At 45.5% G+C, this 1153433-nt stretch overlaps 2 protein-coding genes across 8 annotated transcripts in view; both read right to left on the bottom strand.

The window, feature by feature from the left end:
* BMPR1A (bone morphogenetic protein receptor type 1A) overlaps positions 1-372599 on the bottom strand; it is a 595030-nt gene extending 222431 nt beyond the window's left edge. Inside the window, exons 1-2 of one of the 2 annotated variants that reach the window (XM_069610776.1) lie at positions 372390-372599; positions 151592-151702 (exon numbers count right to left, since the gene is read on the bottom strand). The gene's annotated coding sequence lies outside the window, so the exon portion shown is untranslated. The remainder of the gene's footprint in view (positions 1-151591; positions 151703-372389) is intronic. The other variant, XM_069610777.1, reaches the window with a different exon arrangement.
* A 270092-nt stretch (positions 372600-642691) lies between these two features.
* LDB3 (LIM domain binding 3) lies at positions 642692-1144618 on the bottom strand. 6 transcript variants are annotated; one of them, XM_069610770.1, is made up of 17 exons: positions 1077967-1078118; positions 1077728-1077862; positions 976995-977146; positions 915863-915938; positions 897385-897797; positions 845384-845419; positions 841737-841943; positions 836071-836241; positions 829669-829779; positions 808868-809017; positions 800309-800356; positions 796281-796420; positions 710811-711120; positions 699144-699324; positions 679853-679973; positions 677851-677966; positions 642692-646482 (listed from the first exon to the last, which is right to left on the bottom strand). In XM_069610770.1, the coding sequence occupies exons 2-17, from the start codon at positions 1077818-1077820 to the stop codon at positions 646393-646395; spliced, it is 2415 nt and encodes an 804-aa protein (XP_069466871.1). In that variant the 5' UTR covers positions 1077821-1077862; positions 1077967-1078118; the 3' UTR covers positions 642692-646392. The 6 variants fall into 6 exon arrangements, with proteins under 6 accessions (XP_069466871.1, XP_069466872.1, XP_069466873.1 ...); XM_069610771.1 differs by lacking the exons at positions 800309-800356; positions 808868-809017; positions 1077967-1078118 and adding an exon at positions 1144534-1144618; XM_069610772.1 differs by lacking the exons at positions 808868-809017; positions 836071-836241; positions 1077967-1078118 and adding an exon at positions 1144534-1144618.
* Between the last annotated feature and the right edge of the window lie 8815 nt (positions 1144619-1153433).

The following is a 1153433-nucleotide window of genomic DNA, read 5'->3' as shown; positions in this document are numbered from 1 at the left end:
ACTAATACTTAATTGGAGAGGTTCTCCATGTGGAGACTGAGCCAAAAGATCTTACCGGGTTTGGTTGCAATCACGGTGTGGGATTGAAAGTATCTGGACGTCTAGATTTGTCCAGGCGGAGGGATTCAATGATACACTGTGGGTCCAATCTGTAGATAAGGACCGGAAGTGTTAATACCATAAGTAGCGGGTAATAAAGTTCAGTGGTGAAATAAATGGTCTACGGAAGAAAAAAAGTCTTACCCCACTCTTCCTTGGCAGACCGGATATATCGGTATGTCACAACATCTGAATGCTGGCGAGTCCAAAAAAGGGGAGACGATGGCGCTTCATCAATACAGGGTCGCGCCTGTAGGGACACAAAAACGCATGATGTGATGTCCACTCATGGTGAGTCCTACATGCGTGTGTGGACTTTGAGAACAGTGTCAGTGTGGCATCACCGATCCCTTTCCCCCAAACACGCTACGTGATACTCAAACAGCGTGAGCTGTGTGAGAAGAGTTATTTCTATTGTGCGTTTGTTCAGGGGAAAGTATCCTTACCTCTTATGGGTACAATCGTGGCGTGTGTCCGGATCCCTGTGCGGCAAAACCTCCGTCCGATTTGCTGGAGACTGAATCCTGTTGTCAAGACAACCATGATATTTACGCTGGTGGCCATTTTTTAAGTGCCGACGTGGCAGAGAAAGTAGAACTCGTGCTGCGAGTGCCTGGTGCATCTAGTGCAATTTAAAATGCAAGCCAAACAAATTACGTGCACCGGGGGGTTTAGAGGGGGGTGCAACAGTGAATTGTGGAACTCTAATCTTCCAGTGTTATGCAACCACTACGCAATAGCTCAGTAAATAAATGGCTAATACGTGGGGAATATGTCGGAAACCTGCTGAGTGTATAGCTGGAGGCTGCAGTTCGAGAATGAGCCGATATACGCGTCCCGCTATCCTCCACAGAGCGTAACGTAGTCATGGAGACCGGACGAGCATGAATATTCTCATGTCGTGGTCACATGTAACTAATGGTCATGTTAGCTAAACGTTCAACGCGAATGTCTCAGTGTAGTCCACGTGTAATAACACTAACCATAGTGCCAAAATTTTTCGTCAGAGCCCGTTCAACCAAGCCCTGAATGATGGCCAGAAACTACTTCAGTGCCCATTGTACTGCCCGCAACTCCACAACATTGGTGTGCAACAAAGCCTCCCTGCTGGACCATAGGCCTCGTATCTGAAACTGGTCGAGGTGGGCTCCCCCAACACACCTGGGAAGCATCTGTCACAATTGTGTACTAAAAATCCGGCTCCACCATGGGCATACCCCTCAAAATGTTGTCGGAGCGAGTCCACCACAGCAGGGCGTATGACAGCACACAGGATAGGAGAACCTAGTCAGACCAGGAACAGAGGACCTGTGACCATCTTGTAGCAAGAAACTCCTGCAATGGCTGCATGAACAGCCGCCAATTCGGGATGAGTGGGATGCAGGACACCATGGTGCCGAGAAGAGACATGTATACTCGGACCGTGATCGATGTTCCCGGCAGAAAGGAACCCGCCATGGACAACAGCTTCTCTATCCTTCCAGATTGAGCTGCATATGAAAACGGGCCCCCAGAAAAACCAAGTCCCTGGAGGGCATCAGACAAGACTTGCCGAAGTTAATTGCAACGCCCAGACGCTGCAGTAGGAGCATAGTCGCATGGAGAGACTCAGAAGCCCGCTGGCGAGTCGCCCGCCTAACCAACCAGTCCAGGTATGGATAAACATGGCGTCTCTCCCTGCGGAGTTAAGCGGCCACCAGAACCAGGCACTTGGTAAACATTCTGGGAGCCGACTTGAGGCCAAAGGTGAGAACCCCAAACTGGTAATATTCGTCGCCGGCCACAAACCGTAGAAACCTGCGATGTTTCCGGTGCATTGGGATGTGGAAATAAGCATCTTCTAGAGCCAACGACGCCAGCAACTCCCCAGGCTGCACTGTCCGAATAACGTCTTAACATTAGCATCCTGAACTTGGCGTTTCACATTTTTGTTTAGCGGCCTTGGGTCTAGAATGCGGTGCCATTTTCCCTTCTTTTTTTTTTTTTTTTTTTAAGTAAAACCGGGAATAGGTTCCTTGCCCTCTTTCCGACTTCGGGACCTTTTCTATAGCCCCTTTCTCCAGCATCAGGCACACCTCCTCCTGCAAGACCTGTAGATGCGGCTGTGGTACCTTCACCGGTGGACTAGAGACAAAACGAACACCTACCCTGCAGCGTCACCAGGGACCTTGCCGTATCCAAATCCTCCTTCATATTCTTCAGAGCCACATCAATTTAGCTGCCCCCCCCCCGCCCTCAAGGCTTGTCCAACACTTTGTGCTGTACTTCAGGTCGAAAATCGGTACAGCGCAACCATGCCTGCCGCCAGAGGACGACCCCATTATTTAGCTGTTTAGATCTGGATTCTGCCAGGTCCACCGCAATGTTAATGCTATGACTGGAGGCCGCCTCCTCACAAACCACAAGCATCGCCTCCTTCTGTTTCTGCTCAGGTCGATGGTCCAGCAGCTGCACCAATCTGTGCCACATTTCCCTGTCGTAGTGCACCATGATGGCCAATGAGTTGGCCACATTCACCGTCGTCGCCCCCACCGTCACACCTTCTTGCTAAAATCATCCAGCTTACAGCCCTCATTATAGGGGGGAGTCAGACATATGCTGACTACCAGCTTTCCTACTGGCAGCCACTGACCCTACCGACTCCAGAGTGGGCTGCGACGTGAGGCACTTTGGCGTAGACTAAGGCACCTTAAACTTTTTCCCCAAGCGGCCCTTGACCGCAGGCTCCATTAACAGATCGTGCAAAGACCTTCCTGCCACACGTGGTCCAAGATGGGGATAGAGGAGACCACCTTCCACATTTTCCCGATATGATTGAACAAAAAGAAGCCTTTTCTCTCCTCCTCTGGAGTAAGGCCAAACTCCTGGCAAGCCTTGGACATCATGGCATGAAAAGCGCCCACATCGTTCAGGGGCGAGGGCTGTGCTGGACTCCTCGGGGGGGGTGGGGGGGGGAATCAGCTTCTGGGTCCGTATCCCAGGTATCCGCCCGCCAGGGCGAGGACAAAACTGTTGAGATGGTGTCTTGTGGAATGCTAATCGGGTTCAGACTCCACCAGCTCCCCTTCTTCCCGATTCCTACAAAGAGGGGTGTATCCCCTAGGTGATGGAACAGACGGCCGAACCTGGGGAAAGACTTCTGTGTTTGACCCTGGCGAGGGGCACCCACCACATCTTTGTCGGGGAACTGCCGGTAACTCCTGCTCCAAGGGCTCCACCAGGGTTTGGTGTACCGAGAGCCAGGCATCCAACTGTCTGAGGAGCGACTGCAGCGTAGTCAGCACCTGCATTGAGAGCAGGGAGTGCGGGTTGACCAACGGATACTGAGGCAAACAGCCCCCAGGCTGCCAGATGTGGATGGAACCGCCGGTGTAGGCCCAATGCCGAAGGGTCGAGGAAGTGATACGGTGACGACTCCTGACTTGAGGCAAAATCGTAGGTCGAGGGATCTTGCTGTAGCATCTCCATCGGGAGCAAAGGTGCAAAGCCGGTCCCAGACTGCCACAGCACCTCCCCGGAAGCCAATGGACCGCCGACGATCCACAGCAGAACCGTAGAACTCACTCCTGCCGAAACAGCGGTCGATGAGGCAGTAAACATTGTGGTCGCCAGCAAGGCCATACCCGAGGTAGTCGGCAGCAAGGTGGCCGAAGGGTGCATCGCATCGAAGTGGTTGTCGACGGGCATACCGTTGCCGACAAGCTAGTTGCCATGGAATACAGGGCCAAGCCGGTGGCCTGGGTTTCGCCAGCAAAGGTGCCTGCTTGGGAGCGGCGCTGGAATGGCGTCTGGAAGACTCCTTGCCAGACGGCAAATGCTGCTAGTCCTTCGAAGACATCTTCATCAACGAGTACGATGAATGTGATCGCTACTTCTCCTTGTCCGAAGACTAGGGCCTGCACGATTGATCCGCAGGCTTCTCCGGCCGGCCACTCGAATCCTTTGACTTCTCATTCCGTAGCGCATGCGTGCCTGCGGACCCCGTGCCCGTCTGCACTGGCCTTGCCACTAAAGACTCATTGCTCTTTTCGAAATCTGAAGCCGGGCCTGGCCCCGGGCACAGTTTCTTTGGCACCGGCTCTGTCGACTGCGCCCTCTGGCGCGAAGGAGACCTCTTCGCCAAAGTAGAAGACTTGCCCCTGCAGGTCGAACCAACCTCTGATCCCGGATAGGCCCCTTCGTTCAACCAGCAAATGAGCTGCTGGTTACGGTCTAAGCATCTTCTGGGAGAACCTCTGGCAAATCTTGCACTTCTCCACAGAGTGATTGGGTTACAAGCAGTACAGAAGGTCTGCATGACTGTCCCTTTCATGAACGTTCTTGAGGCCGCAGGTCTCGCAAGACCGGAACCAAGACTTCTTCAGGCCCACAGATGACATGATGGACCTGTAACACACCAGAGCAGCGAAGCCGTAGAAAATACGAAGAGCACACATTTGCAAGAGAACACAAGGTGATCCCAACAGTTTGGAGACGGTTGAAATATGAAGGGAAGCTGCATGGGCGGGGCTATTTATACTGACGTCCTATTGGTGCAGCCCAAAGCACCCATAAAGACGTTGCTAGGGGTTTCCCAGCCTGACGGGAAATATTCACAGCATGTGAATCCATGAAAGATCCAATGCTGGAGAAATACAAGTATCTGGCTATTCAATACAAAAAGAAATGATTCAGCATAAATGTGGAATGAGCACTTCTCAATGGACCAACTCCCACACACAGGAACCCATTAAGGTAACAGAATACTGGCTCCTGACAGCCTGTTTTCAAACCAACTAATGGTACTCAGAAACGTACCAATGACTAGTGTATGTCAACACCTTCAGGCACCGCTAAAATTCTCTTTAATACCAAGCAATGCAACAAATGTTATCAGCCCACTACAACCACAAAGATGCCCAACACCTCTTACCACAACGGCACCGACATTGACATCATGCACATGAATCCTAAAGTACAAACCACTGACGTCAATTAACCCTCAATGTATCCACCTTCCTCACCATACAGACACTTGCACTAGCCACCAGCACATAGCTTTTAAAAGAAGCACTCCTCAGAATAAGAACCACAACTTCACACCTCTATAACCTGACACCCAGCTCCCAGCCAACACATTTCCACACTGCAGGCATGAGGTTCCTTCTCTGGAGGCAAAGCAGTGCATGCACCCAACACAATTCACCTAGAAAGCAGTCAGGCACACAAAGCTCAGGCTACTTTCCGATCCCAACTCCCAACTCGAAAAAAGAACCCCAATATTGGCCCCCTGTCCTGCCAACAAAGCAAACCAATCCACACTTCCAGATCCACAAGCGTGCATGGAGACCACGCAAACGGCACTGGAGGGCTTCACAAATCCAAATAACAGAACACTATGTGCACGTTCAAAGTAATCTTTAAAACTGACCTTTTAGCCATGCATTTTCTTCACTTATTCCATTCCCATCACTCTCGACCACTGGCCCTACCCTTTGCCTTCCTTAGTTGGAATCCCCTCGCACCTCCCACCCCCCGTTTCCATTGCTGCTAAAATGATGTCCATGTATTTCGCACAATGCTATTTCAGATTGTACTTTGTCTACTAAGGTCCAAAATTATCCCTTGTTTCAAACACGGGGTAAAAATGTCCACTAGTATTCACAACCGCAATTCTACCCAAGCACTGAGCACCGCATTTCTTGCTCTCTAAGTCAGCAGTCACTCAAAATTGTCCAGTGACAAGTAAAAACTGTGCTGCCTTAGGTCGGGCAACAACTCGCCTGAGCTAAAGCCCATCTGTCATTTCATTCCATCAAACAATTTTAATGACATGTTAACGAAAAAAAAAGTAATATGAATGATTTATAAAGCGCACACTGGAAAATTGCCTCTAGAACACACACACACAATTGCACTTTATCAATGACCGTATCGAAAGCATGGGCGCCAAATTCGGTTTAATCCAGAACCCCTTCATTGGCATATACATTTTGGAATCCTCCGACCACTGAAATGTAGACATTTCCACATCTGAGACGCCCTCGCACACGGGTGCAGGCCTTTTTCGGTGGAGTACCTGGTGATGCAGACTACTAAACAAACAGATTACAAAAACTGTCGATTTTAATTATTAGGGGTCAACCTAACAGCACCAAAACGCACATACAGATGTTTTCTAGGGGAAAGGGGAGAATTCTGGACACAGGCAAAAATATATGAAAACCATGGTGCTTAGTGTTCTGTATTACAAGGAAATCCTATTGAATAACAGCCCCGTTTATTTTAGCGGTGCAAAAAAAGAAAATATGGCACATAAAGCCATTAAATCACAATAAAAAAACAATCCATCATTCTTCCTGAATACCTACACACACATACTTATACTTTAAGTAAATGTAGTGTTCCGGAATAGAGGATTTGGGTATGGCCCATTACTGTTGAATTAAAGCGAGGACTTTGTGGCGACATTCTTCTGTAATTAGTTTTTTTGAGCGATGACTACAGAAGGCCTAATTAGCCCTCAAAAGCGCACTACACACCTCAATAGTGGGCGCAGACAAAGGGGATTTGTGCTCAGAAGAATGGGGCGCCGATTTCGCCTCATTTCAGTAGGTTTGACCCCCGGTCACCCCTGTCAGTCTGGCGCTATTCTAGAATGAATGGAAAAAAAACTCCATGCGTGTCTTCAAGGATGTGCCGCAATTAACCATTTCCATCATTAATAACTCCAGCGGGTCAGGCAGACGGAGCCAGGACAAACTTTTTCAGACCAATTAGGGCCTCCGGAGGGCTTTAACATGGAGGCAAATTAGTGGCAGAACAAGGTGTCTGTCACTTTCGATTTTCGCGAGTAGGGGGCACGCACCCTTCAACCAGCGGCCTACTTTTCACACATCTGTGACTTCTGCTTAATTAGGAGACAAAGGGTCTCTGCCCCCATGAGCAAAGGCAACCGAATCGCTCTGAAGCATAAAAAAGAAACCTATCCCACACCGAATAGCTGCGTGAACGAGGGGCGCGCTGTGCTTGCTCAGACGGCAGGCTCTTCTGCTGCAATTTAGTCACTGGGGAGGCAAGCTCTAAACCCCAAACCATACAGTGGCAGAGCCCGGCTATTTCACTGGACACATCAAGAACTACTAAAACGGGGTTACAGCATGAATCTGCAGTGTCTGGTCGCCGAAACGCAGGGTGTGTGACCCAGAGAGGCCGTCTTTATAGTTTGTGTGGTCCTGTGAATGAACATTGTTGCAGCCATCACTGAACACCATATACTAGATCTAAAGGCAGAGCCAGCCCGAGGCATGGGCGTGCGGTGGCCCAGGGACGCACTGTCAGAAGCTGTCAGGGGGGTGGGCGGCAAGGGCGCAGACACCAGTGCCTGCCCAAACTATACCAAGAGTATTGTTTTAAGGGGGCTGTGCAGCTGCCATGTACTAAGCTTGCGTGAGGCCACAGTGTATCCTCCCAACGTCCTGTGGCTCTCTAGAGACAAACGCCCACTCCCAGAGGCCCGTCAGACGCTGCAGGCCCCTTCAATGACTACTTATCACTTTCTTCAAGCAGAGTATTTAAAGTAGGAGCGATTTACCAAAGTGGCGCCCATTTAAGAAACCATCGTTTTGGAGGAGATGTTTGTAACGTTTCTTAGTTAGGAAATGAAAATAGGCATTTTCCTTCTGGAAGCACACACAAAGCACCAGTTGTCTGCCTAAATCTACGCTCTCCTCCAGGCCAATTACAATATATCACACAAAACAGTTTTACATTAGCAACATTATCTTCAGATGTTCATATTGAACGCACCAAAAAGGGTTAATTTTTGGTAGAATGTGAATTTTTCATCACATCATACATGAACCCCCCCCCCCGCATTTGTCGAACACTTCTAAACACAAACTGGTAACTTTTCCACACGTTATATGTTCTACGTCTTGAAAAGTCCATTCTTTTGCTAAATTGCAATCTAGTATCTGTAGTCTCCCAGTCAAGATGGAGGAATAATGCCACAATTGTACAATTATTTGCTTAACATTCAATCAGGATTTATAGATTTGAGTGGGTAACTTACTATGGTATGTGTTCTTTTCAAGTCGTCTTTATAAAGCAGAGTATTGTTGAAAGCCAGACATGGGATTGAGGAGGAGAAATGAGACATGGGATTGAGGAGGAGAAATGATTGACAGGGTGAGTCCTCAATATTTGCCCAGGATGTGGCAAGAGAGGTTGCAATCCTGGAGACGCGGTGCAATTATTTTTTCCCCCGATTGTGGCCATGTGCTACTATTCAGGGCTGAAGTAAAGGATACATGTGGGCAGACAGTAATATTTTTCAGAAGGTGGATGCAACCCCCCTGGGTGTTTTTGAGGTCGGCAAGCTTGTTCAAGCATTTTGCTACCAGGATTTCACACGTAGTCATGTTTCCAGTGCAGAAGCATATAATTTCAAAGCACATGCTTGAATTGGGATTTTGTTTTCCAGGCAATATTTCGCTGGTTTGAAAGGTGAGCACCTTTTTATACTTTGACAGTGTATTCACTGGAAAATGTTCTCTCTGGTTATTTTTCTGTTAATTACTTTTTTTTCTTAAAGGCCTGTGCTCTTGTCTAGTGCTTTCTTCAAAGGTCACGAACTAAATTTGTATCTTTCACTTTAAGATATGTTCACTTACTCTGTGTATATTCTTGGGTGCCAGCTTTTAATTTTTGCTGTGAGTGCAAAAGTTCCCACAATGAGTGAAGCGAGGGAGCCGTACTCATCCGCATGTCAAAATACCACATTTGTCAGCAAATTTGCCACAGGAATCGGAAAGACATGATTTACAGGAAGGTCTAAATGTATAACATCACAGCAACAGTCTCCTAACCCGCTCAGTTGTCTTTACAACTTTCTGCTATAGGATCCCCTGCTATTCTACACAGGCAAACCGTTTTGCCTACTCACACTCCTTCCAATCAAGGCTAAGGGGTACATTAATGAGGCTCCCTTCTCATTTTGTAGTGAGCAGCACTTGATTTACAGTCAAAATAATCCTAATCTGTAGTATCTGAAATAAAAGCATATTGCTAATTTGGATATTTTTTTTAGGTTTACCTTTGTAAAGCGCCCATGGTCATCTAGGCGCTAGTATTCCCCAAATATACATAAAATAAAAACGATCATGAAAATTCTGAAAAAACAGCAGTTTCAGACAGCAAAACAATCATACCATATTTCTGCAGTGCCTTCCACAGACACTTTTCAAACCAAAGTTTCAAAAACGCCCTTTTGCAAACAGTATTTCTACCAATTAGTACCCAGCGAGGAACAATGAGATTGTAACATGCAATCTCATTGGCCCTCGCCGGAGCGTTACCCAACTGGGAATCCCTCTGCCCCACAACGTTCCTTCCTTTCCAGCTCCCGGTAGGAGGGTGTGGTAGCTACTCAGCCAATGAGGAGGCCCGAATGGCGTAATCCCCGCTCCAAGCCACCACATGGCTGGAGGCTGCCATCTTCCCCGGCCGAGGATCGAGGTAAATGTTTCCTCCCCCTGCCCTTGCCCACAATCCAAAGTATCCCCTCCCGGTTCTAGGTTATTTCGCTGCAGTATTTTTCATCGCAGGTTTTTTCATCGCCTTTTTGTTCTCGAAAAACTCATCTTTTTTTGTTTGTGGGGGTTAGCCCCCCAAACCCCCTTTTTTTTTTTATTCCCTTACACCCACAACCATATATTTAATTATTTTAGCCCCCAAAAAACGGCGATGAAAAAACACGCAATGAAAAATACCGCGGTGAAATGCGTGTATACCCCCCTCCCAACCCCACTTACCTTCTTTGTCCTTTTTGGAAGCAGACGCGCTGGGAACAGTGTCCACAGCGTGTCCGCTCCAGATCCACCACAGGCCATCATGGAAAGGAAGAAGGGACTACACAGAGTCCCTTCTTTCCTTTCCATGGTGGCCATTTTCTTTGTTTAGGTATTTCCCTCTTTTTTGAATGGCCACCATGAAAAGGGAGAAGGCACTACTTTTAGTCCCTTCTATGGCGGCCATTTTGTTTGTTTACCTTTTTACATACATTTTCAATGGCTGCCATGGAAAGGGGAAACAGACTTAGTTTTCCCTTCCCCGGCGGCCATTATCGGACATTTTTGTTTTCTGTTGTGAAATGCCAGAGTGTTTCGGAACAGAAAAATGCTTTTAGTACCCCGGTCTTATGGGCCGGGGTACTAATAGCAATCGGCCCCTCGCAGGGGAAACTTGCCACTTCAGGTAACGCCCCAGGGCCTTCAGTAATCTGAATTGGTAATGCCCCCCTCCTGCTGGGGGCCTATTGCTTAACATCTGGGAAGCGATGTGTTCAAGTTCCAGAATTGCACACTGGTCTTAAATCCAGGCTTCTCCACTTAACCAGACTATGCGCTCTCGGCCAAATCTTTCATCACACTATGCCTTATCTGCCAAAATTAGAAGTCCGTACAAGGTATTCAGCTGTCTGCTACTTTAAAAAAAAATGCCTCACTCCTGACATTGGCACATAGGTAAATATCACTTTTGACAATTCATATACTGGACGTCACAGTATTTGTCTACCTTACGCATGGCAAAAGCTTTCTAAATGAACCTCCCACAATACCTTTGCGTACTAAAGACTTTGTGATATCGCCAATGTCACTATTTATGCAAATTAGGGGTGCTCCACAAATCTTATCCCGCACGGGGACCTGCAAATCCAAACACAAACAGAACCGAGCTGTACAGAAAACGCCCCATTCAAGACAAATTCAGAACGCAGGAACTAGGAATTCCAAGATAACATTTTATGGACGCTTTGTTATCCAACGTTAATCTTGTCAATATCACAGAATATATTTCTATACAATCTTCAGAGTATTAATTCATACACTATATCATCTAAAAGAAAAATGTTTTGACATCTCTGTGTATATTCACCATTCCTTCACACACACATTACCATACATTTCTCCCCAGATGGGTTGTTCAAGAATCCAACAATACTTATGTATTTAACAAATTCCTTACACCTATATCCATTCTAAATCAATGTTCATACAAAAATTACATCAAATAGCAATTTGCGTATTCAATGGAATCGACATATGTTTCGGTCGTCGTAAGGTGGCTATAAATGAACCCACAAGATTAAGGCGACCTTCAGGATGCGGGTTGTTTGGAAGTGAAACCTGCCCGATGTCATAGGGTGGAAAATGTCATCTAGCCTTAATCGCAAAATAACAGTAATGGAGGTGATGTCAACGCAGGAGTATATCCTCAGCCCTTCTGTAGTACAAATGACAGGGGCCTGAGCTACTATTCAGGATGTGGCCCCTTTGAACTAGGTGCACAGTATATTAATCCATGCTATAAGTCCCGGGATTGTGGGTAGAAAGACACATGCACTTGTCTATTTTCGTGTTTATTGATTTGTGCTCTTTGGTCTCTAGGGGTGTATACCTGGTCGAGATCAGCTTATCCAAAAGCTTACCAATTATGCAGCGGAATGTTTAGTGTTTTTAGACGATGGCCCGCAAAAGCTCGGCCGCACATCCACATGGGCCCAGAAGGGCCGAGGATATACTCCTGCGTTGACACCACCCCAATTACTGTTTTTTGGCAATTTAGGCTAGATGACATCCTCCACCCTATGACATTGGGCAGGTTGCACTTCCAATCCACCCGCATCCTGAAGAAGGTCGCCTTAATCTTGTGGGTTCATTTATAGCCACCTTCCGATGACCGAACCAGATGTCGATACCATCGAATAAGCAAATTGCTATTTGATCTAATTTTTGTATGAACACTGATTTAGAATGGATATAGGTGCAAGGAATTGGTTAAATACAGGAGTATTGTTGGGTTGTTGAACAACCCATCTGTGTAGAAATGTATGGTAATGTGTGTGAATGAATGATGAAATTAACAGTGGAATATACATGTAGATGTCAAAACATTTTTCATTTAGGTGATATGGTGTATGAATAAATACTGTGAAGATTGTACACAAATATATTTTGTGATATTGACCAGATTGACGTTTATATGAAGAAAGGTTTCAATCTCATTTGCCGAGGTCCACTCTATTATTGTTTCATGTGACTTGCCTGGAGGACCTGCGGCTTAACTGGTACCCTTATTTTTGAAACCGCTTTGTTATCCAGCATATTACCTGGAACACTATTGACCGTCTTCTCCCAGTGAAGAAAATGTATGATAACCACTTTGAAGCCAAACAACTGCGTCGCCAAGGTCAACGTGCCGATAAACCGACTCAAAATCTGGCCTCTCTGCCATCCAGATAATCGTCATTTCGCTGTGCGTTTCATTTGCTTATCCAGCAACATTGGACTGCCAGTGGTGCCAGATAATGGAGCCTTTACTGTAACTGTTAGAATAAGTTGGAAGAAAGTGCACGAATGACATTTTAAAGAAACCCTGAATGATGCTTGCAACAAAGTCCCCAAAAAGGGTTTGTTAGCCTGTATATGGAGAAAGAAAAATGAGGAAATATCGCTTTGCTTTTGCTCAAACCCACCAATCAGCCCTGTGATGCATTGTTTTTTCTGTTCTGTAAACATCCATTATTAGTCCCCGGCGAGAGTCCAGCAGAATGCAACACGCATTAAAAAAAATGTTTTTAATCCCTTCGCTCCCTCCCTCCCTTCCTCCCACCGGCCCCCCCCAGCTTACCTTCTTGGTCCTACATCCCCAGGGGGGACGAGTTAAGCCTCCAGCCGTGTGGAAACTCGGAGCGGGGCCATCCCCCGCTCCGCGCCTCCACATGGCTGTAGGCTTCCCTCGTCTCCCGCCGGGGACGCAGGTACGTTTATTTTTTTCCTGTTCCACTCCCGCCCTCCCAACCCCACTTACCTTCTTTTTGATCCTTTTTTCGGGAGCGGACGCGCTGGGAACACTTGTGTTCCCAGCGCGTCCGCTCCCGATGGCCGCCATGGAAAGGGAAAACGGACTCAGTTTTCCCTTTCCATGGCAGCGGCCATTTTCTTTTTTTTTGTCTCTCGAAACGCCGCAGCGTTTCAGGACAAAAAAAAAAAGCTTTTAGTGCCTCAGTCACGCAATGTTTGTTCTTGCTCCTGCGTCCCTGGTGGGGGACGATGGCAGCCTCCAGCAGTGTGGAGAGTCTGCGCCTCCACACAGCTGGAGGCTTCCATCGTCCCCTGGCAGGGACGAAGGTACATTTTTTTTTCTCCCCCCTTCCCCTCCCTCCCGCCCGCCCGCCCGCCCTACCAGCCCCACTTACCTTCTGCTTCTTTTTTATTCATGAGCGGACGCGCTGGGAACACTTGTGTTCCCAACGCGTCTGCTCCCGAAGGCCACCATGGAAAGAGAAAACGGACTCCCGTTTTCCCTTTCCCGGCAGCCATTTTCTTGGTCTTTTTTTTTCTGTCCTGAAACGCTGCGGCTTTTGGGGTTAGAAAAAAATGTTTTTAGTGGCCCCGGTCACGCATATAATGCGGGGCGAGGTACTAATAGCAATATGACCTGAGCGGCGGGGGCATTACCGACTCAGGTAATGCCCCGGGGCCTTCGTTAAGGCCCTCGCTTCACTCGGGCCTATAACTATGGGCCCCGGGGCATTACCTGAGTCGGTAATGCCCCCGCCGCTCAGGTTATATTGCTTAATTATTCCACTATTCCAAAACGTTCCGCAACACCACTAGTTTAGGAGATCAACAATGGACATGAAAACATAACATTCCATCAGTCTGATCAGATTAAGGTACTGCATTTTATTGAGCAATGGACTGATTTCTGCATTTTCATCCCTCCAATGGATCGACTGTTCATTTGGACTTGCTTCCCCGCGAAAACCAAAAGTCTACGCCCCTGGTATAACTTTAGATGTGTGCCCGATACAAAAGGAAGCAAGAAATGAACAATGCACATTGGGGGTATGGTGCGCTTTGTAGCATGTCTTTAGCAGATATTTCTGCTTCGTTAAGCAGTACTCGTAGTGGCAGGATTTGATTGCATGATGTCCTCAAGAAGTGCTCGAGCATTCCCATCAAGTGTCATAGCCTGAATACCGTTTCCCGAATTGCACCAGGTGCAAGGTCCTGGGCTGCTGATGAGAATGCAACCTAAATCAGGTACAGGAGTTCACTGTGTGCATTGGAACAGCATACCTAGCTCGACCGGTAGAGGAGTGCAATCTGACACAGTGAAGCATTTTAGGAATTAGTTGACAGCACGGACCCACTTCAATCTGCCTGGGGCATGAACATTTTTACCATTTGTTGATACACAACAGCACTAGTTAAAATCGAAATCATTAAACGCATCTCACACACACCCCAATTCAGAAAACTGCTTTGGGTATACAGGGATTAATGGTAAAATTACCTTCCCAACCGACTTTCAGGCACAGAAACCGCCAACACTACTTGCTGACTGAATTCCGGAACCTAAAACCTCACTATAGAACTGTAAATTGTTCAACTACTTCCTGGTGGACATCCTGCACTATCGCAGGCTCCATAGCACAAATCAGCTACAGGACTCAACTGATCAATGGCGACTGCAAGATGGCTGGCGAACTCTTTGTGCAGAAGAGCAAGCCTAAAAAGTCTAGTATGGAGCTGGGCAGCGTGCGAGTGGGCAGAGGCAACCCTTCGTTAGCTTCTGGCCCCACTTTTCCTACAAGTGGAGCCAGAAGCTAATGTAATTGAACCCACCCCAAGGGGAGCTTGGAGAGAAAAGGGGGGCTGTTGTGCCCCCAGCAGAATGTGCAGGAGCGAACAAGCCCGAACAAACCAAGGGGATTTTTGAAAACATTGGTTAAAATGGTGCATTTAACAGCAAGACTTCTGTGTCAAAATAGATAAACAGCCAGTGTGTACAAACATGTTTCTAGGACAAAAAAATAGAAAAAAAAAATGCAGGGCGCTGCTGAGCAGCCAGCAAGATGGCTTCCTAGTGTTGGAGTTCTGCTAACGGCCCGACGAAAACCGAAAGTGGTAGCAGCACTACCAAATCCTGTGCACTCTAACTTGGGGCATCGGCGCCCATCACGGAGGGGACCAATTGACCCCAGCGACGGAAGAAACCGCGGACCGAGCAACCCGCTGCGGTCCAAAGATCTCGCCGGCCCGGGGTGGGAGAAGCCGCCTATGAGGGACTGCGACCTGTCACAGCCTCAGCCTCGCTCCCGTGAACTCCCGGCATCCCAGAACCGCGCACAGTCGGGGGGAGCCCACAGCCACGAAACAGCTTTGCACTACGCCCTGAGCCCTGACCGGAGGATGCTAAATCAGCCACGCGCCCGGAGGGTGCTGCCGGTGAGTTCCTCGGGAAATCCCGCCTGCAGGCTCCCATACAACATCCCCACCAATGCCATCCTGGGAACAGGGCGCCTGTGCTGCAGCAGACAGCAGCGCCACCCTCCCCCCACCCCCCAGGGACCCTTCCCATCCCCTGTGGAAGGCTGTGTACACCAGTCAAGACTCTGAGGAGCAGACAGGGGAGCGGGCACCACCTCGGAGTACGCCCACTAAGCTGGCAGCCTACTGGAACTGTGTTCAACATTAACCTCCAACTACCTGCATACATAAGGATCGGCTAAGGGCACTGACTGCACCGGACCCACAGCCCCGCGACCCTCCACCCTGCCCACTGGCCTACCCAGATTTCCACAGGTTTGTGGAGTGACAGGAGGGGGTGCAGGTGATGCGGGGCTCCTACTAACCGATCGAAGCACCCTGCCACTGCCAGCATTCCTTGCTGGGCCCCGGACCCCTAGGGCCTAGCGCATACTGGGCCAAACGAGTTACTACCCTCGAGGGACCCCGCACTCATTTTGGGGCATGCACTCTGGAGAGGTAAAATAGTAGGGGCTTCCTGTATGACATCATGGTGCCACCCCGCACTGTCCCACCTGCCCACCCGCCATGACTAGAGGCGCAGGCAGTGGGAAGAAGACATGGACCAGGGACAAATCGCTAAAGTTGCTCCCTGTTAAGCCCCAGAGCCCTCAACTAGCTCTCATCTGGAGCAAACGCAACAAACTATGAATCCACCTCCTGCACCTCACCAGAGAGGAAAAGGAACTACGACTGGGCTCCCAGACAATACAGATTTTCCCCGATTTCTCACTTTCGGTTCAGCATGAGAGACGCCAGTTCATTGAAGTAAAAAAATTGCTCCAGGCCCGCGACATCCAGTATGCAATGCAGTTTCCAGCCAGTCAGATTCCAGTTCTGATGCAAAATGTACTTTAACGCTTCTGGACAAGGTGGTTAAATTTATAGAGGCTCAGATACCGATCCCAGACCATCTGGAAGTTTATGAGGACAATCCACCACCGGCTTGAGTGAACTGGCCAACACTGCATTATCAGCTATCCCCAATTCTTTGATAAGCACATAACATCTGATGTGTAACCTAAAGCTGCCACATGTACATTTAAATATATGATCCTGCAACGAAGTTGTGGTGCGGGCAGCAGTTTGCCCTGCAGCAGCTGCTAAGTCAATGTTGGGCCAAGATTGGAAAATGTGACCGTGTTGGGGTAGGCCATGGGTGGGGGTAACGTGGAGCAAAGGGGAATCACACTGCTAGGTTGAGGGAGGTTGGGAGGGGGATGGGACGATGCTATTACCGGGCCCATTTAAAAGTTTACGCATCAGTTGCACCACCGAACCAGGTAGGGGAGAAAAAAGGGAACATTATTTGGCAGCAAAGTACAAGGTTGGAAATGGTTGAATTTGTAAAGACTGAACTAGCCATCTGAATTCTGTGGGGCGCCCACCAAAAAATGACAAAATCGACAGCAAAGGAATTTAAAGTGATGAGCAGGAACGCAAGTGGGGCTAGGGAACTCCACTAAATCACGTAAAATCCTGGCTTATGGAAATAGGCATGGGGTAAAGGTTATACTCCTACAGGAGACTCCTGCCAAGGAGGGGGTGTCCATGGGCATTGCCCCGACATGGGGTGGAAAATAGGTTTTTCATCTCGTACTCCACCCAATCCAGGGGGTCAAGTCTAATTCACAAATCAGTGAAATTGACCTTTAAAGAAAAGTACTTAGACCCCTGTGGGCGCCATCTTATCCAGCACTGCCTCATGGATGGAATTGAGTTGTTACTGGTCAACACCTATGGCCCCAACATGGACACCCCTGAATTCTTTGATTAAGTAGTATCAATTCTCACTGGTTACATTAGGATTCCCATCCTGTGGGGGATGGGGGGGCGATATGAACTCAACCCTAGAGCAGACCATGGCCAGGATCAGCATGACCCTCAGACACCAATTGCAAGCAGCTAGGCAACTCCGGGCACACATGAAATCCTGTAACCGAGGGACACATGGCAGGCACTACACCCACAAGAGCGACAATGCACGTTCTACTCATCAGTGTACAACAGCTCATCACTTATAGACGTATACCTGACCTCTGGCTCGTTAATTAACAGAGTAGGGAATGCTGCAATACTACCTTGCGCCCCTTCTGCACACTCCCCAGTGGTACTGACCCCAAGTACAGAAAGAGCCCCCTGGGTAGGGTAGCACCTGGCGGATCAAATCAGAAGCTCTCAATGACTTAGTATTCAAGGCAGAGATCAGCTTAAATATAGAGACATACTTTTCCTCTAATGAGGCAGGTGCAACCACTGCTGGTGTAAACCTTGAAGGCCTCCCAACATACATCTGCAGAATGTCAAATTCTAGAGAAGTGGGGGTCCTAAAAAAACATAAGGAGCTACCTTCAGTGCTCCAAATCTAAGCTATATACTCCGACCACTCAAACCCACAGGTTCTAGCACAGCTACACTCTGAATTGGAGCAATGCGAGGCACATGCCCTCCGGGAGGTGCGCTACTTCTCACGCCCACAAGCAGCTAGGAAATATGGGGGGGGGGAGAGAAAGACCGGGCAGAACACTAGCCAGACTAACCAAATCTGAGAACTCCCTATATACTTCTGAGCAACAGCATGATGCACAAGCCGTACATTTCCCCCCTCAAAGGGATCCCCTTGTGTCTGAGCACCCAAAGAAGGGAGGATCTTGAGACCCCTTGTCGATGGAGGAGAAACTAACGTGGTAGCCAACCTTGCAAAGGTTAAGGGCCCGGATGGACTCTCATCCAAATTCTACCAGGGGACCCGCAGCCCTACTCGCTCCGCACCTTCTTGAGGTATGAGTGAAGTCACTTCATGAGGCCCTCTCCTCCCTACTTCCTTGTGCGATGCTACCATAACCATCCTCCTTAAACCCCATAAGCCAAGTAACGAATGCGGGTCTTATAGACCCCTCACCCTTATGAATGTGGACACTAACATTTTCACTAAAGCTCTTGCAAATAGCCTTCTCCCTCTGATGCCACACATAATACAGTGCCATGGGGGGCTTGGTCCCAGGCAGGTCAACATCGCTGAACATGAGGTGTCTATTTGACGTCATGGCAAGAATAGACCTGGCGACAGTGACACTCGACGCTCAGATCGCGTTTGACATGGTTTCATGGGAGTATCTTTGGGCGGTCATAGAAAAAAGTGGTAATTGGCCCGGAAATGCTTTGCTATATCATACTTCTTATACATATGCCCCACAGCCAGTGTCTTAGTCCACTTTTATAAATCATCACCCTTTAATCCAAGTAAGGGCACACAACAGGGCTGGCCACTCTCCCGGATCCTCTTCACTCTGGCCATCAAACCAATGGCCGATATGATTCATTCCAGTCACGGTCATCAAGGAATTCACCTCAAGGGCCAGCCTGAGATAGTATCACTATACGCAGACTATATGTAAGGGACCCTCAAGAAAACCTTGACCATATCCTTTGGGATGTGATCCACTTGGGAGGCTTCTCGGTGTTCACAATAAATTATAGCAAATCAGAAATATTCCCACTCACAAGCAACACCAACCAAGGGGCATATACCACCTCCTCTGGTCCCCCAACAGGATTAAATACCCAAGGGTGAAGGTATCTGGGCAAAAACCATATCTCTTGACAGATAACTTTGGAGCAATGGAGGCCTATGTGGAGAGCAAACTGACTAGGTGGCGAGCACCCCCAATCACGATGGCTGGTAAATTGTCCTTGATGAAGATGGTGTTTGTACCAAAATTCCTATATATATTTGCCAATGTCCCAGTATAACCCGGGAAAGCCCATCATTAAACTACACACTCTGGGGCGGTCCGGAAGAAACAGTTGGACAGGATATTGCCATACAACAGGGGGGAAGGCGGAGCTTGGGGCCCCCAACCCTCAAACTATACTGGGTAGGGGCACAGGCATAATATGCCTCTTGCTGGTAAGGGGAAAATCAACCACCACCACATGTCAACCTTGAGCAAATCGGACCTCCTGAACCGCACATACAAAGAGGACTGCCCATACGATCCAGTCGCCTCCACTCTATGGGCCAGGCGCCACATACTAGCAGCAAATACTGAGGTATAGCCATATTACAAATGGCTTCCGCTATGGAGATTCCCCAGATTGGGCCCCACCTGGGACACTGCACTGGTGGCGCATTGGGACGGGCGGGGCGTGGCTAGGCCACAGAATGCTCGCTGACCTGCTCCCAGAAGAGAAATTCATCACACCACAACCATGGCGGGGGGGGGGGGGGAGACAACGGCTCAGGGTTAGAATTACTGCAACACTATAGGAGGCGGCACAATCACTGTGACCCGGTTTCCCATCGGAGCCCACGAAAACTGAAGAGGTGATCTACATAGCCAATACTAGTGGCGCCCGCAAAATAACATTATACAACATGCTCTTGAATAGACAATCTGACCCCACTTCAAGGTCACGCAATAGTTGGTCCGACAATCTGGGGGTGGATCTAGCCAATGCCCAATGGAAACGCATGTGTGCACATACTAGACAGGTCTCTGAACTTCGGGTTTCGATGTATGCAATATAAATTGTTGAACAGACTATTACACTCCTCAAAAGCTCAGCAGAATTTCTCAGGGCACAGAACACCTTTGTCCTAGATGCCGGTCTAACTCAGCTGATCATATGCATGTGTTCTGGTCTTGTGTTCGACTAGAGTCCTTTTGGGACAATTTATTCAACTCTACGACATAGTGAACATCCCTCCCGATAGATCCCCTCTGGGAGTTCGGTTTGGCAAGAAAATATGTGCATTTGTAAATGTAGGTTGTATGATCGCTAAGAGGCCTCCGGGTTAGGTGCGCTTAAATGTCAAAATAAATAAGATGTGTGCTACAGAGATGGAAACAAGACTCTCCGCCCAACAACAAAGCATGGATGGCCGCACTAACCTGAGCCCAGGGCTGCGAGGAACAGCAGGTTGGACTCCCAACCCCGCATCCCCACGTCCCGCACCAGTAATAAATGGTCGGATTTTTAAACATACCCGTCTAACCTTCCTCATGGAGTGTAACCAAACAACTGATACAAGGTAATACCACTAACCAAAAGTCTCCAGAGTGAAATGGAATGTATGTATGTTGGATGCCCCACAACCGAAATCTATTGTAAAGTATTCGGCCTGTCCTCCAGATTGCTTTGAAAACAAAACCACATTTAATCCACTGTACTCTGACATGTTTGCCAATTAATAAAAGTTTTAAAAAAATTAACAGAGATGCAGCCACCCACAGAGCCCTGGCAAATTGTCCAACACATTTTCATAATGCCTTTGCACACTATATGCCAGTACTTTGCCAATGTAATAACACGTTTTTGCTGATTGTGCCCATACTCGTCCTTGCCAGTGCTCCTACATATGGTAGTATTCAAATTAAGAACATACCCATGTTTGTTTTGCCCATGCGGCCAGTAATGATTCTTAACATGTTCATGCTGGCTCTGCCAATATATGCCAGCATCCCCATTTAAGAACATAGTCCTGGTGGCTCTCTTCATATTGGTTAAGAAGCCATGCCGCAGTAAGAAAACATGTCCTTGCTGGGTACACAAAGCTCCACACAATATCAGGAAACTCATGTTGCATTTGACCCACCCTCCCCCCCACCACCACTCAAAGCCAGTAAAACAAATGGCATGCCACAGTAAGAAAGCATGCTCCCCATCCAAAAACACACGTTGGCTTTGCCCTTAATGAGTACAACATTCCATGCTACAGTATGAAAAAATATAAACAACCAGGCCCATTGTAGTACCAATCATTTCCTGACGGGACACCTTTCCGGTACGGTCCATTGTAGTACCCTCCCCAGACCACAACCCCTTCGCAACATAACGCGCAAGTTGGCTTTGCTCAAAAATGCCAGTAAAACAGGTCACGCTCCTGTCAGATAAAGTTCATGCTCCAATGCCTCCTGGACCTTGCACACACAGATATTTATACACATTCACCCACCAGTCATGCACCTATAATGCTTCTCTGTCTTTCAAACTATCACCCAGAACGTTCACACAGTATTCTCAGTCACACGCGCACAGCATTCATTCATATATGCACACTTTGACACTCCCTCACATGCATACACACAATTACAGACACCTTCCGACATGCATAAACTCATACAATCCTCACACACATACAAAGACAAACCAATTTTCCTCCAGACTCAACAACCCACTGCAGTCTCCACCTCTCTGGACCTCCAGCTCCCACCGTCAACGCAGATGGGAACCACGGAGAGCTTCCTAGTTTTAACTTTTTTTTTTAAGTGTCACATGGTTAATTATAACCTTTAACACAAAGTAAAACAGACATGTAATGCCCACATATATTAAAAGATTACATGTACACCTTTTAGGTCAACAATAATACAAAGTCTAAGTTAAAAAGTAACATGATATAGACTGAGGACAAAAACTTGCAGTTCATAAAAACTGCCCATTTGATCAACCTGCTCAGTGAGAATAAAATAAGTTAACATACGGGTTCTTTCAAGTAAATAATTTCATGATTTCTTCCCATATAATAAACAGTGAAGTTCATAACTATTTCTTCCTTCATACATTAGGGACCAGAATTTGCTCATGTGTATAAAATTTAGCAATTTCATATAGGGATATTAAGCCATTACAATCAATCAAAAGGTATCTAGCAGTCTCGAATTAATTTCCACATACTCTGCATATGCAATCTTGGGATTTTAAGCTGCGCACCCCCATCGTCCAGCATTGGTAGCTGGTCCAGCCTTAGCAAAATAAATCTCACTTTAGCATTTTGCAAGTTAATATTCATACATTCAGAATCTGTAGGAAATGCCTGCATAGAGTATGTCGCATAATTTTTGAATCTTTACAATTTTTATTTTTACATAAATAAACATGAACAATCCAATAAACACACAGCCAATCAATTCAATGTAAATAAGCAACATATCACAACCAATTTAAAAATAATCATCAATGTACTAAAAATAGAACCGGTTGAAGAAGAAAAAAAAAAGGGAAAGAAAAAGAAAGGAAAGAGAAAGGAAAAAAGAGAGCAAATGCAGGAAATAAGGACTAAGAATACCAATTGCATGAACCATACAACAAATTCAATAATAAAACAACCAATGCACATCCTATAGATGTCATACAACACAATAGTGTACAAGGATATGTATATATTGGCCCAGATCAAAGTTCTGCTTTACTCATAGGCATCAAGAAAGCAGCCCCAAATGTCCCGAAACTTGTCAATGTCATCAGTGAGTTTTTAAATAGCTCTTTCATATGTCGAAATTGTAAGAAGCTCCTCCACCCAATCATCAATGTTGAAAGAATTACTCGATTTCAAGGACCTCAAAATGAATTTTTTAGCAACCATACATGCACTTAGCAGCCAAACCTTCTTTCCAAAGTCAATTTCCTCCAGAAGAGAATCATCGCCTAAAATCAATAATGAGGCATTCATGGAGATTGCAATGTTTAAGACCAAGCTTAATCTCTCACATACCTTTTCCCAGAACTGCATCGTTTTAGGACAGGGCCAAATCAAGTGACTCAGAGATCCTCTAGAACATTTACATTTCCAGCAAAGATTGTTGTCTAAAAGTTGTCGCATAATTTGATTTGCCCGCTAAGTAAGTAGCCTGTGTTTCACGATCCGAAATCATTGCCTTTTGTTTTATTTCCCGACATTTAGTAGCCAGATCATCTGGCAAACATGTGCATCCTATTGCTTTCAGAAAATACTTCAATCTCACTATGGTAGGTCTTCATAGATGGATGTATAATCAGTCTGTCATCTTGGTCTAGGAAATCTGTAGACAGAATTGGGATTTCCTTGGCTTGTCAGTTTGAGGTTAACATTGCAGGCTATCATTTAGCGAGCATGGAGGGAGAAAAGTACCAATTCAAAACAGATTGCCTCGACTGGCACATATTGTGGGAGACCCAAGGCCATCCTCCATAGTTTCCCCCTCAAATAGTTTTAGCCAGGCAGTTTCCTTGGCCGAGAATACTTAAAGGCCATAAAGTACACCTGGGATGACGCAGATTATATAATTTCAATAGTCCCTCTACCGAGAATCCACCTGATTTAGATAAAGGATCCAATTGCCTTGAATTTAGCAGTGGTATTACCTAATACAGCTTTAGAGAGTGCCTCCTTATCCACGTTATTAGTAATTAGCATTCCAATATATAGATCGCGTGAGACTTCAAACAAGATAACATTTTGAATAGACGATCTATATCTTTTTATACTTTTACGATTTAGTTTGATTATCAATCTATCTAAAACAAACATTATGACTATCAATCCATGTTTGGTATGTCTTTCCAAGGCATTCAAGCTGTGTTGTAATCCTAAATCAGTCTGATCAAGAATTACTTTTTCAACTGCGTAGGAAGCCAGGCAATCGGGTGGTTTCCAATACAAGGGGGATGGTGTTCGGGAGAATTCTCAAAAATGTGTTAATTCCCTCCACCTTAGAGACCCCCAGCAACTTTGCTGGATTTTGAGGACTTGATTTTTTTAATTGGAGAGAGTATACACTGTTTTTTTTTTGGTTATGGAGTTTATCCAACACCATCAGCATCTTCTTTTTCAACTGTGTCACAAAGCACCTTCAGTGCAGTGCCACAGGTAATTATTCCAGATTTGCCAAAGTTTAAATACCTTCTCTGGGATCAACTAACGCTTCCCAGAACAGTAACGTGAAATTGACTTTACTTAGCATTGTAACTTTCTAGACCCAGCCCACACTATGTTACCATAGAGCGCTAGAGGGGTTACTTAGTATCCCCTTTGTCTAGCTTCTTGTGCAGCACATTATATGTTACCCTTTCCTCAACTGACTGGTGGCAGTGGTTTCGTTTTGAACTACCTTGGTTTGCATTTACCGCGACTGTTCGCGCAGTGGAGTGACTTTTCTGAAAATTTTGGGGGGCCATGACATCTGAAGAAAAGGTGCCGCAGCCAAATGAATGGGGACAAAATGGTGTACCATGAAATTTGGGGGGGACAAACACCTGTCCCCCCCTCAAATTACTCCCATGCGTTCGCAGCTCCAGTAACGTAACCGCAGGAGCCATCTATTTTGCTAAAATAGTGCCCAGTCTTCTTTTTTCGAAAGGTCCTTCTAGAGAGTTTCTCTGCGTGTCAAGCCAGGTTTGGTCTCTTTGTTCATTTCGCCTTCGGCAGGGTTTCAGAGAGAAACCCGCCTATGGCGCCCGAGAGTCTGGGGTAGGCAGGAAGTGAGGGAGGTGCCGAGAACTGTCTTTTGGCTGCAACTCCTAGACCATTGGTTTGCCTGGTGAAGCCCTGCTGGAGTGACTACTTGCCAAGTTCGCATCGACAGAGGAGTCCCTGCAAGGACGAAGTCTCCATTTCAGTTGGTGGGACCAATCCACTCCAAAGTAAGCCACCTGGACACCCATCTCGGAGCTGGTTGAATTTCCTCACAGTTGCTGCAGGAAACCGTATAGCATGGGATTGGGACACCAGATTGTGTGCATTGCTTTTAAGCTGGCCTAAAGCTTTTGGAAGATCCTACGTCTCACACAAAGCATGACTGCCCAAGCCTGAGCCCCCTCAGCAGAGTGCGGAACCCCAGAATTAAGGACAGTCCACCTTGACAGCCAGGAACCGCGCTTATTGCCATTTGCTGTACCGCAAGGAGCTGAAACACGAAATACCCACTGAAAGTGTATTTTGCCGGTTAAAAGTTTTGACAGCCACAGTGCAGGAGTCCCCCCCTTTCCCCCACCCCAACATCCTCCCTCTTGTCCCCACGACTGAGGCCCAGGAACAGTGAGATCTGCAGAATGCACAGGAACAGAGGTCATCAGCTGCATTTTTTCTTCTTAACCAAGGTACTGTAAAATAAGTCTAAGAGAACGTCCCTCTTACTGTAGAAGTGCTTGTAACTTCCAAAACTCACGCCTAATCGGCTTTTGGCCCTACATTTGATTCTTTACATCAAAGACTCCTAAGAACTTGTGCAAAGACTTTTCCATTTACTTACCTTAAGTGCTGCATCTATACAAAGACTTTTGCCTATTGACTTTGGCTTAGCCTATTGCTTCTCTTGCTATCTGAAAGTATTGCCCTGCTTATGAATATTTGTAATTTCATGTGTTCTAATAACCTTTGCCTTTTACCAACTTTTTAAGAGTGTTCTGAATGCCAACAGTAAGATATTAATGTCCCCAGCACCCTCGTCATTGAAGTCACCTGTGGGTGTAGGTTGTCTCTGTGGGCCATCCCAAAAGGGTCTTGTCTGATTCAGAAACTCAAGAATGTACAGTATTGAAGTGTATTTGTATGTTACTAGTATATTACTTCCTTCTAAAGGCGGCTTTATAACTGACGGATAAATAAAATAATGGTTTATGCAAGAAACCGAGTGTAAGAGTTTATTTGAATACCTGTAACTGTGAATCTTTGTGTAACTCCACTACAGCTCACATTTCCCCTCTTGAGATGAGCCTGGCTGCTCAACACGCTACCAAAACTGTGTAGTACAAGCTTATACCAAAGGTTGGGCTGCCTATACCTGTAGTCATAGTTGTTTGTAGTATTCCCAGAGGGTGCTGCATTCAAACTTTGCGTAACACTGTTGGCAGGCGGTGAAGATATATTGTAGAGTTGTTAAATTGAGAGTTTGCTTTACTTTTGTTCAACTAAAAACCTTCAAAAAGCTAAGCTCCACTAGAAAAGCAATTGTAACAAGGTGGATATGGATAACTTCATACAGGAAGCCCTGATCATTTTGACAGTAGAGCAACTGAAAGTAATGTGTAAAGTCAGGTCTCTCCCTGTTAAAGGAAAGTAAAATGAACTAATTGCACGATTGTTAAGTAATCAAAGTCGGGGTAGTAGGCCCGTCACACCCAATATCCCAGAAAATGTGGAAAATGATGAGGATGATAGTTCAGAGTCTAACTCTAATATTGTTGAAGAGTCAGAAGAGGTAGAGGAGTCTCATGAAGAGAGCCCCCCTCTACCTCAACAGGCCCTTATGCCTCAACCTTTAGCCACAGGGACCATACCAGGTCCAATACGGAGTCCAGAATTTGTCTCGCTTGAAAAAATTAGACGCGAGTTAGAGTTTAAAAGATTACAAGTTCAAGATGAAGCCAAACATCAGGTCTCAAACTAAGGGAAATGGAATTACAACATGCTCTTGAAAAGAAGAAATTATCTCTTAAAATGTTTCTATCCCATGGTCTTCTAGGTCTTCCAGTCCTAAAACCTCGCATGCCTAAGGAAGCTGTGAGTATGTATGAGGTGAAACTTATTTTGGATTGGTTGGGTGCTTTTGAATCTAACTATGGGATTCAGGGTTTCACAGGGAATCAGTTGATTACTTGGCTTTTGTCTCGGCTCCCCCAGGTTGCAACCAATGCTGTAATGGAGGTGGGGGAACTTGAAATATACTATGCCGTTTAACTGAGCTAGGAGCAGTGAATAAGGGGCAGAGGGAGATCTCCCAGTAGTGTGACAACCTGACTATGGCAGTCATTTTAAGGGGTACAGGGGCAAGTGGTGTACTAAGAGTCAATGAGGCAGACAGGTGTATTTCAGAGGTACACACAAACTTGCCTGCAACCGTGTTACAGGACTGTACTCTCACGCTGCAACACTGTACCCGCATGAACCGGCAAAAACCTGCTTGTCTCCAAAGCGCCAGCACAGAAGCACCTAACGTTTTGGGATAAAGGCTGGGGGAGCTGGGAAATGCAGTCTCCGGCAGTACGGATGACTACAGGACTCTGCTTCCTGGAGAGTGCTTTATCTCTATGCAGTGAGGCAATGAAACCAGACGGAGAGCTCGAAGCGCACACGATTCCTAATGAACACAGAGCAATTTCAATGCCCAGGGGGCAAATTAAATTCAGATACAATTTTGGTTTAACCAAAAAGTTGAATATAGGCAGAAAAAGAAGGTAACATTACTAAGGAATGACAGTTTTACCTATGAGAAAAGTTATAGTAATTCAACTAATCCTACCACCATGTTATTTCGCAAAGAACTATAACCCGTCTTGGTGAAGAACGCTAAAAGTGGAATACATTGCGATACTAGCCTTTCCTCTTTCTAGGACGTCCTCTATGAAATCAACATCTCGTCTGGTTGCTCTGTAAAGATTCCAAAACAACCAGTTGCTCTTTTCAGTAAATCTGAGTATTGTTTTATTTTTATGTATGAATCGTATTATAAAGTCAACAGAGTCAATGTTTAATAAGTCCTCTATCCAAATATAAAATGTAGTATAAAAAGGACATTTTTTCAAATTCAACCTAAAATAAAAAATGGTTTCCACATTTTATATTTCAAAATCTGCAAAGAAAAAACGAATGTATAACATCACAGTGATCTCATGTGAAGGTGTCGATTACAGTCACGATTTTCCTCCATAATATAGTAAGGAAAAGTATACACCTTTCATGATTTCGATTCATGTATATAGACCACAGAGCCACTCCAGAGAGTACCCCCTCTATACCAGCTGATCTTCGAGCTAGCAACTGTAATTCCAGGAGAGCGGGACATGCGGTCAGGAGGTGTTGAACAGACTAATTGAGTTTCACAACACAAGCAGCATGGTCTAGTGTCCATCGGTAGATGGAAACATGTTATCACTATCTCTAGGGTCTTTAGAGTTCACTTTTAATTTAATACCAGATTAAATAATTGCCCACAAAAAGTTGAATATAGTTTGGGATATTCAGAATTTCCTGGATATACTCCACAAACACTGCAAAATTACTTTTAGTAGTTCGCTCAATAAGTAGCTAGTCCCGACTGCGTCCTATTAGCGTCTTCATAACTTTCTTATAGCTACGTTGTTGTATTCTCAAGACGTTCTCGGGAGCCAAAGAGCAAGCCATCTTTGAGCAATGGATTTAATGCCAACAATACAACTCAAGGTCATATGACTAGCCTTAGTCAATAAAGCTTTACATAAAAGCCAGCAGGTGGAGGTTTCAGGTGAGTTAACCAACTTCCAGTAGGTGTTCAGAAAAGTTGGATCGAATTTGACTCAGAACGGTGTGGTAAAAATGCAGGTTCAGTGCAGTAGAAAGGAGTGAACGTAACAGCTCCGGGAATAACTCTCCGAACAGTGAGGGGGCTTCCTTGATAGCCACACAGTAATTTGAACTAGGCTGTGAATGGCCTGAATAACAGTGTCTCACGATAAAGAAACAGATAATAAAGATGGGTCACAGGTAAGTATAACAAGGTTTAGCATTAGGTTGAGGTGCGGTAAACAGGCCTCAAAGCATGCTTTTTCAGATGTGTGCTAGTTTCATTAATTTGTTTCGAAACTGCAGCGGCTGGTAGCACATTGAAAATCCACGATCCCAGGAACGCATGGTATGAAGCAAACACTGTTACTTTTGAGGTCATAAACCAGAGCTCACATGTCCTGCCGAAAGGCAATCAATGCACAACCATTTTATAATAATTCGGCATATTTAATTTACGAAGCCTGATCTACTGGCGGTTTCAGAAAGCCCATGGCAGTTTCAAATTGCCCCTGAATACACTTATGCCTGGGAAGAAGGCTGAAGAACTCTTAATGTGCCACATTTACAGAGTAACTTGTTCTTGGTTCAAGGCTCATGAAACCCAAGAGGAGATGACCAGGACAGATTAATAAAGTTCTGCTGTCATCTCAAATGTTTCAATGAATTGGCAATATGATGTGGGAATTGGGGGTTGGATTGTGATGTCACAAGAGGGCACCAAGGCTGGTGTGGTAAGGTCTGTGGGACCCAATCATAAAAAATAATGTATGCCCTTCTATAGGGGTTTGATATGCAATTACCAATCAGCTTCTTGAGGGGAGACTTCTGTTGCAAAGTTACTGATGTTAATTAGTTTAGGCGATTATAAAAGCTTTTGATTTAGGGGCATTTTACAGCGACTTTTCATGTAGTTCTGTTTGAATATAGCTGTCGAATCTGCGTCTGGGGCCCTGAATAAAACTTACTTCTTGCCTGGCGTACACTCCTTTGAGTACTTTTGTCATTTTTTACTGGTGAGTTCCAAGGCGACCCGCTGTACAACGGTACAATATTAAATTCAAGATATAGCATTTCAATAGATCTACACGGAGGCAATCTGGTAAATCTCCTTAGGATCGAGGAATTTTCATTGCCCAGATGTCTGCTCTTTATAGGATAATGGGGAAACATTTTTTGCTTGATACAACTGTAGCAAAATGCCAACTGAATATCCCCCCACCCTTGCAAGCAATGGAGCAAATGCCACAAAGTTTATTATCTAAACATATAACCAAGTATATATATTAAGGGACCACTTTGATTACCTCTCCGTCCATATAGCAACACACCCTTATCTCATTTTTACAGAGGGGGGTGTAAAACACAATGTTGGTTTCAACAGTATTCACTACCAAGGAGTTAAATTCACTATACACTTTCAGGTTGTTCAAAGAAGACTGTAATCCACTAGGTGTCAAACCTAATAAAGTTGAATCAGCAGCATAACCCATTCATTGTATTGGCACTTCACCTCATTTGGGTGCAATTGAGGAGCAAATCCAAATAACACATACAGAGATTAAACACCAGTGCTAGTATGCAGCCTCGTTTTAATCCTTTCAAGGTAGGTATCCAGCTTGATGTTCTAACTTGTTGATCCAATCAAACCTACACCTTTGTGTGCTCATGTAATGAAATGAACATCTTTAATCGACCTGGAGGAATATTCCATCTTAAAAGCTTTTGCCATAATCTACCTCCATCAACTGTGTCAAATGTGGCACTGAAATGTGCAAATGTCACATCGGTGAGCTGCATATCATTCATGTCTGCTGGATTATCGTAACCAAAGCCAAAGTGTTAATAAAAGTACCCAATCCATTTCGAAACCCAGTTTGGTTGAATGAGATGAGATTGCCTCTACCCAATCCTCAAGCTCGTTGAATATCATCTGAGCAAACATTTTTGACGAGGCGTCCAACATAGCCTATAGGCGATAGTTGCGTGGGTAATCATAGCTTAACTTTCCTTTCCAATGGGACTAGTAAACTGGCACAACAATAAGTTGGAAGAGTTTGTGTCACGCCAATCCAACGAAACAGCCAATATAATGCGGTTGCCCAGAGTTCTGTGTCCAATTTGATCAAAGTATTGGACATCCCACTGGACCAGGAGCCGTAGAGGATTTACTGGCCATGATTACACTGCGAATATCATTAATGCTTTTCGTAAAAAGCCATTTAGATGTTATCATGGCCGCCCTAAGGGTCCCCACTCCTCCCTCACCCCCACCAAAACAATTGTTCACATGTGAAACCCAACCCTGTTTTGAAACTCAATATATTTCTGTCAGGATGTTTATTACCATTTATAATTTTACAGAATTTAACCGTTATTAGGTATGGACGAATATACCAGGGCCCACCATTGATTACATTAAAGTTAGAACTTGCGCCTTGTGAGCCATATGCGATCATTTGCTTTTATAGTTTTCACCCAGCAAGCATGTTCACTACAATTAGATGCCAAGTAGGATATACTGCAAAGCTCTTTTCGCATGGGCCATTTTTTGTATTTAATCTGTTTATCGAATGCATATCGATATATTTTTTTAGTTTAGGCCCATTTCCATTTTAAGAGCATGTACCAATCCTTGCTTGGGTACCAGATCTAATGCTCTCCACAAAGATTTCAGAATCAACAATTGCTTGCTTTGCAATAGTTGGTGGGGGCTTGGCATCAGAAAACGTGTATACCATGATGTAGTCACCATGGACAACCTGAGCCATGGAGAACGCCTCCCCTAATGTGCCCCTCCAAGAAATCCGATCAAGAGAAGAATTAACTCAGATTCCCACATTGAATTTACTTTTAGGCTGATTTGCCAGATCAAGCCAAACAACTAATGGATAATGATTGCTTTCTTCACGTTGCATTACACACATCTGTAATCAAGATAAATAGATTAGCAGTGAAGGTATAATCTAATATGCTACTACAGTTATTCCCAATCTTAGTACATTGGGGTGGATAGGTAAGCACCGTTAGCCATGGTGAATCCAGCCAAATAGAGTAGGGAAGCCAAATCAGTTCCACGCTTGCAAGTCTGTTCAAGGATAAGGCTAACGGGAAAGACAAATACTCCTGCTCCTTAAAGTTCGAGTTAAAGACTCCACAAACCAAAATTGGACTATTTTCATTTAGATTAATAAATGCATCTAATTCCTTAATTACCACACTGTGGCTATTCTCATGAGGGGGGAGCATGTATATTAATAAAATCTTTCACTCCTATTTTAGGCAATACCAATGGAAACGCGAGTCTGCCAATCAAAATGTTTTTGGACAGACGAGAGAAGTTCCACCAGTCTCAATGGCTTCTTTACTCCCAATAACCTGCTGTTCGGGCAGCCCCGGACCCTTTGAACAGACCAGGAAGAAACTATGTGCCAGCCGTCTATCATCAATAGTTCTGTGATCCAGGTCTCATGTAGTGCCACAATAGAAAAATTGTCAATGTACTCCAAGAGGCCATCCTGATCAAACAGGTGCTTATGGCCTCGTGTATTCCAGTTTAAAACACAAAAGGTGAGTCAGATCACTAGGTTTGCATCTTCCCCACGCTGCGCAACCATTTGGGCCAACCAATCCCAATGGGACTGGTCACCTTTCCTCCCAACCCCCTGTATCCAAACCACCAAAACTTAATCGGTCACAAAAGTTGCTTTCTCCCCTTTATTTGGGATTATTATCCTGAAAAGGGTTTGGGAGCAGGGAATGGCTGACTGCTTTTGACAATTGGCTCCTCATGTGTACTACCATGTAGCTCATCCACTTCAATAATTGTGCATTCATAGCCCAATCTATTCAGATATACAGTATAATTAAGGCTTCCAGTTTTTACTGATTTTTTACACAAACGCAGACAGAAAGCAATCTGCTTTCTGTCTATTAATACAAATGGATAAACAGGTCTGTCTGTTCGCTATTTTGACACTCATACATCGCAGGCCAATCACATTGTAGATTGGCAGCATGGAGAGTGTACACGTTGTATAAAGCAGCCTACCAGCAAGTTCAAAAATTCTTGGAAGAAAAACAACTCCTAGGGCTGTGCCAATCTGGTTTCAGGCCACGGCACAGAAACCGCCCTACTGGATCTCAAAAATTAAATCGATGACCTAAGAGATGCCGGCAAGCCTGCTGTCCTCCTGCTAGACCTGGCTGCCGCATTCGATTTGGAAGATCACAAGACCCTATGTCATCATCTGTCCTCCACTGCCAACTTCTCCCCGAAAGCCTGCAAATGGATATCTTCCTCCCTCAAAGAGAGAGTGATGAAGGTTTTCTCCGACTTGAGTGCTGCCCCCAGCCCTATCAAATGTGGTGTCCCTCAAGGATCCTGCATATCACCAACTCTCTACAACCTCTTCACTAGGCCACTATTCCAACTTCTTGACGCCATGGGCATTGCATATACCAACTATGCTGATGACACACAGGTGCTCATCCCTCTGACTGGTGACTACCATACAGACAGGAATACTCTCAATCGCAGCTACTCCACAATCCAGTCCTGAATGGCTGAAAACTGGCTGTGCCTAAATAGCGAGAAAACAGAACTCTTGCTAATTGGATCCACAGCCACACTCAGTAAACTCTGTGCGCAGTACAGCGCATTTACAAAAGACAATATCCCCATTACCGTGTCCCAAGCCATCAAGACTCTAGGCCAGGGGTGTACAACTGATTTTGACAGAGGGCCGAAAGTACCCTACATGATGGCTATAGTGGGCCGAAAAGTAAATGTGGGTGGGGCGGTAGGCGTGGTGGGAGGTTTTTTCAACCCCCAATTTTTATCAAACACTATGCCCCATGGCCCCCACCCCGCAAACAAACACTATGCCCCATGGCTCCCACCCCTCAAGCAAGCACTATGCCCCATGGCCCCCACCCCTCAAGCAAACACTATGCCCCATGGCCCCCACTCCCGAACCAAACACTATGCCCCATGGCCCCCACCCCTCATGCAAACACTATGCCCCATGGCCCCCACCCCTCATGCACACACCAGGCCCCAAGACACCCAGCCCTCATGCAAACACTATGTCCCATGGCCCCCCACTCCCCAACCAAACACTATGCCCCATGGCCCCACCCCTCATGCAAACACTAGGCCCCAAGACACATACCCCTCATGCAAACACTATGTCCCATGGCCCCCACTCCCCAACCAAACACTAGGCCCCAAGGCCCCCCACCCCTCATGCGAACACTATGCCCCATGGCCCCCACTCCCCAACCAAACACTATGCCCCAAGACACCCACCCCTCATGCAAACACTATGCCCCCATGCCACCAAGCATGCACCATGCATACATACTCATACAGATCCGAACCCCCCACCCCTGCATACAAACAAGCATACACCATGCACCCATACAGACAAGGGATGTAACGGTATAACGGTATACCGTTAAAGATACCGTGAACCACTTAATTGAACAATAACCGTCACATTGTTTATACCGTTCAGTGTGCTTTTCAATCTGATTTGTAAAGGCTGCAGTAAGCAAGTGCTGCGCAGACTTGGTCTTGCACTGTTGGATCTGCTGTCTGCCAAGTAGTTTCAGTTGGAGCAGTTTTTAATGCCATTCCATAAACCACACGTGCCTGACACAAAATCAATATGTTAGCAATAGGAAGAATAGATACAGTGCCAAGAAGGAAAAGGGTTTACTTTGGGGTGGCGGCTTTGAGGTTCATATATTTATAATGGATAATGTTCTCTAAACATATGGCAATGGGGGGATTTCCCTGGTTCTATCATTGAATTTACATATAATAAGTCACACTGCGAAATTCACTCATCTGTCGGTATTCCCTGCTGCCATACCAAAGGGTAACATGTCTGATTTCTGAAAACCTTTTGGCCCGCAAGTAAACTAAAGGCTGTAACGTAGAGTGAGTGAGTGAGTGAGTGAGTGAGCGTGCGTGCGTGCGTGCGTGCGTGCGTGCGTGCGTGCGTGTGTGTGTGTGTACACAAGCGTATACTACCATCAGCCTCCATTGATCTGTGGCATGCAGGTTATCAAGATGGCAACATGTTCATCTTCGCCAGTAGGCGAGCAAAAAGTCTAAATGACCACTTAAGAAAAGCTATTTAGTTTGCTTTGCCAGTTGCAGCAGGGCCCTCTCCACACGTGTGTTTGTGTTTGGTGGAAGCAAGTAATTTCAGTGGAAAGTATGTTGAAAAGCCCAATTCTGGCCCTGGGTGCATGGTTTTGTTTGTGATGATAAATCTGTCAATGTATGACCTTTTAGAAAATATTTGTTAAGATTAGTTAACTCCACCTGCTATACCGCGATAACCATGATATACCGTCATTGGACAAGAAGGTTATCATACCGTCATAAAACTAATACCGTGACACCCCTAATACAGACCCGAACCCCCCACCCTCAACTCGGCACACAAACCCACAAGCATACACCATGCACCCATACAGACCCGAACCCCCCACCCTCAACTCAGCACACAAACTCACAAGCATACACCATGCACCCATACAGACCCCACCCCCAACTCACCATACAAACTCACATGCATGCACCATGCATCCATACAGACCTGAACCCCCCCACACCCCCTCCCCCAACTCACAAGCATGCACGCATACAGACCCGGACCCCCCACATCTCAACATACACTGATTGTGCACACACCAACAACAAACATTCAGGCAGACCCGACCCCTCCGACCCGACCCCTCCAACCCCCCCCCCCCCCCCAGCATCTCAACACACTGCACTTGCACACAAACACATTCAAGCAGACCCGACACACCCCACCCCTGCATCTCAACATACACTGCAGACATACAAATACACCCATACACACCCGACACACACCCCCCCCCACCTCCGCATCTCAACATACATACAAAAACAAAAAACACAGTCAGGACGGACCCGAGACAGACAGACGCACACATACAGCCCCCCCCCACCATGTACTTACCCAGGCGTGCTGGAACACTGGCGAGGCTTCTGGCACTACAGCTGGCGTGGCAAGGAAGGCTGAAATGCCTTCCGACATCAAGCCTTACTGGCCACGCCAGCCGTAGTGCTGGCACTCCACTGGTGCAGCACACACGCACTACGTGGCTCATAGGAGCTGCGTGGTTCATGTGCACTGAACCAATGAGGGCCACTGTTTTGTCCGGCCCGAAAGACAACAAAGACTTTCCTAATGGAGGGCGGCCGATGCTGCTTGCCGGCCGCCCTCCATTAGGAAAGTCTTTGTGCCCCGCGGGCCGGACAAAACGGCATGGCTGGCCGCAACTGGCCCGCGGGCCGTATGTTGTGCACCCATGCTCTAGGCATATACCTGGAACCTAGCATGACCATGGACAGACAGCTTAATGCCATCGCTTCCTCAGCAGCTTACCACTCCAAACTAATCAATGCAGTGAGGCCATTCTTGGTCACAAGACAACTGCATCACCATTGCAAGGGCCATTATCGGATCTAGGCTAGACTACTGTAACGTACTCTATGCCGGTACCTCCCAAAAGAACCTGTCAATACTTCAGGTTGCTCAGAACAATGCCTTGAGGGCCGCAACTGGTACAGATCGCAGGGAGTACATCTCTGGGGTGAGAAGGCCGGTCCATTGGCTGCGTGTCAAAGAAAGGATCCTTTTCAAAACACTGGCCATTGCACACATATGCATCCATGGACTGGCACCTACCTACTTAACTCAGAGGATCACCAAAAAAACACCCTCCAGACCGTCCAGGTCTGCGTATGCCAATCGCCTCATTGTTCCTCATACACAAAGAGTTAGAGCCGGTGGCTCTAGTTTCCCAACCTTGGCTGCAACTCAGTGGAACACCCTCCCCGCCCAACTCAGGATGATCTAATCACACACAACCTTCCGTAAAGCCTTGAAGACTAAGCTTTTTGCCTGACTTGCCTCCCCCTATCGCCTCAGTTCATGACTGTCTCTACTTACTGCACCCGACTTGTAACCTACGGTAATCGATGCAACTGTTTTTATCCATTGTACTGGGCCGCCATCTTGTAACCCTTAAGCAAGCCTGCATACATATTCGTCTCAGCGCCTCCATGCCCATGGGTTGCAGCGCGCTATACAAATACTAAAAAAAAAAAAAGAAAATAGCATTCAAATTCTTCACATTGCTGGCAGCATATATCTTAAGGCAGCAGCAGACATCCGCAACCGTTTGTTATGGAAAAAATTGAGCTAACATTTCTTTCCTATATGGCTGGATGTGTGCTTTAATAAATGGATTTCTAAATTTGAATACATGTAGAAATGTACTTGTTGGAATTTATCTTTTTATATGACAAAATAAATGGATAAATGCATAAAACGGGAAGCCTCAAGTATAATCAATTTAATTAAGCTACTGTCAGCATGAAGATAAAACGATCTAAGTAGCATTTTTAACATTTACACAAATGTCTACGATGAGACTATCACTGCTTCGAACAAATCGTAAAGGAATGATTGTATGAAGCAGCTCCATCAATCGTGATGGATTCAAGAAGAATCTACTACCATCACAGAACAGGCTTTGTATTTGCAAGTGCCTTGACTTTTCTAAGTCAGATGTCTGTTGCAATCAAGGCTTTTGCACAATTACTACATAGGTCCGTTTGAACCCAGGCATTACTCGTAGTAGGCGGTCATATTTGGAATAGCTGGACTACTAAAGAGCTTCTCCAAATTGAAAATGTGGTCTTCAAAATCAGTCGCTTTATTATTGCTCTTAAGCTGATGAGCAGGCTTTGTCCTTTGTTTTTGAGCTCTAGCATTTCGATTTTTTCTTGCTCCATCACTGGTGATAAAATCATTGCACAGTATGTCAAGTGATGACTGTGTATATGCCGTTGTTACTTTCAGCAGCAGAGCATAGACACCACTAGCTTTACCAGCCGCCTTATGACGACTATCTGAAGTTCTGTATCTTTTCATATTAGGACGGTTTCGGTCAGCGTTCACGCACTCTGTACACAGGCCTGTCTATGTTGTAGTAGCTGTATAGATTGTATTTGAGCTACTAGTTTGGGCTTCGACAGTATTAGTGAGCTGGTTCAAAGAGACCGCTGTTTTGGTGATTAGAGAACCATGTTCAAGTGTATCCACAATGCCATCCCATTTCGATACGAGTTGGGTCAGTAAACACTCAAGTATGTTAAACAGAGCAGAAGCACAACTTTCATTGACCGCTTGTAGCGTGTTATTTGAATTATCCAGAAGCTCTGTATGAGACATCAGAATGTTATTTACTGAGGTAGCTACAATCCCGCAAGGTCGGTCCCGCTGAGTGAATTTCCACTCCAGCCACTGTCCCAGATTCTGGCAGATTAACGAGCTGTATTTCAATCAGGACCTAGATAGGAGGGCAAAGAAGAACAGCAATAGTCTGGTATAATTTCAGTGGCTGCAGCCAATTCAATACCCACAGGACTAAAGCAGGGGCTGGCTAAGGTCAAGACAAATGTAGCAGAGCTTTTATGAATAAAGTTAGATTCCAAACACTGTTGCGAGTTAGAGGTCATGATAGCCTTTACCACTGATTCAATGGTTTTAGAGCCAATACAAGGGGGAGCAACTGTAAGCTTCTCTAGTAGATCTAAACAAAAATCATGTACAGAAGCCCCATCATTATTGGGAATGTCACAAGTTTAAGTATAATGTTCTTGTAGGGCTCATTTCTCCTTAGGGTCTCCCAATTTTAGGGTTCTTTGAGGACAGGTCATAGTCGGTCTTCGAGTAGTTAAAGCTGAGGCCATACAAGAGGCATCCGCTGGGCATAACTCCTCAAATACGTATAAGAGTAAGCCCTATGAAAAGGTGGAGCTGTGCCGCCGCCTGCATCAAACATTAATTGCTTATGAGCGCACATAGGATAATACTACATTGGTTGGTGATCTTTGATATATTCTCTCCACTGGAACCCGAATTAGGAACATCTATACGTACCCACGATTTATTTACAATAGCCCGGTGGGCCTTTCAGATTGTTTTGACACAGGGCGACATAAGAGTTAAAAAATATACCAATAGATCTGTTTAAGCCTCTCTCTGTGAAGTAACTATTGCTATCACTTCACTATGTCTATATAACTTTGGAGGACATTTCACTGTAGTATGACCCTCCTCAACAACATCCCCAGTATTGCTCAAAATTAATTTTTCAGTCTTCTATTATTAATATTCCATAATGGATTTGTTATAATGTATGCCAAAATGTCTCCACATGTGTTGTCAATCAACAGTACAATTAGGATCTTTTTGAGGAAGGGGGGACGCCCCGAAACACGTCAGCCACTAACATTGGACTCCCTGACGTGCTTTGCTTGAATATATTTTTTGCTAATTAAATCCTCTGGTTTTTACAAAGATACTGTCTATGCATATTGTTTGCTGAAATTGATGCACTATAAGACTGTATTGTTCCTAATTTGATATCATTGCCATTGATTGAATCATGAATCACCTTTTTGGCGCTTGTTGATGGCGTGCAGGGGATGGGGGGAGGTTTCCATTCTTTGGATTGCTTGTGCCAAGGCCCTTTTTCCTCCCCTGCACCTTGAAATTCTTAAATCCAGCCTGCTGCACTATGAAAGATTGAATTTTTTTTCATCTAAAAAGGGTGTGCACCTACCAACCAAACTTCTTGATCAGCTCCCATAGGAGCCACAATTAAGTTGGCTTGCTCAATGTGAATGGGGCTAGTAACTGTTGCTGCAGGCTCTTCTGCATCTATAAAGTAGACAACTGAACTCTGCTGCTCTTCCATATCTCCCTTTTTCGCATAAGGAACAAGTTACTTACCTGTAACTGTTGTTCTCCAGCATGGGTCTGGCATGGATTCACAAGCTCATGAATATTCCCCGTCGTCAGGCCGGGAATCCTCGGTATAGAAAAAAAATCAGTATCAGTTTCGTTTCTGATCTGTCTTTCTTAGTAGTAACAAATCACTGGTCTCTGGGTCATACTGCCCCCAGCCAATGACTGCCCCCTCCCTAAGCCCCGCCTCTGGCAGCCATCCTCAGATTTGGTAGCACTTAAAGTGACAGTATGATCAAGTGAAGAGCCGCAGAGGGGTAGGCGGGAGGGTTCGCATGTGAATCCATGCCAGACCCATGCTGGAGAACAGTTACAGGTAAGTAACTTGTTCCTTCTTCAGCATGGGGTCTGGCATGGATTCACATGCTCATGAATATAAGAATACATAGCAGTATACACATGCACAGCCACGGGAGGTGACAACAGGCTCAACATTAAGCAATACAAAAAACCCAACATTAAGCATCTCTTACCTCCTCACCAGGCTCCCCTTAAGCGAACAGGTTAAGCAGCACTACTTGGCCAACCCTGGAGTCCCGATCGACGCAGTATAATCTCGTGAAGGTCTGCGTCGACCGCCACGTCGCAGCCCTGCAGATGTCGAGCAGGGGCACACCAGATAGGAACGGCGTGGTAGCAGCGATCGCTCTGGTCGAGTGGGCTCTCGGACGGCCGGGCAGCGGTCGGTTTGCCAACCGGTGACAGTGCATGATGCAGCCGGAGAGCCATCTGGAAATGGAAGCCTTTGAGAGAGCCTTCCCTTGATTCACAGGTCCAAAGTTTACAAACAGCTGTGATGTCTTCCGAAAACTCTTTGTGCGGTCCATGTAGAACTTCAGCGCTCTAGCTACGTCCAGCGAGTGCAGAGTCCTCTCAGCCGGCGACGAAGGCGTCGGGAAGAAAACTGGCAACACCAAGGGTTCGTTAAGGTGGAAATCCAAAGGCACCTTGGGCATGAAGGATGGGTGCGTCCTCAACACCACCCTCGTGTCGTGAAAGGTCACGTATGGTGGTTTACAAGATAGGGCCTGGATCTCTCCCACTCGTCGTGTGGAGGTGAAGGCCACGAGAAATGCTGTCTTCCACGACAAACTTCAACGGTGCCGAATGCATAGGCTCAAATGGGGCCCCCCTGAGCCTGGTCAGCACTACGTTGAGCTCCCACGCTGGGGCAGGGGCCTTCACCGGCGGGAACGAACGGATTAGTCCCTTCATGAATTCCTTCACCAGTCGATGAGACCACAAGGACGCCTGTCCCGTAGTTCTGGCGTATCGTGAGATGGCGGCCAGATGCATCTTGATGGAAGCGCGAGCTAGTCCAGCCTTGGCCAATGACAGTAGGTACGGCAATACTTGAGGGGCCGTAATCCGCAGAGGGTTAATCTTCTGTGCACGGCACCAGACAGAGAACCTCTTCCATTTATATCCGTAGCACTTGAGAGTTGAGGACGCCCTGGCCTTTGCAAGAACCTCTCTGCAGTCGGATGGAATGTCGTACCCTCCAAACTCTAATGCTGCAGGAGCCAGGCCTGCAAGTTCAGCGACTCTGGGTTGTGATGAAGAATGGCGCCTCCTTCTCTGGAGAGAAGATCCGCGTCCGACGGCAGATTGACTGGTGTGGACGCTGACAAGTCCAGAAGGTCCGAGAACCAGATCTGTCTCTGCCACGCCTGTGCGACGAGGATCATCCTGCAGCGGGACCTCTTGAGCTGGTTGATGAGCCAGAGCAGCAACGGCAACGGAGGGAACGCATAAAGAAATATGCCGTCCCAGGGGAACGAGAAAGCATCGCCCATGCTCCTCGGCTGGGGGAACCTGCTGGCGAACCTCCGGCACTTGGAGTTCGTCGCCGTCGCAAAGAGATCGATCTGGGGTTCGCCCCATCGTCTGAAGAGTCGATCCACTTGATCCTGGCGTAGTTGCCACTCGTGGCACGAGCGCATCTCTCTGCTGAGTGAGTCGGCAATGGTGTTTTTTATTCCTGCCAGATGAAAACGCACCAGAAACATCCCTTGGGCGACGGCCCAATGCCACAGATCCTGGGCGTCCTTGGATAGGGCAGGTTCCGCCCTGCTTCCGGATGTAGAACATCGTGGTGGTGTTGTCGGTGAAGATCCTCACCACCTTGCCCTTGAGGGACGGAAGAAAAGACCTGAGGGCCCAGAACACTGCGCAGAGCTCCAAGATGTTGATGTGGAGTGACTTCTCCTCCGGGAGCCAAAGACCTCGCGCGTGAAGATCTCCGGAGTACGCTCCCCAACCTTCCAGGGAGGCATCCGTCGTCACCTGGTGAGCTGGGGTCTGAAAGTCTGTGCCCGCCGACAGATGAGAGCGGGTCCCCCACCACCGGATCGCCTGACGGAATGTCTCGTTGAGTGGGATCCTGTCCTCGAAGCTGCCCCTCGACTGGACCCAGAGGGCGTCGAGGAACTCTTGCAAGGGGCGTTTCCGAAGTCTGCAAAGGCGCACCAGATAAATGCAGGAGGACATCATCCCAAGGAGGGACTTCATAGATCTTACCCTGGCCATATCCGTGGCCAGCAGACGCTGCACCTTGCCCAGGATGGATGGTCCTGGTCCTTTCCTCCGACGGCGTTGCCAGCCGCGCCACTGTGTCGAGCTTGGCTCTCAGAAACAGGGCGACTTGCGACGGGACCAGGTGGGATCTTGTAAAGTTGATGGAGAAACCCAGGTCCGTGAGCAGCTGGACGGTCTTCGCAGTGTGCTCCACGGCGAGCTCCCTTGTCTTTGCCCTGATGAGCCAGTCGTTCAGGTAGGGGTAGACGTGAATCCCCGTAGGCGCAGCCGCGCCGCCACCGGTGCGAGGCACTTGGTGAACACCCTGGGTGCCGACTTCAATCCGAACGGGAGGGCCTTGAACTGGTAGTGCCGCCCTTGGACCACGAACCTGAGGAACTTTCGCTGTGTCTTTAGAATGGGGATGTGGAAGTACGCATCCTCCAAGTCAAACGACTACAGGAAATCGCCCTTCTCCAGCTGTCCCAGCACGTGCTGGAGGGTGACCATCCGAAACTTCTGCAGGTCCAGGATGGGACGCCATCCTCCTTTTTTTCTTCTTTACGAGGAAGTACCTGGAGTAAACTCCGGAGCCCCGAAGCCTCTTTGGGACGAGCTCGATTGCACCTTTCTTGAGCATCGCCCTTACTTCCAACAGTAGTTGAGGGACATGATTTTCCTTCCTGGCCCTGGGTGGAACGCGAGGGCACTTCTTCTGGAATTCGAGGGTGTGCCCTTGGGCCAGGGCGTCCAGCACCCAATGGTCGGTGGAGATGGACTCCCACACGCTGACTAACCTCGTCAGCCGGCCTCCCACCGGGGTGCTTCGGCGGGGGCCCGACCCCACGGTCGGTTCAATCTTGTTTGGAGGCCTCCTTGACCTCCCTATAGACGACGACGGGCACTACCTGACTTGCCGCGTCCCCTGTAGGCCTCCTGAGAAGAAGAAGATCTTGCCGCTTGGCGGTACGTCGAGAAGCCACTGCCAGATCCCTTGGAGGCACCTTGTCTGCCTCCGGCGCTCTGAAAGGACAGCCGTCGTCGTTGGAGCACTCCCAGTGCCCGGGTCGTCTCCATGTCTGTCTTGATAGCCTGAAGGGACTCATCAACCGCCTTTCCAAACAGGTTGTTCCCGTCGAAGGGCATGTCCAAAACTTTGGCTTGTACGTCCTGGTGGAAATCTGTCGTCTTGAGCCATCCTAGTCGTCTCAGGCAAACGCTGTTGCCCAACTGACGGAAACCGGTGTCGGCGATGTCCGTTGCCACTGTGATGGCGTGGTCCGAAGCAATCTCACCTTCCTGTAAGATTTCAAGGGCCTCAGCCCTTTTGGCGTCCGGAACGAAGTCCAATAGAGGGGCGATTTTGAACCACAACTCCCTGTCGTAGCAGGCTACGATAGCCAGGGCGTTGGCCGCCTTGATAGTCGTCGCTGCGGATGAGATGACCGTGTCCAGCTTCTTGCCCTCGCCGTCCGGCAGGGAAGTTGATGTCGAGGCTGATGGCCCCCCCCCAGCTTTCTTCTTTGCCGATGCCGAGACGACCGAATCCGGGGTAGGCTGTGCCCGAAGGCACACAGGGGCAGCGTCAGGGACCTGGTACTACTTCTTGTACCGGTCCCTCTTTGCAGGCGCCGTGGCAGGGTTCTTGAGGAGGGAGAGCCCCTCATCCCCGATGTCATCCAGAAGTGGTACGGCGAGGACCGTCTTCCTTTTAGCCTTGCGCCGTTGGTAAAGGAACCCTTCCTTTTTCTTCTCTTTGGGGCAGAGCTGGAAAAGCTTGGATGCCCTGGAAATCATGGCATGGAAGGATCCAATCTCGTCGGGTGGGGACGCCCGAGCAGGGGGCAATGGGGGACACGGCCCATCGTCGCCTCCGTCGTCATCTGTACCTGTCGTAGCCATGTCCATGCCTGTATCATCCCGGTTGGTAGTTGACTGGGGGGAAGGCAGAGCGGGGCGCAGAGGTGGGAGAGGTGGCAGAGGATGCGTCCTCTTCTTATGCGGTGGACTTTCCAAAGGTCCCGGCTCCGGTTCCCCTGTCGGGTCTGGCACCTCTGTCGGGGGGAGGGGCAACATTGTCCTTATCTCCGAGCATAAGGACTGAATTGCTGACAAAATGGCAGCCGAAGTGTCCTGCGGCACCGGAAACGACGGGGGCGAGAACTCTTGAGGAACCTCGTCGGCGACACCGTCGCTCTCATCGTCGCCCTCGTCGGGATCCCTCCCGACGGGCTGGGCCTCCTCCACGACTTCGATGAGCTCTTCTTCAGAGGTCGTGTCCGTATCCACGATGGCTACCTGCCCCTCCCCCTCCTTTTCCAACAGGGACTTTGTGGGGGTCTTCTCGATAGGCCTGAAAGATGACTCCCTCCGCGGTGGCAGGGAGACTCTGGATCCTGAGGTCACCTCCACAGGCTGAGCCAGGGCCGCTGCGACATCCTCAATCGAGGTTTTAGCAGGGTGAATTAAGGCCATCGTCACCTTATGCACGCCTGGTGCCTTCACTTTTCGGGGAGGGTCCGAGCCTCGCTCCCCCTCTGCCGGAATCTTCGAGATCGACCGGGGCCTCTCCAGAAGCTTCGCCAGGTTCTCTGACTTCCTCTTACCCGAGCCAGAGCGTTGGCTCATGGTTGATGGCACCAGGGAGGATGCGCCCTGCCTGGCAGCCAAGGAGCCCGACCATTCGGCGCTCCCGGTGCCCGCGGACTTGCCGTGCTTGGCCTTTTGTTGGGCCCCTGTCGCCGGGGCGCCCTCACAGGACTTAGAAGACCGCTCAGATTTCTTCTTCTCGCCTGACAGGCTCTTACCTTCCAGCCAGTTGGCGACACGGAGGTGGCGATCCTTCATGGTCCGCTCCGACATGTTCTCCACGTGCGTCTTGACCTCATGGAGACAGAGGCATAACGAATGCTCGTCCTCCTTGAACACATTCTGAAGCTGGCATCCAGGGCAGGTCCTCCAAAAGCGTAACTTGACGAAATCTTCACCCTTGAGGGGGCGTAGAAAACTCCAAACGGGTCCCCGTTTATCGGATTTAGAAACGGTGGAGCTTGAGACTCTTTTTAACCGAAAAATGAGAAAAATCTCCTGAAAAAGCGTGAAAACGCAGTAAAAGCTCGAGAGCTACAGCACGAGGACTCCCAACACTTGAATGTGCGGTAAAAAAAACTGAGGATGGCTGCCAGAGGCAGGGCTTAGGGAGAGGGCAGTCATTGGCTGGGGGCAGTATGACCCAGAGACCAGTGATTGATTACTACTAAGAAAGACAGATCAGAACGAAACTGATACTGATTTTTTTTATACCAAGGATTCCCGGTCTGATGGGGAATATTCATGAGCATGTGAATCCATGCCAGACCCCATTGCTGGAGAACAGCAATCCATTCAGCCGCATGCCCAGCTGTTGCTGCAGGTGCTCGTTTCTGCGTGATTATGTTGGATGAACAAACAAATCCGATTGCAATTGTGGAGCACCTGACGCAAAGCCACTGCACTGCAGATTGGCAGTATAGAGTCAGTAACAGCCACGTTTATGTACAATGAAAAAGCTTACGGGTGGTGAGGTGCGCGATTAACGCTACAAGGAGCTGCCAGAGACTGACTGTGGCAATGTTGGCAAGAGCAGAGATGTCAAATTGCAGTTACAGCAATAGCGGTGTCTCCATAATGTCCATCTCCTCCCATCCCCCAACAGATCACGCAAGACCCCGTGGCTCCCACTTGCTCTCCACACAGCAGTCCGCACTCAAGTGGGTTTTAGCAGACTAACAGGCAGTGGTGACAAGCTCCTCCTCCATCCGACAGCAATGAAAGAAATACTCCAGCAAACCACACAAGACCACTTGGCTCCCACTTACTCTCCACCGGAGCATTGGAAATAATCCTCTTGGGGATGATGTGACCGGGCAGGCAGTCAGGCCAGGGGAAGACTTCATCCAAGACTGACATTTAATCATCAGGATCAAGGTCTTGGTACTCTTAATGCGAGTCTAACACCAGTATCTACAAATGCCTCATGGTATGAGAGACAATCCACCTGAGCGTGAGATTTCAGTTTCTTTTTAGGCAGCTCACTATCTGAACAATGTATCTCCCTTTTGGTAGGCGTTTCATGTTTCTCCATGAAAGACCATCTTGGACATACTTTCTCAAATATTTTGCATTGACTCTTTGGCATTGTGGAATGAGCTCCAATGTGGTCAAGCAGTGTATAAGGGTTGTAACAAAGACGTCAATGTTTTGAGGCCTACTTCATCCCCTTCCTCCCGTTCCTCTTCTAAGCTAGAGATGCCTACTAATGTTTTTTAATTCAGGGCCGAAGCAAGTGTAGGGTCTCTCGGCATGGAGGCAATGGCCATTGAGATGGCATTAAGGGTGTTGTGTGCTTCGATCCTCCTTCTCATTTGGCTTTTGTTGGAACTTGTGTTCCTCTTTCATCTGTACTTTTATCAGCGGAAACTCTGCTCGACACCAGTGACCATGTCCTTTTGTTGCATCGTGTTGGTGCCTGTGTGAGATTGTGCGGCCTCACGATTGCCAGGGGGACTTCTCCCTAACACGCCATGTGGTCGAGCCGCCAAAGACGGGCATGGGCCACAAGGTTTTTCTGAAAGGCACCTCCTTGCTAGTTGGGTGTCAGCTTAGACACCTGCGCCTTATACCCAGACCTCTAGTTCCAGCATTTGAACGGGGGACTACACCATTTCTGGTTGTGCTTGCATGTCATATGAGGCCCAGCGCTTACAACGGCGCTCCCAGAGGGTATTGCTTTTGAATTTTAGGCACGCCAGGCAGCAGTGTGTGGTCCCTTGTGAGACAACCATTACAAACTGTGTGTGCATATCTCCAAGGAAATTTTGAATTCCACCAGTAACAAATTTAAAAGATTTTCCATCTGGCCCTCATAGTATCAACGCTGTGCTGTTGAAAATAGGGAAGCTAGTGTAAAAGGACAGACATCCTCTAGGCCCATAAGAGTATAAAAACAATCCATGTTCCCCACCGTACACCTTGAGTCAAAAGGTTTTATCGTACGACAGTGCTTGTGGTGAGGTTGTCGACCACGTATGTAATGGCTTCGAAAGGTTTCTCTCCGCCAACCAATGTAAAAAAATAAAACGATCCGAGGCCATCAATGCGTGAGGGATCATGGGTACTGTATAGGTAGGCTGGGATAATTTGACATGCACACCCCAGTCTATTCTCTATTTTGCGACTTTGAAAAACAAGTGTTATACTACGAGCCAACCACTAGATGGAGACCTATGCAAAGCATGTCAATCTAAGCAGATTCACAAGCTGAAAGAAAGATACAATGGGCAGAACAAGCAAGTGTCTATAGTATAATTATCACAGCCGCAGGGACAAGCTGCTTGTATTTTACCTAACAGTTTGTCCACTGGTGTTGTATATATCCTTAAGGGACAGAAGGGACTGCAGCCAATAACTTTTTCCATCAAAAGTAACTATTTTCTCAAACAAGTGCTTGAATGGATATACACACTGGGAGATTTGAGAAGCTCCCTGCACTCCGTCAACAGATGCTTAGAGGTATTCTTTAACCACTTTCCTAAATGCAGGAATGAAAGTCGTGGTTCTCACACCAAGACAATCAACCACCCCTCCCTCTTCCTTTATACATGGCTAATATATTTTAGCCGATCTGGATTAAAACGGTCGTCCCTCTCTATAGCATTCCTAGTAAGGTCTTCATTTTGATGTGGTCAGAGATTAAACTAAACCCAAATTCCTGACGGGCATAAAGAAGAGGTGGTTGTGGAAAGCACAATAAAAAGGTGTAAAAAATGTATTCTCACAAAGGAGTAGCTGGGAAAGATCTGTGTTATTACATATGCCTGCATTATTTGCCACAATCTCAATTGTTTTTTTTATTGAACTTTAAGTACAATATAAATCTGATAATCTTCCACGGTGGATATAACTTCGAGAAAAGCAGCATTAAGAACATTATAAATTATTGGATGTATGTTTAGCATACGCTAAGGTTCTGGTCAATCCGACATCCATGTAACAGAAATTAATCATTCACTCCAATGTTATGCCCCGTTAGGACAAGCCAAGATGACGCCACCTAGGTCAAACATTTAGATGCATTATGTCAAGTCCAATTTTTCCATATATGTTGCACATACAAGTATCAAGTCTTGGAGGATATTAGGCAATCAATACAGTTATAACCTGCATTTACACGATACCAGAGATATGCGGCACACAGACAGGATGGGGTAATCCGGCTCTTGCCGAAAGAGCACAAATAAGGGTACAAATGCATCCTCTCTTGCCATCCATGGAAATCCAGTGCAAGCAAATCACAGGAAATGGTCAGGCTTTCCTGTTCACCACTTCTTTGCCCATGCTTCTTCAAATTAGTTCTTTTCACTTTCAGAGTTAAACAAAACCAGCTCAAAGTATTCAACTTTGAATGATGGGTTGTACCAGCCTTCTTCAAACTAGCACCTCTATAAGGAAGTTGGCAATTGATCCTATGGATGCCAGCAGTTTGCATGCAATCTGCAGAATTCGACAAACATTCTAAAGTGGCAGCTGTGAAATAGTCGAGCACAATACAACATGTAACCTCTTCGTATAGCGTTCCATGATGGTAAACTGGCTCCCAAATTCTACAAGACATACCATCCGGCTTCCACCTCCACCAATGCAGCATCTACGGGAATAGGCTAGCACAGATGTGCTCTAGCACCAGATGAAACGGGCTAAAACGAGGGGTATTATTTGCAAGGTCTCACGGGAATATATATTTTGTCGCTTATTTGCTCCAATCGCTCCCCAGGCATTACCCAAGCCTCAGGTTTGAAGCTCTGCGATATCATCAAATTTTCTTAACTTTGAAAATCGGTAGACACAAACCATTCTACATGTTTAGGACAACTGAAGCCTGTTTGTGGGCTAGCACGTTAAATTTAGATAAATCAGATACTACTAATAAACAAACATGACCAAGACCCACTAGCGTGCAAAGTGTCTTTACTGGTAAAAAGATCTTGGCATATTATTTGAAGTCTAACATTAAGGACCTTCAAATCCCTAATCATAAATTAGACCTTATACCATTTAAAGATTCCCTGGAGGATACACACTTGCAAGCCTCCTGCTTGTCGCTCAATTTCTTGCATTAACCTCACAGTTGGATTGTCTAATGTGTGAAGCATTTACCCATATTCGCAGAAGGATGATTTACCAAATCCATCTCCGCTGAATATGGGTAACACGAAGGACAGCCCGCCAACGCATCTCCATGGTACAGTCATGGAACGCATGGTCTGTTTCCTATTGTATTGTATTATTTATATAGCGCTCTTTCCCCACTTGTGTGGCCTGAATGCGCTTTTTTCTGGTTGGAACACCCTCGGTGACCATAGTCAACGTGGTAGAAAATTCTAAGGAGTTTAGCTTAGGAAATGCATGTGTGCATGTTGCTGGTGTAGGACTTGGGTGGCTGACAAGGCTCGACTAAGCAGCCTGAAGAGAGGTCAGGCACGTGGGTGGGTGCTGTTGAGGGGTTTGCGATAGATTGCTATTGTTGAGAGAGTCGATGTGTGGCTAGCTGTACAGATTTCCTTTTGGATGGTAGTCACTGTATGCTAGTGGCAGAGGTGTTGCCGTACATCAGGCGTTTGTCTGGATGGCTATATATGATGCTAGACCGGATGTGCTTAGCAATAGCAGCATTCTATCATGCATGGATGCTTGGCAGTCACTGCGGCCTGTGCCCAAACTGGTGGTGTAAGATACACATACCATAAGCTTTGAGATTGTTTGGGTGGGGGTGATCTTTGTCCAATGTAACAGAGGCATCAGGCCTAGATTTGAGAGTCCAATAACACTGAGGCCTAGGTTTCACAATGCAATAGGATTCAGCACATGATGAACAGGGAAAGTGGGCAGGTGGCTGGGGTACGATGCAGTCTAGTAATAACAATGCTATAACTGTGGTGCAGGCCAAACATTAACAGTACCATCACAGTGTGGAGCCTTATAGATATGAATCAGGTCAATCTGAAACAGTCGCTGTGGTACGGCGCAGGCTAGTAATCACAGTATCACAATGTAATTTAGCTTGCCAAGTGGTAGGGGTTCCAGGGCAGTGAACGTTCCATTCTACACCCTGACCACCCCCACCTTGACTGTAGCTGCTGGCTGGCGGCTGGCCACTGGTTTCCCCTGCTGAAACCTGCAAACACGATATGGAGCCGCCTCTGTAGGAGCTGCCCTTTGCCCTGGGACCTTGGCTGCAGGGGCGGGCTGCACAGGCAGTTCTGACCAGGTGGATGCACCCATCAGGAGAGGTGGACAGGCTGGGAGAGGGAGGGAGAGGAAGCGGACACAAGGGAGCGAACAAGGGTGCAGGCATGGCCCGGGGGCCTCAACGGCAACTCAAAAATACAAAATGCGAGGCCCAGATGGGTCTGCACACCACAAAGCTTACCGGAAGCAAAATGAAGCGCCTATGACAAGTGAATGCTGTCCAGAGACAGGAAGAGTATTAGGCATCCAAGGAGGAAGACTCAAGGAAATATGGGGGAGTGGGGGTTTTGGGTTCAGAGTAAAATCCAATGGGGTAGGGTGTATGGGAGGAGTGCGGGAACAGGTGAGGGGTGGTCAAGGGCAAGGCAGGTGTACAGGCGGGGGGAGGGGTGGTATGGGGTGGAGTCCCCCATTGAGGTGTGCTTGGAGAGGGAGTGGGATATGCACGCACATCCACTAGTGAGGCAAAAAGATGCTGAAAGATCTGAATGAGTCGGTGAGTGTGACCAGATTCGGGGAGACCTGCTTCCGCAGGGAACACCTAGATCCAGTGTGAATACTGACAAAAGCCAAAAAGATTACATCATACCTTTCATTCGAAAAGCATTCAGGAATGACGACATTCTCACTTCCAAACATTCCATGCTCATGCGACAGAGTGGGGGGTTTAAAGACATTTGTACAGTGCAATCCGCTTTCTATGGTCACAGCTCATCTTTCACGATTCACACATTGGTCTCATTTTCCAGGTATAAAACTGCAATCTACTGCGAATTTGCTTTTCTGCAAGTAATTTAATTCAAATAGGAAGTCGCAGGCGGCCACGACTTTTTTTCCCACGAAGCAATACTATCGAATGCTCTCCCCATGCTCCTTCCTTCCGTCACTCACCCTCCGGCATGAATGCCAGTACTCACACCATTACTTTCTCACTAACTGAAAATTACTCACCAGTGGCTGGAGATGTTGACTCTGAGGACTGCCTTGAACATCGAGTAAAGAAACCGATATTATATACAGTATTTATTTGAACAAGAAATGCAAGCCAAGGTTACATCCGAGCATTGCCTCAAAAAGTTCATTTTTGAGTAAGGTGGATGGCTTGTTACTTTATATTGCTGGCATATGCACAACGCTCTCTGCGATGGGTATGACATGGAAGAGCTTTCAATTAATCTAGACAGCAGCAGTTTAGAGGCTAATATTTATCACAGCAATAGATTTCATGCAGGCGAGGTGGAGGGAACCGGCGGGGCGGGGGGGGGAGGGGGTTTACAAGTGTTTGTCAAAAAAGTTATCTTTTTCCATTGCTATTTAGACATTTCTTTACTTGGCAGTGGATCAGAACCTGTACAAGTCCTAGTGCTGTTGGTGAGAACAACAAGTTACTTACCCGTGGTAACGTTATTTCGATTGGATGTTCCTCCCACTTATTACTCATCTTGGTATTACCTTTCCCACTTCAGCAAAAAAAAAAAACAAAAAAAAAAAAATTCCTCGACAGACTGAGCTGTGCACTGGTCTCATCGACTCAATGTCCCTTGAGGGCCTACATCCGACGTCATCACCAGTATATGTAGCACTCACAGCACCCGTTGACTTCAATTCTGTTTTTCCCCCTACACTCTATAGAGGAATTACCAGCAACAGCCTAGCCCGTAGTATACTCTAAAGGAGTGTAAAGTGCATAACACAATTCTACAGTGGGGTAGGCAGATAGGGGCGATGAGGAATACGTGGGGGGGAACATCCAATCGAAAGAACGTACCACAGGTAAATAACTTTCTTCAAATGGATTGTGTCCTCCCACGTATTCCTCATCTTTTGATAAGACTCCCAAAGCAGTATTAGATTTTGCGGTGGGAGTAAGAATGTAGATTTGTCCTTGAAGGTTACCATGGACAGAGTGAAAGACAACCAACCCAAATCCTCCTTCCTAAGTGCAAGTTGAGTCCAGATTAGGTTTCACAAAAGTGTGGATGGTAGTCCAAGTGGCTGCCACACAGAGGTCCTTAATTGAGCAGAAGATGTTGCCATGCTCCTGGTAGAAGGGGCCCTCTGACCCTCCGGAGGATCTTTACCAGATAGTCGATATAATTCCTCAATAGCCAGAATAGTCCATCTGGATAGGGTTTGTTTCGTTACTGCCAAACCTAGCTTATGGCCTGTAAAGCCAATTGATAACTGATCATCTTGGTGAATTTTAGACATCCGTGAGATATAGAAACTAAGAGCCCTTCTCGGGTCCAGTCTATGCAAACTCTCCCTCCTCCTTTGCAGGAGGAGGCGGGGGTTAAAAAGTTGGTAAAACTATTTTCTGAGACAAATGGAAGTCTCAGACTATTTTTGGCAGAAAAGAACATTTCACTTTAAGAACAACGTTGTCCTCATAGTATATAGTGAATGGTGGTTTACAAGAAAGTGCCTGTAACTCGCTCTCACCCTGCGGGGTGACGTTATTGCTACTAGTACATTGTTTAATGTTAATAGTCTTAAAGGACATAAATGTAGTGCTTCAAACTAAATACATGTTAGAAATGTTAGTACAAGATTTAGATCCCATACAGGGACTTGAAAGGGAGTAGGTGGAAATACAATAGCGAGCCCCTTAAGAAACAGAACTATTAAAAGGTATTTTAAAGTGATGTTTCCTCTGACGAGCGCTTGAAACTTGAAATCGCTGCCAGATAACCCTTTATTGTTCCAATCTGGAGCCCCAAATTTGCTAATGGTGTATCGCATTGAAATCGATCCACATTCTTAACCCTGCACCAACCGCTGAACTTGTTCCAATGGCTGCAGGTACACAGTGTTAATTAATAAAGAAAATAAAATAAATGATTTTAACAAAACATAGATAACAGAAAATATTTTTTTTTTTAAAGAAACAATGTGTGGGGTTGGGTAAAGGGTTAAATCGTATGAGACGGGGTTTGGGTTGGATTTTTACAAGAGGAAACTGGGGTTTGGGGCAGAGACCCCGAATGAATGAGGGGGACAAAGTGTTCTTTTTTCATTATTTTTGTGTTATAAATTAATTTGTTATTTATTCATTAAAAACACATGGAACCCGCCAGCGGTACAAGGACTTTGTTCCTGGCCTTCTGGCCGAAAGCAAAATCGCCATTACGTCATCCAGGTGGTCCCAATCCTTATATCTCAGCCTCTCAGAAACCATGCGTGAGGGCGGCCTGTCTTGATCTCTGGCTGGAGAACCAGACCCTCCTCTCGCAAGAGAAGGTCTTCTCTTTGTGGAAGACGCATAGGAGGGCAGATGGAAATGTCCAGAAGGTCTGGGTACCACGTCCTCCTGGCCCAATCTGGGGCAATTAGGATAATGGATTTCCCGAACGTTCTCAACCTCCTGATCACTTGAGGAATGATGGGGACTGGAGGAAACACAGATTTGGAAACTCCCAGTCTACTACGAACACATCCCCTGGAGCTCTTCCTGAAGGAAATTCCCTGGGGCAGAACAGTTCCCACTTCCGGTTGACGCTGGTCACAAATGGATCCACTTGAAGGGTTGCCCAAAGGGTGAAGATCTCTTGAAGGACTTCCTGAGCTAGTTCTCTCTTGTGGGAGACTCCGCTTTGCCAGCTCAGAGCATCCGCCGCTGTGTTCTCCTCTCCAGCTAGGTGAATTGCCGATTCCTTCTTAAATTGACCAGAGCTGCATTGCTTCAGAACAGCGGTAGTGACCCTATGCCTCATCTCTCGTTTAGGTAATACATGGCTACCATGTTGTCCGTCCTGATCAGGACATTCTTTCCCCATACAGAGGTCAGAAAGGCCTTCAGCGCTAGTCTGATTGCCCTCAGCGCCAAAATGTTAATGTGTAGTTTGGACTCCGATGAAGACCAAAGACTGCGGATTGTCAGTGAGTGAGGAGTCTGTACCTGCTGCCATCTCCGGCCATGGTTGCCAAAATGGTTCTCCTTCAGAACATTCTTCTCACAGGCCCAGCACAGGAGATCCTGTACAGCTCTGCTTGGTACCTGAAGTAGGTCCGACATCCTGCCTGAGAATTGGGACCACTGCGTCCTGAGAGCCTGAAGGGATCTCATTCTCGGGTGAGCCTCTGGCACCAGAAAAATGTAGGATGCCATGAGGAAGAGCAATATCCAAAAGAAATCGAAGGCCGGAAGACGCTGGGCACTCTGAAATTTGGTGACCATCTGCAGAATTTGTTCAGCACTCACCTCGGGTGGAGAGGCTTACCCCCGCGGATGCATTTAGGAGACTAATCTGATAAACTGGAGTTTTTGTGATGGTATCATGTGGGACTTCTTGTAATTAAGGAAGAAGCCCAGCCTGTGGAGGGAGTGCAAGGTGATACTGAGATGTTCCAGGGCCTGTTCTGGGGAATGTGCCTGATTAGCCAATCGTCTAGGTAGGGGTAGACGTGAATCCCACCCATCTTCTGAGACTTGCTGCCACCACTGCCATTAGGTTGGTGAAAACCCTCAGGGTGGAGGTCAGCCCGATGGCAGAACTTGAAACTGACTATGAGAACCCCCAACCTCAGGTACCTTATGTTCTGCTGATGGATAGGCACATGGAAGTAAGCATCCTTAAGGTCCAATGACACCATCCAGTGTTGGAGGACCTGCAGAATCGAAGAAAGGGTAACCATCTTGAACTTGTCCTTCCTGAGGAACTTGGGGTCTCAATCCTCTGTCCTTATTTGGGATTAGAAAGTACGGGGAGTACCAACCCTTGTTCCTCTCCGTTACGGGTACTGGTTCTATAGCGCCTTTCTCTAGCAGGGTCAAAGTTTTCTGCACAAGGAGCGGATCTAACTCTTAAAAAAGAGCTGTTCCCCGGTGGATGATCCCCAAGGCCTTTTTTTTACAAAGGGAAGGCAGTAAAACCCTGGGCTACCATTTCCATCCAGTGCCCATGCATCTGAAGTAATGGCCATCCATTCTTGCAGAAGCTGTGAGAGCGTGTCTCCCACCGGGGTCTTGTGGGCTAAGGCCTCAGATTTTGAGGCGGCTGAAGCAGCGCTGAGGGCAATGCAGCTGTTGCTTTGGCGGACTGGGTACTGCTCCCTCGTCCACCACAAGGGAATATTTTCTGGCCTCCGACTAGCCTGTCCTCTCGCTCTTCGAACTGATGCATGGAAACAAAAGGACTTGCCCCTACAGGATGATGTACTGGGGTAAGAATGTTGAGGCTTTCTGATTGCGGCACAGAGACTTAGGAGGTCTGCTGATTTTCCAGCCTTTCATCGGTCTTGCTGCCAAACAGTCAAGAGCCGTCAAAAGGCATATTCAGGCGCCTGGATTGCATATCTGCTGCAAACCCTGACTTTCTCAACCATCCTAACCTGCGTAGCACAGTACTAGTCATCATGAATCTGCTAATGCTATCTGCAGTATCCAGACTTGACTGAAGGCACTCACACATTGCCTCTTTTCCATCTTTGAGGATAGCCAGGAAGCTGTCCTTTTGCTCCCCTTGGGGAATGTGATCAGCCGCCATTGATGGCAATCTCACAGGGTAAACGTAAACTTTGACAAGGCACAAGTGGTATATGCAGTTTTCAAGGCCATGCTTCCTGCAGTAAAGATTTTCTGTGCCCAAGAGTCCACCTGCTTGTCGTCCCTATCCGGAGGAATAGTAAGGTATCCCGGCTGTTTGTTGGACATCCCTGCATGGACCACTAAACTTTCTGGTGTTGGATGTTTGGTCAAATAATCAGGGTCACTGCTCGACAGCCTAGATTTCCTAGAGAAGTTTTTGTGAACTGCAGAGATAGTTTCTGGAGTTTCCCCAATTTGCTGTAACCCTTCTTTGGAAAGCAACACAAAATAGGCAAGATAGGATTTCTCTGTGGACCTTGGTCCAGTATGCCTGTTAAATCATCCTGCTCAAAAGGAGGAGCGGGTCCGCTCCATCCTAGAAATTACACTACTTTGTTCATTAACTGCCAATATGAGGCGTCGGCATGACCATAGGGGTCTGGCTTTCCATATTCTAGCTCAGGTGATGTATCCACACCACCGGATGTTGGAAGATTTTCATACAAACCTTTAATTCTGGGCTCCTCTGATATTAATGCATCTGGTACATTAGGAGGGCCACATTGCAGGCCAAAAGGCAGAGTATTGTCATCAGAAGGTTCATGATCTTCATAGATTGATGTTAAAGACTTGAAGAAATCCTTCTTTGGTAAAGGCTTAAAAGTTTTTTCTGTGTCGTGTAGGGCTTCGACATCTTCGAAAAAGTCATTGATAATGGTTTTGAAGCCAATGACGTCTTAGTAATCGACTGTGGCATTGATGAATTTGATGGCTACCCTGTTATTGTCAAACTTGTTGACTTTTTTCTTCGACAAAGCCCTCGAAGGACTGGATTCTCAACTCAAAGTCCTTGACGATTTTGTGTCAGTTTGAGGCCTTGCTGGCTCTACATGAGAATCTAGCTTGCGTCCCGGACTTGAGCCTTCACAGGGTTTAGCCTTCAGCTTCCCTTTGTCTTTATGCAGAGCGTCAGGGGCATGATCTTTCTTCTTTTCTTTCAAGGGGATTGGGCCACCTTCTAGAATATTTTACACTTCTCTCTCCAAAACGCATTCCACTTGGCTGGGGAGTCGGCTTTTGTTGGGCATGTAATTCTCTCATTGGAAGAATCACTTTAGGTCGAAGGAGATCCAACGTCTTTTCTTTTCCTTCTTAGACGAAAAATGACATAAGACTGCTCCATTGAGATCTTCTCTTAGATTTCCTCCATCAAGGAGAATGTCTCAACTCGTCAGATTTACGTTTTTTGCAATATTAGAAAGGGACTTCGAAGGGATCCTACCCATCGCTAATTTAACTTTACATTCCCTTATATCCATGTTGGTCCCTGCCTGACAGGAATTACACTCCGTTGTGCTATGCTCCGTGCAGAGGCACCACAGACATACACAGTGGGGATCATTAATTGACATTTTTGCCCCGCAATCTTGAAATTTTTTAAGCCTGTTTTAGGCGTCGATGGAGCACACAGTGAAGACATGAAGAATTTAATTTTCAATAAACCAAAGTTCAATGAGCAACCGAAGCACCCTGTATTTCTTCTAACGAAAGCTGCTTCAGAAAAACAGTACTTAAGCCAACAAGTGCTGCGTGAGACCCTCGAGGGACATTGAGTCAATGAGAAAAGTGCACAGCATCCTCTGTCGAGGAAAACATTTTCCCAAAGCAGCTGAAGCTGGAAATGAAACGTCAAAAGATGAGGAATACATGGAAGGACAGAATCCATTCGAAAGGTTTATGTCAAGGGGTTGGACTACCTGCGCCGAGTGCTAGACTTCCTATAGTAGTGCAAACTGAAGATACTCTGCTTTCGAACATTAGCTGCTACATTAATGGAAAGACACAGCAAAAAGGCGATGTGTACCTTCAAGCTCCTCACTTCCAGTGCTATGCTGACGACACTCAATGTGCCTTCAAACTTCCCTCTACTGCCTACTGCCCCTCCTCGTCGTCGTTCCCTCCTCATTCCCGATTGACTGCTATCCAGGCATTGTGTGCTGCCAATGACCTCTGTCTCAATGCCAATAAGACAGATCTTATTGGGACACCTGTGCTCCGATTCCCTCCTGCCCTCTGGCTGCCCTCCTTAGGCCCTCTAGCCTCACTATCCTTGTGGCTATCAACAAGCCAAGAATCTCGAGTCTCGAGTCATCGATTCCGCTCTCTCTTTCACACATCACATCTTAAACCTTCCCAAGGCCCACTTCCTGCTTCATCTCCTTAGAGGCATTCTTCTTTTCCTCGCCTTACCCCAGATGCTCAATGTCTCCAGAGCTCTGGTCCTCTCCCGGCTGAACTACTGCAAAAGCCTCTTCCTCAATCTGCCCCTTTCCTCCCACTGCCCCGTTCAACTAATCCAGAATGGGCTGCAAGACTTAACCTCGGCCTTAAACGCATGAACCGCATCTCTACAGCCCTAAAATCTCTCAGCTGGCTCCCAGCGGCCACAAGGATCAAATTGAAGATCCTCTGCATTATCCACATGGCTTTCTGGGGCTTGGGACCCCCCCCCACTATCTCCAAATACCTCCCTGTTTGAGCCCTCCACTCTTGCACTTAGCCAGTGGTTCTCCCCCCCCCCTGCCCCGGGACCCCTTAGCACTTCCCCTCCTGGGCACAATTTAGCACCCCCACCCCTCTCCCTTCAAACCCTGCTCGTCTGAATGCCACAAGGCCCAATAGGACCGTTGGGGTTTGATTGCTTACTGTTTATTATTCTTACTCCCCTGCTCCCTCCCCATGTTTACCTTGCAACGCCTGGAAACACCATTGGGTTGTATAGGCGCCTGACAAACGCACAATAAAACAAAAATATAGCTGTACATGACTTTAGTATTAATTCTGATCATGCATGATCTGCACTGAAGAAACCCTCTCCCACGTAAACTCCCCTCACCCCCATTCCAGACAAACCCTCATGATGCATCACACTACCACCCATGTTGTGAGCAGATGTTGACCAGAGGTTGTGCTTCGGCAGTTATCACACCAATCTGGAAGATCGGAGCCGTAGGTCCAAATCTGCCAGTTGTTTCCTGCGCTCTTCCCCTGCTGCCCGAGATGGAGCATTGGCCAGAGCAGAAACGCTTACAACAGCAACAGACCGCTTACAAGCTGCAGCTATTAACAGGCTTGCTGAATAAGCAAGTTCTATTGCAACTACCATACAACTAAATACTTATCAGGAGGAAACTACGGATTAGCCACACAGGATTGAAGCTTTTCAGTTCATATTGCAACAGTGATCAATCAAAGTGGACTTCTATGAAAAGTAAACCATTTTATTTCTCAAACAATAGCCCTATGGCTAACAAAGGATTGCGACAACCAGTTGTCCGTTAAATGATGTGCCAATTCCGGTAATGTAAGGGCTTGTCATGTGTCAGCGACATTTCTATAAGGCAGCCTATCGTCATTATTTAAAACCCGGTAAAAGCTCCATTTGCACCGGGGAAAGGCAGATTGACTAATCACAAACTGCGCTTTCTCCCAGGCGTGATTTTTTTTCTTCCCTACTGCAGGCGGTGAAAGCACAAAGTCCATTAAAATGGTTGCCCTTTTCAGATGACGGCAGCCATTTTGGAACCTGCTTTCCATGGCTACTGTCATCTGAAAAGGGAACTAGATGCAGGTGGGCATTTTTTTCAAAACTTTTTTTTTCTCCGACGGGAGATGTGCGTGGGCTGTTGCCATGTCCACCGCCCAGCCGGGGCGTGAAAGATGCATTACAATAAATGTAACAATTCAGAAATCTAATGTTGATGCTCATTTATACTTTACATGTCCCTTAGGTGTGTCCTTCAGTATCCTGTGGATGCTTATTGTGGCATAGAGCACCATACAAGCAACAAAGCATGTCATTTTTATGGTAACAGTCAGAGCACGGTAACCTAACATAATAGAAGGGTGCCAGACGGTCACTGAATATAGAAAGAGCGACATATGGCCCTGCTCTCCCTACCCACCCCGTTTGGTGCACATCCACTTCCGCCTTTCACTCAGTTTAATTATCTCAGCCTGCAAAGTTAGCTCGGGCAGTTTTTTCCTTAAAATGGGCATGTACAACTATATTGTGGATAGGCTACTACACCAACATTCGGTCTCCGCAATAAGGTCTAGCATACTATAGAACAAACTCTTAACCTTTTGACATCAAGGTGCCAGGCTTTTTCAATTTTACTGTACTGGTTTCACCACTCCATTCCCATACTTTATTACCAACTTCCTTCACCTTTATACACTGTCTATTCTTGACCAGGCCACTCTTGATTTTGGCCTAGCAGACACAGAAGAACAAGTTACTTCTTACCTTGTAACGTTCTTTCGACGGGATGTTCCTCCGACATATTCCTTATCTTTGATGATACGTTTCCAGCTTGCTGGCCTCGGAAATTTTTTCTGTAGAGGGCGCTGCGCGTCGACATCCGCCGAGTCGATGTCCCTCGACGCCCACCGTATCGGCGCCGACGTCACCATGCCCATAAATAGCCACGCGCTGCGTCCGTTGCTCAGTTCCGTTTTGTAGCATAAGAAAAGTCATGCCTGAATTGGTTATTGACCTTGAAGGAGCGTAAGCTGCAACCACAAGGGAAGTATCACTGCAGGGATGGATGGGAGGGGTGATAAGTAATACGTCGGAGGAACATCACGTCGAAAGAACGTTACAAGGTAAGAAGTAACTTTTTCTTCGAAGGGATTGTGCCCTCCGACGTATTCCTTTTCTTTGATAGACTCCCATAGCAGTGGCATGTAATTGGAGGTGGGAGTGAGAATGTTATGTATCCCTTTAGGGATGGACCAAATGTAATACGGCCTTGCCAAATCTAGTCTCTTGAGTAGTGGAAGAATCCATATTGTAAAATTTTGTGAATGTATGTGGGGACGACCATGTGGCAGCCGCACATATGTCTCGGACCGGTACCCCTCTTTGGAGAGCCGAAGAGGCTGCGATACCCCTGGTTGAATGAGCCCTGAGCTTTTTGGGTGGCTCTTTCCCTGCCAGTTTGTAACATTCCAGAATGGCCAAAATAATCCACCTGGAGATGGTTTGTTTTGTTATGGATGGTCCCAAATTGTGACCTGAGTATCCTACAAACAGTTGGTCTGCTTGCCTGATCCTAGCCATTCTGCTGATATAAAAGCTGAGAGCTCGCCTTGGGTCCAGCCTATGTAGCCTTAACTCCTCTTTCCCCGGATGGGGAGGAGGGTAGAACAAAGGTAAGGTAATTTTCTGAGTAATATGAAATTCAGAAACCACCTTTAGGAGGAAATCAGGCTTCACCTGTAGGACAACTTTGTCCTTGTGGAAATTGGTATGTGGGGGTTTACAGGAGAGAGCTTGTAGCTCGCTCACCCTCCTAGCAGATGTTAGCACTACCAATAGGACAGTTTTAAGCGTGAGAAATCTCAGAGAACAAGAGATAAGTGGTTCGAAGGAGTACCCATTAGGAAGTTTAAGACTAAATTTAAGTCCCATAAGGGAACCTGGAATGGTTTTGGGGGATAAACATTAGTTAATCCCTTGAGAAATTGTACCACTAGAGGAAGTTTGAAATACGATGGTTCCTCCGCAGTGCGCTTGAAGATAGAAAGCGCTGCGAGATGACAATGCATTACTTACCGTAAAAGCATTTCTGATGGTTGTATCTGCTTAGATTCACATGCTGTGCATAGGTCCGACATCCAGTGGTCACTGCGGAGTATTGCATTTTGTTTTTCGTAGTCAAAAAAGGGGACGTCGATAAGGCGTGTCTGTAACACTATCCCTATAGCGACGTGTGTTGTACCCACAATCCCTCACGCGTCAAGGTCCCTCTGTTTGTATTTTTCTGCCCTGAGGGAGCCTTCTAGACGTGAATGAGTACAGAAAAGAGAGAAATCTAGAAAAGGATGTCTATGTTCCTTCCATCCGAGCGGGGAGGAAGGGTTGGCGCATGTGAATCTAAGCAGATACAACCATCAGAAATGCTTTTACGGTAAGTAATGCATTGTCTTCTGATGTTTGTTAATCTGCTTAGAATCACATGCTGTGCATAGACTAGCGAGCAGTACCCGGAGTTGGCGGTGGGTTATGAGAAGGAACAGTAGAGAAAAGATGTCTTAATACTGCCTGTCCCACCTGGGAGTCAGATCTAGAGTGTGCATCTAGACAGTAGTGTTTTGTAAAGGTGTGCACAGAACTCCAGGTAGCCGCTTTGCAGATGGACTCAAGGGGAACATTTGCAATTAACACTATGGAAGCCCCAGTGCCTCGAGTGGAATGTGCTCTTGGCTTGAAGGGTAGTTCTCTCTTAGCAAGAGTGTAACAGAGTGATGCATTGAACAATCCATCTAGATATAGTGGACTTTGAAACTGCATCTCCTTCTCTTCCTGCTGCCACAGAGACAAAGAACTGATTAGTCTTTCTCAGTGGTCTGGTTCTTTCCATGTAGAACATGACAGCTCTGCGTACATCTAGTGTATGCAGACTTTTTTCTCCCAAGCTGGAAGGGTTTTGAAAGAACGTTGGTAGTTCTATTGACTGGTTTACATGAAATTTCGAGATGAATTTTGGTGCAAACCTTGGGTGTGTGCGTAGAACCACCGTATCCTTGTGAACTGTTACGAAGGGGTCTAGTACAGAAAGAGCCTGTAGTTCACTTACTCTCCTAATGGAGGTGATAGCTATTAGGAAAGCAGTCTTAAGAGTGAGGTCTTTAAGAGTTGCCTTGTGCATGGGTTCGAAAGGAGGGCCCATGAGTCTAGAAAGTACCACATTTAAGTCCCATCCGGGAGCTGGGTTAGCTATCGGAGGGTGTATTCTCTTTACCCCCTCCATGAAGGCCTTGATAACTGGTATCTTCCACCACGACACTAAGTTGGGAAGTGGTGTATGCAGAAAGTGCCGCTAGGTGGACTTTAATGGAATTGAACACTAGACCTGAATCCAGTAAATGGGTCAAGTACAGAATAATGTTAGTGGGAGAGCAGTCAACCGGGTTGATGCTCTTACATCTACACCAGATGACAAATCTTTTCCACTTGCTAGAATAGCAGTGGCGAGTATTAGGTTTTCTGGCTTCCCTGAGAATGTCCATACATCTCTGCGGGAGTTGTAAATGTCCAAATTCTATGATCTCAGGAGCCAGGCTGCTAAATTCATGGTCTGAGGGCATGGATGCAGTGTCCTGCCCTTGTCCTGTGACAGCATGTTGTACGGGCAGGGAAGTTTCACTGGGGGAGATATGGACATCTCCATCAAGTGAGCGAACCATGGCTGCCGGGCCCACATTGGGGCCACTAGTATCATGGTAACCTGCTCCTGGTGCATCTTGTGCACCACTTTGTTGAGAAGGGGAGTCGGGGGAAAGGCGTAAACAAATTTCCCTGACCATTGAATCGACAGACCGTTCCCCTTGGACTGGTTCTGGGGGTACCTGGAGGCGTAACTTTGGCATTGTGAGTTCTCCAGAGTTGCGAACAGGTCTATTTCCGGGAATCCCCATTGTGTGAAGACGTCTAAAACGATGTCTTCGTGCAATTGCCATTCGTACTCTTCAAGCATGGGGAAGTCTCTGCTGAGTTTGTCTGCTAGCAGATTTAGTTCCCCTGGTACATGTGATAGTAGGGACATGTTGTGTTTGAGAGCCCACTTCCATATATTCTAGGACAGCTTGGACAGTCCTGGAGAGTGAGTGCCCCCTTGCTTGTTGAGGTAGTACATGGCTGTGGTGCTGTCTGTGAGGACCATCACTGTCTTTCCTTGTAGGTGTTCCTGAAAGGCTTTCAGTGCTTTGAACACCGCTAGTAGTTCCAGCAGATTTATATGCTTGGATGCTAAGCTCGGAGTCCACGCTCCGTGAGCAGTCTGATGGATAGGTGAGCCCCCCATCCTGTAAGGGATGCGTCTGTGGTTAGAGTGGCTTCCACTGCGGGTGTGGCAAAAGTTTTCCCTAATAACAGGTTTTCTTTTGTCCACCAACGTAGCGAGAGAACCAAGGCCTGCGAGACCACCACTAGATCGTCCCATTGTCCGCTGGCCTGACACCACTGGCTGTAGAGCCACTATTGCATTGGGCGCAGGCGCGCGTGAGGTACCAAATAAATACATGACGCCATCATCCCTAGCAAGCGCATTGCTTTGCATACCGTCACCTCTCGATCTGCCACATAATGGGGGATCTGAAACAGCATGTTTTGGACCCTCTCGTTGGAGGGGAAGACGAGGCTGTCCTTTGTTCGAATTAGAGCCCCTAGGAATTGGCTGGGGTCTAAGCTGGACTTCTTTTCGTTGATGGAGAAGCCCAGTTGGAACAAAAGGTCTACAGTCTTTTGGGTATTGGAGAAGCATGTTTCGTATGAATCCCCTGTTATGAGCCAGTCGTCGAGGTAAGGGTATACGGGGATGGATAACCTGCGCAGGTGGGCCACTGCCAGTACTTTCGTGAATACCCTTGGTGCTGATGCTATCCCGAAGGGTAGTACTCTGAACTGGTAGTGTTTGTTCTCTATCTTGAACCTGAGGTATTTTCTGTGCGCTGGCAACATTAAAATATGGAAGTATGCATCTTTCATGTCTAGTGTTGTCATGTAATCCCCTTGTGATAACAGTGGGATTACTTGCTGCAAGGTCACCATCCGAAACTTTTGGGGTTTGACAAACTTGTTTGCTGGGCGTAGATCTAATGCAGGGCACATGGTTAAGTCCTTTTTGGGTACAAGGAAGTACACTGAATAAATACCTTCTGTTACCTGAGATAGGGGGACAGCCTCTATAGCTTCTTTTTTCAGTAGCTCTTCTACTTCTGGAAGAAGAATGGTGAGGTGTTCCGGTGTCATGCGTCGGTTCCGTGGGGGTCTGTACTTCGGGGAACCGTTTAATTCGATGCAGTATCCGTGGGCTATGGTGGATAATACCCAGCGGTCTGACGATATTCCCTCCCATGCTGAAAGGAACGATGTTAGCCGGCCCCCGACCGGTGATGCATGGGAGGGGACCCGAATCTTCGGGTCATTTGTTGATATTGGGCGTGGAACCTTCGGGGCTGGAGCCACGACCTCTTCCTTTGCCACGGCTTTGGCCTCTTTGACTGAACTGGGTGTTGTTACCCTGGTTAGAGGGCCAGTTGGTAGCAGAGTAAAATTGCTGTTGGTTTTGCTGCTGGCGTTGGCCACGAAAGGAGCGTCTATTGCCATAGCAGCGTCGGTTAGGGGTCTAGAAATTTGGTCAAGAGTCTTGATGGTATCAAACTCTTTCTTCGCATGTTCTAGGGCCTCAACTGCTTTCCCAAACAGATGTGTTTGTTCTATGGGCTCATTTATCAGGGAAGCCTGGGTTTCCGGCTTAAATCCCGAATTGCGCAGCCAGACAAGTATTGAGAAGTATTCCCTGAACCAGGGAACGGCCAGCCGTCTCTGCGGCATCTAAGGAGTTCTTTACGATGCCCTGGTTTACAAGAGTTCCCTCTGAGATTATAGCTAACCGGCGTGAACGCAGGGGTTCTGGTGCGTCCTCTGCTTCGCTGCGCAGCTTGCTCCACTGTGCATCTGCGTAGCTAGCTAGTAGGGAATTGTTATTTGCAATCCTAGTTGAGAAGGCGGCGGAGGTCGTGATTCTCTTCCCAAGTGCATAGAGCTTCTTGCCCTCTTTGTCAGGTGGTGCCTCACTAGTGGGTAGTGGTACCCCCGCTCTTTTTCTTGTATTCGTAACTACGAGGGAGTCCGCAATAGAATGTCCTCTGATGTACAAAGGGTCAGAGGACGAAGGGCTGAAGAGCTTTTCTATCCGAGGGTTGACCCCTCTGACTAAGGCAGGATTGGAAAGGGAAGGAGTTATTCTTCTCTTTATAGAAGCCAGGAGCGGAATAGACTGACTAACAGGGGCCTTCTCTTTAATAACTTTCTCTACAAAGTCTATGTCAGGAAGAGTCTCCCCTGTGTCTATTTCAAAATGCGCTGCTGCCTTGCGCAATAGTGCATTAAGTGAAGGTTGGTCATCTATGGGAGAGGTGTTTCCAATAGGTGAATCCTTGGGAGCAGAAGGGTGAAAGATATCAGGGTCTGAGTGCACTGATGGGGATTGCCAAGGCTGCAATGATGGGGATTGCCAGGGCTGCGAGGTAGCTGTATCTTCTTCAAAAGCTCTTGCACTAGTGTAAGGATCTTCTTCAAACCCCTCTTCCTCATGTTCTTCCTCTCCACCCAAACACTCCTCATCTTCCTGGAGGTATTGCTCCTTTTCAGTGAGGTCATATATGTCTGTAGAAGGGGGAAATAGCCTAGGAATCTTGACCCTCGGGACATCCTGGGGCCATTCTCTTGGTCTTTTGGGTGTGGGTGGGTTTTGGCTTCCCAAAAACCTTTCCATTTTCTCCATACAAGAATGGAGTCTTTCAAGGGTCTCATGGGGGACCCCTGAATAGTCTAGAGGGGGGAATTCAGTGTTTTCACCTTCAAAACGCTTAGAATGCTCCCACAACGTCGAAGAAAGGTTTCCGTTGCCCTCTGAAAAGCCCTCCGGTAGTTCAGAAGTGCCCTTAGATGAAGGGGGCAGTTCCTGGCTACTCTTGTGCCTTTTCGGCGTTTCGATAGCTTTTTGTGCGGTATTCGACGTTTGTTTCGTCATCCGCTTACGTTTGTCTTCAGAAACAATTCTCGTCAGGCTCTCGACAACGAGTTTGTCAGTAGAGGGCTCTGGTGTCGACGTTGCCTGCGTTACGCGTTTTTCCTCGACGGCCGCTCTATGGAGCGTTACGTCGGATGATTTTGAGGTAGCGCCCGTGTTTGAGGAAAGCTCAATCGCTGGTCGCGGCTGCGTTTGCGGGTGGGGCTTGAGACCCTTACGGTCTGAGGTAGACGCCGGAGTGTCCTGCGTCCCCTTCGGCGCCGATGGATCCTTCGTCTTCGACGAAGAAGAGCCGTGGGTTGTGTGCTTAGGCCTATGGGGTCTATGTGCGTCCTTGTCGCCGGGGTGTTCATCCCCATAAGCAGGGCGTGAGCCGAGCCCGTCGGGGTCGGGGCCGGGGACGGACGTCGAGGAGTGCGAGCACTCCTTCTGGGGGTTAATGACTTCCGTAACGGACGTCGAGTTATCACCCTCCTCGTCACTTTCTGTAACAGCGGCGGCGGGTGAGGAAACTGACTTCGACATAGCGTAGTCCGCCCACCTCTTAACTTTTCGTTCTTTAAGAGTTCTTGGTTTCAAGAGCTTACAGGCCGCACAGCTGTCCTCCTTATGATCGAGGGGCAAGCAACGATTACAAAGCTTGTGTTTGTCCTTCCAAGTGTATTTGCCCCTACAGCGTGGGCAAAACTTAAAAGGTGTCCTCTCCATAGCTGAGGCAATAATAACTGGTGATAACAACCCCAAGGGAAAGATAGGGGAGAAAGAAAGACATTCTCAAAGAGAAGATAAAAGTTCGAACCCCCACTCTCCCTACTGTATGTTGGCCGGGAGGCCAGGCCACGTGTTCGTCAGCGCCGAAGGATCTCCTCCGTCACTTCCCCTCCGTCGAAAACTTGCTCGGCGGAGAAACAGCTTCACAGCTAACGTCGAGGGGAGGGATCTTTAACAATATAATAAGTATAATTAAGGACCGAGGTCCGTAGTAAGTATTTGCAATGTCTCTCTAGGAGCTCCGCGTAAGGCGACCAGAAGCTGGGCGGAAAAAACAATCTGAGGGACCTCGACGCGTGAGGGACTGTGGGTACAAACCACGTCACTATAGGGATAGTGTTACAGACACGCCTTGTCGACGTCCCCTTTTTCGACTACGAAAAACAAAATGCAATACTCCGCAGTGACCACTGGATGTCGGACCTATGCACAGCATGTGATTCTAAGCAGATTAACAAAAATCAGAAAGCCTTTTACAGTGCCAACTTGAAGACCTGAGTTTGCCAAGTAGAGTAGAAGCGATAACACTGATGGTGTACCACATGAAAAAGGGTCGATATTCTCTTCCCTACACCAGCTGCAAAATTTGTTCCAAGGGCAGCGGTATAACGACTTTGTTGCTGGCCTTCTGGCCGAAAGCAACACCTCCATGACGTCATCAGGGAGATCCTGATCCTTGTACCTCACCCTTTCAGAAGCCAAGCGTGAAGGTTGAGGGTTCTGGTGTCTGGATGGACAACCTGACCTCCCTTCTGCGAGAGAAGATTCTCTTTGAGTGGAAGACGGATTGGAGGGCAGATGAACATATCTAGAAGGTCCGGGTACCACGTTCTCCTGGCCCAATCCGGGGCAATTAGGATCATGGTTTTCCAGAATCTTCTCAACCTCTTGATCATTTGAGGAATAACAGGGACTGGTGGAAACGTGTAAAGGAGTAGAAACTCCCAGTCCACTACGAATGCGTCTCCCAGAGCTCCTCTCGGGGGAAATTCCCTTGAACAGAACAGATTGCACTTCCTGTTGGTGCTTGTGTCGAACAGATCCACCTGAGGGGTTCCCCAAAGGGCGAAGATCTCTTGAAGGACTTCCTGAGCTAGCTCCCACTCGTGGGAGACTGCTCTGCCTGCTCAGAGCGTCCGCTGTCAAGTTCTTCTCTCTGGCTAGGTGGACTGCCGATAGAGAGATTCCTTCCCGAATTGCCCAAAACCAGAGCTGCATCGCCTCTCTGCACAGTGGCAGTGATCCTACACCTCCTCTTTTGTTGAGGTAGTGCATGGCTACCGTGTTGTCCCTCATTATCAGGACATTTCTCCCCTTTACTGATGGCAGGAAAGCTTTCAGCGCTAGTCTGATCGCTCTCAGCTCCTATAGGTTGATGTGTAGTCTGGACTCCGATGGAGACCAACGACCGCTGATGGTCAAGTCGCTGGCATGGGCTCCCCACCCCGTGAGTGAGGCGTCTGTGATTAATGTCATCTCCGGCCATGGTTGCCAAAACAGTTCTCCTTTAAAGATGTTTTCTGGATAGGCCCACCATTGAAGGTCGCGGGGTACCTTGTCCGGAATCCGGAGGAAATCCGTCATTCTCCCTGAGAATTGCGACCACTGACTTCTCAGTGCCCACTGAAGAGATCTCATTCTCAGGCGAGCCTCTGGAAAAAGGAAGATGCAGGATGCCATGAGGCCTAGCAACCTCAAAAAGTCGAAGGCTGCGAGACGTTGGGCATTTTGAAACTTGGTGACCATCTGTAGAATATCTTGGGCCCTCACTTCTGGTGGCGAGGCTTTTCCCAGGGAAGTGTCCAGGACCGCTCCAATGAACTGGAGTCTCTGTGATGGTATCATCTGTGACTTCTTTAAATTGAGGGAGAAGCCCAGTTTGTGAAGGAAGTGGCAGACATAATCTAGCTGGATCTGAGCTTGTTCCGAAGATACAGCCCTGATCAGCCAATCGTCCAGGTAGGGGTAGATGTGGATCCCTTCCCTCCTTAGACTCGCAGCCACTACTGACATTAGCTTGGTGAAGACCCTCGGGCGGAGGTCAGCCCAAATGGTAGAACTCGAAATTGATAATGAGAGTCGCCAATTGTGAACCTCAGGTTTTCCTGTGTTTTAGATGGATTGGAACATGGAAATAAGCATCCTGAAAGTCCAGAGATACCAGCCAGTCCTGGAGCTGGAGGGCCTGAAGGATCTGAGAGAGAGTTACCATCTTGAACATGTCCTTCCTGAGGAACTTGTTCAATTCTCGTAAGTCCAGGATGGGTCTCAGTCCTCCGTCCTTCTTTAGTATGGGAAGGTAGGGGGGGGGGGGGGTTGGTGGGGGGCCGGGGGGGAGAAGAGTACCAGCCCTTGGTCCTGTCCGCCTACAGGTACCGGTTCTATGGCACCTTTCTCTAGCAGGTCTATAATTTCCTGCAAGAGGAGCGGATCTGGAACTTTTAGAGAGCTGTTCCCCGGTGGATGACTTTGAGGGATGTGTGGAAAGGGTAGGCAGTAACCCTGGGCAACTGTCTCCAATGGCCAAGCATCTGACTTTATAGCCTGCCATTCCGTCACAATGGTGAGTGACCCTGCTCCCTACAGGTGTATTGTGTGGAAAGGCCTCAGAGTGGTTTGGGGGCAGCTGATGCAGATGCCGAGGGTAAAGAGACACCTGCTGCGGCGGCCTTAGTACTTTTGCACCCGTCCACCTCTGGTGGATCTCCTTTGGCCTCTTTGAGCCGGCTGTCCTCTCTGCCTTTCCCGAATGCGGAATAATAGCGAAAGTACTTTCCTCTCCCAGAGGCTCCTGAGGGGCGAAAAGGAGTTTGGCGGATAGCAGCTCCTAAAGATTTTGCTGCTGCTTAAGAAGTCTGTAACTTTTCCATACTGTCGTCAGCCTTTTTTCCGAATAGTGAAGAGCCGTCAAAGGGCATATTCAAAAGTCTGACCTGTACATCTGGAGCAAAGCCAGACTTTCGCAACCACGCATGCCTGCGGATTGTTGTACTTGCCGCCATGGCCCTGCTGATACTGTCAGCGGAATCGATGCCAGTTTGAAGTGATTCGCACATGGCATCTTGGCCATCTTTAATAATGTTAAGGAAGGCTTCCTTTTCCTCTCCTTCGGGTATGCAGTCAGCCGCTGATGAAGCACACTCCCATAGTGTGTGACAACCTGGCGAGCGTACAGGTGGCGTTGATGGACTTAAACGCCATACTACAAGCAGAGAAGACTTTCTTCGCCATAGAATCGTACCTCTTGTCATCTCCCTCCTGTGGGATAGTAGAGTAAGCGGTCCTACTGCTAGATGAAGTTGCCGCTTGAACCACCAGGCTCTCTGGAGTCGGGTGTTTTGATAAGTATTCAGGGTCAGCAGCCGCTACCCTATACTTGGCTGACAATCTTATTGACCGCAGGGATAACTTCAGGAGTTTCCCAATTAGATGTAATTTACCTTTGCAAGGCTGCATGGAAGGGGACCACAGGGTCCCTCCTGTGGACCTTTGTCTAAAATGTCTGTTAAATCATCCTGTTGAAAAACAGGGGAAGGCGCAGACCAACCCATAAATTGAATAATTCTTGCCATAAGGGTTCTATAGGGTGTTTCGGCATGTTCCCCTGGGTCTGGCTTAACAAATTCCACTTCTGGGGAAGTGTCCAGCCCACTTGCCTCATGTAGTGACTCTTGTAGGAACTTCAGTCTTCTTTCCTCAGAGGTGAAATCCTCTGAAATAGGCAGTGTGGTCCTCTGTAACCCAAATGTTGCCTGGTCAGAATCTTCCCCCTCTTCATAAATTGAAGATAGTCCAGGGTACTCTGACCTCTGAAATGGTCTAAAACCCATCTCTAAGACAGAAGGAGCCAAACACGTCATTATTGGGCGAGAAAACGTCGATGTCGTTGACACCGATGTGACAGGCTTCGAAGGCGCCGAAAAAACTGGAAGGGGTCTCGAAGAACTCGAGAGGATCAGGATCCTACAATAGGACATCGACGACTGTCTCAGCGTCGTGCCGGAGGCCGTTGGAATCACTGTTGGCTGTGGAGTAGCCTTGGTCTTCTCTTTCATCGGCGTCGATGGCATCGAGGAACCCTTCGAAAACGGCGTCGATGGCGCCGATCCATGTGTCGAAGGAATCCTCGACGACAGCGAAGGAATCCTTGAAGACGAAGATGGTGCCTTCTTACCCGATGGCTTGTGGCGCTCTCGGGTGGAATGTTTCGCCGGGTGCTGCGACTCGCGGCGTTTTGATTTTTTAGGTTTTTCACCCGGGGTATCACCCTCAGATATCTTCGAGGGGGGGTCGAGGCCGCGTTCTCGAAGACGCTTAACATTTTCCTTCTGAATTCCTCCCACTCAGCTTGAGAGCTGTGTTTTGTGGGACAGGAGACCCTTTCTAGGGACACAGAAGACAAGGAAGGGGGTTTTCGACGTCTCTTTTTTGAGTGTCTTGATCTCGACGAATGGTGGGAGCTACTTCGAGATCTAGAATGGGAATGTTTGACGGCGAGGAGACGAATGTCTCGACTCAGCCGAAGAAACCTTCGAGGAGGTTTTTGACTTCCCTCTCTCGAGCTTCCCCTTGCGCTCCTTCAAGGCTTTCGCCGTCATGGACATGCAGTCCTCACACTCCGAAAAATGGTGCTCGGATCCCAAGCACCACAAGCAGATCCTGTGTGGATCCGTTATCGTCATTTTTTTACCGCAGTCTCAACATTTCTTGAAGCCGGATTGCTGCGGCGTCGGTTCCGATGAAGATGTCATCGAGAACGAGTAGGTATTATTCGAGTAGAAATAGAGCTATCCTGACTGAACTGAGCAACGACGTTCTGAGGCCCCACGAAGCGCGGAAAAACGGAACTGAGCAACGGACGCAGCGCGTGGCTATTTATGGGCATGGTGATGTCGGCGCCGATATGTTGGCCATCGAGGGACATCGACTCGGCGGACGTCGACGCGCAGCACCCTCTACAGGAAAAAAGTTTGAGGCCAGCAAGCTGGAAACGTATTATCAAAGATAAGGAATACGTCGGAGGACACAATCCCTTCGAATTAGCATTTTGGAGTTTGACCTGGGGTACAACTTATATCTATGAATGGGTAATTAAGATACCAAGCTTCCAGAATTTCCCCGGGCACCCCCTCAAGACCGTCCCATAGTCAACATTGCATTGTGGGCCAATTTACAATTCTCCAAATCTGCTTTGGAAACAGCCCAATTACTGCAACACTTTGGGCAGACCTGCCTAGTCTCTCGTTTATCCTGGAGACCCTGAGTTTGCACGCTCTTCTTCAGAGAAGAGAGTGGGGTCTCCAGAATTTCCAGCAACTCTGCCCATGCCTCCATGTGATTAGCTACTACCAGTATCACAGAGGTGTGGGCACAGACAGTATTGAACTCAAATCCAGCGCATATTTTACGTCAATGCATTTTTTGTGGGGGCGCGGGGTTTAAAATGTTTGTGGGCGGTGTCATTGAGCATAAGGGCAGTGATGCATACATCCCCAGGCTTATGTTCTACAAAAGTAGGCAGGTCTGCCTTTAGGACATATCTGCCTCCTACCCATCTAGCAGAAGTTCATTCGTCCGACATTAAACTCTTTATGAACGGAAGTTACACACCAATAGAAGGCTCAGTCTTGTCAAGTCTAAATATGGGCCAACTGACAGTAAACCGAATCACCCCAAGGATCCCTGCAAGTCCTCCATGTACAACTAGTGCAAGGCCTGATTATAGGAAAACTGAGTAGACCACATAAGTAATCCAAGTTGGTGGCGATTTGAGCTCTGCGGCGATGGCTTTTTGCTCAACAACTGCTCCAGCAGTTAAATCATGTAGGTTTATTCTGCTGCATGCGTCTCGCCATTCAAAGACATCGAGTACAGCTGGATGCAAAATCGAGGTAAGTTGTTCAAATGGCAAGTACGCCATTTAAAGAAACATGTAGTTTATGTGCTAAGAATCGCGCGAAAAGCTCGACGTTTCAATTATGCTTGTGATGGCAAAATCCCAAAACGCATTTAAGAGAATGTTCCATGTTTATTGCATTCGCTCGAGGTATAATCTGATAGGACTCACATGTACTTCCTGTGGTGTGTTTACATATAGTGTGTGCCAGTTAGCTGCGGGATCCGGACACGATAAGGACTGCATATGAATAACTCAAGAGGAGGTTGTTTATCAATGCTGCTGTCCTCTCTGTGCTGGTCTTCTACAAGCTACCAGGACGTGTCATCTACCTCGAAGACTAGAGTCCGAATACTACCGTACACACACAAACAATGATAACGAATGAAGGTAAAGTGCTTTACGGAAAACATTTACATAAAATATAACCCAACCGAAGTTGGTACTTATTAATCGACCTCGGAAGGATGAAAAACTGAATTGGCCATGTGGGATTCGAAACTGCGACCTGCAGATCACACAGATCGTAGCAGCTAGTGCTCAACCCACTGACCTAGATTATCAGCTATATGTACAGGTACAAGTTATGTACAATGTACAAGCAAGGCAGCGCGACAACTGCTGCAAAACCACATGGGCCATAGATGTGACTCCCAGGTACCAAAGAGAACCTACTTTAAACTCCTTTGAAATGGTACCAAATATTCCAACATTAAATGTTTTCTGGTCCCTTGTTTAAATGTGCAGACGATGGGAGCGCAACATCAGCATGCATGCATAAGTAGTGCTACAGCCAAACATTGAATGCTTTAAACTCAGGTGCTTGTTGGCATTCCTTGAGATCTTCACGGTGAGGTTTTCAAAGTTAATCAATACTATTGCAAACATACGAGTGATGTCGAACTGGCATATTTGTCGTTCTGTGCTGGATGGCACATGGCGTACTGCCTGTGCACAAGTGTTTTCTGCTGGAGGCTGCTGCTTGCGCCAAAAATTGTAAATCGAATGTTTTGAAGGCCAATCGACGAGGTGAGACAGATTAAATCTTCATGGTTAAGGCAATAAACTGAGTTTAAATTGAAAAAGGCCATGCAACGCTTGTTTTTGCCTATGTGTGCGATTCCATTTCTTAAGGCTTTTTCAAAGCATGTTATGCTGTACGTACAGTTACAAATTCCAGTGGGATTTCAGAATGAAGGCTAAAATAAAACCCTGGAGGAAAGGAATTTAACGATAAATACCCATCAGCCTTTTCAAACGAAAAGATGGGTACAAATGAAGATTTCCCTTTTGCAGGTGAAATGGACACCAATGGACGGACAAGGAGAATAGTGGGTGAGGGAACAGATTCTATCACGGTTCTCACCCGCCAAATGCGGGAGAGTGGATAGGTATGCGATTAAATCATGGCTTTTACTGTTAAGGATTCTATGTCAAGACCAGAGGCTCACAATTATGCATTAAACTCCTTTACTGGCAACCAGCAGCAAAGATTTGAAAATGTTAGCAAACACCAAAAAACATTTTTAAATGATAAACGAAAAAGACCCCAATCCAAGATGGCAGTCCTGGCATGTCAGCCAATCCGGGTCTTTCCCCCTCCTATAAATATGCATGTAGGTAGTCCCTCATGCTCTTTGCTGGTCGACCAGCTGGTTAGTTATTGCCTTGCTCTACTGTTCGAGCGATGTATATTACTTGTGTACAGGTTTTAAATGTCCATTGTTTTGGAATACCGTTATGGTATTGATAAACCTTGCATTGCTTGAAAATCTGTGTTTGAAAAACTGAAGAGAATTATACCAAATCAAAGAAAACAAGGGACACATGTACTATGTTTCTTACTCACCATAGCGACAACTGTAGGTCCAGGGTCCCCTTGCCTCCAGTCCATAAGATGACATTCGGGCCCATCTAGATTGGTGTGGGCGAACACAATTTAGGTTAGACCGGTAAGTACTTCCCACACAGTGCCATGCGCTTTTGTGGCAGTCTCTTCACCAAGGCAACGAAAGCTCCAAGACTCTTACAATACTGTAAGCAGGATTCAACAGGGAATTCATAGCGCCCGCCCCTCATGAAGATTAAGTAAAGCACTCCAGTGTGGCAGATTGAAAGGCAAGTGTGGAAAAAAAGTTGGAACTGCCTCTCTGTCTTGTGCATGGCGAGAACATGCATCATACGTGTAAGGATCCAAGCCAAATAATGTAGCTCTCAGGTTTCCTGTGTACATGCGCAGGAAGGCCATCTCGTCAGTTTTTTGCTTGGCATTGTAGTTTTCCTAAATGCCAAATAGACAAGAAAAAGCGACTAGTCCCAGAATGCAAGGTGAAAAACATGACAGTATGCTTCTCACGCATGCCCATGGCTCGTGTATAATGCACACGCTCGCTGTAGGTCACCGGTAAAAAATGTTTTAAAAAAAATAGGATAGCAATGATGGGGACACCCGATAATCCCACAGTAGTGATAGAGAGCTATATAAACAGTACCGGAATAGCTACCATAGTAAGGAGTAAAGCAGAACACCCTGTTTCCATTTCTCCCGAGCAGATGGCAGAGTAATAAAAAAAGGTTCTTTTTTTAATATGGTTTGTAAATGGCATAACAAATTAAAAAAAAACATTCAAGACGCCAGTTTGCTAAAGTTTGACAGAACTGAAAGTGCGCATTATCCCCTGGCTCAATCTTTCATCTGGTTTCAAAACAGTGTGAATTTCTGCACTGTTGGCTGCGCGCCAAATCCATAACTAGTCTTGGAGCCGGGTCTTCCCCCAGCTCTACCCCTCCAATCACCCGCCCCTCCCCTGCGCGGCGCCTCGTCTGACGTGCTTTTCGAGGCGCACTAGACGCCGGCGCAGACTTTCTGGCTCCACGGCCATTGTCTGCTTGGCTGCTTTTCGCTCCTTCGCCAGGCCGTGGATTAGCAGAGAACAGGGGGGCTTCAGCTCGTTTAAAAATGCACTTTCCACATTTCCTTCCACGGAGTCAATTCCTGCCACAAACCTTAAGAAATCCAGCTAGGACAGGAACGCTGTTAAGAGCATCGCTCTCTTACCACCCCCGTTCTGGGCATTTTGTGGGCAACAATAGTACCCATTAATTAACGGACCGGCCAATGCTAGAAATCGAAATTAATTTCTGGAGGACCCTGGGGATGGTGGCAACGTTACTTTTCTCTCACCCCCCGCACCCACATTAAAATGTGCCCTTCAGTATAGGTTAATCGTGAGCACATAGAAAATTACACGAGAGGAGAGTTTATTTTCTTATAATGGTGCAAACAACGTTTAAATGTTGCACACCCTTTAAACCTAAAAAGACTGTAGATAAACATGCTCTAGAAAATACTCAATTTTACAGGGATGCAGACCACACTTACGGTGCTTACATTTCTCGACCATTGTCCTAGCATCATGGGCTGGAGCCCCATATTGGCAAGCTCAGGAACACAAACTCTGCAACGTTTACGCAGGACCTCTACGGTTTTGTGCCGCAATACAAACCCTAGGCCATTAAACTTTTGGAGACCACGGAAGTGCAGTCTTAGGATGGGTGGCCTAGAGTTTAAATATCGTTTTATACGTTTTTTTTTTAAGTCCTCACAAATGTGTATAGAGTCAACTGGTGCACAGTGAGAGACGGTTTGGCCAAGATTAAAGAGTTATGAAGAAGCCAGATTCCGAATTCAGGTCTCCTAATTACATGCTAAGGGACATAAGGGATGATTTTAAAAATGTGAGAGCTTCTCGCCCTTCTCTCAAAGCAATCAGGTTGACTCAACTTGTTAACCAAACAACGCACCAAAGTGGACACACACTGGACTGGATTTTAGCCCAAAACATACCAGTCTTTAACCTTTGTGTGCAGGATTACCCTTGGTCGGACCATTCTCTGATCACTGTAAATATAGTTTTACCCTCAGCTCCCCTTAAACTCAGGACTTTTCTAAGGCTCTTGTGTCAAATTTGGGCTCCTTTGCCCTGTTTAATGACACTCTGACTTAGCTCTTCATCTGGTCAAAGCCCTTATAAAAAAAAAGGTGGCCCATAATTACAAAAGAACTTTTCTTGAAGCAAAGGCTAAGAATTTCAATTCCCGTGTCGAGAAAGCCAAATCGTCTTGTGAATTATTCACAATTCTTAAGGAATTTGAATGTAAGGACTCCATATTTCCCCCTATCCTCCAAAACTTTAGTTGGTGTCAATCGATTCAAGATGAATTCCTTAATAAAACTGCTGGCCACAGAGCTAAAATAGTTTCCCAACTGGCCCACAAAGCCCATAAGGCGATTTCTAGATCCACTAACAGCCCTCCTCAGAACACTGCACCTACTGTCATACCTAAATTTGATTTTCACCAGTGTACTGAGAAAGTAGTACTGGACATTTTAAATCTTAAGCCTCCCACATGCACCGGTGACCCATGTCCTACAACCCTTCTTAAGGGATGTCTTGACATTCTCACACCCTGGATCACCAAGCTGGTCAACACCTCCTTCAAGGAGGGTACTGTTCCTGCGGTTCTGAAAAAGGCTTGAATTACCCCACTGTTGAAGACCACATTAGATTCAGCTGTGGCAGGGAACTATCGGCCCATTACTAATGTTCAATTTTTGTTAAAGATCATCGATTGAGTGGCCTACTTGCAAAGTTTCATAGAGGCTAATGAGATACTGGTCTCACGACAGTCTGGCACCAAAACAGAGCTGTTGGACCTTAAGTCCAATATCTCCAACATTGTTGAAAAGGGACACTCAGCGCTTCTGATGCTGCTCACCCTCTCTGCAGCGTTTAATCTTATAGATCACTGCCTCCTCCAGGAGAGGATAGTCCGCATCACAAATTGCTCAGACAGCGGTCTCATGGATAGCCGCCTTCTAGGGTCCAAGGTCATCCAGGGTTGCTATGGGTAAGGATGAAGCCCTTCCCATTAGTCAATCATGCAGTGTTCCAGGGATCCTGCATGTCGCCTTCCCTCTGCAATATCTATATGAAACCATTCTTGGATATGCTGGACGCCCTGGGTGTCCCCTATGACAACTACGCGGACGCCACCCAGGTGCTTTATGACCTGACCGGCCACTATAATGAGGATGCTAGGACCATTGACCACATCCATAGCAAAACTCAATCCTGGCACTAAATACAACCAAGCTGCTCTTAATTGCCTCTGGCCCTCGGCTAAAGTCCATCAACCCCAACTACTCTTTACCCTTGGGGGAGAGGCGATTCTGGAGAGTCCTAAAGTCAAAACACTGGGCATTGTTTTTGACTCTGAAATGTGCATGAAACCCATTGTTTCGAACATCAGCTCTTCCTGTGCCTGCGTTACTAGGCTCCTCCATCAGATTAGACCTTGCCTTACATTAAAAAAACAGATCCCTGCTGGCTACTGTTCTGGTCAATTCTTGACTGGATTACTGTAATGGCCTGCTTGCTGGTACTACTCAAGCTAACCTGACCCGTCTGCAATCCCCTTAAAGTGGTGCCGTAAGGGCAGTTTACGGATTGGCCAGACCATGTATCAGACTTTTGGAGTTAACGCCATTGGTTGCCTGTAAAACAAATAATTAAACACAAGATTCCTGCTTTGACCTTGACATGATTGGATTCCGCTGCCCCTAAATACCCTAGGGATTGGATATCCCTCCAACACTCATCTAGAGTACTTCGCTCCAACAACACAAACGCCTTATACCAATCCCAGTATAGACTGAAGAAATTCAGGGGGGCACATTTTGAAATCCAGGCACCCCTCGAGTGGAATGGTATTCCTGTTCCTCGCAGATCTACCTACCTCTCTGGTTAAATTCAAGGAGGAGGTGAAAACCTTATTGTTCAACTCTCCTTGCTGATCTCTGGCTTCTCTCTGCTGATTTCTCAGTGTTTGTCTTGTTTATTTGTGCGCTCTAAGGCCTTCGGGCGTGGGGCGCTTTCTAAAAATTTAAAATCAATACATAAATCCTGAAGCATCTAAAACACTGTTCTGAGATGGTGGTAACTGCTGTTAGCAGCCCATAGACATTGGAATAATGAATCACGTGAATAGGGACCATTTTATGTTACACAGCATAACAAACTTCACTTTCTCTTGGAAGAGTCGAACCCAACATAATGTGAACTTATGATTAGGCATGTTACAACTGGTGCTCATGACAGAGCTATACCGATCTACATCTGGGTGCTTAACCATGGAAAGCCCTGTGGTTCATCCCACAACTGTTGACAACACTAGACACCTAAGGACTCATTTCACCGATTTGGTGTAGAACACATTAAGTTTTAGTCAAAGGAATATTGGCTCAAGTGCAGCAAGTTAATAAGCCACCAACCCCTCCTCACGATAGCCCTCCAAGAGCTTGCATTAGTTAACGCATCCTCATGGAAAGACCACACGTGTGTGGACAATGGAGAGTGGAATTCCCATCCTCACTGGTTCCCAGCATTCATCTTTTTACTTGATAACCGTTGGCAAAAACACTAGATGGTTCGTCTCAGTCATATTATTATCGCCAAAGATACTGCAGGAGGTGCTGAAACATGCTACCAGACAACTCTGGCCTTCACACTCCTAGGGTAGCCCAAGCACATCTCGGGTCCATCACAAAATCATGCTTACACCAATTATAGTAGCTCCTTCTGAAGCCTTAGGTATTGCAATGACTGGAAAATGCTCAACGCCACTCAATGTTATTTCACCCCTTTCGAGACCAACATTCTACTTGATACTGAATACCATTAAACAACTTACACAATGTTCTTCCCATAGCTCAATAGCCTCGAATCTACCCAATCTGTTCTGTGCATCCCTTTTCCTATTGCTGCTTCCGACTCCCCCTCACTTGCATCTCTTTCTCCTTTTCAGCCAATGGTCTAGCTACCCCAGGTAGGGGAACATAACACCAACCTCCAGGATAATGTACAGAGACGTAAAACCACTACAGTGGTCATTAGTCCAATACTTAAAAACAGAATATCATCATATGCAAGTCTCAGCGGATCCCATTTAAGTGCATCAACCATGTAAAGCAGAAGTAGTACAACAAGGCTCAAAAACAAGTTAGCCCGTTTCCCAAAACACACACATACTTGCAGCCATCAAAGTCCAATTTGAAAAGTGTGAAAGCAAATTTCACGAAACTATGGAAAATAGCCCGTAGACTGTGTCCAAAGCATAAAAGTCGACTGTTGAAGCCAACAGAACATGGTTGCATTTTTACCAGAGTAAGTGTACAGCTAGCAGTTCAACAGTGGCAATCACTGAGCGCATTCCTGCAGCACTTACCTCTCAACACCATGTGTACTTTAACTCTACGTTTTAGGTACAAGTAATACCTCATGTTTTAATAATTCAATGCTGATCTGTGCATACATTTAAGTTTTCAAATTATTTCTAGACACAGCAGTTCCTAATTAAATTACTTGAGTCTGCTTGGAGATTTTGTAGAGAAGCAGACTTGTCAGCATCTTATCACTAGGATGTGAGGCCGATAGAATTAGTGTAGGTGTTAATGCGCCACATGGAGAAAAGGGTGCAGCAAGGTGACAAAAGTGAACTTTTTTTCCCCCCACCACCCCCGAAAGTATCTGATCATCCTATTCCAGATAACTTAAAGTTGCAGCAAAAAATCAGCCTTCAAATGAAAGACAAAGAAAAATAAATGGAGAAGGAGAATAAGAGAAAAATACAAAGTAGGAACATTTGTAGGAGGTGCTCAGGGTGGAGAGGAGTCCCTGGAAGGTTTTGGTTCTTGTATTCCACACAGTTGCAATTGCTTCCCTATCAGCTACTGACCTCCTAAAATACCAAAAGCCGATGGGTACATTCATTCGAAAGGTGGCATTCGTTTTGCAGTCCATAATCTTGCACACCACCTTCTTGTAAACCAAGTAAACCCATGGGTCCACCACCGCCAGTTCACCCCGATGTCCCCTTAAAAGGAGATGGTAACTGCATCCCTATTAGAGGAAGGTGGATAGCCTGCAGCATACAGATAACTCCCTCAAGAGCCCAGCCCTGCATGGTCCAGCCTCCTGGAACCTATTGTTAACTCCTTAAAAGCTCTAATCCCTTAAAAGCTCTAGAAGGCCTACAAAATGTCCTGTAGCCCGGTCCATGGCATTGCTCAGTGGAAGGAAGATTCAAAGCCCAGCCCCATGTAGGTATTTGAGTTCCACCCAGCTTGCCTGCCCAGGGAACCCAGCCATTTGGGCCTGGTTAGTGAGAGAAATTTACTGGCCAGTTTCTTGAGGATTATTTCAACAAACCAACACTAAAGATCTTGGAAGGCTTCAAACCACCCATGAGCCAAACACCTTCTCCTACTTTAGGGCAGTTGCCATCAAACCTTTTTTATGCCAGTCCCCTGCAACAAAATGTTGCAGTTACTCTGTGCCCCAGCAGTAGTAAAAGGAAAACAAACTGCCACGAGTATAGCATTAGGCCATCAACAGGAAGCCAAGCTTCAAAAATAGTACCCTCTGGGAAATGCAAAAGTATTTCCATAAGTGTTTAACTCCAGTGCCAATCAGAAAGAGCTTCATCACATCATTGCAGACCTCAGTAGTACGCCGGCATCATTGCAACTATTCCTACCCAGGAACTTTGTCAATTTTTGTCTAGAAAGTGCTGCACAATCGGCACGGTTATGCTGAAAAACACAGAAGGAAAATGATATTTTTCCTCTAGTAACAAACCAAGCAACCCTAACCTCTTGCTCCCCTGTCTGTCCTGGTCTCACCAGATTTGTTGACAGTAGCAACTGTGGCTACCCGGCAAACAGTGCCCAGCAGCGTTTTATAAAGTGTTACTGAAAATACTGTGGATTACTGGGAAACATCTGACATAATCAATGGGTGTTTGCCCTATGTACGGTACCAACGCCACTCATATATCTATTCTCATTAAGAAAACGCAAGCTTACCCTGAAGAATTTGCCAAGTTTCACCGTATTTCCAAATAGCCTTTCTACCCAAACATTTGAAACAAGAAACTGTAGACCTTCATTGAGTGACACTTTACTGGATCCGGCAAATGTCTCCCCCAAATGGCAAGGAGGCTTCTAGCCTGCATTTTAGATGGCCTTTGGATGACAGACTCCCATTCCACTCAACCTATCAGACATTTATACAGACACTCGTTCCACACCTTTTGAACTGCTTGCAGCTTATGGAGACTAGCGCATTGACATGCAATTGTTTTCCCATTCTTCACGGATTTCCATAGGATCCCACAAGGCCTTATTTTCTCACGGAAGGTCCATAATTCATGGGGCATCCATCCCACGGGGTTCTTCATTATCCTATTATTCAAAACTTACATTTCTCTTTCAGACAAGAGGATGACGACTCTTGCTTAGCCGCACTACAGATCCTCCAAAGAATGTTCTGGCATCTCAGTGACTGCTAGCTGTGTAATACACAAAACAAAAGAGGGGATGGCTGGAAGGTTTGGAATTAATCCTAACTTCTGGCATTGCTCTGGGTAACCCTCCATCGTTCTTCGCCTGCCAAGCCATTACAAAAGGGGAAGACCATATGCAAATCTGGCCTACTCCCACCCCAAATGGGGCAGTCCAGCCCGAATTGCTTGGCCACTTCCCTTCTGCATGAGACCACAATTATCCCCAAACATGGTTGACTCTGTTTGGGCAGGTCTGCTCCCATTGGTGGAAGTACCCGACTGATTTGAATACGGCTGGACCCCTTCTGCAATGGCAGACGGGCTAAAAAAAACAGTGGTGTGGAAGGTGGCCCAGAGAAATGCCAGCTCTTCCACCCACCACATTTTTGGTTTCTGCTAGCTGTGAAAGAAAGTTATGGTAGTTGAAAATGGCAATACCACTTACCTCCCGCAAACCCACTTTAGCCGAATCCCCCTAACCCCCCGCAAAAAAAATCATGCCATTCTTGCTGGAAGTTGCCCTACACCCCTCCAAAGTCGGGAAGAATTTACGAATAATGCTAGATCATAAACTCGTGTTAGCCAGTCAGATGACTGATGTTAAGGGCTTTATTAATCTGATCTCAGCAAGGATTTTTTCTTTCCTCTTTTCTAGGGTCCATTGAAGCCATCCGACTAACTTGGACTATGCATTTATCATCACCTCCTGCTCTGCCTTAAGACATTTGATCAGGTTTTAGGTGCTCCGCAGTCTCCTCATAGACTTGCCACCTCCGTTCGGATAAGTTTAAATCTTTCTTTGGTTCATCTGTCCCAGGAGGGACAAGCACCACAGTGCTTTAGGAACAAGTTTCATCCTCACCTCCGAGGTCACTCACTCTTTGTGCTCCAATGGTTGCCATCTGCTCATTAGCCCCAGAACTAAGATTCGGAGCAGGAGACAGCGCTTTCTCAGCGTTTGCAACAGGACTGTGGAACAACCTCCCAACTCCGAGAACAGAAACGGACCAGAGAAAGTTTCATTAAGCTTTAAAGACTGCCCCTTTCCCCCAAAATAGCTGGACGGTCATACCTCAGTTCTCTGGTGCTCCAAGAGCTCTTACGAGACATGACGACACCTTGCCTAGGACCGTGGAGTTTTGTAAGAATCAACATACATAGACAATTCATCCAGTGGCAGATAGACAGAAGACTGATACAAGTGAAGAGGTTGGCGTTAAAAGGATAAGATCATCTGAGGTCTATCAGCAGACCTTTGGGAGAAGCCAGATGACAGCATGTGTTTAACCAGTGAGAAGGTGTTGAGGGTATAGAGGAGCAACCAGGGGCTATCCCGATGTTTTGGGCTAGGAGTCATGATGACTACACATTGACTATGCTAGCTAAAGAATATCTTCACCCTCCCTCACTAAGACTGGGGGCTGGCAATTCAGAGTCAGAGGGGCCAGACCATCCCCCACCTGGACCCTTAGCCTGAACTTGCCCTCTGACTCCCTTTCCCGGTCTAACCCAATTCAGTCCACCCTGCCCACTGCACTAATCCTCCCTTTCCAACCACTCCCCCCTCCCCCAGGCACTTGCCTTGTTGGCCCACCCAGCACTCCCCCCCACCCCCCATATCCACTGCACTTACAACCTTCTCAAGCCCTTGCATGGTAGGATTATCACAAAGTCAATATAACCGTCTTTTGTTTGGTTGTTATTCCCTTGTTCCCTCCATCTCGTCTTGTGGCACCTGGAAACACTTGTGTATAGGCACCATACAAATGTCCAATAAATAAAATAAGAGCTCTGTGGTTCTGGCGACCACTGCAAAAAGGTGTAGCCTGAAGATCCCAAGTTCTGATCCAGAAATGATTGGCTCAGTCTTTTCAGGAGAATAATCTAGTAGGCTAACATTCTCGTTACTTGTTAGTATTAACGAGCTCCAATTCTCTTTAATATTGCACCATTACTGTTATTGTGGACTTACAACCCCCTAACCCCACTCCAAATACAAACACCCCTCGTAATTACCCAGGAAAGCTTTTATGACTAGACTGGCTTGATGACAGGCTATTCCATCATAGTGTTTGCTTAACGTATCCCCCATTGCCATTCATATTTGGGAGAGCTGTAGTCAGTAATTATTTTTCCTCTTCATCTCCTCCGCCCACATTGATCCATAGACTTCTCTTTCCTCCTTCCAATTCACTCCTCCCCTAGCCCGTGCAGTGGTTTTCTTTCTTCAATAGGCCTTCTACACGTTTCTTCATGCAACGGCATGCATGGTTGCATTTATGCCTGAAACAATACAATACGTAGAACAAAAAAAAGTAGGTTATGAATCGTGATTCAATTGATCATTTACATGTGCCACACACAGCAGCAACAAATTGTTCATCTTGACTCTCAATGCAATAATCAAGAACCACTGCATTTAACGGGCTGCAAAACCCACACGGTCCAAAAACTGGGAAACAATCGTCTAGGATTCAAACCACTACTTCCTCGCCCTTTGCTCAAAATGTGCAAGACTCTTAACCTCTGCTTACCTAGAGTTTGGATTCTGTGCGCTCCCAAAATATGGTTGCTAGCGGCTACTTTCTGCAAGAAAGGGCTCACATTACACTCCCCCACCAAGCATCTCTGGTTTCAAGTTAACACATCTGGCAACCAGAACAAGGATGCCTTTGGGTGTCAATGCACATTACCACCCCTCCCCACTCCAGGCAGCCGACCTGCCGTGTAATGAATTACAGGTAACGGTGACATTATTTAATTAGGGTCCCATGTTATATTAATTAAATCATACATTTTTCTTTAGCACCACACCCGACCGAAAATTCCTTCTTTTTTCCCCCCACATTCCCGTTGTGTTTATTTTTTTTCCATTTGTGCTGAAGTCCAATTTGGCTCGCAGTTGGATGGTGAACTAGTAGGGAGCCAACTGGATTTATGATCTCATGTAAACTGCTGAGATGGTTTCATCTCCCTGAAAGACATTGTGGGATGACTCCAAACTCTCCACGTAGGACATCATCCTTCATCACTGCCGTGAGCTTGTTGGGCAAGAAAGTGTAAAGTTTGGTCATCTTAGTTTAGTCCCAAACAGTAATAGGCAACAAAAACCTAGATCAGAGAAATGTCATATCTGAACTGTGGTCCTCAGAACTGGCACCAAGCCGTGTGCTGCAATTGAACCACTGAGCAGTTTTACACTTCCCCAAGCTATAATGATAAGTATGAAAAGCTTGCTTTGACCAGGGGGTACGCTCTACTTAACCTTGGTTAGGGATCATAATCCAATGACTGCTATTGTTACAAGATCATGCTCCAAACAGGCCTGCCTACTTTTGAACTACAAAATCCCACAGACAGACGTCATCCGATGTCACATGCACACAAGACTCCTGACCAGTCCACATGGTTAAAAAGAAAAAAAAACAGTTAAACACTATCCCGTTCTGTGGATGGGGTCAAGGACACTAATCGGGACACCAGGTATGGCCGGGATGGCCGGGATTTGCTGCATATTGTGTCTCTACCCATACCTCCATGTGAAAGGCCATTAGTTGTCCGTTTGTGGCCAATCGTATGGAGGCATGGGTAGGCAGAGCTGCTGAGACTGCCAACAACCCAGAAACGCCACGCTCTTCACCGGAAACCCAGAGAAGAGTGTAAAAACCCAGAGTCTTCACACTCAACTCAGAGACTAGGCAGACCTTGATCCATCAAGTTTCCGACAACTGCCTCAACTTTTGATTAGTCTTTCCCAGTCTTCGAGTGAACCAATCAATGCAGCACCCACCCAAGAACCTATCGGTTTCTACTGTCCCCAAATGGACACTCAGAAAAACAGAGATGGACTATGCCTTTGCAGCGCTTGGAACAAGCTTTTAACAGCCCTTTGTGGCAAACCCACATAAACAGGAGAGGATGGTGTGAAAGTTTGATCATGACCTAGTAGACCTGGGTAGTGTGAGCTCATTTGGTGTTACAGCCGGCCACGTCTAGGCTTGACCAAGGGACAGGTGCTATGACCTTTATTAAAGAGTGTAAATAGTACTGCAATAACTACCTAGCAAAGCAGACTAGATTGTGCATGCATAAGGGGTGCACGTTTGAGCCATCTGTATTAACACACCCCTTTGGAAACTTTACTTGTGGGGCATGGAGCGGGAAAAACTGCCAAGGATTTTATTATGGCCCTGGGCACTGCATGTACAGCACAATGAGTTCAAGACCATGCCCAGCGGTGCAAGGCACAGCAAGTCTTGCACCTTGCAATGTTGTAAACAGAATTGTGAACCCAGGACAGAGAAGGCTACAGTATCTTATGAATCCTGCCGAGTATGCATCATGTTCCTGACCTGGAGATTAGAGGTCATGCTTAGGGCTTGCACCGGTTGGGATGGAATGGAGCAAGGGAGGGTTCCAAGGCTCATGGCACAGCTTGAAATTTTCTTCTGTGGGGGCACAGTGATCGGCTCTGTGTTTTTTCACTTTGAGCAGTACAAGAAGGGTTTCACAAAGGAAGTGTGGAGCCAATTTGCAATAGTTTGCCAACAGTATACTTGAGTGGTGTACATTGGTGCTTGCTGGACAGGTCAAGCTCCCAGAGATTGTTAAATTAAGAGAGTGTGAGAGAGCGAGTGTGAGAGAGAGAGAGAGAGCGAGTGTGAGAGAGAGCGAGTGTGAGAGAGACAGAGTGAGTGGGTCTCGAGCACCACGCAAATTCTACATGTGCATACTGTAAACCGGTAATCTGGTAGCTGGCAAGAAGTTTAAACAGACAATGTGTTGAGGACACCCAGTCTTGTTTTTACGAGTTTTGGGACTTGCAGTTTCTTTCCCATTTCAAATTTAGGAAAACCCAGGAACAAGTTAAAGGAACACACATGTGGACGGCGCTGGCCCCGTTTTTATCCCCTCATGCGTGTTGTCAAGTAATTGCTGGGATTCAAATCCACATCATGCCGCTACAAGACCACAGGAATCTCGCATCATAAACTTGTAAACTGTTTCCTGGTGCCCTTCTGCTGTACAGGACATGTTTTGCTATAGATTATTGGGTATAAGAAAAAAAGTTTCACACCTTTTAGATTTGCCCAGCAATGTTCTAGGAAAATCTGTTCTCTTGGCAAAAATGCTCATTTGTCCTGTGCACCTTCAACAACTGGAAAAGAAACGTTATCAAGTTTGTATATTTCACTTTAGGATACGTTGACTTCCTGTGATCTAACTTCCCACTGCGTAGGTGAGAGCCTCCCCACCCCATCACTTTTACCAAGAATTACTGAGGAAAACTACAAGTCCCAGAAATTTTCAAAATAGGACTGTGTGACCTACTCACATGTCCACATGAAAACAGCTCTGCCTGGGTTTGCTAGAAACTATGTGCGAATTGGGTACAATATAAACTGATGACGTGCTAGACTGAAAATAAATATATACACACACATTTGCAGATACAGACAGGGAATAATATGTTGTCTTTAAATGGTTTGCGCCTTACAGTGGAATTTCTGAATCGGAGTGAGGTGACCGAGAGCACACTGGGGTTGATCATTTTAAAGCATCCTCTATTTTCCGAGTGCTCCCCGCCCCTCCCCTGCAGCGCGCGAGCACTAGAGTTGCCTCTGGGCTCCCGGCGGTGCAGAATGATGCAGAAGAGCTCGTGATTTACGGGCTTCCACTGCGCACAAGCAGTGGGGAAGGCAGACAGCAGCTCACCGCGGAGTCTGCAGCAAGGACACCTTGTCATTACAGCGGAGCTGTCTGGGACAAAAGGCAGCCACTTAACTCTTCCCCTTTTCCCAGATAAAGTCGCCACCACTAGCCGGCCTTCTCAGCTTAGTATCTGTGTGTGACGCCCATCATAGCGCCGCTTGTATTCGCAATTAGCAACTAACCTTTAGACCAGACTAATTTGAGAAAACAAAACGGTGTTTTTACCCCGAATATAGATCACTTGGAGGCCAGACGGGAATCTACATGGCATGCTCGCAAGCGCGCGTCCGATCGATCCCATCGAACCTCCAAGATACATTTTCGTTATGGTTCCTAAACTATTTTTTGTGACCAGGGTATTTTATTATTGTGACGATTAGAGAGCCAAGCTAAAGCCAAAAGGCTTAGCTTTTCCTCCAGAATGGAAAATAATCCTTGTAGAGCAGGAAACCCAGGACATGAATATTTTTCTGGCAGATGTTAACAATGTACAGTACAATTAATGACAGTTACTGTAGTGACTACCATACTCCTAGTCCATAGTGCCCTTTTCTCCATACTTGTGGGACATTCCATCCTTCGGGACGGAACCAGAGCAGTTTTTAATAGCATCAAAAAATGTAATCTTTTGTACTTTTCTATCCTTTTTTAATCGCCAGGTTTAAGACCATTTAAGCAACAATAGAGGCTACTTATTAGAGGGGCCAGCGGGCGGGTTTATGGAAGAAAGGGAACTAGGAGTAAGGTAGTCACTCCGGAGAGTAACTTTGTCATACTCCTACGTCCCTTTCCCTTTCCTCCATACTTATGGGCGATACCCTAGCACTAACCATAGGTATTGCGGGTGGATAGAAAAGCCCCTTATTGGAACAAATTCTTAACTGCCTGGCAAAATTGGGCATCAGCCAGAGAGCTCAAGTCGAGACAGTAATCAGACCCTCCAGTTTATAGCGATTTTGCGATCCCGCAAAATGCTGCGAAAACGGCCGTTTTGTGCAAAAACACCATCTTAAAAAAAAAAAAAACTTTTTTTTTACATTTTTTTTAAAAATAATCTGCAAAAATTACTGTTTTACACAAGAAATGAAATGCACTAACATCTCATCACTTGCGCCCCAAAAAAGTGCAGCCCAATCCACAAGGGACACATGAATGGGCACATTTTATATGTGCACCCATTCAGATGGCCTTTTTCACCTCCTTGATCAAATAAAGTGGTGTTTCTGTCAATTTAAAAGTGCATCCCTCATTTCCAAGCAAGGTGCACTTTTAAATGTGCAGAAATTGTAGGCAACCCTACGCGCACGGGATTTGGGGCTGCCACTGCATGACAGGGGCCCTCATTACAACACCGGCGCTAAACCAAGGTGCTATTAGCACCATGGTTGCTGCCGGTATTATTGTAACGAGTCCACCATGGTGAAATGCGGAAGTTCCACCCCATTCCAAGGTTGGCAGGGCGGTACTTGCCCATTTCACCATGGCCCTTCCCCATTTCCATTTTTGCCCCATAGGGCATAATGGGAATGGGGAAGGCGGTAATTACGGTACCGCAAATTGCGATACCGTAATTAGCACCAAGATGACTTGACAGTGTGACCTAGCACGTGAGTATTTGTATGACAGAGTGAGAGGTTAAGTATTGCAAGTTGTAATAGAGAGTTGGTGAGATGTGTGTTGGTGAGAGGTGTGTGGGTGTTTGGGGGATTGGAGAACATAGAAGGGGAATATTTTCAGCATTACAGTTGATAATGATCAATTTAGTTAATACTATTAAATAGGCATGAACATTAAACCAGAAATGTAGCCAAATCAAACACTGTTCTGCCATGCAAAAGACATCTGGGACTCTTCCTATTAAATTAATACAAAAGATACATAATAATGATACCCTGTCTCTCTTGTAGTCTTGCACTGTGCCTATTTCCTGCAATGTGGCAATCTTACACCCTCCAGTTAATACAAAATGTCCCGCAAAAATGCCGCAATAGATAAATATTTGTGCCGCAAAATTTGCCATTTCATGCCGCAAAATTTGCCATTTCATGCCGCAAAAGCCTGGAAGGTCTGAGTAATGTTTGCAAAAAACCGATGGGGAGCCCCACGTAACCGCCTTGGCAATGAAATCCCAAGGGACGTACTTTTGGAAGGCAACAGCAGCCGCTTTGCCCCGGACCAGTTGTGCATGAATGCCCTTTGGTGGTTGAAGCCCTTGAATCTTGTAGGCCTCGGAAACACATGAAGCTCTCCAGCGGGAGATGGATGCTTTAAGGCTGTCACCAAACATAACAGTTGTGAAGAGCTTCTGAGTTTGCTCGTCCGATCTAGGTAGAACTTCAGATCCCGTCTGACGTCTAGGTTATGCAGGACCCTCTCGGCATCAGAGACCGGTTTCGGGAAGAAGACCAGTAAAAATATTGACTGGTTCAAATGAAATTCAGAAACCACTTTAGGAAGGAAGGGTGAGTGCGAAGCACAACCTTATCCTTACGGAAAGTTAGGAACGGATGTTCGACATAAAAAGCCTGAAGCTCACTTAGTCTTGCAGATGTTACCGCAATCAAAAAGGCCACCTTACAAGACAGGGACTTGAGTTTGGTAGTGGCCATGGGTTCAAAAGGCTTATGACATAACGCAGTGAGGACCACATTCAGATCGCATTTGGGGCGAGGGGCCCGAACCAGTGGAAAAAGATGCAGCAGACCTGCAAAGTGTCTTGACGATTGGATTAGCTAGCAAAAAGGAGCAGCTGTCTGTACACAGCTAAGCTGCAATGACGGACAAATATGTCCTGCATGATATGATATGTATGCCAGAGGCTGCAAGGACAGCTACAAAGGACAAAACACTGTCAATAGAAGCATGCATGTGATCAAGCTCTTTCGCTAGACACCAATGGCAAAAACCGAGCCACCTGCTCCTGTATTGAGCTCTTGTAGAGGGCTTTCTTGCTGCTTGAATTATATGCATGTTGTCCTCAGAGAGGATGAACTGCGCTAATGATCGGAACTCAGGCACCAGGCCGCCAAGCTGAACAATTGTGGGAAGGGGTGCCACTAATGGTGATTGATCTGGTGAAGGTCGGGAATCTGCAGTAACCTGATCGGGAAGGACACAGACAGGTGCTGCAGTCCAGAAAACCAGAAACTGGCTGGCCACCAAGGAGCTATGAAGAGGAGAGAGCATTTCGATGCACTCCTGTGTTTCCAAAGTCACCGATGAATCAAGGCAAAAGCAGGTAAGACATACACTTTCATGTTGTCCCACAGGATCGCAAGGGCGTCCCCCCGGGCAGACACTCTGAGCCTTTCCCTGGAAGCATAAAGAGGAAGTTTCTTGTTCAAGGTTGTCGCAAAGAGGTCCACCTCTGGAGTACCCCATTGCTGAAAGATCTTGGTGGTAACATCAGTGTTCATCTCCCACTCATAGCTCGCTGCAGATTGGCGGCTGAGGGATTCTGCAGCCACATTGATGTGACGGAATGTGCACAGCTTGGAGCCAGAAATTGTGTTGGAGAGCCCAATACCAAATTTGGATAACAAGGTCCACCAGGAGGGTAGACTTGGTGTCCCCCCAGTCTCCCCCTGATTGTTGATGTAAAACATTGCTACATAATTGTCTGTGCAAATTCAAACCACACTGTTGGTGATAAAGGGTTGAAAAGCCTTCAGCGCCAGAAAAACAGACAGGAGCTCCTGGTAATTGATATGGAATTGCCTGACCTGAGGCGTCCACAATCGTACACCTCGAGGTGACGCAGTGCCGCTTCCCACCCCAGAAGGGAGGAGTCTTCAGTAACCGTTCCTTGAAAGGTTGCTGGCAGATGACCACCATTGAAGATCCGCCATCACGAAGGGTGGGACTGGAATCCTCTTGAAATCCGGTTGCCTAGCCTGGGAACAGCACCTCCGAAAAGCAAGCTCAGTGCGCCACATTTCCAGTTGTGTAAGAGGTAGAGCTAACACGCAAGAGGCCCTGAGGCCCAGGACTCTCTGGAACCACCAAGCTGACATGTGAGAGGACTGCAGGAAGTGCTGGCACGTGGTGAAAAGGTCCACAATCGTGTCCTCTGTCAGGAACACTCTGGTACTGACGGTATCCCAACGGAAAACCCAGGTCTTGAGCGACCATAAGACTACTTCCGCCAGTTCACCGACAGCCCAAGATGCAACAGGATCTGAAGGAGTGAAGGAAGATTGGCCATAGCGGCCTGTGGGCAAGGACTGCGCAGGAGCCAATCGTCCAAGTATTGATATACATGAACCCCCTGCAGTCTAAGGAACGCTGCGATGACCGACATCTTTGTAAAGACACGCAGTGCCGAGCTCAGACCAAACGCAAGCACGCGATACTGGAAGTGTTCCATCCCCACGGAGAGCCGCATAGATTTTGGATCCGGGCTCCAGATCAGAATGTGCATGTATGCATCCTGAAGGTCTACCACACTGAGCCAATCACCCTTCCGGAGAGAGGACTTTATCTGGCAGGGCGTAATCTTGAATTTTTCTTGGGATAGGAAGATATTGAACTTGGAGAGGACAAGGACCGTGCGCCGGCCAGCCTGGTTGGGTTTGGGTACTGTAAGCAGACAGGAGTAATAGCCCTCCCCTTGCTCCCTCAAGGGAACAGGTTCCACTGCTCTGAGATCTAGACGTTTCTGTACCTAATGCTCTGAGGGAGGGCGCCAAGCCTGCTGGAGAGGAGGGCAAGGGGCAAGCGGAAGCCCACCCGAGCGACTGACAAAACCCATCAGTCTTCTGTGATAGTCTGCCACGCCTCCAAACAAGACGAAATTCGTCCTCCCACCGGAGTCTCGTGCAACCAATGGAAAATATTTAGATGTTTTATCGGCAGAGAGACCAACCGTTGCTGAAGAGGAGGCTGTTGGCCAAGAGAAAAACCAGCTGCCTTGCTGTTGCCGTTTACGGCAGGGCCCACCAGCTGGAGCATCTGCTCGGTGCGCATGCGGTCCTAAAAACCTCTGAAACCAGAGAAGGCCCTCGTTTGAGACCCCAACCTCTGAGTAGAAGGTGCCTTTGCTGGAGATTTTGCAAGGACAGACAAGGACTTGGCAGTTGGAGTACTTGCCTTTGTCTTTCGTGAGTTCCTCATCCGTGGAAGAGTGGAACAGTTCTTTACCCTCGAAGGAGAGATCAAGCACCTTGTCCTGAACTTCCTTCAAAAACTTCGTAGCATGCAGCTACGCTTGGCGGGCAATATCTACTCTGACATAAGGCCTCGAGTGGAGGTGTCTACGTGATGGGCCGCAACCTCAAGTAGATCCTGCGCCAGAACCATGGCATCAGATAAGCTGCCCTTGAAGTCTGTGTTTATCAGGAGGAATACATTCCTGAAACTCTGCTAGCTCCTTCCACAGTTCGACATTGGCAGCCGCCAGGATAAGCTCAGTATTAGCCTGACGCAGCTGAAGAGCCAAATTGGAAAAACCCTTTTCCCCCCATTGGCGTCAAGAAGCTTGTCTTCCTTGGAAAGGATCTTAGACGTTGTAGTGGAGGATGCAGAGGCTGGCTTTGACTGGAGCGTAGGTGCTGCCACCACCGCTGACGAGGGGAGCGGGCATGTAGACAAGGCTATGTCCTCAGACGCGTAAAGCTTATAGCGAGCATCAATGTTCTTGTTTAGGTGCTGCCCGGAATGAGGTTTTTCCCCAGACCTTACAGGCCTTGGCAAGGACGTCCTTCTGAAGGAACAGGCCGGTGCGCTCCGGTCTCGACAGAGTTACGGCTCCAGAAAGTACTCCCTCTTGTGGAGCTGGAGATCGGGTATGGGATGTCCAGCAGTGCCATCATATCCAGCAGTCGTGAAAGGCTCTTAAGAGCAGGCGGGGCTTCTTCCGCCTGGTCCTAATCCAGTGAGGTGGGACCAGAAGACTGATGCGCCGCACGTGGCACCTCAGGCCCCAAAGGGGGGTTGGCAGAGCAACCAAAGTCTTTTCTACAGCGAAAAGGGGAGGCAGTGGGGGAGATGGTCCCACAGGGAGAGGTGGAGGAGGGTCCACTACCGGAACCTGCATGGGGATTGCCAGAGCATTTCCTTAAATAAATCCTTAAAGAAGGTGGTCTTCATGGGATCAGAATGCATAAGCGTCTAAAATTTGCTAAAATTCACATCCTCAGATGAGGGTCTAGGCCCTGGAGTCGGCAGAGGCCGCTCGGAAGGGGCATACCCCCAGGATCGCAAAGAAGATGGTTTCCAGGATGGTCCCCCACCAACAGGATCCACATAGATCAAAGGCGGGGACGCAGGAGGAAGCAAGACTATGTGGCAGCAAAGACGGAGCACGCTAATCCATTGGTGGGAGTAACTGGTTATTATCCACAAAACGTGGAAAAGGCTGCTCTGCCCCAAAAACAGGTCCCTCAGCACCAGCCGTGGTGAACGTTGGTGTAAGAGATAGTCAAAATGGCCACCATGGACCGCAGGGGTTGGACCGCCATTTTGTGAGGCCCTGGTCACCACATGAGAGTCAGGGGTCTTATGTGCGATTTTAGCCTTGTGACAAGGATCATCATCAGAACCGGTACTAGCAGATCTAGAGTGTTTCTGAAACACCTTAGGGACTGCTGATGCATTAGCCCCAAGTGGTGGACCATTGGCAGAGATGGTACTGGAAGACTTCTGGTGCTTGATCGGCTTCTTTGCTCCCTCAGCAGGATTGGTTCCCCCACAGGTCCGAGTTTCGGAAGGCTTAGAGTCACCCCCTGAAGCCAGGACCCTCAAAAGGGAGCACCTCAATCTCCAGAGCACCCATTGGATCCCTTTCGGGACACCTCAGGGAGATCCCTGGTAATAGAGCAGCTTGAGCCCCTCCCAGACCCAGAAGACCCTGGGAAGAAGTCCCCTGGCTCGGATGTCCTAAAAAGGCGGTTTCCTTTTTTCTTCAATTAACTGCTGTAGATGTGGTGGAGGAACGCGTTGAAACACCTACCCACCTGACAAGCAGACGCTTGTGTGCCCAGACAGAGGGAGTCGCAGTAGAAGCACGAGTCCCAACCGTGTTCCGGGCCCAAGCACTCCAGGCAAACAGTGGGGATCCACCTTCGCTAAATGACGTTCGCACAATCAACACGACAGGAATCCCAAATGCTCTGGCATAGACGGATGGACAAGATGACCGTGGAACCGGAGCAGGAATGAAGGGCAAAGGAACAAAAAGAAAAATATTCCCTGTGATACAAGTGCGTCCAACCCAGACCGCGCGGAATAAAGGACTGAAGGGCGATGTGTGGGGCAGAGCTCAGGAAGACGGGACTGCGGTAACGTGCAGTGGCCCTGCGTAAACATAAAAGAGGGACACAACATTCTTTTTTTGATGCTATTTAAAAGTGCTCTGGTCCCGTCCCGAAGGATGAAATGGCCCACAAGCATGGAGGAAAGGGGACAGGACGTAGGAGTATTAGATTTTCTGTAACAAAGTTTAGGGTTGTCTACTTTGCCAACGGTTTAGCAATTTTGTACTTCTTATTGTAATGTCACCCGAATTTATTTGCACCCGGGACATAAAATGAACACAAATACAGCACTTTTCTGTACAGCTGAGGACATTAGTGAGATGAGTGCAAAATGTAAAGGTGAGCTGCATGAATGGACACAAATAAATAGAGATGATAAAAAATACTCTGAAAACAGTTTTCAATGCAAGGTTCTGTGTAGCTGGGTGCAGTCGGTGTTGCACAGGGCAGTCTCTCATATTTGATGCTCAACCCCCTTACTTGTTGTGCAAGGTGTGAGAAACCTGAAGTGCTAGTGCCCGGAGATCTGTTATCTATGTGGCCAGGACACAGCCATCGCTATTGGATCTAGTTCCTGGGGGAGGACTAGTGGGGGAAGATCACCTGGATGGGGGGACTTCAGGGAGTGAAAGTGGGACACCGACGGGTGAGACGCGGTATCCCCTTCCATGTAACATGTTACTAAGAAGCTCAACCCCCTTTTCCGACACAAACCCTTTGTGAAAGACAATGGACTAATGCAAGAGCCGTTTACCGGACGTGTCCCAACACAAGGGTCAGGCAGAGTCAGGCAATTGACTCTAACTACACATAGGATGGCCCTCTTAAAAGGCGGGGTACGAGAGCACACTTTGAGCAAGGACAAACGCACGAGGAAGCAGCTATTCCAGGATGGTAGTTCAAATGGCGAAGAAAGGCAGCTAGACCGGAAAAGACAAGGAAGAAGTGCCCTTTTCGAACTAGATCCGCGAAGCCTCTGAAAGAAATCATAAGACCGGGAACTACAGCTTACGTGTGGTGCAAAAGTGCACAGGACCCTCATGCACTGACAACCGAGACGAGGAGGCATGCTTGCTACTGTGGTACCATCTTGACTCCACAGACAAGAAACGACAAGGTCAGCAGAACCAGTGAGTCGGAGGAAGAAATTTTAATATCTCGCACACAGGGAGCACAGACCAACCAGACTCGCACAGCTCCACACAAAAGCCAAGTCCTTGCGGCGATAGCTGCCCTGCAATCCTCCCTGGATTCAAAGATAGATGAAGTCAAGATTGACGTCCAGCTCCTCCGCCAGCTGGCTCACCGGTATGCTGTGTGAACTCGCTCCCAATGTTGGTAAGACTGGGCAGACAGATATGGTCCAGAGCAAAGAAGATACTCAAAATACAGCACCCATACTCGCCCAATGTGCCAATAGTGGCCGACGTGTGCTCAGACAGAGGACCTGGGGGTTGCAAGGTTCTGGGAGGAATGGGAGATCTACATGTGGGGGGACATGTATGAGAATGGCCAATTTACAGATCTGGATAATTTACCGCACCAGACAGGCCTGCCCATAGGACAGTTCCTGAGATGCATGAAAGTGAAAGGGGTGGCTGAACTGGAGGAGACAGAACTTCAGTCACTGATGTACACATTAGAAGATGGATGGAGGCCAGCAATCAGGCTGCATAGTTGCTCACTGGGGGGAGTCAGTCTTCGAAACCCCAATCTGAAATTGAGATGGGAGGCGGACATGGGTGCTGCCATTACAGAGACAGAGTGGGAACAGGTGCTTAACTTCCCCAGGCACTGTGTCAAGAAATGCTAGGTTCAGACCACTTCAAATCAATGTGCGCCACCGCACATAGATGACCCCCAGCAGAGTAGCTAATTTTAATTAAGATGCAACACCGACATGCCCCTGGTGCCACCAGGACACTGCAGATCTCATGCATGCGTTTTGGAAATGTATTAAAGTGCAGGCCTTTTGGTCCCAAATTGAACGGGCATGCAGGGCGGCTGGTGTCGTCAGAAACTCTTGGAATACACTGGAGTGTCTACAAGGTGCATACTCGAAGCACAGCAAATACAAATATGTTGCAATGGGCCAAGCTTGCATACTGGCTAAACGACGGATTGCCATGCCATGTAAGTTACCGAAGGGCTCCCAATATAAACTCTGGCTCCATGACTTTGAAACCTGGTGTGAAACAGAAACAAGAGCCTGGGCTATGTCATTACCAACTCGTAAGGACACCGTGCAGACACTTATGAAGCGTGGAAATTACTGGTTGTCACCATGTTTCACCCGTTTGACGATAAACCGCCATGAAGGACCAGACTTAGTCATCTTTGGACGCTGCACATGACTAAGAGTCCCCTTGGGCCTCCGGGCCAGGTGCATATAGGCGGTTGGTTCCCCACCTGCCGGATAACCTATGGCTTCCATGATTCTACACACCCCAGAGCATCAACCCACGCTTAACTGTTAGATGAGCCTGGTTTCGGTATGCAAAGTTTGTTTGTTGTTTAGTTTAACTGTGCTTTGTTAGTTTTATTACAATGTTGTGTAAGCTAGCGAGACAATAAGTGAAAATACATATTTGAGATCTGCTGTAACAACTGCAATGCATCCTTAACTAAATGACCAATTAAATTTAAAATTGGAGAATTCTCGCTGGCTGACACTGTGGCTAATACCAATTTTAACAAGTTTGCATCGATATGGAGCATTCATGCGTTGTGGTGACAAGTGAAGTTTTCAAATCATGGCAATTTAAACACCTCCTTGCTTTTTTGCATTTCACATTCACACCACGGTTATGGCAATACCTTAAAATGCAAAGCATAACTGCACCAGTGCTTCGAACATTCTGGGGCAGAACCGGTGGTCCTAGTAAGTGCAGGAAAACGAGTTTTACATCGCAGGCTTATTCCACAAATGGTCAATGGGAAGCACAACATGCAGCAACCGCTCCTCCGCAAGCCACCCTACTTTGCACTGGCAATAGGCATGGGTCTGTTGCATTGCAGGCCCTCTTATTATGCAACTACTGCACACTCTCCAAAGAGCTCCAGCCAGACACCTGTCCTTCAGAAAAGCTCGCGACGCGCAATTCTTCAATTAACTACAGAAGCAAAGGCACAGAGGCCTCCCAGTTAATTACCAAAGTGGCGGCCTGGTTTACAGCGAACACTTGAGATTTCCTGCTATGCCTCTGCACCCTGTGCCGCTTTAGTGCGGGTTCCCATGCACTCTACCCTTTTTCTCCATCATCTCTCCTCATAACGAGAATCGCTGCTATATTCATACGTTTAAATTCACAATGTAGACCCATTGTTTCCAAGTGTTCTTATGGGAGAATTCCCCCAAAACCTACTTCGAGGGGTTTGGTTTCTTCCACAGTGTAAAAGGTGTCCCTTTGAAAAACATTTCCTGGGTCCCTTGATTCCCAGTCCACCCACGGCTTGACCAGCTCTCAGAAGCCACTTCGGTCACTGTGCGCGCACAGGGCAAGCTCCACTGAGAAATTCAATAAATCCATGTCTTAATGCACTCTTGCCAGAGACAGACCATGTTTCTTACTATATGGAGTAGATTGAGCATCAAGGCCTGCACAGATAAGCGAGTCCGTGTCAACTAATCGCATTACTAACAGCCGCAGTGAGGGATTTGGCACTCTTGACATGCAGGAACGAGAACGCAACTGCGCGGGGTCCCTCTCAAGGCTGCTTCAGCCGTCAATATCTGGCAAGTTAGAGCGCTACGCTGCAAGGAAAAAACAGTCATTCTTAAAGGGGGGCGGGGAGACAACACTACACCTTGGTTACTGCAAACAACTTCAAAGTTGGTTCCAAAACCATGCATAATTCTTCAGGAAGGAGGCAATGGCGAGGTTCAAAAAAGTAATGTTTACACGGCCCAGCGACAGTTAGGATTGTCTGTTGTAGCTACTGCCAAGTTGTGTGTTAAACGCAAAAAGGGCAGGCGCATGTGTCTTAAAATGTCAGGTTGGAGTTTACCATTTTAACTTTTAGTGCATTTATGGAGTACGAGTAAAAAGACAGTTGGAGAGTAAATTGGTAACCGTGTTGCGGCAAGCTGCAAATGGGCAGGCTGGATGGGTCCTCATGTGTGCACTTCTATTTAACCGAGTGTCCAAAGGTATAGGACTAGTTTGTTGGAAACATTACAGTCAAAACAGATAATAAGCACATGTAAACAGAGAAAACATTCCAGATTTACAGCGCTACTGCAGAAGTTGACTGCACTCTTGTCACATGTAGTCTCTCTTTATTCAAAGTCCGCACATTAAACAATGCACTCTTTCTGGTGGAGGCACGAATTCCATACAAAACTGACACCTGCCGCGCACAGAAAGGAGCTAGTCTCTCTTCTCGCATGGCTCTACTAACAAAATGATATTGGCACCAAAGGGCCACGGCTCCAAATGAAACCTAAGCAAATAAGTTGCCCATTGTTTAAACTGAATGACCTAAACATATCCAGCACATTCACTGCCACAAACCTGCACAGGGTAGTTGGTATGTTATTGTTTATTTATAAAGCGCTTATACAAAAGGCAAGTGTTTCAAAGCGCTCAAGGAGGGTGGGAACAAGGGGAAAAACAGTCGCTCAGAGCCCTTGAAATTCTGAGACGATAATTGTCATCTACGCAGGCAGAGTAAGTGCATGATACATTTAACAGTTGAGACACAGCAAATGGGCCCAACAACGATCCTGCAGTTGCACCAAGTGCAATTAAGGGGCGAAGACAAGGGAGAGAGACGATCTTCAGCACGGTGCACTCGGATTGTGCAAGTGCACAGACGGTCACAGGGAGGGGGAGGTGCAAGTGCAACCAGTCGGTGGAGACTGAGATAAGTGCAGAGAGCCACTCTTGGGTTATTTCCCCAAGTGTGGTGAGCGGGGGGGGGAATTTGGGGGAATGCAGGGCACTGAGGCAAGTGCGAGAGAGGACTAGCGGGGGTGCCTGGGACCTGTGAGACCTGTGAGACTGAGGTACAACAGGCGGCCAGTCAGCAAACTGTAAGGAAGAGGAGGGAGGGACGGAAACCGCAGAGAGCTAGTTTAGCAGGGTAGAGGGAGAGAGAGAAGGAACAGGAAGGTCTTGTGGCGTTTCCAGAACTTAAGATCAGGCTCAAGACAGAGGGCGGCAGGAAGGCTATTCCAGAGAGAGGCACCTGCTGAGGAAAAGGATCTCCTGCAAAATCTCTGCTTGGAGAAACGGCTCACTAGCAGAAGGTTGGCGGTAGATGACCGGGGGGTGGGGGTGCGGGGGGCGGACAGTATTTAGGTAGGCATTGTTGCAGATAGGTAGGTCCCAGGTCGCAGAAAGCCTTGTGGACAATGCAGAGGGTCTTTAACTTGATCCTAGCAGCACCAAAGGGAGCCAGTGAAGGGATTTCAGCACCAGAGAGATGCAGTCCCTGGGCTTGAGGCCAAAGAAAAGTTTTTCGGTTCTGTTCTGGATGAGTAGCAGAGGGCACAGAGCAGAAGCAAAGAGGTGGAGGAAGAGGCTGTTGCAGTAGTCCAGCGTAGAGAGAACCAGGGCTCTGGAGACAGTGAGCCGCTGGGGGAAGTGAGAAATGGTAAGAGTACCTCTGAGGAGGTCTAGCTGATAGTTACTTTTTAGAGATGTCCGAAATGTGAGAGGAGAAGGAGAGAGTGGATCGAAGATGGCCAAGGTTTTTAGCCTTGCAGGTGGGTGCGGGCACAGGGCCAAGGGAGGTCGGCCAGAGAAAGTGCGAAAGCAGGAGCAGGGGTCCCAATGCCAACAATCTCAGTCTTACAGGCGTTGAGGCAGAGGTCGTTTCCAGCACACCATAAATGAATTGCAGACAGACAGTCAGACATGAGCAAGGAGGAAGAGGTGGCTGAATGAAGCCTGAAAAATGGTTGTGGGTCATCCGCCTAACACTGGAAGTTAGAGGTGAAAGTGGCAATCACACATGCCAAGACAGCAAGCAGTTGGGGTGTGGATGTACTATCAAGTAATTGTATCAAACTAACTTTCTCCAATTGTATTTTTTTTTATTGTGATGTTGGCTGAAACCAGTCAACCTTACCCCAAATCCATACAAACCTATCAATTTTCTCTGATGCCGAGCAAGATTTAAGATTTGCAATACATAGCCTTGTCTCCATGGTGTTGAGCTGCTGGAGACCAAGATAGTTAAAGTTACATTATTTGTTTAAATGAATTTCAATTTTTAACTACCTCACAGAATTGTGAGGTGAGATTGTATACATACGTGGAAATGGCGTTCTACATGTGGCCAGGCTTCACTTGTGTTTAACATATAGGTCACTTATTTACTGTGGGCTTTCGTCATTTTTCATTTTACCAATGGATGATGTGATATTTCATTTCTCACAAATGTAGTTTGCATCTCGCACTGTTCGTGGCCGTGTCCGTGTCCCTGCATATGAATCCAAACGCTCGCCCCAGACTACAGTTTGGGCTGACGACAAGCCCTGACTATTTTCTGTGCTTGTGGTTCGTTTCTGCCAAGTTAATCTGCGTTTGTATTTTGTTGGCGGGAGAATCCCAGTCTCTGCATTGATGCTTCACTGTACTTTGTTACAACATATACAACATTGCCCGATCACTGCATTTTGTACTGTTACTTTATGATATCTGTAGCTACTTGGTTCCAGACAAACTGGACACTTACCACCTTTTACCCTGTGTTCCTGCACTAGAGTATGTGTGAGAGTGTGAGTGTCCAACCCTGCCTTGCAATGTGGAATTTTGTCGAGTTCCGGCTATTGTGCAGTGTCCCCTGCAATGTGTGTGGGGAGGTGGGGGGGATGGAACTGGAGCCATGCTCCTGCCCCACAAAGGGACTCCATTCCCTCCAGAAATCAGTTTCCACTGTCAACCTGTTCCAAAGACCCAGCTGCCAGCTCTTACAGCCAGATTTACAGTCAGTGTAATCTGAAGCCTGTGGGCTGGCCGCTTCATCCCTTCCTGAGAGCTTCCTCCCCCCCCCCGTAACTGCATCGGTTGTCCCTACCTATGTTTACCCATCTGTGTGACACCCTGTATTTTCCCCTCCACTTCCCTGTCCGGTCACCAATCCCTGGGAACAAACCAGACTAGTTCCACCTGTTGTGTTTATCTTGGGGTAGGTGTGGGTGGGTTCTAGAGTGGGGGAGCGACAGCCTTCTAAGTGTGTGGAGAGGGGACCTAGATCTCGCTTTTGGTCGCTGGCGGTGATGTGCTGAATGTGTGCGTGGGGGCAAAGCAGCTCAGGAGGCCCTATAGCAGGTACCATCTCCCCTGCACTGCCTCACCTGTCCCCTCTCTTTCTTCCCCGTTCTCTGAGCACACACCCTCTCTACCAGCCCCTTTTCTCCCCGTCCTACTACTGCGGGAGGGTGGCGCATGCTTCGCTACAGGGCACATTAGAAGTCAACACCATCTTCGATAAAAGGAGCCATATTGAAATCGAGATCTAGCTTTGCGCTGCAGCCAGGTCCGCAGGCCTGAGCGCTGCAGCCAGGTCCGCAGGCCTGAGCGCTGCAGCCCGGTCCGGAGGCCTGAGCGCTGCAGCCCGGTCCGGAGGCCTGAGCGCTGCAGCCCGGTCCGCAGGCCTGAGCGCTGCAGCCCGGTCCGCAGGCCTGAGCGCTGCAGCCCGGTCCGCAGGCCTGAGCGCTGCAGCCCGGTCCGCAGGCCTGAGCGCTGCAGCCAGGTCCGCAGGCCTGAGCGCTGCAGCCAGGTCCGCAGGCTGGAGCACACCACACACAAATAAGTATGAGTATGTTTGTAGCTTGGGGACTGGTGAGAAATGCCAGAGCAGCAGAGAGTCGTAGGCCCTTCATTGTCTCATGTTGCCAGCATTCGTATCCCAGAAGGAATGCATCCTGCAAGGTCACATGGGGGTTGAGAACTCTCTGCGAAAAGTGATCCCACGAGAAGCACAGCATGAGCCTCTGACCTGCCCTGGACCTAAGTAACAGCACCCAGATGCCCCCTTCCCAAGGTACCAGTCAGTCCCAGACCACCAACCATAAAACCGTTGGGGGTGGATGACCCCCACCCCCCAATCGATCAGGAAAGATCAGAGAGCAGGGACCAGTTGCCTTCACCATAGGTTACACGATTTGTGTGCAAGGTGCTGGGAGGCAAAACTGCAAACCCAAAATGAGGGTGGGGAGCTTTGGACAGTCGCCAACGTGTCTGGAATTGAGCTGTAGTCTGTTGATACAATGACCTCGAAGTATCCGTTTAGCCCGTTGTCTGCAGTACCAGGTGCGCATTGGGTTAATAAACGATGAATTGTAGCTTCATGCCGGATGATGGTCAAGGAGGAGCCCATGTGGAAGAAGATGGATAGAAGGGATTGGCACTGATGGCCTTGCATCCCTTATGGAGCAGGTACAATATGTATAGGGTCAGCCATTTGGATTTGAACATTATGTAAGTTAAGTCACTGAGGACGCAGTGTGCCTTCATAATGTGTTACCCATACTGATTTTGGCAGAACGTTGCGCAGCAAAAAAATGCTTTGCTGGTGCATTTCAATTTTTGTGGAAATAAAACCTTTTTCTCCTTGCAAGAGGTGTGCTGGGCTTTTTTCCTCAGTGGGTTGCATTTGTGCTGGTGTGAGCGTTGAGGGATTTCTCTACAGTTGAAATAGGACCGGTCTGTAAGAGGCTAGCGTTAGGAGCATGGCGAGGAAACCAGTTGGTAAGGCCTTTTCCAGTTGTTTCTAGGACTTGTGATGTTCATGCCTTGATATCCCCAGATATGATCTGCACTTTGTGCTTACAGGTTTGTCTACCCACCGAGTTTGCCGACTGCTCCCTGCACAAACACATTTGAATTCTACATTACAACACAAAATATGCACATCAACCAAGCCACCCACAAATGGCAATCAAACACCCATCACAAAAGACAAACATCAGAACACTTCAACTAAATAACCAACTTACATTTCACAGCTCAACACACTACATTTTAGCACGACAGGCACATGTGGCTCCCATTTGGACACAAATGCCTCTATGCTCTTGACACAGAAAACCTAGCAACGGAATCCCTATGCAAAGCCAAGGGTACTTCCAGTTGCCATCTTCCATCCCTCCCCACTAACCACACTCATACCCCTTTCTTCCAGATCCACCAGAACCAATGCCCCATATACGATTTTGAGGTAGGATTATTTGGCAATTTTTTTAAGTTGGGAGCAAAATGATTTTTTAGGGAGTAAAAACCTAAGTCCAATTCCCAATTGGAGTATTTTATAAGCAAGTAAAAATGAGTTTCAAATGGGAAATGGAAATGTTTATGTAATAGGTTTTGCACCTAGTTATCCATACACATTAAAAGATGCGTGTTTACTTCTTGTCAGGCAGTAATATTGGCAATTTCTTCCTGTGGCACTACGTGCACTGCAGGTACAAAGATCCATGCAGCTATGTACACAAGGTCATATGGGTATGTTTCCGATTTTTGTTGGGAGTATTTTTACTCCCCATTGTTATTTTTTGGGATTATTTGCCTATTTTTAGGGAGTAAAAGAGGCCAATACACCCCTCATCTGTAGTGCTGACCAGAACACCGGGAGACCATGCAAATGGCAGCAAAAAGGGGTATAAATCCAATAGCTTAACAAATGTATTAAAAAAAAATATATAGCTTCTTATAAAGGCAGGACTGAACGTAAAAACAAACAAAGAACCGGGACACCACACACTTCCCATAGACAAAAGGGTGAATAAATAAAGCGAAAATAAAATTAGTTAAGAAATCCCCCTCCCCCTGTACAGGTTGCCAGTCGTATTACATGAAAAGCTGAAGACCCATTTCTTCCCCTTCAAAGGTATTCAGTGTACAACAGTAATGCAGTATGATTTTCTCCATAACTTGGCCTTCGGCTAAACACGATTACAAACATTGCGATGGCAGTCCAAGCTCCAGTGGTAAAGCAGACTGGGCCAGTAAATGCAGCCATCTGGATAAAGTAGTACAGGAGTTATTTGTAGTAGGCTCCAAGGCAAAGCAGGGTGTTGCAGCCAGAACTGCGCCCTCAAAGTCTGTGTGCAGCTGGAGCAACAGTCTTACAGCCAAGCATAGCGCAGCACGTCTGAAAGGACCAGCGAGGTGCCTACCCTCAGCACTGATGAAAAACGAGACAGGGTTTACCCTTCATGCAATCAGACATGGGGACTGCAGGTCTCTGGAGGGAAACGCTGGAATTTTGGAGGCTGCCCCCAGCTCCCATAGGGGGAAAATCAAGGTGCAACCACCATAGTGGGTGGATCCTACTACCACAAGCCAGCTTTACTGAGATGGGCGGGGGGGCGGGGGGGGATTTCTGGGAAGACCTTAAATGTCCCTGCCGCCTCTAAGTTTGACAGCAGGGAGGATTCTAAAGATGGTCTAGTTGGCTTGACATGAAATGGTCTGTACAGTTGCCCACTGTGAACAGGGATTTGTAGGAGGGCCCAGTCACTCATGTTCTGGTGATTCACTAGGGCAGGGGTCTGCAAACTTTGGCTCTCCAGATGTTTTGGACGGTTGTGTACAAAAAGACAGTATCTAAACGGTTGCGTGTACAAAAAGTTCTACAAATGCTAGCACCAAAAGTTTGAACTTTTGCTGCTAGCATTGCAGGCAAGTTTAAAAAATAAAGACTGCGGGGGCTGCGAGGGTAACCCCTGCAGCCCCCGTAAAATTAAAATAAAAGGACCCTGTGGTGCCAGTTCCCGATCACGGAAGTGAAAGGGAACTGGCACCGCAGGAACCCAACGTGAAGAAGGTAAGTGGGATTTGTTTATGTTGGGGGTGGGTGTGTGCGGAGGGTGGAAGGGGTGTTATGAGGTGGTGGGTGTGTGTGTTCGCATGAGAAAGGTGCAAACCTTTGGTAGTTGGCACCTTCTCATGCGAACGTTCCGGCCGCAGCAAATTCAGCCGCGGTCGGATCACTTAGAATCGTTTTGGACTACAGTTCCCATGATCCCTCACCATTGATGGTGAAGTCTAATGGGAGTTGTAGTCCAAAATATTTGGAGCACCAAAGGTTGCAGATGCCCAGCACTAGAGGTGCTAAAACATCAAGCACTAGCAAGGACCTTTCACCCCCCGGTGGAATTTCAATTCATGGCATTTGTATATCGCCTTTCACTATAATTATAATTATTAACGCCCTCAGAGGGACCAATGTCCAAAGTATGGGAACTTGGGAGGTGCTATTATGCGTGTGCGCAAGTCAGCCATTAAAAGTTATGGGGGGGTGGCCAAGACCCTTGTAGCGTTTGAATGGCATGTGGATGGGTGGAAGGAGGTATACTACGCACTAAGCGGGAGGGTGTGTGCGTAAGAGGATAGACATTTGTGTCTAGCTACAGATCGAAGTTTCTGGCACGAAAGGTAACTGTTCTTATAGTAGGGGTGTTTTGAAAAAGCAGATTTGTGGGAGTGAGGCCGTGCCTTCAGCCAAGTTACTAAGGTGTGGAGTGAGATGGGAATAAATGGGTTAGCTATACATTCAGCTTTGTTTAGCCCCTGGATTACAAGCAGGTGCCAGTAGCAGTACTTAACCTCACATACGATGCAAGTGCAATAAATACTCACCCTCTTTGCGGATCTTGGAGTGCTACATGGCCCTTCCGCAGGTCCTTCTAGTGCAATAAAGTTCCCACCTTATGTGTCTAGGAGCAGCGGCAAAGCCAGCCCTAATATACACTAGAGTAGGACACATTGCCAAACTCCATATGAATCAAATGCAACTATTCATGTATCCATCCTCCTCCTGGTTGAAAACAAATGCTTCCATCTAAGTGTACCATATTTCCTAACCCAGAGGTACAGCCAAGTGCAACTTCTTGCTTACCCCCAAAATCCATCTAGGTGTAACATTTCCCAGCCCCCAAAATTCCATTCAAATGCGGCACATTTTCCACCCCCAAATACAGCTAAGTGCAAAACATGTCTTACCCCCGAAATCCATCAAGGTGTACATTATTTCCCCAGCCCCAAAACACCATTCACTTGTGACAATTTTTCCACCTCCTAATTCCATCTGAGTGTAGCACATTACTTACCCCCAAAATCCTATAAAGTGTAACATTTCCTAACCCCAACAATCCTTCCAGGTGCGACAGTTCCTACCCCCCCCCACAACAACCCCTCTAAGTGTGACACACCGGGAGGGAGGGGGTCAGGATGAGGGAGGGAACAGCCAGGTTTTAAGGGCCATTCTAAACGCCAGATGATCCTCTGAGATGGAGCGGAAGGGAGTCAGAAGGTAGGTGCAAGGACAGAGAAAAAGGCTCCTCCTAGAATGGAGAATGTGAAAGAGGGGTGGTTGGGGGGGGAGGGGGATCTACCAGGAGGTGAGCTGAGCTGATTTGAGGATTCAGGTGGGGTGGTAGCGTGTGTTGGTTTTGAAGGAGAACAGTGCCTTTCTTAGAGATGGCATGGTGGGTATGCACATGGCTCTGTAGGAGGCCTATCGGCAGACGAGCTGCCAGTGAAGTACTTCGAGTGCAGGGGAGATGTGTTCTGTAGGCGAGAGAAGAGAAGCCTTGCTGCAAGTTTTGATCCGTTGAAGCTTTCTGAGCCGAGATGCAGGCACGCCTAGATAGAGGGAATTAGTCTAGGTACAAAAGACTGATGGGCAGAATTACAAGGACTCAGTGCGGTAGGAGAGAGGGAAACATCTGCTTGAGAATTGAGAGGTGGAAGGTGCATGAACTGGAGACCGCATTGATGTGGCTAGAGAGGGTCATGTCTGAGCTAAAGGGCATCTTAGGTTTTTGACTGAGGGCAATGCAGTGAGCGGGAGTCCTAAAGAAGGTGGCCAAGGGGTAGGTTGGGGAAAGAGCGGTTTTGCCACAGATCAGGATTTCGGTTTTTCCTGGATTGCGAAGGAAGTTGTTGTTCATCATCCAGCTGTCTATATCCGAGTGGCAAAATGCAAGGTCTGGGTGGGGTGAAGTTGTTGATTTAGTGATTTTGAAGATGATCTGAGTGTCATCGGCACAGTTTTAACAGGTGAGGTTATGGGAGCAGATCAGCGCGGGAAGGGGCAAGATGTAGACGTTGAAGAGGGGGAGAGGGAGGCTCCCTGAGGAATTCTGGTTTGACTGGGTGGGGCGTCTGAGGATAACGGATGGATGAAAATTGATTGGGAGCCATAAGAGGAAAAAAGATGCGTTTAAGAGCCTGATGCCTAGGTGGAAGATTCTGTTTGTGAGAATGGAGTGGTTGATAGTGTTGAAAAGTCCAGAGAGGTCAAGGAGGACGAGTGCAGTGCAGCCAGTCTGCTGTTCTTTTCAGGTCATCCCAAATTGAGACAAGAGGATTCTGTTCCATGGAGGGGTCTGAAGACCGATTGGGAAGGGTCAAGAAGGCCATGGGATTCTGCAAAGAGGCTGAGCTGGGAGTAGGCTGTGTTCTCTATCAGTTTGGTTATGAAGCGATTATTGGAAATGGGTCAGTAATTGGAGGAGAAGAATGGGTCAGGAGGGCTTTTTTTTCTCGTAGAGGTTTGACTTGAGAAATTTTGTATGCTTATTGGAAGATCCCAGCTGAGAAGAAAATTGCAGAGTGATCGGGGTTGGGGTGAGATCAGATTGTAAGAGCAGAACACTACATGACGACGGGACATGGGGTTGGAGGGCGTGCCATCCCAGATATTCAGATCACCTGGGAGGGTGCGCGTGGGATGGGAGATCAAGATGGCCGCTACAGAGTCACTCTGAGTCTGCGAAAGTTGTTATACGCAGGGAGTCTGCAAAGGAGGCGGAGGCTGAGTGAGAATTTAAGAGATAGTTGGAATTTGACTTGCAGGGTTGTTTCTCAACATGTATGGTGGGAGGTGATGTTTGTGGAGGATGGTTATTCCCCCTACTCTGAGGGCTCTTGTGTGTGATCAGGAAGTAGACTGGAGGGTTGGGCCTCATGTACAGTGGAGAGGAAGTTGACAAACATGTTTCGTGATGAAGTAATCTGGATTTTCATTAGAGCGAAGGTCAAAAATCATGTGTTTGTTTCTGGCAAAAGATCTGGAGTTGAGGCATATGCAAAAGAGGGGGTTCAGAGGGCAGTGCCCTTAGGAGGGCTGGGAGGAGATTTCTTGCAGGTAAGAAGAGGCAGTGGGTGAAGTGGGGTGAGTAGGGGAGAGGTGAGACGGGGTAGAGTGTGGAGGCTTGCAGCTTGGAGGGAGTGAGCGGGAGAGGGGGGGTGAAGGAGTGGAGTTGCCAAGGGATAGAAAGAGAGGATAGACAGAGTTGGATGGGAGAACTAGGGGTGTATGACAGTGCAAAATGAAGAGTTCACGGGAGTAGGGTGGGGAAGGAGCAGCCCTACAAATAAGTAGCTTATCAGCCACGTTTACTCCATAAAAATACACAACTACTCCCTAAAAATAAAAATAGGGAGTACAAATACTCCCAACAAAAATACTGAAACAGACATCAGACCTTGTACCACCGTTTTCATCCACACAGCTGCATGGATAGGTTTGGACCAGTAGTGCACTTAGTACCACATGAAGAAACTAATATTGCCCGGTCTCTTCATGTGCATGAATAAACTAAGTGCAAAGTATTATTTATTACAATAACATTTTGATTTAACAGTAAAAAAAAGTGTGCTCATTATAAAATAGTGCCATTGGGAATGGGACTTCATTTTTTTTACTCAATTTTTTTTATTTTACTCACAATTTTAAAAAATAGGGAGTCAAATACTCCCACTTCAAAATCTTCTCTGGAGCACTGGGAAGGAGTGTGTGTGTGTGTGTGTGTGGGGGGGGGGGGTGGGGAGGGGCTGGCAGCAGGTAGAGGGGCTTCTGGGCAGGTCTGCTGAAAGGGAAGTCTTGGCCAAGGCTGTGCAGGCTGCGCTTAGGAATGTGAAAGTGAGTGTCAGGCAGGGGGGGGGAGCGGGCATTGGGGTAGAGTGGGGGGTGGTGGAGTGAAATCAGATAGTGCCAAAGGATGGAGGTTTGGGACGGAGGATCAGAGTGGAGGGGTGTTGGGAAGGGTAGTGCGGAGGGGGTTATCTTGAGTGTCTGGAGATGGTGGGGAGGAAGAGCGGTCTTCTGTTTCCTGGTACGCCAGAGGGCTCATCTGGCCTTGGAGTTGTTTGGCATGGGGGAAGAGGAAGAGTGAATTAGGAGCAGGAAGGGATTGAAACAGCTGTGATATGTGAAGGGGGTGGCGGTGTGCGGGACAGCAGTTGGTAGAAGCCCAACCAAAATATGAACAATGCTAAAGAGAGCACCTAGATTCGAAGAGTGCACAGGGCCTAAACTGCAGGGACAGTCAAAATTGAACAAAGCTGGAGAGACCCCTAGATTGAAAAGGTGCACAAGACCTAAAGCAGAGAGGCTATCACAGCATGACCAATGTTTGAAAAGAACCCAGAATCAAAAGGTGGGCAGGGTCTAAAATGCAGAAACAACAATATGAATAATGCTCAGAGGAGCACCAAATATCAAAGAGTGCACAAGGCCTGAATCCAAGAAGAATCAAATATGGATAATGCTTGAAAGCACACATGGATTCAAAAAGGTGCGCACAGCTTAAAAAGCAGACAAACGTGAATAACGCTTAAAGGGAACCTAGATTCAAGGGGTGCACAGGGCCAAAAATGCAATCAAAATGTAATTATCGCTTAAAAAACACCCGGGTTCAATGGTGTATAGGTACTAAAAAGTAGATGAAATGACAATATGAAAAACGTTCAACATCACCTAGATTCAGAGGTGCACCGTGCCTGTGAAGCAGGGACAATCAAAATGAAGACAGCGATTTGGCGAGAAGGTGCACTTAGGCCAATGCTTTGATGCTAGTGGAGGGCAGACATTTGCACGTGCTAGCTAGAGGTGGTGAGAGAGGTTTGCACTGTGGTGGAGGGTCTGGAGAGAGTGAGCCGGGAAGGCGGGGAGGATGATGTTGGATCTGGGAGAAGTACAGAGAGGTGGGTTGAGGCATGGTTGGGGGCAGTAGTGGAACACCTGGAAGGCTGGCTGGCTGCAAGAGAGTGGGAAAAGGGCCACATGTCAATTTGTGGAGTGCACAAGAGCACATATTGTCTGAAATATCACGTAGTGAATGGTGAGGTGTGAGATCAAGGTAGAAGGCCAAGTGTCCAGAAGTAGGATTAACACCAGGATGGAAAAGTAAAGGAATACAAGGTCTCCACCGAGCACAGATTGTTGCGTAAGAAGATTCCCAATAATTTTGCAAGGGACAAGGTTCATTTGTGGGCCGAAGGAATGGCTGTTGGGTTTCTTCAGGACCCTAAAAAGGGTAGGATATAGCAGTATAAAGAGCTGGGCATTTGGGAGCAACGGGGGCACGCCCAAAGCATGGCAGGGTTACAGGGTGAACCTAGCTCAGGATACATTAGGCCACGGATGACAGCGGTGGGGGACGGGGAGGAGATTACCTGCTTGCCATGGAGGTCTGTTAGATGAGCCTGGTGTTATCCAAAAGGACAGCTGGACTCGATAACTGCAGAGCAGCCCTGGGGCACACTCATTACCAGGAATAGAAGCAAACAAATGGTTCCCGGTGGGCAAGACTACTCGAGGCGGGTTTTCACATGGAAGGGCTTTTGCCCGGAATCGTTTAAAGTCACAGGGAAGTAATAAAGACCAGAAATTACATGGATAGCTGGTAGTAAATGTCTGGATTTGTTCATTTATTTATCGGATATTTATATGGCGCTTATACAACAAGAGTGTTTCAAAGCGCCGTAGGGGATCAAATTAACAGCGAGATCGAAAAAGAATAAATAGAAACGTACAGTAGTCCTACTAGTTCCTGTGATATTCGCAGCGTGCAAGTGCAGCGAGAGAAAGGAAAAAAGGGGGCTGTGGGGTAAAATGCTATTAGGGTCACCTAGGGGACAAAGTGTTAGAGGTGCCCGTTGGGGAGGCAATGTTTAAGTGCATGGGTGGGGACATCCCAGGCGAAGACTGAGGTCTACCGGCCAACAGGTAAGTGCAGGGCGGCGAAAACCAGGCAGGTGTGGGCCCAGAGGGCAGTGCACAGAGGTGCTGTGAGCAATTGGGCAGAAGGCCAGGACCCTATTGGACTCTTGAGGGACCAGATCGCCAATCTCAGTGATAGAGAGGATGGTATGCACGGGAGGAGGAGAAGAGAAAGGCCTTGTGTGGTTTGCAGAACTTGAGGTGGTCTGGTTAAAGACAAAGAAAGGAAGACTGTTCGATAGGAGGGAGCCAGCTGAGGAGAGATCTGACCCAGCTCTCTGCTTGGAGAAGCATTTTATCAGCAGAGAATTGGAGCCAGAAGATCTAAGTGATCTGGAAGGAGAGTATTTAGTAGACGTTGCAGGTAGCGTGGTCCCAGGCCCCAGACCGCCTTGTGGATGATGCAAAGAGTCTTTAATTTGATCCTTGCAGCACCCGGGAGACAGTGGAGAGATTTGAGAGCTGGAGCGATACGGTCCCAGGGCTTGAGGCCAAGGATAAGTCTTGCAGCCCTATTCTGGATTAGTTGAAGAGGACGGAGCGAAGGAAGGGGCAGGTTGAGGAAGAAGATGTTGCAGTAATCTAGCAAGGAGAGGACCAGAGCTCTAGAGACAATGAACTTCTGGGGCAAGGGGAGGAAAGGGAGAATGCATCTAAGGAGGTGAAGTTGAAAGTGGAGCTTTTGGCAAGGTCCAAGATGCGAGGAGTAAGGGAGAAAAAGGAGTTGAAGATGACCCTAAGGTTTCTGGCCTCATTGGAAACGGCGAGGTGAGCCCATAGAGGACGGCCAGAGAGCAGGAGGGGAAACGGGGAGCAGATGGTTCCTCAATTGGTGTGTCCGATTTTTACACATTTTAAAGTGTGAACACAAAAAAAAAGACTTTTCTTTAGACTAATTGTGTGCCCTTCAAAATGCTGAAAAATGACGTTCAGAATTCCCCGCTCCCACCCTGAAAGCAATCACGCGCCCACCCTCTACAAAGCTGGTGGGATTGCTGGAACATCTCACCCCGAATACCCTCTTAAATCCCCCACTGCCCTCTTCCCAGCCCAACACTCCCCCCCTCCTTTCCCACACAGACAGTCACGCACACTCATTTAGTCGCTCCCCCCACACACAACCCCAAAAACAAAAAAAACAAAAAAAAAACAAAAACATTTCTCTCACTCTAGTGGCTGCACTGGTCAGCCTCTGTGCCCACTCGTGTGCGGCAGGGGCATGACCATTTGATTTCTCAGAGCTGCCTTTCTAAAACAGTCTTTTAATTCAAGAAATTAAAGAACCACCTTCACACTTGATACCGGACTGCAGATGCACGAGAAGTAGCAAAAACCAGGCTTGCCATGCAACCCTCTGATGCAAATGTCCAGGAATCACAAAAAGCCACCAAAAAATAAATGTTAAGAGTCAAGTTCAATTTGGTCCAGTAATTTGCAAGGTTTGTTTTTTAGTGGAGTTTGTAATAAATGTGGTGTGAGGAACCTACGGGCATCCTCTCATCTACTCCCCTTGATTCTTCCTCTCAAGTGGCCGGGGAAGGGCCATTGCTATTGGATCCCGACCGTGGGGGTGGATAGGCGAGGGAAGATCACCTGGCTGGAGGGACCTCCATGAGTGGATGAAAGGTGCCTTTAGGCGAGGCATGATATCCCTTTTCCCCCTTGTCAAAATACATCCTCCCCTCCTCCAACCTGCTTTAGAGGTAGAGCCAAGTACCCCCTCACCCAAAGCTCCTCCCCCCATGTTGCCTATATGTTGGGAGCCAGAGTGTGAGACACGTGCAATGCCAGTGAGAATACCTATACCAAAGAGAATCCTGGAAGTAAGATTCCCAATGAGGAAGCCATACATGCATACACAACAATATGATGGCCATTTCAATGAAATCCCAGAGGAAGTGGGAAAAGCAAGCGAGGAAGAACACAACATTTTCAAGGCAGAGTTCAAAGCCTCAATTGTCTTGCAGGCTGTAAGGGTGATGATAGACAGGGCTAAATGGTGGGAAGCTATGGTTATGACCAGCCCACTAGCACCTGGATGATAGCCTATGTGCGGTTTGCGTACCCCTACTTGAAGTGAGTCAAAGAGATTGAAGTAGTTTTGTTTCAACAGTCTGTAAGTGACTAAAAGAGAAAAAAAGTTTAACTGTAAACTGTGTTGAACTTGGAGAAGGGAACCCCAAGGTGATTTGGAACTTTGTTGAATTTGGGCAAGGTACCCCCAAGACCTTTTTGTGGAACTGTTTTGAGTCTAAGGAACACAAAATTGAAAACATACCAGGAGCTGGAAAGCTCAACTTTGCTTTCAACACCGTTTCTATGGTTGCCAACAGCCCTACACATTGTATAGATTTAGTTGTGAGGGTAAGCATAGGTTTTGGACAAAGACCGACTTAAGTTGAACTTTACGACACAGACCATCCTTATTTTTTTAGGTAGGGTAATCCCACATTAACATGAGGCAAGTTGGGCCTTACTCCATCCGGACATTTGAGAAATAAAAGCTCTATTTTAGAAAAGTGAATCTGTTGTCTGTGTTTTACTTCATGATGCCTTCACAGTGTCCAATGCTTTACTCGCCACAGGTCTGGTTACTGTTATTTACATTTTCCCACAGAAGTCTTTATACCGAAGGGGCATTCTAGGTTTGTAGACAGGAGTGCTTATGCAAAGATTCAGCAGAAAAATTTGAACTTTTATGAAGAGGTTTTAAAAGGGCTGAACAGTCCTAGTCCTTTGAAGTGGTGGTGTCCCCTAGACCACCTTAAATACCTTGCGTGTTTCAGCAGTGTCCAGTTAAACTTTTTGCATCTAACCAAGAGAATGGGTGCTTTCTGTGCCAGTCATGGAGCAGTAATGCCTGGTTCCAATGGTGTGGGTCTGTTTGGTAGCGGCAATGGAGAGTGGGTCAAAGGCACTAGGGATAGTGAGCAATGAAAGGTCATCAACACTGCAAGACTTCAGCAGCCTTGGGTGTGGAGAAGCAGAGACTGGCCTTCAGCAGCAATCTAGCACAACACTGTGCTGGTGTACTACAGCAGCGAGAGGCTACAGCTCACAGAAGCTGGTAACCAGGCATGCGATGTCGAGTTAGGGGCGCTAGAAGACTCAGTGGATTTTGGATGCAGAGACGGTAGAGCTTTGGCATCTGGTAAAACTAATGCAAAGTCGGTCGAGTAGCCACAACCAAAGGATTTTTGCAGAGGATGTGCAGTGATAGATCCTCTGCAGGGGATGCATGTGCAGCTGCTACATTTAGCCACCAAGACCGGAGGCGAAGGATTGTGCTTTTCTTTCTTTACTTCAAACTCGAACAGCATTATAAACTACCAACAATATATGAACCTCAACACAATAAAAGAACTACATTTCCAAAGAAAGTCTTTTTTTTTAGTCCATTTTTGTTATGTTAGAGCTTGGGCCATGTGATCGCTTTAACCAATCCCTCCTCCTACTTTCTCTGCTGCTCGGGCAGCAGAGAACGTATTAATTTTATTTCCTTATATTAGTAGGTGGCGTGGGAGATGATTGAGACACGTTAACATTCATATTGCTGTTGATGTTAGGAGTGCGAGGGTACACGCAATATTACGGGGTCTTACGAAGGAATGTCTTTGTGTAGCCCAAGAGGGCATCCGGCCATCGCGCCTGATGAGGCTGCGGTGCAGAAAATTCCATAACAAGAGGGCGCTCTCTCACGGAAGACAGGGCTGTGCGACGGGATACTAATTCCAGCACTGCACCAACGTCATTTCGTGAGAGGAGCACATTAGGAATACAGATGACAGTCAGAGCGGCCTGTTTCTATATACTAATGAACACAACGGCATCTCTGGGTATCGCTACAGGACCGGAGATCCTGCGTTGCACAGCGAGGGCAAGGCGAGCCAGACAGAGCCCACAGCGAGTGGAGGAGAGCTCAGTTTAAAGGCCAGCTAGCGCCACCTGGTAGCACATATTAAGACATTTAAGGAAAACGAATTGCCTGCATTGAGAGCAGGGATCCAGCAGTTTATAGAAATACAGTGTGTGGGCAGAGCACAGCAGACGGGCAAAGACCCAAGCCAACCTGTAACAGAGAAACCCCAGATTGACATGGAGCTGCATATTGACTGGGACAGGCCCAAGATTCCTGTAGTGCCCCACCAGAGTCAAGATGTGACGGCGACAGACGACGAATAGGAGGAGCCCCATGCCAGCAGAAAGTGAGCAGAGCCCAGCAGGGGACAGCCAGTACAAAGTACAGAGCGCAGGCATGGGACTATTAGCCCAAGGCAGGCGCCTGGTGGGGGACTTGATCTAGTTCTCTCAGGGAATGCAAGCCCTGAGAGAAGACCCAGAGAAATATCGGGTGGGAAGAAAGCCCGAAAGGCCCACAGCAGCCAGACCCTCCCCCGGAACACCACACGGAAAGGGAAGTGGTGAGACAAGTGAGGTTGTGGGAAAGGAGGGGCAGATGTTACACAGGTGAGGAGTCCACTTCTGAGGAACAGAATGAGGAGGAGTGGGAAGAAACATCCATGCTCTGAGTGAGAATTATCATCCCAGAGCCCTCCTAGAAAGCATAAGGCTCCCAAGAAAAGAAAAGGCAAAGTGAGGAGGAAAAGATGGGCAAGGAGTTCGACCCAGACTCGATCATGCCTCCCAGGTCAACGGAGTCGGAGCCCCCCCTCCAAGATTGCCAATAATATTAAGAGGAGGATTGGAAACTGGGCGGAATGCGCCAGATGGTGTGGCGAAAACGACAGATTTTACAAAGAGGTTATCCTTCATGGGGAGGTACGGCATAGACATTAAGGAGGGCATAGACAGATCCTGGCGATCATGCCAAGATAAAGTCTTAGATTTCCTAGGCCCTATAACAATTATCTGGCAGATAGCTGAATAGGCAAAAATCCCAGCATAAAGAGTGGACCCGGGATCCTAGCTGGATGGGCGCGGTAATGCCAACAACGCCCTGACAACAGAAAGGTGGAGGTCTATCTTGGTTAAGAGACCCCAAGATGAGTGAACTGGCCACCGCAGAGTCTGCGTCAGTTGGTAAAGGCAAGCTCTTTTGGGATGCCTTCATTTAAGAGATGGCGACATACACCAATACTTATGTCACCATCGACAATGCTCAGGCCTCACTGAAAAGAGTTTGGGCAGAAGGTTTTTGGAAGGGCTGACAGAGGAAGGGGTTGCTCGGCCGACCACTATTCTTCATGCAGGCCCAATTACAATAGCAGGAGTAACTGGAGAGATCAAGTTTTGTTTATTTCTTATATAGTAGAGCACGCCCATAGGCCTCAGTGCACTGACAAGACAAAAAAACAGTAATACAGACACAATCGTGCAAATACATAACATAATCCATCAAAAAGGAAACACAGAAAGGGAGAAATGTACAAAGACTTACAAAGTCATGTAAAAAAATCAGTTCACAATTCTTAGCTTAGTATGAGGGGACATGTTCTGCAAGTTTGTGTTTTTGTTCGGAAACAAGGGTAAACTACTTAGTCCACATCCAATGAAATCCAATCAAATTGCTGGCTGCATTACCACTGTTTGTTGCCTTTATTATTTTATTTATTGTTATTTATCGGTTTCTCCTCTGCTTCGCACTTTCCACCTCTCCCCCCTTCCATGCACTTTTCCCCTCCCCCCTCCCCTGCACTTGCGCGTTCTCAATGTCACTGGGCCTATTAAGATCGCTGTTTTGTTCTCCCCTTTCCCCTCCCTTGCCTTGTCGCGCTCTGAAACACTTGTGTACGAGCGCGATAGAAATAAAATATCAATCAATCAATCAATGATAATACAATCTGTATTGACTCAGGAGCACCAGTTATCAATCTGTAACCTCCGAAGGACTCTCAGATCTTGGGCTCCGACACAGTTACGGGCCACTCTTTGATAAGCCAGGCAAATATTTCATTTTTGAGAGCCTCCCTGGACTCATATTCCCTTGGCTTATCCACATTGGTAAGAATATTATTTCTAGGGTCCATGGCAAGATAGGGTCGTCTATTCTGGCCATACAGGACTTGTTTAAGCAAATATCCTTTGAAGGTAAGGCATCAGATAAAGTAGCCTGTTTAGTCAATATCAAAGTAACACAAAAAGGGATTTTTCCCATTGAAACAGATGGGCTTGGCTACAAATTCCTGGTGATTTATTCCTTTGCGAGGAAACTCTTCTGGGCTTGTTTGACAACCTTGATGAACCCTATTCTGAGTATGAAGGGTTTGGCAGGACTTTTCCTTGCTGGTTGGCTCAGATTGACGGTGTTTATCCATGCTCGGCAGAGGTACAATAGAAGATTTGAGAGCACTCAAGAAGAGGGCAAACCCCAACCCCTTCTTTCAGTCATCCCCCGATAGAAGAAGGCAACCTGAGACTGATAGCATGGGCGATTTTCGGGGAGCCTGGCAGAGGACAGGACTTTTGGGAGATGCTGAGAAATTCATTGAAGAGGCTTGGGCATCAGGTACCAGGAAGGCCTAAAAGTCAGCTTGGTCACATTTGAACAACTTTTGTGTGGAACAGTACATATATCCAACTAGAGCAAATAGGCTCAAGGCAAAGCCTACAGAACAGTGACTACTTGTAGATCGGCCATATCAGCTGGTCCCCAAAAATAGAGAATGCGCCGGTAGGGGAACGCTCGCTAATATGCCAACTCCTCATAGGGGTAAGTCTTTTGACACCAAATATTCCCAGACATGGGACGTTAGTGTGGTCCTGAATTTGTTTAGTAACTAGTCAGCTAATGATCAGCTTTCAAGGAAGGCATTATCAACAGAGCTCACTAAACTGCTTTGACTATTATCGTCTAAGCGGGTGTCAAACATTAAAGCACGAAAAGTGGACCGAAAATCCTTTAGCCCTTCGGTGGTCACGTCCAATGTTAACAAGAGGACTAAGACAGGTATAAACATTTCTCAAGGCTTTTCCGGATCAACCCAAGCTATGTCCTGTTAGTTGTTTGAAGACTTCTGAGGATACGATGAGTAGACTTAGGTCGGCAGGAGCAACTCAATTGTTGATCGCTATAAGGAGGCAATTTGCGGTAGTTTTGGTGGCCACCCTAGCTAGATGGGTCAAATGGAGTATGCTACGGGCAGGCAGTGACATTGGGGCTTATAGGGCTCATTCAAATAGAGGAGCTACGATGTCAAAAGCATCTAATGCAGGAGCTCGGTTAGACGACATTTTGTAAGTAGCTGACTGGTCGAAGGAGGCAACGTTCAAAGATTTTTACTTTAGAACGATAGATCAAATGTCTACATTGGTGGTGAGTAAGCTTTGAACAAGCATAATCCGAGCCTCCGATCTGGACAGAAAACTGAATTTCCATACTAGCATTCTAGAAAGTCAAGATTCTGTTAAAAAGACACAGAGGCGAAGGATTAACCCGCCCAGTCAATCGGTGTATGAGCTAATTGATATACCGATGTAATGTCTACGGAATAAAGTTGTAGTGAGGAATTGTGTTTTAACGATTGCCCCATCCTATTATAGCTAGCCTCAGCCTTGTTCATTTGATTTGGCAGGAACACAGCCTAAGGCAGCAGGATCCCGAGACAGGCAAGAGGAAGACATCCTTATTTTTCAGCGTCTGCCGGTTGGGGTGCACGATTTAACATTTCGAGACAGACCAAGAAAGAGGAAGGACACGGGACGGAGGCGAAGGTTATGGACTAACAGAGAAGGAATTGGTTAAAAGGTATTGTATGTCCCAAGTCATAACTTATCAAAATAGGACTACAAAAAGGACCATTTCTTGGGAGACAAAAAAAGGCGGGTTACCATGTAATTGAGCGCTCTGGTTAGTGATTCAAAAGCAGTTCCAAATTGAAAAACACAGGCTGCTGCAATACTATGAGATTGTAGGCCACCCAATACCTACAAGTGAAACTAAAGTGGATCCCAAGATATGCGCTGTCCAAATTGTTTAGTGTGTGGAACTGATAAGAATATCAAAATGCACTATCTCAGATATGGGTTGATTCGTCTTAATTGCAACAAAGGTTTAACCCAGTCTCTGCCTATTTTACAGAAAACAGGTGTTTCGACTGACACCGTTCTTTTTCAAGGCGGGCCTATTTACAATTGTCCATTGAACCACAAACCAAAAACAATCAATCATACATAAGTTGAAATGAAAATCAAACCCAAAATTGACCAACTGATCAAATTGCATACAAAGACAGGAGTGAAGACAAAATTGAAAAGGAAACAAAATACAAAGCCGATTAGTGTTGCAGACAAATCCTTGAAACATTCTGGTTTATGATAAACAAATAAACCTGTTCCAATAACAACCGATGCCAAGGGAAACGTGAATGCTCAACCCATAGAATAGTATGAGTAAGAAAACTATGGATGGCCAAGTAATAATTGAGATCGTCTCACCCTGTATCCTTAATGGCAGTGTTGTAATAAAAAACAAGCAAATGAAATCCCAGTGCGTCTCAAACAAATAATATGAAGTTTGCCATGCATCAACTTTGTTTTATTAGCAAGAACCTGGTTTGTGTGACAAGGTCGGTGGCTGTTCCCAATGCAGTACCATAGACCAAGTTGTGCAAAATTAAAAGATAAGTGAACATGCTTGGACGAATTCGTTTTTTTATTGTGTTGAGGTTTATATATTGTTGGTTATTATAATGCTGCTTGAGTGAAGTACATAAAGAAAATTGTATTTTTACATTCTAAAATGCTAGTATGAAGAAAAAAATCGGTATTTCCTGCAAAACTCACATCTAGTCCTTTGGCTAGCAGGCAGGTATACCAGGATTCGATTTTCCAGGGCTTCTGAGGCAGAGAAAAACACACACACACACACTCACACTCACTTTACGGCCAACCATAGCAATGATTACGGAGTTCTTTAGGGGCAGAGGGAAGAACTCCTATGGCCTTCGGGTAAATCCCATACAGTAGGTAGCTATGGTGACGCTGCTGTATAAAGTACTTCCGTTTGAAGTGCCGAGAGGTTAAGCATATTCCTCTTTGCTTTACATCCCCCATAGTGAAAGCAGAAATGGGACAGCCTCCGCATGGCAAAGGCTGTCTACGGCATTGCTCTGTGCAGGTCAGATACAGTATAAAACGTCAAGTGCAGAGGCTACACATCCCGTTTATGAATGAGTGCATGCTGAAGAACTGTACCTTTTTGGAAAAGCGTTTGCAGCAAAGGGCTGCATACATCAGTCTATGTTTATACTTCACCACACTAGCACTCTGCCCTACTAGGAGTGCATTCTGAAGTTCAGCGCGAGGAGGTCCCACTTGCAGTTTTCCCCCCCGCTACGGTTTGCATGGTTTGGATTCTTTTGATGCGCGCTTCATGCCTGCTCAATCCCCGGGTGCTGACAACATAAACAAAGCTCCGAGACTTGTGGAGAATTGCTCAGAGCAATTTCCTTCAATGGCAGCCATCCAGGTTTCAGATCTGGACGACACCGCCTCTACCCTCCCCCACTGCTTGAGAGCCTGGAGGAGGGAGAAGGGGCCTTAGCACAGAAATGAGCCAGTGAGAACGCGTGACAAAGATTATACGTGCGCGAGCGTATGTAGGTTTCTGAAGAAGGGTGGCAGAGAGGAGGGGGAGTAAAGGGGCGGCGGTGTTTTTTGATGGGGTTGCGCTCGGTTAAAAAAGCCTGGGTGAGCGCGAGCCAACGATGGAACTATGTGTGCGCGCGCGTGAGTGTGCGTTTTCTCCTAGGACATTATGGTAAATTGATAGTAATCAAAACAAAGTAAGATTCAAATGGTATTCTACATCCTACACATACAACAAACAGAACAAACAAAAATACACATAACTAAACATCACATTAAATTGTGTGTCTGCTTCGGACTGTAAACAAATTAAAACCGGATTTGCAACCAAAACCCAAGGTTGATTGGTTCCTCTCCACAACAACACTCCTTCACAGGGGTGGACAGGTCAACCAGGAACGCTGGAGATTTCCAGGTGGGCCCCTCCATCATGGGCCTCTTGTGCAGTTATCCATTTTATGTCCATATTTTTTGACGGGAAAGGGGTTGACTTGCTCAAAATGTGCAACATGGGGGCATTTTGAAAAATATTTCCAGGGCCTGTTTCGGTTCAGTCCACCCTGCCTCTTTCTAGGATGCCCTCTTAGGGAAAAGAGAAAGAGGTTCTCTTCTTCAGAACTAGCTCTCTGTGAAACAGAGCAATTGATGTGGTCCTATTAAGAAGGCTTCCCTTACCCACAGCCCCGCAGACACACACCCCCACCATTCTGTGGATGCATAGGAGCGCATAGTTATTGAAGTAATGTTCAGTAATGCAATGGTGAAACCAAGGAGCCAATGTCCATGTTGCACAGCCCCACCTCCTAGAGTTCCCTCAACGATTGCCGGGTGGGTGTGCCAAAAAAACCGCAGCGCCTGGAAATACTTGTGTATGATGGCACAACCAAAAATTACAAGTGGGCCAACATGGTCCTCCAAGTCCACCTTTTCAATCCCCAAGTAAATAATGGCAATGTGGTCACTAGATTCAGCAGCGAGAATCAAACCGCACATTCACCATACATAACCCTGATCGAGAAGTGCAAGGAGAAACATTCAAGGCTATGTGTCAGAGTAGCAAGAGCTATGGATCTTAAGGCAACAGTCATGTTTGTCCTGGACAAGCAGGCTGGAATCAATGTAAAAATAGTCCCACGTCTAGGAGATTCACATGGAAATCACGTATGTAGGAATTTCAGAACCAGGTAACAATATGGACCGGGTAAGGGCTGGTGATGCGCTCTGTGCAGACCGCATGTGGACTTTAGAGGCAGACCAAAATGGGGAAGGCTCTGTAGGAGACCCCAGGCAGAGCCACAGTTTTGGCCAGGGATTAACAGACCCAGTGATGGTGTGTTGTGTGCAAAGACAGACTAGGTCTCTATTCTGGTAATAACAGGCAGGTTACACCAAACACCAACGAATGCAACAAAGTCTTTGCAGAGCAGCTTACAGGCAGAGAGGTAGACATACTGGCAGCCGAGTATGTTGGGCACAGCACAGATTATCTGCACTGACTGGGCTGCAGGTACAAGGCAGGGCATTGATGGCAGGCATACACGCTAGCCCACCCACTTTCATGGGACCTGGGGACTGAGGAGTACTCTTGGATGCAGGGGGGCAGTAGGGATACCAAGGAAGGGTTGGAGAGGGGAAAAGCTGAGTGGGGAGGCTGCTGGAAAGGAGAGAGAGAGGATGAGGAAAAATAGCCAGTGGGGAGATGGTGGGAGAGTGGGGAACGACAGAAAATAATGTCGGGGCGGGGGGAAGAGCAAGGGCATAGAGGGACTTGTGGAAAAAGAGACCAGGTTTGGTGAGGAGGAACAAGTAGAGGGTGAAAGGACAGAAAGAAAAAAAAATAACTGCTAAAGGGTACTCTCAGTTTCTCTGCCCCCATTCACACGTTCAGCACACCATTGCCAGTAACCATAGAGACCCAGGTCCTCTCGCCACAGGGTTGTCGCTTCCCCACTCCAGAGCCTGACGGAAACTGTTGTTCCCAGGGTTCGGGGAGGTTGTTTGGTGACGGGAAGGTGGAGGGACGTCACAGGTGGGCAAACAAAGGCAGAGACAGTGCCTCCTTCCAGAGCTGTCACTTCCCCCACTCCAAAGCTCACCTACCCCCATGATGAACACAGCTGGTCCAAGGAGGCTTGGTGACAGGAAGGGGCGGGCAATCTTAGGGTGTAGGCAAACAAATGCAGGGATAACACATGCTGTTAATGGGGACGGGAGGATGTGATTACAGCGGCCATAAAAACTGTCAGTTTGCCTGTGCTGGGAACATGTTTTAGTTCTGAAGGGGCTGGCGGGGGTTGGCTGAACCTTGGTGAGACATTAATCCTTTTGTCTGGGTAGGTGCACCCCCAACCCTCCCCCAGAACATACCCATACACATACACAGTGCCAGGGAAGTACACATGAACTCAGTACATGTACACATAGCAAGGCAAGGTCATACATACACACACTAAAGACATAATGTCTGCTATGCAGGGTAGGAACACAGGGTGAAAGGTGGGAAATGTCCAGTGTGCCAGGAGACAAGCCACTAGAGATCAAAAGTACAAAATGCAATGAGCAGGCAATGTTGGAACCAAGTACAGTAAAGCGATAATGCATTCACAAATATAGGACAAAATACAAACACAGGAGAAGACGCAAGCACTTGGCAGAAATAAACCACAAGCACAGGAAAAGTAGTTAGAATTTGTCAAACAAATAAAATGCAGGATAGACTGAGCACAGAAACTGAAATTGGGGGGACAGTCTGTAGGTAGGGAAAAGGAAATGTACAGTCACGTACAATGCAAGTTAGAGAATGCATTTGGGAAAATAAAAAAAAAAAATCACGCAATACATTAGTAAAATTAAATCTACAGAAAACCCACAGTAATACAGAAGAAGGCTGTCCAGGGTCCACACGTGGAGACTGCCATTTCCACAGGTGGTAGTGACCTGCTGCATGTGAAGTACTCAGCAAATGTATGCAATACACAAATGTAGAGACATTACTCCTCCAAAATAAGTCCCAGCGTGGGCTACATTCAGACCGAACAGTCGGAAAAATGACATGGTCAACCAACATAAGGAAGATAAAGCTCCATCATATCCTCCCTGTATAGGGAATCAGAAACCAGGAAGACAAAAATCCCAAATGCAAAGCACTAACTAATCCAAATCTTGACGTGCCAGACAGCCACAAGACTCTAGGCTCACGGAGGCACTTCTCCCTGACAGTTACTAGGCACCTTCAAAGCAACAATAGAAGAACCCGGGAAAATCAAACATGTATTGACTGAAACTTAAACTAGTACACTCATGAGCCAATTATACACCTGCCTGCTACACACTGTTCATAAATCCCCTACAAATTAATAGGCAACAGCAAATATTACTACTGCTTGTGAGGTAGACCCTTCCATAGCAAAGGCCAAAAAGCAAGGGACTTGCTTAAACCGTAGACGAGACCGCAGAGCAACCATTACGATTTCAGGAATATCTTATAAGACCATGCTCGTCTGACATGGTCTTAAAAAAGCAGGTTTTGGATAAACTGGTCCACGACCATTTTAGCATCCATTCCAGTTCCTTAGTTATTTGTAGGCTAACAAATCTGTAACATGTTTGTATACAAGACCTTCGGGCCTTTTCCTTCCTCCATTTCCTCAACTAAATCCCATATATGAAGTCCCAAAGGGACTAACACTTCTACAGTGTGAACTAGTAACAGATGGGCTTTGCCAGAAGCGGGCAGCGGCTTCACTCTCCCATTGAATGAGTGAGAATAATTTAATGGCAGTCTTCATGGATGGGACACGTGGCGGGGGCTGAGAAGGGAGGACAAAGTAAGCACTTACGTATGACTGATTCAATTCTCATGAGTACATCCAAATGGTTTACACTTTCAGATATAAGTGTGCATGTGATCTACAAAATTGTAAAATGCTTCACATCCGCCTTCATATATGGAGATTTAAGTAGAAAAAATGCTCACATCTCATAGTTGTCCATGGTTACACCTGGGTTGGGGCTTACATTACCTCTCTGTAAGTCTTCCTGGATATGAGTGCTACCCATGGAGAGTAGACCAACCTTCTTCAAATCAACAGATTAAGGACATTACAGTAATTAAAGTTACTGTAGTGACCAGAGTACTCTTAGTCACTAGTCCCCTTTCCTCCATCCTTGTGGGCGTGCCCCAACACGGGGAGGGTACCGGAACCTTTGGCAATGAAAAACGGAGCTTCCCCTTTTAAATTTAGTATAGCGCATAGGGGTGTGGCCTCAGGCATGGGAATTTCTCCTTCATTTGACGAGCAAGACAACAATATGCAAGAGGAGTGGGAAGATGCAACGAATTTATGTTCCAAGATTTTCCTGAACCTTTTAGTAAAATACGCAAGATCATGTCGGGATTCTTTTCAGATTAAATATAGCAGTCCTCTATAAAAATAAATTAAAAAAACACGAAATCTACCGCAAAGTGAGGATGTCAACAACTTGCGTAAAAATATGGAAACCAGCATAAAACCGCAGGAGGAAGAAATGAAACAGAAATATGCAAACTCCTCAGAAGAGGGAGACTATGTAACGGGACATGTATATACATTCACAAGCCGATTTTAGCTAAAATAGTAGAATTACAACACAACAGGATGAGACTTCAGCACAGTGTGCCCTCCCAACCACATTGGAATCAGATGCCTCTACAAGTGAGTGAAATACCTGTGGTAAAACATTTTTTTAGCCCAAATGCGCTTGCTATTCCAAGTCAGTTCAGTAAAAAAAACAGTAAGAGGAAGAGGACGACCAAGAGGTTATTGTGAAGTGTCAGAAATGAGAGCCGGACACAAGGTTGTCATGTCTTGGCCAAAAGATATTTATTAAATGAAAATGGGTTGGAAAAATGCCTCTCTGACCCTATTCTAAGAGGACTTTCCCTACCTACAAACCAAAACTAATGAGTGTCTGCGTCAGGATGTCAATAACAAACCCTGTCCTTGTGTCAAAAACATCCTATCCTGACCCTCACACTACAAACAAAAACAATACAAATGTGTAAGGAAATATCTTGAACTTCATACTGGCAAAAAATGTTCACAACTGAAGAAAATAGTTCCAACAAAAATCTTCTCCAAAGTGGAATTCCTCGAATACAGAGGGTGGACCCCTTCCTGTGGATTCCTAAGTAGGATGGTAATAGTCTCTTTTACCAACAGTTACTTTGTATCTTTCCTTGATGCACAAGGTTCCTCTTTAGACCACTCATTCTGTAAAAGCCTTTAACACAACTTTCTCCTTGGATCAGAAACACACTAACATTTCTGGAAGCTTTGCAAATTGCCCGGTATACTCCTCTGCCAAGTTTATTTATGTAATGCCAACTGCCTAGTGTACTTGCCTGGCAGGTCTTCACCGTGGTCTTCACTTGCCTGGTATACACCCCCTGCCAGGACTTGTGTTCCAAATGCCTGGTATCTTGCTTTGCCAGGGCTTGTCATGCGCTTCACAGTTTCCCTGTATCACCAATATTGTATGTATAGCTCTTGGCTTGGTATAGATGTTTGCTGTAAGGTTTCCTCTAGATTTGCCCCACACATGCACTTAATGCATCCACCCAAAGCTAATTAGCGATTGTACTTTGCCTTTTCTGCATTCAAAGAATCTTAGTGTTAACGGTATTACTTTCAAATTGCTGTTGGCAAGGTTGCCGGAACGCCCTATGGTCCCCACTGGCTTCAGGCAGACGCATGTTTCTGCAGCGTGCTGCTTTGACACGCTTTGCACACTGGAGTGTGCAGACGTTGTTCTGGCTTCCTGCGCGGTCACACGCCTGCTTCCCTTCAGGACCCGGGATCGAGAATGCCGCCTTCTTGACCTGCCAAGCGCCCAGGACACCTCTCACGGTCTCAGCGTCTTCACAGCACTTCTGTCTCTGGCACAGCGTCTCAATCTCTGGCATGGCCATCTTCATTGCTCTGCCACACCAGTATGTGATCTCCGCAGTCACAAGCATCAGGACAGGACCACACGTCTTCTGCTGCAGTGTCTTGTTTTGAAGTTTGCTGGCCATGTTTAAATGTCCCTCGAACCGGTGTTCTGAGAAAACTAGACTGCAAATTGTCCTTCAAGCTCCCATTACCTTGTTCAAACTCCTTCATCCTCCTCGTCTCAGTACTTGGGGAATTCTGGGAGTTGTAGTCCATAGGTGTCATTGGACACATGGTTTTTAAATAGTCCTTCTCAATGGTTTGACATATTGGTACTTTAGAAGCAAAAGGTGTTGTGTTGGAGCTTTGTGTATGTGTCGTATGTAGTAGTTTGACCAGAAAAATATGAAGAGGTTTCTTTACTTCTTCTAGAAGGGGGAACAAGCAGTTGACAATATGTCAATAGTGTCTTGGGTCTCACAGGGTCTTCATAAGGGGAAAAAGGTCTTGGGTATGCGTGTCCACCCGAGGAGGAAGGAATCCGTTGTGATCGTCACCATAGGGACCAGGTCCTGAAACCCCGCGCCCCCAGACAGATTGCTGAGAGATGACCACCAGTCCAGGTCCACTCTCATGGAATCCGGAATCATTATCCGCATGGAGTCTGGGTCCACTGGCTGACGCCATGAATTCCAAAGGGCCATCTGGGTCCGTCTCATTTTGAGACGAGCAAGAGGAAGAGCCAGCACACACGAGGCCATGAGGCCCAGAAGCCTCTGGAGCCACCAGGCCGACATACTCTCCGACTGCGCAAACATCTGACACGTGGCCAACAGATCCGCCATTCTGTCCCCGGTCAGGTATACTCTGCAGTTGATCGTGTTCCAACGGAAACCCAGAAAAATCAGGTCCTGAGAGACCGTCATAGAGGATTTCCGCCAGTTCACCGACATCCCAAGATGGAACAGGAGCTGAAGGAGAGACTGGAGGTTGCCCGCTGCCGCCAGCGGACAAGGGTTGCGTAAAAGCCAATCGTCCAAATAAGGATACACATGGATACGCTGAAGACGAAGATAGGCTGCAATCACCGACATCTTCGTGAAGACACGCAGCGCCGAGCTGAGGCCAAAAGGAAGCACCCGAAACTGGAAGTGCTCCTCTCCCAAAGAGAAACAGAGTTGCCTCCTGTGTGGAGCCCAAATCAGGATATGCATGTACGCATCCTGAAGGGCCAATCGCCCGCCTGCAACGAGGAGTGAATCTGGCCGGGCGTGATCATCTTGAATTTCTCTTGGATAAGGAAAGATTGAACTGGGAAAGGTCTAGGATGGTGCGCAGGCCACCCTGGTTGGGTTTGGGCACCGTAAACAGCCGGGAGTAGAAGCCCTCCCCTCGCTCCCCAAGGGGAACGGGTTCCACAGCTCTGAGGAGCAGAGGTTTCTGAACCTCGGCCTTGAGGGAGGGTGAGCCCGACAGCTGAAAAGGAGGGTTGAGGGGTGGGGTAGGAGGGTAAAGCTAAGCGGAAGCCCGCCCGAGCGACTGACAAGACCCATCTGTCTTCTGTGATGGTCTGCCACGCCTCCCAATGAGACGCAATGCGTCCTCCCACCGGGGTCTTGTGCGAGCACGAAAAAACCTCATTTGGCAGGTTTATCGGTGGCGGTGCCACCTGAACCTGATGAGGAGGCTGAGGAGCGGGAGAAATACCGCGTACGCTGTTGTCTACAGCAGTTATTCCCCGCAGGAGTATCCACTCTGCGCGATTTGCAGTCGAGGAAGCCCCTGAACCAGAAGAAGGTCGACTCTGCGATAACGGTCTCTGAGATTTGAAAGGAGCTTTAACCAGAACAGACAATGATTTAGCCGTCTGAGTGCTATCCTTGGTTTTGGTGAGCTCTACATCAGTAGAAGAATGAAAAAGCTCTTTACCATCGACTTAGTGGCATGCAACCACGCTTGCCTCAAGGTATCAACCCTGAGCATCATGCCCCGAGCCGAGGTGTCTACGTGATGAGCCAGAGCCTCCAGGAGATCCTGGGCCAAGACCCGCGCATCGGAAAGGCCACCTCTGAAATCTTCCAACTTCTCGACCGGAAGGTGCTCCTCAAACTCCGACAGACCTTTCCACATCCGCATGTCAGCTCCCGCCAAAATCAATTCGGCATTGGCCTGCCTGAGCTGCAAGGCCGAATTGGCAAAGATTTTCCTCCCTAGGGAGTCCAGGAGCTTGTCCTCCTTTCCCAAGACCTAAGTAGCCATCGCGGAAGAGAATGCTGCAGGTCTGGACTGTAACGTGGCCGCAGCCACCACTGTGGAGGAGGGAGGCGGACAAGACGACAAGGCCACTTCCTCCGAAGAGTGCAGCCTGTACCTCGCGTCAATCTCTTTATTGACAAAAAGTCCTGAGTGTGGCTTCTCCCAGACTCTTCGGACCTCGGCCAAAACATCCTTCTGCAGGAAAAGGCCGGTACACTCCAAAGGAGACATGGTGAACGCCCCAGAAAGCACGCCCTCCTGAGGAGCAGGTGCCTCGAGAACCAGAACATGTAAGAAATTCATCATGTCCAATACCCGGTCATGAAAAGCTCTGAGAGTGGGGAAGGTCCTCGTTGTCCTGCTCGCCTTGAGGGTCATCTGACAGGTCAGGATCCTGCTGAACCGTGTCAGGCACTGCCTTGACCACTGGGGACAACGGTGGCAAAGGCGGAAGAGCAGGGGCAGGCACCATGGGCAAAGGAGGCGTCGGCGGAACCACCAGAGGAACGGGTGGAGCCGGAGGGGCTGGTGGACAAATTTCCTTAAAAAGCCCTTTGAAATACTCCCTCATGGGGTCGGTGCGCATAAGCGCTTGAAATTTACTGAAAAAAGCATCCTCAGGACATTGCTTCGGAACCTGAGGAGGCCTCTCATGAGGTGGACAAATCCAGGGACGTAACGGAGAAAGGTGCCATGCCGGACCCTCTGCCGACGTATCCACAAAAAACAAAGGGGCCGCCCCTGCAGGCAACAAAACATTGTGCGGAAGAGGCATCCGAGTGTTCCAATCATAAACGGGCCGGTAAGGATACGCACAAGTGACCGATGGCGTAGTTGTAGGGGTAGTACCTAAAATGGCCGCCGTGGTCGTGGCAGGAACGGCCGCCATTTAGTCTTCATCTGAGGGGGAACTGCGGCACGTGAGGAGGTGAGGCAGGGGTCCCCGTCGATGGATCAAGGGTCTTAATTTTAGCCTTAACATAAGGAACCTCGGCAGAGCCGCTACTATGAGGCTTGGAATGTTTCTGCGACATACCAACCGCCAACTGAGCCTTCGAAGGAATGACCTCGGCAACGCTGGTAAAAGAAGAACCTTGCTTCTTTGCCCCCTCAACAGATCTGGTATCACCACAAGAGCAGGAACGGTGAGAAACCGCTTTCACCGACAGGGCCCTGCCCGGACCCTCAGAATTGCTGGTAGCCTTAGCCTCTGTACGAGGGACCTCAGGCCTAGGCCCGGTAATAGCCTTATCGGCACGGGCCTCGAACATCCGTTCGGTAAACACAAGCCCAGCCAAGGCCTCGGGGCGCACCCCGGTCTTGTTTTTAAGGGAAGCTGAAAGAGGCCTCAGAGCAAGCTCTGGTACCCTGCGACTCAGCAGAACTGGGTCTACACACAGCCCCCACATGAGGGGCCTCGGAAGTTACTCCGGTGTACACAGGCCCCTTAAGGAGACCCTCAGAGAAAACTCCGGTAGAATTATTAGGCCCGACAGGCACCTCAGGGCGAACCCCGGTGACAGAGCGATCAATGCCCCTCCCAGCTCGAGCGGAACCAGGGAAGGTATCCCCCTAGCCAGGGTGCTCTGAAAACAAAAAAATTCCCGGGCGTTTCTTCTTCTCGTCGGAGAATGCCTGAAAATGAGATGGAGTGCGTCGGAACACCTCCTCCCACCGTTCAAGAGCCCGGACCGAAAGGGAGTCACAGAAAAAACAGGAGTCCCAACGGTGTTCCGGACCCAAAGACACTATACAAAGAGGATGGGGATCCGCCCTCGCGAAGCGACGATGACACGAAGAACAGTCTGGAAATTCTAATTTAAAAGACAGACATACTAGAAGACTAACGCTAGCGAGAGCCAGAGAGGAAAACAGGGAAGAAAATCTTCAGAGGATGCAAGTGCGTCCGGCCCCGATCGAGCGGAGAAAAGGACTGAGGGGCGATGTGCGGGGCGGAGCCAAGGTGGGCGGGGACACGGCCACGTGCCGGGCCACGCGCAGGAAAGAGAGGAAGGACACATTTTTGGAAAAATGTGGATGCTTTTTACAAAGTGCTGCGGTCCCGTCCCACAGGACGGAGAGATGTCCCACAAGTATGGAGGAAAGGGGACGGGACGTAGGAGTATAAAGAATTGACCTTTTAATTTGATTCAGGAGTAAAGCTTAGTTGGATGTTGATTCACATCAAAATAAGAGAATGGCCTCTTTATTAGAGTACAGACTTGATTAAATGTTGTTTCACATTTAGGCAAACCCTCGACACGTGTTTGGTTTCTCAGGAGGGAGCGTTATACATTTTGGTTATCAAAAAGCTGTGAACAAAATACTATACAACAAAATGTGACTGCTTATTGAAATAAAATTAACAGAATCAGTTACAAATTGGTCCTAAGAAAGAAATAAGTTCTCAGCAAAATTGTTATTAAATCCTTAGTATTGATGTAACTGTAGTTACGCTATTGGGATAGGCAAGCATTGCTGCATTTACCTTTGTAGCAACATGGATAGTGAATTCTTGTTCTATTGGGATAAGGGATTAAACATGGATCTGGTACCCACTTTTCTTTCAAATTCTTAATGTGATGCTTCCGTGGTTGTATAATTGTAGTTCAGCAACTTGACAAAATTCAATTTGTCTTGATGGCGATGTTTATTAATCAATAGATGAATTGCTGTCCCTTTAGGGGTTATGGGTGGATTTCTCCTTGATATACCTATATAAGGTGTGATTGGAGTTTATCGCGGTGGGTTAACAGGAACAATGCTCTTAAGAGACACTTAGTAGATTCCCAACTAAAGTTATAACCTACCTGCTGTATAGCTGGTTAATCTTCATATGGTATAGGGAACAGATTCTGGAGGACCTTGCTGGCCTGATAACCGGGGCTGTGTGCGAGTTTCAATTCAAAATGGCAGCGTATTTATTGTTACGTGATGACGTGCAACGTTATTTTGCGGCGTAATAGCATCACTTTCTCAGCCATTTTGGATTGGGATATTAATGCAATGAGAGTTCAAAATGTAATCTTGCTATAGTTCATATTAAAGTTTGTGAAGAAGCTAAGTATTGACTGAAACTGCTTTGGTGTGATTCATTCATATCTACAATAGGTTTTTACTGCCCTTAATTCCAAATAGTAAGGAAAAGCGCCTTTTATTAGAACGACTTTGCTTCCATGAGACTTTAAAACGGTGCACCGTATTTATAAGGAATGATCAGCTTGCGGTGATGACATAGGTGACAGAATTCAATTTTGACCTTAGACAAAATCTCACAAATTGAAGGATGCAATGTGAAGTGTTAATTGAAAGTGAAGAACAGAGAATACAATAGCTCCAAAAGATAGATGGTTATAGAAAATGAATCAATTCCGAGTCCGAATTGAGTCCTGTGAAGCGACAGTCTGCCAGACAAATCCTATTGGCCTCACATTGCCTCAGTTGCTTTTCTCGATTACCTCCTCTTGCCAACTTTCTCAAAGCCAAGCGGGTACCTTATATCTTTATTCCTCAGGGTTCTGAAGTGTTCTGTAATTCGTGTTTTAAGATGGCAAATTGTACTTCCTATATAGAGTTTTTGACGGATGCATTTGATGCCATATAAAACAAATTTGGAATTATAGTTGATGACATCTTGAAGTTTGTAATCTTTCCCATTTAGCAAACTTATGGATGGTTTGGAGTTTTCAGAGTAAGCACAAACTGAACAGGACCCACATTTGTAGTTCCCTTTAAGAGTTGACGTGTTCCAGAGTTGTGGTCATTTTTTTTGTGGTTTATGAAATTGGAAATGGGATGGACATAACAGGTTTTTGAGATGTTTTGCCTTCTGATAGGCTATGCATGGCATCTTGTTGAGATAACGTTGAATATCTTCATCTGATGTAAGGATTGTCTAATGTTTTTGTAATATTTAGCAAATTTTGGATGCCTCGAGTTGTAGCTTGTAAAAGCGTGTAATATACAAAGGGAGTCCCTCCTTATGTCAAAAAACATGATAGCCGAATCTAGCAAATTACAAGGTGAATCCAGGTTGGCTAAGCATCCCAGCATTACAGATTACCTCAATGAGAGACATGTTGGTCTCAAGCTTTTTACAGAGATCAGAAAGATCTGGGGAGCAATTGAATCAAGGAATCAAGTTTACATAAATGTACAAAATACAAAGCATGTCAATATGCCCACACCTGTACCACATATGAAAATCCGGTGTTGAACCACAGAGTGAAAATGAACTGTAGAATTTCATGCAATACTGAATTTGTGTTATATGTTTGAATGTGTACATGTGAAAAGTGGTAAGTGAGCAGCACGGTATGCAAACTTAAAATCTGTATACTACAACACATACATGCAATAAAGAACAATGACCATTCATTCCTGCACATATGGTTGGTGGCAGATGCACGTTTCCATAATCATCAGGTCTCCAAATACAAATTTTAAATTGGTTTCTACAACATCACAGACAAACAAATTTCTCGATCTGCCACTGGGGCTTCCTCTCAGTATATGGTGGCCAATGCAAATCAGGGAGCGACAAGCTAAGCATGACATGCATTAGTAGTGTGGTCGTTTTCTTTACAGGCATACTTACTCACCGACCATAGGTCAATTTCACCGGCCCCTGAAGAAAATCCCTGCATCCACAAGGAGGGAATTGAAACAAGTAGGGCAGCAACACTGGGTTTAAGTTAATTTGCAACAAGAACACACAAATGTGTGAGACCAAGAATGTTGTCAATGTCTTTTTCCTTGATTAACTGAAGCGCAATTATGTGGAGATATGAACAAGAGTATTGTAATTACTGTTTCTTTAATTGCCCAGCACTGATTGCACTTTTGGTATCAGACATGTGTACATGTTCTTTTTAATTGTACATATTTTATCTATTTTTGTATACATGTTTTAATAAAAAGTATTATATATTTCTTATACAAGGTTTCTATAATGTTATAGTCTAGAGTGTATCAAGGCATTATTTCCTCCTTTTACACTCCTTATCTGAGCATGCATATCTAACTTCATGTGGGGAGTTTTGTTACCAATATGTTTTAAGGTGTACATGTGAAAAGTGGTATGTAGGCAGCATGGCATGCAAGCTTAAAATCTGTATACTACAACACATCCATGCAATAAAGAACACTGACCATTCATACCCAATGACCAAGCATTTTAGAGATGCACTTAGGGGGAAGGGGGGGGGGTGCGGGGGGTTAGACAGATTCTTTGGCCTACATACCATCTCTGCCGATCAGAGGTGGCAAACGGGAACTGTTACCTAGCAGAAAACCAGGTCAATACTTGATATTGAAACTCAATTCCCAATGACACATAACAGTTGCATACCTTTTATAACAAATCTTCAATATGTTGTCAATATAATAGCAGGAAGTTGATATCAGTTCAATAAAATGTACGAGTGCAATTGAATACCGACATTTTCTTCTTTCTTGCCTGTGGTCCCCATGGACTTCTCTGCAGTGACCACTCACAAAACATGTTTTATTAAACTTCTGTTAATTAGCACTTTCTTCAGAAAATCTCTTTTTTGATGTGTCAATTTTAGCAGGTTTTTTTATCTCGCATCACTTCTTGGTGGTCTTCCCGGTCCAATTAAGTGAGTGTGCCCTGTTTTGGGTTAAACAATCTATTTTGTAGTTGATTTTTTAGTGTTCTAGTTCATGTTTTAAATGTATTGTTCTTATGTGTTCTCTCAACTGCATGATATCGTCATGTTTTGTATGACATGGATTGTATGAAATGTCTTTAATGTCCATTTTGAATGGTGACATTGATTTAAGTCAACACAAATTAGGTTTAAGCAACAAGCACTTTTGAAATGTGTAAATTACTCAATATCATGTTTCAATTCGTGTTGTAAGGATTAGAAATGTGCATTTTTCAGTTTTTTATTTAAGATGTACTAAAATACGTGTGCATGTGCTTGTAGCGGATGAATTATTGGCTATTTTTATTTTTGCTTAATTCTAATAGGTTGTGACAAAACAAACTCTTGACAGAGTTTGGATTTTTCAAAGCCTTGACACTTTACTTTCTTGTTTGTGGAATCGCAGGGTGATAGCCAGTTTACCCAAAGGAAAATCCCGTACCTAAATTGCACTTTACATTTTAATAGCAATTTTATGTGTACACTGACTGCTATTTCAGCGTATTCACATGATCTATTTGGAAATCATTGGGAAAGTTCAGAGCATTTGGCACTTTTAGGCTATCCCATCTAAAAAATAATTGCATGTTGAAAACGTCATATTGGTGAGATTGTTAGATATCATACAGGACTTCTGAATACAGATGGGATATGAAAACAAGATGCAAAATGACTTAGCATTATGCACTTTCTACTGTGGCAGCCATTTCATTGTACACACTGTTGGTCATTCTGTTTGCAAATTATGTATTTATTAGTCCTTTGACAAGTCATCAGCAGTTGGCACATTATTAAAGATGCTCTGTCCCCAAAGCAATTGTACATCGAGAACATGTGTTAAAATGGCTGACTTGTTTTCATACAGGACCTTGAACACATAGGACTGCAAAAACACTAGATGGACTATTTTGCATGACAGTACCATATAATTGGTATACATTCTGGGTAGATTGTCAATATCATTGTATGTGATTAAGCAACATGTAAGTTGCTAAAAGTGTTCACTCTTGTCAGTGTTTGGCATTAGGATTATAAAATAAACTGAATTGTCACTGGTTTGATCCAGAATTTGCTGGTTATTTTGGTTTTGAGTAAGGCGTTGGAGTGCTATGCAAGGTGCAGCTGTACCATTTGGAGGTGAGATCTATGACTGGACGCCTTTAAGATTTGTATGCTATTTACCTGCACAATCACTTCTTAATTTATTTGCCGGAGTTTTTCATTTAAATTTTGCTTTCCTTTTCTTGTATGCTGGTGCCTGGCCACCCTATTGCGCACCGATGGCTTGTTCCTGGTAGACACAGGCGGTTTCTTTCTTACTTGCACAAAGCCCTTGTGCGCAGTCTTTCCTCCAGCCCTACTAGCTATGACTGGGTGGACTGGCTACAGCGATATTATGTGTGTATATAATTTCTCAGGGAGAGGGGAAGAGCCGAGAGGCATGTATCCTTGAAAACATCCAGTACATTTCCTCTGGTCCTCTTTCGTCACAGGAGCTGTATTTGAATTTAGCCCCCACCCGGCTACTATTTTTCCACCTAGTTTCTGCCATGCTCGATTCCTGACAAGTTTACCCCCTTTAGGTCTTCATTATTTTTTTTTTTATTGTTTCTCGTTGACCTCCCGGTCACTTGTTGCTCATGCTGCATATTGTTATGATCCGTTACAGAAATATGTTCCATATTTTACCTGCATTACTGAAACATAGTTTAATGAATCTACCAGGTCTTCTGTGGTACTACTCCTACTGCCCGATTTTAAGATAATTCACTGTCATTGTGCGTCCAATCAACGTGGTGGTGGTGGTGGTGGTGGTGCTGTTATTTTTAAATCCCACTGCATTGCCAATGCCCTCCCTCTGGATCATAATCTTAAAATGAAAGCGCCATTTATATGCTTTGTTTTATCTGGTTTGTTTTATCTGGTTTGTTAACTCTCCATCTTCTAATTATTTATCGGTCCCCTGGTTCAGATCCTACTTTTTCTGATGTGTTTTGTGAATTTGGTGTTGATTTGCAGCTTCACTTCCCTAACTTGTGTATTGTTGGTGATTTTAATCTCAAACCTGGGGATTAACCAAACCCCCAGGCTTTGAGATGTATTACTGCCATGGAGGACCCCTTTCTATCACAGCTTGTTACTAGTCCCACTGATTTGCTTGGTAACACCCTTGACCTTATATTTGCCACTACTTCAATCATTTAATCACATGGTCAGATAATTTCTTTGCCCCTTTTACTTGCAATTGTATAGCCCCTCTCTCTAGGGATAAGTCTCATTCTTTATGTAACAGAAACTGGCGGTCTGTTTCTCAGTGATATTACTACTCAATTCACCGCTCTGTGCCAATATTGCATCCCGAACCTTGAGACAGTTTCACAAGCCTTTGTTACTTTGGCCGATCAACTTGCTCCTTTTAAGATTCATTTGTCCAGGACTTGTGCTTCGGGAAACCCTGGTTTACTGAATCCTTTGGTCTGTTTGCTACGGAGACGAGCAGAACGTACATGGTGCCTAGACTAGTGCCTCCTTTCAGCATATCTCCAGAGTTTACTATACTGCAATATCTGAAGCGGAGCATACATACTTCTCATATTTAGCTGCAGCATCTCTTAATAAACCCTGGGAACTTTTCAGAGTTGTGGACTCTGTCCTCCATCTCCACTAATCCCGTTATCCCTTCCTAGTTCTTATGCAACTCCATCGTTTTCATTAAGAAAATTGAAAAGATCCGTGGTCACATTGCCTCAGCTAGACTGGAGCCTTTGCACGTTTCTTCTCCACCTACTTTTTCTCATGTAGGATCCTCTTTTCCTATTTTATCACAGGATGAAGTTGCTATGTCACTAGCTAGTCTTAAATCAGCTTCCCATTCTGATCCTTTACCTCTGGCTTTGGTTAAGGAAATTTTCCCGACTTATTTCAGTGCTTACTCATGCAGTGAATGTCTATTTCACCACCGTAAATTCCATCTTCTCTTAAGCATGCACTAGTGGTACCCCCTCTGGAAAAACCTTTGGATCCTTATATCCCTGCTAATTTCCACACTATCTCACTTCTTCCTTATCTGATGAAACTGTTAGAATACTTGGTCTGTCCTCAGTTTCTTGAACAGAAATCTTTTCTCGACTATTACCAGTCCGGCTTCCGGCCAGGGCATGAGACAGAGTGTGTTTTGATCTCTGTGGTCGATGACTATGTCAATACAGGGTCAAGGCGGTATGGGAGCCCTGATTTTGTTAGACCTCTGTCGCCTTTGACAAGGTGGACCACATGGTCCTACTAGAACACCTGGCCAGAGCCGGCATATCTGGTGCAGTCTTTTCCTGGATTCAATCTTTTCTCCAAGTCTTGTCAGTCTCTTTCCCTTCCTCCTTTCCGTTCCACTTGTGTCACCATCTTGTGATGTCCCCCAAGGCTCTGCTATTTCCAATGTGTTATTTAATGTGTACATTCAACCTCTCAACTTTTGGGTTTCTCTGCTTCTCTTATGCAGATACCCAAATTGTCTTTCATCTTTATCTTTCCACCTCTGACCACTGCCATTAGGCTTAGATCTTGTCTGCTAGCAATTGGGGATTGGATGAATCAGAACTGGTTAAGACTTAACAGTGACAAAACTGAAGTACTTGCGGTGGATTCCTCCGGAGAACTCCCTCTGGTGTCCTTCGTTTTGGCCCTCTTCGCTTGGCCCCTACCCTGTCAGGAGTGAGGGATCTTTGAGTCAAGATCTCTTCTACTCCTTCCATGGAACCTCAGATTAAAGCTTTGTGCCAGAAGGGTCAATTTCAGCTAAAAGGTCTGCGTAAGGTGTTCCCTTTTCTGCCACCCTAATACCATGCTGCTTTGGTTGCTTCTCTTGTCCTTTCGTCCCTGAATTATTGCAATTCTCTCCTAGGCCAACCTCTTTACCCGATTAAACGTCTTTAGGTCCCCCAGAACTCTGTAGCTAGGTTTGTCTCTGCTTCTCCTTGGAGTACACATATTTCACCATTTCTCTGCCAGTTACAATGGCTCCCTGCGGCTAAGCGTATTAACTAGAAAACCCTTTGCTTTGTGGCCTACTTGGTAAATGTGCTGAATATTTGCAGACTAAGTTTAGCTGGTATGTACACCACCCCCGACCCCTCTGTTCAACTGAGGCTCATCTTGTGCGAATTCTACACTCGCTACAAACAGAGGTGGTCGCTCTTTTGCTGTGGTGGTGAGCCAACTTTGGAATTCTCTACCTTACATTCTTCGTGCTACAGATCATCTTCAGTTCAGGCGTGCACTTAAAAATGTACTTATAAATGCACATTAGTATAGGTGCAGTTCAGTTGTGCAGATTTAATGCAACAAAACGCTTGAAATTCTGCAGGCTGTCAGGACTATACTGCACTAATGATCCCTAATAAGGGTCAAACCAGGTATTTGGTTGTCCTGACAACCTTGCAAAATTTGTCTTGGTTTGATTACGCCATGTATAAAGTAAGCCTGCCCTCTTAGACAAAGACAATTTCCAGGAGAAAAGGTTGGCATTTGTGCTATTTTACAAACCTACAATGCCTTACTGTTGTGGCTCAGAACTGGAGGTGAACTTCCAGCAATGGCTACTGGGTGGCGTTGTGGAATGGGAGAGTTGGCTCAAATGGACTTTCCCACTTTCACATTTCAGGTGAAAGGGGAGATATAGATATATATAATGTGTTTGATTTGTGTTTATTGAAAACTCAGAGTAAATATGCACTACAAAGCAGCTCTTTTGAGCATAGGAATTTTGTTCATTACTCGGTGGCGTTCTAGGCACAACCACTTTACCTGTACCCACGCTGCAGTCAGCTAAGATCTAGTCATACACTTGGAGTTTATAATATGATCCTTTGCCAAAAGAGAAAGTAAATAGTGGATTATGGAAGCCATTCACAATTCAGTTAATGCAAGCTTTGTAGAAATACGTCCAACACATTTTAATGCCGAATGACAGGGTGAACCTTTAAATTAAGTAGAGGTCGAGCTAAATTTGCCTTTCAGGTGGACAAATCGTGTCCCCGATCATTACTTTACTTGGCCGACCCATGGGATGTAACCAAATCCTTCCTTCCCCAATGCATGCCCATAGGTTTTATCCCAAGGCTCCTTCGCCAGAACTCCCCATCAGCCATGAACGCAACTGTTTCCAAATCCAAACGTCTGTTAGAATTTCCTTCAGATGCACAGCTCACCAGCGTGGAGCAATGGTTGTGTGCTGGATTGCAGAATTCATTGAATGGTTTCTTTCACAGGTCCCGATTCTCGGGGGCATGTGCATGTCTGCAGACAACCCTTTCATTCTTACGCAGAGAGGGCAAGCTGAGAGGAAAAAAAGCAAATCTCTAGTTTCTTCTGCTCTCAGGGAGATCTGGTGCCCAGCACATCCTTTATAAGGTCCAAACTCCCTCCTCCTTCACTCCCCCCCCCCCCCAACCTCTGCGAAATCTATTTTTTCAGGCCCACAATGGCCTCAAATAAGTTGCTACAGGTGTGTGGTTGCTCAAGATCGCCTCAGTAAAAAACACAATTAGGACTAATGGTGTGAGCAGAAATCCCACACGTGTCCAGTCTGCTGATCTGACAGTGCCCAGTCTCCATGCCAGAGGTCAATCTAGACATTGGGGACAGCACTGCCAAACCCTGCACACAGGAGACTGGGCAGATGGTGGGTAAAAGTGTTTTGCTTCCAAATCCAATGTTAAGCAGAAGAGAACCTCTGCCACCACTATAAACGCTGTCCTGAAAGAATCATTGCCTGCAACATAACTGTCCGTTTTTTATTTTTATTTTATTTTGCAATGGCGGAAAAACCAACTTCAGCAACACTAAAAGCATTTTTTTTTTACACATACATAAATACATATTTACAATAAATAAAAATACATTTACATACACATTTTTTCAATTAATTAAAACCCAACATACATTACGACTTTTATATCTGTCCTTTTTGGCTCAAAAGATGTGAATTCCATCTATACTCCACAGAAAACTGCAACACATGGCTTCACAAATTAATCTTAAACACTTTCAGGCTTTCGTACATCACGCCAGATCCAGGCACACGAACCGCAAATTAAAACTAGACACTGGGGGTCAGAAATGCCACTGCACAACAGGTCTTTTTCCCAGTTGAAATCCAAATCGCAACAATTCTGGATGGATTAAAAAAAAGTAGAATTGAAACACTTGTGCACAAAAGATGGGAAAGCCGAATAACTAATGCAATGGCAAATGTCGCCAACCAAATTAATAAGGGAACAAATAAAAGCACACACATCTGCTAACAGAATGAAATGAATGTCAACATTTCTTAGTTCTAAAAAAAAAAAAACGAACGAAAACCTTCAACAAGGATACCTAGAAAGATAAATACCCCTGGGACTTTGAAAGCCTTGTGTGATGACAACAGTGTATGGCGGGGATCAAAAATGTGTAGCCAAACTGCAATTAGGCTCACTCTGCACTTACAAGAAAAAGCTCCCATGGAACTTCAGCACCCGAAAACGTGCATCTCCTGCGCTTGACCAGAGTTTGTTTGGATAAACAGGAGGTTTTTCAAACCAGCTCTGTGCTCATAATGGAAGAGACAGGAGTCGCAGTCTGAAAGAGGGATCTCAATGTTCCCACTTCAGACGGTAGACCTGTGCAATGTACACAAGGTATGTGAATCGTATGGCACAAAATGATTTTTACCTAAACAAGTGGGTGCTGGATGGCTTAACTTACTAATCAACAAGAGCACACATATTAATAAAGCACTGCCAGGCTAGCGTGTCCACACGCATGTCGGCAACAACTAATGCTGCCCTCATCTTCCATCCAAGATGAATTACTTGCTGCCTTTGAGGTCTTATTTGGGGAGATCTAAAAAGGGAACATACCTGGCTTCTTTTCTTATAGAAAAAGTCAAAGGAGGGAATCCGTGAGGCAGACCCAGAGACTTGATGCAGTTAGCGTGGTGGGATTGCATAAAACCCTACGGAATATAGCTTCAGCAGTGATATCAGCAAATCCACTAATAGGTTGTTCAAGAATGGGTCTCTAACCTGTACCCCTGTTTCCGCTCTCCTCGCAACACTCAGTGACCCTTAATAGCCTGGTCCCAAGCCTATCCATTTTATTGTGTCCCATCTCCTCCTTGTAGAACTCCATTGATTCATAGCTAGACATTTGTTACTAAACCCTTACCCATACTCCGGATTGGTCCACTTTGATTTCCAATGGTTGCTTTACTAGACACAGGGTTTGCACCAACTGCTCCTGCTGGATTTTGCCATACATTCAGCATTAGGGGTGCCAACTTTGCGGTTACTCAACAAACCACTTTAAAAACAACTTTCATCTCACAAACCCTTGTCCTGCACCTTTTGGGACAACAAGAAAATACAAAGAAGTCCCAGTAAGTGGAATGGCAGCCATCATACAGAACAGTACGATTTGTGGCCCAAAACTTGGCAGAAACGAACAGCAGGGATATCAAACGGGGATATCATAGCAAGAGGCGGAATCTGTGCTTCAGTCACAGTTGCTCACTTCGCAGAACCTTCATTTCTTTGCGGAGGGCAACCGCATGCAGAACATCTTTGGTGCAGATCTGCTTAACAGAGCACTGAGCCCCAGCATCGCTTACAGGGCTCTCCAGACAGTCTCCCGACAGCTGAATGGATTCCCACACAAAATCTTCAGAGGAGTTTGGCCCTTGAGCCTTACACCATAGTCTAAGTCGGGCAACAGGTAGGTTCCCCTCTGCCATCACCCTGCCCTTCTTTAACCATTTCACTGGCTTAGGTTTACTTTACATTTATATTCTCTTATTTCAATTATTTTCCAGTTTCTGGGTCGCCCTGCGAGTTCACAGCTGCGAGTTCACAGCTGCCAGTCCCCATACAGATCGTGCTCAAACTATGTGATCACTGCGCCGCCCAGAACTGCGACGGCCCAAATGCTGACGCAAGTTACGGCGCGGCGCAGTGATTACAGGTCACTGTGCCTGCTTCCCCGGGCTGATTTTCCCTTCTTACCCCCCGCCCTCACCCCCCAACTTACCATTCACTGCAGCACACTTCTGTGTGTGCCGCCTGCACCCTGCTATCCCTGCGGCATCCGCTCCTCCCACTAAAGTGGATTAGAGGTGACAAAATGGTAAGCGAGGGACACCCCCGCAACCCCGGAATCGCACAAATGAGGGCAACATTTTTGTACGATTCCCTCAAACTATAGTGGCAGTTTGGCTTCTCTTCTCCCCTTTTGGTCTCTGTGCTCCATTAACTCTCGTCAGCCTGGTGGGCTCTCTGGATCTCGCTGCAGACGATTTTGAAGTTTAATTTACGATTCCGGGAGACGCTCAAGCAGCCACTGCCAAATTTGTTTCCGGCCAGCTTTTGGTCCCTGCATACAATGTTAAACAGCAGGCAGGTTTGTGGACTGCACCTATAATTGCTTTGCAGACTTTAGGTGAAGGCTTGCATTCAGTGTCTGTTTTCAGGGGTGGTGGGCCCCATTGTGAAGATGCTGGAGGGGGCTCTTTTGCAGTGGTGTAGAAGGATCTGGAAGTTGGGAGCTTTGCAGCTCTGCGGCAGAAAATGCACTGCCCCATCTGTCTAGGAAGGCTTAATGTTGGAGGCAAATCTTAAGATAACATACTGCACACACAGGACCCTCACAATTCGTCAGCTGTGCTCTCCGAGACAGTTATGGATACAGGAAGGTGGTAGGCGGGCACAACAATCGGGTAAGAGCATCAGTAACTTTCTCCGATTCACACCATGTTCTTATTGCTATGTTCCTATAGCCGTCTGTCGTTGGACCGTTGGTCATTGCTTGATTCTGCCTTTTTTAATCTCTCTTAGGTTAGGCCTTCCTGGATCATATACATACTTTCATGTGGCCTGCTAACTCTGCACTTTCAGCCATGCCAATCCACTGAACTCTTCTTGCACTTCCACAACATTGCTGCTCCGCTAATCCCTGCATTTTATGGCTTAACTGGTTCACTGTTTTGTGTTGGCTTTTCTTTCATTTGTGCAAGTTCTCTATGCTGTCCCTAAAACCCATCCGCTGGCTGGATAGTGTTTGCATGTACACTAGCAGCCCAGCATTTCTGCGCATGTGCTTACCCTTCTTGTTTTAATAGCACAAATGGTGATTGGTCATGCCTTCACCCCAATCCTCCTCTTGAAATTTCAATTCCTAAACTCAGCAGCCGAATACTAACTTTCCTTAGCATATCCTATCTTCTCTCTACAATCTTTTCTTGGATCCTTCACTGCCACTTACTTGCTCTTCACACACCAATTAATCAGTTAACATTTTACACCTCAGACATATACTTATATCTGTTTGATCTATTCTTTAGGCTCCTCCCTAACAACTCCCTCAACCACTAACTCCTCTCCACTTGCCCCCTCCACCCCCCAGTTTCCAAAAATCTTTTCAGGTTGCATTCATCTCCTTATTTATATAATTGGCTCACCTTGCACATCTATAAAACGTTCTCCACTGCCCCTCCACCGCCTTTTATTAATTTCGGCTTTCATTTCCTTCGCTCCTCTGCATGGTCCTCAGCACTGTGGGACTATTTCAATCGTGATTTGACCCCAGTGTAGGGCCTCCATAGCAAATTAACCTTCCAAGCCATCTCACCACTTGCCTTTTAACCCTTGCATGCACACCAGTGTACAAAGCGAACTGGTTCGAAGTAGTGTCACAGGGGAAAACATGTTCTTTATGTGCTCTTTGGTGGGTACAGTGAAGATAGCTGGCCCTCAAAGATATGTAGCATCCTTTGACTGCCATGCATTGTGCAGTTTGTCATGTGCGTTTAGACTTTGGTACTATGCTATTAAATATGGGAAAATTGTGTCATATGGTTTAGTTTATACTTTATCCATACAGCGATAGTATTAACTGTAAGGGTGTGGAAGGAGGAGACTGACACAGGTGGTATGATTGTTTCTAAACACTTATTTGTGAGAAAAATAAAAGGGAAAAACCCTACCTGGCGCTATTACCAAGAGGTGTTTCCCTACCTACACTTAATACGGATGCGTCAGAATGTCCGTAAACAAAAGTCCACAGTCCTGTGTCAAAACCCATTTTCTTCCCTTACGCTTCCAACTAGACTAATGCAGAAGAAAGCCACCCTTCTGTAGAGTGGAACATCATGCCAGTAGACTGAAGAGGATTATTGTGATGTAATAGAATTCGAAATGACAGAGGGAGAAATAACCAAAAGTTTTTTTTTCGAAACAAACTTGTTTTTTCCTCCCGCGGTCATTTCAAACAACCCCATTTGTCCCCCAACCCTCATACCTTCTGGTGGCACACAGGAAAGTGTGCCACTGCCTTGCCATCCCTCTGTGGATCTGGCTCCCTTCACGCACAAAGAAGGGAACTGGTGCAACAGGGTAGTTTCCCTTTTTTTTAAAAAAAAATTACTTTGTCCTCCCGCTTTACTTTTGATGGAAGCGGGGGAAACCCCCACAACCCTCGATGTCCCAGAATGTCGATCAAGGGGAGCGGGGACACCTCCGCTCCCCTTGATCGACATTTTTAGCATTCCATTTTTTTCTTCCAACACCCTTTGTGCCGTGTTCTCCCTTTTGTTTTTTTCCCCCGTACATTTGCACTGATTACATCTGAAGAGACTATTTCCTGAGGGAATGACTCCCTTCCCCAGGTGTTCCTTTCAAAGGCAGCACACCAAGTTCCAGATTGAAAACGTCTCAACTCACAAAGCCAAGTTCCAACTCAAAACCTTAGTGCCAAGACAATGAATCCCTTCCTTTGGTCTTTCTCAGGCTTCTCGTAAGGTTCACAAACACCAAGAGTAATGACTCCCTTTCCCCATGCCTTTCTTTACGCTTTTCACAATGTTCACCAGGGGGAACAACTCCCTTCCCCCTGGCCTTTGAGGCTTTTCACAATGCCAAGAGAATGACTCCCTTCCCTTGGCTTTTGTCTCAAAGCCCACCTGGTTCACTACCCTGCCAGGTACTGTAACTGAAGATGACTTGGGTTACTCTTAAAAAAAAAAAGGGTGCAGGTCCCAGACCTGTGAGTTTCTTCTCTTGATGCTGCAGACCCGGTTCAGTATCCTGCCACATACTGTGACTATGAAGAGGACTTTGGTGGCAGTTCCCTATTAGGTGTGGGTCCCAGACCCTTTGTGAGGTTTCTGCCATTCGTGGTTCCCACCAACTGTCCCGGCTACCCGGATCTCTCCAGGGTTCTTACTGGTGACCTCTGGTTTTCCGTGGCCTTCTCCTCCCTCTTGGGCTTCCAACAGTCTCTCCAGGGGCTACGATGGCCTTGCAGAGTTCCTCTGATTTTAGGCTGCATGTTTTCCAGCTCTAGGCGTGCGCCGGTTCTCCCAGTCGACTGGCTGCCCTGGTCTCTGCCTCATCCTTTGGTCCAACCATGGCGATCCATCGGGGATGCCTCTGCCAGTGGCTAAGTGTCTTGGTCCCTGCACTCCCGGGTCCCTATTTATTGGGCTTGCTTAGAGTTTCCCGGTTCCTCCAGAAATAGTGTGACAAACCATGAAGTCCTTCTTCCATTTTTATCATCGGGTTGGACTTACTTGTTCCAAGTTGTCTAGGCCGCACAGGTTGGTTCCGCGGGGCAATCTGCATTGCTCTGCGCCTCTTCCGACTCAGTATTGAGGTTCTCATGCTCAACTGGGTTACTTGTGCTCTTTTTTGTAGTCCCTACTCTTCCCCGTCCCAGTGCTTTTTATGGAGGTCAGATCATCTATCCTACAGAGATACATGGACGTGTGTGGGACTATGGGACCCTGTAGAGGGTACAAGAATGAAGGGGCAGTGGGGATATGCTTTGGGCATACCATGTTGTATGCGGACAGTCGTCCCTAGTGCCATAGGGGCATACCAACCAATTAGATACACCCGCACACTAACACCCAGGGGGACTAGTGGGTGGCTGCCTCACCTGGTCTCATGGGAAGGGGTTCCCCATAGGGGACAACAGAAGATTCACACAATCCAATCTTTCCTGCGTAATCTCCTTTTCACCTGCCCTGGATTCTCCATCAAATGCCCACTTGGGGATGTAATACTTCATAATTGAACCGTAACTCCTAACCCATTAATTCAGCGCTTTGCATGATGCATTAGCCATACATTCATACAGTATAAAACATTTTATGTTGTGGAAGAGCCACTATTTTTTGTGCATTGGGAGAGATTTCCATTTGATTTGAAAGTTGAGGGAAGCCAACCCTAACTCGAATCGAAGCACAGACATGGGGATGGCAGTTGGCAAATGCAAGGCCCTTTTCCATATACTGCCCCCAATGTTTTGGTAAGGGGTGTCGCAGTTCGACGTTTCTGCACCAGAGTTGAGGCATGTTATCACCTTCCCCTTATATTTCAACATAGGGATCAGAGAATTTTCCATATTTGAGATAGTTCTTTCTTAGCCAAGTCGTTATCGGGTAATAATGTCCCCATACATGTCACCGGGAAAAGACATTGGTGACATTATGTATAGGGACGGGTTGGAGGGATGTCCCCTGCAACAACAAAAAACAGAAAAATAAATAAAATGTATTATATATATATATATATATACACACAATTTTTTTAAAAAATAAAAATTAAGGGTTGAGGGGTTGTCCCCTGTATTTTCAATATAATAATTGTCAGGAGACATTTTTGCAGGGACATTACATGGAATCATTTAATTTCCATTATCGAACATTTGCACCACGACACCCAAATTAAAGTGCGTTGAAACATGAAGGGTGAAATGTCTAGTGGGATTTCTGCTTTCCGAGGCCTAAAACAGGGCTGTGTCCTTGCACCAGCACACTCTGCAATATTTACATTGCACAGTTTAGTAAGAGGCTGGCGAGGCACATGCCTTTTCCCCTAAACCTGGTCAAGCTATTATACAGCATTTAGTATACGCAAATGACTTTATTTTGCTGGAGGTTACCCCTGTGAGTTTACAAGGAACACTAAACAATGTCATGTTTTATTTGAAAGAGTTGGACATGGTGAATTTCTGCAAAAAACAAAATCATGATTTTGGAACCTAGGCGCTGGAAAAAAAGTTTTATGTGGTATCTTGAATCATACTTGCAGGAAGTAGCATCATTGTTCAAATATTTAGATGTGACTATCAGTAGTCCCAGCTTCAAAAGAGGTATTAAGGTTGCTCCAACAGAGGTATGAAGGTTGTCAATTTGACAGCATACGTGATTCAGCATATGTATGGGGATATTGTGTATGGGGACATTACCCAATATCAATCAAATGAGGTGGCCAACCCAATTCTTCCAGTTTCCTCCATGATTTACAATAATTGAACAAAAAAAAGTTATAAAATATCCAATTATTTTAAACACAGCAAAGCATCCCATAGCAACCATTTCATATACTTGGAAATGTAGACTTCTAATAAAAGCTTGAACAGTTTCTTCATGTATATAAAAAGGACTAAATCTGTTCAAGACAATATCCTCTATTGTGACCCTCAACACATTCACAATGTAAAACTCCATAAAATCATAACCGCATCACCAATCACATTCTGGGCAAAGCGACACCCGTGGGGAAATGTATTAATGTTCTAAGACACGTGAAGTTTACAGTAAAGGTTAATCATCTGGTGCAAGTGTTTTGTTGCCAACAAACTACAGTGTGCTGTGGCAAAGAAACCAGTGAATGCTACATGCCACTGGAGTCTCCCCCTCATCCCGACAGATTCGGAAAGGCAATCCCAAACATTAAAGTCAGGGGACAAGCCAGGAATGTCATGCAGAAGAAAAAAAAAGAAAAAACACATATATATATATATATATACATATACATATAATAAACACACAGTAGTCCAAACTAGAAAACTTTCACATTTCACACTAAACTTCACAAGGAATTATTACAAGGAGTTAAGAAGCTGAATGAAAGCTGCAAAGAACTAATTACAATGGTGTTCCCTTTTCAGATATTTGAGAATTAAATGAAGCAGCATGGCTTGCAATACCCATCATCTTTTTGGGATTTTGATGTGTCCACAATGCGCCCTTCTACCATTCTTGTTGGCTTCACTGGATGTAAAAAGGCCTTAAAAACAGCCACCAGATGAATAATCTGTGAGCACAAACCAAACACGCAGAACATTTTACATAGAGTAGTCCTGGATTATTTCTTCTTGAGTGATTAAAGTTTTTACCAAACATGTTCATACTACTAGAACATTGGACATTTTGTAAACACTGAGAGGGCAATATTGGCTTTTATAAGTGCTTTGTACAATTTTTCTTCTGTCTCGCCAACCTTTTAACCGAATATTCCATCTTCAATGGGTGGAATGTTTCAGTAGCAAAAATGACCTATTGCTGTAGCAATTACCAAGTAGGGACATTGCTTGGCCTGGGCCTTTACGTTTGTGAAGGGGCTGGTACACTTTGTAATGCCCTCGGAATGCAACATTATTGCTTACATTTTTTTTAAACTGTTAAATCCGAGATTCATCCCGGACTTCAAGTTTATTTGTAAAATACTGAACACAAAAAGGAAAAAGGGCCACTGCATCGCCACATATTTTGGACTTGAAACCCTAATTATTTGCAGTTGTAAAGAAGTGGATGTAAGATTATTAAATATCATGTTTGTTAGGATAGGTAGCAAACCAAACAAGCCAGAAAAGTTGGAAAAACGTCCAACATTTTATCTTTAAAAAATAAAAAGTTGAAATCATTCAAGGTCTTGTCAAAAATTGGAATTGTAAGAAGTACACTTATTTTTAGAATGAATTACAGTCAGGGTGGAATTACTACTACACAAGGTCTGAAAATGCAGAAAAATGTTACATGTACTTTGTTTTGTTTTTAAGCAGTTAGAAAAAATATATTTTACACATTTGCGATAAAGTTAATGATTACTTACATTCGCATTTTGGAGAATTCATATTCCGAATTGGAGCCACTGTTTAAAACTCGTTCAAACCTTTGGTGCAGTATTTTTTAAAAAGGTGCTATTGACAAGGCATGATAGAAAACAATTTGGGTATTCTACATAATATTGCTTAAAATTGTAGATTTGTTCAAAACGGGTGTCTGCAGTTGGAATGAGGGCATTTCACAATTGTAACAATATTATTTGTTTAAGTGATGGATTGCGTACTGCTCATTCCAACGAAGTGGACTAAAGTATCAAATAGTTATGTCTTTTGTAAAGGGAACAAGAATACTGAAAGATGGCAAGTTATCTGAAGCTACTATATGGTCATCTTGTGGATGTCAAAGATGGTCACAGAACAAAAGGTTAGTACTATTTGAAGAGCTATGGAAATCAATCGTCTGAATAATCTCACAGTCACATTCCGAGGGAGGCTCCACAGGATGACAAAAATACATTCCCATAAAGTATTCACGTTTTTGGTTTGCCATTAGCGCTCTACCAGTGCAAACCTCCATGAGGTCGCCATCAACATCCTCTTTCCAGTAAAGCCAGTGGTTGCGTGTCAAAACAAACGCAAGACATCATCAAAATTGCAAGTCTAACTCTCCAGTCGTGAATGAGCCAGCAAGGAAATAGTACAAATTAAATCAATTTTGTTCGAATGTCTTTAAGTTCTCCCTATGTTCCCCTTCCATGCACCTGCTAAAGTAAAAAAAACAGACGAGTCTGTAATAAGCATTGTGCCTCTCTGCAATACCTCAGAAGGAGCAACCCACAGATCTGCCAAAAGACAGAATAATCACCATGTACCTGAAAGAAATGGCTAAACCTTTTTTGCTGGCATATTTTTGTTCCAGACGCCTAATGACAACACTTCTTTGAAAAGCTCTGGGCGGGCATGCGAGCTGCATAGTATTAAATAAAAACAAATAAAAAATAGAAAAAGAACATCCTCTTCACATATCAAAACATCTGCTTACCTCAACTGGGAAAGTATCCTGGTTCGGCCGTATAACAACTGCTTTCTGCACTCTGTATTTCCACTTCATTAATTCCAAGTTGGTAACAAAATTCTGCATATTTCTATAAATCTGAAAGAAAAAACGGTGCAAGTCAGAAGACTTACTACTTTCATTTCAAGCAACCGATCTGCTGCTCTTGCTCAACAAAGTGCACCCCATACCAACCAGGTATTACAAACAGCAAGCATGAGGCACCACTGCCTGCTAGATACAGCTCCAATTTTACCTCAAATTTTACCTCACCTTCAAATGGAGTTAACATTGTTAAGTTAATCAGTTACCATGAAAGACATGAAAACTTTAGACTACCAAAATATAACAGAGGGCAAGCCCTGTGAGGTGGGTGCTACCAAGAAGAGGTTTGTGGAGGTTGTGGGGAGTGTGGGGGGAGGATAGGATGGGAGTGGGCAAACAGATCTTGCCAATAGCATGCATTCATTCACAATAAAGATTTGAACAGTGGGTAGTGTGAAAATAAATCTTTAGAAATGTAGTATGCGTTGAGGTATGGGAGCTGCAGTGTCAAAGGGGCTGGACGAGCAGGGTAAGCCATAGGTTAGGCTGGTGAGGGTTGTGGATGAGGGATCACAGAAGTTTGATGATGCACAGGTTGTTAAAGGAACTAGTGTAGGTTGTTTCCTACTTGGGATTTGCATGGGGGTGAGGAGCTGGGTAAAGTTTGCGAGGAGCAGGAAGGAGGCTGATTGAATTGTTAGGCCAAATAATTAGAAAAGGTAGAGGATCTTGGTTTTGCATGAATTACTGTGCATGCTATGGCAGTTTTTGGTTCCCAAACAGCCAAGCCTAGTGTGGCGTAGTCACCCAAACTACACTTATGATACAACAATACATAAGCAATATGGGTAGCAAGAGCTGGGCAGTAGAAACAAATACGTTGTTCTCAGTCTCCTGCCCAATCTAACGCCAGTGAACCAGTTAGCCTCCAGCTTAATCAATGCATGACCAGGGTTCGAAATTGTGGGGAGCTGGGAGCCATTTAGCTCCTGCTACTAGCCTAGGAGACCTTGGTTAGCTTGAAAGCAACCGCTACCAGGAGCTATGTTTGGCTCCCCAGGCAATCTGTGCCTTACAAACATGCATAGGTGGCATTACCGGAGTATTTGTTTAATGTGTCCTAATTCTTCTATAGTAGCATTCTCAAATTGACTCAAGCCTTATGTGCAAAAAGTTAACGTGTGCATCTCATGTGAAAGTTCGATTCATGGTGCGCTGGGTACTCACTCCTGGTTCACAGTGGTAGCTCCCGTCTCCCTGATGATGCCAGACACTCAGGAGCTGGTTTTAGCTCCTGCTCATCGAATCTCAATTTCAACCCTTAACAGTCAAGGGTGACCCCATCGAGGCTCAGCATAGGAAATACATACGATTCCCATTCATTCAGTGTTACATCACTGCAAACCAATACCAAAGCCTCGAAACTATGCAGCATGCTGGCCGTCCACTTGCCTCTCCAAACCGGACTGCATTCCCTAGGTGAATGGTTAGGGGGGATAGCTCAGGGGCAACTAGTTTGTCTTAGAAGCAAGAAAACAGCACACCACAGGTTTGAATCCCGATCCCATGCTTTGAAACAAATCTCTGGTATTAAGTGCCTCATAAAAGAATATTAAGTCACTGCTACCCTTACCATAAAGCATTTGGGGGTGGGGGGGCACATTTTTGTATATTTTACTGTACCCTTACCGTGCCACCGTTCTCATTTCGTTTTTTTATTTGGGGTGTGATCTCTAAAAAGGTGGCTTTGCTATCTACATGCAAGAGTCGGAACTCTTAAGATCTGCATGTTTCGAGGCTACTTAAAGAGGCGTCACTCTCTATGTGATCTACTTTGCCAGGATAGAATACATTACAGATAACCTGGGTAGAATTGTAAGCTCTGTACGGTTTGATACATTTGTAACTGGGAGGGCTGCATACGTCTCGGTGCTGTTGAACACAAAAATTAAAACCATATCTCATTCAAGAGGTCACATTGAAAGTGTTTGCTTAAAAGACAAACCTCTGATGTGCCCCCCCGCAATACTTTAGTGTGAAGGAGTTTGCAGTAGAGGTGAGCGGCACACACAAGATCTTCGACAGTTTCTTTCCATGTTTGGCATGCTAGAACTGAGCGTGTGATATTAGGAAAATGCCTAGATTGTGATTGCCTTGTAGGTGATAATGGTTTGGTGAAGTGGCCAGTGCAGCTCCTTGAGGATGGGTTGTGCTGCGGTGGCACTTAGGGTACTTTGATGAGGCGGCTGCAGAATGTTCCTAAGTATTCAGTATGGTCAGTGTGGAGGTTGGGAACCTTTAAGGGCATTACCACCAATTAGGTGGAAAAGCAAGAGGAATTGAACAACTGTTCCGAAGATGTGATAAAAAGCTTGCGTTAGCACAGTAGAGAAAGTTTGGTGATCCACCCCGAAGGACAGGTCACCATCCGAGTCAAATCCAAAAGATTCTGTATAGAGGGAGATCTGGGTGGGAATCGGATCAAATTAATTTCTGTCAGCCAATTTTGGGATTGGGCATGCTCGATAGGGTTCTCCTAGATCAGAGTGGTGCTGATTCGTGTAGGTACTTACAAGGGAGAATTTTCATTTTAGTGCACATTTCCTCCCACCTTAGAGACCACCAGCTCCTTTTCTCTGACTTGACTTATCTTTTCTCTTTGTAAATCCAGCACACCCCATCGTATGAGGAGTGCTGGAGGGTAACCTAGTAGCCCCTTATCCTACATTCTCATGTAAATATTTTCATGTTACCCTCACTACTTTAAATGGCTGGTGGCAGTGGTTTAATTTTCCTACCATTGTGCTTTTCAACCGCAAGCTGAATCCTCAGCTGCAGTATAGCACCCATGGGAGACCATTTTGTCAAAATGGATGCGTCTCTTTTTTTCACCATTTTCTGTTGGGAGGTCCTTCTTGGGTTTTACTCTGTGCACAAGCCAGGTTCGAGCCCTTTGTTCGTTTTGCCTTTGGTGGGCTTCAGTCCTGCAACCAGCCTCTGGCTCCAGTGTGTCTGAAGGGCAGGAAGTGAGGGAGGTTGCCGAAACTCCCGTCCTACGTCTCTAGGAGTGCCTGAATGCAACCAGTCCTGATTGGCTGGCTGGTCGTCTGTCCTTTCAGGACAGCGACCCTGCTGTGTGGTTGACAGTCTAGGTTGTGCCTGAATGGGAGAAACCGGCTTAAAAAGGCAAGGGTTTTGGGACTAGAGGCACAGTCGACCACTGAGAAGAACACCCAACTAAGAAAACCGTGAACTGAGCTGGCTGCATTCTCCTGGACCTTTGAATTGCCCGGTAAAAGCCCTGCTGCTGTGCTGAAACTCCTTTTTCTGAACGTCAGAGAAGCTCCGGAAAGGACAACTTTTTCCCTTGGGTTATTGGGACCACCTAACCCAGAGATGAACTCCACTGGACCATCCTCCCTGACTGCCTGTACTACTTCGTTGCTACAAGAACTGAGTGCCTGGGGTTGAGAAATCCGTAGTCTAGTGAAATGTCTGCAAGGACCCTCCAGAAGCAGGACGACCAGAGCTCGAGGGCCCTCACCAGAATGCAGGACTCAAGCAGTGAAGGAGCCCAACCGGTATCCGAGAGCTTCGGTGGTGCTGTTTAACACACGCTGAAACCGCAAAGTACTGCTGTTCCGAAAAGCCTCTTCCTGCCGACGACCTCAAAATTGCTGCTGCGGGAGTCCTTCCGAGGTCCTCCCTCTTGTTCCCACGACTGAGGCTCAGGAACCCATGATCTGCATAGCTGCAACAGGACAGAATCCAGCTCTTCTTCAAACCAGAGGTACTGTTTAGACTTGGGGTACTTACCTCGTGTCTTTGAGCTGTGCTTTTCTCAGTTGCATTGGTTTACCTTAGAGTTGATCCTAACTCAGCTTTTGACCCTACAATAGATTTCTACAAAACTAACTTTGTGCAAAACTTGTATTAACTAAGAAGTGCCTCAGTGCCATAGACTGTGCTCCAGACTCTTCTAGTCCATTGACTTGGATATCTGTCCCTCAAAGGTGGCAGCTTGTTTTAGCAGGTTATTGCTGGGAAAAGTTTTGTCTAGATTTCATTGGAAGATTGAAGTAGATTCACATGCCCCAAGACCCTATTTAACAATTTTCTCTTCCTTAACCTTTTCCTTCAGCAACCCCAGAATCTGCAAAGCATAACTAGTGACATATACATGCCATTACTGTCCTTGTGAATGAAGTCACCTGTGTGTGTCGCAAATGTGTAAAAAGCATTTCTAAAGAGTATCCACTAAACTTTTGCTGGTTCTGGAAAAGTTTTTTAAAGTATATTTGATTGTAACCTATCATGCCCTTTTTAAAGAAAGCTTTTTAAAATTTGTTATACTCAAGGTTTCAGTTATAAATAGTTGTTTAAGTGTTACTTGGCCACTTGTATCTGCGAATGTCATTGTTCCAGCTCTACAGCTCACATTTACCCATCTTAAGATAGGTCTGGCTGCTCACTCACACTACCAACTTGTGTATTTTTGCCCTAAACCAAAAAGGTGCTTTACCTTATACCAAGTAGACAAGTGTTGTGTAGTCTCACACAGTGTTACTACATCAATCCTTGAGGAGGCGGATAGAGGTGGGCACCACCTTGTAATTCGAAGTTTAAATGGCTTGCTTTGTTCCAAATAAAAATATAACAGGCTATATTATGGTCCTAGGACACCCGGACCACCAAATGCAGAAATCCACAAGAAGCTGGATGGTCTCAACCAGCTAAGTCTGGTGCTCACTCGATGGCTCTTAATGAGCTTAGTCCTTTTTCTTAGACATGATAAAGTTCTTACAATTATTTTATCCAAATTATCCACTCGTAACTGCATTTAGTCACTGAAAATAATGTTCACTTTTTATTCATCCTGATAATTCAGATTTTTTAATGTAATTCTTAAAATACAAAACAATATCCAAGGGAAGCAATCCCCAGGAACCAGTATGGCCTAGCTACATTGCCTATGCATTTCGGAGAGCTTCTCCATCGTCAGGGCTTTCATTTTGCCATGTTGTGTATTGTTCAACGAAAATCAATAGGTTATTATATATAGACAACATACAGCAAATCAGAAATAAGAAGTGATATGTAATATGAAAAAAAGTACATACCAAATGTGTTTGTACGTATTTTCAAGTCAAGATCATGGATGATAAGGAAGGAAAACAAATACATAAATACTACTATAATGAGTGGTCATCACAATCTGGTAAGAGTCTGTACATATAAATTAGGTTTAGAAAAAGTACCTTAAACACATGGCCGTTTCTCTTTAGTCCCATTAGTGCAGATAGTAAGAGGAAAGAGAGAAAGAATAGATTCACTCACTTTTCATTACACAAGGTCGAGCTCACGTGTACTAAAACATTTTATCCATATTAAAGTGAGGGATTACCTTATGGTTGTATGGGACTTCACTCTAAAATGAGTGTTTGCTGTAAGATAAATGTGTATGTTTAGGGCTGTGCCGTAATGTCCGAAAATGTGTAAGTGCGGAAAGTAAATCTCGCTCACCTTTCAAATTGCCGTGTCGGCAACAGAACTCAAAGTGTATGTGTCCATGCGGTCAATGGAAAATAGTGTTTACTGTGGTTGCCATACCGATCTGGCAGGGGTTCGCACAACGTCAGTGTGCGTGCTGACGTGACGGCATCCCGTGTCCCCATGGTGACTGGGGCACGGGAGTTTGATCGTGCGGCAACTATTGTGTTGTGGTATTGTAAAAATGAATGATTCAATACATGTAATGCCCCTAAAGGTTTATTGTATATACAGTTAATGTAGTAGGAAAATGAACATATATAATTGCATGTGTGGTATGTGCATTCCTGCACTTGTTTATATGATATTTACTCTATGATTATACACACAGATGTTCATAAAATGTGTTGCAAATGGATAGGTGATCAGATTAAAGTGTGAGGTAGCTCACATTTACCCCTAATAGTGAAGACATTCATATTATTGCTAGGACACGTGTAACTGTCTGCTGGATGCTAGCTTTTAACATTACTACTAGGAGGAAATGTGTAACGTGAATGGTATTATTCCGGACTATGGTATTATGTAATCAATATTCCAATCAATGTCCGGTACATGTGGCAGATTAGAAGTGTTACATACACAGATCTGAAATGTTACATACACAGTGCATCTTATAACATAGTTGTCTGTCTTGTATATCATCCTTAGAGTCAGGGTGATGAAAACTCATAGGTAACATGCCAAATTCACTTCCTCATTAAGACCTTTCGGTCTAAGGGATCTCAAGCGTTCTATCCAATAGGCTTCCCTTCTTTCAAGTCTTTTTTGTGTATTCTCTTTTGTTAACAACTTCCAGTATTGCAAAGCGAATTTGTGCCAGGTTATGTCTTTGGTCCATCCAATGTCTGGCCACTGCTGAACTTGTGTTCCTATTGCGTATACAGGATCTATGTTCATTGCAGCGTTATTTAGCTTTCCTTTTGGATTGTCCAACATAATACAAGCCGCATGGGCACTTGATTCCATATACAATACTGGATGAATCACATGCTGCAAAACGTTTAAGGTTAATTCTTTCGCCCGTATGAGGGCGATTCACTGTGTGGCCTTTTTGTACATAACTGCAATTGCGGCATTGTAAACATGGGTATGTACCTTTCCGTCTAGTCTATTCTTGAAGTGGTAGTCCTTGTCTGTACCAAGCAGTCTCTAAAATTTCTGCTGCGCTGTTATGCAAACGTTGGTTGCTCTTTGAACAGATTCTCAACACTCATCGCAAGATAGGATTTTTGCCAATGTTTCTTAATTATGGATTTGATCATGTTACTTTGTTTGGAAAATCTAGATACGAACACCAGGGGAGGTTCTTGTTGAGGTTTCGTGGATGTCAGTAGAAGCTCTTCTGTTTTTTGTTCCACCTTAGTTCTGGCTTCTTCGATTTCCTCCTCAGTGTATCCTCTTTTAATGAATTTCTCTCCCATCCTCTTCAATTCCACAGTATAATCTTCAGGGTCACTGATCATCCTTTTGACCCTTAGCATCTGACTAAGCATCTGACTGTAAGGTACATTTTGTATCAAACTTGGTAGATGAAAACTACATCAATCCTTGCCCAACAGTACTCAGCCTCCACATCTGTATGGATGCTACCTATACTATCAAAACCAGTACTGGTAGCTGCAGTCCAACCATTAGTAGTACGGCTAGTAGTAGAAGCTGCATAAGGCATACTTTCACTACAAGTAGTACTATTACCGATAGTACAGCTAAAAGTATCCAGGTCAGCATGAACGGTAGCAACGGTGTAAAGTACAAACAAGTTTGTACTGCAATAGTAGTAATGGGTTGGACAAAAGCTTGCTAGGTACATAAGTATATGGTGGCAAGACTGCAGAAGTGTCTCGAGGGGAGGCGGTGGGGGATATCAATGCTTGTGTGGAGGATGGGGGTATGATTGTGAAGTAATAAATATGAATGCAAGAGGAAAGTTCACCAGCTATAGTTGGTTGGGGTATGGATTACCAGAAATGTAAAACTGTTGAATTGGAGGACAATGAAACCTTTTACGTTGCACATTCTATGCAGTAATAGATCTGCAGACTACATTTCCACTCTTCCTCTGATGTCAATTTCAGTTTTGGCGATTGAAGGCAATTCAGAAAGTGGAAGGCAGTCAAACTAAGAAAAGAAATGCTTCAAAACGGACACAAAATATGAGGGTAGAAAAACATTCAGATATCGGCCACAGATGAAACCTAATGGTAAGGGACAAACCATGACATGTGTAGAATCTTTGAAAATGTAACTTTAGAAAGGACCAAACAAAAGCCGTTTCTGTGAAATCTGACCCAACCAATTGTGCAACACAGCTACAACTGATGATGCATTATTGTAGCATGTTTGAATACTCATCCAAAACCTTGCATGCCTCTTTAAAAAGGTCTCTGCAAATACAAGCACAATGCCCACAATCATTTCACTTCACCGACTACCCCTACAAGCGGGCATCACCTTCAAAGCCAGCTGCCTCATATACAAAGTGGTTAACATTCATGAGCCGACAGAGAAAGGACCTAGGCTTATTAGCCTTCGGTGTGGGCTGCACACCTTTATTCCCCCAATAGGTTTAGAACATTTGTTTTTAGAATATAAATGACAGTAAAGCCATCTTTCATAAAGTTGCTTCAAAGTGCTTTTATTCTGCAAATTGCAATTCAATTCGATTTCTCATTTAGTTAACGAATGGTTAAACTTCACCAATTCGTTTTGTGCTGATACAATAGCAAAGAAAAATAACCTAGGGCTAATGCATTTCGGAATGGTAACATTCCTTCCTCAGAGCCAGGTTAAATGTACACGAGCATACAAAAAAAATCTTTGTTAGAATATTTTGAAAAACATCAAATATATATGCATTCAGGAGAACAGGGTACCCACAATTGACCAACACGTACATGTAGACAGAGAGAAGAGAGAAGAGAGAAGAGAACATTGTCAGTTATTTGTAAACATTACATTGCATTAATGCGTTCTTTAAAAGACTATTATCATCCGACATTCAAATTGCACTTCCGTCAAGGTTTACATTAGATCTATTACTAAGTGTCTTCTGGTCAAGTATTCTGGGGGATAAGGCAGGACATTTTCATGTTATCACTGACCTGAAACGGGTGGCTTCAGTACATGCAGTTCAAACGTTCCTTCTCAGAACGCTGCAAAATGAAATGGTATGCTGCATTTAGTCACGATCACTTGTGGTTGCTTCTAATACGTGCCTGTCTGTGTGAAAGCAGAGCGCTTACCTTGTGAGTGTGTAGCTCGCTCGAGCGAAGTAACCTCCGACTGCGGGTAGCAAGAAGGCTCTGCTTGCGTCTGCGTGTATATGTGTAATGTCATGGTGATGTAAATCTCAAAATGGCGGATGGGGGGTGCATGAAGTAGCCATACTAGAGTGGGCAATTAAAAGCAGTGTTAATGCTGGTGTATGGTAACTCGATTGCATAAACACGCTGGATTGCACAAATGATCCTAATAGAAGCGCGATGCCCTCTGTTCTGATTGGTGAAGTAAATAAAATATAGTGCTGTGCGTTACATGAGGTAGTCAGGGGTCAAATTATGTTTGTGTGTGTGGTTTATAATAATGGGTGGATACTGTGTTACCAGGTGTTTACATTCTCAAGAGTGACATGTCCAAAACACAGGTAAGTTCAATGTGTTGTAAAAACAGATACAATTATAGATTAAGATCGAACTCCTCATTCATTCCTCGAGGTGACAATGATTCCAGTCTATCAATCCAAAAGGATTCTCTTTGTTGTCTCTTCTTCTTAGTGTCCATGCCGGTATTTACAATGACTTCTAATACCTGAAATTTGAATTGGGAGATATTGTGCTTCTTTTCATTGAAGTGTTTAGCTACTGCTGAGTTGATGTTCTTATTGCGAATGCATGACTTGTGTTCATTCAGGCGGATGCGTACTTTTCGTCCTGGTTCTCCTACATAGTACTGTCCACAGGGACAACGTATGCAGTATATACAGTTCTCCATGTTACATGTGGCGTGGCGTGGCATTTTATTGCAATTTTTTCCCCTGTGTGCGGATGCAACACAAAAGCTCCTTTTATGATATTGTTGCAATTACTGCAATTCAGGCATTGGTACGTGCCGAATCTTTTGGTTGGACTTCTTCTTGGTTTATCGTCGCGTGTGTTGACGAGTAGGTCCCTTAGATTATTGGATCTTTGATAAGCAAATGTAGGTGGATCGGCGAACAATTCTTTGGTTCTTTCATCTTTGGCATTGGCAAATCCTGACTAAAGATGAAAGAACCAAAGAATTGTTCGCCGTAGTAGCACCTGGTGACAGCTTGGTACACTGGAAAAGCAGTAGCTACAAGCAGCTCTCGCTTTTCCAATCTTAATTTCGAGCCCTTTGAAACAAACATTCACTTATGAAACATTGCCATTGGATTTTTCCCCCAAAAAAGTTTAAAGCTAAAAACATTCAACATTCTGTAACAATGGGACAATAAATGTCCCTAAAAATTAAAACTAATTACATTGTAACCGGCTTAAAATAAAATTGCGCTGTAGGCCAGAATAATTTACAATCTAGGCCAAGCAATAGGAACGCCATTTGTACTTAAGGAAAAAACTTGACGATTGCTTCAAAGCTAATGTACTTGCCACCTTTTCCTGAAATCTCTGGAGATTAGCACTGTACCTTTGCCAGGGATATTAGCAACTTTATATGACCTGCCCGCCCACCACTCATCCTTTACATCTCACGTTGCTCTGCTGCAAACGGGTTAAATAACTTGTGGAAACTGTGACGGACATTTCAAATAAAAAAAAGTGTGCTACTAAAGCCATTGCTAAAAAAAATTGTGCTACGAAATTGACAACTATTGCCTCCTTTCATTTACTATTATTTTGACGATATTTGTGAGATCTCATTTCATTAGTCCAGATTGTCATTTAAAAGCCCGTCTAATGTGTGGATGCATTCAGGAACGCTCCAGAGTCTACAACATTTGCTTTCCAGATGTTTTGGACTACAAATCCCATCAGCAATCGGCCTCCTTGCCGAGGATGCGACTCGTAGTCTAAACATCTGGAGAGTGGCAAGTTGCAGACTGCTGGCTACTGCATGTCAATGAGACTGAATAAAGAAGTCTCCACATCTTGAATAACCAAGCCAATGCTTGAATTAAGTTTTGCAAAACGGCAGACGCAGTTCATTATTTTGCTTGCTCTGTGCTGGGTACGTGGCAGCAGCTAGCTTTATGAGTGGAGTTGCTGATGGCAATTTTTCGGAGTGAACTCATTTACTGAAAATGCTATCCAAGACGGGCCTTCCCAATAAAAAATATATTTAAAAAAAAAAGAAATATCATACACGAAGATGGAAAGGACTCAGATCATCCAACTTGTAAGCAATGACGCTAGAATAATTTGTATAATATACATTACACTTTTGCTCTAAAATGTTTATTTTTTAATACTGCACACAAGCCTAAATGTGCACACTCTACTAGCCATTGTATAGTGCCAATTGACTCTTGGTAATTAAGAAATGGTGTGCACGTTAATTTATGCACGGCTAGTAGCTTGAAACTTTGAATTCAAAACCCAAACATAATATAATTATTCTTTTATAACACGCTTAATACCAGAAATTGGTTTCTAAGCACGGGACCGGGATTCAAGACTATTGCACTGCAACCTCACTGCACTATACCATCTTGCCAGTAAATAAACAGATCCAGAAAACCAAAAGAAAGTACACATGGTGTACAATCTCGAAACCAATCAAAATGTTAAGTTTTGTTTGCCAACACATGCCCTGCTCATAACTAACTGCACAAATCATGGAGGGGAATTTCAAAATTGTTTTCGGATAGCAGTTGACGTCACAATTTAGCACAAACAGGTCCCCCATATTATATACAGGATAGCATATAAATAGGCTGAATTGAGGGAATACGTGACTAAAATGACATGCATCTCAAAAAAAAAAAAAAAACAAGGACGCACACATACATGCCCTTAGCACTTATTTCCCATAAGGAATCATTCATTGTAGGCTCTGCCACTCGCGCTATTAAAATGGAACACAGTGGTTTTCATTTGCAGTTAAATAACATGTCAATGGTACAAAAAGAACACAACTATACCCTAAGTATTTTCTCTCTTTTAAACCCCCTAGGTAAGGTTACTTTAACTAGTCCCTTAAAACATTTTTTAAAATAAAGATTTTTTCTAACATTACCATGTTATGCCCTTGGGCCTGGTGCGCTATATAAATAAATACAAATATCAGTCAGAGGCCAGATCGACAATTCGATTGCTTGGAAAGAGGCCATTACTAACCGGTATATGCCCACATTTAGAAAGGCCTGGTTGTTCCTATGGGATGGCAAGACCGCTCGAATGAAATGGGAAAAAATAATCGAACCGTACTCCTCTGGAGGAATAGCAGCACCAGACTTTGAACTGTATCTCCAAGTGGCACAGGTGCAGTTTGCCAAACATTGGTATGACTTATCTGATCGCTCACCCCACATCTGGCTAGAGAAATTCGCTGCATCCCCTATTGGCCTACGATCCATTATCTTTAACTCTAAGTACAAAGATACTTGTCTAAGATCCCGCGAGAAGTAGGGTTCAAGCATGGGGCGCGCTATACAAAAAGGTTAAAAATAGATACTCTATATGATCCAGATGTCCCGCTCTGGAATTACCCTGACATTCCACCAACATTAGTTAGACAAAACTTTGCAACGGCAGTGGGATCCACATAAGGAAATTGAAATGTGCAACATGTTTCCAAACGGGAAGTTTGGGAGTATGGACAACTTGCATGACGTGGTTGGTGGTGGCACGCTAAAGGCACTCCAATGCTATAGAATGAAATCAGCATTCAGAACACGGTGGCCACTCTTTCCAGATGGACCCCCCCCCCCCGTACACCCGTGCATACAAGCAGCAACATCCGGCTCAGGGCTAGGAATCTCCAAGTTGTATGCACTGACACAAACACACTCCCCCCACACTGAATGATGTCAAGGCTAAGTGGGAAAATTACCTCAAGGTAACCATTACAGCTGAGAAATGGTCCAAATGCTGTATGCTCACCAAAACTATCGATGAATGCAGGCCTACGTCTGATACAATTTAAGGTACTTCACAGACTTCATTACACCCCAGCCAAGATAGCTAAATTCACAACTAAAGGTACCGGGGACTGCCCTAAGTGTAAAGCGGCACAGGCCGGATCATTTCATATGTATTGGGAATGCCCAACGGTGGCAGAATTCTGGGGAAGGGTTGCAGAAGTAATAGAGAAGATAACTCCGATCCGGCCTCCATGACTCCCCAAAAATACTTATTCGATGACATCGGCAAGAGTGCTGAGACAATTAGGAGATTGGTTAATGTCTCATGTATTATTGTGGAAAAGTCAATTTTGAAAAACTGGAAAACTCCCACGCCTCCAAATATCAAATAATTTTTTTACGAGAACTGTCATATGTGAACGAGCGCGAAGAACAATACATAATGACTGTATCAGCAACTAACAGCCCCAAAGACATATGGGCCCCATTCCAAACGTACTTATGTGAGATATCATCGCAAGATGAAGAAACCGTGTAACTGTCAATTTGCTATGAGATAAATGTAATATATTTGGTGTTGTATATATGTATGGCTTTGTGGTTGTAAGGCAAACTGTATCTGCTAACATCATCAATAAACAGAAGTTATAAAAAAAAAATTAAGGCCTGGTTGATTGCTGGGCTATTGCCACCAGCCCCCTGCCTGCGGTCATCCCCCTCTGCCCGCCCAGACTCCACACCAAGCTTCCCTGTGACCAGTACGAGCACTCCCATTTACCCCACTCACACGTATCTGATTCTGCCAGCACAATCAACCAAAGCCACGTACAGGGCTGCCATGGAAATGGAGGACAAGCTCTACACTGAGCATCACAACGCAATTTTCATGGTGGGCATTATATTTGTAGTCTTGTAGTTTTCCTGAGAAAACAGATTGCATCAGAGGCATTGCGGGGGTTCGGGGGGGCTGAAGGGGCTATAGACCAGTTGTTTTGGTTGTAGCCTCGGATAGAAACTCAGGGGCTACAGCCAAAAGGCTATAGCTAACCCAGAGTCCCGCTGGTCCCGACATTATTTTAGCCCCTGATCTTTTCCAGACCTAGCAACACCCCCAGATTGCATGCTTTTATCTACTGCCTCTTTCTCAGAAAAAAAGCAGCGCTTCGAACTCCAACATTTGGCTGGGGTGTTAATAGCAATAGTAGTGGTGTTTTTTGATAGGTCAAACTGGAGGATAGAAACCCAGCACACTCACGCCCATCTACTTGGTGGAGGGCCACTACCACCTGGTCCAGCCTGCTAAACCGGCCATCATTGCTAGTACCTCAGCAGGTCATCCGGGGTGGCAATTGATGCTTTTTCTAACATTTTTAAAAAACATTTGATTTAATGCAAACCTAGCTCCAAGTTGCAGCATAGCAATTACAGAGATCATTTGGAGAAGGACAACTTCAACAAGAAAGGATTGAACGCCGGTCACGATGTTTGGGGTCAACAGAGACTGGATTACGTAAAACAGAATGTGATGAATAATGAGAAGTTAGAACTCTGAACTGGGCAAAAATTGGACGGCAGGAGCTACGGTTGGTTTGTATAAGGTTCTATGGGTTTCACTATTTAAGGCAGAGACACAAAAGGTGATTTGCAGAGACTTACAGTTTAAAGATTTTTCTAGTATTTGTTCTGGCTCCACCAATAATTTTAGGATTGCAGATTTCATTTCTGCTTGCTCTCATTTCCCAGTCAGTAATGTGATGGTGGCAGATGCTGCTCCCAGTAAGCAGAGAACAGTGGCATTGCTCCCTGCTAGAGCTCTTCCGTTATCTATCTCCAAGTCTCTGCAGATCAGACGTTTTTCCAAGCAGAGAGTGGAGGTAGATCTCTCTTCTGCAGTAGCCCCCCTCTGGAATTGCCTCCCTGCGACTCTCAGACTTGGGCCGGATCTCTTAAAAGTTCTGGGAGCTTCTCAAGATCCTACTTTTCTCTTCCTTCCCTCTCCCCTCCCTTGCTAACGTCCCCCTCTGCCGCATTGACTGGCTGTCTGATTCTTTCCGATTCATACAGAGTCCAGCCGCACCCAGTCTCCCCTGTCCTCCTCCCCTCCAAACCTGCACTTGCCCTACCACGCTCTCCCCCTCTGCACTAGCTTGGCTGGGCCTGCACCCGTTGTGCCCATTCAGCCCTGTCCTCGCACTTATCACATGGAACTTCATTCCCCTGCACTCTGTGGAAAAAGGTAGTTTCTATGTCCTGGTTCATTTGCAATGTAGTACATGCCTTTTCATTTTTCCACTGTATTCAATGTATTGCACAACTTCTGGGTGACTTATTTTTCCCAAACGTATTTTCCTCTGTGTCCCCTGCACTGTGTGGTGGGTGGAGGGGGGGGGGGCTGTGGACCCAAGCAATGAACCCGTTGCTCGGCTACAGCCTGGAACCACTTTCAACTCTTCTTCACACTCGCCCCACCCTATCATTTCTATCTCCCCTTTGTCTTGGTATGAAGGCTCTCTGAACCCTGCAAAACTAGTTCCACTTGTGTCCATCATGGGTGGTGGGAGCTCTGGAATGCCACTTCTCCCACACCCTGTATTAACCTGCCCCCTACAAGTCACCAAGCTAGCCCCTGATCTCTTGCACCCTTTCTGGGAACCTCCTCCATTCCCCAGTCCAGCAATGAATCTCTTTTCCCACCCTCACCATCTCTACCAGCCCCCTTCTCCAACCCTTTCCCTTTCCCTTTCTCCCTTGGTGTCCCTGCATCCAAGGGTACTCCCCAGGCCCCGGGTTCCATGCCAGTGGGTGTGCTTAGCTAGTCCAGAGCGTCAATGTATGCAGTTACAAAGGAGTGCGAGAGCCCCTCTACTGAGAGCAAACACGGGTCAAATACCATGTTCCATGTAATTTCTTCCACTCAGGAAGGTCTACAACCCTGTTTTAGCTCACTGCACCCTTCAGAGGAGAAATAGCCATTTGTCCCACCCACAAGGGCAGTCCAGCACCGAAATGCTAGGCAAATCTCTGAACAAGAGTCCCATCAGCAATCCCAGAAACCTGTTTCGGTCTAGTCGGGTGAAGCTGAGCCTCCAAGACACAGTGAGCAAGGGGTCCACGGCTGGATTGCCCCGGTCCTACACTAATCTCCTCTGTCCATTTTCCCTCTTTTAGAATCTACAAACCAGAGAAAAGTTTTTGCCCTGAATGCTGCCTGCTGTACCTGTGCATGGCTGCCGGATCAAGTAGTAAGATAAGAACTGAAGAACCAGTCACGCACAGACACTGCCAGCTTGCGGGGAGGGCTCCTTGTCTCTGAAGGGGGTGGTAACACTGAGGGTAGGTCAGTGTACCCATCCAGTCAACCCAGGTCGCACTCACAACAGAATGGCGCGTTGCCACTGTCAGAGGAGGATCTGCACACCTACACAACTGCACGGGCAAATTGTAGGGTGTACCTTTCCAGATAATCTACCCAACTAGTCATAGCCTCCAGTTCTAAACCCCTCATTGTATCTGGTGTTCGGTTTGAAAACCCGAGAGTTCCTCAGGTGAGGCGAGTCATCTACCCCATAACAAACACCTTCTAGGCCCATACTGGAGGGAGAACAACAGTAGCTGTGTCTCATTGCTCAGCTTAGGGATCAGTCCACCAAGGGCCTTGTTTTAGAGTGCACTACACATCGCTTAATCTAGTTTACTAATGTGCCTGAAACTGGTAACCAAGAGTGGTGAGGTGGCATCTTATTAAGTCCTTCTGTAAATATCTTTGTGGAGTGTGCCTTGATGCCCTTCATTTTGCCCGACTGGACAGCTGGAGCCTCACCCACCAAAGCGCCTAATTCAGTTTACTAGTATCAGAGCCACCTAGTCTGTACCAAACTCATCTCCTAGACACTCACTAGGAGTGAATAAGGCTTGTAGAGGACCCAACCTCACCCAATTACCAATATGTATTGTGTCCATATCCTGGTCGTCAGAGCCATGTATTTCTTTAGGACCACGAGAGTGGGCATCTATAGTCTTTGCCTGGAACTCCTTTGTGCAAAGTGCCAGACCTGTCTGAATCAGAGTAGCTTTCCAGGGACACCGGGGAATTGTACTTGGCACTCCGTTTGCAAGTGGACCTGTAGCTTGGCATTAATATTGATATTTTATTTCTATCGCGCTCGTACACAATATGCCCCCTGCCCTGCAACAGTTGATCATCCAACCCTTACCTAGTTGAGCGCCTTCAAGGGTGCATCTGTGGGTGCCTGTGAGCAATTGTGAGTGCACTAGAGTAACCCTGGATGACAGACTTGGATAGTAGGGACACTGTGGTGCTGACCTACGCCCTGTATGATATGGCATTTATAACGCACCTGCACACAAGTGTTTCTAGGTGCCACAAGACAACAAATTGAAGATAGAGGGAGGACAAGACAATGATCCCATTAGGCCTTGTGTCATTCGGAAACATGCAAGTGTGACAGCGAGAAGTGCAGGGGGGAGGTGGGGATTGAAGGTGAGTGCAGGGACAGAGTAGCAGGGGTGTGGGAGGAAGTGCGAATCAGGGCAGCATGGTCTGATTAAGTGCCGGCAGAGCAGCATGGCTCTGGGTAAGTTCAAGGGGGCTGTCGGGTTGACAGTTACAGCCCCTAAGTGGGCATTAGGCCTGGAGGCAGTGCAAAGAAGGCTGGTCATGGAAGAGCCTGGTACCCAGTGAGGGACTGAAGGTATCAAGCAACCAATCAGGCAGCAGACCGTTAAGTTAGGAAGGGAGAGAGAGTGAAGGCGGAGGAGAAAAGGAAGGTCTTGAGCTGTAGTCATTTAGTATTTGTCGAGACATCTTTGTTTGTGTGCAACATCTTTTTGCTTGTCAGAATGGGAAACTCTGCAAACCAGGGAGTGAGCCTTTCCCCAGATTCCCCTGTGGCACTCATGGCTACAGTGCATGGCCCAGACATTGTCAGATGGATGCCAGTGTAGCATAAACAGACGAAGCGCCAGAACCTACTGTCTGGCCCCTAGAACACACCTTTGATGACTCACCTAGCTGCAGCGCGTGAGGTTCTTTTAAGGGAGAACGGGTACTCAGCAGTTAGGCAGTCTGAGTCCTACATGCAGTGGTGCCTACAGAGTGTGCCTGTGGCAAGGAAGAAGTGGCTAGAACAACAAGTGAGACTAGAGAAGAAGCTGGAACAACCTAATTTAGAGAAAATAAGAAATGACCCCAGTTATCAGTGTAACCCCTGTCTGTTTGCAGTGTTGCTCCCAGTGACCCCTTCTTCCCCAGAAGATGTCCTAGATTTTTCTCTGCTTGCTCCCCCGCCCAGCTACTCTGCTCCCTTCCCAGTTCCTGCCCTTGGGTACACTCCCCTGCTGCATCAGCCCCTGTATGGGGCTTCTAGAGGACAACACACATTTAGTGGGGGAGGAAGAAGCAGAATCATTTACCACTCCCAGATGCCCCCTCTAAACTCGCAGTACTGGGGGTATCTGAGGACTCTGTACATGCCACTGCATGTCCCAAGCCAGTATCTACCCCCAGACCGGTGGCCATCCCAGGCCATCAGTCCTAATGTGCCTATTGTAAGGAACGAGGTCACCGGAAATACAACTGTCCTCAGCAGATTCAGCATCAGCAGAACAAGGCCACATCACTGTCTGCTCAGAGCAAATCACAGCTCCTTGCACCATGCCCAGCTAGTCCTCTTCAACTCCCCGCTCAGCCTAAACCCCCAGATCACAATGCCAGTTCTGACCCAGAACCCCAGCCTGGACAAATCCAGGCCAGATCCCAGACCAATGCTTCTCATCTTCCAACCAGTAGTCAAAACAGCCAGGGTACCTCTTCTAGAACTACCTTGCAACCCTGGCTCCAGCATCCAGGCCAGAGTCCTTTACAGTTACCTCAAACTTGACGGGAAAATGACCCAGACAATGTACCCCTGGCATCCCAACTCCTTGTCCTAACTGTCCCCTTCCCATTAAGTAGCCCCTATGTGACAGTACAGGTAGGTAACAAGCGTACCAGGATGCTGGTGGCCACAGGAGCCACCTTCAGCACACACAGGCTGGGGGAGTTCCCCGATGCCCCAGTGTCTGGCCGGACTGTCACAGCTGTAGGAAGAGAGGATATCCCAGCTAAGGTGCCTGCATCATTGTGGTGCACTGTGCCCTCTGGCCCACTGCAGCACTCCACTTGACCTGGTTGCTGCTGCCCCAACCTCTTGCCCACGCACTATTCCGAGTTCGGAGTCCCATGTCCAATCTTGCCAGTTCTCCTGTACAAGATCCTGTAGCAAACCTGACACCACTAATGCACACACTGCAGGCTACCCTAAGGACTAAATAAAATACAAAGCTTGGGGAAAAGAACGAATGGGGAGCAGCAAGCTGGCAAAAGTGTGCACACACAGGACGAAGTTAGCTAGATGTGTTGCCCCTTGCCCTCATGAACATGAGAAGTATGCCCAACTGCTTTGCTGCCCTCTCCATTTGAGAGCATGATGGCAAGAACAATTCCTCTGCCCAATGTAGCTACTCTCTCTGAAGAGGTTGCTTTTGGCACCAACTGATGAATCAGTTCTGACATATTTCAAACATCTTACTTCAGTCATGAGAGGACCAGCGTGTGCCAGGTCAGACAATATTACCTTTAGTGCAGGAGGGAGAGCGAGGACACTGCACCCCAGACCATGGACTATTGTCCCGCAAAATCTGTTCTCAACCCCGCTCAGAAACTTGTCGGAATGGGAACAGTATCGGATATTTTCTTGGACCATGGTCGCTTGAACTGTGATTTTATTGGATCTTAGTATTTTGAGAGTGAACAATTTGTATTTAAAAAAAAATCATTTTTGGCATTTCCAACTTCAATAGTTTATTTTTTGTGTGCATTTTAATAAGGTTGAATTTAATATTTCTTATAATTTTGGATTGATATTTTAGCATTTGTAATGTTAGTATTTTATAGTTTAATTTTTTTAATTTTTTTATAATTTAAAATTTAAATTAGATTTTTTCTTTTTTTAATTTTGGATTTGTGTCAAGCTCTCTTTTGAAAGCAAATATTTTTCCATTTGTCTTTTTTGCATTGTGAGTTGCGATATCTGGAGTATGTTTGGAATTCAACCTGCATTTAAGGAGTAACAGTTCCGCTTTTTGAATGTCACCTAGTATGTCAATGTGACCATCATACGGCTACAGTGTACCAAGCTCAGTTTATCCTAAGTATTTTATTTTACATTTTCTGTTCCAGCATAAAAGCCTTGCCTTTCATCTTTCATTTTTGCAATATGCCTTTGTTCTGTCTTCATGTACCAGCTTGGAGTTCTTTCCAGCTTGCTTGTGGGATCTTTGCTTCCCCCTGGATTTAATCAACTTTCCATCTGCTTCCCGAAGGACTTGGAGGACAGCGAGACACAAACTCATCTGCACAGTCTGCTCCAACCGGGTGTTCTTGCTCCCAGTGGGTCCCTAACATAATCCGTAATGTCTGCCATCAGCCAGTTAATCACGCTTGCTCTGCTCCTCCCTCCTGCGTTGATTGACTACCAAGAGAACTCTTTCCTCCAGATCACGCATTTGGCAGCCCACACTCATTCAAACCAGCTGCTGGGTCTGTGCCCATATGCCTCCCCATTAGGGTGCAGAGTTCCTGCTCCAAGCCATAACTGCCAGCATCTCTGAACTATTCCTCCACCATCCCGGGAAGCCCACTGCACACCTGGAAAAAGCTGTTCCAACTGTACTTTCGGGACCAGAGCAGGGCTGTGGAAATAGCAGTTTCTATGTCCAGATTAATTTGCAATGTAGTAAATGCCTTTTAATTGCCACACTGTATTCAATGTACTGCACAACTTAATTTTCCAAAGTATTGGGTGACTTGTTCCGAAATGTATTTTCCTCTGTGCCACCTGCACTGTGTGGGGGGGTTTGCAGACCCAAGCCGCGATCCCTCTAAGAACCAGTTCAACCTGTTGCTCAGCTATAGCCTGGAACCACTCTCCCACCACCCTATAATTTCCATCTCCCCATTTGTCTTGGCATGAAGCCTCTCTGAACCCTGCAAAACGAGTTCTACTTCTTGTGTCCATCATGGATGGGGGGGCTCTAGAATGCCTCTTTCACAAACCCTGTAATTATCCTGCCCCTCTTAGTTATCAAGCTAGCACCTGACCTCTTGCACCCTTTCTGGGAATCTCCTCCATTCCCCAATCCAACAATGAATCTCCCCTTGGAGCTCACATGCCCTGCACTTTATAATTTCAACTCCCCTGACCTGGGAATCGCACAGAATACCTGAAATTGTGTCCAGCCCTGCAGCCCATCTCCTCATGAAGCCAAACAAAAAGTGTCCTGGTGACAGCCAAAAAAACACTTTCCTGGGTGAGGGGCCGGCCTGGGGTGGGCAGGAGCAACAGCCTTACATAAGCCTGTGGAGAAAGGGCTCTGGGGCTGTCTCCCTTTCTTGGTTAATGGCAGTGGTGTGCGGATGAGGGGGCAGCAAAGCGCAGGAGGCCCCTTCCACAGGTACCCTTGTCTTCCCTCTACATCCTTCACCTCCTTTCCTCCTAAACCTACTCTATGCTTCCACCAGTAGGGCTCCTGGCCTGTCTGCATCCCCCGCTCTCCCTCTTCCTGTGTGTCGGTCTGCCTCTTTTGCTCTTTTCCCCCTCACCATCTCTACCAGACCCCTTCTCCCTTGATCCGTCTCCTCCTCCTCCGACCCCGTCTCCTCCTCCTCCGACCCCGTCTCCTCCGACCCCGTCCCATCCTCATCCTCCTGATCCTCATCCTCCTGATCCTCATCCTCCTGATCCTCATCCTCCTGATCCTCATCCTCCTGATCCTCCTGATCCTCATCCTCCTGATCCTCATCCTCCTGATCCTCATCCTCCTGATCCTCATCCTCCTGATCCTCATCCTCCTGATCCTCATCCTCCTGATCCTCATCCTCCTGATCCTCATCCTCCTGATCCTCATCCTCCTTAATGTGAAATCTACGACACTGCTGCTTTAGCGCATCCTTTACCCTCATCATGGCAGCAATGATGGAAATGGATGAGACACTCCAGCTGCAGCCCCGCCAGACATTTCTATGGTGGCCAGCTTGTCGCATTGCGGTAAGAACAGCAACAGAGCCTCGGGAAGAGGGAACATCCAACTGGACAAACATTTCACAGCAAGAAGAGAATCTCTCTCGAAGATCCACTACCAGGAACCATCAGGACAGACACTGCCAGCTCATCGGCATCCGGAAAGCAGAAAGGAACAGGGGCCTACTAGTACCAGTAAGCACAGACACTCACTCCTACCAATATGCTCACACTCCACTTTACACCAACAAACAATAGAACACAGCTATACCCCTAAATCAATTTTGGCATAGCTGCACACATACCTACACTGCTCCTTGAGCACCTCAACAGTCTAGTAGAACACAGTTATACCAAAAAGAGGGGGTGTGGGGAGTTGGAGATATATATCAGACGAGGGGGGGAGAAATCAGCCTAGCTGCAAATAATCTCTTACACAGGCCCTACCGTAGCTAGAATGCAGACTCGGAGGCCAACTACCTTGCTGCACACATTCCACTAACCTGACAACCACTGCACCACACCTAGCATTAGAAAGCGGCCACCTCTGCACATACCGCACTGGCTGCATCCTCTACTTTAGCCATTGATCTGGACTACGGTCCCCGTTAGGAAAGATTGCCATTTATGTGAAGTTTTCCCTCCAATTTGTAGCCCTCCCCAACTTTCTGCTGCCGTTTAGCACAGCCTTCAGCTGCAGTCCCCTGGCTTTTTCCCTCACTTTATTATGGGGAAACTGACATGTCCTTAAAGACAGTCAGTACTGGGAGACTTTTTTTCCCTTAGTCCTTTCCAATGTTGCATCTTTTCTGCAACATGTTACAAGTGCACAATGCACCTTACAGTATAGTGCGCTTGGGTCTCCTGTCATTTCCAAAAGCACTATACACCCTCAAATGATTAGAAGAGGTGCAGATGTGCCTCGGACAGGGCTGTTGGCAGCTTACCTTTTCATGCATTTGTAACCCTTTCTTGCCATGCAGACCGTGTTTACCGCGGTTGGCACAGGAAGGTGGCCTGGCTCCAAAATGGCCATGCCACAAAGTTCTTTGTCCTGCCCTTTGGCCATCTTGCCCCTTCACCTTCCCCAGGTCGAGCATGCATTCTCCGGCAAAACGCCATGCTTTTGCAGGCTTCTGCATGCCTTGGGTGTGCTTCCAGGAAGTGGGTTGAACTGTCTAGTTCTAATACACATCCTGGGTGCCAGAGAGTCTGGTGTGCTGTGAATGACTGGGACCACTGTGGTCTGCGATAGGTCCATGTCTGGTGTGCCTGTAAGTGAGCAGATCTCGCATTGGGTCCTCTTTGTTTAGGAGCGAAAGAGATTCAGGATAAGAGAAGGCTCCAAACACTGATACCAGGTCGATCTCTGGAGTTCTCACTGAACAAAGGATAGGAACCAAGTATCCTGAAACTAAGAAGCAGAGTCGAGGAACCGCTGGTGAACTGCTGGACGGTTTGACACCCTGAGCACGCTGTTGTCCCGCTGGACCCCTCTGCATCAGATAGAACTAGAAAGTCTGCGAAGACGCTTCGACCCATTAGAATAGTGGGACTAACTATTCTCGGCACCTTCATCAAACCCTGCACGTAAGCCTTCTTGGAAGTGTCCCTGGGCCAACCAATGGGCTGACCAGCTTGAGCAGGACCTTTGCTCTGACACTGCTGCTGTTTCGTGGAGACCCTTGGAACATCATAGCTCTGTGTTCACGGCACTCCTACAACGGATTTCGCACACTTGGCATTTCCAGGTCTCAAGTAAAGAGAGGGCGCCCGAACCCGAGTACATGCCGTTACCATGTCGCCCAGCCATGGTGACGAACCTCACAGGTGCCTTGGCTGCTGTGCCCCTCTGTGCCGTGAAGCCTGCTACAGTGAAACCGGCCTGATCCATCCACCAGGAGCGGAGAAATCACCACTGTCCCATTTCCCAATGAATGCTGTAACTTCGGCGCTGAAAGCCGCAGAGCCACACAACTGCCGCATTTGAACCTACAACCGAAGTGGACTCGACTGCCGAAGTTTGGTCCGGAGTGCGCCAGGGGTTGGTGAGTACTTGCAACCCTTACCGTTGGCCCCTAGCGCATCCACCCATTTTTACGCACGAGTGTCATCTGAGGGCCACTCTCCTTTCCACAGATGGCCTGAGCTATCGAACCATTCCCAACTCCCGGAACCTGTTCTGCCCTGTTGGGGAAGCACTCCATGAATAGTGGGAAAATAATCTGCATCACCTCACCCACCTTCCTGAGCTGCCACATACCCTACTATTCTATTTCTAGTGGGGAAGAAATGCAAAAGTCGTTACCTTTGTGTGTACACACTAGATCGATTGAGCAGGAACTACTAGCATTTTTTCCCCTATATATTCACTTAAGCTTATGTTTCACCATCCACTTGATAGGTCCCATTAGTGGGGTCATTCCACTGAACTATAATATGTTGTACGTTTTACTGTATTTTACAGGAAGGGGTGTATTAATTGAAATTCAGTTTCTCTCTCAAACATGGACCACATAATTCACCTTATAATGTTGCATTTATTACAACGCATATTATGACATGTTACAACTAACGTCACCAAATTTCCTAAATTGTAAAATTGAATATGTTATGAACAATCTATGAATTGTGCCTACATTATTTTCTTTACTGAATTTGTCTTTTTCCTTTTACATTAAGAGTCAAAGTTTGGCCTTATGAAGAAGAGGAGAACTTCCTCGAAACGCGTCGCTATTTAATTTGGATTCAATTTTTCCTCAATTTGAGCTTCAACTATTGATTTCATTGTGTTTCTATGCACTGTAAATCTCTCTCTAAACTATAATTGTTGCTGAAAATAATATAGCTTGGCTATAACTATATATTTGTTTATCTCACTTCTGTGTCGGACCATATTTGTTAGAAACAAAAATATGTACAATGCCTATAACTCAATTTGAACAACTGTATTGGATTAATCCAAACATTTGAAAGTGTCCAGGGGACGGGAGGGTTCCCAAGTTGAATCCGCTTTCTTTTTACTGAGAGAATGAACAGCCCAGTCTGGTCCCCATAGCAATGTGAAACGGAGAAGACAACAGTCCTTTCATACAGACCCTGGCCACGGGAAGAGTGTAAAGCAGCCTCACCCATGAGATGAAACGGGGACCGAAGTTGCTTTTCTCAAGTACTGCCCACAATGTCCAAGACAGAGTCAAAGGTCTTCTTGACATCCAGTGCCACAGTCTGTGCCTCCGGGTTTATCTGGACCAAGATGTCGAATAGCTGCCGCAGGTTAAGTGCTGTAGAATGCCCCGGAACAAACCCTGCCTGATCCGGGTGGATAATGTGCGTCATTTAGGGCGAAAGGCGGAGGGAAAATACTTGAGCGAATATTTTCACATCACTGTTTATCAGTGAAGGGGGGCAGTAGGAGCCGCACTGTGTGGGCGGTTTATCGGATTTCAACAGCAGTTATCTTCTCGCAACATATGACGGAGGACACCCAATGCACAGGAGTCGTCCCATACGGCAGCCAATCGAGGAGCCAGTCGGGGTTTAAAGCACTTAAAGAAGTCAATGGCTAAGCCGTCAGAGCCCGGAGCTTTGCCCGATGGAAGTGCTTCAATAGCAAGCAATATGTCCTCTCTGGACATTGGCCTGTCCAGAGCTTCCCTGGCCTCAATCGGATAGCAAAAAGCAGAATGTCACCAAGGAATGCCTCCACCTCAGATCTAGGTGCTGCATCCCTGTTGGCATATAACACATTGAATGAGCATAACCCCTCGGTTCACCGTGGGCGCTGTGTGTACCAGCACTTCACGTTCGTCTTCTACTGAAGAGAAGTGATGAACACCGTTCTCTTGGCGCACCAGCCTGGGCAGGAGTCTGCCAAGTTGTTCCCCCTTCACCATACTGTCTCACAGCCCTCGGGTCATCCAGGAACTTGCGGTTACGGTCAGCATATTTCCTAAAGTGGTCTAACACGTCACCAATCTCGCCTAGTGTAGTTGTGTAAGGGTACGATGGGTATTACGTCTCCAGTTGGGTGAGCAGAGTTTGACACTCTCAGATATCAAGGCGAATAAGCTTAATAATACCGGCCTCCTTGGAGAGGCCATACTTCGGATGAATACTTTAAAAGGCGTCCCAGAGATAGTATTGGAGTCAAAGGTCTCAGTATTAAAAGGTCAAAAGAATTCATCAATATATGCCCCCATTTCGGATTCAAAGACCGGGTCCAGTAGTGCCTGTGGTTTGAGCAACCAAGGGTGGCTTAGTGCAAGCCTTTTATTCCATAATAGTGTCACAGTAACCGGAGAGTTATCGGAGTAAGTTCTAGGTACTATGGCTGCAGCTTCTACCTGTCCAAGGAGGCCGTCAGAAACCAACTGTCAATTTGTGAGTGTAAATCGTGCCCAGAGAAATAGTAGGAGTATTCCCGGGACTGTAGGCGCAGCAACCTCCAAATGTCCGAAACCCAGAGCCTGGTCTGCACCCCAAGAATCACCTTGGCGGCCCTGGACTCGCTCGTATCAATGGCAACATCTATTATGGTGTTAAAATCACCCCTCCACCCCCAATAGGATGGATATCAGGGGTACTGGGTTAATATATCAGCTATCTGTATATAGAAATCCGAGCTGTCCACATTTGGACCATAGACATGGACTAGAACCAGTTCCCGCTCCATCAGTATTCCATGCAACTGCAATAGGACGTAGCACCCTGTGTGCAAATTTATGTGTATACCTAACAGACTTATGCAGGAGGGTCATTACTACACGGCTCTGGGGAGTAAGTGGTATAGTACTGCTGTGTTCACTAGCACTTATCAAACCGGTCGCAGCCCATTACCACTGCATGCATCTCCTGTAGAAATAGGACACAGGCTTGGTGCTACGCAACATACAGCCGAAGTTTGCACATTTTCACAGGGTTACCCAGCCCCTGACATTCTGGCTCATGAATAACAGCTCCTCACCCCCTCTAGCCGGTACACAAAACCATACAGCAGCCCAAGCTGGGCCAAGAGCAAGTCTCTCGGCAGCATCGATATCACAGGATAATGTTCCACATCTCATCACTACACGCAAGTCAAGCATTTTTTCTAACACCTTACACATGCCTCCCACCCCCCTACACCTCTCCCAATCAGAGGAGTGAAATCCTGCAGCCCATCCCCTTCAAAACAGCAACAAAAACCATTGCAACTTTGCATGGAAACTGCACAGCAAAGGCAGCCCGGCTTCAACACCACGGAGCATAACAAGAATCCTAAATCAGGTGTACAGAACCAATTAACTTTGTAAAGTTGTAAAGACAGCAGAGGGCCCCATGAGGAACACATCAGTTTGAATCAACATATTGACTGTGCCTACTGGGGCAGCATCGGATGCACCCTGAATCATTCATGTCAGTTTTGCAGCATCTACCCCGGGAAGTGCTCCTCCATAAATTGTATAGCGTCTTCAGGGATAAGAAGTAGGCCCTCTCTGAGTGTTCAATCCAGAGTTTAGCAGGATACAGCATGGCATACTTAACCCCCCCCCTCCCCAAGTCGGATAGCCGTTTCTTGGCAGACAAGGATTTACGTTCCTGCTGCACAGCAACTGAGAAATCGGGGTAGAGGTGGATTCTGGCGGAGCCTAGCAGCAGCTCTTCCTTGGCCCTGGTGGCTCACAGCAGAGCATCCTTGTCATGGTAGTGGAGGACATGTGCAATAATTGGATGGGGAGGGGCTCCAGGCTTGGGCTTCACTGCCAGGGAAAGGTTTGCACGCTCAATCGCAAATTGTGGTTAGTTTAGGGCTATCCAGGAGAGTCAGGAGGGCGCTCTAGGAATTCCTCCGTAGGTTCATTGGTGTTGTCTTGCGACACCCCTATTATGCCCAAGTTATTGCGCCGAGATCGGGACTCAAAGTCCTCGTTCTTTTTGACAACAAACTGCACATGCCTGGATAATGAAGTGCGCTCAGCCCAGAGTGCCGCAATGCTGTCCTCGTTGAGCTCACCCTAGTTTCCACTTCTTAAACACGACACATACAGGCCTTGATTGAGCTAATAGTGCTGCCAATATCGTATAGTTTAGTGTGCAATGTTGTGAACCCTTCCTGCATATACTCCATCATGCACTGTAGCTCTGTGGGCTCCCCAGATGTTGATGGCTCGCCGTCCGTCACCGCCTCAGAGGTCTTGGGCACACTTTAGTGAACCCGGCACGTGGCGCGTTGCAAGGGGCAGGGGGCTGTCGGGACCAGGGGGGCCTCCCACATGCAGCATGCTGCAGTTGGGGGTTCTGCCGGGTGTAGGGTCCAAGGGTCCAAGCACCCTAGCTGACAATGATAGGTTCAGCCGTTGCAACAACTGCAGGCAGCCATGGATCGGTTTGTGAGGCGGAGGGCTAGGCAGCCTACCGTTCAGCTGCCCAGTGCTGTGTCAGTGTGGTCACCATGGCAGGCCCAAGCAGTGGCACCAGAAGTCCCCCAACACACAGTATTTGCCAGCAGGTGGCTCGTAGTCTCTGCCACTGATTGAGCGAGTTTCATAGGGCACTGTACACCACAAGTAGCAAAATGCGGTTTTGAAAGCAGCCGGGCTGAGGAGCTCATGTCTCCGGCAGCCATCATAGGTGGCGCGCAACAGCACTCCCAGTTCCTTACATTTAAAAAAATTAAGCATGCTGCGAGGAATGGTTCATCAACCTACCTTAGAACAACAGGATACTTGCTCTGCATGAGTTAGGTCTTGGCAAGCTAGAAGGGGCTGGTGTGTCGAAGGTTAGACAATTGTGCAACTTCAGGAAAACAGCACCAGGTGCTACAATGAGATGTTCAAAGCTCAACCCAACTTAAAGGACCAGGGTGAGAGCAGAGGGGGTAACATTAAAAAATGCTGCTTGAAAATTCCATTAAAGACTTCGCCTATCCATTAGCCATATATATATATATATATATATATATATATATATATATATATATATATATATATATATATATATATATATATATATATATATATATATATATATATATATATATATATATATATATATGATACATTACTCACCGTAATCGTATTTCTGATGCTTGTATCTGCTTAGATTCACATGCTGTGCATAGGCCGACATCTAGTGGAAGCTGCGGAGTATTACAGTTTGTTTTTCGAAAGTCGAAAAAGGGCGTCGACACAGGGCGTGCCAGTAATACTATCCCTAGTGTGACGTCCACTGTACCCATGATCCCTCACGCGTCTAGGATCCCCAGATTGTGTTTTTCCTGACATGAGGTAGCATGAGGAGTAGCGTGAGTACAGATAGTCCAAGCAGATAGACAGAAAGGTAAGACTACAAGCAACCATGCGCCTTCTCTCGGAGGGGAGGAAGGGTGGGTCGCATGTGAATCTAAGCAGATACAAGCATCAGAAATACGATTACGGTGAGTAATGTATCCCTTCTGAGGCTTGTGGAATCTGCTTAGATCACATGCTGTGCATAGATTAGCGAGCAGTACCAGAAGAAGGAGGTGGGATGTGAGAAGGGTCATGAGCAAACAGGTGTCTTAGAACCGCTTGTCCCACTTGTGTATCTGTCTTGGAATGAGTGTCAATGCAGTAATGCTGAGTAAAAGTGTGAATAGAGCTCCAAGTAGCTGCTTTGCAAATGGTGTCGAGGGGAACATTTGCAATGAAAGCCAGAGTGGCCCCAATGCCTCTAGTAGAGTGGGCCCTTGGTGTAAACGGCAGAGTCTTTTCAGAAAGAGAGTAACACAGCTGTATACAGTTGATAATCCACTTAGAGATAGCGCCCTTAGAGACGCGATCCCCCTCTCTGCCTGTAGCTACGGAGACAAACAGTTGATCTGTTTTCCTTAGCGGTCTGGTTTTATTTACATAGTATAAGACCGCCCTACGCACATCTAGGGTGTGTAGTTTCACCTCAGCCGAGCTTTGTGGGTTTTGGAAGAAAGCCGGAAGCTCGATGGACTGGTTTACATGGAACTTGGATATGAATTTAGGTGAGAACCTAGGGTGTGTGCGTAAAACCAGTTTGTCCTTGTGGATAGTAAAGAAAGGATCTTGCACTGACAGAGCCTGAATTTCACTGACCCTTCTTATGGAGGTAATGGCTACTAAGAAGGCCGTTTTATAAGTCAGGTGTTTGAGACTACTTTTATGCATGGGTTCGAAGGGGGGCCCCATGAGCTTAGCTAGCACCACGTTGAGGTCCCATCCTGGCGGTGGGTTCGAAATAGGAGGGTGAAGTCTCTTTACTCCTTCCATGAAGGCTTTAACCACTGGTACTTTCCACCACGAGACCCTGTTATGGGATGTGGTGTAAGCCGAGAGGGCTGCCAGGTGTACTTTCAGAGAGTTAAAAACCAACCCTGCATCCAGCAGGTGGAGCATGTATGTTACAACGTTGGAAGGAGTGCAATCAACCGGGTTGATTTGTTTATTCTGGCACCAGATAACGAATCTTTTCCACTTGTCAAAGTAACAGTGTCTTGTATTTGGTTTCCTGGACTCTTTTAGAATGTCCATACACCTCTGTGGTAATTTGAGATGTCCAAACTCTATGACTTCAGGAGTCATGCTGCTAGGTTCATAGAGTTGGGTTCCTGATGCAGTGTTTGACCTTGTTGCTGGGACAGAAGGTTGTACCAGGCTGGGAGTCTGATGGGGTCGCACACCGCCATCCTGCGTAGGTGTGGAAACCATGTTTGTCTCGCCCACATGGGAGCAACTAGGATGAGCGTCATTGATTCCTTGTTCATCTTGCACACCACCTTCCTGATGAGAGGAGTTGGTGGAAAAGCGTACGCAAACCTCCCTGACCAGTTCATCCACAGGGCATTCCCCTGGGAGTCCGTTTGGGGGAACCTGGATGCAAATCCTGGGCATTGTTTGTTTTCGCTTGTGGCGAATAGGTCTATAGTGGGGAAACCCCACTGAGAGAAGAGATCTTCTACTACGTCTCTGTGAAGGACCCATTCGTGTTCTTCTGGGAGGGGGTCTCTGCTTAGAGCATCCGCTAGGGAATTGAGCTCCCCTGGAACATGTTGCGATGACAGGAAGATGTTCCGTCTGAGTGCCCATATCCATATTTTCTGGGCAAGCTTGGACAGATTTGGCGAACGAGTCCCTCCTTGCTTGTTCAGATAGAACATGGCTGTCGTGCTGTCCGTCCTGATTTGCACCGACAAGTTCAGTAGATGGGGCTCGAACGCCTGCAGCGCTCGGAATACTGCCAGAAGCTCTAGCAGATTGATGTGGTTCTTGGCTACTGAGTGAGACCAGAGACCCTGCGCTGTGTGGTGGAGATGGTGAGCTCCCCAACCAGTCAGGCATGCGTCTGTAGTAACCACTGCCTGTACTTCGGGATCGTAAAAGGGTTTCCCCTTTGCGATATTCTCTCTTGTCCACCAGTGTAGGCTCTGTACGAGTGTTGGCGAAACGACCACTAGATCGTCCCACTGACCACTTGCCTGAGACCACTGTTTCGCCAACCATTCCTGCATGGGACGCATGCGCAGACGCGCGTGGGGGACCAGGTAAATGCATGACGCCATCATGCCCAGTAACCGCATAGCTTTGCGTACTGTTATCTGTTGACCTGACTGATAATGCGGAATTTGCAGAAGTATATTCCGAATTCTTTCTTCCGAAGGGAAGGTCAATTCTCTGAGTATCTAGGATCGCTCCTAGAAACTGTTTTGAGGTGCTTGGCACCAGACTTGACTTCTTCTCGTTGATAGAGAAGCCTAATTCGTGGAGGAGGTCGATAGTCCTCTGAATGTTTGATCTGCAGATTCCTGGGGTTTCCCCCGTTATGAGCCAGTCGTCTAGATAAGGGTACACTGGGATTGCCTCCCTGCGTAGGTGTGCAGCTGCCACCGCCAGTACCTTGGTGAATGCCCTTGGTGCTGAAGCTATCCCGAAGGGCAGTACCTTGAATTGGTAGTGGCGACTGTCCACCTTGAAGCGCAAGTATTTTCTGTGCGCCGGGAGCATGGAAATATGAAAATAGGCATCTTTCATATCCAAGGTTGCCATGTAATCCCCCTTTTTTAGGAGTGGGATTACCTCTTGTAGCGTGGTCATACGGAATTTTTGGGGCTTGACATACTTGTTGGCAGGCCGTAAGTCCAATACTGGGCGCATTGTTAAATCTTTCTTTGGCACAAGGAAGTAAGTTGAATAGATACCCTTGTTTACCTGGTGTCCTGGGACGAGTTCTATCGCGTCCTTTAGGAGCAGATTGTAGACTTCCTCGAGGAGGATCTTTTGATGTTCCAAAGAGTGGACTTTTTGTCTTGGAGGGTGGTTTCGGGGACGTTGCAGTAATTCTATACAGTACCCCTTGGATACTGTCGACAGCACCCATCTGTCGGATGTTATCCCTTCCCATGCCTGGGTGAAGCTGGATATTCGTCCCCCTACTGGGGTTGCATGGGAAGGGACCCTGAAATGAGCGTCACTGCTTCGGTGGAGGCATGCCGCCTCCTTTACTGGGGCTGCCTCTGCCTCTACCACGTCCTCTTCTACTAGCCCTACCATACCCCTGGGTAGACTGTTGTGAGTTGGTGTTCCACTGTGTACCCTGGGTGTGGGAATAGCTATTACCTCTATTGGAATTTTGGCCGCGGGGGCGACGAAAATTGGCGTTCCCTCTTTGGTTAGGTGGTTTTGTAGTTAACTGGCCAAGGGATTTGAGGGTGTCGAATTCCTCCTTAGCGTTTTTTAGTGCGTCCTCGACTGCCTTTCCAAACAGGAGATCACTTTCCACTGGTTTGTCTAAGAGTGCAGCTTGTGTTTCTGCTCTGAATCCCGACTGCCTCAACCAAGCATGTCTTTTGATGACAGTCCCCTCTGCTATAATTCTACCCGCATTGTCTGCGGCGTCTAAAGTTGCTTTTAAAATGCAGCCTGAGACGTTTCTTCCCTCTGCACAAATGCGAGCTAGCTGGCCTTTAAGGGGTTCGGGAGCGGAATCTATTAGTGCTGCCACTTCTTCCCACTGATGGCAGTTGTAGCTGGCCAACAGTGTGGTGGAATTCGCGATTCTGGTTTGGTAGGCTGCCGTGGAAGCTACTTTTCTACCAAAACCATAGAGTTTCTTACTTTCCTTGTCGGGGGGAGCCTCCGAGGAAGATAATGGGGTTCCAGCTCTCTTGCGGGTGTTAGTTACGACTAGAGAGCCTGGCTTAAGTTGGCCTCTAACATATAGAGGGTCCGACTGGGCTGCTTTAAACAGCTTCTCTACTCTCGGGTTTACAGGTCTTGTCAAGTTTGGGTTGACAAGGGATGGTGCTATTCTGCGTTGAATAGATTTCAGGATGGGAATGGTCTGGGCTACTGTCTTCCTTTCCCCTATTAGTTCCTCCGCGAAGTCCCTCTCTTCTTGGACACCTTGTGTGTCTATGTGGAAGTGGTTAGCTGCCCGAGAGAGCAGTTCATTTAGGAGGGGCTGATTATCTATTGGGGAATCAGACACTGGGGCTTCCCTTTCGACTGGTGAGTCCATTCTGAAAATATCTGGGCTATTTTCTGGCTCATCCTCGTCTTCGTCCTCCCCGTAATAGTCTGACACTGCGAGATCTTCTGGTGTCTCAAAATCCTGGCCCTCTATAAGGGAAGAGTCTCCTTGGCCTGTAGGGAAAAGGCAAGAATAGGGTTGGACCTCGAAGGGTTCTGAAGCCTTTACTGGTGTCTCGACCCGGGGCCTTTTATTTGAAGGGATAGGGTCCCTTGAACCTGAGGGAGAAGATTCCTGAGGGTTTAAAGCTAGTAGTTGGTCAGGGTGTCTTTCGAAGAAATTTGCTAAGGAGGACATCCTTGACATTACTCTGTCAATGTCCTCGCATGACCAGAGTTTAGAGCTTGGGGTGACCCTGCTGGAACTCTCTAAGGACTGTCCCTGAGAAGACTTGGACGGGGAAGTCAGTTCTATTGTTGTGGGGGATTGCAAGGGTTGTTTCCTTTGTTGCTTACCCCCTTCCCCGTGGGTGGAAGTGTGTTTACCCTTTCCCCTATCTTTCGACGCCTGGCGTCGAGGATCGGATGTGGAATCCCTGTGTTTCGAAATAGGCTTCGAAACTGGGCCCTCCTCACTCCCAAGAGATGTACCCTTTCCCTGGGGTGTGGGCTGGGGATGGAAGCCGTGTTCGTCTCCGGACGAGTGATCTTCCGTGATGTTAATGGGCGAGGCACTCTGTGCAAGTGTGGAGGCTTGCCTGACGTCGTGCGGCGACCTCGACCGGGACCGCCCAGAGGACGTCCTTTCGGACCGCTCCTTTTGTGCCTCTTTCCGAGGTTTCGACGACGTCGAATCTCGGGTGGGTTTTTTGTGTTTAGTGTGTGTATGTGTAACGCTCTTGTCGCCGGGGGACTTCCCCATAGTCGCCGGGACGGACGACCTTCCGAGGCCGGGGACGTGCGTTAGGCTGTCTTTCGACGCCTTGGTGCCCTCGCCGTCCGAAAGTCCGGCGTCGCTGCCGTCGCTGAAGGTACCCTCCGCCTCCATAGCTGCTAGCTTGGCGTGGTGGGCCCAACGCTTGGTGGAGCGGTCCTTAAGAGTTTTTGTCTTAAACCTGCTACAGGCCCTGCAACCCGCCTCGGGGTGGTCTCTGGGCAGGCAAAGGTTGCACGTAGCGTGCTTATCTACCCAAGGGTATTTTTTATTACACTTGGGGCAAAACTGAAAGGGCGTACCCTCCATACGCGCCTGTGGGCAGCGGGCAAGTGTGTGTAGGTAAGAAGGTGTTTCTAACCGAGTGTGGAAGTGTACCACCCCCCACTCTCCCTACTGTAGGGCCGAGGCCAGCGGCCCAGGCCCGAGCCGAGGCGGAAGCCTCAAGGCCCAATCCGTCGGGTTTCGACGTTGATCTCCTCCCCGGTTCGGCGTCGAGATGTTGGTCGACGTAGGGGTGAGAAAATGGGGCAAATTAGAAATAGTTTTAAGTGTAAATATGGCAAAGCCAGGGAACTCCGATGAAGTGCTTCCGACCAGAATGGCGGAAAAAAACAATCTGGGGATCCTAGACGCGTGAGGGATCATGGGTACAGTGGACGTCACACTAGGGATAGTATTACTGGCACGCCCTGTGTCGACGCCCTTTTTCGACTTTCGAAAAACAAACTAATACTCCGCAGCTTCCACTAGATGTCGGCCTATGCACAGCATGTGATCTAAGCAGATTCCACAAGCCTCAGATATATATATATATATATATATATTTATTTGTGGGTTTGGGGCTTGGCCAAGTGTTGTTCCTCAAACAATGCCACACAGTTTCACCAATCTGCACCATATTTTGCACAGTTAACTGTTAGGACCCTCCGGACATTACTGGCTACATGACATTTGGACACCCCACCCCTTTCCCCAGATTTCACACAGGACGCTTGCCTGAAATCGGTAAAACATCAATGTTGTCGTAGAAGGACCAGACAAAGCTCATTTTAAGCGTCTCGATGCGAGGAATAAAACTCAAAAGGTACCAACAAAAAAGAAATCACGTTTTTAAGGCCCTGCGAGGCACAATTTCCAAGATATTTGCATTGCAATTCACTGCACCACGTCGGAAGTGACAGGTGGGGAGAGCACACAGAAGATCCCAGTATGCTGCAGCACACGAACTCTCACCTCCCAGTCTGCTCTGGGGTATGGCAAGCCAGCCACATGCACCCATTCTCAGTGCAATTTACTTCAGAGTGCAAAGCACATCAAGTGATAAGCAACTCGGAACAGCAACATACAAGATCATTGATTTTCAAGAATTGGTGAGTGTCATCATGTCTGTTGACTGAACCTGTGCAGAGTAGGGGTACTTGTTGATAGTCTATCATAATTCTGCAGGTCCTTGTCAGAATGAGTACGCTTTTACAATGACCGGTTTAAACAGTACTTTTAGGCGGAGGCACATTTGTAGATATTGTCAAATGGTACACATTAGGCCAATAACACCGGTCAAAGATACACTGACACCAAGACATCAATCTAGCACATAATGGCCCACAGAGGTCAGTTGGTCCTGCCCTTTAGGCATACCTCTATTGGCCAGTCAGAGCATGTTGGATGATCCAGATACAAGTTCAACCTTAATGTCCAAATACAAAGTTTATCAACATGTGGGGTAGTCCAATGAAAATGAAAAATTTAACTAAATAGCAAGGGGAAAAAAGAAAAAGAAGAAATGACACCGTTAACAACTAGGGTTAGAATATTAGTGATATTGTTTCACAGTGAAGATGCAGTCCTAGATCCAGATATGGATTGGGACATTTTAGCAGGTTCAACAGTTGAGAGTACAGAAAAAAAACCGAAACACTGATGCAATTGTATTTAGTGAATATCGTCCAAGAAAGAAAATCTAAGCCCAACAAGACACGAGGGGTGGGAGGTGTTTTTCTCGTGCCTTCCGAGCATATGCAGATCGTGTAGAAACAATGCATAAAACATGTTATGTATGTTTTAATGCACTTTGTGACTTCTGTGGATTTAAGACCTGGAGCACACAGGTGACGGTGGGTGGGGATACACAAACCGGAAAGACAGATTCCACCACCTCCATCGGCGCCATGCCACAAAGCAGACATCTGCACAAGCATCAGATTTTCATGTGAGAATAAATGCTTTAGATCTGTATGAAATCTGTTTTTTCCGCAAAAGGTAGCCACCACAGCCCCTTCAATCTACAGACAAACAAAGTTGTGGCGGACTATAATGACATCTATGTAAAGTATTGACAACGTTGAAACACCAAGATATTCTATTTGTGATGAGCGCGCCATAGTGGAAATCTCCTCCCCAATCACTCCCAGTCCAGGGACTTAGTAGTGCAATGATAATATGGGATTTTAATAGATGCATTTAGGGGGAAATATTTATGTATATTTTGAAATCATCTTTAAAGCTCAGCATCAGAATGGGCCCACACAAGTGTTTTAAAAACTCATTCAGCCTTACCTCCCTATTGGAAAGCAGTTCTTCTCCAAGTAATATTCTTGTAAATGGTAGGGCCCAATTCTCCAGATAACGTCCAGGTTCAGCATTCATCCATTTGGAATGGGAGGCATCCCTTCTTTGTAGCTTATGATTCCAGAGTCCAAACCCCATTCCATTGGGTTTCGGCTTTTATAATGGCTAATATGATCACTCCTGTCACTATTTTCGTATTTGTCCAGTCTTTCCATTGGCTTCCTCAATAGTCAGACACTCCCATAGAATATACCCACACCCCAGTCCTTATAGGTTAATCCTCATTTCTATATATGTGACAAAGAGGAACGTGGGGGCTACTTGCCCCTCTGTTGAATGCAGACATTCTTTTTATTCCACATTTCATCATAGCTCATGCCACATCAATGAAATATGGATTTCTTGGATCCTTCACCTAGACAAATATGCAAAAAATCTGCCATATTTTTCATAAAGTTGTTAATATTGATAATTTTAATAATTAAAAACCATGGACTAATCGAATTTGTTTTATATTTTACAAGAGATTTCGATACAACTTTTCGGTTTAATTTTTTTGTGATTTTGGATTTATAGGCAACATTTATTTTTAAATGTATGAATAGTATTAGTTCACAGAGCCCATCATATTCTTGCAGCTGTGTTTCAGCCTTAGTTTAATTTCTTAGATTTGTGAATGGGTCTGCCGCAAAGGGTCTCCTTATGGTTGGGTTTCAATTAGGCTGACTAGCTGGTTGATTTTATGGGAAGCCGAGATTCAAAGTTGACACAAGAAGTGCAGTTATTTGACTTTGAAGCACGGCAATAGGAGAGCAGGCCTAATTCTTATGCGGTCAGCACACCATATTTTTTCCTCTTTTGGTATTTTAGAATATATTGTTAAGAAATCTCTTTTTCAAAGTATTTCGCAAAGGCAAGGGTACCTCATGAACTCAGAGTCCTGGTCCACAAGGCCCCTTTTTTATTCCTGTGAATGTCTTTTCATGGTAAACTATGCATCTTTCCACTCCAGATGGCCAAGCCAATATCTCCAGGGAAAGATACCCTCTCACACATTGGTATATACATGCAGGGCTAATGAAAGAAATGTTTGTCAGAGATTTCACAGGAGCGTTCACCAGCATTGGCCAAGCCAGCTCAAAACATTATGTATACATGAAGGGTTTTGACCGCTATAATGACAAAGTTTACCTTATCAAATAACAGTTTGATGGCTTGATTTGCATGTTCTAAATAAAAATAGTTTTGCAATGTAAACAATGTCAATAAAATAAGATGGTACTGTGATGATATTCACTTTGAACACAACATTTTAGTTATTAAAATGACAGTGCTATATAGACTAGTGCCATCTTCAACATAGTTTCCCTTGTTTACAACTGACATTGGTTGTCTTTAGCTTTCAGTACATTGTTCCAATGTACTTAAGACACTGCTTTAGCAGACTGCAGACTGTTTTACTTTATTGTCTTCAGCACTTCCGGCTGTGTGTTTAATGTTCAGTTCCAAGTGTTCTGGTGCGTGGCAAACTGTGCTGCTGTTCGACTCCAATAAATTCAGGAAACAATGGGGTACACAAATTGCAGAAAGACAGCATTTGAATGCATGCAATCAGTTGAAAGGTCAGTCAGTCTCAAATAACCGTAAGGCTGAGGACTCCCTACCCCACACTCATTAGGCCACCGTTTTTATAGAAAGAAAAAATGAAAAAAAATTACTATTCATTTCAGGCATTAACTAAATTCAAATCCCTATTCTCCTACTGATTCTTGCCATTTACAAACCTTAAGATCGACAAACATTACCCTATTCTATTGGTTAGTACATTACACGTGGCATTCCAAACCCATCCACCTGCAGATTACCTACTAGGGCAACTGGTAAAAGTGAAAATCGGCACCTCGTGGGAACAATATTAAATAAATGAACATCCTTTCCGATGACACCAGACATCTTGGCACCCTAGACCGTTTCCAGACCTTGCAGCTTTCTCACGTGAAACAAAGGTTTGCAACTACTACATTGATGCATATTGCTGTCCCCATTACTCAGACAGGACAATGACAGAAACTGTTAGTTTACAGGACATTCATCTTCTTTGGGAAAGAGATGCTCATAGAAAAAACATGCAGAGGTCCCACTGTTGAGAAGTAATTCCCTTTATCATTTGTACTACCAAGCCACTCCACCAAACTCAGCAGTCCTAATACTTTGATAAAGGGCAGCAAATTCAAACCCCGAATCAGTATTTCGGCAGTGCCTCAACCCAAAGCCAGGTGTACATCAGAACATGTCTTTTGCAACTTGCATTTCCGTCGGACTAATGCTAAAGACATTCTGTGCACCCAGATTCTGTGAGAAAAATGTATTGGGAAAACATAACAGGCACTTCATCACTCAAACAATATCTAATAGGATTCATATTTACACTGCCTTGCTATCCAGTTCTCTTGGATGCAGGAGAAACAAGGCCTAATCAAAAATGCCAGAGACACTAAAACATGGCAACAATACCAACATTAAAATTGCAAAACCCTCACATTTTTAGTAGTCTTGCAGCCTGCATCCCCTTCAGATTAAGGGTGTTACATTTGCATATTAACATCATGTGTAGGGTACAGTCTCTCGTGGAAGTATCCATCACATAGGTACCCCCCCTTTCGTGATAAATGAAACCCACCCATCTCCATTTGTCACCAACCAGATTACCCCAGAAGGATTTTGGGAGCAAGTGGACTGAAAGGAAGAGCTTATCTGACGATGCTGCCTAAAGCCAGTTAATGTCTCTACCTGTCCTAGGCTTTAGAAAGACAAACCAAAAAGGATTAAAATAATGCGAGAGGATTTATACAAACGTTTCAAAAACGAATTAAATCCATGATAGCAATTTAAAGTATTTTGTGAGACCCTTTTTACAAGCTCTTACTGAAAGGGGGAAATCTAGTAAAATGAGTATCCTCTTTGTGATTTAGATAGAACATTGTAACCTTAAATAGTATTGCATCAAGGCTCATCACTAGCAATTTCATTTTCTCTGGGTGCTTTAGGCATCTTTATTTATTTAGGCATTAGTAAAGCGCACCCAACCCTGGGTGATCTGGGCGCTGACAAATCTTGACAGCTACATGCATACGCATTGCTGACATTATGTATCATCCACCTAGGTTTGTTACATTCAGGTAGTGGATTGCATACTTTGTGCATTTACAGTGGTACTATTGGGTTACATACAAGTATTGAGCAGTCCTATGCAGTGGGCTAGAAGAGTGGGGGGGAGCTGAATGCAGAGATTGTGGGGATAAGGCGGGTAGGTGAGTCATGTATAATTTGATGTCTTGTGCTAATGTGAATAGGCAGGCTTTCAGGTTTTTTCTGAAGGTACAAAGTGAGGTTTCTGTTCTTAGAGCTGGTGTGAGAGCATGCCAGTGTTTGGCAGCTTACACTGGGAAGCTGTTACCACCTGCTTTCTGGAGTTTGCATTTGGGAATGGTGAGTAGGTGTGCACTGTGTGTCGGTCTAGTTGATTTATTGCGTGCAAATTTATTTGCGAGGTATTTCGGGCAGATTGCGAGATACATTTGATGTGGTCTTGTACTAGCAGCCAATGGACAGAGCGCTTCGTTTCGCTGGTGCGATTTCTCTTAGGGATATTCAGTGCAGCTCTTAGTACATGGTTTTGAATTAGCTGTAATTTCTTTAGATTACGTTTGTTGGTCCCGATGTAGAGGGCATTGCAATAATCCAATTTGGATAGAATGAGTGCTCTAGTTATAGTGGTACAACTGGTTGGGGGGGGGGGGAGATCTGAATGTATTGATGCGCTCGACAATGTAGGCGGCTGCCGAAGCTGTAGCGTTGACTTGTCTTGTCACTTGGGAATGATGGTTAACGCAGTGGTAGACTCTCATGCTCAGACTAGCTATCTACAAAAAAACACGGCATATTACTTAAGGCTCATGAAAGCCATTAAGCCGTACCTTAATGAGGGCAACATGGCTACCATAGCCAGAGCCATTATATTATCAAGACTTGACTATGGTAATGCCCTGATGCTAGGGGCTTCCTCTAGGGATGTCTCTAGTTGTCAGGTGATTCAGAATAACGCGGTTAGGCTGGTCAAAAATTTGAGGAAAAGAGACCATGTCACTAACAATAGAATGGCGTTACACTGACTAAGAGTAGAGGATCGTATAAAATTTAAAGCTCTCTGCCTGGTTCATAAATGCCTTTATGGCTCTGCTCCAGAGTATTTAAAAAAGAGGTTAGTGCTTCACACCCCCAGTAGAAGTCTTCGCTCCGGGGGTAAATGCCTGTTGATCGTTCCCAAGTTCAAGCTGAAATTGGGGTTGGGCAGCTCCTTTTTGGTTCAGGCGCCCAGCTTGTGGAATAGTGTTCCGGAAACACTCAGGTCTGAAACAAACCTTCTTGCTTTCAGGAAGGGTTTGAAAACATATCTCTTCAGATGATGAACCGGGATAAGTTGGATCAGGGACATCTTAAGGGTTCAGCTTTGGACTGGCCTCTTTCTGTGTTCTATGTGTGTCTCTGTTCGTTTAAAGCGCCCTGATGCCCTTGGGCTACCGGCGCTATATAAAAATGAAATGAAATGAAATGAGGGTGAGCGTGGAGTCAAGATAGATGCCTAGCGTTTTGACTTCCTTTGAGACTTTGAGGTTAATGCCATCTATCATGAATTAAGTGTATGAGTCGTCAAGTTTTCTTTAGTCGGGTTGAGCGCCGATGAGGAGGTGCTCAGTCTTCATCCTTAAGGCAGAGGCAGTGTTGGGCCATCCATGCCTGGATCATTTGATAGATTTGATTTAGTGATTTATTATCGTTGTCGTAGGAGCCCGTCAGGGGTGTGAGGATTTGGTTGTCATCCGCATAGTTGGTGTAGGTGACACCCAAATCAAGACGGTCGAAGAGGGGTTCGGAAAATACAAACCCTGTGGCACTCTGCATGGTACTGTAGCTGGGGCGGCTGATGCAGTGGGGGAGAATACCCTCATAGTTCTGTTAGAGAGGAAGGATTGTGTCCAGAGTATGGCATTCGGGGAGAAGTAAGCTGCTGTTGCTAAATGGCTGCAGAGTATGCTGTGGTCCACTAAGTCAAAGGCCGCAGATAAGTCGAGTAAGAGTAGTGCTAATTTGCAGTTATCTTTGAATTCATCCATTTGGATTTTTAGATCTAGCAGGGCTGTTTCGGTACCGTGTCCTGGCCGGAAGCCAGATTGGCGGAGACCCAGAAGGTTAATGGTTTCAAGGTGATTTTGGCTCTGCAGGTATGCTGCGTGGTGTCCAGTATTTTTATGAGGAATGGGACCGCTGTTATAGATCGGTAATTTGTCAAGGTGTTCAGGTCCAAGGTGGATTTCTTAAATAGCGGAAGAACCCGTGCATCCGAGATTGGCGGGGACAATGTTGGTGTCAAAGGAGGAATTAATTACGTAATGAAGGGTGTTTGTTCAGCTGCCCAATCTTTAACAAAAGAAGCTGGGCATATGTCACCTTGACATCTAGAGGGTTTAAGGCTGTTAATGATATTCAGCACTTCTGTTGAGTGGGGAGAAGTTGAAGTACGAGTTCTGAGCATATAGGGATCTCTACAGGTTGGTGTGAGATCAGATTTCTTCAATTCAATTTTAGTTTGGAGTGTGGTAATTTTTGCAAGGAGGGCATTTTGTACATCAGTGCACCAGGTGGTGTCTTTAAGGCATACATCTTGTGGAGGTACTGGCGACTCAAGCTCTCTTTGTATCGTGAATAGTTCTTTGGAGTCCGAGTTGGCATTGCTGATTCTATTGTAGGTGGAGCTATTAGTCAAGAGGGTAGCTTTCTTATAATTTCTTTGCAATGCTAGTGAAGATACCTTTATTGAGATCTGTGGGTGATTTTAACCAGTTGCACTCTGCAGTTTGGCACTACGTAATGTTTTAAGTTCAGGAGTGAACCAGGCGTTGTTGCGCTTGTGGTTTGGCTTTGCACATGCTTAGCGGTGCAACCTAGTCAATGGCAGTGAGGAGAGTTTGATTGTAAAGTTTAACCATGGTGGATCATTACTGGTGTGATTCTGAGGGTCTGTTATTTGAGTCACGGGTGGCAGAAGTTTCTCTGGCGTTATATCATGGGAGTTTCTTACAGGTGCTGCTGGTGCTTGGGGTGGCGGAGTGTACTAAATCTTGCTTTTGGGTATGGTGAAGGGGATGATATGGTGTTCTGACCATGGGCAATGGACATTCGAGACAATATTGGTATGGCAGTTGTGGTCAGCAAGCCAATCCAGTGTTCTGCCTTTGTTGTGGGTAGGACTGGTGATACAGTGGGTGAAGTCAAGGGCTTCGATAGCAATGGCATGGTCGTCGTTTGAGTCGCCTAGCAAGATTTGTGAGGATGGCTTGGTATTTGTGGATAGAAGTTGAGCTAAGTCTTCTTCAAATGTTAGGATTACTCCAGGGGGTCTGTAGATTAGGTGGATAGTCACTGTACTGATGTGGGTTAGTCATCATTTAATGGAGAGTAATTCTCCTGAGTGAAATGCTTAATGGGGGAGAGTCACTTATTAGAAGGTGTTTTCTTGTTGATGAAGGCTACTCCTCCACCTTTGGCGCCCTGTCCATCTGATCTGAAGATAGTACAGTTATCAGGGATGGCCAGTGAGAGTGAGGTTTCTATTATGGCTAGGAGGTCCAAGTTATTGGTGGTGATTAGGTCAGGGATGTCTCGCGCATGGGCTGGGAGCGACCTGGCGTTGATTAGTGCGCCTTTGAGAGTTGGGGCTTCCTGGATGATGGGGGCACCAGGTGTTGATTTGCTTGCTGTGGTTACTGGTAGGGAGTAGGAGATAGGCAGATTCGGTGCGATAGGTGTGGCCTTCCAGGTGGCCATTTTATGTTGCATTTGGTAACTGTAGGAGGTTGATGGTGGGATCCTTTGAAAATGGAGGAGGGGTTCTTGGTGTATTGTGCATTTCTCCATGTGAGGGTGGGTGCTGTAGTTTGTAATGGTAGTGCCAAGTATGGCTTAGGTGTATGTATGCCTAGTGCTTACCAATACATTTCGGAGTAAAGACATTCTCAGAATGCATTATCTCATGGAGAGCATTACATTTGATCATATGCACACCTGAATGCATCAGACCACAAAACAAATCACAGAAGGAAATGTTCAAAATCAATGAGACTGGACTTCATTCAACAATACTTCTGAAACCTCTTAAAAACATTACGATATTTCCAATAATTTCAAAAGCAAGGCTAAAACATCCAGACGCTGCTATAACCAACAGGAACAATGATGCACTCCACAATGAAACCCACAAACTGCATGGCTCAACTGCTTTAAGGACATCCCACAAGCAACTTTACTAAACTCGTCAAGGACAGCAACAAAGCAGGCTCACCAACAGAACCCTGCCCGCCAAACATATGCAAAGACATCTTTGGTAAGGAAATGCCAACTTGTGTCTAAAGTGAATTTATTAACTACTAACAAACTCACAATAGTTCAAAGACTTTTCAAGACAGCCTATGTTGAACCATTTCTCAAAAATCTCAGGAAACTCGGGGGACAAACTACTGACCAAATTCCATACCTCATAACCAGCTACTATCTGTGGAAGCTGCTTACTTTTATAACCAAATCCTGAAACTTGTTCAACAACAGCATACCTTACCACACACAAGTAGGTTTTAGACAAACAAGAGAATGGAATTTGCGCCTTTCCATCTGGGAGGATTTTAAATTCAAAGCAGACTCCGAAATCAACAATGGACAAAATTCTTCTTTGAAGATTGAAAAGAAACCACTTGATTACATGTTTTATGGTCAAATGCTAGTAGGGTAAACTGTGTTGCACCAGATGTATCAAGCCCATTTACCCCTGCTTTTCAACAAATAGATGGCCGCACTCATGAGACTCCTCAAAAGGCCTTGACAACTATGCTGTTGACACCCCAATCATTTATAAAAATGACCACCAACAAAGACACATCTCTCACCAATTGCCTTGCTCAAGCCAACACCTGGATGTAAGGCATACATTGATTGATTAGCAGAGTTTACTCATTAAAATGTCTTGATTAGCAAACTAACAGATTTGATTAGCAATTCTGTACTCATATTGTTAATGTCACCAGAGGTTATTTGTACCCAAGGTTTAAAATGAGGAATACAACATTTTTGTGTACTGCTGAAGGGATACATTGAGAAGAGTCTGTAAAATGTTAAGGTTAGCTGCATGAATGGACACACAGATGAGATAAAAAAAAAGGCTCTAAAAACCGGTTTAGGTACAAGGCTCTGTCCTGCTGGGTCCAGTCGGTGAAGCACAGGGCAGTGTCCCATATAATGTATGATCCACATGCTTGACCCATCATTTTCTCTGCAAGGAGAAGATCAGATGTTTCTTAAATCAAAAAGGTCACAATGTTAAAGAAAAGTCATTGCACAAGACTAAGTATGTAGCATGGTGTTGCAGCAAGCAGGGTAACTGTCAACGAGGTGGACAAGAGTCCCCTCGCCTGTCATGAATATAATTTTCAATATAACATATCTTATAGTACTTTCAGGGAAGGGCAAAGCTAATAACCTCAACCCCAATCCAGGTAGGTTGAAGCACATCTTTTCAGCACTGTATGAAAGTGGTAGAACTTGCAGTGAACAAAGAAAAGGTGGTGCAGATAACCCTGAAGGCAAGGGAGGAATGCAGGATGAGCTGGGCTTTCATTGAACAGGGTCATTTAAATAGCGATCTATGCTACACAAGTGTCCGTTCAGTTAGCAAATCAACAGAATTGCATAACAAATTGCTATGCGACTGCCTATTTCATACCTTGCTGATTACTCCCAGCAATCTCAAACTAAACACGGAAAAGTTAGAAATCATGATTCTTCCACAACTCACCATTGTATATGTACTGTTTTATCGAAGTGAATTACTTTGTGGTTATACACATTGACAAAATAACATGCGGGGACGTGAAAATTATATATATATATATATATATATATATATATATATATATATACACATATACACATATACACGTGTTGAGGGGTGGGTGTGGAAAGGGTTGGGGCCAGGGGCGAGAAAATGAAAGGAGTGGTTACCACAAAGACATTCACTTTGATAAAACAACAAACCCTCACCATACCAAACCCAGTTATACCCTATCCTGCAGAAATTGGCACTTGCATGGAAACCTCAAAAGGTGGTCAAGAGCCTCAGGATCCTAGTGGATTTATTTTGAAACTACAAATCAATGGATTGGTAAAGAAGTGTTACTACCACTTACACTAAACAGAGTAAACTATACCTTTCTTCATCTTCCAAGATAAGATGCTGGCCATCATATCTTTGCATAGTCTATTTTAGGCAGTGCAGTATACATCATTCCAAATTATAAACACTGAGTAACTCCAGAAAGCAGTGGCAACAACTCTTATACTCGACAGGCGAGAAGACAGTAACGCCAGCCCTTAAAAAAATATTCACTGGCGAACAGTTGAGAAAAGGATTAATTACAAAAAGGACTCTGCAGCGCCCATGGAAACTTTCATGGTCTTTGAGTAGAGTTCCTTCAAAGAAAGACCACCCCATGCCAACCATGGACAACACTTAGGTTGAGCAAAGACATACGATACGTGGGAATGTGCGGTCTCGAACATCATGGTGAAAGTCTGAAACCCCTTGCAAATGCAATCAACACGACCAAGAACTGCCCGACTTCCAAGAAAAACAAAGGCCTAGGTTTCTTTTTAGGCAAATAATTTTTCCGTCAAATTGGGCAATAGAATCTCGAACATGCAACACACCATGAATAAGGACTGAACAAACCCCTTGAATGAAAAACAAAGTAATAATATCGGCCACCATCAGTAACTCCAACTCAGGAGAGTAACTCGGCCGACTGCAGATAGCACTGAAGTAACTTACAAAAAAAAAAACACATTTCAGAACAGACTGCTGGAACGGAAACAAGAATTCGCTTGTTTTGTAAGCAAAATAAAGGGAGGCGAGGTTACATGTTATGTAAAGATTGTTTCATATAGCCACCCATGAAAACTAGAGCTTTCGCTGAGTCCACTTGGAAAGAACAGGAGCAGATTCAATTAAAACAAAAAGCGATTGCTTGTCTCCCTTCACAGTAAGAAAACTTATCCGTTTCCGGAAGGGAAACGTCGGCAGGAAAACCATAAAGAGCACATTCCTTCAAGGTCGTAAAGTCTGTCTCGAAGGCCATTTAGAAAGAGCCATTTTTATCAGCGAGGGTTGGGTGCATTTCAGTAAGAAAGGGCTAAAAGTAGACCCCTGAAACGGCCTCCAATATCGGGTGGCTCCAGCCCTTAAAGAGCAGTCTATCGGAGCAGAAAAGCAGACACCCTGCCACTTAAATCTCTCAGCCCCAGAGCGCTCCCTGGGTCTCTGCCTCCATTATATACCACTAAAGGTTTGTTTTTCTGAAACCTATGCAGCTTTCCTTACGCCACATCCCAATGTCAAGTTATTGCAGAGGCCAAGCTATTTTGGGGTGGTACTGGCAAAACTACGCTGGCCTCCTTATTCTACGGACTAGAGATTATGCCCGTTCCTGTACCACGGACCCATGTCACCCAGATTGTTTTGTGGGCAACAGTCCACAACCAGAGGATCACAAGTTAACACGTACAGGTCTCTTAACCCACTGGCGTTCATTTATCTATAAATGACCAACCTGCCAAGTAACAATTGTGTGAATAACATTCAATCGAGTGAAGGTAAACAATGCTAGTATGAATCTACATTACACAACTGGACACGTTGATAACCAGGGTTTTTGATGCCATGTTAAAAGCAAAACACGCGAAACGTGGGGCAGTCCATTTCCCACTGGGTAATCTGAAACGAGGTTTGCCAAAGAATAATCGGGACTGATCACCCACCCACTCAACTTACCCCCAACCCTCGCGCCTCCAGTACAATAATTGATGGGCCAATCCCCTCCCAACGTAGAACGAAAGATAGGCTATCCACCTTCAAATGTGTAATTGGGCACAGACTATGCCGGGCGCAACCCGGCATGAAAACGAGGCTGAGCCTCGATAACCCGCATTCATTTGAATTCTGCATCCGCCGGCAGGCAGACGCCGGCGGCCACACGAAGGCCATACAAAGGCCTGTTCCTGCGCCTGCCACCCCACTCCGACGCTCACGCCAAGGGAAGAGGGCAGGAGCCCTTTCCCCCTCCCAGAAGCGGCATCCACATCTCGGATCCGTGCCACATCACAGCCACAGCATACAGGGGCCTGCCTGACCCTGTCCCACTACCCTGCCTGACCTCGGTATGCTGGGCGCATCGCAGCATGAAAACTAGGCTGAGTCTCGATAACCCGCATTAATTTGAATTCTACATCCGCCGGCAGGCGGACGCCGGCAGCCACACGAAGGCCATACAAAGGCCTGTTCCTGCACCTGTTCGGAGCACTCTGGGCCTGGGCCACAGATGCTGCCGCTCTAAAGTTCTGAAATGAGAAGGCTCCTACACTATCTCTACCCCTCTGCACAACTGTCCTTGACCTCAATTTTATCCTTTATGCACTATCGAGGCGCCACTGTCGATCTAGTGCAACCATGCAGCCACATTTCCATCTGGCCATAGTCCTGGAGCACAAGTGGCAAGAATCCCATCTGAGATCACTGAAGCTGCTCCATGAACTTCAATCTGTGCTTAGAGCTAAGAACTATGGACTACAATACGCACAGTCCTACCACACGGAAGACAGGGCAATCTTAAGTCACCACCGCTGCTGCAAATGTTAATGCATAGAATCGCCTTAGCCAGCACCGAGATAGCCTGCCTCCACTGTGACAGCCTGCCTCCACTGTGACAGCCTGCCTCCACTGTGACAGCCTGCCACGTGTATCTAACTCACGCCCAGTATGTTCTCTCCACACCTGCCTATTATGTACGCTACTAACCCTCATGATCACACTACTCAGCCACAACAGAGACCACACTCTCGCCCAACATTCACAGACACCCAACTATAATGGACCGTATGCGCACGCCTACACCTCTACCACAACTCACGGCACTGACACCAGACGCGAACCTCAGATTACGCAGACTCAGAGCCCGCACAGCTCCCTTCATACACCAGGCCAATACTGCACACCTAACATTGAGAACATACTGGCCATTACCGAGACATGGCTTGACCAAGCGTCCGGCCCTGCCATCGCTCTAGCCCTACCTACAGGGTATGCCATCATCAGACAAGATAGAATGACCAAAACAGGAGGGGGGGTTGCCCTTATACACAAGGAAACCCTACCCATTAGAACCATATCTCATCAAGAGGACGGAAATGTTAACATCCTTTCTATTAAACTAGCACCATCACCTAACTGTACTATTAATATCCATACTATCTACCATCCACCTGGCCCCTCCACCAACTTCCAAGGCCAAATTAACCACCTCGTAGGAAACAACATTAAGAAATCCACGAAGTCACTCCTCTTAGGGGACTTAAACTTAGGACTCAACGACCTCAAGGACAAAGCTGCCCTATCTCTAGCCAAGGATCTCCACAACCTAGGATTCTCCCAAAAAATCGTAGCGCCCACTCACGCCAAAAGGCGCACCCTAGACTGGATCTCTGACCACAACTGCGACATAGTAAACACCGCCAACACCAGCCTCCCGTGGACAGACCACAACCTCATCCTATTCGATATCCCCTGCACTGTAAGCAGTAGAATGCCCACCAAAGCTGCAGCTACTCTAACCAGAAGTGCCAAAAAACTCACAGCAGCAAATATCAGTGCACTACTCAACATGCCCTGTCTAAAGCCCCCTTTCTCATCAGACCCTAATACACTCGCTGAAATATTTAAAGACTATCACAAGGGCAGTCAACACTGTCGCCCCCTTAGAAAGCAAAAAAGAGAAAAAAAAATCCTTCCACTCCAACTCTTGGTTCTCAGAGGATCTCCAAGCAATGCGCACAGACAAACGCCAAGCGCTCAAGAACTGGCAACGTAATCCCTGCGACAACACAAAAGATATATTCAAAACCTTAGCCAAAAAATACAAAGAGGCCATCTTCTGAGCCAAATCCGAAGCCTACAACCAACGCATCACGGCGGCCAACTCTCAATGTAAAGAGCTATTCTGTATCTTTAAAGAACTAACCATACCACCCACCTGCCCAGACAAGATCATCAAGGACGAGGCATGGTGCACAGGCATACAAACAGCTATGCTAGAAAAAATAAACCTCCTCCAAAAAAAGATATCACACCACTACAACTCCTTACCTAAGCAAAGTTCACACGCACACATGAAACAGTGTCAAAGCCAACAACATACCCAAGTTCACTTTCACCGAAATCACCAAAACTGAGGTCATCAACATCCTCAAACATCTCAAACCCTCACTCTGTAAGGGTGACATATGCCCCCCAAAAATCATCAAAGAATGTGCTGAGCAGCTCGCTCCTCTCCTCACTGCGTTCATCAACGCATCATTTAGGTCAGGCATAGTCCCAGACACTCTCAAAGAGGCCTGGGTGCGTCCACTCATAAAAAAACCCACACTTGACCCCCGCAAACCCTAACAGCTATCGCCCCATAACCACAGTCCCACTCCTTCTAAAATGACTTGACAAAGCTGCACATATACAGATCTAACACTGCCTAGAATCCAACGCAATTCTAGGCAAAAGGCAATCTGGATTCCGCCCTTCTAGACCTAAAAAATGAAATTACTAACATCCTCGAAAAGGGCAAGCCTGCCCTCCTCCTCGACCTATCAGCAGCATTTGACCTAGTAGATCACGACACTCACCAATCATCTAACACAAGCAGCACACTTTTCCAAGGACGCGGCCTCATGGGTAACTTCCTTCCTACAAGGCAGAGCTATGAAAGTCTTCTCCAACACAGCTCATGCTGCGCCATCCATCATCCACTGTGGGGTTCCTCAAGGCTCCTGCACGGCCCCTACGCTATACCACCTCTTAACTAAGCCCCTATTCGACAAACTGGACGCTATGGGGATCATTTACACGAACTACGCTGACGACACGCAGATACTCCTGCCCCTGACTGGTAACTCATCAAGACTCCACCTCCCTCCAACTAGTCTACTCCACCATACAAGCCTGGATGGCCACCAACTGACTCTGCTTGAATGGGGACAAAACTGAAATCCTCATTTTAGGCCAGAAGCCCACCCATGCCAACCTTAACCCACTTTACACTAACTTTAGCATAGACAACTGCACTATCCCAGTCCTATCATCAGTTAAAACACTAGGAGTTCACATAGATGCCACCCTATCTATGGATAAACAAGTAAGCGCAATCGTCTCGGCATCAGCATGGAGCACTAAACTCATCAATGCTATAAAACCGTTCCTAACAAAAGAAAACTGCCTGTCCATCGCAGGAGCCACAATTGGAGCCAAACTGGACTACTGCAACGCTCTCCTAGCCGGCACCTCCAAGAACAACCTAGCAAGGCTCCAAACCACCCAAAATAATGCTCTTAGAGCAGCACCCAGCATACCTAAAAGAGAGCACATCACCCTAGCCAGGAAAGCCGTCCATTGGCTCCCAGTCAAGGATAGGATTGCTTTCAAAATCCTCACAACGCATAAATGCATCAACCTCACAGCACCATTCTACCTAGCTGACACACTGTCTAGATCCCAATCCACAAGACCAACCAGATCCACATACGCCAACCTTCTCACCATACCACGCATCAATAGATCCAAGGCAGGAGGTATAGGCTTCCCATACCTCGCACCTAAGCTTTGGAACGCACTGCCCACCAACCTCAGAGCAGAATCATCCCTCCTCTCCTTTCGGAAACATCTTAAAACTGCTCTCTTCAACTAACTTGTGCACCTGACCACCTCTGTGTTCTCTACGTACATATACTTAAGCATAACCACTGTGTTCTCTATGTACATATACCTAAGCATAACCATTGCCCAATGTAACCAAGGGTACAACTGTATGTAACCAAGGGTACAACTGTATGTAACCAAGTTTAAGAAACACTGTAACCAGCGCCAAGATGCCTTCGGTCTGATGTGCGCTTAACAAATGTGAATAAATAAATAGACTCCTCAGCTCCTGCCATGACCTACTCCGTGTAACCATGGAAAATGACATCACTAACCATACAGCCAGGAAGTGTATGCTTGCACCAAAACTCCTGGTCGTATTGGGACAAGATGGCCAGAGAATTGGCTGCCATGATCGTGGATGCCACTGTATAAATGACTCTTCGAGTTGTGACCTCAAGCACTTGGGTGCCGAGTCCAGTGCTCGGTATTTCTTCTCCAGCCTGTCTAGTTTGGCTGGAGCCATGCATGGGTTTTCCATGAGGGCAAGGTCTTCCTCTCCCAAATGCCATCAAAAAAGGGTGCCACCATGATGGTTTCTCTTGGACTCCCGTCGCTGATCTAGGAAGCCCGCCTTTGTTTCCTTGGGCGTCAGCTAGAACAGCTCATAGGTCCTGGCGATTGATTGGACTGATCCCACCTCGTCTGGTGGAGAGTCTACGAGAGGCATCCAGGTGCGGTGATTCATCATCTGCAGGGACAAACTCCTCACATTCGTCAGTTTCAGTCAATGTCTCCGTACCAGTGTCCACTGGTGGAGTCGGGTCCGACATGGTGGCGGCGGATGATGTGGCGGCGGCAGATGCTTCCTCTTCCCACGCTGGGGCTGGTCAGGGGCCTGCGGTACAACAGGTGCCGGTAGTGGGGACAACCTCTGCTGGAACTCAGTCACTAGGGTGTGGAGAGTCGACAGTATGTCCATGGAAATGTCCCTTGGCTAAGGAGGGAATGGAGCGCTAGGCCCTGCACTGCTCTCTTCCTCAAGGACTGTATGGACAGACGATTGGTGGTTGTCTGTAGCTGAGATGCTCACTGGCTGAAAGTAAGCCTTGGAGGGCTGCTTTGGGGCCTCTTCGACAAACAACCACCCTTGAGGGGCATGCGCAACATCACCGACAACGAATCCCCATTGCTGGCCGATGATGGTAGGAGCACAGTGGCTCTGATGGAACAAAAATAGAACTTTTAAGCGAAAAATGTGGAAAAAGGTACAAAATAGCTTGGAGATCAACTTGAGGACTCCCAGCACTGAAGCATGCTGTAAAAATCTGAAGATGGCTTCCAGAGCAAGAGCTTCGGGAAAGGACTGTCATTGGATGGGGGCAGTATGACCCAGAGGACAGTGATTGGTTTAGAGGAGAAGAACAAGTTACATCTTACCTTGTAACGTTCTTTCGACGGGATGTTCCTCTGACATATTCCTCATCTTAGATATCTCCTTCCAGCTCTGCTGGCCTCGGAAAATTTTTCTCTAGAGGGCGCTGCGCGTCGACGTCCTCCGGGTCGATGTCCGACAGCCGCCGTATCGACGTCATCCTGCCTATAAAGGCCGCGCGCAGCGTCCGTTGCTCAGTTCCGTTTTATAGCCCACAATAATACTTTCTGGACTAGACTAATCACCCTGAAGGAGCGTAATCTGCAACAACATGGGAAGTAGAACTGCGGGGATGGATGGGAGGGCCGATGAGGAATACGTCGGAGGAACATCCCGTCGAAAGAACGTTACAAGGTAAGAAGTAACTTGTTCTTCAAAGGGATTGTGTCCTCCGACGTATTCCTCATCTTAGATAGGCTCCCATAGCAGCATTCTATTATTGGAGGAGGGAGTACTGACTTCACGCTGTCTTCTATTGATGAATAGAATGCAGTACAGCCCTTCCAAACCTAGTCTCTTGACTGGAGGAGGAATCCAAATTGTAAAAACGTGTAAAGGTATGGACAGACGACCATGTAGCGGCCGCACAGATGTCTTTAACCGGCACACCTCTTTTGAGGGCCGATGAAGCTGCAATACCTCTGGTCGAATGAGCTCTGAGGTTTTGAGGGGGCCCTTTCCCTGCCAGTTTATAACATTCCAGAATGGCTAGAATGATCCATCTGGAAATGGTCTGCTCAGTTATTGGTAACCCCAGCTTCTGACCTGTGTAACCTACCAACAGCTGGTCTGCCTGTCTTATCCTGGCTAGTCTACTGATGTAAAAACGTAAAGCCCTTCTAGGGTCTAGCCTGTGTAACGTCTCTTCCTCTTTCCCCGGGTGAGGAGGAGGATAGAAAGATGGTAGGGTAATCTTCTGAGTGATATGGAATTCAGAAACCACCTTTGGGAGGAAATTAGGCTTCACTTGCAGGACAACTTTGTCTTTGTGAAATATTGTGTGAGGGGGTTTACAAGAAATAGCTTGTAATTCGCTCACCCTTCTAGCAGATGTAAGTGCTATTAATAAAACAGTTTTAAGGGTAAGGAATCTTAACGAACAAGAATGGAGTGGTTCGAAAGGTGTGCCCATCAGGAAAGTTAGTACCAAGTTTAAATCCCATAGGGGAACTTGGAATGGTCTTGGGGGATAAACATTGGTTAACCCCTTTAGAAACTGTATTACCAAGGGTAATTTGAAATAGGATGGTTCTTCCGCAGTGCGCTTAAAGATGGATAGCGCTGCGAGATAGCCCTTAATGGTGCCAACTTGAAGGCCTGAACTCGCCAAATATAGAAGGAAGGACAAAACCATTGGTGTACCTCATGAAAAAGGGTTGATATTCTGTTCTCTACACCAGCTGCAAAATCTGTTCCAACGGCAGCGGTATAAAGACTTTGTTGCTGGACTCCTTGCCGAAAGCAACACCTCCATAACATCATCAGGGAGGTCCCAATCCTTGTACCTCAACCTTTCAGAAGCCAAGCGTGAAGGTTGAGGGTTTTGATGTCTGGATGGAGAACCTGACCTCCCTTCTGTGAGAGTAGGTTCGCTCTCAGTGGAAGTCGAATTGGAGGGCAGATGGACAAGTCTAGAAGGTCTGGGTACCACGTTCTCCTGGCCCAATCCGGGGCAATTAGGATCATGGTTCTCCGGAATCTTCTCAACCTCCTGATCATTTGAGGAATGACAGGGACCAGTGGGAACACGTACAGAAGCGGAAACTCCCAGTCCACTATGAACGCATCTCCCAGATCTCCTCTCGGGGGAAATTCCCTTGAGCAGAACAGGTCGCATTTCCTGTTGACGCTGGTGGCGAACAGATCCACCTGAGGGGTTCCCCAAAGGGCGAAGATCTCTGGAAGGACTTCCTGAGCTAGTTCCCACTCGTGAGAGACTGTGCTCTGCCTGCTCAGAGCATCCGCTGTCAAGTTCTTCTCTCCGGCTAGGTGAACTGCCGATAGAGAGATTCCTTCTTGGATTGCCCAAAACCAGAGCTGCATCGCCTCTCTGCACAGGGGTAGTGATCCTACGCCTCCTCTTTTGTTGAGGTAATGCATGGCCACTGTGTTGTCCGTCATTATCAGGACGTTTTTCCCTTGTACAGCTGGCAGGAACGCCTTCAGCGCAAGTCTGATGGCTCTCAGCTCTAACAGGTTGATATGTAGTCTGGACTCCGATGGAGACCAACGAACGCTGATGGTCAAGTCATTGGCGTGGGCTCCCCACCCCGTGAGTGAGGCATCCGTGACTACTGTTATCTCCGGCCAGGGTTGCCAAAAATGTTCTCCTTTCAGAATGTTCTCCTGACAGGCCCACCACTGAAGGTCTCGAGCCACCCTGTCGGGAACCTGAAGATGATCTGTCATTCTCCCTGAGAATTGTGACCACTGAGTCCTCAGTGCCCACTGGAGGGATCTCATTCTCAGGCGAGCCTCTGGCACTAGGAAAATGCAGGATGCCATGAGGCCTAGCAACCTCAAAAAGTCAAAGGCTGGGAGACGTTGGGCATCTTGGAACTTGGCAACCATCTGTAGAATATCTTGAGCCCTCACCTCTGGTGGCGAGGCTTTTCCCAGGGAAGTGTCCAGGATCGCTCCTATGAACTGGAGTCTCTGCGATGGTATCATTTGTGACTTCTTTAAATTGAGGGAGAAGCCCAGTCTGTGAAGGGAGTGGCACATGTGATTTAGCTGGATCTGAGCTTGTTCCGAAGAGACATCCCTGATCAACCAATCGTCCAGGTAGGGGTAGACATGAATCCCTTCCCTCCTTAGACTTGCCGCCACTACCGACATTAACTTGGTGAAGACCCTCGGGGCGGAGGTCAGCCCAAATGGCAGCACTCGAAATTGATAGTGAGAGTTGCCAATTGCGAACCTCAGGTATTTCCTGTGTTTGAGATGGATAGGCACATGGAAACAAGCGTCCTGAAGGTCCAGAGATACCAACCAGTCCTGGAACTGAAGGGCCTGGAGGATCTGAGAAAGAGTGACCATCTTGAATTTGTCTTTTCTGAGGAATTTGTTCAATTCTCGCAAGTCCAAGATGGGTCTCAGTCCTCCGTTTTTCTTTGGAATGAGAAAGTAAGGGGAGTACCAGCCCTTGTTCCTCTCCGCTACAGGTACCGGTTCTATGGCACCTTTCTCTAGCAGGTCCAAAATTTCCTGCAAGAGGAGCGGATCTGGAGCTTTGAGAGCTGATCCCCGGTGGATGACTGAGGTATGCGTAGGAGAGGCAGGCAGTAACCTTGGGCAACTGTTTCCAATGCCGAAGCATCTGATGTGATAGCCTGCCATTCCGCCAGATGTTGAGTCAACCTGCCTCCTACAGGTGTCCTGTGAGGGAAGTCCTCAAAGTGGTTTTCGGGCGGCTGATGCAGATGCCGATGGTAAAGAGGCACCTGCTGTTGCTGCGGCTTTTGAATATCTACCCCGTCCACCTCGGGTAGTAGTTCTTTGTCCCCTTTCAGCCGGTCGTCCTCTACCTCTTCCGAATGCGGAGTAGAAGCGAAAGGACTTGCCTCTCGCAGAGGTTCCTGTGGGACGAAAAGGTGTCTGACGGATTGCAGCGCCTAGGGATTTTGCTGCTGCTTTTGAAGTTTGCAGTTTTTCTAAACTGTCATCCGCCTTTTTCCCAAACAAAGAAGAGCCATCGAATGGCATGTTCAAGAGCCTGGCTTGCACATCTGGGGCAAAACCAGACTTTCTCAACCAAGCAAATCTCGTGGTTGTTGTACTTGCCGCCATTGCTCTGCTGATACCGTCAGCCGAATCAATGCCCGTCTGTAGGGATTCGCACATAGCGTCTTTACCGTCCTGTATGATATTCAGGAAAACCTCCCTTTCTTCTCCCTCCGGGATGCAGTCAGCCGCTGTAGAAGCACACTCCCAAAGTGTATGGCTGAATCGAGCAAGGGTGCAAGTAGCATTCACAGATTTTAACGTCATGCTATATGCCGAAAAAAACTTTCTTTGCCATAGCATCTGTAACGCTCACCTGATTCTCGCAGAGGCGCCGGTCTTGACTGGGCGACTACCGTATCTTCAAAGGTGATGTGTAGCACCAGGTTGGCTCTTTGGGCTGGACCTCTGTGCACTGTATGCCTGACGTGTAGAGTAAGATGTCTGCAGATAGAAAATATGGGGTTAATGAACTGGGGTTATTGGGGTGTCCCTATCTCTTTCCTCTTCTCCTCTCCTGTAGACCCCCAAAGGTTAACGCTCTCACCTTAGGTAAGTGAATGCCGAGCTCTCCATCTGCCTCGGGGCAGGGTGCTGTAACCAGTTTCTTCACTGGATAGGTAGCGCAGGCCTCTTGACTTCAGAGGACTGCTGTCCGTCGTTTACTGCACGAACGGTAAGTTTCGAGTCATTCAAATGTCTTTAAAGTCTTTAGTAATGATGTCTCTTGTTTTGCAGGGTTCCGGCGATGGCGGATGACGGGCTGAAGTGAGTTGAAGATGGAGCCCGTGTGATGAATAGAAGCGCCTGGAAGCACGTAAGTAAGCGCTTGTTGCCTGCTTCACGATGCGCTCTAACTGTCCTTTTATTTTGCAGGTACGAGTTCGGAGCGGCTGCAGGGTGCCGGAATACCCACTGGATTAGATGTGGAAAGGAGTAATGGCACGTGAGTATTAAAGTTCCCCAATGTCTTTAAACGCACCTTGTTTTGTCTTTCAGATGCGGGATGCAGCGCCGAAGGCCTCCGGAGCGTGCGAAGAGATGGTAAGCTTTTGTCTTTCAGATGCCGGAATGCAGTGTGAAGACCTCCGGAGCGCACGAAGAGTAGGTAAGCCTTTGCCTTTCAGATGCCGGAATGCTAACCTGTTCTTTCTTGTCTTTATAGGTGTTGCTGAAGACTGGATTCAGGATGGTAAGCCTTTTTCCTTAGGCCCAGGACCGGATGCAGAAGACACGATGAGCGTTCTGCTGCAGAGGTTGCAGAATAACGCAAAGCAAGATTCATCCACCGGGTGTGGTTTAAATAGCCTCCTGTAGTGCTTAGATGTCTCCTTCCACAGCCACGCCTAAGTAAGAAAAGAGTTCCTGGTAAGAAAAGAGTTCCTGCCTTCCAGAAGAGTTCCAGTGTTCTGAATCTAGGGAGTGGCTCCAGCCCCACCCAACAGGAAAAGTAGTTCCAAACAGAAGAGGATCAGAGGCTCAACTGGCAGGCAAGTAAGCAGCATGGTCTGCTGCAGGTAAGTCCACCCAAGCATTATGAGCCCGGCGCTTCCAGCGCTGGGACTGGGCATATTTATGAGCCTGGTGCCACTGGCACCAGGACTGGGTCCAAAAGGTCCCAATTGGGACTGGTTGGCACTTGGAACCTGGGTTATGGATCTGCTTCCAAGGGAGTTGGGAAAACCCTGACCTTTTGGAAGCAGAGATCATGACAGCATCATATTTTTTATCGTCCCTGTCCTGTGGGACGGTAGGATAAACCGTCTTGACATCGGTAGAAGATGCTGCCTGTACCACCAGACTTTCTGGGGATGGGTGTTTTGACAAAAACTCTGGGTCTGTAGAGGATACCCTGTATTTTGTAGACAGTTTTTTATTTACTGCCGGGACGACATCTGGGGTTTCCCAGTTCGTCATAATCTTCCTCTGAAGAGCTTTATGAAAAGGCACCACAGGATCCTCCTGTGGGCCTTTATCAAGAATATCCCTGAGGTCATCTTGTTGGAAAGATTGTGAAGGTGCAGACCACCCCATAAACTCTGTGATCCTGGCCATTAAGGCTCTATAGGGGGTTTCAGCATGCTCCCCCGGGTCTGGCCTAGCAAACTCCACCTCAGGGAAAGTGTCTAACCCACTTGCCTCATGTAAGGAATCATGAAGATCCTTTAACCTGCGTTCTTCAGAGGAAAATTCCTCTCTAATTGGGGTTACAGGTCCCTGCAACTCAAATGTGTCTTCCTGTTCAGACAATTCACCCTCTTCCAAAATTGAGGACATAGTTCCCAATTGTTCTGAACTCAAAGGGTGTAAATCCCATTTCCAAGGCAGAGGGTGCCGAACTTGTCATTATCGGCCTCGAAAACGTTGATGTCGTCGACGCCGAAGGCTTCGAGCGTGGCGTCGAAAACAAAGGCGGAGGCCTCGATGACCTCGACAGAATTGGGATTCTACTCGACAATCTCAAAGCCATCGTCATCGAGGACCTGGGGATAGTCACTCGGTGTGTCGTGACCGTGACTTTTCTTGGCGTCGACGCCGGTGTCGAAGCTGGCGTTGAGTCGACAGACCCGTGTGTCGAAGGTCCCTTCGACAACGGCGTCGAAGACACCGACCTCGGCGTCGACAGAACCTTTGAGGAAGGTTTGGAGGTCATAGTCCTACTCGAGGGTTCGAGACGCGCTCGAGAGGTTTCCTTCGCCGGGTACTGCGACTCGCGGCGTTTTTGACCTTTGGGTCTTTCGACCAGAGCATCGCTCTCGGCAGTCTTCGAGGGGGTCGAGGCCGCTTTCTCGAAGATGCTCATCATATTTTTGCGGAATTCTCCCATTCAGCCCGGGAACTATGTTTCGTGGGGCAAGGGATTCTTTTTGGCGAAACAGAGGAAGAGGAAGACGGAGAAGGGGAAGGGGATCTTCGACGTCTCCTCTTCGAGTGCTTCAATCTCGAGGAGTGATGGGACCCACTCCGAGACCTGGAGCGCGAATGGTGACGAGGAGACGAATGTCTCGACTTCGTCGACGAAGAAGAAGCTTTAAAAGTCTTACCTTTCTCCAGCTTCCCCCTACGCTCCTTCAGGGCCTTAGCTGTCATGGACATACAGTCCTCGCACTCCGAACAATGGTGTTCAGCTCCCAAACACCACAGAAACTCTGTGAGGGTCAGTCAGTGACATCTTTTTTCCACAATCTCGGCATTTTTTGAAGCCGGATCGAGGAGGTCGGTTCTGACGAGGAAGCCATCGAGTATGGATCGAATAACTCGAGGTAAATAGGTTTAATCTGACAAAAACTGAGCAACGGTATTCCGAGGCACTGAGTAAGCGCGGAAAAACGGAACTGAGCAACCGACGCTGCACGCGGCCTTTATAGGCAGGATGACGTCGATACTGCGGCTGTCGAGGGACGTCGACGCGCAGCGCCCTCTAGAGAAAAAATGTTCCGAGACCAGCAGAGCTGGAAGGAGATATCTAAGATGAGGAATACGTCGGAGGACACAATCCCTTCGAAATACAGTTTTAAAGTGAAACTTTTTTCTTTTACTGAGGATTTCAAGCCCGACGACGGCGAATATTCATGAGCATGTGATTCCATGCCAAACTCCATGCTGGAGAAATAAAAGAAACTCCTCACCAATAAAAGTGCAGCCAGCGACACACAAAATAACCTAGAAGAGCCTGGTTAGTTTGAAACCAACATCTACCAGGAGCTATTTTATGGGCATGCATATCTGACATTAACTGAGTATTTGAGAAGGTTAATAAAGAAGAATTAGAACACAGAACACACTTAACCATACCGATTATACATAATGGGAAAAAGTTAAAATGTCCATCTAATGTGGCAGTAAAATTCACAAGGGGGCCGTTTACTAGCTCCTGGATACCCCACTCTTACTTCCCCCCTAACACTGTCCTTTCATAGTGGCACACCAATGGGAGAAGGTGCACTGTCCAGGGTGGAGAACAGCAAGGAAGCGAAGCAGGCATGGAGGACCTCAAAAAAAGAACACTTTACTAAAAAGAAAAGAATCAACAAAATGGCATATACATTTGCTCCATTTGTCTGTCACTTCAGATTTTAGTACAACTTTAGGGAAGAGGGAAACGCTTGTAGTATTGATGAACACATCACAGTGGGCAAGTAGGGATGCCCAACAGCTTTTCAGGAAAACGGGGTCATAAAAAAAGTGTTAAAGAATAAAACATAGTAAAGTAAGGAAATCATAATCCATCCTTCCTATTCAGGGAGGCATTGCTAAAAGGCATCACTAAATTAACTTTATTATTTATATTTACACACACATTAACGAGCTAAATTGCCTTTGAGGCAAGACAACAGAAATGTAGAAGAAACTATTTTAAAAGCAAGTGCAAACTGAAGTCCGGTCCGAAGGCTTTTCTATTGGGCAGCCAGTAATAAATCACAGCTATCTTTAATCAAAAGTAGTATTTTGAGCATGCACACTAGAATAGGAATCACAAATTATATCTTGGTATGTAGCTAGGGTTTAGTGCATTATGTGTACTGTGTGGGGGTCGGTCTCTTAATGTGCTAGAGCGTGAACGAGTACCAAAGAAAGTTTCTACAAGTTCCAATGGCAGGCAACCATTGAGGTTGGCTACAAGTCCTAGCCACGTTGCAGAGGATTTCAGGCCTCATTCGTGATCAGGATACAATAGCTTGAACTAATGTTTATGAACATGCACATCACCAATCGTCTATCTATGTCTGGTATTAAAAGTGAGGATTTTTAGGAGAATCGAAAGTAAGCAGTGTTTGGGTTCGAAATGAAGACTGGCGAAGCAGGAGCTACTAGCAGCGCATGTGCGTCCATCAGTAATCGGCCTCAAGGAGCACCACTGGGGAATGAGGAACTAGTACATCACGTTATGAAAAAAATATAACTTCCACATATAATGTAAACAATTATAGCCAATGTGTATGACCCCCTTATCATTTAAATGTCATGTGTGTCCGAATGTTTATAGATTGCCCCAAATGTGCCTTATAAGCCTAGGTTTTCATTAGAAGCACATGCAGTTGTGCTATATTATTTCATAGTGAGAGGCGCGGGAGGGATTGACTGGTCAAACAGATCCTAGCTATTTTCAAACGTTACTGGTGGGTAAAGGTTTAGAAAGTAACAGGCCAAATTGAACTCTTTCGTATTGGCAACGAAGGATTTAACCACTTTATCGCATGGCTGGGTTTTACATCAATAGTTCTTGTAGCATAAATCAGCCTACTACTTAGCACAGAGTTTATACATTCAGGAAGATGGTGAACTCCCCTCCCACCCCCCCTTTAAGCAAATAGTTAATTGTCCTAAATTGTGACACTATCCCGGATCCTTTCCAAACCCAAGTCGAAAACCTGATTGTGCAAGATCCAAATGGCTCAATTTCAGCTTGAAGACGCAGCCACTCCGCTAGATGTTTTTGTAAGTCAGCTTAAAATCCTGTGCACGATTATGTGCAAGTTAAATTGCTTGGTCATTACTAGGAGTCTGGGACTGACTAAATCCAATAACCGGTTAATGATTTAAGTTTGGGGTGATACACACTGGGGGTACAGGCTGAGTGCATTCATGTGATCGAGGGTGGCTGCGGCTGAAGGAGAAATGTGGACCTTGTTTTTCAGGGAGCGAGGGGCAAATAGAAGATATGCTGGATATGTGAAGGGGGCGGGAGAGAGACTGTAGCGTAATGCTGGAGGATTTCCTTTTGTGCACAAGGTGCAGTGGCTAATACTTTAAATATTGCAAATGGCCATGCCTTTTTAGTCACAAAGTGTAGTAGGTGTAGCTCCATGGAAGGCTCAGAGCTGTTTGCACCACCAGGGATTCCCATGGTGAAGTATTTTTGAGTAACTGCACCTACCAGTGACTTATTTCATGATTTTCTAGACCTTGTCTAGGATTTTGTATACTAGAATTCATGCACGAGACTATCAAGGATCGTCAATTATGCTCAATGGAGCGGGACTGAAATGGGTGAAAAGTTCATTAGACGGCCAGGATTTTTGGGGCCACAAATCTGGGAATTTATGTAGCGCTTCCTGCCTTAGCTTCCAATCCAAGCGCTATAATAACCAGTATAACTACTTCCCAACCGTGGCAATCAATTTACTGTCATTGGCAGGATGAGGGGTGGAGTGGGCCTGACCCAGATCGCATGATATCATCCTGTATTCAATGCGCTGGAGTCATTCGCCCAGAAGAGCACCGTTTTAGAAGGGTATCAAATGATAACAGAAAATCACCAAACTATCCTCAAGGCAATAACTTTTGGAAAGAATGCTGTATTTACAAGTGGAATGAAGCTATTTTGCGCTCTTTAGGAAAGTCCGAAAAGACTTTACAATGAGAATTTTTCAATGACCTTAACATTTAACTTCATACATTAAAAACTCCTTCAAAACAAAGCAATACAAAAATGAAGAAATACACATGTAGAAAGTCCGACTACATTAGGAAAACGAAGGGCATCGCTTATCTCAAGCATTCCCTTAATGAGAAGGATTTACAAAAACAGCATACTGTTGTCAAGAGTGGGATTGTTCACTGAACCTTGAACTGCATCTGATGAAATCAAAGTGCATTATCGGGCATAACTAATCTGCAATAAAAACATCAGCCGATTCAGCGGTTTCTGCACACAACCTCGAATTGAGCTGCACGTATGGACGGGTGTCACTGGGCGAAAAAGCCCATTAAAAATAGGAAATCTGGCTGCCGCTTTCCCCCTCGGATGTGCTACGAAAGCCACCTTTGGGCACGCAACCTTTTGCTGCAGACTTCTTTCCATCTGAATGTACAGTGGTAATGATCGTGACGAGCAGGCATGCTCTTGATGGAAGTCGGCCTTGGTTCTCAAGGTTCCAGTATTGCTCATGTTACAGAGGATACTTCAGTTATGTCCGGCCTGTTGTGAATGTAAACTAACTTTAGAAAGCCAGGGTTTTTACAACCTCCCGCTTCCAAGCACTGTTCAGTGCCTGCATACAGGGGTAGTGTCTTCCAGAAACAACCCCCAATGACTTGACGAGTAAATACGTTGGAAACTCCAAACACCTCAGTGTGCAGGAGACACACCAAGGTAAAATCAGGACAGTTCACACGCTCTATGCAACTCATAGGTTGCCCTAAATGAAAAGCATCGAGGGAATGTTGTATAAGGTACAGTGTTTATAATGAAATAAAATCGACACGCTTTTTCAGTGAAACCTAAATGACGAAAAAAATTGCCACATTTTTTAGTAAAAGTATATATGGGGGTTGGGGTGAGATTGAAGGGTGGGCAGAGTTTGAGGATAAAAAAAGATGTGGAAAAGGGGAGCTTGGGAGGGGGACCCACCCATATTACAAAAAAAAAAAAAGGAAAAAAATCGAAAAGTTTCTTATTTTTAATTCACTGAAAAAGTTTTGAGACGAGAATGAAACCAAGCCTTTCCGGCATCAATTCCCCACCGTTCGTGGGCACCAGCTTGTGGCAGAATGTCGCCCATTTTTTTCTGTGGACCAGCCAGGATTTTAATCCCGAATTGAAATGCAAATGGGTTCCTTCCTCCCTCCCTCCAGCTCACCCCTCTATTTACAACATGTTGCAGGGACCTTGGAACGTAGCGAAAAATAAAAACAAATGTGCCACTAAAAAGACGCAAATATCTGGAGAAATAGGAACTTAATCCACGCAGGATCTTCGGCTTGAAGTCGGCAGGCGCAGGCCCCAACACCCCCAGGGGATTCCTCACTCAGGTTTCACATAATACAGGGTATTAAGATAGATTTCTGGTGAGACAAAGCCCCGTTTACAAGGCCGCTATTTAACATAATAAGGAGTAATTAGAAACGTACAGAATTTCCTACCATAAATGGTCGCCTAATAATTGGTGGAAAATTGGTAGCAGAAGCAGGGTGTATATGCTTCAACTGATTCAGCATGTGGCATATGTGCACAACTGCCTTAAGTTACAACGTTATGCACATATTACCTAAAAAATAAAGAACGGACTCCAAATAAATGCATAAGTTTCACTACTGATTAAGGTATGGAAAGAAGGATTCTCTTTTAGCAAAATACCCCGAGGCTCTGTTGAATCCCCCCACTCTCCCATGTCTGCTTGCCCTTACCATAGGAGAATTTAAACTATCTTTAAAACTACAAACTAGAAGCCCATCAAGTAAACCCATCCACCTCCATCTATTACATGCCTGGAAACTTATCTTGGAATCTTTATGTCGACGAAGATTTTCCACACAAGCAAACATGAAAACTCACAACCAATCACATCGGACTGTAACAATTGTCCAAAGTTACAGGTTAATGATTAAAATAAATACATGAAAAACCAAGTAAAGCCTGACGAATAAGAGAAAAGAGCAAAAACATATGGAGGGTTGTGGGAGACAGTGGCAGTGAATAAAAAGCATGAGGAGATGGGAAAAATACAAAAGTTAAATGGGATAAAGAAAGCATGCTAAAGTAACGGAGAGAAAAACTTGTGTTTAAGGGAGGAGGGACATGCGCAGAGAGAAAACAGAAGGGCTTTCTTCAGGTCAAGCATCTCCGACCCTCTGACAGTATTGCTAACAAAGTAAACGTCCTATCACCCAGCACCAATGGTGCCGCATATGCGAAAATGCTGAATAATTAACAGTGTTATTAGGGCTTGTAACGTGCACTAATGCAATCTGTGGAATTTCCAGGTGTTCTGGGTTTGGTTAATTGAGACGAGAGGGAAAAAGCAAGCTTGCCTTTCGTGGTGCATATTAGAAGTACAGAGTTCTGAGTACAAAGCCACATTTTAGGTGCGTTGCATATGGATCACAGTCTGTGTCCACAGAAAAAAAAACCTTGTGCTTACATTGTGGGTGTGCAACGGCCAGGTGATCAGTGCATCTTGGTATCAGAGGTGCTGCATGCAGATATATGCTGTTCCTAGTTTGGGGGAGATGGTCTTCAAAAGCTATGTCTCGGTGGCTACTTACGTTTGCATGAAGTAAGGTGGAAAAACTGATGGTTAATTGATATTGTTTGGGTTGATCTTGCAAATATTCCAAATCTAGTGCAAGATCACAATGCCATTGTTGATTGTGTTGCTTTGGGAGGTATTAAGGTGTTTTGTGGTTGTAGTGAGCAGATAAGTGTAGCGTTTTTAATATTTCCGAAAAGGGAAAAGACAGTCTAGTTTTTGAGGTGCCAGAGTGTGTGGTCCTATTCTAGTCATGATATTTTTCTCCAAGTGCCAAGGCTTTCAATATCATTTCTAGTGGTCCTGTAATATGCAGAATTCCCTTGGCAACGTGCTTCAAAGTTTGGCTACCCAAGTTGAAACATCTGAGCCATGGTGAGTCCCTGCAGAATATCTTGGTTTCCCTTACTATGTCATTTCTGGATCTTGGCTCTACTAATGTTGGTAGTAGAGCTATTTTGCTTTGGATAAATTCTACCCCTTGCACTGGAAAGCCTCAAGACAATGCAGAGGGCCGTTAACGGGATTTTAAGTTTAACTGGTTGCTAGTGGAAAGCCTTAGGACTTGGTGCAACATGTACCCTCCCTAGGAGTCCGAGTAATAGTTTAGCTGCTGTGTTGGATCAAAAGTCTTGCGAGTAATTCAACATCCCTACATAAACGCTGTTGGCATAATCAATTCTTGCAAGTGTGGAAGAGTAAAGCAGGCCAAAATAGGGAAGGTTGTGTGAGAGAGAGCAGACAGGCACAGATTTGGGCCAGGGACTTGACTTGGACCCCAGTGAAGTGTGCGTTGTGTATCCGGATAACTCCCCCACGCCCCTGGCAATAACAGGAAAGCTACACAGAAAAGTGGAAAAACAAATGAAAGCACCAACGTATTTGTAGACATTAGGAAACAAATTAAATACAGGGATTTAGGCCCATTGGAGAGAGGATTGTCTGCACAGGGCTGCAGGCACAGGCAGCAAATTGATGGCAGGTATACTGGGGGGGCGGCACAGAGCGAGCGAGAGGGGGGGCGGTAGAGCGAGGGGGCGGCACAGAGCGAGAGGGGGGTGGCACAGGGCGAGCGAGAGAGGCACAGGGCGAGCGAGAGAGGCACAAGGCGAGCGAGAGGGGCACAAGGCGGGCAAGAGAGAGGGTGGCACAGAGAGAGAAAGAGAAAGAGAAAGAGAGAAAGAGAGAAAGAGAGAAAGAGAGAAAGAGAGAAAGAGAGAAAGAGAGAGAAAGAGAGAGAAAGAGAGAGAAAGAGAGAGAAAGAGAGAGAAAGAGAGAGAAAGAGAGAGAAAGAGAGAGAAAGAGAGAGAAAGAGAGAGAAAGAGAGAGAAAGAGAGAAAGAGAGAGAGGGAGAGAGAGAGGGAGAGAGAGAGAGAGAGGGAGAGAGAGAGGGAGAGAGAGAGAGAGGGAGAGAGAGGGAGAGCAATCCAGAGAAGGAGTGGGGAAGAGGAGAGCAGTTGCGGATAAAAGGACACAAGAAGGAAAGGGGGTAGGCCAGACTGGGAGAAGCATACCTTTTAAGAGCCTCCAATTCCTCTGCCTCCAATTCCTCTGCCCCTCATCCACTAATCTAGCACAGCGCTGCAACCAAAAAAGAAAATGAGCCCTGGTACTCTGTCCACTTAAATGGCTGTTCTGCCCCTCCAGAAAAAATGGAAAAACAATAAATACAAGAAACCCAAAGTAAGCAACAAGGGACATGGAGACTGCCAGTTCCACACAGAGCGCCAACTGCCAGTGTTGCGTGGGAAAGAGTCTACACATAATCCATCCAAGTGTAGATGGTAGAAGCACTTTAACTAGTGCATTGACTTGGGGCTCAAGAGCAAGGCAGATGACCATTCGGCAAAGCTGCTTCATCATGTTAGATGGTCTAGGTCACTTATCCCTTTTGGGAGGCTAAGGTAGAGGTTTCCCAGGGGCAACATGAGGCAAGGCTATCATTTACATTGTGTTGGTTGAGTTTTACGTTGTCCTCCATTAGCTTACTGGTGTGAGGCACCTGTGGAAATGAAATCTCCACGGGTAGATACCTGCTTTTCTCATATAGGTCACTTGTTGCATTTTCATGTATGGCATATCAGATGATGCAATTTAATTTATTGCATGATTTTTCATTTCCACTAATGTATTATCATATCACACTGTATATGACTACTTGTATTTCAATGTATTACACGACTTTTCACCCCCCACTGTATTTTTCATCTTGTAAACTTGTTCCCACCTCAGGCGACTACTAACAGCTGCCAGTTTTGCAGCGAGTGTAAAATCTTAAGCCAGGTAGACTGGCCTGCCCCCTTCCTGTACTAAGCTTCTTGAGTCCTGGGAACAACCATCCCCTCCCAAGGGGACCTGCCTAGGTTTGCCCACCTGCCCTTTCCCCCTGACCCCACTCTCTCCCCCCACCCCCCCCGTCTCCAGTCCCTCTGCACCCTGGAACAGTTGGATGGGAACCATTGTGTCCATCATGGAAGGTTTGCCCACCTGTCACGCCCTTGCCCTCTTGGTCCCTTCATCCCCTTTGTGGGACAGCTGTGAAGGGCGGGGCTGTGCCTGCAAGTGTCAGCTTGCCCCCCCCATGAATCTCCACCCTTTTTCCTTCCTGTCACTTGGAACATATGTTGACCTCCTGAGAAACTCTTCTCCTATCCTATGGAGGGTGGGCATGGGGGAAAGACTGCGGTGGAGTGGGGGGGGCCTGTGCCTAAATGAAATGTGTCATCCTACACATTGTCATAATCCCCTTCCTCCTTGGACCCTGTGGACAGGCTCTAAAGGGGTGGAGCAACAGCCTTATAAGTGGACAGAGAACCAAGGCTGGCTCTCTTGGTTGCAGTGCTTGATGAGTGGGCGGGGACAAGGGAGGTACAGAGACCAAAGTAGGTACACTGCTCCCAATCTGGCGTACTGCCTTTCCATCCCCTTGTGCTCCCTTCCTCCCCAACCCTCTCTGCCTCGGTCCGTGCCCCTCACTTTCTCCCACCATCTCCCTCACTCTCCTTCTGGGTGTGTCTAGCTAGTATTCTCCTCATCAATGCCCCTCATTGTGCCCGCAGACCATCATCCAAATCTAGTGTGCCAAACTTGCTCTGCTGGCAAGGAGCCTACTTCCCTGATTTCTGCAAAGACGTTGGCCGTTCTTTTATGTTCTCACTTTCTTGGGTAGCCTGTCTATTATTGCCAGAGGGAGGACACAGTCTGCGTACACAACACACACCTCACCAGGATCTGTTAATTCCCTAACCCAAAATTGTGGCTTGGCCCGTCTTTCACTTCTACACACTTGCTGAGGGTGGTGCTGGAAATTTCATTCTGTATAGGGCCTGAGTGATTGCATAGTTGTAACAAGTAAGCCTATGGGTTTTATGATCAGTGGAGCCTTACTGAAGAGAAGCGATGAGAGGGTTGATCCTTGGGGGACACCCCAAACTATGGTCTGTAGATTAGAGTTGAAAAGGAAGAGCCAGGCAATTTCAGTCTTGTCAGTTAAATAGTATCTCATCCATGATAAAGGGAAATTATGTATTCCAGTTTCTTTCACTCTTTGGATTAATGTAATGTAGTTGACAATGTCAAAGGCCACAGATCGAGGACCACAAGTGCCAAGGTGGTGTTTTCATTGCTGGCTATTTTGAGGTAATCACAGATGGATAATAGCACTAATTTGAAGCCTCTTGCCAGTCTAAAACAAACTTGAGTGTAACGTAGGTTATTAGACTCAATGTGCCACAAAATGTGGATGCATACATAGGTTTCTTGTAGAGTTTGGGATAGGTGAGTAGTTTAGGGATCTTCGGAGTCTCCACATGTCGCTTTTAGAAGCAGTTTCACAGGCACTCTTAAAAGCTTTTGGCAAGGCTCCTATTTTGGGTGAGCAGTTCATCAGTTTGTAATAAGAGTGCTGGTGTCTCGTTTGTGAGGCTTTCTTCGTAGATGTCCGGGGACAAAGGCCTTTCGGAGGAGCTGTGGCTTGGTTGTTGTTGGCAGGGGATTAGATTGTTCCTTCATGCTGCGTTGATTGCGTGTTGTATATTTGATTATTTCTGCAGTGGTTGATATAGTAAAATGGTTTTTGGGCAGTGTCACTGCTGTGCTATAAGATTAAGGGTTTCTCAGCTCATGTTTTCACAGGGCGAGGGCCCTTGCTGGCACGTACGAAGCTTGCATTTTCTTTGCTTTCAGGATTTCCCCATTTTAATTATGTTAAGTCACGATGAAAAGCTTTTATGCTGTGCAAATCATCAACTGGAACCTTGTCTGAGAAATGTGCGTATTCCAGCACAACCCTGAGAAACTGGAACATAGTGTATGGAGTGGAAAGAAAGGTACAAACAAAATAATCTAAATCGAGGAGCAGAGAGACGCAAGAAAAGGAAGGGTGTACACAGAACTAACACATTGGGAATATAGGATTGGGTTAATGTAAAGTGAATGTGGTTGCATACATGGGGGTGCGTGTATAATGGTAGACGGTGGGTCCCATGTAAAGGTGATCAAGAAACGGAGTATAAATCTCATGGTAACGAGCAATTTTCCAGTGGCGACAGTTTATTGTACCATGGAGGGATGTACTGTTAGAATTAGTGGAAGCATGTGTGATCGCCCAGAAATGTGCTCAGTAAGTCATTGAGGTATGGACACCAGAATTATTGAATTGTTTGCTTTAAAATTAAAAATTCCATAAGAAGGGGTGAACATGGAAAATCCACAGAAGGGGGAAGGATGAGTAAGTGAAAGCTATGGGCACCCCGAGGGGTGGGGGATACCCTACTGTGATCTGTGGGAGCAGTGTGATGCTTGTGTCTGCTGCTGTCCACCACTATATTAGGGGATGTAGTAATAATATATGGCCCATTTAATTATATTCCCAGAAGGATGCAGAGACAGCCACTGGGTGAGAAGTGATTTCAGGTGGTAAAATAATGCATCACAGGCTAGCTAAGTGAAAAGATTCACTCAAGGACAATCTTCTATAAGGCCAAATGTTCATTATTAGGCCTTTATGCAGCGACAATATAGCACCCTTTTATGTGAAATGTCACAATGAGGTGAGTATCACCCATGAGCCAAAGGGATAACGCGTTGAGGCCTTCCTAAAACACCAGAACAGGAGAGCAGCTGCTCCATTCTCTTGTTTCTTCAGCCCCAAATATTTGGGACCAGCCAGCTTCTAAGACGAATTATGTGAACTCAAACGCTGGGTGTTTTTGACTAGTGGTTAAACTGTGCTAATGCCGCCCTGGACCTAGCTAGCTGAATGTTCTAGAGGCCTGCTAGGAGCTGTATAGAGATGGCAGTAGAGATGTAAGATGTTCCATCCCTCTTCAGGTTGGGTCCTTCTGTATAATCCAGTCATGACCATCTTACTGAAATTGTGCTGTAGTTAACTTGTTCTGTAAAGAGGACAGCGCAAAGATCCCTCAGGTCAGCAAGCGTGCAGACTGTTTACTAGTTTACATTGAGCATTGTGTAGCCCTTTAATGAATCTTACGTCTCCTTCTGAATGAGTCGCATGGCTTGTTGGACTTGTACCATTAAAATGAACAGACCTAAAATATTCCATGGCATGCCACATACGTCACATAAAACAAGCCAATACAGCAAAACTGCTGTTTGCCGCAAAATGTCTGAGATTTATAAAACAAAAAATGTGCAAAACAAGCAAATCTCCCTTGAAACCGATAAATGCCAATTGGGAAGGTGATAAAAACCCAAGCATCTAACAGGTGCGGTCATGGAAGAAGTGGCCATATAACAGGAGTGCGTGTGATGGAGAAATGGGGGAGGGAAGGCACTATATAAAAGCAAAAGGAATCTTTACATTGGAAAAGTAAAACGTTATGCAAACATTTGTCAAAAATGCATTTGGAAACAAAACGCCGATATTCGCAGACAGATTGCATAAAAGGCCATAGCGTGCGATAGACAGACAGACACACACACACACACACGCGCGGTGGATGTGTCTTTGGTATGCGACATGCTCTTGCTAGTTATATTTTCTCCTTGCTTTTTCTGGAACGGATTTCTTTTTTTTCGTGGTTCTTAGGATGGGAGTGTGGAACCCGCTTGCCTCGGTGCGTTTTTATGGAGTAAGGGTGTGAAGTACCTCTAATACGCTGTTCTGTAACGTTGCTAAGTTTCTGGCAGGACACATTTGATTCATGGGGGGTAGAGGGGGTTGGCTTAATCTCTTGCATTAGATTTCCGAATTCTTCAGGTTCTAGTACAGCGCCCTGCTGTTGCACTGTTTTTAAGGAGTCTCAGGAATGCACGGATACTCCCAGTCAGCACCAGGCGCATTTCGAGTTCTTGAACTCGAAATTCTTGTAAGCACGGTCCCACATTCATTGCAAGACAGCATCTTGTGCCTTACGAACACCCATTCCGAAGGAGTTCATAACCAGGCACACACACATTCTTTTAGACCAAACTACCAGCTGTAGCTGCCGATTTGTTCTTCAGGAAGGCCACCAGAGATTAGAATAATTACAACATACCTACGTGTTCAACTCAAATATTCTAAAGTGGTAATACATGAATAGTAGCCACTTCACATAATCATTAGCAGAAAAGTTAGTTCATCATTAGTATACCTGCTCAGATTAAAAAATAATGATGAATGGTGAGAGCTGCTACGGTTAGTGGGTGGTGTGTGATACAGAGATTAAATATTGGCAAGGAAGACTCCACCTTTTGTCCTTCCAATCTGAAAAAATGTGCACAACTGAATTAGGTGATAACATTTGTTATTTAAGAGACATTTTAGTGTATAGATATAGGAATGTTCTACAACATCTCAATGCTACCATTATTAATGCGAGGTTGTGCCTGGAGTTTATTTTGCAGGAGGAATTACACCCATGCCTGAGCAATAGCAATCCCGTTTCCAGGGTCTACCGGAGCACACATTTTGCCCCACACTTCTGTTAGCAATTATTATTCAGCTCTCTGAAACCACCCATGGCAAATAGTTCCTACACCTTTGCAACCCTGATCTATCTATTTTGGCTAGATCAACATGCAGCCAAGCTACCACAAACTACGAGCTTCATTTTTCGTCCCCACTGTGTTTCATCCGTTCATCTCTTCCCTTCCATATACAGACTGTGGTCGTGATATCTCGGGCAGGTCGCTGCACCCAAACTTCCATTTGAGATTTGGTGCAGTAAAATGTTTTCTAACATAATTAACCAGGGGAAGGAATAGGGATTCCAATCACTGCTAAACTTGCCTGTACATTAACATGTTCTCTGATCGTAAACAACCAAGGTCCAGCATTTCAAAGAATGGACTTCACAGAACAATAACTGCTTGCAAAAAATATTTTTAAAAGGGGTATTGGGGGTGGGTGGAAGCAATGGAATGAGTGCAAGCAATACGTTTGACTTCCAGAACCACGCACATCTTCGGTCTTATAGTAGCTGAATTCGGGGAAGAACAATTTCAGAGAAGCAAAAGAGAAGCAATCTCAAAAGAAGATTATTATTAAGAGTAAGCAGCATTTTTTAGACTACAGGCCATTGAGCATAGTCCATATCGGCCAATACAGTCTTTGGGAATCGCCATATTTTTCTGAAGGTTTGGTTCTATACCCTAGCGGAAAGACCTGTGGTTGACAAATGGTGAACATTTGTTCTACAGAGTGCCATGGCATAGCCTTGCCACCAAACGGAAATGACTCGGTACTAATAAGTCTGAAAGAAACCTAGAGATGTCCTTGCGAGTGAATGCACCTACTGAAAATGTTAAACACGGCAAGCAGTCCACGACAATCCGATATTAGGCTCTCAACATAGTGCCATTCCATTTTCAGCAAAGGAGCATTCTCCTGTACGTGCACTTTTGCTGCGCACTGCCAACTAGAAGCTATAAAATCAAGATATGCATCGCCCAATTGAGGACAGAATTACTCGGATTTTGTCAGGAGTTCAAAATACACATTAGAAAAAGAAGCATCACCACGAAAGCCAAAGAGCAGCCAAACGTACTTCTCTAACGCCCATCAACTCTGGCAATTAAAGGCAGGCTCTCCCAGGATGAAATTGCAGATCAAAGGGTAATTGCGGGAAGCATCCTTACAAACAGATGTTCATAAAAAATACATCTTGTAATATTCAGACCATATTTAACTCGTCCTAGTTATAGGACAACGCGTGCGACAGACAACGCTTTAAAGATGGCACCTACGAACACATTTGAAAGTTAGCCTGAATGCCGAAAGCACAGCTCGATGCCAATCTCGCTAAAATCCAGAAAGCCTTATGACAGATCACTTCAGAACTACCAAATCACCAAATGCGGAGGGATATAGCTGCCATAATCTGCGCCATATGTTTGGCCCAAAGTCGGGTGAGTGGAGATATGCAATAAACGGGGAATACGTTCTTATTCGTCATTGGTAGAGAGGTAATTTGGGGACAGAGCATGGACATCTGTATGTGCCTTCAAATGTGTGGCACCAGTAATGAATCTGCAACTGCGTTCATCAGCTGGCTGCGATACGTAAGAACGGGGCTCCATGTTGCAGCAGACGGAAATGGAATCCGTGGTTTTAAGCGGGCTGTATCTAGCGTCTGGTTGAGAGCTCTTAGAATGGCCAACAGGTACGCACATAATGGAGGGCAGCACTGTGAAGGGCCAGCAGCCCTAGGTCTGATCTTTGGGTAGTCGCAGGGCCTTGTTGGTAGGTCACAGTAAAAATCTAGCCCTTTATTTCTGCAAACTTTGATCGTCTCGGGAGGATAGCTCAGGGGCAACGTGCTCGCCTTGGAAGCAAGACGACAGAGCAACACAGGTTCAATCCGCAGGCCCGTGCTTAGAAACCTCTGGGTATTAAACGTGTTAAAAATAACCCATCAAAATCACAACACACTCTCAGAGGAATTCCTCATCCCATCATAACAATCCATTCCATTCAGTGTGAATTCAGACACTGTCCCGAAGGGTGGTCTCCCTGCAGGTTTGCAGGTAGTGCCTTAGTTGGAGTCTGCACACCCACTCCCTATTTTGACCTGCTTTTGCCCTGCTCTTTTGATGTAAATAAAAACTTGCCCTTCACAATAAGGAGTCATTTCAGTCGTCACTGAAGCATGTTGAGGTGTTTAAAGCAAGTTCCTTTTGCATGTGAAAGATACTTTTCTGCCGAAAACAAAGTTGATAGAAGGCAGCTCATTCAACATGAACAAGTGGAGGGTGTAGTCGAGGACACCGACAAGATGTGGTTTGGTGTGGAAGGCCCAGGATCCTGCAGGCACAAAACCCACACCAACACACAATTGTTTTAAGTGGTTATCGATCCCCGCTTCTAAGAACCCAAAGGAAATAATATTAGAGACTTCTGCACAAGAAATAGACCAAATCTCATGCAACTTTGCCAAAAGCTGCTTTGCTACCAGGCAACAAAACATAGCAGAATATGGTGATCTTCCCCCACCCATCAATGGCCAGTCACTGCAAGGTTCGAACTTGAGGGGAGATGGGAGCTATTTAGCTCCTGCTCGTAGCCTAGAAGAGCCTGGTTAGCTTGACACCAACAGCTACCAAGAGCTGCATTTGGCTCCCCCGGGCCAACTGATGACGAACACACACAGTTTTGGGTATTTAAACATGTGCATTTGGGACAATCTATAAATCAATGTTAAAACATATCTAAAACGACACTTAAAGTCTAAGGAGTCAAATGACAGACAAAATGATAACTTTGCATCTTATATGAAAGTTAGATTTTTGCTACGCTATACAATAGCTCCTTGTTCCTAAAACGTACCTCCTGGTCACTGGTTAATGCTAGATGCCTAGGAGCTGCCTTCAGCTACTACTTATCAAATGTTAATTTCGATCCCAAACCCGTTTAAGACACCAGAACAATATCCCAGGGCAACAAGCACAGCGTTAGGAAATGCAAGCCAAAAACCCACGCAAGAGCAACATAGCAGTTTGACAATTTACAGACCAGGATCTTCAGAGCACCAGAGTCTTCACAGTCAGGGAAAAGCTGCATTTGCAAGCAACCTATCAGCAACCGGTACAAGTGAACCACTGCAAATTCCAGTTTAGGAACCATAGGCATTTCAAGGTGGCAGTGGCACATGTTGCTTCACATCTACAAATGCAACAGGTAAGGAAAATATTCCAATCAACCAATTTAAAGCAAGCCCTGCACAGAGATTCAAAATCCATGATGCAGTGAGCGCAAGGAGCCCATCTGAAACTAAATCATGCCAGCCCCAGGCTAAACAAAGTGTCAATGAGCGCATATTCTCAACAAGCACTATTCAAAGGTGGGGAGGGGTGTGTGTGTGTGTGTACGTGTGTGTGTACGTGTGTGTGTACGTGTGTGTGCACGTGTGTGTGCACGTGTGTGTGCACGTGTGTGTGCACGTGTGTGTACACGTGTGTGTGTGCGTGTGTGTGCGTGTGCGTGTGCGTGTGCGTGTGCGTGTGCGTGTGCGTGTGTGTGTACACGTTAGTGGGGGTTTAGAGGTGGGAGGGCAGAAGGGAAAGAAAAAGAAAAAAAAAGGTATGAAGGAGTTTGGAACCAGACAGAGTTGCTTGACTAAGAGTCAAGACCGAGTAAACCCTGCAAGAGCCTTCCCAAGGAAAAGTCGTGTTTGCTTTAATAGCTTGTGGCTGGACATTTAAGGTTAGGATTTGGGAACTCGACACTTCATTGGAACATTTGTTTAGAAATCATAGGGATGCCAGGAGGCTAAACTAATTAAGTTTGGATCTTTCTGTTGGCCACATAGTTTGGAGATTGCTTTGTAGAACAGGGGGTACCAAGGACGCAAGAGGAGGTTAAGAACTTTAAAATGTTTAAAGGTTTTGGATAGCTGGACACATCTCACTTTTGTTGACCAAATGTGGACACGGTTTACTTCAGAAAACACTCCTACGGTTTATAGTGAGAACCCTATATCCTTTAAGCATTTAGTCAACCCCCCCGCCTATAGAAAATCAAAATTGTTAAACCACATTCAGAATGTGCAAATTGTTTCTTTGCTCTGTCCAACCAAAGGGTGTAGAAGAAAAGCAAAAGGAATAGGAAGACAAGCGCTGGGTCTAAAGTTATCTGCATGCAGAGGGCAGTCTGGTCTCAGACCATTGAAAGGATAAAAGCCCAACAACGAAAGCTCCCCTCAAGTGAACAAGGACCCACTTAAAAAGTTAAAGGCACGTGCCTCTTTGGACAAGAAATCTTGCCAATCCAATATAGATCCTGTAAAAGAACACTGCAAGACGGAATAGAAATGCATCTCCCAACATGTGGATCACTCCAAGGTATCCAGCGCCATCTTTCAGGTGTGCAAACATCTGCTGTAGTCAATGCTGAATACCCACTTTGTACAGACAGTGGCTCACAAGTCAAGCTACAAAGCACTTTGAAAAATACAGAGCTCCCCTTACCCATCTCCCTCCTCACCCTACTGAGGGTCTAAACAATACTTAATCAAAATGGCCCAGGGAGTTGTCCCATTAGGAGTGTCAAAAAGGGTTCAAATTACATTGCTTTAAACTTTAAAAAAATGCTATTTAAAATATCACTGGAGTATTGGGGGTGGATGTTCTAATAAATTTGGAAAATGCATCATTAATCCAATAACACACAACTAGTAATGACTTTAGAGAGGCCCTGGAGTAATCAGCATGCAGTTTTGTAGACCCGACTGGGTAGAGCCATGTGCAATGGTCCCACATGGAGGCGTTCCACACAAATCCCAACTGTTTTCCAAGTTTAAGGTGTTTGGGCAATTGTACTACCAGGTCTGCTGGTATCTTCTGACCGTTGGTACCAATCATAGTGCACCAGAAATAGTTTTGAAACTACTGCCTTAGGCAAAAGGTATCTCATAACAGGAGGCTTTTCACAGCAGAATCGGATGTGAATTTACAAAGAGTGCAACGTCTTGGCTTAAACAGAAGCCGATCAGCCATAAGTGTGCTCCAAGTACAATGTCGGCACTTCGGCTCCGATTCTAGAGATACCGATTCTAGAGATAGAGCTACACTCGCTCCGTCATGACTGTGCCACCTGATATTTAGGTTTTTGGTTTCAGCATAGAGAAGCACGGGAAGGTTGAGTAGCCACTGTTATGTTACTTGGCATTTATATAGCACCATTGATATGACCTCAAAGCGCTAGTAGGTTGAACGCCCATTGGGAACCGTAGTTCAAGGAGGGAGGAGGGGGGGAGAGAGAACCGGATGTGTGCAGCTGGTGTACTTGTTGGAAGATAGCTGCTTCATAGCGATAGGTGTGGTGCGGAAGAAATCAGTTGGATGTGTTCAGTCTGGTGGGTGGACACCCAAACTGGGTTCTGGCTGCATTAGGCCTGAGTAACACCTACGTGAACAGCTGGCCGGAATGTGTTATGTGCCAGCTCTGAATGCCTTGCATTGGATACATCATGCACATTTAAACTCCTTTTAAGGTAAAACGGCAAACAAGAACTGCCTTATCCACCCCACAGGTAGGCTTCTTTTTATACTTGTGCGCTTCTGACAATTAAATGCATGGTAATGAAAGAAACAAGTACCCGAGTTTGGTGTGCATCTTTTAAGGGTGGTTTTACACCAAATCCCTTGAATGGACTTGGTCGGCCAGTGGAGTAAGGGGGGGGGGAACAGGGAGGTGACTGAGACGAGTAAGTGCTTCCTGAGTTCTCTAGTTCCAAGGCATACCTGCCTAGTCTCCAGGTTTAGCCTGGAGACTACAGATTTCTACGCTCTTCTCCCGAAAGAGCATTACGTCTCTAGGGTATCCCGCAATCAAATTGCAACACAAACAAGTCCCAGTTTCACTGCGCCAAGTATAGCAAAATAAAAATCAGGAGTCCAAGTGTTTTGTATGAAAGAACAGCCTTTAAAGTCCAAGGTTTAGTACAAGCAACAGCCCAACACATGTTTCGAACCTTCCACGGCTCTTCATTTGAGGCTTAAAAGGGATAGAGCCTGAAATTTAAGCTGAAGGGACAATGCCCAATGTTGGGCTGTTGCTTGTACTAAACCTTGGACTTTAAAGGCTGTTCTTTCATACAAATCATTTGGACTCCCGATTTTTATTCTGCTATACTTGGCGCAGTGAAACTGGGACTTGTTTGTGTTGCAATTGTACTTACCTCAGTGGAATTATACTGGCAGTATATCCACACTACCCAGATACCTGCAGCCGTGATCCTCTGTCTAATTTATACTTACAAGCGCTGTGTAGCGTGACTTTTGCTGCCAATTTATTTCCTTATCCCGCAATCCAAGGAAATTGGCCCACACCTCCATGTGATTAACTACAAACACACAGTTTGTGGCCAATCACATCGAGGTGTGAGCAGAAACTAAGGATCTGCGATAGATCTGAAGCCCAGTGCTCAGTTAGCAGCATCTCCTGCACCAAAAGAGTGGCACCTGTGCACATGCAAACAAAACAAAAAAAGTAAAGACTGCGTGTTCGGGTGTCACTCAGCCTTTTTTTTTGCTGTGGTTGAGTCAGGTGGGTCGGGTCTTGGGAAGGGGCGGACATCAGTGACGTCACTCCCCAGGTTTTGCTTTTGGGAATGTAGGCAGGTATGGTTGCAAGGCCCTACACCGTCGGTGTGACTGACGGAAAGTGCTCGTTTCCCCTTTTCAGAGCCAGCGAAAGGTTGACCCCACGTAAGATATATGTTAAGAGTTACTGTACCTGGGCCATTAAAAGTGAACATTGCAGCGGTTACAAAACTGCAAGTATGTGGCCGTAATCCCTCTATTAAAATCAAGTTAGTTTTCTAGTTGCATGCTTTTTTTGTAACGCCTGGAGCATCATGTACGAAGGCACCGATGGAAACATCAAATACAGAGCTGAGCCCTGACCTGCATCACTTGGGGAAACATCTGTTCCTCATTAAACTGTCAAACACTGCCAAGGTGCACAGAGGAGACTTTCATTGCTGGAGACGCTGAAACAACAGTAGGGCGATTTTCCATACTACCCTGCTTTCAACAGGCCTCCGCTGCCCTGTGTGAGGGGAAACGAAAGGAAATCTGGCAAACCGGTTAAAGAAAAATAATCAAAAGGGAAAGAGGGTGGTGTAAGCAGGGGGCGCCGCTATTGAGCCGGGGACATAGTCCCTTTGGTCCTGTGCATGCTAAGTGTGCAAATGAAATGGCGAGCAAAGGACAAAGCGCAGAAAAGGAAAATGGAGCAGATTAAAAAGCACCACGCAACAATGCGGGCAGCATTAAGTTTACACAAGGCAAACAAGCTTGCGGCAAATCCTGATCACCTAAAAGAAAGAGCCCAACCAAAATAGAAAACGGCAAATGAGAGACTGTAAACTGTACTCAGTCACCAAGTAACTGATGCAGTAGTCAAAGAAGTGAAGCATACAAAGAAAGAAAAACAATGGGCAAAACGTTTTTACTAATTCTCATTAAATGCTGGCTTAAAAACGCCTTGATGGCCTGGCCCAGGGCACAGTGCCATGAGTAGCCGTTCTACCTGGTTTCGTTAAAATGATCAGCGCAGTGCGGTGGAGAGACCAACCGATGGGCAAGATTTAAGTTAAGGAAGGACGAGAAATGTCCGGCTTCACTATGCGGTGCCCCTCTAGTATCACCTATTGTGAGAAGCGGTACCCCCACCAGCAGAGCAGCCCAACTCCTGGGATTGGCCCGGAGAATCCAGGCTTTCAAGCTTTTCTCAAAGTCACAGGGAGACAGAGGGCGTCCTCAGATTTCTGGTTTGCCCTCCGACAGTCCAACTGGAGAGACTTTTGGAGTCTTCACTAAGGGAAACCGATTTATTCTCTTCTCCTTCAATCACAACTCCGACAAATAAAGGTTTGGGGCTAGGGAGGGGAATAAAGCTTGGATCCCCTTAGGGGATTCAAACTCATTTTGCCTGGAACATCAACTCGCTGTGCTAGCTCGCAGGTGCAGCGTTTCGTGATTTGTGCGCCTTAACTAGACAGCCTGCCCCTCATTGCCATACCATTTCAGAAAGTTAGAGGGAGTTGCAACATAATGTGCTGCGCGGTTGAGAGGCCTTAAATGGTAGCCTTCGTTTGCCCAACAGTGGAGCGTTCAAATTACGCCTGTTATGGGGAAATTGAATATTATTTTGCATTCCGTTTGTTGCAGTCTTCCAATCAAGATGTCAAGTTGGCTTAGAATGATGTGTCTAAGTAATATTTTCAAACAGTATTACTGAAACCCATACATTTCCACCAATTAGACCCGAGGAAATATACAGTCAAGAAGTTGGGGACTGGTCTCAAAATGTGTGCTCGTGGGCAAATAAGCTTTATTCTTCTGTTCCTTATCTGTTGGAAGTTTTAATGTGACCTACATACACAAACCCTGCTTTTGCACCAAACACAAGTTCATGTAAATTAAATAGAACGTGAGTGTGAAGCGATTTTAATGTCAGGAATATTTAGATTTGCCCTGAAGAAAAATAAAATGCTGCATTTTTGTTTCAAATTGCTCAATAGTTAAAATGTTGTGGCATGGGTGAGTATGAAATATAAGAGACTTTCTTTTTAGTTAATAGACAGTATTTATTGCAATAAAACCAATGAAATTCGGAAAGTGGTGGAAGTGATGACAACCTCAATTCTGCCCCCCCCATTCCATGTCCTTGATGATGCCTTCTGTGATAGCTATGTGCTCATGGGCTAAGCAAATGGGGTCTGGGTGGGAGGGAGCTTGCGTTAGGACTGTAGTCCCTTCCAATACCTGCCGATTTGTTGAGATAGACTGTTGAGGTAAAACAACGTATGAACTCGTTTTTCTCTGAATTTAAAGGCTTTTGTTATGCTATAAATCTTATAAATCCTACCCCACATGTACTAAATGACCATAGCCCACTGACCATGGCCCTTATTCGTGTGACCTGCCACTTTTCACCAATTCTGGTATGACCCAACACAGCATGGCCTTGGCTCCTTGCCCCAATCCCCTAGTAGTAAACACCCAGGTCTCAATGGCCACAGCTTTTTCACCTAGAGTAACATACCGTGCTCTACCCCTATACATTTACACAAGATCGACTTCCCCCAGGACTTTCTACACTAACAGAACCGCCAAAAAACCATCCTATGTACTTCTCTTAAAATGTCTTCCACAAACTGCCCGCAACTCAACCTTTTTTGGTCCTCACACCTCTGCCTCGCCTGTAAAAGTTCACCCAAATTCTTTCAATGACTGACATGTGCCCACTGTCAACTCGCCATTTCCCCCCCCCATCTGTAATCCTGCAATAATTCTGCAGAATCAAAAAAAAGACCTCTAGCCCACCCCAAAAGGGCCCAACCCGCTCTACAGATAAGGGGTGCATCGGTCACTTTTACTCCCTAAAAATAGCCAAATACTCCCCAAAAATAAGACAAGGGAGTAAAAATACTCCCAATAGGAAAGACACAGGAGTTTGTGGCCTTGCATTCGCGCACAGCGCTAGCTCCATTGATAGGTTTAGACCAGTAGTACACAATGCCCGAGGAAGAAAATACTATTACTGCCTGATCCGAGAGGTTAAATGTTTTTAATGTGCATCAATAACTAGTTGCAAAGAAATAATTAGTACCAACATTTGTTTTACAATTAAAACATGTTTGCACACTTCTAAAATACTCCCATTGGGAATGGGACTTGTTTTACTCCCTTAAAAAAATAAAAATAAAAATATATATCATTTTACTCCCAATTTAAAAAAGATAGGGCGTAAATCACTCCCACTTCAAAATCTTACCTGCAGCACTGGGCCCAACTGACCGTTTGCTGCGTTCACCTTCCCTCACATACGCCCTTGTGTCAAACCTGCACTTTCTTACGTTGAAGTTTAAATTCTGGGTACTTTACTTTCAATTCCTGCTGTATTATCGCTGGAATAGCTCGCCCAGGGCGAGCTCGCACACTCACAAAAAACATGCAGCTTCTCGTTTCCAAAAAGACATTGCTGCAAGGCGCCATGAGATATATAAACTTATTTTGGACTGGGACATTAGTCAAAAGGTGTTTTAAAAAACTACTGGTCGGATATACAACAAACCACCAAGCACCTCTGTACTGCTTTGTGCCCAACTTATTTCTTATTTAGGGCAAATCCGTGCAGCAGTTGTCACTGATATGCAAAGATCTGAGTTTGCCATCTGGTATCTCTATTCGGGCAACCGAGTGATGTATGTATACTGTGCACAGATAGCAGTATTAGATTGCACGGACATTTCACAGGAATTAGCTGTTTTCTCTCTTCTTTGAAACACTCTCCTGTCTGGGTAACTTGCTATTGTGGAAGGAATTGATTCCAGCACGCAATAGTACGAGTCAAATAATTAGGCGCATTTGCGCTGGAAGCTTCTCCTATTTGTACGATTTTCTTTTTTCACCATCAGGCAGAATGGCAAGCAAAGCCTCTTTTTCCTTTGCGGATATTCACCAGCACGTTTATCCTCTTAAAAAGTACTAGCTTCTATGCAATGGACATTAATCATTAAACATGGTGGATTTATTTTACAAAGACGCTAGTTAGCGTCGAGTAGCCACACAATCACGTGATATGCGGTCTCAAGGAGGCAGAGCTTGTCACTCCGCCTGTTTCTTGATACATGGAAGCAAAAAACAAATTGAGATTTACCTAGCCTGACGAAGCTCGAGTGACGAGCGGAACACGTGGCGTTTTCCACTCAAATGGGCGAGTTTGCATACAGCTGGTCTGCCTAGACTGGTAACCTATTGCTTTTACTGAATTGCTGTGATGCACATTTTATATGAAGATACTTTTATAAACTTAGCACGATCTCGAGCGCTTGGCCATTTTTTGTGTTCCCATATGCGAGTTTAGTGGACAATGTAGACTGCCTTGGGAAACCTGTTGCTTTGAAATTCCTGAGCCTTGCCTACTCTAGCCCAATAGCACCAGCTACTCACAGAGGCAGAGCGCTTCTTTGGCTGATTTCACTTTATTGAATATATAAGCCCCAGAGAGTGAAAATGAAGGGCAAGTAGGAAATGGTGTGAATGTGGACAGCCATGGAGTGCAAGGGGTGGGACAACTTGTGCATGGTTAGTAACTTGGAAAATTCACCCTAGTTAAACTGGTGGAGGGTGCCCCACAGCATGCACCATCTAAATAAGATGGTGCACAAACAAGGTAAAGAAACTACTTGTGAGAAGCAAAGAGGACCCCAGTTGTTTCAATGTTGTCAAAATGCCTCCACGTTCACCAGGCATTTATGAAAATTGAAATCATAGGTTGAAATGCATTTTGCGGTTCTCCCTGTGAATTCGAAAGATCATAGTTGGGGGCTATTCCACCAAGCATTTGCAAGCCACGACAAGCCAATGTGATGGTCTAGTAAAACACCCCAAGCCTGATCATTCACACAATCCAAGTCACAACATCTTCCAAGCAAGACAAGTCATTTTGGCTTATAAATTCATAACTGAAAAGCAATATGTGGTCTTCAATTATTGATTTGATGACACTGAAAATAAAAGGGTTATTCTGCCACAGTTTATGGTCCTGTCTGGACAACAGACTAAACAACTATTTACAACATATATGGCCACTAAAGGAACTGGTGCATCCTGATGTATTTCCTCTTCAGAACATTTAGTAGTCGTTTAACAATTAGGAAATCCTGATCCAGCAGCCAAGCTTTTATTTAGGTCCTTCCCTAATACAAAATAAACTAAAAACGATTTCCAATTGCACACAATTTAAGAAACCTCTGAAGACGTGGCTCTTCTAAATAATCCCAACCTTTCCAATAATTACAACTTCGGCAGGCATGTTCCTTCTTAGCACCAAGTATTCCTTGGGCATATGCCACACTTTAGAAGTAAGAAATAATAATATAAAATAAGAAAATCAATATGGCTAGGGTAACACCCCTGATGCCCACTTACACATTAATCCACCAGGATAACCTTTGGCATGTGGGCTGCAAGAACTGGTGAAAAAGCACTTAAAAATTGAAGCAACTGCAAGGTCACCAACTTCCATGCACTGTGATGAGGTGTAAGAAATCAGATTAAAGACATTTCCGTAATTATACGGATCAAGATCAGAGATACAGGGCTCAGGGCTTATGTTCAAGATGGACCAAACAAAGCCGAGATAAAGTACTTGTGTTGATTGATAACGATAAATGCGCTCTCCGCTCTATAGAGGGTCGGGATAACTGCATGTATGCTCTGCTTCAGCCTTCACTCTTAAAAAATGTACATATTTTATACATTAAAAAAAGAAAAAACTGTACGTACTATGTAGGTTTCTTGAATAACACTTACTTCCTCTTCCAGACTCTTCACAGTGGCAGCTATATCCAAAAGCTCTAATAATACCATGTAAGGCATGACAAATTAATCACAGTTTCAAAAAAAATATGAAGATGTGAAACAGATTAAGAAAGAAAAAAACAATGTAAAAAAAAAGTTACAACTGCTAAAAGTAACAAAGTCCAATGTACAGAGTAACGAAAATTCGAAATCTAAGTTTTCTAACCCAGACAAGGTTACCCTTTTACAAATATCCAAAACAAATATTTGTCCAATTTTCCACTGCTGCACCATGCAAGGTCCCAATCCATCCAATACTGGGTAAAGCATTGTTGGGTTATATTAAGTTGACTTATACCATTTGCATGCTCTCCAGGCGCTCATGTGGCTCTAAGAAAGTGCGTAGGTTAGTGAGGGAAGAGGGATATGATGGGGATTGTGCTCTTTTGTTGGGCTTGCAGATGAGGTCGGCTTTCCGAGTGAAATTGGATTGTGGGGGCGGGGGGAGAGGTTGTGTCCAGAGGGGTAAAGCCCATGGTTTGTGCCAGTTTCTTTTGGCAGATGTGTAGAGGTTGAGTGTTGTGTGTGGTAGGGCTGGCCCGTAAGCAGGTTGTGTGAGGTATGAGCAGGGGTATGCCGGAGAGGAGCGAGGGGGCAGGGTTGGGTAAGTCGTGTGGTTGTTTAATTGTTGTTTCTAGGATCCGCACTGTCCCTTGATAGTCTTGGGATTGCAGTGATTGGTGTGGAAGGGGCTCATTTTTCTGCAGGTCACACTGAGCTGAATAGTCATGTTTTCAGTCATTTTCTTAAGGTAAGGTATCTTCCATCTCTCTTATTTCCTTTGGGATCGAGTTCAATAGGCTGGCTAGAAGGCAAGAAAATGCAGTTCTTGTGAATTTCCTTTTTTCGTAGAGTTTAGTCTATTTGGAGGTCATTGCTTGATCTAAGATTTCTTCCTGGTCAGTAGCGGTTCATTTTGGCTTGTACGAATTGAGCTCCTTGTCTGTGTAGCGATTTGTCGGCAATTAAGAGGGCTTTGAAGTCAACATATTTTTTACTTGAGTCAGTGTAGGCTTCTCAGGACTGGTGTCATGTGGTCTCTTCTGTTTAGTTTCAGGGCCATCATTGATGCAATAATTTGGATGTGTTGGAGTGTTTTAGTGAGGCGTTCTGTCTATCCAAGGTAGAGGCTGTTCACATAGTAAAATCTTGATAATATTAAGGATATAACTGCAATGGTCCTGTGTGGGAAGGAGAGGTAGGGGAGGGTCCCTCTAATTAGGTGCAGGAGGTAGACGCATATCTTTGCTATTGCGTTGACTTGAGGTTCTAATGAGAGTTCATTGTCCATGAGTATTCCCAGTTTTTTATTTATTTAGATTATTTTTTTTGATTGCGGCAGATGCTTCCAGTTGGGTTTCCATGTCTGGTGGGCAGTTGAGTTGTGAGTCTGTTCCGTTAACCTCTGGAGGGGAGAGAACATTATTTCTCTTTTGGTTGGGTTTTGTTTGAGATCGTTGGAAATCATCCAGGTTTATATGTCCCTGAGGCATTGGTGGAGTATGTTGGGGTCTTGAGATGAGGTCACCTTGAAGGCGAGTTGGGCATCATCCGAGTAATTGTAGGTGGTCAGTCTGTTTCATTAGGGGGGACATGTAATGTTGAAAAGGAGTGGGGAGAGGCTATACTTTTGTGGTACGCCGCAGGAGTTTGGTGTTAGAAGTAAGCAGTTGTAAGTACTTTCGGTTTGGTTAGTGAGGAAAGATTTTAGCCACTGTGGAGTAGAGTTGTTTACACTACATTCCTCAAGTCTCTGTATTGGACTTGTGTGCGACTGTCAAAGGCAGCCGATATGTCCAATAGGCGGAGGGCTGATTGGGTATTGTTGTCTGTGTTTATTTGAAGGTCATCGCGTATGGATAGTAGTGCCGATTCAGTTCCTCTCCTGGGCCTTAAACCGACTTGGAAGTGGTTCAGTATTCCGTTTGTTTCGACGTGGTGGAGTAGGATTTTGTAGACTTGGTTCTCCAATAGTTTCACCAAGGTAGGATGGGTTTGATATCGGTCTGTAGTTGGTGAAATCTTCAACACTTCCCGTTTTGTTCTTTAGACGGGGCTTGATGTATGCTGATTTGAAGGTTTTAGGTACGATTCTTAGGTTCATCAGAAGCCTAAAGTATGATGCTAGGGTTCTGTTGACTATTTCATTGAAGATGCTCAGTGGGCATGGGTCACTGAGGGATCCGCAAGGTTGGTGTCTTATAGTTTATTGAAAGCTTTTTCATCTATGGATTCAAAATGTTCAAGTGTTGTTGCTTTTAGCGGTTTGATGGTTATTGGTGGTTACTTAATTGCGTTTACTGTTGTGTGGCTTGCGTCAATGGTCTGTATAGTCTCTTTAAATTGTCCCAACAGAAAGCCCTTAGGGTTGTGGGCTCAAAACTCAACATGCCATTTTGTGAGCAGGCTAAAGTGTAGCCCTTAACTTCACCCACATCCAAACACGAACATAGAGAGAGATCTCATACAAGAAGCAATGCCAGAATCGGGTTTCAACTAATGTCCATCATGCAGATTAAGATTTATTTTCGGTGTTCTTGTGGGGCCATATTTGTTAGTTTGGGCTATTGGGTGGCGATTTAGCAGCCGATATAATTCAAAACGGATGCATTAAAGTACAGATATAAGCTTTGTGCCCCCCATACCTCACAAATGCCATTTGCTGCTAAGTATCATTTGGTTATTTGCCCACCCATTGAACACTGAGCTCACTTTAATCAAGCCTTACCATCAAACTCAAAAGTGCCTGCCAGTTTTTTTTAAAAGTAGTCTGAAAGTGAATTACTTAATTGGAGCTGTAAACAGCTTACTGGTGTAATACAAATGTCTTAACCTGGTCTGACTTCAGTCACTCGATTTAGCAAGACAGTTTTGGCTTGTGTATAAGTATTAGGCATTGTGGAATGGCAGTCTCCATGTGTGGACCCCTGACAGCCTTTACCTGTGCGTCACACTGAGTGACCTTGGCATGGTAGCAGCGACTTGTGTTTACTGTGGTTTTTCATTTTACCAATGCATTGCTGGACTTATTTTACCCAAACTTATCTTGTACTGTGTGACTGTAGATTTGTTTTCCCTGCCTATGAATCTTCACACTCGCCCTGCACTACAGTTTGTGCCATTTATGAGAAGTGTTAGGAAAGATTTCGTAATTGTAGGTAATTTTCCTTCCATGTGGCAACCCCTAAACCTTTTGCTGTTTTTCACCTTGTTCTCGACTTTGCCAGAGAAGTGCAGCCTTCTGCCGCACTCCTCGGGGCTTTCGCTCCTTTATTACAGGAAAACTGACATGCCCTTAAGACAGTCAGTACCGGGGAACGCTGTTTCCCGTAGTTTCTTTTATCATGTTGCGGCTTTCGTGCAACATGACACAAGAGGGCACTGTAAGCTAAGTTACAGCTCTCTTGGGTCTCTAGCCTTCTACAGGCCCTAGATACTCGTTTAGGATTGTATCTGATCGGTGCAAGTGATTCAGGGACGGGAATGGTGGCAGCGATCATTTGTGTTTTGAGCTCTTTTTGGCGTTCTAAGCGCGTTTCTCGCCCTTAACCCAAAATGGTGGCCTGGCTCCCAAAATGGCCAGACCACGAGGCTCCTTTGTCCTGTCCGCTGACCGTCTTGCTCCCTTCACCTTCCCCAGGTCGAGCCGACCCGGGGCCTTCCTTATTTGGGTATGTACTTTCCCGCGAAACACGGATGCTTTTGCGGGCTTCTACATGTCTTGTGTGTGCCTCCAGGATGTGGGCTGGGATGTCTGGTCCCAATACACATCCTGGGTGCCAGAGAGTCTAGGGTGGTGTGAATGCCTGGGACCACCGTGGTCCGTGATTGGTCCACGAATGGTGTGAGAGTTGATGAGCGGATCTTCCATTGGGTCCCCTCCGTTTTGTCGCGAAGGGAACCGTGGATAAGAGGGGGCTGGAAACACCACTACCATGTCGATCTCCTGAGTTCTCACGAACGAAGGAATACAGGAGCCAAGTATCCTGCAACCAAGAGGCTGGACCAAGGAATCGCTGGTGACCCGCTGAAGGACTTCTCCTCTGCACTGCTGTCACCTTGTGAAACTCTTTTCACCTTTGATCGAACCAGAAGGCCTGTACTGGTACTTCGACCCTTGGAATAGCGGGAACAGCTATTCTCGGCATCTTCACCATCTCCTGTCAGTAAGCCTTCGGAAGCGTCTCTGGGCCATCCAGCTGACTGACCAGCTTACACGGGAGTCTTGCTCTGTAACCGCCGCCAGGTTGTGTAGTATTTCGAGTCCTTGTCACTCTCACACGCTTCGTACACTTGGCGTTCCCAGGTCTGAAGTGAGTAGTGTACATTTGGCTCAGATGCACACGGCCGCTCCGTTGCCCTGCTGTGGTAACAAACTGTGCGGGTTTCTTCGATTGGGACGTCTTTTTACTCAACACGACGACGAGGCGTTCCCTGCTCTTCTGAACCTGCCAGCTACTGAAACGGACGCGGAGAAGCCTGGGTCTGCTTGCATCGGGGACCGGTGAGTAGCATAGCTAGGATCTGGTCGCCCTCCTGCAGGAGCCCATTGCTTTTCCCCGCTGTGTCCAACAGCACCCTTTTCCGTACTCGCGCTCTGCTTCTGCCCACTGTGGAGGCTGCGCTTGAGTCGCGGAACGTGTTCTTTTGTGCACTAAACTGAACTGCCTGATTTCCCTCGAAGAGCTTCTACTTTTGCCCGTTGGCACCAGCGCGTGCAGGTACTTTTGAGCACAAGGCTCCACTCTTCGCAGGGCTCGGACTTCCATCTAGTTAGGTGCCTCTGAAGGCGAACTGGGTCTAAGCATTATTTCGCACTGCCTGTCTTCCTTCCCTTTTAGGTGGACTACCCATTTTGTGCATCTAACGCTTGAGACTGTCGTATTTGTATATATATTGTGTTGATATGGTATGTGTTGGTTTACTATCGTTATATTGTGATTTTCTCGCTACGGTCATTGTTTTAAAGGCCTTGGAATAAATGTGTATATATTTTTAATATAACAACTGTTTGGAGTAGTTTGTAAGTGATCTTGCTTTGTGTGCTCATTGCGGGCTTTCAGTCACCCTCACCCCTCGAGACCTAGTCTTGACCGCCGCGATCGCTACCTTGATTGGTCTGGCTCGTCCAGAGGTTACCCTGTTCCAAGTAATTAGGTTGGCCTTCTGAACTTCTGCGCCACCAGGACAGAGTTCAGAAATCCGTCTTAACAAGAAGTCACGACTGCATTTTCAGTGATTGTGGTTTATTTCTGCCAAGTGCTTACGTGTTGTCCTGTGTTTGAATTGTCCTGAATTTGGTTATTGCATTGACACTTCACTGTACTTGGTTCCAACATTGCCTGCTCACCCCCACTACCCCTTTTTCATGCTTCCCGCTTCCCACCTCCACCCCACTTACCTTCAGCAGCCTGCTCCCTTACCGGCTGGCATGTCCCTGCAGATCTGCGAATGGCAGCCATTTAAAGGGCGATGGGACTACATGCAGTCCCTTCTTCCTGAACCATGGCAGCGTACTTTGTGTTCTACCAGTTGAAAAATGCTGACAGCATTTCACAACTACCCTAAAGAATATATTAGTACCCCGGGCCAACGTAATAGCAATAATCCCCTCGCTGGAGCATGGGGGGGGGCGTATTACCACTTCAGGTAACCCAGGGCCTGCGTAAAGGCCCTCACAACTATTGGTTCCGGGCATTACCTTGAACAGTACGTCCCCTACCACCGGGGCTTAATAGTGTTTGGGAATGGGAGATTGTACAATAATGAGAGAACTGCATTTATTGGGACCTTAACTCTCCAAGACACTTTGTCAAGTACCTTTTAAGGCGCAACGAAAAAAAAAGGATTTTAAATTCAATTCTCACATGTGCAACCGTAACCTGGTCAGCATCGTCCACGTTTCCTACCAGTGCACAGCCATAGTGTGGATTTGTCATTGCCACACTACATTATATCCCGTTTTAGGCAGCAGCACATGCAAGCTTTTGCAGCAGTCCGGTGTAGTTAAAAAATGTCCCCAAACTAGAGTTCAGAGGATTCAGAATTAAACTAATCATCATGTTCAATTTTCACATCTCAAAAACAGTCTTTATTTTTTTAATTGTTGATTTTAATTAAAAGATCATTGATTTTTCTACAACAGTCACACAGATCATTTCTGTTTGGCAATTTAGCTGTCTGCTGTGGTTCAATTATAGTGGCCAATTCCTAGATACGGAGTCCAACTACTTGAACCTATGTGCCGCGTGGAGGTGATGTTGACAGAGTTGCCGTTATATGTTGTAAAATTTTAAAAGTTTGCCAGGTGGCTTTATCTCCACTGATCATCCTTGACCACCAGGTTTCTTCATCTACAAATAAGGGGTTTGTGAAGAAATCCTTAATGGAATGGGACCTCACCCACTCCGTACCTGGTCGTAGAGAGGCCTCGGATTGCTCGAATTTCGTTTGTCTCTAAAAGATTTAGCAGGGTTCTTAGTAAGAAGTTTTGCGCCGGTCTGCTGGGAAATTTCTTGATGCAAGTGGGGCGTAAGTTTGTTGCTTCCAGCCAGTGTTAGGGTCTCAATCCAATCCAGCTCCTTTAATTTTTTTTTTTTTTTTTTTTTTTTTTTTTTTAGCACTTTTGCCGGGTTGTTATTCAGTTCCTACTTCCCCACTCACTATTGTTTCCAGGAGCGCTGTATTGTCATCTCTCCACATTTTTAACATTACACAGTTCGAATCTCTCATTTCTGTTAATCAGACCATGTAAGAAGGTACTTTTAGGCATCACACATTTCCTAAAAAGCATCAGTGAGTTGCAGTTTAAGGTACCTTTCAATGAAATTAGGCTTAGTTCGCACCCGATTAGAGCTACAGGCATGAATTTTGGAGGCCCAGCACTGTCCTTCAGTAGTATGCCTCTAGTCTGGCCAATATAGCTCTCGGTATTAACAGCTGGGAGGGGCTCAAGGAATGCACTGAATACGAGAGGCCTTCAAAGTTCTAACCCCAAACGGGTGAAAACGAGCACCTTCTTTGGCTTTTTGCAGCTAATAACCAGCTGGGATGCATTCGTTTGCGCATGTAATTCAGCAAAGATGATGTTCTGAGATCTCCTATCATCAGGGTAGCTTTTCAACCCCAGACTATGACTTGGGATTGAATGGATTTTTTGGGAGGGTCAAATACATTCACTAAGATTTAGGGGCATGTGGGAAGGGGTTGGCCAGAACCAGGGGCCCCCATAGGACTAGCATTTGAATTCCTCCATTGAAAAAGAAAAAAGCCACACAGGCAATTGAACTATTGAAGGTAACCAACCATAGAACATTCCACGCCACCACCACCTCCCAAAACCCACCAAATACCCCTCTTCGAGGTGTCACAGCGCAGCTCCTAATTCTGGAATCCTATTTCTATGCCAGTGTCTCAAACACCTGCATTCTGGAGTAGCACATGCCCAATGTGTGCTTGGGAATTAATTTTCTGCGCTCGACAAAAACATTTGTTTTCTTTAAAATGGCCTCCAACAAAACATCTGTGCCAAGTGAGTATTTGCTTATTATGAAGCGGATCTAAAAAAGAACAGCCTTCTCGTTCATCTGATCACAAGTTGTGTATTGCACAAAAGTGACACGTTCGCAGCAGCCACCACTCCAAACTTCAAGACGCTTGAAGAGCGGGAAGGAAAATAACGGACACTTGGCGGGGAAGTTCAGGAGCACTGCGTGACCTTGGCATGTAAGCAGCGACTGTAAGCAGGAATGAACTGGGGCTGCGGCATCACGATTCTGACTGTTCGGAAGGGGATTGGGAGAAGTGCAAAGATAAGAGGTGCGCACCCATTATGCCTCGTTGCGGCCGGAGTGACTAGGTAGCCACTCTGTCTAGACTTGCAATCCGAGCGGGGCGCTGGTACTGTGTCATTACTTAATGCATGCTGTGCTCGAGGTGCAGACTGACGGCGAGGCATGTCGTTGCTTGACATAGGTTGTGTGGTTATTCACAACCGTAATGCTATCAATGCAGCCAGGAGCGTTTGGTGTACAGGGCTGCCGCGAGAACGGAGTCAGCAAACAAGCAGCTCAAGGGTTTAAAATATGAAGCTTTTTGTACTAAAATGCGACGGTTTTTGCAGAACTTTGAAGTTAGTCGTGACTTTATCCCATAAACCCATTCGGTAGGGATGTTGTTTGCCTTTCGGGAAAGTAATACATTACATTTGAAGAAAGGGGGTGGGACATGAGTACATTGGCATTTCCAAAAGAACCTCTAAATTTAACACAATGGGACCTTTCTTACTGGTAACTTGTGAGGTACAATACTCAGTAAACTAACAGTCGCATGAAACCCATCAATGGCAGGCATTTGAGCACAGTCCAAACTGTGCAAATAGTAACTTTTTTTCACTAATCGATTTGGCAAAATGCATTTTGGAATGGTTAGAGAGCATCTACCTTAAATCGTGTGTCCCCTTGTGTCCCCAAATAAGAAAACGAAACCAATTTAGAATGTGGGGAAGACCAGCACAAACTAAGCACATAACTAAGAAGTCAAGCAACGCTAAGGTGCGGGCATTGCAGATATGCCGGCAGGGTCAGGATTCTGTGTGTAGGTTTAGCCACCCGGATAAGCGAGAGGCAGGAGAGGCTAGAAACCATAGAACGCGCTTAAAGCCCTTTCAAAAACGTTTCAAAAACGTTACCACAGTAGTGAAGAGGCAACATCACAGGACCAGACAGCAAACCAAAAAAGGTCAGGAAAGGTTGCACTGTTCACTAGGAGGGGCAGAGTCCTAGTGTGTGCTGCTAGCCCCCTTTCCCTATCCCCATTAACCATCTACAGGTTAGGAAAAGGGGAGAAGGAAGTAAAGGGGACAAGGGACGGCAGCAAGATGATGGCTGAAAAGTCAGTTTATACTAGCATATGGTCTTAGAGGCTATCTGCTTTGGGGCAACGCATTTGTCTTGGCAGCAAGACAACACATAGCAACACAGGTTCGAATCCCGGGCTCGCGCTTAGAAACTGGTCCCCAGTATGAAGTGCGTTATAAAAGAACAATCATAATCTTGAGCAGGTGAACCTTCACCACTCATGCGAACCGTTAGGCAATTCTCTTCTAGTGACAAGTCTTTTGGAAGGGTGTTCCAGAATTTGGATAGATTGTATGCACAGAATTACTTTGATGTTTGTTAGGTGACCCCAGCACATGGGCTTGTGAATGGTTCCACAACAGGGAGATGCCCATACATGCAGGTTGTGGCCATAGAGAGAGAGTGAATGAGTGTTCCAAACACACTCGTTTCCGTCACCTGGGTGCACCACTCCACTGTGGTGTTCGACTAGTCTTCCCCCCACTCAAGAGTTTCAGCAGCTGCTTCTGGCATATGCAGATGGCGTCTTCAGTCTGCTATCCTCCCTGCGGCTACATCACCCTTTGGAGGTGACCGCCAAGGTCACTGCAGAGTATTCTGCCAACACTGCTCCATCTGGTCCTCTCCCTCGTTTGCATGTTTGTAGCATATGTGGCCAACCTTTCTTCAATTAGTTCTCTCCTCCTCACTCCCCATTACAGGCGGCCTCTCTGTAAAGACAGGTGCCTGTACTCCTGCTTCCTGTATGGTAGAGGAGAGGCACAGAGGACCCCAACCAAGATTCTCTATTACGGTAGCTATAGACGAGCAATCAAGGCTTAAGCTCTGAGGAGGTAATGCAGGCTGGTTCTTAAGTACAGTGTAGTCCCCAAGCACCCACAAAGGAATGTCCACACACTTTTCGTGAAAACACAGCTTTTATATAAATAAGGTTCACGTTATGTACACAATAACACTTTGTGCGCCGACAAATCTAAAATGGTAAATATATACAGTTCTAGGTGGTACCACGATTACTCCGATTCCATTAAAATGCATCAACTGTACTCAGTTCAAATGGCATACGAATCACCACAGCAACAAACAACAATATCAACCATAGAGTTCAGAGGAAAACAAGTTGGTTAGACAGTTGGCAGGATACTGGCTCGTTACCCAGATGCAGTTCTGTATGAGTGTCCCCCCCCCCCCCCCACCTGGGCAACCTGTAAATAAAGATGAACTACAGGCCCAGTCCATATATTTTCTATTAGAGTCTCATCTCCTTCTATAAAAGTTCTACTACCCCAATGTACCTGGAATAGCAGAGTTCGACGTCGGGTCGTTAACTAATCCTTCTTGAGCGGCTTCCTTTAAGGAAGGCGCCACGGATCGTCAAGGTCCCACAAGGAAAAAGGGGTGAACAGTGTTGCGGCAGCAGCTTTGGTTCTTGCGGTGCTCGTTGAGGATCGGTCGAAAATGTCCTGCAAGCGGAGGCGTGCAGTGCATCTTGACGAGTGTTTGATGCAGCAAAGGGGTCAATGAAGAACTTGGGCCCAGCAAGGGCATTGAGTCATCGGCGCCTCTGCGGTCTTCGGGTGGCGGAAAACCCACCGGTGTTACGCTCACCTGATATCCCCGGGGGCGTCTGGAAGGCTCTGAGATCTGGAACCCTGGATGCATAGTTTCCCAGTGCTGAATAATGAATCTTAGTTATTTGTAGGGTGAGCTATCCGTCCAGCATTTCTTGTGCAGGGGTGCTTGATGTTTGTTGGCGAGCTGCCCAAGTTGCTTCACTGGTGCAGTATGCCTTCCTTGGGCCCAGGCCTGCTGTGACCCCGAATCTGCTGATAGGTAGATAGGTTTGTTAATTTGAAGTCTTTGTTCTGTTTATGGTGGGAATTCGTTAATGTCCATCTTCTTTTCAGGTGCGAAGGTCTTGCTGCTGGCGTGCCAGATGGAGAGGCACGTTTTCTAGTTAAGAGAAAACGTGAAGCACAGCGCCTTTATTGTCTTTTAAAGCTAACCTGTGTTTTCTTCTCCTCACAGGCTGCTGTGGTGCTGCGAGTGGATGAGAGCGCGATGAGAAACAGGCCCCCAGAATCTGTTAAGGTAAGTACAGCACTGTGCGGTTGTTGAATATTGAAAGCGAACTTGAATATGTCTTTTCATTTGCAGATGTTGCTGAAGTGATCCGGACGGAAGCGTGGCGTAGCGCAATGGAATTCAGGTAAGACTGATGGAATTCGATTTTTGGAAGTGCGCGTTCTAATATTGTTTTTCCCTTTCTCGTTATTGCAGGTCACAATGTTCGAACAGCAGCTGTGATAGCAGTTTGCCAGAAGTCCTTAAGCTAGTACTCACAGGCGAGTAAGGTTTCTTCTCTCGGTTTCCACAGATTGCAGCCCAGTTGAGATGCCGAGTGCTGGATGGTATTTTCTCAGGTAAAACAGAATAATCTTGTTCTTGCAGGATTACAGGAAGATGCTGAAGACCAGGAGCTGGACGTCACGATGCGGGTTGAAAAATAACTCAAGGCGTGTTCTGCAGTCAGGGTGTGGTTTATATAGCCCAGGTAAAGTAGTACCAGGGAAAGTAGTTCCAGGCCTGCCACACCCAAAACACTAGACCGCATGGCTGGAGTCTTAGAACTAGACTGTGTGGGTGCTTCCATGTTGGATTTAAAGGCCCATGTACATAAATGGGACCTAGTTTGAACAGCCCTTCCTTCCTACATATGAGCCTGGTGCCAAAGGCACCAGGACTGGCTTCAGGAGACATTTTGCAGTGGTTTTAAGGCCCTCATGGTTCTGGTGGAAGCCTGCTTATGGCACAACTTGTGCGCCCTCAGAGTGGTCATGACACCGGTGGATTCTCCTCGGTCGTCGGCAGCCTCGACTTTCTCTGGCAGGACGAAAGCGGTCGACGGTGATGAACAAAGGAGTCCTCGGATCAAAATGTTCTTAGGCAAAGGGAGCACTGCGGCTGCGGTCAGCGACGGACGGCTGCCCGGTGCTTCTCTTTGTTCTCCTCGGCGGTCCCCTTCTCTGGTTGGGAGCCTTTCGTAGGTCTATCTACCGGGGAGCTTTGGCAAAGATCAGCTGGTGCATGATGGTCCCTTGTAGCTCGGGAAGAGGTCTTCTAGCCAGGTTCTCTCTTGGATCAGTTCCTTGAAGGCACAACAGCTTTCAGATTAGCGAAGGACAGCAACAGCAGTAGTTCTTCCAGTGGGCTTCAAGAATAAGCATCAAGTATCAACTTCAACTTCTGAACGATTTCCATCAGTGAGAGGCCCCCAGATCTACTGTTGATCTCCCATTCCCTCTGCTGGGTCACACTCAGGCAACCAATCATTCCGAAGGGCCTTCAGGCAGCCAATTAGGCCCCCAGTGCATTCAGGCCATTATTTTCCATCCAGACACTCTCAACACGGAATGTGGATCCGGACAAGCACTCTGCCATTCCGCACTGCACACTGCATTCATACCGGTTTCGGGCAGGGCTGTCTCAGTCATTGTGTCAACCACCAGATACTAGACACCCGTAACATGAAATGCATATTTGCCACACACTCCATTCACCCAGGTCCCACCCCATGGGCATACCCACAACATACAGTCATTGGGAAGGCTCCAGCCGGTATGTCCTGGACGTCCCCCACAACACCACATATGGAACTTCCACCCAACTGCCAGTCAGGGGGAAGGGACCGAGTCAGGGCTTCCCAGACTTCGGGAAAAGTAAGGTAACAGGTGACAGAAAGCAAGAGGCCACAGGGGGCCATCTCGTTTCCTATCAGGAATCCACTGATTCCAACGACAGGGCTTGGGCATCCCAAAATGCTCTCTCTTCTCCTGTGTGCTGTCTTCAAAGTTACTTTACTTGAGGGCTAAAGAGCTGGTCAGCCTGGAAACCTGCTCACTTCCCAGTTAGAGAAGTCGCCTGCCGGAACTGTCAGTCTAGGAAAATATTGGGGTACAGTGGCTTCCCTGGGCCATAAGAGATAGGAGGGTGTGTGCCACTCAATAGGATCTAAGCCCAACAGTGTCATTGCTTTCACATTCCTTCTAACTTGCCAAGATTACTCCAACTCTACTGGATCCTGCCTCCAAAAGCTACCAACTCTGCATCCACTTGCAAGGATCTTCCAGTCAACAGTTCTGGCCCTTGGGAAGGCTTCACTTCTCGGGTCTGTAGCATCCAGTGGTGCTTTGCCGTCTGGATCACCTCAGCATAAACTTCCCTGTGACTTCTGGCGAGAGCATTCCAAACAGGGTTGGTGTCTCGGTTTGTGTAGCAAAAAAAGGTGTTCATTCTTGGGACTGCTGGGATAATATTTAACCACTAAATTAACCATGTATTAAGGTACGTTCTCGGGGAGACCGCAGTAGGTAGGATAGTGTTGTGATGTTCCAAGGAAGCCAATGTTAGACCTTTCAGAAGACACCACTTCACATTCATTAACTTAGCCAATAGATCACTACATCAGCACATCTGTGCTTTTATAGCGCTTATGTATCAGGAGGGCCATGTCGGAGCGTTTGCCTTTGACATGTTGTGCTGACCAGATCAAAGTATTGTGCTCACAACTCAAGTTCCACGGTTTCCCAGCTTCAAATATTGCTACCTGCTTCTTAACATAGCCCTTACAAAAACTGCACTTAGAGTTTCCCAGCTTCCGGGATCACATTTGGACATTCAATTCCCAAGGACCGCAGGGGAGAGAGCGTTACTGTACATGGTGCAAAACGTGCACTCGCCACTGGCTACTAATAAGTGACTCTTGGCGTAAGACACAGTGCGCTGCCTGTATATAAAGAATTGAGGTGGCAAGTGACTTTTTTTGGCTGGCTAGTAGCTTGTAACTTGAACTTCTGCTCTCCGATTTCATTTAGAATCATTTGGTTGTGCTAGATGAGATCTCAAGAAAACATTACTTTGTTTTTAAAAGAAAAAAAAGGCAGAAATTACAGACCTACATGTCATCATCAAGGCAGAACTTCCAATATGACATAGAATGGCAAATCAGCATATAGACCAGAGGATTATTGCTCAGATACATCATAAACAATGAAACCCGTTTTAACCATTGACACTCAATGGCAATTTGTGCCGTTTGCCCAACTTTGTACTCCACCCCAGAAAGACGAAAAGAATTTAACCATGAATGGATTTCAATAGGAAACATGTTGCCACCCACACAATTAGTCTAATGAACTACCCACGACATGAAGGACTTTCTTCGATCAACACGGATCAGCGTCCTTACAGGAAGAAGGTTGTAGCCCATATCATATTACAACCTGAACAGATGCTACAATGTAAAATATTTCTCCCACATGTCCAATCTAGGGATGCTTAATGGTGTGGTCTAAAGAGGACTGCAACTGCATCTTTCATCAATTTCACCAGATTGTCGGCATGGCATGCAATGTACACACTACACCAAACAGATTACTGACCAAACAAAAGCAACCAGTACACAATGCGTTCCTAATTGTCACTACTCTTCAATGTTATGGTAGACTAGGGCAGAGCATTACATCAATTCAAAAATACTTTGTGCAGGTCTGAAAAATGTTGGTAAAGGTTAGTTTGAAGATGCACTTCATCAATGCACATCAGAACTACAGTAGTCACTGAAGTTAATCCATACATCAGAGGCCTACAAAAACTGCACACAACTGCCCATTCATTTCCACCATTAGAAACCACGAGGTTCACATAGGCAAAGATGGCCGACCTACGATCCAATGATGTCTTCTCTGCCTAACCTTTTCCAGCTGATTTGCTATTGGCTGCTGTCCTCCTTTTGACCACCAATCCAGTGCCGGCAGGCGTTAGCCGGTCCAGAACACCAAGGCACAAAAAACAAAGGCTGACTCCTGTCCGCAGCCTTCCGTGCCGTTGCCAGAAGACTCTTTCCCAAATTGACTAAGTAAGCCCCTCGCCACTACTTGCAGCTCTGCTTTGGACACTCTTATCGATTGCCTCGCCATCTAGACATTAACACGGAAGCATCTGGCTCGCCCCCAAGCCGTCCGCAATAGCAGAGTAAGACTTACGGCAATTAAGAACACAAGCTCTAGTTCTAAACTTACTTGCATAGTTGTAACAATTGTCGTATCTGACCTACCTTCCTCCCGACACTTAGGGGGTAATTCATAGACATAGAATTCAGCACACAAGTGGCGCACGCGGCTGGCGCACAGTGTGCGCGTGCCAATCTCTGCGCCAGCCGCGAGCGCTAAAATCCATTTCCGCGCACCGCGTATTCATGGATTCCAGCCACCAAAACCAGCCGTGGCGCACAGTGACGCAGCAACCCTGCAGCAGCGCCAGTTACGCTCCCAAGAACGCCTCTCGCGCAAGGAAAAGCCATCAAAATCCCCAATCCAGCGCAAAGGGCTGCGCCAACCCTGTACCAGCACGGCAAGCGGGCTACATGTATCACTGGGGTGCACGGGAAGTACCTCACGCGATTGGCCCCGTGCGAGCAGGGTACGCGTATTTCAGGGGTGCGCGGGAAGTTCCACACGCGATTTCCGCAGGGTACGTGTATCTCAGGGGTGCGCGGGAAGTTCCACACGCGATTTACGCAGGGTACGTGTATTTCAGGGGTGCGCGGGAAGTTCCACACGTGATTGGCCCCGTGCGAGCAGGGTACGCATATTTCAGGAGTGCGCGGGAAGTTACACACGCGATTTCCGCAGGGTACGTGTATTTCAGGGGTGCGCGGGAAGTTCCACACGCGATTTCCGCAGGGTACGTGTATTCCAGGGGTGCGCGGGAAGTTCCACACGCGATTCCATCAGGGTACGTGTATTACAGGGGTGCGCGGGGAGCACCACACGTGAATTGCACGTGTGGGTCCTCCCAGGTGTTCCCTCTACACCCTCCACGGCCCCTGCAGGTGGCTCACACCACAGGGGCCTACCCTGCACATGTCCTGCAGGCACCCCATCCACCATGGCCATGCCCCCCAGCCAACCCACATGTCAACTTGCACTACTGCCCACCAACGCATGTCCCCCTGCACCCCTAGCCACCAGGGGCACCCTCCACCAGGCCCCCACCCATGTCCCCCACCCTCCCCACCCCCCAGCACTGTGGGGCACCTGCCAGCAGGCCCCCACCCATGTCCAACTCATGTTCCCCTGCACCCCCACCCCCCAGCACTGTGGGGCACCTGCCAGCAGGCCCCCACCCATGTCTCCCACCACCCCCACCCCCCAGCACTGTGGGGCACCTGCCAGCAGGCCCCCACCCATGTCTCCCACCACCCCCACCCCAGCCAGCAGTGCAGGGGCAGCCTCCACCAGGCCCCCACCCATGTCCCCTATTACCCCCACCCCCCAGCAGTGCAGGGGCAGCCTCCACCAGGCCCCCACTCATGTCTCCCACCCCCCCACCCCCCAGCACTGTACGGCACCTGCCAGCAGGTCCCCACCCATGTCTCCCACCACCCCCACCCCCCAGCACTGTGGGGCACCTGCCAGCAGGCCCCCCACCCATGTCTCCCACCACCCCCAATCCCCAGCAGTGCAGGGGCAGCCTCCACCAGGCCCCCACCCATGTCCCCTATTACCCCCACCCCCCAGCAGTGCAGGGGCAACCTCCACCAGGCCCCCACTCATGTCTCCCACCCCCCACCCCCCAGCACTGTGCGGCACCTGCCAGCAGGTCCCCACCCATGTCTCCCACCACCCCCACCCCCCAGCACTGTGGGGCACCTGCCAGCAGGCCCCCCCACCCATGTCTCCCACCACCCCCAACCCCCAGCAGTGCAGGGGCAGCCTCCACCAGGCCCCCACTCATGTCTCCCACCCCCAACCCCCCCAGCACTGTGGGGCACCTGCCAGCAGGCCCCCACTCATGTCCAACTCATGTTCCCCTGCACCCCCACCCCCCAGCACTGTGGGGCACCTGCCGCAGGCCCCCACTCATGTCCAACTCATGTTCCCCAGCCAACATGTCATCACAATCTAGATCCCTGGTCCCTATGGTCAGCCTCCAAATGCAAAACACCCACCCGAGTATTGCATCCACCCACTCATAATTGGCAATTACATGACAGAACACCAATTGCAAGTTCCGAAACAAACACATTTACCTCACATACACCCAATGGGTGTCAGTGAATCTCAAAACCCATATCATGATATGGATGAAACCAATGAGATACTACACATTGAAGTTCACTAAAAAAATATGTATTAAAGGAAACAAATGGAATCAAAAATAAAGAAACAGAAATGGGAATGTACAAAAATGAAAAGAAGCATGTCCGTGAAAAAAATCAAAAGCAAAAATCATAATCCAAACTAATGGTGTCCGAAGTCACTGTCCAGAAAACAAAATCCAATGGGAAATAAAATTGAAAGCCATTGCTCCATGGTTAAAATGTGAAAGAAAAATACAATCCAACAGTGAACTATGTACATACGAACAAGCCAGGGTCCATTATCCCAACAAAAGAAATGAAACCTATCTAACTACACTAACTAATAAAATAAACTATATACAAAAATGTGGCCAATGTCCAAAAGGTCCAAAATAAATCCAAAAAAAAAGGAAACCCAACACTACCTACATAACTATGTACAAGGGCAGTGGGCTAGTTTGACGGCTCACTTTTGGATGTCCCAGGCCAGGGCATCATCGAACTCCTGCTCAATGTCACGGAGGCGGTCCTCCTCCATGGCCCCGAGGGTCCGCAGGGCCGTCGACGTGTCCACCTCCAAACCCCTGCGGATTGCCTCGAGGCACTCAGCCCGCCTCAGGGCCCTCCGCATGGAGTTCTCCGCCCTGACTATTGTGAGCCGTACCTCTTCCGCCCGCTGCCGCTCCGCATCTATGGCGTGGCCCAACCGCTGCCACACGGAAGACACTCTCTGTCCTGGGTCCTCCTGCCCTGCGGCCGACGCCTGCCCCTCCGATGTTGAAGGCCCCGAGCCTTCATGGCTCCCACCACGTTGCTGCTGCTGCTGTGACTCTGCCCGTGCACTGCCTCCTGCTGCCTGCACATCCTCCGCCGGCTGGGGTGCAGTTGTTGATGTGGCCACCCCTGCTGGACGTCCGACTCCCGACTGTGGCAGGGATGCCTCCTCCACCAGCCTGGCCGCACCGTCAGAGGCAGCTCCACAGGGCACCCAGGTGACTGATGGGTGGGAAGATGGAACGGAGGATGACTGGCGCGTAGGGGGTTCTGTTGAGGAGGGGGTCGTAGCAAGCCCCATCATATGGAGGAATCCGGCCTGGGTGACCTGTCCCAGCAGGCTGACGTGGTCAACGAGCCATTCGAGATGACTTGCAGTCTCCTCATGAAAAGACTGCAGGTCACCTCGCATGGCCCGTTGACGCAACGCCACACCAGTCAGAACAGGCTCAACCCGGACCCGGATAGCCACGTCCGCAGGCAGAGGAAGGCCAGTTGTCGTGAACTCATCCCCTGCCTGAAAACGGGTCTGGACGTAGGCATCCCTGCTGGTGCAAGATGATGCAGGGACAGGATCAGGGACAGGATTGCAGACAGGCACCTCCGCGGAGGCCTGTGCTGCCTCCTGGTCCTGCACTGCACCACTAGCACCAGTGGGATCCCCACCTCCAGACCCCGCCTGTTGCTTGCACGGCCTCCTCCTCCACCAAACCCCCCACCAACCTGGATGACTCCGTGCCATCTTCCCCCGTTGGGCCCTGTGGGGTCCCAGCTGCCCCTTCTGCTGCCGAGGAGTCCAACTCCAACCTCTGCCTCTTGGACCTCCCCCCGGCAGCTGCGGCCTGGGACGCGGCACCGGACTCCTCACTCCCCGACGAGATGACAACATGGGAGGGGAGCCGGGCCTTGCGTCTCCGGCTGGCGGTGGGATCACCGCTGCTGTGCTCCACAGCACCTTCTCCGGCATCTTCATCAGTTGACGCTGCAGACAGGGAGAAATAAAACACAGGCATCAGGGCACTGTACAATGGACACATACACACATGACAGTTGTACATGAGTGGCATTGGCAAACCTCAGACATGTCATCACAATCCCCAACACACATGTCATTTCAACTCGCATACATGAGCCATACCACAGCCATATCGCAACTGCCAGCACCATCCATACACATACAACAGCATGAGAAGGCAAAGGTGAGCCAGACATCACATGCAACACAGGAAGTGCACCACACATGTACACACACCACCACACTTGCATGCATGTGTACACCTCTGCCAAGTGTCGGTGTTCAGATGGGCATCCATGTCACATCTGCCGATCAGGCTTCCACATACCGCTGTCACATGCATCCATTTTGCATCACTGTTGCACCCTTGTCAAATACACACAGATGCACATGTACACAGTGCTGATACATGCAGCTGAAAACAACATACATGCGTGACATCACGGACATGTCTACTTACATACACATTCATCCAAACATGTGTGCCCACACAACTGCATTTGGCATGCAAGCCTACACACACAAGCACCATCCATGTCTCACATTCCAGCCCTTGCATGTGTTAGCCCCACGGCCCTGTACACCCCCACTCATACTCGACCCCATACAAACAGATGTGCAACCTGCACACTACTGAAAAATCACCACATGCACAGCTCACAATCAGGATGCATGTACACTTACCGCTCGACTCCAGACGGGTCTGCCTCTCAAGGACCTGGACGTGGAGCGCTGGGGATATGCGTTCCAGGACCTGCATCTGTTCTTCCGACAAGTGGCCGCGGCACCCCTTGGCATCCGCTGCCTTCAAGAGGCGCCGGGCCTTGTTCAGGGTCCTGGACCTGAAGTCCTCCCAGCGCTTCTTGGCATTTAAGTTGCGGACTGCCACTCCCTCCGCGTTGATGGCAGTCACGATGTCAGTCCAGATCCGAGTCCGTCCTTCCTTGTCGGCGCGGAAACTTCCAAAGAGGGCATCATACTGTCCCAGGACTTGCTCCACCAGGACACCAACTTCGGTGGCACTGAAGCTGGTGCCCCTCTGCCTCTCTGGCCAGGGGTTGTCAGTGGTCTCAGATGGTGTTTGCCCCGACATAACAACCCCAGAGGCAGGAGTGGGTGGGCAACTGGGTCCTGGGGCTGGGCTGTGGAGCGATGGAATCCCAGTCGGGAGTCTTCGGTTCCAGCAGGGGTGGTCACAGCAACAGCACCCCTGGCTGATGTGCAGGCAGCAAATGGCAGGACACGTGGGCAGCAGGCAGTCAGGCAGCAGCAGATGGCAGGTGAGAGCGTGCTCGGGGCTCTGGGGGGGCAGTAGTTCGGCCTTCTGGGCAGGAGCGTGGTCTTCCGTGTGCTTACGCGTGGCCAGCTTGATACGGAGTGATTTGGCACGTGAAAATTCGGCACGTCAGCGTGTAATTCGAGGAAAGGCCCTTAGCGCGTAAGTGACGTGACGCGCGCGCGTTTCCCTCAGCACGGGTTAAAGGTGAGCGGGCCCAGCAGTTCGCTGTACGTGCCTTTCGTGGAGACCGACGTGTGTTGCTGCTTCCTGTTTCACGCGCCATCACAACTTCACAGCTATCAAGGACATATCTCTTCTTTTGGCGGGGGTATTGGCTATGCGTGTTTTTCTGCATCGCGCTAGTCAGACGGTGAGTCGCACACGCTCTTTTTCCCACTGCGGGTTCCCCTGTGTATCGCACCCATTTTCGATGTCATAGTAGCCTGCGTGTCCCACGCGTACGCGTTATTCGTGTTACTGGGTGCTACCGCGTACTGCGGGAGGTTGAATCCACGCACGTAGGCTGCAGGGTTGCGTGCACGGTTTTACTGCAGTTTTGGGGTGCCTGAGCGTTGCGTGACCCGTCACATCACCGGGGTCACATACAGCCTTGCAGGTGCAGGGGGGCTGTTAATATCTTGCTTCCCACCCCCTTCAGCCCAATTGCCCAGGTCAATTGTGGTGTACACCTCCTATTGGCACCACTCCATCTGTGCCAGCACCACTACATCAGTGCCATGGTTGGGAGGCCACCAAAGGTGAGGGGCGCCTCAGCTGGGCGTCCTCCTCGTGGCGGGCGTGGTCGTGGCCGTGGTGACCAGGGAGTAGGGGGACTCCAGGGTGTCCAGGGCGGCCACAGAGGGGGAAGAGGCAGGGGTGCGCCACTTGAGCACAATGTTGTGCCATGTGTCAGTGCAGTCATGCCACCACCCCCTGTGGTTCCGGGGGATGCAGCTCCTGCATCTGGCACTGGCACCCGTTCGACCCAGCAGTCCGTTCCATCGACTGCCACGGGCCCAAGGGTAGTGGTAGCTGCAGGTGCAGCTGTGGACACCGCCACCCAGGCTCAGGGTCTGCCAGCGCAGGCTGCGTTGGCACTTGAAGAGCCCTTGGTAGATCTCCAACAGGCCAGGGGGGAAACCATAGGGGCACGCCGGGCTGCTCAGACCAAGACACGTGTCCCTGGGGCAGTCATGTCATCTGCTGCCCCGAACAGCCGGGTGTTGGCAAGTGCAGGGGCAGATGCACCCAACAGCACCCCGGTTGTGAGTCTGCCAACCAGGACCGTTGCGGTCAATGACCCTGCCACAGCTGATGTTGCTGCGCAGGGTCCATTAGTGGGCACCCAGCTGCCACTGACACAAGTCAGGCCTTTGGTCATCCCTCCACCTGCCACTCCCTTGGCTCAATCCACCGAACCCACTGGCCATACTGGTCAGGGCGGCATTAGCCAGCCAGGGTCTGCGCCACAGTCCAAGAGGAGGAAGGTTGCACCTGCAGCACAGGCTGGGACCCCACACACAGCCACGACCTCCTGCACGTCGAGGAAGAAGCCTTTCTGTAAGCAGGAACTGGACTTCCTCGTGGACTACGTGCGGGGCCACAGCCGTGCCATGCTAGTGGGTGCCAATAGTCAGACTACGGCTGCCCAACGTGACACCCACTGGAAGCATGTTGCGGAACATGTCAGTTCATTCGGCCATGAGGTGCACACGGCGCAAGAGTGCAAAAAGCGTTGGAATGACATCAAGCGCAGCACTAAGGCTAAGCGTGCCTCTAATTACAACTTGACTCTGGTGACTGGCAGTGAGCCTGCACCAGAGGAGGAAGAGCTCACTCCGCATGAGGCTCTCCTTGCAGAGTTCATGCCACCTGAATTGGTCGAAGGAGTGGGAGAGATGCTGCACTTTGATGCGCAGTCCAGTGAGTGTTGATGCGTGTTTGTTGAGGACGTGTGTGTTTCACTTGTGGGATGTGTTATGCATGATTGCTGCTACATGTGACGTGTACATGGTTCTGATGTGTAAGTAATGCAATGCTTCCGTCATGCATGTCTCCTCTGCCTGCATGCAGGACTCCATGTAGGCATGCTCCCTTGCCCCTCCTCCGCCACTCTGCACCCCAGTTCCACCTTTGCACTGGTCTGCTTCAATCGTGCCAATGTCTACTTTATTGTTCATGTATCCTGTGTAGATGCTAACTTCCAGCGTAGAATCTGCCAGACATATGCGGTGTGGTACAGCCTTAGTACTCGATGCAGGGTATCTCTCTTGTACTATGCATGGGTCAGATGTCCCGCAGGGACACAAGTGCCCATTCATGCTCTATGTGCATTGCACGCATGCCCCTATGTGTCCTTGACTGGATGATCACTGTAATACAAGTCCTTGGTTACATACATTGCCTGCCATCTCATCAGCCTTCCCATGTCAACTGTGGCTCAGTCCTGCGTTGCACACATGTATAGGCTCTGACAATCTGTGTGGCTCACAGGCCTCAGCCTGTTCAATGGCCAATGACTCTCCAACTCTTGTTGTGTCTTCTTCACACGTGGGCGGCCTCCAGAGTTTTCATCATGTGTCCTGCCTACTGTCCCAGCCTCATTTGCAGTGTTGTCATTTGAATCACATTAAGCTGTTGATGCCAGTCAACACTGCCTGTCAATACACAGGTGTATGGTCAGCCTTTTGATACCATGCTAGGCATCCCTGCTTTGGTACTGGGGTGGAGGGGTGCTTGGCTTCTAGATATGGTACACATTGAATGCACAGTGCACGTGATGTCTGAATTTGACATTGCACTGCCTTCACATTTCCTGGCACACACCATGGTGTCCTTGTACATGTAGGTAGTGAGTGGCGTACACATTTTCTGCACTGCATAGACCCACTTCCATGGAAACTGCCACCTTTCAATAGGTCTGATCACAGAAGCTATTCAAAGTTGACCCAGCATGCATGCCAGGTTATATGTTGTGTGTCAGATGTCTGCCGGATGCGTTTGCTATCGGTGTGTGCTTCTGACATGTGTAGTGACCTTTTTTCTCTCTATTTTTCAGGTGATGACGCAATGGAGGCGGAGGATGGTGTTGTCATGCCAGACACAGGGTTGGTAACACCACAAAAACCCGGCAGTAGTGGGGTTCGTGGGGTGGTAGGCCACGAAAACCCCCAAGTGCTGCAGTCCATCTTGTCTCTGGCTGCCTATTAGTCCAGCCTTGATGACGACTCCGACGTCCATGTTGAGTTGGATGAGCATCAAGTCCATGTGTCAGGGGTGAGTGATTCTGATGTGGACACTCCTCTGTCTGCGACCCCTGCACTGAGGGATCAGACAGTCTTGGTTCCTCCGCCCGTGGTGGATCGGGACACAGGGTCACCCTCCACACCAGTCACTGATGTGCCTGGGACATCACGTCGACGGGGGTATGTAGTCGTGCAGCCGCGGGCGGTGCCAACACAGCGAGGACCCCCGGTCCTTGGGTCCCGCAGGGGTCAAGCCCAGCAACGCAGTCGCCGCGCGCAACCGCTGTATACTGAGTGGGAGCAAGACATGACTGCCAATTCCGAACGGCAGGGGGCAGCAATGGAGAACATCGCTGAGAGCATGGAGCGTGTGGCCCGATCTGTGCTCCCCCTGTTAGGCAGGTGCTTCTCCAGCAGCAGGCGGCACGGTCCACGGCCCGCTCGCTCAGGCTGGGCATGGCGGCCTCAGACATGGCACGCCAGGCTGAAATGTCGTCTCTGCGTCAAGCAATTGCTGCTCACGCAGAGGCGCACATGGATGCCCTGAGGGAGGAGTATGCTTCCCTCAGATCCACTCTGGGTGTCCTTATGATGTCCCAGAGGCAGCAGGCAGAGAAGAGGTTTGCACAGCTTGAGCGTACCATCTCGGCTGAGCTACAGGCTTGCCGGGAGGTGCAGCGGTTGTCCAGCCAGGCCTTGCAGGAGGAACTCCGTGTTACACGTGCTACCTTGCAAGAGGAAGCACATGTATCACGTGAGGTTCTGCATGCAGACCTACGTCACATCGCCACACAGAACCAGGCTTTACAGGATGAGCCAGACTTAGACGACCATCTATCTCCCACATAGGTCTGGCTGTGCAGGCGTTGAGCCCATGGAGGTTTTTTTTTTGGCTCAGCATCATCGCATGTGGATGTTGAGCAGCACCCTGTACCTCCCCCCTCCTGGGTGCCTCCCCCCCCCCCGGGTCGTATGTAGCCATTTTTTATTTTTCTTTTAGTTTAGTTAGTTAAGTTTCTGATTGATAGTTAGTTTAATTAGGTAATGTAGGTTTTCCATTGTTAGTGTAATTAGTTAATAGTTGATTTAGTTTAAAATTGCTAGTCTATTGTGCTTTCATGTGACGGTGCGGTGCTTTATGGCTTTTGAAGGCATCACTGTGTTCCAGCTGGGCCCTTCAGGCTTGTCTTGTGTATGTGTTTGCCGCTTGGGGTCCTTGACTCACATATGCCACTCCTGCCTCCCTTATCCATGGGCTCGCAAGGATGGTTCGGTGTTACAGAATTTTACACAAGGGCTTTGGACTGTCATATCTGTGGCATGTCTGGTGCTGTGTGACTTGTGTTGACACCCCTAGTGGGGATGATTTTGGTGTTATTGTCCACTATTCAGCTTTTGCTAGATGGGGTGTGTCATGATTAATGTGTACATTAATTGCTATGCATTGTGTAGTATGTTTCATATCTTTACTGTACACGTGCTTGTTGCAATTCATGCTGTAGATAGTGTTCCACACTTTGGATGTGAAAGACGGACTGATGGTGTGATTTGTGATGTGACTCTCTGACATGGTCAAGTAATGAGACGCCTGATGAGACACACACAGATGACTTTGAAGCATTAATCATGTGTTTCATGCCCTTTCTGCAGGGGGATGAGCCTCCAGAGCACCTTTGCCAGCAGACATGGCCCATTGGACGACGGAATTCTGGACACGTTTGTTGGTGCCCACATGCACATGTGTGCACAAGCAGAGGCACAGGGATTGCAGACCCACATCCTAGAATTGCTGACATGTTCCAAGGAACTCCAGGCAAGGTGAGCAGCACAGGGGGGCCACGACACAGCAAAGCTTGCACCAGGCGAGTTGCACATGCAGGCTTAGTCACAGCACTGAGGGTGAGCTTAGACAAATATTGGTGTTGAAGCACACAATGCAGCTCAGATGTGTTGGTGGACTGATGGCTGTTGATAGTAGGGTTGTCTGGGACACATGCAGGGGCAGTGGCACATACCCTCCGGTACACCAAGGTCCATTGAGGCACTTGTTTCAACCATGTAGCCTTCCGAGACATGGAAAGGGGCAGCTCACAGGGACATACAGCAAGGGACATACTCGGGTGCAGTGCATGTATTTTCCATGTACTTTATGATAAATGCACTGCCAACTTTGTTTCGGCCATGGTGGTACACAACTTGCTCAGAAGTCATGGCTTGCTATATGGGTCTGTCTGCTTACCCAGGGAACAATGCATGTTGTGTGAATTGTGACACATTGGTGTTCCATTTGCCACGCACCCACCGGCAGCTGACTTACTGCCTTGACTGTGTATGACCCGTCACAGGGGTGATGTTATATATGGGTACGAAGCATTTACACCATATTCTCTGTAGAGTAGTTTGTTGCTATGGGGCATGTTTGGTGTTGTGTTTTTGTGTAATTGGCACGTACAGGTTGTTGACTGTGGCTCTCTTTGCAGCATTGCAGTGCTCCTGTAACCGGACCTGAGAGTGCGCAGGCAGGAGGCCAGCACTCAAAGCCAGAGCTAAGTGTCTTGTTGTTTTTCTTTCGAACTGCTCTGCATAGGCTTGCTGGGGAGTGTACTAATGCATGGATGTATGTGTGGTTCAATTTGGTATGTTTTTTCTCCCTAATCACCTGTACTCCTATGCAATTTTGAACCCTGTACCCTCTACCCGGTGTTCCTGCTTCCCGTACCTATCCAAGCAACGTTCCCTGACCCTCTTTCCCCGCTGGGGTTGCGGATGCCTGTGTAAGCCCCGAACTTGCAGGCACCAAAACCCCAGAGGGGGTGGTTGGTTCGTACCACTCCTGAGCCTGGACTACAGAAGGCCATGACAATGATGTCCAAGTTTGTTTGGATTGTGTATGTGTTCATGCAGGTAGTACATTTTCGTGCATTCCCTAGTTTCATGTGTCATTCCTCCTCCCCTCTCCTGCCACTCATTCCAGTCATCCAGTCATCCAGTGTGTCAACACCTGTCCCGACTGCATATCCCTGAACCTCCTTCCTCACCAGAGTCTCAGGGGCCTGTGTGAGTTTGACCTTGCAGGCACCCGGGACATGGTGGGGGTGGTTGTTTCGTGACACTCCCGCGCCTGTACAGGGGACCTGTGACAGTACACATCCGTTCATGGTGCATCATCCTATGTCATGTACCACACATGTTTCACATCCTGTCGTGACATTGTTTTACTGTGCTACCTTGGTTGTTGCATCATTGTGGTAGTACTTGGCCTTTGTGAGGTACTGCTACGTCAAGTCATCTACTGGAGGGTGTTCTGGTTCGTTTTTCTGGCTTGGATTTTGGACATGAGTGGATTATGAGGGTGCAGGCACCTTTTTACACACAAGGTGGGAGATGGTGACGAAGGGTAAAGGTGATCCTGTGGCCAGGTGGAATTGAGGTTTGAAGGCTCCATGACCCAGGTGCAGTTGTTCAGTGGGTCATGGTCATTTGTGAGGGGGGGGGGGTTGTTGTTGATAATTGCCTTGCCCTGCAGTGTGATGTGAACTCTGACATTGTAATGGTGGTATCCTAGGTACATGTGTTCTGCTGATCAATGCCTGTTCATGTGTTGTGTTTTCCTTTCAGGTGTGAGGGGATAGTTGTGGTTTGACATGCTGGGTTGTACACATGGTGAATGTTCACATGTGATGTGTGGAGAACACTAATGGTCACTTGAGTGCACATGCATATGTGGAGTGCATGTCCTTGCAGAACCACACACTTGCACTCTGATGCACTACATGTACTCCCACCCTTGCATATCCACGTGTACACCATTTGCCTTCTGGTGCCCACTGCGTCCCTGCAGCACATGTTCTGTGACCGATTATGGATCATGTACATGCCTGATTTGCCGTTTGATGTGGTCTGTCACTTAGATGTGATGCTCAGGGTGTGCATCACACACAATGGCTGTTCACTGTGCTGTGCGCTGAGCAGTGTGTTGCAGGAGTAGGACACAGCACACATGAGCTGCAGTGATGATTTTGCAATGCACAATGTGCATGTAGACAAGCATTCATTGTTATATTACGTCTACGACTCTTGTAATGCATTTGGAAATTACTTATTTTGGGTGGGAGATTTTGTTGGTCTGTCATTTCATCTGATTCCGGGTCAGGCATCATTGTCTGATGCCACTGTACATTTAGGACATGGCAATGTGTACCTTATCGTTACTGTGTTGGTGTATGGGTATTGCTTGCCATGTCATGTTGTGGTTTGGGAGGGTTTCAGTGACATGACAGTGATGGCCATGGCCTGTTTTGCAGGTGTTTGTGATGCACACCTTGCATGTCAGGGTCATCCGCTTCTCAGAGCAACTAGCTGGGGGTAGATCTCTCTCTGCGGCAGGGCCCTCCCTCTGGAACAGCCTTCCTGCCTCACTTGAACTTGAGGGGTACCATCTCCAGTTCTGGAAGCACCTCAAGACCTTCCTCTTTGCTTCTGCTTTCTCTCTGCCTCTCCCTTGCAGAATTCTTCACTGGAACTGCACTGGAGCTGCAACTGGGCCACTCTCACCGACCTCGGTCCCTGGCCCAGCCACTCTCCACTTGCACTGCCTCCCTGGCAACCCCTGCACTGCGGTACTGTCTCTCTATCCCTACAGCCCACCCTTCCCAGCACTTGTCTGCACTTACCTTTGCAGTTGCCACCAGCCGACCTATGTATTTTTTTTTTGGTCTACTTCCCCTGTACTGCACTCCTTCCCCCCCCTTCCCCTTTTCCCTTCCCCCTACCCCTGCACTTGCACAATCTCAATGACACCTGGCCTAGTAGTACCGTTGTCTGTCTTCCCTTGTTCCCCCCTCCCTGCCTCACCGCACCTTGAAATACTTGTGTATAGGCCATATCATGTCATATGTGTGCCTTTTGGTCACACGGGATAGCTTGTGTTTAAGTAGCTAAGGATGCAGACGATGTGGCGTGGTAGGGTTGTGACAGTTGACTGTCTCTTTGTCATCATCGATTGTCACCTGGTATGTGCCAGGCCTGGGTGCACTCCGCAGGGGTGGGAGTTTAGGTGAAAAATGTGGCCACAAGCTGGGTCCGGGCTTCCTCGCCACGTGCCCTGTCCCCTCCCATGGGCAGCGCCTGTGCCTGTGGTTCGGGATGTAGGGACACCACCATGTCCACTGGGACGCCCTGCCGTGTTGCAAAATTGTGCAGGACACATGCTGCCACAATGATCCTGCACACTACTGGTGGTGCATACAGTAGTTGCCCACCAGAGCGGTCAAGGGAGCGGAAACGTGACTTGAGCACTCCGAATGTGCGCTCCACTATGCCCCTGGTTGCAATATGGGCGGCGTTGTATCTTACCTGGGGTGGTGGGGTGGGGTTCCGGATTGGCGTCATGTGGTTGCTCAGAGGGTAGGCACTGTCCCCTGGGGAGGTGATAATAGTTGAGATTATTAGGGTTTGGATATTTGTCTGTGTGTGACTTGCATGAGTGTGCAAGGGCATTTGTACTGACCTAGGAGCCATGTGTCGCCATGCTGCCCAGCTTCCAGGGCCTGGCTCAGGGCGGACATTCTGTATATGAAACTGTCATGGGTGGAGCCAGGGTAGTTTGCATTGACAGAGGTGATGATTCCCTTTGCATCGCATACCACATGTACATTGATGGAATGCCAGTGCTTGCGGTTTCGGTAGATGTGCTCAGTGGCCCTAGGTGGAAGTAGGGCCACATGGGTGCAATCTATGGCACCGAGCACTTTGGGGAAGTGTGCCACCCTGAAAAATCCAGGACAACGGCCTGCCTTTCTGCGGGTGTTCTGGGCATGTATATGTGCCTGCGGACTGAGGGGCGCGCTGTCATGATTGCCAGTACCTGGTGTAGGCAGCGTGACTGCGTGGCCTGTGAGACCCCCCCACTATGGCAGTGGTCCGCTGAAATGACCCAGTGGCCAAAAAATGCAGGACATTGAGCAGCTTCTCCAAGGGGCTCAATGCTTGGGAGCAAAGGGTGGGGGATGGAAGGTCATCTTCCCACTCCCTGACCAGGTCTAGGATGATATGGGGTGGAAACCTATACCTGCCATAGACCTGGTCGTCAGGCATCCCAAAAAGGCTTGTCCGTGGTGCGAAAATGCGTGCCCTGGCTATTCTCCTCCTCCTGCGGTGTCCCACGATCAGTGCTGAGACAAATGGGGCATTCATCGTAGCTGTATATATGCGTTTGTTGTTTGCGCGCACTTTTATGCTGTGCGCGGGGACGCTTCCGCCTGCCTTCGTGTGGCGGACGCGTTGACGCCTGTGCGCGTCTTTTGCCGTGCGCGGGTTTCCCGTATTCGGATCCATGAATACGGGTTATTCACGTGCGTGTGGGGGTTCCGAGTACTTCCCCAGTTACGCCTTCTTTTTCACACGTTGTTCCCCATTCCGCGTGTTACGCCCACTGTTCCGCCCACTTTGGTTGTGTGCGCCGCGCTATGTGCGCTTTTGCTGTGCGCGTAGCGCAAGCCGTGTATGCCTGCGTGCGCCATGGCTGGATTGGGCGCACGGACAGCGGGAAACACGCGCAGCGTCTTCCTTGAATCGCGCGCGTGCGCTGCGTTTCTCACGCTTGCGCTCCCTTGCGCCTGCTTGTGCATGGATTTTCGGCGCACGTTTGTTCCATGAATCTGCCCCTTAGTCTACACTGTATCCAACTGCATGCTTCATCTGTTCCTTGTATTCAATGCATCTATTCCTATGTTTGATCACGAGTTCGCCTTATTAGTGCTTACCGATATGTGGTAAGATACTGGTGATTACTATTGCTTCGGCTTCCGAGCCTCCATTCCCATTAGTAGCGACTCATTCCTTGCGACACTGCTTCGCCCAGTGTAGTATGCAAGCATGCCATACCTGCTCTTTTAGCCTCATTGTAATTGCTTACATCTTGCCGCCTGATAAAACCTCACGAGCGCTGCCTGTGAGCTGCCTGAACTCCTCCTTGCATAGTCCACTGTACTGTATTGCACTTACAATGCTATGATTGTGTGCTGTATTCTTCTCATTACCTTTGATTGTGTAGACTTAGTGCCTACGTGTTCCTAAAGTTTATACTACCGCGTACATGAACCTTATACTACTGTTCATTTAAACGCCCTACGACCCGGTGCCCCACACACACTGCAACTGTTGGGGCCCCTTCGTTAACATTTTCATATGTACCTTGGACTCTTGCTTTTAGGTCTGCACTTATTATTACCCAACACTCTGCTGGCTTATGTTAACCAGTGTCAGTAGGGACTACCACTAACCTAGGCATACTGTCCGACTCTGCCCAGCCTTTGGCCGCACTCATTAGTGTGCGCCATTATGCATCGGCAACGCGCACCCTCTGCTGTTAACTACTTCGCTCCTTGCCTTCTCCCCACGTTATTAGCATTGACTGGGTCTTTCATATTCATATTTTATTTCAACGCCTTACTTGCAGCTCTAACACCTCTCACACACCCATTGTTTCTATGCACTTCCCAATTAAGATTTAGTACTTCTCCCACCTTGAACGAACAAAAGCATAGTGCTACTATGCTGAATATCCTGCAGCACCAGCCTATCTCAGCAATGGCCCCTCTAACACACTCCACCAACCCCTAGCGTAACTCTCCAGCCCTTTGGCTTGAACACTTCGCCACCAAACCTACACCCAACCAACCATGCACTGTACTCTTGAGGAACCTCAGACTTGGCTCTAGACTCCTACATGCCTCCCACCACCATATGGGCACTACCCGGGATTCTAACCCAACACTACAAGCTGCAACAGCCCACGCCACCGTACCACAACCAAGAACACTGAACCTTGCACTAGTACCTCTCCCGCACCTAAAACCATGATCAAGGGGGCACTGATTAATGCTAGGTCCCTCATTGCCTTCGCACTTGATCTAGCATAACACATGACCTTGATTTCATTGTCATTACAGAAACTTGGCTTCACGCTGCCTCAGGACTGCTTCCCTCATTAGCTATCCCCACTGGATACACCATCATTAGAAATGATCGCAACACCAGCCAAACCAAGAGAGGTGGTATTGTCTTCATACCATACATAAAAACTCAATCAATCTTCGCATCTCCCCTATACAACAGACCTCGTCAGCGGAATTACTCTGAGATTAGCTTTATCTCCCAATCAGACTATCACACTCCACCTTATCTACAGGCCTCCTGCTTTTATATCTACATTTGCTGAAGACTTATCTTACATTCTAGCAGACAATACTAAAACTAAATCACAAATCATCTCATTAGGGGACTTCAACCTGAGTCTCCAAGACCGCAATGATGTTACAGCTTGCGATATCACCAATATAATATCCAATTTAGGATTTACGCAACGCATCAGTGAACCAACACATATCAAGGGAAGAACCCATCACTGGTTAGCTGACCTAAATTGCGAAATTAATATAGAATCCAACCAACCTTGTGCTCGGACAGACCATCACCTAATCACCTTCAGCATCGCTGCCAAAAATGTCTACACCACACATGACATCGTACCTGCGATTTCCACGAGAAATTAGAGATCTAACATGCGAAAAACTACTCCCAATGATCCTCCCAGTTCTCAACGAACACGCTTCCTCCTGTACTGTTCAAACTGTCCTGGTAGACATTTAATCAGACTATGCTGAAAACCCTTTACCTCATTCCGCCCATCAAATCCAGGAAACCTAAACCACGTGCACACCCCAACTCGTGGTTCACATAACAGTTTAGAGTTCTACACAAAGAAAAACGCATCCTAGAAGCGAGTTGGACAAGTGATCCTACTGAAAAGAACAAAGCGAGCCTTGCTCTAGTCACCCTGAATTACAAAGAGGCTATACTCCTCGCGAAAAAAGACAGGCGTATCGAACAAGCCAAATCAAACACTACAGAGTTATTCAAAATACTAAAAGCATTGGAATACCCAGTCACCCCACCCGACACTTGTTCTAAAGATAGTACCTGTGTGCCAATATTCAGAAGGCACTCCTTGGTAAAATAGCCACTCTCCAAGCTAAAATCAATGAAAAAAATCTGCCTTCAGATTGACCCGCAACATAAAACCCAACATGATAGAACTAAATCCAACATTCACTCGCAAAAACCATTTAGCTTTTCACCCCTCACCATCACCCAAGTAGAAAATATTAACCTCAAACCCTCCAACTGCCAGGGTGAGCTATGTCCTGCCCCCATTATCAAGGTGGCTTCTCATTATCTAGCCACATTAATCACCGCTTTCATACATTCAGCTCAGGGATTGTCCCCGACAATCTGAAGGATGCCTGGGTCATCCCTCTTAAAAAAACCTTCATTGGATGCAAGCATACCGACAAACTACAGGCCCATCACTACAGTGCCTTTCCTGCAAAAAATCCTCAATCGAGCAGCCTACTTGTAGAACCAAGACTATCTGGAAACTAACAAACTCCTGGGACTCAGACAATCGGGCTTCTGTCCTAGTCACTGAACGGAAACCGCCCTTATTGATCTCAAAACACAGATTGAAGACCTAAAAGACGAGGGTAAACTTGCCCTTCTACTCCTTCTAGAATTATCAGCTGCGTACGACTTAGTAAATCACCAAATCCTCTGTCGACGCCTCAAACTAGCTGCCCACTTCTCTGACAAAAACCACGGCTGGGATCAGCTCATTCTTGGTTAACAGATTCATGAGGGTTTTCTCCCTCTCCCCTGCACATTCACCAGTCACCTGCAGGGTTCCACAAGGATCATGCGTTTCCCCTACACTTTATAACGTGTTTACGAAACCACTGCTCTATAGCTTTGATTATCTGGGTGTCAACTACACCAATTACACGGATGACACCCAGATACTCATCCCCATCACAAGTGACCACATAGCTGACACACTTACCCTAAACACCATCTGCCAAGTCATCCAAGCCTGGATGGCGTAACACGATCTTTGTCTCAATGACGAAGAGACAGAGCTTCTCCTCCTAGGCTCTCACCAGAGACTCAAACTAGACCCATCTTAAATCTTTTGTCAACGATGGTAACATCATTAAAGTTACAAATGACACTAAAAACTTTAGGCATATATATTGACCCTTTCTCTCTCAAGACAAACAAACGCAGTATCGCACACGTGCAAGCTCATCACAGCTTGCCGACCCTTCCTATCACCAGCCAACTGCACCACATTAGCCTGGACCCTGGTAATGTCCAAAATCGATTACTGCAACGCCCTTTACCTAGGCACCAACCAATGCAACCTCAATAAGTTAGATTATCCAAAATAATGCCATCAATGCCGCACTAAATATCCCCAGGAACCATCACATATATGACACCAGACAGAGCCTCCGATGGCTCTCAGTAACACAAAGTCTCTCTGAAAACACTTGCGCTGACACACAAATGCCTCGCTAATCAAGCGCCTAGCTATCTGGCCAGCAGATTTGCTTATCACGCTACCAACAGACCCCTCAGAAGTGCCCAGACTAATTGCCTTTCTATACCTCGCTTTAATCTTCCAAGATCTGGTGGGGTTAGCTTTCCAGTTACGGCTGCGAAACTTTAGAACTCATTACCAAACCACCCCCTTAGTGCGGAACCTTCGTTGCATGCTTTCAAGAGCAAGGCCAAAGTTTGGCTGTCGGCCCAAGAATCAACTTGCCCACTAGCCACCTCCTCTGCTCATGCTTACTGCTTAATTCCGTTTGTATATAAGTAAACTAGCTGTTTTTATAATCAGAATTTGTATATAACTAAATGCTATCCTGTTTATCTCTACTGCTTATTACCCTTTTTGTGTTATGCATATACTGTCTTGTAGCCTAAGTGATGCGCCCCAATGCCCCTCAGCCAGGTGCGCTATATAAATAAAATACAATACACAAATAACTCCTCCAAGACGGGAGACCCTAAAAGGTCAAAATGTTCAAGAACCAGGTTCTTAACATCTACCCAGCACAGCAGCTCCCCACCAACCCCAAGATCCCCCCATCCCTAAACCTACAGTGCCACTTCAAGTTATGCCTCTTCCTTTGCCAACAGCAACTCACCACCTTGAACACGACATGTCGCAGCCGAACTCCCAGCTTCTGTGAAGCGTTTTGAAAGCATTTGAAATCCTACACCGCATTTCTACTTGTGTCCGATGCTTCTGACCAGTGAAGTGCTCTGCCTTAAAGTTGAAGTTAACTAGATTCCGCGGTAGTGGATGGCTTTGTATGCCAAGAAACCCAGTAGTTTGAATATTTGTATAGGCCACCAGAATGTAGAGATAGAATGAAAGAAACAACCATTTCATTGCAAATCTCGACCGACTCGTTCATGCTGCAACACTTTGGAATCCAGTATATAAATGGTTAGGATATTGGACGAACACGATAGGAATGGACAGCGAAAGGAGTGTAAACACACAATAGTGTAACCTACCTCAGACAGACACCACGTTAATTTGGAAAGTATGAGCAAGATCAAAACTCTGCATAATTCCTCTTGCCAACAACCATGTCTCGCATTATACTAGGGCTTTTTAAGATCGTCTGTAGCGGCAAGGCTGGGGGCAAACTTTTTGCTCACTCCACGCTCTCCTAAGTAAAGTACAGTCTCTAAACGCACACGTTTCTCCACCTGCACAAATTTCAGCCAAATATTGCCGGTGTCATTGAACAGAAGAAGGAAACCTCAAGAATAGTCTTAATCCTGGCCCCAGGTTTCCTTAAACATTAGCTACTTTAATAATTCAGAAAGCGCATCACTGCTGGATGAACTAAGTGTCAAAATAATCAATACCTCTACAACACAGAAAATAGAACAAGGCTGTAGGCTTTTTTTTGTATCGCATGACCTTAAAAGCAGCAACAATGTGAACAAATGGTAAAACAGTAGCCATCTTAGAGTGGCTGGATTCCATAGGCTTTTTCTTTAGCATAGCATAACAAAATGCAGCCAGGTGGGTGTCTGAAAGGGCTTTGAAAAGATTAGCGTTCAGCGAATCCTGAAATCTTACCTTCGGCTTTCATTTCACTTAACAGAAAATAATTCAATTGGGAAAGATTTTAGATTAGATCCAAAAGATTTTTAAAGGGGATGTCATCTACTATATTACACAGAGGCCTCGAAATGTACAATAGACACTGGCTAGTGAGAATAGGCTCTGAGCAAGCAAGAAATTGTGGGCATGTAGAAAACTGAGGTGAAGAGTGACATGCACGGTTAGTAGTTTGAGACGTAAAAAACCTTTACTCTGTTGCATAGTGATATATCGGTTAAAAAGGTGAACTCTAACGTAATAGCCTATTATAGCTCAGAAAAAACGAGAGCTTGGCAGGTTGGTGGGCATTTCTCTGCCCCCTAAATACAAACGACTGAAAGAAAAATACAGTGCCGGAGGGAAAACTGCCCATCTCAAATAGTGACAACCAGTTTATTAGCCATTGATTAGGCACCTATAATTGTGTTTCGAGGTGCCACAAGGCTAATTGGGGAGGGCATAGGGTAGTAAATAACTAGCGAAAACAGCAAATATACAATCGTGGTCCTACTAGGCCTTGTGGCATACGGACATGCAAGTGCAGTGAACGTAAGTGCAGGAGATGGGGGACTCTAAGGGGTGTAGGAGGAAGCAGGGTACAGGCAAGTGCTAGTGGGAGCCTGGGAGAGAAGTGCCAGGTTTAGCCAGGGAGGAGGCCACTGGCTAGGTACTAGGGCAGAAGAATCCAATGGGGTAGGATGCACAGTCGCCAGGCATGGACCCGTAAGGGCAATGCAAAGGGGGAGTGAGAGGTGGCATCGACTGGGTAAAGGGCCTGGTAACATGAGCTTCATGAAGGACCAGGCCCACAGTCTTAGTGGGGCGATTAACAGGGAAGGGATAGAGGTAGAGAAAAGCAGAGCTTTCAAAAGTTTCCGGAGCGTTTTAGATATGCAGAGGATCTTGAAATTAGATTTAGGGCTGGAGAGATACGGTCCCTGGGCTTGAGGCAAAGGAGATTTCTTGCAGACCTACTGTGGATTAGCTGAAGGCGGCATATAGAGGAATGGAGGGGTGGGGTAGGAGTTGAAATAATGCAACATAACGGTTGCAAGGAAATATCTAAAGACATGTGCGCTAAGGAGAATTGTATCAGCATTCCTGTGTCAGAAAATGTAATGCAGTCACAAGTCATTGCAAACCCACAACTGCAGAATTGCAGCAGAGTATCGGGAAGGAACAGGCGAGATCTCGCTAGGCCACAGTCTGACCAGGACTGCCTGCTACCACTCTGTTGTTTAATTCAGTATCATTTGTCAAAGCTGCGCTGGTTCGAGTCATCTTGCAAGTGGATCATCATCAAAGGCTTATTCTGAGTCAAAGCCAAATCTTATCCATCACTTTCAGACCGATTCGGTTGATCACTGCAGCCAAAGACCTGCATGACCAGTTTAGGGTGCATAGCTAAACGAAGGTGATGGCTGGAAGGATTAGAATTCATCTTAAAACTCTGGCATTGCTCTTGGCAACATTCCAGACCATATTTCTTTGTCTGCCAAACCATTACAGAAAGGTGAAAGACCAAATGCAAATCATGCTTGGTCCCAACGCTGAAGGGGCAGTCCAACCCAGTGAGGATCTCTAGGCGCAGAAAGTATGAAACCCACATCTGGGCAGACCCGTCCCACTAGGCGTGACAAAGCAAAACAAAGGTGATGGCTGGCCACTTTAGAATTCATCTTAAACCTCTGGCAATTGCTCTGGGCAACACTCCAAACCATCATTCACCTGTCAAGCCATTACAGAAAGGAAAAAAGCCATAAACAGAACGATACATTTCTAAACCTTCCAGCCATCACCTCCTTTGTTTTGCTATAGTCACCCTGAGTGGGACAGGTATGCCCAGACAAGAGTCCTGTGCTTTCTGGGCCTAGAGACCCATGCTAGTTCACACCAATTAGGCCCAATGAGGCAGAAACATGTCTGGTGATGTTTGTGGTCTCGTGCAGAAGGGATGTGACCAAGATGTTAGGGCTGAACTGCCCCTTTTAGTGTGGGACCCAGCCCGATTTGCATATGGCCTTTCCTCTTTCTATAATGGTTTGGCAGGAGAAGAACTATGCTCTGGAATGTTGCCTAGAACAACGTCAGAGGTTACGTTTAATTCTAAACCTTCCAGTCATCACATCCCATGTTCAGTTTAGGGTGCATGGTTGTAGCCATCTGGAGTGAATCAACCCCCACTCAAACCCCTCTCGCCCCGAAACAAATATCACAAAGCCGGCAATTGTTGAAATTGGACCAGTTATTGGAAGCAGAAGTGCCTGCCCCACTCAAAAGGCAGTGTTCTCAAAAAGTAGGATGAGCCCGTTGAACAAGTTACTTTCTTACCTGGTAACGTTCTTTCGATGGGATGGTCCGAAGACGTATTCCATATCTATGACATGTAATCACCACAGCTGTACTGCTTCGGAAACTTTTTTCCTGGCGTCTGCGTCCTGCGTCGATGACGTCGATGGGCCGTCGTCGAGGACCTCCTCCGACGTCCGACGTCATCCGATGTGATAAGTAGGACGCAGGACGCCCGTAGCCACAGTTGTAGTTTTTTCCCCCAAGAACGTGTGACATTAGTCAACTGCCAGTCAGACACAAAGCCTTGCGGAACGTAAGCTGCAATCGCAAAAGAAATTCTGCAGCGGGGAAGGCAGGGCGGGAGCGATATGGAATAGGTCGTCGGACCATCCCATCGAAAGAACGTTACCAGGTAAGAAAGTAACTTGTTCTTCGAGGGGATTGGGTCCTCCGACGTATTCCATATCTATGACAGACTCCCAAAGCAGTACCAGAGCAAGGAGGAGGGAAAGAATTTAGAATCAAAATTTAGAATAGCCAATCAAATAGCAGAGCAAAGGACCGCCTTGCCAAAGGCCAGATCCTGCCCTCGGATGGAATCGAGGGAATAGTGACGTACAAATGTATGTACTGAAGCCCAGGTGGCTGCATCACAGATGTTGCGAATAGGAACACCCCTCTGCAGGGCAGTAGATGCAGCCACACCCCTGGTAGAATGGGCCCGCAAGCCAGCCGGTGGGTCCCTACCCGCCAAGCGGTAACACTCCGAGATGGCTAAAATAATCCAGCGAGACAGTCTGTTTCGTCACAGCTTGCCCCAAACGCTTTCCAGCGTAACCAATAAAGAGTTGATCGTCCACTCTGACCCGGGACATGCAGAAACATAAAAGCTTAAAGCTCTCCTAGGATCAAGCCTATGGAGCCTCTCCTCTTCCTTACCAAGATGCGGAAGAGGATAGAATGCCGGAAGAACAACCTTCTGGGCCAAATGAAATTCCGTCACTACCTTCGGAAGAAAAGAAGGACGAACTCTAAGGACAACCCTGTCCTTGTGAAATACAGTGAAGGGTGGCTTAACTGAAAGTGCCTGTAACTCACTCACTCTGCGAGCAGAAGTAACCGCAACTAAAAACAGTTTTCAGAGTTAACAGCCTCAAAGGGCAAGAATGTAAAGGCTCAAACGGAGCACCCAGAAGAAACTTAAGAACAAGGTTTAAATCCCAACTGGGCACCAGGAAAGGTGACAGAGGGAACACATTAGTGAGCCCTTTCAGAAACTGTGAAATTAAAGGGATTTTAAAGTAAGAACACTTCAGACGAGCGCTTAAATATGGACAGCGCCGCCAGGTAACCTTTAATGGTACCCACTTGCATGCCCCTGTGGGCCAAAGAAAGTAAAAAGGACAGAACCATGGGGATGTCACATGCAAAAGGATCCACATTCTGAACCCTGCACCAGTCGCAAACCTTACGCCAACGGCAACGGTACAGAGACTTTGTTGCTGGCCTTTGGGCCGAAAGGAACACCTCCATCACGTCTTCAGGGAGGTCCCAATCCTTATACCTCAACCTTTCAGAAGCCAAGCGTGAAGGTTGAGGGATCTGACCTCTGGATGGAGAACCTGACCCCCCTCCCGTGAGAGCAGATCGTCTCGGTAAGGAAGACGACGTGGAGGGCAGATGGACAAGTCGAGAAGGTCCGGGCACCACGTCCTCCGAGCCCACGCCGGAGCAATGAGGATCATCCGGGAACCAAACTTCCGTAACCTCCGCAGCACTTGCGGGATGACGGGGACTGGAGGAAACGCGTACAGCAGCGGGAATGACCACTCCACCACGAACGCGTCTCCTAAGGCTCCTTTTGGAGGAAATTCCAGCGAGCAAAACCTTTCGCGCTTCCAGTTGACACTGGAGGCGAAGAGTTCCACTTGAGGGGTCCCCCAAAGGGCGAAGATCCCCAGGAGAATCTCCTGAGCCAACTCCCACTCGTGAGAGATCGCGCTCTGCCTGCTCAGAGCATCCGCCGTCACGTTTTCGTCTCCGGCCAGATGAACTGTCGAGACCGAAACTTCCTGCTGGATGGCCCAGAACTCGAGCTGCATCGCCTCCTTGCACAGAGGAAGTGACCCTGCCCCCCCCTTTTTGTTGAGGTAGTGCATGGCCACTGTGTTGTCCGTCAGGATCAGGACATTCTTTCCTCGCACAGTTGGCAGAAAAGCCTTCAGGGCTAGCCTGACGGCCCTCATCTCCAACAGATTGATATGGAGTCTGGACTCCGACGGAGACCAACGACCGCTGACTGTCAGCCCGTTGGCATGAGCTCCCCATCCCGTGAGGGATGCATCCGTCACGACAGTCACCTCCGGCCAGGGAAGCCAAAATGGAGCCCCCTTCATCAAGTTGCCTTCGACGGCCCACAACAGAAGGTCCCGGGCGACCGAGGGCGGCACCTGAACCGAGTCCGACATCCTGCCGGAGAACTGCGACCATTGCGTCTTGAGTGCCCACTGCAAAGATCTCATCCGCAGGCGAGCCTCTGGCACCAGAAGAATGCAGGATGCCATGAGGCCGAGCAACCTCAAGAACTCGAACGCTGGGAGCGTCTGGGCATGCTGAAACTTGTGCACCATCTGCTGAATGTCAAGAGCCCTCACCTAGGGAGGAAAACACTGCCCCAAGGAAGTGTCGAGCACTGCTCCGATGTACTGGAGCCGCTGTGTTGGCATCAAATGGGACTTCTTTAAATTGAGGGAGAAGCCCAGCCTGTGAAGGGAGTGGCAGGTGACGGACAAATGATCCAGTACTTGCTCGGGAGAGCTCCCCCTGATCAACCAATCGTCCAGGTAGGGGTAGACGTGAATCCCCCCCTTGCCTGAGATGCGCTGCAACCACCACCATGAGCTTGGTGAAAACCCTCGGGGCGGAGGTCAATCCGAACGGCAGGACCAGAAACTGAAAGTGCGAGTCGCCAACCGCAAACCTCAGGTACTTCTTGTGCTTGGGATGGATCGGCACATGGAAGTAAGCATCCTTGAGGTCGAGAGACACCAACCAGTCCTGAAGCTGAAGGGCCTGGAGGACTTGAGAGGAACCATCTTGAACTTGTCCGTCCTGAGGAGTTTGTTCAAACCGCGCAAGTCCATGATGGGTCTCAATCCCCCGTCTTTCTTCGAAATCAAAAAATAAGGGGAATACCATCCCTTGTTCCTCTCCGCTACAGGCACCAGTTCTATGGCGCCTTTCTCCAGCAGGGCTTGAATTTCCTGCGCAAGGAGCGGATCCGGACTCTGCAGAAAGGTTCCCCGGTGGATTGTTGCAAGGCCTGTGCCGAAAAGGAAGACAGTAGCCATGGGTTATGATCTCCAGAACCCACACATCTGAAGTAATGGCTTGCCACTCTACAAGATGCTGCGCCAGCCTTCCCCCAACCAGCGAACCATGGGACATGTCCTCATGACTGAGTGGGAGCGGCTGCAGCATTACCTGAGGGCAAAGAGGCAACTGCCCGAGCGGCCTTGGCACCACGGGTACCCTGTCGTCCACCTCTGGTACCCCTGCGTAGGTCCCTTTGACTGCCAGCTCCTCTCGCTTTACTGAAGGACGAGTAATAGCGAAAGGAACCACCCCTCCACTGCTGTCCCCTAGGACGAAAAGGCAGAGGTTGGCGAACTGCAGCGCCCAACGACTTCGCTGCAGCTTTTGAGGTCTGCAACCTCTCAAGGCTCTCGTCAGCCTTGCTGCCAAAAAGGTGTTCACCGTCAAAGGGCATGTTGAGGAGCCTGGACTGCACATCAGGAGCAAACCCCGACTTCCGCAACCACGCAAACCAGCGTATCACGGTGCTCGCCGCCATGGACCTACTGACGCATTCAGCTAAGTCCAAACCCGACTGAACGGACTCACACATGGCATCCTTACCATCCTGGACCATAGCAAGGAAACCATCCCGTACGTCCCCTTCGGGAATATGTTCAGCCGCTAACGCAACACAGTTCCACAGAGTGTGCGTGAAACGAGACAAGGCACAAATGGAGTTGGCCGCCTGAAGCGCCATACCACCAGAAGAAAACACTTTCTTCGCCCAGCCATCAAAACGTTTGTCGTCCCTATCGACAAATGGTAGGGTACGACGCCTGCTTTGCCGGGGCCGTGGCCGCCTGCACCACCAAACTCTCCGGAGTGGGGTGCTTGGTCAAGTAGCAGGGGTCGCTACTGGCTGGATGGTATTTTCGCAACAAGGATCTGCCCACCGCCGGGAGACTCTCCGGAGCAGTCCAAGCCGCCGCCGCCACCCTTCTCTGTAAAGCCATATGGAACGGCAGTACTGGGTCAGTTGGGGGACCAACATCAAGGATGTCCGTCAGATCATCCTGCACAAACTCCCCTGGGGGAGCAGACCATCCCAAGTACTCAGAAACCCTAGCCATAAGGCGCAGTTGCGAGGAATCGGCATGAGAGCCAGGCTCAGGCCTACAAAACTCCACCTCCGGAGAGGTGTCCAGTCCACTGGCATCCTGCAGTGACTGCCTCAAATCGTCAAACTGACTATGGCCCGAGACAATTTCATCTGGAACCCGACTAGGAACCAGGCCATCAGAATCCTCATCCGCCTCTGAAATATACTCCAGGTAGCGAAAAGAAGGCACCCGAGAGTGCTTGCTCTTAACTAGAGCCTTCCTAGGGGGTTCTCCCGTGCCACGGGGTACCTCCGACACGAAAGGCGTCGATGGCGTCGAGCGAATCGGTGCCGGCGTCGAGAAAACCGGCATCGGCGCCGAGAGGATCGGCGTCAGCGTCGAGGAAAATCGGCGTCGACGTCAGATGCAGCGCCTCCAGCATCGGCGGCATCGACACAGCCCTCGAAGCCGGAGCCCCGAGCGTGTCCCTCGACGACCTGAGCGTCGACGGCTTCGACGACTTCCTCGGAGCCGGAGCCTCGAGAAAGCCTGTCGACGCCCTCGACGCCTCAGACGTCGATGTCTTCCTCGAAGACCTCACAGGTGAACACAGTCTCGAACGCGTCGAGGACCGGGACCTGGAACGGGTACGTCGAGAACGAGTCTCCTTGTCTGAACGGGACCTCTCCCGTGACTCGTGCCGACCACTCTTGCGAGCGGTGTCTCTCGACCTCTCACGGCCGACCCCACTCGGGGGCGCGGACGGCTTAGTACCCTGCGACTCAGAATCGCCAGCATTTTCTTCCCGAAGGAAGCCCATTCCTCCGGCATCGCACGGCTGGTGGGGTAAGCGACATGCCGGGCAGAGTCCTCCGAAGAGGACCTGGAAGACGACCAGTGTCGGCGCTTCCGAGAATGCCTCGAAGAGGTTGAGGAGTGGCGAGACCGACTCCTAGAAGGAGACCCACGAGACTTCAGACGATGACGCGGATAGTCACCCCTTGAATCATCCGTCGAAATCCCTGCACACTTTGACTTCCGGGGCTTGGACACCCGACCTACCGACAACAACTTCTTACGTTCGCGTAAGGCTTTGGACGTGAGCGACTGGCAGTCGATATAATCATCCGTGTCGTGGGCCTCCCCAAGGCACCAGAGGCAGGCGTTGTGCGAGTCCGTCACCGACATCTTGGACCCACACTCCCCGCACTTCTTGAAGCCCGGACGCGGGGTCGAAGACGAAGTAGAAGACATCTTCACACAAAGGATTTTCACAAAACGAACAGGTTCGAAGAACCGAGAAGAACAGAACTCCAAAGAATCGAGGCGTTTAACCGAGAAACACGAAGCAACACGTTCGCAGAAAAAACGGAACTGAGGCTACGGGCGTCGTGCGTCCTACTTATCACATCGGATGACGTCGGACATCGGAGGAGGTCCTCGACGACGGCGCATCGACGCAGACGCCAGGAAAAAAAGTTTCCGAAGCAGCACAGCTGTGGTGATTACATGTCATAGATATGGAATACGTCGGAGGACCCAATCCCCTCGAATGTATCATTAAGTCCAGCTAGACCCGTTGATGACTAAAAACGGGTTATCAGGCGTTTGAAAGTGTTAAGCTATTGATTACCAACCTGCTTGTGCCTCCATGGGGACAGGAAAAAAAGAAACCCTGGGCAGCCTATCACCAACGTAAAATGCCAACACCGGTGAAACCATGTTGGATCTCTTTTACACTCATGCCTGCCAAACTACCAAGTTAGCAATTTTCTATAAGACAGTTTGTGCATATTCACAGCGGCAGGGCAGACAAAATGTCCACCATGACATCACATCTTGGGACAATGATTATCCGAAGCAACCACAAAAAAAAAAAAGTTCCCGATTGACTCCCTCCTTTCTGCTTGCTCCATGCTTCACCCTGGGATGTCCGCACCCAGCGAGAGTAAAACCGTATGCCAGTTGCACCACATTCTGGCAAGCTGCCTCTTCCCGGTCTACTACTGATAATCGTCCTAGTTCGGCCCTTCGCCTTGTAAAGCCTATGCAGCTTAGAACTACCCGAAATTGAGACTACAAATTTTAGATGTGCAAACAGAATACACTTCTACCATTCACAACTTCAGCAATGTCCTTCTAGTTCTAACCAAATCTTGATTCACTGAAAACTATTCAGATTTGAGGGACACCTTATTTCCACCGATAGAAGACCCATGTCAAAACAGACTGGGCAAACTCAACCTCCTATCATTTTACAACTACCAAGATTGTCACTGATGTGTTCACCTCTTTCAAAACCTTGCCTGTAAGTTCCTGCTCTAGCATCATGGCTTTTGGTGACCATCACCCTCTGGGAGATGACACCATCAGCACATAATGCAGGGTTTGAAAATAAAATTCGATGAGCAGGACCTAAAACCAGCTCCCGGGTGTCGGCATCACCAAACATGCAGGAGCTACCGCTGGGGAACGAGGAACAAGTACACAGCAGACAAATCTAACCTTCACATGAGATGCACACGTCAACTTTTTGCCCATTATATATGATCCATTATGTTTAAATGTGAAATGGATGTGTCCCAATTCTTCATTAACATACTCAAATACAACGTAGCGGTATCAAGCTAATCAGGCTCTCCTATATTAGAAGCAGGAGTTAAATAGCTCCCAGCAATTTCGAATCCTCTAATGGACAGAGTACATTGCTAACTTGCACAGGTGACCAAAGCGGAGGAGGTACGATGGCATGCCACCACTAACCAATCCACAAAAAAAATAAAACACTTTACACCTCTCAAACTCTCAACAAAACACAACCATACCTATATTGCACAATAAACCACACGCACATCAGAGCAACAATGGAACAAACCACACATAGCCTCGCACAACAGCACATGACCACTACCGACTGAAGACTTTTTTTTAAAACAAAAAATAAAAAGATCAAATCACACCTACTCTCAGCGACCGGTGTTAACTGAACTGAAGCTGCCAACAGCACATCACAGCTCTTGCGCTCCCCCACCCAGTCCCTGCCAACCCACACTCCCCGCCTCAGTCCTACTAACCTACCCTCTTGGTTTTCAGAGGACCACTCTGGTGGCGATAGTGCACAATATAAATATCCTTTAACAGATGCATAACATTATTATGGAGGATCATGGTAAATAGTGACTCCCCTGCCCCCAATCTTTCAAATCTACTTACGTTTTCGGGAACTTTGCTCCCCACTCCTCTACCAGAGAATGGAGTCCCACCCTTCACATGTTGCCCTCTTTCCATCTCCCCCTTACTAACATTGTTGCGCTGGTTGGACCACTTTCATGCTAAGTGGGACAGGTATGCCAATACCCAAAATCTTTAGAAGATTATATCCTTGTCCATCCTAATGAGACATGCATTACTTACCGTAATAGCATTTCTGATGATTGTATCTGCTTAGATGCACATGCTGTGCATATAGTCCGACATGCAATGGTAACCGCAGAGTATTGCATCTTGTCTTTCGGGGACCGAAAGGGGACGTCGGCATAGGCATGTCTGTAACAGTATCCCTATCGTGACGTGTAGTGTACCCAAAATCCCTCACGCGCCGAGGTCCCTCCGATTTTTTTTTTTCTGCCATGAGGGAGCCCAAGGCTATAGTGAGTGAGTACATAAAGAGAGAAAGTAGTAAGACGTCTATGTTCCTTCCACCCTGTGCAGGGAGGTAGGGAGGGAGCATGTGAATCTAAGCAGATACAATAATCAGAAATGCTATTACATTAAGTAATGCATGTCTTCAGATGCTTGTTAATCTGCTTAGAACCACATGCTGTGCATTGACTAGCGAGCAGTACCCAGAGTTGGAGGTGTGTTGTGAGAAGGAACAGTAGAGAAAAGATGTCTTAGTACTGCTTGTCCCACCTGAGAATCAGACCTAGAATGAGTGTCTAGGCAATAGTGTTTTGCAAAGGTGTGTACAGAACTCCAGGTTGCCGCTTTGCAAATGGACTTGAGGTGAACATTTGCAATGAATGCTATGGATGCCCCAGTGCCTCGAGTAGAATGTGCTCTAGGCTTGAAGGGCAGTTCTCTATTAGCAACAGTGTGATGCATTTGACAATCCACCTTGAGATAGCCGATTTAGAGACAGGATCACCTTCTCTACCAGCTGCCACTGAAACAAAAAATTGCTTCGTTTTCCTCAGTGGTTTAGTTTTTTCCAGGTAGAACATGACTGCCCTGCGCACATCCAGTGTGTTTAGGGTTCTTTCGGCCATGCTAGTGGGATTCTGGAAAAAGGTAGATAGGTCAATGGACAGGTTCACATGGAACTTCGATATGAATTTAGGCGCAAATCTGGGGTGCGTGCGCAGAGCTCCTTATCTTTGTGGACTGTAACAAAGGGGTCTAGAACAAAGTGCCTGTAGTTCGCCAACTCTTCTGATAGAAGTGATAGCTACTAGGAAGGCCGTTTTAGAAGTCAGGTCTTTAAGACTTGCTTTAAAGGCCTTAATCACCGGTATCTTCCACCACAACACTTTGTTGTGATGTGGTGTAGGCTGACAGAGCAGCCAGATGAACCTTTAGGGAATTGAAGACTAACCCACTGTCCAACAGATGGGTTAGGTACAGCACAATGTGTGTGGGTGAGCAATCGATGGGAATGACACGATTGAAATTGCACCAGATGACAAAATGTTTCCATTTGCTGGCATAGCAATAGCATGTGTTCGGTTTCCTAGCTTCCCTGAGTATGTCCATGCACCTCTGAGGGAGCTGTAGGTGTCCAAACTCTATGACCTCAGGAACCAAGCTGCTAAGTTAAGAGTTTGTGGGCATGGTTGTAGGGTCTTGCCCCTGTCCTGAGACAACATGTTGTACGGGCAATGTAGTTTCACTGGTGGAGAGAGAGACATTTCCATCAGGTGAGCGAACCAGGGTTGGCGGGCCCACATGGGGGCCACCAGTACCATGGTAATTGGTTCCTGGTGCATCTTGTGCACTATCTTGTTGAGAAGGGGAGTAAGGGGGGGGGAAAAGCGTTGACAAATTTCCCTGACCATTTTATCCAGAGACCGTTCCCCTTGGATCGGTTCTGGGGGTACCTGGAGGCATAGTCTTGGCATTGGGCATTCTCCCGAGTAGCCAGTAGGTCGATCTCTGGGAAACCCTATTCTGCAAAGACGTTGGACACAATGTCTTCGTGTAGCCACCATTCGTATTCTTCAGCCAGAGGAAAATCTCTGCTGAGCACGTCTGCCAGAAGATCGAGTTCCCCTGGAACATGTTGGGAAAACAAACATCTTGTGTTTGAGCGCCCAAATCCAGAAGTTTTGGGACAGCTTGGATAGCCCTGGAGAGTGAGTGCCCCCCTGTTTGTTCAGGTAATACATGGCTGTAGTGCTGTCCATTAGAATCAGCACTGTCTTCCCTTGTAGTTGCACCTGAAAGGCCTTCAAAGCCTTGAACACCGCTAATAGCTCCAGTAAGTTTATATGCTTGGACGCTACTTGAGGGGACCACACTCCAAGCGCTGTCTGCTGAAGCAGGTGAGGGCCCACCCCCAACCACGTGAGAGATGCGTCTGGCGCGAGAGTGGCTTCCACTGCAGGGGTGGTGAAGGTCTTCCCCTTCAAGAGGTTTTCTCTTGACCACCACTGCAGAGAGAACGAGGGCTGGCGAGACAACTACCAGATCTTCCCATTGTCTGCAGGCCTGACACCACTGGCTGTTGAGCCACTCTTGCATGGGACGCATGAGCAGCTGTGCGTGGGGAACCAAGTACATGCACAACGCCATCATTCCTAGCAAGCGCATGGCTTAGCACACCGTCACCTCCCGACTGGCCACATATTGAGGGATTTGAAAAAGCATGTTCTGAACCCTCTCGTTGGAGGGGTAGACGAGACCATCTTCCGTCCAAATTAGAGCTCCCAGAAATTGTTTTGTTTAACTGGGTACTAGACTGGATTTCTTTTCGTTGATTGAGAAACCCAGACTGAAGAGAAGATCTGTTTTTTGGGTGTTCGAAAAACATGTGTCGAATGAGTCCCCTGTGATGAGCCAGTCGTCGAGGTAAGGGTAAACTTGGACGGACAGTCTGCGCAGCTGTGCTGCAGCCACTGCCAGGACTTAAACACCCTTGGCGCTGAGGCGATGCCGAGGGGGGTTGGGGGTACCTTGAATTGGTAATGCCTGTCCTCTATCATGAACCTTAGATATTTTCTGTGCGCTGGCAACATTGAAATAAGTATGCATCTTTCATGTCCAATGTTGCCATGTAGTCCCCCTGTTTCAGCAATGGTGTCACCTCCTATAGTGTTACCATGGGAAACTTCTGGGGTTTTATGAACTTGTTCGCTGGGCGCAGGTCTAGAACAGGGCGCATGGTGAGGTCCTTTTTGGGGTACAAAGTAGTACACTGAATAAATACCCTTGTTTACCTGAAGAATAGGGACGGCTTCTATGGCGCCCTTTCCCAGCAGTGCTTCCACCTCTTGATTCAGGATCTCCAGATGGTCCGGTGAAAGGCACCGTGAACGCGGCGGTCTGAATTGTGGCGGTCGGGCGAATTCCACGCAGCACCCGTGGGCGACCGTCTTTATGACTCACTGGTCTGAAGTTCTCCCCTCCCATGCCATGAGGAAAAATGTTATCACCCCACTGGGGTGACATGGGAGGGGACCTGGATGTGGTGGTCCTTTCTGACCAGAGCCTGCAGCTCCTCTGGGATTGGGGAATATACCTCTGCTTTGCCGAGTCTTTGACCCCTTGAAGGGAAGTATGCAGGGCTTCCCGAAGTTTGTCCTGTGTTGGAATTCCCCATGCCATAGTTGTTTTGACCAGCACGTGCTTGCCCTCGAAAGGACTGCTGAGAGTTATTACATCTCTGGGGGGGTGGGGGGGGTTTCTGTGTGATCTGTTGCAGAGACTTAAGAGTCTCGTGCTCTTTTTTAGCTGTTTCCAAGGCCTCAACCACCGCTTTCCCGAAGAGGTTAGATTTCTCAATGGGCTTATTGATGAGGGAGGCTTGTGTCTCCGGTTTAAAACCTTAAGTACGCAGCCAAGCTTGTCTTTTAAGTAGGGTCCCTTGTTTCAGCCGTGTCCAGGGTGTTTTTGATCACATTCTGGTTAACTTGTCTTCCCTCGATTACAATTGAGAGAAGCTTGGATTTGGCGGGTTCAGGAACCTCTTTGGGGCCTTCCTGGAGCAGGTTCCACTGAGCGTCAACATAGCTTGCCAATAGTGTGGTATTAGCAATACCGCCAGTGTATGCGGCAGCCGAAGTGACTCGTTTGCCTAGAGCATACAGTCTTTTGGATTCCTCGTCCAGAGGTGCTTCTCCCATGGCCAGGGGTACCCCTTCCCTTTTCCGGGTGGTAATCACTACCAACGAATCTGGGATGGTGTGCCCTCTAACGTATAGAGGGTTGGAAAGAGAAGGGTGAAATAGTTTTTTCACTCTTGGGTTCACTCTCCGAGTTTGAGCTGGTGATATCAATGAAGGGGCCAACCTTCTCTTGATAGAATTAAGGAGGGGGATGGCTTGGCTAGATGGAGGCTTCTCCTTAAGGATATCCTCTACAAAATTCTGCTCAGGCACAGCCTATTGAATGGAGATTTGAAAGTGTTCAGCTGCTTTTTCAACATGGAGTTTGAGGCCATTTGTCATCTACAGGTGAAGCCTGGCGAGCTGGAGTGGACGGAGGAGCATCTGGGCACAAAACATCAGTGTCCTGATCTTGATGTGTCCATGGATCTGTTCCTTCCTGCTGGGTTTCTTCCCAGTTGTCTGTGGTACCCTGATGTTCCTCCTCATAATCCTGCAGAAAAGAAGCTTCTCCCTCCTCATTATAAATGTCCCTATGTGTGTCCATGTGGACAAGGTCTTCCTGATGGACGGGGACAGAAGGCTGATCTTGAAAATGAGAAGAGAAATGGAGGTTAGGCCCTACCCGAGACCTTTTCGGGGATGATCAGAACAACCGATAATCTTCTCCAGCCGATCCATACACCTTTCGAATCTCTCTAGTCCATTTAGAGGACCCAGGCAGACCCATGGGTGGAAAAACATCGTTTTCCGCCCTACGGCGCAGAAAAGAGTCTCTTAGGGTGTCAGAAAGAGGCTCTTGACCATCTTCAGAAGTATCTTAAGAATCGGGACCCCAAACCGCATCCGAAGATCTTTCAGCGGCTTGTCCCATGACTTTAGGCTCAACAAGGGTAAGACCCACCGCCGCCGTAATTCTTTCGATGTCATCTTCGATAATCGCCAAATCGGCGTGAGATAGTTGCTCTGATGGTCTATCGGTAGGGGTATTACCTTCCACGGCGCTAGAGGGCCTAGCGGATGGTTTCTCAGGTAGAGGCCTAGTCGTAGTTTTTGGGCCTACCGTGGCCTTTGGGACCGTTGCAGCGTCAGATTTCCACACTTCTGCTTGTGAAGTTTTAGGAGTAGCGCCCTTACTTAATTTAGGTTGCCCAGTCGCAAGACGCTGCCACTGATGCGGGGAAGGCTTTGGATCTGAGCAATCCTAGGAAACCGTCAAAGTTTTTGGCGGCCCTGTTGGCACTTCACCTTTTTCGATGAAGACGTCGAAAACAGTGTAGGGGTTGTCTTTTTAGTGTGATGCGTTTGTACGCCCCCGTCGCCGGGTGTTGTCTCTGAAGCGAGACCAGAGTCGGGCCTTAAAGGGTCGGGGACAGGCGTGGCGGACCTAGAAGTGTCTGCCTCGAGGTCTATAACATCCGCAACGGATGTTTGGTCATCCGAGGTGCCCCAGTCACTCAGCGGGTGTGGCGGTGGGGGATGGGTTCCACCCGCGACATGCCGTACACGGACCACCGCTTTACATGGCGCTCCTTGAGGGTCTTAGGCCGCAGGAGTTTGCAGACCGCACACTGCTTTTCATCGTGCTCTAGGGGGAGACAGGCGTTGCACGTCCTTTGTTCATCCTTCCAAGGATATCTGACCCTACACTTAGGGCAGAACCTAAAAGGAGTCCTTTCCATATCCAAAGGGAAAGATGACCAGACCAAAAGGGTAAAGAGGGAAAAGGAGGAAAGACATACCGAAAATATGGCCACCCCGACCCCACTCTCCCTACTTTACAGGTCGGCTAGAGGGCCCGACCACGTGGAAAATCCAGCCGCTGGATCTTAGGCACCGAAATCCCCAGCCGTAGACTAATCCACTGCAGTCTTCGTCAAAGATGTTCTTGTGACCAAAGTGACTTAACGGGGAATAACCGACTAGTGGGTATAAGATAAACAATGTCTCTTCTGTAAGAGCTGCGCTATAGGGTGACCAGTTATGGGGGCGGAAAAACCAATCCAAGGGACCTCGGCGCGTGAGGTATTTTGGGTACACTACACGTCACGATGGGGATAGAGTTACAGACACGCCTATGCCGACGTCCCCTTTCGGTCCCCGAAAGGCAAGATGCAATACTCTGTGGTTACCACTGGATGTCGGACTAAATGCACAGCATGCGATTCTAAGCAGATTAACAAGCACCAGAAATAATTTTTTTTTTAAAGCGCATCAATCATCAGTTTTGAGAGAGCTTCAAGCTACCTTGCTTGATGGGGAGCCAACTAAGGGAGCTTCTGGAAAACCTTAAGGATTTAATTTGAGGCATTTGGCGGCTCCCATTTGCAAAACACCTGAAATAGAACAATAGAACACTAAACAGGCTTTACTAAAAAAGGAAAAACAGGTGTGTGGGAAAATGAAGAAAAACTCAGTAAACCCTTGAAAAAATAGGTCTGCCTCAGACATCAATATGGATACCACCTACTACTAAACGCACAAAAAAGCAGTTTCTATGACAGTCTTTCAACCCACAAGCATCAAAGACATTGGCTCGTGGGAAGCAAGAAATGCTCTGTGTGTATGTGGTGAATTGAGTGGGGTTAACTTTTTAGGCCTGGCAAGTAGCTTACAACTAGAAAGGTTGACCCTCAAGCACATACTTTACATTCATAACAGCACACATAGTGGAAGTGAGGGCCTTGGTTTTAACAAGCGACTACTCCAACAGCAGTCTACTTGGACCTTTCTAAATGCCTTGCCCACCGGATCCAACTGACTTCAAATAAGGGTATGAAATTACTCCAGCATAAAAAAAAACACTACACTAAACTGAAGCTATGTTAGTTGAAGGCTGCAAACCTTAAAGACATGTTGCTTTATACACTGGGTTTACTGGAGCTATGGACTCACAACTGAGAAACTAAACTAGATCATGCCCTCTAGCAAACGTGTGAGATCGGAAAACGTTGGGGGCGGGGGGTGTGAACAATTTGGGAAGGGAAGTCACAAGCTCTTTAAAAACACAAATAGGATCCATTGTTTCAAGAAGGTTTTTGACCCAGAATACCTACTGTGGGGGATTTCGAACTTTGCTAGAACTTGGCACTTAAATGCTCCTGTATATCTTTGCACAGCTTATTTTGTGATGTGGTTTTGTAACCAACACGCCCCCCCATCGATTACCTGCACTTGCACTGAACGAACCTAGACTGCAACAATGCTGTGAATGATCAGCCCCTCTCCCCGTGTAGTCTTCCTTTTGAGGCACAACACTGCAATTGCGAAGTTCGCATTTTGCATATCAACATTAAATCGAAATGGAAACCCCCCTCGTACCCTACCCACTCTCTGCCCAACAGACAGAAACCTGAAGACTCGATGCCTTAACAACTATGTGGCAAGACCCCAACCTCGGAATGGATTTTTCACCACATGGAAACCAGCAAGCACAATCTAAAGAATCTATGGAAAGGATGTTTAAACAGCAGAGGATGGTCGTGCTGCACATCAACAATCGGGACGCCATCAGTAAACCATCGGCTGCTGCTTGTGTCCGGAGACAGGGCACGGCGCTTCTTCACTAGAGGATGACCTGCATTTTGTAGTACTTGTCAAGTGACCGCGCCCTTCTGAGTGTGCCCTTTAATTACTACCTTACTCTTAGAAAGTCTAAATAAGTTAATTTGCCTTCTAGCCAGTCCAAACAGTCGCCGATTTTTCACAGAAATCGGCTGGCAAACATCTCCAGCACACTGACCCAAAGAACTGGTTTCTGCAGACGTACCAGGGGCTCGGACAGAACTTTCAGGGGAACGTTTTCTAGAGGTGTTTTGTGAGATAATGACAGCAGCCCTAGCGGACAGCCTTTAAATGGATCAACCATGAACTGGTCTCAAAGCAATACAATGTCACAACGTCGCACGCGCTTGTTTGAAATGTGAAGTTTTGCCACAATTCTAGTTCATTTCCAGGGATGAAAATAAAGGCCATTTCGTTAGGGTGCATAAAATCAGCACATTTAGACTTCAAACAGATGAAAGAGTTCAGGCTTCACCCTGTGACTGGGTGGCGACACAGAAGAGCCAAGCACTAATGGACAAAACAGTTTCCGCCATTAAACACATCTGAAAGCCCACACCAATTCCGCGTCTGGAACACTGGTCCATTTGGATTCAAAGTGGAAGGTCATCAAACAACGAGTAACAATAAACTCAACAGAAGTCAGTTAAAACAAACTTTTTACTCCACCCCCCCGCACCCCTCATCTCATATGGAGCACCTCAAACAAAAGCGTTATTGAACATGTGCTTCCTTTGGCAGCACAATGGCTCCAGCTGGCAGCAAGTATACCCTTGATGTGGATAATGTCATGATGACTAAGGTGAGTGGAATTTGTCCAGAGGAAAGCACGACCACTGGAAGGCAACTGCAGAATTGGCTGCTCCACTTTATACAATCTGCATAATAAAGGGACAAGTAACCTTCATTTAATTCGGCCTGGAGTGTTCGCATTGATATCCAGTGCATCCTTCAATCAATCTCTTTACGCTGCCCCATTGAGTACACTTCGCCCATGAGAACCCAATGGGCGAATATGACCCAATATGTCCACATATTAAGGTCTAATGCCATTAACGCTTGTAAGAATGGTTAAAGGGCAAAAAAGATCCGACACCTACTTCTTCAGCAGAGTGGGCACACCTCTAGCAATGCCACTCACCATGATTTGCTAGGAGTGGGTAAATGCCCAAATTGCTTAGCAGTACTCCCGACAGATTCCTGGCCTTCCTCGTCTTTAAATAGAAGTTGTGTCTCCTCCTTGGGACAGTCTCCCAGGACTCATGTGAAGCAGAAGAAGCGCCGACCATCCCACCCACAGAAAAGAAGGAAGCTGCATGTCCCTCCAATCTTCCAACAGACTGGCAAAGCAAACAAAATATCTCCACCTCACTGACAAGAAAGAAGGAGCACGTGTCATGAAAACTATTGACAATTAAGGATAGCATTAACAATTGGTTAATCTTCCTCATCACAGTAATTCTATAGGAATAAGTATGGAGCAAGATGAGCTTTTTGTGACCATATAAATCCCACTCCATGATCGTGGAAGATGGCCAATGGCACGGGCATGCACGCATCCGCTGGTTACCAGTCATTTGGTCGAAAAAAAAACGTCGACAGGACAAATGGTCGACACCATTTGGTCGAAAGACAAATGGTCGAATTTTTTCTTTTTTGTATTTTCACTTTATTTTTGGGGGGTCCCCTCCCCAACCCTCTTTTTTCCCCCTAAACGAAAACCTAAAAAATATATATATATATATAAATGAAAAAAAAAAATTCGACCATTTGTCTTTCGACCAAATTCCGTCGACCATTTGTCTTTCGACCAGATGACTGGACAGCGCATCCGCTATCGTACACTACTTTAAGACACATCATACAAACCCTCTGCCATAACAATAAATCTATCCCTCTGGACACATAAGGAGTCTCCTGCACTCGCATACTCTCCAGACTACCTCACAGCACCCATCCATATGCCACCTCGACTTGGGTAGCTTGCAGGGACTTAGCCACCCCTACCTTCGTATTGGCTAAAATATACACACACATTCTAAACTCCTCTGACAAATTCCCCATACCTTGGACTTCAGTCCACCAGGGGCGTTGCCACCTACAGCACTTTGCAGCTATACGAATGGGAAAGGGTGGTAGACAAATGACAAATCGCTACACAGTGGCAAGACAAGGATATAATCGGTGCACTCATTATTGTGACCAGTCACACAGAAGCAGAGAACAAGCAAATACCCGAAAGCTGCAATGCATCTTTGTGTGTGAGAAGGAACAAAGCAATGTATAAATTAAAGGCGATTTTATACATGAGGTGGACTCTATGGGCGTTTGTGGGTGGTTAACTGCCTAGCCTTTAATGGATAGCATTCTAGCTGAGGGACAGTCTAAACAGTACAGTCTTCAGTTCTTTCCTGAATCCTAGGAGCGTACGAGTCCTGGTGTCATGTTAAAAGTGCCACAGCAACAATACTTTAAGTCTCACGGTGGTGCAACTTCTGGAATTGCACGGATCGCAAAAATTGCCAATACCACATGAAGTGTAATGTAGGATGACTTGAAGATGATCTGGGCTGTTAGCAACTGCCAGTCTAGCTCCCTCGACGTAGGTGAATAATATTAAAACCTGCTAGTGCAGTCATTTAGTCTTGTTGTGGCATGTTGTACTTCTTTAGAGTGCTGGGGCCGAGGAAGGTACATTTGAGAAGGGGGCTTCTCTGCATCTAGGTCTGGCATTATTAGAGATTAAGCAGCAAGCATGGAGCGGACAGGGTAGTGGGTAAGATTTTGTTGTGTGCAAGAAACAAATACAAGGTTGTCTTGGTCTTTTTGCAGATGTGCTGCTTGAATGCTTGTGGCTAGTTTAGGCCATTTGGGGTGAGCACCACCCAGTAGACAAAGGAAAAACAGGATCACATCCCTGATGGACATAGAAAATCTGACAAGACTTTGGGCCAGGCCTCCGAAGCAAAGCAGTCAAGAAGGCAACACAGGGAGTAGAGCCCTTATGCACCCAGCCATCAAGACAAAGTCAAGGCAAATCACCTTTGCTGAAATGATCTTAAGAACAATTGTGTCGAAGTGTTTAAATCAGGCCTCCCGGAGCACCATTAGAAAGAATAGGAAATCCGAAGATGAAACAAGTGAACAGATCCTGGGAAATGTTAAAACTCTACCAAAGACAGGGTGCATATGGTTGCATAAGTTTAATGCCAGCCTAGAAATCCTTGAAAACACAGAACACTGTAGTTGGGCCCTCAAGGAAGCTACCCCGAGATGCAAGGAGCAACTAGACTGAAGAAAGTTCAGTAGCCATAGGGTGTCACAGGCCAGAGGCACCAAGCCATAATTGAAACACCCTCACCAGAAGCAGGCCTCGAGGGGGAAGGCATTCTTGAACGTTGCTACCTCCCATGAAATCCATCTCGCCCTGAAGTCCCTCTCTGTTTAGCTTCCATGCGTCAGGTGGGTTCTGAGCAGGGTCGGATGGAGTGTGGGCCAGTGACGAGAAGAAAGCACAATCTCTGAAAAACCTGACACGAGAAATCAGGGAGGAGCTATGGAACTTCAATTTGGTATTTTCCAGTTTAATGCAGCAAAGGAAAAGCAGGAATGAGATAAGTAAGAAAAAAAAGCACAGAGTCCCTCATCCCCCACCCTAAAGTTGAAGGAAAGGCAGGTTGTCCAAAGGAGATGCTGCACTACCAAAAGCAATATCCCAGAGAAATGAATATAGTTTGATGCAACTATTTTTATCTACGGAGAGTCCAAGGGGACACAAAATTAACATCAAAAGAATGGGGTTTGCGGATTAGTCCAAAGACTGTGGATGATGCTACTCCTGTATTCCTGACATTTGAAACACAGAACGATCAACCAGAATGGAGGGTGTCATTGAGCTCCATAGACTACATCTGGGTCCCATGATAAATTAGGTCCAACTGTACAAATTGCTCTTCGACCTTTTCCTTCTTGTATGCTCCTGGCCACCTTATTTATATATCTCTTGCCCTCATTCCAACTATCTGCCCAACTTTGAACCCGCCTACCACTACTGAATGTTCCCTCATGCTCCTCCTTTGTCTTTCTGACAGGCAAAAGCTCTTAACACACCATGAAGAATGGCAGTAGGTGCTATACAAATGCACCCCATTCAATTCAGAATAGTTGATCCGCCAACCAATGAATAGCCCTGTGGATCCTTCAGAGAGAGCAACCACCACAACCTAGAATCTGTGGAGCCATGCACCATAATATGCCTTACCAGATAAAATGGACACTGCTCATAGTACTATAAAAACACACGAAGTAATCTTCCCTTGAAACTGAAGTGTAACGATATATACTGAGAAACCACCCTTAACCTGGGCGTCCCCCTTCAAAATCAAAGAGCCCCACGATAATTTTGTTATCGACTCAGAGACAAGTAAATCACCCACCCCCCCCCCCAACACCATGTCAACAGTGACCAAAGAACTAGACAAGTGTATAGTAAGAATATAGATGTATTTAAATAAGCTCAACAAATAATGGCTTTGCAAGATTATACACGTCACCTTCTCTGTGGCAGACAAATCTTCAACTACAAAGCAGGTAAATAATACACGATAATGTTTAGAGTGAAAACAAAGCACAGTTTTAACAGGAGAACACTTTACACACTGGACATGCGGTCCTTTGTTTAATTTCCTGCATACTTTTAAAATGCTTAGAGTCATGGAAATAGACTTGGGCAAACGCATGTGGCAAATTGCACCCAGTTTCCTTTTCACACCAAAGCAATCTAAAATCATTCTGCTAGCAGGGTCGCTTACACATTCCCAGGAGAGGGTGTATATTGTTCTGTAGAAATTAAACTACGTTCACTTTGCAAAGCACCTCTTCCCCTAGCACCAAAAGCCCATGCATCAGTGGTATGCAGCACCCCTCTGTTTGAAGACCAGGTCTAGGGAGTGGGGACAGTGTAGGAATTTCGTTTGGGGCCAAGGGCACTCTTGTTTACATACAATGTTTACGGAGTGGCAACAATTGGGATTTTTATTTATTTTAAAGCACGTTTTGAGAAGGGGCATCAGTTGGGAATTATTTTTTTTTTTTTGGGACAAGGACCTTTTTCGTTTCAAAAGTTAAGGTTTTGCAATGGTGACAATTACAAATTCTGTTTTTGTGGCCAGGACCCCCCAATGACTATATTACTATAACATTATTCCCGCTAGGAGAGAGGGTGGAAGTTTTGAACTATTCCAAGCTCCCCCCTGCGTCAATCTATTTGGGAGTTAATTTAATATACAGTCAAATATGCTAAAGGACTACACAATCCCCCCCACCCACCCACTACGCAGGGAAGATATTAAGGCAAGCCGATTCCCCACACACTTGCGTTTCAAAGGGATCAGTTCTACTTACATAGAACCTTTGTTTTGGCGAGCTAGGGGAAGACATCCAGGCTCCTCTTTGGCCAGCTCAGGGTCTGGTCACTTCAGTCAAAGATCGTCACCGGCTTTCCTCCCGCATCGTCTCTCCTTAAGGATCAGGGTATCGTCAGCAGTTGGCTTCCCCCAGTTTCTCTCTACCAGGCAAAGTTTAAGGCCACTCCACCCATAATGTCAGGCAGCTGTCTCTGGATACCCCAGGTGGAATAAGGGCAAGTCCTGAAAGATTTTTGGCAGCTCTCCCCACTTTTCTCCTCCAACTGCATAGAGCAAGTGCTTTTTAATGCATAAGCCACACCATCAATTATTACAATTAAAAGGTGGCAGTTTATTTGTGCTAACTTTCCCATTGGAGGATAATTCTCTCTTCCTCCTCCCAAGAGCTAACCCCTGCCTGCGGATAGGCTAGGAAAGTTCTGCGATTGAAGAGAAGTGAAGAGGTACACTTTTACTTTTAACTTTAACATGTATAAAGCACAAACCTTGGACCCAAAGGCATTATGGTGCAGACAACAAAAAAAAAAAGCAGTACATTAGTGCTGACAGAGAAGAGACTCAGACGAAAAACAAGGCCGAGAGATCACGTGAACACCCATGCTTTCGGATTTCTCTTGAAGGGTTCTAATTTGGACTGAGTTTTGAGGTTCAGAGGGAGGTCATTCCAGGTTTTAGGAGCAGCGATGTAAAAAGCTCTCCTTTTCTGCCTTCATAGTTCTGCATCTTGGGATCATTTAGAATTTCTGATTTATAGATCTAAGGGATCTGCTGTAAACTTTTTACGCAGTAAGATCCTGCAGATAACTAGGCATGATGCCAAGTGTGCATTTAAATGTTGTCACTAGGAGGCAAAAGCAAACTCGTGTTACGCTCACCTGGTCTCCACGGGGGCGTAGCACGTAGCCGCACGAATGATGTCTGCACTGGTGTAGCACTGTTTGACGGATGATGTCCTCTCCCTTGTTATCACCCCAGGAGACTTTTGTCTGAGATGTCGAAACAAGATATTAGCTATTGAGTAGGGGTGGTTATGTCCCACCTCCTTTATCCTCCTGATGCCCAACTCTTCTGTCTCACCTTGGAGTTTTGTGAGGTTGGCTCTCCGTCCTGCTTGTCTTTTTAGCAGAGGCGCAGTAGCACAGTCTTTCCCCGGACCTAGTTACTTCACTGGTCCAGTGTGGCTGTTGCAGAGTCTGGAATATCTGGATTTAACAGTTAAGTCTTTATGCCAATGGATGCTTGGTATAGGTTCTCAAAGTCTTTATGGCCCCAGATTTAAACGTTTGTCTTTTATTTCAGGCGCGGTCTCGTGCGGAATTTGGATGAAGAATTAACTCTTCCGAGGATGCTGAGCAGGTTCCCTTCAGGTGAGTATTAGCGCGAGTGAGTGGCGCTGAATGGCTGAATAACTTTTTGTGCGCGACTAACCTGCTGTTTCTTTTCCTTCTGTGCAGACGCGGCGTGGCTCCAGGACGGCTAATGGAAGAACCGCTCCAATGTATTCCGGAGGAATGCAGACCCCCGTGTGGTTATTGGATGCCTGCACGGATGCCGCCTTCTCTGCAAGGACGGTGATCTGAAGATCAGCTGAAGGCACGACCGATTGGATGAAAACTGCAGGTAAGGCCTTTGTTGCTGTACTAACTCCTGTTCTCTTCTCTTTCTTCTTTTAGGTACCGATGGATGGAAATCTCTGAACGGGCGTGGCTGTAGAAGTTTGAGCAGACACAGTGAGCGTTACGCTGCAGGAGTGCAGAATAACGCGAAGCATGTTCTGCTTGCAGGGTGTGGCTTAAAAAGCCTTGCAAGTAGTTCCAGGTAAAGTAGTCCCTCAGCCACACCCAGGGTATGCAGAAAGGCTCAGCCTCACTAGGCTGAGTAAGTAGTCCCATGCAGTTCAATCCATTTTATGAGCCTGAAGTCAACGGCGCCAGGACTGAGTTCAGGAGGTTCTGGGACACTACTTTGGGGCTTGAAAAAGCCCTTATGGGTGTCAGTGACTGGGGTGGGCCCATCAGTTCCAGGGGTTTGGAAGCACGCATCATGACAACTCGAGCTTTCACTGGAAGCCAGTTTAAAGTTCTTCTGGCATCTGAGACATGGTCGCGTCGGGAGAGGCCAGAGACCATCCTTACTGCACCATTTTTAATTACTTGTAGTCTGTTCCCTTCAGTTTTCCTAAGTCCAGCTAAGAGGCTGCAACAATCTATTTTCGTACCTATAATAGCTCTTGCTATTGTCTCTGCGTTGGCCTGTGAAATGAAAGGTCTCAAATGAGCTTCATATAATATGCCTCCAATGAAACCAGGCTCCCTACGTGGTAGTGAGCTGCTGGTCAAAGATGACACCCAGAGTACACCCCTTCTATCAATTGCAATTTTATTTTTTTAGCATGTCAGCGTTTTCCTCAAAAAGTCCCTACATGGCTTATTTTACTAACTTACGGATAAATGCCATAATATATATATATAAATAGTCCCCTCATGGCGGATCCGGAGAGGTCACTCATTACGGAACTCCATAGCACATCTTCAAAGATCTAATTTAACCAGCCAGTAGCGCCCCAACTTTCAAATTTCCAACATTTTCAGGGCAGCTAGCATCCAGATACAAATAACATCAGCACCATCAACTAAACAGCTTTAACATGAGATCTGCCCCAAGTCTAAGTATTACGATCTCAAAGTTACTGAATAAAAAGACATCTTAAAAGAAAGTAAATGACCACATAATTAATATGGACAAATGGTGGTTTCAGTTTTCCATTTCCCTGAACCTACATGGTTCAGGCCTGCAATAAAATGACCAATCAATCCTATGGAGCCAGAAAAAGCCGAGCTACGGTAACATCAAAGATTGAATCTTCTATTTATGGCATGCCATCTCCCAGTGAAATCTAGAATTGGTCCGCAAAAATTCTTCAATTTGGGAACTGTTTCAAATATTCCGCTTCACTCGATCGGATCGTAGCATCCGTTTATACAGCCCACTAATAAATACCGGTCACACTCCATCCGTCTGTTCGAGCCTGAAAGGTACACAGCTATTTATCAGCTGGTGTAGCCTGGGCAAAGCCAGGAGTGGGGGAAGTTTGCTTGGTGAAGTCAGCCCCACTGTCAATCAGAAATGTAATTTTCACTAACCCAGAGTCTCCTTTCTTTGCACAGGTCAGTTTGGATTATTGTGGCAAACTAAGTGAAGGACTGCTGTTAATTTTGATCACTCACAAATGCATTTTTAAACCCATAATATCTGTTTTTGTGCTAAAAAGTGTTCCTTAGTCACCTGAAATGAAAGATTCTAACATATCTTTGTATTTTGCAAGCAAGGCCCACTTTGTGCTCTGAACTGTTACAGTGCATAGCATTTTGAGGAGTGTCCGTTTCAATGAAAAGGCTGCGTTTATCTCTTAGTCAGCTATGTGCCTTTTCAATCTGCATCTGATTATACTTTTCAGCATACTCAGTGTTTCAACTGCAGAAAGACAAACACTTTCCTTAATATACCGTCCCTTGTGTCATCTACAGCAAGACATCTTTTCAGGATACACTGTTCATGGAGTCACCCCTTCGTGTGCTGGAGCCATCATTAAACCCCACAGAAGCCATCGCACACAGGGGCAGTTGAGTTGACCTGCCCAACAATCCTCCGAGATATGATTGAAAGTTTATTTTTCTCTGACCAGTAGGAAAACAGTGCCATAGTAGGGTCACAGAGTGGAGAAATCTCCAGTGATCAGATTTCACCGGAATGTGGAACTAAGCATCCTCCAGTTTGGGGATGATCAGAATTCCCATAGGAGAGATGCTCTGGGTCGGCTCCATTATGAATAAAAATGGGCTTTAAAAACCAGGTGACCCCTCAAGGTCTAGAATGGGCCAACATTTTCAGAACTACGAGAACAAATTGAAACATCACAGTTAGCATATGTGAAACGTAGCCTCCTTGTCAATAAGCTTCTGAATCCCTGATCCAAGTGCTATCGCAGTGACCTGGGATTTGGTCTAAGGAAGGCACTCACCAGAGTCTGCAGGAGTGAGTAACCATGGCATCCTGTTTCTCCAGCACCTCCTAAACCCAGGTGCCTGAAACCTGGACAGCAACTATAGAAGTCAAGAAATGGAGTCAGAAGTGGCCTCGGTTTCCTGCAATTGTTAAGATCCTAACGAGCTTTCAAATAGAAGGCTGGGACTCTTCTCTTGTTCCATCCTCTTCATGGAAGCCCGTAAGTAGAAATGTTCCTGGATCCTGCATATCTGGACAGCAAGTAGCAGATTGGCTGCGGGGTTGCACCTAGGTCTGACAGTGGTATCTTCAGGTGCCGGTTTGACCAGCTCACTCACACTGGATTCAAACAGATCTTAGTCCCCAAAGAGTAGTTTAAAGGAGCACCTGCGTCTAGCGCTTCACCTTTCTGGAAGCTGAATCAAAACAGATGTCCAACTGCCAGCCAACATACAGTTAATCAGAAAACAATGAAATATCTGGAGACCACAAAAACTGTGTTTACATTATTGCCCGAGTGCAGAGGGTGCAAACCCTTATCCACCGGTTGAAGGGTAACCTGTTAATTCCTAAAAACGGAGTATTAAGAGACAAATGGGGGCCTGCCTCACGAAAAAAAAGAAGGCAGCTTGGGATATTTCAAGAGATGCAGTCACATTTTTTTCAACGTTGCACGCAGAATCTGCTTCCTCCTAAGCAACTGGCCGCATTCCAGAAAACCTAAAAAGGAGAGGAATCGTGCAGGACTTAGCTGATTAATTGGAGTAGGATTTTGCTGGATACATTTGCAACCAGTACTTCATGTTTCAAATGCCAGAAGCAGGGGCAGCTCGTCAATGGTAGTTGGGACACATCTGCTATAGACTGCTTCCCCGACTGGCAACGTATGCACCAAGCATAACTATGTAGAGCCTAGATGAGCAGCCAATTCGTCTATAAGGATATTTTTACCCAATGTCTCCCATACTTGATTGCCTTTTGGGCATTGCCAGAGTGGACATGATATGATAGGTTATTTATAACGCGCTTAATACCCAGGAGGTCTCCAAGCGCAGACGCAGGGATCCAACCTGTGGTGCTCTGTGTCGTCTTGCTTCCTCCCGATTGGGTTCATGTAAATGTTTGGAATTCCTAGGCCTCCACTGTCAAGGAATGTAGCACAAAGAACAGCATTTACTCTGGTCTCAACTATTCTATGTAGCGGTTCAGCGATAAATCATGGAGGGCAAGTAATCGAAGAAGGAGGGGTGCAACAACCGACCTTGTGCTATGGACCGTCACCTATTCAGTGGTTATTTTACAATTTGGCAGGGGTGCAACAACCGGACCTTGTGCTATGGACCGTCACTTATTCAGTGGTTATTTTACAATTTGGCAGGGGTGCAACAACCGGACCTTGTGCTAAGGACCGTCACCTATTCAGTGGGTATTTTACAATTTGGCAACGTATTTTCTCACACCCATTCCTTCCAATGTTATGGGCAGGGCATCTTGACCTAAACCAACTTGGCTGAAAGATGAGCCTCTTTAAGGGGCTCCATGTCTTTCTACAGTGATTCACAAGCTTGTTAACAAAGCTCAGCGCAAGCATAACCTTCTGTTCATTCATTCATTCATTGGATATTTGTAAGGCGCCTAGACAACAAATTGTGTTTCAAGGCGCCACAAGGCAAAAAGGGCGGGGGGGGGGAGAAATAACAATAACGGTCTTACTAGGCCTTGTGACAGCCTGTTAACGCATAACAAGAGATAACGACCCCTCCTACAGGCCTTTCATTTCATGCAGTTGTGACCCTTGTGCACTCTGTTGTGGGGGGTTCTCCTACAGGGCAGCTCAAACAAGATTTGCAACAATTTCCCTTCCTAACAGAAACGTCAAGGAAGGATGGTGAAAGCAGGGTGTAAAATTTGCACTAGCCATTGGCCAATGATCATGGACACTTGGCGAGTAAGAAATGCTGTACTGCAGGTGTGTACAGAATTGAGGCGGGGAGTGTCTTGAGATCTGGCTCGTAGCTTGACATTTGAAATGTTACCCCCCTGGTAATAGTGTAACCTAAGAACACATCGATGGTTAATGAAGAGATGGTCTGTGGTGCAAGGAAGCACTCTCACAGAGTTCTCCTTTTGGCTGGTATGGGGAGGGGGTTTGTGAAGGGTAGGCGAGGGAGGCTCTAACAGCTGGACGCTAAATCAGCTTCACGCACCCGGTCTCCCTCTGCTCACGATCACCTCAGTCCTTCATGCATCCCCTTGGGAGGCAGGGGGCAGTTTCGGTGGCTTTAAAAAACCTCTGCGCAGAACTCTATTACAATGATAATAAAAGAGCATAAAAAAGGCAGGGTAACAGGGGGCCTCACTTAAATGCGTCGGTCATTTCTTGAAACGGAGAATAAAGTGGGTTCCATGTGGGGGGGAAAAGTGGGGCAAAAAAGGCTTTGGTACTGACCGCTAGATGAGCACTGTCCACTCCAAGAGAGCATACATACATATACACATATATATATACACATACATATAGGGCTTTGAGGACTACATTAACCTTTCCTTAAAAAATTTTTTTTTAAAAAAAAAAAAGGGTTTCAGAGGCGTTCCTACCAGGGTTTCTGCTTCAGTTGGCCTTGCACTCTAGTGATAAGACCTGCTTAGCCATCCCCACGCAAAGAATGTACAGTGCTGGAGTGGAGTCTGTTAAGCATCCTATGAAACTTGATGTTAGCTATGAAAAAGCTATGAAACTTGATGTTAGTCGACTCCTGGGTGAATTGAACCCCAGCTTTCCCCCTTTAGAGGTTAAGGATCAGAGTTGTGTAATGGCAGCACTTTACATTTGAAGACTATTCTGTGTGCAGTGTCCTCTATAGAAACATTCATTTTTCAGCAGTTCAGTTAATGTGAAATATATTTTAGTCTCCCTCTCCAGTTCCCAGTGGCTACGTTATGTATCCAAAAGTGTTGGCAGTGTGGCCAAACAATGAAGGAGTATGTCATTTCAAATTACACTTGCCTTCTGAAAGAGGCAGGGATTTAGTTGGCATGAGTGTGGCACGGAAAATAGTGCTTGCTCACTTAAGAAGAAAGGGTGGCAACACATACAAAGCTGTCAAGACCCCATGCCATGCAACAGCTTTAGTCAGCGCTGTCTTTTCACTGAACACGTCAGGGACATTGAAAAAGCAAGTTGAAGAAAGGCTGGACTGGCTTCACAACAAAACAAGGACTACAGATCCCACAGGAAACACCTGCGAGACCGGATGTATAGGGGAGAATAGCAAAACTCCCACTTACTAAACATGGATTGCACAGACATAACTACCTCTGTGTGGATAGCAATGGGTGAACCATGGACATGACGTCCAGCCTTGCCCCACAAGCTCAAATCCCAGACAGTCAACTCAGCACTTCATGCATCCACATTACATTTGATTACCTTTTATTTAGGTAAAACCAGCTATTAATAGAGTGCTTAGAAGGAACAGGGAACAAGAGGATATATAAAAACCTGTTATCGTGACAGGAAGGGAGGAATGGCAACGTGCCAGGGATCCCTCCCTCATCGACTTGTAGAGGCAGAAACTTGGGAAGAAGTAAATTAACCTGGAAATAGGCACAATGTTATTGCATATCTTTGATATAAGAGTTCCCCAACGGATCTTATATTTACTTACCAAACGAATATCCGACCAGTTTACTGCCAAGAGTAGATTTTCAGCATTTGCTGAAGGGGTCAAAGTTCTACAGGACCATACCAATCAGTTAACTGTTGTACTGTACAACATCGCACTTCCACTCTTGCATCGCCCCTCCTCGCTGACCAGGTGTTAACCCAATAGCATTGGCTGAATTACCCCTAAAAGACATATACAATTATAATCAACCACAGATTGGTTTCCAAGCACAGGATCCGAACGTGTGGTGCGCTGCGTTGTCTTGCTTACAAGACAAACGCGTTGCCTGAGAAAGAGCCCTCTCTAGGACGGAGTGAGCGGGCATATATATGCTTTATAAAATTGGTCAATTCCCTTGTTCACGAAGTCACAATCATGTCTACGCCCACATTAAAGATTGAATCAAAACAGCATTTGAGATAAGACGCGAAAAATTGCCTTTAAGAAGGCAACATTGAACAGTTTGTTTTTTGTATATGCCAAAAAGGTAGGCGTCAACCCTCAGACTGCTTACCCTGCAAGTACATGCCTGTAGATGGGGGAAGGGAAACCAAAGTAAAGTAGTTTATGTGAATGCGACGTTCAAATCACGACATTTATTTGAATGAGACACACAGACACCCTTTTTAAGAGCCAAAGAATAAATGGCTGAAAATTGTTTGGGTTTATTTACTATACCCCTCCTTTTCACAGTGAGGTCACGGTATTTTTTTTCCCGGCTAAACTGTGGTGGCTGCATATTCTCTCCGCAGCCAGCATGTCTCCAGCCTTGAAGTCTAGTGGTTCAGAGCAGGCCCCGGACCGCAGAAATGTGCAACCTGACTCTCCTACGCCCTCCCCCTCCTCTTCCCCAGTAACATTTACAGAGTAATCCAATCTGCACCATGGCATTTCAGCTCCGTGGAGGCGGGGGGAGGCCCGTTACGAGGCGAGAAGGGGGCAGTTGCTTGAACCTGAAAGTAGAAATGACTAAGAAAAAAAAAGATCTGCTCCTCAAAAGGAATCCTTTTGTTTCAATCTTAATAAATCACAACACGCCGGTTCCTGGAATCCCGTCTGAGGCCTACCTACTGTGGACTAATGCGGCCTACTAATGAAGAGTCGCTTATAAAACATACAATCGGTGTGCAGGCCCTGCCAATGGAGACCACAAGCCGAACATTTGAGCAGCAAAGAGCAACTAGTCACGTAAAAGGAGCCACCAGGGTGTTGGTTTGTTTTAAGTCTGCCGTTGGTTCCGGGCCGCCATGGAAACATAGTTGCCTAGAAACCAGCCAAGTTTAAATTTCAAAATATAAAAATAAATGAAAATAAAATCGAATAAAGGGCTTATGCAGTTAATGCTTACCATAAACCTCTATTGGCGCTGTAAATGCATCCACAGTTTGTGAAGGCTAATAACCCAGAACGAAGCCGCAGGTTTTACTCATTTTACAGACCTTGGGAGGAAGGGCTGGGGTAAGTTGCAAAAGTCGGCTGCAGCTACTATGTCAGACATACCACCAACATTGGGAGAGGAACGTTATTGTTTGACAAAGAGTAAACTGGCACCAACCAGCTTGTCTAGGCAGAGAAATAATGCAAATTTACATCGAGGCGAGGTAGTTTGACCAAGCTGGTGGCTTGTAATGTGAGCAGAACCTCCCAGTGATTGCGCCCGCATTCGTCCCTGGCCTCTATCCTGGGTATGCCATCCATTCTCCCCTTTGCCCTTGCATACACCTTGTAGACAAGCACCCGGCCCTTGAACTCCCATAGCCCTCCATCCATGTCCCACACCTAAACCTCCATGCACTAACATCCAATAAAAACATTAAAAAGTGACTGGACAGTCAAAAGCGATCAATAAAATACAGGAGACGAGGGACTAAAAAAACACCAACGTGTGTATGACATCAGCACTACATTAAGACAGACTTCTTTCTATTAAATTCTTCAAGGTCCGCTTTGATAAAATAAGCTGTCAAGTAGTCACAGCATCCTTATATTATAGCCATTAAAATACGGCATGAGCCTTTGTTTCCTTAAATTAATCAAAACATTACATTCCCAAACAAGTTCAGCTTAGGTCCAAGACAATACAAGTTTTTAATCAAGTTAGTATACACCCTAAAAAGTAAACTGCTATTCAACAGTTGCAAAAAGGCCCTAAAAAACGTCCAAACGCTTGTTGGTCTTACAAGTGTTTGACTGTGCGTTTTTCATTGAACACATTTCATCACCGTTTGTTGCTGTATCTTTAAAACAATTAATGTAAACTTACTTTAAAGAAATTAAAACCGCCCTAATGGTTCCCCCTTTTATCAAGACACTTGATGGCCCAACCCACAGCACCCTGAATGGCACCCAGCTAAACGAAGATCCTGCAACTCCAAAATGATATTTCAACTGTGTTCCAATGTACCCCCGCAGAGTCTTACCAATGTTCAATTATTTCAAATTTAACAATAATCATGTCACGTTTTTATTTAGTGTTCATGGCAGATACTTCCTTCTTTCAAGTGCTGTAAAATTGTCATTATGACCCATATGAACAGTAATGTAATATAATGTAAAGTGGTCTTGAATATTACACCTCTGAAATTTGTTTGTGGCATGTGGTTCTGCCAGAACAAAAGAGAGCCTGGCAATAAGGGAAACAAACATGTAGCGCCGAGTGTGGGGCGGAATCCTCGGTGTTGGTATGGTTCTATGTGGTTTGTGGCAATGACGCGTGGCTAGATGTTCTACTAGATGACAGCGCTAGGACCTGGCACTGGACAGTACATAATAGAGCTAAAGACGTAGCACGTTTTGAGATGAACACCAAGCTTCTCTGCAAGGTTCCTGTGGTTGGGATGGTTCTAGCAGGCATAGATCTGCTTGCTATGTGTTATAGTGCTTGTGTGTAATTGAAAAGTGCTATGAATTTAAAGGTTGGGGAAGGGAAAGTTGCAATGTGGCTCCTTGGGAGTTCTACCACAATTTTAGGGTTTTAGGGTTATACTGAATCTAAGGTGGCGTTACTGTTCTGGGTTCCACTTTTTGACGACTGAGGGGTGGTATCAGTCTCTTACATGTTCTGGGGAGAAAAAGTTGAGGGCGACATGACTGGTTTGCAATCTCAACTGTCACTGCTTTAAATGGGCCTGTCCTAACCTCTACGTTCTGGAAAGTAAAGTGGTGTAAAAGTTTTTTTTTTTTAGGTTTCTATTACTTTGCTTTCAGGGGCTTGCAGTTGTCTTTTAAGCTGTGTAAGAAATATGCAATTATACTTTTAACTTAATATGCTTTTAGAAGGATGCATACATTGACAGGTTGCTTTACTATATGATGTGTACTTTATAATTAAACTTTAAGAGATGTTGAAAGACAACCTACATATGTATCCCATCCCAAATGCATCTCAAAAGGTATGTGGTCAGGTCTCTACATTTCACAGTGGGTTCAAATGAAATCTTCAGTTTAACAAACTGTGTAGTCCTTGGAAAATAATTTAATCTCATGGTGCCTTATCTGCAAGAATTGGGTGTTGAAGCACTCTAAACTTTTGTGCATTTTATTGCTCATTTATAACGTGCTCAATAGCAGAAAATGGTTTCTAAGTGCAGGGTCGGGATTCGAACCCGTGTTGTGCTTCTTTGTCTTGCTTTCAAGACAAACACGTTGCCTCTGAGCTACGCTTCAAATCATGTCAGGATTATAACTGCTGAGGTGAACACGCAACCTTCTGATCTGGAGTCGGACACACTACCACTGCGCCACAAGGTCCTGGTCATCACAACACTGGTTAAGAAAAAGGGGTCAAATCAGTCTGATTGACAAGCATCTTTGAAAGATTGCTGCACTAGGCTGAGAATGGGTCGAAAATGAGAATTGATGAGCAGCAGCTAAAAGTAGCTCATGGGTATTTAGCATCACCCAGTAGGCACGAATCTAGCATTCGCATTAGATGCAAACACTACATTTCTGTCCATGATTTATGTTCCTTTTTGCTTCAAATGTGTCCTTAAACACATTTATATTACCAAACAAACAGACTTAATAAACACATGGATGCTTGAATTGCAACAATTGGCCTGGGTAGTCAAAAGTAGCTTCGGTTACTGTTGGTTTCAAGCTAATAAGGCTCTTCTAGGCTAGAAGCAGGAGCCAAGTAAACCATTATAATCAGATTTATGTTGGGGACACTGACAGATGTTTCAGCTCATTGCGTTAAAGGAGGGGGTGAGAACCAGATTGAGTTAGGGTGTGGGTAGCAGAGGCAGAGAAATAAAAAAAATCCTAGATTAGTGAGAATCTGCATTTCTTCCCAAGCCCCCCCCCCATTAAAAACACAGTCCAAGGCTTTCTTGGTTTAAGTGTTGTGCAGAGGTGTGTATTGCACAGGTCAGTGAAGCTGCCCCAAATGGGTCAGCCGCTATTTCTAGCTCGTTTTGAGAGTTGGTGCTCTGATTGGTCTTTGTGTTCAGATTTGTGATGGCTACTAAATTCTTAAAATCCAAGTGAACCGTGCCTTGGGAGTTGTAGGAACATGCTGGTTTATCAGATTTGTCTCAAGTCTCAAGCTGTGGTGGATAGAGGTTAAAAAGTTTGCCTTCTTGGGTCTGTGGAGGGGTCGTGCTCGTTTTCATGCTGCAATCTAGTGAACAGACAGATTTTTAGAGGTTTTCCAAAGACTAAAGGCCTAAACGCAAAGTTTACCATACCAGGTGTTTCACCACTCCGCCAAAATCAAAGCTTAATGTTTACCTGCTGCTTTTGTGTGGCGGTAATTACTTACACACAAATGTAGTATTGGATGCACCAATAACTTCAGATTGCAAAATTTGCACTCACTACTTGCCAATGATATTTGACTCATGGTCGAGTAGGAAATCATGTGCTGTGTGTATGTATAGCAATTGAGGTGTTAAGTGACTTTATGGCTGGGTAGTAGCTTGCAACTTTCCCTCCCTCCCCCAGGATTACTGTAAGCAGTAAATAAAGGCTCCCATGAAGTCCAATGGCACTCCAAAATAGGGAACAGAATGTTCCACACGACTTGAAATCATACAGTCTTAACGGGGCACAGGGTAATTACACATGGGGTTAAATTAACAGGTGATACATATTACCACTGGTAATATTGCCAAATGCTTAATCGGACTGCAAGTGATCACACTGCTTAGCATCCAACACCTGACATGTACTCATTTGAGATGTCCAATTTTCCCACGGTTATACTTGCAATAGCTACTTGCTCTTAGTCGTTTGAAAAAGGTATGCAGCTTGTTATGTGCGATGTACATACAAGCAAGAGAAGACACTTGTAATGAGAATACATCACTCGCAGTTCAACCACCTGTAGGCACCTGGGAAGAGATGGTTTCCTTCAACTAAACATGCATCACTCCAGGCTTAGCTTTAATATATAGTAAGAGACCCCCACTCCCAGGTCAGCTTTAAATAATACGCACTCAAAAAACGAATCAGTCAAACAGTGTCGGGGTGGCTGGAGATGAAACACCATTGACTTTATAGTCGTCTATAGGAACTGCGCTGATGGTAATAAAGTGAATTTAAACACAAGGAATCCAGATCAGATGTTGAATTCTAGGCAGGAAGAGGGACGTCTTAATGTAGAAAGCTACCAAGGCAGCTCAGCAGGTTGAGTGTGACTTGAGAGGTTTTACGTTTAAAGCTAACTGTAAATCTTACTGCCTATGGCAATTGCTTATAAATACAGGTGCATTTTACAGCACCTATATTTATAAAGGACATGCCTTCCAGCCTCAACCATAGCATGGCAGCGCTGACCCTCGGGATAGGCACACTTATGAGGCCACACGTAGCTGTGCTCGTCAGGCTCAGACGCATTACGTGGCAGCGCTATCCCACAAGTTAGGAATGTCAAGATCAGGCATCACATGGCAGAGCTATTCCTCAGGACATGGATGCTTGTTCCTATGCAGCGCTGAGGGAATGTATTCCCCCTATAGTGAAAATCAAACAATACCCCTTGAAATCCCAGCTCAGTTTTGTAATAATTGCTTTCTACACTATGCAATCATGTACTTTTAATTAGAGCGTTTGACATACAAACAAAACAACATCTTTAGAAGTATACTCTGCCAAACAACTCAAGGTAGGAGCACACAAAACAAAAAAGGTATTTGTGGGGGTAGTCCAATAAAAAACGAAACACTGTTATAGAAAACCTGTAGATTAAGTTGACGAAGCTGTTTGGGATGAAAGGTCTTGTGTTTTTTCAATTAAATGGTAAACTGCACATTGCCAAAACAATAGTGTGCCCAGCATGTGGGAAGCCTACTTCCAACACAGATGCCCCCCCCACCCCACATCCCAGTGATATTCATAACCCATCTATTCCCTTGGGCCAGAAGAAAGGGCAAGCTCAGCAAACAAGGAGTTGTAAACATGCGATTGTCAACGGCTAGTCAAAGGAGCTCGGGAGGGGGGGGAGGAGGGGGGATTGGGGGGGGGCACAAAAGCAATATGGGGTAGCTCCCCCACACCCCCACCCAAGGGAGGCCTATGCTGCCCTTTGGAGCTCCTCGCCATGGCCCACGTCTGCCCACAGGTTCTTGAAATAGTGCAAGGGATAAAACCTTCACAATTCCTACTCTCCATTTTTTTTAAAGGAAAAATTACCCGCAAGTAGGCGCTGACAGTTTCCAGTCACAAAAAAAAAGAAAGTTTAACAACTCCCCCATTAGCACCCTGGGACCAGTATAGGCAGCATGAGCACTCACATTGCTCGGGCCTACCTTAGGATTGGTTTGGAGGGCCTTCAACTCAAGATGGGGAAGATAGCGAAACAAATACTTTAAAAAAATTAAAAATAGAGGACTGATGACAAGGGGAAAACAAAAAACAAACAGCTGAACATTGATTTGTAAATCCTAGGTTGAATGGCTGTTCTGAAATCTATTTGGCACCTGTAAAGAACCCACAACTAAGTGGTGTGGCCAGTGAGGAAGCCACGACCAAAGTCGTAGATAAAGGCAGACAGCAGGTGACATAGTTCAGAAAATGATCGTAACCCGGTGGCGCTATAGAGCAAGGAGACATGTGCTGTTAAAATGATTTTACAGTTCGTGAAGGTTTAACTTGGTCAAGGGGTGAGGAAGGGGGAGGGGGGGCATCAGAAAAAGGTACAGAATGCATTAAATACATTTTGTCCTCATGGATCTTGAGCATGAAACTGAAAATGCCTGCACAAAAAAGTCATCAGTGAAAGAACAAATACCGAGGTGTAGGATTGTTCGGGTGTTTTATTCTGCACAAACATGCTGTTTAGAGGCACTGCACCAGGGCTCATGTCGAGGGTACGCGCAGGTGGACGGCATCTCCCCCACCCCCACTTTCTTCAGAGGGAAGACGCCACACCCAGGTTATCTTAGAGGTTGTATGTAAAACAAGACACTGACTCTTTTTCGAAATTATGAATTTAAGAGCGACCTGTGGGTTTCAAACCACGGTCGCCGGGTTTACAGGTCGGTCACTACACCATAAAACCTGGTGAAAAATAACGGCCAACTAAAGATGAAATGTCACATTTCCGGACTGCACTCTCCAGGGAAAACATTGGCATGGATTGTTGGGGTTTAGAACGTGCTCACTTTTGAACATTTGCACACCCTATTAATGCATTTTTTGTAACACGCTAATTACCGGAAACCAGTCTCTAAGCGCGCGGGCCCAGGGTTGGAGCCTGTGTGGCTCTGCGTTGTCCTGCTTCCAAGCCAAATGCATTGCCCCCGAGTTATCCTCCCGGTCCGTATTAGAGAAAGCCGATGCCCCGAGCTATCCCCCCGGCCCATAAATATAAAAATATCCTCGCTTGGTTCTTTGCGTATAATTTTATGAAAGACAAATGCCCATTTGTCCTGTGCAATTTGTATGGTTATGCAAAGCCAATTGAATGAAAAGTGCATCTTTCACATTGATATGCTAATTTCTGATGACATCACATCCCATTGCATATGTTGTCACCCCCCCACACTTTATTTTTTAGGTCTTGACCCATGCACTGCACTAAAATTGAAACAATGCAAGATTCACTTGGCTGCAACAAAAACAGATTCATGGTATGCAGGGTCTCAATCTGGGAAACCCGCTCCACTTCATGGTTCCTCAGCTTCCTTTTGGTTGATCGCAAGGCCAGGAAGACACTCAAGATGATACGTAGCATCACTTTCCGGGTTCCATACTGATTTCCAACCTACAGCAGAGGTGCACCTGAGCAATGAGTGGGTGGCGTTATACCTGCCCTCTTTGCCCCTCCTCCACTCTCCCAACAGCTTGGATCCAGGTGAAACAGGTGGCTGGTTGCAGCTCCCCTTCAATGGTATAATGGGGTACACCTTTACCAGGTCAAACCACAGCATTTTTGCAGCAATTTTTTGTAAAGGCGACATTTTTGCCACGATTTTATTGCTGCATACCAGAAGAGTCTGGTGGCTTGAATATATTGATCAAGCTCGGGCAAAGGGCGAAAAAAGGGTGCTTCCACTCCCGCCCCTAGATGAACTTGACCAAACCCATGATGAGGTATAAATGCATTCTGGGGGGTGTATTTGCAATGCAAAGGGCTTTTTTGGAGCATCTAACCAACTCAAAGAGCATGCAGTGATTAGCCAAACAAAGGAGATATAGACTTATTTAATTTGGGGCACCGCAAGGAAAGATAGCTGGCTGATCACCCATCTGAGATTTGACTGTCTCCTCTTGAGGGGAACCACAGCCAAATGGAAAGGATATCCCGATTTGGCTGGGTGCCAAGTGTGCCACCACACAAAAGAGGACTTGGCTCACCAGTTATTGTTCTGCCCAGGATATAGCTGGTTAAGGCGTTCCACTTTATTGCTTGTCCTAAGTTAAGCCAACGTGCGCACCTGCAGGCCTGCAATTTTGTTTCTTTTGAGTGCTGATTCTGTTCCGACAGCGTAGGCATTGCTATGTTTCTTGAAAAGAGCCATGTACTACAGGAAGGAGCTGCTAAATGAATGAATCGAAATGTCTAGTTTGTTTTACCTGTATCGATAGATACTGTATAACCCTCCAACAATTAAGATATTTGAGTATTTGTCCACTCTATTTTGTATGACCGGTTGATGCTACTATGAAAGCCCATTTCCCGAAAAAAACTGTTCATTCTGTTCTCCGTCTTATATATTTTGAATATAGGATTTTGTAGATTGTATTTTTCAAATCAGATTACTTATGTGGAATTTTATCATCAGGGAAGGGATTTTATTGATTCTGCGTTTTGTATATTTTATTTGTTTGATGGACTTTGCAGCCGAATAAACATATTGACTGACTGAGTGGTCGGTTCATTGCTCAGTACGAGGTAAGCAACAGTGTTTGGTGCACTGGGAGGAGGCTACAAAAAGGAGAGGAAATACCTTGCATCTGAAACCTCTAGGAGAGCACACAGAGAAAAGCAAACAGCTAAAGAGAGGCAAGACGCAAGACAAAGCAGCATCTTGCACAAGACCCAACAGGGAAGAAAGGGGCTTGAGTCGACTGCAGTATGGAGGCAGGACTCTGACTACTGTGTGAGGGGAGTGATCAGCGGGACAGTCAGTGCAGCAGTAGCACCCATACAAGTGTAAATTGGTGATATTTGGTTAGTGGAATTTGTTCTGGGTGTCTACGGACTTCATGCAAGTAAATGACATAGTTGGAAAAATCTGATCCAATCGATTGTTGGCATGTCCATATTTTATTTTGTTGCATTTATTTTTTATGCCACCATTATTATTCAGAATTGTGCATGTTCCTGTGGACGCAGTGCTGCTTAATTTTGGGAAGAGGTATATTGCAGCCCCAGGACAACTACCTTGCCCATGGCAAGATTAAAGGGAGAGCATGGGAGGGAGAGGCACAGAGGGGTGCAATATGCCTGCAAAAACAACGAACATCGAGCTGGCCCTCAGGCCCGACACACAAACCCAGACATTAGTTCGGCCTAGATCATGGCTAGTGCCCCATCAACCGGCTGTAAAGTTGGCACTGGGCCTTGTGACAGGCCATGCCCAGTGGCTAGACCGGCTTGACAGGGACTGATGCATCATCAAAGCCCATGTACCAGGGAAAATGGCTACAGCTCCCGAGCCATAGGTCATGGGGCCACCGCATTTGGGGCTAAAGTGGCCACTTTGGATGGCTTGGTGGAGCCTAGGACAATAGCCAAAGGTCATTCCCTGGACAAAGTGCACGCTGGAGATATGCACAGTGGATAATTAGATATATTGTATATAAAAAAATGATAGAGAGTCATTTAAAAAAGTGAAACATTCTTAAAATGGAACGTCATGGTCAATTTGCGCCAATTAATATATGGAATTAAAAAGGTAAAAAAAGAACCAAATGAAGTGCCAAATTTTTTAGGTTTTGGTTTCTTGTGCTGCAAGTATAATGTCCATTTAACTGAGTTGTTAATGCAACTATAACTGCCCCCCGTTTTAAAATAACTCTCCCAAACCAATCCACTTTTCTTGATGCCATATGTTCCAATAAATGGGCTATCCAAGTAAACAAACTTTGAATCAGACGTCAACAGGAAAAAGATAGAATAATAAAATAAATTTTATTAAATATCACGCTTCTGGTTTCTTTTTCCATGCAAGGGCACTAAAGTTGGGCGACACTCGAGGTTTCGGCGCATGGAAGTTTAAGGATTGTTCTTTTTATTTTCATTCAAATAGTATATATGTGAATGATTACTTATTGCCAAGACCCCACGTAGAATACAACACTACCAAATAATCCACACCATCAGACCACTGCCTAGCCAAATGCCCTGTACAATATTTGAAAAACCATAACAAAAGGCTTTGGCCTCCCTTCCTAAGTGTTAAAAGAGAGATTCCAGTCTATATGGCAGCTCATATTCCCTAGTTCTTTCTGAATAAACACAAACATCTCAACATGGGCTACTTTTACAGCATCAGTGTGGGGCAACCAAAGTGGGGCTGCAGTGAGGTTATTTTTTTTTATTTAAAATGTTTTGTTTGATTTTACAAATTTTTCATTTCTACATAACAGATCAATGAAGTATTACATTAAAAATAGAATAAGAAAGGAGAGAAAGAAAAAGGGAGAGAGTATCAAGAAAATCAATATTTATGTTTCATTCATTCCTTTTGAATTTCCCTTAGTAATTGCCAACCAAAATTTAATTATTGTCAGAATTAGGTTTTTATCTTGTCCTCTTAACAAATTGTCCCATCTTTCTTCGGTTGTCAGTTGCTTCCTCGATAACCCGAAATAGTCTCTGTGCAAGGATCTTTGGTCCTTCAGGGCCGGGCAACTCATAATCAAATGGTATAGAGTTTCCTTGCAGTTTGTGTCTTTACAAAAACGACAGTGAGGACTTGTTTTATTTGTTTTGTCCATCATAGAATGGTAATCCCGAGTTGGTAAGATGTTAAACCTAAATCGGAGAAACAGATCACGAATGTTACAATCTGGAAAGAGATTTAAATAAGCAGGCAGCTCATGGAGACCTCTAGCTTCTTTTTGGCATTTTAAATATCTCTTATATTTATTTTGGTCAGCTATGGTTTGGATCCAATCATTGGTCTGTATTCTTCTCTTTGTGTGCTGAGGTCTATTGATCAACATTTCTTCAGAGATATCTTCGGTTTGCATCTTCATTTGGATTTCAGAAACCCATTTTGATAATGCTGTGATGTGGAGAGCTGTTTTTTTTTCTATTTCCAGTGACGGGATCTTGTCTTTGGAGATTATTTTCCTGAGAAGGTCCATTTGTTTCCACAAAACTATTGATTTGATGGACTGAATAGCTAGTTCGTAACGGATTCTTGCCATTGGAAACGACTTTGGGAGAGAGAGTTTTCCTCCAAAACAGTGCTTCATACCTGGTCCAGTTTATGGTTTCCTGGTTGACCAAGGACTCAGTTGCATACGTCAGGATCGGGATTACTTTTTGTTCATACAAGGCTATTGTAGGTTTTATAGAGTATGTTCCATACTTTCTATGAAAGAAACAGCCTTGTCTGGCCAGGGATCTGGCTTTTTCCTCGATATAATTCTTCCATTCTTGTTCATTAGCAGAAGAGTTGATCATCACACCCAGATATTTCATTGAAGTTGTTACAGCGATCACGTTACTTTCTAGGTATATTTTCAGAGTTGATTTATTATTTTTACGCGAGGCAAGTTTCATTGTCTTCGTTTTATTGCCGTTAATCACCAGGTCGTTCTCATGCATGTATTCTTGAGTTTTATCTGAAGATTTTTGTAGACCCGATATGGTTTGGTCCAAAATGATCATATCATCAGCGTATATTAATGTCTGAATAGATTTGTTGTTGATTTTTGGCGGGTTTGCAGCTGAGTTTTGGATTTTCTCACTAAAGTCGTGGGTATACAAATTGTAGAGGCAGGCGCCAATGGGCATCCTCGTTTCAAACCATTAGAAGTGTGAATGGGAGATGTTACCATTCCGTCATTGGTTAGCCGGACTCTAACCGAGGTATTTGAATATAGCTGCTTGATGGGATTCAAAATAGAGGCTGGACAACCCCAGGTCGTAAGTTTGGACCAAAGCTTTGACCTGTTCACTGAATCAAAAGCCATCTTTAAATCTATAAAGATGGCATATACTTGATGTCTCTTGATTATCGCTTGATGTTTAATCCGATTCAGTAGCAGTAGATTGACGTTTGTTCCAACTTTCTTAACGAAGCCAGTTTGCCTTTGTTCTTGTTTTGCATTCTCCTCAGCCCAAGTGTTAAGTTTTTTAACAAGAAATCCTGCGAATAATTTGCTGAGGGGATCCAGCAGAGCAATGGGTCAGTAGTTAGTCGGGCTTTTGCGATCACCAGCTTTAAAGATAGGAATCAAAACGGCCAAAGTCCAACTATGAGGGATTTGTTTCGTTTTTTCGATAAGTTGAAGAAGCAGAATGAAGAATGCTGCCCATTCGTTCGGATTTGCTTTGAGCATAGCATTTGATAACCCATCAGGTCCCGGAGATCTGGAGGGATTCAGATCCAGGATTGTATTTCTTAGATCATTAACATCCCAATTGAGATTCCAAGAATCCTCGTTCTGTGTTGTAGCGGTTAATGAGACATTGGGATAGGGATTATAGAGTGTTGTAAAGTGCTTAGTCCGTTCTTGAGCTTCCACTTCTTGGATCATAGATGTTGCGTTGAGACTGGCGTTCAATAGAGACCATAAATGCCTTGTGTTTTTCTCTGAGTGCAGCTAGGTTTGCTTCAGCATTATTCTGTTTTATTTGGGCCTTGATTGCTTTAATTGCATTTGAGTATTTTTGTTTTTCTTTTTTTATTTTAATTTCAAAATCGGATTCTTTCGTTTTTTTTAGTTGCCTAATTTGCCTTTGGAGAATCTTTTTCTTCAGTACAATTTCTGAATTGAAGTTTGTGTACGTTGTTAGATTTATTTATCTTATGGCACGGTTGTTGATATTTCTCAAGAATCCAACCGTAGTTTGCTTGGTCCTGATGCAGGGACTCTTTAAAGATTAATAAGCCAGGTATTTGATGGTTTTTGATACAGAGTTTATTAAGACCGTTATTGATCTCCAAAGCTGGCAAATTTATTCGTGGATATTTTGTTCTTACCGTGTCCCATGTGATTCTTATTTGATGGTGGTCGCTGGTGGATTGAGAAGTGTTGTCAGTAGAAATGATTAGGTTTCTTATCCCTTCTGATGTAAAGATATAGTCAATGATGGATGTTGAATTTTCACGTGACCATGTCGGGAGAGGCACTCCTTTATTGTTCACAGTGGGATTTATTTATTTATTTATTTATTTCAGATTTATTTAAAGCGCACTACAGCCCGGGGGCATCGTGGCGTTGTTACATGAGGACATACATAATCTGGTTACCGAGGAAGGATGTGTCTGACACGAAATGTGCCTTGCAATTTTCATTACAAGGCACATTTCGTGTCAGACACATTTCGTAACAGACGTCTGCGAGCTGGTGTGGGTGAAGGAGGATGGAGTTAGTTGAATAGAGTGGTTTTGAGAGATTTGCGAAAGGAATACAGAGAAGGTTCTGCTCTGAGTGCGTTAGGGAGGGCGTTCCAGAGCTTAGGAGCTATGTGTGGGAAGCCAATGCCGCCGGCTTTGGCTCTTTTTACAGTGGGTACTCGGAGTTGGTTGGCGTGAAGGCTTCTTCTGGGACGGATGGAAGAGTTTTTAGTTATAGTTTCAGATAGGTAGGGGGGTGCTGTGTGATTGATGCATTTGTGTGTGAGAGTGAGGATTTTAAAGTTAATTCTTTCCTTGACTGGGAGCCAGTGGACAAGTCTTCTGGCTTGTGAAATGTGGTCAGTTTTGGGGATGTGTAGTGCAGCGCAGAGGGCATTATTTTGCACTATTTGGAGCCTGCTTAGGTTTTTTGACGATGTGCCTGCCAGGAGGGCGTTGCAGTAGTCCAATCTGGCTCCAATAGTAGCTCTGGCTATGGAGGGGCAGTTAGGCGTGGTGAGGTAGGGTTTTATGGCGTAAATGAGTTTGGTGGTCAGAGCAGAAGCTGAGGCGATGGCGCTGGTTTGTCTAGTCATAGAGAGTGTGGCGTCAATGTAGACTCCTAAGGTCTTGACTGCAGGGGAGATAGGTATGCCAATACTGTCGATGATCATGTGAGAGTAGTTGGGGCTGAGTTTGGTAAGTGTTTCGTTGGTGGCTAGGATGACGATTTCGGTTTTGTCTCCGTTTAGGCAGAGACCATTGGTAGCCATCCAGGTTTGGATAGTCGAGTAGACTTTGAGGAGGGCTTCTGAGTCTAGGTCGTAGTCTCCGGAGAGGGGGAGGAGAACTTGCGTGTCATCTGCGTAGTTAGTGTACGCTATGTTGAGGGAGTCCAGTAAGTCAAAGAGGGGTTTGGTGAATAGGTTGTAAAGGGTTGGTGCAGTGCAGGACCCTTGTGGGACTCCACAATTTATAGTGGTTGGGGGGGCGTTGTCCTGGTCAGAGTATACTTTCATGGCCCTATCTTCAAGGAAGGATGTGATCCATGTGGTAGCCTTGTGAGAGAAGTGTGCAGCATTGAAGAGGTGAGATGTGAGAATGCTGTGGTCGACCAGGTCAAATGCTGCAGAGAGGTCAAGCAGAAGGAGGTGAGCAGGTTTGCCTGTGTCCATGATTTTGGTAATTTGACTTTTTAAATCTAGAAGGGCAGTTTAAGTCCCATGGCCTTTGCGGAAGCCCGATTGTCTTTTGCCTAGGATGGTGTTGGTTTCCAGGTAGTGTTGGATTTGATTGTGTGCGGCTTTGTCTAGGATTTTGAGGAGAAAGGGGACGGTGGCGATGGGGCGATAGTTGTTAGGGGAGGAAGGATCGAGAGGGTTTTTTCAGGAGCGGGCGGACCCATGCTTCTTTAAGGCATTGTGGTACAGTTCCAGATGCAAAGGAGGCATTGATGAAAGCTGTGATGATGGGGGTGAGGGATTCTGAGCACTCTTTGATTAATGCAGGTGGGCAGATATCCCCTTTGCAGGTGGAGGGTTTGATTTTTTTGAGGAGGTCCTTGACTTCCGTCTCCGAGACTTCTCTAAAAGCAAAAAGGGGTGTTTGTGAAAGAGAGTTGTTGGTGGAAGGTGTGGGCGAGCAGGTGGGGGTGCCGAGAGCTTTGCGTTGTGAGGCTATTTTGTCTTGGAGAGTTTTAACTTTGTTGAGGAGGGCAGCCTGGATGCCTGTGCACCAGGCTTCATCCTTGATGATTTCATCTGGGCCAGAGGCAGGTGTGGTGAGTTCTCTGAAAATGGAGAATATTTGTCTTGATTTGGAGCTGGCGTTGGTAATTCTCTGATTGTAGGATTCGGATTTAGCGTGGAATATGGCTTTTTTGTAGGTCAAAGAGATCCCTTTAAAATCTTTAAGCGAGGATTGATTAGGCGCTGCTTGCCATCTGGATAGGGCTTTGCGTTTCTTAGTGCGAAGGTCAGATAGTTCTTCAGTGAACCAAGAGTTGCGGTGCATTAATTTTTTCCCTTTTTTTTCTTCTAGAGGGGCAATGAGATCGATGGCTTGAGTGAGTGTGCTGGAGTAGATGTTGGCTAAAGAGGTAGGGTCATGGGTGAACGGAGGCTTGAGTTCAGGGATATCGAGGAGAGGGGCGAGGTTGGAAGCAGTGAGTTTTTTGGAGCTTCTCACTTTAGCGGGTGGGGCATGAGTTAAGGTTTTATAAGTGGGCGTAGTAGGAATGGAGAATTGAATGAGGTAATGGTCCGTCCATGGGAGGGCCGAGATGGAGGTAATTGCAGCTGAGCAGTTGGGATCAATTAGTAGAATATTACGAATGGATAATTCTTTGACCCATTTTTTGGCTCTGGCTGATAATGCATTCGACTCCAATTTAAGGCCTTCTTTATCAAATAAATGGATGTTAAGGTCGCCTGTAATTATGAATTCTGCTCCATAATTGACTGAGGCAATATTATCAATTTCGTCATATATGGACTCGAGGAACTTGTTGTCATTCATCGCAGTCGGATTCCAATATATATTGAAAATGGTAACGTAGATGATTTTCATACGTTGATCTCGATCTTTATTAGGAGTTTGTATGAGAATGGTCATGTACTGGGCCCAACGGTGAATGTTCTTTCTTGATACAACTGTCCATGTAGGGTTCATTTTTACAAGGATCAGCATACCTGGTGCTGGTCGGCCTTGTTGAGAAGAGATCGCAGAATTTGTTAAGGTTATAAAGCCTTCACATACTACCTTTTCTTTTAACCAAGTTTCTTGTAGGCATATTAAAACAAGTTCAGCAAATACAATTGAGCCTTCAGTAAAAAGGTGTTTATGGCCTCTAGTATTCCATGAGCATAGAGAGACTGTGCACGCCTGGGTTGGATGTCCTGTTGGTTGTTATAGGTAGGTTGTCTTGTTCAGGGGCCAACAGTCTTGGCTCATATTGGATCTTGAATCAGTGTCAGGGATCCACTCTTGCTCACGCCATATCCCTCGTTTTTTCACGGCCTCATTTGTATAGGTCAAATAATTTTCTCCATCGTTATGTTTTTTCTGTGTGTTTTGGACCACTTTATGTGTGTTTGTTTTATTGTAGTGGTAGGAATCCATCATCGCGAGTTTATTGCTGCATTTGTTCCGAGCCATTAAACTCGACACAGTAATTTCTTCAGCTTCAAAACCTAAGATTTCCAGTTGCTGGTTAGTGGATAATACGCAGTACATTAGTTCTTCACAATAAAAATCAATCTGTACTGATTCAATTTTTTCTTTGTTGGGAAAAAGAATCACATCAATGTCTCGTGATTTGATGTCTGCCGTTTGTGGAATAGCATTTAGTAGTCGTAGAACATTAGCTCTATTCAAAATTACAGGCTCATCAATATTTGTTGAACTGGGAGCTAAAGAGATTCTAAAAGCGTAGGACCGTTTTTTCGGGTTGAAAAAAGTTGGTCTGACTAGAGGTAGATCTGAATGAGGGGGAAAAGTCATGTTATTGCTTGGTTTCTTTTTCATTTCTGAATGGGGCCATGAATCGTCATTTGACACCTCCGAGTAATCCAAAGAAATGTTGGAGGAGTCTGAGTGGCCGAACTCATATCTGAGTAATCAAGAGATGAATCTTTGCATTCATCAAGAATGAGAAATGCGTCATCTTGCGGATCCAAGGAGATGGAAGCCTCCTGTGTCGAGTCTTCATGGATAGAATCATCCTCGGTACCACTCTCACTGGCTGGGGATGGAAGAGTCACTTTAGAAGAGGAGTCTTGTTTTATTACTGCCAATAAAACATCTAATGGTTCAGACAGTGGCTGGTCCGCTCTTTTGCTCGGCGAGTTCGCTCTAGTATCAGTTGGTATGGTGGCAGTCACAGCTACCGAATTAGTGGGCTTTTGCGTTGTTTTAACTACGTTCTTGATTGTGTTCTCTTGCAAAGATTTTTGTACGTATAGCATTTTCCTTAAGGGCCGCGAGCCTGTTTGAGATTTTTTTGGGATTTTTCTTGCATTTGGTTTGGAATGAAGTTCTTTTCCCACCAAGCCTTGTTTGGTCAGGTCAAAGATATCAAATGGAGCACATAATGCCGGTTCAGCATTAGAAATGGGTATATCATGGTTTGGGTCCAGAAGACCATTGTTGAATGGTTGCAGCTCGTATTGGGTCCACTGATCTATTTTTGGAACATCTATTTGATCAGTACTAGATACAGTTTGGGTTTGTTTTGTTGTCCAAGCAGGTTGAGGCAACACCTGTGACTGTTTTTTGATTTTTTGATCCATCATTTTTTTAGTAATGGAAGATACGGTCTCCATCAGGTTTTGTTTGTCAGCACGGTCGACTCTTGCCACTTCAGCCAGACGGCTTTGCCACAATCTTGATGCCTCCGCTTCATATTTTAGTCATTCCTGTAAGGTTCCAATAAAGCTTTCTAAATGAGTTTGTTTTGTCATAATCATAGCAAGTAGAGTAGCGTGATCTTTGGTTGAGTCCACCATCGCTTCTTGTAATTTTAGAAAGGGGATCATAGCTACAGATAGTACAGCTACCAGCGAATTTTGTAGGTCTAACATTGTGGTTGGTAGTCTTTCAGGTAGTTCCGGAGCGTCATTTGATACTTCAGAGATCTTATGTGATGAAGAGTCATGCTCTATGAGGTCTTGAGCGGACTTTGGTGAGTTTTTTATGGTTACCTGGGGTCCTTTTGAGGCAATTGGGGTTGAAGTATTGATTTTTGGAACTGGAGTATGATTCTGGATTGCTCCAAAGACTTCCTCTCTTTTTTGTTGTGAATCCATAATCGCATCGATCTCGGTTATATTGAGTGATAGATGCGCAATGCGAACTGAAAGTGGTTTGGATTTCTCGCTATTTATTGTATCCATTGGTAAGTAAGTTGATTGCCATTGTTGTTTGGCTGCTTTAGCTCGTTCCCTAAGGGTTGGTGTGTAGCAAGGATCCTCCGAAGTAGAGTTACATACTAATTCGACAGGTTGATGAGAAAGTACTGTGGACAGACTGGATTGTTTTGTGGAAATCAAGGATGAGGGTTCATGGTGATTATTAGGTGTTGATTTGTCTACCTTGACTTGGATAGTCGTTTCTGTTTGTGAAAATTCAGTGAGGATTGCAGGTAGAGGCAATTTTCTATTTGCGATCGGAAGAACATGAGAAAGAGAAGTATATTTCAATTTACCTGACGGTAAAAGAGGGTCAGGCTCGTTATTCTGTGTTATCTGCATTGTTGGTAGAGGACTTACAAGAGTTTAAATTTCCAATGGATTTCAGGCCTGATCTTCAGGCCGGTGTAATTCCGCCGTCACATCTACTTGAGAACTAGTATTTAATTTCGGTACTTGCTTTGCTTTTATCGTGAGTTCAGCCGGGCTTTTGTTTGCCAAAGAAACCGTTTCTTCTAGTTTGCCTTGAAGGCGAGTACGTGGTTTAGTGGGTTCCATTTTAGTAATTTTTATCGCACACACGCAGGATACAGAAGTATTCAAATGACGTGTGTAATAAACTATTAACAAAGGCAGTACTTACCGCCGCACCCAGCCGCAAACAGCCAAAAACAGCCGCGCCCTTTACACCACTGCGGGCTTCACGCCGCAAGGGCCGCGGTTGCAGATTTTATGATAGTTTCCTGTGGGAGTGGCAGGAGCAGGTCATGTGACTCAGGTCACGTGGGAAACCAGGAAACAGCAGGAAGTAATTCGCTCTCTTCAACTGCTGACGGCTCCAGCCGTCAGACTCACGCGAGTCTGAGCAGTATGATACTTCCAGATCAGGTAAGCAGACAAGAGCCAGCAGGGACAGCAAAGCCAGAAGTCCAGCCGCACAGCCAAAAACAGCCACGCCCTTTACACCACTGCGAGCTTCAGTGAGGTTATCAAAGTGAGTAAAAGCACTACGGGTGAATTATAGAGAGAGCTGCCATGCTTAGAGGAACAACGGGCACTATATAGGCCCTTGGGAATAGGAAATGAGAAGGCTGGTGCAGGCTGTCAAATCAATATGTTCGAGAACAGAAACTCAAATTAGATAACTGGCTTCTATGAGAAAAGAAATAAACCAGACAGGCTGCTTGTTAACCCGAGCAGAAGGACTGTCTGGATCCTCCCATTGTGAGGGAGGAGGCCATTGCTGCCATTTTCAATCTCCAGGACCAGGTGGTTATCTGCCCTTTTTGACTCACTAAAGAACTGGTGTGACCACTCTTTACAGAGCTCCTCAATTCTCCCCAATCACACGCTCAATCCAGGCATCTACCCTCAGTCAAATACCTCAACTAGAGACAGGTCTATAACTATGGTTCATGCAGGCCCCCATGCTCTACTCATTATAGGGGCTCAATTTTAAACCAAGATTCCTGGCTCCGGTCAAAAATCATAAAATCATCCTATTCACATAAACCAATCTGTGGCTCGCAGGAAAAGGTTTGATGTTTTGAAGTAGATCCATATGGGTTTGCCATCAGGATGTGAACTAACTAGTTTAAACCACCAAGGTAGTTATTGATGCATTGGAGCTGTGGCTGTTAGCTGTGAAGTAAGTCCAGTCAGTGTGGAAGTTGGGATGGTGTGTTGGGGTGCAGTAAATGAGGTAGAGAAAGATGGGTATGATGGGGTAGAACGTTAGAGATAGAGCTTCAAAGTATGTGTTTGGTGGTGTGTGGAATTGCTAAGTGTGAGTGACATATAGGAAAACTATATCAGGGATTATGGGCTAGTGAGTTTGTCGATTTTGTGGGTGTGTGAGCAGGTGCAGACTGGAAGCTAAGGAGAATGCGGGTGTATGTTATTTTAGTAGAGTGATGCCGTGGAGTTTTATTTGAATATTGGTTGTGTGCTTTATATGGAGGTATGTTTAGTGGCAAACAGGGGTTACCAGGGAACAAAGAATGAAAAAGGGAAAAGAGAATTGCAAGAATCCTTAGCTCGGTCAACCCTTTGCTCCCCAAAGTAACCTAGAAGTACTTCAGCAGGAAAGAAATGAACAAGAAGCCAGTCCTCTTGACAGTGAAAGCTACAGGATGCGGGCAAGGAGCTGGATGGAAGACGTCAAGTGGAGCATCAGGCTGCAAAATAGAATCCCCCCCCCCCCCCAGGAGGTAGAAAAAAAGATATAAGTCCTATCTTCTGCCCTTAACTGGACACCCCTAAGAGAGCTGCACATTTGTTTGGTTGATGGCTTACTGAGGAATTTGAGTTGGAGGGAGGCACGAGGAGGTGTCTTTTTAATCAAAACTGGCAGGAATCAAACATTTAACACCAAGCCGCAGTATTAATACTAAGAGTAAACCTAGGCCCATCAAGTTCCTATTTTCGCTTCTACTTATAAAACAAATTCTTTACTCCTTATCCCCATTTACTCCTACTAAGGTATCCACTCAGGACCTCTTAGCAGGCAATGTGTTTCATTTACAAGGAAATCTGGGAAAAGTCCGTTATTGTTAATAATGTACTTACGCTTTTTCTTTACCAGGGAAAATTCGTGCAGCCCAATCCGAGTGAGCATCTTTCATTTCATGATCCATTGTGCTCACATAGGTCGTCACATGCAACGTTGTTCATTGTAAAATCTAACAGAATTTTGTTTTACTTTTTAGAAAGTTTTGTTTGGATTGCATGACCAAACTGCTTAAAATGAATCAGAAACTAGTTTGCAGTATTAGGTCTAGTCCGTTACAGGCCATGCTGCAGATATCTAGGCACACAGATTTGATGCCTGGACAGATCATTTAACCTTTCAACTTTGCAAGGATGCTATAGGAGCCCCATTGAAGTGGTTAAGATCCGTTAAACAGAGCACGATGGTGCAGTTTGCATCTATGGTCTATATTTGATAAAGGAGAAAAAGTAAGAGTGTGAGTGTGTGTGGCACAATAGGCTAGGCTAGGCACAATAGGCTAGCCAAGATTACAACTAGGGGTCTCGATGGTTTAAGATTCGGCTAATTTTACGTTTTCATATTATGAAGCAGTTCACATGTAGGAGCCGAGGTCCTTTGTGAATCAGGTTTTATTTTGTAACCTATCTTTAAAGCAGCAATACTTCCTTTCTCCTAATCTAAAGTTGACATTGAAAGTTCTAACAATGTCTATGCATATTGTCAAGCCCCCTCGCCCCCAGAGGAATTGTGGTTTCAATACAATTCTGTCAATAGTGTCAGACATGCTTCTGGCAAGTGGTCTCCAGAAACAGACCTTCGTCTGGAGAGGTGGCCTCACGAATAACCATTGAACTGGAGGCATCACAGCTGCCTCCGTCTGCTATCTATGCATTCATTTATACATACTTCCAAAGTATCCTCAACACTCTGCTCGCATCTCCCTCCCACACCCATGCTTGACAAATGTAATCAATAACTGCAAACCACAAAATGCGCACACAACACACATCTAAATGCATTTTTTGTTTCTTGAGAGCAACGGAAATTCTTTGAAATGTCCAAGGGGTATGGCAGGCTAGGTTTGCTTCCCTCCAGTCTGAGGCGAGTGAATTGGAGAAAACCAAACAACCAATTGGCACCCAATGGGAGCCATTGACAACATGCACACTGAATTTCAAGTATATACTAGTGTAACAGTTTTACCCAGACGAAAAGGGCTCCACAAACCTTTAGAGGACTATATGGACAGGCTGACAATCGTCAGGGCACATCTGAAGTGTGGCGGTTGTCCACGTTGTGCTGCAGCCACACCCTCTGCATTTGGCCAGAGTGGAGACCACAGGATCCCTAGTGGCATCCCTTTGGATCAGCATCAAAAAGCTATCTAGAGGAAAACTCCACAAACAACCGGCCAGATGGATCGATTCAGAGGGGAACCAGTTTTACATTCCATAAAACTTGAACAGCCAAATTAATTAACTCGTCTCATTTTTTAGAACAACTTTAGCAGTGCTGATTTTCAAACCAAAATGTTTTTCTGTAAATAAGTTTTATTTTTATTTTTTTAATAAAGGTTTGCTTAGCGTGGCTTTATATGTGTGCCGTCAATGGAAGTCTGGAGATTACGTGTGGTCTGTGAAAAATAGGGTGTTGCAATAAGGGGGCATGGTTTGGTGGCAGCGCTTTGCATTCTGGTGATCACCTAAATGTATTTTTTCACCGTTTCTTTTACCAGTTGAAAAAAAAGTGCTGCAGTAAGCTTAAATTGCATCTCTTTTTGCCTCTGGTTTCTGAAAAATAAGTAATGTTGATAAGTGAAGCCGAATATCCAATTACTTCATATTGATCATTTCATGGTGAATAGGAGACCAAAAGGCCCGGCATTACAGAAACTACTCCCATGGCATGGAGTAAGGATGGAGGAAAACATGACATATTAATATAGCGCAAACACCAAATCTGCTACTGGTGCTTGAGGTGGAGTTGCCAATACTAAACGGTACTCATTTTATGCATCACATATGTATAGAAGGTGGACTCAGCCATGCTGGGTATCAGGCCTCAGACTTGCTAAATCTCTGTTACAGGCACTCGACCAAATGAGCCATGTTGTTAGCTCGATGACTGGATGGCTGGCCATTACTTTGAGACCCGAATGTCAGCATTCTTTGTAAGAATAACGATGTAAAGTCATGCATGCTGATCAGTAGATGTTATTTGCGGGCAAGGACTAAGTAGGTGGACTACTGCAAGCTCTAAAATTAAGGGTACCTACTCCCCATTTCAAAGAATTATGCAATCCCAAGTAATCGGCTCCTGCCTGCCCAACCCCAAAGTATGTATTATCTAAACCGTTAAAACCGATGGCGCTTATAAACACGCCCATCGCGGATTACCCCACTATATAACAAAGTTGAAAAACGACATTTAAAAAGACCTAACAACGTTGGGTAGGTGGGCGGCGAGTTCAAAAGCTGCTATTCCCTCATCTCTTTAGGAACACCGCCTCCCCTTCTTCAAAAACCAGAACAATAATTTGCAATGAGATTGTAACGTGGCCAGGAGAATTCGATTTCCGCGGACAGAAAATTACGTTCTCCAACAGGAGCAGAAAAACAAACTCCGGGCATTTGTAACATCGGAGATCCTTGTGAAAAGGGCGAATTGCTTGGGATGCCAGAGCAATAAAGCCATCAGTCGCCAAAACCTGACTCCGCCCTGACATGAAAGCGCCAGACACACTGAATAGCAACATGAAACACCGGCAGGGGCGTCCAGCTGTGACCCCTAAAGGTCAGGGCGAGGGCAGGGACGAGGTCAATAAAGTCCCGCTGAGGGAGGCTCCTGGAGGTCTCCCGCAGTGGCACCATGAACAGGCCTCATGGGCAGTGTTTTTCAATGGTCTTAAAATGTAATGGCACAAATTAACTGCAAAACCACCCCTCCCCACAGCCGTTGGCGTAATCAACATGTAGGCCCACCTAACCAGGCGGGTACTAATTTGAAGTAACCCTTTCAATAAGCACTTCCTGGTGGTCTTCCAAGAGGTGTAACCTCCCGGAAGGGACCCACAAATGCACCACGGAGGCACTCCGTTTAAAGACAATGTATTGACATAATTGGGATGCCAAGTCACCATTTGCGAAGAGAGGAACGCTGCAATTACATTGAAGCTTTATGTGCTTTTTGAGGCAGACATGTTTTCAGATCTACAATTGTATGAACTAATGCTCGGATTATTTACCTGTAATCTCCATTACTCCTAGTCCCACTCTTCCTCGTCCCAGTGCTTACATTTGAGCTGTACCAAAGCAGAAACAGGAAGGATGCCCAGGTCCACGACAAAAGAGACACCAAGGGTAAAGCAAAACCAACCCAACAGCAATTTATTCAAGGTACAGAAGAAAGGAGGCAGGAAGACCAAGACCCCTGCCACCATCTCAACCAGACAGCCCCCAGAACCGCCAACCCGAAGGAAGTGGACTGGTGTCCCTAGACGTTGAGCTGTTCATTTCTAATTAAAGTGTTAGGAATTGCCTAGGTGGTAGCAGGGCAAATGTCCTGCAAAGGCACCCAAGTGAACCCAGGAAGCGGCCACCCCCCTAGTGGATCGACCCTGGATCCACCCCACCAGGCAAAGGCCGGCAGAAACTCATAGGCCTGCACAATCAAATAGTTAATCCACCGGCTGATAGGAGTGGCAGCCCAGCAGCCACACCCCCCCTCCCCAAAGGTGACCAAGAGATTATCAGTGAGATGAAAGGAGGCCATCTGCAAAAGAGACTGTAAAACAGCATGTTTAACACCCAGACAATGCCAAGCCTCCTCTTCAGGAGAGGTTGGAGCAGGAAAGAAAGCCGGAAAAACCAACTCCTGAGACCGATGGAACCGTAAGGAGACTTTAGGCACAAAAGAAGTGCCACACCTCAGGACCAGCAGAAACAGACAGACAGACAGACACACACACAAGAGGGAGGGCCCAAATTTCCCCCAAACGCTGAACGGACGAAACCGCAATTAACAAGGGAGTCTTTTCGCATCTACCACTTCAGATCGACATCCTCCGGGGGCACAAAGGGAGGCCTCTTCACCATAGACAGGACCAAAAGGAAGGTCCCAACGGGATCCCCAAACCAGCCCAAAGGATGAGAATCGTCAACTCCTTTCAACAACCTCGAGACCAGAGCCTCCTCCCCCCAGTGCTCCAGATAAGATTTTGAAGTGGGAGTATTTTACACCCTATTTGTAAAAGTTGGGTGCAAAAAAGTATGTCCAATTCCAAATGGAAAGATTTTATAAAGTGGGTACAAATATTTTAACGGTAAAACACGTTTTTGTAATGATGCACAATAAAACGTGCATTGGTTCCTCTTCATACCAAGCAATAGTACTAGTTTAGTACTTTACTTTCTTCCTGTGGCACCAAGTGTGCTACTGGTCCAAACATATCCACGGTTCGATGCATGTGAAAACAGAAGGATAGGCATCTTATGTGTATGTTTCCTATTTTTTGTGAGTATTTGCCCATTTTTAAAGGAGTAAAATTGACCGATACACCCCTTATCTTCAGGGATGCTCCCCCACAGGAGGGGACCAGGAAGGCCTAAATGGCCACCCACTGAGAACTAAGAGTAGAGACCACAACCTCTTCTCAGACCCCCCCACCCCCCATCATGGGGAAATTGCAAAATGTCCAGCAGACCAGCACCTGGACAACCCTCTGGGAACATCAATTCAGAAAAGGAGCCCAATGACGGTCATAAGACTACAGCGTAGAGGACCGTCATGCCTGCTAGCTACTGTAGTTGAAAGTACCAACACTTGCAGACCCGTCCTCTCCGTTTCCAGATGTACCCCTCCCCCTCCGACAGATAAGAGGAGAATGGTGAGGGTAATTGACATCCGCCGAACAGAGACAGAGAAGGCTAACTGGGCAACACCCAGGGACCGCAAGGACAAACACCCCCGAGACACCATGATCCTGCTGATGACCATCAGAATCAGGTAAACCGGTGGAAAGGCATAAAGAAGCACCAGCGGCCAGGACAAGGAAAGAGCGTCCACCCCCACCAGGCCCCCAGAGGCAGAGTGAGGGAACAAAACTGAGGAAGCTAAGCATTACATGCGGATGCAAAGAGGTCCATTCAGGGAAGCCCGATCCGCTAACACCTCCTGAAAAATCTCTGGGCTAAGGGACATCTCCCCTTTCCCCCACCCCCCCCACCCCCACCCGCAAGACCGGAAACACCCTTCTCAGCCGGTCCAGTGTCACATTGGCCCATGGCCATAGCCGCCACCCCCCAACTCCATCATAAAACAGGTCCGACATGAACTTGGCCTGCCACTGCACATCACATGCAACAGGAACTGGGAACAGTCTGTCCCATCATCCAGGGATTGTCGCAGTTTCCGAAAACCAGCCAACAGTGTGTCCACATCATAGGACCCATAGGTGTTGGACCGCTAAACCAGAGAAGACCCCACGAAGGATTTCTTGGAGGGCAGAATCCACTTTCCTGTCCATCGGGTCCCAGACTGCAGCCTCCTCCGCAGATATGGAGGAACAGCCCACTTGGCTAGCCAGAATGTCATCCACCTCCACAGCAGCAGGCAGCTGGGATTCCTCGCCCAGAGGGGATATACCTTAGCCATAAACTGGAGCAATGAAATCTGCTCCAACCGGGCCCACTACCGTAGAACCTCGTCTCGAATGTTCGAAATCAAGGGGATGCCCAGTTTAGGGAAATGCTTATACTGGCAAATAGAAGGCTCAGAAGCCGCCTAAAGCTTCTGATAGGCAAGTAGATTTGATCCATCACCAGCTGCACCTCCTCCCGGTCCACGTACTTTTGTTGGCCTCATCTTCAGAAGAAAAGGGATGTACCCGAAGCGTCTGAGGAAGAACCAGATGAGGAAGATGACAGGGACAGGCAAAGACGTGCCAGACCGTGCAGCACGGCTGGCCAGGAATTCTTTACACATCGCCTTAAAGTCCTTTCTGAAAACCCCAGGCTCAGGGGCACCCATCTTACTCCTTTTAGCCACCCTGGAGAAAGAGGAAAAGGCCAGTTCAGCATGCTTCTGTTTGTCAGCATGCTTCCCCATAGTAGAAAACAGGCAGAGACACAGTGCCCAGCACTCCTATTATAAAGAAAAGGCCAGGAAAACCCCTTGGCGTCTCCCCCATTGCCTAGCAATGCTGTGTCGTGTTGAAGTGCAATCGAAGAGATCAGCATGCCCCACCCCCAGGGGAAGAGCCGCATGGAGATGGTGGGAGGTGGGGGCGGAAAAAGGCAAACAACGCGGCCACAAAGCGCCACCAAGCAGGTTATCCAGCCCATCACATGCTGGCTTGGCGATGCAGGGCCCCCAGCAGACACCCGTAGCCCGGGAAGCCCTGTCAACGACCAAGGAGGCAGACCCAGTCCCATCACAACATGAGCCGCAAGGCACGGGGAGAACGGATGCCCACCCACCACCACAGCACACATGCCAGACACCCAGGGCGGGGTATGGAATCCACCCCCATGCCAAGAGAAAAGTGTACCGCAACCGGAAGCCAACTGGCACACCCCACTTGCCCAAGGACACCAGCAAACATCTGCCGGACCCCACAGCCCCCGTAGCAGGGCAGGCGGGCATCCCAACATCCAGCAGCCACCGAGGCAGGGTCATCAGCCGTTGCCCCTCAAATGCCCCACACAGGCAGGAACAAAAGAATGCTGTGTATTGGGGGTGTGGGTACCTTATGGGAGGAGCCAAAGGAGATCAGAGGAGTTCCTGAGAGCACGGAGCGTACTCAAAGTAAAAAACTGGGATGAGGAAGAGGAATGTGAAGGTAACGAGGCGATTCTGAACATGGGCAATATTGACATCAACTGAGCAAGCTTGTTACTGAACACTTCATTGACTTAAGACAGACAAATCTGGTCAGGATGCAATGGCAGGCCACCGAGGGACATTATTGGAACCTGCAGGGCCCGAGACCCAGCCAACTTAATAGCATAAAGCGGGGCAGCAGCACGCAGGCTAAGTCGTCATTAAACCACCAAATCACCACTATAGTGGTACTGTTGTGCCTGGCTTGCCTGCGCAGTAGGTGTATTCTGCCCCCGACAGGGGTGGCCAGACCTCAGACTGAGGCGTGCAGGTGAGTGGGCAAACAAAAAGGGGTTTTGGGGGATGCATCAAGTACCTCTCTTTTCAATATTCGAACAAGGAAAGGCATTGGTAGGGCAAGCTACATTCTTTGGATGTAAGCTTACAAGAGATGCCAACATACAGAGGGCATTTCTGATACAGAAATAATTCCCCTTCTCCCTCGTCCAAAGATCTAAACTGGGCTTTGACTAGGTATCATAAATTTGGTAACTGTTGTCCCGAGACGATGACCGAGTTAAAGCTCTGGCAATGATCGAGATGGACAAAAAGTGCTCATGACAGAATCCAGAGACCATGCAAGGAAAACATTTCCTTCTATGCATAATCAACTTTAAAAAGGTTGAGGGCCAAGAGAAAATGCACACTTGCGGCTGTAAAACCTAGCATGGCAGAAAAAAAAAGGGTTTTAAAAAGGCTGATAGGACTGATCAGCAGAAGGTCATTCCGTCCCTCTAGGCAGAAAACTTACCGAGATGGAATGGTCAGCTCCAAAAGAACGGAAATTGATGCAGTAGAGGTTTATGGGAAGGTGGGAAATACGTTGGTCCAAGGCAAGAGTTGGCCATGATCTCAATTTAAAAATTACTCTTGGGTTCATACTGAAACCCCTTGTAAATGCTTTCCCTGCATGTCATAGGGTGAAAGTCCATTTGAAGTAGCTATTAAGTCTCCCTTATTCATGCTCCTTATGGAACAGGACAGTCGTAATATGTCCATGCTGCATGAGAGCTTACTTGCAAGACAAGTTGTCTTAAAAGAATTCCAAATCCTTAACATTGTGGCCACCGCGTCCTCCAGACCCAGGAGAAGAAATATCAAATGACCAGTTCAAACTGTAGTGAAGTCATTCGTAGCCAGAACTGCCCAATAAAAGTGCTGCCATCACACACTGCCATCAGAAAGTCCAGTGAGGTTCATGATGCCAATCACACATGGTCCCCGAGAATCATCCCAAACGCACTGCACCAAGAGAAGCATAGCCACTGCATACAACCCCACGAGAAGCATTGGCAGATACTGCTGCAGGGACAGCAAGGTGATCAGATACAGGCCTAGGACAAGTTACACCTACCTGCCCACAGAAAAGGGCACGAAATATTAAATTCTGCAAGCCTGACTTCTGAACCAGAGCAAAGCAAGTGCGCAGGGCTACAGAGCACAAAACTGCCTGCTTTGCCTCAGCAGGAACGGTCAACTGTTCCATTAGCACCAGGCCACGTTACCACACGCTATACAAAGCCCAGGATTGCCACCCCCCCGACCCCCAAATAAAAAACAAAAACACCGACACACATGGCTGATGAGTAGGTGCGCTAAAAGCTATCGGGCGGGGCCCCTGCTTATGAACAGAGTAACGCGGCAGCAGACAATGGCGAGTTTGGCCAGAGTGGAGTGCACAATGCAGAGGGAAGTCTGGCCAGGATACACAATCAGCCATTGTGGCAATTATTGTCCAAGTCATGATGAGGGTTACTGACTCAAGAACTTTATTCAGTTTGGGGTGCAAGTATCGCATACTTGCCTACCATCAGAGGACCACCTCCATCATATGTTGCCACCCGGCCCGAGATGCAAGAATAACAGTGACTGACCACCTCAGAAGAAGCATCACGTTCAGGTATCATGCAATGAAAGAAAAGCCATCAGGAAGGGTGCCAGATCAAGCAGATCTAAACCTTCAAGTTATTGGTGTGGATGATGATTTCGTAAATGCATGGCCAAGCATTTTAATTATATTTATAAAGTGCACAAAGCAGCCCTGAGGCACTGTTACAAGGATGCTCACTTGGTTACATAAAACAGGCAGGAGCGCCTGTCTGAGGTTCATGGTTACATTGAAACTAGTAACAGACAAGAATGGTTATATTGGTTCTTGGTTACATTGAACCGGATACCTTACAGATGATGGTTACATTGACAAAAACAAGACAGTGTGAGCAGAGTTACAACCTCAAGGGTTCCAAGGTAGAAGCGTGGGTTAGAGAAAACTCGAGGGCTTCCTGGGATGGGCAGAGTGCTTTAATTGAAGATCTTAGTTTTGAGCGATTTGCGGACCACTAGGTGCAAGGTCTCCTTCCTTAAGGTTGTGGGGAGGGCATTCCAACGTTTGGGAGCTAGGAATGTGAAGCTGGCACCTCCTGCTTTAACCCTCTTAAAGGTGGGGACATTAAGCTGATTGACGTGATGTGATAGCTCAGAGAGGTATATGTGTGTTATGGCTTGTGTCTTGAAGAGTATCCGTTCTTTGACCGGGTGAGCTACCAGTTTACAGATCTACTGTTGAAAGCCTCATACTTTACGAATTGGAGATCGATTTCTTACTCATCAATAAACAGAATTCTGAGAGACCAGCACTGAATGGTCGTACTTTAGACACCCTTAATGACTGGTGTGTAAATCTAGTTCTTTGGCCACACGGACAGTCATAGCCAGAACTAGCCATCAACTTTGTAAAGCTCACATCCTCCAAAAGCAAGCTTGCGGCAGACTTGTGAAACAAAGTTTAATGAAAATAAAACCCCACATCAAATCGAAGCTGTGTAAATGGGGCTGGTACAGAAACGATCAGATTTTTTTAAAATTAATTTAAAAAACACTTTATGGCCGCCTGGCCTCCATATTGACCAAGTCCCCTATTATGCTGACTGAAGCTCCAAGAAGGCTTAGTGGGTTGACCGGGCGCATGCTGCAATGTGTGCGAAACCTGCCATCCAAAAGCCTGATCAGTCATTCAGTGGTTCATAAACAAGACTATTTGGTCCAAAAAAGAAATGCAATTGCGTGTGGGAGGCAGGGCGCAAATCGAGGGCGGCGCGGGTGGACGGCATCTGCCCCAGGTTTAAGGAAGTACATTAAAAAAAATAACCATTTGCTGCATGCACTTAACGCGAGCACTGCCGCACCTAGGAATCGAACCAATGTCATGCGGCTGAGATGTGAGACACTTCACCACAAAACCACATGAATAGCTCATCACATACCACTAAAATGTTGTGTATGGACATACTACAGTACATGACGTGTTTCGTCGAAGATTATCAGATTTTAAAGATGCATACGTTTTAGAATTACTCAACAATGGAATAAGAGAATGTATTCTCGTGACATAGGCTTCTTATTTGTTCTGTGCACTTTTGTTCTCTTGGCAAAAGCGTATTTGGTCCGTCACTTTCTTCAATTGTGGAGTTGAATGACATCTGCAAATGTGATTATCTGTTCAGATCCTGTGACATCACTTCCCAAAGTGTTTGCCGCGAGTCCTCGCACTTTAAAATAAAAATGTTTAGGACTCGAGCCGTTATGGGAGCGTAGCGTGGGGTTGCAGGATTGCATGCCCGGCCGCCTTCACAGGCTTCCTACCGGTGGACTGGGCAACTTCCATTTCTGTAACAAAATCCTCGGAGCTTGCAGGCACAGCTGCTGGGCAGATGTGCCCTGCGCCCACTTTGCACTCATTATTCCCACTACTTCCTCGTTCTCAGACGCTAGGTCTTGCTTTTTCATCTGCTTTCTGAACTGTGCCACTTGCTCTGGCCTCTACTGCCAACCAGACGCCCCATTCATTACTGCATCGCTCCTCGCGCCCAATCAAAAAATACCCTCTGGAAACATTTAACTATGTGAAACAAAAGGTGGTCCTCGGAGTCCCATCCTGCTTTACAATACAGCAGACAAGTCATTGTTTGATGCACAAGTTCCTGCACTTTGCGAGAGGAAATATTTAAAGATTGTGGTAGCATGCAATCTTGGCTATTTATCTTTATCAGGCCACTGCAAATTAAATTGCTTTTTGGCGTTTTAGGTTACACTTCATCATCTGCATTACTCCCTTAATTCATATGGAACTCCCTACCCTTGAACATTCACCTTATTGACAATCATTCAGAAAGGCCCTCAAAACCTGCCCGCCAACCCCCCCCCGAAACCCTCTTGCACTCTACACCCTCAATAGGCGCACAGAAACGCGGACCCAAACAACACTCCTATTCAACAATACACCACGGATGCCTACAGCAATCGCAGGGCCACACACTGACAAACTATCATCCTCCCCTCACCCCCACCCCACCCCATCCCATCCCATCCCATCCCATCCGGGCTCCTCTCCGCTCAGATTTTCATTCCAGAAAGACAGCGAATTGTGAGACCAGCCAATCGCCTTGAACCAAGAAAAAGACCACTGCAGTCTTAACTCCATACAAGAGTACAGTTCATATACTTTGAACCACGTCTATGGACATAGGCCACAGACACGGCCACCCATCCATGCACACTGGAATGCAGTATGGCTATGCTACTCAGGTCTAGCAGCACCCATAGTCATCAACACTGAATCCCCTGATGTACATCAACAGCTCTGCCATTAGTATAGAGAGACAACCAAGGAAAGTAATTTGGTCTAGTTGGGCACACATCGAATCTTCAGCACTAGCATCCTAAACCACCAACAGCACCCACCCACTTGCCTGACCTCTGGGCTGCTTACTGGAGCCTAGCCAGCCTACCTAATACTAACTCTGCAAAAATAGACACAAGCATCTTTTGATTTAAACTCTTAGAACCTCTACACATGGACTGCGGTCACAGAGGGCGCTCCAATCACAAAGCGCATGGCGGCCAAACTGATGGGGAAAGGTCGCTATATAAATGATGAATACAAGACATTTATGCTAACTGCAATGAACTTTAAAAAAAATAATAACAGTAAACGCATTTTACATGAGGAGGGTAGGGCTTTTCTCGAGGCGCCCGTTAGAAGAAAGTTTGAAAATGGTGAGCAACTTCCTTTTTGCAGCACTTGTTCCATGTGAACGAACAGGAAGGTACCAGGGCTCCACTTGTGAACCTAGCAGCCAGATTTGGGAATGGGCAGTGCCGAACAATATCTGGCCACGGCAGGAAGGAACAATATTAACGCAGATTCTCTCAGCCGTCAGTCTGTGGTGAACCACGAGTGGGAGATCGACGAGAATATTCTATTCCACCTTTTCTCACAGTTGGGCATTCAGGCATTGGCTCCGTTTGCAACATCAGCCAGCAAGAAACATCCGTGCTATGCTCCTTGCTCATAGCTCCTTGGTGGCCAACCAGGTTCCGGTTCTCGGAATTTCAGCATCCATCAACACGCAATCCGAACAGGTTGCCACAGACCCCCAATCTTTTGCACCAGAACAATCAACAGGTATGCCATCCCTCCCACAATCCTTCAGCTTGGCCGCATGGTTCCTGAATTCAAACCCTCAGTGCAGTTTAGTCTCAGAAGACAATATGCGCATAACTCAGGCAGCGTGCAAACCTTCAAGAGCCCAGTACAAAAGCAAATGGCTTCAATTCTGAATTCTGTCACTGGTGCCTTTCCAACAGCTTGACCCGTGTCTAGCTTCTGTGGACAGGGTCCTGTCGTTCATATCATCTAGCCACGGGCATCCCCATTTTGTCATATAGAACATATTTGTCTGCCATTGGGGTTTACCTTAGCACAGAAGATTGCTCTTTCACCGACACATCCGGTCATGAAACCTGCGCCATTTGGAAACTCCACGAGGCGAGCGTTGCCAATGCCCGACCCACACAGCCATCTAAATTTTCACAAGTTTGTTCTTTAAAAAAGCACAAACCGCACGCTCTGTTTTTTTTGTCCCCTGGCCGCTTCACAACCCACTTTCCAGCCCACCTCCCACGTGCCCAGATTGGTCCACGTGCCCATAGTAGACAATCCAAACAGGGCAGACCCTTGCCCGGCAGCCCCTGAGGCTACGAGCCCGAAGGCAAAGGGTGGCTCCGACAGCGGCAGCTACAGACAGCGTCTGCGGGTGTCAGCAGGGGAGATTGGGGCCAGCTCTCAACCAGCTGCGACCGTCGGGGTAGGTGTGGCTGGGGTGGAGCAATCGCTGTGCTCCGGAAGCCCTCCCACTCTACCTACCCTCAGAACTTAGCATGCCAGGCTCAACAACAGCTTAACAACTAGAGAGGACTGAATATTAGCCTATGCCACTTTGAGAGAGAACTATGAATATTAGCCTGCGCCACAGTGAAATTTAATATTAACCTGTGCAAAAGAGAGCGAGTGTTGGCCTGAGTCGCGCTGGGATAGAACTGCGAGTGTTGGCCTGTCCCGCGTTGGGATAGAGCTGCGAGTGTTGGCCTGTGCCGTGTTGGGACAGAGCTGTGCATATTAGCCTATGCCATACAGATAGAACTGTGAATATCGATGAAAATCCATCGTCAACACAAAGTTCTGTAAAAACAAAGGTGAAACCTAGGCCTCTCTCCTACTATACAGGACTCCCGAATTCTAGGAGTGTTCCCCACATCTGCCTATTATGCTGCAAGACCTACTGTTTTGTGAAACCCAGGCCTCTCCCCCACTACAGAGGACTCTCAAATCTAGGTGTGTTCCCCCTATCTTCCTATTATACTATGAAACCTACTGTATTGTGAAGCCTAGGCCTCTATTATACAGGACTCTCAATTCTAGGTGTGTTTCCTTCCCATTATATTGAGAAACCAACTGTACTGTGAAACCTAGGCCTCTTCCCATTATGCAGGACTCCAAAATCTAGGTGTGTGTTCCCCATTATCTGCCTATTAGACTTTGAAATGTACAGTATTGTGAAACCTAGGCCTCTCATCCGATTTGCAGGACTCTCAAACCTAGGTATGTCTCCCCGTACCGATATTGCACTGTGAAACCTAGGCCAGTCTGCCAATATACAGGACTCCTAAATTTAGGTGGGCTCCCCATATAAACCTACTATACTGCAAAAGCTACTGTATGATGAAACCTAAGCCATATCTGCCTTCTCCGCACTGGACAAAGACTGCTGCAGCCGAACAACATCGAAGCCTACGGTACGTACACATTACACGTCGTCTGTGGACACAGGCCACGGGCAAGGCCAAACATCTATGCACCATAGCTATGTTCTTCCAGTCTAGCAGTGCATATAGCCGTTCAAACTGAAACACCTGACCTACCTCTGCCATTAGCATACAGCGACTTGTCAGGGGTTTTGACCCATGTTAATACAAGCTCAAAATGCAGATTTCAAAACTCTACTGCAGAATCTACCTTAATACACTGTTAGCAAGGATCATATGCCATCAAGTAAAATCCCCTTTTTGAAAGACGTTAATTCAAGACAGCTCCCAAAAATGGGTGCAGTACCATTGCAAGCCACTGACCGGTGTTGGCACTCTATAAATCCTGACAGGAGAGCTGTCTTGCAGAACTGTGCAGTGAACAGAAGGGGGTCTTATGTAATTAAAAGTTCAAAAGACTTGCTTTTCCTGAGAACCATTAACACCTCAGAGACGCACACAACAGCCAAGGATATCACATGGCCCTGTTGATTGAGAGGGAGGAGTTTCCCCCTGCAGCCTGCAGGACACAAGACAATAGACCCTTTCAATTGAATGCGGTATGCTGATTTTGGGTGTGGACTGTAAACAGTCTTCTGTAGGAAGGAGACGCCTGTGATCTCTGACTCATCTAGCTTCTGGGGGCGGGCCAGACTGGATTGTGGATTCATATTGCAGCAAATATAAGTTTAAGTGAAATGCTTCTGAAATATTGGATTAAGCTCACAGAAATGTACTATTTGGGGGTCCTTAATATGGAAAATGCCCTCACGATTTGAGACCAGACTCCACTCTGTACCATGTTCTGAGGCAAAACCCCATGAATTATGGAGATTGCAGACACGGGGCTTATGCTAGAAAAATGAAAATTTACTGGAATATGTGTAGAGAGGCGGTGTACATAGGTAATTTTTGGTAAAAATCCAATATTGGTAAACCAACCAAAAAATGAAAAATGTTGGCATTTTTGAACCTTAGCTCTTAGGAAGATCAGGGTTAGGCAAGAATATACCTTAAGCAATCCGTCATGCAATTTAGGTAATATTAACAAGTGGGGTTTATTGCAAACATGGGTTTTATGAAAAAGATGATATGTTGCACGGACACAAAGGGGCGTTTCTTCAATAGATTGTAAAATGATGACTCACTCTGACACACTATCCCTTCTCAAATCAGGTCACAGAGAATCCTTGACCTATCAAATCATGAGGGTTGGGCATGCAGAATGAGCCGACCCACCCACTTTCAAAAGACATAAAAAGAGCAACTGAAAGCCAGACAGGGACATTCACTTCCCACTTCAAGCCGATTTCATGCGGAGCACTTTGCCAGAAGACACCAGATCCAGCACTTCAAATCCAGACAGAGACCAGAACTTAGAACTCAGACTCCAGAACTTAAAGCAAAGGCCTAACCCACAAGCAGAGTTCTCTTCAGCAGGCCTCAAAATCTTTTGCAAATTATTCAAGCAGCCGGGCTGAGCGGTTTGATTCTGGCTAGAACCCTGTGCCAGTACCCAGAAAGCAGTGCTGTATCCAGAATCCACTTGACCCAGACCAGATCGCTGTGAGCAGAACCGGTACTAAAGACCGTCCGTGGCGAGAGAACCGCGAGAGAACCGCAGCCAACCTGACCAGATCTTGACGGCCCATTTCAAATTTATAGTGCGAGTACTCACCGCAGCCAACCTGACCAGATCTTGACGGCCCATTTCAAATTTATAGTGCGAGTACTCAGCTAGAACTGTGCAGAACCCATCTCTTAGTTTAAAATAATCTGATTCAACACATTTGAACCTGTCCAGAACTGCATCATAGGAATCGTGTGTTCATTCTGTCATTTCAAAGCTGTAAAAGTGTCCTTTTGTCATTCTGATCCTTCACTTTAATTTTGAGACTCTACCTTCACTAAATCGTCCGTATCTTTTGAATCGTAGGTGCTAGGAACTGCATGCAGGATAAAGTGTCATGACGACAAAAATAGATTATAAAGAAAAACGACAATGGTCAAAGAAAACGGCAAGGTGCGATACAAATGATTACACTAAAATGCTAGTACCAAGAAGGTTTTAAATAGTTCAGTTGCTTTAGAATGAGGTTATCCCAGATCAAACCCTGCAGCCTCAGGCCAAAACATAGCTGCAGACCTCTCAAGTTATAAAACATTTTAGCTTCACCTCCTATGTGCAACTCTGCTGGAGCTCAAACGTAAGCTAAGGGCTGTACGGGGGACAGCATTGCCATTGGAATACGGTAAACTCTCAAGGACCTAGGCAGCAGTGGGGGCGGTTCTTCTAAGAAGTACACACTGCGTCAGAGTTCCAAGTACATCACTGACAAATAAGCCTTCAAAACCTTTGCATCAGCAGAATGAAAAATGGGGCAGAACAATGGTCCAGCGGAAAAGGTCCAAGTAGAACGGCTATAGGGCAGAATGACCTCTTCAAGGAGGCAGTGAATAGAGAGGGCGCTAGAGAGCCATCCAAGATGGCTGCCTCCTAGAGAGCTCCGTGTGGCTCTCCATTAATCCTGCGACATCCTCCCCTCTGCGGTGTCCATATCTCCCACGACTACGGCCAGGTGCATCCAGGAGGTGCCGACGAACATTTTGAGCCCAAAATCGTCTTTGGCGGCGGACCAGCGGCCGAGTCCTGACCTGGCCAGCTAGGCCTGCCGCTCAGGCCGGCAGTGAGCGTCGAGCTGTGGAGGGGACCGAGAGAAAGAGAGGTGCAAGAGCGCCCCATCGAAGCCCGAGCGGCGGCATCGGAGTAACTCCCGACACCCAGAGCCAGCGGAGTCCCGTGGGAGTGCAAGGCTAGACCACGTCAAACAGCGGGTGGACGTGCGCGCCGGTGGCGCCAAGAGACACACAGTCTCCGTCCCCGCAACAGCCCGGCCGAAGCTCAAGAAGAAGTGCGACGAACAGCGGTACTCACGCCGAGCACCCAGGTAGGAGCTCCCCCCAGCGTGCGCAAGCGGCCTCCCCGATCCGTCGGCCTACGGAAAAACCTGCGCTTCTGTCACAGTCATCGGTGGTCGAGGGAACCACAGCAGGAAGCGCCACTCCAGCAACCCGTCCCCAAGGCGCAACCAGCTGTCCCCCCTCCGTACGAGGGCGGCACCCGACACACTCCGGGCCTCCTCGAACTGCGAGAACACCGAGGCCCCCCCCCAAGGCAGAGCGGGACGGAACACGCGACAGGGGGATACCACCATCATCCCCCACAACCACAGCGAAAGCCACAGAGATCAGCCCATTTGACCGAGGCCTTCACGGCCAATCCGCTGAGAAACGGCACCACGTCTAGGGGTCCGGGCTACGACAAGACCATACGGGGCCCGCCGACCGGCGACACATCCCCTCACACCAGGGCCCGGGGAAAATCCCAACAGCTCATAACCAGAATACCTGCAGCCTGGGGAGCACATCGACCCTGTCGGAGAACCTCAGAGGAAGCAGAAGATAGTTCAAAATGGGGAAACCAGACAAGTCCCAAAAGAAACTGAACTTTGAGTCTGGCTCCACCAGCAAACCGCAAACTGAAGCGAGCGGAGCAACGTCACCAACACACACTATGTCCCGGCCAGAAGAGCAACTTCCTAGCTTCGATATCAGGGAAATTCTGATGGACCTCAAAGCTGGAATTGGCGACTTAGGCAGTAAACTCGATAACTTATCAAAAGTAGACCTGCTCCAACATCGCCTCGACAAACACGCTGATAGATTAGACACAGTCGAGCAACAAGTATCGGACCTGGATGATGGCGCAACAGGCCTTAACGCAAGAGTCACCGCCCTCGAGTCCCAGATGAAAGCAGTCTGCGCCAAGAATGAAGACTTAGAGGGTCGCTCACGAAGGAATAACATCCGAATCATCGGAGTCAGAGAACAACAACTTCGAACGAAAATGGAGGACCATGTCGAACAGATCTGCATAGATCTCTTCGGGAAAGATCTTCTCTCCAAATTGTTTGTAGTTGAACGAGCCCACAGAATTCCGAACACCAGACCAATCCCAGGCGCAACTCCACGGCCGATCATTGCAAAACTATTAAATTATAAAGATAGAGATGCAATACTTACAGCAGCCAGAGAAAAAGGGAAAGTGCAATACGACGGAGACCCAATCCAGTTCTTCCCAGATTTCTCCCCTACCGTTCAAACACTGAGGCGCTCCTTCACGACAGTTTAGAGAAGACTGCAAGATAACCAGATACTTTACTCAATGCTCTACCCAGCAAAGCTTCGCATTCAACACGAAGGGAAAGCCCACTTCTTCCACACACCCGAGGAAGCCAGCGACTACCTTGATCACGCCGGCTGCAGATCCGCCGTAATAATAACCCCAGACCGCAGCGTGAACACCAAAGACGCAGAGATCCACCATAAGGATCGACCCTGGCTCCTAAGGGAACAGGATTCACACCCCCGGCACTAATGCATAAACCTAACACCGCAGAGTCTCACCCCCAGTGCGTTGGAGAGCCACCCGCCCCTCTCGGGAGGCACAAGTGCCCCAAGCACAGCAACCCTTACAGTTTAGTTATGAAGAGGGAACCTCGCGGGTCAGTTGGGGGTTGCCCGCGCGCGGGAGGGAAGTCACAGTTGCCACACCACCTCCAGTTGAGGTGTGCATCCTCCCCTTCGTTTAGCCGTGAGGAGCGGCCAAGTTATGCGCCACCAGTTCCACGCCGTCCTTCAGCCCTACATCCCCTTCGCTCGCCACCATCTCCACCTCTCCGTCCATCCAACAATTCGCCTGGCAAGACCATAGAGAACAAAAAACGGATCAATATAGACCCTGAAACGCTCCATTCAAAATCATAACCTGGAACATAAGAGGAGGCAACATCCCATCTAAAACTAGGAAAATCCTCCAATACCTTAGAAGACACGAAGTAGACGTGGCCATGCTTCAAGAAACTCACTTACTCCCAGGGAAGGATCATCAGTGGGCCAAGAGCTGGGGTTGCCATAGATACTTCTCCTCGTACTCATCTTACTCCAGAGGAGTCGCGATTTTAATACACAAGAAGACCAGCTTCCGACTAGTCCACACCACAAAAGACAACGAAGGGAGAACTCTCCTGGTGAGCGGCATTATAGCAGGCCAGAAAATCACCTTTGTTAACTCGTACGCACCAAACGTAGACCGCCCCGACAGCTTCAGCTGGGTACTATCCCGTTTATCATCCCAAGAACCTGCGACCATAATCTGGGGCGGAGACATGAATACAGCGCTGGACCCGGTGAGGAACAGATCAAGAGCTACCCCACAACCTCCATCCAAAGCCAGCCTCCAAATAAAAGAAATCTGCAAGGCATTCAATCTGACTGATGCCTGGAGAACGTCTAAAGGGGAGCTGCGTGAATATACTTTCCACTCCGCCGTACACAACTCGAGTTCCAGGATCGACTATCTGTTCACCTCCGTGAACGGCCTATGGATCAGCGGCCCATGCGATATCCATCCAAGAACTCTCTCAGACCACTCCCTGGTAACTCTCGTTCTAAACCCTGCACACCCCAAACCCCCCCTACAAAGGTGGCGTTTCAAAACCGGCTCATTGCGGGATGAGGTATTCGCTGCCGAACTAAGAGAAGAGATTGCGTTGTTCCTCGAAGTTAACACTGGATCAGTGGCCTCACCCAGCACATTGTGGGAAACCCTAAAGTGTTTTGTCAGAGGGGTCTGCCACGCCAAAGAAAATGGCATACTGAAACTCATACGACGAGAGCTTACAACTTGTGAAGAGAATCTAAAACAACTTGAACTCCAGCGCTCCAACACAACCAACCCGAACATACCAGTCGCCCTGAGGGAAGAGCTGCAGAAATTCAATAACGCAGCAGAGCGGGAAGTGAAATATTTAAATCGCAACAGACTAGTCAGACAATACGGCGAATGTCAAAAACCAGGCGCCCTTCTGGCAAACCTGGTCAAGGCACACAACAATCAATCGCCAATAGAAAGGATTCGGGCCAAGCAGGGACACTTCGTCCACACCGATGAAGACATAGCGGAGGAATTCAGACTCTTCTATCAGGACCTATACAGCAGCAGCCACAACAGCGACGCGCAAGTAGCGTTGGAGTACCACGAAGACGCAGAGTTGTACTGGGTCGAGCACTCCCTGCGGGAACCACTGAACGACCTAATCACTCAAGAGGAGATCACAGAAGCCATCAAAACCCTCCCTAGCTCAAAAGCTCCTGGCCCAGACGGCCTAACAGGGGAATTTTACAAAGCCTTCACCACCACCCTCGCCCCCCTTCTGGCGGCGGTGTATGCCGAGGCACTAGAAAAAGCGATACTTCCCCACTCCTCTCGTGAAGCCAATGTCATCCTGCTACACAAACCAGGCAAGCCTCCGGAGGACTGTGCATCGTACAGGCCCATTTCCCTTCTTAATCTTGACAACAAAATACTTGCAAAGGTGCTTACCAACAGGCTACTACCATTGATGCCCACCCTCGTCCTGGCTGATCAGGCAGGCTTCATCCCAGGCCGTAACACGACCTTCGGCATCAGGAGGCTGTTCAGCGTTATCGAAGCACTAGATCCCTCAACTCAAGCAATAGCGGTCCTCCTCGACGCCGAAAAGGCATTCGACTCGGTGGAATGGCCGTTTATGTTCGCTACACTCACCAGAATGGGCCTAGGAGCCCGTTTTATCAAACTAGTATCGTTATTGTACAACGAGCCGCGCTCCAACATCATCATAGGTACGGCAAAATCGGCTCCAGTGATACTCCAGCGGGGCACCAGACAAGGCTGCCCACTCTCAGCATTGATCTTCGCCCTGGTGATGGAACCGCTGGCCTCCATCCTAAGAGAACACCGACAACGAAGAGGACTCGTTATTGGACCACACAAGCTCATCATATCCCTCTACGCGGACGACGTGGTCCTATTCGTTCGAGATCCCGAGGAGAACCTGAACCCAGTCATGAGGGAAGTAATCAAATTTGGGACTGCCTCCGGACTAAAAATCAAAGTCCATAATATTCCCGCTGACCCCAGCCACCAAACCCTTCGAAGATGACTTCCATTTCACATGGAAAACGTCGAATGTTCGATACCTCGGAATCCAAATGTCCCTGAATTACCACGAAGTGTTCCGCGACAATTACGATGAGGTGACCAAAGCCCTCCAAGATAAAGTGACCAGATGGAAGACCCTACCACTAACGCTCTGGGGAAGAGTTTCCCTGGTCAAGATGGTGATCCTACCAAAATTACTCTACCTGTTCACCAACATTCCAATATTCCTTCCTCAATCTTATCTGAAGAGACTAAAAGGCATGGTCCTCGAACTACTATGGGCAGACAAACCGGCCAGAGTGGCGTATGCAACACTAACACTTCCAGTGGCGAGCGGTGGCCTCGCCCTCCCAGACCTGGAAAAGTACTTTTGGGCAGCTCAAGCGCAATTTCTCAGTCACTGGTATGCCTCCCACATAATCAGACCCCACGTTCAGGTGGAAAGGGCGCTGGCAACTCCGAACCTGTTAACCGCAGTCATTTTCAGTCAAATTCCCGTCCCCGTCTCCACTATGAACGTAATGCTGACAACATATAGAGTTTGGCTGAAACTGGCCCAAAGGTACGGGGTAAAAACGAGATACTCTCCCCTGTTGCCTGTTAAATTCATTCCAGGAGTTCCGCTCAGTCGGAAAAAGTATTTCATCAGTGGGCCGACAAACTGAAAATTGAGACTCTGGGGGATCTCTTCACTGAAGACGGATTTATAACGCCGCAACAAGCAAAAGCAAAAGGTGGTAACACAGCACTCGATGTATTCCTCTACTTCAGGACCCGATACATGTTTCAAGCGCTCCTACCAGACTTCCCTCGCCAGCCACAGACCTGGCAATTACTACACAACGCCATTCAAGCACAAGGTGAAGGCAAGCTGGTGTCACAAATCTACAAAGCTATTGTCACGGAAACATCACCTAAACTCTCCCAAGCAAAGATCAGATGGGAAAGGTCCGTGCACAGTACAATATCCGAGGAGGACTGGACCTGCATCCTGAAGCAGACTCAAAAAAAATCGCTCTCAACTCACGCTTTAAACTAATCCATTTTAACTTTCTACATCAGACCTATTACACACCAGCGAAAGCAAACAAGCACTGCCCTGAAACAGCCGCTAAATGTGAAAGATGTGGAGAGCAGTCAGCAGATTTCGTCCATTTGACATGGGATTGCCCCGAAATAACACCGTTCTGGAACCGGGTCTTGGAGACAACAGCAGCAATAGTGGGAGAGGCGATACAACCAAGCCAGACAGCGGCCTTATTGGGCATGACTAGGCTGCTCTCTGCCCCGACAAGGAAACTGACGGGTCTTCTGTTGACACTGGCCAGGAGGAGAGTGGCCATGTCCTGGGGCCGAGGCCCCCCCCCCATCGTTTATCGCCTGGCGCAAAGACATCCTTTATTGCCAGGATATAGAATCAGACTTTGTCAAACAACTTCCCCTGCATGCCAGACCTCCAGACATCTGGGGTCCGCTGATAGCATTTTTGCTAAAAGAATCAGAAGAGGACTCGACCAACCATCCTGATGCCGCAGACACAGAAGAAATGTCACAGTGATGGCACAGAATCAACAGCACCAGTTCCATGCTAGATCGACTTGGAATCAGGACGGCACAAACTGTTGAACTATGGGCCGGTCCGGGGGGGGGGGGGGGGGATGGGTGGCGGGATACAGCGCAGAGTTAAGTCCACCCTAATGTGGGTGAGTATTTGTTCTTATGTCTTTATAGAATAACAAAAAAAACCAAAAATAAAGGTTTTAAAAAGGAGGCAGTGAATAGGCAGCATAATGTTCCCACACCGAGCACCAAGATCAAAAAAGGAGGTGCTGGTCTTCCAAAACTCAGTGACACACTAAAAGAACACCTACAATTATTTCACTTGCATTTAAAGCAAACAAAATACAGTAGTATTAAAAAAAAATACAAATTCTGTGGTACGTTCCCACGCAGGAGGGTCTACAACTAAGTTTTACCTCCTATCCATTTGAAGTTCAGTCTGGTCACACCCACCTGGTCAGTCCAGCAACGAAAATGCTAAGCAATTCAAGAGTACCAACATCAACACCAGACTAGAGTTTCGGCACCGTTCGGCCTCATGAGGGACGTGAAGCTGTGCCTCTCCAAGCACAGTTCAGAGGCCGATTGCCTAGTGGTACCATGCCGATATGCAAACGGATAGGTCTCCTCTGTGAAGGGTCAGTGAGCTCAAACGTGGTTGTAGTCCCTCCCGAAGATAAGACGTTCCATAAAACACGTTATATGAACAATGTTCGTTCTCAGTAGAGGGGCTTCCACACTCGTGTTAAACAAATAACACAACCCATCCTCACTACTGCAAATAAATGTCCCATAGGTCACTTAGAACGTGGTTATGAGATCTAGTTCATGATTATCCTGAACACTGGGCCCCTCAAACTGCGGGGATGTCCAGGATGTCATGGGGAGGTAGCAAGCATGATGGAGGCAATAGATGACGTTTCGCATGCTGCTTGTTGAAAGACAGCCAAACCATTAATTTTGATTGGAAATGCAGAGGGAGGGTGGGGGATAGTGGGGGGGGGGGGGGTAACAGGTTAAGGAAGGCGATGCAAAACAAAAGTTTAAAGACCTCTGCGCTAAAGTGGCTCGTCCTCATCGAATAGAACTGGTCTCTTCAACAATCACGCAATTTTATGTTTGGTGTGTGCTGCACTTCAAGCCTGCAACCTACAATTATAAGAAATGACACATAAAACGTCAGTTTCATAGTATACTGGCGTTTCCCCGACAGATGCAAAGTTGTTCAAACGGATTCATGCCTTCCCCACTGAATACATGTCGACAGGCAATTGGGTTGCATCAAACGAAGGAAAACCTTTTCACCAGAAAAAGACACCGATTTTACGTGTTTCTGTAACTCGAAAAACGTTGCTAATTTCTTAATATCAATTGCGTGGGTGTAGATACATTTATAATAGCCGTAATTAGGCAGATGGTAGATTCCCAGGAGAGGAAAGGTGAACTCAAAAGAGTGTTAGTCCAGCAGATTGCTAGCCCAGCCGCCAGAATAACGTCAGGCAAGCAAACAGATATGTGACCTGGTGCCAAGCGCTTAACTAGGGTACAATTATATTAAAAAGGCAAGGACACTAATTGGTTCAGCACTTCATCTATAAAAGTGATATTTGAGGTATAATTTTTTTAAATAAATGGCTCGTTGGGATATGAATTTTACCCGCTTTATGTACAAGCTAAGGTATTTCCCAGTTTCCAAGCAACATGCAGAAAAATGCAATGCCTTTAACTACATCCAGATCCCAAGGTAGTTATGGCAGTGCACGAGGAAAGAATAGCTAAACACCAAGTAACACCGAGTTTGGCTACAAGCAAGGACAGGGACCGGCCAGATGCACCTGACAACACTGGAGAGTGAAGACAAATCAGTCCTGGAAAGATTTGCAGCACAACTAGGGTGACCAGACGTCCCGGTTTTGCCGGGCCTGCCCCTGGAATTGGGTGCTCTGTCCCGTTTTCTCAAGATCATTTTTCCGTTAGAAAATGCAGTGGTCCCTGGTTTTTATAGTAAATCTTAGCTGGCAGGCAGGAATGCACAATCTCACACAGAAGAAATGCTGCATTTTACTAATTAAAATGCTACTTTGTGAAATGATGTCCGTTTATTCCAAACGCTCCTGAAGTGTAGAGCCCTGACAGACACAAGAGTTAGCCCTACTTTCATGTTAGTTGTCCTGTCCCGGTTTTTTTACTTTTTAAACCTCATCAGTCATCACCCACAGTACTACCCACATACTGAACTGAATGTATGAGTTTCTTAAGAGAACCCTCCAAGCTAATTTTACTCCTCTTTCCTCCAGGTAGAAACGCTTAAAAGACGCGATGTTTTGGTGGTAGTTGCCCATTAAATTATTTAACGCGTGTATCTGCGATTTCATAAATCATTCCGCTTTAGTAGCATTTGCATTTACGTGTTTATCAGAAAAGTACATAAAATACACTGCTAGGGGAAAGGGGTCACCGCGGGCGTTCCCACAGAAAATATCCGGCCGAGGTTTCCCCTTGCAGGTGTAACAGCCTCTCGCCCTGCAGGTGTTGCAGAAAAAGTCCTCCTGGGGCTTCAAGTCTCGGAACATGGCCACCTGCACGCCCCCGCCCCTCGCCCAGCAAGAGAAGTAGCAGAAGTTGCAGATCTCCGGTCTGTTATTTATTGCTTGTGTTGGAGACGTTCCCTGGGGCAGTGGAGTGAAGGGTGGAAAGGAACGGGAAAATATTTCACATAACTTGTTACACACCTTGACAACGACAACTTCAAAACAAAGCTGTACGGGGTGGTGGCACCACGCCGACTATGCAAATTGACAGCAGCATCGTGTAGAACACACGCCTCAAGTTCCAACTGGTTACCGGTAGATGAAGAGTAAAGCAGCGCCTTTAAACAGTGTGCTTGAATGGCCTATCGGCAGAGATGAAGCACGGGGCCCAAAGTCATAGTTTAAATTCAGATGACCGCTCGTGGGGTCACCAACGGGGGAAAGGGGGGGTGGGACGGCGGCAAACCGCTAGGAGCAGGACAGCACTCTAACCAGACGAACACAAATAGGAAGCCGACAGCTGGGCTCTTACCCAACAACAGGGGTAAATGATCAAAAATGTAAAGATTTGTTCCGCAGTATATACTCTCCTAGTCTGCCCTCCGCGGTCTCGATGCTACAAAGGACAGTACTTCATTTACACCGTAGCTTTAAAGCAAAGCTGAGCTCGTGGTATTGTTTGACATGAATGGCACATTTAGGCAGCACAATGTATAGAGAGTCAAGTAGGGCCGTCTTTTCCCCGAGTTATGCCCTAGGCTAAAGCTCCTCCAGATTGGCGTGCTCTCCTCTGGGTCTGTGGTGATGGAGAACAAAACGAGACCACATGGTACATTTAGCAGTACACATTTCCAAGGTAGTAGCCCTTTTTACATGCGGATTTATTAGTCTTACAAAAAAAGATCTTTCAACCGAGAGACCAACTTAACCAGAACTACACACAGGTGCTACGGCTACAGATCACAATAATCAAATTAAACTGAACTCTACCATCAACGTACAGGCTCAATACAAATGAAAAATACAACCAAGTACGATCGCCAGTATTTTAGCTCAACGAGAAGCGTTCGCTGCTCAAATCCAAGTTCAACGTGCAAGGCACATCCTTGATATGATATGGCATTTATAACGCACTTATACCCAAGTGTTTAAAGGTGCGACGAGGCAAAGGAGGGGGGGACAGAGGGAAGACTGACAGCGATCTTACTAGGCTAGATGTCATTGAGTTTGCGCAAGTGCAGGGGAAGGGGAAAGGGGGAGATACAGTGCAGTACATGGGATCAACAGTAAAAATAAATAAAAGCAATAAGTAAAAGTGCGGCCAACTGGTAGCAAGCGCAAGGGTAAGTGAAGGCAGATAGTTTTAGGTGCTGGTAGGGGACTGTAGGGATACAGAAAGCAGTCCCTGAGAGCAAGGGTAGCCTGGGAGGAAGTGCAGGTGTGCAACTGGTGGGGGAGGGGACCTGGGCCCGAGATCAGAGGGTGGCCAGGTAACCAGTGCAGTTTCAGCCAGGAGTTCAGCAGGGGAAGAGGAGGAGAGAAAGCAGAAGCAAAGAGGAAGGTTTTGGCGCGTTTCCGGTACCGGAGATGGTTCTCCAGTTTCAGGTAGGCAGGGAGGCTAGTCAAGAGGGAGGCCCCAGCCAAAGAAAGATCTACCACCAACCTGTTGCGTGGACAAGCGACTGACCCTGAGGTAGTTGAAGGCAGATGATGCAGAACAGCTTGAGAAAGATATTTAGGAAGAGAGTTGAAGGTATTGAGGCCCCAGGCCACAGAAGGCCTTGTGGACAGTCCAGATGGTTTTGAACTTAATCCTCACAGCCACTGTGAGCCAGTGCAGAGATTTCAGTCCTGGAGAGATACGATCCCTAGGCTTGAGGCCAAGGACAAGTCTTGCAGTCCTGTTCTGGATGAGCTGCAGGGGACGAAGAGAAGAAGCAGGCAGATTTAGAAACAGGCTGTTGCAGTAGTCCAGCCTAGAGAGAACCAGAGCTCTGGAGACAGTGAGCTTCTGGGGGGAAGGAGAGGAAAGGAAGAATACCTCAGAGGTGCAGGTGGTAGTGTGACTTCGAGACGTCAGTTGTGAGGAGAGAAGGAAAGTGTGGGGTCGAAGATGACCCCCAAGGTTTTTAGCCTCGCAAGTGGGAGCAGAAAAAGGGCCAAGAGAGGCCGACCAGAGTGTGACAGGAAAAGAGGGAGCGGGTGTGCCAATGAGGAGAATCTCAGTCTTTTTGGCATTAAGGCAGAGATCATTGGTGGCCCACCACTCCCGGATAGCAGACAGACAGTCGGAGATGAGAGAAGGAGAAGAGGTGGCTGAAGGTATACTGAAAATGAGCCGAGTCATCCGCTTAGCACTGAAAGTTGGGGCAGAGAGCGGCAATGTTGTGGGCAAGAATTGCAAGGTATTGGTTAACAGCCAGGGAGAGAGGTTAGACCCCTGGGAACGCCACAAGTAGAGATGGAGAGGAAGGACCCAAGTTGGACCTGGCAGGGTCAATCGGAGAGGGAAAAAAAAAGTCAGCCAAGCCAGGGCCTGATTGGTGATACGCAGGTTATCACAGGAACGGTTGAGCAGGATGGCACGATTGACTGTGTCAAAGGCAGAAGAGAGATCAAGTAAGATGAAGCCACAGGGAGAGTTGGAATCAAGGATGGAGAGCAGGTCTTCACAGATGTTCAGGAGAGCAGTTTCCGTGCTTCCGGCAGCTCTGAAGCCAGGCTGATGGTCATGGAGACGACCAACAGATTCAGTGTGAAGATTAAGCTGGGAGATGGCCAGTTTTTCCAGGAGTTTGCCTAGGAAAGGGCTGATGGAGATCGGACAATAGTTAGCCGGGCAGGATGGGTCGGCAAAGGGTTTCTTAAGAAGAGGGTGCACAAGGAGTGCTTCAGGGGGGGGGGGATGACACCAGTGGCAAATGAGTGGGTGCAGAAGTCAGCCACAGCACGAGCTATGGTGTCGATGTGGTCCTCGATGGTTTTGGAGGAACAGGGGTGAACCTATTTTGACAAGACTTTCATAGATCGGACTTGTCTCAAAACCTCATCTGGAGGAGAACAGTGGAAAGCAGAGAAGAGGGCAGGGAGGTGGCAGAAGAAAGGCCAGAGAAAGAGCAGGGAGTAGAGGGAGAGGGAGAGAGAGAGAGAGAGGACAGGATGTCCTGAATTTTAGAGATGAAAGGAAAGTCCAGGTCGTGCAGAGTGCCTGGGAGAGGACAGGGGAGGTAGAGACTGCAGCAGAATTGGACAGTCCCTTGCAGATTTTAAAAAGAGTTTGATCGAGTGGTTAGATGCTGCAGAGACGCAGGCTTAAATCCATGGAGGACCCACTCTGCCCTTTATCTTTCCCAGGTCGACAAATGGAACAATGACATCATACCATCTATTGCTACGCTTCTTGCAAGTGGGATTGCCAGGCATGAAGCTTTATACACCACAACGAAAAATCCCACGCAACTTAACCAAGCAACACCATCCATCAATCATCAATCTCCAAAATGGGCAGTTTCTGAATCTTTGCATCATCATCTTCGGCACATTTAGCAGACGCGATGGGCACAGATTCCTGGATGCTTCATAGTAAAAGAGTTGTGTAATGTCCACTACATAATCTCATCCCCCCCTCTTTGCACCACCAGCTCCACAAACCCACTTCTCTCGCAACCCTATACTCATTCATGCTGCAGACTTCACGGACCTCATCACCACACACAAACTTCATGCCATTTTATATCTTCACTCACCCACCGGTACCGCATCCTACATGCGGACCACAGGGGGACAGGTGTCCATTATCCACAAATCAGACTAGACCTGTACCACACTCACCCAAACAGCCATGAACTCCTTGCGGTTTCTCGCACCATCTCATGAACACACTCTGCACCTTCCAGCTCATCTACTGCCTTCCTCACACGCGTGGTGATCTCAATGGCATTCATTGCTCAGCATCAATCTGAAAAACCTCAAACATCTTCCCTAGATATTTCAATCTGCTGTCGACCCATGCCACTAAATGCACTAGGGATGCTCTCCTCCACCTAAAACTCTGTAGACATAAAACAATATATACCAAGCCACATCAGATGAAACATACCCAACCTCGTCTTCTCAGTATGCCCTCATATACCGTGTTTTAACCCTATTGCACGTGAGTGGACAGACACTGTGCCGTCCCCTTCCTCCCGTCAAAAAAGGGACAGGTATTTCCCTTTAGAAGTACTAGAAAAACTATAACCAACCCCAACCACCCCAACGTTGACACTCTTACGAGGTCTCAACCAAACCGTAACCACCACCCAACACATTGAATAACTAAAAAAGGAGCGCATCGTGTCACAAGATAGATTATGGCGTACTATGCAGATAAATAAAGATTTCACCTTCAAGGCCTCGTGTGATACACACTGCCCTCTTCCTGTCATCAAAGTCTAAATCTCATATTACTTAACTACTTGCCACTGACAACAGGAGTAAAGCATTCTTCATTAAGTCAAATTGCTCAAACTAACTGCTGAACCGATACAATCTATAGACAAACACTAAATAGTTCACTTATAACAGATTGTTACCACAAAAAAGAAAATAAATAGTTTGTCCCTCACTCTCAATCCCACAAAACAAACCTCAATCTTTTGTCTCCTCCACCAAGGATATTGCAGACAGGCTCATGTCACTTAAACCAACTGTATACAAAAGGGGACTCCCTCCCTATTGCCATCCTAAACAGGTCAATGGGCCCACCTAACCCCCTCCTCAAAACAGTTAATGCCCGATAAATGCAAGGCATTGTTCCACGACCCTAAAAACTGGACTAATCCACCATCTCCACCGAAAAAGTTCCTTGGACTCAGAGCATCACAACCTACAGACAGATCATTTGCCAACCATTCACTGGAAGACACGTTGATAATGAGGTGCCAACCAACTGCATGCTCAGATTAACAAACAGCTTGGTCCACAATAGAAATCAACCAACATTCAGGTCAGCTCGGGTACACTCACTGTTAACCAAGACAACGACTCATGCCTCTTGGTCCTCCTCAAACATTCTGCTACATTCGACATGGTTGACCACCTCACACTGTTCAACCCACTCGCAAAGACAATGTGTTTCTCAGGCACAATTCTCAACTGGCTCGCATCTTACCTCGTGGACAGACACACCAAGCTGTCTAGAGGTGCAACATCAAGTCAGACAACATCCGGTCACCTGTAGAGTCCCACAATGCTCAATATTTCCCTGGTGAGCTTTAATCTATGACTGGAGCTACTGGGATCACTTATTTATGACCCTGACTTCAGTACAGAGACACCACCCAATTACACCTGAAGTTAGTGGTTCCCAAGGCATCTCATGCCTCACCTTCGTCCAAGCCAGCATGACCGGCACATACCTCAAGCTCACACCCTCAAACCCACAAAGAAGCAATTCTTCCTACTCAGTCACCCATCAAAGCCCAATTATTAATCAAGGCAGGCTAAACATGCACCACATGCACCTTAATGGTGTCACACCTCATCGGGCCCAGACCGCCAAATCACTCTTGTTCACCATTGAGAGCATGCCCTCTCCTTCAAGAAACATACCAGTAAAAAAAAAGCACAAACAGCCCAGTACCAGCTAATGCTTCACTGGAGGATACAAACTTTCAAACACATGCCTTTGGTACTGCGGTCCAGGCTCTCTCACAGCGATGTCCCCCCACGGCTACATCCTAACACCAATCCTTTTTAACCTTTACATGGAGCCTCCGGACACACTCCTCAAGGATCCCGAGATGGCCATCCACCAATGCACAGACGATACTCAGTTGTATATGGGAGTGGGTGGCATGCAGGACATCATCTCTGCAATTGTCTGGCCATCGTCCACTCTTGGGCGTCGACTGCCTAATTCGGGCTTAACCCATGCAGGACCGAGTTCATCCTCATAGGTCCATCCACTGGAAGACAGCAGTGGTTCAGTGGTGTGCACCTGGAAGGATTTGATCCACGGCTCTCAGACTTAGCAAAGTCCTTGGGCTTCACCATTGACGGAGGCCGATCCTTCCAGAGAGACATAACCGGGAGAGCCCAGGTGGCCTGGCTCTGGTCTCTACCCTTCATCCCGCAGCAGAACTTCCAGACCCTGATGCAGGCCCATGTGGTCTCGCACATCGATTAGGGGGTTTGAGGGGGCAGTGGGGGGCGCTATCCTGGCAGGGTTCCCAGCTGCTCACTTGGCTCCCATGGAAACGGTCCAACATGCTACAGTTGCAGGAGCGCAGAGAGGTTTGGCCAAGTTGCCCACATCCTGCGCAAGCTACATTGGCTTCCACTCCAAACCAGGGTGCTGTTCAGTACTGCATGTATAGTCTACGAAGCGGTCGCGAGTGGAACACCAGTGTGCCTGGCAGCTGGGCTCAACTGGTCTAGTGTCACTCCCAGCAAATCTACCAACCGGCTTGAAGCACAACTGAGAGGACCCACAAACAATCCTCATCATGCAACCACCCTCACAAACTCTATCCCGGTGTCGGCTCGGAATGCCCCCACAATTCTCCAATTTCACAAAGCTCTCAAAACATGACTCTTTCCACAACACCTGACCAAGGACTAATTCCAATGGGCGCACATACTTCACAGTACTGTGCTGTTAAGATGCCAGCCCAAATGCCGGCTACCCACACTCTGCACAACACTCAGCTGCTCTCGAATGTTTGGGATATTTCGAACAATAAAATTAAATAAATAATGGGGAAATTGCCCTCCTCATCGGCAGCACACATTGCCCACTTAAAGGCATTCAATACAATGCAGCACGGCTCATATGCAAATACATTCAAGCACTTTTGGGAGCCGCACTGGCAACCCAACCAAAATACTTGATTGCCTACAATTCCAAAAAGGCAACCACCACTCACATGTAGCTTAGGTGGGTCACACTTCGAGGAGAAAGGCCATCGCTCGGCTTGAGATGAAACTGGTGCATGGGGGAAGGAAAGGGCAGACTTTCTTGTTATGGCCCCACCTACCGGAACAACCACCTGGTGGCAACTTGGGTCACACCAACAAGCCTACTATTTACAAAGGAAATCAGCCTTAGTCAAGGACATCAGCCTTAATCTTTAGTCAATACTTGGGAGTCAACTAGGGTCCTTGCTCCAGATACTACCCCAAGTCCTAATTATTCTAACCTCCTCCCCTCATCCCAGATGTTAACCGCTATGGCATGGACAGCGTTACATTGCTTCCTAGCTATGTAAACCACCAAAAACGAAACCAGAACTGCCTCTTGCGGTTATAAAGTAAAAGATGCAATTTTTCAGGGTTCGAAGTTGCTGGGTGCTATTCAGCTCCTACCTCTATCCCTGGAGAGCCTGGTTAGCATTAAACCAACATCTACCAGGAGCTGCTTTTGGCTCCAGAGGCCAACTGGTGCCATACAAACATACCCATGTGACATTCTTTTGTATTTGGGAATGGGTATAAAACATATAGAGCATCATGGATTGTACATATCGGACAAAAAAAAGTTTGCCTTTCCCATAAAAAAGTTAGTTTTGTTGCACGCTATATACTAGCTCCCGTTTTTTAATTTTTTTTTATTTTTAAGTGGTAGCACCTGGCTAATAGGTGGGTGCCGGATACCCAGGAGCTAGTTTTAGCTCCCGAAATCTAATTTGGACCCTTGCATGAGCGCCTAACTCAAATAACTCAGTCACCTTTGGACAGCTGACTTGAGATGCACACCAGCGAAAGGAGGTTGCTCAATATGTATGAGCGGAATTCAGGTAAACCGCACATCCAAGGCTTCTTTCTGTGGACAGTTTGGTCCACGATAGCTCATTTTTTTATTTTAGAAAGATTGGCACATAATGATCACATGCATGGATTACATGGCTACAAACAAAACCCAAGAAGAGGTGTAGCCATTAAAATAGGAGGGCAAAAGGTGTTCAAAACATATTAGCTTTCTTTACAAATACAGCTGAAACCGTAAGACTCCAAATCTGGCCCGATTCCCAACATTTTTTTCCAGATCTCGCACTGACCGAGTTGACGTGAACAGCCCGGTCTCAAGTAGGAAAGGTGCTGGTGGCTGGACCCATTGTGGCCACGTACACCAGTGAAAAGCCTGAAAGCGCTCAAATCAAAGTATTTTACATTACTGGAATTTTATATATGCATTAACATACTGTTCGTGACAGCGAAAACCGAAACCGTCCTTTGTTACGCAAACAAAGGGTCGTTCAGTAGGACCAGGAAACTACTTAATAGAAGCTCAGCGGACCTTGCTGGGAGAAATCTAGCTCCTACTTGTAGCCAACAGAGATCTTCCGTTGACTCTAGTCCAACTGGTGCCATACAAACATACCAATGTGAGAGCAATGCTGTGTGTTTGGGATCCATATTAACGAGCATTAGAACAAATTTAAAAGTAAGATTTGCTGCCAGCTATGCATTAGCTTCTATTTTCCCCAGAGGTGCTTACTAAATGATGCAGATTAGAGGATCTACATTTCAGCTCCTTTTCTAAAAATATTTAATTTCATGCTGCATCTTATAAATGAGCTTCTGTAAGGAAGGGATTTCCAAACGTTGAGTCGGCTTTCATGGGAAAAACAATTAAAAAAATAAAAACATCATGACTCCGCAATACGGTCCATGGTTTAACCGATGATCAACTTCAATATCTGCAAGCAGTAGTAGACATATTTTAAAAAGTAGTGGCCTGTCCACACCAAAAAGGAGCCAGACAAGCATTTGTAGACCATAATCCTGCGTTGTTACACTAAACACTCAACTGTAACAACCAAAAAAACAAAAGAAAAAAAAAAACCTTTCAACTGATTATTATCCCTGAGAATTCCACCATCTTTTAGGTTTTTAACCGGTCACTGCCATTACACAGGGAAGAAAAACATAAATCAGAGGCAGTGTCACTCCAAAATGGGGAGACCAGTCCTAACTACTAAAGCACATCCTTTTTCCAAAATGGCACAACAAGCAACCCCAGAATTCATTCAGCCTTGTTGGGCCATCATCAAGGAGGTAAAGCTTGGGAACTGGAGTGGCTTGTGCTACAGCATATAGGGGACATGACCAAGCAATTTAAGTCAAAACGTCTCCTTTGGGGGCATTGGCCACACAGATTTGCACATGGGTGATCCACCCCTCCCCCACCTCGCCCCTCTACGATGGTAGAGATGGGCTAAGCAATGATAAAACCTTTGATTGACTGAACGTAGGCATCAAAACTGGGACTCGCCAGAAGTCATTGCCAAGTCTTTTGGCGAATAAGAAATAGTGTACTAAGTGCATGAAAATTGAAGGGGCAAGTGACAATATGCCTTGCAGCTTGAAAGGTTTACTCTTGCTCAAAGCTTTCCACCACCACCTTTGTGTTTTTACCGACGCGTTTCATAGTGGTCAAGTATGATCAATAATAGGGTCAGACGATAATAAATACGAGAGGGTGTCTGGGGCAGCAACAACTTAAAATTTAGTATTAAACCAGACTTAAGACTGAACTCCTAATACACTTCACATTTCAAGATACACTTTGCTCTCTAACCCAGGCCATATGGGATTGCATCCTCAACCACAATACAAGTGGTACAAATAAGGCCGTCAACAAACCTCTAAACCAGGGGTTGGCAACCCCTGGGTCTGCAGATTTTTTTCACTACAACTCCCATGATCCCCATCCTCTCCAATCATTAACTAATGTTGGATCGCTCCCCTCTTTAAACAATCAACTAGCAAGGCTACAAAGCCAGCTATGTTTAATTCAAGAGCTCTCCAGAAAGACTACCTTTTACTTTGACCATGGACTACAGCCGTAAACAGACAGACAAATTGATGAATTACCCTTTGAATCAAATTAATTGCACACTTACAAAAATTATTCAACATGAAACTCGGCTATCCAATCTAAAACCAAGCAACCCACCATCAAGAGTCATCACTAACTACTAATCTTGTACTCCAGGACTCCCTTAAAAAAGGTGTACGCATCACATTATACCAACATGGAGACGCTGTAGCTAAAAGCATCTCACCAAACACACTTATATCATGCAAATGTGCTTAAAAGCTAGGACATCATCTTCAGGTAGAAGGACATTGTCTGCTGCTAGCACCATGCTTTGGAATACAAAGCTTCCCAACTGCATTGGAAATTCTCTGCAGTTTAGAAAAATGTTAAATGCACAAAATTGGTAGTCTCACAAAGAAGAACCTGTGCTACATACCTTTCATTGATCAGTCAAAAATATCCGTATTGTGTATAATGTATACACCCACATTGATCAGGCCTCAAAATGTGCATTTGCCATGGTCTAGTAATAATTAACTCTTGGCGAGTAAGACATTGTGTAATGCGAATATGTAGATAATTAAGGTGGAGAGACGTATGCCTGGTCAATAGCTTGCAACTTGAAAATGTTACCCCTGATATATATATCGGACTACATATATTACCTTCTAAGCCAAACACGTAACTATAATAATGAAAAACTTCTATTTTCAATGTGTACTGATTTGTATACAAATATCTTTTCTATCAGTCTTCATTCGTTTAATAAAAACACAACTCTGGCTTGTTTTTCCAAGATATCAATCATGCCTACCAGGTGAATGTCAGTGCAAAGATAGTAAGAGACCTATAACGAATCAATTCCCCTTTTAATGCATTTAAATGGCTTCAGATGTGTGTTAAGAGGGCAGATTTTGTTTTACAGTAAATACAGATCATGCCTTTTTTTAAAACTATCTTATATTAAATGTTCAACATAAAATACAATGAAAACCACATTCAATTGTGCACCTCAAGATATATAAAAAGGCAGTGATATTTTATTAGTACGTCATTTTCTTACGGGTCAGTAACAACTTCACCAACCTGCTCAGGGTTTACCATTACCTCTAACCAGAATGTACTCCCTGAACAGCAGCTCCGAGCTAGGCATACAAAATCTATGTTGTCCATCTTACATTTCGGACAAACTCCAGTTGCCTAGATCTCGACTGAGCAGGGACTCTTTCCGCATGTCCACATAAAGGAATCCAAGCATTGACGCAGATTTTAATTCAAATAAATGTGTAGAATACTAAATGTGGATAAAACAAAGGACGGACACGGTGAAAAATAAATACCATAAACGAGGAGCCTTAATTAGCATCCACAGACATAAGAACAACTTGCCACACAGGCATCAACAACTACGATTAAGTTGCAACAATCAAGAATTAAGCAGATACCAAATTAATCCTGGCTTCACCATCAAATCAAAATCTGCGATACTGAGTAAATTACAATCCACTTTTCCGGTTCTTACAATTATAGCCCAAATTGGAAGACTCGCAAAGCAGAATTAAGCACCAGGTACAGAAAAAATATTTTCCTCTTGGTGCTTCCTGAAGAGCATATTATTGCATGAAGAATTTTTCCCAATCCATATATTTGGTGGGTAGTTCAGAACACGACACATTTGTAGGACATAATGGTCTCACATTGGATTGCAGGGTATTTCTTTCGAAGTATCACCCAACAAGGAGAGGCAACCGCTGGAGAACAAGAAGTCAGTACATAATTTGCAGCACACCAACTACCAAATGAGCCCTGATGTTTTTATACATTGCCAGAAAGAACGTCACATAGGTTTGCATGGCAAAAGCTGGCTGGCAAAGTCAAAAGAAGCTATTGCTTGCTGTCAAATTAACCACGCTCTTCTAAGCTACAAGCTAGAGCTAAACATAACCCAGGAATACCTCAGCAATGTTCTTTGTACCCAAGAAATCTTGCTTCGTATGTGTGGTGGATAAGCAAGGCTCTCCTTGGAGAAAGAGTATGCATGTGACAAAAGCTGCTGGGATTCAAATAACTATTTTGAGTTGGAGAAAAGCGACCCCTGGGTGCACACCACCACCCCCGCTGACATTTATAATCTGCAGGAGCAACCTCTATAGAAAGAGGACCTAATAAATTTCCTGCAAGTTGTATATTTCCACACAAATTGCAAACTGACATTTTTCCATTACACTTACATTTTCGTCTAAAAGGTGTGAAAGCATCTTTATGGGAACTCAGAGTTGATGTCGGTTCTATTGGTTTGATTTCAGTTGGTGTTGGGGGAGATGTATAATGTGTATACTTCATCGCCTCTCCTAGTGAGACCCCCAGCACTTTTTGCTGGGCTTCTGGACCTTTTCCTGAAATCCCAAAGGAATGGAGCCTTTTTCCACTCATTCTTTCTTTCTTATGGGCTGTGTCTTTTGAAACTCTATTCTTTGTATTGTACCTATCCTATTAACACTTAAATGCATCTGTATTTTACTATTGCAGCACGCAGCTCCTTATGGGCAGTGTTGCTGGGGACCACCTTGAGATTCTTTTTCTTTTAACCTAGTGTAACTACAGTTCTTAAGGCTAGAGAGATACTTAGTATCTCTGCTAAAACGTTGAGAGATTGGCACACACCACCTTATGTGGAGCACCAAAGGGATACCTAATATCTGTCTTCTCTCTGCTCCTATGACTTTTTAGTTACATAGACAATCTCCTAGTAATGGCGGGTGGCAGTGGACGTGTTCTACCAACTATTGTGTAATTTTTCCCCCGCAGGCTATGTCCATACTCCTCAGTAATGCACAATAGGGGCACCCAAGTACCAACTTGGGGCCTCCATTCTTTTTGCACCATTACTAGCGTGGTTGTTCTTTGTCAGCTGGATAACGTGCCATGAGCGACACTGAAAGAGTCTACAGATAGTCCAGAACAAGTCCCTGCGGATAGAGTCTGGAGCTCCACTCTTCACAAGGATAGCTGATCTTCACAGAGAACTGGACATCGAGATATTGGACGACTATCTAGCAAAGTAAGACCTTGTGCCAAGGACTGACCAGAACCCAAAGGCTCTGATAAGAAGATTCAATGCCACCAGTGCACACCCTTTAGAACGCTAACCGCAGCCCATCACGACGAAGACCCTGTGAAACCAATCCTACTGTGACAAGTCCACACAGAGCATTAAGAATCCTAACCCATGACTACATGCTCCACCCGAGAAAATGGAGTAATGAGGATCAAGCCTCGATATCCAATAATCACTGCTGATAGATTTTATCCATCAGCAAGAAGAAGAAATGGAAAGCACAGTGAAAGGGAAGTTGACCACTGGAAGCTGAAGTAACCGAATATGACGATGACCAGAGGCGCCTGCAAACCATTTGCAACACTGAAGCGACTGCTGCCTGTCCTGACTCAGTTTTCTGTGCAGCAGAGGAACTCTGAAGAGGACGACTCCTTCCCTTAGGATGGTGGGAACAACCAGTCCCAAGACAAACTTTGATTTGAGCCATCTCCCGAGGTCCTGTGAGTTTCCAGAGCTGCGGAACCCCAATACCAGGAGACCAGATGCCCATTTTGAGTGCATCATTGTGGAAAGGTCGAATTCATCCAAGTCTTTGCTGAGCCCTCAAGGGCACACCGGAGACCCAATCCAAGTAGTCCAGACCCCCCTCAGAGTGTCGGACCACAGGAGCCGAAGAAGATTGACCGTGCAAATCACGTCCTTTGTTGGTGCTGCAGAAAAGTGACCAAAGAAGGTGATAAAAGCTGTGCCAGAGGTACTCCCTCGAGACAGGCGAGAGATCTCATTAATTGTCCTGCCTTTCGTCATCATACAAGGAATCCAGAGGTCAGGTGCAGAACTGCAACATCGCAGAGCATCCACCACAAACATTTTCTTCAAACCTATGGTACTGTGGGGAGAAAGGTGTTGCTTACCTTATTCAAGAAAGTCGCTTGCGAGCGTTGGGAGTGCACGTAAAGGTGTCCAGGGCAACCCCCACTTTCCTCCGACTCAAACCACTGCTTGTGTCCCTTTAGCGAGTGCTTTCACAGGGTCTCCCTTGTCGGTCAAGCCCTAAATCTTCCTTCCTAGAGACTAGAAAGTTTGACTTCTGCTGCTTTTCAAGACTTTCAGCCTCTCTGAACTGCCTTTTAGATTGGGTTGCGTTTTGGACTTTAAAAGATTTGCTGTGCAGGGAAACCGCCTCTAGAACCCGAAGCTCTACTAGAATAACACTAACCAATTGTATTCCTTCCCAAAAATCATTATCCTATATGTGTATGCTCACTAAATGCAATTACCGTATTACTTTGAGTGCGTATTATTACCGATAATACAATAGAACTGTCAAACGATAACTGTCTAACCCCTGTAACAATTGTGCGCGTTCAGCAACTAAGTGGCCTTTCGAAAGTATTGTAAAGTATACGTATGTGTTGGTTTATTGTGCTAAGTATTTAACAGTGACTTGTATAAATATAAATCTATAGTTTAATATACATTTATTTTTAAGTGTTATGCATTACTGGCTAGGTTCAGTGTACTTACCTACAGCTCACATCTTAAGATAAGCCTGACTGCTCTGGCACTCTATCAAGGTCTCCGAGTGGTACAGACTGATACTAAGAGTGGGGGGGAGGGAAGGAGGGCAGATATACAAACCACTGCAATTGCTTACTAAAGTCTTCCTTGGTCTGGAGAGAAATAGCTCTGGGTAGCAGGGGGCGCAGTCTAACTAGGCACTTGTATGCTAAAAGCAGGAACTAAAGAGTTCAGAACAAAGCCAATCCCTGAAGTCAGAGTATGGAACCTACAAACTCAACACAAATCTTTTAGAGTACAACAAATTGAATTAATACAGCTGCTATGGTTGAGCTTATTTGAAATGTGTATATTTAACTATCCAGAGAAGCATAGGTACCTGAAATATCACCAAAGATGCAGTGATATTTAGACAAGAAAATGAGAAACATGTTCATAGAAGGTAACGCAGAGATGGAGTTGGGAGAATTGGCTGAACTAGCCAGGTGCCGCTCAGGGTACCACCCACCTTATAAAGGCAGGATTGGCCATTGATTTCATCACCGGTGTAGTCAGGTGATCCAAGTCTGGCATTTCCAGGGCACAATTTGACATCTTTATCAATAAAGTAAGGTTTGGCAAGATTTAACCCAAAATCAAGTAGTAGTGTCATCAATTGTCTCTGTACAAGTTAGTGTCTCAAGTTATTGGGCATGCAGGGTTCAGGCAGCAAAAGTGCAGGGGTGGATGCAGCGTCATTAGCTTTCATTCCTCCCTACACTATGTGCTAGGACTGCTCTGTGTGTGGCCTCCAATCCGTGGAAGCAGTGTCCGGCCATGGGCAAGAAGTCAGATCAGGGGAAGGAAGGGCAATCAATCACTCTATTAATTTATGTTTCCAATTTATATAGCACACCCAACCCGGAGGCATCTGGGCGCTCAACCAATGTTCCATTTTTGGTGGCATAAGCACTGTAAGCAAGCCGCTGCTGCAGCTGCAGGCCACCAACCACAGCTTGCTCTGGATGCTCACAAAGCCAAAAAACAGAGCAACTGAAGTTAACCGCCCCAGGCTCAGGCCAGGAAGCTGAACCAACAATATGAAGCTGCAACAGATTTTTCATAAATATAAAAAAAATGTTAATATTTATATAAAATGGGCAAGTGTACATATAGACTATGTATGCAAATGTGCCTAGAGGACTGCTGAAACTAGTGAAGTGTACCTTCAAAAAAACAAAGCAATGGAAAATGCAACAATTTTCACTCCTTCACTCGCCTCATGGAGGGTCGCATCCCAGCAGGGCCCTTGTACACGGTTTCTACAGTCCCAGGCAGCAAGAAGAGCATCCAAAGTGAGGTAGGCATCCTATGTGGACTTCCCAACCCTCCGCCCCAGTTCTCAGCCACCCAAGATACCCTGTGCAGCCTCTTCTGAACTGGCTAACCCACCGTCTTTCTGCTCTCCAAGGTAGCCTCGGTCCTTCACATTAACCATCGGGTCAATCGAAGGCACGGGCCACCTTCACCAAGTGCAACAAACATCACGCTATAAGAAATAGGCATCCTGACTTAAGTGGACTTGTACATTCCAACTTACTGCCAACCCCAACAAGGTTAAGTCCAAAAGTAGTTGATCATCGTCAAGCAAAATAACACCAAAATGTCTGCAAAACAGAGAGACAGCATGGCAACTACGATCCAGGACTGCCTTCAAAGTGCCGACACTCCCCTTTATAACATTAAATATTGGAATAAGTGCCCTCCAAATAAGCCAAAAGTAAGACAAAAAAATAAAAAGACCCCTCAGGTGCGGTTTGAATGAAATAATTACCGTACAGACCACACCATCTCCCAATACATTTGCCCTTTATGTTTTCAAAATAAGTTAATGTTAAACTCACCTTTCAGACATCTATTTTACCTGCAAGCTGCGACTAAACAGGCGTGGATGCAGCCAAACAAAACCCACGCACACATGCGTGTCAGCAAGGATTTATAATGCTAGGGTGACTGATCAGTCAATGTGCCTTATTACGAGTTTGGCGGTAACCACTTTACCACTGTGTCAAATTACAATTTTTGGCCTAGAGTGGAGGATTTGCCTCCAGGAAAATCCTAGAGGTAAATTCTCCAACTCACTGCCGAAAAAAAATAATAATAATTCGGGTGAACTGCCACAAATATTCGCTATTGAGTCCAATGCACTCAAATTAAATCGGGAATTACACGGACATCACCACTTGTGATCCGGAAATTCCGGCAGACCAAGTACCGGTATCAGCAACTCGTTTGGCTGGTATTCCAGCAGATTTACCGCCGCTATACCACCCAACTCGTATTGAAGTCCACTGTCATTAAAGGGGCTTTCACACCTAGCATCAACCAACACAGGATGTTTAGAGCTGGTCAGGGGTGTGTGAAGTCATGTTATGCTGGGCTACGGAAATTTCATGTGTGCTGAACTTTGCACTGTTTCAGCCTTTTGCAAACTCTAAATCATGCTTCGCTATATGAAAGCAGAAAACCTAACACCAAGAAAGCCATAATTAAATATAAATGAAGGAAAGCTGTAATAAATGATTAAAATGGGTTTTCAAAAAAATGATTCTTCCAAAAAAATTAAATGACTTGAAAGCAAACAAACATTGAAAACAACAATACAAAGACATTTTAATTATGGATTCTACATCAAGCGATGGGTCACGATTGTGTCAAGTTATTTGTCTGAGGCGATCCAAGGCTCACAAGTTGGGGAGGGAATGGACATAACCCAAACGATAAGGTCTCCCGAAGCATACAAGTTAACATATGGAGCTGTGCAAATAAAAAAAGTAATGTGAATGATTTCAGTTTAATGTCGGAACATCTGGAATGACTTATGCCAGAGATTACAGACTGCATTGCGATTGGCCGAGAGAAGGTCTATAATTAAATCCATGTCCTGCGAATGTTAACAATGTTTCTTCATTCTAGAGTCTTTCATTAGGAGTTTTTCAAAGATGTTCATGAATTAATTGCCAGTTTATTATGAGCCTTTACTATCGCTTCAGTCAAACATGTGTCTTCATTAAAGTAATCATTTTTACATCTCCCCATTTTATGGCACATATAGGAGTGGTTGATAAACCCATATCCCACAGTGATGAGGTCATACCATTAACTATTTCCCTGTGATTCACGAGGGTTAACATTTTAGCCAAGCATTATAGAATCTGTCCAAGGGCCATACAAGGAGTAATGGACCCCGAAGGCAAAGTTAAATGCCGAGTACATTGAGGGAGTTTAATGAGGTGTACGAGCCCAACCATTGGGCAGGGTCCATAAAGCCATTAGGACCCAATTCGAGAACGACAAAAATGGTGCATTGCACTTAAGAATTGTGGTATTAGGAATGGCAGCTAAATCCACCTGGGAAGATGGACGAGAATTGGCTGCATAGACCTGCAGCATGGAAGACGTGCCTGAATGGATAGGAGTTTGCATGAAGAGAAGCTGTAATGAGAGATGCGGGAGAGAGAAGGGACAGTCTGGGGAGGAGCTGGGCCTGAGCGGGCATAGAGCAACGGACCTGGCGCAGGAAGGGAGAAGGGGAGGAGGAGTGCCATGGAAGAAATGGCTGCAAGTGACAGTAAAACTAGCTGCAGGTAAGTGATGCAGCATGCCTCCCACTGGTCAAACTGCAGGCTATACGATACCAGAGAGCTATGCCATCTCAAACAGCCACAAGTTGACAATAGAGAGGAACATTAGGAGTGTTATAGGAATCATGGCCTTCAACCAAAATGAAGATCAGTGCCTTTTAAACATAGTACAAAAGTACATACTAAGCAACAAAGCAACATGTGTAATGGTCTCAAAATGCTGCTCAGGGTTTATGGTGATATGCAAATAGGTTAGACTTATGGATCAAGCCACAGAGAAGTAGTGCACCAGCCACTTTTACTCCCTAGAAATGACAGTACGGCCAATATGTTTTAAAAAAAATTATATTATATATATAATAAAATCGAGTTTAACAATTCTCTCAACAGAAAATTGGAACAAAGTAGAGGATGCCGCCCACGATTCCACCCACACGGCTCCACAGGTATGTTTGGCTCAAACAGAGTAGTGTCGCAGGAGGAGATCCAAAACTAGTTAATGCCCAATCTGAATGGGAACTTAAACATGCATCTTAACTTGCATGACCTACAACATAGTTCCAAGCGGATGGGGGCTACTTAGCGTCTGCTTGTAACCTAGAAGAACGCGGTCAACTTTACAGCAACTTTTGACTCCTGGGGTCAGCTGGTGCCACGTAAACATACATTATGTGACGTTGACACTGAGGGTTTGGCAATGTGTACATAGGAGCATTGTGGCACAGAACACATTTAAAGCCTAAATGGGTAATACGTAATGGGTAAACCAATCTTATGTGGAAGTTACAACACACCACATGCTATCTCCTTGTACCCGCGACATAGCTCCTGCTTACTGGGCAATGCTGAACACCCAGAAGCTGCTTTTATTCATTGAATATTGCCTTCAATCTTCATACCAGGTTTAACAAGGATGAATTACAAAAAGATACTGGTTTAAGAGTTTACATTTTTTTGACTATCCTGAAAAATACCCGTACAGGAAATGGCGATTAGGTTTTCTTATTAAGGGCATAAACAACATTTTACTATCAGCTACAAAAAAGAACTACATTCCCCCACTACAAAACGTGTATCAGGTGCCAAAGCACTACAGGACCATAATGTATACGTGTTACCATTATGAACCTTAGAACTGAATAAAGACATCAAAGTATTTGTACTGAATTCACACTATGCTGTTCGTGGCCAGTACCAACCCATAGCCCCACCAAAGTCCTACTCTACCCGTAGTAGCAGAACCAACCTTTGGGTTGCAAAGAAACACGACACCTAAGCATAGTGCAGCATCTCATGGGTCCGAGCCAGCTTTACACTATCGTGAGGTCGATTAACCGAGAAGCAGCGAGTGGGACATAGCAACACCCGTCAGCAAGAGAATGGCGATTTCAGCGATACATTAAAGTAATTGTAAACTTATTATTAAATATACATACAGAACATACCTTAAGTGAACTTCGGGGCACAAACAGCACGTAACGAAATAACGGTAAAAATATCCCATTCCATAGTTTGACTCAACTTAAAAAAAATAAACAAAGCTCTTCCCCACCACTGCGAGCTCGCTTCTACAACGTCACTGACTGACCTGAAAATGTGCTCATTGCAGAGGAGCCCTAAAAGCAGTGCACTGCGTCATGGTGTGTAGGGGTTCGGGGGTCCCCTTCAAGAAGTCATGGACAAGCTCTACGAGAGCCAACGCCAGGTGGTACCTAAAGAAATAGGTTCTGAAGTACGGGCCAGCCAGGAACACGTGTCCAACTTCAACCAAAGTGTGTTAAAGGGGCTCCTTGTAAACAAAGGGATCCGGGGCAACGAACTAATGTCCAGCCCTTAAGAATCAAACGAACGCCATCCTTTCAAAATAGCCACATGGAATAAATGTAAATACAGTGTACTACTATACAGCGATGTAAACATTGATGCCATTCCCAGGAGCTTGGTTAGCATTAAAACCGAGTATGGCTGCGACTCCCTATGGTTGGAGCTGTAGACCCAGAAGTCCAGTTCTTGGAAAGCCCTGAACCGAGCTGCAATTATAGAAGAACCTATAGAAATAAAGAGCTGCCTGTACAACAGAGACCCATGGTCAAGGAGTAGCTAGCAATGGAAGGAATTGGAGTTTCAAATTTCATTGAGTGGGATTCCAACTACCCAAAAACTAACACATCCCTGCACAGCCAGAATGCATGTGGCATTACACATTGTTTTTAACTATGTTTCACCCAGCAGCCCCTGCGGTACACAAGACTCCAAGCAAGAATGATGTCAGTTTAATCATCATGGACTGACGAGAAATTATAACAAACAGTATCCCTTTTGAAAATCGAGATAATTCTATGGTGCCATATACCTCAGTGGGGTGAGCACTAGCCATGCATGTCTACGTACAACAACCAGCAGGTCCCAGAGCTGGATTCCATGAATGCAGGTCCGGTAGAGAACGCCCCCCTTGATCAGTCTTAAGCGCCAACTGTAAATTCAGTGCCGCGATTATAGTGGGACAACGCTATGCGTACATATTAAACACTTGCAACCATTCCTTCAGTCCTGCATGGTGGAGGAAAAAACTAAAAAAAACACAACAAAAAGCTCACAAACAAAAACACAGCACACAAAATAATAGAGACACATGAACATCTTACAGTAAAAACAAAAGTAAGCATTGCCAGATAAGGTCCCTATCCATGAGAAAACTAAAACGAGCATAATATACAAGTATATTGAGAACGGTACAACCCATTAAATTATATTTTTCAAACATTAGTACACATCAGTTTATTTAGATAAAACAAGAATCTACAGAACAGACACATTTAAATGAGAATATGTTGCGGGAGAACCGATCAGCTATGCAGAATGGGACATGTACGTGTTAGTCGCGGGCAGGAACATCGTTATGCATTTGTTACGTTAACAGAGGATGCTGATGCAAGGAAAGTTAACAAATACACCTACACCAGGGGAACCCGTGGCGTGTGACATCTATCTACATTTTAAAAGTACTCTAGCTGCAATGTCCTCACTCCAGCACGCACATTGATTTCAATTGTGCCTTCACGCAGTTTGACCCCGCAGACTGTCTCCTACTGACAGCCAACCACGCCCCCTCCGTTTAGAGGTTAACCAAAACGTGATAAAGTGCCCTGCATTGATGCGCCTGCCAACAAACCTACCCACAGTCGAGACTAGGCCCCCTTCCGAGTCTTGGACTTGGACAGTCAAAGTCATTTTCACATTGCCGCCTATTCCAAATTTCGTTCGCCCCCCCCCCTGATCAAATGGGGAGAAAAGAAAAAAAATCATACATATCCCCTCTTCTGGGCAGCCAATTACCTCATTTTAAAAGCGCCCACTCTGGGATGTCCGTGCCTCCAATGCCTAGGCACTTTTTTTTTAATACCTATGAAAACACCCCACAATTCGCCTTTCTAGCCGCCTCGCTTTATCAATGCGTCACGTGGTCGGATGCACAGCAGGCATCTGGATTTCATCGTCAAGGCAACTTTCCAGACAGACCCTGCTCGCCTTGAACCCACGGGACTATTCGAACCCTGAACCCCGACACTAAAGCCGCCTAACATCGACATAGCCACTTCACAAAAACATTTTTTTCAAAAAAAACATTCAACACACTAGAAAACTCTCCGAGGATTTCGCCACAAAACTCCCTCAAAATGACAAAACGAGCTACGCAAAAACCCGGTTGAATAACATGTATGTTAGTGCACCAAACTTAAGCTGGCAAGATATCAAGAACTACAGCAACTTGTCGAAATCTTTGAAAGAAAATGATACAACATTCCGGATCCCAAAAGTGTTGCATAGAGAGAGGAATCTACGTAAGGAACTGATCAAGTGGACACAAATCCGCCCGAATCACTGCTAAAACTAAATGAAAAAAAAAACGATCGTGAAGCAACGACATTGTTCGTCGAGGAAAGCAGGGCGGCATTCGCATGCTCTCCGCCATACAAAAGGAACATGTATTCATTCGCCAGATGTGCTCGCATGAGCACAGTGTTGAAGAGGCCCATTGTCTGAGCCAGACTCAGAGAAAAAGGTTTGAGTCGTTTTGGGGCCAGTTGCATTCTTTCAGGTGTTAGCGAGTGTCTGCAGAGCAGTTGAATTTCACTGCCTCCCAGGTGCCATTTAATTAAAAATAAAATAACTTTTCTGGACTTAAATGCAGCGCCTTTGTGTCAGGAAGAGGCGAGTAGGCTGCCCTCTTTCTGGGGATAAACAGGCTCTTAATTGTCAGCCATTATCTGGAAAGGAAGGAAGGTCGATTTGCATGTCTTTGCCTTGCAGGTCCCCTGGGCTGAAAATGTTGCTGTGGAAATGTAAACAGGCATTTGAGATCTCCAAGTGAAAGAAAATACAAGACAAACGCAAACAATTGACATGACTCGAAAAACCACAGAAGAAGAGGGCCGGAGCTAATTCCCCGCAGTTTTTTTTAATAGAACTTTAAAGAGTTGTAAAACAAAAAAAATAAATAGTTGGGGGGCTTCACAATGCTGTGTTAGGGTGCTTTGGGAAGGAGGTTACTTTATTTAAGCACGGGATGAAGTGTTCTCCCCCTCCCAACAGGGAGGCGTCAAAGTAGGTATACCTGTGGGGGTGGGTGGAGGGCGATACTTCACGATTTTAAGAGATAGCCAGTGTGCGGATTCCAGAGAGACAATCCGTGGAATTTGTTTTAGGGAAAGAGGGCGCGTGTGTTACTTTTGAAAGAATATAAAAGGGAATAAAATACAATTCTGTCAGCCAGCGCTAGTAAAATGAACGCATTCCACCAACAACTCGACCACTCCAACAGTATTGCAACGCCCTATTGTTTTCCAACTACAACCAAGACCCCCGACAGCGGTAACTTATCAAAGAAAGTTATTACACCCAAAATCTCAGAATAGACGGCCCACGCTAAAATACTACACACAACCCGACATTTTTTCTACGCTAAGCGCAACTTTCGGTTAGTTACCAAGTGGCATAAAACGATGGCCTCTTCTGGCGAATACTAGCACAGAAAGAGCGTGGGGGAGTGATAGGATAAGCATCACCCGTACGCCGATCTTTTTAATTATTGAGATTGAAAATGACTTCAATCCTCCTCTTGTTTTGCAAGTCGGGATTTTCCATAAGATTGCAATTTAGAATTTCTTAATAATAAAACGCTACGTGTACGCGTAGGATATAGGTTTAATGACAACACTGGCGGGGCCCTCCTGGGAAGGACTCCGGGTACTCACCCCCAATTCCTAGTTGGCCGCATTCTCCCCCCGACCGACGCTCCGCGAAGGATCCGGGACGTCAAACTTTCACCGAAGTTGCCACCAAACCGGCCAGTCCAATGCTAAATCCGACAATCGTCGTTTTTACCTCCTTCTTTCCTTGGGTCCGCAAACAAGGTCTCCAAAGGTAAAACAAAAAAAATCCAGCAACGCTGTCCAACAATCACTGCAGGCAGCGAGCAGCAGCGCACAGGGTGTGATGGCAAAGTCCGCGCATGCTCAAAGCAGGCAGGCCCTGCAAGGAAAGCAAGCCGACCGTCCAATGAAAAGAAGAGCTAAACAGGCCTATCTCGCACAGAGACACGGAAAGGTTGGACAAGTTAATGTTTACATCGAACTAGAGCGTCTTCTTGCGTCCAAACGCATAGCTCATGTCTTTGGCTCGCAAAATCTGTACCACAGCCTCTCCCTTGACTTGAGTAGACGTGGATGCATATGGACATCACATACTTCTCAACTACTGGCACGCTTTTGGCGGGTATCACTATCACCCCCAAGCTCCTTATCTGCCAAGTAACCTCAATGGACTCACACCCACCCAAAACTAAATTGTGTGCCTTTTCACCCTCTGATTGGACTGGAAAGGTGGAGAGCTATGATAATGCTTTGAAAAGTACTCTTTAAAATCATACGTTTTCTCCTGTCAGACTATATTTCCTTGCAGTTGTTGCAGCAAAAAAGGACACAGCAGAGAAACTGGCCCATTTTGTAGCCCAGATGGGACCAGACATTTAAAAATTCAGCATGGAAAACAGTGAGAGTAATCCAGAATTTTGGTAAGTATCTTTTTGTACGCCACAACCAGCATGACATTTAAGTATCCTTTAAACCTGCTCCATAAATGCCAACCCTCCCGATTTAGGCTGGGAGACTCCCAGTTTTTGTGTCAAAAACATAGCTCTCAACCATTTGTGTTGCAAAGGCGGGTGAAATCACCCGATTTTGTTTTTGGCGGGTGAGACGCCCATTGGAATGAATGGGCGTGCAGGAGGGTTGGCAGTGATTCAGCCCTTTACAAGGCGGGTGACACCCGCCAAAAGCGTGTGAGTTGAGAGCTGTGGTCAAAAATACTGCTATTTTTCACGTTCTCCCGCCTAAAATGATAATTTCCCCAATGTATTTCGATGCGTAAATTGTTGTCTGTAGAAGTCTCCCTCCCAGGCTTGTCGGAATGTTGGAATGAATGCTGCTCTCACCTTCTCAGACATGGTGCCCCTTGTTGTGTCCCTAGATCCCTGATGGTGTGGGGGACCCAGACAATGATATGGGCCCACTCGGGCCTACGGCGGTCACAGAGCACAGAAGAAACGGGTCGTTAGTGTGGTGCATAAACCCAGACTGGCGCGAAATCGCCAGTTCCGGTGATACCTTTATTTCTGGGTCCTGCCCCCAGCACGTGACCCGGTTTCCCCGTGACACGTAACATCACATTCCTCCCAAACTTAGTATGCTTTTTCAACAACAGCTAATAATTTTTCATAACATTTCAATAGTTTCAATAGTCTCTTTGGGAGCGTGGCCTAGTCACGCTCAACCAGTGATAGACACCTTGTATGACATACCCCTGGAGGCGGGATGACGGCCGCGGCTTCTCCCTAAGATGTTATCGGGATGGGTCCTCTCCGTCGAGGAGTCTCTGGTCGGGCGTCGCCCATGGATGGAGCTGCTTCTTGGGTTTCTTGGGGCGTGGCGTGTCCCTCAGCTGGCCTTTTGGCCTCTGGTCGATCTGGTGCTGGCGGTTCTCTCCTGGAGCTCTCCAGGCCTTCCTCCCACATCTACGATGGGAACTTTCAGAAGTGTTAAATGTTTCTTGTCATTGTTTCGCTCCCTCTGGTGGTGGTGATCATGCTGTGGTTTGTGGAGCTTACTGTCCATGGTCGGGACTCGAAGTTGAGTGACATTTTCCTGGATGGGTCCTGGTTCTTGACCAGCACTGTCTCCTGGCTGCAGCTCTCGGTGGCTGGCTCGTCGAGTGTAGCTCTCATGTTGATTCCGTTTGACCTGTTTTAATTCTATGAGGGGGATGTCCGGATCTGGAGCTATCCAGCTTGGATGTACTGGGAGTTCCGCTTGGATTGGTACCTCAAACATAAGGGCTACAGGGCTGATGCCGGTCGATGAGTGTGGGATCTGGCAGTGACTCCCCAGGAACCGGTACACAGCAGTTAGCCATGAGTGGTGGCGTTCTTTTGAGATGCGGATCACTTTATTCAGCAACCCCATGAATCGTTCGGTATCTCAGTTGGCTTTTGGCCAGTATGGGGGTGATCTTTTTGTTTGCCGAATGTTGAGGTCTTGAAAGAATTGCCGCAGTTCTTGGCTGGTGAACAGAGGGCCGTTGTCACTCTTGATTTTGGACGGGATTCCGTGTGTTGCAAATATTTTTTCGAGTGCCAGAATCATCAGCTGTACGTTAGTGGACGCTACATGTTCGACCTCTGGGTAGCGACTGAATTCGTCCACTAGGACCAGTAGGTATCCTTCTCCTGCGATGGTACAGTAGTCTATGCTGACGGACTCCCAGCTTTTGTTGCTTCTTGGGGCGCTGATGATTGGCTTGGGGGTTTCGGTTCTTCTAGTGGATTGGCAGGCTGCACAGGATTCGACGAGTTCCATGACCCGCTGTTGCATGCAGGGCATCCACATTCTGGATTTAAGGTATGAGGTAGTCTTTACAACTACTTGGTGCCCACTGTGGGCCAGTTTGAGTGCTTGCTCTTCCAGCGCTGTTGCTAGTATGATACAGTGTCCTTTTAGTATTACTCCCTGAGGGGCCACAGTGAGTTTGTGGCGGATCCCAAATATGGCTTGTGGCTTTTCCTGGGCTGACTTTGTGCACTAGCTTGTCATGGTCAGGAAGTTCTTCCAGTTTACCGTCTGGATGGCTTGTGTGGTTCGGGCCAGGATGGTATCTGCCTTGGTCTTCTCTCATACTTCTTGAATTGTGAGGGCCCGTGGTCAGGTGCACGCGACGATGTGACATACATATTCGCCCGTCTCTGCGGCATGTTTCTTCTCTTGTGCAATAGCAGGCCGCTTGTGGTGGGATAGATAGTTAGCGGGGTTGTCTGCCACGGCCCAATACTCTACCTCGATGTTGTATGGCTGAAGTTGTATCATCCATTTCTCGATTCGTGCTGGGGGGTGTGGTGCAGAGCCCCTGAAGGTGGGAATGAGAGGTTTGTGGTCTGAGAACACCTTTGGTTGCTTGCCCAGTAAGTACACTTTGAAGTGTCGGCATCCCCAGAGTATTGCATGTGCCTCCTTCTCAATATGTGCATAGTTCTGTTCGTTTTTTTGGTCAGTGTGTGGCTGGCAAAAGCAATGGGGTGTACGTTGCCTTCCTTGTCCGTTTGAGTTAAAACGGCCCCTAAACCCACTGGGCTTACGTCGACAAGGAGTTCTGTGTCTCTTTCGATGTCAAAGAAAGCCATCGTGGTGGAGGTGGAAAGCAAGTCCTTGATTTTCTGGAACGCTTGCTGGTGTAGAGGTGACCATTCCCACTTCTGGTCTTTCTTTGTGAGTTTGCGGAGGGGGCTCGCTAGGGTAGCAAGGTCCGGGATAAACCTTGCAACGTTGCAATAAAACCTCAAACTTCGGTGGCAGATTGTGGGGCTTCAGTGTTTTCAATGTCATTCACCTTTGCTGGATCGGGTGACACGCCTTTGGAGTTAAAGATGTAGCCAAAGAAACAGAGTTCTTCCTTGCCAAACTCAAATTTTTCTTTGTTTAGCATGAGTCCTGCGTCTTCGAGTCTCTGTAACACTTCCACCAGGCGTACGTGATGTTCTCTGCTGCTGGTTCCGTACACAATGATGTTGTCACTGATGTTTGACGTCCCCTCTAGGCCGCTCAGGACTTTCTGGATCTCATGTTGAAACACTTTGGCGGCCGATGAGATTCCAAAGTTCAAGAGTTTGTAGCGCCTCAGGCCAAGGTGGGAGGAGAATGTGGTGATGTATCTCGACTCCTTTGCTAGCCTGAGTTAGTGGTATCCTGACCTGAGGCCTAGGTTACTGAATATTGTGGCACTTGCTAGGTCGACGATGAGTTTGTCTATGGTTGGCGTGATGTGCCACTCTCTCCTGATGGCGGCATTCGGGAGCCTCATTTCAATGCAGATTCTCACTGCATTCGGTTGCCTGGGCTTTTGTGCCATTACCATGGGAGATGCCCACAGGGTCAGCCCTGACATTTTTTCTATGATGCCTGCCTTTTCTAGCTTTGCAAGTGCTTTTTCGATCGCCTCCCTCATGTGAAAAGGCACTCGGCAATGCTGTACAGCTTTGGGCCCAATGGAAGGGTCAATGTGCAGTTTGATAGACCTGCCTTTCAGGCAGCCGATGCCCGGGAACACTTGGTGGTGTTTTTTGAGTAGGTCATCCATCTCTGCGAACATCCAACAGGATGCTGAACGCAAAGTGGATCAGCTGCAGTTTTTCAGCTGTTCTGCAGCTTAGGAGAGTCTCGCAGCCAGCATCAACAACGTAGATTCTTCATCTGCAAACAGTATTGTTATGGTAGAAGTCAGAATGGAATGATTGTTGCACTGGCAGCTGTTTCCTGCAGCCATATGCAAAGAGCCGTACCTTCCTGTCTTGGAGCGTCGGCCTCGGGCTGAGTTTGTTGAAGGGAGTTGTTGACATTGCGTTGATGGTTGCTCCCGTGTCAATGGCCACTTTTATCAGTTTTCCATCAGAGATAACGGTGCATGAGGGTCTCTTCCATTGTTTGGACTTCTGTGGTTCCACTGCGGAGCTGAGATGCACACAGTGTACCTTCTTTCCTGTTTTCCTTCATCTCTCTTTGTCGTGTCTGTCGAGAGAGATGCTTTCATCACTTTCTTCACTCTCACAGCTGTCTGGTGATTTTTGTGAGTGGTCCATGGCTCTCGCTCTCATTTTTCTGCTTGGCTGGCGGGTGGTTTCCTACGGGGCGAACTTCCTTCAGTGTTCCTGTGGTTGTTGTGATGTTTGTTCTCGGTCTCTTCTGCCTGGTGGGGGTAGGCAGATGGCTGCGTAATGGTTGAGGCGGTTGCACTTCCAGCATGTCAAACCCCATGCAGGGCAAGGTTCCCCTCGGTGCCATGGGCCTCTGAACCATTTACAGGAGCTGCCCTGCACTGGAGGCTGGTAGGATCGGGAGGTGTTAGAGCCCTTTCCTCCTAGATCTCTGGTGTTCTGCTGTCTCTTGATAGCAGTGATCTCTTCGTTTCTCTAGGGGCTGTCTAGCGGTAGACGTTGTAACGTAGCCTCAATTACTACCACATGGTCGTCTGTGCATTCGCAAAGACGTCCCATTTCGAGGATGCAAGACAGTGCTATGTACTTTTCAGACAAAATTGCTCTCCTCAGCTTCTCTGACGATATTATGTTATGATTTGGAGCCGGATTGCAAATTCTTCATTCAGAAATTCACAGCCTACTGCCATCTCTCGCAGGCGTGTGTGGAAATTGTCGACTGTCTCCTGGCCATGCAAAAGTGAAACCTCTCATAGTCTGGGTTGAGGTCAGGCTTAAATTTGTTTGTCAGCGCTGCTTTTGCTGTGTCGTAGTCGTTTGTGTCGCCGATGTTAGGAAGCGTGTTGAAAAGTCGTAGCGTTGCCTCACCAACGTTGAGCAGGAGGAAAGTGCGTTTCTTTCGGTCCATGATGATGTCGCTGGCATCGAGATGCATCTCAAATTGTTGGAGCCAAATGCCCCAACAAATGGCTACAATCTTTGCAAACAGGTCACATGGCACCACGAGGGTGGTTAGCGCAGGGTCTGGGCGATCATGGTTGGGGGTGATGCTCCTCTTAGTGGTGTGATCTAGGTGAGCTGTGTGCGTTTGCTCAAAGTAAGGCGCATGTGCAGGCACGTACTGGTCCACCGACTTGTCGGTGGTGGTGTGGTGTGCTCCTTGTGATGATATTAGTGCTGCTCTTGATCGTATGTAGGAGGTTTGTGTGCAGTTGTCTATCAAGGTTTGAAATTCGCCTTGATTATGTCAGTTCTGCTGTTGAACTGGGAGGTTTCTGCGGAATCTCAAGAGTCTCAGAAGGTCAAAAGAGTCTGGAGTCAGTTCTGCTGTTGAACTGGGAGGTTTCTGAGCAAGAATACACTTTTGTGTGTGGAAAGTGTGCAAATTACAGAATCTGAAGAGTCTCAGAATGTCAAAAGAGCCTGGAGGAGCTGCTTGCATGCCCTCAGGAGATGCAGTGGCGAGTAGATGTGCAGAAACAGTCATTAGAAAGTTGAAGGAGCTTGTACATGGGGCTCATGTGCGTTTGCAAGATCAAAAGTGTGTAGAAACAGTCATTAGAACATTGGAGGAGCTTGTACATGGGGCTCGCTGCGTTTGCGAGATAACATTGGAATGTTGGGGGAGAACGTTCGGCATGGATGGAATGTTGCGGAGCTTCTGCGTGCTTGCGCGTGTTCGCCCCATCCATGGAGGTATTTAGAACATTGTGGATTCTTACGCGGTCTCCGCATTTGAGGCTTTCGGATCTTTGGTGTCAGCACTGTGTGTGGCCATATGCTTGGAGGTGCTCCTTACGGGCACGGAGCACAGAAGAAACAGGACACGTTCATGTGGTGCATAAATCCAGACTGGCGTGAAACCGCCAGTTCCGGTGATACCTTTATTTCCAGCTCCCACTCTCAGCATGTGACCCGGTCTCCCATGAAATGTGACATCACACCCCTGAGCGGGAGATTTCACCACGGAAATCGGGCAAATGCATTTTTCCCATAGGATTGCATTGGGGATATAGTTCTTTTAGGTTCGAGACAATAAGAAATATCACTATTTTTAATGAAAAAATCAGGAGGGTTGTGATATAGGCCCTCTTAACCAATTGTTTGGCCATACGTGTACTCCTGGCAGGGCCAGACGGCTACTCCAAAAGATGCTGTCCCTTTATATTTTTTGTCTCTTGACTCTTAGCACTGACACACCCTAATTTCACTTACTGATAGGATTTGGGAAAGTTCCCATCGTTTCTTTATTTGAGCAGTTATTTTTTTGCTGACCCTCCCCCCTTTTTTTGTTGTTGTTTTTTGGGCGATTTTCCAAAATATTGCGGAAGTGGGATAAGGCGAGTCGGCCCTACAAGGAAATTCAACCTGGTGTCCTCCCTGCTCTTCCACCATTGGCTTCTTGCAGACAGTTACCATTTCACTCAATTCTTTCCCATACTCTCCCCCCTACTTGCTCTCTCCCCTTTCTTGCTTTCTTCCCTTCTTGCTCTCTCCCCTTCACGCTCTTACTTCACTCCCCTTCTCGCTTCTCGCTCTCAATTCTTGCTTCTCTCTCCCCTTCTCGCTTCTATTTCCCTCTTCTCGCTTCTCTCTTCCTTCCATCTTCCTCCCCTCCCGTTGGTCTCCATCCCCTGCCTTTCCTCTTCCTCCCCTCCTTTTGTCTCCCTTCCCTCCCTTCCCTCTCCCTCTCGTCACCTCCTCTCACCTCTCTCCCTCCCCTCGCCTCTCTCCTTCCCCTCAGTGATTGGAGGGCCCCCTCAGTGATGCGTGTGAATGAGGGCGTCTGGAATACCCTCAGTTGTCCGAGACAACTGAGGATCTTGCAGCCGCCAAAAATCTATCAGGGGCCCTGCAAGGCTTGTAATGAATAGTAACCACAAGTAGTCCAAAAAGGAGAGCACACCGAGCAAGAAGTAATCCTGTTTATTACCTCTGGGTGAGCACAAATCAAACAGAACAGTGCAACAGAACTGGTTGATGAGAGCTGACGAACTGGCACACAGCAAACATAATTTTTATACAGCTAATACAATGTTCGTGGAGTTAGAAACAGTTGCACTTCAAACTTCACATCTTTGTGGATCCCACAAAGCTTACTGGTTAAAATACGTCATACCCCTATAACTAGACATACGTTAGTTGAACATGATTGGAGCAAACAGATCTGTCCTCTCCCAGCTCATCTCCTCCCCATGGGGCGCTACAATGCTTTCCTTTGCAATTAGTAATAACATATTTGTGCTGACCTCTGGTCCTTTATTCATCTGCCATTGGCCAGCACCAAAGCATAAGGAACACAAGACACCTGGAACTAGTGGCAAGGGAGACATTCACATAGCATCTGCAAGATAGTAACCTTCGCTAACACTGTAGTGGATACTCTTGGGGTTGGTTAACTTCCAGGGACACCAGAACTTAAGTTCTGATTGGTTCTTCATGAAACGGGCCTCCATTACTTCTCCGCATTCCCATACACTCTGGCCAAAAGCAATTTAAGGCAGCCTCAGTGTCATATGATTGCTTCCCTGGAACAGGTTGACTTCCTCAGCTCCCACGAGCAGCCATGGGACTGGCTCGCCAGCTTTGATTACATCACCCAGTGCTGTCTGAGCGACTACGGTCTGCTGGAGACGAGCAGCCTGAGTTCAGCTTCCCCATTCCCTTAACCATAGTGCATGGGTCATGTGTTCGAAGCGGGCCTTCAGGATGAGGCCCAACCTGTGACACCCCATAGAGTGCGCTTACCTGTGGTTTCACCTTTCTAATACTTATGCATACAAATTTCTTGTGTCGATGTTGTGTCATAAACAAAGTGTCCCCACCCCTTTTTCCATCACAGGCCTGATCCGAAGGCTGGCTATAGCTGCCAGAGTCTCCTTGCTTCCCCCTTGAAGGTGACCCAGCCCATCCTGTGTATTCCCTCAATTGGTAGGTGCGCCCCATGTCTGGTGCTGAATCAGCACCTTCATTACATTCCCCCCTTCGATCAATACCCTTTTCCCCATCATCTCCCTACATCGTTCCTTGGATATCCATAGGCGTGTTACCCTGTTCATGTGTCCTCCTTCTTCTTATTACCCTTCCAGTGTGCCCCCAAATATTAAACAATGCCATCATCTAGGGTGCATGGCACCCAATACGCATCATAGTCTTCTACATTTGGTGGGGATGCTGCAAAAACCATGTGCACTCCATCCTTTCCCTCATTCACCCTGGGAGGCTGCCCTTCTAGTTCGATACCATCCTCATCAATTTTATTAGCAGACATTATATACTATGCTTTCCTCTTCCGACAATCACACCACTTGATAATCCACTGACTGACACAGAAGGCAACAAGCATCACAACAATTGCTGTGACAGTTATTTTTAACATAGCCGCTAGCCACTTTGGCACCCAAGGAAATAGTGAATCGAGCCAATTGTCCAGCATGATATTATGCAGTTCTTTGACAATGTTTTTATATAGAGTATGTATCTCTTTGACAGCTTCCATAAGTGTCCCATTGGTGGCATTGTTGGTGAGTATTGCTGTGCTGCAGCTGCTTCTTATCTTGTTGCAGACCCTGGCCTCCATTGCAGACATTAAGTCAAGAACAAATCTGTTTTGCAAGGCCACCAGGCGCAGGGCACAGAGCTCTTCTCGCACTGTGATCAGTACGTTTTCGGTTGCATTTGCCAACTGGAGCACTCTGCACCTGGTTATCTGCAAGCATTTAGTGTTGGTGGCTGCTTGTACCCTAGGAAACGGGAGGGATGAAAAGAAAACAGATGTTTTGCTGAAAAGTTTTAAATGCTGTGTGATTGCGTCCAAGCTCTGTGTTGATTCAGCAGATATATAATTGCTATTCCTTTTCTTCCTTGCCATTCGCTTTGGCTCATCTGTTACCTCCTTCACCACCTTTTCCTTTTTCTTTTCCCTTATGTAGAACATTTGGTGAAAGGTCACAGGTCCTCCCGGGGAACGACCAATGCAGGGCTGTGGAGGGTCACAAGTGTGCATATCCTTCTCCAGTCTGGAGGCAGCTAGGCGTACGCTCTGGACTCACAGGCCCACCAATAGTCCATCACTGCCACCATCCCTTTCTGTAATGCTGAAATGCTCATTGTCCTCTTACAGCCAGTGTTCACCCCCAGCGCGATTGTCCCAGTTTCTCTGAAACACAAGGAATGCTGTATGAGCGGTTTTATGTACACTGGATGGTGTTTTTCATCTATCGATGTCATAGCATGTATGTTGACATTCCATATTTCCCAGCACTCACTATTTATTTTCTTTACCACTCCTTCTTCATAACACACCAGCCGTTCTGCATGGCACTGTACCATCCCCCTTTCCCATTTCCTGTTGCGAAACACTGAACCCCCTATTCGCATCAGGAGTCTGTTGTGGCACCACGAGATATCATGTCCTGTCAAGCTCTTGCAATACATTCTCCTGCGGGTAGTAGCCAACTGTTACCCTCTGTGCAGCACTTCATTGTTATATTCCAGTATGACATGCTTTGTGGCTTCTTCCCATGCCATGGTTTCAAGCTGTATATAATTATCTGCATACACCTCCTTACTATCGTCTATCCATTGCAATTCTACTGTGTGCCCCTGAAACAGCCCTCTAGTTTTGCATAGAGACAAATGCATCAGGCATCCCCCTCATCGGCTGCTATTTCGCCTGGCAAGAAATATTTTGTTGTTGCTGCAATGTGCGTGATTAGCAAGCACACATAGCAGCTGCTGTTTCACTTCACCCTTTTCATTTCGTTGTACAACACATTTTCAGATGCTGTGTCTCCCCCCTCCCTAATGGAATCATAGAACATTTCAACACTAGATATGCTTCTATATGTGCATGTCTCCCTTACACTATCAGCTAATGCACTTCCATCACCCTTGTGCAGTAAAAACCAGAGAAACGAAAGAAGACAGAAGACAAAGAAACAAAACAATCCTACCCCTATTATTTTCATATCAAGCTTAGTTTTCTTCCCAGCCCTCCTCCCCCATTGTTCGCCTGCCCATTATCTTCTTCATTTGTGGGCTTTCTATATATTCTGATAGCTGAAAATAAAGTCAATGATAATTGAGTAATACTCCCCATCAAGTGGAATTTCTCTCTTCTCCTTCCTCTGCCCTGCTGTTGACCTTGCAGACATCAGTGATATGGGTCCACACCCTCCTTCTTTAACTTTCACTGCTGTGGGCATTATGTATACCACCTCATAGGCACCAGTAAACCTGGGTTCTTGCCATTTCCGTAAAATGTTTCTGACAAAGGTTTTATCACCTGACTACAGTAGCTGTGCTTGTGGAAATTCCTTTTCCATGTCTGTTCTTCAATGTTGGCCGGCCGACATGTTGAACGTTGGACCTGGCGGAAAATGTATTAGAGGACATCGGTCATTTCAGTCAAGTACTTTTTCATCTCTTCTCCTAGAACCTCTGCTGTGGTATTAGTATCCGAAATTGAACGTGCAGGAGGGACAGAAAAAGGTTTTTGGCAAAATGTTTGCCATTGTCTGACCTTATCTCATCACAAACCCCCCACCTTAAAACACCTCCCTTACTAGGAACTTTGCAGCTGAATTTGCATCATTTTTAGCACAGGGCCCCGCCTCACACCAATGTGAAAATGAACTGACGACAACAAGCATGTACCTGTAAGAAGCACATCTATCTTGCATATCAATATTGTCAATATGCAAGTGCCAGTAGGGCCCTTTCAGTCATGGTACTGTTCCCTTTACGCTCCTCAAAGTATGACCAGACAAAAACTGTTGACATACCACACAATTTCCCATAGACTCTGCCACTCGCTCATGTAAATTTGGTACATACCACCCTTAATTTATCTCTGCTGCTATATTCTCTTTGCCTACATGGGCAGGAAAGTGCAGCTATACTAGTGCCACACCTAGCAACCTTTTAGGCATCACAGGCTTCCCTGTGCTATTCTGCCCCCAGATCAAGTCAGTGGGTGAAAGGGAACATCATCTTTGCATACATAAATCTTTTTCCTCTTTTGGGGCCTCTCTTTGCAGCTCTATAATATGAATATTTGTTATTGTATTGAAACTTTCTCCATTTCTTCCTCTTGACCATTCCTTCTCTCTGCCGCCATTATTTGCATTTTCCTTTTCGCTGCTGGGTACAGTCTCATACGTCCCTCAGGTAAGTAGGCTGCTTCTTTTGCAGCTCTGTCAGCCATTTCATTACCCACAGATATTTAGTCCTTCTCACCTGTATGGGCGTCATATTTTATTATGGCCACCTCCAATGGAGGTTTCAGTGTTTCAATCAATTGCCCGAACAGCTCTGAATGTTGTACCGGGGAGTCACCACTTCTCCTGAACCCCCTTTGTCTCCCACTGTGCCAATCCAGAATATATTGTGGATGTTACATTGGCGGAATCCAAAAATATCTTAGCTGCATGCCCATCATGTTTAACTCACTAATTATTGCTACCAACTCTGCTGCCTGTGCTGAATAATGTGATGGTAATCCCTGCTGGGACGCTATTACATATTCCCCATTCTTCTAGCACACTATCACTGCTCCAGTATGTCTCCTTCCAGTATTGGGGTGTGTACTTGACGACCCGTCAATATAAACCATGTCTGCCCTTTTTATTTCTTCTTCTTTGACCTTTATGTTCCCCTCCATTCTGGCCATATGTGCAGGTTCTGCTATGAATGTTGCTGGGTTTACCACACAACACTTCACCACCTCAATGGCTGGGTTTGTCAGTATAGCCTCATACCCTGATGCCCTCTGTGTTGTTAATATGATTTTTGATTTTTCCAAGATGGCAAAAAATGAGTGCTCCACGTACAGTACTACAGGGCACACCATGGTGATTGTCACTGCCTTCTATATTGCAAATGCTTCAGCTGCAAATGTTTGTTCGCAGGGGAAGTGGCCCTGCATCACTGGGTCTAGAATACTGCTGTAGTAAGCCAATGGCTTGTGTTCCTGTGGCTTATTGTGGGTGATGACCACCGTCATCACTGAGTCATTGGAGTAGGAGAACAAGTAAAACCTCTCTTTATAGTTAGGGGTGGCCAACACTGGTGCATGAATCAATGCTTCTTTTAATTCTGTGAAGCTTTCATTCATTTCTGGTGTCCATTTGAACTCCTTGTCTCATTTTGTGCTTCCTTAAGGGCCTGCAGTAAGGGTTTTGTGTATGTAGAGTAGTCAAAAACCCATGCATAACCCCAGAAACCTCTGCATTTCCTTCACTCTGCATGAATGTGCTGTTCAGTGAATTGCCTCTATCCGTTCTTGTGTTATTCTTCACTCTTCAATGGATATTATTTGTCCCAGGTTTACAACCTCCTCCTGGCAGTATTGTAGTTTTTCCATGTCCACCTTGTACCCCTTCTCTGCTAGTAGTGCTAAGAGGTATACCAAATCAGTCCTACACTCTTCCTCAGTCTCACTGCATATCAACAAATTGTCAACATGCTGCATCACTGTGCTTGGCATTTGTAAATTCCTCAGGTCCATTTGGATCACTCTATTGAAAATGCTAGGTGACTTGCAGTACCCGTGGGGCGGTCTATTGTGTTCAAATCAGGTTCCCAGATACTTGAACACTGTCAGGTATCCCGAGGCTAGGTACTATGGAATGGAGAAGAAGGCATTCTTCAAGTAAATGACTTTGAAGTACTTTGCCTTTGTTGGGATGTTGCACAGTATTGTAGCAGGGATGGGTACCAAGGAAAATTCTGCCTCAACCACATCAGATGTAGAGGGAGTAAATCCTATATAAATACCCACGACCCACCCTTTGATTTCTTTATCAGGTAAATAGCCTTGTTGCATGGTGATTAGGATGTCTGTATGATACTCTGCTGCCATAGTACTTGTAGTGTCGAGTATATTCCCTCATCCTCTTCTCTGCATAATTGGTATTGTGTTGTTCAGGGCAGCCCCTTCCTTTAATTTTTTCTTCACCATCCCCACTCCTTTCAGTACCACTATATCATGGGGTCCTTTGGTCCGTACTTTCTCTGGGACCCTTTTAAGATCTTCATCTGTGTGTTTGCTCCCCCTTTTCACCAGCTGTGGAAGTATTGGCACACACCTTTCTACTACTTTGACTGGGCAGGGTATCTGTCTACAGCTGGAATACCACCTCTCCCTCTTCCTCCTCATCCGAAAACAGATGTCATCCATTACAACTATTGCTGTCAGTGTTGGGTCGATGCATAGCATTGTACACCATTCCATGTTGTCATTGTCTGTCCCGCATACGATCACCCTGTTTTTGCGTATCACTACCTCCTCTAGCTGTAGTCTGAGTGTGGTACCTGGTAGAGGAGCAGTTACATGCCTCTGCAGGAAATCCCGTCCCCCTACCTCCTATATGTTGGAAGCCTGAGATTGTGCCATGCTTAACACAGCAGTTGTGACCATACCACAGCGAATAATCGAAAGAAGGTACTAGGGGTATACCGAATAGTACATTTACTATCCGGCCGAATACCGAATAGTTGTACTAAGTATTCTGCCAGAACCGACTAGTGAACCGAATAGTAGTGTAGTACAAATTTGTCAATATATTGTAGACATTTTTCTTTAGGAATATAATTATAGGAAAATTGCATTAATTGGTCCTGCTAAATAAAACTGATGGAAGGTACTATACTATAGTGTACTATATATATATATATATATATATATATATATATATATATATATATATATATACATATATATACATATATATATATATATATATATATATATATATATATATATATATATATATATATATATATATATATATATATATATATATAAAACAATAATTCAGAGTGCCACACATCAATGAGCTATGCAGCAGTAATGTGGCGGAGTAAGTAAAAGGCTGCTACCTGGCACGGTATGCGATTACTGTGCATATGTCCAGTGTGTGCTAAAACGGGCATGTAATACGCATCAGGCAAAAACTAATAGAGCAGTGCCACAGTTTGCTAAAAAAAACAGACATTATACATTCTGCTAACATTGAGTTTATTTTTTGCAAGTATTTCTGTCAAGTTGGTATTTAAATGTTATCTTACCTAATTCAAATTATGTTTTCTTTTATCAATGAAACATTTTAAAAAATAAATTGGGGGGAATTACTCGGCGGGAACCCTATTGACAAGAACTAAATTACACAATCTTTTTCCCTTTTTGCGCAATTGAAGTCAGTCCTGAGCAGGAAGATATTTTTAGATCCAAAGCATGGTGGAAAGGCCCAGTCCCTCCTTGGAGGGAGGGTGGTTGGTACACAGTTCTGAGGAGTTCAAACAGAGCATAGCACGCACATGAGCTAAATGCACCCTTCCTAGCATGTACGGTCCAGCTGTAAAAAGATGTGAGTCCTTTGTGGCACTATCATTATCGCTTGACTGTGTTTTGCTGCAGCCCATAATGTCCACCCACATTCAGTACACTTAAAATTAGACGCCATTCTTGCATACAAGACTTCAGTACACTTCTGCATATAACGCACACTCTACATTTTTTTTTAATGGAAACCTAGCATCAGGTGCAAACTAATAGCATGGTATCACAGTTTGCTAAAAAGACATGTGCAAAATCAACCCGTGTCGGGAAGAAGCAAACAGTGATATATGAAAAGCACATGACAAAGTAGGGTGCACAGTGCTGCACACACAATATATTTACATGCTTCAGAAAGCCTGCAGCAACTGCAGTGAAATTCTAGTGATGTGTAAATGCCCCTGCCAAGGCATCAATCAGAATGGGAGTTGTTTGATTGTAACATGCTTGAGACCATCATTCAGAAAATAATTGCCAATTACTTTACAAAACACACACTTGGCCCCATGCAGATTCGTGAAAAAAACATCAACTAACGGAATGGCCGACCTGAGTATCCTATTCAAGATGACAACGAGATGACTCCAGGGTGGAAAAAGGCTGGTGTTGCAAGTGCAGTGGGATAGCCATTTCAATCCAGGCGATGGGCGACAATGTGGCACCCCCTCCCCTGAGGCAACACCTCAATGAGACAGGCACATTAGCACAAAAGCCAGCAAGAACGGGGGTGGAGCAGCAATAGTTACTGTTAATAGGGGCAGTTAGGCGGCAGAGAGTGGCATGTAGTGGCAGGTTAATGGTGGTAAAGTTATGGGGACAGCAGGGTTCCGGTCTACTTAGTTCAAAACAAAAGGCCTTTTATCCTCTATGCGTCTGAGGAAGGCCGCTCAGGAGGGGGTGCTGACAGTGATCAGCTCTGGGGTGGGGCCAGATGATGGGAAATGTTTTCTTTTAATTGGACAAAGTCCTGAAGGCAATACAAACTTTGTACCTGTTCATTTCGGAGCACTAGGAAAAAATAGCAAGCAGATCTGTGCAACAAGTGCATTTACCTTCTTTCAAAATGTTTGCTTGCATAGTGTAAATACATTTAAGGCAGGAAATAAATTCAACCTCGACACAGCAATGTATATCCCTTCCTCAAAAAATACCACTGCTAATTGAAACAGCAAGTATTAGAAGAAAGAAATGCTGGTTAGATGAAAGAACGGAGCCCTGTGGAAACGCGCTCTGCATCTGCTCTGCTCTCGAACAACAAGAGCAGCTTTTTCAAAGGTTATCTTGGCAACAGCGATATGCATCCTCCTTACCTGTAGGAGTCCTTTTATCCCAGGGAAGGGTCCCGTTTGCTTATTGGAGTGCAATATGTGTTCTTGGGAGCCTGCGTTTTGCTGCATGTGCTGCCCTGTGGCCATGGAATGTAAAGGCCCCACAGCCCGGGGACACCACCATTTTTCTGGGGTACCCCAGTGTGTGCGAGTCTCCCCGGCTTGTGTGTCATCATATGCCACTCGAGCTGGGTGCGGTAGGCAAACGAGGAGCTGCAGAAGGGGCAGGCGAAGTTCTCCTCGTTATTCTCGTGGCGGTACTTGATGTGCTCCTTCAGTGATGCCAGACGCTTGTAGCCACGGTCGCAGTAGGGGCAGGTCAGCAGTTGGGCAAAGGCATCTGGAGTTCCAGGTGGCAGGTCTGTTGCCAGGAGACAGGGGAGAGGAGAGCAGCCCAAGAGGTCAGGGAATCAATGGCAGCTAATGGGCTTGCTGCCCGAGATGGCATGACAGCGCGAGCTGCAATCTGCAACCCCCAGAGACACACCCAAGGAAAGTATCTCTGACTCATCCCATCCTGCACTGCACAATCCATCTCACAATTTGAGATGGCCTTTTTGAAAACTCTACATGCTGTGTTATTTGTATTGGTGTAACAACTTCGGCTTCGAGTACAGATTGAATAAACGTTCGGCCGAATGACGAATAGCTTGTTTCAGCCGGAATTCGGCCGAATGTTTACTCAAAGCCGAAGTTCGGTACACCCCTAGAAGGTACCCATTGAGACAGCCCTATCGAATGTATCCCAGAAGAGACGATAATTTGAGGGAGGAACTCCCTGAAGGAATATGAAAAGGGGCAAAAGGAGAAGCTGGTGACATCCTGAGAATATTGGCTGAAGAGAATGCATGGATCTTACAGAAACTAATGACGAAGTTAAGAATCAAGTAAACTTTCATATGCAAAAAGAAGATTGCACTTGTGCAAAGCACTGCACATCATGCAAACCGTTCAATTATTGCACAGATGCTGTAACGCAAGTAGATTAAGTAATCGTAGAAGCTGGCTATATATAGCGAATAGACTGCAGACGAAGTCGCCATTGCATAGAAGCTGGACATTAGTGTCACAAATTTAGTAAGCCAGGACCCATGGAGAGAAAAGACAAAAACTGTGTCACAGCAAGAATAAACTGAGATTATGAAAGAGCATGGCAAGGCTCTCTGGCCTGGTATCAAAGCTGAAGCAGCCAAGATCAGTTATCTATTCTTGAATGCAGTGAACATGCAAAGCTGAATCATCCCTTGTTAAGGTGCAAAGAAAGAACACCAAGCATGCCCAATGTTATTAATTTAAGACATTTAAATGTAGTAAAATCGACCAAATCTTGGTCTCCTGTCACGTGAGCCAAGGATGCAAATAAAGGTGAGCGTGGAGTCCTAGAACAACGATAGTGAGTGCTCACACTCCAATACATTCCCAGAGACAAGAATTCTTTGCAAGGCCAAGTTAAAAAAGACAATTTTCATGGCAGAAGGCATGGGTGATGAGAGATGGGCTAATTGGGTGGGGAGGTAAAGTCAAGTCCACCTCCTGGCACCTGCGTCTGAGCTTACGTGCTACTAAGTGAACCAAATATTTCAGACATGGCACAAGCGTGCAGACAAATTATAGAGGGCTGTATAACGAAGGGCCTTACAGTTTGAAGCCCAATGATAACTTGTGTACTTAATAGTGTTGAAGATGACATGTTTTAAATCTAGGCATATATTGGCCACCTGACAGTGGGCAGCAAATCACAATCCTAGTCGCTATGCAATGCACACTTAGATGTTCCCCTTAAACCTATCACTGTTTGCAATAGGTTTTCTATTATTTGCCACATAGTCTGATGTCACCTCTGACATATTTTTTGCTTATAAAGATGTTTTTATGAGAAATGCACTGAGAGCTCGAGCAAATGTCTGTTGATGTCTGTTGTAACTCCCTGTTTTAGATAATTGTTAATAAAACAGCACATTATCCATCTTCCTGAGTTGGTTTGATTATTGGTATGATAGTTATTCTGCATCCCCATCTTTTGTATGCAGACAACTCAAAGGGCCATAAGCTCATGTGGTAGAGGTGCGGATGGTTGGAAAAGATCCAAACTAGTTTGTCTCCAGATTTTCAGATGATCAGGCATCCTCCACTATTAGCCGGAAGATCACAGGGTTTCCTGTGGAGAGCGGCCAATAGAAATAAACTTCCAAGAAGAACCCAGACAGTGGGCAAGTCCCCCTTTGATGAAATCCCTGCTCGGTTTCCACAGGCACTCTGCTGACAGAAGGGGAAGTGGTCGGATTGGAGGAGGAGTCGATACCGAAGGCCTCGAGTCAATTAACGAATCTTGAGTAGAGTAGGGGGAATGGCAAAATATAGGGGATGGGATTGTGATCATTTTTTTAATAATTGAGGGAAGAAAAGATAGCGCCTAGGAGTCCAGACTCAAAGGAGTTTGAGAAGGAGATGTTTCAAATCCCAATGGGGGTAGAGCAGAAACAAAAAATGCATAATTAGAATTACATACTGTGACGTCTCAAACCCTGTATAGGGTATTGAATAAAGGCGAGAAAAAAAGGTAATCACAGTGTGTATAAATGTGTAAGGTCGACTAGTCTGAATGGTTGTTGAGTAAAAATATCGAAGAGCGACAGAGATTGTGAAGAAATTGAAAAAGTTGAGGAGCAACAGTGATCGAGCAAAGCAAAGTGATTGGCGCCAATCAAAAGGTAGAAATAGGCAATTAAGAAATTAGAGGTTTGAGCAAGCGATTGATGGTGCATGGTCATATTATTTGTTTTAAAAACGTTGAAAATGGTGATTTAAGTAAAAGTATAAAGGTTATTTAAAACAAGTCTGTAGGTATTGACAGTCAATTGAGACTTGTCATTATGGGAGATACTCATTTGATGCAATTATGCAAAACATTACCAAAGCACATTTCATCCTTAAACAGTATAGTGTGGAATGGGTGAAAGGCACGGCAGATAAAATGTTCATGCCGTGGCCACAAGGGGGATCATTGTCAAAAGCGGTATTGCAAGACATGACTACATACTTGCACGCTGCATACACAGGGAAGAAATTAGAGAAAAGATTTGCGATTCTAGAGCTCTGGAAAATGTACCATGAAGAAAGAGAAGATCCACCACCTGAAGAGTGGATGCTGAGTCAGCGTAAGGAGGAAGGTGTTGACCCCTCAGCTCCCTTTACCTCACCCAAAGTAAAAGGTGCTAATACAGAAGAGATAGGGTTATATCCTTTAAAGGAGTTGAAAGTGACGACGGGGTATAGTAATCCAATATACAAACCCCCGCTTGTAGTAACAATGATAGTCCAGAGGAGAATAAGAGAAAAGAAGAGATCTATAAGATCATACAAGATGAAGAAGAAAGTAGTGAGCGGTCAAATCTGTCAATAGAAATAGTCAGGGAGATTAAGAGATGGAAAGGACAGAAGGATAAAGCTGACGAGATAGCGCTTGGCAGAACAAATAGATGGGGGACAGATATTACTTAAAATAGATGTGAAAAGCATTGAGGAAGTTAGGCAAAGAGAAGATAAGGATGAACAAGAAAGAAAAGACGAGAAACGAGAGAAGAGATTGAAAGTAGATGATGATAAAAGGAAGAGAAGAGAGCGACGAGGACAGATATATCAGGTGGAACAAAAGTAAAAAGAAGAACAGGCAGAAGAACGAAAAAAGTATGACAATATACAGAGAGCTATAGAAGATAGTGATAGAAGGGAAAGGAAGAGACAAGAGGAAGCGCAGAGACTAAGGGACAAAAGATTACAGAGACGAAGGGAAGGAGATGAAAGAAGGGAAGGAGTAAGGAAAGAAGAATGAAGGCAAGCAGAAGAAAGAATTAGAAGGCATGCAAGAAAGCAAAGAGAACTTGATGAAGAAATTGAACAAAAAGGGAGACAGCAGGGTATTTATACCAGTCTCATTCACAAAGGAACCAGTAGGGCCAATCCAGAAATACGATAGGATAGAATAGATGAGTTCCGTCGGATAAGGGAAGCAACGCCAGCGGCATCGAGAGTAGCACTGTAAGAAGAAAGCTTTGATGCAGTGAGCATCGGAGAAAAGATCGATAAGGCCTATCACGAATTAAAGGAAGCTAGCAAGTATGGAATTCGAAGGAAGAGGGATCAATCCCTAGCATTGTAATCACAAAGCGAAGACGAAAATCTGTTCAGTCACGGACATAGATCATTGTCCTTAAGCAGACTGAACCTAGACAAAGGTGAGGAACATAATAGTCACACTAGCTTGGGACAAGACATGTCAGATGAAGAAAGAGTGTCAATTTTTGGGGTAAAAGGAGAGAGCTCATGCGCTCCAGTTCCAGTCCAGTTCCTTTTTATCAATGAATTACCTGTCTCTATAGGAGAATGTGACATGTCTGTTCCTTTGTTATAGTCACGACAGACACTGGTTAACATTTTGGAAAGAGATTTGATGACAAAACTAAACATTACAATTTAATTCACTAATCAAGTAATAGTGTGTTCCACTCCAGGAATACACTATTTAAATGTGGGTGAATTTATACTGGTGTTCACAGGACAAGTGGCTCTGCGAGGCTTCCAGTAGATCCAGAGATTTTTCTGTATGAAGTGAGTATTTTACTGACATGGCTACCTGGCTTGGCGGGAAGAATTGTGAGGATACCTGATGAGTTTTTGTTTAGACCACGGATACCTATGGACAAAGAGGGGGGACAGACTATCCCTATAGAATAAGAAGCAGCAATAGTACGAAGGGTAATGGCAATGCTCAAAGGAGTAGATGATGAGGGTAGACCATGGAGAACAGTAGTAGCTCTCGAGGAAGGGTACAGATTGACTGACATAACTGATGACGACATGTTCAGGGAAGATCAAACAGATGATGAAGTGGTGTTCTTTATGATAATGATAGAAAAGAGGGAAGTCCCACAGCGAATGGTGATAATGCGGCAGCGTCCAGCATTTTTTCAGAAAGACTTGGAGAAGGTGTCAAGCGTCAGTTGGACCACAGGCCCTTATTATGTAGGGTTACATGTCTTTCCATCGATTTCTTTCCATTGAAAATATTTTCCAACAAAACGTTTCCATTGAAAACTTTACCATCGAATCGCTATTAATATAATTAAAAGTGAACATTCATCGAAACTGCTTAATCGAAATGAATAGATGGAAACATTTTTCAATGGAACATCACATTGTTCAGTGGCCCCCCCACAACCTCCCAATAAAATAAAAGTGTCCATTTCTAAATGAATCGCTACACTACACAATTAAGAGGTAGCTGTCCAGTGCTGAAATCACTTCCATGCGGTTGCAATGTATTTCAGCACTGGACAGCTCCATCTGTGTAGTATTAGCGAGTGTCAGAGAGTGAAGTAATTTATTTTTATTTTTTTATTGGGGGGGTCACCCCAAACCTCTGTTTTTGAATTGTATTCCTATTCCCCACCCAAACATACATACATCTTTTTTCCACCAAGGACCTTTTCAGCGAAAAATGTTCATTGAAAGATCTTTTCGATGGAAAAATGTTTCAATTAACATTTTTTGATGAAAAGGCTCTCAATGGAAAATTTGTAGATGAAAAGACTGCACAACATTACGTAGGTTTATTAAAGGGAATAGGGGAGGTTAAAATAAAGCTGAAGCCAGGAGCGATTTTACCTCAAGCAAAACAGTACCCCATGTCTCGAGAGGTTGATGAAGGTATATTTCAGACCATTTCAGCATTGATGAAACAAGGGATTCTGGTGCCATCTGAATCATTGTGTAATACCGCAGTGTATCCTATCAAAAAATCTGAAAGAGGTTGTGGAGATTTAAACAAGATATGAGAGTGATTAACCAGATTGTAGATGCAGAGTTTCCTCTAGTTCCTAATCCGGCGACGATACTGTGCAGTATATCGGTGGAAGCACGATATTTTACGGTGACCCATTTGAAAAATGCGCTTTTCTCAATCCTGTTGCACAAAGACTCACAAGACTTGACTTCCTTCACGTTCTGCCAATCTAAGCTGAAACATACTAGGCTACCCCAGGGGTAGTGTGAGTTCCCTTCATTCTTTGACGGAGTCCTACAGATGGATTTAGGCAATATTGATCTTAAGAGTGCAGTGATATAATACGTTGATGACAGTTTAATTTGTATCACCACGGAAGATGAGTGCAGACAAGATTCTAGCAGACAAGGGATATAAGGTAGACAAAGAGAAGTAACAATACTGCCAAGAAGAGGTGTTATACATAGGGCAGCTGATTTCACATGAAGGAAAGAAGATGGCACCTGAAAGAGCTGAGGCGATTATGAAAACCTCAAAGCCAAATACAGTGAAGCAAATGCAACCGCTTTTGAGGATATGCCGCTATGTTAGAGCCTGGGTGTTTGATTACAGTAAATACACAGGACCGCATTTGCAAGCTTTAAAGAAAGCTCAAGTGGATAAAGTAAAAATAGAATGTACTGAGGAAATGGAAGAAGGGTTTGAGGAGCTGAAACAAGCAATTTGTACAGCCCATGTTTTAGGAATTCCCAATTATGCTGAGGAATTTTATTTGTTTTTGCACACAAAGGAGACAGTCATGACAGCAGTGCTTATGCAGAGAACTACATTGGGATACAAGCCTTTAGCGTATTACAGTGGGATTTTAGACCCAATTATGAGAGGACACTTTCCTTGCGAACAATCTTTGGCTGCTGCTGCATTTGCAATAGAGAAATCTACAAGTACAAGTGAAATCAGCTGCCCTATGTATAACAACTCTTCTTGGCAGTATTGTTACTTCCCTTTGTCTACCTTATATCCCTTGTCTGCTAGAATAGTCATCAACTGAATAGAATCTTGTCTGCACTCATCTTCCGTGGTGATACAAATTAAACTGTCATCAACGTATTGTATCACTGCACTCTTAAGATCAATATTGCCTAAATCCATCTGTAGGACTCTGTTAAAGAATGATGGGGACTCACACTACCCCTGGGGGTAACAATTAGAGGGGTGATACCTCGACCTAATGGTCCATTTCAGCATTGCAAGTATGTTATGTTATGTTATGTTATTTTGCACTTATATAGCGCCTTATATACCATTGGTATGGTCTGAAGGTGCTGGTAGGTTGAACGCCCTTGGGAACCGAAGTTCAGATCAGTAGAGAGAGAACGGAGAGTCAAAAAGGTGCGTGTGAGCACCGGGTATGTGTGCAGCTCGTGCGGTACTCGTGTAATAGCTGCTTCTTAGCGGTAGATGTGGTGGTTTAGAGATCAGGAGAATGTGTTCGTTCTGGCAGGATTTATCCGGAACGGATGTGGCTGCGTTAGGCCTGAGGAAAACGCCTGGCTGGGGGTGTGATACCAGCAGTGTTTACATAGAATGATGTGGAGTAAGCGGCGGATGTTGGTATGAGAACAGTTATACCGAATGGTGTCATAGTATCTCTGTGTTCTAGTTGAGTGGTGATGTAAGGAGAGAGTAAGCGTGGTGGTGTGATATGATGGGTTATATGCTCTTTCAATGAGCACACTTCTAAATGCAACTTTCCCAGAGAGGGTACTGGGCGAACTTCTAAATTCAATTTTTCATAGCAAGGCTACTGGGCGAACTTCTAAATACAATTTTCCACAGAGAGGTTTATTGGGCACACTTCTAAATTCAATTTACCAGAGAGGCTATTGGGCAGAGGGCTATTGGGTACACTTCTAAATGCAATTTTCACAGAGCGTCTACTGGGCATACTTCTAAATTCAATTTTCCAGAGAGGCTATTGGGCACACTTCTAAATTCAATTTTCTAGAGAGGCTATTGGGCACACTTCTAAATGCAGCTTTCCAGAGTGTCTATTGGATACACTTCTATAATCAACTTTCACTGATGCTATTGGGAACACTTCTAAATGCAACTTTCACAGCGTGGCTATTGGGCACACTTCTAAAGCAGCTTTCATAGAGGATATTGGGCACACCTTTAAATTCAATTTTCCACAGAGAGGCTACTGGGCGCACTTGTATAATCAATTTTCAAAAGGCTATTGGGAGCAGCTCTAAATTCAATTTTCTCCAGAGGCTATTGGGCACACTTCTAAATGCATTTTTTTACAGAGCGTCTATTGGATGCGCTTCTATAATCAACTTTCACAGGGGGCATTGGGCACACTTCTAAATGCCACTTTCATAGCGAGGCTATTGGGCACATTTCTAAATTCAAATTTTCCACAGACAGGCTACTGGCCGCACTATTAAAATCAGTTTTCCAGAGAGGCTATTGAGAAGACTTCTAAATTCAATTTACCAGATAGGCTATTGGGCACACTTCTGAAATCACAGCGAGTTTATTGGGCACACTTCTAAATGCAACTTTCCAGAGTGTCTATTGGGCACACTTCTAAATGCAACTTTCACAGAGGGTCTTGGGCACACTTCTAAATTCGATTTACCAGCGAGGCTGTTGGGCACATTTCTAAATTCACGGAGAGGCTATAGGGCACACTTTCTAAATGCAACTTTCACGTGCTAACAATCACAGTTCCATCTAGATGCGACGCAGGCCAATATTCACAATTCCATCTAAGAGTGGACATGCTAACATTCACAATTCCATCTAAGTGTGGACATGCTAACATTCACAATTCCATCTAAGTGTGGACATGCTAACAATCACAGTTCCATCTAGATGCGACACAGGCCAATATTCACAATTCCATCTAAGAGTGGACATGCTAACATTCATAATTCCATCTAAGTGTGGACATGCTAACATTCACAGTTCCATCTAAGAGTGGACATGCTGACATTCACAATTCCATCTGAGTGTGGACATGCTAACATTCACAATTCCATCTAGATCCGACGCAGGCCAATATTCATAATTCTATCTAAGAGTGGACATGCTAACATTCACAATTCCATCTAAGAGTGGACATGCTAACATTCACAATTCTATCTTAGAGTGGACATGATAACATTCACAATTCCATCTAAGAGCGGACATGCTGACATTCACAATTCTATCTAAGAGTGGACATGCTGACATTCACAATTCTATCTAATTGTGGACATGATAACATTCACAATTCCATCTAAGAGCGGACATGCTGACATTCACAATTATATCTAAGAGTGGACATGCTAACATTACCAATTCTATCTTAGAGTGGACATGATAACATTCACAATTCCATCTAAGAGCGGACATGCTGACATTCACAATTCTATCTAAGAGTGGACATGCTAACATTACCAATTCTATTTTAGAGTGGACATGATAACATTCACAATTCTATCTAGGAGTGGACATGCTGACATTCACAATTCTATCTAAGTGTGGATATGCTAACATTCATACTTCCATCTAAGTGTGGACATGCTTGTATTATGGCACTCTATGTTATTGGTAGGTAAGATAGAGTGACGGAGGTTTTCTGGAGTAGAGTGATTGCTCTATTCCCCACCCATGCCACACTCACGGTTTTGTTGGTGTCTGGCTTCCTTGGCGTCCCCTGCGGACACCTGCAGACACATCTTGGAGCCGCCAATGTAGGAGCCGCCCTTGGCCTTCGGGCCCCTAGCCGCAGGGGGCTGCCAGGCAGAGGGCTGCCCTGGGGATTTCGGATTTGTCTGTCAAGTGGCCAATCACGGTGGGGGTGGGAAAATAACAATCGGAAAGCTGGTCGGGATCAAGGCAGCCTTTCAGGGATGGTGGGAGGGAGCAAGGGCGGGCACAAGGGGAGGCAGGAAAGGCGCGGGGAAAGACACGGCCTGCACTGTGGGATATGGAGGGGCTGGGGGCTCTAAAGTGGTAACAGGCAGTGGATTCAAGGCCTAAGGAGGCTGGGGGGCTCACCCACTCACCTGCACGGCCCGGATGGAAGTGGCGTGCAGGTCGAGGTGGGAGCAACACACGGAAATCAAGGCAGCCTATCAGGGATGGTGGGAGGGAGCGAGGGCGGGCGCAAGGGGAGGCAGGAAAGACACGGGGAAAGACGCGGCCTGCGCTGGGGGGTATGGAGGGGCTGGGGTCTCTAAAGGGGTAACAGACAGTGGATTCAAGGCCTAAGGAGGCTGGAGGGCTCACCCACTCACCTGCACGGCCCGGATGGAAGTGGCGTGCAGGTCGAGGTGGGAGCAACACATGGAAATCAAGGCAGCCTATCAGGGCTGGTGGGAGGGAGCGAGGGCGGGCACAAGGGGAGGCAGGAAAGACGCGGGGAAAGACGCGGCCTGCACTATGGGATATGGAGGGGCTGGGGGCTCTAAAGTGGTAACAGGCAGTGGATTCAAGGCCTAAGGAGGCTGGGGGGCTCACCCACTCACCTGCATGGCCCGGATGGAAGTGGCGTGCAGGTCGAGGTGGGAGCAACACACGGAAATCAAGGCAGCCTATCAGGGATGGTGGGAGGGAGCGAGGGCGGGCGCAAGGGAGGCAGGAAAGACGCGGGGAAAGACGCGGCCTGCGCTGGGGGGTATGGATGGGCTGCGGGCTCTAAAGGGGTAACAGGCAGTGGATTCAAGGCCTAAGGAGGCTGGGGGGCTCGCCCACTCACCTGCACGGCCCAGATGGAAGTGGCGTGCAGGTCGAGGTGGCAGCAACACACGGAAATCAAGGCAGCCTATCAGGGATGGTGGGAGGGAGCGAGGGCGGGCGCAAGGGGAGGCAGGAAAGACACGGGGAAAGACGCGGCATGCGCTGGGGGGTATGGAGGGGCTGGGGTCTCTAAAGGGGTAACAGACAGTGGATTCAAGGCCTAAGGAGGCTGGGGGGCACACCCACTCACCTGCACGGCCCGGATGGAAGTGGCGTGCAGGTCGAGGTGGGAGCAACACATGGAAATCAAGGCAGCCTATCAGGGCTGGTGGGAGGGAGCGAGGGCGGGCACAAGGGGAGGCAGGAAAGACGCGGGGAAAGACGCGGCCTGCACTGTGGGATATGGAGGGGCTGGGGGCTCTAAAGTGGTAACAAGCAGTGGATTTAAGGCCTAAGGAGGCTGGGGGGCTCACCCACTCACCTGCACGGCCCGGATGGAAGTGGCGTGCAGGTCGAGGTGGGAGCAACACACGGAAATCAAGGCAGCCTATCAGGGATGGTGGGAGGGAGCGAGGGCGGGCGCAAGGGGAGGCAGGAAAGACACGGGGAAAGACGCGGCCTGCGCTGGGGGGTATGGAGGGGCTGGGGTCTCTAAAGGGGTAACAGACAGTGGATTCAAGGCCTAAGGAGGCTGGAGGGCTCACCCACTCACCTGCACGGCCCGGATGGAAGTGGCGTGCAGGTCGAGGTGGGAGCAACACATGGAAATCAAGGCAGCCTATCAGGGCTGGTGGGAGGGAGCGAGGGTGGGCACAAGGGGAGGCAGGAAAGACGCGGGGAAAGACGCGGCCTGCACTATGGGATATGGAGGGGCTGGGGGCTCTAAAGTGGTAACAGGCAGTGGATTCAAGGCCCAAGGAGGCTGGGGGGCTCACCCACTCACCTGCACGGCCCAGATGGAAGTGGCGTGCAGGTCGAGGTGGCAGCAACACACGGAAATCAAGGCAGCCTATCAGGGATGGTGGGAGGGAGCGAGGGCAGGCGCAAGGGGAGGCAGGAAAGACACAGGGAAAGACGCGGCCTGCGCTGGGGGGTATGGTGGGGCTGGGGTCTCTAAAGGGGTAACAGACAGTGGATTCAAGGCCTAAGGAGGCTGGGGGGCTCACCCACTCACCTGCACGGCCCGGATGGAAGTGGCGTGCAGGTCGAGGTGGGAGCAACACATGGAAATCAAGGCAGCCTATCAGGGCTGGTGGGAGGGAGCGAGGGCGGGCACAAGGGGAGGCAGGAAAGACGCGGGGAAAGACGCGGCCTGCACTGTGGGATATGGAGGGGCTGGGGGCTCTAAAGTGGTAACAAGCAGTGGATTTAAGGCCTAAGGAGGCTGGGGGGCTCACCCACTCACCTGCACGGCCCGGATGGAAGTGGCGTGCAGGTCGAGGTGGCAGCAACACACGGAAATCAAGGCAGCCTATCAGGGATGGTGGGAGGGAGCGAGGGCAGACGCAAGGGGAGGCAGGAAAGACACGGGGAAAGACGCGGCCTGCGCTGGGGGGTATGGTGGGGCTGGGGTCTCTAAAGGGGTAACAGACAGTGGATTCAAGGCCTAAGGAGGCTGGGGGGCTCACCCACTCACCTGCACGGCCCGGATGGAAGTGGCGTGCAGGTCGAGGTGGGAGCAACACATGGAAATCAAGGCAGCCTATCAGGGCTGGTGGGAGGGAGCGAGGGCGGGCACAAGGGGAGGCAGGAAAGATGCGGGGAAAGACGCGGCCTGCACTGTGGGATATGGAGGGGCTGGGGGCTCTAAAGTGGTAACAAGCAGTGGATTTAAGGCCTAAGGAGGCTGGGGGGCTCACCCACTCACCTGCACGGCCCGGATGGAAGTGGCGTGCATGTCGAGGTGGGAGCAACACACGGAAATCAAGGCAGCCTATCAGGGATGGTGGGAGGGAGCGAGGGCGGGCGCAAGGGAGGCAGGAAAGACGCGGGGAAAGACGCGGCCTGCGCTGGGGGTATGGATGGGCTGGGGGCTCTAAAGGGGTAACAGGCAGTGGATCCAAAGCCTAAGGAGGCTGGGGGGCTCACCCACTCACCTGCACGGCCCGGATGGAAGTGGCGTGCAGGTCGAGGTGGGAGCAACACATGGAAATCAAGGCAGCCTATCAGGGCTGGTGGGAGGGAGCGAGGGCGGGCACAAGGGGAGGCAGGAAAGACGCGGGGAAAGACGCGGCCTGCACTATGGGATATGGAGGGGCTGGGGGCTCTAAAGTGGTAACAGGTAGTGGATTCAAGGCCTAAGGAGGCTGGGGGGCTCACCCACTCACCTGCACGGCCCGGATGGAAGTGGCGTGCAGGTCGAGGTGGGAGCAACACACGGAAATCAAGTCAGCCTATCAGGGATGGTGGGAGGGAGCGAGGGCGGGCGCAAGGGAGGCAGGAAAGACGCGGGGAAAGACGCGGCCTGCGCTGGGGGGTATGGATGGGCTGGGGGCTCTAAAGGGGTAACAGGCAGTGGATTCAAGGCCTAAGGAGGCTGGGGGGCTCAGCCACTCACCTGCACGGCCCAGATGGAAGTGGCGTGCAGGTCGAGGTGGCAGCAACACACGGAAATCAAGGCAGCCTATCAGGGATGGTGGGAGGGAGCGAGGGCAGGCGCAAGGGGAGGCAGGAAAGACACAGGGAAAGACGCGGCCTGCGCTGGGGGGTATGGATTGGCTGGGGTCTCTAAAGGGGTAACAGACAGTGGATTCAAGGCCTAAGGAGGCTGGGGGGCTCACCCACTCACCTGCACGGCCCGGATGGACGTGGCGTGCAGGTCGAGGTGGGAGCAACACATGGAAATCAAGGCAGCCTATCAGGGCTGGTGGGAGGGAGCGAGGGCGGGCACAAGGGGAGGCAGGAAAGACACAGGGAAAGACGCGGCCTGCACTGTGGGATATGGAGGGGCTGGGGGCTCTAAAGTGGTAACAAGCAGTGGATGTAAGGCCTAAGGAGGCTGGGGGGCTCACCCACTCACCTGCACGGCCCGGATGGATGTGGCGTGCAGGTCGTGGTGGGAGCAACACACGGAAATCAAGGCAGCCTATCAGGGATGGTGGGAGGGAGCGAGGGCGGGCGCAAGGGAAGCAGGAAAGACGCGGGGAAAGACGCGGCCTGCGCTGGGGGGTATGGATGGGCTGGGGGCTCTAAAGGGGTAACAGCCAGTGGATTCAAGGCCTAAGGAGGCTGGGGGGCTCAGCCACTCACCTGCACGGCCCAGATGGAAGTAATGGATATAGATATCTATTAGTGGTGATGTGTCCCTTCTCTAGGTGGATCGAGGAAGGTCCATGTACACACCCTGATGCCACTGTTACAGTAAAGGTTTTAGTGCACACAAAGTTTTCCCAAGGTGGGGGGTGTGTGTGAAGTGCTGGGATCTGACAATGGGCCCCATTTTGTTAATGCGCTATTCGAATAGATAGGACGTCTATTGAATTTAAAGCAAACTTTTCTTCTGCTTATCAACTGCAAGCGAACATGATATGTGAGAGAATCAACGTCCTCCTTAAAGGAAGGATTGCCAAAATTAGATTGACCTTGAATAAAGGGTGACTATATGGCCTACCCCTAGCTTTATATGCCCTTCAGAATCAACCAGGATCAGACCACCACCTTACCCCGCATGAACTAGTGACAGGGCGCCGAATGAGAATGCCCCTCACTCCTCCATCTATAAGTACAAGTGATGCCCAGAGTGGAGCTAAAACATTAGGTGATGAAATGCACGACTATTTGACAGGTATGACCCCTAGCATTTCTCTCATTTCAGATCAAGTCAAGCACAAGGGGTGTTGGTCTTAGAACACAGATGAAGACAATTCAACAACCAACCCAACTGAACTTTTATCGGCACCTAAGTTATATGTTGGAGACCTAGTTCTCATTAAAAACTTTACTAAAATGTGGCTTGAGCCACAACTCAATGGTCCGTTTTGCATTGAGAACATAACCCCTTCAGCTGTTAAGATCCAAGGAAGACGAGCTTCGCCTCACCTGGGTGACATAAAAGCCTACAAAGGTGAGACGCGCCCTCCCACCATTGCTGATCCAAAAGCAAGGCAAGAAGAAGAATTTCAGCATGTGCAAACTCGATATATGATGAAGAAGGACGGTAAAGCAACCAGCGGATAATACATATTTATTGCATTTGAACTGAAATTCAGTGGACACTCCTTATAGATATTTTAGAAGGAGTGCAAAGACTTGCTGAGAATTTCAGGAACTTTGAAAACAAACTTTCAGAAATACATTGAAGCATCAGAGTTATGCCTAAACGTCAGTTCTTGATCAGAAATTGGAAACGAGATCAGTACCCAGATTCATTTTGTGGTGAATACCTGTTCTAAGCAGTTAAACATGTGTTCATCGGCTTATGCTTGCTGTCTTTGTGTTTGTACTTCAAGCTTATCCTGCTCTTGTCAGAAGAGATGTTGATATTTGGACTTTCTGTGTAAAAATAGGTCGTACCTTGTGATTTTATATTTCTGAGGATCCTAAAAATGGCCCAGTGATAAGAAGGCTTCTTATCATAATAATTGAGCAGATTTTACAGTTGAAAGGATAAAGAAATAAAGAAATTTGATGTTTGTATTAAAGATGAGAAATGTAGAAGCTGGCATGGTTCTAGAGAATGAACAAGTGCAACAAGTACCAGGATGGCACGAGAAATGGATGTCTATGTTTTTGTGCATAATATATGCCTGTACGATTACTCTCTTTGTCTTTCTGTTCCTCATTTTTCACAGTCACTACTATTTTAATACTTCCAGATAGAGATCCCTATGGTTCTTCCTACTATGGGAACTTCTTTTGATATACCTCATGAATGGTACAATGCTTCTAAAAGACACAGGAAGGATGCAGAGGAGGGGAATGAGGGGATACATGCCTATCTAGATGATGCAGCACACTTGGGTAATCACGTGGTACCACCACATGAGAAAAGTAGCGGAATTAACATCTAAGGATAGTTGGTACATCTGCGCTCTAATTCCCTATGCCATGAATACAGTGCAAACTTTCATCTCCAGAGAAGTCCCAGAACATGACGCCAGGTGCCTCATTCATCTTGCAGCATGTATGACCAGAGGACAATTTCAGGGTAGTTGGGCTACTTTAAGATGGAGATGGAAATGGCTGTTTCCATTCCAGGAAGATTATATCAAGAATACACACATGGAAAGGGAACCTGGATGGGAGATCAAGATGCTTGTGTATCCTGCAGCAGGACAGGAAGAGGTAGTCATTGAAGACATGAAGAGAATTCATTGCCCTGATATAACAAAAATAGCTGGGTCGCCTGGAGGTTGGGTGCAACCTCAAGTCTTAGTCTATGGACGGGTGAAATCCAAGAAGGGATGGGAAGGAGGACTGATGTTGTGTGCAGCTCATCTATTGAAGTCAGAATATATGCAAGAGGTACAGAGAGTGAACAATGGATGTTTGAAGTTATGGGCTAAACATGCCAAATTACTGGCATGGGTAGAAGATTAATCAGGTCCAATGGTTGTGATCCGACTGGCAAATGCGACCTTGTGCTTCTGAAGACACGGAAAGAATCGTGTGGAAGATAACAAAGACTGCAAAACTACAGTTGACATTTTTAGGATAAGAGAAGGGACAGCTGTCCTCATGGAGTGATATTGGGCTTGTGGGCCTACACAAAGTTGCCCAAGGATTGGGGTGCAGTATGCTCCTTGGTGCTCATCCATGTTCCAGCATTAGTGATTCCACAGAGTGACCTGAACATTGGAGAATTTCCAAAAGCAGATGCCCATTTGAGAAAAAGAAGACCGCTTGAATTTCTCAATCGGACCTGAAGAGAGAATTACTTCTCAGCCAAGTTGGTAGAAGCATATGACTCCATTCCTTATGAACACATGTTTTTCAGCAAGACTGCCTCAATATTTACAACTATATTCATGCCTCGGATACAGGCGATGGTCAATGCCAAGTGGTTGCAGATTACGAGATGGGGGCCTCTACAGATAATCAACACCTTCATAAAGGGATTAAATGCTATCAAGGAAGAGCTGAAGGCCTTATGACCAATGATCCTGCAGAACAGATATGTCCTTGATATGATCACAATGATGGAAGGAGTGTTAGGGTAATTTCTGGTGGTCGGCAGAGCCGTACCTGGGGTCCACGGACCTCCAGCTCTCGGAAGGCCCTAACTTCTTCTGCATCCAAAAGAAATAGAAGGGCCACACACAAGCAATTAGTTACTGCTGTTTATTACAAGAAAACAGGCAGGGACAAACACATGGAGCAAAGGTTCCAGGCAACTTCTCATCCTAGTCGGGCTCGCAGGCCCATTTTGTACCTGAGTGACGTAACAGTTTGCGTCACCGGTGAAAACTTGCCCCGGAACCTACCGCCACTCTGGGTTGGCTCGCCGAGTGGTAGGTTCAGTATAGGACCGTATAGTGAAAGGGGTTAGTGGTGGAGTAGAGGTCAGGTGGTACGCTTTGTTCGTCCCTAAAAAGGGTTACTTCGGAAATGTTACATGGAGGGAGTTAGTAATTGGTTCGGAGGCTTTGTCGTCAGTGGTTAGCCCCCGTTCTCTGATTGGCCCATCAGCGAGCCCCGAAGCCTGGGACCATCATCGTTCCCAGCCCACAATGTACCTGGTGCTGGCAACAATGTGTGACTATGTGTCAGTGAAAGACAATGGACAGGTCCTGTTACTGCCATTAGAGCGCTCGATTCCCATCGCCACCTGTGTCTGAGTTGTTACGATTTTGTTTCGAAAGGGGTCCCATACGTGGGACCCCAGTGCTTCTTCAGTCTTCGGAAATTGGCATTGTATCAGGACAGCCGGGTCACATGTTGAGAGACCTTGGCTTAGGCAGAATTACAGGGATTTTATTTGTGTTTTGCTTCGGGTAGTCGCAGCGGTGGCAGGTGTCACCTTGGCTTGGAGAGCACGGAATGTGGATTGCAACATTGCGACCTTGGCTGCAGTGGCTCCAACCAGGGGCTGTTCTGCATGCTCAGCACCTTGTAGCTCCGTGTGAGCAGCTTCTGGCCTGTCGGCTCTGGTCTGAGGCCTACTTCGGCTTGGTGGTATGTTGTGGCATAAAGTCCACAAGTCAAGGGGGTCTGGGGTGCAGTGTGGTTCATTGTACATTGGTCCATCTATAGCAGTGGTCTTCAAACTTTTTTGGCCTGGGCCCCCCCTGAGCAAGGTTTGGGCAGGCCGGGCCCCCCCAAAAGTGCCAGATGGACAGTATGTAGAAATTGCTATCAACCTTTGCGTGCTGTCACCGCACCCTACTCCCAGTACACACCCTGGGCACTCCCCACCCTACTCCCACCACTATTCCAGTGCTGCCACCCATTCTGCTCCCAACACAGTCCCATAACACAAGCATATACACATCCATACACATTTAAATAAAAAATAAATCGCCATAAACGTACCTTCTGCAGGGGCCTGGGCATGGTTGCTAAAATGCCCGCTCCAAGTTGCTCTGCCCGTATGTGTGAGGAGGCGCAGGAGCACCCCCTCGTACATACATACATTCAGTGCCCCAGCCAGCATTTCCAATGAGCTATGCAAGGCTGGCGAAGCAAAACACTCCCAGCATTGCATGGCTCAGTGATCATGTGCGGCTGGAGAAATGAACTGTCAAAGGCAAACAGTGTTTCCCTTTGACAGTTCAGCCAGCCCAGGAGCACTGCCTCAGCTGGAAAAAGCAGCTGAGGGAGTGCTCAGTGTTTCACTGGGCTGGCTCCTCGGCTCCTCCTCCTCCTCGGCTCCTCCATAATGGGTGAGGTGGCCAGTGGGTGGACGCCCCCTCACCCATTATGGATGAGCCAGCAGGCTTGGATTGGCCTATAGGGCAATAGGGCGATGACGTACCAAAAATGCAAAATACTAGTGTAGGCCAGTCAAAATGGGCCACTTTTTTGGCCATTGTGGGCCAGTTTGAGGAGTTACTTCACTATGCAGCTAGTAGTTTTGACCATTGTTGCTGAATAAATATTCTTTAAATATCACAATTTGTTTACATTTGAACAAAAAACAACCCCTTGGTACTATTCAAACTGTGTGACTAAAGGACTGAATATCCATTTGCAACTGCTGGACATTTCTTTCATTGGTGCCTCAGACCGTTTTGTGGTCCAGTCTGACCATGTGAGCTGCCCCTTCCCATTTCCTCCAATCTAAAAAAAAAAAAGAAAAATCTTGAAGACCTCTGATCTATAGGGTCTTGTCACCAGGGTAAGTAGCATGAAGCCTCTACAAGCATATACACAAGCTCTTCCAGCGTCTTGCGTTTCTGTGGTGCGGTTGCAGGCCTATGTGAAAAATAACAATGATGCATTTCTGTGAGTGTACTCGGTCTGCTAGGTCATAGCACTGAACGTGTTCTTCGTGTGTATTGGTGTGTGTCTGATCCAGGTGCACGGCAGCATTTGTTTTTCTGTCTGTCATGGCTATATCGTCATGTCATCTCTAACGATGGCACCATAGGTTGCAAAGCATTTAGTCAAGCTGGTCCATGTGATCGGTCCCAGCTCCGTCTTGGTTCCCACCGTGTGCCTTGGGTGGGATGCGGCCTGGTTTCGAAGGTGGAGCCTGGTCATGATGTGCATGGGTGCCTGGGGTGGTGGGCAGAGGTGCAAATTTGTGTGATGGGAGGTTCTTTGGCCGTGACGTTTTCCACAGTTTGTACGTGGATTGGGGGAAGGGACCGTCCCATTTTTCCTCTTCAGTTCCCCCCTCTGGTCGACTTGTTGACCACAAAATTGTCCACTCTTTTGTCTTCCCTTAAGCTCAATACTTTCATTATTCCCACCAGATGTCCATAGCGGTTGACATGATCTTCAAAGGACCAATACATGTACACACATCCACCACCGGGCTTACAATACACCCATTTTCCAACATATGACTTTGGATTTTCAACCTTTATTGATGGTGGGTAAAAGTCTGCTTGCACTATCTGCTGGCGTAGTCGTTTAGTTGTTCGCGTTCCTTGAGGATGATGTCTGTGTGCAGTTCGTCGTCTGCCGGCATGAGGATATGCATACCAATCATTTCTTCTGCTGTCCGTTTAGGTCTTGCCATCCATAACTTTATTCCCATCAGAGATGCCAGTCCCAGTATTATACATCCTGCTAACACCTTGAGGCCATCCGCTAGCCATGATGGCATCCATGACCAGAGGTAGGCGAACCAGCTTCCATCCTTTCTTGTTCCCTTGGCTTCATCTTCCATCTTCGCGTGCATCTTTGCCAATTGTGATACTGCTTCTGATAGTGTGCCATTATCTACGTCATTCGCGGGAATGAATGTGCAGCAGGAACTTCCAATTTTTGCACAAACTCCTCTTTCCATCACAGTGAGGAGGTCCAGCACGTACCTGTTCTGTAGGGTCACCATTCGTATTGTACTCAATTCTCCTTTAATGGCATTGAATCCGTTCACTGTTGAGTTTATTGTCATCATCAGCTCTGACCTTGTTATCTGCAGCCATTTTGCATTTGCATATGCTTGTACCCCTGATGTATTATCGACGAGAAGAACATGGCCGCTATGCTGAACAGTCTGTGAAGTGCTGGGATGTTGCTGAGTGCTGTTTCTGATTTGCCCCAGAGGTAATTTCCCATGAGAGGTTCTCCTTATCTTTTTACCCTTGTCAGTGTCTTGCCAGTGGGAGTGACACCCTGGAATATGCAGCCAATGTGTCGCAAGGACCTTCTCCTTCTCCTGTTTCCTTCATCCATTTTGGGGAAGTCTTCCATTTTGATGTGTTTCTGTGGCACCACCAAGGAGGGTACATTGACGTGTAGCAGAGTACATACTCCGCCCCATGATTGTGGTAGGCTGTGGTATGCTTTTGCTCCACAGGCCCAATCGTGATCCATTAGTACTGATGTTCCCGCGCCCCCCTCGGGAATCTTTCCTATTCTCTTGCATCCTTCACTTATTCCTACAGCAGCTTCTCCATTATGCTGGTAACAAAGCGTGGGGGATGCCACTGGAATTATTGTTAATAGCTCCTCCATGTCTAATCATGTGAGCAACCCTGCACTCTTTGCCCATTCCTTGTAGCATTTGTCATTTTCCTCTTGTACCGTCACTACAGGAGCTTTCACCAACGTCCGTATCTTGCTTCCCACTACTCCATCCACCCATCCATTCTTTGTGTATACCGTGCCAAAGATCAGTATCAGCGGTCTCTCCCAGCACCCGGGTTCTCCTCCGATCTCTCTTGCACTCCATTTGCATGGCAGGTAGTCCAGTGTCACTTCTTTTGTTTCCCCTGTCTGGCCCGTCGGTCATGTACTGCAGACCTTCTATGAGTTGCCAATAGTTGTCAAACATAGGTAGTGTTTTGATGAAGTTGTATTTGTACGGGTATGTTGACCTTGATTTCATCTAAGTGTTGCCGTTTTACCTTGGAACCGTCCTCGTGTCTGGAAATATAGGAGGCACTCTGCTGTGGATGCTGGTACTTCAGTGGCAACAAATGTTCGGGAGGCGCTCATGGCATACGGGATCAACGAGCAAACATAGCAGCTGTCCGTTGTCGTATCTTTACCAATTTTGAACATGTGTTTATACCACATGTTGTTAGAGACGTGTACAGATTCTGTTCAGCCCCATGTATCCCAAGGCCTGACCACACCCAAAACACTAGACTGCATAGCACAGTTCTTGGAACTGAGCTATGTGGGAGCCTCCATGTTGAACAAAAGCCCATTAAGAGGTCAAGGCCCCCATGTTATCTTCACATTGAGTATGAGCCTGGCGCCAAAGGCACCAGGACTGACTCCAGGAGAGTCTTTGATGAGATGGAAAGGCCTTTGAGGCCCTAGTGGGAGATCGTGACCTGGCTCCAGTGACTTGTCTATGAGGGTTAGGGATCATGACAACTATGTTTTATCCCAAGTAACGCAGTGATGTGCTGGGATAGTTCATTCGCGAAATGTGGACCATTGTCTGACTTCAATACTTTGCACACACCCCACCTCAGGAACACCTCCCTCACCAGAAATGTTGCTGTCAAGTGTGTCGGCATGGTAGCACGGGCCAGCCTCAATCCACCTTGAGAACGCCACAATCATGTATCGGTAGCCTTGGCATACATTGCAAATATCGGTGTAGTCGATGTGCAGGTGTAGGAAGGGTCCTTCAGGCCGTGGTATTGTGCCTTTGATCACTTGTAACGTGTGGCCGGCCGTAAACTGTTGGCAAGTAAGGCAATTGCTGATGAAGTTTGCAACGTGCGCGTTTAATTCGGGACAGAACAATGACTCTTTTATTCATGCTGCAATGACTTCCTTTCCTGTATGGGTGGGGTGGTGCAGTTGTGCCAGGGCTCTTTTTAATAGGGCCAGGAGCATAACTACTTTTCCTGTGTTATTTTGTCTCCATAGTGCATCTGTTGGGGACATTGTGCATCCTCTTTTTACCCACAATTCATTTTCTGTCATTGAGGCTGCCGGCTGTAATTCCATGATCTGTGTTTCAGGGAGGTGTGTGTAGCCTTCTTTCATTATCATCTTTCTTGCCCTCCCCCTCTCTTTTTGTTTTTCTTGGAGGTCCCACATCTCGCCAAAATATGCAGCATGCTTTGCATGGGAGTCTGCTGCTTCATTACCTCTAGATATTGGATATTCACCATTTGTGTGTGCCTGACACTTCACCAGTGCTAGCTCTATTAGTTCAACCAAGAGGAGAGCATGTTGCACCGGGGTGCCATCCGTTCTTCTAAATCTCCTTCAGAGCCCCCTTATTAATCCTGAGTGTACTGTAGACGTGACGTAGGCACTGTCAGAATATATTGTTACTTTTTTGCCGTTACTTTCTTCTAGGGCCAATATGAGGGCGACCAGTTCTGCTGTTGGACCACTGGCTGCTTGTGCTGAATATTGTGTCGGTAATTTGGTGCATTTCACTGGCTCGCTTGTCCAGTCCTCTCTCAATCGCACTACGGCTGCACCTGTTCTTCTTATGCAATCACTTTGATTAATGGTTGAGGACCCATCAATGTACAATACATCACCTCCTTCTAGAGCGTTTTCCTCTACCTTACGAGTGGATGAGTAATATTCAATAGCATATGTGCAATTATGAGCATGTTCACCCTCAGTAACCTTCTTCTGCTTTGAATTGTGCAGGGTTAACATTGTTACACCTCACTATTTTCAATTCTGGTCTTGATAGTATGATCTCATATCCGTTGTCCTCTGGGTAGTGAGTGCAGTTTGTGCACAATTGGTTGGTTTGTGCAGAATTGCAAAGAGGGTGTGTTCCACATATAGTGTTGTAGAGCATCCCATCGTTATGGATGATGACTTTTCTACTGCGAATGCTGCAGCAACCAAGTGGGTTTAGGTGCCTGCTGTAAAATGCAAGTGGTTTGTATCCCATGCTTGTTTTTTGAGTGAGCACTGCTTTCATCACTGCACCATCCCAATGCAAAATAAATGTAGAATTCCCTTTTGTAGTTGGGAGTACTCAGGACTGGTGCTGTTGATATGGCCTCCTTTAATTCATTGAATGTATCAGTCATCTCTTTCATCCACCCCAACTTTCTTCCCCGTGTTTGTGCTTCCCTGAGGGCTGCCAGTAGGGATCCTGTGTATGTGCTGTAGACAAATACCCATGCTCTACAATAATTGCACAGGTCTAGAAATTGCTGTAACTCTCGCACCATTTGTGGCTGTGGTGTATTCATTATTGTCTGAGCTCTTTATGGTGCGATGTTTCGCCCCTTTTGGGATATGATCTGGCCTATGTATAGTACCTGTTCCTAGCAGTACTGCAATTTTGCCTTGTCAACCTTCTATCCTTTCTCAGCGAGCATTGTGAGCATTTTCACAGAGTCCCTCCTGCACTCATCTTTGGTGGTGCTGCAGATGATCATCTACATATTGCAATACTGTGCTCTCGAGCTCAACATTCCCCTGGTCCATCTGTATGACCCTTTTACATATAGACAGTGACTCGCAGTATCCCTGGGGTAATATTGTGTGTTTCCAGTTTGTGTTGCGGTATGTGAACTTGTCAGATTTTGTGAGATTGGGTGCAGTGGTATTGAAAAGAAGGCATTCTTAAGGTCGATTACAGTGAATCGTGATGCCTCTGCTGGTATCCAGCACAATACCGTGGCAGAATTAGCTGCCACCAGGTATTCTGCCTCTACAATGTGGTTAAGAGGTCTCAATTCATGTATGAAACGCCACGACCCTCCCTTGGCCTTGCGCACAGGGTACACTGCAGTGTTGCTCAGTGATTCTGAAGGTACCAATATACCGCTTTCTATTAGGGTGCTTATTGTCTCATAAATTCCTTCATCAGCTTCTTTTGACACTGGGTATTGTCTGACTCTGAGCAGTATTGCTCCCTTTTTCAGTTTTATCTTCACCCGCCAATGCTCTTTATGCAACCTATTTCGTCCATAGTGAGGCAGGTACAGTAGCCAAGTCTTCCTAGCAAAAATCAGGTGATGCTGGGAGGGGTGCCTCTAGTGCCATTGCCATTTTGTGTGCTACCTCCTTGTATGTCACTTTTAACCAGACGTAAAAACTCATCTGGAACACCATCTCGCCATCTCCTTCTTTGTTTGAGAACAGTTTCTCATCTGACACCTGAATTAATCCACACCTTTCCGCCAGCGCTAACCCTGCTCTCCATGTCTTACCCACCTCATCCACAGCATGAACAGCGATCCAGTCCTTCCTAGCTACTATTCCTTCGATGTCCACTGATATTATCGCCCCTTCTCCCTCACTCATGGGCATCTCTGGCCTGAAAAGGTAGGTGACTGGTCTCCTCCACACTTTACCCACAATGCCTATTAGCCATGCTATTGCCATGTCTGTCCCGTATTGGAAGATCTCAGTGTCTCTGGTTCTGCCCTCGCAACTGTCTTACCACAATAAGCCTGGAGTAGGTGCCTCGACGTGAGCATGTGTATGCCTGGTGTGGAGCATATTATACCTTTGTCAGTGAAGGAGATGGTCATGTTCAACCAGCTCATGATATCATGCCCGAGTATATTCACTGGTGCTTGTTTTGAGTATAACGAGGGCAGAGATAGGATGTGATCTCCGACAGATAAGGAGATGTTATCAGTAAATAGAACCAGCCCTCGAGCCTCAGCAAATCCTTGAGTGTGCATGGCATCGCCTGACAATTTGAACTTCCCCTCCCTGATGCAGGATCTAGTAGCCCCTCTGTCAACTAGGAAGGAAAATCTCTTGTCACCTGTTGCCACCTTTATGCGTGGTTCCTCCGCAGGGTTAGGTGTTACCGACAGGATGGGACACAACAAGGAAGTCTGTGGGCTGTCCTATTGGGGGTATAATGATTGTCCCCTAGCTATGTAGGGGTTATGTTGCATGATAGTTACTCCCCCCATTTGTGTCATCGGTACCATGGTGTCCATGGGTTGTTGTGGATTAGTCTTGCAATTGTGTTAGTTGCTGCACTGTGTGCACGTGTTGTTAGTGTGCCGTTACCATTTGCTGTTGTGCCTGTTGTTGAGCAGGTTGGTGCAATGTTTGTTGTGTGTGGGGCATCACGTGAGGCTGCTGCTGTTGCTGTGGTTGTGGCGCATTATGTAGCTGTCCCATCTGCACTTGACCCGTCTGCGGAGCCTCTTGTTGGTAGTAGTTGTTTGGCCCCCCTTGGTAGCCCTGTTGTCCTTGATCACCCCATCCTGGTTGTGTTAGTCTTGCCCTACAAGTGTGTGCTACATGTTATACCAACCCGCATGTCCAACATGTGGGCGGCTCCCGAGCCTGCCATGGAAATCCCCCTGTGCTATCCAAGTATCCATGCTGTTCCTATTGTGAATATTCTCAGAACCCTCCCCCTTGGTGGTGTGCCGGTGGTCCAAATCCTCTTCCCCTGTTAAAACCCTCTCTCCTCTATAGTTGTTCCAGTAGCTGTTGCCCATTGTCGTGTAACCTCCCCCCATGGGTTGTGCATATTGTTGTGGCGCTGTGTATTGGGGCAAGGGCAGTAATTGTTGGGGTATTGGCATTACTTGTGGTTGCTGTATGGTTGGTTGTTGCTGCGCGAGTGTTTGCACCTGTGGGGCGGGGCTTGTTATGAGCGCTCCCTCTAGGGCCTATTTTGATAGTTTTTTCTGAACCAATTTTGCCTCATCTGCTTTCCTATCTTCTTCCTTTTGTTTCATCTTCTCTTGCCATAATCTACAATGGTGTACTATAGTTAGTTGTATCTCTGGCCACGCCTTCGCTTCCATCCCCACCAGCTTTTTCAGTTGCCTCTACACAGGTTCTGGGAGTCCCTGTATTAGTATGTGATAAAATATAGCTAGTGTTTTGTCCGATGGCTCCCACTTTTCCAAACGCTACTTCTCCTGAATCTCTTGAATTTAATTAACAGGATCCTCGTTCTCACGCATTTTGCGTGACGTCATCGCCCCTATGTCTGATGTGTCGGGGTACTGTACCCTTAAAGCCTGCCATACTGCCTGTCTACAATTTGCAAATGGCAACCCGTCATGTGATGTATCGCTGATTGTCACCTGAGGGAACCCGCCCTCTTCCAAATATTGTCTGCAGCATCACCCAAAATTGAGATCAAGAGCCCCTTGATGTCACCAACCGCCAACCTGTGCCCTGCTGTCAATTTTTCCATTTTGTATATCAATTTTCCCGCCCCTCCTCTTAAGGAGGGTAACCTGCACTTAATATTCTCCTTGTATGCATGTTTCCAGGGTACAGATTGTGGCCTTGTCCCACCCCTTTCCAGTAAGGGCATCTGCGTGTATTCGGCCATCTCCTCTGGTGTGCGCCTATGGTGTGTTGTTCGTACGTCCTGCGTGTCGTCCTCCATATCGGACAAGTCGTCAAAGAGGTCTATAAGGTTGTGTGCATGATGCGCACCCCATGTTCCCCTCCGCTCCCTGCGTTGGTGTGAATGGCCCTTGTTGTGTGCTATCGCCGGTCCTTCCCTTCTGCGCCAGGGGAGGTCTCTGAGCCTGTTGACATATGGTGTGTGTGTGGATGACGATGTTACTGTCTGTAGAGTACCTCCCCCCTGTGAGCTTGTACCTTCCTGCCTATCTGTTGTCCCCTCTTGTGTTCTGCATTCCCATGATGACCCTGTCCCTGTACGTGTTATGTAGAGTTTGCTAAGCCCTTCTCCGTTTTCATCACTGTGTCCACAGCACAATTCTTCCTCATCCTCGTCACTGCAGAACCCCCCTGAAAATGTGAGCTTTGTGCGTGGGCGGGAGTATCGGACTGTTACCATTTCCAAGCCTATGTCCATGCGCTTATCCACATCCACAGTGTCTGCCATTACCTGGGGTGCTGTCACCACTTCGCTACTGTGTGTACTCAACTTACTCCTCGTAGCCCTGTCGTTTTCCTTTTGCGCTCATTCACCCAGCCGTTCCTCTTGATTTTCCACATCCGCCCTGACCCTGCATAGTTCCTTCATTATGGCGTCACTCACCTCTCCCAGGGCCTTCTCCCTTGTACTCTCTCCTCCACTACCCCTCGCTAGTATGCTGTCTATTATCCGGCCCTCTTCGTACTTACGTGTGCTTTCTGATAGGATCTTTTTCTTCCAGAGTGTCATTTCCCTGTCAATCTCTTCCCTTTCTTTTTCCCTTCTCCTATTTTCCCGCTGTTCCATACGTTCTGCCCTTTCTGCGATACCTTGTATGCGTGCCTCCTCCTGCTCCCTTTCTTCTTCCCCTTGCTGCTCACGTTCCATCCTTTCTCCTCTTTCCCTCCCCAGCTGTACCTTCCTCTCTAATTCCTTTAATTCGAGCTGCTTGGTGAGTATGCTTTGTGTTCTTTTTAGCTCAGCTATCTTCACTTCCAGTCCTGCTTCTTCTTCCTGTGTGGGGTCCCCATCCTCTCTGTTACTTGCCTCTTCCTCTCTCTGCACCAGTGCTGCTTCCACCTTTTCTATTGCCTTGAGCACCCCCTGCTCTTTTCCTGTGGTCGCCCCCTTCGTCTGGCCCTATTCCCGCTAATTCCCGCTGTGTTTCTTTATGCCATCATCATTCACCAGTGTCCCTTCCATACCTACTGTGTCCTCCTTGAGTGACGTTTTTTTTCAGTAGTGCTAGGATTTGAATACCCTTCTGCTGCTGTCAACTTCCGGGACTTGGCTGCTTCTTTTAATTCTCTGATTGGGTATAACCCTTCAGTCTCTTCCTCACTCCCCTCAGCGCTGTCTGCGACAGCCCTGGGAGGAGCCTGGGGTAGAGCACACCCACACCCTCCCCCTCGCTCTCCTCTTCTTCCTTTACTCATGCTCATCATCCCTGGGCAGTACCCCTGAAACATCCTCCAAAGCTGGAAAATGTCTAAATGGTTTGCCAACATCTTCCCCTTGTTTGTGTTGTGTAAGTATGCTATCAGTGAATGTAGAGCTGAGCAGAAGCTACCATTAGGCGTCCAAGCTATCCTTATTCTTTCATCTGTACCGTTAGTCCATTCTATACTGTACTTTGCTAGCTTGTCTCTGTAGAGCGGCAGTGTTGTACAGATGTATTGGAGTGGTGTTGTTAACGTGTGGTACCCATGGTGTGTTACTATCCCATAGTACAATGACAATTTTAAATATATACCACCATTACCTGGCCCCTAGTTGGGGACTTCCGACTCTCCGCTCTCAGTGGGAAGAAAAACGTGCGTTAAAACACTCTTAATTACTTCAACACCTATTTATCTGTTGTCGCACACTGGGCTGCCGTCTCCCAATACGCCCCTCTGCGTTTCTAGGGTCCCCTCCGACCTGTGGGGTGCGAGGTCCACTGCGACACTGCACTCAGCACGGCATGCTCTTGGGCCACCCTGCCCTCTCGGGGTAGCCGCTGTTCGGCATGCCTGTGTTACTGTCCAAGCCCCTCCTCTCCTCTATTGCCTCACAGCCTGCGCTGCGTAAATTCGTACCGTCACACCCACATGGGTGGTACCACTACTCAGCACACCCCCCCCCCCTCGTGGACATGCCAGCGTTCTCTGTGCATAAGAAAAAAAACTGCGATATTCTATGCAATGCTCTATGGGTGATGTCACCAGCTACCACAACTTGCTATGTACGCACAGTAGACATGTAATGCGCGCCACTTTTCACATAAGAAAAACCCCACAATCCCCACAGCTGTCTTCCCACTACGCCTGGAGTGGAGTATCCATTAATCACCTTTCACAATATAGTTAGTCTGCACCCGCTGCGTCGCCTTGCATGTGATACACTCCCTCAATAGGGGAACTTAACCAGCCAACTATCTTCCGCAATCTGAGAGAGAATCTAGCTACCTCCTGCGGGAATCTGTCATCTATTCACCGAGCTAAAACACTCAGTTAATAGGAATCCTCATCTACACATCGAACTACAACTACTGAAATCTCTCCATTGGCTCCCAGTGGATGCAAGGATTAAATTTAAAACCCTCTGCATTGTCCACAAAGCTTTCTGGGGTCTGGGTGCGAAATACCTTCAGCTATCCCTCTGCAAATACCTCCCCTCCCGAGCTCTTCAATCCTCTACCTCTAACTCCCTCAGGGTCAGTCGTTTCTCAAAGAAATGAGCTGGGGTAGATCTCTGTCTTCGGCCAGGGCCTCCCTCTGGAACAGCCTCCCTGCCACTCTAAAACATGAGGAGAACCATCTCCGGTTCCGGAGGCACCTCAAGACCTTCCTCTTTGCATCTGCCTTTGCTCCCCCTCTCCCTTGCTGATCAGCTCTCTCTCGGCACTGTGCACCTGACCACCATCTGTCCCCTTGGCCCAGGTACCTGCTCACCTAGCCACCCTTCTGCACTGCCTCCTGGCCACCCCTTGCACTAGGGACTGTAGCTGTACCCATATAGTCCCCCATATTCTTCTTCTATGCACTTATTAGACTTACCCGCTCTACTGCTGTAAACACAGCACTTGCCACTTGCTGGCTGCACTAGCCTTGTTTATGGTTCCACTATCTATTTTATTTGTATTTATTATTATTTATCTGTTTATCTTTCTTCTCCGCACTTTCCACTCTCCCCCTTCCATGCACTTTTACCCTTTCCCTTTCCCATGCACTTGCACGTTCCCAATGTCACTGGGCCTAGTAAGATCGTTGTTCTCCCCTGTTCCCCTCCCTTGCCTTGTCGCGCTCTGAAACACTTGTGTACGAGCGCGATACAAATAAAATATCATATCATATCATACAACACTGACTAATAGGAATACCACACCCCCATACATGTGTTCGCTATCCAGACCAATCAGCGCAACACTCCGTCCAACATGTGGGCACCCGTCGCCCCACCCAATATGCTCATCAACACTAGAAGGGACTACCTCCGCTCTTTTCCCTACTACAATTCACATGCCAATCACCACTGATAGGCTACATTTTACGACAATGTAAAATCACCCGCCACCCCGTTTACAATTCCTCCCGCCACCCTCACAACATAATATTGCTGGTTGTGTGGTCCATACTCACATTAGGCTCACGTCTGCCAGTGCCGTTCGGATGCGGGCAGCCCTCACAATCAGCTCGCCACCTCCCCTCGTCCGGACTGCTTCTGGACATTCGCCAACCGCGGGCGGGAAACTTTTGAAGTTGGCTCCTGACGGCCAATCTCCAGATTGCGCAGTCCTGTTGTCTCGAAGTTTAGCAATGGTCCTGCAGTCCTTCAAGGGGGCAATGGCAGAGGGGGCCACATTGCCAGGCCACCTTATCACAGACAATCTTGCTGTGGCCTCCAACGTGTTAGGGTAATTTCTGGTGGTCGGCAGAGCCATACCTGTGGTCCGCAGACCTTCAGCTCTCAGTAGGCCCTAACTCCTTCCGCGTCCCAAAGAAGTAGAAGGGCCACAAACGGGCAATTAGTTACTGCTGTTTATTACAAAACAGGCAGGGACAAATACATGGAGCGTAGGTTCCAGGCAACTTCTCATCCTAGTCGGGCTTGCAGGCCCATTTTGTACCTGAGTGACGTAACAGTTTGGTTCACGTGTGAAAGTTCATCCCCGAACCTACAGCCACTCCGGGTTGGCTCCACGAGTGGTAGGTTCAGTATAGGACCGTATAGTCAAAGGGGTTATTGGTGGAGTAGATGTCAGGTGGTACGTTGGTTCGTCCCTAAAAATGGTTACTTCGGAAATGTTACATGGAGGGAGTTAGTAATTGGTTGTGAGGTGTTGTCGTCAGTGGTTAGCCCCCCGTGCCCTGATTGGCCCATTAGCGAGCCCCCAAGCTTGGGACCATCGTCGTTCCCAGCCCGCGATGTACCTGGTGCTGGCAACAATGTGTGACTATGTGTCAGTGAAAGACAATGGACAAGTCCTGCTACTGCCATTAGAGCGCTCCTTTCCCATCACCGCCTATGTCTGAGATGTTACGATTTTGTTGCAAGAGGGGTCTCAGACGTGGGACCCCAGTGCTTCTTCAGTCTTTGGAAATTGGCATTGTATCAGGTCGGCCGGGTCATGTGTTGTGAGACCGTGGCTGAGGCAGAATTACAGGGATTGATTTGTGTTTTGCTTCGGGTAGTCACAGTGGTTGCAGGTGTCACCTTGACTTGGAGAGCGCGGAATGTGGATTGCAACATTGCGACCTTGGCTGCGGTGGCTCCAGCCAAGGGCTGTTCTGCATGCTCAGCACCTTGTAGCTCCGTGTGAGCAGCTTCTGGCCTGTCGGCTCTGGTCTGACGCCTACTTCGGCTTGGTTGTGGCATAAAGCCCATAAGGCAAGGGGGTCTGAGGTACAGTGTGGTTCCTTGTACATCGGTCCATCTATAGGGTCTTGTCTCCAGGGTTAGTAGCATGACGCTTCTGCAAGCATATACACAAGCTCTTCCATCATCTTGCATTTCTGCGGTGTGGTTGCAGGCCTATGTGAAAAATAACAACGATGCAAGTATGTGAGTGTACTCGGTCTGCTATGTCATAGCACTGAACGTGTTCTTCATGTGGATTGGTGTGTGTCTGATCCAGGTGTGCGGCAGCACATGTGTTGCTGTCTGTCATGGCTATGTAGTCATGTCATCTCTAACAATGGCAGCGAAGGTTGCGAAGTATTTAGTCAAGCTGGTCCATGCGATCGGTCCCAGCTCCATCTTGGTTCCCACTGCGTGCCTTGGGCGGGATGCAGCCTGGTTTCAAAGGTGGAGCCTGGTCATGATGTGCATGGGTGTCCGGGGCGGTAGGCAGAGGTGCAAATTCTTGTGATCTGAGGTTCTTTGGCCGTGACGTCGTTTTCCACACTTTATATGTGGGTTGGGGGAAGGGACAGTCCCATTTTTCCTCTTCAGGAGTAGTTTGCGCCAAGATCAGGTCATCATGTTGCACATTCATACCTTCTCACGATGACGAGAATGGGACCTTGACAGAGGCCATAACGTTGTTAACAAACCTGCATAACAAGATGTAAGACGAGACTGGGGACATTGAGGATGACAGTTGGTTTGCTTCCATATTCTCCTGGATTCCGCAGTGCATGGCAAACATATTCAAGTTTATTGAGCAATATTGGTGATGTTTAGATTCTGTGTAATCAGGATAGTGATCACCCAAGGAAATAAGACAGTGAAGAAGGCCATAGGAATGAAGATCATGATCGTTGTCGAATCTGGGTTTGGACCCAGGGAATTGACTGATGAAGATGTCAGAAAATACATAGAGGACAACATTGTAGCACCTGAAGGAACAAAATTCATGTATCCAAAGAATCATAAGAAGTACGTCAGACAATGGATTTATTGCAATCCGAATGGACAATGCAACTACATGACCTGGAGTGTAGATGAGCATGTCGAATTAGACGGCACCCTGAGGGGTTGATGAAGATCTGGACTCCAAAGAAGCACTTCTTCAAGAGAAACTATCAAGATGTGGAGACAACTGAGGACGTGGTCCAGGACGCGAACAGATGCGGGAATGTAGAGGAGCAGTTACATGCCTCTGCAGGAAATCCGCCCCCTACTTCCTATATGTTGGAAGCCTAAGATCGTGCCATTCTTAACATCAGCAGTTGTGACCATACCACGGCGAATATTCAAAAGAAGGTACTCATTGAGACAGCCCTATCGAATGTATCCCCGAAGAGATGATAATCTGAGGGAGGAACTCCCTGAAGGATTATGAAGAGGAGCAAAAAGAGAAGCTGGTGACGTTCCAAAAAACAAGCGTGACGCCCTAAGAAAATTGACTGACGAGAATGCATGGATCTTACAGAAACTGATTACGAAGTTAAGAATCGAGTACACTTTCATATGCGAAAAGAAGATTGCACGTGTGCGAAGCACTGCAGAAAATGCAAACCATTCAAAGACTGTACAGATGCTGTAATGCAAGTAGATTAAGTAATCTTAGAAGCTGGCTATATGTAGTGAATAGACTGCAGGCTAAGTCGCCATTGTATAGAAGCTGGACATCAGTGTCACGAATGTAGCAAGCCAGGACCGATGCAGAGAAAACATGAGAACTGTGTCGCAGCAAGAATAAGCTGAGATTGTGAAAGAGCATGGCGAGGCTGTCTGGCCTGGTATAAAAGCTGAAGCACCCAAGGTTGGTTATCTATTCTTGAAGGCAGTGAACATGCAAAACTGAATCATCCCTTCTTAAGGCACAAAGAAAGAACAGCAAGTGTGCCAAGTTGTATTAATTTGAGACATTTAAATGCTGCAAAATGGACCAAATCGTGGTCTCCTGTCACGTGAGCCAAGGATTAAAATAGAATTGAGAGCAGAGTCCTAGAACAACAATAGTGAGTTCTCACACTCCCATATATTACTAGAGACAAGAATACTTTGCAAGGCCAAGTTCAAAGAAGATCTTCATGGCAGAAGGCCTGGGTGATGAGAGATGTTGGGCTAATTGGGTGGGGAGGTAAAGTCAAGTCTACCTTCTGGCACCTGGGTCTGAGCTTACGTGCTGCTAAGTGAACCAAATATTCCAGACATGGCACAAGCGTGCCAACCAATTATAGAGGGCCATATAACAAAGGTCCTTATAGTTTGAAGACCAATGATAACTTGTGTACTTAATAGTCTTGAAGATGACATGAAAATACACAGAAAATACACAGAAGCGCCCCAGCGTCCCGCCTCAACTTCATGGGTTTACCGGCTTAATTTGGCAGCTTCCATGTCTTTTGCGGCTCCCGCATCACTCCTTGGCCCTTCTCTGTGTTCGGGTGGCATAGGCACTGCTTCTCGGTTCATGCGGTCACCAGAAGGGGTCCTCCTCTCTTCGTGCTGCGATCCCAGTGTGACGAACCAGCTCCTGCAGTGTTTCTTCTCTCGTCATCTCCACACTCGCCTGTGGGTTTCTCTGGCTGGCCTCACCGGAAGTACCTAGCTGGTTTCATCTCTCTGTTACCTTTAGCTGTTCCATCTTTAAACTCCTGCTTCCAGGAAGGGAGTCGCTTGGAGCCAATCAGCTTCTTCTAAATACTAGACTACGTTTCCTGATTCTGTTGATTATTCAGCATTACTCGTTCCCTCTTCCTAGTCTCAGTCATTATTATTCTGTTAGTTACAGAATATTGAGAGACACTAATAGCATGCTTTAAGGATTGTTGAAGGGGGTGATCACAGTATGCCATTAAGGCATGGGGAATGGAAAGGGTATCCTTAAATGGGAAAGGGGGATACCATGTTATATCTGATGATGCCGGGCTGATGATGATTGCATTATGCGTGTTTGAGGAAGCATCTCCTGAGCAGAAGCCTTAAGTAACATTGGGCTCTCTTTGGTCTGTGCCCGTGGGCATTTCTGCTATCATTTACTGGATTGCCCCTACTCCCCTTGCTCCATTCACAGTGCTCCGTGAGGCAGGCCCCATCTCCTCCATCCTCGGCTCTCCTTCCTACCAACTCCTGCCCATTCTCCCGACACCCGATTGGTGCTGTGCACAGGTCAAGTGACCCCAAAAACAGCAACTTTCTCGCTCACTGAGGAACGCACCCAGTTATCGCATCATGCGTTATGAGCGGTCAGAAATATGAGGCGGACAACTTTGTAAAGCGTTTTCAACTTTCGCCATTTTATTAAATAAACAGGTTGGATACACGCCTCACTATCCCCACCCTGATGAGGATTTCCCTGCCTAAAATAAACTAAAGGAAACATACTAACAAAGGGTTATCTAACCCTAACACTTATACACCAAGCAAAGCAAAAAGGAAATATATGGCAATTCAATTCAACAACAGTTTATTACCTGCTTTGCAATATGATCAATCTCTCTTGTCATGACCTGGGTGAACTTCCCTTCCCCAGATCCAAATAAGAGTTTTCTCTACAGTTTAAAGGAAACAAGGAGATCCAGTTTAACACAAAGTTCCAATACAGTACTTACGTTCTTGTACTCAAATTCACAAAGATTTGTTGCTTCAATGAAGCATCTCAAGAAAGTCATATGCTTTCACTCCTCCTCTAATAAGAACTGTCTCACATTTGTAGTAACCAAAAATGGATTGGTCAGGATGGCTTACCACAATTTTAGCTTCAGAAAGAATTGTAACTTTTCTTTAACAAGCTTTCACAGTTCATCTCCAAATGCCACAATTCAACATGCGTTGTTTTCTATTAGTGCCACTCTTCAGCACTTCCACCTTCTACTACCTGGCTTATTCTTTCGCCGGGCTCTTCTGGGCAATAACTTCTTCAGACCTCACGCTTACATGCCACCACAACCCACCCAACCTCTGCAAAACTTGCCTCCACCCCTTGCTCAGCCGTCCTTCCAACCCTTACCCACATGCCCTAAGATCCCCCTTAAAAGCGTAAGAACAGACACAGTGTTTCCCGTGCTATATCTATCGAACAAACCTCACCCTACTTCACACCCAGACCTAAGACAACCCCCATACCGACACCCTTACCACCTAACCCAACCCACCTAAACCCATAAAATCATCCTCAACCCGCTAAATATCCCCCCAGACACACATGCTAGAGGACCATCACCAGACTTCACTAGCACCCCTAGAAGACTGTCACCAGACCCCCCCTCCCGATTGGAAACAAGGCTGGAAAACCAGTTCAAACCCTTTCCACCCCCCATACACCACAGAATCCACATCCACTTTCCTACATCAGCATCACATGATGGACCCCACACCACCCCCCCACATATACCCTAATCCCTGGTAACCACTATACCCACCTTTACCTATAGATCCCCCATCCCTGGTAACCACTGCACCCACCTTTACCCAGAGGTCCCCTTCGAGCCCCCTACAGACACCCACCAAAAACGCATAAATCCACCTTCTCCTCTCCCTCCACCGGAAATACTCAGCCTCTCCCGAGCAACACCGCACCTTCAAACACACCCCAGACCCGGCACGGCACCAAATCCCTCTTTACCATCCTACCACACTACAAGCTCAAGTCATCCACCTAACCACCTCTAGCAGACCTCTACCCTTTCATTGCAGGCAGCATTGCTTCAGCCTTCACCCTCTCCCACATCTACATCATTCCAACACCTTCCATTAGGAATCTCCCCACCTCCTGCACCCGTCCCGGAAACACACTCAAAATGTATGCTCCCTTACCTCAAACAAACATCTAATCTGTGGCCTAAAGTGATTCTGATCAGTGCCAAATCCGTCTCTAAAAAACATCACAACATTTACAACCTTATCTCATCTGAAGACCCTTATACCCTATTCATCATCGAAACCTTCTCCCAAGACTTGCAGCCCATTTCAAATGAAGCCTTCTATTCAGACTACAATTTTAAGGACCAGCAGGCAGGCAGTGTTGCCATCCTCTACAAATACACCTCTCCATCTCACACTCAGAGGAACAAGCCTGCAATTCAGGCTGTGAATCGCTCCTGGTAACATTTCTGCTCACCCACATGCACACTCATAGCTTCCTGCTCATATATAAAGCTCTGGGATACAATTGATGCTTTGCAGAATCCCTTAGTAACTCCTTAGCAGCCATCATGGTCAACCCCCTCCTCCCAGTACTAGGGGACTGCAACATCTGCTTCGACATTCCACATAACACTATGACACAATCCCTACTGAACAATCTGGAAACTCTACATCTAACTTTACTAGTCTCCGGCCCCACCCACACTGCATGTAACACCATAGGTGCAATCCTCAGCTCTTCAGACCCCATCACAACACAATGCTGACCTCCCCTCCATTTGAATGATACTTTGATGCTCCTAAGAATTCGATGGCTAAGCCGTGCCTCTGCAGGGTGACCGGAAGGAACTAGGGGTATATCCAATTTTGGTATTGGCCAAAATTCCGATAAAATCCAGTGCTTCAGCCTTGGCTGAATACCTCCTATAATACTCACTGATAGCCGATATCCAGTCCACTTTCTATGATGAGTGTGTTTGTGAGGGATAGCATATTCATAAAACGGGTTCCCTTTGTCTCCTCTTAACCTTGACAGTCTAATTAGAAAAGTCTTTACTTTCATGCAACTGACTTTTTCTGTCTACCTGGGACTCTATTAACTCTAAAGAACTCTTACTGAAAACTGCGTTACGTACATCACTTAGGGTTATCTTCTGTTATAAAAAGTTACTTGCCTATGGGTGTTTCGATTTTTCTCTTTTCTTTTTCTTACATAAAGATTAAATATTTGTTTTAATATAGTGCGTGGATATTGTCTTACTTGGTGTTAACGAAAAGTGTGTACTGTGCCTGGGAAGCACCCCCTCTACCTCCTGAGAGTTAGGCCTAGGCTGCTCTGTCACGACTACCATTCTGAGATCCTGGTGAACTTGATGAAAAAAGTATTAGTACCTAAATTAGGAAGATACACCTAACGAACCTGGCCAAAGAGCTTATAGAAAATAGATCTAACAACAACCACCCTGCTTTCATCATCTCTGCTGACTACTGCCACAAGCCAACTGGAAATCTGAGTTCAGTGAACTTTCAGATGGCCAACATCTATTGGTGGCTTCCGATGAGTAGTCACAGTATACAGAGATCGAAGCTGTAAACTTAACAGCAGAGAAAGTAGTGGTCCATAAGCAGAGATTAGACAGGCCACTCTGGACTCCCTGCAAGCAGTCAAAATGAGCAGAATCGCTCCAAAGGCAACAAGTTCCATGAGAGAGATTCTGATCAGAACTCATTACCAGACCACTTCCCGGATACCCCGCAAGCAATTAATGTTGAATAATTTACTGGAATATTTAAGGAAATGCTTTGATTTGCTGTTGAGCAAGCTCATGAATTTGAGCTTGCCGGGAGAGATGGATCTCCAAATATAAACCCTCAGCAGCCACAAAGCCTCCACAGCCACACTGCCGACCTGGAATTTGTCCTCTTAGGAACATGTAACCAAAAACAAATTCCTCTGAAGTTGAGATTGCGCTCATGTGGTAGGTTGGAGACGGACAAGAGGACAGGGTTGTACACAATATTTTATTGGTAAAATTAAAGAATTCGACACTGTCAACCATTTTTTCCTCATAAAAATGCTCTGTGATACCCTCAGCGTCACAGACCGGGCACTGGACTGGCTGACCTCTTGCCCTCTAACTGCCCCTCCCAGCTGCAGCTGGGCCCTTTCTCCTCCACCACCTCACTCTCCGACTGTGGCATTCACCAGGGCTCTATACTATCGCCATGGCTCTTCAATATCTATCTCGCCCCTCTTGCTCACCTAATCTCCTCTTTCGCTCCTCATTTCCAGTGTTATGCTGATGACACACAGCTTTCCTTCAAACTTCCCTTTTCTATCTCCTCTTCCTCCTCTCTCATCACTGATTGCTATCCAGGCATGGTGTGTGGCTCACAACCTCTGTCTTAATGCCAGTAAGATCCTTCTTATTGGGACACCTGCACCCTGCACCCTGTTTCGCTCCTACTCTCTGTCTGCCTTATTGGGCCCTCTACCTTCACCATCTCGTGAGGCCAAAAACCTTGCCATCATCTTCGGCTCCTCTCTTTCCTTCACCCCTCATATCAGGGACCTTGCTAAGAAGGCCCACTTCCAGATTCACCTCCTTGGAGGCATTCTCCCTTTCCTCACCTTTCCCCAGAAGCTCAATGTCTCCAGAAATCTGGTCCTCTCTAGGCTGGACTACTGCAACAGCCTCCACATCAATCTCCCCCTTTCCTCCCTATGCTCCCCTCAGCTAAATCAGAATAGGGCTGTGAGACTTATCCTTGGCCTCAAGCCCAGGGACTGTATCTCTCCAGCCCTAAAATCTCTCCACTGGCTCCCGGCGGCTGCGAAGATCAAATTCAAGACCCACTGCGTCACCCACAAGGCTTTTTGGGGCCTGGGACCATGCAATCTCCAACTTTCTTTCCCCAAATACTCCCCTTCTAGAGCCCTCCGCTCCTCTAACTCCAACTCTCTGCTTGTCAAACGCTTCTCCAAGCAGAGAGTGGGGAGAAGGTCTCTCTCGTCGCTGGTACCTCTCTTTGGAACAGCCTCCCTGCCCCTCTCATACTTGAGCCGGACCTCCTAAAGTTCCAGAAACTTCTCAAAACCCTGCTTTTCTCTTCCTCTTTCCATCTTTCCCTTCTTATCACTCCACCGTGGCTGAGACTGGCGACTTGGACCTTCTTTAATCTTGCAGGTTACCAGGCTTCTGCACAGTCGACACCAGCACTCCCCCCCCAGGACTGCCCTTGTGGGCCCTTACCTGGCGACTGTGCATCACTTCCTTGGGATTCCTCCACCCTTGCACTTAGCCAGCAGCCATCCCCTGACACCCTTCGGCACTTCCCTCCCAGGCTCTCAACAGCACTTGCCCATACCCTGCTCCCTCACAAGCACTTACCCATACTCTGCTCCCTAACCCCCGCCCTCCCCTTCCCTTGCACTTCATTCACTGCACTTGCACGTCCGAATGCCGCAAGGCCTAGTAGGACCACGATTGTATGATTACTGTCTTTTGCCATTTGCTCCTCAGAGGTATTATTCCTTTCCTCTCCTTCCCCCAGAAGCTCACAGTCTCTAGAGCTCTGGTTCTCTCTAGGCTGGACTACTGCAACAGCCTCTTTCTAAATCTGCCTGCCTCTACTCTTCGCCCCCTGCAACTCATCCAAAACAGGACTCCAAGACTTGTCCTTGGCCTCAAGCCCAGGGATCGTATCTCTCCAGGACTGAAATCTCTGCACTGGCTAGCTGTGGGGGCGAGGATTAAGTTCAGATCCTCTGTATTGTCCATAAGGCCTTCTGGGGCCTGGGGCCTCAATAGCTTCAACTCTCTCTTCCTAAATATCTTCCTTCTCGAGCTCTTCGTTCACCCACCTCCAACTCCCTCAGGGTCAGTCGCTTCTCCAAGCAACAAGTTGGTGGTAGAGCTCTTTCTTATGCTGGGGCCTCCCTCTGGAACAGCCTCCCTGCCTCTCTGAAACTTGAGAACCATCTCCGGTTCTGGAAGCACCTCAAGACCTCCCTCTTTTCTTCTCCGTTCTCTCCTCTGCTCCCTTGCTGATCTCCTGGTTGAAACTCTATAACTATGATAACTATGATAATGGGCTATTTTATACGTGATTGGCATCCTTGTCTTTATGCACATGTATGGACATCTGAGCCTGTCCATACATGGCCTCCCAGTTTATCCATTGACCCAACTTCATGGTAGCTACTGTTTAATGTTTGCATTGTTGTTTTTCCTACTTCTCTTCCCTGTATTCAGTATACTATCTTTGTGAGAACTGGCTGAACTCTTCACTGTACCTGACATCCGCTATTGAGAACCTTTTTCAGTTTAAGTAATCTGTCAGTGACTTTATCCAAAATAAGTCTAAAATGTTTATTTTGTCTTAACCACAGGAGCCTTAAATACAACATGCCCTGGATCACACACTGCCCCAGTGCCCACCCTTAGATTATAAGCAAGAACGTGTCTGCCTGCATTCAGAATGTTTCTGATTGCTGGGGCTGTGCCCATTTTACATATGACCTGGCTTCAGGTTTTTCTGCGATTTGTTATTAGTTCCCAGATCCAATGGTTCTGGTGATTACTCGCACATGGTGTTTTGAGGCCCTACATCTTTCTAACACAAGATCAGCTTCAGAAGAAACCCACTGCAGTACACTTGTCTTCTTCTGCTACATGTCATCTCTGCTACACTAATCAGGGTTCCCTGTTCATGGGAATTAGCCGATGGAAATTCTTTCTTTCTACCAGCGCTACTATAGTTGGTAATAATTTTACTTTTTCTTTTGATGAGGATTCTCATTTGTTAATTCTGTTAATGCCACCTATAATGGTACTTATTTTATATGTGGTTCCTATCGATAGTTACCCATGGATTGGAGCGGAAGCAGTTGTAAGGGATATTTTTTGCCTGCCATCAGTCCTCCAAGTTGTTGTCACCTCCAAGTGACAAAACACAGTCTGGGTGGGAATCTTCCATTGCGGGAATGTGATAGATAATGCCTGTAGTAGGTGCTCTGAAATTGTCCCTTTTGCAGGAAAAAGTAGCAAACGATACCACAATGGCCCTTCCACTAATTACCCAGAAGCAGGCAACTATGTGCACTATAGTACTGCAAAACAGAACAACCTCAGAGAATACCCTTGCCTCAAAAGGAACTGTTTGTGCTTTTGATGGATTCCAATTCTCTACATTTATCTCAAATTATGATGACAATCTTACTGATATTATTTTCTACCTCAGACAATCTATGGCCATACTACACAAAGAGAATATTTACACTCGGTGATCCCTCCGGTCATGACCTACCAGTTCAATTGGCTCTCTGGAAGCCTCCAAAATACATGAAGTTTTGATGATATTTGCTATCCTGTTGGGAATTTCATGTACATATCTGTCGACCAAGTGTTCTTTCAAATGCTTGAAGAAGACTGTTAATACCTTGAAAGTTAATGAAAAGCTATTTCTAATGAAGACTTCAGAAGAAATGTTTGAAAAAGACGCAGGCCTATTTGAACTATTTATCTAGAGCATTTAGATGTGTGACAATAGTTATTAGTCTCGAAGGATTCCTGTAAGATAAAATGAGGGTTTAAAAGAAAGAAGTTTGAAATGTAATTGTAAGTCTTTGCCTTATTTTCTCTGCCCCCGCTTGGTATGGTTAGAGAGATTCCATTTTGAATTACATATATACTTGCTGACTGAATGGAGTTTGAAGACTGGCACACAGAAGCAGTGTTTTACCCTCATGCTTGCCTTTTGCCACCTCTGCACATATTCTATTTGGGTGCAAGTTGACCTTGCTTCAAAAAGAATATTAATAAGACGGTGTGAGTCTAACTAGGCAATGAGTGCACATCTGTACTATTGTCTCATGAAGTTGGTATGAGTAATCATGGAAAGACCAGGGCGTGTCCGATTCCACTTAATACTTATTGTATTATTTGGTAGGAATTAAACCCTCCTTAATGAAGTGTATGAATTATTTGTTGCCACATTTATTACAATGTATTCAACATCTATATAATTTGACAAATCCCAGGATGTCATCACTGCTTCCATATGGGGAGCCCCTTCCCATGAGGCCAGGGAGGCGAGGCAGCTTCCCGATAGTCACTCTCGGGGTGGTACTGAGCTGGTGGATCTCATTGGAGGGGAAAACCCCCTGTGGGACCTGTGACAACCATATTCGGACAACTCGGTATGCCTATAACACTGCCACCTCTCCTTCACCTCCTCCCCCTTCACCCATATCCTCCTATCCCATATACTTCTGTAGTAAACTAGAAGTAGAGAATACTGAGATGAGGAAGATCTCTATGGGGTCTCAATATCATAACCCAATCAGTACTGTGACTAGGAGGTGGCCCGGACAAGTACAGAGTACCTCCCAGAACCACCTTGCCCATTCTAGTGGTTAACAGCATATTGGAAATAACCAAGTTAAAAGAGAAGAAGGACTTGACAAAGTGGTATGCCCGCCTTGGAGGAACCACGAGATCCAGTATGCTCAGGGAAGGAGAGAGGCAGATCAAGGAGCCGAGAAACAAGGGGGTGACTGTCAGCTGGTCAGTTGTGCAGAGACAGCACGACGAACAACAAGGAATGTGCTTCAGGCATCCCTGAAGGGTAGCATGTGTGAAAGAACTGTCTACCACTTAGAAGGAAGCAGCAGGCGCGGTGGAGCTGCCGGCATCCAGAGACGTGAGAAGGAAGCAGGAAAAGCCCCACTGCAGACGGCAGGCCACTAGGATGCCTCAAAACCATCACGGACCAGAAAAAAGGTACGCTGACGGACGGGGAAGTGCCGGGAGCCCTGTAGAGTGGCAGAGACAACTCGAGTGGGCAATTAAGCAAAAGAAGCCACACAAATGAGTCTCTGGGACCCTGATGAAAGTCAAAAGACATCCAGGGAGCTAAACAGAGATAAATAATACTTGATATGATATGATAGGGTATTTATAACGCGCCTATACACAAACGATTCACAGTGCGACGAGGCAAGGGAGGGGGAACAAAAGGGAAGACAGAGACAACTATCTTACTAGGCCAGACATTGACATTGACATTGAGATCACACAAGTGCAGGGGAACAGTGAAACAATTTTAGCGTGGTAGTGGCGAAAACCTGCAGTGCGAGTCTGGGGCACGCACCCATATATAATCCAGTCTGAGTGTGAAATCCAGGAACCACAAAGACAACCGTGAGAGTGATATACATGAAAGCAGTACTTGGAAGGTGAGTAAACCAATTCTGTATGTGACGCCACAGCTTGGAAGTGCATCCAAGCTTTTCCTCTTCGTCGCAATACATGGTAAGAGGAAACCAAGTCTGCCAACCAGGATCCGGTATCCACCACAGCTTGGAGGTGCATCCAAGCTACTCTTCTTCATCTCAATGTCTATTAGGAATAAACCAGCTCTGCCCACCAGGGTCAGAGACCCACCTCAGCTTAGAAGTACATCCAAGCTACTCTTCTTCGTCGCAGTGTCTATTAGGAATAAACCAGCTATTCCCACCAGATTTGGGGACCCACCACAGTTTGGAGACACATCCAAACTTCTCTTCATTGCATCTCTGCCTGGTGAAAAGGAACTAGGGCTGCCACTCAGGGTCGGGACCCAGAGAAGAAGCCTAAGAAGGGCCAATTAGGGAACAGAGTTTCCCCAACAATTTTTGAACTGTATTTCAAGCCTGAAGAAGGTTGGGGTAGGAACACATCCCCTAGCAGTTGATGAACTTCACAAGAAGCTTGAATTTGGCCGGGGAAAGGGGATATGCCCCAGCACTTGAGGACCTGAAGATTCCAGAACTGTCTTTTGTCCAGGAGAAGGAAGTAACTCCCCTTTGGCTAGAAATAGCATCCTTTCCATTTCATTTTAAATTAGTGTCAGGGACAGAGATAGGATTCTGCCATTGGACATTGGGACTTTTGCGTTTGGACATTCCAACACTGACACTAGTTATTTTGGTTGGGAAATCCCTCTTACAGTTAGGGCAAGATATGGTTTTCTTTTCATATTCTCACTTGAATACAGGTTTCTACAAATCACAATGCCCCCTCTGTGTCAGAGTCTTACTTCTGTACCCTTACAATAAGTTGTTGTATAGGTGTGAGAATTGCCATCCGGCAAGGGTGTAGAAGCACTGCCTTTTTTGATTTGTATTAAATAATAAACTGATGCAGCTGCTTCCATCTTCCAGAAGTAACATGTGCCCATTTAACAGCTACTGTGACAGCCACGTCTCTGCAGTGCAAGTGCTGCATTTACAACATGCACCCCTGAACCAAAACCCAATAATGATCAGTGTACCCTTCTGGTGGCAGATACATCTTTAATATAAGCTATACCTGAGTTATGGTATGATGACTGGTAGTTCCCATAATTAGTACAGCAATAGCAAATGGATATCACACATGTGTCAGCCCTGTAAGCTGAGCTCAGTTGCCAATGGCTCATGTATATTCTCCCCAGACAGGCTGGACCATGCCGCTGCTTTGATGAGGGTACCTTGGAGATTACCTCTCTTCGTTCCTTTGTGACAGCAGGTAACCTCCAGAGAAGCAGCCACTCCACAGGAAGCTGACCTGGAATCAAAGAGCACACACATTCACAAAAGGCTAGGTCTCACACCAGGGTGCTGTATATCATATGGCCTTTGATTCTATTGAGAAGGGAAGGGGCTGGGTTAGTGTAGACAGAGGAAGCTCTTGACAGCTGGACGAAATATCTGCCATCTTGTTTCTCTCTGCCTCGATCTCTCCTTCCTGTCCTCTCCACTTCCTTTTGCACAAAACATTTTGGGTGTGATGTCAGAAGGCAAAGTTCACTTGTTTCAAGAACAGGGATTAGACCCCTAAAACAGGCTAACTTTAGTTCATTTACCTTTGGGTGTTTGTCTTGGAAAGATGGGGTCTCCCACTCTTCTTTGATTCACTCTAGAACAAACACCTGAGAAGGAATCATTTAGACTTCTTTTGGAAGAGTTGCACTTTCCAAAGACCTCAACCACTGAAGCGAAGAAGAAGCAGTGCAAGGCAGAGGAAAGCTCCGCCCCTATCCACTCCCAGGGCACATTAAGGTGACTGTGGATCAGGAACTGCCACTCTGTGCCAGAATCCTTAGAGGCTGGGAGAGCAGACCCTGAAAGGATTCATCTTGTCCTAGAGCCCTGAAGTGGGTCTCACAGCATCTGGATGACCAACTCAGCCATGGCTCTGTGTTCTGCTGCATTGAACCAGTTGAACTGCCTTTGAGCCACGTCAGCCACCATAGAGCCACTACGCCGATTATTCAAACTACAGTGCCTGCACCATAAACCATAAATCTCGATGCTGCATCGTACCATTGCTGAGCCCATCACTTGCTAGCCTCAAATCAACTGCTCATCACTGTGATCCGACTTGAACTGATGGAGTCTCACTTAACTATTCAAACCAGGGGTTACACACTGAATCATCATGACTCGCCTTCGAACTGCTGCCAAATTGCTGACCGGAGCAACATGACCACCGCTTTGAACCATCGTCACCTGCTGACTCGAACCACTGTAGCATCACTCATTGACCATTTCCAGTGGTTACAACCCGACCCGACCTGCATTGCAGGACTCCGCCCTGGAACTGCAACGAGCTACCACATCCAAACCTGCTTGACACCCACTTGTTGCTTGGGGCTGCATGATCCAACAGAGGTCGAACTGAGCTCGATCAGCTGGCACCACTGCTCGAAGCTGTGATTGGTGCTGCCGAACCCTCAAGAACCACAAGACGGTACTATTGACTGTTAACTGCCCACTTGTTCATGTTTTATACCCTAGAGACTGGTTCGGTGATTAATTCCCCTTTTGCATCCTTGAAAAATATTCTTTTAAAGAACATTGTGGGTATTACTTGCCTTGTACCCCTGAATCATTACTCAAAGTACTCTGTTGTGCTATCTTTGTTAATTCTCTGGTCTTTGCTCAGGGGTGGGCTTTGCATAGTATTTTTCTATTTAGCTATTTTTGCAGATGGTGTTTTTTATTAAAGTATATCTAATTTCATATAACTGTCACGATCCTGCTCGCCTGCCACCCAGCACTGCTACATGTGCCTCTGCCTTTATTTCCTGGTTTTACCGCTGCAGTTTTGGACTAATCTAATTGCGTGTTCCATTCCAGATTTTGGGTTAAATCAGTAGATGCATTCTGGGACATGTATGCTGTCCAAAAGGCAGAGGGCTGGAGGAGGCATACTAAAAACATTTGTTTATAGCAAGCTACTAAGAGCTGCAGAGGGCCTGATTGCATTCACCTGTTCTAAGCTACTGCAGGCTAGGCTGCAGAGAGCTGGAGATCACTTGATTAGAATCCACTGCTGCTACTGCTGCAGGCTAATGAAGCCAGGGCTGGACTTAATTGAGCACAGCTGCCAGAGTGTGCAATCAGCACCACCCTGCTGGCCTGCTGGCTGGGAGGGCCTTTATAAGCTCACTTTGAACAGAAGCAGTTGTCAGTCAACTGCTTTCTCTGGGAGTTTGTGCTGGTGCTCCTGTTACCAGTTTTTGACCTTTCCTGGAAATCCTCTTTTGGCCTTTGATTCTTGTTGCTGTTGATGCTTGCAGCTCCCTCTCCATTCTGCTGCCGCCTTCTGCCCTGCTCCTCTGGGCTCCTGCCTGACGGCTCTGCTGGACTCTGCTACCTTCCACCCTGCTCCCCTGGGCTCCCACCTGGCAGCTCTGCCGCACTCTGCTGCCTTCCGCTCTGCTCCTCTGGGCTCCCACCTGATGGCTCTGCCGCACTCCGTTGCCTTCATCCCTTTTCCTCTGGGCTCCCACCTGACAGCTCTGCCGCACTCCGCTGCCTTCCGCCCTGCTCCTCTGGGCTCCCACCTGATGGTTCTGCCGCACTCCGCTGCCTTCCGCCCTGCTCCTCTGGGCTCCCACCTGACGGCTCTGCCGCACTCCGCTGCCTTGCGCCCTGCTCCTCTGGGCTCCCGCCTGACGGCTTTGCCGCACTCCACTGCCTTCTGCCATTCTCCTCTGGGCTTCCCTGCCTGGCAGCCTTGCCACACTCCTCTGCCTTCTGCCCTGTTCCTCTGGGCTCTTTGCCTTGCTTCCTGCCTGTTCCAACATCGGATATACTATCCTGTCCTGTACCTGGCTATTTCTTTCAACACTGCTTTCTACTTGTATACATCTTGGTCCACTGTGGTGTCTCCACTTGAATCTGTTTTACAGTGTGACCCTGGGTTGGTCTCCGTTCAGATCAGATAAGGGAAGACTTCTGTTGCCTTCACGTAGTCCGTTGAAGTCATACCTGCCTCAGTATATGGTCTTTCAGTTTTACCCTTGCACTGAGTACAACAGTTTCCTCAGCACGCCCAAGTCATGACGTTGCTGTATGACTGTTGTTAAGAGTAATCTGCTGGTACCTGTTCCAAGGGCTTTCCTTAATCCCTGGAGACCCCTTATCATATTCCAGTACACCTTTATTTCTGATCAATCCGTGTTGCCCAGTGTACTTGCTTGTCTTTGACTTTTCTCTGTCTCTTTGTTTACAGCCTGCTCCTGCAGTTCCTGTGAATTCCTGTTTCGACTAACAGCTTGGTGTTGGGGGTGTGTCCAGACCTCCGGCGATTCCCGTAAACCCCCAAGCACATGAAGGACTCACAGCAATCCCAGCTAGGATTTGTGCCTACAGCTCAGCAGGCTAAAATAAAAGTGTGCAGTTAATATTATTTTTCACTGAGAATATATTTTTACAATCATGGAATTCAACATGAGTGTTATACAGACCTTGAAAGCAAATGCATTGCACAATCCGTGGCAGTAAGGTTAAGGTAGCTGAACTGTTAAGAAGCCTCCAAGCTTTTGAGGAAGCTAGGGGAGTGGAGGCTTTCCAGGGGGCCAACTGTGAGGTGGAGCCCCCAGTTCACTTGCCCATGCATCTGGGGGGTGGGGGGTGTAGAAATGTCTGGGATAGCTCTGGGAAGCGATAGCGCTTTCCAGTATTTTCCCCAGAGGGCAGGCACTATGGTGTCCCAGCATTCAAAAGCCTCCCGCAAGTCATAAGCATGCCTTAGATCCCGTATTTCAGTCAGGTCTCAAACCTTTGTAAGGTCCCAGGTGAGTCTCACTGGGGATGACTCTGACAGGCTTTACCTACTAGAAGAAAAGAGGGTAGCCCTGACAGAAAATGAAACAGAGGGAAGTCGCCACCATAGGAGAGCAAGAGCAGAAAGCCACTGAAATCTAACTGAAAAAAGCAGAGGGATTATGTGATGTTGCTCAAGATGGAGCTTGAGGCCCAGGCGGATGCATACCGAGCTTCCAGCGGAGAAAGAAGTGTCTCCGGCGGTGGCTCCCAAGGAAAGTCTAGGGGCCACCACCCAAAAGACCTAGACCAAACTTATGAGGAGGGGAGAGATATTTCTCACTGTTTCAGAAATCTGGAGCTAGCTTTCCATCTCCAGGAGGTGGAAGAGGAGTTGTGGGGTGCAGCCCTTACAAGCTGTCTACTGACAGTAAGAACTGATGTGATTATTCAGTTGACTCCTAAGGAGAGGCCTATTTATTCCAAAATGAAGGCTGCAGGTTCTGAAAAACATCAGAACAATACCGCTAGAGCTTTAGGGAGCTCACAAAGAAAGGAGAACCAACCTTTGAGGCGTTTGCACATCAATCGCTAAAATATCTCAACAAATGGGTTACAGGTAACAAAGTTGACACATTTGAGGGCATTTTCAGTTTTGATTACATGTGAGGGTATTTTTGAATAGTGTAAGATGGAGTTACGCCAGCGTTTAGTGGAAAAGAATATAACAGACCCTAGAGATTTTGCAAAAGCTGCTGACAGGTATGTGAGTTCTTTAGTCCAGAAACAGGGTTAGGCTAATTCATCTAAGTCAGATGACAAGGAGAATGTTAACAAACACATAGAGGGAAAGGACAAGGATTCTGATCCTGCTTCAAAGAAAGGCCCCAAAACATGAGGGAGAGACCCAAACAGAAGTGAGAGTGAGGGCCTCTCTAACATCCAGGTGCCCACACCCTCAACATCCAGAGGTTGTTTTCTGTGTGGGGAGATGGCACATTGAAAGGGAGATCTGGCTTGCAAGCCATGGTAACAGTTGGCCGCCTAGATGAAGACGCGATAGTCCATGTGGACATCTTAACAGAAGAGGTCCAACTAGGCAAGGGAGTGGGCAAAAGTACCCTCATTGTCACACCGCCCGCCCTTCGAAATTCCTCCCACCGGACTCCACTTACCTTGAGGGGGCTCTCATCCCATGCATTCCCGCATCTCCATCCTGCTGCTCTGTTGTGGCGTCTCTACCCTCGCTGGTGCTTCTCGGGGCTACGTTCTGCATGGACACGGCATTCAGTGGGTGCAGCCATTCCTTTGCTACCACGCATGCGTGGATTGCCGTGTTCCGCACTTTGCGCATGCACGGTTTTTGGAGCACTCCTGCATTTGCGGATTGCTGTCCAAGCCTCGTTGTCGTGCCTGCACTTTTTAGGAGCCCAAACCGTGCAGCGCTCCAGGTATCCTCTGTGATCCCTGTCTCCTGGTCCCTTGCTTTGCCTCTGCCCTATCTTGCTGGCTTTTTCTGTTATTTCCTTGTTTTTCCCTGTTAAGTTCCTTGCCTTATCAGTTCCTTGTGCCTTCCTTGGATCCTTTATAAGTCCCCATCATCCCCTGTCTGTTTTTCCTAGCCGCCTTCTTTTTGTTTTCCTTCTGCCTTTCCCTGCCTGTTATTTGCCAGCCTCAAGTACCAGTATTTTCTTGCCAGCCCATGAGATCCAGCTTGTTCACCGCCAGCCTACAGACATCACCTGTAAAGCTCATTTTTATTCGCTCCAGAGACTCTACTTGGACATCTAAATTCAATTTGGCCTTCCATGTCAGTGCTTACACTGTTCCTGCGCCATGGAAATCTGGGAAGAGCCATTCCGTGGCATGGGGAGCTTATTCAGGACTTCCCAGTAGCACCCTGGTGGGTTTTGGGTTGGTTCCTCGTGTTACATTTAATCCAGGCCTTTCAACCCAAGACAATCTGGCTTCTACAGCACAATCATCTGGTAAATCAAGTACGCAGCGCCAGCAAGACGCAATGCTTAACACTCACTCTTAGTGGGAACGGTAACAGGTCCTTTGGGGGAGGGGCAGTTCCTGCTAATACCTAGATATTTCCGGACTGGGGGTCCATAAATGGGGAAAAATCTTATGCTTTGCGTGATCCTGTTCTGAGTATCACAGCTATCAGGCAACAATGGGTGAAGGAAGTGCAGTATATCCAAGGACCAAACAAGCTGGTAAGAGGGTTTGATGGTCTGACATACTGTCCCTTGGCAATGGTAAAGCTTAGTTGGAGGGTTCACGCCTACCTGCACTATGTTGCAGTCACAAACTCCATTCTATTAGGCTGTTTGTTAGGTAATGACCTCCCTAACCCAGACATAGTCGAGCAAGTCACTAGAGCATAATAGCACTGAGAGCAGCACAGGGGGAAATGCTTGAGGGCCGAGGCCCTGAGGTTTCCTCAGCTAGAGAGTGCAAGAGGCCAGCCTCACCAGTAGCACCAAGTCCAGGCCTGAAGTCTCCTGGGGCTCCTGCTCTTGCAAGAGCGGGTTCAGCGGCCACTGGGGTGATTATGTAGTTAGCACTGGATTCAGTGATCTAAGGTTTGCCTATGGGCATTGAGGCGATACATGAGATGGAGGACAGGGAAGTTTCAGAGCTGAAAGGCCTGCCAGAACTGGAGAGTTGTTTTCAGCTGGGGTCCCATGTCAGTTTGACGTTTGCCAGGAACAGAAGCACTGTCCCACTCTGTAGAGTCTGTTGAGATAGATGAGTAGGTGCAGAGTGGAAGTCCTGGACCACTTATAAAGGGGAAGCCCATGCCTATTCCAAAACCAGGAACTGGTGCAAGGGACAAGATCTGACAGTTCAAAGACAAGGAACAAGAATTCTGGGAAAGGGCACAGTCAGGAGTTACCTCACAGATTTGTCTCCTGACACACCTGTTGGTCACTTAGATATGACTGGGACATCTGAAAGCTTGCCAGATCATTTTTACAATCCCTGTGTGGATTTAAAAATGTCTACTCTTGCCGAGGCACTAAAAGAACAAGAGAGGCACACTGGACCCCTTTACATTCTACCTGCGTTTGGGTGGTTTTATGAAAGGAAAGATTTTCTTAGGAAACATCCCCTAAGATATCATAGATGACAGAGTACACCATGCCATATCTTTGGCTGTGCAGACACCACCGAAGAATCAGCAGGCCTCTTCCTGCCAAACCACTTTCCAGCACTGGACAGCTGGCATAAGCAGCGTGCCAGTTCTAGAACTCCCAGACTATGCGCAGGGAAATAAAAGCCAGACCGGCACCTGCAAAACTGGAATTGGAGTAGACTCACTGCAGGTGAGCCTAGAAGTCACTGATCAGCCTATCCCTTAGCTCCACAGGAGACTGATGGGGTTAATGAGAAACTGGGCCATTGTTGAGAGGAATCTAGACTTTGGGCATTAGGCAATGTCTCCAAGGGAGTTAATATGGACATGCTGCCTAAGCCTGGATCTCGACATGCTAGTACAGCTGGCAACTGCTTATTTTCTTACCTTGGGGGTGAGCCTGATCCTTACAAGGGTGTGCTTTTCAACCTTTTTGGCTGGGGGACATGTGAGGAATTGTTATCTGGCAAGGGTGCACAAGCCCTGACTGTTTTGATTTTTTTGTTAAATAATAAAATTATGTGGGTAATTCCATCTCTGAAAGGGAAACTTGCTGATCAGCTTCCCCTTTCACAAATATCCATGGTAAAAAGCATAGTGTGCACCTGTGCCCTGCTGCATCAATATCCTGATCTACAAGTGGCACAGAGCAGGTTCAGAGGTCACAGGTACCCATTTGACAGCTGCAGTGATAACCAAGTCTCTACAGCGCAGGACCTGCATTGAAGTCATGCACCTCTGTACCAAAACTCAATAATGATGAGTATACCCTCATGCGGCAGAGAAATCTTTAAACAGAAGCCATACCTCAGTTATAGTATGGTTAATGGTCCTTCTCATAATTATTACAGCCATAGCAAATTAATATCACACACATGTCAGGCCTGTGAGTCCAGCTCAGCTGTCAAGGGATTATGAGCATTTTCCTCAGACATGCTGGATCTTGCAACTGCTGTCAGGAGGGTAGCCAGGGGGAGAGCCTCTCGTTGTTTCTTTGTGAGGAAGGTAACCACTCCCGAGACAGACAGACACTCTACAAGAAGCTGGCCTGGAAACAGGACTAAAAGGGCACACCCATTCACAAAAGACTTGACCTCACACCAGTGCACTGCATATCAAAAGGCCCTGATTCTATTAAAAAGGGAAGGGGGTGGGGATAGTGTGGACACAGGGAGCTCTTGACAGCTGGGAAAGGTTCCACCATCTTATTTCTTTCAGGCCTCTATCTTGCTTTGGGGTAGATGGATTTGATATCAATAGAAAGGAGAGATTCACATGGTGCACACCATATTCATTTTAAGAATGTATGAAATATTGTTCCAATGTTGTGTTATTTTGTGTCTAGTATGTGTGAGAAACCGAGGGGTGTTCTCCCATCCAAACCCAGAGAGTCCTCCATTCAGGTGACCAGGGGAGGGCCATCGCGTTTGGATCCCAACCCTGGGGGTGGACAAGCGAGGGAGGATCACCTGAGTAGGGGAGTCCGGGGTTGTCTTAGTGGGAATTCCCCAGGTAAGACACAGTATTCTGATGGGGCAACAGAGGAAGTTCTGGATGCCTTCATGGGATATGTTGATTCCCACAACTATTGTCCAAGTGTCATGGCCTTTGATTCTGATCCTATTAGTTAGGACCCAAGAGGGAGAAAGAAAGAAGTCAATTGCACAAGACGGGAAGGAATAAGACCCAAATAAAACAAGATCAAAGTTCTTGTATTAAGATCTCTTCAGCCTCTACCTGTCCAAGTTACAACGAATACCCTCAAGACCCCTGTTTCTACAATCAACCCACAGACATAAAAAGGCTAACCATTCTCTTCAGTAAAGATAAGATTTCCCCTCAGTAAAGATAAGATTTTCCTTCACTAAAGATAAGATCAGAAGATTTTTCGATACTCAATCACACCCCATGTCCCCCTCCCCATTTGCAGCAAATACTGCAACGTGCTGGATGCAACTAGGATCAGTGAAGATTACCCATTGAAACAACATGGGGAAAGTAAGGGAAACCCGCTACAGGAAGAACACAAGTTGTCCAATTAATAGAGTCAGGCAGGGTCAGGCATTTCATAATGACCACTCACACATGACTCCACTTGACTGTTCGTTCAACTACAAAAGATGTGCTTTTTCACAGAAGAGTTTGCGAGCTGGGGATGTTGTCAGGACCAGAGAGGCCAAGGATCAGAGAGCAGAAGGACCTGAAGCGTGGAGGAGAACGGCATGCTGAGACGCTAGCCCAGTGTTGTTGTGGGTGTATAGAGTGGATAGGGAGCCGTGCCTCCAAGGAGCCGGAGCGAGGCAGCCTGCATCCTGCTGTTGGTGTCTGGTAAAATGGTTGTTCCCTTGGGACTGTTGCTTTTCCCAAGGGTATCTGGGGGGCAGCTGGTGAGATCTTGACCTCAATCCTGTGTATCCAGAAGGACTTCTCATCAATGTGACACTGCCCTGTGAATTTCATGTCAGTGAGAGAGAGACTCGGGAGCGTGCGGTTTATTGGAGCCGAGCAGAAGAAAGACACTGTTTGTAAAGCGGCATGGCACGGAAATGTGAGAGAAAGTTTATAAAGCGGCACGTAGCGGAAAGTGAGAAGAAGCTTAAGAAAGCTGTTTAAGGAAAGCAGAAAGAAGGAAAAGGTTCTAGCGGCGAGAGAGGGAAAGTAAAGACATTTAAAGAGTGTACAAGTGTGCAGAGACACAGGAAGAATACGAACAGGTGCAAGTGTGCACATTAAGGAAAAGAAAGTGTAAAGTGTGGAGAGGCATGGGAAGAGAACAAACAGGTGCAAATGTGCACGCTAAACAGGTGGAAGTGTGAAAGTTAAAGAGTGGAAAGTTTAAGAGGCACAATACTGATAGAACAAAGCAGAGGAAGGTACAAGAGTGCACGAGAAAGTAAAAGAAACAAAGGAAAGCAAGAAAGGGGTGCAGGAAGCACCTGAAGGGGAGAGGTTAAAATGAAAGAGCCAGATATAAAGAGAAGAGATACCCATCAGAGTTGTCACGCCCAGGAGAAGTAAAGAACCTGATGGTTTTTAAAGTCTCTGATTGTACCCCACACATGAAATGTGTATGAAAGAACTGAATATAAAGGGAAAAGTACATCCTGACAAACTGAACTTGTGTTTGAATCTAAGAGGGGCCTAGGCTTGGGGAAGGGAAACCCCTAGAGGCCTAACAAAGTGGAATACCTATTAGATTGTGACAGCTGAACTAGTGTTTGAATCTAAGAGGGGCCTAAGGTTGGGGAAGGGAAACCCTGAGAGGACTAACAAGGTGGAATGGAGCTTGGAACGATACTGTGTATATTTATTTTGATTGTGTTCTGGAACGTGGAAGAGCTAAAGCTTGGGGAAGGGAATCCCAAGGAACGTAAGACATGTCAAAGTGTAAGACTGCAAGAAGAACTATGGAGAAGGTCTTATGAACATCCCTTTGTTGATTGAACTCATTTTTGTGAAGCTGACCAACCCACACCTGGTGAGAAAGACACCTGAAACCAACCCTTGTTTCATATTTTCTGTTGAACCACTATTCTTCATTTTTGAAGACTTCCTAACACATTTTTGTAAAGAGTGAGGGCAAGCATAGGTTTACGCAGACGAACATCAGTTAAGGGAACCATCCCTTAGGGCCAGCTGGGCATTACACCAACCCAAGTACTTTAGTAAATAAAGGTTTTGAAACTAATATCTTTGAGACTGTGTCTCTCTTGATACCATGCCAGACTCACATATGATACATTTTAGGTTTGTATACATGTAGCAACATAATGAAGATTGTGTGAACATAATATGAGAGCACATTGTTCAATTTAGCATAATGAGATTTAAAGCGCAAAGCTTCATACAAAGTGGAAAAAAGGCTCTTGAATGGGAAACCCATTATGAGGGAATGCGCTAGCTTTGAACACATGTGGATACAAATAAACATGCACACATTCTTATTCGAAAGACTGGCTGGCCAATGGAGGAAGGTGACAGTTTCAACAACATGGGAGCAGCTATTTGAAGCTGAAATAGAATGAATAGCATGAGCTCAGGGTTTGGGCTGGGAAATTGTTGAGCGAGTGGCCGAATAAGGATCTGCCACCTGGCACTGTCAATGTGGGATTAGTGGCTAAAATTGTAAAAGGGTGACTGAAGCGAAAATGTTCTAAGGCCTATGAGAAGGTCAAATAGATTAGCAAGGAAAAAAGTATAATGGGATGGGCCAGATGGATCGAAATGGTGGTTGCATAATGAGAGGGCGCAAGAGGACACCAAGAATAAATATCCAAAGTGTCAGAGTGTTTGGAAAAATTTGTTAGTTCCAGATCAAAGGAGCCTTTTGTTAGCTCTCTATAGCCTCATAAAGTGTCCATACATAAACCAGGCATGTCAGATTTAGCATTGCAGGTCTTTGAACAAGTGGAATCCCATGTTAGGGTTATGTGTCTTGCTTGTATTTGCAATCTCATGAAAAGTGTATGTCTTAGGGGGTTGATGCCACAGTGAAGGCAGCCAATGAGATTGTGGGGATTATATTTTCTTGTATAGGGCCAACCCATTTGAATTTTGGGTGATGACTATGTAAGGGAACATGAGGAAGATATGGGAGTGTGTTGACTGTTCTGGAAATGTATATACACTGTTATGAGGTTCGGGGAGACTCAGGTTAGTTCAATCTCCAAGGAGTTGTCTAGCCTCTCTCCCAGCAGCTGTTGTGAAATAAACTTGGTTTAATGACAACATACATTCACTTATAAACAAATAAACATAAACTTCTTGAGAGGTGGCTACTTTAGAGTGCAGAGATCTGAGGTCAGCCCTTCCACTTTCATGCCTATCCATTTCCACATCCTGTAGCACAAAACACTTTCATTGTGATGTCAGAAGGCAAAGTTCACAAGAGCAAGTACCGGACCCCTAAAGCAGGCTAGGTTTAGTTCAGCTTTTGCCTTAAAAGAAGAGATTGCCCACTCCTTCTTTGATTCACTCTGGAACAAAGAGCTGAGAAGGATTCATTTGGACCTCTTTTGGGATAGATGTACTTTCCAAAGCCCTCAACCACTGAGGTGAAGAAGGAACATTCCAAGTAAGAGGAAAGATCTGCTGCCTACCCACTGCTATGGCACACTGGAGGTGACTCCTGCTGTGGACCAGGACCTGCCCATCTGCACCAGAATCTCCCAAGGCTGGGGTAACATACCCTGAAAGGAATCATCCTGTCATAGAGTTCCTGGAGTGGGTCTCACAGCATCTTGAGAACCAGAGCAGCTAAGGCTCCCTGGTCTGCAGCATTGAACCAGTCAAACTGTCTTTCAGCCATGTTAGCAGCCATTGAAAAAGAGGGATCCCTCCAGTGTTGCCTTTGGCACTCCTCCAAACATTCGAACTATGGAGCCTGCCTCTTGAACCAGCTAGGTACTGCATTGTGTCCTTGCCGAACCCGTTACCTGCTGGTTTCCAATGAACTGCTCATAATCGAGATCTAACTCAAACTGTTGGAGTGTTCCTTGTCGACTCAATCCAGGGGTTACTACATGACTCAACACAACTCGCCCTTTAACTGTCACTTTGCCAAACCACACACCGGAGCAACAGATTCAGCACCTTGAACCATTGCTGCCTGCCAACTCATACCGCTGGAGTATCACTCACCAATACTTCCCAGCAGTCACAACCCGACTCGACTTCAAACAGATACTGGTGAGTGCCACCGCCTGCATCGCTGAACTCTGCCTTCAAACTGCAAGGAGCTACCACATTCAAATCTACTTGACCCCTGCTTGCTGATTGGGCCTGCATGATCCAACAAACCGGAACTGAGCTCGATCAGTTTGCACCACTGCTCGAAGGGGGGTTGACGGTGTCCAACCATCATGAACCACATGAAGGTACTATTGACTATTAACTGCCCCCTAAATCTTTCCAGTTTTTGGCCCTAGAGACTGATTAGGTCATTAAATCCCTTCATGCATACAAGAAACATATCCTTTTAAAGATTCACTACTTAGATTGCTGCATTGTGCTATCTTTGCTTAATCTCTGTCCCTTCATCAGGGGTGGGTTTTTGTAGTGTTTTTCTATTTAGTTTGTTTTGCTTATGGTGTCTTTTATTAAAGTATATCTAATTTTCAAGAACCTTGATTGGACATTCACTTTATTTCAGGCTGTTAAGCTTTGCTGTTTGGTTTGCTACTGAATCACATTCACACCCCTCTTAAGAGCATAGCCTTCCCTCGGCCCAGTTTACCACAAAAGGTGAAGGTGCTTGTTTTACCGTTATGATTGTGTTGGCTCTTGGTTTGTAAATGTGTGCGGGCTGAGTGGGTGTTGAGGATATTGCCTCAAGTGATATCGATCAGGTCGAATTTGTGTGCAACCAAAATCTTGCCATTGTTCGATTATGGATCAAATCTGGGCTAGTCCTGAATTCGATCTGGAAAGAGAAAATGGTACTCTTTAAAATGGGTTTCCTTATTGCCCAGGACCTGGAACGTCTCATTGAGGAGGCTAAAGAGTACAAACCATCCTTATACGCACCGTCTGATCCCCAAGACTCTGCTGGATGCCTCTGTTCTTATTGTGGGCCGGAAAAACTTCCTACTAAATCCCCCTCTGGCACCCTCCAAGCATAACCATTAACCGAGTATTCTCAGGAAAAACACACCTTAGTCTCTTGGAATACGAGAGGCCATTCTCATTTGCAATGGTCAGCTCTGTCTAATATCAGATATTACGATATAGAGGCCTTGCAGGAAACCTGGCTTGTGACAACCCCTGCATGGGAGACCAACATCTGGCCTTTTGGTGGCGGTCAAAACGAGCAAAGGACTAAGGATTACTAAATGGGCCTCACCCAATAATTTTATCCAATTAGTTAAAATCACAAGCTCTGTGCAATCACTGGCTTTAATAAACTTATATCGAAACCCTCTAGGATTGACTGACAACATCTTTTACAAAGATCTCACCACGAAGCTAGAATAGCTTGTGATAAGCATGTTGGTGCCACCTTCATGGTTGGGGACTTAAACCTTAACTGTATTAGTCCAAAAACGACCTGCCAAAAGCGTGAGAATGCCAGATGGTTACATTTTGTAAGAGACCATAATTTATATATGGCCAATGGTGCTATTTCAGGCGACATCCCTGCGAGTGTGACATGGGAAAGAGGAAAGTCCCAATCAATCATTGACTATGTGTTTGTCTCGGATAGCCTCTTTCATAGGGCCACTAAATTAGAAATAATAACACAATCTATTAGTGATCATCACATGTTAACTTTTGAATGGCAAGGCCACTATGATCCTATGCTATCGACACAACGATGGTCAAAACTGGTCTTCAGTGTAAATGCTGCGAGAACATGTTTTAAATGGACTGCTGCCTCCCTACATGATCTCAATCTCGCCACTCAAGGGCTACTTCTATCAAAGAAGGACTTTTATGTAGATATCCTTCCAAGCTTTGGCTCTGTGCATGCTGATAGATCATGTAATGTTCACACACATAAACACCAATATGACCAAACCATGCAACAAGCAAAACGCACCTATAGGAAAGCTTTAAGAGCTCCACGTAAACTGCCTATAGGTGCACGACAAGGCATCCGACAGAAAATTAAATGTCAATATCGAAACTGGTGTCGGTTTTGAAGGGCTACACTGTATCAGCAGGATGGCGAAGCATTCCTGGCCACTGCAAGCAATAATAATTCTACTCAAATAGGGTCACTACTTAACAGTGCGACGTCTCGAGCTCAATTGAACCTCCAATTATGTGGAGTTACTGAATCTCAGTGGCTTGGACATTTCCTGAAATTATATTCTGACTCTAAATACGCCAATTTTATCTACACACCTGCCTCATTGAACTGTTGGGACTTGGAGTGTTCACCTAGTATAATTGAAATTCTTATCAAAAAGTCATCTTCCTCACGTGCCGCTGGGCCTGATGGGCCAAGCAATTTCATGTTCAAACAGAATCCATCTGAATGGGCGATAATATTGAACAACTTATTCCATCAGATTATATGTTCCTAAAAAAATCCAAGATCATGGCAGTCTTCTCTGCTTGTTCCAATTTTTAAAAAGGGCGACAGGGAATCCCCGGCAAGTTATCGTTCCATTGCCCTGCTCGATGCTCCCGGGAAGATCTTTGCTCGACTTGTATTACGGGATTTTTCCCGTTGGACGGAGATCTACCAGCAGCGAGATCCCTGTCAAACGGGCTTTGTAGCCCGATTGGGTACGTCCGTTAACTTACTGACCCTCAATGCTTTAAAGGCCCAAGCACAGTCATCTAAAGAGCCAATGTATTTTGCTTTTGTTGATCTCCATACAGCCTTCGATTCCGTTTCTAGAACCAAACTGATGAAAAAACTACATCTGGCCAATTGTCCTAACACTCTATGTGACATTATATATGCCCTACATTTGTCTACTTCCATCATGATTCGTCTAACTGTTTCAGGTCTTTTGTCTGCGGCAATCCCAACCTTTCGAGGGTTGAAACAAGGCTGTGTGCTGGCCTCTGCCATCTTCAACTTTTTTATACAAGATGTGAAACAAATTTTTTCTCATGTGGTCTCAGACTCTCCAAAAATGAGTGGCGCCCCTATTAAAGCTTTGTGGTATGCCGATGATTTAGTGTTGGTCTCGAAAACACCAATAGGCCTTCAAAAATTACTCTCTGCACTACATGAGTATTTAGAATCGAATGAGCTGGTAATCAATTTAAACAAAACACAAGTGGTTGTTTATGCTCCAAAGTCCACCAAAAGAAGGCTATTTGAGTGGAAAATAGACAGAAGATTGTTGAAGTAGTTCCAACATACCTTTACTTGGGAATTTTATTTGATGTTCTTCGCCTGTGGATTCGCACTCAAGGTCCTTGGACCATAAGATCATATCTGCCATCTCTCAGACAAAAATCATTTTACATAAATTTGGAAAATTTACGATCAGTCCAGCTATAACCTATTAGAGGCAAAAAGTAGTACCAACTATATTATATGGTCTCGAAACTAAAAATATTGTCTGTCCAGACACTTTGCATAAATTAGAGGCAAAATACTGGCGAGGTGTATTACAACTCCCTCAATGTGTTCCAGGACTTGGCTAAGACTTGAATTAGGTTTGACGTCCTTGAGTGCAGAATACCATTGGAGGTTATGTGCCTTGTTTAGGAAATGTCTTATTTATGATAAATCAGATACTATATTGGCCTTATTATCCTCCTACATGTTAACCTCGGATCATCACTTTGTCAAAACGTGGATGGCACAGATATTTAATATTTTGGCGAGAATTGATCTGTCTTTGGAAATGCTCATTGGTAATCCGACCAAGGCAAAAGAGAAACTGTTCAGATTTGACTGGATCCAAACGAGAATGAGGTGTTTGACATACAAAGATTTTGAAATGTTAGTCTTTGAACATAAAAGTCATGGAGTATTAGCTCCATACTTAAATCAATCCCCTTCTCCGCAATTAAGATCAACTATTTTACGGCTGCGATTTAATCTTTTTCCAACTCGAGATGTTTTGGTTAGAACGAAGCTGTTGCCGGTAAATAAAAATGATTGCACTTTCTGTGAGATTGTGGGGGTTAAAGAAACACTCCAACACATCCTCTCTGCTTGTCCAGGGCTAACTAAACTTAGAATGAAATACTTTGAATCTCATTTATCCTATTTCAGTGAACTAACCCCTGAAACTCGGTGGTCGATATTACTTTCCACCAATTCAATAAGTATTCGCATTGCCACTCATAATTTTTTGGAGGATATTATGTTAAAACTTAAGTATGTCGCCCATGATATAGAGCTACAAATATGAGGACTATTAAATCCTGCAGTTGTCTGTAAGCATTGGAAAGGTTAACTTGTGATGGGCCTACCTACAATTTATGAAAGATTGTCATGTCAAACAATGATGAGACTTATTTTATGCATTAATGTCAAAATGGCATTGTGAGTCTGAATTATATTTATGTTTTCAGTTCTGTACCTGATATTTTAGAACCTGCCTTTAGTTAAGTCTCTCACAAATTAGGCCCTTCCAAATTATTCCTAACTGATTTAGATATTTTATGGTTTTATTTTACTTATTTGGATTAATTGTTAATCTTATCATACTTTTAACAAAATGTACTTTAACCTTGTTTGATTTTTTATTTATACATAATTTATAATTGAATTTGTTTGAATATTGAAAAAGTTGATTATTCAACTACATTCAATAAAGAATAAAAAAAAGAGTGGGTGTCTTAGCCTCTATTGCTGTATTTGTCATAATTTGAGTGGTGGTAACACAGGGTTGGAATCGTTGGAGTGCCATGTGTTGTTTGTTCCTTTTTTCCTGCTGCAATGCTGCTATTAAATGTTTACCAAACTAACCTCACTGAGAATCGAGTCCTGTTTTTGAGTGGTTCAACACTATTAAAATTAGCAGAATACATCTACGGTCTAATGAATTCTAGCTGTAGATCAGACCACGGTAATGCCACCCTGCTTTCTGTCAAGGATTCTGGTGAGTTGGGAAAGTTGGGTGCAACTGGGCACATATCCGACACCCCTTCAGATACGCATTGTCACAGATGCCACAACAATTATTTTAAGTCTTAGAGATGGTTCAATGGTTTTCTTTTATTCACAGGGGCCCTATTGCTGTCCCTCACTCTCTCATCTGGAATACACGTCCTCCCTAACCCATGCATCTTTAACCCCTGGGTAGTAGATGCCAATTGCGTCTCCCTCATTATGCTACAAGCTAAGTTAGATATGATGGCATACCATGAGGCTCTGCAGGGCTGATTTCTTTTTGCTGCTGTTGGTTTTGGCTCATATCCCATTGGTTGGTTCAACAAGAAACAAAAATAAACTGGAGAGCACTTTGTAGAGGAGGCATGGCTTTCTCGGGAGGATAGCTGAACGGCCACATGCTCGCCTTGGAAGCAAGCAAGACGACACGGAGCAACACAGGTTCAATCCCCGGGTCCGCGCTTAGAAACCTCTTGGTATTAAGCGTGTTATAAATAACCTTACATATCATATCATATCATGATGTGAGACAGATGGGTACTGCATAACAACATGCTGGCACAAGTGGGGGGATAGGAACTGGGACCCTCCCAGCTGGCGCTGTCCCCATAAGGGAAAGGACTGACTCTGGATTTCTCCCTGGTAGGTTCCTGCCCCTCTCGACAAATTCAAGAGTACTGGCCTTGTCACTGTATTATAATCTTGACCAAAATGTGGCCAGTAAGCGACCCCACATAGGCCCTTCAAATTCTTTTGAAATCCCAGATGATCAGCTATTGCTGCATTATGGGAATGATTCAACAGTATGCTTTGGAATGAGGGAGGCATTTGTCAACCCTGTTAGAATTGTCACTTAAGTGGGATAAGAATCCTCCTTCCTCACCTGAATCATTGGAACTGGTGTTAAACTCCTTCTTTCTTCCCTTCTTCTTGCCGGTAGCCTTTCTCTTCTGGTAGAGATATGGCCTGCCTCAGAGGGAAGCCACTGTTCCTTCCTGTTGGACTGGTGGGCTAGTGGCCCTTCCTGAATCAGCCAGGTAGGGGAAAAAGCCTGAAGAGGCAGAAAAAACCCTGGAACGTGGCGTGGTCTTGATTAGACTGAAGCACCTTGTGGATGTCGGAGGAAGCACTGGAATTCGGATGGAACACAAGGCTTTGGGTTCTGACGAGGAGTGGTGAAACCAAGAATCTGATAACAGTGGTTGGGAAGGGCAGCGTCCTGGAGGACAAAAACAGCAAATAGCAACAAGGGTGTAAAGATTGGAGGGGGTGTCTGTACTTCTGCTCTCTATATGGTAGAGAAGAGGCACAGAGGACCCCAGCCAAGATTCTCTATTATTGGTAACGTAGTCGAGCAATCAAGGCCTAGCTTCTCGGGAGGTGATGCCGGCTGGTTCTTAAGTACAGTGTAGTCCCCAAGCCCCACAAAGGAATGTCCACACACTATATTAGTTAAAACGAAGTCTTTATATAATTAATATTCAAGGTTATGGACACTATCACAATAACTCACTGCTCAGAAAATCAATAATGGTAAATATATACAGTTTACAGTTCTAAAGTGGTACCACAATTATTATCAGGTCTCATTAAAGTGCATCAACTATACTGTCAAAATGTCACACAGATCAATAACAAGGAATTTTTGCCCAGCAATAGAAATAGGAAGGAAAGCAAGATGGTTGAAACAATAGGTAGAATACTGGCCTCTACCGTTAAGCACAGTTCTGTGTGGAGATCCCCCCATCTGGGCAACCTGTAAAGCAAAGATGTATCACAAGGCCAGTCCATATATTGTTCTATGAGTCTTATTTCCCTCTACAATAGTTCTACAGCCCCAATGTACCTGGAATTGTAGCGTTCGTCGATGGGAAATCGACAGCCCTTCTTGTATGCCCTCCCTTTAAGGAAGGAGTCAGGGTCGTCGAATGTCCGACGGAGAACAGGGTGAACTACGGCGGTGAAGTGGCAGCTTCTTTCCTAGCGGTGCTCATCGACGATGGAGCTTTGGCGTCCTGCAAGGAGGAGGCGTGTGGGGCACCTCGGTGACGATAGTTCTGGACCGCAAAGTGATGATGAAGAACTGTGGCCCAGCAAGGGTGTCAAGTTGCTGGCATCTCTGTGGTCTTTAGGTGGCGGGAAACCCACCGGTGGATGCTCCTCAGCGCGTCGATGGTCGGGCCTTCTGCAGTGGGATAAAGTGGGTGGTGATGCAGACGAGAGCGTCCTTGGATCAAATGAAGTTCTTAGGCAAACGGGAGCACGGCGGCTCCAGTCGGCGACGGCGGTCGTCGACAGTGGCAGACAACAGCCCTCTTTTCGGATTCCGCGGCAGTCCAAGTCTCCGGTCGGCAGCCTGTCGTAGGTCTGTCTACCAGGGAGCTTTGGCAAAGATCAGCTGGTGCACGATGGTCCCTCGTAGCTCGGGAAGAGGGCGCCTTACCAGGTCCTCTCTGGGTCAGTTCCTGGAGACAGAGCAGCTTCAGATTGTAAAGGAGAGCAACAGAAATTCTTCTCTTCCAGCAGGGCTTCAAGGTTAAGCTTCAGTTTCACTCCAGTTACTCTTCAGCTTCTGAACATGAATTGTAGCAGTGAGAGGCCCCCAGATATACTAGTTGATCTCCCATTCATTCTGCTGGGTCACACTCAGGCAACCAATCGGTCAGAAGGGCATTCATGTAGGCAGGTATACAATCAGGTGCCTAGTGTATTCAGACCATTCACTCCTCTCCAGACACTCACAACAAGTTATGTGTATTGGGACAAGTACCCAGCCATTCAACGCTCCACACTGCATTCATACCAGTTTCAGGCAGGGCTGTCTCAGTCATTGTGTCAAACACCAGATACTAGACACCCACAACACAGAATGCATATTCGTCACACACTTCATTCACCCAGGTCCCGCCCACAGGGTGTACCCACAACATACAGTCACTGGGAAGGCTCCAGCTAGTCTGGCCTGGACCTCACAACAACACCATATATGGAACTTCCACCCAACAGCCGGTCAGGGGGAAGGGACAGAGTTAGGGCTTCCCAGGACTTTGGGAAAACAAAGTAACAGGCAATAGAAAGCAAGAGGCCACGGGGGCCATCTTGTTTCCTATCAGGAATCAACTGATTCCAATGGCAGGGCCTGGGTATCCCAAAATGGAAGATACTCAGGGCACCTGTCAAATTCAGCATGGAGCTGCCACCAGCCCATACCCTGCTCTGTGGGCCACACACAGGTACCCAAAAACATACAATAGTGGCACAGGGTTGTACCCCCACCCATAGGTGCCATAAGGGTATCCCATGGGTCTGTACACCAAACCAAAAGAGAGAGCTGCGCCGCCAGGAGTCCCACCTGAACTCCTGCGTGGAAAACACGACAGAACACACGATAAAAAGCAGTAAAGGACAAGGATACAGAGGCCCTGTCCCTCCGATCCCTCTGATGCATTTCCAGCATCACAAAGGGAACCCCAGCAGAGAAGGGTATGCAAGAGAATCCAGGTAAGGAAAAAGAGTGAGGCAGAAGAAGGCAGCCAGGAGAAGAGAGAGAGAGAAAGAGAGAGAGAGAGAGGAAAGAAAGAGAGAGAGAGAGAACAAGAAGAGCAGGTTCGGCATGGAGCCGAGAGGAAAGCAACAAGCAGCTCAACAAAAGCAAGGAAAAAACCCTAAGGAGAGCGACTCAGCCAGGAAGCGAGGAGCAAAGGGTTGCAACGCGCCAATCACCGGGCTAGTAATGATTATGTACAAACTGGCGGTGGCCATGTTGGAGAAAGACTAGACCAGCACACCACGTTGCTGAATAATGTGGTGTGCCGAGTCAATGGCGGCAAAGCTTCCATCTATCGCATAAGCGCCATGACTGAGGGCGCGTGATAGTATGCCCCCTTCCAGCTTGGGGGGTACAGGGTTTTCCTGGGTGTGTCCAGTGAAATGTATGCACTAGTCGGGGAGTGTGGACATAAGAACTGGTTTCCCATGTGTTTTCTGAGGAGGGATATCCCTTCCACTGCACCAGATATTCCAGCCTTCCTTTCTTCTATCGTGAGTCACAAATCCGTGACACCTCACACTGTTTGGGCAGACTGATTCAGGAATCTGATGTTTGGGTTGTGAGCCAACATAAGAGTCCACAGAACAAGTTTGTAATAGAGAGGAATGAAAGACAGGGTGAAGATGACTAAGGGTCTTTGGTAGCTTGAGCCTGAAAGAAACAGGATTGATTCTTGCTGTGATCTTGTAGGTGTCATGGCCACTAACCCAGGGCCATCACTTTCATCCTCCAAAGGGCTCAAATGGACCCTGTACTGGCGCCTTTGGTGCCAGGCTCATAAGAAAGTGTGCTCTGCACACTTTGTGTCCAAAGCACGTGCATCCAGGCCGGGCGTGGCCATTGGAAAGCATTGGAAGGCACGTGCAGAAGTCTATGGGAGTGGTGAGATGGGGCCACAAGGCAGAGCTAAAGTGTAGTAGCTGGGGCCAGGCTATTTAAGCCAGCCCAACCCGCATGTAGAGGCTTCGCGTTAGTCTGCTGTGTGCAGCGTAACGCTTACTGCCGTCTGAAGCTCTTACCTGTTTCCAGCTCAGCATGCATCTCATCAGGTCCTGGGCATCATCTTCAGCGCGCACCTACCTGATTCCAGCTTGCCTCTTCAGCGCGCATCTTACCTGAATCCAGCCATACCATCGCTCACAGCCCAGCTACTTCAACTTTACCTCTACAATGCGCATCGTACCTGAATCCAGCCATACCATCACTCACAGCGCAGCTACTTCAACTCCACCTCTACGACACACATCTTACCTGAATCAGCCACACCATCGCTTGAAGCGCAGCTATCTTCAACTCAGCATCTACAGCGCGCATCTTACCTGTCTCTGCAAATCCATCGCCTGCAGCTCGTCTCATCCTCACCTGTCCAAGCGCACCTACGCTGGAGTCTTTTTCTTGTCCAGCATCCTCACGGATCTTCCATCTATCAGCCGCTGACAGGTTCTCGTATCGCTGCTCGCCATCATCCGACGCCAGGCTATCCCTGCAAGAGAAAAGGAACGCACAAGGTTAGAAACTGCATAAACATTTAACGCTTGGCAGCACAATACCTAAGCCTTGCGTACCACCTTGAAACCATACTTACCTTCTAGTGGGGCTGCTCCATTCCCCTTCTGGCATCGTGTGGACTCGCTTCCAACACCGCGACGCAGCATGGCCATCTTCATACCTATTGGGGAAAAGGAAAGACATTATAAGAATTACGGATAAGAATCATTGGGAAAGACATTGCAAAAGCATACGGACAATAATCATTGTTACGAACACTTATCTCCAAGTGGATTGGTCACAGCCGGTCTGGGCCATCACGTATATGGACCAGTGAAGCAACTAGGTCTATCTACAGTGCCCCTGCTGAAGAGAAGCAGGACGGAGAGCTCATCTTTACAAAACAACAGGTGAGAGTTTATGGGAAAACGCATGCTCCTCGCATTCTGGCAAAAGGAGTTAGAGGGGGATCATAATTCAGCCGCAGCATTTTCACTGCCTCTTACCTTCTCCCAAGGGCTACCAGAGCAGTCCACACTACAGCAGCTGGGGGTAAACCCGGATCCAGTGGAGCCAAGTCCAGGGAGGGCTCCAACCGTGCCCGAACGTCCCCACAGAGATCAGGTGAGCATAACAGTAGGGTCCCACATAGCGAGGGGATAACGTAGACGGGTGAACCCATCTGGGCAAGTATTTGGTCGAGAGCCAAACCGTGGATCCCACTCCCCAATCGGGAACCTCTCTCTGATGGCGATCTGCCTGGGTTTGGTTCCTCTTCTTGCTGTCTTCTAGACTTTGTTGAGCGGTCTTATGTGCTTCAGTGATGTCACAGAGTATAGCCTTGATAGATGGTAGATTGGATGACTGAGCTATCGTGGGGAGAAGACCGCAGGGGTGTTGGCCGTAGGTGCAAAAGAAGGGGCTGAGTCCTGCAGCAGAATGGATGATGTTGTTATAGGAGAACTCAGCGGTGGGTAGAAGAGCCATCCAGTTTTCCTGTTGGTTGTTGATAAAGCAACATAAGTATTGCTCCAGAGTACCATTTAATCATTCTGTCTGACCATTGGCCTGCGGGTGGTACCCGGAAGATAAAGCTCTCTCGATGCCCAGATGATGACACAAAGTTTTCCAGAGCTTGGATGTGTACTGGGAACCGCAATCTGATAATATGATCTCTGGTAACCCATGCAATCGAAATATGTTTCTGACAAAAACCATGGCCATTTCTGAGGCCATAGGTAGACCTGGGAGTGGGTGAAATTAGCCATTTTGGAAAAGGAATCCATGGTTACCATAATGCAGGTGCACCCTTGGAACGGGGGAGTTTGACAATGAAGTCGGTCGAAAGATGGCTCTAAGGTATGGTGGGGACCGGCTTTGTTCCAAGAGACTAACCGGTTTCTGTGTACCGTACTTGCTTTGGGCACAAAATTGGCAGGTCTTAGTGTAGGTCTTGACATCGGTTCCCATTCCAGGACATCAGAAACTGCGTTTTGTGAGCTCTATGGGTGTCAAAATTGTTGTCGTGACACTAAGATAGAACATGCTGGTGCCTCTCCTCTTCAGAAATGAACAGATGGCGGTTTAAAAAGAGCAGTGCGTCCTTCTCCTCGACGTTATCCTTCTTGGAGACATTGAAATCTGACCCACTCGTGACCAATGCTTCTTTCACCTCCTGCAGAAAAGTGGACACTTGGTAGACGATCTTATTTCTTGGGAACAGATTTTCCGGTCCACAGTCTGAGGAGCGATCGGAAGTATAGCCTCGGGATAGGGCATCTGCCAAGGTTTTTTGACTTCTGGGTATGTAAGAGACGGTGAAGTCATACTGGGCAAAGAGATGGGCCCACCAGGCTTGGCAAGAGTTCAAACACTCAATTTGTTGTAGCACCTTTACATTTGTGTGGTCAGTGTGGATGACGAATGGCTGGATTCCTCCTTGCAGCAGGTGGCGCCACTCTTCGCAGGTGAGTTTCATGGCCAATAGCTCCTTCTCTATAACATAATAATTTACCTGACTGTGAGAGTAGTAGGCAACTGGGTGTTCCAATCCCTCAGACTCCTGGAGTAAGGCTGCTCCGATGACTGTTGATGAGGCGTCTGATTCCACAACAAAAGGGCGTGACTAGTTAGGTTGATGTAAATCAGGAGTCACACAGAATAATGCCTTGAGGTATTTGAATGTAGCATCAGCAGTCTCATTCCACCAAAATGTAGTGATGTTTTTCTTTTACAGACCTGTGATTGGGAGAACCACTTTGGAAAAATAGGGGATGAATTTCCATTAGAGGTTAGCCAGCCCAATTAATCTCTGGATATCTTTGATGTAAGTCGGAGTTGGCCAGTCAAGAGTGGCTGATACTTTATTAGGGTCCATCTTTATTCCATCTCCAGACAAAAGATATCCCAGGTAGGGAACAGTAGCAACTTTGAACAGACATTTCTCTGATTTAACTAATAGCTGGCTGTCCTGTAAACAATGTAATACTTCCTGGAGATGTTCCTGATGCGTCTGATGAGAGAATATCAAGATATCGTCCAGGTATACCATACAGAGTGAAATAGCAGGTCTGAGAATAGTCTGTCTGTAAATCACTGGAAAACCTCTGGAGCGTTCACCAAGCCAAAGGGCAACAGCCTATACTCAAAGTGACTGAATGGGGTCCGGAATGCAGTCTTTCATTCCTCACCTGATCGTATCCTGAGAAGATGGTATGTGTGACATATAGGTTAAGTATGGAAAAGACCACGGCTCCCTGCACGGCTTCGAGGATGTCTTTGATGAGGGGCATGGGATACTGGTCGCGTATGGTGACTCTGTTCAATCCCCAATAGTCAATGCAAGGCCTGAGTTCCTTAGTGTCTGACTTGGGGATAAAGAATGAAGATGCCCCTGCGGGTGAACAGGATGGTTGGATTAGCCCATTGTGCAGATTACAATCCAGTGCATTCTTCTCAATAAGGGAAAGAGAATACATACGACCAAACAGAATCAAGGCTCCTGGTGTGAGATCAATGGCAGTCTTCAGGATGGTGGGGTGGCAGATCTTGGGGTGTTTTATCCAGAAAGACCTTGTCAAACTCAGCGAGCTCCGTAGGTGCAGAATGTATGCAACTGTATCAGTGAGAGAGTTAGACCTCATGAAGGCACTGTTTGCGACAGTAGGGAGGGTTAAACTCCAGTAAATTTTGAGACCAGTCAATGGAGGGGTTGTGCTTCCATAACCAAGAGATACCCAATATGACTGGGAAGTGTGCTGCATGGATTATATCGTACTGTATTTTCACGGTATGTTGGAGAATGAATACTGGGATCTCTTCAGTGGTGTGAGTGATCATCCCTGAACTGAGGAGCTTTCCATCTACTCCTTCTACCTTTTGGTCTTCTCACCTTTCTACTCTGTGGATGCCAACCTTCTCGGCCCAAATGGTGTCAACGAAGTTTCTGGCTGCTCCGCAGTCTATGAGCACCAAGGAGTGGATCTTCTTTGGTTCAACACTAATTGGATAGCGACGACCAATGGGTGTCATTGTTGGAAGCAGGAGATGATACAGACAGCGTGACAAAGGGACTGGATGAAGAACCTCGGTAACCCGTCCCTCCTAGGACTGAGGTCGACCGTTTCCCGATCAGCAAGATGGTACCTTCAGACAATCATGAAATAAGTGCATATCTGATCCACCAGGGGTGCTTTTTCACAATCATTTAATTATTTTTCTGAGGAGGATAATGTTTTATGTGCATAGGAGATTACCTTGTTGAGGTGCTCTCGTTTTTGATACAGCACTGCCATAGGTATCTAAAAATCCTGTCTCTAAACAGAAGTTCTTATTCTTGATGGGCTATGCCAGACAAAGAGTTTGAGACAGGCTTCTCTTCAATTGCCTCATCACCTTGGATTGTACACCACCAAACACCCATTTCACCATAGCCTTTAACAAGTTGATTACAAAATGATGGGTTGTCAGTATATACACCCACTCTTGCAGTCTAGATAGTGCATTCTAATATTGTTACTAGTCTTTATTCTATGGTAGAAGGCTGCATAGGGAGAGAAAAGAGCACAGGCATACAACCCAAATGCAACAACTGTGTAGAATACTGAAGGAGAAAGGTTGATTCACTTTATCTGTGCACCCTAAACAATATCTATATTGTGTATCTCATGGAAAGTAAAAAAATACCTTGCACCCAATTAAGCCATGATGTCTCTTTGTATGTAATTCATTTGAAAACTAGTAATTTGTATAAATGAAGTGATTATCATACACTTTCTGTATCGCTGATTACAACATCATTGGTTCTAAATTGTCAATAACAGAAACATTCTCTTGAAGCAGTTTTAGACACTTTGTCATAGCCTGAGGCAGTTTTAGGCACTTTGTCGTAGCTGACACTATGGCCATGTATTTTGTCCAAACAACACTACGGATCTGGTGTCAGTGTTAAAGGCTAGGGTTGACACCCTCACGCCACCACAAGATGGTTGGAAGTCAGAGTGGAAGTGGAGGCGGGCCGCTCATAACATTACAAGGAAAGGATACTTGAAGTGGCAGAAAGCGAGGAAGGACATAGTGTGAAATTGTAGCTTGAAAAGCTACCGACTGATACATCGGGTATACAAGGACTATGGAAATGGTTCAACATTGAATTGGCTCACAGGGTGCATGGAGTGGAGGACGCCTGTTATGGTTACCGCGCGTGCATTATTTGCAAAGTTTTTGAACTTTTGAGACAGGGATGCTGTGCTGCAGAACACCCTCTTATCAAGTAGTTGTATCAGGGATCCTGAGATTTCCAGACATAATGCAGGAGTTGCAGAGACAGCAGAAGTCTTTTGAGGCAGTGAAGAGAAAACAGGAATGTGAATTTAATTATATGATGTTCTACCTGGCTCGGCTGAAGGTTCTGACGCAGGATAGGTCCTTCTTCTTCTTCTTCTATACCCCACAGGAGGCATGGGACTGTCTAGAGAATCGGGTGAAGAGTGATGTTCTACAGAGGAAGACGGGATGGATGCCCTTGGGATTGCACCTTGAATGTTCACCTGCTGCTTCTGTGCCCTTGGAGGCAGCCTCGGGGAGCGTGGTGGTGAATGTAGATGGGACTCGTGATCTCAGCAGGGCTGAGAGAGGTCTAGTGGTTGTGAAATGATAGGCTTAAGGGCCATATGGTCACAGCTTGTTGATACTTCTGGTGTGTGGGTGATATTGATTAGGGTTCTGCAGGGTGGGGCGATATGGGCGGACAGGCTGTGGTGCACAATCCTACCATTGTATAAATGCACAAATTGAAATTTTGGCTGGGATGGTTATGTTTTCTTTGATAGTTTATGTGGGTGGTGGGCTTGGCTCGGCTGCCTGGCTTCCTGTGCTCTACTCTGGGCTATCCAACTCCATAGTCCCTTGCGCTGGGCCTGGATGCTAGGCCCTTGAGCAAGTGATTGGTGTTGGGGTGGGGACTGCCGATTGGATGGGGTGTGTTGGGCCTGTTGCCTGGGATGTGTGGGGAGGGGGTTTGCATCTGTCTGTTGGGGTATGGACCTGAGGAGGGGGAGTTGGACAGGGGTTGGTAGTTGGGTTTGTATTGCCTTTGTTGTCTTTTTTTTTTGGTTCTGGCTCTAGTGCTGAAATGCTGATGGGGCAAGTGGTACTTCATCTTGGAATTCTTGCTTTGTGGGCGGTAGATGCACAGGGGACGAGCATATAACCACACTAAGAATGATTACCTAGAATGTGCGAGGGATTAATAATGCTGTGAAGAGAAGTAAAATATTTTCGTATTTGATTAGGTACAAAGTTGATTTGGTCATTTTGCAGGAGAGTCACCTGATGAGTGCAGAGCTAGCTGAACTCTCTACGAGGTGGAAGGGGCATGTGGTTGGCTCATCATTCTCTTCCTATGCACAGGGAGTTGTTATAGGGGCTAGGGATTTGGTGCCGTTGTCGATCCATGACACTCTGATTGACCCGGATGGGAGATTGGTGGGATATTGGGAAGATTCATGGGCTATCAACAATAGATAATATCTTACTGGAAAAACCTGTCATCCCAGTACTGTTGTTGGGTACTTATGCTCCAAACTTGGACCAAGCAGCTTTTTTTGAAGGTCTGAGCGCATTGATTGTACAGCATCGAGTGGATGGGGTGTGGTGGTTTGGGGACTTTAACTGTGTTTTAAGTAAGGAACTGGACACACTGAGCAAATGTACTATGCCGCCGAAATGGGTGACTAAAACGGTCTCCAGGCTTATATCAGATATTCTTACTGATGTATGGCGACTAAAGCATGGGTCTGAGCCCTGCTACTCCTATTATTCTGGAGTCCATGGCTCCTTTTTGCATATTGATTACACATTCTGTGGGGAAGAAGAGGCTAGTTTGGTTGTGGGTGCAAATTTCTGGACAAGACGTTATCGGATCATACACCACTTTGGAAATATGGAAGCGGCTTAAGGTGGCTCCTCTTCCAATATGGAGGTTCAATAATACAATGCTGCAGGACACAGCATTTAGATCTTCTCTTAAAGATGAGATTACTCAGTTCCTTGAGCTTAACTGGGAGTCCGTTGAATATTGATGTACTGAATGGGAGAAGCTGAAGGTTTTTGTCAGAGGTCTCAGTCTTTCCTCTACGGCGGAGGTACGCAGAGCGCTCACCAATACACTTGGCTGGAAGGAGTTCTGGTTGGGCTGAAGAGACGAGAGGTATGGGGGAGGATGTGCAGGCCTCCAATGCTCAGGTGGGGAGTGATTTGGCCAAGGCACGGGATAGATTGAATGCGTTTGAATACACAGGATATGTGGAGCGACAACACTCGTGATAGGGTAGGACAGCTTCTTGCATGGTTGGTGAAGATGGTGTGGGGTAAGCAGTCATGTGATGGTATAAGGGATGTGAATGAGGATATGTGGGTTGATCAGGAAGATATTTGCAAGCAGTTTAGGGCCATTTATGAGAGGTTGTATTCTAGAAGGGATGGGTTCAAGTTGGAACGGGCTGTCAGATGACTGAACGGGGGGATGAGGTTGGTGACCCTACAGGGCTGCAGGATGTGGTGGGTGCAATTGATAACTTAAATATGGGTAAGACTCTGGGGCTGATGGCCTATCGTTGGATGTTTATGTGGCTTATAAGGACCTTCAGGCTCCAAAGCTTCTGGAGGAGTTTTTGGAAATGTTAGCTTATGATAGGTTTCCAAGTTCGTTGCTGGAGGTCTTGCTGGTAGTTCTCCCTAAAGCAGGCAGGGACGAAGCAGATTGTGGGTCTTATAGGCCGTTGTCCATGATCAATGTGGATATCAAAATAGTGTACTATACTGGCTCAGCGTATTCAACGGGTGGTCCAGCAGCTTGTACATCCGGACCAGACTGGATTCACCCCGGCAGGATCACTACTAATAATCTTAGGAGACTTTGTGGTGATGGCGATTGTTAGTTCGGACTCCTATAAGGCATTTGACTCCATTTGTTGGGAGTTTCAATGGCTGGTCAATACCAATGAAAGGATGGGATTGGGTTCTCAATTAATCGGATGGGTTAAGTTGTTTTATGAAGAGTCCACTTCTAGAATGCGGGTGAACAGGCTTGTAGCCTCAACCTAGCTAGTCCAGAGGGGCACAAGCAGAACTGTCCGCTGTCGCCTATGATTTTTGCCCTGGTGATTGAGCCATTGGCAGGAGTGGTACGTAGAAGGCATACGTGGCGGTTGGTTTAATGCTTGGGGGGGTTGCCGCACTGCATTTCCCTGTATGCTGATTATATATTGTTATACGTTCGGGACGCTGCCCATAATCTGGAGACTGTGCTTGGATCAGTGAGTGGGTATGGTGAACTTTTCGGATTGGTTGTCAATCGGACGAAAGTGGCTATTTATATCTTGCCTATGAGGGTAGGGGGCAGACTGCCGCATATTGGGATGGAAACCCCGAGTGACGGTTTTAAGTATCTGGGTATCATGGTGGGAACTGATTGGCAATGGGTGTATCAACGCAATGTGGATGATGATATGATAGCGTTCAGTAAATCGACTCATTTGTGGGTGAAATTTCCTATGTCTGTTTTGGGGCATGTTGTGCTTGTCAAAATCATTCTGTTGCTGCATCTGCTGCATGTTTCCAAGTCATGCCCATGGCCCTAGAGAGTGATTTATTTCCAGAAGATTCATATGATAATGGGGACGTTTTTGTGGAAGGACAAAAATCATAGAGTGGCTTTGAAGACTTTGCAGCTCACGGCGGGGAGGGGCGGTGAGGGTGCGCCTGACTTTCACTATACTACTGGGCATCTACCCTCCATCACATGGACTGGTTTATGTACCCTCAGGCTGACGTGGTCACTGATATGATTGCCCTTGAATGTAGGCCACTCCAGCTGTTTGAGGTAATTGGTGCCCAGGAGGGGTAACTTGGTTACTTCCTTCTCGGGTAATCATGCTGATACGAACATGGAAACAGGAGACCAGAGGGGACAGACAGAAATTACCTTTTTTCGGAAATTAGTCTTGCTTCTGGTAGGTTAGTGTATATAGTGGCTAAGAGGAGGGTTGAAAGCGTTGCCGGATAGAATGGGGAGGTCGGACTGAGGATTTGTACACCGGTGAAAGGGCCACCAAGGATTCATCTTTCAGAGAAGTGCATCCCGTTGTACGACTTAATTTTTGGGAGTTTGCTGGTTGATGGCTGAGGTTAGAGGTTTATGGGAGGAGTTCACGATGCGACTGGAGACACGTGATACATGATGTGCTGCAGAGCAACTGAGGGTGGCAGGTGTGTAACAGAGAATAATGCTGCTGCCATTTTGCCAGACAGGATAGTGCGGCCGGACCGCAGAATAGGTGAGGAGAGTACCTGGGTAAACCTCTCACTGATGATGGATGGGTTAAGACTCTTGCGCATGCGAAACAGGTGGATCCAATATAAATGTGTGAGGCGTGCATAAGTCAGACCCGTTGTGGTTGCTAAAATGGTCCACGGGTCAGACCCTAATTGCTGGAGATGCAGGAGAGAGGTTGGAACCTATCTGTGTGGGGGTGTGCAGGGATTCCAGTTGTCTGGGAACTGGTGTTAGGCAAGTTGGTGGAACATATAGGGTACTGTCCGGCAGTGCATACTGAGTTTACTCTCCCGCGAAAAGGGAAAGACTGTCCCTGGGGTTGATCTTTGCTAAACGTGCCACTGCAATGGCCTGGAAGGCGCCGGGGGGACTGCTGTTTGGTAACTGGCTCAGGGATTTTAAGAAGTGGACCAAAGCAGAGTTGGATGTTTCTGATAGACGGAAAGACGTTGGGGTGCACAGGTTCCTAGTGTGTGGTACTAGGTGTGGGACCTGCTGCAAACTTCATCTGATCTCAGACTCCCCTGAAAAGGAGTACGTTGTTTCATTGCTATGCGGATGTTGAAGCAGGGCTGAGTGTAGTGGGGGGAGTTATGAGTGAGTGTATGTGTGGAATTTAAGATGTTAATGGGAATGTGACCTCCTATATGGTCAGTCACAGCATTTTTTCTTGTGGGGAAGACAGACATCTAATAAGGGTTGTGCTATTGTTAATGAAGGGAATTGGTTTGCCTCGAACTGTACGGTTTTTCTCATGCCACGGCACAGCGGTCGTCAGGGATGAAGAATATGGGTGGGTTGTGTTATCTGGAGGACAGGACGACAAAGGTGAGCTATTGGATGTCTTCTGGACCACTGGCTCCATGTCGATCCCTGTGTTTAATTGTTGGGGTACTATATCATGTGACCCACTGATGTGATTCTAAAGGTAGCTATTGATGCGTTTGCGCCTGTCTCTGTCTGACTGTGCTTTTTTCTTTTGTTATGTAAGCTGTTATCAAAACAATAAACAGATTTTAAAACAAAAAAAGTATCCAAATTCCCCACTAGTTAGAACGTTACCTTGAGGTGTGAGTTCTGTTCTTGGATGCAGCGCTATATATCAACTATTGTTTGGGAATACTCTAGACTAGTTTACTCTGCGATGGACTAGTAATTCCATATGGGTTCATACCTGCCCTGAATTTTAGAGGATTATAGAAAATCTTAAGCATTTTCGACTATTCTGCCTGCCCACTTTATTGCAAACCAAGGAAGCGGTGGTTAGTATGGATGTCCACGAACTCAGTTGTGCGTATGATTAAAGAAGCAGTCTTGATGACAAAATGATCTACAAGCATGCATACTATTCCTTGTATGATAACATTCCTAGCGCTGCTTGGAAAATGTGATTAATATGTTTAGTAGAGTATTATGTTAAGGCATATGTAGAAGTAATTGTTATATGTAATGGTTGCTTAAAACTTTTGTTTTCATGTATATGTGTAATAATGATTGATGGATGACATTCTGAGTAAACAGACATGTGAATGAATTCATAAATGAATGAGTGGCATGTTGGAGTTGAAACACCAGGTAAATTGGCAAGTCTACATATCCAAACTCACAGGAACTAATCGTATATACTTTTGAAAATGCAATCGGTTAATCGGCCTGGATTCTACCCTGTGACTTAAAGGCCAGCCCGAATTCTAAGACAGGACGCTTGAGCCATGTAACCTTATGTGAGGGGTTCTTAACTGATCATCAGGCCCGTCTTGTGTACTGGACATAGTATTTGCCATATTTTTAACCATAGCGAAATGAACAGGAAAGTGCTGTTCGCAGGTTCCCGACAGAAAAGCGGCCCCGTGATCCTGCAATGAAAGCACAGCCGCGCGCGTCTCACATACACTTGATGACTTCCGCTGTTTATAAAATTGAAAGTATTGGGCATTTGGCGCCGGAAAGGGAAATCCTGCAGTTCTTCTCGCTTCCTCTTTTGAATGCGCTGCTAGCTGAGCATGCGCAGCCATTCACACGCCGGCACAGCGCTTCCTCTTCATTCCGACTCTCTCACGTAAATCAGTGATATTTCATCTGCACACTTCCCCATGTCTCTCTGGAGCAGCTAACCGCCCTCCAATTGTCCACTGGGTTTCTGTGTTTGGGGTAGCAGTACTAACGCTCCTGTAATTAGTAGCAATATGCTAGTTTCCTCTACGTAACTCACCAATGCTATCTCTCTCTGTGTTTGGTGCAACCATGCTATGTCTCCTCTATTTTGAGCAACATCTTATCGCCTCTGCACTTAGTCGGGTGTTTCTTTGTGTTTGGCACAAGAGTGCTATATTGTGACAACATGACTGCTGTTCAGCAGGAGTACAGGGATGAGTAGTGAATACATCAGCCCCATAGTACTTGTAAACCTGCAGTGATCCCAGTTATAAAGGTGAAACAGTCACACCTCCTTTACCTCTTTAATGTAGCATGGGCAGAGGGCAGGCAATATTCTACGTAGGGGTGTAAGCTAGCCCAGAAGCAAACCAAAGTACAATAGAACAGTACTACCAAAATAAAAAGAATGCCCAGAAACGGTTCTAGAAAAATAGGATACTTTAATTAAACTAAGAATACATACAATAAAAACACTGATGACCCAGCCCTGCTCGGAAAACACAGAGAATGTAGATTTTGGAATAACGGGGCACTTTGGGTTTGAAACAGGGGTAGCCAGGCAAACAGTTGATGCAGCAAATCTTGCTAATTAATAGGCCTCATCCCGAGTGTGGCGATCTTGAGAGACAAAGGTGCCGGTAAGATTACCAGCACCCTTGTTTCTGGACTGCCACACTACGAGGCTGCCTGCTGGGGCCCTTGCGCCCGCCAGGGTCAGACCTGCCGGGCGCAACAGTCCCTGCAGGCAGACTTTTCACGGAAGCTCCGGCACTGTTAGCAACAGTGCCGGTGCTTGCATCTCTCCACTCCAATGGAGTCCTCCATGGGAATGGGGAGTTACCGAATCTGCCGCCTGACTTCCCGTGCTGCAGGGACTTGCAATGTCTCAGTGGCACTGGGAAGTCAGGCGGCAGATTCAGTGTTTCCGGGTCGGCGGCAACCCACCAGTGGCACCGGCGGGTTACTGCTGACCTTGGAATGAGGCCTATTGTCTTAAAATTTGAGGAGGGCTCTGTAAAGCAGGTCAGGGAGACAGAACAATTACCAGTACCTTAATCCTGGCTTTGCAGGCTTTTCGGAGTCAAAATGCTAGTCTGGGTACTTTCGGCACAAGCTTGGGTTGAATTGGCCTAGCAGCGTCGACGGAATCCAACAGTGCAGTGCACTTCAGCAGTGACAATGGCTTGTGGGGAGAACTTGGAAATGGCAGGTGGTGTCGGTTTGGGGGTGCTGGAAGACTCAACGGCCTCGGAATGTGGAAAAGCAAAGACTTGCCTTCAGTGGCGAGCAGGCTCAACTGGCTCCACACAGCGTTTTGGTTCTGCAGCAGTGACTGCTTGGGTCCCAAAGAAGCTGGTAACCAGGCAGATGCTGTAAGTTGAAGATTCTGGAAAACCGCAGGTCTTTGATGCAGAAATAAATGGAGTTTCAGCATTGGCGTTGAGCGAAACTCAGAGATGTGTGAGGTGGTCATGTATCAAGGCCTAATATGACTCTGGCAGTTCACTTGCAGCAGCATGAATGGTGTTGAAGGTGCTGTGAGATACACATGGTATCAAGAGAGCTGACACAGACAACAGATGTATAGTTCTAAACTAACTAGGATGGTGTAACGCCTAACTTGTGCTATACTATAGTGGGATTTTCCCTGGCTAAAGAAACTAAGGAAAGTATGTGCCTGCAAGTCCAGAATAACACCCTGTCTGTGTCAAAATCTATGCTTGTCCTCCCAACTATAAGAAAACATGGTGTTTGAATCTTCTCAGCAAAATATACGTGTTCAAAAGTAAAGACTAAGCTACTTTCAGCTTGAGTTCTTCTTGAGTTCACTGTTTCAAATTTACTACAATTACAATAGAAGTTCACTTCAATAGTGTTTGGTTAAGTTTTGAAATTACCTTCTCCAAGTTCAAACGTAGCACAGTTTACACAAATGGAGGTCCTGGAACTCCAAGACAGAGTTCTCCAGTTGTTTGGCTCTCAGGGGGTTCCCTTCCACAGTCACGTTGGTTTCATCTGCTCAAAGTTCAAAAGAAAACACTGGATCTGTTTGACACTTCTTCAGGTTTACTTCTCTAATTGTTTCACAGTTCTTTACATCTTGTTCATCATTCAGGGTTTCCTGGTCTAGGCGCAGTTATCAGACACACGGTCCACCCACCACACCCACCACAGGTCATGCAACCAGAAACCCCATACTTTTTTTTGGCTTGATTCTTGATGTTTGTAATGTTGACATTAGGAGGCTTTCTGGTCTTGGCGCAGTTGTCAGACCGCACGGTCCTTTCATCTAAGGTCACGCAGCCATAAGTCACCCCAAAGCTGTTGGGCCCCTTGGGCTTTCAATTTCCACACTTGTATTCCTTGTAACACTCTTTGATACAAGTACTTGGCTTGTCATACACTCGTGTCCCTTTCTCACGTTTGCAATTAAAATTGCCAGCCTTCTTATCTTTGCAATTGTAATGTTCAAAGTTCATACTGCGTTTTACTGTCAGTGTGCTGTTTGATGGGTCTATTTGACTTAGAGTGTTCATTCATCTTTCAGCACCTCACAGTTTACTCAAATAGCAGCTTTCCTTCAGTTCGGTATTCAATATGTGTAGTATTTACTTGTGTTCACTCCAATAGCATCATAGTGTATGTATTCAATTAGTAGCTTTCTTTCAGTTCAGTGTTCAATATGGGTAGCATTTACTTATGCTCGTGAACTGTTACTTATTTGTGGTCCATTCAGAGCTCTCTGGTCTCACCATGATCCTCTGACACTTACCAGGTCTTTGCAGCTCCTCCTGGTGGCTCTCTCCGAATGTGAAACAAACTGCCGGCTCGCTGGGCCCATCTCCACACCCACACCAGCTTCTCTGCTCTGCTTAATATGCGGTCCGCGTTCCCCACGTCTTTTGCAGCTTCAGCTGCACCTGGGCTTCGGCGTGGATGGCTGTCTTCATTCCTCTGCTGTAAGGCAGCACATGCTGCTCGTCTTCCAATAAGAGGATTCCCGGTCCTGCATAATCCCTGTTGCATGTCTCTCGGTATAGTTGCCGGCGCCTCTGCTTCTTGTCCCAACACCTGATTCTCTCCCTTCTCTATCCTTGTGATTTGGGGCTTTTCTACTCTTTACCATTACTAACAGGTTGCAGGTGAGGTGGGTTGGACTCAATTACCTGACCTTGTATAAGCCTGTTAGTGTGACATGCCCGATCTTCATTACTAGATGTCTCCAGGCCACTCTTCTTCATCTCAGTACTAGAGTGGTGTTTGCCATAGGAAGTGTGCACTACTCTTAGCTGCCTCTTCCTCTTCTCAGGATTTGGTGGGAAACTACAGGGAAGAATGGGATAGCATTGACTATATCCCATGAAGACTGAGGGAGGGTAGGGTAGGTCAGTGTTAGTGAAGGGGGATAACATTTCTCGACTTCAGGCACTGTCTCTCCAAACCCCAAGGACCCGCCACCCAGGTGATCCTCCCTCGCTTGTCCACCCCAGGGTCAGGATCCAAAAGTGATGGCCCTTCCCTGGCCACCTGAACAGAAGATACCTGGGGAATAGATATGAAAGTACCTTCAGGTTTTCCATAGTGTCCAAACCTGCGTCAGAGGTTTGGAGATTCAGGGAGAGACAGGAGTCATTTCCTTGGTTCTTTGGTTGCTGGGGTATCCTGTACAGGTCTCCAAGATCAAAGTAAGTCCTTTCTTCTGCACTTCTCAGCCAGGGAGGTCTTGACAGAACCACTTGCAGGGTTCTGCCGCCTCCAGTGAACAAGGTCTAGGTACCAGTACCCTTGACATCAACAGGCCAGTAGACTCTCAAATGCTCCTCAGGGATGTTTTTTGGGAAAACCTTGCCTATTTGCGGCATGGCTACCCCCATACCGGGTACCGGGTCTGGGTTCCCTGAATGGGGAAATACCGGGCCATTCCAGCCTTCAGGGAAGCCGACCCCAGGACATCCCCATTCCCATTCGATCCCCCATAGGGCTCAATGGGAATGGGGAGGATGCTAACAACGGGCCCGTTAATGACGGGCCCGTTGTTTGCATCCTGGTCTGCTCGCGGGACCCGCTAAGGACGCCTGGCTTTCCCAGGCATCCTTAGCGGGTCCCGCGAGGAGACCTCGTAATGAGGCGGTAGAGGGTTAACGGGGCGGTAGCTCTACTGGCCCCATTAATCCCCTACCGCCATGGTCGTAATGACCCCCATTGACAGCTTTTTCTGCGGGAAGTAGGGAGGGAGTACAGGAAGTTTTGGAGACTTGGGAGAAACCATGATGGCGTGACCCTTTTGTGGGCTGATGCTTCTCACCTGGCTACTCAAACCCAGCCCCCTACTCTGGTCTTTCATCATCAGTCTTTGTTAATTACCCCACTGGTTGATTTCATTTACCCTGGCAGAGTCTGCCCTTTGAAGTACTGGATCTCTCCCTGCCCCCTCGCCCCCAGGGGGCAGTTCCTGTCTCCCTGGAAAGTGGCAAACATTTCCCAGGGAAGTCAAAAACCTTTCTTGGGACAGAGTCCAAATGGTCTGTTTTTAGTGCAACTCAGGCCCAGAGAGTGGATACACAGGAGGCCTTGACAGAGAGGTCAATGTAAATCAAGCTGACAATAGCTGGCACTAACCTGGCACAAAACTGTTTTGGCCGGTATAATTGTAGATGCCCTGAGACCACCTTGTCACAACTAGACCATTCTTATATTTAGATTTGTCATTTACCACCAGGTTCTGGAAGCATACACATTTATATGATTTAATTTATGATCAGGCTTGCCCACAATTAAAGGCAGATCATGGCGATTGGAGCTTTGTGCTCTGTAGCGGCGGGCCCCTTAATCACCTTAACCCAAGCGGGCTCACCACCTGAGGAACGAGTGCACGTTTTGTATGTAAAGCAAGTTTGTTGTAGAATCGTCCTGGGAGGAGCTAGATGACGCTGTGCAGTCAAACTAACTCAAGTCTCACTGAACCACATAAGTTGACACATTATATAATAACAACATAATTCAAGCAGTCAAACATTGTAACATCATGGTGGGTGCCCATAGTAATTTGCAGTTGCTTTTATAGAAATGGTACTAGAGAAAATTATTTGTTTAGCCCAGTGGGATCAATGGCATCCAATCTATGGATCCAGTACATTTCTCTTTTGGCTAACAAGATGCTTGAGTTTCCTCTTCTTGTTGGGGTTCTCACCACTTCTAGCACTACATATCTTAGTTGGGTACTGATATGTTTCATTGCGGCATAATGTTTGGCTACAGGTGACGTTTGGTTGTTATTCGTAATGTTGGATTTATGCTTGGTTATTCTTTCTTTGATTTTTCTGATTGTTTGGCCCATGTAGAATGTTCCACATGCAAAAATGAAACCATAGATAGTTTGTTTTGCAACTGTTAAAATACACCCATATATTTTATTACTACACCCCCCACATGTTATCGGACAAAACCTTTTCAACAAAATCCCATCTTTCACCAATTCCTACATTCTCATTAGTAGCTGTGTCTTAACTACCATCTTCAGATTGTATCCATAGCACACCCCTGCTTGATATTCGTCCATGGTACCTCATGACATCATCAAACAGTTAAACATTTGTGTGCACATGCATCTTTTGGGTCCTAAGGTAATGGACACTCCCGTCCCCTACACACCTTCTTTGCTGAAGTCAGTGAAACAATAATAATAATAGTAATCATTTTATTTGTTATCTCATTCTTAATGATTATACAGTAGTTAGTCTTCATTAATATTCATTTAGAGAGACAAATCATCTGAAATTGTGTATTTCCAAATAATTTAATCAAAGAAAGCATTACATTTATGAGCTCTACATGTTTCGGGCTGTGCCCTTCCTCAGGAAAAAATACCTTAGGCGAATTCTATTTCTTCACAATATGTGGGTATCTGAAGAGTAAGTACAAAATAAACAAGTTGCAAGACATAGTTTTGTGTCAAAGATTTGTACAGCCAATTAGTTTGAATGGCACACTATCATCATTGAGGACTGATTGTTTTATCACTGGTTGACTTCCGTAGTCAGAATAAGTTGTTGTGGGTAAGGGAGGTCCTTATCTGTAAATCCAAGTCTGTTATCGTCTATCATGCAGTCAGCACACCGGGGCAACTCTGACACGCACACAGCACACCAGGGCACCTCCAACATGCACACAGCACACCAGGACAATCCTTCTCAAAGGGTGCAAGAATACCCTACCCTGCAGCAACATGGTGCTCAAGTGGCACAGCATTATGATACCTCATCAACCAAGGCTGTTCCATTATTTCTGACTCTGTTTCCGTGGTGGCTCTGGCCACATCGTCAATCGCAGTTGTCATAGAAATGGAGGAACACTCGAGTTACGCAGCAGCCAGCTCACGTGACGCGGACGTGCTCACGTGATCATGCAACCTTAACGCTGGCCCACTCACGTGATCGCGCTTCCTTGGCAACGGGATAAATGAACATCCGTTGTACACAATGCTTCTCAGCTGTGTTTGCTCCCGGCTAAGTCGCGTACCTTGATCACAACCTTGTTGGACTACGACCTTGCTTCGCTCTGAGATTTCCTCTCACTCGACCCTTGGCTATGGTGATATCAACAGCTTGATTACCCAGACTGCTTCTATTGAAATACGGCTGCACGGACTGTCTTGTTCTTAACGTTTTGGCCACGGCGCACTTTTGTTCAAGTACCCTGAACTTTCTTGACCTCGGACTCTGCATCCGGATCTCTGTTTGGACAAATCTTTCTTGTACCACGTCTGGCCCCAATCCTCCCCCATTGGGGCCTCTTCATAATCAAAGTGGACTATGGTGGCAACCCATCAAGTGCCTGTTGGGACCCAGTATCTGCTGGTCCTTCCTTGGTCACAGCACAGCACCATCTTGGAGGGGACAAGCCCTGCACTTTATTGGGGGGGACAAGCCAGCTTTTTCTCCACCCTTATACCATCTCTCCAGCAGCTCAACCAGTAGATGCCCTGTTCTCTGTTTATGTCTAGTTGGAACTTCTTGTATTGTACCTATACTAAATAACACCTGACTGCCTGTTTTCATTGCAGCTACCTGGGGACCCGGTGCTCTTGTTCTAGCCACCTTTGGCCTCAATAATCAGTCAGTGAGTCATTTTTTATTTCCCTGACTGGTGCTTGGAGATGGAGGTATACATAGACTTCCCGGACCTTGATTGTTGACAGACTGAGAAGCCTCTCGGCTTAGACTATGGATACCGCCGCTGGGGACCCAGTGGCCGCCTTGGTACAGGTAATCACAGTCCTATGGGCTGATATGATGGCCGACACCATCCAAAGTGAACGCCATGCATTACCCACAGATCTTGAATTCCGGGACCTTCCGCCCCAGCCCGGTACCTCTGGTAACACCACTCCACAGGCTCCAGTGTACGTACCTACACCGCTTCCCCTGGCAGCTCCCGAGAAGTTTCAGGGTGACCCCCGGAAATTCCGAACATTTTTGAATCAATGTAAACTACACTTTCTGTGTTGCCCCCAGGCCTTCCCTGACTCCACCACTAAGGCAGCCTTCACCCTCTCTCACCTGAGTGGCATAGCAGTCGCCTGGGCCAATCGACTATTAGAAGGTAATAGTCTCTTGGTGTTGATCTCTTGGTGGCTGAAATGACTAGAGTCTTCGACACTTGTCACAAGGCACAAACCCGGGACCTAGAACTCTTAGACCCGACCCAGGGGAAGACATCACTAGTTGACTACATCACCCGATTTAACCAACTGTCAGTGGAAACAACCTGGCCTGAGAACAAAAAGGCTGTCATCTTCTACAGGTGTTTAAGTGACACCCAGTACTTAGAACTGGTAGACCTGGCTCTCCAGGTAGACGCCTGGAGGGCCGAACGTAAGATGGAAACCGGAAGAGGACCCAGCATGCCCTTCCCTCCCGGCCCACTGTCTAATGAAGCTTCTCGGGAGCCTATGCAGATAGGGGGGATCCGCAGTCCAATCACCACCACAGAAAGAGAACGACTTTGTTAAGGAGTGCCCATGGCACCCCAAACCCAAACCACTGGGTTTTCAGAAGGCTCGTCCCTAGATTTGGGGGCACGGACGGGCCTGCACTCGACCCCATCAGTGCCATCCCTCGTACTCACGAGACCCATGTTGATCCAAGCCCTCCTACTTTCCACAGATGGCACCAAACACCACGTTCAACTAGTGATAGACTCAGGCACCACAGGCAATTACGTAGACATCTCTTTAGCGGCATCCCTCAATTTACCCTTGCAGAACATGCGTCCTGAGCCAGTGCAAGCAGTGGACGGTTCATTGCAGGTGTTAGAGCCTATTAAACAACAGACAGCCCCATTAACACTGGTCATCCATGACACTCACAGAGAGGTTGTGTCTTTTGATCTGATTTCTACGCCTCAGTTTGGTCTCATCCTAGGCATACCCTGGTTATGGGTTCATAACCCTGTCATTGACTGGTCTCAGGGCCAGGTATTCTTTGAATCACCCCATTGTCAGGTACACTGCCTTACTTCTCCTGAAGGTTTGGTCTCGCCATCCCAAGCACTAGGTGCCCTTGCCCAGCTGACGTTGGATGACCCTCAGGCCATGAGCCTCGATTCTCCAGGCCATTTCGTAGGAGCAATAGCTTCCAGCATTCCTGGGGAATATCATGATTTTCTTGCGGTGTTCGACAAGGGGTGTGCGGAACATCTCCCGCCACATCGGCCCTATGATTGCCCCACCAACCTCATCCCTGGGACAGTCGTGCCATGTGGGCATATTTACTTGCTGTCCCCTTCAGAAGACCTAGTCCTGAAAGAATATATTCACACCTCCCCCCAATTGGGGCACATCTGACCCTCGCAATCCCATGCAGCCAGCCCTATCTTTTTTGTGCCGAAGAGAGAAGGCGACCTCCGTCCTTGTGTGGACTACAGGCAGCTTAACCAAGTGACGGTCAAGAACAGGTACCCCATACTGCTCATCAACCCCCTGCTCGATTGACTGAGCCATGCCATGGTTTTTACCAAACTCGACCTTACGGGGCCCATAATCTAGTCCGTATCAGGAGGGGTGATGAATGGAAAACCGCCTTCTGCACCCGACATGGTATGTACGAATACAAAGTTATGCCCTTCAGCCTATGCAATGCCCCAGCGACCTTTCAAAGTTCATGAATGACCTGTTCCACAACATTATCGACATCTACGTAATCCTCTACCTCAATGATATTCTAATATACTCCCCTTCTATGCAGACACACGTAACATACTTCTGGGAAGTTCTCACCCGGCTTAAGACCAACGCCCTCTATGACTGCCTGTTTTCATTGCAGCTACCTGCGTACCCGGTGCTCTTGTTCCAGCCACCTTTGGCCTCAATAATCAGTCAGCGAGTCATTTTTTATCTTCCGGACTGGTGCTTGGGGACGGAGGTATACATAGTCTTCACGGACCTTGATTCTTGACATCCTCACAGAACTCAATAGAAATTCCAATTCATACCTATCACAGAGTATCATAAATTAGCTATGCAATATAATTGCTATTTGTTGTCTGTATGGGATATCTTTTGTATAAGTATAAACTGAACTGGAAATACCTTGCTATGGTAATGCCATAGAGCAGCCGCTCAATGATGTGTTCAGGAATGTCAACCTGTATCTGATTCCAATTATTGTCCACAGATTTAAATACTGAAACATATCAAATAAATAGGAGGATCTTTAACTTCCTCTACTATATCCTAGGTGCCACAAAGGAATCACTATTTGTATCACTCTGTAAAAGTGCAGACCTTAATTGTATGGCAATAGGCATGCACTCGGCGTGAGTCACTGTAGGTTCCAAGTAGCTCAGGAGCTGCTCTACATCTGTAGGATCAGCCTGTCCAATAAAATAATGGATGCTGTAAAATGTCATCTGCCATGATAGTATGGGCTATTGTGCAGAGCGTCTTATATTGTATTAAGGTAGTCAATAATCCCATCATATTACTCACCAAACGTTTGAAATTCAAATAGAGATGTGTCTCTGATAGTTTCAATACCCCATTATTGCAGAATTCATCTCTAAAGATCAGTATACAAGGGTCACTGATCTGGTATTAGATTGTCTCACCAAAGTGCAAAAGTCTATTGTTTAACAAACAATACTCCAGTACTGAAGGGTTCCTTGATAAAGATCAGAATAACTGATCTACTATTAAATTGTATCCCCAAAGTCCAAAAAGTACAAAAAGTGTGGTATTTATTAGTAAATCTGTTTACTTGCAGTAGTAGCAGTCCCGTTTTGAGCTGTCTCGCATCACGCAAGCAGCTGAAAATGGCCACTTAATAAACAACGTCAGGGACATAAGATGCAGTAGCGTCATGACGTCATTGTGGAAATGTCAATATTGACATTTTGTATTTCGCCAGCCGTGAGCATGTGTATGATGTGCATATGGTCTTCACTGTTATTAATTTATAACTAAAATAGATCGGTTGTTAGATCTTAGATCAAGGATTCCAGGCACAAGTATCTCTATGAACCGAATACTTTGTCCAGATAATTTTATTACCACTAATGACTATGAGTTATAAAAAGATCAACCAATTCAAAAAAGGGTGAGTAAAGGTATTTACACTTAAAAGTTAACCACTCAGAGATTCTGAATGTCAGTTGCAACTCTAACTAATGTGAGATCCAACATATTAGGGTCCACTACTAGTACTCTCCTTCTGGTATTGACCTACTGATGACTGCCAAAGGTCAACGTGACATTGAAACCTTCAAATGTCCAAATTCAATGTTACATTAAGATCCCGCTTAACAAATCTTATGGTCATTTATTACCAGTATAATAGCCACTTAACTGTTCGATCACTCATTATTCAGTACATGTCTGTATTATTTCTACAATAACATTCAAGTACGAACAATGTTGGAGTATATATGCATCATGTGTTACAGTACAGTCTCCATTTTCCTACTTATTTCAACTTTTATCACATCAGTGCATCATTTCTTTAATGGAGTATGTTCACATAATGTATTGGTGGTGCATAATATGTTACACAGGTAATATGTGAGAAAACCTTGAATTGACTAAATCCTTATCATGTTTCTTTAAGTACATTGATCAAACATTGTAACATCATGGTGGGGGCCCATAGTAATTTGCAGTTGCTTTTATAGAAATGGTACTAGAGAAAATACTTTGTTTAGCCCAGTGGGATCCATGGCATCCAATCTATGGGCCTCATTACAAGTCTGGCGATAGCCGTGCCGGTAAAACTGGCAGGCTGCCCCAGGACTTGTGAAGTTTTCCGGCGCCTGGCTTCATGGAAACACCAGGCATTACAGCCCCAGCGGTCCGTGAAGTCAGGCGCCGGAAAATGTTAATCCCCATTCCCATTTCAGTCCCATAGGACTCAATGGAAATGGGGAGCACGGAAGCTCCAGCACCGTTAATAACGGTGCCGGTACTTCTGTGTAGGTTTGCTTACTGTGGCCGCTGTGGTGCTGTCTTCCACCCTCCCTGCTCAAACTCTGTACCGTGACAATATCCCTGTTCTCCATGTCCACCTCAACTGCGTTGATAACTGATTTATCCAACCTAACAAGAACCTGCCCATGCCTCCACCTTCCTTCTTCTACATCCCTTACCTGTCTTTGCCCTTCTTTCCGCTCTTCATCTCTTTGCCACCGTAGCAGTGCTACTTCTTCCTCCACTAGCCTCAGCACGTCTTTCATATTTTCCCTGCTCTTGAGGCTCTACCGCTCTTGGCAGCCTATCCTCTATCTTAACAGGAAAAGGCCTAACCTCCTCCTTCTCCCTCATTCTCAATCCTTCATCCGCTCTTCTGACTGCCTGCCTCAATCTTGCTCTTTCTTCTACCCTTAATCTATTTGCTAAACTAGCAGTCAGGGGAGTTATTCCCTTTCCGCTCTCCATTCTCAGGGCCTCATCATGAGTTGGGCCTTAGCCCTTAAATGCAGCGTTAATGCTATTACCGCCGCATTTAAGGGTTGGCCCAATCATGAGTGAGGCAGTAAGTGGGAGTTTTACCTCCCGTTTTCGGGTGCTATTACCGCCAGTGCAATTGCTGCCAGTAGTAATAGTGCCTCTCAACCCCATTGGGTCCGACCCATACCGCTGTACCGCTACTCGAGTAGCGGTCATGCTTTTTGCGCTGCCGGATTCTTGGCGGTATTACCCCAGGGATACCGCCAGACTCCTTATGAGGCCCTCAGTCTTTCTGTAGCTCTAACCATTGAAAGAGTTACCTTCCACCTTTCTCGCTATCCCATTTTATAGGCATTGCCTTCCCGCCTTTTTCATATATCCTCCAGAGCTCTAAGATTTTCAACCGCTTCTCTAATTTCGAACCCTTGTGCCTCATGGATAAAAAGTATGCAGTTTCTACAATATTCCCATATCATAGGTTTCCTCGATAGGCCAAGAATAAAGCATTTTACCTTTGGTTTCCCGCAGCCATTCCCTATGGTACTTTTGAATGTTCGCCTGATAGCCGGAAAGTACCTGACACAAGTGATTCAACTAAGTCTCCATATTCCAACACAATTTACGCAAACCGATTTCACAAAAAATAGCACCGAAGTGGAACCTGCAGCACAAAAAATGTTTGCAGCACAAGAAATGTTCCACCCAAAGAACCCCCCTTTTTACCCACTTCCCGTTTCTTAGTCGTAACCCGCAATCACTCACTGTACTCGCTTTCACCGCAGTCACTTCGCTCAGCTACTTGCTTTAAAGTCCACTTCTCACTCTTACACAAAAGACATAATTTTATCAAAAAACACTTGCTGGCCAATATCTCCGAGATATTTCCTTCACTCGAGCATAGAAGAAGCGCAATGCTTTTCACTACAACACTGCTGCTCTCACTCTCTTAATCACTAGTAAAGCCTTCTCTACTATAAAACTGTCTTTCCCTGGCTAGAGGACATTTCACTTCACTATTATGACTAAGCAAGAAAAGGGAGGTTAGGTCTACGCCAGCACAGTCACTACAGTATGAAAGATGCCAAGGGTATACTTCAGGAAGGTATCTACGGGTGGACTTTCCATAAAAAGCCACCCACTTTTAGGTGAGGACTCCCACCAACCAGACAACAAACGGAAGGGTATCAGGACAAACCTCACAATCGCTGTGCTGGGTGGGATACTACCTCACATCTCTAAAATAACAAACTAGGTCAAAAAAAGATTAAAAGGGGCTTACAACGTAAAACAGTTCACTCACTCCTTTAAAGCACTCACCCTTTCAATCCCTGTGACCTCAACTAAATTCACACACATACTCCATGTCTACTCTTACCAAACCCTTTAAATCAAAGAAACAACCCTCTTTTACTCCATTTCCCCTCTTGCTTTACCCCCCAAATGTGTACTCACGTGTACCCGAAACGCTGTAATGTGGTGCTCTGCCAAGTCGTCGTGCACAACTGTGCCATGGCACCACACATCGGGGAACAGATAGATCTTTAACTAATATGGCGCCTGCAAACCTCTCTTTTTCACTGAGCACGGAAGACTGGTCCCCACAGTGAGGTGCTGCAGCCGAGTTCTGCGGACAGGAGACCCCCAACATCTCGGAAAGCCTGGGGTCCCTCCATGGTCACCAATTCTGTAGGGGTGGGCCCCTTAATCACCTTAACCCAAGCAGACCCATCACCTGAGGAACGAGTGCACGTTTTGTACGTAAAGTAAGTCTATTGTACAATCGTCTGGGGGGAAATAGATGATGCTGGTGAGTCAAACTAACTCAAGTCTCACTGAACCACATAAGCTGACACATTATATACAATTTGCAACAGTTAAAACACTTCCATATACTTTATTACATTCCATCCCCCACAAATGATTGGACAAAAACTCTTCAAAGAAATCCCATATTTCTCCAATTCCTACATTCTCATTGGTAGCTGTTATCTTAACTACCATCTTCAGATTGTATCCATAGTACACCCCTCCTTGGGATTCATCCACTGTAAGTCATGACATCAACAAACAGTTAAACATTTGTGTGCAAACATAATTCATTACTAGTAACAACTGGCCTGGGCCCTTTAGCCTTAATTGTGATTGCACATGGTTCGCATTGATACATTAGGCAATATGAGAAAAGCTGAACAAACAGGTTTTCTTTGAACTAACGATAGCTATCTCATCTGCCCCTTTTCATTGGCTCCATTGGAACATTCTAATCTAAATAACAGCCATTTCATCACACAGCACTGGCGTAACAGGGGCCCCCGCAGCCCCCGTGGTGCGGGGGGCCCCGCCAGCACATGTCCTGGGAGGGGGCCACCTTAAAAATATATATATATTTTTTAAATATATTTTATTTCTAAAAAAAAAATGTTTTTTTAAAATTCACTCTGCATTCATGTCATGGGGTGGGGGGGAGCCCCATGACTTCAAAAAGAAATAGTTTTGAAGTCACTCAGGCTTCATGAAGAAATTAGTTTGGTTATGGTTCGGTCCTTAACTGAAATAATTTCTTAATTAAGTTATAGTGACTTAAAAAAGAAACAATGGGGCTCATTCTGACCATGTTTGTCCGGAAACAACGGTGATGGTAAACTTACAGGCACTGTTGTTTCCGGACCGGCATATGACAGGTCTGCCTGCTGGGGCTGCCGTGCCCAACAGGTTTGACCCTGCCAGGCAGAGCAGCTACGGTAGGCAAACCCGTCACAGAAGCACCGGCACCGTTAACAACGGTGCAGGTGCTTCCGTGTCCCTATTCCCGTAGAGTCTGGGGATTAACGAAATTACCGGCGCTTGATTTCCTGGCCGCCGAACTTGAAATAGCACGGTGGCACCGGGAAGTCAGGCGCTAGTCATTTTTTACGGGTCCGGCAGCAACCTGCCGGTAGCACCGGCACGGTTAACCCTGGACCCGTAATGAGCCCAATTTCTTTTTGAAGTAATAGGGCGCCCATCAACTCCATGACGTGTGCGTGTGTGAGTCTATGGTGAAAGGATGCACACTTAAATGTATGGGTGGCTGTCTGGGTGTGCCTGCATGGTGGAAGGGTGCACACTTAAATGTATAGGTGGCTGCCTGTGTGAGTGTATGGTGAAAAGGTGCACACTTAAATGTACGGGTGGCTACCTGAGTGTGCCTGTATGGTGAAAGGGGTGCACACTTAAATGTCTGGCTGGCTGGGTGTGTATATGGTGAATGGTGTGTGTGCTTGTGTACAGGGGCACAACAAAACCTTCATTTCGGGGGGGGGCTAACCCTTCAAATGTTGGGAGAGGCGCTAACTTCACAGGCGATGGGGAGGGGAAACTTATTTGTGTGGGGGCATCCTACTTATTTACGCATTTTAATGAGACTATTCTAGTGCAGATTCAATGTTACAAGCAGTTAACTCTCTCCTTTAAGTCTCCTGTTCCCTCTCTACCCTGCAAGTACTAAACCAACATCACAATTTCAATTGCCTAAACAATATGGCATTTGAATGCAGGTACTAACAGTGAAATGCCTAACGTTGGTAATTGCTGGGTTCTTGTTAACAGCAAAAACCAGGTGCCGTTTAACATCTGTGTCCTGTTCGGTCCGGCAACTGCTCTAAAGGTTAGCCAGGTCGAGTCAATATAGCCAAAAATTTCAGGGGGGGTAGTGCTGAAGCCCAGTCAACTCAATGGTGTTGCGCCACTACTTGTGTTTAATGCCTTGCTTACTCCTAGCCCTATTCTTCCTCGTCCCAGTACTTATTTATGAGGCAGTACTTGTGTGTGAGGCACTCTTCCTCATACACAAGTACTGGGAAGAGGTAGAGGTACATGGAGGTAATGCCTGATTTAGCTACCTGTAATCTTCATCACTCCTAGTCCCACTGTCACTCATCCCAGTATTTGCCCATGAGACAAGGAGCTTCATACGTAAGCTCTGGGACAAGGAAGAGGGACGTGGAGGTAATTCTGGGCCAAGGAGCTGATTATGGAGGTTGGGGTAGGGGGTGGGAGGGAGAGGGGATGTGTGGGGGGGCGGGATTGCGTGATAAATCATAATGGTTGTCCATGTCCAGGCTAAGCAGGCATGATATGTGGTTTTAGTGGCTAGAGAGGCATTTTGGTGCAGCCAGTCTAGTCATTCCTCAGTTTTGTATGACTTTCTTTTAACAGGACATTTCTGATAAAGCAGTCCTGCTAACTTTAATTACCTGGCTAGATTGGCATTTGGGTGCTGCCAGTCTAGCCATTTCTTACTGCGGCATTGTATATTTTTCTGCGCATCTGTGATAAAATGATATGATATGATACAAGTCATTATATCGCGCCTGTACACAAGTGTACACAAGGGAGGGAAGATAGATGGAGGACAAGACAAACAATCTCACTAGGCCTTGTGTCATTGCGAGAACGAGAAGTGCAAGGGGAAAGGGAGGGGTGAAGGGCAAGTGAGAGGGGAGGGGAAAACAGGGCAGCAATGCTCTGAATAAGTGCAGCCAGGGCAGAGCGACTATTGGTTGTGCAAGGCGAACAAGGGACTGCAGGGTTACAGTTACAGACCCTATGTGCATGGTAGGCCCAGAGGCAGTGCAAGGGTGACCGATCAAGAAAGAGCCTGGACTCAAAGAGACTCTGAGGGTAGCCAAGCAGCCAGTCGGTACAGCAGACAGGTAAGTCAGCAGGGGAGGGAGAGAGAGAGAAAGCAGCAGAGAAGAGGAAAGTTTTGAGCTGCTTCTGAAACTTCAGGTTGTCCGGCTCAAGTTTGAGAGGAGCAGGGAGGCCATTCCAGAGGGAGGCACCAGCAAAGGAGAGAGGTCTACCCCCACTCTCTGCCTGGAGAAACGTCTAAGCCTTAGAGAGTTGGAGGTAGCTGAGTGAAGGGCTAGAGAAAGAAGGTATTTTGGAAGAGAGCATTGAATTTAGTGTGGGCCCCGGCCCAAGAAAGCCTTGTGGACAATGCAAAGGTTCTTGAACTTGATCCTTGCAGCCACCGGGAGCCAGTTGAGAGATTTCAGGGCTGAAGAAATACGATTCCAGGGCTTGAGGCCAAGGGTAAGTCTTGCAGTCCTGTTCTGGATTAGTTGCAGATGATGGAGACTAGAGGAAGGCAGATTGAGAAAGTGACTGTTGCAGTAGTCCAGCCTAGAGAGAACCAGGGCTCTGGAGACAGTGAGCTTCTGGTGGAAAGTGAAAAAGGGAAGAGTCCCTTTGAGGAGTAGTAGCTGGTAGTGGGACTTCTTGGTGATGTCCGAGATGTGAGGAGAGAAAGAGAGTGTGGCGTTGAAGATGACACCAAGGTTTTTTGCCTCGCATGAATGCGAAGGAAGAGGGCCCAAGGCGGTCTGCTATAGTGAGAGAGGAAACGCAGAGGCAAGGGTCCCAATGGGAAGGATCTCTGTCTTACTGGCAGAGATCGTTGGAGGCGCACCAATCCTGAATCGTGGATAGATAGTCAGGAATGAGCAAGAGAGGAGAGGAGGCTGAGGGTAGCCTGAAGGAAAGTTGAGTCATCCGCATAACACTGAAAGTTAGAGGAGAAGGTAGAGATCAGGGAGGCCAAAGTGGCCAAGTAGAGGTTGAAAAACCAGGGTGAGAGGATAGAGCCCTGGGGAACGCCACAGGTAGAGAGAGGTGGTGGAGAGAATGGGACCAAGATGGACCTGGGAGCGGAGGGGCGGTCCAAGTGGAAGGAGGTCAGTTACTCTAGGGTCTGATCCGTGATGCCCAGGTTCTCACAGAGTCAATTGATCAGGATGGCGACGTTGACCCTGAGGAAAGATGAAGGATGAGAACAGAAGGAATGCTGCAATCAAGGTTAGAGAGCAGATCTTCACAGGTGTTAAGGAGAGCAGTTTCTATGCCTCTGGCAGCTCTTAAGCCAGACTGATGGTTATGGAGACAACCAACAGTTTGAGTGTGGAGAGTAAGCTGGGAGATGGCAAGCTTTTTCCAAGAGTTTGCTCAGGAAAGGGGTAATGGAGATTGAGCGATAGTTTGCCGGGCAGGTAGGATCAGCAGACGGCTTCTTGAGGAGTGGGTGCACAAGGGAGTGCTTAAAGGGAGAGGGGAACGTTGCAGTGGCGAAAGAGTGATTACAGAAATGGGCCAAGACTGGAGCGAGGGTGTCAATATGGTCTTTGGTGGTTCTGGAGGAGCAGCGGAGCACCTGTTTGGACGACAATTTCAGAGATCAGCCCTGTCTAGAAACCTAGTCAGGTGTTGTCAGAGAGAAAGAGGAAAAAGGAGGAGGAGAGGTAGAGATGGCCAAAGGGGGCAGAGAGAGGAAGAGGAGATAGAGGACAGTATGTCCTGAGATTTAGCAGAGAAGTGAGAGGCCAGAGATGTACAAAGGGCCTGTGAGGGAACAGGAGAGGTATAGACCACAACAGGATTGACCAGTTCCTTGCAGATTTTAAAGAGTTTGGGCGTGTTGTTAGAGGCCGCGGACACACACACTTTAATGTGTGCTCTCTTCTTGATGAGTGTTATTGCTTCGACTGGCATTTTGGTGCAACCAGTCTAGGTATGTCTAAATGTGGCCTGGCATGCTTTACTATAATGTTATTACTTGTTTACACTGGTCTACATTGTGCAGCCAGTTGGACATGTTTTCATTGTGGCATGGCATTTTTAAAAGCAAAGCATTAATGTTCCTGTGCACTGTTGGTGACTTGCATGTATTGGATTGTGTTGCCCTACAAAACAATTGCTGACACTCTGGCTTTATAGCCAATGTATCTCAAAGTGTGCTGTATATTGCATTAAAACACATATTTATATCTTTCTCCTAGTGCAGTGTGTGGCATACCCCTTCAGCAGCACGTTCATTCGTATTGCGCAAGCGTGACAATCTAGGCCGGCCCAGAGTGTGGCGCGACCCGTGATTTGTTGCTGAGTTGGTGGGCCCCCTCAGCATGGCTCGCAGGGGGGCCCCCACATTTTGTGTTATGCCACTGTCACACAGGGCACATCTTGAGAATACAATTGAAACGCCTGGGTTTCGATTACTTTAGCCTTGAGCATTGCTTTACCCCACCATAAATTGCTGGTCAAAAACAAATAGTGAAAACCCTCTGTCAAGCTCCCATGCATTCAAGAGATTACATCTGCTTTCTGTGATAGTATCGGGCCATAAAAGCCATGGCAGGCTCCTTTAGCTGAGCTGACCATCGCTAAGGTCGTAGTTACATATTTACCCATCCTCTGGCCTCTGAAACTCTGCAGAACCAGTTTTTGAAAGTCAAACCCTGAATGTCGTGTTTTAATCTGTTTCTAAAAAGAATCTACATGTAGATTCATAAATCCCCTTTATATGTTTTCCCAGTGTACATGCATGTTTAATAAATACCATCTTTCCTTTATGGTGGGTTCTTCAGGATAGGCATCCTTTCTCGCATATGCATTATGAAAACTCCTCATTGCCTACTTCCAGGCACTCCATAACACTTTATGTCTGCACCATATTTATATTTTATTTTGTGGTTTCAGCATTTTATCTTTCTACGTGTGTGCAATCTAATATGTATCAACTTTAACCAAAAAGTAACACTAATGCATCATATCCCATTCACAATGAACTACACTGGATACATATGAAATTGCAACATCACACCCCGTTCGCTGCTCCCCCAGTCACAAATATGGTGCGCGTGACATAAACCCCTCATGATTGTGGGGACCTTTCCTGACCATCCCAACAGCTCCACCAGTCTGATGACAGGAATGCACATGTTACTTGGTGCTGAGATGTTGCCAAACTACAAGGCAGCTTCAAAGAGGTGTCCGGGGACAGGACGGGCAGAGTTACATGCTTGCGCTATGATTTTCAGCATGGTGCATTACGAAAGGTGGGTATCATTAGCAGACGTCCTTTTCACAGGCAGCTCAACCTGCATCCTTTAATACAAAAAATATAAAAAGCTCAGGCTGTTCCACCCTCACTCATGGCATTTTGTCACTTGCCCCTTAGCCAAAAATGGTTGCACAGCCAAATGCGTCTAAAGGCTGGGCCCATCCTGAGGCAAAAATAACAACTGAGACCTTCCGCTTTTCAGTGTTGTGATCCAACCTTAGGCAATATGTCCCTAAAGTATCTCTATCTGTGGCCTAGTTTGTTTACCTTTTTATCGGTCGCCTGCTAATGTGGGCAATGTGCTGATACACCCCTTCTGGGTTAGCTGTTCTAAAACTGCTCCAACGCCAGATTCACAGCAGTTTGTATGAATTATGAGCCCCTGTCCACAATCTGTCATCTCTCGGACTGGGGCTTTCCACAAACCATCTTTCAGGTACTGAAAAGATGAGTGCAAGGCATACTTTCAATTTACTTTGTGTGGTATTTGCAGGAATACTGATGGGTTCCCTGTCAGAGTTGTCTTTTTGGGGGAGCTCCAATAGAAATAATATTCCAGGACCGGCCAAAAACAGGTAGTGGAATTAAGTGGGAATGGGTGCCCCACCTGATCTGCCCGAGACTTGGCAAGATTGCCAAGGGTGCACTTATTCCTTCATTTGTACACCCCTCTGGGGGCCAGTACAGATGATTTGAGAAATTGTCAGAGGACCTGCTCACTGTTAAGTGACCAGCCAGAGGAATTGTAGGAGCCAAGACTGGTAGGACCCTCTTGGAGCAATGGTGTACAGCCAATCTCTGGCTGCACCAGACTCAAAACTCTTGGGTTCATGGTTTTGTAACAGTCCAGGGCTCTCAACCTATGCCTGCTGCTCTGCCAGCTTCTACAGACCCCCCAAAGAGGGACATTCTCTCTGTTCCTGGTATAAGTCTCCCGGACTTGTGCCTCCACCTGAGGGCAACTCACTGAGGTGTGAAGCTACGGTGTCCTCCACCCCAGGTTTCCTTTCTACACCAGTTGGAAACCCTCAGATCACTGAATCCTGAGCTAACGCTTTAGGCACATCAAAGACGCTGAGCCCTTTCGAATCAGGATGGTAGTAGGGTCACCGATCTCTTGCTCTCTCTAGCAGAACAAGCCTCCTCAAGCACATCTGCTCTCACTCTAGTGACTGCTACAACTATTTCTGGATCAGGATGGTCATTGAATAACAGATGCCCTACTCGAACAGAGTATTTGATTGCCACCCAGTAAATGGAATGTTTAACCCTCAAGCTAAACTGTGCCCCTCCGATGCTGCGATATGGGCAGTCTTTGTACTGCCCAGGTTGCACCCATTGTAGCTTAACAGATGTGTCAGTAGCAGCTGTGTCATGCAATGTGGGAATCCTTTCCCCATTTATGAATAAATGATATGAGTATTTTTGGGAGCTGGGGCCTCCTGTGGTGATCCGGTACATGCCGGATCTCCCTTTCTGTGGGTCAGGCCACCACACAGAAAACATTCCCTGGGTGTTGAGGGTGAGGATGCCCCATTGTTAAGGGTACCATCACTCTGCTTTTGCCTGAAATCAGATGTGCCATTCTGAGGTCTTTCTTGGGTGAGTAGTGAGAATCTTTGTCAGAAGCCTTTTCTTCTACTTTGGGAGTGCTTGTCTGAGCCTCTTCCTGGATGTGAGAACTCACATACCTGTATGTAGGTTTTGTAAGCTCCCTAGGGTCGGTGATATTCTTGTCTACTAGATGTTGATGTAACTCTGACTTTCAATCTGAGAATATGCTTGCATGCAAGATATTATACATGCCCCATGTATGTCAACTTTGTTTCCAGTCATCCACCCACTGAGATACTTCAAGGGCAAATGTATAAAGGCCTTGAAAGTTTGATAGCCCCTTTTGGTGAGTTCTCTAAAACTCCCTGGGTATTGAAAAACCTTTTGTGGATGTCAGGCTTAATTTTAGAATAAATAAGCCTCTCCACAAGAGCCAACTGAATGATGACATCTGTGCTTTTTGTTGGTAAGCGATTCTTCAGGGCTGCACCCCACAATCCTTCTTCCACCCTCTGGTGCTGAAAGGGTACCACCAGTGTTTGGAACCAGTCAAAGATGTATCCACCTCATGTGGCTAGAGTAAATCCATGGGGATGTTGTACCTTGGCTTTTTCTGGGAGCCTTTGCATGAAACACTTCCCATCAGAAGATTGCCTGCATTTCTCCCTTTTTTACTCAAGCTCTAGCTTGCACAGTTCAAGCATCACCGGATCTCTCTGCTTCTATCTGCTCAGGTTGCTAAACTCCTTTGATTCTGTGTCTCATCTCCCTGTTTTTGCTCTGCTAGCGCCACCCTCCTTTACTCCAGAAGGAGCTTCGTAGCAGTGAGCGGTACCCCATTGAGACTATCCTGGTATCTGGCTCAGAATCGGCACCTAATTGAATTTCGTAATTAGCTGAGACTCAGGATCTTTGGGATACCACACTATCCACTCTTTGGGAAGAATGGCAGGAACAGGGATCACTATTTCTGTCCCCATCCACTATCTCACCATGCACTAGAAAGGGTAATGGGCTTGGGGGCTCAATATCTCTCCACGCCCCCAGGTCTCCTTCGCCACCCTTGCTTCCTCAAAAACGTGGAGGCTTTTTTGCATTTTGAGTTTGCAAAATGTACTGCCATGCGGAAGTCCCCTTTCCTGATCCAGTTCATGATGCGTGCTAGGTTTCAAACCCTTAACAGAATCCATGTTCATTTCCATTGTCCAACAAAAATGACTTGGTAGTGTTTCTAATATTATCAGTACATCTTTTATTTTGGTTGACTAAGCTGCCACCAGTGTAACCAAATGACAATTGCTCTGCAGAAGTACAGGGATGAGTAGGGAATAAAACTCCAACTCGACCCCATAGTACTATAAAACCAGCATTGATCCCAGTCATAAAGATGAAATGGACAAAGCCAACAGGTTTACCTCCTTCTCTTCCTTATGGTAGTATGGGCAGTGGGAAGGCTATACTCTTCAGGAGGGTTGTGAGCCAGCACAGAAGCCTTGTAAACACCAACAGTACTGTGGCACCAAATGATGTCCCACATGGTACTAATAAAAAAACTAGGTTAAATTAATTAAACTAAAAATACACACAAACAATAAATACACTAATGACCCACTCTTTTGAAGGAAAACACAGCGAATGCAGATTTTGGTAGGGGCACTCAGGGTTTGAAGTAGAAAGGCAAATGGTTTCTGCAGCAAACATTCCTGTTCAATGTATTGGGCCTCATTACGACCCGGGCGGTAAGTACCGATCATTACCGGCATGGCGGAAGACAAAAGCTGTCAAAAAAACCACTGATCGCCTGCGCAAGGAGCGCTTCTCCCGAGAGGAGTTAACCATGCTGGCAGAGACGCTGCAGGAACATGCAGATGTGGTGTTTTCCACAGACATGACCCGTGCTGCAGTGCAGCGCAAAAAACAAATATGGGTGTAGGTCGCCCAGAAAGTCAGTGCCGTTGGCACCTCACCCCGCACTCCCAAAGACTGCCGTAAGCGCTGGGATGATCTGCGTTTACGGCAGTGCAGAGCATCCTCTCCAACAACCGCAACCTGGGGATGGCGACAAGCGGAGGTGCGTAGACCCCATCAAATTGCAACCATGGGAGGAGATATGCGCCACCACCATAGGGACAGAGGCAATTCAGGGAGTCGGGGACATGGAGCGAGGAGCCCTGTCATCAGCCGATGCAGGTAGGTGTCCCAAATGATACAATGCTAATACCACCACGATGATGTCCACCTGAACTGACAGTGCAATGATGTAGAGCAGGGTCCACCAGACACATGAGTACAAGACTGCTTACAGGCAGTGCAGAGCATCACCTTGTCCACATGCAGAATGCACCCCATATGTGTCAGCCCAGACGCCTCCATGCATCACCCACCCAAAAGCCAAGCAACCCATATGTCACTCCCCCAATGTCAATCATCTGCCATTCCATATGAATGCAGCCACCCCACAGGCACGCATTCAGTCAGCGGTAACGAGGACACCAGGGAAGAAGATGCCACACCACGTAAGAAGGCCAGGGGCGAGGAGGGAGAACACCGCCCCTCCACTTCAAGGGGTATAGGCCAACCGGGACCACAGCGGAAGGCCAAGAAAACACCACAGGCCACGGCATCAATGTGCACTACGGCCCCCACTACAGCACCCACAACAGCCACCAGCACCCAAGAGGCAGCGGCAGAAGGCACTGCATTGGCTGCCAGCAGCACAGTGGGTGAGACAGCTGCCACAGCAGCCGTTCCTGACGATGAGGAAGATGATCAGCTGCATGGTGCAACTCCCGCCACAGGCCCCCTGCATTCCCCACAACTATCCTCATGCAGCATGCACGACAGCAGCATGCATGGGCTGTCCCCGGTTCATTCATGGTCTGCAACTCCCAGCACCACGCCAACTGTGCCCGAGGAACATAGCATGTCGGAAACCCCTCCCACATCCACTGCAGCCCCAACCAGCCAAGAGGGGATCTGGGATATTCAGAGGCACCAGGAGGAGCTCACAGGCCTGTTGACGCAGCATATAACGGAATGTGGGAGGGCAAAGGATGACATTCGGGTATGTGCTGCATCCTTGAAAACAGCTATCGAGTCATCCTCGAAGGACATTTGTGCCGAATTGGCAGCAGTGCGGCACATCCTCTCTGAAATGGTGGCAGCAATGCAGGCCATGCGTCCACCACAGTTGCCAGAACAACCTGGAACATTTTCGAATGCTAGTTCAACCAGGACCAGCCCGTGCGTAGGTCTGGCAGGAACCTGCGCAGATCGGACAGGGGGGGCACCTGGTGCTGGAAGAGGGGGGGGCAGTAGGTAAGGCCATCCATACTGGTGCCATGTGGACTACTGGTGCACGCTACTGCATACCATGTGTGGGGAAGTCAAGGGGGGAGGGGGAGAGGGTGTGTGGGGGAGTTGAGGGGAGAGGGGGAGAGGGGAGAGGGTGTGTGGGGGAGTTGAGGTGGAGGGGGAAAGGGTGTGTGGGGGAGTTGAGGGGGAGGAGGGAGAGGGTGTGTGGGGGAGTTGAAGGGGTAGGGAGAGAGGGTGTGTGGGGTGGTGGGCTTGTTCACTTTGTTATAATTCTTTAATACACATTTTGGTAACTCATGATTCACATGTGTGGACATTGCTTATTGCGTACGTGTGCTTTATTGGTGAACAGTCTACAGTGTCCATGTCCCTGACACACCCAGTGCCCCGAGTGCCACCTCCATGTCACACTCCCCGTCCATGTGTGCTAGAAACATTGGTTGATCAGAGTCTGACGCATGGCACGTCCCTCCTGTGCATCGCTGCCTCCCTGAGGCGCTGCCCTATCCCCACCCTCCTCATCCTCATCGTCAGGTGGTTGCAGTTCAGTGTCAGGGGGCAGGGGCACATTCTGTCTGATGCACGTATTGTGTAGCATGACTCATGCCATGACGATCTTGGCCACCTTCTCATGGCGGTACAGGAGTGCCCCACCAGACCTGCTGAGGCAGGGAAACCGTGCCTTCAAGAGGCCAAATGTCTGCTCAATCACCACACAGGTATGTGTATGTGCACGATAGTAGTCCTCCTCTTGCCTGTTCTGTGGGTTCCAGACTGGGGTAAGGAGCCACCTCTTCAAGGGATAGCCTGCATCACCTGCATGTGGGCAACAATGTATATGGTTAAGTCATCACATCATATGGGACCTCTATCAATGACACCATAGCATGCATTGATTTCCTGATTGAAACCACATTCCCATCCATGAATGGAGACACACGATGTGACTGCTATGTGTGTATTCCTCTTATGGACTGGTGTGCGTGCCATCAACTAGTGGGCGCAGGTGGGTCCAGTTCCTTGTGAGTGCTCATGCACTGTGTTAGTCCACGCTGGTTGTTTCCATGAACTGGCTGATGTCCAGTCATTTGTATGCTTTCATCCTGTCACTGTTGATGTCAGCCTCATGATGATCTCACTATGCACAACAAATGGTGACATGCACTTTTGTTGGACCTCTGTGTCAGTGTAGTGGTGTATTAATGTATTTGGCCCTCATGTGACTCCTTTGTACGCAGTAATGGGGGACTGTCCTTTCAGTTGATGGTATTTGGTGCTGTGTATTGGCCATAGTAATTGCTTGTAGCTGCATTGTGTTGAGGGGATACGGTCTGATTAAGTACAGTGCACATGTAGATGGCTATGGAATGGTTGTGACACTGCATCATTTACATGGTAGGGCAGCTTTCATCTTGCATTGTGTGTTCAGGTGTCAGGTCCAGTCTGGCCTGCTTTGGGGTATGAGCATGGTCCATTCTCTCAGGCACTAGCAGCCAGGTGAAGTATGCATCTCTCCTCCCACCCCCATCTCAGCCAGGTGAAGTATGCATCCCCCCCCCATCTCAGCCAGGTGAAGTATGCATCTCTCCCCCCCCCATCTCAGCCAAGTGAAGTATGCATCTCTCCCCCCACCACAGCCAGGTGAAGTATGCATCTCCCCCCCCTCATCTCAGCCAGGTGAAGTATGCATCTCTACGCCAATCACCTACCCACATCGCATTTCCATGAGCCTAACATGCGACTCACCGAGAAGCCAGGATCTCTGCCCTGCATGTCGCTCCATGTAGCGTGGTATCGTGGAGTTCCGCAGGACCATTGAATCATGGGTTGATCCGGGTTATTGGGCACAGCAATGTGTGATGATCTTGTTTGAGTCACATACCATTTGCACGTTGATTGAGTGGTATAGTTTACGGTTGCGGTACGCTACCTCCATGGCATGTGGGACCACCAATTCCACATGGGTGCAGTCGATGGCGCCAATGCAACCAGGGATGTCGGCCAGTGAATGGAAACCAACTTTGGTGTTTGAGATCTCGTGGTAAGGAAATGTGGTCGCCTGTGTGTCTCAGGAGGGCATCAAGCACTTGGTTCAGCGTACGTGAGAATAATGGTTGTGATATGCCATGCATGTACCCCACTGTGTGCTGGTAGGTGCCTGTGGCCAGGAAGTGGAGCACAGACACTACCTTCAGTAGGGGTGGGATGGCGATGCGTGATTCAATCAGGCTGACAATGTCGTCATGTATCATATCCACAATGGTGGTGATGGTGTCCCGGGCCAAATGGTACAGGGTGTGGATCTGCTCAGGGGTTAGGTTGAATGGACTGGCTCTGATGCGAGGGATTGGGGGCTGCCTGCGTGGTGCCACTGGCTGCACTGGTGGGGCATGCCGGCCCTGCTTTGCCCTCCTTTTCCTCCTGCGTCTCCTCTGTGCTGCCTGTTGCTGTTGTTGTTGCAGCAGTTCCACTGCAATCATGTCCTCCAGCCCCAGCATTGCTAGTAGTATTGGAATCATTGTGGAGTGTGACTGGGTGTGGGAAGGGGTGGGGTGTGCTCCTTTTGTGCTGGCCCAGTCTGTATTGCCTCCACCTGTGCTGATTGTGTGCACCTGTGGCAGTTGGGAACACTGGTACATGGCTGTTTACGGGTGGTCCGCGATGCCGAAATTAGCTCCATGCCGGTAAGGTACTTTTCAGGCTTCAGTAGGGCGTTATTTGCATGTCCGCCTGACTTGTGATGTTCCCCTGTTTGCGACATGCCGGTATTAGCGGCATGGATGGTCGCGTGCCCGTGCTCCTCGCACTATTAGAGGCACTGTTAATTACGATGCCGCTAATAGCAGGTTGGCGTGTCCTAATCGGCCAGAGCGGTAAGCGATGCAGGTAATCCTTTACCGGCATCTTTATTCACTTACCGCCCGGGTTGTAATGAGGCCCATTGTCTTAAAAGGGTAAGGCATGTGGTCTTAAATGTCATTAGGGCCCTTTAATGCAAGTTATGGGAACAGAACCACTGTCAGTACCTTTATTCTTGCTTTTCTGGCTTTTCAACATTGAACCAGGTGTCTGGGCACTTTGGCATCTGGCCTGGGTTAAGTCGGGGAGCAGCATCAATGGGATCCAACAATGCAGTGTGGCTTGGCAGTGGCAATGGCTTATGGTTTAAAGATGCTGGGAATTGGCAAGCTATGCCAGATCAGCAGCATTGGAAGTCTCAATTGCTTCAGATCTGGAGCAGTGAAGAATTGCCTTCAGTTGTATATAGGCTCAACGGGCACATCATGCGGTCGGTACTGCAGCAGCGACAACTTGTGCCCCGAAGAAATTGATAATCAAGTGGTTGGTGACGAGTTTGGGTCGCTAGAAGACTATTCTGCTCTCTGATGTGGAGACAACAGAGCTTCGGCATCAGCATCAAGAGAAACTCAGAGATGTGTTAGGCGGTTGAGCGTTGAGGTCAAAAACAACTCTGGTGATTCCCTTGCAGAAGCTTGGACGGTGTCAAAAGTGCCCACGCTGCTCTCAAAGAGGTTCAGCAACACAGGGAAAATCAAGGGTCACATCTTTGGTTCTTAGGTTTCTGGGGAACCCTATCCAGGTGCAAAGTAAATCCTTTCTTATGCAAGTCCCAGCCAGGAAGGTCTAAAAGAGTCCTTCAGGAATCTATTGTTATGTTATATGTTACTGGTATTTATACCACTCACAGCTGTCATTTTCAAGGTCTCCGGAAGCTCACGTTGATCTGAAATTAAAAAAGGGGATTGTGGGGGCAGTTAAGGACTTGTTGGAAAAGACAAGTCGTTGTGCTCAACTGTTGGTGCGGTAGAGCCAGGAGCAACTGACATGTGTGTGGGTTTGTTCTCTAGGTGAATTGTGGTATTTTCTAACACACTCAAGACATTTAGGGTTCCAGATGGGAGACCTGAGGGGTCTGTGGAGGGTATGTATGTATTGGTCAGTGCATGGTTTAGCAGGTGATTTGAATGGTGTAGAATTGTGACTATGTTGTGGTGTGCTGAAGGTTTTATTTCAGCTGTTTTGTGTCAGCGAGTTGGTGAGCATGTGTTGCTTGATATGATAGAAAAGTGAGGTTCTTAGTCGGTTGGGTTCTTTGGGATGATCTAGTAGACTAAGGTGTTTTGATTGGCGTGTTTTATGTTGTCTTGTAGATTTTTCTGTTTCTTGTCTTATTCCCATTCCATGTATGAATCTTGATTTCTTTAAAGGTGTGCCTATAGGGTCTGCACCAGTTTGGCATGCTAGCCCTATTTGGTAAGGGTGTTGTGATTTAGAAGATTTTGCTGTGTTGTTCCTTGATAAGTATTTGGTCATTGAGTTCTATGTAATGTAGCATGAATTGAAAAGGTGTCAGGTTGTGGGGCAGCGTTCTGGAGGCCTGTTATAGTCTGGTTCCTTTGTTAGGTTTCAAATAGTTTTCTACCCTGGTGTATCGAAGAGCCAAGAATGTAATAGTTTTCTAAATGTTAGTCTTCTGTTTTCCCGATTTCTTTTGGGATGGATTTTTGCTACAAAGATGGAGAACGCAGTGTCTCCATATTTCTTTTTCTCATAGCACCTGGGTTTTGATAAGTATGCTGTTGCTAGATCTAAAGTTCATTTGTGGTTGTTGGTAGAGGGGCGCTGATTGAAATAATTCTGCTCCCTGTCCATGCAGTGCTTTGTGAGGGATGTAGAGTGCTTTAATATTGATTATTTTCTTCACTGGTAACCAGTGTAGGTTTCTCAACGCTTGGGTGAAGTGTTCCCTCCTGTTTATTCTTAGTAAACATCTTGCCATTACGTTTTGAATGAGAGGTCATTTCTTGGTGAGGTAGTTGGGCATTAATAGGTATAGGCTATTTGTGTAGTCTATTCATGATAACATCAGTGAGATTATGGCAAGAGTCCTGTGTGGGAATGTTTGGTATGGAAGGATGCATCTGGTTGTGCATAAGTGGTAGAAGAATGTTTGTACTATTGTGTTCACTTGAGGTTCTAGTTTGAACCCACTGTCCATAAATATTCCCAGATGTTGTATAAGCGTCTATGTTTCTGGTTTTATTCTCATTTCCACCAGCCAGGGAAGTAGTCCCTGTGGTTCCTTGTTGTTGTGTATAGGGGGCATTATTTCTGCTTTGTTTGGATTAAGTTGCTGTTGGTTATGCAGAAACGTATCTCATTGAGGCAGTTACTGAGGGAGATTTTGGAGTCAGTGTCAGAAATTAGTTGAGTGTCATCTGCATAGCTGTAACATACTGACCTGCATTTATTTAATTAATTTCATGAGGTGTAGTGTATATTTCAACAAATATATGGAAAAGAAATGGAGAGAGACTTGATCTTTGTGTAATTGGTGGTTATAGTTTTTAAGATTAAAAGAGGCTGGTATTTTGTTTTGGTTCCGATTGTGTGCAAAGATTATAACCACTGTGGTGACGACGAACCCAGTAGATAGGATCAGCACAAATTGAATTTTTTTCCATGCGGAAGTCAGCAAAGTAATCCTGCAAATGGAAAAAAGCCTGTCCCCGACTATAGTCCAGCCGATGTACATGAAATGAATGCAAGGTTTTGGGTAACATTACTAACAATATTATTTTATGCAATTGGCAAGGCCAATGTTGTCCTCAAATCGTGGAAGCAGGTAAAGTCAGTCCCCATTTTCAAGAAAGGAGATAGAGGGGACCCTGTCTGCTACAGGCCAATATCCTTGTCAGACAGAGCAGCCAAATTATTTGGAAAGTTATTTTATTAATTAAGTATTAGATTGGGCAAAGGAATACTACCAATAACTGACACACCACATATCTTTAGGGACGGGGTAGGCTGGCCATAAACCTTGTTTTGCTCACTAGCAAATTAACAATGGGAGATGGAAATCCAATTTACCTTGCATTCATGGATCTATTCTTATCTTTTAATTACATGGATAGGGAACTACTATGGACACTGCTGAGGACAAGGCTATATGACTGGTATTATTAAAAATTTTAAAGAGCCTGTACTCCACAACTGGCTATTAAAATAAGAAACAGCCCTAATAGTGAGCTGTCATCATCTTTTCTCTCGCAGGCAGGAGTACGAAAAAGGCTGTGTTTTAGCCTCACTTCTTTTCAACTTCTATAATAATGACTTACAATTGGATCTCAATGGAGGAGGGGCTGTGCCAAGGGTTGCTGGTCAGCCCTTCCACTATTTCTCTATGCAGACGACGCAGTACTACTGGCATGTACACAAAAGGCTCTACAAATCCTTGTGAACAAATTTGGGGTGTTTATGAATAAGTGTGTGCTAACAGTAAACCCTATTATATCAAAACTGATTATGTATTATGTTGGATAGGAGGAAAGCAAAGACCAGGGCAGTTGGTGCAAAAAGGAAAATATAGAATGAGTAGAGAATTTTGGCTTCCCTAGTTATTACCTTTTCCAAATTACTGGCATGGAGGACACATAATGAAAGAGCATGTACTCGTATGTAGCAGACGAATGGTGCCATCTTTCGTTTTGCACACTGGGTTTTCCAAGTGAACCATTTGCTACATGCGTTTAGAACACAATCCTTGGAAACCGTGACATATGGCGCTGGCAGTTGGGGTTATTCAGAGATCAATCTATTGAAAGTCTATCAAAGTGTTTTCCTAAGGAAAGTACTCAGGGTCCTCGGGAGTCGCCATATTTCTCAGTACATCTTGATCTGCGCATTATGAATCTAAACGATTATCTGAGCCTAAAATCAGTTTTGCTATGGGTTTCAAAGGACCAACCCTCAGGCTTCCCTAACAAACAGCATCCCAGACGATGTAAGCTAAAGAAATGTAGCTGACAGGATTTCCAGGCTTGGATATGTTAAAAAAACACCTAACTATCCCGGGAGTGGGGGATAGGTCAGAAAATCATCCACTTTTGCTGAACTCAAACTCAAAAATGATACTTGCGTTTTCTACGAATTATACAGTGTATAAAGGGAAGAACATGAGCTAGTGAAGTCAAGAGTCCAGAGCCTTGAAATTTTGAAATCTAACAGAATATGTGAGCCCGCCTTATTATGGTTCCTAAAAGATATGGGCATCTGTTAATAATGAAAAGTACACTTCACATGTTCCCATTTAAAAATGAAACAAGCAAATGGAGCAGATCGGCTAATGATTTGTGTGGGTCCAAATGCAATAATATGGCGGTGGAGAACCTGGCACATTTTATTTTTTTTACCCTCTCTACAAGTTCGTTTGGGTGAGAACAATTCTCCCAATTCTAAAAGATAGTAATTTTTCAGGTTATTGTCCTGCGCACCTTGTTTTCATGATGTGTAAGAAATCCTCAATAAGCCAGGCACTGGAACACTAATTAGGTAAGGCCATCAGATTGAGGAAAGGTTTATGGAATAAATGGAATGTTTTTTGTTTATTCGAATTATTGTATTTTTATTTTAGCTTCTTTTATCATTAATAGAGTGAATTTGTATGTGATTATTAAATTGTATTGTGTTGATGACAATCTGTGGCATTAGTATAATCAAGCAATAAACCTCAATGGGTGTGGGTTTTACCGGGTTAGGTAATGCCTGGGCCAGTTAGAGTGGGAGCTTTAAAGTTAGCCCAGATATTAACTGCCGTAGGGGTTTATTGCTATTAGCATCCCAGCACATTGTACCGGGATGCTAATGTTTTTTTTTCAAATTGAGAAACAGCATGTTTTCTGTTTCTCAACTTCAAAAAACTACAATGCAAGATGGCCTCCATGGATCAGGGAGAAGAGTACTACATGTAGCACCTTCTCCCTTTCCATGGTGGCCATTGCTGCGACAGAGATGCGCTTCGAATTCCGAGTGTTCCTTGCGCCGGAGAGGGATACTGGAGTGAAAGATGGCGTGGGGATGTGGACATTGGGGTTGGGGGGTGAAGGAAGGAGGGGAAAAGTAGCGCGGGAAGAACCTAATTTCCCAGAGGGAGATGGCAGCCTCCCGCTTACCATATGGTAAAGCCCCCCTCACCTAAGCTTCTTGATTGGCAGGGAAGCCACCCCCACCGGCCGTGTACTAATATGTATTATGAGAATGATTTTGTTTAATGGTGGTATTTATTATCTGTATTTTCATGGAGTGTTATCACTCTGAAATAAAGAATTGAATTGAATGGAATTGGGGGTTATGGTTTTTGAGATTAAGGAGGTAGGTAGGTTGTTTGAGTTCTGTTTGTGAGCATGGATTTCAACCACGGCAGTGCAGAATTGTGAATGCTGGATACTTGTAGTCTCTTCATTAAGGTTGAATAAGAGCTGATTGTATGTTGTCAGAGTTTATTTTTTGACCGTCCAATATGGCAAGAAGTGTTGGTTCTTTTCATCTAATTGGTCTGAAACCTACCTATGATTGGTCTAATTCTCCATGTGATGCCACATGATTGAGGATGTCCTGGTATTTGTGTCTCTCCAGGATAATGAAAGGGTCGGGCAGGTTGGAAATGGCTCTGCAGTAGTCTGGGTCATTTGCTCTTCTAATGACTATTTAAAAGTGGTTTAATGCAGGCAGCTTTCTAATCCTTTGGCACAATTCGTGTGTCTGGGTGATAAATTCAAGAATTTTTGGAAGCTTGTATTTCTAGTCCTTTGGTACAATTCGTGTGTGCGGGTGATAAATTGAACAATTTTTGGAAGCTTGTATTTCTTTGGTAAGTAGGTTTTTGTGCACGTCCGGTGGCCATGGGTCATTGGGTGATCCCGCCTTCTTACTCTCATCCACTAGTTTGTGTAAGGTTTCTTTTGAAATTGGTCTGAAGTGATTGAATTCTGATGGTGTTATCTGGTGTCCTGTATCTGGTAAGTAGTTGGTTGTATTTGAGGTAGTTTCATCAATGGCTTGTTTTATTTTGTTTATTTTGCTTCTGAGGTGGTCCTGGATGTTGTCTCTGATCATTTGGGACGATATGGGTGCGTGGACGGGTGTTCGCCTTGGGAGGTAGCTTAGGGGCAACGTGCTTGGAAGCAAAACGACACGGCGCAACACAGGTTCAATCCCTGGGTCCGTGCTTAGAAAACCTCTGGGTATTAAGCCCTTTATAAATATCATATCATATCATATCATATTGCTACATGAGATAGGATTTTTCATTTTGTCAATGATTTTGTACATTTCTTTTTGAGGAATTCTTTTGGAGTAGTGAAATGTCTTGGCTTTTAACACGGCTGCTTCGTATATTGACTAATCTGCTGTTAATATTTGACTTTGCCGGTTTGGTTGTAGTGTTTTCTCCATGATTTTTCTAACTTCTATTTGGTTTTCTTGAGTGTTCGCAGTTCTGGCGTAAAACAACTTGCAGCTACTTTTTTGGGGATGGAATCAATGATTTCAGGGGCGACAAAGTATATAGCTGTTTTGTCATCCAGATATGAAGTTCATTTTTCAGAGTATCGGGCATTATATTGCTCAGCTGTTGATATCGCGTATGGTGTTTTCCATTAGCTGTGCTAGATTTTTTGGATAAACCTTTTTCCATTTTAGTTGGGTTATGGTTTCTAGGCTATGGTGTGAATGGTGTGCAATTTGAGGTGCTAATAGTGAAAGGGATTATATAGTGGTTGCCCAAGATGACCGGTAATGGGGAGGGGCTGGCGGTAGTGGTGAGTCCATCCCTGCAGAAGATTGCATCTTCAGTTTGCGCAACCAAATGAGTGGCTATTTTGACTAATTGTTTTAGGCTTGCTAGGAGAGAGCTGAGCGAATGTGTTGATGTTTCGTTTTCTCTTGTTAAAAGCCCCTAGTACGATTATGTTCTCATGTTCCACTGCTAGGCATGCTATCATGTCTGCAGGTTTCTGTGCATCTTTGGTATTGTGTGTGGGCAGTATAGCGGGTCAGAAGAAGGTCGTGGACACTCTGAGGACATTTCCAACATGTGTTTAATAAAGAATAGGAATACGGCCTATCTTTCCCTATAATTAAGGGTGTTCCTTACCTATTTTACTAACTAAGGTGCTTGCAGGCCTCAGTGTATGTCTAAAAGGAAAACATCTGCTGTCCAAAACTGGCCCTAACTGACCCTACCACTATTCTAAACAAACTAAGGTCAGGAGAATGACTACCTTCTCCTGATGATTGCTTCTTGCAGTTTTCTCTTGTTAATATGATTTTCAAATAGTCTCCTGTTACTTTCTTTATCAATTCACATAGTTCTCTCAAGCTATTACTGGCTTTTCTCTCCTGTTTAGAAATGTCCTTCTTTAACCTTTGTCAAATCTTTGGATCTGGGCTAATGAACTTTGAGTAACTTTGCAAAGTACCTTTCCCTTCGTGGCTCTTGCTCTCCAGACAATTATAGTTCAGCTCTTTCCAGCCTGGTCTCTTTTGTATATTATTTATTTCAGGGTGTTCTCTGTCTTTCAGTTCACAGTGTTTTCTCTCTGTTATGTTCCACTCTTTCCTTGTTGAATAATCAGATGGTTTCCCCTCTTCTCAGAGTAGGGATCCCCAAGCACTATTGGATTCCCTCTGATGGTTTTCTGTAATTCTCGTTCTGACATTGATACAGTTCTACTATCTCATTGTTGAATAATGGGATAGTTTCCCATCTTCCCAGGGTAGTGATCCCCAAGCACTATTGATTTCCTTCTAAGGGTTTCCTGTTATTTTCTTTCTCACATTAATACAATAGTTCAAGTTCATTAGCTTTTGTTTCAAGTAAATACTGGGACAAGTATTTCTTATTATTTTGATTGTCTAATCTCATTTCTTTGCACTCTGTGTGATTTATTCATTGTGTTTTTAAAACGAATAGCAAGGAGGCTTTTCTATTTCTTTTAATTGTGTTATAATACTTGCTGTGGGACTACAGATCTCAAGGAGCCTTGCCCCCTTTAATTTCCTGTCCAGGCGCGTGAGTGCTGATGAGTAGCAACCTGTTTGGGCCGATATTTAAGCCAGTTAGATTTAGGAACGTTAGTTGATTGTCTACTCTCATTTCTTTGTGCTCTGTGCTATGTATTCATTGTGTTTTTAAAAAGCATAGCTAGGAAGCTTGTGTTTTAGTACTTGCTGTGGGACTACAGATCCCAGGGAGCCTTGCCTCCTTTTAATTTCCTGTGTAGGTGCGTGAGCACTGGCACGTAGGAGCCGTTTTGTTCCCGGGCGTGGCATTAGATTGTACTGCTCCGTCACTGTGGGAAGCCCTTTTATAATGCCCTACATGACTGTAGCTGACCTGCTTGCGATAAGTCATGATTTGAAGAAAAGAATCAGATATCTATGCCAGGATGGAAACATCAAACTTATTGTATAGTAGGCGACAGAGAACCACTGATATAATTGTCCGTTATAAGCAATCTGATGATATGCAGCCTTTATCAGTCATCTCGCCATGTACAGAAGGAAGTGACAAGTCAGCTGTAAAGCAAACTGTGCCGCTCTGTGATTTAGGAGACAAGTGTCTGGCTGACCAAATTTGTACTTGCATTCAGGTGGATATTAATTTGACTAACATGGTCTCTGATGTCGGCACTGGTGTGGATGGTATGGTAATGGCTGGAACAGGTTTTAATCCTGACATGGAGGCCTATGATAATGGTTTTATAGGGCCAGAAATGGTAAGTATAGCCAGTATTGCTAGTGTTAGCGCTGATGATGTTACTGGGTCTACAGTGCCAAGAACAGTCCTTAATGCTATTGATACAGTTGCTGACATCATAGACACAGATCAGGGTACTACTCTAAATAGTGTTAGAACATACTGTACTGATGGCTTTGCTTCTACATTGCTGCCTGTAGTATATAACAGAGATTTAAACTGCGTTATTATAAATACACGATCATTGGTCATACATACATGGGAAATAGCTGATTTTGTTATTGAGAATAATTTGGATATAACTACATGGCTGGGACTTCTGGACCAGATCTTACACTCATTGAGCCGGGTGATTATTTAATAACCACCAAAGATAGAATCTCGGGGAAGGGAGTTGGAGTAGCTATCGTTTTTAGAAAGACTCTTGATATTCCTGAGGTCTCTATTGAAGTTCCTGAGGGCTCTGATCTATTGCTGGTTAAACTTACAGTCAATCCTTGTGTCATATACAGGTTTTACATGCTGTATAGACCGCCAAAGGAAATGCCATATTTTGAGGCACAGCTGATCTCTGGTATCCTCCCATTGATTAGACATTCGTCCAACATCTTATTGTTGGGGGATTTAAACTATTGGTTCAATGATGAGGCAGATTGTTTAGCCTCCTCTCTTAATCAGGCTCTGGTGGATCTTGGCTTTCAGCAGCATTTCAAAGCTGGAAACCATAGGGAAGGCCATAATCTGGACTGGATTTGTGCCTTTGAAATTATGATCTATTATCTTGGTCAGATCATCATTTCATAATATTTCAGATGCACACTCCTAGGACTAAACCATGGTTGTGACTGGGTAATACTTCAGTTACTAAACATAACCTGCATAAAACTACAAAAGACACCATGTCTCCTTTGTTAGATACATCCCCTGAGCTACTTGCATCTTTAGTCTCTGCACAAGATATTGCTGATTATTATCAGCGTTTATTGACTTCAGCCACAGAAGAGGTTGCCCCATTAAGAAAGTGTAAGATCCAGGTTAACCTTAATAAACAAACTTGGTTTACACCTGATCTACACAAACTAGAAGAATAGACACCATATAAATTGGTTAAAATCTCTCTCCTTTGAAGATGAGATAGCTTATCGTCGTGTGCAAAAAGATTTAAGGAAGCCATATGTAAAAGGTATATTTTGAGTCATGCACCAGTGCAGCCAAATCAGACTCTAAAGAACTTTTCAAAGTTCTGAAAGAGCTGGAGTCTCCTGATGTGAAGCCAAAAGCTACTATTAGTAAAGATGAAGCATGGTGTATTCCTATTCAGGAGGATCAAATGAACAAAGTTTGAACTCTTATGCAATCTATTGCTAAAAAATAAGCCTCCTTTCTGCATCCATTTTATGATCAGAAGATCCTGTTGGTTACATCTTCGCAATTTAAATTTGTGAATGTCACAGAACAAGAGGTTGCAACTATTGTTCACTCTCTTAAATCTACAGTATTCAAAGGTGATCCATGTCCAGCTACTACAGTGAAGGAATGTACACCTGCTTTGATACCAGTGATCACCAAATGTATCAATGTCTCCTTTTGTGCCATCTAATATTAAGGCAGTGTGGAATCCACCTTTGCTTAAGAAGCCCTTGATAGATCCCAATCTGGCGACTAACTATCGTCCGATTACCAACACACCCTTCCTCCTAAAGCTTCTCGACAGATTGACCTATCTGCAAATTCAGTCGTACTTACAGGAGAATAATCTATTTGGCATTCGCCAGTCAGGTTTTAGGGCTGCTCATGGGACAGAGACTGGCTTGTTAGACCTTAAATCTAACATGCTTCAGATTATGGATATGGGTGTGGTGGCCCTACTGATTCTCCTTGATTTATCGGCAGCTTTCAACTTGGTTGATTATGATATACCGGTGGATAGGCTATGTCATACTGCTAATTTTTCCCTGGAAGCTTCAATTTAGGTTCTCTCTTTTCTATCTCGCTGCACTGCAAGAGTTTTCAGTGAGTCAGCAACAGCCCCCCGTTAAACTGGTTTGTGGAGTACCGCAGGGGTCCTGTCTTTCACCTACTCTGGTTAATGTAATTACTAAGCCCCTCTTTGATACTCCTGTTGCTGTCTGGGTGTTTTTTATGAACTATTCTGATGATACACAAATCCTACTACTTCTCACTGGGAATTACAGTTAGGACTGAGAGAATCGCAATAGGATTTTTAATATTATCCATAGTTTGATGAACCTTAATGGCTTAGCACTGAAAGACTTGAAGACTGAACTTCTTATTGTTGGTACATAACAGAGATTAGGGAAACGTTCAGTGAATTTACCATCTCTGACTGTGTTATTCCAGGAGCTGCGAAAATGAAAATGCTGGGAGTATATCTTGATGCCTCTCCTACAACAAAGCCTCAGACGAATAATGTTGTTTCCACCACTTCTTACTTTTTGAGATTACTTTGTCGTATTCAAACATTTTTGTCAAAATAGAGCTGTGCTTGTCTTACACGTGCCATTGTGGGAACACAAATTGATTACTGTGACAGTCTCTTGTTTGGCACCTCAAAAGGTAACATAACAAAGCTCTAGACACTGCAAACTAGTACAGTTAGAATAGTGCATCAAACTTAACTTAGAGATCATGTTACAGAAGCTTGACGTGCTTTACTCTGCTTACCAGTGAGAGAGTGCGTTACCAGTGAGAGAACACTTGCCCTTTAGTGTTCTCACTCATGCTCATAAGTGTTTGTATGGAAATTGTCCCTCCTATGTCAAATCAAGTTTGGCCCTTAAATCTTGTGCTCGCACTGCGCACTCCGCACTCTTTTAATATCAATCTACTGTTCACTCCTCTGGTTAAGTTAGAAAGAGCTGGTAGACTGGCCTTTGATTCAGCTGCACCCTATCTATGGAACAGTCTCCCATTGGATCTGAGACAGATACGGCTCTCAAGGTGTATTTGTCCAAAGCTCTCATTGGATGAACCAAATTGTTTATGGGCTTCCTCTAACCATTGCCCTGCAGGTTCTGTTTCGCTACCTAGTTTGGAGGTCCTTTTTGTTATGTGTGGTTTCATAGTGTTTGCCCTGCTCGTCCTTTGTTGTGTGCCTTTATGCCTATGGGCTCAGGCGCGTTATAAATGAATAAACATAAAGATAACGAGTCCCTTTTACCCACCCGCTCTTCCCATTCTCCCAGTTACCTTCACTGCTATGGGGAAACGTCTCCGGGACCCGTATTGGCTTGGGACCTTTTCTTTTGTTCCTCTGCACGGTTGGTTTGGTTTCACCTCAGTACTCCTCTTCTTGCAGTTCTCTTTCTCCTTCACGACACTTCAGTACTTCCACGGATAACTGGCCTGTTTGCTGTGGTTTGTGCTTGGTCTGCTCGCCGTGGGCTCCTTGTCTCTATTTTGCTCCTCCTCCTTTCAGGTGTTACACAACAAGAGGGCCTACCCTGCTTGTGTATGCATTCCTCTTTCTCTCACCTTCATTCGGCATTTACTCCTTCTTCAACATTCCCGCCACAGTTAATTGGAGGTTCTCCTTTAAAAGGGGCAGTTTCCTTTTCTTCCTTATAATGGTGTAGGTTAGTTGTCTCTTCAGTCAAGTCTCGTGACCAAAGGGGGAGTCTCTTCCGGGTAGGTCCCACTTGCCTGTTCCCCTAGGGAGGGTATGGCGGAGCGGGCTCACTGCCCTAGCCTCACAACGGCGGGGGCTTCACCTTGGGGAGAAGGGAATAATTCTCTTGATTGGTCACAGTGGTCTGTTTGTGAGTAGTAAAAGTAAGCTTACTTGGTCGCTGAGTTTGAAATTGACAAGAAAGGATTTGCAGTCTTCATGTCTATTGCTGATGGATAGGAGATGAGGATATGATTTCTGTAGGTCACGGCAAGGCCTTGCCCTCTTCTATCCTCTCTGTTTGCTTGACTTTAAAGTTGTTTGGGATGGTTTCATAAGCTTCTGTTTTGTAGTTGTCTGATATCCATGTTTCTCTGAGGAAAAGAGGGTCTGTGCCGCTTTCACTTAGAAAGTTGTTTATTTCTGTGTTGTACTTTGTTGTTGAGAGCAAGTCTGCCTGCATAGTTGCATCTGTGGTCTATGGTGTAGTCTTTCGAGTCTCTTGATATGAAAGGAGTTTTAACTGTGCTTCTCTTGCTTGTTCTTTTTCTTGTAGACGCCCATTCTGGTGTGTTTTAGGTGATGAAATATTCTGTTGTAAGGAGCGCTCTGTTTGGTGCCATCATTCTGTGGAAAGTTTCATTAGTTTTGTCCATTGGGCCCTCTATTCTTGTCGGTCGTTGTGTTACTGGTCAAGCAAATTCATAGTTGGAAAGATATTGCACTATATAAAAGGTCATAAAGGTCTTAGGCTTTGTTTTTGGAAAAGTGCTCATTCAATGGGCTTTGATGGTGCTTCTGTGAGGTTGTGAAATTCCAGGAATTCAGGAGGCAGCAAAGGAAGTTTGGGAGACTATGGAGAACCTACAATGGTGGGACACTTCTGTAGAATGATGGGCCTCTCCTGGATACTCTAATTCTGATCATTTCTGTCTTCCTTACCACATAAGGGATAAGTACACACGGGCATCAAGGGGACGAATGAGTAGCGAAACTAGCACACATAGGGGGGTCCCCCAGATGAACCATTTATCAAATAGTTCAATGACCCAGTTTTTGCTACAACTGGGCCCTATTCCGTGGGTTATTAAATCCCCTCAAAGAACAGTACACACAGTGGGTAGTATTTTTGTTGTACTAAAAGTTTCATAATTTATTACATAGGCCATTGGTCCTACGGTTACAAGCTTAAAAAAGACCAATTAAAACTTAGGTGACACGGTGTAGTAATCAATTTTGAGGAAAACACTGGCAGAGAAATGATCTTGCTGGCCCTGTCTGTCTAATAAATCACAGGCATCCTCAATTCGCCAATGTCACCTATTTTACATTCTAAGAATCATTATTCATGACCAAAAGCACATCCCAGGTCTACGTCCTTGGTAACGTTGTTAAACCATACAGCATAACTGGAAAACACAGGGTTATGCAGGGGACGTTTTGACAGAACATCAATTACACTGCCTTCGTCAGGACCCCAAGGGAGATGGAGCTCTGTGGAAGTGATAAATTATATATTTACTGCAATTTAAGAAAATTCAGTAAAAACACAACAAACAAGAATATACAAATAGATAAGAAATGTTAAAATGTGAGGAAAAAGCCTTCACCAAAAACACCAAGACCCTGTGTCTATATAGTCAAGAAGGGCTCAACAACCTAACAATGTTGTCTCACCAAAATTAAAATCCTCCACCCTAACCACGGATACAAATCACCCAGCCGTGCTTACAAATAATTTGTGAAGCAGGGAGGGGAAAAAGGGGAGAGGGGAGGAATGGGGGGGGGGGGAGATAAAGAAAACAAGTGAAAACTTCCCCATGTCGTCGTGCGGAGCAGGGTTGTACCCAAGTGTCGACATGCAGGATACCCCAAAGACCGGGCCCAAGAAGTCTGCAGCGTAGAAAATCCACACAAAGAGAAATTATTTTTCCACACAATTTACTAAATGGGGTAACTAAAAAATCCCCAAATGAGTTGTCACTGCAATGTTGTCAGCAACATGTAAGTGCTCCTCTCTTTCATATATTGATCCAAAACCAATAATGTCACTAAAAAAGGGAGGGAGAAAGAGAGAAGAAAAAGAAACAGGAATCCAATGTGTCACTCTTCAGTTAGAATATATACATTCAATTCACTAGTTAAATTCCAATCATCTTCCGGGGGACCACAAAGCGGCTCACCTGAATGGTAAATACAGGCATGTTTTTGAATGTCCTCCTATTCTAGATATCCAAGGATGGAAACCAAACTCTTAGGTGGAGAGGCTCGATATTAATGTAGTTTGGATAATCACAGATCACGTATCACAAACTGAAAAAAGGGAGAGTAAGATAGAAACAAGATTAAAAGAATCTATAGCCTATGGACTGCAAAATGTCAGCCATAAAACTACGAGAAACCCCAAGCCTTGGGAATATAAGAGGGCAAAAATATATCCGTAAGAGGTAAAAATAATAATAATAATAATAACAGCCTCATGAGTGTACCCATACAGACGCCAATGCGCTAAAAGTACAGACCCCGAAGGGCACCTCAACAAAGCCTGTTCCACCAGGTCCTCTACTGCAGCTAGTTTGAATTTTTGAATACCTCGGAAGGACGTACTCCGGCATTTTATGCAATTCCTAAGATACATAAGGATGCAGATAATCCACCAGGGTGCCCTATTGTTGCAGGATGTGGCTCGGTTCTTGAGCCTATATGCAAATACATTGATAAATTCTTACATGAAAAAACCTCTTTAATCACCCCTCCTTGATTTTCTTTTGCCCAGCAGAGCCTGTCCTATGAAGCACTGGTTCTCATCCTGCCCCCTGGGGCAGATCCTGTCTTCCTGGGGTTCTATGTTCATTCTTCACCCATTTTCTTTACTGCATTGTTTGACAAAAATCATCAAATATTTGTATTTTATTTGCGGGAGGTCCCCCACAATCTCCCCTCCCCTATGTTATCTATCCCTATATACTACCCCACCCTACCTCAGATATGCCATCCTCACTACCCTCCATATTTTTCAATGTTTTTTACCACAAAAAGGGCAGCGAATAAATAAAACGGGGATGAAGGAACGTCATACCCTTCCTGGAAGGTGACACACATTTCTCAGGGAACACAAAGGCTTTTGCTGGGGCAGATCCCAAATGGTCTGTTTTGGGTGAAACTCGGTCCCAGACAGTGGATACATAGGAGGCCTTGACAGGAAAGCCACTGTAAACCAAGCTTGCAATAAAATAGCTCCAAATGGTTTTGCACAGTAGAAGTATGCATTCCCAGAGATCAACATGTCATAACCACGCATGACTTATATTTAGTTTTGTCATTTTACACCAAGTTCTGGGAACTTTGGACTCAATCAGTGTTTGGCATGGAGGCACATGTCATTTTGTTCTGCCATGTTGCTTAAGCATAAGGCAACTACTAAGAGATGTAAGTAGTTGCATGCTTGCAGTGTGCTTAATTCAACATGGAACATTATGAAATGGCGTGGTCTGACCAGCATACGTTCCGCATCATTGTATTAATCAAACGAAGCTCAGGCTATTCCACCCTCCCAGATGGCATTCCGTACAATACATATTCTATGCATTGCCTTGTGGCGTTCATGCACGTTTCTTTAGTGTCTATTGATCTTGCACCATTTGGTATCCTCAGACGTTGTTTTCCAGATCTGCTTTTCGAGCAGTGTCGTGGCCTCTCTCCCCTTTTCTATACCGAACATAGGCCGAAGCACTAGGGTGGTTGTGTGGGACGCATGTCCCCCTAATTTTGGAAATGTTGCCTTTGGTAACCCACAGTTGCAGGGATTGTATTCAGTAAGACTTTTTGGATGCTCAAGTGCTGCTACGTAGAAACATTTGTGAATTAGAAGTGGGTCATTTTTAATGTAACATAACCCGGTTAAGCGACCAGTGTTTTGGCTATTTTTATTAACATGTGGTTAGATAGTAGCAAACCTTCTGTGAAAGGTGTGACTCCGTGTCTTAGCTGTACTGAGGAGAGGAGCAATGCCAGTGCTCATCATAGCCCTGCACGCACGTGTTCACATTACTCACTCAAATACTATTGACGGAACCATCCATCTTTTCAACTGTGAAGTACTGGGAGCCCTGTTTCTTTTTTATGTTGTGGAGTGTGGAAGGGGAGCATGTCAAATATCTACATACTCTTGCTTGCTAATTTGAGAAACCCGAGAAAAAGCCCTTTTCGATTAAGAAACAAAAAATGTAGTTTGTGGTTTTTATGAAGCATTCAGAGTCTGTAGTTTTACATATCCTAAACTAACAGGGTTGCTATTAATAGATTGATACATGGTGGTTCAGAAAGTGTGGTACACATTTTGCAGTCAGTCGCATTTCAGCTGAGCCTAATATGCCACAGCCCGACCATTCTATCACTGCTGCAAGGCAAAGACCAAATCTTCCAAATTCCATACAGGCTAGCCTGCCATCGCCCAGATAGCCCACTTCCTGTTTATCAGCACCACTTTCCGTAGGCCCATGGACCTTGGGCCACATCAATACTTCTATATGTTGATATTTGGACTAGAATAAAAAGGGATTTAGATGTATGATGTCCGAACGATGACATTATCCAACTAAGCTGACATACCGTGAGCCTAGCCCCCTCCCCCTTTTGACGCCCAAGGGCCCACAAAGATAATCTCTGGAGCTGCCTTACATGTAGACAGACCATCACGAGGGCTCATTCAGCATTAAGAGATGGAGAGATTGCACGAGCAAGCACTGTACATTTGGACATGATTGCTCCTACATGAATGCATTGCTTGGCATTTTAAACACATCATTTATTTTTTAACATGTTGCCAACTGCTTTTTCTTAGAATTGCCTAATTGCAAAAATCTGTTTCTCCCCACAGAGTAGTCTTAAATGATGAAGTTAAACAACTCATGACACACCATAGAAACTTTGTTTTTACAAGTGGTCCAGCACTCTGGGTCTTTTTTTTAAAACAAAAAATTTAAAGCTCTTTTTTTCATTGGGTTTTGAATAAGGAAACAGGAAAGGAAACAACTGTACATTAAACAACGTAAGAGAAAGGCAAATAATAAGGAACGCATCCTTCAAAAACAAATACAAGTTCACACCGTGATATTCCACCGCATGCATCACAGATAATCTTGAACAGAGTTGACACAAACTCATTTGTAAAGTTAGGCACCACTTTCCCACTTCTGCCATATCTTAACATACTTCTGAGGACAACCACAGGATCTACATATGCTTTCCTCCATAGACATACCGTTCTCAAGATCTCTTTCTCACTGAGCAAGTGTTGGGCCATCAACGTTTAGCTACGATAAGTACATTTGACATCAACATTTTTCATACCGGGAGCAAGCGGTTTCACCCCCACACACCCAACAAGGAAAAACCTGGATTGTCAGGGATTGTAGGGTCCAATGTAGTGGATATCACGCCAGATATGTGGGAGTGAGGGATCACCAAACAACTATTGATTTGACACAGCCAACTTCGGGCCCAGTTATACTTTTTGAGATCTGGTAAGTCAATGCCTCCTTCCCATCCTGAGATATATAGCATATCAAGAGCAATTCTACGGCGAGTGTCCTGCCACAGTAGTTTCCGGAGAGTTTGCTCAATTTTCTGGAATTCACCAAGGGGATCTCTACACAGGCATTCTGGAGTACATAGAGATACCTCGGGAGCACCATTATTTTGAACAGGGCTGCGTGTTTGAGTAAGGCAAGAAGAGCCACCTAGAAATGTATGAGTGCCAGGAATCCCTCAGTAACAGGTGTGAGCTTTCTGATAAGCGAGTAATTAGGATCTTGACATACGTGGTTGCTGAGATATTTAAAGGATATGGTAGCGACTTGAAATTTGCAGCCGTTAGAAAGGTTGCTTCATTCCCTTGCACTGAAAATGGGATCAATCTATCCCAGTTAATACAGAGCCGACTGTGCCTCTCGAAAATATGGAGTATTTCGACAAAACTGGGATTGGGTCTTTAGGGATCTTCCACATATAGCAGCAGATCATCTGCATATAAAGAAGCACGGTCCTCACGACCAGATGGCCACAGCAAGCTCTTCCATAAAGGGTCTCCTTTCAGCCATATTGCCAAAGGTTCAATGGCCAGAATGAATGTATGCCCTCTTTCAAGTGAGAAGTATCATGATATCACTTCATTAACCCGGACTGCTGCCATAGGGTGTTTATATAGCAATTGAACCCATTGTAGAAAATGGGGCCCTATGCCCATTTCCAACAGTACCTCTGAGATGACGTCCCAATAAATTGTATCAAAAACTTTTTCAAAATCGACTGCTACAATTGCAGGGGTGTCTGCAAGGGTTCTGGTCCTCTCTAAGGCTATGTGGAGTCTATGGATATTCGTACATGAGGCTCTGTCAGTTAGAAATCTGTTCTGGTGTGGCTAGACCAGCGAGGGCATAGCTACCATCGTCCTCTGTGCAAGGATGTTTGCTAATATCTTAATTTCGTTTATGCACGATACTGGCCTATAAGAGGCGCATTTACTTATGGGTTTGTGCTTTTTTGGTATGACCATAATATGAGCCCAACAAAAATATAGGGGTAGGGTACGCTTTTCTCTACATTATAGGAATATTGAGAACATTGGTTTGGCCACCCTATTGGTCAGCTTTTTCCAAAGGTTGACAGGGAGGCTATTGGGCCCTGCGATTTGCCCAACAGCATTAATGAAACTGCAGCCGCAACTTCATCCTCCGTAATGTCGGAGTCAAGAGAGGCCCATTGTTGATCCGTAATGGTGGTGAAAGTAATCTCCCCAAGGAGGTCATTGAATACTATACCAGAACCACAAAAAGGTATCTTAAATAATTGTGCACAGGGTTCCAAGATGGCCCCCACAGGTACAGGAGGGTGAAGACTGTGCTCCTCCTGCATGCCTCAGAGAAATTAAGAATACAATGTACCCCCTTCACAGATGAAGCACACCACACAACTTTAGGAACCTCAAGGACTGTGGAGGAACTTTGGTGAGTGACATACACAAAAGGAAAGTAACCAATTCATCATGAGTATCGAAAGGAGTTTTGAAGGTGTAGTGAGCAGGAACTGGATCAACTCAGACTGGATGAGATGGAGTTGCTAGGCAAGCAAAATTAAGTTTGGAGTCCCGGAGCCATCATATGTCCGGGGTGGAGTGGTTGAGGGAGCGGACGTTGGCACGTAACGAGGAGAACTTTGCTGCAGCGGCCACTTCATCGCGAATCCGGAATTCAGCGAGTCGGTGGTAGTATGCCCAAATAGACATCTACCACTTGTTAATGCTGGCCTATGTAGACAATTAAGAGGATCAAAGGTGGTTGATCCGGCAGTCATTTCCGCTTGGTGAAAGCACAGAGTGACATGCGGACTATATGTTGCATCAGTCAGCAGGTAGGCTGTGGAACTCACAACAGGCAAAGTCAGCCTTGACACCTGAGGCGAGCTGCTGCTGAGGAGGGCGTCTTAAGGGGGAGCAGGAAATGGAGTGAACAGATATTCCTGGTGAGCTAATTGGAGCCCCATGAGTAACTGAAAGCCCCAACGGTATATGCGAAATATTAAAACTGTGCATTGTGAGGTGCTGATAGCAAGAGTATACACTAGCAGCTTAAGGTAAGAGAGCCCAACTGATAGGGAAGTACTCATTGTAACTTGGGCAGCAGTGAATACTCCTGGAGAGATTACTGTGGGGCGGCTGAGAAATTACACACAATGAGCAAAGAGTAGGGGACCTAAGAGAAACACGGGAATGGAGCCCAAAATATCAAGCAAGTGCCTTCTTTATATTGGGGACTATACAAGCATTGGCATGGCAAGGTAAAGGCACAAGTTTGATCAGGAGTGTTACTGGAGTTGACAGGAATATTGGGGATGAATCCTTGGATAAAACCTGGAGTGATCCATTAGAGAACTGGAGAAGGATCCCAAATTTGATACAGGACGAGAGTTTATGGTGATAACAACTATACAGTGAGGGAGTGGGACGGTACCCTACAGCAGTGGCATAACTAAAAGTCAATTCTGTAACCTTTCTGTGTTGATTCTGAAAAGTTCCCCCTGAATAATCATATCATCGCTGCTCGAAATTCCAAATCGACTATACAAGGCCTGAGAGGATAGCATGGAATTGATTACAGACCCCCCGAATAAATGTCACAGAAAAAAACTAAAGATCCTCCGGAAGTGGTTCCCACCCTCAAGATACAGAAGAAAACACAACAGGAGGGGGCTCTTTCAAAATTATGGCGCAAAGAGGTGGACGAAGGGTCTACCGAGGAATGCCAGGCTACTCAATTAGAAGAAAGTATGGCCCCAGTATCATAGACACTGCTGGAGCGCGAATCAACATCAGAAGTAATTAGATAATGTTTTAATGACTTTAAAGAGCAGATACGGAAACACTTCAATCTGAGCTCGCTCTCATAAGGACAGAACTCGCACAATTCCTGCAAGAAGTGAAAAGCAATATTAATGAACTGGAGGGACAAGTCAAAACGAATGAGACAGCGATCCAGGAATTAGCAGAGGATACCAGCAAGATAGACCTATTGACAGATCAGTTGGCAATGGCGACTCAAAATTTTGAACTACAGCTTGAAGATCTAGATAATCAATCAAGAAGATGCAACATTAGGGTTAAATTACTCCCAGAAATGATTGAGGATAGGGAGTTGAGAATGACGATGCAGCAGGCGTTCGCTGACTTACTAGATTTTGAAAGATGTTGTGATTGATCAAATTCATCGGGTAGGCCCAAAACGTAAAGAGCTAGGGCCAAGATCCAAGGATGTGGTCACTGCAATTCAAAAATATGATAAGAAAGAAGCTATTTTTCTGGCTGCAAGGAAAGCAGCGCCAATCAAAGTCAATGGTTCGGAAATGCTATTATTCCAAGATTTAGTGCAAGCAACCCCATTGAGGCTAAGGCTGATGGGTCCAGTGGTTCAAGCTTTAATCAAGCATCAGGTTCACAATAGATGGACATTTCCCTTTGGTCTTTTTTTCACACGGGATGGACAGCAGCATTGGATCACCCCGTGTGAAGAAGTTTTGCGAATTTTAAATATAGCAGATGATGAGGAAGGGAGCCTGCAAAAAGTAACTCGCAAAATTCAGGAAAGGGGGAGGTTCAGAAGATGGGAATGTATTAAAACATCTCGAGATCAACATTATGAGAAGGGCTCGAAGGATGGATGACTGAGTACTACTTCCATGGTTCTGGTGAGGGATGAAGCACAATTGTGTTAACTGTGGTATTTTGTGTAGAAACTACAAAGGGTTGAAAAGTGGAAGGGGGCAAGATGTTTTAAGGGGAGACAGCAGGAGTCGGTGGGTACAATTTTCAGCACTTGGAATCAGGGGATGCAGAGTAATGGTAGACCTGCACAATTAATCTCCGGGTGTGAAGTGGGGCTCGACCGCCATGGTAAACTGTCTCGGGAGGATAGCTCAGGGGCAACACGCTCGCCTTGGAAGCAAGACGATGTTGAGCAACACAGGTTTGCTCCCCGGGTCCGCACTTAGAAACCTCTGGGTATTAAGCGTGTTATAAATAACCAATTACAATTACAAATAAACTACGTGGAAGGATGGGGAAATGGTTGGGCTTGACCAGGGAGAAGGGGATGGGGGTAACAACTTAGAGTGGGTTAGGGGTATTGTGCTCGGGGGGAAAAGTTTTAGGGGTTGGGGATTGTTCTCTTGGGGATGGGGTGGAGTGAGAAAGGCTGGGCGTTTGCCAAGAATGCGAATGGCGTAATATAACTTGGATGATGGGAATGAAAACACTACAAGTCCTATCCATGAACATTAGAGGTTTAAACTCCCCAGCCAAAAGACGCAAAGTAGGGTTGTTCTTGACGAGGGAGAAACCTGATATAGTAGCATTGCAGGAAATGCATGTGTCAAGGGGAGATGCGAATAAGCTCAAACTGTTTGGTTACTCACACATGATTCAATCGAATGACAAAGGTAAAAAGGGAGGGGTTTTAATAGCATTGAAAAGCTGGGTCGGCTAGACCATAGTGGCACAAGAGAGACATAAAGAGAGTAGATACTTGTTTGTTAATATACACTTGGGCAGAACGCGATACACGATTGCAACAATTTATGCTCCTAATACAGAGCAAGATGTGTTTTTACAAAAAGTACTAGATAAACTAGAACAATGTGTAGAGGGACAGATCATTCTAAGAGGGATTTCACTATGGCTTAGGATCCCCAGTTGGATAGGAGTAAGGCTACACAGTCAATGCAATGACCCCCCAACACAAACATTAAAAACGTCCATGGCTAACTTATCATTGGTAGATGTTTGGAGGGAAACACAGAGTGGCGAGGAGGGCTATACATTTTATTCAACAGTGCATCAAACATTTTTTAGGATAGACTATATGTGGGTTTCAGTATCATTGTTGGGGCAAATACAGCAGATGGAAATAGGCATACTAGCCTTATCTGACCATGCACCATTAAAATGGATAATTTAACTTGGGGATGAAGGTCCAGGGATATGGCGATGGAAATGTCAGGAACATTTAATTAAAGATCAGTTTACAGATGAAGAGATTCATAAAATTTCAGGAAAAGATCAAAGAATATTTTGAATTGAATGGAGAGCATGATACCCCATAGAAGTGGGTTTGGGATGCTTTCAAGGCGGCCATAAGGGTTGAACTAATCGCATTAAAAGCTTGAAGGGAAAAAGTATTACTAGCAGCCCAGCAGGGACTGGAGACCCAAATAAAATCAATTATGAAGGAAATGGATACAAATCAAGGGCACAAATACGGAAAAAACATAGGTATCTTCAAGGCAACTTCGATCTGTTACAGACAAGGCATTCAGAAAAGGCACTATTATATTTACGGCAGCGTTGTTATATTATAGCTTTATAGACCTGCAGAGAGGTCTGTACCAGGTGTTATGGGCCCTGAAGACCGAGTTACTGAGGTATGAGGGACCATAACGCCCGGTACTGCCCGAGCTGCAGGTCTATAAAGCTATTAGAACACCCTCGGTGTTTAATTAAAGTATAATAAATGAAAATATTTTAAAGTTGAAAAAATGCCAAATGATACATAAATGTTGCAGACATATACTGCATCCATTCACTTGGTTGTGTATTTTTCTTATAGGTTGGTGAAAGTTGCTAGGGTGAGAGAAGTATGCTACTAAAGTGAAATCAGGTGTGGGTATGCCTGCCCCCTGTTCTAATTAAGTTTACTTCAGGTGTGTTTCTCCCCCCCCACTACACAAATGTTTGGTACCAATTACTACACACAAAAATGCAGTTAATAAACATCTGCTCGCTCCATATGCACATACATTCAATTAACAGCCAATTCACTTACTCACCTTTCTGGGCCCTTCTTCTCCATTGCCATTTCCATGCTCCACTGAACGTCCAGAAGTGCGTGCAAAATTTCGTCCCATTTCATTGCCAAATATAAACTTTTCCACACGTTCCCCGTAATGCTCCAGTGCAGCTCATGTCAGCCCCTTTTCTATTTATGGAAACGCTAGGAAAGCGTTTCCTTTGCCTTCATTTTCCTATTTCATTTCCGTGGGCGTGCCTACGTGGACATGTTGGTCTTGCAACATGTATTTCAGAACGGAAAGTTAACTCTGTTCTGAACGTACACGCCGACCAACGCGTCCACTTCTGCAGGCTTTCACGCCCGCTGACAGCTCCCCAGGATAAGGTGAGTCATTGCAGCCCGAACTACGGGCTGTAATCGATATGTGGGCTATACCAGTGCATATAGCCCGCAGATTGACCAATCAGCTTCCCGGAAACATCACAAGGGTGTTCTAATAGAGCTAACAAGGCTGATTCCCTACTGGCACATCAGGTGCGAATGAAGAATGAAGTACTATCTGTACTATCGAATCAGGGCAGGGGAAAGTAGGCTCTTCTTCCCGGCACATTATTGATGTATTTACGCAGTATTATTCAGCACTATATACGTCGGATTGTCTAGATCCGGAAGTGCAGGAGAGATATTTGGAACGATGCTGGTTAAATAAATTGGAAATAGCTGATAGGTAAGAGCTAGAAAGTCAAATAACACCAGTGGAGGTTCAAATAGCATCCAAGTCATCGCCTCTGCAAAAAGCTACGGGACCAGACTGATTCACTGCAATATTTTATAAAATGCATATTGAGGAGTTAATCCCGGTTTTGACTGTATTATTTAATTATTTTAGGAGTGAGGGTATTATTATGCACTCAATGCAAGAAGCTAAGGTGGTGCTCTTGCCAAAACCGGTGAAGGATAGGACCCAATGTGGTTCCTACCGTGCCATAGCTTTGATCAATATATATTGAAGATATACACAAAAATATTGGCAAACAGGCCGGGGAGACTAGTACCTTTATTGATTCACCCCGATCAATCTGGGTTTGTGACGAATAGACAAACGTTTCACAACACTCGACGAGTGGCTCATTTGATGGAAAAAATAAACAAAGCAGAACTGACAGCAGGGGTATTATTAACACTATACGTTGAGAAGGCATTTCACCGAGTTGAATGGTCTTTTTTATTTCTAACAGTGGAATACCTGGAATTCGGACCAGGGTTCCTACAAATGGTCAAGGCAAATTACCAAACCCAAAAGTTACGATTAGCTATCAATGGAAATTTCTCTACAGAGATCTGTGTTACAAGAGGGACTAAACAGGGATGCCCATTATCTCCAATATTGTATGTACTACATCTCGAGCCATTACTGTCTAAAATTAGAGAACAGGAGAAAATCAAAGGGATTAAATTTGGGGGTAAAGGCCATAGAATCACGGCCTTTGCAGACGACTTACTACTGACATTGGTGGACCTATCGTCTTCTATGTCAGCATTGACGGCAGAGCTGGCGGGCCTAAGAATCAATATGTAAAAATCGGTAATGATGAAGTTTCATCAGGGGAAAACTACTGACCAGAGGCAAAGCTACAATAATCAAGGATCTTAAAACAGAGGAAACCAAATTTCTTAATTATGAGACGCTAACTGACACACGAGACAAACTCAAAGATATAGATAAAACCTTGGATAATTTTATGTCCATCACTCTCGAAAAAAAGCACAAAAAGCTGGCTAAAGATATCAAAAACTTTAAAATACAACATGTCTACCCCTATCTTGCTGTCAATTACAAGGAAACTAAGGACAAAGAAAGAGAAGCAAGGCAAGGCGGTACATCAAGAAATAGACGAAAGAGTGTCTCCTTTTCAGACACCACAAGTTCAGATTCCTGAACAGTCAACCAACTCCAACCAAGAGGCAGACAAACCAACCTCGGACAATTCCAACCATTCCAACAACCACCCATGATGCCTTTTTTGGGCCAAGGGGGGCCAAGAGAAGGGTACTGGCCCCCCCACCACCTCAATTCCCTTTCTTCAATTACCCCCAGTGGAGACAGCCGAGCAGATGACACAGAAACAGCGGGAGGCATTAGAGGAGACCCCCATCTTCAACCTGTCGGCTTTTCCACTAACCAAGGATGAAACTTCACTACTAGGGTTTGTCATTTGTGCTGACCAACCACACCGACTGGTTTCAACTGGACTGAGAACGTTCACATTTCTTCCGCACCATCAGAAAGAAGGCCTTTTTTATTGATAAAGACTACCCCTTACTATCAGAAGACCGAAATCGGATTTCAATCCAAGAGACAATGAAATACCAGCTTCCATTATATCTTTCGAGAAATGTATCAGACAAGAACTCCAAAAGCTTCAGACCACGCCGGAACAACTAAGACATAATCTGATGACAGGAGAACAAAGAACCCTGAAAACCCTTGGTGACAACAAGTCTATAGTTATTAAAGCAGCCGACAAGGGTGGAGGCATTGTGGTGCAAAATTCCACACAATACAACGAAATGGTAATGGCCCTCCTCAATGTCGAGGGTAACTGCAGAAAATTGAAAAAATATCCTACACTTGACATTAAAATCAAAATTCAAGAAATTTCCAGATATGCATTGGAACAACAGTGGATCGCCGACAAGGAGGAGGCATTTCTGAACTCTTCAGAAGGGAGGCTACCAGCATTTTATGCTCTCCCCAAAATACATAAAAACAGCACTATACCACCTGTGAGACCTAGGGAAATTCATAGACCACTTCCTTAAACTGCTGAGTCAACACACCCCAACTTATCTCAGAGACACCATTGATACGATTTCCAAATTTGGCAAACAACCCTTTAACCAGACTGAAGATCTATTGGTTTCATTGGATATCAAGAGCTTATACACCAGTATTCCACAAGATAGCGCAGTGGAGTCCATTAGAAGCCATGTCCCAATGGAGAGTCCCCATCAACTTCATAGTTGAACCGCTAGAGTTAGCTCTGACTAACACATTTTTTTCATTTAATGACAAGTTCTATTTGCAAACATGTGGTACAGCTATGGGGGCCATTTTGCACCCAGCATGGCCATCATTTTTATGGCCGAGTATGAACTCACCCACGTGCTCAACATCCCTAACCCATTTCTCAACTATGTTACACTGTGGTATCGGTACATAGACAATATTATTTTTATTTGGAAAGGTGACAGCAGCACCCTTGACCTATTCTTCAACTGGCTCAACACATGCACACAGGAGATTGAATTCACCATTAACAAAAGCAGTCAGAAAGTCAGCTTCCTGGACCTCACTATCACACCTAAGGACAACAGATTGGAATGCTCCATCTACAAAAAAAAAAAGACAGAAACACGGTGCTGCACTACAGCAGTCATCATCCCAAAAATGTACGTGATAATCTTCCCTATGGTCAATTTCTTATAATACACAGAAATTGTTCCAAACTTGAAGAGTTCCAGAAACATTCGAGTGCACTACAGCAGAAATTGACAGCGAGGGGCTCTCTGAAAAAATTGATTAGGAACACCCAGAAAAGAGCCCGGTTCAAACCAAGGGAACACTACTGGTACCTAAGCAACGAGAGACAGTGACAGATAACATCATGGCATGTGTCTCTACATTTGGCCCGTCTACATCCAAACTCAAAGGACTCATCAAAACATTCTGGCCCTTTAGCCCAACTGAGTCTGCCACCTGAACCCACACCCAGAATGGCACTAAAAAGATCTAAAAATTTGAAGGACCTATTAACCCATGCCAGAACCAGCCAGATAACTACATGTTCCACGCTATGGAATATGAGGAAAATCCGGGGGCACCACCCAATGCGGATCTTACACTGCATGTAGACAGGCCAGGAAAATCAATTCCGTCCCCACTAAGGGTAAAGACTGGCAATTGAAACACTTTTCAAACTGCAAATCGGCCAATGTGCCAAATGTGATCCAATGCCCCTGTGGCCTCCGTTACATAGGACAGCCCTCCAGACCTATCCATAAAAGAATAGGAGAGCACAGATCCAGGATGTGCTGCAAGAACCATGCTGCCCCCCTGGTCTCCCACTTCACTGAGTTCCAACATGGTCTAGACACTTTTACCTGGTGGGTAGTTGACAAAGTGCAAGAAAGATCCAACATCGCGAATGCACTCAACTTTAAAGAAGCATGGTGGATGTTTAAGCTCCAATCCACTACCAATAGTCTCAACGAAGCCCAACCTTGCTCCTTTGTCACTTGAAGGCTTATATTGACCCTTCTCTTCCTTTGCAGATGTCCACCCCCTTTTCTGCCCCCTTCCTATAGGACTCCATGCCCTGGATACATCCCCATAGCAGGCACCTGCTTCAGTTATTCATAGCACTCCATTTGTCACAGTCATGTGCCTATCCCGACTAAGGGTCAATGTAACTCAGTAGGGGTGCAGCATTTGTATTAGACTACTGACCTAACCATGTGACCTTGTGCACCATTTATGGGCACTCATTCCGTCTCCCTGACTGATAAGCCACTGACTCTATCTGGCTGTGCTGTGCCATTTTCTGTGCCATTGACCTCTTTACCTGCTATACCACTTGCTTCCATACCTGCAGTCGGCTCCTTTGCTTCCATACGTCAAAGTATATAAATTTACCTGGAAGTACAGGAAGCTGCCTGTGGGTTTTTAGTATTACCAGATGTTTCATGTGGTTATAGAATTATGTTCCACATTTATGTAGTGTGACGCAATCTTTTCCAGGCGCAGATAGTGATTTGCACATGTACTTGTTTTTGTCGCATGCCGGCATACACTTCATGCACACATGTATAGAACAGAATGGTGTTTCCCTGCTTTGCTTCATTAAATGCACACATTTGCTTTTAAGGACTATGTGTTTCTGTACCTCTGAGACATTCATATGTGTTTTCAATCCTCTGAGAAAGTCATTACAGGCCCCCAACACTGCTCCCCACGCAGGTGTGCTCTGCCCCCAGCCGTATCCCGACGGGCTAGCTCACCTCTGGATGCGCATGCGCGCCTCCAGGTGACACTTTCCCCTTGCGCATGCGCGCCCAGCCTATTTACACCGCTCGCCTCTCCTTAATCAGGCAGAGCCAGCACAAGCTTTAGACCAGGATATTTGCCGCCCAACCCTCCACCTTTCTCTTAAGGTAATTCAACCACCTTTGTGCTCCTTTCTTCCCGCTGGCACTTCTGAATTGGTAGCTGACTTGCCTCTTAATGCTCTTATAGGTTTCCACTTGCAGCTTCTGACTACGGCTGAACTGCTGCACTACCCGGATGGTTACATCTGCCTAGGGTGTGGATGCTTGCCTTTCCCCGCTCCTTCCACTCCACAAGGTAGCATTTTCTATTCCTCCTACTGGCGCTCCCGAGTGCCCAGGGTCTTGGTGATCCACTCATGTCGCCTCCCCTTGCCTTTCAGATCCTCTGCTCCTCAGATGCAGGGACCTTCCTTCCTTCCCTAACTGGGTCTACCCCACAGTACCCGAAGGTAACGTTGATCCTTAGCTTATTTGATTTGCTCCTGTCCCTCATTCTTCCACTTGGGCATACATCTACTTAGACTTGTCATACCTACCCCACAGGGTTCTCTTTCCAGCTCCTGAAGCGAGCCCCTGCACCTCTCTACGGACCACAGCGGGACCACGAATCCCCACGACACTGCTGCCCTTCACCACTTTTAGAGCATGCCAGATCTTTTGGAGTACCCAGCAAGGTTAGTGCCATGGCTACTGGAATGTGACATTTCGCTCTGCTTATTTGTATATGCATAAAACTTTTATTTTACCCTTCTTTTATCACATATGTGCCCTTTTTAATACACTTTATTTTTGTATGCCCCTCACACAGAGAGACTTGATTTTTGGCCCCAGAAGAAGGCTCTCCCTTCTAATGAGCCGAAACGTCTGCAGATACCGTGCCCCCCATTTTGGCAACGCTTGGGTCTGCCACCACATTTCTAACCTTAGATCTCGACGTCGACCAATCCAGAGGTCATCCTTCTGCCGGGCATAGGAGCACCTTCACAGAGGTCTCCCAATTGAACAAAAACATAGACTTTGTAAGAAATACACTATCCTACACTGTCTTTATATTACATGATGTCAACAAATGTAATGTCACTAATGCGGTGTAAATCACATAATGTTATGTTTACTGTCCATTTACAGTGTTGTAGGCCACGTTATGTTGTGGTCATTTTCAATGTTGACCGTTCTTTCTGTAAGCGTTTAACAGATTTATGGTCATTGTAGTTTTGACAAGACACTGTGTTCTAACATAATTGGCACTACCAATTGATTTCTGTTATGCTTAACTTACAAAACAATATAACAGCTAAATAATAAAGAGCTGTAGAAGTACTACAGTTGGTTGTGTGTATTTCTAGGTTGCTTATCCATGAGGCAAAGCTGTCATTGCCCGACTGGATGTATGCAAAGGTACAAATGTTTCAGCATTAAATAATTGCAAAGATTTCAATTCTAGAGGGTAGGACACTTCCCCCACAACCCCCCTGTTCAAGAGCATTGACGGCGCAGCTGAAGCAATTTGGTGAAGTGGCGGGCCTAAGAATCGATATGTAAAAATCAGTAATGATGAAGTTTCATGAGGGGAAAACTACTGACCAGAGGGAAATTTCCGATAATCAATTTATAATATCGAAGTATGGCATGCGATATCTGGGTATACAACTCTCAGATTCTTTGGAATCAATGTATAGAGCAAATGATCCTCCTTTCCTGCTATCAATTAAATAATGGCTCAAAGACCTGTATTTTTTTACAGTTTCGTGGATGGGAAGAATGAATGTAATTAAAATGATGGTTCTCCCCATGCTATAGTACATTTTCCAAGCACTACCGATTATGATCCCACTGAAATTCTTTAAGCTGAAAAAAACACTACTCAAGTTTAGTGTATGTTTGAATAATGTACTTTGGAGAGTAGTGTGATAAAAAGTAGTGCTTGCCCGAGGGACACTACACACAGTTGAATTAGTTTGCATTAAATAATTGCATCCATTCATACCCAACACCCTCACATTCCCAATACACTGGGATTAGAACAGAAGGCGTTTCAGCAATGGGAGAAAGCAGTATGTTCAAAGATGGGTGATATATTTGAAGGTCATGAGATTAGAACTTTTCATTAATGTAAGCAAATATTCCTACTGGATGAAAACGAAAGGTTAAGATATGCTCAATTACGTCATAGGCTAGTGGCTAACAAACAACACATAACAAGGAATCTATCTGCATTTGAGACATCATTACTGCTAATGTGGGAGACAGGCATATGATGGGGGCAGCATATAGGATAATAGTAGAGACTATGAGACTAATGCAATGGAGGTATCAGAATTTGTAGGAAGGGGACATAGGTGTTGATATGTTAGAATCTCAGTGGATAGAGGTTTGGATGGAATCCCAAAATTGATGCGTGCAATTCAAATACGGGAAATGTGGGTGAAAGTGATGGTTCAATGGCACATAAGTTGCATAAATTCTATAAAAATGTTTCAGACAAGTGTTGGAGGGGATGTAAAGAAAAGTTAACTTTGGTACACATTTGGTGTGATCGTCAGAAAATCAGACCTGTCTGGGGAAAGGTTAACAAGGCAATGCATGAAATGTTCGGACCTCAGATACAAAGAGGCTTATTAGAGTCAATGCTGGGATTGGGTGATGTGTTGGAGAAGTTAACTGAAAAGAAACAAAGGAAAGTCTATATTATTTTGTCGGTGGCTGCAGTATGACTTATAGCACAACAATGGAAGCAACTAGAGGCTCCATCTGCACAACAGTGGTTAACAAGAATTTGGCATTATGTCTCCCTAGAGTGGGTCACCTACGTTGTACAAGGGAAACAAAAGAACTTCAAGAAGGATTGGGAATCGGTTTTGGACTTTTTACACAAAGACTTTCGAGATAACTGGTGCCCACAAAGGTTAAGGATTTTGGACTTATTTAAGTAGAAGAGTGTATTAGCCAGATTGCAAATTAAAGGTTACACTGAAGGCAGCAGCCTGGGAAAGGGATGGGGTGGAGTTTGGTGGGTAGGTGTTTGGAGGTTTCAGGGGGTACGATTAGGGGGGGTGTTTATGTTTATGTCTCCTTTACGGTTTTATTGTATAATATTGTATAACAAAATGAAAATACTAATAAAAACACTATAGAAAAAAATAATTGTGCACAGTAGTCAGCAAATGTGTTGCATATCCTGGTTTCCCCCGTCATTAGGCTTCCTTCAGTGATAGCAATTTCTCAAACATAGCATGACAAGGAGTCCCTTTTTAAAACCAGGCAAGCATTTTTCCAGCCTTATCGCTGGTGTTGCATATTCTGGCCCGGGACATGAAGCATGACTGATGGGCCGTGTCTGTTGCACAGTTTCGATAGGCTTGTAAAGCTTGCAACACTGGTCTGTGCATCACCAGGGACTGTCAGTGAGAAATTGGCGCTCAACTTGGTCGAGATCGATCTGATTTTCGGTAGGTTATCTAATCTATTCCATTCTATAGCACTAAGAATTAAGATAGACTCACCCGCTCTGTAACCCTCGCTCTGTAATCCTCACAGAGTATTATCGGATCATCAACTCATGAGGAATTGACATCAAAATATTAATCAGTTTTACTGGGAAGTGGTTCCAAGACTTCTGGGAAATTAATATAATAAGAACTGAATCGCTACAAGGTGACATATGGGAGATAAACTGCCAAGCTGTTGCTGGGACTGAGCTGAAACTTGTCAAAATCCGTATCAATGCTGAAACTACCATCAATTTGTTATTGCTGTATAGAGTCCCCACTGCAGGGTTTGACTTTCCAACGCTTCTAACTAATTTACTATTACCTCTTCTTAACCCCAACACCAAATTCCTGGTTCTGGGTGATTTTAACTTCTGGCTGGGGCATGAGTGTGATCCTACAGCTATTGGACCGGAAGACTCTTTGTGCCACCTACTATTGACTGGGTTTCTACGCACAATATTCAAACTAAAGATCAAGTTCTGGCTTGTCCTTGGTCTGACCATTTCTTTGTTCAGTTTACAATCAATAGTAAACTTCCTTTAAGAACAAGAGGGTCTTACAAAGAATCAGTTATGGTTAGAAACTTAAGGAATGTTATCTCAGAGCTGATTAAACCACGGCTCACTGCTGTGATCCCAGATATCATCAAACCTATTTCAGGTGAGGAAATGTCCTATTTCTTCTTGTCTTCTTTTGAGGAGATCACTAAAACCTTAGCACCTTTGGAAACAAAATTTAAGGATACATGGAAAAATAACTTGTGGTTGACATCTGATTTGAAAGAACTACTTAAAGTGTTAAAAATCAAACACTTTTATGCCTGTAAGTCTAATCAGGAAATACATACTCTGGAACTATATAAAGCAGCAGCAAAAGAAGAAAAAATAGCAGTTATTGATGCCAAGAAAGATATGTTTAACAGGAGAATACTGAACTCTCAGCCTGAAGCGAGGGAACTTTTTAAGATTGCTAGAGAGCAGGAGATCCTTCATATTCATGACAAGGGTGTCTTGCTGAAGGACAATGCTTGGTGTACACCTAGTCAGGAAGCCATGTTGGATAAATTGGAAAAGATTAAGGAAGACATTGCACTAAAAATCTCACTTCTAGATACACCACTGGGAGCACATGAAGTAGCGACACCTGTAGGAAAGTCTATTATGCATCAGTTTAGGTTTTCCCCTATGAAAGCATCAGAACTGGCTATCATTATTGAACATCTTAAACCTACAAAATGTAAAGGTGATCCATGCTGAGCCATGATTATAAAATCCTGTTCACCCATTTTAATGAATGCCCTTTGTAAATTTGTGAATGCTTCTTTTCTAGAGTTTATTTCCCAACAGGAATAAAAAAGGCCTGGATAACTCTGATTTTAAAGAAACCGGGATAATATCCTAAAATGCTTTTAAACTATTGGCCTATTACGAACACCCCTTTTCTTTAAAAAATCTTGGATCGTGTGGCCTATGTCCGAATTTCGGCCAATTTGAATAAACACGCAATTCTTAACAAATAAGAGTCCGGATTTGGACAAGGCTATGGGACCGAAACAGCACTTCTGGAACTGAAGTCCAGGCTATGGATGCTATGGATAATGGTCAGGCCTTGCAATTTATGCTGCTCGATTTATCTGCGACTTTTGACCTGGTTGACCACTCCATTCTAGTCACCAGGCTGAGGGATGTTGCAAGGTTTTTGATGACACTATGGATCTCTTCCTTTCTAAGCAATAGACAGTGCAGAGTGTACTGCAGAGAGTCTGAGGCATCACCTGTTATTCTTGAATATGGCGTCCCTCAGGGTGCGTGTATATCCCCTTCCCTTTATAATATTTTCACGGTTCCCTTTTTTAACCTGTTGGAACAAAATGGTGTGGCATTAACAAACTATGCAGATGACACACAATGTGTCATCCGACTGATTGGATCACATGAAGACGATGACATTCTCATTAATAAGGTAGATAATCTTATTCAAACCTGGATGGTACAGAATGGTCTGGCCTTGAATAAAGAAAAGACAGAATTTATGGTGATCGGCACACCAAATATGACTAAGAAACTCAGATCCACCTATGACTGTTTCCATATTGCTGAATGTAAAATAGCCACAAAAAGAAAGTTAAGACCTTAGGCATAGTCCTTGATCAATCAGCATTTAAATATGAAGGCACACATTAGCAGTCTGGTCTCATCTTCTACCTACTATATAAAATTGCTAGCTCATCTTCGGCCTTATATTACTCAGGCCAATGCGGAATCTTTTGCCAGAGCTATAGTAGGGTCAAACATTCACTACTGCTGTAGTCTTTTGATTGGCATCTCAAAATCAGAATGTAACTGCCTACAGGTATTCCAAGAGTGGTCATAGGCCTTAGTTGGAGAGACCATGTTTCAGAGGCCAGATGGAGCCTAGATTGGCTCCCAGTTGAATCTAGATTACTGTATTGTTTATTGAAGATCAATCACAAATGCCATCTAGGAGTGATGCCAAGTTATCTGCAGGAACTGAGTGTTGAGAAACCCAGTGTGAGACTCCTCAGATCTAACAACTCGCGCCAATTGAAGCCTCCCAGTTGTAACACCAACAAAGCAATGAAAGGGGCTTTTGTGAAAGTGGCACCTGCGCCATGGAATGCCCTTCCGCTAGACCTAAGAGACTTAAAGACAACAGACGTCTTTAGGAAAAAAACAGAAGACACACTTATTCTCCTAGATATCCCTGTTGCTCTGCGGCCTGTCTTTTTGGAGGGTTTTACTATAATACCTCCACTCCTGTCTTTTTGTTATTGTTGTGCCTTTTTGTGTGACCTTAAACCTACAGGTCCTTGGTTGTGTGTTATAAATTAAATAGAGTAAAAGTAAAGTAAAGTGTGGCCGGGGAGGCGCAATCCACCTATTGAAAGCAGAAGTGGAGAATAATCTGGGATGCCCATCTGCAAAAATTGAACATCCGACATTCAGGAAAGATCAATGTGTGGCAGAAAAATATAATCAATTTACGACAGGGAAAGTTGCACCCCAGAATGGAATGAGTAGCCCTGTTGTTGGGGATGGATAGCTCTCCATAGATCTACCAGCCCCATTCGACTAGCAAAATGTCTAAGTTTAGGGGGGGCATAGACTCACATGCCACCTTTGTGTATCTGTGTTGGGCCCTATTCATAACTTCGTTGAAGTCCCCTTCCACAATCCATAGGTCAGCAGCGTATTTAATCAGTAATTCTTGCAGTCCATGTAAACGGTCAATATTCAGAGGAGGTGGTGCATACACTGTATGGAGCACCAGCTTCTGTCCTCTGTGTGTTAGGGATAAACTCCCAGGCGCAATTCCTGTGAAGGTCCCACAGACTTTTCAGGTCCGGCGGCGAAGGAGGTAGCTTCTGGCCTGGCTGACGCCACAAGCCATTGCTCTGCTACCAACTTGTTAGGGATATACTCCCAGGCCAGCAGGGCAGTTTGTTAGGAGTTCATGGATATCGAACTCATGGAAGGCCTAACTCATTCCCAATGCCAAAAGGAACGTACGTCCAGACAAGTAGCAAGTTCAACTGATGTTTATTACAGTCAACAAACCACAGGGATCAAATGCGCGGAGGCAATTTCAGGCACAGCTCAAAAAACCTCTGGCTCTCAGGTTAGGTTTGATAACATGTTGCGTCATGAATGCATTACACCCTGGGCACTTCTCTAAAAACCTATCTCCACTCCAGATAGGATGCTGAGTGGTAGTCCCCCTATTTCAGCCCCTATAGAGGTTATCGGATAGGCTCTCGCCATGTCAGGTGTCAGGTCTGGCCCATCCCCGAAAACTGTTACGTACTAAATGTTATAGTATGTGGACCAAATGATTGGTCGGTGGCCCCAGCTACCCACCCCTAGGGCACTAAATTGTGATTGGCTGAGCCGTGAGCCCCCAGTCCTGGGACAAAATCAATAAATCAATTCCCAACATGTACTCCACCTGTTCACGGTGCTGTGTGAAACTATGTGTCTTCGATATAACCGTGTGTAGACCATTATTGCTGTACGGGTGATCCTTTCCCATTGCATAACTGTAGCTCGCATGTAACAATTTTGTTGCGATCATTGTCTGGTCCGTGAGACGGCTGCGCTTCTCAGCCGCCAAGTCTTGGCTCGTTCTCGGCTCGGCTGGGTCACTTACCCAGAGACCATGTTTGTGAATCTTGGAGTTCTAAATTATTCTGATTTTAAGGATAATTATGCTTCTCTACTGTCATTGTTACTTCAGTTCAGGGTGAGGAATGTTACCTTGCAACAGTGCAACCTTGGCAGTGGCCTCATTCCCCACCGCGGTACCTCTGCTTGCACAGCACTCAGCGGCTTCAGGTTGTTTTGAGACAACGATGGCCTACTATGATTTCTTAAGCCTTGGCCTGGTTTTCCCTGTGTGTGTGTCTTCCATACAGCATCCATAGGTTAGTGCTTCATTGCTCTGTCAGGTCCCGTGGGTGCTCCAGCCATACCATGGGGTTATTTGCATATAAGTGTCTGCAAGCATGTAAACATGATCTTCTTGCTTCTGGCGTTTCAGCGTTGCTGCAATAAGCTAGTGGCAAAATAATAAATGTGCAGACAGTATGTATATGTCACCGTCCTCTACCTCATAGAACTGTACGCATGTGTTCTTTGTGTCTTTGGGTGTGCGTGTGTCCCGACTGTGCGGATGGCTGACGCTGCTAGGTCATGTAGTCTGTATCGACTTCAGGCATGGCTTCTCAGCGCTTTCGTCGATTCTGTCCATATAGCTGTCTTTAGTTTTGTTTTGCGCATCTTCAATCACCATGGATAGTGCTCGGACTGATCTGGGGTTGTAAGGACGGATGAGAGGATACTTTTCATGGTACTTGTCCAATGTGAATGCAGTAGCGGTTGGGATGAGCTCGTGTGATCAGCATCCATATTGTCTTTGGTTCTTCTTTTGGTCGGGGTGTCTCTTGGGACAGGGGCAATAGTTTGACCTCCTCTCTTCAGTCCCCCTCTGGTTGACTTGTTGACCACACCACCATCATCTCCTCTATCGTCCATCAACCGCCACACCTTTGTTATTCCTGCGAGGTGTCCATAATAGTTTATGTGATCTATAAAGGACCAGTACATATAGACGCATCCACCTTTGGGTTTGCACCATACCCATTCCCCTACGTACTTCTTTGGGTTGCGTGGGTTGTCTCCTTTTATTCCAAGCTGAAACTGGTCAGATTCTTCTATTTTTTGTCTTAGTCTTTCTCTTTCCTTGAAAATATCGTCCTTTGCCTCTCCTGTCTCCATTTCCATTAGTACTTGCATCCCTATCGCTTCTTCTGCTGTCTTCTTGCACCTGCTGATACATATCTTGATCCCACAAAGAGATGCTGCTCCCATTGCTAGCCCTCCAACTATCACTTTCAGCCTATCTGCTAACCAGGACGACATCCATGACCAGAGATATGCGAACCAGCTCTTGTCTTTCACCGTTCCTTTTGCCTCTTCTTCCATTTTTGCATGCATCTGGGCCAATTGGGTAACTGCGTCTGAGAGTGTTCTGTCATCTTCGTCGTTGGCAGGTGTGAATGTGCAACAGGAACTTCCTATTTTTGCGCAAACTCCTCCTTCCATAGCTGTGAGGGGTTCCAGAAAATATCTATTCTGGAGCGCCACCAACCTTATTGCTCTGAGCTCTTCTTTTATTGTGTTGAACCCGTTTACCATCAACTCCCAGTGAGTCATCTGCAACCATTTGGTGTTTTCATATGTCTGTACTCCAGGTATAAGTGATGCAAAGAACATTTGTGTCCTGCTGAACAATCTGTGGGATGCTGGTATTTTATCCAGTGCTATTTCTGATCTCTCCCATAAGTAATTCCCCTCTCTCCTCACCCTGCTGAAAGTTTTATCCTGGCCGGCGTTGTTCGGTTGAACAGTTGTTGGAGTGTTCAGTGATCTTTTATTCCTCTTGTTGGTTTAGATTTTTGGGAACTCATCAAGCTTAACGTCCTTCCTTGGTACCACTAAGCAGGGCATGTTGACGTGCGTTAGGGAGCATACTCCTCCACAGTTTGGTTGCAGCTTGTAATATGCTTTTGATCTGCAAGCCCAGTAGTGGTCCATGAGCACTGTTGTTCCTGCTCCCATTTCCGGTATGGGTAGTGTCTTAATGTACCTGTCCTCATATGGAAAAGTGCTCTTGGACATCCATCTTAATGTTGCTGTTTTCCCTTGAAATCTTCCTTGCGTCTGGAACATCGTGAGATACGTCAAGCATTCTGCTCTTGCTGCAGGTATTCCTGTTGCTAGGAAGGTTCTGGAGGCACTCATGGCATAGGGGATTAAGGAGCAGACATAACAGCTCTCCATGGTTTTATCCTTATGTTACGCTCACCTGGCTCCCACAGGGGCGTCGATCTGAACTGGACAGCTGAGGTCTCCACCAATGTGGAGCAGGTAAGTCCAACTTGACAGCCACCAGGTTGATAATGGCCTTAATAGAGTAAGGTCCCAAATATCTGGGGTTAAAGGTCCGTGTTCCCTTTAGAGGTATGTGTTTTGTGGCTAACCATACTTGGTCCCCTATCTGGTATTGTGGAGTATCACTTCTATGCCAATCAGCATCTTTCTTGTATTTTTCTTTCGCCTTTTTTAAATGTGCAGTTGCTTCCTTAAAGGCTTGTGTAATCGTTGCGTGCAGATGGTCCACTGCGGGCATTTCTAAGTGTTGGGGTGAGTCAAGGTCTGAGGTTCGAGGATGATGCCCATATAAGGTATTAGGGGTGTCACGGTATTAGTTTTATGACGGTACGATAACCTTCTTGCCAAATGACAGTATATCATGGTTATCGCGGTATAGCAGGTGGAGTTAAAGGATAGTTCCGGGACTTTTTTTTTATTGTCCCTACGGTTCGGCCATGTGTTTTTAAGCATAACTCGGTAGATCGTAGAAAACTTTCCTATGGACCTTACCCGACTTTTCGTCCATTAACGCACTCGAAATCAGCCGCCATGTTCTGATAATCCTATCATTTCCCCCCATCGCCCTGGCTCACCTGCTTTTGCGGCACTAAATCAAATCCCCCGCCCCTGAGCCTGACATCAGCAGACGCGTACCGCCCATTTCCCAACGCCAAAGCACGTTTCGTGTCAACAATCGCTGCGCCTCAGCTAATGAAGTGTCGCCATGGAAATGGCAGGACGCCTCTTTCCTCAATAAGTATAAACACACCGTTTCACAACACACAGCAGCAGATTTTCGATTCCATTACTCTCGCTGTGTTACTTTGAGTATTCTGTGACTCGTTTCTGTGCTCTGGTCAGCTACATTCGCCGCTTCTAGGCCTTGTGAACACCTGTACCATCTCTGTAAATTATTTTACTTTCTTTACCACACAATGGCTACAATAATGCCGTATATGTACGAGCCCGAGTACACCGAGCAAGAACTACTGGAAAGGCAAGCACGCGAAAACGATGGGGATTCGGACGGCAGTTGGGAGGACCAGTCAACGGATGAAGAGCCTGGACCATGTCGCATGGACGGCGTCTCCACCTGGTGCACGTGCAATCGGTGCGAGCTAATGCCAACTGAGGAGGAGAACTGCTGCTGCCGTGAAAATTCCGGGTGCTTGGCCTACATTTCGGAAGGCGAGCCAAGTCCGCAATGCATCACCGAGCTGCCAGAGTTCAGGGAAGCCTGCCTCTCACGGACCGTGTTGAGGATGATGATGGTGCTTATGCACGAACTTCGCGGCACTGTTCGTCCGCGTAATCCGAGTAACGAGAAAGTATACTCTGGTTTTGATGTCAGTGAGTGATGCCACTACTATGTCATATTCTAGATAGAATTTTTTTCAAAGCAGAATGGCATTTTTTACCTGAATCGACAGTGATAAGAAAGTTTTGTCATTTTAATACAGTTTGCATCTTTCATTTTCACAGGTGGTACAGGCTGGTGGCCTATCGTTGCTTCTCTTGGTGGCTTCACGGGAGGCTCGGACACCGCGTTCGGAGGGTAATACCTGCCTGTGCGGTACTTGCCATTAGACAACATTTCCCCAGCGACAGTGGACAATACCGCGGATTTTCCCTGGATGTGCTGCAACCGGAACTTTACAATGTGTAATGTTTATTATTTATGTTCAATTGAAATTAAGATCTAAAATATAACCCAACATATATTTTAACAATGGTTGTTTGGATTTTTTAAATGAATCTAGTGTGTCTCCATTGAATAGTCTTCCTGTGCCTTGTCTTGTCACACCACATGTCTCCGGCCAGCATCCTCCCTCACGCTGGCCGCCCACCTTCAATCCACATAACTGTTGAACCCATATGCAGCAGACATACATATGTTATTTTGCGGGTTGGCATCAAGCCTCCCGGCCTTGCCTCCTCCCCCAAAAATACTTACCACACCACTTTGTTCAAGCGTTGGCAATAAAAGGAAGGCCGTTGGATTTTATTGATACAAAACATGGTTATAGGTAAATAATCAATATGGTTGATCATAATAAATCATCCTTTTGGTCACCGGGTACAGAGATGACCCCGTCTGGGCCGTGCCGCCTTGCCACCACAGGCCAGCCTGCTGCTGACTAACTGCCTAGGCATCCAGGGTCTCCAGGGTGAACTGCACCCATATATTCTCCTGGGAGGCTGAGGTATTTATAAACTCACCCCCCTGCCTTCCATGTACTAGATCCTTCAGCCTGCCTCTTACATGCAGTGAGATGGCCTCTCCTTGGTGAGGCCCTGCGGCAAACGAGTCTTGTCTGCACGACCAGCGCCCTAATCCACACCCCCCCCGCCCTATCAAAGGCAGTTCGCACCGGGGTACTTGTGCTGGCAAGTGGAGCTGTCAGGGAGCGATAAAGGCCAAGAGGTGCCAAACACCATGTACACTTCAAAGTGGTCTATAGAGCATGGGTTGTTGTTCCCATGTCTACCTCCAGACCCCGTGTCTCCTGGCAAGCATCCCCCCTCACGCTGGACGGCCCCCTGCAATCCACATAAGTGTGTCTCCATTCACGAGTCTTCCTGTGTCTTGTCTGCACGACCACCGCCCCAATCCACCCCCCGCCCTATCAAAGGCAGTTCGCACCGGGGTACTTGTGCTGGCAAGTGGAGCTGTCAGGGAGCGATAAAGGCCAAGAGGTGCCAAACACCATGTACACTTCAAAGTGGTCTATAGAGCATGGGTTGTTGTTCCCATGTCTACCTCCAGACCCCGTGTCTCCTGCCAAGCATCCCCCCTCACGCTGGACGGCCCCCTGCAATCCATATAATGCCACGACATATACACGTCATTCATTCACAAACACACCCCTGTTTCGAATTCTTTATAACCCACTTCATATTTCTAATGAGCACTTCTTTGCGCTTTGCTAGTCAACCCGTGAAGGTGCTGGTTATCTGCTCTTCGTCTCTGTGAACTTCCGTGACCACTTCGAGGAAACTCGTCAGTTTGCAACCTGTGAACTGCTCCCTGTTCTACGACAAGAAACTACTCTGATCCCTGCATCTAACTGTTTGTTCGTCAAGGTAAGGCCATGTACCATAATCATTTTGCGTCCAATTTCTTTTCGTTCAAGACAGTACATGCAAGGAACTAATCACATGTTCTGAGTTTACATTGGTATTCATAGAGAATTGTTGATCTTTACTTTTCAGAACTTTCCACAATGCCTGCCTGTTCCATTGGCGGTTGCCCTTCGAAGACCCATAAGAAATCTGAAGGTACTATAATGCATGTTTTCCCTAAGACAATAGATCAGATAAGAGAATGGGTCCGATATTGCGGATATCCACCGTCTGAGCTTGAAAGTAGAGTCCTAGAAGTCTTTGCGGACAAGAGGGGTGATCGATACCGCATCTGCAGCAGGCACTTTAGCTCAGACATGTACTCCACATCATTGCTAATAAAGAAGAACACACCGCGAGCGAGGCGAAAATTGCTCTCAACCGCTATTCCCACTCTATTCGTCCACATCCCTCCACTGGTGAGTCAAGTTTACGTATTTATCTCTCGGCCTTGCGGTAGTGTGTAGCATTAGCTAACAATAATTTCCCCATTTATGTATCCACTCAATATGAAGGCGGAAGATTCTCCATCCGTGTCGTTATTGCAGTCATCAGCCACTTCAAGCGCCTATCGGGTAATCTTACTTGGCTATTCTGCCACTGACTTGTTTTAGGCATGTAAATCAATAGTTTTAATTTATCGTGTAATTATTTTACCTAATGGTACACCCTTGTACTCGTCCTCTTGTCTTTGTTTTCAGTTATAATTATTGTTATCCAAAATAATGCAAGTACTGTCTTTCAGGGAGATGCTGAGGAGTCCAACGTATTGACGACAACCGTTGATGCTACTCAGATGCTCGAGGTACGTTTCCGGACAGTTCCATCGATGGAGATCATCAGATCTTGCATTCTTGTAGCGTGATTGTTACACACAAAGTTTCTTTCGTTTTTAGCCATTGATATGTCCTTCTGTCGTCGCCCTCCTATGTGTCTTCTTTTTTCAATATTGTGTTCATTACTAATGAAAGTCCTATGTTTCAGGGAGTCGATGGAGCATTAGTCCAAGAAGAAGGGGGAGCATGCAGTTACGGGTCTGCGCAACAGCTTGCAGAAGTGTGCACCGCAGTTACATCGTCCCTTGATGTTCTTATGCATTTCGAGGTATGGATACTGACAGTTCGATCAAGCGAAATCATATGACGTGATTACATCCGCTATACTTCCTTCTTTATCAACGCAAGTACTATGTTTCAGGGAGATGACGGAGCTTCTTCTACAAGAACATCACCCCTAGTAGTTGATGCAGATCTCTGGGTGGTGACACTTCCAACGATCGAGCAAATCGAATCATATTTACATATCCATTATTTATTTTAGACAACTGATCATTTGTGCAGGTCTATTTAGATGAGCCGTTGACGCCTGCACAAAGTTTATGTTCTTTTTAACAAAATAGAAAACCATACTAATGCAATTACTGTGTTTTAGGGAGTTACTGAAGCATCATCTTCAATAATATCATCAATGGAAGTCTATGAGGAGCCCGAGGTATGTATCTTGACAGTTCCATCTAACTAGATCAACAATGCGTGAATAATTGTCGTTTGAATGTTCTACACAAAGCGTTCATTCGTGTTTTGCTATTGAGATGTACGTGGGTATTGGTCCCCAAGTACATTTTGTGTTTTCAATATTATTATACATACTAATGAAAGTTCTATGTTTCAGGGAGTCGATGGAGCGTCAGTGCGTGATGGATGTGCTTATCATGAAAATATAGTCGTTGCAGCGCAAGAGGAAGTGGAGACATGCACACACGAGTCGGAGCAACAGCGTCCTGATGTTGAAGTTCGAGGCAAGAAAGTTTCAAAGAAAAGAAAGCAAAAGAAGGTTAGTGTCCTGGTCACTATATTATGTTGTTTTTCACTGTTTTTAGTTCAATACTGTAAGTTGTGTTTAAACTGAACATCCCTTTTCCAATCTGTCCTCTAGTTGCGAGTGGGTGTACGAACTAGATCTACACAGACAGTGAAGCGAACGAGAGATGTTGCTTGTCAAACCTTTTGGCAGGGACTTGAGACTGGAGATGCATCGTGCCAATGGGAAGAATATCAAGTGATTGACAACGGAGCTATACCACCACCAGCCATTGATAGTGAATGTCCTCCTGGTAGTTCGGATGCAGTCGGAGATCAATTCACAGAATCCACACCCGCAAAAACTAAGACCGCGAGAAAGTTGAAGAAATTGTTTTATTCACCCATCGCCGGAGAAGGAACAGATGTTGCAATGGAAGAGAATGAAGTGGACGACAATGAAACACCATCAATATCACTGAACATAGCGGAAGACGATATCAGAGATTCTACCTTTCATGTGAGTGACATGTCCTCAACGTTACAGGCCCAACCAGCTGGGATGCAGAGTGACAGTATAAGGAAAGAGGCCAAATTCATTGTATTCGATAGTTGTTTGATTGATATTATTATTCGGATGAAATGTGGGCATTCGGTTGGTGGGGAAGTATGTGGGGAGCCATTGATTAATGTGACTCGTGCAATTCGAGGCACTAACCTTAAAATACATGCCACCTGTACAAAATATCATCCTTTCTCATGGTCTGCACAACCCATGCTGGGGCAAACGCCAGCAGGCAATCTACTTTGTGAAGCGGCTGCACTTTTTAGTGGTTCAAGTTTTAAAAAGTTAGAGTCTTTCTTTCAGTTTGTGGGAATCCATTTCATTGCGAAAACTCAGTTCTACAAATACCAAACCGATTATCTATTTCCAGCCATTAGCGAAGCTTGGAGAATGGAAAAAATGTCTATTGATAGTACATTCGCGGGCAAACGGTTCAGGCTAGCCGGTGATGGACAGTGCGACAGCCCAGGATTTTCAGCCAAGTACTGCACCTACCACTTTCAGGACATGGAAAGTAAGAAAATTGTGAGTTCGGTGGTCGTGCAGGTGTCACAAAGTACATCCTCAGTGGCCATGGAGAAAGTTGGCTTTGTAGCATCATTGCAAGAACTACAATCGCGGGGAATGGTGATCGACCTGATAGCCACGGACAGACACGTTTCAATTGCCAAGACAATGAGAGAAGAGTACAAAAATATAAATCACCAATTTGACGTTTGGCATCTTGCAAAAACAATCAATAAAAAAATGTCGGCTGCAGGTAAAAAAAAAAGATATGCAAGGTATTTCACAGTGGTCCAAGTCAATCAGCAACCATCTTTGGTGGAGCTCAAAAACATGTGGAGGGTCGTTGGAAATTCTACTGGAAAAATGGCGGTCAGTAATGCTACACTGTACCAACGTTCACCGTTGGAACACAAACCAACATTTCCACAATTGTGAACATGGCCATTTGTCCACAGAGGAGGCACGGAAGAAGAAGTGGTTGATTCCTTCATCACCCACTCACAAAGCCATTGAAAAGATTGTATTTGATAAAACTATAACCAGAGATTTGAGGGGACTCACGGAATTCTGCCACACAGGAGATTTGGAGGTGTTCCACAATATGTGCCTAAAGTACAGGCCAAAACGATTGCATTTTGGCATGGAGGGCATGATAAATCGGACTCTTCTAGCGGTCTTGGCACATAACCATAATGTTGGCCGTCAACAAAGTAGGACGACCGGAACTTTAGGGACGCTTCGCTACAATAAGGCCTTCACTAAAAGAAGTAAACAATGGGTGATCAAACCAGTGTTTGAGGATATGCAATATGAGTTTATTGAGAAACTTATTGTGGATGTCATAGATAGGCACATACATGGAGTTGTGAACGAACCTGTGCAGGGGACAACTGCATTGCCACCCAACATTGCCTCTGTTCCATGTCCACCTAAAGAAGAGCTCATTGAGAAATACACATCACGGTTTAAATGATTGTAATTTGATTGTCTGTTCTCTCGAGTCTCCTCATGTCGCAGGCCCATTGAATATGTGTAGCTATGTATTGTGTAAATAAAAGTGATTGCTCAGTGTACATGCAATGTGTCTCTCCACCCTTGCCCCTCCCTTCACCGTGCAGTAGTGCGAACCTCCCGGGTGTCACCTGTGACTTTGCTCTCGAGTCTCCTCATGTCGCAGGCCCATTGAATATGTGTAGCTATGTATTGTGTAAATAAAAGTGATTGCTCAGTGTACATGCAATGTGTCTATCCAACCTTGTTCATTTGCGCATTAAATTAAACCAAACAGTAATATAAATCATTTTTCAAAAAATATAGAATGTCTCCGTATTTATGGTTCTCTGGGGCTGCTAAGCACGCATACAAAATGCAAAGATGGAGTGTAAATTTCAAGTCCTGTGAGATGGCCATACACTGAATGTAGCTAACTAACTAGGAATGTGTGCTCGTTCAAAGTGAAGGTCAGCTGCTTTGATTTTTTGCTCGGGTGCCGGAATGGCCCACGACTCAGTATAAGGTTCTATTGTTATTTGACCTTGACAGGCCGGGACCATCCCGAAAGACTTCTTTTTGGGGGTGTGGTGCAATAACGTAAGAAACGATAATGAATAAAATTTCAGAAACGATAGCCATTTAATGTTCGTTCATTAGAAGAAATAACGTCGGCATAGAAGGAGTGGTATTTCGGGGCTGCCCTACGCACAGACACAATGGAAAATGCAAATATAATGTAAGTAACTCTTTAGATGAGTTTATACCGCAATTTAATTACTATACAGTAGCTTTAAAGACGGGTTAAGTTGTACTTGTTCGTTCAATGTGGCATATTGTTTTGTACTGCGCACTATCTTGAGGAGAACAATCTCCTTTTACGGAAGCACCTCAAAACCTTACTCTTTGCTTCTGCTTTCTCTCTCCCTCTCCCCTGCTACAACTGGTCCACTGTCTGCGACCTCAGTCCTGGGCCCTTCCACTCTCCACCTGCACTGCCTCCCTGTCAACCCCTGCACTGGGGGACTGTCTCAGTATCCTACAGCCCCCCCTTCCCAGCACTTGTTCTGCACTTACCTTGCACTCGCCACCAGCTGGCCCTATGTATTTATTATTTTATGCTACTTACCTTGTACTCCACTTCCCCCCTCCCCTTCCCCTTGCACTTTTACCTTCCCCCTACCCCTGCACTTGCGCGATCTGAATGACACCTGGCCTAGTAGGATCGTTGTCTGTCTTCTCCTTGTTCCCCCCCCCCCTCCCTGCCTCGCCACGCCTTGAAACACTTGTGTATAGGCGCGTTGCAAATGCCATATTATATCATATCAGTGACGAAGTGGTCCACTGGCGCTCAGGCGGCTGTGAAAAAGGCGGAGGAGAGGGGGTGGGTTACTGGAAATGAGGTATAATACCCAGTTGCACTGTCCTAGCTATGAAATAATTTCCCAACCTAATATATAAAATGAATAATTTTAATAAAGATCTGATGGTGAGACTAATTTCATTTTTTATGTTTTTAAAACAGGTACATCACTCATTATTGTGTGTGTCACGAGTACCAGACACCGGCGGATGGGTTTTTCAACCGCCAGTTGCTTCTCCGCGTGAACAACGTTACCACCCTGACCATTTTATGGGACGATCGCCAAGTACAAGTATGCCCTTACGCGGTACTAATGGCTAGATGCAACATACATACCGTTGTGGTGGCCTAGTGCCTCCTTGTTGGAACAGCCATGCGATTATCAGTGCGACCGAAGAGCTTATTTTATCGTAAACCAACACCCTGTGTACTGCACACGAACATCGCTTGCCTCAAGACGAACTATTTTGGATCGAGAGCAAAGAAAAATGCAAATCGCTGAATATTCTCTAAACATTTGATGTCCAATAAATGTACTTTGCCAAATGTACAATCTTGTAGTTTGCTTTTAAACCACAGTTTCATATTCCGAATTGTGGCGCTGTATTGTGAGATGATCTAAGACCCTGTGTACAGCAAAGGAACATCGCGTGCCTCAAAACGAACTTTTTGGAACGTGAGCAAATAAAAATGAAAATCGCTGAATATTCTCTAAACATTTGATGTCAAATAAATGTACTTTACCAAATTTACAATCTTGCGGTTTGATTTAAAAGTACAGTTTCATATTCCGAATTGTGGCGCGCTGTGTTGTGAGCTGATCTGTGTTGATTTCCGGGTTCTGTGTGGAGTCGCGTAGAAGACGCCTGGGCGCGTTTGCCTACGCAGCACAGTCACGTCACGGATAGAGGTGGGGAATATGAACGTTTTGATAAAGTCTGTTTCAGGGGCGGGGGATTTGATTTAGTGCCGCAAAAGCAGGTGAGCCAGGGCGATGGGGGGAAATGATAGGATTATCAGAAAATGGCGGCTGATTTCGAGTGCGTTAATGGACGAAAAGTCGGGTAAGGTCCATAGGAAAGTTTTCTACGATCTACCGAGTTATGCTTAAAAACACATGGCCGAACCGTAGGGACAATAAAAAAAAAGTCCCGGAACTATCCTTTAACTAATCTTAACAAATATTTTCTAAAAGGTCATAAATTGTCAGATTTATCATCACAAACAAAACCAGGCACCCATGGCCAGAATTGGGCTTTTCAACATACTTTCCACTGAAATGCCACCCCTTGCTTCCTTCCACAAAACAGAAACACACGTGTGGAGAGGAGGAGGGTGGGGGGAAGCCCTGCTGCGACTGGCAAAGCAAACTGAATAGCTTTTCTTAAGTGGTCATTTAGGCTTTTAGCTCCCCCACTGGCTACTGGTGAAGATGAACATGTTGCCATCTTGATAACCTGCATGCCACAGATCAATGGAGGCTGATGGTAGTATACGCTTGTGCGCATACACATACACACGCACACACACTCTCTCTTTATGTTACAGCCTTTAGTTTACTTACGGGCCAAAAGGTGTTCAGTAATCACGGACATGTTACCCTTTGGTATGATAGCAGGGAATACCCACAGAGATGAGTGAATTTCGCAGTGTGACTTATTATATGTAAATTCAATGATAGAACCAGGGAAATCCTCCATTGTCATATGTTTAGCAAACATCCATTATAAATATATAAACCCCAAAGCCGCCAACCCAAAGTAAATCCCTATCCTCCTTGGCACTGTATGTATACTTCCTATTGCTAACATATTGATTTTGTGTCAGGCACGTGTGGTTTATGGAATGGCATTAAAAACTGCTCCAACTGAAACTACTTTGCAGACGGCACATCCAACAGTGCAATGCCAAGACTGCGCAGCACTTGCTTACTGCAGTCTTTCCAAATCATATTGAAAAGCACACTTAACGATATAAACGGTATACCGGTATAAACAATGCGACGGTTATTATTCTTCAATTAAGTGGTTCACGGTATCTTTAACGGTATACCGTTATACCGTTACATCCCTGTAAGGTATAAAAGGGGCTTTGTCCAGTTCCAGAATGTACAGAATTATTGTATGGATATTCGGCGATCTAAAGAATGTCTTTCCAATTACTCTCAGTCTGATGTAACATACAACGCAGGTATTGTTCGAGAGTCTGGTTGGTCCTCTCCGTTTGACCATCGGTTTGGGGGTGGTGACTGGTCGATAACCTCACATTGATTTGTGCCAATTGACAACATTTTTTCCAAAAATGTGAAATGAATTGACTGCCCCGGTCAGAGACCAATACGGACGGAAATCCGTGTATGCGAACAATGTTTTCGAGGAACTCTTTGGCCAGGATTGAAGCTGAAGGTAATCCCTTTAAAGGAATAAAGTGGGCCATCTTGGAAAAAAGATCCACAATAACTAGAATGGTGTTAAATCCCTTGCATGGGGGTGGATCAGTAATAAAGTCTAACGGTAAGGTGTGCCATGGTGTAGGTGGAATATCTAAAGGTTGTAAGAGTCCAGCTGGTTTTTTCTTTTGACTTTTGTTTTGGGGGCAAATGCCACAAGACATCACAAATGATTTAATATCCTTTCGCCAGGTGGGCCACCAGAATTGTCTCTTAATCTTAGCTTCAGTTTTTGCAATACCTGGGTGCCCCTCCATTAGGGTATCATGATAACGGGAAACGACTAGCTTTTGTAGTTCCTTATGTGGCAGAAATAGTCGCCCTTGGTAATAAGGCAGGTCATTGGTGACAGAGTAGTCTGGGCCTTTCTTTACCCAGTCCTGCAGGGCTGTAGAATCAAAGAGTTGCTGGATCTTTACCTGAATGTCCTCTAGTGTCTGTAGAGTAGTCATGCCAAGAATCCTTTGTTCGGAAATTATAGGTACTGGTTCTGGGTTCACTTCCGCCTCTCCCATCCCTATTCGGGATAAGGCGTCTGCTTTAACATTGTTACAACCTGGTCGATAGGTTATCACGAAATCGAACTCAGCAAAGAACAATGCCCATCGGAGTTGGCGTGACGATTGGGCCTTGGCTGTTTTTAAATACTGTAAGTTCCGGTGATCAGTGATCACAGTAATGGTATGCCTGGCACCGAGAAGATAGTGTCCTCCAAGCCTTGAAGGCGGATTTAATGGCTACTAACTCCTTGTCGGTAACCGCATAGTGTAACTCGGGTGCCGAGAACTTTCTGGACCAAAAGGCTACTGGGTGAAGCTGGCCAGTTTCAGGGTCCTTTTGAGACAGGACAGCTCCCATGGCTAGACTGGATGCATCAGTTTCCACTATGTATGGACGTTCACGGCACGGGTGCAGATATGAATTTCGCTTTCAGCTCTTGGAAGGCATTTTCAGCTTCTTCAGTCCACATAAAGCGTTTATTTTTTCGCAAGAGTGCTGTGATGGGATGTACAACATGTGAAAAATCTGGGATGAATCTGCGGTAGAAATTGGCAAAGCCGAGCATGCTTTGTACTCCTTTAATTTAACTTGGTGATGGCCATTTAAGGATTGCGTCCACCTTTCGTGAGTCCATTCGGACTCCTCTTGGGATCAGGATAAACCCAAGGAATTCAACTTCTCTGGCATGAAAAACGCATTTTTCCAGTTTTGCATATAGTTTGTGCTGGTGCAATTTCTCAAGGACTGCTCGGACGTGCTTCACATGGTCAGATTCTGAAGAGGAGTATACTAGAATATCATCGATATATACGACAACACAAACGTCAATGAGTTCACGAAGGACATCGTTCATGAAGTATTGGAAGGCTGATGGTGCATTGCACAACCCGAAAGGCATCACCTGGTATTCGAATAACCCATACTTAGTGCGAAAAGCAGTCTTCCATTCGTCGACCTCTTTTACACGTACCAGATGGTATCCCCCCCGGAGATCTAACTTAGTGTATATGCAAGCGTCCTTCTTTTGGTCTAGTAGTTCAGGGATCAGAGGCAAAGGGTATCGGTTCTTAACAGTTATCTGGTTCAATGCACGGTAGTCTATGCACGTTCTGAGGTCACCTTCCTTTTTGGGCACGAAGAACAAAGCTGAAGATGCAGGGGACTTGGATGGGCGAATGAAGCCATTAGCATGGTACTGGTCTAAGTATTGGTTCCATAAGGGTGTTGATCCTGCTACAAGGGGGTTGTGCACCAGGTCTGAGATTGATTTGACAATCGTACGATCTGTGAGGTGGTAAGGTGTTTGCCTGTTCTTTTTGGATGACATCCTGGAATTCTTGGTATTCTGGAGGTAGTTGCACGACTGCTGTGGTTACTGTGGCCAGGTCTGCGTTCAGACTTTTCTTTGGGTAACAGGTTTGTGCACAAACCGGGAAGGTTATTCTCTTCTCTCGCCAATCAATACAAGGATTATGAGTTTCCAACCAAGGTATGCCCAGTATTATTTAGAACTGTGGGGCTTTGATTAGATCAAACACAATAGTCTCTCAATACCCATCCTGACCCAATAGTGCCATCTCTGCGGTGGAATGAGTTACAGGCTCAGAGGCAATTTCAGTTCCATCGACTGTGGTGATGACATCTGAGGTGGTTTTTCGGCAGAGAGATAGATTCATCGTGTAAGCCAATTCGTAGTCCACATAGTTTCGTATGGCCCCGCTATCAATGAATGCCCTTACTGCGTGAATACACAATGGCTGCTTTGGATCTACGAGGACCATTGGTATGATGAAATGCGAGGTCTGAGTATCCTTCTTCAAGCTCGGCAAGCGGTCCTCTATGCTTGTCGGGTGTGGTCGTTTCCCGAGTCTGACTCCATATGGCTTTTATCAGCAGCTCCTACCACCTTCTTGGGTGGTTTTACAGGGCAATCCCATAGAAAATGCCCAGAAGTTCCACAATATAGACACAATTGCAATTGCCATCTCCTTTCTCTTTCCTTCTGGGTTAATGGTCCTTTAACCCCTCTGATTTGCATGGGTTCTGAAGCATCTGCTCCTTTTGGGTTAGTGTGGGTTTTGACCAACACCCGATTCTCAAACTTGGCTCGATCAGCCTTTCTGTTCTGAAGTCTGTGATCTAACTGGACCACTAAGTCTATATATTCAGCGCAGTCTTGAGGTGGGTTCACGACTTGAGCCAAGACATCCTTGAGTTCTCCTCGAAGCCCTCGATGAAATAACGTGATTCGTTTTACCTCAGGCCATCCAGTTTCCACTATCAACCTATTAAAGGTCGCAATGTAGGATAGAAGGTGCTGGTTACCCTGTCGTAGGGACAAAAGTTCGTTATCCAGGGTCTGTCCTTGGGAGTGCCGGGCAAATAGTCTTTCCATGCTCATTTGAAAGCCCTGAAAATCCCGAAGAATTGGGTCATCCTGAGTAACTAGTGGAATTGACCAATCAGCTGCACTGCCGCTGAGATATGACAATACAAAGGCTACCTTAGCTTGATCGTTTGGGAAGGCTCCAGGTCTGCATAAAAAGTGCAAGTGGCATTCGTTCATAAACACGGCAAACCTTTTGGGATCTCCGGCAAAGCGTTCGGGCGGAGCTAATGGAATATTTCCTGGTAGGTTTATTTGCACAGGGTTAATCGATGACACAGGAGCTGGATTTCCCCTAAGACCTGGTAGGGGTGCTTGTCCAGCCTGGCTTTGCAGTAGTTGCCTAGCAAGGTCATCAGTTCGCTCCTTTGACAAAATCAGTTCTCTCCTAAGGGCATTGGTTTCTTGATGGGCGGAATGCACTTCAGCCCTCAGTTCCCCTAGTAATTGGGCCAATTGGTCATTTTCTGAGGTATCCATAACGCCCGGGTGGGAATTTGTGGGTAGGCTTCGCGTTCTTTTACGCTCACCTGGCTCCCACAGGGGCATCGATCTGAACTGGACAGCTGCGGTCTCCACCAATGTGACGCGTAGTGCCGAGATGACGGACTGGACTGGCCCACCCAGCTTCGTTTGCTTGGCCCGTAGGAATATTCTTCTGCAAATGGAGAAAGGGAATTAACGACCCGTGGAGTTGAGCATTAACCCCCCCCACTCCTGCTGTTCTCCCCACTGATCACCTTTGATGTCCCCTCTTATAGTCTCACCTGATGGTTTGGAAAGATGAGCTCTCCATCCTGCATTGAGCGCAGGGGTGCGTAGATAACCAGTTACTTCACTGGCTCGAAGGAATTGGTGAGTTCCAGAACAATATTGATTCTGAGATTCCCGGCAAGACGTCGTAAGTATGTAGTTTGTAAGAGTTCAAATGTCTGACTTTCACTCTTGTCCGATTCCTTGCAAGTTGCAGCTTGACCCTAGCGAAGAGTTCCTCATGGCAACCGGTAATATTCAGGTAAGGATTTGTATTATCCAACACAGTCGATAAAATAATGTCAATATGTAACCTGTTGCTTTCTCCCTTATTCAGGCGCTGAGAGAAAGTATGACGTCTCGGGGAATAATGCCTCCGGCGGTAAAATCAGGTAAGTCTATTGTGGTGAGGAGGTTTCCCCTTATTTGTCCCTTTGTTTCACCTTGCTGTCCTTTTGTTTCCCCTTAGGGGCCGGGGTTCGGCGAGGATGCTGTGGAAGCTGCGCCGACCCATGAAGAGGAATAGTACCCCCGGTGGTAAAATCAGGTAAGTCTATGGGGGGTAACTAATATCGCCTCTGTGTATTCCCTTGGCTCACCTTGCTATTCTTGTCTTCCCCTTTAGGTGCCGGAGTGCGGCGGGAACATGCAGAAGGATGCGGTGGAATGTGAAGATGCTGCGAAGGCCGGTGAGTTCAGCGCGGAGCTGCAGCAGGTGAGGTGTCGCGCATAAAATAACTTCTTTCTTCCAGCTTGAAGGCGCGATGGATCAGGAATTCAGGTAAGGATCAAAGGTATTGCTCTTGTTTTAACCTTTTCTCCTTCTTTCTCCCCTTTTCTAGGAGCTCCAGACTCGAGGCGGGCGTGGCAGAAGACTGGATGCAGACTTGCAGGCACGGTGAGCGTTACGCTGCTGGATGCAGAATAACGCAAAGCGTGTGCTGCTCTTCGGGCGTGGTTTAAATAGCCTCCAAAGTAGTCCCAGGTAAGTATTCCTCCCCAGCCCCACCCGAGTAAAAAAATAGTCCCTAGGTAAAGTAGTCCCGTCCAAGCCTCTTTAGGCTTCGAGCTCTTGCAGCATGGTTTGCGTCAGGTGAGTTTGCAGCATGGTCTGCATCAGGTACGTTTTAATCTCTGAGCCTGGCACCTATGGCGCCAGGACTGACTCTCCATATGAACCTGGCGCCATAGGGTTGTAGGTCAAAGGATCAACAGTAAAAGGGTCGAGAGGTCAAAGGATCGACCCCAAAGGGTCGACTGGTCAAAGGATCGCATTTTTTTCACATTTTCTTTTTTTTTGTGGGGTTCACCCTAAAGCCCCCTTTTTTTGCTAAAAAACACTTTTTTGCCCTAAACGAAAACCCCAAAAAATATATATAATAAAAAAAAAAATTCGATCCTTTGACCTGTCGACCCTTTGGTGTCGATCCTTTGACCTGTCGACCCTTTGGATTCGATCCTTTGACTAGACACCGCGCCATAGGCGCCAGGACTGCACCCAAATAGCCCCTAGCAGAGGTTGTTGGGCTTGCTTAGAATAACTTGATGCCTGCTTCCGGGGTTGCTGGACTTGGTCTGGGTCACCGGGGGTAGGCATCATGACACCTTATCAGTTTTGAACATGTGCTTGTACCACATGTTTGTTATGTGTGCTGTGTCTGTGAGATACGTGTTAACTCCCTTCATGTCTACGGCAACACTGTGCTTACCTCTCCTTACCTCATAAGCAGTGTCTTCTCTTCGACCTGTCATGGTTGTCCTTGCTGCTTGGGTCAGGGGAATGTTAGTACGGAACACAACTGTTTAATGGATAGAAAGGTACATCTGCCAGAAAACAGCACCCAATAGCCCAAGGGATAATAGGAACCGAACAACAGTTATTACAATCTTTATTTTAGTCATCACAACTACATACGCTGCGTGGGAGCAGCTGAAGAGATGATCAAGTTGCCCACCTGAAATTAGCGATAAAGTGCGCTATTTGGTCAGTACTTGTTAGTATTAATCAAGCTCTGTGAACTAAGTAATCGTTAAGTGCCCATATGAGGACCTCCTCCCAAATTTTCTGTATGGATGAGTGACGTATTGTGGGCAGGACGGGGTATGCGCTACGTTCAAGTTGGGGGTATACTTGAGTCAAATATTCTATGAATGGCAGATAGTATATCACAGGGGATTGTGCTTGAAAGTGTCTGGGTCTTATAGCATGGACACATTGATTGGAAAATGCTTTAGGGTGATCAATGGGAGGCAACATCAATCTATTTCTCTAACAATTATATCAACAGTCTCAGCATCCTGCATGTGCGAGAACCAAAAATTGTTAAATCGTGTTACAGCTGTCAAATGTGCATAACCTGCATGTGCGGGAAAAGAAAAGGTTAAATCGTGTTACTGCTGTCAATGTGCACATAGTCACGTTGCAGCACTGGCTTTGGGCATGAGGTTGAGCAGGGAGCGAACAGTCTTTCTTAATGGTCAATTTGAACCAATATTGCTGTAGGTATTTCGGCAGTTTGGGTATGCCTGACAATAGGATGACCAGTGGTCTCAAGTTCAGGGGTATTTGGGGCATTTGTACTTTCTTGAGGATCATTAGTAGGTGTAGCAATGGCCCTGTCGATCTGTACAGATGTGCTTCTGGGTGAGGCCGGTGCTGTGTAGGGCTTGATGTCATGCAGGTGGTGCCAAGTGGTCTTCCCCTCTAGGTGTACTGCTCTGTCTTATTACCAGACCGCCAGACTTGGAATGAGGCCCAGTGTGTGGCCAAGTATTACAAGGAATAAAATACCTGTCACCATACATAAAAAGGATATTGCAAGTCACTTTAGAGTTCCATGACCTTATAAAGGAACTAGGCCTTTGGCTTCATTCCTCAATTTGGTGAAAAAGCTTCTTGATATTATATGATATGATATGGCATTTAGAACGCGCCTATACACAAGTGTTTCAAGGCGCGATGACTTGCCATATCCTTAGAACATTTGACCGGGGTATTTTATCCCATATATATGGGTTAATGAATGGAGTTATATTGTGTATCACAAGCTTTTCTTAGCAGGTGGGTTTCAAGGTAGGTTGGTTTGTTGTTATACCATTGGAATGATCAATATGATCATGCTTAGGTTTTTCGTATGAATGATATTCTTCTACGTGTATACCGTGTAGTGTCCTTTTATAAGTTGAATTGCATTGTTGCACTGGTGGTGGGATAATAAGCTATATTTATTCATGCACGTATTGTCTATGCTTTTATGAACTATATACTTCCGAAAGAAAGATAAATTGATAATGAGATGTTACATATCTGAGATGACTTTGCTTTATGGAGTGTTTCGTTTTTATCCGAGATAATCATACTTTAACATTAGTGTTCTCTTTGGTGACCACCCCTGCACTCAGACCATAGCCCATGACTCGATTCACTAGAAAGCAACATGGAAGGTGAAGGAGGGATTGGCTGCAGGTGCAAGGGACCTCAAGTACGCCCCTCTGTACCCATTCATGTGTTTGTTTCCTTTCCGGGACTCACACGGGTGGGGGGCTGCTTTGTTCATCCTCCCACCCAATTATCACATCTGCAGTGTAGGCCATAAAGGCCCCTCACTGCAAATGCATTATTTTACACTTCCACCTACGTTTAGGAGGTAGAAATGTAAAAAGGGAAAATGTAACCTTGTATAAAGCATGAGCATTTCTATTGTTGGCAGCTCAATGATTCCAGGGGTTTTCCCAGGCCACTTGTGATACTGCTCTTCCTCTTGTACCTGACCTGCGACTGTGTTGACTACACGATGGGCGAAGGAGGTTGAGATCTAAAGCAGATCAAAGTGGAAACGAGATCCGATTTGATCCCTGTCAGGCACACCCTTGCTTTTTTTGGAGTCTCTCCTCATTTAACACCAGAAGATTTGCTTTTGTGAATCAGAATAGGTGCAAAATGTAGGTGCGTTCCCTACCTGCATGTGTGCAGGGCGCACGCAAATGAACAACATTTTTCTATGAACGGGGGCCTTTTGCTTCTCTGAAAGGTCGATGGTTTCCTTTACAGGTTCTATGCCACAGGGACTGCCAATGTTTAGATCTCTCTTCAGGCGTCAACGTGCGAGAAATAATTGGCTGACATTTGGAGCTTCAACTTTTCATCACTGGATAAACAGCACTGTGCATGACTGCGCCTAAATGGGAAGTTTCAGAAAGCAGGTCGTGTGAAAGGAGGAAAGGCAGCAGCAATAATAACTGTCAAGCAAGGTGATATAAATGAGACACACCTTCACAACCTGGACAATGGTAGCTGAAATCTTGGCATAGCAAGCAAGGCCCGTGCGCTGGGAGTTCTCTGTTTTTCATGATTGACATGTGAATGGCAGTCCCTGGAACACTGGCACACCTTCTCCCCAGTCTTCACCTGTTTCACCTGCGGCTGTACCTCTGGCCTGCCTTTATTTGGGGCCAGAGTAGTTGGATGTGCCTCTGGTCTAACCAGGGTGTCACCTATATTGACCTTCTCATGCGCGGGTGGGATATTTCCAGACATTCACCATGAAGGGGTCATGGGGTCACTGTGGACAAACATCGCATTTCAGTAGAAATTAAGCTGCGTCAGAACACTGACGCCAGAAGAAATCAACAAATTCAGCAATGGCTTGGTCAGGAAGCTGAAGCCAACTCAGGGCCTCCTTAGATGTTCTGCGGTTACGCCGCCCGAATTTCTTCAATTATTTTGATTGCAAGTGAGAATATATGGCCCGCCACTTAGTTTTTGCCTATGAGGCAGGAATCTGGCAGGGTACATGAAGATTGTTTGAATTTCAGCATGTGGCAATTCAAAAAATCTGCTTTTTTAAAAAACGTTTAAAAACTGATTACCGTCCCTATTGGAAGAATGGAAACTGACCGGCTGCTGGCAGCACATTTTGTTATCCTTAATTTGAACCGATGCATTGACACATCCTCACCACTTAAAAGACACATGTTTGTTATCCCTGCGGTTGTTTTACTAAATGTGTCCCTGGCTTTTGGCTGGAGGTAAAAAATGGAGGAATTCCATTGCGGTATTCCAGCTCATGATCAGGCAGTCATTAACATATGCCGTCTTCCCCGTAATACCAGATGAAGGAAATATCGGATGGCTTTCACCATGACAGATGGTCAAATCAGCCGGCATTTGAAATATTGCCTTTTGTCTCAATTTACCGCCACACTCCCAATGAGATCATTACAAGGAAGAGCAGGAATGGACGTCTGCCATTGGTCCACATCTCCAGGAACACTCTGCTCTCTTCCAGTGCCCGCCTGAGCACCTGGAAAAGTTCTTGATTGCAGAGGAGCAGAGCACTGATTTTGCATGTGACATGCGATCTGAGCGCTTTTGGAGAGAAAATCAGTTTTGGTAGCCAAATCTGTTTGCCAAATTGTTCAACTTTTTTTCTAGAGGATTGTGGTTCAGGGTCCTTGCTTGTCATGCCATGCCATGACATTATCATGTGGGTCGCCTCGGGGTTCTGCATCTAAGTCCACTCTGCCACCTGAAATAAGATTACTGAGCAATCGGAATCACAATCAAAACCAACGCGACCAACATAGCAATTATGCTAAATCTATTCCATCCATGCCTCGCGGCTTCCACACCAGATAAGTACCTTGTATACCTCAACATTCAGTAGAACCCTTTGCCAAGCTTTAATCAAATTTTCATTTTGGTTTGAACAGACTTAACTCTGGGAACTATTCTGACAAGGTTTTGATTTTTATGACTGGAGTTCCAAAATTGGCTATGGGAAACGATAAACATATGGACTCTCTTATCAACAAATGTGTGTATTGTATCTGACATTCAAGAAGCTGCTTGATTCATTGAGATACTTATAGAGCAAAAAAGACTTCCTGATTCAAGCAACCCACAGTACGATATAATAAAACTTTGGTTGTTGAGCGACTATGTGCGCGAGTGCTTGCTAACCTTGGACTATAGATCTTTGCCACCAAGGAGACCACTGTTCCAGCTTCAAGGATGTTCTTAGATGCAAGGGCATAGACATGGAGCAAAGAGCATATCTTAGCAAGTACCAGAAGTGGCACTCACCAACAAAGGTTTCAGAGAGGTCGACCGATTATCCCACCTCCACTCTTCCGCCTCTACTGTTGCTAACAAATCCCCAGCATCCCTTTGCTTTGTTGATTTTATGATCCTTTCATAAAGAAATGGGCGGCCATAACTGCCATGAATTCAACAAAATATCGAAGCTGTATGCATGAAGTAAACATGGTTATTAAACACTCCTTACAAGCTGGGTTACTGTGCTATCCCAGATGTTAAAGACACAAGAGGACTAGTAAGTGATTATTTGGTGTCATGGATTAGTATAGATTTGAATGCTACTATTTCAAAAATTCACTCACAGTTCAAATATGAGTGCTATCAATACCTCAAGAATTAAATGTATATGTTAAACATGATACTGATTAAGTACCTTTTATTACAATTTTACTTCTTACAGAAGTGTGAGAGCATCTCGACTGAGGACTAACATGGTTGAAAGAACCCGTTTTATGGGATGTTACTCTCCCCAGGACGGAGGGTCTACAGCCCGATTTTAGCTCAAAGCACTGTTACAGTGTTGAAATATCCATTTACATATTAGTCTGATCTCACCTACATGTGCAGCGCAGCACCAAAATGCCAGGCAATTCTCCTCTGAACGAAAGTACCATCAGCATCCCCAGACACGTGTTTCGGCCTTGTTGGGCCTCATCAGTGAGGTGAAGTTGAGTCTTTCTAAGGCGCAGTGGGCAAGGGGTCAACGTCTAGATTACCCCTAGTGACTTAGAGTAAAATCACAACTTAAGCAACATTTACACAAGTGTGGGAGCCCTTCCACTGAGGATGCTCATGGTTCAAATAACCTTTTCTAGGGGATGTATCCCACAACAACGTTTTCGCGTACTGCATCCTTTACAGTGGAGAAGTATCCATTTGCATTTCAGTCTGGTCCAGCACAGAAATGCTAGGTAATTCTCCTCTGAACACAAGTACTATCAGCAACCCCAGACACATGTTTCTACCTTTTTGGGCCTCATCAGTGAGGTGAAGCTGAGCCTCCCTATTCTCTATCTCTCTATCTTCTACTACCAATAACCATGTAGATTATTGGCTAAACCACCTTGAGGTGGGAACTAAAAGATTCCAACCTCATATGACTGCCAGTCGGTGACCTGAATGCACACATTGAGCTGCTTAATAGTATGAAGGGCATTCAGGACATTGAGGACGAGCCCTGGGGGATACCTAGTCTTCAATCTCTAATGCCCCACCAAAACTATAAACATGCTATTCCCTTTGCACTCTTATTCGCCAATTTCGGAGCGAGGGATTGTAATGGCAATCTCTAGAGTGATGTCCCTGGCAAGCTGATATTTGGGGTTGATGGATCTAAGAGCCACTTAGAATGTATCCTGATTGATATTTTTAACTGTAGGTGGGCTAAGACACTGAGTGCACCCTCCACCCCCTGTTTTGTTAGTGACCATAATCCAGTTGTTCTAATACTTGGAATCCCAGACACACATATTTAACATCAAAACGCCTAGTTGAACCAAACAATATTGTATCTTCTAATAGTTGCCATTCATTGCCGAAATCTAAAAATATGGGCCAGGAATTGTATGAAATCATGAATTAGGTTCTTAGGTGATACTGAAGAATTTAGCAGTAAGAGTCTCATCTTTTACAATATGCTTTTATCTCTAGTAAGACCTCCTGTTACTCGCTCTAGTTGTGATTTTAAACATTGTTCAACTAAAGGTCCTTGATAGGTAGGATAAGAAATAGAGAGAAGCGAAAAAGCTTCTTTTACCTGCATTACAATATCATAACAACGAGAAGACATTGATTGTGCAGAAACTCTGATCTGATTATAAAGTCGTGATAAGAAGCAAGAAGAGTCAATAACAAAGATGGGACTACCCAAGGAAGGAGTTGTTAAAAGGGACCACAATGCTTTCTGGAAGATTGTCTATTACGGAACTACCGCAGTTGCCGTGGCGCCATTGATGACAATTCCAAAGAATATCTGGTTCATGCACTTCAGAAATTCTCATAATGGAAACCAGCCCAACTGTGTACTCTCCGAAAGTATTTCAAGTTCAACAAAAATTGCTCTTCACAGCCGTAGAAGTGAGTCATACACTTAACAGATGGAAAAGTGGCAAGTCCCAAGGGCTGGATGGTCTTTCAAATCGAAAACCGCCATGTGGGTCCTGGTCCGGACAACATTAATTAACACTATTAATGATAACAACCAAACTCCACCATCTTGGGGGTCAGCAGAGATTGTCCCTATTTACTAAAAGGGGGGTTGAAAAGATCCAGCTAATTAACACCCCCATCTCTTTGCTTAACAGCACGTTTTGGAGATGCGACTGAACGATTGGATAACGCATTTAAAATTTGAAGTCATGCCTAGGCTGCATTTAATAGGGGGGTAGGTACAATAGAACACTTTTTTGGCTCTCGTTAGTCATTAAAGAATATTCCATATAAAAAAAATACTTCATATCTTTTATTTGTAGATTTGAAGGAAGTGTTCAAATAAGGTCTCTTTATTTGCACAACAGGATTGCATGCTGTCTCCCCTGTTCTCCTTATTTGGGAACGGTATGACTCTTTTAATGGTTTTCCTTTCTGTTAATGCTCCCGTTATCAACACAGAAAGGGTAAGCATTTTATTTTCAGATGATGCAATTTTATTTTCAGCATCACCAATGGGTTTGAGGAAAGCAACAGAAGAATGTACAAATCATGTAAATGTAAGGAAATCATGATTAACGGAGACAAAACTAGAATAATTGTGTGCCAGCCAAGTAAACCCTGCCCAATCCAAATTATTATAAATGGAGCAACATTGAGAATGTGGATTGCTTTTTTTACTTAGGCACCCACTTTATTAGCGTGTGCAACTGGCATTTTCATCATTTAAAAAAATGAACTACATTTTAAACGAAGAACGGGTACCAGTCTATGAATCTTCCCTATGATCCTCTCCTCCCTCCCCGCTCCCCTTATCCTCCCTCACTCCACCCTTATATCCCTTCTGTTTCTCCCCTTCTCCTTCCCTTCCTCACCCCTCCCCTTCCCCCTCACAGATTCATTGCTCTACTTACTGTTTTTTATTGGTTCGATTCATTGTAAATGGCTTCTTCTGTTATAATGTTCTATCTATTCTGTTGTTATAATGTAAAGCGCTTTGGATGAAAGCGCTATTTAAACATAATAAATATAAATACAAATACAAATACAGTCTAGCTTTTTCAAACCAAAAGCATTACCCTAAACGCTGGAGGTTTATCAGGCCCAATTAAAGTCAGCTACCTTATAGGCGCTTACATTTGTCTTTACCAACAATGCAAGGCATTAGCCAAGCGTGAAGATCTACTATTACACTGCTAGCACTCCCCAAAGGAGCTCCCAATATCTCCATGTGGCTGTAATTTGGGCTGCATGGGATAGAGCGTGATGCTGCCATTAAACTATCTTTACTGTGTTTAAAATGGGCGGCCATTTTATAAAGTGTCTATGCAGGATGCTCTTGAGACCAATCCCCAGGATCTGTGGCCCTGGTTCACCCACGTCTGGGGCATTTTAAGGAAAAGGAAATTTAAGCCGATACTGGGTCCATCCAGATGAATTAGTCATGGCTTCAGCTAAACATGCAAAACATGGATACAATGACTGGACCTGAAGAGACATATTTATCCAGTAAAGCTCTCCTATTAAACTATTTAAAGCATAACCAATGTGTTGGGCATGATCTCTAGCTGTCGAAAATGGAACCTTTTTATGTGAAATGTCTCTTTTTAAAGTTTAGACTGGCAATTCTTCCCTTGAAGACTTTCACTTCATACAGACCTGGCCTATGGCTCTCTCTATCCACCCTATGTTTCTCCGTGCACATTCACCTTCAGCACAGTCCATACTCGACTTGGCTACTCTTGGCCAATAGGTATGGTGTCCTAGTATTACTATTCTGGAGTCTGTTTGTGAAAGAAATTAAATATGCTCCCTGCAATGAAAGCCAACTTGTTTCAAGGTGTTGTTTGACCACATCCAAATTCGTCATGCAGCAAACTACACTACACAATTGCACAACACTACAATTTGTAATATTCCACATTAAACCTGCCAGAAAGTAAATCCTCCCTTCTCTACAGTCACCTTTGAACTTAATCCTAACTTTCTGTACAATTCTTTCACATTCCAGGTTTCTTGGAGAATCATTCTCCTTACGTAGGATGCTTCGCTACGTCCATGCTTCCATGCCTATAAGAACTGAGGTACGGACCCTCGGCGGCAAAGCCCTTGCAGGACAAAGCCGCAGTGTTGATTGACGCAGGTATGCAGGAGACGCTGCCCGATTATAACTAGCACGCTTCGCTACGTCCATGGTTCATGCTTCCGTGCCTATAAGAACCAAGGTACAGACCCTCTGCGGCAAAGCCCTCGCAGGACAAGGCCGTGGTGTCGAGTGACATAGGTGCGCAGGAGATGCTGCCCGACTATACGTAGCATGCTTCGCTATGTCCATGCTTCCATGCCTATAAGAACCGAGGTATGGACCCTCTGCAACAAAGCCCTCACAGGACAAGGCTGTGGTGTTGAGCGACGAAGGTGTTTGGAGGAAAAGGGGTAGCGACATAGACAGTGAGTGCGGACAACCTCACCCTCCTGTCAGCAGCCGCAAGGTAAGAAGTTAGCTTGCTACACTCCATGCAACCCCCTTGACCTTGTGCCCTTCTCACTTTTGCACAGGTTTTGTTGCCCCGCGACCGGTCTTCGTGAAGGGGTAGCGGCATAGACAGTGAGGGCGAATGACCTCACCCTCCTGTCTGCAGCTGCAAGATATGAAGGCGAGGGTAGAGTTAGCTTGCTACACTCCATGCAACCCCCTTGACCTGATGCCCTTCTCACTCTTGCACACGTGTTGTTTCCCCGTGAGTGGCCCTCGTGAATGGGTAGCAGGGTAGACAGTGAGTATGGACGACCTCACCCTCCTGTCTGCCGTGCAAGTTAAGAAGGTTCAGGGAGAGTTAGCTTGCCACACTCCACGCACCCCCCCTGACCTGGTGCCCTTCTCACTCTTGCACACGCGTTGTTCCCCCGTGACCGGTCCTTGCACCCTTTTCTCCATCCCCCTGCTTACTTGCGCTCCCTTGTACCCTAGGTCGCATACGCTCCCTCCTATCTTAGGCCGCGTGTGCTTCCGCTCAACTAGACTGTGTGCGCTCCCTTCCAACTTAGGCCGTGTGCACTCCATCACAAGTCTAGGCTGCATGTGCCCCCCTTGCAACTAAGGATGTGTGCGTTCCCTCGCAATTTCTGGCCACATGCGCTCTCTCGTAATTTAGGCCACACACGCTCCCTTGCAACTTATGCCATGGGTGCCCCCTCACATCTTAGGCCGTGTGTGTTTCCTCTCTACTTGGCCGCGTGCACCCCTCCTTCTCTTAGTTGCCGCATTCCCTCGCATCTTTGGTCCCTTCATTCCCTGCGTTCCCTTCCCTCCCCTCTCATTTTAGCTCCCTCCCTCCCTCCCTTGATCTATTGTGTACTGTTCTTGAGGTTTTGTTGCTCCAGAGTTGTTGGCTTACATTGTGATTGCCTGCATTCTTGTTGTGTACATTATTTACTTCTAGGTTCCTTTTGTGATTAACCTTGTGCATCCTCCTTTTCTCTGATTTTGTGCTGTTCTCCTTTGCTCTGAGATTGCGCTGGTCCCACAGTTTCTTGGCGTCACACTACACTGCCTGCTTCTTCCCATCTAGGTCCCCTGCTGTGCTATGTGCTTTATTGTTGGCTCTGTCCTTCTTCCCTTCTATGTCCCCTGCTGCACTCGGTGCGTTGTTGTTGGTCCTTATTCTTTCTTCCATTCTAGGTCCTTGCTGTGCTCTGTGCTTTGTTGTTGGTTCTTTGCATCGGCTTCCTTTTCTTCTAGGTTCTCTAATGTGCTCTGTACTTTGCTGTTGACTATGTGTTGCATCTGATTTCTCTGGTCCGTTGCTTCTTGTCCATTGTTTGACCCCATCCTTTTATGTGTCCCCCTGGTGTGTCCACTTGCATGCCTGCTCTCCAGCGCTACCCCCTCATCCTGCTTGGGACCCCCCTCCTCCTCTCAGCACCCACTATAGTGCTCTCTGTCTCACCTATCTTCTCTAACTGCTTTTCTATTGACTATCCTAGACCTCTCACTAAGTCTGGCAGGAAAAAGCTCAAAAAGGACATCCTGGCCTCCAACCCAGGCCTCCCTATCACTGATACCTACACCAATGCTTCTTCCAGACAGACCCTTACCAACATCCTCTTTGTCGATCCCTCTCCAGGCCTATGGACCCCCATATGGTCTCTGTTCTCTCTCCGTTTTGCTCTTCTCCCATTAATGGTGGCACCCGGCGGGAGGCCCTCCTGGCCCCCTTCCACTCCTCGAAGACCATCATTAATGTCAACTTAAATGGCACCGTCTTGGCCTATGGCCCTCAGGCCAACCTCCTCCTTTTTGATAGACTCTTCCCGCACCTCATCAACTTAGTTTCCTCTCCTAATATCCATTCTTTCCCCTATCCAGCTCCTCTGCTGCCTCCATCCTCTGCCACCTCTACGGCACCCTCTGCTGCTTCCCTCGCCACCCTGTTGACTCTTTCCTCTGCCACCCCTCTGGCACCCCTTTCCTCCCCCCAGGCTACGTTGCCTTCTCCTCCTTCCTCCTCTGTCCATCCTCTGGCACCTCCAACATTTCCACAGGTCGTACCTCTGACCTGTACACCTCCACGGAAGTCCTTCAAATGGGGCAATGTGCTCCACATTGCTACTCTCAACTCTTACTCAGCTGTCAAACATTTCCCTGACATCTGCCATCTCCTGGAAGAACTTGATTTGGATGTACTCAGTCTCACCAAGACTTGTTTCACGGCCATCTCTGGCACAAGCTTTGACACTCTCCTTCCTGATGGCTACAATATCCTCTCCGTACCCAGAACCAACCGTCCTGGTGGAGGTGTAGCCTTGATCGTCACAGAGTGTATCCCTGCTTCTATCATTTCTATGTAGGACTAGTCCTCCTTTCAATGCCTGGCTTGCAAGCTTTCTATCTCTCCTGGCCTCTATCTCACTGGGGTCACTATCTGCAGGCCGCCTGGCCAGGTCGCCCTCTTCCTTTCTGAGTGGGTTGACCTCTCCTCCTCCCTCCTCGCCCCTACTACTCAACTTCTCCTCCTCGTAGACCTGAACATCCACCTGGATGCTACTTGCCCTTCTTTGGGACTCTTTTGCAACCTCTGCGAATCTCTCTCTCTCTCTCTCTCTCTCTCTCTCTCTCTCTCTGGATGTTCTGATCCCCTAAGGCCTTCCCTTCTCTAACCCTCTGACCACTCCTCTCTCCTGGAGTGATCACTTTCTCCTTTCCTCCAACCTCTCTCTCTCTACTCCTCAGGCCAAGCCGTCTCCAGCACTGCCACCAACCTTCTCACTCATCCGTCCTATGAAGCATGTGTGAGTTGAGGCTTTCACCACTACTTTCGCTCCTCCTTCTGCACCTTTGGCTGACTCACACCCTGACACAGCCCTATCTAACCTTCATCTCTCTATCTCTAAAACTTTTGATGTCCATGCCCCTGTCACGAGGACCTGTTTGAAGCCCAATTCCAAGTGCAACTCTTGGTACGAATCCAAACTTGTCCCCCTTAAACCCAAGTGTTGGGTGGCTGAGAGTAAGTGGAGGGCATCAGGCTCACCCCCTGACAAACTGGCCTGCCCCAAAGGCAATACAGACTCTCTGCCCTCGCTAAGAAGAGAGCCTACATCCAAGCCTGCATCTTCGCAGCATCTAACAACTCAGCCGAACTCTTCAAAATCTCCAAGAGCTGGCCAATCCTGCTGCAGTCCCTACTTCTCCTGTTCCGTCCCAGGCCCTGTGCACGGCCTTGGATTCTCATTTCATCTCTAACACTCAGGACATCCTGTCTATCCTCTCTTCCCCTACCTCCTCCTCCTCCTCCTCCACTCATGACCTGCCTGAGGCCATCTCTCCTCCTCCTTTCTCCTCCTTTGCCTTGTTCACCCTAGACAATGTTTTTAGACAATCCGATCTATGAAAGCCTTGTCAAAGCAGGTTCTCCCCTGCTCATTCAGAACCATCAAGGACCATATTGACACCCTTGCCCCAGCCTTGGCCAATTTCTGTAATCACTCCTTTGCCACTGGACCTTCCCCCTTAAGCACTCACCTGTGCACCCCCTTTTAAAGAAACCCTCTGCCGATCCTTTCTCTCTGGCTAACTAACGCCTGATCTCCATCACTCCTTTCCTGGACATACTCCTGGAAAAGCTGGCCATCTCCCAGCTTAATATGCACACTGAATCTGTTGGTTGTCTCCACGACCACCAGTCTGGCTTCGGAGCTTCCAGAAGTATGGAAACTGCTCTCCTGAACACCTGTGAAGACCTGCTCTCTAACCTAGACTCTAACCTTACTTCTGTCCTCATTCTCCTCAATCTTTCTTCTGCTTTTGATACAGTCAACCATGCCATCCTGCTCAATCACCTCCGTGATAACCTGGTTTTCATTGATCAGGCCCTGGCCTGGCTGACCTTCTTTCTCACTGACTGACCCTCTCAAGTCCGACTGGGGTCTTTCCTCTCTTCTATCCCTCTCTCTACTTGTGGTGTTCCCAAGGGTTCTAACCTTCCTCATTGGCTTTTCAACCACTACCTGGCACCTCTTGCCCACCGTATCGCTACTTTTTTCTCCAACTTTCAGTGTTATGTGGATAACACCCAGCTCTCTTTCAGGCTCCACTCAGCCGCCTCTTCCCCTTCTCTCATACCAGACTGGTCGCAATTAAGGAACGGTGTGCCGCTAATGATCTCCGCCTTAATGCCAGTAAGACTCAGATCCTCCTCATCGGAACACCAGCTCCCTCCTTTCCTCTCCTCTCTCTCTCTTGCCGCCCACTCTGGGCCCTCTTCCTGCTCATACCTGTGAGGCTAAGAACCTTGGTGTCATCTTCGACCCCACCCTCTCCTTCTCTCCTCACATCTCTGACCTCTCTAAGAAGTAAAACTATCAGCTGTACCTCTTCAGAGGTATTCTTCCTTTCCTCACTTTCCCCCAGTTTCTCACTGTCTCCAGACATTTGGTTCTCTCTAGGCTGGACTACTGCAACAGCCAATTTCTGAATCTGTCTGCCTCTACTCTCCGAACTCTACAACTTATCCAGAACAGGACTGCGAGACTTGTGCTTGGCCTCAAGCCCAGGGACTGGATCTCTCCAGCTCTGAAATCTCTTCACTGGCTCCCTGTGGCAGCAAGGATCAAGTTCAAGACACTTTGCATCATCCACAAGGCTTTCTGGGGCCGCACTACCTCGAACCCTCTCTTCCTAAACATCTCCCTTCTTGAGCTCTCCGCTCATTCACATCCAACTCTCTAAGTGTCAGATGCTTTTCCAAGCAGAGAGTTGGGGGTAGATCTTCCCGTCTGGAACAACCTCCCTGCCTCTCTCAAACTTGAGCAGAACCACCTCTGGTTCTGGAAGCAACTCAAGACCTTCCTTCCTCCCACCTGCTGATGTCCTGACTGCTCCCGCACTGGTCACCTGGCTACCCTCTGAACTCGGGCCCAGGCTCTTGCATGTCCAGTTGGCCTTGTACTGCCTCCGAGGTCCCCCAGCACTTATGGACTATATCTGCAACCCTACAGACCCCTCTCTCTGCACTTATGAGCCACTCGCTGGCTGCAGTTATTGAGTTACGTGCACACACCCTCAGCACTTCTCCTCTTTCACTTCCCTGCACTTGTGTGATCTGAATGGCACAAGTCCTAGAAGATCATTGTTTTGTCCTCCCTCTGTTTCCCCTCCTTGTCTTGTCGCCCCTAGAAACACTTGTGTACAGGTGCGTTATAAATGCCATATCATATCATTCACACACACATTGTAATGTAATTGCCATTTGTATAGCTCCTTTCACCCAACACGCTGCTATTACCCCTCTATATATCACCTGCTGTTTTTTATATTTCCCTGTTCTTCTTCTTTTTAAACCTCATTTTCTCCTTCGCCACACCCTTCACTTTTTCCTTTCCTGGCACACTACAGTCTCAAATGCTTGGCGAGACACAGTAAGACCATTTTTGGTCAAGCCTTCACAGTCTGAGACTACTGTGGTGGTGAATTGACACAATATTAAAATAAAAAGTTAACATAAGACACTATAGAGAAAAACCGATGCACACGCAGAGTGAAGAACCATCTTGTAGAGTCACTGCAGTGAGCTGGAAGAGCAGAGAACCCAGGGGAAGACCGAAGCAGAAGCCCAGAGAGCCCCAGAACAACCAGAGGAAGCCAGCAGGAACCCACAAGGTATCTGGATTGGTGGGAAGGTTGGTGAGGGTGTAACAGAGTTGTGGAAAACTAAAAGAATAGCGTGAAGGGGCGAGGAGGCAAACTCTGGGAAAGAGACACATATATGGGTTTGGGACCCGCACCCAAGAAGTGAAAAGAGTCATGTAAGTCGTCTTCTTCTTGGCAATACCTGGCAGGAGAGTGAAGCAGGTAGGCCAAAGCCAAGAGGAAAGTTTGTAAACTATCTTCTTAGTGGCAGTGCATGTTTGAGAAAGGTGAGGGCAAAGGAGGCATTCCCCGTACTGCTGTGAACTGTAACAAGAAGCCTGAGAAAGGCACAGTGAAGGGAGACACTCTCCCTACTGCTGTGAAAGTGTAATAAGAATATTGAGATAGGCCAGGGGAAAGGAGACATTCCCCCTGCTGTTGTGAATTGTATGTGATTGTAATAAGAAGCCTGAGAAAGTCCAAGGGAAGGGAGTCATTCCCACTGGTATTGTGAGCTGTGAAACTGAAAATCAAGAATGTGTGAGAACATACCCAAAGATGACCAGGAGAAGGGAGTCATTCTCCTGGTGCTTGGGCCCACATGTAAAATAAGAGTTCAGGGGAAGGGAGTGATTCCCCCTGGCTGTGTGTGGAGAACAAATATTGGGGATCTGATACCTGGAGAGGGTAGTCATTCTGCTGGTGATTGAGTCTACAAGATAACGGGAGAAGGGAGTGAAAAAGCAACTATGGGCAATAAGGGATGTGGATATTTGAGCTGGAACTTTACCCCTTTTAATTGAACTGAGACCTTTACTGTTTGTTGACATTTCAACTTGGGACTTTGCTTTGTACCTTGGAAAGGGACAGAGAACTGGGGAAGGGAGTCATTCCCTCAGGTAAACGTCCCACCTACAGTTGGAACTGTGATTCATTGTCCAGGAGAATGGAGTCATTCTTCTGGACCAAGAAGAACCACTACAGTTTTAGTTTAGTTTTAAGCGTAAGCGACAGAAGTAGGCCTTTGGACACAGGATGGTGGAATTATTGTGGACATCCTGACCGAATCCTTAGTATTTTAGTTGAGGTAGGGAATCCTGCCCCTTTAGAGTTAAGGAGCGGTAGTTTTCCTCTTCGTTTCTGGTATAATAAACATTTATGCCAACAACCATGCCATCTGTGTGTCAGTCTCCTCCTTCACACTAATATATGGTGTCAGAGTGGGATCGCTGTCCACCTGAAAAATAGTTGAGGAACCAAGGATACCCATGGTCAAAACCTCTACAACCATCCTTGCGTCCCACAAGAAAAGTCTGTGGTCCTTTCAATTGAATAATTACAGGGGGAGGAAATACGTTTGCAAGTTTCCCCAGGAGACCAAGTCTCCACAATAAAAATGCTAATATTAGAAAAACTAAAGATCCCCTTTGGCCAGCAGTGACTCCGCTATAAAGGAGGAGTGTTAGCAAATGAATTATGACTCTATGATTGTTCCATCAGACCAAACTCAAGATTAAACTTGGTAGTGAAACCCAGCAGGAAATTACCACCAATAGGCTCCCTAGCCATACATCCTAGCCTGAGATGACCCCCTACTATAGTTCTCTTGGGAACTCATTTGAATCTCCTTTCTTCCCGAGAGTTCAGTAAACCCAAAGAGGGATAGCCTAGAAAAGCTTGAGATATCACAGGGAGAGAGCAGTTACCCAAATGAATCAGAGGAGGAGGTTATCTCAATAGAAAGATCGGAACCCCCCTGCCCGTTTCTTACAACATCAGAGAAAGAAAATGTTTCTGATGCCCACATTTCCCACATAAAACCTGTCAAAATGAATGCAGTATAAGCACTACTGGAACGCCTGGTTGCACACCAAATGCAAGCAGACTCTAGGTTCCAAGAGGGAAAAGATAGAATAACGGCTTGCCAGCAAAGGCTGATCCTTTGGAGGGAGGGAGAAGACCTTACAAATGTTTTCCTAAATTTCAAGAGGCTCACCCAGCAATTTCAATGGAGCAAAGATATTAAAACTTGCTATCACTCCTTTGTTGCAAGGGAAACTTCAAGCCTCATATCAAACATTAAACTCCCTTGGTACCACTTCCTTTAATTATATTAAGCAAGGGTTGTTAGATCGATTAGGACAGACAGGATGTTTTTACTGGTAGGCATTCTGAGTCATTAAGCTGAGCCCCAACGAAACGCCCTTAGAATTAGGGGCACAGATACACAACACTCTGTCTCAGTGTATGGGTAAAAAGACCTTGCCGGAGGCTATGAAGGCCTTAGCCTTTGAACAACTGGCCAATAGATTGCTGTCCCTCCAATGGGCGGTGTTATAACTAACTAAGCCCACTAAGAACAACGCCATTGAAATCACCCAGGCCCATGAAGAAGCCTCCAAACAATTAAGTGGCTTACATAAAAATAAGGCAGGGCGTAAGGACTTGAAAATCTCCTCTCGAAATCCAACTCATTGCGAATCCAGGGGTAGTCTTAGAGAACACCCCACTGAAAATCCCATGAAATCTGTGAGAATAGAAATGAGAAATGGAGAAAAGGTAGGAAAAAAGTTGCCCGCTTATGAAAGAATGGGGATTAGGGAAACCAGAAGAAGGGGAAGTGATGAGAACACCGATATGAACTTGCTTTTCCTGTAGTGAGAAAGGACACCTAGCAAGGTAAATCCTGCAGAATAAGAAGGAAGAACCCATGGAGGTAGGGTGGGTGATGGGGAAGAACTGACAAATATAGAGCCCCAAGAGGACCCATACATAGAAACTGTTGCTGTCTGTCTACTCCCTTTAAGACCCATTCTTGCCCCTTCTGTCTGATTTAGCACTGGACTCTTTGGTAGACATGATCAGAACCAACAGAGTCATCCAAGATATTCACCCAAAAACCAAGGAGCACAAATTAGCATTGTATTTGGATGACATATACGCCTTTGTGAGTGATCCAGAAAGCTCAGTCCCGGAAGCTATACTGGGTCCTGGGACATTTCGAGAGTCTTTCTGGATGCAAGATCCATCAAGAGAAGGCTGTGGTCTTCTTGCTCTAGAAGAGCTGCCACAGGATACCTCTCCGTGAGTGGCCCATGAGTTGGGAGCCTGTGCAGTTCAAATACTTGAGCATCTACTTCCCAAGAATCTTGTCTGACACTGTTGGGGTAAAACTAGAGGGGGTGTTAGGAAAGCAAATTATCCTGGCGTACAGGTGGAAAAAGCATTTACTCTATTTATAGGACAGGGTAAACTTTTTCCAAATAAATGTCTCTCTCCCGGTTGCTGTGTAAACTCTTTCTGCTTCTTGTGCACATTATCTTTGAAGAAGGTGGCACAGCTCCAATAGAAGGTACTGTGGGGTGTTGAGGAAAAAGCTTTTTATTGGAATTGAGGAGCACCTGCTAGCACAGAGAGGTGGCTTCAACCTTCCAAACCTGAGACTTTACCACAGATCAGAAGTACTGCATCAGGTATGCGGGTCCGAGAAAGAGGCAGAAGCGGCAGCCACAGCCTGGGTTCAGCTGGAGGCCGACCTGGATGCTGGCCATGCAAGCTCCATGCTGTCCATGGCAGGAAGACAGCTGAGAGTGGTGGGCAGTGAACACTTGACTTTTGCATGGGCCAAATGGAAAGCTGTTGCCAATGTGTTTGGAGAGGAAACCTTCATACATAGAGAACATCTGCTCATAGAAAATCATCGAATTATGCTTTGCTGGAGGGTGTTGACAGAGCTGCAGGTTGAAGAGGTCAGCGCAGCCAAGATAGGGGACTTACTTGTAGGAGTAGTAGATCTTGTTTCATGGGAGAGGATGCAGAGAAAGTACTCTTTGTGCGTGATCAGATGCAGTGTAGCTGGCATTGGTAATATAGCACCGCAATGGGACATAGGTGAGCTGACAAAAGTCAGCTTCTCCAGGCAAGGATGGGGATTACAGCTACTGAACAGAGGCACAAGTCCTAGGGTTTGCAAAAGACTATTCGAATAGGAAGAAAAGGATTGCACACCACCATGTGTAAAATGGAAGGGGGTGCTTGTGGAAACTGTATCTGAATGCGAAATAACCTCATGGAATGTGAAAAGGGGGTTGAGAAATCCAAAACATTGATTCATGCTGCAAAAGATTTTTTTTGGGGTGTACGCTGGACCCTGGAAACAATCTTCAAGTGAGGCACAAGTCCCACCAGGAAATGCTGGTTTTGCACTGCTCCACAGATGACTTTTTGGCACATGTTGCAAGACTGCAGTAAATGCATTGACTACTAGCAGGAGGTTTGAGAGGATTAGCCTAGTATCTGGTGGCTCCCTCAGAATTGATTGATGTTAAATTGGCAATGTCTAGCTTTACGCTCTCCCTGTGCACAGAAGAATGTGGCAATCTGAAATGGGTATCAAGGGCAGTGGCCTGCACTTTATGTGCATTCCATGACATACACCAAGAGTGGATGCACGGTCTAAATAATCCCCTGGGGCTGGCTGTCCTCAACGCTGCTCAGACCTGAGAGAGAACCAAATGAAACAATGGAAGAGCTTTGGAGGAGATTCCTAGAGATTTCTGGAGTTTGGCATTTTCACTGTGATATGTGTGTGCTTGCGGCATATGTAGTTGACTTGTCCTCTTCTTTCTTTTCCTCCTTCCCTTCTCTTTCCTGGCCATCTGTCCCCACCTTTGACCTGATGTATTTCTCTTTGCCTGGTGTACCCCCTGTTTGTCTATACTGAGGCACAGTGAAATAACTGCTTTAATGTGTACACTGTACAGCTCGATACGTGGAATTCGTTTGTTTCCGACTGGCAGAGTCACTGTGGGTACATTTGCATAGTAGAATTGTTAATTTCCTACATGGCATTAGTGATAAAATATCTTTAAAAAACAGTCTAACTTGCAGGTGCCCCCATACTCTCCCTCTAGACCACTACGTTCCTCTGGCACCAACTCTTTGTGTTTAAAGCGGTTTGATAAACAGAGGGTAGGTGGTCATTCGTTTTCCTCAGCTGACTCCCTCCTATGGACCAGCCTCCACTCCCTCTGCCCCGTAAGCAGGACTTTCTTAAATTCCGGAAGCTGCTTAAGACTTTCCTCTTTACCTCCTCCTTCCCTTCCACTCTCCTCTGCTAATCCCACAGTGGCTCTGATTGGTCTCTGGGGCCTTTATGCGGGGCCCCTGACTTCCCACACCCAATTGGCCCAGCTCCTGTCTACCCTCAGCACATGCATTGGCACACCCTTCGCCCCGCAGGTTCACACTTACACCTAACGTGGCTCTGGCTGTGTAGCACTCAAGAATCATAGCACTTCATCTGTGGCTCACCCCTGATTTTGGACTCCCCAGCACTTACCCCCTCTACCCTCTTCCTTGCTGCACTTGCATGTTCTGAATACTCACAGGGCATAGTAGGTTCGTCCTTTTTCTCTTTTACTCGCACTGCTCTTAAATATTGGGCCTCATTACGACTGAGGCGGAACGTGTTAACGGGCTCCGGTAAAGGAGACAGACCCGTTAAACCTGTTCCGCCTCATTACAAGCTCCCCTCGCGGGACCCGGTAAGTAACGCCTGGTCAAACCAGGCATCCTTACCGGGTCCCACGAAGGGAAGAGGGAGCAAACAACGGGACGCTCGTAATCGGCCCGTTGTTTGCACCTTCTCCCATTCCCATTGAGCCCTATGGGGGCACAGATGGGAATGGGGAAGGTTTGGGCCCGGGTTCCTGGAGGGAGGAATTACCTGGCCCTCCGAACTCAGAATGGCCCGGTAATTCCCCATTCTGGGAACCTGGACCTGGACCCGATTTCGGCAGCAGCCATGCCGCCAATAGCGGCATGGCTACCGCTGAAGTCATGTGTTTCACTCCCTTGTTACCTCCCTTCGCCCAGTGGGTTCTTTGAAACAGTATTTTACTTGCCGTATAAGCGCCTAACAAGCAAACAATACATAAATAAATAAGTACATAAATCAGAAGCAGCAATTCAGTTTAAAATATGAAGCCAGGCCTGCAGGAATATTATCTTACAACCGCCAGTCTACTAGGCATCCTAACTAAAGAGCGGAGTACTAGAAGCATGTCTTGTCTTTTCTTTGACTTGACAGTCTTAGGTCCATCACTTTGCAAGTTCCCTCCTATCTAGCTAACATCACCATCTCTGGTGCCCAAAGCTCCACAGGGAGCATGGACCTGACCCCGTTAGAGCTGCAAAAATGCAAAAAAGAACATCTAGGAAACAAGCAATGTCGATCCATTCACCGAGGTTGTGGGGGTTCATATCAAAATAGCGAATGCAATTTCGAAACCCAAAATACAGAATTTCGAAAATCCTATGTTAGCCCATATATATGTGGGAGGGGGGTATTGGGAGGATCTGCGGGGTCTACACCTGCATTTAGATGGGGTAATAAGGGGTAAAAAACGGTATTTTGTGATTCAAAATTTTATTTTCGCAATAGTCACAAAATGCCAGCTGTGAAACATCGTACCCATCAACATCAGAAACAAACCCACGCTATTGCCTCTGACCTCACCAAACGGCTGACCCCACCTCACCCCCAATTGCTGCTCCTTGTTGCTTAATTGTATTTAACCCATCCCTGAAGTAACATATGCCCCCGTACCAGGATTCCTATTAACCCTTAGCTATACAACACTTCACTGCTTCTCAAAGCTAGGTCCACGCTCAACAAATTCCCCAAATTAAAATAAATAATATAAATCAAGTGAAACTCCGACACAAAACCAGGCTTTCTCTCATGTTATTACCCGATCTTGCAGCATCTTTTCTTCTCTTGGACAGTTAGTTTCCGTTTTTAAAATGTATCAAGGCCTAAACATTTTCATTTTCCCAAACAATTGTCATGATTTTTGCAGGATCATGTACCATATCCCGACTTGGCACCGCTATGGGGAAACATTCTGAACTGCTTATGAGTGATCTTCCCTGTTGCCTTTTCAGTCTGCTATGGCTTTCCACTAGATAACTATCCCCTGCCAAAACCTAAAGGGGGAAAACACCTACCTGAAGTCATGCTGAAGCAGAGGCCCAAACAGACTGCCTCCATTGGAGAAAGATAAGCAACGTAGATGGGACAGATTCCGAAGCATTCTCACGCTGAAGAGGAGGACCATCATTTCTAAAAGAGACTTAAATGAGGGTTTTAACGAGGAGCATTTTTCTTTTATGAGGATAAGTCTGTTGTCTGCCTCCAGAGTGAGATTGATTGTGATGGAGGTAGATAGGGTGGTAATATTTATTGCACAATTATTTTCATGTGTAGTGGAAAACAATCAAAATCCGGTTAAACCCATAAGTGCCAATCAAGCTTTGTTTCAGAAGGTTTCAAGGTGCTTTATTCTAGGATTCATTTTCCTCAAAGCGCCTGGAGCGAGGTACTTTGGGAATTCCTATATGACTGTCCAACAATTCTGAGTTAAGTCAAACATATGGAGAGATATGTAGGGCAGGGAGGCGACCACCATGAGTTCACTTCAGTTGACTTAAAGGCAATGGAGTGGAGAGGACATGTAGACGAAGACGCCCACCAATATCTGGATCCTAGGCGATCTTTGGTGGGCTACTAGGGTCAGCCACTGGAGCGGAATATTATTTTCAATGCTGACCATGGAGGTACACAAGGGAGGCTTCCTTCAAAGGGGCACCAATACAAATATATATAATCCAGACAGTTAACAAATCAAGACTCATGTTCTCTAGAATTAACCTTTTTTTTATTGGTGTGAACAATGTTTCATGCAGTCCATGCCATGCACACACAATAAGAAACCAAAAATTATCAGTGTGATCACAAATGCACACACAACATCATCAGAAAATAAAAAAATCGTGGTTCAGTTTACCAAGCTTTGTATAGGTAACAATTTATCAAGTCCACCATAGATTACAAATACATTTAAATACAAAATAAATACACGGCACGTGAATGCCGTGGCGTGTTCATACTGCCCACAGCAAACACCCTGCATGTACACTTATAAAAGCAGTTCATATTCGCTTTTAATACAAAAACGCATGATTGGCAGGTGCAACATGTGTGTTTAAAATGTAGGATTCACAGAACAGTAACGGTCTCATTTAACAAGGCAAAACACTTTAAAGAATTGAGGTTGCGTGAGCCACGCGAAGAGCCAGCATTGAGTTTGCGAAACACAATGAAACACAATGAATGACTTCCGCTGCACATAAAAATGGAAAGTATTGGGCACTTTGTGGACAGAAAAGGATGTCCTGTTTCCCTGCTCTTACTTCCTCTTTTATTAATTCTGCTACTGAACAGCTGTGCTGTCCTCTGCGGACCCACTGCAGACAAATGGCTGCATAAGCTGCGGTAATTAGAATGTCACTTTTTTTCTGCTGACTAGGTGGTTTTACTAATAAGCAAATGATGTGCTGCATGAATATCATCGACCACACTTTACTTTGCTTATACTTCTGCACACTTCTGCAATGACATGCCACAAACCTGTGATCATTTAGCAGTGATGAATTTAGGAGGACAGCGCGAGAGACAACTTTGCTTGAGGGCCACGATGGAAGCGTCTGGGAACCAGCAACCTGTTCTTGGTAAGGTACTATGGCAGTGAGTGCCCCACCCACAGAGGTCTGCAACATGCAGCTCTCCAGATGTGTTGGACTGCAACTTCCATGGTCCTTCCCCATTGACTAGGCTGACTAGTGTTGATGGGAGTTGTAGTCCAAAACATCTGGCGTGCCACAGGTTTCAGACCCTAGCGTGTGTAAGGCCAGATTACATTCTATATCAGCATGACCGGTTTTGCCTACATAGGCCTCTCCAGCAAAGTCAGGGGTCGAAGCGCCGAGGGGGCATCTCACATCCATCCAGCGATTCATAGGTCCGCGTGTGAAGCGGATACCTTCGTCTTATCTCTGGAGAGATTGTTCTGCTAAGCCGCGGAACAAAGTTCCTGGAGACCTGGAGTCAGGAGAGACAGCAGGAAGGGTTCCAGTGCAGGGAGCTGAGAGATGCTGGCCCCTGACCAACAGCGCTTTAGGGCTAAATATGTCTTCAGCCACCCAGAGTAGTAAGGCCTTTCCATGGAGCAGGAATCAAATGTTCCCTTAACCAACATAACAATAATAGATGCAATAATACCCCATTTTTATATGGCACAGCATGAACTATTCATGCTGCTGCCAAGCATTGCAATATAATCATGGAGGTAGTGCCGGGACTAATCCAAGGGCTTTTATCCTGGAAACAGAGGTAGTATTCATGTTAGACAAATCGGTGTACCTCCTCCTCCTTTTTATCTCCTCTGAGTTGCTTCTGGACATGCCAGCCTGTTACAATTGAGGGCCACACCAACATAGCGCCCCCACAGAGCCTGGGCACCCTGAACGCTACCATATGCCCAGCTACAGGCAGGTCTGCTCAGAATAAACTTCCCATCGCAAAATTACAAAGAGAGAAAAAAGAACACCTTTCTGGTTGGAGTAAAATGTAAACATATCAAAGAAATGTCTTTTCAAAAACTTTTCACTGGACAATGCAATTCTACATTTGATTTTAAATCTAAGAGGACAATGGGCCTCATTACAGGTGTGCGGTGTAGTGCATTACTAGTGGAAATTCCATTAGAGCCGTTTTTTGAAGTGGAGGATTTTGGCATATTTCGGAAGGTGGCTCCTCCCCATTACCTTCATTAAAATGGAGGATTAACTGCAGTGGAATTACTACTCATGATAAAACCACCAAATTCCTCAGGGAGTTCTAGGGACTCTAAAACGAAGCGGGACTAACATTACCCTTTCCCCACTCATAATGCCACAGTACATTTGTGGGACCAAATGGTAGTACTGGTGAATGACTTTGGCAGCAATTCCTCTTGAATTACCACCAAGCTCGTAGTGAGGCCCAATATGGATATGCGCATTCCGATTGGATAGCTAAGCCCCGTAGGAAACAAAAACAATGACTAGCTATACACTCGTTAAGCACATTTCAATCCATTTTTAAACAGATAACAATTATTCCAAGAAATTCGATAGCGTCCACAGGATACATCAAAAGGAAACCATGTGGTTTGCAGAAAATCTCTATTAGTTTTAGCCCTAAACCTGATTACATAAGGTGTAGGCTCGGGTTCAGAAAAAAAAAATACTCATGACTTAAACAAAAACTGTTGGACTGAGAATTGTTATACCACTTCTTTTTACAAATATTATTTCCAGTAATCTTTCTGTGCAGAAGAAAAAGTAGAACTCATCTCCTCTCATCAAAAACACTTAACAAACCTTCCAAGTCCTTCATTTCAAACATTAGGGGCAGCCACGAAGGATCCCAAGTTTTCAAATGACACGCCCTAAAATGTAACCGCAAAACACGATTTAATGAAGCTAATAATTCAAATACCTGGGGGGTAATCCTTAGCAACAGCAAACAAGAACACCCTATGCAATTGCACCTCCTAGAGAAGGCAAAAAAATTGGCACGTCAAGCAAAAATAATCGACAGAAGATTTGGCCGATTTACAGCAATCCCACTGATCCAATTTTACAAAGGGAAGGTGGTCCCGTCCTTGACCTACGGTGCAGACGCACTACTGATGATACCTTCAGATTTCTGGAAACGCTTGGAAGGCGTGTTCTGGAAACACACGCTGAACCTACCGCAATCCACACCGGCCAAGACCATACGCCAGGAACTGTGTCTGCAATCACTGGAATCGACGGTTGCGAGAAACTCACTAATGCTATACAGGAAATCCCTGACTAGCACCCGCCCGAATGTAATGTCTTTTATCCACACGGAAATAGAAGCACAGAAAAGTAAAATTCTGATGTGCTGGAAGACAGAACATAAAAAAAAACTGGTGGAAATAAACAGCTCTGAGGAAGAACTCATCCTAAACCCGAATAAAGTAAAACGAAAACTACAGGAACACGACTGGAGGCAGACAACATCCTTGGACCTAAGAAGCAAACTGATAAGCCACTTGCCACCAACAACGAGAGGCTTAAACGACCTACCGAAATACTTAAAAAAATTTCCAAGTAAAACGGTACGTGAAACCTTCCTAAGAGTGCGAATGAATCTCCTGCCTACAAATGAGATCATAGCGATCAGAAAATTAACATCCGACAACAGTTGCAGATTCTGCAAAACCAAGACGCAACCAGAGACGCTGCGCCACCTACTTTTAGTGTGTAGCGCTTTAATAAGGCTGAGAATGGCATACTTGGGTCACTTATTCAAGGAGTCAAGGACGTGCAACGAGGAGGACTGGTGGAATCGCTTAATAGAGGGAGATAACATCAGCTACGTAATAGCGGTCTCCCATTTTTTTTCATGAATTTGAAACTCTGAATACAAGGTGGATTCATTTGGGGAAGGTGACCAGAAAAAGGAAGAGACCCGGCAACGTGCTACCTGAAACCACTGATGTTATCAGACAGATGAAGTGATGAGACAACTGGAGTAGAGAATTGTACCATATTCTCTTTTTCTTTTCTTGTAAAAATTTTTTGTAAATTATAACAAGTAAAATAAAAAAAAAAAAAAAAGAAGCTAATATTTGAAAGCTTTATACAGAGACGGAACACGTATGCAGTGCCCAAAAGAAACCGGACCATGTCCGAGCACTTCAATAATAAATATATATTTTTCTGCAACATAACACTGTTGATTTTCATGGCCTCAGAACAATGAGGGCTGACTCAGCCACAAAGGGATGTGAATCTGGGATCTGCAGGTTACCCACAGAGCTGAGCAAGAGGAGCTCAACCCATCGAGGTGTCTAGCTACTAAGTGCCTAATGGTGGTTACGGGCCATTTGAGGTGCTTTTGCAACTCTTGGTCGAAGATAAAACAGCTTCATAGAAACAAAATGGCCCACTTGTTTGTCAGTATGTGAATATGCAAAGACCAAAAGGAGGTTTGTACATGTCACACCGAAGGTCAACAGTCACCAGCTCATTTAGTGATGGATTATTACCTTGAGGTGTACTCATTCATTTTAACTGTATACAGTTTCGTACCCGGGGGTACCCCATTGGATTTGGATGTTCACAGATTCCTAATTTCTCATTGCCTTTTGCCTGGGTTCACCATGGTTGTTCAATTACAATATATGTGGGCACCTGAGGTGCATTTACGTTTCAGAACTGACCAATGGAGGAAATGCAATTGTAGCACCCTGCAATGTAATGCAATTTCAAGTCCAAAATGTGCTTATTCTAATTGTCATGTTTTTTCTTTTTTTGTGTATCTCTTTGTCGTGTGATAAAATCAACCCCCATCTCTAGTTTACAATCCATTTACAAAATCATTTGTTGTTGTTCAATAGGCTTTGTGTCAAGCATACTTTTATGTATGCATTATTATGTTTGTTCAATATGTTTGGTTGATCCATGTACTCACTTTACAGCCCTGAGGAAGACCTTTAATGGTTGAAACATGTGTTGGCTGTTTTTCTTTCCTTGTTTTTGTTCAATTTGACTAGCATCCATCAGGTTTATTATATGTTTAAACCCGTTAGCTGTTAGATTTGAGCACATGGAGGTCTAGACAAACCTACAGTCATCATTTTCAAAGTGATTAACTTAACTAAGGCAGCTGGGAGAATAGTTCGGAAGCAGCAAGTTTGCCTTGGAAACAGGCCGATGCTATGCAACATGGTCTTGAGGGCTTACGGGCGGGGGGGGAGGAGTCAAATATGAAGCACTATATAAATCCCCAAAAATAATGATTTCTCTCCCCAACACCAACTCTAATCATCATTCCATACAGCAACTGAGGTCGTTTTTTGTCAATGTTTTACTTTTTCGAGGCATGAAGCGGATGAGTAGCCAGCCTTGGATACGCTGGGCATAGTTGTAAGGGCTAGCTTAAATTCAGTATTAGGAAGCCACCTTCCACAAAAAATACTTTTGCCAGACTTATGCTGAAATACATTCGTTCTGGCATGTAAAAATTGAAGGGTGCATTCGCCCACTGTAATAAAAAGACAAACTAAAGATTCTCTGGGGTATTCTTTTTAGTCCAGCATTTTACACCAATATAAAGTTGCAAGCAGAAATTGAAATTTTCACCCAGTTTTTTTGTATATTTCTTTGTACTTTGTTATTCAAAGCAAAAACTCAGAACAATAACGATCTAAAGGCACAGACAGAAAGACACCAGTGGAAGTCATGTTATCAAAGTTATTGTTTGGTGCAAGCCCCCTTTGAGCACCACCTCTGCCAAAACACGTGCGCTCTTTTAAATTGACAAACCCTGTACAGGGAAAACACGTCTCTGTTTGATCAACTGGTTTGCCCAACTGAAGTAATCCTTATTTCGTACACATTCCAGTTTGACAAATATTTGCGCTGGAGCAAATCGGGGGATTCCCATCAGCTCTCCTGATTTGCACCGATAAATGTATGCCTAAAGCTAGGGAAAATCTGGAGATGCCTGCAACCCCTCTCAGATGTCCTGGAGCAAATCTTTGTGAATCACATTTGTATGGGAGTATCAGAGGGATGCTCCAGGCAGCTCCAGATTTGCTGCAGTTCTATGCTTTGTGAATCAGTTATAAGGGAGCAGGTGCAAATCAGAGATGCCCACAGGCATCTCCACATTTGTTCACGGAGCAAACCTTTGAGAAGCAGGAAGCGGGTTCAAAGCAAGTTAAATGCAGGGATGTATTACTGTGCATATTTAGCACAATATGCAAAAGTTGACCATTCATTATTTGAGAAAATGCATTTTTTCTGCACAATTTAAGAATCCATTCTGCCTTATTTATGTTCCGAACCAGTTAACACAGCATCAATGTGTTTCTTGTCTCTCTAGAAGAAGTAGTTAAACTTGATGTTGTCGAACAAAAGACATTGCTAATTTGTTGGAAGAAACCTTTACCACTGAAGTACTTGCAGTAGTTAGTAGTTTCATTTATGTCCTGGCTAGCGAGTAGACCAGGGCAAATGATCTTGTAGTAGTAGACCTGGCAGGTGAGTGGACCAGGTGGAAAATAATAAAGTACTGTGGTGTGGCTAAAAATCTTGAAGAAGAAGTGGCAGAACTACTAAGATGTTTTTGTGAACTGTTGCAGAATCATCCTGACAGTGGGCCTCATCACAAGGTTGGCGCTCCGGTAAGAACGGCACCGGTAAGGCAATACCGGCATCCATTACCGGGCCGGTGTATCATGGCCCTAGATGCCGTTGCTACTGGCATCGTCAAGGACCCGCTGTGGCCATGCACCACCGTACCGGCATGTGGGCACGTGCGCAGATGGGGAGGCCTTAATACCGGCATGCCGCGAAGAAGGGGACACCACGAGTCACACGTACAAGTACATACTGGCATAGAGATGCCAGTAAGAAGAGCCACCATGATGCCGGCAATACCGGCATCGCGGATCACCGTAAACAGCAAACTGCTGTGTAACCAAGTGCCACAGGTGCACACAATCAGCACAGGTGGAGGCAATGGAGTCAGGGTCAGCACAAAAGGAGCACACCCAGGCAAAATGCTACCACTTGTACTTGCCATACTGGGCCTGGAGGACATGCCTGCACTGTTACTCCTTGAGCAGGCAGTACAACAGGAAACACAGAGGAGACGCAGGAGGAGAAGGAGGGTGAGACATGCCCAGCAAATCCCACCAGTGCAGGCAGTCGCTACCCGCAGACAGCTAACAATCCCATGTATAAGGGCCAATCGATTTGACTTAACCCCAGCACAGATCCACACCCTGTACCGCCTGGACAGAGACACCATCACCAACATAGTGGAATTAATACAGGATGACTTGGTCAGCCTGATCAACATCCGCACAGCCATCCCCCCTTTGCTGAAGGTGGCATCTGTGCTCCACTTCCTGGCCACAGGCACTTACCAAAACACAGTGGGCCAAATGCATGGCATGTCCCAATCATGCTTCTCTGTTGTGTTAAACCAAGTGCTGGATGCACTACTGAAGCACGCAAGTGCCTACATATCCTTACCAATGACACCAAAGGAGGCAAATGCCACCAAAATAGCATTCCATGCACTGGCAGGCATGCCCAATGTAATTGGTGCCCTCGACTGTACCCATGTAGAGTTGGTAGTCCCACATGCCGTGGAGACGGTGTACTGCAATTGGAAGCTATACCATTCCATCAATGTGCAGATGGTGTGTGATGCCAGCCAGATAATAACACATTGCTGTGCCAGATACCCAGGATCCACGCATGATGCCATGGTGCTGTGAAACTCCTCACTACCCCGCTACATGGAAGGAGACGTTGTACGAAGTTGCTGGCTGTTGGGTGAGTCTGCCCTCTGGGCCATGGGGGCAGATGGATTGGGGGGGGGTACATGCATATGCAAGGGGAATGCCCCCTGGGCCATGGGGGCAGATGGATTGTGGGGGGTACATACATATGCAAGGGGAATGCCCTCTGGGCCATGGGGGCAGATGGATTGGGGGGAATGGAAGTTTCTTAAGTCATCCGCCGACACACAGCTCTCACATTTGCATGCAAAATGCCCCTAGCCAAGACAGTAAGAGAAAGAAAGTGAGACAAAGCTACCCTAACTGATAGGCGTGACATAGGGTCAACATGTTTGCAGAGGAGCTAGATAACTGCTAGCTCAGTAGACACAAAAAACACACCTAAAGATGCAGGACTGTCAAACAAGGGGTGTTTTCTAATTTACACTAACAGGGAACAAAACATTTTTACAAACTGCGCCGTGGCGCTGAAGATGTGCATTAATAAGCACATTTAGATCTGCATCTTTGTGAGTTAGTAGGCAGAGTGACAAACAGTGTGTATTTCATGTATTGTTTTAAATGGTAATAATTACCATTAAGCCTGTCGGTTAGGATAGCTTTGACTCACTTTCTTTCTCTTACTGTACCTCTCACCCTCTTGAGTCAAGCCCCCTTATAAAAAAAAGAGGGTCCACCCACTTATCTCTCTTCCCTAGCCAAGACATAAATTGGGTGGCCTGGTGGTTTAAAATCCTAGGACCCTAGTTCATGTATGTCACACAAGGCTCCCTCTATGGATTGGCATGCACTGTACAGGGCTGACAGTCATGTGGCTATGGCTGCCAATGACGAGATAGTGCATATGAACTTGAATGATGTACAGGCTGAGCACACCTGTCAACTGAGCCTCATCCTCACACATACCTCCTTCTGCTCCCATGTAGGTGATGCTGGATATCCTCTGAAGCCGTGGCTACTCACCCCTGTCAGGAACCCGCAGAACAGGCACGAGGAGGACTTCAATCGTGCACATACACGTACACGTGTGGTCATTGAGCAGACGTTTGGCCTTTTGAAGGCACGGTTTCGCTGCTTCAGCAGGTCGGGAAGGGCACTCATATACGGGCCTGAGAAGGTGGGCAAGATCATCACGGCATGTGCAATGCTACATAACATGTGCATCCGGCGGAACATACCCTGCCACCTGACGTGGAGCTGCCACCACCTGGTGAAGTAGAAGGAGAGGAAGGAGTAGAAGTAGGACATAAGCCAGGACGCGAAACTCGTGAGGGTCGCGCAGTGCGTAAAATGGTCATAGACCAATCATTCTGATGTACTTTGATGCAGAGGGTGCCATGTGTTGTGAACTTTGGGGACAGGCTGTGTGGGCACATGTGCACGAGTCACCATGAAACAATACATTGACATACAAAAAATCAGCAATGTCCACTCATGTGATGTTTGTTACACAACTGGTGTATTCGTGAGCAATTAAGTACAACATGATTCAACAATCCACGCCCCTACCACCCCTCCACCTCCCCCACCCTACACCCATGCCCCCAAACACCCCAGTACTACACACTACACCCACCACCCCTCCACCTCCCCCACCCTACTTCCATGCCCCCAAACACCCCAGTACTACACACTACACCCACCACCCCTCCACCTCCCCCACCCTACTCCCATGCCCCCAAACACCCCAGTACTACACACTACACCCACCACCACCCTCCACCCACCCCCTAACACCCAAAGTAAACTATGGAATGACATGTGTCTGGATGTATGCCCAAAGGGATTATGCAGGGTGGCCCTGCTACTGTTGAGCCCCCTTCGGAAGTGGGGGTTGGATCTCTGAGCGGCGCGAACGCCGCAGGGACCTGCGCACGGGGCTGGTCTGCCTTGAGCTTGCTGGCGTGGATGATGCAGATGATGCGGATGACCCAGATGGTTGTGATCCAAGGGGCAGGGTTTGCCGTTGGTCCATGCGGTCAGCAATCCTGGTGAGGATCTGACCCAATGCATTAGAGCCATCACGCACTTGCAGTGCACTCGAGTTAATGGCCTGGATAACGGCCGCAGTGCTGTCCTGGATAATACGGCATGTTGTCTCCCCTTCAGCAAGGTACTGCTGCACATAGCCTTGCATCACCTCCTGCCGGGCCTCCATCCTGGAGAGACGTCCCTCAAGGTCCCGTATGGCAGTGTGGGTTGTGGTCGGTGGGTGATGTGGTGGCACAGCATGGATCATGGGGCTGTGCATGGCTGGAGACCATTGTCCATGGCTGCCCTGGTCGGATGAGTCCCGCTGAGGTGTGTCCTGTGGGGTGGCCTGCGGGCTTAGTGTGTGCACTACAGGCTCTGAGTGGACAAGTCCTGCATCGCCCTCATTGTCCGGCTCAGCTATCTCATCAAAACTATGATCTGCCGATGTAGCCATCTCCCCAATTGTGCTGGCAGCAGTAGAATGTGTGCCATCCTCCATGCCTGCTGTGTCCTCAGCCAGTGTGGATGGTGTGACCACGGATGCAGGTGCAGGTGTCAGCTCGTCCTGTGTGCTTGTCTGTGGTGCTGTTTTTGCACCGGTTCTTGGCCCGCTTCCCGCATGGCCCATTCTTGGTCCACTTGAGGTTGATGGACCTGTGCGCTTCGTCACTGTCAGCATGCGTACCTGTTGGGGACAGAGAGTGGCAGGACATCAGTGATTGTTCCGCTTGCATTGTGCATGCATTAGTCATTGGACATGTGGCGCCATCTGATCAGTTGCATTCGTGGCTTTGTAGGGGACTGTGTACATGCAATGTTGAAGAGTGGATTTTGACAGCGTAGTCGTGTCCACATGTACGCATTGTTGGGTGCAGTTGGACATTGATGTGTTTTGGGAGGGTCGTCCTGGGTGGCACATGCCCATGAAATGTGTCTTGTGGGTGTATTCGTGTATGACCGCAACATGCATTGGGATGGGATGGTGGTAGACCCAGAATGTGTACATGGATATGTGTAGGTGTGCATGATGGCCCATTTGTTGGCTGCTGTAGCAGCCACATTTGGGGGAGGATGATTATGATTATTTTTACTGTTTCAGTAGGGACACTCACCTTCATCTGCCGATGTTGGCACGCCAAACTCTGCTTCACCGACTCCTTCGATGGACTCCACGTCTATAATGGAGCTGCAGGTCTCCTCTTATCTGGCCAATTTCAGTGGGGAGTGTGGTCCTCCTACTGTTGCCAGCCCCTGGCTCCGATTAGCCGACAATATGTGCTGGACTCTCAGACTGAGATCGTCCCAATGTTTTTTGCAATCACGCACTGTGCGTGCGGTGGTGCCGACTGCACTTACTTTCTGGGCAACCTCTTCCCAGATGGCCTATTTCTTGAGCTGGGCTGGACGCCTGAGGTCGTTGCAGAACACCACTTCAGCATTTGCCACAAGGGTGTCGGCCAACATGTTCAGCTCATCGTCCGTAAAACGTGGTTTGCGCAGGCGGGCCGTGCCTCTCTCGGTGGTCTTCGACATGTTGTCCGTGGTGGCCTGGGAGTTGGGGTGTATAGGGTCCTGTAGGTGGAGGATGGCAATGGATTTTGTTTTTAAAGGTGGCCGCCATGGTATTTCCCGTTCCGGCGCGATGACGTTACTTCCGGTTCCGGTATTAATGCACCCGTTATTTGCACTATGTTAATAACGGTAACAGTATTTAGGGGTTGCAGAGGGCAGAGCCGTTCTGTGTGTATTGGTCGATGCCGCTGTATGGGGGTTTGGTGGTCGTTACCGGCATGCCGGTACGGCCGTTACCGGCATGCAGGTATGCGCGTGCCCGCGCACTCATGATCTTCCGCTATTTGCGGGTTGGTGCCAAGCCGGACATGATATTACCGCCATGCCGGTACGGCCAGATTTTTAGCGCCAACCTTGTGATGAGGGCCAATGTAATATTGCTGAAGAAAGTGTTTTGTGAGCTGTTGCAGAAGCATCTTGACAAAATAATGTTGCTGAAGCAAGTGTTGTATGAACTGCTGCAGAATCATCTAACATTGTTGAAACAAGTGTTTTGTGAACCGTTGCAGAGCTAAACTGCATTGATCCCAATGAACTATGGAAGTATTTTTGGTATATGAGAAGAAGTTACTTTGAACTCTTGACCACAAGAGAAAAGAGGAAAACCTTGTTGAACATTGACAACTGTTGGCGGAAGTTCAAGTTGGAACAAGAACTGTATCCAAACTTTTGAGGCAAGATGGGATTTCCTTATTCCTTTGAACTGTTGATTAGAATACTGGTTGAATCTGGCGAAGGGGAATTCACCCAGAGTATATGGAGAGACAGTTATCAGGTTGTGAATATAACTGTTATTTATGTTATATTTGAATTGCCATGCATTAGGCCTCATTACGAGTTTGGCGCATGGCACATGGGCATGGCGACCGCCAAACTCGCTTCCGGCCCCGGCACCCCCGAATGGGCCATTACCCGCCCATCATGAGTTGAATTAGCAGGTAATTGCCCATTCGCAGGTGCTGGTATGGCCGGCCTCCCGATCCCAATTCTCTTTCCCCCAGCCACCTTTGACCTGATGTGTTTTTCTTTGCCTGGTGTACCCCCGGCAGTCTATACTGAGTCACATTGAAATAACTGATTTAATGTGTACACTGTACAGCTGGTTATGTGGAATTGATTGTGCTTGCGACTGGCAGATTCACTGTAGGATCAGGCATCGTAACTAAAGACCAGAGTACTAGATACATGTCTTTTCTTTGACTTGAAACTCTTAGGTCAATCACTTTGTACGTTACCCCCGACCTAGCTTACAACATCACCATCTCTAGTGCCCAAAGCTCCACAAGAAGCATGGACCTGGCTGGATTGGAGCTGCAAAAATGCATTAAAAAGAACATATAGAAAACAGGCAATATCGATCCATTCACCGAGGTTGTGGAACCTCATACCGATCACCAACGACACAAACCCACGCTCACGCAATTCAGAAAGATGCTCAAGACCCTCCTCTTCAAGAAGCAACGTCTTTGCCCCCCAAAAACACCTCTGAACACACTGATTGTCTGACCCCACCTCATCCCTAATTACTTCTCCTTGTTGCTTAATTATATGTAACCCAACCCTGCTGTAACATGTGTCCCCGTACCAGTATTCCTATTACCCCTTTGCTCAGCAGCACTCCACTGCTTCTCAAAGCTAAGTCCATGCTCAACAAATTCCCCAAATAAAAATAAATAATATAAATCAATTGAAGCTCTGACATGAAACCAGGCTTTCTCTCATGTTATTCGCAGATTTTGCAGCACCCTTTCTTCTCTTGGATAGTTGGTTTCCGTTTTGTAATTTCATAGAGGCCTTAAACATTTAAATGTTCCCAAAAATTGTCATGATTTTTGCAGGATTATGTACCGTATCCCGACTTGGCACCGCTATGGGGAAACATTCTGAACTGCTCAGGAATGATCTTCCCTGTTGCCTTTTCAGTCTGCTATGGCTTTCCGGTAGATAACTATCACCTGCCAAAAACTAAAGTGGGAAAACACCTACCTGAAGTCATGCTGAAGCAGAAGCCCAAACAAACAGCCTCCATTGGAGAAAGATAAGCAACGTAGATGGGACAGATTCCGAAGCATTCTCACGCTGAAGAGGAGGATCATAATTGATATAAGAGACCAAAATTAGGGTTTTCACGAAGAGCATTTTCTTTTATGAGGATAAGACTGTTGTCTGCCTCCAACGTGAGAACTCACCTGAAAGATTGTGATGAAGGTAGATAGGGTGGTAATATTTATTCCACAATTATTTTAATGTGTAGTGGAAAACAATCATTATCCGGTTAAGCCCATAAGTGCCAATCAAGCGTTTTTTTCCCGAAGGTTTCAAGGTGCTTTATTCTAGAATTCATTTTCCTCAAAGCGCCTGAAGCGAGGTACTTTGGGAATTCATATATGACTGTCCAACAATTCTGAGTTAGGTCAACCATATGGAGAGATATGTAGCGCAGGGAGGCGACCACCATGAATTCACTTCAGTTGGCTTAAAGGCAATGGAGTGGAGAGGACATGTAGACGAAGACGCCCACCAATATCTGGATCCTAGGCGATCTTTGGTGGGCTACTAGGGCCCGCCACTGGAGCAGAATGTTATTTTCAATGCTGACCATGGAGGTACACAAGGGAGGTTTCCTTCAAAGGGGCACCAATACAAATATATATAATCCAGACAGTTAACAAATCAAGACTCATGTTCTCTGGAATTAACCTTTTTTTATTGGTGTGAACAATGTTTCATGCAGTTCATGCCATGCACACACAATAAGAAACCAAAAATGATCAGTGTGATCACAAATGCACACACAACATCATCAGAAAATACAATATTCATGGTTCAGTTTAACAAGCTTTGTATAGATACCAACTTATCATGTCCATCCTAGATCAAAAATACATTTAAATACAAAATAAATACACGGCATGTGAATGCTGTGGCGTGTTCACACACCCCACAACACACACCGTGCATGAACACTTATATAGGCAGCTCATATTCTCTTTTAATACAAAAACGCATGATTGGCAGGTGTAACTTGTGATGAAAATGTAGAATTCACAGAACACTAACAGTCTCATTTAACAAGGCCAGGGAACGAATGGCAAACACACTGTGCTTCACACTTTAAACAATTGAGGTTGTGTGAACCGGTGCGAAGAGCCAGGGTTGAGTTTGCGAAACACAATGAATTACTTTCGCTGCACATACAAATGTCAATTATTGGGCACTTTGTGGACAGAATAGGATGTCCTGTTTCCCTGCTCTTACTTCCTCTTTTATTTAATTCTGCTTCTGAACAGCTGTGCAGTCCTCTGCGGGCGCACTCCAGACATGTGGCTGCAAAAGCTGTGGTAATTACAATATCATTTCTTTGCTGACTGGTCGGTTTTATTTATTTATTTATTTATTTATATAGCGCACCAAACCCTTGGGCATCTGGGCGCATTGCTTTAGAGTACAGAATGACAGCTTACAATAGAAAACAACAGTTATATGACTTTACATATGCTGGGGATTAAGTACCCAGATAATTATTTACAAAGCATATAATTACAGTAGCAGCAGAATAATACAAATATTTACAGTTACATACAGTACCTAGCAAGTGTGTGCTCAGAGAGATGACTATGAGATCTATGCTTCTTTCGAGAGAAGCCAGGATTTAGCGTTTTTCCTGAATTGGTGGTAGGAAGGTTCTGTCCTTAGTGTGGATGGTAGTGTGTTCTACAACTTGGCAGCCAGCACCGGGAAGCTGCTACCACCGGCTTTCTGCAGTTTGAACCTTGGCACTGTTAGGCAGTGGGTTTGTGCAGATCTAGTGGGGCATGTTGTGTTTCGAGTGAAATTATTAGGCAGGTATCTTGGTGCTGAGTTGTCAAGGCACTTGTGAGTTAGTGATAACGTTTTGTATTCTATCCTTTGTTGTACAGAGAGCCATAGAGTGGTTTTTCTGATGTCTGAGATATGGTGTGATCTAGGGATATTTAATGCTGCTCTAAGTGCATTATTTTGAATTACTTGCAGTTTGTTCAGATTGCGTTGGCTCGTTCCTAAGTAGAGTGCATTGCAGCAATCAATTTTGGAAAGTACTAGCGCTCTGGCAATAGAGGTGCAGTTGGTAGAAGAGAGAAATGGCCTGCAATCGTTGATTAATTTACAGGTGTAGGCGGAGGAGGAAGAGATGGCTTTGATTTGTCTGGTCAATGTGAGCGAGGAATGGAGATAGATGCCTAAGGTTTTAACATCCTCAGATACCAAGATGTTATTCCTGTCAATGTTGAATTCTGAGTATTGTATGTCAAGTTTGTTGAGTCTGGATTGGGAGCCTAGAAGTAGTAACTCCGTCTTGTCATCGTTGAGGAAAGTCTGTGCTTGGCCATCCATGCTTGGATGAAGGAGTATATGTCATTCAGTACAGTAGTGTTTTTGGTATAATCCCCAGTTAGAGGGATGAGTATCTGGGTATCATCTGCATAGTTTGTGTAGATGATAACCAGATGGTGCAGGTGGTCAAACAAAGGTTTGGTAAACACATTGTATAGCGTGGGTGACACACAAGAGCCTTGTGGAACTCCGCAAGTAACTGGCGCTGAGTTGGCTGTGGCTGTTGGTGCGAAGACTCTCATTGATCTATTGTTTCTAAAGGATTTGATTCATGCATTGACTTCGTCGGAAAAATGGGCTGCTGATGATAGATGGTTGCATAGGATTTGTGGTTAACCAAATCAAAGGTAGCTGAGAGGTCTAGTAATAGTAGCAGGGCAACTTTATCATAGTCTTTGATTGTATCCATTTGTGTCTTGAGGTCAATGAGGGCGGTTTCATTCCCGTCTTTAGGACAGAAGCCTGATTGCCTGAGGCCCAGAAGGCTGCAGTTTTGCAGGTGTTTCTGGATATGCAGGTAAGCTGCCCTATCTAGAATTTTTTTAAAGAAATGGTACTGTGGTTATCTGCCTGTAATTCGTTGGTATGTCAGGGTATAGGGTGGGTTTCTTCCGGAGGGGAAGAAGCCATGAGTCTTTTAGGTTGGTCAGAACTACGCTAGATTCAAATGACGCATTGATTAAAGTGGTGATAAGGGGGGCTAATTGCTTCACTGCTTCTTGGATGGCCGGAGCAGGGCAGGTGTCCCCTTAGCATCTGGATGGTTTAAGTTCTGATATTATCGGGGTAATTCATAGAATTTTGCGCACAAGTGGTGCACGCGGCTGGCGCACAGTGTGCGCGTGGGAATGTCTGCGCCAGCCGCGTGCGCTAAAATCGATTTCCACGCACAGCGTATGAATGGATTTTAGCCTCCAAAACCAGCTGTGGTGCAGAGTGGCGCAGCGACCCTGCAGCAGCACCAGTTACGCCCCCAAGAACGCCCCAGCGCAAGGAAAAGCCATCAAAATCCCCAATCCAGCGCATAGGGCTGCGCCAACCTTGGTCCAGTTTACAGGGCTGCCAAACAGCAAACGCCAAGCGGGGAACGTGTATTACTGGGGTTTGTGTGAAGTTTCACAGGCGAAAGGGCCTGTGCAAGTGGGGTACGTGTATAACTGGGGTTCGCGTGAAGTTTCACACACAATTGGAGCAGGGTACGTGTATTACGGGGGTGCGCAGGAAGTTTCACACGCGAAAGGGCCTGTGCGAGTGGGTACGTGTATTCCTGGGGCTCGCGGGAAGTCTCACACGCAATTTCAGCAGGGTACGTGTATTTCGAGGGTGCGCAGGAAGATTCACACGCGAAAGGGCCTGTGCGAGGGGGGTACGTGTATAACTGGGGTTCGCGGGATGTTTCACACGCGATTGGAGCAGGGTACGTGTATTACAGGGGTTTGCGGGAAGTCTCACATGTGATTGGAGCAGGGTACGTGTATTACGGGGGTTTGCGGGAAGTTTCACACGCGAAAGGGCCTGTGCGAGTGGGGTACGTGTATAACTGGGGTTCGTGGGAAGTCTCACATGCGATTTCAGCAGGGTACGTGTATTACGGGGGTGCGCGGGAAGTTTCACACGCGAAAGGGCCTGTGCGAGTGGGGTACGTGTATTACTGGGGTTCGCATGAGGTTTTACACGCGAAAGGGCCCTGTATTCCTGCGGTTCGCGAGAAGTTTTACATGCGAAAGGGCCCTGTGCGAGTGAGGTACGTGTATTCCTGGGGTTCGCGTGAAGTTTTACACGCGCTAAGGGCCTTTGGTCCAATGAAATCGTGTACGTGTGCTGACCCGCTTATGCGCTAAGGGCCTTTCCTCGAATTACACGCTGACGTGCAATTTTTTCACGTGCCAAATCACTCCGTATCAAGCTGGCCATGCATACACAGACGGAAGACCACGCTCCTGCCCTGGAGGCCATTTTCCTGCCCCCCAGAGCCCTGAGCATGCTCCCACCTGCCATCTGCTGCTGCCTGACTGTCTGCTGCCCATGTGCCCTGCTATTTGGTGCCTGCACATCAGCCATCTGCAGGGGTCCAGTTGCTGTGTCCACCCCTGCTGGAACAGAAGACTCCCGACTGGGATACCATCGCTCCACAGCCCAGCCCCAGGACCCTGTTGCCCACCCACTTCTGCCTCTGGGGTTGCCATGTCGGGCACATCTCTATCTGGCACCACTGGCAACCCCCAGCCAGAGAGGCAGAGGGCCACCAGCTTCACTGCCACCGAAGTTGGTGTCCTGGTGGAGCATGTCCTGGGGCATTATGATGCCCTCTTCGGAACATCACACGCCAACAAGGAAGGATGGGAGATGATCTGGGATGACGTAGTGGTTGCCATCAACGCGGAGGGGGTGGCAACCCGCGACATCAAGCATGTCAAGAAGCGCTGGGAGGACTTCAGGTCCAGGACCCTCCACAAGGCCCGGCGCCTCACAGAGGGGGGCCGGGCACGCATGAGTAACATCCAGATGAGGGTCCTGGAACACATAGGCCCAGCGCTCCACGCCCAGATCCTTCAGAGGCAGACCCGTCTGGAGTTGAGCGGTAAGTGGCCAAGCATTGCTGTGTGAGACAGGGCATGTTGTAGTGTGCTGGCAGTCTGATGCTTGCCTGTATGTGTGACATAGGCCATGTATGGATGTGTGTGTGCAGGGACATCATGGTCATGCATGTGAGACCAGTTATGTGTGAACCACATGGTTGGTGCATGTGTTTTAATGCAACATGGGGAGCTCTATGCGGAATGCACACATGAAAGCATGGCTGACTCTGTTGCTGGACATGGAGGGGGGGTGAGGAATGGGTGCTGATGTCATGTACATGTATGGTGCACATGTGTGTGTGTGTGCCTGAGAAGTGTGTGTGTGACTTTGAAACGCCATGGATGCATGTAACTTTGAAGGCAACATCTTGGTTTACAGGGGCCCTTCTACATGGATGTTGATGTTGATTGCAGGCGCCAGGACTGTTTCTGCATGTGTGTTATGCGCATTATCCCATGTGTTGTGGAATGACAGGATGGAAGTGACATTTGACAGTGCCACTCATGTGTTATTGCTTCCTGTCTAAGATTTTTTGTACTGTACCCTGATCCTTGTGTTCTATGTCTCCCTCTACGCAGCGTCAAGGGAAGAAGAGGGCGGAGACGACGCTGTGTTGCCAAGCGGCGGGGATACCTCCACTGGGCGGTGACGCAAGGCCCAGCCACTCCCAGGAATTACCATCATCCGGGAACGAGGGGGCTGGTGCTGCGTCTGCCACAACAGCTGTGGCGGAAGGGCCGGGTGAGCCCCCGCAGGGGCTTCCAATGGCAGAAGACAGTGTGGAGACATTCAGGTTGGTGGTCTCCACAGAGGAGGAGGAGCCCGCTACTGAGCAGCACATGGGGCCTGGTGGGGGTAGTACCACTGGTGCAAGTGGTGCAGTCCAGGGCCAGGGTCAGGAGGCAGCACAGGTCACCACGGAGGGCCCTGTGCATGTCGCTGTCCCTGATCCTGTGACTGCACCACCATGCACCAGCAGGGAGGCCCCGTCCCAGGCCCGTCCACAGGTAGGGGAGAGTGCCATGTCATCTGCCTCTCCACTACCTGTGGACGAGGGGTCCCACGAATGTATGAGCTCCGTCCTGGTTGGTGGGTTCCTATATGTGTTGCGCACTCTGGCGGACCTCTCCTCCTCTGTGGAGACTATGCGCCAGTCGTTCTCCACACCGTCTTCCGGCCCAGATTTCACCAGGGCCCCCTGTGGACCTGGCCCGACCAACACAGCCAGCTTGGTGGAGCTCACATCCCTGCCACAGTCGGGAGTCGGCGGCCCAGCAGGGGTGGACACCACAACTGGAGACCAGCTGATGGAGGATGTGCAGGCTCCATCAGACACGGCACATGGACAGCAGCAGCAGGAGCAGGCTCTAGGTGGGAGCAATGATGGCTAGGGCCATCAACATCGGAGGGGCAGGTATCAGCCAGAGGGCAGGAGGACCCAGGAATGGGAGTGTCTTCCGTGTGGCACCGGTTGGGCCAGCAGATAGGTGCGGAGCGGCGGCGGGTGGAAGAGGCGCGGCTCACCATGGTCAGGGCGGAGTTCTCCATGCGTCAGGCTTTGAGGCGGGCAGAGTGCCTCGAGGCAACTCGCAGGGAGTTGGAACAGGCCATGAGTGTCTCCCTGCGAGACCTCGGGGCCAGGACAGAGGCCCGCCTCCGGCAAATAGACATGGAGTTCGATGATGCCCTGGCCCGGGACACCACAGAGTGAGCCGCTGGACTTGCCCGCCGCCATTGAATATAGTTAGATAGTGTTAGGTTTCCTTTTGTTTTTTCTTTATTTTGGTTGCGCTTGGACAATGCACCACATTTTTGTATATAGTTTTTTATTAGGTAGTATTTTTGATAGGTTTCATTTCATCATTTGGGCTCATGGACCCTGGATTGTTCATCTGTACATAGTTCACCAATGGGTTGTTCACTTTTTTTTTATTTTCACCATGGAGCAATGGTTTTCACTTTCTTTTTTCCCTTAGATTTGCTTTGTTGGACTGTGACTTTGGACACCATTTCTTTTGGATTTCTTTGGATTATGATTTCTTGTTTTTTATTCTTTTACGGACATGCAGCTTTTCTTTTATTATTCCCATTGTTGTGTGTTGGATTTAGATTAGATTCATGTTGTGTTTAATACATTTTTTTCTTCATACTTTGATGTGTGGTATTATCTCATTGGTTTCATGCATGTCATGATATGGATTTTCACATTCACTTGCACCCATTGTGTGTGTGTGATGGACATGTCTTCATTTACATACTTGCCATTGGGGTTGTATCATGTAATTGCCTTTTCTATGTGGGTGGATGCAATACTTGGTTGGGTCTTTGTGCTGGGGAGGCTGGCCATAAAGGCCACGATTGAGGATCGTCATGACCTGGGGGCAGGGGGACATGAGTGGGACATGAGTGGGGGCCTGCTGGCAGGTGCCCTGCACTGCTAGGGGGTGGGGGTGCAAGGGGACATGAGTGGGACATGAGTGGGGGCCTGCTGGCAGGTGCCCTGCACTGCTAGGGGGTGGGGGTGCAGGGGAACATGAGTGGGGGCCTGCTGGCAGGTGCCCTGCACTGCTGAGGGGTGGGGGTGCAAGGGGACAGGAGTGGGACATGAGTGGGGGCCTGCTGGCAGGTGCCCTGCACTGCTGGGGGTGGGGGTGCAAGGGGACATGAGTGGGAAATGAGTGGGGGCCTGCTGGCAGGTGCCCTGCACTGCTGGGGGGTGCGGGTGCAGGGGGACATGAGTCGGGGCCTGCTGGCAGGTGCCCTGCACTGCTGAGGGGTGGGGGTGCAAGGGGACAGGAGTGGGACATGAGTGGGGGCCTGCTGGCAGGTGCCCTGCACTGCTGGAGGGTGGGGGTGCAAGGGGACATGAGTGGGGGCCTGCTGGCAGGTACCCTGCACTGCTGGGGGGTGGGGGTACAGTGGGACATGAGTGGGGGCCTGCTGGCAGGTGCCCTGCACTGCTGGGGGGTGGGGGTGCAAGGGGACATGAGTGGGGGCCTGCTGGCAGGTGCCCTGCACTGCTGGGGGGCGGGGGTGCAAGGGGACATGAGTGGGACATGAGTGGGGGCCTGCTGGCAGGTGCCCTGCACTGCTGGGGGGTGGGGGTGCAGGGGGTCATGCGCTGGTGATCAGTAGTGCAAGCTGACATGTGGCTTGGCTGGGGGGCATGCCCATGGTGGATGGGCTGCCTGCGGGACATGACCAGGGGTGCAGGGTAGTCCCCTGTGGTGTGGGTTGCCTGCAGGGGCCGTAGAGGGTATAGAGGGAACACCTGGGAGGACCCACACTGCCAATTCACGTGTAGGACTCCCCTGCACCCCCGAAATACACGTTCCCTGCTGAAATCGCGTGTGAGACTTCCCGCGAACCCCAGGAATACACGTTCCCCACTCGCACAGGCCCTTTCGCGTGTGAAACTTCCTGCGCACCCCCGAAATACACGTACCCTACTGAAATCGCGTGTGAGACTTCCCGCGAACCCCAGGAATACACGAACCCCACTCGCACAGGCCCTTTCATGTGTGAAACTTCCTGCGCACCCCCGAAATACACGTACCCTGCTGAAATCTCGTGAATTGGCAGTGTGGGTCCTCCCAGGTGTTCCCTCTACACCCTCCACGGCCCCTGCAGGCAGCCCACACCACAGGTCATGTCCCGCAGGGAGTCTATCCACCATGGGCATGTCCCCCAGCCAAGCCACATGTCACCTTGCACTACTGATCACCAACTCATGTCTCCTTGCACCCCCACCCCCCAGCACTGAGGGGCACCTGCCAGCAGGCCCCCACTCATGTCCCCCTGCACCCGCACCCCTCAGCACTGTGGGGCACCTGCCAGCAGGCCCCCACTCATGCCCCACTCATGTCCCCCTGCACCCCCACCCCCCAGCACTGAGGGACACCTGCCAGCAGGCCCCCACTCATGTCCCCTTGCACCCCCACGCCCCAGCACTGTGGGGCACCTGCCAGCAGGCGCCCACTCATGCCCCCCTGCACCTCCACCCCCCAGCACTGTGGGGCACCTGCCAGCAGGCCCACACTCATGTCCCCCTGCACGCCCACCCCCAGCAGTGAAATGCCGATCTCATGACACACCAAAAGTCAACTATGTACATCAAGACATGTCCGTCACACATATACACTGGTTGGCATTGCTTGTGTAAACCCACATTTTCACATGCATCAACCCAATGAGCGAATCCCACACATGGAACTAAAAAATGAAAATGTATTATGTACATGAAATCAAAAATGAAATGAAAGCATACCAAAATATGAAACATGAAATGAAAAGCATGTGAAAAAGATGATTGAATGAAAATGATAACCAATCCAAAAAAATATGAAAGAAAAACAATTCAAAGTCACCCTCCAACAACGCAAATCCAAAGGAAATGTAAAAAAAAAATCTCCTTCATGTTCATAATAAAAAAAAAAAAGAGAAATCAATCCATAGTCCAACTATTTACAATCCATTGTCCGGAAAAAATAAATCCATTGCTCCATGTCCATAATGCAAAAAAAAAAAATGAATACATGATGAAACTATATACAATCCATTGTCCAAGGATGTAAAGAGTCCATGATCCCAACCAAACAAATGAAACCTACCTAAAAATATAACTATATACAAATTTGTGTGGCATTGTTGTAACGCTCACCTGAATCCCTCGGAGGCGCAGGTCTGGGCTGGGGGTTCTCGGAGTCTTCTAGGGTCACCCGCAGGCCTCGAATGCCACCCTGGAAAGGCCCTCTCCTCACTGAGATCTTGATCTGAAGGGTGAGGTGTCTGCAATTATGAGAGCAAGGGGTTAATAAGGATATATAAGCCTGACTGGGCAAGCTGACTCCCCTTCCTGGTACTCCCCAAGCAGTTCGTAGGCCAAATGTGCTCACCTTATGTAGGTGAAAGCGGAGCTCTCCATCCTGCGTCTGTGCAGGGGCGCCGAAGCCAGTTACTTCACTGGTTAATTGTCCAGCCTCTTGGTCGCAGAGGATGAAGATTTGGAGCTAGGCCGTCGTTAGCAGCACGAACGGCGGTTGCTTGAATATGGAGGTCTGGAGAGCGATGGAATGGCGAAGGTATTGTAGGCAAGTAAGTAGAAAATGTCAATTCCAAGTTAAAAGCACTTCTTAATGTCTCTTTTCCTTTTTCAGGTTGCAGAAGCAGCTGGGTCAAAAAATAGATGGCGAGGAATGCGCCGAGGAGTGAGAAAGATGAGAGCTGCCCGAAACACGTGCGTATAGATGGAGTCTTGTATTTCTTAATGATGTCCTTTTGTTTTGCAGAAGCGAGTAGCAGCGTCGGCGGAGGCGAGAAGAATGCAGCGCAGGAAAGGAAAGTTTCACGGAAATTTACTAACCAATGTCCTTGCTTCCACAGGGTGCCAAAAAATGGAAAGCTGCAGCCCGTGGCTTGAGATGCACCGATGGACTGGGTAAGTGCTGCGCTGGTTTTTATCTCGTGCTAACCTGGTGTACTTTTCCCTTCTCAGATGCTGCAGAAGACGAAGATGGTATTTCAGAAGGTAAGATGACGGATTTCTCTTCCCTAGATGCAGAAGTTGCAGATTCTCTGGAGCTGACACGGTGAGGGTCCTGCTGCTATTGCAGAATAACACGAAGCACGTTGCTCTGATCGGGCGTGGTTTAAATAGCCTTCTGGAGTGCTTAGGTGTCTCCTTCCACAGCAGCCTTGCCCAGGTAAGAAATCCCAGCTTCCAGAATAGTTCCAGTATCCAGTCCCAGGGAGTGGCGCTGGCCACACCCAGAAGGTAAAGTAGTTCCAGCCATGGATGGATGAGGATTTCATCCTGCAGGTGAGTGAGCAGCATGGTCTGCAGCAGGTAGGTCCACCCAAGCACCATTCCTTACATCATGAGCCCGGCACGTCCTGTGCCGGGACTGGGTCCCCTTATGAGCCTGGCACCACTGGCGCCAGGACAAGGTCCATAAGGCCCCTATGGGAGCCGATGGGTGAGTGGAAATGAAGTTGTGACCCAACTTCCGAGGCAGTTGGGCTAAACCTGACTCCTTGGAGGCTGCGGTCATGACAGCACCCCCCCTCAAGGCCCCTCCCAAGCTTGTCTTTTCCGGAGGTTTTGGCTTGTTGGGAAAAGCCCAATGAAATTTTCGGACTAGACGAGGTGCATGTACATATTCTGAGGGTTTCCAAGATCTCTCCTGGGGTCCATATCCCTTCCAATCAATCAGATAGTATAGTTTTGATTTGGAAATTTTGGAGTCCAAGATGTCTCGAATTTCAAATTCGGATTCTCCGTCAACTTGGATTGGCCCAGGAGGTTTAGTCAAACGGGTTCCGGGTTGCACAGGTTTCAGGAGAGAAACATGGAAGACAGGATGTATCTTCATTTGAGTTGGTAATTCTAGTTTGACAGCCACTGGGTTAATCACGGCCGTGATTGAGTAGGGTCCTAAATATCTTGGGTTGAAGGTGCGTGGCCCTTTTAAAGATAAATGTTTAGTGGACAGCCAGACTTGATCTCCTTTTTGATATTGAGGAGCCTCTTTTCGATGTTGGTCTGCTCCTTTTTTGTATGATTCTTTAGCTCGTTGAAGATGAGCTGTGGCTTCTTTAAATGCTTGAGTTAACATTGAATGCAGATGGTCAACAGCAGGTGTTCCGAGAGCTTGAGGTGGGTCCAGATTTGAGGTTCGAGGATGACTTCCATACAGCAGGAAAAAAGGGGTTTTTCCCGTCCCAGAATGGATTGAATTATTGTAAGCGTATTCAGCAATCCAAAGGACATCCTTCCAAGTACCCTCGGATTGATGCAACATGCAGCGCAGATATTGTTCTAGAGTTTGGTTAGTTCTCTCAGTCTGCCCATCAGTTTGAGGATGATGGCTGGTGGAAAGTCGTACATCAATTTGTGCTAAACGACAACAACTCCGCCAAAAATGGGAAATAAATTGGCTCCCTCGGTCAGAGATTAGTACTGAAGGGAAACCGTGTAACCGGACAATGTTTTCAAGAAATTCTCGGGCTAGAATGGAAGCTGTAGGTAAACCCTTCAGTGGGATAAAATGAGCCATTTTTGAAAAAAGGTCCACGATCACTAGAATTGTGTTGTATCCGGAGCAAGGGGGTAAATCTGTGATAAAATCCATCGAGAGCGTGTGCCAAGGGCCTGGTGGAATGTCTATTGGACGTAATAATCCTGCTGGTTTTTCCTTCTGACTCTTGTTTTGTGCGCATATACCACAAGAAGCCACAAACTCCTTAACATCTTTCCTCCAAGATGGCCACCAAAAATGTCTTTTAATTTTCTCTGAGGTTTTGGCAACTCCAGGATGTCCTTCCATTAGAGAATCATGGTAGCAGGTGATGACCTGTTTTTTTAAGTCAGCGCAGGGTAAGAATAGTCTTCCTTGGAAATACAATAGGTTCTGATCTATTGTAAAATCCTTTCCTTTCAATTGCCAATTCGATGAATTTTCGGGAGTTATGAGCTGATTGACCCTTGCTTTAATCTCTTCGAGGGATAAGGTGTTGATTACTCCTAGTATCTTTTGTTCAGGAATTATTGGCACCAGCTCCGGATTAGCTGTAAGTTCGTCTACCCCTATCCGGGAAAGGGCGTCTGCTTTTCCGTTCCTAACGCCTGGTCGAAATGTGATTACAAAATCGAATTCTGCGAAGAATAAAGCCCAGCGTAGTTGCCTCGAAGATTGAGCTTTAGCTGACTTCAGGTACTGGAGGTTACGGTGATCCGTGATTACAGTTACTGTGTGAAGGCTCCCAAAAGATAATGCCGCCAGGCCTTAAAGGCGGACTTAATTGCCAAGAGTTCTTTGTCCGTAATTGTGTAGTTGATTTCAGGAGCCTAAAATTTGCGAGACCAAAAGGCTACAGGGTGTAACTGGTGCATTTCGGGGTCTCTTTGTGACAGCACCGCCCCCATTGCAAGACTGGAAGCGTCTGTCTCGACGATGTAGGGAAGTTCTGGACGGGGATGCCTTAAGACTGGAGCAGAGATAAATTTGGCTTTTAATTCTTGGAAGGCTTGTTCGGCTTCTGGAGTCCACTCGAACTTTTTATTCTTTTTCAGAAGAGCCGTGATAGGTTGGACTACCCGAGAGAATTCAGGAATTAACCTTCGGTAAAAATTAGCGAAGCCCAGCATGCTCTGCACACCTTTCACGGAAGTTGGGGAAGGCCATTTGGTGATAGCATCCACTTTTCTTGAGTCCATGTGAACTCCGTTGGGTGATAAGATGAACCCTAAAAATTCCACTTCCTTTGCGTGAAAGGTGCACTTCTCCAGTTTAGCAAACAAGCGGTGTTGGCGAAGTCTCTGTAAAACCGCTGTGACATGTCTACGATGATCAGTTTCTGAGGCTGAGTATACCAGGATGTCGTCAATATAAACGACTACGCACACATCAATAAGTTCTCTGAGGACATCATTCATGAAAAACTGGAAAGCGGCCGGTGCGTTACATAGTCCGAAGGGCATTACTTGAGACTCAAATAATCCATATTTAGTGCGAAAGGCCGTCTTCCATTCGTCGCCCTCCTTAATGCGTACCAAATGGTAAGCTCCTCTTAGGTCTAACTTTGTGTATATGCAAGCGCCTTTTACCTGGTCCAATAATTCAGGAATCAATGGCAACGGGTATCGGTTTTTGACTGTAATCTGGTTCAGGGCGCGATAATCGATACACGTTCTTAGGTCACCTTCCTTTTTCGGGACGAAGAACAAAGCTGAGGAAGCCGGGGATTTCGAGGGGCGGATGAATCCGTTAGCCAAGTACCTGTCCAAGTATTGCCTGAGATGGAGGTTTTCTGGTTCAGTGAGGGCATATATTCTACTGCACGGAGGGGTGGACCCAGGGATCAGGTCTATCTGGCAGTCGTATGACCGATGCGGAGGCAGGGTGTTGGCCTGATCTTTCTGAAAGACGTCGCTGAACTCTTGGTATTCCAGAGGTAATCGGGGGTCCTCGGAAGTGATGGCTGCTAGCTTGATTTCGGGCTGAGGATAACAGGTTGAAGCGCATTCTGGAAACCGAATTACCTTGGCTCGCCAGTTTATCTGAGGATTGTGCTTTTCCAACCAAGGCATTCCCAGAATCAACTGAAACTGCGGGGCCTTGATTACATCAAACACGATCTTCTCCCGATGTCCGCCTTGACATAACGTTACCTCCATGGTGGTATGAGAAACTGGTCCGGAAGCTATTTCAGTACCATCCACTGTAGTGATTACATCCTTTACCATCTTGGGACATAGGGGAAGACCCATCCTGGTAGCCAAGTCGTGGTCCACATAATTACCGATTGCTCCGCTATCAATGTATACTTTGATAGCATGCATGCAATCTGGTCTATTGGGACTTATGAGGACCATAGGCATAACCAAATGCGAGGTCAAGGAACTGGCTTTAACGCTCGGCAAGCGGACCTCTACGCTTGTCGGGCGAGGTCGTTTCCCGATTCCAGTTTCTCAGCATTTTTATCAGAAGCTCCTATGGTCTTCTTGACCGGTTTCACTGAGCAATCACGAAGGAAATGTCCAGAATTCCCACAGTATAGGCACAGCTGTAATTGCCTTCTTCTTTCCCGTTCTTTCTGAGTTAATGGTCCTTTTACTACTCCTATTTGCATTGGTTCCACGGAGTCATTCCCTTTAGCGGAGCTCTGAGGTCTTGAAAGTACCCGGGTTTCAAATCTGGATCGATCGGACTTCCTGTTCTGTAGCCGATGATCTAATTGGACCACTAGGTCGATATAATCTGAACAGTCTTGCGGCGGATTAACCACCTGTGCTAAAACGTCTTTAAGTTCCCCACGTAGGCCTCTGTAGAAGAGCGTGATCCTCTTATCTTCAGGCCACCTGGTCTCAACCACCAGTCTATTAAAGGACGCTATGTAAGCCAGGAGATCCTGATTACCTTGTCTGAGTGACAGGAGTTCATTGTCCAAGGTCTGCCCTTGTGAATGTCTTGCAAACAACTTTTCCATACTGGTCTGAAAGTCTTGAAAGTTATAGAGGAGCGGGTCATCCTGTGTCACGAGAGGAATGGACCAATCTGCAGCACTACCGCTAAGATAGGAAAGTACAAATGCTACCTTAGCTTGGTCCGTTGGGAATGCGGCGGGTCTACACAGAAAGTGCAAGCAGCATTGATTGATGAATACTGCATATTGCTTTGGATCACCGGAAAAACGTTCGGTCGGGGCCAAAGGCACATTCCCTGGCAGATTAATTTGCACCGGATTACTTGAGGTTGTAGGAGTGCCGCCCCCTCCATAGGGAGGCAGTGGCATCTGTCCCGCTTGAGCCTGTAGCAACTGTCTGGCCAGATCATCCGTCCGTTCCTTGGCAATGATCAACTCCCTTCGTAAAGCGTTTGTTTCTTGGCGAGATGCGTGTACTTCTGCCCTTAGTTCCCCAAGCAATTGAGCCAGTTGATCTGTGTCCGAGGTTTCCATTGCGCCTGGGTGGGAATATTGCGGTAGGCTTCGCGTTCTGTAACGCTCACCTGAATCCCTCGGAGGCGCAGGTCTGGGCTGGGGGTTCTCGGAGTCTTCTAGGGTCACGCGCAGGCCTCGAATGCCACCCTGGAAAGGCCCTCTCCTCACTGAGATCTTGATCTGAAGGGTGAGGTCTCTGCAATTATGAGAGCAAGGGGTTAATAAGGATATATAAGCCTGACTGGGCAAGCTGACTCCCCTTCCTGGTACTCCCCAAGCAGTTCGTAGGCCAAATGTGCTCACCTTATGTAGGTGAAAGCGGAGCTCTCCATCCTGCGTCTGTGCAGGGGCGCCGAAGCCAGTTACTTCACTGGTTAATTGTCCAGCCTCTTGGTCGCAGAGGATGAAGATTTGGAGCTAGGCCGTCGTTAGCAGCACGAACGGCGGTTGCTTGAATATGGAGGTCCGGAGAGCGATGGAATGGCGAAGGTATTGCAGGCAAGTAAGTAGAAAATGTCAATTCGAAGTTAAAAGCACTTCTTAATGTCTCTTTTCCTTTTTCAGGTTGCAGAAGCAGCTGGGTCGAAAAATAGATGGCGAGGAATGCGCCGAGGAGTGAGAAAGATGAGAGCTGCCCGAAACACGTGCGTATAGATGGAGTCTTGTATTTCTTAATGATGTCCTTTTGTTTTGCAGAAGCGAGTAGCAGCGTCGGCGGAGGCGAGAAGAATGCAGCGCAGGAAAGGAAAGTTTCACGGAGGTTTACTAACCAATGTCCTTGCTTCCACAGGGTGCCCAAAAATGGAAAGCTGCAGCCCGTTGCTTGAGATGCACCGATGGACTGGGTAAGTGCTGCGCTGGTTTTTATCTCGTGCTAACCTGGTGTTCTTTTCCCTTCTCAGATGCTGCAGAAGACGAAGATGGTATTTCAGAAGGTAAGATGCGCGAGTAGCAGCGTCGGCGGAGGCGAGAAGAATGCAGCGCAGGAAAGGAAAGTTTCACGGAGGTTTACTAACCAATGTCCTTGCTTCCACAGGGTGCCAAAAAATGGAAAGCTGCAGCCCGTGGCTTGAGATGCACCGATGGACTGGGTAAGTGCTGCGCTGGTTTTTATCTCGTGCTAACCTGGTGTTCTTTTCCCTTCTCAGATGCTGCAGAAGACGAAGATGGTATTTCAGAAGGTAAGATGACGGATTTCTCTTCCCTAGATGCAGAAGTTGCAGATTCTCTGGAGCTGACACGGTGAGCGTCCTGCTGCTATTGCAGAATAACGCGAAGCACGTTGCTCTGATCGGGCGTGCTTTAAATAGCCTACTGGAGTGCTTAGGTGTGTCCTTCCACAGCAGCCTCGCCCAGGTAAGAAGTCCCAGCTTCCAGAATAGTTCCAGTATCCAGTCCCAGGGAGTGGTGCTGGCCACACCCAGAAGGTAAAGTAGTTCCAGCCATGGATGGATGAGGATTTCATCCTGCAGGTGAGTGAGCAGCATGGTCTGCAGCAGGTAGGTCCACCCAAGCACCATTCCTTACATCATGAGCCCGGCACGTCCTGTGCCGGGACTGGGTCCCCTTATGAGCCTGGCGCCACTGGCGCCAGGACAAGGTCCATAAGGCCCCTATGGGAGCCGATGGGTGAGTGGAAATGAAGTTGTGACCCAGCTTCCGAGGCAGTTGGGCTAAACCTGACTCCTTGGAGGCTGCGGTCATGACAATTGTCCATTGACCACAAATAAAAGGAAAACGAAAAGGAAACCTAACTCTAAAAACTATTTACAAGGGCAGCGGGCTAGTCCGACGGCTCACTTTTGGATGTCCTGGGCCAGGGCATCATCGAACTCCTGCTCAATGTCCTGGAGGCGGTCCTCTTCCATGGCCCTGAGGGTTCGCAGGGACGACGACATGTTCTCCTCCATCTCCCTGCGAATTGCCTCGAGGCACTCGGCCCACCTCAGGGCCCTCTGCATGGAGTTCTCCGCCCTGACCATCGTGGGCCGTGCCTCATCTGCTTGCTGCCACTTCGCATCTATAGCATGGCCTAACTGCTGCCACACGGAAGACACTTCCAGTCCTGGGTCCTCCTGCCCTCTGGCCGATGCCTGCCCCTCCGATGTCGAAGGCCCCGAGCCATGATGGCTCCCACCTTGTTGCTGCTGCTGCTGTGCCTCTGCATGTGCCCTGGCTCTTGCTGCCTGCACATCCTCCTCCGGCTGGGGTGCAGTTGTTGAGGTGGCCACCCCTGCTGGACGTCCGACTCCCGACTGTGGCAGGGATGTGTCCTCCACCAGCCTGGCCACAGGGTCAGAGGCAGCTCCACAGGGTACCCAGGTGATACATGGGTGGGAAAATGGCATGGAGGACGACTGGGGCATAGGGGGTTCAGTTGAGGAGGGGGTCGGAACAAGGTCCAGAAAAGGGAGGAATCCGGCCCTGGTGAGCTGTCCCAGTAGGTCAACGCGGTCAACGAGCCATTCTAGAAGACGTGCAGTCTCCTCATGAAAAGACTGCAGGTCACCTCGCATGGCCCGTTGACGCAACGCCACCCCACCCAGGACAGGCTCAACCCGGTCCCGGATAGCCACGTCCGCAGGGAGAGGAAGGCCAGTTGTTGTAAGCGGATCCCCTCCCTGAAAACGGGTCTGGACGTAAGCATCCCTGCTGGTGCGGGATGATGCAGTCACAGGATCAGGGACAGGATTACACACAGGCACCTCTGCGGTGGCCTGGGCTACCTCCTGTCCCTGCCCCTGCACTGCACCACTAGCACCAGTGATGACTCCATGCCATCTTCCTCCGTCGCACCCTGTGGGGTCTCAGCTGCCCCTTCTGCTGCCGAGGAGTCCAACTCTGACCTCCGCCTCTTGGACCTTCCCTCGGCAGCTGCGGCCTGGTACACGGCACCGGACTCCTCACTCGCCAACAAGATGACAACCTGGGAGGGGAGCCGGGCCTTGCGTCTCCGGCTGGCAGGATGATCCCTGCCGCTGTGCTCCACAGCACCCTCTCCGCCCTCTTCTTCAGTTGACGATGCAGACACGGAGAGATAAAACACAGGCCCCAGGGCACTGTACAATGGACTGATACACACATGACAGTTGCACATGAGTGGCATTGTTTAACTACAGACACGGCATCACACTCCACGACACACATGTCATTTTAACTGACACACGAACATTTCAACAGCAATATTGCACCAGGCAGCAACATCCATACACATACAACAGCATGAACAGCCAAAGGTGAGCCTGACATCACATGAAACACAAGGAGTGCACTAGACATGCACACATGCCACCACACTTACATGCATGTCTACGTCTCCTCCAACTGTTGCAGTGATGAGATCGCCATACATGTCACATCTGCCATTCATCCTTCTACATATCAGTGTCACATGCATCCATGTTGCATCACAGTTGCACACTTGTCAGATACACATACATGCAAATGTACACAGTGCAGATACATGCATTTTGAACCACCATCCATGCCACAACCATGCCAATGTACATACACAGAAATTCAAACATGTGTGCTCCCACACCTGCATTTGCCCAGCATGCTTACCAACACATACACCATCAATGTGTCTCACAACTGAGAGGACTCACATGTGGCAGCCTCACGCCCATGTTCATACACATCCCTACATGGCCCTATATAAACACATGTGCAACCTGCACACTACTAGCACACCACGACACGTAAAGCGTACTGTCAACATGCATGTACACTTACTGCTCGACTCCAGGCAGGTCTGCCTCTCAAGGATCTGGACGTAGAGCGCTGGGCATATGCATTCCAGGACCCTCATTCGATGGTTCGACAGCTGGCCCCGGTGCCCCTTGGCATCCGCTGCCTTAGCGAGGCGCCGGGCCTTGTTGAGGGTCCTGGACCTGAAGTCCTCCCAGCGCTAGCGCTTCTTGACATGATGTAAGTCGTGGACTGCCACCCCCTCTGCGTTGATGGCAGTCACGATGTCCATCCAGATCCTGGTCCGTCCTTCATTGTCGGCGTGCAAACTTTCAAAGAGGGCATCATACTGCCCCAGGACTTGCTCCACCAGGACAACAGCTTTGGTGGCAGTGAAGCTGGTGGCCCTCTGCCTCTCTGGCTGGGGGTTGCCAGTGCTGCCAGATGGTGTTGTGCTGGACATGGCAACCCCAGAGGCAGGAGTGGGTGGGCAACTGGGTCCTGGGGCTGGGCTGTGGAGCGATGGAATCCCAGTCGGGAGTCTTCAGTTCCAGCAGGGGTGGTCACAGCAACTACACCCCTGGCTGACGTGCAGGCAGCAAATGGCAGGGCACGTGGGCAGCAGGCAGTCAGGCAGCAGCAGATGGCAGGTGGGAGCGTGCTCAGGGCTCTGGGGGGCAGTAATTCGGCCTTCTGGGCAGGAGCGTGGTCTTCCGTGTGTTTTCACGTGGCCAGCTTGATACGGAGTGATTTGGCACGTGAAAAAATTGCACGTCAGCGTGTAATTCGAGGAAATGGCCTTAGTGCGTAAGCGCATCAGCACACGCACGCAATTTCATTGGACCAAAGGCCCTTAGCTCGTAAGTTACATTGCGCGCACGGGGGTTTCCCTCATAGCACGTGATGACAGAGCACCCATGGAAAAACTGCACGTCCGAGTGTCATCGCGTGTAATTGGAGGAAAGCGCCCGCGTACACGCGTATCTGACGTGTACGTGTGGGCCGGTTTAAAAGTTACGTGTAGGACACCATTTCCTTGTACGTGCTTTTCGTGGAGAGCGAGTGGGTGAAATCTGTACTACTTGTCGGTTCACACGCGATTACTTCAAATCGTTTCTAGTTTGTATTCCCTGTTACCTCTGACAACTCTTTTCTGAATTTTTGTTGGGCCTGTTTCCTCAAACAGAGTTCACTTCTCCTTTTGTCCTGTCTCCTCAGACAGCGTACAATTCTTCTTTTGGCGGGGGCGTTGCCAACGCGCGTATTTTTCACGTTCTTTTTCCAGGCAGACGGTGAGTTCCGCACGTACTTAGCAACTGTGCTTGCCCTGTGTGTCGCGTTCCCCTTCAGAGGTCATTGTAGGCTGCGTGTATTACGTGTACGCTTAGTTTTGTGTTTCTGGGTGCCACAGCGTAGTGCGGGTTCATTTTTTCACACACGTAGTCTACGAGGGGTTGCGTGCAAGTTAATTTTTGATTTTGGGCTGCCTGTGCGTTGCCTGACCCATCATCTTCCCCCAGGGGTCACAGACAGCCTTGTTGGAGCACTAGGGTACGAATTCCATCTGGTATCCTACCCCTTTAACCCCCAATTGCCCAGGACAATAGTTTACTGCAACTCCCATACGCATAACAACATCAGTGCCATGGTTGGGAGGCGACAAAGCGGTAAGGGAGGCAAAGGTGGCCGACCTTCAAAAGGTGGGCGTGGTGGGCGCGGTAGGGGACGTGGCTGGGATTTGCAGGGTGCCCCTATACCCCCATGTGTGGAGGAACAATCAGGGGCACCCATGCCCCCCGCCCCCATGGTTGAGGGAAACGTGGCTGATACCATCCCAGCTCAGCCCCGGTTGGACCAGCCCATTGTGGCACCTGACCTGGCACAGGATGACTCCCTGGCTGACTTCCAGGTCAGCAAGTCTAGGCCACGTATGGCAGTGCAAGTTGTTGTCACCAAGCCACGTGGATCTGGGGCAGCTATGTCATCTGCTGCCCCAAGTATGCAGGGTGGGGAGGCTGCAGGGGCAGCTGCAGCTCCATACGCCCCAGCTCTGACTCTCCCAGCCAGGACAGTGTCAGTCCAGGTCCATCAAACTGACTCTCCCCCTGCCAACATTACCCTGCAACCAATGCCTGCATCAAGACCTATGATCATTGTGCATTCCCCCACTCCTACTACCCAGTCCACCGGTGATTCTGCCCCTACTGACCAGAGCGGCGTAAGCCACTCTGGCTCTGCTCCACCTTTAAAGAAGAGGAAGAAGGGTGCTCTGGCACGACAGGCTGAGACCCCAGACACGGCTACACACTCCGGTACCTCAAGGAAGCCTTGCTTTAATGATCCGGAACTTGATGCACTTGTGGCCTATGTGTCAGCACATAGCCGCGAAATGGTGGTGACGGCAGGGTGCAAGACCACACCTGGTCAACGCAGGGTGCACTGGCAGACCATCACGGACCACATAAGTGCCCTTGGATTTGTGAGGCGCACAGCTGATGATTGCTACAAGCAGTGGAATGACCTGAAACGCAGAGCAAAGGACAAGCTGGCCTCAAATCATGCCGCTACTCTGGTGACTGGCGGTGGGTCTCCACAAGAGGACAACAAACTCACTGAACATGAGTCTGTTGCTGGGGCCTTCATCACAGAGGAACAGATCCAAGGTGTGGGAGAACTACCTGATTATGATGCATTGTCCGGTGAGTGCCCATGCATGTGTGTGTAATGCATATGTATGTTGTTTGGGTGACGGGTTCTGATTGAGTGCCAGGTGAGGGGGTGTGTGCCTGAGTGGTCACCCATGTGCTTCATCCAAAACCATTCAGCGCCCTTGGATTTGGGTGTGACAGTATCCCTTCTGCCCACAGTAGTAATTTAGCACAACATTACGGCAGTTGCCCTTGAAGTGGCATCTTGCAACAACATTGTTTGTATTTTTCAGTGTTCGTTCAGGCTGATTGTTTCAATTTTCCCACTTTTGCTACGCATTCCTCAGCCCTATTGTCACATTTGTGACATGCTTCTGTCATTGATGAACCCCACATTGGCCCACATGTGTTACCTTGTTAGGTGAATGATTTGACCATTCAGGCTGATTGAGTATTGGCCTGATAACATACATTTTTGGGACCTGTTTGAATGTGGAACATGATAGTTGTTTCCTGTCATGTTGAAGTGCACAACCATTGATGTGTACATTGGCCTGCAATCACTGTATTTTTGTACACTGGATGTGTTGCAGTGTGTGGCACATGCCTATTTTGTCACACTATGTAGCATTATTCATCTCATCATGTCTATCTCACATGGATGGCTGACAGTATTCATTCACTGACATATGGATGTACTTGTGGAATGTACCATGGCTATGGTACATGCCATCTGTGTGATGGCATGTGTCATGTATGTGTATTGGACATGCCACTCACAGGCCAATGTGTGATGGCAGTGCTACCCAGCATGCAGCAAATGTGTTGCTCTTCCATCTTGGTGTCATCAGTGTCTGCCTTTTGCCTCCCCTTCCAACTCAGTGACAGTGCATGCATGGGAGGGTTATAGTCATGTGGGACATGTGTAAATCATGTACTGGTTCTGTAGCTTGTCAGGCCTATTTGTGTGCTATGGTGTGAATGCCTGTTTCTATTTTTTGTCTTTCATGTTTTTGCAGGGGATGACGCACTTGATGCTTTTGGGGTTGAGGAGATGGTGCAGACCCAGGAGGGATCGCAGGCACGACCGGGCACCAGTGGGGGACGTGGTGTGGTGGTGGGTGAGAACCCAATCTTGCTGCAGACCATTTTGTCCTGGGGTGTCTCTGGGTGCACCTACCCAGACCTCTATTCAGTTGCTGATTCGGATGATGAGACCTATGTGGCGTCGCAGGTAAGTGTTTCTGGCAGGGATTCTGTTCTGTCCAACCCACCTGCACCAGGGGTAGAACCCTCTATGGGGATGTCAGTGTTGGTAAGTCCGCCTTTGGCGGTTACGGATGCAGGGTCACACTCCACAACATCTGACCCTGTTCCTGGGCCAGCAGATCAGAGGGGGAATGCAGTCCTGCAGCCTCAGGCAGTGCCGGCACAGCAAGGCACAGGTCCCTTGCCCCAAACAGGTGTGGTGCCCGCCGACGCGGTGGCCGTACACCACCAGGCAATACCGCATGGGAACAGTCCATGTATGGTATGGCAACCCAACAGGCAGCATCAGTTGAGATGATGGCTCAAGCAATGGAGAGGGTGGACACTTCAATTGTCCCCCCTGAAAGGCAGATGGAGCAACCTCAGCAGGCAACAGACTCCATTTGCCAATCACACAGGGAGGACATGTTGGCGTCCAACAGGGACAGACGGGCGGCACTGGAGACTCTACACCAATCGATATCAATAGAGTCCCAGGCCAACAGGGAAGCCCTGAGGGTACAACTCCATCACCTTAGGGAGACTCTTGTTGACCTTGAGTCTTCCACTAACTTGAGGACAGAACAGCAGCTGGAGCGGCTCACACGTTTGCTCTCAGCTGAGATGCAGGCAACTTGGGAGGAGATCTGGGCATCACGTCAGGTGGTGCATGGGGATCTCTGCACTATAATCTTCCAGAACGAGACCTTCCACACCCGCATGCTTGCTGCAATAGAGGACCATACCAGGGCTTTGCATGGGCTGCCTCCGATAGCACCACCACCTCCTGTGGCAGCAGCAGAGGGTGATGAGAGCGAAAGCAGCAGTTCTCCCGCATTGGCATAGCCGTGCAGGCCATGAGCCCATGGAGGTGTTTTTTTTCCCATCATCCACACAGGTGTCTGTTGGTGCGCACCCTGCCCTCGGACCTCCTGGGTGGCCTCCCCCCCCAGGCCCCACATGGCCATTTTTGATTTTTTTTTTTTTGTACAGTGCGTTCCCTTGTATGGCTCCTGTGGGCATCCACTGTATTACGGCTGGGCACATGCAGGCTTGTCCAGAGTTTGGGTTAGATGCTTGGGTTCGTGAGACACACACCCCTCCTGCTTCCCGTTTCCATGGGCTTGCAAAGGGTGTGCCCAAATGACAGTGACTTACACAGTGACGTTGAACTGTGTGGGCAGTCTGTAGTCAATACTGCGTATACATTCCTAGTGGATATTGTTGTTTTATTGTACACTGCATGGTGTATTGATATGTGCTTGTGCATCCACGTCTTCCTCCTAATTTGCAGGTTCATTCCTCATGTCTTCACAAGGCCGTCTACTTTGGAGATGGAGTTCATGTTGTAAGCAGTGCACTTACACATTTGCATGGCAGCAGAACTGTACAGTTGGAAGTGGTCGATGTGCTGGCATAATCAGGTTGTAAGACTACCACTACTTTAACTTAGTACTGTCATGTTTATGCTATGTTTGAGGTTGTGTAGCTGCATTGTGTTGTTGGTAAGTATTTTGTCATGTGTGTTGTTAGTTCTACATTACTGGGAGCATATTGTGTGTGGCCAGTTTCCATTAGGGACACTGTACTTTGTGACACTTGTGTCATGTTTTGGGGATTGCTTTGTTTGCTCTCACATAGCATGACATGCCATGGTGTGTTGGGTGGAGGTACTGGGGAGGGGTTGGGTGACATGGCACTGTTGTCATGTTGTATTTTTCAAGGGGGTAATGAATTTAGCAGCGTAGAAGTGTGTCTTTTGATGACACAGCATTGGTGGTTTTTGCGTAGGTAGGGATGCACACAATGTAACACTTCCAGGTGAGCAATCTCAGGCTGGTATGGTTGTGACAGTTGACTGTCCCTTATGTCATCATCATTGATTGTCAGATGGTATGTGCCAGGGCTGTGTGCACTCCACAGGGGTGTGATTTTAGGTGAAGTAATTAGCCACCAGCTGCCTACGGGCTGCCTCACCCCATGCCCTTTCCCCTCCCATGCGCAGCGGGCGTGCATGTGTTTGGGGATGTGGGGGCACCACCATGTCCACGGGCAGGCCCCGGCATGTTGCAACATTGTTCAGGACACATGCTGCCACTATGATCCTGCACACTACTGGGGGAGCGTATAACAGCTGCCCGCCAGAACGGTCAAGGGAGCGAAAGCGTGACTTGAGCACTCCGAATGTGCGCTCCACTATGCCCCAGGTTGCAATGTGAGCTGTGTTGTATCTTACCTCGGGTGGCGTGGTGGGGTTCCGAATTGGCGTCATCATGTGGGTGCTCAGAGGGTAGGCACTGTCCCCTGGGGAGGTGGGGATGGGTATCATTGGTGGGGTTGTGACATTACTCAGTATCTGACATGCATGCATGTGCTGTGGCATTTATACTCACTGAGCAGCCATGTATCGCCATGCCGCCCAGCTTCTAGGTCCCGGTTTAGGGTTGACATTCTGTGAATAAAACTGCTGTGGGTGGACCCTGGATAGTTGGCATATACTGAGGTGATGATTCCCTTGACATCACATACTACCTGGACGTTGATGGAATGCCAGTGCTTGCGGTTTCTAAAGATGTGCTCTGATGCCCTGGGGGGATGTAGAGCCACATGGGTGCAATCAATGGCACCTAGGACTTTGGGGAATTGTACCACCCCATAGAAATCCTGGACGGCAGCCTGCCTTTCTGCAGGTGTTCTGGGCAGGTATATGTGCCTGCGAACTGATGGGCGTGCAGTCATGATGGCCAAGACCTGGTGTAGGCAGCGTGACTGCGTGGCCTGTGACACCCCCCCCCACTATGGCACTTGTCCGCTGAAATGATCCAGTGGCCAAGAAGTGCAGTACATTGAGGACCTTCTCCAGGGGGCTGAGTGCTTGGGAGCACAGGGTGGGTGATGTGAGGTCATCCTCCCACTCACTCACCAGGTCGAGTATTATGTGAGGTGGAACCCTGTACCTCCCATACACCTGGTCATCGGGCATCCCAAAAAGGCTGGTTCTGGGTGTGAAAATTCTGGGCCTGACTATCCTCCTCCTCCTCCAGCGGTATCCCACGACCACTGCTGCTAGGAATGGTATATTCATCCTGGCGTCTGAGCTTGTTTTTGTTTGCGCGCACTTTTATGCTGTGCGGGTCCACGTATGCCTGCTTCCTGCTGGCGTACGTGTTTCAGGATTAGCGCGTCTTTTTTGGTGCACGCGTTAGCCCCGTTCCAATCCATGAATACATGTTTTGAACGTGTGTGTGTGCGTTCCGCGCATTTGCCTCCTGTACTTCCCCCGTGACGCCCACATTTTCAAACATTGTTTCCCATTCCGCGTGTCACGCCCTCTGTTCCTCCTACTTTTGTTGTGTGCGCCGCGCTATGTGCGTTTTCGCTGTGAGCGTAGCGCACGCTGTTTGGAGACGTGTGCGCCAGCGTGCGCCATGCAGAATTTTGGCGCACATCCTGGGATTTACACGCGCACAGACTTCCATGAATCGCTGTGCGTGGGTTTCGCTGCAATTTTCGCACTGGCACTGCGATTCGCACGCTTTCGCACGCTTGCGCTGAAATTTTCAGCGCACATTAATTCCATGAATCGGCCTGTATGTCTTTAATGGTTAAAGGTGAGATGTGGAAGAGTGAGTTATTGTCAATTTGTTTGCTTGGGGGTATGGGCTGGGATTTGTCAGTTGGTAAGGTGGATTTTATTGACTATTTTAGTTTGTAGCATTGACATTTTATCTAGGATGGCTTTTCGGATATTCGTACACCATGTAGTGTCTTTGATACATGTGCCAGGTGCAGGGGAGGGAGATTCTAACTCTCTTAGAATGTTAAAGAGCTCCTTTGTACTGGATTTGGCTTTGACAATTCGCTCGTTAAAGGAGTTTTCTTTTGTTTGGTGAATGGCTTCCTTGTAGTTGTTGGAGGCTATATTGAAGTTGGTTTTATTGGAGACTGATGGAGAGTTTTTCCATGTAGTCTCTGCATTCCTTTTGGCTTTACATAGTGTTTTTAACTCCTGGGTGAACCATGAGTTGAGATGGGCTCAAGGCTTGGCTTTGCGCAATTTGAGAGGCGCAATAGTATTGATGGTGTTAAGTATGGTAGTGTTGTATAGGTCAACTAAGGCTCTGGGGTCAGTGTTGGTAGGTGTGAAATCAATGAGTGGCTGTAGTATTGGTAGTCATTTTTCTTTAGTTATGTTTCAGTTGTTTCTCGTAAGAGAAGGTGGGGTTGTGGGCATTTGTTGGTGCTTAAGGTTATCTTTTTTGATGGTGAAAGTGTTAGGAAAGATTTCTTAATTGTGGGTAATTTTCCTTCCATGTGGCAACCCCTGAACTTTTTGCTGTTGTTTTCACCATGATCTAGACTTTGCCGGAGAAGTGCAGCCTTCTGCCGCACTCCTCTGGGCTTTTGCTCCATTCTTACGGGGAAACTGACATGCCCTTAAGACCGTCAGTACCGGGAAACGTTGTTTTCTGTAGTTCTTTCCTCATGTTGCAGCTTTCGCGCAGCATGGCACAAGAGGGCACTGTAAGCTAAGTTACTGCACTCTTGGGTCTCTAGTCATTCTACAGGCCCTAGTAACTCTCGATGGATTTATAACGAACTGTGCAAGTATGTCACGGACGGGACTGGTGGCAGCGATTGTTTCTTTGTGTTTTGAACTCCCTTTTGCCCTGTTAACCGCGCTTCTCGCGTTTGGCCAAAATGGGTGGCCTGGCTTCCAAAATGGCCAGACCACGAGGTTCTTTGTCCTGTCCGCTGACAGTCTTGCCCCTTCATCTTCCCCCAGGTCGAACCGACCCGGGGCCATCCTTTTTTGGGCATGTACTTTCCCGTGAAACACAGATGCTCCAAGCAGTGTGAACTTTTTTTAATACATTTTGTGAGGAGAATGCCCTAGAAATCAACATAACCAAAACTAAGACCATAGCCATCCACCCACCCAGACAAAATGTTACAAGGTTGAAAATTATTATAGGTGACACTGTACTTGAGCAGGTGGAACTGTATGATAATTTGGGTATACGGTTCTCTAGTAAATTATCCTGGGCTAATTTAATATATAAAGCATGTCCTATTCTGGATAGATCAAGTGATGCTTTCCTTACATTTGCTAGAGTTTATGGAAATGGTGCTGTCCCCCATCTCTTCAAGTCTATCACGCCAAGGCGAAATTGGTCTCCCTTAGAGTGCTGAACTGTGAGGCTACATCAAAAATCATAAAATATCCACTATAGATATTGAAAGAGTAGTAAGAGCACCTCCTTAAAAATGGTACTCAATTGGAATACTGTTGATCAAGAATGAATACTTAACCAACTATTATTGTGGGCTAGAATTTGGTCTTCTCCATCTTCATCCAAACCTTGTGAAAGCCTTATTGATGTTCTTAACCAGAATGGGGTGTCTCATATTGCCTTAGAGAAGTCAAATTAAATCCATTCTCCATACACTGAATCTATTGAATCTCTGGTCCAGTCCTTCGACTATTAACAGCAACACAAAATACTTGATTAAACCCGCATTCAGGGAGCTTCACCAAGAAACAGGTAGGCAAGATTGGCAATGATCCAAACTATTAAATACTTAATGGTCAACAAAGAGTTCATTTCGGTTTTAGTACCACCCGTATGTTATTAATCCAAAACTTGCACGTTTTCAGTTTGTTGGGGAATATTTTGCCATTGGTCATCTGTAGAATTGCTGTCATGAACCATCGAACTCGCCCCTTCTGGGCCTCCTGGTCCCTGACACGTCGGGCCTTACACTCCATAATACTACCAACATGGCGGCAAGCTCAGACCACTGCTCGCCAGTCTTCACGTTCTATGCAGCGTCCTCTATAAAGAAGCCACACCCCGCGGCCCCCGCGACTCAACGCTGCTACTAGCTGTGATCGGACGTGTGCTCCGAACCTTCTCTAGTGCTACTTGCTATCCCCTGGCCCCTGGATTCCCTTCTCCCGACTTCTTCCCTCTTTCCTACTTCCCGGAATCCCTGTGCCGCTTCTGCATGCCCCCAAAACCTTCTTGAATACTCCTGGAGTTTCCCGTGATCCTGGACATCGAAGCTGAACGTAATCTGGAAGCCGAGGACGGTCGAGCAGGCTTATTTAAGTCACGAACCATACAAAAGAATACTCCACCTAAAGAGGACATCAGGCAACATAGACAGGTGAGAAGGGGGGAAACCTGTGACAGATTGAGACGCGCCCTGACCGAAGTCGATACAGACTTGGAGGCGGCCATCCAGGATCTTATGTGTGGCATGCAAGAACTATCAACCGAAGTACAGAACTTGAAAGCAGAGAACGCCGCGCTGAAGCAATTGGTACTTTCACGTGACTCTGCCTCAAAGGACAGCGTGCTATTGGGCGGCATTGTTGACAAATATGACGGCTGTGCAAAAACCCTCTGAGGATTCCTGGATTCTTGTTTGGTCCACTTTACCTTTAAACCTTATTATTTTTCCACCCCCAGGGCTAAATTGGGCTTTATTATTTCTCACCTCTCCGGGAATGCCTTAGCCTGGGCCACGCCATTAGTTAACACCGGAGATTCCCTTTTGGATGATTATGATGGATTCATTCAAGCACTAAAGACTATGTTTGACCGCCCAGAACAGGTCTTTAGTGCTCAAGAACGTTTACTCGATTTCCAGCAAGGCTCTCAGGACATGCTCACCTACGTAACTCGATTCAAGCAATTGGCTAAAGAAGCGGGTTGGCCTTCTGAAGCTTGCTTCACCCTCTTTCGAAGAGGGCTAAATGAAGATATTAAGGATGAATTAGCCAGGGTAAGTGTTAAGACGGATTTCTGAACTCTGTCCTGGCGGCGCAGAAGTTCAGAAGGCCAACCTAATTTCTTGGAACAGGGTAACCTCTGGACAAGCCAGACCAATCAGGGTAGCGATCGCGGCGGTCAAGACTAGGTCTCAAGAGGGGTGAGGGTGACTGAAAGCCCGCAATGAGCACACAAAGCAAGGACACTTACAAACTACTCCAAACAGGTGTTATATGAAAAATATATACACATTTATTCCAAGGCCTTTAAAACAATGACCGTAGCGAGAAATCACAATACAACTCTAGTAAACCAACACATACCATACCAATACAATATATATACAAATACAACAAGTCTCAAGCGTTAGATGCACGAAATGTGTAGTCCACCTAAAAGGGAAGGAAAACAGGCAGTGCGAAATAATGCTTAGACCCAGTCCGCCTTCAGAGGCACCTAACTAAAAGGAAGTCCAAGCCCTACGAAGAGTGGAGCCTTGTGCTCAAAAGTACCTGCACACGCTGGTGCCAACGGGCAAAAGGGGAGTCTCTCCGAGGGAAATCAGGCAGTTCAGTTTAGTGCACAAATGAAGAAGAACAGTGTTCCGCAACTCAAGCGCAGCCTCCACTGTGGGCAGAAGCAGAGCGCGAGTACGGAAAGGCGTGCTGTTTTGACACAGCGGGGAAAAGCTATGGGCTCCTGCAGGAGGGTGTCCAGTTCCTAGCTAGGCTACTCACCGGTCCCCGATGCAAGCTGACCCAGGCTTCTCCGCGTCAGTTTCAGTCGCTGGCAGGTTCAGGAGAGCAGGGGACGTCTCGTCGTCGTGTTGAGTCTGCAGCAGCAGAGTTGAGTAAAAGACATCCCAAACGAAGGAACCCGCACAGTTTGTTACCACAGCAGGGCAACGGAGCGGCCGTGTGTATCTGAGCCAAATGTACACTACTCACTTCAGACCTGGGAACGCCAAGTGTACGAAGCGTGTGAGAGTGACAAGGACTCGAAATACTACACAACCTGGCGGCGGTTACAGAGCAAGACTCCTCTGTAGGCTGGTCAGTCTGCTGGATGGCCCAGAGACGCTTCCGAAGGCTTACTAGCAGGAGATGGTGAAGATGCCGAGAATAGCTGTCCCCGCTATTCCAAGGGTCGAAGTACCAGTACAGGCCTTCTGGTTCGATCAAAGGTGAAAAGGGTTTCACAAGGCGACAGCAGTGCAGAGGAGCAGTCCTTCAGCGGGTCACCAGCGATTCCTCGGTTCAGCCTCTTAGTTGCAGGATACTTGGCTCCTGTATTCCTTCGTTCGTGAGAACTCAGGAGATCGACATGGTAGTGGTGTTTCCAGCCCCCTCTTCTCCACGGTTCCCTTCGCGCCAAAATGGAGGGGACCCAATGGGAGATCCGCTCACCAACACTCACACCATACGTGGACCTATCACGGACCACGGTGGTCCCAGGCATTCACACCACCTTAGACTCTCTGGCACCCAGGATGTGTATTGGGACCAGACATCCCAGCCCACATCCTGGAGGCACACACCAGGCATGTAGAAGCCCGCGAAAGCATCCGTGTTTCGCGGGAAAGTACATGCCCAAATAAGGAAGGCCCCGGGTCGGCTCGACCTGGGGAAGGTGAAGGGAGCAAGATGGTCAGCGGACAGGACAAAGGAGCCTCGTGGTCTGGCCATTTTGGGAGCCAGGCCACCATTTTGGGTTAAGCGCGAGAAACGCGCTTAAAACGCCAAAAGGAGCTCAAAACATAAGAAACGATCGCTGCCACCATTCCCGTCCATGAATCACTTGCACCGATCAGTTACAATCCTAAAAGAGTATCTAGGGCCTGTAGAAGGCTAGAGACCCAAGAGAGCAGTAACTTAGCTTACAGTGCCCTCTTGTGTCATGTTGCACGAAAGCCGCAACATGATAAAAGAAGCTACGGAAAACAGCGTTTCCCGGTACTGACTGTCTTAAGGGCATGTCAGTTTCCCCGTAAGAAAGGAGCGAAAGCCCAGAGGAGTGCGGCAGAAGGCTGCACTTCTCTGGCAAAGTCGAGAACAAGGTGAAAAACAACAGCAAAAAGTTTAGGGGTTGCCACATGGAAGGAAAATTACCTACAATTACGAAATCTTTTCTAACACTCGCCCCTCCCAGACTATGGACAGGGGGAACTAGTCCACCCCTGGATGAGTCTCTTGTTCAGGTCGGTTAAACATTCTGGACAACCCATCAGCATTGCTATGTTGAACACCTGGCCTATGCTCAATAGTGAAGTCGAAGCCTTGTAGACTTATGGACCACCTAAGCAACTTTGGATTCTCCCCCTTCATGTTCATTAGCCACTTTAAGGGCTTATGGTCAGTTTGCACAGTGAAGTGGGTCCCATAGAGGTAGGGCCTCAGCTTCCTTAGGGCCCACACAACAGAGAAACATTCTTTCTCTACCGTGGACCATCTGAGCTCTCTGTCCTTAAGCTGGCGGCTAATAAAACCAATAGGGTGTTCCTTACCCTTCTCATCTACTTGTGATAGTACAGCTCCTATCCCAGTGTCAGAGGCGTCCGTCTGCACGATAAAAGGTCTTTGATAATCAGGGGCCCTGAGGACAGGGGCCTGGCACAAGGAGTCTTTTAAGCCATTGAAGGCCTTCTCACACTCGTCGGTCCAAGTTACCTTCTTGGGTTTCTTCGGAGTGGTGAGGGCAGTCAGAGGGGCAGCTATGGTGCCATAGTCTGCCACGAAGTTTCGGTAATACCCTGTGAGTCCTAAGAAGGCTCTCACTTGGGTTTGTGTAGTGGGGGTAGGCCAGTCTTGTACTGCTTGTACTTTACTGGGAAGCGGCTGTATCCTCCCTCCACCTACCTCATGTCCAAGGTAAACCGCTGAGCCTTGTCCAATCTGGCATTTACTAGCCTTTATGGTCAAGCGTGCTTTCTGAAGAGCCTGGAGCACAATCCTGAGGTGTTTCACATGGTCTTCCCAGGTGGCACTGAAAAATGCTATATCGTCCAGAAATGCAAGACAGAATTCGTCCAACCCATTCAAAACATGATTCACAAGCCTCTGGAAAGTGGCAGGTGCATTCTTCAACCCGAACGGCATTACCCGGAATTGGTAAAGGCCGTCTGGAGTAGAAAATGCTGTCTTCTCCTTGGCATGTTCTGCTAAAGCTATTTGCCAATAGCCAGCAGTGAGGTCAAACGTGCTGAGGTACTTGGAGGCACCCAAAGTATCCACCAGCTCATCTGTTCGAGGCAAGGGGTGTGCATCTGTCTTGGTGACAGCATTCAGAGCCCTGTAGTCCACGCAGAACCTCAATTCAGAAGTGCCTGCCTTTGGAACCAAAACCACAGGGCTGGACCAAGGACTACTAGAGGGTTCAATCACCCCAAGGTCTAACATCTTGTTTACCTCGGTCTTAATATAAGACCGTACTTTGTCTGACATCCTGTATCCCCTACTTTTGGTAGGTACACTGTCTCCTGTGTCTATGTTATGTTTGCACCAAGGTGTCAAACCAGGCGACTGTGAAAACAGGGGGGAAAACTGCCTAAGCAAACTTTTCACCTCAGCCTGCTGATCAGAAGTCAGGTGAGGGGCCACTCGGACACCCTCAAAGGAGCTATCTGAAGGACCGCTCTGGAACAGGTCGGGGAGAGGTTCAGACTCCTCTTCCTCAACATCTGAAGCCAGTAGCAGTGCTGCGATTTCGACTCTTGGGACGAAAGCCTTCAGCCTAGTCACGTGAAACACTTTTGGAGCCTGTCCAGGCCTTCCAAGGTCCACTAAATAGTTAACCTCATCCAAGGGCTCCACCACTGTGTAAGGGCCTGACCATTTGTCCTGTAAAGCTCGAGGCCTTATGGGATTCATGATCAGGACTTGCTGACCAGGTGTAAAGTTGATGAGGGAAGCTTTCTGGTCGTACTAATGTTTCACCAGCGCTTGTCCTGCCTTCAATTTATCACTAGCCAAGCCCATCAGAAGTACCATCCGTTTTCTGAGCCCTAGCACATAATCAACTACGTTGGTAGTAACAGGGAGAGTGGGCATCTCCCATCCCTCTTTGACTATGGCTAAGGGTCCCCGTACAGGATGACCGAACAGAAGTTCGAAGGGGCTGAAGCCAACACCCTCCTGTGGTACCTCTCGGTAGGCAAACAGTAAGCATGGTAAAAGAAGATCCCATTTTCTTATCTGAGGTTCTTCCAGAGCCCCAATCATGCTCTTTAACGTTCTGTTGAAACGTTCCACCAGACCATTGGTCTGGGGGTGGTATGCAGAAGAGAACTTGTAGGTGACCCCACATTCTTTCCACATAGCCTGCATATACTTTGACATAAAGTTGCTGCCACGATCCGACACAACTTCTTTAGGGAAGCCAACCCTAGTAAATATGCCAAGTAAAGCTTTTGCAACTGACTTGGCAGTTACAGTTTTCAATGGGATGGCCTCAGGATATCTGGTTGCATGGTCGAGCAGCACCAGGATAAACCTATTGCCCGAGGATGTTTGCGGGTCAAGGGGACCAACGATGTCGATCCCTACCCTTTCAAATGGTACCCCCACAACCGGGAGTGGTACCAATGGAGCTTGGATTGTCGAGCCAACCTTACCAGATAACTGGCAGGAGGCCAGTGACTTTCTACTTGCACCCCCATCTTGGGCCAGTAGAAGTGCATGGATAACCTTTGCTTGGTCCTCTTAATACCAAGGTGACCAGCAAGGGGCACTTCACCCGCCAACTGCAGGAGGAAGGGCCTAACAGCAAGGGGAACCACCAACCTCCTATGGTCTCCTTCTGTAGACTCTGTGGGCTCACTATACAGGAGTCCACCTTCCCAATAAATCCTATGCGTCCCAGGAGGTTGATCCTCAAGCTGGGAGCAGGCCTGTCTCCTTAGGCCTTCCAGAGATGGGCACTCACGTTGGCCTTTACTGAATTCGTCCCTATCAGGACCTCCTTCAACTAACAAGTCTTTTAGTTCAGGATGGTCGTTGGGGTCAAATACTTCAGGCATCGCCACCTCCTCGTCAGGCCCGGGCGATTGACCAACTTCCTCCACCGCAGTGGTAGGCGAGCTCGGGGGAATATTCTCTTTCCCTCATCTTGACTTGTTTACTCCTTTCGCCTTGGGTTTCCCCTTCGGCTGGGGCGGCGTATTGGTCTTGGCCAATGCTGCCCGTGCTTGAGACCGTGTGTAGGGTCTTTCGGCAGTGTCTCCTACGAGCCCTAAAGCTCTGAGATCATTACCTAATAAGACCTTTCCTGGGACGTTTCTCTGAATGCTCACTGGAATCCTGACTGCTGTACCATGTAAAGTAAGATTTACAGGTATTACTGGGAACATACGGAGTGGGCCGTCAGCCAACTTAGTGGGCATCAGAGTAGCTCTGGCAACTTCCTCTGAGTCTACCAAGGTAGAATTCACTACAGTTCGACTGCACCCACTATCCCTAAGAGCTGGAGTTTCTACTCCATTGATCAGCACACTGTCTTTAAAGTAGTGCTTGGTATTATCTGGAATCCTAGCATAAGCCTCTGCGACTTTAGGCTCCCAGGAACCCAGGGAAACTAAAACTACCTCAGCCTCTATCCCGCTGGGAAATGAGTCTGAGGAGAAGGATGCTCCTGTAATCTCTTCTTCCTCGTAGGAGGAGAAGGCCAGATTAGCGGAGTGGACCCCCAAAGGTCTAACCTTACACCGGGGATCCCCCTTCACGTGGTCAGTTGCTCCACAAGCAAAACAAGAACCATTGGGTCTGTTTACATAGGGAGGCTTATTGTAACCAGAGTTCTGTTTCGGAGGCTGATCTCCACTACCCTGTGAGTTCTCTTGTGTCTTACCCTTATTTTTCTTTTTGTGGCCCTTTTGAGAAGAAGATTTATCGGATTCTCCACCCTCCTTATCTTTGGACTTTTTCCCTTCCTCCTGCTTACCAGGATGAGTTTTGTCCTTATGGGACACTCAATGTGACACCCATAAGTCTGCTGCAATGGCCAGTTTCTTAGGATCTATCTCCTTCGAATCGGCCAAATGCCTCTTAAGCTCAGGGGAAGAAGATGCAAAAATGTGTTCCAGCATGACAAGATTTATCATGCCTTCGAAGGTAGAAACCTTATAACCTTCGACCCAGCCAGTTAAGTTTTTCAAGGATTCGGTGACATAAGATACCCAAGTACCACCTTCCTTTTTCTTATACTCTCTGAATCGTTTCAAATATTGGGCCGGAGTCTTCCCAAACTTTAAAATGAGAGTTTGCTTCAACATTGCGAAATCAGCTCGCTCAGCCTTCGACATTTCCATAATGGCACTACAGCCAGAATGGGGCAGTCTGCTGAGTAACCAGGCAATCTTATCAGCATTGTCAACTTGTTGAACTTCGCATGCATACTCAAACACATTCAGCCAGTCCATAATGTCATTCCTTTCCTCATACACACTGAGCAGATCTTTCGGAAACCGTGGATGAGAGGAGGCCCCAGACCCATGTCCAGGACCCTTGGACCCATTTGCAACCTGAAGCTTGGCCAGTTCCAACTGGTGATCCCTGTTTTTCTGTTTTTCTGCCTGTTCGATTTTTAGTTTGGCTATGCTGAATTCAAGCTCCTTCTGCCTAAACCGCATCTCTTGCTTCTTGAATTCAAGCATAGCCTCCCCATTAGCACTGGCAGAGGAAACATTAGACAACTCATCCCCCCTGTCCTCGTGGTCGCGGTGGATCAGTGCAGCGGCAGAACCGTCGGTTCTACCAGTGAGAGCAGCCCCACCTCCTTCCGCACTGTCCTCAGAAGTTATAGCGTCAAGCTGCGCTTCTTGCCACGCCACGATTCTTTGGATCATATCCAATTTCGTGCCGTGAGAGGAAACACCTCTCTCCGCACACATCTTTTTCAATGTTTCTGATTTGGAAGCATTTAAAGTTAACAAGGTATTTGTTTCCATACTGTTAGATAGGACTATGGCCTTTTTGAAGTTATACTACAACAATTCACTACGTGTCCTGGTAGGAATAACTTGAAATGCCTTAGTTCGTGCGCAACACTGGATACCTTCAGTCGTATCCCACCGCTGCCACCAATTTGTTAAAACGGATTTCTGAACTCTGTCCTGGCGGCGCAGAAGTTCAGAAGGCCAACCTAATTACTTGGAACAGGGTAACCTCTGGACAAGCCAGACCAATCAGGGTAGCGATCGCGGCGGTCAAGACTAGGTCTCAAGAGGGGTGAGGGTGACTGAAAGCCCGCAATGAGCACACAAAGCAAGGACACTTACAACCTACTCCAAACAGGTGTTATATGAAAAATATATCCACATTTATTCCAAGGCCTTTAAAACAATGACCGTAGCGAGAAATCACAATACAACTCTAGTAAACCAACACATACCATACCAATACAATATATATACAAATACAACAAGTCTCAAGCGTTAGATGCACGAAATGTGTAGTCCACCTAAAAGGGAAGGAAAACAGGCAGTGCGAAATAATGCTTAGACCCAGTCCGCCTTCAGAGGCACCTAACTAAAAGGAAGTCCGAGCCCTACGAAGAGTGGAGCCTTGTGCTCAAAAGTACCTGCACACGCTGGTGCCAACGGGCAAAAGGGGAGTCTCTCCGAGGGAAATCAGGCAGTTCAATTTAGTGCACAAATGAAGAAGAACAGTGTTCCGCAACTCAAGCGCAGCCTCCACTGTGGGCAGAAGCAGAGCGCGAGTACGGAAAGGCGTGCTTTTTTGACACAGCGGGGAAAAGCTATGGGCTCCTGCAGGAGGGCGACCAGTTCCTAGCTAGGCTACTCACCGGTCCTCGATGCAAGCAGACCCAGGCTTCTCCGCATCAGTTTCAGTCGCTGGCAGGTTCAGGAGAGCAGGGGACATCTCGTCGTCGTGTTGAGCCTGCAGCGGCAGAGTTGAGTAAAAGACGTCCTAAACGAAGGAACCTGCACAGTTTGTTACCACAGCAGGGCAACGGAGCGGCCGTGTGTATCTGAGCCAAATGTACACTACTCACTTCAGACCTGGGAATGCCAAGTGTACGAAGCGTGTAAGAGTGACAAGGACTCGAAATACTACACAACCTGGCGGCGGTTACAGAGCAAGACTCCTGTGTAGGCTGGTCAGTCTGCTGGATGGCCCAGAGATGCTTCCGAAGGCTTACTAGCAGGAGATGGTGAAGATGCCGAGAATAGCTGTCCCAGCTATTCCAAGGGTCGAAGTACCAGTACAGGCCTTCTGGTTCGATCAAAGGTGAAAAGGGTTTCACAAGGCGACAGCAGTGCAGAGGAGCAGTCCTTCAGCGGGTCACCAGCGATTCCTCGGTTCAGCCTCTTAGTTGCAGTATACTTGGCTCCTGTATTCCTTCATTTGTGAGAACTCAGGAGATCGACATGGTAGTGGTGTTTCCAGCCCCCTCTTATCCACGGTTCCCTTCGCGCCAAAACAGAGGGGGCCCAATGGGAGATCCGCTCATCAACACTCACACCATACGTGGACCTATCACGGACCACGGTGGTCCCAGGCATTCACACCACCCTAGACTCTCTGGCACCCAGGATGTGTATTGGGACCAGACATCCCATCCCACATCCTGGAGGCACACACCAGGCATGTAGAAGCCCGCGAAAGCATCTGTGTTTCGCGGGAAAGTACATGCCCAAATAAGGAAGGCCCTGGGTCGGCTCGACCTGAGGAAGGTGAAGGGAGCAAGACGGTCAGAGGACAGGACAAAGGAGCCTCGTGGTCTGGCCATTTTGGGAGCCAGGCCACCATTTTGGGTTAAGCATGAGAAACGCGCTTAAAACGCCAAAAGGAGCTCAAAACACAAGAAACGATCGCTGCCACCATTCCCGTCCGTGAATCACTTGCACCGATCAGTTACAATCCTAAAAGAGTATCTAGGGCCTGTAGAAGGCTAGAGACCCAAGAGAGCAGTAACTTAGCTTACAGTGCCCTCTGTACAAAAGCCGCAACATGATAAAAGAAACTACGGAAAACAGCGTTTCCCGGTACTGACTGTCTTAAGGGCATGTCAGTTTCCCCGTAAGAAAGGAGCGAAAGCCCAGAGGAGTGCGGCAGAAGGCTGCACTTCTCTGGCAAAGTCGAGAACAAGGTGAAAAACAACAGCAAAAAGTTTAGGGGTTGCCACATGGAAGGAAAATTACCTACAATTACGAAATCTTTCCTAACAGTAAGACGTCCTAGTTCTTACCAGGCACCTATCGATCTTGTTCTACAAATAGATTTCCGCATCCAGGAAATAAAGGCAGCGAAAAGAAAGACCAAGTCAACCATCCAAAAAAATCCTCTTGTGAGCCCTGCAAAATCCGAAGATTCTCTTGTTCCTACAAATGAACCCGAACCCATGAAGCTAGGGGCCTTCCGTAGACCCATATCTCCCAAAGAAAGGCTGAGAAGGATCCATACTGGCTTATGCATGTACTGTGCCTCGGACAAGCATTTAGTCAGAGAATGTCCCTTAGCCCCTCCACAGCGTTTGGGAAACGCCAGCTCCCGATCCTAGATGGAGCTCAGTTTCGGGAGAGAGATGCAGGCTCCACATCTATACCATCCTTGAACTCTCCTGGACAAAACTCCCTGGTAGTCTTACAGGCTTTTCTATCGTCATCTAAGAAGGAATCCTACCCCATTCTGGCACTGGTGGACTGTGGGGCTATGGGAATATTCATAGATCAGGAATGGGTCCTTAAACATCATATTCCTTACGAATCCCGAAACGTCCAGCAACCTGTAGAAGCAATTGATGGAAGACCTCTTTCTTCTGGACCCATAACCCTTCAGACTAAAGAAATTGAGCTTTCTATAAACCAACACAGAGAAAGGATAAAGTTTGAGATCATAAAATCTGCCCATTACCCAATGGTTTTGGGAATGCCCTGGCTTCAAAAACACAACCCATACATCAATTGGACAGCTGGTTCCCTGTTCCTAGGTTCCGAATTTTGCATGTCCCATTGTCTGCTCCAGGATCCTTCACCGACAACATCAGAAGAACATTCAACAACTCAGCAATATCCTCTTATGGTCTCCAACATCATCCAGGTTCCCAAAACCTACCAGGAATACGCCGATGTGTTCTCTTCTGCTATTGTCCAAGCCCTACCACCCCATAGGCCTGAGGACTGTGCTATTGAAACCGAACCTTCAGCCGGGATTCCCTTCGGAAGGATGTTCATCCTGTCTGACCCAGAGAAAAAGGCCCTTCGTGAATACCTAGATACTAACCTAAATTACGGCACCATACGCCCATCCAAGTCTCCGGCTGGAGCTTCATTATTTTTTGTTCCTAAAAAAGACACCAAGGAACTCAGACCTTGTCTTGATTATCGAGGTCTTAATCAGTGCACCCTTAAGGATCGTTATCCATTACCCTTGATCTCGGATATCCTGGAAACCGTAAGAGAAGCCGTAATATTCACTCAATTGGATCTTAGGGGTGCTTATCACTTGATTCGTATTAGAGAAGGTGACAAATGGAAGACAACCTTCAGAACACCCTTTGGTCATTACGAATACTTGGTCATGCCCTTTGGACTCTCTAATGCTCTGGCAATCTTCCAACGCTTCATGGACCGGGTGTTTTCGGATATGCTATTTCTTTCCGTCATCGCCTACTTGGACGATATTTTGATATTCTCCAAGGATCCTCTCAAGCATGAAGAGCATGTTAAATCAGTGTTACAACGGCTACGTGAACACAAGCTTCTAGCAAAACCCGAGAAATGCCTTTTTCATGTTTCCACTGTTCACTATCTAGGATTTGTCCTTAGCCCAGATGGCATAGGCATGGATCAATCCAAGGTTAAAGGCATACTATCCTGGCCAACTCCGACCTCCGTAAAACAGATCCAATCTTTCCTGGGCTTGGCCAATTTCTATCAGAGGTTTATACCATCCTTCTCCGAGATTGTTCAACCGATCATCTCCTTGTTGAAGAAAGATACTCCCTATCATTGGACCCCAGCCCAGGAGAAGGCCTTCCAACGCCTAAAAACAGAATTTACACAAGCCCCCATCCTGGTTCAACCTGATATAAATCGACCATTCCTAGTGGAAACAGATGCCTCTAACTATGCCATCGGAGTAGTTCTGAAACAGGAACTAGATGACGGGCTGGAACATCCTATTTCCTATCTTTCACGGACATTGACCTCCAGTGAAACTCATTACTCAGTCTTAGAAAAGGAACTTCTAGCCATCCGTCAAGCCTTCAACGAGTGGCGTCATTTTCTTCTAGGAGCTAAACATCCTTTCCCGGTTCGGACGGGCCATCAAAATCTCCAAGTGTTACAGGCCCTGGAATGCAGGAACAGCCGTCAAGCCCGTTGGGCGTTCTTCTTTGCTCAATACCAGTTCCAAATTCACCATGTTCCTGGAACACAAAACATAATTGCTGACGCCTTGTCTCGGCGCCCTGACTATGAACCGAACATTTCCCAAGATGTTTCCCCACACAATAATTGTAGCCCAGGCGACCAGCCTCCTAGATGAAGTCCGCAGTCAGACTCAATCATCGGAACTCTGGAAAGGTATCGCGGACAAGAACCTTTGGAAACTGAAGACCAAAGATGGATACTTGTTCAAAGACAATGCCTTGGTCATCCCAACACAAAAACTACAGCAAAGGATAATAAATCTCTGTCATGATACTCTTTACTCCGGGCATCGTGGTATTACCAATACCCTCCGATTAATACAAAGGCAATTTTGGTGGCCTGGAGTGAAAGCTGATGTACAAAGGTATATCCAGGCATGCTCTGTCTGTAATCAAAACAAACATGACAACAAGAGACCAGCGGGTCTATTGCAGCAACCTCCACTTCCAACAAGGCCTTGGGAATTCATAGCAACAGACTTCATTGTGGAATTACCACCTTCCAGGGGATACACAACCATCATGGTCACCATTGATTTGTTCATCCATGTGGCCCATTTTACACCTCTGTTTAAACTGCCATCCTCGTCAGAACTTGCTGGAATTTTCCTGGAACACATATTCCGACTGCATGGACTTCCTTCCAAGATCATATCAGACAGAGGGCCCCAATACATTTCTCAGTTCTGGAAACATCTTTGCCAAATACTAGGAATCCAACGCACTCTTTCCTCAGGATATCATCCCCAAACCAACGGAGCCATAGAGCGCGTAAACCAAACCTTGGAACAATACCCCCGTTGCTTCGCTACCAAGGTCCAGGACGATTGGTCCCTCTTAATACCAGTGGCAGAATTTGCCTATAATAATTCGGACCACTCTGCTATTAAGACCAATCCTTTTTTCTGTAGCCAAGGATTCCACCCTTCGGTTCTACCCTCCATCCGTCCTCATCCTGCACCAGTTCCAACAGTCGATTCCTGGATTGAAATGCTCATTAATGTTCAAAGAGAAGCCAAAGAACAATTAGAAAAGTCCAGGACCCAGACCAAACTGTATGGGGACTCCAAACGAAGACCAAGCCCCTCCTACACAATAGGGGATAAGGTTTGGCTGTCCTCGAAACTGCTACCACGGCATTTGCGACCAAATAAATTGGCTCCTCTATATTATGGGCCATTCCTTATAAAGGAAATCATCAACCCAGTGGCCTACCGACTCAAGATTCCAGACTCCTGGAAGAAAATCCACCTAGTCTTTCACATGTCCTTAATAAAGCCATATGTTCAGACCTCTCGAACTAACCTTCGGCCCAAACCAGTACTCATCAATGACCAACTGGAGTAAAAGGTCTCCAAGATTTGCGATTCTAGATATAGACGTGGCAAACTCCAGTACCTGGTGGAGTGGAAAGGATATCCCCCCAGTGAACGCACTTGGGAACCTATCTCAAATCTAAATACCCCCAGGCTACTCAGAAGGTTCCATCTCATACACCCCGGCAAACCCGGTGGAACGAGTTTCCAGAGGAGGCATGCTGTCATGAACCATCGAACTCGCCCCTTCTGGGCTTCCTGGTCCCTGACACGTCGGGCCTTACACTCCATAATACTACCAACATGGCGGCAAGCTCAGAACGTTGCTCGCCAGTCTTCACGTTCTACGCAGCGTCCTCTTTAAAGAAGCCACAACCCCGCGGCCCCACGCATCTCAACGCTGCTAGTAGCTGTGATCGGACGTGTGCTCTGAACCTTCTCTAGTGCTACTTGCTATCCCCGGGTCCCTGGATTCCCTTCTCCCGACTTCTTCCCTCTTTCCTACTTCCCGGAATCCCTGTGCCGCTTCCGCGTGCCCCCAACACCTTCTTGAATACTCCTGGAGTTTCCCGTGATCCTGGACATCAAAGCTGAACGTATTCTGGAAGCCGAGGACGGTCGAGCGGGCTTATTTAAGTCCCAAACCATACTAAAGAAGACTCCACCTAAAGAGGACATCAGGCAACATAGACAGGTGAGAAGGGGGGAAACCTGTGACAATTGCCAAATATTTTGAAGGAAAATCTTTCAGGAATAGCGCTTTCCATTTTTAAAGAAAGATGAATGAAAATGTTGTCTGCTACTTTTCACTATGTTGCTAGTCAAGGATGTCATTGCCCCTACACTTGTGCCTGTTTGCTCCATGGGTATTCTAGTGGATAGCTGGCGGCCTAATAAGGAGCATGTGACTAAGACAGCTCAGTTAGCCCAATGCCAAAAATCTTTGCTAAGGTGGCTAAAATGCCATTGCCACCTGTTTTCCATTATATGGGTACTGGTGCTTTCCTGTATTGAAGGGTAAATTCCATCTTGATGGGCATTTCCAAACACACGCTTTGACCACTGAGATCTGACATTCATGTATCACACAGGCTAGTGGTGGCTAACAGAAAATAAGATTCAGAGGATGGTGCAGATTTTGGATTTATGTGATGTGTGGAGGATCAAAAACCCAGGCGATGAAGCCTATTCCTTTTACTAACAAGTGCTTCTCAATGATTCCATGCCGCTCTTTATGTGTCTCTGCCTGTGGTCTGTGGATAAGGTGTCCAGTTAAAGTATCGAAAAAAAAGGATCGAATAACCTTTTATTCGAAAGTCAAAGGGTCGAAAAAAAAGGGTCGAATTTTTTTTAATAAAGAAAACAGGGGGTTGGGGGGATCCCCCCATAATAAAATAAATAAATAAACTCGACCCTTTTTATCGACCCTTTGACTGTCGAAAAAAAGGCATTCGATCCTTTTGTTTTCGATAGTTTAACCTAGAACCTGTGGATAACATGAAATGAGCAAGAAATTGGACTTTCCACACCAGACTGTTCTGGATAGTCTCTTCATGTAAAACAGTGAAGAGACAACTAGTACATTTCAACAGAGAAAATGTGGGTAGTCTGGTCTCATTAAGTGTGTTATGGGATACAATGAAGGCCTTCCTAAGAGAACATGTAGTTGCATTTTTCTAATAAAAAAATGGGGTGTGGATTGTGGCAGGCTCAGACAATAAAACGAGCCCCCTTACTTAAAGGGGGCTACCAGGATTACCAAGGGGATAATCTATGAAAGTTATTGTTACTTATATATTAAGTTAACAAACTTTACACTCAGTAAGCATAAGCATACTGACATAACCTCAACCATGTCTTTTAATAGAGTGTCGAAATAGGCACCAGGCTGTTGGCATATAACCTGTTCCAGAGAAAGATGGCTAATTGCGTCGAAGTCAACATATGACTGGAAAAATCTATGCAGAGTGCTGAGAGTTCTAGAAAGCAGGGGATACTGAAGTCTGGAGGGCCGGAGGGGACTTTACCAAAGGAGTATTGATTTAACACAGAGGGATGTTCCTGAGAGACAAGCCCAATGGATTATGCGGAGTTTGTGGCAGCGCAGAAGTCAATGCAAAATAGGAAAAGCCGGCCTAACAGATGAAATTTGCAAGATATTTGGAGGCAAACAGTTAAAGTTGCTAGGAAAAGTGTTCCGAGAAAATGGGCAGCTGAGAAAAATGTCGAAGTCACAGAAGCAGGTGGAGATCACATTGATCTACAAAGAAGGGAGTCAACAGAGAGAATGTACTAGCTACACACCAATTTCACGCTTAACCTTAGACAAATTAATTCTATGTAAAGATTCTTGCCAATAGGTAAGAGGTGATGAAACAACTAATTAATGCAGAACGATCGGGCATTATGAAGAGCAGAGAGGGGACTCACATCACTCGCTTGTTCATGTATATGAAGAAAGATATGAGCCACGTGTGGTGGTCTCAATCGACACAGCAATAACATTTAACTCTGCCAACTGAAACTTCTTGTTTGTAGCCCTCTGTCACTGTAGTCTGTGGCCTTGCAGGCCGAGGATGATCAAAGCACTTTAAAGGGAACTACAAGTTTTCATCTATGTTAACAGAAGTCAGTCTGACTATTTTAGTCTGAGACATGGGGTTGGCTAGGGCTGCCCCTTCCTGCCCCTTCTGTTGGATCAAGCACTGGATCCTTCGGTAGAAATGATATGAACAAACACAATCATCCAAGGTATTCACACAAAAAAGCCAAGGAGCAGAAAGTAGCATTTTGTGCGGATGACATTTAAGCCTTTGTGAGTGATCCAGAAAAATCTGTCCCGGAGCTATTCTCAGTTCTGGGACACTTTAAGAATCTATCAGGATACAAGAGCAATCAAAAGAAGTCTGTGGTCCTTTTGCTCTAGAAGAGCAGCCACAGAATACTTTTCCATGAGTGGCCCATGAGTTGGGAATCTACGCAGTTGAAATATTTGAGTACATAGTTCCCAAGAAACTTGTCAGACATTGCTGGGGTAAACTTAGAGGGGGTGCTTAGAAAGTAAATTATTCTGGTGTACAGGTGGGAGACGTTTTCCCTCTATTTGTGGGACAGGGTAAATAATGTCTCTCTCCGGGTTGCTGAGTAAACTCTTTGTGCTGCTGTTGCACATTCCAGAATGCCTCTGAAGAAGGTAGTACAACTCCAATAGAAGATACTGTGGGGTGTAGAGCAAATGGCATTTTAGTAGAAGAGAGGTGCTTCAACATTCTGAACCTGAGCCTTTAGCACAGAACCTCAGTACCTCATCAGGTATGCTGGTCAGAGAGAGAGGCAGAAGCGGTGGCCTAAGCATGGGTTCAGCTGGAGGCGGACCTGTATGATGGCCATGCAAGCTCCAAGATGCCGTTCATGGTATGAAGACAGAAGAGAGTGGTGGGCACTGAACACATAGCTTTTGCATGGGCCAAATGGAAAGCTGTCGCCATAGACAGAGCTGCAGGCTCAAGAGGGCAGCTGGTCAAGATAAAGGCCCTACTTGCAGGAGTAGTAGATCTTCTCTCATGGGAGAGGACGTAGAGAAAGTACAGCTTGTGCGTGATCAGATGTAATGGTGTCTGGAGCTAAGGCACACACAATCGGACATAGGTGAGCTGAAAAGATTCAGCTACTCAAGGTGAGCACTGGGGACTGCAGCTACTGAACAGAGGCACTAGTCCTGGTGTGTACAAAAGACTATTAGAACAGAAAAACAATGATTTCACTCCTCTAACTCTAAAATGGAAGGAAGAACTTTGGGAAACTATATCTTTGGCAGTATGGAAAATAAGTATATGGAATTGAAAAAGGGGTCAAGAAATCTGAACGTTCAAAAAGTTCAGTTTTTGCAGAATAATACCTTTTTCAGGTTATGCTGGACCTTTAAAAAATGTATAAGTTAGGCAGAAGCTCCACAAGCAACTGCTGGTTTTGCACGACTCCACAGACGACTCTTTGGCACATGGTGTAAGACTGCAGTAAAGTCAAGGACTACTAGCAGGAGGTTTGAGAGGATTAGCCTAGTATCTGGTGGCTCCCTCAGAATTGATGTTAAATTGGCAATGCCTCGCTTTATGCTCTCCCTGTGCACAGAAGAATCTGGCAATCAGAAATGGGTATTAAGGGCAGTGGCCTGCACTTCGCATGTCATTCCATGGCATACACCAAGAGTGGATGCACGGTCTAAATAATCCCCTGGGGCTGGCTGTCCTCAACGCAGCTCAGACCTGAGAGAGAACCAAATGAAAATATGGAAGAGTCTGGAGGAGAATTCTAGAACTTTCTGGAGATTGGGACTTTCACTGTGATATTTGAGTGCTTGCGGCATATGTAGTTGACTTTATCCTCTTCTTTCTTTTCCTTCCTCCCTTCTCTTTCCCCCACCGTCTGTCCCCACCTTTGACCTGATGTGTTTCCCTTTGCCTGGTGTACCCCCTGGCAGTCTATGCTGAGTCACAGTGAAATAACTGCTTTAATGTGTACACTGTGCAGCTGGATACGTAGAAATGGTTGTGCTTCCGACTGGCAGATTCACTGTGGGTACCAGGCATCGTAACTAAAGACCGGAGTACTAAATGCATGTCTTTTCTGTGACTTTACACTCTTACGTCCGTCTGACCCGACCTCATCCCTAATGACTTCTCCTTGTTGCTTAATTGTATTTAACCCAACCCTGCTGTAACATGTGTCCCCGTACCAGTATTCCTATTGCCCTTTTGCTATACAGCCCTCCACTGCTTCTCAAAGCTAAGTCCATGCTCAACAAATTCCCCAAATAAATATAAATAACATAACTCAAGTGAAGCATGAAACCAGCCTTCCTCCATGTTATCACATTTTGCTGCACCCTTTCTTCTCTTGGACAGTTGGTTTCCCTTTTGTAATTTCATAGAGACCTAAAACATTTAAATCTTCCCAACAATTGTCATGCTTTTTGCAGGATCCCGACTTGGCACCGCTACGGGGAAACAGTCTGAACTGCTCAGGAGTGATCTTCCCTGTTGCCTTTTCAGTCTGCTATGGCTTTCCACTAGATAACTATCCCCTGCCAAAACCTAAAGGGGGAAAACACCTACCTGAAGTCATGCTGAAGCAGAGGCCCAAACAGACTGCCTCCATTGGAGAAAGATAAGCAACGTAGATGGGACAGATTCCGAAGCATTCTCACGCTGAAGAGGAGGACCATCATTTCTAAAAGAGACTTAAATGAGGGTTTTAACGAGGAGCATTTTTCTTTTATGAGGATAAGTCTGTTGTCTGCCTCCAGAGTGAGATTGATTGTGATGAAGGTAGATAGGGTGGTAATATTTATTGCACAATTATTTTCATGTGTAGTGGAAAACAATCATAATCCGGTTAAACCCATAAGTGCCAATCAAGCTTTGTTTCAGAAGGTTCCAAGGTGCTTTATTCTAGGATTCATTTTCCTCAAAGCGCCTGAAGCGAGGTACTTTGGGAATTCCTATATGACTGTCCAACAATTCTGAGTTAAGTCAAACATATGGAGAGATATGTAGGGCAGGGAGGCGGCCACCATGAGTTCACTTCAGTTGACTTAAAGGCAATGGAGTGGTGAAGACATGTAGACGAAGACGCCCACCAATATCTGGATCCTAGGCGATCTTTGGTGGGCTACTAGGGTCAGCCACTGGAGCGGAATGTTATTTTCAATGCTGACCATGGAGGTACACAAGGGAGGTTTCCTTCAAAGGGGCACCAATACAAATATATATAATCCAGACAGTTAACAAATCAAGACTCATGTTCTCTAGAATTAACCTTTTTTTTATTGGTGTGAACAATGTTTCATGCAGTCCATGCCATGCACACACAATAAGAAACCAAAAATTATCAGTGCACTCACAACATCATCAGAAAATACAATATTCATGGTTCGGTTTAACAAGCTTTGTATAGACACCAACTTATCATGTCCACCCTAGATCACAAATACATTTAAATACAAAATAAATACACGGCACATGAATGCACTGGCGTGTTCACATTTCCCACAACACACACCCTGCATGTGCACTTATAGGCAGCTCATATTCGCTTTTAATACAAAAACACATGATTGGCAGGTTTAACATGTGTGATGAAAATGGAGAATTCACAGAACAGTAACAGTCTCATTTAACAAGGCCAGGGAACGAATGCCAAACAGACTGTGCTTCACACTTTCAACAATTGAGGTTGTGTGAACCGGTGCGAAGAGTAAGGGTTGAGCTTGCAAAACCCAATGAATTACTTCCGCTGCACATAAAAATGTCGAGTATCGGGAACTTTGTAGACAGAATAGGATGTCCTGTTTCCCTGCTCTTATTTCCTCTTTCATTTAATCCTGCTTCTGAGCAGCTGTGCAGTCCTCCGCGGACGCAATCCAGACATGTGGCTGCAAAAGCTGAGGCAATTACAACGTCACTTGTTTGCTGACTGGTCGGGTTTAATAATAAGCAAATGAGGTGCTGCATGAATGTCATCGGCCACACTTTATTTTATTTAGGCTTTTGCAAACTTCTGCAATGACACGCCACAAGCCTGTGATAATTTAGCATTGATGAAGTTAGGGAGACAGCGTGAGAGACAACTTTGCTTGAGATCCACAATCGAAGAGTCTGGGAACCAGCAACCTGTTCTTGGTAAGGTACTATGGCAGTGAGTGTACCACCCACAGGGGTCTGCAACATCCGGCACTCCAGATGTGTTGGACTACAACGTTGATGATCCTTCACCATTGACTATGCTGACCAGGGTTGATGGGAGTTGTAGTCCAAAACATCTGGAGAGTCTCAGGTTGCAGACCCTAGTGTGTTTAAGGGCAGATGACATATGTCAACATGACTAGTTTCCCCCTATATAGGCCTCTCCAGCAAAGTCAGAGGCCTAAGTGCCAGAGGGTACCTCACATCCAACCAGCGATTCATATGCCCCCTTGTGAAACAAACAAATTCTTGCTATCTCTGGAGAGCTTTTTTTGCCTAGCCACGGAACAAAGAACCTGGACCGGGGATCTGAAGTCAGCAGAAACAGCTGGAAGGGTTCCAATGCATGGAGCTCAGAGTTGACCACCCCACCCCCGTGACCAGCAGATTTTCAGGGGAAGATATATCCTCAGCTATCCAGTGTACTTAGACCCTTCCATGTAGCAGGAATCAAAAATAGTTGTACCTCCCCCTTTTTTATATCACCTGATTTGTTTCTGGACATGACAGCCTGTTAAAATTGGGGCAGCACCAGCATAATTCCCACATAGTGCCTGGGTATCTTCAACACTACCATATGCACAGCAGCCAGACTACGGCTACAGGCAGGTCTGCTCAGAATAAATTACCTATTGGAAACATACAAAGAGAGAAAAAAAGAACATTTTTCTGGTCGGAGTAAAATCTAAACATATAAAAGAAATGTCTTTTCAAAACCTCTTCACTGGACAATGGAATTCTGCATTTGGTTATAAATTTAAGAGAATATTGGCCTCCTTACAGGTGTGCGGTGTGGTGCATTACTGGTGGCAATTCCATCAGCAGCATTTTTTGGGGTGGTAACAGAATAACCACCAGATCTACCTGACCCCCGAATTCTGATTTTGGAGGTGAAGTGGAGGATTTTGGCATATTGTGGAAGGTCTCTCCCCTGCTACTCTAATAAAATGGAGGATTAACTGCATTGGAATTACTGCCCATGGTAAAACCACCAAAATCTACAGGGAGTTCTGTGGACTCCAATAAGAAGGGCGACTAACACTACCCTTTCCCCACTCATGATTCCACAGTAAACTTGTGGGACCAAATGGTAGTAATGGTGAATGAGTCTGGCAGCAATTCCTCTTGAATTACTGCCAAGCTCGTAATGAGCCCCATTATATTTATATACTCTTGAGCATTCTGATTGGATAGCTAAGCCCCATAGCAAGCAAAAACAATTACTAGCTGTCCACTCATTAAGCACATTTCAATCCATTTTTAAACCCATACAAACATTTCCAAGAAATTCGATAATGTCCACAGAATAAGTCAAAAGTAAAAATGGTTTGCGGAAAACCTCTCTTAGTTTAACCCTAAACCTGATTACTCAAATTGGCCCTTACTAAACTGAGAAAGAAAACCACCACACTTAAAGTTTAGGTTCTCGTTCGGAAAACAAAGCTCATGACGTGAACAAAAAAAGCGGGACTGAGGATTTTTATGCCACAATTTTCGAAATCCTATTCCCAGTAATCTTTCTGGGCAGAAGTAAAAAGTAGAACACTCAAACAAACCACTTAACCAACCTTCAAAGTCCTTCATTTCAAACATCCAGCGCAGCCACAAAGGATCCCAAGTTTTCCAATGACACGCCCTAAAATATGACTGCAAAGCCTGTTCTGAAAAAGCCACAGCGTTTTCACTCTTAATAAAGATAAGAATTGACAGCTTTATAAAGAGATGGACCGTGTATGCAGTGCCCAAAAGAAACCTGACCATGTCCGAGCACTTCAATAATAAATATATATTTCCCCCAACATAACACTGTTGATGTTCATGGCCTCAGATCAATGCCACACAGACTCAGCCACCAAGGGATTAGAACCTGTGATCTGCAGGTTAACCACAGAGCTGAGCAAGAGGAGCTCAACCCATCGAGGTGTCTAGCTATTCAATGCCTAAGGAAACTACTCATTTGAGGTGCTTCTGCAACGCTTGGTTGAAGATATAACAACTTCACAGATCAGAATGGCCCACTTGTTTGTCGGCATGTGAATATGCAAAGACCAAAACAAGATGTGTACATTTCAAACCGAAGATCAACATTGACTACCTCCTTTAGTAACAGATTATTTTCAAAGTGATTAATTTAACTAAGGCAGCTGGGAGAACAGCTCAGAAGCAACAAGTTTGCCTTGGGAACAGGCCGATGTTGTGCAACATGGTTTTGAGGGTTTACGGGCGGGGGATGGGGGAGTCTAGCATGAAGCACTATATAAATCCCAGCAATTAATAATGTCTCTCCCCAACATCAACTCTAAACATCATTCCATACAGCAACTGAAGTAGCTTTTTGCCAATGTTTTACTCTTCGGCAGGAAACTAATTAGTAAGTAGCCAGTCTGCAATACGCTGGTCATAGTTTTAAGGGCTAGCTTAAATTCAGACTGACAGTAACCAAGTATTAAGAAGCAAACTTCCACAAATAATTATGTTGGCAAAGTTATGCTGAAATAAATTAATTGTGGTATGTACAAATTGAAGGGTACATTTGCCCACTGTCTTAAAAAGGCAATATAAAGAATTTCTGCAATATTCACTTCAGTCCAGTGTTTCACACCAAAATAAAGTCACAAGCAGCAATTAAAAAATCTCAACAAGATTTTTTTTTGTATATTTTTATATACTTAGGGCCTGATTCACAGAAGCCTTTTATAATGACGCAATCCCATTGGAAAACGTTCTGTGAATCAGGGCCTTAGTTATTTCAAGCAGAAGCATAGATATAACAATCTAACGGAATCGCAATTTAAAAATTTATCATATGACCTTAGATAGACATCTGTCAAAGTCACTTTAATGAATGTATTGTTTGGTGGGAGCCACCCTTGAGCTCCACCTTTCTCAAAACATGTGGGTGCTTTTACAATGACAAGCCCTGTACAGGGAAAGCATGTGTCTGTTTGCTCAACTGGTTTGCACAACTGAAGGAATCCTCATTATGTACATAAACCTGTTTGACAATTATTTGCCCCGGAGCAAATCGGGGGATTCCCATGAGCTCCCCTGATTTGCACCCATTAGTTTATCCCTAAAACTAGGGGAAATCTGGAGATGCCTGGAACACTTCTTAGATGTTCTGGAGCAAATCTTTGTGAATCACATTTGGACGGGAGAATCACAGGGATGCTCCAGGCAGCTCCAGATTTTCTCCAGTTTTATGCTTTGTGAATCAGTTATAAGGGAGCAGGTGCAAATCAGAGATGCCCACAGGCATTTCCTTATTTGTTCTCGGAGCAAATCTTTGAGCAGCAGGAAGCGGGGTCGAAACAAGCTAAATGCAGAGATCTACTCCTGTGCATGTTTAATATAATAGACCATTTATTTTTGGAGAAAATAGTTTTGTTTCTGTAAAATTTGAGGATCCATTCTTTGTTGGCAATGGGAGAACCTGTTCAATAGTCTAGTGCTGTGCTAGTGGAGGCTTTTTGCAATTATTTAGAAGATAATTTAGTGAATGTAAACTTTTGGCGACAAAACCATCACCATAGCCCATGAATATCAGTGAGCAGGTGCAGCAAAAACTGCATACATTTTGTGCAATGGTCCCGCTGTGAACTCTTCAGGGAACAACCTTCTGTGTGGTGGTTGGTTGAAGCCACGCGCATCACAGCCCCTATGTGCTAATCGTTTGCATGTACCATAAACATTCTACTAGGGCATCAAGAAGCACAGTGGAAAGATGGCGTCCCTGGAAACTGTATCAAAGGCCTGTTCGTGTCTTTTTATGTCAGGACACATTTTCTGCTACACCATTGATGCTTGTCCCCTTTGGGATCCAGTATTGGCACTGCTACCCTTCACTCTCACCTGCCTTTTACCTCTTTCTACATTACTCCAGTGATCAAAGGATATGTGTTCATATTTGACGCAGCACTGAGTGCTCAATAAGTTATACAACTGAATCCAATACACACCTATTCTACAAGGTCTTTACCTGCCTTGGATTTCTAACACACATGTTTGTGACACGGTTGGGGTCTTAGCCAGCTCTATATGGTGACTTTCTATGGCCACCAGCATTCACACGCATCCTCTACCATTGCCAGCCACTGTTTATCCATCACAAGGATCGTGTGTGGATGGAGCTATCATCAGGGAGTGTGATGTTACAACAAGCAAGCAAGAGCACTGATAGAATGGGTCTAGTGCTTCTTATCCACCAGATATTGACTGGTCTGCAGGAAGATAGAGGATTCTACCAAAGGCCTGGGCTTCAGAAAGGCCAAACAGTGACTAAAACCTCCTTACCAGACATTTACAATCCCCAGTCCAGCAGAAACCCTTCTGATTTCCAGGCAACCCAGGCCACCACCGTCTATCAACTCTGGATCAATGTAATATTGAGTCTTTGCCTATAAGTTAGGTACATTATACTTAGCAGAATACATGTCACACAGTAACTCGGCAATTAATGGACGTCCTTTAGAAATTCACAGCAATGTCAGCACCATTCAAATTAATGACAATAGATATGCACACTCTTAAAAACATTGTGTTATAAAATAAGCTAATAAATCAATTTGTGAAACGAAAGCAGCTAATAAAAACATACCGGATATGTCAATCAGGAGAAAAGTCCCTTTCAGGGCAAATAAATATTCTGAATCACACAAAATAGCCAAGCATCATTTGGAACCATCACATGCAAGAAATACAATTAAATACACGTTTTAAAAAATAGACCATACCACTTCAGAAGGTTCTGAAATGTAGTTGCACAATGTACCCATTGATTACAGTAGCATGTTTTTGTCTAAGAACAGACATTGCGAGTTAACTGCTGAGCTGTAACTAGGTGGAAAATGTGTGCAGTGGGATTATGTTAAGCACCTGCCATCTAATAAAGCTTACAATTTTGACTCTATAGAATGGACTCTTGCATGAATTTGAAACAAAAGAAGTTTCAAACCAGAGCCCTTATGGAACATGGGTGCAGCCTGCTTCAAGGTGCACCGCTTGTCAATATGTGATGTGCTGCAAAAGGGCCACGCAGAGGTCTGCTTCTGCCAATTTCAGAAGGCAGAAGTCACCATGAAATCACAGGATCTTTTCACATTACACTGTCATTAAAATAATAATAATACTTCTCCTAGAAAAACAACACAGTTACCAAGGAATTTCCCTCAAATGGCTGACGGTAAACTAAAAATAAGAAAGACTATTTAGATTTATCAATACTTCATGGGTGGAATAAGTTAGTAAGTACCCTTTCTAGCAGGGGTCACATGAAAATGATGGTCTAAAATGTGGGTTGTCTGCCCTTTACACTAACAAAAACACGAATAGAAAATACATGTAAAAACGGGTTTGTTAAACACCAATATAAGAGCATTTGTTGATTTGACTCTTTAATTCCATATTGTTATGCTACACTGGCCCTTATGCGAGAAAAGACTGCCCATGCTAGGACATTTTACTGAAATTCATTGGAATGGAGAAAGGTGTTGAAGAGTCCCAGCGTTAAGGCACCTTTTATTTTTTTTAAATAAGGGTCAAGCAAGAGTCAAACGTTCCAAATAAGAATATCATAACAGCTATGTTTGTATTGAAATAATTCATTGGATTTAAAATATAATGTTGTTTATTTGGTTAGTGTCACTCAAGCTAAAAAATAAATCCGAAATTTCTCAATGCACATTATCCATCCTAACAAATAAAATGTATCCTCAAGCACCCTCAATCATCAGTCACCCCTGAAAGCAACCTCAAAGCTCTGCAATTCCCCAAATTAGCCACTACCACGTTTAAATGTAGCCATCATTTCCAAAACCGCGCTTTAATCAATATCACAATTAATTGTATTGCTTGATCATTTAAAAAAAATATTCCTAATCCCCAATCATCCCCTAAATTAACCCTAATCTGCTATCGCTCTCAAGTTCAAACTTATTCTTGAAACACTAAAAATTGACCTTATTCCTAAATCACTCCCTAATTTAACATTAAGCCTCAATCAATGTTTAGTTATATCGTAATTCTTGATCATTTCGAAAGATTGTAGGTGCATTTGGTGGGTGGTCTGGGTCAAGTGATTGGTCGTGGGCTATGTAGCATGGTGCTCAAACAATAGTAAACGTATTCCTACATCACTCCCAAAAGTAACCTTAAAGGAATAGTGCGCTCAAAAATATTATTGTCCCAAAATATGGGCAATAATCAAAAACCTGCATTAAACATAATTTTAAAGAAAGTTCCTATGTAAACTTTTGAGCAAATGAGGCTCAAAGCATTTACCTGGGAGCATCCATTTTGCCATTTCAGGCAGGCTCCTCAGCTCATGATAAGCTCTGTCCTGGCAGCACTAAACAAACAGCAAAAGCTCCCTACTGGGAGCTTTTGCTTACTGCAGCCAGAGCAGAGCTGTACATGAGCTGAGGAGGCTGCCTTCACATTCATTTTACATTTTCGGTGCTCCCCAAGCCCAGGGAAACACAGAAAACATAAAATTAAAGGCAAAAAGCAAAGGCGCAGCAATTATAAATACAAGGTTGTTGTATTTGTGATTTCCATGGTTGGAAAACCATGGCAATCACAAATACAACAATGTTGTATTTATAATTGCTGCGCCTTTGCTCAGCCCAGGAGACTGAAAGCGAAAGCCGCCACAGTCAGTAATACAATGTTGTTGTATTTGTAAATGCTGCGGTTTTCTTTCTACGAATACCCTAGCATTTACAAATACAACAATGTTGTATTTCTGACTGCGGTGGCTTTCGCTTTGAGTCTCCTGGAATGTTGTTGTATTTGTAAATGCTGTGGTTTTCTTTCTACGTTTCTCGGGTTCCGGGAAACGTTGAAAGAAAACCATAGCATATTTAAATACAACAACATTGTATTTAGGTTTGCTGTGGCTTCAGCTTGGAGTGCCGGAAGACTCAAAGTTGAAGCCACAACAAACAAATACAACATTATAAATGTTGGGGTTTTCTTTCTATGTTAGAAAGAAAACCGCAGCATTTATTTTGCAGTGCTTTTAAAAAAGAATTAAATTTAAAGCACTTAACAGCAGCAGCTTGTGTTAATCTCTGCTCTCTGGCAATAATGAAGCAAAAGCCTCCTGCTGGTAGCTTTTGTTTATTACAGCTTGCTGGCTTTTGCTTCATTAGTGCCGCAAGAGAAGAAATTAACACAAGCACAGGAGGCTCATCCATTTCACAACATGGATGCCTCCTAATGCTTTAAATGTGTGACTTTGAGCCTCATTTGCTCAAAAGTTTACATAGGAACTTTCTTAAAGAGTATTTTTTATATATTTTTTTTTATCATGGCCCATCTTTTGAGCCAATAAAATTTTTGAGTGAACTACACCTTTAAGATACCTCTGAACAGAATTATTTTCGACTCAAGTTATCTCTCACTCCCAAAATGTTTATGATGTGGTAAAATCAGCTTAAACTATCAATAAACAAATATCAAAATGCAATTAAAAAAAGTCTTTATATACCTATCGAAGAATCCTTTGAAAATCGAAAGCATTATGTGGGAATGTGCTTATAGAAATATTTAAGTAGAACACAACTGTACTTGGATTAGAAAACATGTGGCCAGTCAAACTATCACCCACAATAATATAAGGGCGTGCAGAGTTAGGGAAACATGTCTCAATTTGAGGGATTCTGGGAAGACAGAAACCCAGATGGATATTAAAAAATATGTGGAATCATTACTTACTCGGGTCCTGGTAAGTGCTGGTTAGGTGCAGGTTTCTGCACCACGCTAGTGCTTCCTGTGCACATAGTATGATCACACTTAACATTGCCTCTTGGAATTCCTGGGCACCTTACCCCAGAATTCTGCTTCGGCTTAAGGTCTGCCCTGAAACAGAAACAGCAGCAGCAAAATCGCTTTCATAGGGTGCCCACCGCTTGCTTCCCTGACCTCAACAATGCCATCTTTCGTAGGTGCAAGGGAAGATCTATTTAAAACAATGTGAGCTCAGTACATGATGCTGTAACCCACTATGCTTGTTTACAAGAGGTGGGACTTACCGTTTGACTAAGGCATGACGCTGGAGTGCAGAATTGCACAGAACCAGCTCACGTCTTCCATTCATGGAATGGCAGCTGGCCGTCAATTCCGTGTCAGTGAACCCTGCCGTTGGGTGTTGGGACAGGTGTGCAAGGGGATCATTACCCCAACTTACATTTGTGAAAATAAAGGTTGCAATAATGATAGTCCAGACTGCCACCTACATCCATCACTGCATGTACAGCCAACTGAACGGCATAGCTGCTTTTATTGTCATGTCTACCTCACAAAGCCATGAGCTTGGATAGCAGTAGCTCAAGTAGAATTCATCATGTTGCTACTCTGTTAGATCAGATAAATCATACTCAGTGTCTTTTTAAAGAAGAATGAAGTAAACTATTGATTAGTGACATCTGGTAACAGCAAGTCTTTTGAGCCAATAAGTGACAGTTCAGTATGCTTTATTCTTCAAATGATTCGTCCATGTTATTTCAACTTAAGGCGTATTGGATGCTGGTCATTTTCCCAGCCTTTCTCAACCTAGCTCTTCTGATTGAACCTACCACTGCGGTTGGTATTCCAGGCCCCCCAATGGCTTCCCTCATGCTCCAAGCAATTGTTGAAGTTTCCGAGTGTCTATGAGGTTGCCCTACAGCGTTTAGTACCCTTGGTAGCCATGGTAGATGTTCACAACAGTAAATGGTGGGGACCAGACCAATCCGTCATAAAACAAATTGAGAATACCCAAGGGCTGGCCAAAGTGACCAATGCTACCTTGTACACTTGGTAGTCATTGCATAATTGAGGCTGTGGTCCCAAAGTTTGTATGACATTTATCATTCAAGGATGCTTTTGTAATTACATTTTCAAAAAAGGATTAACTTCTGGGGTTTGTGAATGCATATGATGGGTGCATGTGTGAAAAATCAAGGTCTATGGTTCTAAGGGCCATGGCTAAAACTCCCGGGCCAAGCACCTGTCATCAAAATAGCAAACTGGATTGACTTCTTTGGAAAAGCTCTTGCATCCAGCTTGTGGACCACCATAAAGGCCATTATTGTGAATTAAACATATTCCAGTCTCTGTTTTACTTGCTTTATATTCCATGGCACATCAAAAACCAGAAAAGGGAAGTCAGCTACACTACAATCAGCATTTGAATTTAAAATAAGAACAATAATAATAAAATATATTTAAATATAAAACTATATTACAGTAATATGCAAAGCCTTTATGATAAGAAACAATAAATGCTGTTGGATGCCTTAAATATCACATCTATAATACTAAATCTCTGAATGGATGAAACCTGGCGTCTGTTATAGTTAAAAATAAATCTCCCACCTCACACACACACACATTTTGAAAATCAAAGTTCTATTAGAAATATAGTATTATTAACAAGGCAATTACAAATGGTCGTGTGTAGAAACAATCCCCCACCCCGATTATATTCAGATATAAAATATTAGGTATGGTCAACCTAATAAAATATGATTTTCACTAGGCGTGGCCAGCTAACATCAGTTTGGAGAGCTCAATACTAGCGGAGCCTCAAGTGTAGTGATGTATTGGAGTGCAGATCAATTTATATTACATTCAAACTAAGGACTATTTGCAATGTTGGTGATCACAAGCTATGCTATATTTTGCGATCCACCGAGAACATTTATCTGAAATAGATTAACCAAATGACATTTTATGGGATTTAAATTGCCACCGTGTAGGCATATTCACTTTTCTGAACACCCAAACTCATAAAAACTAATGCCTGCATAGCAAAGTCTCTGAATATTTTCAAAATCCAAGCAACTCAACTGATCGATGCAAGAGATGTTACTGAATTTCAAAAGCAGAAAAGATATATAAATGTATAAAGAAAATCTTGGCACGGTTCCAAAAACACACACAGTATCTCGCCTTCGCCCTACAGGCTCACAATGTTTGCATGCAATGTCATATCAAAAACCATCGTAAAAAAGTATTCATGTAAAACACAAAAACAAAAGTTAGTGATAATAAAAGCACAATAACACTTTTGCAGCTAAATATCAAAAACCACTTTTGCCTAAATAAGTTACTCATATTAATTGGAAAAAACGTGAAAAACGTGCAGTGTTACAATAATAAATATATTTTCTAGTTCATTTTAAAAGCATTAATATTATTGTTAGTGCCAAATAAGGCACAATATGTTTAAGTGTTACAAGTTGATGGGTAATATAAGAATTAGCTTTAGTCTATCATATCTAATCAGTCTAACTATTTCTATTAAAGGCCATTCAAACAAGTAATCGACACAATAACACATTGTTAGTTAATGAAATGTAACGCTAGGCTAGGAGCATTATGTCTCGAAGTAAAAGTACTAACAGGAAGCTCTACTTTTGGGTAACATTTTAACCATATTATGCTTTCTAATAGCTCGGGCACTAGATACTTCACTGGTGTTATTAAAAGGGAGTTGGAGGCGAGAGGTTCAGGCTAGTGTTTACTATCCGTGTGCATTTTCTTTGCCTTGACATTACCATTGATCACTGGTTTGTTACATAGAGCAATTCACAGCTGGGATGTCTCCAAAGCACCTGATTGGGGTAAAGTCTTGAATTCCAGTGTAACTGTTTTTTTTTATCACGGATTGGAAATTCTCATTTTCCTTGCCTTGTTTTTTGTGTTATGTTACAGAGTTAGCAAAGGCTTGTCCTGCCGGACATTCAACATATTTTTGTTGGCATTCTCCATCCCCATACATTTGTTTTAAAATAGCTTTACCAGCAAGGATAATTTCTACTGATGCCATGATATGTACATTAGTAAACAATGCCTCTGCAACCTCAAATTACAAGTCAAAAGTCACTGTAAACGATTACCTTGGAGACCCATTTCTAATTTTCAACACCATCAACAGAAAGAAAGATAGTTTTGGGGATTATACAGAGCCCACATGTAAAAAGGATAAAACACTATCTAGGTCTAGCACTATGCATAGGAAAAGACCATTGAAGAAAACCAATAAGCAGTAAATGAAATGCAGCCAAACACAAGTCTGCGATGGGACCTTTAGCTAAGAAGGTTGTGAAAGTGGAACAGGGAAGCAAACAACAACAGATTGTGTGTAACTTTTCAGAACTCATCTCATGGGTTAGAATTGTCACTGTAAAGAACATCACACAATAAACCATAGACCAATATTCAGAACTAGAAAACATTAATCCCTGGAATATTGCTTTCTTCTCGGAATACAGGAAAATATGTTGTAAAATAAAGATGTTCATCTTAATTCACAATATTAGTAAATTGGCATTTACACCTGTAAGACAGCTTTTACACAGTTTGAGCTTTTTTTTTTTTTTAAAGCGTAGAGCCAGTAAGCAATCTTGAAAGACGTTTACCCTTATTAGGCTAACGCAATATTTATTTTGCAAGAATTCAGAACAGGTGAGTTGTATGAGAATTAAAATGTGAATCGATCAATGCTGTCTTAAAAACTTCCGAAACAAAATATATGCTAGCCTAATAAATCAATATCATCTTTTCAAGAAGGCTTTTTACTGGTTTGTCATACAAGATTTGCTTTGTCTGGCTAACAGTGTACGTCTCTATCTTTCAGGAATATTAAAACAGTGAGTGTTCCTCTTTTATAAACAGGTATATGAGTAGTCATGTGTTTCATGTCTAAAAATACTACATGCCAGGTTTCTCCTAAAAATTTGAATTTTTAGTATGAAATGACATCATATTACTCACACTTCAATCAACAAATCCCTATGAACTACAACATTGTCGATTGAAGGGTGTGCGCTGCATGCAAGACACAAGAATGGCAACAGAAATAATTGTCCTTTCTTCACATGTTGAAAATCCACTGGCTTGGACAACACTCAAAATTCAACAGAGCTCTGTCTGTGCCCAGAATAGGGAAAGATGTGGTAACCCCAGCTTTTTTTGAGGAAACATGAGGAAACTCTTAAATGAAAGGACACCTTCAAGGATATGATAAGGTAGGACGGGGATCCATATTTTGTCACTCAAAAGCACTTTACTTGTACACATGTACATTCCAAAATCCTCTTGTTCTCAAAAAGGTAATGGTGAAATGATCGGGCACTGCCTTTTTCCTTAGGCTGAGCTCCATATCCTGACCTTCAGAGATCACAGTCGCACTCTGTTGGCATTGCAAGCTTGTGCTAGTACGAAGTGTTCTTTTGGTTATGACAATGTCTCATGGTAAGCTCTTTTGATGAGTTTGTGACTTGGGAGGACAGCACCTTAGTCAAAAGAATGGGTTAGCATTTCCATTGTTGGTAATAAGTACAGAGCATCTTTTTGTAATACAAGCTTCTATGCGCTATAAATCTAAGGCTATTATTTTGGCACTTTGCTTACATTCTTCCACATGAAACGGGATGTTGTGTTCCTGGTAATAGTAATGCTGCCCCAGCTCATGTGATCAAGTCCATAAAAACCTATCTTTGCATCTTGCAAATTGTAATTTTTGATCACACCAGTTCCCATCTTTGTTCGAGCTACTTGAATTAATGTAGTGGTTATATTTCTCAAGGAACATTTAGCTCAGACATCCCAAGTTACACTTTGCTGCTGGTATTCAAAGTGCCTTAGGGATCAGCAGACATGTTAAACTTGTGCAAACAGAATGGAAATTAAATCAAACACAAGGACTGTTTGCTTCTTTCTCCTCCTGTAAAGCATGTATCAGAAAAAATATCCTTTTGTTGCAGTTGTTCATCATTCTTCATTTGCGATTCCGTGGGCATCCGGCTCTTAAACGTTGATGGCGTGGGCATGCTTCTTGCACAGGGGCTTATCCTTCTTGGAGTAGAACGGCTGGCCTTCCAAGTTCACATGGCACACCTAAAATCCAAGCGAGGCAGGAATAATTAGAAATGGCTTGGAAAATGACTGGAAGCGGCAATGCGCCCGTTTTGGCATTCAAGAATCTCAAATTATGTCAATTACTCAATATGAAATTCCCAATGACGAAAACCAATACAGTCTGCTATACTCTTAATATATAAATATACTTAGGGAAGAAGGGGTCATTATGGTGGGATAATGACCTGCTTTGCTGAGGGCAGCAAGTTGTGAAATGATAATTATCCCAAATGACGAGGACCCCTCCCGAGGTCTAAAAGGCTATTAGTACACATAATACTTGTAATTTGGAGTTGTGTTGTTGAAGTAGAACATACCTGTTTAGTGATGATTTAACTACACAAAAAGCAGTAGCAAAATAAATGTGGTTTAATTTTGTAATGTTTGAATAACTAGGCGGTCTTTATAATGCAAGCCTTTTAATTGAACTGGAGCTGTTTTAGCATGAGCTTGTTCTAGGTGCAAGGCTAAAGTGAACGTTTGTTCCTTAAAAAAGTAAAAAGCACTGCTCCATGTTTTTTCTTGAAATGCTTTCTGTTTCCCTGGGTGCTCCAGAAGTCAGAATGCCTTAAATGCACCCAATGCCAGAAGATATGGACTCTAGTCCTCACATTCTGATTCAGTGAGAGGAGGTCGGTAATGACTTCCATGTTCTAATGCAGCAGCAGGGCACTGAGTTGCCTTCGGGATATGCTAGAGCTCAAGGGTTTTAGAGAATCTGATGGGACTAGGATGATAACGGTAGCAGTTGAGACATCTAATCTGACCCAAAGTGCTGTAGTCTACCAGATCTTAGGCTATTTCCTACTGATAACATACTCCCAAGTCTCTCCACCAAACCCAGAGAAAGCAGGAACCGGGCACATCTGACCTGAACCGATCAACACCACAAGTTTCACATCTGCCTCTCCCACTGTCCCATTAATAAACCCCACATTTTTATTTTATTTTTTGCAGAGCCGCGCAGAGTGAGGCTGCCTAAAGAGGCAGAAGAGCGCTATACTGACACATACAATACATCCATTCAAGTTGAATGTTTGTATTCGGCATAATTACCACTTAGTGGTGTTGTAACACTGCACATTATGAGAGGGTACAATCACAATGCAGATTACATAAATGCCACACACCAGCTCACATTGGCATAGTCCGGGACACCCTGAAATATTCTGTACCCTTAAGAAATGTACTCTAAATACATATTTTAATAGGGACGTTGCAAACATATTAAGGACGTTTACAATGAGTTGAGATGAAACCTTAAAATAGCCACAGAGGAAGCTTGCCCACAGGCATGGCGAGGTCCATCTGCAGATCTGTCCCTCTGCTTAAGGGGCCATGCAACACAACACTGAAACTCTGGGGTGTTCAAATGGCAAGTTCTATGTACCCTTTTATTTGCAATGTAGTACATGACTTTTAATTCCCCCACTGTATTCAATATATTACACAACTTCATTTGACTTTCATGTTTCCTGCTTTGTGGCTCCAGCTCCCCTGAAAAGCGAGCAAAATGGTAGACTTTTTTTCCCCCTTCCAACATATTCTTGCTGTATATTTCTGTCAAGTGCCCTGTGTGTGTATTTTGTCCTGTATTCACATTGCTTGGTCCCCACATTGCCTGATCACTATATTTTGTACTTGATTCTGGCACACTGGACAGTAAGCCTGCCAACTGCCATTGTCGAAAAACCTGTTCTGCCACCTATGGCTGAATCTTTACTCTGCTCTCCTGAGACCCAGTGACAGTTGGTGGGGGGCTCTGGCAGGCCCACCTTGCAATTATCCTGAGTCACTAAGCTAGTCTCTGCTCTGGGAATCTCATCCATTCCCTATCACAACAGATAATCTGCCCAACTGACCGCCACTGTATCCTACAATTAACTTCCACACCTCTGGGCTCAACTACCCTGAACGGGGAAACACACAACATGTCCTGGTAACAGCCAAATAAACATTTGCCTGGGTGAAGGGGCTGGCCTTGGAAGTGACTCTGGAAACACTTGCCCAAACAAACACTTCCCTGGGTGAGAGGCCACCCCTGCAGTGGGTGGGAACAACCGCCTTATATAAGCATGTGGAGAAAGGACTGAGGGTCTCTCTCCTTCTCTTTAGTGGTTGCTGGCAGTGGTGTGCTGACAGGGGTTGGGGGCAGCAGAGCCCAGGAGTCCCCTTCTACAGGTAGCCTTCTCTTCCCTCTCTATTTTGTTTCCACCAGTAGGGCTCTTGTCCTGTCTGTCTTCTCCCCTGTGTGTGTGTGTGTGTGTCTATCTGTGTGTGTATCTGTGTGTGTGTGTGTGTGCGCGCATGTGTATGTGTGTGTCTCTCTGTCTCTGGGTGTGTGGGGCTCTGTATGTATGCCTCTCTCTGTCTGTGTGTGCATCTGTGTGTGTGTCTCACTTTGTGTGTCTCTTGCTGTGTTGTGCATGTCTCACTGTGTGTGTGTCTTGCTGTGTGCTTGTCTCGTTGTATGCTTGTCCTTGTGTGTGTGTGTCTGTGTGTGTTTGCCTTTGTGTGTCTCTGTGTGTGTCTGTGTATGTGTGTCTGTGTCTCTTTCTCCTTCTCTCTGTCTCCCTCGAGTGCTCTCTCTCACTGGGTGACATCTCTCTCGCTTCCTTTCTCTTATTGTCTACCCTCTCTCAGCCCTCTGTCTCTACCAACCCCCTTTTCCTACCCTTCCCTTTGTCCCTTATTGTCCCCCCGCCTTGCATCCAAGGGTACTGTCCAGTCCCCGGGTTACATGTCAGTGGGTGTGCCTAGCTAGTCCAGTGTGTCTAATTTATCCTGCTGGCAATGAGTGTATTGCTCTTCCTGTAATAAATATGTTCCTGGTTTCTACAAAGACTTTGGTGCCTTCATTGTGTTTCCACTTTTCCATATAACCTGCCTGTTATTACCAGAGGGGGGACCCAGTCCATCTGTGTACACAAAGCACCCCCACTGGGTCTGTTGACTCCCTGGTCCAAAACTGTGGCTCTGACTGGGGTCTCCCACACGGCCTCCCCCCTTTTGGCCTGCCTCCCACTTCCACAGGGGTATCCTGTGGTCTGTTGATGTCCTCAGACCACTTAGAAGAGCAAAGTCACACATCACATATAGAAGGCTGACAGCCTTGAAGGACTATTCCACCCTGGCCTGGTATTCAGCGTGTATGAGGTTGGATGGTATCTTCACCGTATCAAACAGGTGGCAACAGAAGAGCACCGCCCTTTGTATGTATACCCGTGTGTTGAAGAGGTGACTAATGTTGTTATTTGACACATACAGATTATGCCTGTAGTAGACCAACTTTCTCAATTTATTCTTAAGAAATAATCAGGTGGAAAAAAATGAACTCTTTCTTCCAGCTTGCATCCACATTATGGCCTTTCTACACTTTTAGCAACAGCAACAGCACTTTAGACGACATCTCTTTTTTTGCTGAACAACGGAACCTAAATAGAGATTGCAAACACGATCTTCAGGCCCCATCGACCTTACCAGCCTCCTTGTGCATGCGTTTCTGCTCTAAATAAAATAATTCCTCTCCTATTTTAGGCCAAAGTTCCTCCCATTAAATGTAGTGTAATTCAATGGGAGGTGCTTTACCCTGGTTCCTGGAGCAACATATCTAGGAATTGGGAGCATCTCTATTGATTTAACTTCTAAATCAACAGGAGCCTCCTGAAAGGCACATGTGGATGATGCATGTGCACAGGGGTAGGTCTATTTTTGCTTTGTTTAACTTTCACATTGACATCTTTATGTATATGTTAGTACTTTTCAGATAACATACTGAAGATTTTTAAAGATTTGTGACATAATTATGCTTTAGAGACCCTTGTCAAAGCTTGACATGTCTGAGTTCCAGGATACATCCTTTGCCCTCCTGCCATTCATCATTTTTTAAGCTGGTCTGAGAAAGTGAGAGACCTCGAAATGGAGGCACAGGGATTTCACAAATTCACCACAGTTGCTCCACACTAGACTCAAGAGTAGCAACGTGGTGTCCCTCTTACGTGTACTATGCCCTTAAAACTCTTCTTTTTTTTTTTTTTTTATTTCTTGTTTTAACCATAAGATTTTTACAAGAACATTTTTATAAAAAAAAAATTCAAACATTTCCAGTTTAACAATTGTTTAGATAAAATTGATGTTGGAATTTTAAAACATACAGATTTACATTATCTGTGTACATAATATATACATGTTCGACAATTTTTATGTGATTTTTTTTCACGTGTTTTAATTTTATAACGATTTTAGATAAGTTCAGGGGTATCTAGACGCAAGTTATTAAAAAAGTTTACTGATGCAATAACTAGACTCATATTGGCTGAGTTTAAAAGACAAGACCATCTCAAGGATGACTGGACCGCAGCAACCACACACATATTTTTCCCAAATGTATTGTTTCTAATTGAGCAGAGTGCCGTGCAATCTACTAATAGGTGTTCTAGAGTTTCTTTTTGAGACTCAACGCGACAGAATCGACAAAAGTTCTCCGACATGGGTATTTGCTTACGCTGAGCCAGGATGTCTTTTGTCAACCATAGATTGAGTCGTATTCGCATAAATGCACTGCGTATGTATGGAGATGGTGACTTTAGCAAATATTTTTCTGGACATCTCATGTTCTTATCAGGATAAAAATGCATATCGAAATGTTTATATTTCAAGCAGAGTTCACGATTCGTCCGCCAATCGTGAATGTACAATTTATTTTTTGCACGGGTGGGATTCAGGATCAAGGTTTCAACATCAACATCTGCTGATGCCATAATTTCGTATACATAAGTAGTCCATTTCACTGTAAATTTCTGAGGTGATTGAAACAGGTGTTTTGCCAGATTAGCAATTATGGTCTCTGATTCAATGTTCATTAAACATTTTCTAAGCAAGGCGCAGAGCTGCCAGTGATATCTAGCCTTAAGAGAGATGAGACCAAGTTCGTATCTGATACACGCAATGGGTACAGATTGTGGCAGATGAAAAAGGGTTCTCCAATATTTGGCTTCAATTTTGTCGAGCTCCTTCACATCTGAAATGTCACGTGATTCCAGGCCATAAAGTATTATTGGTATTACCTTCTGCTGCCAATAATGTAGAACAGACTCCACAGAAAATTTACCATATTTATGTAATATCAATTTGGATTGTGATATCGCAGTTGTCACTTTACTTTGAAGTAATTGAAAATGCTCTGTTGTCACCGAGCTACCTTCAAATTGAGTTCCTAGGTATTTATAGCTCGACACAATGTCGAGGACGATGTTTTTTACTCTCCACTCAAATCTTGTTCGCTGAGATCGTTTCACAACGCAGGCTACAATATGCGACTTTTTGATATTCATGGATAGCTCATTATCATCAAAATACATTGAAAGTACATCAATTAGTTTTTGCAGGCCTATCGGTGTCTTAGATATGAGGACTAGGTCATCAGCATACCAGAGCGCTTGGATTACAGAACCATTGATTTTTGGTGAATCGGAGAATAGGTTAAGAAAGATTTCTTGAACATCATGAATGAAAAAATTAAATAGCACTGATGCCAGAATACACCCTTGTTTTAATCCTCTTGATGTTTTAATGGCTGTAGATAGCAGGCCAGCAGTAGATAGGCGGACTCGTATAGAAGTGCCTGTGTGAAGAGCAATAATAATGTCCACGATGTCTTGAGGGCACTGAGCTTTCATTAATTTTTGGAAGAGTTTTATACGAGAAACCGAATCAAATGCAGCATTTAAGTCTATAAATGCAAAAAACAGTGAAGTTTTATTTTGATGAGCTTGAGCTTTCAATGTGTTAAGAATCATGAGGTTTACTGACGTTCCCAACCCACGTACAAATCCAGTTTGATTGCTATTGCGATGCTTGTGTTTACATGTCCAGATATTAAAGGCCGATAGCACTAAGCGATTAAAGATTTTACCTGGAGCATCCAAAAGTGCAATCGGGCGATAGTTTGCTGGTACGCAGCGATCCCCTTTCTTAAAGATAGGCACAATGATCGATGAGCGCCATGAATCGGGAATGCTGCGAGTTTTTAATATACGTTGAAAGATGTTATTCAGGATTTTGGTCCATATCTGAAGATGTTGCTTAAGCATAAAGTTGGTGATACCATCTGGGCCTGCCGCGCGGGAGGAAGACGATTTAAGAATGAGAGCCTCAATTAGGTTTTCAGAGCATTCTAAATTCCATGGGCCTGAGGAGTGAGATCCAAAGTTGTATGTATGAAAAGTTTTGTCTGAGTACAATAGAGCAAAGTGTGAAACCCATAGATTTTCTGAGACTCCATTGAGTTGTGACTTTAAATTGATCAAGTTTGAGTTCAGATTGAGTAACTGCCAAATCTGAGCAGAGTTCTTGCTTGCTATAGTTGAAAGAAAGGTCTCTCCATCCTGTTGAAATAGTTTTCCCTTATACATACGTATCCAAGATCTGTACTGCACTTTTAACCTTTTGCAAACTTGAAGCCGTTCGGCCATGAAAGCTGATTGGCTTGTCTCAAACTTTTATGGTACTCATTTTTTTTCTGTGATAATTGTTGGTCAAATGTATGCTGGTGAGATCGGTTTGAAGGAAGGTAGAAAGTTCTGTATATAGACAAGGTGTCCACATAGGACTGTGATGTCTGAAAATCATTTTGTTGTTTAATGCTTTCATTCAGTGCAGCAAGTTTAATCGGTGACCACCTAAAACGAGATTTAGCATTATTAATTGATAGATTTTGTGGCATCCATTCAGATTTGACATGGTCTTGTTGGTTAACTCTCGACCATGTCAATCTTAACATGTGGTGATCACTTTTGGATTGGGTTATTACCTTTAATTCTTTAGACGCCATGAATAACCCTACGGATAGATATACATAATCGATGGTACTTGTCGTCTTTCCTCTATACCATGTAACTTGATGAGGTATATCACCCGGGAGTGCACCATTGGCCATTCTCATGTTAAATTGTTTCATGATATGGTTCCACTTGACATGTTCAGCTGTTTTACTCTTCGATTCACTTTTGACCAAATCAATGTTGAGATCGCCAGCCAGAATGATATCTGTTATTCCTGGAGTTTGAGCAATTAAGACAAACATTTTAGACAGATCTTTGTAGAATCGATCATCTGTAATAGCGGCTGGATTTCTGTAAAAATTGATTAACGCCAATTTTTGAACTTCATTCGAAAGTTTGACCAACTGTATAAACTTATTTGGATTGTCCCATGCCTGTAGTTTTAATTTGGATCCCAGTTTAGCAGCAACCAATAAACCTGCCATGGGTCGCCCTTTTTGGGCTGTAATCGCCGGGTTAATTAAGATATCATGATGATCCCATAAGGGAGGCTTATTTAACCAGGTTTCTTGGAGAACTATAATATCTGCATCAACCAGAACGGGATGGACATTGGTGAGTAGATGGGAAAAACCTCTGGTGTTCCAGCTAACCAAGGTTACCAAGCCATTTTTTTTGTCAGGAAATTCTGGCGTCGGTGATGGTTATGTCTGTGAAATGGCCAGAATCTTGGGTGCCAAATCAATGCTGTTACATGTTGCACACTGACATGTATTTGATGGTAACTTTGTAGTTGCGTCTTTTTCAACGATGTATTCATAATTTCTTCTTTCTGGACCTTGGGCAAGTAAAAATCCCATTGCAAAGAGTTTCATACGAGCCTGACATAGAAAGTTCATTACTATCCCTGATTTCATCCATAATCGGACTATTCCCAGGTTGGTGTCACAAATAAATTCTACTTGATTGATATCAGAGGATGTGAGATCACCTAGCTCAGGCACGTCACTAAAGATGTTTAAAACACTCGCACGGGACAAATCATATTGGGGATGAGGAGCCGCGCGACATTTCAGGATTAGTGTATGGTAACTTGCTAATTCTTTTTTTCTTATGAGATCATATTTTTGTTGTTTGCTCATCGAACCTTGATTTTTTTTTTTTAAAACTTTTATTTTTATTCAGCTTGGTAGCACAGATACAGGTGAGCAACAACAGAGCATATAAAATCAAGCAATTAAAACATCACAGAATCACACAACAAGTGGCGGGGCACGCCCCGCGGGCAATGGAGAGTAGCAGGACAATGCAAGACCCGGTGGAGGGCCATTCAAGGGGCTGCAGGGGATTGACGAGAAGAGGCTGCTGGGGATGTAGGACCTGAGTCGGTGTCAGGGGGGGACATAAATAATCGGAACTTGAGCCAGATGTTTCTGGGTCTAGAGCAGGCGGGCTGTTGTACCGCCCATGATTCCTCCGTATCGGAGGCCCAAGTGACTGCTCTAAACCACTGTGCGTGAGTCGGGGTGGTAGGCCTGAGCCAACAAAGTAGTATTGCCCGCACAGCCAGAAGCATGCAGAGGCCGGCCAGTCTCCTAGAATCTCGGTGCAGGTCAGGAAAGTCATGGAATAAGCATTTCATTGGGGTAGGGGAAATAGGGTGGTCAAGAATAGACGAGATGGTAGAGCAAACAGCGTCCCAAAATTGGGTAAGGCGGGAACATAACCAGATCATGTGGAAGTAGTCAGCTCCATCGTGGCCGCATCTAGGGCATCTAGGGGAGAGACTATTAGAAATACGGTGTAGTCTGATTGGGGTGTAATGGTATCTGTGGAGTAGTTTAAATTGAATTAGCTTGAATCGGGAGTTGAAGGAGACCCTCTGGATACGTGAGCACATTTGGGACCAGCGGTCTTCGGTCATTTCCACTCCGAGATCAGACTCCCAGGCGAGCTTTAATTTAGAAAATGAAGGGGGCGATCTGGATTGTACCAGGGTATATAGTCTGGAAGTTTTCCCCCTCATAGGGAAAGGAGAGGTCAGTTCAGTGATCGCCGGCTCATCCGGCGGTAACGCTGGGAAGCATGGGTACTTATGTTTGAGGACTCTACGGAGGGATGAGTATTGAAGCCACACTGAGGGACGCTGTCTGAGGGACGGCGGAAGGTCAGGCCATTCTATGAAATTACCATCTACAAATATGTCTCGGAGCAATTCGAATCCTGCCTCAGCCCATGTGCGAACAACCTATGGGGGGACCTGTGGGATTCCCGGGAGAAAGTTCCAGATCGGGAAGTTACCATGGAAGGGATGGGTGGTGCCCAGTAATTGCCATGTTTTGGATAAAGCCAGGGATGTGCACCTCACCGGGTCTAATGAGCCCGATTCTATTGGCATAGGTGCGATCACCAGGGATCTGATATCGCGGTCACCAACCGATAACTTCTCTAGTCTGACATGGGGAGGGGGGTCAGATATGTTGAACCAGTGTGCGATGTGTTGAAGTTGGGCTGCCAGCCAGTACTTGAGAAAGTCAGGTGCACCGAAGCCGCCCATTTCCATGGGAGAAGCAAGGGTCTCAAACTTGAGGCGGACTGCACCAGAGTGCCAGAGAAAAGTATTGAGGGTGCGTGTCAATGACCGAAAGAACTCAGCTCCCGGCCATTGCGGGATATTAACAAATCTATACAGTAGCTGGGGGAGTACCACCATCTTTAGTATTCCCACCCTGCCTGCCAGTGAAATCGGGAGTTTGTCCCAACCCTGAATTTTTTGCATTAGGTTTGTGAGGTATACTCGATAGTTCTTCTCGAAAACCAAATCGATATGTCGCGACACCACTATACCTAAGTAGGTAAACTCAGCTTGGGCCCAAGTGAATTCAAGAGTATCGGGAGGGGGGAGAGTGATGGGGGTGAGCGGGAAAAGAGTTGATTTAGCGCAGTTTACCGTCAGGCCAGACATGCGGCCAAAAAGGACAACATCCTCCAGTATTGGGGCAAGATTGATTTCAGGAGAGCGAATAAAGAGGAGAGCATCGTCAGCATATAGGGAAACTATGTCTGAAACCCCGGCAGTGCGTAGACCTCTATGGGAATGAGACTGGCGAAGCATATCCGTGAACGGCTCCAGCGCTACAGCGAAGATTAATGGAGAGAAGGGACAAACTTGTCTAGTACCTCTAGCTATTTGGAAGAGGGAAGAGCACCGGTCCCCGGTACGGACTCTGGCCACGGGGTTTGAATATAGCAGCTTGACCCAGGAGATAAATGTGGGGCCGAATTTACATTTATTAAGTACCCGCCAAAGATACCTCCAAGAGACGGAATCAAAAGCTTTTTTCATATCGAGCGTGGCGGCCACAGCGTGAACGTCAGGGCTCACCCTGCTTATAATACTGAAGAGGCGCCTAAGATTCAGGGAGGTAGAGCGTCCCGGAATAAACCCCGCCTGGTCTGGATGAATGATATATTGCATGAATGGGGCCAGACGTAAAGCAAGTAGCTTAGCATAAATGTTGACGTCGCAATTGATTAGCGAGAGTGGACGGTAAGAACCGCATTGCGTGGGGGATTTACCAGGTTTTAACAGGACAGTTATGGTGGCTTCGCGGAGCGTAGGAGGGAGCTGGCCCACCTCCAACGATTCTTCCCAAAGCGCGACCAGGCGAGGAAGCAGAAGAGACTTGAAGCGCTTATAGAACTCAACCGGTATACCGTCCGATCCCGGGGATTTGCCAGATGAGAGGGAGTCTATGGCCTCCGAGAGTTCCAAGGAAGTGAATGGACTCTCAAGGGCACCGATGGTATCGGAGGAAAGAACCGACAGGGGGAGCTTGTCCAGAAAGACGTCTATTTCTGCTATAGTGGCATTATCCGCGTTAGCATAAAGGGATTGATAGAAGGAGAGGAATTCCGAATTGATATCACCGGGGGAAGTGGCAAGGGATCCATCAGGTCTCTCAACGCCAGGAATGGGAGGAGCGCCAAACTCACGGCGGAGAAGCCTAGCCAGAAGACGAGATGGGCGCTCACCCTCACCATACCTCCTCGCCAGCCCAGGGTTGTCGAGAAACCTCTGCTCTCGGTCCGCAAGAGCGCGGAAGGAGTCCAGCTCCGTGCCGATCAACGCAAGGGTATCAGGAGTATGATTTGATGCATATTGGGCCTCCAGCACGGATAGTGTGGCCTCGCTCTCAGCAATCTCTCTTCGGATGGTTCTAAGGATGCCATTTTCTTTAGAGAGGGCGATGCCTCTGATGTAGGCTTTAAAAGTTTCCCAGAGGGTGGCTTGTGATGAGACGGAGCCGGTATTGGTCTCAAAGAACTCCTCAATCGCCGACTCCAGCTCCGAACTGAAGACCGGGTCAAGGAGGGAGAGTGGTTTCATCCTCCATTGTCTAGAACGATCGTGATCTGAGCCCCAGGATAGGGTAATAGTTACTGGTGAATGATCGGAGAGAGTCCTGGGGAGAATCGACAAGCTTGAGATGTACCTTATGAGTATGTCAGACACTAGCCATCTATCAATCCGGGAGAAGGAATCATGTACCGAGGAATAGAAGGAAAAGGCGCGGGAGTCGGGGTAAAGAAGCCTCCATGCGTCAAACAGGGCCAGGCAAGGGAGTGAAGATAGTGTAGAATATGCGGCCCTAGTGAGGTGACGGGGACCAGAACCAGATCTATCAAGATCTACATCGAATATTGTGTTAAAATCGCCTCCCCAGAGAATAGGTACCAGCGGGAAGCCATCTAGGAGGGACGTGAGATGTGTGAAAAATTCAGGATCATCGATGTTGGGACCGTAGATATTCAGTAGGACCACCTCCCTATTCTGTAGGGTGCCATGAAGTAAGACATATCTGCCCAGAGGGTCTATTGTCGTGGCAATGGGGATGAATCTAATACTCTTGTGAATAAGGGTCATAACCCCGCGGCTTTGTGTGGAGTAGGAAGTATAGTATCTCTGTGGTCCCCATGTTTTAGCAAACTTCTCACAGTGATCAGTTACCGCATGTGTCTCCTGAAGAAACAGGATCTTAGTCCCATGCCGTTCAGCTTGGAGTTGTAGCAATCTCATTTTCTTGAAGTTCCCCAGCCCCCGCACGTTCCAGCTCAGGAATGTAAGGGTTTCCTCACTCGACACACTCAAGGCAGACATAGAAATACACAGGTGGATGGAACAGTGCCCCCCATAAGCGGGCCCCATTGCCGTCAGATCTGCAATGGTCTAGAGACCCAGGTTCCCTGAACTCTACCTTCTCTGCAGTTACCAAGCCTTTTTTAACGTTAACTCCCCTACCCCCCACCCCCTCCCACATCCCTCCCCCAATCAGAGAGATGAACAACCCATATACAACCAACAAAGTCAAAAACAATGGCATCAACGCCTGGGGGGCCTGTACGTTGGCCTGGCGGCGATGCTCCGAACCTTGAGGCAATATGAGGATAAACTTAATGCCTGGCAATGAAAGCAAGTCACATACGGGGATGAACCCGCGGAGGGGGGGGAGAAGGCACGACCATCAATAATGACCAATGTAGCGAAATAATATGGAGCAACCAACCGAACAGCTAGAGTGGGATGGTGTATGTGTTCAGACCGGATATCAGGAACTAGGGATTACCACAGTGTTTCAGGATAATCGAGCGGGCAAAGGGTGTATTGTGGTGGATAGCTGGGACGCACTGACGGAGAGGCCAGTAACGTCCTCAGATCAGCAGCCAGTTCCCACTGCATCACAACCCAACACCAACAAATGCATCGCTTAGAGAAAAAAAACAGAGACATAAACATTCACAGTCATAACGCCAACAGGACGAGATATGCAGCAACCCTCCGGCCCAGGAGTCCACGCAGTGACGCAACTAGAATGACGGGACGCCGTGAGACCAACCGAGACCTGGGTTAGGGCTCAATGGTGGCGACCACGCAGTGAGAGCATGTTGTGGTAGAACAAAAGTACAGCGTGTGGACCAAAGGAACAAGGCATAAGCAATGGAGGAGATCGTTGTGAGTATAGTTCAGCCGGGAAAATGTTCATCTATAAACTTTGAGGCCTCCTCCGGTAGAGTGAAGAAGTATACTCGATTTGCGTGCTCGATCCGGAGTTTGGCGGGGTATAGCATAGCGTATTTAACCTGAAGCTCGCGCAATCGTCTCTTCACCGCCAGGAAGGATTTACGCTCACGCTGGACCGCCATCGAGAAGTCCGGGTATAAATGGATTCTGGCCGCGCCCAACAAAAGGTCTCCCTTGACTCTCGCCGCCCTGAGCAGGGCATCTCGGTCGCGGTAATTAAGGACCCTGGCTATAATCGGGCGAGGAGGTGCGCCAGGCCTAGGCTTCGCCGTAAGTGCACGGTGGGCTCTCTCGATTGCAAATTGTGAGGAGAGTTTTGGGGAATCAAGGAGTCGAAGTAGCAAGCTCTCCACGTAGTCCTCCATGGGTTCTTGTATGCCATCCTCTGGTACCCCGATTATGCGGAGGTTGTTGCGTCTTGAGCGAGACTCAAGATCCTCATTTTTCTTCTCCACCTCTGCTACGCGTGCGGGTAGTGTGGAAACCTCGGCCCGAAGGGAGCCGAGACCGTCCTCAGCGGTGCTCACACGTGACTCAATCTCAGTTACGCGACCATCAGTCCTCTCCATGTGTGCCTTAATGGAGGATATCGTACCATTCATGTCGTCTAGTTTACTATGGATCGCAGTGAACCCCTCGCGGATGTATTCCATCATTTTCTGAGATTCGGATGGTTCCGGTTCTTGTGCAGTGGATGGTTCCTGTGCAGGTGTCTCCGCGCCAGATCCTCCCGGAGGCTTCGCAAACATGTTGATAGAGGATTGCTTCTTTCCCATCCTTGTTGACATGGTGTCAGTAAAAGGTGAAGACAAGTCCGGTGGAACGGAGGACAGGGGGACGAGAGGGACGCCAAGAGAGAGCGCCAGGTATGTGTGAGGCCACAGTCAGCTGGCAACTCGAGATGCGGTGTTTCAAATTCAGATGGGGGAGACCGATCTATGTTGGGCCGCCAGGGCAGCCGATGTATGTGGCGGCCAGTGAACCACACGTACTCCCCCGAGAAACCGAAGAGGCAAGGGCCAAGGAGACAGTAACCAGTAAGAGAACCAAGAGGAGCCTCTCGTAGCTATTGCGATGAGATGGGATAGCCTGGTGGTCAGCACTCTAGTAAGCAGTAAGACGGGTATGGTCCAAATCGGTGGTGCCTCCGTACAGTGGACTCAGGGGTCAAAGCATTCAACGGTACAGAACATGAGCAGTATTAGGTAAGCGGAGAGGAGCCGCTGCCTCGCGCCGCTCCAATGGGTCCAGGGAGCGGTGCGGCCGAGGATGAGATGGAACAGCCAGGTGGTTAGTCCTCTAGTAGAGCAATAAGGCGGGTATGGACCAAATCGGTTGTGCCTCCATACAGCAGAACCGGGGGTCAGGGCACCCCTCGGTACAGTAAAGTGCGCAGCACAAGGCAAGTGGGGGGGGCCGATGTCTCACGCCGCCTCCACGGGCCCAGGGAGCGGCGCGGCCGAAGATAGGATTCGCCGGGAGATGGGTTCCGGAGGAACCGGCCCCCCCCCACAGAGTATCAGGATGCAGGCGGAATGTGCTTATTGTCACAGGGCCAAGGCGCCGCGCCCAAAACCATGCGAGGGATCCAACTGTGCCTCAGGCGCGACTCCACACCGCCCAAGGCCGCCAACCAATGCGGTGCGTGCCGCAGGGATCAGGGGCCCCACTCACTGCTCGGATCCTCGGACTGGGGGCACGATTCAAAACAGCACGCCGCCTAGGATGGGGCAGCGGAGCGAGACGCTCTCGGATCCGGTCAGCCGCTCCTCCCGAGGCTGTAGAGAGCGGTCGTGCAGGGCGGGAAGGACGCCCCTCCCCCCAAGGAAGGCCGCAAGCCACGGAACACGGCCGCGATCCCCCGGAGCCCTGTGGGGGATCGGAGGAAGCACCCACTCCCGGCACTCCCGTAGGGGACAACAGCTCCGCAGCAAAAGAAGTTAGGAAGACGGGACGAGGCCAGCAGGATCCCAGACACACCAGCTTCCCCCTCTGTCAATTACTTGTTGAAGCGCCAAGGCAAACGGGAGGATTTCGATTGAAGGAGCGCCTCGCGGCACGGAGCTAATCAGCAGGCGGCCATCTTCGTCGAGCGCAACAGCGCCCCACGACTGAACCTTGATTTTTAAGAATTTGGTTGCAGTTCAAGTCACTGGTTGCTTCTTTTTCTTTTCGGCATAGATTAGTTTCATTAACCGCCTTACCATCATTAGGGAACCTAACTCTTGTTAATTTTTCCATGGAGCCTTGTGGAACGGGCGCTAAGCCCAGATGAGTTGCCAAATAAGAATCGACCATTAATTTGATCTTCTCATTTTGAGTATTCCAAGGGTCCTCCAGTTGTGAAGCGAGTACTGGCGGAGGTCCACCGTTACGCCTTGATGGAATTTGGCGTCTATGTTCTGATAAGATTCTGTTTTCATGATCGACATCTTGTTCTGTGATATGGGCTTTATCCGCGGAGCATTTTACCACACTATTCTGCATGCTTTTTTTAACTTCTACGTCGTGAATCTCCGATGATCGTTGAGATGCATGTTCTCTGAATTCTGTACAGATCTGCTTGTCATGATCAACAGCCTGTTCAATGTGATGGGCATTAGTCGCATAACTTTGCCCCTCATAATTCGGCAGGTTTGTTTTCGCTGTCAGATCACTTAATTCAGACGTGCGACGCAGGATATATAAATCTACTGCTGCTTTAATTTGATCGATTTGAGATCCCACAGGCTGCGACGATGCGTGATCCACACTTTCACTGACATTAATTGATTTTATTTTTAAGTTAGTGTCAAGTGTTGTGTTTTTGTATGTCGGTAAAGGGTCATTTAATTTCCGATTTTCCAATACTGCAACAAGTTGACTTAGAGGTGACTGATGAAGAAGTGTATTTTGTGTATTCAATGTTGGGTTTATTGGATTTATTACAGGAGACTTGTGTCTCGATACATCTTTGTCACCTACTTGATCAATGTGTAAAGTTGCAGTTTCGGTCAAGTCCACTGTATGTGGTCGTATGATGCGATTATTTGTTTTGGTGGTTCGTTTTGTAGGTTGAAAAGGTTTAGTTACCAAGTGCCTGGATCGACCTCTATTTCGTTGATGTTTATTAAAAAGTTCATAATGAGCTTTATCATTTTGACGTTTTGGAGCTTTAGGGGAACTTTCAATACTTATCCAAGACGTGTTTTTGTGTGAATTTTCATTGGTCGCCTCTTCAACTGGGTATATAATGTCATTGAACATAGGCAGAGTGGTAGACTGGGTTGCAGGGATGGTCATGATCTCGATATCTTGAGACAAATCGTTAACTGGTTCAGAAAACTGACACATGTTCTCCTTTTCTTTCGCTTGAGCTTGAATCCAAGCCAAGATTTGGTCGATTTTGGCAGATTGTATGGTTAATTTATTTTCGAGAGTTTCGAATAACTTGAACAAACTTTGAGTTGTCGTGTTTACTGCCATAAGAGTGAGTTCCAGTAGACCTGTATTTGGAGGGACATGTCCTTTTTCACGAGAAGATTCAAGATGTCTTGGTGTAGGGAGTATATAAGATGCAGATTCCGAAATAGTTGAATCTATAGAGCCACGTTTATAGTAATCGATATTAGATTTATCTGGAGATATATTTTCAGGTCTCTGCATTTTCTGCTTTTGTATATCTAAAAAAACATCTTCGTTAGTTGCGATGCTTTCCTCCTCTGGGACTTCAGAGATTTGATCCAGATGTGCTTTTGGATCTTTTTTGTGTTCTAACTGGGTAGTTGACTGGATCATAGTGTTATCGGAAATTGGCAGATTGTTTTGATCATCCCCATTACTATGTGCGGGCAAAACTTCATTTATCACCGAGTCTGATTGATTTGAATGCAGTATGTGAGTCAATATGTTTGGGCTCGTTTCGTTGGATTTGTCATGGCAGCTGGGAGATAAGTTTGTAACAGTCTCCGTTTGTGATAAAGAAGCGGCATTAGACAAAATTTGATCATTAGGTTCTTGTAACGTAACAGGTATAACATGAGACAAAGGAAGATTTTTAACCGTAGGACAGAATTGTCTTATATCTCTGTTTGCCATTTGAGTTTTTTGTTGTGTTTTTGCACGCGGTGTCACAGTTATAGAAGTTGTTGGCTGAATTTTCAGCAGATTGTTATGTTTGGATCGGGTAGCAACAGCGACCATTGGGCTGTTTGCTGCATCCAACACGGGAGGTGTTACTAACTTGGGTGTAGATGACATAGCGCTCGGTATAAGATATAAGGTGCTTTAGTTACTAATCAACTCACAGGGCAACACAGCTCAATATTCAAGTTCCTCGAGTATGACAAGCGATGGAGAAATTTCGATCTTATGTTGGATAGGATATGTGCTTGCAAGGGAGTCACTTTGCAGATATTACTTTACTATTAGATGAATATACCACCCTTCATGCTCAGAGGGACTCCTGGGATTGGTTAGTAAGAAGCATAAGCTGTAACTCACGGTTCGGGATCAAGGAGGAAACACCTCCGCAGTCTCTCGACCACTGACCGCGCCACCAGCACACAACAGCCGTATAACAGCCAATAGGCTTATGTCCAACGGGCTTACAGCCACAAGGGCGGCAGCCTCCGGGCTTTAAAGATGCAACCCGACACGTGATGCAGTCACGTGCAGTTGAGGACACGCCTCCTCCAGGAAGCGCGTAGAAGGTTCGTAGCGGCAATAGGCTGCTGTTGCACAGTTCACAGCCTTCAGTAAATTCCACAGTAAACACGTTGCTGTTTGTAGTGCACTAACCTTATCGATTAGGTATCCAGTGGCGCCAGGTGTGTGGTCGTTTTAGGAGTTCAATGCCGTCTGTCCTGAACGAACATCCCCGTTTTTTTGCAGGTTTATTTAGCATGAAGGGCGCAGTGTCTTCATTTTATTTTCCTTCTTCTTCGTGTCGCGGTGTAACTCGCCTAGATGGATACTTTCCCTTCCTGGGCTTTTTTTCTTTTTAATGAATGAGCAAAAGGGCTTATAATAGCTACATAGAGCCCCCAGGCCGTAACAGGCATTATGGTACTACTCTCTGGATTTTAAATCAGTCTTCAGGGCCCATCAAGCTTAGTACAGACCTTGGTCAGGGTCTATAAAGCTGAATTATAATAGTGGACATTTGGTGTGCCGTTGTAAAGAGTAGGCCAGCAGAGGGCCCCAACCACTGTTACAAAACTTGACATTTCTCTACCAGAATTCTGCCTCAGTGCTCATTGTCTCCCTTAGCCAACACACTACTGGAACAATGCTCACTGCAAGGTTCAGAGCACCTTTAGCAACTGTTTTCCTTCATTTCTAAGTTTTTAACTTGTTTTTGTGATTTTTCCATATAGCATACCGACCCTGTGTTTGAGGGCTGAACGAAGTGTCCCTTCCTCTACTCAGTTTTGGGCCCAATAACACCTGCTACAGCCTCTCCTTCTAGGTTATAGGGCTTCATTAGAACATTGTTAAGTTGACTGTTCCATTGAGCTCAGAGGGGCAGGATCATCTAATAACTCCTGATACAATGCAGACTGCTGCCTTAAAGCCAACATTCTGCTTTTTCTTTCATTGTTGCCATCCCGGTGGAAGCTACAGTGCTGCCTGTACAAGAACATGAGTTTATGCCTTGCTGCCTGTATTCATGAAATGGTGAATTTACTGCAAGGTTTGAGTCCACTGTCTATGCATATATATTGTGCGACCTGACACACAGAAAGTAAACCTATCGAATGAACTTGTACCTCAGAGTGCATTCGCTATTTCCTAACAAGTGAAGGCGAGAGGGAGGGATTCAGATTGGGGCCAGATATGTACAGGTGCATGCAGGCTGAAGACAGGTTTTGGCATTGGGAGTGATTGTGGATGTGCTGTGGCTGGGTTTGCAGGTGTGTGGTTCAGAATCATGGGATAAGCCAGTTCTCACTACCAGAGTTGGTTTCCTTTTGGAGAAAAGGGGGCAATTGCAGGTTTGCCTCGCCTCTTTCAATGATGTTACTGACCGCAACAGATGGTTGTAACGGGGTATTTACAGAGATTAGGAAGGAATTGTTATGTGACTTCAGCTTCTCTCCAAACTCATATATTGGGATTTGGCTATTAAGACCCATTGCACCACGCTATATTGAGATGTAATCCCATATAATCATTGTCACTGCGCTACTAGCACAATTGTTTGCGTACTGCTTAGAATATATAAAATCATAGATGGGTAACTATCAGCTTTGTGGATATTTTCTGCCAAAGGGATTGACGTGACATCTGATAATCCAACCAGAGTCCAGTTCGAGTCTGTGATGTCACTGGGAACTCTTGGGTGGAAGATACCCTATCGTTAAAACCTGTCCATCTATACATTCAACTTGTATATACTGTAATGAACCAGGAATGAGATGCAGGCACAAATGACGCATAGTGATTGGTATAAACTTTTATTCAAAATAAAAGGGGTTGGAAAATGCCTCACTGTCTCTGCTCTAGGAGGTATTTTCCTACCCCAACCCAGAACTAAGTGTCTGTCCTGCGTCAAGATGTCCAAAGCAAAATGCGTGTGTCCGAAATCCTATCTTAGCCCTCACATTCTAAAAGTAACTCTAAGGGGCTAAGGGTATTGGTTTGACCTTGAAAGTGTACAAATGTTCAAAGTTCCAAAAGAAAAGGATAACTCCAACAAAAAGGTTCCAATTGTATAGTGTCCACAGTTCCAGGGGATGACTCCCTTACCCAGGTTTCTTTCCACCACAAACAATAGTTCAACAAAAATAACCAAGTTCGTTATAGGCTAAGAGGACAGTTCCCTCTCTTGGTATTTGCAATTTATTTCACAGACTTGGCTTTGCCCGATATATTTTTTTTTTTTTTTTTTTTGATTTAGTTGTTAGTACAACTTTACAAATTTCCATTTTTACAGATAAGACAAATAAAATCAACATTTAGTTATAACATATAAAAATAGCTATATAAAATTACAAAAGGTGCAACTTTAAGAAATTCCTTTTGCATAAGGAAATGCTATGTCAAGCAATTGTATAGCTGCAATGCTGATCGATATTTTTCTTGCACTGAAAATTTCAGACCATATTTCATCATAAGATCGACTAACATACTGCCATGACATTTCTTTCATCAGTTTAAACCGATGTGGAACAAAGGCATTGCATTGAATAATTATATGAGCAAGCGTTTCTGTTTGAGATTTATCATTACAAAAGCGGCAATGACTCTGCTTCTTTGTAACCACACCACGTCTTGCCAAGATTTCATTAACTGGCCATAGATTAAAACGCAGGCGCATGCCCGATATATTCTCCTGCCAGGACTTTCTTAGACAGGTCATTCAATTCACAATCCCAACGGCATGGGTCTTCCTTAGGATTCTCTTTACACATTTGGCTTTGCCTGGTATACTCTCCTGCTAAAGCTTTTTCATATAACGCAGTTCACAATCCCAAGGGCATGGGTCTTCCCTAGGATTCTCTTCATACACTTCACTTTGTCTGGTATACTCTTCTGCCAGGGCTTTTTGCATAAACTGAACTCTCTCACAATATGGATGCAGGTCCTAGACTCGCACAGTCTCTCAGCCTGCAACCTTTTCCATGCATTCAACATCCAATAGGTCAGAGACCCTTCTTGCAACAGTCTCTCGTCTAGGATTTCTCACCCTTCCCAGCAGCCTTTGAGCTGTTTCCCTGATGCGTGGCAATCCTCCTGAAGCATCTCGACGTCCTACCTTACCCAGCTGGGCTAACTGGCTGTGCTTGGCTGCTCTGTTCTTCATCGCACTGTATTGTGAATACTGCATATCATTGGTTCATCGGAAGAACGGTTAGCCTCTTCTCTCTCCACATGGTCCCCGCAGTTGAAGGGCAGCCACCGGCTCTTCCATTTCTTCCTCTTGAGGATGCCGGCAACCCCTCAGCATTGGGCAGAATTTCGCCTGCTACCCTCCATTCACCAGACTTCTCCTGCTGCCAAGTTCACCTCAAGCATCTACTGGTGCGAGCCGCCTGCTCGTGTCAGGTGTCCCTCTCTCTCCTGCATCATCTGTGGGGAATTTAAATGTCACAACATTGCATATCTCCTTCCACAAACTAAAGCACAGTGTGGGTTTCGGCACTCTAATGATGTTCATAGCTCCATTCCTCCTCCTTATCCCAGTATTTCCAAAGGATTCACATATATGGGGTTGATAGTTCGTTTTTGTCATTCTATTTTCAGGATATTGTAGATTGCCATCAGCAAGTCTTGTAGGTTGTTGAAGGGGGTAACCATTATATGCCATCAAGGCATGTGAAATGAAGGGGTATCCCTAAAAGGAAAAGGGGGATGCCATGTTTCATCTGATGATGCCTGTCCACACCCCCCAGAGGGTCGCCTCCCCTATGTGGTCCTCCCAAATATAGCAACCCCGAGGGTCAGGATTAGGTAGCGGTTGCTGTTCCCTGGCCACATGGGAAGAGGCTATCTCCAAAAAGGAATGATGACATCATCCGATTCATTACATACCCTTCCCCCTAATGCTGCTGGTTCTTTCAGCATCTATTGGGAAATGGGAAAGAAAGTTTACTTTCCCCAGTTCCTTTCCTTTTCGGTGTTCTACCATGAAACAATAGGGCTGCATATCTAGGAACCAGCGCATTGGTGTCTTTATGGAGGCTCATCCATGTTAATGGAGAATGAGCAGTGACCAGCCTAAACGTTCTGCTAGTAAGGTAGTGCTCGAGTTAGGAAACTGCCCACTTTATGGCTAGGGTCACAAGCTCAATTGTGCCATAGTTCTTTTCCCTGGCATATAACCTCCGACTGATATAAACAATCAGATGTTCGATGCCATCATGATTTTTGGAAAGAACAACCCCCATCCCAATATGTGAAGCATCTGTTTGTAAGAAAACTTATTTGTTAAAATCAGCCACTTTTAACACTAGCTCACTGCATAAAACATGCATCAGTTTATCAAAACAGTTTTGGTCTTCCGTGCTCCATTTTAACCTTTTGGGTTCTACATTTTTAAGCTCATCAGTGAGGCAAGAAGTGATAGAAGAATAACTAGGGATGGATTGCCTATGATACCCCACAAACCCTAAAAAGGCTCTCAGATTCTTTTTGGTTTTGGGTACTGGGGTTTCTTGAACAGCTTTTACCTTTTCACTTTGGGGTTGAACAAGCCAATTTCCCACATAGAAACAGAGCTACTTGACTGCTGACTGTGCCAAGTGACATTTTTATGGGTCTGAAGTAAGGCAGGCCTTCCTCAAGGCTCTGATGACTAAATATAGATAGTGTACGTGTTCCTTCGATGTCCTACTATGAATGATTGCATCATTGACATAATTGACACAGAACGCCGAGTTTGGCTGAAGGACTTGGTCCATTAACCTTTGAAATGTTGCTGGTGCCCAGTGGAGCCCAAAAGGTAACATCTTGAACTGGAATAGTACAATAAGGGTGGAGAAGGTGGTTTTCTCCTTGTCCCCTGAATTAACGGGTACTTGCCAGTATCCTTATGTCAGAACAATCAGGGAGAGGAAAACAGCGGCTCCCAATCGATCAATCAAGTTGTCTATCCTTGGCATAGGATAACTGTCGAATTGGGACACCGCGTTAACCTTTCTGAAATCAATACAGCACCTCCATGATTGGTCTGCCTTGGCAACAAGTACTGTCAGGCAGAGGACCAAGGATTCTGGGATGACTCAATAGCTTCTCCACTTGCTCTATGACTATTCCTTTTCTTACTTCAGGGATTCAATATGGTTTTAAATGGCCACCCTTCCCTGGGGGTTGAAGGATGTAGTGAAAAACCCCTTTTACTCTTCCGGGTTCATTTTTAAAGATGTCTGGAAACGTTCAGTAAGTTTGTAGATCTTGTTTCTGAGTCTGTGTTAGGTGGGAAGGAGTTAAGGTGTTTTGTTCTGATTCCTCTGTTAAGAGACTAGTGAGCTCCACTGTTGTGGTTTCAACGGGATCCTCTCTCTCCATTCATTAAGGAGTTTTATATGATAGATATGGGTCTTAATTCGGCTATCTGGGAAACTCGATAGTTATATGGCCCTGTTTGTTCATTTACCTTGTAGGGTCTGTGCCATTTAGACAACCTCTTGTTCTCAGATGTTGGCAGGAGAACAAGAAATTTGTGTCCAATAGAAAACACTTGTTTTCATGATGAATCTTTTAGTTTTGTTGGGCTTTAACCATAAGGGGTTGAACTATCGCTTCTGTGAGATTTGTAAAAGGGCTTCCCCCCTTTTCTCCCAGGTCTCCCGTAGCATGTCAAGGACATCCCGTGGTACCCTACCATACAGTAACTCAAAGGGTGAGAACCCCACTGAGGATTGTGGTGTTTTTTGGATAGCAAAAAGGTTGCAAGGTAACATAATATCCCAATTTTTGCCATCAGCATGAACCAATTTCTGAATGACATTTTTAAGAGTCTTATTGAATTGTTCCCCTGGTCTGCCAGTTTGCAGGTCTTAAGACAAAGGTCTTAAGAGTTTTAATGCGTAGGATCTCCTTCAGCTCTGCCATTAACCGACTCATGAAGGTTGTTCATTGATCTGTCAAGATCTCCTTTGGGAAACCAACCCACAACAAAATTGGGATCAGGTGCTTCAAAATCTGTTGGGACGTATTGTGTGTTGGGAATGCCTCTGGGTATCGAGTAGCATAATCTACAATTACCAATATGTAACAATTTCCCAATTTGGATGGTTCAAGAGGTCCAACTATGTCCATGCCTGTGCAGGGAATGGGCACATCAATGGTAGGTAAAGGCTGAAGTGGAGCTGGAGGAGGTATTTGGGAACAAGTCTTTTGACACAGGGCACAGGTAAGCACAAAGTCTTTCGTGTCAGCATACATTTACGGCCAATCGAAGCCGTGCATTACTTGCGCTCACTGGTTAATTTGGAGGGTGCAGTCTCTAGCACAATCCTCTTGTGACTTTTAGGCACCATAATCTGAGATCTACAAGTCTGATTGGGGCTAATGTCACCTAAAGAAACACTTGTATAGGCGCGTTATAAATGCCATATCATATCATATCTATATAAAGTAGCCCATGCAGTAAAAAGAAGAATGTTCCCCCTTTTAGTCTTCCCTTTTCCTCAGATACCACATGCCGAAAAGCCTCTGCTAGCAAGGGGTCATTCCTTTGGGCAAATGCTAATTCAGGAATTATTTCAGTTTCCTCCCCCGGAAATGTGGTTGTATCTCCTCTGGTGTTGTTTGGGAATCTTTATCTGCATCCCCAAAGCCTTTTTCTCCTCTCTCAGTTTGATCTGCTTTCCTAATTTCTTCTGTCTTGGGAAACAAAGATCTCTCCGGAATTCCCTGAGATATTTTCCCTCCCACCTCTATTTGATATGCCTCTTTCCCACTGTTTTGAATTAAGACCTTCACATCACCTCTATAGTTGGGGTCTATGGGCTAGGATGTCTAGGCCACATCCACAAGCCAGGCCTAACTTAGAAGCTAACCTAATGTAAGTGTGTGGGGGGGGGGGTATTAGAACTAGGTCAGTGGGTATTAGCATTTTGTCACCGGGTTTCATACATTCACACATTCTTCCGCGCTAATACATAGGTCTAACCCAACAGAATTCCAACTCCTGACGCAATATGTGATGAACCAGGAATGAGAAATGGACACAAAGGACTCATAATGATTGCTATAAACTTTTATTAAAAATAAAAGGGGTTTGAGAAATGCTTCACTGTTCCTGCTCAAGGAGGTATTTCCTTACCTCAACCAAAAACTAAGGGTCTGTCCTGCATCAAGATGTCCAAAGCAAAATGTCCTGTGTGCAAAATCCTATCCTAGCCCACACATTCTAAAAGAAACTCTACGGTGCTAAGGGTATTGGTTTGAACAAATGTTCAAAGTTCCAAAAGAAAAGGATAACTTCAACAAAAAGGTTCCAAATGTATAGTGTTAAAAGTTCCAGGGGATGGCGTCACAACTTCCACTGTCACAACTATCACGACCTGCTTGTGGGCTGACCTGTGAAGGCTTGGAGTGTTTCTTCTTTGTTGACTCAGTCTGCCCGCGTTTCTTGGAAGTGCGGGTCTTGTGAAGGTAAGGGCGGGCTTCTTCCGACGCCACTTCGTTGTGATGATTCAGATATCCACAATGTAGACAGTGTTCCCAAGAAGGAGAGGAGACGGTCAGAGTCAGTGTGTAAGTTCATGGATGGATGCACCCAGGGAGGAATAGCAGCGGTCCGGAGGCACCGCGATAGAGGAAAGCCCAGGAATGAAGACGTGCAGTGATCCGAGGATGACCCCGAAACAAGAAGTCCAGGAAGGAGGGACCGCGGAAGGCTGCAGGTGCGGCAGCGGTTGAACAATCCAGGATGGAAGCACAGGAAGGAATCGCTGGGCAGAGATTCCAAGGTAGCCGAGCACTAGGAACAGCAACTGAAACTCGTAACTGCGAGCGTTGACACGCGCCGTACCACAAGGGCTGGGCGCTTATCTAGCTGAGTAGTACTACCCGGGAACTAGACCGCGGATCCGGTGTCCGCCATGTTGGGGGGTATGTGAGGTCATTCTGGTACGTTGTCGTACAGACCAGGATGTCCAGAGGGGTTGAAGGGGGTTACCACAATATGCCATCAAGCCATGAGGAATGGAGGGGGTATCCCTAAAAGGAAAAGGAGGATACCATGTCTCATCTGATGACGCCTGACTCCCTCCAGAGGGTCGCCAGCCCCATGTGGTCCAACCTCATATATCCGTCCCACAGGGTCAGGATTAGGTAGCGGATGCCATCCCCTGGTCACAATGGAAGAGGCTATCTCTGGGAAAGGAGTGATGACATCATCAAATACATCACAATACCTTCCTGTACTTACTTTGCATGGCCTGTGCATGTCCCTGTGGGTAGGCATTGTAGGAGGGTAGAGAGGAGGCATGAGGGAACTACACTCAACATAATAAATACCATGTTCCTGCTTCCCTTACCCCAAAGCAATACACAAAGGAAATACCTGCCTGGGAAAATACTGTTTCCCCCTTCTGCGATGTCACAGCAGTTGATTATGATGACCAAAGTCTTCTGCCATGAAGTCACGGTAGGAGCAAGTTTCATTCAGACGTGGAAAGAGTTGCTAATGGCCTTCTGTACAAGTCACATACTGATAAAATTGGTGAAAATCGGAACTGTACCCTTACATGATTGAAGTTGAAGAATTCATGGTCTTAGCTAGTAAAGTCAAGAGGAAGCCTGATGGGGCTTATGGAATGTGGCAAGTTACCCAACCTTCTCATATTTATATGTGAGGACAGTGGGCCGCTAGGGATGGCGTTGGCCTGTCTGCTGCCAAATTTGCCCCCTGGGGACGTTGAGGAGGGATTGGCCCACCGCAGGGATGCAGTAACGCCTTTCTGAGGTCCTTTGTTGGAGGAGCGATGCTTGGAACTACTAGCCCAGGATATCTCGCACCATGTTCCCATATGTGGGGAACAGCCACAAATTCAGAATCTGCTGCAGACAAACAAATATGCGGACCAGCAGTGGTCTCAGAGTTTGGGAAACATAATGACAAAGATTATCTTGGAGGGGATCAAAAAGAAGAGGATTATGCAAACAGTGATTCTGATGACACAGCATGACGTCAGCCTCAGTATGGCAAGGGAGAGAGACAAATATGTAGCTCCATGCAACAGATAGAATGAGACTCCCAGATGCTGCTGGACATGACGCTCACCTTAAAGTCCTTGCATGACCACATTAGTGCTAATTCAGAATATCAGGTAATTAACCAACCCAAGAAACATGTTAATAAAACCTTAATAAGAGACATTAAAAACCAGTTGGAGAATAACCAATCTGGAGAAGGTTATTCCTCAGAGAATGGGTAGAGATGTGGTACTCTTCCAACTTTGCTGCAATGGGCAGTACTATATTGTCTGTCATTCTTAGGATTCCGGTAAGTAAATGTGCTTCTTCGCAAATGAAGCTACCTTCTTGGTTTTGTATGATTGATACTACTGGTACTATCTAACTTCAAAGTGTACCAAATCATTAACTTATTTTTGGATTGGAATGCCACAATTGCGTCACACCCGAACTGGAGGTCTTTCATGGCCGTCCCAATAAACTTTACATTTTAGGACTTTATGCATGGGCCGCAAAGCCGTAAATGGTCACACTGAGTTACCTATTGGAAATCCTCATACCATCGATTCAGAAGCTTCAGATAACCTAAGCAGAAACAACTTACTACTGGTCTAACAATTTACAAATGTTTCGGGGACACTTCCTCAATGGAAGACTCTCTCCCATCGAACGCTCACTCTAACATGGAGACCCGAGTTTGAAATCCTCTACTTCCAAGATGTGTGAAGACCCACCTGATCCACGGGCATATGTAATCAATAACTTCCAAAGCCGGTGATCTACCAACCACAGACATGAGTTGAGTTGTCTAAAAGAGCTTTGGGCACCACAACAAGAAATGAAGTGGGACCAGGGCATTAAAAGATGTGTCGTCAGGGTTTGAATTACCAGAAAGGGCACACATTGTGTGGGAGCAGTACTTTGAAGGTTCATGAGGTGAATTCTTGATTATGCATTTGGGTGTAATTTTCACTCCAGGTGAAAGGGCCTAACGCCTTTGAAGATTTAGGATTGAGGGTGTTGGAGGCAGTCAGAAGCGGCCGGTTTTAGTGCGGCTTGACTGATCCCCAATGCTTCTAGGTTCTCTCCTCTAGTCCCCCCATCAATACTCTTCACGCACGCCAGCGTTTTGTCTCTCCTTGCGGCTATGATGCCGTTGTCGCGTAATCATGCTCTCTAAAGTCTGCCTAAAGTTCTTCTGGAAGTCCTGTGGCTGGTGTCGGCCTTCTATCGGGCAGGATAGCTGCAGATGAATAGAAGAATCACTGCTTCTGGTATTTATTGAATTTCTGCAGTTTTGAGTATCTTGTGATAGTGCAGTTCACTAACTGAGATAGGGCAGTGCATTAACTAAGATCATCTCTTAAGTGGACAGACGGGTGAGATTGTGGGCAGACGGCTCTCCTATTCTTCGGTCTGCACCAATTACCTCTCTAGAACCCTTGGGTATATGAGAGCCCATAGTGGGCTGCTGCAATTATATTCTGTGACCATATTCTGCCGACTTTTTTCTACAAAATGGTGATAACCAGAAAGGGGCAGTTCTCACATGCCCTATAGGAATCAAATAACAGAAATGGAGGCTGCTAGTGCTCTTAGGAAAAGACGCCTCCAGGAAATGAAAATAAATACATTTGAAAATGGAGAAATTGGTACTGAAGACCTTGTTAAAAAGAGAAACTTTGAACATTCATGAAATGAAGCTCCTAAAGGTCTAGTACATGAGACTGAATCTGCAGAGCCTTCGTTGCCTTTGGTGCCCTTGTCCCCACAACTTGGCTTTGCCAAAGGGGACACAGCTGTTATTATGCGAGTAGATGTCCCGAAGTCAGAGAGCGAGCAATCCTTGGTGATGGAACAGTATAGTTCTAACCAATGGCAGCAAGTAAAGGATGCTATTATTGATGATCTTCTCCGGTGCAGACATTTTTAGGATTTCGGTTTATGGCTGGACTTAGCCTACAAAGTTGTGACAATGGTACGACCTGTTATGGTGGACAATCTATGTCAGAAAATACTGAGGCAGAAAATGGCAACGTTCTTTATTCAGATTTTTTACTTGAAATGTGGGAGGACAACTCCCGCATCCCCCTCAACATCCCCCGTTCCCTAATATATACTCTTACCCCACTCCCCATCTATTAATTTGCTATAAAGTCGAACATTTCTAATAAATAAATTTGGCATTTTCTGCCTCCGTTTTTTTTTCATTTGAATTTTTCTGCAGATACCATGTCAGAGAGACCCAATCCTGGATACAGAGGCTGCAAATAAGAGCCCTCGTAGTTCTCGGGAGGCTCTGGCCTTTCCAGCCTTCAATAAACCTCCAGTGGCCGATTTGCCAGATCACAGTTTAGGGTCAGATGAGGAAGCTAGTCAGACTGAGCTGAATCTTGCCAATATGCGGGAATTGTTGAAAGCTGACACCCACACCAGATGGCTTTAACATTATGGACCCGTCTGCTCTTGGAGTTACGGCAAGGCAATCTCATATGGGGTCATTGTTGTCTGATGTTAAAGTAGGACCAAGTACTCTGAGTGATGATTAATGTAATTCTGCGAAAACTAAATCCACCTTGTTTAAACACTCACGTCTTAACAAATCACAGCTGCCATATATTGTGGACAGGACTTAGAGAGAAGAGAAACCTCATTATTACCAATGTTTTGTCACCCTCAGGGCCTGATCCTAAGGATGCTTTTAGGAACACAGTACTGGCTTGGCCGAGACAAAGAACTAGATCTGGGATTGTCAGAAACTTTGATTTAAAGGTCATGTGGAGGATGAAGATTGAGGTATGGTGTAGAAAAGCCAATAGGGACTGCATAATTATTGGTTGTGGTTTCACCAACCTTGCCATCTTTTTGGCAAATTGCAACCTTTTTATAAATACGTCATCTGAACTGAAATTGATTGTTGATCGGGGGTAGTGTCTTTCCCCCGTCTTTATTCTTTTTGTTTTGTTTATGATGTTGTTTATGTTATTGTTTTGTTTATGATGTTGTTCTATTTGTGCTTGTATTGTCTTGTTTTTTGTGTGCGCACTGAGGCCTTAATAATAATAATAATTCATACATGTGGATTTATTTCTGCTGTAGGCAAATGTGTGTTGTCCCTCGTCTAACACTGGTGCTCGCAAGATCTATAAGATTAAGTTGACAAGATCTAGTGAATGTTGTCATGGAATGCGGGAACATGGTTGTTCACAGCCATTGAAGCATATATAGATACAAGCGAGCAGGGGTGTTGCTAGGACTGGCAATGATCCGAGGCTATGATAATGCTGGAACTGTCGAGACTGAGCTTCTATCCGGGGGCACAAACAAAATACCAGGGCATATAGCCCCCTCGGCACATCCCTAGCAATGCTTCTGCGAGCAGGCATGTCACTATAACAGTAGGTATGGTATACGTTGTTTCTTTGTTCATTTCTAGGAGTGGGTGCTTAGCAATAGGTGGTATGAGTTCAGGGGCGAGATAAGGGTGTGGTGTTGAGGTTCTTATATATTGTGGGTTGTCCAAGTGTTTGAATAGTGTGGGGTAAAGATATCAATTTCAGTGTTCCCAATGTGTGGGAGACCTATTTCTGATAGGATGGTTGTTCCTACTCTGAATGTCTTTCAGATGAATCCGCTGAACCCTTGTATGGGGCTTAAATTCATGATTCCTGTTGTCCTTGGTGGAGGTTGTTTGTTGATGGAGATTGATTGATTGCCGGGTATGTAGGTTGGTTTGCTTCTCATACGCCTGATTCACAAAGCATTCCAGAAAACCGAGGGCAGTTGCTTAGTTGCTTGGCTATGCTCCCAGGGCCTGTTAACAAGATGCCAATCTTCATATCCAGTGAGCCTACCCCAGCTAAATCTTTTGTTTTAATGAACATTTTTCTTGGCCTTTTGACTACTCTTTTGACGAGAAGAAAATGCTTGGTGCTTTCATCTTCAAATATATTATTTTGATGTCCTTAATTCTTATGTATTTTAGTTTAGTTTTGGTAATGTTCTCTATTGCTTTGGGAGTCATTTTTGTGGTAACAATGTAATGCAATTATATATTATTATAAGATTCTTGGCTTGGACATTAAGTTGCATGCTCATAAATGATGTGCAATTTGAACTACCTAACCTGTGCCCTCTCCAGCAGTGCTGCCAGTGCCTCCGCCATTTGATCTTGACCCACATTACAAAAGGTGAACCAAAAGGGTCCTTAATGAATCCTGTCTGCAAACCCCTCCACAGTATGCTGTGGGAGCTCAGCTAACATAAGCTATTGTTCTGGAGAGTCTCACACTCTAACTTCCAGTGCAGTTTCTCTCATGCATCTTACAAGCTGATAAACGACACCCTTCAAATTATCAGAACTTATGTTCATCACAAAGAAAGACTTAGAAAACAAACTTGGGGCAACCAAGACTGCCCATTTTCTTTGACAGATTGCGTTGCACCACTAACACATTATTTGTATATTGGCGACATTGAAATCCTGGGATTTTAGGAAGATATTCTTCTGAAGAGAATACTCATTTACTGCATGAAGGAAAGGTGTAAGAATTGTGGGGTTGGTCCTATAAATGGTAGGTCATCATGATTAAACAAGAGCGTTTCAGAAGTAGATTTCTTTGTTGATGATGACAAATGCAATGTTCACGCGTCACACAGCTCACCTTTCTTCTGTTTGCCTTGGTATGTGGTGGTTCTGGGATGATTGTGTGTAACAAAACAATGTGGTTGGCAAAATAAGCACCAAGTTTTAGGGAGTGCACCTACTTTCTTCTCAACCTTAATGCACTGTGGTCCCCACCCACAGTTGACCTCACACACGTTCACCATGTATGTCTGGGATGCAAGACTTACAGCGCAAATGAAACAGCTGTCATGCCAGGTATGCCCAAGGGCTTCGATGAACTTGTCACCCGCCTCAACAGGGAAGTCGCAGCCGTGGCACTTGGTGCTGAACAAGGTGATGTAATCTGCAAAGGGATCATAGAGTTAAAGTGGAAACATATTTAAGAGGATCAGTGACACAAACCTTCCACATTGAAATGTACAGTAATGGCAGGTGCTATGAACACATTCATGATCCAAACCAAGCAGTTTAGAGTGTACTCATGGAATTCCTTCAAGTGTTTCGCTACAATTGATTTTAACGTTAGGATCACGATAGGTTGTAGATTTTGCATAAACTCTTCAATGGTGTGCGGGATATCATTTGCCATGGGGTTGTATTACGGTTGCGCTTCACATTCAATTTTTAGTTTGGGATCATAGAGGTGGCATTAGCTACCCATTTCAGAAAGAAACGATTAGACTTTTTACTGGCATTTTTTGAGGGACACATATACACCTGTAACATTAACAGTAGCACGTTTTCAGTGTTATCTAAATTATTTTCAAACTGACATTGATTGACAATCCTTTCTGTCTCCCAAAACAGCTGACTGAAATGGTACGGGTTAATTGCAGTCATTCATCTGCTTCTGATCCAGACTTTTGTCACATTAATGTAATTTACACCTGCAAAAACATCTGTGCAGAAGGTAATTTGTTAATTGCAGCTATTAAGAAGCTTCTGGTGTAATAAACACTTTCAAACCAAGTGGGCCTTTTGACCACTTAATTTCTTAACAATACAGCATCCTAACATACAGCCCTGAATTAAAATACCTACCATGTCTTATTTTTCAAGGATAAAATCTAATAGTTACATGTTAATATTGATTTGTTTTGCAAATAAAGGTAAATACCAATAGTGAAATGACATTAAGAGTACCTGGATGATTTGTTGAAAAGTGTAATACATATAAGTTGTATTGTTTAAAACATATGAGTGGGTCATGTTTGATTTTTCCCAAAGCTTGTTTTTAATTATCTAACTATTTTTGTTATGATGTGCCTCACTATGAACATTGCTGCCCGTTCCTACTTGTGAAAACCATCGAATATGGACAGGAAACTTCGCTGTAGAGAGCCACACCTATTAGAAAGATGTTCACCAATGTCAGCAGCATGAACAATTGGAACATTCAATTGAAGGTGAATTCCAGGCTCCCAATGGTCACCAACAAGACTGGAACGTATATGATCGCAAGACTTTCTCTTCTCGTCTTGCTGTCCTCACCAATACGTTAGACAACACAAAACGCTTGGATAAGGGCTTTTTGGTGCTTGAATTTCCCTGGACTCTCTGCTTGCCAATGTTTGGAGGGATGCCATTGTGTTTAATTGCAAGAGTCAACTCAATGAGGGCCAAACATTCTAGCACTCCCTTTATCTGCAATTATCACATACCAATGGATTGAATAAATATCACAAAATGGAGGCAAGACTTACGTAACTAAGGACCTGACCAAGAGTACTCCATGTGGATGCAATTTGTCTACATAAGCGGATGTGCCGACTTGAAAAGGGGGCTGCTCTTGGGTCATTGTGGTTCAGAGAGAATTGTTTATTTATTTATTTGCATTTTTACTGTGATGAAGATCCACAGATCAATCATGTAGATAGACAGTCCTAGCTAGATGTATACATAATTGTCGGTAGACAAGTATAATGGCTTGATATTGTACAGTTGAACAGTTATGAATACTGTAAACAGAAAACTAAAGAAAGATCAATACTTCTTAAAGATGTTCTCTATAGGTGCACGGGTCGAAGGAGTGGAATGAATGATAGATCAATTTGTCCACTAGCAAACCTATTGCCGATTATTTGGGATGTGTCACACTCCGTACCATGGCTGTACCCATTCTGTCATTATCATAGAATTGTGTTAGGCAATTGCACCATTTTCAGGGTTAGATAGTTTACTTCAAAGGGATCTTGGAAAACCAAGAACTGGAAATTCTATTTAACCCACCTTTCTCGCAGTATGGCTCTCCATCCTCCATGTGGAAAAGGCTGTTGCCAAAGGGTTTCCTGCAGGCCGCACAGACAAAGCAGTGGGTGTGCCAGGTCTGCCTCAAGGCATGCATAACTTCCTGGAAAACAGATATCATTTAGAAAAGAAAGACCAGAAATAAAGGCAATAGAACATTCAGGAAAGGAAATCTGAAAATAATAAAAGATAGTAAGATAGTGATATGATATGATAGGTTATTTATAACGCGCTTAACACTGAGAGGTTTCTAAGCATGGACCCGGGGATCGAACCTATGGTGCTCTGTGTCGTCTTGCTTCCAAAGCGAGCACGTTGCGCCTGAGCTATCCTTCCGAGACCCAAAATAGCAGAAACATATAGATGGAAGGTCATATCGTAAAAGACAAACACAAAGCAACAAAGAAAGAGAAAGTGGAAAACCAGAAAGGTAAACATAAGAAAAAGTGGTTAGGAAAAGACAGAAAAAAGCAAGAAAAAATAAACTGTGCTAATGCGAAATAAAGATGCAAAGAACAATAAAGCTACTACGAAAGCAAAAGAAATAAAGGCAGAAAGAAACTGAAGGACAGCATGCCAGAAATGAAGAAAAACAACATGTGGAACAACACATACAAATAGAAATACAAAGAAAGAAAAAAAAACAAGGACAGTAATTGAAAAAGGCAGCAATATAGAACGATTATTATATATAGCGACTGACAAATAAAGAGGAAATTAAGGAAAAAGAAGGAAAGGGCAAGACAGAAGAACAATGGCAACTACAAATGTGAAGGAAAGAAAGGAAAGGTGGTGTATTACAAAGAATTAGTCTGAATATGAAAGATAAAGAAATAGAGAAAGGATTTAAGAGACAGGGGAAAAAGAAAAATTGTGAGAAAGATACAGACAGATATAGAGATAGGGAATGAAGAAAGATTGAAATAGAAGGAACGACATATTGAGAATGGAAAATATTAATAAAGGAGGGGAATTGAAAGGAAAGATAAGAAAGAAAGAGGAAAGGGAAGAATGGTTGGCAGAAAAAAGAAGCAATTAAATACATAAGTAAGGAGGGTACATTGAAGGATGCAAGGAAAGAGAATTAAGAGAATGTCACATCAGATGAAAAATACACGGAAGAAAGATGGCTAGAAAGAAAACAATGAAAAACGAAGTCAAAGAGAAAGGATTTAACTACCAAATATATTCATTACAAATACGGTGCTTTTCATTGTGTTTTGTCCAGGGACACACAACAATACCAAGCTGTGGTAAAGGGCAATCATGCTAATGTTGATAAGATATGTGATGGATTATGAGCTGGGAGACCTTTTACTTGGCATTGTTTTTACAATGATGGTACACGAGGCATCAGACTGCCACGTAGCAAGTTCCCCATCTGCATCAATCATGGAGAAATGCCATGCATCAAAGCTAAAACACCAGCTGAAGGATTTGCTAGCTTTCATTAGATTTCAAGGGCCGCCCTGACATGCATGCATTCACCACGTGCACATAATAGGGACAATGTTCTAACAAACTATCAAACAATTCCAACTGACTTAACGCGCAGAATATATACATGAATTGATTGCAACAAAAGAAGTGCATTCTGCAGGTGGAGCTGGCAACTACTAGAGAGAAGCCAGTGGTTCTCAAGTGTGCAAAAACACTTTCCAGTTCTTTGATTCGCTCTTGGGTAATACTCCTAGTCTGGCAACATTCAGTTATCAAAAGGCACACGTCATTTATGGCTACACCACTTTGAGAGAAGGCCTCGGCTACATGCACATGTGCAGGGATTTCGGACCTGTGGCTCCCTTATTAAGGGTACTTGGCAATTGCCGTCCCTAAGACTATATTGCCCGGCATACGGCCTCAGCCCATCTACAGTAATAGATGGCCTGCTTGCACATTTTGTTTTTACAAAGTTTGAGAGGTTTGCTCCTGGACTGGGGTAAGAGGAAGGTTTGGTGGTAAAGGTTGTGGGGGTAGGTGTTTCTTAAAGACCATTTTCCATTCAAGAGCACCATAGCACTTCCTTACTTCATGAGTTCACAGCTGCAGATAAAACTCAGAAAATGTAGTGCTTATGCCAGGCTGGTCACTTTTCCAAAGATGCTGACTTTTAAATCAGCAGGTCTGACTCCCAATGTCCTTAAGCCTCTCGAGTCACCCCCCACAAAAACCTTCAGTGGTCATACGCTTATAAAAATTGGGTTTGTAACAATCCAGTGTCAGTTTAAGATGCAGAAGGGGCGGGGTTGTTGTGGCCAGATCAAAAAAACACTTTTTTTTTTAACAATCCTATAGAATCGAAAATGAGATTGTGGAGAAAGTCTCTCTATTAAGATAGCACAGTTTGGTCACCAAGCTTTCAAGGATGCAAAGATTGAGTCTTGGGCAATTTATTAGATTACTGAAGCCGATTGCCCTATTGTGCTGCTTCTCCTTTCTGGGCTGAGCTGGAAAGAGTCAACAACATCTGTATAGCCTTGGAGCTGGTAGCAAGAGAACAATTTTGGTCTAGACACTGTGCTTCAAATCTGCGTAAAATAATAGGACGATAGGGTTTATGATAAAGGAGAAAAGGAGATGGTCCTTATACTTGGACCTGCATAAGGAGAGAGAGAGAGAGAGAGAGAGAGAGAGAGTGTGTGTGAGAGAGAGAGAGATACAGAGAGAGAGAGAGAGACAGAGAGAGAGAGAGAGAGAGAGAGTACTGTACCATTAATACATTCCTCTATGAAGACACGTCCTAGAGGTAGCCTGGACTGAGGCTAAAGCCGAGGCTTGGTGACGGCTGAAAGTTGGAGAAACATGGCAGCATGCTGATACGGAAGAGATGGTGTAAAGGAAGCTGCGTGCAAGGTGGGATGTTGGTACTTAGACGCATGCAGGAGAATTACGTTGAAAAATAGATTTGGTCAAAATGTTGTTGCATTCATATTAATGAGCAAAGGAAGCCTACTCCAGTGAAGACATGCAATGAAAGAAAATCTACGAAATATACTGTCCATTAGAGAGTCACACTTGGCTTATTTTCCAGTGAGCAAGTGGAAAGGAGTACTGGATCCGTGGATCCGGCAGAGGCATGTGTCTCACTAGGGACGACACACTGCACAGGTGCGGTCTACAGGCACTAACCCTTTTAATTCTTCCTGGATAACCCTACGCAAAAGATGGTCTTTCACAGTGTTGCCTTGCAGAACAGAGCCCTGATATTGACGGGTGGTCCCTTAGGTCCCATAGGTTGTCTTGTCTGAGAATTTCTGAACCCTTCCTTTTTGGGGATTGACAGGAGTTCCACAAGTGGAGACTTGCCTCGCAAGGTGACTGGCGTTTAGGTAGGCTAATCTCTGTGGTGTTTTAGCAGGCAGCAGCTCCTCAACATGATCCAATACTCCACAAATGGGTCACACATTTGTGAGGATTCCCCCGCCAATATGAACTAAGTGACTGGTAAAGCACAAGTAAGCTATTTTATTGGATACAGTGAGGAGCAGGCTGCTTGAAACTTCGGTCTGTTGGCTTAGGATCGAAGCCGGTACTGAAACCCGTGTCAACCATAAATATCGGAAGGAATAGACACAATGCTAAATAGGTGTAGGTGTGAAGAATTATTAGTAGAGGTTGTTGGTTTTGAGCCCTAATAAATGGATATGGGCCATTTACTGCATGTGATTTGTGTGATTGAGTATTTAGAGTCCTGTGTTCGCTTAATAATTGTTCTAGGTTTTGTGTGATGAATTTGTTTTTCCCATTGTTTTGATGTGCATGTTTATATTTTATATTTAGCATACAAGAAATGATTAAAAATGCATATATTTTTGTAAATCAGTTTTGCCTGTAAACAATGTATGGTTGCTCTGTCCAACACAATTGGTCTTGGTCCTTTGTTCTTCTGAATTGTATTTATTGACCTGGATGACCGAGACCATACCAGGCACCCTAGTTTATTTTTAACGCGGTTACTCGCACCTTTTTCGGTCCCCCATGGACTTTTCTGTAGAGCTGCTCTGCGTCATACAGTATAATGCAATCATACCTTCTCTCTCTGTCTGTCCTTCTTGCACTTGAATGTGGTCTTGGATATTTGACTTAGTTTCCCCAGAATGTTGCATGCGATTCACTTTCTTTCTCTCAGTCTGGCATACAATGCTGCCACCCTGAAGATAAACGAAGGATACACTAGGCACTTGTAATACATGATTCAACTTCTCTATATCTCTCATAGACTTGCACTCTCAGTCTTGTCATAGGTTACGCACACATTGAGGAGTTTCTCTTTCAGAATTTTTGCTACTTGGAACAACTGTTTCTTTGTCAGACTTTGGAAAACTTACATAAAGGGGTTCAGTTATTTTATCTGTCTTGTCATAGACTTGGAAAACATGATTGATTGTCTTCTTCAGTTTATCTGGAACTTGGAATAAACACTTCTCTCTTAGTCTTTCATAGACCTGCAACAAATGATGCAGTTCCTCTCTCCGTCATCTAACAGACTAAAAACAAATGGTTGAACTTCTCTTTCAATCGCTCAGGGACTTGGAAAAATGATTCTGTCGGTCTTGCACAGACTTGCCATCAGTGATTCATTTTCATTTTGGGTCTTGGAGTAGTCTTGGAAACAAGGGTTGAATTTCTCTTTGACTTTGTCAGGGAATTGGATCACACGATTCTCTGTCTTTCATAGGGACAACAGGGATATTAGAGTTTGTGACCCCGCATGAAACAAATGATCACTCACAATCGTTGTCAGACTTGGCACGGGTATTGGATTTTGCCTCCCAGCATGCAACAAAGGATCTCTCACAATCTCCAGATATGGGAGGGGCATTGGACTTCACGTTCCAAAATGCAACAAATTGCTTATGTCTTCTCTCACCATCTCTGTTAGGTATAATCTGTTTAATGAGCTTTGTTCCACTATCTGTATCCACTGATTCAACAACTTTCTCCCTCTCGAATGCTTGGGATTGATACCCGGAAGGCATTAAACGGGCCAAGACAGTCTACTACCACAATCTCTGTTAGGCCTATGGGAGTATTCAACTTTGTTTCCAAGCTGCACCTGACACGTCCAGGCTCTGTCGCAGAGTCTAGCCTTGGTTATGCTGAATTTTGTTCCTCAAAATGTACCAAATATATTCTCGCTCGCTATCAAGGTCTTCATTATGATTATGCTTGTATTGGGTACTGGAAATGATTTCCCAATATGCAGTAAAATGCATCAAATTCATTACGGAGCTCCTCTGGCCGTTCATGTATCTCATCCTCTTCGTACTGCCCCTCCTGCCTTCCCTTATTCCATCATACGTTGCATTCTCTATTCTTTCTGAATTACAGTCCTGCTCTCATCTCTCCCCCATGGTTCCCACCCTGTTTTGTGACAGGCTCTCTGTGTCATACAAAGGGGGTTCTGGGAGTCCCTCTACCAGCACGAACACGGCCCATTGACCTGTTCTTGGGTGGATGGCCCCCGGGAGAGTCTCAACCAATGTTTTGCTCACTGTCCTTTCACAGAGGAGAAATATCCCTGCATATCATTCTTTGTCCTGCCCAGGGGCAGTCCAGCACCGAAATGCTAGGCAATTCTCGTCTGAACAAGAGTACCAACAGCAACCCCAGACACGTTTTTCAGCCTCGTCGGGTCTTATCAGTGAGGTGGTGCTGTGCCTCTCTAAGAACAGTGAGCAAGGGGTCCACGTCTGGATTCCCCTGGTAATTTAGGGTAAAACCCAAAGTTACTTAATATGCAAAACAAAGGGGTCTGTGTGTCATAGCCTCTCACAAAACCCCCTATCGTGGCATATCTGCTCATCTACCTCCTAACCACTTTCTGACTGCTGTGTGTTGGGGCAACATTTCCTCACTCACATTCATGAGCTCCTCCTCTGCACGTCCTTCGCGGCATCTGCTTTGCATTTTCCTTTGTCAGTCCCATCACCTGGAAATCTGGACCCACTGGTGGTCTTTCCAATGAATCTCCAGTTGGTGGCCTTTCTCCTCCTCCTCCCGGGCAGTGTGCTCACACCTCCACCTCTGGATGCTCTCTCCTCTTCTGTCTCTGAGTTTGGTGTTGGAAGACCTGCAGCCCCATGGGCTCAGTCATGTGATGAAGGTCATAGACGACAGGCTCGTGAACTTCTCGGTCCGACTTCCCAGGACATGGACTCCTCACACATAACTGCATCACAAATACTCTCAAGTGTCAAATTATATAATTTTTGCAATGTTGTGAATAAATTAGACCAGACAATAATTCTTAGCTATTTGTCTTGTAAGAGGTGTGCTGAGTAGACCTGGGCCACACCAACCTTCTGCAGTTTAATTCTGGGCATTAATCCCATATTTCCAGTATGTAGAGTGTCCCAGACCTAGGTTTTGTCAAAATAGTTTGATGTTCCTTTTGGAAAAATGGGACTAGTCTGTTCGATGGTGAGTCTGCTACGTAAAGTATATGTGTTTCATTAGATTGTTGGAGGGGGTGTAGGGCATGAAGGGGTTGAATCGTATTTGTTTTAGAGCGACCCATCCACCCCTAGTCCTTGTTTAAAGAAGAGGACACTGGCATATAATGCACATCATTTTGATAAATCATGTTGGTTACTGTCCAAGATTTGGATATTGACATTACATTTTGGAGCAGCCTCTGTGTGTGTCTCAGATTCCTCTATGTGTGCAAGGGTTTTGCATCAGGGTTGCATACATAAAGATGATGTCTATTTGCTGCCGCTGCCATCTTCCTTGCTACCATGTATGGTGTTGCTGGGCTGGTCCATCGATGAGGTCATGAATGATGATATGTTTGAAGCCATCGAACGGAGCAACTTTCACATGACTTACATTACAACTAGCCATTGATGCTTATGCTTCTTATTTTAGAGAATACATAAAACACTCAGGTAATCCACGTGGTCCCAGAAGAATGAAAGTGGTGCAACATCCACTTAGGCCTCATGAGTCTGAAAACAACACTATTGTGCCCGCTTTTGAGTTCTCAACTGATCCTAAAAACAGCACAGATCACTCGGATGGCTATAGGGATCCACTTGAATAATCTGGAGCCAATCGCGGAGGAGGGCATGGCACTGAGGTTTAACATTCCAAAGGGTGTCACTGATAGAAGCTACCCCTTTCAAGACTTTCAGCAAGACATTTGATAGTCATGAGTATATTTAGAAATTAAAAATAGAGGTTTTCTAGTGTGAACATTCCTTTAATATAGTGCTGATTAGGGGTGTCACGGTATTAGTTTTATGACGGTACGATAACCTTCTTGCCAAATGACGGTATATCATGGTTATCGCGGTATAGCAGGTGGAGTTAACTAATCTTAACAAATATTTTCTAAAAGGTCATAAATTGTCAGATTTATCATCACAAACAAAACCAGGCACCCAGGGCCAGAATTGGGCTTTTCAACATACTTTCCACTGAAATGCCACCCCTTGCTTCCACCAAACACACGTGTGAAGAGGAGGAGGTGATTGTGGGGGGAGCCCTGCTGCGACTGGCAAAGCAAACTGAATAGCTTTTCTTAAATGGTCATTTAGGCTTTTAACTCCCCTACTGGCTACTGGTGAAGATGAACATGTTGCCATCTTGATAACCTGCATGCCACAGATCAATGGAGGCTGATGGTAGTATACGCTTGTGCGCATACACACACACGCACACACGCTCTCTTTACTTTACAGCCTTTAGTTTACTTGCGGGCCAAAAGGTGTTCAGTAATCACAGACATGTTACCCTTTGGTATGGCAGCAGGGAATACCCACAGAGCTGAGTGAATTTCGCAGTGTGACTTATTATATGTAAATTCAATGATGGAACCAGGGAAATCCCCCATTGTCATATGTTTAGCAAACAATATCCATTATAAATATATAAATCCCAAAGCCGCCATCCCAAAGTAAACCCTTTTCCTTCTTGGCACTGTATTTATTCTTCCTATTGCTAACATATTGATTTTATGTCAGGCATGTGTGGTTTATGGAATGGCATTAAAAACTGCTCCAACTGAAACTACTTGGCAGACGGCACATCCAACAGTGCAAGACCAAGACTGTGCAGCACTTGCTTACTGCAGCCTTTCGAAATCAGATTGAAAAGCAAACTTAACGGTATGAACGGTATACCTGTATAAACAATGTGACGGTTATTATTGTTCAATTAAGTGGTTCACAGTATCTTTAACGGTATGCCGTTATACCGTTACATCCTTAGTGCTGATTTCACTTCACTTAATGCTGAGAGCCACTATACAGTTGCCAATTCTGGAGAAATGTGGTCTCTCTTATCCACCCATGAGGCGCCTGGATGCTACATTCTGAAATCCTGCAACACTCCGACAGGACAATAGGGGTCTTGTTTTGCTTCAGGTGGAAGCTCGACAGAGTGGAGCCTGGGAGCATCCTCATCCGTGTCCAGGGTCCGCCGTGCCAGATGTGGATCATTATCTGCATGGAACAAATGTTAACACATGAATCCTGCTGGTCCTGGGTTTCTGTGCTAGCATCCGCTCCATGAAACTAATCTGATAGGGTCAGAGCGGTGAGTGCACAGTGGCGAATGTTAATGGTGGCTGCCGTGCAAAAACACGGCGGCAGTCATTGCCTTGAGTGCCTACAAACCCGTGACTTCCCTTTGCCCGTGCAATGGAGGGGTGAGGGTGGGGGGGTGCATAGTCCGTAGGGATCCATGCCTCTGCACCCGCATCAAAATGAGAAGCAGGGAGACAAGCATTCGGATTCCCTGCAAACAAAGGGCACATGCATAGGATAGATTTTTCCTGCTATGTTCCAGCTCTGCAAATCTCAATCAGAATGGCCTGTGTCCCTAATACACAGAGACAGTTCGTCTCACTGCACTTTACTACATCCGGGCCATTTTACAGTGCCAATGCCAATGAGGCTGCAATTAGCTGCCCGAGCCGAATGCTTTAACCCAAACCGGAAGTGAGAAAGGAAGCCATCACAGCAATCCGTCGTTGGAAAAAGACTAGAAATATACTTCAAGATATTGGGGCAACAAACATGAGCTGACCACTACGTCCAGGGTACTCCCGCCTGCCAGCTGAGAAGGCAGACTAATTTGTAATGGATAAAGGCAGCACTCTTACCAGCAGTGTTTTGGGGTAAGCACTTCTGGTCTGATAAGGAGACAGATCTGTGTTATGCCTTAACTTGAGCTGTGCTAGTCGCAAAGTCGCTCAGGTTCTCTTGATTGTGTACACTTGTTGGGGGTGCAACACCAAAGGAGGATTCGAAGAAACAATGTTGGCACAAGCTGGCTTGCTAATTTCGCCAACTGAGGACAATCTTGGAAAAATGACCCCCATGAGAGCAAGGCGATATCTGATGATACTTTAGCATACAATCTATCCTACTTAATGTTCTATGTGCAATGTAGACCACCGCTATATGCGCTGAGCTATTTGGGAGGGATAGTTTCCTTGCTGTCTCGCAAACTGATAAGGAGAGTCCGAATGAAGGTGCTACCAGTTAGGGCAAGGTTTTATAAGTGGGTGGAAATGAGAATTTGGTGATAGTTCCTGTAAAAGTTTAACTGGGGTGATTTATAGGGTTTGCCCCTCTTTTGCACAAACTTACTTAATTTTTGTAGCAGACATCTAAGACAATTATTAGAAACAGGACGGAAATCCAGCAATGAGACACTTCTAAAGCATCTAAAACCCGAAACTTGCTGCTGCTGTTGCTTGCTGTCTGTTTACATGGATGCCTCTTAGGCAAACACTAGAGCTATTTAAGCAACAGAACCCAGCTGTGGTCTGTAACAGATGATAACGGCCCACCAGCACTACTTAACAGTCCAAAACAAATTCTTTTAATAAGGGTCCCTGCTCTATTACCATCTGGTAAAGGCCAGAGCCAATGGTAATATTGAGTTTTCATACTTTTTCAGTTAGGAAAGAAAGCTCACTGCAAGTATGTTATGAATGAAAACACAAGTTCAATCAAAAATGTGAGAAGAAAAACCAGCTCAAAGTGCCTTTTTTCTCTTTTCTTAGATGTTCAGTCATGTGTCAGGGAAGAGGTCCAGCGATGGAGGAAGACGGAAAGAACATGCACGAAAAAAGGATCTTTGTTTTATTATAAAAATGTGGGCAGCGGAAGGGATGGCTGTGCGAAATCATGAGGGTGCTCGGAACCCATTCTTGTACTTTATTGTGTTCGGGGCAATCTCATTGGCTGGCGCAAGGATCTTTATGGAGCAATGTATAAATATGGGCAATTATACGATGAATGCAGCGATGCGGGTTTCTCATATTCTTTGGTTATGGGAGCTTAAAACGGTTTTAATTATGCTATGTTTGATATGAAAATTCTTTTCCATGACCACTTTTTAATAAAGTGTTTTATGTAAAACTACACTGGTTAGCAATTCATCATGAGGAAGAGAAAGCCTGCTGGCGTGGGCACCTTCACAGACTACATGCTCAGAGATCAAGGTTTGCCAGGCGAATTCCATGCCATGAGGGACAGCCTACTCTGCTCCTGGGCTTTGCTTTTGCCTCCATTTTACATCAGTCCATTTTATTCAGTCGGAGTGAACACACACTACAGCTCACATCAGGCAACAGGTGGAGAAGTGGAAGGCTAGATAGAGCCTTCTGAAATTAAGTCTAACACTGTGTTCTTTTTGTTCCTTTCCTACAATGCCAGTGAGTGTGTTCTTGTGCTTTACGGAGAGAGCTCCTCTTCCGTGTCTCACCTTTGTGCTCTCTCTGGCCTTTTCTTTTCCCATTCCCACTGCTTCCAAAGCCCTCCCTCAGGGACTCTTCACCTGCTCTAGAGTATCTCTTTCCGGAGTGCTGGGTGATCTCCAATTCTATTTGAGGTGGTTCCATTTTCAACCTGCTGGTTTGCACACAGGTCTGATAGGCTTTCTGGCAAGAGCAAAGGTGGTGGCTACTTTCAGCAGAGTTTGATTGCCATTGATATATCTGCAGAAACAAAGCTCAGGTGATGTGATGAGAGAGGCGATACGGTACCTTACGAAATCTCTATTGCATGTTTGTTTTACAGGGCTAATTGGGCAATTGTGGCCAAGTCAGTGTGGCTCAGGCGATGGTTTAAATCAGGGCATTTTGAGGGGGAATTTAAACCGGTTTGATGGGTCCAGTGCCTGTCCAACAGAAGAACATGGAGAGCAGCCTCTTCAGAGTGATGGGAAGATTTGAGGAGCAAGGGGGGCAGGGTCTGTTTCACAGCTTTCTTCCAGTCTCTTTGGAGATGTTGGCCCACTTGAAGTCTTTTTTTACCTAATTTAACAGGCACTGAAACCACATATTCTAGGGAAATCTTTGACCAGTGTACTGTTATGCCCAGTGGGCCTTTGCGGCCCTGTGTACTGTAGCAAAGAACAATCACTGTAAAAACCACCTTCAGTGTCAGGTGACACTAGGAAACCACAAGAGCATAACATATTGGAGTAATGTGGAGAACGTGCACAGCGGACGGGAGACTCATGCAGAGTTAATGCTTACGGGACCTCGTTATGGAAATGAGGGCCGAGGCTAAAGGCAATGCAGAATTCATGCTGCGCCACTGCTGAATACTGTGGTTGAACTTAGAAGCAGGATGTTTTATGGGAATGGATCACAAAGCCCAGGGCTTTTCCTTGTGTAGATGTGCTCTTTAACAGGAGCAGCCCAGCGAGTGGGGAATGTGCCCATGGTTATTGCTGCCACTAGGCAAGGTGCTGGGGGTGACAGTCACCCCTCTGGGGCTCCTTTCAGATTCTGATGCACCTCCCCTTCTGCCTTCCAAAAAGTACAGAAATGGTATAGAAAGATGCCCCATGAGGAGCCCTTCAAGCCCACTTGCAGCAAAGCCTTCCTCCGTCATAATACATGGGGTGGTGCCATGATGGGGACAATAAGGCCAGTGGAGGGGAGGGGAGAAGAGGGGGTGGCTGTCCCACTTGGGGCCACCCACCATTCTTGGTCTGTCACCCCACCTTCTGCTGGGATGGCATAGGATCAGAGGCCCACAGAGCACTTTTTTAATTAAATAATGTGACTGACTGTATATGTGTTTGTGCATAAGTGCACATATGCGTTTGGCGGGTGGTAGGGCCTCATGAATGTGATTTCCAGCGACAGTGCTGAAATATATTGTGCATGTCACATAATCAATGTGTTCTACAATGGCAATTCTGGCATACTATTTGGGTGCAACATCATAGAACTAATGTAAAATGACAATAATGTCATATATTGAATGCAAATGATGTGGCAATGCTGAAACATTTTGAGGGTGCAGCTTCATGAAAATGATGTACAGTATCAAATCTGGCATGTATGGCGGGGACAGCATCATGAATGTGATAGACAGGGGCAATGTTAGCATATAATTTGGCGCAGCGTCATAAAAGTGATTTATGTTGGCAACGCTGGCACATATTTTGTACACAGGCATCATGAACATTTTGTAAGATACTAGTGTGTGTTATATTGATCTGGCATTTACCAGAACATTTTATGTATTACCCTAGATAACAAATTGTAGATTATACAGCCGTTTCCTGATTTTGTGCAAAACTTGAGATATAAACCCATTATTTTCACATTTTTCTCAGGGATATACCAGTGGAGATGTTAAGGCCCCTCCTCTGAAATTATTCACCTCCCACCACTGACTTTGAATTGTTTACGACGCGGGAGCCACCTCGTCCTCCTGGCACGAAAAGCTGCCTCAGCCACTAAGGCACGCAAAGGAGACCATCCTCCCATGTCTCCAGCTTGAGCATGAGACATCACTTCCTATGCAGGAGTGTGAGTGAGAGGGGTGAGGTAACACACACACTTTGTGGCGCGATAGCATGATGACAGACAAGCTACCAAAGAGGGAAAAATGTACCAGAAAGTAGCTTGTTCCATGTTAAGCTTTCCTTCTAAGCCAGGTCTGCGACCTGTGGCTCTTCAGATGTTTTGGACTACAACTAATATGATTCCACACTATTGAGTATGCAAGCCAGGGCTGATGGGAGTTGAAGTTCCCAACATCTGGAGAGCCAAAGGTTGCAGACCCCTGCAAAGTTTGTTGCTCTTAAGCCTAGGTATACAGCACTTGAAACAAAATTGTCGAATGTTAAAGTACATCATTGAGAATTTGTATTTAAAATGATTGACACTGAAAAGTGTGTGTGTTCCTAAATTTAAAATACGTGTCTCTGTGTAGCTTCTGCCAATGGCTTTGTTCTATGTTGAAGCCCGTCGAGAAAAATAGATTACACACGGGAATGGGGTTTTCAAAATGATGCCTTTTTTTTTTAAAATATCATTTATTTTTACTCACCATAACGTTGAAATTGCTTAGTGCTAATTTTCAGCTAAAATGATTTGGAACACCAGAAATGTTTTAACCAATTATACAATTAGTTTTTATCAAACGTACATTATGGTTTTAATGACGGACCTCTCTGTGTAAAGTAATATCAACCCTACGCCATCATCTGAAAGCCTCACCCTAACGAGGCGACGTTGTATTTATCTTCGCTTCACCTTGCCTTCATTTCACAGCTCTGCGGGATTGTTTTCCAAATCCCTGCCGGTCCCACATGGGCCCAGCCTGTTTACATTCCAGTGGCAGCCACATGACCGATGGTGAATATAGGAGGGAGGGCCCGTGTGTGCCACAGGGCCTTATTTGTTTCATCCATCAAGCTGCCAGCCACAGGAAGTAAAGCAAACCCCGCTACGGCGGCTGCATGGCTCAGTGCTTTGGCATTCCAACAAGTCAGGACATTGCAACCGGACACTCTACACCCACAGATTGCTTAACCGCGATGTTATGAATGCCTCACTGGTACAACCATGAAGGAGCAGAACGTACCCCACATAGTGCTGTTACTTGATCTTTTACAGGTTTGGCTTGTAGGTTTTGCTTCATTGTCACCTAGTGGAGTAAAACCTATTGGGATAGTGGTACATAGAAAAAGTGTCAAAATGCACGTTCGCCCTAGTGGTGTGTCATTAGTCCCTTTTTAATGTTTCTGACATTTTGATTTCCTGAAATGTGGGCATTCTGTGTGTGTGTCTTAGGTCTTGGTTGTCTATGCTGTTAATTTAATGGAAAGAGGCTTAGATGTCCAAGGCTTGGCAGAACCGATTCCTTTGCTTAAGTTATTTTGTTCAAAGTGCTCACCTGTTTAATGTGAAGTACTTAAATATTATCATGTGATCTAGTGCAATATCATGGCATGACATTTATTGGGGCATTATCTTAATACTTTTTTGTATGTATGTTTGCATGTATTTATTTATTTTATTTGTAAAGCGCACATACAACCCGGAGGCATTGAGGCGCTGTTGCATGTAGGTCAAGTACAGGTAAGGGGGACACACTTAGACAGACAGTAAGGTATTGGTGGAAAGACAGGGAGCATAAGTAATATTTACATTGGTTACAGAGTGGGCGTGTTACATACATACTGGTCATACTGAGCATACCGAGGTAAGGTGTCACAGAATAGCTCACTAGATGGTCATGATGGGGGAGTAAAGAGAAGAGCTGGGTTTTGAGGGTTTTGCGAAAGATCCAGTAAGATTTCTCAGCCCTCAGGGACGGGGGGAAGAGGTCATTCCAGAGTTTGGCTGCACAGTAGGGGAAGCTCGAGCCTCCCGCTTTGAATCTTCTCACTTTTGGCACAACGAGTCTGTCCGAGTAAGGGGTCCTGGTGGGACTTGAGTGTGCTTTGGTGAATCTTTGTGTGAGGTAAGGAGGTGCTGTATTGGAGAGACACTTGTGGGCAATGGACTATGTTTTGAAGTGGATACGTTCCTGGATGGGCAGCCAGTGCTGCCCTCCTGGCATTGGAGATGTGTTCTCACTTGGGGATGTTTAGGGCTACTCTCAAGGCATTATTTTGAATAATTAGCAGTATTTTAAAATATTTCCAGCAGAGGTGCCTATGAAGAGGACATTACAATAGTCTATCTTAGAGCCAATGACGGCCTGGGCAATGGTGAGACAATTGTTTTTTGTGAGAAAGGGTCTGACTGTATTGAGGACTTTGGTTGCATAAGCTGCCGAGGATGCAATGGCGCTCACTTGTCTAGGCACATTGAGAAAGGCTTCAAAGTAGACGCAGAGTGTCTTTACTGTAATTGAGACTGGAATCACACACTGGTCGATCCGGAAAAAAGTGTATTGAGAGTTGAGCAATTTACAGGCATAGGGAGTGCGACAATTAGGATTTCTGTCTTGTCGCTGTTTAGACAGAGGTGGTTCGCTGCCATCCATGCCTGGATAGTAGAGTCAATGTTGTTGAGAGCATTGGAATCCTCTGTGTAATTGCCTGAGAGTGGGATCAAGATTTGTGTGTCATCGGCATTGTTGGTGTAGGCTATGCCCAGGGAGTCTAAAATGTTGAAGCGGGCCTGATGAAGATGTTATAGAGGGTGGGGGCGATGCAGGACCCTTAGGGGACACTGCAGTTGATGGGAGAGGCATTGGCTGTGCATGAGAAGACTCTGATGACTCTGCCTTCCAGAAAGGACGCAATGCAGGCAATGGCAAGTGGGGAAAGGTTGGCATGGGTGGTGAGGTGTTGGCAGAGGATTTGATGAATGACCAGATCGAACACTGCGGATAGATCAAGGAGGAGGAGTAGGGCGCAATTTCCTTTATCCCTGATCTCATCAAGCTGATTCTTGAGGTATGGAAGTGCAGATTCCATTCAATGTCCTGGGTGGAAACCGGATTGGCGCATCCCTAGGATTTTATTGTCCTCCAAGAATTTCCTGAACCTGCAGATAGGATGCACGGTTTAGAATTTTGAGTAGGAAGGTCACTGTTGTAATTGGCTGGTAGTGGGATGGAATGGTTGGGTCTAGTGAGTTTTTTTGAGGATGGGGGGACCCAGGCTTCTTTAAGGCTGGCTGGCACAGTACTGTAGGCAAATGAGGCATTAATGAAGGCAGTGATGATAGGGTCTAGCACGTCAGCACAGTCTTTGATGAGGGAGGCCTGGCATATATTGCCTTCGCATTTGGAGGGTTTCAGTCTCTGGATTAGCTTTGAGACTTCACTTTCAGCAAGGTCTCTGAAGGTCTAGGAGGGAGTTGGGATGGGAGGAATTGAGTTGGATTGGTAGCTGCTAAGTCATCTTAAAAATGGCTTGTTGAGGGAGTATTTTTTGATGTAGGGTGTCGATTTGTCCTAAGAGAGCAGCTTGGATGTCCAAGCACCATGATGCATCTTTGGTGATGGTGGCGGGTGGTGAACTGGGGGATTCTAATTCCCTGTATATGGTAAAGATTTCTTTGGTGTTGGAGGCGGCGTTGTTAGTTCTGGAGTTAAAGGTGTTCTATTTGGCTGCGATAGTGGCTGCCTTGTATTGTTTGGATATAGTATTGAACTCATTTTTCAAAGAGTGGGAGGGTTCCTTCTGCTAAGCGAGCTGGGCATGACGTTTCATTTTTCGGAGTTCCATGAGGTCTGCTGTGAACCAGGAGTTTGCATGTCTTACTGTCTTTGGTTTATGAGGGGCTAGGGGAGCTAGGATGTTCACTGCATTAGAGAGGATTGAAGTGTACGTTGCCACAAGTATGTTGGGGTTAGGTGTGAATGGGGGCTGGAGCTATGGGGTGTTAAGCAGGGGAAGCATGTGGTCTCTAGTGAGCTTGCGTGAGCTGCGTGTAACTGCAGGTGGTAGAGGGTTTGAAGTCGTATTGACTTTGGCGGGCTCCGGGATTGAGAAGGAAATGATGTTATGGTTAGACCAGGGGCAAGGAGTGACGGCATTAATGATGACCTTACAGTTAGGGTCAGCAATCCAGTCTAGTATGCGTCCTTTAGAATGTGTGGGTGAGGTAATGCGTTCACAGAAATTTAGGGTGTTGAGGGCATCGGATAGTGAGGATGCCTGAGGGTCGTTACGGCCAAGCAGGCTGAATTTGAGGTCTCCTAGTAAGATAATTTGAGAGGAAGGCTTCAGGTTGTCCTGTAAAATGTCAAGTAGGTTTTGTTCAAAGCAGTGGGGGGGAGCCTGGTTGGCGATAGAGGAGGTGGATTCTGAGAGTGCATGTGTGAGTGGGTGAGGATGTGAATGAGAGGATGTCAGACAGGCCCTCGAGGGTGGACTTGCAGGTTCTGATGGGGAGGGATTCTCTGGCTATAAAGGCGACGCCGCCTCCTCTGGCGGAGGCTCTGTCATTACAGTAGATGGTGTAACACTGGGGTATGGCTAGGGATAGTGTGGGACGCAGGCCTTGTGAAGCCAGATATCTGATACGGCTGGGGCGTCAAGGTTGTGTTGTGAGATGAGGTAATTAATGTCTAGTGCATGTGCGGACAGGGAACAAACGTTGATGAGTGCGCAGTTAACAAGGGATTGGTTGGGTGTGAAAGGGACACCTGGTCCAATGACAGTATTGATGTTTTAATGGTTAGATGTTGGATTGTGCAGTTGTGGGCTTGGTGTTGGTTGTGTGATGTAGCTGTTGTATGTATGGGATTTAGTAATGGTTTTTATAATACACCCGTCACTACTGTAGTGGTCTTATTACACTAGTCTGGATAGTGGTGTATTGTGCTCACACTAGTGTTAACTAGACCTTGGTCTGTGGCCGAATGGAAAAGGGAACAGGTGACAGGATAAGAGAAGCAGGAATAGGATAGACGTGAACAAACGATTGGAAAGTTTCAAGGGGGCAGAGGGGAAGGCTGTATGATTGTGATAGTGGGCGGGCACGAGTAATCACTGGTAGTACATGACAAAGAGTTGATTGTGAAAAAGTGAGGGTAAAGCCTGCCTGTAATGCCAGTCAATTCCTTGGGAGGGCAGTGTCTCGCACAATGATTGCCTGGTATAGTATTTTGCCGGGAACGTATTCAAATGTACCCTTATTTTGTGTCAGCTTCCCTGCCAGATAACATTTGTTGACAGCCACAACCTATTGGCTCTGCCAATGCTTGTTCCTTCCTAGCTTAGTCTGTATGGCTAATCGAAAGAGTTCTCCTCAAATTCGCCCCCTGCCCTCCACCCAACAATGGCTGAAGAACCTCTAAGCATTCTATGAAGCTGCTGTTCATTTAGTCACCTCTCCACTACCCGGCAGCTCTTGGCTTTGCAAAGGTTATTGCCTAGGATTACCCAATCCATCCATGTCACAGGGGGCATGTCTCCAGCTCATTGCTTTCCTTTCATTGTGATCAGGTTCTTTTGTCAAATAGCAGAAATGTAATCGAAACAAAGCTACACTTTCAGAACGCACGAGAGTTTTTAAAGTGAATATTCAAGTTTGTGGCATGATATGGTGACAAGAAACTTGTATTATTATATCTCTGGGGTGCCAGAACATGGTGTTTCTTCCCCACCCCCCAAATGTTAACTTCTGGATGCCTCATATTTCAGAACAAAGTTCAGATTTGGGTATCATGATGAATGTGAATATTTTGGTTTAAAAAACAAGGCCACACAGAGAGGTTAATTCCTTAATATTATGCCCCTCCATACGCTCCTCATGGGTGCCAACTTTTGATTTCACCACGTCGGGGAAAATCCTCCCCACTCTGATGGATAAGAGCAAACAACAGAGTTCAACCCCTTCCCAGGTTGAAAAGTTGCATTTGAAAGTAGGTCTTATAGATGAAACTCGAAATAACCCGAAAGATTCATAGGTTGAGCTCAACATATAATATCTCACCAACAGTCACCTAACCTGCTGTGCTACCTTCCAGCTTTCTGCTTCGGGCGCTGTCACTCAACTTTAAAGAGGTCAACATTACACTTCATAAACAACAAATGCAGTTCCCAGAGATGGCTTAAAAGCTGTGCAGTCTCATTTGGGAAGTACAGCAAGCAGCTGCAAAGTGCAAACACCTCTACGGGGGAAAAGTATAGTTCCTGCCCCTGTTGCCACAGACGTAGGAGCACAGTTCCATCTTTCAACACCTGTAGTCTGCGCCTGTGCCCAGCCCCCTTATGTAACCCTGGAAATAATGTAGCAATCACCCTCTCTTAGGAGGGGCGTAGGGGGCCGGTAACAGCCCCCAGCCTGAGTCTAGGTAGGCCCGAGCGAAGCAAATTGATTCCGGTTTGATTCTAGGAAATAAATGACAGAAGAACACAAATACAAAACAATGGAACATAACCCTAGGGGCTGTGGGTTTAAGATCATGTGTACAGAGATATGGGGCATTAAAATAAAAACGACTAGCAAAAAAACACCAAATGAAGTCGAACTTAATCACAAAGTCATTTTCCCATGGAGCTCGCCAATTGGTAAAGCGGTGCAGGACGCTTTTCAACTCACCCCCATGATCTTGGTGTGACACCGAGCACATGTTGGGGCAAAGTACTGCTCGTAGCAGCGCTCGCAGTAGACGCTGTTCTGCTCCTCCACAAAGCTCACGTCCGCCAGCGAGGTCTTGCAGTGGGCGCAGTTGAACTCCTCCGGGTGCCAGGAGCGGCCCATAGCCACCAGGAAGGGGCCCCTGTAGAGCCACACAAGAAAGAATGCACTCAGAAAATGCCAACCTCATTTAAGAACAATTGTAGGTCATTCTGAGTGTGACACAGTGCAGTTGTTTTGCTAATGTGGTTCCATAGATCACCAGTGAAGTGATCCCACAAATTAAAGTCAACTTATATTTCATTCTTTTCGTAAGCTAGGGGTATTTTCGAAGCATTTAATCAATTGTAGTTAATCAACATATCAATGAATATTGTGGATTTTGCCCACGTTTTTCCTTTCTCTGTCCAAGGTGGCACTAGAGATCCTGGCTACCATACCAGTTCACTACACCGCAACATCCCTCCTCCCATATGCAAAGATGCCGTGCGATCACCAATGGCATCACAACACAAGAACATTGTAGTTTTACAGGTCTGAGGAAATCAAAGATCATGCTTCAGATTCAATATCTGCCCCCTTGACGCAGTCGTCTGGACTTAACCGACTTAACGCCCGCTCCCACAGGAAGGAATCATTTTCTCAAGAAGCTTTAAAAGTGAAGTTTTAACCCTTGGACTGCTGATAAACTATCCACAACTACATTACATTTTACAGTAACTTCGAATGTTGCCCTTTCATTTACATTTTATGACGCTTGTGTCACTTTTTACCTTTGAGGTCATCGAAAGGAAAGACTACTTTATATCTCACTTACCATAGGCCCTATAGTCTTCTGGAGCAGAATATATAGGCCATTAAAAGCTATGGCCTTTAACCAAGTTTCAGGTGCCTTTAACAGTTGGTACAGCTCCCTCACAGGGCCAATAAGGCGATTAGCACCCGGTCCGTATGGCCAGTCCTTTTGCTTTCTCAAAGAATGAAAGTGTGTTCATGCTCAAACGCATAGGCACTCTGAACAATAACGAGTTTCATTCATTGAGAAAAGAAAACATGGCTGCCATGAAAATAGAACCAGGGCTCCTCCACAAAATAGGCCCCCTTTCTATGTCCATGAAGACAACTAAGTGGAGTGATTAGGCAGCAAGGATATGTGGAGGAGAGGAGCTGTGATAGTGCCACCAGGGGAGCAAAGAACAGGTAGGTGAGAGGGAAAGCTAGAAGGTGCATGAAGTACCTTGGGTTGCAACTCAATAACATTGGTTATGGAACGCTTTCTGAGCCATATGATTGGCTGAAATGCACAACAGGGTCCAGAACTGTATCTTGATGTCTGGGGGATGTGGGACCCCATCTAAGTCTCCAAGGGCAAGATAAGTCCTTTGTTATGCACTTCCCAGTCAAGATTATTTTTGGAGAACACTTGTAGGGATCTGTCCCCCTCAGTGAGCAGGTACCGAGTGCCAGTGGTCTTGGCTGCAGCAGCCCATATTCAGCCAGCAGGTCACCCAAAATGGGTTTCTGGGATGGGGAAAAGACTTGCCCTTTTCTTGGAGGTCTGACTCTTTGGAAGGTGACATTGAAGCGGATTGTGCACCCAAAAAGGTTCCATATGTATTTACTCTTTGTCAGATGTATACAGATGATTCAAAAGGGGGGACGGTTTTACCACCTTAAATAGGCATTCTTCTACAGATGACTGGCTCCCCTCTAGTCTTCTTCAAAGGGTCCAAGCCTAGCATCCTGTTTCAGAATCTCCTGCCTGGTGTTGTTATAGCCAGAGTACTTTGTCTGCAGAGAATGGGGAGGAGGGTATAGGAAGTTTGGGAAAACCTTTAAAAATCCAAGATGTTTGGATCTTTCTGTGGACTGATGCTTCTCTCCTGGTTACTCCAAACCCAACCTCTTCTCCTGGCTGCATACATCAAAAAGTCTCTGATAATGACCACCCTGGGGTTTTTCATTTGGCCCAACAGAGCCTGTGTTTTCAAGTACTGGACTTGTCTCTGCCCCGTGGGGCAGTTCCATTCTTCCTGCGACGGGACAACTCTTTCCCAGGGAAGACAAAAACATTTGCGGAGGTAGAGCCCAAATGGTTTATTTTGGGTGAAACTCCAGAGAGTAAATACACAGGAGACCTTGACAAGAGGGGTCACTAGAAACTGGTTCACAATAAAATGCCGTACAATACATCTTAAATTTCTGAAACCAGTCTTGCTCCTCCTTTCAAAATCAGATCATTCACAGTATTAGGGACCCTGGTCAATTCCAGATTGGACTACTGCAGAACCCTTTTTCTGGGCATTCCATCTGGACAGCGCCAATGCCTTCAGGTCACCCAGAACACCGCAGTGAGGCTCCTTTTTATGCTCCTCAGGTCTGCCTATGTTTCCCATTTTCAATAGGACATTAGAATGACTACCTGTTCACCAGAGGATCTTATCTAAGATCCTTTGTCTGCTCTTCAAATGCATCCATGGTATGCAGTTGGTGAGCAGGTGCAAGTGGTTCTAGGCCACGTGGTCTAAGCCACACCCACCTGTCAATCACTGCTAAACTGTTGGTACCTTCATGTTTTCCCACACTTTTACCCTACTTAAGCAACCCTCCAGCCTCTATTCCATTACAGTGGGTTAGCAAGTTCAGGTGGATCTAGGTCACACCCACCTTCTTAGCTTTGCCTCTGCCTTTCTGCTCTTAACTCTTGGATCAAGGGCATCTTTCGCCTAGGCATCCTAAGTGAAGGGCAGCAGAAGAAAAGGACGATTCCTGTTTGGACCTGGCAGGACCCAGGGTCCGAACCATTGCTCGGACATAGGTAATTACGTGCCGACATGTGTTTTCTCCCTCCATCCCCACAGGCCAGCCCCACCATCACCAGGCAATGCCAACATCAACGACATTGCCCCTCCTCTAGGCATTGAGACTGCAATGCAGCAACCTCACCCACATCAGCCTCAAGCCCATCAGCACCCCTCACCGTCCACAACTTGGAAGTTGATGCTCACCAGCGTCCGCTCAGCTATCACCCATGCAGCAGACATCGCCGACATCATCACTACACATGACCTGGATGTGATGCCATCTTCATCAACAAGACCTGGCTGACACCCACCTCCACCCACATCCAACACAGAGACCGGCCGAACAAGATAGGAAGAGGCCTCACCGTCATCCCGAAGGCTGCGTGGCCCTGTGCCAGACTTGACTTCAACAACATTGGCTCCTTCGAAGTCATCTCCTGCCACTTCCCGCTCTCCCTGATGCACACAATCACCTTCCATCGCATCTACAGACCACCCAAATCCAACACTGCCTTCTTTGGTGATTTCACTGACCTGGTCAGCACCATGTCCCTCACGCAGGCCAACAACACCTTCCTAGGCGATTTCAGCCACTCAGGCAAGAAGGCCACCAAACCGATAAAAGAAGCTCTCCTCAGCATTCTCAACACCATCAGCCTCACACAGCACATGAAATACCCAACACCCGAGAAAGGTAAAATCCTCAACCTAATCATCACTGCACTGCCTTCCCTCCACTACAGCTCTCTGCTTGACTGGTCTGGCCACCTACTCAATGGCACCCTCTCAGCCTCCATCGACTGACACGTGCCTCTGAAACAATGCACCTGCAAACCAAAATCGTCAGCACCCTGGTACACGCAAGACCTCAACCTCAGCAAAAGAGTCTTCAGGAAACTAGAGAAAACCTGGCGCTGCTCCGGGACTGCATTCGACCTGGCGCTCCTCAAGGAAATCCGAGCAACCCACCGACAACTGATCAACACAGACAATGCCTCCTACTATCAGAACACCATAGCAGAAGCTGACAACAAAATGTCTCTTCAAAGTGGTGAAGCAATGCATCAATCCATTATATGGCCCTGCCATACCACACTTCATCAAAGATTCCACTGCCATCAACACCTTCTTCATCGACAAAATAAGCAAGATTCACCGGCACATAGACACCTCTGCATCCACAGACCCACCTCAAGCCCCTCCTCATGAAATCTCCACACCCTGGACAACATTCAAGACACTCTCTACAGAGGACATGGTAGAAACCCTGGCCACCCTCTGAGCCACAGACAACATCCTACCAGCATCCCTCCTCAAGACCCTTCGTGCAGAAGCTCTCTTTCCCTACCTGGAGATCATCAACAGCTCCCTAACACAAGGCATCTTCCCATCAACCCAAAAGTCAGGACAAATCCTCCCTCTACTAAAGAAACCCACTCTGGATCCCGACAACCTAGGTAACTATCGCACCATCACCCATATTCCCTTCCTAGGTAAGATCATCGAGAAAGCAGTTGCGCTGCAACTGCAGCAACACATCAACACCAACAATCTCCTCCAAACCTACTAATCCGGGATCAGACGCAAATGCAGCACAGAGACGGCCACCATAGAGGTGGTCAACGATGCCCTCAACATCCTTGACACTGGCCACCCCTACCTCCTGGTTCTACTCGACCTCCGCTTTTGACACAGCAGACCACCAAGCCTTCACAGACACCCTACATCAGTGCATCGCGATCAGCGACCTAGTTCTATGCTGGTTCAAGTTCTACCTCTCCAACCACCAGCTGTTTGTTCGGATGGACTCCTATAGATTGCCAATGATATCCGTCACCTGTGGAGTCCCGCAGGGTTCCATCCTCTGTTCAGTGATCTTCAATCTATACATGGAGCTGCTGGGAGCCCTCCTAGCCACACATAACATCCTCATCCACCAATACGCCAATGACACACAGCTATACCCAAGATTGACTCCCTCAAGGACGTCCACAGGCTGAAAAACCTGCTTCTCGCTGATAGAGTCTTGAATTTCCAGTGCATACTTGAAGCTCAACCCCTCCAAGACCAAATTCCTGCTCCTCACCAACAACACCGAACACCAAGACATACAGACCTGGCTATCAACCATGAATCCTGATGGCTTCACACCTGACCTCACTTCCTGCGCCAAGTCCCTCGGGTTCCACATTGACAAACGCCTCTCCTACAAGACACACATAGCTATGAAAACTGACTGCTTGGTATCAGCTCTCCCTCCTGTGGAAAGTCAAGCCCTTCCCTCCTCAGTACAGCTTTATATCCACCATTCAAGCACTGGTCCTATCCCACCTGGATGGGGGCAATGCCCTCCTCGAAGGCCTCCATTCGCCCTCCTTTGTTCCCCGAGAAGTGTCCTAAATGTGGCTACACGACTCATCAAGGATCTATGTAGATACAACCACATCAACCGGGCCCTCGTCGACCTTCACCTTCAAGTCTTGCTGCATCATCTTTAAGGCAGTCGCCCTAAAGACACCCAGCTACCTCGCGAAGAAACTCAGCATTTCCAGTGGACAGCGCACCACCAGAAGCCAGGACATGTGCAGACTTGAAATCTGCCACCACAAGAAGGAAAGGACCAGAAAACAAGCCTTCTCTGCCTATGCCCCAAGACTATGGAACCTTCCCTGTCAGCATCCCAAACTCCTACAATTCAGAGATTAACTCAAGACCCACCTCTTCAAGGAGTCTCTCCTACTCAACACCTAGGCTATAATGTCACTCCCGCGCCACCTGACTTGTTATACGCCCCGTCCGGCTCTCTCCTTCCCACCACCCTGTACACCTGGACCCATCCTCTGTGCCCCAGTGTATGTTTATGTTTATGTTTAACATTTATATAGCGCACCGGGTACCCTAGGGCTTAAGGGCGCTTCGAAACGAAACATTCACAATACACAAACGGACAGGCGGGTAAAACCCAACTAGAAGCAGAGGGTTCGTATGCATAGAGAAAACCCAGATGAGAATCCAACCTACGCAAAGAGAGCAGTTTTCAGCTCTTTTTTAAAGATTTCTACGGAGGTAATAGTCCTCAATGTAACAGACAATGAGTTCCAATTGAGAGGGGCTGCTGAGATGAAAGCTGCGTCTCTGGATTTTTTGGTTTTCACATGTGGCATGGCCAGAGTGTTTGTTTAATCGGAACGCAGGGAGCGGATGTTACTTTTTACTAACACTAGTTCTTTTAGATAAAGTACCATAACTCCATGTATGCATTTCTGGATGATAAGAAGCAATCTAAACATAATCCTCGCTTTTACCGGTAACCAATGGAGGCTACGCCGGGCCTCCGACACATGGTCTCTTTTTGATAAGCCTTTCACAACCCTGACTGCTCCATTCTGAATAACTTGAACCGGTGGATGTCAGAAACCGGCAACCCTATGAGTAGGCTGCAGCAATAGTCAATCTTAGAGCCGATTATGGCCCTTGCCAATGTTTCCGCATTGGATTCTGATATGAAGGGTCTCAAACAACGAAACAATTTGAGAAAATATGAGGCAGAGGAGACCAAGTTGTTCACTTGGGCATTCATGTTAAGGTTTTTGTCCAAGTAAATACCCAAGGTTTTCACCTTGCTCATAACCTCAATGTAACAGTCATCAATAATGAATGATTTATAGTTAGGACCTAATTTGTCTAGCTTGGTCTCTGAGCCAGTAATTAAAAGCTCAGTTTTTGAGCTATTTAGAGCTAAGCCATTCAATACCATCCAATCCTGAATTTTCTTATATATTTCGTTAATCGTTGCTTCATCTTCTGCATGGGAACCTGATATGGGGATGACACATTGGGTATCACCCGCATAGTTCGCAAATATGATCCCCTCTTTCTCGAACATCTGAAAAAAGGGAATCATAAATATATTATAGAAGCAAGGCGACACGCAAGCACCTTGGGGAAACCCATACGTAAGTATGGTCGGTTCTGCTTCTGCAATGTCGCTGGCCACTCTATTTAGTCTATTCTAGTCTATTTAGTCTAGTATCTACCCCCGCTGTATATATGTTCTGTTGTTACCTCTGAAAAGTGCTCTGTTATGCATCTGTACTGTTGTATACCTCCGTAAAGTGCTCCATTGTGTATCTGTATTGTTGTATTCCTATGCAGAGCTCTCCATTGCTTTTCAAAGCCAGGTCCACGCTTCAAAGCCAGGTCCACGCTCAATAAATGCCATAATTGGCCAAAACCTTCTAAACATGCTTTTTCTAGGTTTGTCCATTGCAGACACAGATGCATCTCCATTAGTGGCCCTCGTATTTGGAACTCGCTGCCCGGCTCCTTTATGGATATGCGCATTACAAATTTTAAACTCAAACTCAATGTGTTTTGGCCAGTATAATTATGGAGTCCCATAGACCACCATGTCATAACCAGCCATGGCTTATATTTAGATTTATCATCTGCCACCAGGTTCTGGGAGCACACAATTATATGATTTAATTTAGGATCAGGTTTGAACACGGTAAAAGGCAGATTTTGGCTTCTGAAATTTTGGGTTCCATCACTCTGTGGGCAGGAATGCACATGCCACTTTGTGCTGCCATGATGCCAAACTAGATGGCAGCATCTGAGAGGTTTCAGTGGACAGGCCCACCCTAGTTGCATGCTTGTGCTATGCTTTTCAGCATGGAGAATTATGAAAGCGGGTGAGATTAGCAGACCTCCCTTTTAGAGACAGATCTACACATATTCATTCTATTAATACAAATCCCAAAAGCTCAGGCTATTCTGCCTTCAGACATGGCATTCTGTCACACGCTCCCAGACAAAAATGGTTAAGCACCACCCTTCTAAGGCTCTTGCTCATCCTCAAAGTGAACATACCTACTCAGGGCATCTGCATTTGACTGTTGTGATCCAGGCTTTGGTGGTATGTCCATGTGGGATCTCTGTGGAGAGATGGGCCGATGCCAAAGCTTTCTCATTATTTTAAACCGTGGTGCAGTTAATTTCTCTTCTCATGATCCAGCTTCTAACGTAGGCAATGGGTTTATCTATCCCTTGAGAGTTTAGCTGGGCTCCAATAGTCTGTTGGCATAAATGCACTTGTCCCTTTAGACTGCCATGTTGCCAAACTACACGCAGAGGCTGGGAGTTGCCAGTAGACCTGCCCAGCAGAGTTCCATGCTTGCACTATGCTTTTTGGCATGGAGCAATATGAAAGAGGGGTCTTTAGCACCCCATATTAGACCACCCATTCAGAGACAGATCTTCCCGTATGATTTTATTAACACAAATAAACAACTCAGGTTATTCCACCCTCACAGATGACATTCTGACACAAACTCATTGGCAGGGATGGATGTTGTTAGCATTTCATGTACCCTTGAGAGGTAATCAACCGAGAAGGCTACAGTGTTTCCCATTTCATTCTTCCAGTTATTGCCCGAAAACCTATATAGTTACATTTCAAGTACTTTTATCTCCTCCCCTTCCCCCCAGCACTTCTCTGCTTCCCTGAATGACACGGGACCTAGTAAGATCGTTGTTTTGTCCTCCCTACGTTTCTCCCTCCTTGTCTTGTCGCGCCTAGAATCACTTGTGTACAGACACATTATATATGCCATATCATATCAATTACAATTTGTAATATCTTTGACAGGGGGCAACATTAATTACGGTTCACTAACTATTGAGAGGCCATCGTTATGGAATGCCACAGTGTTTAAATGTCAATTACTGAGGCTGATGTCTTCGATAGCGAGAGCAAAGATTGGTTAAGTTTTTTGAGGTCATTGTCTGGCAACATTACATTGGTTGTACCCGTCTTCATGCTTGTGATGTCAGTGCTACATTGTTTTTAGTGAATGATGTACTTGTATGCAAGTCAAGGACAGACAGTGGAGGGAGGGTGGAATTATATTTAAATTTAGTTTGCTGATGCCACATTGTACAAGCAGTAGAGTGTATATTATTGAAAATAACATACAATGGCCCGTAGGTAGCGGGTTACTGGCAACCCCATAACACTGCTTCTGCGGTCTGACTTCCCGGTGCCACCAGGATATTATGGCAGGCTTTGGAAACAGCAAATCTGCATTCCCGTGGAGTGCCATAGGACTCCACGGGAATGGGGACACTAAAGCACCAGCACTTTTGCAAACAGTGCCGGTGCACAGTGCCGGTGCTTCAGTGAAAACACTACAGGAACTCTTAGTTTGGCTGTCCGCAAAGTGTGCCGGTACTTTGCTACTGGCACCCTTATTTCCAGACCACCAAACTTGTAATGAAGCCCAATCTTAATTAAACTGCAATAGGTGCTAAATTTAGAAGTTAATGATAGAGCATGTCGTAAGATCTCGGGTGACTAACATATTTAATTGACTGAGAACGGACTAGTGTAATCAGCACCACGTCGGGGGTGGAGTGGCTATTGTCTGTAAAAAGCACTTGGGGTTCTACAAGGCCAAGATGTAATGCTCGAAATGTTAGATAAATATGCCCCTATGAAGGACAAAACCGTCAAAGATCTGCCCAACATAAATGGTTCTCTCCTGCACTAACGGAGCTCAAAACCTGTAAAAGACAGGCGGAACAAGCCTGGCTCAAAGATAAATGCAAAGAGAATTTGCTGGCATGGAAGCTTATTGAGAAGCAGTATAAGAGCACGATTATTGAGGCCAGCGAAACCTTTTATGACGATCAAATAAATAGGTCTGGAGATAAGACTACAGAACTCTTTTGGCTCTTTAGAACATGGGAGAAACCCACCGTCTGTATTCCCCTAATGAAACCCACAGCTGACGATTGCAACAGAGTCCAGAAGGCTTTTGCTGAGAAACTTCTGAAGGCTCAAAACAAAATTATGCAAGAAGTACAAGCACCCTCATCACCAGATCTTATATCAAAAGCAAACCAGCCTGAAATAGCCACTTGTACTTTAAAAGATCTGATCAATCAGAACCCAGCAGTAGCCGGTCAACAGGACCAACCTGCCAGTTTTGACTTTAAAGAACCCTCATCAGCTGAAATGCTGTGTTTGCTTAAATCCATGCATCCCACCAACTGCCTGGGGTGAACTATTTCCCTCCAAATACATCCTAAAGCATCGGGACCTGTTTGCTCCCTTCCTCTGCCGATTTGTTAATTCATCTTTTCATACCGGTATTATCCCTCAGTCTATTAAAAATGTAGCAGTCACTCCCTTGTTGAAAAAAGCAGGATTAGACCCGCTGGATGCAGCAAATCTAAGGCCCATCACCAACACCCTCTTTTTTCTTAAACGTATCGACAAGGCAGCTACTGTACAATTGCAATCCTATATACTAGATACCGGTAAACTACATGTGAAGCAATCTGGTTTTCGGAGTTTTCACAGCAGCGAGACTGTATTATTGGACTTGCAAACGTACATGCTTTCCATACTGGAACATAGTAAGTCGGGTCTGCTGATGCTGTTAGATCTATCAGCAGCCTTCGACTTGCTAGACCACAAAATCTTGCTTGATCAGATGTCCACTGTCGGCGGACTCTCCAAGAAGGCCATCACCTGGCTTGGATCCTTTTTGGAAGACCGCCAGTCTCGGGTATATTGGCGTGACTGTGCTTCTGAGCCACAGACCACGACATGTGGAGTCCCTCAGGGGGCTTGTCTTTCCTCCCTGTTGTTCAACATTTATATCTTCCCCCTATGTGTTGAATTAGAATCACTGGGGATCTTCTTCTCCATCTACGCCGATGACTTCCAACTGGTGTTGAATATCACTGGGAATCATGATATTGACCAACTGACATTGGCAGCAGCCTATCATGTTATAAAACAATGGATTTCCTCGAATTGGCTCTGTTTAAATGCTGCAATGACCGAATTAATGCTTTTTGGCCCTCAACAAGCCCAATCTAATTTAGACCAGAGGTATGCCCATTTTACCATTGAGGGCAACCAAATTAAAATAGTGCAGAAAGTTAAGGCACTCTGTACATACATGGAGGAAAGTCTGGACTACGAGGTGCATGTTACAGCAATTTCCACCAATGTCAATTACCGTCTGAAGGTGCTCAGACAAGTGACACCTCTAATCTCAGTGGAAAATCGCATCAAGCTTGCGAGGACGGTGATTCTGCCACGCATAGACTATTGCAATGCCTTATTGGGAGGTGCCAATAAGGCTGACATCCAACAGCTACACAAGATACAGAACGCTGGTCTGCAGATCATATATCAGATGAAACACTCAGAACCCACCAGTGCAGCCAGAAAACAACTCCACTGGCTCCCGGTGGCAGCTCGTATCCAGTTTGAACTGCTAACGACCTGTCATAAATGTATTTTTGGTAATGCTCCCCTGTACCTGAAGGAAAGGATCAGCATTTGCCGACCTAGGAAACATTTAAGATCTACCAAGGGCTTCCTATTGGAATTACCCTGATAAAACAATCCCTTGGTTTAGGTTGCGTTTTCCACATCCAGGGGGCCAGACCATGGAATGCTCTTCCCCCAAAGCTACGAAAGCAGAAGACCATCTTGCCTTTCGTAAACAGCTGAAGACGATGCTGTTTTACTAGAATTAATTGTGCTGAGCTTCTCGCCCTCCCTCTGCCTCTCGGCGCCTGGATGCCCTCAGGCTTTGGCGCGTTACGAGTCTAATAACATAACATAACACCAGTCACAAGAAACAGACAAATACACTGACTCAAAGTATTTTCCAATGAGGGGCAATATGTTCTCTAGAGTACTCAGAAATCGTATTGTCAATTTTATCGGCTATGAAGACCTAGTTCAACATAATTGGCCTAGATGACAATATGAGCCCAGACAAAACTACATAGTACTTACCGAATGATGCTGTTGCAGTGCCCGCAGAGGGGTGTCCTGCTGCTGGCAGGGCAGCGTTCAGCTCTCTGGATGAGGCCCCTGGGTGGTGGGGCACCACCGTGAGTAGTAGCATGTGGAGAGTACACAGGGGTGTTGATGACAGGAGGGGGTGGTGGAGCAGCCTTGGGCAGGATCTGCTTGGTCAGTGAGGTGGTGGTCTTGTTGGGTGAGAACTTCTGAGAGAAGGAATCGTCAGTGATCCAGGGAGGTCGGCTGGAGGGCTCCTGGATGACTGGAGCAGCGGCAGGAGCTGCAGGAGCTGGGGCCACAGCTGTTTTAAACATTGAAGGCAAGAATGGAAACTTTAAAGTACAGTAATTGAGCTAATACTTTTCAATATCAAATTGAAAATGTGCTAAGAATCCTAAAAGTGAGCATAAGAAAATACATTGCTTTTTAAATGATAAAACTTTAAACACTCCACCCTCTTCCGGATTTATTTTCATCCCATGAAATAAAACAAATACAAAAATCTCAGTACTCACTGCAGGACACAGATGATTCGACCCCTTTAATAGCATCAATTTTAGGATATCCTCATATCTTCTCCTCACTCCTCTTTATTCCTCACTTCTCATTTTTACTCCTCAATTCTCCTCCTCACTCATCAGCCTTCACTCTTCAAGCTCTCTCCTCTGTACTGGCTCCACCTCTCTCATCTCACAATGTACATTACCACGTGTCCTCCTTCCACGTGCATCTTCCTTATTCCTTGCACTCTGACCCCGCTAAGGGGTTTACAGTTTGACAAACATGGCTACAAAGGGATTTGCATCAGATCACACAATGTGGTCAAACAAAGGAAGCTGGGATTAGAAACCGGACCTTCGGGTTTCAGAATCTACACCGCTTCCATTGAAATCTTGCTTTAAGGTGTTTGGAAGTGGTGGGGTAGTAGGGTGATGACTAAGGAATGAGGAAGATGGAACAAGGATAAGGAATAGGAATGATCACACATCGCACAGAGTTCAGGATGCAGGAAGCATGAGCTACAACAGCTCTCTAAACCCCTTTCGTTCTGTAACGTCACAAGTAGGCAGCCATTTTGTATATAAACACGAACGCAAGCAAGAATTTATTTTGTAGATTAAAGATACCAAACACCCTTTTTTCTCAGGCAAAGCTCAAACAAAACAAAAAAGACCACTTTTTTTGGGAGGTGCCCAAGTTTCCATTCACTAATGGATGAATCCATTAATCCTGGCCACCACCTATAGGGAATGTGGCCTCTTATGGATGCTTTGAATAGAGACTTCTTGTGCATGGGTCCTACAGGAAGCCGCTATCAAATTCATTGTTTCATAAAATGCTGCATGCTCCTCCTTAGGCGTCACAGTATTGGAATATGGACGTCCTATTGCACTGCTGAGAGGTCCCCCCAGGGTATTACAGAATAGTCTCTGCTTCCCCAGGGTTTATACAGGCCTGAGGTGAGCAGGGCTGCATTCCTGAGCTCTGAAGTCGCTGTGGAGCAGCCACAGCTGGCAACGACTGTGCCTGAGATGGTGGCCTCCGCGGTGTGCTTTTCCCCCTACTGGGTGCTTGTCCTTTAGCACAGTAAGTCACTTGCCATCACCACCCACTGACTCTGCGCACCAGTGGCAGATTTAAGGCAAAGGACCCTGAGGGCAGCTCCTGACAGAGGGCCCTAGGTGGGCGAGTCATGGAGGTCAAGCTTTGGGGGGGCGGAGTTAATTGTGGTTACAAGTGCACAATGGCAAACTTTAGGGACAAATGCTATTTTTATTAGGTTGTCTTTATTACAGTTACCTAGAGGTCTGACTAACTGGAAACAGCTGGGCCTCCTCAGCAGGCTTTGCTATCAACGCTAAATATAGTAAACCTAGAGAACATACGCGTCCTTGTAGCAGAAAAGTGATGTCATTCTGTTTGTGCGGGCGTTACTGCAGCCATGCATTGCAAAACGGCAGAAATGCATAGTGTTAAGCTTTTGCTGCACGGGTTGGAGACGGATAAGCTCAGATCAGTTTAAGGGCGTACTACTATAAAAATGACAGAGCCCTTTACAATATTTTGTATCTGTGTGTACTTTAGATGCAAAACAGATCAATGTGGACGGTGTTAAAAAACAAACAAGAAGATCATTGATGTTTGTGACAACAGTGTGATGAGCTGCCTGTGATCGCCGCAGGACCAGATGCTGTATCTATTAGTTTATAAAAAAAAATCTTTTTCGAAAGATGATAGAATGCTGTCACACTCCCCAACCATACCACACCCCTATGTGTCCGATTTACAAAACGTTTCCAATGGTATTTTTCCATTGAAAAGTGCTTTTGTAAATCAAGCCATATGGCGCCTTCTAGGATAGGGCTTTGCTCCGTAAACTTCCTAAATAAAGGGAAAGAAAAAAAAAAAGCAAGACAGAACTACGCGCTTATGTGGATTGTCGTAATATTTGAAAACCTTTGCATTGCAGCATGTATTTTGAAGGCTATACTCAGATTTATTTTTTGTATTTGTATTTTTTTATTTATAAAGTGCCTTACGCCAAAGCGCTGGTTGTATATAACAAATCCCTAACGCAGTGACGACTAACATGCAAAACATGCCACAAGAACTGCATATTTTTTTCATCATCACTGACCAATCCCCTCTTCATTGCGCACCAACCTTGTTTGGCTTTGTTTATACTGTGAAAGCTGTCACATAAAAGCCTGCCACGTTCCCCAGGGCTGACAGTGTTAAGATACACACTGAGCTACAAGGCGATGACACCTGTCCTCCCTGGCAGCAGTCGCGGGGAAAGCGAGCAGAAAACTCGCTGCTCCAAAGCAGGCCCGTCACAGAAGAAAGGGCCCTGTGCTGTGTGGAAGGGGCGACGGCTAGCACAGGGGCCTGCTCGTCATTTGTCTGGCTGGCGACTGTTAAATTTACCTCTGCTGCTCACCTGCTTTTTCCCCCGGCATCCTCAAATACTGGCCTGAGCTGCATTGTACGGTAGCCCCTGTTATGTGTGGGTTAGTGGCAGAGGGCCGCAAGGACTGTGTGGAGTGTGCATGGTTCTATGACCATTGTGTGGCACAGTCGGTGCCATCAGTGGACGATCTTTGGAAAGTTCTCCTTCCACCTTCCAGCCTGCCTGTTTGCAGGTCGTTTGGATGCTCTGTATTTGCTGGACTAGTTTAAGTGGGTGCTGCTGGAACTATCTGCACTCTTGGTGGTCATTGTCATTGGCAGTGTGTGTGGCTCTTCAACGGCATCACTATGCACTCCTCTGGCCTCCTTCTTGATCCCTCCATCAGTGACCTTATCTCCTTTACCTCCGTGTATTGGGCAAGCCCATTAACCATGTCTTCTCCCGAATGTCACCAAATTTGCTTTGTCAAGGGTCATTTCACTGATCCCTAGTTAGTGTCATGCCACTTACCTGTTCTCACAGAACAGGCGTCCGGACGCCCTCTTGGTGATCTACCCGTGCTGTCGATGGCTTCGGTTCTGTGCATTCTGGGTACTGGTCACTGTGGGCACAGCCATTGAAAATGAGCTGCGCATGCGTGGGTGACCGAGTTCACCGCTCCGCACATGCACCTTGCATAGGGCTCTACAGATTGCTGTGGTAACAAGTCCTCTCTTTCATCCTGTGCTCGACTTGGCTGAATTGAGATGCAGGCCATTGCGTCTCAACTCGGTTCTGTCCCTGACCGTGTTCTCACCCCCAGTACTTGCTTGCCGAAGCCTGGTTCCTGATTCCTTCTCTGCTGCTTACTCTCTTCTGGTCCCCTTCCTTGCTTCCTGGGTGGGACGGCTTCTCCCAGAGCTTCTAGTCCTTACTTACCTCCTTGTTACCCTGCCTTTCTCATACTTTGTTCCCTGTTTTCTGGGGTTGCCTGATGTGCCTAGTGTCATCACTGCCTTCTGACCACGGAGTCTCCCTTCTAAAAGCCTTTGCGCTCCATCTACTGCTGCCAGCACACTGCCCTTCAGGATCACTTCATTGGACGTCCATAATCCTGAGTGGCCTTCCCTGCCAGTGCCCTGCACTGTCACTACCTCACAAAGAACCAGGGAAGCTGATTCAGGTCTTCCCTATTTATTTGGGAAGCGTTGGGTTGGTTTTCCGCACTACGCGTACTACTGGACCTACTTCTGCGGAAGTCTGGCTTCATCATCTCAGCAACCACAACAGCGAGCAGGTACGAAGCGCCAGCGAGACACCTTGCATGACAGATAGGAGGGAAAGTAGAGTAGGTGTCCATCCATGGTGTGTATGATTCCACATACCTTCCCTTTCAACCCCATAAATGCAGGTCCATGATGATAGCAATTGGGGTGGAAAAGGTATGTTATGTTATGTTACTTTGCATTTACATTGGTATGGTCTGAAGGCGCTGGTAGGTTGAACGCCCTTGGGAACCGAAGTTCAGGTCAATAGAGAGAGTAGAGAGAATGAAGGTGCGTGTGAGCACCGGATATGTGTGCAGCTGGTGCGGTATTTGTGTAATAGCTGCTTCTTAGCGGTAGGTGTGGTGGTTGAGAGGTCAGGAGTATGTGTTCGTTCTGGCAGGATTTATCCAGATCGATTGTGGCTGCCTTAGGCCTGAAGAGAACGCCTGGCTGGGGGGTGGGTAACCAGCAGTGTTTAATTAGAGTGATGGGGAGTATGAGGCAGAATGTTGGTATGAGAATAGTTATACCGAATGGTGTCAAAGTATCTCTGTGTTCTAGTTGAGTGGTGGTGTAAGGAGAGAGTAAGTGTGGTGGTGTGTTATGATGTGATATAAGCCCTTTTGAACGTTCTCTGCATTCCAGACCATACTATATACGTCACGCATTTCTATGCGCTCCAGTTGGTTCCATGCACTCCTATCCCTTTCGTGCACCCCAGTTGGGTCCACACCCTCTGGCCCGCTCGACGTGCTCATGCACTCGAGTCTGCCCCGTGTGCTCCAGTCCGCCCTGTGCGCTCCAGTCGGCCCCATGTACTCCAGTCAGCCCCACGCACTCCAGCCTGCCCCACGCATGCACTCTTGTCTGCTCCATGCATGCACTCCTGTCTGTCCCATGCATGCACTCTTGTCAGCCCCAAGCATGCACTCCTGTCAGTCCCAAGCATGCAGTCCTTTCCACCACACGCACTCCTGTCCGCCACACGCAGTCAAATGCGCTCTATTTGCCCGAACCGTTTAGTGTATTCCAAGTTGTTTTATGCACTCCATCCATATATTTCATCAGTAGCATCTTCATATTTCATTCTTTCCATCCACCTATGTTATACGTTTCATCCATATACGTCACTCGTTTCGTCTGTATACGGCATCCGATCATCCACCTATGGCCCCCAATCCGTCGGTATACGTGTATGTGGAGGACGCTGCATGCTATACGCAACATAAACATTCAAGATGGGCTTCTGTCTCTCTTGTGGTCTATTAAATGATGCTTGGGAATACCTGTGGAATATTTCCCCATTGTTGATATTTACTCCTCTGAAATTCCAAATACTTACGTAGATAGTGACCATGCTCTGGGGAGAGAAGCTCAATGTATTAACTGAGATTGCAGCCCTCTCAGTGATCAGACCTTGGATCTCTTCATTCTATATATCGGTTATTACATGTTTAAGCCACAGTCTGCCGGTTACATCACTGCACCCGTAGCACCGATTAACTATTACACTCAGTTTAACATTTCATCCATTTGTAAACTAGACCGCCTGCTCTTATGGTCTTCTGGCAACCAGACTAAGGCATTGCTACAGGACCTTTATCACATCCACCTCCTAGGACAGGCTCCAGGCGGATACAGACTTGTATAAAGCAAATGTGTTTATAAAATTAAATATACATTTACACCAAGAGTTTATAGTATGCATCAGCCGATATCAGCCTGAAATCCAAATAATTTTCGAGCTTTCAAGCCAATCTACTTCCAGTGTCTCCCGTTAACTTAACACTAAACCTTGAAACACTTGTGTATAGGCACGATATAAATGCCATATCATATCATATCATATAATACTCAGTGGCATGAGCCATCATGGATGGTGGGGATCATTGTAATTCATAGGGCGATCCATTAAATCATGATGAAAACATTTGAAGTGCCATTGTCTGACAGGTGGAAGTGCATTGAGGCATTGTACGCAACTCGCCAGTATGGTCATGCAATCCCCATCAGTTCCATGTTGGGGCATGAGAGGGACATGTAACCTACCAGCTTCCCAACAATGCCACTATATTATTGTGAGAGGGGTCAAAGGGGTTTCCCTCAAGCCCTCTCCTGCCCTATCGGGAGATGTACAGATTGATAGGAACTCACAGGGGCGCTATACTGTTCCTCACCACCCGATCTTCAATCAGTGGAGTGCAGGATGTAGTGTCACTAACCCGAAAAGGAAGGACTACAAAGGATATTAAGTTCTGATCCCCAAAATCAGTTTTTGTTGCACACTCTGAGCCTTAGATCCCTCTCTTTGTACACTGACCCCACAGAAGCACAACGCATTTTCAAATAATGATCTGCAAAAGCCATATCTCATCCCACAAATTTGTTTGTGGTGGTAGTGAAGGGGTACGAAAGCTTTCTGGTGGGCACGGCCAATGGTTTCCGAACATGAGCACTGAACATTTTCATGGTCTGGGCCCAAATTGTTGGTTTCACAGGATTGAGTCGGCGATCAACACCCTGCGTCAAGTGCTTAGATTGGTCAGTGCTAATTGGAAGCAATTTAGAATGTTCACTTCATCAGAGGTAACCAACCAATCAGGCACCATGGCCACACATGGGGCACAATCCCACATCACAGTCACCCTGCAGAGTAATTTACAGCCCCTCCCAGTCAGTAATCCCCATCAGGCATGAAGCAAATTATGGTTGCATTATATATATAGTCCTCATCCATCCTCTTCTATTGGGCACAATCAGTCCCACAATCAGTCCCATCAGGTACATTCACCCCATCAGAATAGGTCCCCTCACAGCGCCCAATCAGATGCAGTAACCAAATGAACAATCTCGATTCTGTCCCCTCTCGTCCCTTGCTTTATCCCACCCCGGTCATGCACTGTCCCCTACATCAGGTGGTTCAATGTTTTAAAATTGTGGCAAAAATTGCAGTTTACACAAAGAATTGCGGCAAAAAGGCTGTGGTTTTGCAGCCGCAATCCATGTAATGCATGCGGGGTCACCCCCACAACCCCCGCATCCCTGCTCCCCTTAAAGGGTGCACCTTTACCTGGTCACATCACAGCATTTTTTCCATGATTTTTTGTGCAGACGACTTTTTTGCTGCGATTTTATTACTGCATACCCATCAGGTAGTGTCCCTTCACGAGACAGAAAGCCCGTCCAATACCGCTGTACCCAATGACGTGACAAGAGATATCAAGCAATGTTGATCAAGACAGGTTTTAGCGCCACAGGGGTGCAAGTTGCCTCATAGGGCATTGGTTAATAACCTTGCACTACTTTGCAGGTGGTGGGGCGGGGGCTGCATTGGGATCTAAACGGAGCATGAGGGGAGGGGAGTTACCTGGCTCTACGGCCCTTCTCTATCTCTGCCACTGAATGGAGTGTCATTTTCCTTAAAATGAAAAGCCCCGATGCATTAGAGTCGCAACAAAATGCAAACAATCTATTGACAAACAGCCAGTAATCGGGTCGGGGCTTCCAGTGACTGAAGCAGTGGTATTGCCCGAATCCTTGAAAAGCTGAAAGTGCAACTTCCTTGTTTAGCTTTTTCCCCTTTTTCATGTCTGATCCTGGTTCTTTAAACATTTAAGAATTTGCTGTACGAGCTCTGGGCAGACGAAAGCCTGTCACTGTGCTAGTCAAAAATGGAACTACAAACACTTTGAGTGTCAGCTGGTGACATGTGGAGGGGTGTAAATGTTTTACATGATTATGTGGGAGCGATCGAGTGTGGTGAGGGAGCCACAAGTAGCCAATTGGAAAATAGTGCCCGTTTTCTTTTTTGACAACTCTTGATGACTTGTCCTTTCTTGAGGCTTCCTCTACCTGGCTGGGTGGGGGAGGTCTTGATAGTTCTTTTGTCTTTGCTGGACTTTGGTGTGAAAGTCCGCCAGGGCTCTCTGAGTGCCTGAAAGGACAGGAAGTGGGCGTGGTGACTGAAAATCCCCTGGTATTTGTCTTGCAGTGTGTCTGCCTGGATCCAGTTCAAACTGAGAGGCTGGATGTCCTTTATGACAAGCCAGCCCCCAGATTTGCATGCATGGTGATTGGATGTTCCAGTGTTTTTTCATGCATAAAGGTGAGGGTCCTGGTGCATTAAGAGAGAGTTGGCCTCTGGAATCAAGAATCCAAATAAGAAGAAGGAGAAGGATGCCTGAAGCCACTTACACCAACCACCAGCATCGACTGAGTAATTGCTACAGCCTCCTCTTCTGAGCGGTAGGGAAGATACGGATGACTTCCTACCATGAGCAGGTGCGATCAAGTAGTCGTAAAACAACCTGCAGTTTGAGCTATCCCTAGGAGAGCTGTGACCGTCCTGGGCTGCAGTTCTCCAATACCCTGGTACCGGGACCAATCTGCTGTGCATCGCGTCCCGAAGTGCGGTTTCGGCTGAAACTTCATGGGCATCCTCAGGGATCAAGAACAGAAGGAATCCTACTGTGTGACAGCCGATGCTGAACTGAAGCCTGTGCCGAGTCCCAACAAGCCAGTATCGTGAAGATCATCTGCTGGGCATTCCATCAGAAGAAGCTGAGCATCTGCTTCCACAAAAGTAGTTCTTTCTTCAGCCTCCAGGAAAAGAGTCTGAACAGGAGCTGCTGCCGTCTCACCTGGGAAACTGTTGGTGACATTGTCTTCTTTCTTCATAAAAGGTACTGTCCTACTCCTAGGTGCTTACCTGGGTGCTGCTGTGTTGAATCAGAATGCCCATGAGCTTCTACAGACACATTGGGGTGGACAACCCAACTGTGTTCTCCCAGGCCTAAAGAAATCAGTCCTTTAGGCTGCAATCTTACAGAGGGTCTACATGACCTCCCTGAATCACCTATTAACTAAACATTTAACTTACCTGCAACACAGAAGAAACCTGCTATTTTGATAACTTTGACAGCGCCTGCCTTCCTTTATTTTGCTGTCCTGGGGCCCTGGTTCCCCAGGGCCTCCTCTGACTCATAGTCTCTTATCCTCAGACAGGGTTGGACTTTTTTAAAGTGTAGGCTGCCTAAAAGTACTTATCAGTATCTGTATTGTGTTACTTAATTTTGGAAAGTATTGATTTTCTAAACTTGAATGCATTCTTGAATACTTACCTGTATATTATCTACAACTGTATTATTGAACTGAGTAATGCTTAACCAAAGTCTTACTGAAAATATGTGTGAATAAGTTTACTTACCTGTAATTCTAATGATGCGTTAGTAACCTTAGTGTTTATAATACATAACAATATTTTTTATAAAACTACTGTGCATAGGTGTATCCTTAACTATAGGTATGCCCTGAGATCTTTGTACTTACCTAAAGCCCTTCTCCTTCCTAGACTAAGCCTGGCTGCTCGTCCATTGCTACAGATCCTTTTGGTTAGTTCAGGCCCAACCTAAGAGTCGGAGCTCTAAGAGTGAGTCTGCTATAGTCCTACCATAGGTGGACTTTAGTAAAACTTCCCAACAGTCTGCACCAATATATGCCAGTATTATCATTTAAGGCCTTAAGTCCTGTTGACTTTGCCAATAACAAAATGGCATGCCAAAGTAAGAAAGTATGTCCATGCTGGCTATACCAATGTAGGCCAATCTAGCCATGTTATAACCCTTATAATTGGATTACCCTCTATGCCTGCAAACAAATGCGATGCCAGAGTTACAATACATGGCGTGGCGTGGCGGGTCAGAAGAAGAACACAGACTCTGACTTTTCCTCTCACCGCTGTAGTTTATTAACTGAAACTGGGGTCATTATGTTCAGCTCTAAAAAGAAGCTAGCAAATAGTTTAAACTCTACCGCATATCCACCCCTATTCAGGGCTCCAACCAAATTTACCCAGGCACTGAAGAATCTCAGTTGCATCAGGCAGTCCAGCATGAACTGTAATCTACACATTAACCAAACTGGTAAATCTGTGTACTGCCAACCTAAACTACTAAAGCCTTTGTTGCCCCTTATTTCTGAGAAGCACCGTTCAACAGTAGTTGGTACACTTACAAATTCAAAGTTGGATTACTGTAATGCCCTTCTTGCGGGCATGCCAAAATTCCAACTACCGAGATTACAGGTCGATCAGAATTCTGCTGTTAGACTGATCTTTGCACTCAGGAAAATCAGCTGTCTCGCAGTGCTAAAAAGCCTTCACTGGCTTCCAATGCAGCAGAGGATATTGTTCAAAATCCTATGTCTGGTTTTTGAATGTATTCGTGGCTTGGCCTCGGCTTATCTGGCATCAAAAACTGTAACTCATTGCCCTAACCAATCCCTTCAATCAATGGGACAAGGTCTTCTGGTGGTTCCCTTCTCTAGGAGTTCTACTTGGGGGGATAGGCACTTTTCCTTCCTGGGCCCTCGGTCTTGGAATTCTCTTCCAATGGATCTACGACTAAATGAATCTCTGTCTATTTTCAGGAAAAAACTAAAAATGGAGCCTTTCCTGTAATTCCCTCTGTCTAAAATGCATTTAACTTATAAACAGTGCGGCCTACAACCTACAATGTGTGTGGCAGATTCTGCCTGGTCCCCTATGCGGTATGCACGTTACAAATTCCAAAATCAAAATCAAATCAGGTAAAAACTCCTATCTTTCCCTATACTAAGGATGTTCCTTAGCTAAAAAGCAATTTTAAGGTAGCGGAGTGTGGCGAGTGTTTCCTGTGTGGAGATTCTCAGGATTTCGTTCTCTTTTTGCCTTTTTTTTTTTTTTCTGTGCCGCGTTGAAGGAAGAGGAGGAACCTTTAAAATCGCATCCTACGCAAAGCGGAGCGTAGCGGAGTGTGGCGAGTGTTTCCTGTGTTCCCTGGTGGTCCGTGGGGGACCTGTGAGGGTTGGAGTGCTGTCCAACAGATGCTGACTGAAGCTGAAGCTGACTGAAGCTGGCAAAGTAAAGCACAAGAGGTACCGGTAAGAGCTGCTGCGTACTCTTCCCCCTCCCTTTTCCCCCTCCCTTTATTAGTTATCAGTTCCACCCGGCCAGCCGCCGTGAGTTGTGCGATAGACATTGTGGGGAGAAAGAAGGAAAAGAAAAAAAACACGGCTTACGCTCTGCTGAACTGCGGAGAGCCTGTGGCCGAGTTGAGGCTCCTGAGGAAGCCGCAAAGATGAGGTCAAGCGCTCTGCCTAACACGCGAGCGTACGCCAAGCGGGGGCTAGTGGCTCCAAACACTCGAACATTCAATTCAAACACCCCCCCACCAGTACGAGGAGGAATGTCACCGGCGGGGCTGAGGGGGGAAAATGATGTTAGAACTGTGCCCCAATGTGGGATGACCGCGGCCACGACGCCCCAATGCGGGGCCCACAACAACTTAAAACAAGCGTGGAATGACCGTGTGGCGCCAAACCAAGGCGCAGACAACACCAATGTAGCCAGCGATGTAGCCAGCGATGAGCTGGAAACTGACAGTGAATATGTGAGGGCAAGTGATTCAGAGCTTGAGGACGACGAAGATGAAGATGTATTGCCTGCAAGGGATACCGAAAAGTCAGCGGAGTGGAGGTCACTGAGAGTGCGAAGTGTGAGTGAGAATGGATCAAAACGAAACAACAGTCCCTCGCCCACCTCGGCAAGAATCATGGAAACTATAGACTTGGTAAGGGCAGAAAAAGATGACCCGCACGCAACAAGGGGGGGGTCAAGTGGGTTGTGAGTCGAGGCTGGAAGTATGCACCGCCATGGTACATTGTGCCCATGCCCATGCCGAGTCAACAACAAATGCTAACCACCTACCATCACATGTCAGGAACGAAGAGTGCGAACATGTCTCTGGTAGGAGGAGGCCCGCTAGTGGGAATTCAAATTGTGACCTGCCAGAAGCCCTGGGTGAGCCCTGAAATTATCCTGATGTCACACGAGAGGAGGAGGCCACACCCATTAACGAAAGGAACGACAAAAATCAAGGAAGCAACCGAATAATAAATGCGGTGTGCCAAAGGAGAAGTCCGCTTTAATGACGCCAGTCACCCCAGCTGAGACATCCCTTAGCCATGAGAGACGTCTAAATAGGCTCTCAGTAGATCATGTTGATGAGTCTCTTAAACCACCCACAAGGGTTTATCGCTAAAGACCCTAGCATGGACAAGAGTGACCTCAATGCATAAGGGGAACCGAAAAAACTTAAAGTACCAGACACAAATGAAGAAAAAAGATGACTTAGCGGCCTATAAGATAAGATCTTCAGTGACAAAACCCCCTGATGAAGAGTCAACTGGAAAAGTGAACATCGTGGTGACAGAAGAGGCCCCCTGTGAGGAGTGGGTGTGTGCTGCTCGATGGAAAGAAAGAACATCTAAAGCTGGAACGGCCGAGCCCCCTCGTAGAAGATACTCAGTAGGACTTGCAGATCAACTCCTGAGAGACCTAGTGGAAATTAATTCCAACTTGTCAAAACAACGAAAAAACTCATCAACAAATTGCTGTGGAAAGCCATCCCCACAAACCGAATGCCAAATGATCAAGGAAAAGAGTCTACTTGATCTGATGGCTCTAGAAGAAAATACACCATCCTTTGAGGCCAGAAATGATGAGATCATGGTCTCACAAAAAAGGAGCCGGAGAAAGTTAAGCTTGAATTCAGATCACGAGGGTGCAAACAAAAGATTCAAAAGAAACTCAAGGCAGAGTTTGACGCCTAAATCGGGGTCTCTGAGCAAGCATGTGATAAAACCAGGTCCAGCCGAGTTGGATGACGTAGAAAATATGTCGTCTCCCAAAAAGAGGAGTTCGCAGCCTGATCAACTTTTGGATTCGAAGACTCCGGAAACAGCAATGGATGAAAAGAAGTTAGTGGAGACCATAGTCGGAAAACTGAGCCCGACACTGATGTCAGCTACAACAATAGCAGTAGCAACATTGCTGAAACTTTATGAAAATTTAAATGAAAGCCTCCGGGACCAAACAACCTTGGTCGCCCTGTTAAATTCAAAAATTGTAAAACTCGAGCTAGATCTAAGAGACATGACGGCTCAGGTTGTGACAACCAGAAGAGGCAACGACATTTCATTAACGGCACTAAGAGAATCTCTAAAAGCGACAACGGAAGACAAAAGACTCTTCGCAGAAGTGACGAAACAAGCTTTAATGCTTTTCCAAAAAGATCGAGAACATAGAACAGAGGAAGTAGGGACGAGTGTCCCCCAAAAAATTCAGCCGAGTGCAGAAACAGGACGCATGGTGAACTCAATAGGCAACATAAATGAGCCTGTACCAGAGGACAGAACGTCAAATCCAAATTCTCTGCACACAAAATCAAAAATTATTCAGAACTGTTGTTCTGAAATAGACTCTGAGATAACCATCGTGTTGAGTGACTGTCCAAAGGACTTAAATAAAAAAAAGGTTCCAATTGCAGAAGACAAAGTGAAAATCAGTGAGGTGAAAAGAAACAACAATAAAGCCACCACGAAAGAGATCAAAGAGAGTGATAGAGTTTCGATGACCACACCCTATGACTTATCAACAAAAGAAGGGAGGGTGGAAGAAATTGATCTTACGGAGACAACACATAAGGGAAAGTGTTAGGAAAGATTTCGTAATTGTAGGGAATTTTCCTTCCATGTGGCAACCCCTAAACTTTTTGCTATTGTTTTTAACCTTGTTCTTGACTTTGCCAGAGAAGTACAGCCTTCTGCCGCACTTCTCTGGGCTTTCGCTCCTTTTCTTATGGGGAAACTGACATGCCCTTAAGACAGTCAGTACCGGGGAACGCTGTTTCCCGTAGTTTCCTTTATCATGTTGCGGCTTTAGTGCAACATGACACAAGAGGGCACTGTAAGCTAAGTTACAGCTCTCTTGGGTCTCTAGCCTTCTACAGACCCTAGATACTCTTTTAGGATGGTATTTGATCGGTGCAAGTCATTCAGGGACTCGAATGGTGGCAGCGATCGTTTTGTTTATTTTGAGCTCCTTTTGGCGTTCTGAGCACGTTTTTGCACTGAACCCAAAATGGTGGCCTGGCTCCCAAAATGGCCAGACCACAAGGCTCCTTTGTCCTGTCCACTGACCGTCTTGCTCCCTTCACCTTCCCCAGGTCGGGTGACCCGGGGCCTTCCTTATTTGGGCATGTACTTTCCCGCGAAACGTGGTTGCTTTCGCGGCTTCTACATGTCGTTTGTGTGCCTCCAGGGTGTGGGCTGGGATGTCTGGTCCCAATACACATCCTGGGTGCCAGAGAGTCTGGAGTAGTGTGAATGCCTGGGACCACCGTGGTCCGTGATTGGTCCACGTATGGTATGTGTGTTGATGAGCGGATCTCCCATTGGCCCCCTCCATTTTGGCGCGAAGGGAACCGTGGATAAGAGGGAGCTGGAAACACCACTACCAGGTCGATCTCCTGAGTTCTCACGAACGAAGGAATACAGGAGCCAAGTATCCTGCAACCAAGAGGCTGGACCGAGGAATCGCTGGTGACCCGCTGAAGGAATCCCCCTTTGCACTGCTGTCGTCCTGTGAAACCCTTTCTTCCTTGGATCGAACCAGAAGGCCTGTACTGGTGCTTCGACCTTTGGAATAGCAGGAACAGCTATTCCCGGCGACTTCATCATCTCCTGCCAAGTAAGCCTTCGGAAGTGTCTCTGGGCCATCCAGTTGACTGACCAGCTTACAAGGGAGTCCTGCTCTGTAACTGCCGCCAGGTTGTGTTGTATTTCGAGTCCTTGTCACTCTCCCACGCTTCGTACACTTGGCGTTCCCAAGTCTGAAGGGAGGAGTGTACATTTGGCTTGAATACACACGGCCGCTCCGTTGTCCTGCTGCGGCAACAAAACTGTGCTGGTTTCGTCGATTGGGACGTCTTTTTGCTCTACACGACTACGAGGCGTTCCCTGCTCTTCTGAACCCGCCAGCTGCTGAAACTAACGTGGAGAAGCCTGGGTCTGCTTGCTTCGGGGACCGGTGAGTAGTTTAGCTAGGATCTGGTCGCCCTCCTGCAGTATCCCATTGCTTTTCCCTGCTGTGTAAAAACAGCACCCTTTTGGCCGTACTCGCGCTCTGCTTCTGCCCGCTGTGGAGGCTGCGCTTGAGTTGCGGAACCTGTTCTCCTTCTGCTGTGCACTAACCCGAACTGCCTGACTTCCTCCGAAGAGCTTCCCCTTTTGCCCGTTGGCACCGGCGTGGCAGGTACTTTGAGCACAAGGCTCCACTCTTCGCAGGGCTCGGACTTCCATCTAGTTAGGCGCCTCTGAAAGCGAACTGAGTCTAAAGCGTTATCGCACTGCCTGTTTTCCTTTCCTTTCAGGTGGACTACATATTTCGTGCTTTAAACGCTTGCGACTGTGTATTTGTATATATATTGTGTTGATATGGTATGTGTTGGTTTAATATTGTGATATTGTGATTTTCTCGCTACGGTCGTTGTTTTAAAGGCCTTAAAATAAATGTGTTTATATTTTTGATATAACACCTGTTTGGAGTAGTTTGTAAGCGCTCTTGCTTTGTGTGCTCATTGCGGGCTTTCAGTCACCCTCACCCCTCTTGAGACCTAGTCTTGACCGCCGCGATCGCTACCTTGATTGGTCTGGCTTGTCCAGAGGTTACCCTGTTCCAAGTAATTAGGTTGGCCTTCTGAACTTCTGCGCCACCAGGACAGAGTTCAGAAATCCGTCTTAACAAATTGGTGTACAGCGGTGGGATACGACTGAAGGTATCCAGTGTTGCGCTCGAACTAAGGCATTTCAGGTTATTCCAAACAGTGCACGTAGTGAATTGTTGTAATATAACTTTAAAAAGGCCATAGTCCTATCAAACAGTATGGAAGCAAATACCTTGTTAACTTTAAATGCTTCCAAATCAGAAACGCTGAAAAAGATGTGTGCGGAGAGAGGTGTTTCCTCTCAAGGCACAAAATTGGAAATGATCCAGAGAATCGTGGCGTGGCAAGAAGCGCAGCTTGACGCTATAACTTCCGAGGACAGTGCAGAAGGTGGTGGGGCTGCTTTCACTGGCAGAACCGACGGTTCTGCCGCTGCACTGATCCATCGCGACCACGAGGACAGGGAGGATGTAATGTCTAATGTTTCCTCTGCCAGTGTTGATGGGGAGGCTATGCTTGAATTCAAGAAGCAAGAACTGCGGTTTAGGCAGCAGGAGCTTGAATTCAGCATAGCCAAACTAAAAATCGAACAGGCAGAAAAACAGAAAGACAGGGATCACCAGTTGGAACTGGCCAAGCTTCAGGTTGCAAATGGATCCAAGGGTCCTAGACATGGGTCTGGGGCTTCCTCTCATCCACGGTTTCCAAAAGATCTGCTCAGTATGTATGAAGAAAGGAATGACATTATGGACTGGCTGAATGCGTTTGAGTATGCATGCGAGGTCCAGGAAGTTGACAATGCTGATAAGATTGCGTGGTTGCTCAGTAGACTGCCCCATTCTGGCTGTAGTGCCATTATGGAAATGTCGAAGGCTGAGCTGGCTGATTTCGCAATGTTAAAGCAAACTCTCATTTTAAAGTTTGGGAAGACTCCGGCCCAATATTTAAAGCGTTTTCGAGAGTATAAGAAAAAGGAAGGTGGTACTTGGGTATCTTATGTCGCTGAATCTTTGAAAAACTTAACTGGCTGGGTCGAAGGTTATAAGGTTTCTACCTTCGAAGGCATGATCAATCTGGTCATGCTGGAACACATTTTTGCTTCTTCTTCCCCGGAGCTTAAGCAGCATTTGGCCGATTCGAAGGAGATAGATCCTAAGAAGCTGGCCATTGCAGCAGACTTATGGGTGTCACATCGAGTGTCCCATAAGGACAAAACTCATCCTGGTAAGCAGGAGGAAGGGAAAAAGTCCAAAGATGTGGAGGGTGGGGAATCTGCTAAATCTTCTTCCCATAAGGGCCACAAAAAGAAAAACAAGGGTAAGACACATGAGAACTCACAGGGTAGTGGAGGTCAGCCTCCGAAACAGAACTCTGGTTACAATAAGCCTCCCTACGTAAACAGACCCAATGGGGCTTGTTTTTCTTGTGGAGCAACTGACCATGTGAAGGGGGATCCCCGTTGTAAGGTTAGACCTTTGGGGGTCCACTCCGCTAATCTGGCCTTCTCCTCCTACGAGGAAGAAGAGATTACAGGAGCATCCTTCTCCTCAGACTCGTTTCCCAGCGGGATAGAGGCTAAGGTAGTTTTAGTGTCCCTGGGTTCCTGGGAGCCTAAAGTCGCAGAGGCTTATGCTAGGATTCCAGATAATACCAAGCACTACTTTAAAGACAGTGTGCTGATCAATGGAGTGGATACTCCAGCTCTTAGGGATAGTGGGTGCAGTCGAACTGTAGTGGATTCTACCTTGGTAGACTCAGAGGAAGTTGCCAGAGCTACTCTGATGCCCACTAAGTTGGCTGACGGCCCCCTCCGTATGTTTCCCGTGATCCCTGTAAATCTTACTTTAAATGGTACAGCAGTCAGGATTCCAGTGAGCATTCAGAGAAACGTCCCGGGAAAGGTCTTGTTGGGCAATGATCTCAGAGCTTTAGGGCTCGTAGGAGACACTGCCGAAAGACCCTACACACGGTCTCAAGCACGGGCAGCATTGGCCAAGTCCAATACGCCGCCCCAGCCGAAGGGGAAACCCAAGGCGAAAGGAGTCTACAAGTCAAGACGAGGGAAAGAGAATATTCCCCCGAGCTCCCCTACCACTGCGGTGGAGGAAGTTGGTCAATCGCCCGGGCCTGACGAGGAGGTGGCGATGCCTGAAGTATTCGACCCCAACGATCATCCTGAACTAAGAGACTTGTTAGTTGAAGGAGGTCCTGATAGGGACGAATTCAGTAAAGGCCAACGTGAGTGCCCATCTCTGGAAGGCCTAAGGAGACAGGCCTGCTCCCAGCTTGAGGGTGAACCTCCTGGGAAGCATAGGATTTATTGGGAAGGTGGACTCCTGTATAGTGAGCCCACAGAGTCTACAGAAGGAGACCATAGGAGGTTGGTGGTTCCCCTTGCTGTTAGGCCCTTCCTCCTGCAGTTGGCGCATGAAGTTCCCCTTGCTGGTCACCTTGGTATGAAGAGGACCAAGCAAAGGTTATCCATGCACTTCTACTGGGCCAAGATGGGGGTGCAAGTAGAAAGTCACTGCAGGAGTTGTGCCTCCTGCCAGTTGTCTGGTAAGGTTGGCGCGACAATCCAAGCTCCGTTGGTACCGCTCCCAGTTGTGGGGGTACCATTTGAAAGGGTAGGGATCGACATCGTTGGTCCCCTTGACCCGCAAACATCCTCGGGCAATAGGTTTATCCTGGTGCTGGTCGACCATGCAACCAGGTACCCTGAGGCCATCCCATTGAAAACTGTAACTGCCAAGTCAGTTGCAAAAGCTTTACTCGGCATATTTACTAGGGTTGGCTTCCCTAAAGAAGTTGTGTCAGATCGTGGCAGCAACTTTATGTCGAAGTATATGCAGGCTATGTGGAAAGAATGTGGGGTCACCTACAAGTTCTCTTCTGCATATCACCCCCAGACCAATGGTCTGGTGGAACGTTTCAACAGAACGTTAAAGAGCATGATTGGGGCTCTGGAGGAGCCTCAGAGAAGAAAATGGGATCTTCTTTTACCATGCCTACTGTTTGCCTACCGAGAGGTACCACAGGAGGGTGTTGGCTTCAGCCCCTTCGAACTTCTGTTCGGTCATCCCGTACGGGGACCCTTAGCGATCGTCAAAGAGGGATGGGAGATGCCCACTCCCCCTGTTACTACCAATGTAGTTGACTATGTGCTAGGGCTCAGAAAACGGATGGTACTTCTGATGGGCTTGGCTAGTGATAAATTGAAGGCAGGGCAAGCGCTGGTGAAACATTGGTACGACCAGAAAGCTTCCCTCATCAACTTTACACCTGGTCAGCAAGTCCTGATCATGAATCCAATAAGGCCTCGAGCTTTACAGGACAAATGGTCAGGCCCTTACACAGTGGTGGAGCCCCTGGGTGAGGTGAACTATTTAGTGGACCTTGGAAGGCCTGGACAGGCTCCAAAAGTGTTCCACGTGAATAGGCTGAAGGCTTTCGTCCCAAGAGTCGAAATCGCAGCACTGCTACTGGCTTCAGATGTTGAGGAAGAGGAGTCAGAACCTCTCCCCGACCTGTTCCAAAGCGGTCCTTCAGATAGCTCCGTTGAGGGTGTCCGAGTGGCCCCTCACCTGACTTCTGATCAGCAGGCTGAGGTGAAAAGTTTGCTTAGGCAGTTTTCCCCCCTGTTTTCACAGTCCCCTGGTTTGACACCTTGGTGCAAACATAACATTGACACAGGAGACAGTGTACCTACCAAAAGTAGGGGATACCGGATGTCAGATAAAGTACGGTCTTATATTAAGACCGAGGTCAACAAGATGTTAGACCTTGGGGTGATTGAACCCTCTAGTAGTCCTTGGTCCAGTCCTGTGGTTTTGGTTCCAAAAGCAGGCACTTCTGAATTGAGGTTCTGCGTGGATTACAGGGCTCTGAATGCTGTCACCAAGACAGATGCACACCCCTTGCCTCGAACAGATGAGCTGGTGGATACTTTGGGTGCCTCCAAGTACCTCAGCACGTTTGACCTCACTGCTGGCTATTGGCAAATAGCTTTAGCAGAACATGCCAAGGAGAAGACAGCATTTTCTACTCCAGACGGCCTTTACCAATTCCGGGTAATGCCGTTCGGGTTGAAGAATGCACCTGCCACTTTCCAGAGGCTTGTGAATCATGTGTTGAATGGGTTGGACGAATTCTGTCTTGCATATCTGGACGATATAGCAGTTTTCAGTGCCACCTGGGAAGACCATGTGAAACATCTCAGGATTGTGCTCCAGGCTCTTCAGAAAGCCCACTTGACCATAAAGGCTAGTAAATGCCAGATTGGACAAGGCTCAGTGGTTTACCTTGGACATGAAGTAGGTGGAGGGAGGATACAGCCTCTACCCAGTAAAGTACAAGCAGTACAAGACTGGCCTACCCCCATTACGCAAACCCAAGTGAGAGCCTTCTTAGGACTCACGGGGTATTACCGCAATTTTGTGGCAGACTATGGCACCATAGCTGCTCCTCTGACTGCCCTCACAACTCCGAAGAAACCCAAGAAGGTAACTTGGACCGACGAGTGTGAGAAGGCCTTCAATGGCTTAAAAGACTCCTTGTGCCAGGCCCCTGTGCTCAGGGCCCCTGATTATCAAAGACCTTTTATCGTGCAGACGGATGCCTCTGACACTGGGATAGGAGCTGTACTATCACAAGTAGATGAGAAGGGTAAGGAACACCCTATCGGTTTTATTAGTCGCCAGTTTAAGGACAGAGAGCTCAGATGGTCCACGGTAGAGAAAGAATGTTTCTCTGTTGTGTGGGCCCTAAGGAAGCTGAGGCCCTACCTCTATGGGACCCACTTCACTGTGCAGACTGACCATAAGCCGTTAAAGTGGCTAATGAACATGAAGGGGGAGAATCCAAAGTTGCTTAGGTGGTCCATAAGTCTACAAGGCTTCGACTTCACTATTGAGCATAGGCCAGGTGTCCAACATAGCAATGCTGATGGGTTGTCCAGAATGTTTAACCGACCTGAACAAGAGACTCATCCAGGGGTGGATTAGTTCCCTCTGTCCATAGTCTGGGAGGGGCGAGTGTTAGGAAAGATTTCGTAATTGTAGGGAATTTTCCTTCCATGTGGCAACCCCTAAACTTTTTGCTATTGTTTTTAACCTTGTTCTTGACTTTGCCAGAGAAGTACAGCCTTCTGCCGCACTTCTCTGGGCTTTCGCTCCTTTTCTTATGGGGAAACTGACATGCCCTTAAGACAGTCAGTACCGGGGAACGCTGTTTCCCGTAGTTTCCTTTATCATGTTGCGGCTTTAGTGCAACATGACACAAGAGGGCACTGTAAGCTAAGTTACAGCTCTCTTGGGTCTCTAGCCTTCTACAGACCCTAGATACTCTTTTAGGATGGTATTTGATCGGTGCAAGTCATTCAGGGACTCGAATGGTGGCAGCAATCGTTTTGTTTATTTTGAGCTCCTTTTGGCGTTCTGAGCACGTTTTTGCACTGAACCCAAAATGGTGGCCTGGCTCCCAAAATGGCCAGACCACGAGGCTCCTTTGTCCTGTCCACTGACCGTCTTGCTCCCTTCACCTTCCCCAGGTCGGGCGACCCGGGGCCTTCCTTATTTGGGCATGTACTTTCCCGCGAAACGTGGTTGCTTTCGCGGGCTTCTACATGTCGTTTGTGTGCCTCCAGGGTGTGGGCTGGGATGTCTGGTCCCAATACACATCCTGGGTGCCAGAGAGTCTGGAGTAGTGTGAATGCCTGGGACCACCGTGGTCCGTGATTGGTCCACGTATGGTATGTGTGTTGATGAGCGGATCTCCCATTGGCCCCCTCCGTTTTGGCGCGAAGGGAACCGTGGATAAGAGGGAGCTGGAAACACCACTACCAGGTCGATCTCCTGAGTTCTCACGAACGAAGGAATACAGGAGCCAAGTATCCTGCAACCAAGAGGCTGGACCGAGGAATCGCTGGTGACCCGCTGAAGGAATCCCCCTTTGCACTGCTGTCGTCCTGTGAAACCCTTTCTTCCTTGGATCGAACCAGAAGGCCTGTACTGGTGCTTCGACCTTTGGAATAGCAGGAACAGCTATTCCCGGCGACTTCATCATCTCCTGCCAAGTAAGCCTTCGGAAGTGTCTCTGGGCCATCCAGTTGACTGACCAGCTTACAAGGGAGTCCTGCTCTGTAACTGCCGCCAGGTTGTGTTGTATTTCGAGTCCTTGTCACTCTCCCACGCTTCGTACACTTGGCGTTCCCAAGTCTGAAGGGAGGAGTGTACATTTGGCTTGAATACACACGGCCGCTCCGTTGTCCTGCTGCGGCAACAAAACTGTGCTGGTTTCGTCGATTGGGACGTCTTTTTGCTCTACACGACTACGAGGCGTTCCCTGCTCTTCTGAACCCGCCAGCTGCTGAAACTAACGTGGAGAAGCCTGGGTCTGCTTGCTTCGGGGACCGGTGAGTAGTTTAGCTAGGATCTGGTCGCCCTCCTGCAGTATCCCATTGCTTTTCCCTGCTGTGTAAAAACAGCACCCTTTTGGCCGTACTCGCGCTCTGCTTCTGCCCGCTGTGGAGGCTGCGCTTGAGTTGCGGAACCTGTTCTCCTTCTGCTGTGCACTAACCCGAACTGCCTGACTTCCTCCGAAGAGCTTCCCCTTTTGCCCGTTGGCACCGGCGTGGCAGGTACTTTGAGCACAAGGCTCCACTCTTCGCAGGGCTCGGACTTCCATCTAGTTAGGCGCCTCTGAAAGCGAACTGAGTCTAAAGCGTTATCGCACTGCCTGTTTTCCTTTCCTTTCAGGTGGACTACATATTTCGTGCTTTAAACGCTTGCGACTGTGTATTTGTATATATATTGTGTTGATATGGTATGTGTTGGTTTAATATTGTGATATTGTGATTTTCTCGCTACGGTCGTTGTTTTAAAGGCCTTAAAATAAATGTGTTTATATTTTTGATATAACACCTGTTTGGAGTAGTTTGTAAGCGCTCTTGCTTTGTGTGCTCATTGCGGGCTTTCAGTCACCCTCACCCCTCTTGAGACCTAGTCTTGACCGCCGCGATCGCTACCTTGATTGGTCTGGCTTGTCCAGAGGTTACCCTGTTCCAAGTAATTAGGTTGGCCTTCTGAACTTCTGCGCCACCAGGACAGAGTTCAGAAATCCGTCTTAACAGAAAGTAAGACAAAGGAAGCGAGAATGAAGTTGTGGAGGAGCCGAGAGCAGGTGGTAACGACAATGAGGAGAGGACTACTCCAGTAAACTCTAAAGCTGATGAGACGACTGAAAAAAAGAATGAAACTGAGTGGTTTGACATCTTAGATTCCAAATAATTAAAAGAGAACACCGGCCTAAACACGCAAGGCCGAGCTACCGCTCCAAAACAGAGTAAATGTAAAAAGAAATCTAAAAACCAGCAAATGCAGAAGAACAAAAACCCAAGAAGCTCGGCGAACTTCTTTCGGAACATAAAAGCGCTAACCACTACAGTAAACAACACTGAACCTACGGGCCCAAATAGCAAAAAATGCACTAGAGAGCCCAGTAAGGCCGTTGGAACAACGGTCGTTGAATCACCTTCCACGAGGAAGATTCAACCCTCAGAGACAACGGAAAAAGAAGTTAAACAAAAAGCCCTAGTGGAGAGTGAAAATGATGACGAGGAGGACGAAGAACTATTGAATATGTCAACTTATAGTTCTTCGGTGGCCGATGACGTGGGCGCCGAAGGCGTCTGCGAGATCGACATGGAAGGTAATGCAAAAAACCAACAGGATAAAAAGAAAGGAGAATTGATCGTGACAGGAAAGATCCTGTCGGAAATTGAGCCAGAGAGAGAAATGGGGCAACCAGGCAAGAGAGCTTTCTCATGGCCTCAAACTCCAAAAGAAGAAGATTTGCCGCTAAAGAACAAGCATCTTAATGAGGGATCTGCCAAACGCTTCTTTCCGTTAGAAGAGAAACGTATAAGAAGCATGCAATGTCAACAAAAACCAATTGGGTGTAACACACCGGGACCAGTGACCAAGTTAATCAAGAAAGGTCCGACAGGCAAACTGATGGAGGGGGCCCAAACGGCAGCAACCTCAATTCCAGAAAGTGGGAGAAAAACCTCTAATCCTATTGATCACACAAGAAAATCTACCAACAATGATAAAGCAATTGGATATAGAATTTTGGTGGAAAAAATCAACCATAACAAAAGCGATCCGCCACTAAACAGATACACAGTATTACAGATATTTCAAAAGATCCCGGCACTGAGATCTGTAAAGAGTCCTCAAATTGAAAGAGTCGAAATAATAGCAGACTCGAATCAAAAATTTGTTTTACTACACATTGTGGGAAAAAAGGTTGTGGAACAGATTATGTCAAACGAGAGACAATTGTTGAATGCAGGCTACCAAGTATACGAGGTTGACAGTGCATTGGGAGGTGAAGACTGTGGTACCTCGGCAGATAATAGCCTGCAAAAAAATCAAAAAGATTCACAGCTGTCCACTCGACTGGATAACAGTGCAAAAATGGAAGATTACGACCTAACCAAAAGAAAGTCAGTGGACGAGGACGTTGATGCACAGCTCTCACTGGAAGAGATAAAACTGAAGAAATTTAAAATAACAGTGGAGAACAGTGAGAACACAAAGAGAGTGATGTGTAAGGACAACTCGGTTATAGAGGAGGAGTCCCACGCATGGGGATGGATAGAAAAATCCTTAAATGGAACATTGACGAGTTAATGCCTAAAGGAAAAGTTGGTAATAACCTCCTGGAACACGAGAGGGTTCACCCATCTGCTGAGTTCTGCACCCGTATACCTGAGGAAGGCCGATATTATATGCACACAAGAAACATGGTTAACAAGCACACCATGTGTAGAAGGCTTCGATGTAGCTTTTAATCCTGCAATCTGCAAAGAGAAAGGCTGCCCAATGTCGGGTCAGTTAACCCTGATAAACAGAAAAAGCGGCCTGAGAATCAAGAATACTTGGAACATTTTGCCCCATCTCCAAATGACTTGCATTGATCCTGTGAACATGGCAACATTAGATAACCAGACCATTTACATTCTAAATGTATATTGGAACACAACCACGAAATTGCACTCAAAATTTGAAGATGACTTCTTAGATGTAATTGACAGCATACTAGTGAGAGAACCACAAGCCTTAATAATTATATGTGGAGATTTCAATATGAAACTGATCGAGAACCCTCAATCAAAGCAACAAGTGAATAACAGAGAAAAAACAAACTGTGAGTGATGGCTTGATGAGATGTCGATAAGAAATTTAGTAACGCTAAATGGAGGAACAAAGGGTGATACTCCAGCTAAACCGACCTGGACACGAGGAACCCAAAATTCAATACTGGATTATATGTTTGTCTCAGGCAACATATTCCAGGAAATTGATTCATTTCAAGTGATCACGACTAAATATAGTGACCACAACATGGTGGTAGCGAAATGGAATAACATCAATAAAATGGAGCGTAAACAATGGAGACAAGACCTATCCTTGGTCCCAGGTCCCAACAGACTGCATATAAATCAGTGCGATATTGTGACAATTACCGAACTGCTACTGGAAGCGCAAGTCCAGAATCCCTCAAGATCAACGGAATATCAACAGTTCTTTGAGATCTATAAAGTCAAGAAAAAAACGTCCCAGACGAGACCTGTGATACAAAAACACAGATATGATCCTGAGGTAGCTGCCAGAAAGAGAGAGGTAAGAAAAATTATGAGGAAAATACACGCCACTAACCCAGAGGACCTAATTGTGCAGATAAAAAAGGAAAAAAACAAGTATAACAACTGGTGCAAAAATCGCAAGGCAACCATGGAACAACGGGACGCGGAAGCAATGTTGAAGGCTTTAAACCGAAAGAACACAAGAGGCTTTTGGGACATAATTAATGATACAAAGAACTCTGACAAAGCGCTACTATCAAGTACAGTTCTGGAAAAGGACTGGGAAAACCACTTCACAGCACTATTCAAAAGAAGAAAAACCTTGAGCCCGACAAAAGTGGAGACAAGTCAGCAGTAGGAAATCGAAATGGAGAGAGACGATATACTAACTACCATCAGGAAATGTAACGACTCTCGCGCTGCTGGTCCAGACGGTTTGTCGAACGCAGACCTTAAGGCAAACAGCGAAGAATGGTCAGACTTTTGTCATACACTCTTCACTGCCATAAAAAAGGAAGGGAAAATACCTGAGACTTGGAAATCTGGGATTATTGTCCCGATCTACAAGAAAGGTATTCGCTCAGACCCGGCAAACTATCGTCCAATTGCCTTACTGGATGTAGTGGGGAAAGTGTTTGCCTCGATGTTGCTAGCCCAAATGACCAAGTGGATCCAGGAAGAGGAAATATACGATGAGCGCCAGTCAGGCTTTGTTCAAGGTGTAGGTTGTGGGGCAAACCTACTCATTCTGAACCTGTTAAAAATCGACGTCATTAGAACGGGACGAAAAATATATCTGGCGTTTATCGACATGGCGAATGCCTTTGATGGCGTGGATAGAGATACCCTGTGGAAAAAACTCAAAGAAAGGGGGTGCAATGAGAGTCTCATCCACGCTATCCGCGAGCTGTATTCCGACACCTATATTCAGGTGAGACTAGATCGTGAGGGTAACCTAACCAACCCCATACCAACAGAGAGAGGTGTGAAGCAAGGTTGCCCGTTAGGGGCCACCTTGTTCAACTTCTACATATCCGAAGTAGGAATAGCTCTGGCAGATGTCGTGTCATTTCCACCACAGATAAATGGAGTGCCAATAAAGCATATTTTGTATGCAGACGATATGGTGATACTAGACCAAACTCCGATTGGTCTCCAAAGAAAACTCTCAGCTCTCAAACTCTTCACAGAGGATTTAGGCCTTGACATCAATGTGGCCAAATCGGAGATCTTAATATTAGGAAACCAAAGAGATAGATCTACAAGTAAAAAAAAAACAACGTGGTCAATAGGTTTAAATAAACTAAATCAGGTACCACATACAAGATATCTAGGGATCATGATCAATTCTAGCATCAATGACACCCCAATGGTAGAAAAACTCCTGAATAGCTGCAAATTACTAACAGCTCAAGGCACCATCCTACAACAAAGATACGGCAAATTTTCCTACGAGCCGATAAGGAGATTTTATCAAGGTAAAGTGACTCCAATTCTCGTCTACGGGGCCGAGAACATGTTCGGTTATGATTATAAAGTTTGGGCCCGATGTGAAAGTCTCTTTTGGAAAAAGATTCTCCAGATCCCCTTAAGCACACCTACAGCTTGTGTATTGTACGAGGTTGGAGTCTCTACCCTTAACTCAAGAATCACCTGGAATAAGTTGGCGTTATTCAGGAAGACACTCGTGGAGGCAAACCTCCCATCTGTAAAATTCTTGTCGGAGGAAAAAGGACATGAAAAATCGGCTTTGAATCTTTGGAAACATCAGTGCAGAGAGATACTAGCACAACTGGGCAAAGACGAAAAAACTTTGTGGTGGAATCTAGATCTGGTTAAGAGGAAAATGCTTGACTGGGACTGGATCGAAATCAATGATAAAAGGTTGTCACAAAAAGCTATGCAGAATACGCCTCCAGAAGCGAAAAGACGCAATACGCTCCCGTCCTATCTAACATTGTCACCCTGTAAACGCCTACGAATGCTACACCTGAAATTTCGTTTGAATATCTACGAAACCAAGGAAGTCTTAATTCATCGCAGGAAGATTCCTATGGACAAATCGAAATGCAGGTTCTGCGAAATTGAAACAGAAGATCTAAAACATCTGGTCTTGCGGTGCACTGAATTTAAAGTCCAACGAGAAAAATGCCTCGGAAAGGAGAGAAGCAAAGTTCAAACATATGATCTAGAGGAATGGTGGAAGCACCTTCACATTGGTGAGAGCCGAGCACTGTTGATTGCAATGATGAGATTCCTCGACCAAATACAAATACGACTAGAGGCGACTAGTCCGTATGGGGAGAATGAGTGACCCCAACAGATGTCACATCAGTAAGTTAGAGAAGACACACTCAGCAAACAACTAAGACTGCAATCAAGGAAAGTGTGCAATGAACTTTAACAATGGCCACAAGACAGGAACTAAATGAGACGAGCCAAGTGCAAATTCACTTCCAATCAGTTGCTTTTTGGTTATTTGAATGCTGTCTTTTTTGTCTTTTTTGTTTTACTGTCACTGCGGAAACTATGAATTAAGAATTGTAAAAGTAAAAGTTTTCAAAAAGTTTGCAAAAACTAAATGAAATAAAAAAAATAATAAAAAAAAGAAATTAAGGTGCTCATCAGTCACTAATGAGAGTCCAAATCAAGATCAGCCCATTGTCCAAACTAACCTTTCCTAACCCTAACACTATTAGAACGATCAAAAGTACAGGGGAAGGGCTTCCTTCTCCTGTGAGGAGATTTCCATCAAGTTCAGTTCTATAAAGTCAAGAAAAAAACGTCCCAGACGAGACCTGTGATACAAAAACACAGATATGATCCTGAGGTAGCTGCCAGAAAGAGAGAGGTAAGAAAAATTATAAGGAAAATGCACGCCACTAACCCAGAGGACCTAATGGTGCAGATAAAAAAGGAAAAAAACAAGTATAACAACTGGTGCAAAAATCGCAAGGCAACCATGGAACAACGGGACGCGGAAGCAATGTTGAAGGCTTTAAACTGAAAGAACACAAGAGGCTTTTGGGACATAATTAATGATACAAAGAACTCTGACAAAGCGCTACTATCAAGTACAGTTCTGGAAAAGGACTGGGAAAACCACTTCACAGCACTATTCAAAAGAAGAAAAACCTGCAGCCCGACAAAAGTGGAGACAAGTCAGCAGTAGGAAATCGAAATGGAGAGAGACGATATACTAACTACCATCAGGAAATGTAACGACTCTCGCGCTGCGGGTCCAGACGGTTTGTCGAACGCAGACCTTAAGGCAAACAGCGAAGAATGGTCAGACTTTTGTCATACACTCTTCACTGCCATAAAAAAGGAAGGGAAAATACCTGAGACTTGGAAATCTGGGATTATTGTCCCGATCTACAAGAAAGGTATTCGCTCAGACCTGGCAAACTATCGTCCAATTGCCTTACTGGATGTAGTGGGGAAAGTGTTTGCCTCGATGTTGCTAGCCCAAATGACCAAGTGGATCCAGGAAGAGAAAATATATGATGAGCGCCAGTCAGGCTTTGTTAAAGGTGTAGGTTGTGGGGCAAACCTACTCATTCTGAACCTGTTAAAAATCGACGTCATTAGAACGGGACGAAAAATATATCTGGCGTTTATCGACATGGCGAATGCCTTTGATGGTGTGGATAGAGATACCCTGTGGAAAAAACTCAAAGAAAGGGGGTGCAATGAGAGTCTCATCCACGCTATCCGCGAGCTGTATTCCGACACCTATATTCAGGTGAGACTAGATCGTGAGGGTAACCTAACCAACCCCATACCAACGGAGAGAGGTGTGAAGCAAGTTTGCCCGTTAGGGGCCACCTTGTTCAACTTCTACATATCCGAAGTAGGAATAGCTCTGGCAGATGTCGTGTCATTTCCACCACAGATAAATGGAGTGCCAATAAACCATATTTTGTATGCAGACGATATGGTGATACTAAACCAAACTCCGATTGGTCTCCAAAGAAAACTCTCAGCTCTCAAAATCTTCACAGAGGATTTAGGCCTTGACATTAATGTGGCCAAATCGGAGATCTTAATATTAGGAAACCAAAGAGATAAATCTACAAGTAAAAAAAAAACAATGTGGTCAATAGGTTTAAATAAACTAAATCAGGTACCACATACAAGATATCTAGGGATCATGATCAATTCTAGCATCAATGACACCCCAATGGTAGAAAAACTCCTGAATAGCTGCAAATTACTAACAGCTCAAGGCACCATCCTACAGCAAAGATACGGCAAATTTTCCTACGAGCCGATAAGGAGATTTTATCAAGGTAAAGTGACTCCAATTCTCGTCTACGGCGCCGAGAACATGTTCGGTTGTGATTATAAAGTTTGGGCCCGATGTGAAAGTCTCTTTTGGAAAAAGATTCTCCAGATCCCCTTAAGCACACCTACAGCTTGTGTATTGTACGAGGTTGGAGTCTCTACCCTTAACTCAAGAATCACCTGGAATAAGTTGGCGTTATTCAGGAAGACACTCGTGGAGGCAAACCTCCCATCTGTAAAATTCTTGTCGGAGGAAAAAGGACATGAAAAATCGGCTTTGCATCTTTGGAAACATCAGTGCAGAGAGATACTAGCACAACTGGGCACAGACGAAAAAACTTTGTGGTGGAATCCAGATCTGGTTAAGAGGAAACTGCTTGACTGGGACTGGATCGAAATCAATGATAAAAGGTTGTCACAAAAAACTATGCAGAATACGCCTCCAGAAGCGAAAAGATGCAATACGCTCCCGTCCTATCTAACATTGTCACCCTGTAAACACCTACGAAGGCTATACCAGAAATTTCCTTTGAATATCTACGAAACCAAGGAAGTCTTAATTCATCGCAGGAAGATTCCTATGGACAAATCGAAATGCAGGTTCTGCGAAATTGAAACAGAAGATCTAAAACATCTGGTCTTGCGGTGCACTGAATTTAAAGTCCAACGAGAAAAATGCCTCGGAAAGGAGAGAAGCAAAGTTCAAACATATGATCTAGAGGAATGGTGGAAGCACCTTCACATTGGTGAGAGCCGAGCACTGTTGATTGCAATGATGAGATTCCTCGACCAAATACAAATACGACTAGAGGCGACTAGTCCGTATGGGGAGAATGAGTGACTCCAACAGATGTCACATCAGTAAGTTAGAGAAGACACACTCAGCAAACAACTAAGACTGCAATCAAGGAAAGTGTGCAATGAACTTTAACAATGGCCACAAGACAGGAACTAAATGAGACGAGCCAAGTGCAAATTCACTTCCAATCAGTTGCTTTTTGGTTATTTGATTGCTGTCTTTTTTGTCTTTTTTGTTTTACTGTCACTGCGGAAACTATGAATTAAGAATTGTAAAAGTAAAAGTTTTCAAAAAGTTTGCAAAAACTAAATGAAATAAAAAAAATAATAAAAAAAAGAAATTAAGGTGCTCATCAGTCACTAATGAGAGTCCAAATCAAGATCAGCCCATTGTCCAAACTAACCTTTCCTAACCCTAACACTATTAGAACGATCAAAAGTACGGGGGAAGGGCTCCCTTCTCCTGTGAGGAGATTTCCATCAAGTTCAGTTCAATAAAGTATCCGTAGGTAGTTATTGGTAACTACTTTTATCAAATCATATAGTTCTGATATTGGGTTCTTCACGGTTTCAACCATCTCTTTTAGTGAATTACTCTTTCTTTCCTTCTTATTCTCTTCTTGTATTATTCTAGTTATTTTCGCCCCTCTCCTTTCATGGAACAAGGTGGTCCCTTTCTCTTGATTGAAACTTAAGATCTTCCTTTTATTTAATGTCCACTCTTCTTGACTGGGTCGCGTTTGAGGGCTCTAATATTGATTCTCACTCTCTAAGTATTCTTGACACTTTATCTTGATTGAGACGAGTATGAGCGTTACAGTAATGAGTCTCACTTTCTTCATGTATGCTAGTTACTTTGTCTTTACTGGAATGAGTATGAGCGTTCCGGTAATGATTCACCCTCTTTTCATATAATCTTGATACTTTGTCTCGATTGAGAGGAGTATGGGCGTTCCAGTAATGATTCTCACTCCTCTCATATACTCTTGATACTTTTTTTCAACTGGGACAAGCATGAGTGTTCCAGTAATGATTCTCCCTCTATTCAGGTGTTCTCAATATTTTATCTTGACTGGGATGAGTATGAGCATTCCAGTAATGATTTTTACTCTTCTCATATACTCTTGATACTTTGTCTCGACTGGGACAAGTATGAGTGTTCCAGTAATTATTCTCAATCTATCCAGGTATTTGTAATACTTTATCTTGACTGGGACGTGTGTGAGCATTCCAGTAATTAATCCAGTCTCTTCAGGTATTGCGAACACTTTATCTTGACTGGGACAAGTATGAGCATTCCACTCTTCAGGTTTTCTTAATACGTTATCTTGACTGTGACTCAATACGTTATCTTGACTGTGACTCAATACGTTACATATACTTCATCTTGACTGGGACTACTATGAGTGTTCCTGTAATGATTCTCCTTCTCTTCAGGTATTCTTAATACATTGTCTTGACTGGGACTAGTATGAGTGTTCCAGTAATGATTCTCACTCTCTTCAGGAATTCTCAATACTTTATCTTGACTGGGATGAGTGTGAGCATTCCAGTAATGATCTTTGGTCCCACTCCAGGGTCTACCGCTTTCCCTATTACCTGGATTGTTCAGGGATATCATCACCGGGGCTCGTAACAGGCTGGGACCTTCAAGTGCCAGTTTGGCCTCTCATTTCTTCGGCAGTATCACAAATGATCTCTCTATTCCTTCCTCGCCCAGCTCGCCTTGCATCAGCACCCTATTCAGATGATTACCTCCACACTCCGATGCGGGAGCGAGGTGGTTTTCATTGGAATAGGGCGCTCATGCATTAGCATGAACGCCCTATTCCAGTGATTAACTCCCTGGAAGGTGCCAGAGCTGGGAGGTAGAAAAAAAAATATGGCGCTCCTGCCCCCTCGACCCCTTCCTCCCCCTGTTGACCAGGGACTCGCGGGGGCGGTACTAAATCTGCCCAGCGTGCTGCCTATGCTATTTATTGTCCTGCAAGCACACCTAAATAAAAACAAACACACCTTCATACACACACACAAACACACACACAGAATACCCTATGCATGCATGCATACATACAAGCAAATTAACATTGATGTAACATTTCACTTACCTGCTCGCACGCTCAGCACATCGCCACACAGGAACACAATCAGATGGCCCGCCTGCTCTGCGGAACACAGTGATTGACAGGAGAGGACTACTCGCGTGTCAGTTACCTCATCCTCCATTAGCCCAATAATGGGAGGCGGCAGAGGCCAGGCTGCCTAGTCTCCGCCGGCCTCTTATTATTGGGCGCTACATATTTCCTTTTCAAGGTCCCAGCTTTGAAAAAGAAAAAATAAACATAGCGGGGATGTGCCCCTGTGCTGAGGCATGCAGCAAAGTCCCCCGGCAAATGAAGCACGCGAATGGACTGTGCTGCCTGGCACTGTTGTAGACTGTGAGCTACTTTCAAAGCAGTAGCACACTGCCAGATGTCTCACCAAAAGAGAGGGGGGAGGAGCCGGCACTAGCTGTTGATAATGGCACTTTCCATGGCCAGGGGCGTGAAGGCCACCCCCGGAGCTTCTGTGCCATTAGGGGCCCTCATCTATGGGGAGGGGCACACATTAGTCTCCCTCCACAACCTGCAAGGTGTCTGAGGTCAGCACACAGTAACCTCTTGGTAATTCCTTGCTCACGTCGCTGCTCCACCGGTGATAGACCCTTTGCTGTAATGGACCCCACACTGTGGAACGAACGTCCCTTAGAGCTACGCAAGAGTGACGCACTTCTGACATTCCTCTCTTGTTGAGTCACTGTCTGGTCACACAGATTTGGGCCCGTATTGGACATCTGCGTCCTTAAACGGGTTCTCCTGTCCGGTTCCTTATGGATCAGCACGTTTTAAATTCTAATACAAATACTAAAATACATTAGCCAAAGAATTGTGTATGGCTTACGCGGTGGAATTCTCATGGGCCGCCCCTTTCATTTTGTGTTATGGTAGTTTGTAGGGGAGCGACATAACAGCCCATGGGAATGTGGGAAAGCTTGTGATCTCAGAGTTTCACAGGCAGGACCAGCAGAAGATTTGTTGGGATTGAGTGGGTCCCCATTTCAAAATGATGTTTGTGGGCCACCTTGCGGGCAAACCAGCCTGAAGCACCCCTGGGCTGCAGAGAAGGATTGGAGGCAGGGGGTGCGGAGTTGTGAATTACCACCAACATGTTATTGGCCTTTGAACAGAGTAAAGAAAGGCAGCCAGCTGAAACACTAAATGGCCACTGAAAAGCTTACTAAGCGCTCTTTGTCAGCAAGATGCTAATATTGTCCAAACTGGAGTAAAAATGTAATGAGGTGATAAGAATGCTGCTGGATACTGCAAGGGGCAAGGAGTTGAAAGACAGTCTGCAACATGTGCCCTACAAGCTGTGCCAGGAGGATAGCTCAGCGGCAACGTGCTCGCCGTGGAAACAAGACGACACAAAGCAACACAGGTTCGATCCCCCCAGTCCGCGCTTAGAGACATCTGGGGATTAAGAGCATTATAAATACCCAACTAAGACATATTCCTGTAACAGTGCCTCGATGCCCCCGGGCTGTGTGAGCGCTTTAAAAATGCAAATAAATAAAAGCACGCATTTAATGTTCTGAATTAAAGAAGAAGTTTGGCTTGTGATGAGACTGCCCCCTGAGGCACGAGGCCCATTTCAACTGAAAAGAAAGTCCCTGGATTCAGGAGCCTAAGGCAAAGTAAGCTCTGGGTGACTTCAAAGGTCTTGACATCTTCTTATATGGCTATTTCTTTCGCTAGCCACAGTGGTGGAACATGCATTGACGGCGGGTTGCTAGGCGTTGCATTTCTACCACTAATTGACATCAGAGGCCTTGTGCAAATCTAAGGACCCCTGAGTGTTGGGGGCTCACCTGCACCGCTAGAACTGCAGGGGTGTACCGTTACGCCCCAGTAAGGGCAGGCTGCTATGGCTCTTAAAGACTAACATTGTGCTTTCTTTCAGAGCGAGCTCGTCGCCCCGTCGAGCGCCCCTTGGAATCGGAGAGTCAGGCGCTGCCAACCTTGCTCGGTGGCTCCCCACAGGTCCCTCTGTGTTCTGGGGACCCAAGGGCAGGTATTCGATAGTCCATAGCTCCCAACCTTTTTTGTCACCAAGGCGGGTGAAAACACCCGATTTTATTTTTGGCGGGTGAGAGGCCCATAGAAGTGAATGGGCGTATGAGGGGCTTGGCGGGTGATTCATCCGCTTTCAAGGCGGGTGACACCCGCCAAAAGCGGGTGAGTTGAGAGCTGTGATAGTCCTCTCTCGCCCTCTACTGCTCTCGCTGAATGGCGCTTTTGTGCGAGGCCTGAAGCAGCCCTCGGCTCACTAGCTGTGATTGATGCCTGAAGGAGCCCCAGATGCCGGAAGGAGCCCTCTGCGTCACTAGCTGTGATTGATGGCTGCCCCCTGCGCCTCCCGCGCAGGGTCAGGAGAGGAACATGGCTTTCACATGTCTTTTGTTCCCTTTCTTTTGAATCCCGTTTGATTTTCCATAGAGTTCCTCCCTCTGGTCTAATTTGCATAAGTCCAAACGCTTCATTGATCCGCTTTGAAATGAAGGCCAGTGAATTCTCCCGCCTTTATGTGCGCGGCTCGTCACTGGTCGCCCATAAAGTCATGACTTTACCCTCGCTCGGGCTGGAAATGATAGTGTGCAAACCACTGGCTCCAATAACGCATCTTTTATGCAACATTAACTCTGTGCAGCTGAGTGATAGGTACTATTCTTGTTGTATCAACCTCGGATTGGTGAAAGGTTGAGTTGCCCTAGATGGGGTTGAACGAAGTAAAGTGCAGTGTCTGCACAGTGCTCTGCAGCAGGTGGATTAACCCAGTGAACTATTTCCATGCTCAGTTCTTCGGGTACACCTGCCTGCATTTGAAAATCAAAAACCCTGAGAATTATGCCCCGCCCATAGCCACACAAGACTCCACCCAATTACACAAGGCTCCGCCCACATGTCAAAAAGTTAAACTATTGAATATGTGGTCGCTATGTGTCCAAAATGAAACTGCCCTCAAAAAACAAATGTATCCTTTTTACAGTGCCCTTTTTCATTTGGAAGCCTTACAATAATCCAGATAAAGGCGGTTTTGCTAACATGTGCAGGCAGGTATTCTCAGCTGCGGGCAAAGGGACCTCCAAACATCATTTCATTATTATTATTTATTATTATTTTGAAATGCGCACCCCCACCACAATTCTATTTGGAGACGGCCTTGCAATCTTTTTAAATTGATTCTGCGAATACACCCCTGGTTTACCTGTTATCACTACAAGACTACGCGTCCCAGAATGCAGTTCAGTCATTTCACACTGGCATGCATCTTGTTATGCAGGACGTACATAAAATGTGCAATGCCTCATAAAGGGTAAGATATTCTTTTCATGTCAACCAGGCAGACATGGCAGATACTAGTATGCACTTTTAGTCTGGTATTTACTTTAGCATAGATGCAGATTATGGGGCTTTTAAATGCCAAGCAGCCCACCCCAGTGGGCTGTGGCTTGGCAGAGAAATGGGCCTTTCCCACACACTTGCCTGCTAATGCCTGCAATAAGACGTACCAAGTGGGTAACTTAAAAGAAACAAAGAGAATGAGGGGAAATGCCTGCAGCCTGGATAGTCCTGCTGATACATCCTGTTAACATTTTATCAAGCCCTTGATCAGCGCTTCCCTGGCAGTAACGAATAAAAGTGACCCTTGATTAGAAAATCACAGACAATTAAAAAAAAACACCCTTTTCAGGGATGCAGGTGCAGCAAGTGCCGCCATAGCCGCTTCAATGTTGACTGCTCCAGCCCTTCTGAGCCGCGAAGCCGCGGAGCCGCAGCAACTCAGGGCCTGCTGTGAAAACCAGGAGACTCCACGCTCTTCCCTGGAGACCCGGAGAAGAGCGGGAAAACCCTGAGTCTCCGGGCAAAACCCAAAGCTTAGGCACGTATGTCTTTAGGCGATTTAAACATGTCTGTAACATTGGCTTAAATTAAGCGAATCATTTGGACTGTATGCAAATAGGTTATTTTCCAACATTCTGCTGCCTCAGAATGACCGGTCTGGAAAAGATCCTGGGCTACGCTAATGTCAGGACTGTCGGGTCTTTGGGCTAGCTAGCCTTTTGGTTGAAGCCTCTGAGCTTCTATCCCAGCTACAACAAAACACCCTGGGATATAGCCTCCCCAGTCCACACCCCGGCTCTGCGGATGCGACTTGGCAGCACCAGAGCGGTGAAAACAAGCATATTCCGAGCATACGAAGGCCCGTTGGAATCAGGGTTTTCCTATGCTCTAGATGGCTAAAGGGGCAATGACCGGCCAGTATCGTTCTACTCATAAGAACACGATGGCCGTGAAGCCCTAAAATAGTGGGAGAAATTCTTCTCCTTTGGAAGAATCTGATGGGAGTACAGATCTCAAGGAAATGTTGTGGATTATGCAACTCCGGCAAAGTTGGATATTGCTGTTGAAGTGGTTGGAGAAAGACAAACACGTGCTAACAGCAGCCTGTAGTGTGTCCTGGCTATGATGACCTCTATGGTCGCAACACTATAAATGTGGAACTGAGAAGCAGTATTTAATATTTTGCGAATTATTAACTGGTTTGGAAAGGATGTACGCGATTATTTCGCTAAGGAGAATGTCGAATTCGAAAATTATGAATTTGAAATGCCTGTAACGAAATAATCGCGTACTTGACCCTGGCCCGCTACCCCCTACCCTGCACCGCCACACCCGACCCTTAAAACTTACCTCCTGCTTCTCACTTACTCTAAACGGAGCCTGCAGAGGAGGTTCCGCCCCTCAATGGGGATGCGGAACTTGCATCGCAGAGAATGAGCCGTGGCCGTTCAGAGGAAGGGCAGGTGAGCAAGGAGGTAGGTGGCTCTGGCCAGGAACTCTCATCCGTGCCAAGCGGGCTAGGAGTTCTGTAAGCCTTGACGTTTTCGGGTTGGAAAGACACCACTCAACAGGCCCTGAAGTAGAAGCCTGTACTGATTCGGGTGTTGGTGGAAGGCCACCAACAGTCTCAGGCTTTGCCCCTCTCTAAACACGTGTTAATCCCAGGGGGCTCTTTAAGCGGTTTGTCCGTTAGGGCAATTTGCTCACTGGGTTAACACTATGTTTGCCAGGCTAAAGTTGAGCGATTGTGGCCTATATCCTTTGCTGGTAAAAACACAGACACAGAGTGACAAAGCGATTGGCTTTAAAGGGAGAGTGATCTGTTAAGGCAGTCACCTGGGATTCTTGCAGAGGTGGGTGTCCATTGTAATGATAAGAAACAGTCTGGCAAAGCTTGATGGGACAGCAGTGTATAGAAGAGTGATGCCGGGGGTGGAAGGGGAGGGAGAGTTACAGGTATGGATGATGGATGATGGATGCTTTGGGGCAGAGCAGTGAGATCAATATGTCCCTTTCTGGGAGACAGATTGGTAGGCAGAATACCTTGGCAGTAACCCCAAAGCATGGGTCTGCACCGTGCGGTTCTCCAGATGTTTTGGACCAAGACATCTGGCGAGCCAAAGGTTGCAGACTCCTGCCCTAGGGTACTCAAGGGAGTAGCAAATGAGATAGGGTTGTGTGGCTGTAAATCATATAGTAGCATATAGTAGCTATGTGGGGGTCCATCCGCAGCTTTGATGAGTAGTGAGGCATAGTTGAGGTTCTTTTATATAATGCAAAGGATTGTTTTTCTTACATGAGTGCCCTGACACTCTGTCTGGTCTTTGGCTGATAGGATGTGACAGACTTGCCGTGGTCTACCAGTATCTTTATTTTGTATGAGCGGGCCTTCTCAGTACTGGTCCTTTCATCAACAAGCAAGCTTGCCTACCACCAGGCTTCACCAACCCTAACTTTTCTACCATTACCCCCTTCCATCCCACTTCCTGTCCCTTCCTGGCTCGGGAGTTGTAGCCAATGACCAACTGTCCATGCACCTGCTTTGGGCCCCTAGTCTCCAGTTCAACCTAATACGTAGTGTGACATAATGACTACCACTCTCCAGGAGTATAGCAAGGAGTAGTGGACAAAACCTCCACACCATCCCACACTTCTACTAAACCAGCAGCAATCCCAATCATAAAGGTGAAACAGGCCCCGCACAACAGGAAGGCCTGCTTTGTCTCTTAGAGTAGCGCAGGTTCAAGGAAGCATCCAAATCAAATATAGCACTGAAGTGCCAAAATAAAAGAATGTCCGTCCAAGGCACTATACCAAATAGGAGAATTCAATTCAACACAAAATACAGACTAATGAAAACACTACTAACCCACCCCTGCAGGGCCAAACTGGGAGGCCACAAGTAGTTGGAGAACTCAGCCTAGTTAGAAAAATGTTAGACTATTCCTTGGCATACACAACACTGTGAATGCTTCAGCACTCATAAGCACTGCCACAAACAAAAAGACATCTGCACCTTTTGTTGGCGTGGCAGTGTCGGAAGCACATAGATTGATGTTCTTGCTAAAATACTTTGCTCTGAATCAGACAGCTGGCTGCACGGGTCACAAATCAGATATATATGCATAACGGATGCTGCTTGCACTACTTCAAAGGGTGTGCGTCTATTTGACCCAAAACATTTGACCTAATCACATTTGATTGAATTTATTTGACCTTTGTGTTTGGTTTAAAATGCGGGGGAAGAGCCGCCGCAACCCCCACGACATACCCTTAACCTAATCTATACCCTTACCCACCACCATATATATATTTAATTAAATTGGACCAAAAAAAGGTCCAATAAATTTGATCAAATGTTTTAGGTCAACTGTTTTTAGGTCAATTATGCTAATACCCTTCAAAGCATGTTTGTTAATATTAGCCAGGACACATTTTTCGCAACATCATACAAAACAAATATTTGGTCCTTTCCAGACACTAACATGTTATTGCAGTGTAAGCACAGATCTGAACAACACGCACCTAAAGCAAAGAGCTACCTCCCCTTAAAGGGAATATGAGCAGTGTAGAGGCTGGTGTTCACCCTTATGACTGTGCGAGGGAGGTGCTCTGTAAAGTCTCACAACCCCTTTAGTTTTGCTACTGTGTGATTCAAGGTGTCTGTGCCTTTTAAAAAAAAGGGATGGTTTTGACCAGAACGGGAGGCAACAGTAAACCAGCAGGCGGGCAGCCTTGGCACCATTGGGTCTGCTGGGTAGCCTGGCGAATGCCCGATCTGATTAATGGCCAGTCCATCCCTGCACCCATGTAAGAGGAGACACAGAATATGCAGACTTTGCAATGAAAGGGGGCACTTTGGGTCTGAAGACACGGATGCACAGGCAATCATTTCAGCAGCAAAGGTACGTTCAATGAAGACTGTCTTTAAAAGGTAAGGCGTGGGGTCTTAGAATTTGACTGGGGCCCTTTTACGAAGGGCAGGTGGATGCAACCATATCATTTGAAATAACGTTTAGGCTTGATCATGGACCTCAAAAGCATTCAGACAGGCTTCTAGGTGCCTTTCTGCAGTTCGACACAACACCAAGGAGGGTTGAATCAATTGCATCCAGCTGGCCGACTCATCGAGACTGGTTGAGACAAATTCTTCCAGCAGGATGAGTCAGTGTTTGAGATGGGCGAGTCAATGGCATCCATTGAGTTGAGCTGGTGCTCAAGACATATGCTTCCAATGGGTTGAGGTGGCATTCGAGATGGTTGAGGAGATGACTTCCAGCGGATCAAGTTGCTGAGATTGATCGAAGATGGCTCGAAAAGCAGTGAGTGTCAAAATGCGGTTAAGCCGGCTCAAAAGCATTTTGAAGCAGAAAAAGGTGTCCAGAACTGATTCTTGTAATCTGCTCACTGGGTACCCCCATCCAAGGGTCTTCAGGGAGGTTTCCTGAGCATCCTTGCATGGGCTGTCTCCTGCAGTGAGCTGGTTCCTGGGGACTGGTAGTCTTAGCATGCAACAGGTCTTGTCCAGACAGCAAATCACCCCAAATGTTCCTCTGAGATGGTTGATGGAAATCTATTAATTCTTGGAAGAGGACTTTGCAGCAGGCAGCACCCCAATAAAGTTCCAGGTGAAATCCTTCTTCCGTATATCAAAAATAATTCACCAGAAAGGGAGTGGTCTGAACCCCTTAAATAGGCAATCTGCCCGAGAGGATTGGTCCCTTGGTAGACTTCTGTAAGGGGTCCAATCATGGCTGCTGTGCGCCCTCCCTCCATGGCAAGTGCTTCTCCCCCTGTGCCTGTTCGTCAGCTTTCTCCACATTAGCTTGCACATGTTTGCGAGGAGCCAGATTCACAAGCATCTCTTTGAAAAGCATACATTCCTCTCCATATAGGTTAGTCTGCAGGGCTCCCTGGTAGCAGTTCAACTGGTTGGTGAACACTGCACCTCTACAACCCTCCTCTCACCTGATTGTCACAGTGTGCAATGGCTGGCTGTGGTACATTTCCATTGGGCCTTGTTGCCAGAAAACGGATGGACATTTTTTCCTTGTCATGAGGGCCAACATGTTTCATCACATCATGGGGTGCCTCTACTCGGGAATGCAGTCTCTTGCAGCACAGGCTAATCCTGGCTTTGCTTGAGGGACTCAAAATCATTTAGGTCTTTTGATCAGAGGGGTCCAGCTGAGTGGGGGTTCTTCCCATGTCCTCTAATCAGTGATCTGGTTTCATCATGACTGTGGGGTCTCGAGAGGTCGGCAGGGGCTTTGGCCGGAGGATTTTGACCTTGGTTGGGATTGGGATCCCACATGCATCCTGAGGCTGGGGAGGGATCCCTTGAGTGGCTCCTCTGGGTCCTACATCCCGGAATATGTGAAACTGGTTACTGCATGCTTGAACCGCAGAGCCCTTACCTGAATTCAATTCTCCCGTATCTGTTTGTGAGCCCTGTGAGTCACAGATTTTGTTTTCAGTTTTGTTTGCTTTCTGTGACTGTTTGTGGCCCTGCTGGTCTGGTTCCTGTCTGCATGTCAATTCCGTCTCTGGATTTGCTTGTTCTCCGCCATCCTCCTTAGTGGCTCAGGAACATCCATGAAGAGCTGCCAAAAGTTAGGTATTCCTCTCGTGTACAGTCGTTTTGCCAAAGAAAATGACTCTGTGGTAATTTACCACAACAACATCACTATTTCGGAGAACTAATTGTGAATGTGTTTTTAAAGGGTAGCAGGTATAAGAGGGTTTGGGGAGTGGTAGTGGGCCGCAAGGGGAGGGGAGTAGCCAGAGGGGCAACCCATAAAGAAAAGGAAAAAAACCGTCTTTTTTCTTATTAAATTACCACAGATTAATTTACTTTGGCCAAACAACGTAGAACCATTCCTATGCGCATGGTTGAGTGTGCAGTCGCAGTTCCATGGGCTGGTGAATGTCGTGGCGATACACGCACTCTGTCTTGATAATCCTGGTTTGTCACGGTTGGATATGGCACATTGATCGACGTCTCCATAGGATCTTGCTTCAAGAACACAGATGATCATTCTCCTTGTCATAAGAGCCAACATTTCTCATCACATTAGGAGTGTGTCAAAACTGTGAGAGGAAGTCCCTTACACTGGTCAATAACCTTGGCTTTGCTCGATGGTCTCAAAAGGCTGCAAGTCTTTTAATCTCTTTTGCAGAGATCCAAATGAGCTGGGCCATCCCATGTCCTCTAATTATTGACCTGGTTGATCGATAATTTGCACTGCTGAAAAGTGACTTTGCACTGCGGATACAAACTAAGATTCATGGAACCAATCAAAGTGCATTTTTGCCTTTGCAAAGTGAGCGCATGGTCATTCTTGCAGTTCAAAATGACTTGGCACAGCAAAAATACACTTCGTATGGTTCCATGAATCAGGGTTTGTGTCGGCAGTGCAAAGTCACTTTTCAGCAGTGCAAATTCACTTTGAACCCAGCAAATATTCCATGAATCGGGCCCTTAGTCTCCATCACTTATTTCACCTTTCAATGGCATAATGGCCCATGTGCTTGGAAACGAATTGTCTTACACTGGGTGCTTTATGTCTGCAACAACCTATGACATATCATCTACCTGCCCGGTCATTAAGTATTTGCATTTGCCGTTTAGCACTCTGATAATCTGGACAGGGGGGTTTGTGGTATAGGACATGCTTCTAACAAACAACACATTATTTTAATAATATTAAACGTAATGACCCCTTTCATTGCCATTTCTTTATTATTATTTTTTGCATTTTTAAAGCGCTCACACAGTCCTCAGGCATCAAGGCGCAGTTACAGGAATAGTTTGTTTTTTATTTGCATAATTTTTTGTTGTTGTTTTAGTTGCGTATTTATAAACCGCGGGACCGGGGATCGAACCTGTATTGCTTCGTGTCGTCTTGCTTCCAATGCGAGCATGTTGCCACTGAGCTATCCTCCCGAGATTACTTTTCTGGTAAACAGGTCTTTCTGTTGTCCGAGTATTGTGTCACAGACCTGCCACTGCACTCCATATAGACATTTGTGGCCATATTTGTTATGTTAGACATCTAAGTTTTAACTAAAATATTGAATTATTAATAGTCATTTTTAATAACATTTATGTGTTAAAATGGATGCGTATAGATTATTAACTATTTAGAAAAAAAATACTTTAAGCTTGGGCTGGTATGTAATCGATCCACTGAACCTGTTTTTCAGAGCACAAAGTTCCCAGTTCCAAGTCATTCACCCTCATCACGAGGTTGCCATTTCTGCTGCCCGATATCCCAGTGTTACCGGGATATTACGGATGGCGGCCAAACGGTACATTCCCATTGCCATGAAGTCCAATGGGAAAGGAACCACTGAAGCTCGTGCACCGTTGTTACCAGTGCCTCAGTGATTTTTCTGCTGGTAGAGGCCTGAACTACCGCCGGGACAGGCCACTCGGTAGTTCACTGCCCCTACTGGCAGACTCAGAGTAACCCGGTCCGGAAATAATGCCAGAGCCGGTAGTACCGGCCGTCCATTTTTTCCGGATTGGGTCACTCGTAATGAGGCCCATTGACTCAGTTTTCAGTCCTCACTTAGCTTCCACCTGCACTTTCCTTGCTACCCTCCACCCTAGCCCCTGGCAGCTGCTTTTGCCATCAATGAACAGCAAAGGCAGGGAACTTCGGGTGCACAGATCTGACAGATCTCCATAGACCCCCCAGGCCCTGCATATATTTGTATGATGGGGTAGATATGCCAGGTGAAGTTAAAGGCGACATTTCATCTCGAATTGGAGAAACCGAGCAGGCTCCTGTCTATCACAGGTGCTGTGGAAATTTATAATTAAAGCAGGCGATGAAAAGTAATTACGACTTGTGGGTGTTTCTGTAAGTGCGCATTCTTGTTGACTTAATGTATGAAAATCAGTTCTGTCCTCAGAAGACCCGAGGGAACTTCAAGGAGATGACAGCCCTTTTAATGAAAACTCACATAGAAGTGGGGAGCCAAAGAAATCATGGGTAGAGCAGAGCCATAGCCAAGCCCGGGGGCCTGGCCTGCCTCGAAGAGCTAAACACCAGCCAAGCTGGCAAATTCCCACATCTGGCGTCCTGCCTCCCTAACCCCCCGAAAAAACTCATATAGAATATAATTGCTGAACGCTCTTCTTAACACAGCACCTACTCCTAGCGTCCTTATTCCCCTTACCCTTAATTCAAAAGCCATAACACAAAGCCCACACCTGATATCTGACCTCCCTACCCCAACAACACAAAATCCATACCTGGCGCCCTACCTCCCCAGCCCCACACCACAAAACCCATACCTGGCACCCTACCTCCACACACCACAAAGCCCATACCTGGCACCCTACTTCCCCACCCCACACCACACATCCCATACCTGGCACCCTACCTCCCCACTCCCACACCACAAAACCCATACCTGGCACCCTACACCCCCACACCACAAAACGCATACCTGGCACCCTACACCCCCCACACCACAAAATCCATACCTGGCACCTTGCCCCCCACACCACAAAAAAAATACCTGGCATTGTTCATCCCTATCCACCCAACACAAAGCCCATACCTGGCACACTACCTCCCTACCCCCACACCACAAATCCCATACCTGGCATGCTACCTCCCGACACCAAAAAACCCATACCTGGCACCCTACCTCCCCACCTCACTCCACAAAACCCATACCCGACACCCCACCCCCCCACCCACACCACAAACCCATACCTGGCACCCTACCTCCCCACCCACACCACATATCTCATACATGGCACCCTACCTCCTCCCCACCCACACCACAAAACCCATACCTGACACCCTACCTCCCCACCCACACCACAAAACCCATACCTGGAACCCTACCTCCCCACCCACACCACAAATCCCATACATGGCACCCAACCTCCACACCCACACCACAAATCCCATACATGGCACCCTACCTACCCACCCCCCACACCACAAAACCCATACCTGTCATCCTACCTCCCCACACCACAAAACCCATACCTGGCACCCTACCTCCCCACCCCTACACCACAAAACCCATACCTAGCACCCTACCTCCCCACACCACAAAATCCATACCTGGCACCCTACCTCACCACCCCACACCACAAAACCCATGCCTGGCACCCTACCTCCCCAGCCCACACCACAATTCCTTTACCTGGCACCCTACCTCCCCACCCCACATCACAAAACACATACCTGGCATCCTACCTCCCCACCCACACCACAAAACCCATACCTGGCACCCTACCTTCGCACCCCACATCACAAAACCCATACCTGGCACCCTACCTCCCCACCCCACCCCACAAAACCCATACCTGACACCCTACCTCCACACACCACACAACCCATACCTGGCACCCTACCTCCCCACCCCACACCACAAAACCCATACCTGGCACCCGAACTCCCCACCACACACCACAAAACCCATACCTGGCACCCTACCTCCCCACCCCACCGAACAAATCCCATACCTGGCACCCTACCTCATCACCCCCAAACAACAAAACCCATACCTTTCACCCTAACACCCCACATCACAAAACCCATACCTGGCACCCTACCTCCCCACCCCCACACCACAAAACCCATACCTGGCACCCTACGCTCCCACCCCACCCCACCAATCCCATACCTGACACCCGACCTCCCCACCCCACACCACAAAACCCATACCTGGCCCCCTTCCTCTCCACACCACAACAACCATACCTGGCCCCCTACCTCCCCACCCCACACCACAAAACACATACCTGGCACCCTACCTCCCCGCCCCCACACCACAAAACACATACCTGGCACCCCACCTCCCCACCCCACAAAATCCATACCTGGCACCCTATCTCCCCACCCCCACACCACAAATCCCATACCTGGAACCCTACCTCCCCACCCCACACCCCAAAACTCAGCTGATTTTCCTTCCTACCGCCACAGCACAACACCCATGGGTGCCAGCCTACCTCCCCATCCCACACCACAAAATCCATACCTGGCACCCTACCTCCCCACACCACACCACAAAATACATACCTGGCACCCTTCCTCACCACCCTCACACCACAAACCCCATACTTGGCACCCTACCTCCCCACACCACAAACCCCATATCTGGCACCCTACCTCCCCACCCCACAAAACCCATACCTGGCACCCTACCACCCCACCCCACAAAACCCATAGCTGGCTTTCCTTCCAACCCAAACACGACAAAACCCATAACTGCCAGCCTACCTCCCCACCCCACAAATCCATACCTGGCACCCTACCTCCCTACCCCACACCACACATCCCGTGCCTGACCCCCTACCTCCGCACCCCCACACCACAAAACCCATACCTGATACCATACCCCCACATGCCCACACCACAAAACCCATAGTTGGCTTTCCTTCCCACCAATCAATCACAGTACAAACCATATAGATGGCATCCTTCCACACTACTCCCCATAATCCATATTGGTTATTCTGCATTGGCACCGCCACAGCACAAAACCCACACCTGGAGTACTACCTCGGCACCCTCCAGGGTGCCCGTGTTTGGTATCGCTCCAGAGGAAGCAGTCCTGTTTAACCCCATGCAGGAGGGTCAAGCGTTAGAGTAGATGGATATGGGAGTATGCCTTGTAAAAAGGTGGGAATGGGGATACGCACTGTAAAAATCATGGGAATCTGCTGGAATGTTTACTTTTCTGCCATTCCTAAGCCAGCAAATTGTCAGAACGGTCCGGCCTCTGCAACCCCCATAGGTAAAACTTATATCTACAGTTGCCTGCACATATGCCGTGCATGGCAGTGTGAGATAGCTCAGCTTCCCATTGAAATGTACTGCTGAAAAAATTATACTTGTTAAAAGGCTAATTGGCAGGTTCCAGTGCATGACCCTGCTCTGAGTGATCGCAGGGCTTTTAGTGGGCTGGGGCACATGAACAAATTGTCCTCGAGCAAATAACTGGTAGGGTTCCCAAATCTTATTTCGCAGGCAAAAAATAAAATCAATGGAAAGATGTTGATGAGTGACAAATCTGTTCTTCCCCACTAGATGTCACTATCAACCCATGTTTAGAATCACATCATTAGTTCAAGACATTTGGAGTTAGATTCATTGTGTTGGTACATTCTGAAGGGCAAATCTTTTATAGAGACTGCAATGTCTGATTTTTTAAACATATTATGTCATGAGTAATTTAATAGAATGAATTAAAAAGAATAAAGTTTTATTTTCAGAAGAACCAATATTATGGACGCTGCATTGCCCTATTTTGATTTATTTGATTTCGTTTTTAGATTTGAATACTTTCATAGTAGTCTATAGAGTTACTGCTGATTAATGAAATTATAACATACCTTTTTAAACGAGATTTTACTGCCTTTTTTTCCCCCGGTACGAAAACTCAACAGTGTCTGTTAGGCCACACCTTCAATTACTTATGCTGCATGTTTTTCAAATGTTCCTTAGCAACTTAGGAAATGTCTGGCCTGCCAGAAAATGCTATCACACTTAAACCACTGGTAGCTTAAACCACTGGTAAAATATTGGGATCACCCAAGGAGAAAAGCTTCTTGCTTTGGGAGTAAGACAAGAAGTCAGACACTATTTGTTTCTCCTGAGGGCAAGTAGGCTGGATTCGGCTGTTGCCGGCAGTCAGTGTCTTGAAACTTGAGGCGGGCCAGAACATGCCACTTGGCCCTCGCGGACTGAGCACTGATAGGCTGGCACACACACCTCAAAATTCAGAGAAGCGAAAAAGAGCTAAGCTATGTATCGATTGTTGCAAAGCAATGGGGAGAGATATGGTCCTGTTTATTCGACTGGTGTGTGGACGTAGGCATCTTACGTATCTTTTTTGTGGTCGGTTACATACAGGTGAGGCAATGCTTGTAGCCTGGCACGCATCTCGTGTGTGGGTATTATCCAAGTACAACCCAGCGAACAAATGCCCCTTCAATGAAGAAAGGATGCATTCATGTACATGAAGTGAGACTTGTGTTATAGTCGCAGGAGGATAGCTCAGGGGCAACGTGCTCACCTGGGAAGCAAAACGACACGGAGCAACACAGGTTCGATCCCCGGGTCCGCGCTTAGAAACCTCTGGGTATTAAGCGCATTATAAATAACCTATCATATCTTACCAAAGCCCGCAAACACTTCCCCTTTCCTGGTGGGCGGACCACCCCCTCATGGATACCAATCCTTGAGTTACCATTGCAGCTGAACAAATAGGCACCTGCAGCTTCCCTGTAGATACCATGATGTTTGGCCTCAGTAGTCATGGTAACAGTATCATTAATCAAATAGTAGAAAAGCTCAACTTAATCACACTACCCCATCCTCAACACACCTGCCCTGGCTACCAAATCAAGTAAGAATCGTCTTATGCACACACATCTACAAAGACGCCCCCTAGCTCCAGAACAGATAAGAAATGAACCCAAGCATTCGGGCCCTTCTTTCAAAAACGCCATCCTCCAAACTCTCCAAATATGCATGATCTTTCTGGCACCTCCCTCCACCCAACTCCAACCTCCAGAAAACAGCCCAAAACCCACCTGCATGTCACCCTGACGTCAAAACCCCACAATCATAAAACATTTGGTGCCCAAGTGGTCTAAAGTTAAATGGGGACTGTTACTGAGGTGAGTGAGGCGTTTATAAGTGAGATGATGAGTGGGCCAAGGATTCAGTGACAGATAGGTTTTCATGCCAGATTTGGCAAATAACACCTCACCAGATACTGGCCAATACCATTTCACTACTATGCGGGCAGGAGGGAGGGCACATGGGGATCTGAAAAGTGACTCATCGGTGGGTGAGAGGATTCTCTCCAAGCCACTCGGCTAGAGGTTGGGGAGCCAGAGATTTCATGGGTAGGGCTGAGCCAGGGCCGAGTCTGGGGGTCAGGCCTGGCTCTAGGCGCCCACCATGGGCCAGGCCTGGGAAAAGTCCGCTCAAAACAACTCTTAGGGGGGCTGTGTCAGGGTAAAAAAAAAAGTGAGTTGGTACCCTTTTATCTACCTCGGAACGATAAAAGGCTGAGCTGGTCTTGCCAGGATGAGAACTTGCATCCTGCACACACAGATCGCAGCAGTGAGTGCTCAGCCCGCTGAGCTATCTTAGCAGCTATGTTACTGAATATAAGAAGTAAAAGAAAGATGAAAATCGATTTTCTAACTGTCACTTTAAAGCTTATAACAGTTATGAGAATTTGGTAGTGGTGTTTGTATCCTTCACCCCATCCATAACCATTCATAGACGGTAGCACATCATGAGCTTGTCTCTTGCTCGACCGCACGTGCTCCTGTATCCAGTTAGAGGCTCCACCCCTTTGACTGCACGACCAAAGGACAAGCATTGGCTCATGCCACATCATGCATCCAGGGGCAGATTTAGCCCGAAAGCCCAACTGGATAGAAACATGGAAAACAACACCGCGTCTTGGAAAGACGGCGCTTTAAACATTGTAGAGTACAATAGAAATTTAACGAAATTATGTTTAATTCATAAAATAGGATGACCCTGTTGGATTAGAAAATAATACTGTGACCGTTGATTCACTACTTTAAACTGATGGTCTTGAAGGATTCTGGACAGCTTTTGAATTGCAGTGAATGAATTATAATTATAACTGGTTAATTATAATGCGCTTAATACCCAGAGATTTCTAAGCACATACCCTGGGATCGAACCCGTGTTGCTTCGCGTCGTCTTGCTTCCAGGGAGATTGCATTGCCCCTGAGCTATCCTTTCGAATGCCTGCATAATATAGGAGGGGATGCTGAAACAACTCCATCTTGCTTAAGTAGTGATCTGAAATTGACAACGTGCCAAATGCCCTACATCATTTCTATTTAATTTGGATTTTTTATCTAAATGTCCATTACATTGCAAACTGAGTGACAACTCTGCATTATGTTGGGGAGGAGTGGCAGTTGATACGTCCCCCCTACTTTCTTGTCTGACAGGTTGGGCAGAAGAGAACAAAATGCAGCTGGAAGAAAGGCAGGGGCGAGCGCAGCTTTTTTTTCTTTCTTGTGTAAATCGGAGTGGGCGAGCACCCGGTGGGGCTCGTAGCCAGGCCCTGCTTTGTGCAGGCACTGGCCCAAGAGGGTGGTCCGGCTAGAGTCCTAGGTATGACTCGGGCCGGCCCAAGCCGTGCCGGGCTCACTAGGCTCTAGCCTCTCCCCGCCAATGTCAGGATTTCCAGCCCCATGTCAGCCATCTTGACATTGAAATCATCTGTGAGTGCCAAAGTTTGCCTGCGAGCTGTCAAGATCTTTGCCATGTCTTCTGCTGGCGCTGGAGCAAGCTGAAACTGACATGACGCCAGGTATAATGTGGGACAATACAAGATATGGGGGAATATGGCAGTGCAAAGAGATGGGTGTTTTCCTGATGCCTGGAGAGTGGATGCTGGGAATTTTGCATTAGAGTGTCAGTTATTCCTTTAAAGTAGGACATAAAATAATCACAGATATTTTGAGACTGAATAAATAAGGAGATCCTTGGGGAGGTATCACCGATTTACAAAAGATCAAAAAAGGTCACTGAGAGTTGTTCCTGCTTCACCTATTCCGGCCTTGGCAGTGTGCTTATTTGCTCTGAGCAGAGCGTGATTGTATTCTGAATGGTTGGTTGGGCATGCCTTGTGCTCTTTGAAGGTTTGCAACTTATATCTGCTTATTTGAGTTTTCTACCTTCCCGCTTCAGTCGTCGGAGATCATCTGTGGAAGAACAGGTTGGTGATGGTTTTCAAGAATTTGACCTGTTCTATTTTTAAGGGCACCGCTTGACCCAAGGGCAGTGATGACAACAAAGGCAGTGAGGTCAAGAGATTCTCAAGTGGGGACAGTGGTCAGCTAGACAGGGATTGGAAGAGCATCCAGGGTGGTACCAGCCTGAAGGCTCAGCATATCTCCTGTCATATATGAAAACCTCTGTTGTGGGAGTACTCTGAGGTGCAGAGTGCTCCCTGTAAGCAGAACATAAGGAAAACATTCATAAACCATAGGAGGGCCCTGTATCTTGACATCTGTTGGTTAGGGATTTTTACTTTACTGTAATACATTTATAAGGCGTGCCAAATGACCCAGAGGCTTACAGGCGCCAACAAACATACAAAGTTACAGCCAGTGGTACATGGTATATTACCCAAACGGATCAGGTAAACACTAGCAACTTGGTTCAGCCAGAAGTTTATCTGAACAAAAATGTCTTTGTCTTAAGCTTTTTTCGAAACACATCTGTAGACTGAATATCCCTAAGGTCTGGAGGGATGTCATTCCAGGCCCTGGGAGAAGCCAGAGAGAAATCACATTTCCTCAGTAATGCCAGTTTACAATATGACATTCTGAGCTAGTTCGTATTATTAGATCTCAAGCATCTTGTATTGGATTTATTGACCAGTACTTCACTCAAGTACAAAGGGCTAGAACCCATCAGACACTTGCAAGCGATCAGTAGGGAGGATAGCTCAGGGGCACCACGCTTGCCTTGGAAGCAAGACGACATGGAGCAACATACGTTCAATCCCGGGGTCCACAGTTAGAAACCTCTGGGTATTAAGCACGTTATAAATAACAAATTCCAATTACCAAGCAAGAGACAGAATTCAATTCTTGCCTCTAATGACAGTCAATGTAGGTTGCGTCTTGCCTTAGACACATGATCTCTCCTTTTGAGACCTAAAATTACTCTGACAGCGCTATTTTGCAAGGTTGGTAGTGTGGCACATTCTGATTTACATATGCCCACTAGCAGGCTACTATAGTAGTCAATCTTTGACTCTATAATATAATCGCTCTTGGCACGGTTTCACAATTAACGTGCACCTTCATATTCAAGTGTTGATCCAAGTAGACCCCTAGAGTTTTTACTTCTTCTTTGGTCTTAATTTCACAACCTGCCACTCGAAAGTGAGAATAGTCTGTACCTACTTTTCGTAGTCTACCTTTCGTGCCAATCACCATCAGCTCGCTCTTTTCCTTGTTCAAAGCCAGTCCATTATTTACCATCCAGTTATGTATGAGTTCAGAAATCTCATTGACTGTTTTTTCATCATCAAGATGATTGCCAGACAGGGGGGTGACACATTGAGTGTCATTTGCGTAATTTGTGAAGCTTACTCCATGTTCTTCCAGGAGACCAAAGAAAGGCACCATAAATATATTGCATAAGGAAGGTGATAAGGAGACCCGCTGAGGCACACCATATGCCAATAGAGTTGGTTGTGCTTCCGCATCCCTACTGCATACTCTGCACCAGCCATTACTCAAGAAAGAGCTCACCCACAGGGCAGCAATCTCTGAGAAAACTTGCTACTTCCCTTAACCTGGCCGCCATCAGCTCATGGTCCACCAGATCAAAGGCCGCAGACAGGCCAAGGAGCATAAGCATTGCGGTCCGCCCCCTATCCATAACCTTAACAGCCTGGACTTCAGATCGAGCATGGCCGTTTCTCTCCCATAGCCCTGCCTTAAAATGGAGCCAACGATCTAGATATGCACTCTGATGGTTTGGGCTGATTACTGCAAATCCTATTGGTCGTTGGAGAATTTTCCGCAATTTCTTTTTTGACAGGTACATTTTGCTGCATATATATGCGGCGGGAGACCCCCGCAGCCCCACCTTAATCCCATTACATTAATTATACCGATATAGCCAGCCCCCATATATATATGCGGAAAAATACACAAAAGATTTTGCAATCAATTCTCCAATGACCAAATTGGACGTGCAGTAATCAACCAAGTCCCTGTCTGATATGTGTGATATCGCTGACTGGTTGCATTGTAGGCATACGTTGCCCATGTCAACCGGGACTTGCCAGGACATGGGCGTGGAAAAGTATTAGCTTGGACGTATTTGGAGCTACTGTCTCAGAAGATAGTGCACAAATTCTCTGAAATCTACCAGCACTCCAACAAACTTAACGGGCCCGAACATGCAGGGCAAAGACCACAAGCTGCACAATGGAAGGGGGAGAACAAATGGGTGGTACAAACGGCCTTACATCTTCTGTGGCACACATTACGTAAGAAGAAGTGAATAGAAGACCAGAAATGGGTTGCTTAGCAGGCAAGCAAAGGATCAGTAATAAAACGCAGGGACCATAAGAGCAGGAAAGGCAAAGAGGGAGTTAAAGCCTGGTCGCCGGAACAGTTGTAAGCAAAGATCTCGAAATCCTATGTATACGCACGGGAGCAGAAGGAGCTATTCCACTAATGTCAGAGGTCATCATGAGGCTAAGTAGATGTGCATGTTTTCTAAGCTGCACATGCGCAGTAGCAAGATGAGGATACTGTTGATATTTGCTTATCACTGTTACCCTTGTGGGAGCTTTGATTCACCTTCCACCTGCAGCTGTCACCAGCGGGATACCAAAGCGGCGTCCTCCCATAAGACACCACCAGGAGCTACGCTGCTAAAGAAAAGGATTGCTGCAGAGTCTGGGCTCTGCTGAATATCCTGACACAGTCCCTCGGGTATGTGGGTGTATGATTGCTCGTCTAGCCAAGAGAACACTTTAAATGGAGGATAGGAGGGCGTTGAGGCGGGTGTGGAGAGCCAGTTACAGCAGCCGCCAGAGTAGTTCCTTCTAGCTCTACCTCTAATATGGAGGAAGGCAGTGGCGGAGTGCTGCCTACCAGAACACCGCGATGCACCATGCTAGATGCCAATGGCGGTCCAATGTGCCTACTGCATAGATCTATGTGTAATCTGAAGGTGGCAGGTTATACTTGTCTTCTCAGATTAAGAACTTTAGTGCCAACAGCTTATAGTAGCTCCATTGATATTATATTTTTAATTTTAAAAAAAAGGTTTTAAAAACCTCAAATGTTGGGGCAACTTTTAAAATCTCCCATGTTGGGGTGACTGTGGTGTACGTTGACATTAGGGTAGCAGAGACCAACCATGTGTGCATCTGCCCTCCCCATGGCCATTTCCTTCCCAGTGGCCTATCCGCCTGTAGCATCAGAATGACACAGGCCAAGGTGCCCTGCACCCAGATGTAGGTCTGTAATTACCTCAAGGCCTTTTGTGTATTGATTCAGAGTGTTTGATAATAAATGTGAACACAACCCACAGGAGATGCTCAGCCATAGCTGGAAAGTTAAACTCCAACACCACAGTGTTACCAGTGCATGCCATACACAAAACAAGCAGAAGCAAACAGTGGTGCTGCTTGTCATTTCAAGTGCAACCTCAAATGCAAGAATACGCTGCTCTGTCAAGCCACAGACATCTGGGACTTACATTGGCAGCACACTTGGGAAGCTACAAATGATGGGAGAATATATTCCACTGAGTGGTTCTGAGTGTCATCTGATAGAGAATTCGAGCCTCGTTTTCGTTTTCTAGGATGGTAGAAGCAAGGTAGAATGCCGCCTATAGTGGAAAGCTACCTATCTATTGGTCGTAAATGGCGTCCCTGCATCCCTTTCAACCGGCCTTGTCCCCATGGACCGGCATTTCTGGGGGTGGCCAAGAGAGGCATGCAGCAATTGTATAAAACGTACACAATGCCAGGTTCCCTGCCCCTTCACCCCACAGCAGTTCAAAGAACAAAGGAAAATGCCTGCCAGAGAAAATGCCACCTCCTTTTGCCTTGGGAGCTAATTATGAATGCCGAAATTCTCTGCCATGAGGTCACAGTAGGAGATTACAGATTTCAGAAAAGACATGTCTTCCCACAACAATAGGTTTTGCTCCAGTATGTGTTGCTAAAGTATCGCCCATAGGCCAAACCCTGACATGAACATGTTGTTCTGTGGCATTGGTTACAACACATAGGTGTTCATAAGAGATACACGAAGTGACACCGATCAATTCACCTTGATCCAACCTGACTATCACTGAGGTGATACGAGTTTATCTATCCCAGGGCAGGTACTACCACTGAGGTGATACGAGTTTATCTATCCCAGGGCAGGTACTACCACTCAGGGGATACGAGGTTATCTTTCCCAGGGCAGGTACTACCACTGAGGTGATACGAGTTTATCTATCCCAGGGCAGGTACTACCACTCAGGTGATACGAGGTTATCTATCCCAGGGCAGGTACTACCACTCAGGTGATACGAGGTTATCTATCCCAGGGCAGGTACTACCACTGAGGTGATACGAGGTTATCTATCCCAGAGCAGGTGCATTTCCCATCCCAGCGCGCTGCCAAGAACCAGCAATTAGAACCAATTGCGATCAGAAAACATGAAAACGAGGTTGCCTCCTGGCCAGATTGGTGCATCAGTGATTGCTGCATTCCTCAGCACAAGGTGTGCCCGGCTACCAAGCCGGCATCTTTCGGCACCAGCGAACGCCGAGCTCCTGAGGGCACTTTTTGTTGGCAGCGGAGCAGTCATCAGAGGCGCTGCAATAAGCACAATGCAGGGCCTGCCCCAGGTGAGCAGGGTTGGGACTTGTCCTTTGTTCTCAGTTCTGAACACCCTGAGTGCGTTGTGCTAATGTCCTTTAAAATAGATGCATTCTGGGTAAAGGTGACCAGATGACTCCATGTCATCGGAGGCCCCATTCTCCAGTCCTGGGATTACATTTCTCCATCCATTACGTTCTGGGACATAAAGTCTTCAGTTGCTTCAATTGGACAAAATGGACTAAAGCGATCAGAAATCTCAGGACAGGAATAGGGCGTCCCCTGTGGCATGGAGTCATCGGGTATCCTAAACTCTGGGCCCATGGCCAATGGTCAAGCCTCTTTAGGCAGGAGATAGCCAAGGAGCAGGCTGAAAGGATGTTACTCACGCCCAGGGCTGTTGTATTTCTAAAAGAATATTACACAAACAAACCTTTCTTGTTAATTAAAGTACTTATATCTGACCCTGTGCTCAATGGCTTCAGTCCATTGCATTGTTGTTTTAATAGCCTCGTGGGACTTAGAGGATACGTTTTATTACTCATAGTTCCTTGTTTTATCAACCTGGTGACCTGCAGTTTACACGAAGATCTCAAAAGATGGACGGGACAAACATTTGTGCTGTTTCAACACCACACTATGACTCAATATGCAACTGCCAACCAGCAATGCATTTTACCACAAAATCACATAATGGAGTTGAAATACTTAAATTGACAAAATAGCTCAGCGGGTTAATGTGCCAACTACACAGATGAAGGTATCAAGATTTAATTTCAGACCGGATGACTTTCCATTGGCAGAGTGATCCCAGAGGCATTCGGTCATAGTGACACCAGCTCTTGGAGTACTGAAAATCTCATAGAATTCGGAACTACTCGGTACACTCGATATATCACATGTCCATCTAGCGCACTCTATCTCTGACTCTCTCTCTTTGCTCTATTTTCTATCTCTGTTTCTCTGTCACACTCTATGCCGCTGTCTTTTTGTGGGTGAAAGGCACGCTGTCAGGTGTGCGTTCGCTAAAGCCACCCCAGCTGTTGCTGACAACTCTGCAAATATACGTAACAAATAAATATCTTGAAGGGGGAGTGTGCTTCTTTTAAAAAAAAAGGACATTATGCAATTGCCCTTATACTATGAACTGACCCTTTTAAACATAATGCAATGTTCATTTCTAATTATCGCTTCCAGTATATGGTCATAATAAGAATGCAGTCCTTGTCTTTCTGTTATAACACATTATCAAAATCTAGAATGACGATATGCATGATTTTCTGATAGAAGGTTATTATTCCAAGAGGGACAGTCGGGTATGCCCCTTTTTTGCTCTTTTGAAATAGCCCGATGGGAAAGGAGAAATGGCAAATAACACCATTGAGGGTCCCATCCAGCTTCCCTTAATATCAAAGGACATTTTTAGCAACAAACCAATGATTACAGGTCATTATTCTGTCAAATATGTCTGTAGTAAACATGTTGTACGGTTAAATCCCTAACTACATAATGTACAATGAAGTCAGTGTTCATTTCATTTAGCAAAACACTCACCCTAACATTAACATATCTGTAACCTTAAAATGTATATGCTGATCTGGACAGCTTTGGAGTGGCAGGTGAAAATATCATTTGGTTGAGGTATCAGACACTCCCTTGGAATCCAAAGCCTGGTTGGAGATAATGCTTCCGTTCCCATTGTCACTGCAGACATGTAGCCTGGTGTCAGGGTAAGGATGCCCGTGCACAAGCTAAGGTACTAGGACACTGACATCCTAAGAGAATTATATTTAGGACACGGGTTCTGCGATCTGAGTCTCTCCAGTTGTTTTGAACTATGACTCCCATGATCCTACACAAAGGACTATGCTCACTAGGGCTGATGGGAAATGTAGTCCGAAAAATCTATATAGCCAAAGGCTGCAGACCGCTGCTATGGGATAAACGCGCAGCAGATTCTCAGGGATCACAATGCATCAATGGTTCACGTTTAAGCTTCAGCGCATTTTTTTTAAATGTGCGTGGTCATTTACTTTGTCATTTACTTTGTATTATTTACGAAACCTGTGTATGGAACCACGGCCTGGTGCTTATCGCTTGACCATTGTGATTCCCCAGAAGAGGAATTATCTATCAGGCCAGAGGAGCGTGGCCTTTTGACTAAATTCTGAATCCTAGGCCATTTGGGAAAATAATTTCAAGACCGGCAGGGAATGGCAGTGATAGGCTTGCGCAGGGGAGTTGCTAGGTCTGGAAAAGACCCGGGGCTAACCTAATGCCAGAACTGTTGGGACTGGTGGCTAGCTAGTATTTTGGCTGTAGCTCCTGAGATTCTATCCGGGGCTACAACCAAAAGATCAGGGGCTATAGCCCCCTTAGCCCCCCCCTAGCAACGCCCCTGGGCTTGCGACTATAAGCCTATGGCCAACCTTGACAAACAGAGCGTTTGGGAAGGAAATCAAAGAAATTGTGCAATACCGTAGAATTAATTGAAGCAGAAATTGTTTTATTTGTGTTCATTGTGAGACGACAGAGTTGTATCATAAATGTGTTTGTGCACATTGTTTCCTTCCTCAGACGACAAACAGTGGCCTGCATCAGTGGTAGCTTGGTGTGGTAGAAGCCGGACCACTGAGAGCTTTAGTGGACCTAGTCTCTGGGTAGGTACTAGGACATTGATGCTTGACTGATGTTATCCTTTATTGATATTGTACCACAGAGCTTTCTTAGGCGTGTTCACTTTGACAGGCAATTTTGCTGTGTGACCGTGGGCCTATCTAGCTTGTAGACCAGCAAGGTATACTACAGACAATTCAAGTCCGCGTGAGTACACATTCCCTTTCCATGTATTATATTACTAGCCCTGACTCCTGCTGGGGTGGTTGCGCAGTGGCGCAGAAGCACAGAGAGCCTTGGCGGAGATCCTCCTTGGACCTATGCGAAGGGCTTGATGGTATCCTGATGTTATCCTTAATTAATATTGGACCACACATCTTTTTTCAGCTCGTGCACTTTGATCAGTATCCTTACAAGGTGACTAGAAGCCTTGTAGTGAAGGGTAGCACAGCAACTCTAGGCCTGGCCCTCCAAGTACTGTATCACTAGCCAGATCTCCTGATGTGGCGCAGGCACAATCGTGCAAATTGCTCCAAGTAAAATTCTCAACAGAACTCTTTTCTATGAGGTTCCCTTCCTGGAAGATATCGGGAACACAAAAGAGGGGTAACAGGGTTTGTGTGAATCTGCTCTGGCAGAAACAGAAAATGCAACCGGTTTCTTACTAAAGACTTTGATTTAACTCTCAATCGTAGAGTGGCTGAGCAACGAGGTTTAGACTTAGGAGGAGATAGGATTTTTGTGAAGCACAGTTACTAAGTGCAAAGTAATTATGGTCCACACATGGGAGTACAAAAAGTGACGTAAGAGAGAACTCCTGACCCAGACTCCAATGCCTTTGGCCTTGTAAGGTAGCTATTTAAACTTAAGGGCTTTATGCCCAATGCAGAGTATTGGGGATGGGGGCATGTAAAGGGATGTAAGATTTCTTAAACACCAGACTCCAATTTACAGCACCGCAGATTCCATGGGACAGGGAATCTGTGTGAACAACAAGGACTACAAAAGGCTTTGCTGTTGGCGGTTCACAGGCTGAGGGTCCGAGGCTTCAAGCACTTGTCTCAGACTCAGAGACTGACCGTATAACATGATGAGCACAGCTCAAATGTGGTCCCAGTAGCATGGAAGTGTACCTCAGGAGCAGCATGTGGGCGTGAGTGTTGATATTACCCAGGACAGGCTTGGCAGGCCCCCGAAAGAAGCAGGGACAGTGCTTGGGTTCCAGTAGGCCCTTCCTCATGGCGAGATTGGGCAGCAGGATGGTGAGGTCCCAGTATAGCTTTGAGGAGCCAGCACAGGCTCCAGCGATGAGTCAGGAAGCAGCCCTTGCAAAGCTGCAGTCCAGTTCCAGTCAGGGACAGACCAAGTGCAGACCAGGGGATGACGCCAACCTTGAAAAAGAGATGGATGCAGAAGCGAGCTTTGGACTTTTTGGTGCTATGAGTCTAGAAGAAGAAGCTCCCCACTTCATATCTTTCCAATTGAGTTGAAGGGAGAGGCGTGAAACATGCAGGCTGGGCTTGGCCAATGCTGGTGGCAGTAGCAGACCTCCAGCGGGTCTCTGGAGGTCCTTCAACTTCAGATGCTTGAATATTGTGGGTAACGATTTTTTGCCCCCTCCCGGTATCCAGATTTTGTATGTAGCTGCCCCAACCCACCTATGGGGGCACGCAACATTCAAACAGGTCAAAGTTGTCCAATTAAAGAGAGCCTGCCACCTCAGATTGTTCTGAGAAACAGGACTTCCCCTGTCTGAAGTGTGGATCGGGACCAGAAAGTTCCAAAACCCAGTTTCAACTAGTCCACACACAAAGGACTGCCCAGGCTGTCCAGAGCAGGATTGCTGGGAAAGAGCATGCCCCAATTTGGCAGTTTCTGACCTGAGAAGGAAGGAAGATGTGCAACAAAGAAGAAGGCATACAGAAGAGGTGTTCTACTACGAGGAACAGTTATTTTAACTATATGGTACCCGAAAACGAAAAAATAAAAGATTAACAAAGTATTCTTACTGTATTTGTATTTATTTTATTTGTATAGCGCAAACCAGGCCCAGAGGCTACCGGGCGCATATCTTAAGAACAGTGGTTACATAACAGTATGACATTGCAAAGGACATTTAACTTGAACAGAGGGGTACAATCACAATACAGAATAAACAAAACAATACATAAGTAATCACATGTTTTTAACGTGTCAATTGGTCCTCTGAGGTGACTAGCCAAAGTTTGGCTTTGTGTTTGAATAGGTTCAAGGAAGGCAGGTTTCTGATAGTGAGAGGAAGAGAGTTCCACAATTTGGCTGCCAAAACTGGGAAGCTAGCCCCACCGGCCGTTTGGAGCTTGTATCTAGGGATCAGTAGGCTCTGGCTAAGGGCAGATCTTAGTGACCGAGGTGGGATATATTGAGTGAACCGTGAGGATAGATAGATGGGGGCTTGGTTATTCATGCATTTGTAATTCAGGGCAAGAGATTTTAAGGAAATCCTTTGGGAGACTGACAGCCAGTGAAGGTTCTTCCTAGTTTCCGAGATGTGAGCTGATCTAGGGATGTTGAGGGCTGCTCTAATGGCGTTATTTTGTATGATCTGGAGTTTGCAAGATTACTTTCGTTAGTGCCTTGGTACAGTGCGTTACACTAGTCCAATTTGGACATGACCAAAGTCCTAGCGAGGGTTATGCAATTCTGAGTAGGGAGGAAGGGGCGACAAGCTGTGCTCAGATTGCATGTGTAGGCGGAGGCGGCTGCGACTGCATTAGTTTGTCTGTGGAGGGAGAGAGTGGAATCAAGGTAGATACCTGGGGTTTTAGTGTCTTTGGAGACTTTTATGGAGTTTCCGTCGATATTGAAGGAACTGAACATGGGGTTCAGCTTGTTAAGTCTTTGCTGTGTACCTAGGATGAGGACCTCTGTCTTGTCGTCATTAAGACAGAGCTCATGTTGTGCCATCCAATTTTGAGTGACATGGTAGATGTCATTTAAAGTTTTCGAGTCTACCGTGTAATCACCTGTGATGGGGATGAGTATCTGGGTGTCATCGGCGTAATTAGTGTAGGTGACACCCAGATAGTCAAGCACGTCAAACAGAGGTTTAGTGAAAACATTGTAGAGGGTGGGGGAAACGCAAGATCCTTGGGGTACCCCACACAGGACAGGCGCAGGGTCGGCCGAAGATCTTGGAGAGAATACTCTCATATGTCTGTTGTCCAGGAATGATTTAATCCAATTAGTGGCATTATCAGAGAAGTGGGCTGCAATTTTTAGGTGATGACAGAGGATTTGGTGGTTGACCAAGTCGAAGGCAGCAGATAAATGTAATAGCAATAGTAATGCTAGTTTGCATTTGTCCTTAAAATCCTCGATTTGGGTTTTGAGGTCTAAAAGGGCTGTGTCCGTACCATGCTTAGGTCTGAGGCCGGATAGTCTAGAGCCTAGTAGATTATTGGTTTCCAGATAGTTCTGTATCTGTAGGTATGCTACTCTGTCTAAGATTTTTAGGAGAAATGGGACCGTAGTGATAGGCCTATAGTTGATTGGGACCTCAGGATCCAGAGTTGTTTTTTTTAGAAGAGGGATGACCCAAGCATCCTTCAAATTCTTGGGCACCACTCCCGATTGAAATGAGAAGTTGATGAAGGTTGTTATGAAAGGGGCAAGGTCATGGACCAATTCCTTGATGATCAGAGTTGGACGGGCGTCCCCTTGGCAATTGGATGGTTTTAAGTTAGAGATGATTTTTTCAACCTCAAGGGTGGTGAGTGGCGTAAAGCTGAAAGGCACAGGAGTGTCTGGGGTGGTTGTTTTAGGTGGCATGGTTTTGCTTGAGATCGGAGTCTGAAGAGTGTTTTGTTTAGCGTTAATTTTGGATTGAAGAGTGGATATTTTGTTGAGAAGGGCATTTTGTATATTGTTGCACCAGGTGCTGTCTTTGTGTAGGGCGTTAAGCTAAGGGGTGAACCAGGAATCCAGGTGGGAATGTTGTTTGGCTTTGCACATTTTTTGCGGGGCTATGGTATCAATGGCTTTGAGCAGAGTGCTGTTAAAGGTGTCTACTAAGACTGTGGGGTCCTTATGCTGCACGGCGCAAGAGTTCAAGATAGGGAGGATGAGAGGAAGCAATTTCTCCATAGTAATGTCCTTTTTATTTCTCGTGGGTATAGCAGGGGCTATGGTAAGTATAGGCTGAGTGTTGGTGGCTGGCACGAGGAAGGTAATGACGTGATGGTCAGACCAGGCACAGGCAGTGTTGGAACTGACTGTGGTATTGCAGTTAAAGTCTGATGACCAGTCTAGTGTTCTGCCCTTGTTATGGGTAGGATCGCAAATCCGCTGCAGGAAACCTAGGTTGGTGAGGGTGGTGGCAACCTCTGTGACCATATGGTCTTCAGGATCGGAGAGGCCAAGGTTGAGGTCACCTAATAGCAGTACCTGGGAGTTAGGCTTCGTGTTGGCGGACAGTGTAGATGTAACATCATCAGTGAATGAACCAAGTGGACCTGGAGGTCTGTATATAAGGTGGCGTGTTGCTGTGCTAGTAGGTGAGAGGGATAGTTTCACTGATGGGGATTCTGCAGAGCTGAATTGGGCATTGGCAATAGTTCTCATAGTGATCTTGTCACTGTGTATGAATGCGACTCCTCCTCCTTTAGACAGGTTGGATTGTCGATCATTTCTAATAATGGCGTAGCCCTTAGGTATGGATAGGGCGAGAAGGGGGCCGGACGCATCATCTAGCCAGGTTTCAGTGATGGCTAGGAAGTCGAGGTTTTGAACAGTGATTAAGTCGGCGATGTCAAGGGCGTGAGCTGTAAGGGATGTGACATTGATAAGGGCACCCTTGAGTGATGAGATAGGTGTGGTGGACGTGGGGTAATGAGGTGCTGTAGGTGTGATAGGTTGTGAAAGGGCGGTGAGGCTGCGCTGAGTGCATGGTGGTTGGGGCAGTCTAGATCTAAGTCTGGTGTTCCTGAATTGTAATGTGCAAGGAAGATTTGGTGTAGGTTTAGTGGCAAAGTGCTTAAGCCACAGAGCTGGGTCATTAAGGTAAGGATTCGAGGGAGGGTCAGTGCAAAAGAGCATGGTAGAGGGATGCCTACAGTAAAGGATAAGAACCCTAAAACAGCAATGTGGGTGAGGTAGAGACTGGCACAGGGCAACCACATGTCGTAAGCGGATAGTTCACGTGGTAAGTGCAGTGTGGTGCCGAGGCGAAGGTTATGCAATAGAGGTTGCAGTGACTAAGTAGCTAGGACACGGTTAGACTAAATAGAATGGAGGTAGCATCTAGATTCGAAGTGACACATTTAAGCTAAAATCAGCGATTCTAAGCACAGTTAAACGCAACTTACAGTGTAGCACAGTCTCCGTCAGTGGAGTGCTGCAAAGACAAAGGTGAACAACCAAGGGAGACACTCCCTACACTGGTAGCAACAGGAACTGCCCATGCACCACAAAAATGGGGGAAGCAGGTAAATGGGGCAGAGGGTCTGACTCGCCTAAAAAATCTGTCAGAATCGGGAAGGGAAGAGTATCTGCACGGGGACTAAATGATAGTCAGTGGAGGGAAGTTTCAAAAAGAAACACTTTCCTAACACTGGGTTTGGCAATTAAAGGAAGTCGTCATTACAGGCTCTGATTTTCCCAATGGCAAGACTTAGCGGTTTCCCAGGGTTGACTAATCCTAGGCTGGCTCTGGTTTCATTGTAATGTCCCCGCCCCCTTTCTATGCCATTTTCTTTCAGCCTTGTTCCTGTTAGCCTGTGTTCTGTTCTTCTTCAGATTCCCAACCATCTGTTCCAGATGGCTGACTAGAGTAGAAATATGGGCGTCCCGAGTCAAGGACGGGAGGGGGCTTGGTTGAGGTAATGGCAACTCCCAGAGTGGTGGATGTGGAGACACGGGGCTGCTCAGTCTCAGAGGGCTTAGGTAGGTAGAGCTTCAGGCTCACCAACAGGTGGAACGGGTCCCCCGGAAATGTCTTCTCTGACTGACCACTGTCTTATGATGGGGGCCAGAGAGGGTGACCAAGGGATCTGCCCCATTCCAGACGCGCCCATCTTCTTCTATCTTGGGGTGGAACGCGGAACCCTTGGTCACCCCATTACTGGTTCTTCGGAAATGCCGGGGATTTCATTACAGTTCTCTTCTTCTTCTTCATGGGAGAGATGTTTGTAAAGTGCCATGTGAGTGATCCGACAGATCAACAACTATTAGTTATGTGAATGTAGCCTGCAATTCCTTATTTTTAAAACCTATTTTAAAAAATGCACCACTTCACAAAAACATTTTTTGACAGATTCAGGTTTTTAATGCATCGTTGCAGTTTCTGCAATTTCTGGAATGTCAGATGGGAACCAGCTCGCCCTTTCCTAAGCTTGAATACGACTAACTAGAGAGCAATAAGTGTACCCCTATTCTCTCTCATCTTCCTCCCACAAGCATGTGGTGGTGGCCTGGTTATACTTTCTTTCCAGTTAGATCTGCTCTGTAGTAAGTTGAACTGGCCCAAGCATGATCTGCTTGTAAACACCCTATGCTTTTTCAATGACATTAAATCAATGCACAATTCCCAACTTTCTAGAGATATACTTTGGTTGTATCTTTCCACTAAAACAAAAGGGTGTCATCCAAGGCTTGTTCAGCTTTACCTACAACAACTGTGGCCTTTAAATCCTGTTTGGCTGTCACCAGGACAAAATCCCGTTCACGTTAATCTTAAACATCTAATGGGAGGCCTAGAAGAAGATAGGTGCAAAGGGATATTGCTAAAGGGAAATCAGTCTCTTCCCCACCACCGGTGTATGTTCTCATAAGCAACATGAATAGTTTAGTGCTGTTGCAGAAGAGCAGTGGTGCCTCCATCGAGCATGAAACTAATAAAGGACTTCGACCCATGCATGATGTGGAAAATCCGAAGCCCAGGTGTAAATTAGGCAGTATCCCTACTTAGAAGCCGGCATTGTAGTAGGTACCGCCTTTCTGCACAAGTTGTGCTATATCCCCTGGCTGTTTACTAGGATAATTGTGTGCTCACATTTAATTTAATTTGATTTAATTTTGTCATTTGTATAGCGCCTTTCACCATAATTATGTTCCGCACGTGCTGTTGGTTGAACGCCCACGGAGCGACTGGAGTCCAAAATATGGCAGAATTGGGAGGTGCTATGATGTGTGTGTGCCTTTCGGCCATTATAGTTATGAGAGGGTGGCCAAGACCCTGCTAGTCACCCATCTCTGAATGGCATGTGGATGGGAGCAACAGAGGTAAACTATGAACTAAACAGGGATGGATTGTGTTTAAGTGGATAGAAATTATGTGAGTAGCTACAGTTTGAATGTTTGTCTTGAAAAGGTAGTTTCATTCTGCCCAGGACTGAATATTATTTCTTCAACCTGGAAGTTAGCAAAGCAATTCAAGAGCACACTTCTAAAAAGCACCTAAAGCCCGATTGTATCCTAGTAGAACTTTGTAAACAAATTCTAGACACGCGGATCCGCTTTCCTGCCAAGGAATCATGAAGACAATAATGGATCCGGGAATCTCCCATCTAGTCTGACAAGAGCCACGATTGTCTAGATATATCAAAGAGGCGATAGGAAATTGTTCCAATCATATGGGCTAATATCTTTGCGAGACAAAGATCTATGGACGTCTAATATGCAGTAAACTAGAAAAATGGGGTAGGGACAATAGCATTTTGGCCGATACCAGATGTGAGTATCGGCAGAAGGTTGGAATGACAGACCAGGAGCTCCGTTTGTACTTGGTGGCGACTAAATATTAGACTACAAAATGTACAACAATGTACACAGCATTTATGGATCTCACCACAGTTGTCTGGCTTTGTGAACCGCAACCTGCTTTGGGATACCCTAAAACTTCCTGCTGAAATTGCCAGTCGGTCTTCACAAATAACCTTGCGGTGAGAAATTATTTAAAGGGTGCCTGTTTCCCAACCTTCTCGATAATGATGGAAGTTACACTGGGGTGGGGGGTTAGTGGCACCGTCCATTTTTAATTGGTGTTCATACTGCCTTGAAAAGCTCCAACTGCGCCGGATTTAAAGGTCCCAGTCATGCATAGATGTGAGACCCTGCTGCTCCTGTAAGCAGATGCTGCAACCTCACAGCTAGGCGGCCTAGAGCCCGGCAAACATTGCTTGACACCTATTCAGAGTTTGTGACAAGTAAAAGGTCTTTCTAGGTCTTTCTAGCCAGAGTATATGTTTGTGGTCGGATCTGCCAGAGTATTAGCCGGGAGAATAGCCCACACGTTAAGTGCTCGCCTCTGACATGGGTCCAGCCAACATGTAGCAAGGGTGAATTCGGGCAGGGCCAACCTAGTGTTTCACCTTCTGAAGTAAATAAACTGAATACCATTACATTTGGTAACAACAAAAGCTATTACATTTCTAAGTGGGTGGAATCCAGTATGAAGCTGCCAATAGTGCACAAATGTCTCTTTGGCCACGCACCTGGCCACCTTAAAGAATATCTCAAAATCCACCATCCATCTAGGTCCACCAGATCAAGCGATGGGGGCTGTTTTTTAGTCCCCAGGAGTAAGCGAGTCAGAGGAATGGGTAGATCCTATTCCTCTCAGGCCGCAACCTTGTGGAACAAACTTCCTAAATCTTTGCGTGCCGAAACAAATCTTTTGAAATTCCGGAAGGGGGTAAAAACAATTGTTTTCGGCTAGATTCTTTCTTTCTTCCACAGCATTTCCTGAGGTCTTTCACTCCTATTTTCTGACCTTGTTTTTTTCTTCTGCACCCTGATGCCCGCGTTCTCCTGTGCATTAAAAGTGTACAAATAAATAAATAAATAAGCACTATGCAAAAACCTTATAGAAACCTGAAGCATAGCTTTTAAGATCTGTGAATTCTTTTATTCTCTCATCCTAAATTGAATCCAGGCCCTGTTTTCTGAATGAGAGACTCTCTGAAATGGGACTGATGGAAGTAAATCAGAGTAAGATCCCAAGGTTTCCCAAATCCACCCGAGGCCACATTACAGAAACTTTGCTCCATTGCAAGTGCAATTTGGCACAGGGGTAAAAGATGCCCTTATGTAAATACGCATTGCTTCAATGCATTTTTGCAGCTGGATAATTTGGCTCTGGCGCAAATGGTGTGCAAAACTGTGTTGTGCCGGTGCACAGTTTATTTTACAGACCCAGAAGTGGGCCAAGCCTACTCAGTTCACTCCTTCAGTGGTGGGTATTTGCACCATAGCTATGTGGAAGTTCAGCAGTCACAGCACTTTAGATTAGAGGAGAGAGCTCCCCAAAGGTGAATGTAAGGTTGAACTCCATCAGACTCTAAGCCAGTTAAGACGCTTTCCTTGTAGCTTCGGTGACGCTCCCGAACCTCAGCGCCCCTTAAACAATTCTCCAACACATGACTTCTATGATGCTATGTTTCCCACATTAGCTGCCTCTCTTCCTACCTTCCTATAGTCCTGTGTGGACCACTGACATAGGAACTCAAGTGTGCCATTCCATATATTTCTAATCCCTACCTACACATTATTAACTTCCCAAATTGTACACAGTAATTAACATTCGCTGAAAATGAAAAGTAATCATCAGAAAATGCAGTATAACAGTGCCTCTAATTAATAGCATTCTATAGGTGTCAAGGTGGTTCTCGATTTGTGAGACCAGCCAATCATCTTGGGAGACCTAGGAAAGCGACATTGAAGATAAACTCTGTTCGAGTTTAAGGTATGTATAAATCGCACCACGTCTGTGGACACATGCCACAGGCATGGTTCCCTATCCATGCACTCTAGAATCCAGCTAGCTGCTCGCATAGCCGTACGCACTGAAACCCCTAACGTGCCTCAACACCTTTGCCAATAATATATATCGACAACCTACGACTAATTCAGTCTAGCTGGGCACACATCGAGCCTCCTGCACTAGCACTGTGTCTTAACCACCAACAGCACCTGCCCATGTGCCTGACCTCTGGGTTGCTTACTGGAGCCTAGCTAGCCCTCCTAAATCCTAACCCTGGCAGAATGCACACATGCATCTAAAAGTAAACTCTTAGAATTTCCCATACCTGGACTTCGATCCCTGAGGGCGTTCTAACCACAAAGCGCATTGATGCCATACAAATGGGGAAATGGCGCTATATAAATTACTACAATCCAATACCATATAATGCCTAGACGAGGTATGCAAACTTGAATGTTCTTTTGTGCTTCACCTAGTTTATAGGGAGTGGTTAAGGTTTACCTCTGCAAACTTCTCAGCCCCTCTCTGGGGCTCCCTTTCCCTCCAAACAGGAACCCATCAATATATTTCCTGGATTTTAATAGCTAAATCAATGCACACTGCAAATGAAATCTACATTTTGGAAAGTGTGCTTGGATGATATTCAAATATATGTATAAATATTGCTTGTGACATGACAATGACAATGCATGGAAATGTGAATATATGGCCTGGATTTCATCTGATCCATGTGACTATATCAATATTAGTCAAGATTCCCCCAAAAGTCTGGATGCACTTTCACATTGTATGGGGACTCCTAGGTGTTAGAGAAAGCTACATAGATAAAATATTTATTTTGTCTACTGTTACAGATGCCCAATTCAACAATGTTTAAAATCTTGAAATCAATGGCACTCATTTTACCATCTTTAGGGAATGTAATGTTTGCCCCCTGGGATTCAGACCTGTGTCATTCAGTGTGTGCGTAGATCCCAATGGCAGAAGCACTAACCCACTGAGTGATTTCATCAGCCTGTATCTTGATAAAACTCCAATTAGGATAAAAACCCATATAGAATGTTAAGTGTGTAGCTATCAACTATTTATTTATTTATTGTTCACTTGCTTGGCGCATATACAGGAGCAAATACTCTTTCAAAGCGCCCCAGGGCAACAGCGAGGGGACAGAAAATGATAGACAATATAATTACAACAATATTAAATAATTACATACAACAAATAAGAAGAGACAATGGGGAGAGGAAGACAAACCTACTATGCCTTGTGAGTGTTCAGAACGTGCAAATGCAGAGGGGCGAGGGGTATGGGATAGGTGCTGTCATGTTCATGGAGAGCAGCAGGTGAAGTGCTATGAAGAAAGGTAAGTGCAGCCTCCAGTGGTGGAGAGTGAGCCGAAGCAATTGCAGAGGATAGACAGCAGCTGGGATGATAAGATGTGGGACATCAGGGCCCTGAGGCTGCACATGGGCCCTGGACACCAGTCAAACTAATGTGCTATTATGGGGATATTCTACAGAGTAGTTCCAAGTGTCATCTGATACAACGAGAGCGTAGCTTGAATTTTCTATGATGTCACTTGGAACTCTGGGGGGGAATACACCGTGCAGTTGAAAGCTACACATCTATAATTTGATGCTGTGCCTGCCCTGCAGGTGTGCCTTTTCATTCCCTGAGCAATCACCCCCATGCATCAGGTGTGCAGGGAGGCAGGAGACAAGTCTATACAGCATAGAAACCAGGTCTTCCCCCTCACTCTACAGTTACTTAAAAATGAAACAAAGAATAACCTTTGACGTCGTAGCAAATGATTATATGTAGCGCTGGTCAATGAGCCTTTTCTTGCCGGGCCCGAGACCCGGCATCAGATGTCTGGCCGGATCTCTGGACCTGGCCTGCCTCAGCCGTAACCCGGCTTTACCAAGCACCCAGCCTGGCCGAGGGAAGCTGGGGGCTCGGTGATCTAATGCTGCGAGCATGGATCGTGTTTTATCGTGATAGTTCTTACTGCATGACACTACACCTCAGATTACCTGATTATGAATTTGTTTTTACAGGCACGGCACACTATATCTACCATTTATGTGTGATTGCCTTCCTGCATCATTTATGAATTCCCGTTTTTTATGCTGATCAGTTTTTTGTATAACTGATTTTTAAGGGTGCTGCAAAGCATATAACTGTGATGCCTTAAGTATGTGCAATTACACAAGGAAAGTAGTGAAGAAAGTTTGTGCACGTTGCTCCCCCTCGCAGCCCCTTCCCCCAGTCGTCAGTCGCACGGCTACAGCTTCTATTCGCTTAGCCCGTTTTCTTTCTTGTGACCTGAAAGGGACACCACAGGAATCAATGGGCCATGAATGTCACTGTGGCGGGGGCCATCACTGTTGAAAGCAGGCTTTCTACATGATGGGCACACTATTGTTTTCCAACTGTGCATTTTACACTTTCATAGGAAAAAAAGGTCATATTTAAACTCAAAAATGCTGTTTGCATTCACTAGTTCACTAGTCTTCTTTGAAATGTTTTTTTTTGTCTGACTACCACACCAGTACTATGTGCCTCTTCCTTTGTGTTTTATCACAGGTTATATTTAGTAAGATGTTATATGCTTGTCAAACTGGTTAATCACAAATAAACACTTACGTTGTGCTGACAGCAGTTATTAGGAAATTAAACTGTGGGTTCACGGGAGCCATCTTTTTATTTTCACTACAGGGGCAGAAATATCCAAGCAAGCGACTAGTCCAATACATCCCCTGGCCAAACACATTTTAGAGCACTTTTTTTTTTAAATAAGGAATTGCAAAAAAGCCATACGACTAACAACCAGTTTTGAATATATACCATCTCAGCAACAGTCTCTCAACCTGCTGAGCTACCCTGGTAGCCTTCTACTGTAGAGCATGTCTATGGATCCCTTAATGTACTAAAAATCACTGCATTAACAATAGTACCTTGGGTGCACCACTGCCATGGAAGTGATTTAAAGTGGAATTGATGAAAAATAAATAACTATTATTTTGAAAATGTCCTGTAAGCTGAGTCCAACTTCCAGCTCCGCCTTCTCTGAACTCCGCCCCCTCCTCCAAGCTCCATCCCCACCCAGCCCTTGTGGGATCCCCCTTTACATTTTTGTCATTTTTTCATTTCCACCACTGCTTATATGAATTCTATAAATTCTACAAATTCTTTGCCATCCTGAGCCCCAGGTGAGTGAGTGCCCAGCGTAGCTTCCCCAGCTCTCACTACCCTCTCCTTCCCTCCTCCCGCCTCCCAACCCGCCCCGTGAACCTGATTGGTGGATTCAGATCCACGTTGCTCGGTGTAGACACCTTAGTTCCACCTGGGTGCTCTTTGCCATCCTGAGCCACAGGTGAGTGAGGGTGCTTGTGGCAACCCTTCTGGGCCTACCTTCGCCATCTGGGTACCCCTTTGGGCCTGTGCTGTGGCCTTGCCCAGCGTAGCTTCCCTGGCTCCCCACTTCCCTCTCCCTCCCTCCTTCCGCCTGCCAACCCGGCCCGTGAACCTGATTGGTGGATTCAGATCCATGTTGCTCGGTGTAGACACCGTAGCTCCACCTGGGTGCTCTTTGTCACCCTGAGCCCCAGGTGAGTGAGGCTGATAGTGGCAACCCTTCTGGGCCTACCTTTGCCATCTGGGTGCCCCTTTGGGCCTGTGCTGCTGCCTTGCCCAGCGTAGCTTCCCAGGCTCCCCACTTCCCTCTAAACCTCCCAACCCGCCCGTGAACCTGATTGATAGATTCAGATCCACGTTGCTCGGTGTAGACACCGTAGTTCCACCTGGGTGCTCTTTGCCATCCTGAGCCCCAGGTGAGTGAGGCTGCTAGTGGCAACCCTCCTGGGCCTACCTTCGCCATCTGGGTGCCCCGTTAGGCCTGTGCTGCGGCCTTGCCCAGGGTAGCTTCCCCGGCTCCCCACTTCCCTCTCCCACCCTCCTCCCGCCTCCCAACCCACTCTGTGAACCTGATTGGTGGATTCAGATGCATGTTGCTCGGTGTAGACACCGTAGCTCCACCTGGGTGATTTGCTCAGCCACCCTGGCCGAGGTAAGAGTCTCCTGACCCTCACCTGAATACCTTCCCAAAAATGCCTAAATTGTGCTTAAAAGCACCTGGTGCGCACTTGGCACGCGGTTCCCCTGCCCATGCCCGCCCGCTTCCTGCTTCGCTCCGAGCCCGCCTCCCCAGCCCTGATTGGTCCGCCTCTAGCACATCAAGGACACTTCAGGGCAGCCCTATGCCCGGCAACCCCTACGGCTAAGGGCCCCAAGGCCAAGGGCGGCTCCTTCATTGGCAGCTCCAAGATGTGTCTGCCGGTGTCCGCAGGGGAAGCCAGTGAAGCCAGCAGTAAACAGACACCAACAAAAACTGTAAGTGTGGCATGGGTGGGGAGTAGAGCAATTACTCTACTCCAGAAAACCCCTGCCACTATCTTACCTCTCCATAAAGTACATCGCCACAGACTTACACCATGCATATTTAGAGATATTTGTGACCACCCACCGAAAACTACGCATGACTGGACTGTAAATGTTGCTTTGCACTACTTAAGAACATAATTCCCAATGTTAGCATGTGCCACACCAAGATGGAACTTGAATGTTAGCATGTGCCACACTTAGCCGGAATTCTTAACATTAGCCTATGTCGCATCTAGACAGAAATGTGAATGTTAGCATGTGCCACACTTAGCCGGAATTCTTAACATTAGCCTATGTCGCATCTAGACAGAAATTTGAATGTTAGCATGTGCAACACTTAGCCGGAATTCTTATCTTTAGTCTGCGTCACATCTAGACAGAAATTTGAATGTTAGCATGTGCCACACTTAGCTGGAATTCTTAACTTTAGCCTGCGTCACATCTAGACAGAAATTTGAATGTTAGCATGTGCCACACTTAGCCGGAATTCTTAACTTTAGCCTGCGTCACATCTAGACAGGAATGTTGAATGTTAGCATGTGCCACACTTAGCCGGAATTCTTAACATTAGCCTATGTCGCATCTAGACAGAAATTTGAATGTTAGCATGTGCAACACTTAGCCGGAATTCTTATCTTTAGTCTGCGTCACATCTAGACAGAAATTTGAATGTTAGCATGTGCCACACTTAGCTGGAATTCTTAACTTTAGCCTGCGTCACATCTAGACAGAAATTTGAATGTTAGCATGTGCCACACTTAGCCGGAATTCTTAACATTAGCAGGTGTCGCATCTAGACAGAAATTTGAATGTTAGCATGTGCCACACTTAGCCGGAATTCTTAACTTTAGCCTGCGTCACATCTAGACAGAAATTTGAATGTTAGCATGTGCCACACTTAGCCGGAATTCTTAACTTTAGCCTGCGTCACATCTAGACAGAAATTTGAATGTTAGCATGTGCCACACTTAGCCGGAATTCTTAACTTTAGCCTGCGTCACATCTAGACAGAAATTTGAATGTTAGCATGTGCCACACTTAGCCAGAATTCTTAACTTTAGCCTGCGTCACATCTAGACAGAAATTTGAATGTTAGCATGTGCCACACTTAGCCGGAATTCTTAACTTTAGCCTGCGTCACATCTAGACAGGAATGTTGAATGTTAGCATGTGCCACACTTAGCCGGAATTCTTAACATTAGCCTGCGTCACATCTAGACAGAAATTTGAATGTTAGCATGTGCCACACTTAGCCGGAATTCTTAACTTTAGCCTGCGTCACATCTAGACAGGAATGTTGAATGTTAGCATGTGCCACACTTAGCCGGAATTCTTAACATTAGCCTGCGTCACATCTAGACAGGAATGTTGAATGTTAGCATGTGCCACACTTAGTCGGAATTCTTAACATTAGCTTGCGTCACATCTAGACAGGAATGTTGAATGCTAGCATGTGCCACACTTAGCCGGAATTCTTAACTTTAGCCTGCGTCACATCTAGACAGGAATGTTGAATGTTAGCATGTGCCACGCCTAGCTGGACTTCTTAACTGAAGCCTACGCCACACTTAGTCAGATTTCCTAGCTCAGGCCTGCCTCGCATGTAGATAGGATTGTGAATGTTCGCACATGCCACACCTAGACGGAACATGAATGTTAGAATGTGCCACACTTAGAACTGAGAACACTATCCTGCCCCACATCTAGACAATTATCGGGAAGGTTAGCGAATGCCACTCTTAGACGGAATTATGAAGGCTAGCAAGTACTACACTTAGACAGAACTGTGAATGTTAGCTTGATAAATGTCATATAACCCACTAACCAATATACGCTCAAACTCTCTGCATACGTATCTCTCTCAAAAACTCACACAATCATCTCTCGCACAACAAGCCGCACGCACTTCCCCACACCGCAACGACACATATGCCGCAACTACAGCACACGCAGACTGACTCCGATACTTGCACCAAAGCTCAGCACCCGGTTTCCACCGAGTTCAAGCTGCCAACAGTACACCAACACTCTCACTATCCTACTCCCTCTTCACCTTACTAACCCATCCCAGCTTCTCGCTTACAGATCCGTCAGAGCGCCTGGGGACCAGTTCCGTTGGTGACGGTGCGCTATATAAGTACCTTAACATAACATAACATAACACAACATAACATAACCAGGAGCAATGGCATCATACAAGTAGGCTATAGCATTCAAAAAGGGAAGTAGTTGCTACTGCCCAACACCAGGCGGTGTAGACAATAATAATAGGAAACCTCTGACTCGGGGACTGAGAGACAGACACATTATTGGGTGAAGTTACCCCTGCGCAACATAGTTATTGCCAATCTCGGCCTCTGGCCGCCTCTCCCAAACGAGTTAAAAATCACAGCTAGGGGCTGCCAAAAGTTGCAGCACATCAACAGAGGTGTAAAGAGGCCGCATTCGCTCAAGTGACGAAATGTCAGACCCCGGTGAAAGATGCGATTCCACGTCTTAAACCAGGTCTCCAATCTCAACTGGTACATTCCTGCCATCTAGTGGTCGCTCGTGAGTTTGCAAGAGGACTTTGGCTTCATAAACTGAAGTGAACTTAAAGTGTCACGGTGCCCTTGTTTAAAGTGGTTAAGTAATTCTCTGCGCTTGACTCCCGCTCTCCCATTCACCCTATCGCAATGAACCTATCTACTTACACTCCAGTTTATAGGTCTGCATGTGGCTCTGTTGTTTCCCCCCCTCTCCCATTTATGTCCTACTTTCCCATTGACTCGTAACCCCTTTTTCGCTTCTTCGCTGCACCAGAATTCACCACTCTCTTGTATTTGTTGCTTCTGTTATGTGACCCTGTTTACAATTGGCTAATTTGCTGCGGTACTCTTGACCATTCACGTCCTCACCAATTCACTCATCTACCTGCACTCCAGTTCACGACTCCCTCCTTCCTGTACTTATATTAATCCCCCCTCACACTCCGATCCATTACTCCCTACAAGTTCCCCCATGTACATGTTACCCGCGCTCGTACATGTGCCCCACTTCTCTGCAAGACCATCCATCTCTCTACGCACTCCTTTACACTACTCTTCCCGCCCTCCCATTCACCCCCATCAACCACACGCCTGTTCACCCGGCTCCAAGACACCGACATCCCTACCGCAAAGGCCACTGCGAGAGGAAGAAACGAAAAGCTTTGCCGCCTCACGCCAGGCTTTTGAATATTCAAGCCCACTCCACCTAACCACAGACCACCAGGCCCCATGTGAGGAACAGTGGCTGAGGGGATTTCCTCAACAAGTCCTCATCTTTCGTACCCACGTGAAACTCCTTCCCCTCGACACATCTGTACTCGGATTCAGGCTCTTTGCCAACACACACTCAAATGTAGTGCTACGAAGTGGCCTTTATGACAACTCGTGGCACCCTTAAAACCCCTGAATAAACCAACCAATGACTGTACATCTAAGGGTCCCATCGTTTGGTCCACTTCAGAAGTCAGGGTCTCTAAGCTTCAGAGCCAACAACATAGTCACTAAACCGCGACTGCGCCACACATGTGGCAACGATGAGAGAACCTCTGCATGTGTGAGAAGTCGAAAGGGAGTAACTTCCCCCAAATTCCTGTCACTCTGTCACTTATTTTCGGTGGGTTACAGACTGGAGCTTTCGCCCCATGGCTAGTAGTCGCTCGAGGTCTGGTCTCCTCCTCAATAGAAGAAGACACGAGTTTAGGGGGGCAATCTGAACGTCTCTGCGTCATCCCGTCATAGCAGAATCTATTAAACATCCTGTAACATGGCACATGTTTAGTCTGTTCACCGTTGCACGTCTTAAAACATTTAAAGCTATGCCAGTCAGTTCTACTACCTCCTTCACTGTACGTAGGGTCCTCATGTGTTGTCAGATCCTAATTTGTTGTCAGATCCTTCTCCCTCTGCTCCTAAGGGTACCTTTGAGGGCTGTTCCTAAAGCTAAGTTAGTTTTCGTAGCTCTTGTCGCTGGCATTTAACCTGTCAATAAGTGTTGCAAGCTGGGGCAGAGAGACTACCAGAGGCAGTATTCAACCTCAAACACAGCTGGGAACCCTGACCGCTGCAGAGAGATTGACCCTCACCAATCAGGGGACGTTATACTAGTCTCTCCCCTTTACACTCTTGAGGACATAGCCATTGGCCAATCAGAGAGTCACCATGGCTATTGGTGAGGGCGAGCCAATGAATGTGGCATAAGGACTGCAGGAATGGAGGCTGGCTGTTTTACTAAGGTAATGGGTACGTTTCTGAAGCAGTGTGTGTGGTTCAGCCTATGTTCGGACCCGTTGATTACTTCATACAGTAGACCAATATCTAAGAACACCACAAACAATCACAGGCAGTGCAGGGAATTGACTGGAACAAGACAGAGCTGCGCTCCGGCAAGACAAGTCTTGCCAGAGCAATGCTCTGTCCCCAAACGCAGGGTCTTGCCCACGACACTCATGGATCTGCTTGGAAGTCATGCTATCGCACAGACATGCAACCCGCATTTCAACAAAGCATGTGGCTTTCAGAAGATTCTGCAGGCTGGTGAGTCTTCTGAAAGCAGTCTGCTCGTTGGAGCGCGGGTTGCTTCCACAGGTGATAACTCAGCTTCAGAGCACGATACTCCCAGTGAGAGCTCCTCTTTTCTTTCAGATTGGGCCGATTTGTACTGCTCTCTCCTGACTTCCACCTCTAAACTCCTCCTTCTGGGTGACTTCTACATCCACCTTGATTCTTCAATCACGGCCTCCACTTTCTTCTGTGACCTCTGCATCTCTATCTCCCTCTCTATTCACCCTCTGGTCCTACCTACATGACTGGACACACTCTTGATGCCTTCATCCATACTGATCCTTTGCTCTCTACCCAGCTCTCCACCCCCTCTCTCCGGTCTGACCACTCCCTCCTCTCCTCCCACCTGGGACCTCTCGGCCTTCTGACCGAACCTCCCCCATCTCTGCCAGCTTCGTTTGCGGACATCCGTCCAATGAAATGAGTGTCAGTTGCTGCATTCACTTCCAACTTCATCTCCCACTACTGACTCAACTATTGACTCTGCCCTCAACAATCTCCATCTCGCTATCACTAAGACTCTTGATATTCATGTCGCTGTCATGAGGATCCATTTGAAACCTGCCCCCAAGCATAACACTTGGTTCAATTCTGATCTAGCAGCCCTGAAACACAAGTGTAGAGCTGCTGAATGGAAGTGGCAGACCTCGAACTCATCCTCTGATAAACTGGCCTGTCCCTTTTTCCAAAGGCAATATCGTCTCTCCATTCGCTTCAAGAAGAGGGCTGACATCTAGGCCCGCATCTCTGGAGCTTCTAACAACACAGCTGAACTCTTTAGAATCTGCAAGGAACTAGCCAATCCAGCTGCAGTCTCTACTCCCCTCCTAGGCTCTCTGCACTGCACTGGCCACCCACTTCGCTGCTAAAACTCAGCACATCCTGAGTTCTCTCTCTCCCCCCTTCCTCCCATCACCCTGCCACACTCAGCCCCTCCTCCTTCCACTCTTTCCTCCTGCAATCCTATCACATCGGACAAGGTCACTAGAGTTGTTCGCTCTATGAAGGTCACTTCCAAACAGGTCTACCCCTATTCTTCCAGAACTATTAAGGACAACATTGTCTCCCTTGCCCCAGCACTCACTGATTTCTGTAATCACTCTCTTGCCACTGTGTCTTTCCCCTCTTCTCTCAAGCACTCCTGTGGGTGCCCCCTCCTGAAAAAGACTTCTGGCGACCCCTCGTGACTGGCTAACTACCGCCCCAACTCTCTCACTCCTATCCTTGGGAAGCTTTTGGAGAAGTTGGTCTTCCACCAACTGACCCAGCATACTGAGTTTGTTGGTTACCTGCACAACCATCAATCTGCATTCCGTGCATCCAGAGGCATGGAAACTGCTCGCCTGAACACCCGTGAACAATTGCTTGCATCTCTTGATTCCAACACACCCGCTGTTCTCATTCTTCTTAATCTCTCCTCTGCTTTTGACACGGTCAACCACTCCATCCACATAAAGTGGCTCTATGATACCCTTGATATATCAGAGAGGGCACTGGATTGGCTGACCTCCTTCCTCACTGGCCATCCCTCCCAGGTTATCCTGGGTTCTTTCTCACCAACTTCTATCTCCACCTATGGCATCCCCAAGGGCTCTATTCTTTCACCTTGGCTCTTTAACATCTATCTCTCCCATCTTGCTCACCTGATCTCCACTTTCTCTCTTTCTCTCTCCACCTGTTATGCAAATGACACCCAACGCTTCTTCAGACCACCCTCTGCATCTCTTTTGACTTCCTCTGTCATTCCCGATTGCCTGTCCACCATCCAGTCTTGATGCACCTCCAATGATCTCTGTCTCAATTCCAGCAAGAGTAAGATTCTTTCTATCAAGACTCCTATTCCCTCCCTTCACTCTGGCCACCCTCAATGGGCTCTCCCCGATCCCCTGAAACCAGAAACCTGTGAGTTATCTTCGACTCTTGTCTCTCTTTCATTCCTCGCATCTTGGACCTTGCCAAAAAGGCCCATTTCCAACTCTACCTCCTCAGAGGCACCCCCCCCCTTTCCTCATTTTCCCCAGGAGTTTAATGTCCCCAGAGCTATGTTTCTCTCCAGGCTGTACTTTTTTAACAGCCTCTTCCTCAATCTACCTTCTTCTCTCTGCCCCCTCCAGTTTATCCAGAATAGGGCTGCATGACTTATCCTTGGCCTCAAGCCCAGGGACCATATCCCTCCAGCCGTAAAATATCTCCACTGGCTCCTGGTTGCTGCAAAGATTAATTTAAATCCCTCTGCATCATCCATAAGGCTGTCTGGGGCCAGGGACCTCACTTTCTGCAACTTGCTCTCACCAAATCCTTTTCTTCCAGATCCCTCTGATCCTCCGGCTCCAACTCTCTGCTTGTCAAGTGCATCCCTAAGCAGAGAACGGGAGGCCGTTCTCTATTCTCAGCAGGCTCCCTCCTCTGGAACAGCCTCCCCCTTTCTCTCTGTCTTGAGCCAGATCTCCTCAAGTTCTGCAAGCACCTCAAGACTTTCCTCTTCTCCTCCTTCCCACTCTCCCTCCCGTGCTAATCCCTCACAGTTGGTGTGATTGGTGGCCTGGGCCCTTATGTGTCCTTCTGGGTCCTGGCCTTATGTCCAAGTGCCTGCAGCCTCCGCCCTCCCCTTGCACTAGCCTTCGGGCACTGACTGGCCTGGGATGTCTTATAGGCCTACACTTATTGTATTGGCTGGTAACCCGTCTTCCACCAAGTGGTCACTGCCTGGCACTTAACTGTTGCCTGTGTAACTGGCTCTCTGGCACTTCCCGGCTCTGTGGAACCTCTAGCACTTACAGCCTCCCCTACCCCTTCTCTCTCTGCACTTTCACACGTTGAATGCTCACAAGGCTTGGTAGGACCGCTATTGTATTTTGCTCATCATATTCCATTGTCTTGCTGTACCCTTCCCTTTGCCCTGTGGGCGCTTTGGAACTCATTTTCTTGATGTGTAAGCACCTTACAGTTGCCCAATAAAATAAAAATAAATAAACAAACCTGTCCTTAAGCAGAGATATCACATGCATGAGCAACCCATGTTTCAAGAGACAGTTTCAGTAAGCTCGGCATGGGAAACTGAATACAGAAAACAGCCAACGCCTCACATACTTGTTGAAGCTGTCCAAACTGGTATATATGTTTTGCAATATAGAGAATTTTTTTTCTTAGGGTTTGATCAATCAAAACTGCAGAACCCAAATTCCATTATTCACTTAAAAGGGCTTCTTACTGACTCACTATAAGACATGTTTCAAATAAAAAATTGTGGACATTATGTTCCCATAATGCTCTTTGCTTTTATGCAAATTGCCAGGATTGCGTTCTATGAAGAGATACTGTATTGTGTTACCAGTGCATGGGGCCACGCCCCTGGCTCTGCCCATTACTTTTTCTAGCCCCCCAGTTCCCCCAGTACATTTCTTTCATTTCCAGCACTGATCACAGGTCTGGAAGCTCTTGCTCTGTGAGCCTTACTACTGATGTGCGAGGTTGCAGTTAATCATTGTATGTGCTACTGCTTAGGCCATATACTGCTGTGATCCATTACAGGTAGCAACAATCCCACACCCACTCTCAGGTCAGAGAATGGAAAACGCTGTACCTCCCAAGCCCATCTTTGAAAGCTACAGAAGCTGTGATACATGTGAGGAGGTTCACCACAGTCTGGGGCACCACATACAATATGCAGAGATGAGCAGAGCAGAAAGCAGGAAAAGGACTGCAGACAGTAGATGAAAGACTCCAACAGGGAATTCATACACCCACTCAATGCGATATAAAGCGAGTTTACCCGGGAATGCCAAGATACCCTGGGCCAAGTGACAAACAACTGCCCTGTGTTGCATGCTTCGTTAGACATCAACCGGTGCATCCAATCATCTTGGAAGCAAAACAGCTTGGCCTGTAAATACTGGAGGAAGGCATGGTTTCCATCCCTGGAAATTTCGCATGCATGCATTGCCAAAATGAAGGAGTTCCTGGTGATGCGACCCACCTTGAAGCAATTGGGCATACCGTATGTCCTTCTAGACCCTGCAAACCTGCAATCTCCGAAGACCAGAAGACCAAGAAGCATGGAGACCAGTGGTACTTCCGGGGGCAACATAAGGATTGGGCCCTGGACACGGAGCTCCCAGATGTGGCCGCCATATACGCGGCTTTGGCTTCTGGACGCAAAACCCGCTTTTGGAAATGGAGCAGGTACTGGCAGCAGTGAAGATATCTAGAACGGGAGAGTCCACAGACTGGCAGCAGCAGTTCACGTCAAGGAGAAGCCAGACCACGATTAAGACCTGAGCACCAAGAAAGGGTATCCAACCAGGGAACGGAGGAGAGCCACCAAAGACAACAGTCGAGCAGAAGAAAAGAATAGGTACAGAGTTGGCGTGGAGGTTCAATGGCAGATACGATTTCATGCATCAAACTCCCTGTGCAACCTATTGATTCATGTGAACGAGAATAGCAGAGGGGCATCGCGTTGGTCTTGGAAGCAATACAGCAGTAGAGTGAGAGAGGTTCGAATCCGGGATCCATTGTTAGAAACCAAACTCAAGTACGGTGTTACAATCAAGTCAATAAATAAATGTGGGATCAAAATGGGATGGAAAGCTTGCCAAGAGCCCCCCAACCCCCTCACGTCTGACTTGTGAAGCACACGCTTGTGCCCCTGAAAGATCCCCAGCGCACTGCATTAAGCGCTGGGAGGATAGCTCAGCGGCAACGTGCATGCCTTGGAAACGAAACGACACGGAGCATCACAGGTTCGATCCTGGGTCCGCCCTCAGAAACCTCTGGGTGTATAAGCACATTATAAAAAGGGAAACAAAACAATTACGAACTAAAAAACAAACAATTTCTGCAACAGCGCTTCGATGCCCGCGGGCTGTGTGAGCGCTTTAAAAATGCAAAATGCTGCACGAGTTGAAGTTAATTGGGTATAGGCACTTACTGACGACTCAAGGTTTTCAGCAGTATTGTTTTAGTGACGATGGCGTCACCCCGAGCCCTGGAGAATTCTATAGACGAGGTAGTCGAGAGGAAAATGGGTGTGTGCCCTGTTTTATAGGGATAATCCGGTGGAGGTTTAGAGGCGATGATTGGCAGAGCGAAGGTCCCAAATGGAATGTGACCAACAGAAGGAAGAGCTCATGACAGTGTGGCAAGCAAAGTGCATTGAAGTCAATCCGCGTAGCCACTTGAAGACCCGAAAAGTGCTGGCAAGGCGCGAGAGGGTGAGGTTTTGCTGGTGCATTTTGAGAAGTAGCCATTATTCCTTTAATGGCTAACACTAGAAGACCTAGAATTGTTTAATTGAAGTCATCATTTCTGGCAGAAATAGACACATTAAGAATTGAAACTGGACGTGAAAAGGAACAGTAATTAAGTCGTTCCGTCCATCGGAGTTGCACAGAACATGGTTAGGCAATGTTATTGATTTGGGACATCATTGTTGGGGGCCGTCCCGGTCCACCGGGCAGCCCCATACTCGTGTCGGGTAGCACCCGACACAACACGCTGGAGTGCGGCGATCACGCCGCACGATGAAGGGTGGGGGTTCATCCCACCCGCTCCGGGACACCGGAGCGCCTCACATGGCCGGCTGGCAACCGGCTTACCGCGGCCCCGGCTCTGGGGGCACCCAGGCCGGGGTCGCCACCCTGGCCCGACTCACAGGGCCAGGGAGACACACAGGGACGGCGTTGCCCGGCAGGGGCACCGTCCGGACGGCGTTGCCCGGCAGGGGCACCGTCCTGGAGCTGGGCCCCTTCCTTGGGCCCAGCGCACGTGGTGGGGCGCCTCCATGGCGCTGACACAAACACACACACCACGGAGTCTTGCTGGTCTCGACTGCCGAGCCGGAAGCGGCTCGGACCTTTTATTAAGATGGTCACATGGGTAACCATGTGACCATGACACCATACACTAGACAATACCATGGCCCCTTGCAGGGGTGCCATGCAACACTCCTCCTTTTTCATAACAACAAACGAAAAAACCCCAAAATCCCCACCTAACCACAACAACTACTATTTGAGCCACTCTACTACTTTGCACACCCTTTATTAACCTGGGTGAGTGGCTCTCATGTCACTAAACAGCACCAGTGAGGGCTACTGGCACCACATAAAGCACTCTGAGCCTGCCGGTGGGCACCACACAACATTGCCCACTAACTGGACCATTTTTAAGCAAGTCCATGTCTGCCGGCTCACAGTCTTCCGGGGAATGTCACTCATGATGTCCATCTTCCGTATGGAGTCGCCGGAAGCCAGCTCGCACCCTCACCAGAGTTCATTTAGGACAGTCACAACACCGTCACACAACACCGGCAAAGCCGCACCTGGGTAGGCCCAGGGGCCACATCGGCCAAGTCCAAAGTCTTCGGAGGAGGCCCCCCTCCGCACGCCTCCTTTCCTCTCCTTCATGCCTGCCGTTTATTTGCCGTTGGGGGAAAGCCGGTAGCCCCCCTTCGTTGTTGCAGCTGCAGCCGCCACCACTCCTCTTTTCCTTGCTCCTCAGAGTGGGCGCACACACACACCCTCACGGGCCGTCCCCCTTCAGATGGGAATGGGGACAGCGGAGGGGCAGCTGACTTCCCCACTGCGGCGGATGTCGCTCCATTGCCAGTAGGGGCAGGGTGGGCAACTCCTCTGCCCGCTCCTCAGAGCGAGCACTCCCCTATTTTTTTCCCATCGCGGGCCCAGCTGATAATGGGCCCGCCTCTTTTTTTTTTCTTTTCCGGCGGCGATGTTTGCCGCGGCCTGCGGGGGGGGAGGGCAGGCAGCTCTCCGCCCGCTCCTCGGGGCGAGCACTCTATTGTGCTTGCGAGCCCAGCTGGTGCTGGGCCCGCCTCCTTCGTTCCTTTTGCAGGCCCTGTTGGATTCGGGCCTGCAACACATTTTTTTTTTTTCTTCTGCGGCGCAGTTGGCCGCCCCTTGTCCCCGCGGCTTACGGGTGGGGGAGGGGCAGGGCCTCTGCCTCTTGCGGCCGACGCCGCGACTTCTCCACATCGCGGGGCCCGTTGGAGTTGGGCCCGCACGCCTATGTTCGCTCCTCCTCATCGCGGGTGGGGGAGGGGCAGCGCCTCCTCACCGCGGCCGATGCCGCGGGCCCTCTCACGCAGGGGAAGGGAAAACCCAGCAACCCCCCTCCTGCCGGCGATGGTAGGGGCCCTCTTCCTCTCTTGCGGCCGACGCCGCCCATGCGTCTCTCCCCCCCTCCCCGCCGCGGCGGAGTCCACATCCAAGGTGGGGGAGGGGCGCAGCACGCGCGCGCCGATGCCGCCACCTTCACCCATCACCTTCAGGGGACGGGCGGGCAGCCCGCCGTCCTCCATACCTTCCGGGGCCACCTCACATCCTTGCGGCCCAGCCGCGGACTCCCTCCATCTCGCCATCACTTCTACGCGGGCCCAGATGTAGATGGGCCCGCCACACCAAGATCTTTCGGGGCACGCAAAGGCCCGTTCCTCGTCGCCATTGTTGGGGGCCGTCCCGGTCCACCGGGCAGCCCCATACTCGTGTCGGGTAGCACCCGACACAACACGCTGGAGTGCGGCGATCACGCCGCACGATGAAGGGTGGGGGTTCATCCCACCCGCTCCGGGACACCGGAGCGCCTCACATGGCCGGCTGGCAACCGGCTTACCGCGGCCCCGGCTCTGGGGGCACCCAGGCCGGGGTCGCCACCCTGGCCCGACTCACAGGGCCAGGGAGACACACAGGGACGGCGTTGCCCGGCAGGGGCACCGTCCGGATGGCGTTGCCCGGCAGGGGCACCGTCCTGGAGCTGGGCCCCTTCCTTGGGCCCAGCGCACGTGGTGGGGCGCCTCCATGGCGCTGACACAAACACACACACCACGGAGTCTTGCTGGTCTCGACTGCCGAGCCGGAAGCGGCTCGGACCTTTTATTAAGATGGTCACATGGGTAACCATGTGACCATGACACCATACACTAGACGATACCATGGCCCCTTGCAGGGGTGCCATGCAACACTCATTATCACACGCCCCCTGCAGCCATTCCCCCCCACCCCCCATGCACACTGCCACAATTTTGCACACAACTCCACAGTCTCATCATGTGACGTCTAGATGGGGCCATGAAAATCACATGCATGCCTCCCGTTATCGGTTTATCCCATGCCCTCATCTGCCCTAGTGTGTACATCTTTGCATCCCTGAGTCCATATGGTTTAAACTTATTTTGGAACCTGTCTCTGCGTGGTCTTTAGACTGGCTTTAGCAGTCTGGAGAGGTGAGGCCTCCATACAGAAGATACCAACCACAGAAACGCACCGCTTATCTCTGAAAACAGCCGGCTGGGTACTATCCACAAACTGGCATCATTCCAGCAGCTAAACAAAACAATTGATCCCTTCTGGTGAATTTATCATGAACAGTAAAAAATCAGCCGGCCCACAACTATTATTTGAAAAAGAGAGCGAGAGAGAGAGCGCGAGAGAGAATGAAAGAGAGAGAGTAAGAGTAAGAGTGAGAGTGAGAGAGAGAGAATCCTGCAGCCCAAACTACTAGGCGTTTTAAACTATTTTTAGAGTGGTGTTATCTGGCCATCATTTTGCCAATTTTTGAAACTGGCCTTGAGCTTTTCGATGGTAACCACCACTGGTCTGGCGGTAACACCAGTTCCCTTTTCCGCTGGTTCATGGTCTACTTTTGCAATACATTATTGTTCTTGCCCACAATGGTGACAGCATATTGTTAAGCCAGATTGATGTCAACAGACAGAGCAACCACACTCTCCATCCCAATTCTTTTGGAGCACTTGACTCATTACATTGGATGCAGAATCTCTCTTACCTGGACTTGGCTGATAGACAGAAGGCCGGATACTGGCGGTGGAGACCACGCGAGGTTTGGCAGCTGGGGCATCGGAGTGTGGTACGTAAGGAGCCGGTCCATGGGATGTCGGGGCCGCTGTGTAGGTCTGGCTGGCATTACTAAAGGCAAAGCAGATCCATGAGCCACTGTGTGTATACACACACACACACACACACACACACACACACACAAACACCAACACAAGGTGAAACACAATCCAACAACTCCCTGCATTTTGGTAAAGATCATTAAAAAGAACCCTCAGACAAGCTAAACTATTACTGCAGCTTTAGAACCAATAGCCAAGTGCATGGGTCTATTTTTGCCAAAGTATCACTGATGTTTATAATGTTTGCTGGACAAGGTAACACCCAGTCTCCATCTGAGATTCAAACACTTTGGAAACCTACAGGCCATCCCAACTGGAAAACTCATTACGCTTGTGTCCTATATTGGCCTGAGTATGGTACCACCTGGGGAACAAAGCCTCTAAGCTATGGAAATGACTATTCCCACAAATGTACAACTCATAGAGTTTGAGATTATATCCAGCCATTAGGTACTAGCCCAATTCAGCTTTTATTGTGACTCCTTGATTCCCAGTTTGTGGGGTGGTCAATACCAAACCCAATAGATTATAGGTTGAGCGTGGGTGTGTGAGGGATGGCGTTATCGTGACTTTGGTGTAGCTGTGGATGTTTCATGGGAGAGGTGATTCAGGAGATGTGTTTCGTACATTACTAATGTATGTTGGGCATTAATAGCACATTAATGCCTCATCGTGTTTGCTCTTATTATTCAGACAGTGAAATGCCGGATTGTTCCCAGTCATACACAGTTGAGATAATAAAAAGTACAATGTAAACCTTTCAGATGACAGAACTCTCAAGTAAAGACTATTACTTAGATGGTCTCTATTCACTGCATGAGCACACCTGATTAAAGCTCATTACGCAAGACAATTTTACCACCTCGCCGCCTTAAGCTCATTCTATGTCAGAAATCCAGTTCTCAGTCCTTTGGCGTGATTCCACGTCGCTGACAATCCCAAGAGATGCCTCAGAGGCAACAAGAGATTCCCAATCTAGGGTGGCATAAGGGATGGCTCTGGGAAGCAGCTGCTATTCCAGGGTACATACAACTTCCAATTCAAGGGATTTCGTTTTTTTGTCTAAAGCTAAATCCATCCCTTGGAGGATCAAACTAGACGTAGGTACTTCAAAGAGGGGATAGGTGACCGCTGCATGTTTTCATTTTCAGAAACATTCCGCAATTATAATTCGTATCACACAAGCCGGTTGACATTTCTAGTCGGCCATCTGTAGTTGTTGTGCTTTGTTTCGTCTCTTGACATCATGAATTGCCTATACCCCTTGCTGGTGAACACATTGAACTGCTCTGCGTGGCCCTTCGGAAAGGCCAATCTTCCATTTGGAACCTCCATTCCCCATTGACATTCATTGCAATTTGCTCTGTGATGAAGATGGGCGGGATTCCAAATCCTGAATGACATGCCATCACCCCTATTAAATAGCATTGAGCCAGAGAATGAAATCGAGGTAATTGACAGTCACGTTCGGATATGGCTGGTCGCAGGGGCATCCCAAATGCAGCATCCAGGCCACAACTATACAGATTTAGACTATCTGGATATCTAGACTCTGAATGACCTGAAATACCAGTGCATCCAATATTCACCCACACAATCGATAGGGAGGGCACACTGAGAATATTTGTTTGTCAAACAGTTTTTGAATTTTTCCATTATCCATTTACCTGGTAACGCCGATCACCCGACGTGAACTGGTTTTCAGGAACACATATATACAGAATTGTCTAATTTGCACATACAATACCCCTTCTCCCGGCAGGCCCCTCCCTCTCGGCTGCACATTCCCCATTCAGAAAGTAAGAGGTCTACGAGAAAGCAGGTTTGGGAAGAAGTTTCGAAAAAGAAATGGACCCACCAAGGGACCATGCCCTGGAAGAAAGACAGTTAGCTGTGAGTAGTGCAGTCAGTCTTAGTGAAGCAACTCATCCCACTGCAGGACACCTGTGCTAGGTGACTGCCCATGTTACTTATTTGCCGACAGAAGGAAAGAGCAGAGCGGCCAATGAACCGACAGAGGTTAAATGGAGCGATTAGCATGGAAATATAGGCGGGACTGGGCAGAAGCCGGTAAACGACAGCTCAAGAATACGAAGCAGTTAGTTTATGCAGAGGGTTTGGAAACCATTAGTCATGAGTGAGGAAAGCACTTGGTAAGCATTTGATCAGATAGTAGTCAACATCACACCGGACCAGCCACACTCAGCCTCCTGTTAACCGTAAATCTACTCGGGCCCTGATTGGTTCCCCTGTGTTGTGGGTTTGTCCTCAACAGAACAATCAACTCCCTTCTGGGCTCTCAACGACAACTGGGAGGGGAATGCCGGACACACCTAAAGCCCAGGGCCTTTACATAAAGTACTGTAGCACATCCACATTTTAAGACTAGCCAGAGATTGAAATCTGCATTTCTGGATGTCGCGCTATAACTCTTTTTTTCAGGTACTGTATAAGTGACATTGAGGGGTGTGGCATGTTGTCTATTTTGGCTTGCCATAAGTGAGTGGGAGACTGCATAGCTCAAGCAAGCACGGGGGTCATGTATGCCCAAACGCATGGCACATGTGTCTCAATAAATACATTATTTAGAAATAGCTTGGTGGCTCCCTCTGCACGCCTTCTTTAGTCACTTAACGACTAATGCCCTGCCTTTTGTCTGACTGTAAAGCTGAATGGTATAGTATTTCCTGTTTCCGTATAGCAATAATGCTGGTGTAGCCTCTTACTAAACCCACCCAGGAATTCGTCCTCAGAGGAAATACTGCCAAACTATCGCCACAACTGGTCAAGGGTAGTATAGCTCAGTGGCAAGACGATGCAGAGGAACACAGGTTAAAATCCCAGCTCTGCGCTTAGAAACCCCTTCTGTACTAAGCGTGTTATTAAAAACCAATTATAATCATTATAATTACTGCCACTTGTAATAGTGTTAAATCTACCACATTACGAGTGGCAGGGCAGAGGTCTTAATCCCCATTCCAGCCGTCTCATAGGACTCCATTCGGGATTTGGAGTATTCATTTTATTTATTTATTTTTACATTTGTAAAGCACCTAAACCCGGGGGTATCAGGGCGTTGTTGATGAAACCAATTACACACATAACTTACAGTCAGGGGTTGTGGGGCAAGAAGCTCTCCCACATTTCATCTGGGCGTTAACTCCACACATGGTCAATCCGCCGTTTTGTCGCGGTAATGTGGAAGACAAACCGCCAGACAAGTTCTATAGGTTTTTCCTCCATATCACACCCACACTTCAAATATGATGATATGGCAAAAGTGGGTGTAATTCTATTGCCACCACATTCTTTTTTTAACCACAGTAATCTTAATTTAGCCTTAATGAGGCATACACAGCACACACTATTCTGGCAATGGGCCAGAGTCATCCCAGAGAAATAGGGTTGAGTGTTAGCCATGGGAAGGTGAAACAACCAGAGAATTTTTACACACTCAGATGCAGAACACCAGGGAGCTGGATGATTATATAGGTCTGAGATTGTCCAGTTAAAAAGGCAATGAAAGACTGTATTGGCTCAGTGTTCCGAAATGTCAGGGCAGCCATAATTTCATACTCTGTCTAGGATTGCTCAGCGGGTTGTTGATGGATCAGTTAAATGATAGGCCTTTTGCTGCCTACCTAGGGCTTAGAAAATAGGTCTCTGCCAAGGAGTGCCTTTGCCATCCTTAGCCCATCATAGCCCATCCCTCTTGCGTCTAATTCAAAGGGACAACATAGTGATGACCACAGCGCTTGGCTCAAGCACCATCTCCGGCCGGGGGAGACATGCCAGGCTGCCAAATGCAGAACCTGTTGTGTTAGTGACAAGGGTTGCATCAGCAGGAAGCACATGTGTTAAGCAGTTTGCAGCTGCACAGCATAGCCGGTTGCGATACCTCTTTTTGGACTGGAAGCTGATGGAGGTGGCTGTGTGTCGATTCAAGCTAAAAGAGGACAAACATTGGTTTCTTTTCATAAAGCAATTGCATCAAACAAGGATTACCGATGAACACACGTTTTTGACCCGGAGCATCATAACAGTTTAGATCTCAGACAAATTGAAATACCCATTAAAAGCTATGCATTGCTGAGGTATTGGAGTATTGTGCAGGTATACGCTGTTTGGTCCCCATCACATACAGGTTTACATCCTTCTCGGGTAATGATGGAGGAGGCAACAATGAGACTCATTTTCTCTGTTCATCCCAAAGAGAAAGGGGCATTGGCTGCAGGCACATGACAAAACGCCTCCCCTCCCTCATCGCCCCCATCAGACACGGAATATGGGTAGAGACGCATTTTAATAATATTGATGCTATAGTCTCTATGGGTAAGGAGCAAATCATGTGGTTGTGGGAGTTTTTTTAATGTCCTTTTGATGCACCGTATACAAAATACCCAGCTCAGAAATGACCAAGATCCTTTTACTCTGGAGTGCCCCTCCTCAGGGCTAAAGAAAGCGAATGCAACACAGTGCATGACATGTACAGCCACTAGGAATGCTGAAGTAGAAAGTACACAACACCAGCAAAGAGGATTCTTAAGGTTATTACATGGGATTGTGTGCCAATGTGGCCCACAGAGGGAAGTGGAGATCTCCTCTGTGCTGGCATAGTGAATGGCTTCACCAGACAACCTTTTTCAGACCTATGGTCATGCACGGGTGAAGGCTAGAATGTAAACTGCAAGCTTTCCAGCATTGAAGGGGTTAAAAAAACATACATGTTCTTATGATTCCTTCCAATGTAGTCCCACAGTACAGGGCATCTAGGAAGGACCTCGGACCCATTTTGGTAGATTCCTGTTCTATAGCACACTGTAGCAAACATTGGACAGGTTTCTGTTGGAAAAGAGGCCTTAAGGTACTAGTTAACCACTGTGCAAATATCGAAATACAGAAACAGCGGATGATATGCAGGTCTGTTTTATAGCGGTAGCACAGGGACTTTTGAGTTAAGCATTATCTTTGCCAAAATAGAGTTTGCGTTCTTTGCCTACGAGTACCCATGCCCCACGCACAGCCACATTAATGAAAACTCTCTCGCCAACTCCTTCACTGCTCCGGTCCACCTACATCTTTAAAGTGGCACACACCACTCAGTCCTACCACATGTTTGATTGTGGGATGTGTGCTCCATGCAGAGTTCACATTTCACATGTCTGCATCCACCCAAGCACAGATGCATTAGGTAGCGTGAACCATATGGGGACTGGGAACCAAAAGAGGCCCTGGAGATAATGTTCAAAGAGGCTCCACATTTCACATTTTCAGCAAGCCACACCCTTTCCTATGGAAACATTTAGAAATACCACACAAAGAGGTCCAGGTTGCAGAGGCCTACCAGGAAACTTCCAGATCCCCGATAGGCCAGTACGCCCCTGGCATGAACCCAACAAGAGTTTTCAAGTTGGCGCACATGAATGAACGTGAACAGGATGGGATGCCACACAGAAGAGGGCGGGCAGGCTTTTCTTCACTCCATAAATATGCGAACTCCTGCATGTCATCTTCCATTTGGGAAAAAGGCGCCCGTACGCAGTCATTTTGGTGGGTGATGGTTGTTGTGGCACGGACAGAGATTAGACAAGAGTGGATTGCAATGGTCCCGCCGCTCATCTAGCTCTGAATATCTACAGTGGAGAAAAACCTCAATAATCTTCTTCTCTAGGTCATCTAGTACCTCCTTTATTATCTAAAACTAGTGTGCAGGCCCGTGTACACGGGCCAAAGTGCAGGCTTTCCTTAACACAGTAGGATGGCTATAGATCCTAAGCCTACAGCTCCCTCTAGCATTGACAACAGGCGTAGCTGTGCGAATTGGCCCACTGTATATCCTAAGGACACAGCTCCCTCTAGCGTAGCATTCTGTGCATTCGGGCAGCCTCTACTGCGCATGACTGCATCAGACGAACATACATCTGGCCTTTTATTATTTGTATATTGTCATTTTTTTGTGTGTTTCTTGGAATATGCAACCCGTTTCTGTTTAGTTCTATCTTATGAGGCATTTAGTGGAAGTCCATTTAGCCTCAAATGTCCCCCTTTCCAACGCACCCTGCCCAATGGTTTAAAAAAAGAAAAAAACTCTGTCCTGAACCAACTGTTTGACTTGTCACAAGGTTCATGTTTACACGATTATAGTTTGATAACTTTAGATCCTAGCATGGCCGTTGCCAATCAAGACTATAAGTGAAATCGGATTCAAATCTCTTGTTAAAAAAAACTGCTCAAATTAATTTTTCTGAATTAGTTTGCTCTATTTTATTTTACCAAAGAATGCAGGGAGAGATGCCCCCCACAAATCCCTCACTACTCTTTTCCCCCACTTTGCCCCACCCCAACCAATATTACCTGAAGCCACTCCACCATCTAAATTTTGGTGGTAAAATTCGAGAAAAGAAACGATAAATACATTTGAACAGTGTTTGGTCGAGCAATGGACCAATTACCAACTTTCCTTGAAACTCAAACCAAAGTAATATTTCATCATCAGTCACATCCATTTAATGCACTTTCTGGTGCCTGGTTCATGATTAGAGTGCCAAGAAGTGAATTGGGTGTCCAGAAAAAAGATTGTCAGACAACAATACTGAAAAGCCAATGGTTTCATTTGAAGGGCAATGACTCTCTCTTGTTCAGCTTTCATCACAGTACTCAAGGCTTCAAATTCGTTTTCAAGCATCAATTCATTGCTTTAGCATCGATGGTAAAGAAGATATTCCCTCATCATTCCGGAACATTCTAAATGATGTTCTGGGCAGAATCTAGGTTTAGTGCAGGCCTAATCAAACCCAATACTTTAACCTTTGTAAATCCCCATTCCATTATGTCCCTGACAATGGGACATTCATTTTCTGACATGCTATGTGTAAATCCTTATCAAAGGAAAGCTTGCAACCACATATGTGAAGATATGGGGGGTGGGAGATCAAATACTTCTCTAGTTACATTTATGTAGTTGTAAATACTTTTGTGGCAAATTGGATTATATAGTCTCCTAATCACAAATATTTCATGGTAAGAACATAAAATGCTGAAAGACCTGAAGAATTCACGAAGTCTTAGAGGATCTTTGGTAAATTTCCTATAGTTCGTAACCCTTGTGAGACTCTTACCGTACAGCTAACACACTGACGGATCTCCGAAAGACCAGGACATGCCATTGCATGCAGCCATTACCTTTGCTTAAAAAAAAAAAATCCCCCAATACACACTAGAACATGCCAAATCGTCCTATACAGCCTACAGCAGGTCACACAACTGGCCGGATTGTAAACAAAACACAGAATTGGTACATGGGTCCAATTCCAAGCCACTTGCAAACTTTAATCGAGTTCATCGCGATGGGCTCTTGTGCCGGAAATGTACTTGCTGCCTTTGAAGGAAATAAGAGGAATAATAAGTGCATTCATAAGTAGACCCAACCGCCCCCCCCACCCACCGACCCTGAATGACTTCTCAGCAGGGGCTGAGTGATGCACACCTGTAGAGAATGGAAGTCATCATCAGGACAACATCAATTCGGTTTGTTACCAAATGGCACTCAGCACACAGAAGCCAAGAAGAAAGAATTAAGGCAAAGCCACAAAAACACACTCAGGAAAAGGAGGCGGCATAGCCGGATGTTGTTAACGTGAGCTGCAGCTTGCCACTTTTCAGGTATCAGCCCCTTGCCTACAAGTCACTCACATTCTGGCCTGCAAATTGCTCTAGTCCAACAAATGTAAAATGTGCCCCAAGTTATTTCTAATCCTAGAAATATTAGTCTCACAAAAAATATGGACCAAAAGCAAGTGGGAAGTAAGTGGGGTACCATTTAGGATTCACTAAGTACACTCCCTATAGTAATAATAGTTAAAACACACAAAAGAAATTGACTTTGAGGATCTATCATTGAAATCAAGCTATCAGGTGGGGTGCAAGTGCACAATGCACGTACCTCCTCGCATCACTCACACACAACATGCCAACTGCAAGGGACCATGAGATCCCACCTCACCACCCACGCAGACAACCCCAACATAATCTCTGCTCTTAGCCAAGGATTATGGCTTCCCTCTCTTAGAAAGATACAAACATTCAAGACTCGCCGGTTTCCCTTCCTGCATGCCCCTGCCCGCTGCCAAGACTGGTGGTTTGTAGTCAAGCCAAATAGACAATCTACATCGTGGACAATTTCTTTTGTTCCCACTCACTCTTCGAGCTCCACACGCACAAAGCAACTTGCTGCTTAATACCATTTTTCTGGGTGACCTCCCCTAACCCCAGTTTGTCTGCAACCTTTTACATGGATAACACCAAATCTTGTTCGTTGCCTTATTAATTGGTCTTATTGAAGTTCAAATGGCACTCTGCTTCACCATGATCTGCAGACCACGGTCTCAAGAGGCCGTTCACTCAACTCCTCCAGGTGTAGAAAATCTGTTTCTCCTCATCCACCGCTTTGACCACAATGCACCCCTCCATCTACTTCCCCATTGCCTCCATGTTGCTCTCACTCAACAAGGGACTGGCGGTTTCCCTTTGAAGGCTACACAGGCTTGTCCTCCATTACCTCAACTGCTACCTCTGTCCTCTTCCATTGCATCATTATCAAGCTATGGCTTCTCCTGTTTTTTCACTTGGCCAGGACTTGGGACAGTTTTCCTGTATGTGGAACATTTGATTTTCCAAAAGTTTCATAATGAGTCTCTCACCATGGAAGGCCCCCCCCCCAGAGAGACAGTTCCCAGCTTTGCTTTCCACCTTTGTAAAAACCTTTAACTAGCCACCCCGCCTCTTCTTTTGACATGCAATACCAAGGAAGGTTTAATGTATCTTCTGGCAATGCTTTGACTGCTCTTTGAATGTGCAAACTGTGTTGTGCATGGTTATATGTGATCTTACCGACGGAAAAATCAGGGTGGTACATTTCATCGCGACCAAAATACCGATTTATGTGTTTTTTTAATTTGGCAGGGTGCGCCCACCAAACCCCTCGATTTCCTATACTTATAACGCCACCCCAACTGACTCATTTTAACCCCTTACCCCACCACCATATATATATATATATATATGTATATATATATATATATATATATATATATATATATATATATATATATATATATATATATATTTTATATTTTCAGTGTTTTTTTAGTATTATGGTCTTCGGTGAAATGTATCACTCTGAATTATTTTCTGTAAATTTACTGGGTATTGTTGTGCTTTACTCACCCTCTTGGCAGCTCTACATATAGGTGTAGCTACACAAATTCTCCCTAAAATTCTGAACCTGATATGTAAATATGTACTGGTTTGTATATATGTCTATGGACTCCTTGTAAGTACATAGTGACACTCTAACGTGGCTTTGCATAGTCAGTGATGCATTACAATGCTCCAAAATACAAACAATCCCTATACTTATGTATTGGATTTATAAAGCACTAACCTGACGGAGAAACAACAGAGCTCTGTTCTTAAGAGATGTACCCTAGGCTGATAAAATGATGGTGCAAGGGGAGAAAGAGAGGTGGGATAGTTAGAGGCAGCATCACGGGGGGTGATGGGGCTTTCTCCGGAGGGGGGAAAAGTAGGGTTGAGTGGGGCAATCAGGGATATGAAAATGCTATTGTGTCTATGGTCTCAACCTGGCCTCACTTGTCCTTGCTCCCATCATCGTAATTCATGTGTTTCTTCACTGAGTCCTTGGCCCTGTAAACCATGTGTCCATCTATGTCCACCATTTCTTGTAAAGATGCTTTGATTGCCGGAAATACAAAAAGATGCTGCGCATGGAGAGGACAGAAGGTCGAAGCAGACTGCTCATCCCCCACCCCTCGGTCATCAATGACCGGATGTTCGTCCAACAATCACACAATTCAATTTACATGTTCAAAGCCCAAGTGTGCAGTTCAAAAGATGGAAACTTAAGGCAGCAATTAATTGGGACATTGAAGTCACAAAGACAAAGACCGCAATAAATGTTAAGTGATGGGTAAGTCCAAGGAGCACACCGGAAATACTCCTGAATAAAAAAGCAGGCAAAGACTCATGTGGGGTAAGGGACCCTGGGCCATTATGTGATAAAGACATCATGTCTTAGTGAACAGGTTATTTAAAATGTTGATTATTGGAGAAAACATAAGTTACATATCCTTCAGCTAGCAAACGTCTCTTTTCATGTTTTTTCAGACAGTCAACCAGTAAAAAAACATCTGTAATGTGAATAATCAGCCATTTAGATTGCTTCCGCAAGGTCCTCTTGGAGATATGGTCCATCCTTCCAAGGATAACGTCTGGTGCCGTTCTTCCTTGCAGACCTATTCTTTCTCCGGTGAGAGGTGAACTCCTACAAGTGAACTATTTAATTGGGTACTTTGTTTTAGGATCTACAGGTTTTCTGAGCAATTGCAAATGTATGGCACTGCACACCAAAAGGGTTTATAGTCAAAGTTTTGAATACACAGTTTCGAAATGCAATACTTCGAAACAAAAGGATCGAGAAAAAAAAATTCAAATTTTTTTTTTGGGGGGTCCCCCCACAATACCCCGTTTTTGGGGGAAAACACTAATTTTTCCTATACCAAACCCCAAAAAAATATACATTTAAAAAAAAGCATTCAAACATTTATTTTCCGATCATTTTATTTCGAAAGTATTGCATTTCGAAACTATGCATTCAAAACTTTGACTGGACACCCACCAAAAGGAGTGAGGCAACAGTTGATACAAGCTGCTCATTTGCTATAGTGAAGCCCCACAAAACGTACAGCATTAAGGAAGAGATGGAGCGGGTGTAATAAACATTACTCACAACAAGGGAGTAGTTCATTTAACTGACTTGGTTCTTTAGGATGGCCTCCCCAAGGGTGTTATCAATTCCCTACTGGTGCCACAAGAAGACATTTACAAGAAAAAGGGGCAGATGCCCACACCTCCAGGGCAGCCAAAACCCACATTTGAAAATTCATGAAGGCCAGAATTGGGCTCTTGAATTTAAGTCTCCCTTGTCCAGTACACATAAAAACCTGGCTGCTTTAGGTCTGGAGGACGAGAGTTCTTCGATTAGACCATACTCGTGCTTGGCCTTTAAGCAGCACTAAAGATGTCACTGCGTGAATGTACATAGCTCTCAACCATTTCTGTTGCAAAGGCAGGTGAAAACACCCGATTTTGTTTTTGGCGAGTGAGAGCCCATTGAAATGAATGGGCGTGCAGGAGGCTTGGCAGGTGAGTCAGCTCTTTACAAGGCGGGTGACACCCGCCAAAAGCGTGTGAGTTGAGAGCTATGAATGTAGGTAGAGATCCAGAAGGAGTTTTTCAGTGAGGGAGGAATTCTATTGATGAAAACAATTATGCAACAATTATCTACCATAACATGTTAGACAGGAAAACCTCTGTGGTCATCAGTCAACCTTTTAGTTGTTTTACCAACTGGTTTGCTGAAATCATATGCCATAGGCACGCCCAGGGCCAAATGTAGGACTGCGATGAGATAATCTTTCTTTTAATTCAATGTGCACCGTAAAGTATCCAAGAGTAGCCGTGCGGCAGGGACCCTTGGAATTAAAGTGGTATATGCAAGGCAACCCGGCAGCTACGCTTGAACTCTGAGTCCCGAAACACTGACATCTTGTATTATATTTGAAGAATTGAGCTGCAGGCCACTGCACCATTCTCACAGTCTGACACCCCTGCTACTTACAGTCCACAGGCACTGTGGGAAGAAACGATCCAGCCTCTCTGCACTAAAGCAGAGGAAAATTATCCATGGGATGCAGTCAATTACTGGTCCTCCTAGGAAGGTTCCAGAAAGGACACACTACTTCTCAATAGCTAAATACAAATAATTGGCCTTCTGTTGATATTATGGGCATACCTAAATCTCTGCAGCAACTTTCCTAAACAAACGTGTAGGGTGCAGTGCCTCAGCATAGTAGCAACTATACAGCAGAAATAGTGTGTGAGTGACTCATTGGAAGAAATAGTCCAAAGGCCATTGCCGGGTGCCCTGTGAAATGTAGGATTTTGCTACCATGAATGCAATTACACCCCTATACAGGGCTAACCTGGAGTTTAATATTTATTCAAATTTACAAAGTATGTTGCGCCATAGAGCAACAATTGTGTTTTCTTGGTTTATTGAGCTAAGAAGTGAAACAAATTATTAACGAAAATGCTAGCAATGTGTGCTGCTTTTTATGCTAACATGAAAGCACAACCTGTGGAAAGTTCTAGAAAAGGATGTACCACTCAATCACAAAGTATCAGAATAAACTAGTAGAGTAAGCGGCTTGTTAGCCCAGACTGATTAGCAAAGCTGCATATTGTGGCAAGAAAGAACGAAAAATCACATTTAGTATCAAACTCTCATCCGAAGACGAGGGAACGCTAAGAACATGCAAGCTGAGCGGGGTGCCGATCTCCCTTTTAAGTGTTAATATGATCCAGCCAGCGGTAGTACCTCTGGTTTACTTTTCTTGGAAGAAGTGTAATGGCCCCAGTTCGTTTGGCAACGTTTCTTTTCTTAAGGACTGGCCAGGTCGTGAACACTGGAGTAATGTACAGTGCGTCCAAAGCAGTCGACGACTCAGGAGATTTAAAAGGTTTACGTCTACCCACAGAAAGTTAAGAAAAGATAGGTCAGAAAAACACAATGATATTAACAAGTTAATTACTTACTTGTGACACTGCTTTGCTCCATTTGGGGATTTTCTGTACAACTTCCCTGCTCTTTGGTAGTGGGACATTGTGTTGAGAATCTCATGGACGAGAATATTAACTATTTGAACTCCCACAGACTGACTATGGCTCACTTTCACCTGGTAAATACATCTGGAGGTAAGGGTTTTTAGTAGAGATATGTTGTGAATGTTCTTGTCTATTCTGATAGTATTACCAAAACCAATGTATTCCATTACTTCTGGCTTTGCTATCACTGTCCATAGTTGGAAAACTGACAATTCCTGGGTTTACTAATACTCTCCTCTTACAAAGGGATTTCTGTGGTGAAATTGCACGCACCTTTGGTGTTTGTGGAAACCAAATAACCTTGTGACATTGCCTAACATGGTTCTGCAGCTGGTTTTCTCTCTTCCTTGACTCTAATCACTAAACAAATATAAGTGTGTTCCAGGAAGTGCTTTGAAGCACACCAACACTTCAAGGTCATTTTACAATATTGCTCTTCCTTGTACTTCAGACCCAAAATCAACTCTTTGCTCATCCCCCCAGAAGGCACAGGCATTGTGTTGAGGGCCCCTGGGGCTTGGGATTCCTACAGATGTCAGTAGCCCCTAATTAGGAAAGTATATATGGGTCTTACAGGAAACATTGAATGACTTGTTAGGACGTTTATTTACACACATGCCCAAAGGGGAGTCAAAGGGTTAAGGAGAGAATACAGCCCTACAATGGAATTCTGTGGTTCTCAGTCAGGCCACAATCAAAAGTGGTTGCTGTGATTCTATAGAACACATATGAACAAAACAGAGGAGCTGCAAATGAGCAGAGATAAATACAAAATGAAGGCAACAAAATGAGTGGTAAAACCACAAAGCCTTTGGGCAAGCATAATATTGGAAACATCGGCTACAAAACGCAGATGTATCAGATGTAAGCATATTCCACCTACATATTAATATACCACAAAATTTGGTTTTGTGTTTTTGGATCACAGTTCATGAAAAATAAGAACCACTGAACTAAGTAAATCGAAAGGAAATGTTCACAAGAAAACATTTGGAGGTAGGTGAAATTTATATTTGCAACAACCATCCAAAAGTGAATTTGTAATGTATTGACTCTGGAGATCCCTTCCCACTTAGTTAATATTTTTAGAACAAAATGTAGAAATTACATTAGGTTATCACTTGCTTTGTGGGGCAAGTCTCTGCCATCTTAGTTAACCAACTTTCTTATAGTGCCAGTGCCCTCCATACTTTTGTTTTTGTGAACCACTGACAAACTCTCTACAGTTTGCGATTTAAAATTGTTTTGGGAATTGTATGAAGTGTTTTCTGTTCTTATAGACATATTCCACTAGCAATGATCGGCCAACATTGTCCTTGATGTGCTTTGTATTATTACAGCTCGATTCATTATCTGATGTGGTACCTACCATTATAGATGTAATAAATACAGTACTGTATGTTAACTTCTAGAGCCATTAAGACATGACTGTGAAATGGCCACAGGCATGGAATTGATAGATCCAAAAGTGGCCGATAATGTTCATGTTGTTTTAAAATACCACTTCCCACACAGAAATCTCCAGTGGAAATAGCCTGCTGTCACCTAGATCATCATGTTAAAAAGGTCATTGGGCTTTAAAAAATTGTACCTATTTATAAACAAGGGAATTCCAAAAATATGGGGGACAACCAATAGATTGTTCTATATAAGTAAGATATTGAGGAGTTCGAAAATGTGTCTTTACTTGGAAAGCTACTGCATTCCTTTATATGTTTTTGCATTATTGTGCAATAAAAAGTAATACGTATATATAGACATTTTCAGAAATTGGAACTGTTAACTTAAAATCTTTAAAAGATAATCATTTGTTTTTAAAAACCTGGCGCTTCTATGAAAAGTTGAAGAAATCAATACAGTGACAAACCTTTGCCACAGGTAGAATAATTGTCAATACATGTTTTCTTTCTAACTACATTAGGGAACTATAAACTGGAAGATCATTCCCTTTTGCCCAACTCCACTTGGATGGAAATTGTGGAAAAGCCAGTTTTCCTTTGTAAATTCCAATGGCAAGTAAATGAAAATTCATACCCAACTATAATTACATATGTTACATGAATGTTATTTTACTGACTAGTCATCAGCAAATCTTAAATGTCTTTGGTATGGCACAGAAGCTGAACACTTGACTTAGTTCCTCTTGAGTAAGGTATGGGCCACAGAATCAGCATAGTGTTTATTTTCATTTTGAATAGATGCCTTTTCAATTTGGCGGCCATTTTTTTTAGCAGCGCTTCTCTTTGTCGGGCAAAGTTACACTTAAAAATGGAAATTACTTTAGAACAGGACACTGTTCTGGGTATGTATCTTTAATATGGAAGCAAACAGTTGTAAGTGCATTGGTGTGAGGTAAATGGTCAAATGGAATGCGTTTTTCTTTCGCTGCATATTTTGTGTCGGGAACAACTTGCAGTGGGAATAAAAGGTAGAGGTCACCAGTGAGTACATCCCACTATAAAGAAGAAAGCGTGAGAGATTGATGCAGGCTCAAAACACACGATTTGGAGATCAAATCTCTACACTGTTTCTTACATGACCTCTGAAACTCAGGTCCAGAGGCTCTAGATTAAATGTTTCCATCAAAACACTGTAACATATTTGTATACACTTTGCCCTGCACCTGTAGAGGGTACCTCAGAGACGCCATAGTGCCGAATATTATTTTGGACCAACACACTGTTTCATCCGTGTTCTCAATATTTTTAGAGCATGAACAGGTCCCATGGCGATGGTAAAACCTTGTGTGTGCTATGAAGGCCAGACTGATGAAGAAAGCTTTAGGACAAAGCACCCTATTGAAAATGGGCAGAAAACATTGTTATTCTGCTCTGAAAATCCTATTAAAACGGTTCTTTTTCCTTTACACAAGAACAATAGTTTACCAAAAAGATAGGAGGAACTATTTTGCCCAACGAGGAAGTATTTTGGCCAAAGAGGAGAAAATGTTAAAAAATGTTTTAGCAAACCCTTTTTTAAAAAAAATGAGTTCTTGGTATTAATATTATCTTTTCTGTAATCTGGCATTGCCTTTTGTTCCATGTGAAAATATGTCTTTTTAAAAGCGTTTGTGTGGTAGAAAGTTATTTTCCAAACATGTGTGCCTACAGGTTTTTCACTGTATCTATCAGTGACTAAGCATGCTGCGTGTATGGATGCCAACCCATGCTCAACATTGATTGGTGGTCAACAGGGTTCAGTTTTAATATCCTCAGTTTTGTATTAATTTCATAAAGCAGACAGAAAGGTGCAGGATGGAAAGCAAAGAGAGCCAAACCCTGCAGCCAAAAGGGCCAGTGGAAACATATTTTGGTTACATGTCTTTATATCGAGGTATTATATACCGAATCACTTATATATCAAAACATATATACCTTGAAAAACCTGAATATTACATTTTTATTATGTTCATTTTTTTATTTTGGGGGGGTGGTCACCCCCAAACGACTGTTTCTGACAGCTAAAAACCCATCCCGACCATGTCCCCCAAAAAAGTAACCCTTTACCCCACCATAAATATATTCGATATAAGGGTTTTCAAGGTATATGTTTAGATATATAAGTGATTCGGTATATAATTTTCGATATAAAGACTGCATACCACATATTTCTAGTACACAATGATGCCATCTGATCAAAACCTGTGCAAAGAATAAAGTGCAGGTTTTTTCAAGTGCCCATTCAAGCCCTGGCCTTTCGTCTGAGCCAATAGAGCTAAGTGCGAAATCTAATACAGTAAGGGGACTACTGAATTAGACCAACCACCAAGTCATTACACATAGGGCACCAAAGAGTATAGACCCACCACTGTCTTTAGCTAGCACCCTACCGTGGCAGGTATTGCCAGGATCAATAGGGACTGCAAAAATCAACATGGCATGTGTGTCTGCTCCATCACTTCATATTGTTGCTCTTGAAATTGATTTTATTAAATTAACTAGAAATGGAGGATTTTGTGCTGGTGCCGCTATGCTTTACTGTGACCTGACATACCAAACACCCATCACAACATTGAAACAGCCCAGAAACACCATTGAGCTGAAATAAACACAACTCTGCTATGTATGTTCCGCATACTGAGGATGGGGGAGCTTGTGCCGCCCAGAAAGAGAGTTTGTGCTCAAGTGGTGTCTGTTCAAATTACAACTCCACACTAACACACAGAGCCTAATTCACAAAGACTTACTTTGGAGCAAATCAGGGGAGGCCCTTGACCAGCTCAGATTTGCAACTGCCTCCTGGTGCGTCTGATGCAACAAGCCGAAGACTGACACATGTCTGGAAATGCCTTGGACCACTCTAAAGTGCCCTTGGGCAAATGCTTCTTAATCTCATTTGCACAAAAGCCTCCCATGGATGCTCCAGATTTTCTCCAGTTTCAGGCTTTGACAGTCAGGCGTAAGGTACCAGGTGCAAATGAGAGATGCTCATGGGCACCTCCTCATTTTCTCCGCCGCACATCTTTGGGACTCCAGACCAAAGTCTTGATTGGGAAATTAATCTCGCCATAAACCTTTGTACACTTGGAAGGTCTCACAATTTGGCTACTAAGAGTTGAAAATGAATGTTGCCCTGGTAGGAATTCCCAAATGAAGGCATGCTTTTTCCCTTCCTTCATGCTGGATATCCAGTGGCAGGTATAGGAGCACACATCCAGCCAATGTATTTCCAATTTGACAGACAACAGACTGTGCATCATTTTTTCAGTGTGGAAAGAAACCTTTCAGGCTTTGTTCCATTTTTGTGGAGCTTGTTCTCCCATATAGTTTAACTACAAGTCATTACAAAATATCTACAACTTTCAATTAGGAATCAATGTATTCAACTTTAAATTACTCATTCGACCCTCTTAAAAAATCTATTGTGCCACCATATCAGATTTAACTTAACCCAAATTGCTCCAATCCAAAAGGATTTTAGCAGTCAACAAATGCACATACTAAAAATCTAATTTTTTTTAACGTGCACATGTCTTTAATGGGATTTTTCCCCAGCAACCGATATCTAGACAAGTCAGAAAATGTTCAGTGGGAGAAAACTGTTATGTTTGACCTATTCTTAAAAGAAGCACTTTGCCTATTGCCTTTAGGTTCCTCACTTTGCAATTTTGAACTACATGTATGCAAAGCGGTCCACTCAGCAGTTCAGTTTGGCTTTCTTCACTTCAATGGTGTAACTGGCTTGATTCAATAAGAAACTGCAATGCTCTAAACTAGTCAATGAAACGTTTCATCTCATTCTCATGTATTCCCATGTTTGCCGGTGTTAGAAGCATTTATTGGTATCCAGTTGACATTTACCTTAGAGAAATGTTGTCGACCTCAGTGGGAGCAAAACCCTTTAGGAGAGGGCAGAGAAACCTCAGTGTACCACAAGCTCTTGAAAGACAGAAAGGCAGGACCATAGGACTGAAAAGGCTTTTCCTATGTGTGCGACGGGCATGGAGGCAGAGCGTTCCGGGCTAACAAGACCTAACATTGACCACAGTGCATCCAGGAAGACATTTGCAGGAATTACCAGAACATGTGCATCTTTTTCAGGAGCAAACAGAAAAACTGAAACATTTGAATGGAATGAGAAGTTAATCCAGAAAAGTTAGTAAATGCAAGAAGGTAATTCAAAGAAGAAGGGGAATTAATATCCATGGAATATGCAGACAAACAAAGACAAGTCACAAAACGTGGAGTAGAGTATATTCTATGGGTTGACGTAATAACAATAGTAATAATTGCAATGACGGTATCAATACTGACAATAGTAATAATAGTAAAGATGATAATAATATTGAACATTATTGCGTATTTCACTAGTGCTGGGAAAAGTAAAGTCGCTCGAAAGTGGAATTGGACTTCTGTTTCCACATTCACCCAGGTGTCAAATTATGAATTATCCCCCATTTCAGCTACAACTTTTGTCATCTCGTTTAAAGTGATTTCTTACAAAAAATAAATCATTTTGTTTAAAAGGCACACTTCTAGAAAAGTAAATTATATTTAGTAAAAATAGTCTGGAAGAGATCTGAATTCATATGTAAAGTAAAAAAGTGATTTTATATGAACAGAAATTAATTTGTTAAATGAAAATGGGTTTGCTTTTAATGAAAATCAGTGGTACCGATAATTAAGGCACTCCAAAATACTCCCTCCCAACTTGGCTTTGTAGTGAAACAACATAGTTTTCCGATTTTTAATACAAGTGACAAGGCGCAAAAGGGAAAACAAATCCTTTAGCTCAGACTAATTTATTTTATTTATTTATTTTGACATTTGTCGAGCGCATGAGCATCTCGGCGTTGGTGGTATTGTTCTTGCACACATGAAGGTCGCTTGCCCCAATAGACATGAGGCAGACCGAAGGTACTGTGCCTTGCACACATGAAGGTTTTGGAGACAAGGAAGAGCATGGTAGTGTTGGAGAATTACAGATCTTGCATGAACAGCCATGTTTTGATGCTTTTGTGGAAGGACCTGAAGGATGATTCTGATCTTACTGATAGCGGGAGTGCATTCCAGTGTTTCACCGCCACCACTGTGAAGCTACAGCCACCTGCCTTTTGCAGCTTGAATCAGGGGATGGCCAGGAGGTGTAAGTGGCCCAGGTGGGTCTGTTGGATTGTGATTTAGTACATTTTCTGGATAAATATTTGGGGGCAGTATTGGTTAAGCGTTTGTTTGTTGCGTCTGTTGGTAGCATTTTGAACATGATGCGTTTGCGAACAGGTAGCCAGTAGGCCTTACATCTGGCAGACAAAATCTGCTATTTCTTTGGAATGTTCAGTGCTGCTCTTAGTTCATTGTTCTGTATGATCTGAAAGTTATTTATGTTGCGAGAAGTCGAGCTTGTGAAGCGCATGTTGCGTTAGTATATTTTTGGAAAGAATGAGTGCTCTGGCAATCGTGATTCAGCTTTTGGAGATTAGGAAGTGTCTGCAGATGATGGAGTTTAGACGTGTGTGCTGCCGTCGAGACAATAGCGTTTACACATCTCTTTTGGGGGAGCAAGGAGACCAGGTGGAGCCCCAGCGTTTTTACTTCTTTTGAAACTCAGATAAAACTTCCCTCTAAAATGAAGGATTTATCATTATTGTTACATTTATTTAGGCATGCTTGTGTTCCAACAAGGAGCAGCTCAGTTTTCTCGTCATTTAAGCATAGTGCATATTGAGCCATCCAGGGCTGGATGATTTGATATATTTTGCTTAATGCTTTGGAATCATATTTGTAGTTGAGATGGGAAGGAGCATCTGGGTATCATCTGCATAGCTAGTGTAGGATACACGCATATCGTCGAGGAGGTCCAAGAGAGGCTTTATAAAGATATTGTACAGCGTCGGGGATCCCATAACCTGAACCATAACATGAACAGTCTCCTAGCACTTAAATAATAACTGTGATTTTGTACGTAAAAGAAATACTGCATTGAACTCCCATATAAATTCGGACTGGTATCACACACAATACAAGGCATATTACAGCATATGTATCATTATGGTTGTAAATGAATGCCAGCCACAAAACAAATTCTATTGACAGTGTCTCCTTTTATTTTGGTTTGTGATGTTTCAAATGAGATACATACATTTAGATTAAGTTGAGTGTGTTATAATAGAAAATAAATCTATAGTTTTCATCATCTTTTTTGGAAGCTATTGTGTCCACTGCACTGTATTCTAAGGTTCGCAGAAAAAGTTAAACATTTTTCAAATGTACACACTAGCTTTGTTTGCGCCTTGCATGCTGAAAATCTTGTGTTTATCCACTCGGAACGGTTTTGTGTTTTTGTGTATGTCTGTCTGTGTATCAATGGGGTGTGCACACATAAGCAGGAGGCTGTGTGTGCTATTTCATTCTTCATTTGCATAGTAAAAGTACTGAAGGATATCTACATCTTCAAGGAGACAATAGTCCCTTTTCCCTTTCTCCAGAGTCAGGGTCCTGTGGATTAGCAGCCTCTGAGGACGAAACCCAGAGTAGCAGTCTTTGTTTAGAAAATGATTGATTTTAACATTGATCATCACCAAATTGTGCTTAAAAGATAAGACTGCATGAATCTTCCATTGCCTGAAGTTGGGACACCGCAAAGTATTTATATTGCTTGCTCTATAAAATAGTATATTGTATGACCCACCAAGTCACAGTCTGTGTCCAGCGAGACCTTTCCATTGTCCTCAACAACTCTTAGCATCCGCTCTTCATGGAGGAAGGACCCATGAAGATGCTTTAATCAAATACTTTAGCATTGTATTCTCTGTAATCCTTTGTTAAAGTTCTAGGGAGCCCTGTAGCAGACTCACTGTACATTTTCAATGTTGATTGACAGGCTTCCACCTAACAACCTTAGTTTGATTAGTCCCAACTATTTTCTATGTTGACCTTTCCTTAATCGTCTGTGCAGACACAGTTTGCTTTTAAAGTCAGCAACTAGTTTGTATTATGCCTTCATTTTGGGTCCCCTCGTGGCCATAAACCAGCTAGGAAAGACCTCTAGTGTTTGCTGTAGTGTGTTGTCCATGACAGTGACCACACCACAGTGCTTTTCTGGCCTGTCTTGGGTCTGCACAGTACTAAAGACATACAGCCTCTGCAACAACAAACCAATAGTGGCATACTCCAGAGGTCAAAATCTAAACGCACATTCAGGTTGATCTACAGTGAAGACTAACCCACTTAAAAACATGTTCCACTACTGATGCTTTTCCGCCGTGCCTCGGATTGATTTCTGAAAGATGTTTAAAACGTGTGCGGTCTTTCCTCCTGCAGCAGACAGCTCAGATACCCCTTCCTTCTGTTCCTCCTCTGATCCACAAGACATACAATCCATAAGAATCGACTTTTGCATAAGCACATCATTTATGTTGAAGGTCTCAAAGTGATTATCCCAGAGGTGGAAGCTGTTGTGGCTACCACTAAATCTGGCTCTTCAATTGTATGAATAGTCTGGTTTGCCGCCTAGGATTCCCAGGCATGATCAAAATACTAACTCAGACTTCAGGTGGGTCTCCTGGATCAAGGAAGTTGAGGTCAGTCAGTCATTTTGAGGCGCACCTGTCTCATAACTCTAGGTTTTCAAGCAATATGCATGGCTATGGGGCCTCATTATGACCCAGGCATTAAGGGGTTAACAGCGCCGTAAAAGGTTGCGGCTCTGTTAACCCCTTAACGCCTTACTACGAAGTCCCTTTGCGGGTCCCGACCTTAACGGCTGGCCTGTACCAGCCGTTAAGGTAGCGATCCGCAAAGGGACCTTGAAGGTAATTACGGTACCGCAACTTGCGGTACCGTAATTACCGCCTTCCCCATTCCCATTGAGCCCTATGGGGCAAAAATGGGAATGGGGGAGGGCCAATGGTAAATGCCATTTACCATTGGCGGAATCGGTCAAATACCGGCGGCAACCATGGCGCAAATAGTACCATGGTTACCGCCTGGGTCGTAATGACCCCCATGGACTTCAATGGATCTACTTTAAACCTTAAAACAGCCAAATCAACCCTCAATTAAGCCAAATCTCAGACTGTAGAATTTGTCTAGTCCAATAAGGCCTTTCGATCAAAGACCTTTACAAAAGCGAGAGCAGCACTTCCTCTCCCTAAAGTTCATTAACTATTACCTGCCTAAGTCTGCCCTGTTTGAAGAGATAATGCAGGAGTTAATCCAACCCCCAGGCCTTCTGTTCCAACTAAGGGTCTGATTTACAAAAATACTTTTAAATGGGTAAATCCCATTAAAAACATTTGTGGAAATCAGGGCCTTAAAGTCAAATAACAATGACAGACTCCAGAGAGTGCATTGTCAAGGTTCTTGCTCACCCTAGTATGGGGGGCGCGGGGGCTGCTACTTTCTCCAGCAGTGATAGAGCATTACAACAGACATTTAGGTAATTTAATTAGTGGACATGTTCTATTGAGTTACTACCATACTCACCTATTCCCTCAAGAAAGGAGCTCCCTGGACTTACCTCTACTCTGACATGGGTGGATGGGGTGCTTGTTTCTCTGGCTCTGAAGGTGGTTCTTTTTCTATCGGGTGAGGGATGCATTGAATTAATAGTTTTCTTTATTCAAAATCCTTCCTGATTTCGGACTGGATCGGATAAAAATGAATGTGCTTGTTTGCATTGCTTTATATGTGGGTGGGACATTGTTAAAAAAAATGTAGTGTTTCAAAACTGGATGTAGTTTTGCTAGAAAATTACAATTTCTAAATTCTGTGCATATATTTTATTCTTGCCCTTTTTGGCCAACCAGATGTTTTGGTCTACAACCGCCATCAAACCTAGCCAGCAAAGACAATTATGGGGATTATGGAAGTTGTAGGCCAAAACTTCTGCGGGGGCTGACATTTCCCAAATCTGCGTTGTCCATTGGACATTGATCTGTAACTTAATATCAGCATTCCCCTGCAAATTGGACTGACTCTACTCAAGGGTCCACTCTGCTCCTAGTGTCAAGTGACTTGTATTAGTTCAAGGTGACACCTTAAAACCAATGAAGGGTGTGGCAGGTACGGCCAGTGTGCTTGCAGGTTTCTGGCAGCTTTTTATACTAAGAAGAATATTCCTCAACCAAACCTTATTCTTAAAAGCCCTCTCATTTCTAGCCATTTTCACCTACTGTGTATCTGTTTAATGGTCTGAGAAATTTTGATGGAAATTTAATTTTACGCAAGACAATAATGGACTCTTTTAAAAATAGATGGAAATTGTTTTGGTTAGTAGCTTAAATTACAGAGAACTTGGTAAACTCCAGTATTGGCTGACTTCAGAACCATCTACATTCCTTCAGGGAGAAAAGACAGCCTTTTCATCTCTTGTTGCACTCAATGGTTATTTCTTATATCCAGCTCAATTAGAAATCATCCTTTGAGTCACTCGACCTAGACCGCCTTCAAAATCTAGATGAGAGAATACATCAAAATTGATTCATGTTTCGATCACCCAAGGTTGCTGGTTTCCTTTTACTTGGGTTGCTCGCTGTATTATGTGTGCCTTCGCATTGCCATGTCAACACATCCCGCCCCTTTCCCAGTGTGTGAACACTGCTGAAGCAGCACTGGAGGCTTTCTAAGGGCTTCCCTGTTATAAAATGATATGAGGGCAACCACAATGGCTACATATGCAGTCTACAAGCTGTACTCTTTATATGCTGTGTAGGACAGTTGTGAAATGATCTCATGATGCTCTTATATGCCCGAAGGACCTATCTCCTGAACAGAGAGACACTGCCAAAAAGTGGATTTAGGCCTGACTAGCCAGCAGCCTACAAAAGAGACAGAGTCCACTTCCTGATCTTGCACAGATGATCAGACGTACTGAAGATGATGGTAGCAGGTAACTACCCAGACCAGAAGAATCAAGGCAATGGGCCTCATTACGAGGCAGGCGGCCACGGAATGAAGGGGGCTGGTAAGGGTCCGGCCCAGTTCATTCTGGGGCGCCCTATTCCGAGGTCTGCAGCGGGACCCGCTAAGGACGTCTGGTGAGACCAGACGTCCTTAGCGGGACCCGCTATCAGTAGAGGGTGCTAACAACGGGCCTGTTATCAACGGGCCTGTTGTTAGCACCCTCCCCATTGCCATTGAGCCCTATGGGGGCTGAAATGGGAATGGGGAAGTATCGGGTCCGGGTCCCCAGAAAGGGCTTTACCGGGCCCTCCAAGGTTGGAATGGCTCGGTAAGTCCGCTTTCGCGGGACCCGGACCTGGAACCCGGTATGAAGGCCCAATGTCTTGACAAGGCCACTACAAGCAAACACAGACTCTAGAAAAAGCCAAAAACAAGGCCAAAAACTATAAATCCCAGACACTAAGTGACTATGTTCCAGTCAGGAGGGCAAAAAGACCTCGGGAGAGAGGAAATGAATGAGGGCCATGGCCCCAATACAAGTTGTTAATTTTGTACCCATCACAGAATGCCCCATTCTGTGTGCTCAAGCAAACCTAATTCCTAGACCAGTTTTTTATTGTTAATTATAAAGTAACCATAAACCTGTTTTTGGCTTCGAGTGATCTGTCGAACCCTATCCGTGACAAGCATCTAGTGCGTCTGTAATGCTATCTAATTCCTGTTAATGTCTCATATATCTGGTATAGTGCCCATATGTAAGGTACAGCCTCACATGTGCAGGTCATGCCATCATATTCTCAGTAATGCCTACTTATGCCAACTAATTAGAGCTGAGGCCTCCTAAACAGGTTCTCCGATAGACTCCTGCCTGCCTCATAGTTTCAAGAAACCTATGCCAACTGCATTGGTATCTGAATCTGACAGAATCATTATTAATCCACCCTTTTCTTGCACGAAAGTACTGATGGAGTTCGACGGAGAACCCTGCAAGCCACTCATGGATGGTTTTGACTGATTAACCCTAACAATTTTTGTGCTATCTCCAATTGTAAGCTCATGGCAAACTTGGAGGATAGAGCAAATTGCACACACATCATTAAATGCACAGAGGAAAATAAATGAATAGTCTGTGTGTAGGTAGGCTTCAGACAAAAACACAATATGGAATCCATTATTTTGTCCACCTGGGATGAACTAAAAATGAATGGAGACAGGGACAACACATCAGCTCTAATTTGACTTGACCTCTCATTGTCATTCGACCTAGTCGACCATGCCATTTTTAAACAACACCTCCATTATTTTGGCATCAGAGATAAAGTTCTAGACTGATTTGGTAATTCCTTCAGAACTGCATGCGGAGGATCTGTGTCCTATGTCTTTGACACAAAAGATTGGCTTTCTGGGGGGGTCCCATCATCTTGGCATTGCTTTTTAATCTGTACTATTACCATTCCCATCCTTTCTAAGATCAATCAATGCATTGTGTTAAAATTAGGCAGATGCTACCCAGCTCCTTCTAAAGATTGATGCAATTCTTCAAGCAGAACAATCGATGACCTTGAACCATTTATCACTGGACCCAGAGACAACAGAGGTGCTTCTCACAGACAATCCCATATGTTGCAATATTTTCCTCTCAGATCTCTTAAATTAAAAGTTCCCCATCTTTGCTGCTACTGAAGGTGTGATTATGGATTGCAAACTCAGAGCCACACATTAATACCATTGATATACAATGCTTCATCTAATTCAAAACGCCAACAAAAATCCTTCCTTCCCTAATGCTCTCCCAAAAATGCACTGCCATCTAAGTTGCCATTCTCTCTAGGCTTGACTATGCTAACTGTCTGTATCTAGGTGCCCCCGCTTTCTTACTTGCCAGAAGACAGAGACTGCAGAATGATGCAGCTAGGCTAGCACTTAAACTATCATGCAGAGTCATGCAGAGATCATATACCCCAGCCTTGAATTCATTATATGGACTACCAGTAGCCCACATACTCGCTTTTAGGCCTTATGCGTTAATTTGAATGATGTACATGCTCTGGGACCCTCCATTATGGAGACGGAAACTTAGATCTTCAGCACTTGCGTCGTTGGTCATACCATCCTTTAGAAAAATGGGAATGGGGAATCCAGGTTTACTTTCCTGACTCCCAGGCTCTGGCACACTCTTCCAAGTCACAATGCATTCAACACTTTCAAAAAATCAATCACATTTCTGAACTTCTCCTGAACCATGAATGAAATTAATTAGTCTGCCATTATGATTGGTGAAGGGATCAAATATTGTAATGATTTTCTCAAATCACATTTCTCACATTATTCAGCGAAAGGAAACTGGAGGGCTCCACATATTTCACTCCTATTCTATAGACACTCAATCCATCTCCCTTGTTCACGTAGCATACATAAAGACATTCAACACCTTCAAATATTGGAATCTTCAATGGAATATTGAAAGATTTTAATGACCCCCAGCCGCTTTAGCAAGATCTGCTTATAGACCTCTTACTAATCACACCTCACCTCAAAAATATATGTATGATTTCCTGCACAAGTTTCTTTGCACCATACTCCTTTAATTAAGTTTATTGCATCTTCATTGATGAAGCACATCATTTTGGTCTTTGCAATTATGAATTGGTTGGAGGCAGAGCCTCTGTCCAGCAACAGGTATGCAGCAAATCGTTCAGAGAGTAGCGTGGAGCTCGAGGGCTGCAACAGACTGCTGCCACTAGAAGTCCAACTTTACTGATTCTTTAACTTTAAAACTTTATATTTTGCTACTGTTTTATGATCATGATTTTTTTTTTTATAATTAGATCCACCATTGAATCTTCAATATATATATTCGCCCTAATTCATCAAAAAAATGTCTTTCAAACTCTCAAAGCCCATTTGCCAATTTTCTCTATGGGAATCTACTTGAAGAGAGATTTGTTCCTTGGGTGCAGTACTTCTCTCTCTTCCTTTAACGATTTACAACTCTGGATTTACTTCTCTGCTCTTTTGCCCATCCCCCTACTTATCTTTACTCTTCTACTCCTTCATATATTCTTCTATTTTTATATATAAAGAACACATGTACATAGGGCTCTGTGGTCCTCGACTTTGGGCAGCCTTTCTTTCTAGACCTTTTTCAAGGACAAGGTCTACCCATTGGATGACCTTGGTCAACCTCGCCCACAGTATACCTAGGACAGCCCAAGCACATATTGAGCTTCTAATGCACCCCTACTGCACATACTTTATTTCCAATGCATTATTCACAGCCCTTGACAAATTCATTCTTACACCTTCTCAAGCTCCTCTCCTCCCTTAAAACACTAACTACCTAATATTTTCTTTCATCTCATATCAATTCCAGTTACTGGCTTATGTACCTGGTGCCCAGAAAATTGCACCTTTCTACCTTTCCATGTCAAGAATTGCTTGTCTACAGGGTGAGGATAAGAAGGGGAGACTCCCCCTGTTATCCCTCGTGTGGCCCTCCAGCAGCCATTTGGATGCTGCTAATGGATACGGTGAAGGACAAGGTGTTAGAACTGCAGAAAGTAAATATCATTGTTATGGAGCCATGCTTCCGCTCTCTATTCAGAGTCCCTGAATTCTCCTAACCTGCATTCTCCTAATGGCACGCGTAGTGTAGCTCAGTTGCAACATGCTCATCTTGGAAGCAAGACAATACAGGTTTGAATCCCGGGTCCACGCTCAGAAACCTCTTCGTTATTAAGCATGTTATAAAGAAACAATGATAATTATAATCTGAGGACTCGAGGACACAGCTGGTACCACTGGTCACTCCCTAAAGGACTTGATGCTCTTTTAAGCTTTAAACATTGAAATACATTTAACTCTACCTTTCATGCCTCACCCCAAATTGCTTAACACAGCAATATGGAAGATTCCTAGACATCTTAATCACTCCAAAACTCAGGTGAATTGATATTTACCAATGAACGTTCAGCCAGGTCTCATCAGAATACAAGTGACTACAAGCAAATAAATGTAACCTCCTCATCATATGGTGTGAGGGTGTAAAATAAAATAAATGCCTCTTAATTAGCATGTGCATTTATTTCCTCGCCCACTGTGCCTGCAGCAGACAGTTTGAATCATGCTACTACCCTTTCGTATTGCACTGCCTCTTACCCAACTAGCATCAGTCACGTTTGTGCCCAATGGATCCTTGCCGCTTGGCTACTTACATCGTCAACCATAACGGCCTCGCTATGGTTCCACTCATCCCTGTAAATGGAAAGCCTAATGGTAAAACACCCACCTGAGTTTGGGCCTTTTTTTAAAAATAGACCATCAACCAGATGCTTTGATTCTCGGGTAATAAGCATGGAAAAGAGTATCCTTCAATTACTTAGCCACACTGGTCCTACAGGAATATTGCCATGGAATCACCAAATATCTGTGCCACAGTGGCAATGCTATGAAAACAAAGGAATTACAGAAACTTGCTCTGGAAAACTGAACTGTAATCCAGCAAATATAAATATATATATAATATGTAAAAATAGGGAGTTAGAAATTACATTGATCTTCTGTAGTAACTCCCAGCCCACATTCAAAGCATCTCCCCCCGTTCCATTCATAATCTTGTATACGACTGCTGGGAAAGACAGAATACAATGGGGTTCTCTAGAAAGCAGAGAAAAGTCTTCATATGCCAATGCCGTGGAATAACCAACAAACATCTGGATTCCCAGTAGTTTTAGACTGTATTGTACACTAAACAAACCTGTGTTGTTGTCGATGCAGTTAGGCTGCAAAGGAAACTAAATATTTTCAAACACCACAGTCCTCCATATGAAACGCTATCCTTGTTGGGCTACGACATGTCTAGGAACGGATCCACTTGGTTAGATGGATTCAGTACTCTCGAGTCCTCCTTATTTTCAATACTGGCTCCTACTTCCAGCAACTCCATAGTCTATTACACCAAGTGGCTAATTTGTAAAAAATAAGTGCCAGGGCTCAAATATTTTCTAACATGTCCATCAGACGTCAGGATGGTCAGCTCCCCACCTACTGTTGCCACACACCCACAGCTGCTCTCCATGCTGTCAACATGTATGGGGATAAAGCTGCAACTCACCGGCATATTGTGGTTGACAGATGTACTCACCACGGCATACGTTTGATTTACAAATGCCAATCAACATACACATAAAATAACATACTTGTCATGCCTTGATGTGAGACAGATGTTTAAGTTTGTCTTTAAACACAATCATCATTTACAGTTTGCTCTGATTCTACAGGTGTTTATTATGTGACTGGCAGTTAAAATAATAAAGTTGCCAAAGCACCACATCATAATCACACTGTTTTTTGACAATAAGTGCCAGGGCTCAGAAATAAGTCACAGGGCTCAGCCCTGGCAAACACCCCCAAGAATTAAGCACTGATGACACCTCTTGCCTACTCTGCTCTATTCCTTCATGATAATGCATAAAAAGGGCTGCCCACCTCTTTTTCCAGCCTAACGTAGCACCGTATCATGAGCACCTCCTCTTTGGAGTCTTATTACTCTACTTCACGGGCTATACATCCTGAACCCTCCAGAGGAAACTCTGCTCAGCCTTGTGGAATATGGCATACTTTCACTCCAAAATGCAGCTGAAGCCCTACCCTCTTAGCCATTTTGGACAAGTACACCCGCTTCAACTGACTGCAGCCAGTCCAAATTAAAATAAAATATCTCCTCCTAAATGCCACATCTGCAGGACAATCTGCAATCAACATATCTTAAGTAGTCCCTTAAATCTTGGCCTACTGGCCCTAGCAGAGAGCTGTTGCTCCAAAGACTAGAACAGACATGCTGTGGTGGGATTAGACAAACCCATTCACATTGCTTAGTCTGATCATCTTATCTTGTTTCAAATACCACACTTGATTGTCATATCCTCTTCACCAAAAACCTGGGATGGGAAACAACTAGTTGATTAGAACGGAAACACATACTTTCGAGGATCTGTTATATTCTTGCTACTAAGCCAACACTACGTCTGCATTATTAGCTGTACCTCCTCTGCTCTATGTGATGTTATTCATTGGAAAATCATCTCATCCATGTACAAGCTAAATTACAGGAACTAGGTCACCACTATTCTATACAAGTGAAAGAAGACAGAGCTGTTCCAACATATTGTTACATTTTGTCATGGTGAATGTTTGATTTTCTTTTTGTCCAGCTGTTTTAGACATTAATACTATCCACAACAAACATGGCATTAATTGAAGTGGTGGATACCTAATTTCTTGCAGTCAAAGTGCAGACCTTTATCCACCTCAGATCTTACTGCGAGGCCATGTGCCAACCGAGCACTTCATTTAACACAAAATTATAATCTATGATAGTTTAGCAATTTGTTTCCAGTGAAGGTCACTACCACATGCCTCAACATTGCCATCAACCAACATCCTTTAGTTGTGCCGCATTGACAGTCCTGCTGTGGACACTGAGTCCCATTTCAATACTCCAAATTTTCCCTTCTGAACCTCCACCAATTTGAGATCCTAATTACAAAAAGGTTCCCTTCCCGACCTCTCTCTGTCCCATTGCAGGACATTTCAAGCACTCCTAGACTTATGGATTGTTGCCAAACACGTGAAAAGAAGTTGTAGCGGTGCGCCATTTAAATATCCTTAATAGCACCTACTAAAATCTTACCAATTTCAGAACCATCATAAATGTTCCTTTATTTGCTAACCTCTTGAAAAAATGGAAACAATTCAATTTGCTATTCCTCCAGTCTGACTTCTACCATGGATGACAATCCTAGATGACAGGCAAATACTTGAAACTCAACCTCCACCAAACTGAGTTTGTGCTCCAAAACAACCTACCCAAACTCTTCATGAATGTGTTATATGACTCTTAAAGGGCTCATGCCAAAATGATTCCTGTGCACCCAATGTCAGTGTTTTACAATTGACCAGTGTTTTACAATTGACTGAAAACCTATCATTCAAATAGCACATCAACTCAAAGAACTGCACAGTGCGGGATGACCAATTGCTCCTAGGCAAAATAAAATCCTCCTACGACCCATGACTTCACAACCACACTTTAATCCCTTCAATTGTTACACCTACATGGGGTAGGAGTAACACAATCCTCTCAATTGGTACTGCCTCGGTCCTTATAACACCCAAAGTATTAAAAATTGCTAAGGCAAGATTCATTGCTTCATTTCAGTCTGTCGTACATTCAAGGCCGCATCCACTCAAGTGCCACCTTATTAGATCGGATCTACGCCATGTCCAGCAGTCATAGCAATTCCATATGCTGCACTTGCACGATAATGGAATCCCAAAAGCGTCCAACAATAAGGGGAAACAGGATCCCTTCTGTAATGCGCCACCGCTGTGGAACAATATTCAACCGAACATCCACATGGCTCCAATGCTACCACAGTACAGAAATGAACTAAAGAACCTCTTGTTCAAACCGTTCCACAGCTAGTGCTTTAACACAAAAGGGCATGCCACAGCACCTCTTGGCATTACCCATACAGTCCATCTGGCTAATGGTCTACTCTGCATATATCGCTCCAACCTGAAAAGTTCTCTGCTACTTTGCAGCAAGGTTCAAGTTTTACAAAAAGTTTGACATGCATACATGCGTACAAACAACCTCTTCTAAGCACCTCCATTCTTTCCATTTCATTTAATTCCTCGCTTCCCAGAGACGGGTTGTGGTGGAGAGAATTCCATCCACTTCTCTTCCCCCGGCTATGGCATGGCAGCTACCTGGGTCTCCATGACAACCCTAGTCACATTACAGATGGCGGAATGGCTGCTGATCACAGGTGGCATCATCACTGTCTCCCCATTCTACAATGGGATCAGCGAATAATCACCAAAGCTCTCCCCTGACTCATCACTAACTAGATGATTTCAAAATAATTCAAATTCTGCAAAAAATAAAATCATATCTGTTGACTTCAGCATTCTTTGGATCCTGTTTTTGGACTACCTTACACAAGCATGGCATGAAGCCCATTACACATGTGAAATAAACGAACCTGAAAGGCGTACAAAGCAATGGTGAGCAACGTGAAACAACATGGCATTGTATAAACTCTACTGTGTCATATTGGAAAAGGTAATGTATTACAATTCAAAGAATGTCAGGAAACAAATTAGCCCTCATCCAATAGTCGGTACATGCAAACACCCATTTCATTGTGGCCTGCAATGGCCTTAGTCCTAAAGGTAATACTGGAAGGAGTTTACCAATCTGTAGATCCAAGTTAGATCATTGTAGGACCGATTGTCGCATGACAACTTGTCAGAAAGAAAGATTTTCACAAACCAAGGTATGTGTTCATATGGCTCCAAGAAGGAGGCATACGTATGGAAATATAACAGGAGAAGAAGATGGTTAGCGATGATGAGAAGGGAAGACACACAGTTGAGAAAGAGGACATATGAAATTGTGAAGTTGGGGGCTGGATGGGAAGGGGAAATGCACAGATCTAGGAATTAGTGCAGGCCGAAATGAGAAGCAGAAGGTGAAACTAAAAAATTCTAATTCTAGGAAGATGGACATCTTACCAGGAAGGTTACACTAATCCTTGAAATTGCTCAGATATTCTCTCTAGGGCTGCCATTTTCCAAGACTGAACTTCCTACATTATATTTTTTCAAACCATTCTTGCAGACAATGAGGGTGCCCTCTCCTTGAAAAGAAAGGCTGTGAGCATGGGCCGGGCTGCTCTCTACAACAATCACTCTAAAATGCCACAGAGGGCGTCCTACCCCAAATATAGGGGACCATGTTGGCAAAGATTAGGTCTCGTGATGGCGATGGGGCCAGGAATTCTGGGAACCTATTTCATGTAGTGCTCCACAAATCGAGGGAAGATTAAGCAGAACAAGTCACACTGGTAACACCCCAGAGGAGGCAAATCATGACTCTTCATCATAGCCTTGCTTCAATGCTCTTTTTTCACTGTATCAAATGCCAATGACCAGATTATGAATTTGCACATATAAATTAACTCACATGAAAATATTTTGTTAATGTTAACATTCACTTTTCTTTTTTGTGAGATTTCTGGTACCCCAAACTGGTGTAAAATTTAAAAAGGGTTAAAGAAATCAGACAGATAGACAGACAGACAGACGCAGTGGTGGTTGTGTATACCTAGACTGTGCAGACAGAGCAGTTGAGATAGTGGAAGCTGCCACGGATATGTTCTTGGTGCCTGGGTAAGGTTTGGCATGTGCGGAAGCAGTGCTGCTGGCTGCAGGCGCTCTGCAGAAGACACAGTAAAAGCATGAGATCCTGGACATGCACAGCAGAAATATAAAAACACATTGACAAGCTGCAACCCCAAAACATAGAAGGTACATGCACGACCAGCGAATGAGCCAGGCTTGCAATCCAGTTTAAAAGCAGACCATAGGCTAGGACCATCACTGGACCACCCAGTATAAAGATGGGTTAACAGGATAATCCTTGTAAAAATTGTTTACATTTCAATTGAAACAAGTAATAAAATAAACAAATAAATAAATAAAAGCAGAGATTCAGCTGCAAATGAAATGATGACAGGACATTAGTTTGAAAACAAAGTTTGAAAATGAAATCTCAAAAATGAAAGTTTGAATATACTCTTGCGTGCACTTTGCATTGCTATGCCTTTAAGTTAAAATGGAAGTGTGCCATCTATTTTTTCTTGGGGCATATCATTGGTAAATGCCATGTTTTAATAATAGGTATAACTGTTACCACTCCACTAGTCACACTCCCTTCCACCATACTGCCGCCTATCTAATACATGTCCCTCACCCTTTAGTCATACATTGGTTGCTAGGAATGACGATTGGGGACACCCACTGCCAGTACCCTTTTTAGACTACTGACCAGTCCTCTGACTTTACCCTGAAAAAAAAATTGTTTTCTGTCCTTTTTTCAAAGGCTTACATTTAAATATGAAAATGACAGCACACCCATGTTTCTTTGAAACCACCTCACATGTTCATCCTGTTTGTTTATACACGCAGTGGGCTCAATTCATGGAATTATTTGTACATTTCAAAGTGACCTTGTACTGTTGAAAAGTGACCTTGTACTGCTGAAAAGTGACTTTGCACTGCTGAAAGTTGACATTGCACTGCTGACACAAATTCTGATTCATGGAACTGTGCAAAGTGTATTTTTGCAGTGCAAAGTCAGATGCATAGCCAGTATTGTCTAACAAGTGGGGACTGAACTAATGTAGTTGGGCCTACTGCAGTGACATTAACATATGTAAATTCCCACACAGACTGCTGAGTGGGCATTTACAGTTTTTGGGTGGGCCTTGCCCGCTCAGGCCCTACCCTGTCTACGCCTCTGTGCAAAGTCTGTGCAAACTTATTTTGTACTGCAAAAATGATTATGCACTGACTTTGCACAGACTTTGCATACTTCCATGAATCAAGGATTGTGTCGGCAGTGCAAAGTCACTTTTCAGAAGCGCAAAGTCATTTAAACCATGCAAATAATTCCAAGAATCGGGCCCTGTGTGTCTTTTCTCATAAATTACTTTTGGTTTTCTTTTCAAATTTTTCTTTTCAAACATTTGTCTTTTTAAACTTATATTTTGGAATGTAGCTCTATATACTGAACTTATGCTTCATCAGGTACAGATCACCATCGATAAAGCGCCAAAAAAGGTGTATTCATTGTACACAAAGTGCAGGCAGAAGAGACTAAGGAGAAACGGAATGCTAAAAAGCATCCATTGGAAGCATGCATGCCCTCAGAACGATGATTCACCAGCACACAGACAGAGCTTAAGTGTAAGAGATGACAGGAGCCAGCTAGCAGTTATTCTGCAGCAGCTAATATTTTACTCTGTGGAAGGCAAGAGTTGCATTAGTGCAACGCAGTCTTTGTCAACCCATTTGGTCTACACATAAATGAAAATGTTTCAGCAATGCATAAGAAGGCAAACACAACAGTGGCAGCTGTCAGTTTCCACTCTGACCAGGCAATAATCCACTTTTTCCCAATACTCTCACCAAGCATGCACCGCCATATTCCTTTTTTTTTTAAACACGAGTTTAACTAAAGTTTTGCACAGTACAAAAAGAGCAGCAATTATTTCTTCCTGCAAAATCTTAGCAAAAAATAAATATAATGCACCAACCAGATAGATTTTTTTGCTTTGTAGTTTATAATAACTTTAATGAAATGCGCTATTTATGCTTCTAGCAGGGTATTGGCTAGTGGGCATAACATTTCTAGTCATAACCTTATGGAAAATAGGCATGCTTTTCTGAACAAATCCATGGTTGTTCACATCCCCTGCATGTTTCATTAACCGACCCACGCCTGACTTACTCATAGAGACTATTTGATTAATTGCCAGGAATGTCTCTGGCATACTCTGGACTGACTCTTTTCTTTCTAGGACTAAGGTAGAGTTACTCATAGTAACTACCTTGAGAATTGTCTCCTTACTTTTCACTTTCCGTTAGAAAGTCAGAGCTACCTCAGGTTATTTCTTTGCGAATCACTTAATTGTTCTCTGGGTGAAATTCAGGATTACGTCAAAGTAACTAACAGTATCTCCTTTCTAAATCAGTCCCACAAAATTATCTTCCTGATCATGCTATCAAACTCCAAGCCTCCAAAGCAGAACACCATATCTCAATGCTTGGGGTGTAATTGTTTGGTATGAATTGAAGGACGTCCATGAAAATAGAGTAAGTCATTATAGTGTGAGGCTCAGTCCCTTTAGTCTGGGTTGGTAGGTGAATTAATTCTTTAGGTACATTAATGTTCTATTGGGAAACACCTTTTGTCACCTCTCTTCCTCTCCCTGGCAAGGAAAGTGAGTAGTATAGCTTTTCAAATAGGACTGGGTGAATGCTAATTTTTAAACCTGTGCCTTTGAAGACCCTATGCCCATTCTGACAGGTACATGGTTCATTTGGCATTACAATAAAAGAAAGACTAAGACTGACTTCTCTGAAAAGACATCTATATATATATATTCACATACATTTCTGGAATCAATGCTGATGCTCCGATGTTATATTGGCCAACATAATTAGGCATAAAAGATGACAATTTGAGTGCCCACATAGATAGCTCATGGGTTAGGCACTGTTGTCCTAAATAGGACCAGATTTGAATCCCACCTAGGCCTTCTAAGGCCTTCATCTTTTAGAAGGCGATATAGTGACTACCCTTAAATTGGTTAGCAAGAATACCTATTATAATACATGTCAGCCTGTAATAATCATATAAAAGACTGTAGGTGTTCTTAGTACAGGCAAGTTGTGATATTACTACTGACCTGCAATAAGTAAATGACATCACAACTGATCTGTAATCAGTTATTACAATTCAGTTGTGATTTCACAATGACATGATTGAGCCAGCACAGAGCACAATTCCAGTTGCCACTACAGTAATTAATTGACGCCATGACAAGCATTTCACATTCATTTCTTGTAGCATAGCTTTCTATGACACTTCTCAGCCGTTAACTGATAATGAACCTTTTATGGTAGTATGTTTCTTTTGTCCACTGCTGGAGATCAAGAATCTGCATGCTATGTCTTCTCTTAAGGCATAAATGAAAAAATGTTTAGATGTATTTTATTAAACTACTTAAACTATTTTTCTACAAAACATTAGAGCTGCATGTTAGTTTGTTTTAATCCAAACGGATTCTAAATTGATTTTGTGTATCAGCATCACAAGAGACATTGACCAATCAGGTGGCTGGAATAGCGGGCGAGAATATACATTCTTTCACCGCTGTTCCAGCCACGGGAGGCCATTTTCATAAAGTGGGGAGGAAACAGAGAGCCTCTCAGATATAAAGGATAAACTCCATTGCAATTACGTTCCTGAGATCCCAGCCCATTTTACTAGACAATCTGTACGGATTTTGCTGTCAATCATATAGTTTGTTGGGATGGATCCTGACGGCTATCCTGAGTCAAGGATGGTCTTGATGTCGTCCTAATGTTGCCACAAGTGATTTCATTGCTGTTACGCAATCTATATACGGACTGGCAGCCAAGTACGTGGTTGTTCATTTGCTCGCACATTTAGATATACTAGAAGTTTTTTCTCCATAACAAGATGGACAACAGCCAGTGCTGCTTAAGCTTTGCTTTCACACAAAGATGTGTTTACATTATTTTGGAACACTTGCTGGCCATGCTATAGGCTGGTTTTGTTTTCAAAGGGTGGATTGGGGCTATGCTGACAATGCCTTTGGTAGGTCTTGCAGTAGAATTAAAGTGTAACTCTGCATTGAAACTCAGAGAAAGATTACTGGATTGTTGATCATGCATTTCCAGCCATGCAACAGCATTGCATAGTATCCATCGGGAGGACGTTGCAAGAAATAATTGGTCTACTGTTTGTCATGCTTTGTGAGTGGGTGAAGAGATTGGTTGGGCAAACCTCAGGTTTACATAATGCCCATTACTTACACAGTGTGCATCCCATAGATCCACACATTGAAGTCCTCAAACAGAAGAATATTTTGTGTAACATACTTTGTGAGGAAGGTTGGGTTGGTTATTTCTGCCCTCATCAAATTATGTACAGAATATTGAAGGGAGGTATGCTACCCAAATTATTCCATTTTACAACTACTCGTTTTTCAGGTGTTTTAATATTTAACATGTAATTTATCAAAGATAATTTCCATGGAAACAATGTGATTTTGACCAATATGTATAATGTACCTCTTAGTTTAACTAACATGCTGAACATGATAAAGCTTGTTTTTCAATAACATTCTATATTTCTAATGTCATGTTTTCAGAATACTACTGTTGTCAATTTGACACTTTCCAATTAATAATACAAATAGTTGCAAACCGTTTTTAAATGCTAATTTATGCGGGCTATTGTTGCTTTTAAAGCCTCTTCTAGAACAATGTATTTTTATTTTTTGCATCTACGTATCTTTCTAACAATGTTTTTCTATGTCCTTTTTTGAATGGTCATATATATGAATACAGCTCATTTATTTCTGCTATTTTTTCTTATACAACTCATTGTACAATATGTGCAATTGAATATACCCATATGTTAACATTTATAAATGGAATACAATTAAAGTAATTATTTAGACTTCCTCTTTTATATGATTTGATGAATACCCCGCAGATTGTGCCATCATATCCAGGGCAAGGTTTAACTGCATCCACCTAAGGGCCGTGGTGGCAGCATGTTCTGGGAAGGGGGGTAGTGGACTGATTCTGTCCAGTATGCGATGCTCCCTATGACGATTTAGCTAACTTGTTATTTTTTTGCCCTCTTTATGCATCTGACAGAAGGCGGCTTATACAACCCTTATTACAGAAACAGGGCTTTGTACAGTATCGACTTGCATTGATATATTTGTTGTGGGTGGACTCTCAAAGCGTTGGTTGGTCCCTACTTTCATTTGTGAAAAAAGCATTGTACCAAAGGAAATGTTTGTTGAATATAGTGCCCTGAAATTAGCTAACACATACCCTCCAATGAATTGCAGTTATAATCCTTTTTAGGTGTTATTATCCACAGTGTTTTTTTATGGCTGTATGTTTTATTGTATATTAATTTTTAGATATCCGTGTATTGTACACTGTTTTTATGGATTGTTTACATTTATCCAAAATAAACATGATGATGAGTCAATTCTTGAATTCATTATTATATGCTTTATTTGATTTGCTCCTTTAATTATCTTTATTTTCAATCGTCTTTGACATTTGCACAACTGATACCAGCGTTTTTAAATGTGTATACTAATTATAATCTCCATTATGATTTATATCAATGAAGTTTACATTATTGTCCAATCTTTTTTACAATTTCATAGTTTCTACTTTTTTAGAGTTTGCTTAACACTAAAAAAGGTATGAAAAATTACACTTAGAAGATTTTGAAAATGTATGTATTTGTCTCATGTTGTACTTTTAATACTTTCACTTTCTATTTCACACTACTACTTTTAATGAACAATGGTACTGCTCTTAAATGCTATTTTATAGTATTGGGTTTTATATTGCACAATGCTGCCATTTTCATGTTCTCCTGAGTGATAGAATGATGCTGACTATATTATTAATGTGAGAAATGACATTTTAAAGCACCTTAAAAGACCTATATTTAATGCCTTAGAAATACACAGTTTGAGTACTTTGTGTGATAGTTTTGTGTACGGGTACTGCATTATTGAATGGGGTTTTTTTAATTGCCCCAGCGTTAATGTTTGCCCTCGCTTTGAATGTCTCTTTCATTAAAGTCTTAAAAATTAAAAATAGTGCTATCCAGCTTTCATTAAGATCATTTATAATAAGCATGCAGTAGCTCCCTTTAAACACAATTACATTATGAGTAAAGTTCTATCAACAGAATATTGTGAAGCACAAGAAATTACATTTTACCAAGAATCTAGATGTGCATCAACTGACAAAAGATCTTTGTTATGTAGCACCACATTTTGGATAGTAAAAAGGGAACGTGTGTGTTATCTTCTAGATGTTCAAATAAACGTTGAAAAACTGATTCCCATTCAACTAATCAAGGACGCATTACCTTTGGAAAGTGGGCGAGAAGGATGCAGGCTCTGGGATTGGCAGTGCTGTTGGCAGGCATGGCATCTGATTGGCTGGGTTTTGAGTAGCAGAAACAAAGCAGTTGCTAGAAGCAGCTGGTGCAGAAGCAGGGTGATAGCCGGTAGGTGCTGACGCATGCTCGAGAGGGATACTAAGTAGAGTTAAATTGAATGAGATAATGATAACCTAAAATTACGTGTTTAGAGTTTTTCACCACAAAGTTTAGGTAGTAAAGCAGAAAGCAGCAGGACACACATTTTCCAGAAAAGGGCTTTAAAAAAAATACAAATAGAATAATACAAATTAGGTAGACTTTTCACAAAGCATTATCAGGATTATTAGGATCAAAAATCAGGATTAAAAATGGTTTTAAGATTGAAGTGTAATCTCAACTGCAACTATTCTCAGTATGAATGATCTCACCATGAAAACAGAAATAGAAAAAAAAACATTAAACAGTGTCTTGGCTAGAGACGCCAACATGGTAGCCATTTTGGAATGGATTAGCCTACAATATGATGCAAACAGTACTCCAGCTTCAAAACCTAGCACCAAGCAAACAGGCTTCCTTCACATTAATAAGAGGGTTGCACAAGTACAAGTTAATAAAAGGGTTGTATACGAATTGATTGTTTTAGAACTGCTCGAATGACAATTGACCTTTTCACAATTGACCGAATTGTGAAGGTCAATTGTACCATATATGTGGGGGGAAACCCCCCACAAACCCCCACCCAACGCCAAACCCCCCAAAACCCATATATATATATATTCGGTCAATTGTGAAAAGGACAATTGTGACCCTTTAAATTCGGTCAATTGTTCATTCGAACAATTGTAAATGACCAATTTGGGTAATACCAACACAAGTACTAGAATAAAAAGTGCACAGAATATTGCAATTATTTGTTATTTCTATAAGAAATATTACTAATAATGTAGTTGTTGTTTCTGAGCCAGCAGGGATAGAGAAAAGGCAGGGAACCTGAACCAAGAACTGCATCATGTCATCAGAGAGAATGTATAGTTCTTGTCTTTGGCAAAAGCTGGTTACAAAAGGAACCCTTTTAGATCATTAGCTGACTACCGTAACCTCCATCCATACCCGAGTACTGTCTAGGTTGGACATGGGGATGTTGTTTTCCCGACCTTTCCTGATTCTTCTTCTTCTTCTTCTTCTTCTTCAGAATGGGAAACAGTTTTATTTTTGGGTCTTCTTCCATTACAGTGGCTTCCACCACAGTGTGGTATACATGTTTAAACTATGTTCCATCGCTCATAAGGTGCTCGCAGAGAATTCTCCTAGCTATCGGGCTAAAGAAATGAAGTCTCCACTGGTTTCAGATGTACACACCATTGGGACATCTTGCTCTTGGAAATCCCACATTTGGTTAATCCTCGACCTTCCCCCATTTCAGAAAGGTTTTATTTTACAACTTTTGTCTTCTCCCCTGCTTGTTCCCCCCAACTTCACATAAGTCTATCCCAATTGTACATGGTCTTCCCCATCTATATCTATTGATTTCGCTATCCCTCCATCACCTATATTTCATTGTATCTTGTGCCCCCTACTCATTCATCCTAGTGGTCTTTATTCATAACTGTTTTTATTTTGTTATATAGTTTATATATACTTGTTTTGCACATTATCTCCTTATCCAAGTATAACAAGCAATACAATTATCACTATGTACATTTTTAAAATATTATTGGTAGATTTCTAGGTCTAAATATCACACAAGCCCTGAATATGATTTCAAATCAAGGTCTTTGAAATTTGATATTGATATGGTTGTCACTTGTAGGAGCCTTTATACAGTAAATGGCTGGGTGTCATTGGTCAAAACAGTTTCAGTATACCTGGTCTATCACTGCATGCTCTTTTACTAGTATCTAGGTCTCTTCAGTGTGCAGAAACAATAGCGATAAAGTGATTTACACCACCAGGGCTGTTCTAAACAATTGGCAATTCCACCCATGTTGATAATGTAAGCAGAATCACCAGAACCATGCTTTGTACATGCACAGAAGGGCTGCATGACAGATAGCTACTTGAATTTGCAGAAGTCTAACACTACAGATGTGTTCCCATTTATTGGAAATGCAATATGATGTACAGCCTGATTCATGGAATTATTTGCGTGAAAAACGCAGATTTCGGCGCCTTTCTCCCCGAAAACCCCTGTTTGAAGTATGGGGATTTTCGGGCAGAAAGGCGCGCAAATTTGCGTTTTTCACACAAATAATTCCATGAATCAGGCAGAGAGTTTCTACCATTCCAATTAAAGACAAAAAAGAATAACAGAAATTGGACATTTAAAAAGGAGATTGGGAAAGAATTAAAACTATTTTGAGTATCCACATTCGAGCATAACAGATGCACAAAACAGAATCCCAGCAAGAGAAAGCTTTAAAGGAGCGATTGGGCTCTATGAGCCATGAACAGCACATCCTGTATAGAATATCATCACTGCCACCCAAAGGATACACACATATACTGTGGGTATTTGAAATTGGGTGAGACCTATAACAAAGCTAGATAGCGAACCAGGACTTTTAGGGATAGGAACAGAATCGGCTAAATCTAACAACAAGATGTGTCCTCTTAGACATTCAATTCCTCAAAGCCTTTTTAGCCAAGTAACCCTGAGAGTTCAACAAAAATCCCCTTGGCTGTGAGTTTCCCAATCCTCGGTTACAGCTCCGTTCCCATGATTTTCTGAGTTATTCCTAGCTGGGTAAGTTAAGTGTCCCCACGCTTCTTTGATGCTCACCCTGCTTTCTTGATCTTCACTATTGTTCAAAGGGTTAGGGAGACCATCCCCCGAAGTCACTAGTCTGCATATGCCGTTATGCCATCACAGCTGGGACCCATGTTGTAGGTCAAATGAGGGGCAGATCCTTTCAAAGCCCTACCATCTAAGCCTCTCTGAAGGCCACTTCCCAGTTTTCGAAGGCTTGTTCCTTGGCGACTTGCCATCGTTGTGTTTAAGGGTCTTGGCTCTACTACCCAACAGTTCAATCTCTGTTTCCCCCTGTGATATCTGGACACATGCTCATACCTAAGGGATCATCTCCTTATCCATCTCTTTGTTATTCTTGACTTTCTACTGCAGTTATTCCTACACCTTTTACATGCTTAGATTTTGCCATTATCGTTTCAAACTTCTCGCTCTATCTCCCCTAGTCTCTGCCTTTGATGTCTTCTCCAACCACCTATTTCTGTCTCTCCTCTACCCCTCCTTTATTATCACTTCCTGCCACCCCCCACGCTTTCTCCTCTTTATCACTTTAATATCTCATTCAACTACCTATGTCGGTCTCCCCTCCTTTAATATGCCATCCAGCTACCTCTCCTCTTTTCTTCTCCAACAACCTCTCTACTAATCTCACTCTTTGCCTCACTACTTCTGTATCTCAAACCTCTTGTCTCTTTCTCTCTCTCTCTCTCTCTCTCTCTCCTCTCTCTCTCTCTCTCTCTCTCTCTCTCAGTTCAAATAGGATCTTTGCCTGGCAGCGGAACTGGCCCTAGCCTAGTGTACTTCAGGTGTGTAAAACTTTGTATTCCTGATCGGATTGCTTACATTTCTCATTGTCATGGCTTTTCTACCGCTCTGTAGGCCCCATCACCCCTCTCTATGTTACTTGAAAACTGATGAGGTAAGCACAATCTTGATTTCCTTTTTGTATCATGTGCAAAGGGGCCAGAGGAGCTGTGCTATTTCTAGTCCCAATCTCCCTGGTCTGCCTGCAAACTGGAGCTGGCAAAGAGAATTGTCTGAGCATGTGGTGATCCACGCAGTAAGTTCTGAATTCTTCTTTGCTTATTTTATTGCACATCCTGAAGAAAATCCTTGCTTCCATTAAGGTGGATGACCCTCTCGCTCCACGTTCTACCCACGTACCTAGTATGAGCATTTCAGGACTGAGTGAATGGAAAGGGGACCTTTTTATTCCTGGAATAGCTGATACCCATAACAGGTTTTAAGAGCCCTGGACAGCCGTCCATCTTGAGGTTTTCGTGAAGAACCAAGATTATAGTTGGAGTTCATGTGACAAGCCCCTCGCCACCAGAGGTGTGTGTTGCAGTTGACCAGGAGATCCACCTCATGCTGTGCCTTGGCCAAGCCTCACCATGCCAGTGGTAGAACTTGTTCTTCTTGGCTATGTCCACCGTCACCTCAAGACATAGGCAGGGAACTTCATAACATAGCTTGGAGGACAGGCGTTTAATCAGGTTAACACTGGGTGCTTGATTAGCAAGCTTATGGCAGATAACATGCAAAAACAATGTGCGGCACACAGCCAATATGGCATCATGCATGAGAATCCGACAAAAGAATATATGCTAACATTTGCAAATGGCAGTGGTGATGTGTAACACAGAAATTGACTATTACGACGGACAACTACAGAGGTGACATGGACATGAATAAACTGAGGTAACAGGTTTAATGGAAAAAGAAGGGACAAACACAAGAAAAACACACAATGTGCACAGACCATAGTCTTGAATGGCAATCGTTTCCAAAGTTTTAATAATATGCAGTCAATAACATCAATGCAATCACTGGCAATATCATATGTCATGATAGCAGCAATACTGTAAAGGTTATTAGATCTACCATTTTATCATCAACGTATTCGGAGGTGTTGATGGCACAATGTTACTTGGTTGTTTAACATACATTAGCACCCGTGGCAGGAGAAGAAACCAATCAGATGGCTTGGATTACGGGCTGAATCCCATGATCTCAGCCTTCATTCCGAGCATTCTGAAAGGCAACTTCCTCCACCCGCCATCTTCCCCCAGACGCCCCCTTCAATCACTGTTTCCTCCCCTTCATGCATTCCTATCCCACTCACCTTATTCTTTTGGTGATTGCAACCGCCGCCACAAATCCAGCCTCCTTCGTGGCCCGCTGGGTGCCATGGAAATGAAAGCGAGGCTCTGCATAGAGCCTACCTTCTGTCTCCTGGTGGCCATCTTATGTCAGTATTTCCTTTGAATGCGGCGTCCCGTTAATTCAAGGAAAATACATTGTTATCAACACCCCAGGATCCGGGATTGGAAGCCCGGGGTGCTAATGGAAATAACACCCGATCCACCAAGCCAGATCAGGTGGTAATGGCATGGTGGCCCATCGTTAAGGACCTCATTTTGCTCAGGCCTGTAACTTGTAAGCTTTTACCACCTGATCCAACAAGCCATATTAGGTGTTATTTCCATAATCTTAATGGCTTTGTTTGCACCTGGAACCTTGCAGTTGCAAAATATGTTAGACATATAGCATTTCTATTGTGGTAGTATAGAACACTTCAAAAGAAAGATTAGAATGAAAGAGAAGCTCAGCTTTAAGAAAACCCTTTAAAAAAAAAAAAGCTATCTGGTGTGCATTATTAAACATTGACCAGAACCGTTTGTAGTTGTTAAATATCTCTCCCAGACACACACACACATAAACAGCTTGACAGGTGCTGCCTGGGCATACCACTTAGAAGAAAAGAGGTTAAGAGTGTTGAAGCAGATTGATGCCTTTTTACACCAGTGTGGGTTTCAATTCCAATAAAAAGGTTAGAAGTAGTTATTGAAAAATCAACTCAATCGACATACCATATTAGGAGAGTGGTTATACAGTGATGTACCTTTGGTAACTGGAAGAGGCAATGGGGGCTGGGGTTTTAATCGCTTTCTGGCCAGTACTGGCGTATGTGGCCTCCCTCTCACTTGTGTCGCTCCCAAACCTCACGGAGTAACCTCTGGTTTTGGCACTGCTACCATTCGCAGTGCATGACTGTGATGTCTGCCAGACCCCAGCGCTGACGCACTGTGCCGCAGCAGGACCTGCAGGACTGGGCAACAGAAATGATGCAGTGTGTGTACATGTCGAAAATAAAGGCTGGACAACAACATCCTGGAGAGCAAATGTCTAAGTCCTGAAAATCATAAAATTGGTTTGGAGGGATAAAACTGTCCGCGGCTCATGTTTGGCCTGTTCCATGGTGGAGCGCTCAAAGACATACATATTTTGAATGGAGGTCCAGTTCACAGATCATCAGATTTCATATCTACTGGCATAAAAGAAGAGCACACCGGTAGTGCAATGAGCATTTATTAGAATAGAAGACTGCCACACCTTTCCCTAGGGTAACCAGATGACAATCTGTCAGATTCATTAAGAATTTAACAGGGGTACCTTTGACTTACTCTTGCCTTACTCGTCTCTTTACAGGACTAAGGCTGAGTTACTAGCAGAAACATTTTTGGTTAATCAGGCCCTGTGCAACAAGGACTCCAGCCCTCCCCTCACATCCTGGGATTTCATATGCCTGCAGGTGTTTAAGTTTAAATGGTTCAGCATAGAAAAATTAGCCTAAAAAATGAAAGAACAGGACACAGTACAATTGGTGTCATAATGGCATAGTGCCATCCAGCCTCATTACCTCTTACTGCTATAATAAATACACACCTAAAAAAATAGTTAGAGGTGGAAAAGGAACTTCAACATAGTCTGTTTTCATTGTCCAGTATGTAAATCACACACCTTCTCCCAAGTTGCGAGTTCTAAACAATGTTCTTACCGGAGGATGAGATAGCGATATTATAACACTGGAGATCTGAGTTCTAATACTGGCATAAAAACTCAACCATAATTCAGCTATCCCAATCAAAATATTTTACACCCTGAAATCCATTGTCCCTATTTGCTAAAATTTAAAGTATCAAGCACCACATATAAACAACTGGATCTTAAAGGAATAATATTTCTATCCACAAATAAGCTTTTGATCACCAGATCAAGTTGTGCACTGTTTTTAATTATCTAGCATGGGCCCAGGCTGAAGAGTTACACATACAATGGTGGTCTTTCTGGATACGGCGACCAACCAGGTACTCGAGCAGACAAGTTGAGTTATAATTTCTGGCTTGTGTTATTCCATGGGCTATTATGACACCTTTCTATGAGGCTGTCATGAACTCCAACTCCATATAGCGTGCAAGGCTGTACTAGTTAAATATTTGGTTCTCCAGATGTTTTTGACTATCACTCCCTTGATAACTCACCATTGCCTATGCTGGCTAAAGAAGATCTGTAGTCATAAGCAAAAACATCTAGAGAGTCAAAGGTTTTAGACCCCTGTAAAACTTGCTAACCTTCAGCCTGAGTTCAGTAGTAAACTAGAAGATGCTCAGAGAAGGAACCAGTGGTAGCATCCAGGTAACATCCCTTAAGTGCCAAAGCAGAAAACACAAGCACATGTACAAGAGGACCGAAGTTGGACAAAGCTTCTTGAAAGTGTGCTTTAGTTGTACTCATTTTAACATAAATAATGTTTTACAACAAAGTTATAATTCATCTGAAAACATATGCATAAGAACTTCTCTATTCCATGGAGTTCAAGGGACGGTGATTGGTTACTTTTGTTTGGAATCACCAGCAGACGTCGCTCTACTTCACAATCCTCCGTATGATCTAGAAAGAATGATTATTGAATTGAATGGTCCATCTCATGTTACAGCTGCAATCTAATGACAGCGCATGTTTATGATGAAGCTCAGACTGTTCTTTAGTTAGCGGGAGGAAGACCTCCAAGGTTCCATGCTGACCAATGGTGGGCTAATATCTCAAGTGTTCTAACTAAGTGGTGGATTCAGAAAGTGACTTCGGCAGGATATTATGAGGCATATAGTTCATTTGAGAAATAAAAAAGTTCCCTAACGTTTTTCATAGTCTCCGGAAAGATGATGGACTATGATTTAAGGGTGAAAAAAGTTGTTTGCCTGTAGGTTTCTGGTACAACAGTATCTGCCCTGCATTGGGAATTGGATGCTTCCCCTTGGGGAAAATTCAGTCACCGTTTTTAAGATACGCACTTATATTTAAAATAGAGTCAGTGGACTATACAATTTTACTTTAAAGAAACTTTGTTGGGAAATTTTCCACACACAAAGAATAAAAATGGTTCATCAAAAGTTCAACAATTTTGGAAGATGCAGCATGCTCAGCTTCTTCCAGTGTTTTTTGCAGGTTTGGTACATTTTGTGTCACTGATTTGCCTTTTTGTGCTTGTGAGCATCTTTTTTATATCCCACACATGTAAACATTCAATTTTCCTATTTAAAAAATACATACAAAAAACAAAACAAAAACAATCAAATGTTCTTGAATAAAGGGGGGTTGTGACAGAAAAAGAAGAATGGAGACATCTCGTAGTCTCTTGCATGTGCTTGGCAACAATGCTACTATTTGCAAACAATAACTATTCTGGAACAAAACAACTCTTGTGCAACTGTACCTCAGTCATGGTGGGAGGGTGGAGTTATGAATGCATAAGTACCTTAACTGGCATTTTATTTAGGACTTTTTACACTGTAACTTTAACACCACCTAAATAAAAGTTTTTCACTGAATTTCAAATATTTAATTACAGGCAGCTAATTATAGCATCCCTTCAACTAATATTTTCTGTCAATTTAAAATCTTTATATTACGTTTTATGAATTATATATATTTATTTCATTAAATGTACAATTGGATATATATTATTTGGGAAAGTTGCATGAAATCTCATTGAAAGAAACAAAAGTTATTAGCATCTGAAAAAGTGATCTTCCAAGTTTCATTTATCTCAAGAAACAGCAGAAGCTCAGAGATTTTATGAAAGTGTGCTTTTTTGAAGTGGCTCGGATTCACGCTGGCTGGTTTAATCATTTCTGTGATTGGTCAGCGTAGATGAGCAAAACTAGTAGGATGGTACCATTTTCAAGTACATGTGCTGTGGCAAGGCAGTTATAATTCACTGGAATGGAATGCATCAGGCTTGTGGCCTGTGGTCAAAGAACCTGCCAGACAGAAAATATAATATAAGAACTGAAATACAAAGTCTAGGTACTGCGCACTAGCACTGTGCAGGTTATTGTATAAAAAATAAAAACAGCAGATATACAATGATGTTAAGGTCATTTTGAAGAATTGTGTGGTGATCCAAAGGGACATTTATTACTGTGTTCACCCCTTTTTATCAGCAGACTTTAAGCACAGCAATTGAAAGAAAGGGAAGAAACCAATTGTGTAAAGATATGTAGACGACCCAAAGTCCTTGTACCATACATTTGCCTCTTATTTTATGAAGCAGACAACCAGTCTTTAAATTAAAAGTTTAGGTGAAAAGCACAAGCTGGAAAAAAGTAACTTTGGAGAAGTGCTTGATTAGTGACTTTTGAGTCTGGAAAAAAATATTTAGGTTTCTGATATTTGATGAAAAACACAGCACACAGACAAAAAGATTACCTGGTCTCGGCTGGCTCAGCAACATTTTCCTTGCCACTGTGAAAGGAGGGGACAGAATGAATACAGTATGTGCAAATTAAATGAAATTGAGGTGTGAGGAATTGCACGGAATGATGGACGAACAATGATAGGTGTTTGGTTGGCTGATCCATTGGCCCCTTTGGCATTTTCACATTTTGCTTGTAAGAAACACACACTTCTTTGAGCTGTTTGCAATTGGATTAACTGGAAAAAAACAGTTAATATGTTCAATTGCACAATGTTAATTGAAATGAGTGGGATACATTTGTCTCCCCCCTAGTAGAAATAATAAAAAAAGAAAAATCAGATTGGTATGCTGTTTCTACTAATGTGGGGACAATTTGGACATTGAAAGTGATCTTGTGCTATTTTCCAGGGTGAAGACTCCATTTTCGGAAGGGGATATATTTATAAATGACTGATAACTGCATTGTTCACACATTGTACTTTAACTGTATACATGCAGTGGAAAACTGATAAAATCATGATTCAGACACCACGACAAAACAACATTTTTAGCACCTCTAAGTATACGTGACCCACATTGCATCTTTTGGGGATTGCTCTCTGGAATGTTTTGGATGGAGAATGAATACTTTAGGAGACGATGGGGCGGGGGTTCTTTTACAGGATAATGTTATGAATACCCAATAAACTAAGGTAAAGTCTATTCTGTTTAATGACACAGTGGGCCTCATCAGGGATTGGGCGGGGCAGTAAAAATACAGTGGTAATAGCGTTACCGCCACATTACCAATCCACCCAATCCCGAGGTTGGGCGGAGTGTTGGAGATTTCTCTCCACCTTTCAGCTGGAGGTAAATCTTGCCACTTTCCGCTCCTTATTGGTGCAATTACCGGGGCGCCCAATATTCCTTTGGGTCCAAAGGACCCAATGGGATTAGGGACTTACTGCCCGCCCACAACTCGTGGTCTGGGGTTCATAGCGCTGGACCAAGTTGTGGTAATGCTATTGGGCATTTACCAGGATACCGCCCAACTCAGATGAGGCCCAGTGTCAGCTGTATGACCTTAGCTTCTCTTTATAGCAGTGTTTTATTAGGCCACACCTTCTCATTCAGGTTTAAGCCAATGCTTGCTTTACATGATCTAGATGACACATGCATGTCATAAGTAAGGATTGCAGGTTCCGGACGCTCTGGGCTAATGGGGAAAGTTCACTGAACTGAGCTCAGCAATATGATCCAACCGGAACTGGATAGAACAATTGATTGATGATTACCACCGGATGTCGTCATGGCAACAGAACACTTATGCCTCCCAGCTGATGAGCCAAGACCGGAAGAGTTCCCGAAGTAAGAGGTTCCCTCCCACGCCAAGTCCAACTATATAATTGTACGACTTTTCCATCTATGAACATTAATGAAGGACACGTGAATCGCATGAATGAGTCTATTGCTTTGGCGGATGAGGGTTGAGTGTACCTGGAGGTATAGTAATATGGTCAGGTATCCTATAAACTATAAAGGTCTGGAGGGTGGTGTAGGTCAGTTAGGTGGGTTCCGGTTTGATGCACGTTGGTGCCATTCCTTAACTTACAAGCCAATGAATCAATCACCTCTGTTTACCATCACCCAAAATTGATGTGTGAGCACTGCTTCTCAGACAACACCATGATAGCACCTCTCTCTCTCTGTTCTTCCACTCCGCCTGCCTTTGCTTTTTCGGTTCATTGCTCCCCAGCTGTCTAGCTATGTTTGTCTTATGTGAATCCAATGCAAACGGAGTAGCCAATAATTACGGAGAACCCTCTGAAAAACTGCCAGTGCCAATCTTCAATGACATTCTCTCATAATTTCGTTCTTTGATTTTGCTGCAATTAGAGGAGTACGGTAGCGATCATGTCTAGCATTCTATGCCTGAAACTAAGGCTCCAGACCGGCTGCAAACCTGTCCACTTTACTTTCTAAAGTTAGGCGAATGCTGCAATAAAATAAAATGAGGAGTGCGAGCATGCAGGCATCTGCCTGTTGATGTCACCTGTACTCCTATGCTCTTCATCTGTTTCCTGACATTTAGAGGGCATTAAACCTTTGCGATACTATTCTCATAGGAAAGCATCAAAGTCGTGGCTTTCAAATGTTAAAAGATAAATATATATCTACTCTTACACATAAATTATTCAGCTTAAAGAAAATATGGATTATAACAATAATACCCATTTCAAAATTATAAATATTTTGACTTGCTCAAATGTTTGGGGTCAACTATTTTTAACTCCTTAAAATTCCTCTTTATTATCAATTTCCAAAAGTTGTAAGTAAAATACTTCTGCTTCCAAATCTTACCCTGGGCACTGCCTGAAGCCATCAGACACTGCCATGTTTCTTACTTACCTTCAAGTGGTGACAACATTTAGATAAGAACTAATGTAATGCACCTTGATATCTCCCTTGGATGCTGGGCATGACATTGTCGCACTATACTTAATCAATCCGAATATGCTTTCTGTATTGAAGACTCTTGAGCGATCTAAAATAAGGTGACGTCTACTTCTAGCTTGTCTCGAAGGCATGCCTGTCTGGGGGAACAGTACGGGTTTCGGATCCTCTTTTTAATGTACTTTGTAAGCACTTCCCTGTGGCTGTCCATTGTGTGGGTTTCTCTGATTGGTGCCACAGACTTGCCTATTACCTTGTGCCAGATCTTACTTGTCTTTTAGACTCCAGGGTCTATGCACCCAATTGATCATCTAAAGTGTGACATTTTTGTAGAAATGGGTACTACACCAAAACTTGATTATCCTAGATCAATGGGAACCCAATGATGCCAATTAATATAAGAATGACAGTTCATCGAATATCAGTTATCTAAGCGGGACAACAAAGTAAAAAGGCAGAATAAATGATCATCCTAGACTTTTTGCTCTGTTATCCAGCTTAAAACCTTGGTTATATAACATTTTCTTAACTGCCATTTTGTTATTACTGCCACTACATAGGCCAGTTAATAACACAGTCTGGTTATTAGAATGATGGGTAACAAAGCTTTTCACGTGGAGTCCTGCTACTGAGTGCCAGTCAGCCTGTTAGAAGCTTATTAATCTATACATTTTATTGTATGTGCTTTCAGCCATTTCAGATGATACAGAGTTAATGGGATGGTATATAGTGTTTTATCAGCATGTCTAATCTACCACTGTATGGATCCATGTTGTAACCCATTTTAACATGTCATACGTGAAACTAAGGTAAATCATGGCTGCATCCCCAGATGATCATTTCCATGAACGGTCTGACGATAGTTACGGAAACACGATGCCACACAAGCCCAGATTCTGTAGCTTGTTTGAGATGATATCCAGGGGATTATGGATGAACCTTGCAACCTGCTCATTGAGTACAGCTAATGGGCATTGTATATACCTATTGATCTTATACTATAAAACAGGTGCAATAATAGAAATATAGGACACTGAGCTATTATAGGGAAATGCCAATATCTTGCCCCTGAATAGAGATATAGAGAGTTCTTTGGGATAGCAGTCGTATTGGGGGGAAGGAGATTTATATACATCTTTCAACTACTTATGCTCCTCAAAGTCTTTACTGGAGTCCTGAATGCTAAAGGTTCCACTATAGCTAATATGTCACAAGGACGCCACCTTCAAGACAGTTCATATTGTGGGGCTACCTCACAACTGAGGTGTCATAGATCCCGCTCAGCAATCCTCGTCTTGCACCAGATTCAAAAATCACTAGACACAATATATCAATGGCGTCACGGATCCAGCCAACCAAACACGCTATCCACCGCAGGGAATGGGTGCTGTCGGTTTCACCGCAGTGCTGCGAACAGTGGTGCTGCAAGGAGGTGGAAGAGTTAGACGTGAGAATCTGTGAAAGAAAATAATGCGCAGTGAAAATAAAAGAGGTCAAACACCAAGAACCAAACATTCATGCAGCAGTGTTAAAAAGCATTTTCGGTAGCTTGAAAATCAGAAGCGTGGTTTTATGTCCTGGTGTCACACAGGGGTCCAGGTACATACAGAATCCAGAACAGAAGACAAGCAAATGGGAAGCAGGCTTCTAGCAGCATTAGGCCTCTACTGTGTTGTAATGCCCCTCTCCCTGCCTAGTGCCATGTCTAGTACAGGTGTGGATGTGTTGGTACTGCTGAGTCATGGTGGCAGAGACGTTTCTGAAGGTTACCAAGAGAAAAGAATGGCAGACTGAGCACAACGTTTGAGAAACAGGCAGGGAAACGGGAGGCCAGAAACCAAAGACAAATAGTTGCCAAGTGGCCCCATGTCATGAGTGAAATCTGGCTTTTTAGCCAACAGTCCCTTGCTCCCCAGAACCTGTCGGCTCATAGTTAACACACACTCAAAGTCCCAGAATGCAAAGTACTGTTCATCAAAAAGCCAGGAGACCACTAGGCAGCTATGAAGCCAAACTCAAGGTAGACAAGGAAAAGTAGTCAGAAAATAGCAAATACACTTGCACGATTTAGGAAGCTTTTAATTCTGCTCGCAAACATTGCTGTGTTGCAAAGTGCACATGCCTGTCTGCAGCATCAGAGCTGTGTTTCGTAGCAGATGTGGGTTCATCCAGAACTGCCTCTCAGATAGGTTAAGAAGCCTAATCATTGGCAGGTAGCATTTAGGGAATGATGATTAGATCCATGACAGATTATTGTAAAGGATACTCTTGCTATGCCTTGGTTTTTATTTGTCCAGATTTAAACCAGGGAAGCCTTAATATTATTGTCTGCACTTTCACCCAAAGGCCTTTAAAAAAAAATGGGTCCTCCACACGCACACTTTGCAAATGCTGTAACATGATGACATTGAACTAAGTAATCTTCCTTGAGCTCACACGGGTGGTGCCTGGGATATAAAATTCTGGTTGCAGAGGTGCAGGTTGAAATGCCCTATTTTGTAAACCATATTTTAAAGGTTGTGCATGAGTTAAAAAAGCAAGCATATTTGCGCCCTTCATCAGGACATCCAATCCTCATTTTCAGGAAGGGAAAAGGTATGATCAACATGGTGAAACGGATCCTCAAAAGGCACAGATGATCGCTAATAAATGCTTGCTTTTAACCAAGTGATTTCAGGTGGCCCTCATCTGGAGGCGCAGCTACCAAAGAAGGAAGCCAACACTCAATGTGCGTCTTGTTAATTCAGATTGCACTAGTAATCCGAGCTCTGCTAACACTTCTACGGTTTATCAATCAAAGAGTCTCATGTTGATCATCTTTTTGGTGTCTCCCGACTCATTCTAACCTCCTCCGAAAACAATGGAAGTCAAAGCAGAAATTGCTCATCTGCAAAAGAACTTCAGGGAATGAGGCCGGAAGACGTTGGACACAAGATATCTAGGCCCTGTAAAGGCTGCCTTTAAGAGGAAATGGTTGCACATTTAGGGCCTAACTCACAAAAGTGTTTTATAATGGCAAACCCCATTGGAAAATGCTCTGCGAATCAGGGCCTTACAGTCTACCTAGCTTGCTTACAGAGAAGGGGTTTGAGTGAGCCAGATGTGTCATGGGAAGAAGGAATTAATAATAATTAACATACTTGAGTCTCTGGCAATAACCAAGGAGACGATAACCAGTAATTTTAGTGAACTGATTTGTGGACATTACATTATAACTGGAATTTAGTTCCCTATATTTCTTAAAACGAATCGGCTATGCTTTTTTTTACTTCAATACTTCATTATCTGGCTCATTAATTAGTAGCCCAAGTACGCTACTTGGCTGCACTTTTCATTACCACAGAAGCCTGTGTGGGATCCTACTACTTTTTCATATTTTCGCATATTTGCACTACCTACCGATACTACGATGTGCTAAGAGACCGCACAAACAAGGACTCCACCTGGAGGAGCAATAATCAGTTATTGATTCCAAATTGGCATTTTATGTGACAATTCTACTCTTAGGCCTTGACAGTGTATTTTAGGACTGTAGAAATTGACTTATTGTGCACACAAGAGGCTGGAAGGAGAGGACAAGGTGAAAAACAAGGCAGGGAAGCCACTGGATGGTGACAGTCGCTCAGTTTTGGGACCTGGAAATAGTCACGGATGTGAAGAATGGTGGGGAGGGGGGAGCGGAGATGAAGGAAAGTCAGTCTCTCTTTCTCAGCCACTGTGATGAAAAGGCGGATTTGACAGCCCGCACTATGCCCCTGCAGAGTGCCGCACCTCACCCAATGAGGCAGGCTTGCTTGCAGCTCCAATGCATGGGAGCATTTATCTGGTAGGCATCACTGCGATTTCATGGGGGCCGAGCTAGGATAGTGGGAGCGAAGGATCAGAAAATTGAGAATTACACGCTTAAGAATGACTGCATGGAAACAACAATAGGATTTTCCCCCCAATTTAACAGCTACCAATTTTCAAGTGCATTGGTTACGAAGAACAATGCTCGCCTAAGCACACATAGGATAAGCCACCACGTCATCACACATTTGTTGCCTTGACACCACCCCTCCCATTTTAGCATTGCTTCAAGCAAGGTTCTCGTGCTTAACAAATCACAAACACTTCCATTGAATATTCAATACCGACAAAGAAAACGCATGGTCAGGGTAGTGCACAAGGTTAATGCATGGGTTACGTGCGACCCGTAAATTGTCATTCAACCTCCTTTTGAAATCGAGAAAACAAATGTTATGCTTTTTGAAAGAATAAAATGTCATTTACAGCCCCCCAAAAAACAGATGATAGTGTGCTACATAGCGTGGTTTATTGCGGTGTGTTTTAACAGTCCTTTCTTGTCTCCCCGAATTGTACAATATCACTGTAAATAAAACAGGACTGGTGAGCCAATGCCTTATGGGCAGGAGTTTCTTATTTCATTGTTTTTTTTAACGCACCTTATATTATACCTGAGTTTGGTTTCTAAGCGTGGATCCGGGATTCAAACCTCTGGTGCTTTGCGTGGTTTTGCTTCCAAGACCAGCGCCTTGCCCCTGTGCTATCCTCCACTCACCATAGTTGGCTGAATTTCCTTTGGATAAACATTCGACATCTTAGCCATGCCACTGGGAATGGGCACACTGAGCCTGCTATTTTAGTTAGTGTTTTTGTAATTGGTTATTTATAACGTGTTTAATACCTAGAGGTTTCTAAGTGCGGACCCGTTGTCTTGCTTCCAAGGCAAGCATGTTGCCCCTGAGCTATTCCATATTTCACAAACATATTGATAACCGGATTGCCTAAGCAGCAGAAGTTCTTGCTTAGTTCACATTTTCAGTGGAGTTTGTATTTCAGACAAAAAACTGTACGCTGAGAATTTCTGTAGTAAGTCGTCAAAAAATAAAGTTTGATAAAAAAACAATAATCGAGCCCTGGTGAATTTTGGTGACCGTTCGTCAACAATGTTTTTCCCAAAATTCTCAGGTCATTAGCAATTTGGTGATTTTGGTGTCCATTGAAATGAAAATCTCTGCAGATGTTAAAGTGCAGAAAAGTGTCCATCTGTCACAGATAACCTGTTCAGTCATTGCTGGATTTTTCACAAGCAGCGCTTTGCATTCTGTAACTTGGATTTTAAATGTTCCTGCTCTAGCCAGGGGCCTACCCATTCTAGCAAGTGAGCTGTTAGCATAGAAGCTGTCACGGCTTGAAGGCCTCATGCATGAATTCTGAGCAGCAAACATATGATCTGGGCACAGCGCTCAGTCAAACCAACAGCGGCATATTTGTCAAATTTCTCAAATCTAAAAACCTGAATGAAAATACAGCTCGGCTTGGAACCAAGTGAAATCAAAATAGGGTAGGGAGGTGCTTGCCATTTTCAGCACTCGTGCATATGACAATGACAATGGGTATGGGGGAGTGAAAGTCGGCTTGTAGAAATGAATATATACATTTTAAAGAAAAATGTTTCGAATGAATGGTTTCCAGGAAGGACCACAAATTAATATTCTATTGCGCCAATAATCAAGTGGAGCAGCCATTTTAATTTGGCCAAGCTCAGTTGGCATCTCCACCTTTCTCTGCAGTGCAATGCAATCCTATATATTTAATATCGCATAGCAAAGCTCGACCGCGTGTTGTCACACAGGCAGCCTAAGCCCTTTATGCCATGTTACTGGCTGTTTTTATTGCTATCAGGATTGACTAATGGTTGCTTGCTATCTGGAACCTGAGTCCAGAAGCAACTGCTTCAGGAATTTCTCAACATGGCTGCCATATATTTAAAGGGACAGTACCAGACCATCTCAGCGCGGCTTCTATGCATTTAATATGCCTGGGCCAAAACTTATCCGCAGTGCGGTTATACAGTAAAAGGAATGGTACTGGTTTGTCACTGACGGGTTGCCAGTATCACCATTGACCAGTATCACCATTTCTGGGCTGGACGTTGATACATTTAAATGCGACAGTAACGCCACAATTCAGCAGGGCTATTGGCTGCGATTTGAAGAGGTGTTGACGAGCAGCACTGCAGAATTTGCAAAAGTTCGTATCCGCTCATGCAGAGAAGGAACAGTGTATTACTTCTCAGAAGGTAGCAGCTACCGAGAGGCAGAAAGCCTGCCCTGTGTATTGTCCCCCCCACCCACGAACACTGTTCATTAAACACACCACGGAAGCCGAAAGCTGGAAAAGCAAAAGAGGCAGCAAAAAGGGTTCATTACTAAAAATGAAAAGGGCCTAAACGAATCTATGTATTCTCCACGTGGCCGCGTTACTCGAAAGAGTTTATAATCGATACACTGACTTTAATGGCCTTCTATAAACGGCGCCAACCTCTTTTTTGCACATAGACAGAATATTTCCAAGTTTCCTGAAATGGAATCCTTATATTTATTTTATGGATTTAGCATTAAGTTCCGGTGAATAAAAATAACCACAACTTCGTGTTTCCTGATACACCTATTAGACAGAATTGTAGACTAGTTTTCTGGAGGATATGTCACTTAGGTTTTGGACAAAGAAAATCTTTTAAGTCATGGCACATGTAAAAGTATTTCTTGTAATCACCCTTTAACTATACCCTGAAAAAACAGTGATAGCGTATAACTGGCAACTCTGCTATTCAGGCTTTAAACATGCCCACATGATTGGTCAGTTCAAAATGCAAACTTTGAAACATCGAATGCCATTGGCTGATTCCTAATTAAGAAGTTTCCCTTATAGGGGCAAAGTTTAAAGGTTTTGCAAAATGCCACCCCATTAGTAAAAAGACATACCGAGAAACCCTTAACATTAATGTTCCATTGGGACTTGAATTCAATGAACCAGCTGCTACTCGTATATGTTATATTGCTCACAGATGACCATGGCAGAGGGTAAATGATGTCAGAATGAGCCTATATAATAATCAAGGTACCGCCAAATGAGAGAACGGCCAATCCAATCAATGATGTAACTGAAGGACTCTTAGAACAGAATTGGTAGATTACCCCATTATCCGATATCAAAGTTAAATGGAAGCTTAGAGGTTTAGATGGCCTTGAGCTATTGGTCAAGAAGAAATGAAATATTTGCTATTGACTTTGTTTGTGGCCGGCAAATATACCACCAAGATCTTACAATTCCCGGAGGAAAAAAAAAATCATCCATGCTAAGTATGTGATAATTCATAAAGTCTCCTAGGTGCTTTCAAATAATTGGTGTTGAAGTTAATGGAAATGCTGCCCTCTCTGGGATCGCGGCCAAGTGCAAAGTAATGGCATCCACACACTTGGGATGAAAGAAAACGCTATTAAGTGGAAAGCTCTCTCGCCACCCAGCCGGGCAGAAATATAAAAACATGTTCTTTAAAGTGCCCTGTGGTTTATCGCAGAGCTCCCCCGGGGTGCAGTTCCCAACATGGAGCGCAGAGAAAACCTTTCAATTACCGCGCCAACTGGGGAATCCCAGACTAGCAGGTCAGAGCCATTTCAGATCCAGAGCTTAAGAAATGGTTCACATAGCCCAACGCGCTCTACAGGAAGAGGAAGATCGCGTACTATGATCATTGACCATGTGCTGAAAGTAGCTTCCGCGTGACTTTTGACGAGGGTGAATGGAAAATACGGAGTATTGTTGAAATGCCGTGAATCCACCCCACCAAAAGCAGCCCTTACTGTGTAGGGTATAGGAGGCGGTGCAGTGCTCATGCTCCCCTTGAAACATGCAACACTACTTCCCAGCATGCATTGCGTGCAGTCAGTGTCCCTAGAGCCAGCCAGCACACTGGGTGGGAAGAGGTAGGATGGGGAGAGCGGGGGCAGAGAAAAAGCAGGGAGTGAAACGAAGGGGCAGGTGTTAGTTGGGATAAAGCGAGTGCAGCCCACAGCAGAGAACTAGCTATTTCCCTACATCACAACCAGGCAGGCAGCATTACCTTGAAGTGCTCTGGGCTTTGCTTTTGTGTCCCACTGTTGCCATCTTGGCAGGATCCTCTCTGACATCAGGATCAGGGAACAGGCGGGGAGCGTTGACTATGTTTGTGTGCAATGTGGAAGGTGGGAGTGATTCTGGCCAGTTGCCATTCCATATGGAATCTCTGGGACCATATTAATTAATATCTAGACATAGACACGTAGCTACCAGTGTTAAGTCTCAAAATGTACTCCGGTGTTATGGTATAAAACTGTTGGGACATTCTGGTCTTTTACCCAACATTACATGCCGAAACATCTAAACATTCAGAGTTCCCATAAAGGGACCCGCCTGCTGAAGAATTAAAGTACATTGATCCACTCAAACCTTGATGTGCCCCCATATATTTGGCTATTTCCTACAAGGGTAAGTCACATGGGACACCCACAATGCCCAATAAGAATCTGTTCTTGCTTTAACACACTGATGCACAGATAGTCGGGGCTACCATCCTACGAATGTCATGCGTGTAGGTCCGAAAAGGACTTTGTTGGGCTGTACCCTATTGGAGAATTCATGTAATTGCAGGAGTCCCAGGGTTGGATCCGTCAAAGGCCAATCACATCATTGTTCTTATTGTGGATTTAATAATGGACGACTAATTTCAACTGGCTAATCATTCAATATTAAAAGCTTTCATGCAAAGAAGGCATATGAGAACCTGGTTGTGTACATGTTGCCGGTCCTCTCAACACTCATTCCTTTGCTTTGCTCCCTGCATTAGTGGAGAAGCGATGGATTGGGCTGTTACAGTTAAGGGCAATACTCTGTTAGTTTCCTAATCCACCATCCAGAATGGAGGTCATGAATTGGGAAAAGGGAATTCATTTTGCTAAAAGTCAGAACTAGTGCTGTTGGCAACTGTTCCAAAGGGAGCATCATAGTTTACATTTTCTCTAACTCTTTGCTTTTTTTGTAACCTTTGAACTCTTTGAGTGCCTTTCGAACAGAGGTCAGAAACCGCTGGCTCTCGAGATGTTTTGGACTATGACTCCCATGATCCCTCATGATTGACAAAGCTGGCTAGAGATAGTTGTGGACCAAAACATCTGGAGAGCTAAACGTTACAGACCCCTGCCTTAGGATGTCTATATGCAGCCATTAAACACATAGCTCACTTTTGCCGCAAGCATATATAGTGCACGTCCTGCAACCCTCCACATCCCAAAGTTCCAGAGACCCCCTGGAACAGGCTTTTTTATTGTTTAGTACTCTGGTGTCCTTGTGATGATGGGGGTGGCCCACTTAAAAAGTTACAATCTGTGATATGTAATTGCATCATCTGCTCCTGGCCATGGCTCTCGGTCTGTAGACATTTGTAGCATTTGCCTTCTTAAATTTGTAATCAAGAAAATAAAGCACCCTTGGTTTTACCTGAATATTAGACATTACTATTTTTTATTGTTAGGGAATTCATTGAGCATAGACCTAGCTTTAGGAAGCAGTGGAATGCTTTACAATCATAGGGGAAGAACAAGGTGAGAGAAGCAGAGAAGCAAGGGAATGAGTGGGCAACAGCAGTGGAGGGAGGGCAATTTTTCAGCAAGGGATCTAGATGCAACTAGGGGAGGAAACAATGGGGATGAAATCACCCAGTTTCAGAAAGGGGTGGGAGTGGAGGCTGTGTGGACCTAGGTGTTAGGGAAGAGCCATTCCTTGAAGAGGAGTGCATTGAGCTCCTTCCCGAAAATAGAAGCAAAGGGTGAGTCTGATGTTGACTGGGAGGTGTTTACAGACGGTTTATAGTGATGAAATCGAAAACAAAAAAGTCGAATGTAAAAATGTCGAAAAAAAATGTCGAAAAAAAAGTTGCATTTTTTTAATGACTTTTTTATTCGACCCATTTTTTATTTACCCAATTTTTTTATTCCCGGACCCCAAAATAAATATATAATAAAAAAAGAGGGAATTCGACTTTTTTTTCGACTTTTTTTTCGACATTATTGTCATTCGACTTTTTTTTTTCTGACATTTTGACTGACGACCTTTACAGACTCCTGGGGCTTAGACAGAGAAGGGCTGTCTACTGGTTCTTTCCTTCCTGCACTGGCGGAGTTCATGCCTGCACATGTCATTACTTCTAGTGGATCATAGGCCTCCTGGGACATGCCTGTTTCAAAGATAGAGTTTGGATACAAAATATACTCCTGGAGACCGCTTAATTTTGCTACCAGCTCTGCCATTTAGCTATGCAGAACCAGCACAGACGTGCAGAAGAATATATCTAGGGTGATCTATAGTGGGCATGGCACACCGCTCTCTAAACCTAAGCACCAGGAGGCTGTATCTGGGAGATGAGATTTGGGAAAGTGAAATATCACTGTCCAGACCAGCTTGCAGTGTTTCAAAATAGTATTGGAATGCTTAGTAACTTAATCCAATAAGCTCTTGCAGCTATACCACCCCTTCTGCAGTATTTGGAGGGCGCATTCTGCTATTAATACTTTGACACATGTCAGCAGGAGCTGCAAATGCCAGAGTAAGAGTCGGTAACAAAACCCAGAGCTATTTTCAACGTCTCCATTACAGAGTTTCATACCGAAGGGCTGCCAGCAATGTAGATAGTATTTTCATTTTGCAGAAGCAGAACAAATATTAAGTTGATGATTACAAAATGTACCAAATTTCCATAAATCCCATTTTTACTTGAGAACATTTTCAGCTTTATGATTGGTTTTGAGCCCTGCCAGAATTATTCCACTTGCATGTCAGTTGAGAGGGTATCAGGTAATAATGTCCCCATACATAATGTCTCCAGAAAAAGCCATTGGCGACATTATATATGGGGACATTATGTATCGGGACGGGTTGCGGGGATGTCTCCTGCTCCCCTTGAAAAAACAAATCTGCATGTTCAATGTAATAATGTCTCCGCATAAAACGGCGACTTCATTCTCAGGAGACATTTTTGCCACGAAATTATTACATGGAACCATTGAGAGTGGGTGGAGCGGGCTCTTCTAGTAACATTCAGAAGACTTGGTTAATGGGCAGATTCAAAATGAAGTTACCATGAGCAGCTTTGGCTTACTGAGGCAGATGGGGCAATAGTTCCATCTACAAGTGTGAGTCAGAGTGACGTATAGTAACATATTTGTCAATCTTCCCCTATTTCGTCAAATTGTTTCTGATGTCCTTTTTAAGCGTGCACCCATCGCTTTCAGATTTATAAGCAAGGCAACTCTCCTGAACTTAGGCCTTAGGGAAAGTGAACTGGTTTCTGGGAAGTGGTATGTTATGCTGAGGTTCAAAACAGCTGGATGACATTTGTTTTTTTTCAACTTGCGGCAGGCCGGTAGCAGACTGTTCCACCGGCTGTCAGAATATGTCCACAGAGGTAGGAAAAGACCATTCCGCTCAGCTTCTGCTCCCACAAGATGCTCCAAAAGCAGAACCAGTAGAGCCAGGGAAGCAAGACGTGCAACGCGATAGGTGATGATGTGGAGCTCTATCGTTTGCCCAAGGCAGTGATTTGACTGGCAAGTCTACCACCATGATGGTTGGTTTGCCATCTCCAGGTTGATCCATTTTAGTGGATCTTAAACCCTGGGGTGTATTTCTGTTTGCGGTTTAGCACTTTTAACGCTGTGAAGCGACCTCCCATGTCTAACTTAGAGGTTGCGCACATCAGTTGCATATATTTTCTATTGTCTCTTGGTACTCTAGGACGTTATGCTCCTACAATGTATCCAACAGGACTTTAGAGGAGCTCCTTTCTGAAGATCAGTCCAGCAGCACTATTTTTTTTGTTTATGTAGTTCTGGGATGTGGGTTATCTGCTCTGTTTTGTGTGCTACTTTTACAGCTGTGGGATGGATGTGTTTTCATTAATTGATTCTTGTTTCTACTGTTACTTCCATGCATATATGACAAATTAACTGGTGATGTGGGTTATGCATGCCTCTTTATGACTGTTCAGATGGTAGTGCGATGGACAGGGAGACTTATTGGTGTCTTATTTTGTCAGCTGGAAAGAGGTTATTTTAAATTATTGTTCTTATATCTCTTTTATTATTTGTATGTACTTTTGAGAGCTTTTGTTGTAATTGCTGAAATAAATCATATGAAATGAAAAAAAAAATAATAAATAGAAGAAGCTTAGCCTCTGTCCATAGGCTGATTAATTTTGAGCCTTGTTGATATTCTCGACATATTTGCCTAACATTTTTTCATCTGTGCGGGTCCAGTATGTCAGTCTCTTTATGTTTCATCCTTCACTTGGCTATCCATGGACTATGTGGGATATGAAAATGCCACCATTTTGTCTGTTCACACTGCAGAAAATGGCCAGGCATGTTTATGACTAGGCAGGGAGTGAATTGATTATTTACCCCACCTAAGGAAACTCTTTTAGATTTAGCCACGTCATTTGAGAAATGCTGGGTGATGTACCCCGTGCAGAGAAATTTCATCCTAGCAACAATATGAAGTGCAAAAGCCCAAATGCGGTGCAATTTAAATGCTTAAGATCCCGCTGTCACAGTGGAGTTGAAAAGTTTTTTTCATCATGAGGTTTTTCTGATTGGCAAAGGTATCAATTGAACACAGCAATCAAACCTCATGATGTTTAAAAGTAACGAATATAACATTTTGGCCAAGGTTTGATAGATTGAGGAACAACAAATGACAGCTTTATCTAATGGGACTAGACGGTGGACTATGCCTAGCTTGTTTGTAGATTTATTGGACAATAGCGATAAATAACGATCTGACAAAAAGATGTTATATTCCAAAGAGAAAGGTGTTTGTGAGGATTTACCAGCCAATCAAAAGTGGCGTTCCTGTCCATCTTAATGTCCTCACTCTTGTCCGGTCCCAGAATTTCATCCAGCTAAGTCTGAGCAGGGCTCCTATTTCTTGGATGGGACTTCAGCAATTAGGTAAACAAGATAATTCCTTCCTTTTACTTTCACTTGCCATTGATCTTTGGTGTATGCACTATTTGGCCAGTTGCACGCCTAGTGCTTAACACCTACTGCATCCTTCGCTTTAGCATTAGTCATGCTTCTCCAAGACATTAGCTGATAACCAATGAAGTTCAATGGGGAGCATTGCTGGCACATATTTAGGACCTATTTAAAATGTGTAATAAAGAATTGTCAGTTTAGTTTACCGGCACAGGAGTTAGCGTTTTTCAAAGCAGTCTATCAATATGTAGAGCAGCAAAGCCAACTAACATTTTTCCGGTTACAGAAAATCCAGCATCAAATGGATGGGATTGATATGGCAACCTTTGCTTAGAGTCTTGAATTTCTGTGACCTTGTTGAAGCCAACGCCATTGTCCATTAAAGAGGGACTGAAAGCCTGTTGTGACCATCACCTGAACAGGCTGTAAAATAGACTTGCTGTTCACCGTCTACAGCAATGAGGTGGTTGGACCATGTGAAAGACCATTGGTAGAATGCAATGGGCTTTGCTCTATCCAGTCACACAATACACTACAATCTGCATTGAACAAAGGAGATATTGGTGCTGGGGGGGGGGGGAGGTAGCAATTGGTTAGGTCCAAATCCAGAGGAAGAGAAGCCAGGCTTTAAAAGGACTTACGTTTTAGGGTCTTTTTGTGAATCGCAAAACAGGCACGTCTCATTTAACTTGGTTTAAAACCTTTTATTTTCAGAAAAAACAAGCATATGCTACTATTTACAGTTGTATTATTAGTAAATGCTAACAGAATAAAGGGTGCACATTTCTTGATTTAAAATAATGTACAACACACATCCTAACACACCTCACTGCAAGCCATGTCTTGGGCCAGCTTCCTATTCTTCCGCTTAGTCTATCCCATAGCATAAGAGCTACATTCCAATTCCCCACTAAAGAACAATACTTATACCCTCAACAGTATCCCACCACTTGCCTTTGCTTACAGCAAAGAACTACATTCGGAAAGAAAAACTTGGAGCCATCCTTTTGTAGGAATTAATTTATGGAGGGCACAATGTAAATGAATATTTGAATAAAATGTAATAAATGTTTGAAATTAGAGGAAATATTTACACCTTGTGTAGGTCATCCCACTATTGAAAATATGTATATGCGTGTGTTTGTGTGCTTGTAGATATAATACAATGATTTTATGCCTTAATTAGGCTGATTGTTTAAATATTTCTTAGCAGACTACACCACAGAGATTCTATGCATGCAGCAGAAATTAAAGACACAAACCCAATGCCTTCTGCATGCCGCAAACAGAATAAATTAGTTAAGTAAATTGCATGTATGAGTGGCACTGCCTCTATAAATACTGATTAATTCAACTATTCAGTACAATTATCCACATACATTAATTATCATTTACGTTATTGGATATCTAATCTAAATGTAATATTGGGAGGTAATGTTTCATTGATGATCTAAGTTATTAATCTGCCTTTACTATAAGATTTTGTTCAGGAAAATTTACATAAACTACACAATTTAAACATGGGCAATATGGCTATATCTTCCGTACTATTTAAAAAAAATATGTGTGTTATTAATTAGTATTATCTTTTGGGAAGATCATAGCGGGAATCTCACTATTTAAATGTACAAATAAATAATTGCAACATATTTTTCTATTACATTAATGTCTTCCAACATGACAACAAAGTACCCTTATATAATTAGGGCAGGGCTCAGCAAGTTTTTCTTTCCTATTGCTCATATTTGAGTTTCCATCAGCATCCCTCTTTGAAAATAACACCTTCCCCAAAGAAAGCCTGACAATTTTTCCATTTAATCTTTTTTATTTAAAAGGAAAAAAAGTACAATAGTTAAATCTTTTTTTCCAACCAATGCTTAAAGGGGCTATGTAAATCTAACAGACTGCAGAACAAAAGAAAACCTGTTAACAACCACGAGAATGTTTTGATTTTTAAGGTTACGAGATGTAAAACTAACAGAACAGACAGGCACTCAAAGAACCACCCCATCCCCGCACATTATCGTCATATATGTATATCACTCTCCTAATTCTCAGTACATTCTTAAAGGTAATTCTCTGCCCTGTTGATATTTTTTGTCACATGTGGGCATTTAACTTTTGACATTAAGGATTTGTGCAGAAATGCCGTGATGCCAGTTGCGCAATTTGGCAAAGCGTGGGCTGTTACGTTCCGTTTCAAACTTTTCCCTGTGGCATGGAGAAAGAGAGAAAAAGGAAAGAAAAGAGGAGGAAGAGAAAGGGGGTTAGGGATGTGGCCTCCACTTCCCTGCCTACAAACATGGCAATTTATTTGGAACCGCCCTCATGTTCACCACCACAAACATGATGGTGTGGTCAGCCTCCAAAGGAAACATACAGATTACTTTCCTTGTAGGTTTATATCTAACAAGGTTACTTTTAAGTTGTTTTCGTTGGATTAGATAGGTCTGCTTTTGCATGAAATTACTTCAGTTTCCTTAGGCAATTGCGGATGTCCTGGAAACTGCCCTGTTTCCAAAGCGAATATATTTCATTGCTAATATAGTCCATTGCAATGAACCATAAGAAGTCCAACTGTGTACTTCTAGGGATGAAAATACCTGAAGTACAAATACCAATCATACACAACAATTTCAACACCAGTTTGGCATTCTAGTTTGTCCCCTGGACCAGCGTTAACAAATTAGCCTGCAAAAGTCCACAGGTGGCAAGCACCATCACCAGAGCAGACCGTGATCATTACGCCTGATGTGCCAGCCACAGCCCATTTATCCAGTCTGCGTGAATCATAACAGCTTCAGTTTATCTTTGCATTAAAGACCCTTCGCAGTAACATTCTGCATGTCTTCAACATGGCGTGCATGTGTAATTAAAACAGTTAAACGTTGATGCAGCAACAGAGCATATCTTTGCATCCCACGGGAGAATTCATGTTGCCCATCTATTGGGAATGTACAAGAGCAATAGTATTGTACCATCTCTCCACGTGCATCAGTAGAGCGGGCAGAAGAACACCTGCATTCACAGGCTTTGTCAAAGACATGCTGCACAATCTAGTTAAACAAGGCAACTATTCCTCACCATAATCCATAGCAATAGGAACTATAATCATTTCCCACATTTCTACTGCCAAAATAACATCAGACTTTTCTGCAACATGATAATCTGATAAACCACAGTTGCAGTATTCTCAGTAGAGAGCTGGGTCGAGTAAGGTCACTGGGTCAGTGTAATACATTTAGCTCATTATTTCAGGTCAGAAGCAGGTTTACACCATCATCAACTTGAACCCCTTTTCCATCATTAAGGACACTGGGAAGATGGTGGTCAACTGAGCAAGAAACTATTCTCCATCACAGGAATGACAGAGAATTACAATGCAACTTCTTCAGTATGTAATTAGCCTGACCAGCAACCATGATTGAACATTCTGGAATAATTCAGAATGAGAATTCTCGAGCATATTTCTAGATTAAATATAAGGAATGACAATTCTTAACAATCTGGCATCAAATGATGCCACTTTGCCATTATTTCTATTGCTGCCCACTCCAACATAATAATTTGAGAATTTCGATACCTGTATCAGTCAAATAGTAGCATGATGAAAGGTGTGGAGCCCTATTTTAGTAAAGGCTCCAACAGGGTACAGATTGACTTTTGAACTTGCTAACTGGTATTCCAGGATATATACACAATTACACAAATCATTTTCACTTTTATTTTCACCTTAAGCCACCTGGTAAATTAAGAGCCGAGCAAGTGCAGCCCAAATCTGAAAGTGGCTGCGTTTGTTCCCTCTCTTTCATTTAGGACTTGGTCCCTGTCAGTTAAACTCCAGACAGCAGCACATAACTAATTTTCAACTTCAATGTCCATGTTTTTCAGTCACTGCTACTCAGTAAGGGATAGCTACAACTGATGTTAGTGCAATCAAACAAAATTAATGAAACCAATTAAAATGTAAGTGTGAGAGTGTATATAAGCTTTGTGTTTTGTGAACCCATTTGACAGTAACCAGAATTCCTCACAAATAAAATATCTCACATTTTATAACATTTCCTTAGGGCTCTTTTGCTTGAGCAAGCCTTTCTTATATCCCTTATTAATACTAATGTAATACATGCTTCAGAGTCTACCTAGTCCCCTGAGGGTGCAACCTGGCTTCTCTGTACACTAAGAGTTAGCAGCCTTTAGATCTGCTGTGCGTGAAACAGATTAACTTTGATCAAGCACAAGAAAACACCATGGGCCATAATGAGACAAACAATTAAGTGTGAGCAATATCCTGCACCCCTTAATCCGGGTAGCAAAATCAGCATTCCTACTGTGTCCTTTCATAAGAATGCATGTGTGTGTATGTGCTGGGTTGTATACAGCATATTAGCTGTGAAGCAACAAGACCTGAAGGCATTTGCCCCAGACATTTGTCCTCCTGCCCTCAACAGTCATCTGAATGCCCAATGAGGTATTTAGAGCCCTTCCCCAGTTCTTTTACTGTCAATACCTCACATCTGCCGCCAACTAAATCCTCTTTGTATGTCACAACTATGTCACTTTTCCAATATCTGGGTACCGGGAAATATTTTCCTTCAACCTTTACCTGGATCATGTGCAGAAGTGTTCCTCACAAATACTATATCGGTCAAGGTCCAATGAACCCTATTCCGTTGGAACTTTGGTTTAACTTCTGAATGGAGCAGTTTCATGATCAAAAGCAGACCTAACAACAGCACAATAAGCAGTATCCTCTGCATAATAAAGCTGTATAGAGAAAACGACTCACACAGATCCTCCCAGCAGCTTGGGATGGTGCTATGCAGAAGATACAATATTGTGTGTCTTATCCAAGAGCAAAAATAGATCTTGCTTTGGTTTGGAAAGACGGTATTATGGGGTAATCCACAAAGTGCCAATGATATTGCAGGGGCGGCTTCCAAATAAATCGCTCGTATGATTTCAACACTACCACAACATCGTTCATCTGGCACCCATTTCAGCAGTTTATGGCGTGCATGGTAAATTGGTTTGTGAAAACTAATTGCTGTTTAGAATGGTTGCACATTGCCAACTTGTAAGCCAATAGCAATTTAAAAGTGGGTTATTTTTGAGTCAATGTGTTAAGAGCCAAATAAAATATAAGTCATGGTTTATTTCCAAATGGATGTATGTTTCGAGCACTAGGCGTCAGTTATAATTAAGTCAAAGGCCACAGTGCTTGCTGCTAGCAGCCTACCTTGATCTCCTCAAAGCATCCTCATCTGGATCTTGCACTGAAAATTGAAACGAAAGAGAAGATTAAATGACATAGCAGATAGCATGCACAAGGAATTAGAAACACCTGTACACATAGTAAACATAGAAGTGAGCTTTAGTATGGACCAATGGCCACCTTTGGATTGTTATCACAGGTGGATTGCATAGAAATGATGCAATCCACCTGTGGTAATCAGCTAACCTGTTGCAATATAAATGGTTTGATTGTGTTTGTTTACTAATTGACACACACACACACACACACACACACACACACACTCTCTCTCTCTCTCTCTCTCTCTCTCTCTCTATCTCTCTATCCCCCCCCCTCTCTCGTTAAAAAGCTCTGTACTGAGAGAGACATGCCGAATTACCCTGTTAATTGCAGGGAATCACAGTATTGACATTGCATATCACTTTACTGTTGAGGTTACTTAGTAGGAAATGTGAAATCATGGCACTAAAAGGAAAATGCGCTGAAAATGGTCCTCACAAAGGTAAACTGTATGACTTGTCACTCATACGGTGTGGACCGGGCAAGGTTGCTGCACCGGAATAGACATTCTAAATTACTGGGAATGTAAATGCTGGCATTTTATTTTAGCCAAGAAAGTCAATTGCGTCCCTTTCCTAATAGTATCTAATGGAGAGGACATATGATCAATTTTTTAAAATGTTCAGTACGCTTTCCAATAACTGTCCATGACTAAAATGGCAAATTAACAAATTATAAATACACAAATATTAAGGGAATTGCTGCAAGATATCGGGGCTTTAACAGTGCTTTGGGCATTCTGTAAAATATGGAATGTTACAATAATTGCATTGTTTCAATGCAAATCAAGAACCCTTATTTATTATTTATTTACAGGAGGATCTCTTTTGATCACAAAAGAATGTACAAAAGATATGAAATCAGATTTGATGGGAGGCAGTGAGCTACTTATAATGAGTTGAGTTTGAGGAACATTCTGACCAGGTTGTGGGTGAGAGAAAATGGAACTGACACTGGGAACATTACATAAGTGGACATACATAGATTATGGACAACGGAAATTGGCCATTTTTAAGTGCAGATAGGTGGTAAGGCCAGCTGTGATCTGGTTGGGACCGTGATGGGTGAAGTGCTACAGTGGAGACAGAGAAAGTGAGAGACAGAGGCAGGTTTGAGGTGAGGGAAACATGTTAGCTAGCAGGCAGACGAGAGGGAGGTCAAGAGGGTAACTCAGAGGTAAGGAGGTAGGATTTTAGTTTGGTTTTGAATAAATCCATGTGGACTGTTTATCCAATATCCGGGGGAAGAGAATTCCATGCAAGTGGAGCAAGAAGAGAGAAGGAGCGGAAGCGAGAGAAAGCAAAGGTAAGGCGAGGAGCCACAGGGGTAGTGAAGGAGGCAGAGTGGAGATTACGAGAAGGCTTGTGGAGTTGAATAGAGGAGGATAGATACATTGGTGTCTTACCATGGGTAGATTTGCGAACCAGGAGAAGACATTTAAATCTGGCCCTGTTTTGCATCATCAGCTATCCAGCCTGGTGATGGTACGAGGAAGTAGGTGTGAAGTGAGGGAGTTCAAATAGAGTCCTGGTAGCAAAGATAATGTTCTTGTTGAGAGGATAGAAAGCATAGTTGGGGAGACCAAAGGGGATGCTGGTACAGTAGTCCAGTTTAGAGAAGACAAGACTGGTTAAGAGATGTTTGGTGGTGTTAAGAGGAAGGAGGTGTCTGAGTTTCCTAATATTTAAGAGGTTGAGGTGAGCTGCTGTTCCAGTTTTGGAGATGAAATTAGAGAAGGTGTGAAAAGGCTCAGAGATGATGCCGAGGTTTCTAGCTGAAGAAGAGTAGGGGAGAGTGCCAAGTGAGAACTGGATAGGCAGAGGAAGAGATGAGAGAGAACTCTTGGTAGGCAAGAAGAGCACCTCTGTTTTGGTAGAGTTTAACATCATAGAGTGCAAAGCCATCCAATATTTAATGGCAGATAGACAGTTGGAATGTTTTGATGGAGAAATCAGGAAAAGAGAAGATTTGGGTGTCACCAAGAGGTGGTACAAGAAACCAAAGGAGGAGATTAGTATCCCAAGAGCAGAGGTGTAGAGTGTAAAGAGAAGCAGACCCAATAAAGAGCCTTGTGGGAAACCAACAGTTAGAGGAGTGGGTTGAGAAGTTTTTCTCCAGGAGACAGAGAATTAGTGATGTGAAATGTAGGATTATATCAAGGCAAGGGCTTGATCGCGAATCCCAAGAAGAAAGAGAGTATTAAGGAGATCTGAGTGATCAACAGTGTTAAAAGCAGCAGACAGATCACAGAGAATTAGGATAGAGGATAGGCTGGAGTGCTTAGCAGAGGCGATGAAGTTGGGCACATTCATGAGAGCCGTTACTTTGGAGTGACTGGATCAGAAACCTGCTTGTAGGGGGTTTCAAAGGTTGTGGATGTCTCAGAAATTGGTAAGACAGTTGAACACAACCCTTTTGAGCACTTTAGAGTAGTGCAGAAGGAGAGACACAGGGTGAAAGTTAGCTGGTAGGTTCAGGTCAGCCCCTTGCTTTTTTAGGAGAGGAATGCCCATGGCTGTTTTGAAAATGGAGGGAAAGCAAGTAGAGTCGATGGACAGGTTGAAGAGTTCAGCAAGGTGAGAGCCAACTAAAGGGGCAATAGGCTTGACTAGTTGAGGAGCTAGAGGGTCTGATGATGCACAAGAGAGGTTACTCTTCATAAAAAGAGATAGCACTTTGTCAATATTAGTGAGACTAAAGTGGGAGATAGTGGAGCAGGTGGGGTGTAAAATGTAGGAGGAGGGAGTGTAAGGAAGGTCAGGAGAGATTTCCAGATTTTGTACATTTTTGCAGCAACGTATTCAATTAGATCAGTAGCGGTGAGAGTGAAGTTGATAGTCAGATTTAGGAGGAGTGTGGAGTGAGTTTAAGGTGCCTTATAGCCGGTGAGCATTGTTGGAGTGAGGGCCAATGAAGCTTAGGTAGAATTACATTTTTGCTCTATCAAGAGTGGACTTGAGAGAGCTCAGGGTAGAGCGGTAGCGTTGCAGGTCCTCATGAGAGTGGGAATGGGAGATGGCTTGCATTTCCTTTTAGTAATAGGTGAAGCAAGTGGTGAGAAAAAGTCCGAGGGTGGAAAGGAGATGATGGTGGAAACAATTGAGTGATCGGATATGGATGGTTTAACAGTAGCATTAGTGGCTGAGAGAGAGGTGGAGATGAATAAGAAATCCAAAGAGTTACTCCGTGTGTGGGTAGGTAGGTTATTGATAGAGTGAAGAGCGTGGTCACTAAGAAAAGACTGAGGTTCAGATTTCTGAGAAGTGGTTGGAGAGGGAAGGCTAAATTCACCTTGTAGAATGAGGGGATGTTTAGTGGAAAGAGAATCAAGGAGTTGCCCAAGTTCATCAAAGAATGGTCCAGTGGGACCGGGACGGCGATAGATAGAGATGATGTGAACCGAGTGAGTAGAACAATTGTAGAGATGGTGAATTCAAAAGGTAGGAGAGGACTTGGCATTAGAGATTAATTCTGAGGCGGGAAGAGAGTAGGTGTTTGATTCCTTCATCTCTGCCAGTCAGTCGAGGAGAGTGAATGAAGGATAGATTGGAGTCATGTAGGGCTGCCAGAGTGACAGTGTCAGATGGAGAAATACAGGTTTCAGTGATAGCAAGAAGGTTTTAGGGGAGGAGAGCTGGAGTGAATGTGGTCAGTGATAAAGGATGTGTTGTTGCATACTCCCCTCAAGCACTCATTTTTAATTAGCATGTACTGTTATAGCACATTCCTAATCTCTTGTGCTTTGTGTACAACGTGTTGTATGAATTAAATAACCCATTCATTCCACAGTTGCAAATAGGGGCGCATATACATATGTCTACAGATCCAAATGTTGTTTGTTGATGAGGGAAGATTCAATAACGGCAACAGTGCATAGGGAAGCATTCCAATGTGTTGACATGTCTTCATTAAAACACACTACATATGGATTCAAAGAGTTTTGGTGGTGTTTAAATATCATTAATAATTATTGTTAGTAAAACATATTACTTACTGTACTCGGTTCCTGTGATCTGGGCAAGGACACGGAAAGATTTGGACTGCAGGTTTGCCGCACGGCGTGCCCATTCATCAATCTCATCCTCACCCTTGTTCTGATTTTTAAGCACAGCCTGATACACTGGAGAAGCACTGTCTACAAGAGGGTCTTTAACAGGGAGGGTACTGCAATGCAGAAAAGTGTGCATGGTAAAATGGTACATGATAGCTTTGCCACCTGCAACGAAATTGGGATTCGCTTTCCAAACATGCAAAATGCCACACAGACAGACAATACATACTGATACAATGACTTTAAACATTTATTGCAGATTGATAACCTTTGGAGACAAATCTGCAACAATAGAGGAACTTTGCAAAACATTATCAATTCAAGAAAAGTATTTACAAGGTATCATTGATGACTCAAACAACCCCGCATCATCAATAAAGTATGTAAATACTGTTTCTTCAGTCAAAATTCTATGTATGGAACATTTTGGTGTTCATTTTAAATGCAACATCTTTCTAGAGCATCTTGTGTATTTGGTTCATTGAATTAACTTCAGTGAATAGATTTGTTACAAAATTTCAGAGCCACCATTCCACATATAGTATTTAATATGTATGCATATGTATTGTTTCATACATGTACATATATAGATTTTTCTCTGAACAAACTATACACATTCTCTGCATACATTTCCACATGCTCAACTAAAAAAGGTGTACAAAAATACAAGACTATGCATTGGATAAAAACACATGCAGACAGAGCGAGTTCAATTTCTGATTACGATTTCAAATTGTTCTAGTGAGTTGTAAAAAAAATGTATAAAGACCAAAACGGTCTTTCCATGACCACAAAGCCATACAGTCTGATCGAAATCTATTTAGGCATCACTTTCAGTAGTAATGTTAAGTATACTCTTGAACAACAAACTTTGTTTTGTAGAGCATTCTTAAACTAAGCTTTAGGATGTTAGGATGGAGAAAATCATTCAGAACACAGTAAACAACACGGACAAATCATGGTGCTAGAGTGGCGCCCCACCCTTAGTGTCACATGTGCTGATTTTGGAAATTCCCCATTAAAGACCTGTTTAAATTATCCTTGCCTCTGTATATCTAAATTGTATACCAGCCAAGGCTAAACCCACATTAAAAACGAATTAAGTGTTTTTTTCTACCAAATATTCAAAAACAGCCCCAGGAGAACTAATTTAAATGTCAACTGTTCTTTTAATTTGGTAAATTGATTGATAAGGTCTGCTTCGGTAATGGAGGTTTACAAATCATTGAAATTGTGTTCCCTGAATTTGATAGATTTGTTTCTTTTACACATTTAGTGCCCGATTTACAAAAGCATTTTACAATGGCAAAATCCCATTGAAAACGGTTTGTAAATCAGGCTTTTAGTGTCTGGAATGTTTATCCTGGCAATCGATAACAGAAACCCCAATAGACTATCACTGGCTTTGACCATTAAACTTACTACAGGTGTGGGTGAAAAGTGAATTCTTTTACCTAATTACACTTCTATAATTTGTTCCACTTATGTTTCATTTGGGATTTATATATTTTCATCTACATTGAGAAAAGATTGCATTTCCTTTCCATGTGTATTCCTAAAAGTACAACTTTCCTTTCCAATGTATACAAATCACTACTGTAGCAAAATGCTTATACTGCTATTTATCCAAATAAGGAATGTTTGGCAAATATTCTACCAGTAATGTTTAATTGTTTTTTCTTAATTAAGTTCCAAACTCAAAAGATACACTCTTAATAGAAATAAAAAACAATATTTTGAGTATTCAAGTTGCTTTCATTCCTCTGTTTTTCATCAGCTTGTTTCGAGTAATTAAATCATTACAGCTAGAAATGTCAGGTCGTTCATCAGCAAATATCAGTTAAATTTACAAAATGAAAAATCCTGACCTGAAGTGCTTTTTTACATAAATAAATATGTCACAAATGCCAGCGCTACAAATATTTGCCTTGCGGTAGCTAATCATGTGTGTTTGAATGAAGCAAAATCTCAATATTGACTGAGCTTTGGTCAAATACTCCTTAGAAGCTGAAGGCCTGCACAATCCTATTTAATATACATGCCTAGTACCCACCAGGAATGGGGGTGACTGTGTACATTGTAAACATAAGAAAGAAATATTTCTCTCTTAACAGCCCTATATTGGTGACAGATTCAGCACCATGTGATTTCATGGCAATAGTTGTTTTAAAAAAATAGTAGAAAGTAATACATATTTTAAATTACCATTTTCTACGAATCACGTTTTTGGTTATTTTTTATTTATATTTCGGCATTTCAATTTATAAGCAGCATTATTTGATCATTTTGAAATTGCTAGAATGAAGAGAAAAGATTATGGTCATTGTGAAAATAGTATTGTGATCATGGAAGAATGTCAATGGTCTTTCTTCATCTACAATAGTAATAAGGATTTTTGTTATTGGTGTTGGGTTTAAGGACAAGAAGATGCTGACAGATTATGTTAGGGTGTATCACAAATGCGCAAAGATAGCATGCATTAACAAACTTCAACACAACGCCATGCCTTGTGGGAAAGTCCATTCTTCTAATAAGGTCCTTCCCATAGGCTTATATTCCATGTTCTCTATCAAAACACAGCCATTATTTTACCAATTCCTTCATATGAGTACACAGGTATACATTTGTTGTCTCACACACACGCACGCACACACACACACACACACAAACACACACACATATACACTCAAACCCACAACACAACCATCATACATGTAAAATTTAATTGTGCAAGCAAGTGGCACTAGAGCTGGTTAGCTGTTTACTTTCTTGTGGCACTAGAGATGATCAGCTGTTTACTCTCTTATAATCAGAAACTGTAAACCTAGCTGAAAACAAATCCTACACCAAAATAAAGGGTAATTATGATTTAGGAAACAGTGTTTAATTTAAAAAGTATGGATGAACACTTTATATTCTCCTTAATAGAAATGTAAATGACTAAAAGAAATTACAGAAAACTAATGTCCCCAATTTAGTAAACATCATTGGTATTGAAATGGTCAATGGTGGGTTATTTTACCATGATTTTGAGACATAAAACAGCTTTTACTTGAGCAACTACAAACCCAGCTCAGAGTGCCTAATATCACATGACATATAAAGTCAATAAAACCTCTTTGTAAATTGGCAGCCTTAAAGATAATTTAAATAGCATTTATATAGCCACATAAATACAAATCACCTGTTAAGGAATATTTTTGTATATGATACAACATTTAGAAACAATTGTCTTATTATATTACATTTTAAATGTTCAATCACACAATGTTACTTAAAGCTCGGTCCCTTAGTTTTCTTACACAATGACCAGATGCCACATTTGAAGAGGTTTTATTGAACATCTTTGCATATGAAAAAAGTCATAATTTCTCAAGCAATGTTTGGTTCTTGGCATGATAATTCAAGTGCTACAGAGAGCTATACCGTAATGTTTTCATTTGACAGAGAAGGCGTGGAGCATTTTTTGTTATTGCAACCCTGGCATGAGGTTTTGGCTATTTTCAAAAATAAATACTATCTTACATAGTATATAACTAAATACTGTGTTTAAGCCCTTCAAACATGTGGCTTTCTCACAGAACTTATTAGAGATATTTTTATGTACATATATGTTTACAAATGGAACTTGGTAAACATTAATATGTGCATATGATGTTAAGCTGATCAGGTTGAAAGCAGATGTTGTTCAATTTTTCACAAGTTCAATTAGAAGCAGAGTGAGGGCTTAATTCCCAAAGATGTTACCAGTATTAAGTCTCAATTACTCTTGACTTCCTCCTGCAAAGGGCTATTGGATTGACAGAAATACTTCCCCTGAGTTATTGGACCCAGACTTATGTCTGACTTAGATGTCAAGCAACATTAGAGTTATTCAGTGTAACATCTTATGTGAATCTAATAGTCCCCCAGGTGTACATTGAGAGTACATCAGACATAATCCTGCTAATATCTTGGTGAACCATGCCCTATTTCTTACAGCAGACAATATTGGGATGAATTTAATCAGCATTTTTCATTAGGCTAACCTGGTACAAAATAATGTTCCTTTATGAAACAGAGAGAATCATACTATTACTAATCCCTGCCTGACCAAATTTCTAGTAGGTCATACTTTCAAGCCCTGCATTGTCAATATATGTGATGTGCAGTATTTTTCTGATCCAACTATGACTTTAAAAGCCAGTTTATAATACATTTCATCAATACTAAACCATTATAGAAGAGGTAAATCAATGATAATCTACCGTTTGACTTTTGCATAACAGTTCAACATTTTCTTTTAATTTACGGCAGAATTCATTTTGTAGTCTTAAACACAGAGCAGTAAACTGCTCTAAATATCTGAAATAATACATTTATTTCTAGTTTTGTAAACATAACAAACCAAACAGTGAATGTAATTTGATAACTATGAATCTATTTGTGCAGTAAAACATCCCTGAAGTTTCACTGAAAGGAAAAGGAGTGCTAAAATGCAAATTTGAAGCAAAAGACATCAAAGGCACAGCTTATAACCCATATGGGTCTTGGAAGCAAATGCAGCTGGAGGCAGCTTGGAGCAAAGCACAAACAAAGGTATTATTTCAGCTTGCAAGTCACATTTATAGACACTACGGAAGCAGACCACTAAATTGAGTGTTGGCATCATTCGATAATGGGAATGTGCAGATAGATCATTAGATGGTTAGATATTCTAGGATCAAGCTTCCAACTAAGCAACATTTAGGACTACTAGGAATTCTCAATCTGAATATAAAGATTTTTCATCAAAACTGGATGAAGCTACTCAAGAATATTCTTTACTACACTACCCCTTATGGCTGATAATTCTTAATATATTTAATGAGTCCTAAATTAATTTAAGGTAGGAATACTATAAATTCTACTACAGATGACACAGGTGAAATATGTGTAATTTACAATCACCACACAATCACATATAATTCACCATTTATTATTAGCATAAATCAATTGGTTTAAAGAGGATCAAGGAATGGCTATGTCTATTAAGAACAAATTAGTAGTATTTAGGCTGAAAATGATCTGAGAGCCACAGTGTCACCCCTACATCCATGTAAACACGTAATTTCAACTAGAAAATAAAGAAAAAGTGATCTAATTATTATATACAATGAAACCAAATTACTGAATAGACGATTTATATGTACAGTGCCCTTGAGAAATATATTGAGCATAAGATTGGTGGTGAGGCCACTATATGTTTTTTTTATAACACGCCTATGATGCATGAGCATTTCCTATGCCTTTTGTGTAAGTCAACCGAATATGTTGATTAACAGCCACAAGGGAATATTAGTGGGGTTTCACTGGACTATAAAATTATCAGTGGTTATGATACAATTAAAAGCCAGATTCAGAACAGCAAACTTCAATTTTGTAGTATTTTAAACTACATTAAAACGTATTTTCAGCTACGTATGCCTGGTGATTGTTCCTGGACATTTGAGAGCGAACAAAGCACATTTGATTTTACTCTAAATTTCGTGTTTTCTGTAAAACATGAAAGGAGGTGAAACACATATCACTAATATAAATGCACTCCATATGCACATGTACCTGCTGCAAATTTACTAAACCCAAAGAAGAAATGGCCAACACCACATGCTCATTTCAATGGGCTCCTTATCTGTGCTTGGAATACAAATGTTTCAATGCTGTGCTTTTTTAAAGGTGCTAGATTATAATGTAGTTAAAGTGAACTTTATAACTAGGAAGCAAACATAATGTAAACACATGCCTGCATTAAGGATTTAATAAGAGGAATATCAGTAATCAATTTAGGATATAAATAGCAGCAGAGTAAAACATGTAATTGAACACTCTGCATTGGGGGTGTTTGGGATTAGGTTATGTTAAGAATACCTCATCTATAGATCAGTTCCTATTTAATGTGGACACCACAAGTATATAAATCTTGTCTGGATGCTGAGATACAGTGTTAATTTAGAACTTTGGAAAATAGACATAACAAATAAGTAATTGTTAATTTTACTGGGGTATTTATGAGAATTTCTGAAGACTTGATTGTGGGTAACTCTTCTGCCTTAATATTTACCAAATTTCACAGGTTTAATAAAAACTGAGTTTCCAATTGACAGAGTGGTTATTAGAAGGTCAATATCATTCAGTCATATACAATTAAGGATCAAGGTCACAACTGAAATACGTTGTCAATAAAAAACAAAAATGGCAAATGAAGCTTGATTGTCAATCCAAGTTTTGAATTTTACAAGAATGTATAACTTGTTAAATCATATCATACCAAAAATATTCACCTATTTTATATCAGACCATGAACTTATTAGAACCGTTTTCTTATTTTCCTCACGTAAAATGTATATGTTTTTAATTGAGTGTCATATGATAAACAGCGATATAGGAAGACATGCGAGTTGCGTTGAATGGAATGAGTTAATACATCAGTTGCTTTTCACTGTACATCCCACGGCTAAATGCAAAATTGATTATATAGCAGAGAAAAATTATATTCTATGAACATGTGGACATTAGACCATCCACTGTACTGTGCAAGCTAGAGAGATTTACTTACGCTAGTGGTGAGTCAGGGACACTGAACCATAGGACCAAACACCCAAAGCGCATTTATTTTGGATAGACATCATTAGGAGGATGATGTGCACAAGACAGCATTGTTAGTACCAGAAATGTGTTATAAAGGAAAGAGTGGATACAGAAAAAAGGAAAGAAAAAAAGAAATAATCAATTAAAAAAACAGAGTGATCAATATTATAAACATTTAAGTAACCAGCAGCTTGCTACTTATTCTGAAGTAGTCTGCCAAAGAAATTACATCTTAGAAGGTATGTTTGAGCTGCATGATAACACCTTAAAAAATAAATAGGGTGGCCCTTTACAGTGGGCCAATAGTAGAAGTGCAAAAAGCTTCATTAGGAAATCAGAGTAGCATATTAAAATGTGGCCATTTTTTGTATATGCTGTCAATTCCTCAAATGCTTGCATATGGTCATTGGATGTGAGGAAGGGTAATTACTATTTAATTGATTGCATGGTACACATTTGGTAGTTAAACTGGTCTTCATCACATAGTTACCAATTCACAAAGCTTGTGGCCAGATCAACGAAACCCAGGCATGAAAAGAGGACACAGAGAATACACATCTTTATTAGTATTTACTGTATTATCCTCTAGTATTGTATTGATGCTATAAATGTAATGCCATAATAATGTGTCTTCATATATTCACATAAGCGTGTTTACCTGACATTTCACAAAAGTAAAATGACTTGTCTATTATAAAGAATGGACTGCTACGATACATAAGGCAAGGCCTGCAGCCGGCACTTGATAATACAATGGCTGCAAACCCATGTGTAGCACTAGTAAGAGCTAGAGAATAGTTGCTCTGCCACAATGTAAACATGAGCACATGCACATCTTGATGGGTATGCGTAATGTTGATTACATTTAATTTAGAAATTGACTATGTGCATGTACTGCATTGCATGTTTTCTGCTTATCACCTTACTTGTGCACATGCTAAAGACGGATACATGGGGAAGGTGCCTTGTGGGGCCCTATGCTTAACACAACCAATAGTCCATCAAATGTATGAGCTTCTAAATAGATTATGTAATCACATATCTAGTGGCAAAAAATTGAGAAATGCTTTAAATGTGTCAAAATCATGAGGCACCCTATAGTCACATGAGTAATGGCACCACATGTTTTTAGTGTGTCAGTAAAAACCTCAAAACACTGGACAGATTAACACTACTACTTATAATAAGGTGTCATTTTACACTTTCAATTTATTCCTAAAACTGAACCCTGTGTTAGACACACACACATCTGTCTACCTGATGTTTTGGATATCCTGAATGGGTAAAGACACAGGCATCGTGTATGGCTATTTTGGAAATCTCAGCAGAAATGATTGGTACCCTTTATTAAAGGAGAGGCGTACCCTGCAAACAGGGGAGACGTCCCCATTGGAACAGTGGTAAAGTATGTTTGCATTTGCCACTTTGTATGCGAGTCATCAAGACACTGTCCCATATGAGGCCCATCCTGGATCAATTTAGACCTAGCATCCTGGAAGTGGAAGCTTAGGAGATAGTACTTTATTCGCGCCACCATATGCATAACAGTAGGCCTAAGTAACTCAGGTTAATCTATTGTACCACCCTAGCACAGCATGGAGGCTGAAGAAACATGTGGCAACCTCTGACAAGGTGTAAATCAGAACGCACAGGTGTGCAGTGTTTTTCTTAGCCAGGTGGGGCATTACAATCACTGCAATCAATAATTTGCTGTGAGTGCCAGGAAGATGCTTCTACACATTGTGATTGGAAAAATGTGAGTCTGCTTATAACATTGGAAAATACACAACACTGTATGTGTGAAAAAACCTACTGCACAGGGAATGTGTGGAAAAGCACAACCTGTGTGCCTTTGCATCTAAATTTCTGGACACATTACGCATGTGCAAAAAAATGTGCTTGAAATAAAAATCCTCAGCGAGAAACACTGCCTCCAAGTGTTTGAGCATGTGTCTGTTTTGTTTGCAATGTATGGCCCTTTAAATAAAGGGCCATTCAACATTTAAGTTTTTCTCATGTAAAAGTGAAGTCAGTACTCTGTGTTTTTTCTTTTGTAGCCCATCTGTCTTGTGACCGCCATATGATTAAGAGGTCTCTGGGACTTTGAAGGCTTATGGAACTACCATCTTAGCATACTTTTTATTAGTCCAATAAAAGGTATAAAAACTGGGATTTTGCTGGATAGATTGTGAAACTCTTTAGTGTCATTATGGCTAATGTGTTTAAAATTGGTCCTAATGGATGAGTTATTAGAAATCGTGTTTAGCTGGCTGAACGGGAATCTACAATCTTTGCATTCTGAAATGACAAGGGCAGATCCATTTAGAAATGTTGGTGACAAAAATGTTCATGCCAGTTCAGTGAAACAATTCTCCCCTTGGTGTTCTGTTTTAACACCCATTGGCTCCAGACAGCATAGTCAATGGTGAAGCAACATGGGCGTTGCAATCCAAAACATCTGCAGGGCCACATAATGAGAAACCCTGTGTTAAAGTGAACCCCTGGTTGGGTGATGTGTAACTATTACATGCCACACTATTAATTACACAAATATTGGTAACCATGCTAACAATTAAACAGTAATTTAAGATCATATAATGTGGCTACTGTATCTGAACTGTGACAACATTTTAACTAGTCTTTAGCTGGCTTCCAAGACGCACACCTACAATAAAATGAAAGTACAAATGCTTTCAAATGTATAGCTCAACAATGCACATTCTTTGCATCAATGTATACCTCTCATGTATGATGCCTTAATACTTAATTATATTCACATGGCATATGTGTACGGTTCTTTCTGTACACATGCATTTTTCATTTAACGGAAATATGCATTGTAATTCTCAAATAAATTAATGTGGGTATTTTACGGTTAAAGTAATCTCTGTGCACTTTCTTTTCATACAAACAATCTGTCATTTTACCATGTGTCTTGCTCAAGTGAATAGAGATCTGGAAATGTATTCAAGGTAACTGAAGCAATATCCATATTTAAACCTGAATCTTACAAACACTTTAATCTGATGATGAAAGCAAAGAAAGGGTGATCACGTATTTCTACCTATGCAAATAACAGAGTCTACTATAACCTCTTTTGGTGGTCAATAGAGCTTCAATTCACCTGAAAGTTGGGATCAGAAGAACACATAACAGAGTGCAACACAATGTAAGCAGCATTGGAGGCAACAACACAATGCAGAACAAGGCATAGGCTGGTCTTGAAAGCTCGGAACGCTCTGCTATGAGTGCAACGTTTTCATTTTAGTATACCTATATATACATGTTTTGCTTCCTGTTGAGCATATGAATCCACTGGAACCCAAGTGGAGATCACAAATCAACCTCGAGCTTGGGTAGCACCCAAAGGAAAGATTTGAAGTTCCCATCTTGTGAGTTAAGAACCGGTATTAAGGTCAATATGATATAGTGGCGGAGTCAATGTTACAGGCTGTCCACTGAATAGGTCAATGAAGTCCACAATAGATGACCAATCAATTAAATGAATAGGCTTTCCTGCATATTCTGAAATCCTAATCTTTAAGCATATCTGGAGAATAAGTGATGAATGCATGAGATATATGTGGCTATACAAGTCATAGCAAAATGAATCTCATGTATGGCACTCTGGGGCTTTATAGTCCTACACGGACACTTTACGTTAGATGTGTAAGGCAGCCTTTTGGCACAGTTCTTAAACTTTTGTTGAAAGAGTTCCCATGGAATCGCATACATCTCTACTTTCCTACTGTTTTGCTCATAGGATTCAAATGGTGGACTAACCATATTTTGTGCTGCAATATCACATGCACAGCCGTGATCATCCATCACAATCCAGCCCTTGATGTACCCACTCAATGTATGGGAGCTCATCCTTGCTGCAGAAACTCTCTCCCTACACGGTTATCATGCTCTTCAAACCAAGAGTACACTGTTGTAGAGGCTATTCTTCACTGAACTCCCTCACAATCTATTCTTTATAATTTGGAAGTATATTGATAAATTCCCCCCTGAACTCTCTCTCTTTGGACAATTTGAAAATTGTTATTTTGACTTTCCAGCCACTAAATCGCCCTCTTCGTTCACCCGGCACCAGCGCCACATAGAGTAGCTAGTTCTGCATCTGTGTTCCCACTGATTTATAATGGGATTTACAACACGATAACTTAATCATCAGCTTCCTTTGAAAAGTCCACCCATGGTTGGTATCTATGAACAGCCTGGTACCAAGGATCCAGAATGAGCATGTACGCTTTTAAGCACACCATCCTTCAGTACTGACATTTCAGGTGACATCATGAATCTAAACATATAGTTAACAGAATGGAATACTCATATATATTTAAGCAGGTTCTAGTGACAGAAATCCTAGGAGAAACATAAATAGTTAAAATATGCATGCACACTGCCACACCTGCTGCATACACCCACATTCCCTCCCTTCTGCCCCAACACCCACACACATAGAAACCTTCCATCAAATGCTTATTTTAATGTTGGGATCCATTGAAATTGGTTCTTAAGAGAACTTCCTCCACAACAAAACATTAAAAAGGAACAGAGCACAGTTCTCGTCATAGAAGTGTTGTATTATCTGAAAGCATGACAACGAAAACCTTATTTAAGGAATAAGCGACATGGATTGGTTGGCGAAAGCAGTAGCCATGGTATTAGCCACACTCATTCTTGATCCATGCCATCAGGATCAAATTGCTTGATACAGCGGTGAGCGAGAGATCAGAGAAGCACATCAATTGATATGGGTGGAGGAGTTAGAATCATGGACTCACGATGCCTCCCCGCGCTACTGAGCATGGATTATTTCAACCATGCAAGGGAAGGAACTATTGTCACTTTAAGCCTCATTCACCTGCTGTGTAAACAGGAGGCAAGGGGCAGTAAATAGAAGGCATGGCAATACCTGCTTGGAATTCAGAGCCGCTCACACACATTGCTATCTCAAAAGCTCTGAAAAATGTTTGGCAAGTGCAGAGAGAGCCTTTTAAACATATGTTTGTGCCAATATTTAATCATGTGTTTTGAATGTTTGTGACGCCATCTAAGCCATCCTTTTCGAGTGGTTACAACCACTCTTCCCATTTGTTAAACCTGGATGGCACAAACCTGCTTGAACACAAAAAAGGAGGAGTTCTCTGCTTCTCCATAGATGGCACGCGTGGCACTCAACAGAGTTCTGCCATTCACTTTACTTTCAACTAGAAAACACGCTGCTGACCAACGGAGTTCTCTCTCGTCCTGCCAATATCTTCTGGGCTTATGTCTATGGGCATGGTCATTATAACAGAAGCGACGATTTTGATATGGTGCACTCTCTGCAAGTCATAGAGAGTGTGGTTTTTAGAGTGACTTTGGGCCAATTGTGAAAAGTTGACGATATACTCCACCCCAATGGAAGCTAGCAAAACATTGTTAAAACCTTTTGTTTTGGGCGTCTTGTAGCATAGGGCCTCTATCATTGATGTGCTGTCCTGCATCTTTTGCAGGTGGTTCAATAGTTCTGGGTCTTTGCAAACAAATTGCTATATCAGCAGTAAATAGAGATGAGCAGAAATGCCACCCTTAGTACCACAGATCAGAAGGGCGAAATGGGCAGACAGGCTGCCATCTTCTGCCACAATAAGAGGCCTTCTTGGACTTGGTGCAATCCATTAGACGTTTTTTGGGAAGAAACTGGGCAGAACACAGATAATGCACGATGCTTTGTAAGCCATGTTTGCAATTTATTTGGACGAGAGAAACCATGAAATCTAATAGTTTGCCAACTTAAAAAGCAATAAACATTTTGAAATGTATGGACTGCACTGACTAACATTCAAACCTAAATCTCATTGTTACTTCTAGAAACAATGCAAGTGGAGATGCTGTTGGGAATTAATGCAGTTCAACACTAGCAACCAGACAGTGGCAACAAGTAGTGCAGGGCTTTTCTGTACTTGTACCCACAGTGGTGCAGTACATAAAGGTGATAGCAGCGTGCCTATTTGTCGGCTGGTTTATATGATAGTGGAAATAAGATATACTCCAAAAGATCTAAGGTCATGCAGGGTCCACAGCAAACAGCGAGCCGCCGAGTCTTACCTGGACATGTCACTGCCCCTGGCCTGAGCCTGGCCAGCAATGGCATCCATGATAGCATCCTGGGAGTACATGCTGATGGGGGTGTTATACTGGGCGTGAATGATAGTGGCCTTGCCACCTGGGCCTTTCACCTCGATGGGCTTGTGCGTAGACGTGGCAGAGTCTTTCAGCACATTGGCATTGAAACGTTCCACATACTCATTGCTGGCAGGAGGGGGAAGTGAGGTTAGAAGAAAGGGTGTGGGAGAAAAGAAAGGGCACAGAAGTGACAACTAAATGGAATAAAACGTGAAGGCTCATGCAAGCAATGCAACCACATTCATTACATTTCTTTGAAATGCAGTGCAACTCAGACATGCATTTTCAGATACCAAAAAGTAAAACGAGAACCTAGAGACTATTCTATTATTATTTTTTTTGTATATAGCGCAACTTTCCCATGGGCTTAAGGGCACACAAAGAACAGTAAAAGCCAAACAAAACAGGAAGGCAAAATAGTGATTTAGCGTGGAGGAGGCTTTGGAACCACACACTCATCACCTTGGCTTGAGGTTAAACAGGAAGGTTTTCTACTACCATATGTAATACAATATTCCATTTCCCGAATATGTGTCCGTTGTTTGTTGTGTTAACACAAGGAACTACATTGGGCTTCATTAAGAGCATGGTGGCAATTGTATAAACATGTGGCATTTTTAAATACCTCCTATTTTTAGAATACTACCTAATTATGAACTGAGATTGCAGGCACATTTACTGAACGTTGCGCATAAATACATGACATAGGGTTACCTTCTAAGTATCCCATGTGGTATAGCCCATGCAAGCCCAGCTCATAATTCTAATTGAAAAGGAGCAGGTCATCTGCGCTCGTAAAAACAAAGAGGTGATGGCTGGAAGGTTTAGAATGAATCTTAACCACTGCCATCGCTCTGGGCAACCCTCCAGACCACCGTTCTTCGCCTGCCAAGCCATTACAGAAGGGGAAAGACCATATGCAAATCAGGCTTGGTCCCACCCCAAAAGGGGCAGTCCAGCCCGAACTGCTAGGTCACATCCCTTCTGCACGAGACCACAAGCATCCCCAAACATGTTTCGCCCTTGTTGGGGCTCATCAGTGAGGAGTAGCTTGGGTTTCTAGGCCCAGCAGGCACGGGACCCACCTCTGAGCATACCAGTCCCACTCGGGGTGACAAAGCAAAAACAAAGAGGTGATGGCTGGAAGGTTTAGAATTAATCTTAACCACTGGCATCGCTCTGGCCAACCCTCCAGACCACCGTTCTTTGCCTGCCAAGCCATTACCGCTCAGCATCAAGACTGTTTTCAATTTGGGTGTGTGGCATGTTCCTCAAAAGCTTAAAGTAAGTGTCAAGACAACTGTTTCAGGGTTTTACACTTATGCTGTTTATTACTCAAGCCTGAGGTTGTGGATTCTTTTCTGATATTGGAATTTTCCTATTGGTGTTCATGGCATATTATCCAGATCCCCAATGTGCAACCAATGTGTTAATGGCAATCAAAACATAATCTTCAATTGTTCAAATTCAATACTCAAATGCTCAATTCTCCTTCTGAATGATCAATACTTCTTCAAAGACCAACTCATCATTTTACATTCATGTTTGTACCATTACTACGGTGGTCCTATAATGATGAGAAGCACAAGAGGTTGGAGAGAGCACTGAACTCTGTTTCATGTATACCTTTGTGCAAGTCCCCTGGGAGAGGAGGTCCCCTGGTTCTCCTTGCAGTTGTTGTGGGACATTGCATTCATGTTATTAAAAGATACGTTTGTTAAGAGCACATTAATGCTGTTACAGCATCTCGATTTGTTAATCTAGGTCCAAGATAAACTCTTTGAATGGTGTGATATTCCTGGAGATTACCCAAAGCTAACCATTCAGGAAGGTGCTATTTTACAATGAGACACCATTTAGGAAAACACTAATAGGTTGAATTTAGTTATAAGACATTTAGTGTCATGTGGGGAAGCTCTCTTTAGTGGCATTTAGCAAGACACTACACATTCATATTTATTGAGAAGATATCCAGAGCTGTGTAGTGAAGCCCTGTTAATGTAGTCAGTCTGTATTGCTCAGCCAATAGACCAATATTTAGTGCAATTGGTCAGTCGCTACGAAGTTTTTCATTTGTTGAAAATTTACAATGTCTTTAGCTTAGTTATCGCTGAAACAGTTCAATAGTATTCAGTAAGAAAATACAGTAACATTCACTAGTTTTCAACGTATTTTCTTTGAGTAGGTCCACTTTAATGCCATTAATTCCACGTTATACTATAAGGAGTGGAATCTATTTAATGAGATGCTATTCAGTGGCATTTGAGTGGGACGTTATTCCATAACATGACATTTAGTCAAGTACTGTATAATGAGGGAATTATATAGCGCCATGTAGAGAAACAGTTTTCCTTCGCATTTAGTAAAACACTATTCTGTGCCATTTAAGATAACATTGTTCCGGTTCCTTTTTCGTGTGACTGTTCAGCATCAATCTGTAGGACTATTCCGTATACATCAGGGGGATGCTAGTGAGTCAGTCATCAATACATTTGCTGTTAAGTACACTATGATTCCGATTCACACGGATTTGTACTATTGTAAATCCTAAAATGGCCGGGATCTTGGATTTTTATGCCAGTCCTCATACCTTATTCATAAACCCTTAAAACTTGGACAATTTTGGAGATGCCCGGAGCCTAAATCATCGCGAGTTGGATTTACATCTGAGGATCACATAGATACTCCCAGCAGTTCCACTTTGAAGACTTTGTAAATACGATATGATGAGGCATTTGAAAATGGACATCTTATAATTTACTCCAGTGCAAATATTTCAGAATCATGCACCCTCCCCATTTGCTAAATTGGGTGTTATTTAGTTGAACAGCACTTAAATGGAACTTATTTTTACACTTTTTAGTGTAACTTTCTCTGGGAAGCGGTATGTCTCAATGGCTTTCTAACGTAGCATCTATAAAACATGTTCCCGTTAATCAACAAATGCTATAAATGTTTGTCGAAATGTAATGGTTTGAACATATAGGTAGTATTGTATCCCCTTGCTCTGTACGCCTGATCATTACTTTAGCAAAATGTTATAAATTAGTGTGGACATAGAGAGGCCACCTAATGGCAAACAATTCTTCCATGTTGTTGTGCCCCCTTAAAAAGGTTTGTACCTCTGGTGTCGAGAACCCATTTGAACCTACCTATGACCACTTTATCTCTGTCTAGCGGGGACTAGTAAATTAGCAACTCAAGTATGAGAAAATGATCTACTCCAGGCCTGGAGGAAGAGGCTTAAATATGTTTCCACTGTAGCGGGAAACTCCCTGGTTCTGTATGGTTTGTTGTTTGCATTAAGTTTTTAATTAGATTTTAATGTCTTTTTTTCTCAACCTGCTCATTTGAAGTTTTAATGTATTATGCAATGTTGCATTTTTAACAAATGCTATTTCGTTCACCTTTTTATGTTTGAGTTCTATACGTTGTGAATTATTGTATATGACGTTTATGCTCTTTTCGAGATGAAATAAAGTTTAACACACACACACACACACACACACACACTAGATAAGTGATGCTTTGCATTTTAAAGCCTGGAAGTTGTTCTGAAAGAATAAGGGATCTTAAGTAAAGGGAAGCATTCCATTGATAGATACACTTTCACACAACAAGAAGAAAACTCATGCGGGAAAGGCGGGGGAGAACAAGTCAAACACAGGCATGCATGCAATCTGGATTCACAAATTGGACAGCAAAATGCTATTTCACATTTCCAAATTGAGCAGGAAAACTAAAGGCATTTTTACTCAAGAGGAGGCAAGAGAAAAGTGCATGGTCTGGTATGGAAAAGAGTGGCCAATCTGGTGACTCCTTCTTTCTCAATTGTGTCTTCGCCGGAAATTTGTATTGCTTTGCCAGGGCCCATTACTAAGTGAGCCACACTGGTCTCTTAGAAATGAAAGTGCCCACCAACCATATTTGTAAGAGCCACAATTATTTTGCCTCAAGTCATGATGTTATCCACAGTGGTAAATACTAAGAGGGTGTGTTACTATGTCAAAGAGGATAACTTCCTGTAGAAAACCGGAACATGGGGGAAGGGAGGTAGATGCTCGCACTATGCTCCTGTTCTACCTAACCGATGTATACAAGTGGGCACGCACAAAGTGCTGAGGTAGCCGGGGTTTGATGGTGCGGGAGCATGTTAAGTACCAAATCAAGACACAGAAGAGGCTCATAGTCCATTATAGCGGATGCCAGCAACATGATTGAAAGTCAAGATTGCCCGGACTCCCACACCCTTTCTTCCTCAGTGGAATTTGGAGATTGTGGACCGCTTGCACAGGGCTCAGCCCAATCGGCAGAATGTGTTGAGGGTCATTGCCCACGCGGTGGTTTTATTGGCTGTTGGCACCCACAATAAACAGTCAATTATCAAACATAACTATGCTTCAGCCTTTTGATAATCTCCCTTCTCCCCCCCAAGGACCTCCTACCAACCCTTCAGAAAAAGAAAGTTAACCAACCGGGTGGGGGATAACCCCACCAGGTGGGCTTTGGGTATTTAGCTTCAAACGTACAAGGCCTTGCACAGTTAGAGGGAATGTCTGATGTCCTCCTTGTTACAACAGGTGATAGACCACGAGGACAGCTTACTACATGGAAGCTCACGTGTTTCCTATTAGCCAACACCCTTCCTTCAAAACAGCTGTAAAGCAAATGTCATAATACGGGATATTTTAACAGCTGGGATGCAGAAGCTGACTCCTGAATGCTAAAAGTTGCCACTGCACTGTGGTTCAAAAAATGTAACAAGACCGAGTGCAATTAGAAACCTATTGAAAATCCAGCTAAACAAAATGTTGTTAAGGTGGATTTAGTTGCAGCAAAGTGACATTGTCTGAAGGCAGCTTGTGGAGTTCAGGTAATGGGAACATGGTGCCACGCTCAAAGCAATACAGCTATCAAGCCAATAGGGAGCGGTGTGAAGCAGTCGTGCTGGCTGCCTGCTGCAGTTGTTTGTAGACGATATTAAGAATTTGGCCCCTGTTGTTTTTGCACATTGTGTTTTCGTTTACGTTTCACCCATGTTTAAGTTGTGGTAGAGTGTGATTGTCATTTCTGCAATCACAGATGGTATGACAGTGCCATGTTTTTCGGTTGCAGGAAGCAAAAGTACAGATGGTTATCTGGGATAAAACTAGACAGGTTTGATATGATAGGTTGTTTATAACGCGCTTAATACCCAGAGGTTTGTAAGCGTGGACCCGGGGATCGAACCTGTGTTGCTCCATGTCATTCTGCTTCCAAGGCGAGCATGTTGCCCCTGAGCTGTCCTCCTGAGACGAAAGCAGGCAAAAGCCTCCTTAGTTCCTGGTCAAAGCTTGCTCTACGGCTGTGGAGCACAGTGGCGGATCTCAAGTCTACAAACCTTTCAGGTTGTATACATAACCACTCAATTTCCCATTCGGAACCATTGGATGCAGATTTATCTCATGATAATTCATTTTGGAAATAAAAAAAACTGATATGTAGGCAGCGGTTCTCTGTGATACGGTCATCTGGGCAAATTCCTCGTTGGGCCCTGATGTATTATCCTTCCACTTTTCATCTTTCCTAATACATTCTCGGTCAGGTTTAATGATATAAACCAACTCGATTGCTGGAAAATGTGGGAAAATTGCTGGATAGTGGGAGAAAAAAAAATGGTATCCAGTCAACATATCTAAAACATTACAGAGTGGTACATTTCAGAGTGGACCATAATACAAAAAAAGCAAACATTAATTAAATAAATAAAGGGTAGTGGGGTAAAGCGGTTAAAATGGGTCGGATGGGGTTGGGGTGGTGTTGTAAGGGTAAAGTAATGGGGAGCTGTGGGGCTGTACCGCCCAAAACAAAATACAAACGAAAAGAATCTGTGTTTTTCCATATTTCGTCCCTGATTGAATTTGCCACTCCGTAATTGTGGTCGGTAAGATCACATGTAACCAAAAAAAATCAGTGTTCTCCGGTCAATGTTTTCCCAAGCAATATCATCACTGGATCGCTTTGGCTGTAGTCGAGACCAGTGTTGTGCACTGCAGCTCCAAGGCAGCAGAAACCAATGTGCACTTGATATTAATTAGAAAGGGATACAAGCAAATGGGGCATCATGAAAATGAAAATATCCTCAACCGCTCATGACCATGGGGGCATTTTAATTTGAAGAATAAATAGCAGGATGGAGACCGCCAGGTAATTTTACTTATTTCTAACCGATGGGTGTAAAAAACAAAAGACGTTGAAACAGATGAAATTGTTTTAACACCTTTCTTTTCCTCTCAGTGTTTGAAATAAGTGTAAATGCTTTCTACAGTTAACAATTGCGTGAGGGATTTAAAATGCATTCCTTTAGAATCTGCCTCCTTTTGCTAAGTGTAACAAAACAGGCAGATTGCATAGGAATCAGTTGGATTAATGCCAGCGTTAAAATGCATGCTGGCCTTAAACGGTGTGGTATTTTCAGCTGGAGCAGGGATGTGTGGCTGACCAGATAGTCTGTTCAGTGACCTAACTCCACCAAACACAACATGAAACGTCCCCCATTGGGGAGGAGGGCGTAGAAGACATGATTGGCCTGTTCAGAGGATCATACTTAAGTAGACCTGCAATGCATGACACTAGCTGCTGTGGCACGGTGGTAATATGCCGCATATGGACAGCCGAGCCAAGTGTGTAGATGGCATTGCTGCCATTGGCTGGCGTACAGCATTACAGCTTTGAGCATCATTTTAAAGGAGAACATCAAGACCCATGCTTTGCAAACACCAAAACCTCAAAGCACACGTCATCACACCCAGTATCGTATACTAACGTGGCAGGCGTGTTGGCAATGACCTGGAGGGAGACAAGAGAAGAGACAGAGAGTGAGGACCTGGAGGTCAATGGGCATGCCCACAGACTTCTGTGAAAATAAATGTTATGTGCGAAAACAACACAGGATTCAGTGTATCCAAAAGCATCATTTATGTTATCGACCACACAGCAGAGGTGTATACAGGGTAGGGCCTGAGCGGGCACGGCCCACCCAAAAACTGTAAATACCCACTGAGCAGCCCTGTGTGGGCATTTACAGATGTTAATGTCACTGTGGTGGGCCCAACTAGAGTAACTGCTGGCCCCACATTGTGAAGCGACCCAATTGCTCTTTTGCCACCACGTTGTAAAATATGGATCTGAAAAAGCTTAGGTGATGAAATGGTAAGTTTTGCAAAGTGGCTGCTTTCACCCTAAGCCCGATCACACTTCCCTGTACCCCTGTGTACAACTCCCTGGTTTCGTCAATACACATCGCACCCAAATAAAGGTCGATGAAAAATGCAATTCTCCATTATATCGTTTTTCCTGAAACATGCTCCGATTCAGGTCTTTCCATAAAGTCCAGCCGCAGCAATCACGCCGGCTGTCCACCCCTCCTCCATTGTCCTCCTGACCATGTGCAGGAAACCTTTCCATGATCTTGGACATGACAGGTGGAGCCTGCGTAACACTGTCTCCAGCACCCAAAATGCAGGAACGTGGAGTGGTGGACGTGGTGAGCAAAACAACCTCTGACCAACTTCTGATCAAAAAGATTCAATGTCCATCCAAGTAGAGCCACTATGAGGGAGAATATGCATATCTCCCAGCATGTATCCCCATTCTGCCACACTACTTCCATACCTTCATATAGAGTATCCATCGACTTTCCTCCAAGATAAATCACTTTAATATTTGAAAGCACGAGGCACTATAATCAAAGTACATCATTTGTGCATCCTGATTTGAGGAATATCTCTTTTTTGGTATCCAGTGTTAATATATATATAAAAATAATGACAAACCTTTTAAACGACACCTAAATACCGAAAATAAATGTAAAGTAAAAGTATATATGGTGGGTGGGTTAAGGGATTAAAAGGGGTAAGGCTAGTAGGGGGAGGGTAAAAAGGCAGTAAAAGCGGGAGAGACCCCCCACCCTGAATGAAAAAAAAGGGATTTTTTTTAGTTATTTGGGTGTCATTTTTAAAGTATGTTGTTATTTTGGGTGTCGTCGTAAAGACATGGAGACGTCTTTTTCCAGTGTGGGCAAAACTCCAACTCCATCTTCAGGCCTGGAAAGGTTGCCCACACTCATTTATGAACAACATTGTGAAAGGCAACACATTTTGGTTGTCATCTGTCAACTTCAGCCTCAAATGCTGCAATAAACCTCATGCTATGACAAAAGGACAGGATTACAAGTGCTAACAATAGCTTAGTGTGCATTAAACAAGCCAGGCACATACTTCAAGGAACACAAGGAAGACCCAACCAATCGCTGTTCTTTAAGGCCGCAAGCACTGGCCTATCTTTCTATCAAATAGTGGAGGCAACCAATTGATTGTTCACCTTTCCATCAATTACAGTGAAAGAAAAATACGAACCCAGAGTAAAAGGACATATCCTGGTGGTTATGTATTCATACACACTTGCCACCTACAACTATTCATATTGATAGGTTCTGCTTCATAAGGTGTCGTTGAAGCGACACCTATGAGTCAAAACCAAGTTGTTCGTTTGCACATTGTGACAAAAATAATGTCCTATGATGAGGAGTTACATTTAGCAACCATAAAACAAAGAACATTGACATGTTTGTCCAATGTTCTCCAGAAGCTGTGTCGTAGTGCACTGAAACACTTGCATAATGTATCCCTTTTCTTTGAACCCACTTCTCCACTCATCCATTCGTTTGAAGCCACTTTCTACAGTGTTCGGTCACTCTTCAATGAGCTAAGAAACACTTGGGGCCCGATTCATGGAACATTTGCCCGGTTCAAAGTGACTTTGCGCTGGTGAAAAGTGACTTTGCACTGCCGACACAAACCCTGATTCATGGAACCGTGCAATGTGTATTTTTGCTGTGCAAAGTCTGAGCAAAGTGATTTTGTACTGCAAAAATGACTACGCGCTGACTTTGCATGGCAAAAATACACTTTGCACGGTTCCATGAATCAGGGTTTGTGTCGGCAGTGCAAAGTCACTTTTCAGCAATGCACATTCACTATGAACCGGGCAAATATTCCATGAATCGGGCCCATAATGTCCTGGTGCACATTGGAAACACAATTATAAAGCCAACATTTCAGGCTTCCCGTGCTGCTTCTTCATACACATCAATACATAGAACTGTATCCTCAATCCCTTGTTGTCCCGAAGGTTTTACTGGAAGGGAATTTACAAAATGCCTAGAGGCACCTTATCCAACAGCCGAGGTACGAAACTAATCCTATACAATAGTAATGAAAAGATTTACCGTATGTTCCGCCGTATAAGACGACTGGGCATATAAGACGACCCCCAACTTTTCCAGTTAAAATATAGAGTTTGGGATATACCCGCCCTATAAAACGACACTATGCGTATAAGGTGACCCCTGACTTTTGAGAAGATTTTCCTGGGTTAAAAAGTCATCTTATACGCCGGAACATACAGTAAGTTGATAGATTCCAGATCCTTCTTTGGCTTCTCTGTTTGTCAGTGCAGGTTGTATCCCCCAGCATATATGCCGGTGGCAGAGCTGCTGATAATGAAGGACAGCCATCACATTTCAGTACTGCATTTTTCTGGCTTCCACTAGAAGGATTGCAGAAGTGAATTGCTTTTTCTCCTCTGTGTGTGATATTGAATATCTCTACATTGGAACCGGAGGTTGAGGTGGTGAGGAAGTGCAATACACACACTTTAGTGTATGTAGTTGGTGGACTGCTTAGCGCAGTAGAGCAACCCTAGGGTATTTGGAAAATATAACTTGTATATGTGTGCATAAAAGGGTCAGGTCCATCCTATTCCACTGTTCTGCTTCTTTGACATGCAAGGGATTTCCAACAGTGATCATCACTCCTAATGCCCTGGAGATTATTTGTTAGTTGCGTTTCTTATTAATGGTCCTCTGCGTGAACACTGAGAGCAAACTTGCTGGAGACCTTTGTGCCAGATGTCCTTGTGTGCCATGCACAGCACAGTGAATGAGCTAGCAAGCCATGGTACTTAAAAACAGCGGCTTAACGGGGGCCTCTGCAGATTCCGCAGTTTACAGGGCCCCACCACCACATGTCCTAGGGGGAGCCCCCTTGCAATTCAAAAAAGAAATGATTTCTTCTTGAAGTCACTCTGACTTCAGAAATAAATGATTTCCATTAAGGTTCTGTGCATGACAGGAACCAGACTTTCCTTACTGTGCAATTGCACGTTTTACTGGCGTTGAGGGCAAAGTCCACAGGAAGAGTATTCTTACATGGTGGTGCAGGAGTTGGGCAGGCATTTGTGCAGGCAGAAATAACATTTTCTTCCTATGCCAGGAGATTATTTACTGGCTTGAAGGGCAAAGCCAGCAAGAGAACGTTCGTATATGGGGATACTGGCAGAGCCAGCATGGACATGTTTTCTCATGGTATCATTACTGTGCGTAATATTACTGGCCACGCACAGAGTTGGCTGCTATATTTCGGTGCACGGAAGCAGGCTCAGCCTCCTTCTTCCTAGGCTAGGTGATAGATTTAAGGTTTGATTAAAACAAATATTTATAACTTTCACCTAGTGCAGTGCACAGGGTGACCCTGCAGTAGCATGATAGCTGTATGCATTCCACATGTGTGGTGGCCAGGCCGTTCTGAAGTGTGGCGCAACCCGTGCTTTGTTGCTGAGCTTGGGGAAGCCTGGAGGTGGGTGTTCAGCATGGCTTGCAGAGGGCCCCCCCCCATTTTGTACTACATCACTGCTTACAAACATGACGTATAATCTATCAAAATTAATGGGGACACTTGCACATGCTCTGGTCATGCCCTATGCGTGTCATGCATTGTACGGATGTATGTGAGGAACTATCCTCAAAGATAGATAGATGTGAGTGTGCCAGTGGACTCCATATGAAGCGTTCTAAGTGACTGCGGCAAAATGGCAGAAATTAAAGGTAGATTCTTAAACATTGCTTTTCTTTGAGTGCAAAGAATGGCCCTGCTGTATTGTAAGTTTTCCAAGTCGCCAGAACTGAAACACTGGTTGACTAACCGAGCATGGGCAAATAACAACAAGGACGTCTATGTCGCCATCTCACCGGCAATAACCCTGCCAAGAGATATGTGGATCGACTACGTGCACATTTGTTTGCCTGTAACCTCCAACGGGATGCTACGTGCACATTTGTTTGCCCGTAACCTCCCACGGGATGTAATGTAAGTCTGTTGAGCACAGGGTGTTATTTTACAACATAGTCCGGTCAAATGCCTGTGGTTTGTTCTCGTTTTTTTGGTTTGTTCTGTATCTATGTGATATTATGTAACTTTTGGTTGCCTTGCAATATTTTATTGGACCAGGAAACTAAATAAAAGTTTAAAATGTATTTTTTTAAATTGACATCGGGATGTCTCTTTATTTTGGATGTATGTCCCATTTAATGAATCATGGAGTGTGCATCCTTTACAAGCCTCATATGAAAAAAGCTTGAGTAACCATGGAAACTCTTAATTTCTTTTGGCGTAATATACTACCACCAGTATGCCATGGGTCCTAATTTGCTCCCACCACCAGATTATGATTAATCACCCCTTCCATGTCGAAGATCAAACATGAAACTGTTCTGGCTGCCATCCCTCACAGGCAAAGGAGAGATACTACTACACCTTCCCGACTACGTGTTACCTTACTGCCATACGACGTTACTGCCATACGACCTTACTTCCATACAACTTTACTGCCATACGACGTTACTGCCATACGACATTACACAATGTATTTAGGATCGTTGCCTGGTTATGGCTGGAGGCATTGACGTTCCGGCTCTGTGACGTCAAGTAACAATGTTCATCTACTTTTATCACTCAAACAATTTGTATCTGAATCCCTGGATCCCCGTTAAGAGTTCCACATGAGAAAATACACTGGCTGGAGGATCAGCTATTCGTAAACAGTCGGCCGATGCTGAACTGTACATAGCCTAAACAGGGTTTCTTGTGTGTATGACTCAGCTCTTGTCCGGACTACTTAAAATAATACTTAGAATCAGCTCAAATTGATAGAGCCGCTATCAAGATTGCAACAAGCTAATTTGAATGAACCCACAGAATGCCAATTTCTACTTGTATGTGTCAGATTGACTTGAATACTGAAAGCAAACAAGGTGGAAACATGTCACCAAGTTATTAACTCAAGCCAATTCGACCTTCGACAAACTTCGAAACAAAAGGCACTATTTAACGTGAATCGTGAAGAATTTTACTCTATTCTCGAAGAATTTTACTCAATCTATTAAACTCACTGAATGATATCCTTTCTGTAACAATTTTTAGTATTCCACAATTTAGTAATGACATAGATTTTGGAGTCAGTTCACTTTGCTGGAATGAGTCGATGTATTCAAGTGGCTTAATCCGGGTTTGAATCATTTCGAGTTTCAGCTCCAAATCATTAGAATCATTTGCACGGATTTGATTCTCACTTGGTAAGATAGGTCCAATTTAAAATCCAGATAACTTGAACTGTCCAAGTTTTAACTTAAGTTGAGGAATACTGGGGCTTCCAGAACATTGTGTCCTGCTTGTTAACAACCAGGAAATGCATTACTGCCTGCACAGTGGCAAGACCTATTGTCAAGCTGCGTCATTGCAAGACAGGGTCGTCCCACCACCGAGGGTTATATCTCCATTAGCATCCGTAATGGTGTGCATTTGTTCTTGTAAAGAAACTTGCCGCGCATTGTTCCAGAGTCCAATTTCAATGGCACTGCGGGTCACAAGGCCACGGAGCAAGGTACATTTAATTTTTTGAAAAAAATAAGAATACACACTCTTATCAATTACGTGGAAAACTATGCAAAAGGTCAGTTAAATAGCACAGCGAACTGAGCGCTCAATTCTGACATCTGTGCATAGCCTGTAGAGACTGGTTCGAATCCCGGCAATGCCAACTGAGCCTTTCATCCTTCTGAGATCAATACATTGAGTACCACACGCTGAGTAATGATATCAACTGTTATTACAGCGCTTTGAATCCCTTGTGTGAGCTAGTGCTATATAAAAACTGGCATTATTATTACACTGGTGCTAAGAGGTGAGATTGCGTGGAAGGGAATGGAGCACTGGCTAGCAGCACCCAGGTTGCTCGAAACGCTGGCTTGTACCAGACAGTACAGGCCGTGTTCCGAGTATACTGATTGGCCAGCGCCCCATCTTCCACAGTACTAAAGAATGATATTCTTTTACTGATGATGCTTTCTACTGTAGTGTTTGATACTGAATGCTATATGAATGGATCTTCTGCTGGCTTGCTGGTGGCTTGGGGAGACTGCTTATTTGTATTGTAATGGTTATAAATATTAATAGTCTCACAATAGTTGAGACTTGTGCTTATGCATGCTGTAAAATAACTGCAAAGTGCTTGATTGCTTTCAGAGGCGAGATCCGTTTTTACTGAGTACTATAATACGCGTAATAGGCACCATAAACTAGATAAGACTATATAAATATGAAAAATAACAAAATATCAGAAAAATGCACACCTATTACAGGGGATGCAGTGATTATATGGAATACAAAACAACGAATGAAAAAATGAATGAAAAAACAACTAATTCCAAAATAACGAATTTTGAAAAAAACTAAGAATGGGGTTTTGAGAGGGAATAGTGGTTTTGGAGGTGGAGGAAAAGTATTATTAAACAAAAGGGGGTTTGCGGGAGAACCCCCGCCCCATAAAACAATGAAAAATGAATTTGTTATTTTGGAATTCGTTATTTGTATTTGTTCTTTTTTCATTAGTTATTATTTTATTAGTTATAATTGCATGTAACCCTATTACAGAGCTTTGTAACATTTCTTCCGAGAGAAAGAAAGAGATAAGTAGGTAGATGCAAAGGAGGATAAGATAGAAAGACTGATGGGTAGAATATATAGAACATCCTTGATATTTCCTTTTGTTCTCTGTCCTCTTTCCACAGTTTAACTTGTACAAGTTGTACTTAAATATGTAGATACCACAATTGTACTCTATGTACTTTTAATTAAATAAAGCAAATTTACTGATTGGCCATGGCACCCATTTTTTCACACAACCCCATGCATGTTTTATATATGTATTGGGCAAATGTAGAGCCCGGGTTTAAACCATACTTTTGCGTGCCAGCAACATGCGTTGAAGCGCACCATGGCATCACACACACAACAAAACGTCTAATCTGCCTCTGTAGCTGTGTTAGACAAGCGCGCTTCAAAATTCTGCAACGGCACAAGTTCAGCCAGAGTTGCTTAAGCCGTCGCGTCATTACCATGCCTCATGCCAGGGTAGCAACCACAGTCCTGCTCCAACTTGACCCTTTTTATTTAACCAAGTTCCAATGCTCTTCATCAATAACTTGGAGAACTGATGACATTACATACAATTTCACAGGTTTAAAAAAGTTAATCAGCAGTTATATATTTGATTGGGTACCACAAAACGTAATCTGGCAGATGTGGGTATGCTTCCGTCTTGAATTGCTAAATGGTTTGCGGTATTGGTCACAAACCTTTTAATGTCATGGATGTATATCCTGGTCATTTTTTGTACCTAGTGCAAAAGTGTGTTACGTACCCTCGACGCAGTCCGCCGTCAGACGCCCTTCCTTTGACACTTAATTTATGCATCTCAGCCATTTCCCTCAACGTCTCAGCTGAATAAAGACCAGCAGGGTTGTTATATTGTCTTTTCGGAGAAGCACTGAGGTCCCGCTTTGGGCTATGGTCAACGAGGACCTGGGATGTTGCAAGCGACGGCTGGTGGCTTTTTGCAGGAGACGTGCTGGACAAGGCGGAGAGAGAGGACAAGGAGGTTCTAACTGCTGACGTCTGCACAAAAGAAGCGCTATAGGATTGGCTGAGCTCCTGCTGGCTCAGGTAGCCTGAAAGTGTCCCATTGGTTGCAAGCATGTCCCCCAATGGCCCTGCAGGGTTGCTAGCCATAGCACTGAAAGTGGTCCTGCTGCCATTGGCATCCAAAGCGTGCTCCTAGAATTGCATTCATGCAGGCCAAGGAAAGGGAAAAAACAGAAACAGCCATCAGAGCACACATGCATATAGAATGCTGACTCAATCCTGCTCTATCCTTGTAAACATGCATGGAAGCAGAAAGTCAGTTAGTGGCCAACATTGAAAACATTTGTCATTTCCAACTGAAGTTACATTTCAGTACCTTTCGATAGATTATCCGCTAATCCAGTCATCAATACAATTTCACATTACATTTCTGAGCATTTAATATGGTATAGTTGGGTTGCGAAGCATTCCATGACAGTGCAGGAGATACACTCCCTCTGAAACCTGCTACTTGATTTCTGATGTAAGGGCCACTTTGCCATAATCCTCACACCTTTATCCCCCTCACCAAATGCACCTTGCCATGGCTCTGTCCCCTCTAATTTAAGCAACATTAAAAAAAGAACAGTTTGGAGGTACTTCTCACTGTGTCATGTTTGGTTACAGATGATGTGGGTGTGTGTGCTAGACTCCAGTATCATGGTATGGGAAAGCAAAAACATTCTTAAGGAAAGGAAACCTCTCTCGATATACCCTTTAATGCTGCCTCAATAACAGTCCTTAGCTTGCATCAGTGATTTATTTTATTGTTTTTTTATAACACTCTTAATACCTGAGTTCGGTTTCTAAGTGCGCATCTGGGGTTCGAACCTCTGTTTCTCTGCGCGGTCTTGCTTCGTTGCCCCTGTGCTATCCTCTTCAAACGTTTTCTGCTAATATGCCCTTAAGCAAAATCTTTTATTGTAGTGACCACCGGACTAAGGTTGGCCTTAGAGAAAGATCAGGGGATGTCAGTGGCATTTAATGAGAGGGGGCAGTTTGTTCATAGACCACCTGCTCGCCCCTTCATACCGCTCACCCTGTTACATTTGCAATAGGGTTACGTCACGTTTCTAAAGGCGGTCACTGGAAATGAAAAGGAGGCATTTGATTTGCTGGGAAAGCCAAACAAAGGTGAGAAAGGAGGGGCCTTTTTGTGACCTATCGTCTCTCTTGCAGTCTCATGTCCCTCCTAGTTCTGCACTCTCCCCCCTGTTGTCCCCCTGTTGTCTCCCCACGCCCCCCCAGTGCCCGTCTCCTGGCTCCACTATGTCCTGCCTTTTTCTCCCTACAGAGCCACTCTTGTTCTCATTGCGATGTGTCTACTCCCTCTCTCTCTCTCGCTTAATCTTTTTTCCTTATCAATGAATGTGCCTCCCATCTGTCTTTCTCTCCTTCTTTATCTTGTTCCCATTTGCTTTTTCCCTCCTGCTCTCTGGACCACACTACTCTTCCTCATCCCTCCCTGTTCTGCCTCACCTAGATAGTCCCATGCATGCCCCCATTCTGCCTCCCCTCTATTGCTCAGCAGCTTAGTCTCTTCTCTCTTAAGGATTTCTCGTGTTGTCCTATGTGAGCGTGAGATGGCCACACAGCACTGTTTTTATGTTGCATTCTGGTACTTGTAGTTGTGTTGCATTCACTTTTCAGTAAACCACATAGTGCCTGCTAAGGACACTGCATTGCAGTGACAGCAGAAGCCATTTGCATTCAAAATGGAGGTTCATGTATTGCGTCTAGTGCAATAGACTGTTAACAGCTAGTCAAAAAGCATGTTAACTGCATGTTTCCCTATAGATCCCCCGAGATAGGGCTTATATAAAACAATGCGATGAATGACAGAGGGAGGCTCAGTTCTCGGATCAAAATAATATTTAATTTAGATATGTGGGGTCTAAAATCTGCATTTTTCACCTATTAATGGAGCAGGTAAGGCTGAATACCAGGTTCGTTCAGACCAAACAACCCAATGAAAATTATAGCCAATACATATTGCTTATAAATACATGAAATTGTACATTTCTGTGGACCAGAATTATCGAACTATTTGTCCATCATCCCTTCCAAAGATATGGATCACTCTTTTGTTGACAGAAAACCAGATTTTATAGGTCTAGGTCTACGTTCAGCCCACTTAATGCGCAGCGATTTCCCCAAAAGGCTGCTTTCCTCACCAGGCGGCCTTTCGGGGAACTGCGCATGTGCTTACTGCGCATAGCGGAAGTAGGCTGAACATGGTGTAGACTGTCAGGTAAGGAGGAGATTTGGGGACAGGTTTGGGTGTGTATGTCTATGTATGTGTGGGCGTGCACCTGTGTGTGTATGTGTATGTCATGAACAGGAGATTGGGTCGGGCGACAGGGGTGGCAGGGGTGTTACCTGCTGAGCAGATAATTGGGACTGGACCTGGGGGCAGGAGGGCAGGGGAGGGAACAGGGATTGCAGGGGTGTCCGGAAACAGACTGGGAACGGGGCGCAGAAAAGGAATGATGTTTCCCCGCAGCGCCGACATCGGGTCCGGGCAACCAGGCGTCCATGAAATCGGCCTGCGGGGTAACAACATAGAACCCTAGGTCTATATAGTGGCTTTAGCCAACAGTGGTTTAGGAAGCACAGTTAGAGAGCTGCCTTTGCAAGTGAGTTGAGCTGATCATAGAAACCCTGTTTTTTTTTAGCAAGCCCAGTAACATGTGCCAAGGCAATGAATGCCATCACTGGTGCATAGTGAGCTAGAGTATTGTGCTCAAGATCATACACACGTGTACATCCTTCCAAACTAGAGCACTGGTAGTAAAGTGGACTGAACAGTCAAGTGTGTCAGCTTGTTTCAAATCTCTTGTCCAGTGCAGTCTTTTTTTTTAAATTTTTGTAGGTGGAGTGGGAAACTAAGAACTGCCTGTTTTTTTAGAACTTGAACTAGAGGTAAAGGTCATTACTAAAAGGAACATGTTGGAGTCAGAAGCCAGCAGCCACCCCTGCCAAAGTTTTCCTTTGTTATTTGGATGTTTTCTTTTGCAGATAGAGAATGTGAGTAGGTTAGAATAGGATTCTGGACAGAGGACTTTATTAATATTATGCTACAGGCATCCCGACGAGCACCCTTTACACCAAGGGTGTCGATCTCCAGACCAGGAGGGCCGGAAACTGATGGGTTTTCAGGATATCCCTCATTAATATTCACGAGAAAATATTTTAAAACATTGAGAATCATTGTATGCACATTTATCTCATGACTGTTGCCGATAGGTATCCTGAAAATCAGACATGTTTCTGGCCCTCAAGATCTAAACGTGGATAACCCTGCTCTAGACTGTCTTTACCAGAATAGAGATTGAGCTTGTAGAGTTAGGGAAAGATTAGTTGAATTTCAACAGAATAAACACTTAAACCTCTACTACATTGGCCAATTCTTGATTTTGACCTTCCACTTTACCCACAATGCCAGTTCTAACAAAATAGCATGTGTTTCCCACCGCTTTGTCTTGATTGCACCAGCCCAAAATACAGTCATGAAGATGCCCGGGAGACACATCTGACGTGAAAACGGACATTTTAGACAAATGGTAGAGCAGACCAGAACCTTCAGCGGTAGGGCACTGCATTGCTACATGGAGAGAGAGCTACCGGACGTTTACCTCACCTAAAGAACCTTCAGCGGTAGGGCACTGCATCGCTACATGGAAGGGCACTGCATCGCTACATGGAGAGATAGAGCTACTGGACGTTTACCTCACCTACAGAACCTTCAGCGGTAGGGCACTGCATTGCTACATGGAGAGATAGAGCTACCGGACGTTTACCTCACCTACAGAACCTTCAGCGGTAGGGCACTGCATCGCTACATGGAGAGAGAGCTACCAGACGTTTACCTCACCTACAGAACCTTCAGCGGTAGGGCACTGCATCGCTACATGGAGAGAGAGCTACCGGACGTTTACCTCACCTACAGAACCTTCAGCGGTAGGGCACTGCATCGCTACATGGAAGGGCACTGCATCGCTATATGGAGAGATAGAGCTACTGGACGTTTACCTCACCTACAGAACCTTCAGCGGTAGGGCACTGCATCGCTACATGGAGAGATAGAGCTACCGGATGTTTACCTCACCTACAGAACCTTCAGCGGTAGGGCACTGCAGCGCTACATGGAGAGATAGAGCTACCGGACGTTTACCTCACCTACAGAACCTTCAGCGGTAGGACACTGCAGCGCTACATGGAGAGATAGAGCTACCGGACGTTTACCTCACCTACAGAACCTTCAGCGGTAGGGCACTGCAGCGCTACATGGAGAGATAGAGCTACCGGACGTTTACCTCACCTACAGAACCTTCAGCGGTAGGGCACTGCATCGCTACATGGAGAGATAGAGCTACCGGGCACTGCATCGCTAAATGGAGAGATAGAGCTACCGGACGCTACCGGACGTTTACCTCACCTATACAGTTTGATAATCTCTAGGCACCTGCTCTACAGGAATCTCCCAACTAGCCAACTCTTCTTGGCAAGCCTTACTCCAGTGTCCCACCGTTCCATATACATCATTCACCAATCAATGGATGCTAAAGGGTTAGGGAGTGGGTCTAGACCACTGTTGAAAGAAACTGGCGGGATTAATCAGAATATCTGGCAGGGAGTTGCTAGGTCTGGAAAAGACCCAAGGCTAAGCTGACGTTGGAACTGTTGGCACTGGGGGCTAGCTAGTCTTTTGGCTGTAGCTCCTGAGATTCTATCAGGGGCTACAACTAAAAGATCAGCCCCCCCCCTAGCAACGCCCCTGATATCTGGCATTGCGCTCACCTGTGCAACGCGTCAGGCTTCTGGATCCTGGAATTTCGAGTGCCCACAGATGGCTCACTGCGTGGAGTTAGGATAGAAATACAAAGCTGCGTCCTGAATTCTCACATTGGCCACCAGGGGCCAGATTACAGAAACTTTGCACCAGTGCAAGTGCAAAGTTTGCAGGGTATTAGCACTAAAGCAAAGTTTGCCCTATTTTTAAAAACACGGGGACACATTCAAACACCATTGTACCTTGACAAGTGTTGTTTGGCATATTAAAAGCACCAAGGCTAAAATGTCCCTAGTGCAAAAAAGATACATTTTTGCATCAGGGCACACTTTGGCCTAGTGCTAAAAGCATTCTGTATTAGCACGAGGGCAAACTTTGCCCTGGTGCAAAAATGTAGTGAAAATGCATCTCTTTAGCGCAAGGGCCATTTTTACCCTGGTGCTTTTAATATGTCAAATTGTACTTGTCGAGTTGCAATGGTTTTTGAATGTGTCCCAGTGTTTTTAGAATTGGGCAAACTTTGCCCTAGTGCTGATACCGTGCAAACTTTGCACTTGCACCGGTGCAAAGTTTCTGCAATCTGTCCCAGGGAGAGCAGATGAGAACCTTTAGACACTGTGTATTCTCCCAAGAGAGCACGGGGTGATAGGCCCAAAATATTTGCCCCCACTGGCTAATCAATATATCCTGACAAAAACCTGAGATCAGCTTTGATGGGAAGTATATACCCACCAAACAAAGACAATTGCAAATAACTGCCCGAAACATGCCTGTAACCTGCCTATAATTGCGGTATAATCTGCATCTCTCATTGGTCACTTTCTGTGAATGCTTCTGTTGATCAGCGGTGACTACCCACTACACTCAAAATTTGCAGAGATGTTGCGATTAACCACTCATAACCCTGCTGGATCGCCCAGCCATGTGTTCAAGCTCCTGGGACCAAGGAATCGTCTGTGATATAACACCCATTGTGCTCACATTTGTGTTAAGCATTTCATCTTTTTGTCGAGATCCATGATCTGCTGACAATCTCATGCGATGAGAAAACGACCACATCCGGCGAAGGATTTTGGCCATGTGGTCCATATGGTACTTTAAATGACCAAGGAAACCCAACATATCTGACTTAAGTGGCTTTGAAAGGCTAGAGAGAAGTCATGAAGCATGGACATGTGAGTGAAGTCCAGTTCCACGAGCCACTGCAGCTCTCATTCAAGGAGAGACAGACTGCGCCCCGGTCAAGATTTGGGCATATGTGTGTTTTATGGCACTTCAAATGACTGAAATTCAGCATACGTGATCTTAGTGGTTGAGAAATCTAGAGAGACTCCTACAGGCAGCCCTTTTTCCACGAGGCTCCTTGAATGAAAGGGCCGCCTGCTGGGTGTCAGAGGAACAGGAGAGCTGGGGTGCGCTGGTGTCACACCTTTGGTGCACCTAGACTCTCCCTTTATTTCTTCATCACAGGCACAGAGACTGTGATTTGGCACAAAAAGGAGGGGTTGGGTGCACTAAAGGAAATAAGGCCAGTGCGCCCCGATTTCCTGCTCTTAGCAGTCCCTCCTTAGGTGAGGGGGTCTCGCACTAGGGGGCATGGCCTAAGTACACCCGTACTTATGCCACCCTCATAACTTGAGCGGCCCATCGATTTAGCATCCCACTTAAAGCACTGGTCGATAAAGTGCAGAGGGACTTGTTTTGCTTTCACATCATGGAATAGCGTAGAGCAAACAATAGTTGCACGCGTTTTGAAGGGTCTGGCTGAAGAGGCCGATGCTACCCCTGGCGTCCCTTGATTGCATTCGCATTTTTTGCGCTATTGAAGAGGCCTGTTTTTATAAACATTTTTAGGGGGCTAAGTTCTTTCACCGCAGATGCAAAAGCAGTTCTTCGGTGAGCCAGCAGAGGGCGCGAGTTTACTGTATAATACATCCGCATGTAGCCACACTGAGCGCGTGAAATCGGGACTTCAGAGGTCAAACAGGGGCACCCAGGTGCGGTGATTACTGAAAGCAAAACAACGTTAACAGCTTCGTTCTGAGCTCTGAACAAATTGCTCATGGAATATATCACTTTGGTCGAAAACTATTAGCCAGATCTGGAGGTGAGAAATATCTAGCTATGTTGAGCTTTTCCTCAGGGTCAGAGGTGAAGGCGTACAAAATGATGATCTATCAGACCATGCTCGTGTTAGGGGGTAATCCTAAACGGCTTTTAGGGGTTACTAGTGATTTAGAATCATCCATGGTATGTACATATCTCCCTGGGCAAACAGACTTTGTATTTACGCCTACACGTTTAATTGTGTCTGTTCATTGTGTGTGTTGTGTGGTTTCCCCGTTTGGCACGAGACCGACTTGGCTTGAATAACTGATAAGCCACGGTGCCCGTTTCTCGCATAGTGGCCACCCGTCGGCACGAAGCTGTTTGCCGCATGCACACGTATAATGTTAGCCCCCACCAAGGCTAGTTGCTTCCTAGACCACCGTGCCCGAGAGAGAACAGGCTTGACGCATGCGCATCTGGGACCAAAGGTTAACGTGTGCCTAGGATGGCCTGCTGTTATTGTCTTCAAGGTTAATGAACGCATCGACGGAGGTCGAGAGAGAGAGAGAGAGAGAGGCTGTGCGCTTGTTTTTAAAACGTCACCTAGTCATGGCATGTGCATGAGCTGTTCACTGCTTTCAATCAGTATGCATTCTTCACCCCATGAGGTACTTCATGTTTACGTATGATGAACACATACATGTGATCCCACCTCATAAATAGGCAGTATTTTCAAAAAGAGAGTTAGAGAATAATGATGTAGAAACATTTGCATTCTTATTATTATTATTTATTTATTTTTAGTGTTCATATTTTATAGTACAATTATACAGGTGGCTCTAGCGAGTCACTGTGGAAATGGTGCCCTATTGAGGTGTTGGTGACATCAATTGATTGAAATGCTCGTTCTTTAGCATTGTGGAATTTTATATCCTCTATTATTTTTTATGTCTTTGTACTTTAATTTATAATACTATCCGAATAAAGTTGATCATGAGCGTATTTAAAACATGTTTTTACCATTAAAGCAATGCTCATAAGGGGTCATTGGGGTTTACCCTGGGATTTAAAACTTAAATAAAAAAATACATTTGTGAATTACTATCTAGCTACATTTGTGTTATGAACATGAGAAAAACCACTTCCACTCTACTGTATACCTTAAACATGGTACACCCTCCAAAGATGTCCATACCATTGGCTCATGGTGTCTCTACATACCAGAAGCCTTTCAGCGGCAGCGGGCAAGGGCATGCAGTATCCCTGGGGAAACACCAGGCGTTTTGTGACAGCAGCTCAAGGCACAGCACGGGAACAGCATTCTGAGGCAAATAGAGTTTATAAGTAGGTTTTAAGCTAACGCACGGGGACTCTCACAGAAGTTCTGTATTACGGCAAACTCATAGAGTGATCATTAAGCCAGCTCAGTAGGTTGAGCACACACTAGGATCTGGGGGTGATCTGCAGGTCACAGGTTCGAATCGTGGCCGGGCCAACTCAGCCTTTCATTCTTCCGTGGTCGATAAATGAGTACCAAATTCAGTTCGGTGATATTGCATCTATATATGTTCTCTGTAAAGTGCTATATACATATAACACATCATTATAACTGCCACCCAGGGAAGGAAGGAATGCGTCATAGTAGCGGAAGTTCTCCATGTCTTGCTGGAGACCCTCCAAAACCACATTCATTTGATATTTATTTATAACGTGCTGAACAGCACACAGGCATGGGGGCACCCGGTTACACAAGTTAAACCAACAGATATGATATGGTATTTATATGGTATTTATAACGCGCCTATACACAGGTGTTTCAAGGCGCGACGAGGCAGGGAGGGGAGGAACAAGGGGAGACAGACAACGATCCTACTAGGCCAGGTGTCATTCAGATCGCGCAAGTGCAGGGGTGGGGGAGGGGGAAAAGTGCAAGGGGAAGGGGAGGGGGGGAAGTGCAGTACAAGGTAAGTGTCGAAAAGTAATAAATAAATAGGGCCAGCTGGTGGCAAGTGCAAGATAAGTGCAGAACAAGTGCTGGGGAAGGGGGGGGGGGCTGTAGGGATACAGAGACAGTCCCGCAGTGCAGAGGGGTTCAAGGGCATCAGTGCAAGTGGAGAGTGGCTGGGCCCAGGACCGAGGCCGTTTAGAGTGGTCCAGTTTCAGGATCAGTGCAGTTTCAGTGAAGAATTAATTTGCTGTTCAGCAGGGGAGAGGGAGAGAGAAAGCAGAAGCAAAGAGGAAGGTTTTGAGGTGCTTCCGGAACCGGAGATGGTTCTCCTCAAGTTAAGATAGATAGACAAGTTAAGATAGATAGACAGGACAATCAAGATCCTAGGGGGACCGAACAGATTTAGCAAAATCAATTACTTGAAGACTAAGGATATGCCCTTATATTCTCTTCATGTCTTAGCTTTAGTGGTAGTGCATTCCAGAACTTAGCAGCGCAAACTGGAAGCGATCTTCCTTGGCCATTTGAGCTTTTACATCCAGGACAGTTGACCTGGGCCAGGTTGGAGGAGTGCAGTGATCTGGTAGGAGTACATCAGGAGACTAAAGACTTTAAGTAGAGGCGGGGGTGGGCAGTCCCAAAAAGGCAGCGATGTACAAGGGAGCCTACTTTAAAGTAGATGCGATGCAGCACTGGTAGCCAATGGAGGTCTCTCCTATGATTGGAGATGTGATTTCTTCTTAGAATTCTCTTAATGACGCGCACCAGTCAGCAGGGCATTGCCATAATCTAGCCAAGACAATATAGTTGCTCGAGCAATAGTAGCGCAGTTCTTTTCAGTGAGGAAGATACAGAATGTATTTAGGGGCGGAGGTAGTAGCTGCAATTCCTGCTGACCTGGTTGACGTTAGGTGTCAGCACTCAGGGAGAATTCCAAAAGGATGGCAAATGTTTTTACCTTACTGTGCACTGAGATTGTACAGTTCTCGATTTTTAAACATTTATAGTTTGGATTCAGTTTGGAGAGTGCCTGCGAGGAGCTGAATATCAGAAGCTTGGTTTTGCTACTGTTGAGGCACAGCCAATAACTGGTCATCCATGACTGAATTAGATTATAGTTACAGAGAAGATTGAAAGAGTCCAGTGCCTAATCACCACTAATTTCCAGGACTAACTGCGTGTCATCCGTGTAGTTCGTAAAAAATATGTCTGATTCCTCGAGGAGCGAGCAGAGAGGTCTTATGTACAGGTTGAACAGTACTGGAGACATGGAGGCCCCCCTGGGTATGGCCCACTGGATGGGGCCGAAGATGAAAAAGATTCTCCCCAATTAATTCTGGACACACTGTGGGACAGGAAGGACTCGATCCATTTGAGAGTTTCCTTTGAGCACTTGCCCAGATGTCCAAGTGTGTGGAGGAGGCGTTTGTGGTCGAGCAGGTTGAATGCCGCCAACAGATCGAGTAGGACCAGAAGACTAGATCTTCCACTATCCATGATACCCAAGCATGTGTGTTTAGAGATCGACGAGAGTTGTCTCCGTGCTGTGTGCTGGTCTGAAGCCCGAATGCCTCGTGTGAAGGACACCATTCACTTCCACAAAGATTGAAGCTGAGAAGCAGCTATTTTGTCAAGTATTATTAAGAGGAAGTTGCAATTGGTGATGGGTCTAAGGTTATCTTTGGGGTCCAATCTGGGTTTCTTGAGCAGGGGGTAACTGTAACAGCCTTGTTTGAATCAGGGACATGATTGTCCTTAAAGGATGAGTTAACCAGGTATGTAAGAAAAGGTACAAAAAGCTCTTGGTGCTCCAGAATAAATTTTGGTGGGAGACTATTTTCTGGACATGTGGTGGGTTGCATAGAGGAACGCATACTCCCCATGTCACTAAAAGAAATCGGGGACAGTGTGAGTTTAAGGTGTTCTTGGATCATAAACCAGTGGGTCTCCAATCGGAGTAGTAAAGGCCAAGTCCTTTTTAATTTTATCTCTGGCCTTTGCTATTTTAGCTTCAAAGGCAGCCTGTACTTCAAAGCTAAAATAACAAAAGGCAGAGATCAAATTAAAAATGACCTCTTTGTCCATGGTGTTTCCCCACCAGCGATTTAGATGCCCCAAGAAGAGGGTGGTGCAGTTTGGTCCAATAATCTCCTCACTCATTGAAACCCGGCATCACTGATGGTGGGCGGTAAATCAGAATGAAATTAATACATCTCTGGTTGATCAGTGTCATTTTAATGTGGAGGATCTGTCAATCCTCTTGATATTGACATGTATATATGAAAAATTAAAGTTTGCTTTTTGCAATGAAGGTCCCTCCCCCCACACCATGGCCGCATTTCCCTGGTTTTACCAAAAATTGCATATACCTCCGGGATGGCCAATTCGATCATAGGACCACTAACATCCGTGAGCCACGTTTCTGTAAGACACATTGGGCCTCATTACAGGTCGGGCGGTCCGGAATTAACAGTGGCGGTAAACCCGCCGCCACAGTTAATTCAGGATCGCCCGATCCCGAGTCCTGCAGGCGGGAGGCGATGTTCCCGCCAGGTCTGACCTGGTGGGTTTAACACCTCCCGCCTTCAGGCGGACGTGGAAACACCAGCACCATCACAAGATGGTGCCGGTGTTTCCACTTCCCCATTCCCATTGAGTCCTATGGGACTCAATGGGAATGGGGATTTACCGAATTCCGCCTCTGGAATTCCCGGGACACCAGGGTCGTAATGCCCTGGTATTTCCGGGAGTCACGGAGGCGGAATGGTAATACGAGTCCGGCGGAAACCAGGCAGTTTTACCGCCTCGGTTATCGCCGGACTCGTAATGAGGCCCACTATGTCTAAGTCCCTATAAATAATGAAATCATGAATTTCACGAGCGTGACTGTTAAGGGACCTGGTGTTCAAAAGGGCCATTTTAATTTTCCCGCCAACCCCTGTGTAAGAAGATGCTATTCTTCCAACTTCCTTAATGGGTTTCATAGAGGGAAGGGCTTGGCCGTCGCCTGTTGTTGTTGCTTGTGGAGGTGAGCCCTGGTTGGTGGGGCAGGGGGCAAGCAACAGAATTGGCTGGGGGCTCTTAAAGTTGGCCCCTCCTCAACTAATTCCAAAGATGGGGCTTGTACCATAGGGCTGAAGTTGGGGGTATTCAGTGTAACCAGGTTGGTACTCTACGGGGGGGGCAGATGATATTACCAGGAGCATGGAGATGCTTTTCAGCGTCGTCTAGTTTCAATTGGACATATTTGTTTACAATTGAAAGACGGTATGCTTGTTTGATTGCTAACAGCAGATTAAGATTTTCGGGGAAGCCTAAAATGCACGGTTGTTGGTCCAAAAGTGCTCTGCTCCTCTGCCTATGTAGGCTACCGGGCCAGAAAGAACGGGCTAGTCAAGAACACAGAGTCTTCAAGCAGTGCCACGAGATCTTAGTGAGGTCAAATGTAAAAAGATCCCGAACTACACTAAGAAGAAAAGTCTGCCACATGGGCATAGGTAATCTTACCTAGTACGATGAAGGGGTAACGGTGAGCGTGCCGAGGTTCGTCAATGACAGGCCAAGGCAAGCTTTTTTGGTGCGCCGGCACTGGTGCACCTGGTCACCACTTTAGTATGCGCTACGGCTGGTGGGAAAGGTAGTCTTCCCAGCTAGATAGTTTTTCAAGGTCTAATGAAGCAGCAGTTTGAGTCCTAATTACCGCAGATTTATGAGCAACACCCACACACACAGGTATGCGTTCACTTTACCGAGCGTGTGAAGACAATGCGAATTCTCACCTATGTAATTGAACCCTTCCTCCATAAGTGACAGAGAATGGTGCTCATTGACTGTGAAAGGAAGAAAAAGGCATGCTACCCCACCCACCTTGTGATCGGTGGAGGAGCGTGAGGGGCACACAAACTGTTACAGCCACAATAAAATTTGACCTCAGAAATGAAGCAAGCTATAGTGCAGGGTGAGGTTGCTGTTTAAAATGGCTGCCAGTTTTTCATGGAGTATTTCCATATTGTTCCTTCCCACAAAAAACGACATTTTCCGCTGACTGATGGTGGATCATTAGATTTGATGTCTTTTGATAGGGCTGGGTGGGGTATCAAACCATATCAACATTTTGAAAATCTCACATGCAGCCCACTGAATTGTTGGTGTGCAGAATGAGAGGAATTCTGTACTTCTGCACAGCCTTACAAGCAGAGCATTTTCATAACAAATTCCCTAGTTCCTATTATGCTAAAGCACAATAATATACTCCCAACAGCTTTTTTGAGTGGGAGAGAAGACACCTCAAACCAGGGCAGGAAGTGGACAGATAAAGCTGGCACTTCCTAATTAGTAGTGAGTAAGGGGGAAGCAAGAACAACAGAGACCCCATTTGCCTTGTGTAAGACACCCTCATGGAAAATAGAGCTAAGGTGAGAATCAACAAAGACAACATCATATGGTCTACAAGTTTAGTGGTCCGTAGATCCCGAAGTGAAAATCGCCGTCAAGAATCAGATCTACGTGATTCAATTGAGAATTTTTCATCATGGGAGAATTCATCCATTTTTATTATAGTTCTTTTTACTGCAAATGTATGCAGTGGGAGACCTCCCCCCCAATTCAGCACTACCTTTTTCCCCCAAGTCAACCCCCACATACATTTGCAGCAGAATGCTATGGAAAAAAAACCGCAGAATTCGCTGATGGAAAATACAGCGATAGAATCTTCCTATCCCTCAAGAATCATGAAGGGCAGAGTGTCTGAGAAGAAAAATTTGCAGTGAGACAAGGAAGCACAGAGCAAGTAAAAAGGAAAGCCTTCATATTTTTGGAAATCTTTGGGGTGCCATCGGCAGCATTGTCTGGTGGCTGCCGAGGGCAAGTAGCTTATAGCGTATAGAAACGGCCTGGTCTTGGTGGTATGGATTCTGTTGCTACCACGTGATCATGTTCCTCCAGTGTCAATGCACTGGAACTTTTGCCCAACTCCTAGCTCTGAAACTGCATCTTACAAGGAGCAAGCAAGTAGACCAAAAGTAATGACAAAACATAGTTCATGGCTTAACAAGGAAAACAAGTTATTTTAAAAAATATTTCCAAAGGAAAGGAAAGCGAGAGTGATCAGGATGGTAGCAGGTGGCAAGTTCTAAGCTGCGGAAGATGCTGCAGAGAAAGCTTGTGTGGAAATGATGAAATGCAGAGACTTCGGCGTAACCAGTAAGTAATGCCAGAACTTCAAGTGACTCTCTCTCTCTATCTCTCTCTCCCTCTCTCGATCAAGCTCAATGTCATCTGGCCTAGTAAGATCATTGTCTCTGTCTTCCCTCTGTTCCCCCTTCCTTGCCTCGTCGTGCCTTGAAACACTTGTGTATAGGCGCATTATAAATGCCATATCATATCATATCATATCACATCTCTCTCGACAGATGAGGTCTAATCTGGCAGATATGTTTGCACCATCAACCCAAGGGCCTTAGAGATAATTCTGCATGGCTTGAAGAATGTTCGCTGGTGAAGGAGAGGAGTAATCTGGTCAAACCTCTGGGTGCGGTGGATCAACCTGGAAATTAAGAACAAGGATTTAATGGCAGCCGTAGACGAGGGCAGGGACCTATGGAGAATGCCTCCCCTAAACTAACAGGGAATAAGAGACTATAGAGCAGAAAGGAAGTCTGACTGAGACAGGAAAGCTCAGAGCAACCTGATAACATAATCTATAGATATAGTACCCTGTGAGATTGAGCATGAAACTTAGAGTCTAAGACGAAGGCTAGTGATTTTCTTGAGGACACCCAAGAGGGAGTAATACTATCCAAAGTCTGCTTGCTGTGGGTCAGGTACTGCTTTGTGGCTTATCGCTGATGGCATTGGCACGTACACCAGCAAGACACTGGGTATAACAGGACGAACCGGAACTACCATTCCGAGAGGCCCACAATGATGTCCTTCACAACCGTGCTTCCTGACGGTATTGCCCAAGGCATATGCTCCTTAAAAGTGCTTGATTATGTTTGCGCACACGTGTCTTGGTTTCTTGTCTCTCCTTCTCAGTGACTCATGGCCTGCCCCTGCTTTAGCTAGCACGTGCCGCCTGCTGACTGGGGCTTTTATAACGGAGAGACTGCCGGCCCATTCATCTTATTGGTATCCTGCTGACCAATGCCTACACGACAGACTGCTTGCCTGCTGCTTGGTCCTGTCGCCGCTGCGCCCTGCTGACCAGTGTGCAACATGGACTGCCTTCCAGCCCCTTTTCCATGCTGGGAAAAGTCTACTATTCCTGTGTTTTTCTGGTCTTGCTTTGTTGTTCTGCTTAACTGGTCCCGTGCCGAATTCCTTAGAACCTCACCCACCACATCCCTCCTGTGGTTTTCAAATCCCCTCTCATAAGTTATTTTGGGAGAAGTGACTACTCCACCTCATGTTCCTTGAACCCTACAGGGATTTGTACCCGTGGAATGTTGGGAACATCCTCACTTTTTAGGAACTCTGCACTTCCCCCAAGTGAGGCTCTGAATATATACAGGAAGGACCTTAGATCCCCTCCTCAGTGCAACTGTGTTGGTAACCAGACATCCCTTTAATGTACACTCTCTGGGTCTCTTCACATCAACCCAGGTACTTGTTCAGAGGGAGGGGTTATTATATGAAGTAAGGCGCTTTTGTGAATGGCAATGCCAGTGCAGAACAGCCTCCTGGTGCTAGCTAACCAGCGTAGCCAACTTCTCAGATTTGTGAGCCAAGAATAACCGAGGAAAGAGGTCGATTTTTGTAGGCGGGGGAGTTACCTGGTATTTCATTTCTTTTTCTGTAACCTGTGTACGTGTTTCCTTTTGCAATTTGGGACTGGAGTTCCCCACAGGGTTATCATCCCCACCTATTTGTGTCTCCCCATTGGATATTATCTTTTCAGTAGAACCCAAGGGTAGGCAGCAAGAGGGTTTCATTATTAAAGTCAATGTCAGCCTGGATTTTCAGATGAGGAATAAATGTCTTCCCGAGTTCCTCAGCACCATGCTTCACAGCGTACATTTGTGAAAAGGTGCTTTGAGTGGCTGGAAACATGACAAGCTCACATTGAGTCTAGGTAGACACTCGCTTTCCTAGCAAAGCTTGCTCGGATCCACTGGAGGGGCTACAACTGTGCTGCTATCATGATGTCACCATAACTCACCCAGACTTTGAGGGTTTAATAGGACATCTGTGGAAGCTGGAACGTTTGTGCATGCTCTTCCTGTTCCTTCAAGGCACCAACGTCGGCCACCTTGCTTCTGAAGTCATAAAGCACCAAATAACTGACGCTGTCCCTGGAGGTAACATGCTCCATGAACCAAGAAAAAAGTGTGCCTCGCCCGCTGCGAGCACTCCTTTGGTATTCTTCGGTCCACCCTTCAGAAGCTGTGTTCTTCTACTCAGAGCACCATGTTATTTCCAACACCTGAAGCCCCCCACTTTACCCCACCTTTTTCCGTTGAACCCCCGACTCCGTGGCAGCCACAAAAGCATCTCATGATAAATCATTGTGTAGTGTCCACTAATAAATCTACTCACTCATTGAAAAAAACTTCACTGTAGCTCAAAAGTGAAAATGATTTTTTTTTAAAGTTTCCACATTTGGTTCTCTCTCAATGAGCCCCAGCGCAAATCACTCTTGCTTTCATTTGGTAGATCTCTTTCTTCTGCTGGGGCCTCCACCTGGAACAGCCTCCCTGCCTCTCTGAAACTTGAGGAGAACCATCTCCGGTTCCGGAAGCACCTCAAGACCTTCCTCTTAGCTTTTGCTTTCACTCCTCCTCTCCCTGCTGATCTCCTGGCTGAATCTGAAACTGCACTGGTTACCTGGCTGCCCTCCGATCTCGGGCCCCGGTCCCCTACCCGCCAGTTGCACACCTGCACTGCCCCCCTGGCAACCCTTGCACTCAGTGACTGTTCTGTATCCCTACAGCCCCTACTAGCATTTGACATGCAATGCCTGCACTTACCCTGCACTTGCCACCAGCTGGGCGCACTTTTATTTATTGTCCTTATTTATCTTGCTGTTATCCTATGTACTGCACTGTGCCCTCCCCTCCCCCCCGCACTTTTCTCCTCCCCCCCTCCCCTGCACTTGCGCGATCTCAATGCCACCTGGCCTAGTAGGATCGTTGTCTCTGTCTTCCCTATGTTACCCCTCCCTTGCCTCATCGCGCCTTGAAACACTTGCGTATAGGCGCGTTATAAATGCCATATCATATATCATATCATATCATGAAAATAGCCTCCGCATGTCCTGCCTTGGAGACAGTGTCAAAAAGCCAAAAACATAGAATGTGGTCTTAATCTAAAACTCCCATGTTAGGAAGCTGTCTCCTGGCATTGACCAGGCTCCATTGGTTGCCTGAGAGCCACCAAATGTATTTCAACGCCCATCACTTCCGTCGAATAGACTCAGTGGATGGTCAGCTTGCCGCGGTGTGTGGTTCCAAGCAAACTACCATAGGGTGGCTTTGCGTTTTCAGTGCAGGCCACAGAGATCTGCGATTCTACCTACGTTCCCCATTATGGGCTGAAGGCTAACTGTGCTTCACACATGAAGCTGATATATTGGTTGCAGCCTGTTCCACCCTTGTGCTTTACAGACTCAACATTCATATAAGCCATGCCGTTAATAGTAGCGTCCATGAGATGGGGAGATTTAGGAACTTTTTTGGGCCACATTCTACTAACGGGAACCAGTAAATAACTGATGACCAGGATGTATTTGATTGTGGCATGTCATTTAGGAGATAACACCCCCCCCCCTATGTCACACCTTGTGACCCCTTATGTTGGGTTATTTTGTACACTCCTTGTGGGATGCCTTTTTTCCACCTCTGATGAATTTCGCAAGGTAAAAGGCTATTTGATGTCACTTCCAGTGATGTCATCTTGCATTTAAAAAAAACATGTGATATAACTTCTTTTACCCCAACAATTATGGAGGAAAAACTTGTTGAGATTTTTAGAACGGTATTGATTATGGTACATCCCGGGTCTATGGCTCAGTGGCAGGGGTGTTGCTAGGTCTGGAAAAGACCCGGGGCTAGCTAATGTTGGAACTGTTGGGACTGGGGGCTAGCTAGCCCTTTGGTTGTAGCTCCTGAGATTCTACCCGGGGCTACAACCAAAAGACCATGCACTTCTCTATAACACATGACCGAATGACAGCGATGCCCCAGTAAAGCGCTGAAGATGCATTCATGTACATAACCGCTGCCAAGGAGATGCCACTCTAAATCCTTGATGTCATCTGCAGAATCTTCATTAGCCCAACACTTTGGAAACTATATTCACACATAACACACAGAGTTCATTTAACCTACAGTTAACTTTAAGAAAGTTGAAAAATAGGCGCTTCATGGAGATGTGTCATCCAAACAAGAGAAGGCCACCGGCGTGGAGTTGGGCAGAGCACACTCTACCTACCTTCTGATGGGGGATCATCGGCATGGGAGAGTCGACGCGAGGTGTGGCTGTTGGAACTGGACCTGGACGCTTGGACCTGGAATAAAATAGAAAAGTTTCCAGCATTAGAAATGATAGCCAAACTCATAGCAACCCTAAACATGCTCAAACGGCCTGTGTAACTAAGCAGAGGGCTCTGGGAAGGGATGGCGAGAACTCAAGGAGGTCTGCCGCATGCCCACGATTAATGCTCATGGTCATATGTGGGAGGGTTGGTAGGCAGCAGGGTCTCCTCTCTGTAAGGACATTGACTCTGTACGCTGGCTTTAGCAGCCCATGGCGCTGGAAGTCAGCAGAGAAGGTGTGCCAGTGACAGCAAAGGCTCTGCTGCAGTTAAGCCCGGGATGGGCCAAAAGAACCGCAAACAAGACCCTGGCTAGATATCGTCAAGCGGCATCTAAAGGGCCGCGCCTGAGACTAAAAAACAAACGGACCGATCTTACTAACCCATTTTCCCTTCCTGCTCTACTTACAAAAATGACTCCACTACACAAGACCTGGGCTAGCCACACTCCACATAAACAACAGAGAACCATTACTCTGTCCACACCTCGAGTAAACCACCTACATGGTCCAAAAACCCATCAACAATTCAACTATAGACCATGATGCTGGATTATCTTACAGCCATGACCACCTGTGACTCTGGATCCCTTATGGACACTATCTAACCAGTGCACACAACCATCACTTCATAACCCGCACACCACACTAACACACCCGCACACCACACTAACACCAACACAAAACATTACCACATACCCGAAGCACTGAATCTTACCCATTCGGTTACAATCCACGAGGCCTCTCACAATACTAGCACTTCAAAACAACACTCACAGATGCCAGTTCCTCCTGGTTCTGAATGTATCCTCTGACCCTATCCCCACTAATCCCCCACCCCCTCCCTTTCAGAGCCACGCAAGTGCTTTGAGGCTGCCCTGGGTGTAGTGGTGCACGGTACAAAACAACATAGCATAGCATAACATATTAATCACTGGCATGGTTTTTAATATGCCCTCTATCCTGGAAGAGACACCTTTAGCTTGAGGGCTAGTCAAGACAAGAACATTTATATATGGCCGGTTTCTATTAAAACCAATAACACACATCACAATGAAGATAAAACATTAGAAAAAGAAGGCTAGAGTTTGCATTATTTACCAAGTTGATTTGCATAATTTTTAAATGTACATATTAAAAGTCCACATAGCAGGATCAATTGTCTGCCAATGTTCACACAAAAGCACACTGGCACACATCAATACATTTGAAAAACGTAAATATTATTTTTCCTTACCTAATTAGAAAATTAATTATTCGCATACATTCGTTTACATACTGATCATGTCACAGAAATAGCAATCTGTCAGGGAAACAACGTGCATGCCCATTTTTAAAAAGAGCATGTAAATCAAAAGGAATATTGATAAGCGCCCATTGACTAAGAGGGGATTGCATGGAAGAAGGAGGAGGACAGAGAATTAGTGTAAAGAAATAATGGCGTGAGTCTTTAACAATAGCCTACAAGAAACTAACACCAGGTGGCTTACTGGCCCTCTACCCATCAAGGGCCTATTCACAGAACGTTTAGCGCAGTGCAAAGTGACGTTGCACTGCAAAAATACACTTTCCAGCGGGACTAATTCACAGAGCCGAGCAAAGTGACTTTGCACTGAAAAAGCACTCTTTGCACCTCGCTAAATGGGCCTAATTCACACAAAAAAGCACTAATTCTGCGCTACTAGTTACTTTTTGTGTGAATTAGGCCCATTTTGGGCAGTGCAAAGAGTACTTTGGCTGTGCAAAGTCACTTTGCTCCACCCTAAAGGTTCTATGAATTAGGCCCCGAGTCTCCTCCTTGCCCCCTACTTCCACACCATCAACTTTCTAGGAACCTGTGGAGAGTAGCTGCACCCTGGACAGGTCATACAGGCTAGGGGTGGTATGGACAGACATGAGTGGCTGAGATAGGTGGCAAGAGCGAGTCCTTCGTGATTAAAGACAATTCTTTGAAAAACTAAACAGGGTGCCTTCATCGTCTGGCTTTGGTGGAAGCGATCACTGGCGTCATCGAGTCAACTTGTGTTAGGGGGTCATGCCAAGCACCAGTTGACTTTTGGAGCATTACTCTTGATGCCAATGATGGCTGGAGGAACAGGCAATGTCCACCCAAGCTCTGCTCTCCTGCTTTAGTGGCTTCGCGTTCAGACTCTTGAAACCACCAAGTGCTAAGCCAACTCTCAAGTGCTTGGATTTCCAAGTTCTTCACTGGGAAGGTGGTGATGCCAACGTCATGGGAACACGGAAGGCGTAGCCTCCCGGAAGACAGGATGGCAGAAGGCCTTCTTTTCAGTGGTTTCTGTTGCCGGGACCACAGTTCCCTCTCTGGAACAGGCACCCATTGGCCACAGCAGGAGGGCCGCTGTCCTGTTAAAAGCGTGTGAACGCATTTGTGGCACCATAGCATACAGTATTTGGAGTGCTACACTTATGGTATGGAAAGGAAATCTAGACGAACCTTGAATGCAATATGATGTGAGCTACAAAGGAAGGGCTTCTTGAAAATCAGGCAAGTTTAGGGAACACTTTAGCGTTTAGTGGGAACCGTGATCTCAATCCAGACCAGAGCACCATAGCTTTCCAGATCCCCTGTGCAATCACCTAGTGTGTCACACAACAGGTGTTCGGGGCCATCCCTGACCCGTTTCTTTCTGTTTTCACTGCACATTTACCAGTTACTTTTCAGGTGAATGGTTGTGGCATCAGGGTCCACATTCCGGAAACTTGCACCAGTGCAAGCATGTTCAATTCTGCATGGCATTAGCACCCTGGGAAAATGGCCTCAGGGCAAAAAACATATTCCTTCAATGCATTTTGCACCAGGTCAAAGTTTGTTCTAGAGCTAATGTCATTCCATATTAGCTCCAGCGCAATCATTTCCAGGGTGCAAGCATTCAGTGAAACATTAGCTTTTTTGCACTGTGAACAATGCTATGAAACATTGCATTTACACTCGTGCAAAGTTTCTGAAATGAGTCCACAGATGCTATGCCACAAATAATACTGGCGGAAATAGAAGTTAAACAGTAAATAATATGGCGCAGGATCTCTTGCCTTTCTTCAAGACAATGTGTCCCTTGCACAGTCAGCAACCTTTGGCATTCCATATTTTATGAACTACAACTACCATCACCCCATGTGGGTCAAAGATGACGGTTCATGGGAGTTGTAGTTCACAACATCCGCTTATCCCTGGTACGCTATACATTTATTTTGCCGTAGAACCCCATTAGCCCAAACAAGTGCCCTATAAGGGGCGGCTTGCAGAATCTCTTCAGAGTAAGGGGATTAGGGGGGCCGTGAAATAATGAATTGCAAGAAGATGGCCGTCAGGGTGGATTGTTGACAAAACACTTTGGGAATCATACTGCAGGAGGACATCAGACCATTTTAGAAAGCTATTCGCCAATGTAGAAGGAAGCTTTTGGAATAATGAACTCGTTTTTGGAGCATCTTTTGTTTTAAGGTCCAGAGCTTGATTACAGATTGACATTCTTTCTCTGGCCTCTTTTCACAAAAAATGGCACTGGCAACATTTAGTCACTGTCAGTGGTGTGAGGGGTTTGTTGAAACTTTGCAACACTTTGTGATGACAAGGTGAAACTTGAAACCTGTTTTAAGGGATTTAGGAACTAGCCATCTGTCCAAAGCTGGAAAAGTCTGCAATTCCACATAACATTCATCATATGGTGTTGGCAGGGGGGTGTAGTGATACACATAAAGCATGTGTACACAGATAGAAATATCGGCCCAATCCAAATCTGCTTTACCCCCCTTGACGCGACCCATGAGGGTCGATGCATAATGAAATATCAACATGCTGGCGCGCCACTTGACGTTTTAACATGTCAATTTAACATTTGAATTTTGCGAGTTAAAGATTATAATGTTATTCATGATTTGTCATTAAGATGTGGATTAGTACAAAATGATTGACTTTCATTGTATGGATGGCTTTCAAATTATTTGGTTAATTGAATGATGGTGTTCTGTTGTAGTTGTATTTGTACGCTTTTCAAAGCACGCTCTATCACGCCCCAATGTGTGTGATAAATGAGATGCTTAAGTTCTATCAGGAGCATGTAGCAATAACAGATACGCCCCCTTTAGTGATCCTAAACCAGGCACACAGGTTATTTCCATCTTTAATGCCGAATTAAACCTTAAGGAAGAAAGAAAGATTCTGGACTGTCTTATTGTGTGGTTTCTCTGCATTAGGCTTTCAAATCAGTCAAGTGGAGAGCCCAGGCCTGTTCCGCCTCTACATACTAAAAAAGGAAACCCAAAGAGCTCTTGCTTCAACTAAATGACTGTGGTCAATACACCAATTTCCTCCAGACTAGACTGCGGTCATGGCAGTTGCAGGGACCTCTCCTATTTCATATCAACAGGCCTGAAAAAGGACACATTGCTGTGTCCCTCAGGACCTTTGAGCACTTTGCACTTCCAACCAAAACGCATAACTGGGTCACAGAGCAGCACAGCCAAAGTACTCTTTGCACGTGCTAAATGGGTATAATTTACGAAAAAAAGCACTAAGTCTACGCTAGTTAGTGCTTTAAAAAAGAAAATTAGGCCCATTTAGCGAAGTGCAAAGAATACTTTTGAAGTGCAAAGTGACTTTGCTCAGGAAAAATACACTTTGCACCGCTCTGTGAATCAGGCCCAGTTCTATGCGTTTGTTGGCAGTGTAAAGTCACTTTTCACCGCGCTAAACGTTCCATGAATTAGGCCCTTAGGCCTCGAATTTCGATCAGATCTCCTCTGCCCTGGCTACAGGCAAGCAAAAAAATCCAATGTACACTCGTTTGTGTTCTTCAGAGAAGCAATCCCCTATGCCTTGAGGCAATCCACCTAATGTAGTACTGCCCGCAAGCAACAGAACCCAATGCACACCCCTTAGCATTCTTCAGAGAAGCAATCCCCTATGCCTTGAAGCAATCCCCCTAACGTATTCCTGCCTGCAAGCAACCAAATCCAATGTACACTCCTTTGCATTCTTCAGAGAAGCAATCCCCTATGCCTTGAGGCAATCCACTTAATGTACTCCTGCCTGCAAGCAACAGAATCCAATGTACACTCCTTAGCATTCTTCAGAGAAGCAATCCCCTATGCCTTGAAGCAATCCACCTAATGTATTCCTGACTGAAAGCAATAGAATCCAATGCACACTCCTTTTAATTCTTCAGAGAAGCAATCCCCTATGCCTTGAAGCAATCCACCTAATGTATTCCTGACTGAAAGCAATAGAATCCAATGCACACTCCTTTTAATTCTTCAGAGAAGCAATCCCCTATACCTTGAGGCAATCCACCTAATGTAGTACTGCCCGCAAGCAACAGAACCCAATGTACACTCCTTAGCATTCTTCAGAGAAGCAATCCCCTATGCCTTGAGGCAATCCACCTAATGTACTCCTGCTCGCAAGCAACAGAACCCAATGTACACTCCTTAGCATTCTTCAGAGAAGCAATCCCCTATGCCTTGAAGCAATCCACCTAACGTATTCCTGCTTGCAAGCAACAGAACCCAATGTACACTCCTTAGCATTCTTCAGAGAAGCTATCCCCTATGCCCTGAAGCAATCCCCCTAACGTATTCCTGCCTGCAAGCAACAGAACCCAATGTACACTCCTTAGCATTCTTGAGAGAAGCAATCCCCTATGCCTTGAAGCAATCCCCCTAACGTATTCCTGCCTGCAAGCAACAGAACCCAATGTACACTCCTTTGCATTCTTCAGAGAAACAATCCCCTATGCCTTGAGGCAATCCACCTAACGTAGTCCTGATATGGCGCTCTGCCAGTAACAACCAGTGGTGCCTGTGACGTTCTGATTCACCGCCGGAGAGCTCAGACTTGTGTCACCTTTACAGTGAGTGTCTAGCGGGCTGATGGTCTAGTTATTAACAAGACCATGGACTGGTGCGTAGCTCCATCTGAGAACCCATGGATTCGTTCAGTGTAGGTTCTTGCAACTCGCGGACCACATTATTGTGAGGATTTCTGTGGGGAAACTATCATTGCCAATAACATATAAGTGTTTACATTTATAGAGATATTAACTGGAGATTAAGATATTGAAGCCCACCGGGTCCACTAATTTATTGGGAATGTTGACATGCAGTATTTTATATTTTCCCAAAGCCTGCCATAACATGAAGAAAAAAATCAATATTTAGAGATTTGCAGCACTTTTCTTTCAGCCTTGTTTAGACTTCAATGTGGGAGAGAGCAAATTATGGTTTTTCATAACCCACAGTAAATAATAATAATAATAATACAACCTTCACTTAAAATGAACACAATACAAATGAAGAACGCAGCATTGCCATTTTTGTTTCAAATAACACCACTTTAATGAAGCAAAAAGATGTATATCAAAGGTCACAAATTACAGTATTTGCAATTTGATATTTGGAAAAGTGTAAGATCACAAATCAGAGCCAGTGGCATGCTAACGTCATCGGTCAATTTAGCCTGGTACAAGCAAAAGAGCATTTACAGGAAAACTCACCCAGTGTTACTTAAAAAAGCGAGAGAACTGGGAAAATGTCCAGTTGTTAATGCGGGCAAAATGGTAGAATGTTCAAGGGTACAATGAGGTTCCCCCATTTTCATAGTCACACTATATTTTTTGACAATGTGTACTTCAGGGTGCTCTGGCTATCGGGGATTTAATATGTTAAGCTATTTTTTCTCTTTTTCAAGTCAAAATACTTTGGATGGACATTCATTTTTAAAATCAATGTATAAGAATTAATTTAAATATTTATTTATTTTTGCATACTTTATCATTACAGACGAGGTACTTGGAATGTAATGTTTTGTGCACCTCTTCGTTTTTACTATGCAGTATTTGTACAGGGATATTTTGACAGAGGACTTTTGCAGCCCTCCTCTAAGGGGGTTAACTAGAAGTGTCATTCTAACAACAAGGAATAGCTGGACTAATACTAGCTATATGCAGCTGATACCACGCGTATGCTGCTTCTTTGCAGACATATGGTATTATTAATAATATTAGAAGTGGCTATAGTGAATATTACACAGTGTACCTACCCCGTGTGTTTATAGTTATTCATATAGAGGAAATGTGTAAGCTGCAGATACCTGACACAGACTGTTATTGACTAGACAGTCTTTTCAAAAGTACAGTGTAGGGTATAGGCAGTTATCCTTCATTCTGATTGAATCACGCATTCAAAGATATCCTGGTACCAAATATGTTTATTTAGCAGACTTGGTACCAGGATATCTTTGAATGTGTGATTCACTCAGAATGAAGGATAACCGCATACTACCTAACTGCCCATACTCTAAACTGCATTATTAATATGAGACAGGCTCTAAGGAGGAGCTCCATATCTCAATATCTTTGTTATATATTTGTATAACCCTCACAAAGGACCATCCTCTAATTTACACCCACAGCGGTTAATGCTTTAAAGAGACGCGTAAGAAGCACTGCATGCAATCTTGTGCGTGAATCCGATACGTTTAGGACTTTATGAACAATCCGCCTGCAGGAGTGACCGGCTTAGTCCAACCCCTCTAGCCCTCACACATTCCTCCTTCCCTCACAGGAAATGGATTGAGAGGCAACGCAGGCTGCAGAGAAATTTAGAGCGGTCCAAACAAATCAGTAACTCTTTTATGCCAGGGGGGCTGGAGCAAACTGAGAGTCCATCTGGCAAGCGACTGGCTCTAACCTACCGCTTCTGGCAGATCAGAAACATCAGTATTTTAGAGAGCAAGCATTGTAATATTTACACATCACAAACGATATTATTACTAGGTGTTTGCGAGTAGGTGTTATTATTACACAACTTATCAATTTTGCAAAAGTGAAGCGCTGAGTCGACTCTCTGGGAGTTAAAGGGTTGAGTTGGCCCTGCCGGGATTGAAAGGTGTTATTCAGAAATGCTTAACTCCGAGCTATCTTAATGGCCAGTCCTCTAGACTCCCGTAAGAAACGGCCTAATACATAGAGGCAATACTCAAAAGTGCAGCTAAATTCTACACAGTGGCTAAACCCACAAGGCAGCTGAACTTAACACAGAGGCAAATTCAAAATGCTGCTAGATTTAACACACATGCTATACTCAAAGGGCAGCTAGATTGAAAAGGGGGTGATTTCTAAGCGGGGCTAAATTCTACAAAGTGGCTATACTAAAAAATTCAGCTACATTCTACACAGTGACTATACTCAAAAAAGGCAGCTAAAATCAACACAGTGGCTAAACTCCCAAGGCAGCTGAATTTAACACAGTGGCTATACTAATACAATGCAGCTAAATGTAACACTGTAACTTCACTCAAGGCAGATGAATTTAACCCAGTGGCAAAATAAACCTTTTGCTAGATGTATCACTGTGGTTATACTCGGGAGAAAGCTTAATTTAACACAGAGGCTCAAACAGCAGCTATAATTAAATGGTGAAACATTTTCTGAGTTCATGCTCAGAGACACAGTTAGGCAGATGGGGGCATGTTGAGGGGCAAGAAGAAGGTGTGAAGAGAGGGTGCAGGAGGGATGGATGAATAATTACAAATGTGAAGATTCATGGATGAATGAGAGCGAGGGAGGATGTGTCAATGGGTGATTGTGAGGAGAGATGTATGAGTAAGTAAGTGCACGTTGCTGGATAGATAAATGAGAGATTTTGAAGATCGATGAAGGGTATATGATAGTGTGAGGATATATATGGACGGATAATGGATAATGACAGATGCAAACATGCATGAGAACATATCTGCCTTAGTAATGTGTTCTTATGCCCCCCATTGTTGTGTGTCTGGAATTGTGATGTTCCTAAAAGGTAAACATTCTATGTGTGACTTTGCTTTCAATTTAATAGAAAAAGACCCAGATGTCTAAGGCTTGGCAGACTTTTGTTGTGTGCTGCATGTTTTGCAGACGAACATGCATGTTTTGAGATAAACACTTTTATTGCCCCACACCTAGCATGGCTGTCTACCTATTTCACCCATGTGCTAAATGACATGCCACAGCCAAGTCACATCAGACCTCCAAGATGTAGGGGAATTAATGACATGCTTACAGTCTCACTTGGCCCGTCAAATGTAGGGGAGCCATGGCTTCATCACTTGCCACCTTGGAGGAAGTGGAGCAAACAGACTGCAAAGGATGTGATTAGTTCTCATATCTAACCCACGATGGTGGTCCCAAAAGATAGGCCTAGTACAGGGACGTCTCATTGTCCAGCCAGCCAATGAAAGGGGAAACAGGATACTCTCTCAGTGCTTTTGACAGGGGTTGCGCATGCCCTCCATGCTCTTCCCTGTTTTGCACATTTGCCATCATGTATGTGCTATGAATTCCATAGCAGTAAGCTTCACATCGCCACATAACACAGTGCGATGGGGTCTGTGCAGCTTAAGAGTGGGGAAAAGGATAAGACAAGGTCTTGGGTATTACTTCTAATACATGTGGTGGCTGGTACACATTGGGTTATGTCCAGCAATTCTGCTAAGGGCAGGAATGTGTCCCAGTGTTTTTGGTTGCTTGGGTCCCGGGAAGGTTGAAGTCGCCAAGGGTCGTGCAATACTCAATCTTTGAACTTTTCTTTCTGCTGCTCTGCGTCCCTCAACCTTTAGTATGTGGGTGTTTGCTGGAGAATGAGATGTGACATTGTGCATTGGTGTGTGCACATTTCAGATCTGCATTTTAGTACATTTTCTGCTAATATTATGCTCCTGAGATCTGAATCCCATTGAACGTGTTATTGGAAAGAGCAGTGTTGCAAAGGGATGTTGGCTAGAAGCGTCCAGGACACCACAACAAAGGAACAGCCTCTGAAGTCTGTCTTATGATCGGGCCCTTCATCAGTTCATGTCAAAGCGCAAAACTAGGATTTTTGTCCACTTTGCATAGAATTGTAAGAAACCAGACACCCCTCCCAGAGATTGGATACTGGTCTGCGGCATTATCATTTGGGGTGATTAACCACTAAACTAATTCTTAGATCACACCTGGAAATGGTTTCAGAGGCAAGATCACGTTGCCCCCACCTGTGCCATGATCTAGGTGGGTGCTAGTACCACCAGGTGTTAAACAGCGGCTGTGTGTACCTGGGAGGGCGAGGAGGGACCAGAGATAGTATCATCAAGGTGGCGACTGGTGTATTTATCCAATCGGGGTCGACCTGATGCTATGAAGTAAGGGTCAGGAAAAAACTTGATTGGATGAATGCTCTACAGAAAGGAAACAGCAAGCAGGACGTCTTTGTATCCTTAATTAAATATGAAAGCCGACATAGATAGGAATACTTTGGCAAAGTTGGCTTCACCAATTTTCTGTCGAATTTACAAAGGAAGGTATTGCGAGATCTGATGTGGCGTGTGGAGTTCATATTTTTTTTTTCAATAATTAGCTACATTCCCTCTGTAATTAGGGGCAGCGAGTACGCGGGTGCTCCAGGGACCACCCTCCTACCCGCGGGAAACACTATTGTAATTGTAATTGGTTATTTATAATGCGCTTAATACCCAGAGGTTTCTAAGTGCGGACCTGGGGATCGAACCTGTGTTGCTCCGTGTAGAATATGACTTTTCTTTTTTGCCGTCGCCCCCTCCCACGTCTCTCCCCATAAAAAAACGAAAGTAGGCGCCTCCATCTGTAACCATATTTTTCTTATTCTCAATATCTGAATAAAAAATGATATCTGAACCTCAACAGGTGGATTATTTTTTACCTACAGGGTCAAGGCGTTTAATAGTGCACCTTTTGAATGTCACTTATGGTTGCGAACCACAATGCACTTTTTTCCCATTCAGTCTTTGTTGCTGCCGCTAATGACTTCTTTTCCTTTTTTCATCCGACGGAAACAAGTAGCAATTCTAAAGAGAATGACTGGAAACGCAGATCACGTGCACTTAACCCAGTTTAATAAAGGGCTCCTGAGAGCACAAGGGCTGAAGGCGCCAGATTGAAGGACAGGGCGACCTTGTTTTCCGGACTACTTTGTTGGGCATCTGAAAGGAAGTGCACACTGAAAGGAGGAAGAACGGGCTTGATTGTCAAGCTCGGTCGTTTTAGTGATTGGGCAGGGGCGACTTAACTGTGCAGGGAATGCGTAAAAAATATCAATACTCCAACATGGCTCTTCTTTTCCACAGCAAAGGTTCCTCGGATGAGAAGCCCAGACTTTCCATTGCCGAATAAATGGCCGAGTACCGCAATCTGGAGCTCTGAGATATTATTTTGGTAAAATTCGGCTGCCCTGGCAAATCAATATATTAGTGAGGGTCCGAGTTCCGTTATTTATCAAAACTGGGAACACTTAGGAACCCTGTAAATCAGTATTAAGCTTATTGAAAAAAAAACTAGATGTTAACATCTCAAAAAACAAATCCTTCTGTCTCGGGAAGATAGCTCAGGGGCAACGTGCGGGCCTTGGAAGCAAAACGACGGAGAGCAACACAAGTTCGATCACTCGGTCCGTGGTATTAAGGGCATTATAAAAGTCCAATCATGATTATATTCCTTCTTTGGACACTTGTAGCAGCACATCATGCAGGTAGCTTAACTTCCTGAGAAACCTGAAATTGCAGTCTGTCATGTTGTTTAAAGACAATGGGCCTCGTTATAATCCCAGCGGTAGCCGTGCCGGTATCAACGGCAGGCTGCTGCCGGAGTTATGCTTTTTTTCCGGTGCCTGGCAATGGGGAATCACTGGGGCATTCCAGTCCCAGCGGTCCCTTGTACTTTGCCGGTCCGGTAACCACGGTACCGGTAAGTGTTAGATAGGACGTTGGCCTTTGTGCCTGTTGTTCAGATGAATTCTTCAAAAGTATTTAATTCGAGACCATCTATGTAATTAATACATTTTACAAAGCGGAACAGGTATGTTTGCTCTACAGTGCAAAAGATCTATGTGCAATTTAACTTATTTATAACATGTAGTTTAAAAGAAAATTGTAAAAACAGACAAAATCGCCATTACGTCTTTGTTTTCCACTACGTGCTACAGAAAAGTGTAAATGTTTTCTGCAATTAACGAACGTGGCAGGCATTTGCACTGGATTCCCCCGCTGGGCTTAATGCTTTGTTTTCATCAAGGAAGCAGATAAGGAGGTTGAAATATAAGTTAGAGTTTATGCCCCAGCTCGGCCTGACAAGACATGTATAATCCTCCAAATTTGAAAACAAGTTCTTAAAACGGGTGTTAATGTCTAATTCCCGTCTTTAGCATCTCTTTGTCTGATACAGGAGACTGGAAAATGCGCCCCACTGTGTTGTTTTGGGGCTGCATAAAAGTCAATGGGCCTCATTACGAACGGTAAAAAGTGGCAGTAATTACGTTACTGCCAAAAAAGTGCCACTTACGGAATTAATGCTGCTTTAAATGCACTATTGAATTTGACTTTGGAGCAGAGGATTACCTCCAGCCTGATGCTGGAGGCAAATCTTCAGTTTTAACGTAAAAAAAAGAAAATACAGTGGAATTACCACACAGTATTTCCGCTCATGGTAAATCCATCAAAAATCCCCATGGTTCCTATGGACCCCAAGAATGGGGATACACATCCTCCCACCACCTGTAATCCTGTGGTAATGACACATGACTGAGTGGTGGTAACAAGAAACCAGTTTGGTGGTAAAATTGCAAATCTACCACCATAGTGGTAATGATGCCCAATAGCTTTAATGAGATTTTTTACAGAAATCTGTGGCTGGATTACTAAAGCTCCGGGCTGCCTCTGGTGCAGCGCAGACCGACTGCACGGGGCACAGTCAGCTCTTTTCCGCAATTGCGGAAAACACTGGAGCGGCTCCCAGAGGCACATACACTGCTCGGCAGCTGCTCAGCCTTGATCCTCATTCCTGTGTTGACTGCACTAAGCGGCGCTAGGCAGACACATGTGGGTTAAAGGTGAGCAGCCATTTAATAGGGACCACTCCATACCTTGTGGCCCCCAGAATCATCTTGGGAACTCCCCTCACTCTCTTTCCCTCTGTATTGGGTGTGTGCATTGCATGTTTGCCATATCCGAGCGGCGCAAACATTAAGGGCGAGCCAAAAGGGAGCACATTCATTTAGCACCAATTTTGGTATTTAGATAAAATGGAATGGAGCAAACAGGTCCATATTATCTAAAACAATATTTTCCCAAGAGCCCAAATTAAGCAGATCGTTTTATTTAAAATGTTGGCTGAGTAACATGTACGGAATTGTAGTAAACACATTTAATGTATGTTATGCAGATAAAGCACAAACACAGAATGATTAATTTTTGCACTAGTGCAAACCTTTTTAGATACTACGGATTGTGAGAAAACCTGTGCGCTCGATTCCCTATTATTAAATTATTTGCTCACTTTCTAGCACCACTTCACACGTTAGATATGTCCCTGAGGGCCTTGTTACTTGCAAGCATGGCTTCCCAATACCAACCGTGCTCTCTGACAACCATGTTCCTTTCTTGCGTGGCTGGAATGAGGTAATGCTCCATACCGATGGCATATCTGCTGTGGTAGTGCACACATTCAGAATTACAAAAGAGGCCTTGGTGCCCCTTCTGTAAAACCAAAGAGCACCCCTAGAATGCAAATAGCAAAGTGCTCTTTTATGTAACTCAGCCCTTGGGGTTCTGCAATAAATCAGAAACCAAGGTCCTCCAGTCTGTGCATTGCTACTGGTTCAGTACCCACCATTGAGTGCTCCATATGGAATCCTCACTTTATGAAAGTGATCCCTTGCCTGCCCCTAGGAACACATTCAAATTGCCACACGAGATACAGCCCAAAATAAAAACCTCACAGAAGTCCGGGATCCCATGATCAAAAATCATCCATACAGGGCTGGACTGGTCTACAGGGAACTCTGGAGATTTCCCGGTAGGCCTGGGCACTCTGGGCCTCTTTTGTGTGGCATTTCCAAATGTTCCCATAGGAAAAGGGTTGGGCTTGGTGAAAATGTGTAATATGGGGCCACTTTGAAAATCCAGGGCCTCTTTTGGTTCCCAGTCCACCCCTGATCTATACACTATAAACCCTGCCACCTTCAGAGAAAATCAGTATAATATGGTTCAACAATGTTCCAATGCACACCCGCCATTGACCCTGAATTGTTGTTATGTTGAATGGGATTTGGTGATCACAGTGTCACTACAGAGAGGGTCTTGTGGCAGAGAGGATAATTGTGTTTATCCAGGCAGACCCGTGATGGAGACAGCTTTTGATGCCAGGGGGGCTGGGGTCTCCTCAGGGGGGCACCAACACTTTGTTTTCAGATCCGCCGGAGCGCCAGGGGACCACTCCGTTGGTGATAGTGCCTGGTAACAATATCCTTTAACATTAAGATTGCAAACAATTCAATGTCCAAGGAGACTGGTGAATATTTACAGTGAAAGGGCACTAACATCTCCCTTAAATAGCCAGCGAGCCCCAAGCAATGTTGTGTTCATGAGGGTTCTCACCCTGGAAATATTTTTAAAGTAATGGGTTTAAATGGTGCACTTTTCAGCTAAATGTTTTAGAAATAGGTCATACGTGGTTAATAGCCATATAGTTTATAATGATTTCTCCGGAATAACAAAGGAAATCATCCAATAGTTGCCCAGTCAACAATAGTACGCAGGAGAATTTTACAAAATGTTCATGATGCATGTGTCCACGTTGTATGCCGCTGTTACCACTACAAATCACTTCCATGAAGCTCCGCCCACCAATGCAAATCACTTTCATGAAGCTCAGCCCACCAATGCAAATCACTTTCATGAAGCTCTGCCCACATACGCAAATCACTTTCATGAAGCTCTGCCCACCAATGCAAATCACGTTCATGAAGCTCCGCCCACCAATGCAAATCACTTTCCTGAAGCTCTACCCACCAAGGCAAATCACTTTCATGAAGCTCTGCCCACCGATGCAAATCACGTTCATGAAGCTCCGCCCACCAATGCAAATCACGTTCATGAAGCTCCGCCCACCAATGCAAATCACTTTCATGAAGCTCTACCCACCAAGGCAAATCACTTTCATGAAGCTCTGACCACCGATGCAAATCACGTTCATGAAGCTCTGCCCACCAATGCAAATCACTTTCATGAAGCCCCGCCCACCAATGCAAATCCATTCCATGGAGCGCTCCTGCTAGTTTATGCAATGTTGCATGAATTTATACCATGCACTGCTGCCATTTGCAATGTCGCCAGGCGCTCTGGTGGATCTGAAGGAGGGAAGAGTGGGTTAGACTAGTGTCGGGAGTGGGAAAAGGCAAGATAGATTTGCTGTTGTGTTGGTGTGTGTAGTTTGGAGGTACATTGGTACTGTCGGAAGGTCTCTGTCTAGGTGGTTCGTGTCAAAGGCATTGAGCCATGTGTGTTAAGATGGAATCCGTGTGTGCCCACGGTGCGAGCGTGCATTGGCCCGGGCGTTTGTATGTAAATTTAGTTTTAGAGGTGTAGAGTGCTCTTGTTTGATGTCTGAAGGGAGCAATTTTAAATTGCTGTGTGAGAGTGGCAGCGTTGGTCTGTGCATAGTGTGTTGTTGCCTGAAGAAGAGGGAGCTGGTTTTGGGGCGAAGAATTCAGATTGTGGTCGCTAAGGAGCAGCATACAGAGGGGCAACCATTAAACTAGGCCAAACAGTTTAACTAGAGCAGGCCATTCATACAGTGCCGAGGAGCTAAATTAAGTGGGGCCCGCGGTTAAAGTAGGGCAAACAGTTCATACAGTAGAGCAACAGTTAGTCTAGGATGCTAAGGAGCAAATACAGTGGGGCAACAACTAACCTAAGGCAAATAATTAAACTAGAGCAAACACTTCAGATACCAAAAACAATCCATACAGTGGTACTCAACAATGCTGCGGCTAGCCCATTACACCAGGCTGGAGAACACCAAGCCGTGCTGTCCCTGGCACTACCTGACCCACATATTAAATTGAAGGCAAGCACAATCTGTCGTCGCAGGGGTAATTTTGTTTGCCTAATCTCATCTTCAATTTATGATGTGTTCACATGCCATTGCTATATATATTCACATTCACTGTCTGCTACTATGAGGGTAAGTTAGTAGCTGGATGGCCATTTGAGTCCCATTCCATTTTGTGTTAAACCCATCTACTCTCACAGTATTCCCCACAGACTCACACTCTCACCATTTCTCACATTCTCTCATGTTCACATTCACAAACACTCAAACTCTATATATCCTACGCTGCAACAATTACACTCAAATGCACACTCTGACGCTCCCACTCCATTTCATACACTCTCTCCTGCTTGCCCTCATCCTCATTCACACTGACTCTCACTCCTGCCCTCTTTGGGTCTTATGCATACTCAGTCTCAACCGGATTCTCACTCTCACACTGACTTTCTCTCAAATAATGAATTTATGATACTCAGTAATGGAACTGTGAGAACCAGGATTTTTTTTAACGTTAATATTGATATATGTAAACAGATAAATAGCTGGAATGTAGATGAATATCTGAATTACTCTCTTGAGCAGACGACTGAGGGAGTGGCAACATATAGGGGCTCATTATGAGTTTACCCGTATCCCACCAGTAATTCCAGCAGGATACCGGCAAACTGACCCTACCATTTTCACCACCTGATATCCCAGTATTATCAGGATATTACAAGCAGCACAAAGGGTGTTAAGTTCCCATTGCATGGATATTCCAATGGACTCCATGGATGGGATTGCCAGAATTACTGGCACAGTATTGCCGGTGCCAGTGATTCCAGCATTTATTTTCCAGTAGGGGCCTGCCAGTAAGTCAGTTCCCCCACCGCCAAACTTGCGTTTTCCCGGTCTGAAAAAAATGCTGGTCCAGGAATTACCAGCAATCAGCCCCTATATAGGCTTCATTTACAGTGACTGAAAAAGCAGCCTGGGGATTGGACGTCCAAGTGGCAGGTTGTGTGGCTGGAGACACTTCTATGTGCGGACCTGCAAGGTGGAGTAGGAAGGCATACTGCCTATGTGTCATTTTCATGACTCTAAGCCCACAAACTTTAGCAACATTACCACTGCGTATCGATTCTAATATACTGGAGTCACGATATGTCAGCATTTCCACTTTAAATCACTTTGAAGCGATGTCCACAGTATAGGATGGCATTCCACCACTTTGTGGGAGACGGCACTGAGCACGAGGAGAGACCAAGTGGATGAAGGCCCCTCCAGCGCCACCCACATTGCCTCACACCTCTGTCACTGCTTCAGATGGTGATGAAAAACAGTAACCGTTAAGTATAAAAGGGTTTTGCATGTTTCCTAAAAAAATAAGTGATCCTGTATAGTTCTTAAATATTTTTTGCACTAAAACACATCAAAAGGTTAAAAACAAGATTGTGGAAGTAACTTGAGGGCAATGTTCTAATCACGACAACATTTACGAATAGAGTCTTTTGCCATGACCTTGACCCCAAATGGAAATGTATTACTGCAAAATATTGCAGACCATCAATGCACATCTGAAAACGTCGAATTGTTAAAGACCCTTTTTATATATGTGGGGAGATGGGTTACGTTGATAATACATGTGGGGTTATGGGAGAAGGCTGCACAGGGTCTCCCCCTACATATATTTGCGATGAAGTGGGGAAAAAGAAAATTAACAAAAATAATAATAATCAGCAATGTCGGATTTGCAGTGTTTTTTCGATATGTTCACATAGATCCAAATGGAAAAGCTGTCTCTTCCATCACAGTCAAACATGCTGAAAACAGAGCAGGAGGTCCAGAGCCTACAAATCACATCCCCCAGCCACTGGCCTAACAATGCTGCTAGCCCATTCTGCAAATAAGAATTTTACTCCATGTGTGATTAACAAGCTATTCACACCCGATGAAGGGCGCTGAGCTAATCAGGTGGCTGGAACATCGGGCGAGACTACACATTCCCCGCCCGCTGTCCCAGCCACCCGAGGCCCGTCCCACAGTGGTGTTTATTTTCTATTTATTTTTTCTAACATGGACGAGGCAACATGTTGCCTCCCCCTCCACAAATCACCCGATTCCCTCCTGACCTGTCCCACTTACATGCAGGACCGGAGTTTAGAGGAGGTAACTGTCTTCTCCCTAGTCCTTGCCCCTTTTCCACCATCATATTGGGATGACAGATGAAGAGCCATGATGGCAAACCCATGCCTGAATCCTTGCAATACTCCTGTACCAGGTTAAATATATGAGAGACAATATGCACGCATACAACCCTTCAGGGTGTACCCGCAAGTGGACATAGTGGAGGAAAGTTACCATGAAGGATGTACTTTGCTGAGCTGTCGAAATGCAGCCATGAACAGAATGGATGTGCATTAAAATAAAGTCCGACGACAGCGAAGCAATGTCATGTAGAAGATGTAAGAACCTATGCTGAAACGTTATGAGAATACTTAAGAATGACGGTGTAACTGAAGAGAAACATGCACTCCGGGATACAGTAACCACGAACAGAGAGAAGAATGAAGTGACTTACGGGTCAATAACTGTAAATAAGCTGAAATGCAAGGTAGAAAGAATACATGGAAGCATGCTTATGAGAGGCATAGATTCAACATTTAGGACGACCATTAGAAGAAGAAGGATGACTGCTTATGTCAATCAACCCAGCTACCTCCAAATACACGTCCAGGATCTTAAAGTGAAAAGATGATGAAGAAGTTGTTTTTTCTTTGCCGGAATACAGTAGTACATTGGCTTGGAACCAAGGATGCTATTTCGAGAGATGGAGGAAAAGCATGAAGGGAGTCTAACGAGCAGACCATGTGCAAGGACATACTTCTCTAAGATTAAGAGGAACAAGAACATTTACAGATGCCAAGTATTGGACAATTAAAAGGGCTTGAGGTTTGTATGGGATAGAGTGAGCAAGTCTCTAAAGGCCAAGAGGAGCAACTGCACTCAGCATAATTGAATGAAATGATGTCAAATACACTACTGACATGGACAATTTCATGGTCTCTTGACACGTGATGGAGAGCTTGCAAACAAGGGCTATTCATTAAGTCTGAAGCTAAGATAATGGTGTGCCTACACTCCCTCGAATGTCCCGAGACAGTGCACTCTTGCAAGGTCAGCCTTCAATCAAAAGACACTGGCATGAGGCCAACAGATGTGAGAGGGTAGACTAATTGGGAAAGCAAGGGAGAGCTGATGTATCTCAAAGCACCTGAGTTTTGTTTCTATGTATGTGCTGCTATCGAACCGAATGTCCAAGGTGGGATTTGTGTTGCCAGCCAGTCACAAAAGCCTGTCATGCACATTTTAATGAAATGTTGCAAAGTATTATTCCGCTGCTATATTCTCTGCTATGACGAGTATATTACACCATGTGTATGGAAGTAGCTCAGGGTGTGTCTCACAGACAAGAGACCGCCAATGAGGGTTTAATACGTGTATTATCTATATGTAGACATGTTCCCCTAATCCGATCCCACCCCTCAATATGTTTTACAGTTTGCCACGTAGGATGATGTCATAGATGACACATCTAGCATTATATTAACTGAGTATAATCGAAAAGACATTGTAATCTTGCATATATCGATTTGATGAGTGTTTATTCACCCTGCTTTACATCTTTGAGAATAAAGCAATATTTTACCATCTCCTTTGAGTCAGTCTGGTTATTTGGTGTGAGATATTTTACTGGTAATTCCATCTAGCACACAGATGCTTCAAGGTGCTAAAGCACGGGAGCCTTGCGTTCCGGTCCCCGATCTCCTCCCATCTGACCACCACCATTGACATATAATAGGGACTAGGTCCCTTTTCAGAAGACGGTGGCCATTTTGGAACATGTTTTCCATAGCTGCCCTCATCCGAAAAGGGACGTAGTCCCTTTTCCATTTCAATGGTGGCAGCCATTTAAAATAAAATAAAAAATTCTCCAATGGCGATGGGCTCAGGCTGAGCAGATCTCCCGTTGGATGAAAAAGACAAAAGAAAACTATCCGCACCCCTCTAAATCCCGAGGTGTGAATAGCTTTCACGCTGTGGCTGGGGGCAGCCATGGGCTTTAACGGCCCGCAGCCTGAGCTGAGGGCTGACCGTCGGGCTGGATGGCCGTTAAAGACCAATTCCGTTCTCCCAGCCAGCACATGAAAACTGTATTAATAACGTGATCATTTGTAGGGCACACACCAGAACTGCGGTCTGCAACCTGGGTCTCTACAGGGTTTTGGAATTTCGAATCCCACTATCCTTAAACATTGACTATGCTGGCAAGGGCCAAAGGGGAGTTGTAGTCCAAAATATCTGGAGAGCCAAAGGCTGTAGACTTCTGCACTGGAAAATCATTTGGCTTCTGCTACTGCAAAAAAAAAAGAAAAAACTGGTAATAGCAATTCAATAGTACTCCTTTTATAATCGTCGGAGTACTGAAAGACCAATTTCATCCCTGGGTATTCAAACATATTACCTGCAGGTAGCAACATATCTCTGAATAAGGTATGCTGACTTGCCGCTTCTCACCAGCTATGTGTATAGCGATGTCGGCCAGGCTGTCAGAAGGAGGTATCGTTCCTCTTGCACGACACGCCTCCTCGCTGTAATACACGCAGCACTGAGACAATTATTCCCAAGGCCATTGAGAGGTGATGAAAATGGGGACTGTTCATAAATCGCATCAATGAATATTTAAAATGCAAAGGTCACAGCCAAAACTGCTGTGAAATCTCATTCAAGGCTACGGGTGACAAGCCTGGCTGTGGCGGAAGATGACAGGCGCAATCTTGGAGACAAACGGTTATTGGTCTACACTGAAACAAGGATGTCAATATGTCACCTACATAAGAACTAAGCAGTGACCGTGTCACCGAGCATGGAACAGGCCTGGCCGTCTTTTGCCAGCAAGCGCTTTCTTGTTGGTTCCTCCATGTTCTGGCCATTATAACGCTGATACGACAGTGACAAGTGGCTTTCTGACCCCTCTGGCATACGGACATAGATCAGTTGAGTGAATTAGCTATTCAATCTTGCCCCCTTCACTATGTGTTAGGGGGGGTGGACACATCTGGAAACCTGTGTGTAATTTGTAGCCTGAGTTCAAGCACTTGCCTAAGGCATGGAGCATCCTTTGCTTCTTGGAGGGCCGGCCTTAAGGGCAGCAGCGCCCTGGGCGAACTGGTGCCCCCTTCGCCCTCCGCGCCCCCCTAGTTAACAGGGGCCGGGGCGGAAGGGGGGCTGGGCCAGGATGGGCCACTTATTTTTTTGTTTGTTTTTTGTTTGTTTTTCTTTTGTTTCACCTCCTCGCTCCAGCTAGGAGGTAATATTAATAGGACGCGTCAGCACCCCATTGTCATTGAATGTGCCTGTCGCCACGGGTGCATTCAATGACAATGAGGTGCCTGCCATGCCTTCTGCCACCATGCCAGCTCGGGGGAGCCCTTGAAAGACTCCCCCAAGCTGGTGTGGTGGGGGGCTAATGATGCTTTTTGTCATTAAAGGCGCCCACGGCGGAGGGGCGCATTTAGTCCCTGATGCCGCGGATGGATTTAACATCAAAAGCCCACATGCCGTGCCTTCTCCCGCTACGCCAGCTCCACTGAGCTGGTGTGGTGGGGGCTAACGGCGCCCAGGGGGCGTGGCACCCCGGGCAGTCACCCAGCTTGCCCCCCCCTATGACCGGCTCTGGCTTCTGGTACAATTATTTCAGAATGTCTGGCTCGATTAAATCACTCAAATTTACAAACAGCAACATCCTATTAGAAAAGCTTGAGGAAAACCTTGCGCCACATTTGTTTAAGTTATTTATTTTCAAGAGCACTTGGAAGCCTCACCACTGCATCGGGAAGACAGATGCACTATTTCTCTGAAAAGAATGATTGACAGATGAATTTTCTACACAGTCATACAACACAGAATTCCAACGCATCGAACATCTACACTGCATAAACACAAATGCATGCATGCCACTAATTGCAGACCTGAACCTATCAGACAAATTCAGCTACCGTTCACACTCCCACCACCAAACACACAGCACAGCAACACACCAACCAGACACAAATTTAACAAATGTACAAACATGCAGACAATTGCCATGACAGCCAAACATAAAACCAACATAAGCACATGCACCACACACTACTCTTGTATACACGCATGCACTCTCTATTTAGGGAAAACACCATACACATTCCCATCAACTACACAACTTTATTTATCAGCACACTAATCATATTTTGTCACCATTCTGCAAAGTATGGGGCATAGGTAAAGGTGTTTTTGTTGGCAGACATCCAACATCTGAGGGACACCTGTGCCATAGGAGACCGGATGTCCCCGCGTTCCTTGAAGCTATATCCTCACAATACTGAGTTTATCTTACTGTCACCCCCCTCTGCCTGTCACTCCTTACTGCAACCTCGCTTAACCTTTATCTTTTCTTGGGATGTCTTCCATTCTTGTTCCTCGGTCCATGTTTTAGGTTCCCTTAGATTCTTCTCTAAATGTCCACCTCCGACATATACAAAACGCTCTCAGAATGATTTCTATGGGCCTCATTACGACCCTTGCATAATGGGTTTTTCCCGGCACCGGTAATGGTGCCGGTAAACCCATTCCGCCTTATTAAGAAGTTCCCTCGCGGGACCCGGAACAGACGTCTAGTAAAACCAGACATCCTTTCCGGGTCCCGCGAGGGAACCAAGGAGCTAATAATGGGCCCGTTACTAACGAGCCCGTTATTAGCTCCATCCCCATTCCCATTGAGCCCTATGGGGGCTCAAATGAGACTGGGGAATGGTTTTGTGAATGAGGAATTACCGGGTCCTCCAAGGTTGGAATGACCCGATAATTCCTCATTCACAGACCCGGACACGATTTTGGAGGCAGCCATGGCGCTAATAGCACCATGCCTACCTCCAAACTCGTAATGAGGCCCTATGTGTTTCCTTCTTTCGACACATCAAACCATTTCTCCCTTTACGGCAATTCAGTCGGTAATTCAAGGAACTACCATTTCAAGGGAGGATGGTGGAAATACTCTTCTCCTGTTACTTCCTGGTTCCATCATTCTTGTACCATTGGAATCTGTTTTGCGTGCTGCCCCACTGTTGGCAATGGGAGCCTGTAAAAATGATCATTAAATGGACCATTAAACTGGCTGCCCTTTTACTTTCATGGGGGTCATTACGAGGTTGGAGGTAAGGGGTTAAGGGTGCCGGTAAAGGTGCCATTAACCCCTTACCGCCGCATTACGAGGTCCTTTAGCGGCTCCCGCTAAGGGCGGCTGTTTTTACCAGGCGCCCTTAGTGGGAGCAGCTAAAGGACCAGCATGCTAACAACGGGCTACCTCCAACCTCGTAATGACCCATAGTCTGTGTAAATTTTGCAACCTTGTCTTCAAGGCTTTAATCCTTGGAACTCCGACTTACCTTGCTAAGAAACTCTATATTTCTGCGGACGGTAGGTTGACGAGGAGTGCTGATACAAGAAGGCTGGAAATTGCACTATTTAGTGGGCCAAATAATCCAACCAGGCTTTCTCTGTAGTTGCTCGGGATGGCTTTATCCAACCAGGCCTTCTCTGTACTTGCTCAATATGGCTTAAACCAACCAGGCCTTCTCTGTAGTTGCTCAGTATGGCTTAATGCAACCAGGCCTTCTCTGTAGTTGCTCTGTATGGCTTAATCCAACCAGGCCTTCTCTGTAGTTGCTCGGTATGGCTTAATCCAACCAGGCCTTCTCTGTAGTTGCTCGGCTTAATGCAACCAGGCCGTCTCTGTAGTTGCTCTGTATGGCTTGCTTAATCCAACTAGGCCTTCTCTGTAGTTGCTCTGTATTGCTTAATCCAACCAGGCCTTCTCTGTAGTTCTGTATAGCTGGAACTGTATTATAGTGGAAATTCGGTTGCTACCAACCTTTATTCATATTCAGAAGGCTTGATAAATACAGATTTCCCAGTGTAGGGCTCCTAGGGATTAGATGCTCATAACTGGCAGCCATTCTTGCTCTTTTTATCATTTATTTTCTAGAAAAAGACGTATGGGCACCCCTCTGTGAGAACAAACACAACCTAATGACCTGTTCTCTGGGAAGGTACACACTCGAGAGTCCGCAGACACGTTTTAGCTCACTGTACCTTTCACAAAGGAGGAGGAACCATTTGCATATCAGTCTTTGTACCACCGACTTGAGAAGTACTGCACCAAAACTTTAGGCAATCCTCATTTATTTTTATGGTAGTTTTATTTCTTGTATGTTGACATGCGTTTTATTGTGCTTGTATTTATGTATATAGTTTTTCAGTTGCATGTGCAGTGCCCAGTTGCATTAGGGGAAAGATGTGTTTAAGAAATATATTAATAACATTACATACGTGCATGCACTTACACGCACAAACTCATCTGCTGATAACACATATAATCACATATGCATGCACACCCTCCACACTCCACCATAAACTCATATTCAGCCAATTTAACCATACAAACAAAATCACTCGCTTTTTACCCATCAGCATATAACACACAGAGACACAAAGTAATCATTCACAAATCCAAAATGTTCACACACACACACACACACACACATCCTCTACTTCCAAACATGCTTAATTTGTCTGTGGTCACTTAACAGATACAAAGGCGTTCAACATGTGCACATACTCACTTTGAAAACATAGACCCAAATGAATACAGCCAATACACATACACATTTTTTTACCAACAACAATTGCAAATTACAGACACAGAAACCCACAGACCAATTCACAAACCAAAAAAACCTACACCTAATGCACATGCAGAACACAGAACACGGAAGCCACTTGGAAGCTAGCTGAGGTTCAAAATACATAACTACAGTTCATCCATGCCCATCCTTTTGCTTGTTTCTGACTTTGCTTTTCCTTCACAAAGTATTGCAAAATCCATATTGGATTGTGTAGACTATAGATCCTATAATGCACTTGCTGGTGGTTGAGAAAACCCGGACACAACAATTTCACATTTTGAGAAACATAACCCGCAGAGGACTAAAATACCTGTTTTACTTTCACTTTTCAAGGCTGAGAAAGGGAGGAGGGAAATTGCGGTCGGGTGGGACACCCCAGATGCAGACAGTGAGCCTGATTCAATTGTGTGGAAGAGTTAGCCAGCTGACGGGTGGAGCTCTTCGGCCAGGCATTGAGCAGGCTTGCTTTGAACCTCAGTCTTCCTGCTGAGCCATGTTGCTGCAGTCTGTTGTTTCTGGTCCTTGGTCCATTCTCCAGTGCCCTTCTTGCTGCTCTCAGATTTTTACTCTAATGTCCTGAGATCCCTTTGCTCCTCCTACTAGTTTCCACTGTCCCTAGTTCACCCTCTGATTCGCTTGTGAACTATCCCTGGTTACCGATCCCTCCCCCGGTTAAAGGTTAAATGTTTCCCTATTATTGCTTTTTGCCTGCAGCCCGTCTGCTCTTAGATCACAGTACTTGTTTCCAGTCTATAATTTTTCATCAATCCTTGATTCCAGTCCATAGTTCTGTCCACGATTATGCTCCAGTCGACAGTTTTGAGGCAGCAGTCCCCAGGCTCCTGCACTCTTGCAGATATCTTGCTCTTGGTTGTCTCAGCTTCCCTGATTTATGACCAAAGCTTTCTTTTGCTTTGCCCTATAATTCATCTTTCTCTGTAGTGACTTGAACTGGATGACCTCCAAACAGCCCTTTAAGATGAGGAGCAGTACCCTCGAGATAGATGGGGTTGCAGATTCATACTCATGCATCAAATAATTAGGACAACTCAAGAGTTTGGCAAAGTGAGTTTGTTTAATGACAAGTTCATAAAACGCGGAGTACAACGAATATCAGCAATTGCTCGATCTTCTAGCTCTCTTTACTTTTAGAAAAAATATAATATTTATTGCAAAAACTTGTCATTGCTGATGTACAACCTGCGCACCTACTAACATCATCCTAAGTGGCAATCTTAAAAACCTAACATGCAACGTGATTGGTTATAGGAATGTAACTTAACATAGGTATTATATCTGTATATGGTAAGGCCGAGAGGGAATTGGATAATTAATGTCAGATGAGGCAACTAAGCCCTCCCTTCAAAATGGCCACTATGAACGTCACTAAAAGTAAGCCATCCCATTGGCTCTACTCATTATAGGACCTTAGATTACATGGTCCATCTATGATTGGGTTGGCATCAACCCCACTCATACTTTTTCACCTACGACTAGCAGCATGCAGAAAGAACATCCAGGTGCAGAGAAGCTCGTCTGCACCCAAGCGTCCCACCAATTATGCTACAATCAATCATCACCTCAGTGGTCATGTGTGAATTACTGCTTTGTAGTTTGGCCTTGAGTCTGCTCTGTGCTCTGAGAATTTTCAAGGAGTGTGGGCATGGTGGAGATCCATGCGTGGGTGTGATAGTTTCACTCTTCCAGCCTGTCTTCGTCACGTGACTGGACACTGTGAAATGGGCTTTTCTCTGTGTCTTTTCGTATATTTGATTTAATTCTACCAGTTCTCTGACTTCTGTGGTTTATCTTGACCTTTCTGAACGGTATCCTCTTTTCTCTTCTCTCCTTAATTGTATCCAATGTCGGCCAATTCCAGCCAGATAAGACCTTTGTTTCTTGGCATGGTCATCCTTAGCTGAGTTTTGCTCTGTCTTGATTCTTGATTTTCTTGCTGTGACACACTCCATCTAAGGCCTTTTGTAACCTTTGTTTAATTCTGAAATGCGTAGTGGACTTACATTCATATTCAAAGTGCTTCTTGATGTATATACTTGTAAACGTTGGCGCATGCCGCAATCTATCGACTATTTAGCATAAGCAAGCTTCACGGTTTCCTTGCCTCTTGCAGTTACTTGCATCTGTACACGTTTAAACTAACTAAATATCTTCATTATGTATGTGGCATAAGGTTCTTCATCTTGACATCAACTTCTTCACCTTGGGCTCAAGATGTCACTTATCCATTGTATCTTCTCTATATTTCGTCTCTTGTCAGTGTTCTTAGGTCATTATATCTTCTGTATGTGTGTCAGTCCGATTTATTATGACGTCCCCATTCATCTTCCTTCATTATCTTCTTTGCTTCTTCGGGTATTTTATTCAGACAACCGTCATATTGGTTAGAATGTAAGTATGGCTTTTTTAAAGGATACTTTACTGTCCAGGTTTTCATAGGTGTCGGTATATTAATAGGTGCTGTCATCCTGATAGGTACTGGGCAGAGTCCATGTGCTACTCTCTGCTGATTTAACTGTTCATCATACGTCACATACATGGGTGTGAACTCAATAGGTAATGGGAGGTGGGCAACTGGAGCGGGGACGATACTCGACACTTCCTATTCAGACTCAGTCTGTCATTTCAGTTCTATTCTCTCTTTTGAACCATTAGTTAATTAGCCTTCCTGTTTTCCTACCTCAGTGGCTTGTGAAGGTTTGTGTTTCTTTTCTTGTCCTCAATTGTACTTACATAAGTAATTTGTCCAGAGTTTGGCTGCTTGGCTCCGCATCTGGCAGGCAACCTCTGTCCCTTTCTTTTATCATATCTGAGCATGGTCCATCATGTCCTTTTTATTAACAATGGCAGGTCCCTGTTTTAGACGGCAGACCCTCTTCCGCATCTTCTGGACCTGTGTAAGCTTCAATCTTGTGAATGTTTTCTTGTTTGTGCCTTGAGGACAAGACACTGAAGTCAATTACTTCTGCTCCTTTCTAGAGTGAGACACTGCAGTAGTAACCTCCTCAGTTTGCAGGGAACCCTAATACCACGGAGAACCAAACGTAGCTGCCATAGTTGTATTTTGTGCCATTTTCTATTTGCATCCTTGGTTTCTGACCAATATTTCTAGCCCATAGTCTCATGTATGTAGGACCCTGTTCCTTAATTCTCTTGTTTCGTATCCTCTCTTTCCCCCTCTAGCCTTTGATAGAAACCTTACCAAATTCATGCATGCTCATCTACACCATCATGAACGCAACCTTAACTCATCAGATGACTACAATGCCAGTTCTGGGGTCTCCCCCTCCTCATTTCTCCCATTAGGGCTCCCCCACCGGATTTTAATTTTAACCTAACCATGCACTTTTTCCGCACACGCAGTCCAAAGTTCTCCGAAGCGTGCACCTGCACTGGAACGCTACCTGCTGCCATGGCTGGGTTTGGCGCCACCGTCTTTGTGTGTCCTGTATTGGCCTTCCCATCGCTCATATCGTCCACTTCTCGGACCTGTCCTTTAGTGCAGTGGATATACAGATTGATTTAAGAGAGTGGGATCCCCAAATCGTGGCCATTTGCTGGTCTTTTCCTTCATATAATAATGTATTTAAAACAGGAAGATAAGCTCCAGGCAGCACCCATTAGATAAATGTAATATCCTCCATGCAGTGCCACAAAATGCTTTCTCACTTAAAATGGGAGCTCACCGGTCACTCCGGTATATGTGCTTTATTTTTTATTAGACCTGACCCCGTTTGGGGCTCAAAAACCTGTAATTCGTTCGCCATAAAAACAGGAGGCATGATCTCTGCCATGAAATGAAACATGAAATGAAACATGCTCCTAAATGAATTGATGTTTGAGGTTTTTTATTTCTGCTTTATTTATTTCAGCTTTTTCTCTGCTCGTTCGATTTTATTATCTGTAAATAATTGATTGATTGGGTTTTATTCATGTGAATTGAATTATTTTTTGTATGTGAATTGTAAAGGTTTGATTACTAACCGTGTACAATAAATAAATAATAATATCTGCTTTTTTAAACTATGCATCACTACAACTTACAAACAATTTGGTGTCTTTTTTGACCTATCACCAGAACAATTTTAATCCACAATGGTTCTTGTATTGCAGTGTCAAGACAATATTTTATTTTTAGACGTGTACTCATTTTAAGCTGTGATAAATCCCCAAACTAGTCATCTGGGAATATTTGGGGGTCATTGGTCTAAGAAATCTGCAACCCATCAATATTTGAGGGTAATTTTTGGAAGGGGACTTGCAGAGTACACCCCCTACAAGCACAACTATGCTCCCCTATACTTCCCATGCAGGCCCACACAGCAAACCAATCCAGCAGCAAGAACATGAAATGAAAAATGCTTAGCATGCCCCACAGCCCTGATTATGCCTGCAGGGCCCCAGTAGGTAGTTATAGAACCCGTGGGTATAGGAGTAGCCTTTCCTTCCTCGTAGGGCTTTCATGTTTAACCTTTTTGGATCAATCCTTAGAAAAATGAAAAAATGGGTTGGATCTCAAACCAACCAAAACATGTCTGTTTTAGCTTCCCTGAACTAGCCTTGCAAGCACACTACTCATGTTGTAACTTTTCAAAGGATGTAAGATTGAGAGGGCCCTTATTGGAAATGAAAAGAAGCCTTTAACTTGGCGATAGACCAAGGTTCTGTGCAATGTTGTCCTTTCGGACTGTGCACCTCCTTGCCGCTGCTCATACTCAGTAACTGGACTCACACTGGCACATTCTCATCATGGGCACTTCCTAAGGGGTCCCTGGAATGAGGCATTTGGTGTTCGCTGCATAAGGACATGTGTAGAGATGCTAGTTCAGGTGCAGGTCCGCGCAGCGGTTTACACAGAAGCCCAATGCTTGCTCTCACCGTTATTCTGGAGCCATGCCACGCTAGGAGAATGATCTGCTCTGTAAGAAGAGGAGGAGCACTACTCCCCTTTAACCATCAGGCCTCTACTGCAATTTCCTTCCCAGGGGGGATTCATGCCTGTTGTGGCTTAGCTAGCTGCACTCATCTCCTGGGATGGGTGGGTGAGGTCGGTATTGACCATCGGGCGCCCTCTGTAAGAGTGGGATTGGGCTATGGAGAGTGGGGGAGCGCGAGACCATTGGGAAGCCAGATATCTGACCAATAGGAAGCAGAGATTCCTTCCCACCACAAAGAGATCAGTTTGGAGGGATCCTATTGCACTGAATTGTTTGAGTGCCAGCATCTGCACGCAGAATGCATCTGAAGAGGCGCTGCGTGCCTCCCCTAATCCTTGAGGTGCAAAGCGCCACTGTTCTCTGAGCTCTGAACCCACAGACAAATCCCAAGACAAAGCTACCCACCCTTCCAATGGCACCAAGTACTGCTACTGGAAGAACAATGAGCTCTGCGCCAGATGTCTTTTGACACCATAGGGTGGAAAATCCATCTGATGCTAGTGCTTGGAGAACACAAATCTCCCTTTAGCCTGGGTGCTGCCCCCCCATTAGGATGGGTGGTCCAACCGTTGCTAGGGGTAACAGCCTGAATGGCCTGTTAACCGTGCAGACCAAGATGGAAGCCAGTGCCATGGAAAATGTTTGGCCTTGTCTGGAACATCGGGGGTGCTAAGTGGAAGGAGGTGGGGTTTTTGCCTCTGGCTGTTGAGTAATTTCCTTAGGAAATGCTCTTTGTTAGGGGGCTAGGATGAGCATGGGAAGGCCGCTTTCTGGGCAGTGTTGATGAACGCACGAGCGTTCCAGCTGAAAAGCAGTTTCCTGTGGTTCAGTTTGCCTCTTGTCAATTGTTCTCCCCTCCCGTTTTACGAGGTGGCAGGTTTGTTTAAAAAAACCGGCAGGAGTGTCTACATTCCATCAAGTAAGCTAAGATATTTACAAAGGAGGTCAACCGACACACTGGAAAGCATTGTTTTTTTAGGGGACTGCATAACAGCAGTTGGGGGGAGGGTAGTGGGGCATTGAGTGCATCCCATCTCCTGCTGTGGTGAGGCCAGCAGTTTTGAAAGTTTGTCAATGTGGCAACTTTGTCATTGCAACCCCAGTGCATGCACTTATCTGCCAGTTCATGCAGGTGTCATGGCAAAGCCGTTGTCATTGGGATCATCGTACACACAGTCCTACACATAAGGTTTAAAAGCTGTGATAACGAACAGCCCCATTATGCCAGCACCTTGTTACAAAAGTAGCACAACCAAACTATTCGATATGGAGAAATGTCACAAAAACCAATACCGCCACACTTCCTGGAACACATCACGAAACGAGTGCAGGCAGATGCTAACACAATTTTTATGTTCACACTGAACCACTCTACATACACAATAATACAAAATATAAAAGCACAGCATAGTCCCAGACACAGAAAGAACACAACTCTGCAAACTCGGCAACTCACAAGGTTATGTGCGCCGTCACATTCAGAGGCAGACTGTAGTGTAACACAGTTTGATGCACACTCTAACAGATTGAGGTGAAGCTCGAGTTCATAAACCCCCCTCAGGCCTCACCCTTCGGGGGCGCTGCAGCTTTTGTCGCTGGAGGTTATTGCACCTCAAAACCTTCCGAATTTTACAAAACATTGGAAGATACTTACATTTTAGTTGAATTTAAAGGGAAACTGGCCACTTCGGTCAATTTTCCCGTTACACACAAAACATACTCTAATAAGAAGCAACATATATTTAATCTCTTTTTTATTGTGATTAAATTTATACAAACCTTTACACATATGTGACCTTACATCTTACAATTTCATCACTTTTTAATGTTCCAATATACATTGCACTCTCATTTGTCATTTTTGTTCCATTAAAAGAAAACATGTAGATTATCCTATTCATTCAATTGTGGTAGGCAGTTTTTATCCATTATTTTTTCAAGAAAGTTGACTCCTGCGCATACTTGAGCTGGATTTTCACCTAGTAAGGACAATCTCACCAATCCTCTAGGAGTACAGTCCTTGTATTTGTGACATACTTCTGTAAAAAGGTTGTTCTTACGGTGGCCAGTGCAGGACACACTGTTATGAGATGCTGAATAGTTTCAATGCCGCCGTCAGGGTGATCGCAACATCGGCATATTTTATCATTACAGTTCTGTTGCTTCTGGGCCTACAGTCGTTGCTTTGTTCCATACAGATTTAGTCTCAGACGCAGAAACTGGTTTCGGTGGTAATGGCGGGGAAACATTTGCAAATATTTTAGGGTAATACTTAATGGTCAAGTTTTATGAGACAAGTTAAGCAAAGATTTGTATTTTGCTCTTTGTTCATGAGTTTTAACACAATCTTGTTTCCTTATTTTAAGTTTCACCGCACATGGATGGATAATCAGAGTTTCCAATGAGGTGTCCAAGTTGATCAGATGAATCAAGCATTTTTGTACCAATTCTTTAAAATCCAAGGGGGTGGTTAATTGCCTTTGGTTTCAGTATTCTGTAAGGAATTGCCACATCGGATATCATAATTTTCCGGAGGAAAGACAGCATTTCCAAACAATGACAGAGTGTAGAGTTTGTAGCCCCCAATTCTGCTCTTATGGCGACAACTGGAAGACTTCTTGGGAGCTTTAAAGTTGTTTTCCAGAAGTTTCCTTCCAACACATTCCAAGTTTTCCACGAAAGGTTTAGACCCGCTGCCCCTCCGGAGGTTAAAATGTGGACCACTTGTTGTCTATAAAATGTAAGCAGCGGTATCATAGTACATTTTCCATATCTTGCTTGAAGAATTGCCCCTGTGCTGCTAACATTTTGATTTTACATTGAAGTTCGCCCAGCTATGTCTTTTCACCTATCATTTTGTGGTAGCAAATACCCAGGTAGCAGATTGACTCTACTTGTAATTGTCCAACTCCTATTTACAACTTAAAGACCCTTCCTTTTTTGCCGTTGTTGTTGGCAAATGCTATAATCTTCGATTTTTTGGTGTTAATTACCAGATCTTTAGTGAGCATATATTGTCGTAAGGAGTCTACCAGCCGTTGGAGTCCTATTTGTGTCTGGTCGAGCAGAACTATATTGTCAGCATAAATAGTGTATGATAGCAAATGATTATTATTTTAGGTGGAATGGCTTTTGCCATTCTTAGAGCCATGGGCAGGTCCGACGAGTACGAGTCGAATAGAGTTGCTGCCAATGGGCAGCCTTATTTAACCCACTCTGGTTAATTCTCCTTCTTTATTTAGTCAAATTTGAATCGACAAATCTGTTTGAAATGCTTCAACAGCTTGTAGCAGATCGATTGGGCAGCCTCAAGCACGCAATTTGGCCCATAGCTTGGGTCTGCTCACTGTGTCAAAAGCCTTTTTAAGATCAATGAACGCCAAGTATAGATTTGATACATTTTTGATTGACTGTAGTTTCATAACGTTGAGGAGAAAGAGGTTACGGTCAGCGCCAACACCCTTCGTAAACCCTGTTTGTCTGGGGTCGATGATATCAGCCTTAGAAGCCCATCTTGTTAACCTTTTTTGTAGATTGCAGAAAAAAGTTTCCCTATTACATCGAATAAGGCTATTGGTCTATAATGTGATGGGTCTGCTCTGTCCCCTTTTTTGAAAATTGGGACGGTAATGGCTGTTGTCCATGATGCCAGAAACTGGCCTGTACATATGATGTGAATGAACAGTGCTGATATAAATGTGGACCATTTTTCTGGTTCTGCTTTCAGCATCCTGTTTGTCAGGCCACCTGGGCCAGCTGCGTAGGAATGTTGTAATTTGGCAATTGCCTTTTTAATGTCATCATTGGTGATACATAGGTTCCGAGATTTAGATGTCGTTTTGGCATTTTCGATGTGTGGTCCATCATCACATGCAAAGACTTTTGAATAGTAGCCCACCCGAAGTTGTTCTGAGACCCCATTGCTCGTGCGTGCTAGTTGGTTAGTGGTTGTCTGAGTAATTAAATACGAGGTGTCTTTTGTGTTGGGATTACATACTGCTTTAAGCATAATTTCTGCCTGCTCTTGGTCATGCAGCAGTTTGAAACCAATTAACCAGCTCCTATATTATTGTTTCCTTTTTTTGACTTTTTTGAAGTTTCCAATAGTTGTTTAAGATCTGCTAGAAGAATTTTCCGTTGTTCAACGACAGCTGGACTAAATTGATACTTGGGTGTCATGTGTGGCTGTTTGAAGCCTGTTTTTACGACTTTGTAGCATGCTAGAAGTGGGGCGTAGCATAAACCATTTTTGTCAGAGTCACACAGGTCTAAGTACTTTCTAATAATTGACACAATGTCGTTTTGTGTCATCTTTCGCCTGTTGCCACCTTGGTTTATTATGATTTTTCCAAGCTGGCGGGTCTGTGGGCATTTGCCTTTGACTTTCCAGGTAAGTATTAAAGCATCATCATCAGTGTGAGTTTGATGTTTGATGTCAAGCCGCTCGATACTGTGTAGAAAATGTCACGGGGACCAGATGTACAGATGTAATCTATTGTTTTCAGCTGTATTATTACGTCTACAAGTTGCCTTTCCTGGCCTGTCTCCAGTTGTTTGACCATTCAGCATGTCACAGTCTCGGTAGCTCAGTTCTTGCAACCACAATTCACTCCTAGTGGACAGCTTTTCTAAGTCTACTGGGGTCAAATGTTGAGGTTTTACATCTTTATCAAGGACTTTAATATTTAAATCCCCACAGATGATGAGGTGGGGGTTACCTAGAGCTACATAGGACTTGTCAATGATACTACAAATGTCTTGTGTGAACTTGACAGGAGAAATCATCACCGGTTCCAATACAGATTGATCACCACCATATGAGTGGGATAGTTACCATCTGCAAGCTTGTGCCTTAGAACGGTCCACTTAATAAAGGGATTTGGGTTGACAGTCTTTATCACTTAAAAATTGTGGCCATATTTGATCATGGTAATTAGTCCAGCGTAGAGTCGACCTTGTCAACCTTTTTCTGCTGGATTTAGAAGTATAGTGTATCCATCCCGTGCTGGTGTAGTAGGCAGCCACGTCTCCTGTAGACAAATAATTGTATGAGAATTCAGGTCTAATGATGTGTTATTAGATAGATGTTTGGATCCTCGTGTGTTCTATGAGATCAAACCTCCACATATCACAGGCTGACAGTCGGCTTGCACATTTTTGATGAGCACTGTCAAAGCTTTTGATAGCAGAGCCAACTTATTACAATATTTAAAATTGTAATGCAGGCTGCAGAGTTTAACTACCTGACGATTTTGTGTGGTGTTATTGGTGAAAGTAACTTTCAAGGGGCCCAGCGGTGCATCTGAAACCTTAGCGGTACTCACTTCCTTGCATACTGAATGCATTCTTTTACACCAATTGTTTTTGCTTTTACTGTCATTGGAGTGGCGTACAGTATTTAAATCTCTGTGTTCTCTCAGCTCAAATCCAAAGGGTAATAGTGCTGAGCTGGCTCCTAGTAGCGTCAGTTTGATCAATTGGGATTTCACGTGGGGAATCACCCAATCGCTCATGGATTCCTCAAGATATTCCACGATTGCGATATCGTCTGACCCAATTGTTCTCAGAGCTGGAACAGAATGAAGTAGAAGCATCACATTTCTTCGGTTTCAATTTACTTCATTATTGAGGGTCAGCATGTTTTCGAGATGGATTCTCTCCAATCGTGTATAAGCTTTGGCTGGGTTCCTCTCCTCTCTATGTGTCGATTTTGCCATTGAGGTCATTTTCTCTCGAGGTCCTTTAGGGTTGAAATTATTCTTCAGAATTGATCTGTCAATTTTACTTTGATGAAAACCCATAGTTGCACTGGGCAATAGCTGGCGTTGTTTTTCTGAGAGTGTTAGGAATGTTGGTGAACAGGGTAGTTGGGGTAACTTGGGCTTTTCCACCCTTGTGTCAGGAACTGTCTCTACCTTTGTATTTGTATGAGGGCTCACTGAACACCAACACCTGTCTTGTTGCTCCCATGAGTTAACTTGTATTATGTCATTAGGGACATTGTTTTCCTCTAAGTATAGTGACAAATCATCTATCAAGTCAAGGTCCTCAAGATTAGTTACTTCGCTCGATTGTCTAGAGCACGGTTTGTTTGGTATTCGTGTAATTCTACCGTCTTCGCTTGCACTGTCAAAGCCAGACTATCTTCAGTGAATGTATCATTTTCCTTTGGTCTTGAAGTGTTCCTGTTTTCTTGTCTGGCTAGACAAAAGAACAGGCAAGGAGGTGGTTTTGTCAAATTCCTAAGGAATGCGCATGAACCATTTGATTTTTGTTTGGTACAACTTTTAACATTCTTTGTTTTTTTGTTTTTGAAGGCGCAGCAAAGCTTGTAAGGGGTCTTGCGTGGTGTTTTGAGGATGTTTTTTACATATTGCAAACACTTCATCCTCTTGTTGATGGAGTTAGTAAAAGTGGTGTTGATTGCAGGAGACATCTCTGCTCATTCTCTATGCCACTACTGTGTTGGACGGATTCAGCTCTTGAAGACAATGTATTTATATGTGTTACTTTTGTCGCAGGTGTTGGTTTACTTGCCAGGGCATAGACAGTTGCATGGTTTAACTCAGGCCTCTTGGAATTTACATTTTTTTTCTTTGATAAACGTGTGCATCTCCTTGGTCTGTCGATTTCTCAATATCATATCTATTGCAAACTCGTTCCACATATACATCATCAACAACAGATTCACCTTTATTAATTGGATTCAGGGATCCATGAATTGGTAGTCCATGGAGCTGTGTTCTAATCCATTTCAAGGAGTCCATCAATGCTGCCATAATGGTTGCTTTCTCTGTGTGGTCACCACTCGCTAAATCGCACAAGCGAGCTTGCCACTTCGCAGAGGTTTCTGCCTATTGGTCAAGTCGAGCTTGCACTTTAGCAGTGAATGTCTCGAGATATTCTTTAGTATTCGTATATCTTCCTTGCATATATATATATATTCTTCGCATAGCTTTAGAAAGGGGGCTAGCAAGATAGATAAGGCTGCCATAACATTATTATGGATCTGTGCCTTGTCATTATGGGCTTCACTGTAGTTGTGATGGTAGCGATCGCTCGCAACAGTCAAAAAGCTTGAGTCAGTTGATGGACATTCGTTTTGAGCAGGTGAATGCTGATCTTGAGATAAGTGAACTCCCGCATGAGACGCTGTTTCCACACAGACTTGCTCTGTTAGAGACACTTCTTCAGAAGGTGAATCACGATTGTGAATTACTTTTGCTCTTTCTTGATTTTCCAGACCAAAACCCTGCTTTAAACTCTCAACAATTTTGGAGGCATTGATTTGAGGGGATTGATCAATGACCAGGAGGTCTGAACAGGCAATAGAGTAGCTTGTTTGTTTGTTATGTTTTTCAGTGATGTCAGTGCTTTCAATGAGATATGCCGTGCTAGGTAAAGAACCCACACCCACACACTAGCTTTTGTTTTCAAGTACTCATTGCAGTCTGCAAACTCTGCTGCAAGAGACTTTTCATTTAGGGTGTTGAAGAATGGATTATGCTCGAGTCCGAAGGTTTTAGGTGTCGAAACCTGTCAGACATGTATGATATGATATGGTATGATAGATTATTTATAACACACTTAATACCCAGAGGTTTCTAAGCCTGGACCCGGTAATCGAACTTTTGTTGCTCTGTGTCGTCTTGCTTACAAGGCGACCACGTTTCCCCTGGCTATCCTTAGCTCCCGAGACGAGGATAGGCGAGATGGTAACATGACTTTAGCAACTATACGAGCAGTATCATGGTTCATCAGCTCATTACTGTGCTTAGCCACAAGGTTAGCCACACGGTTGCAAGACTCTTGAGTTTCAAGTAGATCTGCTGGCATTTCAGTCGAAAGAATTGCAAATGGGTCTGCAATTAACGGTCTTGCCTCGCCATGGATTAAGGCACAAGTGCTACCATCGTTGTCTTGTTTAGTCTCCCGTTCGAAAGAATTCTGCAGGACTAGAGTCAATAATGACATTGAAGTGTGCAGGCTTTACACTGCTTTCGTTTTTAGGCGGAGAAACGGAAGACACATTATCAAGTGTTTTTTCTGCATCTAGCATTTCTGCATTGGAGAAGTCAAGGTGATTGTCAAAGCTGATATGGGTTGCATGCAAGGTTTGCAAGATGTGTGACGCTTGTAGCACTTGTGTTTTGACGGAAGGTTTATGGCGGGCACTCACCTCTTCGGGACGAATTGCGGGATGAATAGCCTCGGTCGTGATCTCATCCGATAGTCTACCCTGGAGTCTCTGTTGCTGACGTGTGTGAGGCCCCCGGTGCAGGGTGGAGGGTGAAACTAACGCAGCAGGCATTTTCATTCTTGTTTCCTCTGCTCCAACTCCGCATATAGCAGGAGAGCTTCGTGCAGGGAAGAGAAAGCACAGGACCCCAAATCGAGTCTCGCCCGCATCCCAGACATGACTGGGAGAGACTGGACTCTCGCCGGACGCACACGCCGGCGCTATGCACCTCCTGGTCCAATTATAGGCAGTTTCAATTCCTTAAAGGGGCAGCAGCAATTTTCACTACGGAGCAGCAAGGATCACACAGCTGTTGGGGGGGCTCTCAACATGCACACACGGCCATGCACAACAGATAGGCGGAGCCACTCGTGCTGTGAACCTCCTTTATTCATGTCTACATCATAACTGCTTTCTCCCCTTGTCCCCTCCCTTTCCGCCCTCCTCCCGCTTCCCCGTGTGTGTGTTCTTAAAGGAGCTGTGTCCCTATTAATCACGTACAACACCTCCTCGGTGCTTAACATGAAAGTCAGGTTACATATGTTCGATGGGTTTAACTGGTCTCTTTATTGTTCTGCGAGGCCTCCCTGGGGATTCCCTACTTTCGCCAGTCGTTTCCACTGGAGGTTCTGTTTCATCTTCCCTGCTTGGCCCTTCAGCCGCTATCTCTTGTGTCTCTGGCTCTTCAAGATATAGTCTCTTAAAGAATTAGGAGTTTCGGGTGATGTCCCCTGGTTCTCCGGTCGCCGTGATCATGGGTCCTTTGATGGCTGTGATGACTCGGGGCTCTGGGCTGTAGCACGTGTCTGTCTTCTTACGTTGAGTTTGTTGGACTAGGTCAGTTTGACCTACATCTAGTTGGTGTTCTTTCGCTCTCCTCCTTTTGTCGGCCCACTGTTTGGCTCGTCTCTTCTTTTCAGCGTCTCGTTCTCTGATGGTTGTATCTTCTTCTGGTGTGTAGTCTTCCCACTGGGGAATGCGTGTTCGGGGTTGGTATCTCACCATGATTTCGGCCGGTGGCTTTCCCGTCGCATCATGCTGAGTGTTTCGGTAGCTTCTGAGCATACTGCAGATGACTTGAGTGTGGGGTGTCTGCTCTACTACAGCTTTCTGTCTGGTTAATTTGATGGTGGCCATGAACCGTTCCACTATCCCGTTGGCTTGGGGCCAGAGTCGTGTGATCTTCTGGTGGTGGAATCATAGGTCGTCCGCGAGTCTCGCAAATTCTCATCCTTGGAACGGGAATCCGTTATCTGTCTTGACAATGTTTTGGATGCCCCACTCGCTGAATAGTTCATCTACGATGGGTGCTGTTTCAGTGAACGATGTCGTAGGTATTTGCTTGATGAATGGGAACCTTGAGTATTCATCTATTATCCCTAGCAAGTACCCCCTTCTTCCAGGGGTCCGTAGAAGTCCATTGCAACATTTTGCCAGGGCCTTGTTGGAAGTGTGGTTAGTTGGAGGGGGTTCGGGGTTGACCCATTTGCTGCTAGTTGGCAGGGTCTGCAGTGCATCAGCATGTCTTCAACTATCACGTCCATGTAAGGAAACCAGACGTAGTTTCTGAGAGTTCGTTTTGTGTTGTCAATCCCCCTGTGGCCCTCATGGGTTAGTGTTACCAGGGTCTTCCTTAGGTCTCTCGGGGATACTAATCTGTTTCCGCGAAGTAATATGCCTTGGTCTGTGGCTATTAGTTCTTTGTGCACTTTGGCTAGCCGATCAAGATCTTTCTTGTCTGCTTCCTCCCCTCTGTTACCTCTTTTTTGGCGCTCTCTCCATTTGTTGGCGCGGGTGAGGGAGACGGCGGCTTTGATCGTTGGGTCGGCCTTGCTTCTTTCCTCAGACATTGCAGTTGAGATCGTCGGTGGCATGGCATTTGAGGACAGGTAGGAGATGTAATCAGCGGCCTCATGAGCCAGGGTGTCCTTGTTCATCGTGGGGTGCCTGGACAGGTAGTCCGCCGGGTTGGCTTCTCCCCCGGGTTTGTGGATGATCACGTAGTCATATTCTTGTAGTCTTATTCCCCAGCGCTCTATTCGGGGTGGCATTTTGGTTTTGGGGTTGCCAAATATTGAGAGGAGTGCCTGATGGTCTGTTACGAGGGTGAATTTCCAGCCGATGATAAAGTGGTGATATTTCTCGCAGACCAATACCGCGGCTGGGCTTTCCCTCTCCGCTTGTGAGTAGGCCTTTTCTGTGTGCGATAGTGTGCGGCTGGCGTATGCCACCACTGCATGCCGGGCATTGTCGTTGGCGTCGGTCTGGGCATGGATGGCTACAAGTCCTACTCGACTGGCATCTACCGTAATGATGGTGTGCCACTCTGGATGAAAGTATGCCAGCTAACGGTTGTTGTGAGGCTTTCCTTTATGGTCGTGAATGCTGCTTGGCAGGGTGCGTCCCAGACAAAAGGTTGGCCCTTTTTCAGGAGGGTGCTGAGCGGGTCAGTGATTGTGGCACAGTTCGGGAGGTAACGTGCACAATATCCTGCCATACTTAAGAAGGAGCGCAGTTCCGACGTTGACATGGGGGCTTGTAGGTCGGTAATGGCCTTTATCTTGTCAGGGTCAGCTGTTATTCCTTTGTTGGAGAATATGTGCCCGAAGAATTTGAGGCTGCTCTTGTTATGTCACATTTGGGTTCATTTAGTGTCAACCCTGCTTCTTGGAGGGTCTTGCAAACAGTTAGTAGGGCATTGTCGTGCTGTTCTTGGTCCTTTCCAAAGATCAGAATATCATCACTGTAGGTTAGGGCATTCATTTCAGATGCTATCAGGTGTCTGATTGTCTCCTGAAAAATCTCTGCAGCAGATGATATACCAAAATGTAGCCTCTTGTATCTAAATAGTCCGTCATGGGTTGCGAAGGTGGTGATGGGTCTTGAATCCGGATCCAGGACGAGCTGGTGGTAGCCCTGTTTGAGATCTAGTTTTGAGAAGTACCTCGCCTGATTTAACCTGATAAGCATGTCTTCCAGGCTTGGGCCTGGGTGCCTCTCCCTCTGGATGGCGGTGTTTGGGATGCGCATATCGACACATATGCTTAGGCGTCCGTTGTCTTTGGGCACTATCACTATTGGGGATACCCATGGCGTTGGTCCTTCTGCCTTCTCTATGATATCATTGAGGAGGAGGAGCTGGATCTCCTTTGACACTTGTTCCTGAAGATGGAAGCCCACTTCACGGGGGTGCTGTGGCACCGGCGTGATATCGTGGTTGATGTGTAGTTTGATGGGTGAGTTTTTGAGCATTCCCAGAGTAGGGCTGCTCCGCATTGGAAGAGGTGTGTTCTGGATTCTCGAAGGGGGTACAGAGGGGCGATGTCACGGTACAGGTCTTCATTAATGATGCTTACCGTCGCTCCCGTGTCGATCACAAACTTGTTCCTGGTGTTCCTCATTAGTATCGTCACTTTCGGAGCTGAGGCGTCTTCAACGTTGACGCTGAGGAGTCGGACGTATTCCCTATCGTAGCCATCTTGCAGGTAATGAGTTTGTTCGCCTTCCCCTAGCTGATGTCTCAGTGGGGAGTTGGTGTACGGGTCTATGTCCTGTTCATGAGGTGGCAAGGGGTCCCTCATGTATGTCGCTCCGTGTTCCAGTGTTTGCATTGGTTCTCGTTGGTGGATGTCATACAGTTCTTGATCTTTCCTGTCTGGCTCAATCTGGAGTCCTTCTAGTGCCCTCATGGTGTTCGGGCATTGATAGGAGTTAATGGGGTATGTAGCATTTCTTTCGACGGGGCGTTGTTGTTCCATGTGTGTCTCTGCTGCGCGGCTAGCAGTTCGTTGGCGGGGTTGAGCTTCACTCGGGGAGCTGTTCCTTGCACATAACTTGGAAGTGGTTTTCCATTCCGCATCTTAGGCAGCGGCCGATGGCAGGCCATGATCCTCTGTGTGGGTACTCGAACCCGCAGTGGTAGCATTGGAGGTCACCCTGGGTCCATTGAGCGGAATATCTGGGAGTCGTTCTGTTTTGCAAGGTCAGGTATCGAGGCTTACTGCTGCAATGATGTCTCCTTTTTTGGGTTTTCAATAGCAGCGGCTTGGACATCTACTCTTTCGTATACTCTGGCCAAATCCAAAACTTCTTTTAGGGAGAGGGGCTTTTTTAGGAGGTGCTTCCTAAACATGGAAGATATGCACCCCTCTGTTATGCGTAACCTTATTGCTTCGTCATCATTAAAGTTGGCAAAGTCGCACTTAGTTATCTTTCTTTGCAGGCAGATGACAAATTCTCGCCCATAATCTCAGTTGGGTGAAATGACAAGTTTCTCGTTGATGGCTTCTAAGAGTTTCGGATACGTGGTACGATCCTATGGGGGAATCATGCGTATAATGTTTTTGATTTCTCTCCCTGCCACGTTGGCGAAAATGCTGAGTATGTTGGGTGGTTCTTGTGTGCCAATGGCACCTACGAAGTCCTCGAATTCTTCTACCCACTCTTCCCATCGCTGACCCTGGTCGTGATGTGGATTCAGTGTGAATGGCGCGGGTCTTCTCATTAAGCTGGCGTGAGAGGAGGGTGCTCCTGGTAGTGGTGGCTGGGCATTGGCGTCTACTGCATCTGGAGCTTACATGATGGCGTCGCTGTGTATAATGTAGTTACTTAGGTGTCACGTGGGCACTGGTCTTAACTGTTTCCTGAGGCCCTGTGGTCACTTATTTCGTGTGCCAGTATGTGTCCTTTCTTTATAGGTTATTTCTACCTGCTGGTTTGGTAGGGTAGAGGCCAGCCGTGTGATTCTTCTTGGCTTTTATTATTTTCATTTGTTGCTGCTGGGCCCTAGGGTTTGGCCTTTATTTTCACTGTCACGCTTGTTATTTATTTATTTATTTATATGAGTGTCACTGAGCGGAAGAAGCGGGGTTAATACTGCTGGGCCATAAGTTTTGGCTTTATGTTTTTTGAATGTCACTTTGTGGGAGACACAGGGTTTTCCTTATTTGTAGCTCGTTTCCTTCCCAGCCCCCATCAGAACTCCTTACTTGATGGGACGTGACCGCAGCGGTTTGTTGTTTTCTCTCTTTCTCTACGGATGGGTGGGATGAAGCGGCCGGGCAGCCAGGCCTGCTGCGCAGTCACGGGTGCTGCAATCGCGGTCTCCTCCTTTCCGGTCGGACGGCTCCGCAGCTGCTGGTCCTTCCCTCTAGGGCGCACGGGCCGCTCGGTCGATGCTGGGCACACGGGCCCGCGAGGTCGTTCACCCCGGGTCGCTGGGCACTCAGGCCTGCTCTGATATACGGGCACACAGGCCCTTAACAACTGCAGGGCACACGGGACTCTTCTCTATTGCAGGGCACACGGGCCCATCTTGCCAGCTGGGCGCACTGGCCCCTGATGATGCGTCGGGCACGCAGGCTCTCCCACACGGGCCTCTTCTCGACTGCAGGGCACACGGGCCCACCTTGTCAGCTGGGCGCACGGGCCCTCCTGAACTGCTGGGTGCACGGGCCCTCCTGAACTGCTTGGCTCATGGGCCCTCCGCTGCTGCCGTCACACAAAGGCTCGTGTCGGCCTCGTCGCCAGTTGTAGGGGGGGGCTCTCAACATGCACACACGGCCATGCACAACAGATAGACAGAGCCACTCGTGCTGTGAACCTCCTTTATTCATGTCTACATCGTAACTGCCTTTCTCCCCTTGTCCCCTCCGTTTCCGCCCTCCTCCCGATTCCCCGTGTGTGTGTTCTTAAAGGGGCTGTGTCCCTATTAATCATGTACAACAACAGCCAACACCAACAGAGACTGGGAGAGACTGGACTCTGGCCGGACTCACGCTGCAACATATTCGCCACACAATGGTCTCAAATGCACAGATTCTTTTGGGCAATCACTTTAAATAATCTAGGCCTGCACACTGCAGTTGTACTCATAGGATCGCCAGGATATGGCTTGTTAACAAAATGACAACGATCGCTCTTTGAATAAAGATAAAGAACTGAGCTAGAAATGTTGCCTTCTCCTTTCCCATCAGCTTCTAAGCCAGCAACTAGATTTGTTAATTTATCCTTTTACCAGTCGCCATGTGCTCTAGGTCATGTGTTTTCTTTTTTTAATGTCTTTCCGGGGACAGCAAATGACACAGGTGCAACTGTTTACATTAATTTTCAATGTTTCACACAGCAATGTAAACGGATCAGGCCCCGCTTAAGAGGTGGAGGTGGGTCATTTTTCAAAGATGTGAATTCATTAACTGCACAGTACATCTCATAAATACCCCTTTTAGTATTTTTAGTTTTGGCTACATTTAAGGCAAAACTATTGGATTGGAGTACAGCTAGAAGGAAGATGAGATATGAGGATGGACACAAAGCTTTTAGGTGTTTGGTTAGTTACCCCCCTATTGACTGCAAAGGCCTTTTAATCCCTTTGGACGTTCCCACCCACTTTATTTCCCTCCCCACCCAAAACACATCCTTCTGGGGTCTCTTTCAGCTAGCACTATCAAGCAGTGACATCAGACATTGTGGTCGAAAGGACTGCCAGTGTTATTTCAAAGCAGTCTTAATCCAGTTAATGGATTAATTGGAGCTGGAAATGCATTACTGATATAATAAAAAAAACAGTCTTTCACTGAAGTCCTGTAAAAAACAATTATTGGCAAAGCAAACAGTTTTGGCTTGTGCTTAGTTCTTAGAAAGTAATTTGCCAGATATATTGTATGCCTAGGTTCTCGCACCATTTTTCAGCTGCTACCATTAATGGGCAGTTTGTTCCACTGCGGCACTGCCCGGCAAATGCCTATCCCATGCCAGTGGTTGGCAATGCCAATGTTTGTTAGTTTGGGTTCCCAATGTCACATTTGTGTTCTTGCATCTTACTGAATTGGGATGTAGTCTTGGGAGTAATGTCTGACCTTTGCATTGGCATTTAGCAAGTGTTGCTCGGTTTTGTTGGCGTTTGTAGACTGATCGTATCTGACTTGTGCCATATATTTCTTTCTTGCTATGCTCACAGAGGCATTGCCATGAATTTCCCATAGACACCGTTTTTCCAATCTCCTGCAGCAGGTGTACATGTAATTAGTGAATCGTCCTTGAATAAACACTATTCAAATAATAACAAACCACTATTCACTCAGTTTAGCAAAAGCCTTAGCTCAGCCCATGTTGAAAACACGCACCACTGAATAAAGCATTGATATGTTCATCAGTTTTGGCTGGTTGGTGGCATTGTAAGCACTGCCTACAAGGTGAAACTATTGGGATGGGAAGTGAAGATAGGCGAGAGATGGGGTTTGAGGGGGTACACATAATAATATTTTGTTTTTCATTTAGCGCTTTAATCTAAAGCACTTTAAATAGGACATATTTTATCATTATTACCCAATCGAAATCGGTACTCATTTATCAACCTCAGAAGGATGAATGGCTGAGAAGGCCTGGCCAGGATTTGAACCTGCGACCTGCAGACCAAACACAGATCACAACAATGCGTGATCAACCCGCTGAGGCATCTTACCCATTTATTTAGCCTTTCTAAAGCACTCACCCAGCCCGGGGACATCGAGGCGCTGTTACCGGAATATGTCTTAGTTACATATTTATAACATGCTTAATACCCATACGTTTCTAAGTGCGGACCCGGGGATCGAACCTGTGTTGCTTCCGTGTCGTCTTGTTTCCAAGGCGAGCACTTTGCCACTGAGCTATCCTACCAGTACATTTAACATCTCATTGCTAGTCCCTATGTAATATAATGTTACAGGGATTTATACTGCACACTACTGCCATTTTCCAAGGTTTCACGTGGTCTTTTGGCAAAAAGCATGTCTGACTCAACATTTAGACACATACTCCAAAACCATTCTACTGTAGTCACCCAGGGGACCAGGCGGCACCCTCGGGGAGATGGCAATGGATGGCACTTGATTCTTCTAATAGCATAGTGTGCCCTTAGACGAATCAAGGGCCATCCACTGCCATCTCCCCGAGGGTGCCAACTGGTCCCCTGGGGTCACCAAAGGGTCTACCTCTGGCACGCAGTGCTCATATGGTAATGGGGGAATATTAAAATGGCATCAACTCGGCCTTTAAACAGTTTACAAGAACTGTCCAGACAGCTGTCTCCGTTTATATAAAAGAAAGAAAGGGCCACTCTGTCAGACCTCGTTTGTTGCTTTTCGGGGACATGTAGCAAGTGCTGCTTTGAGAACAGAGACAGCTGTTTAAGGTCACGCCGGAGACCTTCTCAGTTACCATGACAGGTTCAATTAGTTCATGTGCGTATATTCAAGGATACTCACTAAAGCTGCTGGTTACATAATAGGGTTTAGCATTGCCCACTCCAGCCCACTTCCACTTCAGAGCAATCAAACAGCTGCATGGGTGATTGGTGGTTCCACGGCAGCACTACCAACGAGGGGTCTAAGTGTACGAAAAGAAGTAGTGAAACTATGTTCCCTGCTGGGCTGTGCCCGCTACCGACAAACCCCATTTCCACGTCCCCTCCCACACGCAATACAAACCCCTAAACAAATGTGCCTGGTAGTTAAGGGAACACGCAGTGCAGTGCACTGAAGTGCACGTTTCAAGTTCTTTCTACACTTTCATTTTGAAACGAAACCATTCTGGAACAATTTCTGAATAGGAACAGTAAAACTTAATTTTAAAAAGTAGAGTAGCACCACTCCCAACTGCTCCCGGACACTTTGACCACTGCTACCAACAGTGCATTCAGGTAATCCAAGGCCGGAGAACTAGATCAGTCTTCCCAGCTATGATATGATGAGAGAGTAGCACCACTCCCAACTGCTCCCGGACACTTTGACCACTGCTACCAACAGTGCATTCGGGTAATCCAAGGCCGGAGAACTAGATCAGTCTTCCCAGCTATGATATGATGAGAGAGTAGCACCACTCCCAACTGCTCCCGGACACTTTGACCACTGCTACCAACAGTGCATTCAGGTAATCCAAGGCCGGAGAACTAGATCAGTCTTCCCAGCTATGATATGATGAGAGAGTAGCACCACTCCCAACTGCTCCCGGACACTTTGACCACTGCTACCAACAGTGCATTCAGGTAATCCAAGGCCGGAGAACTAGATCAGTCTTCCCAGCTATGATATGATGAGATATTTATAACGCGCCTGTAGACAAGTGTTTCTAGGCGCGAAAAGTTCGCCATTAAATGGACCCTATAGACAAACAGACATTCTCCTTCCCTGTCCCCCCATCCACTCTCTCTCAGCTCTGTGACCCCGACCTTTTAAAATCACGGCGCCGGAGCGGATGAATTATGAACGCACACACTGTGCGCCGCCGTAGACAGCTTGGAGTGGCAATTAACAATCTCAAATTGCCACCAGTCACTTGAGAATCAGAAATGGCACTGGTACTTTCACAATTCTGTTTATAGCGTGCGTTCCACATCGGGGAATGTGGGCAAAGCGCACATGTATGAACGGCATTTAAAAACCAGTGGTCGAAGTGAGCGGGAGTGGTTGGGAGCAGTGCTCCTCTACTTTTTCAAATTAAGTTTTACTGTTCCTATACTTTTATTTGGAAAAAGAAACCGTTCCGGAATGGTTTTGTTTTAAAATAAATGTGTAGGAAGAAGTTGACACTTGCACTTACAGTGCACTGCACTGAACATTCCCTTAAACAGCAGGCGCATGTGTTTACGGGTTTATATTGTGCGTGGGAGTGTGTGTGGTGATGGGGTTTGCGGTGTTAGCGGGGGAAGCCAGTAGGGAACATAATTCCACTACTTCTTTTCGTACTCTTCGACCACTGGTTAAAGCTGCCTCTTTCACATACCTTCCTGTGTTGCCTTTTTGGGCTCAGCTAGTTTGTACAGCAGAATAAATGCTATGCATGTTGCATCCTAATTAGGACGGTGGATCAAATCGATTATTTTGGGAAGTTGTGTGGAGAAATAAAGAACCCCCAACTTTGTCCCTGTACAGAAGGGCTGTGCCCATGATGTTTTTTTCTTGTGGAAAAAGGGGGAAGAGCATGGATAGCTGCCAAGAGTCATTTTGCAAGGAGGAACATGCGGTTTGGTACACAGTAGGTATAGTTTTGTGATAGGAATGGGGGCCTCTGATGAATTGGTGTTAAATTACTAGCCACAGAGTTTTAGAGTTGATCTTTTAAGCCAGTGTTCTGCAACCTAGGGCTCTCCGGATGTTTTGGACTACATTTCCTAGCAGTGCTATCCTCCATAGTCAATGGGGAGGGATCATGGGGGATGTACACATCTGGGGTGACGTCATTTTCAGATCCCTATGCCAAGCTAGGCTGAGGGAAGACCAGGAAAATTAACTCTATGGAGGATGTTTACATTTTAAACAGGCCCTTCCATCCAACAGGTTTGCTTGTGGAATCTAGGTTCTGCTCATCAGTCGAAGCAAGTGCCAAACCAGAAGACACATTAGTGTCACAGACCTGAAGCAGGCCATTATATAGGTGACCTTACACCGGCCAGTTAACTATATTTATCAATGATTTGATTTTCAGTATCACAGGGACTCAGAATACTGGGTCACCTTAATTTCTTAAGACATGTTTGGAATATATCGAATTAAAAAATCAGTGCTTTGTTTGTAAAAACCAATTAAATAACAAAAACAAAAAAAATAAAAAATCCCTGCAGAAGACCTCTGCAGGTCGAAACACGTGTCGGCTGACACATTGCAAATAAATCTTGGCAAACCACAACTACTTGTGAAGTATTTCATTTTGGATTATCATGCTGGCACAGGTTGAGATTGGCATCTAAACTTTGCTCTTTTGAAACCCAGAAGACTGGTTCAAGGTACAGGCAAACGAGGTCAGATATCTGCCATCCAGCAATGTAGTTGGTTCCCAACAATTTCCATCTCAATCCTGGACAGGTTTCGTGTAAGGCACACAATATTTGCATGCCTCTTTGTGATCTGACTCCTTCCGGGGTTATCCCATATGGAAAGTATGATTGATACAGATCGTCCACCAGGGTGAAAATTGACCCCAGCAAAATCTGGGAGAAAATTGGATTGGATGAAACTGAGCAGTTGGTCTTAGATTGCAATTTGGATAGTTATGGCAGGTTAAAGTTGGCTCTCTAGTATGCAGGATGAGTAGAGTTGAGGGGCACTCTAAGTAGGCGGTAAACCTAGGCAGTCTAAGACTGCCTGGGTACAGAGCTATGTTCAAATCATGTGCGTAAAGACAGGCAGAGTTTTATAGTGTGATCTGAAAGGGTTTAAGGGACCGCGAGAAGGCCCATTGTTTTTTGGATTCATCATATTTTTTTATGAAGTGGCCAGAGCAGGCAGCCAGGCTAGAAACAGAGAAAGCAAAAAACTGCAGGCGCAGGAGTGGGATGGAATGGACCAATCCCTCATAGCTTTCCCACGCAGCAAGGCGCAAGCGCATGTGGAGGCTCAGGCATAGTTAGGGAGAACGTTGGGCTCCATGCAATCAGGGCACCATGTTGCCCTGTCCCAGGCATTCATCCAGGAGATCACAGTAATTGGGGTCCAAACTGTTTCAATGTCAACCAAGACGGCAAGTCCCAGATTGCAATAAATTGTAAAGGAGAGGACTGGATTCAGGGTGTCATGGTGACGTGACAGCCATGGGCCAGTCACTCCAGCGCCAATAGACCTTGCAGGCATCCAATCTTATTTTAAATATAGAAAATACACATCTATCACTGCAAACAATTGCAATGCTCTGGCAGGTATATGAAAGTGAGTGCAAATATCCATTGTGACATGCAGTTGCTGATGGAGGGTAGGTAATTTCTTAAGAGAAGTTGGGTAAAGTCATACAAACCCTTTTCAAAATTATTATTTTCTACACTCAAACCAATGTGCAGCAAACTAAATGTCCAATAACACTTTTCAAATATCTTCCTTTGTTCTAATGCACACCTGTCATTAAAACCAGGACGGCTAATCCCGGAGGACGGCAGCTCTTTGCCAATGGCAGATCGTCTCCCCGAAGGATCATAGGGCAAACCCATTGTCAACGAGGTTGATGATCTCACCTGAGGACTTTAGACTGAGGCCCGGAGATGCAAAGGGGGGCTACTGAGGCATTTGTGGAGACTCGCGGAGAATGCAAATGTCAGCGGAATGTCGGGCCGCTTGGGTTTCAGTAGGTCATCCAAAGCATATCCATGTTGATTGAGTCAAAGCCATTTTAAGGCACAGGCTCCCAACACCTTACAGGAATAGCAATGCGCTCCCACCCAAGAGAGTACTCACGTAGAAACAACTCCCAGCCCTCTCCCCCCGCGTGGATGGCATTCCGTCCAATTCAAAATAGACATGGACAGCATTCAACCTTTCCAGTAGAACAGGTGGTCTGCAGATCTGCCCGCTGACGCGCATCCATCTGGCAGCGATAGCTACTGCACTCAACTTACAGCTCTTTCTATAGGAGCTCGCCTCATCATGACCCCGTTAGATTCAGTACTTCTTTTCATGTGCTATGTAGGGTGCAAGATCAAACAAGGCGTTATAGAGGTTTGTTCTTCGTGCATCCGGGTTGCATGCATTGAAGTTACACCCTAGTCTCAGGTTTGTAGATGTACGGCAAGTACATTGAACTGAGAGTGGGAGGGTTTTAGGATAATCAGGGGACGAATTGGGCCCAAACAAGATGAGGCTGCCCTCTGGGCAAAGTAGGTCTTGCAGGTACACCATTCCAACCTAAACCCCCCCTTGGACAAAGTCTCCAAAATCTGCCCCCTTAAGCAACCCAAGCTATTTCTCCTGTGTGCATTTCCTTAGTCTACAGGAACAGTTAAGGAGACTTGCGGTAAGAGAGCAGGACGGAGTGTTTAATTTACACGCTCCGTGAATCATGCAGTATAATGAGACAGCTCCTGCCCACTCTCCGTCCAACCAGAGCAGCCCAAACCTAACAACCCTGACCCAGCACTGACAAACTGAGTATCTATAGCTTGTGGTTTACTTTTAGGTAGAGTGTTGTGACAAACGACCTGAGCCGAGAGCCAGTTTGCATTACGTGCTCAGAAGGGGTTCCTGCTTGAATCACTATCACAGACATATTACAAATATCAAATGCCGTGGACAATCTTCTGTTCCCACAATGCTCTTTGCTTTTTATGCAAATCACCAAGGTTCTACCCACAATGATCTTTGCTTTTTATTCAAATCACCAAGGCTCAGTTCCTCCTGCAGATAACATCCAGCTACACTTGATTTGGTTCCTTGAGGAGATTGGCATTGTATGAGCTGGACTAGCTATACACACAACACTGTGACCACTCCCACTCTCCGCCTTCACAAAAGAGGGGCTGGGGGATGGCAGAGTACATTTTGTGCATTTCCAGCACTGAGGAAAAGGGATAGATTTTTTCCAAAGATTAAGATCACAAGGTGCGAGTTATTCTGCCCAGATCCTCTGGGAAAACCTGTGGTGTGATGACTGCGGGTGGCATTAACCCAGCCATGCATGCAGCTGGTTTACACAGCATCCACCACGGAGTTAATCACATCTATATGCAATGAGATGGGGAATGCCTTGCAATAGCTTTGTGAGTGAGTATGGGATGAGGCAGGCTTAAGGAATCATTTCAGGTTAGGTGTTTTTAATGTTTCTTAAAGTTGATCAGAGCATGTTCTAGTCTTTTTTCGTGCATATCTTGCGGATCCTTAATTCATTCTGCCGAATACAGAATACATTTCATTGCTCTGTAAATTAAACGGCCATCTTTGAATTCTTAATTGAGCTTGATTTGCTGGTGGAACTGGTAAATCACATTATCAATCTACATTATTTCCCCAAACCAATTTTAGATTCGATTGATCACTGTTTGAAATACTGTTGTTTGGCATTGCTTTTTATTTTTAGATACTGTTCATAATTGTTTACATTCTTCAAAACATCTCTAAAAGAAATTAGTAGAAAAAATGGCCATGTAAGCATGTCTGCTCGGAGTTTATTCACTTAACATTATTACATATTATGTGCTTCAACATGCCAGTTCTGATTCTCCACTTCAAAGATGGAAGTTGTAGCCTTTTCCTTTTCCAAATAGCACTTGTGGGGGCCATCTTGGAGAGGGCTGACGACGTGCGTGTCTGCTGTTCTACATTGGATCCTGTGCTCCATAATCTGAGAGAACCATAGCATTTTGCAGCACCCAGGGTATCGGCAAAGATGCAATGAGTAAGGTTGAAGCCCATGAGCTTGCCTTGGCTCAGGCTGTAAAAGGTCATCCCGCTAAGTTAGGCACATTGGGCGATGGGATCACCACTGGCAGGCCATCCTGAGCTTGGTGCAGTTGTGGCAGCAACCTGTGGTAGGACAAAGGTTCTGCCACATGGGCAAGACTTGTGAAGGCTGTGGACATACACAGAAACAATGCATATATTTAAGAAATAATTGTTGGGTTCTACAAAAGGTGGCTATTCTATTCATGAGGGATTTGACCTGCAGGACCCAATGATCATGGAAGGAAAAATGTAAATCTGGAAAGATATTTAAAAAATATCCTAGTCGAAAGTTTAATTCAGACCATTGTATGTTTGCATCAATGAAACAGAAAAGTAGGAAATGTTAATAATGAAAGACACAAGCATTGCCACAGCCAGCAGTTTCGTATTTTCTTTCGGCAGACATGTTCTCCATTCAGACATTTTGAACATTTCCAATTTATATATTACATTTTTCTACCAATTATCCTAATGCAATAAATAACATGTTGATATATATTTTATTTTTTATGATACATTAACAACATGCTTCAACTGGTGTTTACATGGTCTATACCAAAAAAGAAAGATGAGACAAGTCGAGTAATTTAATTCAGGGATGTGTACATGGGATGAGGTATTGTTTAGAAATAAAGTAACTGAAGGCTCATTTGTTGATGAAGGTCTATTGCACCAGACAATTAACTCGTTGCCTTTCATGTAGATGCTCTCACACGCCACAATGCCTGTTTAAATTCCTGCATTTTGGCAGGAATCTAGGTAAGGATCAGACAAATAACTGCATTGAAACCATTACCTTGTTGAGACGGCTTGCCTTGCAGACAAAAATTACTATTTTAAATGACCTATGCATAAAAAGACTTTAGATAGCAGCGGATGTGCTACTGTTCATGGCACTGTAAAGTATATATCCCTCACAAAATCCAGAAAAATTCCACACACACTTTTTATACTAATCTTCTTTTCTCAAACAATTGTGTTACTACCACTATCAACCAAAACTAAAATAAATGCAGGTCGTGGGCTAATGCTGAGAGAGAAAATACCCCACCCTCAGCAAATGATTACTGCTCGCTGCTCGTCTGATATCTGGATAATGCTCCAACAGAAATAGAGTAACTTCGAAACCTGAGATGTAAAAGTCCCCAAGAAACAGTTTAGTGACACCAAGTCTGTTTTATCGGATGCCCATGAAAATTTCGAATGGAGAAATGACTGCATCTTTTATTTAAAGGTTTTTTTTAAATGCAGGGTGAGGCCCCCGTTCCGCCGCTGCCCCCACCTTAACTATTACCCTTGCCCCACCCCATACTTATATTTTTAATAAATGTCCCAGAATTTCATAAAAAAAATATGCAGTTATTTCTCCATTCAAAATGTTATTGACGATTATTTCTGAGGATACCGTTTTATCCGCCGAAAACAGAGTGTATTCCAACTGAAAAAGACCTTGTAAATAAGGATTTACATTACTGTTTGCTGTTGCAAATATTCAAGATTAGCTATTACTCATGGATTTTGTAAGCCTCTCTGTCTTGCTCATGAATTGCATAACCGTGTTTTCTTTTTATGCTAACTTTTATGGGATTTTAATCTGTTGATTTTTCTCATGTATTCTCAAGGTTTTTAGACGTGTATTTTTGTTAAATTTAATTCATTTTTTAATCAAGGATTTTTAAACCTTTTATTAATGCTTTGGAAACGTACAGATTATGATTGAAGGATTGTATTAATGAAATATGTGAATCTTTCGTGGCAGTTTCCGCAGAAATAAAGATTGATTGACAGAGTAACAATCATCTAGGGATCAAAAATGAGCAAGTTAATGGAATTATTGACTAACTCTGGAGGGCATAATAAACGTTCCCATGTTTGCCACTTCTGTTACACAGTAGCTCAGTTTCGTTTGCATAAAGCCTTTGCGGACAGATGGGCCAGCTGTGGACCTTCTAGATCTCTTTATCCTTATCCCTTCGCCCAATTTCACCAGTCCCTTCTAGCAGCCATGCAGTTACAGTCAACAGGAGGATAGCTCAGGGGAAACACGCTCGTCTTCGAAGCAAGACGTCGTGGAGCAACACAGGTTCGATCCCCGAGTCCGCGCTTAGAACCTTTGGTTACTAAGTGGGTTATAAATAACCAATTATAATAATAATTATTATAACAAAGGAGTTAGATACATTTTCCAAGTAGGTTTTACATTCCTTGGTCCAAAATGCTAGCCTTCTTCATAAAACCAGACAGCGATTTTGTAGCCTGCGCTCTTGCTCAGTTCAATGGATTCATTTATGGCCAGACAGAGACACTTAAGTGTTCTCTAGAGTGCTTGAAAAGGATACTGTGCCTCCCTTCTTGCATTACAGACACCATCATTAGGGGCCTCATTAACAGAGTAGTGTCAATAGCAAATGAAGTAAGGAATGATGGCATGGCCTCTAGGCACCCTGCAAAATAGTGTGGTCAGCTCAGCCAAACCTAAAGTGCTTCTGCGAGTTACCCGATCCAGTTGTCCTTTGGATGATTAGCGCTACCACAGGCGTAGCAAACTAGCCTTATTTTAGATTTTTGATGTGACTCCCCAGGCATGAGCACAGATAGAACCAATGCCTACTCTACTGGCTCCTGCTTTTCAAGGACCTGGTAGAATTTGACTCCTAGGAAATATATTGACTAATTCAATAACTGGTTTTGTATTGCCCCAAAGGTCCTTAATGCTCATTTGATTAACCTCAGGAGACTCTGTTTTTCAGGTATTATTGAGTATGGGAAGAAGCTGAGGACAATCACATCCAGAACCTTTGATTTGAGGAAAATTCCCTGATCACCAGGAGGAGTAACTTAACCTGTGCCACAGTACAAAGTGGACCAAAGGAAAGCATAATTTCCATAAAAACAATCAAATAGGTTTCTCTCCTGAAGAACGATGGTTACACAACCATGGAGAAACAAGTGTTGAGAGACAAAGATACAACTGATAAACGATACTAAGGACAGACAACAAAATTGAAAAAATATTGATTTACCAATCAATGAGCATACAATTGATGACCAATTAATCAATGAGGATATAGAGAGGCAAAGAAACAATTGACAAACGATACTAAGGACAAATAACAAAATTAAAAAAACCTTGATTAATCAATTAATGAGGATACAATTGATGACCAATTAATCAATGGGGCAAAATTAATAAACAATATTAAATACCAACTAATTAATAAGGATATAATTGATAAACATTACTAATTTATTTATTAAATGTGATTTAGTCTGAGGAAAACTCAAACTTTACACATATACAAAAGATGAAAAGATTATACATGTTTAACAATTGCATAAAACAAATACAATAAATCAATAATTCACATAATACTTAAAAGAAAAAATCCTACAATAAACATTACTAAGGACAAATAACTTTGGGAATTGATGATGACTAATTTATCAATGAGGATAAAATTAACAAAACAATAACAATAACAAGGACAAACAATTGATGAATGATACCAAGAATAAACAACTAATTTGAATGTGATATGTGGAATGTTTTGTAATACACCAAAAAAATAACTATCAAAAACAATACATGTGAGTATGTATTCTGTGAAAGAGTATAGCTAGCGCATAGCTCGACTGGCTCAGACAAGAATTTAGAAAATGAGCATTATGCCTCATGTGCCTTCACATGCAAAAGTCAAGTACTCTTTAAAAAAAGATGGTGATGAGGTATATACTAAAATATATACAAATATGGGTGGGCATGGTGGTGCAGGGAGAAGATGGAAAAGGGTTGGAAATAGAAAGGAAAGTGTAGGGAGTTTGCAGTATCACAGCAATTACATGTTTTTCCTCATACCTGCAATCCTCGCTAGGTGCAGATGCACAGGTTTCATACCTTAAAAGGAATTGTCAATACTACCAGAGATTATTACACCGTATTAGGCCATATCTCAACGCCAAAAATAGCGCCACCATCGCTAGAGCCACGATTCTGTCCCGACTGGATTATGGGAATGCATTGATGCTTGGTTCAAGTAACTCTTGCATTAAACAATGCCAGATAATCCAGAACAACGCTGTTAGATCTATCACAGGGAAATCCAAGCGCGACCACATCACCCACGACCGAATAGGCCTTCACTGGCTCACCATAGAGGAGTGTATTAAATTCAAATCTCTGACACTAGTCCACCGCTGTCTATTCGGTACGGCCCCATCATACCTTAAAAAGGAATTTCACTGGTATGAACCAAGCCGTTGTCTAAGATCAGCCAAAAAAGGGCTACTCAAAGTTAATCATACTAGAGTCAAAGCTACTGGACTTGGGAGAGCCTTCCCCACCAAAGCTATTGCCCTCTGAAACGAGCTTCCAGATAACCTTAGACTGGAAAGTAGTTACTCCCTATTTAGGAAGCAGCTGAAAACGTTCCTTTTTCGGTAATTCGTTAAATATTCAGCATGGACTCCCTTGAGTCCCTCTTTTCTTTTTTATGTAGTCCTGTGATGCTTGCGAGCTTCGGCGCGTTATAAATACATAAATAAATAAATAAATAAATAAATAAAATACTCTACTGGCATCTAGCTATGGAATATATTGATATTTCTAGGATTTAATCAGTTTACAAAGAAATGTCCCTGATCCAATGCCCGCACCAAGACAATCCCACCCAATAATCCGGGACGAGAAGCAGGCTGTTTTTGACTGAATATGCTGATTTATTTAAAATAATCAATTAAGAAATTAGAGCCCGGAAGCTGGTTTACAGAAAAGAAAACACTGCTTGATTGCTGTTGTCTCACTTATGTTTATTTTTGATTTTCCATTCAATGTTCTTTCTATCAGATTTTAATTGCAATCTTATTTTTTCAAATATTTAAAATGTCATAGCCACAATCTCATAGTCAAAAAATCCATAACCTATATCTCCTAGCCTAAATCTTGTGGCCAGGATTTCGTAACCAAAATGTAGTAGTTGACACGTGTTTCCAGCTAAGCTCTTCTTCTGGGCTATTTTGTTCTGGATAAAGTTATGTATTTCAAGCTTCTCTTAATTCATACAATTCAAAGTGAGTACATCTCGATTATCAATAATAGGTCCATACATATTCATTATGTTATTCCTTTTCTTCTTATTTTTAGTGTTTTAAGTTTATTTCTACCGTTTTTTCCAGTGCCTAGTTTTAAGATTTTGGGTTTCCTCCTCATTTTTGGGATCTTGTTTCCGTTCCTTCCATGTGCCGCATGCACCTTCTGGTCACATGCTAGTCATGGACAAGCATTTTCATAATCTTAGGATATAGCAAAATCCAGGACGATGCACTTGATTAATACTAATTGTTTATGTCTTGTGCATTTTCCGTGCACCAGCTCATGGTGGGGCAAGCAAGATATGCCAAAGGAAGTGCACACTGTAAAGTAGTTTTGCTGTGAAAACGAATAGACTCACCTCCTTTATTACCTATCGCGGCAGCTCACCCATTTATGCAAACTATCGTAATGCACAGTCCCAGTCCGTCCCCTCGTTCCTGCCCCCTCCCCCCCTCCCATGCATGTAGGATGCTCACATGGGATTTTGTTGGTACAAAACACAATGCATGCCTGCATTCACAATGCAACGGTCACACATAACTGAATTGGACGTGTACAAGCATTTTCGTAAATCTGCACCCGGCTTCGACAATCCCACAGCTGTGTGACAAAATACTGGTCTAAACACGACTTTTTCATGTTACTCACTTAAAACATCAATGTACATAGGGCCAAGCAGAAGATTGTCTGATCCACGCACTGTTCCTAAAGATGAAAGGCCAAAAACCTCTAATAAACCCAATAAAGAAATGATTGTACAAACATGTTAGAAACCTTTTTCAGGACAAGCGCCAACAGTGTGCCAATCAACCACTGCATGATCAGGACATTTCCGAGTGCCGCCAATTTTTAAATCGGCCTATGACGCAGAACATCAGCAAAGTGGAAACAAAGCCCATTATCTTCTACTCATTATTCCTCCACCTGGTACAGTGTTCTAGTTTCCCTATCATGTATCATATATGCACTGCCACAGCAGGTTGAGGCTGCCATCAGGTTCATGGCCCCGCTGAGATAGGTAGGTTTTGTCGCAGGAGACTTCATCGGATTTGAACCCATCAAATTTCTTTTAACGAATTTGGCCACAAATATATGCGGGGGAGTGGGTAAAGGTAATAATTAAGCTGGCGGGAGATGGGGGGACTGTGGGGGTATCCCCAACCTATATTTGCGGCGAAATGGAATAAAAGAAAAACATTTTGATGGATTTGGATTCGATGATTTCTCCTTGATTAAATCACATAGAACCGTCGGGGCTATATAAAGCGTATCAATAGATTAGCACAAGGTCTGTCCATGTGGCACATGGGTCACAATAAGAGGGGGCTCTGCCTGACAATGGGAGTGACTGGGTCAATATGACCTTTGCTTCCTTGTAATCACATTTCGCTGAGTGCCAATGGAGGTTCTCCTTGGAAGGCCAGCTCATCTCCTCCTACCATCTCCAGTAGGCAACAGCAATGCCCGCCTGGACTTCCAGTTAAGCACCTTGCAGTAGCTATGGACTCTGAGGGGACTTGAGCATCACTCGCCTCATCACAGGCCTCACAATTAGGCTCTGGTCTGCTGAGGTTTGGGGCCACTGAGTTATCTACCTGGAGAAGTTGACCTTTCGTGAGGGGAGGAGAACTCTTGCCTTGGCACACAGAATGAATCCCCCGCCTGGGCAGTAGACTGAAGATTGAGACAACAGAAAGCTTTCTGCAAATGGCCATGGTGCTAAATCCGTGTGCCTCCAGGCAATGAGGAGGTGCAGTTCTTTGCATATAGTAACATACATGTCTTTTTAATTGCGCGTTACAGTTTATATAACACTTTTCACACGTTTTAAAATACCATATCATCAATTAATATGGATACATTTAGTATTAATAACTGGTACTAAATAATTTGGACATCTGAGCCCAAAGGTGTAAGGATTAAAGACATGTGTCTTTCATTTTAGCATCTATTCCAGGATTTCTCCCTCTTTGAAATGACGTTGTTAGGCGCAAATCTACTAAGGCGTTTTATTTGCTGGAAATCTAGTGAATACCAACAACCAAAAATCAAAACTTTCTACGGTTCCCGAGGCTCGTGAATCAAACAGAAATTACACACAGTGGGCCCGATTCGTGGAATATTTGCCGGGTTCAAAGTGAATTTGCACTGCTGAAAAGTGAATGTGCACTGCCGCACTGCCGAACCATGCAAAGCATATTTTTGCCATGCAAAGTCCGTTTGAACTGCAAAAATGACAATGCGCTGACTTCACCCGGACTTTGCACTGCACAAATACACTTTGCACGCTTCCATGAATCAGCAGTGCAAATTCACTTTGAACCAGGCACATACTCCATCAATCGGGCCCACAGTGCGTTTATACCTGCTCTAGCTGCCAATACCCCTAATGTCCCCTTATAAAGTACGCCTCACTGACATATAACGACACCCTAACTTTGGGTCTGGGTATCACACTACATATAACTAACGTGGGACGAGTCTTCGCGTACCATCTTGCAAGTGCTGCTAAGCAATTAAAATACAACGCAAAACAATGTTTCCTTCTTCCTCCAAACTCACAGTGTTGCTTTGTACTTTAATTGCTAAATGTGTTCAGTGAGATGCAGAGCCAGTTTATGTTCTACTTTATTTTGTGAGAGAAACTCTTAATGTTAGAACATCCCACAATAGAGTTTGGGAAGGAAACTCTCAGTATTGGCAGAATGCTCCGCAAGAGAGTTGCAGGACCGAGATGTCATGCACTGCTTTAAGAGCCTCTAAAATCTTGTATTTGTTGCTCCCTGAATTTTCATAAAAACAATCCTGCCGTGCAAGGGGAGGTAAAGAAAAACCTGGAACGCCATAATGTACCTTCGAATCTGTAGAGAGACCCCCTTTTCCCCCTCCCTCCACCTTAACTATTTCCCTTGCCCCATCCCACACCTATGTTTTTTAAAGACTTCCCAAAATTTTCCAAAAAAGATGCTGTCATTTTTCCATTCGAAATGTTATTGACGATCATTTCTGAGGATACCGTTTTATCAGCCGAAAACAGAGTGTATTCAAACGAAAAAGACCCTGCAAGCAACGATTTACATTACTGTTTGCCATTGCAAATATACACTATTAGCAGTTTATAAATCATGGATTTTTTAAGCCTCTCTGTCGTGCTCACAAATTGCACATCTGTGCTTTCTTTTTGTGCTGACATTTATGGAATTTTAATCTGTTGATTTTTCTCATGTATTTTCAAGGTTTTTAGACGTGTACTTTTGTTAAATTGAATTCATCTTTTCATTTTCATAAAACAACAATCCTGGTGTGCAAGGGGAGTTAAAGAAAACCTGGAACGCCATGATGTGCCCTCGAGTCTGTGTAGCCAGTCTGTTAGATTCTGCACTCTCCATTCTATCCCATCATTTATAATAGGTGTATTTTTGATCTATTTGCCATAATCATTGGAGTCAAGAAAACAAAACATGTTTACTATCTAAGGCCTGATTCATAGAAGCCTTCGATAATGGTGCAATCCCATTGGAAAATGTTCTGTGAATCAGGCCCCTAGACCTAGACTCTTTCAGACTGGCTCAGCTTTGTTGTTTACCGGTTCTTTAATGAAGGTCTCACTTTCTTACCAGCCAGTGACATGACAGTCAGGAAAGGGTCACCTGAAAGTCAGCAGGAAAGTGTGCTCCATTAGAAACAGTGCCTTTTGCTGTGAACACAATCTAGCGTTTCGAAAGCAGCCCCTGAGTAGGCGTTGTGACATTACTGTGTACTCTGGGCATCAGCGGTAGCTGCCTACAAGGTGGTGGCGGTGGTGGGAATTAAAAGTCTACACATTTCCTCCTTATAGTATACATGTGTCAATCACACTATGGAACAGCCTTTGCTCTACACGTCATAATGTGTCCACCATCTTACTTCTGGAGGGTGAGGCTGAGGTTGTAGCTTGCAGACTTGATCTTGTTCTGTGCTTCTAAGTGGGTCATCCCGTCGGTGCTAACGCCGTCGATGGCCACCACCAAGTCCCCCTGGTTGACATTGGACTGAGCTGCTTTGCTGCCTGGTGTGATCTGGAAAAGAAAGAGTGAAAACTGTGAGAACATAACACTACGCTTTCTGATTAAGAGTAACGAATGCAAAACATTTCAGGGGTTTACTGAAGGGTTGAGTAGAGTAACTTCAGCAATCACGAAGCAGCTAATGGAATGGTTATCACAATGTTATTACAATGCAATTGTTGTCACAGGACCACACCACTGCACATAGAAAGAAAACCACACAAAAATCACGTTACTTGGAATGTACAGGCGGCTGGATGAGACCGTAGAACAGATCAGTACATACCTCAAAGAGGTTTACATTGAAAGCAGACATCAGACTGCAGTAGCCTTTCTTTGTTTCTAAACATTTCACAGCCATTCAAAATTAACCTATGGCCAATCATCAGACCCCCCCATAATCATTTTCCTATCTGGTCCTGCCTTGCGTTCTTCGTGGCCAAGCTGTGCATTTGTAATTGACATCCTTAAAACAACCTCTATCTTCTCAAAAGGTGTTTCCTCAGAGGCGCCCTGTTATTGCAAGCCAACAGCATGAGAATGAGAATAAGGTTTCATGTTTAACTGTGATGGCGGACTAGACATTTCTGTTGCACAGGAAAAAGTAAAGACTAGTAACATAGTATTTCTTTGGGTAGTACAAATATATAAACACACGTCTGCCCTACAGTATCTGGGGATAGTGGGAGAATAATGGCACAATTCCATTGAAAAACGCTCTGTGAATCAGGCTCTTTCAATGTAAGGGAAAGGCTAACCGCTGGCTGTTATATTGAGCAGTTTATCTAGGAGCAATTGCAGGCACCAATTTGAGAACCAGCTGTGCCAGCCCATTATTATTGATTTCTTACTGATGTGCCCATCGGGAGCCCTGCCTTGCAAGATGACATATATTCTGCACCCTTGTTGTGGACCCTGTTGAGGCTTGGGAAGCGCTATGAACGTGCTTCAGAACAGGAGCTGTGCTCAGGATGAAACAGATGCCACCTACCGAACACTGAAGGTACTGCAGGGCAGCATTCGCAAGAGTTCCTTTCCAAAACACAGCAAATCGCTAATTCTGAACAGCATGACACCAACGCCTGTAGAGTAGTCACTCATTACGAAACGGTTCTTACTCGTTTGTTTCATATATTAATTATATAAGAACTAATTCATTGTTATTGCACCTTGAGATCACAATGCACTGCTGAATGTATAAGTAATAAACAGCAAATGTAGACGACAGTAGTATCATTGTATAGGTTTGTCGTTAAGCCAAGTTTTTATTAACTAACTTCTTATTGCTCTGTAATGTGCACATCACTTCTGGCTCTGGGGTCGTTTGGTACAGAATGAGTGACTGACTGTTGCGTCACCGGTGTTAAAGAGCAGTTCACACAGGGTTGCACGAGGCCAAACTGCTGGTAGCCCAAGTTAACCCCTTCCAGTGTGTATTATGTATAGCTTTGTGTAGCATGCAATTGGCATCCATGGCAATCATTCGCAGTTAGGAAATAAACACGATTGAACAGACAGAGAGAAAGGGGGCCATTGGGAGCCAGAACAGTTTGCAATGGACCAAGAAAGTGTGATTGCCTCTTTAGCCCGGGTGAACTACTCATCCCATATGGAATTACTCCAGAGCGAGTCGTGATGTGAACATTATACACCATGTGGTAATAAGATAGCCATTTCTAAAGTGTGGTTACACCTTTGTATCTAGTTACACATTAGTAGGCGGTTCTTACATATTTGGTGCATAGTAATTAGACTATAACTAACGCATTTTTACTGTACCCTATTATAAAGTGGCACCAGATGAAAAATCCTGTGCCCTTCTGGAAAGGCCAATGGAATGTCAGGAGGCAGGTGGTGGTGGGGAGGGGGGGGGTCAGTGTTTGCTTTTATATCATAATATGAATCTTCTGACACAGATTAACAATTAGAAATGCATCACCGTAGAAGGTAGCCCAATGCCCCCTGGGCATTTTCTCTTATGGGGAACGAATAAAACCACAGTGATGGACTTACCTCTGAGATCTGGAGACTAACACGTGGTGTGTGTTCAAGTCATTATCAACTTTTGGAACATATGAGTTTGAATGTTGGCTTTTCCACCTGATTAAGTTCATGTCATCCTGGGCAGATTATTACTTCCCTGTGCCTCAAATGCTATAGAAATCCAACTCACTCACTATTATCAATCACATACAACTCTGTCACCAGTATTTTAAGTACATGTAAGTACACTTATACGATAAGAGGCCTGGTCTGAAAAGAACATCATGATGGCTTGACTTTTGCCCTGAAGAAGGTACATCTGCTGAAACTGCCCTTTACTGATTCCAAGGTACCCTCTTCAAAATGCATTGGACAAGCCTCTGGAGCATACCTCAAGGTGAAGGAGCCACAACTGAGAGGCAGGATGTAGCAGGAATCTTGGGAGTCGAGAGACAACGTAACAAAATGGAAACTCTAACATCCAGGCATTGGCACATAGAAATGTAAGCTATTAGAACATGGACTATCAGGTGGTCTTAGAGAAACAGAGGGGCATCAAATAAGTATCTTTGCAGAGAGTCCCCTCTGTACTGCAACCTGATTTCACCTTGGTTTCATTGAATACACACTTGAATTGCAGCGGATTAAGCAGGAATTTTACCCGGGGATGATATCCTCTTCAGTTCACTTATCAGTTTATCACAGATTATAAATTGGACACACGGTAATTGCTTGTTTGTAAATGTTCTCATTTAATGCAAATTCTAACATAGTTATCTTCTACGTCCAAATAAACAACACCTCAATGTGTATTCATATTTCAGATTTATGGATGGATTTCTCTTACTATCGAGCCTTATTGACCGATTCACTAAGATTTGACTTTGGTGAAGAGACTATTTCATTAGCAAATTTGCTAGGAAGAACTATGACTTACTCGTCTCTTTCGGGAGTAATTCAGAGGTAGTCTTGGTGACTTCTTTGTTCATCAGCCTCTTAGTTTAGACTAGAGGATGAATGTCTCAAGTTCACACCACAAATCAAGCTGGCAAACCTAGCCTTCGATCAAGGGATCCACAACATGCACCTCGCTAGATGTTTTGGACCACAGCATCCATGACCCCTCACCACTATGATGGCTAGGACTGATGATAGTCAAAAGTTGCCGTCTCTTGCCTTAGACACCCATTGAGGCAGCATCCACTTCAATGCTACCAGAAGAACCTACTGGGAGCAATCAGCAAGTCTGCAAGGCAACATTCCATCTTTTTCAGTCCCAGCTTGCACCAGTGCCTGCCCAAGGGAATTTCCAGGCGTTCAACTAGCATGGCAGGGGCACTCGCTGTGTCAATCTGAGGTTGCACCCTCTTCTTTGGACACAATCCGAGCCCAACTGTGAGGGCTAGCCTCAATAATATCTTGATAAGAATGTAACTTTAACCAGCAAGCCCAACCTCTGTCACTCGCCAGCGAAGTCCTTCCAAAATGTGTCTCCTCCTCACAGCTTTAACATTCCAAAGACTACCATACAATGTTGTTTGCTAAAAATAAAATTCTAATAACAAAGACGTGAATAGACTATTAGAATTTACTCATTTTCAGACATTACCCCGAATTTCTAAATGTATAGGCAAACAGATTCTTGTTGGTTTTTAATTTTGTTAAGATTTACATACAAAGTTGTTATCTCCAGCTCGCTTTAATTGTGTTCGCCTTCCCACAAGCTGCTCTAGGTTTTGTGGGTTGAACTCGGCCACGCTACCACACGTGAGCCACAGGAATCCTTATGGAGACTTTGGCTTATTTTGTTATGTGATTATCCTCTCACATACTACTGCAAGGCCAGTGGCTTCACTATAATTGCACAGGGTGATGAATGCCTCTGACACAACACAGTTACGCAAAGATCCCCTGTCAAAATAGCGCTAAATATTTGGGAGGAAGTTAGTTTCAGAACACTGCCAATTGTGGCTAATAAAGAATCTGTGTCATTAAGAGATTTTCCATGATTCAACAATGTGTTAATTTGGGGGAGTTGGGTAGGCAGGGTTTCTTTCCAAAGTTGACATTTTAGCAAGGCGATATCAGTCAAAACTGGCCCACGATCAGGCCACACCTGCCCAAAATCCATCCATCTCAGTTTGTCATTGTGGCACATCGCCAACCATCTGCTGACCCCAGCTCCTCATTGGGCACACCATCCAATCATCTGTCCTCCTCAGTATTGCATTACTGAATATTACACCCCCCCCCCCAGGCAGCACCTGCATCATCTAGAGAATGCAATTCCAGTTACCGGGCCCCCTGTTCCCACAACCATTCAAACGCGGTGGCCCAATTGGGGCATAGCGTCCCCTGCGCCATGTACGATTGACCTGACTAGAGGACACAGCACCATGTGGCCACCACTGACTGCACTCTCCATGGGTTAGACCGGGGTGCCACTTGTTTTCCTGTTCCGCAGCTCGCCCTCCACTTTGCCCCCTTTCCTGCTGAGTCTCCTTGATGGTGGTTCTGGATTACATGCAATTGCATCTCGCCTGTAAGTGGCAGTTTCTGTTCGCTCCCAGCCTTTTACCAGTGATAGAAACACTAGTGCACCTCACAAATAAGAGCGGGCCCCAGATTTCAGGAATGCCGCAGCCGACGTGTAAGCCCTGTTGTCTCCACCCACCACTTACAGGCATCATTCCCTGCACCTTTTGTCTCTTGACTCTTTTTCCGGCTCCAAGTTAAAATGCGCTTTTGCGGTTTCTGATGTCCCTACGTCCCATTGGCTGAACCCAGACACAGCACTTTATTCCTGCACTACCAATCCAGGGCTTGATTCCACTGTCACCGCCCCCTCCTCATCATCATACCTCTCCCAGCTCCTATTTCTCATGTTAGAATCAGGAAGCTGGCAAAGGGGTTAAGCTGTGATTGTCCCCCAACCTTCAACTCTCAGCCACATCTCCTTCCATCTTCCCTCCTTTCCCCCTAATCTGGAAGGCATCCACCCAGATTAAGCTGTGAATGCCTTTTGACCTCTCCCCCCGTTTTCAAGTGAAGACTGTACTGAAATGGAGCTGACTATAAAACACTAATAAAATAACAATAAATGAAACAATCAAATATTGTGGTGCATCAGCTCAGTAAGAGTTACATCATTTTATTTCTGTTGTTTAAAGCTCAAACCTAGCTTGAGAGCAGCGGAGCGATATACAGAGTGTGGGTAGCCAGCATTTGTGCTGCCATCTTTTAACAGTAGTGCAGTACTGTGAGGTCTGTGCATCCATTGGGAGTAGTCCTTGGTCAGCTGTTGTTGACAGAGCCATGTTTTGAGAGATTTGCTAAATTGGAAAATTGTCAGGGCATTCTGAGCCGACAGCGTGATCGAGTTCCAGAGGGTGGGTGCGTGACAACAAAAGAATTGTTCGCGGGTCCTCTCTTTGCGGACGAGTAGTGATTCAAGCCGGTTAGTCGATTTGCTGTGCGAGGAGCATGTAACACCAGATATGTTGAGCTTAGCTGCCAAGTACGGTGGTGTGCTACTCGTTACTGCTTTGTAGATGATCCATGCAGTCTTGTACAGGCTTGGTCTGGCCTATAGGGTAATAGGGCAATACCTGAACCAAAAACGTAAAATGCTAGTGTGGGCCAGTTTTTTGGGTCGAAGTGGGCCACTATTTTGGCCAATGTGGGCCAGTTTGATGACTTATGTCACTATGCAGCTAGTAGTTTTTACCACTGTTGCTGAATAAATGCTCTTTAAATTGTGCAATTTGCATCACAACATCAATCAACTCCCCCTTGGTACTATTCAAACAGTCTGTTACAAAAGGAATGAATTGCCATTTGCAACTGTGGCCACTTTTTCATTGGTGCCCACCACAATTTTATACCCCAGTCCGTCCCTGGTCTTGAACAGTATCCTAGCTTAGAGTGGAAGCCAATGCAGTTGTCAGGAACATCAGGACACACCAACTGGCCATTTACCAACACAAACAGGCACAACACCAGGCCCTCCTCTGTATCTAGATCTACTGAGCACCAGGAGCATCATGAGAGAGGAATAAAAACCATATAAAGGATTATATAAAGGTAACATTCACTCTGTAATGTCACAACAATCACAGAGGTAAACAAAATCTCAACAAAGGCAAAAAATACACCTGCACAGAGTATGTCGCAAAATGTTATTTCTTTGGATGTATCCAATTAAGATGTTCTTACAGCACCATTATCTTAATGCAATATCCTTGAAGGAGAAGGGAACGCATTTCCTTGAATATGTTGAAGGCCAGTCGGCAGTCGAAGGACAACACGTAGGCAGCGTGTAGGCGTCCACTGCCTACGTCAATAGTGCAGTGAAAGACTACTCACACCCGAGGAAGGGTGCTTAGCCAATGAGGTCGCTAGAACAGTAGGCGGGAATTCACATTTTCCACCCGTTGCTTCCAGCTAGCCGAGGCCCTTCCCTGGGTGGCATCATTAATTTATTAATTCATTTATTTATTTATTTATTGTGGGGAAACAACAGGGATCCCCTCTCTGTTGCCTCCCCATCCCCCGTGCCCCGAACCAATCCTTCCCCCATCCCAACCCCTCCCGCCCTCCCCCCCTACCTGCTAGACTGGAGCTCTGTGCTCCGGTCCTGACACTCCTCCTGTCTCCCGGCCACCATAGAAATGGAAAAGGGAAATAGTATTTTTCCTACGGTGATGCCGGATCTATGTGATCACTGCCGGGCCCAAAATTCCTATGACAAAAATGTTGAATACCAAAATCGTTCAGCACAGTGATCACGTAGATCACTTTTTCCCGCATCCCCATACCTGCTACCACTCTACACCCTTAGTTACCTTTTGGTGGCACACTTCTTTGTGTGCTGCTGACTCCCCTCTCTTCCTGCAACGTCAGTTCCCTTTCACTAACATGGGTCAGAACTGGCGCTGCAGGGTCCTTTTTAAAAATGATTTGTACCTTATTGTACCCCCATCATCCATGTAATGGAAGCGGAGGGCACCCACACAATAGCCAAACCCAACCTTGCTCCCCTTGTATGGTATAATGGGATTTACTATTTTGTTTACAAATGCACAGTAAACACGCATTCAGCATTTTTTTGGTGCCGTAATGCAGCGATACTGGCAGCACCCATCTTTTTTTCATTTTTCTTTTCCTCTGGATATTGGCTGCGCAAGCAACACCAATCTCCCGAGGGCAACAAAATAAATATTAGCACCCCGGATAAACCCCCGGGTGCAAATGGCTTTCACGCCCGCTGTGGAGGCAGACATGGCCTTTAACGACCCACAGCCCTTGCTGTGGCCCTCGCTTTGCTCAGGCCTAACCGGTCTCAGCATGGCAGTCTGTTAAAGGACATGTCCGCCCCCCCACAGTGGGGGTGAAAGCCATATTTCATTCCTGGGGAATTATTCTCCCGGCTGGGATGCACGTGGAAATGACACGTTCTTAAATGAGCTTGCACAATTTGGCAAGATCTCTCTAAAAGAAGGTTTTAGCCTTTACATTTGTGGGAAATATGAGACACTCTACTGCTGGAAATGGGGAATGGGGAAAAATACTAGAGGATCTCATTTGTGAAGTGGGAGCTTGAGAGGGCCACCACGATGGTGGCATGGCTAGGCCTGGAGTCATGGCAGGCAAGTGATAGCCCTGTAAACATCGGAAATATAACAGGGATTCAAGAACATTCCGTTTCATAAAGATTACTTGAAAGGTGCATAAATCACATAATAAACAAACCTAGCAATATATAATTCAATATAGTAACATGTTGAAAAAAAAGGGGCTGATTGTATCTTTGACTTCTCATCAAAGGGCACCCTACCTCTGGTAGCATACTAACTAATTGGGGCTAAACAAATCTGTTTTACAACTATGCTATCAATACCGAAAATAGAGTGAAAGAAAATGCATCATACGCTTACATGCTTGTAGCCATTGTTAATCACAGCTTTTAGTTGTATGTACACCTCTTCTTTCAAATCATTAACCCTTCTGATCTTTTGAGGGACATGCCACAAACCATAGTTACCCCCATTAGCTACACAGTACAGTGCCTGCAGCAATCAAATGCTAATCTAATCACTAAAACAAAGACACATCAGAGCAGAGCTTGTCTTATCTTGGAACTTAAGACTTTGAGCACTTGAAGCAGCAGATCACAATGGGTGCAGTATTCAACAGCAGCTTGAGCATGGGCTTTTGGTTTCCCGAGATTTGGGAATCTGGAGAGACATGTTTTCCTGTGTTCTGAATCCTAGGAAATCTATAATATTCCAACACTGGACATGCCCCCTTACGGTGTAAAGTGGCTGCCTTGACTACAGCATTTTGTTCTGCTTCCGGGCACTGAAGACCAGAATTAGTAATTGTCCTTGAACCTCAGCCTCCGCAATGCGGCACTGAAGCCCAGCTGTACTTGTCTCTTGGAAAGGTTTTGTCTAACTCTGTGTCTGGGACAGAATTATCTGCAGGGGTCAAGTCCTAAAAAGAAAAGTTAGGTAGGGGGTCTCATTAACATACCAATTGAATGTGGCGTCACCACAAATTAGCATATGACGGTCCAGTCCGAAAAAAGTGGGGGGACTCCGTCCACTGGCGTGTACCCTCAACTTGAGCCCTGGCTATCTCCTTCTCCACTTTCTCCAGCACACTGATGTCACGCCTGTGGGGACGCAAGTAGACACTCGTGAGGTTACTGGTCTAGCCCTCACTGTGTATTGGGATGGAAGCCGTTTCTGAAAAGAGTTCAGACAGAACCTTTGATTATTCCATGAGTTTATTACATGTGTGAACAAGTATCTGGGGCCGATACGACGAGTCATCTGGTCCGTGTAAGTGCAGAGACTGCGGTCTACATCTATGGATGCCGATGCGTATGCAGTGCTTCTATAGTGTGCATGGTAAAAATATGCCTCAGGGTGTTTGCTTATGTGATTTTAAAGTGCAGGCAAATATGAAAACGTTACGAAATGTCAGTGTCATCCCCATAATGTGACTTTCTATAATAGGAATAACTGGCTTTGATGGGGTAGGATCTTGCTACCTCTTACTGCTATGATGAATCTATAACCAAATAGGTCTGCAGAATTTTGCTATGTAAATCCCCTCACATGTTCACTCTATGCCTCTGTTAGGTGAGCAGCAATTCAAATCCTGATGAAGCCCAATATGGCCGAAACAGGTCTGTGGTTTCCTGTCTACCCATGTAAGGGGGACACAATGACCTAGCTGTTGGGTCTGGGGCTGCCATCTGTATTGGCTATGCTGGGACTGATTTAAATATGACAGAGAAGAGAGACCATGATGGCATGGAATGATATATAGAGGAATGGCAGCAGAGTTAAGAAGCTTCACTTCAAGCATGTCCTTTAATTAATGTGTGCTTTTCTTAGACGTAAACATTCCCACGCAAATGTTGGAAAGTTCAAAAACCCCAATCTTTAGTACATCAGCCTTTGTTCACAGGGTTTAACCTAAGCTCTAATTCTAGCAAAAGAGTATTGAGTTAAATACGGGTGACATATTGCAATGACATAAGGGACCGCCAGGATGATCCAGACAGGTCAGTCTCTATTTAAGGGTTAAGGAGTAAACCGGAGGGTTTGGGGGCTTGGGGTAGAGGTGGAAGTGAAGGGGAAGAGGAGGTATAAATTACCATAAAGCCATTAACTTCATTGTAATAAGGTAGAACCGTCAGAAATACAGATATACAAAGAATTTCCTATTTTTGCCTCCAACACTTCTCCTCTGAGGGTGTTCATTGCATTCCCTACGATTTTTTAACCATATGCGTGGGCCCTCCCCCACTTCCCGCCCCATGACACCATCTTGCTCCAGGACAAGCACATGCAGCTTTGTCCTCCAGTTGCAGCATGGAGGAACTGATCTCTGCACTAGCCTCAATCTTGTCTGTATGCTTCTCCAGAATGGAACAACATTCCAGGTGAGACCTCACCAGGCTTGCGCAGAATTGGAAACACCACAGGGATCATCTTCCAAATCGGGGAGAGTGGAAAAAGTGCGGTTAAAAGTGGCAGTAGACTTTTACCACGATTGTTACTGCTCCGCCAGATTTGCACTCATTTGGTAAACAAATGTGGGATGCAGAGTAGGCTTAACACGACTGATTATTTTCCCTCTTCACCTGATAAATCCACCTGCATTACCACCAGCATGTGATGTTCATGCTGTCCTCCCTACCTAAACACCCCCTGCCTCCTGGACTGGTTGTTTCTGGGTTCCAGTTTCTCAACATCATCCCTTTTCTATACTTCATGGTTGGTTCTGGGCCCATCTGGGGATGGAAACCGCAGTCGGAGCAATGGCCCAATCAGAACAGTGGCCAGGGGACTGGAGCTCTCCACTACCTCTTGGGTAGCAACGTTGCCCTCCCAGAGGCCAGCGGGAGGAATCTGGGTGTCCACAGTCACCGTTGGAGGTTCAGGGTGGATGTCGCCCATGTGCATAGCCGCACCCAAAGGCTGTGCGGATGAGTAGGCCGGCTGTTCCACAGCACTGGATCCACAGCCCGAGGAGGGACAGGACATTACCTGAGTGACCATCTGTGACGCCTCATAGAGATTACTCTCATTCTCTCAGTCCTCATGGTCCTCGCCACAAATATTATTGCTGGCACTGGAAGAGGCCTTGTGTTGCTGAAGTAAATTATTCTGTGGTAATTTACTTTGACCCAAAAAACTTTGATGGGGAAGTAAATATATATATATATATTATTATACTATATACCCTTAAAAACACATATATATATGTGTTTTTAAGGGTTAGTAGGCATAGGGTGGAATGGGAGTATGGCGTGGTGAGGGTAGGATTGGTACTGTGAGGATGAGTGGGTTTGTGGGCGGGGATAATCCATTAAAAAAAAAGACCAAAAATATTTCAGGTGGTTCTGGCTGAAGTAAATTCCCACAGAGTCAGTTACTTCGGCAAAACAACATAGAACCCTGTGGGGCTCACGGCGCATGTGTAGCTCATAAAACACCTAGTCTTACAGAACCAGCAAGACCCTCAGCACAAAGCAAGGCCTTCTCGTGGGCACCCGGGACACCAGGGGCAAACAGAATAGCGGGTTACCGGGGATGAGGCAAGCGTCAATTGCGTAGAGTAAAAAAGCGAATATACAGCCAAGTCTGCTAAAACGTCAATCATTGAGGCCCATGTTGCTGCTCCCCTCTGAGGTCAGTTTAGCGGGACTGAAGTACTATGGCGTGTTATCCACTGCAGAGTTTAGCGAAACACAAGAGGAGATGGCTGGAAGCTTTGGAATTAATCTTAACCTCTGGCATTGCTCTGGGTCCCCCTCCAGACCATCATTCTTCACCTGTGATTGGGAAAGACCACATGCAAATCAGGCCTGGTCCCGCCCCAGAAGGGGCAGACAAGCCCGAACTGCTAGGTCACATCCCTTCTGCACGAGACCGCAAGCATCCCAGACACGTCGAGTATGTCAGATTAGTTTGGGTTCAGTGGCTCCCTCATTTGTTGTAATGAGCACTCCCTGATCACCCCGACATCGGATGGAAGCAGTGCAAAAGTAGCAGTCTGCACACTTTGGGCCAGTCTTATGCCTCACTCCACTCTGCACAGCAAGCAGCTCGGGTTGCTAGTCACGTATGTCGGGGAAGGTGGACCGCATGCCTATGAAGCTGCATGTGCGAACCCATTAGCCAGTACAGGGCCTCCACCTGTCCAATTAATCTGGACAGGGTCCCACGTGTTCATTGCTTAATCCATTTACACTTATTAAATCAGCCCAACCACGCTCATTCCGAGGTTGGTGCTAGTCATGGCACTATTAGCGCCATGACTAGCACCATTACCGGTACCGTGTCCACCCTCGTTCAATGGGGACTTACCGCTCTAGTCCGAACTTTGCGGGACCGGTAAGTCCCCATTGAAAATGTCAATCCCCATTCCCACTTGAGCTCCCAGAGGGCTCAATGGGAATGGGGAGGGTGCTAATAACGGTACTGTAAATTACGGTACCGTTATTAGCTCTGAAGTCCCTTTGCGGATCCCGTCCATAACGCCTGGTAAAAGCAGGCGGTAAGGACGGGGCCGCAAAGGGACCTCATAGTAGGGCGTAAAGGGTTTACCAGCACCAATGTCCTTAACGGTGCCCGGTATCCCTTTGCGCCCTACTCGGAATGACCCCAATGATGAAATATCTGAACACAGGCTTTATTTTATTCACTTTTGTTTTAAGCAGACAATACTTTTTACTCCACAGACCGTTTAGAACTATATTAGTCCCTCTGTATTACATTGTACAAGTGGTTTGGTTCTTCTTCGGAAGGAATGGAACCAGAACCGCGCAGCCAATCGTGGTAGACCAAGGTGAGAGGGGAAGACCCTGTGGCATTTGGATCATCGCTGGTAGGGAAGACACATGAGGGCTGATCACTCCACTTCTCCCTCAGTCTTTCCCTCCATTATTTCTCTCCCTCCATTCCCCTTCTCATTTAGCCCCGCTCACACAACTGGGGGTCTAGCAGGGCTACTGATTTTGGAGCTACTCCTCCCTCCATCCAATCATTAGTCTTTTTCCAGAGGCTCAGACCGGCGCATTTCTCAAAGGGGCAGACCTGTGCTCTCTCCAAAGAAGGATAAAGATGAGGAGTGCGGGGGGCGGGGGGTCTAGCTAGAAGAGAGAAGTCACCTGGGGGCTCTCTAAATCAGAATTCCGACCTGTAAATGGCTGTGCCTGGTGCCTCACCTGGACAACCACAAGAAGGGCCTTGTGTATTGTCTCTCCAACAGTCGCTACTCCCACTCTAACTGAACTCTCTCTTCAGCAATGTCTGCCGTGACAATGAGCCTCCAATGGGCTTGGCCAACCCTCCCAGCTTCTGGGACTCGTGGGTCTAGACCGCCACCTTCCCATCTTCAGAGGCCAATGTACCCTCCACCAGGGGTGCTGCTAGGTCTGGAAAAGATCCGGGGGTACGCTAATGTCGGGACTCGGGGCCAGCTAACCTGAGCTGCTAGCCGGGGCTGCAACCAAAAGACCCAGTGCCCCCTCCAACCCCCGCACCACCACCATCCTCTCGTCCACCCCTAGCGATGCCTCTGGCCTCCAGGCTGTTACCAGGGGAATGGTGTGGCATCTCCAGTACCAGGCAGAAACACGTTTCCCTTGGGCCTGCAAGAAGCCCTGGCCCTCTTACACAGAGCACAGCCTACTACAGTGGAATATGCAGGCTAAACAAAAACACACAATACCCAACAAACTTAGTGACGGGGGGCCAGGGGTGCGGGGAGGGCTTTACAAACATAATGAATCATCTAAGAACATCTTTCTCTATGGCACATTTCAATGTATGGACTCTCACCCTCACGAGCATATCATTCAAGTTGTGTGTTGTTAAACATGCACCATCATGTAAACCTAATTAATTTAGCAAGCAATTACACTGGCATAGCCTACAATTTGCACGTTTGAATCCCGGCAGTGTTGATTCTGCCTTCTAAAGTAGATTAATTGCATATCATTAATTTGAAGGATAATTACAGCTTAAATGCAGTGCTGATGGTCCTGAGTGATCCCCCATGAAGCACTGTAGGAGAACCTATCATTATTACTTCCCTAAAGGTACATTAAAAATACAAACAAAGGCCACAGACAAAAGGTCAATTATAATATCAGTTTTCATGTAGTGCTGCGTCCTAGCTCTTCCCGCTTCAAGGTGGTGTAATAATAGAATTCCTTATTACCTAATCTAATAGCACTCGATATATCCGACCGCTGAAAGATGAAGGACTGCGTCAGCCCTGTCGAGATTTGATCTTGCCATGCGCCGTATCGCCTCAAATCAGAGACTAGTTCATGGTGTGCCTAGCTCCCCAATGTGGACCCCAAAATCCCTCCCCTGTAGGGGCGCGCCCTCTAAGGGGCCATCGTTTATTCTCTGCTTGTTTCTACCGCTCATGTAATGTGAATGTGCAATTTGAATAGGTCAATTTATTTTTAGAATACATCTTATTTTATGGCTTTTTACTGCGCGACAAATCCTACAAATGTGACCGTTTTAGAGGCCAAAGAAGGTCACTTGGTTCTCTGCCTTGGACATGATTTGCTGGGAGCCCCACGACGTCTTTTAGTCCAAGGTCTCGCGATAAGTCTGGTAAACCACGAGGCGGAGAATCGGAAACAACCAACTGTGTTTAGTCTGAAAAGGCGTTCCTGTACACACTGCTTGAGGCCTTTTTCATCCAACAGTCTGGACTGGCTCCTCCCTTAAAGTCACTGGGTGACGCCATGGCCCCGGAGGTTTGTGGACATGGACTGGAGACCCATGCAGAGCAACACCCAGGAATGAGGCTCGCTGTCCCAGGCGGCTTGGAGTCACTGGGTAACCTGGGCCTCCATGTATTTGGGAACTCGCATCCGGGATGTTCTGTGATCATTTCCAGCTCGTTTAAGGCCCCGCCCATAACTCCAGGCACAATTGAGAATGGCCAGAAGAAACAGTGGATATATAGGAAAGCGAGAAGGCTAGTTGGGGGTCTGATTCATTGATTTTTTTGCACGGTGCAAAGTGACTTTTGACTGGTGCAAATTGACTTTGCACTGCCAATAAACACCCTGATTCACAGAAACGTGCAAAGTGTCTTTTTTGCCGTGACACTTTGCACTGCAAAAATACACTTTGCATGGTTCCATGAATCAGGGTGGAGCATTTCACACAGAGGCCAACCATTATGAAATCTAGGTGGACGCCACACTAGAAGTTGCATGCAGCCCAAATGACTAGCCTGTATCTCCTCTATAGTGGAACTCCAGGGAGCTCAGGAACCCGAGAGCCGCACAGCCTTCACCAGTGAGGTACAGGGTGTCTCTAGGCAAAGTAAGCTCTGCAACCATGCCTGGGTATCCTACCTCCTACTAACGCAGAGATGACTACTAGTGCCACTACTATCCAACTAAAATGTTACTCACTAGCCCATCGACCTTCGATTAATTAAATAAACAAATAAATGCCTGAGGAGGCGCGGGGATCGAGAGCCATGGCTGGCAGGTTTGATACCGAAGACATTTGTGTCCAGACTCATTTGACTGCGCTAGCCCAAGTGGGGCCCTGTAGGATAATGTGATGGCATCTGGGGGGGGGGCCATCAGATTTTGGGGATAGCATGTGCCACCCCAGGCCGCCCCCTGGACACGCCACTGTTGGGCGGCTAAAGTTTCCTGTGAACCAGTGGCATCATCAGGAAACGTCACAGTTTGGCATTTGTTTAGCAGAAATAGACAGCTCAATTTGCATACATGTCATCGGGGAATGCCTGCTCCAAGAATTATTTTCCTGGTTTTTGGCTCAAGTTGGTACGTCAAACGGCGGGACCCGTGGCAATTTTTATTTTTTATCTTATCGCTTATAACTTGAACCTAGGTCAAGAGGAGCAGAGCGCTTTACAGCAGGACTATGCCACAATTGGCTTGGCATTTTATACAGTAACACAGTACTGTTCGTGGAGGGGGAGAGGGATTTTTATTCTTCCAGTAGGTATTGTTGAAAGAGACATGTTTTTAGTGTTTTGCAAAACTGGAGGATGGTAGGGGCATTTCGAGCCTCTACCGGGATGGAGTTCCAGATGATCGGGGCATGGCAGGAGACAGACTGCTTGTGAGTCTTCTCTTTGCGGGCTAGCTTTGACTCCAACTGCAGCGCGGCTGAATAAACACCCAGCAGGTCTGGGACTACTGAGGATTGATAAGGAACAGCATTGTTGGGGCGCACACATTGTGACACTATGTTCTAGAAAGCTGCTGTTCTTATTATCAGAAAACAAAGAACACTTTCATTTTTCAGGATTTGGCCCACAGGTGTTGCTATAGCGGTGCCTAGTGCAGCATAAACTATTTGCACGGATAGCGGCAGAAGGCAAATGTGCATGAATACATATCCGCCTTTGTGATGAATCATTATTCCCACCGTGTTTATGCGCATGCTATTGTGGTTTTCCCCAGGTCAGCATTCTCTATGTGCCATATTTGCAATTGGCAGCCTCTGCTGTCAAAGTAAGTCCTAGACAGCAGAGAATTGACAGAATAGCCATTGTTTTGCTCTACTTTTTTGTTTAAAGTGTGTGTCTGTTTTGTTTTAACTATTTTAATGATTATCACTTGAAATGGTGTTAACGTTATTGCTGTTCTTTAGACATACATAGCCTGAAGTATATCAGGGTATTTGAAGTCACACTGGACTGGGGTTGCTTTGGCCACTTGGGTTTGGCCAATGTTTGTTCAGACTTAGTTGAGTTAGATTGCAAGGCAGTCAGATTAACTCCTGCGATTTCTGCGAAACTTGTATTGTCTGCACAGAAATGTCTGCCAATTGCATAGGAAGTAATTACTGTGGTCGAAGTAGTATCTATCTATCTATCTATCTATCTATCTATCTATCTATCTATCTATCTATCTATCTAAAATTCAAACTTTTCTTGTGGGATTTGTGGGGAAGAATCGCTCCTTATACAATTCCACACTGTTTCACCAAACATTACTGGCTACATGACATTTGGGTACCCTACCCGTTTAGCTGGATTTCAGCCCCTTCACACATGAGGCGGTTGCCTGACATCAGCAAAACATCAATGTGGTCGTAAAAGGACCCGTCCCGACACGTGGAACAAAACTCGAGGTCCAGGCCCCAGGATGCACAGTTTCCATGATAGCACTGCATTGCACCACAACAAACTGCACCATGCCAGGGTGAGGCGACAGGTGGGGAGAGAGCACATAAGGTGCCAGTATGCAGCAGCACATCAACTCTCGCCTCCCCCAATGTCTGCTCCGGGGTATGCCAGCCACACGCGCCCATCCTCAGTGCAGTTTACTTCAGGGTGGAAAGCACATCAGGCGATAAGCAAATCGTAACAGCGACCTACAGGATCAGTGTTATCATTTCTGTCTACAGAACCCGTTTGGAGAACGGGTACTTCTGCTAGTGGACCATAAAGAAAGGCAAAGCAGGGTATTCTATACTACCAAAAGGATTAGAAGTAGGCACCACCCAGTCCCAGATTACAATAATCCATGCAATTCTCCAAAAGTTGCAGTTGAGATTCCAAGGGGCCCATAAAAAGAATGATAATGACTTACAAGCCAAGTAACACAAAAAAAAGGTGCACTCTAGTGATTAAAATAGGCTACCTACATCACAGAATGCAAACCTTTCAAAACGAATCATCTATTGCTGATTGCTCCACTCAACAATACTTTTGGAGCTCGTCCAGCCCCGCCCCCACCACTCATTCCACTCCCGGTGCTACAACTGCACCCTTACTTGTAGCCCTCTGGGTGCATTCCCTATGTACAGTTCTCTGTTGCTTCCAAGCTAGGTTTGTGCTTTATACATTCTATACACACAGTAAGAATCTATCTCAGGGAAAAGAGCCATAATACAGGTCATAGTTGTACTGTGCTACTTTGATTACACGTGTGCAAACGCCAATGAGAAGAGCACACATTGTGGCACTGGTGGCATTACCCCACGAGAGAGGCATTGCAGAAAGTAGGCTCAATTAGTGTTGTGCTACCTCCCTTGCCATCTTAGCATTTGCGTTAACTCTAATTCTTAGGTATGGTATGGTGGATGTTAGTATGGTAGTTATCAGGCACTTTAGTAAAGATCGCAACCTGATTGGCAGTGGTGTGTCCAGACTCTTAAATGGGGTGGCCCAAGTGAGGCCCTGACTTATGCAGGGGTGGCATGGAGTATGGGCGTAGGTGCGCACACGCCCACACACACACACATAATTGGGTGGCACCTGCGGTGGCCAATCAGATCCCAGGCCACGCGCCGGACAAGCTTATGATGACTGTTTGTGCGAACAGTAGTACACAGCTCTGCCCCTCGAGCCTACGCAAATATTGGGTTTTGAAGACAACTGCTGAATTTGCAAACCATTTCTTGTTTTGATTCGACCGATGCATGCTTCACACGAAAATTCATGCTGGACATTATGAAAACCTGACCTGTTAGTGCCCCACGAGAACGAAGCTATGCACACTTATTCTAGACAACAAAAAGCAAGGAAAATCCATGGGGTGCCAGGCTGGACTTCTACATGTGGGACCATTTCCATAAATGAGTTAGCAGACCAGGCATGTGGCCATAATGGTCATATGTTAAAAAAGGATCTACATGTGTCTGTATGTATAATAAGTTTACTGTGAGAGTATCAGACATGTTATATTTTAGGAACATATGAAGGGAAATGGTCACCCAATACAGGCATCTTGGAGCTGGGTATCAACTTGTATGTGTCCTTTTATTAAGAGAAGCGCAGTTTATTAAACCGTAATTTAGTGAATCGCTAAATATGAAATACAAATATTGTTGGTTCATGCATAATGTTTTTTTTAATAATTTTCCTCTCAGCCCCAGAATTCCTACTGCATTTCCATTTGTCACGTGATGTTTATGGGCGGCTTTACAGAAACTTTGCACCGGTAAAAGCGCAATGAGAACCAGGGCAAATATTGACTTGTTGCAAAAATGCATTGAAATATGTTTTTTCACACTAGAGCTAATTGGACCTGCAGTGGTGCAAATTCTCTGTAATACTGCCTCTTAAGTGTTAATTATTTGAAGAGGTTGATAAATATCAAAGTTAAACACACAATTCCAGACTATCACATCGTGCCTGCGACAGGGCTTTTTAACTTCCTGTTGTCCTAGGCAATGGGTTCGGATCATGACATGTATGAGGAAATGCCAGCTGTAGGCCACCATCGTTTCCTCTCAAGCATCTCCCTAGCCTTCCTCATACAACATCTCATACAACATCTTGAGGAACTTGTGCAGGAGAACGGATGGATTTCTCAAGCATGCACCCTGCTGTGTAAAGGCCCCTGTGAACCTTTAGTAGCAACAGACTGGTTCTTCAGGGCTGGCGCATTGCGGCAGTGTATGCGAAGGTTGGGACTTCCAGAATTTCCTGTTGCCAGTGATAATATCGTTGCTGCCGAATAGTTGGACATTTGGTGAAGTATAGTGATCTAAGTTCTAGCTGCCAAATGCTAGTGCAGATATGTGTGGTCCTCGTGTTAAATCAATCTGTGGATTGGGAATGCAGCTGAGAATGTCACCCTGGCCAACCATTTCTAGGTTAGGGAACAGAAAGGATTTTTAATCAAGAAAAGTTTATTGACATTTCACAGAGAATTTACACTAAGTCATAACGCGGGGGGCTGAGAGGGCTGCCACGGGTGTCGAGTGGTTTCTTGAGAGAGATGATAAAACGGGGTACTCCTCAAACATTATTTAAATTGACTCTGTAAAAGCTTGTTTCCAACCAGGAGACACAATAAGTGCATCGGCGATGGAATTCTGTACATTTAGTGGGCAAGTCACCTATTACTATTTTAATTAAACACAATGCTGGAAATGGAAATTCGTAACTGTGGGATCCCACCAGTGAGGGCAGGGAGGGGAGGAGGCGGTCATATGGTGAACATGGGAGACTTCTTTTTTTAAGCCACCCTTAAATAAACATTTACATTTCAGGAGATTAATTATGAACACCAAAAATATATCCCAGGAGAGGACTATTTCCTATGATGTCGCAAGGAGAACATAAAAGGAGCACACCTTTTAAACATACCAATCTTGCTAAAATATTTTATGCAGAATGTACTCCTAAGAAACATTTCACAGAAACCTTGGCGCAGCTTTCCAGTGCTCTAGTGGGTAAATCAACCTTCACCCTGAAGAGCTGTGTTCAAATCCCAGCTTTGGCAACAAAAACAAATGAAAACCATTAAACCCCCTGAGTACATTGTTTTCTGGGATCCAGTGAGATATTTTGCCAGATTCTGGAAAATCCCGCCCAATCGCCTGCGCTGATTAAACGTACATATTTATAAATGTGCTGCAAAGTTCTCTTTTTGGTGCTGCAAGATTTGATTCCCCTTTCAACGCGCAGGGGAGTTGCGTGGAGGCTGCTCGCGCCACCTTAAATGGAGGCACAAAGAGCGGCAAACAGAGCTGGGGCGACAGCTGATGAGGCCTCTGTGCAAACAAGCGCGACGGGCTCCATTCCCCGGATGACACAATGAAGGGATTCAGATCTCGCGTTTCACTCTCACGGGACTTGGTCGCGAGCATTATTTATGTCCATTCCAGATTTTCTTCAATAACAATAACTCGTCTGAAGCATCCCTGATTGCTTCTGCGGTGCGGAGTGTATATCTGATCGAAAGGTTGCGTTGTGTCCAATGTTTTAAAGGCAAACGGTGCACCACACTGGCGGGATAATTTGCAGAGCAGCATTGCACCTGGCACGCGCCTTTAGAGTGTCGCCATTACCAGCTTGTATCCTAAAAGTGAATGCAGGTGTGGCTGGGTAGGTACGCCCTCTCTACGTGGGGGAGGTGGTATTCTCAGAATCCCCCCCCCCCACCGCCTTGGACCCAAAGTGTCAATAGAGAATTCAAGGGCAGGACAGAGGACTCAAGCCATGGCAGGTCACCCATTCATTGCCTAATTTTAGGTGAATTACTTAACACGAGAGGACCAAGGGAGGGGTCTCATACCTGAGTATACCCTTATATATTCACACATTTGAGGACTCAGGTTGATCAATTCTATGGGGGATATTTTAATAAGATATTTAATTCTTAGTTTTGGTTCGCCCTCTTTTGAGGTACTTAGGATTTCTTTAAAAACTGCTTCATAGATGAAAAATGTTTTTATTAGGTTTTTCTATCCACAGGGTATTAAAAGAGAGTACATATAGACGTATTTCTATTGGATACTTGTGTTTATTTGGCTTAAGAAGTAGTATCCAGTTGTTTCCAGTTTTTCTTAAGAGTTCAGTTCTCCCTTATTTTTTCTTCTGTTCTGGTCTTTTTCATTATATATCAGAATCCAGTTTAGAAGTTTTTAGTGATTCACATCTTTTTTAGGGGGAGTCATAAAGCAGGATGTCCGGCGAGTTACAGGTTGATTATCTACTCGTCTGGGGCTATTCCTGATATTGGAGCCACAAAAAGCCTACCGGTTTCAGTGGCATAGAGGCCACATTCATCATGGCTGGGCAGACACTTAGAGGTTGATGTGTCAACATGTGGGTAGCTGGTTGGATAATGCCAGAAGATCCCACCTAATTAAAGGGGTCCCCACGAGTATCCGTGTGGTTGGGAAGGTTTGATTATGTACTTCCCAAAAGAGCATGGAACACTTGTCATGCTCTGGAAACTTCTCCGCTTGAGTCGGAGTTCCAAAAAAGTCGGCTCGCGGAAGATGCCGGTCCGCGTAAGGTTGTTTGTAGCTGTACCATTCCCCGGGTGACACAATGAAGGGATTCAGATCACGCGTTTCACTCTCACGGGACTTGGTCGCGAGCATTATTTATGTCCATTCCAGATTTTCTTCAATAACAATAACTCGTCTGACACATCCCTGATTGCTTCTGCTGTGCAGAGTGTACATGTGATCGAAAGGTTGGGTCGTGTCCAATATTTTAAAGGCAAAGGGTGTACCAGAATGGCGGGATAATTTGCAGAGCAGCATTGCACCTGGCACGCGCCTTTAGAGTGTCGCCATTACAAGCTTTTATCCTAAAAGTGAATGCAGGTGTGGCTGGTTAGGTACGCCCTCTCTAAGTGGGGGAGGTGGTATTCTCAGAATCCCCCCGCTGCCGCCTTGGACCCAAAGTGTCAATAGAGAATTCAAGGGCAGGACAGAGGACTCAAGCCATGGCAGGTCACCCATTCATGGCCTAATTTCAGGTGAGACAAAGGTGTTTGCTCCCCCAAAATGTGTGGCACACCATTTTGTCCCACTCATTTGGGAGAGGCCCCTTTCATTTAGACGTCACCCCCACCCCCAAATTGTTTCAGCAAAATTACTCCTCTGCATCCATTCCTGTTTTTTCTTCGAATTCCTGGCCCCTTAGGCCCCCATTGTCTCTGGGTTATGTTATTTTATGTGGTCTTGTACCCTGCACTGCTTACTACTTTCAGGGTCTCTTGGTGCTCTGGCGGTTCTGCAATGGAAGGAGGATTGAGGGGGGTTGTAAGTTAGGTTGAGAGGGAGAAGAGCAAGAGTGCTTTGATGTGCTGTTGGCAGCTTCAGTTTGCAAAAACTGGTCACTGAGCATTGGTGCGTTTCTGGTTGGTAGCCGTCATGTGGTGTTGATGTTTGATTGTGCATGGGTGCTTTGTGTGTACTTGTGTTTGGTTTCATGTTGGGAGCGGTGAGGTGTGTGCGGTTTGTGGTGCGGTAGTGGTAGGGTGGTCTTTAGTTCAGAGTTTGAGGGTGAGTATGCAGGTATTCAGTTTGTAGGACTGTTAGTTGAATGCAACACATTTCCTACCCACAGAAATTCCATCCAAGTGCAACACATTTCCTACCCCTAGAATCCATCTAAGTGTAACACATTTCTCACTCCTAAACTACAACTAAGGGTGATACATTTTATACCCCCAAATAGAGCTAAGTGCAACCCATTTACAACCTCCGAAAATCCATCTAAGTGCAACACCTTTCCTACCCCCAAGTACAGCTAAGTGCAATACATCTCCACCACCACAAATCCATCTAAGTGCAACACCTTTCCTACCCCCCAAATACAGGTAAGTACAACACATTTCCCATTTCCCAAAATCCATCTTAGTGCAACGCATTCCCCACCCCCAACATGCATCTAAGTGCAACGTATTCCCACCCCCCCGGCTACATCTAAATGCAATGCATTTCCTATCCCCCAAAAATCCATCCAAGTGCAACACACATATAACTCCCAATAAATCTATTGGGCTATCTAGCGGGTGAAGCAGGTAATCTACACAGTGTTATAATATGATGGTGGTAATGTAAAAGTGGCAGGATTTTAATTGAGCACCGTAATGGCCGTGTTCACTGCCCAAGTGCCACCTTATCTTAGTTGTAGCTGTAGAGTGCTTCGTCGGTCGGACATGGGTGAATAGGGGCAAACAGCGATGGGAGCTGCCCTTTGCCTCATGCCTTTAGCCGCCTGCCCGTGCGTTATTAAGTACTGTACAGGATCCTCTGTGAACATCCTACACAAAATGTACTTTCCCCAAAACACTTCGATATTGACATCCTCGGTGAAAGGACAGACTCTCTGTTGGCGCCATTGAGTCTGTCAATGCATTACTTTCAATCCCTTGTTTGTATATCAAAGCTCAGTCCACACTTTAATCCCTAAAATAACCCTTCTGTCCCACGTTACTGTCTTTATTGTGGAGACCACCGTACCGACCTTTCCTCTTTGCCTCAACCCCAATCCTCTCTCGGGCCCCTTCACTCCCTTGCGCCACTCTCTCCCTCTCAGGGATCCTATCCCTTAATTCTGCCTTATTGCACCTCCTCCGCAACCTCCAGCCTATCACCTGCAAACCCACACCCAATGCACTGTTATTAACAGCGGGACCCAGTTCGCCTCTTTACTCTCGTGCCTGCAAACCTTGTCAGTGGCAGAGCCAGCCTCTGGCTTGGGGCAGGGCTGGACGCCTTCAGCCCTCCCAAATTGAGGAACTGGTTGCAGGCAGAACGCAGCTCTCTGCAACGATGCTCAACCCGAAGCCAAATGGAAAGGCGTGCTTCAGCACGAGTCTGTCACATCCCTCACCTGTGAGAGCAGTGTTTACTCAAACATTAACTGGTAGCAACAACACGCAGAGTGACAGCGGACAGACGCCTGCCCTGTCCATGTCAATATACCCTTTCCCGCATGATGAAGCCAAAGACATAACTTCTCTGCTTTTAGATGGCTCACACCTCCCAATGATTAGCACCTCTTTGTGAAACTTAAGGGCCTCAAAATAGGGATGGAAAATGGATGTAATGGGCCAAAGGAAGGAATGATAAGTAAAGGAAGGGACGGAAGTCAACAATATTCACAGTGTGTGTGCGCGCGCGTGTGTGCATGCCTTTGAAACCTGATAAGAGTGCCTAGTGGGTTAATGCACCTACTACAGCAATCTATGTGTAACCTGCAGGTCACATATCCAGTGCCTGGGGTAGTACTGATGCATATTTGCTTGCTATGCAGCACCATGTGGTCACCAGTGGCTCCCCCAACATTTTCTCATAGGGGTGGCCACACTGGAAATCTTGGGGTGGCACACCAAAACAAACACACAAAACTGAATGGGCCGGTTGCGAGGGGCAGCACTTTTAGAAGGGTGGCGGTGGCCACTCGTGGCTACCCCTGGGTTGCGCCCCTGGTGGTCACCTCTATTCATTTTAGGAATGTGCACTGTTTGATTCCTTGCACGAGTAACTTATCAAAACTGACCGCTATGCTTCACTTTTTCTCCTCAAATGCTTCTCAGGTCAGTTGGGAGCAGAGAGACATCGTAGGAATGCGGAGGGATACCAGGACTAGAGTGCACGAAGCTAAGGCACAATTGCTAGTAACCTGTGTTCCTACAAGCTCATGCTACCTGGTCACTGAGTGATCGCTCGTGGCCCGACATGCAAACAGCTCTTAGTATGGCTATTACGTGGCACTAAAGGGCCATCTATGAGCCAAAACGATTGCATTAGAGTACAGCTAGGGAGAAATGACATATGAGGAAGGACACACAGCTTGCAGGCGTTGTTTGGCTATTTACGCACCTATTGAATGCCCATGGCCATACTGATTCCTACATTCATTCACACCCACGTCTGGCCCCTAATCGCCCAAACCACATCCTACTAGGATCTCTTTCAGGTAGCTTATCAAGCCATAACATCAACGTTTGCACTCAAAGTGCCTGACCATGTTATTTCAAATCAGTCTTCTGAGAGTTAATGAGCTGATTGGACCTGTAAACGCGCTAGTGGTGAAATAAAAATGTCTTAAGCAGGTCTTCCTTCAGCCACTTGAATTATAAGCAGTGTGCGTGCCCTTCACTGAAATCCTGTAAAATACAAGCATTAGCAAAGCCAACAGTTTTGGTTTGTGTATAGGCATTGGATAGGCATTTGCCAGGCACTGCTAGTGTATGCCATTTTGCAAATGCTATCCTTAATGGCGGCCAGCTAGTGCCATTATGACAGTGCCTGTCAAATGCTTTTCCCAGGCCTACACAAAAGCCAAATCTGTTGGCATTGCCAAGGCTTGTTAAAACTGTCCTCTGGCTCTCCCAAAATTTTGAGGCTGGATCCAATCCTGACCAGTGGCAAGCCCACCAAATTGTTTGTTCTTGCTCTTTTGCCACTGAGACCCTCACTCCATGCCCACCGTCCTGTCCTTGTCTGCGGATGAGCCAAACTGCACCTTCCCTCACTCAGAGATGTAGTTGCTTCAGGCGATGCTCTCGCTTTGCTCCCACCTGTGTTTTTGTGGAAAGTGTTTTTCTATAACCTTCACTTTGGAAGGTGTTTTCACATGTATACGCTCCCATTATGACTTTGTGGTAATGTTAAAAGCAGATGCTATTTCAAATACGGCATGTTTTAAACCACCAAGTTATGTTGAGTGGTATTTATCTCACACAGTATTCCAACATTATTCCAACATTCAGGAAGTACTGCATTATTATGAGCTGTACTTTCCCAATAACGGTTGTAGCAGCACCTCCAGTTAATGATGATGATGTGTTATTTAGGGAGGGATTTCGCCAAAGCTCTTTACACAGAACATATTTACATACAATATCACCCAACCAAAGTTGTTACTCATTGATCAACCTCGGAAGGATGAAAGGCTGAGCTGGCCTTGCTGGGATTCAAACCTGCGACCTGCAGATCACACACATGTCGCAGCAGCGACTGCTCAACCCGAGGGCTATCTTACCCGTCAGGACCGGTGTACCCGCAGCATATTGATATGATATGTGGCATTTATAACACACCTGTACACAAGTAACTTGAGCACTGTTTCTGCTATGTGTCCTTTCGTGGTGAAACATGCCTTTCATGTACAGCGAGAAGAAAAAGATCCTTTTCCAATGAAGAAAAAGGAAAAACACAAGCAAAAGCAGCAGGAAAACGATGTGATGGCTTTCAGCAAAGAGGCAAGGACACCGGAACAGTTCCAGGCAATCAAATCCCTTTATTTTTAGTTTGTCACAAAACAAGGAAAAGCAAAAGAACAACGTGTTTTGCGGTGCTCACACCGCTTGATCACGTTTTATATTCCAAGCCACCTTTACCACAAGTGGACCCATAGTGCAAACAATGCTCCAGCTATGGCATTGCATGCAGACCCTTCCTATTTGGAATTGCTGATACAACCCTTATAACCAGCTTACAGATACCTAAAGCCAATCCTTGGATAAACGATATGGCCTAAATCACGCGCCTAAAGCTATTTCCTATGCAGGAGTTATGAATGTCTATTGCCACCCTGGGCAGTTCACTCAAATGTTTGTTAGATCCATGTTGTGCCCTGATGAAGCTCTACAGATGGAAACATGTGTTGGCAGGCAATATATTCATGGGAACGTTTACACAATCTTCCAGTTTGTGATGCACAAATAAATTGGTGTGTTTAAAAGTGAAGCTAGATTTGAACACTAGAGGGCAAAGACAATACAAACGGAATACAAATGATAAGTAACAATACTCTAGTGGTCATCGTGCTCCATTTGCTCAGGAGGCCTCTTTTTTCAAAGTAATTGAACAGGTAGAGGGCGTTATGCCGAAGTCGTGACTATGAGACCCCGTATAGTCACAATCAGAACATAATTCGATCAGGCGCAGGAGACGTTTTGTTAAAAAAAAAAAAAACATGAAATATTGCTTTATTTATTGAACTCGAACGAATGAAGGGTTGAGCTAGCCCTGTCGAGATTCAAACTCGTAAAGAGCTTGCTTTCCCAGGAGGCAGAACGTTACCAGATAAGTGATCGAAAACAGGCCAGTCGTGTAACAAGTGCAGTCATTTTAAGAATCTTGTTATTTGCACGGTCACTCTCTAGCTAAGATCTGAACCAAGAGTGCAGAAAACCACTCACACATAAAAAAACATGAGTTAAAAAACAACTTGCCAAATTATAAAAGTGGATGCTCCCGGCACATAAACCACAGCTCCTAAACCTCCAATTCGATAGTTGCCTATGTTGTTCATAGCAGTAGTGCGCCGGCTTTGGCTGCTGTCAAACTATAGCTGAGATCGCTGTCAGCCTTTAATGTGCTCAGGCCTTAACTTGGGTGGTGGACCGTTACCTATACAGGGTGGACCTGCCACCAAGGGGCATATCACCATTAGCACCCATAGAGAAGCCTACATGGTTGCCAAGGTTTGTTGTTTTTTCACAAAAAAAGAAAACCTACCTTTCTCTCACCGGCCGACTCTGCACAGTGCTGTCAACCAGGAAGTCGGTTTTCAATGTTGATGACTAACGTCATCAACATTGAAGAGGGACTGCCTGGCTGACAGCACTGTGCGATGTCGGGTAGCGAGAGAAAGGTACATTTTCTTTTTTTCATTTAAAAAAAAAGAAAACACCATTAGCACCCTTGTAGGGAGAGACAAGGGTGCTTAGGTGAAGGGGGAGCAGCGAAGGAAGTGCACAACACCAGTGTTCCTTAGTGAATACAGCCCGCGTTCTGAGCATTCTCATTGGTTGAAGGCTCCTCCCACGGTGCTAATAAGCGAGATAAGAGGAATGTTTTTCCTCCATTTTGTTTAAGTCATTCCAAGCCATGGCCGGTGCGGTCAAGCTGTGCGCCTATTCCAATCTTCCTGTTTGAAATAACTATTTCCTAAGGTTCACTGGTGGGCAGATAGGTGCATAAGGTCCAGGTAGTAACATCAGATCGCTCAAATAGAAGGACTAAGAAAACACCAAAAAAGGGCAAAGTATATTGATTGATTGATTTGTTATTTATTATGCGCCTATACAGAAGTGTTTCAAGGCGCAACCAGGCAAGGAAGGGGGAACAAAGGGAGGACAAGACAAATTATCTTACTAGGCCTAGTATCATGTGGATCGTGCAAGTGCACAACATGAAGTGCAGGGGAGAGTGTACAGAGCAAACTGCACCCAGAGCAGCAGGGCCCTTGGTTAAGTGCAAGGAAGACTGGGACTACAGGGGGCAATCCCAGCCCGGTAGTGCAAGATCAGCCAGCCGGCAGTGCAAGGTGGGTCAGGTGGCAAGTGCAGGGGGACTGGTCAGTGGGGCCTGGTGTCTCTAAGACTCAGAGGACACCGAGCAGCCAGTCAGCAGACAGAGCAGGAATAAGGGAAGGTTAGGCATGTATTGTGGGAGGGCATGTATTCTGGGAGCTAACAGTGTTAACAATGCTTTTCTTTAAAACTTCTTCCATATGTGTTCTGCTTCTTTTAAACGGTTCTATGTCATTTCATCAACAGTTATTTCAAAGGTTTTTCATCAATATTTTTTACCGAAAAAACGAATCGAAATTGATTTCTTTTTGGGGGTTTCCCCTGACAAACCCAGGTCCCCTATTGTTTTTTCACTATTTCCACCCGACCCCTCATCTACACTCCCCAACCCTATATTTTTCAATTAGTTTATTCATGAAAAATTATTTGTCAAAATAACGACTGTCGATGAAAGGACGTTGTACCCTTTAAAGAATTTACCAGACCCAACAGTGCGTGCCAGTATGTGTGAGGTTCTCATTTCAAGAGCTTGTCTAACAGACGTTTCATTTCTCCAAGTAGGACGCTGCTGTCAGTGTGCTTAACACTGCAGCAATATGAACATGACGCTGAACTATATATGGACCGGTTCCTCTTTGAAGCCATATACCACTCATCGACAGGCTCCTACTGTGCTTGGTTGAGTGGCACAACTGGATCCTATCTGTAATTGCTAATGGTTAGGGGAATTCAGTCGAATTTAAGACTGGTCAAATGGTGTCTTTCGTTTACTCTATGTTTAGGTCAAACTCTGAGCAATGCTCCCATTCTAAATCCCACAGGTGGCAACATACGCACAGAATTCCATTAGCCATTCTGCTAATGGCTGACGGAATCCCGGGTCCAGGCTTAGAAACAAACCTCTCCGGTATTAAGCGCATTATAAAAAAACAATTATAATACAATGGATAAAATCCCACAAAACAGTGGCCACAAACTCCCCAGAAATTGTTAGAACTAAAACTCTCATTGTCAACTTATCACACCTTAGACTAGAGGCACAGAAAGGAAGGACAACATCTATAAACATTTTTGATTGAAAATCCCTTATGTCTTGATAAACCTCAAAGAGCACTGCCTTTCCTTAGGTAGATCTTCTGATTTAGTTCCCAAAGCAAAGAATTTGGTATATGTAAGTGAAACACGTACACCAGCACCTTTTCACTGTGTACTCATTCCGGGGGGCGTGGGGGCGCAGGACGGGAGGGGATGAGAATTCTTGATAAAAGCTGCATGGCTGAGTGTTAATAGTAATGAGGCAAATTTAATTTAGGTTTCCTTGTGGCATAGACAAGCAACACATGAAAATATTAAGAATGAGAAATATATTGATATTCGTATTTTTAAGACAGTGCCATGTCTGCCTAGTGTGTCACCATGCTGTATGGAACCTTTAAAACGACAACAAACTGTGTACTTTGTCTGATGAATCGCCTATACAGCATGGGCGTGTGTGCATTTAAACTGCAGTTCAAGCATGTGCCAATGCGGTGCAAACAACCTTGCACTGTCCACCATGCACACCACGCAGCCCAATCGTGCCGACCCATGTCCTCGAAGCTACTCTGTGCATACAGCTCAAACTCTGATACATGCCAACATACCACAAACGTACCCAGGAAGGTAAAAAGGGCAGATGACTCCAGTCCTCAGTTTCATTTCTTCACCAATTGCAATCTGGGAGCTGTAGTCCTGTGTCAGTTCCATTGCCCAAGTAAAGTAAAAGCATAGGGTGACTCCAGTGGCAAGGCGTCATCTAAGAACCTTAGTGAAAAGATCCTGTGGTGTCACCTCCTCAAAGAGGGCCTGCAAACAACTATATTTTGCTCCATGTCCAAACAATCAATGTACAGGGATAATTGAAGACACTCTTAAAGAAGACTCCATGAGCTTCTATGGGTTTGGTGTGTACAAAACACTGATCCTGGGCACGGATCTGCTCCTGAAAAGACATGCTAGGATGAATGGGTAAAAACCCTTCCTTACTATGTATGGTCTGCCTGAAAGATGCACGTGAGTGGCTGTGCTTTTCAAATGGGAAAGAATTCTGTGATCGTTACGCAATACCCAAATATCTACACGAGCTGGGCATTGTATCACGCAAACCTAGAAGCTCATGTTATCTCAAGCTCTGGTTCTCTCTGGCTTGGACTATTGTAACAGCCTCTTTCTAAATCTACCTGCCTCTACTCTCCGCCCTCTGCAACTAATCCAGAACAGGACTGCAAGACTTGTCCTTGGCCTCAAGCCCTGGGATCGTATCTCTCCAGCTCTGAAATCTCTCCACTGGCTCCCAGTGGATGCAAGGATTAAATTCAAAACCCTCTGCATTGTCCACAAGGCTTTCTGGGGCCTGGGTCCAAAATACCTTCAGCTATCCCTCCGCAAATACCTCCCCTCTTGAGCTCTTCGCTCCTCTACCTCCAACTCACTCAGGGTCAGTCGTTTTTCTAAGAAAGGAGCTGGGGGTAGATCTCTGTCTTCGGCTGGGGCCTCCCTCTGGAACAGCCTCCCTGCCACTTGAGGAGAACCATGTCCAGTTCCGGAAGCACCTCAAGACCTTCCTCTTTTCTTCCGCCTTCACTCCCCCTCTCCCCTGCTGATCTGTTCTCTCTTGGCACCGTGCACCTGGCCACCCTCTGTCTTTTGGGCCCAGGTACCTGCTCATCCTGCCACCCTAACGCACTGCTTCCGGGCCACCTTTTGCACTGGGGTCTGTATCTGTACCCATACAGCCCCCCCTTTTTCTTCCTGCACTTATCAGACCTACCCTGTCTGCTGCCTTAAACCTAGCACTTGCAAATTGCTGGCTGCATTACCACTGTTTGTTGCCTTTATTATTTATTTATTGTTATTTATCTGTTTCTCCTCTGCTTTGCACTTTCCACCTCTCCCCCCTTCCATGCACTTTTCCCCTCCCCCCTCTCCCATGCACTTGCGCGTTCTCAATGTCACTGGGCCTCGTAAGATCGCTGTTTTGTTCTCCCCTGTTCCCCTCCCTTGCCTTGTCGCGCTCTGAAACACTTTTGTACAAGCGCGATAGAAATAAAATATCAATCAATCAATCAATCAGACCTAGCTGCGAAGCCAATAGTTCTCCAAAACAAGGGGATGGAAAAGTAGGATGAAATAACACAAAAAAAATTAGACGCATGGCCTACTAAGGGTTCTGTTCAATGGCTATGGAGAGAGGAAGTGCGAAAGGTATGGGCAGAGGATAAAGGCTAGCAAGTGAAAGGGGCATCCAATCTTTGCCGCGAGGCTTGCATGTGTGCTCTGGCACAAGCTCCATTTCTGTGAAATCTAAATGATCTGATCTTGCGAACTGCGCCACCAAGTACCTCGGTCTGAAAGATTCCATTCCCTCCCTTGCGTCCCAAAACTAGCGTGGGCGGGTGTTCAGTCCCTCTTTTTCTCAAATCCCCAAAGAGTCAGACTCACTCAAGCAAAGGCCAGTTTGATTTATGGCAGTATTGGGTGTAATTGTTTTTCAGAAGGGAAGTAGATCGACCCTGACTGGGTAACACTAGTGCTCTTCCCAAAATCCCAAACCCAAAACAATAAAACAATGCTGCTTGTGCAGGCCACGCCCCTTCTTGCTCTATTATAGAGGTCTTTGTAGGAGACATACCGTAAGTACTGCAAGGTATTTCTATAAGTGAAGCTCCAGTCGAGAGCAGCATTCCTGACACAAAGAAAAAGGTTTCGTCAGGGCCTTGGGAAGGAAATCCTTCGCAGCCAATTAGCAACCGCGGAATACAATTTTCCTGGCTACCCGTTGGGGCAGCTCTGCCCAGGGTCGGACTGGGACAAAACATTGTCTCGGGCACCAATGAAAAAGTGGCCCACAGTTGCAAATGGCTGTTCATTCCTTTTGTGACACTGCTTGAATAGTATCCCCGGGGGAGCTTTTTGATAAAATGTGATGTTCATTTTGAAGAATATTTATTCAGCAACACTGGCCAAAACTATTAGCCACATAGTGAAGTGACTCATCAAACTGGCCCACATTGACATAGGCCTATTGCCCATAGGCCTATTGCCCTATAGGCCAGTCCGCGCCTGGCTCTGCCTTTTCTTAACAAGTGACACATGTTCAGCAAATAATCATATTAATTACCCCTGTCTCCAGCCTGGGCTTGGTATTTTAACTCAACTTAAGTGTATGTATTCATAGTTATCTGAGCATGCGCTTCAACTGAAACAGTGCTAGAGGCAAATGTGTTCTCCGGCCCAACACCCCTCTACCTGACTGCCCCCTCACATCCACGCGTGGCAGGCAGTAGCAGCGTGTGAAACGTCCAGCCCCTTCCCCAGAGGAACTCGAGGGTTTTCCCCGAGTTGTACCCCTCCCTTCTGCCGAGCACGTTTCCTCAATTCCGTTTTCCACTAAGTCTTCCTCATCCGATCAGTATTACACATGGGGAAAGCCTCTTTGCGCTAAGGCGCGCAGGAAGCATCTGCTGTTATGAAGCGATCCCCCCGGAGGACATATATATTTCAGAGAGCCTCGGAATGACCCAATTATGTATGACGGGATTTTGTTAACACCCCAAGCAGGTGGTCGGATTCGGCATAATTCTCACACCAACTTCCAGCCCTGAAATACCTACACATCCGGATAGTCTTGACTGCGGCTCTACTCCGCGGAGGAGCGGATCATTTTTTGATTTCCGGGATTTGGGTGTAACCGAACACGACCAATTCTCCTTCTTTCTTACCCTGGACCGCTCTGCAGCCTTGGACAAAGCCAGTAACCCCAGCTTCCCCGTTTCCCACTATCCTGGTCAACACATTAACGCCAGTGCACTTGCTTAGACACTTCATATCCACTTCATATCATCAACTTCCTATCAATCTGCACCTGCTCCGCCTCTACCGTAGCTCGTCTCCAGGACCTCATCTGTTGGCATGCTGCACCACCTCCCTGGGAGGGGTTCCATCCTCACTTTGGTTCACCTTCCACACGGATGCGGATAACACCCACATTATGGTCCCTTTCATGCACTGCTGCACACTTTAAATAGAGTCTTGCAGATGTTCTTCAATGCATTGCCTCGTATTCCTTCATAATGAACTCAACCAGACCTTGGCCCACCCATCCACTTCCCCTCGTCATCATAAAACCTTCCTCCTATGCCAGGAGCGCGGGTAAACCTTGGGTACTGTGAGACTATTGTCCATTGTAAGGTGAACCGCTGCCTTCACCTTCTTAACATTGGGAAGGTACAATAACCCACCTCTCTTAGCACGCTCTAAAAATCCTGGTTAATGCACTCATTCTGATCAGGCTGGGCCGTTGTCAAAGTTTCCTCGTTGACCCCTAAAACCCAGCTTCTTCTATTACACGATTGCCAGCCTTATCACCTTTCGCACTCTGACTGGAGTAACTTTGCTGAACATGTTTGGTGGGGTGGGGGAGGCATGACTTCTGAATGAAAGGGGTCCCTGCCAAATGAGGGGGACAAAATGGTGTGCCACAAAAGTTGGGGTGGGCACAAACACCCTTGCCCCCCCCCCCTATAATTACACCCATGCGCACTCTAGATGTGTTCGATCGAAGGTGGGCTTTCAGTCTCATCACGGTCTGTAATGGATGTCTGATTTACAAGCAATCAATGAAAAGACAGCTTGTTATGCAGAGCATGCCACCTCAGGAAGAAATACAGATATTATTGGTCGAGCGGCTACATAGTTTGGCTGTTCGTATTTAGACATTTGCTAGCTGCATGGGGCAATTACATGGAGAAGGAAGAGTGAGGAGCCTTGACATGCATGGGGAAATGTGCAAGTTTGCAGTGGCTCTGAATATAGCCGGGTGGTCTCAAAGGTTGGGCTCTTGTAGGTGAGTCCCTTGGACGATCTCATCCTCAGAACGCAGTGACAGCGCAGAGGGGAGCAGGATACGGCTTCCGCCGGGTTTTGTATTGGGCTGGCCACCATCATTATATTTCCCATGTTTATTTTTTTTTTATTTGCATTTTTAAAGCGCTCACACAGCCCGGGGGCATCAAGGTGCTGTTATAGGAATATGTCTTAGTTGCGTATTTATAACACGCTTAATACCCAGAGGTTTCTAAGCGCGGACCCAGGGATCAAACCTGTGTTGCTTCGTGTCGTCTTGTTTCCAAGGCGAGCCCGTTGCCGCTGAGCTATCCTCCCAGGACAGTAGGATGGCTTTACATAGAGCCTTGCAGCTGTTCTTCAATGCATTGCCCAGTCCCAGGATGTTGAAGGATGGCCAGTCACTGTGCCTGGCCTACCATTTGTTCAAGCACACTCCCTGCTGCAGCAAAGAGCCTTGGGGTTTAGGTTTCTGGCTGCAGCGAGTGAGGTGTTGCTGCAGGAAATATGGGGGTGGATACTGTCCTTAAGCCCCGCAGCCACTCTCATCTTTCCATGCCTCTGACATGTGGGGAAAACCAATAAAGCCAACATTTAAATGTGTGCTGCTCTAGGGAGAGTTCATAAGGAAAGGAGTGGACACCCCTCCACCACACCCCAGGCGGTAGCCGTCTATGTTAACCTGCATGATTTAGCACGTAATCATGAAACTGGGTCCTTGTTCTCCCACCAGAAGAAACTAGGGATGGCAATCTCTCCATCTCCAAGAACCTCTCAGGCCCCAATTCCCATCCTGGTGTTAAGTACCGAAAAGGTCGTTAAAAGGGTTAACAACCTTTTGGGTACTTAAGACCTATTCGGAAGTCGGAAGGAATGCGCCACTTTCGGAATACATGTGGTGGTTGCTAGGATGGGTTGGAAACCAACCTAGCAACCGTCACATTCGTAACCTGGCTTTTTTGAAGGGTATTCTTGTGGCACTCCTCCAGTTTAATATGTGCGCTAAAATGGCACACATATAGGGTACCATTATGGTGCCGTTATACTGGAGGAGTGCCAAGCCTTGTGGCAGTGCAGAGAGTGTATGAACACTTGTATATACACCAGCGCAAGCTGCTGGCTTTGCTGGGTATTAAAGTGTTTATATACACCCCTGTTCTCAGTAGCATTTTTGTAAAATAACCAATTCTAACTGTAGCTTCCAAAATAACTCTGTTGCCTTAAACACAACTCCCCCCTTAGTCCATAGTATTTTGTTGACTGTGTCCATACACACTCCATTTAGACATGGATGACTATCAGGATCTTGGCCACCCTGGTTAACTATAATGGCTGAAATGCACACACCCATAATGGCACCTCCCAAATCATTTCCCCAATTTCTGGATCCCAGTCCGTCAGAGGGCGTTCAATCAAAAGCGCATTGGGACCGTAGGTATGGTGAGGGGTGCTATAACGAATGAATTAATGTAAACCCTATGTCAATTCATCCTTTATCCAGCTGAGCTTTGCTAAACAAACATTGCCACGTTGAAAAATAGCTATTAATACTGCCCGACAATGGCTGTATACAAAATATGCTAACATATTTACAAGAAGAACACTGTTGTGAGGGTGGGAAGCTTCTGTGGCAGGTCCACGGTCTCCATTGCCCAGTTACAAGGGCCATGTTCGCTCTGCCAGATACACCGTAGATGACCTCTGAATAACACATTGATTGACCTATCCTCAAAACGTGACTCTGTGCAACTTTTTATTTGCATGACACGTTTCAAAGTACTGCCTTAAATTTATTTCCTCCTCTGATGCTGGCATGTCCCTAGCCTGGCAGGAAGCGATATAGGTTTTGGACAAGATTAGGCAGACCAAATAGTCAACAACCCCGTTTCTATGTATGAGAAGAACAGGATCGTTTTTATATAGCCTTTCATGCTGGATTCCTCTCGACTTAGTCGCTGTAGTCAGAGAAGTTATTTTTACCCAATCTTTCATGCTACTCACTTTAATAACCTTTTGAAGGATGAAGGGCTGAGCTGGCTCGGCCGAGATTCAAACCATTTATTTTTACATGTGTGCGGGCACTCAACTCACCGAGCTGTCTTATCAGCAACATATGTGATTATGGAGGGTGCACAAGTTTCAATTAGTGGTGGCCTGTGCATAATGGGTGATGAGCCGGTGACCATCCCTTCTGGAGGGGACACCACAAGCGTAACCCAGAGTATTTCCCGCCAGTAAAGTTGACACGAGGTGCACTGTGTGACGACACCACCTTGTGCCTGAAGGTCCCACGTGGAGGCTTTCAGCCCCCGCAGGAAAGTCTGAGGTGGGGTGTGACGACCTATGGAGCATGGATTACAGAGACTGAGGGGCAGTGGGAAATAGGTTCAATTCTTTCCCTTATTTGCTCATTGGCAGTGATCATTTTCTGCTGAGAAAAGACCGAGTCGAGTCATCAGCTCTGTGATGGAGGGCCATTACCATGTCAGCGTGACATCATTCCCACCTGCTCTCACACACTGTTACTTCAAGCACTGAAAGAGTAAGAGTTAATCTCCGGGGACCCTATTTTTCTTAGAAAACATGGCCTTCTGGCTTCTTTAAAGAAATGGACAAACTAAAACGATTTTTGAAAAACTGAAACGCTGGTTGATGTAACATACTTTATGCTTCATACTCGTAATCTCCGCTCTGCCTCCCCAACTACCCTTGTGGCTCCTCGCCCTCCCTGTGCTTCCTCTCGCTTCCACCCTTTTTCTCTTCTTGCGCCACTTGCATGGAATGCTCTTCCCCCGGTATCCGAGAACACTCCACACAGATTTGCTCAGAGCCAAATTAAAAGCATATGTCCTCGCCTCTGAGTTACCTTCTTGACCTACCTCTCATCTGCCTGCTAGCTATCATTTTCTCCTCGCCTCTAACCTTCCTCTGTCCCTGACTTCCTCTCTCTCCACTCTAGCACTTCACCCATCATGGTCACAGCCCGAGCAAAGCTGACCGTTCAGCCTACCTGCACTTAAACATGTCCAATGCTCATTGCCCTTAATCTAAGGATGTCTACTTATGTATTGTCCCCAGCGACTGTTCTATTTACTCCCCTCATAGCCTGCTCAGAATGTCCTTCAAGCTAACCCATTGTAAGAAGCTCACTGCTTCCCGTTAAATTTGATTTCATATCGTTTGTATGTTATTTTGTGATCAAAAGAGCATTGTTCCTCCTGTATATAAATAAATGTTTCTTTTTGTGGGAATGCAACTTGTAGTCACATCATCTATAACAATAAGACCAATTGTTGTTGGAAATACTAAATAAGAGCAGACAGACATGCATTTTAAATATATCTCAAGTTGGCCAAGGTAAACATACCTGTGAATCCAGGATTTTAGACTACCATTACATTAAATTATGGTATAACTATTCCTGTGTTTTATACTAGCAAAATAAACCTATAAATACATTACAAGATGTAAACTAAAAAGCCAGAATTTGCCAAACATCCATCGTTCATACAGGAAAACTAAACTTTGCAAACCATCCAAATGGAATGCATGGGCTCACAGCTAGGATTCACTGTTTTTTCAATATATGTGATCCTAGATGGATTGTACTGCCTTTGCCTTTTCTACTCTCCTTTCCTGGTCAGACTCTTGATTAGTACATTTTGGTTTAATTTCGGCGGGTAGAATTGAACTCGTTGCGCAACCAGAGAGTCAAAGGGTTAAATCCCAGAGGGTCCAGAAGGCTACCAAACAATTTGAGGTCACTGACATGAGTGTTTTTTGGTCAGAGTAACACTGGTTATTTGCACCTAGGCAAAATTCATTCCGTATAATGTCATATTTATTATTTATTGTGTAAGTGTTCATTGGACATTGTTGATGATAAATCCCATCTATAATCCCCCTGGCAACGGCGGTCATTCCCCATTCCATTCTATAGGACTCCATGGGGGGAATTGCAGGTTTTGCCCGCAACGATAATAATGGTGTGGTGCCGGAAATACCTGCTGTTTTTTGCCATTGTGAGGCCTGATTTCCCTCCAGCTATTGGCTGGAGGTAAATAAGGTTACCCCCACCGGCAAACTTGTACTCTGCCGGTCCGGAAAAGTGCTGGTATACGGAAATACCGGCACTTTTGTTCTGGACTGGTAGGGTCTTAATGAGCCCCAAAGTCTTGTTTTTTTCCTGTAGGGGGTTATGAGTAATATCTTGCCCTCTACATTTACAGTGTCAAACCTACAGGCTTTTCCAACGCGTGTTATCTAATTGATATGTTTGCTTTTGTCTACACTGAGCATATTACAATGAGGACACTTAAGAAAAAATATACCAGTCTTCTGACTCACGTAAGGCTGGTTTAATCACGTGGCACCACTTGTGGGAAGGAGACCGCTACAGGACTCCCTGAGGATATACACTTCTTTACACATTGCGCTTAAAGAATCCTCAACAGAACTACATGCTTCTAATGATAATGATGTGTTATTTATATAGCGCCTTAATCCAAAGCGCTTTACAGAACATATTTTACATACAATATCACACAACCGAAACTGGTACTCATTTATCGACCTCGGAAAGATGAAAGGCTGAGTTGGCCTTGCCTGGATTCAAACCTGCAACCTGCAGATCACACTCAGATCGCAGCAGCGAGCGTTCAACCCGCTGAGCTATCTTGCCTAATCCACGTCTGTGTTCATCACCCCTCAATCTGTCACCTTAAAAGAAGGTTTGGGTACAGGTGGAAAGGGCAATTACATAAAACGTTGCTACACAATCAAAGAGAAATGTGTTGACAGTCCTAGATGCTGTAAAAGTGAAACTGCAGGCACCTGCACATGTATTTAACTCCAGCTCCACTCCACACACTAGTGTCTACATCAAACGTTCATAATTTATTTTTAATACAAATGTGGCATCAATTTCCATTTAAAAATAAAATTGTCTGCGTCGTATATGGTAGTCTGGCAAATAGCCCAAAGCAGTGGAGGATTTTTGGGGATTGCTGGCACGTCACACCATTGACAGGTGCACAGCGACTCAGGGAAAAGTTCTGACTTCTTACTGTGCAACTTCTAGGGAAATGAAATGAGTTTTGCATAACACCAATGGAGTGCACAGGCTCCACAGCTGGTGCATAAAAACATCTTATCCCTTGATTGGTGCAATTCAGGAATAAACAGAGGTTCACGGCAACATAAAATCTATATGCAGGATAAAATGTAGTGCCATAAAAACCACAAACACCGTATTTGAACTGCAAGGGCTTCATGTTTATGTCATGTTATGTTAAAGGATATTTACGCCGTGCACTATCACCACCGGAGTGGTCCCCTGCTATGGAGACTGAGCACTGCAGAGTGGCTGTGTTCCCGGAGGTGGTTGGGTAGAGGGCTTCGAGCTGTGCTCACTGTGAGGACAGGCACATATCTAATGGCAGATTTTAATGGTGCCATTAATTCCCTCAGAGGGCAGTGTATCCCTATGTCCCCAGTCCTGGCTTCTAACTTGAGCCTCCCCCTCATTACATGCTGATATCGTCTACATTATCTGCTACCTTTTAATTAGGCCTGGCTCTCTACCACCTCTGAACTGCAGCCAGTGAGAGGCCACCTTGCACTTCTTCAGCCCGCGCTATCGAGTTGCGCATTCCTTACAGGTCATACGCAGCTAAAAGTCACGCTAGGCCTCCCAGAGGACACAGCCATTGTCTGCGACGCTTCGTTTCGGCCCCCGTAACCTTCTCCGGTTCTCGCTGAGCAGATGGACGACTCTGGAAGATTGCCCAAAATAGAAGAGCGGCTTGATAAACTGATACATTCAGATTTCAGAAGGGGGGATTGTGGAGTGCCCCCTCCCCGGATTCCAGTTTCTACAAAGACTGTGTTTTGAGAGTTACAGGAAATGCCCTACCTCATCCTCAATTAGTTTCAAATTGATAGGCACACAGGAGAAACAGGGCAGGATTCCCGCAAATGAGGGATCCATGCGTACTCAGAACGTTTGGTACCCCGGGAGATGACACCCAACAGAGAATATGTGTAGCTGTGGTGTTTGTGTATGTGCTAGAAGAAATATAGGAAGTTGATAGTTTATAGTCATTCCATCGACAGCAGCCAAAGCATCTAATGCCATACCATCTAAAAAAAGCATCTAAAAAAAAAGCATCTAATGCATTTTTTTCATTTCTTTTTTTATTGGGGGGGGGGGGTTCTCCCCACACCCCTCTTTTCTTAACATTTAAAACCCATTTTTATTAAACTAAACCCTTTACCATCTATAAAAATGCATTAGATGCTTTTTTTAAATGCTTTTTTTTAGATGGTGTGGCTGTCGATGCTTTGGTTGTCGATGCAATGACCAGATACCAAGTTTTGATTTCATACTTTAATAAAGTATACTTTTAGTAAAAACATTAAACAGCACACAGGTGGGCTTCTTGTGAATTGGAAAACCAATGAAGCCATTTGCTACTGGGTAAGGTCTTCTCACCTGTTCCCGGCTGACTAACGGTTTGCAGTGAGGACCCCTTTCTCCTGAAGGCATTGTCTGAACTGAAACCACACCCATAAAAGCCCTCATAGAAGGGAAGCCTGAAGCAAGTGACAATAAACTGAACGCCTGCTGCATCACCCAAAGTTGCTCATCAACGCATGACTCCAACAACCACGTTAAAAACAGATCAGGATCCGCCAGTCATCCCGGGACAATCACTTCTGGGAGGTAAGGTTTCATCTTCCATTAACAGACAGTTATGTTTTATGATGAGAATCAATCATATCCTCAATCGAATATAATGTTGGTAAATGTACCTGCTCCCCCACTCGAACTGTTGCATGCTTTGAATAATGTTTATGGATTAATGCAAAGAATGTGCTCTCATAGTACAGGATCCAGTGGAACAATGCTGGATCTTAATTACTGGTCGCTCTCTTACACAGCCTCTCAGATCTTGAACGCACAAGATTATAATTATAATTGGTTATTTATAACGCGCTTAATACCCAGAGGTTTCTAAGCACGGACCCGGGAATCGAACCTATGTTGCTCCGCCTTGTCTTGCTTCTAAGGCGAGCGTATTGCCCCTGAGCTGTCCTCCCGAGACTGTAGACGGTGGCTGGAGTCAGGCTAGTTTTGTGTCCATACAACCTAGGTCCTGTCCTTGGCCTCTAGGTCGTTCCTAGCCACCTCTTCCGCTATCCCATATGAGAAGATTTAGGCGATGTTTGCGATGGCCCGATGGAAGAGAGAGGGTTTGCCAACCCATCAGAACCAGTGTCACATGTTCCTTTTAGAGAACTTCACTGAAGCCGAGTTCCACCGGTCATCCTGTTGACCCCAGTCCTTTGGTTCCAAAGTAATCAGTGGGTTTTCAGAGTTGTATTTTGTGTTTTAACAATTAATATTTTATCCCAGGTGTCGGAAGGTATACTAAACGTTTCCATACACAATTCTTGGGCTCTCATTGTAATCGCGGTGTTATTGATCGTTCTTGGTTAAGAGAACAGTTTTTAATGCTTTGCTATGGTGTACAAAGGTACATTGTATTATCTCTTGCTGAGAATGCGGATTCAGGAGTGATGAGTATTAAGAGCAGCAATGTAGAAAGCCTTGCTCCTAGGTGTAAGGACATATGGGTTATGTTTAACATGTCCCTTATATTGCCTATTAACATATTTGCTATTGTATGACATCGTGTATTGACCCGTACTGAAATGTACACACAACTCTTCAAGAGACATTGCATTCTGGCATTTCCAATGTAGGTGTTGATAACATCTCCTAATCTTCTGACGCTTGTTAGCAAAGTACATGGATGGATATGGATAGGTTATTTATAAAGCGCGTAATACCCAGATGTTTCTAAGTGCGGACCCGGGGATCGAACCTGTGTTGTTCCGTGTCGTTTTGCTTACAAGGCGAGCATGTTGCTCCTGAGCTATCCACCCGAGTTAGCTCCCGAAAGTGAGGTCTTAAGATGCTTGGGCACAACGCCAAAATCAACATCACCCGTAGCTATGGCTCATTTGAGTCAGTATCCTAAATGTTCTTCCCTTCAGACATAGCACAGAAATAGAATCCCTGCAATCAGCCTAAAATACCTCGTATATCAGCAAGACTGCCTCATCGTTAAGGAAAACAACATGACAGGACCCCCACGACCAGCTCAGCGGCAGATCGCATGCTACTAGCCTTAAGCTCCTACAACAAATGCCACAACAGCCCCAAACTACCTCTCCCTTCCCAACTGACTCACAATTGGAATCTGCTCCCACTTCTACGCTATGTACAGTGACCCCTCATACCCTTGGTAGCTTCATATCTGCAAGGACCACCCTCCTCACCACGTTACCCGCGACAAAGCTGCCCAGAGCTCGCTGCATTCCCTGCAACATCATTTGCCCTATCACATACCCCCGCCAGACAAGCACAGCTCCCAAGCACTGACAGCTAATAGACCTTGGGCTTTCCCTCCTGGATGCAATGGATGTCCAAGTGCCCCTACCACAATCCAAGCTGAATCATTCTGGCACTCAGGATTCAGGTGCCTCCAGCCTGCACCCATCAACACCATATGTATGTTTAGTTTTCTTTGCAGTACTATACCCCAGTGGGAACCAAGATGACATACACCAGTGCTATAAGAAAAGTATAACACATCACATTAAATTAAATAATGTATTCTTTTAATGTTTGACTGTTTTTGCAAATCGTCTCTTTGAAAAAATGATGCACTTCACTTTCTTTCCCCTCGATCTATGCCTCCAATTTTCTTTTCCATTATAACAATGCAGACTCCAAAATTCTTTCACCTTCTTATTCGTCTGACTGCCTCCCTGCTCCCTTGATTCTTCTTTTTTTTTAAAAGTTGTTGACATGTGACTGCCATCATCAATCCCCCTTTATCCGCCCCTTACCTCTCTGTGGTACTGAACTCCTGTGCCAAAATGTGACACTCCATCTTTCATTGCCCTTTGGCTCGATTCCTACATTCATAAACATAGAGAAGGCACTCTTGGACATGAAGTGTGTCCTGTATTGTAAGGTATAGAGAGAGGACTCTGTTCCTAGATTTGCCAGTCTATACTAGCAGAAAGTACCTATACTACACACGGGTTCTGTAGACAGACATGATAACACTCATCAATTGTTGAAAATCAATGATCCTAGAAGTCTTTGTTCCGAGTCACTTATCGCTTGATGGGCTTTGCATATTGAAGTAAACTGCACTGAGAATGGGCGCGTGTGGCTGGCTGAGATACCCCAGAGCATACCCCGAGACCTTCTGTGCACTATCCCCACCTGTTGCCTCTCCCTGGGGCGGTGCAGTGCGTTGCGGTGCATTGCAGTGCAAATACCAGTGAAACGGTGTGCCCTAGGGTCTTGAAATATTGTTTTCAACTAGGACCTTGAAGTTGTTTTCTTCGCATAGAGATGCTTAAAATGAGCTCTGACCACTCCTTCTACGACCACATTGATGTTTCGCCAATTTCAGGCAACCCTCTCGTGTACAGGGGCTGACATCTGGGCTGGGGCCGGGGTGTCCAAATGCCATGTAGCCAGTAATGTCCAGAGGGTCCTAACAGGTAACTATGCAACATGTGGTGCAGATTGGTGGAACGCTGTGGAGTTGTATAAGGAACAAACTGACATATTTTCTATATAAACACATTTTGCAAGCATTTGCTTTCTTGTAACTTGCTTTTAACAGATGTTTGTTAGAGCTTAGTTTTTAAGAGTATCATAATTAATTATGTCTGGAAGCTATGTAGTGTGGCACTATGCTCTCCTTGCCTATTTTACGAATGCCTTAGCACAGTTTTGAGCATGCCAGGGATGAGCCCAGACCTGGAGGTAATTTGCATCCCAATGTGACCTGGCCTCCGACAGATAGGATGTCTAATGTCCTGGACAGAAAGAACATCCAACACAGGGAGGTGTTGGTGCTTCTACAGTTGGCAGAAGTATGAGGGAATCCGTCTTTGATAAGGGAAGAAGAACAATTCCCAATCAGTCCATTTAAAGGGGAGCAGGGTGCAATGCCCCCACCCATTCCTTATTTAACAATTAGGTTTGGACCAGATCAGTTAAAGATTTGTGTTAATAGGCTATCGTTTTTGGAATGCAGCCTGCTTCACTGCCAAAGAAACCCAGGTAATTTTCCATATGGGCTCTGAGAGAGGCCAAGAGGATACAACGGGTGCTCTCTATAAGGATTTACAGTGTTTTAGCGAAGTCAGCCTTGCAGTACTTAGCATCACTGAGCTGGGAGTCTTGGTAACGCTTTGCCATATTTTTCATGACAACAATATTGGTGGAATCCCTCTTTGACCTAGAGAAGTAGTCAATTTGCTAAAATGCAGGGCCCTCAGTCGGATCATATAGTCAAGTGGACCAGCAGATCCCTGTGGATCCCTGCTGATTCCTGCTGCAGCTATGAGTAGATACCACCTGCAGGAGAGATCACTAAACCTGCTAGACTGAGCAACCTGGGATCCTGGCAAAACAATAAAATAAGATCGCAGGTGAGAAAATATTTTTCGCAAAATGAGCACAAACTTGTCTTAAAATGTGAATTTTGCAAAATTGGCATTGCGTAAACATGTCTGTAGACACCAAAGTGGCGTCACGTAGACTTACCGGTGAAATCTCAAGCCTCGAGACTAAATGTTCAAGAAACAGATTTTCTGAAATAACAAGCTGCAAACAGATCCAAAGGAGGTCCATCAGAACCACAAGAAGGGCGGCGTCCCCCCTCGTCTGTGGGATGAGAAATTAAGTCATAGCAAAGACTTTACACTTTTTTTTATTTATTGTACATTTGTATGGCGCCTATACAGCCAAGGTGTTTCCAGGCACCACAAGGTGGGGGTGAGGGGACCAGGAGCAAACAATAAATGTTCTACTCGGCCTTGTGACATTCGGATCGTGCAAGTGCAGAATAGGAAGTGCCGGGGATGGGGGAGGGTCAGGGAGGAAGGGTGCATGAGGGACAGGGAAGGGGGAAGTGCAGGGAGGAGGGGGCCCCAGGGTCCAGGCAAGTGCTAAGCTAAGGGGCCCAAGTTGGCAAGTGCTGAGGTAGCAGTGTTAGGGGAAGACTAGTGTGAATAGGATGGACCAGACTCAGTAGGCTGGAGGGGCGGGGGGGAGTAAGGAGGTTGGAGGGACATGTTGTGGAGGACGTGGCCCCAATAAGTTTCATATGGGAGCAGGCAACCAGTCACAAGTACAGGGGGTTTTAGCATGGGAGGGAGAGAGGGAAGGGGGAAGAGAAAAAGAAGGTCTTGAGGAGCTTCTGGAACGTAAGGCGATCCGGCTCAAGTCTGAGAGAGGCTGGGATGCCATTCCAGAGGGAGGCCTCTGCAGAGGAAAGAGATCTACCCCCCACTCTCTGCTCAGAGAAAAGTCTGATCTGCAGAGAGTTCGAACTGGAGGAGTAAACGACTATAGCAGGGAGGTATCTAGGCAGATAGAGTTGGATGTAGCAGGGTTCAAGGCCCCAGAAAGTCATGTGGATGATGCAGGGGGTCTTCAATTTGATCCTTGCAGCCAGCAGGAGCAAGTGGAGAAATGTTAGGGCTCGAGAGATGTAGTCCCTGGGCTTGAGGTCAAGGATAAGTCTGATAGTCCTCTGGATTATTTGGAGAGGGAGGAGGGAGTTTGATGAAGAGGCTGTTGCACTAGTCCAGTCTAGTGAGTACCATAGTTCTGGAGATGTTGAGTTTGTGAGGGAAGGTAAGGAAAGGGAGAATGCCTCTGAGAAGGTGAAGCTGATAGTGTGCCTTCTTGGCAAGGTCAGCCATATGAGGAGAGAAGGAGAGAGGAGTCGAAGATGACACCCAGGTTTTTTGCCTCATATGAGGGTGAGGGGAGAGGGCCCAAGGAGGGTGGCAAGATAGTAAGAGGAAAGGAGGGGAAGGGGTTCCAATGAGAAGGATCTCAGTCTTACTGGCATTAAGGCAGATATCATGAGCAGCAGACCATGCCCGAATAGCAGTCAGACAGTCGGGAATGAGAGGGCAAGGAGAAGAGGAAGAGGAGGGGAGCTAAAAGGAGAGAGAGCTGTGTCATCCGCATAACACTCGATATGAGGAGAGAAGGTGGGGATCTGTGGGCAAGAGGGGCAAGGTAGATGTTGAAAAGCCAGGGCAAGAGGATAGAGCCGTGAGGGACACCACAGGTAGAGAGTGAGGTGGAGGAGAGAAAGAGGCCCAATTGGACCTAGGAGGGTGGAAAGATATAAACCAGCCCAGTGCCCGGTCCGTGATGCCATGGTTATCACAGAGCCGATTTATGAGAAAGGCATAATTGACAGTGTCGAAGGCAGAGACGAGGAGGATGAGAGCAGAAGTAGAGTTGGAGTCGAGGTTAGAGAGCAAGTCTTCATGGGTCTTCAGGAGAGCAGTTTCCATGCCTCTGGCTGCTCTAAAGCCAGACTGGTGGTCATGGCGACAGCCAACAGATTCAGTCTGAGGGATTTGTTGGGAGATGACCAAGAGTTTGCCCAGGAAAGGGGTAGTGGATATAGAGCGGTAGTTGGCCGGGCAGGAAGGGTCCATAGACAGCTTTCTTTGGAGGAGGTGAACAAGGGAGTGCTTGAAGGGTAGTGAAACGGTGCCAGTGGCATAGGAATGGTTGCCGAACTCATCCAAAGAGGGAGCGCGGGCGGCAATGTTGTCCTTGAAAGTTGTGGAGGAGCAGGGAAGCAGCTGTTTGGAGGAGACTTTCATAGAGCAGACTGTCTTGGTAACCTCCTCGGGTGCTGTGCGTAAGAAGCAGGAGAGTAGGGGGGAAGCAGGAGCGGGTCCAAGGATGGCCTGAGAGTAGGAGACGGGTGGAGGAGAGTGAGGACAAGATATCCTGGGTTTTGGAAATTAAATGGTAGGACAAGATTGTACAGAGGGCCTGGGAAGAAAGGGGAGAGGTGGAGACTGCAGAAGGATTGGCAGGTTCCTTACAGATTTTAAAGAGTTCAGCTGTGATGTTCATGGCCCCAGAGAAGCAGGCTTGGATGTGGGCCCTTTGCTTGGATTGGATGGAGAATCTGTATTACCTTTGGAGCAGGTGACAGGCCAGTTTGTCAAAGAATGTGCTGGAAGCAAGCCACTTCAGTTCTGCAACTCTTCACTTGCTTTTCAGCGAGGCAAGGTCAGAATCATAGCAATTGTTGCACTTGGAAGCAGGCTCACCAGGGCAACAACTTTAACAATTTACCATAGTGGTCTCCTTGGCGGGCATGACCTTTGATGCACGTACCTGTCCTTTGCGAAGACTCATACTGAGAGTCTCACTTTCTGAACAGCCTGCATAGGGCTTCCAGCAGGCATATTCATGCAATTAAACATCTGGTGGGCATGTCGTTTTTTCCTTATTTGTAGGACTTGGCTAAGTTTTATTTATTTTCACATTTAAGCTTTCTAAAACGATTTCATTGGCAATGGTTTGACCATGCATATTGAATTATGTTCAACTGTACAAACGGGAGGATACCTCAGAGCCAACATGCTCTCCTTGGAGGCCAGACAACACAGAGCAACACAGATTCGATCTCCAGGTCCGCGCTTAGAAGCCTCTGGGTATTAAAATAACCTATCCTTCCATACATATCCAGAACCATAACTTTGCCATTGGCACACCCTCAAACACACAATACCTTTTAGAACCACACTGGTGCTCCACAAATTAATTTGTCTTTATCTTGGATTTCAGCTTTATCCCACACATTTGCTATGACCCGAGGGGACATTTTTAGAGGATTCCATCATAACCTTATGTTTTGCAGGTTTTACAGTACCCTCTGCATTTGCTGGTTCTACAAATGTGACGAAACCCACGGGGGCAGAGCGTTGCTTGGTAAATGCCCTGCCGCTGGTAACTCAGGGGTGGACTGGGAACCAAAAGAGGCCCTGGAAATAATGCTCAAAGTGGCCCCATATTACACATTTTCAGCAAGCCCAATGCTTTTCCTATGAGAAGATTTGGAAATACCACAGAAAAGAGGCCCAGGGTGCAGAGGCCCACCGGGAAATCTCCAGAGTTCCCTATGGGCCAGTCCACCCACGGGTACCCCGATCAGCCAAACACCCTGTCCTCATCTATGTATCCTGTAATAGTGTGTCACTCTGACACATCCTGCTCTGTGTACACAGTTTTCCAGAAATATCATGTGGGAGTGGGGTTTTAGAATAACCTTTCTCTTTTACACATTCCCTGTGCAAATATTTAGATGGCGCGTTCTGTGCGGCACGTGTGCCTTTACACAATTTCTTCAGCATAATTCCAGAGGTCTCCTGTGCATCATCACAATAGGTTGGTTGGTTGATGACGTTTGTGTAGCGTGTTTTATCTCAAATTGTCTCCAGGACTACAAAAGGTTACAGGAGGAAAGCCTTCATTTTGGAAAGTTTGGTAAAGGAGGGCCGGCACTGGATATCCAGTTTGAGCTGCTTGTCCAGCTAACTCAGGTCCCAGTTTAGAGGTCACCCTGCAAGGGGAACTGACTAGGAGAACTTTATTGGGACTTCTGAGCATACAGGCATGGTTACTACTTGGGTCATCAAATAGGCCAGCGCCTTCAGAGGCTTACATAGAATGGCCACACAAAACTCGCTTGGCAGGGCCCATCCTAGGGGGACGGCAATCCAGGGGAGGCTCCTCCATAAAGTTTGAGAGGGCGCTGAGCCGCCAAAACCCCCACCTATTATGGATGAGCCATTCCCCAGCGAGCATGTTCAAAGGACCATGTAAGGCTGGGGCCGTTTTGCCTCCCCAGCCTTGCATGGCCCATTGAGGATGCATGCTGGAAAGCTGCATGCCTGAATGTGTGTGGGGGCACTCTTGCGACTACCTGCACCCTCAACCAGATTGGGTTGGTTCGTCAGAAGCGCTCTGGCACCTGTGTAGATGTGTAGGAACCAGAATGCACTTCTTTGCTTCCTGGCTTCTGTTTGTGCTGCGGGAGCCAGAGCGCTTTCAGGGAAGAGCCAGCGGTTGGAGCATCTGGACCAGGGCAGAAGGCAAGAATAATTGTAAGATTTATGCATATATATGTATATTTGCATAATTGTGTAAAGAGTAAGTGTATGATGATGGGTGTGCGTGTGAATGAGTGAGTGATTGTTATGCGGTTGTGTTTGTGTGCTTTTTTTGCTCTCAAGGGCACTCATTTTGGCAGGGGGAGTGGAAAGAGGGAGGGAGTGTGTGTCATTGTTTGCTGGGCATCTATGATAAAGCAAGTACGATAAGTGCTCGTTCATATTGTGGCTAGACTGTTGGAGCAGCCAGTCAAGCCTTTTCTTTCTTTGGCATGACAATTTTTAATGGCCTTTTTTTCATAAAGCAAGCATGATACGTTTTATTATATGCCTTAAATGCTTTTTGGCGCAGGCAGTCAATCCATTTCTTTGCCATGACATTTGTTACTGGGCCGCTATGATAAAGCAAGCATGATATGGTATTATGTGGCAAGATTGGCATTTTGGTTAAATCAGTTTGGAATTGTTTTTACTGTTATGGCATGGCATTTTTAATGGCAAAGCCAACAGGAGTATATTCTTACGTGATAATGCCAACAAATAGTGGCAGAACCAGCTTGAGCATGATTTCCTATAGCATCATTACTGGCTTTACTAACAAAGCAAAGATGAGTACATTCTTTTACAGCAATACTGGCATATTATGTGTGCAGCCAGCATGGAAATCTATGGGCACAGCCAGTGTGAAAAGGTTTTTATATTGGCATATTTTGTTAGCGTCTTGCTTCTATGGGATTGTTTTCATGAGTTACCAAACCAAATGCAAACTGCACGGCTTTTAACATACATTTTCACTTAAAGCGTCCCTTAAAATGCACCATTCATAATAAACAAAAAAAAAGAAAACATTTGGTGGAAGGACCGCGCCGAATAACCCTTGGTTTAGTTGGCACCCTCTTTACGCTCGGTCACTCTGGCATATTTGTAGGAAACCTTTACGCTCCTCCAATTAAAAAAATCACCAGCCGCCACAGACTAATTCCCCACTAAGACCACACACCTTGAGTAGGGTGCAGCAAACTGATGAAACCAATGTCATGTTGCACCTGAACATAGAATATATGTGATACATCTGCCAATTTTGCCTTAATAAAAAGTGACAGGCACAAATATACACAGGCAGAAGAGAGGCACGCTTTCAAATAATAGATCGATGTGCCCCCAAGTTACAGGAAACTGGAAAACGTGCATTTACAAAATGTGTGCTCAAGCTACAACTGTACAGCCCCTCATACACCAGCATGCACAGCTCCATGTTTTCTGAGCTGACCTAATGGCCTGCTGCTCCAAAGGTTCAAAGTTTGAATGGTGACAAACAGAATATGTTCATTTCGGGTTTGCTTTTACATGGCACACACAGCCAGTTTATTCAGGGCACTTTGATGAGGAATGGGGAAGCCGAGGGTGGGAGTTAGAGAAAATGACAATTGCCTTGAGAGATTGTAGGCCAAGCCTTAACCATAAGATTTAGGGAACATTAAGGATGTGAGTACTTTAAATAATTTGCTGAAGTCGGTCTCTGGGTGCAGAAGGGAGTGAGTTTCAAAGGTGCAGTCTTGCATGTGAAGTGTTCTGCCCATAAAGCGTTCCTACAGACATGGGGCTTATTCACAGAAGTGTTTTATAATGGCAAAACCTCATTGGAAAACGCTCTGTGAATAAGGGGCCGGGGTGAGACCGATTTAAGCCATTTTATTAGTCCAGCCCAGTTAAAAAAATATATATAAGATTCGTGGAGCAAGCAGAGTGGACAGCGGTCACTCTGGATGCTTCCTGGCTCCTGCGCGCAGAGTCATCTGGGACGAATCTATCCATCCAGGTTATCAGCCCGAGTCATCATTTTTCACCACATCATATGTCGAGTGCCCAACCTCCCTGCCCCCAGAACGAAGATGGACGTCTGAACTGCGCTGCCAAATAGTTCGTCCAATCTGAGATTCCTGACAGATTGCAGCATTGCATGGCGGATCCTTAATAGAGGCCATGCTAGAGCACACAGATTTATTTATTTATTTATTGTGCATTTGTAAGGCGCTTGTACATCAACTACATTGTGTTTCAAAGCGCCTATAGGAAATGCCGTGCAGATCTGCCTAACGCAAATTGCAGAGTCACTTGCATTTATCTTCACACACTCTACCATTAGCATACAGTGGCGTCCACAGCAACATGCAGGGGGGGGGGACCATTGTCTTTGAAGATGTACTTTGGCCTTGTCACAAGCCAGCCAGCGAGTGAGTGAGGAAGGGTGCAGAGTGCAAGATTCCAAAGCCACTTGGCTTTCAGATCTTGCAGAGGCAGCAGACGGAAACTTTTGGTTTTGAGTAGATGCCTCAATCCTGGTGCCCAACCAATGCCTAAAGTTTGAAAGAAGCAAAAGGGACATACTAAAAAATGCCCAGGACCACACATGGTAGGTCACACGAAGAAGCCAGGATTAGAACTCAGCTGTATGGCCTTGCCAGCAAATTTACCTCTGTACCACTTCTCTTTTCCTGCCTACAAAACCACAGAGCCCATGAACCCACTGCATTCTCAAGTTTTTATGAACAAAATAACACATATATAATGAATGTTCCAACAAAAGTACGTTGCTCCATACACATCGGCAATGCATCTGGGAGACATATGGAATGTGGTCATCAGAGCGTCACAAAAGAAAATGATCTAGGTTGGTTGGTTAGATTTTGCCAACACTACACCCATAGATTAGAACCTCATTAACTCCTTATCAGACCCTAATTAGACGCAATGTACAGAGATGTCGGTGGCCCAGGGCAAGTTGAAGCAAAGGATGGACCTGCGCTTTATCTGCGTAAACATGTGCATGGATTAAAGTGCTGCCGCATACCAGGGACGCAGATACCTTCTGCTCCACTTGCCATACGATTAGGATGAACTCATAATCGCAACAGGTTTTTCGCTGGGGATTTAGAAAAGAGGATTAGAGCTGCTCTGGAGCAAATGAGCAGACGGGGAGAAAGGGGGCTGCAACCTATGGCTCGCTGTATGTTTTGGACTACAACTTCCATCAGCCTCATCCAGCTTAGTAAAAGTTGAGGGATCATCGGAATCACCGTCCAGAAGGTCTGGAGTGTGTCGCAGGTTGTGGACCCCTGTGGTTTAATGTTTGAATCCCACGTGCACACTAATGACCTAACGTGAAGGCTTCCGTGCAGGGCACCCTGGCGTTGTTCACGCTCCTGCTCCCAGCACTCATCCATGAAAATCAACCTGAATTGAGAGTCGATTTCCTTGTGGCTCTTGTTTAACTGCTTTTAAGTTGTTTGCACACTCAGAAAAGTTACTATGCACGTATGTATTTATTTATTTATTTATCCCTGGGCCACACGACCCAGGGATAGTGGAGGGTTCAAACTACACATCCTAAGAGAAGAGGATGAACATTTGGATTGCGGAAAATAGAGAGAATGGATAGACTGTGTAGCCTTGTAAGAGAACTGAAAATCCATCCTGGATAAGGAATACAAATAACAGAAAGGCAAGCAGGTGAAAGTAGAAACCTTTGGCTAGAGAAAATTCCATGAACTAAACTGGCCTGAAATGCAGAAGCTCTCAATCCAAAAAGCAATTTCTATCGGTAAACAATTCCAGAATCGTATGTGCCACCTTTGACGCATACTATGTCCAGGTCCTAAATAGTGTCTCTGAAGAACCGAGGCTGAGGAGGAAACACAGACAAAATAAGCATTAGTAAAGTTAACAGTTTTGTGTAGGGCTGAGATAGGCATTTTCCAGGCACTGTCAGAATGTTACTTCCTGGCCATACCCTGGCAGCAGCAGGCAAATGGTGTTAGTACCGCTCCATATAATTGCAGTACCTGCCAAATGGCTACCCGATTCCCCTACAAGAGCCAACACCTTTGGCTTTGCTTATGCTTGATTTTTACAGGAATTCAGTGCAATGAACATATGCGAGGACACATGTTTGGCTATTGAATCAAGTGTTTGAAAATACACCTGGTTAAGACAATTTTATCACACCAGGAACTAGTTTACAGCTGCTGTTAAGCCATTTACCTTTTGGTAGACAGCTTCAAAATAACATTAGCATTGCCTTAAAAGTACAAATCTAGATCAAAGAGAACACAGGGATGTGTGTTTTGGGTGGGAGGGGGTAGGTAGTCGTTGGGATGGCCATGAGGACTAACATGGCCTTAGACGGTCAATGGGTGGATAAAAAGCCAAACAGAAATGACAGGCTATGTGCCCCTCCTCACAACCCATTTCTCTCCTATCTTCGTTTCCCATGCAAATAGTTTTGGCTTATAGGCAGTGCTTGCAGCACCACCTAATAGGCAGAACTAAAAAGAGGCTGGGCAGTGGAGTATTAGAAATTACAAAAAACTAAAAACATTGAGGAAACATGTCATTGCAAGGGGGGGGGGGTAACTGTTTTGCTCCAAACCAAAGACATAAGAGTAATAAGAGTAAAAAGAAAGAATATGCAGGTAAGAAGGGTCTGTCATGTTGTACCCTAATCTACTATGTACGATTTAACAAATGTGTGCTATCAGAGGCTTACAATGCAGCTCTGTAACTGGGCATTGCATGAAGGGGAGGGTATTTTTTAGAATTTGCAGAAAATCTACCGATTTGAGAGTCAGCAACTGTAGTTGGTTTTCTCTTGGACTTAGCTTTCGAATCAGTTAATTTTCTCAAATTGTTTGTGCTTGTGCTTATTTTCCCATTTCTTGATGAGTAGTTTTGTTGAAATCTAGGTTGACTAAAGAAGAAGCCAAATCTAAATGTTGTCCAAAATGTTGCATAGTGACATACAGGCTACAGGCTTTTTTCGCCAGTCCTGCATAACTGATCATTTTCCAGCTGCAGTAAGGCTTTGAAGTCGCATAACACTTCACATCGATGTATTTGGAGCAATCTTTGGGAATTTCTGAATTGCTCTACTTGTGGCCTGCCTCGGAATTGCTGTTTGCATAAAGAAAATTCGAGAGACAGCCTAGGCCGCTGACAGAAAATACAGATTTCGCCAATCCGTTTACCTTATGAATGGAATCAAAACATATGTTTTGTCTATGAAATCATTGAAGATCTTCAGGCACTCGGCTCCAATATGAATATCGCCCGCTTGCTCTGCACCAGAATTGATGACGGGTTAGGGGTTGGGCGACTAATATTGATTACGTTATAAAAATTGGCTGCGTACTGTATTCATAAGTTGAAGTACATGATTCCTGCCCCAAACCTTCCTCATTAATTGGAATGACAACTCGAGACAGTTCTTAATGTTACTGCAACTTAATTTATTACCAGATTAATGTATTACCATCATATATATAGCACAGATAATTATACACCACCCTGCACACCGCAACAACCTTTAGAATGCAGCATCCACCACGATCAATGCAACCTAGCTGCACACATTAAATGCAGCAGCACTTCCACTAGAATGCAGCTACTCCCTCGACAATTCGGGCTAGCTGCACACAAACTTCCTGTCTCACATACCCTGCAAACTACTCCCAGCATTAGAAAACAGCTATCCACCACGGAACGTTCAGTCTAGCTGCACACACACACACAGAGTGCACACACGCACTATTTACAGCTCTGACTATCTGCACTGACCTGGACTCCGGTCCCGAGGGTGTTCAACCTACAGCGCATTGAGACCATACCAATTGTGAAAGGTGCTATACAAATGCCCATTAACATAATATAGCATGTCCTTGTGCTGCTGCCTGCAGTCTGTTTAACTACCCGTCTTCTGCTATCCACTAGCTGAGTGGGGGTGTGGCAGCTGAGCTGGCTTGAATGCATCACTTTTCTGCTCACTCCTCCTGCAGGTGGCAAGAAAGAGGGAGGGGCCTGTGTGGAAGAGATTGGGGGACTAAGTGGTCGGGCACAGCACCCTAGATCATTTGCTCCTCATAAAATGGGTTAAAGAAGAAGAAAAAAGAATTTGAGACCAGCCGATGTGGCGGCCACACCCCTGGAAGATGGAGGAGTAATGCAGAGTGGCAGGGAAAAATAATATTTGCACGGTGATGGGAGGAGTTTAACAGGGGATGCATGAGACAATTTATCTGCCATTATGGAGGAGGCCCCTGCATTGCGCAGGGAACCTTCTTTTTGTGTTTGCAGCTGTCTTTCAGCAGTCTCCCGGGCCACAGCCAGAGAGGACTAGTGTGATGGGCAACTAAAGAAATGTTCAACTCTGCAGTAGGCCTCTAAACATTTCATTTTATTGCATATTTTAAAGGTTCAAGTCTTAGATTGCAACATTGGAGAGAAGTACTACCCTTTTCCTTAAATGACTCCTTATTCAGCATGCGGCTGTCCAACAGGTGGTTACTTTGGTGGCCTGTGATACAATACTGCATGTTATGGGATATTTCAATTGAAGCCTGTGAGAAATGGCAGGGATAAATCAAAATCCCATGTGTATTATAGAGCGTGTGATAAGTTCGCTATTTGCATAGAAGCTGAGTGGCATAACACAAACACCACATACAACTCAACAGTGATATTTCAGAGATCCACAAAGTATGTTTCTGTCAGCGAAGGGTACTGATGAAGAAGGGTACCTTAAAAGTCTGATTCTGAGAATTCTGACATTTAGACCAAAGCTGACTAGCGTAGTACAAACAGAGCATGGGGCTTCATAATATGACATTTGAGAGGACTATCTGTGAAGTACACTGATGAGGAATGGTACCTTAAAAGTGCGATTCAGCGACATTTGAAATTCACATAATTAGAAGAATGATATACAGAACATCAAAAAAAGAAGTTGTCTATCTGTATTTGTCAGAGGATTTTACTCCCATGCAATATTGGCAACAAGGAAACTTTAGAGGTGTGTTTTAATCAATGCATGAAAAGAAAATATTAACAATTTCTGAGACATCGTCTAGCAATTCAGATTTGGAAGCTACTGAAGCAAACCGAGCAATCCTTCCAATAACAGAGAATATCCATCTTTTTTAGTATGAGGAGGCCTAAGAGCAAGATATTGAGGACACGAACAACAAGAGAATCTACCAGACCATGACCTGTTCATAACATTGGGACAAGCATGCCAATGGCAATGACCCACTCAGACTTGATGCCTGGATTTAATATATCTGTTAGGGGCCTTACACAGGCAGACATTGATGTCTTAAGTAAGAGTTAGAGTTGTATACAAACTAAGGCCCCTTCAAATGTAAATCTTGAAGTAGAATTATGGCAATTCCTGAGAACAATAAGATTAAATAGTTTCTTTAAGGACTTCATGGAAAGTAGTTCAGATTTGGAGTGAAATGCGGCCGTTTATAGACTCAACCCCAATTTTCTCCATCCAATCTCTAAATACCTAACAAAATGTTAGTCTTTGAATCAGTTATTCTGAAGGGTTTCAACAAAATGATCAAAGTCAGACCTTTCTAGTCCCAGACTCTATTTACATCTGGAAGAAAAACACTTACATAATTGTTTGATTATTATTACATCCTCTTTAAAAGTGCTGATAATCTTTTATTCCATTGTGCAAAGACCCAACCAGATTGATAATGAATGTAATGTTAGGTTTGCCCACCATAGCAAGTGACAATGGCTTTATTTGTGAAAAGAATATGCATTTTCTTTTCTTTTGTAAGTGACCACCCACTCGTGCATTTTATACCTTGACTAAAGTCCATTATGATGTAGAACATCTTCCTGACAGACTAGTTATATTAGTTTGTGATTCTGTTGCAGAGTTGCTTTTGGCTGATGCAGATTTCCTTAACTTTGTCACAATATACCAGAACCACTTTACTGGACTCCAGGGACAATAATTGGATGTATTGAAGGCCAGGATTTTGATTCTAGGATTGGCATTTTTGTTAATGTTATTTTTGAATCATTATATACTAATATTCTCCAAGATTGTCATTTGAAAATATTAATTGAGAACCTTGATATATGAAAAAATTGTGTTCACTAGGAATTATCCTCTATTCAAGGGGCAGTTTTTTGGCCAGTGTAAAGGCAGGGCTTTGGGAGCAGCTTTTTTCCCAAATCTAGAAAATGTATTTATAGCTAGATTTGAGGAGGAGGATGTTTCTTTCGTAGGTCAATCCATTTAGTGAATCCATAATAGTATGGAAGTGACTCAAAGAAGATAATATGCCATGGTCCTGTAAGTAATCTTAAAGACGTTATGGCTTGTTTGAAAAATGTAAATACCAATTTAAAGTTCACATCTAGTTTCAGTAAATTTGACATTTTATTTTTGAATTGAAAGTTTTCTGTCACAAAGGTAAAAGTATAATTGTATAGAAAAGCGGGAGAAAATATGATTTTATTGAACTCAGGACAACATCCATGGGCATTACAAAATAATATATCTTGTAGTCAATTTGTTAGAATTAGATAGAATTGTTCCATTATTAAGGGTTATCATAGAAAAGCTTAGGTTTTGCAATAAAGGTTACAACCTAAAGAGGCTAGTTAGTACTTCTGTCAAGATGGCAAGACGGACTGACCAAGGACATCTATTTGGAAAAAATAGTTATAGAATCAAAGTTTGAAAGTTTGGTCTGTGATGCTCATTTCTTGTGGTCACAGCAGGGTTCAAGTCGAGGGTACATACGGTATGGTATTTTATGGTATTGTTTATTTATGTAGCGCCTATACACATGCAAGAGTTTCCAAGCGCTCAGGTGGACAGAGTCCTCACTTTTTTCAGAAGTCTCCCACTTTCTCAGGGGGCACCTTCATATGCTAACTTCTGGTGATGCCACATTCAATTGGTATGTAAATGAGTGCCTGTTTCTTAGAAATAAAATACTTTCTATGGACTGTGTGTCATTGATTTGGAAGTTTTGTATAAAGAAGAAGGGACTTAACAATGAACTTTTTGAAAGTATCTTTGAGTTGTATACTAGAAATAATATATAATTTGATGTGTTATAGACACATACAGTCCTTTCAATTTCCTCATTTACCCAACCTAGGACCAATCCAGCACGTATATTTATTGAGTCCCCTACTTTTGTTTTTAGGACTAGCCCCCTGGGTTATAGTAATGCTCTATGCAACTTGAATAAGAAAAAAAGGCATCTTCTTCAAGCATCAGATAATGTATTACCTTTACCTCTATGTGCCTTCAAGAAATGGAGGAACTTGAAACAGACATTGGCAGGTTCCTTAAGGCCGGCTCCGACAGGGACATCTGGCACTTTAAGAGAAATGTGGAATCATCCATGGTACATTTTAATGCCTGTACATTTGTTTTTTAGAACAGACCTTGTTTGATTGTGACTGGTATCTGCAGACTCATAAAACTTGTACCTCCAAAAATGTTATCCATCTATCCATTTGACCCTGTAAGGAGATATATTGGTAAGACCTCATGGACAGTAAACCTTAGAGTGAATGAGCATCGACAGAAAACGTGTATAGAGAATCTAGCAGTCCTATTAGCATCCCTCAATGCGGAGAATGAACACTCTTCAGATGATCTGCATCTGGTTTTGGAGCATTGAAAGTGGACCTCAGAGGGGGGTCAATTTAGAAGTTGATGCCGGGGAAGGAGCAGACTTGGAGGCACAATTTGGGATCATACGATTTAGGATTGAATGAACAGCTGGAATGGGAAAACCTTTGAAATAGGTTTTTGCCCATGAATGATCTTTGAACCTCTTATAATATCTTTTAAATTAGTATTTTTTGAAATTTGCCATGATATTTAGGTTCAGGTGTGGTTGGGTGCTTTATATTGGCTCAACAGTAAAAGTAAACAAAGATATTGCTTTGTAACAACTGTGCCCTATTGTATAAATGTTGGCTCAAGTGGATTCTAGCTTTGAAATTGGGACTCCCAAAATGGAAGCACGCTTTCTCCAATGTATTGTTCTAGTAATTTATTATATAATGTGTCAGCCATTTTAGCTGTTCACAATTTATAGTTTGTGTGGTCGAGTTTTTGCATAACAGGAAGTTAAACCAAAACAATGGAACTCATGCAATGGAGGGTATTTACTCCGCCTAGGGTTCTAGTTGTTTACAATTCTAAACTGGCTGAAATTTTGCGTTGTTTAACCAAATAGTGATCTTGGTTTAGTTGTTGAGCAGGATTTTCTATTTGGTTTACTTCCTTTATAAGTGGAGTGCATTTTGTTTGTTAGAATCTATTTGCACTGTTCATCATTGGATATTACATATGAATAATTTGATGGGAGTTCACATATCCTAAGGTGTTAATAATGGAGGGCACTGCCATTGTGGCACATGTGGTCAATTGTACTTAAACATGTTTTAGTGATTTACTCATTAATTCATGTTTGCAGAGCACAGAATTAAAGGTGCATTCTTTGTCTAATTCAATGTGCTGGTGTGGAAGGTAATGAAATCACTTTGTTATATTACACACCGCTTTAAAAATCTGCCCTTATCCCTATTGTGATTACAGCGTTTTTATTGTTTTGTGTAGTCATAGAGACTTTGTTGATTGTTTCCCTGATGGGATTGTGGTCATTAGAATAAGGATGTTATTCACTTACACCAGTTGGTGTTGTTTGTGATATTATGAAAAATAATCTATTAGTCTTGAATGGCCTCTTGGCCTCTAAACTATGTTTTTGTTGATGATTTTGAATGTTTTTCTTTGATATACTGAATGTCTTATTATTATCGTCTCAGAGTTTAAAGGGCTCTGAGCGACTGTTGTTTTTTCCCTGTGTTGCCACCCTCCTTGAGTGCTTTAAAACACTTGCCTGTGTATAGGCGCTATATAAATAAACAATACAATACACTACAATGAAGATGATTTTGATAAAAAAAACAAAGCATCTGCTTGTAAAGGTAGTTATTTCCACAGAGCCTACTTGCAGAGTTTGCAGAACATTTATGAATTTGCAAGCAATAAATAGGTATTTGATGAATTTTCCCAATTTAGTCTACTAATTTATGTTTAATTGTATTCATTTATTTTAGTTTTGTGGTGTATTATGTCGATGCACTTTTTGGACCTTTGCCCTACATAAACTAATTAAACAACATTCCAAGTTTTGGCAGCCAAGAGAACTGAGGAAGTGGGAAATAAAATTACTTTATTATACAATTTGGCCAAGTTGGGAGGCTGGGGTTAGAACCTTTGTCTCCTGGTTCCACCGGCAAGCATGTAAATGTGCTAGGACACATGTCAGCAATGTATGGCATCAAACTTGACCATTACTAATAGCTGTCTTAGTCCTAGGCTGAACAGATCAGCCAGAGTGTATCTAAGTGGCATACCGAGTTACATATATGACATACATATATGAGATCACGGATGGCATATGACCTCGCCACTGCCTTTTAGAAGCGATCGTCATCACTCTGGAGATCCAAAACATTATCAATCCCCCCAACACCTTAATTTTGATTTTTGAGACCACTTCACAGCACAATTATAGTCGAAGCTGTGTGAAGATGTTAAAATCACCCTGCACCTTTTCTTTGTATTTATTTGAAAAAATGGGATGTCAATTTGAAACAGAAAGGAATAACACATTGACAGATCGCTGAGGCATTCCCACGAAGGGTGCCTGTTCGATAACACAAACAGGAGATCAAGTGGTGAGCCAGTTTAGGAGGGTTTAAAAAAGTGGGACATATATCAGGGCAAAACAAAAGAAACAGAAAAACAATATATATATATGAAAACAGATAACATACATAGGTAACTGGTTATTTATAATGCGCTTAATACTCAGAGATTTCTAAGCACGTGGACCCGGGATCAAACCTATGTTGCTCTGCTTCGTGTCATCTTGTTTCCAAGGCGAGCACGTTGCCCCTGTGCTATCCTCGCAAGCTAATATTAACCAAAATATACTGACCATGGGAGTCAACATAAATCTGCTCTTTCCTTTAAAAAACAAAGTAATGCTCCGCTAAAAGAAAGACTATGGCGTGTCATGTTAATAACAAAGGACATTGCTATACTAAATCTCGTGGCGGCCCTTTACAACTGAAATAAACCTCAGCTAATGTTCACAGTATACACACTATGGAATTGTATCTAAAAATAAAAGTGCATTGCTCCCACAAAAAATATGTATACATAGATTGCGTCCCCTTTATAAACCTATGGTAACTAGTTTCCTATGGATACAGATTACTGAACAGCACAGGAAAGCTGCCTGTTTGAAATCGGTAACCTAAAGCGGACATGCCTCAGTTGCATCCTTGAGTTAATAATTTCCGAGGTAGGTGATAGGGGAACTGGTACAGGCCCTGGAGCGCCTCCTTCTGCCGTCTCTGAAAGCCGAATAGGGCTGAAGAAAGACTTAGTTATAGGTGGGGCTCTACCACATGCATGCTTCCGGAGCTGGACCCGACACGTGATCAACTCTTTCCCAATCCCCGCCTCCTTTAAGAGGCAGCTGCGTGCTGGAGAAATTCCTCCATTGTGAAAGTAATTCTCTGCATAGACTCAACGGATCAAAAATGCAAGAGCGACAGACCACGACCTCTGTCTTCATTCTCTTTCTCACGTGTTTCTTTGGCTTCCTTTGCCTTCTTCAGGCCTGCAGCTCTGTAAAGAGAATGGATGATAGAAAAAGGAACAAAACTGAGTTGTTATCTCCAGCCTCTTCAGATTTCTTATTTTCGGCCTGCTCTTGTTTGGTCATGTTCTCCGACCTTTACTGCCAGGCTAAAAACAGCCCTTGCCTGTCAACCCCGTTAAGTGAGAGCTCACAGGAAGCAGAGGTAGCCCGCACTGGCACTAACATTCCAGGAAATGCAGCATCAAGCAAAGAACAGCACGCGCGGCACCCTCACGCTGAGTGCAGTCGTGTGCCCCCTATGTAAAAAAAGGCCCCCCTCCAGACAATACAGTACAACGTGTGGCTCCATGGGCCAGAGCCAATATGGAAGACTCAGACTGGCATAGCCCTGAAACCAGAGGATTAGCGAATCACAGAGATCGGCACAGTGCTTCTAGATGTCACAGTCATTCAATTCTTGCTTTAGGGGCTGCTTCGGCAACAGAAAAATGTGCTACTGGAACATGAAATCTGATTAGGTGCTAGGAAAGTCCTGAAAAAGGGGACATGCCCTCATATGAGGTTCAGTGGCCTTTCAAACAGTCATAAAATGGTGAAACACATGTCACCGGCTCATAAGATAGGGGATTATTCACAAGTATGCAGCGTGTCTGATCTTAGACAAACTTTTTGCCTTGTCAACAAATCCTTTCTATGCGATAGGATTGAATGGCCTAACGGTGTGACCGGAGATCAGAAAGATACGCGTTGTCTGAAACAGCAGTTGAGAGCCCATATGTTCACCGTATGATGTTGTGCTTGCCAACCTATAACATTTGAATGTGGTCCATTCCTGTCAACATTGGGCTAGTGCTCTCTTTGTAAAAACAAAACAGATAGCCCAGCAGAGAAGCCAATGACTAACGGCGCATGGCGGCAGAGCTCCTTCTCTTGTGCTTGAGCAGGTATGGTGCTCATTGACTGGCAATGTTAGGAAGGTCCCAATTTATTTTATTTATTTTCTTTTTTACATTTGTAGAGCGCATTGCAGCCCAGGGGCGTTGAGGCGCTTGCTACAAGAAGGTGTACGTAAGCAGGATTACAAGATACGCAGTGGTTACTTAGTTACAGCATATGAGCTAGGTTACACAGTGCAGTTAGGGTGATTGCTTGGGAGTTGATGAAGGCAGTTAGGCAAATAGCGTTGTTTTGATGGCTTTGCAGAACACTAAGTGGGAGTCAATCCCCCTAATGCTGGCAAATCTTCTTTTCTGTTATAAGGCACCTTTTATTGCTCCCAAATTCACAACATTAGCTCTTTCACTACCAGAACCTCAATGAATTACCATGGAATTCAGGACTTGTGCATTCATAAATCATAAGGGCAGTCAAAGGGTTAACACCCCCCCCAAAATTCATGCAAAGAAGCAATTTAGTCTGCTGAGCAACGATTACCTTTCTTACTGGGGTGCGGTCGCAAGGAAAGGGTTTGGATGGCTTTCTTGAGGAACATGGGTTAAGAGAGCGGACACAATGAAACCTCTGTCGCCTGTGATGCTCCATTCCCCGGGTCACCCTCCCTCAATCCAGCGCTCCTCGCCCCTCATATATCCTAAGCTCTGAAAAGGACCCTTTGCCCTCAGGCATGCTGGTCCCAGGAACCCCCACTTAATGTATTCCAGTAGCACTGCACCCGCTGTTTGCAGCCTGTAATCTTAGCCGAAACATAGTTACTGAGCACCAATGGATTGTACCCTTCACGTATACCCCTCAGTATACATCCTGTGGTGATCTTCATCCTCAAATGTTTTTTTGCTGCTATTTAGAGTAATTATATTTTATTTCAACAAGCATTTGATGTAAGGTATTGATTAAGATTACCATAGGCCAAAGGTCTTTGGACACAGATGCCAGCTTTCATTGGGCAAGAAAGGCCATCAACATGCCACACATGACATGTAAGGATATTTGGCGTGTTACAGCACAGAGTACAGCACTACTGCACAGGTAGCAAAATGTTTTATGCAGCACCACCACAAGGGTGCGGTGCATTGCTATATGTGTTACCAGATTAACAAGGAAAGACAGGCTATTCAGTCAAAAAAAACGATTTTAACATATAAGATGCAAATCTATTTTTACAGTTAAAAGCACACGTGCACATTCAAAAATGCACACTATTTTTCACCTGAAATGCCTATGGTGCAAGAGACACATTTGAAAATTAATAACTAACATTACTCATAAATAACCTGACTAATAAAAACTGAATTTAACATAACCCACTAATAAAAATGTGTCTCCCCTGCAGAAATAGGCCTACTCTGAAAGTGAACTTTTAAACGCACATTCATTTTTTTCGTTTTCTCTGCTGCTCTGTCCACATAACTACAGGAAGCAAAAGGGCTCGAAAGAACAGGAAATCAGTTGGTTACAAAGTATTACTATAAAAATGAGCCATTGTGTAGAGAGGGAGGAGATGGCATGATTGATTCTGATTGGAGCAGCGTCATAGCAAGTATCATGCTAGAGGCAGTGATTAGGGTTTTGCTGGGGGGAGTTTGAAGAGAGAGGGAGGACAGTGGAGATTTGGAGAGCTGGGAGAAGGACCTGTTTTTTCCTGGTTGGAGCATTTCTGCTGAAAAAGCTGAGAGTTCCAGGCAATGACCCCGGTTTGAGAACGAAAGGCGCTCGTTTCACTGGGGTTAATCTTCAAGGGAGCCACATTCAGAAAGAGAACAGCTGAAGAAAACTTGGGCTGAACAGATAAGGTAATTACATAAGTGTGGGAGCTGAGTGTGTACGAGAATATTCAGTCAGTGTAGGAAAGGAGATTCCTGTGCCTTAATCACATGTTAATGTTGCCAATTGAGTTCTTTTCTCCGCCACTCTCTTTTCAGTGTATCACAGACAATGCTGTTACTGTGCTATTTTATTTATTTCTGTAAAGAGTGAGGTCGTGTTTAAATGCAACTTTTATAATACAGAAAAATATTTGAAAGCAGACGGGTGGTGTGTTTTATATTTACCAATACAGTGCTGATGATGTGGGGAGATTTTTAAACAGTGCAATTGTCATTTTAAGATAGATGTGTGCATGATCATATTCAGTATGGACAGTTGTGAATGACTGTTTGTTGCACAGGTCGTTGGAGGTACATGAGCCAACGGGAAGAGGGACTCTCTGGACATAGTTCCCTACCGTATATAAGGTAGTGGAAATTACCACAAAATTACCACATATAGCTCTCTGTCGTAAATAAGTCAGTGAGATCGCCCATGGTGGCACACTAACACTAACACTGAAAATGTGGTATTCCTGAAATGTAGGTCTGAGGTCTCTCTAGTGATTACACGAAAAATCTAAGCAAAGATAAGGGATTCTGGACATTGGGGCCACAAATAAAACAAGGGAATTATGCTCACCAAAATACCACCAACCACGCATACCAACCACGCATACCAAATATGCATGTCTGGGTGCTGAAATAATGCATGTCCACTGTATTATTGTTGTACATGGCCCAATCTGAATACAAGGAGTGATTGTTGCTAAGTTATTTTTCGACGGTAATAAAATACCGTCAGGCCCCAAATCTCCACAAAATACCCTACAGGCAGCAGGTTGGTGTCATTCAGGTCCTCCCAAACGTTTTCTTCTCTGGCTTTCCAAATAGCTACATGTTCATATTTAATTCGAAGGCCAACTGCAGGAGGGTGTAATTGGGGAGGCTTTCTTTCTCTGCAGAAGTCACATTTAACACTGGACGATACAGACCCTCCATTACAGAAGCCTAACCATGCTACGAGGAGTCTCTTTGCGGTGCAGAAAAATACTTTGGTGGGACCCTCTGGCCAACACAGCCAGTGGACAGCATGAAAGTGGGAACTACGCCCCATGCAAATCCATTAACCTACCCCCAGACTCTGATACCAAATCAATATTACCGAGCCTGGCTTAAAAATGCTTGGGAGTACACCAGCCTTTGTTTCCCTAAATCGGAGTATTTGTGTGGGGAGGGGGATCCACCAGTCTCACAGAGACCCATAGTGTATTGGGGTAAGGGTGTTCTCGGGAACCCCTCCCCCCAGCGGGCAAGGACCCGGAGGACCCACCCTCTTGCTGGTAGAAACACCCCACGTCCACCACTGCCCAGTGCAGTCATTTCAGTTGCCGGTCAAAAATACCAGAGCAAGCAGGAAAAAAGACCACTCAGCAGTTTTTCATACACAAGCGGCCGTAATGGGATTATGTGTTGTAATCCACTTAACCCAGGCAATACTCCCTACTGGGACATTTACCATCCATTTCCTTGGATATGTTTCCCTAAAGCCAAGAATGTCCACAAAGCAGCCCCAAAAATGATTGAATGTCTTCCTTTGTACTGACTGGATGCAGAAACATTTTCACATATGATCATATTTATCAGAATAAGGGCCACAAAGTCTGATATTAAACTACCACTCACCACTTGTGTGTACTTACTCAGTAATGGGATGGTTTGTCTTTAATGGTAAATGATGGGGGTGTGGGGAGAGAGAGAGAGTGAGAGAGAGAGAGAGAGAGAGAGCAAGAGAGAGAGACAGACAGAGAGAGAGAGACAGAGAGAGAGAGACAGAGAGAGACAGAGGCAGAGAGAGAGAGAGAGAGACAGAGACAGAGAGAGAGAGAGAGCGAGAGAGAGAGAGCCAGACACAGAGGCAGAGACAGAGAGAGACAGAGACAGAGACAGAGACAGAGACAGAGAGAGAGAGAGAGAGAGGAATTGCACTATGCTTGGGTGATTCAGCACATCCAGCTCCATGTTGCTATTCTGAGCCATGGTCGCAGTCCTACTTAATGGGCGCTTCAGCAGTTCGGCCATCTAATAAAATGTTTTGACTGGGCAAGCATGAAGCGTTTTCTCAGTCCTTTGAGCAGGTCGCTTGTGGGGACATTGTATACTCGCACACAGCTGCCAGTGAGGTTAACCGACATGAGTGGGGTTAGTTAGCTCATTACCGAAGGGGAATTCAAACACAGTGTGGGAGCTCAAACAATGTGCTAATGTATTGCCTGTTCATTTGCAGCCAACGGATGTTCTATTCCTAGCGCTGACTAGAAATGCTGGTAGACACCCAACCAGTGGTAAACACAGAATGGTTAGCACTCAAATTGACAGAGCACAGCTGGGCGAACGGAGAGGCACACAAGATATAATTCAGCTTGAAGCACTCTCAGAATCGGGAAGGAAAAGAAATGCATTCCTCCTGCACAAAGCCTTGAATATGAGGACACTCCAGTACAATGCAAGAAGATGAGAGGGGCTACCACACTCCTTTGTAACTTTGTAAAACTGTGGGTTTCACCCCAAGTAACCCAGGGTAATCCAGACGTGGACCCCTTGCTCACTGTGTCCTAGAGACGCTCGGCTTCACCTCACTGATGAGGCCCGACTAGGCCGAAACACGTGTCTGGGGTTGTTCATGGTACTCTTGTTCGGAGGAGAATTGACTAGCATTTCTGTGCTGGGCTGCCCTTGTCGGTGGGACAAAGACTGATCTGCAAATGGATATTTCTCTTGTGAAGGGTGCAGTGAGCTAAAACGTGGTTGTAGACCCTCCTGAGAGGAAGAATTTCCGTAGAACAGGGTATTTGACCCATGTTCGTTTTCAATATGCAAGAACATGGAATGGACAGTTGAGTACATTAAGGATGCAGTGTGGCTTTACAATCATATAGAACACAAGGATTCCACCTATAGTCTCCCAGAGTAGCTCACGTATTGCAACCTACTTCTCAAGTTATGCAATATGCTACTCTGACCCCATTTTCGAGAAGCCCTGTGTGCCAGAGTTGACATTCTGTTTGATGACATCCATCAACAGCAAAGGTGGCGGATGGCTTTAGTGAGGAACATAGGTGAAAGAAGCAGCTCTCATTACATCACAATAAGATGTCTGTCACCTCCAATACTCCCTTCTCCGGGGGCAGCCTGCCTTCCTCTGCCTCACCCCTCACATTGCCTAAGCTGTGATAAGGATACTTTGCTATTCATTCTGATCCCAGGAACCCACGCTTGGACTGGCCCATAAGGCAACAGGGCAATGCCCGAAGGGCTGGACCATCATGTTTTTTTGGGTAAAAGGGTCAGTTTGATGAGTTACTGGATGGTGCAGTTGTTAGTCCTAAAGAATGCTATTAACCAAATGTGCTTCAAAATGAATTATTTGCAACACATTAAAAAATGGAATGCCCTCTTAGGTAGGACTCAGGTTTTCATGAAAAATAAATAATTGCCAGTGTTTTCGGGAGACCTGGGGCCCATTTCTTTGTCCCATTCAGTCCCCACCCATCATAATTTGGACAATGTTTAGAACTAAACATTGAGCATTGAACAAGCGTTGCATGTAAGTAAGTTCCTGGTCATTAGAAGGGTAATTTTGTCTAAACCTTTTTTATTAAAAAGATGCGCCACCATGGGTAAGGCCTTGGTCGGCTGGCAACAGTGGTCAGGGCACTATGTATTTTTTCCCTCTGTTCCAGACACCTGACTGGCGGAGCTCCCTTCCCCAGGTGGAAATTTACAAAGCCGCGATAAGTCAATGGTATTGGCTTCTTCATTAAGCTCCTGCTATGACAACTGTGCACAGTGCTGGAGGGGCCAGGGATTTTCAGATGTGTTCTTTTCTTTTACTGAGTCCCACGTTAAGTCACAGAATGCGATAGATGGTTGCAGGTAAGTGGTGCAGGGATTATGATTTTCTACCAAATGTTGACCCCCCTGACTAGTGGTGTCGCCAGGAATCAAATTTAGGAGGGGCACAGAGGGGGCCAAAGACAAATGTAGGGGGGCACTGACAAAAGAAGGCGGAGAACATGGTCACTGCTCATCTTTGGAAGGGGGGGCACAAAGGGGGCACAGGGTTTCACAGGGGGGGGTCTGGCCCCACCAGCCCCCCCCCTGCGACGCCACTGACCTGACCCACTGTGACCATGGGACTCCATTGGCGATAAGAGACTGGATTAGAGAACTTTGGAAGGGACTATAACAAGAGTTTCCCATGCTCTGCAGATTTCCTTTTGAATCCCACCAGTGGGGTTGGAAGAGAGAGAAAAAGGAAGAGAGAAGGAGAGAGAATGAGAGAGAGACCGATAATGAGAGAGAGTATGAGAGAGAGAGAGAGAGAGAGAGAGAGAGAGAGAGGATGAAAGAGAGAAAATGAGAGAGAGAGTATGAGAGACAGAGAATGAGACATAAACAGAGAGAGAATGAGAGAGGGCGTATGAGAGAGAGAATGAGAGAGACAGAGAGAGAGAGGGAGGATGAGAGAGAGTTTGAGAGAAAGAGAGTTGTAGAATATAGGGAGAGAGTTAATAGGGAGCACTGAGCTTCTGGAGGTGAAATCGGAATGAATGGGACAAGGAGTGATTAGGACTGCACTGACCTTACAAGATTGAGGAAGGATTAGGACATGTTACTTGACTTCTTTGGGCGAATCCTCGGCTGGAGTGTTTTCCCTAAAGGAGTTTGGAATGAACTCACTATTAGTGCTAATTGATCCCGCAGATGTAAAACAGGGCCATTCTGCCACATTCTGTGACTCCAATAGAGGGGCCGTGGTATGGGACTGAGTTTCTGCTCTAGGCGATCCAGCCTGAGTCGAGCGCTGTGGAGACCATGATGCAGTCCAAGGGAACATCGGCGGGGCAGTAGGAGTTGTTGACTTTTACCGAAGGTGTGTCTCAAATAGTGAAGTGCAAGAATGCAGGAGACAACTTAGTGTCAGGATTTATCGCTACGCCAACCGGTCAGTTGTGATGAATTAACATTCTAAAGAAGAATCTAAGAACTACCTCAACAGATGTTTCATCCTTTACACACGGCTGGTGACTAATGAACAGGCCCTGAGAGAGATAAGGGCGGGGTCTCCATCCACTTTTGTTGAGGAAGGATGCTGAGGAAGAGCGAGACAGCTACAGGATTGATGAGCAGGAGGGAGGGCTACCCTCACTACCCAGTTGCATGATATGTCAGAGAGAAGGTGTGGAGTGAAACCAGCCGACAACAGTCCACTGGATGTCAGACATAGAGTCTGTCTGTACTGGGGGGATGAGGAAAACAACCCACCGGGTTAGAACACAAGAGTACAGGCAGCCAAACCTAAATGAAAGAGGTGCACTATGCCAGTCGAGTGACCTGCAACAGAAGGACACTCCCAACTAGGGACGAGCACAAGTGAAGTAAGAGGGGGCAAACACCAGTCAGAGTTTGAGAAGCACAGAAGGAAAGAGCCTGTGGACTGGAAACCAAATCAATAGTGAGATGACTGGGAAACATGGATATGAAGAGCCAGCTGGGACCAAAGGGTAAATCTGCATATCGAAACTAGATAAGAAGACCAAAGCCGTTCGGCATGGCAAAGTCGATACATGTGGAACTGGGTATGAAACATTGTACACTGAGAAACACTGTAGGACGGCGCAGAGTAAACAGAAAAATCATTGTTTGTCATGGTAGGAAAGCGAATCTTCCGAGCTGATGCCACAGAGAGTTGACATCTAGGAGAAGGTTGAGGAGGTTGAAGACAGTGGCTGAGGCCTCGTAGATTTAATTTCTGCTTGGTCGCAGCAAACAATGGTTGAAATGCCATTGCCACTTCACGAACTGGCAAGTCAATGCATGTCCCCGGCTTTGTGCATGCCCTTCACTTCATGGCCACATGCTTTATCAGCCAATCCCAGGGAATGGGAGGCAGGCATGGGAGGGGAGAAGGAGGTGAAAACTACCGGCCGGAGGGAAAGAGAGCGGCAAAACTGGGAGAGAGAAGAAGGAGCATAAAAGTGATAGAAACAGACAGATTTGGAGAAAAAGAAGGAGTTGGGGCATGGGGAAGGGCTTCCTTACAGTGTGGCTCGGTCTCTGCAGGCCTAGGTCGCAAATGGCCTACACACAAAACCACAGCGGAGATGGACTCATCAGCCCATGTGTGCATGGAGGTCACATGACCATGCTTCTGGGGCCAAGTCGAGGGAGCAGAAGGCGGTCATTGGTAGGGGAGAAGGAGGTGAAAACTACAAGGGGCAGGGGAAGAGGCAAGGCAAGACTGGGAGAGAGCGGGAGGAGTGGAAAATGAGGAAACTAACAGACCTGGAGAAAAAGAACTGTTAGGGGCATGCGGAAGGGCACACTTACTGCGTGGCTTGGTATCTGCAGGCCTATATAACTTTTGGGTGTCCATGATGGGCTGGTGGAAGCAGATGACAAATATTACATACATGTAATCGTCTTTCTGAGGTTTGTATCTGCTTAGATTCACATGCTTTGCAAAGGCCAACATTTAGTGGTAGGTGCAGAATATTGCAAGACTTGTTTTTCGAAGATCGAAAAGGGACATCAATTGGGCATGTTTATAATACTATGCCTAGTGTTCATGCGTCAAGGTGCTGAGATTGTTTTTGCATTTTACTGCTTGATGCCACAGAGCGAGCCTCATCTACTCTACAATAGACACGGCACAAGAGCTTTACCTGTCCTTTGGCCATCTTGTTTGACGATCTTCCTGCTCTCAAAAAAGCCGGCAGCACCCCTGCCAGTTTGAAAGGTGTAGATCCTTATCATTTGTGGGATTAGGGACGACTCCGCTTGAATCATGCATTAACATGGGGACTTCTGCAGCCATTTAGCAGATTGTCATTGGAGCAAAGACACCTTCAAAGAGGAACATCATGTTGAAGACCCAGAACAGCAGCACTTTTTGCAACCATCCCAGCAAGGCACTGCCCCTTGACTGATCTCCTGAAGGAATTCATCCATGCTTAGACCCCTGTAACGGTGGGAACAGCCAGTGTCCACCCCTGCTTGAGGTTCCTGCACTTGGAAGCATCCCTGAACCATCCTGTGGTCTGACCAGCTAACAATTTTGGCTACCTCGCTGCATTGGCCATCTTGCCGTATTAAGCCTTCTGACTCTGGAAATCTTCGACTCACGAAACAAGCATTGACCTTCATTTGAAGATTCCCACCATGAAGAGTGGTTTATTAGGAGCAGTTTTTGCTTCCACCACACGGGTCGCCTTCCACTATTCCTTGGGAGTGAATCACTGATGGCCACATTCATCATGTCCTGTGGGGTCCTCTGAGGTCATTGCCGGAGTGACGGTCCTTCCTTTGTCCAAAAGAGGTCAAGCTGTCCAGTACTGACCCATCAGAGCATGGAACCACTAACTAGGCCAAAAACCTGATGCTAAAAGTTACCTCTATGCTGGAAACCCCTGGACTTCCTTCAACAAAAAGAAAAGGCCATTTCAGGAATTTCTACGTTTGTCCAAGAGTAAATCAGATTACCTGGTGTGAGTAAAGATACCAGTGCATAACCCCCCCCCCCGCCACTTCCACTAGTAGGGATAATGTAAAAATCCTTACACTATATCCCGGCTTGCCTGACTGAGCGTAGGGAGTTCTGGTCAAGGATCTTTTCCAGGGGTTCCCCTAAGGTGACTGGATTAGGAGAGGGTCTACTAAGAATCTTTCTTCAATTGTATCAAACTTTAAGACGCTAACACACTGTCTACTGGCTTTACCAACTCTTTTTCATGCTCTTAAATGACTGCTCTCCTTCTGACGAGAACTGCATCAAGACCTGTCACTCTCTGACAATAGGCCCCCTCCTTTCTATGTAGAAAAGGACCTTTTAAGGAACTTTGCCTTATTTTATATTTATTATTGATTGTGTTATAGATTTATAAACTTTTACATAAACTCCAATTAAAACAATTAAAAGGTGAGAACAACCAACCCTTTTAAATTCAGCATTATATTATTAAACAACCACACAAAAATGTTATACCATTCTAAAATTATAATTCTTGGTATGATGTTTCTAACTCTTATTTATAGCATCTTAGTTCTCCAAGTAAAGGCTACTTACCTGATTCTTTTTATTCATTTGCTTTGCTATCCTACAGTACTCTGAAACTGATCGAACTATTGTAAAAGTAAAGCATTGGTGCTTGTAGCAGAGCACACCAAAGAGAATGTGTCCATATAGTAGGGAATGTTTAGTGTGTTACTTACCTGTGTTTGGTTATTCATTGGTAAGAGAATGCCTAAAGTCAAAATAAGTAACTGTATTTGTATACATCCTGCATAACTTGAATTAAGAGTGTTATGTCTGTGCTTAACCAAGTCCTTCACGACTCCCACTACCTAAATCTAAGCCTTGCTGCTCAGTCACACTACTCAGATAAGAGTTTTGTTAAGGGGTTTTACTAAAGTCCACCTGGGCAAGTACTGTAGATGACTCTCCTTTTCGTGTACACGGCTCCAACTCTTAGTATAGGCCTGAACCACCCAAAAGATCTGGTAGCAATGGCTGAGCAACCAGGCTTATTTTAGGAGAGAGAAGGGCTGTAGTAGAGCATTCTCAAGACTAATTTATGGAACACCACTGTCTAAACCGGCCCTGAAATGTTCAGGTCATATTTGAGAATAAGGTGAGCTGAGAATTTCTGAAAGTAGCGCCAATGAAACAATTGCATTCTCTGCGCTCCTTTTTTGTGCACCACATTTTTACACTCTGTCCCACAGTGTCTAAGGCGGGGTCTCCATGTGCTTTCCACGCCAGCCAAATCAACTCCATGTTTTCAGGATATTCACATGAAATAAATCTGATTAAAGTGAATCGAAACAGGAGTATCTACATTGCCTGTGTTTATACAGAAAACCTTCGGGACCCGTGTTGGAGACCATTTACCCTCTCCATAGAGCAGATTTCACGCACTCTTAATTTACACCCAGGCGGAATTTCATATTTTCTCCTCTTTGGCACCATCAAGTTGTCTCCAGTGCTTAAATGGCAGTGCAGGTACTCACTTTCCCAGAGTAGCTGCTTACTGTTGAAAAGTGCCAGTACACCTTCATTAAAAGTATTGGCTTCCTGCTGAGAAGTGCTGGCACTATGTCTTTCAAATTAAAGAAGTGCAGGTACTTAGGCGCCGGCAAGAACCTGCTTATTTAAAGCACTGGTTGGCTCCTATTACATTAAAGGAGCCCCATCATTCAGGAAGTAGCTATGTGGGCTCCCGAGAAAGCTTACAACGCTCTATTCTAAGGCAGTGTCAGAACATTCGAGAAATCCCTGCATGCCTTGCAAGCATGCCGCTCATCCAAAGCATATGGCAAATAATACCCAGCCGCTGATTCCTGCACGCGGCGTAACATTTCAGCAGGATCCGAGCTCATGAATACGATAGTTCTTCGTAATGCGCCAGATGCCAGAGCAACACATCCATTGCACCCGAAATAGGAGCTACAAAGGCCACACGTCGCCCGAGAATCTCGTGCGCAGCAGTGCTGGTGTGGGTGTGTGGGGGGCGGGCGGCGGGGGGGTGAGGGGGTCTTGAAACATCAGGTTCGCGGATGCAGCTCCGAGAGCAGTTCAACTGTTCCACACAGAGGTGCTCCAAAAACGCGGGAAATATTTACTATTGTGAAAAGAAATGAGATTCGAATCTTAGGCTGACAAAGTTGCGTTTATAGCAGCAAGGTCTTCGGACAAAATGACTTTGTTGCCAGCTTTAATTTGCCATTCCACATGTTGGCAATTGGACATTGCACAAACAAAAGTGTGAGTGCCCTCAGCTTCTCTCGTGATATTGGACTTAAATCCCACAATATCGGGCAACATGCAGGTTCAATTGTGTGATACGAAATCCAATGCCCCCACACTAAGATACCTCAGGTAGACAAACGGTGGGCGCACTGGGTCAATAACCCAAAGGAGCCCCAAATGAGGATAGAAGATGGGGGATCCACAGACCCTGCAAAGACCTCCCAGGAAGCTTCTGCCTCAGAACTGTCTGCTCTTCAGGCAGGCCCTGCAACCTCTTCCTCATGGCTTTCCCAGACTATCTGTTGAGGTTCAACTTCCCACCAACCCACCCGACGGCCCAAGGCATCGGACCTGCCCCACAGACCCAATGAGATTGTGCCGCTGTCCTCACTCATGCCTTGCACTTACCCCACTCTGCACTAGTCCACAAGGACCATGGCCCTGTGCCCACCAAGATGGTGGCACTTCATCCCATCATCACCCCCTTACCTCCATGCTTGCACTGCGTCCTTACATGAATGCCACCTTCCGACCTGCTGTGAATGTTCAATACCCTACCAGCTAACCATGTGGTTTCCCTCTTCACTCCCACTCCTCCCTCCCCTCTTTCCCTGTTACTACTCTCAAAAGACCCCCGCCTGTATGTGGCACTATACAAAAACACAAAAATAAGTAAATACAAATAAGTACATGGGTTATGTTTTGGATTTTCTTTTACTACACGTTACAGTGGATGGTTTCGTTGCACATCTTTTTTTTCCATGCCTGAACACTAAATTACTTGCCAATTACAACCAATTATTCTATCATAAACGACAATAAAACAAGAAAAAACCTACACAGAAAAACATGAGCCAGCAAACCAAATAATTCAGCAGATCAGATCCATTCTGGCTGGGACACTGCATAATAATTCTAAAACTGGCTGACGGATCAGCCCTGGTTACGCGGAAACGTTTTAGGGTCCCTTCCTCCACTTGTTGTGCCTAGAGCGGGACTTTAAGACATTCACTTCCTGCTCTGGCTTCAGTTTTGTTGAAAGGCTTAAAAAAGATAGATGACTGGAGTAGACCGAAGTAGACCGCAAGCAGCCATGCTTGTTTCCAAGTCAAGCCGTGCTGCCTAGCTTTTCCCCACAGTCAATAGTGCAAAAACAAGTGTAGTAGAAAATCTAGCCTGTGGGTGGGATGGAAACTGCCTCCTAAGTCTCCAGGTCAAGCCACTGTCAATGCCACTTTTTTCTGATTGCATAAACCGAAAAAAAATATCAGTTATATCCCAAAAGAAAAGAGCACACTGGCGGGAGAGACCTTTATATACTGCCAGTTGGGCTATTGTCTTGAACATTTTTTTTTTTAATTTGTTTATTATTTTCAAATACAGTAAAATATTCAACACATATCAACTCCCCCAGCCCATCCAAACTCCCCTCCTTCCCATCCCCCGGGGCTATATCCTCTTTTTCGTAGGGGAACCGCTCATCCCCGAAAAATGTCCGCAACTTTTATGGGGGCACCATTGTTCCATATAGTCCGACTGTAGGCAGTCCTGGATTGCTCCCCATTCCTTTACAAATGTGTCACCCAAACCTTGGATTGTGTGGGTCACCTTTTCCATTGCCATTTGGGCCCATACCTTCTGTAGCCATCTAAAAATCAGTGGGGTGTCTTTCTTCTTCCAACTTTGGGCGATTGTTGACCATTCCGCTATGAGCAGTCCCATTATACTTCTCCATTGTGGCTTTTTGTATTTCCTGACTGTTTTGCCCTTCATTCCTAGTAGCCACACCTCTTCACCCCATTAACCCACCTCCTGGAATATCTTCCCCATTTCCGTCTTTACTTCTTCCCAAAAGCTTTTGATCCCCTTGCAGTCCCACCAAATGTGTCTCCACGTTCCCACCTCCTCACATCCTCTCCAGCATCTGTTTGACGCTTGTGCAGTCGTTCTGGGGTATAGTGCCATTGTGTTACAATTTTGACCCACATTTCCCTTGTTTGTGCAGAGCGGGTCAGTTCGGGGATCTGAGTCCACAACTCCACCCATTGATGCTTCGTTGGCATTTCCCCCAGGTTGATCCCCCACTTCACCATATATGACCACTTTATTTCTTCCTCATGGGAGTTTATAAAGGAGTAAAGTGTGGAGACCCATTTCTTTGCCCCTGAGTTATTGGTGACATACACTTCGAACTGGGTGAGATTCCTGGTAGCAGCTGTCATGACTTTGGGCTTCTTGAGCCAGTGTCTAAGTTGATCGTATTTCAGTTTATCGCTCTCTGTGAGGCGTAGGAATGACTTACACTCCCCAAATGATCTGATTTCCTTGTCCACAAACATTTCCCCTATTTTTGTGCACAAGGCTGTCTCCAATTTCTCAAACGCCCCTCGCTCCATACCGGGTGGGAATTGGGGATTCCAGCATATCGGTGTAAAGGGGCCGAAAGCAGAGGTCATCACACCCTTTTGAGTTTGTATGTCCCACGCCTCCAACGTGGTCCTCATTATTTTGCTTATACGGAGGTTGGGGTGTCTGTGTTGTTTTTCTTTCCAAAGCAATTCCACCAGTGGGGTTCTAGCCACGGCCGTGTCTTGTTTTGTCCATATGGGAATGGGATCTTCCCCCATCCATTCCCGTAACAACCCAAGTTGCGCTGCCTTATAATACTTTTGGAAGTGGGGCAAGGCCATCCCTCCCTCCCGAATAGGAGCAGTCATGGTCCCCCTAGCTATTCTCAAGGGTTTCTTTTTCCATATAAAGGACGTGACCGCTTTGTTGAGCGCTTTAAAGAAGGATCTGGGGACCCTGATTGGAAGTGCCTGGAAGTAGAATAGTATCTTCGGCAAAATGGTCATCTTGATTGACTGTATTCTTCCCCACCAGGATATCTGCAGTGGATTCCACGTTTCTAGGTCCTTCCTAATGTGTATTAAAAGCTGGGGGAAATTCTTATCGTACAGCAATCCTACCCTATGTGTCAGGGTCATTCCTAGGTATTTTATCCCGTGTTCTGCGGTCTCTAGGTCCAATTCCGTAGCAGCCCTGCCAATTTCATTGCGATCTCCTGCGAGTATCAGGATTTCTGACCTCCTCCTATTCACTTTGAGTCCTGAGATTTCCCCATATATTTCTAATTCCCCCATAACTGCCCCTAGTGACCTCTCCGGATCTTCTAGTGCCAATAGCATATCATCCGCGTAGGCTATTACCTTGTGCTGCCTTCCCACCATGTCTATCCCCTTAATGTTTGTGGACTCCCTTATTCTGATGAGGAAAGGTTCCAGGAAGATGGCGTATAGGAGTGGTGACAAGGGACAACCCTGCTTAGTTCCCCTTGAGATTGCTATTCTTCCCGTGGCCTCGCCATTTATTGCAATCCTGCATGTAGGGGAATTATAATTGGCCTTGATCATTGCTATGTATTGTTGCCCGAACCTCATACTTTTTAGGATCTTGAACAGCAGAGACCATTCCACCCGGTTGAATGCTGTTTCGGCATCTATCGTCAGTAGTACTGCCTGTGTGTTCATGATGCCTATTTTTTCCACTAGATGTGTGATCCGTCTGATATTATTGTGTGTTTGCCTGCCCGGAATAAATCCTGATTGGTCGGGGTTTATCAGATTTGTTAGTAGCAGTGACAGTCTTGCTGCAAGTATTTTGGTGTAGATTTTAGAGTCAAGGTTTATCAGGGATGTAGGCCGGTACGACGCTGGATATGTCGGATCCTTCCCTGGCTTGTGGAATATTAGCACCTTGGCTTCATTCATAGTAGGTGTAACATTCCCACTCTCCTTAAAGGAGTTCAGGAGCCTGGTGAGGAAGGGGGTTAAGGTATCAACGTATTTCCTATAGAAGAGAGCCGTGAAGCCATCTGGGCCCGGTGCTTTATTTAGCGGAAGATCAGCTATTGCCCTTTTCACCTCCTCTTCTATTACCAGGGTTTCCAGGGCTATTTTGTCATCTTCCGAGATTTGTGGGATTGGGAGGGTATGTAGGTAGGAGTCTTGTGCCTGACTATCAGGGGCGCTCGTTGAGTAGAGCTTTTGATAGAAATCCCTGAATACTTCCCCTATGTCTTGTGTGTGCGTCAAAGACTCCCCCATTGCGTTCCAAATGTTTGTGATCGCCCGATCCTTCCGTTTAGCCCGGAGTTGTCTAGCTATTAGTTTGTCTGCTTTGTTGGCATTAATGTAGTATTTTTGATTGAGATATAATAAGGATCTCTCAGCCTCCTTCGTACAAAGCATTTCCAGTTGCCCATGTATGTGTCTCAAGGATTTTTTTAGTGTACGTGTGGGTTGACTAATGAGTTTCTCCTGTATGTCCTCTATTGTGCTTTCCAGCTTCTTTACCCACCCATGCCTCAGCTTGTCTTTTGTTGCCTTTAGGGCAATCATTTTCCCACAGAGCACCACTTTAAAAGCCTCCCACACCGTCTCCAGGGAGACTTCCCCTGTGTCATTTTGTTCAATGTACTCCTCCACCATCTCTTTAATTGTTTCTCCCATAATGGGGTCCAGGAGTAAGTCCTGCGGTAAACCTCCATTTCCACAGCCCGTTTTTTTTCCCTGGAAGTTCCAGTTCCATCCATAATGGAGCGTGGTCTGACAGTGATATTGCCCTTTTTTCCACTCCCTTAATCATGCCCGTTAGGCCCACCGCCGCCCAGAAATAATCTGTCCTGGACATGGTATTATGGACCTGGGAAAAATAAGTGAAACCCCTCTGATCTCCCCTGAGTTCCCTCCACACATCACATAGGGCCATTTGCTCCATCTCTTGCTTGAGGCGTTTCGATGGTGCCCCATGCCCATGGGAGCCCCCCGCACTCCTGTCTGACTGTGGGTGCCAAGCCACATTGAGGTCCCCCTCAGTATCACCTCTCCCTTTGCGTATTCTTCCAACTTCCTTAGTGTGTCTTTCAGAAAGCCATCTTGACCCACATTGGGGGCGTATATTGAGGCCAGGATGATGCGGTGACCCTCTATCACCGCATTAACAAATGCAAACCTTCCTTCCTTATCTGTGTTTATGTCCACTAGATTGCCGTCCCTTCCTTCTTTTATTGCTATCAGCACCCCCGCTCTCTTTTCAGGTGCATTCGCATGCGCCCAGATTCTATATTCCCTTATACGTATTTTCCGCTTGTCCCTGGCTCTGATGTGCGTTTCTTGGAGTAGTAGTATCTCAGCTTTCTCCCTCTTAAGCAGCTGTTCAAATGTTTTCCTCTTCACTGGGTGGTTCAAGCCCCTAATGTTGTATGTTAGAATTCTGAGTTTCCCCATTACTTCTATTTCAGATCCAGTGACCCGGAATCCCCCTACGTACATAGCGTGCCCCTTTCCTAGTCCCCCATTCTATCCCCCATAACTCCCCCCCAACCTGAAACTTTAAACAATACAACTGTCCCCCGAGTGGGGCACGGGTTCCTATAGATGCTAGGATGTTACGCCCATCGCCCCCTGCCCACCATATACTCAAGGGAAACATCACGGGGGATCCTAAACCCCGCATTTCCAGGTGTCCTTACCGGGTTCCGAGGCCATACTTCCACCCCAGGCCGCATCGGCAAACCATTCTCGATATGTCTGAGTCCCTTTCTTGTTGACCCCAGGATGCGGCTGCTTGTCGTGCCAGTATCTTGGTTATATAGCCTCTGCCTCTGCCGCTGCGTCTGTCCCCATCAGTCCATTTACAGCGACTTCTTACGGCTTTCCTTCCCTATGTTATTCTTTCTTTGTCTGACGGTTTCCCATCCACTCGGCCTTCTTTGTGTCTCTCTCCTCGTTTTGGGATCTCCAGCTTTCACCTCTTCTGTCTGTAACCCTATTATGCTTTGGCCTTCATCGCACATAGTCGCTCTTCTCCGTTTACCCTCCCATGTAAACAACAGCCCGAATGGGAAGGTCCATTTATAACGTATTTGTCTCTCCACTAAGTTCTGTGCGATTTACTGTGTCGAGCTCCCTTTCCCCTTGGCTTTAGACATGGTCCCTGGGGGGTTGTTGGGTTATCTCTGTTTTCTCCAGGGGGCTTCTCCTGCTTCAGTGCTTTCCAGGGAGCTGCACCCGCCGCCTGTTCCGTGGCACGTGGGAGGGTGGGTGCTGATTTTGGACGTGGCCGTTATCCCTTGGAAATTCGCTGATTACTCTAATGGGGGCCTCCTCCTTCTTCCTTGTGTTTCCCCCTTTTTCCAGGTGCCTGTCTACATGTCGTCCCTTCCAACACACTCACTGGGGAGAGAAGGGGCATTCTTGGTGTCCTTTTGTTGCTGCGGTGCCTTGGGGTTATCCTCTGAAGGACTATGTGTGGGGGGCTGTCCTCCTGTCTGCCCCTACACCACTATGTGGAGTGGGGGATGTTTTGCCTATGCCGGCTCCCCACTTGGTTGTGTCTCGTGGTTTACTGAGAGGGTCTGGCCTTCAGGGAGATCCACCCGCCCCACACCTCCTCGTTTACCGGGTTATCTCTCCTCCGCCTCTGCAGTGGGGGGGGGGGCGCTCTTCCGTGCTGCGTGATTCTCCTCCCTTCCTTCTCCCCCAATGTCTGGTTGTCTTCACCCCGACTCGTTAGGTGGGGGACCGGTTACTGGCGCACCACCCTTATAGCCCCCTCTGCCATGGATGTTTGCCCCTTATGATCCTCCCTTTTCTGGCCCTCTCCTCCATTTGCCACTGTGCGCCGCTCACTGGGCTCCCAAAGAGTGCACCGATCTCCTTGCTTACTGTGCAGGCAACCGCAGCTGCTGTCCGCAATCCACTTGGGGGGCCTTCTCTGCACTGCTGCACTCCGCCTCCCTCAGTCTCGTTCCTCTCCCTTCATTTCGCTCGGTGGGGGCGGGCTTAACTTTCCCTCTCCGTTCTCCGCTGCCGTCTGAAGCACAAACTTCCTATACCGTTCCGGAGCCCAGTCCCGCGGGGGTCTTTGTCCGCACGCCTCCTCCGTCCATCTCCTATACGGGCATTGGCTTTCCCGTCTCCCTCTATGTCGCCGGCTGGTGTCGGCTAAGCATCTCGATGGGGGAGGGGCGGTCCTTCCTTCTCTCCGCTCCGCCACCCTTCTGCCAATTCCAATGGAGGTCCGCCTCAGCCCACTGTGCACTGGGGCGCCGCCGCGTTGGGGGGTCAACTCCGACCCTTTTCCATTCGAGAACGCTTAACTTGTGCTTTGTAGGGACGGCCTTGGCAGAGAGCGCCTCACTCGCGTCTCATCTTCCCGGCGGCCATCTTGTCTTGAACTTTTAATGGGCGCTCCAGGCTACCTACTTTACCAGCTTCAAATAATGGAGAATGCAGGCATTTAAATGATTTCGGTGTTCCATGACTGGAACGGGCTAGGCGTTTGCAGTGGTCTATGACCTGTCTACCAGTAAAGGTCAGGGTTGAGCTTTAATTAATCTGTCTCGTGTTTAAAGCACCTAGGGGCAGCGCTACAGAGTATCTGGCCAACAAAATGTCTGTCTCCGAGCCAACCAGAACCCTGCGATCATCTGAAACAAATCATTTTTAACGTTCCACCGTTTAAGGGTGCTACCACCCGTCAAAGAGGAGTCAGGGTCCAAGCCCTTCAATTATGGAAACTGCTCTCACCTGTACTCCGAAGCATAACCAGTTTGGAAAAGTTTTGAAAAGTGGTTAAGAGATTCCTTTTCTCTTAATACTAGCTGTAGCTACTGAGGTAACCTTCTAAGGGTTGGTTCTTTTGCACTACAAGAAAACTTAATCTATAGGGGTTTACGACTTATAAATGCAATGAATCAATTAATCACTTCCATATGATACTTCAACTATTTCAATTTAATTTGTCGCAGCAGCCATTTACCCATGAGACTTTCCACATCCCCAAAAATTGAATATCTTCTGCATTTTTAGGTGTGGAATTTCAAGACTTCCTCACCCAAAAGTCAAAGTGAAGTTCTTGTTACAACATTGAGTGCACTGATTGGTGGAGTCCATGTGTGCACCGAGACACAATGGGCCTCATTAAGGCTTTGGTGGTAGCCATGCCCTATTGGCGGCATGGCTGCCTCCAAAACCGGGTCCGGGTTCACTGAATGGGGAATTACCAAAGCGGGTCCGGGTTCCCTGAATGGGGAATTACCAGGCCATTCCAAGTTAGGAGGGCCCGGTAATTCCTCCCTCAGGGAACCCGGGCCCGGACCTTGCCCATTCCCATTCGAGCCCCCATAGGGCTCAATGGGAATGGGTGCAGGGAGCTAACAACGGGCCGATTACGACCGGCCCGTTGTTAGCTCCCTGGTCCCCTCGCGGGAACCTGTAACGATGCCCGGTTTTACCAGGCGTCCTTACCGGGTGCCGCGAGGGGACTTCGTAATCAGGCGGAATGGGAATAACGGGTCTGCATCCATTAGCGGACCCCGTTAACCCATTCCACCTGACTCGTAATGAGGCCCAATGTCCTGCCTAGGACGGAGTACTCTCACACCACAACCATGGATCATAAAGAGGTGAATGGACGCTTTTGGAGAATATGTTTGCATTGTTTTCCATGTGAATTCATAACTAGCAAAACTGATCTGCAACATTGATGAAATGGGTGGCTCTTGTCCTGCTTCAGTTAATTCGAAGCAAACTACCTCTCCAATTGTGGTGTACAAACTGCTTGACAGGTCCTGGTGGAGTAATCCTTTGATGGTTTCTGATCTATGGCTCTATTGTCAAAGAAAATCCAAGGATTTGGCAAGTGCTAAGCACCACCAGGTCCATCCATTCCACAACTCTTCGCTCCTCTACTTCTAACTCCCTCCGGGTCAGTCGTTTTTCAAAGAAACAAGCTGGGGGTAAATCTCTGTCTTCGGCTGAGGTCTCCCTCTGGAACAGCCTCCCTGCTACTCTGAAAATTGAGGAGAACCATCTCTGGTTCCGGAAGCTCCTCAAGACCTTCCTCTTTGCTTCCGCTTTCACTCTCCCTCTCCCCTGCTAAACTGCTCTCTTGGCACCTTGCACCTGGCCACCCTCTGTCCCCTGGGCCCAGGTACCTGCTCACCCTGCCACCGTCCTGCACTGCCTCCGGGCCACCTCTTACACTGGGGACTGTATCTGTACCCATACAGTTCCCCACACCCCCATTTTCTTCTTTTTCTCTGCACTTTTCTCTGCACTTATCAGACTTACCCAGTCTGCTGCCTTAAACACAGCACTTTCTGACTGCACTACCACTGTTTATTGCCTCTATTATCTATTTATTTTTATTTATCATTCTTTATATGTTCTTCTCTGCTCCGCACTTTCCACTCTCCCCCTTCCATGCAGTTTTCCCCTTTCCCTTTCCCATGCACTTGCGCGTTCTCAATGTTACTGGTCCTAGTAAGATCGTTTTGTTCGTCCCTGTTCCCCTCCCTTGCCTTGTCGCGCTCTGAAACACTTGTGTACGAGCGCAATATAAATGCATCATCATATCATATCATAATCTCTGTCTCAGGATATTATATGAGCATTTTGCATTAATGCAATCTTAACCGTGTCCCCAGGTGAGGGCCTATAAAAATGGGCACCATGCCGTTTGCACCCATACAGCCCAGGAGCCCAGTTCTAATTGCTTTAAGCACCTGTGTTAATGTCCCGGGGGGCTGATAGCAATTTAGTTCTTTGAAACAGTGGATCGCGGAGAGCGTGGAACCTGTTCTTGTAAAGAAATATTCACCCAACATGGCCACCATGCAAATGGAGGCGAGGCTCCGAGATGATCCCTCTTCCATAATCATGGTGACCCGTGGACCTGAGAGGAGTGGCACGGTGGTGAAGAAGCCTCAATAGGTAAGTGGGGAGTAGAATGGGACAAGCAACAGGGCCACTGAGAAGAGAGAGGGAAGATTGCAGGCGGGTGCGAGTGGTGCTGAGCTTGCTTGAAATATGGCCCTTAGATCGTGCGATACGTCCCATGTTCCGTTCAACCTGATTGACTGCCATGCCCGACCCAGGTGCAAATGTAGTCTCCATGCTTACTGCTTGTTGCTGTTAGTGTCTGTATTACTCAATCTGTGAACCTTTTTAGGCAAGAGCACTATAAAGCCTCTGCAAGAGAAAGAGGAAGGGTGTTCAGAAAGGAGGCAGACACAAGCAGCCTAGTCAGAAGAAACAGCCTCTAGGAAGAGGTGAGAATGAAACACTAGTAGAAAAAGAATAATGGCAGTGCAAGGCCAGTACAGGCATATGTGTTGCCTTAAGCGAGTGCTATTGGCAGCCACCTACTCAATTGGCCCACATTGGCTGGTTTCAGGCTCATTGTAGGGTAAATTTGCGCACCCCCATTCTAGAGCACACGAGACGGCCATTGAAGCAGCCCTGTGTGACGGGTGAGAGGCTTTATGAGGACAATAGAGTAAAATAGCAAGGAATAGAAAAAGATGGAGTACAGAAGGGAGCGAAGAGCAGGATTAAAGAGAAAGGGAAGATAAGAGATCGGAAGAGAAATAAATAGGAGAGAAATGACAAAAGAGAAAGACAGCGCAAGAAGGCAAGAGAGAGAGAGAGAGAGAGATAAGGCAATGCGGGGAAAGGGGTACACCATTTGTTAAAATAGCATGGATTCATTATTTGAAGAGACCGAGTTAGATGTCAGTGTAAAAAGTGACAGGAGGAGAGATAGAAAAGTGGCATCAGGTGGTGAACGAAGAGAAAGGAAAATGACAGCAAAAATAAGAGATATGGGAGGAAAGAGCTAGAGAACGAGATGAAATTGGGCAGCAAGAATGGACAAGGAGGAAGTGAAAGTGATGCTGCAGAGCAGATAAATAAGCCAATGAGAACTACATGTAGATACTCTCCAAAATCACACAGGGACATAAGGAGAGCACTGATCCTTCTGTCAGGAGAAGGGTCCAGACGTACAAAGTTGCATTTTGGGCTGCGCGGCCAATCGTCATAGTGGCCCAAGATTAGAAGGTCATATTCATGGACGTCAAACATTTTTACAGCACAAAAAACTTATTATGGCAGAAATTAAACATCTCACAGGCATTCTACTTTTGCAAAAAATATGCCCATTTGCAAAATATTTCTCTTACAACATACACGACGTTGCACGCCTCCTCCTTTTAGAACCTGGTTCCTAAAAAAGTGAAGTGACTAATTTGGATCACGAGGTGTAATTCGGCTGCATCTTTGTTCATGTTCAGCTTTCAAGATGCTGTGGTCTTTTTGTTCAGGTAGGTTTTTTGCATCATGCCTGTTCATCAACGACAACTACTGAACTTCACACCATAACACAACTTCACAATCACCCGGAGGACCTCTGCTCATCCAACACTCTCATGGCATCTCTGAAATGTCAGCCCATGGCAGGACAATGTCACCTGCATAAGGTGGTTGCTCTATGCGACAACCAGCTTCCTACGAAGAATGAGGAATCAGTGACACCTGAACAACAGTTTGCATCCAAAGACCTCAGTGACGAACAAAATCTTTCCTGACATCATAGGACATCAATGACTCCTGCAGAACCTCACACATCCTCTGACATCAGTGACACCCTGAATGACGGCAAATGATAGCGGGGCACTCGGACTGGCATGCAAACTAATCTGGGGCACCTAAGACCAAAAAGTGGCCCACATTCATCAATTGCAGTGTGTATCATTTCATGACAAAGAATTCGACTACTCGCTGGCGCTCATTTCTAGGAACATTCCTGGCAAACTGGATGAGTTTCAAGGTCAGTACCTAAGAGTTCACAGTGCACTAAATCACCAAAAAAAGAGGTCAGATTGGCATAAGGGATTGCCTTGTAGGCTCTGCAAGCTGTTTGTAAACTACTGGGTGCCTTGTTAGAGGTCCTGAAAAAGTCCAAACATCCCCCCCTATATCAGAATGTCCATTTGGGAAACTGGAATGGGGTCAACTGTAACCTTTGTGATCAGGCAGACAAGTGACCACGTTTGTCACAATCCTCTTCGAGGAGCGTGTCCTTCACACGCCGTTAGATAACCCCAAAACCCCTATCCAGGCCAGTATCCGAACTGATATCCACCCTCTGCAGCCCATCCTCCTGCCACTCTGCCGCTCAGCATTGGTACATGTTCTCCACTAACTGCAGGACAGTTGTGTGGACTGTCCCTCCAACCTATGCCTCTAATTCCCGCCTATCCACAGCAATGAATTGCACTGAATTGCCACTCTGCCGCTCAGCATTGGTACATGTTCTCCACTAACTGCAGGACAGTTGTATGTACGGTCCCTCCGCCCTATGCCTCTAATTCCCGCCTATCCACAGCAATGAATTGCACTGAATTGCTTCGTGAAGCGAGGTTCGCACGCGATACATACGTAAAATAAATAACAAATAAAATAATCTAGGCCTTCACTGTTGAGTCCTGCACCTTGCCCTTCTTGGCAATTTCAGAGGGGTTGGATCGACGTGCAGAGCACAAGGACCAGTCATCTGGGCAGGGGCGCCATTGGATATGATACAAACTCCCACCTTTTTCATTTCACAAATGCCCCACAATGCACCACCGACGAGAACAGGCCTCAGTTAAGAATTGGTGAGCCAATGGCAGGTACATGTCGACACAAAAGCAGCAGCTCGGATCACCAAAAGATAAACTGGCTCATATTTGGATACTTCAATTTTCCTTGATTCCGACTTACAGTAAATTGGATTTTAAATCTATTTAAAAATACTTTATTGATAACTCCATTTTATATGGAAGTGGGATGGGTAAAAGGCAAGCAACTATCTCACCACATTATCGCCGTAATGGAAAATTCAGACAAATACAGTTTTTCATTTTGCTGGGACATGGACAATATATTAGAATATATTAGACCAGAGAAAGGTGTGCCAGCCCAAGCTATGGCAGACTGGAACGGTATAGTTGCCTGACCCCCCCCCAAGACAATACTCAGGTGAACAAATTAGAATTAAGATTTCATTTCACCGAATATTTCGCCAAATGGAATGTTTGTGGCGTACAGATATCTTGCAGATTTTGGATGTACTATTTGCTGAAAAACGTCCTCAACTCTCGCCCGCTTCCCGAGCTGAATACCCAGGTTTCCATGAAGGGGTGTTGCTAGGTCTGGAAAACATCCAGGGCTACGCTAATGTCCGGACTGTCGGGACTGTCGGGACTCGGGGCTAGCTAGCCTTTTGGTTGCAGCCCCTGAGCTTCCGTCCAGGGTTACAACCAAAAGAGCCCCCACAACCCCCCCTAGCAATGCCCTTTGTATTTGATAACAAGTGTCCACAGGATGTCGGAAGAATACTCGCCGAGACTTTCCATGACTGCTCAAAGACCAACATTTGCGGTTTGCAAGAATGTGTAGCTACCGTTCCTCCTCCCCTCCCCCTCTCCTCTGCCTACCCGCCAGCAGGCCAATCTGTTTGTCCAACACCTCCTCAGCTCACCAGTTTAGCTCAGACTAATTTGCACCACATTCCCTCTTCTGCGTCTTCCGCTTACCGATCCCAGCGTCAATGAGCCATCGCCTGATAAGAAATCCTGCAGAGGCGGCTCTGCATGGGGAGCATTTTTCAACAATTGGAAAACTGTTGGGAATGGGTGCAAATTGTAAAAGGATGCATAGGTTCTCATTATGAGTTTGGCGGTCCGATAAAAAGGGGCCGTATACTACCAGTAACTCTGTTACCACCACTTAACCGCTGCTTACACACACTGCTGAAGTATGAGGCTGGCCGGGATACCTGCAGAGAAATCTCTGACACATCAGCAAAAGTGAAGGAATTGACACAGGCATTGCCACTCGTAATAAATAGGGCTGTTTTAGCCCATTACAAGAGCTTGGCTGTATTTGCACTGGAATAAGGGCCAATGGGCCTCATTACAAGAGAGGCACAGCTCCACCTCACTGCTGATGCCCAACAAGGCTGAAACACGTGTCTGGGGTTGCTGCTGGTACTCTTGTTCAGAGAAGAATTGCCTAGCATTTCGGTGCTGGACTGCCCCTAGGCAGGACAAAGGCTGATGTGCAGGGATATTTCTCCTCTGTGAAAGGGACAGTGAGCTAAAGACTTGGTTGAGACTCTCCCAGTGGCCATCCACCCAAGAGCAGGTCAATGGGCTCTGTTCGTGCTGGTAGAGAGACTCCCAGACCCCCCTTTGATTTGCTCATTACAAGTATGGCAGAGTGGGAAAGAATTAACATATTCCCCCACTTTTCCAGCTCCGGCATATTACGGGTATGATCCTGGAGTGGAGGATTTACCTCCAGCAAAATGCGGGAAGTAAATCCTTCAACTTTCTGCTGAAAAATTAGTTCCGCCGGACCAAGTGGTAGTAACGGTAAATCCGTTGGGTGATATTCTGGTGGGTTTACCACTGGAATACTGCCCAACTCGTAATGACGCATTGTTTTTTCTGTAATGGTCACTTGCTAAGTGTTCACTGACACAGCTCAAGCATCCCGAAATTCAAAGGAGTCTTTATTCCAGAAAAGGGTACTTCTCACTCAACCAGACCTACAACTCATGGACATGACCATGAATACAAACCTTCACACTCATGAACTAATTAACCATCACCATCATCATCAGACTATCCCTTCACCATCCTTCCTTACACCCACCAGCAACAAATGGCCAGCAGCAGCCAGACCGCCTAAATATCCCTGAACAGGCACTCCCCGCACGTCGTCAATGCATCTAGATACCCAATAGCAGACGGATTGCAAGTACTTCTGATCTGCACGCATGAACAGCTTAGGCTTCGCTTCTATCCTTTTCCTTTGCTCCCATTAGCCTCCCCCCCCCACCATGCGTTTCCCAGAACCAACCACCAGAAGGCCACCAAAATAGCAAAGGGTAGACTATACAAAATCCAGCTGAATTGCTTTTCTCCCTTGCAATTTCCATCTTTCTTGAATGAAGTAGAATTGTGGTTAAGTGCTGCAAGGCCCATTTAGTGCTCCAATATCTTGAAAACTCTTGGTACCACAGACAAGGCATAGTCTTCAGCTCTCTCTTTGTGTCCTCAGTACTAATGCCCACCACCACCAGTTCCAGCACTTTTTAAACAGCATTTATTGCGTTGACCTGAGTCATTCCCGTTGGGAGGCTGGTCTGTGCTTTCACTGCTTTATTTTTCACACTTAATGTAAAGTTCCTAAACTTGGCCTCAGACTTGTATATACCACATGCAAATGATCAGGAGAAGGACAGTGTGCGACACCTTGAATGGATCCTCTGCGGGTATAGAGATAGCTTTAGCGGCAAATCCCACCTGTAGTTCTATTTTGGTATCCCGTTGTTTCAACACTGGAAATTACTTTGAAGTAATTTACTTTCAAGTGATTCCTTCGAAATACATATATATATATATAATTGTGGATTAAGGGGTAAAAAGGTGGTAGGGAGGGGTTTAGGGTCGGGATAGTAGTGAATGGCAAGGGGGAGCATAGGGAGGACAAATAAAAGCAACGAAGTAATTTAGAAGTAATCTAAAGTAAATTACCTCGAAATTATTTATTTTCACCAAATTAAGATGGAACCCTATTTTTTCACTGCCTGGGGGTGCTCCCATACATGTCTGGCACGGTCCATTTAGCAGTCTACACTCAGTGACATATAGTGACAGGTGATGTGTATTTGTAGAGCACAAGAACCCCCCTCCCCCCCAGGTGGTACTTTTGAACTACTGATAGATAATATATGTTCATTGTTTCCCAACTCAACCATAAGGAGAAGCACTGTCTCTGTTGGAGAGGCATTAGCTCACTGAGCTACATGCCCGGCTGACAGGGAAATCTAAACCCAAAATTCCCGGCCGGTCAATAAACAGCCTTAAGCTCTTCCATCCAAACCGGGTCAAGGGAGCTTTCCCCTTTAGCCAATGCGCAGAGTTTCCACTTAAGATTTTCAATAATGTCTTATATAATTGGTTATTTATAATGCGCTTAATACCCAGAGGTTTCTAAGCGCGGACCCGGGGATTGAACCTCTGTTGCGCCATGTTGTCTTGCTTCCAAGGAGAGTACGTTACCCCTTAGCTATCCTCCTTATATTATTATGATATTATCAGACATCATCAATCTCCTAGTGAATGGAAGAGCAACGAGTGTCAATGCCCTTTGTCAATCTGATTGCACCGTGTTCCATAAATAGAAGGATGGCCCTCCGTGCTCCTCCCTGAAAGATTCCCATTGGAACATTTCACACTTGGTACCCTTTAGAGAGCGGCCATAAAGTGATCCCCAAGCTCCATGGCGGCTATCTTTAGAATAGGGACTTGCTGAACAATGCTCTGGTTGAGCCGCAGGCTAGAACATGCCCGGTAGTATCGTCATATGTCACGCTTTGATTGACGAGATCACCTGCGACAACAGGTCCCAGATCACCCAGAATCAAGGAAGCGAGAAATAGGGCTAGGGATGGCAAATGACTTCTCCCAGGAACATCCGAGAAAGCAACCAAGAAGATCCTTGCCTTTTCCCCCCTCTGCACTTTGTTTGTCACTTGACCTCTTTTTGGGGACCATTGTAATGGAACCGTCATTATTACACAATTTTGTAATGTAAGGAATTTTGTAGACGTTAACAATAAAACTATTCTATTTTTATTTAGTCCATTATCTAAGTGTTGAGATAATAGCTTAGCTTTTATTACCGCTCAATTAATGTTGCTCTTTATATCTACCACAGAAGGAGGCAGGACTGAGTCAGCCATGATGTGAGCTAAGCCTGTCTCCTGCAAGTTGCACACAACTCCCAGAAGATACAAGCAACTAGCAGGTGTCCCTGAATTTCCAAAGAACACCTGTATCGATACGAGGGAAGGATCACAGGGGAAGCAGACCCCAGCAACGAGGAGGGCCAGGTAGCCAGGGGTGAAGTGGAATGTTAAGAATGAACACAACCACTGTGTGCCAAATGTCAAACCCTGCATTCTGCTCGCTGGACTAGTGCTGACACATGAGGGCCACCCCCTGCCAGTGAACGTAGTATACTCTAGGACAAGAAGCACGTCATATTTCATGCAGTGCCAGAGTAAATCCCAGGTCTGACCTTACACATCACGGTTCTGCACTGGAAACGCGTCTTAATCCAGAAGCTGCCATTATCTTTTTCTCTTGAAGTGAGCTAGGGAGCCGAGGCTTGCATCGCATCCTCTTGGAAGAAACACTGGTGAAAATTGAGTACCAAGTAAGTGACAAGTGTCCGGCTAGAGACCATATATGAAGCACATCAGTGTATCGTGGATAGACTGAGCACGACAGATGGTTCATATGAGATTACATTTTGGGGGCCAGGGAGCACCCACTTTGTCAGTGACTGCTCGGCCTAAGCACCCTGAGTTGGAAGGCATAGATATCCATTCTGTCTGCCTGATTTTGGGTATTGTACTTGTATTCCTGGTAATGCCTTTATTCAGAGTAATTAGAAATGTGGGGTGGAGTTGCCACCTTTGAACAGGATGGCATACAACTACCCCACCGGTCTCCCACCTTCTCCCTCAAGTTATCTGACACAGCATTCTGCACCATGTCCCATAAAACAGGCCAGGTGTGGAAAAGAAAATCTGGATTAATCTGGGGAAAGAGGAGTGAATAAATGGCGGGGGAAGAGGAGGCCATTGGGTTGTTGCATGAGGTGAGAAATGGCTTAGATATGGAAGTGTAATGCAAGGTGGGAGATAGGAGTGCCATTGGTGTGGGGTTGGAGGGAGTGAGTGATGGGACTGAGCACCTGTCATAAAAGTGTTATAATTACCAAAAGATGTGCCAATAAATTTCAACCACTAGGACTTACAAAACTTTGGAGTTTACCTGCCTGGACGTACGAATTGAAGCAAGCATTTAGGGGCCTAGAAATAGGTAATACAGACATCCAATATCTTGCATGCTCAACCACACCACCATGTCGGTCTGGCCTTCCAGGAGTTAATGAATTGTCCAGTCTGATCAGCCCATCCGAAAGCAAGGGGTGCTGGGTACGGGTTGGCCAGTTGCATCTAACATGAACCGCCCCAATAAGTGTATTGTGTTTGAGTCGATAGTTCTCTGCACTTTCACACCGCAATCATAACCCAGTGCGCTGTTAGGTAGCCCCACGTATCCTGCTTCTCCCTCTCATTGATAGGTCAGCTTCCCCACACTGAAGCGATCCAAAACGAAGAAAAATCGCTGCGAATAGAGTCGATGTCAGAGAAGTCAGTCGTCCAGGAGCCGAAAAGCCATGCTCACTCTTACACTTTTCCAGACAAGGAACAGTGTAGTACAGAGAAGTCAAAAACATGAAAGCAAGAACATGTGCCTTTTGTGGGACAGACTTTCCAAAGGAATGCTTGTGCTCTGAGGGCCGTCTAAGAGCTGGGTATGCAAGATAGTGCGCTGCCAGAATGATATGATGCGTTACTTAGCACTGTACAACTAAACACAATGACGTCTGGCCGTGACCTTCGCCATAGAAGGTCTCTGCTTTCCAGTTGGAGAAGCACAGCTCATCCCAAACTTATAGTGTTTGTCAGGAGGCCACAACTAACGCTCTTGGTTGGTGTAAATAGTAACCTTTCAGACCTACAACAATGTTCAAGGACTAACTGAGTGAAGGCATCTACTGAGTCTTTGTCTGTAATCAAACACGGCTCCTATAATCAAACACGGCTCCTAGAGGGATTGTGGGAGTGGAACGGAGAAGAAACAATCTGCCATTCTTGAATGAACTCTTGTTTCTGCCACATGAACAGATGCACCATATTCCATGACTGGCAGACCAAGGATGGTGGGTCTTTTCTTTGAGGATGGAATCATGCCAAAGGCACGACGAAAAGCAAGGAGAGACAAGAGCCATGAGCCACTGAAGGAGTGATGGGCTGCATGAAGGCCCGACAGAAAGTCATTTGTGAAGGTAGAGAGGTCAGGAGGGAAACAAGAAAAGACCCGCCCCACAGCTTCTAAGTTTCTATGTATAGCCTCGTTGGAAGTGCAGAAGGTTTAATGCCCACCAGAAAGATCTGTGTATTAACTATTTGTGTTGGTAGGTCGGCAGCTCCACGCTTTTAAGAGAGATGTGTAGGTTCATAGTATGGACCACTGGAGTTCTTAGCTGATGTCCCACTTTCTGGGGGAGTCGCTTCACTGAGCTCCAACCCTGCAGATATCACAAAAAGGAAAGGAGAACTGGGTAAGGGGGGTGGGGGAGCTTACATGGTCGGAAGAACCCTCAGTCTGCTTTTGCCCCAGCTTCCGTGATGGTATGAAACACAGTGAGAGTGCATCGGGAGGAGTGAAAGGAGGCTTGTGGGGCAAGAGGTGTCTGCAGGGGCAGATGGGTCTAGGGCAAGTTGGGGGATCTGGTTCTCGCAGTCGTGGTGTTTGAGATCTCTCCCCTTTCTCTTTCCATCGTTTGTCCCTTTACCCCAGAATATTTTTCTTTCAATTAATAACCATCTCCGTGATGGACACCCAACATGTTCTGCAGTTATAATGATCCATCTCCCCCATCTATGAAACTACAGAAATGCTAATTGTGCCTGCAGCACCTCGACTTGAGACAGCATCTCATAATACGATAGATCGCTACCGATCGCTGCATTACGATACAAATTGGGTTGGTCTTCAATGAGAGCATGCCTCGAATGAAAGATCCGTCTTTTTACCGGACTGCGCTGGCTCCGCCTGACACATCCCTATATGGCGATATGAAAGAAGGACTGATAGGTGGAAATATTGCCCCCATTGTGACTTTTTAAGATAGAGCAGAAACAATCTTATTTATAATTGAACAAACTAAGGAGGGTCTACTCGAAAAACTCTATGAAAGTGAAGAAATTCCTTTTACGAAAGGATTGGGCTGATACAATTACTGTAATGAGAAACCTAAAACGTAACACTGCCTTCTCAATTTTGGATAAACCTCTAGGTATCCGACTAGGTTATTTAAGGAAGTTTCCCAAAGCCTACGTACAGAGGGCGATTCTTGCGGTTTAGGTTAAACGTTATCCAAACCGGGCCGATCTGGTAAATAAGGGATACAACTCAGACCGTACCTCAATTATGTTCATTATGTGACGAAAACATAGAAGAGTCTTTGAAACACTTGTTATGTAAATGCATTCGTCTGCAGAATCTAAGAATACGGACTTTCGGGGAACTGTTTATAACATCTACTCACTCAATACCCAAGATTTTTGTTGGAGACTCGCTAGTGGAGAGGAACGTTCTCTAAGTATCACAGTGATAAAGTATTTGATGGCTATCAATATGATTTCATTTTAAACACTATTCGTATAATATATTTATGCTCACTGTTCTTTTTATCATCGATGCATGTTTGTATACACTGTCAAATAATGTGCATAACTTTTTTATATTTTTGATGTAATGCTTGTTCTTATGTGATTTATGGGTAAGGTTATTAGGTTAACGAATTCACATTAAATAAAAAAATGAGATAGATTTGACCCATTGCTCATTTCTCTCCAGCAGGGAACTTTCCTCTGGTCCTATGCTGTACAAGTCAGGGACCTTGGCCCCCTGATAAAGGGAGTGGCCGCTTCAGGCACCAGACTCAACATAGGGATGGGTGAAAGAATCAAAAGGGGCCTGAAAAAAAGCATCATGGTTGCTTCAAGATGTGCCAAGCCAAAGGGTGTAGTTGACACAGCCCACACACTCACTCAGTAACTAGGGTGCCTGGAATGTGGGGAGGGAGGAGGGGGGTGCTTTGAGGGCCTCTATGGGCCCACTGCACCACTATAAGCTGCCTAAAGTTCCCAACAAGTAGCTTGTACCAATATCATCAGCAAAGAACGAGGAGAGCAGCTCAAGAATGCGGAATAACCAAAATTGGCTAAACATTTGAAGCCATATAAACCCATATCCTTACTCGTAATTCGAATGTACTGTTTCCTGCCATTTTGGCTGAACTGCCTCATCCACTTGCGGCTCGTCCAAAGTTCTACCTGTCAGTCATTCCTAGTAGCCAACAGGAGGACAGCGGTCACAGCCACAGTCCCGCGACCACGCTCTACATTCAACTCGGCATCCATCAAATACGGGCCCCTCTCTCGGTCGCCTCCGCAGTGATCCAATCATGCGATCCCCTTCTACTTTGTATTGTGTTACCCGTGTTCTACTGCTCCTCGGAGTGCAAGGTTACAGATTTGTTAAACTTCCATTAAAAGCAGAGTCTTGCAGAATGCACTAATAATTTGCACCCGAGTTGGGTACTAGAACCCAAGACGCATTCCAGGTTGCAGTGTGTACTGCACAAATTGCTAGAACAATGTGTACATTGGTAGAGTGTTCGAGCATAGAACTGGCCCACCACTCAAGCTCTGAGTCCATGAGCACGATCAGCATGAACTCTTCTTACGGTAAATGCGGATCCGCAGATCCCAGAACACAATGGGCTCGCGGGATTGCAAGGGCAGGGCTAGATAATGGTGTGCAGCGCCGGGCTATGCGATCACCCAAGGCAGAAGTAAAAGTGCTGCACTTGGCACGGAGCGGCCCGTGGCCAGACAGGCTGGCGAGGAGCTGAGAGAGTTTCCATCACTCCCTGCCGTCGATTCTCAGATGTCGCTTCCAAAAATAAGGGCCTTCATCTGGGGGATAACTTTAGAAAAGGTTTGGATGGTGAGAGAGTCTCTCATATTTAGGCGCAGACCCCCCGCTCGGTGGTTTAAGCAGTAAAGTTCGGCTTGATAAATGACGCACAGGTGCAAAAAAGTCCCTGGCCTCGTAGGCCAGTAATGACCCCCCCCCCAGATGGAACAGAAGCAGAACTTGGGATCTCCCCATCCGATAATGCTCTGAAACATTTAGAGAATGAATAGCACCAACCCATTTGGTCAAACCAGTAAAATAATAGGAGTTATCTTGCAGAGCAACAGGACTTTGCAAGGCTATGCCAGTCAGCCGTGCCTAAGGACATGTCAATTGCAGGCTGCCAAGATCTTCAACACGAGAATAGGTGTGCCTTATACATGCAGACACATGAATGAATAACTTACAACCCTGGCAAAGAAGCTTGAGCAAAAGAGTAAACATCTAACCCCTCAAAACAGATGTTAAATGGGGCTCTTGGGTTTTGGAGGCCAGTCTACCTCTAAGTATATTGACCAACAACAGTGGTCTTCAAACTTGTTAGGCCTGGCCTCCCCAAACAAAATGTGGGCAGGCCGCCCCCTTCCCCCAAAATGCCAAATGGACAGTACATTCAAATGGCTATGATCCATTGGGTGCCGTCACTGTACCCTACTCCCAGTATAGTCCTTGGGCCCCCCACCTGCTCCCATCACAGTCTGTGGACTCCCTCATCCCACTCCTAGCCCAGTGCCTGTGCTCTCCCCACCCCACCACAGACCCTGGGCTCGCCAAACCCTGCTCCCACCACTATCCCATGGCTCCCGTCCATCCTGCTGCCACCACAGTCCCTGTGCTCCCCCACCCTGCTCCCAGCACACTCCCAGGACCAGTGGTGGCTGGTTAATTTTTTGTGAAGGGGCATACATATTTCCACCAGATATGCCCAAACTGATCAGGTGGGTTCGGAGGGGGGAGGGTGGCTTCCCCCGTGAATATTTTCAAGTATTGGGTTAAAATGTTGCATTTTAGAGCATACTTTTTACAGTGTCCTACAATGTTGGCAGCACTTGACTAATGAGTGATTTCAATGATATTATGTCTTCTGAAAATGGAGTATCGTTTGATGCTTTCAGGTGATATGACCTAACTCATCCTGATATTCTTAACCTCAGAAGCACGTAATGCCGACCTGGCCCTTCCCAGATTTGATCATGTGCCCTGGATAGAGATCACTGCAGCAGGCCCTGACCAGACTGAGCTGCATTACCAGATCTCACCTAGAACAGGTCCAGTGGCGGCTACAGTAAGGCACGGCGCAGGAGAACACTCCAAGCCATCAGCCAACAGGAAAGGTACTTGCATGGTTTTCCCTGCTGCTTTCGCCAGACAAGTCTTCACTCCCCACTCAGTGCCGTTGTGGAAGCACAGCCAGGTTAGGATTCACTGGGAAATCCATGGGCGATCTACATTTACAGGGCACAGAATACAGTACAAAAGCTTCTAAACTTTGCACGGCAGACATAACAGAAAAACTACTACTCGACATATGAGTTATTCAGTTGACGGAGATCGAAAGAAATTGCAACGCATGTGAAAAATGCAGATTATGTGTAGACCTTGTAACAGGAGCATTAACCAACTGAGCTATCTTAGTGAATCTTTGCTCCTCTGGAAGCAAACGAGCACCCACTCTTCTAGGTTACTTGACTTTCAATGGCTGCATATTACAAGAGGCCCTGCATTCAACCATGTGCCATGCCTGTGTTCGCCCATCTCAACAAGCTGCCAGCTTCCAACAGAAGATAGCAAAAGTGATAGTTGCATTTCTTTTTCTTTTTTGTTTGCATTCTGGCTCCTGCTGTGCTGCATTTCATTTATAGAGGGGGGAACAGAAGTCTAGTTTTCGTAATGCAAAGAAAGGTACTGGACTGGATAAAAGTACTCAGGTATGACATAGGACCGTTTGAGATCTTCCGTCCCCACACTTTACGGCGCTGTAACCGAGGCAGACAGCACTACGCTCATGTGTCCAAGTGTCAGGCAGTTGAGCCGAAATCTGAACTGCCCTCTCCAAATACAGCGCCCTAATCGCCCCAGATGGCCTTCTCCCTTACCAACCAAGCTGCAAAGGCGCAGAAAGTGCTGATCGTGTAGGGTGGACAGATGGCTCCATGTGTCCGCGACACCTTGTATCCAAGCCTCGACTTATATTTACAGGCAGAATGCTTTCTGGGAGCTGTAGTCCTGGTTCACCTCAATAACTATCATAACACATTGGTCCTACGGCCCACGCCCGGGGACATTAACATAGTGTCTGGGCGACAAGAAGGCAAAAGGTGACCCGATGATTCAGCCTTCGCAGTTCTGGATGTAAATGAATGGGACAAGCACAGAAGAGAACACGGCGTCCGGCCTAGTTCTCTGTCTCTGCTTCTCTATGTCCCTGTCTCTCTGTGTCCCTGTGTCACTCGGTCTTTGTCTATCTCTCTTTGTGACTCACTTTGTCTCTCTGCCTGTTGCTCCCTCGCTGTCTCTCCCTCTTTCTGGCTTCCCCACTCTCTGCCTCCATCTCGCTTGCTCTCCTCCGTGACCTTCAGGGATAGCATTTTGAACACCACATGAATGATGGTCACGCTCTGAAAAGCGGTTCTGCTCCCAGTTGGGTTCTGTAGCATGGTTTTGAGTCTCCAGAGTACTTCCTGGTGGCCTAAACGCCATATTTATCACTTCTGGAGCGCAGTTGTAGCTAGTTGCAGCCAAACACGCATTTGAACAGGCCGACTAAAATGGCGCCCAGACAGTCCAGCAGCACAACGCTGGTGATCTTGCAATGGTATAACTCAATCCCCTACCATCCCTTTGTAAAATGTACATTAAATGTTTGTCCCTTGCGGCCCCACCCCCAACCAAACCGACATCTGTGATATAAGACATCAAAGTTGTTTTCGTACAATCTATGGGTCTACTTCAAGGAGACAACATTGTAAATGCTACTAAGGAAAACGCACACAAAATGTGAAAAGTGCAAACTGGACACTTTGTTTGTTCTATACCTCTTGCAAAAATGGGCAGAGTTGGCTTACAGTACAGTTTCTCTCAAGTACAAGGCAGGAACTCTTGAAAGCATTTTGCTTCCAGGTCACCCAGGTCACCCTCCAGCTACCTACGACTTTACCGCTCGAATGACAGGATGCAGCGATGCACAATTTCATGTTTCTGGATCAGCAGGGGCTTTTGCCAACAGTACATGCCTTTCAGCACATGGGTGTCAGATACATCTGTGGACATTTATGAACTTAGGTCTGAGGGTCCCCGTTGTCCAAGCCTTGAGAACCAGAACTGGGGGTGTTTCAGAATCTTTCCATGTTGCACATTCTACGAATTGGATGTTTTGCTGGGGGTTGGGGGATGAGAGACCCATCCAGGGTCGGACTGGGGCATACAATTGTCTCGGGCACCAATGAAAAAGTGGCCCACAGTTGCAAATGGCAATTCATTCCTTCTGTAACAGACTGTTTGAATAGTACCCAAGGGGGATTTTCTTGATAAAATGTGATGCAAATTGCACAATTTAAAGAATAGTCATTCAGCAATAATGGTTAAAATTACTAGCCGCATAGTGAAGTAACTCTTCAAACTGGTCGACATTGGCCAAAAAGGTGGCCCACTTTCACCCAAAAAACTCACCCACACTAGCATTATGGTTTGGGCCTTGCCCTATTGCCCTATAGGCCAGTCCACGCTTCGACCCATCAAGTCTGGGAACCAAAGTATGATAACCAGGCAAAGCAAAAGAAAAAAGAAAATCAGAAGAGGGGCAGGTTCAGATTGTGCCTTGAAAATATATATCTACGTTTGGTTCAAAGGTTGCTTTAAAGCCTTATGAGCCGCATGGTTTTACTTAGAAATTCCACTGCATCACCTTCATCAAGAACTACTGTAAAGGTGGGCAACATGGCATCTTTGGTCAAAAAAGTAAAACTTTCAACTTTCTGAGAGTTCGGTGGATAGTGGCTGGGAGCTGGGTAGAGTATTTGGTTACCTAGGGCTGAGGAATAAGAACTGCCAAACTATTCTCACACAGCAGTATGACTGATAGGGGGTACCTACACAGTACAAATACAAAGTGGGTGGTCAATAAAACACTACAACAAGTAGGGGCAAGATACCAACTAGCTGGCGTCATGTATGTTTCCCTGCAGTCACTTCCCATGCATTCATGTTAATGGGCATCAGGTGTTCCGGGGCGTGGTGGGGAATGGGGGGGGCAAGTAACCACGATGCCCACTCCCTTAAGTTTTTTTAATTCTGCAATTTGTTTACATCCCTTATTTGTAAGAGAATATCAAAGCACTCCAAAGCAGCCGGCAGTTAACCCTGCGGGCAGCACTCGAAGAAACACCACACATCCTGTTGGCTTCAGTGAGATCCCGTTTCCAAAAGAAGTAGCACAATTACTCCAAGAGAAGAAATGGACGTTCAGAAGTGTCCCTGCAGCACTAATCAGAGCCACATCCTCCATCTAATTTATTTATTTATTTAATTTATATTTTACATTTATAAAGCGCACAAAGCAGCCCTCGGGCATCGTGCCGCTGTAACAAGCAAGGCTCACTTAGTTACAGTAGACAGAAGGATACCGGTCTAATGTGATATCGAAGTGAATGGTACTTGCAGGACTCACACAGAATGCTGATAATGACTGCATGCCCTACGGTTGGCTAATTTCCTTCCATTGCACACTGCTTAATTTCCAGCTTGGTCTTTCCAATCACATTACAATACCCATCATGCGCTGTTACAAGACTTTTCGAAACTCTCTGCCACAGTTAACAGTTATCATTTGTCCCCTGTTCCCACATAGTGGGACCAAACTATGTGATAGCGTTACAGGCAGGCCAACAAAACCCCTCTAAATTCTCCTCACTTAACTAGGTTTACATCGCCAAAAAAACACTCCTCTACAAGTGCTAAGGAGACACTCCTAGTCCTAGCACACCAACACATGGGAAGCTCAGAAGCCCCCGGGCACTCACCCTGGAAATGGTCAGCGGCATGTTGAAGTCCTTTCCCCCTTGCAGTCGGAAGCCCCACGGTCCAGGTCCGGAGAGAGATACGCTGTAGGCCATGATGTTTGTGCGTCAGGGGGTGGTCAACCACTCCAAGAGATTCTAAAACAATAAACGACAACAAAAAAAAAATCAAAAACGGTCAAACCAACGTGTTTTAGAGAAAACGCTGGGAGCAACGGAGGGGAAGAGCACAAAGAACTCACAATTTGGATTATTGTCTCGCCTGCTCAGTGCCGCTGAAGAGACACCTAAGAATAGCCGTCAGCTGTAATGGCGACACTGATATCCCAGCTCAGCTGGTGCCATACAAGGCGTGTAACCAAACACCGGCTATGCGGAGACTCCATGACTCAGAGGTCGGATTTAGCCGCCTGGATGTAACGGGGGATCTTTCCAGACTCGCCAATCCCTGCCTCATGCCCGCGCAATTCATCGGACGCAGTTTGCTTGGGCGAAATGCCCTGGAAAAATGCAAATGTCCTTCCCAAACTATGCCAGTTCCAGAGCGTTCAGCGTTTGATGTGGAATCTTTTTAGGAATGCGTGAGGAACGAGGAGAATTCAATCGCAGTAGAAAGAGTTTTTTTTAAACACATAGGGCCTGATTTGCACAATGTTTTTCAATGGGGTTTCCCCATTAAAAAAGCAGGGTTTTAAATCACGCACATTATGCACTAAGTTAACCGTGATAGGCCCAGGGGCTGGTTCGCCGTACACCTGCGGTCTTCGCACGTTTATTATCACATTAGCAAATGTATTTTCACTAGCGCTAATGGAATTGCTCTGTTGCCGACAGCATTTGAAAATATGACGATGTACCCAAATACTGTCCAAGATCCTGTGGTTACATTGTGAGAACATGGAAGGATAGCGCAGGGACAACGTGCTCGCCTTAGAAACAATACGGCACAGAGCAGCATCACAGGTTCGATCCCCGGTTCCTGCTTAGAAACGTCTGGGTATTAAGCGCATAATAAATATCCTATCAGAGACAAAAACAGAGTAGAAATGTGCTGCATTCTGCCCCTGCCCCTCCTCTCTGCCCACATACCACTATCCAGCCTCCTAAAACAAACAAGCTGGATAATGACTTCGTTTTACACCTGTACTATCAAGAATGAAAGAAACACAGCAAAAGAACCTGCATCTTAAACAAACGCCATTACTTTCAGTGATTGTCCTACATAGCATGCAATGACCCCCTTTTTAATCACCCATCATTCGCACCTCTTAAAGGACATTCCAAGTTATATAGCAAACCCCCATTACCATCACACACAGCTGTGCCAGCAGCAATGTCACATTAATTGTGCGTAAATGGAATAGGCAAATGCTGATCACTGTGCTATTGGCTCGGGAATGGGTGTCCCAAGCAGGCTGTTGAAATAAACAAGTGCAAAGCAGGGGCAGAAAGATAGCGCAACACGAGGTGACACTAGTGCATTCTCAGCAGGGCCCACGTAACAAACATGCCATTCGCACGGGTAGACAGTTGAAGGGGAGGAAGGATAGCTCAGGGGCAATGCGTTTGTCTTGGAAGCAAGACAACGCAGTGCAACACAAGTTTGAATCCTGATCCCGCGCTTCGAAACCACTCACTGGTATTAAGCACATAATAAATAAATAATAAAATCGAAATTCCTGGAGCAGAAAGTAGCTCCTGGGTTTCAGAATTCTCCTTTGACTAGGAGTGACTCGTCATGGCCCAGGAGCTGTCAAAGTCCAGCCTCATGAGTGGGCGGATTGCAAAGGCTTCTTTTCTAAACTGTGGCATTCACCCAGAAATGTGTATTCCCAGAACCCCGCGTACCATTGCTATGTTGCTCTGTCTTGCGCTCTATTGCTGACTTGTTTCTGTTCAATCCTTTCTTTTGCCATCTCGCTTTATAGGTCTTCACTTTTGATGTTCCCTTTAAATTGCTTTTCCTTTTGTTTCTTTTACTCTTTTTTTGTGCCAGTTCTTTCGTCTTGCCATATCTCTCAAACTTGACGTATCATCGCCCCACACAATAACGCTGCCACTACGTCCGTTACAGCATTCATCTGTTACTGTCACAACATTTTTATCGCAGCCGCCATGCTTTTTCTACCATGCCTCCTTGCACACTCCTTCCCTCTCTGCTGCTTCTGCAGAATGAAGAGCTATTACGCAATATGAAATCAATCTAACTTCCAAATCAGATGCAACTATAACCTTGTGTCCAGTACATATGACCACTCAAGTCTTACATGTCTTCTAGAGGTGTACAAATACACCTTTAATAAGAACCTCTAGCAGAATAATCTAAAATAAACAGAAATGACTATTAAAAGTATCTAATGAAGTATTATTGGCTCATTTCTAATAAATATTGTAAAAATAAAAAAAGTACCTAATGAAGAACATCACCCAATTTGAAGCTTTAGTCTATTTAGTCACATACACCCTTTTATTTGTTAGCAAAATCGTATCATTTGCCCCAGAAGCTTTATTACTGCTATAGCTACATCTCCCTTCTAATCGTATCATACCAGTGCAACGGAATAGTGACGATTTCCTGGAGGAAATACGTGCATCCATAATGCTGTGCGAAACCTTCTTTTGAACATGTCTTCTTGTCCATCATGTTGTTCCAATCACGGTATAGATTTGTCCAACGGGATTGAGACTTGTAACATAAGCATTATGGAAAGCATAATCCAGAGGTCGAAGTGGGCGGGAACTAAAGGGAACGAATGTCTCTAGTCTGGGAAAATCATCTTCCATTGTTCCCTTTATTTGACACCGGGGGTTTGGAGCTATTTAACTCCTTGATAGTTCCTCGAGGAGCCTGGCTAGCTTGACACCGACAGCTAACAGGAGTTACTTTTGGCCCCGGAGGCCAACGAGTGCTGCACAAATACAGCGATCTAACATTAACTCTGTGTGTCTGGGAATTTGCATAAAAGGTGTGCTAGTAAACCTCTAGAAAACATGCAAAGCAAGAATGGTCATATGTACTGGACACAAGTTATGGTTGCATCTCGTTTGGAAGTTAGATTTATTTCATACTCTGTATTAGCACTTCATTCTGCAGAAGCAGCAGAGAGAAAGGGTGAGCAAGGACGCATCTTAGTAAAAAGGATGGCGGCTGTGATAAAAATGTTGTGGAGGTAAAGAGACAGTAACAGAGATTAATGCAGTAACCAATGCAGTGGCAGAGTTATGATGTGGCAGCAACGATAGGTAAAGACTCAATGAGAGATACAGCAAGAAGAAATAACTGACACAAAATAAATGTAAAATAAATAAAAGGGACAGCAATTCTATACTTATTGATTTTAGTTAAAAGAGAAAAAAACAATTACAAAGTAAACACCAGAGAAGGTCACAATTAATGCCTCAGCAGAAGCTTTGATCTTCTAGAGCAAGTGAACGACTTTATGGTACATCTTACTAGGAGTGCTGTGTCTTGCTATCTAGCATCTCATTGCCCTATGTTCACAGGGTGTATCTCGTTGCCCAGCTCACATTATTTCATGCCAGATCCTGCTCATGATGTTGCATGAAATTCTCAAGGACTGCGCCAACCTGCGGCCCCACTGTCAAACTCTGAACATTGTAATTTCATTCCTTTCACTTATCTGTGAGAAGGGAACCATACTTCACAACTGATGTTACAAAGAAGAAGCTAAGAGACAATTTTGCCTGTGGTATGCATATATACTAATGGCTGAGAAGGTTGTGCAGGGACCTCGTTTTACTATATATAGCCGCCCTATAGTTAAGGTGAGTCAGACTCCCTCCCTCAAAATTCTATGGTTAATAACTTTTGAGTAATGGATTTGAGCGAAAGAGATTAGGGATTCCCACCCCCCACCCCCCACGAGACTGAAAACATATTTTCTTTTTGTCTTCTCGATAACTTTTTTATTTTTTAACGGATCTTTACAAAACTTTGCAAAGTTGCGGTCTACTTCCCATTCATTTTCCCATAGCACCAGGCCCAAAACAACTTGGGCACGAAGCGTTGACTCGCAAACCATGCTTGGCTTGGGGTTATCCTCAATCTCTTTTTTGCTGTGTTAGTCGTTTATACAGAAATATTGGCAACTGTCAGGTATGTTTTTTCATGCACATTGCTTCTTCTGTGGTGGTAAAGCTGAAGCTACTCACACCACCTCATCATCACTGCTGGTCACAGTTATTTTGAAATGCAGGACCACGGAGGAAAAATCTAAACTGTAAAAATACACAACACAAAAATGACTCTGCCACTTAATATAACAAAAACATGACAAGCTAAAATAATAAAAACTGACAAACTACAAAGCACGAGAGAAAGGACAAAGGTACAAGAAAAAGAAAGGTAAAATAGGAATGGATAAAAGGAGATACTGCTTTTGAAAAATTCTTGGAAGCTCACAATGAAGTTCATCCACTAAAAGACAAAAATCAATGACAGAAAACAGAAAAGAGGTGCTTGGGAGAGGGTATAACTACGGTTACGGGATATCATTGTGTGCGTGCCCTATCTCAACCCTCGCTCTATGAGTAGGGCTGCTGCCGCTGGTGGCAGATCATGCTGCCGACAGGATTGGGACCTATTGCACTCATAGGAGACCCAAGCTGAAGTCATCTTACCCGCTGGCGGCTCTACATGTGCCAGAGGACGCACGAACGATCGTCATAAGGTACGTGTGTGTTTCAGCCTGCTTGTATCTCTTATTTTACATGTGTATTTATTGTGCCCTGTATCCCTCTCCACACCAACTTTTTTGTCCTTTTGTGACCGTCTTTGTGATTATAAGTCGGTACTCTGCTTTTGGCCTCTCCAGCTGGTCTGTATTATAGCAGCCACAGTATGACAGACATGCAGGGTGCCTGGGTAGCAGCCCGGCTACTTCAGGCTAAGGATTTATTCAGTGAACAGGAACTTGCAGTCACGTTGCCCATCACTGGGTTTAATAAAAAGGCTAATGTAAATATTAGCAAGGAAGTGACTCTATTAAAGGAACTTGAGAAACTTCGGAGAAGTGAGATAAAGTGATGGGAGGAGCATTCCCTCCAAAATTACTTGGACATTGGTAGGATACCACGAGGTTTACGCATTATGACTACTCCCTCTTTTGAGGATCAAGATCCGTTGATGCTTCAGGAATGGGGTGAAGCCAGCAAGGACTGTTCTGCCAAATTTTTGATAATCCTGGTAAAATATGCCAAATTGGACCGGAAGCTGGTACTCAAGGAATTGGTCAGAGTTGAGACTGAACTTACAAAAGTTCCCACAACAGAAGAAGGCAAGCAATTACGTGTCAAAATCGATGAAGGCTTAATCTCTTACAAAGATGAGATAAAACAATGCAAGCATAGGAAATTCCTCAGAGACAAAATAGATTATGAGATGGGTCGTGTTTTCACCTTTGCTAAATGTTTTGATTCCCTCCACAAAACCAATGCCACACAGTCAGCATCTGCGCAGTCTGGTGATCCAGGTGCAGCCACATCTGAGTCGGATATTTCTGCATCCGAGACCGATGAGCCTACACTAAAAATGAATTTTTTAGACGAAATGCGACTGTTGTGTCAGGATGGGAAAAATCAAAAAAGAGGCAGAGGTCGCGGCAAAACAAGAGGAAAAGGAAGAGGACAGAAATCACAGGCAGGAAAGTCATTCGCAGAGGCCGACGTGGGAACCGGTTCAAAAGGGCAGCCACAGGGCAGATCAATGCGCTCTGGTGTAAAAAATCAATAACCGACAACATGAAGTGCTGCCAAATTATCAATCTTTCGTCCCATGTCCTTACCAAATCACAGACCTCGCTCCTGTCTTTGGGTCTCAATTATTGTCCCACTATGAACTATGACTATGTACAAGCACGCATCGATTTTGACAAAGTTTTGCATAAAATTAAACTTAAGAAATTCTTTGCCACTAATATCATCACTGCCAAGCATTCAACACCATGCACCGGTGACCCCGATCTTCTCATCTCAGACATTCCTTCATTCATGGATCTGGCATGCCTTGACGATGATAAATTTGATTCTACAAATGTTTATTTTTTTGATTTTGACATGAATCCAAATTGGGACATATGTACCAAACTCAAGGATAAATCAAGATTTAACCCACAATTTCCAGTAGGGGGATGTATAGAGGCATTCCATGACCTTTGTGTTAGTGATTTTAGAAGACTTCGTCAAAAAAACAGTATTACCATGCAGAACCTCACTGCTGCACAGCGTCTGGCCATCAGTGAAATTCAACAGCTATCCAATATCTCATTAAACCAGCCGATAAAGGCTCTAATATCGTCATTCAAGACAGACCAAAATATGTGGCAGAGGCAAATCGGCAATTGCATGATTGTTTGTGCCACATCAAGCTTTCTAAAGACCCTTTCAAAGAAATCAGAACAGAACTTACTGCTGTACCAAGTGGGCGAGTGAAGACCTATTGGAGGATGACTTGATCAAATTCCTCATTCCTGCATGTTACACCATACCTACTATCTATTTTCTTCCCAAAACACATAAATCCTTTAACTATCCCACAGGTAGGCCCATTGTTACCTTGTGTGGCTCACTATTGGAACATCTGGCCCAATTTATTGATGAAACACTTTTTCCATTCGTATCAGTGTTGCAATCCTACCTGAGGGATACCAAGGTTTTTTACAACATATTACTAATAGATATATATTTTATATAGCGGCAATAGCCGCCCTATAGTTAAGGTGAGTCAGACTCCCTCAGACTCCCTCCCTCAAAATTCTATCGTTAATAACTTTTGATTGGAGTAATGGATTTGAGCGAAAGCGATTAGGGACTCCCGCCCCCCACCCCCTACGAGACAGAATTCTTTTTTTTGTCTTCTCAATAAACTTTTTTTTTTTAACAGATCTTTACAAAAATTTTGCAAAGTTGCGCCATACTTCCCATTCATTTTCCCGTAGGCAAACAAGGTACATTTTTGGCAAAGCGCACAGCTAAAACCACTGGATGGATTTGGACCAGGCCCGAAACAACTTGGGCATGAAGCGTTGACTCGCAATCCATGCTTGGCTTGGGGTTATCCTCAATCTCTTTTTTGCTGTGTTAGTCGTTTATGCGGAAATGTTGCCAACTGTCAGGTATGTTTTTTCATGCACATTGCTTCTTCTGTGGCGGTAAAGCTGAAGCTACTCACACCACCTCATCATCACTGCTGGTCACAGTTATTTTGAAATGCAGGACCACGGAGGAAAAAAAATCTAAACTGTAAAAATACACAACACAAAAATGACTCTGCCACTTAATATAAAAAAACATGACAAGCTAAAATAATAAGAACTGACAAACTACAAGACAAAGGACAAAGGTACAAGAAGAAGAAAGGTAAAACAGGAATGGATAAAAGGAGATACTGCTTTTGAAAAATTCTTGGAGGCTCACAATGAAGTTCATCCACTAAAAGACAAAAAGCAATGACAGAAAACAGAAAAGAGGTGCTTGGGAGAGGGTATAACCACGGTTACGGGATATAGCCAATCAGGATGCATTTTCCATATGGGTGGATAGACCCAAGCGCAATGACATGCACCTAAATTATTGACCAATCACCTGAGTAAAGGAGACATTCCTGCACCTGGCCGTAGCCGCGTTGGGTGAAGGGCCAATCACTTTGAAAGCTGCATTAACGCGGCTATGCTGCTTTGCACCTGTTTTTCAACAGCCAATCAGATCACTGGCTGCTCTCCCCGACTTAGCTAAGTCCACAAAGACCCAATCACATGCTGCAGTGTATTCGCGTGGAAACGCCCATGCTGTGTGATGGAATTTGCTTGTGCGAAATCACCCCATACGGCGTCAAGCTCCTTCAACACAGCTACACATTTTCATTCCAGCCAATCATATCACACGCTACGGTTCGTGTCTAGAGGTGATTCCTATCTGTGTCAATGAATGGACCAATCACACATTGCAGTGTATTGACGGGGATTGGCCCAATGCAGTGTAATGAAATCTGCGTGTGCAAAATCACTCAATACGACATCGAGCTCCTTCAGTGCGGCTTCGCATATTCACGCCTGATGTGTCAGCCAATCATATCACACACTGTGGCTGTGCGTCTACACATGATTCCTATCTGCATCAGCGAATGGACCAATCACACATTGCGGTGTATTGACCCGGCCACGCCTACGCTGTATTGAAATCTGCACGTGTGAAATCTGCGGTATGCGGCAGTGCGTAGCCGTGAATAATCACCCCACCCACAAAAAGATGGTCATTGCTACTAGTGCTTGTTAGTGAAAGGTTTACCAAGTAACTGCAAGAACTTTTGGCATGTTATGGTAAGATAGATTGATGATGAAGAGAGCATTGTATACATGTTAGTACACTAAGTGAGGATACATTTAATGAGTACAATTACACAAGACATAGTAACATGGGTGAAATACACAACTTACAATACATTGGATAAGGTAACTAAAACTAGAGAAGGGTGCCTGAATCAGGTACCTATTAATTTTTTAAATTATATATTGTACAGTATATATACATATATATGTAAATAAACAGTACTCCATTTACATTGTCATATTTTTCTTCTAAGAATGTCCATTTTAATAATCACCCTCCTTTTCGTTTTGATTCTTTTTTCCAGTTTGCTTCTTTTTTTCTCAACAGTCTCCCATGTAAAAAAAAGTCTAGAAACACACAGCCAAAATAAATAAGACTCCCAAATACCTACCGCGTCACTGACCATGGCCTTAGGCAACCTCTTTCCCTAGACCTCCTATAACTTCCAAATTTCCTGTAGCAACCTCCCCACCTCTAGTCTAGACTAATGTAATTTGGAATAAATATAATCAGCAAATATAACCAGCAAACAGCTTTTTAACTTCTTTTCTTTTCCCGTTATCCTCAGCTAACGCATCGAGAGAAATACAAGATGTCGGTTGTTTCTTTTCTAAAAGTCGCCGATTTTGGTAATTTATTCGAGCTATACCTATCTTTTTTTTAGAAGGGGCACCCACTTTTCCATATTTAAATTACTACTGCATGGAATAACCCCAATGATGACATCACAGATGACATCACTAATTACATTACAACAGTAACCGGCATTAAGCATGGCCTTCTGCCATGGTCAATGTGCATGGCGAAATATATTTGAACAAATTAATGGGCACTAATCATGGGCTCTAGTCATGGACAATAGCCATGGCCTTCAGGCGTGCACAGTGCATATTTTAAAATACTAACAGGCCACCAACCATAGACGTTGACATTCACTAGTGCCTACAGCCTTCAGTATTGTCCACTTACATATGCTATCCAGCTACTAGCCTTAGCCTTTAGCACACTACTGGCCAGTAGCCATAACCTTGGATGTGCCCACTATATATTCTCACATATAAATGAGCAAATAGATATGGCCTTTGACCATGAGCAGTTTGTACATCTTTTGTCATTTTTAATTGTATATTTTAAAATACTAACAAGCCAGAAGCGATGGCCTTCGGCAGTACCCACTGTGTTTTATGCAACACTAACTTGACACTAGCTATGGCTTTCGGTCGTGCACATTGTATATTATATGCACTAACCAGCCACTAGGCATGGTCTTGAACACAATAGTGGCCAGTGGCCATGGCCTTTGGCTGTGCTGACTGTATATTCTAACATATTAATGGGCACTAGCTATGGCCTTTTGCCATGGCTACGGACTGAAGCTTTTAACATTGCCCACTGTATATTTTAAAACAGTGATGGGCTGCTAGGCATGGCTTTTAACTATGCACATTGGTATTTTGGATCACTAACTGACCACTAGCTATGGCCTTATATGATCGGCACTGACAACAGCCTTCGTCATGGCCAATTGCACGGCCAAGTGCACGGCCTAAAGTGCATGGCCTAAATAGTTTTTGAGCTAATTTATTAATGACATTATGTCTAATGCCATTATTGATGTAATCAGTTATATACAATGTAATTAGTGTTGTCATCAGTGATGTCATCAGTGATGCCATCTGTGATGTCATCATTGTGGTCACAGGCTGCACAACAGGGGGTGCAAAGTTAAGGTGGCTTTAGCTGAATTTCAAAGGTTTTGTTGCATCAAGTTCTCACCTTAACGTCCCTGCAACTAATGTTTTTTCCTTGAATTACACGGCCTGCAGGGGCAGTGTAGTTATGGTTAAAATGCTCAAGCAATAGTAACAACACTTTTTGGTGAATCATAACTTTGGTGGCGTTTGACGAATCCTCACCAAACTTTAGTATATGGCCACCTCCGAATGATTAGCTTGGTGCAGTTTCATCAAGGGGCGGGCAAAGGTATAGGGAGGGTCCCAAAACCTTTGAAATCCTCATAGATATAATGGAAAAAATGTTTTGCTCATGCCTACAGCCCAAACCGCTGGACGGATTTGCACCAAACTTGTACGAGGAGCGGCGGCTTAGTCCCAAAAGTGTGCTTTTGCAAATTTGGTGTACATCCGTCTAGTAATTTTTCTAAAAATCAGCAAAAGGTAGGTCCCCAAAAATTAGTGATATCTGGGTCCGGTCCACAGACTCACTTCCAGATTCGGACTCTGCGGACACCTCTGGACCAATCAGAGAGTCGTGTGATGTTCACTGACATTGCACACATCTGCTGATTGGTAAATGTAAATTAAAAAGTGAGATACGTCAAAACTGAATGCGCCCGTAGTCGTGAACATTGCGGTCAAAAAATATTAAAAACCACAACATTACACTTGTCAAACTAATGAAACAATCTCTGGGGAGGTGATGAGGATGGGATGGGATACGGCCATGCAAAGCCCAAAATTGGGTTTTTATTTTTCTCCACTGTCCGTGAACATTGCAGATGTTCGGAGGGCTTCCATGCATATTTGTGCATTATAGGGTTGGTGAAAAGCAGTTTTTAGATGGATTATAACTTTGGCACCTCTCAATGAATCTATATGAAAGTTTGCAAGAACATTTCTTTCCCTGACCCTGAATGGTTCTGCAGAGTTTGGCTCTGCAACACCAAGAGGGGGCACAATTAGAGCAGGGGTCACAAAATATTTTAAAGGCTTATAAAAGTGTTTCAAGGCGCGACGGGGCAAGAGAGGGGGAACAGAGGGAAGACAGACAATGATCTTACTAGGCCAGGTGTTATTCAGATAACGCAAGTGTATGGGAAGGGGGAAAGGGAAAAGTGCATGGGGGAAGGGAGAGGGGAAAGTGCAGTACATGGGATAGTAGAATAAATAAGATAAATAAAAACGGCCATATGGTGGCAAGTGCAAGGTAATAGCAGACATAAGTGCTAGTAGGGGGACTGTAGGGATACAGAAAAACAGTCCCCAGGTGCGGGAGTGGTCAGGAAGGCAGTGCAGGTGTGCAATTGGCACGGCCTGGGCCAGAGATCAGAAAGGGTGGCCAAGTAACCGGTGCAGTTTCAGCCGGGAATTCAGCAGGGGAGAGGGGGAGAGAAAGCAGAAGCAAAGAGGAAGGTTTTGAGGTGCTTCTGGAACCGGAGATGGTTCTCCTCAAGTTTAAGGGAGGCAGGAAGGCTGTTCCAGCGGGAGGCCCCTACCGAAGAGAGAGATCTACCACCAACTTGTTGCTTGGAGAAGCGAGTGACCCTGAGGGAGTTGGAGGTGGATGAGCGAAGAGCTCGAGAAGGAAGATATATGGGAAGAGAGAGTTGAAGGTATTGCGGCCCCAGGCCCCAGGAGGTCTTGTGGACAATACAGAGGGTTTGCCATTTGACAAATGTGCACAAAAGTTTGCAACAGGATTTTAGCCCCAGATTTCAATGTGTTTGCAAAGTTTGATGGGATTTTGTCAAGAGGGGGCAAAAGTAGACGGGGGTTTCAACATTTTTCAATAACTCATAACTTTGTTGCCATTTGACAAATCTGTACACGTTTGCAGAAAGATTATAGACCCAACCTTGAATGTTTGCGCAAATTCTGAATGGATTTTCTCAAGTGGGGGCTACATTATATGATTAGTTTTTGTATAAACATTTTGACACTTTTCAAAAATAAAACATGGACGGATTTGCACCGAACTCATACAAGGAGCATTGGCAAGTACCAGAAAGCATGCTTTCGCAAATCTGTCAGTGTTTTATTTTTTAACAAGTGTCATAATGTAGGTACAAACATTTGTGATATACCTTTGTTGACTGAGCCTGTGGCCATTGCCCATTACTACGAGGGACCGGCAATGGGGTTAAAGTGGCCATGCCACCATGCACCGGCTATTTGGTAAACAATTTCAAAACCAGGATAGGGTTGATTGGGAAAAATAAATGTGCTTGTGACTACAGTCCGAAGTGCTGGATGGGATTGCAGCAAGCATGTGCGAGGAGCATCAGCAAGGACCTCAGAGCATAGCTTTACAAATCTGTCCTGTGTTTTATTTTTTTCCAAAGCGTGGCAATATAAGTCCAAAAAATCGTGATATAACTTTGCTGCCTGGGCAGTGGGCCTGGCACTCGGCAAGGACACATGTCTACTCTGATTTGATTACCGGGGAATGCGCCATGGCCGAAGCCCATGCCCCATGGATTGTGGATACCGGCCATGGGTGCAAGCCATGAGCACTGGCCATTCATCACATTATGAGGGTGAAGTGGACACTGAACTAGGATGCAGGGTAGGTGAAGTAGATAACAAGGGTGGTTTGGTGGGGCTGGGTTCATGGCCAATCCTCATGCCCTAGGCAATTCCACCATGACCTGCATCTCCAGCGTGTGCTGCTGATAATGACACACATCACTATGGTTGTTAATGGACGTTTTTAGTTAATTCATATATGTTAAAAGAAGAATGATTGTTAACTTATATATAGAGATGTAACATCATGAAACATTTTTACTCATATAATGCTATGAAATTAAGTGAAAAAACTATGTTAAAGTGACATTATGCTTAAGACACACTAATCAAAACCTGTGAAATTCAGTGAAAAATGTTGTAAAGGAACGTTATGGTTACAAGTAAAACCAAAAACCCCAGTTAATTCGCCAGTTAGGGCAAGCTAAGCAACCATAACTCATGCCACCACCATGCACTGCTAACACTATCATCCAGGGCATCAACGATGATGTCACAAATGGCATCATCAACAATGTCACAAATGACATCATCGATGACACCACTGATGACATGACATATGATATTACTAATGCACAACAATGCAAATGGAATGGCAGTATAATGGACACCACTTACAGTCTCATTTACAACATATCAAAGGTGATCAGTAGCCTTGTAATAAACTACTCCATGTTACATAAAAGGTGCTTATTGAAAATGAAACCTTGTAGTGACATTTCTTTGTCAATACAGCAATCAAATATTTCACAAAGAGAAACAATGAATGCAGTATGGATCATAGAACTAAAGTACTCTTAAGATGGTATGTTTAGGTTGTTCAATGATAAGTCAAAGCATATCACATTCTTGAGAAATGTATTATCTACATGGGACCTGCTTCTTGTTCTATGTATGTGCATTATGACCTCACAGTAAACCATAGGGAAAAGAACTTCAGAACATAGCACACGGTCAAACTCTACATGCACAGTACTTTTGTAGTATATGTATCATGGTTTCAATGTAGTAAAACCATATGAAGTCTTCAACTTAAAATTAATACTGTCACTGAGCAAAAACAACCACCCCAAGTCTGTGATGTCATCAGTGATGTCATTTGTGATGTCCTGGGTTTTAGTGTTAACAATGCATGACAATGGCGCGAGTTATGGTTAAATAGCTTACCATAACTGGCAAATTTATTGGGTTTTTGGTTTTACCTGTAACCATAACGTCACTTTATCAAAGTCTTTTCCCTTAATTTGATAGGTTTTTATTATGATATGATATGATCATTTATTTATATAGCGCCTTTACACAATGTGTTTCAAAGCGCTTCAAGACAAGGGAGGGAACAAGGGAAAATACAACCACATTCTTACATGCCATGAACAGTAAGGATGTGAAATTAACTATCGTACTCGGCTTGACGACATTTCAGATAGTGCAAGAGCTAAGACATAGATAAGGAAGGGAGGGGGAGAGTGGGAAGGAAATGGAAACAGACAGGCGACTACCGTACTAGGCCTGACGACATTTCTGGTAGAGCTGGAGAAAAACAAAAGGTGAGGGAGAGGGGTGCAGAAAGGGAGGGGAGGAACAAAACAAGCGACTATCATACTAGACCTGACAACATTTCAGATAGTGCTGGAGGGGTGGTGGGAAGGAAAAAAACAGTAATGGGAGGGTGGAGGAAACAGACGAGGTTGCTATCATATTAGGTCCAGGGACAATTCTGATAGAGTAAGATCATAGAAGAAAGTAAGGGGAGGAGATAGGAAAATGGAGAAGGGAAAGGAGGAGAGAAAAGAGAGTAATCCGTCAAAAGAGTGGAGAAGCAAGAGTGGAGAGCGAATACAATTGCGGAAGTCAGTAGTAACACATAATGTTGCAAGCCAGGATACAAGATGAAGATGGTAACAGCATGATTCAGGGCCACCATGAGTACCAAATGCAAAGGAAGTCCAGCATGAGAGTTGAGAAAGAGTGACGCACCGTGAATGAATGAAGTCCATAAAAGTCAAATCCAGCATTGGCCACAAGACAGTGATGGTGAAGGAAGGCACCAGGTGGGCGGGGCTTGCTAAGTGGTGAAAAAGAGCGGCAAGCAGGAAGGCACCAGGTGGGTGGGCTTGCTAAGTGGTGAAAAGAGCGGCAAGCAGGAAGGCACCAATTGGGCGGGGCTTGCTAAGTGGTGAAAAAGAGCGGCAGGCAGGAAGGACCAGGTGGGCGGGGCTTAGGCCAGGTGACCTAGATCCACTTGCACCTGCTCCCCATCTGCAAAGGAAAAGAAGCTGGAGGGCTCCTTAAGTAGGGAAACAGAGCGGCAAGCAGGAAGGCACCAGGTTGGCGTGGCTTGCTAAGTGGTGAAAAAGAGTGGGAAGCAGGAAGGCACCAGCTGGGCGGGGCTTGCTAAGTGGTGAAAAAGAGCATCAAGCAGGAAGGCACAAGGTGGGCGGGGCTTGCTAAGTGGTGAAAAAGAGCGGCAAGCAGGAAGGCACCAGGTGGGCGGGGCTTGCTAAGTGGTGAAAAAGAGCTGCAGGCAGGAAGGCACCAGGTGGGCGGGGCTTAGGCCAGGTGACCTAGATCCACTTGCACCTGCTCCCCTTCTGCAAAGGAAAAGAAGCTGGAGGGCTCCTTAAGTAGGGAAACAGAGTGGCAAGCAGGAAGGCACCAGGTGGGCGTGGCTTGCTAAGTGGTGAAAAAGAGCGGGAAGCAGGAAGGCACCAGGTGGGCGGGGCTTGCTAAGTGGTGAAAAAGAGCGTCAAGCAGGAAGGCACCAGGTGGGCGTGGCTTGCTAAGTGGTGGAAAAGAGTGGCAAGCAGGAAGGCACCAGGTGGGCGGGGCTTGCTAAGTGGTGAAAAAGAGCGGCAGGCAGGAAGGCACCAGGTGGGCAGGGCTTAAGCCAGGTGACCTAGATCCACTTGCACCTGCTCCCCATCTGCAAAGGAAAAGAAGCTGGAGGGCACCTTAAGTAGGGAAACAGACTGGCAAGCAGGAAGACACCAAGTGGGCGTGGCTTGCTAAGTGGTGAAAAAGAGTGGGAAGCAGGAAGGCACCAGGTGGGCGGGGCTTGCTAAGTGGTGTAAAAGAGCCGCAAGCATGAAGGCACTAGTTGTGCGGGTCTTGCTAAATTGCTAGTGCAACTTAATCATAACATCCCTTTAACAAAGTTTTGTCACTGAATACATGTATATATATATATGATGTGCATTATTACACTTTGTGAAGAAACACTGTAGCCTATTAAGTAATGCATGAATGGATCTTTTGTTTACTGTGCATACTTTAAGCATAACTCTAGTCAATCCAATTTTTGCTAGGTAATCAAAATAAGACACAGTGATGTAAAGTGATTTGATCAGGATTGTTTTGTGAAGTGGAAAAACAGATTTAAAACGAGGTTTCCTGGTTCCGCGGTTTACATTTTAGGGAGTAGGCTGCATCACCTCCCATTCGAACCTCAGCTTTACACCAAAGCAAAAGGCTGTTTGCTTACTTGGCTTTCAACTTTCAAAAGTTAAACTAGCACTATGTGTTCAATGAAACAGACCTGCTAATCACATGGCAAATCAACCTGACAAGAACAATACATGTTTAAATAAACACATTAGGCCACAAATATATGGTTCATTATTAAAGGGCAAAAGGTGCACCTCCCGGAATATACATCTGCAAAATGTCTGCAAGGCAATCAAGGAAATTATGTGAATCATTCATTCATGTGTGATCTGCACTATAAAATGTCAAATCTATAAAAGGGCAGGAACTGCGCACATGCCAAAATGAGGGACATGCACTCAGTTACTGTGGGCAATTTTTGAGAATTTTCCAAAATTCTTTAAAAAAAGGATTCATGCTTCTGAGGTCCACCAAACGATAATCATTTTGTCAGCTAATTACACCTATGAAAATCACGCAAAGAAAATAAAGACTTGGGGTCTGTTAATTACAGGAACACATTATGACCCCACACGAATGGATATGCTCACTTTCCCTCGTATGCCATATCCACCATCGAATCCCTCATGCGCATGTGAAAACAACAAATGGAATATCCGACTCTACAGTGTAGTAAACACCTGCAAGGGGCATCGTTTAGCCAGAATCACTAGGGGTGTAATTATGATGAGACTTCCATAATAGCAATAAAAGGCGGTAGTATACCTTGAATTTTGATTAAAAAATAGTCACCATCAAGCGATTTGGCATCAATTTTGCTACCACTGTGCATGGTGCTTGCGAAGCAGAGATCTTTTTACCAACCCCAAGTCAGGCGCGAGACGTAATCCTCTCTTATTTTTCACGCTTGTAACTGTACTTTACACTTTTGCCACTACAAATGCCGAAATACAAGTACTTCAATGCAAAGAAAAACAAAACTGGACTGGGTGGTTTGATCGCACGTGAAATTGGACAGCTGGATTTGCCCAATATTTGCTGCTGACGCTGAAGTACCCAACTAAACTGATGTGATGTGCAGCAATCTGAAACCAAAGAGGTCTAACTATGCCCCATGCCAGGTGCCAGAGGTGCATCCTGGGCTGTTTAGTTCTCTGCATGCTTTCACTGCTAGTTTTGCTTCTCCGGTATCAATCCAAGGCTGCAAATGACAGAATGCAAGTTAAAGAGGCAGGATTCAATGTGCTATTCACACATACCAACTTGAGAACTCTGTCAAATTCCCACTGGGTTGTTTTGCCAAGGACAACCTACATTCTTGTAGCCGTGTTTGAAAGAGGCATGCTGCGTACTGTAAAAATGTAACATGATTTTGATTTCAAACAAGCAGACCCCTATGTAAAGATGTAAAAGTATTTTAGGTCTGTTTCTCATAAATTAGGATTAGGCTTTAACATGAGGAGGGCCATCAAAGATTTATCAACCTAAAGGGCAGCACTGTTCTTTAAAATGTTTGACTTTTCAGATAAGAGGGACTCTGAAGACGAACCTGCTCAAAAACCAATCGCCATTAATGTAAGTGCTTCTCGGAAGAATTTGGTTAACAAAGGAGCTGCAAATTACAATGCAGAGTGAAACGGACAGGATTAAAAACGTGATGGAGAGCACGGCTCTAATGTTTGATGGTGAATCCCAGCCATAACAGCTTACATAGGGATTACCCCAAACATCCACCTTGAAGAGTTTCACCATACTATTGAGGTGGGCAGCTTCACCTGATCCAATGTGAATTGTGAGACTTGCAACAATCGCCCCATTTCGTAGCCAGCAAAACGTCACGTACACACATTGAAAAAGGAATGCGTCATGAAAAAAACGACTCGATTTGTCGTGAAGTGGGGGCTTCTAGATCTGCACACAAGGGGGGGGGATTGTAAAGGCTGGCAGTAAGTTGACGTTCTCCCATTTTTGAATACCCAGCCATTGTTACAATGTTCGCAATGTTCTTATTCTGTAAAGCCTGGATTTTTGTGAGATCCTCCAACTGAGAACCAGATTAAGATGGTTCAACTGATCAAAAGAAAATGACCAAGGTCTCTAAAGTGTGGTTGTATTCCTCCTCCTACCAAAACAAAAAGTGAAGGTATTGTCACTGGTAGTAGAAATAGCTTTTTGTAGCACAAACTTCACCTGAAAAAATAACCCACAATTTCAAGGTGCTACACATACATATTCATTCATGTTGAAAGGAACTCTTAATGCAATTTAGCATCGTCAATACATTTTCATACTCAAACAGAAGGGACTTGATGGTATATTGTAAGCCGCTACTTTTGAATTTAGCCACACTAGAACTATATTAATTGGGCATCTGCTCTTTTTTAATTTAGCCACACTAAATTTGTAATGATTTATCGCTAATGCTGCTTTTGAATTTCGCCACAGTAGAATTGCACTGAGTTAGTTAATACTGCTTTTGAATCTAGACATACTAGAATGGTATTTGCAGCCTTCTCTTACTGCTCTGCACTGTCTTTCCGAATGTAATCTATGGCCATACTGCACAACAGCCACTTGGCAAGCAGTTTAGGGCTGGTTTGATGCCTTTTGGGAGGGATTTCCAGTCCGTTTTATGAGCTGGATTGCTCCAACAGTGCACAGTCTTTGTGGTCTAGTACTTTGTTGGTTTCTAACCTTTTCCTTCCCCTCCCACTCTCCATTTCTTAAGCACTGCTCCCCCGGCAGCCTTGCCTGAGCAGCCGGCGAAGGGAGTGGGCTAAGGACAGCTTCCTCTGCCTGTTCTACCTGGTGCTCTGGCCCTGCCAGATGCCACACATACTCTCAGGTAAGGGTTGCATACTTTGTATCTCGCCACTGTGTGTGTATTGCTGCTACTTCCATTTAGCCCACAGAGTGTCCCAAAAGTAGATTCTGCTGCCTTGTTATCATGCCAGTGTCACAACCACGAGACAAGTTCCATAGCGAGGCTTCTGCCCCAGGGAACCCCAAAATTCTGCACAGCTCAGCATCCTATTAATCAAAACCAGACCAAAAAATACAACCGAGAGACAAGACCACAGAGAGAGAGAAACAAGCCACCACATTCCTACAATGACAACATGGCAGATGCCACTGTGTGTCGCAGTACATCAAATTACCCCTGAGAACAGAAAAGCAATCAACCCAGGAGGGCACAGTCCTTGGGAATATATCACAAACCTGAACCCAAGACCGACATGAAAAAGCAAGCCACCACAATCCTACAAACACATTGAGGCAGCCGCCACTGTGTTTTACAGCACATCGAACTGACACTGATCCCAGGAAAGAAAGCAACACAAGAGGGCACCCACACCTGGAATATATCACAAACCCGAATCCAAGACCGAGATGAAAAAAGCAAGCCACCACAATCCTTCAACCACAGTGAGGTACACACCACTGTGGATTACAGCACACCGACCTACCACATGGACAAAGAAAGAAGCCTTGCCAGGAGGAGCTCAGACGCAAAACAACAATCAGCAACTCCTGGCACAAAGCAAGCCACCACAAATCTAGAACAACAGGGAGGCACACGCCATTACAGCTAAACCCACAACAATCTTCCCAATCAAAAACCATTTAACACCACAACTCATCTAGTCAGATCAAAACCTGAAAATCAGGCAGCATCAGAGAACTGCACAAGTAGGAAGTCAAACACCGAAAACAACTTTGTCGCAAAATCAAACCCGCCATACAACACCAAGCCACAATAGCCTGACAAACCAATACCATACATGCCACGATGCAAATACACCAAGACAAAGAAACAAAAATGGAAAACCGAATAAGAAAGAGGAATGCAATTGCACACCCGTTCAACTAGAACCACATCCCCAAATTCACAACACCTCAAAATCCACACCAACCACCACTAAGCTGACTAAAGACAAAGACCAAGACAAGAACAAAAACAGCATACATCTCCCACTATCTCTCCACCTACAATCCTACCACAAAGCAATATAAACAACCCAGTACTAAGGACCCAATGAATCTGAGAGTGGATCCCACTAGACTACCAAACCGCATACCACAACACACAAAACTAAGCAACGCAAAAGACATTTCTGTAAAAAAAAACAACAAGAGTTAGAGCTAAGCTAGAATCCCTAACCACCTGCACCCCTTACCTAACCAGAGAATGGAAAAAAGACCACCGGGATAACTAACGGCTTGACTATTACAAACCAAAACAAAGAAACCCATCACTCAACTTAATTGAACACCTCAACGAAGGGATAGAAGCACCAACTACACAACCAGCAAATAACAGCCTCCCCCAAGGGAGAACAGAAAATCCAACAAGCACCATCACAACCGAGAGGCGAGAAATGATACCAAACAAAGAACAAGGAAAAATGCATACTCTGCACTTATCAAGATGAGCCCCCCATGATTCCCGTTTAGCTGGCTTCTTGCACTGTTGATCATCCAGGGTAAGTATTGGGAAGCCTTGTCCGTCTAGTCCTGTTGATGGTGTAGTGCTAGAGTCCAATTCCTGTACCAAGCCAGATGGTGAAAACTAGCAAGGCACACTAAGCAGTTACCCAGCACCACATAAGAAGATCCCCCGTGCTTAACGTGATGCCAGGCAGTGCAAGCACTGGAAGTCGAGGATCATAGACAAAGGTTGGAGGTTTTTCAGAGAAGGAAGTAGAAGTAAACAGAAAAAGTACCTCACAACTAGGTAGAGGCAGTAGGAATAACACTGAGGTACACGCTCCAGGCTGGCCAGACAGGAGGAGAAGGCAAGGAGACAATTAAGGAAGCAGGCTCCAAGGTAACCAGGTAAGGAAGAGTTCAGAGCAGAGATCAGCAGCGTGATACCTCAAGCAAAAGAGATATGCTTAGATGCATACCCATGTCCAATGGTGGATATACGCTAGTAAACCAGTTGTCCATGGCAACTGACAAAGCTATCCGGCACGCGCATGCTGAACCCTGGCACTTGCGTACTGCACCCAACATGGTGGCCCCCAGTGGAAGAGAGCGACTAAGCCACAGATGTCTGCACGGCTGATCCTGAAGACGCCAACAGGCCGGCCACGGAAGGGTAACGCGGCGGGCCCCATGGGTGAGATCTGTGACAAAACTGCAGTCTACTCAATGTAAGATCTATGGCTAAACACAAAACAGAAATGTACGACCCCCTTAGAAAAGGTGGCACTGACACGCTCTTCTGCACAGAAACATGACTATTGGACAATTACAACAATAAAAAAAAATAAAAAATAAAAAAATACGAAAATCGCCCACAAAGCCATACCTGACAGCTTCAAACTAATACATTCTAAATGAGAAAACCGAAGGAGGAGGAATCGCAATCGTGCAAAAAAACAAATCTGCTCCACACCACTTGACTTAACTGACATAGAAGATTCTGAATCACACCTGATGAACATCAAGCTCAATGACCAATCCAGCCTACTGTTCCTCCCAATCTACAGATGGCCATCCTACAACCCCAACTATACCACGAACCCCACTGATGCCATTGCCAACCTCTTCACTTATGACAACATAATTATTCTAGGGAACTTCAACATCTGGTTTGAAAGATAAAATGAAACCACAGAAAACTCTTTCAGCACCCTACTGAAAACCCTCCACTTCAAAACAAATAGTAAATGGCCCCACCATTTACAGTGCTTGGCACATTTTAGACACAATCTTATGCAGAGATGGATTCCGACCATTGCCCCACTAGTACTAATCATATGGGGCACTCAGCATATGATCACATTCACCGTTAAAATCCCAAACTTCATGTTGCCCACAAACCTAAATCTCCCTGTGACAAACAAAAGAAACTGGGAAAGTTTTGACCTGGAAATACTAATAGAGCTACTAGAATCAACCAATCCAAACACCTCTTAGCTAAATAGAATGACTCAGGACTCAGCGTAAGAAAAACTTAACACCTGCATCCCAAACAACCCTAGATCAATTAGCATATGCAAAACTCTTCAAACCCACCCTAAGAAAATTGCAGCAAGATGGTCCAAGAAGAACTCAGGGAACTCAAAAATAACCCTGAAAGCTGGAGAAACAATGGAGAAATCACTACAACCAATTGGACAAAAACAAATACCGATGACAAATCTAAATTTACAAATCAGCAGTCCCGAAAGCAAAATAAGCATATTAAACTACAAGAATCCAATTGGCAAAAAACCCACAAAAAGAACTATTAAAAATCATCAAGGAAATTAAAACCCAACCGTGTGCAGCAACACATGCATTGTACCATCACAATCACTATGTGACAACATCACAATGCATCTAAGAACAAAAATAGTAGCAATGCAACAGACAACCGATGCAAGCCACCCTACCAAAAGCACCCCCCAGAACAACAAGAAACAAGTGCATTACCAACCACCACAACACTCAATTGTTTCGAACCCAATACGCGAAGAAACTTTCAACAAACTAATAAAAGACACCAACCTCGCTGGACCCCCCAGGGATTCATACCCACTGGGCATCTTCAAAAAACTCCTCAAACACAGAACGCCAGCCTCAAACTTCTAACTACTAATTAACCTATTCCTAAACATGGAAATAGCACCTAAAACCTTCAAATCAGCATACATCAAGCCGCTCCTAACAAACTAAACAGGAAATGCAGAGGACCCTACCAACTACAGACATATATCAAATCAACCTTACCCAGCAGAAATCATTGAGAACAACATCTACAAAGTACTACTCAACCATGTAAAAAGCAACATAATATTCTAACACTCCCAAGTAAGCTAGAGACCCATGAGAGGAATCGAATCAGCACTTCTCTCCATATGGAATGCTCTAAAATTAAATGCAGATAATAGCACCCAATTGGCCTTCATACTACTAGACATATCAACCGCCTTCAACACAATCGGACACACAACACAAATACAGAGACTGGAGGATTGCAGCACAAAAAAAACTGTACTACATGGCTGAAATCTTTCCTCACCAACTGAACGGAAAGAACACACTTACTGCAATTTAAATCTAACACTAGAAACATTGCCTAAGGAGGACCACAAGGATCTAGCCTCTCCACTCTACTCTCCTACCTCTACATGTCCCCCCTAATGAAACTCATTCAAATCCATGGACTGACCGCATACAACTAGGCAGACAATACCAAACTCATCTTTGAGATAACCTCTGCCAAAGATGCAAACAACACCCCAAACACATACCTCCTGGACATATACACCTGGATGACAAACAATAATCTCAAACTAAATCTAACCAAAACAGAAATCCACAAGACAATGCAACACAGACATACCTGAGCTTGCCACCGTACATGGGAACCCAACCAGAGACATTGTTGGGGATAAAAACCTGGGAATCCTCATGGACAACAGACTTTCTCTAGAACCACAAGTCAAAGCAATAGCAAAACATGCTTCCACCTTCTGCAACTTATAAGAGGGATACTCCCCTACCTCAACTTCCCATACAGAACCCTTGTAATTATCTCGTTGGTACTGTCGAGACTAGACTATGCAAATTGCTTCTACCTTGGAATGCCAGAATGCCTCACAAAAAACGACAACACATCCAAAATACTAAATAGAAGAGACCACATCACACCAGCCCTGATAAGTCTACACTAGATACCAGTAAAAAAACACATTAACTTTAAAGCCGTCTGCATCACTCTCAAATCACTAAACAGACTAAATTTCTCCAAGCTAAAATCAACCATTACCAACCAGGAAGAAACCAATGGTCGAGCAACAACATCCAAATCGAAATGAAACACTACGAGAAAAGGAAATTCGGAGGAACCGCATTCTCCTACTTGATAGCCAAACTATGGAACTCTGTACCGAAGGAAATAAGAATGACGGAAGACCACCTAACTTTCAGAAAATGACTGAAATCCTGGCTATTCGGCCTACTGAGGCAAGCATAAACATGTTCACCCTCACAAACCACACTCTGGGACCAATGCAAATATGGGAACATACAGATCAAAGAGCCACCAATAAAACAACCGCACACCCAGAGCCAAACACAAACCAACTACCGCCCCCTCATTTCCACACTTGCACACCTCTCACATACTACACACACACAAAAGGTCCAGAAAAACTACACACAAAACACACAAACCACACACACACTGCTAACCACACGACAAGACTGAAACAGTTGCAAACAACAAACAACCCAGACACTGGACGCTACCCCTCTGGACACAACAAGCCCAGAGCCCACAACAAAGCACACCCAGAAATCTGACATGCACAGATGCCAGTTTCTCCTGAATCTGCAGGCATCAACAGAAGAGCATAAGGTCTATCCGACCCCTATTCCCTCACTAACCAACCCCACACACATTTCTTACAGAGCCACATGAGAGCTTGTAGACCATCCAAATGACAGCTTTGCGTGGTATAAATCATCATAACACCACATCCACAAATTACAACTCTATCTTGGAAAACCTCTCACCTTGTCTCCATTTACAAAATGGGGTACAGAATGAATACAAGTAACATTTGCCCGATAGCACTTATGGATACCTCAAGCAAAATCTTTTTCTCTTTCATATCGTGAGAACTTGAAGACTGTGCTTTATAGAGTGGACGAATAGATAACCTTCAATCTGGGTTCAGGGAAGGTCTGGGCACTTTGTGCCTATGCTTTTTAATGTATACATAACAGATGCAGGGAAAACACTTAAAGTGGGTAGAACCTTCCCTCGTGCCCCAGGAAAGTCTAAAATCCTTTGGTTGGCTTATGCCAATGAATTGGTGTTTATACAATATAAACCTATCAGCCTTCAGAGACAATTGAATGGTATTAAACATTATTTAAAACTAAATGAACTAGAAATTAATGCAGCCAGATCAAAACATGTGACAATGTCTTTGTATAAGAAAAATAGACCTAAATTTGCATGGCTATTAACAACTAGATTTGAAAATTGTCAGTAAGATTACCTACTTTGGATTCTCCATTTATGAGAGATGCTCCCTTAAAACACTTCAAGTCAAGAATTCAGCCCAGGCAGCTGATGCTAAAAACATAAACAACTTACATGATTATTTTTCCTTAATTCCTGTCATTAATTATTATGAAATGAAAGTAGTCCCTGCGTTAACTTATGGTTCTGAGATAACTGGACATTGGAGTAATGTACTTTGGGCTAGATCAGAAGGCCTCTTTTGGAGATCTGTACTTAAACTGCCGAAAGGAGTTCCAATTTCCATCATTCTGATAGAGTTAGGTATACTCTCATTGGAGTATGTGGTTACATTGAAAATTATATTTTTCTAGAGCCAAGTCATACATCCTCCTAATAACTGCTTAATTGGCATCTTGAGAATAGCATTAGTTATGCTGGTTTACTGAGATATGCTAACATTGAAAAACTGATATATGGAATAGTTATCTTTACTACAATGTACTAAATATATTCCAATTAAACAACTGATATTGGTGAGGAAGAAATTGAGAAACCTAGATTTGTGTATCATTAGAGATGAGGGTACACAATATATGCTTTTTACATTAATGTATATCTGGGACAGAAAGAGCTTTTAACACACTTGCCAAATACCTAAAACAGATCCATGCCCCATATGGAGACAACAATTTTTAAGAGTGCAATTTAATGTGATCCCTACTAATGAAATGCTAGGGGCTACATCAAAAATTGATAGATCTAAATGATTGTCTGGGTTTTGCTTGAATGACACCAAAATAGAAAGGCTGACAAACCTTGTTGTGGAGTTCACATATTTAAATCACTTAAGATATATGTCCTTTCTGTGTTTTACTCAAGGTATGAATTGTGTTGGGAAAGATTAATTGTGACAAAGAATCTTAGTGGGTAAACACATTTAATTAATTTTAGCCACTATTAAATAATTCATACTAATATTGTTTCCAATCTAAATGCACACATTTTTCTCTTCTTCTTCAACTGTTATTGATGAATTTGGTGTAGTTGCGACTGAGGATTTTAATGTATTTTATATCATATATTGTTATATTTATAATGTAGGATTGTTCTAAAATTATTTTTGATGTATTTAATATTTTGTGAAAGGTTTGGTTAACAAGCCACATCATAATTTAAAAAAATGAAAAAACATATGTACATAAAACTGAAATGCTCAAAATATACAAAGGACATAAAACATACAAGCATATAAGTCAAAGATCAAGTCATAGAGGAAACCATCAGACCAAGATAAAATACCTAAAAGCAAGCCGATAGAATGATTTCAATGAAACAATTAGAAAGTTCTGTTTCACATCATGTTATCTATAACTAGGGGGAACAGAAACATTAATAAAATGTAGGCAATATGAATACATATTTCATGATAATGTCACTCTTACAAAGAATGTAAACGATTAATATGATTATGTTGTTTATGACAATTTGATGTCACTGTTTAAATCGCAATGGCTTGAAAACTATTTTCATGAAAAAACATGCATCGGACAATTCATAAAAGTAACTCATTGTACTATTGGCTATGCAGCCATCAATTTCCATGTGTTGGATACGTTTAGATGCATACACCTATACAACTCATCATTTACAGTGCTTCTAGAAGCAAACATCTATACTGATCATCAGTAAAATATACAGATAGAGATCCAGCCATTTCGACTTACAGGCATAATGGGCACAAATAGGTGTAGGCACTGTTCTCAGGAAAAGGAAGTACACAAAATGTTTTTGCTACCAAACATTAAAAAACAGAAATATTAAGGGAGACATTTACTTGAAAAGGGAAATCATTTGCTGCACTCAAATTGTGAGTTGATTTTATTATTTTGTATATGGCATGCACCCCAGCGGCTCCTTTTACGTCACTGCATTATCAGTCTACATAAGGCAGATCGTTAGACACCTCCCATCCTTGTGACCAAAACAAATGACTTGAAATTAACTATGTATAGACCCTTATTACAAAAAGAAAGAACGTAATACATTCCTACATTTTAACAGATTAATTACCTGCATTATAACAGATTGGTAACTCAAATTTGCACATTCACTCAAAATACTCCCTCAAATAACTCAGTTTGTGACATTCCCTCTTGGGACGATCATTCTTTCTCGCAAAACGCTCCTTCCTAAACTACTCGTTCCAGATTTCCTACATAGCCTATTCACCTTCCAAACTCTCCCACCTGAAGATTTAACTGCTCCATACAAACTTTCCACTACTTTGATATGGCCAGACCAAACTAATCCTGCATTCCTCCTTCGAGGAGGATGTTTGATCTGAATCCAATCTCCTACACTGATAACCTATTTCCTTGGTAGCCTTTCTCAGATCAAAGTGAATCTCATTATTCTCTGGTTTCTCCTTAACCTTATTTCCTGACCGTTTGAAAATTAATCTTGTGCAATTTAGCCCTATCCAACCATGGCAGACATACCCTGATATTGAGCTTTCTCCCTCTGAAGGGGAGATACACCAGTGGTTGAATGGAGTGTAAAAACGTAAATAAGTTGCTGCACACAAATTAAGAGTTAATGTCTTTATTTTGTATATGGCATGCACCACACCGGCTCCTCATACGCCTCTGCAACCACCTCTTCTCTGCCCTCGTTCCATATTCCACATCCTGCCTTCTCGTGCTACATATGGCAGAACATTACACAAACCACAAACCTTACAAAATGGAAACAAATATTGGGAGGCTGAACCATTGCAATAATATTTGGACACAATAGAATATAGCAGGAATATAGGATGTGCTGCTTTCCTTATTTCAATGATGATATCGCACATTTGGCAGGTGGATGAGAAAAGAAACTATTCCAAGCATCAGAAGGATTTTTGAAATTACTAGTAGAGACACTAAGAAAATAGAAGATATACCAGAATCCACTAAAAAGAACTACAGTATCAGGATGACATACAATTAAGGAAATTTAAAAAGTAATCAGTGATCATAGTGATTGTGAAGAGGGACTGTTTAGAGTAAATACAACAATATAAGAACAATTGCAGAGATATCTCAAATAGCCTCATCTATTCAGCCACAAGTTTCAATGCTGAATCTACGTCCATTGACAGTCAATACAGCACCACTAAGACATCTAATACAGAGTCACAACGACACAGGACATTTCCTGCAGGGAAAAAAAGTGCTACCACAAGGGTAATATGGCAAGGGTAATAAAATAGCCAAGCCAGGACTAGAAAAATACATTATTTGTAAAAACACAAAGAGTTAAAAAAATATGATGCAGATGAAAAATCAAGAATAGAAGAATAAATAACAGAAGAAAATAGTTAACTATGGGACAGATAAAAAAACAGATGGATCTAACCTGAAACCATCGGGGAAAAAACATAAATATGATAGTAACTATATCACAAAAATATTGTGGCAAACTGAAACAACAATACTTAATACAGGCTTGCCATTTGGACCATTACAAAAAATTGACAGTCCTGACACACATAAAGTAGATACCTTTAAACTTTCTAAGAAAGTTAATGTTGGTGAAACATTTCCATAATTTGGATTCAAAATCAACAGCATGGACCAATGCAAGAATTCCTTACAAAATAATAATAGGAGATGAAGACAATATAAGAACCCTACTTTCACTGCAGGGCAAGCTATCAAAGGAGTAAACACCACTGTAGGATCTAGGAACGGAACATCAATTGAGCCAGAGTACACAGTTAAAAAAGAAATCAATGCTAATCCCCCGAATGCCCTCAAAATAATATACATACAATATTATATGTGAACTGAGGAAATTAAACAGCTACAAATTACAGGTGAGACGATATAACTTGACCAAAGCATAAACAATGACACTTATACAGTCACAACAGATACCTCAGTAGTAATTAAATCTGCAGATAAGAGTGGGCATTGTCATGATAGATAACAGAGATTACTTACTGCATGCAATAAAATATTAATCTGACATAAATAACTACATTGCAAGGTAAACAGGTCCAACCAAGAAACTACAGGAATAAACATTTGAAAAAAACGAAATGCATGGTATAGACAAGGGCTGTTGTGTCTGCAAAAAAATGCTCTGTAAAATATAGAACGCTGCCAAAAATATACTTAATTCCAGAAATCCACAAAAGGGGTCACATATTTCTACTCCTAACACCAATTTTCAGTGGGATCGGTTAACTGACAAAACCCTTCTCTGAGCGTGTGGATGTATATATTAACCCAATGGTCACAAAAATATATCATATACAAAAGATACAATGCACGTTCTGAAATGTAAGAAACAATACCATGGGAAACTGAATATGTACTTGTACCTATTGATTTAACAGTGTTATATACATTAGTCAATTATAATCTTCCAAACTGAATGCATAAAGTACTTTGGGCAGAGCCAATCAACAAGTTACCTAAGCTACAATGAGATGGTTTTAGAAATGGTCAAATTCACTCAATTTCCTTTCAACCACCTTGGGCTAGATTACGGAAACCTTGCAATGGTACAAGTTCAAAGTTACACGATATTAGCACTATGGCAAAGTTTGCCTGGTTTCTAAAAACATTGGACATATTAGAAACCATTGTACCATGACAACTGCAGTTAAGCAACAGAGCAACAATTGCTGCTTGTAAAAAAGATATGTTTTCACTGCAGTTTTGCACCAGAGCAAGGTTTGCGCAAGTGCTAATACAGAATGGTATTAGCACTAGGGCAAACTTTGCCCTGGTGCAAAAAATGCATTAAAATGCATCTTTTTTTGCATTATAGCAATTCTTGCCCTGTTGCTTATAACATGTCAAACTGCACGTGCCATGGTGCTGCAATGGTTTTCTAACATATCCCAGTGTTTTTATAAACATCTAGTCTCACTTATCCTCTCAGCGGATATCATTTTGTCATGTTTACATGTCTGTTCACTTTGTTACTTCAGTCACATCTTCTCTCTTTAAGTTTTCATATATCGTTTCAGTGCGCCCTTGTCTCTTCTCTTCATGACGTCTCTTTACACCTGTCATACTTTACTTATAGTTATTCTATGTCCAGTGGAGTCTGCAGACTTCCTTCTGCAAAACAGGGAGTTCTGAGAGTCTCTCTACCGGCCTCAATTGCGGCAGAGTCTCAACCAGATTTTTAACTCGCCATCCCTTTCACAGAAGAGAAATATCCACAAAATATCAGTCTTCGTCCTGCCCAAGGGCAGTCCAGCCGCGTAATGCTGGGCAATTCTCTTCTGAACAAGAGTACCAACAGCAACCCGAGACACGTGTTTCAGCCTGGCTGGGTCTCATCAGTGAGGTGGAGCTGTCCCTCTCTAAGAACAGTGAGCAAGGGGTCCACGCCTGGATTACCCTAGCAACTTAGGGTGAGAACCAAAGTTACTTTTTAATATGCAAAACAGGGGGTCTGCAGATTTCCTTCTACCACATCAGTACGAGTGTGCATTCGGTATGGTTGTCTGAGCGCATAACGTCGTTCATATCTTCTGTGCGGTATTGGGGGGATGATACCAGTTGTCATGCAGAGTGCTTTCTTGCTGTTCTTCAAATATGACATAGGTGAGGGGGCGGGCTCCGTGAGTGAACTGTGGATCTGATTCTCTACATTCCCACAAGGGGTCAAGTCCTCGACCACCTCCTCAGTCTTCTTCACCTCTTCACACTGTGGTTTCTTTGGAATCCAAATCTTTGTGATCCCCTCAGGTCACCTGCATTCTTTATGTGTTCATCCACACTCCAGGTCATATGGCATCTTTTCTCACTTATCTTCTCAGCGTATATCATTTCTTCACGTTGGCATGCATGTTCACTTTGGTACTTCAGTCACATCTTCTCTCTTTGAGTTTTCATATATCGTTTTAGTGCGCCCTCATCTCTTTTCTTCATGATGTCACTTTACACCTGTGAGACTTTACTTATAGTTCTTCTATGTCCAGTGGTGTTTGTAGACTTCCTTCTACCACATCCGTTTGAGGGTACATTCAGTACGGTTGTCTGAGCGCATAACATCATTCATATCTTTGGTACGGTATTGGGATGATTCCAGGTATCCTGCACAGTGCTTTCTTGCTGTTGATTCAATATGACAGAGGTGTGGGTGTGGGCTCCATGAGTGACATCTACATCTGCTTCTCTACACAAGAATACATCATTCTAATCTGCATTAAACCAATCTGATAGATAGCGTGTCCCTGATTTAGGGAATATATTTGCTTGCCCATTTGGCCAAAACGAGTTTGCATACATGCCATTCCTCCCCTACTAAAAAAAATAAATAAACTGAGACAGGGTGGAGGGCAACGGGCTAATAATTCATGGTAAATAATTGTGACAGAGAGCTGCGGTTCTCCAGTTTTCAGCATCAAGGTTGTCTCCATGACCATCAGTCTGGCTTCAGAGCTGCCAGGAATACGGATACTGCTCTTCTGAACATCCGTGAAGACCTGCTCTCCAACCTTGATTCCAACACCTCCTGTGTGCTAATCTTACTTGATCTTTCTTCTGCTTTTGACATGGTCAAACATGCCATCCTGTTCAACCGTCTACGTGATAACCTGGGTATCACTGATCTGTCGATGGCTTGGCTGACTTCTTTCCTCTCTAATCGACCCTCCCAGATCCAACTTGGGTCCTTCCTTTCGTCTATCTCTATCTCTACCTGTGGTGTTCCCCAGGGGTTTAACCTCTCTCCTTGGCTGTTCAACCAATACCTGGCACTTCTTGCCCACCGCATTGCCACTCTCCTTCCCAACTTTCGGTGCTATGCGGACGACACCCAACTCATTTTCAGGTTCCTTTCCGCCACCTCTTCTCTTTCTCTCATCTCTGAATGTCTGTCTGCTATCCAGCAGTGGCGTGCCACCAATGATCTCTGCCTTGGCCCTCTCCCCGCTCCCACCTGTGAGGCTAAAAACATCGGGGTCATCTTCGACTCCGCACTCTCCTTCTCTCCTCACATCTCTGATGTTTCTAAGAAGTCACACTACCAGCTGCACCTCCTCAGAGGTATTCCCCTGAACTTGCGCAATCTCAATGTCACCTGGCCTAGTAAGATCGTTATTTATTTATTACATTTATATAGCGCACAAACAGCCCAAGGACATTGAGGCGCTGTTACTTACAGGGAATTTAGTTACAGGGAAGGTAAAGTTTGGAGAAGCATTTGCAGGTACGTATATAGATACATTGGTGTGTAACGTGGAGGCTGATGGTTACACATCATGACTGTTGTCTCTGTCTTCCCTCTGTTCACCCTCCCTTGCCTCGTTGTGCCTTGAAACACCTGTATATAGGCGCGTTATAAATGCCATATCACATTATATCATTATCATAATTAACATACTGTAATAGACCATACCAATTTGTCCAATGCTTGTGGGGTATCCTGCTTTGGTATGGTACCACCTGCTTGCAGTGTTGCCCTGCTGTCCGTTCCAGATTTTACCAGTGGACAATGCCCACCCCTCTTCATCGAACCATGCTGCGGGCATAGCATTGTTCAAACATTCGCTCCTCGCTCAACAGGCGGTCACCCTCTTATGATTTTGACTCCCAACTGCTGCTGTGGCCCCTTTATCTGGCTGTGTCCTTGAACATTGCCCGGAGGCTTCCTTAAGTGTGATACAGGTGTTCAGGCCATCTATCCCACTGCTCTGTCGGATGGATGGATTCCACCGCTTCCAGATGTTCAATTCTTTAGTTGTGTGGAGCTAATCAGATGTCAACGCTTGTGATGATCACTTGCTTAACAATGAAAACCCTCCTACCTGCATGTTCCAGGTATGTCTTTGCTTGCTGGCTTACTGAACCCATTGCTAGGCCTGCGCCAATCTTCTTCAGACACTGTGAACAGCTAGGGCAATATCTATGTGACGAAGACTGAGACAGAGATTGACCTGTAATTGCGGCTAGAGAGAACTGGTTGGGCATCCGCATTCAAAATTCACATTACCTTAAAAATGTGCCTGCAGTTGCCATTTTGTTATTTGCTTTGCTGACTGACTAGTGCATTGTTTGGTGACAGAACGGGCACAGTTGTAATGTACACTATGTCTCGGGAGGATAGCTCAGTGGCAACGTGCTCGCCTTGGAAGCAAGACGACATGGAGCAACACACGTTTGATCCTCGGGTCCGTGCTTCGAAACCTCCGGGTATTAACCGCGTTATAAATAACCAATCAATTCATGCATATTGCTACTATGAGAGACACTGGGAAATTGGCTGTTTTTATGTCTTGTGTATTGCCGTAATCGCCAGCATGGCTCAGATGCAATTCATGTACTCCAACCAGGGAACCCAGGAGCAGCCATCTGCAAGTCCCAGCATATATACACTGTTGCATACATTTTATAAATCTACCCTGAAATGATCAGTATCCACAATGAAAACAATAAGGTGGTTGCAGTAACCTTATCTCTTTCTATTGCACCAACCAGTGTGGACTTATCATGAGAGGGTATCCAGGCAATCATGCCTTCTCTCCAAGGTCTGCCCTCTGTGTGAGCCTCTGCATTAGCTCCACCTTGATGACCCTTATGTGTGAGATCTACTACTGGTTGCCAAAATGCCTTTGTACTCATGACCCTAGACTAATGTGTGGGGATTACAGGGAGGGAAATGTAGCTGGCTTCTTGTGCGTGATGTGTACTGCTACACGACAGGGCTCTGGACATGTCTTGATCATTGCATCAAGCATCAGCTGCAGACAGTCTTGTTTCTGGTACAATGGAGTGACCCTTCCTAAGGTTAGGACTTTGGGTAGATCTTGCTGGAGTGCAATATTTACTTGCTGCTCTGTGGTGGCAAGTGCCGTGGCATTGTAATCTGAGTTGCCAAATCAGTGGTGGCCAGATAGGTAGCGAGCCACATAAGTATATCCCAACATTGAGGTTGTGACACCCTAGGCACCATCTTTTTGGAAGCTGGTAGCCCTTTCCAAAGTTCTCTTTGTCCGGCAGATTGCTCAAGCGCATCGTGTCCACTTTAATAACAGGACAATGCCGTGCTCCATCAACTCGATACACATGTTCGGGCAACTCAGCCCTTCATCGTCCTGTGGTCAATAAATTGTGTAATAATATTGACACTGATTATTAAAGAGCTTAGAAGCTGTAGAATCTGGCATGAAGTGCTACATACATCACCAAATTATGATTTATGATGGGGTTCTGGGCGCAGCTTTGCCAGATACGTTTGAAAAAGATTGGTCAGATGCTATGCAAACATGAACAGCTCATTGCCTTGTCTACCCATGAGAGATGGACTTCGATGATGTCCTTGAACACCTTGTGATCTGTGGCCACAGTAAATGGAAACCCAGTGACATACATAAGAGGATGTTTCATAGACACTAGATGGCCACTTCGTCCCTTGCCATCTGATCACCACTGCTTCGCCACTTCAAGAGTTTGCTGGCACATTCTATGACGGTCCTCCAATTATCCAAAGCCGCTGCTTTTAGAATTGCATAAAGTACCTCTCTATTGGCGCCAACCTTGACATTAGTGTAATTAGTGATGTGGGATTGTGGACAGCGGTTCTAAATAAGCCACAATAACGTCTCAGGTGAATTAGACTCTTCTTGAAGTCAAACAGTTGTGGGCAGCACAAGATCTACACCCAGTAAGACCCACGTGTGAGTTTACACGCAGGATACATAATAAAGGCCAGTCAGGAAATTACTCATTCACAAGCTGTTGCTGTGCCATGAAAGAGCAAGTGTCTACGAGGCATTTGGGTTTTGATGATTCATTGACATCATACACCTGCTGGGAGTAAGAGTAGATGCTGAAAGGCTGATAGACTCTCAAGGAATATGATATTATAGGTTATTTATAACGCATTTAATACCCAGAGGTTTCTAAGCGCAGACCCGGGGATTGAACCTGTGGTGCCGTGCTCCATGTCGTCTTGCTTCCAAGGCGAGCACGTTGCCCCTGGGCTATCCTCCCGAGACTCCTAAGTATTTGAAGGCACCATGCCGGACATTGAGAGGGATGCATGCATCCTGGAGGTTGGTAACATTAAGTTGAGTCATGTATTGTGCACATTATATCTTGGGGCCATTTGAAAATGCCACAGCTCATGTAAGGTGTGCCGGACACTCCGCTATGCCCTCTACCATGCGTGATCGGAAACAACTGCACAGCTGATAAGACACCAAAACGGAAGTGGTTTCAATGCTGGCATCACTCATGGTTTGGGAACATTGTAAGGATGATCCAGTGGCCTTTGGGTGCAACACTAGCGGGCGTTGACTCCAACCATAAGATTTAGTTTGGCAATCACTCTTGTTCCATTTAGAACATACAATGAGTATGATGTTCCCTGTAGTGTGTTGCCACAGATGTAAACCTACCCACGTGGTTTAGAATGTTGAACATTGACAAAAAGTGGCGAGGCACATGTTTGCGGATCTAGCACTCAATTGATGCAGTCTTGGGAATCCAAGAAAGGGAGTACTTGTTCTTGGAGGCGGAGTCATTGACGCGAGCAGCGTCGACGGTTACGTGGTGTGCTCGAAGTGAAGACGCACTGCACAACCCTTGAGCTGAAATGGGCATTGCTCGCGGACCTTCTGAACACAGACGTGCTCTGCTGAGCATACCACGCGGAGGAGGTGGAGGTCCACGGCTGCCTTCCAGCAGAAGAATGTGTCATTCCTTCCCCATTCCTGACACTACGATATATGCTAGAAACATGCGCTCCTTCTGTAAAATATTCCTTAGAGATGCGTGGGGAAGTGCCACTAAGCCTAGCAGTGTGAGCAAGGCCAACAGTGTGAGCAAGCAACAGGGCCTCGATGCTCAAGGGCTGTCTGTGCGCTATACAAATGTAATAAATAAATAAACAGGTTCTCTACTGTGTGGTTTAGAATGTGCACTCCTGTAAAATACATCAGCTCCTCTGCTTTATGCACCGCATTTGAACGCGCCCACTGACAAAGGCGTGGAGTGCGCCCTCATTTGCAAGGCCAACACACCCAGGTGAATGATAGCCCCTGTCCCTTTTTTCTCCATATTGCGCTTTTAGAGAAGGTCTACAGATGTTTTGCCATTGAAGTGTGATGGATGAATGCTTGTGCACCCACTGCTTTGCACGGAATAGCAGCCATTTTGCAGGCATTCATGCAATACCCCTGAATGTGAAAATGTGCCCTAAAAGGCTAAGATGGCCTGCTCGGGTGCCCTTTGCGAACACTCCTGAAAGTGATGCCTAGAGCATGTCCCTAAAGGGAGACCTGAAGCACATTATGTATGAAGTGCTTTGGGAATAGGCGAAGAAGCGCCGCAGTAGGACACGCATGCGCTTTAAATGAAATCTTATCAAACATTCTATTATGATCATCAAATGAGTACAAGGTTTTATAATGTGTTTCTACAGGCTAACAAGTGAGGTCACACGTATGGCAAAGGGCCAAGAAAGGTCTCATTTTATAAATATTTGCTAATTATTTTTAACAGGCAAGTATTTTAAGCAGGGTTTTGATGCAGGCTACGTTTTGAATTTCTGCATACATTAGTGTGCGTCCATTTAGTTTTGTCTATATGGTGCAGGATACTAAAATGACTTCACAACCCCTGCATTTTAACAGGCTCATTCCTAATTTAGGATACCGTGGCACTGACATTTTACCAACTGCTTATAGATATCACGAAATACGATCCATTAGACATGCATAGTGATGATTCTGGGGTGCAATTATGTATGTCTACCGAGGGGTGGTGAAAGGATCATTGGTGAGCCACCCTCCCCAACCCCACCGAAGAAAATAGAAGAGATGGCCTTTGGAGTGTCTCTTTATAGTGTCCCATAGAAAGATCACAAGGGAGCGAACAGGGTAATATACATATTACAAGGCCTGCGGTAGCGGCCCCACAGTTATGGTTAAGTTGCTCAACTCATAGGACGAGCACTTTTTGGGCGGCTTATAACACCCACCCCCCGCACAAATTCTCATGAAACTTTGCAAAAAAAAGTATATGGCCCAGTCAGATCGATCCTACAATGTATGGTGAGGTTTCTTAAAGTGGGGTGGGGGGTAAAGTTATAGGGCGGGTCCCAAAATGTGTGACTTTTCCCATAGACGCAATGGAACAAAGATTTTGCTCACCCCCACCCCAAACCGCTGGATGGATTTTCTGCAAAATTGCAGCAGGAGTGGCAGCTTGGACCCAACAGCGTGCTTTTGTAAATGTGGTGTAAATTGTCCAGTAGTTTTTTTTTTAAAAAATGACCCAAAAGTAGGTAAAAAGAAATTTGTGATATTTGGGTTTGGTCCGTGACTTACTGCCCCGTTCGGCTGCTGTCGGCTGAACACAAAATAAAAGCATGCAGCAAAACTTCCAATGGACTTTGTTTATACATTTCAAGAATAATTATTATTAAATAGTATTTGTATTCCTTTGGGCTATTAGGCTGAGCGCAATTTGCATCACACTTTCTTCTCGCTCTGTGATTTTGTGGTGGATGAGGGTTCTACCACCTTGTGATGGCTACGCAGCCGGCCTTAACAATAGATTTAAGGGCTTGAGTGCACCTCTCTAATATTTTGCAGATTACATGAACATATTTCCTGCAATTGTTTTGTTTATGGCTGAGCTGCTACACTTGAAGCAGGCCTATCCAGTGGTCAGTAAAGTGGACTGATACGCAAGAACAATACAAGTGCAAAACCTAAAACTAGCTAATTGTTTACTTGTTTTTCAAAACAGAAAAAGAGTGTCCAGATATATACCCTTTGTTTTACAATTAGGTTATGGGTAGTTTGTATTCATTAGTTCAAATGAAAAGAACCTATTTTACTTTTGAAGCTGGTGGCCGCTCTTTGTCCGCTCTTTTTCTGTGCTTGCCCCGGCTTTGTGGAACCTGCTCCCAGATCGGTTGCGTGAGGTTACTGACCATCTTGGCTTCTAGAAGGCTTTGAAGTCTTACTTATTTTAAAATGTTTGTCCTTGTTCAATCAAGACTGTTTCCTTCTGCATAGCGCCTAGATGTCTTTGGATCTTACATCGCGATTTATACATTCAAACACAATACAATGCTGCCAGTAAAACAAATCACAATTTAAATGTAAAAACAAAAAATGCTTTTTCTCTTGCTTTCTCAAAATAGAAAAAAACTCTGTCCAGATATATACACTTTGTTTAAAAAGTAGGCTATTGGTTTGTTTTTGATTTCGTAGTCCAGAAGACACCGCACCATGTCGAACAATCCTCCATTGTGTAGTTACATATTTAAATTCATGAATGCACACTCCCAATATGATCGTAGGAAGGATGCGCCACACTCTGTCTATATGCTCAGCCCCCTTTCAAACTACTTCTAGATCCTACTAGTTTTGGTACATTTTGTGTTAATCTTTGAATTAAATAATCTTTGAAATTGAAAATGAATGTCATGTTAATTTTGTTTCTTCATTTTTGGTTTCATTATTATATTCGTGAAACTATATTTCTACCTCATTTTCAGTACTCCTAATTTTTGTGGTGTCATTTTTACAGCCTACCATCCAAATCGTGTTGGAAAGCCACCTGTATTTCCAAATTCTTTTGCAATGCAGAAAGTTCCTATCTCGCCCCCTTACAAACACATGCTGGTGCTCCCATGACCTTAACAGTCTGCTCTAACTGCTCAAAATTAAATTCTGTGACTCATTGTGCAGCGCTGCAGCTCACGCCGTAATATGCTAATGAGAGCCGTGGAGTACGCATCCGGCGTGGAACACGTTGGCCCAAGTGAAATGCTTAAAATAGCAGCCACCTCACTCCGTCATACAGAGCCATATTTTATAGGTTACCACATTGGAAACAATTCCTATTTGTTATAGGATTCTCTTGTGCTTAAAAGCTGTCTAGATTTACACTTAAGCACTCGAGGCACGCGTCCAGAATGCAGGACATCCATGTGCATGCGTGGATTGTGGAGCGCTTTGGAGAAAGATGAGCAACGTTCCTATGTTTGTAGTTATTGGTATGTTTCAAGCCAGTGTGCAAAATGGAAATTATTTCTTTAGCAGGCACACGTGTGCGTCATTAAAATAGCCCTTTTGCCAGTAGTCAACCATGACATTTTTTACTACATGTAATATGGCTTTTAATTCTACGGCTATAAAACAACACAGTCCAGGTGTCCTGCAAAAGGACATGGAAAGCAAAGAAAGAAAAAGCAGAAAAGGGGTAGGGCCAAAGACAGAATGACATGTCAAAATCCCATGGTTAACCTGGGTGTCTCAAAGGCCATGTTTAAAGGTGGGTTTTTTATTCAATTTAAAGACGCCTTCATTGGTATCCCCAACGTAGCCCTCTGCTCAACCTATAAAGCTGCTGCTCTGCTATTCTCCAAAACGTGCATAGTGGACCTGTAACAGATGTCTTATAAAGTATCAAAGGCTGCCTCTTTATCTGTAGAAGTGTCTCTCCAATAGAAACTGCTATATTCCCAATCTGTTGATCTTTCGCAAAGCCCCCTATTAGAAACTGCTACATTCCCAATGTGTTCTTTTGCAAAGCTTCCCTAATAGAAATTGCGACTTTGCCAATCCGTTGATCTTTTGCAAAACCTCCCTAATAGAAATTGCTACAGTCCCAATATGCTGATCTTTCATAAAGCCTCCCTAACAGGAGGTCGAACACTCTAGAGAAGCAAGATCCCGTCGGGCACCGACCTGAACTCGCACTGGATGGCTTAGAACAGCGTGAGATAGGCACTAAAAGGCCTGCAGGAAGTCGAAAGGGAGACATTGGGTGTTTACTGCGACTGAGATTTGGTTTTGTCCAGTAAAAGAACATCTTGGACTTCCCAGGAGATAGCAATCGGGTGTGTGAATAGGAAGAATTTACCTGAAGCACAGGACTACTTCTGCCCCTGATGAATCTCCGGTTACTGGGAACACAGAAACTTATATAAGTTGGGCTGGTTCACACAATGGGGAATGAGAAGAATTGAGTTGCCATTGTTGTGATATGCTGATGAAATGTCTGGCATCTTTTGATACTATGAGGTGGAATGATTTTAACATGTATATGACTAGGTGATGTGTATATGTTTTTTAAAATATTTTTGTACTACTTGTGCTGAAAAGAGACTAATACATTAAAAATGATATTTTTCTGGGTAACACTGTTTTGGATGATTATTTAGAACACAGAATACAGCCCATATTTGTTAAGTGGCTGTTATAAGAAATTGCTATCTGAGGGTACACAATTTTTTTATTGTTTGATATAGCTTGTTGTATGTTCCTTCCTTTTGTATATAAACATTGTACCGCGCACCGTCACCAATGGAATTTGTCCCCAGGTGCCCTGGCAGATCTGCAAACAAAAAAGGAGGGGCGAGGGTTAGTAGGATGAAGTGGAAGTAGGAAAGTGAGAAAGGTGGTGTCCTGTTGGCAGCTTCAGTTCAGTTTTCACTGTGTGCTGAGCTTGGGTGTGATTATCAGATCGATGTGGGTCCTCATGTGCTGCTGGTGCGAGTTATGTGTTGTTTGTTTGTTGTTGCGGTATGGGGAAGTATGTGCGTTTTGCTTTGTAGAGAAGTGGTTGTGTGGGGTTTTGCGTGAGAGATGTACGTAGAAAGTTCAGTTTTTGGCTAAGTGGGTTTTTGCCTATTAGTCTCTGCATTTCTTTGTTAGATGTCTCCGATTGTCCTATGGAATTGGTATTGCAGTTTGCCTGTCTAGTTGTTAGGTGTGATGGGGTGGCAAGTTTCCAACTGAGCTATTTCAAAGGTTTCTGTGCCAGGTTGAGGCACGCATTGACCTCCACTCTGGTATTGGTGCTGTATATTTTACATTCATCAGCCCCCTCCCTACCCATTTACCTGTCGGTGAGCCATAGCTGCCTAAGTTTGCTCTGTTGACTAAACTTGTGTTGAAATGTCATCCTTACCCTTCCCTCCTGATCTCTCCATATTCATTCCTTAGAGTGATCTTAGCTTATCTATGTTTCATTTTGGTATAGTGATATGCCATAAATTGGTCTTCTCCCCCCCTCTGTTTATGGGAGCTAGGTTTGGGAGATCGGGAGATTCGGTTCCCTCTCTGAGTATGGTTTCTGCTGCGTATGTGCCCCCATAAGCATTCCTTGTAATTATGAAGAGAAGAGCCAAGTTTTGAGTAGTTTTCTAAATGTCTGTTTTTTGGTAGCTCATTACAGGTTTTTGGTGCAAGGAGGATCCTCCGAATTTTATTTTGTTGTATGGTTTTGGTTTCAAACAGATGTCGCTGCTAGATCTGAGTGCTCTTGTTGGGCGGTAGACATTTATTTTCTCTCTTAGGCCCCTGCTCCTTGGCCATGGAATGCTCTATGCGTTATGCACATTGATTCTAACTTTATTTGCTGTTTTATTGTTAGCCAGTGTAGCGTTTTCAGAGCTGGTGTGATGTGTTCTCTCGGCGGTAATTTGAGCAGGAGCCTGGCTGAAACATTTTGTATGAGTTGGAGTTGTTTTAGAAGTCGCTCTGGCATTCATAGATATAGGCTCTTGGCATAGTCTACTCTGGACATAATGGGAGCAATGATGGTGAGCGTTTTGTTGGCGAATGAGAGGAATGGTAGGATCCTTTTTACTGCTCGTAGGAGGAAGCATTTCTTGAATAGAGCTTTTACTTGTGGCTCTAGAGTTAGTTTCCTGTCCATCAAGACTCCCAGGTTTTTCACAATCGTCGATGGGGCTGGTGCTGTACCAAGTTCCTTTGCCCAAGGGATGTAGTGATTGTTTTCTCTATTTTTAGAGAGTATCATTATTTCTGTTTTGCTTGGGTTGAGTTTGAGGTAGTTGGAGTTCATCCAGCTGTAGATTTCATGAAGGCAGCTCTCTAGTGTTGTGTTTTCTTCTAGTGTGTCTTGTATTTTGTAGACCATCTGTGTGTCTTCAGTGTAGTTGTAGCATGTGCGGCCATGTCTTTTTATGATCTTGATTAGTTGAGCCAGGTAAATTTTGAATAATAGCTGGGATAAGGAGGATCCTTGTGGTTCTCCACAGGTGGATTCTCTTGAATTGGATTGGAGAGGTTTGATCCACATGGTTTTTGTTCTGTTTGCTAGGAAGAATTTAATCCATAGTAAGGCTAAGTCAGGGATTCCAATTTCTTCCAATCTCCTGATGAGTATGTCGTGGCTAACTGTGTCGAATGATGCAGAGAGATCTAGAAGTATCAGAGCAGTGCTTTTGTCTGAGTCTGAATTTTCCTTATGATCATCTCAGATTGAGAGAAGTGCTGTTTCTGTTCCTCTCATTGGTCAAAAACCTACTTGTGCCTGGTCCAATAGATGATGTTCTTCTATGAATTCTTGGGTTATTCTACAGATGTATGTTTCGAGTAGGTTCGCAGGGTATGGGATGTTAGAGATCGGTCTGTAATTGGAGAGTTCCTCCACGTTTCCTGATGTGTCCTCAAGGAGTGGCTTGATGTATGCTGATTTGAAGGATTGCGGCACTTTCCCTGTTGAGATTGAGTGGTTGAAGAGGTTTCTGTAGCAATCCATGGGTGTTCCGTGTGAGGATTGATTTGTATGTCTAGGGGGCAGGGATCCCTGAGGGAGCCTGTTTTGTTGCTTTTGTTTACCATTTTGACGAGTGTCTACACTGATATTTGGGGAAAGCTTCAGAGTTTGTTTGTGCGTTCCTCGTATGGGTGGGTGTGTTGCATAATGGGGTCACATGGCCTGCTTTGTATGGTCTGTTGGATGGTTATGATTTTGTTTTTGAAGTGGTCTGGGAGGTCTTTGCGTAGTCTCTTCAATGGTAAATATATTGTTTATGATTTTAAACAGTTCTTTGTGGGTGTTTGGTGCTTTGATGATGCTGTTGTCAAAGTATTTTTTTGGGGCTTTTTGGATTTCCTTTTTGTATGAGCGGATTTGTTGTTGGAATTGGAATTTCTTTGTAGAGTAGTTTTTAATCCTCCATTCTAGTTCAAGTTTTTTGTTTTTCCTTTTCATGGCGCTGAGTAGCGGGGGTAAACCATTTTGCTGTCGCTCTTCTGCGTGATAGTGTAAAAGTTGTTCTTTGGTGATCTCGTCTATTGTTGTTGTGATCCAGTTGTGAAGTAGTTCTGCTGTTTTTGTCCAGGTTAGTTTTGTCCACAGTTGTTGCTTGTGGAGTAACAATAATGTAATTAACTGTGCTACGGCAATTAATGAAATCTGATTAACAGTAAAGTTGCGATCGCAGTGAAAGGGGCAATCAATACACTTTAACAAGGTGTTATTAATTGGGACAGAAAAAACATTAGCATCCTGCTGTTCTGTAGGAGGCAATCACGGAGTGCAGAATGCAGGCTTTATCTTCTGATAAATGCCTCTCTTCTGTGCTGTCCAACTGACACCTGCACTGCAGAATCCTTCTCTCCAACATTTGCTGCAGTACCATGACTTCTCCACGCCCAGACAACCTCTTTCTGTCTTTCACCCACCCATGCACATGCCTTCATGCCAGATAGGGTCCCCTCGGCACCACTTTGGCTACCAAAGAAATTGAAAAGTGCCTCTATTTACAGCTCCTTAAATTTGAGGCAAAGAAATACTAACAATTAACAACTGCTGGATCCCTATCTAGAAAATATTGAACATTCAAACATCTCATCACTGTGACTGGTGCAGTTTAACAGGCTCAGTCAGCAAATAAAACAAAGTGAAGGCAAATATCATTAATAATTTGCCAATTAAACAGATATCCAGCATCTGCAGTGGAACTTGGGGATTATTGTCAGTGACAAAAAAACTGGAGAGAAGTAATTGCACAGTGAGGAGGGAATGCAGGCAGTGATGCATGTGGCAGGGGAAGACACTGTTCAAGGGAAAGACGCTGGAGAGGAGAGACAGAAGAGTAGTTCTAATGATGTATTTAAATGCTGTGTAAAACTGCATGTCTATTGAAATTCACAGTGAGATAACTACGTGGGTTAATGACTATGCTGCAGAGGTTTTTCTATGAACTGCAGATTTAAATCAGGGTAAGAGAACACTCACACTTCATTCTGAATTTGTAAAATGAGTACTATTGAGGTGAGTAGAAATAAAGCCCACTAAAGCACCAGAAGTCATTTTGTTGCAGTATATGAATGTTCAGAAGTAATAATTAACAAAGGCCTCATTACAACAGTGGCGGTACGGGGATAAGGTCGCCGGTAGTGCTGCCGGTACCGTTATCACTGTACCACCACATTACGAGTTCTGTTCGCGGGTGCCGCTCTGCACGCCTGGTCAGACCAGGCGTGCAGAGCGGCACCCGCGAGCAGAACAGGATGGTAGCAACGGTACCGTTATGAACGGTACCGCTGCTACCATCCTCCCCAATGGGGATATACCGGCTCTGGGCCCCGCGAAAGGGGAATTGCTGGCCCAGCCAAGGTCAGAATGGCCTGGTAATTCCCCTTTCGCAGGACCCGGATCCAGACCCAAGTTTAGAGGTAGCCATGTCCTTATTAAGGGCATGGCTACCTCCAAACTTGTAATGAGGCCCAATGTCTTTTAAATAGAAGTGATCACATCTGTAACGTGCATACTATTTGTAATAGGGTCTGGATAGGGGCAGGTGATGCTGTCAGGATTAGCAAATCTTCATGGAAGGGCAAATGCTTCATAGCCCACTGGTGATTTCTTTTGCTGGTTTGCTGGGAAGGATTGGCTCTTTGACCTACTGGGAATGGTGCTAAAAAGAGCAGAGGACAGGTGCATTCAATTAAAGCTATAGCTTCCCCTGCCGCGGCACTTTAATTAACTCTCTTTTTCGTGTGCAGTCCCTAGACACACAGCAGTTGCCATGAGCTCTTTAACACATGGTTTGCTATTACAATTATGTAAACCAACATTGGAAAAGACTTTACAAACTAAATCGTGAAAAGTTGGAAATCTCCACAAACCAGAAACCTCCACAAAAATTCTGAAAGGTTAGAGAATGCATGAATTGGTTTTCCCAGAACAAGTCAGAAGTATAAGCTTCATCTTGGAACTACTGATAGCTGGGACATATGGTAGCTACTTGTTATCTGCTACAGGGAAACACATACATGAGTGAAGCCTAGACGTGTGTTTACTTCAGAAAGAAAGTTGTGAGTAGACATTGCTCTAAGTTCTTCCATTTAAACTAAGATTGTCAAATGTGGTTTTACTAAATTAATTTTGTAGATTAGTACTTAGCAAGGGACAATCAGACTGTAGCAATCGATCTGATTTGTCCTCGCAGGGTTGTTACCAGACCGAAGAAAGGCATACCTCGTCCGGTTCCTTCCCTTTCTCCAACTGCCGCCATGGACAGGGAGAAGGGACTATGTGTAGTCTCTTCACTCCGTTCCATGGTGGCCATTTTCATTGTTTAATTTTGGTTAAATATCTTTTCCATGGCCGCCATGGAAAGGGAGAAGGGACTCTGTGTTGTCCCTTCCCCGATCCCTGGCAGGCATTTTCTTGTTTTCCTGAGTTGCATAACAGTTTCCTCGCTGTTTCCCAATTCGAAAAAAGTGCTATTAGTACCCTGGTCAAATGTGTGGTGGACTAATAGCAATAATATACTCAGACTTGTAACTGATGCCCCAGGGCATTACCAGATTGGTAATGCCCCCTCTCCTCTGGTTCTGTTGATTTAGTAATGGTTGCACTTGTCCCTGGAGATTAGGGTTTATCAAGGGTTGCATTAAGTGGAATGTACAACCTCTAGGGACCAGGTCTTACAGTAGGCAGTGTATATCATTCGCTGATAAATAAAACTGTACACAAATGCATAATTAAATGCAATGTACAGGTGTTCAAACTAGACGTGGAGCCATGGGGTTGTATAAGGGTGAGTGAATAGACGGCAATCGTTCCTATACCCACAACATTCTTATTCGTCAGGCCTCAGAAAGGGGCAGTCAATTTGCAAGCACATTGTCTGTTGGTCTATCCCATGCAGAATATAAGGAAGGAGCAAAACTGAGGGTAAGCACAAAAGCCAGCGACATATGAAAAACCAGGTAGAGGCATAGCTGCACAGGTTGTGATCGCTCCCTTTGCCCTGGTGTTACATGGTGAGGTCACACCCCAGATTTGCACACAAGGGGCCTCATTCTGATTTTGCCGGTATCCTGGCGGTAGGGCCGCCAGGATACTGGCAAATGTAGATACCGTTTCTGGCACTCAGATCTGGTGGCATTATCGCCGGATTCCGAGTGCCAGAGTGACGGTGTAAATCCACATTTATGAAGTCCCATAGGACTCCATGAGGGGAGTTGCCATCATTACTGGTAATGAGGACTTTTTTTGCTGGTGCTGGTAGGTCGCAGCCTTACCTCCAGCATTTAGTTGGAGGCAACGCATGTGCCCCACCGGCAAACCCATAGTCGGCCGGTCTGGTAAAGTGCTGGTATCCGCGAATACCAGCACGTTTTTACCAGACCGGCCGAGGTGGGGGTCATTACCACCTGTTAATGGCCCTGGTCCCAGGTCACAGGACTGAACAAAGTGAAGATCTAAACGAGGAACCCGGTGCATTACCAGGCAGCAATGTCACCCACCAAGGGGGTTGAAGCTAATATTACACCGGAATGCTGTCCGGGATCCAAATAGCTTTCTTTTTGTTTAAAGTTGTGAAATGCCAGCAAGTTTAAAAATAAAATAAAATGGAAAATGGCTATCATGGACAAAATGAGAAGGGAACTGCTCCAAGACCCTTCTATTGATGCATCCAGCATAGGCGGGATGCCATGGGGTGAGGTGAGCGTGCCCATTTGGGTCAGGCAGGAGAGGTACGTGGGGTGTAGGTGATGAGAGATGGTGGGGACTGAGCAGGTGGTTGGGGGATATCTCGAGGGCAGTCGAAATTGGAGGCCAGAGCCCTGGGAGGGAAGAAGCTCAGGGGCGCGGAATGTGGGCAACACCAGTGGAAATGCCTGTATTTTGAGCTTCCTCGTTGGATGGGACACTGTGATACATCACCTCCAGGGTGCCAATTTAAAGTAACACATCAGCGTGAGTGTATACCATGAACATGGAAACAACATACATGCAAATATAGAAAAAAAATTAAAGTCAGTCCTCCCTCGAGGTGAGATTGTTCCCCTCTAGAGTTTTTACGGGTAAAGGAGGACCAAAGCCTTGACAAACGTGTTGAATCCTTGCCTGCTTTGCAGTCTTCACTCATTCCTGTGACCCCATATGTTGCATTTTGCTGTTACCAAACTATGTGATTTTCCAAATGTTAAAGAAGCCCCTGCAAAGGAGGGGACATGTATGTATTGTATTGTATTTGGTTATTTATATAGCGCTCATTCCTGACTTGTGTGGACTCAATGCGCTTTTTCCTTGGTTGGAACGCCCTTGGTGACCGTAGTCGATATGTTTGGAGATTCTAGGGAGATTAGCTTAGATGCGTGTGTGCATGTTGCCATTCTAGGATTTAGGTGGCTGGCAAGGCACGGTTAGGCAGCCCAGTAGAGGTCAAATATGTGGGTGGGTGCTCTTGAGGGTTGAAAATAGATTGCTAGTGTTGAGGAGAGTCTATGTGAAGACATCTATACCGGATTCCTTTCGCGTGGTGGTCGCTGTATGCTAGTGGCAGAGGTGTTGGGGTACATCGGGTGTTTTAGTCTGGGCGGCTATGTGTGAAACTAGGCCGGATGTGCTTAGCCGTAGACATGTTCTATCGGGCATGGATGTTTGGCCATGCCTGTAGCCTGTGTCCACACTAGTGGTGTGAGTTATACGTACCGTAGGCTGCGAGATGGCTTATGTGTCCAGGTCTAGAATTGAGAGTCCTGTAGCGATGGCCCTAGGTTTGAAGCTTTAGCCGGTATCAGCATATAATAAACAGAGATGGAGTCAAAACCCACACTCGAGGAGCCTGTACAGTGGTAGAGAGGCCTATGTATTAAAGTGCCGTATGTTTAAGTATATGGCAAACCAAGATCACGGCTGCACCTAGATTTGAGATTTAGCACAGTTGGAGAGAGGCCCAGGTATCACCATGCAGTATGTATGGTGGGTAGGCGCCCCAGATTTCACAGTGCAGGAGGTCTCAACATTTACAGGCTTAAGAGGCTTAGGTTTCCGCCTATTGTATAGTAGTATCCGTAGTGTGACAGTCATCGATGGATTATTTTACCTGGCTTGGGGAATAATTTTGTGGTGAGGGATTGCTAGTGTTGGGAATTTCCCTGGATGAGAGATGCGGGATAACCGTGTCAGTGGATAGTTAATGATGTGCATGTGCTAACCTGGGCCACTTATCTCATTGTTAGTCGTCTCTCATGTGGACTGGTGGGCAGGGGCATAGTGAGTTTGATGCGAGTGTAGCCACAGCGAAGGCTTGTCGGGTGGGAATGTTGTTGTGGGTGAGTTGGTGGTGGATCAGGGATACCACAATGAAAGCTGCTGGATTACCTGGATTACCAGTCAGCGGGTGCGTTGTTGAGCCATAGGTGGTGGTGTGTCAGGTGAAACTGCTACGAGAGCTGCTGGCTCCTGAGTTGTGATTGGAAGCAGTTGAGTTTATTAGTGGTGTATAGGAGGTGCAGTGGTTTAGGAGAGGATTGAGAAGAACCACGTTTTAAAGAGCCTTCCTAAATTTCAGGTGGTTTTTGATGTTGCAAATGTGTAGGGGGATGGAATTTCAGATGATTGGCGCTTGGACGGAGGAGGAGGAGGAGCTTCCAAGTCTTATGGAGCTATGCGATGGGATCACTAGGCGAGATGCATTTCAAGATCTGAGGGTCCTAGAAGGTTGGTATAGGGCAATTTTGTCTTGCAGGAATTCAGGGCCAGTGTTGTGGATTGCATGATGGGTGATACACATGGCTTTGAAGGTGGTGCGTCGAGCAATAGGGAGCCAGTGGAGGACTCTCAGGGAAGGGCTGATGTGTTGTCTGGCGGGAAGGTTAATGAGCAGGCGCGCTTCCTCATTTTGGATTCTTTGCAATTTCCATAGTTGGAATATGGGGGCACCTAGGTAAAGGCAGTTTGCATAGTCAAGGCGGGAGAGGATGATGGAGTTGATAGCCGCGAAGCGGTGGGGATAGGTGAGGTGGAGGAAAATCAACCTGAGGATACGTAAGTGAAAGAAACAGGTTTTTGATACTGTGGTGCTGTGTTGGGTGAGCGATAGATATTTAACCATGTTTGACAGTGCCAGTGCTTGTCCTAATGATTCAGGCCAAGGGATCGTTAGGGGATGAGTGATGTTTTCCTGCAGAGTAGGATTTTTGTATTCCAAGGGTTGGGGATGAGGTGGTTGGTCGTCATCCAGTGATCAATATCAGAGAGGCACAATGACAGGCCCGGGCTGCCGGATCCTTCGCCGTTTGAGATTTTTAGGATGATCTGGGTGTCATCAGCGTAGTTGTAGCAGGTAAAGTTGTACGAGCGGATGATTGGGGGAAATGGGTTGTATGTACAAGTTGAAAATTAGCAGTGACATGAATGCTCCTTGGGGAACACCTCTGTAAACTGGACGTGATATGGATGTGAAAATTGGTCAAGGTGAACGATTTGTGACTGGTTAGAGATGAAGGAAGAGAGCCACGAAAAGGGCTGTGCTTTTGATTCCTTGTGTTTGTAGTCTGTCTAATAGAATCATGTGATCAATGGTATCGAAAGCTGCGGAAAGGTCTAGGAGGATGAGAACCATGCAGCTTTCTGCATCGGATGTTCTTTTTAGGTCATCCCAGATGGAGACTAAGGAGGCTTCTGTTCCCCTTAGTGGTCTGAAGACTGATTTTGCTGGATCTAGGAGTTTATTGGCTTCAGCAAATTTGCCAAGCTGTTTGTATGCCACGTGGTCGATTAGTTTGGCCATGAAACGCGTAATGGAGATAGGTTGGTAGTTTTGGGGAAGAAGTGGATCAAGTGTCGGTTTTTGAGAATGGGTTTGGTGTAGGATTAATTTAGGACTTTTGGGAAGGATCCTGAGGTGAGTGAGTGGTTAAGTATTGCGCGAGCGGTGTTACCTGCACAGGTGGTGGTTAGTATTTTCTTGAGCATTGTGGGTGGGCACAGGTCTTCAGGAGAGCCTGACGGGTGGCTGAACGCTATCAGTGACAGGAATTCTTGGTGTGTGATGGGAGAGAAGGAATCGAAAGAGTATCATGAATGGGGTGGGGTTTGTGTGGGGTGCTGCGGGTGGGTGGGCAGTGGTGGTAGGATTTTTAATTTGGCGATAATGGCTTTGTGTCTTTCATTGGCGGTGTTGTAGAAGTGGAACGAGAGTGTGTTGCATAAGGCTTTGGAGCATGGAATGGTCAGGCGAGAACATGAGGGTGATTTGAATTCTGCTCTGATTTTATGCAATTCCTTGCTCAGGTTACAGGCATTTAGGATTTGGTGTCCATTGAATTAGTTCTTGCTTTTTTTTTCTGATCTGTATATTCTGGTTGTCCTTGCTAGGGCAGTTTTGTTTTGCGGTGAAGGGTCGTCTCTCCAGACCCGATCCAGACAGTGCTTGAGAGTTTTGAGGGGTTTGCAATGGTCCACATATGTGTGGGGAATGTTTTGATGGGGTGAGGGGTTTGAGGGCATTGGTAAGCCAGAGGTCGAAGGAATCAATATCCGGGGATCCTTCTGTTAGGAAGAGTGAGTTGAGGGAGTTGCGGATTGAGAATTTAAGGTCTGGGGTGATAATAGCTTTGTTCCATAATGGAAAAGTGGAGTGAGCAGTTTGTGGTGGAAGTGTTGGGTGTCCAGCGGTGACAACAGTGTTGAGCGTTATGGTGAAACAAAGTGCTGAGTGATCAGACCATGACAGTGGGCGTGGGGGTTGGGTGGAAATGTTTGTGGTGCGGAATATTGTATCAAGGGTGTCGCCTCTTGTGTGCGTCGGCGTGGAGGTGTGTTGTTTCAGGTTGAGTGTATCTAGACTATCTGCGAGTGACCTGGTCATGGGATTTGATGGTGAGTCGAACCATATATTGAAGTCTCCTAGGATGATGAGAGTTGAGCATTGGATGAGGTTGGTGGCCAGAGCTTCACCAAATGTGTCTGCAAAGTTTTTGTAATAGCCGGGGGTCTATAGATGAGAAGGAAGCTGTGTGAGGTGGATGGTGCGAGTTGGAGATTTAGCAGGAGGGATTTGTAGTCTGTGCTGCTGGTGGAGGTGTCCTTGGTTAAAAGCTTGAGATGATCTGTGTGTAATATTTCAAGTCCACCTCCCCTACGAGTTCTGTTCTGAACGGTCAGAGTGTAGCCAGGTGGGAAGGCCTCGTGCACGAGAGGTTCATAGTCAACCGAGAACCAGGTCTCAGTAATGGATAGGATGTCTGGGTTTTCTTCTGTGATGAGGTCGTAGATGTGGAGTTAGTTTTATTATACTAACCTGGCATTGATGAGGGTGCAGGATATTTGGAGAGACGCCTTTGTGGGCGGGGGTGTATCAGGATTTGGGGGAGGGCGGGGCTTGCTGTGGGGAGAGGCAGTGATGGGGGAGTGGAGGGTGGAGATGAAGGAGTAGCAGGAGTTGGAGGACAGGGGACAGAGGGGAAGAGAGCTAGGACTGGGTTGGGTGCGGGCGGTGAGTTTTTGCTCCAATATTGGGGTTGCAGTGGTTGTGAGCTGTGTCAGAGAATAGGTGAGGATAGTGGAGGAATTAGGTGACTGCGGTCATGCCTTTTCCTTGCATTATGTGCAGTTATGGATGTATGGGAGAGGGTGGGAGGTTCTCTGGTGAGTGGAGCATTGGCTAGCGCTTCTCTTGCTGTGCTAAGTGAGGGAAAGTGGGAGTTGGGAGTGGTGTGCTGTTGGGTGGGGGGGAATGTGGGTGGGCGTTGTCATGGATTGGATGTTGCATGCGGGGGTGCCTTCTAATCCGTCTCTTCATCTTGCTGCTCTTATTTGTGCAGTGCGGGATCTATGGGTGGGGGAGAGTGTGCCAGATTGAGTTGGGAGGGTATGGCTGGGGCGGTGGAAGAAGGCGGGGTGAAGGATGCCAGTTGGAAGTTTGCTGTGGAAAAGGGTTGGGCTATGTGACCGCTTGGCTGATGAGAGACTGCGGTGGGTCCCAGTGGGGCTAGACGTGCAGCAGGGGGTTGCACAGTTGTGGCCAGTGAGTGCCATGGCACCCAGATGCCTGTTACGGGTTGAGCTCCATGTTCAACGATGTGAATGTTAGTTATGCGCTCTGCCATTTGCCACTTTCTCTGAGAGTGACCAACAATATCAGATCTAGTGTTACATGCAAAATACAGAAGTGACTTACAACCAGAAGATGTCAGGTGCTTAAATGTGTCCCTCTGTACTTGTAGGGCTCCGCAAAATCTCAGAAACCCTTAGTGGTCCGAAAAGTCAATTATCAGCTGGACATATGCAAGTAGCCTTTTAGTATAGGGAGATACTAGATACCTTCAAAACAACCCCGGGAATTTTTCAAAGTTCTCCTGGTGCTCAACTCTGGAAACACATTTTTGCCAAAATGGGCTCCCAATTAATTGTATTAGACTGTGTATAAAATGGGAACCCTAGACATTAAGGGCCCGATTCATGGCATTATTTGCGTGTAAAACAGGGATTTGCGTGCCATTCTGCCTGCAAATCCCCATTTGTCAAACAGGAATTTGCGGGCAGAATGGTACGCAAATCCTCATTTTACACGCAAATAATTCCATGAATCAGGGCCTTACACGCAAATAATTCCATGAATCAGGGCCAACGCTCACATGGATCTTTAGAAACTGCCCAGACAAGCATCCATCTTCACCAGGGGTCGAAGTGTATGTAAAGAAGTAGTGTAACTGTGTTCCCTACTGGCCCGCCCCACTCCCCACAAACTCCATCACCACGCCCCCCCCCCACACACAATACAAACACCCGAACACATGCGCCAGCTGATTAAGGGAACGCTCAGTGTATTGCTGTGAAGGGAGAGTTTCAACTTCTTCCTACACTTTTATTTGAATACAAAACCATTCTCGAATGATTTCTTTTTAAAATAAAAGTATAGGAACAGTAAAAATTAATTTAAAAAAGGTAGAAGAGAACTGCTCCCAACCGCTCCCGCCCACTTTGACCACTGATCTTCAAAATTTTAAAAACAGGCAAACTACATAAGATGGTGGTGGCAGATAGTGTTTATGAATACCAACCACTCAAAAAGAAATATCCAGTCAGGAAGTATGGCAAAGGTCCTGCTTGAAAGAAATTACTTTTGTTCATGGGAAGCAGCAAGATACAGAAATAACCCCTCTGTATCTTTGTGGGAAGATTGGTGGAGATCTCTATGGAAGCAGAGCAGCTCTTGACAAGGGTAATTTTGCTTCCATTTACTTTGGACTAAGAAGATAAACTTTTCAGCGGTGCACTGAGACTTCCTGCTATTTGTAACTCCCATGTATCTTCTGTTGCTCCCCAGAGTCAAAGGAGGGCATCTGAGGCTGAAACTATGGGGTGATACATTTGAAATGCTGTACCTCTTTGAAGATTTTGTTCATATTTCTCAAGGGCCTTCAGTGGTCAATGGGTGATCTGATGGAAATCATTAAATCATTTTCACTTCATGGCCAATTTGGCTAAGATCTCCTTTGATGACCTACTCAAAAGTTGCTAGTTACACCGAAACACCTGGTTGAAAGCTAATTCTGCATTCACAATCAATTATTTACTTTCAGTGTTTCAATTTCCATCTGCACATCGTTATTGAAACAGCTTGATGGATTCTAGGAGAAATTTCTGGTAACGTCCCATCTGACCCCAGCCTAGTAACTGCATTTAGTGGTTGGCCATTTTACCGTAGTAGGCCTGGGGATGGTATAGGGTAGTAAAATAGTGGTTGGATGAAAGTGGTAATTGGGGGATATGGTTCGCTGGCCCCCTATTTAAAAAAATGCCACGGTAAAATGGAGTGAGATGTCCCAGGCAATCAGGTGGGAGATGATCCAAATTTCTTTGGGATGGTAAACTGCAAAGAATGAGAGGAGAAACATTTCTACTCACACGAATCCTAAGCGGTATGAATTTAAAACAATTACATAATGTATGTTGTTCGAACTTCGTAGCTATAGGGCCCGATTCATGGAATTATTTGCATGGGAAATAGGGTACTTTCACACGCAACTGCGCAAATCCGCCTACGTCGATTCATGGAATCGAATGCACAGTACTTTTCTTGGACTTGTGTGGAGTACAGGCTGGCTCAGCACATCTGTGTGAGCCGTCGAGGGCCTTGCGCGAGACTCCACGCAGAGCATGGGCATGGCTTGCGCAGAGGGCTGGGAAGAGCGCGGAACACCAAAAATGGGGAAGAACTTGCAAATAAGTGGGCATTCCAAAGGACAACCTGCAGGTAGTCCCTTGCACGCCCACTACTGCGCGACATGAAACATATTAATGGATTCAATTGCGCAATCTCTCAGCCAGAAAATGGCCATGTAAGTCCGTCAGACGATCTGCCACCTGAAGGCCGGCATAAGTACACTGCGCATAAGATTTGCAGCACACAGTTGGGGGTCACATGTTGGATTTCAGGTGCGTTTACTCAACTAGGGTTCCGATGTAACTTAGGGTTACGCGTAAGCAGTGTAGCAGAGTTCAGGAACGGTTTACGGGTGTTCGTTCGCAGATTTTCGGAGTTAAGACCGAGTTACGATTTTTCATGTGCAGGTTGGCGAGGTGCCGAGAACAGTTATGGGGGACCCAGCGCAGGGTCACCGATATGCAGCTCTGCTTGCGGAGGACCACACAAACTGTTTGAAGGGTCTGTGGTTCCGCACCCAGGGGAGCACGCAAAGGTAGCTGATCTGGCTCTAGACCTGTCGGGGGCCTGTCAGGGGACCTGTTGTGTGGACCTGTCAGGGGCGAACCGGCTGCGACTTGCAACTTATGGTCACTTTACACGAAAAAGTCCATGAATACGCGGGGAGTGCATTTTTTATTCTGCGCGCAGACTCGCACAGTTTCCTTCTTGGTGCGCGGCCCTTGTTGGATTTCTGCGCACTTCTCCCCATGAATCAGGTCCATAGTTGCATATCTTGCTAATAGAATGCACATGCAATAGGATTCATTGTCAGTACATTGTCTTCAACCCCAATCTTTACTCTTGGCTAAAAGGAAAAATAGTCGAAACAAACTACCCCAAGCAGAGCTCATTAGTCTACCAGCAGCATGTTGAGAAGAGGATTCTTTTGATTTCAAAAGCATTTATTCCCATGCACTTTGAAACATTCATATTAGGAGATGGTTGACGAGTCGAGAAAGCCAAATCACAAAAGAAAGGACACTGTTGGATAAAAACACATTTTAAATAATGTGTTGAAATGGTCACCATCTTTGCAAAAGATTGGTAAAAAGACATACATTTTTTTCAAATGTTATGTTATGTTGATTTATACTATGCACTGCTACCACCCAAGGGCAGTCTCGAGGCGCTCACGTGGCTCTGCAAGAGAGGAGGGCTGGGTGTGTTAGTGGGGATGTGATAGATTCAGAACCAGGAAGATCTGGCGTCTGTTAGTGTTGTTTATATGTGGGATTTGGTTTGGGAGGCCTTGCGTTTTATAACCATATGGGTGGGCTCAGTGCATCAGTGCATCAGATGTGTGCTAGTATTTGTGTTGGTGTACCGTGTGATGGAAGGTTTGAATGTGGTTGCGCATTACTGGTTAGCCATATCCATAAGGGGTCCAGAGTCACGGATGGTTGTTAGGTATATGAATGTCTGTTGTGTTGGTGTTTATTAGTGTAGTGTTGATGGATTTATGGACTATGTGCTAGTTAATTCCCTCTAGGTTTGCTTCCAGAGTCTCGGAGAGATGGTAGGGTGTGAATCTTAGATGGGTGGATGAATTGACTTGTGCCCTGCAGGGGCATAAGGGTGAGTAGAGGCTAAACCAACCACTCAGCACTCAAACGTCTACAAACCAAGAGTCAACACAACCATAAAGGTAAAACCGACACATTTAAGAGCTATACATCCCTCACCTTTTGTGGTAATACAGTGGGATGGAAGCTAGAGTCTTAAGAGGGGTGTGAATGTGGTTCAGTAGCAACCCAAACAGTGACGTATAACAGTCCAAAATAAAGGAATGTCCAATGAAGGTTCTATAAAAATATATGCTTTAATCAAACACACCGTGTGGAGTAATAACTAACTAGAAAACACTGCACAAATCCACACTTGTAGAAATACCACTGAATATGCAGAGATAGAAAAGATACAGCACTCTGGGTAATGAGACGGGGGGTGAAAAGGCAAGTAAGACCACAATGTTCAAATGATATGTTATTGAGGTTGCAAAAGGATGAAAGTGACCTATCCAGCCTCTAGGGACCAAAGATGGACCAGGGGGACAAATACTAGTCAATAATGTCTTTGCAAAGGTCTTTGTGGTTCAACAGAGTTTAACCAGGCTTCTCAGCATCGATTGTGGGTTCTTTACAGTCGAAGATGCAGTAGGGGCTGTCATCGAAAGGCAAGCTGGCGTCAAGTCGAGGTCGAAAGAAAGGTGGCTGCAATCTTGAATTGTCTACTCACGCTGTGTAGATTGGGCGGTCTCCAGGTTCAGTCCCCGGTCGAAGTTAGACGGTGGTGTGCTGGTACGAGGATGAGCAGGTGACTCTATTCGATACAGAGTCTTGGAGGTCGCTCTTCAGGAGACACCAGGCACAGCGATGATGAGGCTGGTGCTTTGGACAAAGACTCAAGCAATGCAAGGCACCAGTGCATTGTTGGTTCGAGCTGAGGCAACATGCTTCAGCTGGCGCAGTGCAGTGGTGAATGGAGTCAAACAGGCAAACAGTGGTTCAAAGACCAGTGAATGCCAAAGACAGCATTGAAAAGGTCCTGCTAGTTCACTCAGTATCGAACATGCTCGAGTCACAACTCACTGTGTCTCGACGTTGAAAACAGAGATGCAGTCTTCGTCTAGCAGCTGAGTTCATCCCCAATGGTACCTGGTGATGGTCAGGAGAAAGAGCTCACCTATGCCTAGGAACACCTTTGTTCACCTCACAACTGGAGGACTCTGAAAAAGACTGCTCCCCCAGCAGGGTTGGAGTTGAAAGGATGATTCAAAGAAGTGGTGTGAGATCCCTTCTTTTCAAGGTAAATGCCTGCAGGTGACTGGATAAAAGCTAGCCTGCTTTAGGGGTCTACTCAATCACTGCTTTTGAAATTAGTGGACTTTGCTCTTCTGACATCACACCTAAAGTGTTTTGTGCAACAGAAAGTGGCGTGGACATGAAAGAGAAAGAGAGGTAGAGAAAAACAAGATGGGAGAAGTTTCCCAAGCGTGTACAGACCTACCCCTCGCTACACGAACACCACCCTTTCCCTTCTCAATAAAATCAAAGGCCTTTAGCTATGCAGCACCCTGGTATGAGGCTACTCCATTTGAATGATGTGTTCCATTGATACATGGGCCCAGGGCAGCTTCCTGCTGTGAAGCTGTCCCCGACAGAGGGTGTAACCTGACCTCAGAAAGAGATCAAAGAGAAGGCATGGTCATTCAGGGTCCTGGACCGTCATTTGATAGGCTCAACCCATCTGGCCAGAATACACATCACCTGCCAGAGGCTGAGATTGGCTCACAGAAGCTGACATGTGTGGTATCAAATTGGATGTGGATGCAATGTTCATAAGTAGTGCCATGCGCTGTACCTTAACTCAGGTATATCTTTATTATTGGAGTTTATCCTGTCACCATCATGGGCTATTTATGATCATGATAGTTTTGGTATAGCGGTGCATTTCTTAAATGCAGACCCCACGCTGCAGAGACCTGGCTCTCCCTGCAGCTGTCAAATGGGTGACTGTGACCTCTGAACCTGCTCCGCGCCACTGGTAGACCAGTCGCTGCAAATCAGGAAACTGATGCAGCAGGACACAGACACACACTATTCTTTTCCTGGACAAAATATTAAAACGTGGAGCAACAGCAATGCTGGGGTAGTGCCCTTCAACATTAGTATGCTGGGTGTACCAGTAAAGGTTCTCTACGAAAATTGAGGTGCTCATTGATCTTCCCTAGTCCAGGAAACAGGGGTGTTGCTAGGCCTGGAAAAGATCAGGGGCTAATGTCGGGACTGGTGGGATTCAAGGCTAGCTATAGCCTTTTGGTTAATCTCCAGTTACCAGACACTTCAGAGATCAACACCATAATATTTCACAATTGAAATGCATAGTCTTGGAAGTAATAACCCGACCCACAAGGGGAGGCAACCTGCAAGAAATTCTTTCCTGCAGAGAAATGTTCTGGGTGCACAAACTTGATGCCCTGGAACCAAGAGGGATGAATGAAGAATTCTCATTGAGTGTATTCTTATAATGAAAGGAGACAGAACTTGATATGAATATTAGAACAATTGAGATAGAACTGGGCATGATTTGAATTATTTGAATTGATGAATTTGTTACACTGATTTTTCAAAAACAAACACATAACTACCATTAAGATTGGTGCAAAGAGAAGATACAACTGTCACTTGGTAAATATATGATGTGATAAAGATCTGTAACATGCAAAATATATGAGGAAAGTACGTTGTGAAATTATGGAATAACAATCTGCGGCAAACAATTACTATATGTGATAAAACACATAGAATCATAAGGACCCGATCATTAATGATAGAATAGGGAAACTGGGCACTACATTTCCCAACATCCTTTAGTAGCCTTCAACATCACGTGAACAAGATCACATGATAATTTACGGCAGAGTTGCCAAGCAACCGCCTTGCTTTCGCGAATACAGGAAGAGAAAGGATACCGACTGGCTCGTTTTCGCGCACACGACTAAATGAGTACTTTTGCTAAACTTGTTCTCATATTACAGAACATTTAATCACGTAAATACTGACACAATTTCCACTTATTTGTAGAGACACAAACTAACGTACCGCAACCGGAGGCACATTGCTAAATAAAGAAAGACTCGCGGTCAACGCGCATTGACTTTCAGACCACATCTTCGTACTACACCTTCGTGTCACTTAAACATTAAGTGCCACGACAAGGGTGCAAAGCACATGCCCTTCGTCCCCACTCTACAAAATCCATCTACCTTCTGCACACACAGTTTTCCAGTTTGCCTCGACCAGGACCCATCATTCATCCATGGAACATGCCAGGGCCCTCTGTGGGGACTCTGCATATCCCAGTGGCCAGGAATAAAGCTCCCCACACATTTGGGCTTAATTCACATAAGCGTTTTATAATGGCAAATCCCCATTGAAAATGCTCTGTGAATCAGGGCCTTTCATTCCAGAACGCGGTTTTCAGACCCAATACGCACCCAGAATGAACAGTGTAAATACTGCCTTTAATAATGAAATACCATCAACGCAATCCACATTTTTCACCTCTGCAAAAACAACCAACTTAAGATCTTTCTCCCTGGATGGATGATTCTCAAACCCCAAAAATTATTTCAAGTTAGACCAGATACCCATTTTTTTTAACTAAATTCGCTGTCAACGTATTCAGTGGTAAAAAGTAACCATTGGACATTGAAGTTGAAGCACAACTGATGAAACCCTCCTATGGAACTTCCTGGTTTAACAAATTGTCCAAAAGCGGTGTGAGATGTGCAGAGGAGAAGGAGTATTTATTATAGATGTTTAGGGCTGGCATCACTGCAATTTTTCCAACAAATGCCTGGAGGTTCACTCTCTCTCCCCCACTCTCTCTATCGCCCTCTCTCTCTCTCTCTCTCTATCTCTCTCCCGCTCTCACTCTGGCTGGGCCTCTCACTCTCGCTCTTTCACAGATTGAGCAAGACATGCAGGCAGAGAATGCAATCCTACCGGGCTTCCGACAGAGCAGCTCTGGCGCAAGGAAAACAGCCACAGTGAAGGGCGCATGCCCATGCCAGGAAAAACGTGGGTGAACCAGTGGCTTGATACGTTGGTCTCGTACATAGCCCCGTTGCCATTTAGCCAGCAAGGCCAACCATATGTTGCGCCTGCCATCACTCTTGCCGGAAGCATTCCTGCTTGTAATCGAGGTAGGCCCACGTTATGATTGAGTCGGACATTTTGTTTGTGAAGAATTGCCACATGCAGGAATTAGCGCTTCCACATGCAGCAATTACCGCTTCCACATGCAGGAATTCATCAAATGGAATCAGCTGGTTTGGCGGTAATTGATGTGGATTTCCAGAAATACTGCATACATTATCTCTATAAATACACATGCATTTTTTTAAATAAATTAAATGCACGGGCATGCCCCATTTTCAATGATGCAAATAGACTGTATGCTTTACACATTTCACTGCTACTGTGTTTTTTTAAATGCAGAAAACGGTGCCTTTTGATCGTTTTGTGCAGTCCATGGCAAAAGCCGTTACTGCCATAATGACACACTATTTAGATGATTAAACTACTTGCAGGGTTAATCTCAGCTATTGACAAAATGTGTGATTTCGGGCACATCCGCCATCTTTCATTTCCTCAGTTTATTCAAATGCACTTAAAGGGATGCAGAGGTAAACTTGCAGATGGCATTCTAGCTCGCCACCTGCCTTTAAAGGTATGTTGTGAAGTGGCAGGAGTCTCCCTGATTCTAAGAGACCCCCCCACCGTTAATTCCTTGATTTTCCTCCCCTATCTCCTTGAAACAAAATAATTAACTTTCATGTTAAAAAAATGGTGCAATCTACACGCTATCCTTCATGACAGCCACAGATCTGTATAACGATAACAAAAGTTATTTTTTGAAATCAGAACTAGAGCCTGCACACATACTTTCTGAGAGGAATACATTGCAGACATGAGGCTCTGCCATATTGTCCCTGGCATTCGTTTCCCCACAGCTATGATCTTAAAATGTTTTAAAAGAATTCCTGTAAATCTTTCACCTCTGAAAGATTTAAGAAAGAGTTTTCCTGGACCCACTAAAAATCTGATTAGAAAACACTGTCTAAAAATCAGTATAACTATCATATAGGTTGTCCCTACCTTTTTATAGTCTGTTATTTTTCCTGCCTGCTGCAACGCAAGAATAGTTTAATTAGGGCCTGGTAATACTGCCAAACTCATTTACCATTAGCACATTAGCACAAGCGGTAAACACAGGGTGGCAGCCTTTTATGTTATTCCCTATTTTTTGAGATCCATAGAAATCCATGGCGTCCAGTATTTACCGCATGTCGTAATTACAGCATGAGGTAATTACCACCGGCAGCACAATTTGGTACTTACCGCCACACAAAAGCAGGTGTTGAAAAAGAGTTTTGGTAACGAAACTCATAGTTTGGTGGAGAGGTAAAATATTGGCTGTGGCAATTAGCGGGTGTTTTATCAGTATCGCAAACTTGTAATCAGGCCTGTAGTCTCCGGATCGCCGCTCCACACTAAGCTTAGTCTACTGAGTCTGCCACGGGCTGTATTAAGTCGGGATTACGACAGCTCTCAGTTACGGCATCTAAACAAAAGAAACACCGCATAACAAATCGGGTTTTGGAGTGTAGAAAGGCAGTCACGTGACACCAATTTTTGAAGCATCCCAATGTTCCTTGTCGCTTCAGCGTATTGCATGGTGTCCTGATAATGCAATGGGTCTCCTTCCATGAAGGAAATTATGCAGCCAGAAGTGCCTTTGGCCTCCCAACAGCTGGCCACCTGCACATGACTTGCCAAAGTGAGCTGGCTCCTTGGTAGAGCATCCAGCATTGCCCTTAAGACATCTCCACCACTTGAACCAGTGGGTTCCTGGGTGGGTTGCAGAAAAGCTGGCGAGACGACCCTCTGCAGCAAGAGCTGATGGTTGTGAAGCCTGGAAGCAGGCATGGGCCATGACCATGGGGCATCTCCGATTTCCATTTCCCACTTCCTGCATTTTTGTCCCCATCCACCTATTCCCCGTCCAAGACCTGAGATAGGTTTCTCTCTACTCTACTTCTGCCGGAGTCTTTTCCGATACATTCTGGTTGCACCATCACTGTCTTGTGGCCAATGCTGGATTTGACTTTAATGGACTTCATTGATTCACGGTGCGTCACCCTTTCTCATGGTGGCCCTGAATCATGCTATTCCCATCTTCATCTTGTATCCAGGCTTGCAACATTATATGTTACTACTGACTTCTGCAATTGTATTTGCTCCCTCCCTTCTTGCTTCTCCACGCTTTTTGACTGCTTACTCTCTGTTCTCTCCTCCTCTACCTTTCTCCCTTTTCCTATCTCCTCCCCTCGTCCCCTTACTTTCTTCTATGCACGTTCTCTATCAGAATGGTCCCTGGACCTCGTATGATAGCAACCTCATCTGTCTCCTCCCCTCTCCCCTAACTTGTCTCCCCCCACCACACCTCCAGCACTATCTGAAATGTTGTCAGGCCTAGTACGATAGTCGCTTGTTTTGTTCCTTCCCTCCCTTTCTGCAACCCCCTCCCTCACCTTCTGTTTTCTCAGGCTCTACCAGAAATGTCGTCAGGTCTTGTATGGTAGCCACCTGTCGGTTTCCATTTCCTTCCCACTCTCCTCCTCCCTTCCTTATATATGTCTTAGCTCTTGCACTATCTGAAATGTTGTCAGGCCGAGTACGATAGTTAATTTCACATCCTTACTGTTCATGGCCTGTACGAATGTCATTGTATTTTCCCTTGTTCCCTCCCTTGCCTTGAAGCGCTTTGAAGCACATTGTGCATAGGCTCATATCTTCACGCAAAAAGCAATGAGTCCCCTTTCCTGATAAAATTCTGAGAGGAGTTGCACACCACAGTACCCACCTCTGCCATTAAATGTCCTGCTCAGAAAATGGGAAGGCCTTACATTCACAAGAGGGAGATAGAGTAATCTGGCATTTATTTGCAATACGATTGGGAGTACCTGGCATCTGATGTCAATACATGGCTTGTGGTGGGAATACCTGCTTCATGTGCTGGGAGTGCCTGAGCAAATGATTGCCATGACTAACGCGTGACAGGAGTAGATGATGGCTGCTCATGTGGCCCACCTCATCATGGGAGGTAAGATGGCTCGGCAGGTTAAACGCTTGTTGCTGTGATCTGTGTTTAATCAGCAGGTTGCAGGTTTGAATCCCGGCAAGGCCAACTCAGCCTCTCAAGGCGTGACAGGAGTAGATGATGGCTGCACACTTTGTCAGGCTTAGGCAAGTAGTCAATGCTTGTGCAATCTACAGGGCACACATACTCATGTGGCCCACCTCATCATGGGAGGCAAGATGGCTCGGTAGGTTAAACGCTTGTTGCTGTGATCTGTGTTTAATCAGCAGGTTGCACGTTTGAATCCCGGCAAGGCCAACTCAGCCTCTCAACCTTCTGAGGTCAATAAACAAGTACCAATTTCGATTGGGTAATGTATCTAAATATGTCCTATGTAAAGCGCTTTAGATAAAAGCAATCTATAAAAAACGAATTATTATTATTATTATCTTCAGATGAAACCGATCTCATGGTGTTATCCCAAAGATGACTGCAACGGCAGCCCATTAAACAGCACAAAGAGTTGAACACTCTCTGCCTGACCTGCAACGCCTACTATAATCCAGAACCTCACTAGCTCTGTGGCGTTTTCGCTCCACACTTGATTTGATCTTGACGTGCATCACACGGAGATTGAAGCGCTCTGGTACCCACCGGCCTGTTTCACGTATGGCCTATGGGCCTTGATTCCCGGCAGGATAGCTCAGCAGCACTGTGCTCGCCTTGGAAACAAGATGACACGAAGCAACACAGGTTTGATCCCCAGGTCCGCGCTTAGAAACCTCTGGGTATTAAGTTAAGTGCGTTATAAATACACAACTAAGACATATTCTTGTAACAGTGCCTCAATGTCCCCGCTGTAAAAATGCAACAAAAAAAAATGCAAATAAATAAATACACTTTTAAAAATTCTCCACTCCGGACCATCCTGCTCCATCTTCAATGCTTCCCAGCACACCCCATTTCCACATGCTGTGGTTTGAATGGCCAACAGAATCTTTAAGTACTTTTAGCCTTGCATGTAAATTATGGCAGCGACAAATGACACAAGAAGCGAGTAACTGGCCAGGTGATGATGAAACCTTGGTGCGCCATTGTGGCACATTTACAGTGTCGAATTACTCTTCGACATACATTAATGGTGATTTAGAGATTTACAGGAAAAAGCCAAACCAAATTGGCAAAGGGGATTGGGCAAGGGCAGGAAAATAAAGTTGGAAAGAAAATATAAACAAAGAAGCTGGAAAAGGCAAACATGGTGAGTTAAGGGGTTGGTGGCGGCTGTGGGATGGGGGAGGGGGTGTAAATGGTTTTGTCGCCCCTTAGATTAAAAATAATTTTTAAAAAAAACAAAAGAAAAGAGTCAGGATAAAGGTGTGCAAACAATGTCAATGTTCACAGTTTCATCCAAATTAGCATTCCGTTGTTTTGACATACAATCGCCAGTTTTGCCATGATTGCATGCATGCTGTAGGTATGTTGCGATTATATCTGTGTGTGGACCAACGCATGCATTTCAATAAAGGTGGACCAGTAGATTTTATTATATGTGAAAAGTCAAATATTTGACTCTGGCACATTATAAATAAAAAAATAAATGGGGTGGGCAGGTTTGTTGAACTAGTTGCTGATTTTTCCTCCACCGCACACTGCAAGGTGGTGTTATTCATGCATTAGCAATCCTCTGTAAATTACAGAGGAAGTATTCCTTATAGTGGAGTATGCATTAGAAACTGTCTGGACCTATTTCCATATAAATTCTCCCATTCCATGTGCTCCCATGGAACAGGGAGGATAACTGGACAAAATATCAATCAGCCAGATGGGGGCCGCTCAGAATCCCTCCATAGCTGCGAACGGACAATTACTGCCAGCGGCCGACGACCGTAACTCAGTATGAAAGCATGTCATGTGACAGTATTATAGCACTGAGCCGCTGAAGTGTAACATATTGAATCGTTTTTATAGATCTAGCAACGTATTACCATTATTAGCACATGTAAATCATTACTGAACTCCTCTCAGCCAATCAGAATGTTCAGAGTGCAGTCAATAACTACTGGTACTGACTGAATTCTGAGCATTCAGACTTAACCAACTGACAGGGAAGCAACAATGAAATATCCAGGCAGGACGTCTTTCAACAAGACACTTCCTCTCTAAGAGAACCTTTTTTTTCACTGCAGCACCCTATTTAGCACAACGAGAAAAGGTAAAACATGGCAAAATGCTTCCACTTTCTTATAGAGAAACCGTTTACTTTTACAAAACCCTTAATGCATGCTCATGTTACACCCTCTCGAGAAACTTAAAATGCTTAACGTATGAAGACAAGCTTCTTATTCTGAAAGAATACAGAACAAAATCACATTTAATTTACTGAATCGGTTTGTCAATTAACTTTCCCGTTATTAAATGTTTTTTTACTTCAGCACCAAAGCTCCAAAACATGTATTGCTACTACCATTATGGGCCTTTAGCCTGATAGACCTTAGGAGGGGCCATTATCGGGTGCGATAATGACCCTTCACTCAGTCTATAAGGCCATATTAGAAGCAAACGGACCCGGGCAAAGTCTGACCCATGAATCGGGGAAAGGGAGTTTTATGCACCGCAAAGTGCACTTTTAGGCGCAAAGCCACTATACAGCATGCAAAACATTCTATGATTTAGGCCGTAAGGGCCTGATTCATGGAATTATTTGCACGGTTCAAAGTGACTTTGCACTGCCGAAAAGTGACTTTGCACTGCCAATACAACCCCTGATACAACCCCTGATTCCTGTAACTGTGCAAAGTGTATTTTTGCAGTGCAAAGTCCGTGCAAAGTCATTTTTTTACTGCAAAAATGACCATGCTCTGACTTTGCCCTTGCAAAAATACACTTTGTACAGTTCCACGAATCAGGGTTTGTGTCGGCAGTGCAAAGTCACTTTTCACTAGTGCAAAATCACTTCGAACCATGCACAAATTCCATGAACCGCACCCTTTAAATTTCAAATGTGCCTGCCTATTCGAAATTCAATCCAAGGCGTGCGCGATAACGACCTAAGCAATATAAATAGGCGTTGCTGGATTTGGAACCGAGTCCGGCCCATTAGACAGAGAGCAGCGCAGCAGCGTTAGCTCAACCCACTCATCTAGCTCACAAACACGCGCTCTTAACGTTCTGTCAAGATGCAATGCGGTGTCTAGCTAATCACGAAGATAGCTCGTGCAGACGTGACGGCGGTGTACGCCATGTGCCCGATTCATTTGTGGCATTTGCAGACGGGCCTCTCCCGTCATTAAAGCATGACCAGAAGTACCCGAGTGCAAAAAAACCCCGAAGCGCTACCCATACCGGGCATGTGGCAACTTGACATGTCCAAATCATTACTAAAGTTACTTCAAGAGGTTGCTTGTCGCCTTGTTACTCCAAGCAAGATTCTGTGTGTTGGATGATGTCGTACACGTTATACAAAAACATTGCACCAATACAAACTACTGAACTTTGAAATCGAAAAGCGAAAACAGCGTTTTGCTACTTTCCACATGTTCGGTGTGTGGGGGGGGGGGACAGCAAATGACACTCCCGTGCAAGCGCTGGTTAAAAGTGACACGAAGTGGGGGTGGTGGGGAGTTGAGGGGTGCAATTGGCAGAGAACAGCTGATCCCCTGCGATTAGGGAACAAACGGGCTGGAAGTAAAGCGCCAGCTGGCACTTTGCGTGCCATTAATAACCCCCACCCTCTCCGCCCCTCAGGCAAGAAATAGACTACGGCCTTAAGCTGACGGCAGTGGCCGGCTCAGGGATGAGGCTGCACCGTGTCCCTCTCTCTAAGAAGAAAAGTGAACTACTCATGAGAGTTACAAAGCGACAGCATGCAACAGGTGTCCGGGAAAACAGGGGGCGCGTTCTTATAAACAGAGGGGGGCAGGTGGCAGCCGCTATGCCGACGGGCAGGGTCTCTCTACCTGGCAACGGGCGGGAGCAGCTCTCAGCAGGTCCCCTCGGGTGCTATGCGGACTCTCCTCGTACCACTCGCCAGCTCTATATTTATCAGAGCCCTGCATCCCCCCAGTGATGTCAGACACAAGGAGGGGGCGATCTTAAGGTGGAATCCTTAAAGGGCCAGTGCCTTCATTTCCCTGTGGAGTCAGCCTGCTAGAAGGCTACTTGTGTCGTGAGTACCGAGCATGCTGCTTCAAAGCCCTAGGTATTAGTTTGAGCAAACAGGGCAAGTGAAGGAGACGCAGGTGAGTTGTGTGTTTGTTAATGCATGTATGTAGATTTGTTGTATGTCGAAGGGGCAGTGAGGTACCTGGTGAAGTGGCCCACAGAGAACTCTGGAGTTTTCCCAGTGGGCCCCAACCACCTGGGCCTCTTTATTTTGTGTAAGTACCCGCTTATTTATCTATTTATTCATATTTGTAGAGCGCGCAACAGCCCGAAGGCATCGTGGCGCTAGTTACAGTGAGTGGTTAGAGCTTAGTTACATATAAAGGCAGACAGTAAAGCCTATTGTACAATTTGTAAAGAGGAGCTTAGGACATACAACAACATATAGGCATACATATAGTACTCTTTGTGAAGAGCATATTGTAAAAACACAACGAGATGGTGGGTGTTGAGAAAGTTGGGTAGATGGGAGGTGGTTAGTTAAAGAGAACCGTTTTAAGGTTCTTTCGAAAGGCAGGGAGAGGCGTTTCTGCTCTGAGGGCAGTGGGGAGCGTATTCCAGAGGTTGGGGGCTAGATATGGGAAGCCTATCCCTCCTGCTTTGGGTTTGTTGATGCGTGGTACGGTGAGTTGGTTGGTGTAGTATGTTCTGGTAGGCCTTATTGAGCTGGATCTGGATATAGTGTCTGAGAGGTAGGATGGTGCTGTAAGGTTAATGCTTTTGTGTGTGGTCGTGAGGATTTTGTACGTGATACGGTCACTGACTGGGAGCCAGTGAGCATTCTTTCTTGCTTGTGAGATGTGGTCCCCTTTTGGTATGCATAGGGCTGCTCTTAGTGCTTTATTTTGGGTGATTTGAAGTCTGTCAATGTTTTTTTGGAGGTACCGGCTAGGAGCGCATTGCAGTAATCAAGCTTGTACCCTATAGTGGCTTTGGCTATAGAGAGACAGTTGTCCTTTGTTAGGAAGGGTTTTATGGAGTTGATGAGTTTGGTGCTAAGAGCGGAGGCATAGACGATAGAGCTGACTTGCTTGTTCATGGACAGAGTAGCATCAATGTGGACCCCTAAGGTCTTAACAGAGCATAGGACTGGGATGATGCAGTTATCGATGTTGAAGTTGGAATAGAGAGAGTCTAGTTTGGTTCGAGTGCATTTTTGGCCAGTAATAAGATTTTCAGTATTGTCCCCGTTGAGACATAGGGCATTTGTGGCCATCCAGGCTTGGATAGTGGAGTAGATTTGCCGTAGGGCTGTTGCCTCATGGTGATAAGAGCCTGTTAGAGGAAGGAGCACTTGGGTATCATCAGCATAATTTGCGTATGCGATCCCAAGTGCATCAAGTTTATCAAAAAGGGGCTTTGTGAAAAGATTGTCTAACGTTGGGGCAGTACAAGTTCCCTGTGGGGAACCACAGTGGATGATGGTGGGGGCTGCATTTGTTATGTTTGAGAAGACTTTCATAGCTCTGCCTTCTAAGAAGGAGGTGATCGAGGAGGCTGCTTGGTCAGGAAAGTGCGCAGCATGTGTGAGGTGTGCAGTGAGGGTTTTGTGATCCACAAGACCAAATGCAGCTGAGAGGTCGAGGAGGAGCAGGGCGGGCTTGCCTTTGTCTAAGATTTGCGTGATTTGATTTTTTAGGTCTAATAGGGCAGTTTCTGTTCCATGTCCTTTGCGAAATCCAGGCTGTGTTATTCCTAGGATGGAGTTGGTTTCAAGGTAGTGTTGGATCTGGCTGTGAGTGGCCTTGTCTAGTATTTTGAGAAGAAACGGTACGGTTGTTATGGGCCGGTAGTTGTTAGGCTGGGAGGGGTCTAGTGTTGGCTTTTTTAAAAGGGGACACACCCAGGCTTCTTTAAGGCTATCAGGGACAATGCCTGACTTAAAAGAGGAGTTGATGAAGGTGGTCAAGATTGGAGCAAGTGTCTCTGCACACTCCTTAATGTTCTTGGGGGGGCATATATCGCCCTTACATTGCAATGGTTTAAGGCAGTGGTATTCAAACTGTGGGTCGCGACCCCCTAGGGGTCCGCGGGTGCATCCCAGGGGGGCCCTGAGAGCTCAGCATGAAAAGATTTTTTTTTTTTTTTTTTTTTTTTTTTTTTTTTAGATTGGAAGAATTGGAAGAAATGGGCAGGGGTGGCCCACATGGGCGGGCTGAAGCATGAAACTGTCTCAGGCAACAATGAAAAAGTGGCCCACAGTTGTAAATGGATATTCATTCCTTTAGTCACAGACTGGGCCTCATTACTACTATGGCGGACCAGTAACAACGGTGCTGGTAAGCTACCGGCACCGTTGCCACCGTTCCGCCATAGTAAGAGTTGTGCTCGTGGGTGCTTGACAGCCCCCGCCAGGTCTGACCTCAGCTCGTCGGATGCACCGGCACCGTTATTAACGGTGCCGGTGCATCCGAGCTCCCCCTTCCCATTTGAGCCATATGGGGCTCAAATGGGAATGGGGGATCTACCGGCACCTTCGAAAGGGCAATTATCATGTCCGCCTAACTCGGCATGACCTAGTATTTGCCCATTCGCGGGTGCCAGACCCGGATGCAACTCCAGTGGCAGCCGTGCCGGTTTTACCGGCACAGCTACCGCCAGAGTAGTTATGAAGCCCACTGTTTCAATAGTACCCAAAGGGGTGCTTTGTGTTAAAATGTAAGTAAATTGTGATATATTCAGCAACAATGGTCAACATTACTAACTGCATAGTGGCCCCTCACCCATTATGGAGGAGCTAAGGAGCCAGCCCAGTGAAACAGTGAGCACTCCCTCAGCTGCTTTATCCAGCTAATGGAGTGCTCCTGGGCTGGCTGAACTGTCAAAGGGAAACACTGTTTCCCTTTGACAGTTCAGTTTAGTTCCCCAGCCGCACATGCTCACTGAGCCATGCAAGTGCTGGGGCGTTTTGCTTCGCCAGCATTGCATAGCTCATTGGAAATGCTGGCTGGGGCACTGCATGTCTGTATGTCCGAGGGGGAGCTCCTGCGCCTCCTCGCACATACGGACAGAGCAGCTGGAGCAGCACCCACACACAGGCCAATGCAGAAGGTACGTTTATGTTCATTGTTTTTATTTAAACATGTGTATGGATGCGTTATGAGTGAGTGTATGGTGATGGATGCTCATGTGAATGATAGAGTGATTGCTGTATGAATGTGCAGCGCCTTGCATATACACATAATCATGTTCATTGTGTTAGGACCAGTGGGGCCCAGGGGACAGGGATGGTATCTTTTTACCGGACATCTATCATTCAAAACCCTCTGCCTTGTCCACAAGGCTTTCTGGGGCCTCGGTCCAAAATACCTTCAGCTATTCCTCCGCAAATACCTCCCCTCTCGAGCTCTTCACTCCTCTACCTCCAACTCCCTCAGGGTCAGTCGTTTATCAAAGAAACGAGCTGGGGGTAGATCTCCGTCTTCGGCTGGGGCCTCCCTCTGGAGCAGCGCCCTGCCACTCTAAAACTTGAGGAGAACCATCTTTCTTCCTGCACTTATCAGACCTACCCTGTCTGCTGCCTTAAACGTAGCACTTGCAAATTGCTGGCTGCACTACCACTGTTTGTTGCCTTTATTATTTATTGTTATTTATCTGTTTCTCCTCTGCTTCGCACTTTCCACTTCTCCCCCCTTCCATGCACTTTTCCCCTCACACTTGCACATTCTCAATGTCACTGGGCCTAGTAAGATCGCTGTTTTATTCTCCTCTTTTCCCCTCCCTTGCCTTGTCACGCTCTGAAACACTTGTGTACGAGCGCGATAGAAATAAAATATCAATGCCTGCCCCCTGGACTCCCAGCAACAATTGCAAACTGTTTGGCTATTTACCCATTTTTTGTTAAAAGTATGCTCTACAATGCAACATTTTAACCTATTATTTAAAAAAAAATTCACAGGGGGAAACCCCCCCCGAACCTCCCCTTAATGCCCCGCCACTTAAAAAAGATTCACCAGCCGCCACTGGCCCTCAGACTGTGTTGGGAACGGGATGGGGGAACCGAGGGACTATGGTGGGAGCACAATGGGCGGGAACCATGGGATAGTGATGGGAGCAGAGTGGGGAGAGCCCTGGGTGTGTGATGGGGTGGGGAGAGACCAGCGACTGGGTAGGAGTGGGATGAGGGAGCCCAGCGACTTTGATGGGAGCAGGTGACGGCGCGCAATATATACTGTCCATTTGGCATTTCTGGGGGGTCCCGACCTGCCCAAATTTTGCTCAGGGGGGCCCTGGCCAAAAAAGTTTGAAGACCACTGGTTTAAGGTGTTTGAGGATGTCTATGACTTCTGTTTCTGAGATGTCTTTAAAAGCGAATTTGGTGGCGTTGATAGATTTGCGTTTGGGTAGGGTCTGTATTGGCTGGTTCTGGATCTGGAGGGCTTTATAGTGGTCTAGAATTTTGCTTTGTAGAAAGAAGGTTTATTTTTTATAGCATAGTCGCTTGTATGCTAGTGCACCAAGCTTCATCTTTAACGATTTCATCCTTGCAGATAGGAGGATCTGTGAGTTCATTAAAGATGGTAAAAAGTTCTTTGGATTGGGAGTTGGCGTCAGATATTCGACGATTATACGCTTCGGATTTGGCAGTGAAAATAGCTTCTTTGTACTTTTTGGCACTTGTTTTGAAATCATCTTTAGTGGCGTCACAGGGATTGGCCTGGCAATTTGGGGGCGCCTGGTGTTTGTTGTTACATAGGTTTTGGAGCTCATCTGTGAACCAGGAATTTGAGTGGATTAACTTTTTTTCCTTCTTGTTTTCTAGAGGGGCAGTGGTGTTGACTTCGTGAGTAATGGTGTCCTTAAAAATATCCGCTAAGATGTTTGAATCTTGCGAAAAAGGAGGTGCTAGGCACGGGTGGTCAAGGTAGGGTCTGAGATTATCTGCAGTTAATTTTTTTGCGCTTCTTGCTTGAGTGGCAGTTGCATGTGTGGTCGTTTTAGTGCTTGGGGCAATGGGGATGGTGAATTGTATACAATAATGGTCTGTCCATGGATAGGCAGTGTTGGAGAAGTGATGGTGGAGTCGCAATGTGGTCGACTACCCAGTCAAGAGTGCAGCCTTTCTAGTGAGTAGGGGTCATAATCTTCTGTGAGAAACCCAGATCTGAGAGGTCCTTGGTGAAGGAGGTGGCGGCTTTATCATTGGGGTCATTGAATCCTAGGTTGAGGCTGCCTAGACGTAAGGTCTTGGTGGTTTTTTAAATATTTTCACTGAATAGGTGGGTGACGTGTCCTTGGAAGTCAGATGGGAGTCCCGGGGCCCGGCATATGACGTGAACATTTATGGTGTTTTTAGTTGAAAGTGACAGTTTGGCTGATAGGATGTCTGCGTTACCCTCCCAATTAAGTGGTATGGGCCTAAAACGTAGGGCATCTCTGAAGATAAGAGCTACCCTTCTTCCTATTTTAGCAGGTCTGTCCTGTCTGAGGATAGAGTAGCCTATGGGTAGGGCTAGAGTGACGGTCGGGCCAGATGCTTCCTGTAGCCAAGTTTCAGTGATGGCTATTATATCTAAGTCATTGTTTAAGATAAGGTCATTGATTTCAAGCGCGTGGGCAGTAAGAGAGCGTACATTAAGCAGGGCATATTTGTAATGCGGTGCAGGGTTATTTCTGTTAGGTTGGGACTGTTTGGCTGCTTTAGGTGTGGGGTCGTGTGTCTTAATGTGGTTGAGTGTGGGCTGGATATTGAGTGGCATCATAGTACTGGAGTTAGGGGTGAGCAGGCTTTGGTGAAGAGTGTTATGTCTAATGGAGGTGCGAGTACCTAGTCTAAGGTTTCTGTGTGTTGTAATTGTAGGAAGGGGGTGCTGTGCATGGGCAGCGTGCGTGTTCTGAGTCTGAGGATTCTGGAGTGGCAATTGGTTGCGTGAGTGATCGTACATCATGTAATGGGAGGGCTGGTCAGGCATGAGAATGTTGATCATGGAGTGATTAGTTAGGCTAATGGAGTCTGGGCTGTAGATGGGATATATACTAGTATAGAGCAGTAGGATATTGAGCATGAGAACTGTGCCTAGCATGCTAAGGTAATGGAGCGTGGTACACATACTGGGCAGGAGAATGAGGTACAAACTACAGCTACGCTAATTCGAAACACATTTAGCAGTTTACAAATTGGGCTATCTCAAGCACATAGCTAATCAGGGTTAGGCTATTCCGGAATATGTAAAGCAGTGACAATCAGGCTGTTTTAAAAGATGTTTAGCAATTGACAAGTTAGACAATTAACAATTCTTAGAAAATATTATTTCTAGGTGCATATCTTCCTTATACGCTTATTAGACAATCATCAGGCAATATGTCTGTGACCAGAATGCTAATGGCATATAAATGGGGAAGCTGGCAGAGTATATGGTCGGCAGTAACTGACATATATAGGTACGTTACAAAAATCACAATAGATATATGATTCTAGTCACTACCTAGCGGGGCGAGTCACATCAACAGCACTCAAGCTGCCAGAAAATGGCACAGTAACACCTGTTTTTATTTTTAATCCGCATTGCGCCAAGAAACAGCGAGAACTCAAAAAACAATGGGAAAATGATTACACAGCTTGATGCTGTGCAACAGTCGTAAGTGTAAGGATTGGTGGCATGGATCAGCCCCGAGTTGGCCCTAAAAGGGAGCAGGGCCACTGCTCACCTGATCCCATGATACCCAAAAGCATATCAGTTATTTAGTTTTGTTTGGTTCTTGTTATGATTGGGACTGTTATGTCGGTAATAAAACCTACGGCCTTATTTTTCCACCTCACCTCGCATCCCAGAGTCTCTTATTATATGGTATAGGGGTAATTAGGGGGGGCAAGGGAAAAGATGTTCTGCTTCTAGGCTTATGATTTTCTGCTCCTTTGAACTTCTCTCCCCGTCAGACCCCACCCCCTGCTCCCCTGGATACTTCCACTTCTCCCCATCCCCACATCCATTTGAAGCAAATAATTTCAGTAGGTTATTCCCCAATCTTAACAAATATCTTATACATACATATATATTTGTTGCTATTTTTAACTACTTTTTAATGACTAAATAGGGACAGATGTGCTTTAAAATTCCCCATTTGGACCCATTGTTCCATACTTTCTTGGGCAGAGAACCCCCAAACTCTGCGTAGTGGGGTTGGTCTTTCTCTCATGTTGCCACTTTGAAAAACATATACAGGGCCACATTTGGTTGCATGTCCACATGTCCACCCATACCTGCCCCCAAGATAGTAAAGCAGAGGCTAGCACCAGCAACAGTACCCCTACGATTGACTCAAACTTGAGTCCGTCCTGAAACAGTTATCACGCTATCCCATGACGTCTCTGAGCAGACGGTCAGGCCCTGGTTTACTTTTACATTTGCGCATTACCAATTGGGGAAAAAAACTACGACCCCCCCCCAAGAATTAAAGCAAAAATCAGGAATGGTTAACAGAACCGGCATTGTTCAATCACCTGGGCACTATTTAGCAGAGCTGAATATGGACAAAATGTATTCTGGGAATCTACAAACTTTGGGTACATGGCATCATCGATGGGGGTGGGCCTAGGTATAGGCATGGAAGTGTCATGGCAAGCATATAATAGAATGGGTGGATGCACATGGGCATACTATATTCTTTAAACTCAAACTCTCCCCAAAGATATTGACAACAAACTAGAGTGGTAAGCAGCATTTCTTCTAGTTTGCAGCACTACACATGCTGTTCCCTCTATCTCGAACTCACTAATTCTTATATCTTAACACTAATCTAAAAGGAGCAGGAATGTATTAGTGACCCTACAGTTGCCTCCTGTCTCCCGGCAGCTCTGCTCTCAGTGACTGAGGTTGGCAAAAGTAATGGGTCCTGCCCTCTAGTCAGCTCGATGGTCACGACCCCCATGAGACTATGCTGGAGAACGTTACGAGAGTGATGGTGGCAGAGGAGTTATATGTACTGTTGGAGTATCCCACCCTACTACGGCCCTCTGATGTGATATGATGTTTTTTATAATGCACTTAATACCCAGAGGTTTCTAAGAGCGGACCGGGGGATCGAACCTGTGTTGCTCCATGTCGTCTTGCTTCCAAGGCGAGCACCTTGCCCCTGAGCTATCCTCTCGCTTGGTGCAGAAGGAGACTGGTGCCTCTGCAATTTGCAGCCTGAGGCCTTGGGTCACCTCCTGGGGACTTCTCACTGCAGCTGAACCCACTATATGGGAGCAACCATCTGTTTCAGAAATGCATGTAGCTAAGCCTTCTCCTATGTCTAATCGTACCCATGTATAATCACAGCCTGGCCTAATCATACTCTGAGGCAAACATGAGAAACCCTGTGGAGAGAAGGGCAATCCAATAACAAGGCGCAACAGTACAATTATGACATGTATTTAGCCCCTTTGCATTAACAGGTGTTTCAACCACACAGCCTTTTTCAAAATGGGGACATTGTATTTCTCCTCATATCCTAGACTCTAACGACGCTGACAGCAGAATATTACTAGAGCACAAGAGATAATCCCAGAAACTTTAAATTGGAGAACACAGAGGTTATATAAATCAAAGAAACTAGGATATGTGGAGAAATACAATGGCCCAGTTTTGAAAAAGAATGTGCTGCTGAAACACGTGTTAATGCAAGCGGCTAAATACATGCAATAAATCAACATTGAAAACCATTTTCTTGATTGTTTTGACTACGTTTGAAGCCTGGTACAATTAAGCAGTAT

This window comes from Ambystoma mexicanum, chromosome 8, assembly GCF_040938575.1.
Source record: "Ambystoma mexicanum isolate Mex_15411 chromosome 8, UKY_AmexF1_1, whole genome shotgun sequence".
NCBI lineage: Eukaryota > Metazoa > Chordata > Amphibia > Caudata > Ambystomatidae > Ambystoma > Ambystoma mexicanum.
This window is presented reverse-complemented; position numbering and strand designations above follow the sequence as displayed.

Excerpts from the sequence above, each read along its gene's own strand:
- LDB3 (XM_069610770.1), bottom strand. The coding sequence starts at position 1,077,820 with ATGGCCTACAGCGTATCTCTCTCCGGACCTGGACCGTGGGGCTTCCGA. Across the intron at positions 897,798-915,862 it reads CGATGATCCCCCATCAGAAG|GAGCACGCTTTGGATGCCAA; the intron begins GTAGGTAGAGTG and ends ATGCAATTCTAG. Across the intron at positions 800,357-808,867 it reads CCAAGAAAAGTAAACCAGAG|CTTGAATCGACACACAGCCA; the intron begins GTACTACCGCTG and ends GTCCTCTTTTAG.